Raw genomic sequence first — 1,153,433 nt, 5'->3', positions numbered from 1 at the left:
CTTCAATTTAGCAATCAATAACATATATTTAACATCCATAAGAAATGGAAACCCTTTAAAGAGCACTGAATCAGAAGTTAGGAGATATCATAGAAGTCTCACCTCTACTCAACTACTCTTGTTTTATTCTTAACCACTGGAAGCCTAGGCTCTAACTAGGTTCATATCCTAACTGAGCCACTTACTAGTCATGTGATCTCAGGCAAATTACTCACCCTCCCTCTGCCTCAGATTATTTGTTTGTTATATGGGCATGACATATAATAGCTTTGTTTTGAATAGTTAAGTGTGTTCATTCATACAAAGATATTTAAAACAATGCCTGGCACAGAGTGGATAATAAGTACTATCAATGGTTCTTTGACTACCCAATGTACTTTGGTTTTCAAAAATTTTAAGATAAGTGTTTCATAACAAGTATAGACCGTTTCCCCCTCCCTCTACATGCTTACTTGAGTAGATCGGATTTCTAGGATCTTAAACTTCAAAGAATATGTACATTCTTTTAAACTTCTAAAAATACATGAGGAACAAGACAGTCATCTCTAAACCTTTTATCTTACTCAATATTGCATGGCTGAGCCAATCATAAAGTAGTCTTATTTAAACTTGTACTTTTCAAGCAGAATTTGTACCTACAAGGAAATGCCAAGGGAATATATGATGCCACAAAATAGCTATAGCACATCTATGTATAAGTATAATCACATTAAAAAATTGAGGGGATATAGAAAAGCAAATAAATAATTAAACCATTTAAACAAACAGAACTATGAAGTAGAAGACAGAGGTCATTACATATTAATGTAAAGCATGTTATAGATACTTCAATAGAATAGTTTGAGAATCACTACTCAAAACAATAAAGAAGAGTGGCTTTTTCTAAACATTTATATCTTTACAACTTGTGTGAGTAAACTTAGACCATAGATAGAGTCTACCACTGACGTGGCTGTTGACTTGATTTAAGTCAACCCTGGCACTAGAGGCTGAAAAATGCCAGCTGTCATTCTTGACAAACTGCTTCTTTTCTTGAGAGGTTCTTCTCTAAGGTTGCCTTTATGAAAGCTGAAACATACCAATTTTATTATGACCAAAGACTCAAGTTCACAGGTTTTTGTAAAGCCATTTGAAAGTTACATGTGCATCAGTTTTATCTTTGTAAAAAAAAATTACTACTAACACTATGTACTTAAGAAAGCTCACAGTGGTTTTGCCCAAGCAGAAAACATTGCTTTTGTCACCACATTGAAAGCAAAAATACCTTTAGAAGACCTTGAAACAAAAAGTCATCCATCAAATTCATCTTATTTAATTAGAAACTAGTCATAGTTGTCTGGCAATGTGAATGTCTAAACTGACACACATGAGATTTTCTCACATTATGTAAGAATTTTGTACAAAATATAATCATATTAAAACAAACAACGACCTTTAAAAAGGGGAAATCCTGGTTCCTAGAATTATGGAGATAAATCAAACTTCAAGTGGTAAGCAGAAGTGTGAGCTCCTGGGAGTTTCAATCCATCTGTAGGATCAAGAGTCTCTTGACTAGAATTCTACTGCTGGTATGGATACAGGAGATGCACAGCATCTTTAATATGGCCTGAAAATCTACTTCCTTCTTTAAAAAAAAAGATTTTATTTATTTATTCATGAGAGACATAGAGAGAGAGAGGGAAAGACACAGGCAGAGGGAGAAGCAGGCTCCATGCAGGGAGTCCAACGTGGGACTCGATCCCAGGACTCCAAGATCACTCCCTGGGCTGAAAGCAGGCACTAAACCACTGAGCCACCCAGGGATCCCTAATTCTTTCTTTAAAAAAGAATGCAGTCAGTTGTTGACTTAGATCTAGAGACAGTTCTGTAAACCAAAATAAAATATGATAAAAAGCAGAGAAATAAAAATTTCAGGAAAGGATCAAGCATGAGAACGCAATCTGAATTTATATTATTTTGTTTTTGTTTTGTTTTTATTGTTCTTGTGTAGTTTTCTTTTTAAAGAACAAATCCTTGGGGTGCCAAGGTGGTCTAGTTGGTTAGGTGGCAGGCTCTTGATTTCAGCTCAGGTCATGATCTCAGGGTCTTGTGATCAATCCTCACTTCAGGCTCCTCACTCAATGGGGAGTAGCTTAAGGATTCTCTCTCTGCCCTCTGCCCTACCCCATCAATGCTTCCTTGCTCTATCAAATAAATAAATAAATCTTTAATAAGAAAGAAAGAAAGTACAAATCCTTTTTACCTCAAATTGCTAAAACTACTTTTTTTCTAAAATTATAACTAAGGATTAACAGAATTATATATTTTATTTAAAATTTTACTCTTTATCACTATATTCCCCAACAGAACTATTTGGTAAGAATAAAATTAAACTCAGAAGGAAGAAGTGGTATGCAATGATAAAGAAATAAATTATTAAAATGTTAGTAAATCTAAGTATTTGCTCATAAGAATAATAATAGTAAGATAAAGAATAATAGTAACTAATTTAGATAATTTAAATACAAGGCATAAGGCACAGAAAGACTTATGAATAAACAGCTTTTTAATTCCTTTGGTTGACTTTAAGTAAAACTAGAACCAAAACTTACTGGTGAGCTTGATCCTTACTTGTACTCTCAACATATACATAACAAAATCACCAGAAACCCCAGCAACTAGGACCATACTTTATGACAGCAATTATAATTGAAATGGTAAACAATCTGGGTAAATATTGAAGTCACTTAGTAGCAAAGGCTCTGGAATTCATTTAACTAATTTAAAAGGTAAGAGAAGAGTCTTGTGTGACTCAAAAAGAACACTAAAGTCAAATTAATCTGTGACTTTCTACAAGGTTATTAAAATGACCCAGAATAAACAAAGGTTTTCAGTATGATTATCACATTATTTTGCTAATGCAAGTAAAAAAAACCTCTATAGACCTATTTAAAATTCATATATATATATACATATACATATATATATATATTTAAGGTAGTTTGTTCATTCTGATCACTCTTTTTAAACATAGAGCAGATGTCTATGATTTGTCTATATGTACACATAAATATTTGCTGAATGAGTGAACATATAAATATTTGCCATAATTTAAAATAAATAATAAATAAAAGTAAGGGGAAAATTATATTAATACACTCGACAAAAATAATAGAAAAAATTAGAGGAGGAAAATAGAGTTAAGGCATTCTTGAGTTCTTTTACTGTCATGAATACATGAATAGACATTTTGCGAAACAGGACATAGAGATGGATAACAGGCACATGAAAAGATGCTCAGCATCATTCATCATAAGGGAAATACAAATCAAAGCCACAATGAGATACCACCTCACACTTGTCAGAAAGGCTAAAATTAGCAACACAAGAAACAGGTGTTGGCGAGGATGCAGAGAGAGGGGAACCCTCTTGCACTGTTGGTGGGAATGCAAACTGGTACATTCAATCTGGAAAACAGTATGGAAATTCCTCAATAAGTTAAAAAAAAAACTACCCTATGACTCAGCAATTGCACTACTATTTACCCAAAGAATACCAAAAAAAATCCGATTTGGAGGGGTACATGCTCCTCGATGTTTATAGCAGCATTATCAACAATAGTCAAACTATGGAGAAAGCCCAAAGATCCATCAACTGAGAAATGGATAAAGAAGATGTGGCGTGCAATAGCCAGACTGTGGAAGGAGCCTCGGAGTCCATCGAAAGATGAATGGATAAAGAAGATGTGGTCTATGTATACAATGGAATATTACTCAGCCATTAGAAACGACAAATACCCACCATTTGCTTTGATGTGGATGGAACTGGAGGGTATTATGCTGAGTGAAATAAGTCAATCAGAGAAGGACAAACATTATATGGTTTCATTCATTTGGGGAATATAAAAAATAGTGAAAGGGAATAAAGGGGAAAGGAGAGAAAATGAGTGGGAAATACCAGAAAGGGAGACAGAACATGAAAGACTCCTAACTCTGGGAAACGAACTAGGGGTGGTGGAAAGGGAGGTGGGCAGGAGGTGCGGGTGACTGGGTGACAGGCACTGAGGTGGGCACTTGATGGGATGAGCACTGGGTGTTATTCTATATGTTGGCAAATTGAACACCAATAAAAGAAATAAATTTATAAAAAAAAGAAGATGTGGTGTGTGTACACACACACACATACACAAACACACAGAGACAGTGGAATATTATTCAGTCATCAAAAAGAATGAAATCTTACCATTTGCAATGATGTGAATGGAGCTAGAGTGTATTCTGCTAAGAGAAATAAGTCAGCTAGAGAAAGACAAATACTGTATTATTTCACTCATGTGGAATTTAAGAAACAAAACAAATGAACATATGAGAGGGGGGAAAAGAAAGAAAGGGTAACAAACAATAAGAGACTCTAAACAATAGAAAATAAACTAAAGGTTGATGGAGGGAGGTGGGTGGAAGATGCATTAGATGGGTGATGGGTATCAAGGAGGTTATTTGCTATCATGAGCTATGGGTGTTGTATGTAAGTGATGAATCATTGAATTCTACTCCTGAAATCAATATTGCACTGTATGTTAATTAACTAGAATTTAAATAAAAATAAAAAAAATATTTTGGAAGTTGTAATATCTAACATATAGTAAGTACCTTCTCTGTACTGCTATACTAAGTTATCTATGAAGTAGGTATTATTGTCCTCTCCATTGTACAAATGAGGCCCAGAGACGTTAAGTAGGCTAAGGTCTTAGACTTTAACTGCAACCAAGACTTGATTCAAAATCCATGTTTTTCACAATCATTTTATTTGGCCTACTTGATTCAGTTAAAATGAAAAGTTTCAGTATACCATACCACAAACTTGATTTAAATATAAGCCAAAAACTCAGAGACAAATGTCAACTCCTCACCTACAAATGATTACTACTGAAAAAACCCTAAGAACTCTCACAAATTAAGAAAAATACTTCAATAAAGGTAGTCAGGTATAACAGTAATCAGAGATATCAAATTCAAGCTATGGGGATATACCCATGTACATCCACTAGGTTGGTAAACATTTTTAAGTATGCAAAAGTAAGTATTTGTGAGGATGTGAAGAGACACTTTCATAGGCTGCTGATGACAGTAAAACAAAGGAACTCTTTTAAAATAACCTGGCACACAGGAACACTGCAGATCCAATGATTTACAGCCTTACAGAATTTAGGATATTTCTTACACAAGTAGGTGTATATAACGATTTCTATGATTTCACTCATGATATCAAAATTTTTTTTGATATCAAAACTTTTGAAAGTTAAAAGTCCATCAACACAAGAAAAGATGAAAAATGTGTTTTGTGATACACGGAATCCTATATAACATTAAAAACAGTGGGTAAGGGCAGCCCCGGTGGTTTAGCGGTTTAGCGCCGCCTTCAGCCCAGGGCCTGATTCTGGGGCCATGGGATCAAGTCCCACCTCAGGCTCCCTGCATGGAGCCTGCTTCTCCCTCTGTGTCTCTGCCTCTCTCTTTCTCTCTCTCTCTCTCTCTCTCTCTGTCTCTAATAAATAAATAAAATCTTTAAAAATGGATAATTTGTCAACTATAAATTCATCTAGAGCATATAATGTTGAGTGAAAAACTCCCCAAAAAAGTAGAGTATATCTGCATTAGTTTTTCATAAAAATTAAAATACACTAAATGCACTCTATATTTATAAAACACACTGTTATGATAAAAATATAAAAACTTAAAACATGGTTGGGAGGAAGACAACCAACTTCAGGATGTTCATTATATCTGGAAAGAAAGGGCAAAGAATGGGTTCAGAAGAAATAGAAACGAGGGCTTCTACTTCGTTTCTGATGCTTAGCCCTTTAAGCATAAAGGTTTGAAGCAGGGACATCTGGGTGGCTGTGGAGTTGAACACCTCCCATCAGCCCAGGGCATGATCCTGGAGTCCTGGCATCAAGGCCCTCATCAGGCTCCCTGCATGGAGCCTGCTTCTCTCTCTGCCTATGTCTCTGCCTCTCTCTCTTTGTGTCTCTCAAGAATAAATAAATAAAATATTTTAAAAAAAAAGGTTTGAAGAAAATAGGACCCAAAATGTTAGCATTTAAGAAATGTCTGTGTGGTGGAATAGTGATTTTCTCATTCTCTGACATGTCTTATATACCTAAATTATTTCATAATTAATTAACTTAGTTTTAAGAAGAAATGTGCAGAAGGACAAACAGAAGATCCTAAGTTCCAATAAGACAGCTATATGAAATGATTTTTTAAAGTCACAAGAAAGAGACATTTAAACCACCTAAAAGTTAGAAAAGAAAAACAGATGAAGGGCACATCCTTCAAGTAATTCTCCACAAATATAATTTCTATTTTTTTAGATGGACCTTTTGATGAACATTAGACTGAAAAGGTCCCAAAGTTTTACTCTGTGACAAAAAAAGTAATATAGATGGACTTCACTGCCAGTCAAAGGGAGATCTCTAGGCTTTAAAAGAAGACCATGTCAACATCCTCTTATAAAACAATGTGAAGCCTAAGAGGTACATTACTCTTCATCCCCCTCAACAATCTCAGGAAATAATCTGGAGTTAATTTCAAAGCACGAAACAATGGGGAACAAAGTATCCAATGGTTCTATATCATAAAATATGGATACATCAGTTTTGGCCTATATAATTCAATAAAAATCAAAGTTACAAAATTATAGTCATTCTTTTTAATAAGTATTCTTTTAATAAGTATTTATACTTATTAAATAATAAGTATTCTTTTAATAAGTATGAAGAAATTTTGACTAAAAAAATCAAAAAGTAATAATTAATGAAATATTTTCAAAACTTGGGCAATGAGATCAATATTTTACTCTTAGAGTATCTGCATTTAAACAATTTTAAGTTCTTAAAAACTTGTTCACACAAATAAACTATAAAATGTATTCTTAGATATAAAAAGCAAATGCACATGTCTAAAGAGCCTATGAGATAGTAAAGCTAGTGATTTTTGAAGGATATATACTAATTATGATGATTTAAGCTTAAGTTTGGAAGAGCTTATCTTAAGATAATTCATTTTTTAAGTTATTCCATGTTCATGTTAATAAACAACTCTTGTTGTCATTATATCAGAATATTTCCTCTTGGCTTCTCAATAATGCACAAGAAAGCGAAGGAAGGCTTGTATTCAGTTCACCTGCAAGCTGCAGCTAGTGATTTAATTTAAAAAGAAGTGGAACTACAACACAGCTATGTTTTATTCCATGGAAAATATTACCTCATTCATCAAAGAATCCTTCCAACCTATGCTGACAATCACTGCAGCATGATGATGCAGGTTATTTTAAGAATCACTAACCACTGTTCTGTACAAGCTCAGAAAGTTTAGTTTAGTGTTTGTCAAAGTGTCCCTGGACCACTAGCACCAGAATCACTTAGGGCAATTGTCAGAAATACTAATTCTTGATATAACATTGCATATTTTGAATAGGAATCTCTAAAGAGCTTGGAGAAATCTGCATACTTAATATGTTTTTTAAATGAGTTTTTATTTTAAAAGATGAATTTAAGAACAACTGATCTATAATTAGTATCTAATTAGTAAATCATCTGTAATTATCTGAAAAAAATTGATGTTCACTATATTAAGTCTTGAAAGAAAAGAAAAAGAAAAAGACACATAGTCTTTGTTAAGAGAGAGGTTTTATCCAATTAGGGAACTTCTAATTTATTAAGGTAGTGTTACTTCCACCTAAGCAATAAAGGTACTTTTCCATGTATAAAAATAAGTCAATTTTAAAAAGCAAAATTCTTTAAATTTGCAACCATTAGACCATTCCCCTAGGGCCCTGTAAGATGACTATTTTGTAATCATGAAGTGTTTTATATTTCCATTTCTGTAATAATACAAGATAATTATTTTTATATTATATACTCCCAAGATAATATAAACGTCACTACCTTCAGAGAGGAAAAAAAAAAAGAATAAGCCAATTAGTAATTAAGGTCAATGCCAGTCATTTAAGTTGATAAGAGCATGAGAATAACAAAAGACAAAATTGCAGGTTTTATCTGATTCACTAATTTTGGCCAATGTCTTAAAAATGCACTTCTCTAAGCTCATTGCAGCATTATTTACAATAGCCAAGATATGGAAGCAACCTAAGTGTCCATAATTAGATGAACGGGTGAAGAAGATGTGGTATGTATTATATATTATGCTAAATGAAATAAGTCAGAGAAAGGCAAACACCATAGGATTTCACTTATACGTGGAATCTAAAAAATAAAACAGATGAACAAACAGACAAAAACAAAAACAGATCCTTAAATACAAAGAACTGGTGATCACCAGAAGAGAGAATCGATGCTTTACTTATTATTTACATTTCTATACTTTATGTTTTCCATTTAGCAACAATGTAAATGTATTAAAAGGCACAGTACCTTCATATACAGGAAATATGGGGGGGCAGCCCCTGTGGCTCAGCGGTTTAGCACAGCCTTCAGCCCAGGGTGTGATCCTGGAGACCTGGGATCAAGTCCCATGTCAGGCTCCCTGCATGGGAGCTTGCTTCTCCTTCTCTTTGCCTGTCTCTGCCTCTCTCTCTGTGTCACTCATGAATAAGTAAATAAAAAAATCTTAAAAAAAAAAAAAGAAAGAGGGGGAGTAACTTTCATTAAAAGAAAATTTTCATGGAACATTTCCCAACCACATTTTAAGAAGAGCATGTCAAACACAACATGGGAGATATGAAAGGACATATGTAGTCATAAAAAATGAAACAAAGAAAATAATACATCAAAGCAATGGGTAACAAAAAACAGTATATATGTAATATAGGTAAATACACAGTAGATCCTTTTGCTATCACTCTACTTTATATTTAAAGAAGCTTCTCTGGGAAGAACATAGAGCTGCATCTTGTTTTTTGTCCAATTTGGGAATCTCTGCCTTTTAAATGGAGAGTATAGAACATTAACATTTAGTATATTTGCTGATATGGTTGGAATATTACTAGTTATTTCATATTTGTTCCATATATTCTTTGTTTTTTTTTTGTTTTTTTAATAATAAATTTATTTTTTATTGGTGTTCAATTTGCCAACATTCCATCTATTCTTTGTTCTTTCCCTATTTTCCTGTCTTCTTTTAGATTAATTGAAAAAAATCTATGTGTGATTACATTTTATCATTACTATTTGCTTTTTATCTAAACTTCTTATTTCTTTATTGGTTGCTCTATGGATTACACCATGCATATTGAATTTATTATGGTCCACCATTAACTATCATACCATTTCATATATGTTGAAAGAATTTTTTTTTTAAGATTTTATTTATTTATTCATGAGAGACACAGAGAGAGGGAGGCAGAGAGACACAGGCAGAGGGAGGAGCAGGCGCCATGCAGGGAGCCCGACGTGGGACTCCATCCTGAGTCTCCAGGATCACACCCTGGGCGAAAGGCGGCGCCAAACCGCTGAGCCACCAGGGCTGCCCTATGTTGAAAGAATCTTAAAACATTGTTCCATTTTTTTCTCCCTTCCTTCACACTATTATTGTCATATATTTCACATTTTCTTGAGAAAAAAATCAAGAATATAGAAAAGACTATGATTTAAAGTTCCTATTTTTTCTTCGTTCTCTCTTAGAACCTGTAAGAGGGGTGTCTGGGTGGCTCAGTTAGTTAAGCATCTGCGTTTGGCTGAGGTCATGATTCCAGGGTCCTGAGAATGAGTCCCATGTCAGGCTCCCTGCTCAGCGAGGAGTCTGCTTCTCCCTCTGCTCCTCATCTGCTCACGCTATCTCTCTTGAATAAATAAAATCTTTAAAAGATAAAATAAAACCTATAAGAGAGTGACCCCTTATTCCAAAATGTGTATTTTTTATTGAAGTATAATTAACATAGTGTTATATTAGTTTCAGGTATACAGAATAATGATTCCATGATCCTATATGTTACTCAGTACTCCTCAAGAGAAGTATACTCCAATCCTTTTTACCTATTTCATCCCTTCCCACACTCACCTCCTCTCTGGTAACAACTATTTTCTTCTCTGTACTTAAGAGTTTGGTTTTTTGTTTGTCTCCCTTTTTCTTTGTTCTGTTTCTTAAATTCCACATAAAAATGAAATCATATTTGTCTTTCTTTTATTTCACTTAACATTATACCCTCAAAATCCATCCGCATTATTGCAAATGGCAAAAATCTTATCCTTTTTTATAACTAAGTAATATTCCATAGTGTGTATGTGTGTACATATATATATGTATATATACCTCATCTTCTTTATCCATTCACCTATCAGTGGATACTGAGTTTGCTTCCATATCTTGGCTATTATAAATAATGCTTCAATAAACATAGGAATGCATATAGATATATTTTGAATTAGTGTTTTCAATATATAACAGTAGTGAAATTACCAGATTATGTGGTAATTTACTTTTACATGTTATAATTTTTAACTATATTATCAGTTTTTCCTTAAGCAATCAGTTATATATTAAAGTTTTTTTAAATATATATAAGAAATATTTTATATTTAATAACATTTATCATATCTGGTGATCTTCAGTCCTATATGAAGATACAAATTTTAATCTGATATATTTTTTTCTGGAAACTACCTTTAACATTTCTTTTATTTTCTTTCAAGATTTTATTTAAATTCAAGATAGTAAAAAAATAAATAAATAAAAATAAAAAAGTAAATTCAAGTTAGTCACCATATAGAGGAGTATTAGTTTCAGGGGTAGAATTTAGTGATTTAACATTTTCGTATAACACCCAGTGCTCATTAAGCATTAATAATTATTATATAATTAATTTTATAGTATAAATATACTAATATTTATATTAATATTCATATATTAAATATACTAATATTAATGTATTATATATTAACATTTAACATATTGATATGAATATTGATCTTATAATATTAAATAATACACTTATTATAATAATATTATAATGTAATATAATAATCCACTTACTTGTTGTAAGTGCCTTTCTTAATGGCCATCACCCATTTAACCCATCCTTCAGCCTCCTCCCCTCCAGCAACCTGCAGTTTGTTCCCTATTGCCTCCCTGTTTTTATCTTATTTTATTTTTCCTTCCCTTACCTTATGTTCCTCTTTTTTGTTTCCACCTAGGAGTGAAATCACATGGTATTTGCCCTTCTCTGACTGACTCATTCCACTTAGCATGATACACTCCAATTCCATCCACATCGTTGCAAATGGCAAGAGTTCATTCTTTTTGATGGCAGAGTGATATTCCATTGTTTGTACCTTTAACATTTAATATTACTTACAGTGCAATTCTGCTGATAAGCAGTTCTCTCTGGTTTTGTCTGAAATAGTCTTATTTTTCCTTCATTTTTGGAAGATATTTTGCTACATATAACTCTAGAATGACAGCTGTTTTTTTTTTTCTTTTAGTGCTTTAAGATGCTCTACTGTCTTCTCACTTGCACAGTTCATGAAAGAATTCTGCTGATTCTGCTGTCATATTTATATTTGTTCCATGTGTGTAATGCCTTTTTTCCCCTGCCAACTCATAATTTATCTCTTCATTACTTCTTTATCAGATATTTGTTTATGACATGACTTGGTGTGGTTTTCTTCATATATGTTCTTCTTGGAGTTCACTGAGTCTTTGGATTTATGGTTTTATAGTTTTTGGTTTTTTAGTTCTTAAAAATTTGGAAAAATTTTGGCCATTATTTATTATCACTTCTTTTCCCCTATCTCCTCCTTCTGAATTTTTAATAACACATGCATTAGAATACTCAATGTCGTCCCACAGGTCAATTTTGCAATATTTTTTTACAGATTTTTTTCTCCATATAATTGCTGTGTTTTTAATTTGAAAGAACTTTTCTGCAATGTTGAACCTGGTATTCATCAAGGCCTTTGAGTGTATTTTTTATTTCAAATATTCTATTTTTCATCTCTAGAAATTCATTTGTGTCTTTTTTATATGTTTCTCTCTTCTTAATATTCATTTTTTTCTTCTATCTTCTTGAACATGTGGAGTATGCTCATGATAGCTATTTTTCCATCTTTTCCTGTGAATTCTATCATCTGGGTCATTTCTGGGTCTATTTTTATTGATTGACTCTTCTACTCCTTCTGGGCCATACTTCCCAGCTTATTTGGTGGAGTTTTTTTGTTTTTTTGTTTTTTTTTTTTTATTTATGATAGTCACACACACACACACACACAGAGAGAGAGAGAGAGAGAGAGAGAGAGAGAGAGAGAGAGAGAGAGGCAGAGACATAGGCAAAAGGAGAAGCGGGCTCCATCCACCGGGAGCCCGACGTGGGATTCGATCCCGGGTCTCCAGGATCGCGCCCTGGGCCAAAGGCAGGCGCCAAACCGCTGCGCCACCCAGGGATCCCTTTGGTGGAGTTTTTATTCATGAGAGACACAGAGGGAGAGAGAGAGGCAGAGAAACAGGCAGAAGGAGAAGCAGGCTCCATGGAGGGAGCCCGACGTGGGACTGGATCCCAGGTCTCCAGGATCATGCCCTGACCTGGAGGCAGGAGCTAAACCGCTGAGCCACCGGTGCTGCCCATTTGCTGGGAGTTTTTAATTGGGTTTCAGACACTGTGACCTTTAGCTGTTGGGTTTTTCTTGTATTCCTTTAGATATTTGATTTTAATTTAGAGATGCAGCTAACTTTAATAGAATCATTTTATTCTTTGAGATTTGCCTTTAATCTTTTTAGAACAATTTCAGAAAAGCCTCTATTTGAGTATACTTTTGTTTTGCCACTAAGGCAAAACACTTCTGAGGATCCTACCTAATGTCCTATATATTAGGAAATATCTCCACTTTGGCTGATAGTGATGTTGATTATTTCCAGTCTCATGAGAGTTCCAGAGATTGCTTTGTCTATTCTCTCCTGTTGCTTTCTTAGTTTCATGTATTTTCCTCACAAATATGTGCAAAGAAGTGCTCAGCTAGAACTTCAAAAGGATTCTATGCAGATATTTGGTCTGTCTTGCTCTCTCATATTTGCTATTTTGCCCCACAAATTCTAGGTGACCTGGTCTCCTCAAACTTTCTCTCCCCAACTTCATAAGGCTTCTAAACATTGTTGAGGTTTCTCTTAACACACCACCTCTGGAAACAAAGCCAGGAGTTGAGGCAGTTGTAAGATTCACATACTTTGTTTTCCTTCTCTTAATATTTGATTTTTGCACAGAACACTAATTGTCTGGTTTTATAGTTGTTTAATGTGAGAGTAAATCTGATCCCATTATTCCATCATAGTGAAAAAAAGTCTATACTGTTGCTTTTTCTGTGTAAGTTTTTGAATGTTTTAAAAAAGTATAATCTTTTAACAAAAGGAATAAAAGGTACAGCAAAGGAAATACAGACAGTGGTATTGTAATAGTGTTGTATAGTGATAGATGATAGCTACTTGTGAGCATAAATAGCATAACATATAAACCTGTTGAATCACTGTGTTGCACACCTAAAACTAATGTAACATTGTGTGTCAACTATACTCCAATTTTTGTTTAAAAAAGTGTAACACTAAATTTTAATTCTTTTATTTCTCTTCCAAGGTCTTACCAATATATGATAAATTTTAAAATAAGATCTGCTAGAAAAATAAGTGTATTTTGAAATTTGTTGTCATTGTATATTTAAGTCATGTATTAATATGTAATCAAATTGCTACATAAGGTTGGTTTTCTTTTAAAGTTGAAAGTATTCTTAAGTTCAATTGTATTTTTCATTTCCAGTGGAAAATGAGTTGTTAAAATTCCAAAGATATTTTCAATACTTTCCTTTTCCTAAAAATCAAGCAGAATTGGACATAATGCTGACTTTTAAAAAATAACTTCTCTATGTAGGATTACATTTTTTAAATTCCATATTTACTGGGGACCCTTCAAAGTCTTCATCTTTGTTTTTTCATTAATTATATAACTTAAAGTGAATGAGCAATGGCTCTGCCTATGTTGGGTCTCTCTATTGTTGGTTCTTCATAATAAGGGATAAAAGAATTTTCTGTTCATCTCAGGGCCTAGCAGTAAGAGAAGTTAAATGTCATTAAATGTCATAGCTGAAAAGAAATTTTTTGTGAAGACAAGTTTATTTCCAAATAAAACTATACAACTGCTTTGGCTTCTCAGTCAATCTCTACTGAAAATACAGAGACAGCAATACAATTTCCAGTTTCTACTAACAGAATATAAAATAGAAGCTACTTGTGGTATCCTATTCAAAAGAGGATCATCTAATCATGCTTGCCTATTCCACCATATTTTGTTTGTTTTCATTTTTGAGGCTTTTTTCAGGCAAATATGAAAGATTGTCTTTGTCCAGAAAACTGGAATGAATCCACTGAGTCATCCAAAAAATTGAAAAAAAAGAACTGAACTGAGGTAGACCCAAGATGATTGATCCCTGGATTTTAAATCCCCACAGCTCAATCTAGGTCAGCTAAGCCTTAATCTTTCATTTACAGAGTAAGTGCTTTTGAAACACATGTACTAAGAAAAGACTGTCTGGCAAAGAATGGCGTGTTCAGTGGTTGGGTAATATGCTATAATGACATTTTGATTGTGTACTACACAAAACTGTTATGTCATTATGAAAACACTAGGCAACATTTGTCAAATCTAAGAGAAGGAGAAATTTCAAAGTTGCACCTATAATTAGTGCAGTGTGAAATTTAAAATACTTTCATTTTTATTCTGAAACCAGATTTTGAAAGTGGTCAGTTATTCTTCCAAGATTTTGGATTAAATTAGAGGGCACATTCTTTTTTTCTTCATCTTTAAATGACAGGAAAGGGAAACAACTTCTCAATTAGGACAGACCTTAGTTATTGAGTATTGACAATAGTTACAAAACTGTTAGCTGCTACTCCCAGTTTTTGTCAAGTCTCTTGATACAAGTCTTAACTAAAATTATAGTAGACCCATGGCATTTGAGTAATTGACATTTCCAATTTAAACTTTTAGAAAAAATGTTTTTTAATTCCTAAAAGGCTATGAAACTAAAGTACATTTTTCTGCATTTCAATTTGAATCATGTGCACTTAGAGGCTAGATTAGTAGTGAGCCTTGGTGTCCCCCCAAAGTATCTATACCTCACTTCAATGCACTGATATCAAGATTTCATTTGTGTCCCTTCCTCAATATTTTTAATAAGTCTTGTATAATGAATAAAGCATTGTCTCTGTGGAAAATCCCAAAGAATACCAAGAGCTAGCCTTGTTGATAGAAATAAAAAGAAAATGGAGTGGTCTAAAAAGCAACAGTTCCTTGGCCAGAAAATTAAATTATAGATAAATTAGAACACACAATGAAATGTGGTAGTTGTATGAATGAATTCACCATATTTTGTGTACATTAAATACAAATAAAAAGGAAAAAGAAAATCTAAGGAATACTTTAACAATTAACACTTTCAGTACAAAAAGTTATCATTAAATGAGATAAAACTTTAAAAGAAAACTTGCGGTGTGAGGTTACACATAGGCCACACATAATTCTAAATGGGAATGTAATTGAAGAAAAAGCCAGAAGTCTATATAAGCACCCTATAAAGTAACAGGTGGCACAGGGCTTGTATGTTTTAGAGATGTAAATAATTAGAGGCTGTTCCTTAAAGTCAAGATAAGCTGATATGGAAATAAAATGTTTTTGCTTACATGAATCCCTCTAGTGCTTAACACAGGAAACATCAACACCATCCAGAGTTACTATTTTAATTATGCATATTCAGTTAATGTTTCCTCAGAAATGTAATATGGAGTGTATTTTATTGGCATTTATTGTAAAAGCATTTGTAAATGACTTCAGTGCTTTATTTATAGCATAATTATGCATCTGAGAAGGTTTCTTATATTTTTCAGTTTTACGTTGCTGTATTTTATGGAGGTAATTTATAAGGTAGAGTGATATTTTTAGATTTTTATTTACTAAAAATGATGGGATAAGTTTTGTAAAAGTAGCTGGGTTTTATGGCACATTTAAAGTTTAAAAATAATTTTTTAAATAAAACTGGTGATTAAGTTTTGAAAATTTGTAGCTATGATACACTTTATGTATTCAACTGCTAGACTTCACATGCAGAATTTTTAAAATGATGTATATGAAGATTTCATTTCTATGATTAAATTCATAAGCAGTTTTCAAGAAATACAGTAACTATCAAAATAAAGACAATTCCATTCAAAAAATAATCAGTTTTACAGAAAGTCAGGGGGAAAATTGCTATCTCATTGCCAATATCTAAGATGGATTAACACCTAGAGAGCCATTCAGAATGATGTTAAATAATAGCTTGTTGATGAACATCAGTAACACATGTAACACATGTAGTCCAGATGTCAACTGGCATCCACTTATGTCTTAAGATCTCAACTAGATTATTTGACTCATGCCATGTCCTTTAGATGAGTAATACCTTCCCAAACCTCTGGTCTTTCTGAGTAGCTGCTTCTACTGAATGAACTCAGTTTTGGATTATCTGAATGTTCTGAGTGCTTTGTTACCTGTCTACATTGCTTCAACCCAAATGGGAAATCCAGGGCATTCTGTAATTTCTAACAAGTCAAAATCAAAGCCACTCATTCAAAATATGGTTCTTGCTTGTAAATCTTCCCAAGGATAGTGAAGCAGTTTTCCTCAAGGGAAGGAAAATTTTATACTACAATCATGTAGATAACTTCAAACAGAAAATTAGACACAACTGTTTTTTTAAAGGCTCCATCCACCTATTTCTCAGAAAGTATCCCATTCAATACTTGTCTCTTTTCTCAACTACAGAGAATTTGGAAATTTGGGAAGAATTTAGCTGAGTGATTCTGACTTGGGCTGTGGTTTCAAGCAGACAGTAACCAGTGGGGACAGGCTACACATTCTCTGTTTTGATGCAGTCTCAAGGCTTCCTCATGTGGTCTTTCCACATAGATCAGTCTGTACTTTCTCACAGCATGGCAGCCTCTGAGAAACAGGGTTTCGCTCTGAGTGTTTGAAGCATCAAGGTAGAATGTGCACCACCATTTATGACTTGCCTCAGAAGTCACAGAAGGTCACTTACATGTAGTCACAGGTCCATCTAACTCCAAAATGGAGTAATTTAGACTTCCTTCTCAAAATCACAATGTAAAACCAAAGCATGAGATAGGAGATATTGTGGCCATCTTTGGAATACACAATCTGCCACATATGTTTAGTTATTTATCTTAAATTTTTACCCGATTCTTCATACAGTTTCAAATATAATGAAGTGATATTTACATATAAATGCATTATTCTAACATATTAATATTATGGGTAAGTTTCTTTAGTCACTAATGGAATATTCAAATATCTGTAAAATAAACAAACATTTTACAAAATTAATAACATCATTAACCTGTCTGTAGGGTAAGGCTGCTTCAGCTGCTAGAGCTTTGGTTAAAAGCATGTCAATGCTCCTCAGTGTATAGAATTTAGAATTAGATCTATTGGAAGAGGATAATGGCCTTAATGCCACTGTAAGCTCTATGTCCTGAGGAAGATGTTTATTCAACCTTTCTGGCCCTCTTGGTTTAAGCCTTGATAAAATGTTTTTTTAATAAGTTTATAATATTTTTTTCTTTCTCTGACTGCATATAGGCCTCATTCATTATTTCTTTGTGGATGAGGCAATAAAACTCAAGTAGATAGGGATGCCTGGGTGACTCAATAGTTGAGCATCTGCCTTTGGCTCAGGTCATGATCCCAGGTCCTGGGCTCCCCACAGGGAGCCTCCTTCTCCCTCTGCCTGTCTCTGCCTCTCTCTCTGTGACTCTCATGAATAAATAAAATCTTTTTAAAAAACAACTCAAAGAGGGACACCTGGGTGGCTCAGTAGTTGAGCGTCTGCCTTGGGCTGAGGGCATGATTCTGGAGTGCCAGAAGTCCCACATTGGGCTCCCCTCGAGGAGCCTGCTTCTCCCTCTGCTTATGTCTCTACATCTCTCATGAATAAATAATAAATAAAATCTTAAAAATAATAAAATAAAATAATTTTTTTTAAAAAACTCAAGGAGATAAAGTATCTGTCCCAAATTGAAATCAGTGTCAAAGGTAAGACCAAAACTGAGCTCCAAGTTCACTACTCTCAACCATGAAACCTACTTGATCAATATAACAAAATACCAACAAGTGAATGTATTATGTTTTTGAAAAAGATTTTATTTGTCTGAGACAGAGACTGAGCATGAGCAGAGGGAAGGGCAGAGGGAAAGGGAGAAGCAGACTCTGAAAGCAGGGAGCCCCATGAAGAGCTTCATCCCAGGATCCAAAGATCATGACCTGAACTGAAGGCAAACACTTATCTGAATAAGCCACATAGGCACCCCTATGTTATGTTATATCTAGAATAAAATTAGAGTGGCTACAACATTGAATGTAAATTTTCATCTGCCATGTTGATAAAGTCATGAATTACTAAATTTCGAACACACTAAAAATACAATCAATCCAGGCCTATTTTGCTCACCTTTGTCAGAATTTGTGTCTGAACAAGGCCAGAAGGCCAGAAGACTCTTTTAGGAAGTTATATCTGTCCCTGTATATGCCAAACTAGATTGACACATTCCACCCTACTGTATTTTTGGCATACTCCAATGGATGTTCTCCCTACACATAAAATTTATTTAAATTCAATTAATTAACATATATTATTGGTTTCAGAAGTAGAGGTTAGTGACTCATTAGTATTATATAATACCCAGTGCTCATTACATCACATGCCCTCCTTATGTCATCACCCAGTTACCCCATCTCCACACCTCTCTCCCCTCCAGTGACCCTCAATTTTCTATGATTAAGAGTCTCTTATGGCTTGCTCCATCTCTGATTTCATCTTGCTTAATTTTTCTTCTCTTTCCCTGTAATCCTCTGTTTTATTTCTTAAATCCCACATATGAGTGATATCATATGATAACTATCTTTCTGACTGACTTATTTCACTTAGCATAATATCCTCTAATTCCATCCATGTCATTGCAAATTGCAAGATTTCATTTTTTTTTGGATGGCTGAGTAGTATTCCATTGTATACCATGTTGAATGTGCCTAATCTCATCTCCCTACACATGTAATCTGTTCATTCCCCATCATACTGATAATATATGCACGTTTGCTTACAGAGTATACTAACTGCAGTTATCATGTTAACATATTTGGATGATGATGTGCCAACACATAATGTAAAAATGTGCTCAAATGCCAAAAATGTCACAAGTTTGCATGCATTTGGCAATTTTTGTATAAATTAGCCCTCTTGAGTCAAGAATGAAAGGAAAATCCGTTAAATATGATTTATCGGGGATCTCTGGGTGGCTCAGCAGTTTAGCGCCTGCCTTCGGTCCAGGGCGTGATCCTGGACTCCCAGGATCGAGTCCCACATCAGGCTCCCTGCATGAAACCTGCTTCTCCCTCTGCCAGTGTCTTTGCCTCTCTCTCTCTCTCTCTCTCTCTCTCTCTCTCTCTCTGTCTCTCATGAATAAATAAATAAAATCTTAAAATAAAATAAAATGAACTTTATAAAAAAAAAGAATATGATTTATTGATTGCATACTACTTCCTTCCTTCTCATTCTAAAAGAGAACTTTTGAGATCCAGTCTGTCATCTATGCGCTTCACTCTAAGGGCAGAGCTACATACATTATAGCTCTTTCTTGAAACAAAAATTGCAAGGACTGTTCAATGTAATTATAAAATTCTCATTGTAATTTCAATGAAATTGTATTGAGAATTTTCTAGGAGGAAAATATGTAATAATCAAGATTAACCCAAAGAAAAACAGAAAACTTAGATAGACTATCAACCATGGAGAATGTTGCAAAATGTATTAATTAATCATTTTCACAAAAGACTTCAAAGATAGAAAGTTTTACCAGTGACCTCTTTAGAAATCCAAGAAACATTTAATGTCTTGTTATAAAATTCTCTTAAGTTTCCTCAATATATAAGTATACCTTTAAGTAATAAATTGTCTTTTCCTTTTTAAAAAAGGTAGTCTAAATACTCACAACAATTATGTTTTCTGGAGTCAGACAGACCTGCTTTTGCATGCCAGCTCCATCATGTATGAGATGTATAACTCTGGTCAATTAATTTGACCTTCCCAAGCCACCGTCTCCGCATCAGCAAAATTGGAATAATAGCAATAGGGATTAAATAAGAGAACTCACATAAATTTCTAATAGCACCTGACACATGGTAAGTGTCAGTAGATATCAAGCACTATTCTTGCTCATAACAATTTTCATAAACGTAATTATTGCCTTCTTGGATGTTCTGAATAATTAAAAAAGATATAAAATGGAAATAAAAGATATAATTAGAAGAGAAAAGATTATTATTATTGACTAGTATACAATTTATGTAACTGGAATTCCAAAAGAACTGCAAATTTCTTAGTATTATTAAAGATTATGAAAATGGCCAGATATAAGACAAATGAATAAAAATAAAAGCTTTTCTTAATAAGTTAGAATAGTAATTATAAAAATATTTCATTTGTATATGCAAACAAAATTTCCCCAAAATAATAAATGGAAGACTATACATACAACAAATTTGGAAAGAAGAAGAAAGGGAAATTGATCTTAATATAAGAATGGAAATTAAGTTTTTGAAACAACTGACAGAAACTAACGTATGTATCAGAAAATCTTAGTCTAGAAATACACACTTTCAAGCATATTTATGAGTTTAACATATGACAAAGCAAATATTATAAATTAGTAGTGAAAGGACAGAGCACCAATACTTGTTAGGAAAGCTATTTGGGAAATAAGCAAGTAAGATCTTCATCTGTGTAATGACTGCAAATTAGAGAAGAATATACAAATTAGAGGAGAAATATAAAACATCATTAAATATAAAAGATCCAGAAGATGTTCTAGAAATGAAAAGGAATGTTTTGGGTTTTTTGTTTTTTTTTGTTTTTATTTATTTATGATTGTCACAGAGAGAGAGAGAGAGAGAGGCAGAGACATAGGCAGAGGGAGAAGCAGGCTCCACGCACCGGGAGCCCGAAGTGGGATTCGATCCCGGGTCTCCAGGATCGCGCCCTGGGCCAAAGGCAGGCGCTAAACCGCTGCGCCACCCAGGGATCCCGAAAAGGAATGTTTTCACACTTAAAATGCATATTACTTGTATCAATATTGATACACAGAAATAAGTTCTCCATGGTTTGTAGTGCTGTCAGAAAGTAAACTGCAAGATGTATAAAGACCTTCATGTGTGTTTACCCTTTTGAGCCAGGGTACTAAATCAGCCCTTCGGCTTACAAGTGCAGAAACCCAACTCAAAATGTTATAATAAGAAAAGGTACAGACTGGCTCACAGGTAAAAATTCCAGCAGTGCTCATATAGAATCCCACTGCTCAAATATTTGATTATGAATCTCTTTCCATGTCAAGTCTGCTTTCAAATGTAATGGCTTTCTTTCCACTGCCCCTACCACAGGCAGGCCTGAGGGGGCCAAAAATGATTATGGTATACATTTTTAAATAACAGCTGTATTTCTTATAGTAAAAAATGAAAACTATAGTAGAAAATGCCTAAAAACAGTATAAATGTTATCATAAAACTAGATAAAGTTTTATATAGCTATCATATCTAATAGATGTATTATTTAAATATATAATCATATCTCAAAATATATTTTTATTTTATTTACCTTATATATTTATTGATTTCATATAAAGTAAAACACAGTGCAAATATGGGGGAAAACCACAATAGTATGTGAACAAGTAGAAGAAAAATCTTTATACAAAATATGCCAGTTTACATATTTCTATCTGTCTAGAAAAAAAAACTGGAAGGAAATAAGCCGTAATGACAATCTACTGTGGTGGAATTGGGGGAATTTTCTATAGACACATATATTAGCTTCTATCAGGTAAAAACTCTCTTAAAGAGTTATGAAATGCCAGGGCACCTGGGTGGCTCAGTGGTTGAGCATCTGCCTTTAGCTCAGGGCATGATCCTGGGGTCGTGGCATCCTGGGATTGAGTTTTGCATCAGGCTCCCCGCAGGTAGCCTGCTTCTCCCTCTGCCTACGTCTCTGCCTCTCTCTGTGTCTCTCATGAATAAATAAATAAAATCTTTAAAAAAAAGACTTATGAAAGGCCAAAGTTTGTTAGATAATTATTCAGGTGCTCAGTACCTACCGTGCTTAGGCAGCCTGAGGTCATCAAATACGTGTGTGCTAGTTCACCTCTTTACTACCTAAACCTGAGCCTCACTTAAAAGCTTTGAACATTAGTATCTACATCAGCAAAGTGGGAATAATTATATCTGCTCTGCACACCTCACCTAACTATTATGAAAAGCAAATAGCATAAGTCAAAACACTTTTTATAAAGTGTTACAAACACTGATAGGTACTACTGCCTGACACACTTAACAAATGTAAATTCTCTGCCCACTTTTCTTATACCCTATCTATTCCCTTATTTGTAAAGTGTACATGGAATAAGGTGGAGAGGAGAACTGATATCCAAGAATCCTTCCCACCTTCCAGTTGGCATTTTTCCATGAAAGCTAAATCTCTTTCACAGAGCAGGGCAAGTAGACTATGCAGTACAAACAGCCAAACCAGTAGCTTCACAGATTCAATGCCTATTACCTGGGGGCAAACCAGGCAGGTGTCACAGCACATGGTACTGTTCCACCTGTGTGCTCAGAGGATAGTAATGCTTACATAAAGGACCACTGGGACTTTAGAGCCTCCAACATACCTCTACCCAGCTTGCTCCCCTAAGAAAATTGGGGACCCTAAACACACATGGATTTCATATGGAGTCATAGTAAGGGTATACACTACCTGCTGTACTCCCACAGGTTGCCAAATACCCAAGTTTAACTCAATAAAACGTGGGCCAAGTAATGATTTTAAAAAATACTTGAGAAAGGTACAGGACCTTCTAAATTTAAAAACTGTGAGGTTCTCTCTTTGATCATACAGTTCAGACTATCCCTATGACCCTGTCCCACTCCTCACCACCTGAACTCTGTCCCTTCCTTCTCCTGCAGCCCCTAGGGAAGTATATGCAGAGTACAAATTCACCAGTATCCACACTTCCCTTGCTCTGGCCTTGACCCTGTGGCAATTCTTCAAGACAAGAGCCTGTTTCTTTACCCAAATTACTAGAGCCTGCTTAAAATGTTGGGCAGCTGAGAATGTAGCCTGTCCCCACAGGGTAGGAATGTATTAACCACCCTATAAAAGCTATTTTTAAAGTTTTATTTAAGGAACAGCAGCTGGAGAATAAAGAAAAGAAAGGCAAAACACAATTCCTTTATACCCAGGCTGCTATCCCTCTCACACCAATCTCCCATGGCTCTGTGTGGGAATTGCATCCATGAAAATGAAAGCATCTGACCTCCAAAACTAGAAACTGGAAAATCTAAAAATAAAACAAACAGGAAATGCAAAACAACCCTGTTTGATCAGTCTCTTATAGTTGCCTTGCTTAATTACATTAAGCAAGATAACAGACTTGGAATTCTTTCCTTGGATTTGGAGGGAATTACCAAAAAATTAAAGAGATACCAAGATACCATCATATACAATAAGCTCACTACCATTTGGAAATTGTTTCCAATCAAACAGCTATAGATATTAACAATGGAAGGTTTTCTAGGAACTCCTATCCTGTGGATAAGAGAGTAATCTCTGGAGTAAAGGGGAAAAGAAATTTAGCAAACTACGAAGATAAGAACTTAATAAGTATTAAGTGTACAATGCACTGCCAGTTTGGAATTCACCTCAATTCAACAAGATTTATTTATTGATTATTTATTTTCAGTCGTGTATGAAAAGCAGTTCCTACCTCAAGGAACTTACACAATTATAGGAATAAAATATATGTGTGCACATAGGAAAATAAATACACAAGATGCAAAGTGCCACGAGCTGGGAAAGGAGAAAACATCATGCACAAGCAAAGGGTTTAGGGAAGGTCTACTGGAGATCACCTTGAGGAATGGATAGAATTCTGACAGAATAAGAGAGAACAGTATAAGCAAAAGCAACAGTAGGAAAACAGTCTGCATGTCCAGAGAACAATTAGTAATCTCGTAGCAGCATGAGAAAGTGAGCAAAGATTTCAGAGGAAAATGCACTCCTCCCTTGATCCTGCAGTTGCTAGCTGTTTGGCTTCTGGCAAGTTGTGTGACTTCTCTAAGTCTCTGTTTCCTCCTATTTAAAACTGAACTACCAGTAAGTGTGCCTCGTGAGTAAGACCATACATGCAAAGCACCTATTATTTAAGTATACGGTGAATGCTCAAAAAATGTTTAAAACAAAAGAGGAAAGAAGAGATGGAAGGAGGGAGAGCAGGAGGAAAGGAAGAAAAGTAGGAGAGAAAGACGAAGGAGGGAAGAAAGGAAAGTCAAGGGTTTTGAGACATTTGGGCTTAAGATATATATTTGGGCGTCATTTGCCTATAAGCCCAAGACATGAAGACAAACATCACAAACTAACAAGGCAGAGAACAGAACTACAGGGACACCTACATTTTGTGGGTATAAAGAGGAAATGACATATCAGGTCACAAGATGCAATGGAATAAAGATAGAACACAGTCCCAGATTTGAGTTCCATCAAAGGCTATGTAAGTTTGAAAAAAAATTACTAGAACTTCTTGAGCAGAAAAATATAATCCCCAAAGAAGTAATCTGAAGAATAAAAGAGATAAGATATATATAAAATCACATAACACCATGTCTTGTGCATAGCTAACTATCAGTAACTATTAGAACTCTCCCTCACTCTCTTGCTTTCCTTCCTCATAGAAAGGGAAAAGAACAATACATTTAAAGAAGAAGAAAAAAAAAGCTGAGGGGAGCTGGGTGGCTCAGTCAGTTAAGCGTCAGATTCTTGATCTCATCTCAGATCTTGATCTCAGGGTTGTGGGTTCCAAACCCTACATTAGGCTCCATGCTGGGGTGGATGTGGAGCCTACATTAAAAAAAAAAAAAAAAAAAAAAAAAAAAAAGGAGGGCAGCCTTCGGTGGCTCAGCAGTTTAGCGCCGCCTTCAGCCCAGGGCCTGATCCTGGAGACCCCTGATGAGTACCATGTCAGGCTCCCTGCATGGAGCCTGCTTCTTCCTCTGCCTGTCTCTGCCTCTGTGTGTGTGTGTGTTTGTGTGTGTGTGTGTGTCTCATGAATAAATAAAAATAAAATATTTTTAAAAAAGGAGAAGAAGAACACTGAGATAAGGGAGTCATCATGGCTCTAACAAAATAGGAGAGGATAGAGAATAAATGCTGTGAGGGTTATTGTATAGAGTTATCATTCATCTTCAAGATTCCAGTTTCAGTAGAGGGTTTGGAGAGGAAAGCTAGGTTATAAACTGAAAACAATAAATCAGTGGTGAGGTCCTGACCTCATGTCAGGGTATGAAGCAAAAAATTAAGAAAAAATAGCTTATTGTGCATGAGTTAAGGTTAAATGAGTTTTATTTAAGTTATTTAGGTAATTTATTATTATGGAATAGATAACATGAAACAAAAGAAAACAGAAACAAATTAGAGGTAGAGGATGAAGACAAAATAAAGGGCATGTCTGAGTGGTGTGGCAAATTGGATCTAGAAAATTGTTAGTCTTGACAAGAAGATACATTTCATCTTGAGTAAAAGGTGGTGTGGTTGGTGGAGATACACAATTCATTGAGAGGGAGAGGATAATAGCCAAGAAAGATCATGCCAGAAACTGTCCATCTTCTGAGCAGGGTTACATGAGTGATTAATATTAATTGCTGAAAGCCCGGAAGTAGGAGAGTTGTGAAAAGCTAAGGATCCCCAAGTACTAGTGAAAGCTCTGTAAATGACTGACCATAGGGTGTCAGAACAAGCACGTGGATACAGAACAAGGGTGAAAGACCAAGAGAATTTTGAGTCCAAAGAATAAAGCCTTAAAAGATCCATGATTAGTAGGTACAAATGTAGAAGGCAGGACACTGAGATTAAGATGATTTAGAGTTCAAAGAATAGATCTAAGAGTTTTGGTTGGGCCATCACTTGCTGGAGAGGTCAGAGTATTAACACAATGGGAAGGTCTACAGTAGATGGTAGACATTCTTCTCATCTGAGGCTTCAGAGAAAAACTAACTAAGGGATTAGAGAGTAGGCCAACTAATGAGGTAGGGTGAAAAAGATGGCCCAAACTGAGGATAAGAAAAGCAAATACTGAATGCAGAGGAATAAGCCAGCATTCAGAGAGCCAATGAAGTAAGACCCTAATGGATAAAAAGCACTCCTGGGGACATGCTTGGAGGAAGGGTCAGTTACAGCACAGAAGGAAGGGAGGCCCACCAAAGAGGCAAAGTAGACTCAACAAAAATTTTCTGTGCTCTAAAGAGGCTGAAGGAGAATGAAGGTAAAGGGTTTAGGTAAGCAAAAAGCTATAAGATCAGAATGCTAGAAGGCCAACTGATAGACTTTGTGAAGTCTCCAAAAAGTTAACTGGGGCATAGTGGAAAGACTATTTGGCAGACTTAACAAAAAATAGATCCAAAATAGTGAGCTTCCAGGGTGCCTGGCTGGCTCAGTCAGAGCACCATGCAAATCTTGATTTCTGGGTCAGGGGTTCAAGCTCCACACTGCACATGGACCCCACTTAGAAAATAAATAAATAACATTAAAATTAAAATTAAAAAAATAAAAGTAGTGCTTCAGTAAACATTCTTATTTTATTATTTTTTTTTCTATTTATTTATTTTTTTTATTTTTTATTTATTTTTTTTATTTTTTTATAAATTAATTTTTATTGGTGTTCAATTTACCAACATACAGAATAACACCCAGTGCTCATCCCGTCAAGTGTCCCCCTCCGTGCCCGTCACCCATTCACCCCCACCCCCCGCCCTCCTCCCCTTCCACCACCCCTAGTTCATTTCCCAGAGTTAGAAGTCTTTATGTTCTGTGTCCCTTTCTGATATCTCCCACACATTTCTTCTCCCTTCCCTTACATTCTTATTTTTAAAAAGCTAGCTTGTGAATTTGGAAAAAGAAAAGAAAAAGACTGGTCACAGCAAAATAAAAATTATGTAGCTATCTCTGTAACAGTGTATTATATAATTTTACACTATACATTTTATATAACAATGTTTCTCTCTATAGATACCAATACATATCTATAAAATAATTAAGAAATAATATTACTATAAATTGCACAAATGAGAAGTGCCTGGGTGGCGCAGTTAAGCATCTTAACTCTTGATTTCAGCTCAGGTCATGATTTCAGAGTTCTAGGATCAAGCCCTTGCATTGGGCCCCATGCTGGCCATGGGCCTGCTTAAAATTCTTTCTCTCTCCCTCTCCATTGCTGCTCCCCACCCCACCTCACTGTCTCCCATTCTAAATAAATAAATGTAGTCACATTTGAGGGTTCTAAGAGAAAATAAAATACTTTAATTCCAAGGAAAACATTAATTTAAAACAAAATTTTTGAAATTTAACTAAATTATTTTAAGATTTATAAAACAATTAATTATATACATCATTTTAAAAAAAATTAAACTGTAATAATGAAAATGTTTTAAGGTAATAATAACACTCAGAACATTTGCACATAAAGAAATCATTTCATCTCCACTGTGGTTAGTGTTGAAGTGCTTACACTATTTTGTAGATGTTCCTCTTCACTAGAAAAGCAACCATTGAACTGCAAATGGATCCTATGGGCATGTTGCACTACTGTCCAAGATTTAATAAATTTATATAGTTATTGAATAAAACATATACTTCTACATACTTACTATGTGCTACTGTTTATATATTAGAAGTAACTTGCATTTTAGTTTCTACTAAAAGTAGGATGAATTTAATTTTTTTGCTTAGATATTGTCAATGAAAAACAAACATTACAAGTTGTCATAACAGACTTGTGCATTGGAATTAGCAGAATAGAACTAATGATGGTAAAAACATTTTTCCAGTTTAAAAAGCAAAGTCTTGAAATAATACTCATATTGATAGGCTCCAGTAATTATCAAACACCAAATCTACACTGGTTAGGTAGACTGGTAATTCAATGAGTCTAGAAGGTAAGAGATACCACAAGAATATTATTAAAAACCAAAGTCAATGAGTTCTAATCCAGCAACAGAAATTACTTCCTTCTTGATCTGTTCTATCTCATTATAATAAGGTAGTGAAATAACCAAAAAGATACCAGAATACACAAGCAAAACCTGCTTCAGCTTTGGACATATTTCCAAGTGATATGAAGACCTCACCAGAATCCAGTCTAATACCCAATCATAGAGGCCACTTTGCCGTACCTTTTTCAACTTGACATTTGACATTAGCAATCACTCCCTAATGATGCAAATACTCTTGACTTCAGGAGCAACATTCTTTTCTGTATTTCTTCATGCAAGTCTGATCCCTTTTCCAAGCTTTTTCCCTGTTTTTTTCTATTTTCAACTCCAGTTATAAGTCCTATATCTTGCTCACATTTTCTCATTTTATTCATTCAACACATATTTATTAAGCTCCCATTGTGTGCCAGAAATTGGTCAAGATACAGATGTAAACAAAACATACTTAATCCTTGTTCTCATGGTCTTGACATTCTAATGGGAGGGGGAGTGAGAATGAGAATGCGCATGCATGCATGCTTGCATGAATGCACGAATAAATAAATAAATAAATTTATATTACATTAGTGTAGTGGGTTGATATGTGTCATCCCACTCCACAACACTGCCAATAAAAAACCATATGTAAGGGTGCTTAAGTGGCTCAATGGGTTAAGCATCTGCCTTCAGCTCAGGTCATGATCCCAGGGTCCTGGGACTGAGCCCCACATCAGGCTCCCTGCTGAGCAGAGAGCCTGCTTGTCCTTCTCCCTCTGCTCCTCACTTGTTCACTCTCTTGCTCTCTCTCTGTCTCTCTCATGCCCTCTCTCTCAAATAAATAAAATCTTTAAAAAAAATGAATGGGAGATAATGAATATTTGAAAAAAAAAATACAACTATTACCACACAATCTCACCATTGGATCAGCACAGAGTCAAAAAATTGGGGACTTCCTTTAGTTCTAGGGCTCTATTTTATATCTTAGGACTCCAATAATTCAATCTAGTTTTACTCACAATCTCATGTTATTTTAAAAACTGCTGAAACTAAAAATAGTGGAAAGCTGATGGAAACTCTTGGTGGATAAAACATGTATTTTTATTAAGCTACTTTATGCCTGGCAACTGTTTTCGTGGTATGGTGGTGGTAGCATTCCATAAATGCCAACATTCTGCTGGTACTGAAACATGGGCACTTTTCACAAATACCTAAGAACTCTAAGGCTAATCTGCGTGACATTCCCACCTCATGGTTGGTAGACTCCATAATATCAGGGTAGGCTGAACAGAATGCTGGAACCTCATAATGAATATGCAGATTTAGAGGCAGATTATCACTGTATATTTCCACTCATGCCTAATAAAAGTTTAGTTGGGAAATGTGTTTAAACAATCAATGGTATCTTAGTTTCTCAGTGTCTTCTGATTTAGTTAGTTAGTTAGTTAGTTAGTTAGTTAGTTAGTTAGTTTTCTAGCTAGTTATTTAGATTTAGTCTCTTTTGTGAATATTCTAGTCTTTCTAATTTCTCTCCTTTCTTACCTTTCTTCATGATGTAATCAGGAATCAAGGAGATATTTGTGACTCTGGCATCAGAGTCCTCAAAAGCTCCTTGTTCTCCCTGACAAGTAAGCAGAAATTTGTGGATCTTCCATACAGCATGAACAGACTACAGCTAGGAGTGTAATTCTTGGTTCATCCATCCAGTTAACCTTTTCTTCCAATTGTGGTGAAGTGTTGAGCAGGAAGCTATGTTTCTCCTAGAGTCTGAAGCTTCTCTGGATTATGTCTAATGAGCAGTCTCCTAATGCCAATGTATCATCTCCAAACATACCTACCTATTTGCCCACTCTCTTCAAAGTTTAACCCCAGTACAAGAACTTTTGCATCAGGATGCCTGGGTGGCTCAGCAGTTGAGCATCTGTCTTCAGCTTAGGGCATGATCCTGGAGTTCCGGGATCGAGTCCCACATCAGGCTCCCTGCATGGAGTCTGCTTTTCTCTCTGCCTGTGTTTTTGCCTCTCTTTCTCTGTGTCTCTCGTGAATAAATAAATAAATAAAATCTTTTAAAAAAAGAAAAGAAATTTTGCATCTGATTTCCTCTCCCAACTTCCTATCTGTTCTGTTCTATGACATTTAGCAACCTAAATGTGTTGATATAGTTTAAGGGATTTTGAAAATTCTTTAACTCTTAATAGTATTTTCTGCTATAGACTGAAAAAAAAAATTACCATCAGTACCGTACCTCACCATCCCTTCAGTCAAGATAACATTTGCTTTCTTTCTGAAGAAAGGAAAATCACTTAATGAGAAGGAAGTCACAAGAAAACAGGATTGCATAATATTAAAACGCATCTGAAAATATATCTAATTGCATCCACAGTAAAGAGAGATAGAGTTTGTACTATCTACTTTCTCAGTACTGATGAACTTCCCACATTCAAATTCAAAAAGAAGAAAAGCCTTGAAAATGTTCTACCAAAGATGATCTTTCTATCACTTCTTGGGGTAGAAGCGTGATGAGTGGGTCTAGAAGGTCACAGCACATCCCTTAAAACTGTTTCAAGAGAAACATTACATAATGGCCAAAAGTTAATGATGAATCATAATTAATGATGGCATAGAACATAAAAGGCAATGTGCATAGTCCCTGCGGATATCAATATTCTCAAGAATCACTTTCCTTAATAACATAGGTGGAGCCTGTTACTAAAGCTGATTCCATGGCCACAGCCCAGAACTTCTGAATTAGAATATTTTAGAATGGAAGCTAGTATTATTCATTTTAATAAGTTCCAGGGATGATTCTAGTATACATCTGTTGGTATCTCATGAAAGGTTAGGGACATTCTCCCTTCTCTGGAAAATTTATGAAGCCTAAATTCCACACCCCAGTAGACCTACCTATCCAATTTTTGGTAGTTTGCTTGTGAGAAATTAGAGAAAAGGGATACATATGCTGGGTTCTAAATAATGATACAGACTGCAAAACTCACTATGTTATGTCCAAAAATCCCTGATTCATTATCCCATGATATGTAGCAAATATCAGTCAAAACTAATGAGTCATCACCTACAGAATTATATTTTATTAATCATGAGGACTGTCTTAGAAGTTATTGATACTTTAAGTCTTTATGAATGCAAAACTTATCAAATTCATATACTGACTGACTGGCAAAAGTATTTGCTTTCATGTTAACAGGCAACAGGTGGCTGCAGCAACTTTACCCTAATATTTTAAGGTAATTTCAACCATTGGGGTTTTAAAATTTTTTATCATTGAGGTACAGGGGACAATGTATATTACTTTCAGGTGCACAACATAGTGATTCGACAATTCTATATAGTATGCAAAGCTCACCATGATGCGTGTGGTTACCCTCTGCGACCATACAACATTATTACAGTAATAGTGACCAAATTCTCCATGCTATACTTTTCTAAAAGTTTATCTTAATTTTTGATGCATCTGCCCATACTCACACACAACTCACCTTATACATTTCTTGTCCCTATTCTTCAGGTTCCCATCTTTTTTAAGTATCCTAAGATCCAGTTTAACTATTTACGTTTGTTAATTTATTTAGTTTTAAGTTTATGTGCTGTTAGAATGAAATATTTATTCCTCACTATTCAAATTTCCCTAAGATAAGATTCTCACAGAACATTTCCAGTCTCTCTCCATCCCCTGGCAGAGAAGAAGAGGATGGAGAGATGTACCTGACTAATAAACAATATGTAGAAGAAGAAGTTGACCATGAGTAACTCAGCCTCCTCACCTTTCTTTCAAGAACCTCCCTGTCTACAGTGAGTATGCATTCTAGTTTGCTCTTTGAAGCCACAAATCTTACAAGACAAGAACTCCCATGAAGGAAAATCTGTGGCTGTTTTTTTTTTAATATTTTATTTATTTATTCATGAGAGACACAGAGAGAGAGAAAGAGAGAGAGAGAGGCAGAGACACAAGCAGAGGGAGAACCAGGCTCCATGCAGGGAGCCCGATGTGGGACTTGATCCCTGGTCTCCAGGATCACGCCCTGGACCGAAGGTGGAGCTAAACCGCTGAGCCACCCGGGCTGCCCTCTGTGGCTGTTTAAGGCTGGCTGTAACTGGGTGCGGAAAACTAATTCTGGAGATCAACATTAGGTATTTCATCATTGCCACATCCTGCAATGTATCATTTATCTGCATTAAGCTCATACTTTGATATTCATCTGTCTAAATGGTTTGTGTCTATCTCTAAATTGGTTTCCAACTCAGAAGGAAAACAAGAGTAACACTTATAGTATTCCTTCAAACTCCAAACCTATTATATAATTTCAGTAAGCATTTGTCTAATTTGTAACATACGGGTACTCTCCTTGGGTTTTCTTCCTATTCCTCTGTATCAACCTTCCAAGTAGACTCCATATTTACATTTAAGAAAAGCTATGTATGAGTTTGCAAAGAGTAGCCACATAAGAAGTTGGAAGGTTAAATGAGGCAGCAACATGAGAAAGATCTTTGTTTTTTTTTAATCTTAGTCTAGGATTATTAGTAATTTCATTGAGAGAATTTCCATTTCCCAGACCTTTTATTTCTCTGTGAAGAAGACTCTATTAGAGTCAAATGCTTTCTTTCCTCTGTCTGAAGGATGAAATGATGAAGGAAAACCTAAGAACACACGGCCCAGCCCTTCTGAATCCTGAGACATGCCTACCTCAGGGAACATGTGTACTGAATGTTCCCTGATAAGGAGCATTTGGGGTGGTGGCTCCTGTCTTTCCACAATTTCTTGTGCCTGTGCAGATAATTCTGCTTAAGATTGGTACATTACTTCCACAAACCTGAGCTATATTCTCCAAATAGTTTTTGTCAGTAATTTAGGACACATTAAGTGATTTATATTCCTTTATTTCCTTCTTTTTTGTTCTTTCTTTAAATTTTTTCAAAATGTTTTTTCTAATTACAAAAACAAGTATGTACATATAACAAGTCAGTGAAGACGTGTAATGTTTGTGATCTCTTCTTCCCTCTCTCCCATCCTACGGTACCCAAAATACCAGGTGTTAACACTTTTCTGAGTACTTTTAGAATATCTTTCTTACTCCCTTCTCTATGCTCAGAAAAGCATGTATAGACATATATACTTATACATAACTTTTTATGTACTAACTTAGCTGCATAATATTTCATATGGAGATGTATCATAATCAAATGAATCAATAATAGAAATTCATATTTTGCCCATTTTCATGAGGATACTTGGTAACAAAAATAAAGTATAATAAATATTATTTCAGGTTTATCTTTATTTGTTACTAATAATACCCAGTACTGGTAAAAATACAAGGAAATTCACTACTTCATAGTTCCTTCTAGAAAATTAGTAAATATTAACAGCTAGCTGTGTACATATTCACATTCTTTAACTCAGTACTTACGCTTCTGGAAGTTTTGAAAAGCAAATAATCACAATGTAAAAGTAAATTTTTAGAAAAGTATTTAATAAGCTTGGGAAATGTCCATAATATGTTGCTAAGTAAAAGTTTGTAGAAATACTATGACACACTAAGGTTCTTCTGCTATTAAAATAAATAAATAAAATCCATTATAGCTCAGTTAAGAAAAAAAAAAGAAAATGTATCATGAAAACAAAAGACAGGAATTAATTGGAGCCTTGGAAATATATTAACTACGGCCTTCATGGTAATTAGAACCCTCTCCCTGTTTCTGAATTCCATTCCTTTCCACTGGTTTGTCTTACCCTCCTCCCGTGCTCCAAGCTGACTTCCTCTGCCTTCTGTCATACATGTCAGAAAACATTTTGTCTCCCCTCTATTCAATAGACCAAGGAGTGTTGGTTGGAATCTCTTAATTCCAATTCTAAATCCCCCAGATGAAGATCTATTGTTAGGCCACTTAAGTAGTCTAATCAGCTGTGTGAGTATGGGGTGTCAAGGGAAAAGAGAGAAATAAAGAAAAATCAAGTCATATGCGTATAGACAAAGGGAGTCTTGCTTCCCATGGATAAGAAAAATATATGTATTTGTAGTTAGCCACCCAGGAATTTCATATCCATAATAAATTTAGATCAATAGATATATTAAGCCATGGATATTAATAAAGATTGTCTTATTTAGGAAGACATGAAAAACATTTAAATGCTAACCAAATATTATCTGGTTATTAAAGTGATAAATGATCTTAATCTCATTTTATTTTTCTATATATTTTTAATCTTTTAATAAATATGAATTACTTTTATAATGAAGGCAAATACATTAAAATAAATATGTCAAATAAAACTGAATAATAAATTACTAAAGATTCACATTAACCTTCATTTACTGTTTCATCAATAGATGTTCTGAAGACATGCAAATTTTAAACTAAATCAACTTAAAATGCAGAAGAATATTTGCAAAGTGCATGTACATTCAGTAAAATATTAAATTTAGTATACTCAAAGTATTGATATATATTATAGAATTAAAATATTAATCTGTTAACATTCACTTTGTTATCCTGCAGTAAACATATCTGGAAAATATGTACATGGCACTATAGATGGTTTTGTGCATTTTTCCTAAAGATTATTTAATTTATTTATTTATGAGAGATCCAGAGAGAGGCAGAGACAGAGGCAGAGGGAGAAGCAGGCTCCCTGCAGGGAGCCCGATGTGGGACTCGATCCTAGGACCCCAGGATCACAACCTATACCAAAGGCAGATGCTCAACCACTGAACCTCCCGTCCCAGTTTTGTGCATTTTTAATGAACTTCCATTAAAGTTTGTTGTGTAACTGAATATTAGTACACAGATGGAGGCCAGAATTCAGCTAACATAAGAAGACTGATTCAAAAAATGGGAAATTAGTCAGGATCTCTAGCTCCATATTATTTCAGTTGTTTAAAATAATTTTCATAATCTTTATTGATTTCAAAAATATAAAGTTATTTCATATATCCATACCAACAAATTGCAACAAGAAATAGAAATGCAAATTCAATTTCTTGATCGATAGAATCATAATTGAATTGCATTTGATGAATCGGCCATTTTAATACTCTTAAAATTATTGTGGTTTCCCTCTTGATAAAAATGGAGATTCTGCTTCTTGGTCATCTATGTAACCCTAACTTTAAGTTGTCCTTAGAGCCTGTGATTGCACCCAGAATGCTTATGCCACGTAGGCATCTTTTTTTTAAGGTTTTATTTATTCATGATAGACACAGAGAGAGAGGCAGAAACATAAGCAGAGGGAGAAGCAGGCTCCTGCGGGGCACCTTGAAGTAGGACTTGATCACACCCTGAGCCAGAGGCAGATGATCAACCACTGAGCCACCCAGGCATCCTTGCCACATAAGTTTGATAAGGCTCACACTATACAAGAAAAGATTACATTTTGCCAGGTATAATGTGCATCCACGAGTAAACATCGCACAATTAGATCTTGGAGTTATTAGGAATCATACGTATGTTTGAACAATTTTTAGATCACCTAAGGGCTGTGAATGTTTCAGAAAAGGGGGTGCCTGGTGGCTCAGTCGGTTAAGCAACCGAATCTTCATTTCACCTCAGGTCTTCATCTCACCTTTGTGGAACTGGAGCCCCACTTCGGGCTCCATGCTCAATGTGGAGTCAGCCTGAGATTCTCTCTCCCTCTGGCTCTGCTTCTGCCCCTGTTCATGCTCTCTCTCTCTCTCAAAATAAATTTTTAAAATGAAAGAAAGAGAAAGAAAAGAAAGAAAGAAAGAAAGAAAGAAGAAGGAAGAAGGAAGAAGGAAGAAGGAAGGAAGGAAGGAAGGAAGGAAGGAAGGAAGGAAGGAAGGAAGGAAGAAAGAAAGAAAGAAAGAAAGAAAGAAAGAAAGAAAGAAAGAAAGAAAGAAAGAAAGAAAGAAAGGCACTTCAGTTGTTTTTCCTAAAGTCAACCTAATAAAACCCCTCCCTAGGACAGTTGGAGTTAGTGTAGCAATGAAGGATAGGTGGAAGAAAGGCAGGCAGGGACAAGGGCCCTCTCCTAAGACAAAACTACCCTTAAAAGGAAAAAGACCCCATCCTGTTATTCTAGGCTTTACTCAATGCCCCAGCTTTAAGTCTTCCTACTGGGAGGACTTAAAACTTGTATGTGACAGAAAAGAAGGGAATGGCCTTGAGAGTCTTAACCCAGGCCCCTGGGACCAGCTTAACAGCCAGGAGGATTTAAACAAAGAGCTAGATCCAGTGGCCTACCACTGACTGGTATACTCTGGGGCAGTGGCAGCCCCAGCCTTCTTGGCCCCCAAGGCTATGAAACACCACCCTGGAAGGAGCCTTCCACCCTTTCCCATGAGAACAATGACCTGAAAGGTAGATGAAAGTGTGAACAAAAACCTGATTGGGTGACAGGTTCATACAGGGTTAATCAGATTAAAACAGCCCACATCCACAAGCCCCAAAAAAACCCTAGATTTAAACTGTGAAATCAGCAACCCTCTCAGGTCCCCTCCCTCTTCGGGAGTTTTGTACTTTCACTCAATAAACTTTGCTTTATTGCCCAGATCTCTTTGCCCAGTCCACCTCTTCATTCTTCCAAGCCGTGTGACCCAGAACCACGGACACTAACGAAAAAGAAATCCCACAGGCAGCCCTGGTGGCTCAGCGGTTTAGCGCTGCCTTCAGTCCAGGGCTTGATCCTGGAGACCCGGGGTCGAGTCCTGCGTCGGGCTCCCTGGATGGAGCCTGCTTCTCCCTCTGCCTGTGTCTCTGCCTCTCTCTCTCTGTGTGTGTGTGTCATAAATAAATAAGATTTTAAAAAATTCATGAACTGATCTAATGGAAAGACATACTCAGTTGTGTTTTTCAAACTCTACTGTAATCATTTCTTTTCATGCCTATTCCCCCAGAAGACTTTTTTTCTGATTCTGGAGAGCAGGGGCCAGGAGTGTGGTGGTCCTTACACCTTTACACCTCATTAGTTGAGGGACCGCTACCCAGAAGTGCCAAAAGTTGTCACTTTGATATCTAGATGACAAGAAAAACTAAAAAGCTACATAGGGACACATGCAGCTAGAGGAAGGGATTACATAGATGTTGAATTCAGATTTCTTTTCCCTGGTCCAAAAGACAGACTGATGGCAGAGGCCCAGGAATTACTGGCCTTGAGCCCAGAGCTGAGCTTGTTAAAGAGTCCAACAGTGACCTTGAACACAGATCTAAAATCATGTGGGTTTGGGAAAGGGAAAACACCAAGGCCTTATTATTTATTTTATTTTTTTTTTTCACAAACTCCCAGTAGCACGGTTTGAGCTTCTCTCCCAGTGAGCTCCAAGATCTTAGGCAAATGTGATCCTAAACAATTTCTTTCAAGGAGTCTATCAGAAAGATAGCATTAGTTGAGATGGCAGTTTTGAAAAAAGAGTAAAAATACGCTATTGCCCAATATCGGTTTTGTAAAAATTAAAAAATAAGATGGAAATACTAGAAATATAAAACCCTTCTATAAAGTTTTATGCCTGCTGTGCTTAACATTACACATTAATCCAATTTGCAGAGTTGGTAATCTGATAAAAATAAACAAAGCTCATATTTAGATATGAACTAAATTCCTCCATCTGTCAGAAAGCAACTACCACTTAAGCTGCTTTTTTACTGAAATGTGTCTATTTCAGGTCTTGCAACCACTAATGTGCTTGAATCATAAAATGAAAAAGCCTAAAATTTCATGTAAGATAACCTTTCCTCAGCATCCAAAATACTTTGCAATGTGATCCTCTTTTTAGTTTAAAAATCAAACTTTGGTTTACATCAAAAGCAGTTATGAATAATGAAATTGCTGTATGGCAAGCTTGGAAATAGATCAGAGCAGAAGTGGGGGAAGCAATGGAAGGGAGCCCTGACTACAACTTCAATCTTGTTTCCCCAGTCAGGCTGAATTAGTTCAGTACACCAAGACCACCGAAGACCTCCTTCCCTCCCCTACTCCTTTTTTTTTTTTTAATTTTTTTTTAATTTTATTTATTTATTTATTTATGATAGTCACAGAGGGAGAGAGAGAGAGAGGCGCAGAGACATAGGCAGAGGGAGAAGCAGGCTCCATGCACCGGGAGCCTGATGTGGGATTCGATCCTGAGTCTCCAGGATCGCGCCCTGGGCCAAAGGCAGGCGCCAAACCCCTGCGCCACCCAGGGATCCCCCCTCCCCTACTCCTAATCCTTAGTTCTTTCTTGCGCAGAGGCAATGAAAATAACCAAATTTATTAGGTAATTATTTCATGCAAATCATTATGTTAAATACTAAGTAATTCTCATAAATCCCCCCAGGAGGTAGATGCTATTGTTATCTGCACTTTAAAGATAAGCAAATGGGTATACTCAGGTTCTCAACAGCATAATTCACAGGAGCCCAAAGATAGAGGCAACCAGAGTTTGTTGACAGATGACTAGATCAATAAAATGTGAGATATATATAAATATATAAATATAAATACACACACACACAATAGAATATCATCCACCTTAAAAAGGAAGAAAATTCTGACATTTGCTACAATGTGGTAAACCTTGAGAATATTATGCTATGGGAAATAAGCCAGTTATAAAAATAATAATAATAATACCACATGATTCCACTTACATAAGGTACCTAGACCAGTTAAATTAATAGAAACAGAAAGTACAATACTGGTTGCCAGGGGCTAAGGGGAGGAGAGAGGGACTTGTTTAAGGGACATAGAGTTTTAGTTTTTTTTTTTCCTTAAGATTTTTTATTTATTTATTTATTTATTTATTTATTTATTTATTTATTCATGAGAGAGAGAGAGAGAGAGAGAGAGACAGGCTCCATGCAGAGAGCCCGATGCGGGACTCCATCCCGGGACTCCAGGATCATGTCCTGGGCCGAAGGTAGGTGCTAAACCGCTGAGCCACCCAGGGATCCCCGAGTTTTAGTTTTACAACATGAAAAAAGTTTTGGACATCGGCTGCACAGCAACCTGAAGATAATTAGCATGGACTGTACATTTAAAAATCAGTAAGATGGTAAATTTTATGCAATATATATTTTACTACAATTTTTTGTTCCTGCTTTATTCCAGGCTGGCATTGCAGGGACCTTTGCAGTCACTTTCTGTCTTGTTCTGGACTGATCCTCAGTCCCTAGACTGAAATCCTTCAAATGAAGCCTAAAGTCCTCCACAAGACATACGTGGTCCCTCCCGCCAAGCACCTACTTTTGCCCCCTATCTCACCTCATACCACTATTTCTGTTTCATAAGCTCCAGACAAAACCAGCACTTCAGAGGACCCAAATATATCACTTTGCTATTCAATTCTTCTGTGTCTGTATATGCTCTTCCCTCTACCTGCAACTCCTCCTTTCCCTTCTCACTGAAAAATATTTCCACTTATCCTTGAAGAATTATTTCACAGGTATCTAGTTTGGGAAGCCATTCTTGATACCCAAGGCTGCAAAGGACTCCCTCACAGTGATCTAATAGTTTTACAGAATGTAGAAAGTAGATACGTTTTAAAAATGCTTCTATATCCTCCATCTTGTTAAGGAGACTGAAGATTTGCTGGACAGAACAGAAGAATTATTCAAACAAAAGAAATAGATTCCAGAAAGAATAAAATTCAAAGTCCTTCGCAAGGGTTGGTCAACAGAAAACAATAATAATTTGACTTAGAGTAGAAAAAGAGAAAAAAAATCTATACTATTGCAGCAACACAATAAATTTGAGATTTTCCAAGAAGCTACAGTTAGAATTTTTTTTTTAGATTTTATTTTTATTTATTCATGAGACAGAGAGAGAGAGAGAGAGGCAGAGACACAGGCAGAGGGAGAAGCAGGCTCCATGCAGGGAGCCTGACATGGGACTCGATCCCGGGACTCCAGGATCACACCCTGGGCTGAAGGCGGCGCTAAACCGCAGAGCCACCCGGGCTGCCCATCAGTTAGAATTTTTGCAACAGAACAGATGACAGCCTTTCCTCCAAGAAATGGTTAAAAAAAAAAAACAAAAAAACAAAAAAAACAAAAAAAAAAAAAAAACGCTGAGACCTTGAAAACCCTGAGGATGTTATTAATGCCAAAATGAAGAGATGTACATTACCAAATGACAGCTTTCAGTTAAAAAATACAAAGACAGCATAATGAAGAATTGCTATATCTAATTAAGAGGTAATATATATTTCTGGACCATGGATATGAAATGTGAATACAAGTTAATCATTAGTTAATCAAACCTACCAACAGCTATCAATTGCTGCCTGACTCTCCTGGTAGGACACCTGACTCACCAGGGAAGACACCTGACTCATAGGAGGATTAAACACAAAGGAAATGGAGGATGCATCTCTAATGACTTTAAAGTCCTTATTGGAAAAACTGGAGGACTTGAGGGCCTAAGTGCCATTTTCTTTTCCTCCAACTGAAGGTCATGAATTTAGAAAGTAATAATGAGGTTGAGAAGTAGCTTGAGTCAGATCATGGAGCAAAGAATTCCGACAGATTTGGAGTTTACCCAATAAGTAATTAGGAGCCATTGAAGTTCTTTGCAGAGGGAAGTAAATTTGCATTCTACCTTATAAATCAGACTCGTATAAATTGGATTTATGGAATCAATTAAGTGTGACATAAATGTCTCTAAAATCTATTAAAACTAAATCATTTTACGAGACTTGAAAGACAAAGTATTAAATCCTGAGTGGCAATAACTCTACTAAGCTTTACTGGACCTTAATCATTGGCCAAATATTCTTCAGTCTTCTGTAATCACTTTTTATTTTTTTAATCTGAAATGCCTAAGGGTACTTACGACTAGTAAATGCACATCAAATCATATGTGCTTTGCAGGAATGTGAGAATGGTGCCCACCCCAGTCCACTGTTCCTACCAATAAGGGTAATACAATAGCAGCAATAACTACAATAATGTAATGACACATATACATGCACATCTATCTTTCCAGAATTACACCCCCCAAAATGGATAGGTATAATCTGTCATACTTAGAGGGTATATTTGCGGAAATGTCCATTACAATATAGATTTATATCAGTCACAAATGTTCTTATGGGGCCTCAAAAAAGTAACAAGATATAACAAGATGTTTACCTGTCTGCCAACTGAAAAGGATATGCCATATTTTAAAAGATACACTGGTAATAAATAAATATGAATTCATATTTAAAACTGAAAGTCTCAGGACACTTGGGTGGCTCAGTCGGTTAAGCATCTGACTCTTGATTTCGGCTCAGGTAATAATTTCCGGGTTGTGAGATCAAATGCTATGTCAGGCTCTAAGGTAGGCAAGGAACCTACTTAAGATTCTCTCTCTCCTTCTGTTCTCCCTGCTGCTCCCTCGTGCTCTCTCTCTAAACACACACACACACACACACACACACACACACAACCTTGAAAGTCTCAACAGTAATCTTTCTTAATTGCAAGCATGATTTTTTAATTAAATGGCTTCTAATTTGTACAACTCTACATAATCTGTTCCGAGACTGTGAGAACAGGATTATTTTTAACAGTGTTTAATGATTCTCCAAAGCAACCCCAGTGAGATTCGAATGTATATGTATTTAACACGCTGTTTCTAAAAGGATGTTCATTATGGGACCCATGGATTCTTATACAGTTCCACTGAAGCCAAGGAACCAGAAGGCCCAGGACTTAGTGTTAAATAAACTGTTTGACAGTAGAAGTATTACTGGCCCAACTTTTATCACAATAACAGTTCAATTATATATACAGCATTTGCTATATGTCAGGTACTATTCTAACACAGAAGATGACAGGTAGATTGATAGATAGACATATATTCATTTCATCTCCATCTTTAGCAAGCACAATCTGTATAACATCCTATACACCAGCTCTCATTACATTTACAAAACAGAAAATAGAGACACAGAGACACTAAATGACAGCCAGCATTACACAGGGAAGAAATGGCAAGGTTGGGATTTAAATCTAGGTAGCCTGGTTCCAGAGTCCTTTCCCAATCACCAAGTTTCAATGGTGCTTCTATAAAGTGCTGATTCAATTTCAACCTCCTTTGTGCTTGTACAGTACCCTATACACACCTCCGGAGTAATGCTTCTCAAATTATGGTAAAATAACAGTATGTATGTATATATGTCTATAGTTAACATTTTATACACACACACACACACACTATATATATATATATAGCATCACATTAATATTAATGCATAGATAGAATAGTATTCAGTACTAGTATATATTAATAATATGTTTTTTTTAATAATATAATAAGTTATTATTAACATATAATATATTAATGTATTACAATTACTATATAATTCTCAGTAATATAATCCAAAATCCTCTGTGAGCCCATCTGGGTCAGAAAGGATAGTTGTTCTATGACTCCTTGTACCCATATCCCCACAGAGTGATCAATACATGATAAACACTCAGTGAATGTATATCTGCTAATGAAAACCAATATAAACACCATGGCTCCTCACTACTATTGGGTCCTTCTGCCTACCCAGCTGGCATTTGTACTGTCTTTATGACGCCTGACTTTCCCCTTCAACTTCTTTATTTTTTTAAATATTGTATTTAAATTCAATTTGCCAACATATAGTATAACACCCAGAGCTCATTCCATCAAGTGCTGAACCCTGACCCCCTTTCAAATTGCTACCCCTGGAACTAAAGCAACAACAATGTAACACCAGCTATTTTAAAGACAACGATGATAGTAATAACTACAATAAAGACAGAAGTTAATATTTATTGAGCATCAACTATGATTTCAGTCTTTGTTACCCTGAGTGGTCAGTGTCTGGGCTCCATGCAATTCAGAAGGGAGCTTTCTCTGAGGCTGGTCTGCATGGAGTATACAACAGTCATCCAAAGAGCACTTTAAAATGGAATACCTATTCAGGAAAAAAGTTTAATCAAGAAACACCTGAGAGAAAATTATTTCTTTGTTCTGTGAGAGGATCTGCAATGTTTCTTTTTAAAAATCAAACCATAGTTCTTTCTTCTGGGTCACAGAGTATCATCCCTAGCCAGAGATTGCATTGAATGGAATGCAAAATCCTACTGCTTAGAATCTTAGTTAACATTTCAACCAACCTTTGGAATGCAATTAGAGGCAGTAACATTGAGTCACAATTTATCTCAGTGTAATGACTTCTGGCTTATATATATATATATATATATATATATATATATATATATATATGCCACATATATATATACACACACACACACACATAAAAGCTATTAAAGAATGAGACCAAGAGCTTTCTTCTTCACAATTAATATTTACTAAGTCTCCAGGGCTGAAATTACCTCAGTCTTTTCCTTCAACTCTACAATCACAGCTGTAGTGTTTTTCCATTACTATAGCAACCACAGGAATGCAAGCATTGTGTTTCCTTCTCTGTCCAAAACATATAAAAGGGGCCAAAGTAGCAACAACCACCAGGAGACAGATAAATACCCTAAAAAATGGTCATAATTAAGAATTTACATTTATGGGAGTATTTTGAAAGCACATCTGATTTCAGCGTACTTAGATCATTCAACTATAACAAAATACATATTCATTCAAGTTTATTGAATCAAGATTCATTAGTTTCATTTACAGAGACTTTCCACAAAGGAATCCTAAATTTACCAGTTTTGTCTTTTTGTCTAAACAAATGATAGAAAAAATCTCCCCTATTAAAGTTATAGAGAATTTTCCAAATTACATAAAAACAATGTCTTATTTATACCCAAAAGGGAGTTATAAAAGGACAAAAGTATAAGAATCTAATGAGTTGATCCCCAATTTTGTTATTTATACTTCAAAATCATAGTAATAGTAAGAACATTCCTTCATGCCTACAATTATACCTTTAATCAATTCATTATAAAGTAACACAAGCATGGTATTTTAAAAAGAACTCAATGGAACTTTCAAACATCTGACTCCCATTCTGCATATCTATGGTTGTGACTGAAGGTTGTGACTTTAGAAGTCCTCAGTCCAATTTTGCTATAATAAAACTAATTTTAAGGTAAAAGACCTGTGGCGTAAATATCAGTTTTCTTCAGTGTAAATCAGTAATTTTAGGCTTTGGACATAGACACATTCGTAGATTTGGTTCATAAATGTATTTGGGGGAAGAGAGGGTAAAAAGGATTTAAAATATCCTTCTCCATCACCTATTGTGATCTCTTTTTTCAGAAAAAAAAGAACTGATAAAGAGGTAAAATGATGATGTAGGTAGATTGATAGATATCTCAGTTCTCACAAAGAAAGGTTCCTGTCATTTAGTAATTTTTTTTTAATTTCCAAGGAAGATGGTTGCCCTGATTATTTTCTAAGGGCACACATATTAAATGTGTGCACTAGCCCTGCCAGTCTACAAAGGGCTCTTCCTTAGAAGATGGACTCCTACACCAATGTGTATCATCTACTGAGATAAGTGCTACACTAGATGCATTTACAAAACACAATGGAAACACACAGGATGGGCCCAACTTTTCCTGAAGTAGCTTCAGAGAGGGAGGATTGTTTTCAGTTGGGTATTAAACACTTTGCATTCACCAGATGAAGATATGATTTTAGGCACAGGAAGCCAAGTGGAAGAAGTGTGCAAGAAGATGAAGCAGAAAATGAACAGGGAATGGAAGAACTAGCAAATTGGTGACAATTTTAAAGGGATAACTGGGGAGATGGATTATAGTTTACTATAACAAGAAAACTGTTATAGTAAACCAAAGGAGAAGTTAAACAAAGAAGTCAACCAAAGTATAGTAAACCAAAGGAGAAGTTAAATAAAGAAGTTATGGTAAAATAGAGATTAATTAGAAAGATATTTAGGGGCCGAAGCAAGATGGGTCAAAGTCAGAGTGGTAGTCATGGCCCTGGAGGTGGCAAGAAGGATGACAAGGACAAGAAAAAGAAATATGAACCTCCCGTACCAACTAGAGTGGGGAAAAAGAAGAAGAAAACAAAGGGACCAGATGCTGCGAGCAAGCTTCCACTGGTGACACCTCACACTCAATGCCGGTTAAAATTATTGAAGTTAGAATTAAAGACTATCTTCTCATGGAGGAAGAATTCATTAGAAATCAGGAACAAATGAAGCCTTTAGAAGAAAAGCAAGAGGAGGAAAGATCTAAGGTGGATGATCTGAGGGGAACCCCAATGTCAGTAGGAACCTTGGAAGAGATCATTGATGACAATCATGCCATCGTGTCTACATCTGTGGGTTCAGAACACTATGTCAGCATTCTTTCCTTTGTAGACAAGGATCTGCTGGAACCAGGCTGCTCTGTCCTGCTCAACCACAAGGTGCATGCTGTCATAGGGGTGCTCATGGATGACACAGATCCCTTGGTCACAGTAATTAAGGTAGAAAAGGCCCCCCAGGAAACCTATGCTGATATCGGGGGATTGGACAACCAAATCCAGGAAATTAAGGAATCCGTGGAGCTTCCTCTCACTCATCCTGAATATTATAAAGAGATGGGTATAAAGCCCCCAAAGGGGGTCATTCTCTATGGTCCACCTGGCACAGGTAAAACCTTATTAGCCAAAGCAGTAGCAAACCAAACCTCAGCCACTTTCTTGAGAGTGGTTGGCTCTGAACTTATTCAGAAGTACCTAGGCGACGGGCCCAAACTCGTTCGGGAATTGTTCCGAGTTGCGGAAGAACATGCACCATCCATCGTGTTTATTGATGAAATCGATGCCATTGGAACAAAAAGATACGACTCAAATTCTGGTGGGGAGAGGGAAATTCAACGAACGATGTTGGAACTGTTGAACCAGTTGGATGGATTTGATTCAAGGGGTGATGTGAAGGTCATCATGGCCACAAACCGGATAGAAACCTTGGATCCAGCACTTATCAGACCAGGCCGCATTGACAGGAAGATTGAGTTCCCCCTGCCTGACGAAAAGACTAAGAAGCGCATCTTTCAGATCCACACAAGCAGGATGACGCTGGCTGATGATGTGACCCTGGACGACTTGATCATGGCTAAGGATGACCTCTCTGGTGCTGACATCAAGGCCATCTGCACAGAGGCTGGTCTGATGGCCTTGAGAGAGCGTCGGATGAAAGTAACAAATGAAGACTTCAAGAAATCTAAAGAAAATGTTCTTTATAAAAAACAAGAGGGCACCCCCGAGGGACTGTATCTCTAGCGGACCAGAGCTGCCTTCAAGGAGATGGTTGGGCGTGTCCTGACCCCTCCAAGGGAGGAGGTGGGGGAAGCCCCCGGAGGAAACCATGTTCCAGTTGATCTTTCTTAGCAAAACCTCCCGTGTACCTTTTTGCGCGTGATGTGTAGGACACCCCCTGGGCTGCCTTCCTCTGTGGGCCACGTGCAGTGCTCTGTCCCCAATAAAGCGTGCTCCCCCTCCAAAAAAAAAAAAAAAAGAAAAAAAAAGAAAGATATTTAGGAAGGAGACTTTACAGGACTTACCTTGGGTACATCTCAGTGTCAATAAAATAGACTAGTTGAAAATAACCATAACTTCTTTTTGTTGCTATATAATTGACCTATAACATTATATTAGTTTCAGGTATACAACATTATGACTTGATATTTGTGTATATTGAGAAATGATTGCCACAATAAGTACAGTTAATGTCCATCACCTCATATAGTTACAATTTCCTTTTCTTAGGATGAGAAGTTTTAAGATCTACTCCCTTAGCAACTTTCAAATATATAAGACAGTATTACTATAGTCATCATGCTATACATTCCATCCTCATGGTTTTATTTTAAAACTGGAAGTTTGTACCTTTGGATCATCCTCATCCATGATAACTTATCACTGGAAAAACATAAATGGCAAAAAGTGAGACATATATAAAATTCTAGATTTGTTCAAAAAACTACGTGTCAGCTTCTCTACTTTGTAGTATCCTCCACTCATTATGCCCTATCTTTGCTCTCCAGTTTACCACCACGATAGTTAAAAATACAGTTAGTTTAGTACCTTCTCTGACATTTAACAGAAATTGAAACACTTACCAAAGTAATATGTAAAAAATGCCACAAAAAAGTAAACATGTAACCTCTTGTACTCTCAAACTAAGAAATTTAAATATTTCATAATTATTTTTCCTTTGTCCTTTGATCTCCATTCCTTTCAGAGAGAAGAAAAATACTTTTTAAAATGTAGCAATCTGGCAAATATACTTTTAAATATTAAGGAAAGAATAGTATATCACAATCATATTGTAGAGAAAAAAATCTACTTTAGTATTTTTTAAATAAATTCATTTTATTATTTTGTACTTTAAGAAATTACTATAGCTTGGGATGCCTGGGTGGTTCAGTCAGTTGTGTCCAAATTTGGTTTCAGCTCAGGTCAAAATCTCAGGGTCCTGAGATTGAACCCCCTGTTAGCCTCCATGCTCAGTAGGGAGTATGCCTGAAGATTCTCTCCCTCTACCTCTCCCCCTATGTCCCCGTGCCCATGCACTCACTATCTCTCTCAAATAAATAAATCTTTAAACAAAAGAGAAATACCTATAGTTTTGTAACATGTTACATGAGTATGTAACATTACTGTAGAAGCTTCTGCCTTGCAAGGACAAAGTAAGACAAAAGACTATAATCATATGACCTCATTACCATTAAAGCTTGAGAAAAAACAGTATATTAGAAAGATTAAAAACATATCACATTCTCTCTCTTACCTTCATTCAATATTATGTTATGATTTATATTGTTGTATATCATTCAGTGCCCTTGCCTCTAACTGCTGCATTGTAATAGGTCGCATCTATCACATTTCTTATGTAGTTTACTTGCATTAGACAGCTAGGCTTCCTTTACCTCTCTGCTACCACAAATGTCACTGTAAGAAACAGACTTAATTTTGCTAAGCCTATAAGATTGATTTCCAGAATGACTACTTAGATCTATGCTTTCACTAGCAGTGCAAAAAAAATTAGGTCTTCCCACACTTTTGCCAACATTTGCCAATGGCCCCCTTTCTTAATTTTTGCCATTCTGAGTGAAGTGAATGATGGTTATTGATACATGAATTCACAACTCTTGCATTTCTAGTAAATTCAAACATTTCTTCATACACTTGAAAGCCATTGATAGTTCCCCTTCTATGAATTGCCTATTCATGCTAGTTACCCATTTTCCAATTTTGCTTATAGTTTTATATATTCGTTACTTAAATTAAAGTCTCATGTGCACATAAACTCCCCATGTTTTACATAGATAAATAAGTATTTTACATGGAACTCTGTTTGCAAAGCTCCTACCTGTGAACAGTCTTGCAAAGGTATTTTTTTTCCCTTTCTAAAACTTAACCTAACAATTTTAAGGCATTATTTATCAGAAACTTTATTCTTCAGTGTTCACATTGCCTGAGAATTTACAGTAAGTGAAAAATTCAATTGAGATGAAAATCTATATACAGAGCATTGGGAATCTTTAAAATTCCTTCAACAGCAGAAATTCTACTAGAAGAATATGTCAGAATATAGTGTTGCCAATAAAATCATAGTTACAAAGGCTGTATAATAATTCATTTCAGAAACATTTATTGAGTGGTTATGGAGTATCAAGTGCCGCATTAGGTACAGGGAATACAGACATTACATTTCAGCTCCACACAAAAAGCTCATCATCTGGTTAAGAGAACACACATGCAAACAATTATTACAGATTCCTTGCATACTGTATAGATATTCTTACATGCAGTGTGCTATGAGAAATCAAACGACAGGAAACCTCTGCTGGGTGAAAGGGAAGTACTTTGAAGATGAGTCTAAGGTGAAGCTGAAGTGTAAGGGATACACATTGGTGGAGTGCCCCGGCAGGGGAGGGAAATTGTCTTCTGGGAAGAAAAGGAAAGTATATGCAAAGGCCCTGAGGTATGAAGGAGCATAGCAGGTTCGGAGGATTCTCCACTGTTCCTTACTAATACAATCCTGGATATGTATCCAGATCTTGCTGGAGTGAGATAGGAGACTGGGGAGATATGCAGGAAGCATGTGATGAAAGGTTTTTGTGTCTTCTTTGGAGGCCTCCAAATACTGGATACACAACTACCAGAGGCTTATAAGCACAGATATCAGGCATTAGCCTGGGAGTTGGGGATAACAACAAGCCCCTGTTGAAGGGTGTGAAGACTGGCAATCCTATCTTATATTTTCAATGGTTAATCTAGGTGCCATGTGGAATAAAGAGCAGGAATTGAAGCATTGACGTTAACTTACATTACTATTGCAATAAACCAGACCTGAACTAAAGCAAAAAAGTAGTTATGATATAATTATGGGAAATAAAACATTGCAGATACAAAGCTGTGGTAATTAGCATAATCATCATTTGAAGAGTACTTTACATTATAAAACATCCAAATGAATTGTCTAATTAACTCTTGCAGTGGTCTCTGAGAATAATACTATCATTGCCTCCATTTTTAACGTGGATACTAGCACCATACCCAAGGAGAATAGTCAGGGACTGGAAGAACAGGGATGCTGTCTTAATTGACTTGAATTCATTCATTTATTCACTAAACATTTAATGAATAGCTTGTGCTGTGTGTCAGACACCACTTCTATGAACAGGGGTAGTGGGGTGGGATTCCAACAAAATAAAGTCTTCTTCCTACAAGAGTTTGTAGTCTAGAGAAAGAAACCAATAAGCAAACAGCCAATTACAATGCAGTACAATGGGTGTTCTGATAAGGGCTAAGCCAGAACTGCCTGTCAGCTCAGAAATGTGTGATGTACATTAAAGACTTAAAGCCAAACCAGAAAGGAAAATCCATTGTATGAAGGCTGGCAGGCCTGGAATTGATGTATTTTCCTAAAAGTCACTTAATGTTGCTATGATAGCACTTCTAGAAAGCTAAAGTCAGAAAGAGAAAAGAAAATCACCAAGCACAGAGCAAAGATGACTTCTTGGCAGCCATTTAATTTCTTTCTATTGACAGAGCTCACAGAAACAATGGATGTGGTAACTCTAGGTAAACATCTAAAACAAATGAGATAGCTATGTAGAATATCCCCCAGTTTAAAGAGCCAAGGTTTAATCATCAATACCAGCACATAGACTAAAGAGGTGAAACATAGTAAAATATCAAGAATTAAGGAAACTGGATCAGGTAACATTGTTTGCACTAAAGGATAAACATGTCAAATTGGGCTTAATTACCAATGATGCCTACAGCTTTGCCAGCTGTGTTATAATTCAAATCACTCCTCCACTTCAAAATGTTTGAGCATTTGTTTTGTGATACATGAGAACATCATGTAAAAAGTGCCAATTCTAGACTGAGTTAAAAAAAACAAGAATTCCTATTTCATATTGCATGAGGACATTATCCACGAAATGTTCAAGTAAATTAAGAATTAGAGTATTTGCCTATTAAAGATAAACAGAAAGTTTGGGGTTTGGGGTAACTGAGGGTAGGGGTGGTTGGGATGATTGCCTGAAGACCAAGCCATTATTTTATCAATTTCACTATGTTTTGTCTTAGTATAGCACATATTGATCAGAATATTCAGGTCTGAGGGATACAAGTCTAAGGGACAATGTATTTCTGTCTTTGATAAAGCTGTGGTAGATTTTGGAGAAAACACTGGAGTTAAAGCTGGAAAGTCCATGGTTTGGTCTACCTCTTGCCAGCTGTGTGTCCTTGGGCAAGCCACTTAATAGCTCTGAAATGCAAATTCCTCAGGCAATTTCACATAAAGTTGTTGTGATGTTTAAGTGAGATAACATGTGCCAGCATTTACAAAACAATAAAATGTCACATAAATATCAGTTATTTATTACCCTATGTATAATTGTAAAGGGCATTATTAAACTCTAATCAAAACCAAAACAGTTAAGTTAAAAAAAAAAACTTTTTGACTAGAAGCAGGCTTTATCTGCTTTCATTACCTTGTCACCTCATAATATTCATGTTGAAGTTTTTTTTTTTTTTGGAAGATGTAGGATCATAATTGATGGGGTCCAACAGAACACAATCCAGAACTTTGGAGAACAAGGAAAAGATTAACATTTTTCAAGTACTATAGGGAAACTGTAGTAATTAAAGAGCACGTTTTCTGAGAATTTCTATACTCAAAACCCCTACATAATTAACTATTCCTCTGTCCCTTCTTGGTTTGGGTTAGTAATTTTATACTCTTCTTAAGGAAGAGAAACAAAGGTTAAGTGACTAATACAAAGCTCAAGCTAGAAACAATCCTTAGATCTTCAGACTCTGAATCCAGGCCTATATTAGCTATGTCACAATAAACCTTTCAAGTTGCCACTGACTCATATAAAACATCAGCCCATTTGTGCCATTGTTCCTTTATCTGTTGTGCCTATTTGAAATATTACCTTGTTTCATAACAGATAAAAGAGAGTGACCTAAAGCAGGCACATATTCCTTCCGCTGCCACCTCTGTATCTTGAGAGATTCAAGCCACATCTAATGAGAAAATCTTCTGTGAATAAAAATGGCAAACAAAGAACTTCTAAGAATTACATAGAAGAAAAATTTTAGGGGGAAGATTTTTCTCATTAGAAAGAGTCTTATAATTGGTAAGATGAAGTTCTGACGGGGTAACATTAATTGTTTCCTTGAGTTCTGTGATAAGCCTATTTAGGAGGAAATACATGTTCTCTGGTTATTACATAAGTAGTTCCATTATAAGCTCAGAGATACAAACAGCAACAACAGTAATAATTACATAGCATATACTACATGTCATGCACAGTTCTATGTATTTTAAATATTACCCAGTTGTCCCTATGTATCACCAACACTATCTCCAGTGTACAAAAAAACGTTGCCAACATTTACCCCACTGTTACCCTTCAAGTAACAACAGTAATCTTTTTTTTTCAGATTTACCATTCAATAATTTATCAGTTCCATCGAACACCCAGTGCTCATCACATCACGTGCCCTACTTAATGCCCATCACTCAATTACCCCATCCTTCCACCCACTTCACCTCCAGCATACCCTCAGTTTTTTTTTTCCTATAGTTAAGAGTCTCATGGTTTTTCTCCCTGAGGACTTCCCCTTCAGTTTTCCCTCCCTTGCCCTATGGTCCTCTCTGCTGTTTCTTATATTCCACATATGAGTAAAACTATATGATGATCGTCTTTCTATGTTTGACTTATTTCACTCTGCATAATACCGTCCAGTTCCAAAAAAATAAAAAAAAAAATACCCTCCAGCTCCATCCACACCAATGTAAATGGCAAGTATTCATCCTTTTTGATGTCTGGGTAATATTCCCTAGTATGTATGTGTGTATGTATGTATGTATGTATGTATGTATGTATGTATCTACATCTTCTTCATCCATTTATCTGTTGATGGATACCTCAGCTTTTTCCAAAGTTTGGGTATTGTGGACGTTGGTGCTATGAGCATTGGGGTTCAGGTGCTCCTTTGGAATCTGTATTTTTGTATCTTTTTTGGTAAATACCTAGTAGTGCAATTGCTGGGTCATAGGTAGCTCTATTTTTAACTTCTTGAGGAACCTTTTCCAGAGCGGCCACACCGGTTTGCTTTCCCACCAACAGTGTAAGAGGGTTCCCTTTCCTCCACATCTTTACCAACATTTGTTGTTTCCTATCTTGATAATTTTACTCATTCTGACTGGCATAAGGTGGCATCTCACTATAGTTTGATTTAACAACAGTAATCTTTAGGAAACTCTGAAGTAGTTCCTAAGGACCAGCTTCCTGCTAGAAATACAAGTTTCCCCCTCCTAGCAAAACCACCACCTAGAAAACAAGCAGGACAATTTTAATCCCCTCTACTGAGGATTTAGTACCAAGAGGCAGGAGACATTTTGAGAAACAAAATTTTGTGAGATATATAAGAAAGAAATTTCCTTCTAGATAATATACAAATAAAAACCTAACTTCCTGCCCAAATTGAGGGAGGTCACTGAAATCCGACTTATACCAAGTGCGAAAGGCCTTTTGCAGCAGATAGATTTTTGCTAAGTGTTAGCAGAATCATTCACACTGAAAAAACATCTGCTTCCCAAAAATTGCACTTATTTGTGCCATAGAAAATAGGAAGAGAAATAATGAGAGCCAGTAGAAATACAGGCACAATAGCTCGATGCTTCACAGATGGCATTTGAGCAATTGCAGACATAAACAAAGCACTCTGCAATGAGGATATGGGCTCGGGTTCAAGGAAGTGATCAGCATGTGGGTCTGTAAGATGTGTGGGCCAGTACAGATCATGGGAGTGAAGACTCAAAGCCAGGATGATGACAGGAGGGGGTCTTGTATGACCCTGTTCCCCAACAATATGCCAGTGAATGAGCAGGTAAATAGCAGACAGTTTGCTGTTTTGTTTTGTTTTGTTTTAACTTAAAAGTTGAATTCAGTTGTTTAGAAAACTGTCTAGTATGAATTCAATTCATCTTTAACCAGTCTTTTGCTGAACTTAAGAGCCTACTGTCATATGCTGCCTTCGTGTCTTGTTAGGGAGAAGAATTCCCCAGTCTGTTGTGACCAAACAAAATTGTGGCCACTATTTTGGGAGGTCCATATGAGGCAGACCAGACAGCAGCCTTTTTGGGGGAAAAAAATGCTTTTCTTGAATCAGCACACTCGTCTTGTTTATACCCTGAGCACAGAGCATGAAGAGAGAGCAAGAGGGATTACTTGTACTAGCTCCATAACCCTTTACAGAGCAAGAAGCAGATATTACCGCACAACAGCAAAAGCATGATAGCCTGACCTAAATCTGAAGCAGTTTTAATTAACTTATAAACTAAACTTAAAATAATACCCAATCTCAACAGAATTTTACTTACTTTTTCATTCCACAACACTGTGTTGAATCTGGAAATAAAGGGATAAGGGCACAGTTTGTCTTCTTAACTGGCCAAGTACTGCTGATATGAAAGTAAAATAGTTCCAAAATAGTAACCATAAAGCTTTTTATAATTATGAAAAGCTATATCAGAGGATAAAGCTCCAGTTACTTAATTCCAATAAATATCTACTTTATAATGCTAAATGCAGGTGAAGTACATTATTGTTGCTATTTAAAATAAGATGAAATGTTAAGCTCTTTAGAGACTATAAAACAGTAGAGCCAAATTTTCATACTTATAACTCGATATGACTATTTCTACAGAATAAGAACCTGGCTTAAGTTGTGTAATCATTTAAAAGGTCCCAATGTCTCCTTCCTGGCTCTCTTCTCACCTCTCAAATGTCAAAAACACATTTCCTGACACAGCTGAGATGCATGCCAGCTCCCTGTCAATGAAAAGTAAGAATGAGAACTTTGACACAATGGCCATCAACAGCTCTCTGTGGACCGCCACTGTTTGGAACTTGTTTCTCTCTCTGGTGATGAAACATCTTGGTGTAGTGCCTCTCCTCTCGGTTCTATATCCTTTTCAAGCAATAGTTCCTTTGTGGGACTTTTCAAGATTCCAAATAAGCCATGCAATTTGTCTCTATTCTCAGCCAATACTTGGTTTTGGAACACAAAACCATTTAAAATGATCCAGCACCAAAATAATCAAACCCTTAATTGTCTAGCATTCCTGTAATTCTGCAGTGACTGGAAACCTAAAAGAAAATACATACCCAGGGAAATAATCCAATGTGTAAATGTTAAGCTTAGTGGAAGTTTAGAAATAAAATGATAAATAATGGAAAATTCAATTAGGACAAAAGTAATGTCACAGCTAAATAGGGTTGTATCATTTTGCCTTGTCATTTTATTTAGGGAACACAATGTTGGTTTATTTACAATAACTAGTATATGAGTTTCCAATAAATATCTGCTCTCAGCACTCATAGTAGTGATTGGGCATCCAGGTATCTCTAAATAGGAATGAAAACAGAAGCAGAGGAAGGAAGAAATACATAGCATTGGATATAATAATAATTTAAAAATATTCAGGGAAGAGTAATAGATATTCTGAGGAGATATTCCTTGGAAAAATATACCGTGTGCATGGTGACAGACGGTAGCCACATTTGTGGTGAGCACAGCATAACATAATAAAGATACTGAGTCACTACATTATACAACTGAAACTAATGTAACATTGTGTGTCAAGTATACTCAAATTTAAAATTTTTTTAGGGACATTTGGGTGGCTCAGTGGTTGAATGTCTGCCTTTGGCTCAGAGCAGGATTCCGGAGTTTCAGGATCAAGTCCTGCATCAGGCTTCCTGTGGGGCACCTGCTTCCCCCTCTGCCTATGTCTCTGCCTCTCTCTCCTCTCATGAATAAATAAATAAAATCTTTAAAGTAAAAAATAAAATAAAATTTATTTTAATAAATAAATATTTTATTTAATAAATATTTTTATTTAATAAAGTTAATAAAATAAATAAAATTTATTTAATAAAGTTAATAAAATAAAGTTAAAAATAATAATGATGAAAAAATACTGTGTCAGTGGAGAACTGCATGGAGAAGAGACCTCAACTTCTTGTTCTCTGGTTAAGCCTGAATAAATGGGAACGCTGCCTGACACATTTAAGACACAAAAAACATGCTGAAAGAATAAATGCAATCACTCATGATAAAACTTCCCTGCGTGATTCACAGTACACATGACCCAATCAAAGGCCTTAAGTCCTGCCATTGAAGAAACCTATTTACTCTCTTTTCTAACATCCAATTTATAAAACTTATCTGACACAGAACATTTTTTTGGGGGAGGTCTATCCATATTTCAAGGACCTGATATAATAAATGTGTCTAAGGAATAGAAATTTAAGGACTATCCATTAAGGGCAGCATACTGACCCAGAACATACAGACACAATTTGTATCCTCAAAGAGCTTAGAGTCACATGGTAAAGACCGATACATATCTATGAGATATATATACATATATTTCATTACAATAAAAGACCAAGATAAAACATATTATATTTATTATTTTAAATACTTAAAATATAGTCATACATTTTATATATTTTGCTACTATAAATACTATATTAATATAACATAGTAACAACTATTGTACTTTACTGTTATAATCTATCATAAAATAGTAATTAATATTGTGGTCATATAATAGTATTAGACTAATATAAATGTTATTGAAGGTTAGAGGCTCTTACAGTAAAACCAAACTTGCAAAAGGAGAGTAACAAGAGTAAACATTTTTTTAGATGAACTCTCAGTTTAGTATAAGATTTTAGTGAATTAAAAAAAGATTTTAGTGAATTAAATATATAAAAATGAAATAAAATTCTTGTTTCTCTTCTAAATCTTCCTACTTTTCCATTATATATAAAAATCACCTTGAAATCAGATCATTCCAATGAATCTTTTAACATGTACTAGTCATAGCATCTCATTTTTAAATTTGTAGGGTTAGCCAGTCATCAGTATAAATTCTCAATCACAAGATAACAAAAGAAACATGGGGGTATTTTTTGCTCCTTTGCTCATGTTATATGCAACATTGTTTTTTTTAAAAGTTCAAGAAAGCTTATACAAACACATACACCCAAATATGCACAGCTGCTCAGAAGTAAATCTAAGATTAAAAGTTTGAGGCATTCTAACTGCACGCTTTTCTGATGTTCATAAAAGATATAGCATGTCCCAATCATGTGCTGTCTCTAAAGTGTTATTCTATTTTTTTAACATCACTGTTGAAAATTCTAATGGAACAACTCTTCTATAAAAAGGAATCAGGGCTTGAACTTCACCAAAAGTGAGAAGCAGAATTCTGGTCCTGGTGGAAATAAACACATGAATGGGTAATAATAACAAACACCAATTATAAAGTCCACACAGCTTATAAAACATGTCCTCAAAAAGTTCCCTATAAGACAGAAGAAAACTAATCTTCGTTCGTCCAATGAGCAACTATATTCTAGATGGAGTGTTTGAATCTTTACATACATGATACCATGTAGTCCTCCAACAATATTTACAAGTTCTCATGATACCATAATTAAAAATATAAACACTGAAAAAAAATCAACACTGGGGGTTTGGAGAACAATGTGATCATTTCCAAATCTCCTCCTCACCCACCCAAAACAACAAAATCAACAAGGGTAAGAATTAATCCACATTGGACCCATGGCTTCAGCATTAGATTAGACCACACTCCAAGTTCAAACCATACTTAATTAGACGAAAGCAAAAACACATTCCAACAGAGTTTCTATCCCCTGTCCACACTGCAACCAGCCTGTGGATAGAGAGAATAATGAAGGGAAAACTGAAAAGGCTCTGTGAATGAGCAAAAGATCTATTTAGAGGAAACATAAATACATCCCCAGGAAAATATCCCCAGGAAAAGGAAGTGAAACATAAATGCAAAAAAATGATGTAAACAGGTATAACTTGTTAGTTCATGGGCCTGGCAATGGAGAAGGAGGTTGAAAAGTCGGGGAACCAGAAGTGGTGAAACTCATATGAAGTAACATTTCTGAATTTCTATAGATGGGGAATGAGAATGGGGAACAACAGAGAGTTTGAACTTATTTAACTGAATTACAGTTTGTGTCATGCGGCCATCCACAGAAGGATGCATTTTCAACTCTGGCCCCAATCAGGAATCAAGAGCAGTAAAACATTCTGATACCTCACTCCTTCCAATCCCAGCAGAGGTATATGATCAGAGAACAGACTCTCCAGTTAGAAAGTTGACCTGTAGTACTGAACAAATGAGGGAAGTCAATGATAGTGTAATAAATGGCTCAAAACATTCCACAGGACTTCCAAAGGGGAAAAAAAATAAAAACTTCCATAGTAATGGTGTTAATCAATATTTAGAGATCTTAGAGCAATTGCAGTAGTATGGACAAAGTATTTTCTGCAAATAGAAACAAGGCTACTAGGGGCACCTGGGTGGCACAGTTGGTTAAGCATCTGCCTTCAGCTCGGGTCCTGATCCCAGGGTCCTGGGATGGAGCCCAAGTCTGACTCCCTGCTCAGCAGAGAGTCTGCTACTCCCTCTCCCTCTACCATTCCTCCCTGCTCATTCTCACTCATATTCTCTCTCTCTCTCTCTCTCTCTTTCTCAAAAATAAATAAATATAATCTTTAAAAAGAAGAAACAAAGCCACTGAAACAAAGAAAAAAGGCACAAAAGAACATGAGATAAGCAAAATCAAGAACACACAGAAGATCATAAATACCTGTGTGAGACCAGAATTGAACAATTCTCTTATCCATACTCTTTCTTGCCCATATCTATTTTCACAAATTCCTGAATAAAATGACTTGAGGTCTGCAACATTTGTTCTCTAGGTTGGTATTTAATAATACTTATGTTAACTGAATAGAATTCTATTTCATTGGTCATTCTCAAAGATTACATATATCATGGATGATATATTACATATATCATCATATATCATGGAGTTCTGGATTAAAGAATGTTTCTAAGTGTTTATATTCAGATGTCTGTGGCTGTGTGAACTCTACCTAATTACTACAATCATATTTGGGGACTTAAAATATGGGGTCAGGAAAACCAGCTAAGTTACACCCTTCAAAAAATATACCTTCCCCACATTTGTTTGTTTCCATGTGTTACATGTGACACCTTCACTTGTTAAGAATTTTAACTGAAATAGAAAGCAGCTAGTTTTGCAGAACACAGGTAATGATGTGAACAAATTTATTTCCATGTATTTGTTATGTATCCAATTACAGACACCCATTTTAAGTTCATAAGATAAAGATATTTCTTTGTTTCCAAAGAAGTTTCATGCAAGGGACTGAATGAAGGGTCTATTTCCAGGAGACTGTTTTTGCCATTGAAAACTCTGTCTTCTTCAGGCATTTGCTGAATGATGCATTAGCAGGAGCTACAAGGATCACATTGTTTCACACCAAATAGCCTCTACACTTTGATTCATATATCACACATGTTCTGTTTCTTACATTTCTGTTTTCACACCCACTACCTAAGTGCAAAGGGATTTGAAGACAAGTACCACAGTTTTCTAACTTTCAGCTGCTTTGGTTGTATTGATGGAGGAAGTTATGGAACATGTAGAAAATAGAATCAAGATTAAGGAGATCATATTTCTGTTTTATGCCCTGTGATATAGTGAAGTTCACCAAGTAACAATTACTCAAAACATTCATTTTAGATTATTTAACTTCACTGAAAATCCCTTAAGTTGGCAAATACAATTTTTTAAAAATATTATTTATTCTAGAGGAGAGCCAAAGGTGTGACTTCATGGAATGTGAAGGAGGCTATCAATAACAATAAGTGGTTGTTACATAAAAGAAATTGACATATAACTCTCTTTATCTTTTGAGAAAATTAAAACAAGGAAGTGAGTTTAAATGACTCCAGGAAAGTTTATTTCTTATAGATACTGAGATATAATAATGAGGACAGTTACATACTTTTCTTAATACTGTTCAAAAATACATGTGCATTCTGCTAATGAGTCCTGCAAATTTTAGTAGTTATATATACTGTCTAGTGATGCCCAGATTCTAAAAAGTTAATTAAACCGATAACCTTAGGGAGTCTTGTGTACTACTACTAACTTACATTTTATAAATTAATTTAGATAAGTTCCTGATCCACCAAATGAATAGGTAACACATGTTCAACTCCCTAATTAAGGTTGTACTCTTAAAATAATAGAACTAATTTTATAATGGAAAGGACCCTAGTAACCAAATAATTATGCTCTTTCATTCTATAGAGGATGAAAGTGAGGCTAAAAAAATATTACAGACCTTTTCAATACCAAAGAGTGGCAATAATTAATCCTATATATCTCAGGAATTCTGGTTTCCAAGTCAATGGCTTTTGTCACTACACCTCATTTGCTACTTTATCTGAAACTACAAATTTATTATATGGACATACTGCTATTTGTCAGATCTACCTTGGAGGCAACCTTCCTAACCTCTAGAGTGCCTGGAAAAACATTTAAGTATCTGTTCTCATACCACTGCACAAAGCTTTTTGCATAATTTTTTAATGACCACCATGGAGCACACAGAGTAAAACAACAAAAGCAGTACTATGCCAATGTTAACAAAATGAGAATGAGAAAAATCAAATAGAAAGGCAAGGGGGTGACTTAGTCACAAATCAAGTTTATGATGGAAGAAGTGAGAGGGTGACCAGAGACCAAAAAGCACAATGCCTAAAACATAGGAAGAACTAAATAAATATTTGAAAATAAATCAAGAGAGGGATACAGAGTAAGTGGTATCCATAAAGTATAAACATGTGGATTCTTATCCACTCTCCTTTTATCTTTCTATCCTAATTCACAATGTCCCCTTAGCAATAGTTTGCCATCAACTAAACATCTACTTACTACATTACTCTGCTCTACCAAATTCTACTTTTCATTTTTCCTTAGCAAAAATAAGCATGGAACACACTTTAGAACTATTACCTTTATTCAACTACATTCTATTTTTCAACTTTATGAAAAACCTGAATAAGCTATTAGAAGCACTGTCTAATAAACCCAAAGACAATTAGGCTGTGAAATGAAAAAAATGCTTTGAAAACATATTTCTGACAAGTAGAAAAAATTTATATATATTTTTATTATATACATGTATATGCACATACAAATTTGACCAAAGTAGATGGAGAATACTAAATATCATTTAGCATACATGCCACTTAACCACATCTCACCACTCCAAATGGTTCTAAATATATATTGACATAAAACAAAAAACAAAAATACTAATTTTTCCAAGTAAGGAAGGGCTTAATTAAAATAGAAATTTGGTGTTCAAAAATCATTGGCAATAAACACTAGGGCTTTTGGTGGCTAGAACATTTGCCTTTAAAGAAATACAAATCCACACAGAAACATCAATTTGTCAAAGAATAAAGTCAAAATCCCACTGTTATTATTCATGAAATCCCTAAAGCATTTTCTAGACATTACAGGTGTAGATACCCATAATGCTTTTTTCAAGTAATTACTTGACTACTTGGAAGAGAAGAAAGACAATAACTCTTAAAAATTAGAGGACCTGGGATCCCTGGGTGGTGCAGCGGTTTAGCGCCTGCCTTTGGCCCAGGGCGCGATCCTGGAGACCCGGGATCGAATCCCACGTCGGGCTCCCGGTGCATGAAGCCTGCTTCTCCCTCTGCCTATGGCTCTGCCTCTCTCTCTCTCTCTCTCTCTCTCTCTCTCTGTGTGACTATCATAAATAAATAAAAATAAAAAAAAATTAGAGGACCTGATCACAACGGGAGGCCCACTGAAAGCTCTAAAGGAGGAGAAAAGATTGTCAACATCAGCAAAACTGTGTCTAAAAAGCAACTCCATCAGTGTGGATTTGCATAAAATAATCCAAGGAGCCACACTGTTAGCATCTTTCTTAGACCCCTTGTATTATTAAAATAAAATTTGACCAAAAACTGTAGGATACCTAGGAATAAACCTAACCAAAGAGGTAAAATACCTATACTCTGAAAACTACAGAATAATTTATGAAAGAAATTGAAGAAGACACAAAGAAATGGAAAAACATCCCATGTTTAAAAACTGGAAGAATAAACATTGTTAAAATATCAATACCACTTAAACCAATCTACATTCAATCCAATCCCTATCAAAATATCACAAGCATTTTTCACAGAGAGAGAACAATCCTAAAATTTGTATAGAACCACAAAAGACCCTGAATAGCCAAAGCTACCCTGAAAAAGAGAAGCAAAGTTGGAGGCATCACGATTCCAGACTTAAAGCTATATTACAAAGCTATAGTCATCAAGGCAATATGTACTGGCACAAAAAAGACATATAGATCAATGGAACAGAATAGAAAATGCAGAATGATCCCACAGCTTTATGATCAGCTGATCTTTAACAAAGCAGAAAAGAATATCCAATGGAAAAAAGAGTCTCTTCAACAAATGGCGTTGGGAAAACTGGATAGCAGCATGCAGAAGAATGAAACTGGACCACATTTTTACACTGTACACAAAAATAAGTTCAAAATGGATGAAAGACAGGGAACCATCTAAATGTAAGACCAGGAACCATCAAAATTCTAGAGGAGAACATAAGCAGCAAACTCTCTGACCTTGGCTGCAGCAACTTCTTACTACACACGTCACCAGATGCAAGGGAAACAAAAGCAAAAATGAACTATTGGGACTTCATCAAGATAAAAACCTTCTGCAAAGGAAACAATCAACAAAACTAAAGGAGAAGATATTTGCAAATGACGTATCAGATAAAGGACTAGTATTATCCAAAATCTATGAAGAACTTATGAAACTCAACACCCAAAACACAAATAATCCAGTTAAGAAATGGGCAGAAGACATGAATAGACAATTTTCCAAAGAAGGTGTATAGATGGATAACATACACATGAAAAGATGCTCAATATCCCTCATCATCAGGGAAATACAGATGAAAATCACAATGAGATACCACCTCACACCTGTCAAAATGGCTAAAATTAACAACACAGAAAACAACAGGTCGTTGGTGAGGATGCAGAGAAAGGGAAACCCTCTGTGTTATTGGTAGGAATGCAAACTGGTGCAGCCACTTTGGAAAACAGTATGGAGGTTCCTCAAAAAGTTAAAAATAACACCACCCAAAACTCAGTAATTGCACCACTAAGTATTTATCCAAAGGATACAAAAATACAGATTTGAAGGAGTACATACACCCCAATGTTTATAGCAGCATTTTAACAATATCCAAACTATAGAGAGAGCCCAAATGTCCATCGACTAATGAATGGATAGAGAAGAGGTGTGTTCTACATATATACACACACGTACACACACACGTACACACACACATTACATACAATGGAATATTACACAGCCGCACCAAAAAGAATGAAGTCTTGATATTTGCAATGACATGGATGGAGCTACAGTATATTCTGCTAATGAAGTAAGTCAGTCAGAGAAAGACAAATACCATAAGATTTCACTCATATGTGGAATTTAAGAAACAAAACAGATGAACATATGGGAGGGGGGAAGGGGGTAACAAAACATAAGAGACTCTTAAGGACCTTAAGGACAGAGAACAAACCGAGGGTTGATGGAGGGAGGTGGGTGGGGGATGGGCTAGATGGGTGATGGGTATTAAGGAGGTCACTTGTTATGATGAGCACTGGGTGTTGTATATAAGTGATGAATCACTGAAATTCTACTCCTGAAACCAATATTGTACTGTATGTTAACTAACTAGAATTAAAAACGAATTTAAAAAGAAAAAAATTGGGAGCACCTGAGTGGCTCAGTGGTTGAGTGTCTGCCGTTGGCTCAGGTTGTGATCCCCGGGGTCCTGGGATGGAGTCCCATTTCAGGCTCCCCAGAGGGAGCCTGCTTCTCCTTCTGCCTATATCTCTGCCTCTGTGTGTGTGTGTGTCTCTCATGAATAAATAAATAAAATCTTTTTTTAAAAATAAGAAAAAAATGAAATTGAATTCTAATGTTTCTTTTTGTTTATAATGTTTTCTGGTTATTCAGAAAAACAGAGTACAGTACAGTGTCCCTTGGCTTCTTCCCCTAAACAAGCACAAGATCCAGACCAGCCTCTGCAGTAGCCCTGCACAAGAGATGAATCTAGACATCAGAAACTAACTACAAAGGAAAGGTCTTCAATGTTAGTTCATCTTGGATAGTTCACGTATTTGGAGGGAACTGATATATCAATATCTGTATTTTCTCTTGTGAACAGTGACTGAGGAGTCTAAACATACCTAAAATCACCTAACTTCTTTAAATTTATTTATCTTAATTAAAGAGATATTTCTTAGCTTCTGAGTCATTTGTACGAATTCAGATAGATCACTCCATATTTATGTTTAACCAAAAACGGTACATAGATACAATAAAATTTCACTCATGACACTGAAATACTTAAAACCATCTGGTTAGAGCCATACTTTACATGGGGTTCTCTTATAATTAGTGTTTGATGAAGAATTACAAAGAAACATACCTAGTCTAAAAATTAATTCTTTGCTATGGTTTTTCCACATTTCACATCTCACCATAATTTTTCCTTATAAGTAAAATACTTTTATTTATTTGAAAACTAGAACAATTCTCATTGGTAAAAAGTGGTCTGAGATGATGTAATTCATAAGGTCCAAGTTATATCCAAGAAATGTGCATACCAACTGAATACCTGAAAAACAAAACAGATGACATTACCTAGGTCCTTTATCAAAAGGCTCCTGATTGATTTTTAAAAGGTATGCCCCCAAACCATCTCACAAGTAATAAGGCTACAGCAATCTCCTGCATAATAGACACAGCAAATCCTGCTAAATCCTACCTTTAAATCAAATATTTGCATTTAGCACACATGTTCTTGTCAGTGAATGTTCAGTTCTCAGAAATATAATCTAAATGGAATTCAGACAACTGATGACATATGTCTATGGGGAAACCTGTGTAAGTTCAGAGGACTTATAGCAGTGCTTTCAAAACTACCTTAAAGTAATCACTGGAATTAATTTTGGGGGTTTTCTTGCTTTAACAACATACATGAGACTTTTTTAAAAATCAGACAATGGAAGACATAATGGTCCATATACAACCTGTGTTCTAATGTCCCTTGGTTTTGCATGAGAGCCATTCTTAAGGAGAAAAAAACTGAAAGTAAGAAGAACTGATAGAATAAAGGAAATACAGAGCTTTGATTCTCCCCCTCTGGATATCCAGGATCTCATATGGTTCCACATCCTCCACAGGTTTTTGATTTTCAAAGAAAGGAATGTGTATCTTACCATGTGGTCTCTATATCCAGGCACAAAATTATGTTACTGTGTGATTTAATTTAATTCCCTTGAGCTCAAGATATCTGAAATGAATTACTTAATAATAAAATTTTATATTTGCTTTTGACATTTTCTACTGCACGTTTTTCGGTAGTAGGAAAATAAAATTTTTGTTTGCTTATTAACATGGCAAGGAGTTATCTACAACTATAGAGACCTCACGTTCCGTCACAGCAGTGAGTAGGTAGCATTGAGATACTGGCTGCACCTTTTAGAAAGAAAGGTCTTGGGACACTTGGGTGGCTCGGCTCAGCAGTTGAGCATCTGCCTTCGGCCCAGGGCATGATCCTAGAGTCTCGGGATCGAGTCTGCCTCTCTTCCTCTGTCTCTGCCTCTCTCTGTGTGTGTCTCTCATGAGTAAATAAATAAAATCTTGAAAAAAGGGAAAAAGAAAGAAAGAAAGAAAGAAAGAAAGAAAGAAAGAAAGAAAGAAAGAAAGAAAAAAAAGAAGAAGAAAGAAAGAAAGAAAGAAAGAAAGAAAGAAAGAAAGAAAGAAAGAAAGAAAGAAAGAAAGAAAGAAAGAAAAGAGAGAGAGAAAAGAAAGCGTCTTTCCAAATCCAAGATTTCCAAAATCTTATTTTAAAATAAATAATCCCAAATACGACACATCTACCTTTTTCTCTACCTGGTTGGTTCCTCTTAGCATTAATATGTGACCTCAACAGAGAGGAAATGGATTTTTAAAATAAAATTAAATAATCCATATGCTGGCAGGTATATAGGAAGCTGACAGAAGAATTGCCAACCTAAAGGCAAAAGCGTAACATTTTATCACTGATGAACTCCCTGAAGTCACACCCAATTTAAATACACTCTTCTTCTCTATCCACCATGAGGTATTACCGTAATTTTAATGTTTTTGGAAAAAACATGGCATAGCTCCAACCATAGCTCAGTAGCCATCTTTCCTGTACTGCGTCTTTTAGCCCTATTCTGACATATTGTGCCTATCTTGCTTTCTAATGTTGTGCTTTTATCCTTTCCCTAATCCCTCTTTACCAACTTTCATTTATCTATAAAATGAGGCTAGACCAAAAAAATAATTAAATAATAAAATTAAATGAGGACATACAAACCAATATTATTCAATGAATGTGTAAAGTGATGCTGACATCATGGTCAGGGCTACTGCAATTTTGAATGTGCTGTTATGGTTTCCTTTGAGACATTTTACACACAAAGAAATTCTAAGTAACTACACAAGAAAATCCAAGGAAGAAAAGAGACCCAAAAATATGACTTTGAGGAATCTGTGTGAGACTTTTATGCTAAAGCAAATAGAGAATTTTGTTCTTAGCTCTTTAAAAACAATAAAGAGTAATCACATTCTGATAGAGTAGCATATCTAAATTTAGAATACGAAGTGCAAATAAAATACACTGGGACGATCAACACATGTTAGGAACAGTATAAAATGCAGCTTGAACTAATAAGGGCTTGGATCTATTTAGTTATGCTAAATTGAAATATATCTACAAAGTGAATTCTGGTTTCCTAAGACTATGGTTTAGACGCATTAAAAGTTTAAGTAAATCTCACACCTAAATCATATTTTTGTGGCTTAATGGTACTGATGCTCTTGTGCACATGCACAAAACAGTGAGGTTGGGAATCACAAGTACATATTTATATCATTAAATCAAATTAAAAATTGTGAAAAGTAATTTTTCTATAAATGTTTTTTTTCTAATTTCTTTTAGCTGTTGTTGCTTCCCTCTCTCAATTATGAAAACTTCATTACATTTGTTGCCAACTTAAGGCAGAGAAACAAACCTACTCTCAGACCAACAGTGTAGTCCATGGTCGCCAAAATCTTGTTTAAAAATATAGTATTCTGATGGTGATCTGAGCTTGCTTTTATGCACATCACAACATACAACACATGCTCATCTTTCTGGCAGCATCTGTGTGTTTGGGAAAGTCCCTCTGTAACAGGTCATTTCCTGCAACAATCACTTATATTTTGGTTTAGTCAGAGCACTAACATTTGTTTCACAGACCTTCTCCTTTACCAGTTCAACTTCAAGCTGAATGTAGTTCTTTTAGAAAATGCTAAATTTCCTCAGAGAGATCCAGTGGTGACATACAGATTGTTCCTACAGCCAGAATGATGTGTGGTGTGATTCTCACATGCCACATCATGGAACTAGACAAGCAACTAGCAGTCACTGCTGTCCCTAGAAAACCAGTGACTGGAAGCACCGTCTTTGTGTCTGTTCCAGAAATGAATTCCTGTTATCAGTTCCTGTCTCAGATATTCATTCATGATTCATAATTTCACTCCTTGAGCCCAAGCTTCACTAAATAACGTGACAGCTTGACAAAGAAAAAAGTTAAGTGTCCCCACATGAACATCATCCTGAACTTACACACAAACATTTCTTTGGTTACTAGAGCTTCACATTCACACTGGGATAACTTCTCAAGCCTCTAACATTTCACAAGCACTCTTGAAAGGTTGATAAATTGAAGGATGGCATCTCCTTTTCTGTGCAGTCCTTTGCCAGCCTCCCCAAAATTGCCATGCTGTATTATATAATACTTCCTTAGCTAGATTCCAAGAATTCTATAAGCTGTAATTTAATCCTAGGGAAACCAGAGGATATTAAATGATCTAAACTGTCTTAGCCAGAAATCTCTGATTTGGCTGCCCTTTGAAGTTTGTATCTGAAACTTTTTGATGTCTTAATATCGTTTTAGAAATTAGGGGGGAGAGTTGACTTTGTAAATCATTTTAGGATTGCAAAAATGACATTATGATGATGAATGGCATAAAGTTTAAAAAAAGTTTCTCTGAATATTAAATTAATCGCAAACCAAGGCTGTCTAACATTAGCTCCTGATAACTTAGAGATCTTGTGGCATTCCAGATGCTCTATGAAACAGAAATATTCTGTCTTTATTATGAGCACCTTTCCACATCTGCAATTCTGTTATACAATAAAGTCTTGTTCTTTTGTTGCAAGATTGCCCTGGTTCATTTTTTTATTATTAATTTAAACCATGTGGGTAAAGGGTAATCCAGTAAGCCATAGGATTTCAGATCAGAGCTTTCATACAATCACATGTAACACCAAACATCTGGATATTTAGATGGATGGGGATAGGAAAAAAATTAAAAGAACCAAAGCACTGTCTGAATGAATAGATATTAATTGTGTATAATTTTATACACTTTAAAATAACATACTCTTAGCATACCTTCTATAAACAATGGCCAGGTTATAATAGAAACTGAAAATCATAACCCAATTGCATCAGCCACATATAAATATATAATAACCAAACAGCTTTCAGTAAAAAGACCTTAAAATTATTATAAATTGCTTAAGTAACCTAGAATCACTTTTACTATATCTACAAGCAAGTTTAACAATCCACTTAAAAAGAACATAATATACAAGTCTTCTTGGAGCACTAAGTCACATGGTTGTCTCTTTAACATAAAACCTGTCTCAGAAACATTTTCCCCCCAAGGCACATTACTCAATTATATCCAATAATTAATGTTTGACTTCATCTATTTTTGCCAACCCCTGCACTTTTCCTGACCCTACTTACATAAAAGTTTTGATAAAAGGAAGTCATGATGATGTACAATTGGAAAAAAAATTCTTATTTCAAATTTTACATTTTTCCAAGGTACCCATAACTTTAGGACAATAAATAATGTAAAGGAAATTTTTAAGAATCTTGCCAATGAATGATTCTCTCCTGCATTTTAGAAGTCTCTTTAAATCAAAGCAAGAGAAGCATTTAAGAAGCAAAACTTTCCATTCTTAGTAAAATACTAGATTAGTATTGTCATATTAAAATGAAACCAAGAAGAGTAGAATGTCCTATTCCATACCCAAGAGAGGAATAATATGCCCATTTTCCCAAAAAGTTAAAGTTGAAAACCATAAAATTATATAAAATTCCTACTGCAGTCCAAATCAGTTTATTTCTAATGCATGATGCAGATACCAAGGCAGCTCTTCTTGAAAGTTTGCCTGAATGGATGTTATTTGCATTCTGTAATCCAGATGCTGTGTATTTTACTGCATTTGCCAGGTGTGGACATTCAAAAGTAAAAAACCTAAAGATCAAAGAAACAAAGGCTGATCCTGTTGAAATGTTTAGCCACAAGTCATTCATATGACTAGAGACTTTTTGTTTCATGAGGTGTTTACATCCTTTGTTGTTAAAGCTATTTATTACCTTTGAAAACAGTTCACCTTCCTTTTTGGAATACTATATAGAGTGTGATAAGGTCTTAATGTGTGCTAAGGGGACATCCATGTTTGCAATGGCAATCACCACCACTATTACTGCAAAAAATCAATTCAGTCTTTGGGTTAAAATATAAAAACAGGTCAATGTCTTAACAAAGAGGGAGCTCAGGTCCACTAGTAATATGTGATATAAACTGGATAAATATGGAAACACAAAAGCTAAAGTAAATGGGAAGGGGAAAAAAAGTTCTAAAACTCAACTAGGTCCAAAAGGTAAAGAAGAGGGGGCTAAGGCCACAGGTTATAATTTCTGTAGCAGTGTGCCTTTTCTCCTGACAGGTCTCAAAAGAGTTGACCCTCTGACTTTAGCATCTCTTTATTCCTTAACTCAGTAAATACTTACTGGGTACCTGCTTTCTATGCCAAGCAAGGTACACGCTAATGAAAACAAGCTCCCTCAAGGATCTTACTATCTAGTGGAAGAAACAGACAAAGACATTACATTTTTCAGTAGAGCAGGACAGGACTTAGATTGAGCAAAGTCAGGTGGGCAACACAAACACTAAGCAAAAAGACATCTAACATTTTAGTGCATCTGAGGAGACTTCCAGAGTGATTTCTATTGCCAGATAGAAAAAAATAAACATTGCATATTAGTCAGAGAAAGGGTAAGGGGTGAGTGACCATGGCAGGAGGAAGAGATGGACAACTTCCCAAAGATGTAGCAGTGCAACAAATATATGTAACCAACGCAGAAAATGAGGACTCTAAGGCAAGCAATGGGGAGAGTAATGTATGAAAGGTAAAATAAATAAATAAATAAATAAATAAATAAATAAATAAATAAATAAATAATTTCTTTTTTAAACCAACCTCCAGATCATGAAGAATTTTACATCTTTTTTCATCTCTACCACTCCAGGAAGGGAAAGCTATTTCAATTCAGCCTGTACTGTTCCTCACTCAGTTCAAACTTAGGCAAGAAATTCTTAAGTATCATCTGAAAACTATACAGTCCTCCACTACCTGCTCCAAACTGCACCCTATATATTCTTCCAAAATACAGACTTATTCTATTTAAAATAAAAAGAAAGGTACAGAGAACATTTTATGCTGACATCCTAATATTTACTACTTACTCAAGAAAACATGTATTTTCTTAATCTTCAGGACAATTGCAAATAGCAGTGGGGAAAGACTGGGATCCCACTGGAGCCTTTGCTCAAAAATAGAGAAATTGTGGCTTAATCTCTTTGTAAACAATCTTTCTTGCTGCTACCTTTTACTCCCATTGTTATTATCTATATGGTGATGTTAAGATTAATATTAATAATATGCCATTGGCATCAAGCATCTAATAATATCTGCCAGACACTCCCCTGAGGCTTTCAGGAATTCTATATTTGTTCTTCACAATAAAAACTTATAAACTGATTACAGTCATTATCTTCATTTTACAGAGTAAGGAGTAAGATACTGAGTGTCAGTGATTAGGTAGATCACAGGTCTGATAGGGACTCAAAGATAGGACGGTGGAAAGTATACAAACATGCAATGTTGAGTTTTCACATATTCTGATAATATACAAACAGTCTCCAATACAGAAATGAATAAAGATTCATCTTACAAAACAAAAATTTCTCAGGTGTATAGGGTCCCACAGACCATTGCAGACCATTCTCTGGAGAATAATGAAAAAACACCTAAGAGATACACTCTCTGGGATTATAAGAATTCTCAGGCTCATCAAAGTCACCCACAGTTGCAAATACATTTGTCTTTTTTTCTTCCTGGACTTCTTTGCCCAATAGGTAACTGCAATAATTAGTTTCAAACTCAGTCCAATCCTTACACATCCAGCAACTACTTATTATTTCTTGCTTCTTGTCCCAGTTATCATAGATAGAAATAAACTATTTTAGTAAAAAAAGAGTCCACATGGCTACGCTGACACATTTTATTTTAAATGCCATTACCCAGGGCACCTGGGTGGCTCAGTTATTTGAGCATCTGCCTTTGACTCAGGTCGTGATCCCAGAGTCCTGAGATCAAGCCCCACATCAGGTTCTCTGTTCCATGGGGAGCTTTCTTCTCTCTCTCTCTCTCTCTCTTTCTCTCTCTCTCTCTCTCTCTCTCGTAAATCAATTCTTAAAAAAATAAAAATAAATGCAATTACTCATAACATCCCATAAGCCTGAGCAGCAATCAAGTGTTCCTAATATCTAGTACTGAATATTAATCACCTCCAAAACTTAATGGCTTAAAACAATTACTTATTTCACATTGTTCTGTGAGTTGGCTGAGTTCAGCTGAAGTGGTTCTTGTTTGGGATCTCTCATTTGACTGCAGTTAGAGACTGGCTGGGGATGGGTTTTCTCAAGGTTCCTTCACCCACATATCTGGTGCCTGTGTGACATGGTTGGAAAAGCTAGGGGTTAACTAGACATCCATCTGGCTCTCTATGTGGCCAGCTAAACTTCTTCATAGCATGATTCTCCTAGCACAATCAGCCTTCTTACATGGAAGGTGGCCGCACTCAGAATAAGGATTCCAGGACACTATAATTAAAAACTATCAGTTACTTAAAAGCTAGACTTGGAAAGAGACACAAGGTCACATTGTCATACTGTACTGGTCAAAAAAGTCACCAAGCTCACTTAAATTCCAGAGGTGGGGATGAGACCCTACCCTTCAATGAAAAAAAGGTCAAGTAATTTGTAACCACCTTTAATATATGATACTAAGTTCTTGGCTAGAAATAAATAAAGGCTTAATCTTTTAATAATAAGAATAATAATAATTTAAAATTAATCTCTTAAAAATCTTAAAATTTATTTTTAAAAATGTTAACTTCCTAAATGTCAGAAGGAGAAAAACAAAATGTATTGAAATCCCCTATGTTTAATCATTGTTCATAGGAAGAAAGGAATTTATATAATATTAGAAATTTAAGTTTGCATTAGCCTATAACTGGTACATAATGTTGACCAGTGGTTCAAGTGTACTTATTCATGTTAGCCACTAGTCTAAAATTTTGATGGATGGTGTTATTTGTGGATTATAATTTCAATTCAGTTCAGAAGAATTGGCAAAGATGCCAAGATTCAAGATTAGAGGGAAGAAAATAACAATTCTTTCATAGAACTTAAAATTATTTTGAAAAGTAAGAATTTATGATAGACTGCATAGCAAATAATATGCTCCTTTTGAATGACTTTATAATGATAGTAACAATTTTCATACACTTCCATGGGAGAATTTTTCTTTCCATAAGTATTTTTTAACGACTATTTAAACAATACTTGATATTCACACAGAATTTAAACCATATTATAATGGCTTGATTCACTTCATTAGTAAGTCTGTGGGAAAACCAGTGGCCCCTTAATTTGGGACTAAAAGGTTTCTTCCTGTAGCCTTTAATTTAAATTCCCAGGGAGAAACATAGGATATGAGTCTTTAAAGTTAAATATATGAAGTTAGGTTATCTCAAATCCAGTTTTAACAGCACTGTTTTATGCTGAATAAAATGTATGATCCAATCCACAAGAGAAGTTGTGCAAAGACTGTTTACAATGATAAGAAATAGGAGTTCTATGAGTCCACCACTGGGAAAGAAGACAGATAAAGTGTATATATGCATACTATAAACTATTTTATGGCAATAGGGAAAATATTGAATAGATTTTTTAAAAGATTTTATTTATTCATGAGAGAAACAGAGAGGCAGAAACATAGGCAGAGGGAGAAGCAGGCTCCCCACGGGGAGTCCAATGTGGGACTTAATCCCAGCACCCTGGGATCATGACATGACCTGAGCTAAAGGCAGACGCTCAACCACTGAGCCACCCAGGTGCCCCTGAATAGATATTTTAAAAGTAACATAGATCTTAAAATGTAATGCTGAATAGAAAAAATAAGAACATTAGATGTATATAATGACACAATTTATATAAACTAAAAATCCGCACAACAATATAAATATATAGTTTTTGTAAGAACAAATATAAACAGAAGAATATACCTCAAACACTCTAAGATTGTTCATAAGGATAGGATATGGGAGGGAAATTGCAAATAAAATAAGGTAAATGATTTTTTAAATAAACAGAGAAACTTTGCACTGGTTAATAACATGAATTGCTACAAACTGAGTAGTTATTCTTGATTTAGTCCTTTTCACCACATAAAACAAGTTATGACCCAATTACTGTCATCTATTTTTAAGTTATAAATTACTAGATATTCTAGATTTCATTTGACAGACTGATAAATACAAATGCTTTTTGGTGAAAGGTCATATTGGACAAAGGAAACTATTAGAACATCACTGTACATAAAAATCAATCATATTAAAATTATTTTTAATATTTTTAATTATTTTTAATAATTAAAATTATTTTTAATTATTTTAAAATTATTTTTAATATGGAACCAAAAGTAAGCCTGCTAGAATCTTCCAAGATCTATTCACACCTTTCCAGCCCAAGTTAATGGGCTCTTTAAAGCATATCTTAAAGGTTGGCCTATGTCCAAACAACTGCTTCAAGAGACTGGTCATAAAGCTATATTAAGCCAGAGAGGATTCTGGGAATATAGTGGTATAGCAAGCACCAGAAATCTGTCTCCCCACCTAGACTGCAATTGCACTAGCAAAATCTGTCTGATGCAACTATTTGGGGACTCTGGAGACCATGGAGGTTTGCAATCTCCAAGAGAAGGCCTGGAGGGTCAATTGTAGTTAATTTTTGGTCAATTTCAGCTCTTGGCACAATCACAGCAATCTGGTACCTACTCCCCAGCCACATAACAGGCAGCCATACAAGCATTCCAGGAACAACTTATACATGGTTTCTAAAAACCCCAGTGGGTAAAAAGGACCTTGTCTTCCAAATATCAGGGATCTGTGCTCTGATCACTGGATGCTGCTTCTAATCATAAAGATGTAGACAAAGAGGTAGGTGGCCACTTTTGCTATACCTCCCCCCAATGTTGAAAGCTCCTGTCCTATAAAACCCTTAGAAGAAAACATAAGGGAAAAGCTTCATGGCATTAGATTTAGCAATTATTTCTTGGATATGACAACAAAGGTATAAGTAACAAAAGAAAAAAACAGACAAACTGGACTTCACAACAATTTAAAAATTTTATACTTTGAACGATACTATCAGCAGATTAAGGAAGAAACCCATAGAATGGGATATAATATTTGGAAACCAATACCCAGAATACATAGATAACTCATAAAACTCAACAACAACAAAAACCCAATTTGAAAACAGGCAAAGGACTTGATGGACATTTCTCTACAGAAGATATCCAAATGGCCTATAAGCACATGAAAAGATGATCAACATCACTAATCATTAGGGAATTACAAATGAAAATTACAATGAGATACCACCTCATACACCTTAGGATAGCTACTATTAAACAACAAACAAAAAATAACAAGGATTGACAAGGATATAGAGAAATTAGAACCCTTGTGCACTGTTGATAGAAATATATAGTTGCCGTGGGAAGCAGTATCGTGGTTCCTCAGAAAGTTTAAAATAGAATTATACGATCCAACAAATCCACACCAGGTATATATCAAAAAGAACTGAAAACAAGGTCTTTAAGAGATATTTGAATATCCATGTTCATAGCGGCATCATTTAAAATAGCTTAAACATGAAAGCAACTCAAGTATCCATCAATGAATGAACAGATAAATAAAATGTAGTATATTATATTTGGTATATAAGTGTAATATATATATACACATATATAAGTATATATATACACATATATATAAGTATATATATATACATACATATATATATGCATAAATATTATTCAGCCTCAAACAGGAAGGAAATGCTGACATGCTACAACATGGATGGACCTTGAGAACATGCTGAGTGAAATGAGCCAGTCACAAAAGATAAATATATCTTAAGGGAAGTACTCAGAGTAGTCAAAATCATAGAGAGACAAAGAATGAAAGTTGCCATAAGCTGAGGGAGGGGAGAATAGGCAGTTATTGTTTTTTTTATTAAATTAATGTTTATTGGTGTTCAATTTACCAACATACAGAATAACATCCAGTGCTCATCCCGTCAAGTGTCCCCCTCAGTGCCCGTCACCCATTCACCCCCACCCCCCGCCCTCCTCCCCTTCCACCACCCCTAGTTCATTTCCCAGAGTTAGAAGTCTTTATGTTCTGTCTCCCTTTCTGATATTTCCCACACATTTCTTCTCCCTTCCCTTATATTCCCTTTCACTATTATTCATATTCCCCAAATGAATGAGAACATACACTGTTTGTCCTTCTCCGATTGACTTACTTCACTCAGCATAATACCCTCCAGTTCCATCCACGTTGAAGCAAATGGTGGGTATTTGTCGTTTCTAATGGCTGAGTAATATTCCATTGTATACATAAACCACATCTTCTTTATCCATTCATCTTTCGATGGACACCGAGGCTCCTTCCACAGTTTGGCTACTGTGGACATTGCTGTTAGAAACATCGAGGTGCAGGTGTCCCGGCATTTCATTGCATCTGAATCTTTGGGGTAAATCCCTAACAGTGCAATTGCTGGGTCGTAGGACAGGTCTATTTTTAACTCTTTGAGGAACCTCCACACAGTTTTCCAGAGTGGCTGCACCAGTTCACATTCCCACCAACAGTGTAAGAGGGTTCCCTTTTCTCCACATCCTCTCCAACACTTGTTTCCTGCCTTGTTAATTTTCCCCATTCTCACTAGGTGAGGTGGTATCTCATTGTGGTTTTGATTTGTATTTCCCTGATGGCAAGTGATGCGGAGCATTTTCTCATGTGCATGTTGGCCATGTCTATGTCTTCCTCTGTGAGATTTCTGTTCATGTCTTTTGCCCATTTCATGATTGGATTGTTTGTTTCTTTGGTGTTGAGTTTGATAAGTTCTTTATAGATCTTGGAAACTAGCCCTTTATCTGATACGTCATTTGCAAATATCTTCTCCCATTCTGTAGGGTGTCTTTTAGTTTTGTTGACTGTATCCTTTGCTGTGCAAAAGCTTCTTATCTTGATGAAGTCCCAATAGTTCATTTTTGCTTTTGTTTCTTTTGCTTTCGTGGATGTATCTTGCAAGAAGTTACTGTGGCCAAGTTCAAAAAGGGTGTTGCCTGTGTTCTCCTCTAGGATTTTGATGGAATCTTGTCTCACATTTAGATCTTTCATCTATTTTGAGTTTATCTTTCTGTATGGTGCAAGAGAGTGGTCTAGTTTCATTCTTCTGCATGTGGATGTCCAATTTTCCCAGCACCATTTATTGAAGAGACTGTCTTTCTTCCAGTGGACAGTCTTTCCTCCTTTATCGAATATTAGTTGACCATAAAGTTCAGGGTCCACTTCTGGGTTCTCTATTCTGTTCCATTGATCTATGTGTCTGTTTTTGTGCCAGTACCACACTGTCTTGATGACCACAGCTTTGTAGTACAACCTGAAATCTGGCATTGTGATGCCCCCAGATATGGTTTTCTTTTTTAAAATTCCCTTGGCTATTCGGGGTCTTTTCTGATTCCACACAAATCTTAAAATAATTTGTTCTAACTCTCTGAAGAAAGTCCATGGTATTTTGATAGGGATTGCATTAAACATGTAGATTGCCCTGGGTAACATTGACATTTTCACAATATTAATTCTGCCAATCCATGAGCATGGAATATTTTTCCATCTCTTTGTGTCTTCCTCAATTTCTTTCAGAAGTCTTCTATAGTTTTTAGGGTATAGATCCTTTACCTCTTTGGTTAGGTTTATTCCTAGATATCTTATGCTTCTGGGTGCAATTGTAAATGGAATTGACTCCTTAATTTCTCTTTCTTCAGTCTCATTGTTAGTGTATAGAAATGCCATTGATTTCTGGGCATTGATTTTGTATCCTGCCACGCTACCAAATTGCTGTATGAGTTCTAGCAATCTTGGGGTGGAGGCTTTTGGGTTTTCTATGTAGAGTATCATGTCATCAGCGAAGAGGGAGAGTTTGACTTCTTCTTTGCCAATTTGAATGCCTTTAATGTCTTTTTGTTGTCTGATTGCTGAGGCTAGGACTTCCAATACTATGTTGAATAGCAGTGGTGAGAGTGGACATCCCTGTCTTGCTCCTGATCTTAGGGGAAAGGCTCCCAGTGCTTCCCCACTGAGAATGATATTTGCTGTGGGCTTTTTGTAGAAGGCTTTTAAGATGTCGAGGAAAGTTCCCTCTATCCCTACACTCTGAAGAGTTTTGATCAGGAATGGATGCTGTATTTTGTCAAATGCTTTCTCTGCATCTAATGATAGGATCATATGGTTCTTGGTTTTTCTCTTGCTGATATGATGAATCACATTGATTGTTTTACGAGTGTTGAACCAGCCTTGTGTCCCGGGGATAAATCCTTCTTGGTGTAGGACAACAACTTGTCCAACTTGTGTTATTGGATCCTATTGGCTAGTATCTTGTTGAGAATTTTTGCATTCAAGTTCATCAGGGATATTGGTCTGTAATTCTCCTTTTTGGTGGGGTCTTTGTCTAGTTTTGGAATTAAGGTGATGCTGGCCTCATAGAATGAATTTGGAAGTACTCCATCTCTTTCTATCTTTCCAAACAGCTTTAGTAGAATAGGTATGGTTTCTTCTTTAAACGTTTGATAGAATTCCCCTGGGAAGCCATCTGGCCCTGGACTCTTGTGTCTTGGGAGGTTTTTGATGACTGCTTCAATTTCCTCCCTGGTTATTGGCCTGTTCAGGTTTTCTATTTCTTCCTGTTCCAGTTTTGGTAGTTTGTGGCTTTCCAGGAATGCGTCCATTTCTTCTAGATTGCCTAATTTATTGGCATAGAGCTGTTCATAGTATGTTTTTAAAATCGTTTGCATTTCCTTGGTGTTGGTAGTGATCTCTCCTTTCTCATTCATGATTTTATTAATTTGAGTCTTCTCTCTCTTCTTTTTAATAAGGTTGGCTAATGGTTTAACTATCTTATTAATTCTTTCAAAGAACCAACTCCCGGTTCTATTGATCTGTTCCACAGTTCTTCTGGTCTCAATTTCGTTGAGTTCTGCTCGAATTTTAATTAACTCTCTTCTTCTGCTGGGTGTCGGGTCCATTTGCTGCTTTTTCTCTAGCTCCTTTATGTGTAAGGTTAGCTTTTGTATTTGAGTTCTTTCCAGTTTTTGAATGGATGCTTGTATTACGATGTATTCCCCCCTCAGGACTGCTTTTGCTGCATCCCAAAGATTTTGAACAGTTGTATCTTCATTCTCATTAGTTTCCACGAATCTTTTTAGTTCTTCCTTAATTTCCTGGTTGACCCTTTCATCTTTTAGCAGGATGGTTCTTAACCTCCACGTGTTTGAGGTCCTTCCAAACTTCTTCTTGTGATTGAGTTCTAATTTCAAGGCGTTATGGTCTGAGAATATGCAGGGGGCGATCCCAATCTTTTGGTATCGGTTCAGACCCGATTTGTGACCCAGTATGTGGTCTATTCTGGAGAAAGTTCCATGTGCACTTGAGAAGAATGTGTATTCAGTTGAGTTTGGATGTAAAGTTCTGTAGATATCTGTGAAATCTATCTGGTCCAGTGTATCATTTAAAGCTCTCGTTTCTTTGGAGATGTTGTGCTTAGAAGATCTATCGAGGGGATCCCTGGGTGGCGCAGCAGTTTGGTGCCTGCCTTTGGCCCAGGGCGCGATCCTGGACACCCGGGATCGAGTCCCACGTGGGGCTCCCGGTGCATGGAGCCTGCTTCTCCCTCTGCCTGTGTCTCTGCCTCTCTCTCTCCTCTCTGTGTATTCCCATGAATAAATAAATAAAATCTTTTAAAAAAAAAGAAGATCTATCAAGGGTAGAAAGAGCTAGATTGAAGTCACCAAGTATAAGTGTATTATTATCTAAGTATTTCTTCACTTTGGTTAATAATTGGTTTAAGTATTTGGCAGCTCCCACATTCGGGGCATATATATTGAGGATTGTTAAGTCCTCTTGTTGGATATATCCTTTAAGTATGAGATAGTGTCCCTCTTCATCTCTCACTGCAGTCTTCGGGGTAAATTTTAGTTTATCTGATATAAGGATGGCTACCCCTGCTTTCTTTTGAGAACCATTTGAATGGTAAATGGTTCTCCAACCTTTTATTTTCAGGTTGTAGGTGTCCTTCTGTCTAAAATGAGTCTCTTGTAGACAGCAAATAGATGGGTCCTGCTTTTTTATCCAGTCTGAAACCCTGCGCCTTTTGATGGGGTCATTAAGCCCGTTCACGTTCAGAGTTACTATTGACAGATATGAGTTTAGTGTCATCATGATATCTATTTAGTCCTTGTTTTTGTGGATTGTTCCACTGAACTTCTTCTTAAAGGGGAATTTTAAGAGTCCCCCTTAAAATTTCTTGCAGAGCTGGTTTGGAGGTCACATATTCTTTCAGTTCCTGCCTGTCTTGGAAGCTCTTTATCTCTCCTTCCATTTTGAATGAGAGCCTTGCTGGATAAAGTATTCTTGGTTGCATGTTCTTCTCATTTAGGACCCTGAATACATCCTGCCAGCCCTTTCTGGCCTGCCAGGTCTCTGTGGAGAGGTCTGCTGTTACCCTAATATTCCTCCCCATAAAAGTCAGGGATTTCTTGTCTCTTGCTGCTTTAAGGATCTTCTCTTTATCTTTGGAATTTGCAAGCTTCACTATTAAATGTTGAGGTGTTGAATGGTTTTTATTGAGTTTAGGGGGGGATCTCTCTATTTCCTGGATCTGAATGCCTGTTTCCCTTCCCAGATTGGGAAAGTTTTCAGCTAGGATTTGTTCAAATACATATTCTGGCCCTCTGGCCCTTTCGGCGCCCTCGGGAACCCCAATTAAACGTAGGTTTTTCTTCCTCAGGCTGTCGTTTATTTCCCTTAATCTGTCTTCACGGTCTTTTAATTGTCTGTCTCTTTTTTCCTCAGTTTCCCTCTTTGCCATCAACTTGTCTTCTATGTCACTCACTCGTTCTTCCACCTCATTAACCCTCGTCATTAGGACTTCTAGTTTGGATTGCATCTCATTCAATTGATTTTTAATTTCTGCCTGATTAGATCTAAGTTCTGCAGTCATGATGTCTCTTGAGTCCTTATGCTTTTTTCTAGAGCTACCAGTAGCTTTATAATAGTGCTTCTGAATTGGCTTTCTGACATTGAATTGTAATCCAGATTTTGTAACTCTGTGGGAGAGAGGACTGTTTCTGATTCTTTCTTTTGAGGTGAGGTTTTCCTTCTAGTCATTTTGCTCAGTGCAGAGTGGCCAAAAACAAGTTGTATTGGGAAAAGGAGAGATAGAGAAGAAAAGGAAAGAGAAAGAGAAAAAAGAAAAAGAAAAAAGGAAAAAAGAGAAGAAAAAGAAAGAAAGGTGAAAAAAAAGGGGGGTGGGGGAAGCAATCAGAAATCAAGAAGAAAAGAAAAAAGAAAAAAAACAAAAACCACGGGGGAGTATCTTCTGAATCTGTAGACTTTAAGTCCCTTGACTTCCCCTGGAACTGGTCCGTCCAGCTGGTCTTCTGGGGGAGGGGCCTGCTGTGCTGATTTTCAGGTGTTAGCACTTGGGGGAGCTGCTCTGCCCCTGCCTGCTGCAGGGCTCAGCGGGGGTTGTTTACCCCGTGAGGCCGCAGGAGGAACAGCCGCAGTTGCTATGGCAGCTCTGGAAGCCTGGATTCAGCCTCCGCAGGAACTACGGGGCTCTCCGTCCACAGGGCCTGGAGGCTCCGGGGCGGGGCCGCTGATCTGCTCAGCTCGGGGCAGGAGCGTCCTCGCTGTCCTGGGCCCTCCCGGCCTCTGCCTGTCCCGGGGGAGGCCGGATCCTGGGCTGTGTCCCGGCGCCCTGTGCTCCGGGGCCTGCGCTGGTGGATTCGCGCTCCCGCCCCGCAGCCCCCTCCGCGGAGCCGCCGCCCGAGCCCCTCCGAGCTGCTCTGGCCCCGCCGTGCGCGCTGCAGCCCTTAGGGAGCTCGGAGCACTCTCCCGGGGCGCAGGTGTCTGTTAGTGTCCCCGGGAGCCCGAGGGCATCCCCGCCCTCCTGGGTCCTGCTCCAACTCCCTGCGGGCCCCTTTCCCCCGGGAAGGTTGGTGCAGCTCCTGCTCCTCCGGACGGGACGGGGCTCTCCTGTCCTGGGGACACTCGCCCCGGCCTCAGCCCGGCTCCTCGCGGGGCCCCTCCCCCTCGGAGGCCTTTTGTTCCTTTATTTCTTTTTCCCCGTCTTCCTACCTTGATAGAAGCGCGGACTCTTCTCACTGTAGCGTTCCAGCTGGTCTCTCTTTACATCTCAGGCCGAATTCGTAGCTTTTCAGGATGATTTGAAGGTTATCTAGGGAATTTGGGGGGGGACAGGTGACTTGGGGACCCTGCTCTTCCGCCATCCTGCCCCTCCCTCTCTCGGCAGTTATTGTTTAATGTATATAGTGTTTCAGTTCTACAAGATGAAACAGATTCTAAAGCTGGGTGGTGATCTTTGTACAATATGAAGGTATTTAATACCATTAAACTATACACTTAAAATGGCTGAGATGGTAGATTTTGTTATGTATATTTTACCACAGAAAGTGGAGGAAAGGATGGAAGAAGGGGGATAGCAAGCTCAGAGCAATCAGAGACCTATTACAACTCTTGAAATACAGCTAAAAACACACCAATCCTTGACTGAAGCCAGACCAGTTGCCTGAGAGTGATTTACTGTGGCTACTGGCTTTGCCTTCTGGTCATGTTTAGAGCTGAATAACTTTCTCTGTCTGCTTCATGTCTATAGAAGGTTGAAGACCCACAGACTTCTTTTCATTATAAGATGCCTCTGCTCCTAATGTTCTAGTATATGTTCTTTAAAAGCCAGGTGGGTCTCTTGCTTATCAAATTATAATCCATACCTTATCACATATGAGTGAGCTAAAGCTGAATTACCAAGGAAAGGAAAAGCTTGTTTATAACATAGCTAGACAGGTGTGAGAATTTATCTTAAAATTGAAACTTCATAATATAGTCAAAAATAATGCTTTTATGCACGTTTCTAACATGGATCTATATGCAGAAGATTTCAATTGTTGATAGCATTATGTAAACTGGATGCAAATCTCGAAGAAATTTTGAAGAGCATTTGTTGATACTGATAAATTCAGAGTTAATTTTATATTTACAACACTCTTGAATTCAATATTATCATAAGAGCTATCACAAGAGCTAATTTACTTAAAGTTTAAACACAAGTTTAAAACTGATGTTTTTCAAGTTCATATAAATTCCTCTAAAAAATATGAATCAGTTTTACCAATATGAATGTAAATGCTAAAACAATTTGTGTTCTTAATTAAGTTTTTGGAAAGCTTTTAAGTATATTTCAAACAATTTGGGTATATAAATCTTCTTTTTCAACTGTAAGTTTTATGAAATTTAAATATGGATCAAGTATATCCAGTGAAAATTTAGTGTCCAACTTGAGATGTGCTATAAGTATAAAATCTACATTGGATTTTAAATGCTTAGTACTAGAAGCTTGGAAAGTATCTCATTAATAATGCTTCTATTGATTAACTGTTGAAATGATAATCTTTTGATAGACTGGATTAAATACAATATATTATAAAATTCACTGCACCTATTTAATTTTATATGTGATTATGTGTCAACTTCCATTTATTATCTTTGAAATGCAAATTTACTCTCTAGTACCTGCTCTGTAAAAGTGGACACTATTCTTTTTTTTTAAGATTTTATTTATTTATTCATGAGAGACACACACACAGAGAGGCAGAGACACAGGCAGAGGGAGAAGCAGGTTCCATGCAGGGAGCCCGATGTGGGACTCGATTCTGGGACTCCATGATGATGCCCTGGGCGGAAGGCAGGCGCCAAACCTCTGAGCCAGCCAGGGATCCTCTGTATTGGATTCTTAAAACATTTTGCCTGTACAGTCCATGTGCTTTGTCTGAGGGTGTTAGATACTGCAGGATGAAGGGGACTCCTCTTCTTGATTCTGAATGCTGGGCTTCTGGTATTTATCTTGCTCTTAAGGCACAATCATCAGCAGAATGGGTATTTGAGGACATCTGGTAGTGCACTGCCCCAGCCAAATTTCTAGAGCACACAGACCCTCAGCAACCTCAACAACCCTGGAATAGTGTTCCCCTTTTCCAAGGTTACCCTTTCTTGAGTACTCTTCCTCAGCTCTAGGACACCTTTTATAGTTTCTCTTATTTTTTTAAAAGATTTTATTTATTCATGAGAGACACACACAGAGAGAGAGGCAGAGACACAGGCAGAGAGAGAAGCAGGCCCCGAGCAGGGAGCCTGATGTGGGACTCGATCCTGGGGACTCCAGGATCATGCCCTGAACGCTTAACCACAAAGCCACCCAGGCGTTCCTATAGTTTCTCTTATATGTTCACAGTTACTCTTCTTTCTCAGCCCAACACTTCCTTATATTAAACTTCCCCTGCTTAAATTTCTACGTGACTTATGTCTCCTGATTGGACTCAAACTGTTCTAGGGTATAGGCACAGAAAGTTTTAATGACGTATGTGGCTTACATTACGTTTATTTTAGGTAGTGTTGCTGTAGAGCATATCACTAGAGAAGGCAGGGAAATGGGAAGTAGCAGAAAGTTTTGAAAACAATTTATTTAAATTTTTAAATTATTGGATGCCTGGGTGGCTCGACAGTTAAGTGTTTGCCTTCCAGCTCAGGACATGATCCTGGAGTCCCAGGATCAAGTCCCACATCAAGCTCCCTGCATGGAGCCTGCCTCTCTCTCTGCCTTTCTCTCTCTGTGTCTCTAATGAATAAATAAATAAAATCTTTAAAAAAATAAATTCTTAAATTAAGAAATAATGTTAAGCTTCAAGAGACAAATGAGGTGCTTAAATTGAAATTTCAAAGTGGTACTGAAATATGACTCTACCTACTAAGATTCAAAGATTTTGAGGAGAAAGTCTGGAAGTACTATCTGAGAGGTCACTCCACAGAAAGGGCGTTTAAGCCATACCTCAACTGAAGAGAAGAATGGAGAGGAAGACGTGGAAATGACCCCCACCCTCCTCCAAAAAAAAAAAAAGTATAAGATTGAAAAGTCTTTACACAAAGTAGATAAGTTTGAAAAAGGCCAATGGGATATCAAAAATGACAGCAGTTTGTACAATTAAGCCTTGGTCGAAACAAATACGAATATCTGAAAAAAAAAAAAAGAAGAAGGTTTACTCCTTACAAACTACAAGTCCAGGTCTCAATTAGCATAAATGAGCACAAATTAAACCACAAAATAAAACCACATTTTAATCTTCTAATGTGAATTTAATTAAGCAACAAATATTCATATATAAACAATCTACTGCTTAGAAATCTATGATACTCCTTAGAGAAAGAACTATGAAGAACTGCCCCCACCAAACTTTAAAGTTAGACAGAATCTGATTTTTAAGACAAAACCTAAAACTGTCTATATGAGCAATGCTATAATCAACTGATCTCATGTTTGATGAGAGACGTATCTAATACTATTTCTCAATCAAAAAAATCCAAGTTAATTTTTTTCTATGTGCTCTAAAAATGCATTTGGAAATTTCAACATAACTGAACATCTTCCTAACATGAGATAAAGATGATCATATTACCAATAACAATTGTCAGCAAAGGAAAGGAAGGAATTTTACAACAATGTAAATTCCAGTGCACTCCAACTATAATTTCAGTCATGCAAGGACCAGAATATTAAGCCATCAAAAAAATAATCCATGAGAAAACTGCTGATTCCATGTTTCTTTGTACTGAATATAGCCCTAAAAATATGTTTCAGAAAGTTTGTTTAGTATTATATAACTATTTGGGTTATGTGGTTTTCATATTTTTTAGTCTATTTACCAAAACCATAGGTCCTACATTTAATTGCTCATCACTCAGAAAGGCTTCCTAAGCTTCCAAAATAATAGAATCACATTAGATTTCATCAATGTTTAAAATGAGAATTGCATCTGGTTACATACAGCTGATAAATGTAATCAAGACATATTTAAAAGCATGTTCAGTATGTGATCCACTTAAAAAACTAATTTAAAATTATGATATGAAGGCCTTTTCCAGAATTACCAAAATCAATTAAGGCAGTTACAAAACTGGATTCCACAACACTCTACCTGCATTAAATGTTATATATATAATCTAAACCGTGTACAGAAGAATATCATTGAATTGCTGGTGGCACAAAACCAGGAGAATTATTTCAAGAAATGTATAACGGGACATCATGGGTCAGAACTCTAAGCTGATAAAACAACTTTTAAGGTTTTGAGAATTCCCAGTCTATACCTCCAGAACCCTATTCTCAAGCCATGAGCAGCCACATTGTTCAAACACACTGGGTTGTGACTCTCACTTTTGAGTGTGTACCACCCAGTCTGCTGAGTAATCACACCTCTCATCAACTCTGGAAAGCTAAAAAAAAAAAAAAAAGTAGTTCAAGGGAAGTTTTGCCTATTAGAAATACTCTGTTTTGTGTACCCATGTGGGTTTTGTTTTTGTTTGTTTATAAAAGCAGTCTTTTGAAGTGTAACTAACATATAGTAAACTGCACCTATTTAAACATAATTTTCACAGTTATACATCTGTGAAACTACCACTGCAATCAAAACAATAAGCATATCCATCACCACCGAGTTTCATGTCCTTTTGTTAATTAAGTCCTCCCTCCCAACCACATACCCTTATTCACTGGACAACACTGATCTCATTCAGCTATTATAGACAAATTCCCTTTTTCAGAAATTTATATAAGCAGAATCATAATATATGTACTCTCCTTTATTCCTTTTTTGCTAATTCAGCATAATTAAGATCCATCTATGTTGTAGTGTGTATCAACAATCCATTCCTTTTTATTACTGAGTAGTATTCCATTGTTTAGATATACCACTGTTTGTTTATCCATTCATCTGTTGATGGACATTTGGATTTTTTCCAGTTTGGGGCTATGAAAGTGAAGCTGCTATGAGTATTCACGGGTAGCATATAAGCTTTCATTTCTCTTGGGTAAATACTCTAAGAGTGAATAGTTGAATCAGATGCTAAGTGTATGTTTAACTTTCTAAGAAACTGCTAAATTGTCTTACAAAGTAGTCTATCATTTTACATTCCAACTGGCAGACCATAAGAGTTCCAATTTCTCTAAAATTTTGTCTTTTGTATTTATCCATTCTGATATGTAGATAGTAGTATCCTATTGTGGTTTTAATTTGTATTTCCTTATTGACTAATGATGTTGAGCCTCTTTTCTTCTGCTTTACATACATATATATTTGCTTTATTAAAGTGTTTGTCCAAAAAATAAAAAATAAAGTGTTTGCTCAAAATTTCTCCTAGTATTTTGTGTGATTTGTTTTCTTACAATTGAGTTCTGAAAGTATTTTTAATATATTCTAACTATACTCCCTATGTATTCCAATATGCAATTTGTAAACAGTTTCTCCAAGCCTGTGGCTTGTCTTTTCTTTCTCTTAAGAATATTTTTTGAAAATCAAAAGTTTTAATTTTGATGAAGTCCAATTTAACAATTTAGTATTTTTATGAATCATGTTTTTGGAGTCAAATCTCAGTAATTTTTATATAACTCAGACCACAAAGATTTTCTCTCGTTTTTTATAGAAGTCTTGTAGTTTTAGATTTTACATTTAAGCCTAAGATCCATTTTGAGGAGCATTTGATTTCTCTCAATAAACAAAAATTAAATTTATTGATGGGGTGTCATTGAAGAAATACATGTGGCTAGGTTGGTGGTCAAAGTTACAATCACAGGTTGCGTGATACAGAAAGATTTTGAGGGGGTGCATGGGTGGCTCAGTCAGTTAATCTACCTTCAGCTCAGGTCATAATCCGGGAGTCCCAGGATAGAGCCCCACATTGGGGTCCCTGCTCATTGGGTAGGTTGCTTCTCCCTGTGCCCTTCACCCTGCTCGTGCTTCCTCTCTTTTTCTCTCTCTCTTTCTCTCTCTCTCTCAAATAAATAAAATCTATAAAAAAAAAAGATTTTGAAGATTGTTTGAAAATCCTACCACCTGAGATGTTTTACATATATTTTGTCCATATTTTCTTTGTTTTAAGCAGTAAATTCAGTCGTTATTGCTCTACCTTACCCAAAAGTTCTCTACTCTTTATTTTTTAAGAGAACTAATTACACAATCTCTGCAATTATTTCCTACCTAAGGAACTTTTAAAATAAACTCTGATCAATACATTCAAGAAAAAAGAGGAAGAGATGGGCCAAAAGGATAAATCTATGGGCATTTTTAAGAGAGAAATGAAATCTATAAAATAATATTAAATGGGCATTCTAGCCGTGAAAAAAAAATGCAACATCAGGGTGCCTGGGTGGCTCAGTCTTAAGCACCTGCCTTCACCTCAGGTCATGATCCTGAGGTCCTGGGATCAAGCCCTGAGTTGGGCTCCCTGTTCCATGGGGAGGCTGCTTCTCCCTCTCCCTCTGCTACACCCCCTCCTTGTGTGCTCTCACTCTCTCTGTCAAAGTCTTTAAAAAAATAAAAGAAATGATTCACCATACCCCAGGAAGTAATTTAGGAGATGATCTGATACATAAACATAGTGCATTAATCTGAGTATTGATTATGTCTTGGCAATATAAGGGTGAAAGAAAACACCCAACATCGGTGGTGGTAACCAGGCCCTTAAGCATCAGATTTCCACCATTTGCAAGATGGATAAGATGAATATAAAGAATTTTTCTCCCAGAGTTAGAAGTCTTTATGTTCTGGGGGTGGTGGAGGGGGAGGAGGGCGGGGGGTGGGGGTGAATGGGTGACGGGCACTGAGGGGGACACTTGACGGGATGAGCACTGGGTGTTATTCTGTATGTTGGTAAATTGAACACCAATAAACATTAATTTACTAAAAATAAAAAAAATAAAAAAATAAAAAAAAAAATCCCTGATAAGTAGTTTGGGCAGGACAGGATATTTCATTAGAGGGACCTATTGCCATGTATTTAACAATGCTCTGTAATAAATTATATTTCTACTCCTAGAAAAGGAAACAATAAATATATGTCTTTGTCTAGAAAAAAAACAAAGAATTTTTCTTTCTTTTTCACTGTAAGTGATACTCCAACCATCATCTTACAAAACTCAAGGAACCTTTGATATTCATAGACAGATGAATGGATAACAAAGATATGGTAAAGACATACAATGGAATATTACTCAGGCATAAAAAAAAGAATGAGATCTTGCAATTTGTGACAACACAATGAAAATAGAGGGTATATGTTCAGTGACATAAGTCAGTACAAGACAGATATATATGATTTCTTACATGTGGAATCTAAAAAAACAAAACAAAAACAGAAACAGATTCATAAATACAGAGAGCAAACTGATGCTTGCTAGAGGGGAGGGGCTCCGGGAGGGGCAAAATAGGTGAAGGGGATTAAGAGGTACAAACTTCCAATTATACAATGTCACATGGATGAAAAGTACAGAGTGGGTGGGGAATATAGTCAATAATGTGTAATGTATAGTGACAAATGGTAACTACACCTAGCATGGTGAGTATAGTTTAATGTAGAGAACTGTCAAAAAACTATGTTGTACATCTGAATCTAATATAACATTGTATTTTAGCTATTTTCAATTAAAAGAATAAAAAATATTGAATAAATGTTAGCTGTTATTACTATAAAAACTTATTCCATTTTTAAGTACAAAATTTATTTAACTTGACTTTAAGATGATCCCATTTTTATTGGTACAATTTACATAAAGCAAAGTTTCATAGGCTAATAGCTCAATACAAATATTCCAGTTGTGTTCTTATTGATTCAAAATACATCCCATCTTTCTTCTTGTTGACTGAGCTGATCCTATAGGAATCTAACTTTGATTAAACCTACATAACATAAGGTCAGAAAAGAAACAAATCAAAGTAAGATTTCACTATTTAGGCAATACTGCTTCCTAATCCATGAATTCAACTATAAGGGCATTAGAGTCTCTTGGGGGAAATCCTTTTAAGTGCAGATTTAATTTTTCTGGGATATTATCACATTATCAATAGTTTTCAATTCACAGCAGTTCCAATATGTAGACAGGATTGAGAACCACTGTTAGGGGATCCCTGGGTGGTTCAGTGGTATGGCACCTGCCTTCGGCCCAGGGCCTGATCCTGGAAACCCGGGATCCAGTCTCACATCGAGTCCCACATCGGGCTCCCTGTATGGAGCCTGCTTCTCCCTCTGCATCTCTGTCTCTCATGAATAAATAAATAAAATCTTAAAGAGAGAGAGAGAGAGAGAGAGAGAGAGGAGAGAGAGAGAGAGAGAACCACTGTTAGACTTAACTCATGAAACAAAATCTTTAGCATACATAACAATATGCTGGATAGGGCAACCTTTGTCTACCATCAAATATTGTGATTCCATTAAATCAAGGGTGGGTCCAGAAATCTGTCTTTTAGCTAGCAAGTCATTCTGAGACAGATTGTATATAGATCAAGTGATATTCATTGCCTTAAATGCAAAACAAGCTTTGTATCCTTCCGCTCTTTTTATTAAGGTCTGCCTAAAGGACACATTTTCAGTTTCAGAGGAAAAATAAGACCTGGAGAGTCAGAAAGAAGAGTGACATCAGAGGCAAGGTGACCTGTGAATGCTCCAGCAGTTTCATAACCTCCACACAATGTAATGGAGAGAGCAGTTAAAAAAAAAAAAAAACAAAAAACAGTTCCACCTATGCAAGCTCCATTCACTAGGACAGTGATTCAATAAAATGTCCTAGGATGCGCACCAGAAATTACTTTTCCTGGTGAAGTAAGATGGGACTAGAGAGAGGCCGGTGCTCTTCCTAAATGCTAGCGTTTTCTTTGTAATTACTGTTGCTACAAAAAGTCTCAGTTGGAAAAAAAAAAGTCTCAGTTGATTTCCTCAGGACTCTATGAACTTTAATTTTTCATAACTTTAAGGGTTCCAAAGATGGCATATTTTAAAATATCAATGTAAAACTTCATCCCACAACGATACCAATATTCATTAAAAATCAACCTTCTCAGGCAGCCCCGGTGGCGCAGCGGTTTAGCGCCGCCTTCAGCCCGGGGTGTGATCCTGTCGACTCGGGATCGAGTCCCGCGTTAGGCTCCCTGCATGGGGCCTGCTTCTCCCTCTGCCTGTGTCTCTCATGAATAAATAAAATATATTTTTTTAATCAACCTTCTCTTTTATAGAACCCTAAAATGGGAACATTCCAAACCAACATTCTACCGAGCTAAAATAATCCACTGCTTTCCTCGAGTATTATTCATAGCCATGGCCTATTCAGAAGAAGAGTTGCCCCCTTTGGGTATTCATGATGAAAAAGTAAAATGGATGATTCCAATGCCAGAAAATGTCTTGGTCTGGACTGAGAAATACTTAATCTGGAGCGAGTGCATACCGAGGACGAGAAGGGACACAGATGAGAGGCAAACAGCCCATGCACAATACATAGTAAGCGCTCCATAGCCTCACTGTCCGCGGAGGTGGGCTCCCCACATCCCACCAGATGGGCAGGTCCCTGTCGGACGCCCGGGGGGGGCACTGCCGCCGCCACCCACCGCCACCCACCACCACCCCGACGGCCGCCTGATAGTCCTGCCGCGCGGTCCTGGGCCGGAGCTCGGGGCCCGCCTTCGCGCAGCGACTTTGCGCTCCCTGAGGCCGTGCCCACGGCGCCAGCACCCGCGTCCCCTGCAAGCTCCACGGCCTCGTCCCAGGAGCGGTGCCCCGGGAGCGGAGCAGGCCCCGCCCGCCATCGTCCGCGGGTCCCGGGCCACCGCGTGCCCTCGGGCCTCGCGGGCTCCGCCGACCACACCACGGGCCTTGGGTCCGCCGCGACCCGCTGACGACTCCCCGCGTCCCGCCCCCCTCCGCCCACCCCGCCCATCATTTGCCAGGTGGACCCCGAGGTCGTGAGCCCGCCACCACCCCCGCGCTTCGGCTCCCAAAGCCACCCAACTGCCCAAATCAGGGGGCTGGCCGGTAGCGAGCACGGTGACAGGGCACCTGGGGCGTCCCAGCCCAGAGACTCCTCAGTCCCAGCACTGGCCACTGGAGCCCCGGCTGGGTCTACAGCCCCGCCCAGCGTCCCGTCTACCTCAACCAGGCCTACCTGCGCGCTGGGGGCGGCGCCTTCCAGGTGGGCGGGGAGCAGCGCCAGGACCCGAGCAAGGAAGAGGGCATGCGCGGGAGTCCTGCTGGCGCTCCCCGCGGGCAAGCAGCCCTGGGATCCTGACTTCCAAAATTTGAAAGTGGGTCACCCTTTCCAATTTTAATATCATAGTGCCGGTCATGATTGAGCCCATGGCCTAAAGGAAAGGGCTATTTAATTATGAGACGTGAGAGTCAATGAATAAAAATATGGCAAGAAGTGGAGAGCAAGATGGGTTGAACAGAAAAAGGCACAATGTGGAACCCTGCCCAACCATTATAATACTGTGCGTGTGTTTGGGATGTTTCTTCTCAGATGATAGAAAGGGAATAGACAGTGGCCAACAACATATGGTATTGCTCGCATTGTTGTTTACTTTATTCCCAGGGCAACAATGTTGCAGCTCACCCTTTCCATGTACTTTACACAGCAGGCCAAGTCAAACCTGAAATCCAAACGAGGTCAAGTTTCCACCCTGTGACCTACAGTTAGAACAAAATAAATCATGCAAATCTTTTTTTATCTATGCAGTACAGATAAATTGTCAGAAACTTTTAAAAATACCTGATCTTTTTTTTTTCTCTAGCATCTTATCAATTTAACTCTATTATCTGATCTTCCCTGCTGTCTTCAGTTGTCTACCATATTATAGCTGCGCCCTGTAATGAATTAAAAGAAGTTTATCATACACTTTCTGGTGGATTCCGACTGAAGATAACCAATCTGGAGATAGTGGTCCCAAAGAGCCACTTCAAAGTCAGCTGGCCATGGAGAAGAGTAACAGGTCAAACCATGGTACACAATCATAAATCTAAGGTAGGAGTAACAGAGACTAAATTTTAAAGACTGGAAAAATAGATAAACTGGGACTGCATATGTTTGTGAGATAAAGCATAAGGAAACTTGAGAATAGATCTATGGATGTGGCCACTAGTGTGGCAACTTAATTTTTAAAGTCCTTTAAGTTAATAGTATGTGAGTGAACCACTGTGGCTCTAAAAGACAAAAGTGCTAAAGGCTCAAATCTGGATATGAGAGCTGTATGAAATCCTGAAGGAATGTATTGAAAGAGAATAACAAAACTGTGTGACAACCACTTTGCCAAATAAGATGACTGATACGCCGTTAATGCCACCTGGTTGAGATGAAAGGAATTTTTCTTAAAAAAAATTAGAATTTTCTCTTGCCATAAAGCAACACTTTGTGAGAGTGCTTGGAGGGTCATCATCCTTCAGGACCCACAGAGATAATGACAGTAATGGTTTCCACCAGATGATGGTTTTCTCCATCCATGATACTAACCAATATGGAGATTCCATAATCCTCAAATGATAGCTATAAGAAGCCACAAAGAGGCTAAAGACAGTGGCAGGATAACCAAAAAACCCTGCCCAAGGAAGGCTGATGAGTCAAGAAGCAGGAAAATGGTTAGGAACCATTTCACTTCAAAGTTTCACTTTGTTAGTTTTGAAACAGCCAGCATTTTTAAGCTTAAGTAAATCACTTAAATTTAGAAGAGATAATATAGGACAGAAATAAATCTAAATGATACCTTTGGTATCCTTACTTAAAGAAAGTTATTTAATGAAAATATCTAGTGAGCCCAATACAATATTCTTCATTGAAGAAAAAAGGTGATAAAAAGCTTTCAAACTCAATGCAAAATAAAATTAAACGTGTAATTCCATAGACTGAGTTATTGAGGAAATGCAGTGTTAAACTCTGTGCTAGGTGCTATCAGAAAGATAGAGATGTGAGTTAGTGGGAAGCATTGTACCTTGGTAATCAAACCCCTGACTTCTGACTTATGTTTGAATGCTTATGTGAGCATTTACACATTTGTGAAAACAACCATCTTGAGACTCATTTGGAAACTGGGAAATAAGAGAATCTTCTGCATAAGGCTGTTGTATTATTTTTTAAAGATTTTATTCAAAAAAAAGATTTTATTCATTTATTCATGAGAGACACAAAGAGAGAGAGAGAGAGAGAGAGAGAGAGGCAGAGACACAGGCAGAGGGAGAAGCAGGCTCCATGCAGGGAGCCGGAGGTGGGACTCGATCCTGTGTCCCAGGATCACGCCCTGGGCCAAAGGCAGACACTCAACCGCTGAGCCACCAAGTGTCCCCAAGGCTGTTGTATTAAATGAAATATATTCACAGCACTTAATACATAGTAAGTATTCAATAACATTTATTATTATTATTATTATTACCAATGGTAGGGTTTTTTATGTTTTGTTTTGCTTTTTTTTTAGTTTTTTACTTATTTATTCATGAGAGAGAGAGACAGAGACAGAGACAGAGGGAGAGACAGAGGGAGAAGCAGACTCCATGCCGGGAGCCTGACGTGGGACTCGATCCCGGGACTCCAGGATCGTGCCCTGGGCCAAAGGCAGGTGTTAAACCACCGAGCCACCCAGGGATCCCCTTGTTTTGCTTTTTAATGGTGGTTGTTTCATTGTTGTTTTGGGGTTTCTTGGGAGGGGTAACTCCTCTCAATTACTCACAGGCAACTCCTGTGAAAAATAAAGGGGGAGAAAACAGAATTGAGCAGGCAAGAGCCTGAGACCGTAATACTTATATGACAGCTGTGGGGAGAAAAAAAAAAAAAAGAAAAGAAAACAACACAGAAGGAACCTCAAGCTATGATGCAGAGCTGAGAAAAAGCTCAGCGAACATAATAGGGAATTCTGGAGCAAATATCTATTAGGAAGTCCCATATTAGGCAGAAATGGCCAGACTTTAGTTTGTTTTGTGCTTAGGCTGATCAGAAAGACTGTAATCTCACCTCTAATGCTTCAGTGACTCCTAAATCACTGAGGATGGAGCATGTTGGCTAATTGCAACCCTTGCAGTTGAATGAGAAATCCAATCAGTGCACTTCCATGGTTACTATTTGGAGTTCATATTCTAATGAGAGAAACTGAAAGTACACAAGTGAAGAAATAAATATACAGATGTTTTGTGTGCTTTGGAGAAAGATAAAGCAATGCAAGAGGGTTAGAAAGTACAAGAGAGAGGGAGTACTAGTTCATATAGGATGGTCAGGGAATGCTTCTCTGGTAAGCCAGCATCATCCAGGGACCTGAAGAAAGAGAGGGAGTGAGCTATCTGGATATCTAAGAAAAGAATATTGCAGTCAGAGACACTAGAAATGCAAAGGCACTCGGACAGATTATGTGCTTACATGTTTGAGGAACAGCAAAGAGACCAGCATACTTAAAGCAGAGTGAAGGAAAGGGGAAAATAAGAGATGAGCTCTCACAGTATTGGAGTGAGAAAATAGTGTATCATGTAAAATGGTGCCTTTAACTCTTACCCCAAGAGAGATAGAAATTTATTCGGTGTCACCACTTGACTGTTAATAAATATACTAAGATTTTCAAAGCTGAACTCCTGATCTTCATCCTCCCCCAGATCTGCTTCTCCTGGGATCTTTCTCATTTCATTTGATCACACTTTCTTTCCAGTTGCTCAGGCCAAAACCTTGGGATGGCCCTTGATTCCTTTCTATTCTTCAAATTCTAAATATAAGCCATCAGCAAATCCCATTGAATATTCTTCAAAATATATCCCAAATATAACCACTGGGTTTATGTATACAATGGAATATTACTCAGCCATTAGAAATGACAAATACCCACCATTTGCTTCAACATGGATGGAACTGGAGGGTATTATGCTGAGTGAAGTAAGTCAATCGGAGAAGGACAAACATTCTATGTTCTCATTCATTTGGGGAATATGAATAATAGTGAAAGGGAATATAAGGGAAGGGAGAAGAAATGTGTGGGAAATATCAGAAAGGGAGACAGAACATAAAGACTTCTAGCTCTGGGAAATGAACTAGGGGTGGTGGAAGGGGAGGAGGGCGGGGGGTGGGGGTGAATGGGTGATGGGCACTGAGGGGGACACTTGACGGGATGAGCACTGGATGTTATTCTGTATGTTGGTAAATTGAACACCAATAAAAATTAATTTATTAAAAAAAACAAATATAACCACTGTATATCACAGCAAGTGCTACCATCCTGGGTTACTATAAGAGCCTCTCTATCTCCTTGTTTCCTGTCCAATTTATTCTCAACACATTAGCCAAAAGGCTTGTTTTAAACAGTAATTAAATCCTCAGAAGATTCCAATGGATCCTCAATTTTTTCAAAGTAAAAGCCAAGGTCCTTAAGTGATTGAAAATATCCTACATAATGCAAACCTGCCCTGTACTACCATACTGACCTCATCTACTTCTTTCTCCCAATTCTTTCTGTCTGATGGCTTCTGTGATGTTCTAGTATCACAGGCATTCTTCCACCTTATCCTCTCAGAAATGTTCTCTAAAATGTCTCTGCCTGGAACACTCTCACTTGCTATGCAACTAACTACCTCCCTGCCACCTTCAAATATTTATTCAAATATCACTCTCCAATCAGACTGTTATGTGATAACTCTACTTAAAACAGCAACCTGCCCCTAAATTTCAGTATTCATGGTCTCGCTTATATTTAGCAATTTTTTCCATAGCACTTACTATCCTCAACACCATGACGAATTTTTCGTGTTTCCTATCTTGTTTACTGATATATACCAAATTCCTAGATCAGTGCCACAACCATCAAGCACATCATAGACATTCAATAAAAATTTGCTGAAAAAAATTATATAGTATATTTTTAAATTTAGTGTGCAATGCATTAGTGTACAATAGAATAGCAGGTTATAATTTGTATATATTGTTGCAGGTAGTACATTCATGTATAATATTAATTTTAAATATAATTTCACTTTTTAAAGTAAGAATGTCTTTGAATATGTTAAGCCAAATTAAGTTGCCCACTTTTTTTGAGTTAAAAATGGTTTGATTTTTGGAAGTTAACATATGTTTGAACTTAATATTTTCTGCATATCATAAATAAATAGTATAACAGGGAAAACTTTTGAAAAATTATTAAGTTGTAAAGTCACACATGTAGTGTTTAATCTCTGAATATACACAGAACTCTAGGAGTTAAGGATGACTGTCAAGTCTATAATGTTTATTACAAAAGAAAGTCACATTTAAAAATAATATGCAAAAATATAGCATAAGAAAATGAGATGAAAAATATTATTGGGGGGAACTAATTTATAACATCCTGAGGGATTTTTTTTCTTCACACCTCTTCAGTTTTCCACATGTTTTTCAAAAAGAAAGACTTTGGAGAGGGTTCAAACAACAACTAATATAAGAACTAATATAATTGAAAATTTGGAAAATACATTTATTCCAAAGGCTAACTGAAGTGGAACTATTCATGTGAAGAGGAAAAACTTGAGACAAAAAAATTAACATTTAAAATTAACATTTTAAGCCATTAAAATCATTATTAATTTAAGCCATTTTTGTAAGTGATATTTTAGAAATAGATGTAGAGGTGCCTGGGTAGCTCAGTCATTTAAGCCTCCAAGTCTTGGTTTTGTTTTTGGCTCTGGTTGTGATCTCAGGGTTGTGAGATCAAGCCCCATGTCAGGCTCTGTGCTCAGCATGGAATCTGCTTGAGTTTCTCTGACCTTCTTCGTCTCACACTCCCTGCTGCATATGTGAGTGCTCTCTCTCTCAAATAAACAAATCAACCTTTTAAAAAATAGATATAAAGTAGTGTGTGTGTGTGTATATATATATATATATATATATATACACACACACACAATCCAGTTAAGAAATGGGCAGGAGACCTGAATAGACATTTTCCCAGAGAAGATATATAGATGGCTAACAGATATGTGAACATTGCTCATCATCAGAGAAATACAAATCAAAGCCACAATGAAATACCACCTCATACCTGTCAGAATGGTTAAAATCAACACAGGAAACAACAGGTGTTGGTGAGGATGCACTCCTGCACTGTCGGTAGGAATGGAACTTGGGGCACTTGGGTGGCTCAGTTGGTTGGGCATCTGCCTTTGGCTCAGGTCATGATCCCAGGGTCCTGGGAACGAGCCCTGCATCAAGCTCCCTACTAGGCTGGGAGCCTTCTTTTCCTTCCTGCTAATGTTCTCTCTCTCTCTCTCTCTCTCTCTCTCTCTCTCTCTCTCAACTAAATAAAGTCTTTAAAAAAAATGCAAACTGGTGTAGCCACTCTGGAAAACAGTATGGACAGTCCGCAAAAAGTTAAAAATAGATCTACCCAAAACCCAGGAATTACACTACTAGGTATTTACCCAAATGATACAGAAGTACAGATTCATAGGGGTACATGCACCCTGATGTTTATAGCAGCATTATCAACAATAACCAAACTATGGAGAGAGCCAAATGTCTATCAACTGATGAATGGATAAAGAAGATGTGGTATATATCTACAATTAAATATTACTTGGGTTTCAAAAAGAATGAAGTCTTGCCATTTGCAATGACCTGTTTGGAGCTGGAGTGTATTCTGCTAAGCATAATAAGTCAGAGAAAGACAAATAGCATATGATTTCACTCACATGAATGTGGAATTTAAGAAACAAAACAGATGAGCATATGGAGGGGGGAGAGAAAGAGAGGGAAACAAGCCATAAAAGACCCTTAATGATAGAGAACAAAGTGAAAGTTGATGGAGGGAGGTGGGTGGGGGGTGGGTCAAATGGGTGATGGGCATTAAGGAGGTCATTGTTATGATGAGCACTAGGTATTATGTATAAGTGATGAATCACTAAATTCTATTCCTGAAACAAATATTACATTATACATTAACTAACTAGAATTCAAATAAAAATGTGGGAAAAGGGCAGCCCCAATGTCCCAGCGGTTTGGCACCACCTTCAGCCTGGGGTATGATCCTGGAGACCTGGATGAGTCCCACATCAGCCTCCCTGCATGGAGCCTGCTTCTCCCTCGGCCTGTGTCTCTGCCTCTCTCTCTCTCTCTCTCTCTCTCTCTCTCTCTCTCTTTCTGTCATGAATAAATAAATAATCTTTTTTAAAATGTGGAAAAATAAAAATTAAAAATAAAATAGCATATCTATCTGTTTAATCTTTCAAATCATTGTCTAATTTTTTAGGTGCCAGCAGAAAACACAACACTAAATAAAGAGATCTGAGATACACTGGAGGTATATCTTTTCTCACATATTAATCTGAATTTGAGAGGTACAGCTCTACTCCATTAGATCATTTCAGGTCCCAGTTTTCTGTTGCTCTGTATCACCTAGGGCAGGATTCAGCAAGCTATAGCTTGGGAATCAAATTCTGCCTGCCACTTACTTTTGTAAATTAAATTCTATTAGAATTCAGCTACCTCCATTCATTTATGTATTTTCTGTAGTGTTTTTACCTTACAGTGGTAGAGTTGAGGAGTTGTGACAGAGATCATATAGCCTACACAACCTGAAATAGGTACTATCTGGCCCTGTATCGAAAAAGTCTTCCAGCCCCTTGGTTAGTGCTAGCACACCACCAAACTACTCACATTCCAGGCTAGAGTAAGAAAGCAAAAGACCAAGTGGAAAGCAAACAATTTCAATTGTTTCCAAAGACCAACCTGAACTTGCACATACTATGTCTCATTTACTCCAGTGTTGTGGGGTAGACATGTGCTCAGCAAAAATTCAGTGGGTCAGAAACATGCCCAGCTAATATATGTGTGGGTAGGTCTGTTACTAAAAGGAAAAAGAGTAAGTAGATACTGGGGAATGCTGAGCAGTTTCTGCTACAGTTATGGGAGGCAGGAGGCAGTATAGGTGGAAATAAGAGTACAAAGGATAAATAAGCCTCTTGAAGCATCTGCCTTTATTGAATGAATTCTGACAATTAGAAGTACTTCATAAAGTAAAAGCTTGCTTTCCAGGAATTTTGCCTCCTCCTTATTTTTTCCTAGTTAAATATAATTCACCCCAAACCTGGTAATGCTAATACTTTAAAGACTACATCATCATATTTGGTATGTGTTTTCTTTCAGTGACTAGAAATAAGCCTTCAGTCTGGGCAATAGCAACTTTAGCCTGGTATGCATGCTTCCCATGCAGAGCCTCTTCTTGTTACTCTATAACACCTCAGTATAATTTTAGTCACAGTGCCTACAGATTCAGTTGCTTCAGGAGAATTTTCACAATTCCTGTCCATCTTCCTGGCACACATATACACATGTATGTGCTCAACAACTTAATATTCACTTATATGTTTAAATGCTTTATCTTAGCAAGTCCTCATAATAGGCACTCCAAGGAATGTGAAGATAGGCTTATTAAATAGGACAGGGTCAGCAAACTACAGTTCAAGAGTCAAATCCAGCCCACTGCCTAATGTTGTAAATAAAGTTTCAGAGCCCACACCCAGTCTTTTTCATTTACATATTTTCTATGGCTACCTTTATACTACAAAAGCAAAGTTGAGTAGTTCAGCAGAGATTGTATGACCTATCAAAAGCCTAAATTACTATTTTGCCAATTAAAAAGAAATTTTGCCAATCCCTGAACTACACCATTCTGAGGAGCCTTTAGTTCCATTTGAACTCAGGATTATAAGTAGAATATCAACAAGTTAGTTTGGATGTAAGCAAGAATTTCTTAGCTCTAAATATAGACAAATCCTAAAATTGATTTCCTTTTACATTTCTTGAACCTTTTCCTGGAGCTTCCAAGGGCAGAAAAGGTACTGATTTCATTTGGAAATATTTTAATAAAATAAATAAGTTTAATGAGGTTTAATGGTTCCTTCCAATGAGATGAGCTGTTTTAGATCACTTACATAATTTACTACTTTTAAGTGTATATTTACTGTGGAGCCAAATATCCACAAAAGTATTTTTTAAAAGAGTAGCTGTTTCAAAATAAGCAGATAAAAACAATTTCACTTATTTCTGTTCCATAGTTATATTTATAAACAAAAAATAGAGTCCATCATTATAACTTGGATTTTAACATTTTTGCTCTCATTGTGTCATCATGATTAGAGCCTTGTAGGGTAAACTGAAATTATTGTGGTATAAACAGAAGTGTTAATCTTGGGATATTATGATTAAATTGGATTTTTAATTATTGCTGCAGACCTATTTAAATTGTATTTTTAAAGTATTGCTACAGACCTATTAAGAAATTTTTAATAAATTCCCTAATATTTTAATGTCAATATTTCAACCCAGTTCTGTGCGTTGGGTTCCATTAATATTGCTGTAGGCTTTTTTTGTGATAAGATTGTTGAAATATTCATCCCCTTGCATAAAATCATAAAGAATTTTAGTCCAAGAAAAATGTCTGTTTAGAGTCCCGTGATAGTTCTGATACCTATTTTATTAACTTTTACTTTTAAATGTCTGTCATGTTTCCCTTCAGTAAGTGTCCTAATATATTTTGTTGTCAAACTAGATTCTCACAAGATAAAGTATTTAATCCAGGCATTCAATCCACATACGTTTGCATTTAAAAGAGAAATTTATGAGAAATATTTAAAAACTAAAAATGAACTATAAAATGTGTCCAAATATTTAATAACACATTGTTAAACAAGAGTTAGATATCATGTTACTGCTTACCAAAACAAAAATTAGTTCTCCCATTTGCTTATCTTTTAGTCACTGTTGAAATTCCAATTCATTTTTTTCAGTCTTCTCTTTGAAAGAAGTTGAGTAAAAATCAACAGGTTATCATAATCAAGGATCTCATATTCACTAACATCTTTCAAGAACATATATTTCATTTCTCTGCCTGAGCTACCACCATGCACGTTGGAGCATGAAGAATAAACGCAAAAGAAAAGAAAATCAACCAAAGAACAAAAGAGCAAGGGAGAACACAGACACAAGTGGGTTAAAAGAAAGGATGGATGATAGAAAAAGAAGAATTCAAGATGATACTGCTGGGAGTACACACGGGGAGGCCAGGAAGAGAAGGAATTGTGCTGACCTGTAAGAAATAGGCTGTTTCTGGGAGCTGTCCAATGTACTAACAAAAACGGGCACACAACTTACCTCCTTAGTAGGAGTTGTTATCTTCGGGGATTCTTCCTTGAGCCAAGGTGTCTCTTTACTCGTCTTTTAAGATTATTTCTTCTAACCCATCTTTAAAACAATTTTCTAACATGTTATTCTGCTCTTCCGTGTCTTAAAAATCCCTACACTGTATAATAAATACAGCTACTGGCAAAGAAGGAAAAATGAACCCTTTCTTTGTTAAAGTATTAGAGGTAATATGAAATCAGTAGAACCTCATTTTCCTTTTACCAAATGTAAAATCTCCTTTCACCTCAAAAACATGATCTAAAGATAACTTTAAAATCTCCCTTAAATAGAATTCAGAAGTTTTCACTCTTAAGTCCTGTAGGGCAGTACGAATCAATGAGGAAAATAAGCCAGGTGGAAGTGAAGATTTATCTGTGTTCGCAAATACCGATCGGCAGGGAGTTTAAAAGTCGACAGACTTCACAACAGAGGGTGATCTGAACGACCCATTGGCTTATCAAAGGGCAAATCTCATTTTTGAAAGGAGATTGAAGTTGTTTTGCTTTGGGGGGGGGAGAGAAGGTTTGCTTTGCCCCCCACGCTGGGGTTACACAGTTAAGTACACTCAGACAAAATATTATGTGCCTCCCTTTTTTCCCCCCATTTTATAGCCTTCATAACTTTTGTCCTCAAGTGAAATCTTGCTCTTTACATGAGTAAGAGATAAGTAGGGAAAGGAGAGTCAAGTATCTCAGCTGTTAGGCTGATTGCAACAAAACGGACTTTAGAAATCAGGGTTTGTAACGAGGCAGGAGAGCTTTTTCGATGACCTGGAAGGAGAAAGCCGGTTCCAACAGCGACTGCGGGGAATGCGCTCTCGGCCCCCCCTACCGTGCTTACTTAAGCTAATGGAAGATCTTGCCTTTCAGTGGCCGCTGCACTGGGATACCAGACAAACAGCTCCCCTCGACCCCCGGCAGACAGGGCCCCTCTTCAGGACATCATTAAAAGCGCATGCACTTGTTTCACACCCAGTGGCAGCCTCCGGTGGCAAGATCCAAGACTTCTACTCTGAAGCCAGGGAGAAGCCAGAGCGGTGGAAAACATCCTCGCTTTGAAAACCCAAAGCTAAATTAAAGAGCTACATGAGATAAGGAGCCTGAAGAATATTAGTTGGCTGCGGGGGGTGAGGAGAGACACACACAAAAAAAGCACAGCAGGTAAGAGCTGGGGTCTGTTGCCAAATAGGAACTGTCCCAGGTGGCGCATCGAAAAGGATCTCAGAATCGGAGGCCTAACCCTTTGAGACTCCCTTGCGTGCTCAAGCTTGTCTTCTTCCATCAGTTTCGGGAGGACAACACTGCCAGGGCCTTCCCTCTCGTTGCCACTAATCCCGTTATCCGCTTGGTTATAAATACGAATTCCCCCGGCCCTTCGCTGATGGCGCTGCCGCCGGTCGAGAGCTGTTAGGAGTCTCGCCGCTCCCCGCGAGGAACCGATGCGAGGCAGGGCCGGGGCGGTGCGATGGCCTATCCGGAGGGCGGCGTGGACGCCACCGTGCTGGACTTCGTCGCAGACCTGTCCCTGGACTCCCCCGGGCACCCGCTCCTCTGCGACTTCGCACCCGGGGCTCCCTTTGGGGACCGGGACCTTGTGCCCCGAGAGGGAAGGCGCGGAAGGCTGGCAGGCTTTGAGGAGGTGGACCCAGGAGAGGAGGGCGAAGTAGAGGAGGGGGGGGAAGAGGAGGAGGAGGAGGAGGAGGAAGAGGAGCGCGGGAGGGGCGCCTCCCCGCTGGGCCGTCCCAAGAGGAAAAGGGTGATCACCTATGCCCAGCGCCAGGCGGCCAACATCCGCGAGAGGAAGCGGATGTTCAACCTCAACGAGGCCTTCGACCAGCTGCGACGGAAGGTGCCCACCTTTGCTTACGAGAAGAGGCTGTCCCGGATCGAGACCCTACGCCTGGCCATCGTCTACATTTCCTTCATGACCGAGCTCCTGGAGAGCTGCGAAAAGAAAGAAACCGGCTGAGCGGGAGTGGGATGGAGGCGCCTCCTGCCTCCTCTCCTCTGCTGGGCGCGCGCGGCCTCGGGGTGCTTCAGGACCTGGCAGGGTGCGGCCGGGGGGCCAGAAGGGACTCTGCAAGAGAGAAGGGTCTGGCCTTCTGGAGTTTGGTCCGGGGTTGCGAAATCACAGCCCCTCGAGAAGCGGGGCAGCCCTAGGGTTAGTTCACACGCGAGCGGTCTCAGCGGAGTCTGGGGCAGCGGCGGGCAGGGCAGGGCGCTTTGGGACTCAGACCCCGCTGGGGCTGCTGACGCGAGCGCCCAGAACCCGCTTCTGCCCGCCTGCGGGCCAGGGGCTAACCCTCTCCCCAAACTGCACGCTTCCGGGGCTTCTCGAGAGTCCAGACCAGATTCCTCTCTTTTCGAAAGAAAGAAAAGAAAGGAAAGAAAGAAAGAAAGAAAGAAAGAAAGAAAGAAAGAAAGAAAGAAAGAAAGAAAGAAGAAAATGGAAGGAAGGAAGGAAGGAAGGAAGGAAGGAGAAAGGAAAAGAAATAAAATAGAGGTCCCTACCTTCCCCACCCCCACCCCCTTTTTTAAAGCCTCAAGAGTCGGTGCTGCCCAATCCTGGAGGGTCCGCGCGCCTAGGGTGGTCCTGTAACAGAAACATTCGCAGGGGGTCCAGGGGGTGGGGTCTCCGGACCTCTGGTCCGGTCCTCTTTGGCTTGTCTAGAAGGAAGGAGATGAGGAAAGAAGAGTCCAGTGGACAGGCGACCTCTGAGAAGGGACATGATCCCCCCTCCCCTCCCCTCCCCTCCCCTCCCCTCCCCTCCCCTCCCTCCCTTAACGCGCAGAACCAGAAAACTCAATCGGGTCCCTCCGGGAGGGAGACCGACGCTTGAACCCCGAGGTGGACGGGGAGGGGGGAGGGGGGAGCTCGGGCTCAGGCTCCAGGGTCGCTCCTGGGCTTCTGGGGATCTCGAGCTCTCGGGACTTTGGCCGCCGAGCCGGGGCTTCCCCTGGGCTTCCGGGAAAAGGACCTGGTCTTCCCAGTGCAGCGCAGCTTGAGCGCGCACTTTCAAATTTTTAGCTGTAGACAGAGAACATAGCTTTCCTTCTAGCCGCAGCTAGGTACGGGCAAAGCAAAAACTCAGAGGAGGAGATGCATTCTTCCGCTTTGGAAAATGTGTGTGATGGAGATGAGGTTGAAGCGGGGACCAAAGTGAGGGCCCACCCCCAGTCTGGATCCTCTGACTTTCCACGTTTTTTTCCTTCTGGGAGACCTGCTAACACCTGCACTGCGGTTCTTCAGATAGGCGTAGGTAAGTGAGGAGGAACTCGAGGGAACAAGGCCCGCCTAACTGTAAATTCAGAAATTCTAAAGGATAAATCCCAATGCTTTACTTTGTCGCTTCACCTCACACACCTATGCGTGCACACACACATACACAATATACACACACTATTCTCCCTATCATACCTTTAGAAATATGATTCATTTTCATTAATAAGTACTATATACTCATCCTAGAAAGTCTGGAAAGCAAAAGTTTAAAAAAAGTAAAATTTAAATCCACATTACCTCCGCTATTATTTTTATTTCCTTCTAGTCTTTTTTTCCCTGTACAGCTATAAATTATATTTGCTTAACAAATTTGAGATACTTTTCGATATTCATCTTTTTCTAATCAGCAACATAGAATAAGCACTTTCCCCCTGACTTTAAATAATTTTTGAGCATAATTTTGATTACTGTATTTTATTGTCCTAACGATGTACCACAACTTAATGCCAGTCCTTTACAAGTAGAGAGCTAAAATACTTCCTTTTAAGAAAATAAATGTTGATGCAAAGAACACTCTTCTAAATGGTCTTCTCTGCCTGTGATAATTTCCTGATATTAGATAATTAGAAAGAAAATTTCTTTACCAAATGGACATTTAAGTTTGTGGCTAAAAATGGCCAGATTGCCATCCAAGTCTTTTCTGCTAGTCCACACTCCTTCCCACCAGCATTGTAGGGATTTGTTTGTCTCTCAAGTGTCTTCTTTTAAAAGTTTTCCTAGTTCTTCTATCTATAGGAACTGAATTAGTTCTGAAATGATCACCCTACCAAAGGTGATTTCTTCTTTTGGCCATGTCTTTTCACCATGATTTTTTCCACCTCTACCATAAGAAAATAAACAAGTAAAAGGGGAAAAAAATGCAACCAGATAAGACAAAAAAAAATACAACAAAATCAGGGAATGTATTTTTTTTATTCTCTAGAACCTTTATAAAATAAACCAAAATTTGGACAATGACCCCTACATCAATTTTATAAAGTAAAATTACTCATTTTACCCTCTTTTTCTAGACAACTTTTTGGCTACTGGGACTGGCATATCTGTATTTTTTAATGATTTTATCTATTTATTTGGGAGAGAAAGGGTGAGAGGGAGAGAGGGAGGTCACAAACATTGGGGAAGGGTAGAGGGAGAAGCAGACTCCCCGCTGAGCAGGGAGCTCCATGCAGTATTCTATCCCAGGACCCTGGGATCATAACCTGAGCTGAAGGCAGAACTTAAGCCATTGAGCCACTCCGGTGCCCTCTGTATTTTTTAAGATAAATTTAAAATTACTCATTTTAATATATAGAAAGAACATAACTACTTATTTCCCAACTTCTTATGGAGTGCTAGTGGCTCCATCAATACTTCGTGTTTATAGGGTTATTTATTTAATCAATTAAAAAATATAATGACATTTTATATATAGAGTGAATGGGTTCAAAATTGAAAGAACTTGCAGAAGCTCACTTACTCTCCCCCTTAAAGTTCTTCTGAGAATTAAACATCATGTTAAAAAAAAAATCTGTTAAGTTTTTTAAAAAAAATGGCTCAACTCTAGGAATCATCAATATTTTTTTGAAAACCAGAAATTTAAAAAAAAATCTGTATAGACAAAAAGGACCTCAAAATCACTGGGTCCTAAAGAATAAATACAAGCAATCCATCATCCTTAATCCTCTCCCTCATATTCTGAAACAGTCACATTCTTAGTAAGCACGTAATATTCTATAGTGCATACCTCTTCACCATAGTAAGTAATATCTAAAGAGACCCTAAATGATAAGCAATGTCCTCATTATCACCAGAAGAATTATATCCATAATTCTTGAATCCATTAACCCACAACTGTTTTGTCCTTTGTAAATTATTTTATATGTTTAGAAGCTGCTTTAAAATGTAAAGTCTCAAGGCATTTCTTTTTTTTTATATTTCATCTATTTATTCATGAGATACAGAGAGAGAGAGAGAGAGAGAGAGAGAGAGAGAGAGAGAGAGGCAGAGACACAGGCAGAGAGAGAAGCAGGCTCCATGAAGGGAGCCTGACGTGGAACTCAATCCGGGGTCTCCAGGATCAGGCCAGGCTGAAGGCGGCGCTAAACCGCTAAACCGCTGAGCCACCGGGGCTGCCCTCAAGGCATTTTCTTAATCATTGTACTGATAGAATAATTTGAATAATCCAAATAAGGATTATAAACACAGAAAAATGGGTTGACTTATTTCTTACACCAAATCATCCATAGAGGTAAGACAAAATCATCTGCATGAATCTGGTACACCTCCATATCTTGACACTCAACTTTTTTTTTAAAGATTTTATTTATTTATCCATGAGAGACAGAGAGAGAGAGAGAGAGACAGAGGCAGAGACATAGGCAGAAGGAGAAGCAGGCTCCTCGCAGGGAACCTGATTGGGGACTTGATCCCTAGATCTGGGATCATGCCCTGAGCACAAGGCAGATGCTCAACCGCTGAGCCACCTAGGCATCCTGACACTCAACTTTTCTAAGCAATATGACAGCTTCAGTTTTTTTCATGTAAGATACATAAATTTTATGTTCTTTTAATTTTTCTTTCTTACTTTTTTTTTTACCATAGTGGACACACAATATTACATTAGTTTCAGGTGTACAACATAATGATTTAACAACTCTACACTATATGCTATACTCACCACAATGTAGCTACTACCATCTGTTGGTATATTTGTTAAAAAATTTTTATTTGCTTGTTTATTTGAGAGAGAAAGAGAGTGCAAGTGAATGTGGGGGGCAGAGGAAGAGGGAAAGAGAAACCCAAGCAGATTCTGCTCCACAGTGAGTATGTAGCCTACAGAGTCTAACACAGAACTTGATCTCAGGACCACGAGATCATGACCTGAGCCTGAGCAGAAACCAAGAGTCAGATGTTTAATGTACTTCACCACCCAGGCACCCCAAGTATACTTTTTAATACAAATGTTTTCAGTGTGTAACACATCTTATGTTATTTTTTTTTAAGATTTTATTTATTCATGAGAGACACACAGAGAGAGAGGCGGAGACATAGGCAGAGGGAGAAGCAGGCTTCCTGTGGGGAGTCTGCTATGGAACTCAATCCCAGGACCCTGGGATCATGACCTGGGATCATGACCTGAGACGAAGGCAGAGGCTCAACCACTGAGCCACCCATGTGCCCCAAAACTGTTTTATTCTTTATCTTTTAAACTAACACTAATAAACTACAAGTAGGTATTCTTAATACCTTCCACCAGTTAAAAAAAATCCTACTGTTAAATTACTTCTGGAAAATTAAAATAATGTTTTTGAAATCTAAAAGTTATTTGGACATTTGGAATCTAAATACCATTTTAGATGTTATTTGGGGCGATTTATTTACATACAATTTACAGTCTGAAACCTTCCTTTTGGTCTCAAACTAAGTTCCCCATAATTATCAGGTTACTATTAGTATTCAGAAATGTAAACCAAGAAAAGATCTATATGAAATTGTATTTGAAAGACATAATTGAACTTTCCAAAGAAAGTAAAAATAATCAGAAGCCTTTTACCATCAATGGGCAGCTATTCGGGACGATCATCTTTTACGGTTGCCCAATGTGAAAGCAGATTTTGGCAAAATTAGCACTGAAAACTGAACCAAATATTATACTAGTATGCATAATTCCTGCATGAACATACAATTAAGATCCTTAGATGGTATTTATTATTGCATTCGTCAGCAATTCCATTATAAAAACATGATGGTGGAAGGTTTATAACAAAACTATAAAAATGCTGAGATGAAATCTGATAAGCAGAGTTTAGCACAACTGTTTTCTTAATTACAAATCTTCAAAGAAAATTTCAAAGGCAATGAAGACACTTAAGTACATTTTACATATGACCTTCCAAAATGAACCTGCAATTTGAAAAACCAGGAGATTGTCTTTAATACAAAAAGTAAATTATTTTATTTTTCCAAAAATAACTGGTGGATTAATTTAAAGTTCTAAATCTACTTTTCATAGGGTGATATTATTTCATTAAATTTATCTTTAATATAAGATAGAAAAGTATTGAAGTTTTGGTATATACCTTTATCTTGGTGCAAGTTCATTCAAAGGTTCCTGAACTTTGCCAACATGTTGGGTGAAGTTAGTCCTAGTTTCTGGTCACTACCCTCTCTTGCTGTGAATGCTGGACTAAAAAAGATTGCAAAACAAGAGTCAGCAGTTCTGACCATTTTGTTTTGACTTTGGGGTTTCTTTGAATCCAAAGCTCAAAACCAAACCTGGCAGAGGAGGAGAAGTAAAGGAAAGAAGCCATGTAAACTAACATGAATAAAATACCAGAAAGATGGAAAAAACTTCAAGTCTCTATAAGCCAAAGCCTATACATTTCCACAACTTTCTCTGTGACCCAAATTTTAAGTTCTGTGCCTGAAATATATTCCATAAAGAAATACAAGGAAATGCAAAGAATAGTATGAATGTATTTTAAAACACTTCTTATGGTTACTATTTGGCAGAAATCCATTCTTAATATTGCAGAAAGCAAAGAATTTTTAATGTTCAGTGAAACCAAAAATTTAATAAATATGATGGAAATTATCATAATAAAATGACTTATGGTTACTTAGTGCTTTATGGTTTCAAAGCACTATTCACATACCTCCTCTCATTTGATCCTCCCAACTGGATTTCAACGGGATCTAGAGTCTCTCTATTAAATTGAGTCATCATTATACCATCTTAAAAATTCATTCACTCATTGAAATCAGCATGATACTGAGATACCTATAGAGGACTAACGGTCACATATAAGCAACACCTTCACTTTGAAAGATATTGTTTCCAAAGATCAAAAGCACCTTAACACACTTTGTGGATGATAAATTATACAAAAGGCTAGTAGAGTCCAGCTCCCTCAAAGCCAAATTTTACCACCTTCCATTTAGGGCTCTGTGAAAGAGATTTCCACCTGCAGTCAGCAAACGTAGATGACCTCAAAGCAGCTGTTGCAGACAGCTTTTTATAATTTCCAGTCTTCAAAAGGGAGGAAAATATCTATGAGAATCTGGAAATAGATCAAACAGTTGGTATACAATAAAAGGCAACAACATCACATACATGTGTTTGAATGAATGAACAAATGAATGGAATATGATTACCCAATTATTTTACTGCAGATAATTTTGTGATTTCTCCAAAACTTAGTGAAATCACTAGCTGCATTTGTTACAAATCAGATCTTGAACTCACTGACTATATTTAGTCCCATAGTTTAGTGAAATGTTGGAGAAGCTACAAATGGTCTGAAGGAAAAAAAAATGGAATAATTGGATTCTTAGGTCTGAGTATAGTAACAATATCTAGAATCATATTTTTATTTATATAATAGCACATGTTCTAAACACTGAGTTGGGTTCTTTACATAACTATTAAAGTTCAAATAATAATTTTAGGATATGGATACCATGATTACCCTAGCAGTCATGAGGAGAGTATGGAATTAAGAAGTAAATAACTTGCCCAGGCTCAATCAGCAAATAGATAGTGAAACTACGATTTATACCCAGTCAAGGATTTGAGACCAATTTCTTAGGGACTGAGGTTATTTGTGAATGAGTATATGATTATTATTTTTAAGCAGAAATTATGTGGTAAAAATAAGTAACTATCTTTATGAGGATCAGAAATGTGGACATGTGTTTATCATGTACCAAAGGAATATAGTTTTTTTAAAACCGGTAAGGTGGACTACTGGTGTAAGTTTTTGAAGAGGCCTTGAAATAATCTTCTATGGATATTTTAAAGTCAAAACTTTCCTCTAGGGGCTTCAATGCAATCCTGCCACAAGAAAAGAGACAAAACTCTTTTTGATGAACATAATGATTATAAACACAAGCTTTGGAATTTGGCAGACGTGGGTTTGAATTGCAAGTACATCACATCATGTTATGGAAGTAGTACAGCTTATTTAACCTTGTTGGCCTTTAATTTATTCATCTTTAAAATAGGGATAATAGGGCAGCCCTGGTGGCTCAGCGGTTTAGTGCCACCTTCAACCCAGGGTGTGATCCTGGAGACCTGGATCAAGTCCCACATCAGGCTCCCTGCATGGAGCCTGCTTCTCCCTCTTCCTGTGTCTGTGCCTCTCTCTCTCTCTCTCTCTCTGTGTGTGTCTCATGTATAAATAAATAAAATCTGAAAAGAAAAGAAAAGAAAGAAAAGACAATAATATTCAGCCAGTAGGGCCATTATAAGGATTGACTGAAATGTGTATGCAGAGTAAATGGTGTACAAGCACTCAGTAAATGGTAACTGCTATTAAAATACTCATCATCATATCCCTTCCAACTTTATGGCAATAAAAAGTCTATGAACAAGGCACCCCCTTTACTACCAATGGTAATATATGAAAGTACAAAATATAAAAAGTAGAATTCGTTATAAAATACCTTCAGGTAAATTGAAAAATATCAGATTTTTCCTCCAATATTTTTTATTCCCGGAATACTTAAATGTCAGCATTTAGTTCTGGTCTCTGCATCTTTCTAAGTGGAACAATACACACCTGTCAAATGAACAGGGAGATCAAAACTCCCTCCTTTATTTTTTTAAACTTATTTTTATTTATGATAGACATAGAGAGAGAGGGAGAGGCAGAGACACAGGCAGAGGAGAGGGAGAAGCAGGCTCCATGCCAGGAGCCCGACGCGGGACTCGATCCCGGGACTCCAGGATCCCACCCTGGGCCAAAGGCAGGCGCGAAACCGCTGAGCCACCCAGGGATCCCCCAACTCCCTCCGTTAACTTGCTACTGCGATTGCATATATATTTTAAAGGAAAGGAAAGTGATTTTAAATCTGAGAAAAATGATATGAATTCAGAGAAGCTCTTTAAAAAAAAGATTTTATTTTACTTATTCATGAGAGACACACAGAGAGAGGCAAAGACATAGGCAGAGGGAGAAGCAGGCTCCCTGCGGGGAACCCAATGCAGGGCTTGATCCCATGGCCCCGGGGTCACGCCCTGATCTAAAGGTAGATGCCCAGCCACTGAGCCACCCAGGTGCCCCTCATTCAGAGAAGTTCTATTTTATCAGCAGCCTAGACATTACATTTAAGTATATATTGTCCAAGTAAGTGTGCATTTATTCAATCAGATAATTTCTAATGGAATAGTTCTGTATCTTAATTGCAACAGTAGTTGCACTGACCTATATATGTGATAGAATGACATAGAACTATGTCTTTTTACACCGATGTTAATTTCCTGGTTTTGATATTGTAGTATAGTTATGTAAGATATAACCAATGGAGAAAGCTGAGTGAAAGGCACACAGAACATCTCTATACCACCTCTGTAATGTCCTATGAATCTATAATTCAAAATAAAAACTGAAAAAATCAGTTAATAACTATGACATTCATTTGAACCTATAAAGCACCTAACAAATGTGAATTATCATTAATTTTAGGGAGACATTCACACATACTTGATTCTTGTCCTGTTCTATAATTTTTCTTCAAGTGTTTCATGAAAGTGAAGCCAAGTTTTGTTCATGGTATTATGTGGATCCTGGAATGAAAATCAGGACTCTACCCCTGAAAGTCATAGCCAAGAACTAAATATCTGATTCTGGATTCTGTGGTCCATGCCGACTTCCTTGGCCAGATACATTCATTCTCAAGTATGGGTTTGAGTGTTGGAAGAGCTACACATCCTAATTTTGCCACTTACTAGATTAGATAACTCACTTAAAACATCTGGGCTTCAGTACCAATCCTGGTCTATAAAGTAGAAGTAATAAATGCAGAGTTATATAAATTGTCAGAAGAGATCACATAAAGTGCTTAGTACAGTGCCTCATACAAAGTAAATATTTAGTGAATGTTGTTATTGTTTATGCTATTTCAATGTTGAACGTGTATATAAAATAAAATGACAATTCAGCCTTTTAGAAAGGCTCATGAGAACAAATACAAAAACAATATTAAATTGTCTTGCTTCTCCTAAACAGAATCAGTGTTTTAATTAGCATGGCATTTGTGCCAAATTTAATCTGCCAGCATTATAGTAAATTTTTGTTTAATTTTGTTTTTAAACACAGAAATTTAAAGATAAGGCTTCTGGTCCATGACATGTAATTACAGTCTTTGATCTGCCAGGAAGGTCACTGTAAACCCTACTTTTCTGAAATAACCTCTAAAATTTTCATATAAAGTTTTTTATATGAAAAGATGATACCTTGATTGGTAAATCCTCCAAGAATTTATTTTTGAACAAATTCATTTTGAAGGCTGTAGTGTTGGTAATAGAAATAGAACTGCCTCAATTATTATGCATACCTGATCTAGACAAACATGAAATATGAAAACCTGGAACTCAGTTCAGTCAACCAGGAATAGATACACAATCATGCTTTGTTTTAGGTTCCCTGAGGGACATAGGAGTCCCTATGCACCCCAGAAGTTTAAATAATTGCCACCTGCTTTCCACAGAAGAGAATCAGAGAGGAAAGGAGAAAAGGACCCTCCTTGGAACAACAGAGAGGGAAGTTGGGTCTCAAGGTGCATTATTGGAAATCCTGCACTATTTCAGCCATTTATACTTTTTTTTTTAATTTTTTTTATTTATTTATGATAGTCACAGAGAGAGAGAGAGAGAGGCAGAGACACAGGCAGAGGGAGAAGCAGGCTCCATGCACCGGGAGCCTGACGTGGGATTCGATCCCGGGTCTCCAGGATCGCGCCCTGGGCCAAAGGCAGGCGCCAAACTGCTGCGCCACCCAGGGATCCCCGCCATTTATACTTTTATGAAAATTTGGCACCTAGCTTTACCCTCTTTATTTGTGGATTTTATTTTCACTCTGAAATTAGTAAATTTATACAAAATCTTTGAAAAGTTTTGTACACTTTGGCCTAAATTTAATTGTAATTTAAATAGAAGTTTTTGAAAAGATGAAGTTGGCATGAATTTCTACATAATTTCCCAACATTTAAAAATGGGTAACTCTAAAATAAATAAATAAATAAATAAATAAATAAATAAATAAATAAATAAATAAATAAAATGGAGTGTCTGGGTGGCTCAGTGGGTCGAGTGTCTGATTCTTGATTTCAGTTCAGGTCATGATCTCGGGGTCCTGAAATCAAGCCCTGCATTGGCTCCATGCTCAATGAAGACTCTGCTTGAGATTCTCTACCTCTCTCTCTCTCTACTTCTCCTTCTGCTCATGCTAAATAAATCAATAAATATTAAAAAAATAAAAATGAAAATGTGTAACTTTCATATCCACTATTTTAATAATTTTTATTCCTCACATAGAAAGATAAAAGGATAATTGTCATGTCTTGTTCCTTTGAAAAGCTTTGATTCAACTTTAAATGGTTTATTTGAGGGTTGATAGTAAAGGCCTTCTGAAATTTACTAAAATTTTTCTGACTTGGGGAGCATACCCACTTTCAAATATTCTCACCATGGGTTCATACTTTGACCAAAAAATGTGGTAACTATAGTTAACAAACATTTGACAAGTGGTTTTGTTAATTGTAGATCTTATTGAACATGCCACACCATTGCTTTCATCACTATTCCCTTACTTAATCTCACCGAAGTTCTTAAAAATTAGAGCAGATGAGCTCAGTTAAAATATGCATACTGGATGCCACTTTGTTTCAAGACAACACAACCACAAATTAAACTTCATAACCTTACTAGTATATTCATTTCATCAAATTCAATCAACCACTTCTAAAGTTAACATGAAGCAGGCTTAAAAATGCTTAGGACTTAAAGTATTGCACAACAAAACACAACAAAAATCTTCCCAAATTGCATCCACATGAAATAATACACCATACTTCAATCCAAATCTCAATGTCCTTACCCAGGACACCCTCCAAGCTTCTCTTTCTATGGTTATAACCCCTCCTTCCATTGTATGGTTCACATACATGCAAACATGCATACATGTAAAAGTCTTTTTATCAGAACGCATTCAAAAGTGTTTTAGAATGGGTGGTCCTTATGTAAATTTTTTCACTATTAACTCAAATCTTAAAACTGGTTTCATATCTCTTCCTTTTCCTTCATACTTTGGTAGTTTCACTATTTTTTCAAAGTGCCATCTCTTTCTTGAATATTCCATGTAATATTAATGATTGTTGAGCATTTCTAACTTTTGTCACCAAAATTCAAGTAAGTATCAGTGTCTTTACATATATTGAAAACAAGCCCAGGAATTATTCCAGTTACTGACTGAGCATTAGCCACACATAAGTATATCAGACCTAAATATAATTACCAAGACCAGCAGCCAGTAAATTGTAGAAAAGAAGGTGTCTGGAATTGCCATTCAGGAAACCTACAGAACACTCATTGATTAGATGAGGGTCATTTACTCAATGAGAAAAACAGAATTTTCCCTGGGAGCAGAACTACTTCCTCTTGGAGAGATTCAATACTATCTGAAGTTCAGGTAATTTACCATATCAAGAAAGGCGTTAGGATTCAAGAATGCTCTCTGAACTTTGGCTCTAGTTGAGAAGATCTAAGCCGTATTTTACAAGATTAGGGCATTTTGTGAATTCTTACAGCTTGCTTACAGAAATTTCACTAGTAGGAATTTAGCCTAGGAAAATAACACTATATATTATTGTTTATAATATTGAGAAAATAACCTAGATATCTAAAAATGTAAGTCCTTAAAAGATGTAAGTCCTTGTTTTAAATTGTGGTCACCTGGGTGGCTCAGTTGGCGAAGTGTCTGCCTTAAGCCCAGGTCAAGATCCTGGGTCCTGCGATGGAGCCACACTGGGCTCCCTGCTCAGTGGGGAATCTGCTTCCCCCTCTGTCCCCCCCTCAACTCATTTTCTCCCACCCTCCCTCTCTCTCAAATAAATAAATTGTTGTGGTCATTTAAAGGATGATGTACAAAAGAGATTGTGCTGTGAAAAGATGATTCCAAAAAATGATAAATGAAAAGGTATACAGCTAAATGTAAGGCATGATTTCATTTCTGTTTCATATAGATATGTGTATAAATATGTGTGTATGTATGCATTTTACTTACATATATTTATATATGGATATAAATATTTATTTTACATACGCTCTATAATTGGCCATTTTTGTACTTGTTTATATTTTTCCAGTTTCCTAACATTCTTTTGTAGTCAGAAAAATAGCATAATTATTTTAAAATAAGTGGGACTACATCAAACTAAAAGCTCTGCACAGCAAAAGAAACTCAAAAAATTAAAAGGTACTCGATGGAATAAGAGGAAATATTTGCAAATATCTATCTGATAAGAGGTTTAAATCCAAAATATACAAGTAACTCTTACAACTCAATAGCAAAAAACACAAATAATCCAATTAAAATGGACAAAGGACAGGAAAAGACGTTTGTCCAAAGAACACCTACAAACGGCCAACAGGTACATGAAATGGTGCTCAACATCACTCATAAGCATGGAGATGCAAATCAAAACCACAATGAGATGTAATCTCACACCTGTCAGAGAATGGCTATTATCAAAAAGAAAAGAGATGGGGATCCCCGGGTGGCGCAGCAGTTTGGCGCCTGCCTTTGGCCCAGGGCGCGATCCTGGAGACCCGGGATCGAATCCCACATGGGGCTTCCGGTGCATGGAGCCTGCTTCTCCCTCTGCCTGTGTCTCTGCCTCTCTCTCTCTCTGTGACTATCATAAATAAATAAAAATTAAAAAAATTCAAAAGGAAAAGAGAGAAGTGTTGGTAGGATGTGGAGAAAGGGGAACCCTTTTACAATGTTGGTGGGAATATAAATTAGTATAGTCACTATGGAAAACAGCTTGAAGGGTCCTCAAAAAGTTAAAATAAAACTATTATATGACCCAGCAATCCTATTGCTGGTTATCTATCTGAAGGAAATGAAGGCAGTGTCTGGAAGGGATATCTGTGCTCTTCATGTTCACTGCAGCATTATTTACAACAGCTGAGACACGGAAGCAACCCGGTGTCCACTAATAAATGAATGGATAAAGAAAACGTGGACTATACATGGATTGGAATACTATTCAGTCATTTAAAAAAAGAAGAAAATACTGTCTTTTGCAATTAGTGATGGATTTTGAGGTCATTAAGTCAGAGAAAGACAAATACTGTATATTCTTACATGTGGAATCTAAAAATACAAAAATCACAGAACTGGAGTAGAACGGAGGCTGCCAGCAGTTGTGGGGCAGAGGAAATGGGAAGATGTTAGTCAAAGGGAACAAACTTCCAGTTAAAAGATTAATTAATTATGAGGGTATAATATACAGCATTGTTCTAATGAACAATACTGTATTTTAGACTTGAAAATTGATAAGAGAATGGATATTAAATGTTATCAAAATGAAAAAAGAAAAATACAATTATTTTATATTAAAAATAGCCACACAAAACGATTTGTGAATTTTGTCAGTTGTGTGTCAGGATGCTATTACTCAAGGGAGAACTATTGCCTTCTTAGCTCTAAAATATTTAAAACTAAGCATTTAATATACTGAGATGTGACATTCTGTAATATTTTTCTTTGGATACCACAGAGCATAACATTATCAGCATACTAGAGGCCTCTCTCATGCTTCCCTCCAATTATGGCCCTTCTCTCCCTACAAGGATATCCAGTAACCTGATTTTTAACAACCTTGATTAGCTTCCCAGTTTTTGTATTGTTTTATGTGTAATGGAAATCATCGGGTTTGGGGAAAAGACTGCTTTTCAATTACAAATCTGTCTTCAATAAAACATGTATTTTGACATTCCTCCTCCCCAAACATACAAGAGAAGTTGAAATTAATTAGCAAGATAAGGAATAAATTTACCATTAACTACACAGAGTTAAAAACTAAAAGGAAAAGTACTTGCAAATATACACTTCAATTTTATTGATACTGAAATGGAAAATGCAAGTGGAAATTTTAACAATGTTGTGAGCCTTCTTAAACACAGCTGAGTTCACCCACAACTTACACACATACACACACACACGCCTAATAAAAATAACTATCATAAACTATACTAATTTCTAAGGAAATTCCTGGTTTTTAAATAATTAGCACCACAGGTTTCTTCCTATATTACGCTCCATGGGCATTACAATGCATGTATGAGTGCTTGTGCATGTGCATTGTGTGTGTGTGTGCATGTGTGTGTGAGGGTACAAATTGTATAACATTTAGTGTTTACTTCATCTTTTTAAAGGACATATTAGAACCAGATAAGTGTACATATCCATATGCATATTCATTTTCATATACTTTTTATATTCATGTTTGAAAACTGCCATATATTAAAAGAAAAAATATATTTCTAACATAATTTCAAAATATTTCAAACTTGCACTGCTTTTAATAACTTTTATTGTTTTTAACATGTGACATTTTATCCCCATTAGCAATAACAGATGTCTAATGCATTAAAAAGGAAAATCCTGCACATATGTTGAAATAGAGGACTTTACTGAAAGGAAAGCATGTGCTTTGATTTATATTAGTCAAAATTCAGATACTGTACTTGGTGCTATTTCAGGAAATGAAAAGGTGAGGAAACAGTTATATACTAGTAAACCAGAGCAAAAGTCTCCATAGAAACCAAAACAGTTTCAGTGGGAGCCACATAAGCTAAATTAATACCTAGAATATGGTCATATTAGCCCCTAGAGAGCTAATTTGAATGGAATAAAAACCTGTCTACTGGTTCATGCATGTTACATAGTATTTACAATTATTCTTTGTTCACGTCTGATTGTCAAAAACTCATCAGTCAAGACTATGAAAATCTGGGTGAATACTAAAGAGAAAAGATCACAAAAAGTCCATTATCTTCACTACAAGTCAAAGGGCAAACTGAAAAATAATGAAGGAGAAATCCCATTTTATTTGTATTTGGCTGGTGTTTTGCCTCAGATTTCACAGACACTTCTGTAGACGTGGCTCCCCAACTCCACTGCAGACAGTGCTGAGTGAGAAATCACAAGCCAGTAGGGAGAGCAATTGATTTATTGAACAACTACTATGCACTAGCTGCCTACATATACTATGTCATCCCATCCTTACAAAATACTATGATGAATAATAATATGTCAACTTTACAAATAAAAAAACAAGCTCAAATTGGATAAAATATCCTGTCTAAACTTAGGGTGGAGCCTGATTTTGACCTAGTTGTCTCTTTCTCTAGAGGTGACTGTGACAAATGTTGCCATAGTATAGCTCTGTGCCCCTGTCAATTAGCTGGACGATGGCATGTACTCCTTGTGAAGGTGGCCCAGCATTGTTTGTGCACCCAGTTTGGTAAGGAACTTATTTAAGCACAGACTGAAGGACTCCTTTAAGGGTTACTGTTAGTTCCTATGGTTTCAATTTATGCCATCTTTCAATACTATATGTGTTGCTAGCAGGATGATTTGAATTTTATGCAATTTATATTTTGTTCCCTTACTCTCATTTTTTATATTGCTTTGTGTTCACAGAGTGTGAGTTTCTTCCATCTAAATTGGGCTGTTTTCTTAAATGCTTCAGAAATACATATGTGTGACCTACATGTATAGCTTCTTACTGCCTGATAACTATAACAAAAAGGCTACCACCTCAAGACCACATAATCCTTGATATTTCCTTCCTGTGATGCATTTGAGGCTCTGATTTAGAATTAATGATGAGTTACACTGTCATCTAAAGTATCCTACATAGGATATTTATCGTATTTATGATGCTTGGAACAGCAAAAAAAGGGGGGAGGAGGGGAGAGTATGTAAAATATATAAGCATTAGATAAATCTATCTCGTGTTTTGGCAGATATGTCCTAACTAGTCCAACCCTTGTGCTACTGGACAGTTACTTTTTTTTTTGTTTGTTCACTGTATTTTTCTGGCTCCTTAGCAAAATTAAAACTAAATTGAGATGATCTTCTAAAAGTGAAATTCTAACCTTAAAACTGAGAAAATTTCCTTGTAAAGATGTTTACTTCATCATCTCCACAAAAGGAAAATACAACTTATGGGTTTAAACTAGTTCATATCTAAATACAATTCTAGTATAAGACAATAACATTGCCAAGTTATAATGCCAAAGAACCCAAAAACAATGTAAAGAGCAGCACCGAGGTCAGAAATGTCGAGTCCTACTTGCAAGAGGACAGTGTGGACAAACCCCAATGAAACATCTTTTAAGAGGGAAGGGTACTATTCAGACTAAACTATGAATCTAAGGGTGGCTGGAAACTTTTCATGGAGGCTGATCATAAATTTACTACTGAATGGATCAAGTGGCACAAGTGAATATAATTCTTAGATTTATAACATTTAATTCAGAAATAGAGGTTCTCTGGGGCACCTGGATGGCCCAGGGGTTGAATGTCTGCCTTTGGCTCAGGTCATGATCTTGGGGTCCTGGAATCGAATCCTGCATCGGGCTCCCCACAGGGAGCCTGCTTCTCCCTCCGTCTATGTCTCTGACTCTCACTCTTGTCTCTTATGAATAAATAAATACAATCTTTAAAACACATACACACACAGAAATAGAAGTTCTCTTGAAATAAAATTCCAAATTGGGAGAATTTCCGTGTCAGAAGATATGATTTATGACATTTTCCTTATAAGCTTAAAGTATAAGACCATTATTGTATCTCTGATTTTGTGAATGTTCTTTAGACTACTTCAGTATTGCATAAATCTGTTTTTCCCCCATACTGACTGGTTTGCTACAAGTTAGTTGTTGGTGCTTTTTAATATTCTTATATCATTCGTAATTGGCTTTCAATGCATTTATATTACAATTCTACTAGTCCTTTCTTGATCATTCATGCCACAAGGATAAGTGGCTATGTATAACAAAAAATAAATAAAATCATCATAGATCTCTCTTGCCTCCCTTCTCTTCCCTCTTTCCCCACATAGTTTTTCCCCTTGTTCATGTTGTCACTCTGTTAGATTCATTGACTAAATTTTATATACTAGCATATAAAAGTTTATTTTCTTTTCTAGATTCTTTCCTTCTGTGAAAAATGCATGCAAATTATGTTTTCTACAGAAATTATAGAGAAGAAAACATGACGATCTATTTTCTTCAGTTTAGTGAAGTGAGTGGGCTATAAATATCTCCTTTGGGAGAGAGAAGTTGACAACATGATCAAGAAGGTGAACAATTTCCTGACTTCCCTTTCCCAAGTCAATATGTATGGTCATTCTTATGTGCAGCCCTACACTAAGCAAGCACATAAATGTTAGCGAAGAGAGAGTGAAAAGTAGCAATAATGTAGGCTCAGTTTACATTTAAATTGGGCTGGAGCAAACTGAGTTCTCTTGCTCTGTTCAGCATCCAACTCTTGTGCTAACTTTCAGGAAGAATTTAACAAAAGTCTATCAAGTTTATAGGATGCTTACTATGGGCTTGACTCTGTTCTCAACACAATTTTCTCCTTCAGTTAAGATATCTTCCCTAAAAAAAAAAAAAAAAACAAAGATATCTTCCCTAAAATGAGCTCACAGTGGAATGAGGGATATACACTTACTCAGCTTGTGCAGATACTGGATGGGACATGTGGGAGTCTTAGGAACACTAGCTATTGGAATATAATAGAAGACATGTACTTAATATATTGTAAGTTGTGTGGTACCTTATACTGAAATGCCCTTAGTTTGAGACTGCTGGAAGAGGAGCACTGACATGCTGAGTAAAACAGCCATATACCTAGCATGCACACTATGACTAGGTCTAAAGGAGTAAATTCTAAGCCACGCTGAAGCCAAGATTCATGACTATTTTATTCACTACTTGATAAAGAGCCTGTTAATTATCCAACACGACCCATTCTCCCCTTCTTCATTTAGCAAAAGAAACTGTGAAAGTGATGCTTGACATGGCTATCCAGCTAATGACTACATTTCACAGCCTCACTTGTAGTTAGTTGTGGCTAAGGGACTATGAGCTAATAATGGCATGTGAGGAGTAGTCACATGTAATTTCTAGACAGGGCCCTTTCGAGAGGACATGTCTTCCCTTGGCTTCTCTCCTTTCTCAATGGCTGGAATGTAAAATTGAAAGGAGACTTAGGGTGGCCATGTGGTCCATGAAAGAGAAGTCATATTTTGAGGATAGTAGAGTAAGAAGTTAAATCAACAAGGCTGAGCCATTAAGCCAAGCCTATAACACCTATCCAAATTTTTCATAAAACAAACTGTGCTGTTTAATCCAGTACATTTTAAAATCTATTACAGTACTATATCCTACTTAATATATCTCTTCCTCCCAGGTGCCTGGAACAGTGCCTGACATATAAAAGGGTCTCATTAATATAGTGCACCATGAAGGAGCAGAATTGAACTCACACTGCACAAGTTTTTAAGCCTAAGGCCAGAGTACAAACAGGCAAGGACTAAGTTTAAATTGTTCTAACCATGTTAAGCTGATATGAGAGAGCAAGTGCTACATATTATGCCTTTTCCCCACCCCAGTTTATAACATACCACAACTCCTCATACCCTAACCTCATCTCACAAGGCATCAGTCTGATATTTCAGAATGGAAAAACAATCGCTGGACAAAATGAAAGAGAGCATGAAATGTGATAGAGTAGAAGTCAGCTTGGGTACATTATAGAACACAAAGTATTGTCATTTTATGACAGTACAAACAATATAAGTTTGATTGCAATACAATTTTTTCAAACAAATAGTTAAAATATATCTTATCTAAATTCAAAGTTTTAAATTATAAGAAATTTAGCATGCTTTTAGTTCATCTGTCTTTTATGACTTTCTCTTTGATTAATGAAGTCTGGGCTAAGAATACTAAATTACAGAAGATGGTAATTATTGTTACACTCTTGCCACCAACTAGGGCAACAAAGCTTTCAAATTACATTACACATGTCTTCCATTTAAGACATTGTTGGGCTCAATGGTTTTCTCAACCTTACTTCATTTTACTATCAAATTTCAGGTAGCAAAATCTAAAAATCACTTCTCAATAGCTTTTAATATCTCAGCTAAGAAAGATAGCATTTACTGAAGATAGCCAGAAGTATATGTATTATTCAGGACATTCAAAAATCTATGACAGTATTAAACCACACAGAGAACTGCTTTTGTTAATGTTACTTGTAGTAAATCATCTTTGTCACCATAACATCATAAACCTATGTTAAATAGCATTATTTAAAAATAAAAACAGAATAGCCCTATGAAATTTGGGTCTTTAATATATTGTCATGAATACAATCCTTTATGAAACTGAATGCTTCCTTTTCCAATTTACTTAAGTAAAAAAAAAAAATCTTTCAGGAATAGTCAGACTTCTCCTGGACTGTGTGTGTGGAGTGTGTGTGTGTGTGTGTGTGTGTTTCCCTCATGAACCCTATGGTATTTCTGTGTGTGAGGAAGAAATGAGGAGTGGAAAAACAAAAGATATTTATTCTGTAGAGAAATAAATAATCCAGAAGGGGCATAGGGATTAGTGGAGGAGTATAATTTTAAGTAGTAGGGTGATATTTATGAAATTAGAGATAATTTATTTTCCCAAGAAGAAAGCAGGACAAATTGAGAAGATGCAATAATCGATAGTACCAGTCAGTATTTTTAAATGGTGGATCAGAAACTTGGCTCTAAGAAGTCTAGTATACAATATGAATAGGTGCCACAAAAAATTAAAAAAAAAAACACTGTAGTCTTTTCCTTTCTCATCAGTATTTGTGCTGGTGCTGCTACACACACAAAAAAAAACCTGCTCAATATGTGTGTGTATATATGCATATATATGTGTATGTACATCCATATATATATACACACACACCTATATATGTGGCATATATAGCTATAGTAAGACTAGATATGTTTATCAAACAATTTCAGAATCCAGTTAGAATTAATATTTGGTTGAATATCTGTGGGAAGAAACAGTGTCCAAATCAGTATTTTAAAACAAGTGTCTTTAAAATCCCTGATTTTTGAGGAACAGATAATACTCTATATTTCACTGTTAAGTATACTGGCTAAAATGTAAGTTTAAGATAACACTGAGGTAAATTGAGAAATATTTAACCTGTGATAGGACCTGCATATTTTTGTACATTCCTAAAGAGAGTAATAATCGAAAAACAAGAGTTTATGGGATTCCCATTTTGCACCCATAAGGAATATGGGAAGAGTCTGGTTTCTTCTTTCTTCTTCTTTTCTTCTTTCTTTCTTCTTTCTTTCTTCTTTTTCTTCTTTCTTTCTTCTTTCTTTCTTTCTTCTTCTTTCTTCTTCTTCTTCTTCTTCTTCTTCTTTCTCCTTCTTTTCTCCTTCTTCTTCTTCCTCCTCCTCTTCTTCTCCTTCTTCCTCCTCCTCTTTCTTCTTCCTTTTTTTCCTCCTCCTCCTCCTTTTCTTCTTCTTCTTCTTCTTCTTCTTCTTCTTCTTCTTCTTCTTCTTCTTCTTCTTCTTCTCTTCTTCTTTTTTAAGATTTTATTCATGAGAAACACAGAGAAAGAGGCAGAGACATAGGCAGTGGGAGAAGCAGGCTCCCTGTAGGAGCCTGATATGGGACTTGATTCCAGGACCCCAGTATCACAACCTGAGCCAAAGGCAGACACTCAACAACTGAGCCACCCAGGTGCCCCAAGAGTCTGGTTTCTCATAGCAATTAAGCTTCTCAGGAAGAAAATACTAACAAATGAAACAGATTCCAATGTGAGCCACTTAACACTAACTTGTGCTACAGGGAGTCTCAATGGTATGAACTCTGGAAATGCCATCTCTCTTGGAGTTCTGAATACACTGCACCCAAACTAATTTCCTACTATAGCGTGAATACCCAATCTGTCCATCTTGATAGGGAGACTGTACTCCTTGTAATCACTTGGATGGAGGAAAGGGTGGGCTGGAGTCAAGAGATGGATTAATGATGGCTCTCAGGTTTTTAGGCTAAGCAATTAGATAAATAATCTACTGAGCTTGTGGGAGGAACAAATTACATTAGAGTAACAATAAGTTCAAGATGTCTGTGAGAAACCCTAAGTGTGGTATGAAGTGGATAGTTGAATAAGAATCTTCAGCTCAGACAAAACACCACCTACTATGGAAAATGGAAGTCATATGGCTCCTGTTACCATTTCTTGGTAGCCAGGGCATGGATAAATTATTGAACCTCCTCCAATTAGTGTTTCCATTTTGAATTTTGAGACCTCAGGGAGTGAGACAGGAACATAGGAACAGCTGCTCTTCAAACAAATTGAATCATGGATTAATTTCCTCTTTTACCCTGTAAACCCTTCCTTTTGCACTTAGAATTGAATGTAAATGCTGCAACTCAAGTCTACAAGGTACCACCTAACTTAGTACTCATTTAAAATAATGATATCAGGGCACCTGGGTGGCTCAGTCAGTTAAACATCTGCCTTTGGCTCAGGTCATGATCCCAGCCTGCCAGGGTCCTGGGATGGAGTGCCAAGACAGCTCTTGGCTCACCGCCGAACCTGCTTCCTCCTCTCCCCGCTGCTTGTGCTCTCTCTCACTATTTCTCTCTCAAATAAATAAATATTTTAAACTTTTAAAACTTTTTAAATTAAATAAATAAAATGATATCAAACACATATCAAGTGCCAGGCACCGTTTTAACTACTTATGACTCTATTTCATCATGACAACAACTGATGATGTACATTATCCTCTCTCCTTCACAGGAAGCATGGAGGAGTAAGTAACCTATCTAAGGTTACATGGGTCGTGATAAGTTGAGTCATATTTGAACCTAGGCTGACTGGCTCCAGAATCTGGTCTGTCATCTACTGCACTGTTTTCTATGACCATTCTGTCTTGCCAGAAAAGGGAGAAGTGCTCTGGACTTCTAAAATGTCTTATAGTTCTAGCTCTATGATTTTACTCAAGTGTTTTCTTTATAAGCAGTTTCTCCAGTTCTGCAATTGCAATGTTTTAGGAATTTTATAATAAACTAAAATGACCATCTAATTTAATCTAGGGAAATGACCTAGATTCTTATTTTTAATCTGCTTTCATTCTATTCTATTCTCCAATAGATCCTCTGCCATACCTATTAACTCAGGGAAAGGACAAAAGATAAAGCACCCTGTGTTTGTAGCTTCTATTGCTATTGTATTCACAAGTAAAATCCAACAATCACTTTGTCTTACCAAAATTTGCTGTGAAATTCTCTCTCCCATTTAAAATATGTATTAAACAAGTACTGTAAAATGTTTTAACGAATCTCTAGAAAATATCTGGGTGCCCAATTTTTCATGTAAGAATCAAAATAATGAACACAATAGTGAATGAATGTTACATGAACCTAGAACTAAAGTTGATTTTTCCTGATAATTATATTAGACTATAGTCTATTTTGGAGAATGGCCCAGTTAAAAAATAAATTAAATATAATTCATTTGCAGTATCTGTTCTTCAGTTATGCTGAGTCCACTGATATGCTTCAAATTTCACATCTTTGTTGTTCTTGTCAGAATATTTTTAACAATTATTCATCCTCAGCCTAAACACTTGGTTGTGAAATTAAAATTGCCATTAAAGTTGCTTATGACTACTTGTGGCTATTTCTGTTTTCCTCAGTCATTATATACATACACTTCATATTCCCTGGAAATAGTTCTACTCTTGAATATAACTACATTTAAATAGGTCCGTTATAATTAAAGCAAAGAGACTATGATTCATATTTGCTCTTAACATGCATCTGATGGTGAAACAGAAGAGTATGCATTATTTGATAAACACTTTTCCAGGTTCTAAGATCCTGGCAGACATCAAAATGATGAGGCGGCCAGTGGGTCCTTGTTTCCTCACTATCTCATTGTACTCTATCTAGAACTGAATCGAAAAGACACCTCGACAGCAACAGCCACATGGAAGAGCAGGCATGGAAGGCTTGGACAGGCCTTGGAAAAACTGCAAAGGCCTTAATACCACAACCATTCCTTTCTTCATAACTTTCCTTAACTTCTAATCTCAGCTCTCCCAATGTGTCCCTGTGTCCTTGGCTACCTTGGGCCCCACCCTTCTTGAGAAAACTGCCATACAGTGGAATTCACTCAAAGGCGTTAGTAAGCTAATGTGTTACCTCACCTTGGGAAATCTGCCATCTAAAAGAGGAACCTGAAGAGGACAATGCCAGGCCCCAACATAATGAGTTACTTGTAACAGGTTTAAAGCATGACTATGGGAAGTATCAAGTGGTTTTGGAGGAAGCCCCTCCTGCTCTCTTTCAAACCACTTCACTGCCTGTTTTTACTTATATTTGGCACAAAAGTTTAAGCACAGTTGGCCACAAGCAGTTTTCAGAACTAGAAGGAAACTCATTCTCATCACTTTGGAAAATGCTTTTAGATTCCAAATATTGTCAAATTGTGGAGTTCAAAGCAGTCCCAGAGAAAACTTTTTCATCTATGAAACTATCAGACTAGATAATTTCTAAAATCCTTTAAGTTTACACATTTTTGAATTTTACACATTTTTCATATTATCTATTCAATTACTTCATTTGACAGATGAGGAGAGTGATACCTCCAGATCTGAATCCATCCAGTCCTTTTCTCTCAGCTTCGTATTATCCTGTCCACGTGCCCCATAGCTATTGCAATGGTGTAAGTTCTCATAAGTAAACTGATGTACTTACATAATGTATATTGTGGGTTGAGCCAAGAATTTCCTAAATATAATCAATCACGTAGCTGTCTAATCCATCCATCCCCAGCACTGTCTATCCATAGGCTGTATTTTTTTAATATTTCATTTATTTATTCATGAGACACACAGAGAGAGGCAGAGACATAGGCAGAGGGGGAAGCAGGCTCCCTGCAGGGAACCCGATGCTGGACTCAATCCCAGGACCCTGGGAGCATGACCTGAGCCAAAGGCAGACACTCAACTACTGAGCCACCCAGATGCCCCCATAGGCTGTATTTCTCAAATATAAATCTAAACATGTCCTTTCCTTGCTTAAGAGTCTTCAGTTTCCCCAACTGCATTTAGAATAAAATTAACATGGCACAGGAAGTTAGTGATCTAAACTTTGTGTCCTTTCCAGCCGTTCTCACACTCCTTCTATCTCCTGCCATACAAGACTTCTTACCAGCCCCTGAGCACAGCATGCAGGCTCCTGTGCCCCTGCCTCTGCCCATGCTGTTCCCAGTGTCTTTCCTTCCCTCTACCTTTTCTACTTCTCATCTGGTTCACTCCATGGTCCTTCTAGAGTAAAGCAGAGATAAAGGGTAATTCAGGAACACTGCAATGTATGCTTCCTGTAATATTTATGGCTATCCAATTCTGCTGAAGAGAACAGATGACACAGTATAGAAATAAGACAAAGAAAATAGATGACACTGGGACACCTGGGTGGCTCAGGGTGAGGTCCCAGAGTCCCAGGACCAAGTGCCACATTGGGCTCCCTGAATAGAGGCTGCTTCTCCCTCTACCTATGTCTCTGCCTCTCTCGTGTGTCTCTCATGAATAAATAAATAAAATCTTTAGAAAAAGAGAGATGATAGAAAATATGGAAAGAAGTAACCTCTAAGATATCTTAGATATCACTAAAGTGAATAGGAAGGGACAGAAAGACTATGTAAGCATCAAATAGTCATGAGGCTCTCAGGGAATCCCATAATCATGAGGTCTTAGGCTTCCTTTTGGTAACATCCTACCTGGCCCATTTGTTCTCTGGCCCAGATAGAAAGATAAAATCTGTAACTGCTCAGAGGCTGTGTTAAGTCCCAAGACAAAAGTATTTGCCTTCTGTAATAGAGCAAGGTTATTTTACCTTCAAGCATCCTCCAACATTGCTCACCCTTACTTTGGACCTCTTAACCATACCATCAGCAAGGAAAGCTGATGGAAGGACAGAGAGGAAAAGAGAGAGAATGATGTGAACTCATGTACTCCAGGATTTGGGTAGCATGGCCCTGCCTGCCTGTTTGCAACCTATTCTAGTATATTAACCTACTCTATTTCCTTTTCTTGCTGTATATTTTATTTTTTTAAGATTTTATTTAATTATTCATAAGAGACAAAGAAAGAGAGGCAGAAACATAAGCAGGGGGATAAGCAGACTCCCTGCATGGAGCCTGATGAGGGACTCAATCCCAGGCCCCTGGGATCATGACCTGAGCCAAAGGCAGATACTCAAGCCACCCAGGTGCCCATGTATATTTTAAATTGACTTAATAAACCATGTGACATGTGCATCTTAATCTGGTTGGTGAGCCTTTCTGTGTGTTTCTCTCTCTGGAACAGGCTTCCTAGAAGTATATCTGGAGATTACCATGGCAGTGAGGTAATTTCCCAATGCACAAAGTCATCTTGTCACCTTAGACCAGGTCCAGTGTCCTTCCTCGACATTCTTTGAAAACATCTATCATAGCAGTTGGCTCTCCGTGTTACAAAATTGTTTTCATGTTTTATTTCTCATTAGAGTGACATCTTTGATGTCAGGGACTAAATCTTCTTACTCCAAGTACCTAATATAATTAGAGACGGATGCATTTTTATCAAAGAATAAATAAACGTGCTGTAATTAGTGCCAGTTGAACCCAGAATTCAGGTCTTCTGAATGCACCATTAGGCAGAACCAGAACCTTACAATATCTCAAGGTGTTGAATGGGGTAAGTGAGAATAAAATACATCACTTATAGCTAAGTCTTCACTGAGGTATCTCAGGTGGGGAAGGCAAAGGTACTGACCTTGGCTAACCACAGGGAAAAACACCAAGCTTGATATCCACTGCAGAGATCAAATAGAAAACAAGAAATGAGCTAGGATTTCGAAAATCTTACCAAGATCAAAAGCATTTTTCTCAGAGTAATGGTATCAGTGTCCCCCCCCCCCCCCAGAAGTCTTCCTGTCCACTACCATGAGAGGCAGGGATGACAACATCACCTTTACTCTAATTCTGGAGAGACCACATCTATTAGATGAACATTAACCTCAATTAAAAGTTTCATGGCCCTCCACCTAGTTCCTTACTTTTTGTTATGACTTCAGTGAGAGTGACAGGGAATTTGAAAATTAAATGCCTACACCAAGGGACAGGTAGCTACTTACAACAGTCTCTTTGAGCAGAAACTGAGGCAAATAATCTTGGTGCTTTTCTGCTTCCCGCTAAGTGCACTTCTTCCTGTCTCTTGTGATTTAAGCCTTTTCTCTGATCAGTGATCCCTACATCATAAGCCTCAGTCTTTTTCTTATAAGTCTTGGTCATTTGTTCTAGCTCCCTCTTTCACTCTCTTCACATTCTTTTTTTTTTTTTTCTCTTTTGATCTCCTCCTTATTTTCACTCTGTTCTTTCCTTGTCTTTTTCTCTTCTCTTTCCAGCTCTTTTGGTCCACTGTGCAGGTCCTCCAGCAGGGTCTCAGAGGATGTGATTAGGAATGCATCTGCAAGAAGACACAAATGCAAAGCAAAAACACTGAGTTCCAAATAAAGCAGGGATTCCCCATCCTGGTTGTCACTGGCACTCACCCAGAACTATAAAATTCTTTTAGAAAAGTATCAAGACATAATTCATTTTAGTGTATTTTAATTGACAAAGTAATCATATGGTCTGAAACCTTTTTTGAGAAGAAGTAATAAGAAAGAAGAAGGTGATTTCAAATTAGAGTGTGCATAATAATATGGGGCAAGGGTTGGGAGTATCTTAAAAATGTCCTATTTTTCCATATCTTTGAAAAATGATTTAGTTCTTAACCTATGATATGCATTAAAATATAATTGGCAAACCATAAAGCATAATTTCCATACATTTTTTTCATGTAAAGACATCCCAAATGCTGAAACCAAAAATTCAAACTTTCAAAGATATTTTGGAATAGTCACATATTTAAAAACAACAACAACAACAACAAAAAAAAAACAACCCTGTTTTTCATTGCCAAACATGGCTCTAAAATTGAAAAAGCAAAATTCTAGGTCACTCAGAGTTTTGTAAAAAATTCTGCTAATGTAAAATAAATATTTTCCCTTAAAATGGTAGTTTTTCAGTATATTTTCATAAACATTTTTCTTTTGTATTCTACAACAAAAAGAAAACATCTTCCAAAAAACCTAAGGTTTGAATGCCACCTCATGCATATTTTTTTAATTAATAAAGGTGGCACAGATCAAATAGGCATATGCAAAATGACAGTCACAGATTGTACAGCATTTTTGCTATTTTGTTAAGTTTTTTCCTTCTGTGAGGTTCTTTTAAAGCTAAGTTCTCTAGGAAATTGTGTCCTCTTGTGGTCACTGGCAAAAACAACATGTTTTGGGCAGGAAGAATCAATCAAAACAATGGAAATAGGATTTAAGGCTTCAGGAAAAGCCATTTGTGAAAAAAGGAAATCCCTTGAAGTGGAGAGACATGAAAGTTATGAGTAATCAGAAAAGCAACTTTATCTGGGAAAACACAAAATATAAACCATTAGATTAAGATTTAAATTGCTCAATGATGAAAAAGAAAAGATAAACATGCTTGGAAGTAGGAAGCCTGTGGTCATAATAAAGGCCTCTTATGAATAACTATATATTTCTTCCATTATTTCTTCACTTACTCCAGCAGCCCCCCGAAATAGTTGAGAGCATATTTCACCAAGGTTAACTGGAAGCAAAGATGGGACGTGGCCACTCTAGCCTGCATACCCAATAAGCCAATAGAGGTGTGTGTGGGGGGTGGGGGGGGGTGGGCGGGGAAGGTTCTTCAACGCTCCATTCTTTGCACACTTGGATTCCTCTCTACATCCAAGTTCAGCATGTTTCTTTACCTCATCCTCATTTTGAAGGCAGAATGTCAGATAGTTTAAAGATGAATTTATTTGAAATTTTGATTTGCTCATTCGAGGTACTCCTGGCAACTCAATTTCTTAAGCTTTATTCTTTTTCATTTTATTTCTGGATTGATAGTTTCACAATTTCTATTTTTGTTCCTTAAAGAAGTTCAGAAAGGGAAATACAGAATCAATTAAATTCATGAATTCAACTATCATTAAAAGAGAAAAAGAATGACCTCTTCTTTAGGGCAAGGTGTTCAAACATCATTAAGGCTGCCTGTGTGGCTGAGCAAGAATTCGCTTTTACACAGAGTTATCAAAGTCACTTGTGCTGACACAAACTTTATATTCCACTTTGATAAAATTCTCTTACTTGAATATCAAACTAGGCAATCCCTGTGGAGTGTTCAAAACAAGATGAAATCTAAGATGTATAATCTTACTCAACTGCAGCCTTTTCCAATTTGCGCCCTCTTCTGTGGGAATGCTCCTGTGCTTCATTCATGCAATTCAGAGAAATTATTTCACAAAACTCTAAGCCAACCTACAGGTGGGAGGTCATCCAAAGACTGAGAAGAAAGAGTAGGCACAGATTCAAATACTCACCTTTTTGTACAAACCCAACTCCAAAATTTACTCTCTTGCTAACAATTCTAGAGTATATGTAGGTTTCTTTTCCTTCTCTGAATGTACTTATAAAGGATTGTTGCTAAGAGAATATCACTGCATATATATTCAAACTGGAAGAATACAGATACATGCATAAGTTACTGCATATGCTCAGTATGAGATTCCTAACTTTGTTTCTTCTAACAGTATTTTTTTTTCAATTTTTAACACAGCACACATTCCTCAGGAAGGGCTGCGAACATGCCAAGTTTGCAGTTTTGAAAACAAAGCTCGTTTTGAATTATCCGAGTGCAAAAGAAAAACTTTTTTGTTTTCAGTTAATTTTTTTTTCAGGGAATTTATTTTAGAAGTAGACAAAATGATTTAATTCCAATCAATCCAGTATTCCCAAAGAAGGTAGTTCTCCACTACCGTCCTTTAAGTCAGGCTGAGTTCAGCCCCAAAGGGAAATTTCTAAAACTGTTTTTAAGAGCCTGAAATTAGGATTTTCAAACTAAGTCTGCTTTCCCAGCAAGTGTGGACAAGGAAATTGTTAGACAAAATGTTAGGTAGGATATACCTACTGATGAACAGAGAGGGACAATCCGGCCATGAAATATTTATGGTTTGCAAAGGAGGGGAGTATCAAGCCCCAAACATTTTGAGAGGTAATTCATTTGGCAAGCCACAGCCTTCTGCTCAAAAAGTAACAGGCTAGGCACTCAAAATCCCTCTCATTCTCACCCTGCACTCTTTTGGAAGAGTTCAAGAGAAATTTCTTCTCGGGACTAAAGTCATTCATTGTGACTCCGTCAGGAAGATTCCATGCTGTGATGGTTCTGGTTAGGTCATTCATTTTAAACCCCCTCTCATAAGTATTCCGGCATCCAGAGCAGAGCCTCAGCCTTGGGGATCCCTGGTACCCAGTGGCCAGGCGCTCCTCATCCCCTTTATGTTTATGTTTTAGTGCCCAGAATAGGGTTGGGTTCACTTGTTTAAGAACCAGTCTTGGAGATTGATGACTGTGCAAGTCCGGCTGGCTAATGATCCCTGGCTGCTGCGCTGCTGCGGACTTGGTTTCTCCTCCAGCTTCTCTGCCCTCGTTTTCATTCCCCAATCCCAACTCCCCTTGGTCAGGTAAGGTTTCCCTTTACACTTTGCCCACACTTTCCTGTCTTGCTTTACCCGTAGCCACAAAGGAAAAAGCCCAATTATTCGATCTCCTTAGTTTTAAGAATTCAACTAAAGGGAAAAGAAAAACAAAATTAAGAGATGAGATTGATCTTTAAAGAGAGAGAGAGAGAAAGTGTGGTAAAGGTGGAAAAATTTCAAGATTTCCGCAGCCACCTTCAAATAAATATCGTGGAATAATCGGCAACTTAGAACGCTTGGTAGAGTGTGGCTGAATTCTCTGCTTGCGAGAGATAAAATCCTAAAGGCAGAAGATGTAAACAAAAGGGTGAGTTATCACAGTGCGCTTTGTTTTAAGGATACCTGCCTGCAGACTGTTAAGTGAAGGTATCCTTAATTTTCAGACAGGATCTCATTTTAAAATACCGCAGCGACTCCCGAGGCAGGCCAGTTGGCATGCTGTGGTCATTGTTTCTGAATATTTGTGAAAATGGTGATAGCCAAATCCTGCAAGTCGCCCCTCCCATGAAAGCACAGCCTTGTTGCCCCCCCCCCCCGGGGGGGAGGGAGGGACGCCTCTTGCCCTCACTTCCCCCAGAAGTCTGAGCCCTTCAGCCAGTTCCAGGCACTCCAGACCCCCGGGGGTTTCCGGACTGAAACTGTGAGCCTCAGCGGGGCACAGCCACCTGGCCTGCCCTCTAGTCCCGGGGCGGGGTGGGGGGTGGTGGGGGGGGCCTTCCTCCTCCTCCTGACACCCACAGCCTCGACCCTCGGTCAGGCCCAGAATGGGGCCCTTCGCTGGGTTAATTCCCGTCTGACACTCCAGTCTGGGGACAGCGTGTGCCGACCTCGGCCTGCACAAGGGCACACAACCTCCACACCCCCAGACCAACCCCCCCCCCCGAAAACCGAATACGGTTCCTGACCTCTCGTTTGCTTTGCAACTTAACAGATGAACAAGAAACGGTTATTGTATCCCAACTCGTTCCAAAAGAGACACAGAGAGAGAAACAAGTATGGCATTGCAAGGATGGGCTTCTCAACCACGCGGCTTCCCTTCCAGCCCACCGACTTTTGTTGCCTCCTATTTGCCAGAATCTGCATCAACCCCCTCTGGGGGGCGGGGGGGGGCTAGTTATTGTTAACGTGTTAGATAGAATTGCTTAAAATAATAAAAGCACCCAGGAACTGGACCGCGCTTGGGTCACCCGAAGCATAACTGCCCACTCCACCTCCTAGGAATGAAGGGCGGAGAAGGTGCCTCTCACAACCGGCAGCTGCGCGGGTTCGCGGGGCGGGGGGGGGGGGGCTTGAACCCCATCTCGCTCTCTTACGAGCCTCCCTTTAGGGGTCACGATGTGGGGCTTTATGTGGGTGTACGGTAGGGATGACACGGCCACGGGGTCCTCCACCTTGGGCCGGCAGCTCAGGAGACGCGGGCCGCAGCGAAGACCCTGCACTGTCCCTCTCTGGCCCGCTGCTTTCTCCAAGGACAGGACTGACTTCCGAGAAAAGAACGAACTTCCTCTTTTTAGCCCCGTCGGAGGTGTAGTCTTTGGGGTGGTAGGCAGCTTTAGGCTCGGGTCGCTGTGGCGGGATAAAGGAAGGCCCAGATGCTTCGGCGGGGGGCGGGGGTGAGAGCAGGCCGGGGCACAGAGCCGCAGTCCCCGCAGTCGCGGCCACGTCTTCAAAAACCGCCCACGACCTCAGGGCCAGCCGCGGTGGTTTGGGCTTTGCAACTCGGGGTGTGGGGGTGGGCGGGTGGGCGGGTGGGGAGCCCCTCCGTCTACCTGGCTATGGGGAGGAGAGCTCCGCGGTTGCCAGTTTTCTTGCCACTGCCCCCGCCCCGGCCATCCCAAAGCGGCCCCCACGGACCTAGAGGGTACAGGGGCGAGACGAAGCATCACCCACTGCGTAGAAGCTGTGGCCGGAGCTGCCGCCGCTGTCACATCCACTCCGGGAGGGACTGACACCGCGGCCGAAAGGTCCCCTCCGGCCGCTTTCCGGGGCTGCGCTCGGGTGCGGGGGCGCGGCCCGCGCGCGCTCGGGCGCGGAAGGAAATCGCCCCGCGCCGGCCCGCGGAGGGCGGCGGGGCGGGGCGGGGCGGGCGAGGGGGAGGGGGAGGGGGAGGGCGGCGGGGAGGCGGGCAGAGGGGCCGGCCGCCGCAGCCAGGTCGGCTTTGAATGGTTTGGGAGAACGAATTGTTAGACCCCGCGGAAAGGGGGGTGGGGGTGGGGACGAGGAAGGGGGTGGAAGGGGAGGGGGGGGCGGCTGGAAAGCGGAAACTTTCCTATAAAACTTCGAAAAGTCCCTCCCCCCCACGTCAGGCCAATGACACCGCTGCCCCCGAACTCTCCGCCTGCACGGAGGTATAAGAGCCTCCGAGGCTGCAGCCTCCGTCCAACTCCCAGACACCTCGCGGGCTCGCCGGCACCGGCGGCGACTCCAAGAGGCCGGGCCGGGTGTGCGTGCGGCCGTTGGGCGCCGTCTTTTTGGACCTCGGGGCCATCCACACGTCCCCTCCCCCTCCCGCCTCCCTCCCCGCCTCCCCCGCGCGCCCTCCCCGCGGAGAGCCTCCCCGGCCCTCCTCCCGCCCCCTCCTCGGCGGCCGCACCGCCCGGGCCGGCGCCGCGCGCGGGGGAAGCTGGCGGGCTGAGGCTCCCCGCTGCCCTCCCTTTCCCGGGCCTGCGAGGCCGCGCGCTGCCACCTGAGAGATGATGCAGGACGTGTCCAGCTCGCCAGTCTCGCCGGCCGACGACAGCCTGAGCAACAGCGAGGAGGAGCCGGACCGGCAGCAGCCGCCGAGCGGCAAGCGCGGGGGGCGCAAGCGGCGCAGCAGCCGGCGCAGCGCGGGCGGCGGCGCGGGGCCCGGCGGGGCCGCGGGCGGGGGCGTCGGAGGCGGCGACGAGCCGGGCAGCCCGGCCCAGGGCAAGCGCGGCAAGAAATCTGCGGGCGGCGGCGGCGGCGGCGGCGGCGGCGCGGGCGGCGGCGGCGGCGGCGGCGGCGGCAGCAGCAGCGGCGGCGGGAGCCCGCAGTCGTACGAGGAGCTGCAGACGCAGCGGGTCATGGCCAACGTGCGGGAGCGCCAGCGCACGCAGTCGCTCAACGAGGCGTTCGCCGCGCTGCGGAAGATCATCCCCACGCTGCCCTCGGACAAGCTGAGCAAGATCCAGACCCTCAAGTTGGCGGCCAGGTACATCGACTTCCTCTACCAGGTCCTCCAGAGCGACGAGCTGGACTCCAAGATGGCAAGCTGCAGCTATGTGGCCCACGAGCGGCTCAGCTACGCCTTCTCGGTCTGGAGGATGGAGGGGGCCTGGTCCATGTCCGCGTCCCACTAGCAGGCGGAGCTCCCCACCCCCTCGGCAGGGCCGGAGACCTAGGTAAGGACCGGCGCGGGTCAGGTGGCGGGCGGTCAGACGCACGGCGGGGCCGCGGCTCCCGGCCCACCTGGCCTTCCTCAGCGCCCCCCTCCCCCAGGTCGTCCCCCGCCCCCCCCCCCCCATCAGCCTTCCCACCCAGCCTGGCACCGCCACCTCTTCCCCCGAGCGTCCCTGAAAGGCAGGTCGGTCCCCGCTAGGGTGAGGGGGATGCGCCCCGTGACGGGTGTGCTGCGTGTGCGTGAGTGTGCGTGTCGGACAGGAGGGAGGACTTGAGAAACACTCCAGGGTCGTGGGGAAGGACAAGTCTTGTTGCCAGCGCCTCCCTTTCTTCTGGCTCGAAGTTTTCGTTCTCCTTAAAACAAATGCTTCCAAATTCCACCTCCTCCTCCTTTCCGCCCACCCACTTCCTCTTGCCCTTGGGCTGAAATCCTTCCAGGTTGTTCAGCGTAATTTCTCAGTAGTGGTGATAAGAACAGTGCTCGCTAGTCTTAGAAAACAGCCACGAAGACCTAAACAATAACCAACTTTCCAACCCCCCCCCTTCTGGGTTTTTGCAGATGTCATTGTTTCCAGAGAAGGAGAAAATGGACAGTCTAGAGACTCTGGAGCTGGATAACTAAAAATAAATATATATGCCAAAGATTTTCTTGGAAATTAGAAGAGCAGAACCCAAATTCAAAGAAACAGGGCGTGGGGCGCACTTTTAAAAGAGAAAGCGAGACAGGCCCGTGGACAGTGATTCCCAGACGGGCAGCGGCACCATCCTCACACCTCTACATTCTGATAGAAGTCTGAACAGTTGTTTGTGTTCCTTTTTTTTTTTTTTGACGAAGAATGTTTTTATTTTTATTTTTTCATGCATGCATTCTCAAGAGGTCGTGCCAATCAGCCACTGAAAGGAAAGGCATCATTATGGACTTTCTCCATTTTAAAATGGTACCAACCAGAGGAATTTTAAGAACGTCTTTAGAAATAAAAATACGGGGATCTAACTGACTTGCAAAATCACAGTCAGTTAAACCCTCTTTACAGTCGTCCTCTGAGAGAGAGAAAAAAAACTTAAAATACAAAAAACAACATTCTATTTATTTATTGATGACCCATGGTAAAATGCAAATAGATCCGGTGTCTAAATGCATTCATATTTTTATGATTGTTTTGTAAATATCTTTGTATATTATTTTTCTGCAATAAATAAATATGATTGAAAATTTTAAGAACCTCAGAGTTTGGTCTATATTTTTTAAAGCTCAGGATTAAGTTGGAGGTAAATACCTGCTTGTTTAACTCTGGAGGCACCCAGGAGGGAGGGGGCACTAATATAAACAAAGCAGTGAAAAACGCAAATAAACTAGCTACTGACAGGCACAGGCGTGTTATTTAGAAAGACAGCTTTATTATTATTATTCCAGTTTGGTGTTCAGTGGACTTTGTAGCATCTCTCCTTCATCTCTTATCAGGCCCCCAAACAAGCAAAAACTTAGGAAATTTGTTATTCACTTCTCTTGCTTATATTTGAGGAGGCAGCTGTAAAACAGTTAAATGCAAATAGGCAATATGAAGCCAGGACTATTTTTCTCTCGTTACTGTATTTTTTGTTCTACCCTCCACTGTTTGTGAGGACTTTTAAGTAATAGCGTTCATTGCACTGAAAGGATGCCCAAAGTGTTACTAAAGTGATCTGTATCTGTACACTTAACAAATCAGTAGGAATGCGTAGAAAAGAATGAAGTTTAAATTCAGCAGGAGAGAGAATTCCACTTGCAAAGTAATTGGCCTCCCTCTTTTTGCATGAATGAAAATGATATTAATGTCATGTTTGCCGAAAAGAAAAGCCAAAGTTAAGCATATTTTTCCATGTTGATGTTATCCATTCGAGAAGCATGCTCCTTCTTTATATATAAAGAACATATAACTATGGAGTGAAATACAATAAACAAAACACCTGAACTTTCAGTAACTACTGGAGCACTTACGATTTTAAGTGCTAGAGCTTTCATTTTCCAGTCAGTTCTTTAGCAAATATATTTTATTCAAAATTACACAATTTTTCCCTGGTTACTTACAGGTATGCAAAATCTGAAGTTAAGTGAAACAGTAACAGTTAAACAAATGGGGCTTGATTTTTATTTAATTCTGGTTATTTCTGAGCCAGGAAAATACTGGCTTTTATAACTAACAACATTAGAAGTAGTAAGTTTGTATCGCTTAGGGCTTAACTTTTACATCTAGTTGACTGCATTCAGGTGTAACCCGGGAATTTTTCAAACTGGAAAATAATTTTGCTGTCTAATTGAAACAATAGGTATGGCAAACAAGTGTACACGAATCCAAACAGATCATGTTTGCCCAACTCAGATTGAGGTTATTATATTGCCTGAAGGTTTTGTTTCCTCCCCACACATCATCAGAGAATGCTGACATAACAATATTGTAAATTTACTATTCTCAATATCTTAGACCATGTTTTACGATAAGGAGCCTGTAGCATTTACGCACACTGAAAGATTAGTGAAGGCTTGGGGAATTAATTTTTGGATTTTGGTAGTCCTTTACCAAATAACTACATGAGCCGGGAAAGTGATTATGTGTGAGTGTACTTATAGGGTGTGGGTATATTTGTAGAATGTGTGTATGAGAGAGAGAGAGAGAGAGAGAGAGGTAGAAATGTAAGGAGGGTACCCTAAAAGGATGAGAGAGAGCATCAAGATGGTAATTCTCTCTTCTGTGTGTATGTATCATCCTACCACCTCCATTTTCTAAACTGTTCATGGAGGAATCTCCTTGTTCACTAGCTTGGTATAACTATTTGATATTTCAGATTTCTTGATGTACATCAGGATGGAGCTGACCGTCATTGCTGAGAAGGTAATCTCTATCTTATCTCTGATGATATAAAACCCAGGTGTTTCAAAAAAGGTAGCCTTTCATTTGGCTTTTTTATTATTTTTTTTAAAAAATTAGTGTTTTATTCTCTTTACTTTTCTGATAAGAGAAAACCTTTTGGAGAAAATCAAATGCCATATTTATGTTGCTAAACTGAAGGTAATATTTTCCCCTAGAATTTAGGGGAAATAAATGAATGAAAGAAAGGTAACAGATAGCTTTACTTTGAATGAGAATAATTCCTGGGGGAAAATATTAACTATTAGAATACAATTTTCAGTTTGCAAACTTTTTATATTCTCAATCTTCTCCCCCCATACACATGACAACGCAAATTCTTTTTTAGAATAGAAATAAAGCCACCTGTGTTTCTCTCGCTCTACCATTATTTCCTGTTTTCATTTTATTTTTTGCTACCTATCCTTATTTAATGGACACTTAGAATGAATTACCTCTGCTCCAGAAGTGAGAATTTAATGTGGTGGCTGGACAGGGGACTCTACTCTTTAGCCAGGAATGCATTTACTGGAAAGAAAATGCTGTATACAATTGCCTTGGGTGAATACTAAACAACTGAGTAAGAATGTTTCCTTCACTGTGCATATATATATACGTATATATATATATGCATATATATATTAAATCTTTTAATTTCGTTGGATTGATAGCCTTCAGTCATAAGCAGTAAATTTTTGTTTTCCTATGAGAACATTTCTGTATACACACACTTCCCTTCTTCGTGCACGCACTTGCTAATAAGCACATGCACAGATGATAGATAATTCATGCACGGTTGCAGGTACCCTCCCTAAACTGGTACATATGATTAATAAAATGAGGTTAAATAGCAGAAACTCACATACTGTGTGTACTTTTTTCCCACACTCAACAACGGCACAAGCTTTCTGCTGCTTCAGTCTTCAGGCTCATATTCATAATAGAGCTTTTTAAGGGACACTTGGCCTCTTGCAAAAAAGTCGAGCATTTTGCACATTCCACGGTTTGGCAAACTCAGAACTGGTTATTTTCTCTAGACCGGTATCAAGTTCTTCTCAGGCATATGATTTCACTTGAAGTCCTGCCCAGGAATCCTTCAAAGTGAGCGTTTGTCCCGCTCTCATGATGTCAGGCGGTTTTCCCTGCATCTGTAATTTGAAGAAAAACAAACAAACCTGCGGGGAACAAGCGCCACGGAAACCCAAACAGAACTCCGTGGGGAGCGGGAGTCTCACCTGCGGCGGGCCCGGGAGGGGGGCGCGGGCCCAGACTCCCCTGCGTGGGTGGCGGGCCGGTGCCACACGGTGGGGAGAGTGACAGTGTCCGTGCCCTTCTCCGACTGCGTGGACCGCTCCGGGCCGCGTCTGGCCGCTGCGCAGAGGCGGCGGTTCCAAGTGTCAGCGGTAGCAGAAGGAGCAGCAGCAACAGAGTCAGGCAAAGGCCCAACCTCAAATTTCCAGAGACGGGCCTGTATTAGCGACAAACGGGGGTCGGGCGGGGGATCCCCGGGGGCCACTTTTCCAGAATTTTCTGCCTGTGTGTCATAAAGCGTGCCCCACCCCCAGGACCAGCGAAAGTGGAAGGAAAGTGCACCGGCAAAGTGGAAGGAGAAATCCGTTACCTCATAATTTCTCAAAGCCGGCTATCCCACTCTTTTCCCAGGAAACCTCGAAACCGAGACCTCGGAAATGCAAACAGGATTATTAATTATCCTCATTTGCTGAACAGCAAACGATAGATCCAGTAAACAGGGCATGGGATACATTTGCCATTTGCTTTTGTCCCAGGGCCCCAGGACGTGAGCCCACTTAATGTTCTTAGCAAATCAAAGCACGTGTCCTTTGAAGAAGGTGTGTAATTGGAGTTTAAGGCATGTATGGAATTCCCAGATGTCTATAAAGTAAGAAGGAGCATGTGGCAGGTCACTGGAAGGTGGGGCAGGTTAAAATCACTGGCACAAAAGTCCCCCCCCCTTTACATTTCTCCTTCTTTATAAGGGCCAGGGAGATAAACCTTGGGGGAACGGATGGGACGGGATCATAATGAATATCCAGCTTCTCATATCAGAGTCATAGTAACCATGGTAAAAAAGCACATGGTCAGAAAACCTCAAAGAAAACACTCAATTATAGCCGGGATTTCGTGGGCGCCCTGCAATGAGATCGTTTGGGGTTTGCTGCAGCGAAGGCCTCCAACGGCTGTCTTTCTTGTTTACGTGGACTGTTTTCTTTTCCTTCCATCCTCCCCCCCAACCCCCCACCATCACCACCACCAAGTTTGTGGATGTGTCTTCGTACTTACGCGTGAACAAAATTCCAGATTAGGAAAAGAAAAAACATTTCCAAAGACATCCATCCCAAAGGCAGCCTTTTTGGGGGACTGGAGATGACGACGAGCAAGTGAAATTAAATTTCTGTAAAACATGCAGTTTAGACATCTACCAGATAGAGCGAACGTTCCATGAAAAGACAACCATCAGAATCAACAGCAAGCCCTCTTGTTTTCAGTTCACTGAGGAATATATATAGATGTACATGGGACTGTGCGCTCTAAGCTTGCAAGTTTGAATATTGCTTATTAGGCAGTTTTTGTTTTGTTTTGTTTTGGGTCTGAAGCCCGAACCAAAGGCAATGTGACTCTTCTCCTTGGGTTCAAGATGGTGCCCTCCTTTACCTGCACAGTGGAGCCCGAGGCGGAGACGCAGGGACGGGGTGTGCCCAAGAAGCTGGCCCCGGCAGAGGTTGGCGTGGGGGGGGGGGCGATGCGGGGTCGGAGGAGGCTGGGGGCCCGAGCGCGGGGGCTGGAACAAAGCGCGCCACAGACCCCGCCACTGAGGCTTGCGGGAGGGCGGGAAGGACCCACCGGGGCTGATGCGAGTGTGACAAGTGAAAAGCTAAGCAGGTACCTGAAGGAAGTTTATCTTGCCCAGATGTTAGGGCTTTTATGAAATGTCACGTGAAGAGAACAGATGTACGATTTGCAAATGGGGCCACGCCTGTAAATACAAGGAAGGCAAATGCTTGGAGGAAAATCCAGGCATAAATCATCAACCTCCTTTTCTAGATATCTATTTTCTCCTTTAAATATTTGCTTCCGGAAAGGGGAGACACGTCTTAAATCGTTAAGTGCCTCGTCCAGGAGAAGTCACACTCTTCCCCCTTCCAGCAGCCCCCCAATCCCCTAAGTGCCTTGGGTGCAGAGGGTTGGGGTGGCTGGCAGATTTCTACACCGCCCCCCTCGCGCGCTTTCCTTCTTGACGTTCCCCATCCCCCACGTTTCTGTCTTGGCCTCTCAGAGACTTTTGATCCTGAGAAACGTATCGGATCTCGGTTTGGAAAAGCTGAAACTAATCAATTGCCTTTTTGAAGGGGTAGAGAGTGATAAGAGCGAAGGAATGCCAGGACTGACAGACCCTAAACCTCCAAGATGCTTGGCTGGGCTGAAAGATGAGCGGGTGATCCCTCCCTGCTGGGGCCGGGACCCAGGCTCTGGGGATCTTTGTTGCCCATTGGGTAGGGCTTTTAAGAAATTAAATTATTAGTTTGATTGAGGATTTTTAAAAATCTCTTGTACAAATAAGAGTCCCCCCCCTTCCATGCAAGAAGGAAACTCGGTTCATAAAATTAAAATGAATTAGTAGTTGCCCAGTTGTGGAAGACAGTCCAATTCCTTTCTCTGTTCTTAAGAGAGAGATGTTCATAGAGGTTATTGTGAATATTAACGGTTGGCTCAGGCCTGGCTCTCTGTGCACAGTAGGGTTTTAAATATTTGTTGACAATATCTTTAAGACTGTACATTAAATGAAGGAACTGTTCTGTGGCTCTTCATTTAAATGCAACATTATTCCTAAGTGTTAAATTGATAATCGCCCGACTTAGAGTTATTTATATAGCTGCCCACACAGCTCTGTATTTAAAAAGAAATTTTTAAAGTTGGTGTATATTCTCCCACAATAGTAAGTCTAAATTTACTGTCGGATTTTATATTAATAGTCTTTGGGTTTCCAAAGAATTGAAAAAAGTTCAAAGTGATCACGTTAGCTTTAAGGGTGACAGTTTTAAAAATTCGCAAGACTGGATAAACAGACACATCTTTTCTCTCTATGGTATTTAATCTAAATACCCCTCCAGCCTTCCCTGAAGGAACTTAACCTTGATTTATTACCTTTGGCTACATATCATATCTGGTTATGGCCCCCAAAACGTCCTGGAGGAAGACCTCAGATCCTGCCCCTCTGGGTTTGCCCAGCCAAGATGGATGTTGGGTTGAACTCCAACACTCTGACTCTGATATGTGTTGCTTTCCTTTGGGGCTTCCAGACCTCTATTTCTAAATATACTACTGGACACAATAGTCCAGATTTCTCTTCCTCTTTTGTTTCTGAAACTTAACACCAATCAAGGAATTGTTACTATTCTTGAAAGCCAACATGCAGCAGAAAGAGAGGCAGTCAGCCTGCACGTTTAGCAATGATAATCCTTCAGAACCGGCTACTGATGCACCCCTACAACAGGGCTCCATTCCTAGGCAGAACCCTACCTTCCAGAGTAGCGTTCTTGAAAACGTTCTTATAAATCCCTCTTTCATCACCCCAGACAACTTGTGTTAGTCTCTTGCTAAGGTTGCCCCTTGCCTCATTCAACCCCTGCCTTCTCTTGCTACCCCCCATCCACACACACCTTTTAAAACTTTTAACTTTGTAACATATTAAAGAGACTTGGAGCAGAGAATCCTTCTTCCTCTTCCTTCTCTCCAGGCCTCGACTGAGTGAAACTTAAAACACATCTCATAGATCAGTTTTCCTTCTCTGAAGTTAGGCACAGTCCACGACCCGGATTTTCAAATAGCCCAGGCTGGAGTCTGCAATATTTAATCCAGTCAGCTATTAAATGTCCTCCGGCTAAATCAAGAGTCTAAGAATCCGTAGTGGGATAATGATACCAAGAGCAGTTTGGTAAAGGAAAGGGGGGCTGGGAGGGGGCACGGACTGCAGGGATCCTTTGATTTGGAAAATCCTGTTTTTAGAACTCCTGTCAGAGTAATAACAAAGCAAAGAAACATGAAAGAGCAGCTCTTTGTTCCAGGATATGGTTTTAATGAAATACTACTAACACACACATACACACACACACACACACTCATGGAAAGAGAGAGAGAGAGAGAGAGAGAGAGAGAGAGAGAGAGAGAGAGAGAGAGATCTACTATTAATAACCGCTTCTGAGACTCCGCTTTTCCTTTACCTATTAGGGACAAGCAGGCTGCGCAACGTGATCCCCTCTCCCCCTTTTCCGCTGCCTCCTTCCCTTCCTAGTTAAGCCAAAGTGATTGTTCTGATGAGTCCGGCCCCGCACAGGACCTCGAACTGACACTGCCCTCCGCATCCCGGCTCCACGTCCCTTCTCTGAGCAAAGCCAGCCCGCCTTGGGACTTGAGTACCAGGGCATTGCCTTCTCCTACCCAAGGCGGGCACCCTGCACTCTGCGAGCTAGTTAGTTCTCCTGGTCCCTGCCTGGAGGCCTTCTTAGGACCCCAACACATGTGGCACCAAAGGGAGAGCGTGCCCCAAATCTGACTGCCTTGGCTCCCAGCTGACCCTGCGCAGCACTTTTTTGTTGACTTAAAACATCCGGAGGGACTGCAACTAATACAGCGAACGGGGCTGGGGGGTAGGGGAGGAGAACGAAGAGGCAGGGGGTGGGGATCACCAGAGAAAAAGCAACAGCATTTGGGAAAGGGGGGTGGGGGGTGGGAATCAACCTTTTAGGCAGGGAGAACGAGGCATTTTAGCAGCCGCGTCTGTCATCTGTAACAGTGGACAGATAAAAACCGTCCCAGATCAAAGAGGTTCCTTCATAAATCACCCATAAGAAATGGATTGTGAGGAGTAAAAGACACGTGTCGAGTAATCTCAACCCAGGAGGCAGCTAGCTGCCAGCGCCGTTCCTAACGCCCCCTCTCGCGGTGCCCGCTTAGGGAGCGCGGCTCCCGGCAGGGGATGTACGTGGGGGGAGGTCTCTCCACGCTAGTACCCCCCCCCCACCGACCACCACCAGCCAAGCTCCTACCCTCCACCCCGCCGCCCCCTAGCTTCCGCTTTAGACGGCGGCTGGGCCATCCCCGCTCCAGACTTGAGATATTTCCATACAATCGGTTGACTCTGGATTGACCGAGGAAGTCGTGGTGAAAATCGGAGCGTTTTCGCATTTCTGATGCAAGAACGTTGCTGCCTCAGAATCGTAGACATCTACCCCTCGAGGTCCCCTCTTAGTGTCCTTGTCTCTCTGATGATCCCGCTTGAGAGAACTCGGAAATTTATAGTGTTACGGTGCGAATGTAACTCAGCCCGGAGAGGGAGTTCGGCGAGAGCAGAAATTGCCTGGGCGGGTGTTTTCTGTTCGGAGTTTTCGAAGTTTCGGATGAACAGTGCTTTTGCACTGAGGGTTGCCGCACTAGCGTAATCTGTAAGGAGCACTTGCTGCACCTAAACCAGGACCAAGTGAATTCTCTTTCTCCGCCTCCCACCTGCCCAGCTCCGGACTCTCTTGCACCTGCTTCTCTTGATTGGAAAAAAAAAAAAAAAAAAAAAAGCAAAAGCGAATGTCCAGTCTCGCGTTCTAAACTCTCCAGCCAGCTGTTCTTAGGACCCCAGAAACGCGTATTGGGCGAGTTTAGAAATGTTGTGGTTGGCCATCCCCAGGAAAGCAGTTGACAAATCTAAGACAAGATAGAGCTTGTGAATTTGTGCGGGGGGATTTACAGCGACAAATGCCTCCTACTCCTTCCTTCTCTCTCAGTTTTAGCATCCTCCAGATAAGTAGGATTTTGCTTATAATAGGTGTTTATGGTTCAGGAATTGCACTTTGATCTAGGATTTTGGGGGTGGAGTGTCTAAGGGGTCTCTAGACGCTTGTCTGATTTGAATGCTTTTCAGGATGATTTATGGCAAAAGGCTCCTTTCTGACACTTCCAGATGCCAAAGCTCTTACCTTCCAGGAAGGGGTGAGGGAAACCTGCTTCCAACAGCCGCGACCGTGGGAGCCGGAGCGCCTACCGCGCCACCCTGCGGGTCACCTTAAACTGACAGTATGCACCACCAGCCTCCTTCTGCAGCCGCTGATGACTTTTCCCCGCCTTCCGACTAAGGAGGAGGGAGAGACCTTCTCTTTTTGATGACCAAGCTACGGAGGGAAACCAAGTCACCGCTGTAAAATTAGCCTCTTGCAGTTAACTCTGTTTTATGTAATTAACCACCTGCTCCCGCCCTGTTGGTGGTTTGGTGTTAATGCGATTTGACCCCCAAATGTGAAGCGGGGCGGGAATCAGCCCTCCGCTGGGACTCCGGGTGGTTTCACCCGCCGGCCTAAGCCCCTGGCCGAGGCCGCGCGGATCGCTGTCCGGGTTCCGGCGGGGCGGAGGCCGGGGCAGAGCTCAGAAGCTGCGGGGGCGTCGGGGCGGGGTGGGGGCGGCGGCGGGGGTGGGGGCGCCGTCTTTCCGAGAGCTCCCCGCAGTCTCAGGACGATGAGCCGAGGCCAGGAAAAATAGCCCTCCCGACTCAATTACTCCGAGCTCCACCGTGGAGCTGAAAAGCTGAAATGTGCGCCGCTGCAGGGGGGCAGGTCAGACAGGGCGGACGCTGTAGCGATTTGGGGGGACCCCCGGGGCCCGCGGAGCTGGGAACGCGCTGAAGACATTTGTCAGCCTGAAGCTAAAGGTGGGCCCGACCCGCAGCAGCCTCCGGCAGACGCTCTCACCAGTGGAATCGACGTTTTTCCAGCCATTTCTTCTTTGAAATGTATCAGATTGGGGAAGGGGGAGGAGGAACTTTGTTTTCTTTCTTCTTTCCCAAGGTGAAGGCAAATTAAGGAAGGAATTAGCCGCGCAGGCTTGAAGACCAGCGGTGAGGAGGGTCGAGGCCAGGGCACTGCTAGAAAATGTCTGCTTACAGAGGAAGGTTTCGCCCTGAGTGATATTCTAGTTATTTGCTTAGAATCCCACAAGGCTGGGAATCTGTGATATTTGGGGAAGAGTGTCTGACTATTTCAGCCTTTCTTTGAGGAGCCTCCACACTCCCTCCTCCCAAGTCCCTCTGAGCTTGGTAACTCGAAGAAGGTCAGCAGTTTGCTTTCCCAGTTGAGAAGCCTGATTTCCTGGGTAAAAGAGAATGGATTAACTCGAGAACCTTTCTTAAAAAGAGTATTTTCCAACGGACAGGCTTGCTCCATTCTTTGTGACATTACAAAACAAAGAATCAGATCAGAGTTTATTGGTTTATGCAGGGAGGATCCTGATTTGATAAGCTTAATCATATGACAAAAGACATACTGATTATTCCCCTCCTCTCTAAGGGCAAACTGAGAGTTTTTGAAAGTCACTGCCTTTTTCCTAGAGTTCCAGTCACTACATCAAAAGACTCAGGTCACCTCTTGTCTTTTCTGTATGTATATATTCAAGAGCATAAAAATATTAAATAAAAAACTTTTCCAACTTCAAACCTATCAAATGTTTAACAGCTGAAGGATATTCATCTTTAGGAGGCAGGCCAAAATGTCAATAAAAATTTAATTATTTCTGAAACATATGGGAGCACTTACAAGACCCAAAATGTGATACTAAGTATTGATATTGAGAGGAAACCAAACAATATACTTTCATATTTGCTGGTCAAGACCTTCTACCCTGAAAAAGTTCCACAAGCCGCAGAAATTTTTATTCTTCCTGACAGGGTTTCTAAAACTAGCATGAAAGACAGGTTGGTGGTCAAAGGGGTCACCTGTGTCCTATGTAAGGAAAAATTAGTGTTGAACTCTTATGTGTTTGGGATTTGTTTGCTGTAGAAAACCGTCTGTGATATCTATGATAGCAAATGGTGTTTCAGGAGGTGATGCGAGAAAGGGTACATTGGTGTGGCCATTTCTGATTTTTAATGGCTACCACAAATTGCTTTTCTGAAATGTTTCATTCAAAAATTCTTTCCAGCTTATAAATGTGCCATGTTGAGAGCAATCCCTTTATGCTGGAAGGTGACATTGGTGGTATTATTTCTGTAGTTGACTGTGATGAATGAGACTGATATGCAACTTGGAATAATCTCCAAAATATAATCAGGGTCTTGTAAGTAGCTACTTTTTCCCATATATGACCATTAGCTTATTTTCCACTTACAGCTTCCATAGGACTTTTGATTTCAAAAAAATGACACCAAACATTAACTATTGAATTGCAGGTTGGTCAGCTGCTACTTTTGGATCAATCCTTTGATAAACCCTGATAGTTGGTTTGATTTTGTTGTCATCATTTCCAATTTTCCTTGTGGTTCACTTCACAAGGCCTTCAAGAGTTTCTTTGGGTACCTGGCTTTCTGCTTCCCTAGACAAGAGGTTCTTAGTGTCCACATTAGCTTGATGGTGATTTACATACCTTCCTGATTGATAACCCATTTAATTTACAGTGAAGGACTCTAGAGTCCAAAGTGTTTAAGATATTTGCCCTGGATGAACTGGGCCTAGTCTGTGCCCATTTCTCTACTTGGGAGAATGGTTTTAAAATTTTAAGCAGGATAGTAAACTCCAGAATTGGAGTACTCAGGTATGAGAACTACCCATTTTCTTCTAGCTGATCAACTATTCCCCAAGGCTCACTATTTTTCTCTTTTACTACAGTTTTGCATAAACAAAGTGGATGACAGGGCCATGAATGTCTGCTAATAGGTGAGTCTGGACACTGCTCTGTGTGTAGATATAAGTAACACCTGGTAAATTGTAAAGGCTGTTTCATCCTTTCATTTCCTAAGAATGAAAATGAGTAGTCTTTGTTTATACTAGAAATTGTAATAGTGATATTATGAATATGTGTACCTTTCAGAGTACTTTTTTATTTTGTTTTGATTTTTACAATTACTGATACAAAGCCTTGTTTTGTGGAAAAATGCCCAAGACCATTATTTTTGCCTTTTAAAAGGATAATTACCACTAAGAATATTCTTATGAATTCAAGACTGATGGAAAAAGAAAGATAATTTAACTAGCATGTGCAGAAACTGTTTGTTGGGCAGAAAAACCAGGAGTGTAGTTTGCCCCATGGAGTGATTATGGAATGAGGCAGAACCAAAGGAGAATGATCATAAGTGGGTTTTCCTACTCTGTGCAAATGATCCCAGAGGCCTTTTCAATTTCTGATCTGTGATGCTATGCTTATGTCTGACATGCTTTCCTAGTGGGTTTTGTTTTTGTGAGTTACTGATGCAAAGAACAATTTGTTTTTTTTTTAAATCTTTATTTTTTTAAAAAATTTTTTATTTATTTATGATAGTCACAGAGAGAGAGAGAGAGGCAGAGACACAGGCAGAGGGAGAAGCAGGCTCCATGCACCAGGAGCCTGATGTGGGATTCGATCCCTGGTCTCCAGGATCGGGCCCTGGGCCAAAGGCAGGCGCCAAACCGCTGCGCCACCCAGGGATCCCGCAAAGAACAATTTGAAATCAAGTTGCAGGTAGCACAATTCTGAAAAGTAATATCTAGGTAAAGAATGTATGAACTTTTTCAAGTATAGAGCCACAAGTGACTCTCACGTACTCCTGTGAAAGATCTACTCAATTGTCTGATCATACAGCTAGAATTAAATATCACATAGATCTGCAGAGGTGATTTCAAAATGTTCACTCTTCCCCAACCATTTTTCCCCAAGTGACAGGTTGCGTGGGTGGCCACTATGACACTGCCTTCAATTAAACAAATGCATGATTATTCAGTCAACAAACACTTCTTGGGGACCTCTCTAATGTCTAAAGGCTGTGTAGAAGTGACTATAATGTTCATCAGAACATTATAGGAACCTCTAATCACAGAAGGTTGGTCTCACCTGTGGATATTTGCTGTGTGTGTGCTGAAGGCCCCAACAAGTGGTTTTCTTTGATATTCTGGGGTGGTGCAGAAAATGACCCCCCACACACACACCTGTGGAAGAATAAAAGTGGAGAGGGAAAAGTGATTCACTCTGCATTTAATATTCTCAGAGTAGAAACCTTAGAATGGAGAGTAAAAGTGACTAAGAACATCTTCTTCTGGCCTATACTGCTTCACTTTCTTTTCAATGCACATTCAGTAATCGGTAGCTACATCCTATATGGTTGCTTATTAGACTTTAAGCCTTTTGTGACTATCCAGCTCATTACTATAATCCCAGCATTTTGCTTAGCACCTGTCACGAGACATTTTTGTTGATTTGAAAACCCCCTTTTTTTGATTAGGGAAACTGAGGTAGAGAGGCAGAATTTACATCTAAAAGAACCCCCCAAATGACAATATGACAGTCCCATACTATGATGATGGGATAATCCATTTACTTATTTCTCAGGTTTAGAAAGAAAACCTAAATAAGCACAAAAGTAGACATATACTAAAACACTGAGATTCAGGCATTAATTTTAACTTAAGTATCTTAGAGTGTCTTTCTGTATGGAGCCAATAGCTGTCATTTGCCTGTATGATTTCTTGGTGTGAATAAGTAAAGGGATCCCTTTCTGCCAGAGCTTATGGCTTGCCTATCAGAGCAGGGTTGACTTCAGGTCCCATTACCCCATGGACCAACTGTCCTTCTTCAGTGAACATCCCTCACAACCATGGGTAGCAGCCTTGGCACCTCAAAAGCAATCATTGTCAAATTTAAAAAGAAATCTGACTTCCTTATTATCAGTATGTTTTCATGCCTATGAAATTGATTCCACTTGATTTCTGTCAAAGGCCCAAATACAGAGTCTTCACATGTGCTTCTTAACCAAACTGGGGCAGTTTATCCACAGAGGTTTCTCCTCCTGCTCCAGCCAGTTAGAGTTCCATTTTCCTATATTCTTAGGCTATAAAAAGCTCTACATTACCCCATCACCTCCTAAAACATTATGAACATTGGTAACTAAACTGTGTATGTCGATCAGTATCTACTGAAAAACTGAAATTCCAAGTTACTTATTGCATATATATGCATACATTATTCCAAACCCAAGAGCAGTGGTTTAGAGATTTAAATAAAATTGATTGTGAATTGAAAAGAGGTATTCTAAAACTATTTTAAATTTGGTATGATTAGCATGAATGGAGAAAGCTGCTTCTCCACCCCCATTCTTCTCCTGCCTTCCCCCCTCACTCTAGGGATGTGGTGAACTTGTGTAATTTAAGGCAGGTGGTCCACATAGTAGGCTGACCACAGAGGATGAGAGAGTGTGCATTTGATACCCTGACTGCTGCTCTTTAATAGACTTTAAATACACTATGACTATTATTTGGCTTTTGGCTATTACATTTATTTTCACTTTCTTTCAAAGGGTTCTCTCTTTCATTTCGTCATTTTCCACACACTGAAATGCAGCCCAGGTCCAATGGCACCAAATAGAGGATTTATCTATATTGTCATCAAACTAAATGCAAACGGAATATCAAAGGGGGGCAGAGGGCAACACTATATATGGCTCTTGAATGCTGACAGAAAATGCATGCATTTTTGTCTGCCTAGGTAATAACAATACTTTATTTTTATATAAAGCCTTTCATCTGAGAATCTCAAAGGCCTTCAAGATGTCGTTTGGGTCTGGCATTCTTCAGTGGGCTGCCCTTTGTCTCTTTCAGTAAGGAAACATTCTTGCTGGGTGTAGCTTCATAACTCAGCTTGTACTTGAGTGTGCACATTCAGGGGTTCAAGGGCATTGAGTGTTTCTTGAATCCATCAAACAAGTGACCAGTGATGACATTCTCAAAACCACCCTGAGGGGAAGATGGGTGGCAAAGGTGATTATCTAATTTGCAGACTTAGCGGTTGTGACACAGCAGGTTAAGCGACTCACCTGAGGGCACGTGGTGGAGTCTTTGTTACTGCTGGAAACAGTAGTAACATCTAGCAGACCATTAGCGTGGCTGTGTTTCTTTGACATCCCACCTATCTGCTCCTTGACCTTTCAGGATGAAAATCTCTAAGAAATGGCACCCTCGTGCACATGAAAAAGGGTTCCAGTGTAAGGAAGAAGGATAAAGTAGCAGCTTTGGAAATGTATAAGATAAAGAAATGTGTGGGCCTTCTTCAGAAAAATCAGTGAGTCTAAAATATAAAAGAAATATCCCTTGAACATAGACAGTGGAAGTATGATCTTTAAATTCCATTCCTTATAAGTAAGAGATGGTTGATCTCAGCAGGAAGCATAGATTTAATGTGATATGTGTTTATGTATATATGTGTAAATTCTTTAAGCTATTTGCACATTTTAAAACTTAAAAGCAGTTTTCATTTATATCTTACTTATAACTGTCTTTTTCTTTCCTGGAATGTTGTTTTGCTCATCATTTTAAGCATAGTTACTGGTTTCAACGTCACAGGTTTTAATCTGAATCAAAGAGCCTTGAATCTGGATTATTCCTTGGCATCACTATACGATTTACTGTTAACTCCATGTTTGACAGTTCTGACTGTGTATTTCACTTAACACTTATGTTTTAATATCCTCTGGGGACACCATACCTAATTTACTTTTAATTTTAAAATTCGGCGGAATAGGGATCCCAACTCTGGTTTGCAAGTAAAGTCACTTCTGTGTTTTATTCCAGAAGGAATATGTATATATATTTAGAATAGTGAGGACTTCATAATAAATGAGATTAGTTTTCATCTGAGAATAATTGTACATTTGAAGCAAAATAATTTATTAAAGGAAAAACTTATTTGTTTTGCTTTTCTTTCCTTTGTCTTATATTCCTTTTGAGTTTCTGCTGTGGGACCTATTTTTCCAAGTAAAGGACTACTATGAAAAAAAAAAAAGTTCTGGAACAATTCTAATATCATACATCCTGAATCCTGAAGCTGTCATTAGTCCATCCTACTGATAGTTATATATAAAGAGAAAACTATCTCGAGTGTATATCTTCCTATTTTTCTAAGTTTAGAAGTTCTCAGGTTCAAGATATGTAATTTAGAAAGCTTAGAAAAAGCTGTTCCTTATATAACATTGGTTTTTATCATATCAAGTGTAGAAATCTCTGTGATATGCCCATTTTCTTTATCTGTACATACCATCTAGGTTCTCAGCTTAGTTTTGATCTGCTCCAGAAGAAATATGCATAAACAAGCAGGAGTAATGATGAAAAGAAGTTAAAAGCTTAATTATCTTACTTGAGTTTGAGTCTAGAATCTGTACTGGATCTTGTCATTATCAGTCTCTCTCTTCCAAGAAATCTCCATTGCTTTGTGCTGTCTCTACAAGTAAAGCCACATTAGAGAAAGAAGGTTGAAGTTTTAGCAACATGAAACAATGAAAGATGCTTAGGATTTTTCCCCCTGCTTCATTAGAAAAATCTAAGCATGATTTTTGCTCTTCTGTACCTTACATAGAGTAGTCAAACCCTTCATGCTAGCCTTTTCATTGGTATATGTTGTCTTTATTTTGAGATTCTGAGGTCTTCTTGCCTTATTGATTTTGCCCTAAATGAAAGTTTCATTTGTGATGTATAGTTGGGGTTTACATGACAAAAAAGAACAAGTCTAAGCTCTGCCACTTATCAGCTATGTCATTTGCCAATTAATTGAATTTATCTGGGCATGAGCTTCTTTAAAATTGGGTAGAACAGTAGATTATATCACAAGCATTATCATTCTGTCATTCTATGGTCTAATATCCCTAATGACACTTCAATAAAATACAGTTTTAAATTACCATTGCAAACTAACTTCTCAAGACATTTTCTATCATATGCCCAATTTTTAATCTATCAGATTAATTAAAATATATTTTCTGAAAAATTTTTAACTTAAAAATTATGAAATAAAGCATTATTTAAAATCCAAAAACTCATGCTGAACTTTGAATTGCTATAGTTAAAAAACAAAAATGAAAATTCAAAATCTGGAAGCAAATGCAAATGCAATGATAAATCAATAACATCTCTATTTTTAAAAGCCATTTGTTAATGGTTTAGCAACTATTTTTTTGTTAAAGGAAAGTATTTGTTATTTGTCCCTTAAATCAAAGATTAATTCTATCTTAAACCATTCATAAGATTTCTTTACTAGTCAATATTAATCTTATTCATAGCTATGTTATATGTCTATGAGAGACAATGAGTGTACATGTTTACGTACAACTAGCATTCTTATTACTGATAATAAAAATGAGAAATACATGAATATATATTGGCTTTGAGGCTTCTTTAAAATATTAGTTCACAATTCTTCATCAAAATTTCCTTTTTCACGTATGACATCAAAGTGAGGGTTTAAAACTTGAAACTTTTCTTAGGATTCATTCTCTGAAGTATTTCTGTTTCTTGTTTTGTTTTGTGGTCACTAACCACAGAGAAATTTGTCTTTTTTACATATGCTGGAAATAATTTACTGCTTTTAGAAATATTAAACCACAAAAAAACCTCCAATGTTAAAGAAACATTATGGGTCTGCCGAAGCCCTCAAAAAGCCAGGAAATTGAGAGTTAATGCGGAAGCTCTGATCTGGCTCTGTGTCCAACGGACTTTAGACCTCTGGAGAATGACAGGTAGCGCCCAGCCCACATACCTGCCAAACATTTAAAAAAGTAAAACAAAACACAATATTGGCAGGGTGATATGGTAGGAGGCACACACAATTAGTGTAATTTATCTGATACATTAATATTCACATTGGCTTACTATAAAATAATACTTTTCATGATCACCAATTCTTGCCCAATCTTAGTCCATAGACAAAGATCACAAATTCAACAGTCTTCTAAAATGGCAATGCAGATTTTGATCTATGGTATAGGTGTATTTAATGGTATGAACTTGACAAAAATCATATTCTGAAATGAATTTTTAGAAGTAATATTAACTTTTACAATCTTTGTATATGGTGTATGGAGAAATGGTGCTTGCAAGTCCACCTATTTTACTGATTTCACTTAAGAGATCAGATCCAGGCTATTCACACAAATTAGGTCTCAGGAAATAAAGTCTCCTGTATGTACATAACACAGAGGCAAAAGTTCAGTGGCTATAGTGCATATATATTTTTTAAAAAGTGATGTTTTTCAAACATTATCTTACATTTAATTATATAGAAACCAAAATTCATAAATTAAGAGCAAGTTTCTATTGATGAAAATATTTAATCTAGTTTCTAATTACATTGTATTGAATTGTTTAAACAATGTAATACTTTTCCTCAAAAACTTTTACTTGCCTGTTATTTCCATTTTAGTATTTAATTATTATTTGGTGCAGAAAGCGTATTTTGAATTTTTAATGAAAACATCTATATTAAAAGTGGTTTTGTTTTAAAAATTATTAAATACATAATTTATTAACACAATTAAGCCTAACTCATAGCAAATTATATCACTCCATTGAATATAATGCTTTAAATGTTTAAAATCTTTAAATAGAGAAAGGACTTACAGTTCTTGTATTATAGATATGCCCTTGATGTTATCATCCAAAAAGAACTGTCATATGACAGTATTAGTATATTTTAAAAGTATTTCTGTTGAGCTGGAGTTTTGTCAAAATAGTTAAACAGTGATAATTAATTAATAAATTAATGTATTGCTTCATTTACTGTCATATTATTATCAGCAAATAATAAGAAAGGTGGTATAAACCAAATGCATCAGTTACTTAAAGGAAGCATATTTGGAATCTGAAAGATGAAGAACTGAATCAGAAAGCATAAACTGTTTCCAATTTTAATTAAGAAAAATAATTTTTGTTTTCTGATATTAATATCACCTCACCAAAATTTTTTTTTTCATTTTAGAGCTCTGTTTCAAAAACAAATAGACTGTAAGAATGAGACATAATGGATGATATATTTAAGAAGTACTCATTTCATATACATTCATATACATTTCAATTTATTGAAAATTGATAATTTGCCTGCCTACACTAGGTATTTCAGAAAATACTGGTAAAATAATAATCATTTAGTGAGAAACGTTTAACAACCTATTAAGTAGGCGTTAAATTACTTTTATACTTCAGAAAGGATTAATTATTGCAGTCTAAAAACACTTTACATGCTGATTGAATATTTATATATTTATGAGCTTAGATCTATAATCTTGCTTTCTGTACTTGAACATAGAAATGTTTAAAACATATTATTGAATATATATAGTGAAGTCTTTCCAGATTCAGGAGCACAATTATAGTTTTTCACATTACATATTCCTAATCATAGATTTGATCGGGTTGCAGCTCATGTATAAATACACTTGATCTTAGCCAAAAGGTCGAGAAGCAATTACCTCATGTATAAATAAATGAAATTATTCAACCTACTTTTTAACATAATTTCTCCCCATAAACACAGGAGACACGTTACCAGGCAGAAAAATTAGTACATGAACAAAAGTTGTCATAATGCACTTCTTAAGATTAAACTTTGAGCATAAAAATCACAGCTTTACAAATAGGAATCATTTTGCCTTTCTATTCTGGACTTAAAGGAAGACATTTGACACATTTACATGGCAAACTTAGTCAGTGTTTGAAAATGCTTTGTAGTGGCCAAAAGCTGTGCATTTCCTTCTGTTGACCTGATTTTTTTCTTCCAATAAAGTTAATTAATAGAAGATGCATTAAACAGGATTATTGCAGATGTGCACATATTGCAGTGCTAATTGCTCTTATTTTTACAATCCAGTCCTGCACATGCTTTAATTTATATTTGCCTGAGTTAGCTTTTTAGAGTGAATTAGCGGCACTCTGCCACACACTGAATAGTAATGTGCTTGCATCACTCGATTATCTCAGATGTGTTATTGTCTAGAATCCATGCTCCTAATTTCCTTACCACCCACACCCATCTCTTTCCTCTGTTTGGAAGGCTGATTTGTGTTAAGAAGGGACCACCAAGCTATTAACTCTAGGACATAACTGGCATTGTTCATAGAGAGCTGGGCTTATGATCATATCACATTTTAACTCTTCCCACCAGCATTATCCTTGTTTCCCCAGTGCTTTCAAGAGGCAATAACTCCAAATGCCTCGCATGGAAATGATAAACTGCCTGTTGTTCCTTTTCTTTGAAGGAGTTCTCCTGCAGAGTATCATATTTAAATAAATTGCCATTGAGTTTAGCAAGCAGCACAATCATGCCCATTGAGGTAGAGTCTTTTGATCATATTTTGTAATGCAATCAAGGATCACATGAGGATTCTCGAGCAGGCCAGCCTTGCTGTGTGCTAAATAGGCGACAGGAGAAAGAAAACATTAATTGCCCTGAATCCCACTGACATAACAAAGCACACCTGTGTCCCAGATACTCCAGGCCCTAAGGCAGTGCTTACATGTACGACCAGAGTAACTCTTTTCACTTGATTGATCAGTAATTTCAAACTACCAGATTAAAAAAAAAAAATGCTGATGTATTCAAATCATCAAAAAAGGTAAAATGTGTGCACATAAGCACAGCATTTACATGCTTTTATGTGAGAGAATGTACTAGATGAGAAGCAGGAGACATGGGTTCTAGGCCCACCTACTTGTTGACTGAGTTGATATCTCTGCCTCTAGTCTCTTCCTCTATCACACCCTCTAAGAGTTAGGAAGACAGCCACAAAAACTGCTACTTACTATAACAGTTGTCTTGAAGATTCCATGAGAGTATTGTTAAGAAAATCTTTAGGATTATAAAGGATTTACAAATGTGCTGTTCTGGTAACTGAATGGATGTGTGTGACACACACTGTATATGAGTGGTGTCCCATTCTCATGACCTCTTTGCAAACATTTTTACAGTATTGATGTTTCTGGAAAAAAAGACTTAGGTGTCTTTCATCTACCAAAGATAAAGAGGTACTGGTAGGGAATTTCTAACTGAGAGGTTAATTGAGGAAACTTGGGGACACTGTTGAATTTCAGTCAATGGATTTAAAAACAGGCAGCAGATGTGGAAATGGGGGTTTGTAAGGAATTTCCTGCTCTGCTGGTCCAGCATTCTGACTTTCTGCTAAACTCTAAGATATCAATGAGAAAGAACTAGTCTATACCATCCCAAACCATTTCTTTCTGACAGATACTGTTTATTAACCTATTACCCTCTCTACTTTTTCTTTTTTTTTTTTTTTATTTTTTATTTTATTTATTTATGATAGGCACACAGTGAGAGAGAGAGAGAGAGGCAGAGACATAGGCAGAGGGAGAAGCAGGCTCCATGCACCGGGAGCCCGACGTGGGATTCGATCCCGGGTCTCCAGGATCGCGCCCTGGGCCAAAGGCAGGCGCTAAACTGCTGCGCCACCCAGGGATCCCCTACTTTTTCTTTTTTTAGATGGAACAGGAGAAAGAAAATCAAGGAAGTAATTAATGAACATAAACTTTTTTTTCAGTCTCTTCTAAGATAGTTTTGTAGTTCAGATTTATCTCTGCCCCCCAGAATAGGATATAACTTTTATTCTGCATTCCAGTGAGACCTCAGAAGTCAAAATGGAAATGCCATTTTCTCAGGATATTTCTCCTCTTTCATAAAGAAGAAATGTAGAGCTCTGGTCCTAGTCTGATACCTTACCTCTCTCCCAAAAGGGAATGAAAAAACAAAGGGACTGAAGTAGAAAAGCACATCTTTGGTCCTCAGAAGACTGAGGCTCTTTCATAAACATTACAAAATGTTTATAATTCTACATCCTTATTATGAGCTGAAGTCACATAACCTGAAAATTAATGATCAAGAAGGCAAATGGACTACATGGCTTTCATATTCAGAGCCTGTATTAGTTCGCTAGGGCTGCCATAAGAAAGGATCACAGGCTGGACTGAAGCAACAAAAATTTATTTTCCCAAAACTTTGAAGGCTAGAAGTACAAGATCTAGGTGTGGCAGCATGAGTTTCCTCAGAAGCGTCTCTCCTGGGCTTGTAGATGGCTGTTTTCTCTCTGTGTCTTCACATAACCTCTCTTCTATGGCCTAATCTCCTCTTCTTACAAGGACACTGGTCATATTGAACGAAACCCACCATAATAAACTCATTCAATCTTACTTCCTTAAAAACCCTTTCTCAAGATATAGCCACATTCTGAGGTACTGAGGGTCAGGATTATAACAGGCAAATTTTGGGAGGGCACAATTCAGCCCGTAACAGAGCCCTTTTCTGTACAAAGAGTACTGAAAAATGTTGCTTGAAATACCTTGAAATCTCTTCCCTCAGTTCTTACTGACATTGCAGAAAACATAAAATGTATTCAATTTACAATCCTGCCAATACAGGTGGGATTCCTAGGAGATAGAGTGATGCCTTTGGGATTAAAACAAACAAATAGCCCAGATGGAGTAATTAATCAAAACCTAAGTTAAAATCAGAAGTGGCAAATCCACTAAGTGATAAAAATTTAAATAATCTGAGAAACATTTTTTTTTCATCGTATAAGGGAAGAGCTTCTTCAAACATCCTGTTATTTTTTTAGATCAATCCACCCAAATAATCCACAGTCCCATCTATAACCCTGTCTTATATTTCCCCATAGTCTTTGTTTCTTGTCTTTCCAACCTGGTAGCTCTGCCCCTGTCATCCCCACCCCATTTTGCAAATGTAAATTTTATGGGGATAAAGTGTTGTCTGTTTTGGTCACTTCTGTAATCCCAATGTTAGCCATACGATGAAACTTAAGTAAATATTTCTTGAATAAGTAGCAAGGTTGTTGCTCAACATTAGAGGCTAGGAGATTGGGGCTCCAAGTTACTCTCTATTGCCTCTTATACTTTGTGCACTGAAGCAACACAAAGTATCTAGGTCTCCTTTAAGTCCAAAGAGTTTAGCTAAAGCAGATCTTCATAAAAGACTTGAAAAATTCTGGTGCAGTCTCATCAGATCATGGAACATCTTGATTAGTAGACATGCCGGTGAGTCAGTCAGTTCATTGGATAAAAAAGTCAGTTGTTTGTAAGTTAGCATATATCCTATCCACATACATATTACCTCTAATTCTTAAAGTAACCCACAGAGTAAGTTATATAATCCTCATTTTACAAATAATGTAGTAAAGTTCAGAGAGGTTAAGTAACTTAGCCAAGATTTCACAGCCATTAATGAACGGAGCCAGGACCAACTTGAGTTGGTCAGGTTCAAGGCACTATGGCCTCACACCTATTCAATTTCATTTCTAGTCAGAATGGGCACTCTAATGAGGTTGGGGACACATAGTTATAGCCTGATAATAATTTTAAACATCCTGCTTTCTTAGAGAGGTAAAAGAATTGTCAAAATACTACTCTTCTCAGTGAAGTCAAACAAAAATATTGGCTTGTTGTTATAAATACAACATGTGTAATTAAGAGCTGGGTGGTATTTTCTGAAAAGAAAGGAAAATCATCCATCCTTTCTCAACTGATTTTCTCATAACTTGACTTAAACGAACCTTATTAATCAGGACAATGAAGAGAAAAATTCACAAGACCCATGAGTCAGCCCATTTCAGATTTTCAGTGTCAGCATATGGCCTTAAAGCCCAGACACAGTATTTTCACATGATGCATTTTTGACTATTTATTACAGGGGAGGTAAGAGAAGAGGAAAGCAGTCTGTTTTGTTATCCATCCAGGAACACAGTTAATTGTCTTCATTCCCAAAGGCAACTTGGCAGTTTTGGGCTTAGTGCCCACATTGTTCAGGCTGCGTTTGTTCTCACATCTCCAGAAGGGCTTTTAAAAAATATTTTAAGTATTTCTATTTCTTCATGTCCCCTTCCCATCCTCTAGAGAAATTGTATAAATCATATGATTGATCTAATTTAGGCAGCAACCCTGCTACAGCTCTTCAACAGGGAGATTTGTTTTCTTTTCACTTTATGGTGCTTTATATAGGACTCTTTAGTCATTTTTATATAATTTCTAGCAATCTGAAATCCCAGTCTCATCTGTTTTTAAAATGCTGTATAAATTGAATATTTTGTACACAACTGAAAGTCTTTCTTTCTAGCCATGAGCAGAGTAAGTTCTAAAAATAAATGTTCTTTTCCATCCATATTTGATTCTAGTGATTGGATTTTAATATGGGGTATATTTGGGGTCCGTGTATACTCATTGTATATTGAAGGTTTTCAATCAATGGTTGGTGAATTGAACTAATATGCCGTCCATGTGGCTTGTTCACTTGCCCCAGAACCCTCCTTCATTGTCACATATTTGAGAAGCCCACAGCTTCCAGAGTCTGTTTCTTTGATTCACATCTTCCTTGTGGCTGCCCGGCATATGATGTTTTGCAAGGCCCTCAATCTCTTTACACTGTTTCCCCATTTGTTAAATGGCCAATAATGGTATGTGTCTTAAAAGGGTGTGCAAAATAAATACAATAACCTTTCGATGTAAAGGATTAAGACCAGTGTCTGTCCCATCATATTCCCTAATAACTATTTGGCTTTGTTATTGTTGTGACTACTACTATCATCACAGAAGATGTGGGGGGGGGGGAAAGTCACTCTTTGTTTTTGATGAAAGGAAGAAAAACTATCTATGAACTCTTCTCCCTGTAGTTCTGTCTATGTTTGGAGCTAAGAATCCCGCACAGTTGACATAAAAACTTGTTAACCCCTCATCTAAATTTGTTGTTAGTCTGGCCCACACTTTAAATCCTTTCCCAGACACACTCATAAACATCAAAGTGTGCATGTACAATGAGGATGGAAGGTTGGATCTTCACTCCTAAATAACATTTATTCGTGGGGATGAATGATTTTTCCTACACCTCTTCCCCTTCCCTTAGTAACTCTGATTTACTCACAGGAATTCAGGAGCAATTGAGGTAACAATGACTATTTCCCAGCAGTGGAAAAGGTTGTAAAGCTGTTTCTGACTTAACAATAATAGGAAGGTTCCCTTTGGGTGGATAAGGAGGTAGGCTGGTCACTTGATATCTAGGACTGAGCATTATTCTAAAAGTCTTTATGTGATTGCTTATTTTCAAATATATTTTCAAAACCTCCCTGACTTCTCAAAGTTTTCAGGGTAGCAAAAAGCCCTATTTTCTTGGTTAGTGACCACACTATCCATCCTGCCTCTTTAAGGAAGGACCCTGTGGTAGCCCTTCTCACCTCTCACCAATACCCCAGCCACAAGAAAGAGAGCTAGGGCAAAGCATATTATGGGTGCTATGTGTTATTTGACATATGGCTAAAAACTTCAAGCGTTTGAACTTGCTATCTTGCTCATCAGTGTCACATGTAATCTCCTTCATCATTCAAATCAGAGGAAATAATATGTTCCGCATTTTTACAAAATGTAGGCCTCCTTTGCAATTGCTGAGATCTGAGTTTGGAACTGGAAATGAACCTTTCCAGAACTAAGTTAAAACTAATGTTGTCAAGCACAGCATCATGGTTCAGAGGGAAAAAAGAAAAACATTAAACTAAAGCTCACTATATAAAAGATTGCCAGTCCCCTTAATAATCAAATGCCCCTTAGGATCCAGTTTATCATTTAATTGTCATCTCCCAATGCTCCTATGCCCACCAATCCTAAGCAATCTATTTTTGTATTTATTGATTTGCTTATTCTAGACATTTCATATAAATGGAATTACATACTATGTAGTCTTCTGTGACTGGCTTCTTTCATTTAACATAATGTTTTTCAGGGTTCATCCATGATGTAGCATGTATCAATATTTTACTCATTTTTATGGCCAAATAATATCCCATTGTGTGAATATACCACATTGTGCTTATCTATTCATCGGCTGATGGAAAAATAGGTTCCTTTCCACTTTTTAGCTATTATAAGTAATACTGCTCTATGTTTGCACAAGTATTAATTTGGATGTATGTTTTCATTTTCTTGGTAATATAGCTAGGAGTGGGATTGATGAGTATTATAATAACTCTATGTATAACTACTTGAAAAAAAAAAAACTATTTAAAGAACTGCCAGAGTGCTTTCCGAAGTGTCCTTACCATTTTACATTCCCCTCAGAAGTGCATGAGGGTTCCAATTTTTCCACATTCTTGCCAGTACTTGCTATAATCTAACTTTTTGATTGTAGCCATTCTACTGTGTATGAAGTACTATCTCATTGTGATTTTAATTTGCATTTCCTTGATGGTTGATGATGCCAAGCATGTTTTCATGTACCTTCTGGCCATTTGTGGTATATCTTCTTTGAAGAGTTGGGTTATCTTTGCATTATTGAATTGTTTGAGTTCTTTATATATTGTGGATACAAGTCCCTCATCACATAATATGATTTGCAAATGTCTTCTTAAGTTCTTTAGGTTATCTTTTCTTTCCTTAATAGTGCCCTTCAAGCACAAAAGTTTTAAATTCGATTAAGTCCAATATATCTATTTTTTCTTTTGTTGCTCATGCTTTTGATCATATCTAATAATTCATTGCCAAATTCCAGGTCATCAATATTTATCATTATGTTTTCTCTCTGTCTCTCTCCCTCTCTCTCTTTTTTTGAGATTTACTTATTTATTTTAGAGAAAGAGAAGGAGAGCTTGAAAGTGAAGGAGGGAGGGATATAGGGAGAGGGAGGGACAGAATCTCGAGCAGACTCCCCCTGGTTGAGCACAGAGACTGATGCAGGGCTCCATCTCATGACCCTGGGATCATGACCTGAACCAAAATCAAGAGTCGGTTGCTTAACTGACTGAGCCATCTAGGTGCCCTTCATTATGTTTTCTTTGAAGAGTTTTATACTTTTAGTTCTTACATGTATGTTAATTTTTGTGCCTATTATGAGGTAAAGGCTCAACTTCATTCTTTTTTGCATGTGGCTATCAAGTTTTTCCAGTACCATTTGTTGAAAGAAGTATTTCCCCACTGGTCTTAGAACTCTTGCTGAAAATCAGTTGTTCTTAGACATATGGGGTTATTTCTGAACCCTCAATCCTATTTATCTGGTTTATATGTCTATTCTTATGCCATCACCATACTGCCTTGATTAATGTTACTCTGTAGTAAATTTTGAATTGAGAAATGGGAATTTTCCTACTTTGATTTTCTTTTTTCAAGATTTTTTTAATCTATTCTGAATCTCTTGAATTTTCATGTAAACTTTAGAATTAGCGTGTTAACTTCTACAAAGTTAGCTTGAATCCTAACAGGTAATGCATTGAATCTATACATTAATTGGGGAGTACTGCCACCTTAACATTATTAAATTTTCCAATCCATGAACATGGGAATTCTTTATACATCTCAACTCCTCAGCATCAGAATTATAGTAACTTAATTGTTGTGAGGTATAGAAATGTTACTCCTATAGAGTTCAATTCCCTTTCCCCTCTTTCTGTGATATTATTTTGGTTATTATATCTATAAATGTTACAAACAGAACAATATATTGTTATAATTATTATTTTGTTTAGTTTTATGACTTTTGAAGCATCCAAAAGAAGACTAAGAATGTGATAGTGTGATGGTGAGAAGAGTTTTAAAGGCTTTATAAAGATGAACCTGTCTTCCTACTTTGATCATGAACTGATTTGCAGGACGCTATTTTATCCTTTGAGCAGTACTACTATGGCTGCTTGGTTTCTAATGGTAATGTTGTTACCATTTAATTTCTTCATATCTCATATTTCGTGGCCTCCAACAGCAAAGATTTAGATACCAAAGATTTAGATACCGATGAGGTAAAAGTAGTTCACCAAATTTTTAAAAAGTGGTCAAAATCACATAGCTAAGCATTAGTTGAGTTGGGATTTACACTATTACACTACAGATAACAAAAACAGGAAATTCAGAGTTCAGGTTCTATCATGAAAATGTAATTAGTGCCAGTTTTGCTTTTTTGCTATAAACAACTAGAAAAGCTGACAAAATATATGCAACCATTATTTTCAGATATTGGAAAGCAGACAGTACGGACTGTGATCTTTTAGAGAAGGGAAACAAAGTGCATCAGTTTTCTGCCTGAACTTTTATGGACCATGAGGTAGGGAGGAGGAGCCCAAGGAGAGAGCAGTAGTTTTGCTGAGCAGAGAAAAAAGAAGTCAGAGTTCTGGGAGACTGAGGCAACTGAAAATCCAAAGTACCAAAGAGGAGGTAGTTAAGTAAAAAAGGTCATAGGAGTTGGCATAGGGATATCTGGAGTCTGTAATTACTAAACCATGTATGTATAGAGCTTCCTGAGGCCAGGCTAGGAACTATGAAGGAACAATGAGGTAATTCCTTGAGTTCAAAGGGGAAGATTGGATACCTGAGTTCCAACTAGCCAAAGCTGAACTAGATATAAAGGATACTCTAGACTTTCCATAGTTTAATTTAAAACTAAGGTCTGAAATAATCTAAGCTGATCTCAAAGTGACGTAACTGTCAAACAAAACAAAGCTCAATACTCTCTAAAGGAAGACAACAAAATCCAATCAACAACAACGTATGTACAATGGGAGTGGAAAATAGAGGCATAAAGCTGTAAAGCTTTTACTTTTTTGCATGATGTATAGTATAAATACGACTTGATGGTAAACTCCAATATGTTAAAAATGCATATTGTAAATTCTTGAGCAACTGTTAAAAAAATCAAAACAAAACAAAAGCCTTTGCATCAAAGTTAAGGAAAAAAATAGAAAGCACGAAGAGAAAAGAAAATAAACCAAAACCCCAAAACAAAAAAAGGAATATCTAATATCTATTGGGCCAAACTAGGAGATAATGAATTTAAAAGAAGGCAGGAAAAGAGAAAAAAATGAATAAAAGAATAAATAAAGGACAGGAGAAATAGAAAAGGTGACAAACTTAAATTCAATTATATTGGTAATTACATTAATTAGTCCAAACATTCAAATGAAAAGGCAGAGATTTGAGGCACCTGGGTAGCTCACTTCCTTAAGCACCCAACTCTTGATTTCAACCTAGATCATGATCTCAGAGTTGAGATGGAACCCCCATGTGGGGTTCCGCACTCACTGGGCAGTCTGTTTAAGATTTTTTATTTCCTTCCCCTCACAGTGCACGCACATGCACATGCACATGCTCTCTCTTTCTCTCTCTCTCTCTCTAAAAAAAAAAAAAAAAAAAAACAACAACAACAAAAAAAACGAAATAGGGGCACCTGGGTGGCTGAGTCAGTTAAGCATAGGACTCTCCCTTTTGACTCTGGTCATGATCTCAGAGTTGTGCAATCAAACCTGGTGTGGGTCTCCTTCCCACTTAGCAAGGAGTCTGCTTAAGATTCTTTGTTTCCTTTTCCTTCTGTCCCTCTCCCTGCTTGTCCCTCTCTCTCTCTCAAATAAATAATCTTAAAAAAAAAAACTAAATAAATTTTTAAAAAGGACTTAAATAAAAGAAAAGGTAGAGATTATAAGAATGAATTAAGTACATACATCCAACTCTAATGCAATTTAGAAGAAATGTATTATATTATATGAAGATATTATAACAATAAAATATATGTATATAACATATATGGATGTTAAAGTAAAAGGATAGAGAAAGATATACCATGCATACACCTAAGCAGTGTACTAATTATATTCATATCTAGTAAAAAAGACAATGATGAAGAATATTATCGGGAATAAAGAGGGGCTATTTCATAATAATAAAAGGTTAATTTCATCAAGAAGACATAAAAATTCAGAATGTGTTTGTACCCCAAAACACAGCTTCAACATATCTGCTTCTACTACTGACAGAACTGAAAGGAGAAAAACAGCAATCCACAGTTGTAGTTGAAAATGTCAATAATTTACAGAAAAGATTTACAGGAAATCAGTAAGGATATAAAAGACTTACAAAACACTATCAACTAAGTGATGATTAATAAAACATAGTAGCCAACAGCAGTAGAATATATATTCTTTTCAAGAGTACATGGAAAGTACATTCACCAAGAAAAACCTTATTCTCAACCATAAAACAATTCTCAAAAATGTAAAAGAATTGAAATCACATAGATTGTATACTTAATTCTTACCACAATGGAATTGAATTGAAACTGAATAACAAGTTACCTTAAAAATCACCAAATATTTGAAAATTAAGTAATCCTCTTCTAAACAATTCCATACATCAAAGAACAAATCACAATTAGAAAATACTGTGATTTGAATAAGAATGGAAATACAAGATGTAAAAATTTGTGAGATGCCATTAAAGCAGTGTTCAGAGGAGAATTTCTATTTTTAAATTATTATTTTTGTAAGGAAGAAAGATCTAAACTGCATGATCCACCTAAAGAAGACAAAGAAAAAAGCAAACTAACTCCAAATTAAGAAGAAGAGAGAAAGTGGGAAAGAGTTAAGTATCTACAATACAGAGATCAATAAATTTAAAAAGTACATTTTAAAATTTTTAATAGTTTCTTTCATTCTTAAAGTTTCCTTCTCTTTGCTTGCATTGCCCATTTGTCCTTGCATGTTTTATGCTTTTTTTCACTTAGAGCCCTTACATATTAATTATAGTTACTTTAAATTCTCTCTTCTGTTCAATAATTCAAAATCTGTGTCATATCTGAGTTGGGTTCTAATGCTTGCTTTGTCTTTTCAGGCTGTGGATTTTTATCCTTTTATTTTATTTTATTTATTTATTTTTTTGATTTTTATCCTTTTAGCATGCCGTGAGATTTGTTCTTAGTCTTTAGTGTGAACTTTTACATTAACATTAAACATTAAACACATCCCAACTAGGGGATGTCCTTTTTCTTTTCTTCCCTGTTGACTCTGACCTTCCCAAAGTACTCCTCTTCAGAGAGTTTCTGTTTTACAGCTTGTTTAGCTGTAATGCAACATTATATTGTAACCCTGCTATAAGATGGTAAGGTATAGGGGGGAGGGAAAGTGTTGGGAAAGTGTTCTTTTTAAAAATTCTTTATGTTCTGTCTCCCTTTCTGATATTTCTCACACATTTCTTCTCCCTTCCCTTATATTCCCTTTCGCTATTATTCATATTCCCCAAATGAATGAGAACATACACTGTTTGTCCTTCTCCGGTTACTGTGGCCAAGTTCAAAAAGGGTGTTGCCTGAGTTCTTCTCTGGGATTTTGATGGAATCTTGTCTCACATTTAGATCTTTCATCTATTTTGAGTTTATCTTTGTGTATGGTGCAAGAGAGTGGTCCAGTTTCATTCTTCTGCATGTGGATGTCCAATTTTCCCAGCACCATTTATTGAAGAGACTGTCTTTCTTCCAGTGGATCGTCTTTCCTCCTTTATCGTATATTAGTTGAGCATAAAGTTCAGGGTCCACTTCTGGATTCTCTATTCTGTTCCACTGATCTATGTGTCTGTTTTTGTGCCAGTACCACACTGTCTTGATGAACACAGCTTTGTAGTACAACCTGAAATCTGGCATTGTGATGCCCCCAGATATGGTTTTCTTTTTTTAAAATTCCCCTGGCTGTTTGGGGTCTTTTCTGATTCCACACAAATCTTAAAATAATTTGTTCTAAGTCTCTGAAGAAAGTCCATGGTATTTTGATAGGGATTGCAATATACGTGTAAATTGCCCTGGGTAACATTGACATTTTCACAATATTAATTCTGCCAATCCATGAGCATGGAATATTTTTCCATCTCTTTGTGTCTTCCTCAATTTCTTTCAGAAGTGTTCTGTAGTTTTTAGGGTATATTTTGAGAACCATTTGAATGGTAAATGGTTCTCCAACCTTTTATTTTCAGGTTGTAGGTGTCCTTCTGTCTAAAATGAGTCTCTTGTAGACAGCAAATAGATGGGTCCTGTTTTTTTATCCAGTCTGAAACTCTGCGCCTTTTGATGGGGTCATTAAGCCCATTCACGTTCAGAGTTACTTGAACTTCTTCTTAAAGGGGAGTTTTAAGAGTCCCCCTTAAAATTTCTTGCAGAGCTGGTTTGGAGGTCACATATTCTTTCAGTTCCTGCCTGTCTTATCTCTCCTTCCATTTTGAATGAGAGCCTTGCTGGATAAAGTATTCTTGGTTGCATGTTCTTCTCATTTAGGACCCTGAATATATCCTGCCAGCCCTTTCTGGCCTGCCACGTCTCTCTGGAGAGGTCTGCTGTTACCCTAATACTCCTCCCCATGAAAGTCAGGGACTTCTTGTCTCTTGCTGCTTTAAGGATCTTCTCTTTATCTTTGGAATTTGCAAGCTTCACTATTAGATGTCGAGGTGTTGAACGGTTTTTATTGATTTTAGGGGGGGATCTCTCTATTTCCTGGATCTGAATGCCTGTTTCCCTTCCCAGATTGGGAAAGTTTTCAGCTAGGATTTGTTCAAATACATATTCTGGCCCTCTGTCCCTTTCGGCGCCCTCGGGAACCCCAATTAAACGTAGGTTTTTCTTCCTTAGAGTGTCATTTATTTGCCTTAATCTGTCTTCATGGTTCTTTAATTGTTTATCTTTTTTCCTCAGTTTCCCTCTTTGCCATTAACTTGTCTTCTATGTCACTCACTCGTTCTTCCACCTCGTTAACCCTCCTCGTTAGGACTTCTAGTTTGGATTGCATCTCATTCAATTGATTTTTAATTTCTGCCTGATTGGATCTAAATTCTGCAGTCATGAAGTCTCGTGAGGCCTTAATGCTTTTTTCTAGAGCCACCAGTAGCTGTAGAATAGTGCTTCTGAATTGGCTTTCTGACATTGAAGTGTAATCCAGATTTTGTAACTCTGTGGGAGAGAGGGCTGTTTCTGATTCTTTCTTTTGAAGTGAGGTTTTCCTTCTAGTCATTTTGCTCAGTGCAGAGTGGCCAAAAACAAGTTGTATTGGAACACGGGGGAGTATCACTGGTCCGTCCAGCTGGTCTTCTGGGGGAGGGGCCTGCTGTGCTGATTCTCAGGTGTTAGCACTTGGGGGAGCTGCTCTGCCCCTGCCTGCTGCAGGGCTCAGCGGGGGTTGTTTACCCCGCCAGGCCCCAGGAGGAACAGCAGCAGTTGCTATGGCAACTCTGGAAGCCTGGATTCAGCCTCCGCAGGAACTACGGGGCTCGGGGCTCTCGGTTCTCCGTCCGCAGGGCCTGGAGGCTCCGGGGCGGGGCCGCTGATCTGCTCAGCTCGGGGCAGGAGCGTCCTCGCTGTCCTGGGCCCTCCCGGCCTCTGCCTGTCCCGGGGGAGGCCGGATCCTGGGCTGTGTCCCGGCGCCCTGTGCTCCGGGGCCTGCGCTGTGGGATTCGCGCTCCCGCCCCGCAGCCCCCTCCGCGGAGCGTTTTTTTATTTAGTTAACATATAGTGTTATGGGGCAGAATTTAGTGATTCATCAGTTTCATGTAACACCCAGTACTCATTACATCAAGTGCCCTCCTTAATGCCTATCACCCCTTTACCCCATCCCTCCACCTTCCACCCCTCCAGTGACCCTCAGTTTGTTCCCTGTAGTTAAGAGTTCCTTATGGTTTGCCTCCCTATTTGTATCTTATTTTATTTTTCCTTCCCCTCCTCTATGTTCACCTATTTTGTTTCTTAAATTCCACATATCATATGAAACCATGGTATTTGTCTTTCTTTGACTGACTTATTTTGCTTACTGTAACATCTTCTGGTTCCATTCATGTCATTGCAAAAGGCAAGGTTTCATTCTTTTTGGTGGCTGAGTAATATTCCATTGTGTATATGTGTATATGGTGTATGTAAGTATTTTGGCTATTGTAGACATTGCCACTGTAAACATTGGGGTGCATGTGCCCGGGGAGAGAAAGCGTTCTATAATCTTATGATTAAATCAATCTTTTAGTGTGCCTGTGACCCTGAGCTGTGATCTTTACAAGTATTTCTTAGCTGCTCCCCTTCTCACTTAGGTTAGACAAAAAGTCTAGATGGGGTTGGAGTGGGAAAAATGCTCCTTCCTTGACTTGACTCTGGCTCTGGTAAAGTGTTATCCCTTGAAGAGTAGGAGGAGCAGACTTTTGTTATGGAGATTATATTTCATAATGATTACTTTTCACCTTCCCTACCAGAGGCACAAATGGAGCTTTCTCTGCTTTTTCACCATGAGAATTTGGTAGAGTTCCTGGAGGTAAGCCCACAAAAGTGTAGAGACTCTGCCCAAGAATACAGCCCCCAGGAATTTCTCACTCCCACAGTAGTCCGCATTCAGCCTCCAACAATTCATCAAAATTGTCATTTCAGTGTTACTACAAGTTTATGCCTCCACCAGCTTCTGCTTCAGGTAAGTACACCTTAGCAGTGGTGTTCAGAATTTGCTTGTCTCTCCAGACTCAGGATGCTAACTTGCCCTTAGACTTCAGTTCCACAATAGGTCCAAGAAAAGTCATAGATTTTTGTTTGTTTGTTTGCTTAGTATATATTTTCTTGGTCTAAGGATGGGAGTGATGACTTCCAATCTCTACATTTTGGAGATAAATTCAAATGTTACTCATTAAGATTTTTAACTTGGTTATTATAATGTTTATTTCTAAATTTTCCATTTAGTTCTTTATATATTCTATTTCATTGTTGAGACTTTCTGTATTTTATTTCTAGCGTATTTCTAGTAATTGCTCACTGATGGCTAGCATTAATAGCATTTTAAGGATGGCTGCTTGAAAATTTTTGTCAGATATTTCCAACATCTTTGTCATCTTCATGTTAGTTTCTGTTGATTGTCTTATTCAGTTTGAGACGTTCCTGATTCTTTGCATGTTATGCGATTTCAATCAAAACCTGGACATCATGTTTACTATGTTAGAAGACTTTGGATCTTGCTTAATTCTTGTGTTCTAGTAAGCCTTCTCTGACACCACTTCACTAGGTAAAGGGAGCTGCAGCATTATTACTGCCAGATGGCAGTGGAAGTCAATCTTCACTTGGACTCCAGTGACACCAATGGATAAGGGGATGGTGTTCCCAGCAGGCCTCCATTTATACCAATCTGACTACTCCTTGGGTCCTAATGTCAGTAGTTGGTCTGCCTTCTTCTCTCCACCTTCTTATGTGTATTTTACATATAACACCTATGCTTTTAATTGTAGAAAATCTTAACATATCCTTGACTTGAATAGCATAACTTCTAAATAGAAAATCATAAAATAGTTTGTTCTAAATTCTTTCTCTATATGAGTATTTGTAAATGGACATAGATTTTTTAAAAAGGGAATCAAGGTCATGAGCAGTGGATAGTAGGTAAAATAAATACAACTAAAAAAAGATTCAACTCCATGTCTAATGCAGATTTTAAAAAGTTCCAACTCTTGTGTTTGAGATTAGCAAGGCTATCTTGATTGCTAAATAGTGTTGAAGGGCATGTCAATGATTTTGATTCATGCATTCCCTTTTGAGCCAATAATAATAATTACTAGACTTTTAAAAAGATTTTTAAATGTATTTATTCATGAGACACAGAGAGACAGAGAGGCAGAGACACAGGCAGAGGGAGAAGCAGGCTCCATGCAGGGAGCCTGACATGGGACTCGATCCGGGGTCTCCAGGATCCCGTTGTGGGCTGAAGTGGCACTAAACCACTGAGCTACCTGGGCTGCCCTTACTAGACATTTAAAAAAATTTTTATTTGAGAAATGTGAGTAATAATTTACACTTAGAGATATTTGTAAAAGAATTATTATAATATTAAGAATGGAATTATCTTTAATATGCTGTATTAGAAAATAAATAGTTATAGCACCCATTCATAAGTTAGAAAGTTATGTGACAAATTATTTTTAGAAATAATTTTTAATGATATTGAAAGCAGTTATTATATAATAAGCAAAAAATTAAAAAAAATAAGCAAAAAATTAAAATGCAAAATTGCTGTATATTTAATCTTAACTATGAATTTTTAAGTATTTGTAAAAAATGACTTAAAATATGGGTATTATGGGAATTTGGTTAATATTTATGTTATTTCAGTTGTATTACTTTGCATTCCAATAGAAGTTATGTATATAGCAATGCAAAATACACTCTACATAAAATTCTTTTGCTATGACCATCAAATTTTAAGTTGTATATTGTAAAAACATTTTAGATGATTTGCCCAAATTGCTCTGTTTGGAGCTCATGAAGGGACTCATTTTATTAAGATATTAAATACCTGGTTAGTTGAAGAATTCCAATAATTTTTCTACTACTTTTTAGAAATGTGGTTTGTATTTAGATGTGCTTAACATTAAAAACCAAATTCCTGTTTGACTCTTTCTACCTACACTAAAGAACACAAAGTTCTACAACGTGGAAGAAACAGGAAAACCTAGAATTCTAAGATGACAGAATTTATTGTTTAAAATTTTCTTTTATGAAACATTTCATTAGTATATATTGTTTAAATGCTAATACTATGTCAATTGTCAATTTTTGACATTGCTTTGTTTCTTGTCTTTTTTTATTGGTTTGTCCTCTCATTGTATAGTCAGTTTGAACAGCAGTTTCTATTTAGTTTTTATGTTGTTACATGGATTTGCAGCATATTGGGAGAGTTCTCTAAAATGTTCTTAGCATGAGTGATTTTAAATAATGTTGTTTTATAATTGATTAAACATTCAGGATAATTTTAAAAGGACTTAAAACACCAAAATTCTATAATATCATTTTAGATATTATTATAAAAGAAAGGCAAAAAAAAAATAAAAGAAAGGCAAAAAATATAATTAAAAAAAAGACAAGTAGGTAGTTTGAAAGATACCATGTTAGAAATGGTAGATACTATTTCCTCTGAGCCACTCTTGTGCCAGAAGTCCATAGATATTATTGTTCATATGTATATATATAAAACAGAGTTAAAATTAATTGTTAATTTGCATACTTTTTCATATTCCTAATGAATATGAATATCCCTCATAATGCTTGTTAGAGAATTATTGTGAGGATTAGTGACCCTTGTTTAAAACCAGCTAGTTGGCATCTGACACACAATAAATTTTGGCAATTATCGTGTATACTAATAGGTAATAGGTACAATTTGGAGAATGAAGAGGGCTTTTTATGGAACTCTAATATCAAGAAAAGATCTTTTGTACTATGTAAGCAAAAAGGCACAAATGCAAATGTGGATATAAACCTAAAAAGTGATGATTATATCTTAAAGTGAACAATTTTCTCAGTATGGAAGGGTGTGCTGACAATGTGTATGTGAAAAATGACAGCCTTCAATTCATCATTCATTCAACAGTTATCTATACCCTACTTTATTCTAGGTGATAGCATAGATATTCTAGGTGAACTCCTTACACATAAAGCGTACAGGTAAGAGTGATCTTCAAAGAAAAGTAATATGAGCGTGTACTAAAATCAGGTCATTTGTAATTGGTTTGTTCCAAATGCAAATTGACAGGCAAGACCTGCTTACAAGAAATTGAAGGCTTACTAATGGGTCTAAAAAATGATAAAGTAAAATGTGATAGTCATGAATAAGAAAATGTTTAAAATTTAAACTTAATTTATTAGACTCTAAGTGTTAGTTTTATTTTTTTGCAAATGAATCATTAAAAAATAAAGCCAACTGATTTGTAGAACGGATTATTTTTGACTGAATATTATTTTGACTGAGTATGTAAACATACTATATTATGTAATTCAATAATTAGGGCTACACTTATAATAGCTGATCCAGTGATTTAACATAGCAATTTATACTTTACATATATAAAGACCAATGTAAGTGTTTATGTAGGCAAATTAAGGGACCTAGGCTTTTGGCCCAACTACACCATCTTCAACCACATGCTTCCAAAGTCACCGCATAATGGGGAAGAGCAAAGGAGATTTAAATCTGCAGCCCTGGAAGTGGTGGACCTCCTTTCTAACCACATTCCAGTGGTTAGATCTTACTGCAAGAGAGACCATAGTCTAGGTAAATGGTATTCAAATTGTGGTTCATGGACTGGCTGCCCATGTATAAACTATTTGTTAGTGATCTTTGGTTAGATAAGGAACTTGCTCTGGATGTAAATTAGCCGTCACGAAGGACACTGTTGAGTATGGTAACAACTTTCTTGATGACGGAAGCAGTTTGTTATTTGCATTCCCATGCAAGCTTTCAGTAGTGTGGACCTGCACTTCAAGTAGCACTAGCTTAGCTGTGTGCCCAGGAGAAAGAGGGAACTGATTTGGCACCCAATTAGCCTATCTCTGCTACATTCAACTAAATAGTTCAGATAGTTATATTTGTGGGAGTAATGATTGGGTCTGGGTTTTAAATATCTATAAAGTCATTTAATATTAAAATATGTTAACTAAATGAAAAGTAATTTGCAGGAAATCATAACGCACTTTGAAAATATGAAAACATATTTAGTATCTTTTCATGTACTTGTTAGCCTTTCATATATCTTCTTTGAAGAAATGTCTATTCATGTCTTTGCCCATTTGTTTTTTTGCTCCTGAGTTTTATGAGTTTTTTTTATATATTTTGCATACTAATCCCTTACCAGATATGTTTAATATATATAATAATATCATATATATATATATATATATATATATATGTTTGCAAACATTTTTCGCAACCATAGGCTGTCTTTTCACTTTATCATGGTTTCTTTTGCTGTGCAGAAGCTTTTTAGTTTGATATAGTCTCATTTGTTTATTTTTGATTCTGTTGTTTGTGCTCTAGGTGTCATATCCAAAAAAATCATTACCCAGACCCATGTCAAGGAGCTTTATTCCTGTGTTTTCTTCTAGGAGTTTTGTGATTTCAGGTCTTAAATTTAGTCTTTCATCCATTTTGTGTTTTTTGTGTCATTTTTGTGAGTAGTATAAGGTAGGTGTTTAGTGCCATTCTTTTACATGTGAATATCCAATTATGTTAGCACCATTTATTGAGAAGATTGTTTGTTTTTTTTTCAATTATGTATTCTTGGCTCCCTCAAATATGAATTGACTGTAAATGCTTGGGCTATTTCTGGGCTTTCTTTCTTTTTTTTTTTTAAGATTTTTAAAAATTTATTCATGAGAGACAGAGAGAGAGAGTCAGAGACATAGGCAGAGGGAGAAGCAGGCTCCTGCAGGGAGCCTGATGTGGGACTCAATCCCAGGATCCTGGGATCACACTCTGAACTGAGGCAGGGAGCCTGATGTGGGACTCAATCCCAGGATCCTGGGATCACACTCTGAACTGAAGGCAGACGCTCAACCACTGAACCACCCAGGCATCCCTCTCTGCTTTCAATTCAATTTCTGTTGGTCTATTTGTCTGTTTTTATGCTAATGCCATACTGTTTTGATGACTATAGCTTTATACTATAGTTTGAAATCAGGAAATGTGATGCCTTCTGCTTTGTTCTTCTTTCTCATGATTTCTTGGGCTATTTGGGGTTGGTCTTTTGTGATTCCATGTAAATTTTAGGAGTTTTTTTCTATCTCTGTAAAAAATGTCACTGAAATCTTATAGGGATTGTATATCAAATCTATAGATGGCGTTGGTAGTATTGACATTTTAACAATATTAATTCTTCTAATCCATGAAACAGGTACCTTTCTACCTATCTGTGTTTTTTTATTTCTTTCATCAATATCTTGTAGTTTTCATAGCATAGAACTTTCACCTCCTTAGTTAAATTTATTCCTAGTATTTTGTTGTGTTTTATGTTATTGTAAATGCGATTGATTTCTTTGTCTTTCAGAAAATTTGTTAGTGTATAGAAATAGTACTGATTTTTATATGTTAATTTTGTATACTACAACTTTACTGAATTTATTGATTAGATCTAACAGTTGTTTGGTTGAATCTCTAGGTGTTCCTATATATAAAATCATGGCATCTGCAAGTAGAAACAGTTTTACTTTTTCCTTTTTGATCCTGATATGTTTTATTTATTTGCTTGACTGCTCTAGCTAGCCCTGCTGAAGGATATATTTGAAAGCTGTTAAGAGAGTAAATCCTGTCTATGGGTTCTCCTCACAAAGAAAATTTTTCTTTCTTTTTTTTTCTTTTCTTTTTATTGTATGTTAGCTGAAGTGATTGTGGTAATCATTTCACAATATAGATAAACTGTCATGTTGTAAACCTTTAACTTGCACAGTGATGTATGTGAACTATTTTCAATGAAACTGGAAAGAAAGCCACATATTTAGCTTAAGAAAATGAAAGCATGATCAAATTAAGAGTGACTTAAGATAAATAATAATAATAGAGGTTCACTGTAATTGCACTGTATATTTTTAGAATCAAATCTTACTATCATTTTAAAAGGTAGCAGTTATATATGCTCATAGAACTCAAGTTGAATGAGTTAAGTTAACTAACTCATATTACATCTAAAAAAGTCAGACTCTTGATAATAAAAGATGTTATAAAGGGCATTACAGATTTGGAATGAAGAGTTTTGCATTCTAGAGTTAGTTGTATAGCTAGCCAACTGTTATCAGTTAAGGAGTGAGCATCATTGGTGGGACTATTTAGTGGGAATGTCTGGATCAGGAGTGTCAAATGGGTTTTAACTCTTCTGTTAGTCAACGCAGATGTCTGGGAGTGCTGTGTTGAGAAGGATTCTGGTGCAGAATTTAAGCCAATTGGTCAAAAGTACCATGATCAGTAAGAGATGTCTGCTCAGGGTGAAGGATAGAAAACAATTACTTGTGAAGTAAATACTTGCTATAGCTCAACAACATAAATTAGCAGATTATTTATATTTCTAAAATAAGAGCTCTTTTGAAGGTTTAGGCATAACTATCATGAAGTATACCAAAGGGAGGATATGAGATAGGGTATGGATAATTAAATAGCAAAAACAAGGAAAAGGGAGATATTTAGAGAGTGACTTCATTTGTTTGAGGAGAATTTTCAAAATATAATTATGTCCATGTTTAATGTTAGCACAAAAACACATTACAAATTTAAATATCTCTTGGATTAGTCACCATTTTGAATTATCCACACCCTGTTTCTTTCTTTTAATGTGGAGAATCAAGGGTTTTTCTGGATAGCATGCTGTACCATTGTTGTGACCTATTAACTGAAGCATGGAAATGGACTATCATAATAATACTTGAGAGAGATAGTACTGCCACATCATAAAAAAGAAGGGGTGTATGCAATACATTTAAGAGGGAAAAGTGACTTGCACAATATAGGAAAAAGCAAAAGTGGCTGCAGATGGAATTAATGAAATAGGATTTAAGTTGCACATGCAGATGAGGTTTGACATTCCTCTTTAAAATATCTCATATGGAAAAGCCAGCCTGTTCTGGTTAATCTAGCTCTGACATATCCAGTGAATTAAAATCTAGATTATAGAACATTTACATTAGTCAAAACTATCCTCATGATTTAGTATGAAATGAATCTCTCATTCTCCCTGGGATAAAAATTTTAAGGTGTCATTTTTCTTTATATTCATAAAAACTGCAGATTTGGGACATCTGGGTGGCTCAGTTAGTTAAGTGTCTGACTCTTGATCTCAGCTCAAGTCTTGATCTCAGAGTCATGAATTCAAGCCCTGCATTGGACCCCACACGAGGCATGGAGCCTACTAAAACAAAAACAAAACAACAGAAAACAAAACAAAAAAACTCTTGCAAATTCAAGAGTCAGAAAACCCAGATTCCACTCTGAGTTCTATCATGATAAGGGCAAATCATCTCACCACTTAGGTTTTAGTTTCTTCATCTGCAAAATTAATTCAAGCAGATGCTTCCTGATACTCATACTATCCTATGTTTTAATCACAGAACACCAAGAATTTCTTGGCTTGTGATTTATAGGTAGAAATTGTGAGAATCGCATGAAAGCTAGAGTTCAATATTAATATAGGTTTTGGGGGGGTGTTTGTAATTCTTGCAAAATACACTCAGATGTTTACCAGAAATCTCAGAGCCATCTTTTATACTTCTTCAGGTGGAATCTGTTTCCTCCTCAACCTCTTTTGAGTTCACTCCACCCCTCATCTCAGCTTAATTGTCAAGGTTTATTGAGGCTTCACCTGGAGCAATAGAGGATCTCTTCCTTTCCTTCCAGCCTTCCTCCTCTTTTCTAGCCCCCACTATTAGCATTTGCTCTTACTCAACTGTATCATGGAAATTCATATGACTGCTTTGCTTTTCTCCCTGAAACAACATAAAGATAACATATTCATCCTCAGCCATCTCTGTCCCCTGAAACACTGGGATATGAAAAAATTATGACAGAATTTTACCAACTCAAAAGGCAACTATCTCATGAATAATACTCACTGATTTCCAACCTTTCTTCTTTTTTAAATTCCCTAATGGAAAATCAGAATCCCCTGATGGCCTTTCTTGGATAGCCAGAGTTTCTCTTGATATCCAGGTTTCTCAAACCCTTTAGTCTTAGATACTTATCACACTCTGAGAAATTATTGAGCACCCCAAAAAGGTTTTGCCTATCTTGGTTATGTTTATTTATCATATTAGAAATGAAAACTTAGGAATACTTTCCTAAAGAATAACTATGTTTTCTAATAGTAAGAAATGTAGTGAAAAAAGTGACAAGGTATTAGGGCTTTGCATATCTATTGATGACTTGTTTTAGAAAAGAAGAGTCAGCTTCTGCACTCAAACTTTGCCATATGTACTTTTGGTTGGCATATATGGCAAAAATCTGGCTTCACAAAGATATGTAGTTGGGCAAAGATTACAGTTGACCTCTGAACAATGTAGGGCTTAGGGCACCAAACCCACACAGTTGAAAACTAAAGTATAACCTTTGACTCCCCAGGAATCTAACTATTAATAGCCTATTGCTGACGAGAAGCCATACTAATAATATAAACAGTCGAGTAACCCATATTTTGTATGTTATGTGAATTATATACTGAATTCTTATAAAAAGTAAGCTATATAAAAATGTTATCAAGAAAATCATAAGAAAGAGAAAATAGATTCTTAGTACTGGACTGTATTTTTTGGGAAAAAAATCCACATATAAGTGGGTCCATAGCTTTCAAATCCATATTGTTCGAATTCAAGGGTCAACTGTTTTTTACTACCCTTTTTAGATGATGACCAACATTCTTCTTTGATACTACACCAAAATTCAACAATAGTAGTTTCTAAAAGATTAGTTTCAGTGTGGGATTTGAAATTGAAATTGCACCAATACATTTTTCCTTCTCTGTTATGTTAAAATCTATTAGTCTACCTCATACTTTGAATATATATTTCACCAATATATGACTTTGTAACGTTCTGCTTTGATTACGTTAGGCAGAATTTCCAAATATTGACACATTTGATTATACAATATCAGAAACATGCATTCATTAATATCATCAATCTCACCCAAAAAGTCCTAAGTATTGGGAAGCTGTCAAACTCAGTGTGGTTAACACAAGTTTTTAAAAATTCAAAAATTTTTTCAAAGGAATAAATTTTATCATGAACAACAGATATTTTCACTTGTAAAGCTATAGGCTCATTTTGTCAAATACTCATTTCCAAGGGAATAGTTTGTCTGTCAGTCAGTGAAAAACATGACCCCAATTTGTCTTTTCTTATATCTTCTCTTGCCCCATAGGCTTATTAGCAAGAAAGAATGTTTGTTTTTATACCCTTTATCTTACACAGAATGCATGTTCAATATATGCTTCTTTACTGCATAGTATTATGATAGTATTGATATACTAGATTGAGTTAGATGTACTTTGGCCTAATGCTGAAGTATCCAATTCAGAAAGTCACCTACTCTCTATTTTAATTTACCTAAATGAACATAGATGCTTCTGTTATACACACACACACACACACACACACACACACACACAATTATTAGGCAACATTTATTTAAAGGAGCCAGATTGCTCAGGAAAATGTTTTCCTGTAAGAGCCTTTGTTTGCTTAAGTTCTAAATATACCTCTAATTTTGCTGAGAGACTAAAACTTAATTATTCCATCCACCAAAAAAGAACGAATAACTAACTATGTAATGTGATAGTGGTGCTAAATATCACTTCAACAACAATCATATTCACAATTTAAGCATCAAATTAGTATCTGGTATACCTTAATGTACAGATGTTTTATGTCAAATATATTCAATAATAAAATAAAGCTAGGAATGAACTAGAGAAAACTACATAGGAATTCTAGTGCCTACTATTTTAATATTTTCATATTTTGGATAAAGAGATTTAACATTGTAATATCGTTCTGATAATAATTTATACTATATTTAAAAGCTTTCCATTACAAAAACAAACAAATAAATAAATCTCAAACATGACTCTGACATAAATATTTATGTTCGGCATTACAGAAAATTTTGTTTCCTACTATTTAAATCCCACAAAATCTCAAACAAAATCCTTTAGCAAAATCTTGAGGTTTATTTCATACTTTTTAATCAGAAAAAATATCAAAAGAAGTAATCACTTGTATAATGAGAAACTGAAGTAGTCCATTACATATGAGTTGGGCTAATTGACAAATATAATAATTGGAGACAATGTGTGTCATTTCTTCAATTTAAATTTTAGATTTTCAAAATTTTTTGTTGACTTAGTTTCAAAAATTTTATAGACATTGTACTGAGCATTATTGTTATTGGCTTTATTTTAGATATCTCCTTGCAAGTAAAGCAAAATGTAGACCTAAGAACTCTACAGTGGAATTTGATCAATGCAGACAGGCAAACTCATTTTTTTTTCCTAAAATTTTCCCAATTTGGAAAATTGCCTCCATTCCTTTTTCCTTCCTTCTTTCCTTCCTTCCTCCCTCCTTCTCTCCCTCCCTCATTCCTTCCTTCTTTCCTGCCTTCTCTCTCTCTCTCTCTTTCATTCTCTCTCTCTTTTTCTCCCTTTCTTTCTTTTTGCCTCCACTCTTTTTACTTAATTCTGGTAGATTGATAGATTGCAAGTGTCTAAATAATAACTATTGCTTTGGGATAACTGGGGTGTAGAGTGTTGTGTGCCTGTGTGTGTGTGCGTGCATGTGTGTGCGTGCGTGCGTGTGTGTGTGTGTGTGGTGTACGTATATATTCCCTGGAAGACTTCCATCATTCCATCAGCCTGGAAGCTTTGTAGATACAACCTAGGGTATCATTTCTTCTGTCCAGAAAGCTAGCTAGGGGAATGAATGCTGGCCTCACATAAAACCTAAAAATATGTTCTGGGTTAGGATTGTCTTCAGATCTTAGGTAAATAATATTTCTGACCATGTTATAACTTTCTTAAAAAGACACTTTTAGTCATGGCAGCAGTATAAATCTCAACCTAATTGTCATATTCTTCTAATTTCACTGTCACCTACTAAATTGAGTGAAATGTTGGAAAATGTGAACTGTTTCTACAAATAAATGAATCATCTAATAGACTTGGTACTGTTATGTGAAAAAGTGTAGAAATAGTATCCAAACTTGTTATTCCTCTTTATTCATCATGGGTGTTCAATAGATGTGGATCAATGCTAGGACCATATTGATACTTGTTAAAGTCCAAAGAATCTACAGCTACAAAGGAGAATCTAATAGATTAAGACTTACAATTTACCTGGACTTTTATTTACTATGCAATCTCAAGCAAGTTACTTAATGTCTTTGAGCTTCAGATTCTCTGTTTTTTAAAATATGAGTAATAATAGCTTGTGAAAATCAAAGGAAATATCATATATTTAAATACATAATATAGCCCTTGACAGAGCATAGACATTTGGTAATTTTTGTTCTGTTACCCTACACTTTTCAAGATAATATTATTTTTTTCAAGATAATATTCCAAGTAAAAATTGCCTTAATTAAATTGGTCAGCTCTTATTAATTGGAATTTCAGAGTAGCAATGGTTCTAAAATACTAGGAAGTACCCTCAATACCACAGAAATTCAGAGTTTAGAAAAGTAAAAATATAATTTGTGAATCTATAAGAAATTCACTCTTTTAATAGGAAAGCAACACCCTTCCATGGTTTGGGTTGCTTTCTGATGTACCAGAATTACTCCCAATTAAGTGGCAGTTACTGCCATTATACATCATTATGTTTAAATCGAGTATCTGGAAGATGTCTCAATTAGACAGTCCTCCCAATTAAGCGTGTCCTATAGGTTAATAGGAATCACTTCCTCTCCCTTGAATAGCACTGTTTGGGAAAAATACCTAGGGCCCAATCATTAAAAGGTCAAAATTATGCTTCTCAGTTAACACTCCATAAAATGGAACTGGGAAAATTGGCCATGACTGCTATGGTTTTTGTCAGTCTGGCTGCAAATCCATCAAGACAACTACATTCTGACTTACAGTATGGTATACACTAGAGGCAAAATAATGCATGGGGAGATCAACAACACTCCTTAAAAAGCCCAAATCTGGCAGTTGTTGGAACAATTCATCATATTATTCTTATATTATATAATTTATAAAATAATTTGTGATTTTAAAAAATTAGACAAAAGAAACTTAGCAAAAAGAAAACTATGAGGTGATGAATTCTGGAGGTGAGAAAGAACACTTCACAGAATAGTGAGTTCACAAATAATCACATTGTGTACAATACAAAGCACTTTGCACTGTGGCATTGACCATAAAGACACAGGAAAATATTATCTGGCCATAAAATAGAAGATACTGAACACTCCTTCACTGCTATTACTGCCACGAAGGACTGTAGATACTGGTGAGTCTTAAGTCAGAAACCTGAAATTCGGTGTACAAAATTTATAGGTTACAAATGTCTAGGCTAAATGTTTTCAATGCACCTAAGAGATGCTGTTTCACTCAACTTACACTATATTAAGCTGTTTATAGTCTGGGAAGAAGCCACTGAAGGCAAACATATTTTGCTTTTTCTGAGTTATGCTATATATAGCCTTTCATTTCTTTGGCTAAGAGGGTGAAAAATTTTCAAAGACAAAGATTGGTAAGAAATGCTTTAGAAAGTGAATTTCCCTGGGTAGCATTGACATTTTCACAATATTAATTCTGCCAATCCATGAGCATGGAATATTTTTCCATCTCTTTGTGTCTTCCTCAATTTCTTTCAGAAGTGTTCTATAGTTTTTAGGGTATAGATCCTTTACCTCTTTGGTTAGGTTTATTCCTAGGTATCTTATGCTTTTGGGTGCAATTGTAAATGGGATTGACTCCTTAATTTCTCTTTCTTCAGTCTCATTGTTAGTGTATAGGAATGCCATTGATTTCTGGGCATTGATTTTGTATCCTGCCACGCTACCAAATTGCTGTATGAGTTCTAGCAATCTTGGGGTGGAGGCTTTTGGGTTTTCTATGTAGAGTATCATGTCATCGGCGAAGAGGGAGAGTTTGACTTCTTCTTTGCCAATTTGAATGCCTTTAATGTCTTTTTGTTGTCTGATTGCTGAGGCTAGGACTTCCAATACTATGTTGAATAGCAGTGGTGAGAGTGGACATCCCTGTCTGGTTCCTGATCTTAGGGGAAAGGCTCCCACTCATTTGGGGAATATGAATAATAGTGAAGGGGAATATAAGGGAAGGGAGAAGAAATGTGTGGGAGATATCAGAAAGGGACACAGAACATAAAGACTTCTAACTCTGGGAAATGAACTAGGGGTGGTGGAAGGGGAGGAGGGCGGGGGGTGGGGGTGAATGGGTGACGGGCACGGAGGGGGACACTTGACGGGATGAGCACTGGGTGTTATTCTGTATGTTGGTAAATTGAACACCAATAAAAATTAATTTATAAAAAAAAAAAAAAAAAAGAAAGTGAATTTCCCCCTACCCCATTTTCTGCAAATAACTGAGTCCCTTCAGTGGACACTCACAACAAGAAATAGAAAGGGAGAACATTTCCCAAGAACATAATGTCATCTTGCCAAATATTCTAAAAAATCACAAGGTATTTGCATTTTAAAATATCAGCACAACAGCCAAGAGTAAAAAAATAGTACAAAAATTTAAAAAGTAGTCATTTCTGGGACACCTGGGTGGCTCCGTGGTTGAGTGTCTACCTTCAGGCTCAGGGTGTGACCCTGGGGTCCCGGGATTGAGTCCCACATCAGGCTCCTTGCATGGGATCTGCTTCTCCCTCTGCTACGTCTCTGCCTCTCTCTCTGTGTCTCTCATGAATAAATAAATAAAATCTTTTAAAAAGTAGTCATTTACTTATTATAGTCTCATAAAATTAGATTTTACATTAATAAAAGGAATGTATGAACATTACAGGTGTCAATGACATTTTAACTTATTCTACTTATCTCTCAGTAGGTCAGTCTATTCCTTGGCCATATTTTTATGCATCCTTAATATACTTGTAACAAAGCTTCATATATTCTGTGTAATTTTCTTTTCTCAAAAAGCAGATGTCATTTTTCAGAGTTAAGAAATATGACACAATCTTTGTTTCTTCCTTTGGCATAGTTTTTCTGATTCACTAGATGATCGTGATTCTTTATTATTTTTTTTTGTTTCCTTGTCGGAATATACACACACTCACACTTGATAAGGAGAAGCTAAGTCAAGAATAACACTGCACTGTTAAGACAGGACCAATATCCTGGGGAACTGGGGGTTCTGATCTCTACATAAGGCAAAATCTTGGCAATTGATGTGAAGCATTTTAGTGGCTGGCTTAATAAGAAGCTTCAGTGACATGAAAAATTAACCCAAAACTTATGTCTTCATATTCTTAGAATGGTTTTCTAAAAAGCATGCCCCCGATGGCACAATCCATGGAGCCTAACCTGGTGTCAGGAGTTTGCTGGAGTGCTGTGGTGCTGCTCAGACATCATTTCATGGGAGAACACTTCAGCCTGTTGGTCAGCAGGTGGCCTCCAGGGTTAGCCCCTTCAGAGTTTCCTGGCTACAGAGGACTCTGGGTGATAGCCACACTTTTCCTGAGACAGCCCACATCTAATGACTTGTCAAGGTGTGACTATAAAAGCTTGACCATTTCAGCGCAGTGCTGGATATTTCTGAAGGGCTGTTCTAATTTCAGATCTTGTAGGGTTGGTTGAGGTTTTGTAGTCTACATCCAAGTTTGACTTCCTCTCTGGCCTGTTCTATTATCACCCTCTTCCTTCCACAGGAATTAATCCCCTAAAATGTCATCTCAGCCTCTACTTCCAGAGAATCTAACCTGCGACAAGCATAATACAAACTTGTTGCATTTCTGGGGTTTCCATATCTCTCTTTGCTCTTTTTATTTGTTTGTGTGGCTTCTATTAGATATTACTTTAATTCTTAGGACCTGATTTTCCTGAAGATATCTGTCCTTCTCTTTGAACCATGTAGCAAATTCTGTGTTCTAAGGCTAGAAGATTTTTGTTCTACAGTGCTATTATTATCTGAAATGCACTGAGTAGGATCTGTGTCTATTGGCACTTCCAAAAAAATTATCCATAAAGTTACTTAACTCATTTTTTTAAAGAGATGGACTAAATTGCACCTTAAGTGGTAAATTTTTATGTATCAGAACTTCTACAATTTGAGTAAAGCACTACATTTTAAATAATATTTTGTTATTTTTAATAATAAAATATTTTAAGAGAACCAAAAATTAATGAATAAGCATCCAGTTAGAGAGCCCAGGGAAATAACAGAAAACTCCCAAAGAAAGTATAAATAATTAAAATAAATAAGAGAAGAAATTATTGAAAAAGAACAGAGGTCAGCAACTGTAGCCTGTGGGCCAGTTGGCTGTTTTTATAATAAAGTTTTATTGGAACATAGTAGCCACACCAATTCATTTAGTATTGAACATGGTTGCTTTCATACCACAATGTAAACATTGAATAGTTGTTATAGAGACCATATGTCCCATACAGTTGAAAATATTTACTATCTGACCTTTATAGAAATAAAAAATAACTATGATTCAAAGAAATAAAAAACAAACATCTGAATCTCTGAAAAGACATAAATTGACAAACTTTTGATGTCTGATTAAGAAAATAAGAGGAGACATAAATAAACATTGTTAGAAATGATAAAGGGGACATAAGCAATGCATAGTAAGAGGTAATTATAAATAAATTTGTGTCATTATATGTGAAAATGGCAGCAGTGGTAGATTCCTAAGACAATGTAACTAACTAAAACTACTAAAATATAAGATATATGAATGGTCTTGATAACCATTACAAGAAACTGAGTTAGTAGTTAAAAATTTTCCCAAATAGGAAACATTAGGTCCAGATGGTTTTCACAGTCAAGCTCTTAAGACACCAAAGAAACAAAAAAGCTGATACACAAATTTTTCCCAAGTAGACAGAAATAGAAAACACTTCTCCATTCATCTTAAGTGGCTTAAGTAATCATATTCCCAAATGTAGATGAGTGCACAAGAAAGTTAAATTATAGGCAAATCTCACTTAGAAAGATAAACACACAGAAAATATATTTTGCAATTAATTATGGCTATTTAGGGGTGCCTGGGTGGCTCATTGATTAAGCATTTGCCTTCAACTCAGGTCATGACCTCTCCTGGGATCAAGCCCCATGTTGGGCTTCCCACTCAGTGGGGATTCTGCTTCTCCCTCTGCCTCTCTGTCCCCACCCCTGCTCATGCTCATTCTCTCTCTCTCAAAAAAATAAATAAAATCTTAAAAAAATAAAATAAATAAATATGGCGATTTAATGAGAGTTTAATTCCTCCTACTTTACCATGGATTTTCTTTTTACTAATTAAATTTACATTTCTTTCTTGAAAATAAAAGGTTAATGTAAACACTTGATAAAATACTAGTGAAACCCCCTCAAGTTATGCATGTAAAAATAAGTTATGAAGTAGGATTAATCATTAGAAAATCAATTACTAGTCATCATATTAACACATCACAAGAGAAAGTCATATGATTACCTCAGTAGATGAATGTGAAAGTTAATTTTACCTGTTAACTTCGCTACACCATGAGGTGCCCAGATATTTGGTCAAATGTTATTCTGAGTGTTTCTGTGAGAGTATATTGAATGAGGTTAACATTTAAATCATTAGACAAAGTGAAGCAGATTGCTCTTCATAATGTCAGTGGGACACATTCAATTTTTGAAGGCCTAAATAAAACAGAAGGCTGACCCTCTGCTGAGGAAGAGAGAGTTCTGACTAATAGCCTTCACACTGGAATATCAACTGTTTCTGCTCAGCATCAAACAGATACTGACTTTTCCTGTTTCTACAGCAATCTGTCACCTTTCAATTCATACTTGAACTGGAACATTGACTGCAAATTTTGGACTTCTCAGCCTTCATGAGTACATGATCCAATTCTTATTCCCAATTAATATATAGTTTCAATTAAAACAACAGTTGTTGGGAAAGATTCAGAAAAAGGGGAACCCTCTTGTACTGTTGGTGGGAATGTAAACTGGAGCAGCCACTCTGGAAAACAGTATGGACAATCCTCAAAAAGTTAAAAGTAGAACTACCCTATAATCCAGCAATTTCTCTACTACATATTTATCCAAAGGATACAAAAATACTAATGCGAAGGGATACATGCACCCTATAGATATTATAGTTATAGCAGCATTATCAACTATAGCCAAACCATGGAGAGAGCTCCAATGCCCATTGACGAATGAATGCATAAAGAAGATATGGTATATATACACAGTGAAATATTACTTGGCCATCAAAAGAATGAAATCTTGCCATTCACAATGACATGGATAGAACTACAGTGTATTATGCAAAGTGAAATAAGTCAGTCAGAAAAAGACAAATAGCATATGATCTCACTTATATGTGGAATTTAAGAAAGAATACAGATGAACGTATGGGAAGGGGAAAAAAGAAAAAAAAGGAGAGAGGGAAAGAAGCCATAAAAAACTATTAAAGATAGAGAACAAATTGAGGTTTGATGAAGGGAAATGGTGGGGGATGGGCTAGATGGGTGATGGTTATTAGGGAGGACACTTGTTTTGGTGAGCCCTGGTTGTTGTATGTAAGTGATGAATCACTGAATTCTACTCCTGAAACCAATATTGTACTGTATGTTAACTACCTAAAATTTAAATAAAAAATATATAGTTTCAACTCAATGGCCATAAGAACTTCAGCAAACTTTTTATAAAACTTGACAAGTTGATACTAAAATTTATGCAAAAGAGCAAATGACCAAGAAATGCTAAGATACAAATAAAGAAGGACAAATTGGTACAACCTACTTCATAAGATATTAAAAGTTATTATAAAGCTATAGTAGCTAAGATAATGTGATATTTGTGCTAGGGCTAGAAAAAAGCAATGGAACAAATAAATATACAATAGGAGAAATGTATAAGAATGTTTGCAATGATATTGTTCACACTAGCAAAAGTATGGAAACAATGCAAAGGTCCATCAATTTGATGATGAATGAATGAGATACATTCATTGGAGATGAAATACACAATGGAGTTTATCCATATAGCAATTGAAATTAATGAACTACTGAAACATAAAACAATATCTCATGTCAGCCATATAATATATGAAAAAGTGTCAAAACTGCAAACACTTTATGCTTTTTACAAATTAAAAAAAGAACTATACTTTGAAAGGATGTTTATGGATGCACTAAATCTATAATACAAGTAAAGCATGGGAAGAACGATAAACATAAGCTTCATGAAGATGGTTACCTTGAGTAGAGGAAGCCATATGAATGAGATGGTAGGTAACTATATCATTAAATTAAGTAATTTTCAAAATCTTAACTTTTTTTTTGGGTGCTGGATTTTTAGGTAGAGGCTTATGAGTAATAAATACAAATACATAACTAGCTATATGAATAAAAGCAGACTGTGCAATGCTAAGAATATGCTACAAACTAAGGATTATGATTAATTCAATAATACATGCCCCAAACATATAAAAGATGAAAATAAAATTCTGATTTGATAGTAGAATCTCCAATAAAAGATCTTAGATTCCTTTTTGAACTGAATGCAGGTCAAATTGAAATTACTAAAATGGATGCTATTTTTTATTATTATGGTGTCTATTGCCCACCATTTGATTAGAATGTAATTCTATAGTTTTAAAACCTAGATGCCACATATTTAGGATGGGCAAAAACTCATTCTGAAAAAAAATGCACTTCAAATAAGAAGGGTTATTGAACTCATATTTGATATACTTTCTTCACGAGGACACTATACTCCCTTGACTTTTGTTCACTTTGTTATTCCTTTTCAAATCTGTCTATACTTACTCCCTTGGTGTTTTCCTCCAAATGTATGGCTATATTTATTTATTTTTAAAAAGATTTTATTTATTTATTTCAGAGGGAGATAATGAGTGGGGAGATGGGCAGAGGAAGTGAGACAAGCAGACTACCCACTGATCCGGAAGCCCAATATGGAACTCAGTCCCAGGAACCCTAGATCATGACCTGAGTGGAAGTCAGTTGCTCAACCTATTGAGCCACCTAGGCACCACCCCAACAAATGTATGATTTTAAAAAGCATATGTATTTTGGTACTCCAAATTGTATACTCCTAAACCAGACTTTTCTCCCAACTTTTACCAGTTAATGAGAGCCAGTTACTTAAATATTCAGAAAATTTTCAAGCTATTTTTCAAATCTTTGGTAGCTTGAAATTAACCATAGTGGTAGTATTTCACCGTGGAAATAAAACCTACCCTAATAAACCTATTTAAAACTGCAATTTTCATACTCTTCCTCCTTAACCCCTGATTATCCTTATCCCGCTCTACTTCCTTTTTTCCCACAGCACTGCCACTTAATAGTTTACTGTTTAATGTATTTGTTACCTTTATTATTTGTTGACTACCTCTGCAAGCTAGAATATAAGGTTTACTGGGGCAATGTTCTTGATTAGTTTACTGTTACAGCCCAAGATACAATATCTGACACATAGTAGGAACTAAATAAATATTTATTTATTGAATGAATGAAAGAAAAGACAAGGTGATTTCTCTTACTGAGAGTAAAAATCATAAATAACTCTCAATGTTTTTACGTCAAAGACTTTAACTTGAATAATTGGCAATGTGAGGGCAATGACTTTTCAAATTGCTTGAAAGCAGATAGCTGTCCTGGTTTTGACCATTCCAAAATTGTAAAGAATATTAGAGTTGAGATACAGAAAATTATTCCTTATTTGTATATACTTTAACATTGCTTCATTGTGGGGTTTCCATCAGCAAAGATTGGACTAAGTATAATGTTTACTGCAGACAATTTCACTTAAAAGCAACTGAAAGAAAAATGTATGTGTATACATGTACATATCCAAAAATCCTATACTCCATTTGACAACCCTTTCTCTGAAATTATAGGTTTAGTTACTTTACTTCTGAAGCACCTACTTGCAATTTGGCTAGGTATTTCCACTTAAAACAGGGTTTAATAGACTTCTGATTTTTTGGTCTTTCTAATGGGTAACTGGGCTTTCAAATGACTCCAGCATGTTGACCTGATAAAGGATATTTGAAAATGTAAAAAGATGACAAAAAAAGAGAAGCACCTCATAAATAATGTAGTTACACAACTGTTTTTTGATCAGACGTCATTGAGATATCTTATATGCTAGTGAAAGTGACTCTACTTTGAAGTGTGCTTTTAAATGTTCCCTTACTGGTGTCTCATGTACTCTGTAGTTAAGCTATAGTTTAAAGTCATTTTCATGTTGTGACTTAGGATGCCAAAGCATTAAATTATACCCACTTAAATAATTATATTTCCCTAGCTACAGAAAGATCGAGTTCATGTACTTTGCTTATGTTCTTCTCCAAGGTCAGAAAAACAAATAACATTTTAGAAATATTAATCATTATATTCATATTATTTCTTTTGGGAAGAAATAGTTTATATAAACTAGAAGCTTTACACAAAAGTATATCAAACCAAATGGGAGGAAACTCTTTTAAAAAGACCAATGTCTATAAATATACATTACCCTTATTTCCAGGCACTTTGAAATTCAATTAAATTCCTAAAGTGCCTTTCAAGAATCTAGAATATGTTTCTCAAAAATTGTTTTATTTCATTTTTTAGTAATATAGAGAAGGTCCCCAAATTGTTATTTCTTTGGCTGATTATAATGTCTGTGGGGAAATATTACAGATTAAGAAAGTAAAGCCTGTATTGGGAAGGGATTCATGCAAATCAAATTGCATATCAGAAATAAGATTCAAAATGTTTTGTGATAAAGATACTAAAATCATAAACTTTCGTAAATCTAGCATTAACAATTTATAATCAGTAAGGGACCTTTGCTCAATGAGTCTCATGCTTACAGAATTCCACCATTCCAAGTTCTTTTTCAGATTACTCACAGTCATTTCTGCCAGCATTACTATGGACTCTTTTCAAAATTGTAGGTATTTATTGTTCTAAAGTGTATCATAAAATCTTAAATCAACCTGATAGCCTAAAGTCCATGATATTTTGTGACTTAAGCAAATACCCCAGAGTTGCTGCAAGTCATTACAGTGGCCCCTCTTCCCTCTGAATCCAAAGGTACTGAGTCTAGCTCAGGACTCAAGCTGAATGAGAAGGAGCTTCTGGTGCCCAGTGGTAGGGTCAGCAAAGGTTTGAGGGCATGTGATTTTTAGTTTGATAAATTTATTAACAAAATTGTGTGCCAATTGTTATTGTGCGAGTCATGTTCTGAGACATTTTATCATTTAGAAATCTACTCTGCTGCAGATAAGTGAAAATCTATAGAATAAAAAATTATCGGCAATTTTTCCCCTCCATAATGTGCAAGTCAGTGGTAGACTGTCCAAGGCCAATGCAGATGCTCAACAACGCTGTCCGGTATGCAAGCTCTTTCTACATCCTTGGTGCATGGCTGTACTTAGCATGTTTTCCTCCTCATGCTTGTTATTTCTCAGTCACAACACAACTGATGCACCAGCAAGCCTTATGTCCACAATCTAGGCAAGAAGAAATAAGAGGGACAAAGATCAATGCCAGCCATATCCACTCCTTTTAATTGGGAAAGAAAAAGACTTTCTAGAAGCTCAGTCCAACAGACTTATTCTTATAGCTTGTTGGCTAGAAGTAAGTTGTATGGCTACTTCTAGATCAATAAGTGACCAAGGGGAATCAGAAAATTACAATGGTTTAGGCCAAAGGAGATTTGCTTCCTGGCTTAGGGTAGGAACTAAAAGTCTCTGAGATCAAGGTCCTGCAGGCATCACCTGAACAATCTAATGTTCTGTCAGTAGGCAAAGGTTATTGGATATTGTATAGGCAATGGAAAGCTGCTTTCATGACCACAGTTCTGCCTTATGCCTCCTCACATTAAATCACTAGCATTAGTCCATAGCACACAAAGCCAAAGTACAAACTACAGCAGGGGTTGGCTGGAGCATGCATTGGCCTCCACTTTCATTTGGTACCTAGGTTTTAGGTCTAAAATGTTCTAAATGACATTCAGATTTATTAATAACTTGATTTGTAAGTATGCCTCAATTCCATTGTATACACGAAATGTAATATTCAAGACCTTGGCTTAGATTTTCAATTCTCACGGTCTTTCTCTGGGGCTCTTTGAGGCACGTAAACTAAACCTTAATGTTCTTATTTGTAAAATAGGAGTGTTATCATTTATTTTGGGAACCTATTGCCATAGTGTGATTATAAGGATAAAGATTGGGATCCCTGGGTGACTCAGGGGTTTAGCACCTGCCTTTATCCCAGGGCGTGATCCTGGGAACCTGAGATCAAGTCCCACGTTGGGCTCCCGGCATGGAGCCTGCTTCTCCCTCTGCCTGTGTCTCTGCCTCTCTCTCTGTCTTTCATGAATGAATTGAAAAAAAAAAATCTTAAAAAAAAAGGATAAAAATCTTAGCTTGCAAAAATGCCACAAAATCTGTCATTTTTAAGTGCCCAATAAATGTTTGCAGTGAGGATGGCTCAGTTATTAGTATTCCTGTGTTCAAGATTTATTGAATGATTATGGTGACCTCAATTTACCATTCACTGTGTAGTATTTAAGGTGGGAGGAGTGGAGAGAAGTATATGCGTTTCAGAAATCCTGGCCTCAGTTAAATTAGTAACTGAACTTACTAATTTTTAAAATATTAGCCTGTTGCTTACTTTTCATGTAATTACAAAACTTAAGATCAAATAAACATGTCTCAACAAATTGAGAACCTCATTAGGAATCAGGGGTTTCCAGGAGGTTTTAAAGACTAGAGGAAAGTGGGATTTTCTTAGGTAATCTATCAAGGCAATTGCAATAATTGCATTTTTAAAATTTAATGTGAAAACAAATTCCAACCAACAAATAAATAAATTTACACATGTAAATCAAATTCTGAGCTATTGTCTATAAAGAAAGAGTCCATTTTTAATGATATTTTTAAGGCAGTCATATTAAACATAGAGTAGATGCCACCCTTAGCTCATTAAACAAGTCACCTGATAGCTTCATTTCTAAGTTAGTATAGCAGAAATTAAGACTATTCACCCATCATAAAAGCAAATCACATAAATTTACCACAGATAAGACATAAAAAGTAAAGTAAAATTCCTCAAAGAGCAAAAGGAATTACATGCAAAGCACAGAGAACCTTGCAGTAATTCAAATGGAGTGACTGAGGCAGTTCAAATATTGCCCAAGGCTCTGTCAGTTTCTCAAATATGATAAAAATAACCCTCCCAACTAAACATGCCTTACCACAGGGATTTTACTCAATATCACCAAAAGATCATTAACAGGAGAGCCTAAGACAACCAAGAGTCCAATCAAGCTTTACTGAACATCTATGTACAAGGCGCTATGCAAAGGTTGTAGAGCATAAATTTTGTATTTGGTCATTTATTAAAATGTGTTAACTAAAGTTAATGCTGAAAACTGCTAAGTAATTGCCTTCTCTCTTCGATGCTACAATGTAAAATCTGTTATAGTTTTTATACAAATTTTCCAAGGGATTAAGAAAGGAAAACATTTGAAGTTACAGAACATTCCAAAGAATGGAGGACAGCTTGCTTGGATTTTCTCTAGAACTTGAAAAATCTATTACATGTGGGAAAAGACATGTGGGAATAGTATGACAAGGCTTCCCTATGTTCACTACTTAGACAAAATATACATCTTTATATAAAATATGTTCCTTTTCTATGCTCCTCAATGTTCATATAATTTCTGTGTTCCTAGTTGAAAATCTTTCAACTTGTCTCCATCATTCTGGATATGAGTTCCCAGTTCATAATCCAGTTCTTTGGTAGTTTTACTAGCATTCATTATGTCAAGAGAAGTTATTACTGCTTTCCTTTCTGTGACATCATCTTCCTCCAAGTTGGCCTCTCTAAACCAACATTTTGCAAATCCTTTTGTAGTAAAGAGTGCCAACAATTTGGGCTTACTCTAGTCAAAAGTTGGTCTTCTAAACCTTTCCACATCTAGCAGTTATTGCCTTCCCCACCCAGCATCCTGAGTGACCAGCCACTCTGGCCAGTCATTCCTGTCCAACATGCTTTCTTACCTCGTCTTTCCATCCTCGAACCACAAAATCAAATTTCTTTCAGTGTTAATAACCAGTGCCTCAAAAGTCTATCTTTTATAATAACACCTGATAGATCTGAGAACCTGAACGTCTAATGAGAGCATGTTGGAGAAGGTTTCCCATAGCAGCATAGGCTCTGTCTAAGGTAACACAAGGATATATACAGGGTCCTATAGAGACCACGTCTCTGCCCTTGTCATCCAACCCAGGGAATAATCCCCTATTAGGAAGTACTTGGGATGCCTGGGTGGCTCAGCGGTTGAGCGCCTGTCTTCAGCTCTGGGCATGATCCTGCGGTCCTGGGTTTGAGTTTCACATTGGGCTCCCTGGAGCCCAATTGCTTCTCTCTCTGCCTATGTCTCTGCCTCTCTCTCTCTCTGTGTCTCTCATGAATAAATGAATAAAATCTTAAAACAAGGAAATACTTAATATCCTATTAAGTAGTACTTAATTTGCTGAATTCTTATTGATCTAATCCTAAGCTTTATCTTATTTTCTCTTCCATATGTAAAATTTTATGTAATTTATTTTCTTCATATCAATTTGCCTAGCTTAAACAGGAATTATCCATGTGCTGGATGCTTAGGAGACCACCGAGTTTTGAAATGGCAGTCAGGATAAGTGATCCCCTGATGACCAAAAATTATAGTCCCAACTCCAAAACCTCTAACAAAATAATAGAGTCAAAAAATAATAATAAAATCAATATTCAAGAAGGATGTAAATTACTTAGCTGTTTCCTACTCATATTCTAATTAGTTTTCAATACATTTATTGAATCACCATGCATTTAATAAAGGTGTTTTATCACAACCAGAACTAGACCAACATTGGGATGTCCAGTACTAATTATTGAGGATCACTTCAAACTGATTTAAACCATTTCAAGATTTTATTTGTTTTAATATTTTGCTTGACTTACATTATTTAGAATTATTTTTAATATTTCAATTTAAACATTTAAAAACATTAGAAGAGTTTGAGGTAAACTAATTTTCTATTGATAAATTTTATCTTCATAATTAGGAACATATTACTTAGAATACAAAACTACATTTTGAACTTGAGACTATTGAGATTGTTTTAATTTCACAAGCTTTCCATTACTCATTATCATATAGCATCAGTCACTCACACTCACTAGAGACAGAGATAGTTTGAATTTCCTTTCCCACCATCTGCCCCACACCCAGCTTCTGCAGAGCCAAGGAATATCCTATTTTTCCTCTTTTAAAAATGATTTTCTGAACTAAATATATTTATTTTGGAGACAAATTAAATGGGTTCCATGTTCAAATGAAAATATAAATCATCTGTTCCCGGTAACCTGGTCTGAGGCTCCTGACTTCAGGAAACATCAGTCGCAGGAATTAGGACCTATAGTGAGCGGCACTATGTAACCTACATTTATCTGTGGCAAAAACTTTCAATAGAGACAGGCTAGCGAAGGTAATGAGTGTGTTTTATTTCTACTCTGGGGTGCTATCTGTTTCAGGGAAATCAGGGCCAATTGACCTTTTGCCAGTTATGTAAGAAATCCCATGTGGAAATTTGCATTAGCTGGCATCATATTACTATTTTTTCCAGTGATATTTCAGTACCTTTTATAGTTGGCTTCCAAAGCAGCTGCCTAGTTAGACTACCCCTTAATATGATTCGGCTCACAACAATCATAGTTATCGAATTAACATTCCGGACAGGACTTCCTTCTAAAGGCAGGAAAACCCCACTGTGGCAACTGCCAAGGGCAGAAGCTCTTTGTAGAGAAATCCCCAGCTAATATGCAGTGGTGTTATATCTATCATACATTAATCTGCACAGGCTTCACAACTTCTTAGAGCTTGGAAAGCAAGACCACTTCTTTACGTGTGGTTGGCTTCAAATGAAATCATTCAGGAGATCATAGACTCCACCCACCCCCCCCCATGAATAGGTGAATATAAGGATTTTTTTTCTGCTAAAAATTCTTGATTCAATGCAGATGAACAGGAAGAAAAGAAATTCCATTTTCTACTAGAAGAAAGATTACTAATCATAGCAAAGAGTAACATATAGCTCCTCCTTTTGAAGATTTTTCTACAGTCATGATATAAAGCAGGTTTGTTCTTAGCTCTTTCAGCCTTCTTTTCTAAAGTATCTTCTGCCCTCCTGGTGTTTTCCTTCAAATGTTTATAGGTATGTCTGCCTTCTAGGTTCTGCTTGTATGCACTACCCATGTGGGTAAATGAGTTTAAATTCAATGCACAGTTTTCCTAAGGGTATTTCCTTATGAAGTTAAAGACTTTCCTTATTTTAAATATATTGTTTGCTGTATGATGGAGGTGGTAAATTTGGGGCAGAGGGCTGAATAGCTCTGATGATATAGTTTAGGAATGACTTTGGCACAGAGTCCTTCCTATGTAAGAGTTTATCAGACTTGAATGGCAGATTCTTACCATAGACTCCAATGTGGAAACCGTGTTCAGAAAAACGCTGAGGCAAAGCAAAATGGTTTAAAATTCAGTGATATATTTGAGAATACAAAAGAAATCTTAGTCTTTACTACCAGATATGCCAATAACTTTGGAAAGATTGTTTTGTGGGGCACAGACTATTGATAGTGATACTCTTGATTAGAAACATGGGAGGCACTTTCTTGACCCCATTATTTATAGCAAGCCCTCGCAGACACTTAACCCCACTGGGGCTAATGTTGTGGTTGGACCAATCTTGTGCTCTTTACTATGATTGCAGGACACTTCAGCAAAAACCATCAGGATATTTCAAAGAATAAGATTTATTACTAACTAAAGAGTAAGAGATTTATTACCCTCCAGGGAGGGTACCTGCCATGTCCCATACAGTTTTGCAGGTCTTCCTTTTTTAGGGTCTGAGATTGGGGTGTCTAAGGTTTGCATGTTCACTCTTTATTGACTAATTTGAAGGATGAGAGCAGAAATTGGGGCACAGGAAGGAAGAAATGAGGTCACTGAAGTTGTCTAGGTTCCCCAGGATTTTATGAAAGAAGGACATTCAGAGTAGGATTGGGGAGCTAATTTGTTATCTGGTTGCTTTGTTAGTAGCTGTTTCATACACCTGGCAATACGTCTATTTAAGATGGATATATTTTGCAATGGGCGCTTCAGCAATCAAATGCTTAAAGTCCAGCATTTAAATACTATTGTCAAAGGCTATTGTCAAGCATTACACTATGCAAGAAAGATATTTGCTTTATTTATTTTCACAGTGTTATGTACATAGAACTTTGTAATGCTTATATGTATTTTGTGTAAAATAATGGTGTAATAAACAATAATATTGTTTTTTTGTGAATATTGGAATAAAACATTTGCACTATCACCTTCAGAACTCTTAGTCCAGCATGTTACATTTGCATGTTAAATTCACTTGGAAGAGTGAAACTAGAAGTTAATTATTTTATATATATAAATATATAATATTAATATATTTATAATATATTATATCATATATTAATGTATATTAATATATATTATATCTATATATCATGCATTCATATATTTATAACAAATTTATAATATATTTATAATATATAATATAATATATATTTATTATATATAAATATATTGTATATTATAAATATATAAATATTTATTAATATTAATATATTTACAAATATATTACATATATTTTTAAGATTTTATTTTTATTTATTTACTCATGAGAGACACAGAGAGAGAGGCAGAGACATAGGCAGAGAGACATAAGCAGGCTCCATGCAGGGGGCCCGATGAGGGACTCCATCCTGGGACTCCAGGATCACGCCCTGGGTTGAAGGCAGGCACTCAACCACTGAGCAACCCAGCCATCCCAACTATTATATTAATGAGCTATTGACCAATATTCTTTCAAATGTGTCCAGCCACAGTTTCTCACTGTGAAGACTTCTTCATCTCTGAACTTTTCCCAAAAGTTTTAGGAGAAATTTAGAATACTTTCTATTATAGTAAAATATATACAATACAAAATTTACCACTTTAACTTTTAAATATCAGTTCTGTGACATTAAGTATATTCACATTGCCATGCAACCACCACCACTGTCCATCACCAGAATTTTTTTACCTTCTCCAACTGAAACCTGTACTCTTTAAATACTAACTTACCCCTCTCTTCAGATCCTGGAAAGCACCATTCGACCTCTGTTTCTAAGAATTTGACCACTCTAGGAACCTCATATATGGGATCATATATTTTTCTTTTTGTGACTAGCTTATTTCATTTAGCAAAATGAATTCAAGTTTCATCCATATTGTAGCATGTATCAAAATTTCATTTCTTTTAGGCTGAATTATAGTCCATTGTATGTCTATTTGTTGTTTAACCATTCATCTGTCAATGGACACATGGGTTTCTTCCACCTTTTGGCTATTGCAAATAATATCTCTATGAACATGAGTGTACCAATATCTCAACTTTGAATTCTCTTGGATACATACCCAGAACTGGTATTACTGTATCATCTGGTAATTCGATGTTTAATTTTTGAAGAATTGTCAAACTGTTTTCCATAGTGGCTGTGCTATTTAACATTCCCATCAGTAAGTAATGCATAAGGGTTCCAAATTCTCCTCATCCTTGCCAACACTTGTTATGTTTTGTTTTTTGTTCTGTTTTTTTTTTTTAATGACAGCCATCCAAATGGGTGTTTGTTTTAATTTGCATTTATCTGATGAGAAGTGATATTGAACATCTTTCCATATATTTAAAAAATTTGTTCTGTTTTTGACTGTTGAGTTGTAGGATTCTTTATATATTCTGGATATTAATTCCATATTAGTTACAGGAGTTGCAAATGTTTTCTCCCCATTCCATGATTTGTTTTTTCACTCTGTTGATAGTGTCCCTTGATGAGCAAAAGTTACTAATTTTGATGAAGTCCATCTTAACAATTTTTTCTCTTATTGTCTATGATTTTAGTACCATATCCAAGAAATCATTGTCAAATCCAACATCACAAAGGTTTTTTTCCTTTTCTTCTAAGAGTTTTATAGGTTTAGCTCTTAAGTTTAGGTCTTAATCCATTTTGTGTTCATTTTCATATATGATGTATGGTAGGGGTCCAACTTCATTTATTTATTTATTTTGCATGTGGCTATCCAATTTTCTTGGTACCATTTTTTGGAAATATTGTCCATCCTTTTTTGAAAGGTCTTGTACCCTTTCAAAAATCAATTGTCCAAATGTGTGAGGATTTATTTCTGGGTGCAATCCTATTCCGTTGATCTATATGTCCCATCATGCCTGTACCACTGTTTTTTAATTATCATAACCTTTTAGTAAGTTTTGATTTCAGGAAATGTTAAACTCAACTTTTTTCTTTTCCAAAATTGTTTTTGCCTTTCAAGATCCCCTGAAATTCCAAAGGAATTTTAGGATATATTTTTCTTTTCTGCAAAAAGAAAAATTCATTAGGATTTGATAGGAATTGCACTGAGTATGTAAATTGCTCTAGCTGTTATTGACATTTTAACCATATTAAGCCCAATCCATGAACACTGGATGTCATTCCTTTCCTAGAACCTTTTATTTGTGTGTTCGTTAATTCCTTCCAGAACTGTTTGGTAGTTTTCAGTGTACACAAATATTTCATTTACTTGCTTAAGTTTATTCCTATGCAACTTATTCATTTTGATGCTCTTGTAAGTAAAATTATTTTTAAAATGTTGATGTGAATTGTTCATTGTTAGTGTATAAAATACAACTGATTTTGGTTAGTACTTCAACTGTGCTGAATTTTTTTAGTAGGTATAACAGGTTTTGTGGAACCTTTGGGGTTTTCTGCATATAAGATCATGTCATCTATGACCAGATATAATTTTAATATATTCCTTTTGAATCTGGGTGTCTTTATTTCTTTTTCTTGCCTAGTTGCTCCGGCTAGTATTTCCAGTAATACCTTGAATCAAAGTGGTAAAAGTGGACATCTTTGTTCCTGATTTAAGAAGAAAAGTTTTCAGTCTTTAGCCAGTGAAAATGTGGTGATTAATTTATGTGTCATCTTGACTGGGCTGCATGGTGTCCAGGCATTTTGTCAATCATTGTTCTGGTATGTTCATGAGGATATTTCCAATGAACACATGAATCAGTAGACTGAAAAAATAAGATTGTCCTCCGTAGTTTGGATGGGCCTCATCAAATCAGTTGAAGGCCTAAGGAGAACAAAAAGGCTGACCCTTCCATGAGTGAGAGGCATTTTTTCTGCCTGACTGCCTTCACATGGGGGCATCAGTTTTTTCCTGCCTTCAGACTTATCTGCCCTCTTTAGGTTGCTATTTGCACAAGATATCTTTTCCTATCCTTTCATTTTCAGCCTATGTGTGTCCTTAGATCTAAAATGTGTCCCTTGAACTGAAAATGACACAAACAGATGGAAAGATATTTCATGTTCATGGGTTGGAAGAATTAATATTGTTAAAATGTCCATACGACTCAAAGCAATGTCCACTTACAATGCAATCCCTATCCAAATATCAACAGTGTTTTCCATAGAACTAGAACAAATAATACTAAAATTTGTATGGAACCACAAAAGGCTATGAATAGCCAAAGCAATTTTGAGAAAGAACAAAGCTGGAGGTATCACAATCCCAGATTTCAAGGCACACTAGAAAGCTGTAGTAATCAAAACAGTATGATAATGGCACAAAAAGAGATGCATAGATCAATGGAACAGAATAAAGAGCCCAGAAATAAACCCATGCTTATATGGCCAATTAATCTATGACAAAGGAGGTAAGAAGATACAATGGGGAAAAGCTAGACTTTTCAATAGTTCTGGGAAAACTGTACAGCTATATGCAAAGAATGAAACTGGACCACTTTCTTAGACCATACACAAAAATAAAATAGATTTAAGACCTAAAAGTGAGATTTGAAAGTATAAAATTCCTAGAAGTAAGGCAGTGATTTCTTTGACAATAATCTTAGCAACATTTTTTTAGATATGTCTCTTCAGGCAAGGGGAACAAAAGCAAAAATAAATTATTGGGACTACACCAAAATAAAAAAAAAACTTTCGCATAAGGAAATCATCAACAAAATGAAAAGGCATTCTACTGAATGGGAGGAAATATTCACAAATAATATATCAGATAAAGCATTAATATCCCAAATACATACAAAAACCGATACAACTCAAAGCCAAAAAATCACAAATAATCTCATTAAAATATGGGCAGAGGACCTAAATAGACATTTTTACAAAGAAGACATACAGATGGCCAACAGACACATGAAAAGATGCTCAGCATCTTTTTCTTATAATCATCAGGGAAATGCAAATCAAAAACATAAAGAGATATCACCTTACACCTATCAGAATGGCTAGAATCAAAAAGATGAGAAATAACTGTTGGTGAGGATGTAGAGAGAAAAAGGAATGCTCATGCACTATTGGTGAGAATGCAAATTGATACAGTCACTGGAAAACTGTATGGAGGTTCCTCAAAAAATTAAAAAGGGAAATACCATATGATTTGGTAATTCCACTACTGGATCTTTACCCAAAGTAAACCAAAACACTAATTTGAAAAGATATATGCATCCTTATGTTTATTGCAGCATTATTTACAATAGCCAAGATATAAAACCAGCCCAACTGTCCATAGGTTGATGAATAAAGATGTGATATATATATATTGGAATATTACTCAGTTATAAAAATATTACTCAGTCCATTTGTGACAACATAGATGGACCTAGAAGGTATTATTCCACATGAAATCAGTACAGAGAAAGACAAATACCATATGATTTCACTTATATGGGGAATCTAAAAAATAAACAAATAAAAAACAAAAAGCAGAAACAGGCCCATAAATACAGAGAACAAACTGATGGCTGCCATAGCGGAGAGGGTTGTGGGGATGGGGAAAATGGGTGAAGCAGTGGGGGGGGGGGGCTGAGAGATTAAAAAGACACGGGTATGAAAGGTACAGTATAGGGAATTTAGGCAATGGTATAATAGCATTCTATGGTATTCTATACCAATAGCATTCTATGGCCCATTCTATGGACAGATGGTAGCCGCACTAGTGATAAGCATAGCAGAGACTTGTCAAATCCCTATGTGTGCACCTGAAACTAATGCAACATTGTGTATCAACTAAACTTCAATTAAACATTTTTTAAGTAAAATAAAATGTGTCTCATATAGACAGCTCATAGGTGGATCCTGTTTCTTGTAACCCATTTTCACCAATGCATATATTTTGATTCAGGAGTTTGATCCTTTTATATTGTCAAAACTTTACAGTTTTCTCTGTGCTCTTTCCAGCCCAAGGGAGGGAACAAGGAATTGGCCCTGTTATGGACTGAATGTGCACCTCTCTTTTCCAAGAGGTTAGGAATTCAACCTCCAGTGCAATGGTATTAGGAATTGAAGTCTTTGGGTGGTATTTAAATTCAGATTATATAGGTCATATAGGTAGAGACTTCATGATAAAATTAGTGCTCTTATAATAAAAAGAAGAGACAGCAGAGCTTCCTCTTAAATAGAGGTTATTTAACCCCCTGGTGAGATTATAGTAAGAAGGAAGCCATCTTCAAGTCAGGAAGAAGGTTCTCACCAAAACCCAACCATATCGGTGACCTGATCTCAGACTTCCCAGCCTCCAGAATTGTGAGAAATAAATGTCTGTTTCTTAAACTACCGAGAGATATTGTTATAGCAGTCTGAGCAGACCAAGATAAGCCACTTTGTCCTGACCTGCAGAGAATTCTGCAAAGACATGAAGCAGCTGAGGCAAAAGTGAATAAAAGTATCAGAAAATTAACTACCTTTCTGTGGCTTTTTCTTGATTGGGCATTTGCTTGGTTGTTGTAATTTTTAGAAGTTTTTCAGAGTACCTGTGAAGTTATTTTAGTCAGTCTGAGGATGTTTATTTGATAATTCAATAGAGGAATGAAGCCCAAGAGCTTCCTAGTCCAACGTCTTGCTGACCCTACCCCCCCTCTATAACTGAGAATGTTAATTTTAAGAAATAGGGATAATGTACACTGAATCCAAGTATGATACATCCTTTCCAGCTGAAAGTTGATCATGTTAATTAATATATTTAATAATTTATTCATGATTTTATAAAAATTCTTAATTTCTAATAATTCATAAATTTGATTCCATAGTTCACTCTGTTCACTGTCAAATATCCTGAAGTATATATGATAAATAGCCACGTTTCATGTATATACTATACATATATACAGAGACATTCCTGAGCAGTTACAAAATATGGTTTTGTAATAAGCACTGTGTTTTTTCATATATAACAAATGCATTATTTCCTTGTGCCCAAAATGCAAATTTGCAAATTGCATCCAGGAACTCATCAAATCTGCTAGATGAATTATGTAATTCAATTTGGCAAAATTTTTGCTCACAGTACAAATAGTTTTCTTTGGTTTTCTTGGATTCTGTTCTAAGAAGGAGGTAGCTGGAAAAAAGTGAAAAATTACAGGATATGATTCATAAAAATCCCACATCTTTTTTGTGTGCTTGTACATTCTTTTTTGAGGGAAAATGTTTTTGTCCCACAGCAATGATTCCTCTTCCTTCTCAATAAGTAATTTTTAGTTACAAAGATACTCATACACAATATATCCAAGCTATTCAAAAAGGGGTAGTCAAAATGAGAGGAAGATGCATGCCAGTTAGCAGCTAGAAGAACATGTAGCATACTCATTAAATCCCTTTTTCACCAGAAAGGAATGTGAAGCCTGAACTTTAACATGGCCACAGTATGTACTAGAGAGCAAAGAAATGAAACCTCAGCTCTGTATGTTCCTGCCAAGCATTAGCCCAAATCTTTCACTCTCTGACATATGACGGGTATCTATTTCCCTGTCATGTTTTGAGAGACAAGAAAATGATGTCCATGTAACCCTAGCCTTACTTCTAAGGTTCAGACAAGTGGAACTCACTACAATTCCTTCCTCTTCACATTTGCTACCAACAGTGAGATTAAGCACATACAACTCAAAGATAGACTACCAGCACTGCACTGTCAGAGGTAGTTTCAGAGGGTCCAAGAAAGAGCAAATCACCAGTAATAGTTAAATCTCTGCAGATAGCATAAATGCTTCTAACTTCCTCTTTTGAAGTAGTCTTCAGACTCTTATTTTAGGTTCGTGAGAAACTCTTACAGCAGTAACTCTAATTACCCAGAGTGAGGAGCTCCCTTAAGCAGTGAAATGACCAGCAATTTCATATACATAAGTGTCAATTTCATGCACATGAAGAATTCATGGGATATTAGAGTTAAATAGAACTATAGAGATTAGATACCCAGTGCTCTTATTTCATAGAGCCTGAGACCATTCTCAGTACTGTCAGTGTGAGGGATGAGTTAAACTGTAGCACTTCTGCCATAAGAATCAAGAAAAACTAGATGTAAATTTCTTTTATATATATATAGATAAATTCACCAGGCCAGTGAAACCTCCAAGTACCAGAGAGGAAGAAGGCACTGAAAGTAAGAGTGGCCAGTGGGAAAGGTGATACTGCCAGGGCTTGGGATAAGGTTGTAGGGATTTGCCAATGTAAGGAACCCAAGGGCTTATGTTTTCATACCTATGCAGAGACAGGAGTTGAACTGAGGCAGAAAACTGGAACTGAGAAACCCATCCAGTGCACACATGCTCACAATTAGGGAGGATCCTTGAAAGCCTGACCCACTAAGTGGTAGTGTAGACTAAAAAATACATTTGCCCATGGACAGCAGAATGACAAGGAAGCTGTACTTTCTTTGTGGACACTGGGTGAGAAAAAAGTTTGATGATTGATAAGCTTGTACATGGATTTGAGATTTCAACTCTTATTAGTTATAAGGTTAAAGAACCTATAAGCAGCAAAATGAACATCAAAATGGTCCTACATAGTAAAACTCCTGAGATCCATGCCAGAAGAAAATCCAAAACTGCCCCTCAATCCAGGTAACATGGAATTTCCCACAGGTAAAAGCCCACTGAATGTGAATTCACAATAAGACATTTTCAAAAGAATAAATAAACCAATTTAAGCAATACTTTAGTACCTGAGATCATAGACAACTCTGATAGACACTGTAAATTAAATGTGTAGAAAATAATTAAAATATAAAACGAAAAGTCTGAGCAATAAGAAAATAAGACATCAGGACAACAGAGTATTTAAAAAGAAGTGAATATATCTTTTTTTTTGTATATTTTTATTGGAGTTCAATTTGCCAACATATAGTAGTATAACACCCAGTGCTCATCCTGTCAAGTGCCCCCCTCAGTGCCCATGGCCCAGTCACCCCAACCCCCCACCCACCTCCCCTTCCACTGCCCTTGTTCATTTCCCAGAGTTAGGTGTCTCTCATGTTCTGTCACCCTCTTTGATATTTCCCATTTTCTCTCCTTTTGCCTTTAATCCCTTTCACTATTTTGTATATTCCCCAAATGAATGAAACCATATAATGTTTGTCCTTCTCTGATTGACTTACTTCACTCAGCATAATACCCTCCAGTTCTATCCACGTCGAAGCAAATTGTGGGTATTTGTCCTTTCTAATGGCTGAGTAATAATGAATATATCTTTTAAAATGAATAACATGGGCTGTGAAAGTTGAACTTCATATGATGGAAATGCATAAAATTAGACCTGAAAGATTAGAGAAAATTTTGCAGAGGGCAGCATAAAAAGACAGCATGATAGAAAATGTAAAAGGCAAGTTTAGGGACAAAAAGTCTGGTGAGGTCTATCAATCTGGATCTAAGAAGAGCTATATCCAAAGAGTTAGAGAAGAAAGAAACAGGAGATTGAGGGGGCTACTTTCAATCATAAATAATTTAAAATACATAGAATAAAGAATTTAATTTTAAGGGCAGCCCGGGTGGCTCAGCAGTTTAGTGCCCCCTTCAGCCCAGGGTGTGATCCTGGAGACCTGGGATTGAGTCCCAAGTCAGGTTCCCTGCATGGAGCCTGCTTCTCCCTCTGCCTGTATCTCTGCCTCCCTCTCTCTCTCTGGGTCTCTCATGAATAAATAAATAAAATCTTAGAAAAATGAATTTAATTTTCAGATTTAAGAAATACAAGTCCATTGCAGGATAAACAAAAAGATCACACCTTCTTACAGAGATGATCTTAATAGATCTAGAGGGAAAAAAGAAATTACTTTCAAAGATGATTACAGACATGTTGGTAGTTAAAGTAGAGGTAAGAATACAATACAATGATGGTATCTTTGTGCTGAGAAAAATAAAATTTGCAACCTAGAATTTTATAGAATTTTTTGAAAAACATTTTATTCAAGAATTACATAATTTCAAATATCTTCCAAAATACAGTTTCCTAGATTGCTACAAAAGAAAGCAGATTCAATAAGAAATTTAAATCATTAAATATGTTTCACTAGTATATACATACAGAATGTCAAGCAATTAATATTTAGCCCTGGAATGTGTACCATGTCTTTGTTTTTCCTTATTAAAGAGAGGCTCAATCCAGCACTTGGTATAGGCTATGTACAACAGGCCAAGTTCAGTGTTCAGGAGAGTTTTTTTTTTTTTTCAAGGAAAAACTTTTATTCAGAATAAGCATTAGCAAAATGAAGGTAGGTGCCTCATAATGCAGGGCTACAGAGTACTCAGAAACAGATTAGAAAATCATTACAAAACTTTGCTATAGATTAAAATAAACTTGAAACCACAATCATTGGCTATAAAATGCCGCTGTATGGAATCACTAAAAATAAAAGGTGAAAATCTTCAGACGATTTGTTCTCTTGCTCGCCCAAGTTGCAGGGAGTCAACAGCCCTCAGAATCCAGTGCAGCTGTGACACTCAAGGCCAGGGAGTGATCAGAGGACCCCTCAGCCCCACCGCTGTGGCCCTGCCATTGAATCTGCATGAAGACCACCTGGCCTCCAGAATTTTATACTCAGCCGACATATTATTATTTTTTATTTATTTATTTATTTATTATTTATTATTTATTTATTTATTTATGATAGTCACAGAGAGAGAGAGAGGCAGAGACACAGGCAGAGGGAGAAGCAAAGCAGGCTCCATGCACCGGGAGCCCGACGTGGGATTCGATCCCGGGTCTCCTGGATCGCGCCCTGGGCTAAAGGCAGGCGCCAAACCGCTGCGCCACCCAGGGATCCCCCCAACATATTATTTAAGAGTGGGGTCAAAACAATATATTTCAGACAGAGAAAGTAAGAGAACATTACTCTCTCCAAGTCTGAAAGAAGAGAGAAATTGAGCAAGAAATTTGGTAAACATAATGAAATCTCAATAAGTACTGACATTATTATTATTTTTGTTGCAAATAGAAAATAATAATCACTGTATTAAAACAATAATTGTTATAAATGAAATCAAAATTCAAAAAGAGAAAGGGGATCCCTGGGTGGCTCCGCGGTTTGGCGCCTGCCTTTGGCCCAGGGCATGATCTTGGAGTCCGGGGATTGATTCCCACATCAGGCTCCCTGCATGGAGCCTGCTTCTCTTTCTGCCTGTGTCTCTGCCTCTCTTTCTCTCTCTCTGTCTCTCATGAATAAATAAATAAATAAATAAAATCTTTAAAAAAAACAAAGAGAAATTAAAAGTAGACAATAATAAGACATAAAATAAGGTATATGGAAATCAATGCAATTTAAGGCTCATGTATTCTGTAAAGGGAAAGTAGAGATGGATGATTAAGACTAAGTGACGTTAAGTCAAGTGGGCATTTTAATAATATAAGTAACCACTAGAATAATAGAAATATAACATATAATTTCCCTAAAATGACAGAAGTATAATGTTTAACTTTCACAGCATTAAAGGGAAAAAAGAAATTAAGGCCATGAAAAGATAATGAATTTACCCAGTATCACAAGCTAGTTCATGGTAGAAATGGGTCTAGAGTCCAAAAGTCTGGATTTCTGGTGCTGCATTTTCTTTGGGAATACTCTAGGAATACATCAATCAAACTTGAGAGTAAACAAGATTTATATAATTGGCTGCTTTTGAAATAGTTTCTCAAAGCTCTATATACCTGACTTGGCTTGATCCCAAGAGAAAGGACAGTGATTTTATAGCACACCATATACTTTTCTATTCACTTTCCATTGAGCTTAAAGGAGTAATGACTAGAAGGAACTATTTCATCGTATCTAGCAATCCTTATATAATATTCACTAATTGCAAAGCAGTGTTTTAGACGGTGTGGGATAGCTGGTCTTGAGAGAGATAGACATACATATAACCATAACAAAAGAAGTTAAATGCATTTAGTTAAGTATGGGGCTGAATTTTAAACTGGGGGAAATTCAAACTTCAAAGTGGCAGCATAGTTTAATGGCACAGAGACCCTCTATAAATGTATCTGATGAGAGTGGTATAGCCTATCAGGATTTGGGGTCTGATGAAAGAACTGAGAGTACTGTTTATCAAGATCACTGCTTTAAAAGGTAAAAGAGGTTGGAAATTATGTTTCATTAAAAGGCAATGAAATAATGCAGAAATGGTTATTGAAGAACATGATTATCTGGGACTTCATGCACAGAAATTATAATTAACTGATTTTTTAAAAAAGAAATAATGACAAAAATGCAAATGTCTACAATTTAGAAAGCAATTTCTAAGGGGATTTTTAGGGTCTCTACAAATTTAATGTCCTCCTAATTTTCAACATTATATATTTTTAATTGAATGTTGACATTAGGGATAGTAGACATCAGGGATGAAAGGGACATTAATAAACGCCCTAAATCATATCAACTCTCTTCATAGATCTTTGCCCAAATCTTCCTGTTAATATAATTATATATAATTTAGAGAATAAATATTTCTCCTACATATTCTATGTCTGCCTTTATGTCATAATTTGGTGGAGAAAGACAGGTCACATTTTGTTTAAGCCTTAGTATCACATAATTCTTATCCCAAATTTATTCGCTGGTAGTGTTTCTTTTGTAGCTATATAAAAGGGAATTTTCATGAAGCTTTCATTTCTTTTATATAGTCATACTGCCAATTTTCTTGCTATTTTCCATGCTATTATGAGACCAGTACTGAATACATGTAACATATTGTAGGCATTCAGTGAATACTGGTTACATCGAATATAAGTATTTGGATAGTGGTAAAGAAGATAGGCTTTTTTTCTGGCAGTTAAACTCATTTCCTCATCTATTAAATTATTCCTCTCATGGGAGTGTTTTGAGATTTAAATAAGAGCCCAGGCGAAGGGTTTGACAACTAGTAATATATTTATTTTAAAAATAAACAACTAAAATAACTGTTTAGCAAAGAAGAAAAATTAAAAATAGCACACTAAAAATATAGATTCTTAAGGGAAAAACCTCATTTAAAATGGATATAAAGTCTTTCATATCTGATTAAATCTTCATATATATAATTAATTTGTTAACTTAATTTTATAACATCATTATATTGATTTACTTTATCACATCTTAAGTTTTTTAATCTTGGTTTTTTGGAATTATTATTTCTTGGAAAAAAGCAAAAAATACATGTGACTGTATCAAATTTTACATGTATTATATAAGCTTTCAATAGGAAGTTCCTTTTCTAAAAACAGTAAGGACTCAAAAAATTTGACTTGATCTAAGGTAAACGCAATATTTCCTTTATTATATCTCTAGCTTTTTAAATATTAAAAATGGGAAATCAATCACTCTTTCTCTGAATCTTGTTCCCTTATTCTTATGACATTTGAAAGAACAACTATCAGTCTTTTCCAAAGTACTTATTAGGATATGTGGGGAATCATCCATTTATGGTCAACTGGAAGGCCTGTGGAAGTTAATATTGATACTGATATTACAAGCTGAGGAGTAATTGCGATATTTGGAAGTACTCTGAGTCAAATAATTCCAAAAGTGTAAGTAGTAAAAGAAATTCCTTAGTCTTCTATTTTTAACTACAAACTATTTTTAAAAAATAATGCACTCAGTCTCATTTTTTACTTATACTTCATATTTTCAATTGCTCTTTTTTCACCATGGAAACTTAAAACAAAGAACCATGAAGTAACATTTGCCATTTGATAAATCTGATTAAACTGAAGGTGTTTACCATTGAAACTGACTCTACCCACTAACTCCATCTCAAGTTTACTTTCTGTTAGACAAAATATTACTATCTTTTCCCAGAAGGAATCCAAGCCATTGTCCATTGGAAACAGTTATATTTTAGACCGTTAAACATTGCAGGGGGTTCTAAAATACAAAAATAAGTATTGGTCTTGGAATAGATTTCAAGAGTTTTTGAAATAAGTATTCCAAAGACATTTTAGGGTTATTGGCTAGATTAAAGAAAGATGTTGAAATAGGGGGAAAAAAAGACTGTTTTGAAACTTGTACTTACTGTACAAACCTAGCCACAATTACCAAATCCATTTAAAATGGTAATTTAATAAAATCATAAAGTTAGCAGAGACTGAGCATATAGCCTATTCTGAAGGTTAGTCATAGTTTTATAGTTAAAAAAAAATCCCTTTAGTATGCCATGATATGATCTTCGTCTTATCATGGATGCCATTTGGAGAGAGGACAGACTTTAGAGCTAAAAAGACATAGATAAGGATTGAAGCCTAATCTCTTACTATCTGTGACAATGGGTAAGCAAATGAGTTAATCTTTTTATGCTCCATGCCTCATCTGAAAATGGTAGTAATAATATATAATGTAGGGGTTCAAGTGATGAATAGTGTAATTCTGGTACAGTGCTCAGTAAAGTAACAGGCACAAGTTTGGGCTTAACCAGTGTTAGCTATTCGTTATCCTGAGTAGCACATTACATTCAAACAGCAACTCTGTTTTAACCAACTTTTTCATTTTTTTTAATTCTCACATTGTAAAGGGGATTTTTAAATAAATTTATTTTTTATTGGTGTTCAATTTGCCAACATATAGAATAACACCCAGTGCTCATCCTGTCAAGTGCCCACCTCAGTGCCCGTCACCCAGTCACCCCCAACCCCTGCCCACCTCCCCTTCCACCACCCCTAGTTCGTTTCCCAGAGTTAGGAGTGTTTCATGTTCTGTCTCCCTTTCTGATATTTCCCACTCATTTTTTCTCCTTTCCCCTTGTAAATAGCCTTTCAGTTTTTGAAAGTGAAACAGTATATGTCACAGTAACTTATAATTAATATTTTATCTATTCAACAAACACTTGCCAAATATCTAGTATTCAGAGTCTAGCAGTGGACACCAAGGAGGTAGACAAATAAGAACACTTTTATTTCAAACAGCTTTTATTCACACTAGGACTAGAGGAAAATCTAATTCAGTAGAAAACACAAGACAAAAGGAAATCTTTCATCCTTTGAAGGAAAATCACAACATTAACAACATTGACATTAATTTGGAACACACCATTGAATTATTCATTCAATATTTTCAAATACAAAAAAGGAATCCTAAAGAAGGTAAACATTCCATGAGCATGTTCAACAATGGTATTGTTATTAGGTATTAATCCTTTATTAGATAATTATTTTTCACATCTGGGAAAACATCACTGGCAGCACAATTTTAAGAAAAGAAGTTTGGCAACAAGTATTTTTCTCAGCAGCTCTGGATGACAGATTTTGGTGAATGCTAGCCAAAAAAATTAAGGGCAAAACCACTGGTGCACAGAGGACAACAAACTGATCTTATTACAGAAACAGATATCAGACCACAATAGAAAAGACATTTTAATTTTACACAAAGCCAGAAACTCCAGATTATTGGCATACACATCAACAAGCCTGGTCTAAAGTTGTTTAATCATGAGAGTAATAAATATTCGTTTCCTGCCTGCCCTGCCCACCTTGTTTAAAAATATCAGGATATTTGCTTTCAAATGACACAAACTGACAAGGTATAATCTACAAAATGGTCATTCACTTGTAACAGAATGCTTCTTATGCCTAGCAACCACTGAAAGGGCAATTTCATATAACCCAGCTATTGTGGAGATAGACACTGACATTGCTTATCCAGAAAAAGTTTGAGAATCTTAAAATTAGAAAAAGCATATGTAGATTTTTATCTAAAAACATTTTTTTCATCCCCAGGAAAGTGTGATTCCTCTTTAGATCTCAGAATTCTTAATTCCTAAGTTGTTATATTACTTCACTTCTACTCAAGTTTAAGTTAATAAAAGCAACAGCCTGAAGCTGCTGCAAGATATCAAGTATCATAAAATGCCAACTCTAAGAAAGGGCACAACCATGAAGCTTAAAGGACATGACGACATTGTCCCACAAAACATTTGACCCTCCTTTATTTTATTTGATGTTGCAACATTTGCCTCTATTGTGCCTAAGGCCCAAACAGAAAAATAAAAGGCTCCAATTTTCTTTGAATAGTCTGGAAATAATATCTTATTTCCAAATTATATTGATTTAAAATTACTCCTCTGGCATTTTTTCTTCAGGTTAGAGTTTATGCTTCTGAGTTTACTCAGAAAGGCATCATCCAAACGGCATGGAGAGTATATATAATCTTCTTACTGCTATAACTAGTACAACAGAAGTAGGCAGTACCAAGAATGGTGGGAAACCACATTTGAGACCAAAAGAAAAATTCTGTATTAATAAAACAAAGTGCCAAATCCAAGACCGTAGGCCAAAACACAATAACTGGGTCTATATTTTAAAATAAGAATAGTAAAAAAAAGTCAAGTAGTTCTTGAAAAGGAAGAGATAAAAAGGAAGATAAAGAGAATCTATACTAGAGTTTATGTAAATTGGCATGACTCAAAGTATACCTAGTAGTGTCTCAGAATATAAGTTGCCGAGGTTGTTTCTACTTAGGAAACATAGAGATTTAAGAAATTACTCTGATAGTTTAGATATGGCAGTTTGTTATTGGCAGTTAGACAAGGGAAAGAAGGGTGGAAAGGAAATTGTTGGTTACTAAGACTGGCCCTGTATGGTGAATTCATCATGCGTTTGCTAAAAGTTCCAGTTTGAGAATTAAGATGGTTTGAGAAATTGTTACAATCCTATTACTCTATCATTGAGATCAAGTCCAAAAAGCCCCAGATCAACAGTCTAAGTTTCAATTGTCTGACCCAGCTATTTCCAACATATTATAACTGACTCAGCTGTTGCATAAGCCATTATATAAAACCAGCCATGTATATTATAAAAAACATAGACTGGAGCTGATTTGGAGAAATCAAGTTCTAGAGTCCTATATACCATGTTTATCTAAAAAATTTATACTCTGGACCATATGACAAGCATGTTGTGTTTCATGAGGCATTTGATAGAGTAAAATCAAGGAGGCAAGGGCTATGGTTTTCAATGTAAATAGGACTGAGAAAAGAAGCCACAGATAGGCACTTACGTATTTTAGTGATGGTACTGATTCAGGTGATATAATACTCCTAATACTTCATTCAAAAGGCAGTAAATAGTATATAATACTGCTGGAGACCAAAATATAATTGTGTCCTCTGGGAACACAAGAGATATTATATTTGATGAAGATCATGACCATGTTGATGATCAGTTTTAAAGACAACAATAAAATGCCTCCATTTCTTAGCTTAGATCATCTGGTTTTCATTTCTTTTGGAGGTGAAAATTCTCTCTTTACGGAAGAGTTAAACAGGTGTTGTTCCCTACTTCTTTTCTTTTTCCTATTTTCTCAGCAAGTCATTTCATTCCTGAAGCAGGAAAAGAATGTTAAGATAGATACACCTAGAAATGACAATGTCAAACTCTGACAAAATGATTATTTCCAGCTCAGAATGAATTGCTTTTAAGACAGAAAACTTTGGCTTGTTTTGTGGCTATTAGACATTTAATACTTTCACTGAGACAAGTTGAGTGTAAACTTTCAGAAGATAAATAGTAATAAATATTTAAATAAACCACCTTAAACATAGATGCTGGCATAAAAAATAAGTATAAAAGTCCTGATTGAAGAGAAATTTTCTCCCAGGAGACTTTCCACACGATAATTCTATTTTATTTCCATATGGAATCTGTGAAGAAATCCAGTAAATCCACAAAGCTTTATGATTGACCTTTGGAAATAAAATAGTACTAAGCTGTTAGGAGAGACCAGCTCTACAGTTTCTGAAATTGTGTGAGGAGACATCCTGCTTTCAAATCCACCACGTTTTCTTTTTCTTTTTTTTTTTTAAAGGTTTTATTTCTAAGTAATCTTTACACCCAATGTGGAGTTGAGCTTACAACCCCAAGATCAAGAGTTGCATGCTCTACCAACTGAGCCAGCCAGATGCCTCACCTATCCTCAGTGAGAGGTATGTGAAAGTTTGCAAAGGGTTATAGTAAAAACTGAAGGCAAGATTTCAATTCTTGTGATTGGTAATGGAAATGCGATTTGCAGTAGTTTTGCACAAGTATCTCCATTTTCTCTAAAAGCAGATTTCTATCTCTGATATTGATGTAAATATGTTAAAAATGTTTTAAAATATTTCACTTGAAAACATTCTTTCCATTTACTAAGCAATAATTATATAGCCTCAATTATCACTTGAAGTCCATTTTACTTATTATCCTAATAAAATTGTCTGTTTTTCAATTTTATATTTAACCCTGGATTATAGCACATAATTGAGAAACTTAATTTTCTTTTTGTATTTATTATCAAATCTTATTAAAGCCCTGGGATTATTTATTAATTGATTTCTCAAAAGTCATCATTTTTATTCATCATGCATAAGTTATGAGATTGTGAGAAAGCTTATGCATTTAGCCTTCAAAGTATGGATCAGAAAGACATGTTACTGATAATGTTTAGAGGGGAGTTCTTCTAATAACCTCTTACTATTATGAGCAATAAAAATTAAGTGTGTAAGTGAAGAAAATGATTACCAAGTGAAACCACCCTTTCAAAAAGTGCTGGTCTATTTCAAAAGAAGTGTTGATATTCTCCAAAAGCCTCCATTCCGTCCCTGAAGGCTATCCTACAGCTTGTAATGGTATAATCAAAAAGCACTGGCATTCTGTTCTTAATACTACATTCAGCTGTGATTAATCCTCTCCATAGTTTATCTGCCTCTTGGTATCCTAAAGACCCTAACTGCAACCAATTGGGTACAGTATCACATGGAAGTATGTGTGATTAACTCATTAATGTGTCATGTTTTAAATCTAAATAACCATGGAGATGTCCTAGTGATTTGGCTTTATCAGTTTGATGGCTATGTATAATAAGTATGTGGCAAAATTATTACAGGAAGCTTCAGTAAATTACTATGATTGCACTAATCTGTTTCATTTTCTTATTCAACATCTAAAAAATATCTGGGAGGATGGAAAGTAGTAACAGAGACTTGTTATTATGAAGTTGATTTTAAAAAGTCACAATTACATTTCCAATTAAAATACGATATAACTTTCCTTGTCAAGGTGTGTGTGTGTTTTCTTTGGCTCCACTATTTGGTTTTCTGTAAGTAAATCTCCTCAAGCAATTATGGAAAATAGCAAGAGCTAGCAAACAAGATTGCATGAATTTCTTCGAAAATATTTTTTTTGCAAAAATTCATTACTATTGTGAATCTAGATTGACCTTACTCTTATGCAATAAAACTAATTTTTAACTAATACTGAATTACATTCCATTTAAGATTTCCTATTTCAAAGAGTGTCTCAAATTTCTAAGATGTTAAACCAAGTATTGAGCCATTTTTGTATATGTAATAAAAGTCTTTAAAATTAAAATGGTAATCCTAAAAAAACCAAATGCATGAAAAATATGGTCTGACTGTATAACAAAAGGGAGTTATATAATTCTACTTGAGTGAGATCTTTCATCTTTGATTTACAGGTTAGAGTCCTCTTTAACTAAAACCATATTGTTCTATATCTTTCATATCATGGCCTTCCCTAAAACCTTGTTTTAATTAAGGTCTCTTTCAGATTTCTGAATAAAAGCATGACAATCTTCACTTATGGCTTTAATATATCCTTTGAGTTAGGAAAATATATAAAAGAAACATCAACTCTTTCAAAAGCATCATCAGATATTAAATACTGTGAGGTATTCTACATCAATATCTTTAGGTGTTTGAGTTATACATTGAAATAAAATTTTGGGAGGTAGGGGCATAACCTACTAATATTTAGTAAATCACTTTTTATCTCAGAAATAAATGTCCTTTATTTTTAGCCTTTGACATTAAGGCAACATGTGTGAAGGTTAAATTTATGTTTTTGTGTTTGTCTTTTCTCCACAGGAAGGCACAACTTTAAGGTTAACACAATTCAAGGTGACTTCAAATAGGCAATGCCTTCATTAACACATTTTGAAGATCTAGAAAATTCAGTAACATTGCTTCACCTCAATGATGTCACAGCTAAAAGAATACATCAGGCCAAGCAACCGTGTTAACCTGAAAAGTAAAACCAACCAACCAACAAACAAACAAAAAAAAAAAACCCAAACACGAAATACTCAAGGCTCCTGAGTAATTGGGGAGATTATGGGTAATCTTTAGCTTTTCTATAGGAAGGAAGGATGAAAGGTAAGAAGAAAGGATGTGATGGAGGAAAGATGAAAAGTGAGAACTAAGTTCTTAATGGATTTGGAAAAAATTAAGACCGTCTTATGTTGAACATATGCTTGAAACTACTATCATCAGAGCAAAGGATGTATGAGGGGGGAGACCTCATCCTCAAATACAATTGTAAATCTCCATGTGTAGGGATACACAGAGGGATATCAGGGAAATAGGGTTATTTTTCTCAAAAAATGTGACATAAAATATTGCACCATTACATACAGTATGTGAGGTTCCTTTGGCATTTGGACTTTGAGATTTAGCATGGTTTATTCCACTGAAAAAAGCCTCATCCCAGTTTTTCCATCTTGAACTCTTACTAGCAAGAGTTGAATCATGTGTTAAAACAAAGGCCAAAAAACAAACAAAACAAAACAAAACAACCCTTGCAATATGTCGGGAACTGCTATCCGTTCATAGCTGAAAGCAAATCCTGTAAACAATTTAAGACTGACAAAAATTACCCAATAAAAAACTGATCAGAATGTCAGGAATGAGTATTTCTTAGGTTTTGCCCAAAATTTCACTGGCTGTCATAGCATCCATAATAATTAACAGTATCTAATGCTGTACTGGATGTTATTAGTTCATACGCTGGGCCTAGGAGTGGGTCACCCAGCATATTAAAAGTATGCTGGAAGCAGTTTCTTCCAATCGTGGTTTACTGTAACTTTAGAATCACAGCAGTTACGTTTAAGGAATCTTTAATGCCCTTTCAAGTCCATCCAAAGAACAAGTGAAGCTGCTGTTCAGAATTTTGTGCCCAGTGTTTATGTTACATCGAATCTGTGCCACCCAGGCAGCAGACAAGACATGTCTGAGGGTGCTGGGTGGGGGGATACACAATGATGTCACACACAGGAAATATGGGGGTGGGGGGGCTTGGCACTTCACAAGGCTGGCTCCTCTTCCATAGGCTCACCAGCAGTTCTGTAAAAATAAACAGGCAATCAGAATACGGCATAAGAGTACACAATGACATTGTAGATTTTCATGCATAATCAAAGCTGATTTTTCAGCTCTCTCTGATGTTTATTTGTGTTATTCAGTTATCCATAAATAGAGTTTCTTTCCTAGGAAGTATAAACAAATGTCAAGTGGAAAAACATTTTAGATCCAAGCAATCATTGGAAATGTTCCTGTTTATATTAAAACATGTCAAAATATTTTATAATTCTAGATTCTGAAATGTACATGTTTTGTGTCTAGGATGGTCCAATAATTTATTGAAAAAATTAACTATAGTATTTTATTTTAGGAGCAATTACAATGATTTCCTATGGAACCAGTGTGCTAATGAGAGCAAAGGACCCAGCTTGCTTCTGGAGGAGACTCACCAGGGCTCTAGTTTTTGCTTCTGTTCTTTCATAACTGGATTGGCTGCCTGCCGGAGGCATTTCAAATCAAATTCTGAATTTGATTAGCAAATCGCTGCTACAGAACCAACGTTTTTACAAGAAATGCTCTATGGTAGTGTGTAAATAGTTTTTATTCGACATCATCTGTGGGGTGTTCTGCTCAGGCAAAACCAAAACTAATTGCTTGAAAATTTATACTTGATACTTAAACTTAATTTAGTAACACTCTGAGGGTGTTTTAAGGCAAACTTTTAGAATGATTTTTAATTTAGTCAAAGGGACAGATTGTAGCAGATATCCAAATACATGAAGTAGTTGGATTATTGAGGGAAGAAAACTAGGTTTTGAGATGACGAGAGAATTGATTTTGAATCTGAGCTCTGTGATTTGCTAATGCTTCAATTTGCTAATGTTCTAACTACACTTCTGTGAAGCTGTGGCTTTAGGTTCAAAAACGTGGGGAAAAATGTTCTTAGCAGAGTTAATGAAGGTTTAAAAAAATGAAATAAAATTGACTTGTAAGTAATAAACACTATGAGACATTACTTATTTAATATTTTGGATTTGTCCCTTTGTCATCTAGCCTATGCATAAAATTGTGTGAATTGCACACAGATACAGTCATGCCTGTGCTACCACAGGAAACTAAGGAAACACAATATTTAGATGATGGCTCTCTTTGGGTGGTGGAATAATAGATAGGTGGCTTTCATTTTCTTTTTCATACAGTTTATACTTGCTAGTATTCTATAATGAGTTACTTTCATATTAGAAAAAAATGCCATCTTTAAAACACAGCTGTTTATGAAGACAAATGGACTATTTAGCCATTTTTAATAGATTTATAATAAAAAAAGCCGATATTTCTAGGCATCTCTAAGTAGTTTCCATTTTAACTTAGTGTTTTTATAATAAACTTAAAATATTAAAATCAAGTTTTATCAATGATATGGTAATGAAAAATATTTTAACTCCTCCTCTGAAGAGTGAGAAATATCAGCTATTCATTATTTAACATTACCCAAAAGAGGGAGTTCCAAATGAGTCCATGTGGAATACAAAAAAAAAAAAAATCATTTCTTAGGAAGTTATAGCCTGCCCAAGAGTGTACTGGATAAGGAGACTGTGAGAAAGTGTTTAGATTTGCTATGTAAGATAAAAGCTATTTAAGTGAGTCATACTCAATTTAAATCTTTCCAAACAAAAATTATCTGCATTCTGAGAAGAAAATTCTTAAGGAAAACGTTTAAGTGAATAATTTATATGTAAACATGCAAACTTATTTACATCTAACAATATGTGGATAATACAGGTGTAGAATCCTCAAACTAGGTACCCTAATGGAGACTGAATTTTCTTAATTTTTTCCAGCCTTGAGACCTGACATACAATATTATATAAATTTAAAGTGCAATGTGATGATTTGATACACATATATATTGCAAAATGTTTACCACAAAAACACATCTTTCACCCCACATAAGTACCATTTTGTTGTTGTTATGGTAAGAATATTCAGGATTTAATCTCACAGCAACTTTCATGCATACAATAGAGTATTGGTAACTCTATTCACCTTGCCTTACATTAGATCCCTGGAATTTATTCATTTGATAACCAAAAGTTTGTACTTTTTGACCAACACTGCTGCATTTCCCCCAACTCCTAGCCCCTGGTAACTAACGTTCTGTTTTGTGTTTCTATAAGTTTAACATGGGCTTTTCCCAGTTTTATTCAGAAATAATTGACATATATCATTGTATAAGTTCAAGATGGTTTGATTTACATATACTGTGAAATGATTATCATAATAGGTTTAGTTAATATCCATCATCTAATACACATACCGAGGTCAAAGTTTTTAGGTTTCACATATAAAAAAGATCATACAGATAAATATTTTTCTTACTCTGCCTTATGTCATGTAGCATAATGCCCTCAGGTTCACCCAAGTTGAATCTTCTCTTTTATGGCTGAATAATATTGCATTGTAAGTTGGGGCTTAGTCTGTTCTTTTTCTAGAGGTTCCTTAAGATATAAGGATTGTTGTAGATTATGTATGTATCTATGTATGTACTTAGGTAGGTATTTACTGCTGTAAGTTTGCCTCTTAACGCTGCATTTGCTTTAGCCCAGAAGTTTCATTATATTGTGTTTCCATTTTTGTTTCAATATATTTTTTGGATTTTCTTTTGATTCTATCCTTGATCCATTAGTTGTTCAAGAGTGTGTTAATTTCCACATTTTTGTGGATTTTCCAGTTTTCCTCTTGTTATTCGTTCTGAATTTCATACTATTGTGGTCAGAAAAGATACTTGGTATAAGTTCAGTCTTTTAAAATTTGCTAAGACTTGTTTCATGACATAACATGTGATTTGTCCTGGAGAATGTTCTGTGTACACTTGAGTAAAATGTGTATTTTCCTGCTGTTGGATGAAATGTTTTGTACATGTCTGTCAGATCCATTTGGTCTAAAGTATAGATCAAGTCTGATGTTTTCTTATTGATTTTCTTGTCTGGAAGATGTATCCATTAGAGAAAGTGGGGGTACTGAAGTTTCCTACTCTTATTGTATTGCTGTATATTATGCTTTCCAGGCCGGTTAGTATTTGCTTAATATATTTAAGGGTTATGGTGTTGGCTACATAAGTATTTACAATTGTTGTATTCCCTTGATGAACTGATCTCTTGTTACAGTTTTAGATCCAAAGTCTATTTTTTCTGATATAAGTATGCTACTCCTACTATTTTGGTTTCCATTTGCACAGAATATCTTTTTCCATCCTTTCACTTTGAGCCTATGTGTGTCCTTAAAACTGAAGTAGTCTTTTGTAAACAGTAACAAAGGGTCTCGTTTGTTTGTTTAAATCCATTTAGCCACTCTATGCCTTTTGATTGAAGAATTTAATCCACTTACATTTAAAATAATTGTTTCTCTCTAAGGGCTTACTATTACCATTTTGTTAATTGCTTTCTGGCTGTTTTGTAGTCCCTTTGTTCCTTTCTTTCTCCCTTGATGTCTTCATTTTGAATTGATATTTCTTCACAGCGGTATACTTGATTTCCTTCCCTTTATTTCATGTGTATCTACATAGCTTTTTGTTTTATGGTTAGTCTGAGGCAATCTTGAAACATCTTGTATCTATAAAAATCTATGTAGGGATCCCTGGGTGGCGCAGCAGTTTAGCACCTGCCTTTGGCCCAGGGCTCGATACTGGCGACCCGGGATCGAATCCCACGTCGGGCTCCCAGTGCATGGAGCCTGCTTCTCCCTCTGCCTCTCTCTCTCTCTCTCATTCTATGTGACTATCATAAATAAATAAAAATTTAAAAAAAATCATGACCTCAAAAGTCCTTAAAAAAAAATCTATGTAAGCTGATAACCTACTTTTGATCACATGCAAAACTGTACCCCTTTACTCTTCCTCCTTACATTTTTTTCATGTTAGAATTTCAGGGATGTATCTGTTAGTGAATTACTGTAGCTACAGCTATTTTTAACACTTGTGTCCTTTAGAATTTATGCTAGAGTTAAGTGATTAATACAACATTTCACAGTATTAGGGCATTCTGATTCTGTGTTCTTACATTTACTTGTGTAGAGAATATTTTCATGTTTTGTTTTTATGTTGCTTATTATTATCCTTTCTTTTTCAGCTTATGGAACTCCTTTCAGCATTTCTTGTAAGGCAGATGTTGTGATGAAGAACTAACTCAGCTTCTGTTTTTTGGGAAAATTTTTATCTCACCTTCATCTCTGAAGGACAACTTTGCTAAGTAAACTAATCTGGTTGGCAGGTTTTTAATTTCAGCATTTTGAATATATCATCCTACTGTCTCCTGGCTTGCAGGGTTTTTGTTGAGAAATCCACTCAGTCTGATGAAGAGTTCCCCAGTATGAGATATTTTTTTCTTGATACTTTTACATTTCTGTCTTTAATTTAGACAGTTTTATTATTATTATTTTATTAAGATCATTTTGGATTGGAATTTGGGGCTGACCTATTAGCTTCATAAACTTGGATATCTAAATCTTTCCTCGGGTTTGGGAAGTTCAGCCATTATTACTTTATTATTTTTTCTTTTTTTTTTAAGATTGTTTTTATTTATTTATTCATGAGAGAGAGAGAGAGGCAGAGACACAGGCAGAGGGAGAAGCAGGCTCCATGCTGGGAGCCTGATGTGGGACTCGATCCCAGGTCTCCAGGATCAGGCCCTGGGCTGAAGGCAGACGCTAAGTTGTTGAGCCACCCGGGCTGCCCCCCTTTATTACTTTAAATAAACTTCCTGTCACTTTCTCCTGAGACTCCAATAATTCATAGATTGTCTTAATGGTTTCCCATGAATCCCTTACACTTTTTTCATTCCTTTTCATTCTTTTTTTAAATTTTTGCTCCTCTGACTGAATAATTTCAAACTATCTGTCTTCAATTTCATTTATTCTTTCTTCTGCTTGGTTCAGTATGATGTTGAGCTCTGTACTGAATTCTTTAATTCAGTTATTGTATTCTTCAGCTCCAAACCTTTTTTGATTATTTTCTGTTTTCTGTCTCTTTGTTGAACTCATTTTGTTCTTTTATTGTTTTCCTGATTTTTGTTAAATTGTTTGTATTCTCTTGTAACTTTCTGAGTATCTTTAGAAAAATTATTTCTAATTCTTTTTCAGGCAATTCATGTATCTCCATTTCCTTGGGTCAGTTACTAGAAGTTTCCTCAGTTCCTTTGGTGGTGTCAGATTTCCCTGATTATTCATGATCCCTGTAGCTCTGTGTCTGGGGCAGGGAGGCATTATATTTAGTTGGCTCATGTGTCTCAGGTCCGTAACACTGACAGCTGTGTAGTCTTTCATGAGCACTGTGATGGCGGAGGATGGGGAGGTGTTAGAGTGACTGTAAGGGATTTTGGGTCCTCAGTATCTTCTTCAAGTACAGCAGCTAGGGACCAGGACAGCCACTGTGGTGGCTGGAGCTGGTGGTGTACACACTTGCCTGGGGTAGTCCTGGGTCTTGGCATGTACTCCTGTAGTTGCAAGGCCTTCTCAGAGGCACACAGCAGTGGAAGCCAGTGTTGGGACTTAGGCTGATGGGGTGCAAGTACTTAACTGAAGGGGCTAGTTGAGCCAATGATGCAGGCTACTGACAGGAGGAGTCAGGGCTAGATGTGGGCCTTGATTATTGGAGTATGCTTCTGTGGCTGAAGGGTGTCACCATAGGTATGAGCATGGCATTGAGGCTAGTGACATGAGTTGACCAGATGGAGGGACTAGTTGCATGTGGGCTCAGCAGGTTATGCAGTGACAGAAGATAGGGCTGAAACCTATCCAGCAATCCCAGGTTAAGAAAACTTAGAAAAACCTAAAGCAGAAAGTAAAGAATTTAACCTGAGAAAATATATAGTGTAAAATTAAATTCCTGTATTTTCCTTAAATTCTTGTACATTTCCTTAAATGTATTTCATTTCTTATGATTTTTAAAACAGTATTTTAAAACATATTAATAATGCTATTGAATAAGACATATTTTCTATTGTTCTATTTATTTAATTTAATCTCTTTGTATATTGCTTTCTCTTCCTCCTCCAAGGCAGGCAATCTAATACTATGTACATTATTTTATTTGTAAGGTGTTCTTCAGAGCTAAATATTATTGTTTTGTGGGCATATATTTTTATTTTTTGTAAATTTTATTTTTATATACATATATATAATTTCTGTTGCTTAACTTTTTTACTTAGTACTGTATTTATTAAATCTATCCATGCAGTTATGTTTATCTAGTCTGTAGCTGCTAAGAACTACCTGGCATCTCCATGGTATATATCTGCCACATTTTAAGTATCCATTCTCTCAATAATGGACCCCAGGTTTGACCCCCTCTGAATAAAGCTGTAGTGAACTTCCTAGTACCTGTACTTTAATGATTCTAGATGAGAAAGTCTTCAGTATACACCACAGGAGCAGGATTACTAGGTCATATGTTTTGTGTATAGTAAATGGTACTAAATTGCTTTCCAGAACAGCTACCATAGTTTACCTTCCCACAGCCTCTAAAGCTCCACATCTCTACTGGTTCTGACATTTCACACTTCATCGAATTTTTCACTGACTCAAATAATAATTACTGAGTGTCTATGATGTACTCTGGCTCTAGGTACTAGAAGTATAGAGGAGACACAGGAAATATAACAGAGGTATCTGATCTAATTTCAGAATTGATGGTCAGTGAATATTCTCCAAGAAGAGGAAGTGATATTTGATCTGAGGTCTAAAGGGTAGTGGAAGAAAATGGAGAGGCCAAAATAGGGTCAGTAGGAGGAAAAGTAAGATAAGTTCCAAACAGAGGGAAGGATGTATGCCAAGAGGCATGATGTGAACATGAATATAGGTCTGTGGAAAAAATGTAAAAACCACAATAAGATACTCTTACATACCCACTAGAAAGGCTAAATTTTTGAAGACTGATTTTACATAGTGTAGGTGAGGATATGACAGGAGGAGTCAGGGCTAGATGTGGGCATTGATTATTGGAGTATGCCCCTGTGGCTGAAGGGTGTCACTGTAGGTATGACACTTATGGTGGACTCGTCATTCATTGCTGGTGGGAATGAAAGATGGCACAACCATTTTGGAAAGCAGTTTGGAAGTTTCTTACAAAGTAAAACACATGGCTTCCCTATAGCTTGGTGATTCCACTCCTAGGTATATATCAAAGAAAACTGAGTGCTTGTGTTCACAAAATAAAAACTTGTACGAAAATCTCAGAGATGTAGGTTCCTCAGAAAATTAAAAATATAATTACCATATGATCCAGCAATTCCAGTTCTGGGTATATATCCAAAAGAATTGAAAACAGGATCTTGAAGAGATAATTGCACACTCATATTCATTGAAGCATTATTCGCAGTATCCAAGAGGTGGAGGCAACCTAAATGTCCATTAATAGATGAATGATAAAGAAAATGTGGCATATACCTACAATGGAATATTATTCAGCTCTAAAAAGGATGGAATCTTGTCATATACTATAATACGGTTGAACCTTGAGGACATTATGTTAAGTGAGGTAAGCCAGTCACAAAAAGACAGATACTTCATGATTATACTAATATGAGATATCTAAAGGAATAAAATTCTTAGAAAAAGAAAGTAGAATAATGGTTGTTGGAAGCTGGAGGAATGGGGAAAAAGGGAAATAGTTATTTAGTAGGTATAGAGCTTTAGTTTTGTGAGACGAAAAAGTTCTAGAGATATGTTGCACAATAACGGGCCATACAGTTAACACTACTGTTTTGTACACTTAAAAATGATTCAGATGGCAAATGTTATGTTATATGCTTTTTACCACAATAATAAAAATTTTCATAGAAGCTTTTTTCATAATTGCCCTAAATGGCAGAAGATCTGAATACATACATATATATATATATATATATATATATATATATATATATATATATTAAGATTTTATTTATTCATGAGAGACACACAGAGAGAGTCAGAGACATGGGCAGAGGGAGAAGCAGGCTCCCTGCAGGGAGCCTGATTTGGGACTTGATCCTAGGACCCTGGTATTACACCCTGAGCAGAAGGCAGATGCTCAACCACTGAACCACCTAGGCATCCCTGAATATTTTTCTAAATAAGACATACAGAGGATTGATGGGACATGAAAAGGTATTCAATATTACTAATAATTAGGGAAATACAAATCAAAACCACAATAAGATATCATCTCATACCTGTCTGAATGGCTATTATCAAAAGGACTAGAAATAACAAGCAATGGCAAGGATAAGGAGAAAAGAAAACTCTCGTGCACTGTTGGTGGGATTGTAAATTGATGTAGTCCTTTGAAAAACAGTATGGAGTTTTCTCAAAAAATTAGAAACAGAATTGCCATATGATCCAGCAATTCTATTTCTGGGTATTTATCAAAGGAATGACAACACTAACTTAAAAATGTATATGCACCACCATACTCACTGCAGCATGACTTAAAATAGCCAAGATATAAAAGCAGCCTAAGTGTCTATTAATGGATGAATGGATAAAGAAAATGTGATACAATTGAATGTTATTAAGCCATAAAAAAAGAAAATTGGAGTGCCAGGGTGGCTCAGCTCGTTAAGCAGCTGACTCTTGATTTTAGCTCAAGTCATGATCTTGTGAGTTGTGAGATTGAGCCCCCTACGAGGCTTAGCATGGAGCCTCCTTAAGATTCTCTCTTTCCTTCTCCTTATGCCCTCCCTCCACTTGCTTATTCTCTCTCTCTCCAAAAAAATTTTTTTTTAAAAAATTAAAAAAAATAAAATGTAGTAAAAGAAGAAAATCTTGCATTTGTGACAACTTGGATGGACCTTGAGGGCATTACATTAAGTGAAATAAGTAAAATGGAGAAAGACAAATGCTGTGTCATCTCACTTGTTTGTGGAATCTAAAAAACCTCTTGAACTTACAGAGAAAGGATTGGTAGTTGTGAGAGGTGAGAGTAGGGGTAAGAGGGAGGCAAAATGGGTAAAAGAAGTCAAAAGGTACAAATTTCCAGTTACAAAATAAGTCCTGGAGTCCTGGAGATACAGCATAGTGACTATAGTTTTTTTGTTCGAAAGCTGTTAAGAGAATACATCTTAAAATTTTTCATGACAAGAAAAAATCATAACTATGTGTGCTGATAGATGTTAACTAGAGTCATTGGGGTAACTATTTCACAATATATACATATATCAAATCATTGTTTTACACTGAAAGTAATATGTGTTACATATCAATTGTCTCAATAAAAAAAACCCAGCAAAATAAATTAATAGCCCCAAGTGGTAAACAAGCCAAACATGGATCCACAGGTATATGGATAAACAAATTAGGGTGGTTTATGCATGGGGATAATGCACAATAATAAAAATGAACAAACTATGATGAGATGGATCTCAAAAACATTATGCTTAGTGGAGTAAAAGAAGACAGATAAAATGCTGTATGAATTACTGATTCCCTTTAAATGAAATTTAAAGTTTTGTAGAACTAATCTACAGTATTAAAACTAAAAAAAAAAAATCTCTGGAAGAAGTAGCATTGACTAAGAGGCATGAGAAAATTTTCTGAGTGCTGGATGATGTTCATTTAAGTATGGAATAGGAAAAAAATCTTTTGATTTGTGTGTACTATTATATGTAAGGTATACCCCAATTTGAAAAAAGAAAATGAAACTAGTTCATTGTTAGAACACAGATCAGAAAACCAAGAGGAAAGATTTCATATATAAGATACAAAATCAAGGGAAGGGTCTGATCATGGAGAGCTTATGCGTCCTGTTAACAATGATGATCTTTATGCTAACGGCAATGGAAAGGCATTGAAGGGTTTCGAGCAAAGTCATGACAGAATTTGCCATCCAGTTTTTTTGTTTTGTTTTGTTTTTAAGAGCTCCCTGACTGCTGTGTAGAAAATGGATTGGGAAGGAGGCAAAGTGGATATGGGAACTAGAAAGGAAGCTAATGTAAGAGTTTGGACGAGAGATGAAGGTACTTTTAGACTGAGTGTTGTCAGTAGAAGTTTAAAAAACCACATGGTTTGCTCAAGCTATTCTTTCTCTCTCAGATACCTTTCTTCTTATTTCCTAGGTAAAATCCTATTTTTCCACCCTGGCTCAGTTGTTCTGCTCTGTGATTTGTTCCACATTTCTAGGCCTGTGTGAGATTTTCTTTTATTTTACAGCTCAATATAGCAAATTACTTGTCACTTACTATAGTTGGTTGCTCATGTCTAATCCTGTGGTAGGAAGAATAATAGCCCCCAAAATGTCTATGTTCTAATCCCTGGAAGCTGTGAATATGCTAACCTTTCATGGCTAGATGTGATAAAATTAAGTACCTTGAGATAAAGAAATTATCCTAAATTATCCTAGTGGAGCTAATCTAATGAGTCTTTTAAAGCAGAGAATAGTTCCCAGCTTGTAAACCAGCCTGTCCAGCTTTCTTCCTTCAGTCAAAGAGAGAAGTGATAAGTGAAGAAAGGTCATCAGGATGTTAAGTTGCTGACTTTGAAGATAGAGGAAGGGGGTCACAAGCCAAAGAATGCAGGCAGCTTCTGTAAGCTGGAAAAGACAAGGATGCAGATTCTCCCCTAGAGCCTCCAAAAAAGGACCCACGCCCTGACAACCTCTTGATTTTAGCCCAAAGAGACCTGTGCCAGCCTTCTGATCTATCATTTTAAGTCACTAAATTTATTTCTAAAGATGAATTTAAATACTTTTTTAAAGATAGCAATAGAAAACTACTACATTCCCCAAGTATATGAACCTTTTGTGGACTACGAGGAGTCTTTGTAACTGTGCCCTTCAACACTTTGACACATACAGAATATTCAGAAAGTCTTTAAAGATTGAATGGACTGGGATATTCTTCTTCCTCATTTTTCAGGTTGGAGGATAATCCTGTAATCTGTCAGCATCACTACCAAGTTTTTATTCCATCCTAAATATAATTCCTTTCTCCATTCAGATAGACACTTTGCCGCCTCCTCCTTTATTATGTTTATTTAGCCAATCCATCTTTATGATATGAGTTCTATGAATTCTAGTCATCTGGAAATTGATATTGTCAATTAGTACTACAAAAGAAAATAAATATAAAATACACATTTCGAAAACATAAAAATATAAAACCACTGATTCTCTCAGAAAACAGTGAATTAAGGGAGATAAGAATTACTCAGGTATATTTATAAAGTGTTATATTACCATTTTAACAATATTTTACCTTCCATCTTCTGTCTTTAGTGATTGACTGATTCATCCATTCATTCGGTATTTATTACCTATAATATATTAGGCATTCTGAAAATTTTAAGTTAAGTCACTTAATCACAGGTTAATTAACTCAATTTCTTGCTTAGAGATTATTTGTGAATCTCTTGTTTTTAATGACTATACTATTCTTTTAACCTATGAACACTTAGATGCCTTTCTTAATTTACTTATAATTCTATTCAAATAGAATAGAAATGTTTTTCCTTATAAAACATTTCTTTAAAGAATTCAGAATGGAGCCCTGAATGTATAAATGAGCACTGGATTGAATCCCTATCATACTAAGTCAGACTTCATATATGCCCCATGACCACATAGTAGGCACTGAACACAGAGATAAAAAGATAGTCCAGAGGAGGAGGAAAAAGAAGAAAAGAAGAGACATATTATCCTTCCTTTTATCAGGAACTTCCAAATCTCAATCCACTTAGCCCACTTTTCAACTAAGGCTTTTGTGACACTGGATATGTGGTGAATGAAAATTAAGGATAAAATTTATTTTGGAATGTTTGCCTGCTTAGATAAACAAGTACTCAAAATAAAGGTATCATAGAGAAAAATCAGAAACCTGCATAATTTGTACAATATTTAGCTTTTAGAAGCCTTGGGGACACAATCCTAAAGAATGGAAAACAAAGTTGTGTTTCTAGGTATAGTAGACATTAATAGCGGTCTATATTTCTATATAAATTTTCAGAAACAGAAAAATGAGGTCATTAATGTCCTTGGCACTAGTGATAGGTCATTCAAAGCTAAGGTAAATGATACTTGGGGTCTTCCAGCTTATTGCTATACCTCTTTTATATTCATGAATAAGACAGTTACTAAAAAAAATAGCTAGACTTGGAATCATAGATTTTCTTATGCTTTTGTATTATATAATGATTTGAAGCCATCTCTTCATGAGAAAAGTTGCCAAAAGTTGAAGATGAAATGATTAAATAAACAACCAGATTGGATTGTACTAAGAAATCTAACATGATTCACGTTTTAATCAATAGGTCAAACTGACATTTGAAAAATGTAATTTTCAGTTTTTGTTTTGGTTTAAAAAAGAGAGAGAGAAAGAGACAGTCAGGATTTCTAGGGTGTAAATGTGTTCTCAATAACATCATGGTTGATCATCCTAAAGTTCTGATTGCCAGAGAGAGCTTTTTCTTGATTTTTAGCAGAGCCTAAACTAGTATCTAAGAATAAACCTGAATACTGCACTGACCTTTTCAAAGCAGAAGCATTTGAAACAGATATCCACCCAATGCAAACTATAATCATTTAAAGGTGCAGTCTCCTAGCAAACAAGGAAAAACCTAAAATCACAGTTCTCTCTTCTAAATGATATGGTATATGTGACCAGGTCTATCTATTTAAAATTTTTTGAACATATAACTGGGCCCTATTTAATTTTTTTGTCTTTTTTTCCTGATCTGCTATCTTTTCTTTCTTGCTCAAGTCCTTTGCTACCTGAAAATTATGTTTTGAAAACTGTATTTCGGTTAATCATCACCAAAATGAATCTCCACATGTCAGCCTTTTTCTAATAATTTACTCTTCATGGTCCATCAGTAAGTTGTAAAAATGAAATGACTGTTTTCACTGTGTTGTCATCTCCCTCCTAACCCCCCTCCAAGAAAAATGAACAAAAAATACTTACAATGGTTCTTAGCCAGGAGCATTTTATCCCTTATTCACTAGTGGTAAATGAGTCAGATATGAGTTGGCCAGGAAAAGAACTGCTTTACCCAAAATCTTAGTACAAAATGAGTCATCTCACTCCAAACACCAATATATCCTCCAAAATAACTGGCAAGAATTTCCTATAAAAAGAATCTTGCCTTCACTCTTTTCCATCCATTTAGCTTTCTGATTTTTCTAATTTTTAAATTTCCTGTGTACTTATAATATTACATTCATAACAAAGGCCCAAGAACATGTCCACCTCTTTATCTCATTCTGAAAGTCTTTCCTGTATTGAGTAGGGGGACAATTCTAATAGCATGCCCCTGAAAAGAATAAGTGTTCATGGCTTTCAAGGGTTCTCTGTCTCTGACTCTGATGAAATTCATGCATGGTTCAACAGAAATGCAAAAGTCAATTCTAGAAGAATTTTTCTTTTCCTGTGCTGAAAAAGTACAAACCCATAGAATGTATTTCAAGCAAAAGCATTTTTCCATAAAAAAATCAACCAAAATAGATACAATGTGTCCAATACTGATAAACAAACATGAATCCAGGTCACAAGCTTCAACTCTGTCTCCCTATACACCAGAACATTCCCATTCTATCTCTGCCATCAGAGGAAGCTTAAAAGTCACTGTGAACTTAAAAAAAAAATAAAAATCACTGTGAACTGAAGCCAGGGTTAAGTCCCTGTAGATTATCAGAAGTCAAACACTCTATTATTTACCTGAGGATAAGCAAGCATGCTTATAAAGCCAATTCCTGCCAAAGTGCTGAGACTTTTATACCACTTGGGGTATATAACAAGACTTATTATTCTTAATTATCCTAAGTAAAATTATTTACAATTCGTTTCACTCAGGTTGGAATTTAGCTTCATTTCTCTATATTAAATGAGTTCTAAAGAGTAGATATATTTCTTTTATATCCAGCACCAACATATGTTAGTTTCCTCCGTTTTATAGCCCTCAGATGACAGACAACTAACCGCATTTGGCCTTGGGAATAACTGCAACACCTTTAGATTATGAACTTGGTTTGATTCTTAACTGGGAATGGCAGGGGGTTAGTTTCTATTATCAAGAAAGTAAAATAAGTTTTCCCTTATGCTCCAGATGCCCATATGAAGATGTTTTTCTAATACAATATTGTATAACTATTTTTTTTCTACAGGTAATCTGGTCTTTAAGCGGTTACAGTAAGAAAAAATACTTGCATAAAAATGACATCTCTTATTCAATGCATCTCCTGCTTTTGAAAACAAGATGTTAAATCCATTAAACTTTGACTATCCAGTAAAAGCAAGAAATCTAAAACTGTCCAAATTTGTACATTCTTGGGAAAATTGCCAACTAGGTACTAGGTAGCAGGATCTGTGTAATTAATAGTGATGTTATTGATGGAGGGGAATATGATTGCCTTCTCATAAGCAATTTAAAAGTACAAGCTGGCAGAGCTTTAGTAAAGCCTCACCTGATTCATTTTTAAATTGAGAAAATGTGACTTTGAAGCCAGCCACAGAAAGCACCAGTGTTAATAAATGTACATTTATGATGGTTTTGGTTGTAGCAGACTTTAAAAAAATCCCGAAAGTAACAATGTCTGTATGATAGGATGATGAACACCAAAATGCACAAACTGACAAACATTTCTTAGAAGGAGAACAAGCAAACCCGATCTTAAGTTAACCTTATTTTTTTTCCCTGAAAGCTATATTCATATGAAGACTAACTGGAATCAACTTCTTATCATAAAGTAGAATAAAATCAGACTCAGGAGTTCACACATTCCTTTATACACACTCTTGTCTTCTTTGGAGGCAACTCCTATCTTTATCCAATCCTTGTACCACAAGGACAGTCATAGAAGGAGTTTGGATGTATTTAGGTTTTCCAACTGACTTGTAATACTTCCAGCTTCCCCTCTCCTTTTTTTCACTTTGTTATATCAGTAATTTTGAAATGATGATAGAATGAAAAAGAATATCTGGAAAAATACAGATAACTAAGGAAAGAAGTGAAGCTCACAAGTAGCTCTTTCTATAATAATCTGCACTTAAATTATCCAATGAGGAGTGATTTCTCACCATGTATCTCATCCACTCTAATTCTCTGTGAACTGCAACTACAGGTTCTAGCTCTATCTTTCCCATGAAGAATGAAACAAATGAATTCTTGGTGGCTTACTGAATTTGCTGTGGCATCTGTGACTTTGAAGAAGACAGGTGGTGGAAGTGGAGGAGACAGGTGAAGGAAAGCCTGGGGGCGGGGGGGGGGGTGGTGGTGGTTCACAAATGCTAATGATGAGCCTGGATGTTACTGACCTTAATGACTCCCCCATGTTGCATCCATACCTGCTATCTTCTGAAGCAAAGGGCTGTTCTACATCTACTGTCAGGGAGGCCAGGGCAGAAACGGTCTCGGTCTCCTCCTGCAACTGAGTCCCAGCCAAAGCACAGCCCCTTGGCACAGCCACCATCCTTACTGACTTCCAGTACTTGCCTAGAAAAAAAAATGCATCATACTTTTAATAAGAATTTTAGAGTAGTATTAACCAGAATACTTGTATAGGTCCAACTCAGAGCAGTTATTAAGTTAAAATTCTCTATGTTATACACAGTTGTAATTTGGTTTCTTAAAAGTTATGATTAAGTCTTTTTCTCAATATAAAAATGCCAAGTTGTGAAATGCTCATAGTCCCAAGCCTGAGTCTCTCCCTTGCTTACAGGGTAATAAAGTGAGGAATAATCTGTGGTCTAATGAACCCCCTATCAGACTGACAGCTGTCTCTCCAATTAAGTAAGCAAACTCTGGGCTTCATGCCCTCTGGGAAACCCTCAAGAGACTAGGGGGTAGAAGTCTCATGGAGAAACTGAATGAAATAGTAATGTTAAAAATTGCTACTTTGAGCTATTACCTTTTTATAAAAAATGAGGTTAGAATATTAAAGAAAAAGAAAAGCCCAGAAATGCCAGCATGAATTGAATGGCAACTTTGCCAGAACAATCAAGTTTGTTAGTCCTGGATGTTCTTTCTTTCTCAACCCCAGGGTGTGTACAAGAACAATAATTGATTTAAAACTTTAATATATGCATTGGCTGATGTTGGCACTCTTCCATATGTCAGACGGAAGTTTCATTTTTTTTTTTTGAGACAGAGAAGGGGAATGAGAGGAAAAGAAGAGGTCATTTCATGAGAACATGCCAGCAGAATAAATATGAAAAAGCAAGTCAATGGCCTTCTTGCAGCCCAAAGCTATTTTTTGGTCAAGTATTGAGTAGTCCCAAATCAAAGCAGGAGAATCCTACTAGATGATGACATGACTTACCAGATTAAAATGATCTCTGCAGCCTGACCAGGAAGGCAGGAATTTGGCATGGATTGGGAAGGAAGATAACTGGGTTCTGGAGCAAGCTCTGCCACTGACTGTGCTATAATACTGGCAAGACTCAATGGCATTTCATTTCTTATTCTCAAAATGGGAACGGTCTAAAATCACTTCCAGCTCCAACTAACATTTTGCGATCGACCTCTCCTTATCTTACTGCTTCATAAAGGTATAGATATCACATTAGGGGAGGAGACTCGGTCTCCCCATCCACTTCCAATACCAACAGAACCTTCTGACATAGTTGTCTACTACAACTTTATTTGCTGTGATCACTTATTCTGACCAAAGTCCGAGAATCATAAAGCTTTCAATTTGGACCAAATGATAGCAATTCTAATTGTGAATGAGCCCACAGCCTAACATTTTTTGAAAGCTACAACTGTGCCAGATATTGGGGACATAAAGATACTTTCCTCATACCAAGAAATTCATGGTCTAAAATGGTAATATTGTATGGAAAAAGTCCATGCGATTCTTTAAACTTTTTTTTTTTTTTTAATGATAGTCACACACAGAGAGAGAGAGGCAGAGACACAGGCAGAGGGAGAAGCAGGCTCCATGCACCGGGAGCCCGACGTGGGATTCTATCCCGGGTCTCCAGGATCGCGCCCTGGGCCAAAGGCAGGCGCTAAACCGCTGCGCCACCCAGGGATCCCAGTCCATGCGATTCTGAAAGCAAATAAATAGAACATAGACTTATGATGATGAGAAAGTAAGAGAAGAGTTACCAGAAAAAATAGTACTTGGCCAAGTATTTGAAAGACCATCAGAAGTTAGTCAACTTGAAATACAGAGAGGGAGGTGGTGCGGGGTACAAAGTCCACTGCTAGGAACAACTAGAATGTTTGGAAAAGTCTTGTGTGTGATGAATGAGACTGTTGTGACAGACGTAGGCTAATTACCACACAATCTTGAATAACATGTGCATGATCTTGGACTTCAACCTGTAGGTGAAAGGGGGCCATTTTAAGCAGAAGAGGCAAGGAATCAGGTTTAAGTTTTTAAAAGATCCCATTTAATAGATCATGGACAATGAATTGGAAGGATGATGAGAGTGGTAGCAAGAAAACCAATGTCACATCTTGGCAAAAATCCAGGTGGGAAATGATGATGTCTAAAACTAAAAGGAAGTGACAGAACAGTAATGAGAAGCTGGACTAAAGAGAGGTTTAGGAAGTAGGCAATGAGAATGTGTCTTGGGTTATGCTATAGTGTATCCTTAATCTCTCAACTTTGAAAGATGACCCTGAATTGACAATTCTATTCCATAACCCTAACTTTTCTAGATCACAATGTCATTATAATCTTCCTTGAATTGGAAATACCATATACCATCTATAAGTGCATTAAGTTGTGTTTCACAAAATACTATTAACCATTATTTTAGCTCATAATATTCAGAAAATTGGTGATGCTGAATGACATCCTTTTCTTTTTCTCTAGAGTGACTGATACAGGGTCTTTAACAAACAAACAACAGGTGGTTGGTGGTTTATGGGTTAAATTATGTTTTATACAATCTAGGAAAGAGAAACCAGCATTACTAAACTCCTAATATGTGCCAAGGACTGTTAGGTGTTTTCACATTCATAATTTATAAATCAATTTAATCCTCATGATAATTATGTAGGCAATATCGGGTAATCTTTCTAAAGTCACATGGCTAGGAAGCAAAAATGTGAAATATTCATCTGGGACTGACTCCAAAATATCTCTTATTCTGTATTCTGTTGTCCTCCTATATTTAGTTCTCCTCTACCTTCTTCCTACTACACATTAAAATATGAAAACAGACTCAACATATAAACATCCCAACTTAAAAGAATTATGTACGTTGCAAAAGAGTTATATATTCTTTGCTTTACTAAAGAAATCATATATGGTAATAACAGGTTACCTTTGTTCCTCAGATATGTGATTCAGCTGATCAACCTTTTATTGACTCTATGGTATGATATATTGCACCAAGGGAGACAACTATGTTGAGACTAGCTCTTTTACTCTTCACTTCTTATAACCTTATACTATTGCAAGTACCTGCTTACCAGGTAAGACACTGACAAAGCTATCATAAAACAGGAGACAAGTGCTCAGTGAAGAGCATGAGAAAGAAGTCCATTAAAGATGGAGCCCTGAACCAGAGGTCAAGATTTCCAGATTGGAGACTACACACTAAATCCAGAGAAGTCATTTGGATCACTCTGGGGCATAATCTCCACATTTATAACATGATAGTGGTGGGTTTGATGGCAATGAAAGGGTTATCCCTGCTGTAATTCCCAATGATTGTGATTTTTCTGATCTCATGTTATATAACACTCTTAGATGTTATAATGAATTTGTTATGGAAGAGAATCTTATCTTTCTGTGAGTTTGTAAACCCTAGAGGAGGTCAGTAAACACTTACTCTTAGATAATATGACACATCTAGAATAACCAAGTGCTTTAATTTTTAAGCACTGTACTTTTTCCTTAAGAAAGGAATTCTTGACCATAGACAAAACAAACATCTTTACTCCCCAAACACAATCAGGACAGAAGGTGTGAATTATTAATAATGATTTTCAGTGGAATGACTGATAATGATCCTTCAACATTTAGCCTTTATGTATGTGAGTAGTAAGAAAGATTTTAAGTAGCTAAGACCTTTTTGAATAAAATTTAATGTGTATAAAAGATCCTGCTAAGTTAAGATTAAATGTTAGAAGTTTGGTTTTTATCCAAATGTATGAGGTTTCTGACTCAGAAATAACCCAAAACTTTGAATTCAATATGGCCTCTGGCAAAGCCTATAAAAACAAAGGAAATACTCTACATTAATAATGCATTCATAGACTACTATCTCTATTTGTAAAGGAGAATAATTAAAATGGAAGTGGGTATAGCAGACTGTGCAATATGCAGCCAATTCAAACTCCCAATTTATGGGTTGTATTTTCACATGATGAGTAGGGCTTTTTCTTTCAGGAACATATGTGCCAGAAAATCATATCTGTTGGCATGAGAATAATATCCTTATTAGCACACAAGAGAAACAAACCAAGGTTTATTGCTAGAGTTTTCAGGAGCTATTTATAAAGTAAAATATTAGTAACAACCACCACTGGGTTGCTCTCCTAAAGCAATAAAACTGTCAAAAGAGAGAGGGTTTCCATTAAAACTGGATATGCACACTCTTTCTTTGGTCATATCCTCTATCCTTATTAGTTTTTTCCACTATGTAAATCTCTCCACTTTTCAGTACTTTATCTTTCTTTTCTTTATTTCTCTCTCTCATTCTTTCTTTCTCTCTCTCTTCTTTCCTTCCATTCTTCCTGATTATTTAGCTTTCACTATTCTGCATTTGTGTTTTGTCTGATAAAGGCAAAGGAAAGAATGAATCTAAAATAAACTTAACAGCTAATGTATGTAGACAGTCAAGAGTTAGAGAGGAAGCCACAGATGGAGTGTCACTGGGTCAAATAAGAGCCAGGAGAAGGCATCTTGCAGGTACTGTGCAATCAGATTTCAGTATAAACCACATTGTTCTTGGTAATGAGCAATTTGGAAAAAACAGATATTTGATGATATATGAAGGTCTGTGTTAAAAATAACCCATCTGCCAAAAGTCTTCCCAACCAAAGCCTTTGACATTTTGAAACCTCCTGATTCCAGAAACCTTGCCCTTACCATTCTCGGGGCTTAGAGTCAGGTCTCAGACTTGTTCTTGCCATTTGAATAATATTGTATTTTGTTTATTACATACCATGTTCTCATAGTACGAGAAGCTGGTAGTAAACCTTTTCTAATCCCCAACAACTTCAGAGATTATTAACTCCTGGGATTTACAAAATGCTTCACTTCATGGATTCTCCAGAGTTCAGAGCTTCTTATAGTTTTTTAAGAGAAAAATTTAAAGCTAAGTGGAGAACTTTAGTTGGTTCCAAAATATTGTATATATGCAAAAATAAAGATGTATTGTAAGTTGTTATCAATAGAGTGACCAGATAATTTTTCATCCAAGTCAGAGCAATTTTAAGCTTAAAATGAGGCTAAAAATAAAAAGTATATGTCACTGAAATGTTTATTTATTGGTCAACTAATTGTTTTTATCAGTGGACCTATAAAATATATAATAGTCCTATTCAAAAGTTATTTTCATAACCAAAATTCATTCTAAAATAACTCATGTGTGCCAAAGTACAATAACTAACTACTCTATGTTGATTATCTACACAGTAGAAATAACAAGCAGAGTTATGATTGCTAGTAAATAATCATGGCAATAAACTTTATGGCCATATTTCTCACTGGTAGACTATCATTGCTATTTTTATGAGAAATGCATTTTTCTTTCAATGTGGTTTAAATATTTTAGATTTTTTCATAAAATTGTCTATACTTCAAAGTGGAATTTTATGGTTAATAAATTTGAAACTGTGGCATCTTTAATCACTCTTCTCAAGAGTCTGTAGTATTTTAGATTGACGAATACTGTCTTCACAAGTGTGGTGCTATGTGGTAATTTCTGCTAAATGTGGAATATTTTCACTTCCAATTTTTAAAATATTGAAACAAGTGACTATTCCATAACAAATATTTTCATGACTAATGTCTTTTTCCTCCTCTCATAGGCACCTTTCTTTGGCAAACATTTTATGTAAGCCAAACTTATCAAGAAAGTTTTCTCCATTTGTGTTCCTACAAAATTTTACTTACTAAATTTAGATGCTGCAAAATCATATGACTTCTCAATTTCATTCTATTCCAGGACAGAACAAATTTAGGCCACTATGAATAGGAATTTTATCAATGATTCTATCAACAGATAGGTATCAAAATCAAATCCTGTGCATGGTTTGCATGTTTATCCTCAACTTGTTCATTTATTCCCTTGCTTTTGTAGGGATCAATTTAAATGTTTTTCTTTAAATTGGTCAGAAACACCATTTCTGTAACTGAAATGCTTTAAAAGCTTCAAAAGCTGTTACTTTTGCTGCATTTCATAACTGTTTTTTATCAGTGTCACTGAGTATAGTCTACAGTCAATAAAATTTACCAATTCTAAGGGAAGGTTATGATACATGTTGACAAATGGGTGCAGTGATACATATAACCACTACCATAATCAAAACATAAAATATTTTCTTTGTTGCCAAAACCTCCTTTTGGCCCTTTGGAGTCAATGTATTACTCTCCTTTTTGGCCCCTGACAATCACTGAAATTCTGCCACCATACATTTGTCTTTTCTAGAATTTCATATAAATAAAACCACACACTATGTAATCTTTAATATCTGGCTTCCTTCACTTAACATAATATTTCTGAGATTTAAAAGATTCTCATCTGTCTATAGAAAACCCAAAAGACTCCACCCCAAGGTTGTTAGAACTCATACAGAAATTCGGCAGTGTGGCAGGATACAATGAGACTGAAAGAGAAATTAAGGAGTCAATCCCCTTTACAATTGCACCCAAAAGCATAAGATACCTAGGAATAAACCTAACCAAAGACGTAAAGGATCTATACTCTAAAAACTGCAGAACGCTACTGAAAGAAATTGAGGAAGACACAGAGATGGAAAAATATTCCACGCTCATGGATTGGAAGAATTAATATTGTGAAAATGTCTATGCTACCCAGAGCAATGTACACATTCAGTGCAGTCCCTACCAAAATACAATAGACTTTCTTCACAGAATTGGAACAAATAATCTTAAGATTTGTGTGGAATCAGAAAAGACCCTGAATAGTCAAAGGAATATTGAAAAAGAAAACCAGAGCTGGGGATATCACAATGCCAGATTTCAAGTTGTACTACAAAGCTGTGATCATCAAAACAGTGTGGCACTGGCACAAAAACAGACTCATAGATCAATGGAACAGAATAGAGAACCCAGAAATGTGCCCTCAACTCTGTGATCAACTAATATTCAGCAAAGTAGGAAAGAGTATCCACTGGAAAAAGGAGAGTCTCTTCAGTAAATGGTGCTGGGAGAACTGGACAGCCAAGTGCAGAAGAATGAAACAAGACCATTCTCTTACACCATACACAAAGATAAATTCAAAATGGTTGAAAGATCTAAATGTGAGACAGAAATCCATCAAAATTCTAGAGGAAAACACAGGCAACAACCTTTTTGAACTTGGCCACAGTCACATCTTGCAAGATACATCTATGAAGGTGAAGGAAACAAAGGCAAAAATAAACTATTGGGACTTAATCAGGATAAAAGCTTCTGCACAGCAAAAGAAACAGTCAACAAAACTAAAAGACAACCTACAGAATGGGAGAAGATATTTGCAAATGATATATCAGATAAAGGGCTAGTATCCAAGATCTATAAAGAACTTATCAAACTCAACACCCAAGAAACAAAAAATCCAATCATGAAATGGGCAGAAGACATGAACAGAAATTTCTCCAAAGAATACATGTACATGGCCAACAAGCACATGAGAAAATGCTCACATCACTTGCCATCAGGGAAATACAAATCAAAACCACAATGAGATACCACCTCACACCAGTGAGAATGGGGAAAATTAACAAGGCAGGAAACCACAAATGTTGGCGAGGATGTGGAGAAAGGGGAACCTTCTTACACTGTTGGTGGGAACGCAAACTCGTGCAGCCACTCTGGTAAAGTGTGGAGGTTCCTCAAAAAGTTAAAAATAGAGTTACCCTACAACCCAGCAATTGCTCTACTGGGGATTTACCACAAAGATATAGAGGTAGTGAAACGCTGGGACACCTGCACCTCAATGTTCATAGTAGCAATGTTCACGATAGCCACACTGTGGAAGGGCCGCGATGCCCTTCGACAGATGAATGAATAAAGAAGATGTGGTCTATATATACAATGGAATATTACTCAGCCATCAGAAAGGACAAATACCCACCATTTGCCTCAACGTGGATAGAACTGGAGGGTATTATATTGAGTGAAGTAAGTCAATCAGAGAAGGATAATCATCATATGGTTTCACTCATACAAGGAATATAAGAAATAGTGAAAGAGATTATAAGATTATAAGGGAAAGGAGGGTACAGGGATCCCTGGGTGGCGCAGCGGTTTAGCGCCTGCCTTTGGCCCAGGGCGTGATCCTGGAGACCCAGGATCGAATCCCACGTCAGGCTCCCGGTGTATGGAGCCTGCTTCTCCCTCTGCCTGTGTCTCTGCCTCTCTCTCTCTCTCTCTCTGTGACTATCATAAAAAAAAAATAAAAAAATAAAAAAAAAGGAGGGTACTGAGTGGGAAAAATTAAAGAGGGAGACAAACCATGAAAGACTCCTAACTCTGGGAAACAAAGGGGAGGTGGGCAGGGGGTTGGGGTAACTGAGTGATGGACACTGAGGAGGGCACATGATGGGAGGAGCATTGGGTTTTATACTATATGTTGTCAAATCCAACTTCAATAAAAAGAAATGAAAAAAAAAGATTCTTATCTGTATCTTATTGTCTCTATTTTTGTTTCTTTGTATGAATATGATTTTTCTTTTCTCTGGCTTCCTTTAAGATTTCATTATAATGCACCTCAGTGTGATTTTATTCATGTTTATTCTGCTGGAGGTTGATTGAGCTTCTCAGATCTGTGGATTTTCACTTTTCATCAAATTATAAAATCTTTTCCCACTATATCTTTAAATATATTTCCAGCTGCTGCCTTTTCTGGGACTATAATTATAGGTATGTTGGCCAATTGATGCTGTCCAATATGCCATTGATATACTACTTTTCAGCATTTTTTCTCTATTCTTTACTTTGAATAGTTTCTATTACTTCTTCAGTTTTTTCTTGGTTTATTTATTTTGTTTTGTTTTTGTCTTCTGCAGTGTACACTCTGCCATTAACCCTTCCAGGGTGCAGAATTTTTTATTTCAAATACTGTATTTTTCATCTCTACATCCTCCATTTTCATGTTTTTTAGGTTTTTCTCTTTTTTTAAGATTTTATTTATTCATGAGAGACACAGAGAGAGAGGCAGAGACATAGGCAGAGGGAGAAGCAGGTTCCCTGTGGGAGACGCAATGCAGGACTCGATCCTAGGACCCCAGAATCACACCCTGAGCCAAAGGCAGTTGCTCAACCATTGAGCCCCCAGGCATCCCGGTTTTTCATTTCTTTCCACATTATGCTTGCAACTTTCCTTTTCACACCAGAAATAACTAACATTCTTGTCTGGTAATTCTATCATGAATTTCTGAGTCAGTTTCTGTTTAATTTGTCTTATATTTCTAGGTCATATTTTCTTATTTTATTGAATGCCTGGTAATTTTCATTTGGAGGCTGGACATTGTTCATTTGAACATTTATGGTTATTGAATTTTGTTGTATTCTTTGAAGATGTTGGATTTTATTTGGGCACATAGTTAAATTACATGCAATCAGTGTGATCCCTTTGAGGTTTGCTTGTATTCTTTGTTAGACTGGCTCCAGAATAGGTTTTAGCATAAGGCTAATTTAGTCCTAAAGTTAAGGGAAAACCATTTTGATATCTCTACGTATTGCCTTATGTATTACAAGGTCTCTCTACTCTTGCTAGTAAGAATGTAAACTATTCCCAGTCCTGTGTGAACCACTTGAATTATTTAACCTACTGGTTACCAATAGTTAGTTCCCCATCCTTCTGGAGTTTCACCTCATGCATGTAAAATAAGTAAGACAAAGGTTCGAAGAAACTAGTATAAAGATAGAACTCTTTGTGCAAAAACTTCATCTCAAACATTCTGACCCACAAATTCTAGTCACTTGAGTCTCCCCAAACTCTGATTACTTTATCTTCAACTCAGAAAACTACTGGATTCTATTTGGATTCTCTCTCTCTATGCTGAATCCTGGAAATTGCTTCATATTTGTAAATTTAAGCAACTGTAGATCTCATTTTTCTCTTATTTGTTTCTTGCCAGGATCAGAGGCCTTTAGTATCTGTTGTCCAGTGTCCAAAAACATTGTCTCATATATATGTCTTTTTGGTTTTCTTTTATTTTTGATCAAAGGACAATTCCTATAGTAGTTACTTCTTCATACATGGGCACAGAGGTCCATTTACTGAATATTTTGGTTAATGAATTCTAACTGATTAGAAAAAATTGAATAAAATTTCAGAAACTATTTACAAAATAGTTCAGTATTACTGTAGAATAATCATCTTAAACATTTCTAAAGTATGGTTGATAATGGGCATCAAAAAAGAAATTTTGATTACAAAATTTGAACTGCCATGCTAAAGGTTTTTTCCCTTTGTCATCAATATCAGCTATATTTCAAAAACTTTGTATTTCATGTAACTGTTCATTTACCTGTATTTCATCCTGTGTTTATATAAAGGTATTATGTTTTGAGAAAAATAGCTTAAATTTCCATTGATAGAATATTGAGCCTGCTTTTTTTAAGTTTTTAATAAAATTTTCTTGAAATCATAATTATATTTTGTTAAGTTATTTATAAAATTTAAGGAATTTATGGTCTCCATAACTAATGCCAAATATATTTCTGCTCTTCCAGATTAAGATATGCTCCGCTAACATCTAAATTTACATATTAATGCAAAATCAAATGATTCAATTATCAGTGTTATATTTTCACTGTAATTTACAATAGCATCTACAATAATACCCTGTTTCTTTTTTGGCAAATTTATTTCTAAAAGCTCTACTTTGATTCCATAAATTGAATGAAAAATATCAAACCATTATTTAACTGATTTCATGTATAAAACATCTAAGGATGGTGTTATCATTGAGCCAAAAGTATTCTTCCAGTGAACTCAACACGTAACAACTATTACCTCACTTTGGAGCTTGAAAAGAACACTTGAAATTGAAAGTTTATTTTAAACATGTAGATGCATGGTCTTTTTATCTAAATAAAAAGTCATGCTTCATAAAGTGATACTTAAATGCACATTCTTCAACTATACTTGTTAAACAGCCTCCTTTGGCCTTAGTTTTTCTTTTTGCTTTGTTTTTCTTTCAATAATACTAACTTTTAAGGTGGACTTTACTACTCATTCAGCAGCATTATGTCTTCAGGGTTCATGTCAGTCATGATATCACTATGTCCTCATGATGAATGATGAATATTGACAAACATTTTGTGTAAGTTACATGGTTATTATCAACTTTCTTAGGAAACAGCAATTAAGCACTACATTTTTAAACATGCACATTTGTTTTTGAACACCTTTCAGCTAATAGTATTGATAGCAAAATTAAAATATGTAACTAACCACAAAATAAATAGTTGTGGAGTTGCAACATTCAATAATTGATGAAACCTGTATAGAAGAAACACTCAGAGTAAATGCTACATGCAGGACTACTTTTTCTCTATTTCTTGAATATATTTTATCCATCCCTAACATTTTATTTCACACATTTTCCCTAATTCTACCTTCTGGTGGCTTGGTGCTTTCATGCATGTCACAAGCTGTCACTACAGCACACTTGCCTGGTTTACCAGGTGGCAGGAATGTTGAATATTTCTCCCTCCACCTTCCAGGCTGGAATTTTAGGTGTCCTTTATGCCTGGTGTCTGTTATTTCAACACTCCATCCAGATACCACTTGTTTCAGATTTCTCATTTTTCAGAAGTCAAATTGGTCCCACACCCTGTTTTGGTAAATAAAGTTTTACTGAACTACAGCTGTGTTCATTGCACACTGGTTTTGGCTGCTTCCTTGATACAATAGAAGAATTAAACAGCTGCAACCCAAAGCCTTACATATTTACTATCCTACATTGTAAAGAAAAACTTTGTTGACCTCTGGTTTAAAACAAGGAGGTACATAGACTAAATGTTACTTTGTAAAAAATTACCTTGGCATCACTTTAGAGAATAGATGAAGAAAACAAGAGTGGATGTGGGTAGACCACTTTGTAGGATATAGAAATGATCCAGAAGAAAGGCTATGGAAGCCTTATTTGGGACAGTGGCCATGGAAACAAAAGTAAGTGGATAGATGAATGAAATGTTTAAGGTACATGACAAACAGGATGGGATAATGGGTTGGATGCAGACAGTAATGAAAAGAACAACATGAAAATAATTCCTAGATTCCTGTCTAGCAAAACTGGAAGGATAAGGATGTCATCTACTTGGATCAAGAAACCTGGAAAAGGCTGAGGTTTGGGGAAAGAATAATGACAATGGCTTTGGACATGTCGACTAGTTGTGCCTTTGTGATATCAAAGGAAGATGCTGAGCTAGCACTTTAATAAACATTTGGAACTCAAATCTGAGGTCTGAACTGAAGATACACAATTTTGGAGTTATTCTTGTAGAGATGACTATGAAGCTATGGTCTGGGACAAACGATAAGTAAAATGATATGAAGCATTTATTGAATGCTTATGGCATACTTATGATAATGTAGATGTTATTTCATATAATTTCAAAACCACCTTGTGAATCTTTCATTTCCTTTATTTTACAGATGAGAGAACTGAAGTAAAGAGGGTTGAAATAACTTACTCATATTGTACACTTAGAAAAATAATATATAGTGTGAAAAGGATTTAGGTAGAGAATGATGGGCTCAAAAAGCAGAGATTCTACATTTAATGTTGCATCCAGGGGTGTTAGGAATGGCTCCAACAGTCCATTTCATTGGCTAAAACGTGGACAAAAAGCTGGTTCTTGGTGAATGATTTAGAAATGTCAGACATTCTTTGGTTTAATGAAGAGGAAGGGATTCAAAGACATAGGGAGACTGTTAGAATGTATTTGTCCTTTACAACCTACTCATCTACACTGGGAAAGTCCAGAAGACACACCTTTCACCATGACTGTGAGAAATAAATTTGTGAGGGAGAGGAGGGCCCTGGAATTCCTGAAGTGCCTTGTGATTGCTCACTTTTGTATACCATAACTTACAATGAGAATTTTGGTCACTGAATTGGGAAGCCTAAATTCAGTGGGAGTAATTGTATCCTAGGTGGTGGCGGCAAGGGGCAGCATTGAATTGCTTAAGACAAGGTAGGTATTCTTGTCATAATGGACAGGAGAGTCTAAGTAACTGGTTTGATAGAATAGTGGAATGGCCTTTAGAAGATCAGTTTCAGTGCAAGCCAGGTAGTAATATCTTGTAGGACTGGGGCAAGTTTCTTTAAAAGGATGTATATGCTGTATATCATCATCCAATATATGGTACTGTTTCTCTCATATCCAGGATTCACACGTTCACAAATCAAGGGGTGGACATGGGAGTCTCACCACTCAATATTACACTTAGTCACCCATTGGCAACATTATTACTTTCTGTGCCTGAGACCTTATACTCTTTTAGCTTGAAGGTCTTAGTTCCAAAGTGAAGAAAGCTTCTACCAGGAGACACAACAATTATTCCATTGAATTGGAAGTTAAAACTTCTGCCTTGCCACTTTGGATTCCTCCTGCCTCTGAATCAATCCATAGGCAAAGAAAGGAATTACTGTGCTGGTTGGGATGATTAATTCTGGTTATCAAGGAAAATTGGCCTGCTACTCCACAATGGAAGTAAGGAAGAGAATGTGTGGAGTACAATGAGATCCCTTAGGGCATACCTTAGTACCATTATGCCCTATGATTAAGGTCAATAGCAACTACAACAACTTAATTTATGCAGTACTACTAATTCAAGAATGAAGGTTTGAATCATTCCACAAGGTAAAGTACCATAACCAGCTGAGTTGCTTCCTGAAGGCATTGGGAATACAGAATGGGTAATAGAAGGTAGTTATAAATACCATCTATGGTCACATGACTAGTTATAGTAACAAGGAGTAAAATTGTCAGAGGAGTTTCCTCCTTATTTTATTATGAATATACTTGTATGTAGGTATCTTTGTTTTCCTCCACCCCCTTCTCCGTTATCATGTAACATAAGATACATTGGCTTTAAATCATAGTATTTAACTATTGTTAATTTTATATAATAGTATTTAAGTTATGGGATTTGAGAAGAGTAAACATCACTCAAAACTCTAGCTATTCTCCTGGTGAAATGCTTAGTGTGTTTTCAGTTGTACTCAGGAAGTTGTATCATGTTAGGCAGAACTATAACCTTGTTATTGTCTATGAATGGAGATTAAGTATGGTTTAAGATGTGTATGATGCTATGTTGACAAGAGGTGGAATTCCGATGGTTAATTTTTATTGTCAATTTGACTGAGCCACAGAGTCCAGTTGAACATTTGGTTTAACTATTTGGTTAAACATTATTTAGTTAAACATTATTCTGGTATGTTTGTGAGAGTGTTTCTGGATGACCTACCACTTGAGTCAGTAAGCTGAGTGTAAAGGAAACTGCCTTCCTCAGTGTGGATGGGCCTCTTTCAGTAGACTGAAGGCCTGAATAAGGGAGAATGCTCTCTCTCTGATTGACAGTCTTCAGGCTGGGACATCAATCTTCTTTTGTCTTTGGCCTCGGAGTAGAACTTAAACTACTGATTTTCCTAGTTCTCAGGTCTTTGAACTTGGCCTGGAACGATGCTATCTACTCTTTTGGGTCTGTAGCTTGCCAGCTGCAGGTTTTGGAATCCTCGGCCTTAGTTACAACTGCATGAACTACTGCCTTATAATATGTATTTATTTATATTTATATTGTTATTGCTAGTTATATAGATTATGTCTCTCTGAGGGTCCAGACTAATACAGATAGTGAAAAACCCAGGTGAACTTGGAATATCTTGTGATATCAGAAACTAAGAAAGTACTCCCAGAAAGACAGAACCAAGTCAATGGGACATAGGAGTCAGCCCGAAAGAGCTCCAAATGACCAGAGCTAGAATAATTTGAGCAACAAAATAGCAGGAAGAAAAAGGACAGTTCCTTATTACAAATAATTCCCAAATAATAACTTCTAAGGAGTAAGGAAAATAGAAAATCAGTATTGGAACACCAGAGTAATAATTTTTGCAAGTAAGATCTACCATTGGCTGTTAAAATTAGTGGACAAAGGTTTGAGGAGAAACAGGATATTTGCATAATTGCAAACTATTTTCCCAACATATATATATATATATATATATATATGTATATATATATATATATATATATAAACTCCAAAGGGAAACATGGTAACATCACATTGGAAAGCTCCTTAATCAAATGATCAAGGTTAACCTCACCAATAATAAGACATATTGACCTTATGTACCACAGATCTGAAGCACTAAGCAACTGCATCACTGCTGTGATAATTTTGTTCAAAACACACATCCTCACTTTAATTGTGAGGAAACATCAGAGAATACCAAGCCAAAAGACATTTTTCAAACTAACTGACCAGTACTCTTCAAAGAATCAAGGTCATAAAAGGCATGGAAAAACAGGAACTGAGAGATGTGAGAAGACTGAGGCACAAAAACTAAATGCAATGGGTCAATCATAGACTGAATCCTAAAATAGAACAAGAAAACTGGTGAACGCCAAAGAGAGTTTGCAGTTTAGTTAACAGAATTGTATTACTATTAATTTCTCAGTTTCTGCAACTGTGCTATGGTTATATAAGATATCAACCTCAGGGGAAGCTGGGTGAAGGTCATATGAGAACTTTGTATTATACTTACAGCTTTTCTCTAAATCTAAAATCATTTCAAAATAAAAAGTTTAATAAAATTGCCTTTTAAAATTTGGCAGCAGAAAGGCCATTGGTGACCACAGTGAGATTGCTACCAAAATAGAGTGGTTTTGACAGGGATTAGAATTAAGAAAATGGGGATGGCTAGATAGAAACAATTTTCAAGACTTTGTTCCTGAAGACTTGAAGAGAAATAGGTGGTAAACTGAAGGACTGAGGTAGCTGGAGTGATGTAGCTGAATGTTGAAGGCAATGAACTGTTCAAAGATAGCAGTTTGGTAGTTACAGTTTAAGGTTTGTTCATGAGCTGATCTATTTATTTAGGTCCAGCGATGGAGAAAGTTCTCTGTAGAATATATCTAGGGTTGAGATTTAAATAGATTGGTAAAGTAGAAAGGCAAGATTTTTAAGGCAGGTTGAAAGATAGAAGGCCAAATGAATTTAAGTGTTACTGTTTTCAAGATGGATGTAGTAGTGAAGAAAGGAAAAAAAATGAATTAAAAGAAATGATAAAAATATATGATGAAATAAAGAGTTTTAGGTGTGCGGGTCGACAATTCTATGGCATATGGGTCTGATGTAACACTCTCTGGCGGAGATTGGTTTAGGATTTTTTTCCCCAGGTCTGCTAAGACAGTAACAGATGGTCATCTGCTCTCCAGGTTCCTATTATTTCCTTTTTTATTCTTTATCTCTATCTGTGTATGTCTGAAAAACAAAAACCCCTCTTTCTTTGGAGTTCCATGGAGGAATGAAAATACACTCGTATATTTAATCCATTATTATTACCTGAAAATAGTGCCCTTCCTCCATTTTAACCCCATAAATAAGGCTTATTGTTCTCTTGTTTCTCTTTTTTGCTGACTTTCTCTAGTGATTTGTGCCCTTTTGTAATTGATTTCATCCACTTATTTAAATATGTTTATATATATTTTTTGAATTCATATTTTGTTGATAATATGTTTATATATATTTTTTGAATTCATATTTTGTTGACCTCTATCTCTGTATATACTAGGGTCCAAATTAGGGATACTTTTCCCCCAGAATGAAACTGCATTTGCTTCCTTCAGAACTAGGAGGAGACCAAGATAAAAACTCTTTGAAACCCATCAAATACATATCCCCAACTTTAGTGCAGACCTTAGGCTTTTTTGTCATTTGACCCATGGATTTCTCCGTTTGTGTTACTTACTCTATATTAAATTTTAGCTTATTTCTTTTTTTCTCCTATTCCCTTACATTCTAGCAAGCCTAATAATGTATTAAAATAGTCTGTTTAAATGTATACAGAACCTATTATATCTCAAGGGAGGTCTGGTCTAGTGTGTATCCTGAGATACCTGGGGATAGGAAATGTGGTGAAACTTTGTTCTTACCTGTGAAAAGAGAACAGGAAGGTCATATGCTTTAACAGAAAGAAAGTGGGCTTTGATAGCACAGTCAGATCAGAATTCAAATCTTGGTTTTATTGCTTACTGGTGGAAAGACCTTCAACAAGACACCTAACACTTAACACTTGTTAAGCCTCAATTTATTAATGAACAAGATGAGGAAACTATTCATTACAGAGTTGTGTAAGGACTAGACATAATATATAAAAACTTAGCAAATGATCTTCTCCTGTACTTGACTTTCTAACACACCTTATCTCAGTGAATAGTATCAAATGTGTGTGTGTGAAGCTCATCCGGGTGCTAACAGCTGAGTGTACAATCACAATGCATTCTTCTTAAAGAGTGCTCAATTCCGGAAACATGCATAGTTCTATTTATTCTTGTGGTTTGATTAGTTTTGCTTTAGTAGAACTCAAGTGAAAGAAAACTCATAATTACAGATGCAGTTGGAATAAAAAAAACTCAGACAGGTTAAAACTCTAAGCAGATAGCAAATTTTCCTTTCAGTTTTGGTACATTCTAGTATTAGTGTGCCACCAAACAATAATCGGTCTCAACATTTTAGGAGAATGGTTAATTAGAAGTTCAAAATAAACTTTCAAAGACCCCCATGTACAAGTTTGGCCTGGCTCTGATGCAAGCAAGGTTTGGTGGGGTTAATAGTGGGAAAATGTTTAATGCTGCTTTTCTTCAATGAAGGTCTGCCTGGCCCAGGGCTGCAACGTCAAGGCCTCTGTCTAAGCCAAAAAAATCTATGACAAATAGCAGCTCACACCTGACAACAGTCAAGGTTTAAACTCAACAGGGCAGGGATTTGAAATTCTGCCAATCCTTGCATTTTTCTGTGATTAGATGTATTTTGCAAGTTTACAAGGGGCTCCAAAGTAGATTCATAGTTACATGGCTCCTTGTAATTTGGCACTGCCCTCATAGAACTGACTAAACCTCATTTAACCAGAACTTCCCAAACTCCAAATCTTCAGTTAAATTGATTTTTTCTAAACATGTCATTTTTTGAAGAAATGGAAAAAGTATACACAAAAACGGCAAAATGAATGAATTTGTGAGATAGAATGACATATTGGCTAAGACTATAGACTGAAGCTAGACTGCTTGATTTATGATGTTGCCTTTACCCACTTGTTAACTATATAACTTTGGGGAAGTTAATTGACCTAGCTATGCCTCAGTTTACTTGGCATAAAATGGAAGTGAAAAATAGTACCTACTCCATAGGGCTGTTAAGATTAAATAAGTTAATTTATATTAATATGAATGCTTAGAACAGTGGCTGGCACACTGCAAGCACTCAGTAATTGTTACTTTATTATTTGCTAGCAGTTTACAGGGTTTGCATTGTGTGCATAATTTAATCTAATATCCCCCAATAACTTCACTGTAGTAAGAAAACTGGTATTTAGGATAATGTTGCCTTCCCTCCTAACTTCAAGCATTTAATCAGGAGAAGTTCTTCTTATTCTTCTCCTTCACTCTACGCCTGACATGGGGCTCAAACTCACAACTCCATGATCAAGAGTCTCATGCTCTACTGACTGAGCCAGCCAGGCACCCCAATTTTCTTCTTCTTAAGTATAATATTTTTCATCTTTCTCTTCAATCCTTTTTTACCTGCACTGTTCCCTATCACAGGTGACAATATCATCTACTCAGTTGTCTAAATCTGAAACCTAGAAATTGTTAATCCTCCCCATGACAATTAATTAACATACCAAGTCAATTCTACTTCTGAATTAAACTGCTCACATCTGACAATAAGCCATACTAACTCTCTGGTCCCTACTGCAGATGTAGTAATCTTTCGAAATGCAGATTTGACCAAATTCTTTGACTGAAATGGATCCCCCAAATCCTTATGAGTTAAAACTTCCTTTCCAATATTGTGGGTATCTCTTATTCTTCTCCCCTGGATCTCAATAGGATGGTGATGGAGGAGAAGGGAAAAAAGAAAGAGATAAGGAAAAAAAATAGGTAGAAAAGCAAAATAAAATAAGGAACAAAAACAGAGAAGAAAATGTAGTGTAGTTTAGGATTTGGGTGCGGAGTCAAGAAGCTAGTAAAGCTTTTAAGATGATTTGTGCAGTGCATGTTGCAATCTGGGGAACAACTCTTTTTTTTTTTTTATTTATTTATTTATGATAGTCACAGAGAGAGAGAGAGAGAGGCAGAGACACAGGCAGAGGGAGAAGCAGGCTCCATGCACCGGGAGCCCGATGTGGGACTCGATCCCGGGTCTCCAGGATTGCGCCCTGGAACAAAGGCAGGCGCCAAACCGCTGCGCCACCCAGGGATCCCAGGAACAACTATTTAATCGGTGTGCATAGCCCCATGAGGTCAATATATTGGACAGTTCCCTCACAAGAGATGTAAACAAATTCCTTTTTTTTTTTTAAGATTTTATTTATTTATTCATGAGAGACACAGAGAGGCAGAGAGAGGCAGAGACACAGGCAGAGGGAGAAGCAGGCTCCGTGCAGGGAGCCCAGTGAGGGACTTGATCCTGAGACTCCAGGATCATGCCCTGGGCCAAAGGCAGGTGCTAAACCACTGAACCACCCAGGGATTCCCTGGATTCCTTTCAGTTTAGAAACAATCTGGATTTTCTCCTGATTTGTCTGATGTGAATGTCTCTTCTCCTTGATAAGGGAGTAGATAAAAGGTATTAGGCTGATAAGAGGAGATGGCTGAGAATGGCATTTCCTTAAAGGAAAACAATGGTTGTTTCTTTAGAACAAGTCTTACCTTACTTTAAGAGCTTTGTTTCATTAATTACTATCTAGATCTCTTAAATGTCAAGAGAACTGAATAGCACTCCTTCATTATCCACTTGGTACATCAAAAGTGTTTGTATATTGGGACACCTGGGTGGCTCAGCAGTTGAGCATCTGTCTTTTGCTCAGGGCATGATCCCAGGTCCGGGTATTGAGACCTGCATAGGGCTTCCTGCGATGAACCTACTTCTCCCTCTATGTCTCTGCCTCTCTGTGGGTGTCTCTCATGAATGATTTTTTTAAAAAAAATCTTAAAAAAAAAAAGTGTTTGTTTTTTACCAGCTAGTTATCTCCATTGGAAATAGAGTAGAAATGAAGTCAACAAAATTAGCTTGCCTTTGGTTTGCTTGTAAAATCATTTGTTACTTCTTATTTCATTGTGGTACTTGAACCAGTGGATACTGACTACCTAAGTTAATTATCTGGTTACACGGTATATTCTCCTGGAATGAGAAAATCATATCCATCTTCATACTGGCCTCAGAAACTGGATTAATTCAGAGGATCCCAAATTCATTTCTCATTGCCCTAAATAACTCTGTGTGTGTGTGTTTTAATAAATAGAGATTTAGCTATCCTGACAAATTTTATATGCAGAAAACATAGATGTTGTTTGACAAAAACATAAATGACAAATACTGTCCCTTCCTCATTCTGGCCTATGTAACCATTTTGCTGTGATTGGCATGATAAGAAATTTTAAGACCCCAATCCACTAAACAAGAGAAGAATCCCTAGAGTGGGGAAAAGATGAGAATGGAGGTGAAGGGGGAAAATACTAGCCAGTTTTTCTTATGATCCTGCTTCTTATTTCCCATTTTGTTGCCACAGTAGATCCAACTTAGTAAAGTAGTATGGTGATATGCCATACCATTCTTGAAATTTCTCAGAAAAATTAACTGGCTTACTCATCATCATGGCTTGTGAGTGGCAGAGAGGATTATATTGGAGTTCCTGTCATTTTTAAATCCTCTACACTAGTGTTTTTCAACTTATCAGCTACAAACCACTGGAGGATTGCAGCAAAATTTTTAAAGAATCCTCGAATCTTTGTGTACATATATATTTTTCTTGATCCGCAAATCAAAAGATACTATGATTATCACTATTATCATGCAGGAGGTCTACAAAATTGGTTGACACTTAAAAGGAGTACTCTTCTTACTAAAAATTTAAATAAATAAAAGGAAACCATGGCTCTATACTTGTGGTTTTCATATTTTGGGGTTTCACAGATCAATATCAATATCATTCATTATATGTTTTAGAGCTTAAAATTACAGTCTTCAAAATACATGAATTTAGTTTTATGGAAAACTCACTTCATGATTCCTCCCTTCAAAATCAGTGAAAATGTTATGGGCAAGGACTGGTGTAAAAAATGGCATTTGGAAACCTTCTTTCTCACCTTGTAATGCAAAAGAAGGCATGAAGAATGCAAAAGACTCTGTAAATTGTTGCGATAGGTTTTCAGAAAGGAAACATACATATGAGGATCATTTATCCTTCTCTGGGCTGATTTACCTGGCATCACTTGGTGATTACAGCCACCAGCTGACAAAGTTTCAACTCTGAGAATTGCCACTTCAAAGATTAGTGATGGAAATGGTATCTCACAAGTAATTCACTTTCTTTCTAAGTTAGAAATGATTCATCATTATGGGGTATGGAAGACAGAAGAAAAGAGCTCATGTATATTTTTTCCCATTCTTTTTAATCTCTTGTCTGCATGGGTTAACCAAGGAGTATAATTACCTTAGATAGTTAAAAACAAAAACAAAAACAAAAACAAAAACAAAACAAAAAACAACCTGGGCTAAGAAAAAAATGTGGCAAATATTGACAGATCAGCTGATTCATTCATTCAGTAAACTTTGGCACAATGCCTACTATGTGCCAGACACTGTGCAAAGGATTCAGTGATTAAAACCAACATCAGCAAAAACAATCCCTACTATGAAAACACACAGGAAATGTACTAAATCTAGAGTAACAGTTAAGGGATACATGACTTCCCAAAAGAGATAACATCTGAGCTAAGTCTAGAAAACTTAAAGAGGGATGAAGCAAAACACTTGTCAGCAGAGTGAACTGCATGTGCAAAGCTTCTTGACCATCTCTTTTCTCATCTCAAAAATGGTGGATCTTCATATACATCCACCATCTTGAGAGTTAGGAGGGTTCTTTATTACCTGTCAGGAGGAATGGTTGCCCTGCTGTGTCACCTTGTAAGGTCTTTTCTTCTCAGTTAAATGAGTAACATAAAGAAGGACAGGACAACCAGGATGGTCGTGCTGCCAAATATTCTCATACATGTGGCCAGGCAAAGGGCCAATGCTAATCACAGCCTCCAGCACCTGCATATCCTCAGCTGGGGGGCTCAGTTCTCAAAGAAAAATTCACATAAGGCCTGTCAGCACCTTGCTGTCTGCCTCAGGACAAGGCTATCTAGGAACTTGCCTGAATGTTTCCCACATGCTACAAATCCTGCTTCTTAACATTTACATAGTTTTCTGATACTGTAGTCCCAAACTGTAGCACAAAAGAAATCCTTTACAACCTATACTAGGAGGTAGGCTGAAATTCAAACTCTTCCCAAAGTTAAAAGGAGGCACCTGTGTGATGCTCAGAGACATATGTGAGGAGGATTTCTTAAACAAAGGCTACCTTAAAGGCAACCTGTGTAGTTGCAAAGGATACCCATGCACAGAAGAGTCCCCATGCTTAATTCAATGCTCTGTGGTCACCTTCTTGAATTATGATACTTTTTTAACATGGAAGAATTCATACATTTTCATCTTGCACTGGGATCCACAAATTATGTGGCGAGTCCTGACTACTTTCCCCACCAAAGGGGAAATAGGGAGCCCAGTCAAGCACCTGGAGTCCTATAAGAGCACTTGAAATGGAAGAGTAGGTTATAAAACAGAGAAAAATAAGAGTACAATTTTATAGTTTGTAAGGAAATCTAACATTGTTTGCTAACCTAGAAGCCCATAATTTTAATTTATCAAGCCATTATATGGTTTGTTACTCGGAAACACCCACTTTATTTTATTGCCTTATGGACCTTATGCAGCCCCTTTCTGTTTCTGTAGTCTGGAAGAGTGGCCCTAAAGACATACAATTAAATACCCCCAAAAGACACACAATTCACAGAACTACATAAAAATGTACTACATAGTGTCAAAGCAACAGTCTGAAACAACTTTCTTTGTACTGATTTCTACTCTATGTCCCAAATGACAAGAGGTCACTCTCATCTTGATTTGTCTTTCCCTTTACCTCAACTCACCATTTAGTTCTTCTCAACCACAACCGTAGTTCTCCCTGTGGTCATGTTAGTATTAGTCTTTCTTGGCAAATATCTTTTCACATCACTAATATTCTGAGTCTTATCAGGACTGGCTGCATAATTTTCAGGGTTCAGTGCAAAAATAAATGTGGGTCCTTTGTTCAAAACTTAGTAAGAATTTAAAGGCAGCAATAATAAGAGCATTAAACCATGCAGAAGGCCATTCTAAGTGTGAGGTCTATGTGACCACACAGGCTGAACACCCATGAAGCCACCTCATTGGCCAAAATTGGATCATGTATCCATTCCTTAACTAACCACTGTTAAGTGGGTTGACTAGCCTTAGACTATCAACAGCTTCTCTGGAGCTGGGCATAAATTCATCTTCCCCTGAGTTGCATGGCATCTGGTGGCAAGGACTCATGACGAAAACCAGGCTTCTTTTGAGTGGAAGTGAGGATGGTACTACTGCTGAGTAGCCAACAACAATGCCTACTACATCATATGTCCATGACCAAGAAAGAGGAAGTCCTCTTCAGAAGCTCCCTTTGATGCAAACCAAATTTTTGTTCCCTAGAGCCTTAAAGATCAAATCCTACCTACTTAAATCTGCCTACCCTCAATTCCCAGGCTCACATGCACTTCAAATCTCTCCCTTGCTGCTAACCCTTTCTACAGGCATCTGCAGGGATGAAAAGATGTGATTCTTGTCCTCCTGATGATTATCATCTAAGGAACCAAGATTAACAGACCATAAAACACACAACAAAAACCTCTCAAATAATTGGAAAAATAATAGAAAAATGTTACTAATTAAAATCCACATGTTATTGCTGAGAGTTTGTGAAAGTATTGGATTTACAAATGCTGGATGCAATCCTCAGTAGTTTAGAAGGAAATGGAATTTTAAATGCAGTAAGTGGTCAGTGTTGGGTACTATGAAATGCATTTTGGAACAGAAGACTAATATTCACAATCCATAGTGGTAGAATTGTTATACAGCAAATTTTGATAGAATGAGCCTTTTTCAAGAGTCAAACAGGTTTGTTTGCCTATAGTAGATTACAAAAATCACTTGAAAACATCAGTGGTAAAAGGAAGAAAGCCATGCAGTAGAAAGTCCTTACTAGGAAATTAGATCTAATATAAAAGGCAACAGTACAGTTTCTGAAGATATACACAAACTATGATTTTTCACACCTATGCAAAAATTGAGATCTTTGCTTCAGTTATTCTCTTCCAAACATTCACTCTTCATCTGGCCAAAATCCTGTTCAGTCCTTAAGATCAAGCTCTGGCCCTAACATTGCTAAGAAGCCTTCCTTGAACATTCCTCACTCTAGCATCTCTCAACCCAGCTGAAAGGGAATTAAGAAAGAGGATGCTCTTTCTCCATGAGCTCAGTGCTCCTCATGGCCCTGCACTGGCAGGATCTATTTAAGTGTCTCTCACTCACTGGACTATAACTCTTTGGTGCCAGAACTACCTTATTCTTCTTCATAACTTCTATGCCTTGATAACTTACCAAGTTATCTTCTATCAACATGTCATAAGTATTCAAGAATATTTATTGAAAGTGATATGATCAGAATATATATAATAATAACTTTTAATAACCTGTGTACAATGGCAAAAGAATGCTCAGAATAAAAAAAAATAATATATATAAAAACTAGATATTTTTATACTATTGATGACCTAAAGGAGGTATTAGAATATGAGAAGGCTGTCAAAGATCATGTCAAGATTCCTCTCCTTGAGATCTAGAATAACATATAATAGAGCCTCTTAATTTACTTTCAGTGGAAATGAGCAGTTACTGTAATGACAGGATTTTGTACCCAAGCTTATAAAATCTTCTCCAGTCTCGCCTTCTTCATCTGTCAGTTCCTTTATCTCAGTCTTTTTTCAGAGGTTTTGGTCCCCAGTATTTGAATGTTTACATTTACATTCTCTGAAAATCTTTGAAATATGGACTATTTTTTGAAATATGGACTATTTGTTTTTCAGTATAAGTTTAATTAGTTGTACCTGATTAGAAATTAAAAAAAACTTTAAAGACATACTTTGAATTTCAATGATCTTCTGTAAAGAAATAACAGCATTCATATTCGGTGTTTGGTGGAGAATATCTTCGGCAAGGGGTTCCAGCTGCAAGAACAGTAGATAATAATGAGCAGAATATTATGACTTTATAGTAAGTCTGACAGAAGCCAAAGGAAACCAAAACAACCAAGAAAAAAAAAAAAAAGCTTTCTCCAAGAACTAGTTAATATTTTCATTTTGCTGATAGTAGTTATAATAGTGTAGCCAGTTTTATTTTCTGTTTTGCAGCCATGTAATTGAATTCCAAGGGGCTTTTCTATTGGTCACAAAACTAATCTGTGAAGTCCCTGAAGCAGGTGCATGTCTGTGTATTATTCATTAAAAATCTGAGTTATTTGTGTCATTTTTGTAAGTTCTTCACAAACCAAATTCCATCATGTCTGTATATGCAGCTGGGCCCTGCAAATAGAACCTCAGGGAAGCTGCAGTAGACAGAAACTGAGCAGTCTATTATCCAGACTTTTGGAGTGTTTTTATAATGAACCACCTCACACTTCTGGACACTTCACAAGACAATAGAAAGCCATGAGACAGAGCTGCTCTTATTCAACGGCTATTCAATAAATGATAGAGGAAATGTTCAAAAAAGACCAAAGCTAAAATAACTGTGCATTTTTAAGGGGAAGTAACTGTGCATTTTCATTTAACTTCTACTGTATTCATAACTATGCAGATGTCCATGTGGAAGCACAGGACAAATTCCTGTCTTGCAAATCTATCATGATCTTCTGGAATTACACTGATTTTCATGGATAAGCTTAGCAAATGCTGCTTTGCAAGAAATGAAGAGGAACTTTAAATAATTTATGGAGTGTTTTGGCAGAACTAAATCTGATGATGCATCCTGGGAATACCTTGATGATGTAGCTTGGTGTACAGCAGCAGAAACTGTGGAGCCAGACCACTTGCAAACAAAATAGCTGTCTAACTATTATGACCCAGAAAGCAAGGAAAATAATAGTAACAAAGACATTAACAAAAATAGAGTTTTCTTAGAAACTTTAAAGTTAATAGTCTCAAATTCAAACTGATGGTCAATATGGCACGAAAAGTAACCGATGTCACTAGACATTGTACTGAAACATAAACTCATCTATGTCTCTTTATCTGTAGAAAAAAAACCTAAAAACTCAGGAATTCCAAGTTTCCACAGCATATGTGAGTGAATCTTCCCCCAGGGTCTCTCTGAATTGATTATTCTATACTTCAATCATGGAATCTAAAACAATAGCACCTTTCTTCCAGATGCCATAGGATAACCGACTAGCTTAGGGATATTTATACATGGGTAAATTCACTAAATGCAACTTTCAAGAGTGTTTTTCTTAGCTGCCAAAGAAAAATCTTTAAAACATCAAAAGGTTATTTGCAATACAGTTTAGAGAGAGAGAGAGAGAGAGAGAGAGAGAGAGAGAGAGAGTCAGTGAAAAGGTTCTATAGTCTCAAATTCTTAAAATTTGTTAAAATCATCTTTAAAAAAGTTGGTATTTCAGAGAGTATCTCCAAGAATATGTTATCCTAGTAACACACTCCTAACTCAGAGGAACTAGTGAATCATAGGCAAAAGGTTACTTGGAAAACTTACTCAAGATTAGGGTTGAGTTACCTTGCTTATAAATACTCTTTCCTTTCACTTCGGTCTCAGAGATTAGAGAAAAATTTTAATAGAAATCAGATAGATTTTACTAATAAAATGTGTTGAAACATCACTCAATATTCAAATACCTAAGAACAAAAGAATGAGGTGATTTCAGCATATTTAGCTCTTCAAAAGCTTTCCTGGGACATTAGAGTAAAAATGCTAAGAAATTAAAAGGTGCTGGCTACTGGAAAGAAAACTACAGGCAGATCATTAATGTAAAAACCTCACTTCTGGAACTCTCTTGCATTGAGGTTTGTGGGCTATTTTTAAGACCTGGGTTATACAGAATGTAAATATGATTCAGGGTATTGAGGATAAAAATACAAACAACCCTTAACCTCCAGTTTGGAATTGTCAGTTAGAGATGATAAAGTTGTATCTAGTTATAAAAGCAACCTAGAGAATTAAAGCAATTACACTGATAATTTAAGCTTCCCAAACCATTTCCCTGCATGTTTTAGGTGAACACCATTTAGAGGATTTAAACTTCAATAAATTGCCCCAATTTGCTTCATTTTGAGGGTATACACACAGACAGAGATGAATTCAGAAAGTCCTCAATGCAGGTTCTTTATTTTTTCTTGGGTAGCTCTGCAAGAAGGTAATAGGTAATACTCTGAATTGACAAGTAGGCAAATGGCCTTTAGAGTCTTGTTTTCATAAAATTAAAATCTTGTATAGAGGGACCACAGAATTGAGTTGTCTTTTCTAGAGTGTTTGTTGATTTAATCACTCACAATTAAAAGCCCTAAAAACATTTGAGTGAAGCAGCTATTTAAGAAATATTTATAAGTATTGGTCATTATTAGTAATCTAATAACTAACTGTAATGAAATAATATTAAATGAATAGTCCTTTTCTTACATTTGGGGCAAAAATTAAGAATATGCATTAAAGCTGTTATATATTTAGTTCAGCTGATAAGATGTATTGAGGCTAATCAATGTTAGTTATTCAAAGATAAAGACGTAATTTACGCAAATCAGAGTACTTTTGTATATAAAGCTTATGTGAAGATAAAGCAGATGCAGACATAGGAAATATCACACACCCAACATGCTACCTTTGCTGAGCAATTCCATCAAGATAATTTTAATACAACCTCTTGACACATGAAGTCCTCATCCAGCCTTATTAGATCTAAAATGTAAATGCAATCATTACTTATAGAACTCCTTTGTACATATTTTCTGACTCAGTGACAGGGAAATTTATTTTTCTATATTTTTTACACAAAGTGGCAATACCATATTGATGTAATTCAGATGTTTGCTAAGTTTCACAAATCATAATTTCTAAGCATACAGCTATTTTAAAACACCGTAAAAATTGTGGCCATCATCATGTTGCAAATAAGTAATTTTCAGATTCTTTAAAATCAGATCATTTAAATAATCAAAAGTCATTGTCAGCTAAATGCATTTATAGTAATAGGCAAGTGTATCCTTGGAGAAGCTCTTGAATAAGAGCTGTAAAACTTACTCTGTACTCATGAGACATGAAAGTCAACTTTATTATTTTCATATTAAGAACAGACCAGAAAAAAAGCTAGAGATTTTGCAAATAGGTACTGAGGGTAAATGTATACATTAACCAAGCAAAGGATCTACTGGCTATTCTCGTTAGCTTTTATGTTTCCCAAATATACCAAGTATTTTCACACTTTTATGCCTTTATTTATTCTGTATCTTCTAAATCTGATTTTTCTCTATCCTTATTTGAATTGGTGAAACCTTTCTAAATCATCCAAGACCAACACGAACATTGCCTGCTCTGTGAAATCTTTTCTAAAATTCTTTGATAGAGCAAATTGCTTCCACCTTTGTGCTTCCTTTCCATACAAATATTCTTTTTTACTCTACACATTACTGTAGTAAGCCATGTCTATGACTTTCTACTTTGTTTTGAGCCATTTAAAGGCAGACAGAGCCTGTTTATGGTGAGCATTTAAAAAACTGTTGAGTGAATGAAGGAAAGATTAATTGAAAGAAGCATGAAGAGGTTGCCTTTATTCTAGACTTCAGAGCTAACACACCTAAGTGGAACAGGTTCTTCTCTTGGTTGCCTGCTACAGTCAGGGCATGGTTTACGGTTAAAGATTAGGAAGAACAACAGTGATAATTCATTTTTAAATCAATATAATGGATTGTGATTGAAGTTTTAAATGATCTGAACTTTAATTGATTTTTAAATTGATCACTTTAAACTCAGTTATTAATTCCAGTAATATGTATTTATATATATATGTATGTATAAATAATTTTGTATAGACTTTCTACACACACAATTATATCATCTGTGAAAAATGAGAGATTTATTTCTCTCCAAACTTTTTACTTTTTTTCTTACCCTATTGCACAGTCTAGGACCACCATTAATGTTAAAATGAAGCAGTAAAAGTGAGCGTCTTTGCCTGGTTTTTGATTTCAAAAAAAAATTCCCATATTTCACACTTAGATCTGATGCATACTGTAGGATGTTTATAAATACCCTTTATCAAGTTAATAAATTTTCCTTTTATTCCCAGTTTGCCAAAAGTAGGTAACATAATTGGGTGTTTAATTTATCCACTGATTTTTAAGCATCTATTAAAATGGTCATATTTCTTCGTTATTCTCTTAATGTAGCAATTATAATTACTTATTTTGGAATTTTAAAAAAGATTTTATTTATTCATTTGAGAGAGAGAGAGAGAGAGAGAATGGGGAACATACGGATTAGGGGGGAGAGGCAGAGTGAGAGGGAAAAGCAGACCCCCCTCACTGAGCAGGGAGCCCAACAAGGGCTTGCTCCCAGGACCTGGAGATCATGACATGAGTGCAAGAAAGATGCTTAACCATCTGAGCCATCCAGGCGCAATCTTATTTTGGAATGTTAATATATTATGTTCCTGGGTTAAATACGATTTTGTTATGGGTTTTTAAGATTTTGACGAATGGCTAATATTTTGTTTAGTGTTTTAACTGCTATGCTTATGAGCATGATTTTCCTATAATATTCCTTTCTTAATAATGTTCTTTTAAGTTTTGAGGTACCATATACTCAAAAAATCATCTATGAAGAGTTCTTTCCACTCCCTCCCTCCTTTTACTCTAAAACAGTATAAATTATAGAAATCACTTATGAAGCTATATGGGTGTAGTATTTTCTCTTGGTAAATTTGGCATTCAAGATTCAATTTTGTTAATTATAGTAGCATTTAAATTTTCTATTTTTTTTTAAATTTAAATTCAATTAGCCAACATATACGACATCATTAGTTTTAGATGTAGTGTTCAATAATTCACCAGTTGCATGTAACACCCAATGTTCACCACATGCCCTCCTTAATGTCTATCTATCAATTACCCCATCTGCCCTCTCACCTCTCCTCCAGCAACACTCAGTTTGTTTCCTATAATTAAGAGTCTCCCATGGTTTTTCTTCATCTCTGATGACTTCCCAATCAGTTTTCCCTTCTCAAATTTTCTGTCTTCTTGATTCTGTTTCTGTAAGGTTGTATTTTTTTAAAAGATTTTATTTATTTATTCATGAGAGACACAGAGAGAGAGAGGCAAAGACATAGGAAGAGGGAGAAGCAGCTCCCCACAAGGAGCCCGATGTGGGACTCGATACCGGACCCTGGGATCATGCCCTAAGACAAAAACTAACACTCAACAGCTGAGCCACCCAGGCATCCCAAGGTTGTATTTTTATAAGAAATTTTCCATTTCAAATAAAATTTCAAATTATTTTAACATAAACGTTTTTAATATTCTCTTGTAATCCACACACTAAAATTTGTGGTAAAGTTCCCCTTTTCATTCTGAGTACTAGTAATGCATAACCTTTCTTAGTCAGTCTTGCTAAGCTTCTGTCAATTTTGTTAATTATTTCAAAGCACTAAACTTGATTTTTAAAAATTGTATGTTTGTTTTTTATTTCATTATTTCTTCTCTTTATATTTCTTTTGCTTACTTCATATTTAATTTCTTGCTTTGATTTTTTTTGACTTCTTCAGTTGTATGCTTCTATCTCTAATTTTAAACTTCATTCTAATATACATTTATGAGCTTTATATTTCCCCCAATTCACTTTTATATTCATAACACAAATTTTAATGTCTCAGATTTTCACAATCATTCAACTCAAAATATTTTTGAATTTTTATTGTTATTTATTTGGTTCATGAGATACTGTATTTTGAAATTTACAAATAAATGAGATTTCTAAGTTTTGAATTTCAAATTATATAACTGTTTTTACTTTTGTTTTTATACTTCATTTTATTTTACATCATTGGTATCTTACTTTTATTTTACCATAGCAAGAACACTTAACATGAGATCTAACCACTTAAGAAATTTTTTGTCTACATTATTGACTATAGGCATAATGTCATAGAGCAGATCTCTAGAGCTTATTCATCTTGCTTAACTGAAACTTTATGCCCATTGATTAGTAACTCCTCATTTTTATTTCCCTCTATCCCTTGACAACCACCATTCCACTTTTTGATTCTATGAATTTGATTATTCTAGATACCCCATGTAAGTGGAATCATGCAGTATTTGTCTTTCTGCAACTGGATTATTCCATTTAGCATAACACCTTCAAGGTTCATTCATGTTTCACATATTGCAAAATTTCTTTCCTTTTAATGGCTGAATAGTATTCCACTGTATGTATACACCACATTTTTTATTCATTCATCTGTCAGTGAACATTTAGCTTGTATCCACATGTTGTCCTTGGTAAATAGTGCTGTGATGATCATGGGAGTGCTAATATGTCTTCAAGATCTTAATCTTGATTCTTTTGGTTAAATGTCAAAAAGTAAGATTGCTGTATCATAAGACAGTTCCATATTTAATTTTTTGAGAGTCCTGTATACTGTTTTCCAGAGAAGTTGTACCAGTTTGCATTCCTACCAACAACATGCAAGTTTCCAGTGTATCCACATAATTGCCAACACTCATCTTTGGCATTTTTGATAATCACACTGACATACTGACAGATGAAAGGTGATATTTCACTGCAGTTCTGACTTGCATTTATTGATTATTAGTGATATTAAGCATTTTCTCATATACTTTGTGGCCACTTTATTCTTTGGAGAAATTTCTGTTCAAGTCCTTAGCCCATTTTTAAATCAGGCTATTACTATATTTTACTACTCAGCTGTTAAGAGTTCTTATATATTTTAGAAATGAACATCTTATCAGATATATGCTTGAAAATATTTTCTCCACTTCCATAGATTACCTTTTCACTATGTTGATTTTTTTTAAAGATTTTACTTATTTATTCATGAGAGACACAGAGAGGCAGAGACATAGGCAGAGGGAGAAGCAGGCTCCCGATGGGGAGCACAATGTGGGACTCAATCCCAGAACCCCTGGATCATAACTAAAGCCAAAGGCAGATATCTGCTCAACCACTGAGCCACCCAGGTGTCCTACACTCTGTTGATTGTTTCTTTTGCAAAGGTACAGTTTTTAAATTTGATGCAGTCCTACTTGTTTATTCTTGGTTTTATTGCCAGTGCTTTTGGTGTCATATTTCTGAAATCACTGCCAAGACCAATGTCATGAAACCTTTCCTGGTTTCTTTTAGGAATTTTACAGTTTTGGGTCTTACATTTAAATCTTAATACATCTTGAGTTTATGTTTGTGTATAATGCAGATATGAGTCCAGGTTCACTCTTTTGAGTCCCAGCTCGATGAGGGACTCGATTCGATTCTGGATCCCGGGACCACATCCTGAGCCAAAGGCAGACGCTTAACCACTGAGCCACCCAGGTGTCCCAGTGTTTCCAGCACCGTTTGTTCAAGTGACTATCCTTTCTCCATTATGTATTCTTGGGACCCTTGTTGAAGATCAGTTAGTTGACCATGTAGTGCTTTCTATTCTGTTCCCTTAGTCTACAAGTCTGTCTTCATGGCATTGTCATTTCGTTTGAATTACTAAAGCTGTGTATTTTGAAATTAGGAGGTATAAAGACTCCATCTTTGTTCTTCTTTCTCAAGATTGATTTATTGCGGTCTTTTGTAGTTTAATAGGAATTAAAATTTTTTGTTCTATAAAAAATGCCACTGGAATTTTTTTAACGATCTACTTATTATCTATTCATGAAAGACAGAGAGAGAGAGAGAGAGAGAGAGAGAGAGAGAGAGAGATAGGCAAAGGGAGAAGCAGGCTCCCCACAGGGAGCTCGATGAGGGACTCGATTCGATTCTGGATCCCGGGATCACATCCTGAGCCAAAGGCAGACGCTTAACCACTGAGCCACCCAGGTGTCCCACCACTGGAATTCTGATGGGGATTGCACAGATTATGTTGATCAGTTTGTGAAGTATGGGCATTTTAACAATATCAGGTATCCATAAACATGGAATGTCTTTCCATTTGCTTGTGTTATGTAACTGATTCTGGTTTAATTCACTGTGGTAAGAGGTTATACTCTGTATGAATTCAATTAGTTGAAATTTATTGGAATTCACTTTATGCTCCCAAATACAGCTTGTTCATGAAAACACTGAAGGTGTCTTTGAAAGGAATATTACTCTGCAGTTATTGGGTATGGCTTATATATTTCAGTGAGGGCTAATTTATGAAAGTATCTAAATCTACATACCTTCTTTTTGTTGTCTTCTTCCTCATCAGTTTCTGAGAGAGGTGTGTTAAAATCTGTCATTATGATTGTGGTTATGATTATTTTTTCAATTTTTACTTGATATGTTTTGAAGTTATATTATTAGATTTATAACTTTTGAATTTTTTCATCTTCTTAGTTAATAGAATATTATACCAATATTATCTCTATCCATATTTCCTTTTTTTGTCTTAAAGTCCACTTTATATGATATTAATATAGCTACATGAGCTTTCCTTCAGTGATTTCTGTAGTTCATTTTTTCTTCACTTTTTAATATTCAAACTTTATCATTATATTATAGAAAGTGTCCCCTTAAACAGCACTTTTTTAATTACAATGTGATAATCTTTGCTTTTCTTGATAAAATAAATGCATTTATATGTCTTTTGTGGAGCTGCACAAGATGATTCTAAAATCTTATATGAAAACATAGAAGGGACAAATGTAGCCAAGACTATCTTGAAGACAAAAAATAACTGAGGGATTTGTTCTAACAGATATCAAGATTTCTCATAAAACCATAGTCATTAAGACATCTAATAATATCAAGAAGATAGACAAACAGATCTGTGGAATAGAATAGTATCTCTATGAGTATACAGACAAAGATACTACTGCTGAGTCATAAAGAACAGATGATCTTTTTAGTAAATGGTACAGGATCAACTGTATATCCACATTAAAAATCCCAAAAACCTTGACTTCTACTTCATGCTATATACATATTCAGTTCCTGATGGACTGTGTAACTAAATGTTGAAGTGAAAAATAAAGCTTTAAGGAAGGAATGAGGAGAATATTTGCATGACTTTAGGTATACACAAAGAAAACTTTAAAGGAATACAAAAAGAACTAATCATAAAGGAAGTGATAGATTTGTACTATATTAAAAATTACTTTTATTTATCAAAGGACATGAAGGGTAATTAGTCAAGATATTTCAACACATGAAACCAACAATAGAATCCATAAAGAACTGCTCAAATCAGTAGGAAAAATAACAATCTAAAAGTGGATACAAAGACGTAATAGGTATTCAAAAATGTTATGTACAAATAATCGAAGAGTAGATGAAGATCTGCTTTACTTCACTAGCATTCTGCCAAGACAAAACCAGGATGAGATACCATCACACACCCAAAGAATGTTTAAAATTGGGATCCCTGGGTGGCGCAGAGATTTAGCACCTGCCTTTGGCCCAGGGCGCGATCCTGGAGACCCGGGATCGAATCCCACGCCGGGCTCCCGGTGCATGGAGCCTGCTTCTCCCTCTGCCTATGTCTCTGCCTCTCTCTCTCTCTCTGTGACTATCATAAATAAATAAAAATTAAAAAAAAAAGAATGTTTAAAATTTTCAAACACTAACAATACCAAGTTTTGGAAGTATGTAGAACAACAGAAATAGTCATGGGCTGCCGGTAGGAGTATGAATTGTGATAACCACTATGGAAAACAGTTATTATCTATGACTACTAAACATATGCAAATCTTACAACCCAGCAATACCACTGTTAGATATATATATATGTATATATGTATACATATATATAGTCAATAGAAATGTGTGTACAAGTGCATCAAGAAATATATATAAAAAGTCAATAATATTGTACATAATGACCCCCTAACTGAAAAATTCCCTATATTCATTAAAAGTAGAATAAATTAAAAATTAATAAAAAATAAAAGTAGGATAAATAAACTATGGCATTTTCCTATTTTTTTGTTAAGTGTAGTATTATATAATAGTACAAATGAATGAGCTACAGCTAGTTGCAATAACATGGGTGAATCTCACAAACAGAATATTGAGCAAAATAGGTTATAAACAAAGAGATGTATATTTTATGATTTAATGTATAGAACGTTTAAAAAATAGGTAAATTAAAATTTCACGTTAGAAAGCATAAAATTGGTTACTTTCCGAAAAGAGAAAGGGAGTACTAATTGGAAAAGGAAATATGGGGCCTCCTGAAGTGATAAGATTATTTTATTTTTTTTACTTGGTTGATGGTTATATATGTGCTTGATTTGTAGTATTTCATTGAGTTGTACATTCATACCTTAGTTTTCTGAATATTATACTGTACGATTAAAGACATTTAAAAAATAGAATATGTTTTCTGGCATAAGGGAATAGGGAAACTAAGTCTGAGTCCATATTTTCTCTACTATATTATGGCACATTTAAGGAAAAAGTGAGATTGTAAGTGTTTCAGCAAAAACAACAAATTATATTCTTAGATACAGACTACAAGTTCACTTACAAACCAAAACAGAAAAAAATGAGAGAGGGTTCAGTTGTCAGGACCAAAGATATTACAGAACTTTGGAAGAATATGATGATCAAGACCAAGAGGATAAGGGAAGCAGTTTGCCATATAGACCTGACCTTCCATGCTGATGAACTATTATCAATTCCCTAGTGAGGAGGCGTTGGTAGTTAAAACTCAAGTTCCATTTAAATAATTGTCCTAGAGATGTATGCAATTAGTTGTATATGTTTAATTTGATTGCTTAAGTAAATCTGGTTATAATTTTATCCATATTGTGATTCATGAGTCATTCTCAAAATAATCCCTTTTATTCATTTAAAGTCATTAAAATCCTTGACCAAATAGATTGAAAAAAAAAGTATATCAGGATCGATTTCATTGATAATCAAGTAACTACACTGACAGACTACTGAGATTATTTAGACTGAGTCTGCCTGCATCCTACCTACATGTGGATGATAAAGGGTGACATCACATAACAATAAAGAAACATCTCTGGTCAAGAGGAGTGATAAAAATCTAACAAGTGTAATGAGAATATCCGGAAAACCAAGAAACAAACGATAACAGCTATGGCCATGCAGCCCACATAAGATATTGAAGGAATACTTGAATAAAATAAGAGGGACAAGCAGGTTAGAATCTGAGATTATTACTGAGGTTATTGCTTTATTTATCTAGTTTCATCCAAAGCTACCATGACACTGGGGCACCTGGGTGGCTAAATCAATGGAGTGTCTGCTTCTTGGTTTCGACTCAGGTCATGTTCTCATGGGTTGTGGGATGAGCCCAGCATCAGGCTCTGTGCTCAGTGAGGAGTCTGTTTGGGGATTCTCTCACTCTGCCCTTCCTCCTACTCTTTCTCTCTCTAAAATAAATCAACAAATATTTAAAAATGACAGCAAATCTATGACATAAAACATCAGCTAATAAATGGAAGTGGGAAGACTGTGAAGAAGTGCCTCTATTCACTCTATATCCAAATAGTATCCCATAGTTTCTATGACATTGAACTCTGGTAAATTTGTACTAAATGGCATAATTAAACACCTGTAGCAAGAACTGACTAAATAATTAAAAATGAACTTAAAGGTAAAACAGAGGCATAGTGGCCTATTGGAAAGAGGATAATGAATGAAATTAGTTGGATATTCAAGCTCACACTATCAATAATTTTAAGACTTGAGGTAAGGTTATGGATGTTCAATACAATGAGAAAACATTTCAAACCACAATTGAGTTAGAGAAATACTAGATATATGGAAAGGTGTTTATGTTAAAATGAAGTTTCAATAACATTGAAGGGATGTTTGCTCAGTCCTTTATGTATAATTCCCTAACACAATGCCCATAGTTGAGATATTAATTTTTACAAAGAAGATTTAGTTCATTCTGTTTGCCAAAAAACCTTGCTTCTCTGTTCCTGTTTTTCAAATAAGCTTAAATTTGATAGTTATACTTGGTGAGTCTTCCTACTTCATTATCTTTGATTTTGTTTTCTTCCCCCACCTTTTTTTAAAATTTTCTCTTCTTTAATCTAATTTGCATGTTTTTAAACTACTTTTTCTTTCTTTTTTTTTTTGTTTAGTAAAAAGATTTGTACTATACTCTTTTCCAAAAGTCAATTTTTCTGTTAAGAATACCTGTTTCACATCATGTAGCAGCGGTGTGCTGGTAAATGTTTAACAGAAATAGCTGTAATTTGTAGCATTTGCTAAATTCCATGCTGTAAATATTCCCACCAAGGCCTATTTCAAGATACAAGTGTGATGTCACTGAACTCAGATTTGAGTAGAGATATATACTACTCAATATTATATAACAATTAGCTCTCACAAGCCATTGAGAGCCAGCTCCAACATAACACTGATAGGCTATTATTTTGATTATTGATAATCAGGGAAAACTCTTCTAATAATCATTTGCTTAAAAACTTTTTTTCTTGTATGAGTCTGCCCTTTTCAAAATTTACACACTGTTTTATTATTGTTTTACCCCAAAGCATGGAGCTTAAGTCTTCTATATCTTCCACAGAAATTCCAGTTCCTTATCCATTCTACTGATCCAACCCCATTACTTACCTTATTCCACTCAAGTAGTCTTTTCTCTGCCAAAAACAAAACAAACCCAAAACAGAGCTACTCACAATTCCAAGAAGTCTTAATGTCTTTTTGTATTTTTACTATAACAGATATTTTCCTTTGATTTTAACTTTTCAAAATCTTATTCAAGACCAAGGTTAAATATTACCTCTATTAAAATATTCCTCCATCCTTTAACCTTAGTTAAAAAGAAAGGGTCCTATATTACATTCCCAAAGTACTCAGTTTATATTGCTTTTAATGTTTTTTGTATTAGAACTTTTGGGAAAAACATAGATGTCCAGTAAAAGACTATTGAATCAATGGACAGATAAATGAATGTCACAACATGCTTGTTTCACCACTGAAAAGAAATGCTTTCTTTCTTTTATTGGTAATTGGAATCCTGTAAGGTACCTAGGTTCCCAGTCCATATTCCTTTTAACACTTTCTGGAAAGCCTAAAGATAAACTGTATATAAGATCTACATGATGGAGTTTTGAATTATCCAGATATCTTCTGCTTTATTTGGCATTTGTGAAAACAGATAAGCAAACAAAACATCCTATACCACTTTGGTTCTGCTTCTCATAAACCTTTGAAGAAGATAAGAAATGCAATATCATAGGCCATATCTACAATGGAAAATATCTTCAAATAATATTTTCCAAAACATTTTACTCTCTTTATATTATTCATACATTCGTGTTCAGAGCATGGATAGGTTTTAAAGTCTAAGAGAGAAACCACAGAAAAACTTATTCTGAATTATCTGAATTATCTGAATTATCCTGAATTATCATATATTGTCCCTGTATTCAATTCTCCCTTTCTCTACTCATGAATTCCAAATATTTAAGAGTTTGCAAGCTTTGCCAGATTCACACTAATTCCCCAATGGAGTCAGTCATATATAATGTGAAGGATGAAAAGATGGCAAAACTTCTTTGTTTAAAATCTAAAGCAAACAAATCACAATAACCAACTTGGACAATACCATCTTAAGAGTTCACCTAAGGAGTGGTTGTCAACACCTATTAGAGTCAATACAAGAGATTCTTTTAACATCCTTATGAGGCAAAAAGTCACCTCGGGAAGATTATCAACATATATAACCAATAAGTGTAGCAATTTCTGCTGATATTCAAGTCAGATGAACACAGGTGAGCCTACTCAACAAGAGCATGCAGTTATTACAAAGAAGAGGAGAAAGAAGAAAAAGAAACAGAGGAAGGCAAGAAAGGAAAGAATGAAAGAAAAAGAGAAGGGAGGGAGGAAGGAAGAGGGGGGCCTGGGTGGCTAAATTGGTTAAGTATCTGCCTTTGGCTCGGGTCATAATCCCGGGATCCTGGGATTGAGCTGGAGCACTAGGCTCCCTGCTCAATGGGCAGTCTGCTTCTCCCTCTCTCTCGTCCTTCTTAATGCTTAGGCTTTCTCTATCTCAAATAAATAAATAAAATCTTGAGAGAGAGAGAGAGAGAGAAGGTGAGAGAGAAAGAGGAAGGGAAGGAGAAAGGGAGCAGGAAAGAAGGAATGAAAGAAGGAGTAAAGGACAAACCTTAATACGAGTGAAGGAGATTTAAAAAAGCTATAGTCTATGTTTTAATAGCACTGTATGGTGATGGATGGTAGCTACACTTGCAGTGAGCGTAGCATTAGACAGCAAGCTGACACTATGTTACACCCTTGAAACTAATGTTAACATTGTCAACTGTACTCAAATAAGAAACATTTTTAAAAAAGAAAAAAACATGTCATAGACTCAAATATAAGGGCTGAACTTTCAGTACTAGAGGCTGTAGCATCATCCCAACAACTTCCATGTTGATAGCAATTTGTTTTTTTTCTCTAACAAGCTTAAAACTGTCATTTATTCTGTTTTGACAGGTGGCCTTTTAATGGCCACGGCCATGTTTTCAACTTACTACCCAAGGCTCTTCTTACTATATGTCCTCTTCTTTCTTCTACCTGCCTGAAGTTTTTCAATGTTTTTGTTTTAGATTCCATAGGAATGCCAACAGCTTAAGCTTTTCTCACCTCTTGGAAAAATTTCTTTCAGGGAAAGCAACCCAGGGTGCTGCTAATTGGCTTTGCATAACAGTAGGCAAATCTGGCCTTAAAATAACTGTGTCATTGTTTGCTGGCCCATACAAATGCAGACTACCAAAATAATTTTCCCTGAGAATCTCACAGGTATTTCTATTGCTGATTCTAAAAATGATGTAACTATTCACATAAGGATCTCTGATGCCATTTCAAGCAACCTGACTCTTCTGATTTGGATAGTCACTTCAATTTCTTGCAAATCTCAAGCTGGTGTTTCTGTTTCACTTAATAAGTTCAAAAATATTCATCATACACGAATAGGGCTGATAAATCTAAGTTCTGAACTTTTCAAAGAACAAGAAAAAAATGGACTTCTGGTATGTCTTCAAAATCAGTTGCCTCAAGGAATTTTCTGTACCATGCTCAAATTAGCTTTACCAATAGTATATTATTTTGACTGACCTTTTGCATATTTCCTAAAAGAATAGCTAAAAGATGTTTTGCTAACTAGATCATTTTCATGAAAAAAGGATTCTTTAAAAAGAAAAATACCTATTTTGAATGCATCATTCAGATAAACTTAATTTTTAAAAAAATCAAGTTTTTTTGGTACCCATCTATATATTTATACTAAGATGCAGAGTCAAGAGTTCCTGCTGATTTTATAATTCCTTTGGGTTATGTAATACACATTATTCTGCTGATAATAAGTTATATGAAGCAGCATTTGCCGTATTGACATGGCCTGGCCAAGAACAACAAGGAAAAGAAATAGCATTCAAAAAACTGGCAAAATGTTTATGAATTCTAATCCTCTGCACATGAATAAATACATCTGACAAAGTGCAGAGTCCCTCAAAAAGGCCCTTCTTGACCTTCCTAATTTGAGTTCAATTGCATGTTCAGTGTTGAGAAGCCAAAGTAGGTTCTGCCAATGTTTTAAGCTAAAGCTTTACTACATTTTGCTATTTGTAAAAGTGAAATCCCAGATAATAAGTTATAATTGCCCTATTAATCACTTGAAAAGGGAGTTTGGAGGGAAACTGGGATTTGAAATTGCAATAACTGGCATTTGAAAGATTTTTTTAAAAAATTTTCTTACCTGGGCCTTACTACATAAAACTACTGTGAAAACTACATGTATGCACTTTTTAAAATGATGAGGTACATGCAATATGTCTTATTATATATTACTTTTTCTAAAAGAATGAAATTTAAAACTTCAATGTAGTCATGCTGTTAGTCATAATGACCTTTGAACTGGAAAAAATATATAGAAAGCCAGACCTTGGATTATAAATTATATTGTCAATGAAAGTGAGAAGAACTCTTTGTTTCTTAAGTTGTTTCAAGTATTACATTTTCATTTCCTTTTTTCAAATGAATTATAATGCACAACACACATGTATTTTTCTTCCATTTTTCATTAGGAAAAGAAAATCCTTCTTTCTCTAAGCTTTGTTCCTCTACATATTGATAGACATGACACACCAAAATTTACCTTTCAAAGTTCAATATACCAAGTCCATCTGTTTCTCTTAAGTATCTTGTGGGAAATTTATAATCTTATTTATATTCTAAAGAAATATCAACAGAAAAACACCCAGAAAACCAGAGGTTATTTAAACTTATCTTCCTTTAGTTCACAGTACCCAAATTTTAGATTGTGCTCATGAAATTAAAGGTAGTCATTGAAAAACAATAAAGTGGTATTTAGGGTATTATAATAACTAAAGCAAATTTACTATAAGACGTTCAGATAGTACAGTTGATTAAATTGTCGATATAGTCAAAAATAATCATTTCAGTTATCATTTGGATGTATAGGTGCTATACATCCATATGGGCATGTTTAAGATTTACCGATTACATTTTTATTCCTTCCAATATTTCAACCCTGTTCTTTCTAAAAATGCAGAGAAAAGGTATAGGGTAGGTTTGAGAACAGGTCTCAAATTTTAAATTAGGGGATGTTGTTCTAATGTCATTAACTGCTTAATGTAAACAGTCTATTTGATCTCTAGGAATAGCCTATATAATAAAATGACCACAGACATCCCAGTCAAAAGGTCATGAAGTGGAAGGAAGGTACAAAACACAACCAGTTAGCTTTTTAGTATACCCAGACAAATTAAGAAAACCAAGCAACTACATACAACTGACTTGAACGTGTTCTAAAATACAGTCATCCCTTAAAGAAAGAGACCACACATGCAAAAATATTATTCCATTCTCACTGGAAATCCTCCCTTGGAAGAATAAAGTAGGCCAAGTGTAAAGATTACCAGCACATAGAAATAGAATCTCATTTGAATGGATGTGCTCAAAGAGAGCCAGTGAAATCCATAATTTCCTTTCACATATTTGGAAAAGTAGTTGGCTTTTGCAACTGGGTAACATTTTTTTCTGGGCAGGTCAATCATCCATGGAGCCACAATCCACAACCTACTGTGATTTTCTGCACATCTGGCATAAGTCTTTACAATGTAAATATTAAAACCAGTCTGCTTTTCTAAAATGTTTCCATATTTAAAATCAAATAAGTAAGATGAGGCTGTAGGTGAATATGCAAAATATGTTTTCTGGTAGGCAAATAGAGCAGCTTAACATTAACTGACAAGATAGAAGTAACATTTATTTTTTGCACTCCTTTATTCCTATACATACACACAAAAATGTCCAGCACTATTTTTTAAATCGTTTGTTTATAGGGAACTCAGGCTCTAATATTTAGAAAGTTTTAGACACCCTGACTATGTATGCTCTGAAATAGCAATTTACTAATAAGAATGCTAATCATTAGATAGTTATATCCTTGGGTTACCGTGCCATCTAAAATTATGCAACAGAGTAAAGACTTAAATATTGCTCAAGTTTTTTTTTTCTCATATTTTCCTTAAAAGAAAAAAAGTACGTATTTACTTCAATAAATAAGGCACAATAATCATGATGAAGCACTATAGATTTGTAAGATAAAGGGTAACAAACAATAAAGCTTATGTGCTCAGCATGCAGAAGAAAAAGTACTTTTTTCCCCTTCATAAATACTACAGGCAAAATCATAAGTCACCAGTAAAAAACAATATGCATGGCAGATTTAAAAAATGATTTTGTATATGTTTATTTTGTCAGTGGTCACATTGCAAATTCATGTAAAGAAAGGAAAACATCTAAAACAGTCTTAACACTTGTAAACTTTCACTATAAAAAATAAATAGCTACTCTGGAAAACAGTATGGAGGTTCCTCAAAAAGTTAAAAATAGAGCTACACTACGACCTAGCAATTACACTACTAGGTATTTATCTAAGCGATACAAAAATAGTGATTTGAAGGGGCACATGCACCTCAATGTTTATAGTAGCAATGTTCACAATAGCCAAAATATGGAAAGAGTCCAGATGTCCATGGACAGATGAATGGATAAAGAAGATGTGGTGTGTATGTGTGTGTATATAATGGAAATATGTATTTCCATTATATATCATTATGTGTGTGTGCATATAGGATCATAGAGGAAAGGAAGGAAAAATAAAATGAAAATATGTATTTGATAGGCATTATGGAGAGTACTTGATGTAAAAAGCACTGACTGTTATATGTAACTGATGAATCGCTGAATTCTACCCCTGAAACTAACAATGCACTTATATGGGGCTGCCTGGGTGACTCACTGGTTGAGCGTCTGCCTTTGGCTCAGGGCGTGGTCCTGGAGTCCTGGGATTGAGTCCTGCTTTGGGCTCCCCTCGAGGAGCCTGCTTCTCCCTCTACCTGTGTCTCTGCCTCTCTCTGTGTCTCTTATGAATAAATAAATAAAATCTTTAAAAAAAATAATGCACTCTATGTTAACTGAATTGAATTAAAAAAAAAAAAGCAACTGTGAAGATGGTCACTGAGGTCAGGAAGCACTGCAGGAACAAAGTGAAAATATCAACAAAGAGATTGAGACTAGTAAAAGGTACCAAACAAAAATCATAGAACTGAAGAATACAATAACTGAACTGAAAAATTCAATAGGAGAGTTCAAGAGGAGACTAGATCAAAAGGAAGAAAAGATCAGCAAATTCAAAGACAGGGCAATGAAATTCATCCAGCCAAATAGCAAAAAGAAAAAAAAGAATGAAAAACAGTTAATATAGCTTAAAGGATTTATGGAACACCATGAAGCAAATCAAAGCAATTATAGGAGTTCCAGAAGGACAAAATAAAGGGACAAAAAGCTTATTTGAAGAAATAGTGGTTAAGAACTGTCCTTACCTGGGAAGAGAAACACACAACCAATATAGGAATCTCAAAGAGTACCAAATTAAATGGATCTAAAGAGACCCACAACAAGGCGTATTAAATTTTCAAAATTTAAAGACAAAGAGAGAATCTTAAAAACAGTAAGAGAAAAACAACTTGTCACAGATAGGGGAATATCATTAAGATTATGAGAGGATTTTTCAGCAGAAACCTTAAAGACCAAAAAGGAGTGTTATAATAAAGTACAGTAAGAAAAAACTGCTAATCAAGAATACACTACTCAACAAAGCTGTCATTAAGAATTGAAGGATAGATTCAATTTTGCAGACAAACAAAAGCTAAAGCATTCATCACCATTAGGTTGCCCTTAACAAGAGTTCTTAAAGGGAGTTCCTCAAGCTGAAATGAAAGGATACTAACTAGTAACAGAAAAACATATGAAAGTATAAAATTAACTGATAAAGGTAAACATGTAGTTAAATTCAAATACCTTAATATTATAATGATATTGGGAAATCATAACTCTACTGTAAAGGTTAAAAGACAAAAGTATTAAAAATAGCTATAATAGCAATAATATTTTAATGAATACAAAATACAAAAATGTATAAATTGTGATATCAAAAACATAAATTGTGAGAGGAGAGTGTAAAAATGTAGAGTTTCTGTATACATTAGGGTTTTATCAGCCTAAAATGCATTATTATAACTACAGGATTTTTGCAGGCCTCATTGTAACCACAGAGCAAAAACCTATAGAAGCATGCAAAAGACAGAGAAATAAAAATGCACCACTATGGGGAAAAAAAAAATGTACCACTATGGGAAATCATCAATGCACAAAAAAAGACAGCAGGAGAGGAAAACAGGAACCATAAAACTGCCAGAAAACAACAAGATAGCAGCAGTAAGCCTGTATATATTTCTACTTCAAATTTAATGGACTAAGTTCTCTAATAAAAAAACATAGAGTAGTTAAATGAATACGAAAATAAGACCTAACTATATGCTGCCTACAAGAGACTAATTTCAGGTTTAAATATACACAGACTGAAAATGAAGGGATGGAGAAGATATTCCATGCCAGTGGAAACCAGAAGAAAGCAGGGATATATATACTTATATCAGAAAAAAATAGATTATAAGCTAAAACTGTAATAAGAGACAAAGAAGGTCATTATATGATGACAAGAGTACATAACAACTGTAAACATGCACCCAACATAGAAGTAGCTAAATTAATAAAGCAGGTATTAACAGATTTGAAGAAAGAAACATACATAAATACAATGATATTAGGAGACTTTAATAACCCACTTTCAATAATGGATAGGTCAGCCAGAAAGAAAATCAATAAGGAAACATTGGACTTAAATTATGCTTTAGACTGTATGGACTAAAAGTCATATAAAGAACACCCTATCCAACAGAAGCTGAAAATACACTCTTCTCAAGCACATATGGAACATCCTCCAGGACAAATCAGATAATAGGCCATAAAAGAAGTCTTAGCAAATTTTAAAAGACTGAAATCATTCCAAATAACTTTTCTAACCACAATGCATAAAACTAGAAATTAATGACAAAAGGAAACTGGAAAACTCACAAATAGGTAGTAATTTAACAACATGCTCCTAAACAATCAATGGGTCAAAGAAATGAAAAAAGAAATTTTAAAAATCTGGAGACTAATGAACATGGAATCACAACATACCAAAACTTATAAGATGGAGCAAAAGCAGTTGTAAGAAGGATGTTTATAGTGATAAATGCTTATATAAAGAAAAAAAAAAAGATTTTGACAGACAGCCTAACTTCATACCACAAGGAACTAGAGAAAGAAAAATAAACTAAGCCTAGGTTAATAGAAGAAAAAAATAAAGATCGAAGTGGAAATAAATGAATGAAAATATAATGGAAAAAAATCAATGAAACTACAGTTTGCTTTAGAAAAAGATAAAATTGATAAACCTTTAGACTAAGAAAAAAAAGAGAAAAACCTCAATTAATAAAATCAGATTTGGAAAAAGGGAGTTGACAACTTATAACATAGAAATCCAAAGTATCATAAGAAACTAAGAAACAATTACACATCAATAAATTGGATAATGTAGAAGAAATGTGTAAATTCCTAGAAGCATAAAACCCATCAAGATGGAATTTTGAAAAAAATAGAAAATAGAGCAGACCAAAAACTAGTAAAGAAATTGAATCAGTAATCAAAACCTCCAAAAAAAAAAAAAAAAAGTCCAGAATCAGATGGCTTCACTGGTGAATTCTACCAAATATTAAAGTGCTAATACTCATCCTTCTCAAACTCATCCAGAAAAATAAATAGGAGGGAACATGTCTGAACTCATTTTAGGAGGCCAGTATTTCCCTGATACCAAAGCCAATGAAGGACACTGTAAGGAAAGAAACTTCTTTTTGTAGGCCAATATCCCCATTGAACATAGATGCAAAAATTCTCAGCAAAATATTAGCAAACTGAATTCAACATTACATTAAAAGGATCATACACCATGATTAAGTGCTATTTACTCCAGGAATGCAAGAATGGTTCAGCACATACAAATCAACCAATGTGATACAATACATTAGTAAAATGAAGGAAAAAATCATATGATCATCTCAATAAATGCAGACAACGCTTTGACAAAATTCAACATCCTTTGTGATTAAAAACTCTCAGTATAGAAGGAACATACCTCAACATAATAAATAATATAATACCATACTCTAAGTTCAAAAACAAGACAACGATGCCCACTTTTGCTACTTTTATTCAATATAGTATTGTAAGCATGATCTAGAGTAATTAAGCAAGGAAAAGAAATAAAAGGCATCCAAACTGGAAAGGAAGAAGAAAAACTGTCTCTAGTTATAGATGATATGATATATATAGAAAACCCTAAAGACTCCACCACAAAACCATTAGAATTAATAAAAAAATTTAGTAAAGTGGAAAAATGTAAAATCAACATAAAATACTAGTTTTATATACCAACAATAAACTATCTGAAGGAGAAATAAAACCACCCCATTTAAAATGGTATCATAAACAATAAAATACTTAGAGATAAATCTATCCAAGGAAGTAAAAAGTCTATACACCAAAAACTGTAAGATATAGATGAAAAAAACTGAAGAAGACACATATAAGTGGAAATATATCCCATGTTATGGATGAGAAGAGTTAACATTATTAAAATATTCATGGCGTGCCTGGGTAGCTCAGTTGGTTAAGCATCTGCCTTTGGCCCAGGTCATGATTCCTGGATCCTGAGATGGAGCCACATGCTGGGCTTCCTGCTCAGAAAGAAGTCTGCTTCTTCTTCTCCCTCTACCCCTCCCCTCACTCATGCTGTCTCTCAAATAAATAAATAAAATCTTTTAAAAAATATTAATATTACCCACGGCAATCTATAGATTCAATGCAATTTATCAAAAGGCAATTTTTACAGAAATAGAAAAAAAATTCTAAAACTCATATGAAACCACAAAGACCCCAAACAGATGAAGGAATCTGGAGAAAGAATAATAATGCTAGAGTCATTACATGTCTTGATTTCAAATATACTACAAATAATCAATGTAAAATGTATGGTACTGGCATTAGAAAGACACACAGATTAGTGGAACAGAAGAAAAGACCCACATAAACTCATGCACGTATGGTAAATTAATCTTCAACAAAGGATCTGGGAAAATACAAGGGAGGAGGGAATAGTCTCTTCAATAAGTGGTGTTGGTAAAACTGAACAGCCATACACAAAAGAATAAAAATGGACCCCTATCTTACATCATACACAAAAGTCAATTTAAAATTGATTAAAAACTTAAATGTAAATTTGAAACCATAAAACTCTTAGAAGAAAACTTAAGGTGTAATCTCCTTGACATAAACCTTGGCAATGTTTTTTTTTTTTTTTTTGGATCTGACGCCAGAAGTAAAGGCAACAAAAGCAAGCAAGCAAACAAAGTGGGACTAATCAAGCTTAAAAGCTCTGCACAGCAAAGGTGGTGAATAAAATGGTAACCTATGGAATTGAAGAAAATATTTGCAAACTATATATCTAATAAGAAGTTAATATCTAAAACACACAAAGAACTAATACAACTCAATAGCAAAAAAAAGGCACCCCCCCAAAAAATTAAAAATGAACAAAAGGCCCAATTAGATGTTTTTCCAAAGAAAAAATGTAAATGGCCAACATGGAAAGGTGATCATCAATGTCAGTAATCATCAGGGAACTACAAAACAAAAACCTCAGTATTATCAAAAAGAAAAGAGATAAATGCTGATGAAATGTGGAGAGCAGGGAAAATTAGTGCAATGATGTTGGAAAGGTAAGATGTACAGCCACAAAGGAAAGCAGTAGGTGATTCCTTCAAGAAACTAAAACTGCATATTTTATGACATATGATCCAGCAATCTTACTTCTGGGTATATATATCCAAAGGAAACAACATCAGTCTTGTAGAGATAACCGTGCTCCAATTTTTAATGCAGAATTATTGACAATAGTCAAGATATGGAAACAACCTAAATGTCCATCAACAACAGATACGTTGATAAGGAAAATGTGGTATATATAAGTGTATGTATATACATACAATGGAATATTATTCAGTATTTTAAAAAGTAGGAAATCTTGTCATTTTTGACAACATGGATAAACCTGGAGGGCATTATGCTAAGTGAAATAAGCCAGAAAGATATACAAATTGCATGGTATCACTTATGTGGGTCCCCACCCCCAATAAAATTAATTGAATTCATAAATACAGAGTAGAATAGTATTTGCCCAGGGTTAAAGGGGTGGGAGGGAATAAGGAGAGGTTGGTAGAAGTTTTTAAACTTTCAGTTACAAGATGAGTAAGGTTTGAGGATCTAATGTGTAATATGATGACTGTAGTTGATAATACTGCATTATATAATTAAAATTTGCTAAGAAAATAGAATTTAAATGTTCTCGCCAAATGAACAAACATACAAAATGTAAGTATATGAGGTTATGAATGTGTTAAATTAATTTTATACAGGGAATCAGTTTACAATGTATACATATATCAAATCATCACATTGTACACTTTAAATGTATTACAATTTTATTTGTCAACTACATTTCAATAAAGCTGAAAAAAAAGGTAAAAGCTTTACTTTCTCCCTTGATCTAACATAATCCTATGGAAAATCTCAAGAGAAATTTTCTTTGAGTTATTTGTTTTTCAGTGTTTAAATGCTTATTAGCTGGGACAATATATAAAGATTTTCTTCACCCAAGAGTTACTTATTTATTGAGTTTGCAAATAACCTGATTGAAGGAAGTGCAGTGGATTAACTGGACAAAAGTTACACCATGTAACAAGAGTACATGTAAACTCCTAGAAGTTTACCTCCTTTGTTAAAATTGTAAGAGCAATACTCTGCTTTCTGATTATGTGGGATTAAAAAAAATAAGTATATGGATGCATACATCACTAGTTATTTAGTGCTACTTTTGTAAACTTTTAATTTTTTTACCTCATTTCCTAAAAGAGCATTTACGCAGGCTTCTGATGCATCACAGATGGCTGTCAGATCATGTCCTCCTTCTAGGGCCAATACCACGTGTCCATCAGCCAATGTCATCAATTGCTTCGTCAAATGACCAAAGCCTATCATAACACAAACAGAACATTTCAAAGTATTAAATCAAAAGAGAATACTACTAGAATCTAGTTGATTGAGCTTTTGTTCTGTGTGTGTCTTTTCTCAGCACCTTCCATGGGCTAATTCATTTAATACATACAATAACTTGGTAAATTAGGTACTATTATTATCTATATTTTACAAATGTGGGAACCAAAATCCAAGATCCAACAACTAAGCAGTATCACAATCAAAACTTACACCAATCACTATGATTTCTCATCAGTGTATACTAGTACCTTTCACAACATATTCTATATGTACTTGGATGAAAAACCTGAGTAGCATTTTGCAAGTGTTAATGAGGTCAATAATACATATATCAAATCAGATATATGTTTGACTTTGTTTCTTATCTCCATTATCTGTCTTACTTTATTATAAAAAGAGGTTTTTTACACATCCCTTCAAATTACTTATCACATCAGATTTTTATAGACATAATTTTGATTATGAAAATTAATAAATGTAAAAAAACAATATCTATACATTCTAAAGTTTAATGGTATGAGAAACACCTGTCAACTCACTCTCTTTCCAATTTAAGGAAAATAATGTTAGCAATACTTTTAAAGCCCCTTGTGTACTTCTATTAATATCTTTCCTCCACTCTGCAGGAAATTAGGATCCTGACTTTGTGTGATATTTCCTTTGCTTTATTTTGTTTAATTATTTTGAACTTTATAAAAGTGATTTTATATTATCACAACTTGCTTTTTGCATACAACATCTTGTTAGCTCATCTCTGTGGATAAAAGTAGCTATAGTTCTTTGCTGTCTAGTAGGCCATAGTATGAATATAAAAGAACTTGTTTACCCAATCTCTTGATGACAGATATTTGCATTTTTATTACCAAACCCCAGTGCTTTATTACAAACAATGCCTTCATGAATGTTTTTATAGTACTCTTTGGTTCACGTGTGCAACAGTGGAGTAAAATCATTGTGGCTTAAAATCTGCTAAATAATACCAGATTATTTCTAAAAGGCTACAACCAATCCATTCTGAGAAGTGGCATATATAAAAATTTCCATTTAGTCATGTCCTTACCAATGTTTGGTATAATTTACCAAGCGAGTGAATAATGGTTTTAATGGCTTTTTATTGTGACTTCCTTCAGTTTTAGGAGGGACCTTTCTTTTTTAATTCTTTTTAAATATTTTATTTATTTACTCATGAAAGACAGAGAGAGAGAGAGAGAGAGAGAGAGAGAGAGAGTGAGAGAGAGAGGGAGAGAGGCAGAGATACAGGCAGAGTGAGAAGCAGGCTCCATGCAGGGAGCCCGATGTGGGACTCCATCCTGGGTCTCCAGGATCACACCTTGGACTCAAGATGGCCCTAAACCGCTGAGCCACCCGGGCTGCCCAGGAGGGACCTTTTTATTTCTACTTTGAATTAAAGGTTTTTTTATAAATGGTTGTTAAATTTGTTTACACCAAAATGAGATTTTTTTCTCCTAAAATTTCATAGTGTTGTGTTACATTAATTAATGTTTCTAACATTAAGCCATCATTGAATTTATGGAGAAAAATAAGTTTGATTGTGATGTAATTATCTTTTTTGTACACAACTGGATTTGTTTTATTAGTGCTTTGTTTGGGATTTTTTTCACCTATGTACATGAATGCAGTTAATCTATAATTTTCCAGTCCTGTATTGACCATGTTGAATATTGATATGGTAAGAATCTCCTTTTTATGTTATATGATTCTAGAAAGTTGAGTAGAAATCTCCTCTACAACCATTTGAGCTTTGTGGTTTTTTTGAGGAAGATTTTCTTGTGTTTTTTTTTTTTTTTTTTTTTTTTTTGAAGAAGATTGAATGTCTTTAGCAACTATAGGACTACTCATGCTTTCTCTATCTTCATAAGTTATATTTTCTTAGAAATTTATTTAAGTGTTCAAATTTTTTGAAATACAGTTGTTTATTTATTATCTTATTTTAGAATTCCAATTAGATGTATGTGGTTATTGTTATTGTATTCTCAATGTCTCTTAAGGTTTATTTGATTTTTTGTCTCTTTCTGTCCTGAATTATATGTATTTTTATTTCAGATCTAATTTCTAGCCTTTCTTTGCATGTGTCTTATCTACTATTTAACATTTCTATTGGTATCTTCATTATAGTGATTATACTGTTCAATTCCAAATGCTCTATTTAGTTAGATTTCATAACTTCTTAGTTATTTTTATAGTTTCTTACTATTTGCTCATGTTTTTATTTCTTCCTTTTATTTATCAATAATTTACATTCTGTATCTGTTATTTGAAATCTTTATGACCTAATATTACTATTTGTTATTTCTGCTGAATCATCCTCATGATGTCTTAATTCTCCTCTGTTTTATTGTTATTATTATTATTATTATTGAGCTCATATACATTGGAACTTCCTATGTGAGAAGTTTTCGAAACTTAAACTGAATTTGAGATCTATTTTTGAAACCTGGGTTAAGTGTGATTTTATTTGCTTCTACAGGATGACTGTGATAGTACCATTTAAGATAAATTTTAAACTCTTAGGTTTCAGGGACTTTTTTTAATGTAGTTATTGTAAATGTGGACCTGAAAACCTGACTGCAATTCTCATGTAAAAAAATGAGGCTTTCCCCCATTTTCTTTTCAATATTTTGAGAATTCTTCTATTCATAGCCCTAGCTAAGATATATTTGTTGTTTTAATTCAGCAGTATTTCCTCTTCCATTCACCCTTTTCGTTAGAGTTGGCACTTTCTTATTCCTTTCTTTATGCTGGTCTCTAATCAAAACTTTTTCCATCATAGGCCCAAGGCTTTGACTCCCTTTTCCAGTATGCAGTAGTAATTAATGTTCAACCTTTATCCAGCTGGAGACTTTGGATAGCCAAGGGTAGCCAACAACTATAGGATTTGTTAATCTCCTTTGATCTTTTTGGAAGTCATTCATGAATTTTAAAAAGTAGTTTTGATACCTTTATGTAGAAGTGTTTCAGAATATATAGACTTTCATACTGCCAAATATAAATGTCTCTCATTCAACATTAAAAAAAAATTAACATTGCATTCAACTTGCCCAATTTCAAGGACAGTTGCAAAAAAAATAAGTGAAAGTAAATAATGTGTTCAATATGGCATTTCATTTTTTAATATGTTTAAGGAACTTACAAGGAATACATGTTTAATTTTAAATCAATTATATTTTTAATAATTAATAGCTTTTATTTTTTTAGAGCAGTTTGGGTTTAAAGAAAAACTGAGCAGAAAGTACAGAGAGTTTCCATTTACCTGTCATTTCCTCTATTACTAATATCTTATATTAGTGTGGTACATTTGCTACAGTTGATGAGCCAGTATTGATATATTATTGATAATAAAAGCCAATGTTTAGGATTTACTGTTTGTGTTGTATGGTTCTGTGGGTTTTTACGAATGCATAATGTCATGTACCTACCATTATAGTATCATATATTTTGTTTCACTGTCCTTTTTTTTAAGATTTTATTTATTTATTCATGAAAATACACAGAGAGGAGAGAGAGAGAGAGAGGCAGAGGGAGAAGCAGGCTCCACGCAGGGAGCCTGATATGGGGACTCGATACTGGGTCTCCAGGATCACGCCCTGGGCTGTAGGCGGTGCTAAACCGCTGAGCCACCCGGGCTGCCCATTGTTTCACTGTCCTAAAAATCCTATTCTCAACCTATTCATCCTTCCTCTCCACCCCTCCACACTTGCAAATCAATAACTTTTTTTGTTTTCATAGTTTTGTCATTCATTTTTCAACGTTTACATTAATTCAAATTTTTCTGCTTCTTGTATTATCCATTCTACAGTATAAAGGACATTATTTCATTTCCCCTCAATTGTGTGGTGCTTATAATACTTAGGGTATTTCTACATCCATAAGAATGTGAAAGAATAATCTTAAATATGGAAGTGCATGCCCTGCAAGACTGACTGGGCTACTTTCAAGGCTGATCTCTTCTTCTCCATAGCATTGTGGCTCTGCGAAAGGAATTCTCAAAATAAAGTTGATAGAACTAAATGAAAACCTATAAAGTTGTGAAACAATGAGATCTCAAAACTAAACTAAGTTGCTTCCATTTTGGAAAAATAGAATAATATATTCTTAGTCCTTGGAATGCACTGAGATATTCATCCAATAAACCATAACTGTCCAGAATTTCAGTATTGCTCTAGCACTTGAGGTTAGCCAGAAACAAGATTTTACTTCCTCACTACCTTGAAGTACTTCATTGTTGATTCTACCCACTTAGCTAATATTTTGATAGAAGTCAAAATAGTCATTTATAATTACTCTATATTTCTTTTTTTAAAAGATTTTATTTATTTATTCATGAGAGAACAGAGAGAGAGTCAGAGACACAGGCAGAGGGAGAAGCAGGCTCCATGCAGGGAGCCCGATATGGGACTCGATCCCGGGACTCCAGGATCATGCCATAGGCCGAAGGCATGTGCTAAATTGCTGAGCCACCCAGGGATTCCCCTAATTACTCTGTATTTCTAAATAGTTTACAAAAATTATCCTACAAAGATTTTTAAAAATAGATAAAAAGTGTTTTCAAGCACTATAATATTTCTTTTTATGAACCTCATGATGATATCAAATGGAGTTTTCCATGGGCCACTTAGAAATGAGGATGACCACACTAAACTCCCTACCTTCTTACATGATTACTATAAAAAGAATGCTAAGCTTTCAGAAGATGTGTATGGCAAAGTTTTGATCTCTAATGGTTAGAAATATTAAAAGTTAATAGCACATAGTAACTGTTCCATTACAGAAAATAAAAAAGCAAGAAATACTCATAATACTCAGAGGCAAATAGGCAAATATTTCTGCTAATCATATTGTTAAATATTCAGAAAAGTTTTTCTTATAACTCTAAACCAGGACTATAATGAGAACTTAAACATATAATAATAATAAATCAAGGCAGTATGCCATATCTTTCATAGTGAGGGTTCCTAACATTTGAGAATTCAATTATCTAAAGTCATTATTCAGCAGATCAAATCACACGGACTTAGAAAAAGAGAAAGAGAAAGAAAGTCTCAAATCTGATTTAAGTTCACTCTTACCCCTGGAAAAAAAGTCCCATAAAATACCAAATTTAGATGGGATAGTAAAAAGTAAAAGGAAAGAATGGAATGAAGCTAATCTTTGATCTCTATCCAAATTCCTCTTTCTTCTACCTACAGGGTTTATTTCCATTCACATGTTACCCATGTGATTTTTGAGCCACAGATTGAAGCAGCTGAACTTTTGAGTTATGCTTGCACAAAAGATTCAAGTGAAATAAAGAAATGAATATCTACAAGGCCTGTGCCCTCTTCCAATCAAAGTAAGGAACTCAAGAATAACTTTAGTTTTTAACCTGAGTTCTACTGTGTCCATTACTCCTGTACACATATATGGGGTATTTGAAAAGCCAAGCATGGCTGTTAATGTCAAGGTATTATTTTCTAGGACACGTGAGATAAAAGTTTCAGTGGAGTATATGTGAAACATTTTTAATAGGCATAATTGCAAGTTGGATTTAAAGTTTTTACTACAAAAGGCACACAAGCCCACCCTGCTTGTTACAATAAACTTAACCTGAACAGTTGAAAAATTATAGTGAAGCATAACTAGCAATTTGTTTTCAGGATGGTTGGAGTGTCCTGAGTGTGAGGGCTTATGGGAAAAAAAATGATCAAGTGGAAAAACATATCTATATAACATGTTGCATCTTGGGCTAAAGCAATCATCAAATATGGTGATGGAACTAGGTTCTGACGGTCCAAATATACCTTTAGCTTCTGGATTATTTTGGGAGTGGGTGTAGAGCTTAGGGAGAAGCCTGTGGAGTAGCAACATGGGCACACTCAGGGTAGTCACTGAAATTGGTATATATCTACTGAAAAACAGATTTGGCAGTCTTTTCTATTACTTTTGCACTGACTAGGATGGAATTCTGTAAGAAATACTTTTTTTCAAAGTGAAATTTGGCACCTTACACTCTTTTGAGGAAATCTTCCAGAATGAGGCATTAACGAAATGCTAACACTACCATACTACTGCCACTACACTAGAGGAATCCTCTGTGCAGCCTGGTTGCTTCAGAAAGCATTAAATTATTTTAATTTAATCAGCATTAAATTACAAGTATGAGAAGAAAGCTACATTGTAACAAGTCATTTCTTTTCATGAACAGAGCTGAAGTGGTAACTACCAAGAATGGGATACCACTGGGGAAGAGAATTGGAAGGGCATTTTCAGTTAGAAATCCTCTGTTTAGTTCTGTTGGTTTACTAGAAGCAAATGTAATTTTTTGTTTCTGAAAAGAATTACAAAGTAAGTTGTAAATATGGTAGTGGTTCAAATTATCAGTTTCAATTAGATTTCCTGATATTCTATGGGGTATTACTTCTGGCTAGAAGTCATATTGTGTTAGCATTTTTTTAAGTTCAGAAAAGCTGTTTGAAATGAAAAATCGCTCAAAGAAATCTCAATAATTAAACTTTAGATATGTATTTATTTTTAAAAAGATTTTATTAATTCATGAGAGACAAAGAGAGAGTGACAGAGACATAGGCAGAGGGAGAAGTAGGCTCCCTACAGGGATGTAGGACTCAATCCCAGGACCCCGGGATCATGACCTGAGCCAAAGGCAGATGCTCAACCACTAAGCCACCCAGGTGCCCCACTTTAGATATGTATTTAATAACTAAGTCATGGACAAAAAAAGGATTCATCCTTCCAAACGGTATGTCTCAAACACTTCTATCTGATGTTTCCCAAATAGTTCCCAGGATATAGTCATACTGAGAAGAAACAACACTAACTAGCTTTATTTTAATTTCCACTAATAAAAAAACTGTTTTGGAAACCAAAATTAACACAAATTCAATGTAGAATATTTGGAAAATAATGAATAAATAGTAACTAAAATAAAATAGCAATATATATAGTTATATATTATATAAGTGTATTTTCTTATAGTTAATAAATAATAAAATAAATAATGAATAGCAATAAAATAATTGTAATGTTTATAACAGTAAATCCACAGTCCTACTAACCAAAGATTTGCCAATTCTCCTTTTGTGGTATTTCATACTTTTTGTTTTTGTGTATTTTAAAAATAAATATCATAATTTTTTAACTTACAATTATCTCTAGTGGAAAACATTTTTCAAGTCCTCACAATATTATTTTAAACATATTAATATGCCAATCAATTCTATTTTTATATATTTGTTACTAGGTTTTCAGTTTTGTATATGATTGCAAATAGTATCCTCTAGTAGGGTTAAAGTGGCCACTTTATTTATTTATTTATTTATTTATTTATTTATTTACTTATTTATTTATAAAAAATCTTATTTATTTATTCATGAGAGACACAGAGGCAGAGACATAGAGGGAGAAGTGGGGTCCTCGCAGAGAGCCCAATGTGGGACTCTATTCCTGGACTGCGGAGCACACCCTGAACCAAAGGCAGAGGCTCAATCGCTGAGCCACGTAGGCATCCCAAAAGGGCCACTTCATATCAGCATTTATTCGATGCTAGTGTTATTATGTATTATTTTATAATAGAAAGAGGCTTATTTTTAAAATTAATTTTTCTTTCTTATCAGTTACGAGATTATAATAGCAGAGCATATAAAGGCAAAATGGGAACAAAGTTCCGATACTCTATATACTCCATTCTTTTAGAACCTAAATGTATTCAGCAATGCCTGTTGTGGATAACTGAAACATTATTATAAAAGCCCAGGGAAATGAGAGATACTCCCAGATAGCCTATTTCTCTTATGAAATTACAAAAACATTGAATTGGAATTCTCTAGGGAAGTTAAGACTTGAGAGAATTCTGTTGTACACCGAAGAGGGACTTCTCTCCAACCTACAATTTAGTTGCCATTGTTATTTTGTCATCCTGTAATAGATTAGACTCTAGAATCAGCTACCAATTGCCAGAGAAAGTTCCTGGGTCATAATTCATTGGATTAATACAGAGATAGACATACACACCCCCTCTCTCTCTCTCTGTCTCTCTGTCTCTCTCTCTCTCACATACACACAATAAATAGACACAAAGGCACTGATTCTAGAAAGGTCATTTTACTTCTACTTATATTAATCTCTTAACTTTGTTGAGGTCAGTTTCCCATTCACTGCAAGTGTTTTTCCACTATTATTTTTTGTCTGTTGAGGAAAGTTTCAACTAAAAACAAAAACAAAAAGAAAAACAAGCCTCCCAAATCCAGGAATGACAGAGGCAATCTTCACACCCATACCCATTCAGAAGAGGTAGCAGAGTGAAAATCAGCAGTAGTGACAGACTCTTTGAAATACTCACACCTACTATATTATTGATTTATATCATTTCTGTAACTCTTTCTGATATAGTTAAAAAGTCTCAATAACAATTTATTTATATTTCTCACAGCTTAGTTTCATTTGGGCCTGAAATACTTGTGAAGACTTCATTGCAGATTCAATACAGTAGGGATTAAAGGAGATACTTTTGTCTCATTTTAATTTGAAATTTAATTTTGCTTATCCACTGGCCTAATCTCTATAGTTATGTCCAGAAGGGATCACTGAAGAATGCACGTACAGCGAAGTATAATTATAAAAACTGTAGCCATTTTCCTCTATAAACTCCTTCATCATTAAATTGCCATATTGTTCTTTGGGAAAATGCAGTCAAACTCCAGTTGAGAGAGAAGTTTGGGTAGCATGTGGCTGTCTCATGTATTGTGAGACTCTAGCAGGACTTCAAAGCAGAATCTGATTGTTACAGATGGGAAGAATGCTTTCCACAGAAATACCTTTTTAAGACTCATGGTGCTGTAATTCATATGGTAGGCACTTGTGATTCATTCCTGATGATGTTGGGATCATTTAACTCACAAAACCATTGTCGCTACCATAAAATCCTTTCATCTGTAGCCAAAAAAGTTTATTTCATGCAAATGAAAATTTTTCATTAAAGTATCACCTTAATAATGGGCAAAGATATACATTTTCTGGTCATGTTTAAAATGTAAATTTATGAACATATTCTGAAGATTCATTTCATATTAAGATCTTTATTTATTTGATGTCCTAGGACTCTTTCCAAGTTCATTGAAACCGGAAATCAAATTTAGAAGAAATATGGAGATTATTATCATTAAATCTTTCAGTTGGCTTATTTTAAGCAGCCCTATAAATATTGCATATGTTTTAAAGAAGGTACTTTCAACTATAGTCAAAATCCCTTTGCTGTTCCAGTCAGTTACGGTCAAGGAGGTGAGTTTATATTCTCAGCATCTTTTGAAAAAAAATGAAGTTGGTTTTTATCTTAAAGTCTGAGGAAACAGAATACTTCAATGCCATTATTTCTGGAAAACATTTGTTCTGAAGAACTCCTGAGAATAAGATGGCAAAAAAGGTTGACAGGCATTTTGATTATCCATCCATTCATTCATCGATCCATCCATCCATCATCCCCCATCTATGATCTACCTACAAATCAACATTTACTAAATTCCTACTATGTGCCATAGTTTTATATATAAATCTGATACTTGAAATAGATATTTGAATCTCAGTTTTTTCACCTGTAAATATAATTAAGGATTAATTATTCTGGGCAGCCCCGGTGGCCCAGTGGTTTAGTGCCGCCTTCAGCCCAGGGTGTGATCCTGGAGACCCGGGATCGAGTCCAACGTCAGGCTCCCTGAATGGAGCCTGTTTCTCCCTCTGCCTGTGTTTCTGCCTCTCTCTCTCTCTCTCTCTCTCTCTCTCTCTCTCTCTCTCTCTTTGTCTGTCATAAATAAATAAATAAAATCTTTAAAAAAGGATTATTCTGTCTCACAGATTTGAAATGAATATCTAATCATATGAAGGTACCTCAAAAAAATAAGCACCGACATCAAACAGAGCCTGTCTCATAGCACACACACACACACACACACACACACACACACACACACACACATATATATATATATATATATTACTTTTTATCTTTTTTAATAAAGGATTTTAAACATGGAATTTTAGATCTAGAAATGAATTTTAAGATTCTATATTCCAATATTTTCATTTTAAGGATGAGGAAACTAAGACCCAGAAAGGTCAATTATAAAGGCAAACAGTTGATAATATAGTTGGGGCGAGAACCCAAAACTCTCAGTGAGTGCATTTCTTACATTCAGCCAACTCAATAGATATTAATACTGCTCATATTTTTAGACATGATTTCTAGTTCAAAAGGAACTTTAAAAAGAGTTCCTAGATACCAAATTGCTTTCACAAATCATTGCTTTGGTGTGTTCAGTGTAAACAAACCAGAAACATGTGAATTAAATTTCCCCTAAAATACACAAATATAAAACCAGTTAGGAAAAAAAAATCCCTAGAAAATGCTTTTGGACATCATAGGACCATTTCTTCCTACCCCTCAACAATATTTTTTGCCAAACCCCAATTGCAATTTGATTTGCCAATCACTACTTTTTACTGCTGTTTTCAATAATGCATCAAACACATGGGATCTATTCTCTCACCAATGTTCATGCATAATTGACCAAGTGGGATGGAACAAGAGCAGAACAGACTTATGCTAAGCAATGATGATCCCATTAAAGTAGCTTGCACTACTCAAAATTCAACCAGTATTTACTGAGCACATACTGTAATAACAGCTAGGGAAATACATGGATAAGTAACATATACTTCCTGCCTTCAAGGAACTAAAATATGAGAGGTATGCATGGAGATAAATAAAATTTAACATAGAAATATAATTGTTTATTTTAAAACATACTTTTAAATAAAGCTTAATAGATGAAATATATCTGCTAAGAGGAAACTCAGAAGATAATAGAGGAGATATTCAAACATTTGCAGTGTTACATATTTGTCTATCTTTTCTTCAGCTTCCCATTTCTGACACAGGAATAGTAATATTGATTAGTTTCCCCAAAGTAATGTATGTAAAATGCATCCATCCAGTTCTTGACACACAGGCAGTATCAGTAACTATTACTTCCTCATCTTAGGCCGTTAGCCCTCTTAATGATTTAAAAGCTCTATTAAATAAATAGGTAATGTCTTCTAGATGGTATTTTTTTAATAGGCAATGTCTTCTAGATGGTATTTTTTTTCATTTATTTAGTTTTTCAATTAGTAAACTTAGTTCTGGAATACTCAATTATGCTGACATAGGATCATACATATTGTAGCTCCAGAAAGCAAGATGCAGAAGAGTAAGTGTGGTGGACAGGAACTGATATTTCCAGACAATCCTGCTTTTTAAAATTTATTTCAAAATATTAAATTGCTAAGAATTGATTAACACTTGGAGATCTAACATACATACAGCTTGGTACATGGTAGGAGTACAGTACATGTTTATTGACAGAATGAGTGAATTTGGAATGAACATATTCAAGTTTACTTGATTGCATTTAAATTAGTAAGGTAGGCAAAATTCTGAGAATGACCTTGAATAACTCTAATGACTCTTGCACTTGTATAATCCTCTTCTTTTTTAGTGCATAGGTTGGTATGGTTCCACTCATGCAGTATTGCAAAAGGATTTTTAAGTTGAATAAATAAACCAAAAGGGAAATTTGGGACAGTGTTTAGCACAAAGGAGGTGGATATATAACCTAATCACACGAATCCCTTAAAAGCAGAGTTTTCTCCAGCTGGCCCCATAAGGGAAAGTTGGAGAGATAGATTTGAAGGATAGGAAGGACTGATGTATCATTATTGGTTTGAAAACGGAGGGCATCATGTAAAAAGGAATATTGGTAACTTTTAGCCACCAAGGAAAGGGGAACCTCATTTCTGTAAGTGCAAGGGACTGAATTTCAGCCAGCAACCTGAATGAACTCAGAAGAGGATTGTTTCTTAGAATCTTCAGAATAAGGAGCCAGCATGGCTCTTATATCAGCTTTCTGAGACCTGAAGCAGAAAACTCAGTAGTATCTCCCTAGATTTGTGACCGTAGAACTGTGAGGTAATTAATGGGTGATGTTTTAAGCTACTAAATTTTCATATATTGCTGAATGTACTGCAGGTCTAAGAAAGCTGAAACTATAATTATGGCCACTACAAAAATTAGAAATTCTGAAATATTTATCCTGTGCTAGGTTATTGGACTTTGTAGAGATGTTTCATCCAATACTCACACCAACCTCATGAGGTGAAAATAGAATAATTCTACATTGCACAGGGGATTTAGGATGCTGCTTGTGCTGAGTTTAAAAGATGAGTAGCTCAAAAAAAAAAAAAGATGAGTAGTTGTTGACTGAACATGGACAGGCTATTTCATCAGCAGAGCCTCATAAATGTGGGTACTGTTTGATTAATCAAATTGTATAGATAATAATCTCCAAGTCGAGAGAAGAATATCAGACATTCTATAGAGGAACAAACAAAAAGAAGTTGAGTAACTTTCCCGAGGTCACACAACTAGAATAAAGTAATGTCAGGACCCAAACCCCAAAAAATCCAAATGATTTTGAAAAGCATGATTACTTTTCACTTGGAAGATGAGGTAACCTATGTGTGTCACCATGTGCCAGAAGTATTCAACTTTCTTCACTAATTGCCAAACTATTTTCTCCATTAAGTGCCAAGAGCCAGTATACTGAGGAACAAGGTAGGTACCTTGACAATATCTGAACAAAACGTTCATTTATCTGGGAAAGATGGATTGTTGGGAAACAAAAGGGTTGTGATGAGTTTTCATGTGTGATGAGATTCTTCAAATAAATTTGCTGTTGATTTCCATTATTACCTTGAACCAAAGCCAAAATCTGTGGGTCATTCTATTTTTTTTAGGTATGTATGTATTTATTTATTTATTTATTTATTTATTTATTTATTTATGACAGAAAGAGAGACACACAGGCAGAGGGAAGAGCAGGCTCCCCACAGGGAGCCCAATGTGGGATTTGATCCTGGAACCCCAGGATCCCCATGGGATGAAGGCAGGCCCTCCACCACTAAGCCACCCAGATGTTTCAGTGGGTCACTCTATTTAAAAGAACATGAGAACTCCACTCCTGGATGAACCTGAATTTATGTAGATTAGGTGACCTCTCTCAAGCAGAGAGATTTCTAAAATTGTAAACTCTTCTAAAGAAGGAGGGGCTTGTTAAAGATGTATGATCATTGGCCACATCTGTCTGGCTGGAAAAGTTTGGCCACTGTAAGACTTTTCTAATTAATATATCTTGTAGTCAAGGAATTCTGGGAGGTTGTACACGGCTTAAAGAGTGTACAAGTTAGGAGAAGCCTCTGAGCATAGATAAGTAGACATGTCACCAGAAAACTCTAGGCTCACTGACATAGAGCAGTAAGCTCAAAATACCAGTCATCTAACCACCTGTCATTGATTTTTTACAACTTTGAGGATTAAATTCAAAGCCTTCAATATATGGTCTCTCTCTAGCCCCATCTTATGCCATTCTTCCAAATTTAGTCTTTCCTTGACTTAGAGTTATGATCTACACAATTTGATTGATCAAATGGTACATTTGATGAGCTTCTGCTGATGAAATACCCTGTTCAAGTTCAGTTAATCCCTAATCATCCCAGTTAATCCCCAATCATCTTTTAAATTCAGCACAAGCAGCATTCTAAGCCTCATGCACAATGTAGAATTATTCCTATATGCCCCTTTCTACCTATTGCTACCTATATACTCATTAATTTGTGAGTTTACCATACCAGGGTGTAAACAGGGACCATGTCTTGCCTGACTTAGTATATCCATTGCCTACTAGAGTGCTGAGCATTCTCATTATGTTAATTAAAGGAGTGATATAGAAATAGTATAGAGACATAAAGCTGACTTTATGGATCTGGCTGAATGTGTGATGATAGCTAATTTATATAAAACTTACGGACGGTAGGCTCTGATATAAATACTTTAAAACTTACCTAGTGCTCAACTGTCCCTTACCCCCAAAACAAATAGAAAAAAAATTATTACCACTATTGTCACTGTGGATATAACAAAACAAACACAGAGAGGTTAGGTAAATTGTAAAAGGTAAAACAGCACAGGTAGGATTTGAACCCTCTCACTCTGGAGTCCTTGCTTTTAGAACATAATACTCAACTTTGTGGATGCAAAGTCCAGATGATACAGGCATACCTTGGAGATATTGTGGGTTTGGTTCCATACTACTGTAATAAAGTGAGCTAAATGAATTTCTTAGTTCATATACATATAAAAATGATTTTTACACTATGACTGTAGTTTATTAAGTGTCCAATAGCATTACGCCTTAAAAAAAGCAATGCACATAACTTAAGTAAAAATATTTCATTACCAAAAAATTCTAACAACCAACTGAGCTTCAGTAAGACTTTACATTTTTGCTCATGGAGGCTATTGCCTGGATGTTGATAGCTGATGACAGATGGGGGTTGCTGAAAATTCGGGTGGTTTGGCACCCAAATTTTGTGCATCAACGGGATCTTCCTTTTGCAAATGGATTTCTCTGCAGTATGTGGTGTTTGACAGATTTTACCCACAGGAGAACTTCTTTCAAAACGGGTGTCAATCCTCTCAAATCCTGTGGCTGCTTATCAACTGAGTTTATGTAATATTCTGAATCCTCTACTGTCATTCCAATAATCTTCACAACATCCTCAGCAGGAGAAGATTCCATCTCAAGAAAGCACTTTCTTTGCTCATCCATAAGAAGGAACTCCTCAACCATTCAAGTTTTATCACAAGGTTGTATCAATTCAGTCCCATCTTCGGGCTCCACATCTAGTACTAGTTCTCCTGCTATTTCCACCACATCTGCAATTATTCCCTCCTCTGAAGTCTTGAACCCCTCATGGTATTCCATGAGGGCTAGAATCGACTTCTTCCAAACCCCTGTGAATATTGATATTTTCATCTCCTCCCACAAACCACAATGTTCTTTTTTATTAAGGTTTTATTTATTTATTCATGACAGACACACAGAGAGAGGCAAAGACAGAGGCAGAGGGAGAAGCAGGCTCCCCACAGAGAGCCCAATATGGGACTTGATCCCTGGACTGGAGATCACACCCTGAGCTGAAGCCAGACACTCAACCACTTAGCCACCCAGGCATCCCAACACAATGTTCTTAATGGCATCTACAGTGGTGCATCTTTTCCAGAAGGTTTTCAATTTACACTGCCCAGATTCATCGGAGAAATCACTGCCTATGAAGGCTGTAGCCTTATGAAAAGTATTTCTTAAACAAGAAGACTTGAAAGTTGAAATTACTCCTTGATCCACAGACTGCAGGATGGATGCTGTGTTAGCAGCCAGAAAACAACATTCACCTTGTTGTACGTTTCCGCCAGAGCTCTTGGGTGACCAGGTGCACTGTCAATGAGCAGTCATGTTTTGAAAAGACTCTCTTCTTCTGAGCACTAGGTCTCAACAGCGGGCTTAAAGTATTCAGTAAACCACGTTGTAAACAGATGTGCTGCCAGGCAGGCTTTGTTCCATTTACAGGGTGTAGGTAGAGTCGATTTAGCATAATTCTTAAGGGCCCTATGATTTTCAGAATGGTAAATGAGTATCGGCTCCCACCTAAAGTCATTTGCTGCGTTAGTCCCTAACCAGAGAGTCAGCCTGTCCTTTGAAACTTTGAAGCCAGGCATTGACTTCTCCTCTCCAGCTATGGAAGTCCTAGGTGGCATCGTCCTCCAATAGAAGGCTGTTCTCTATAGTATGAAATCTCTTGTTTAGGGTAGCCACCTTCATCAGTTACCTTACCCACATCTTCTGGATAAGGTGCTGGAGCTTCCACATCAGCACTTGCTGTTCCACCATGTGCTTTTATGTTATGGTGATGGCCTCTTTCCTTAAACCTCACAAACCAACCTCTGCTAGCTTCACACTCTTCTTCTGTAGCTTTCTCACCTCTCTTGGTCTTCACAGTATTGAAGAGAGAGCCTTGCTGTGGATCAAGCTGTGGCTTACGAGAATGTTGTAGCTGGTGTGATCATCTATTCACACCCCTAAAATGTTCTCTATATCAGCAATAAGGCAGTTTCACTTTCTTATCACTCACTTTTAATTTCCTTCAAGAACTTTTCCTTTGCATTCACAACTGGGCCAACAGTGGCACAAGAGGCCTAACTTTTAGCTTATCTTGGCTTTCAACATGCCTTCCTTACTGTGCTTAATCATTTCTAGCTTTTGATTTAAAGTGAGTGATGGGCAACTCTTCCTTTCACTTGAACACTTGGAGGCCATTGGAGGATTATCAATTGGTCTAATTTCAACAGTTTTGTGTCTCAGGGATCAGGGAGGCTTGAGGAGAGGGAGAAAGATGAAGAATGGCTGTGGCTGGAGCAGTCAGAACCCACACAACATTCATCTGTTAATTAGCCACTTTATATAGGTGTGGTTCATGGTGCCCCAAAACAATTACAATAGTAACATCAAGGACCTCTGATCAAAGATTACCACAATAAATGTAATAGTAATGAAAAAGGTTGATATTTTGTGAGAATAACCAAAATGTGACACAGAGACATGAAACAAGCAAATGCTGTTGGGAAAATGGTGTCAATGGACTTCATCAACACTGAGTTGCCACAAATCTTCAATTTGTAATTTCACATGATCTGCTAAGTACAATAAAGGGAAGCACAGTAAAATGAGGTCAGCCTGTATTGGAGCAATTTTTGGAGAAAAGTAAGGCAGTGAAAAATGTTATGCTCTTAAGATACACATACTATAGAAAATCTCTTTTCCTTTTTCTAAGAACAATTTTTAAAAAAGACTGGCCAGTATAGGTAGAAAATCATTTTCAAAGACTGGTGAGGAAGAGTATATGTGGAAGAAGTTCAGGTGAAAAGAAATACAACAGACCAAGGAGAAAGATCCTTCTTATCATAGGTATTTTTTACATACTACAATATTTATAAAGAATTTTATTAATTTACTTTTACACAAAGTGAAACTAGAATGCCATGTTTTCAAGGGGACTCAATAAAATAATTATAGCTAATCCATTTATTTCAGAAATATTTGTTGACAAATTGCTATGTGACAGTAACTCTGCTGGCTATTGAGGATATAGTTTTGAGCACAAGACAGTCTCTACCTTTATATCACTTATAAACTAATGTTAGTGATAGCTAACGTCACCAGGCACCATGCTATGTATTTAAAATGCATTTTTATCTTATTTATTCATCATGCAACTACCCAAATGGGAGAATGAGTTATAAAGAAATTAACTTGCCCAAACAACACAATCACTGGCAAAGCTAATAAAAAACTGGATTGTTGAATTCGGGACTTGTCCTGTGTTTAAACCCAAATAATACTGAAGCACTAATTTAATGTATTAGTGCTATAGTCATAGTACCTTGTGTCTGAGTATTAAAAAAATCATCAAATTTTAATAACTGTAACCCTTTCTTCTTACTCAAGCTTTGATATACACTCATAAAAACTAATTTTCAGAAAAAGAAATATCTACTTTGATTTTTCTGATATTGTCAATTTGAAAAGAAATACATTACCACTGCCACCACTATCACTTCCTTCCTCCCACCCGCCGCGCCCGCCCCCACCAAAAAATAACTGCTTTTCAAACTAACTTGTGGAACTAAGCTTGTATTTCAACTTCAGTACAGAATTAATTCATGGCAGCATTCCCCAAATTCTGGTCATATAATGATGGTCATGGCAATATTTATACCTACTATTGCCAAAAAGTTGATCCAGTAGTTTGTCCTACTTGTCTTTGTGGTTACTTCATAACTATATATATTTTTTAAATTGATACTTTCAACGAGCATAGTACCTAACGTACAGTACCAAAAGTAACCTGGTGTTTTCTTCAAAAGCAAACAAACAATAACAAAAACTCCACTACTGAGTGTCAATGTATACATTTTTCACAAACAGATGCCTATAAACAAGACAGATGATAATTCATAAGAATCAGCTAAATTTCAATTTTGTTAAATGGTAGAAAACCAAATAATTCTCTTCTAAGGGATATGAGGACATGTGACTCATAGCCAAAAACATTCTTTGGAATTCTATTTTCCAAATGACCTGGGTTCTTAATTTCAAGACAAAAATACCTGATTTTAAAAGATAAGCATCTACCCTGTGGGCAAAACCAATGATTTCTCATTTTTCCTACCATAAAAAGAGATTCAGGAACTCTCTAAATTATAGGTTTCAAGCAACCATTTAATTTAGATTAAATTAAACAGCAATTGTATGTTAAATAAATATGAAATGGCTCTGAAAGTATTTGTTAAAGATTAAGAATTCTGTAATACTTGGCTTCTGTTACACATTTGTTATTGCTGATTTTTAAAATAAATCACCATTTAATTGAAATACTTAAAGAACATTTACAAAGGAAAGCACAGCATTTAGTAAAACCCGTAAGGATCTAATAAGCCCCAAAGAGTAGCTCTTTAAAAAGTAGTCCATTCTCCAACAGTGTGGCAGAAAGACTGTGGTGCAAACATGGCTAGGGTCCTATACAGACTTTACAAATGCCATGATTACATTTGCCAATATGGACCCAAAATGGGTTTTGTTTTAAATATCTATCTCTATATCATCAAAGTGGTTTTGGTCTGTAGGCTATAGGTCCCATCTGCTATTAAAAAAATCACTGAATGAACTAAAGGTAGATGAAAATAGGAATTACCTCATATATCCATCAGACACTTGAATATAACTATCATCCTTTGGAGAAGAAAATTAAATATTCCAGAGCACTGTGTGTCATGACTTTTATCTTATATTTTTTTCCTGCTTTCCCAAGTTGGAGTTAGGGGAAAATAAAGAAGCCTTCCTTTGATCATGCTAGAAGTCTTAAATCTTATGGAAGTTTCTTTGTTAATAGGCCCACTATCCAACTTTTATTATAAAATATTATAAAAACTTCAGCAGTGCAAAGACAGAGTATTTCAGGGAAGGTGGTGGCATTTTTAGGTAAAACAGTTCAAGGCACTTAAGGTATCTGAAGGATCACAAGACTGGAATATTGAGAGAGTGAAGTAAGCTGAGGCCAGATTACAGTATCAGTAGATCAAAGATAAAAAGGAGTTTCTAGGGCTTTTTGGATTAGCTGAGTATGTTTAAGAATAAATGAAGGAGCATAATCTGCTGGTAATTCTAGAATTATTAGAATGGGGAGGTCATGGACTTATTTCAACAAGAGTCTGTAATGGGATTAAGCAACTGATTTTTAGACTAAAGATAATCATAGATTCACTAGGGTAGGAGTTAAACTAGAATACTTTTGGGATACGCACCTGTTGGGTCTACTGCCCCTCCCTTAAAGTTTCAGCTCAAATTTATGACAAATAGTTAAACTGTCAGGATCTAGACATCAACAGCCAGATCTAGAGCTAAAAAATGTGGGAATTTTATTATGATGTAACCAGTGGCATTTTTCTTATCCCAGTCATAAGTGTTACAGCTTTAGAAAAAAAGAGCAACTGGGTACCCCAAACTACCTAACCAATAATAGATGACAAAAGAAATTTAAAGTAATTATTAAAGAAACATGGCTTTTATCGTAATTATTATGTCTCAAAAGAGTTGTGCAACTCATCATACTTTTTTTTTTTTACTTCCCAAGATTTCTTTTACTAAAATTCTCTTTTGTATTTATTTATTTTTTTTTAATTTTATAAATTAATTTTTATTGGTGTTCAATTTACCAACATACAGAATAACACCCAGTGCTCATCCCGTCAAGTGTACCCCTCAGTGCCCGTCACCCATTCACCCCCACCCCCCGCCCTCCTCCCCCTCCACCACCCCTAGTTCATTTCCCAGAGTTAGGAGTCTTTATGTTCTGTCTCCCTTTCTGATATTTCTCACACATTTCTTCTCCCTTCCCTTATATTCCCTTTCACTATTATTCATATTCCCCAAATGAATGAGAACATACACTGTTTGTCCTTCTCCGGTTACTGTGGCCAAGTTCAAAAAGGGTGTTGCCTGAGTTCTCCTCTGGGATTTTGATGGAATCTTGTCTCACATTTAGATCTTTCATCTATTTTGAGTTTATCTTTGTGTATGGTGCAAGAGAGTGGTCCAGTTTCATTCTTCTGCATGTGGATGTCCAATTTTCCCAGCACCATTTATTGAAGAGAGTGTCTTTCTTCCAGTGGATCGTCTTTCCTCCTTTATCGTATATTAGTTGAGCATAAAGTTCAGGGTCCACTTCTGGGTTCTCTGTTCTGTTCCATTGATCTATGTGTCTGTTTTTGTGCCAGTACCACACTGTCTTGATGAACACAGCTTTGTAGTACAACCTGAAATCTGGCATTGTGATGCCCCCAGATATGGTTTTCTTTTTTAAAATTCCCCTGGCTGTTTGGGGTCTTTTCTGATTCCACACAAATCTTAAAATAATTTGTTCTAAGTCTCTGAAGAAAGTCCATGGTATTTTGATAGGGATTGCATTATATGTGTAAATTGCCCTGGGTAACATTGACATTTTCACAATATTAATTCTGCCAATCCATGAGCATGGAATATTTTTCCATCTCTTTGTGTCTTCCTCAATTTCTTTCAGAAGTGTTCTATAGTTTTTAGGGTATATTTTGAGAACCGTTTGAATGGTAAATGGTTCTCCAACCTTTTATTTTCAGGTTGTAGGTGTCCTTCTGTCTAAAATGAGTCTCTTGTAGACAGCAAATAGATGGGTCCTGCTTTTTTATCCAGTCTGAAACCCTGGGCCTTTTGATGGGGTCATTAAGCCCATTCACGTTCAGAGTTACTATTGACAGATATGAGTTTAGTGTCATCATGATATCTATTTAGTCCTTGTTTTTGTGGATTGTTCCACTGAACTTCTTCTTAAACGGGAGTTTTAAGAGTCCCCCTTAAAATTTCTTGCAGAGCTGGTTTGGAGGTCACATATTCTTTCAGTTCCTGCCTGTCTTGGAAGCTCTTTATCTCTCCTTCCATTTTGAATGAGAGCCTTGCTGGATAAAGTATTCTTGGTTGCATGTTCTTCTCATTTAGGACCCTGAATATATCCTGCCAGCCCTTTCTGGCCTGCCACGTCTCTGTGGAGAGGTCTGCTGTTACCCTAATATTCCTCCCCATGAAAGTCAGGGACTTCTTGTCTCTTGCTGCTTTAAGGATCTTCTCTTTATCTTTGGAATTTGCAAGCTTCACTATTAGATGTCGAGGTGTTGAACGGTTTTTATTGATTTTAGGGGGGGATCTCTCTATTTCCTGGATCTGAATGCCTGTTTCCCTTCCCAGATTGGGAAAGTTTTCAGCTAGGATTTGTTCAAATACATATTCTGGCCCTCTGTCCCTTTCGGCGCCCTCGGGAACCCCAATTAAACGTAGGTTTTTCTTCCTTAGACTGTCATTTATTTGCCTTAATCTGTCTTCATGGTCCCTTAATTGATTGTCTGTTTTTTCCTCAGTTTCCCTCTTTGCCATTAACTTGTCTTCTATGTCACTCACTCGTTCTTCCACCTCGTTAACCCTCGTCGTTAGGACTTCTAGTTTGGATTGCATCTCATTCAATTGATTTTTAATTTCTGCCTGATTGGATCTAAATTCTGCAGTCATGAAGTCTCGTGAGTCCTTAATGCTTTTTTCTAGAGCCACCAGTAGCTGTAGAATAGTGCTTCTGAATTGGCTTTCTGACATTGAAGTGTAATCCAGATTTTGTAACTCTGTGGGAGAGAGGGCTGTTTCTGATTCTTTCTTTTGAGGTGAGGTTTTCCTTCTAGTCATTTTGCTCAGTGCAGAGTGGCCAAAAACAAGTTGTATTGGAACACGGGGGAGTATCACTGGTCCGTCCAGCTGGTCTTCTGGGGGAGGGGCCTGCTGTGCTGATTTTCAGGTGTTAGCACTTGGGGGAGCTGCTCTGCCCCTGCCTGCTGCAGGGCTCAGCGGGGGTTGTTTACCCCGTGGGGCCCCAGGAGGAACAGCAGCAGTTGCTATGGCAACTCTGGAAGCCTGGATTCAGCCTCCGCAGGAACTACGGGGCTCGGGGCAGGAACTATGGGGCTCTCGGTTCTCCGTCTGCAGGGCCTGGAGGCTCCGGGGCGGGGCCGCTGATCTGCTCAGCTCGGGGCAGGAGCGTCCTCGCTGTCCTGGGCCCTCCCGGCCTCTGCCTGTCCCGGGGGAGGCCGGATCCTGGGCTGTGTCCCGGCGCCCTGTGCTCCGGGGCCTGCGCTGTTGGATTCGCGCTCCCGCCCTGCAGCTCCCTCCCTGGAGCTGCTCCGGTCAGTCCCGCCGCCGTGCGCGCTGCAGCCCTTAGGGAGCTCGGCGCACTCTCCTGTGCTCGCAGGTGTCTGTTAGTGTCCCCGGGAGCCCGAGGGCATCCCCGCTCTCCTGGGTCCTGCTCTAACTCCCTGCGAGCCCCTTTCCGCCCGCCCGGGAAGGTTGGTGCAGCTCCTGCTTCTCCGGGACGGGGACGGGGCTCTCCTGTCCTGGGGACAGTCGCCCCGGCCTCAGCCCGGCTCCTCGCGGGCCCCTCCCCCTCGGAGGCCTTTTGTGTCTTTATTTCTTTTTCCCCGTCTTCCTACCTTGATGGAAGCGCGAACTCGTCTCACTGTAGCATTCCAGCTGGTCTCTCTTTACATCTCAGGCCGAATTCGTAAATTTTCAGGATGGTTTGAAGGTTATCTAGGTAATTTGGTGGGGACAGGCGATTTGGGGACCCTGCTCTTCCGCCATCTTGCCCCTCCCCCCCCTCATCATACTTTTGAACTTAAATTCATTAAAGAGATATTATTTATTTATTTATTTATTATTTATTTATTTATTTATTTATTTATTTATTTAAAGAGATATCCAGATGTTCTCTGCCAGCGACTTAAATCCTCCCAAGACATTTGCTGATTCTTATTGCCTAAAGAATGTTAGTTTCTAGAAAAGATTACCTTAGTCAGTCCTGTGAAGAATCAGTGACAGCACCAATGTGGCACCACTGATTATGAATTTGGATAACCTTAACCAACTATTATAATGGGTATTCTCAAGTAAATTACATTTCAAGTCCTCTGACCTGCTGGGTAAAGCTAATTCCCATCTCTAGGTTTTTATTTCTCTAAGGATCAAGTAGAGGGGTTGGACTAAGTATTTCTTAAATTTTTTTTTTTATTTATTTATGATAGTCACAGAGAGAGGGAGAGAGGCAGAGACACAGGCAGAGGGAGAAGCAGGCTCCATGCACCAGGAGCCCGATGTGGGATTTGATCCCGGGTCTCCAGGATCGCGCCCTGGGCCAAAGGCAGGCGCCAATCCACTGCGCCACCCAGGGATCCCCTAAGTATTTCTTAAAGTGAGGTTAACCTCTGGCTAAATATAATCATATGCATATTTATCAAAATGCAGATTCCTGACCTTAATTCTCAACCAAGTTGAAATCCAAATCTCTGAGGTGAGACGCAGACTCTAAATTTAAAATAATTCTCTCAACTGAGGTCTCAGTGCTGACTACAAAATCTTAGAAGTTCCTTCCAGCTCTGCCATTTGGTTTGATGCTTTGGTATCTTTTATAATTTTGTAATAGTCACTGACTTAAGCCCACCAAAAACAAAACAGATCTAGTTTATTTTATCAATAAAACAAATAGGTATAAAAGTAAAAAGAATAGAATACCTTGTTACTTCAGGTAACTATTTCCATGAAATAGTATAGGAGGTAGCATTTCAACTTGCCTTTCACCTCTTCCCTGTCCTGGGATTCATCCCAACAGTCCTTTTAAGTGCTATCCCTCTTTTTCTCACTAGTGCCCATAAAATACACTTTCAAGAAGTGGGTTATCTTTATCAAGAAGCCTCAGATATGGAGGTCTCATGTCAATATTTAAATATTAATATTTGAGAAACTTATTAAAAGTGCCATACTCATTGTAATAAGAGTTATATAACTATTAATTCTGGACTCAAAAAGGACTTTTTCCTCTATTTAGGAAGATTTCTCAAATGAAACTGTGTCCTGGCTCTCCCAAACTATAGTCTTAAAGGACACTATTTCACTCATATTTTGGTTACCTTGTTACTATCATTTTGGTTACTCTTATGATCAATTAAAAAGAGTAAAGTGCCAACACAAAGAAAGCTTTCTGCTAATGATAAATAGGTTATATTGATAATAGGCAGTTCTTTGGAAACAATCATTTGCAAAATGACATATAAATACCCTTTTGGCTTACGTTTCTAAAGATAATAAAATTATCCCTATGCACATTGACTTTTCTTTATAATTATGTCTTCTCATTAATCATGACTTATTCTTTATTAAATTTTTATTGAGGGAAGTTTTCTGTGTGGTACTTGCCTCCTTATTACTATTTCAAAGTGCAAGGCTTGATTTGAATAGACATATTACATTATTAAACAGAAAGACTTGGGCTACGTTAAAATAACCAGAGAACTAGATTTAAGAGGCCATGATTCTCAATGGAAAACAACTTTTTAGCTCCTGCGATTAAAATAAAGTTTATTAATAGGAGAACTCTGGTGAATTCCAACTGCCATCATCACTGAGCACATAAGGAAAGGGAGGTTCTTAGGACACTTCATCATTTTAACTTGCTGATTCAATCAAATAATTGGGACTACTGAAGTTTTGTTTCTGACTGAAAAATGGAGGTAGTAGAAGTATCTGTAGGGATAAATGATCCAACTGGTTGTGTGTGACTACAGTATGTAAGAATACAATAACTTTTTGGTGTGGGAAAGACAGGCAATAAATAAGAAACAGTAATAAGAAGATAGCTATTTAATGGCTTCATTTAGGAGCAATTTTTGATGATCATGTGAAAAAAGCATGCAATTCTTAACATAAGCAAATGGAAAAATTATAAATAGATGTCTCATCTAAATTTATTAATATCTCTTGATATCAATTAATTTAATTTAATTAATTAAAATACATTAATATCTCTTAAATATACAATATCTCTTTACTGATACTCTCATTTTCTGCATCATTAACCTTTTTTTTCTCCCCAGCATTATTAAACTGTCTTCTTAACTGGCCTTCTGCCATCACACTGTCAGGTTCTCCTCCATCCTCTTCTCCTCTCAATCTCCTTGCCAGTTCCTTTAGCTCCTTCATCCAAAAAATATGGGTTCTCTCAACATTCTGCCTTCAACACTCTACCCTCCCACTGCAAACTGTCCATCAGTGAATCTTTTCACTGCCAAAGTTACATCTATTCACTAAGTTAATACTGAAATTTCCATTAGTCCTCTCCTTTTCTAGATCTAATTCTCAATCATAAATTGCTGGTAGAACATTTCTTTTCATATCCCAATCTAATTAACCAGGTCTAAATGCTATCCATTATCCATCTTCTATAGTTTCTCCTCCAAAAATCTCCTTAACATGTATAAATGATAATGCTCAAACTACTAGGCTGGTAATCCAGGCCCCAATATGCCATATCGTCAAATTGTAATTCCTATTAGGCTTTCCTTCCAAAAAGTGCATTGGATAACAGCACAGATTTGGGAGTTTGAATTCTATTTCTCTCTCTGTCACCTGTGTCATCTTAGACATCTCAGTTTAATGTCCCTGAGTCCCCATTTCTTTTTCTGTAAACTGGGGATATTAACACTTGAAGTTAAGGTAAATACATGGAAGAGTGCGCTTATCTACTTAAGCACAATGTGAGGACAAAGTAAAGCCCAACAAATGGTTGTAAAGAACAAATGTGATACATTTGCTTGTGTCCTTCTTTCCATCTGCTCTTTTCTCCTCCTCTCATCTATGTCTAACTCATCATTGAAGATGGCTCCAGCAGAAATTTCCCTGATCACTACACATTTTTCCTACAGAACACACTTAATCAGATACTGTCTTTTCTTGCATATATATCTTATTTTCAACCTAATTGTAAGATGTGGAAAGAGTAATTCAACATCCCAATTTTTGGCACATCAGCCAATAAGCTAAAACAATAGTATTTACTGAATAATCAAATGCCATTGTTCCCCATACTAACTAAAGTCCAAGGGACATTTAGATTGAGCAGTACCCATGCTTGAATCTGAGTTTTTAGTCATGACTGACTCTAAACATTGTCACATTTGAGCCAGGGAGATCAGTGCTTTGGCATTCTCTTTGCTCTTTCTCCAGGAATGTAGGATGACTTTGTATTTGTGAACTTTGAAAGTATTTTAGCTCACCTTTACTGTCTCTTTTCTGTCTGCCACATGTGTTCACAGAATTTGGAAGGTAATGTGAAATCTGAAGTGCATCGTCTCCTTCTTTTGGGCACTATATAATCTTAAAATGTAACTTAAAATGAGCAAAGTGTGGACTCTACCCAAGCAATGCTCAGAAAAGCCTCTCAAGGTCCGGAAATAAACATTTTGGGATACTCTGCAGGCCAGATGTGCAGACAAGATGGCATGTGGTAAAAGAAAGAACCCAAGCTCCTTAAATCTAGCATATTATCAGGGTAGCTTACTTTTCTTTTCAAAGACAGGGAGGGGGAGCTCTCATTCCTGGCTGCTTTTTACCCACGCTTCCATGGATATTTGCTAATATCGATTAAAAGAGAAAGACAGAGGTAGTTTAAGAGTAATTTCTCTAATACGTAGGTAGAAAGCAAACCCCAAATCCAAAAGTGTTTATGTTTATTTCTCTCTGAGACCCAATAGCTTCTATATCCACCTCATTAGCCACATGATAGAACTCACCAAAATCCTATACCACTTTACTGTATTATCTTGAGCAAACCATGCTGCCACTGTGAGATGCTCTGTATTCACTACTTCATTTGTAAAACTAGGAAATTGTAGATGATATGGAAGTTCCTTTGCATCTACAAGTCTTCCTTAGTGAAGGACTAATCTTTTCCCCCACATAACAGAGCTCTTCAGGTCAAGCTCTAATTACTCTCTTTGGCACTCAAAGAAATGGCTGCCAAATTTCTAGCTGGTGACTGACATTTCATATCCACGCTAGTGCACTTTCAAACACAAACCATCCCGAGCCTTTCTTTGTTCTTTGGAAATGTCTGTTTCCGTCATCCCAAGAAAATGCAAGAACAGCCAAATGCAGGTGTTTGGGCATGGCCTAACAACTATGGTTCTTTGTCTTTTTACTTTTTTTTTTTCTTTTTGAGGGGGATCTGTTTTAATGTACAGAAAAAGTCACAAAGCCTGATCCCAAAGTCTTGACATCCCCTCTGGTTGTCTGAAATTCCCTCTGAAGTTCATGGGGATTCTGTACTCCATAGGCCCAGGTTCATAATTGGTAAATGAAGAAATATCCAAAGGAAGAGAATTTTAGTTAACAAGGAAAAAAAAAAAACCCTTAACACAGAAAAAATGATTTTGTTGTTGTTGTTGCTGGGAAAAATGGGAGTTTAAACAGCACATTTATTTCGTTTTAATTTCTGGGCTGTCAGACATCAGCTCTGAAGCCCTGATTCGGAACACATGCGAGGTCCCTTTGAAGTTCTGGCTGCATTTCTTAACAATGGCAGAGAGATATAAAGAAATTAAACTGCAACATAATCATGAAACAAAACTTCTGGACTCCTGATTTACAAATTGTCATTATTTCATTATCTTAGGACTTCATTTTCAAAGATTCATTGTGGTGCATACATTTATATATATATATATTTTTTTGGTTAAACTCAAGCTTCAGCCATACTTTATACTTCCAAAATGAAGCATTTTACTCTTATTTTAATCAACTAAAAATAGTTTATTGTGGTTTTCTGAAGAGAGGAAAGGAACTGGGAAATTTAGAGCAATATATTAAATAGAACCTTTCTGATAAAGCCATTGCAATATACAGTTTAGCTCCTAAAATACCCAATTCTCTTGGCATAAAGACAAAAATGTACCTTAAATTTTCAGGCAGTCCAAAGAAAATGTCTACTTTGATTTCATGCTCTAATTACAAATGATCTTTACCAAAGATTTCAAGGATCCTGAATGAAAACTGCATTTCAAATTTGGTTTGGTAGATGCCACATTTAAACATACACACATGCACACATGCAAACTGATTTCATGTTGTCATTCACTGGTCATACATATTTATTTGAAAAAATTATGGAATTTTGTAAGCTAATTGCCTCTTTAAAATCTATATGCAAATATGAATAGGCTAAAAGAGGCTTAGTGCCTAAAATCATTTTTCTTTGTTATTTTTTTTCTGTAATCTCTCACCGGCTTTATCATATTAAGTATTCTAATATTTATGCTCTTTCCAAATACTGCTATGCTTTATTCTACCTCTTTCTATTTCTAGAATGAAACTTTCCCTCTAGGGTTTCCTCTGTGCTATAATCCTAATTGTCAAAATTTCAAAAATTATGGTTTTTATCCAATGTATTGACCTTCAATACACTTTTGAGGAATACTTGTCATTTTTTTATTTCAAGTTCCAACTTCATACAGCAAATTGATATGGGAAGTTGAAAGACCTTTCTCATCAGTGGTCAGATCATACTGACTTGTGAGAACTGGCTGCTAAATTTTCAGAAACTTTGTGAGCCTGTAAACACAGCCATTCTTAAATTATATATATAATATTATATATTACTTATATAATATATAAAAAACAAAAATTACATTAAAAACAAAGGCATTAATATTCAAAACTTATCACTTCCTAATTATTTTAGTACTTTTGCTATTGTTTATGCTCCTGGGGTTATTTACATCTATTGTATTGATGTGGTGAAAAAATTTATGATACTTTGCTCTTGTACATCTCTTCTCAACTTGTGAAAGTGACTTCACATTGGTAGTTGACATTGGCCAAGTGGGAGTATTATAGCACAGGCCTATTTGCTTTTTGTTTTGGAGAATTAAACATTTACCTGCATACCATCAATTGTCCTCTATACCTGAGTTATTCAAAATTATTAATTTATAATGATCACTTTATATTTTATCCTGAGAATTTCAATTAAGAATTAGAAGCTGGAATTTGTTTTTATTAGTCTTACTTTTGGGGTAAGGATTGAAGGGAAGAATTGGAATATATGAAACTATTTCTACCATTTCTACCTGCCGATAGCCTGAAACTCCTCATACTTTCTTCTTCTGCTAGTATTCTTTAATCCCTTCACTGTTATTCAATGTATTGATTTTCTTTTTACATTCTTAGCTTCTAGGGTTTTAATTTCTCCTCTGCCTAGAATAAAATTGCATTTTCACATCTATTGAACCACTTCTTAAAGCTTTAATGAAAACTTACATACTCTTGATGTCAACAGTAATTAGGAAGGTTGGTATAAAATTCCTCTCATTTTCTGGCACAGGATCAGGCACATGTGGTCCAAATGAAACATAAAGAAAATTGTACATATATATGTTTTTTAAAAGGAGTGTGGAGTAAAGTGTGTATTGCTATGTCATTACCTTAGAATTCTGGACTGTAAGTGTCTAGAAGGGAGGTACCAAGTATGTCAAGTAGCCTAATCCCTTAAGTATTAAATAATCATCAGATGGTTTGCCAAACTTCCTCCCATTCTACTTTGACAACAGCCTCCATCTACAAATGAAAAACATTTCGATGTCAAGTAGTTTAAATTTTATTATTCTGATATGAATGACTGTCTTGAATACAAACAGATTTTAGACATAGAAAATTAAGATCTCTTCCTTTAGAAGGGATGTGGAAAAGATTTGGGTAAGAACTGGAGAAAATTTGACCATGGAAATTAGCCATGTGTTGAAAAGACTGCATTATTTATATACACTGCTATCACCTTTGGTCTAGCTCTCAAGAATGCTAGATATCCTTCAATGTCCAAAAGAGAAATAGGGAATTTTTAGGCAGAGAAAATATTCATTTATTGCGCTAAAACTAAATACAGCTTTTTCACTTAAAAGTCCTCTTTAGGTAGTTTTCTATTATTTAAGGTCAGTATTATTTATAGTGCATGGTGATAACATTAACCTAAACACATTACCTGAGTTCTAGTATAACATTTAAGGGAGCACAAGCATGTCTTTGATGAAAGTGGAAGACCCAACTCTCAGGCCTAACTAGGTTCAACACAAATCTGTCTCATCCCAAATTCTAGCAAGAGAATTACTCTAGTTTTTTATTAAATCATTTCAAGTAATGTCACATACAATTAAATTTTGTTTAAATCAGATGAATATTTCTTAAACTCCACAATATCAACATTTTTAATCAGTTAATGCTTTTTTATAGGGAATGTCTTGTGCTTGTATTATGTTTGGTAAAATACCTGAGCTCTATACCCACCAGATGCTAGTAGTATCATCCAGCTGTGACAACAGCAATGTCTCTAAACATTGATAAATATACTCTGGAATGCAAAGTCCTCTTGAGTTGAGAACCACCAAATTAGGCAGATTTTCAATAAAAATGTTAATTTGACATGAAACACGTTTTTAGAGTTTTTAAAATCTATTTATAAAAAACGATAATAGGACTTTCTCTCACTTGTTGGATATTTCTGTAGTTTTCAAAAAATTTTAAAACATTATCTCATTTAATTCTTGTAATGACCTAAATATATAGGTTTTTATATCCATTTTTGAAGATGAGAAAACTGAAAATAACTTGCAAAGATCACTCAGCTATTATGCTAGACGCAAATATATTTAATTCTAAAGTTCCTATCTACGTATTCAATGAAAAATTACTAAGCTTTGACCATGGTGAAGCAGTGTAATTGACATGGCTCGTAGCTTTTATATTACTTCTAGGATATGATGCTTTTAAAAGAATATACCTACATTTTTAACGTACCAACTATTCCATGCAACATCTAAAAATAGATTCCATATAAAATTTTTTATACAGCCTCTTCACATACTTAAGAAAAATACTTCATAAAAATTATCTCTTCTATTAGAATAAAACACATTATCATGAAAACAGCATTGTAAAAATATCTAGAATATACTAGGTGTACATACTATGTGTACATAGTAAAACATACTATGACATATATTATAGGTATAAATTTGATCAGAACCAATTCTATAGAAGTCACCTTTAACTCTCACTTTCAAGGTTCTTTTGGATCTGAACGATGCTGAAAATTACCCTACGTTCTTTTACCTACTCTGAACATAGCACTATTCTAACCAATATGTCACTATATTACCAAGAATAAGTTAAAGTATAGGAATACCTCATGTACTATGCATGTTGCCCTTTGCTTTCTTTCCAGGATTACAGATTTCCTGTCACTGGGTTACAAGATACTGAGGATCATTGGTCCATCCTTTTCTAAGGAATTATATAGCTATGGTTCCAAAAGTATGTGACCTTTCTCATAAGGATGGACACTATGATATCACTAACGGATTCTACTTTGTTTTTTGAGATTGTGGTATAACTCACCTATAGTCAAATTTTGCCAATCACACATAATGACATCACAAAATCTGGGAAATTCTTAAACTAGCAATATGACTTAACTGGTAAAAACATGAATGACAGAACATTGATATACATTATAACATCTTATGACATGCTCTTTCTTTAAAAATCTTTTTAGACAAAACTTCAATACTTAAGAATAAAGTAATTTAAAATTCCTACTATAAAAATTCATGTTACACCTCATCTAGTGACAAATGGTTTTAATATATAGTTAATCTGGGCATTGTCTATTTTACCTGGGAAATATTTTCCAAATCATAGTAGTCTAGTGATTTTTGTGAGAACCTCCTTCCTCCACCTTTATGTTAAACTCATTTTTCCCCAAACAAAATTATAAAGAAAAAAGTCCACCTTCCTATGTTTTGAATGGCATCATATCCTGCAGGATAGATTCCCTACCCTTGGGATCATTTGGTTTTTACTGGAGCTGATTTCCATACAACCTGCTTGCAGTTTCTAAGCTTTGCGATGCACATGGAGTTGGTTTCTTTTTTTCATGTAAAGATGCTATACTAAATTCTCTGTCAAATCACTTTACTTTTCCTTTAACCCTTATTGCTACCAGTATTATCCATTTTTGTTTGCTGTCACACTCCCATACTTTCATCACTCCCAAAAAGAAATTTCCATAAGGACAGTAAATTTGTCTTTGTATTCTCATAAATGCATCCCCAGCAACATTACTTAGGGTTGCAGTAGGAAACAGCACCTCAAAGAGTGTGAGGAGAGAGTTTAATAAAGAGACTTTTCACTAAGGCAAAAGCAACATACGAAACAATGGAGCTACTGCAACCTTTAGGCATGAGGGGCAATGAAAAGAAGTAAGAGAAGGGGACAAAAGGCCATGTGATAAAAGCTGTAATGTTAGGTAGAAGAATGTTGCCCTTGTCCAAAGCCAGGTGGGAGTAGGAGTAGGTGTCTTGTCCTCTAGGCTTCTGCCAGTACTCTCAGTAGCCACTATCATCTAGAATCAAGGGGGCATGGTGCTTCCTAGGGCACTAAGCAGGTTGGAAAGCTGATGTGGAGGGGAGCTAACAGATAACAATGCTCATATTTAAAATTCACTAAATGAAAGACTATGTTCTCCAAATGATAGGGAGGATTAGCTTCCCTTATCACGAAGAGGCAGGAGTGCTAATGGGAGAGCATATACATTTTGACAGCAATAGAACACCAAGAACGTGTGAAATTGGGAGATGGAGAACAGAAAACATCCCTGGGCCTTTTCTTGGCACAAAGTAAGTGAAAATACCTGGCTTCAAATGAATCACATGAGTTGGACAGTGAACAATGGCAACCATGATGGACTAAAGGCTACAGCTCACTCTGAAACTTTTTAACTATGTAATTCTCCTCAATCTCACTCAAGTCTAAGCAAGACTTTGAGGATGGTTAGAGGGCTTCCCACTGAGTTGTGATGAGGATCTAGCAAGTGGGAAACTATGAGCCAGATAAAATTTTATTTAGAATAATAAACCAGTGCAATATTTTATAAATCCAAGGATTTTAGAATAATTTAAGGTCTGCTATCTAGTTCCTATTCTTCCGAATAGACTTTAATCTCCATCAGGGTTATTATGGCTTGAATTATGTCTCCCCCAAATTCATATCCCAATCCCCTAGTACCTCAGAATACAGCCATATTTGGAGATAGGATCTTTAAAAAGTGGTTAAATTAAAATGATTCCATGAAGCAGGACCTTAATCTAATATTACTAGTGTTATAAGAGAGAGAAAGACACCTACAAGTCAAGGAGAGAAGATTCAGGAGACATCAGACTTCCTGACATCTCGGTTCTGAACTTTGAACTACCAGAACTATGAAAAAATAAATTTCTGTTGCTTAACCCTGTAGTATTTTGTTATGGCAGGTCTACTGAACTAATACAAAAGCTAAGGCTATATCTTATTATATCCACAATTTATCATCATAGTGGCAGCATGGTGCCTTGACCATGAGAGCTGCATTGTGAATTCTGTGATTTGTTAGCTGTATTGGTTAATTCTTTTCTAATACATCAGGAGTGTGAAGAACATTGTGTCTTTCATAATTATCTTCTACATCCATTGTATAAATATGTGAAGTAGAAAATAAACTTTACTATTTAAGTAAATTTCTACTTCTTGCTAAAGTAGAAAATAACCTTATCTATTAAAAAGAAATTTGGAAAAAATCATATTTTTATCTAAAATATTTTAAAGCTTGTACTTATTCCAATTTTTGGGTGTTATTGGAAAGATAGGAATTGTGCCTATTGTAATCTTGAGTATTTCAGCCTCAGACAATCAGCTGAATCTCTGTTCCCAAATGTAGCCAGCAAATTCTGATTCTAGATCCTTTGCCACTTGTATAAAGGTCACGTAGAGGTGAGCAGAATATGAGGTATCTGGCTCCAATTCCATGTGAAACATTAATGTGACTCCAGATTGATAAACAATAGAGAGAGGGAACAGCATGCTGAACTACAAAGATCCCAAACCAGAGTGAGCCAAACAGTACATTCTTGACTAATGGTGATTGGCAATGAAAGGGAGAAGTGCCCATAGGAACAAATAGAAGCTCCATTTTGGTTTAATACATAGGTAAGACATATGAGATTATTTGGAAGTAAGAGGACTGAACACATGAAAGTAAAGAGCTGACAAGAAGGACAAGTAAATAGTTAACATTCTCTGGAAAAATATGAAAATTTACCATTTTTTATGGTTAACTGCTGGAAGTCAGTGAAATCATGGGAACAGAGAAAATTAAGAAAGTTAGATTCTTTATGAATGTCCTATGAAACTGGAAGAAAGGAAATTCTACTGAAGGTTATCTTGAAGGAGTGACAAAAGGAAGAATATACAAGCTTAAAAGGATCATTACAGATTATCTACAGGCAAACCATGGATATATTGCAAGTTTGGTGCCCGACCATCACCAGAGAGCAAACATGCAATAAAGTGAGCCAAATGAATTCTTTAGTTTCTCAGTATCAATAAGAGATAGGCTTACACTATAATTGTAGTTTATTAAGTGTCCAATAGCATTACACCTGAAAAAGCAAAATACATAACTTAAGTAAAAATATTTCATTGCCAAAAAATTCTAACAACCAACTGAGCTTCAGTAAGACATTACGTTTTTGCTCCTGGAGGCTATTGCCTGGATGTTGATAGCTGCTGACAGATGGGCATGGGGGTTGCTGAATATTCAGGTGGTTTGGCATTTTCTTAAAATAAGACAACAGTGAAAGTTTCTGCATCGATGGGATCTTCTTTTTGCAAATGGATTTCTCTGCAGCATGTGGTGTTTGACAGATTTTACCCACAGGAGAACTTCTTTCAAAATGGGTGTCAATCCTCTCAAACCCTGTGGCTGCTTTATCAACTGATATATGTAATATTCTGAATCCTCTGCTGTCATTCCAATAATCTTCACAACATCCTCAGCAGGAGAAGATTCCATCTCAAGAAAGCACTTTCTTTGCTCATCCATAAGAAGGAACTCCTCAACCATTCAAGTTTTATCACAAGGTTGTATCAATTCAGTCCCATCTTCGGGCTCCACATCTAGTTCTAGTTCTCCTGCTATTTCCACCACATCTGCAATTATTCCCTCCTCTGAAGTCTTGAACCCCTCATGGTATTCCATGAGGGTTAGAATCGACTTCTTCCAAACCCCTGTGAATATTGATATTTTCATCTCCTCCCACAAACCACAATGTTCTTTTTAATTAAGGTTTTATTTATTTATTCATGACAGACACACAGAGAGAGGCATAGACATAGGCAGAGGGAGAAGCAGGCTCCACACAGGAAGCATGACGTGGGACTTGATCCCTGGACTGGAGATCACACCCTGAGCTGAAGCCAGACACTCAACCACTTAGCCACCCAGGCATCCCAACACAATGTTCTTAATGGCATCTACAGTGGTGCATCTTTTCCAGAAGGTTTTCAATTTACACTGCCCAGATTCATCGGAGAAATCACTGCCTATGAAGCCTGTAGCCTTATGAAAAGTATTTCTTAAGCAAGAAGACTTGAAAGTTGAAATTACTCCTTGATCCACAGACTGCAGGATGGATGCTGTGTTAGCAGCCAGAAAACAACATTCACCTTGTTGTATGTTTCCGCCAGAGCTCTTGGGTGACCAGGTGCACTGTCAATGAGCAGTCATGTTTTGAAAAGACTCTCTTCTTCTGAGCACTAGGTCTCAACAGCGGGCTTAAAGTATTCAGTAAACCACGTTGTAAACAGATGTGCTGCCAGGCAGGCTTTGTTCCATTTACAGGGTGTAGGTAGAGTCGATTTAGCATAATTCTTAAGGGCCCTACGATTTTCAGAATGGCAAATGAGTATCGGCTCCCACCTAAAGTCATTTGCTGCGTTAGTCCCTAACCAGAGAGTCAGCCTGTCCTTTGAAACTTTGAAGCCAGGCATTGACTTCTCCTCTCCAGCTATGGAAGTCCTAGGTGGCATCGTCCTCCAATAGAAGGCTGTTCTCTATAGTATGAAATCTCTTGTTTAGGGTAGCCACCTTCATCAGTTACCTTATCCACATCTTCTGGATAAGGTGCTGGAGCTTCCACATCAGCACTTGCTGTTCCACCATGTGCTTTTATGTTATGGTGATGGCCTCTTTCCTTAAACCTCACAAACCAACCTCTGCTAGCTTCACACTCCTCTTCTGTAGCTTGGCCTCTCTTGGCCTTCACAGTATTGAAGAGAGAGTCTTGCTGTGGATCAGGCTTTGGCTTACGAGAATGTTGTAGCTGGTGTGATCATCTATTCACACCCCTAAAATGTTCTCTATATCAGCAATAAGGCAGTTTCACTTTCTTATCACTCACTTTTAATTTCCTTCAAGAACTTTTCCTTTGCATTCACAACTGGGCCAACAGTGGCACAAGAGGCCTAACTTTTAGCTTATCTTGGCTTTCAACATGCCTTCCTTACTGTGCTTAATCATTTCTAGCTTTTGATTTAAAGTGAGTGATGGGCAACTCTTCCTTTCACTTGAACACTTGGAGGCCATTGGAGGATTATCAATTGGTCTAATTTCAACAGTTTTGTGTCTCAGGGATCAGGGAGGCTTGAGGAGAGGGAGAAAGATGAAGAATGGCTGTGGCTGGAGCAGTCAGAACCCACACAACATTCATCTGTTAAGTTAGCCACTTTATATAGGTGTGGTTCATGGTGCCCCAAAACAATTACAATAGTAACATCAAGGACCTCTGATCAAAGATTACCACAATAAATGTAATAGTAATGAAAAAGGTTGACATATTGTGAGAATAACCAAAATGTGACACAGAGATATGAAACAAGCAAATGCTGTTAGTAAAATGGTGCCAAATAGTTGCTCTACGAAGGATTGCCCCATACTTTATCTGTAAAAAACACAAGATGTTGGAAGTATAATAAAGCAAAGTACAATAAAAGCAAGTATACCTGTAATTTTGGCTTAATACTTACATTGAATAGGTAGTATGCGAGTATTTTACATGAACTATGAATAAACCTTAGTTATTATAAAGGAAGATACTGAAGTTTTTAAGGATGTTAAGTAGCCTAAATTCATGTGGCTTCAAAAGGTGGTGGAGTCAGGACCCAAATCCAGGTTTGCCTGGCTCTACAAGTCCTTGCTATAATTAACCACCAGGCTGAAATTCCATCAATTCTCAAAGTACTCCCTTTTTCCTACTGTGATCCATAAACTTATTCTTTGGTATAAACAGGTACATTGTTTGCAAGTAGCTCATACAAGCAAATTACTGAATATATTTGTTCATTTCCCTGTGAATAACTTTACATTATGCTTTTAAAAAATATATCAGACTGACCCTTTCTGCACAATTTGTTTTGTTCAACCCATAGCACAATATCATGCATAAATTAGTGGTCTTACTGTAGATTATTATCCTTTCTAAAAAACACTGCAAGGAATCAGATCAGTGAGAGTGGATTCAGAAAGCTTACACATTTAGGGTAGAGAAGTGTTTTACTTATAAATAGCGTGAAATTTTTTTCCCAATATTTTCTATTCCTCAGGTATTCCTTTTTTGTTTATGTGCTAGTTTGATTTCTTAGCCAAATAATTATATTCTAGGAAATCCAACAAGATGTTTAACTGAGCTAAAGTACATTTTTATTTCAGTTATGCAATTTATTCAATCAAATATTTTCCCTTGCCCTTGTCAATTGCTTCAGTTGCTCACAGGCAATTCTATTAAGAATGAAATATTGTTGGGGGGGGGTCTCAAAAAGTGCTTTATCTTCATTATACTGAAAATTCTATTCCAAACAAACCTTTGGGGAAATCTGTTTTACTGACATACTTTACTTTCATAGTTTGTTTCAAACACAGGGAGTTTTTCTTGCCAAAGCCTCATTTTTCTCCTTTTGGCTTAAAGCTCTATTCTGGAGACTGTTCATTTCCCCCACCCCTCAGTGGGATTTCACCATGATGACTCTCCTACGGACACATTAGAGGGCTATGCTCTAATCCATATTTTACTAAACGGCTCCAGGAGTGAAAAGGAACTTCACTAGGATTTGGTTAAACAAATCTTTAAAGTTAATAAAATGTTTTTAAGTTGCAAGAGAAAGCAGCATTAGTGCACACTCCCAAAGAGGGCAGACATTTCACTTTTCAGTCATCATTTAGGATGGAGTATATTCTCTTTGAGATTAGTTGCAGAGGCTTCAGCCTCTAGGGGCAGTTGACCATGAGAATAGCTTTACTGAATAGCACAACATGGTTGTGACTTAAGCTATTTCTTTTTTTTATATATAAATTTATTTTTTTATTGGTGTTCAATTTGCCAACATATAGAATAACACCCAGTGCTCAACTCATCAAGTTCCCCCTTCAGTGCTGGTCACCCAGTCACCCCCACCCCCCGCCCACCTCCCTATTTCTATACATTCCATACCAACTTTATGTGTAACTTTCCTCTTCCTCTTGAAAGGGTTACTGAAAGGGTAGAAGAAAATAAAGTAGGTAAGATCAAAAAGCCTGTGATCAAGTTGAATATGACTTATTCCTGGGAGAAATGAAAAAGAAAACTACTTGTTAAATACAGTAGATTGGAAATATATATAAGCAGGTCTAATAAATAAATTTTGAAAAGGAAATATATATAAGCAGGTCTAAGAATAAAAAAGATGAAACATATTAGACCAATTCATAGAGCCTATTTTTTAGAGTAAATTGGCTTGGTTATGAAAACAATTCTATCAAATGTTCAGGAAATGGGTAAAATGAACCACATTGGTTGAAATATAGTTTGTTAACAGTCATATTTATATATGCCAAAATATCCATTATATCCAGTGAAGAAGAGGCAACTAAATGGTTAATGCAGTCACTATTCACAATCATAGAGATTAATTTTATTAGGGTGAGGGAATCCCCTAAAGGCATGAAATTCTCTCAGTTGACTGATAATAACAAACAGGCTTGCCAGAAACAAACGGTTGTACAATATCCACTAGATAATGTGTTCGATAGATGTAGTTTAAATATCAAGTCTAGCTTTTCTTTTTCCTAATGTCAGTAATGCAGATAAAGAAAGGTCTTTAAAGAAGGATGTTTTAAAAGTTTGATATATTTTAATTTTGCCCCAGCAGAGAATGAAAGAATTAGAGGAGAAAATATAGTATTCACACACACTCAGATACACACACATACACACACAAATGAGCATCTGATCTGTTGCAGTATGTGAGCCCTGGGAATAAAGCATCTTGTTGGGAATCTCTATAGTATTTTATTAGACAATCATGATTAATGTCACAAAATTTAAGCAATCTTTGAAAAGAAGTCAAATGTGCCACAAAAATTCACTTGATTGTGCCAGTGGGAATATTTCCTAACATAGCCTCAAACTTCAAAAATAGTATAAAGCATGCAAATGGACTAAGGGGCAGAGTGCTTCCATGTCTTCCCAAGTATATTTAATTTATTTAACAGAAAAATGTTGGGAAAATTGTGGCTCTCATTAGCATGAGAAAGGAGAGTCCAGTGGTATCTATACACTGGGTTGTTCACATGTTGTTTTTCCCAGGGCAAGTGAGGTATTCAAACCTCTTATTGCTTCATGTCACCAGTCTGTAACCCAGATTGTAACTTTAAGATGTTATCTCCTCACTACTCAGATAAACAGCCCATTATGTTTTTATGGTAGGCAGTTCCGTATCCTCAGGGGATTAGAAGATATTGGCTGGGTTGTGTGGTTCTCTGCTAGACTACCAAGGAGTTCATGGGATCTTGCTTGGACTATATCTTTAAGCAAACACCTCTCTCATAATGGTGTCTCACACTGCCTTCTTGGCCATGGACTTCAAAAGCTGATTGCAGGGAGGGCCAAGAAGGCAATAACCCTTAATATAACAGAACTAGACTAGAAGGGACAGACAGGGCAAAGGTAAGGCGTCTCTGAGGTTGGCATTTGTGAGTTTAGCCACATGGGGTGAATAGAGGCCATCTGTTCTTGAATCTGCTAACTCATAGGTTTCACACCATCCCAGGATCAAGTACATTTCATTCTTACTGCTCAGTACTGTAGAACTTTCCTAATCTTAATGATGCATATTTTAAGTTTATTTACCTTTGTTCTCTAAATAATGATAATAATGCATAGCTGCAAATGTGTGTCTATGTATATGTGTTTGGGGGACTTGAGTTGTTCTTTGTAGACTTAAAAATAAGACTATCACAATTAAAACAAAACTCAAATATGTTTCAGGAAACACATACATCCTTTGAGGAGGGACAAAGAAAACCTCTGAAATGTTGTGTTGCTGGAATTCTTTGCTTTCTTTGGAGTACATTGTATGAAGAGGTTTTTGTTTTGTTTTTTTGTTTCTTAATTAGAGAAACTCCCTTTTTGAGATCCATATACAGAGGAACCCCCTCTTCTGTCATCTTTCAAATAGTTGTGCATATTATCAACTATTTCAAAGAATATGTCATTTCAGAAAATACCCAAAACATTCTCATTTTTGAGATTTGGAAATAAGAAATAGAAAAAAACTTGAGTTCTCCTGTTAATATTCCTTAAAAAAAAAGATTTTATTTATTTACTTGAGAGAGAGAGAGAGAGAAAGAGAAAGAGAGTGTTCATGTGAGTGGGGAAGAGGCAAAGGGAGAAGGAGAGAATCTCAAGGACACTCCCTGCTGAATGCAGGGCTCCATCTCATGACCTTGAGACCACAATATGAGCTGAAATCAAGATTTCAACACACAACCAACTGAGCCGCCCAGGCACACCTCTTCTGTTAATATTTCAAACCCAATATAAAATCATTTTTATATGCCAGGTCACTAAGAGTATGTAGCTTATTAAACATTAGATATAATTTATATGGATATCTGCCTTTATCTACACTACTTGGTAGATGATAAATCATAATGAATAATTCAAAGCTTATTCACTGAATTTAAATATAATTAACCCACTGCACTTATACTGATTCTTCGTAAGTTAGCTTAGCCACTGTATTTTCTTCTCTTTTTTCTTCTCTCTCTCTTTCTCTTTTTTTGTCACCATGTCTTCTGAAGTAATAATTAAAATACCACTACTTTAAATTTTGGAATAAACCACGTAATAAAATTTTTATCTTCTAGAGCCTATAAAAGTATGATTTATTTAACCAACATAAAATTGAAACTTGCTATTAATGAATGACAGTATTTCCCTATCAATGTCTTTAATACAACCTAGCCTAGCTATCAGATTCTTCATTAATCTCAGTAATATAATAAAAAAGAAGAAAACAAGTTCATGTTTAGGTATAGGAAGCATGACTAACTTTCTGAAAAATGATGCCAGTCCTAACACCAAGGCACTAAGTTAATTCAATCATACTAATTGCTTCTTACTACATAAGAACTCAGTTCAAATATAAACACAACAAAGAAAGTGCCATCTATTGATGGGACACTGAATCAGCATCTTGATTCTGAGAGAGAACAGTCTATAGCTCATCCAAAAGTTATGTTTTCAATCAGCAAAACCATAGCAAATATATCCTAAGATTAAAACATGATTTCTCATTAATAACAGTTTACGTGGTAGAGATTCCAAAACCTAAGCCTTTGGAAACCTTCCCTACCCAATAACTATCTAACTCAGCAATCTTCATACCTTTTTGGTAGCATAATCTTAACTGAATGTGAAAAATTATTTACTCTCTTGCATATTTAAAAGGGATGTCTAATATTTTTCTGAACTAGTGTTTTTTTTGTTTGTTTGTTTTTTAAAGGTGCATTTCAGGGATGCCTGTGTGGCTCAGCGATTGGGCATCTACCTTTGGCTCAGGGCATGATCCTGGGGTTCTGGGATCGAGTCCTGCATCAGGCTCCCCATGGGGAGCCTGCTCCTCCCTCTGCCTATGTCTCTTTTTCTCTCTCTGTGTCTCTCACAAGTAAATAAATAAAATATAGGTGCACCTTTAAAAAAATAAAGGTGCATTTTTAAAATACTGTATAAGTGATTTAAAAACATTTCCTCAGAGCACCTGGGTGGCTCAGTGGTTGAGCATCTGCATTTGGCTCAGGTTGTGATCCTCGAGTCCTGGGATCAAGTCCTGCAACACGCTCCCTGCAGGGAGCCTGCTTCTTCCTCTATGTCTCTGCCTCTCTCTGTATGTCTCTCATGAATAAATAAATAAAATCTTTAAAAACAAAAAAAAATTTCCTCAAGATATGGACCACTTGATTCAGCTTGTTCAAATTATGGAAAACATCTACCATACAATGGAATTGGCAATTCCAATCCTTTTTGTCATACCGATCGACTAAATCAGACTTGATCTTTTCTTGCCAGGAAAAAGTATTATTCCATTTTTCCATTCAAATGTCCTGAAAGTGAATCTCAACATAGGTAGAATGATGGATGAATGGATGGATGGATACATGGATAAATAGGTAAGACAAATAGGTAGGTAGGCAGGTAAGTAGATACATACATATGTATATACATACACACATATATAGAAGCAGTCTTTTTGTGAGTTTGTAACCTAAATAAAATGAGATGCTGCCTCCCTCAAGATTGATTACTAAAACTCACTTTGTTTTGTGACCACAGGAAACCCCCCTAGAGATAATCCATTCCCTTAATCACTCTTCTTCTCATATTCCAAGCACTATCTTCATTATTTCCATGAAAATACAATGTACCTTAAAGATTTTTTCCACTTACGTGTCTGTCTCATCGGCTGTCTATCCCATTTGGCTGAGTACCACTGAACATTTCGTACCATACTTAAGTTACCTTGTCAGCAGTCTTTTGTTAACCGGGTAAACTGATCTACTTACTCATCTGTGTTCCCAGAGGTTACTGGAAGTACTTTATATCTATACTGCCATTATTATATGCATGTCTCTCTTAATATGCCATTAACACTTACTATATTTAATGATTCAATATATGTTCTTAAATGAAACAAATGAATCAACAAATGATTCAATAATTAAGAACTAGTTCTACTGAGACATAAAATAATGCTTTGTAAGGACAGTAGCTATGTATAAGTTCATGCTTCAGAAGAGGTGATTTCTTTAAATGTACAAAATATATTTTGCTAATTTCTATACATACAAAAATTCAAATGTTACTATCATACTTTTTTGTTCCTGAAGAGATTGATTCACAGGAGACATTTTAAGAATGACAGTAAAAAGTAACAATCTAGAAAGGCCACACATGGACATGGTCTTTTAATAGCATTACTTCCATGCCATTGTACCCTGGTGGCAAAGACCTTTAGCAGGAATGGGGGAGCAATGTTAAAAAATCAAATTTAAAAGGATATTTGGATGGGGAGCAAATACATTTGTCTTATAATCACTTCTAAAATCTAACTATACCCGTTTAACATATGTAGCAAATAGCAAATAAAATCTTAAAATGGAAAATAATTTTAACATATCATGTGGAGAATCAAAGTTCATCATTGATCCTTTTTGGTTGCCAAAGAAAGCAGCCTAATCAGACCTTCTTCAGTAGAATATTTTAAAATTGAATGTTAACTACAACTTTGATCATTTGATACTCTGCAGATGAATTTAGCAGGAAGCAAAAGCCCGCACAGTATGCTTTAAACAACTTTTATTAAGTTAGAACACTATATTTTAGGAGTCACATGATATTTATCGATTTTTTATAGAAATATTCTAAGAAAACAAAGAGAAAATGTGTATAGTCTTACGGTTTTGAGAAACCATGAATTCTCCCAAGTCTTTGAGCACTGTTCAGATTTCAGAAATTACTTAGTAAGTGATTATTTGAGAGACCTTATTACTTTTTCCCCAAATGACAGCCAAATTTCAATATACATCTAATATATAAGACTTATATATGTTCAAATTTATTAATTAATTAATCAGCCTGTTGTAAATAACTATGTAGAAAAAACCCTCTAAAGCCATTTCTGAAAAGTTCGGTCATTCTAGATTTTGTTCAGCCAACATTTTTTCCATGGTTTAAATTTTAAAAATAGTAAATATTAGTAAAAAAAAACAACTTTGAGACATTAAAATAAAATTACAGGTTATGATTTTACACTAGAAAAAATTAGCATCTGCATTTTCTTTTTAAAATTTCTTTTTTTTTTTAAAGTAAGCTCTACACACAATGTGGGTCTTGAACTCACAACCCAGAGTTCAAGAGCTGCATGCTCTACTGACTGCTTTAGCCAGGTGCCCCAGCATCTGTATTTTCTATATTGAATGAACACATGTTGCTAAATCTTTTAGAATATCTTAGAGTATCTTTAAATGCAGAGGTAGTTTTCTTTGTTCATGCTTGTGGTCTCAGAAATTGAGAATAAATTTTCCTCATTGGATGAATTAGATTAACTGATCTACCTTCATTATTTCTCAAGGGAGATATTTTTATTAAAAGTTTCAGTAATAGAATTGGCACTCTGAAGGTATTAGGTCAGAATAGGTAACTCTGAAGCAATGTTGTTTTTTCTCTAATAAGCCACAGGTCCTGAAAAGAGACTGTGTGACCTGTTTTCCCCATCATTAACAAAATGATTTTTTGTACAAAAGACCTTTCTACCTCAAAAATAAAATCTTGTGATACATTGTGAAAATTATTTGGTCTGACATTGAGTTTTTATTATGCTTTGTGAAGAACAAAGAAGATCATGCTCAAGAATGGAAAAGAAAACACTTAAGGGGATCTGGGCAGTTTAAACAGCATGAGTGAAATAAAACACCAAACAGGATGTCTTTATTCCCTTTGAACTTGAGGCATCCCATGGACCCTAAGCTACTGAATTCTCTGCTTAGTTATGTGGTGCCAGACATTCAGTGTCACTTAATGAAGATAAGTTCCTACCTCCTACTTTTAAAGGTAATGGTGAATGAATTCTGGCTGACCAAGCTGAGTGTTTTATCAGAGTCTTTGTAAAGTTAGAGAAAATGAGCACACTTTTGTTAGGTCTTAAGATAAAGTAAGCCATTGTCCACGTTCTAGTTTGTGGGATTTTCGGGGAGGGGGGCTGTTTTGTTTTTTGCATTGACTACCAATAAATCTTCAAATTAGTAGGTAGATATATTTCCACATTTGCATCTCAAGAGTAAACAAATATTTGTTTGTCCATTTATTTTGGAAATATAAACAAGACTGAAATGGAGAACAAAATGTAAACTTAAGCATTAATAAGTGATTTTTATATCAAGTATTTCCTCTTATCATAAATAATACTTAGAATTTCCTATTTAGCAGAAAAAATATCTTCTTGATTTTTTTTGGCACTAATAAACCATGTTCCTGTTCTTTTTTGAGATTTCCCTCATTATACAAATAGATCAATGGTTTCCTTATGGTTGTATACAATCAAGCAGCAGAGAATCCATACATAGGATACAGCAATCCTCTCTTTTGGAAATATATTCAAAGGAAAGTGGCTAAGCACAATTAAATAATGCTTATTGGTACTAGGCCTGTATTAGAAGTCCCTAGAGAGTAAACTCTTGGAAACTGGTAGAACAAGAAGTTTAAGCTTCTGATCAAATGCAAACCCCAATATTGCACTGTCTAGGCTCACAAGGGAAGAGGCCAAAGAGATCTATATGATGTTATCTGAGGTGAATGTGCTGCCCTTTTATTTTTTAGTTTCAAATTTAAGCATCAATTTGTCATCTTATCAAAAACTTTTCTTCTTTCAAAAAAAAAAGCTTTTCTTCTTTCATAAAGAGATGCACTCTAATTCAGAGAAAATACACACTGACCTAATTAAAATTAGAGTAACTCCCTCTGTGAAATGATCTTTAGGATAGGATTTAGTGATTCTCTTATATGATCATGACCTGGTCACTTTAATCAGCAATAAGAACATTTCTACAGTATCAATTCCAAGCATTTTCTTCTTTTATCATCATTTCTTATCTTCTCAGTTTACTTCCACTACTACCTCAACTGCAATAGTTTTGGGATCTGCAATTATTTGATCCAATCAATTTTTCATTCATACATTTTTTATTTCTCTCCTTTAACTAGATGAAAATTCATAGCACATCAGATAATCTTTTCCTGGCCTCTTTTGCTTTAAATTAATCCTAGTTTATTGTTCAATGTGGCTGGTGAAAATGACACAGTTATGCTGAATTTTCTCATTTTGAAGTGAAGTCCATGAAACTTATGTGGGCCTTTAAGGTTGTTCCAGGCCATCTTCTCCTATTAGATTACCTTTTCTGCTCTCCTTAGCTAATTATGTGTATCTTCTCTTTGGTTTTCAAATCTCCCAAGTTTCCTCCCCATTTTCATTCTCAGTGATATCCTTGGTTCCTATTACACTAAAGAAGTCAATCAGAAGCACACTTCATAAATCTCTTACCACCACATTCACACACCTGCCAGCATCTGGACCCATGCGTTCTGCTTTTCCTCCAGTTACTATGGATAAATTTTCCATGTATCTAAGGTCAAATCTTCCACTAGTGCACTAGATCTCATTCCCTTCATAAATTCAAGGATGTTTCTCCAGAAATGAATTCATTCCTCTTTCTACATCAATATTTCACTGTGCGTGAAATCATTCCCAGCATCATATGCTGTTATTTTACTAATACTGTTTTTTAAAATACTCATTTACTCTCCTCTCCCCACCTATTGTTCCATTTATCGAATCTGTTTAGAGCAAAATTCCTCAAAGATGAATGGTCTATCTGAGTAGTTAATTTCTCTTGTCCAATTCTCTCTTCTAATCAAGCTTTTAATTCATCAAATCCTTTATTGACAAAGTCAGCAGTAGCCTCTGTGTTACTGAATTTAATAGCCAGTTCTTATCTTACTTGCCCCATTGACAACATTCGATACAGCTGATTACACTCTTCTCTTCAAACCACTTGCTTCAGTTGGGTTCCAGGGCACCATGCTCTGCTGGTGAAAATCAACCACTCCTCATGTGGCTCCTCCTCAGTACTCTGATGTCATAATGTTGAAGCAACCCAAGTTTCAGTCTCTAGCTCTTCTTCTCTAGTTATACTTGCCCCCCCCACATGATCCCATCTGGTCTCATGGTTTTAAATACCATCTACATGCTGATAACAATTACATTTATATCTTTAGCTCTGACTTCTCTCCTGAACTGAAAGCATATATATCCGATTGCCTTCTGGATAGCTGCATTCAAATGTCTTAGAAATATTCAAATCTAAACATGTAAAGTGCTGAATACCTGATCATCCTTCCCCATCTCAGTTAACATCAACTCCTTATCTAGTGCACAAAACCAAGAGCTTAGAGTTATCCTTTACTCCCCCCATTCCCAGATCGAATCTGTCAGCAAATCCAGTTCACTTACCTTTAAAATAAATCAAAGTATAACCACTCCTCACCTCTTCCACTTACTTTCTCCCTTGATCATTGGACCTCAGTCATACTGGACCTCCCTTATTTTGAGCAGCTCAAGCAATCTTTGTCTCAGGCCCTTTGCCCTATCTGTTCTCATGCCTAAAACGCTCCTCCTTATAACTGTCTCACAGCTTGCTCCCTCATTACCCTCAAGTCTTCATGCAAATGTCATTTATCAGTAAGGTCATCTCTGATCATCCTTTTAAAAACTGCAAATCATACTTCTTCCAGCACACCTGATCCTTTCCCTACTTTAATCTTATTCAAAGCATATCAAATCTTAATGTACTACATTTTTACTTTCTTTTTTTAAATTTTTTAAAGATTTTATTTATTTATTCATGAGAGAGAGAGAGAGAGAGAGAGAGAGAGGAGAGACACAGGCAGAGGGAGAAGCAGGCTCCACGTAGGGAGCTCTACGTGGGACTCGATCCCGGGTCTCCAGGATCAGGCCCTGGGCTGAAGGTGGCGCTAAACCACTGAGCCACCCGGGCTGCCCACATGTTTACTTTCTTTGTTTCAAACCATTAGAAAATGCTCTTCAAAAGAGCTTTCTGTGATGATGCAAATGCTCTATATCAGCGCTATCCAAGGTAGCAGCTGGCAGCTATGCATGGTTACTGAGCACTAGAAATACACAGTTCAATAAATTTAAATATTACATTTAAACTTATGTAATCACCACATGTGGTCAGTGGGTACTTTTAAACAGCATGGCTTGGGTATATAAGCTGCATTAGAACAGGGAGTTTTGACTTGTTTAGACTGATGTAGCCCCAGGACCTACACCATCATCACGGCCATATTAGGTGCCCATTGTATATTTGTCAAATTAATTAAGCACTTTCTTTTCTTTCTAGTTTCATTTCTCTGATTAAACATTGACCCAGGCCATGGTATTTGATTGATGAAGGGAGCAGAGGCTACATGTTAGCTCCTATTCACCCTGCACCCTTTTGTGCAAAGCACAAATTACAAAGCTACAGATGGTAACCCTAAGTGAGTGACGTGGTTTTGCAGATAGTTACCAGTTAATTACCAGGTGCAGCTTTCTCTTCTTTCTGATAGCACGATTGCTCTCAGTGTGAAAAGGATAAAAACATGGTAGGAGAGCCTCAGGTATGTAAGTGTATGTCTATGTCTGTCGACTGTCACTGCCTTAATGATAAAGTTACTTAGAATTCCTTTTTTTTTCTTCCCCCTTCAATAATTTTGCCTACTTCAAGCCCTATTTAGGTTCTCAACACTCAGCTTCAGAAGAAAAGCCAAATATGAGAAGCATCAAGTAACAGCCTGGGAGAAAAAATAAATAAAAAGGTGGGGCATAAATTTAGGCTCCTTGGGCAGCCCAGGTGGCTCAGCAGTTTAGCACCGCCTTCAGCCCAGGGCATGATCCTGGAGAGCCGGAATCGAGTCCCACGTCGGCTCCCTGCATGGAGCCTGCTTCTCCCTCCCTCTCTCTCTCTCTCTCTCTCTCTCTCTCTCTCTCTCTCTATCATGAATAAATAAATAAAATCTTTTTAAAAAATTTAGGCTCCTTAGGCTCAATAGTAATTATCCTTAAAATAAATATCCTTAAAATAAATATCTCTCTATCAAGAAAGAAGTTTCATCAGTCTTACATGAGGAAGATTTAAGAGCATTGTATGTCTGGGACAAAATCAAATACATCTTCCTGAGCCTTCTAAATTTGCTTCTGTGAAATCAATATCCTTTTCCCACTTTGCTTATCTTTTCATAAAGCATGATGAGAGAATAGGTACACAAGGGCAAGGTATACCACTTTCTGTTTTCACAGGGCAGGGCCCAAGTATTCATGGTGGAGAGTTTTATGTTCTCAATATACAAAATGATCTTCCAGGAAAGAAGGGAAAAGAATGGAAATAGCAGAAAAGAAATGTAGCTATTTCGGCCAAATGAATGAACTTAATAAATTTGGATCCCTATGATGATGATGATGCAAGTCCTGGTCTTTGCTCCTCCTTGTTTCCAAGGTCAATTTCTGATACAAATATAGAAAGAAAAATACATTTTTATTAGCTCTAAAACTAGACTACCTGTAAATTCCAGCTGTAGCCTTTTTATAAATCAGGCCATTTCTTACCTTTTTTATGCTCTAAAATGGGAATTATAGCAATATTTCTTATCTTAAAGTATTGTTATAATGATTATAAAATAAATGTGATGTTCTTACCATAGATTATAAGCATTTATTAAGTGCTTATAGCTTGTTAGTCTAGATAGCAAATTTTAAACCATTCTATTAGTTGTTTCAAATGTTTCATCTTATGTGAGAGGACTAGAGACATCAATTCTTTAAATGGATATTTAGTGTCCGAATGAGGAATAGAACAAAAATCTCCTACTACCTAGTTAATGTACTTTCCAATATACCACTCTAATTCTTACCGTGTCCCTTTATTCTTTTCTATTCTTTTCTTATTATGTGATAGTAGGAATAATCACACCTAAAAAAAAAATTGGAGGTGGAAAGCGTGACTTAGATTGCAAGTAAGAAATTCTTAACATTCCGCTCTTCAAGTTTCTCCAATGTGGCAGTCATCAAACAAATCTGGTGAAAGTGTTCTCCTTGCCACCAGAGGGAACAGATCCATTCACATAGAGACCTGCCAGGCTATCCTAATACCAACGTCCCTGTGCTATGTGGAAGGTGACCTTAGGGCTGCCCTAGATAAATAAATGTGGCCAGTGTAAGGGTTTTTATTTCTAAGTGATAAAACTTCAAAATTTGTGGATGATCTACTTTATTGGAATCAAGAATGGACTGCGACTGACCTTCCTCTTGCCAAATACTCAAGCACCACCTCTGAAGGCAGTCATGCAAACAGCCACAGCAGCAAACACATGGGAAAGAAGAAGAAGCTGGACTCTCCAAAAACCTTGGGCTATTAGTTTGGCCTGGCACTTACTAGTTATTAAGTCTGGTACTCAATGATTTACTCTTAAAATGCCTGCAGTGGTGTCTTTTCCTAATTGCTGATCTCATTTTGCACCCTAGTGCCAAATAGCCCCCCTGAGACTACTGAGTAAAACAACAGGAAAAGTTCCAATAACCATCACAATCCTTAATAAAATGCAGCTCTTAAAGTAGAGGACCTTCCTGGAACCATCCCAAGTAGCCTGACACTCCTCTGTTTTCTTTGGGCATCTCATGTGCCTGTCAGTTACTGAAATTAGCTGCATTTTAAAAATGATTCCCTCTGCTAGCTACTTGGACAATAAGGTAATTTTAGGTATTCTTATGTAGGGACTCTTATTTAGATGATTACCCTAAAACAGGAAGGAAATATTGTACATAAAGATAGTGCTATGGGGAGAAATCTTTGACTAGTAATAACACCTGAGAAAACTGTTTATAGTAGATCCAGAAAACTGCAAATAAATGAATACAGCTGACAACTCTTTTTCAATTTGAGATAAGCAATTCTAAATGAGATGACTGGAATTTATCTAGTACATAAAAGTATGTGCTATGGAACCCAGCTCATATAAACTCACCAAAATATCCTACATTGTGAGAATTAAGGGTTGGCCAAAGAAATTAAATCCGCAATACACTACCTTGAGCTAGTTGGTCCCTCTGGCCTTTTGTCTTTTTATCACTAGCTCTACCTATCCTTTTTCAGGCTGTATGTATTATAGTTCCAGGAAAAGAATAGTAAGCATAGGGGTAATCTGCCATGAATGATCAATGTATTTTGACCTGTGAATTCTGAATCTAGCTCTGACTCATGTGTCTGAAAACAACAGTATCTCCCAATTTGATGGATACAATACCAATGGTATCTCAATATGTTTACAGTGTCAAAATTGGAAAGCACTTTTTCAATTATTTCCATTATCTCATTTGATTCTCATAATAGCCCTACAGTTAGTCAAAAGAATATAATTTGCATTATTTCTGTTTGAGAGACAAGAGTATTAAGACACAGAAAAGTGAGTTGGTAGCAAATAAGACTCAAACTATAGATGAACTAAAAGTCCTCTGTTTTCTTCTTTCTATAACTAGCCCAGGAGTCCTCAAAATTTGATTCCTGGACCAAAAGTATCAGCATCACTTAGGAACTTGGAAATGCAAATTGTAGGCCGTATTCCAGACCTAATGAATCAAATATTCTGGAAGTAGGGCACAGCAAGCCTAACAAGGCCACCAGGTGATACTGACGCCTGCTAATACTACACTGTACACCACCATCATGGCTCTCCCCCTCATTTGAGTACTGTGAGAAAAACTTCCTATAACTGAAAAGTACACTTTAATTCTTTAAAATTTCTTTAATAACTTCATCACAGACACATGCTAATAGACAACTCTCAGTCATGTAGCTGTAGCCCATATGCTTACTGTACTGGTGACATTACTTAACAAATTTTTTGATTAACATATTCTATTTTATACTGACTTGTAAAAATGAATTGCAAACAAATCATTTTAGTTAGAGTGATCATCAAAATAAAAGGTCAAATGGAGATTTCAGGCCAAGCAAAGGCAATTCTTGTGTAAGCTAAAAACAAACTCACATGAAAAGAATCTACTATTTATAATTTGTCCCTGATGGGGCACCTGGGTGGCTCAGTCAGTTAGCGTCTGACTCTTGGTTTAGGCCCAGGCCGTGGTTTCAGGGTCAAGAAAGCAAGTCTCATGTTGGGCTGGGCTCAGTGTGGAGTCTGCTTGAGATTCTCTGCCTTTCCCTCTCCCTCTGCCCCTCTTCTGTGCTCGCTTGCTCTCTGTCTTTCTCTTTCTCAAATAAATAAGTAAAATCTTTTAAATTTTTTTAAAAATTTCTCCCTGATATTTTTTTGTTGTTTTGTATTGTTATTTTAATTTTTTATTTTCTCACAATTCTATTCAATCACTGGAAGCCTAGAGAGGGAATATAAAATGGATATCTAAGCTATCATTTTAGTATGGACTTTGGCTGGTATTTTTAAAACCATTTCAAAGAACGAAATCCTATATTTTGATTAATATATGATGTTATCATATGTAGCACAAAATAATTGCAACCATTTTTTACATACCACTATGAAAAAAAAAAACTGCCAATCCAATAATGAAATGCCATCAAATAAGTAAGAGGCTCTCAATTCAGACATGTTAAAATATGAAAAACTACATCTTAGTATCAATGAAATACAGTCCACATTTTCCTGTACAGTTGTGACTGGCATCCTCTTTCAGGGCAAACTCTGCTTATGTATTTTCTTTTCAAAAGCAATGCTGATCTGGACCCAGTTATGGTACAGTTACAGTAATTTTGTTCTTCAAAGTTAAGTAGTAGTCATCTTAGCCTAAGGATTGTTTCATGACATCAGTAAGCACTACAGATGGAAAATATTCTTCTACAATTTGGTATCTGAGTTGTCATGTGGTGTAAGGAAACAGGCAATTGAGTGAGAAAATGAAGGCAGGATAATAGTAAGACATGAAGCACTCATTGAATAAATCTTTTGGCTGTCATTTCAAAATAAAATCATTCCCAAAACTGATTTGTTATTCTTTTTAATATGCTGACATTTCCCCCTCTTAATTAGCTATGTTGCCTCTTTATGTGGACTGTTATAAGGAAATGTGTTGCATAAGACATTTATGAATATAAATCTCCTGTAAATCCACTTCCCCCTCTTTGCACCTTGTGCTTGCTTATGAGTACAACAAAGAGAGTGGTATGTGGGAATTTTGAGCCAAAGACTAAGTCCTTGACTTATTCTTATGCAGAATGTTCCATGAAAAATAGCAAATATTATCTACAAGCTGGTAAGCTCCCATATATTTGAAAAGCTCTGCTTATGTTTTTGACTAGGAAAATTTTATACAAATAAAAAATTCCTTGGTGGGAAAATTTCCTTTTATTTTCTCAATTCAGAATATACTTCTTTTTTTAATTTTTATTTATTTATGATAGTCACACACAGAGAGAGAGAGAGAGGGGCAGAGACATAGGCAGAGGGAGAAGCAGGCTCCATGCACCGGAAGCCCGATGTGGGATTCGATCCCGGGTCTCCAAGATCGCGCCCTGGGCCAAAGGCAGGCGCTAAACTGCTGTGCCACCCGGGGATCCCCAGAATATACTTCTAAGGCAATTAAAAACCCTACTCATTTTTGGAGATTTCTTTTTTTAAAAGATTTATTTATTTATTTATTTATTTATTTATTTATTTATTTATGAGAGACAGAGAGAGAGAGGCAGAGATATAGGCAGAGGGAAGCATGCTGTCTATGGGCCTGCTGAGCCATCTGAGCCAAAGGCAGATGCTCAACCACTGAGCCACTCACCCAGGTGCCCCATTTTAGGGGATATTTTTAATAACTCGTTGAGTAAAGTAGAAGGTATGTTAAGATAGAAGTTAAAAGACAGGAGATCAAGTTGTGGTTTTGTTATTTTTCAGTTCTGTGCCTTTGAGTGAGCCACTTAATTTTTCTGTCACTTTTTAAAAAAATTTAGAAAGATAAATGACTGCTAAACTGTCTTTAGTGATTTCAGGGTAATAAGAAGAACAAAGAATACAATAATACAAAAATACAAAAAAAGGATGTTATATATATGTGTGTGTGTGTATTTATATATATATATATATATATATATATATATGATCCTATTGAATTATAAAAACAAAATGAGATAATGCAGCGAATTAGTGAGCATAGTGCCTACCACAAAATAAAAACTCAAAGATTGCCAGCAGGTATTACTCTCTCATCTATTAACAATAATACTGCTAAGACAAAATTAATGCCCTTTTCCAGGCAAGACAACAATCTTCAAGAGATTGAGTGACATTCCTGTGGTTATTTTAAGGGCCCAGCCCAGGATTATGATTCATCTACTGGATGATCAGATTGTGCTTTCAACTTCAGGGCCATAGTGCCCTCCACAGTCACTAATAGGATAGCCAATTGGGTTAGCTTTGAGTAGAAAATCATCTTTTCAACTTAAGTTTCATTTCCAAAGTATTACTTGAAAACATCTGAGAATAATATTTTATTTATCTATTGCATGACTTCTAGTCCATTTTTCCCTTAAAGTTCAGATTAGCTTTGAAGAGTATTAACACACAACAATATCTCTGCAAATTTTAACTGGAAAGGAAAGGGTATGATATACAAAGTATGAAAAGATAAAGAGAAAAGCAAGGTCAGTTGTTTGGGTGTATATGTTTGTGAAAGATAAGGGATATAGACAATGTTTGAGAAATAGTTATGGAAGGTAGAAAGAATTCTTTCCTTCTTTAGCTATCTCCCTCCATGTTTATAAGTGCTATAAACTGTCATATAGTTTTTTCTTTAAGTAATCTCTATGTCCAAGATAGGGCTCAAACTTATGACCTTGAGATCAAGAATCACATGTTCTACTGACTGAGCCCGCCAGGTGCCTCCAAGTGCTACATACTGAAAAAGAAACAAAAGTCCAACCTGACTAAAAAGTCAGTGTCTGATAAAAGGAGATTTATGAAAAGACATTCACTTCAACATTGTTTATAACAGTGAAAACCTAGAAACATCTTGAAGATCCAGTAATGCGAGAATAGACAAAAATATATGATGGCACGTGTCCATAATGGCTTAATACACAGAAATTAAAAGGATATACAAATATTCATAGGTGTATGTCAAAACAACTTTAAAGGCAAAAAAAATAGCAAGCTCCATAAACTATATGGACAGAATGATAATGCTTTATCATTACCATTGCTATATATGGTAAATTTAAAACCATACTCACTAAAATATTGTTGTAGTGTGTGTGTGTGTGTGTGTGTGTGTGTGTGTGTACTAGAAAGAACACAAATTATAACAGTGGTTAGGGGAAAAGGGGAATAGGACTTAGGGGCAGTAATTAACGTGGAGCTCACATTCTTCTGCAAGTTTTATTTCTTTTACAAACAAAAGAGTTGGAACAAATATGGTAAAAATATTTAACTGTTGCCAATTCTAAATGGTAGAACTAATGAATTTGTTATATAATTCTTTTTATTACTCTTCAACTTTTAAATCACCCAAACATTTTTAAAAATTTGAAAATAAGTGTATAATTTTAAACAAAATTTCTGAATTCTCATAGTCATTATTCTCTCTAAAAGGAAGACATATTAATATACAAATTATTGATGTGAAGCTTAGTAATTATTTATAATGTCTGTTTGACTTCCAGGTATAAAACATGGAGATCTTGAGACATATATGAAGTTTGTTTTACATATAAGAAATCTTTGGAAAAGCAGAACACACAATATTTTTTCAGAGTTTGCTTCAGAGATGAACTATGTTTATAGTTTACACCAGGAATAATGTGAGAAGCAAATTAGCAATAACAAACAAACAAACAATCTATACTTTGCCTCAAGTACAGATTATATGTGTGTATGTGTGTGCTTGTGGGTGTATATTAGAGCCTATGGCTCCCTTCTTGAATATTTTTAAATAAATAAAATAAAATACAGAGTAACAAAGGAAACTACTATTTTGAAAATAACTACCAAAATATGAGAGAAAGTCATGGTATAATATATTTAATTCTATATTAAGGCATCAAATAACTAATTAAACACCAGGTCAGACATACAGTATCACTTGAAAGTAATGATGAGAGTAATTAATCATTGGAACTATCTACACAACGATAAAGTGATATGAAAATAGCTATCATTTCTATTGGTGATAAAGTTGCCAACTTTATTCATATTGTTATGGTTTGTTGCTTACATTTAAAATGAAAAGAAATAGTTTCTAAATTCATACAGCTAACAAGGAGCAAGTAAAGGGGCAAGTAATTCTTTTACTAAAATATAATACTGTAATTTTTTTTAATCCAAGCTCATAAGCCCGATGAATTCTATCCGTAGACTCCTGGGAGGTCTGTGGACCCAAATTTAAGAACTTCAGAGATAGAAATATGCCTACCATCCTTTCATCTACCGCTGCTACCAAACAGCTCCTTAATTCTGCTGCAGGTTGTAAAATTAGATAGATAATCAAGTACACTAATTATATATGTAGACAACTATGCAGAATCTCAGTAAGGAGAAGGTGGGTCTATAAATTTATAAATGGGCTTTCTGCATCTATTTTTGAATTTCAGAAGCAATGTTTATTTTCTTATTTTCAAGTGTATTTCAGATAGTTCAATTGCTAAAAAATGAATCACTGGATAACTTGTCTGGATCAGTGTATTAATAGTGTAACAATACAAGTACACCTCAATATACCAAAAAAACTGCACAGCTTTTAGGCAGGTAGAGCCTGAGTTATCCTCATTACAAAAGAATGTATTTTATTTTAAAAGCTTTGTCATTTATTCCAATTATCCCTAGATTTATTTCAATAAAGGAGTGGATATGAAAATAAGATGTAGGCACTTCTCTTACTACCCTGACTTTTAATTGAATGGATCATCCACTACTATTTACCTAGAATTTTGCACAACTTCCTAGGACTTCTGACTATCCTCCTTCCATTTTGTTCAAATAAGAGTCTCAAACATTTTCCAACAAGTTACATTCGTGTTGTATATTTTTGTGTTCAAAGACATCATCTAAATGCCCAGATCTTCATTGAATGTTTAGAATTGTTGAAATGACAGCAACAATAAAATTTAAAACTATTAACTCACAATGCCTAATCACTTATTCCTTATGTTGCAGGTATAACTTTTATTTCTCTACTCTCTCACATTTTTTTTTCTTATTAGGAAACTAATTTTATTGCAAAATTAGTGAGGGACAAAGTTGAGACTTGAACACAGGTCTTCTGACATCAAAATGAGCTATTCTGTACTCTTATTAAGTTTCTCAGCTTTTTTTTTTTAATTTTTTTTATTTATTTATTTATGATAGTCACACAGAGAGAGAAAGAGAGAGGCAGAGACATAGGCAGAGGGAGAAGCAGGCTCCATGCACCGGGAGCCTGACATGGGACTCGATCCCGGGTCTCCAGGATCGCGCCCTGGGCCAAAGACAGGCGCTAAACCGCTGCGCCACCCAGGGATCCCAAGTTTCTCAGCTTTATTACAAGTTTATTATTTAAAAGAGTCACTCTCCTACTGTCCTGCTTTTCTGAACAGAAATGAAAGGAGTTGTTTTACCATCTTAGATTCTAATAGGTATTAACAGCAGGAACTCAGTGCTTTTGTCCAAGGCCCATTGCTACAAGGAAACCCATGACTTCACCCTTTAATATTATATTCTTTTTAATACTATTTCTATTAAAGGAAAATGTTGCACAAGTTACCATTGTCAGAAATACAGGTTTGTGTTAATTAAAATATTATTTGACATATGAATACGTTGTCTATCTCAGCCTTACAAAAAAAATCATGAAATCCAATTTAAGTAGCATCGAATATATTGGAAGAAAGATTCTGTCTTGTTTAAAAGACAATAGGTTCATTTAGTTTTATTCATTTTTTAAAAAAAGAATTTATTTAGAAAATGTGCCAAGGAGCAGCCCAGGTGGCTCAGTGATTTAGCACCGCCTTCCGCCCAGGGCATGATCCCAGGGACCCGGATCGAGTCCATGTCGGGCTCCCTGCATGGAGCCTGCTTCTCCCTCTGCATGTGTCTCTGCTTCTCTCATTCTCTCTCTCTCTCTCTCTCTCTCTCTGTCTCTGTCTCATGAATAAATAAATAAAATCTTAAAAAGAAAGGAAGAAAATGTGCCAGGAAGTAGGTCAGCTTCTGAGGACATAGCACAGAAATGTATAATAGAGGTTAGTCTGATGGCAGCTGGATGGGAGGTACTTTGGGTAATCAACTGTGCACAATATTCTCCCAGTTTCCACTCTAATCTAGAAGAACTGAAGCAGTTCAAGTTTAAGATTGATCCTTCATGAAATGGCATTTGGTAAATGTCTTCCAGACACTCCTTTTCTCCATGCCTGTTTGTTATGGCCTGAAATTCTATCATGAAGAAGACAAAGCACTGATTCCATAATTACAGATGAATAAATAAAAGATACAACTTCCAAAAGGAACTATCCTATTACCTGAAATACACTTACTTTTAAAAAGTATATACTCAGGTAATAAATAAAAGTAAATGTGGTCAAGTTCTTTCTAGAGGAGAAAATTAGAGAAAGCAGGTAACCATGGACATACTAAGAATCAGCAGTGAGAGAACAAGAAAAAAGTTACATTTGTATTGTATATTTTGTGTTCAAAGATAGCATCTAAATGCCCAGATCTTCACTGAGTGTTTAGAATCAACATTCAGCTTCACCAAAATGTAATTAATTCTGGCTCAGTCTGCCTTCAACTCTGTGGACAAATAAAATGTGCAGACAGAGGACATTTTGTGCCATATACTCTGTATACCAATGGGGATGAGGTACATCCATCCATCATAAGTTGATGAAGTAGACCAACATATCCTCATATGTTTAACAAGTTTATTTGTTGGCACTTATTTGTTGACTGGTTTAACACTCAACTTCTAAGAGACTTATTTTTGGAGGACTGACTAATCAAGGAAATTTTGTACTTCCTCAGGAAAAACTCAAAGTTAAGTACAAATTCATTTATACAGGTATTTGCCTCATAGCAGTGCTCTCTCACTGTCAGGCAGACATTCACAGTGGGATATAGGAATAAGGGGATCACTAAAAAGGATAAGACATTTTATCAAAAAGAAGATGGTAATTCAAGACTAAGATATGTTATTTGATTTTTTCCCCAACAAATAGTTGTTCTTTATTTGCCAAAATAACATTTATTTATTTGCCGAGGGAAGCAATTCCTATCTCAAGGACTACGAAAACAATCTATGTTTGAAAAAGGAACGTAAGTTTTTATCAGACATGGCTATCATCTTACAATGACTTTTGAATTATTCCAAAGAAAGGAAAATTATTATTCACACAATAAAAGAAACTTGCACATAGTTCACTATATGAAGACAATGAGAGTAGAGAACATACAAATGTGTTAAAAAGGAAGAAAACATATATTTTGTTGTACCTTAATTTGAACTGAAGAAACATTTTTTAAATGTTGACAACACTGCAATTGACAACATTGCAGGTGGTACTGCAATATGGTCAAGCAATTTTGTTTAATTTTATTGTTGGAACATGACACTTAATTGTCATGCCAACCTTCTTATGCTATAACCTGAAGATATTTAGATCTGAATGAGAGTATTTTAAAAAGATATAATGATAACTTCATGGTAAAGTTTGATGTAATGTTTAGGGTAGAACACAAAGGTACTTATTCCTTTCAGTGTGGGCCTTAATCTTGGTGTTTAATTGAAAAGCAGGATAGATTTTAAAAAACGAATCCAGATAATTTATTTAAAACTGCAGCACAAATATGAACATTTTTATTATAGACAATATTCAATACATAAAGAAATAAAAAGAGAAGAAAGCAAAGAAAAATAGTACTAGCCAAGAATCAACTTTAATTAAAATCACCTCTATGTTTGCACTGAAATTTTTGTCATAGCATCAATCAATTCTTTAAAAAATCATATAACTAATTTGATATCTAATAAAAATGAAAATGAATACACTAGCTTGTTTTGACTTAATTTATCTTTTACTTTCAGGGCTATTAAACAAAATTATTTTAAAAGATTTATTCAATGTGCTAAGACAGTAAAATTTTGACATCTCTGACACAATAGTATCTTCAAAATCACTCTAAAATCCTTGGAAATTCTACTTGGAGCAGGGGTGACTTTAGGTGGAATGGGAAAACATTAGGTTATGAATTTGTTTCTGTAATTTCCACCTAATTTTTACTATATGTTTAGCCCATTTCTAGCCTCATTTCGGGACTCCTCTCAAATGGAGGACGACTTCTGGCATAGGACAATTAAAGCCCAATATTAATCTCCTGTTGAGAACTTTCAGACCAAAGCAACATAAATGCATCTGCCAGGTGATTAGAAAAAGAGCAAAGAGACCAGAGGTGAGCTATTTGAGGAATAACTATACAGCTGTCCTAACAGGTGTATATACAGGTGTTCCTAACCTCTACCCAGTTATGGCAGCATCTCTAGAAAATATAACTGGCAAACTCGGGCCTGCATGAGATGATGTATACAAACAGTTGCCCAGATATGATGCTCTTTGGTTTTTCATTTAAGTATAATGGGACTAGTGTCTATCATAGACTGTGCTTGGGGAGTTAAGGGTCTAGGGCACCAAAATGGCCTCTGCAGTATACTGCATCCAAATACTCTATTCTCAAGCATTTTATGAAACGTTTTTCTCTTTAGTGGAAAAAAATCCAGTGAAATCTCATACCATTTTATCTAAATACAAATTCAGACTAAGCACTTTTATCTTAACCCCAATTATTTCAGATGGTAAAATAAATTCGTTTTCTCATCTGTGCAATATATGAATTGTTTTGGGTAGTCTCTACTATAATCTCTTGAGTTCTAAGATTTCCTTTCTTCATCATATATCTTTTCCTATTAAAACTGTAAGTACTCAAAAGAGGGCCAATTATTAAATATGTTAAAATTTATGTCTGTCTATTTTTCTTAGAAAAATGGACAGACATAAAAACAAGTCACCTTGTAAGGAAACATGTTGTTGAGTAGAAAAGACACAAGAAGGGAAAACAGATAAGGAGGAGTGAGGGGTTGGAGGGGTTATAGACAAACTTATTCTGGCATAAGAAGCAATGAAGAACTGCCCCCAAAATGGATAAAGAAAGACAACATAATAAAGTCTTGGTGCATTGTATTGAAGCTGAAGAGTAGAAATAATGTTTTTTAGGTCTATGACTAAAAGAAACCATGCTACTACTACTTTCTAGTCTGCCTTCCAAGATGATATTCGATATTTGAACTCCACTGGCAAAAAATGAATAAACAAGCAAACAAAAAGAATAGTTCCTTCCAGCTAGTTCTGAGAAATGGACTCATTACAACTTGCTCCCTTGGCAGGAAGAAAGACCCAAATGCAGACATTTCTCCTTCCCGAGGGAGATTCTTATATTTAATGGCAAGAAATACCTTTTCTAGATTTCTGTCTTTGCTCCATGTGTTTTCTATTGTTTAGGTTTATCTCAACTTGGAGTACAAGGTTTTTTTTTTTTTTTTTTTTTAGACTAAACTCCTCACCAGTCTTGATGCTAATGAGGTTTATCTGCAGTGGAAAGATTTACTTCCATTTGAGTTGAATTCCATGAAGAATGAAAAGGGATCATAAAGATATCTGATAAAACCAAACACCTCTCTACTTCATTTTACCAAACTTGTGAATTACTATGTGTTGTTTGTGTTTGTGGAGTTGCCTCTTTCAATGTGTTTTCAATAGACAACAAGGCACCAAAAACCCTGGGTAAATAATAGATGTTAAAAATAGTTTCTACCTAACAATGTTACTGGAACAATTAGAGTGCAGAAAACTCTCTCACAAGAGAAGCCAACTAAAAACAAAGGTTGGCATGATGCTGGTTCTTTAGTTCTTTTCAAATTAATAAAACACACTTGCTCTAAACTCATCTCTCTCACTTAAAACTATTTGGGGTTGTTTTGATTTGTTTTCAACCCCACTAAAATATACAATAGTGGATCTTTGTCTTCTTTGTGCAATTCTGCTTTTTTCCTTCTTCTTTTTAATATGTATATTAATATTAATATATATATATATATATATATACACACACACACAGAGTGCCAGCACAATTTGTATGCATGGACTATACATATGCCTTATATTCACACTCAGCTTGGGAATTATTCTTAAAGAAAGCCTCTTTCTAGTCACATTATTCAAATGCGGTATAACACAAAATTCATTTGTTCATTGGTGTCTAGTTACTAAGGAGTACAGCCAAAAAGTTAATCTTTGCAACACAACAGAAGACCAGTAGAGAACCTGAGCATTGTCTGTAGGCAGGTACAGAGCCTCTGAGAAAGAGGAACTACACTTTTGTATTCAAACCTAGAAGACCATAGTATTATTAAGAAACAGCTATTTTTACCACACGTACAATGGAAGAAAAACAGTGACTTCCATTCTCTTTTCAAAAAGCCAAGAAGCTTTTCTAGACTCATGACCTCTGAAGTCATTTAATGTATTTTAAATAGAAGTCCTATCACTTCTGCTTTTAAATAGCAAAACAGGACTCCTGAAAAACATAAAGGTTCTGAAATGCCCCATCAAGTCTACCAAAGGAAACAATTTAACTTTTTTTTTCTTAAGGGCAAACATCCACAGAGAAATGAATCTGACAAAGCAATAAACATGATCTGAATTATTTTTAAAAATCTTACCTAAGTTTACTAGACACATGTGCTATCTATTTTAAAGACCTAAAAGATGTTATGTCTTAGCATTTCATAAATTCCTAAACGATATACTCACATTTTGCTGTCACTTTGTACCCCCCCAGAGGAGGAGCATGGCCTTCTAATGCATCAAATCCAGCGGAAACTAGGACCATGTCTGGATCAAACTCTTTGGCCACAGGCGTCACTACAGTCCTGCACAGTAAAAAGGCAACCAGTTACACAAGGGAATGGTGAATACCTTTAAAAATTGTGCAATGAAAATGACTTGGCACACCCTCAAGAACTTCCCAAGAATAAAGAAAAGGGGAAAAGAAAACACTAGTTGAATGGATCAAAAACTTATCATTTCCTTAATAGTGAATCACTGTTATTTTAGCATCCCAATTCAGTCTTTTTTCTTTCATCTTTTTTCCCCTCTAAATTAAAAAAAAAAAAAAGTTTTGCAGGTACATTTCTAAAGCCCATCATATTGCATGCACATCTGTGGCTGTTTTATCCCCCTGCCTATAAAAAAGTGCTTCTTCCAAGGGAGTGACTAATGTTTTACAGAGAAAAGTTGAAGCTTTACTGAAAACCCGGCTTGCTCCAGTTAGTGAGAATTTGGTGTAAATTTGAACTATAAATTTCTTTTGAGAAAAAGTTGCTTTTCCAACTTAAAAAAAAACATTTTTAAATATTTGTCATGGTAGGGGGTAACTCTTGCAAAGGAAAAACACAAAATTCCTTTAATAGAATCCAGACTATAATGTTAAGCAAGTCCAAGGTCAGAGACACCAGGAATGTGGCAGCCTCATCCATGACAGCAATCCCTGCTGGCCCCACTCAGACACTTCAGCACATACCTCTTCAGCCTTCTCAGGCCACCTTAACTTTTCTTCAGTGCTGAATTTGAAAGAAAATGACTAATAGATGCTACTGTGCTTTATAAAATAAAATTAAAAAACTAATGTAGGCTTCAAGACTAATGTGCCATTATCAAAACTCAAACTTCCAAAGACTTTACTAAGATGGGGAAACTGTACGCAGTAGCAAATTTAAAAAGTGGTAAGGTTTCTGTTGTGCATTTAAGAGAAATAACTGATCTAAACTTTAAAATTGCTATCCTTAGTGACAAAATTGAGTTCTTTTCATTTTTTTATGTTTACAAATTTCTCATATTTTAAAACTGATGACATATTAGTTTTACACTTAAAAATTTAAATAAGAAGTTATTGAAGTTATAAAATAAAAAATACTTATTTGAAATTCATAAATGAATGAAATGTTTTTCATAACTCCACTACTATTATAAAAGTTCAATACTTCAAACTCATAAACATACATGTAAGTGCCTTCCATGGTAGTCTTTCTAACACTTGAAAAGCTACTCACATCTGAATTAGCTCACCAGTGAAACTATGTGTAACCTAATTTTGTTTACTATGTAGTTTCATTATTTTATTCTTCAATAAAATTAAGAATATCGAATACATCTACATTATCAGAAGAGATATCTTCAATCCTTTTCTGTCCCAATAATACCAACACTTACATCATAATTTTCATAAAAGTGCTACATATTACCAATTCACTACTTTTCATATGAGTGAAATACCATGTGTGTATATTTGGGATATTAGATACTGGAATAAATTGTCTCAAAGAATCAAGCCTGCTTCATCAAGGTGCTTCATCTATTTAGTATGATCAATCCTATCTATTCCCTTAGCAAACAAATAAAACTCTTAGGAAAATATGGAGGTAGATGATTGAACAAAGTTGTCATCCAATCACATGCATTATAGTGACCAATTTTCCATCTCCCTTCCCTCTCTTTGGATAGTTTCTCCCCCTCCTCATCTTTTCTCCATCATCAATCTACACTTGTAAGATTGATTGAAGGGTAAACATACTTCAAAGCACAGCTCACTATCTTCTCCATAAGGGCTTCTCTCTACATATGGGTATTAAACATGTATGTATATATTTTTGAAGGACAAAGACAGTAAAGGAGACAAGGATTGCCAGTTTGAAAATATGACAAATATGAAGACAATCTACACAGGGGAAAACTTAAACATAACTGTGTTTGCAGGAGGAAGCTACAAAAAGCAAGTTGACTTTTCTCTTTCCTGGAGAAACAAACCAACCAAGGAGGAAATACCTAGAGAGACTGACACTTGTGAGTCACACAGATCAATAGTCAGGTTTTTTCCTCAGTCTTTCCACAGTGAATGCATCACTCCAAAAGCCCCACTCAACATACAGAGCTCCCACTTATCTTTTCAGTGCGCTTTCCTTAAATAGGGACTATTTGATGAAAATTTCTAGCATAAAAGATAACTAACATACAAACAAACAAAAGAAAGAGAACTCAGAAAACCAGAGAAAATTCAGGGAAGCCATTACAATTACCAAAATTAGGATTATCCTCAGAGACATAAAATAGTACATCTACAAAAGGAAAAGTGGGTGCTATTGAAGAAAAACAATAAACAAAACATACCACAGAATGTTTAAAAGATGAAGCTGAAAAGTTCTCTCATCAACACAAAACAGATACATGCAAAGTTGACATTATTAGATGAGACAATTAAAGAACCCATAAAGGAAGTCAACATATGAAGAAAAGTCTAAGGGAATTTTTTTCTCTTTTTTCACAATCTCATTGAGAAATAATTGACATAGAGCATTGTATTATTTTAAAGTGTCTAGCATAATGGTTTAACTGATAAGTATTTTTTTAACTGATAAGTATTGTGAAGTGATTACCATGATAGGTTCAGCCAAAAGCCTTTTCATCTAGATAAAATAGAAATAAAAAATAATTCTCTTCATGATAAAAATTCTTAGGATTAACTTTTATAATAATTTCCAACATATCATACAGCAGTATTAGCTACAGTCATCATGTTATACAATCTATTCCTAATACTTATTTATCTTCTATTAGCTTCTATCTTTGACCACCTTCCTCCAATTACTCTCACCCTCACTATCTGACTCAGATAACCCCAAGTTTGATCTCTTTTTCTGAGGTTTTCTTTTTTTTAGTTGTTTTTTTAATATTCCACATATAAGTGATATCATACAGTATTTGTCTTTCTCTATTTGACTTATGTCATCTTCAAGGTCCATCCATGTTGTTGTAAATGGTAGGATTTCCTCTTTTTATGGCCAAATAATTTTCCATTGTATATATATACCACAGTTTCTTTATCCATTCATCCACAATGGATGCTGGGTAGTTTCCATGTCTTGGCTACAATAAATAATGCTTCTATGAATACAAGGGTGCAGATTCTTTTCCAGTTACTATTTTCATTTCCTTAGGATATATTCTCAGAAGTGGAAATCGTAGATCATAGGATAGTTCTCTAATTTTTTGAGGATTCACCATACTGTTTTCCATTGTGGCTGCACCAATATACAACTCCACCAAAAGTACTCAAGGTTTCCATTTTCTCCACACCCATGCTAACATTTGTCATCTTTTATCCTTTTTATGATGGCCAGCTAACAGACCTCAGGTGATATCTCCATGTGGTATTAATCTGCATTTCCCTAATGATTAGTGATATTGAGCATCATTTCATGTACCTGTTGGTCTTATGTATATCTTCTCTAGAAAATGTCTATTCAGGTCCTTTGGGATCATTTTTAAAAATCGAGTTGTGTTTTTTTCCATTGAGTTGTATGAGTTCTTTATATATTTTGGATATTAACCTCTTATCAGTTACATGATTTGAAAATATATTTTTCCCATTCCATAGGTTGTTTTTTCATTTTGTTGATGGTTTCTTTTGATGTGCAAAATATTTTTATTAGCATGATGTAGTCATACTTATTTACTTTTTATTTTGTTGCTTGCACTTTAGGTATCATCTCTAAGTAAGACTTATGAGGGCTCATGTTAAGAAGCTTTATTCCTATGTTTTTCTCAGAGGGATTCAGGGCTTTAGAATTTACATTTGAGTCTTTAATCCAGTTCAAGTTAATTTTTGTGACCAGCATAAGACATGGGTTCAATTTCATTCTTTTATATGTGAATATCCAATTATCACAGCACCATTTATTTATTGTCACTCATGAGAGGCACACAGAGAGGGACATAGGTAGAGGCACCATGCAGGAAGCCTGACATGAGACTTGGTCTGGGGACTCTGGGATCAAAGGTAGACGCTCAATTGCTGAGCCACTCAGGGGTCCCTTCACTCAGTATTCTTGGCTCTCTTCTCAAATATTAGTTGATTTACATGCTTGGGTTTATTTCTGGGTTCTGCATTCTGTCCATTGCCTTATTTTTCTGTTTTTTTTTTGTTCCAGTACCATACTGTATTGAAGATAGCTTTATAGTATAGCTTGAAATCAGGAAGTGTGATGTTTCCTACTTTGTTCTTTCTCAGGATTTCTTTGACTGTTTGGGGTCTTTTGTGGCTCTATATGTACTTTAGAAGTGTTTTTTTCTATCTATAAAAAATGCCATTGGAAACTTGATAGGGATTTCACTGAATCTATACATGATATCTTATTATTTTTGATACTACTATAAATGGGATTTATTTATTTTTTATAAAATTCATTGTCAGTGTATAGAACATGCTACTGATTTTTGTATGTTAATTTTGTATCCTGCAACTTTACTGAATTAACTGATTAGATCTAATGGTTTTTGGTTAAGTCTTTCAGATTTTCTATATATAAAAGCGTGTCATAGAATTTTTGGTTAAGTCTTTCAGAATTTTTCTATATATAAAAGCAATAGAATTTTTCTTCTTCCTTTTCAATTTTGATACTTTATTTCTTTTTTGCCTGATGTCTCCAGGTAGAACTTCTTGTACTATCTTGAATAAGAGTGATGGAAGTAGGCACTCTTGTCTTGTTCCTGATCTTAGAACTTAGCTTAGAAAAGCTTTCAACATCTCAACAGTGCATATAATGAAGTTGTGGGCTTGTCATATGCGGACTTCATTATATTGAGATATATTCCTTCTTTGCCTGATTTATTCAGTTTTATCATGAATGAATGATGAATTTTGATAAATGATTTTTCTGTAGTTAGTTAGGTGATCATATGATTCCTTTATTTCATTCTATTAATGTGATGTATCACATTGATGGATTTATGTATGTTGAACCATCCCTGTATTCTAGGTATAAATCCCACTTGATCCTTTTTCATGTGTTGTAAATTCAGTTTGCTAGTATTTTATTGAACATTTTTGTATCAATATTAATCAGAGATATTGACCTGTAGTATTTTTTCAAGTGTTCTTTTCTGTTTTTTTTTTTTTCTGGATAATGCTTAGCCTTGTAAAAATATTTTTTGTAAGAGTTCAAGAAAGATTTGTGTTAATTCTTCTTTGTTTTTTAAAATTCACCAGTGAAGCTATCTGGTAATGGGGTTCTCTTCATTGAGAAATTCTGATTACTGATTTCATCTCTTTACTAGTAACCAATCTATTCAGATTTTCTCTTTCTTCCTGAACAGTCTTGGTTAAGTTGCATGCTTCCAAAATTTTTTTCCTTATGTTTTGGCTGTTCAGTTTATTGGCATATAGCTCTTCACAGCAGCCTCTGATCATCCTTTGAATTTCTGTAATGTCAGTTTTTTTTTTAATATTTATTGATTGATTTCAGAATGAGAGAGAGAGGTTGAGAGAGAAAGAGAGAGAAGAAGAGAGAGCATGCATAAGCAGGATAGGGGTAGAGGGAGAGGGAGAAGGAGAGAAGTAGGCTTCCCACTGAGCACTGAGCCTGACATAGGGCTCAATCTCACAACCATGAGATCATGACCTGAGTGGAAACAAAGAGTAGAATGCTTAACTAACTGAGCCACCCAGCTAACCCTGTGATGTCAGTTTTAATGTCTCCTTTCGCACTTATAATTTTTTTGATTTGGCTCTTTTCTCTTTTCTCCTTGGTCTAGCTATATGTTTGTCAATTTTGTTTATCTTTTCAAAGAAGCAGTCTTACTTTGGTTAATCGTTTCTATTTTTTTGTCCTCTGTTTCATTTATTTCTTCTCCAACCTTTCTTATTTCTTTCATTCTGCTAATCTTTGGCTTAGTTTGTTCTTTTTTGTTTGTTTGTTTCTTAAGGTTAGGTTGTTTATTTTGTATCTTTCTTGCTTCTAAATGTAGATGTTTATTGCTATATATTTACCATATAATTGCTTGTGCAGCATCATGCAAAGCCTGGCAGGTAGTGCTTCCAATGTCATTTGTATGAAGAAAACTTTTTATTTCCCCCATTAATTTCTTCTTCAATCCACTCATTTTTTCAGGAAAGTATTATTTAATTTCCACGTGCTCATGAATTCTCCAAGTTTCTTCTTGTTATTAATTTCTAGTTTCATGCCACTGTAGTCAAAGATACTTGGTATGATTTTAATCTTGAATTTTCTGACTTATATGTTGTCTAATGTATGGTCAGTCCTGGAAAATGTTCCATGTGCACTTGAGAAGAATGTATAGTCTGCTGTTGTTGGATAAAATGTTCTGTATGCATCTGTTACATCCATTTGGTCTATACCTTGTTCAAGTCTGCTCTTTCCTTATTGATTCTCTGTCTGCATGATCTATCTATTGTTAAGAGGGGGATATTAAAGTCTTCAACTATTATTGAATTACCATTTATTTCTCCTTTTAGCTCTGTTAGTTTTTACTTTATATATTTAGGTAACCCAATATATCAAAAAATGTAAATTATAACAGCAATAACCTAAAATTTAGTGGGAAGAGAAATAAAAGTGTTAATTTTACAAATTCTATTGAAGTTAAATTGTTATTAGTTTGAAGTAGGATATTAGAGGTTTAAGATATTTATTTTATGTAAATCTCATAGTAAGCACAAGGGAAAATCCCATAGTAATTTCACAAAAGAACACAATAAAGAAGTCAAAGCATAGTGATACCAAAAGACATTAAAACACAGAAAAAAAATAGTAGGATAAGAAACAAGGAACAATGGCTACAGAACAATCAGAAAACTGTAACAAAATGGCAATAGTATGTCCTTATCAATAATTACTTTAAACATAGGTGAAATGTATGGAGGAGATTTAAGAGGTACAGCCTTCTAGTTTTAAAATAAAAAAGTCATGGTGATGAAAACTAAAGCATAGGGTATATAGTCAATAATGTCATAATATATACTTACTGTATTGAACATTTCCTAGTGTATATAATTGTTGAATAAATATATTGTACACTTGAAACTATTTTAATTTTCTATGTCATCTGTACTTCAATTATTTTTTATTTTAAAAAATAATTACTTTAAACATAATGGATTAAATTATCTAAAATACATAGAATAGCTGAATGAAAAAAAGAGGAAAAGGATTCAATCTGCCTAAAAGAGACTCACTTTAGCCTTAAAGACATACATAGATTGAGAGTTGAATAATGGGAAAAAATATTTTAAGTAAATGTTAACCATAAAAAAGCAGGAGTAGTTATATATCAGACAAAATAGACGTTAACTGAAAATGGTAAAAGGGACAAAGAAGGTCAAAATATAATGATAAAGCTGTCAGTACATCAAGAGGATAAAACAATTATAAATACTTTGCTTCTTTCCCTGGGTTTGGAACATTTTCAGCCATTATTGTTTTAACTATATTCTCTGTCCCCTTCACTATCTCCTCTCCTTCCAGAATTCCCATAATTTGAACATTTTTTTCTTTTCATTGTGCCCCATAATTCTTATTGGCTTTCTTCATTTTTATTTTATTTATTTATTTATTTATTTATTTATTTATTTATTTATTTTGCACCTCTGGGTAATTTCCAAAATCCTATCCTTCAGGTCACTTATTCTTCCTTTTGCAATGTGGAGTTTACTTTTGAAACTCTCTATTAAATTTTTCAGTTAAGTTATTATATTTTTCAATTCTAGGATTTTTTGGTTTTTGATGGTTATTTCTTTGTTGACCTTCTCATTTTGTTCATACAGTTTCCCTAATTTCTTGAAGTTGTCTGTGTTTTCTTGTAGTTCACCAATCTTCTGTAAAAGAATTATTCTGAATTCTCTGTCTGGCACTTCTTAGATCTTCATTTCTTTATAGAGACAATTATTGGAACATTGTAAGTTTCCTTTGGTAATGTCATATTTACTTGGTTCTTTGTGAGCCTTGATCCCTTATGCTGGTATCTGTACATACGACTAATCATCCTCCTCTCTGAGACTTTATAGGTTTGTTTTGGCAGAGAAAGTTCTTCACCAGTAAGCTCAGTTTGGGTCTGTGGGTGTGTCCACTGCTAATATCCTTGGGCAGGTGGGGTCTGTTATTATGGTCTGTTTGAACTCTAAGGATGGGGATGTGGGGGTTGCTACTGGCTGAGGATAGCTAGTAAGACTACTGCTTGATTCCATACCCAAGTAAGGCTATAAGATAAGCTCCACAGTTGCCTAGGTTCTCTTACTAGAATGGTTAGGACTGAGTTCTAATTCAGTAATATTCAGTAATAGAAGAAGCTATGAATCAGTTTCCTTGGCCTGGCAAGGATGCATGATGAGAAAAAGGACCTGTATAGCTTGTTTGGGGATCTGAATTGCAATTGTGCCCCATAGGATTAATGAGGTTGAAACTGGCAGAAAATGTAGGTCTTCGCTTTCAGAGAACTGTTTCCCCCTAGTTAGCTATTGTGTTTTTTAGATCCTACTAAAAATCCACTAGCTGTCTCAATAAAAGCCTGAACTCAAGGTCAATGGATAGGTTTCCAGCCTATGAACAAGCAAGGCCCTGCATTCCTTACCCAAGATAATGAGCCCCAAACCCCTTCCAGTTTATATTAGCATACCCATAGCTCCTTCTCCTTGTCCTAAGATAATCTTCTGATGTCAAAAAGCTGACTTTTATCTCATTCTGATGTTAAGAGTCACTCCAAAGTGAACATGGGATGCATGTTACATATTTGTTTGCTCAGTGCAAATGCTCCATCTTTTCTTATGAATAATTATGTTTCCTTGCCTTTTTAAGTCAGTATATGTATTGGGGCACCTGGGTGGCTCAGTTAGTTAAGTGTCTGCCTTCAGGTCAGGTCATGATCCTGGGTCCTGGCATTAAGCCCCATGTCAGGCTCTCCACTCATCAGGGAATCTGCTTCTCCCTCTGTGCTCCCTCCAATTCATGTGTTCTCTCTCAAATAAATAAAATCTTTTTTAAAAATCCATATATGTGTAATCCATATATGTGCTCTCTCCCCCTTCAGAGAGATGGATTTGGAGCTTACCCCACCACCCCCATCTCCTCATTTGACTATCTCTAAGACAAATCATTTCTTTGCTGTATATCTGATGTATCAGTGATTGATTCTGCTGCACATCAGGCAGATGGGCCTGGGTTCAGTTACAGAATCAAGCCAGAGTTTTCTCTGGTCAACTGAGTCTACCACTTTTGCTGGGCAGATGAGGAAGCCATAGGCTATGTTCAAGTGCCACATATTCAAGTGCTACTATACACAGAGCTGTTGAATGGGCTATTTAATTTCCCACATACTCTGGTTAGGCTCCCTAGTCAAACAGGCTGAAGATTGCATTTAGTAATGAGTGGAGCTAAAATTATGCTCCCCACCAGGACCTAGAAGGAGCAGCTTGAAAGCCAAATATAAAGCTCTTTGTTTTCTTAATATAAGCCAGACAGGAACCCCCAAATCCCTGATCACACATGACCACTAGATTAGCTATGTGGACTATCATCTCTGTCCACCCATCTCATGGCTTAAGTGCCACTGTGTTACACAGCCTCTAGGAGTTGTCTTCAGCCCTTCCAGTCAGATAGGACAGAAGACACTATATAAAATAAGTGGAGCTGTCTCAGCTCCCTTGCCTGGGTGGCAGTGGGAAGGGCCAGGGTAGCCCCAGACTACTTTCAATTTCCCAAATAGGCTCTGTCTTTTGGGAAGGTCTGGGAGCTACCTTCAGCCTTGGCTATGAATTAATTAATCTTCCTGTCTATGCATGGTAGGGGAAAGCTCCATTTCTGTTACTGGCTTTGCTTTGGGGGCAATAAGCTTTGCCTGCCCTCATCTCAGGTTTGAATGCCTTTGGGCCACAGGTCCCAGGAATTATCTCCAGCCTTTCTGGTGAAACGGGGCCAGAAGACACTTTCCACAGTAGATGCGACTGCAATTCAACTCCTTTCCTGGGCCTGGGCAACCAGGCTCTAGTAAAACTCATTTGAGGACCTAAATCAGGTAGATCTGCCCTCTACCATGTTCTCTGGTCAGAGTGCACTCCTGACTTTGTTCTTCAGATGAGCAAAACCACTGGTTGGGATTACTGCTTAGGTACTGCAAGTTTGAACATGGGCTACCAAAATCCTGGTGTTGGTTGTTGCAAGACTGTCCCTTCACCACAGTCAGGTTGTCAGTGGTTGAGCCCCACGGATTTCTCTGAAACTTTGTGGTGTGAAATCAGAGTAGGGGCTCCTGCAAAGCAATCAAAAGTGCTGATGTAGCCTTGTTGTCCCCTCTGGGTTCTCTTTTCCCACTGGAGGAAACAGAGGCTTGGGGGAGATTTCTGTGTGGTGATGTGCCAGTCTGGGTTAAGAGCAATGTGGTCAATGTGTTGCCACATCTCTTACCCTTCTAATGCAATTGGTTCTGGTCTCTGTGGTGCAGGGGGTTTACTTCAGCCTTACCCCCATGGTTTAGAATATTCTTAGTGTCTTTTCCTTGAATGCTTGTTAGTTGTTCTTATGAGGGGGAGCAAAGTCAGGAACAACTTGTGTCACCATGTTGATTATGTCACTACCTGGGAAACTTTTTCAAATTTAGAATCTCCTATCTAACCAAACTGCTAATCAAAATTGAGAGTAGAATAATAAAGTTTTAGACATTCGAACTCTCAAACAAATAGTATTACAAAATTTAAAAAAAAAAAGAAAAAAAGATGGCAGGGGGTATCCGGCGGGCTCAGTCAGTGTAGTATGCGACTCCTGATCTCAGAGTTGTGAGTTTGAGACCCACATTGACTATAGAGATTACTTAAAAAAAAATCCTGGGGCACCTGGGTGGTTCAGTCAGTTAAGTATCTGCCTTAGGCTCAGGTCATGATCTCAGGGTCTGGAGATGGAGCCCTGCATCAGGCTCCCTGCTCAGTGAGGAGTCTGTTTCTCCCTCTCTCTCTCTCCCCCTCCTCCTCAATTACGCATTCTCTATCTCTCTCAAATAAATATATAAAATCTTATATATATATATATGTATATATATATTTTTAAAGTAAAATAGCATCTCTCACAAACATTTTCATAGAAAGGTATTGGATGATATACTCCATTAAAATAAAGGCAGACACTATAAAAGAATGAGACACAAACCATTCACCCAATCAAAACATTTTTTGAAATGTCTGTTTTTGCCAAAATTTTAAAAAATTACACTTATTTTAGAACAAAATAGTAGAAATCTATATAGAATGAATAGGTTTTCATTTAAATGCATCTATTTTGTTAATAAAGACATCTTACCCACTTACAAGAGAATTATATCTAATTATCCATGTATCTCAAAATATACAGAAACTACTAGTTTTTATCTGAAGCAAATACCACGTTTGTTATATGTATCGTTCCTGAATTCACAAAAATGGATTTTTAAATTTCAAACAGGCTTTCAAAATGCTCTTTCAGGACTGATCCTATACACTTGAATTTACTCCACAAAATAAGAAAAACAGAAAATGGGGAAAAATACATGCTCACTATTGTGTTTGAGTGGTAGATGATTGTTGAATGAATAACTGATGCATGATTGTAAGAGTTGTGAGGGTGTGTTACAATGTATGCTGTGTATTGAAGAACTACATGGTAACAGGTGCTTAACAGTGATACTAGTAAGGTTCATTCATTTATTTCAACAAGTATAATGAGAGTCTACTATGTTGCACACTTTTTTGCCTTAATGACATACTCAATTTTGAACTGAATTTTTATTTTCCTATTATTGACTTCAAAGTCTTTCATGGTCAGTTCCCTGATAAACTGACAAAACTAAGACACCACAGATCTCTTTATTGTGGCAATTATTTTAGCAGTGTACATGGAAGTGTTTGTACTCTTCTGTTTATGCCAATGTAGACTGATTTTTAATTCAAAAGGTATATCAGGTCTAGAAGATAAGAAACATATTAAGTAGGAAAAACTGTAATTTTTCTTAAATAGAATAAATCCTCAAAGGAATTTCATTTAAAATTTTATCTGAACAATTAGGTTTCCCAGTTAAAAACAGCAAACAAAGACTATGTGTTTGTCTCTCATCTTTCCCAATATCCCACTGACAGGAAAGTATAAGAATATGTATATGAACTAATGTTTTTTTTTATGTTTTTATTTATTTACTCATGAGAGACACACACACACACACACACAGAGAGAGAGAGAGAGAGAGAGAGAGAGAGAGAGAGAGAAAGAGGCAGAGACACAGACAGAGGGAGAAGCAGGCTCCATGCAGGGAGCCCGATGTGGGACTCGATCCTGGGACTCCAGGATCACGCCCTGGGCCGAAGGCAAGTACTAAACCACTGAGTCACCTAGGGATCCCCTGAACTAATGGTTTTAAATGTGTATCACGCAAATAGTCATAGAAATAACTTTAGGTGTGTGTGTTTATGTGGGTGTGCATAGTTTAGTATATATTTCCTAAAACCAATGACAGAGCACAATTACTGCCCAGATCATTTTTTCTAGTATCAATCTCCAATATAAAGATTCCAGGGACCCTTGGAGAAGTGGCCGATTCCAAGAATGTGTCAGGGATAATACAAACTATTTCTGGACATCTTGTGGCGACAGAAAACAATGAAATGCTCAAACAAAGATAAGGACATGTCAATAGGACATATAAACTAATGTGAAAGAGCTCCCAATGGCCAAGTCTGGGGCAACTTGAGGAACAGAATAACTAATTACAGTATTGGATTATAATCCATAGAGTCAAGAATTTTCTTTGTATCCACACAGAGATTAAAAAATAATGGAATAGAGAAGAAATAGCTTTGCCTTACAGAAAAATTTCAACTAATAAGTAAGGAAAAATTGAGGGAAATAGCAAATCACCATTTGAATAAGACAGAAATTGACAGGGACTAGGGCCATGGAGGTATGCTGAAATCAGTGGACAATAATTTGAGAAGAAAGATGTTGTTTGCACAATATTTTCCAAAGTATTTTCCCCCAAGATATTCTAAAGGGAGAAAAACCAGAAGCTTTAAAACAAAGAAACTTGCAGATACCACCATAATAAAGTGATCAAGGTTAACATCTCATATGATAAGACATATCAACCAACAGTCCCTGATAAATGATATACTGAGAAAGGCTGATCAGTTCTTTTTTTTTTAAGATTTTATTTATTTATTCATGAGAGACAGAGAGAGACAAAGACATAGGCACAGGGAGAAGCAGGCTTCCTGTAGGGTACCCCTGTAGGACCCTGGGATCATGACCTGAGCCAAAGGCAGACACTCAGCCTCTTATCCACCCAGGTGCCCAAGGTTGATCAGTTCTAAAGTGTTCTTGAAAAAATATATATAACCTTAAATCTAATAATGAGAAAACATCAGGCAAACCTAAATTGAAGGACATTTGGCAAAATAACTGACAAGCATATTTAAAAGTCATGGCCAGGAAAAAATAAGGAAAGACTAAGGAGTTGCTACAGATTGGAGGAGACCAAGGAAACCTGACATCTAAATGATATGAAAGACTCTAGATTGGATTCTGCAATAGGAAAAGGACATTAGTGGGCAAACTGCAGTCTCATATAAAATCTATAGCCTAGCTAACAGTATTGTACAGAACCTAATTTCTTAATTTTGATAATTATACAATTGTTATGTAAAATTTCAACATCAGGAGAAACTGAAGGTAGGACATATAGGAGCTGTGTGCTGTTCTTACAACTTTCCTGGAAATCCAATAGTATCTTAAAATGTGACCAAGTATCAGAATACAAAAAAATATTTATGATACAAAAGAAGATGGAAGAGATGTTTACAAACAGAGATTTTTTTTAAAAAAAGATAATTTATTTGAGACAGAGAGAGAATGAAAGTGTGAGGGGTGGAGGAGTAGAGGGAGAGAGAGAGAGAGAGAATCTCAAGCATACTCCCCACTGAGCGCAGAGCCTGATGCTGGGCTAGATTCAGATCTGAACTTGGGTTGAGTCTCAAGACTCTGAGATTATGATCTGAGCCCAAAATCAAGAGTCAGATGCTTAACTGACTGAGCCACCCAGGCACCTCAACAAACAGAGATTTTTTTAAAAACAAATTTCTAGAAGAGGGAAATTGACTGGCTATATACTAAAAAAATGAAACAAATAAACAAAAACTACCCCCTGCACACACTCTCATGGTAGTACAGAATAGATGGGAGACACTTCCACCCAATGAAACCCCAGTAAAGAAAATGTATGGTGAAGGAAAAGAGGCAGGATTGAAAACAAGAGATTAAAGAAATGTTAGTTGGCTAAGAAGACCAGAACTATATCCCAATACCTTAATTACCTTTCCTCTCTCTGCCAGCAACCAGTGTTTAATTCCACATAGAACATCCAGATGATTTTCATAAGAAAAGGAGGTATCTGGAGAAAGCCAAAGCTTCTACTGTGGATACTATTGCCCCCAAATGCAGTCTTCTTTATTTTGTCATTTTGGGAGATTCAGAGACCATGAGCCATCTTCTGGAATGCTAACCCCAAAGTGGGGTTTGGCGGTCCACATACCCCATTCCACACCCGCTGACAGAGAGCTCCCATTTGACCCATTTATACAACCACAGGGAAACTTGTGACACCAGTTACTACTTTCATAAACATCAATGGCAAAGCTGAAATTTCCTGGCATGTAAGAAGAACCAGTAGTATAAAAAAAAAGGAGTGAAATGAGCATAAATAACTGAACAAAACAGAGATAGTTCAGGCAACATAAATAATAACCTCAAAGAGATTCAAAAATATTTATCTTTAAAACACAGACATGCTGATATAAGAAAGAAGAATCAAAGAGCAAGGGAAGCACTTACAGATAAAACTATAATTGAATAGACTAATAGAAGCTCAGAAAAAATAAAATTAATTTCTCCTAAAAGGAAATAAATAGACAAAATATAAGTGGGGAAAATATGAGACATAGAGGGTTAATACAGAAATCCTATCTTTGAATAACAAAGTCCCTAAGAATGCTGAGGAAAAAAGAGGAAGGAAGTTTTCAACTAATAACAGAAGATAATTCTTAGGAACTGAAAAACGACTTAAGGCTACATATTTGGTAAGTCCAACTGCTACAAAACTTTATGCATAAATATATATATACACTCCTAGACATAGTCTTATGAAATTTCAAATCCCCAGGGATCCTTAAGAAAGAAAAATGTCATCCTCAAAAGAGATCAAGGAGATTGACATCAGAGTCCCAATCAGCAACAGTGAATGTCCTCACATTCTGAGGGAAATTATTTTTACACTTTAATTCTGCTTCCAGCTATTATATACTAGTATTCAAGTATGTTACTTAAATAAAAATACTTCTGAGACATGTAAGGACACAGAAATTTAATTCTGAAATACTCCTTCTGAATAACTTACTTAGAAATGTACCCCTATAACTGTAAATCAAGGAAATAAACCAAAGAGCACAGAGGCATAGGACCAAAGTAGTGTATGTATCACTGGAGAATGATAAAGAGAGTCCACTGACCTGATGATTTGTGCGTGTATTTTTTTGCTAGAAAACAAACTACTAAAGCAATAATGATGGCATATCTGCTTTTTCATCTCCAACTGACCACTGGAGAGTCTGTTATAGGAGAAAATAATCCAATTTTGGATATATTTCTGTGAAATGTGATTCTAATTCACAATCTCCTCAGTTAGAACCAAATCTTCAAATTTATTTCATCTCTAGTTGATGGTCAAAGAATTAATTGCATTGACACTGAATCATATGCTTTACTTAAGCTGAGTCACACTAGTGATTTCCAATGACTCACCCAGGTGTGTACTAAGTAAACATATACAATACTACCCACTCATATGGCATGCTCAGTGCAGGGGAGCACTGCTTTGGCTTTGAGAAAAACAAAAGGCTTGCTTTAAGTTTTTAAAGCATTTCAAAGCTTAAACTCAAAATTTAAAGCATTTCAAAGTTTTTTAATCTACAGTTATCAAAATTTCTGTAAACATTCAGATGTCATTTATTGAGCCCCTGTTGTATTAGAGGCACTGGAGTTGTACCATGATCCAAAGATATGAACAGGTTGTAATTCTGCCCTCCAGGAGTTCATAATTTAGAAGGAAACATGTTTTTGTAGTATGGCATGGCACAAAATCAGTCACAGTGTACCAAGAGACAGAGGGCAGTCAACAGGGATGAAGATAGTATGAAGAAAATCCAACAAAAGAAAGAACATGAGAAGTGAATTTGGACATTAGTGTAAGAGGCTGGAAGGATGAAAAAAGTAGCAAGGGCAAAGTTGTGGGCATTTGAAAGGGCACAGAAATTTGGGAAAAATACTTTTGATATGACTGCAGCATAAGGTACATATAGGGTGGCAGTGGCAGAGAAGTTTACAAAGGCATGTAGTTCCCAGCCCCACATGTCTGAAGCAGGACCAGGAGAGCTTGATGTTGAGGAAACCAGTGGCTTTGAGATGGTGGTGGTAAGTATTTCAAGAACTGGAATGTTGACTGCATTTTAAGTTCATCACACAGGTGACTCAGTTCATTTTCTTCACTCAACAAATCTTTACCAACCTCCTAGAATATTCCAGGCACTATTTTAGGCAGAGTTTATAACAAAGTCCCTATCTCTTGCCTTCATTAAGTTTACATTCTAATAGAGGAGAAAGACAGTGTATAGATAAACAAGGAACCATGTAAGTCAGGGCTAAGGTGAAAAATAAAGTCATGGGAAGTGGTGCAAGTTAAGTACAGGTACACAGAGAAGGCAGCTCTGAGGTGGTGACAGTGGAATAAAGCTGCTCTGTATGAAGTCCCAGGAGGTAGGTCAAGTGAATTATGGGGAAATTATGGGAATAATAAATGCACAAGACCTGAAGTGGGAGGGTCTTTGGTGTATTCACAAGGACCACAAGGAGACAGTTATGGCTGATATAAAATGAATAAAGGAAAGATGGTTGGAAATGGGGTCAGAAAAGTGGAATAAAGCTGGTTCATAAAGGGTCTCATAGTCCATCGTAAGGATTTTGGATTTCATTCTGAACAGAAAAGGAAATTGGAAAATTTTGAGTAGGATACTGACATGATCTGATTTATATCATTTCTATCTTCATCAATTAAGCTAAGTATTTTAAAATGTCTTTTAGAATTATGAGGTCTTTTTGACCTCTGAGACAGCAGATTCTGGTCCCTGATAGAATTTATACTGCCATACTACAATCATGTAAATATGAATTATAGATGAAAATCCAAACCTACACTTTTCTTTGTATTTTAGTTGTAGGTCACCACTTAAAAGCATCAGAGTATAAAACTGCACATTTTTAAATGGTACAGGACTTGTTACTTCTAGATTTTTCTTGCAAAAACAAAATGCACATTACAGTGTGCACACTTTTTCATCCGTCTATGTATGTTTGTACATGAAGTGCAGGAGAAAGATGTTCCCAAGGGAAAACTTTTCTTAACAATTCATGCTTGGGCAAGCGATGAAGGCAGCATATCAAAGAATAGCTGCTAAACTGATTCTAGGCCGTGGTTGTTGTGGCTGGTGCTTCAGGATGTCCCTCAGCACCTCACTCATCACAAGATCAGCCCCCTTTAGAGGATGCATCAAAGGAGGGGATATCATAGATATTTGTGGAAGAGGGTCAGCTCTGGGAGTTCCAAGCACACCAAGTATACTGGTATTGTCTTTCAGACACACCACTCCCAACTTCAGTAAGTCCAACTCTTCATCCTTATCCTCAACCCTCCAGCTCCTCACACATCCAACACAGATACACTCACACACACATTGTCCCTTTCTATCACTACCTCCTGTTTTCTTTATTGCCTCAATTTTCCATCTTCAGCATTTCCCCTTCTCTCTCTTACATCCATCTCCAGCCCATTAGGAAACCTTGTTTGTCTACACATTCAAACTTATTACATCTCAACACCTCCTTTGTCATCAACCTGAACTGTGCCAACACCTCTTATCTCAATTAGAGCTACAGCCTCCTAAGAGGTGCCCCTGTTATCTCTTTTACCCACTCTGTACTCCATTCCCAACACGGCAGCCAGATTAATATGTTTATCATATCAAATCCCAATTATTTTTCTCAGGGTAAAAGTAAGGTTTTTTTAAATGGACCACAAGTCTCTGCATAATGAGGCTGCCCAGCATCAATATGATCCCATCTCTTACAACTATCCACCAGAACTCTCTTCACAAATACATTGGATGTACTCTGGCCATCAGGATTTTTACACTGGCTATTTCTTCTGCCTGGAGTGCTCTTTACCAGATGGCTAACCCCCTTAACTCCCTCAAATCTTTGTTCAGGTATTATGAACAAACGGCACAAAGAGCTTTCCCTGCTACTCTTCCCACACCTACCCCCACCTCCATCATTCCTCTTTTCTTCTGCTGTTCCCCCCCTCATATTATCTTCCTAACACATATTATCTTCCTAAGTGATACATGATTCTTATTTATTATGTTCACTGTGTATTTTATTATCTGATTCTCCCCAGTAGATTGAAGCTCCCCATGGAAAGAAATTGTTTGCCTCTTTGTTGACAGATGTATCCTAGTGACCTAAAATAGTACTTCCCATATGATGGGCACTCAATAAGTAGTTGTTGAATGGAATGCCAAATGATAACCTCTCTGGTTTTTCATGTATTCAGCTCAGGTTTTCTTAGTCCCTCACTCTTCTTAAGCCTCTGTACATTTCACAAATATACTTAAATGCTTCTTTCAGTAAAAGGCCACCTATATTTCTTTTGTCATATCTTTGTATATGAGCTTTCACTTGAAGTAGAATAATCAGATAATACCACTTTCCTCTCTTGGTCAGCTGGTTACAAAACTGTCCAAGCATAAAAACAGAATAGGGATGGTAATTATAAGAATATGCAAAAAAACCCATTTAACTTTTAATCTAGAAATCATGCTAATGAGGAAAAAAGGGAAAAGTGGGGATAAAAGTCTTCACAACTTCAGAAGATGTAGTATATATATGATGTGGCTTCTATTTATTCATATAATGTTCTATTTCCCTCTCCTGGGTTTTTATAGCCTTTTTCTGTCTCAATAATTTTGCTCAATATGAATTTCCTCTTAACATATTTTTTAAAGGAAATTCCTCATATGGAGCTTCCTTTTTTTAATTTATTTATTTATGATAGTCACAGAGAGAGAGAGAGAGAGAGGGAGAGAGAGGCAGAGACATAGGCAGAGGGAGAAGCAGGCTCCATGCACCGGGAGCCCGATGTGGGATTCGATCCCGGGTCTCCAGGATCGCGCCCTGGGCCAAAGGCAGGCACCGAACCGCTGCGCCACCCAGGGATCCCCACCTCTTAACATATTTTTGTTGATCACTTTAGATATGTCTCAGTGTCTAGTTCTTTTGTATTCATACAAATTACATTAATATAGGAACTCTGCCAATGCAAAAGACATTATTCTCTAACCATCTTGTTTTGATGGGCGTTAGAATACAGCATGAAAGAGAAGGAGAAGCAGAAAGGTACGGTTTCTCCAAAAGCCTTCAAAAAAAGGAAACCAAATTCTGCAGTGTTTCCCACCGAGTACCATCTCATAATTGAATTATCTAGCTTCAGTGTACAATTGTAATGAAGTAGGAAGACCAATGGACTCCCAGCTCAATAATATCTGGTTTGTGTTCTTCGGCTGCTCTTAATTGTATGACCTCAGTAAACCATCTTTCCTCAACTATTAGTATCTTCAACAAAAAAATGGGGGAGAGGGGAGCTTCACTTAGATTGTCTCTGAAGTCACATGCAGTTGCAGTTCTCACAAAATATGTTTTTTTTTATGTCTCAGAACTACTACATCAAAGAAAAATTTTTCTCACATTCTTATTCTCTTTTTCTGCACTTGATAAGAAAAATCATTGCCTGTTTGGGGTGTGAGGGAATTAAGTGAAGATGATTGAAAGGTACAAACTTCCAATTATAAGGTAAATAAATATAAGAAAAATATGATAGATAAATAAATAAGAGATGTAAAGCACAACATAATGATCATAGTTAACAATGCTGTATTGCATATTTGAAGGTTGCTAAAAGATAAAATCTGAAAAGTTCTCACCAAAGGAAAGAAATTATAACTATGGAGATTATGGATGTTAACTAATTTTATTGAGGTAATCATTTTGCATTATATACATATATCAGATCATTATATTGTATACCTTAAATTTACAATGTTATATATCAATTATATATCAATATAACTAGAAAAAGAAGAACCACTGCCTGAAGCTCAACATCGTTTCTGAATAAAATCTGTATTAAATACTCATTTATTTGCCCTTATCCTTTCAGATCAATTCTGAAGTGTGTCTCTCCTTTAAGGAATCCGGAGTCTAAAGTCAAGAAAATACTATACTTAAAAAAAAAAAAACTATGAGTTATATTACTAAAGCAAAATTATCATTTTCAAAAAGTTTGGAGTTCTAATATGAAATTTAGTGAGTTTACATTATTATTTTGCTACCTTGAAATGTTAATTTTAATAGTCTGTTTCTTTAAAAGAATGAATCCTTGATGAGAGTAAGAAAACTATGTATGAACAGCACTTTTAAAAGCATAACAATAGAAAAAATAAATTAAATAAATAAATAAAATAAAAGCATAACAATAGGTCTTAGATACATATTACTTCATGTAAATGTATATCATAATACCTCACAATATATTCTAATAGGAATATGTATATTCTAAGTAAATACGTGTATGTATATACATAATACTTATAAATTCCTAGTCCATAAAGTTTATTCTTTTAATTACAGCTTTCAATATGACATTTAGTAAGTTTATATTTCTTCAGTATATTAAAATGCCAATGCTAATTTTAGAACTCTGTCATTTAAAAAGAATGAAGACTTGAAGGGATTAAGGGACTTTCCTTACCTAAGATGTGTCATATGGACAGTAATAGTTCTTACTAATTCAGAGATATTACTCAATGTGTCTCTGAACTGAGAGTTGGGAGGAAAATCTTTCTCAACAGTAGCTCTTCCTGGCTTTGGGGCACTGTCCGCGAAGGTCACGTTATTATATTCAAAGTATAATATTTGCTATTCCTCTGTTTAAGGAATATGCTGGCTTCCTATGCAGTCTAGGCAAAATCCTAGACTGTAGGCATAGCAAGCTGGGCAAAATTATAAATTGCTAGTCTATCAAATTGGTTAAAGTGAATCTTATGTAATTACAGTACAGAAGCAGAGTGGTAATAGAATTAACAGATTTTGCTTTTTCAACTCTATGTTGAAACTTGGTCTAGAAAAATTAACAAAGCAGAATTAGGAAACTCTGAGACATTATTAGCTTGGAGTTTCTAGAAGTCATTTAAGAGCTAATATTAAATTTTTATTGAAATAAGCCTTCTTTTGCTTTGAAACATAAAATGAAATGCATGTATGTTCATATATGTCCCTTCTCAGTCATTAGGAAGGTATATAAATACTGTGTATTTTAATATGCCAAAACTGTGGCTATAATTTTTCAATACTGGTTTTCAAGAAATATTTTATTATGATTCCAAATGTGGATCTAGTTACTCACAGATGATCTTATGCCTTAATTTCATAAGTATTGCTAAATCAGTTCTTCCAAATTTGTAAAAGCTAGGGCTCTACTACTATCCAATAGTGAACAAAGGACTGAGTCTTAGGTAACCAATGCTGAGCCAAAGCAGAAAAGACCAAGACCTTCTCTAAGGTAATGCACTAGAACTATGGATTCCTCTTGAACCCCTGCAAAATTTCCTATTGTTCCCCAAGTAGAAATACATTTTCCCCTTATTGTTACCATGGGCAACTACAACAGAGTTTAAGCTCGAACTTCTTATACACCTACCTTATTCCTTTTCCCTCTTCCTTTCCATATTTCCTTCCCTCTTCCCTTCTTTACTTCCTTCTTTTCTTTCTTTTATTTTTTCTAATTTCTTCTCTCTTCTTAAAACCAATTTGTTATTAGGACATAAACATAATTTAAGACAAATTTGGAAAAATATTTTACAAAAATCAGACCACAAAATTTTCAATTTTGTTTCCTTCATCAAAGACCAACTGAATAACTGAGGAAGAAATAATATTTAGAGAACATAATCCACATATTCGGGCAAGAGAGGCAGAACAAGCCCCTGCATCATGTGTCCTTCTAAATCTTTGTTTATTTTCATTTCTATAGCAACTTGGAGGTTGTAAAACATTGCCATAATGAGTGGAAAATAGAACACAAATGACAGTAAAATGTTTTTATAACTCAAATAGCAGAGGATTGTTTAGAGAATTTAGAAAGCCTGATTTTTTTTTTAAATGAGCTCATAGCAGGAAAAATGTCTACCTAAGTCAATAGTAAATTTCTCCTCCAGAGGGAGAATAAGATGCTTGTGACACGTGCATTTTGGAAACTTAATTATGTGCCCATTTCTTGTTATTACTTTTTTTATCCAAAAAATCCCTAAAGAGATTTTACTACCATCAAATCAGTCATAGGGATTTCTCTGCTTTCAGTGGGGTGCAATGTGGAGCTTAGTGCACATATTGCATTTCCCATCACCCTATGAGCACAGAATATTCTTTTTGTAAAGTTTCAAATGGGCCTCTCTTTGGTCTTTGCACAAGTGATTGCATTCCATAAAATATTATTACATTAAGCCAAAGGATCTTGGCTAAAAATTAAACTCAATATTCCAATAAAATCCAATCTAGAATATATGTATATATATACACACACACACACACACACTTTAAAGAGAACTGTTAGCTTTTATATTTCTTCTCAAAAGAAGAGAAGATGGAGCTTTGTAGACATAAAAAGAGGGAAAAAGAAAGGTCAAACTTTACTGTAAGTAAATGTTCTGTGGTTTATAGAATTCACAAAACAAATTACAGCATGACATCCTTTTCAAGGAACTGTTTGTGTCTTCGGAAAAAGTGTGTATTATTTTTGGTGAACTCTACCTTTTGATGTGGCCTTTCTGAGGAAGGCAGCAGCATCAAGATTTTTTTTTCTTTTAATTGCGTAACAATACAATATGAACAAGAAAAAAAAGCAAGGACATTTAGTAATATAAATCCCTGAGGCATAGGGGGATTAGAAAGAGCCTGAGAAGGAAAGAACTTGGGAACTGAATGGAGTTCTGAAGTGCAGTGTGAGGGTATGTCTTCAATCAGAAGATCCAAGATCCAAGATCAAGAAGTTTTAATTTTATTTATATCTGAAGTGATAGGGAAGTAGAATTTATCCCAAAGCTGAAGAAATAGTCCATTTACACTGGAGGCAAGCTAACTCTTCTCTTCTAACAACAACAATAAATGTATCAGCCATTTTGACAATACACATGTCAGGCATGGAGTTACACAGCTTATATTATATTATCTATAGTGCTGAAATGCCTATAATATACCTGAAATTATGTATTTTGTTTGCTCATTTTATAAAAAAATTAAACTGAGACTCAGTTAAGTGAAAAAATTTTGTCAAGTTTACCTGGCAAGTAGTAACTGGTATGACTGGGATTCAATTCCAGATCTACCTGAATCCAAAGACCATGCTCTCAGAAACCTGACAATTTCACTGTCTTTTAAATGCATTACTGGATGAAAAAAAATTATGTTTTTAAATGCTATAATTCTGTGAAAAGATGAACGTATATCATTTGTATCAACTTAATCACTTCAATGTTTCTGTGAGTTGGAAAGGGAGCTGGTATGTTATGCCCCATTTTATAGGAGATAGTTGAAATGGGACTGGCTGTGAACATTTATCCATCAGAAACTTATTTTCTGGCACAATTCTTTTAAGATGTTATTATTTGTTTATTTATTTGTTTATTTTTATTTATGATAGTCACACAGAGAGAGAGAGAGGCAGAGACACAGGCAGAGGGAGAAGCAGGCTCCATGCACTGGGAGCCCAACGTGGGACTCGATCCTGGGTCTCCAGGATCGCACCCTGGGCCAAAGGCAGGCACCAAACCGCGCTCCACCCAGGGATCCCATTTATTTATTTATTTATTTATTTATTTATTTATTTATTCATTCATTCATTCATTCATTCATTTATTCACTCATGTGTGCATGAGTTGGGGCAAGGGCAGATGAGGAGGGAGGAGAAAGAGAATCGCAAATAGACTCGATGCTGAGTGTGAGCCTGACAAGGGGCTCCATCTCAGGACCCTGAGATTATGACCTGAGTCTAAACCAGGAGTGGGGTGTTCAACTGACTGAACCATCCAGGTGCCCTTTTCAGACATAATTCTAACCACAGTGTTCATTCTATCAATAAATTTGGACTTTCCATGGTGGCCCGATAGAGTAAATGACATTTGCTATTTTATAAGTTACAACAAAAATATACTGCCAATGAGTCAGACTATGGATTGTCAGTTGGATTAACATGAAAAACAATTTCTAGGGCAGCCCAGGTGGGTCAGCAGTTTAGCACCGCCTTCAACCCAGGGCCTGATCCTGGAGACCCGGGATGGAGTCCCACATCGGGCTCCCTACGTGGAGCCTGCTTCTCCCTCTGTTTGTGTCTCTGCCTCTCTCTCTGTGTGTCTCTCATGAATAAATAAATAAGATATTAAAAAAATAAAAACAATTTTTAAACATACACATTTAAGATAAGAAGTAAAAAAATACTATGATCATCCATTTTTCCAAATATCCTAATGCCTGGCTCCATATACACAAATAGCTAGCTATCTTACTGATTATTTTCATTTTAAAAAATTAGATGTTATGGTGGCATGTGAGTGTTGCTGTAGTGATACAATGACATGCTAAATAAGCTGCTGAACACTTGGCAGGACCCAAGATTTCAATAAATAAAAAACTTGAAAATTAATCTTCTTTTGTGCATATGTACTTGTCTTACAACCAAATAATCCTATATTGTCATCTATACAGCATTGTAAATCCTCATATCAAAAAGATTAGGGGCACCTGGGTGGCTCAGTTGGTTAGCATCTGCCTTCGGTTCAGGTCATGATCTTAGGGTCTTGAGGGCTCCCTGTTAGGAAGGAGCCTGCTTCTCCCTTTGCTTGTCCCCCCACTCGTTCTCTCTCTCTCTCTCTCTCTCTCTCTGTCAAATAAATAAATAAAATCTTTAAAAAGGATTAAAGTTACTTTTTAAAACCTTTCCAAGTAACATATATTTCATAGATATTTTAAAATTGGTTTGTCACATTTCCATTTGAAAAGAAACCTAAAGCTGGACTTTGACAAGGTTGTCTTATTCACAGATTTGTTCTTTTGTTCACTCCTATATCTACCATGCATTCATTAAACATCTACATTGAATCTCTTTGCCAAGATGTTGGACTTCATACTATAGTGACAGGTTCCCATACTTGAGGAGCTCACATGGCACATGTAAAACAAATTTTTAAACAAATTTCCCCTATTTCAAAGTGGTGAGCTCTTTAATATGGATATAGATTTTTTTTCTCCAATTTCTAAATAAGTACTTTAAAAAATATAACTATGCATTTAGACACAAAAAAGGAAGTTATTAACTGTCCGTAGAATATAGAGGCAAGGCTTTATAGATAAAATGATATTTTAGTTGACTTGCATAAGCAGTGGCTCAGTGGGTTTCAAAATTCTCAAAACACAATTAAGAGCAAAAAACATTTCACTTGGTAAACCAACACATACACATACACATGCATACACACAAATAAAACAAAAGTTTCATAAAACGATACTTACATCTTTAGATTTTCTACTATAGTCCATTTTGAAAGTGCCAATCTTGACCCACAAAATGGATTTCATATCTTTTAATAAGTTGTACCTTACAGTTTAAAAAACATTAGTTTAAAGGGAAAGGAGGCAATTAGCCATCTGAAGAAAATAATTTCAGACAAAGGAAACAGTTTTTGCCAGCCATGGATTGCCTGAAGACATAACATGTAGAGAAAATGATAAAAATTTCAATGAAGTTGAATTATGACAGGCATGGGAGTGAAGAGTTAAAAACTGGATTAGAAGAATCAAATAGTGGGATCCCTGGGTGGCGCAGCGGTTTGGCGCCTGCCTTTGGCCCAGGGCGTGGTCCTGGAGACCCGGGATCGAGTCCCACGTCAGGCTCCCGGTGCATGGAGCCTGCTTCTCTCTCTGCCTCTCTCTCTGTGTGTGACTATCATAAAAAAAAAAAAAAAAAAAAAAAAAAAAGGATCAAACAGAGACAGGAAAAGATAAGGCTGAGAGGTAAGAGAACAATGTAGAATCAGACTCTGAATAACCAGATTTTTATTTACTTCTAAGGAATACACAATCTTTATGGTGTGATTCAGCAGAGATCATTAAGGTGGAAATGAGTATGCTACCTTTGCTTTATTTAAGAACAATAACATGGAGAAAAGACCAGAATGCAATGAGAGGCAACAGGAAAATAATACAGACCTTAGTCAAGGCAGTGGCAATGGAGAAAGATAGCAAGAAGCATTGTTAAGAGCTATTTCTAGGAAGAGATTCAAGTTAAGAAACATGACATTATAGCATACAATCCTAGCAGAGCTAGAACAAAATAGGATAGTGAAGATGAAATACAAACTAAACAAAATATTTGTCATTTCCAAAATTTAAAGCAATCATATGAAAGGGATTCATGTATTCAACTATTCTTAACAATTAAGTTATTTAAAATTACTAATAAGAATTGGCATGTAATGAGTTAATATAAATGGTCATTAAAGATTTTTTTAAATATCCACCTTATTATTAGAGAAATGTAAATTAACTAAAAAGTATGCAATTTCCTGTTTATCTCAATTAGAAAATATTTTTTAAATATTTACTTATTTACTTATTTTAGGTTTTTATTTAAATTCCAGTTAGTTAACATGCAGTGTATTTTAGTTTCAGGTGCACAATCTAGTGATCCACAATTTTTTTTAACACTAAAATTTTATACAGGTAACAGTGAGTTAAAATTGATACTCATATATGTTACAAGTGGAGTTATACATTTTTAGGATCGTTTTTGGAAATCAGTTGGCACTTTGAATCAAGAAACTTAAAAACTTATCACATCTATTGACTGGTAATTCAACTTCTAGAATTTTTTTCCTTAAGATAAGAACCAGATTTAATTGAGATAAACTTAATTCCACTCAATATTTAAAATAATGACAGTGTGAAAGCAGCCTAACTGTCCACCCTTAAACACTGACTCAAAAACATTATCTATTAGAAATTATATTTTAATTAAACCTACATAACAGAAGGCTTATAGTCATAACTTTAGTTTAATTATGTAAATATTAAATATTCTTATTAAAGAATAACTAAGGGATGCCTTGGTGGCTCAGAAACTTAAGTGTTTGCCTTCAATTCAGGTCATAATCCTAGAGTCTTGGGATCAAGCCCTAGGTTGGGTTCCCTGTGTGGTGGGGAGACTACTCCTTCCTCTCTCTTGCTTATGTTCTCACTCTGTCTCCTCCACATAAATAAATAAAATCTAAAGGAAAAAAAAAAGAATAACGACATGAGGAAAAATGTTTATAATGTTGACCTAAATATCAGGGCACCTGGGTAGTCAGTCAGTTAAGCAACTACCTCTTGATTTTGGTTCAGGTCATGACCTCAAGGTTGTCTGATGGAGTTGGTGTTTGGCTCCAAGTTGGACATGGGGCCAGCTTATGATTCTCTCTGATGCTCTCCCTCTGCCCTTCCCCCTACTCACTCTCTCTAAAACAACAATAAAATGCAACAACTTTAAAAATGCAGGAGTCAAAATACATGTGAAAGTTAAAGAAAATATGAAAAATTATTATAGATGACACTTAGATTCTGTGATTCTAAATGATATTTTTTATTTTACTCTTTACACTTTTCTTTGTTTTCCACATTCTCTGTAATAAACAAGTATTACTATCATAATTACAGCATAAAAGATATACCAGTATTAATTATAGATTAAAAACCATAATCATCTTATACAACATTTACTACAGTTTGTTATTCTCCTTCATTAAAGGGGGATGAAAAAATACTACCTTCTAGAGTTTAGGGGATTAAATATGATTATGTAAGATAAAATGCTATTTTTAAAGTATATGTTTCTGTGAAAATATTATATGTATTTTTCTCTACTAATACATTTTCTAGCAAATGTATCTTCCATTGGTATCATCAAAATGGGTTTGAATAACAAAGAAGTTCTCTAATCAGCATTTGCAACCAGAATCTAACAGTCAAAATACTGGAAATTTTCTAAGGATCCTAATTTAATTTTCCTAAGGAGAACATAATTTAAATTAAGATTTAATATTTATTCAAAATTATATTAATTAACTATGAAAATTTTTAAATTGCCATATTCATCCTAAGGTCATTACATTGTCTTTTGTGAGAATTATAGGTGATAAATTTTATGTATCTCCATTTTCCAAGTTTTCTCTAACAAACCAAATTATGAATATGAAGCCCCTATTATTTAGATCAAGTTCCTAGATATATAAGGAGCTTAAGACAGAACTTTGGGTACTCTACCTTTTGGAGAGCAGAAGGAATAATAAGAGAAAAAGTAAAAGAGAATGAGTCCTTAACATTTCAGGAAGAGATCCAGGAGACCACAATGCTATAGGAATCAGGAGGCATACAGATTTCAAGAAAGAAAATATCAAATTACTGTGAGATTGAGAAGGAAGATAATGGCTAAAAAAAAAAAAATCATTGGCACTGTGAACTTGGTTATCAGGTACTATCCCAAAGAATGGTTTTAATAAGAATGAAAGCAATTTGAATAAATGATGATGATATACAAATAATACATATAGTGAGTTATTTGCACTACAAAGAGACTTTGACCTAAAACAATTCTACAGCAGCATTCATTTACAGCCCAATATAAGTGTATATTATGTATATATCAGTCTGCATCCCCATAGGTTCTATAAAAGCTTCAGAAGCCTTTGTCTAGCAAATCTGAGGTAGGAATATGAGGAGGAAGACATCCCGGAGAAGAGAAATTCTCTGAATACAGTCCCTCTTAGGCAGTCTGTTTTGAGGCTTCAGACCTCCACACTGTTCTTAGTTACCTTATTTCCAGGAAGATTTGCATTTATGCAACAGAAATGTGATACACTAATGTAATAAGTAACTTTTAGAATATATTATATTTCATAATAAACAAAGATGGCTTTCAGAAAAGCATTTGTGGTGATTTTCCATTAAGAAATGAAGTCAAGTCCTTAGACAATTAATTAGCACAAGCTTTCTTGAAGCAAAACATCGCTTCAGAACTTTTTCTAAAATGAAAAACTCTAAAACTCAGGAGGAGAACAGAAAATCCATATTTGGGTAGCGTTGTGATAAAAAGAAATCATAATTCTTACACAGAGATGAAGAACTTAGTTGATTAAATGATTAGAAGTATGTTGATATTTACTATTGAAATCATAAGTAATATAAAAGCAGAGTACACAGTAGGAGACTAAATCTAAATTTTTTTCTAGGTCTTTTTTATAACTAGAGTGCCTTACCTCTTTGGAAAGCCTATTTCAAAATAGTAATAATAATAATAGGGGCACTTGGATGGCTCAGTTGGTTAATCAATCGACTTTTGGTTTCGGCTCAGACTCATGTCAGGCTCCATGCTCCGTGTGGAGTTGGCTTGAGTTTCTTTCCCCCTCTTCTCCCTCCCCCTCTGCTCCTCACCTTGCTGGCACACTTTCTCATTGTCTTTCTAAATCAAATAAATCTTTAAAAAATTTTTTTAAATAGTAATAATAATAATAGCAAATGGCACTTAGCTTGTGTCAGGCCCTATTCTAAGTGCTTTACTTAAATAAAGTCATCTATTCCACATAGAACCCTCAAAAGTATTTCTATTAGCTTTTCCCATTTTATAGATGTGAAAAATTGAGGCACAGATGGCTTAACTAACTTGCCCAGGGTCACATGGCCAGTAGTAAGTGAAGGAGCTGAGGTATAAAACCAGGCAATCTGGTTCCCGAGCTCGGGCTCAATAATTTAAGTAATTAGGCAATATGTTTTATAACTGTGGCAAACTAGAAAATTGGTTCCCTGTATATAAATAGTTTGCACCTGAACTGATGTTACATTTGATTGTACTGTTCATATTAACTAGAAAAAAATGTTACTACAAAGTAATTATATTGCTATGATACTTCAAAGGAAAATGCACATGGAATTCTTTGTTTCCTGAATTTATATCATGAACTAATAAGCTGAAATTAAGGTAAGATGCTAATACATTTGTAGAAAACACACCTCTTTTCGCTCACTCCCAAGTTCAGTTTAAGAAAAACAGAGGTTGTATCTAGACAGTTTGTAAAATCAGTCATATAGACACCCTTTGGAGATTGTTTCTATGGAGTAGCCATGAATAGTGAGGAGACTGCCATGGGCTCACTCTGTCTGTTCACCAATAATGACCAAAACAGCAAAACACATTCTGATTTTTAGGGTTAATTCAAGGAATGGATTCTGATTTTCAGGGTTAGTTTAAGGGTTAGATGCAATATCTATCCAGTTACAATTGTTTCTTGGGGGTTCTAAGCCTTAAAGCTTGAACCTATGATGCAGTATCTCTCAGGATGAAAAATATTATAAGAGTACCTCCTTTTCAAAACATACATTTTAAGAGAACAGCAGGATTCAGCTCCCCTAACCAAGAGCCCCACTCCAAAGATACAACAGATGTTGGTCTGTGTGCAAAGCAAACATCAGCCCTGCTAATGTGGTCTGTACTGAATTCTTCATAATTAGACATTTATCCCAGTGCAGAGTCAAGGTCGTTAGAGTGAAAGGCTGTAATGCTTACAATTATTTTGCCCCTCATGTTTCTCTGCATGAAGTCAAGGAAGACAGCAGTGCATAGAAGTAAAAGAAGGAATGTTTCCATTACTGCACAGGTCTCTTGGTTCTATAGAGGCCGGGAAACAGAATGAGTCAGTAGTAGAATCGGCTACCGTTTGGGTAGATAGTTGGACCTGGATTTGGCTTAGGATCCCCTCCCCCTCTTTCCCTCCCCTCTGTACAAGGGAAACATTAACAGACAGAATGGCAAGCTAAAAAGTAAGGGACTAGCAACCACAGCCTAATTAAATTTAATATATTTAAGTGGTGAAACCACAGGCAGCTGAAAAGGAGTGTTCAAGTTCAGCATGGCCACCATTTCTAAACACAGTGGGTGTGATGAACTATGAACAGTACCTTCAGAGGACAAACAAGAAAGGAGCGCTCGTGTTGAAGTCTTAAAGTACAACCATCTCTCAAAATGATAGAATTAGAAAAGCAGGGCTGTTGACAAAGGGCCAGGTTTAAAAAAATTATTGCAACTATTTCTTCTAAATAGAGAAAATGTGCATTTACATCAGGTTCACAGAGAACAGCCACTAATCAATTAGTCAAGCTTTCAAACTTCTCTACAATAACACAATGCTGGGCAAAATAGATCTTTGGGGGATATATATTTAGAAAAAAAATTGCTATATGTAATCAAGTTTAAAAAGCTCTGGGCTTGAAGTCAGGCAATCTGTGTTTGAAACTAGGCTTTGCCATTCACTGGCTATGTGATGGAGGCATATCCTTCTGCTTTAGATCCTGCCTTTGGAGAGTAGAGTTTGGTGAGATTAGAGGATCCCTTCTAGCTAATTCCATCTACCTCTGAAACCTGACACCAATCACTTTAACAACCAATTGAATCAGTTTTCCCATTATGTTATAAAAGCATTATTTTAAACTTTGGCGTTATTCAAAGTATTTAACAATCACAACAGAAGATCTGACCAATTTGTACAGACACTGACCACATTGCCTTCTTTGGGGTTTTAAATACACTGGTGAAATATTCTGACCAAAACAGCTATAATGTCAATGACCATAAATTACAGCATTTGAAATAATGGCATTTTCAATTTTTGTTTTTTCTTTGTTTTAGTGGCTCCTAACTCCCATCCATTTTTTAAAAAGTGTCCCGATTTGATTATGTATTCCTCTGTTAGACATTTTATATTTTCCTCCATTAACTTCTTCTTTTAGTATTTCATATTCAAGCCTTTATACTATTCTCACTTCATGTTTTTTTTTGTCATTTAGCCATTTCTGTACTTTCTTTACCCACATAGTGACCCTTCTTCTGATCCGCTTTTCTAATTGATGATACTTTTTTTTAAAGACTTTATTTATTTATTTTAGAGGGACCCCTGAGTGTCTCAGTGGTTGAGCATCTTCCTTTGGCTCAGGGCATGAGGACTGAGTCCCACATTGGGCTCCCTGTGGGGAGCCTGAATCTCCCTCTGCCTATGTCTCTGCCTCTCTCAGTGTGTCTCTCATGAATAAATAAAATCTTAAAAATAATTTTATTTATTTATTTATTTGTTTATTTATTTTAGAGAGAGAGAGAAGATGCACATGAGTGGGGAGGGGATAGAGGTAGCAGAGTGGGAGGGAGAGGAAGAGGGAGAGACTATGAAGCAGACACTATGCTGAATGTGGAGCCTGACACAGGACTCAATTTTATGACCCATGAGATCATGACCTGAGCTGAAACCAAGAGTCTGACACTTAACCAACTGAGCCACCCAGTTACATCCTAATTGATAATACTCTCGAAGTGTCATAAACTTATTTTCTATGTTGTAAGACACAGTAAGAATCTTGGCATTTATTAAATGACCAGCATCAACATCATTATGATCACCATCACTATCACGAGGACCATGAGAATATCACTTACTTAATATATACATCCAAGACATCTAAAATAAAATTATCATTTTTTCAGTTGCTAATCTATGGCAGTGTAATATCTCAACCAGTAGATAGAGCTAAGCAATTTTCAGGAATGTGCTATGGCTGCCACTTGACTTGCCAAATACATATGGCTTCATAATGCCATCACATTAGGTAAATTTATGGTACAGATCTCGTGAAATCTTCCCACAACAATGAACAAAAAGATTTTTTAAAATACAGATTTTATTCAGTTTTAATTTCTTAGTCTTGACTTTAAAGTCTACCTGAAATAGATCACGGCCAAGTTGTAGCAGTGAAATTAAAAGTATGTCAATATGATCCTAACAAGTAAACTTTTTGTTTGGTTAATTCTGTTTTTTCTAAATATCACAATCAACTGAATAAATTATAGTTCAATCAGCAGTGAAGATACCCAGACATGTGAATTATTCTTTGTCTAATGTTTTTTCTGATAGTTAACTTCTGAGAAAAATGCAATCGATTGATTTAAAAAAATCTATTTGGGGGACCTGGGTGGCTTAGTCAGTAAAGCATCCAACTCTTGAGTTTTTGGTTCAGGTTGTGATTGCAAGTATCACTAGATCAAATCCCACATTAGGTTCTGAGCTGAGCGTGGGGCCTGCTTAAGATTCTGTCTCTCTCTCTCTGCCACTCCCTGCTCCACTCTTGCTCATTCTCTCTCTCTCTCAAAAAAACAAAACGAAACTATTCATCTGACTTGTTTAATTTCCAAAGAATTCAATTACATAACAGTGTTGCATAGCAGTGTTGTGTAGGGGTAGGCAAATGTACAGTAATGAAATGTAAGAGTTGAAAAGAATATTTCTGCTGCTTTAAGTTCTGCTGAAATGATTTATTCTATATTCGTAATGCCAATTGTGTGTAATTCCTAAATTACAGAACCTAAATTCTTAAATCATAACATTTTCAAAGGTGCTTTAAAGGTAACAATGACACATACTTTTTTTCCAATGAGGTCACAAGGAGGGCTAGTATCAGATTTATAATGATGTGTTGAATATATTTTGAGAAACATGGTTTTAGAATCAAATTTTCAGAAGCCAGACAAAAGAATATTCTAAATCGCAGAATAAATTGCTTTAGAATTGATGCTCACTGTCTGACGCTAATGGTTGTTTAGAATTTACAAAATTGGTATGGAGCTCCCAAACTCATTTTTCCCCCTAATGGATTTAACCCTACTCAGGGTCACCTACACATTTATTTTGGAATGCATTAAAGTTTTTCCATTTGTTTTAATAAATACAATCATATAAAAGTCCCGGACATATTTAATATTTTTTAAAAGAGACTAGGATGAAAAAAAAATAAATAAATAGAAGAAACTAGGATGTCAAGAATATTTTTTGTTTCATTTCATTAATATAAATCACTCTGGTTAAGATGAAACACCCTACACGTGAACCGCATTAAAGCAACACTACTCCTTAAAAGGAAAGTCTCAGGCAGGCCACCTCAGGGACTTGCCTCATTCCAGATTTTGAGTGTTTCCACAAACAGGTGCAGACTCTTCACACCAAAACTAAAAGTGTACTCCCCACACAAACACTAGTTGCTCTCACAACCCCTATTTTGATATGTTTTGTTCTGTTTGAAACTGACTTATTTTCCCTTTATGAATCCTTTCTATTCTTTTGTTCATTCATTCATTTTAAATCTACATTAATGGATACTTGAAAGAGAGAGAGAGAAAAAATCCTTTATTTTGATCTCCTTGGTGTGTGCCCTAGGATGAAAAATGTACCCCAGCTGAATTTTTATGTCAAGATCATTCTCTGTCAGGGCAGTTTCTCAAGAAATTCTCCACCCCTGTAGAATGTCTCTGCTTCCCATCACTTGCTAGCATAGCTACTAATTTTATCTAAGGCTCATTACGTGATATGCTGTACACTGTTTCATTCCAAATAGTGGCAATCCAAGACATCAAGGTTATGTGAACCAAGGCATATTTACTATAAAGCTTGTGCAGCTTAATTTCCAGAGCCCCTCATTCACATAGACACTTTCCAAGGCCCTATAGTACCTATTTTTTTTAATTTTTTTCCTTTGTATTCTTTTTCTGAGAGTCCCCATGATTGTACAAGATGGAGACCCATAAAACAGGGTCTGCCTCTGAGTAGGAATGAGATTACATGCCTGTGTTGTATGAAATTATCCTTCACTCGATGTCTGAGGAAGTGGGGGCTGCTTATAAGGCTTGAATCAGCAATCATTTCTTTGTTCTTCTGTATGGTCAATATTTCAGGCTTCATTCATTCTTTTTTTTTTTTTAATAATTTTCACTCCCAACCAAGACTGTAAACTTCTCCATGGAGGTTGCTAGATACCTCTCCATTTTCCTCCATTGCAACTAGCTTAGAGATGAGCCCCTATTAGGACAGTTACTTATAAGGCAGCTTTATGCACACCCACTACTTATGAAACATGCTTCAAGCTCCAAAGGCTGAACTGAATCAGTGTCTACTGATCTGGCAGTTAAAACAAAGCTGTGCCATTTCTGCACCATTCAGTAGCCATGTCAGGGAGAGCTTTATCTGGGGACAAGTTTCCAATAAACCTCAGTTTCTATGGTATTTTCCCCACAGGCATACCTTCCTGCCAGAAGGGAAGAAGGCATTGGCGAGTGGCTGGTCCTGTATTATAAAAAAGGAAGAAAGTCTAATGAATCTATACATTCAGGAAACCAATTCTGAGCTGATGTTTTTGTAAAAGAAAGAATATGGAAAATGGTTGCTTTCATAAATATATTTTAAAAGACAGACATTCCATGTTAATGGAATTGTGAAGAGTTGATTGGATGATGTAATATAAATCAATACACTGACTAACATTTCAGAAGAATTACATCACATAAATCCAGGTCTTAACCTTTTACATGTACCCTTTGAAAATTAAAAGTGCAGTTTCATGGGAAGGCAAATAAAGGATGATAATTACCAAGAGATAATCATAAAGCAAAGCACCAGAGAAATTGTGGGCAGGCACTACAGCCCAGATCCTCGTGGTGGAAAACTGGTGTGGGGAGAGGCAAGCCACTACTGGGAAAACTGAAACACTGCAAACAGAACTGGTTTCTTCTCAATATATTTCTAAATCCATTCAAGTGTGCCTTAGGAATGTACTCACTCGGTTTACCATTTTGAATTAATAGTGAGGCAATATTTAAGCTATTGTTCTAGCTCTGAGACTAATTTTCTGTGTGATCTTATAAGTAATTTGTCCAATGTATAAAAATGTTTGAGAAGAAAAAAATATTTTAACAGATGCAAAGCTTTTGGTAAAAAAGACACTTTTTTGTTATGCGAGGCCCAAGAAAAAGCTATTGCTCATTAATGGAAGGAAATATTTTGTAGGTTTATTCCATGGAAGAATTCTTCTCTCAACTGTCATTTTGGGGATAGAATTGCCACACATCTGTCTCTCTCAAAAGAAGTACAAGGGTCTGCATCACATGGACCACTGTATTGGTTTCCCAAGCATATCCCATATGAGGCATTTTGGAAGCAGGGTCATTTTCGCCAAGGAAGGCTACATTCACTTGTATTATTAAAGAAAAGCATTTTATTTTTTTGGCTCTATTAAATGTCATAAAGGCTCACTGCCATAATGCTATTTTACATTGTTTGAATTATTTGATAGAATATATATATATTATATATAATAATATATAATATAATGTATGTAATATATATATTGCTTGTGTGTTTTTATTTAGGCTTTTTTCATTTCATTTATGTAATTCAAGCTACATGGATATCTTACAGACATTGGTTGAATATTTATACATGCAATAAAATGAAAGTGCCTTTTAAGCAAGTGACTAAGAACTTTGTTGATTTATTGCTCTGATAATTATAATACTGTTTGAATAAATATTTGATAATCATATCTGTCATTTAATAAAGTTCAGAACATCGGTACATCTAGAAATATTATCTTTAGAAACAAAATCACATTGCCACACATGATACCGCAAGAAAAACCACTTTCTTTTTCTACCAGGAAAAGTAATATGTTTTAACATTTACTGTCTTATTTCAGGTGTGCTTTCTTATCATGAAAGATATTCACTTAATTAAAAATCCCCCTTATTGACATAAAGACAAACTAATTTCCACCTTTTCCCTCGGCAAAATATAATCATGAATAACAAATGAGGTCTTAAAACTTTGTAAGTCCATAAATGGATTTACCCATAAAACCAATTATATGTTCACACTGCAATTAGTTGCTATTTGTAAAAGTTAAAAAGAAGCAAATCCATGTTTTTAATGTGTCATATCTGATCTAAAGTAAGTTTGGGAGATATGTGCACATATTTAAGCTGAAACAAAATATATACAGTGACTGTAAAATATAACCAATTTGCTATAATTTTGAATGGCAGTAACTTTACCCTAAGAAAATTCACTGGATGATTTAATAGTGATATCAAAGAAAACTGACCCTCTTTTTCCTTTCCCTCTCTTGTTCATTCTCTGTTTCTCCTTTCTGTTTTGGCTTTATGACTCTATGCTATCTAAGAACCACTCAGATGCAACCAGTGGAAAATGGAGAAGATGATCTGTAGAATATGAGTCACCCAAGTGCTCAGTTTATCTAATAATGTGATATATTTTGACTAATATATAAAACACATTTACCCTTATGATTCTCACAATCAACCTAATTAAGTACAATATATTATAAATAATACATCACATTATACATTATATAATACTTTTATATTATGTTTAATGAATAACAAACTGTTTATAATGCTAAGTTTGTACTCTATATGTCAGAATTTTCCAAACTATGTACTGTTGAATGCTAGTTTCCATGATAATTATTTTGGAGAAAATAAACGGGAGAGCAGGGCATTCTATGTTTAAGTAATTTGAGGAAACAATGCATTAAATGATATAATATAGATTTCCTTAACACTGAAAATTGTTAAAGTCTTAAATTTGCTTTTGCAAACTATTTTCAAGGGGAGATTTTTTTTTTTTTTTGCCACAGGATATTTTTATTGTTGAAAAATACTTGCTAGCATCCAATGAATCTAGTGTTTAGCACACTGTATTTTGGAAAATTATTTTACTGGTATCTCAGATTTAGAGCCATTATTGGGTTGTTTCGTCTCCCAAAGATCTATGATAGATGTCTTAACTCTGCCCAGGCTGCCATAACAAAATACCATAAACTGGATGCTTTAAACAAGAGAAATAGAAATTCTCACAATTCTGGAGACCAGCAGTCTGAGATTAGGATGCTAGAATGTGCTTACATGTCCTTTCCGCAGTGCATGCACACAGGCGGAGAAAGAAGAGAAAGTTCTATGGTGTCTCCTCACTAATCCCATCAGATCAGAGCTCTGCCCTCATGACCTCATCTAACTCTAATTACTTCCGATAAGCCCCAACTTTAAATACCATTGCATTGGGGGTAAGGGCATCAACAAATGAATTTTGAGGAGACATGTTCAGTTCATAATAATGTCTAATGATAAAACAAATATTTTTAATTAACTGAGTATGCTAAGACTCTTCTGTCTTCTGGTGTGAGCTGATATCAGGTTCATCACTAGAAAAAGTCTGTCAAGGGTCTCCTTAATTTCTTTTAGGAGAGATTAGGGAGTAGAGGCTCAGTTTTGTCTTTCTAATGCTGATTTCCCTGGATTCTCCATATCGTTACTTAGGTAGAGTCATATCCTTGTGGAGAACTAGTGCTCAGTCCAGTTTATGCACAAGAATACTCAAAAAGAACTATTAGATGAATGGTTACCGGGATCATGCGTGAAATTAGAACACATTAATGTCAAGTTTACTTGAATGATGCAAAAATAGCTAACTTTTTATTTCAAAAAAAGCCAAATCAGATGGTATCATTCATGACTTTCTTACCCAAAAGGTGATAAAGAGGGCAGGAAACAGGCCCTGATTCCGTGTTCATTGGCTTTTATGGCACGTCCAGTTCTCCTCATAGTATGTTAAGGGCTAAATAATTATTACTTCATTAAGATACAGAAACCATCTTTCTCAATTGGACAAGAGAGGAATAGCGGCAAGCTTCAGAAGGATGGGCTCTTTGGTGACACTATAGACAACCCCTTAGAGGGAGACTACCTTAGTTTTACTTGCTTCTTGGCTTTGGACTAGATTGGGTATGCTTTTGTGTAACCTCTTTGTGAAAGCTCTAGAAGTGAGGCTTTAATTTTGTAGAGTCTCCTGAGGAGTCTTTATTCCTCAGGGTGTCAGGACAACTCTTATACCACAGGAGGGTTCCCCACTTATTTCCACTTCAAAGGGGCATTAATAATAATCCTGCTTATTATAGAATCCAACCAGACCTTTTTGGTGTGATGATTAATTGGGAGGTGTTGTATATATGTTTTTTTTTTCACTATATCAGGTGCAATCATTTCAGCCTCTAAAAATAAATGTTCTTTCTGCAAAAAACAGGCACAAACAAAAATGTTTTGAAAAGTAATCACTTGTTTAAAAAATGGAAATTGGGCTTCTGTGTTGTAAGGAATGTATGTGCATAACGGTGAAATTCAACACTGGTAAATGATCTGACTACCTCAAAGTGAAGTTTTTGCCTTCCTACAGTGGCCTTTAACCCTGTCCTTTCCTCCAATCTGAGAAGAGCTGATGTTGATGGAACATATAATGGCCCCTTTCCTGTGTAGTAAAGTCAGCAATAAAGCTTAGTAATTAAGGGTACCAGGGAGGCCCAGCCCAGCAGGCTAGTGGTGTGGCGAACACTTTTAGAACTTCAAACAATATCAAAGTCACTAAGAAACGGGCCTAGCTCAGTTCTGGTTTGAATTAAGCCTCACTTCCACACGCACTTTTCAAATCCAAGCTCAGACAAGAAAGCCAAGGCCTTCTGGATTTCATTAGAGCCAATTATCTTATCTGTTTCATCTCAGGCCTGACCCTAAGGCTGGCAAACAGCTATTCAGTGCATTTGTGTGGTTGTTTGAGAAAGCCTCCAGTCAGCCAATGGCCCGAGGACCTGCTAATTAAAACACTGTTGCCCCCCTGCCTCTAGTGATTAAATATTTTCAAGCTTTTGTAAATAATTTTTCCATTCTTTGCCCCAAGCCTCAAAGGTCCAATACATGCAGTAATTTATTTAGTTTGTCAGAGAATACTGTTGGAAATAGGGTCATAATGGAACCTTTGGAAATTTTTATACGTCTTCGTACTTCTGAAAGTGACAGTTTATAAACCAGCCAAATGTGTATACTGTTTCTGATGTAATTAGGCTCTAATGGCCTTTCTCCTTTTGAAGTGATATAGTGTATAACAGGCTTACATTTTGTCAATAATCATATTTCCTCAAATGTCAACATGGTATCTAGCATCAGAATTTAATGAGATCATTTAAGTCCTAGAAATTATATCAAGGTATAGTACCTTCAGGTTTTTTTTTTGCCTGAGGATGGGTCACAGTCACAACAACTAGTTTGGGAAGAAGACTAATCGAATTTTTGCTTGCTCTCTGTGGCAAGGAACAGCTTAAGAACATGGTAAATTCTTTCCAGAACCAACTTCTGAGAAATCAGCAAGTGATAATATAATGCCACTTCAGAAAAGAAAATATTCAAGAATACTGAATTAAAACTTTCCCCAGACCTAATTTATATATACTCACAGTGATCTGAGAATCTCAGAATGATACCTTGCAACTGGACTGCGGAGAGGAGGAGGACATTAAGAACTTCCTTTATAGCTCTGACATATACTAAAGCACACATGGATTTGGTAAACACCTCGGGAAGCCACCATGGCCCTCCTAACACATGGACTTCCCTGCCCCTGTGCTCCTCAGGCTTCACATGGCCACAAGCACCAAAGTGTCTGACACTCCAGGCTAGCATGGACCAAATACAAACAGAGGCAGTAAACATAGTTTACAGACATCTTTCTTCACTTCTATCCTGGGCACAGCCATATAGACTCACAGCTCTTCTAAGCTAATCCAGTCATGTTTTATTGGAGAAAAATAAAAATCCAGGGTTTTGTTTGTTGTTGTTGTTGCTCTTTTTGAAGTACTACAAGAAAAAATGTCGGCAGGCTCATTAGCTGCATCCAGCATTCACTAACACACCTATGAAAAAGAACTATGGCACTGAACAGCTCTGTTTCTGTTGTTCTTAAAATGACACTTTGGTCTTATCCTAAATAATAGGCTTTTAATAAAAACATCCACCAAAGGCAAACAATTAAACAATACATAAAGCACCAGGGGGCAACCTCGTGGTTTAGTTACAGTCTGGAGTCATTCCAAAGGAGAACATGTGGGTATTTTACAAGGAACAATGCACTTTTCCAAAGTTATTATAAAACAACAAAATTTTAAATTGGGCCTCATAAGTCCTTCAAATTTGGTACAGGATTTCATGCTCAGCTCTGATAATGGGAGGAAATTTTTACATACTAATTTCTTCAAAAGCATGTTTACAGAACCATGTCAAACATTTTATATATAAAAACAAGCACAAACATATATACATATATATTTATGACATAAGTGTATATACGCATGTCTGTATATATATCTGTATCTATATATAATGCAATCATATATATGTATGTATATGTAGCACATACTATTTATGATGCAATGGTATTGATATAGATCATTGCTATTTTAGCAAACAAAATATTATTTCCTTAAGTTTTAAAAAAATTGATTCTAGTAAACTAATGGGTGAGGCATCCTTCTTTCATATTAATTAAATATTTTTCAGCTGGATTTTACATATATTTATTTGATTTTTGTCCACTGTCATATCCTCAAAAAACTGAACTAAGTAGAATATATTAACAAACTTTGGCAGACTCCAATTATCTGAAAATTTCAGAATTTAATCAATTTTAACTAAATCAGTAAAATATGACACACACTGTAGATTTTATTATTTCTGACCCTGCCTTTTTCACCTGCTATAAATTATAGTATACACATGAAATTATATTTATTGGCAAGAAAGTTATCATCGAATAATTTCTGCAATGATATTTTCAATCTAGAAATCCTGCACTATAGAAGAGGATTAACAGTATCAGAAACCTGCACAAAGGAGAGAACTTGAATACAAAAGGCAAAGTCAGAGGTCTGATGTGTAACTTTAAGAGACTTTTTCTGAAACCGAAAGCAGAAGGTCAAGTGACCAACTTTCTTCGAGCTACAAAACTTTTAAATTATAACTTCATGCCTGCTCCACTCTTGCTCTGGATTGCAAAAAAAATCCTCTTCACTATTTTACCTTTGACTATTGTTCGAGTAAAAATGTTCATTTGTTTCTGAAATTCAGTCTATCATAGTAACTCCAATATTGCTGTAATTATAAGAAGTTATGAAACAACAAAAAAAACCCCACATTTTAGATAAAGCAGTATTTTGTTTTCAAGTACAGCAATATGTATCTTTCTTTAATAGGTCAGATAATATATAGATGCTATTTTCTTGATGGACTTTTCCACAATTGTCTTGGTATGCAAAATATCTCCAAATTGAAATGTAAATGGATTTAAAATTCTGCTAAGACTGAAAGGTGACCCAATCATCCATCACATCTCTTCTCTTACTTTTTAAATTGCAAAATAAAATAGCACTATATAATGGAAATATATAGGCAAAATATAATGGCAAAATATAATGGAAGTATAATGGCAAGAAGATTATTTTGCTAAGTCTTTCCCATTAGAAGTTTGTAGTTCATAAACCCACTGCCCTCCATATGGCTTTATAACAGCAATGCTGCTCTTCAGAGTAGATGTTTAGACAACCAATCCCAAGACTGTGGTGCCCACAAGAAAGATGTGTAGATTCATAACAGATACAAGGAAAAGTCCTCACCCTTCTAGAAGAGTGCCAGAGGAGTTTAAATGTCTGCATAAATGGGAACAGATGTTGATTTACAAGTTTCATCTACATGACATCAAATCATTGGGATGAAATATGGAAAATTGAGTCTATCATCCAGATGTTTGATGTCATGCAAAGACTTGGACTATTCTCTGAAAGTCCTGCCTACCAGAAAATGGTGTAAACTTCAGCCTGAACCTCAAAAGTAATATCTAAACAGATTTTCTGTTGAACAGAAGTTTTCCAAAGATGTCTCCTCTACCTGTAATGTTAATAAGTGAACTTTTATTAGTGAACATTATATTTATCTCATTCTCAAAAGAGACTACAAATTTATATTTGTAGTATATTAAAACAAAAATTCTATCTCCTCTTTCATATTTATCATCTCAATCAATTTAGTTATAGTAAACTTTAGATATGAAATCATGGAAATGAAGGGGTATTATTCAGTTTTAAGAAAACATATCTAAGAACACAAAGGCATTGAATTTTGGTTAGCAAACAGTTATCCAATGAAATACAGAATAAGTGGCTTCTATTTTCTCTTACCTTACCAGTAAATGAAGCATAATCTTAAAATATTCACTAAAATTGTGAAAAAAATGTGACTCCTCGTTTCTTAATTATATTTATATAATAATTAAATGAATGGCAACTCCATTATTACAAGATGATATAATTTAAGTTAATGAATTGATCTGAGTTGCTTGACAGTCCAAAAGATCTGCTATTTCTGGCCTAAAAAGCTCCACAATATTTCATGGAAAGCTTTCATCTCTTGGTATCTCTGAGTATTACACATATGTTGGAAGGATTCTGTGCAAAGCAAAAGTTTTATAATTCATTGTTCCATCTTGAAGAAAAAAACCACAAATCGTTTCTAGTCACGCAAATTGCTTTCTTTCTTAGAACTGCTGGGAAAAGATCTAATTGAACATAGCTACTCTTTTAATTAGTTCTTCTTATTTGGAAAACTGTATCATTGCTAAACAAATTCCTGGAAATTTTTGGCTTTAAAATTTCTAAGTCAGAAGGGAAAAATATTGTCTTAAATTTTTACAGTGGATCTGACCTTTTAAAATAATAATAAAAACTATGTGGTAGCATTTGAACTATTTTAAATAGTTCTTCATTGCAGATAATATAATTCACCTTTCAAAACTTCAAGCACTTCAAGATACTTCCTGGACTTTTTACCTGAGCTCTATACTGTCTAATAATATCATATCTCTTTGATGCTCAGCTCAGAAACAAAATTTGCAAGTTTCCTAAAGAAGACAGGTGTGCATAAGATCAATTTACTCCCAGGGTCAAAGAGCAGAATTCTAAGGGTATCTAGAGACACACACCTATAGAAATTGTAATTTTTTGATGAAAATTGGTACAATATGTTGCACAGATGAAAGAGAAAAAAATGTTGTTAAACTATACTTATTGCTGAAACTAAAGAGCAGATAGAACTGACAGCTTTCTAAAATTTATTCCTATGGATTTTTTCTTCTGACCTGTTCTGATAAAAGTTCTCAAAACATCTCTACATGCTGAATATAAAGAAAATAATCTGGATAATGAATAAAATTGTTGATAACACCAGCAATAAATTCATATGCACTGCTCTTCATTGAAATAAAATATTAATAGATGAAAATCATTATTGCTTTGTTCCCAAGATTGATTGACAAGTTCAGACTTGAGCCCAAATCTTCTTTATTAGCCAAGTCTTTCAGAAAGAGAAAATGTGGGCTTGATTTGTGAGCTATGATAAATGGTCTGGGAAAGATGGTAGTAGGGCCAATTTGATATGTACAGTATTTCATATTGGCAAATTGCTTCAAGAAATTCCACCCTTTTTCCCAAAATGTCTTCAACATCCTTGGGAAAATACATACTATCATGAGCATAATATATTTGGTTGTCACTAACAATTGAGAATCCATTTCAAGACTGGGAAGCATCAACCATAGCTCTTATAGACAAAATAAGACCCCAAATCATTTTGCAGTATTAAGTATGATTTTTAGATGACAACAAATCATTCTTTATTTCAAAATTGGATATAAAAGTTCATTTATCACTCTATATTCCATTAAAATTTAATTTGGTATTTCTCAGGTTCAATTACCCGCCCATTTCAAAAAATGTAAATGTATACCTAAGAAGAAAACATTTCTTTTAACAAGGAAGGGAAGAAATATTTCCCATTGTAAACAGTCTGGTTATCAAAAGAAGAAAAATTATAAGGGGTTCACTTGATAGGCTTTTTTATTATGTCAGATGAGGTAAAAAAAAGGCACAGAGAGAAGTGGCTTGGGAGTTATTATATGATACAAGTGTAGTGAAAATCTAAGACCTATTTTCAATTTTAAAATAGTATTGCCAATTTAGATGTCCAAATCAAATGTTGGATAGACTAAAATGCGTTTACAAAGAATTTCTAACTATATTATTGTTTTGTCACCCCTACTCTTGATAGAGGAACTATAGTTTATAGCTTGAGGCCAAAAGAGTACTGTGTCTACATTCACACTTGTTGGTATTGGGTCCCTGATCACCATTTACCAGCTGTGTGACATCAGGAAACCACTGAAACTCAAAAAAGGGCTTGATTTCCTCATCTAGTAATTGGGAGCACTTAGCTCAAAAACTAGTAAAGATGAAAAGAAATGAGCAACTTGCAAATATTAAGTCTTCAATGAATGGTCTATATTACTATGCTATTATTATCATTATGTTATTATTTTTACAATGATACTACTTTCCATTCTTTTAGCATTAAATTATTTTAAAATATGATAAACAGAAGAATAATAAAAAATGTTTACTTAGTTGTCATCACCAAGAAAGAATAAAAATATTGATTATGATCTTATATCATTTCTTTTTTAAAAGATTTTATTTATTTAAGCAATCTCTACACCCAAGGTGGGACTTGAATTCACAACCCCAAGATCAAGAGTCACATGCTCTACCAACTTAGCCAGCCAGGTGCCCCTTGTCTCATTTTTCAGACAAAATTCTGAACCTCTTTTTCAACCTCTTGCATATGACAAGAATATTTAGAAGCCAGTGCTCTAAAATCAATTAGAATAGTGACAATATGTTTGTTAAAACGACAAGGAGAGAACATAAAATCTGTACTTCTTCATGTGCACTAACCAAAATTATCTCCAACCACTCCATGGTAAACTTAACCACTCTAAAAAAAACTCCAGGTTGACTATTACTGACTAGCTGTCTAAGGGACATTTGCTCTATGAATATGACAATAAAGGGCTCCACTCTTTGCCTTCAAGTTAAATGTATATTTTTTATTTTTGCCACAGGTAGGGTAGGAATCATGGAAAGCCATGGTTCCTACTTTAAAGATGCTGCATCTAGAACAGAATTCACAGTTTGATGAACTGAGAATAACTATGTTATCTAGTCAAGTTGCCAGTCAGTCTTGTTTTAACGGATTTTCAATTTGCTTAAATCATTAAAGTAAACAGGTATGAACCAAAGGCAGAAAAAGATACAGGCTGTCTGGGCTGTGTATGTACTCAACTGATTGGACTGCTTTAATGATGTAACAAATATACAAATTTTCAAACATTCTACTTGGTTATGTGGTCAAAGTATTTTAGCAAAGGCTACATTTTCAAGTACAAATATTTTGATTAGAGATACTTCAATACGTGAATAAAAAATAGGTAGTTTATAAAAAAGTAACAACAAAATTTTGACTAGATATTTATTTTCTGCATTAGAAAACTCATTTAAATCCCCCCCTTTTCACAGTCTCAGTGAATAGAGTCATTCAGAGTTTTCCCCTGAGGGGAATATTCCTGGATAATTGATATTTATAGATCCTTTACCTTTTGGAAATCCTCACAATAGTAACAAATATTAATTATGATACTACAGACTATAATACCCTGGCTTGGTGAGTTGTTATTTTTTAAAGATTTTATTTATTTATTTGAGAGAGAGGGGGCACATGAGCTGGGAGGAAGGACAGAGGAAGAGAGAGAAGCAGACTTCCTTCTGAGCTGTGATCCAGAAACACTGCTAGATCCCAGAACTCTGGGATCATGACCTAAGCCTTAAGCCAAAGGTAGGCACTTATCCTACTGACCCACCCAGGCACCTGAAGAGTTGTTATTTTTTAAATCACAACTCATTTGTACCTAAGAACCTCATATCAACAGTTTTATTCCATTCTTTTAACTAGTTCTCATTGTGTGCCATTGAGTCATTTATTATTTCAACAAAACCTTCTGAATTTAAGGAATTTGTACTTCATTTTTGAAATTAAAAAGTCACAAAGGGGTTGTCATTCACTCATTCATTCATTGGATAAAATAGGTAAATTTCAAAAACTTCTAGTATCTTACTTCTACATTGGAAATTGCTACTCATTTTCTAAACACTCAGAGATGTTGCCCTCATTAGATTTAACTAGAAGCATGAGACATTGTCTCCTGTCCACGATAAACAAACTATTTAAATGGTTTTATATAAATAATCACTCCAACATTTGCAGAACTTTTAAAGAATTAATCTTTAGAATGTAACCAGTGCTCATGTAGGGACTATAGATGAGACAGAACAATTGGAACTATGTATAGAGTTATATATATACTTTTTTTTCTTTTTCTTAGAGAGAGATAGAGAGAATGTGAGTGGGGGAAGGCAGAGAGAGAGAGAGAGAGAGAGAATCTTTAGCATGCTCCATGTCCATGTGCGATGCTCGATCTCATGAGACTGAGATCATGACCTGAGTCGAAATCAAGAGTCAGATGTGGGGGATCCCTTGGTGACTCAGTGGTTTAGTGACTGCCTTTGGCCCAGGGCATGGTCCTGGAGACCCGGGATCGAGTCCCACATCAGGCTCTGCCTGTGTCTTTGCCTCTCTCTCTCTCTCTCTCTCTGTGTGTGTGTGTGTCTCATGAATAAATAAATAAAATCTTTAAAATAAAAAAAAAAGAGTGAGACGCTTAACTGACTGAGCCACCCAGGCACCCCTGGAACAATATTTTGAAGTGACTGAAACGGAAACTGCTTAGCAGGTATTCAACAAAAATATTTATTGAGTGAAGAGAAAATATCTGACAGTATTATAAGCAAATGAATGGGTATTCAGAGTTCCTTATAATGCATACTCCTTGAAGGGCCAAGGTTTCAGATTTTTGCTAGGTTCACTTAATACCAGGGGTTACCAATGGTACTATAGCCAGTATCATTCCTTTTTCTCTTTGACTCATTCATTTATTCACTGATTCACTCACCCAATATTACTGAATAGCTCTTCTTTGCCATGCTGTGTACTAAACATTAGTGACTTAGATCAGGGGTGAAGGTTTTACATTTTGGTAAAAGTTCACTGTGCTTTATCACTCCTTAGTCTTTTAAGTCATGAATAGTAGAAAAGAGTAGCAATCAGTGTGACAGCTTTTAGAGCTGTAACGTGAGTTCACACCATGGCCCTTATAATTAGTAGTTCCGTGGCTTATATAAATCACTTATGAATTAGCCATAATGTTTATAAAATTTCTAATCTAGAACCTTGCATTTAAGACTTCAATCAAAAGAGCCATAATTATTTTATAAAATGGTCCTTGGAATACATTTTAGTTCCACATAAAAGATATTTGATATTACCAAACATTTAAAAAACGTATGAAAAATCTTAAATATATCTTTCGATAATATTAGGGATGAACAGTAATTACATGGAAGAAATAACTAGTTATGCAAACTAATTTAGATATTCTATTAAATTTTTTCAGTTATCTTTAAAGACTATAGCAAACATGAAAGTGTTTGGTTTGCCTGCAATATTCTTTTCACCATAGAAAAAAACACATTACAGACACCACAAGAAAAATATATGTGACAAATGTGGGCTGGTAAAATAAGCAGCCATCTTATGCCCTTCTATAGCTTCACAGAGAGAGACTTTCCCTCCAAAGATACTTATCACAATTCAGAGACAATTAAAAATTAAGAAAAAATAAAAGGCACCATTTACTTTTTCCTCCATCTCCATTTCCTTTACCCACAAAAGATGCCAAAAAGATCTTCAGTTTTAATACTGGCAAACAAGGGTTGTATTAAGAAATATATGCTTATAAAGTAATACTAAATCAAAAATATTTCAGAGTATATCTCACTAAAGCCCCAAATTAGAAAAAAAATTATATATTTAAATGTGCAATTCTTTGTCAACCAGAGAGTTTATGGAGTCTGATCTGTTTTCCTGCCAGACAATCCCACCCTTATGCTCTTAAGCCAACAGAGCAAGATCATTTCATGACTCTGTTTTTCACAGTCTATTCTCTCTTCCAATCATGAATACCCCCTACTTCAATTCCTTTTCCCCTTGAAAATTCCCACTCATCCTTGAAAGCACAGGTCGAACAATATTTGATGAAGCCTTTCCTGAAACCCTTCAGAAAGAGTTCATCATTTTATCCTCTCTATGTGTAAGCACATCCATTCTCTAGCACAGTGAGTATCACATATTTTATCATCACTGAGAGCAAGTCAGCTCAAAATTCCAAGTGTTCATTACTTTGCCTGGCATACAATATGTATTCTATGAATGTTTTTGAATAGATGACTTACATTCTTGATTCCTCTATAACAAGCTCACAAGTACCTCTAGTCACACAAGTTGAACGGCAAACAGACACAGTATAGTTCAAAATGAACAGAATTATTACGGTTTGGATCTGGTTCTTAAATAACTAGGAATATTAAAAGCTACAATTTTACATTTTTTTAGTCCAGCTAAATAATATTGCCTCTTCTCTAATTAAGCTTAGATATGGTGACTGCACTGGGAACTTTAGAAAAGTTTGCTAAAAAAGAAAAAAAAAGGTTTGCTTATATAAAGTGTCCACATTCAGGCAAAGAGAAGGCGCCATTCTGGAGGACATTAAGTCACTTTCAGGAGCACCTGATTCACTTATCATTTCATTCAAAAAACAATAACATATACTTAATATCTGTCTTCACGTTATTTAATTATTTAATGAAATTGTTGTGTTCAAAGGGGTTCTTTGCAAACATTCTTACCCATCATTCACTTTGTGATATGAGAACAAATAGTACAAAATAATAAATTCTCCTTCCCTGCTGGGTATGCAGAATCTACTTTTATGTAAAGGCATAGTACCCCAAATAGCATTATGATAATAAAAAACTAAAATCAAAGGTGTACAGTCATTTGTTATAGTAAGGTTGAGAACTTAATGTGTGTATCATGCAAGTTTTCAAGTTAACTTGATAAACTAATTCATATATATAATATTAAAGTCTATTGTCCCATTAGAGTCCCTTTATGATATTAATAGCTTCTTAAGTTGCAAATATAGGTAAACAGAATTTATAATAATGAAACTCCTAAAGTCTCTTAATGCATTTTTTTAGTTTTAATGTAAATTATCCAACATATCTTCATAGACAAAGCAAGTATAAGTAAATAAACTTATTTAAGCTATAAATAGTGTAGATATTTGAATATGTACATAGATTTTTTTTCCCAAAGTAAAAGTCTGAAATGTGGGAAGAACTTTCCTTAGTATCTTCAAACCAAGTATACTTACTTTTAATGTATTTTCTTAAAAATAGCAATTTTCTACCATTTTTTCCTGGGCCTGTTTTCAAATGAAAAAGGACTCTCAAACGAGAAATTGAAGTATGCTTAATATTTAGGACAGCAGAAACTCATCAAAACTTCACCTATTGAAAAATTTCCCTATTATTTCCTTAGGTTTCAAATACATTAGCAACAGAATATTCCCCCTTGGGAATTTATAAATGGTAAATTTAAAAATTATGTTTCTAAGATTTCTCATACAGTTGTTCGTTTTTGCTTTCAACTAAACAAAACACCCCCCAAATCATGCATTACCAATAGGTTAAAATCTCCTAAAATCTTGCAAGTAGGTACATATTGACACAATCTGATATTTCTCCTTAAAATAGTTCTAAGGACTGAAAATATTTTTTTAACTGTAGAGAATAAAAATGCTTTAAAAAAACCCTCCATAATTAAAAAGAAAGTTTTGATTTGTTGCATTTCTTGCTTAAATTAATTTTAAAAATTCTTTGTTTAGAAAAACAAAATAACAGAATACAATATGTGTATATAAATACACATTTCAATTACTGCCTACATTTTGTAGAGAAACTGAAAACAACTAACTAATCAGTTGATATTTTAATGTGGAGGTAAAATATTTTATGAAAGAGAAAAGTCATTTACTCTATCACCAAATCAGATTGCCTAGACCAACATTCCAAAAATGAGCTAGCTCTGCAGAATCAAGAATGCTGAGTGGCACTATGTGCAAAAGGGAATGTGTAGTCCAATGAAGTTTGGGAAATGCTTGTTTAATAAAGTTAGGTAGGTAATGAAAGCCTTCTCAGAGCATCTAATATGCTAATGTCCGTTCTAAATCACAACATATGTTAGAATAACCATAAGTTTCCAGGACTACTTAATAATTTTTCCCTTCTCTTTTTTTTGCAGAGAGGGGGTAGCATGGGCCATTGGCCAATATACCTGTACAACTACAACTAGGTCTTGATGTATCTTTTTTCTTACAAATATTCTTAATGTGACTTTGTAGCTATATTTAGGTTCCCTAAACCAAAGGTTTTTTGAAGCTTTGACAAAATGACTCCTTTAGCCACTTTCCCTTGTTTAAAACTTGCACTACTCTCTTACATTGGTGTTGTTTCAATGGACATTTCTTTTCTAATCTGCCCCTTTCAGAAAAAGAAGTACCAACCTGAATGCTTCAAGGTACTCTATATCTCCCATTGGGGGATCAAGGCCACCTGTCCATGCAATATTTATATTGTATCCTTCTCCAAGGCCTGTTCCAACCTAGGAAGCAAAAAAAAAAAAAAAAAAAAAACACACACACACACACACAACACAGTGGGTAGAGAAGGGCCCAGGGAAGGAAGCAAAAAGAGAGGAAAACAAACACATGTGAGCTCTTGAAATAAACATCAAACAACATGTCAAATCAGCCCAGCCTTGCTTGACAACCAGTGCTCTGGGTTATGCACTTGTTCTGCACTGGTTCTTGGTCCCATGGGACAATTCAGTAATCTCGTGTAATTTAAAACACCAGCAAAGGACAAGAAAATTAGGGGTAATCATGCAATGCAATTACCTGAAAGATAAAAATAAAAGTGGGGCTCTAAAGAAATAAACCGAACCTCATTTGGGGCTCCACTGCCAGGGAAAAAGTTCCCTTCATCATAGCGATGGAGTGAAATATACAGGATGCTGGGGTCAGCATAAAAGGCCTGCTGTGTACCATTTCCATGGTGAACATCCTACAGGGAAAAGAAAACAGATGACAAATACAGTCATGTTAACTCTGCATGGAGACAACTTTTCTTATTTCTAGTTCCCTTTCTACCCCACCCTCCTTCTCATTTTCTGTCTTCTCACTATGTCCTTCCTTCTTTCTCCTATTTAGTTGCTTCCACACCACCCCCTTTACTTCCTGAACTTTCAGGCAAATTACCCTTTAATGCACTCATTTTTTAAACTGGCTTCTAAAAATCAGGAAACCACAGCGAACATGCCCTGGAGACTCCAGATGAGCAGTCATTGAGAAAGCCCAGTCCTTTGGTACAATTAGATATTTATACACCGGCCCTTTGTACTCTTTGCTTCAGTGATGGAATCTCGCATCCTGTTTTATGGAGGAATTTTATGACTTATTAACTGCCAACAGTTCATAACCCCTCAGGCTTAATTAACTAGCCTCATTGGCCTCTGAAGAAAGACTAATGTTTAAACTACAAACTAGTATTTTGCAGAAGGATCTATGGCTTACAGAGCATTTTCGCAATTCTTGACAGAACACTAAACATACGTGTATGCATTGATTTGCCAAGTCCCACCATTAAGGTCAGAGGCTTTGCAACCAGCTGAGTAAATTGGCCTTCTTGGAGCGTTCAGTTCAGTTAGCAATCCCTCAGCAGTTAGAATCACTTCAAAAGAGACGCCAGATGCAAAAAGGACTTCATACTTTATTTTGGTAAAATCATGACGGCAAGAGTTGAAGACACAGGAGCATGAGCTCATCAGCTATTAAATCATTTGCACCACGCAGAAAGATGGCATAGAGCTTCATGCAATCTTGTCCAATCTACCTAATTTTAATATTATATCATGGCTCTCTTCCCCACCCTCCTTCCTTTTCTCCCCCTTGCCTCGCCCCCCACACCACACTCTCCCTTCCTACCAAAAACAAAAAGCAAAAAACAAAAACAAAAAAACCCTGTATCATCAAAATGAATTAAAAAATTCTTAGGACATTTGTATATGATAATGATTTAACTCTTAACAGTTATTTGCTGTTTCTATTGTCTTATGATATAGACATAAGCAGAAATTGCTAAAAGAAATAAGAAAAAAAGAATAACATTCAGCATTTTTAAAAATGTCGTCACTGAAAGACTTCAAGTGTTTAGAATCTCAACTAATATGTTTCCTAATATCTCCTGAACAAAATAGACAACTCTCAAAAGTAAATAACCTATATATTTGTATTCAAAATACGACTGCTACATGTATAACATAATTAATTTCAAGTTTTGTTAAAAAAAAAGTTTTAGTCACTTGTAACTATATATTTATATTGCACTTTATTTTATATCAGTAAAAACCCTATTAGTTTCAACAATGATTCCTACAACTTTTGCATCAGGCATTACATTAAACAGCTTGTATGAATTATTAACAAGTATATGAGGTATATGATATTATCCCTAATTGAAAAGATAAGATTCAGACAGTTTCAATAATTTACTACGACTATACAGAGAAAAAGTTGCAAGACTAGGTCTTGAATCCATTTCTTACTCCCAAGGCCAAACTCATAACTATTATATGTTAACTTATACTTAATATTCATTACCTCTTTGATCCTCTTAGCAAATCTGTGTGGAGTGGTGGTCATCATTGCTCCTTATTGAGGTTTATATAACTTGTCTTCACTTCAACCTTAAGTCCAGAACTCCCTCACTAAATACCACCAAAACCTCCCTTTGTTGCATTCTGAAAGTGTGCACAGGACTTGCCATCCACAGTGTAGACATACACTAATCATCTCCTCCTCTTATATATTATACACATATCCAAAATCAATTAAGGAATCATAAAATATTGGGGAAGGTATGCCTCCAGAAATATATTCTGGTTCAATGCATACACATATTATCAGGGAAAAAAGAGCTTACTAAAAATATATTCATCCCTGGATTTCTGAATTTCAAAAAAAAAAAAAAAAAAGGAAAGCAGAGATAGCAAAGCTATTTTCCTTTATCTGAACAAAAATGAAACAAACCCAAAATGTCTTTTGAGTTGGCTACTGGATACCTAGAAGATGGACAAACAAAATACTATGAAAAACAACAGTGAAGTAATGTCTGCAATTTTACTCCATGATAGAATTTTTAGTCAGCATTGTAAGAACAATGTGCTCTGGCCCTAAATGGGTCTACACTTTGAAAACCAGAAAAATAATGCTTTGATTACTTTTGTTTTTTTTAGTGATGTTGTAAAAGTTTATTTAAGAAGGTCAAACCAAAAAAAAAAAGGTCAAACAAGATTGTCTTAGATATAAAATCTAAGATATAAATTGTCTTAGATATAAATTATCTTAGATATAAAATCATTTGTTCTTGAAAAATGTGTTGGGTGTCTATTGCATATATTTCTGAATAAGAAATACTGTCTTGTCCACAGTCTAATAAGAGTTCAATAGACATTATACATTAATATACACAAATCTATTATAAAAATACTTGGATAATTCTTGATTTCATATTCATATTCACAAAATACTTAGGAACAAAGATAAATCCAAATATGCCTTTAGTTTTGGGTAACAATTTATAATGTAACCTTGAGAATACTTTTTCAGCTTGCTTTGCTGCATAATATTCCTAAAAATTACTTACTATTCAGGTATAATCTAACGGTTTTCTCTCCATAGCAATAAATATATACTAGACAAATACAAGAAAATTATTGGTGACTGTCAGGAATTACTATAGTAATTAAATTAACTGAATCATTAAATGACTCAAATAGACCTTGTATCTAGGATTTCCTGGGAAATCGAAAAAATCATTTTGATATTTTTACTGGTCAAAAATACACTGTGAAAATTTATTTTCTACTAAGGATTTAGAGCCAATATGTTCTCATTATAATGTTAAAATAGCTTTAAATAAATCATATATTTGACCAGCTAATATTATCACTTATAATTATTTAGTAAAGGCACTTGTAACTATTCTTTTGTCAAATTTGGTGCTTGACTAAAAATGGAATTACCCAGAATCTAGGATATTTGAAGTGACTTTTTAACAAAGAAAGTCTAAAATGTATTATTTTCAACTGAAAATCACATTGCATAAAAGCTACCTGAGTCATGCAGGCAAATCCTACTTCTGGGATGGTTCATGCCCTGAACACAATGAACAGTCTCTTGAGAGTTGAAAAGCAAGTGCACCTGCTCCCTCTCCTCATCAATCCGAATGTTTCTGGAATCTCCCCAGAAGGAGAATTGGAATGAATAAGCTCCACAGATCAACTAGAATCATTTCTGCCCAAAACCCCAATGTCTCTGATTTTGGCTGTGGCCCCAAATAGGAGGTGAATTAGAGCTCTGGCTCTCTATTTACTAGGCATATAAAAATGCTGAAAATAGTTGCTGGACAATGAAGTAGCTTTGCCCTCTGTTGGCCCAAGAATTTGTGGAGCTAGTTCACACTGATTAGCTAAAGTTAGTGACTTCAGGTATGCAGGAATGAAATTCTTCTGCCATGAAGAACCTTCACTTCTCCTTTGCTAACTTGCAGAATAGACCTGTCAGCCGGGGAGAACGGATGTTTCTGCGCCACGTGGCACTTTAAAACTTCCTTCTCGGCAGCTGGAAGAAACAAGGGAATTTCCTCAAAGTATCCCTGCAGCTGCAGAATTTGGAAGACTTGAAAGTAAGAATATGCAGGCTGGTGGTGATCTCAGAGGCAACCCTTTGGACAGAACTTCATATATTTGGAGGATTTGAAACAAAAACTTCTCTACTACAGCCTGTTGGGAAATCCATATCCTTAATGATTGGATAACAGAGCAAATTTATAATCAAAGGCCAGTAAGCTTATAGGATACTCCTTGGAGCTACCAACCAACTTATTTTATAAATCATATTTAATAATCTAGAGCAGTCTCATATTAATATATAAGAATATAAACATTATATACTTAATATAGATACATATTATATATAAATAAAAAACTTTACATATAAATCCTGTGGGGTTTCTAACACAAGCAAAGCATCTCAGTTTTCAGGTTTATTGTGACATTTACTACTTTAGAGTTTGGATATCACAAATGTGCTTTCAAAGCAACTCTTTAACAATTATCACTTATCTTCACATAACCATAAAATGACAGCAGAGAAGATACTTTAGGAAGTAATACTAAAAGATTCCTAAGGATAGAATAATTTACCAATCTCCTTCCTGCATAATTTTGACAAATTTAGAAATCTTAGAAAAATTTTTCCACAAACCTTGGTCTTCATCTGCTATCCTTTCTTCAAGTTCTTGGCTTATCTTTCTAGCAGAAATTATGGTACTAGAACTATATTGAATTACTTTTTAAATTTACTATCTTAGGTATCATGTAAACCTATAATTATCAATAAGGAAATGTCATTTTGTATGTGCAGGGGAATAGAGGTACTGATGTTCTCATTTTTGTAAAATTTTAAGACCTTTTAGACCTTGCTGCTGTAGTATATCTACACCTTCAACACATTTCTTTAATGGTGAACTATGACCTACAGCGAAACTCAAACATATTTGGAAAATACATGGAAAGTTCTTAGCACCAAAGTGCTTGTGGGGAGGCGACGATACAGTATGTGGAAAACATCCATTCCTACTAAGCATTAGAAATGGTTATCAGTCTTTCAGTCCTTTTATCTTCTTTTCAACTCAACTAAGTATTTCTTCACATGGCTTTGTTCATGCTTTCTAAAACCCTTTGGTTTGCTTGCTTAACTGAATCAGAGGGCTGGATGGTGAGGCCACGACTTCCCAATAAGATTTAATTATGAGTGCAGATATGAACAAGATTTAGACTATTAAGCCTTGCACTTCAAAAAAACTTTTAACATATTTTGCCTTTAAATCTTTTATCACCTGCAAAAATTAATTAAGTGCAGATGTAGCAGGTTCGCTTTGGATGCCAGGGTTCATTTCCTGTCTATGCTTTGTCAGACAACCTATTACACCTCCTCGTGAACTAGAGGCAAACCGAAAACGGGGCTCATAAATCACCAGTCAGCTCTCTTTCGCCCTTTCCTGGGTTGGCCTTTTTGTATGGGGCAGATCTCCAGCTCATTATTCATGAATATACTATAGACAACATGCCAAGTGTCATCTGCATTTAAACAAACCATTTGTTAAGCAAATTATAACTCTATTGTGTAAGAATGCATCATGTTAAAATGCAAGACTAATGTAATGCCTCTGACTTTTAATCACTCAAGGTTCCTGCCGGGAGTCATCCCAAACTGGCATACATGATCAGAGATCTTTTCAGAAAGAATGACATGCTGACTTGTTTTAATAATACCACTGTTGCACAACAAGCAACATGATTGCTAACCAGGGGAAGTGGCCAATTGGTTACCAAAGCAACAGCATTCTTTCCAGCACATCTGACTATTTAAAGTCTATATTCTGCAGGGAAAAGTAAATTCAGGTTCTGTTGGGTTATTTTAACTGTGGAAGTATCAATTCATTTAAGGATCATAAAAGTTGCCCTGATCTGCGCCTTCTTCTCATTAAATTGCAGTTAACACCATGAAAGTGAAACGTGAATGTTTATGGTTTCAGAACTGCAATCCTGAATTTAATGAGTTTCCACATTCAAAGGAAACGCACCCTTCAGTTGTTTGCAAGTGCTAAAAGCAAGACAACCTAACACAGAAATAGAAATTCACTCCCTTTTATCTAGAGTCACTGAAAATGCAGCTCTGGCCAGGAATACATACCAGATCTACAATCAATATCTTGCTTATATTTAGTTGGTCTCTCAAGTATTTGGCGGTAATTGCAACTGAATTAAAAAAGCAGAACCCCCTGCGGAATAGAGAAGAACAGAGAAATAAGAAAGCAAATCAGCCAGGAAAACCATTATAAATAATGTTCAGAGCATTTTTTAAAATGCTATATGATCTCTGAAGCCATAAATCTGCTTCTGGGAGTACCTTGCAAGATTTTTCAGTCCATCTGCTAACAATTAGAGGCTTCAGAGACATGCACGGGGCAGGTGACCGCCAGGAACCGTGGCGCTTGGAGATGGGCAACAGTCCCTGGTACTTACATGGCTGTGGATTCTTCAGCATGATGGCCTGGGGGCCTTACAACAGCAAACCCATTCTGTAAAAACAAGACAGGTTTTCAGTGATCAGATATGGTAAGATTGCTTGGATCTCCATGTACTACAGAGCATCAGACATACACGAAAAGATTCAAGTCTATAAGAGGTTTCAGGGCTTGTTTTCTTGATCCCATTGCCATTTCAGAGAATGAACAGAAACAATATATATATATGATCACATATTACCGGATCATGTCTCAAAAAGAAGGCTTCTACAGAGCCAGGGGAAGAATAGGGATTTGGGAGTTGTACCTAGCTGGCAAATATGCATATTAGCTATTATACTAGCATAATTCATTTTCAAGAACAACTTCTTATTTTATGAAAATAACATCCTACAAAGGAAGAAGAAGAAATTCATTCTTGGTGCAAGTTTGGGTCAAAATTTGGAAAGACCAGGGAAGGCCCAAAGTGAAAATTCTTTAGCTGGATTCTTTTAATGGTTATTTCCACTCCATTGTCAGCAAAATGATAAATTTATACTCACACACTCATATACACACAAAAGAGACCCCAGAAAGGTGAAAAAGAGAACAATGGAAAGCCCATATTTCTTCCAGTCTATAAATTTAGCTTGGATGACTGCCAAGACTTGCAACTTTATTGGATTCCCTAAGTCAATTTCTAGCCCACGTTCTGGAATTTTATAAAGAATTCCAGGGCTGAGTAGCAATCAGATCTATCCATGATCAAGGAATGCCTTAACCTCCAGATTAGTTGGAATGCATCACGGAAAGCTGAAGTAACTCCAGCATGAAGGCAAGGAACTATAAATCCTTACAAAGCCAGCATGCTCAGGAAAGTTGGGTTGCTTGACATGAAAAAAAATCATTCATCAGAGGGTTCACACCACCTTTCACTTAACTATGATTCAAGTAACATACTCAAAAGATATTTATTTAATATAGAAACCTAAAACTTTTGAAATAATTTTAATACACTCCAGGGATATTTTTCCAAGTCTTATTACAAGCATAAAGATAATATCATGAAGAATAATCTATTCCCTAGGACTTTAAATATACTCAGATTTTTTTAGAATGTAATGGTAACCAATATACAATGATTAATTTGGCATACATTTTGATGAGCATATACATAATGATAATCTCAGAAGCAAATTACAAGTCAAATAACACAATATTAGTTGTAAATGTAGAAATGGTGGTAAACATATTTCCTATTACAGTTCTTAAATACATACTATTTTTGTCAATAAAAGGTTAATATCAGAGAAACTATTAAAGAACCACACAAGACCAAAGAGATTGAAATTTTAAGATTTTAGACTGAGACTTTGGTGTGCTATAGGAATTCTGGGGATTGATTATTAAGTAAAACTTATGATAAGTGCAATAATATATCCTACTGGGAAAACAACAGGGTGAAAATAACTATATATATATTTAACAATATAATTAGCATGTAATGAATTTCTGTAATAGGATTCACAATAGAATTCACAATTGGTCTTTCACAATTCAGTTAAAACTATTTTTGTAAACTACTATGTTTTACAAGTAAAGGGCATGGATAGACAATACAAAGAAGAAAAAATTCCAGTGATCAGTAACTATAAAAAAAAGTATTTGACTAAATTCGTAATCAAACAAAAGCACATGAAAATCCTAATGGAAACATTTTTCCACCCAGGATATTGGAACTTTTTCAATACTCTATGCTAACAAAGGAATGCTACTTTGTACACTCACAAACACTGTTTAGAAGAAGAGAATTTATTATAACCTTCCTGGAAAGTAATCCATCTCTATATATTTAGAGCCTTTAAAAATATTTACCCTTTGAATTACCAATATACTTAAAAGATTTTTGCCCTAAAGGTGTTACTAACTTTGTAGATAATCATTTATATAAAAAATGTTTTATTTACAATACGAAAAATCAGAATTATGTAAGTTAGCTAATATTAGGAGAATGTTTAAGTGAATTACGGTTTAACTATACCATGGAATATTAGACAGCCATTAAAATTTTGTTATTACAAATACTGAGTGGAACAGAAAGATATCAACTTTGGAAATATTAGTGTTAAAAATAATAGACACAGTAGGAAATATCTGAGTGATAGTATTATATGGGTTATTTTAAATTTATAATTTCATATCTTTTGCAAATGTTTTTACAATAAATATTAATTATTTCATAATCAAAAAATATAAAACAAAGAGAAATTCAAGAGAGAGATTTGAAATGGTCTTATAGGAAGAGCTGTGGTCACAAAGGCAGAAAAATGTTTTAAAGGGTTTTCTGGACAGGAGGTAAAAATATGAACAATGATGAGAAGAAGGGATTTGGGGAAGTACTATTTATGAATACTACATTGTATACTAACTGGGATTTAAATATAAACTTAAAAAATAAAGTATTATACACAAAAAAAGTCAACCTGAATAGCAATGTTAAGGAACAACATGGAAATAAAAATCACATAAAAGTTAGCTAGATTATAGAGGAAAAAAAGTCAAATAGAATTTGATTTCTATTTCCCTCCTCTCTTACAGACATATTCCTTGAGAAAGGGTCTGCTTTTCACTTTATAATCTTCCAAAGTAACTTCCACCATTCTGCTAAACTGTTTCTGAAACTGCTTGATTTGGGGTTGAACATTTTCTTCTTGCAATTACAAATCTTTGCTCAGTCATTATGATTCACCCAACGCTTCCACTTTGTTCTCATTAATGGCAAATACCCCTACATTCTCCATGTCTTTTCTGAGAGCCCTCCTTTCCTTAGCTGAAGCTAGCAGGACCGCTTCTTCCACAATCTGCTCAAGTGGTAGCTGCTTCCTCTCTCATACTACACAAGCCTGCATTCAGGAGAAGACAGAACTGGTGTTCTCCTAGTGTCTCACTGCTGCTTTTGAAAGCCCAATGCTCCCACTCCCCACAATACTTCCTTCTAAAAAAGGACTAGATCACACACAGAGAAAAGATAAACACAGTAAGATGACTGAGACTGAGCCCTGGAGCAGTCTGGCTCCTTTTGCCTCCTGTTACACTAGAGAAAGTGTTAGTCCTCCTCAGATCTATTTTACCACCTGCAGTTATGATCCCCCCTTCTCCTACTTTTCCATGATCATTTACGTTTTTCCCACTAACATTAAATTCATATTAAAGTTCCAAATTAAATATATTTCATTGAGATGTAAATAAGTTCAAGTTTCTACCATATTGAAAATTAAAACGTTATATATATCAACACAAATAATACAAATACATATATATATATATATCCAATGTACTATGTACCTTCATCATTAATCCTACTGATCCCTCCAACTGCTACACTTTTCTTCCCTTTTAGCAAGCAAAATTCTTGAAAGGTGGTCTACCTTGCTGTCTTCTTTTTCCTTTTCCTCACCCCTGCTTCAATTACCTATCTCTAATTTAACTTCACTTCCTTAGTCTATTAAAGAAGTTTTTACTAAAGTCACCAATGGCCTCCATGTCACTAAATCCAAAGACCTTTTTATGCTGTTAGCCTTCAGGGCCCCTGGTCAGCTTTAAACACTATTGGCTACATCTTCCTTTTAAAAACACTCTCGTCTCTTGGCTTCTGTGATTTAATTCTTCCCAGGTTTATTTATCTCTCTTTCCATTTCCTAATCAGTCTTCCTTGAATGTTCATACTCCTCAGCTTGCTCATTAAATAGGAAATTACTCAAGGCCCAGTCTTAGACTTCTCATTTCATACTTACTTCTGAGCCTGTGCCATCACTCTTCTGAATTCAATTACCACCCATGATCAGATACTTCACAGATTTCTATTTCCCAGATAAGCCCTCCATTGAGCATCAGCCCACCTACTCAGTATCTTCACTTAAATATTCACTTGAAAGTTCACTTCAAATTCAATATATCCAAGGTCAAATTCCTAATCTCTCACAGACTTCTCTAACTTACTAATGAAACCATGTTTTATCCAGTCACTCAAGTCAGAGACCAATGAGTTATCCTTAATGGCTCTCTCTCCCCAGCCTTCCTCCATTTCTTTTTAATTCATGACCAATTCCTATTGATTTTGCTTTTAAATATCACTCAAATCTATGTACTTAAATATATATCCACTCGAGCATTTTGCCTTTTGAATTTCTGTCTTTCTCTCCATCACTCCTCCAAAAATTATTAGTGATTTCAATATCTATACATACAGATACTCACTTCAATATCTTTATTTCTCAGTTCTCCGACTCTACATCTTCAATGACTGTCTTCCATTTACAGTCATACTTCTAGACCCTGCCATTACTGGTGAGACATCTCCATAATCTTAATGTCAAACATCCTACTCTCCTATGTTCTATTTTCCAATTAATGCCTCAACTGCACCAGGACTTCCAATCCATTGACCTTATTTAACTTTTGCTATCCATCATTCACCCCTATCACTATGTTCGCTTTCCTCCTTATTTGATTAGACTTTATGGTCCTTCATTGTATTCACTTCTTTGCATATACTTTCAGATATCTTGTCCCTCTTCCCCGCCAATATACTTCCCTGGTGTATTCATCTGCTCAAGTTACCATAACAAAATACCACAGGCTGGATAGACTTAAACAAGAGAAATTTATTTCTCTAGTTCTGGAGGCTGGAAGTTGAGATTAAGGTCTGGCAGGGTTGAGTTTGGGTTGATATCATTCTCAATTTGCAGATGTCTGCCTTTTCCCTAGGGTCCTTATGTGGCCTTTATTCTGAGTGTACACACACAAGGGCATAGAGAGAGAATTCTAGTATCTCTTCCACCTCTACAAGAGCACTAGCCCTATCAGATTAGGGTCCCATCCCTATGACTCTCCCTCATACATAAAGGTCTTGGAATACAGCCATATTAGGAGTTTGGGTTCCACATTACAAGTTTTGGGAGCACATCCAGTCCATAAATACTTCTAGTCACTTTGTCCCTTTATTCTTTCAACACACTCCCCTGAAAAAATTACAAAATGAATTAAATATAACTTATATCTGCTCTGTTCTTACAACCAAGCCTATGTAAAAGCCACATAACTTATCTTCCTTCAAAGTCATGATTACAAACCTCAGATAGGCTCTCCATGATGCCCAGCAATCATTTCTTAGCCAATTAACTCTCTGTTTCAGCAGAGTATTTCTACCTTCTTCTCTTTCTTCAAATCTCCATTAACCCCTGCTCATTTTTTTAAAGATTTTTATTTATTTATTTATTCATGAGAGACACACACAGAGAGAGAAGCAGAGACACAGGCAGAGGGAGAAGCAGGCTCCATGCAGGGAGCCCAATGTGGGACTTGATTCTAGGACTCCAGGATCACGCCCTGAGCCAAAAGCAGACACTCAACCACTGAGCCACCCAGGCATCCCACCCCTGCTCATTCTTTATAATTTGCTGATGACCTAGCTTATTTCACTTAAAAAATAGAAGCAATTAGAATAAAATTGCCTCTTCCTTCCATAATCAAATCTAACCATCTATCCCCAGCAATCCCTGATCCTAAGAACAATTAATTCCCCTGTGCACTTAATCTCACCACTTCTTACCTATTTGAAAACTCCTTACCTACACTTTTCCCTTTCCCTCTGGTATCATCAATTGTTTCTTATATTGGATTGTTGTCTTGAGGGTAAAAAAATATATTTAAGTCTCCCCTCTTAATAAAAACAAAATAAACAAGGCAAAATGACAATAATAGCATTATACTATAACACTATCACATAAGTATAATACATAAAAATAATATAATGCAAATATAAATATGATAAATAATAAAATCCAATATTTTATTACTGATTTAATCCTAAAAACATCTGAGGGCAGATAACATTATTACCCTCATTTCATGAATGAGGAAATCAAGGCATAGGAAGAATAAAGAATTTGCTTAAGGTCCATACTTAGCAAGTGACAGGGCTGAGATTCTATACCAGATGGTCTGGCACCTGAATACAAGCATTTAAGACTAGTCACACTGTACAACTTGGCCTTTGCTCCTTTCAGCTTCATCTTACACCACCATCCACTTTCATTTCTCCACTCTGGCCATAGAGGCCTTGTGGTTCTTCCAGAATGCTTGTTTCCTCCAGCCACAGGTCTCTGTACAAGCTCCTACTTCAGAATGGGATGTCTTCCATTTATATACCCTCTCCCTTTACCTGGATGACATTTCCTTTTCTGCACATTTCAGCTCCAAAATCACCTGCAGGGAAACCATCCCTGGGCCTCCGAAGGTCAGCATCAAGATCCTGTGCGATATGCACTTAGAGATTTGCCTACCCTTGCTTCTGAGAACTTGTTTTAGTTTATAATAACATACTTCTTAGTGTGATTGTTTTTATTATCTTTTATTATTGTGACTTATATAACTAATGTCATATCCATACTTCCCATAGTGGGATCACCCTGTTATGACTTTGCTCACCATTTTATCATCTAGACTTACATAGTGCCTGGTACATAGCCAGTGGTAAGTAAAGAATGATACAATGAATTTGTGAACTACTCTGGCTCTTATCCCTCTAGCAATTCCTTAGATTTGCTCTTGGCTGTTAAGTTCTTCATTATCTCCAAGGTCCCAACTTCTGTACCCTAGCTTTTGTGGGAGGTTGACTATCAGACTTGGGAACATCTTCTTTCTTAGAAACACATAAAATATTAGAAACACATAAACAAATTACAATTAATGGAGCTTTTGATTTCAAGAACTATTGTGGAAAAGTGTTTTAAAATAAAATTATTATTCTTACAGAAATATCTGACTTTTACACTGAATTCTAAGCTTCTTAACATGGAATTTGTTTTCTATTTTACTGTACCCTTTAGTGTCTGGAATAAAGGTTTATTGCATGGGATACCACTTGAACCAAGGTTTTCCTGGGCTCAAGAATATATATGTCTTCAATGACTATTTTTCAATGATCCTTTTTAATTGTTAATTTACTGTATATTCAAAAAACCTCAATAATCTACTAGCCTCTATAACTGTAAGAAAACCTGTATACAATAAAGGATTCAGAGGCTCACTCTATTATTTTTTCATCTATGCCAACAATAATCATTTTCATTTCATGAAAAATCTTGTTTTCTCAAACCTTGAAGTTTGTATGTTTTCATTTAATCTTTTAATTTTTGAGCACTTCAGAATGTAGCAGTAAAACCTACCCATCCATATAATTTTGAATTGCTTTCTACTTTACTTCCTGAAAAAATTCCCTGCTTTATATTTTATTCAAAGTTATGAAGACTAAGTAGTTAATCTAAGCAAATGAATGCTAAGGTACTCTTCTGTGACTTTATATTAATTTAACAGGGATGTAATTTTATCTTAATAATCTGATTTTTAAAATCTCTTTTCAATTTTTAAATTCTCTTCAGTCATGAACATTACTAATCATAGAGTTTTGGCAGTATTCTAGCACCACTAACAGTAACTAAGTTTCCAGAGTGTGATCACATCCATATTTTTGTTGTGGTTGTTGTCGTCTAGGTAAGTATAATAGATGCTTCTCCTTGGTTAAAGAGGAGAAGGAGGAGGATGTGTTCTCTGATGTGTTCATATGGGGAAATGCAAGAGACTATTTGCTTCTCCTATATAGCTAGCCATGGAAAAGGAAACTAGAACAATATCTATAGGTGAAAAAGGATTTGAATGAGAAGGAAAGGTCAATCATTTTAGACTATAGTCTACTTTTGTACTGATGAAATTTTCATTTTCTGGTCAAACTTCTCAAAATGTTTAACTTTATGTATTCTTTATATGCATAGTAAAACCCTCCCCAGGTGAGTAAAGGATAGGGAGTAAGCAAATCACTTGAACCATTATTAGGTTTTTTTTTGTTTGTTTGTTTTTTTACCTCCCCTAACCAAAGTTCAAATTCCTCTACATAAGCTCAGTTTGCCATGGCATACTGAAAATGGAACTGCCATGGAACTGAAAATTTGGAGTGTAAAAAAATCTGATCATTTTATTTGTTACATTTATTAAAATGGTCTCATTGACAGAAAAAATATATATTTTCATTTCACTAACATCCCCAAGCAGGTATTCAATGGGTAGTAAGAACCATTACTAATTCCAACCGAGATACAGTAATTTAGGTTTCAGAAATCATGGAAAATAAAGGCCTAATCACCACTGATGAGAGTTATGTAGAAAGTCAAGAACACATTTTATAACAGAATCAGCCAATACATACAGAATCCAAAAGAGAAAAGTCACGATTATTTATACACTTTCAAAAATATTAAACAATTATCTGGACCTCCAACTACATGTAATAGCCAGTAGTCCTGTTTGCAACTTAATAATTTTTATTTGTCCTTTATAAAAATATAACTGCAGTACATAGTATAGAAATTCTTTGTGATATTAATAAACTGATGAGATTGTATTTCTTTGTTAAAAGCAGTTAATCAAATATTAGATTTTAATTTAATATTTTAAATGTAACTCTATTTTGGGACACTATAAGAAAAATATCAAAGAAATCTGCCTGCTTAGAAAAATGTTTTATGTATAATTGCCTACTATCCAAAGACTAATTGAGCATGTCAAACCAGCTGATTGAATTCTGTTTTTAAAATTTCCCTTGTAGTGCACTGCTGATTTAGAATTCAGTAATTACCTCCCAATATCTAAATATTACCACTAAAGTATTCCTAAATGTATTTAAGTATCAGTCCTCAGTGAAATACTAGGTATCAAAACCAAGCACAGCATGGAAAACTCTACAGCATGTATTTCCATGTAAAGATGTGATGGTTGAATTATTGCTTCCAATATTTACTGAATTGGAAATTTATATGCAGTGGTTTATGTGCTTGAACTATTTCACTAGAAGCCAAAATTCCAGCTACCCCAGAATTATACTGATACATTATCAATTTTGAAAATGACTTTAAGAAAAATTCCTTTAGAAATATATATATAATATATATTAAAATATATATTAAAATTATAATATATATTAAAATAGTTGGAAATCTTTTAATCTACTTTGATATTCAATAATACCTGTAATTATAAAATATATTGGTGAATAAGCTATTTGGCACTAGTAAAAAGAAGTGCTGAACACAACCAGAACCTGAAATTTACATGTCTTTGCTAGGCTAGCACACCTTAATCTCCCAAAAAATCTATATGCTCATAAGTTCCTTTTTTAAAATCCCAAGAAATGTGCTTGCCAAGTGTACAAGTCTTGCATATGATGATAGATCAAGAGTAATAAAAATAAAGCACAAATTAGCTGGTTTGACACACTTTAAAATTATTTATAGTAACAGATTTTGATTTCTTTATATTAAGTTGCACAGGGAAAAGAGGTCAGAAACATGGTAAAGATATAGTGCTTTTGGAAGAATTAATTGGATAGATTTTAATGTTTTCCTATTATAGTAAAATTTTGTTTTTTAAAAATCATTGCTTGAAGTGATTAAGTTGTCTGTTGGATCCTGTTTTGGATGTTTTAGGTGTTACATGGGTCGGTTTATTTTCTTCTTTCTTTCTTTCTTTCTTTCTTTCTTTCTTTCTTTATTTATTTCTTTTTTTTTCTTTCTTTCTTCTTTCTTCTTTCTTTCTTTCTTTCTTTCTTTCTTTCTTTCTTTCTTTCTTTCTTCTTTCTTTCTTATTTCTCCTTTGCTTTTTTGGGGGTGGAATGGGGTATTAATATTTGTTATAACAGGATTTAAAATATAAATATTACTACTCATCTTGTTACATTAAGCACTTTAATTATAAGTATTCCCTTCTCTCTGATTTAGGTAAAGTGGAATAAGGCAAATATGTCCATCAACATTCTCTAACACCTTGTGAAATATCTATGATGATTCATATGGACTTGTGGATTATCCCCCGCCAATCCAAGATAGTGCTAGTTACAATCAACATAGAGATATGAGAGCTCCTTCTTTCAGCTAAAGAAGCCAAAAATTGTTTAATGGAAATTGTTCACATTATCTTTGTTGATACCATTGAAAGATAAAATTTGGTGAGGAAGATCATACACGAAGTTTGAATGAATACTCCTTCCCTTCCTACCACTCACTCTGTGGTAATGGATTTAGACAATCAGAAACCAACTCAGAAACAGAGAGAGGAAAAACAGATAGTCACTTGTCCTGCCTTGCTTCCCCTACTTCTGTTTATCTTGTAGGAGCTTGTGCAACAAAAGGATCAGATTCCGCTTTTCAGCAAGGACTCAGGGAATAGGAGTGTTAAGAAGATGTTAAATCCTAAAGGAGCTGGAGAAAGAACAGCAAATAAAGCTTAAATTCAACAGAAGAAAAGAAATAATAAAGATTAAAGCAGAAATTAGTGAAATAGAAACCAAAAGAACAGAACAGATCAACAAAACTAAGAGCTGGTTCTTTGAAAGAATTTACAAGATTGATAAGCCCCTGGCCAGACTTACCAAAAAGAAAAGAGAAAGGACCCAAATAAATAAAATCATGAATGAAAGAGGAAACAAATCACAACCAACACTGAAGAAATAGAAACAATTTTAAGAACATATTATGAGTAATTATAGGCCAACAAATTCAGTAATCTGGAAGAAATGGATGCATTCCTAGGGACATATAAACTATCAAAACTGGAACAGGGAGAAATAGAAAATCTGAACAGACCCATAACCAGCAAAGAAATTGAAGAAGTCATCAAAAAACTCCCAACAGGCAAGAGTGCAAGACAGGAAGCCTTCCCAGGAGAATTCTACCAAACATTTAAAGAAGAATCCATACCTATTCTTCTGAAGCTGTTTCAAAAAACAGAATTGGAGAATTGGAAGGAAAACTTCCAAACTCTTTCTATGAGGCCAGCATTACCTTGATACCCAAACCAAAGACTCCACTAAAAAAAGAAGAATTACAGACCAATATCTTTGATGAATATGGATGCCAAAATTCTCACCAAAATGCTAGCCAATAGGATTCAATAGTACATTAAAAGGACTATTCACCACGACCAAGTGGGATTTATTCCTGGGCTACAAGGGTGGTTCAACATTTGCAAATCGATCAATGTGATACAATACATAAATAAAAGACAGGACAAGAACCATATGATTCTCTCAACAGATGCAGAAAAAGCATTTGACAAAGTACAGCACACTTTCTTGATTAAAACTCTTCACAGTGTAGGGATAGAGGTAACATATCTTGATATCATAAAAGCCATATATGAAAATCACACAGCAAATATCATTCTCAATGGGGAAAAACTGAGAACTTTTCCTCTAAGGTCAGGAACACAGCAGGGATGCCCACTATCACCAAGGCTGTTCAACATAGTACTAGAAGTCCTCGTCTCAGCAATCAGAAAACAAAAAGAAATAAAAGGTATCTGAGTTGGCAAAGAAGAAGTCAAAAACTCTCACTCTTTGCAGATGACATGATACTTTAAATGAAAAACCCAAAGACTTGACCCCAAAATTACTAGAACTCATAGAGGATTTCAGCAAAATGGCAGGATACAAAATCAATGCACAGAAATCAGTTGCATTTCTATACACTGAGACAGAAGAAAGAGAAATCAAGTAGTCAATCTCATTTACAATTGCACCCCAAACCAGAAGATACTTAGGAATAAATCTAACCAAAGAGGCAAAAGATCTGTACTCAGAACACTATGGAACACTCAGAAAGAAATTGAGGAAGACACAAAGAAATGGAAAAACATCCTGCTGGTGGTTTGGAAAAACAAATATTGTTAAAATGTCATGTCATCTAGAGTAATCTATATATTCAATGCAATCTTTATCAAAAGATTAATACCTGTAATACCTGTCAACTTATTTCAGAGTTGGACAAATAATCCTAAAATTTGTATAGAATCAGAAAAGACCCCAAATAGCCAAAAGACTGTTGAAAAAGAAAACCCAAACTGGTGGCATCACAATTCTGGATTTCAATCTCTATTACAAAGCCGTAATCAAGACAGTATGGCACTGGCACAGAAACAGACATATAGAGCAGTGGAACAGAATAGGGAACCCAGAAATGGACCCTCAATTCCATGGTCAACTAATCTTCGATAAAGCAGGAAAGGATAGCCAATGGAAAAAAAAAAACAGTCTCTTCAAGAAATGGTGTTGGGAAAACTGGGCAGCCACATTTAGAAGAATGAAACTGGGGAATCCCTGGGTGGCGCAGCGGTTTGGCACCTGCCTTTGGCCCAGGGCGCGATCCTGGAGACCTGGGATCGAATCCCACGTCGGGCTCCCGGTGCGTGGAGCCTGCTTCTCCCTCTGCCTATGTCTCTGCCTCTCTCTCTCTCTGTGTGACTATCATAAATAAATAAAAATTTAAAAAAAAATCTTTAGAAGAATGAAACTGGACCATTTCCTCATACTATACACAAAGATAAACTCAAAATGGATGAAATACCTAATGTGAGAGAGGAATCCATCAAAATCCTAGAGGAGAACACAGGCAGCAACATCTTTAACCTTGGCTGCAGAAACTTCTTGCTAAACATGTCTCCAAAGGCAAGGGAAACAAAGGCAAAAATGAACTATTGAGACTTCATTAAAATAAAAACCTTTTGCACAGCAGAGGAAATAGTCAACAAAACCAAAGGCAATCTACAGAATGGGAGAAGATATTTACAAACGACACAGCAGATAAAGGACTAGTATCCAAAATCTATAAAGAACTTATCAAACTCAACACTCAAAGGACAAATAATTCAATCAAGAAATGGGCAGAAGATATGAACAGACATTTCTCCAAAGAAGACATAGAGATGGTGAAAAGACACATGAAAAAATGCTTCACATCACTTGACATCAGGGAAATACAAATCAAAGCCACAATGAGATACCACCTCATACCAGTCATAATGGCTAAAATGAACAAGTCAGGAAACGACAGATGTTGGCAAGGATGCAGAGAAAGGAGAACCCTCTTACACTGTTGGTGGGAATGCAACTGGTGCACCACTCTGGAAGACAGTATGGAGGTTCCTCAAAAAGTTGAAAATAGAGCTACCTTACCACCCACCAATTGCACTACTGGATATTTACCCCAAAGATACAAATGTTGTAATCCAAAGGGGCACCTGCACCCCATTGTTTATAGCAGCAATGCTCACAAAAACCAAACTATAAAGAGCCCAAATGTCTACTAATGGATGAATGGATAAAGAAGATGTGTTATATATGTGTGTGTGTATATATATACACACACTCACAATGGACTACTACTCAGCCATCAAAGAAAAAGGAATCTTTCCATCTGCAACAACGTGGATGGAACTAGAGGATATTATGCAAGTGAAATAAGTCAATAAGAGAAAGACAGCTATCATATGATCTCACTCATCTGTGGAATTTAAGAAACATAACAGAGGATCACAGAGTAAGAGAGGAAAAAATAAAATAAGACAAAATCAGAGTGGGAGACAAACCATAAGAGATTCTTAAACACAGGAAACTAACTGAGGGTTGCTGGAAGGAAGGGGTTTTGGAGGATGGCATAATGGAGTGATGAATATTAAGGAGGGCATGTGATGTAATGAGCAATGGGTATTATATAAAACTGATAAATCGTTGACTTCTACCTCGGAAACCAATAATGCATTATATGTTAATTAATTTAATTTAAATAAAATTTTGTTTAAAGATGTTAAATACCCACAATCTTCAGTTGATCACTATGGATATGATACAGCTTATCATTTGTTCAACATATCTTACACTAGCTCCCGCTCAAAGTTTCTAATGAATGGTAACTGCGAACCTTTGTATATTCTGAGGTCTTCCACTTTAGCTACCTAATATTTGTGATAAAAAATAGTTCCACATGATTTTTAGCATGGCAACAATAATGTGAGTAGAAAATTCTCCTCTCCAGTTTTAATTTCTTGGAATAGAATTTTACTTAGAAATAAAAAGAAAGGCATTAAGTCTTCTAAACGTTGTAAACGGTTGGATTGCCCTGTCATGTCTGTTTTTATGAGAAAGAGGATCAAACTATGTCATCTTAAAGACCTACTAGTGACAAATGCTAAACTTTATCTACTTGTATTCAATTCTACAAGTCTTTGAGGAGCACTGTATAATATCTTTATTGGTAATTCTATATATAAAACATTAAAATAGGTTTGTGATCTTTCTGAAAGGAAGGAATTGAACAGAAATTTAAGGATAAAATACTATATTACAGAATACTTGGAGACTAAGTCAAGGGTATCTCATAATAATATCTAAACCACTTATAAAATTTGACATTGAAATTAGTAAATCAAGGTCAGTCTTCTGGGTTGCCTTTAACTACCATTCACTAGTATGCATAATATTTTGAAATATGCCAATATAGTCCTCAAAACCAGTTAACTTCAGCCTCAAAAAGGACTTTCTAAAAAGACAGTTTGCTTTAGAATCAATGCTATTAATATACAGCCTCTGAGGAAAGGAAATTTCACAAAGAAAGTTTGTCTCTCACATACTAGAATCTGGGAGGTTAAAGGAGGTAGGGAGATTTGCCAAGAAAACAATAAGGGACATATGGGAATACCATTTTGTTTCTTTGAGTAAGCTCAAGGGAGCCAGGAAAACAGGAGCCCAGCATTAGCAGTTTAACTGAATGGTAGACCCCAAAGCATATGCGCAGCTGCCAGCCCTGCTCCCTGAAGAATCCAGAAGGAAGAAGCTTGATGACAGCACTGGAAAACAGTTCTTAGGAAGCCTGGCATCTGTGGCCCATAATGCCTACAGCCTTGAGCCTGGCAAAGATGTAGCTGTAGATAGGAATAAACATAGTCATGAGAAACCAGTCTCCTGGTAGAAAAGAGACAGGGTATTTGATGGTGCTTATATTACACATAATTTAAGTTGAGCCCTGTATGAAAATCATAACAATGGATCCACTATGAAGAAGTTTCTGTTGGGAGGTGGGGGGGATCATCAGGAGAGGCTTGGTAAGGCAATAATAACCCACTAAAAGCTATTTGTTTAGTTTATCAATCAGTGGTTTCAGCTGACACAAGATTCAACAATTTAATTCCCTAAACTTTTTGAAACATGACTGGTTTTTGGACCACAGCAACCAAAAAAATCAGGTATTTTTCATTATGTAAATAGAGCCTCAATATGAAAAACTTCTGAAAAAAAGGAATTAGGGCAAAAGAGTTTTTGGTTTTGTTTTCTTTTTAAAACTCAGGAGAAAAAGAACGAACCATTTTTTAAGATGGATGATCATAGCCTTCTGTGAGGATAATAGTATAATAATATAACATTATAATAATAGTGATTACTATAGGATATTATAATAGTAATATAATAATAATGACCAAGACCTAAGAAGAGATGACTGGGGGAAAAGACTATACCAACAAATGTCCATGGTCAAGATCACTTTTGTCATTTTGCTTACATCTACTAAGGTAGATTTTCATTCAATCAGTGGTAGTTCTAATATTCTTGGCACCTTTTGTTATATGCATGCATTTAATTAAATACATGAAATTTCAAAAATTTTAAGAGTAGCAATGTACAGTTTATAACTATTACTTAAATGGGTTTTTAGGTAGATTATTTTTAAATTTGGTCATATTATTCCTACTCTAATTGTAAATTTGCTTCTTTCATTAAATTCTAATTCTCCATGACCATACACTATAACAAGAACAGATATCAGTAATAAAATTTGTCATTTTGATCAAAGATAGGCAACTGAGTAAAAATTTCAACAAAAAAACTATATAGCATTATGTACCTAACAGCATCATGTGGAAAAAAACACCTAATCAAATGACCAGACTTCATTTTACAAGTTTGTATGTGTATGTGTGAGTGTATGAAATTTATTGCCATATAAAATAACAAAGGTGTAAAATACTTATGTTCTCTAAGTGTGTATGATATGTGTGATTTGGACACTGGTAACAAAAAGCAAAACAATGTCTTTTGCAGAGATTGAAACAAGAAGGAAAGTTAACATCTGCATTATGCATAAACCAGCAGGTATCAAATTTAATACTATCAAAGATAAAAAAACAAACATAAATTAGTTGGGAGACTTTTTTCCATTATAGATTATTTGTGCTAAATTTTAAATATTAAAGTCAAAATATCACAGTATAAAATGTTGCAAGTAAATGCAAAATGTGAGCCTAGAATTTATTTCAGAAAGCATTCTTTCCCATCTAAGTTATTTTTAAAATAACTTTAGAACTTTGACTAAAAGTGTAAATAGGTGTCAGGAACTGGGAAAAGCTTAGCAAGGTTTAGAGGGGAGAGAGATGTAGATAGTTAGAGTCTGAGGGCAGATGCAGCAATTTTTAGTCAGTATGAGCTAAACCACATACAAGTAATGAAATCTGGACAGCCCAAAGCCAAGAACCAGATGGAAAGGCTGGAAATAGCCAGATCCAATTACCACGGAGCAGGCAGTTAAAACTACAAACTAGAAATTGAAATATTAGCCATCAGAAAAGCAGATGGGTAAAATAAAAACCTAGAAAGAAGCAGATTGTGCAGCAAGAACACCACAGGCCCTCCAATTGGGCAAAAAGTTTTAGTTTCTGAGTAAACAATCTGAGTAGTCAGTAGGTTTACCTTTTACTTAATCTAAGAGTTTTAAGTATTTGCATGCCATTTTTCAAGGTGTAAATCAGTCCATAAGTTGACTAATTTAAAAGTCTTCAGAAAAGTTGAAGTATTAACTATGAAAGGCAATGAGAAGGTCAAGAACAAGGCAGTTTCCCATAAAAATAAAAATGTAACTGCCAAGGTTTCTCTCTTTCTTTGATGTTTACATATCCATTCACAGTGGGTGTGCTGAGAGTATATTAACAACATATTTGTTATTTCCTTCACTTAAAGTTGAAGAATCAAGTAGAAAAACAAGTTAATGTGCCCCTGTTCTAATTACTGACATATATATCCTTTAGGAGAATGAGAGATAAAATTTGAACCAGGAGAGAACTCCAATGTGTTCTCAAAAATATATTTGTTTTGGAAAGCCACACTTGATTAGAAAGAAAAAGGATGTACACAAGGATGTCTTGCAAAAGTAATAATAAATCACTGAACGAACAAAGAAAAAATCCTTTTCTTTCTTTCTTTCTTTCTTTCTTTCTTTCTTTCTTTCTTTCTTTCTTTCTCTTTCTTTTCTTCTTTCTCTTTCTTTCTTTCTTTCTTTCTTTCTTCTTTCTTTCTTTCTTTCTTTCTTTCTTTCTTTCTTCTTCTTCTTTCTTCTTTCTTTTTAAGGAAGACCATGAGTGGCAGGAAGAGGAGCAAAGGGAGAAGGAGAGAGAGAATCTTAAGCAGGCTTGATGCCCAGCCCAGAGTCTAATGCAGGGCTCCACCTCAGGACCCTGAGATCATGACCTGAGCAGAAATCAAGAGTCGGGTGCTTAACAAACTGAGCAACTCATGCGTTCCATAAAACATAGTTAAATTTAAATTACTGAAGACACAAAGAAATCACTTTGGACACAAAGAGATTTTAAAAGAATTAAATCCTAGAGAAACAAGCCCCTTCTAGTCTCCACTGATTTTTAACACAATGCCTAGTATATAATCAAATGTCACAAGATATACAAAGAAGCAATATTAAGACTCTTAATCAAGTAAAAAATAAGGTAATAGATACATACCCACAAGTGATCCAGATATTAAACTTTCCAAATAAAGATTTTAAAATAATTATAAGAGACATGATAAATAATCTACAGGAAAAGATCATGAAGAGAAATATAATAATAAAGAGGATAATAGCAAAAGAGACCTGGAAGCTGTAAAAAAAGAACTAAAGCAATCTTAAAAGTGAATAATATACTGTGTGAAATGAAAAATTATTTTAATGGAATTAATGGCAGCTTAGACACAATAGAAGACAAAAACAACAAACCTGAAAACAGATCAAGAGAAATTATCCAAATAGAAGTACAAAGAAGATAAAAAAAAAACTAAACAAGATCAACACACTCTCTAAGTCCAGTGAGACAGTATGAAATGATAAAGTAAACATATAATTAGACTCTAAGAATCAGAGGACAGAGAACATGACACATAATGTATTTTAAGAAATACTACCTCAAAGCTCTCCAAATTTTATCAAAAATAGCAAGCCACTGACACAATAAACTCAATGAACTCAAGCAAGATATAAGCAAAAAACAAAAAACAAACAAAACAAAAAAACATACATAATCACAAAACTACTAGAAAAGAGAAAAAGTAAAAGTCTTAAAGGCAGAGAGAAAAAAGATGCACTAAGTCATTAAAAAGAGAAGTTCATTAGAAGAGTGATAACTGATTTCTCATCAATTTTTTAAAAAAGGAAAAAATAACACTGCAAAGATATCTTTAAAGTGTAAAGTAATAATCAACAAAATTCTATATCAAATGAAAATATCATTCAAAGATTAAAGGAAAAGAAAAACATTTTCTTATAAACAAAAGATGAATTTGTTGCCAGTAGAACTGCAATACAAGGAATGTTGAAGGAAATTCTTCAGACTGAAAGGAAATGATACCAGATGGAAGTCTGCATCTGCCCACATGAATACAGAGCACCAGAAAAATTAAATATGCAGACAAATATAAAATATATTTTATACATTATCTTTATAGTATGTATGTATACACACATTCATTCTGTCTCTCTGACACATACAAACATATACAAACATACATTTTAAAATTTTTTCAATGAAGCAATAGAAATAGTAATTTGTTATGAAGATCTATAATATTTGTAAAAATAAAACATCTGATAAAATAATATAAAGTGGAGGAGGAGATAAAGAGAATCACACTAAGTCTCAATAAGTGTAAAATGATTCAAGTCACATAAAGCATATTTTTCTGACTCTGGTACAAGTAAATTAGTAATGACAGTGAATCAGTAATCAAAATCCTCCCAACAAACAAAAGTTCAGGACCAGATGCCTCACAGATGAATTCTACCAAACATTTAAATAGGAGTGAATACCTATTCTTCTCAATTCCAAAAACAGAACAAAAAGAAAGACTTCCGGGATGCCTGAGTGGCTCAGCATTTGAGTGTGACTGCCTCTGGCTCAAGGCGTGATCCTGGGATCCCGGATTTCAAATCCCACATCGGTCTCCCTGCATGGAGCCTGCTCCTCCCTCTGCCTATATCTCTGCCTCTCTCTGTGTGTCTCTCATGAATAAATAAATAAAATCTTAAAAAAGAAGAAGAAAAAGAAAGAAAGAAGAAAGAAGAAAAGAAAGAAAGAGAGAGAAAGAAAGAAAGAAAGAAAGAAAGAAAGAAAGAAAGAAAGAAAGAAAGAGAAAGAAAGAGACTTCCAAATTCATTCTATGGGGCCCCCATTACCCAGATACCAAAACCAAAGAAAGAGAGACACTACCAAAAAAGAAAACTACAAGCCAATATCTCTGATGAACATCGATGTAAAAATCCTCAACAAAATACAAAGAAACCAATTAAATAATACATTAAAAGAATCATTCACCACAATCAGGTAAGATTTATTCCCGGGATGCAAAAGTGGTTCAATATTTCAAATCAATCAATGTGATACATTAAATTAAAAAGGGAAAAGATAAAAATCTTATGATCATCTCAAGAGATGAAGAAAAAGCATTTGACAAAAACATTTATTCATGATAAGAAACTCTCAAAAGAGTAGTTTGGAGGGAACATACTGCAACATAATAAAGGTCATATATGAAAAACTCAAAGCTAACATCACACTCAATGGTGAAAAACTGAGAGCTTTTCCTCTAAGATTAGGAACAAGATAAGAATGTCCACTCTCACAACTTTTATTCAACAGAATATTGAAATTCTTCACCACAGCAAACATCCAAGAAAAAATAAAATAAAAGGCATCCAAATTGGTAATGAAGAAGTAAAATCTTCACTATTTGTAGATGACATGATATACCATGTTAAAAAAAAAAACCCTAAAGATTTCACCAAAAATTCATTAGAAATGATAAATGAATTCAGTAAAGCTGCAGGATACAAAATGAATATACAGACATCCGTTGCATTTTTATATACTAATAATGAAGTAGAGAGAATTTTTTTAAAACTCCCATTTATAATTGCACTTAAAAAAATATGCCCAGCAATAAACTTATCCAAGGAGGTAAAAGATCTGTACTGTAAAAACAGTAAAACATTGAGGATGACACAAACGGAAAGATATTCCATAATCTGAAATGCAAGAATTAATATTGTTAAAATGTCTATATTACCCAAAACAATCTACTGGTTCCAATGTAATCCCTATCAAAGTATCAACAGTGTTTTTCACAGAACTAGAACAAGTAATACTAAAATTTATATAGAACCACAAAAGACTTTGAATAGCCAAAGCAAACTTAAGAAAGAACAAACCTGGAGGTGTCACAATCCCAGATTTCAAGATATACCAGAAAGCTGTAGTAATCAAAACAGTATGGAACTTGCACAAAAGCAGACACATAGATAAATGAAACAGAAAAGAGACTGCAGAAATAAACCCATGCTTAAATGGTCGATTTATCTACTGCAAAGGAGGCAGGAATATATAATAAGGAAAGGACAGTCCCTTCAATAAGTGGTGCTGGAAAAACTGGACAAGCTATATGCAAAAGGATGAAACCAAACCACTTTCTTACATCATGCACAAAAATAAACTCAAAATGGATTGAAGACCTAAATAAGTTCAATATAGGGAATATGGTCAATATTACTGTAATAATGTGGTTCGGTGTCAGATGAATGAATATACCCTATCTTAGTGAACACTGAGTAATGTATAGAATTATTGAGTCAATATGCTGTATATCTGAAACTAATTACAATATTGTAAGCTAGTTGTACTTCAATAAGATAGGAGAAAAATAGATAATTATATGAAAAAATGGACATATTAATTAGCTAGATTTGTAGTAAAAATTTTACTATGTGTATCAAGTCCTCATGTTTCTTCACCTTAAATATATACAATTTTTATTAAAATAATAAGAAAGAAATAGCACTAAGTGTTCAATTAGAAAAAAAAGAGAAAAAATTTGTGAAAATAAGTAAAGGAAATATCATTTAAAAATGGATTTGGGAGCCCTCTGGGGGTGCTTTCATACACTACCACTAGCCCTAAGAATACCTCACATTCCCAGAGGAAGAAGCTTACTTTACATACCCCTAGCAAAAGGAAGGAAGAATTTCTCCTTGCTCCACTACAGCCCAGCCAATGAGAACACAATGAAAAGCCCCTCCCACCTTCTTTCTTTCCTCTATAAAAGCAAGTCCCTCTCCTCTCTTCTCTAGATTTGCTCCTGATTCTCCATAGTTTAAATGTCCCAAATTACAATTCCTCTGCTATTCCTGAATAAATAAATTCTGCTGGTAAAATAACTAGCTCTTTTGTTTTCTTAAGGACAACAGTCTCAAGTCTATGACCTCAGCTTCCCCCTTAAAAAACTAAAACAAACAAAAATCTAGAGCAAATGAAGCCCAATCTAGTAGAAAAAAAAGAAAATAATAATGATGAAATCCGTGAAAGAGAAAATAACAACAAAAAGAACATTAATTAATCTAAAGGCTGGTCCTTTGAGAAGATCAATAAAATTGATAAACTTCCAGCTACGCTGATCAGGAAAAAAAAAAAAAGAAGACACAAATTATCACTCTCCGGAACAAGAGGTGACAAAATCAAATTCTACAGATAAAACAGTAATTACTTCAGAGAATAATTTTTCATTTTCTCTTAAAGCTACACAAATACTAATTACAATCCAGTTATTTCTCTCCTAGACATTTACCCATGAGAAATAAAAACACATACCCAAAAACAGACTTGGAAAAGTACCTTTACGCAACTTTATTCATAGTAGTTCAGACGGAAATGAATTAACAAATTCATTGCTACAAATGAATTGTATTATATTCATAAAATAGAATACTACTCAGCAATAGAAGTTAACAAGCTAAATGACATATGGAATAGCATGGATTTATCTCAAAAACACTATATAAGTGAAATGAGCCACACAGAAAAGTCTACATACAGTATATTGCCTTGTATATAAAGCTCTACAATAGGAAAAATTAGGTAACTGTGAGACTAATCACACTAGTGTTTGCGTATCCTGGAGAGCAACCACCAAGGCCTGAGGAAACTTTCTAATTCAAACATTTTAAAACTTATGGTGGTAACAAGGTATATATATCATACCTTTGAAAATCTGTCATTCTATTGAATGTAAATTATATCCTGATTAAAGAATAAATAATATCTATTTTTTTAAATGTCAATGATTGCTAAACAGTTACAATCATATACGGTGAGAACATTAAAGAAGGAATCTGTTTTGAATTTTCAGTTGCTGTTTGTGTTAAGTAGAAGTACCCCAAAAGATGTTCATGTCCTAATCCCTGGAATCTTTGAATGTTACCTTAATTTTTTTTAATTTATTTATGATAGTCACACACACACACACACACACACACAGAGAGAGAGAGAGAGAGAGGCAGAGACACAGGCAGAGGGAGAAGCAGGCTCCATGCACCGGGAGCCCCATGTGAGATTTGATCCCGGGTCTCCAGGATCGTGCCCTGGGCCAAAGGCAGGCGCCAAACCGCTGCGCCACCCAGGGATCCCTGAATGTTACCTTAAATGACAAAAGACAATGCAGGTATGATTATAAATTAAAGACCTTGACATGGAAAAGGCACCCAGCATTATACAGGTGGTCCATTCAAATCATACACATTCTTAAGCCTTTCACATCTGTGGTCAGAGAGAGATGCAATGATAGAAAAATGACAGCTTGAGAAGGATTCTATATCATCTTGCTGGTTCTGCGATGTAAGGGCTATGTGCAAAGAACAGAGAGGCCTCTAGGGGCTAAGGGCAGCTCCCAGCTGACAGCTAACCCAATAATAGAGTGCTACAACTGCATGGAGATGAATGCTACCATCTGATTGAGCAGGGTAACTCTTCAAGTCTCACTGGGCTAAAATCAAGGTGTCAGTAGGGCTGCAGTGTGACCTGTGTACTTCTTCTGATCTTTAGGGCTGAAAATAATAAACTTGTCTTAAGCCACTAAATATGTGTAATCTGTTACAGTAGTAATAGAAACCAATACTCTGGTATATTAAATTATACATTATTTTTGTTCCAGTACTAATCGTTCTACAGTCTTTACCTGATATAGTACACAGTTTTTCAGCTATAGAAAGAGTTTCAACTTTAGATATTAAAAGGCCAGTTTAGTCTAACTAAACTCTTTAATGTCACATCTAATTTAAACCTTTCCTCTGCTGACTTACTGATCCACAGAATCAGGGACCAGTAGTGGGCAAATGTGATGTGTCTGTGTGTCCTGGAAGAGGAAGCTATACAATCTGTAGTTTATTTGTTTTCCTTTCTTGCACCACTACTTTATGCTAGCTTATGGATCCTCTAGCTCTGGAGAGTGGGAGAATAAAAAGGTTAAGGCTTTGAATTAGCAGGGCAATTTGGAGATCTCTTTTGGTTCTTCAAAAGCCCTCTTTCATGGCAGGATTCCAGATGCTTGTCCTTCTTTCACTGGAAGCATTCACAAGTTCCTCAGTGTTACTGGCAATAACCTCCAGGCTGCAGGGTTCACAAATGGAAGCAAAGCACTTGTTGGCTGATCTTGGAAGTCTCATTGGCTCCTTCTCATATCTCTAGTCTCATTCTACTGGCCAAGGTAGTGAGGGAGGTGGGAGATTTGCCCTGGAAGGTAGACCTCTTTGTTGATCCTTGCAAAATGATTCAAATCTGGCTTTTATCTAAAGTGTCCACTACCCAGCAAAAACCTTTGCCCCGCCAAAAGTGCCAAGTATCAATGCAGCTCCTCTTCCCTCTTTTTTCCATCCTCCAACATGACAGTTTCAGCCAGCTCTCCACTTTGCATTCTCCAAGAGGAATCCAAGAAACTTAGGCATTCCTCTACCTTTACCCAGCTTCCAAACTCCTGATACCTATGTCAGACTCTCTAATGAAGAACTTCTTCGTGCCCCACCCTGGTAGTAGTGTAGAGTGATCCTACAAATTTCTATAATTCAACATGCTTCAAGTTAAAGACTGAAAGGCCACTTTTATTCACAGACATACATGATTTCCTTCTACTCCTTCTCCATCTCCACTTGGCTTATGCTGGGAGAAGCCCAGGAAGGGAACAGAGCAGAACAATCAAAATACTTAGATCTTTTATTTTTAAAAATATTTTATGTATTTATTTATTTAAAGCACAAGTGAGGGGAAGAGCAGAGGGAGAGGGAGAGAGAATCTCAAGTAGACTCTGTGGTGAGCACAGAGCCTGACATGGGGTTCGATTTCACAAGCATGAGATAGTGACCTGAGCTGAAATCAAGAGTCAGACCTTGACTAACTGAGCCACCAGGTGCCCCACTTATAGTCCTTTTAAAGACTCTTCCATTAACCACATCTCTGTTACCTAGTTTCTTTGTTATATAAACTAACTACAGACCTATTTGACTGAATTTTAATAAATTCATTGAAGTGGTGTCTATCATACATAATTAATAACAATTGTCTTCAGCTTGGGAACTTAGACAAAATTGGAGTCAACACAAATATTGCATTCCGTACCTTATTTTGTTGTATGATTCCAGGATGGAGAGTATATATTTTAAGAAAGACCAAATTGGTCGCAAATTGAAGTGACAATGCAGTTTTCCTTATAATCAGTATTTAATGTAGTCACTATCCATATCCTGAACCTGTTAGAAACATCCTTTTAGTTTTTAATGCTACCTACATATGTATATGTGTATGCTGTATAATTTGTGTGTGGGTATAGTCTATTATTTTGCCTATGACCATCTTTCTAACATCATGTTCTGTGAACACCACTGCAGGTAACTCAGATCCAGACACATGGGTTTTCTCGCAGTTCTATAAACAGGTCAAAACTTATTTACTCCACCTGACAAGAGAGATTCTGTAATTGCTTTTTTCCCTTGTATGGAATATTCTTTCCCCAAATCTCTACATGATTCTTCCCTATTTCATTCACTCAGATCACTCAGTAAGGTACTCCTGAAAACCTCAGCAAGCAGGGCCAGCCCTTTCCCTCAGGCTACCTCTAAATCTCTTTTACTTTTTATCCAAAGACATATTTTCACCTGAACTTGTATCACGGTGTATTTATTTATTTTTGCTCTCCCTGATAGCACCGAATTTCCCTGTCTTGGTATTTTCAGTATTTATAGTAGTGCCTAGCACATAGTAGTGCTTAGAACATAATTTTTTAAAAATAATAATTAGTAATTAAGATCAGCAACTTTCAGGCTGATGCAGCTGATTTACCACAAAGTATTATCATGGAGTTGCATTAAATTTCAGTTTTGCTAACATATATTTTAAACAATGTGAGTCAGTGAAATCCACGGTCGGATCCACGGCAAGCAAAATACAGAATACCAAAGCCAAAAAGAAGACATTAAAAACAATCAGAGAGAAAAAGACACAATATCTAAAAGAATTGCTACTGATTTGAAGTTGATATTCTACATATAAAAATTAGAAAACAGAAAAGCATGGAGGATCTTCAAAATGCTGAGAGAACTGTCAACCCTGAACCACATTTCAAGAATGAGGGCAAAAAGATATCAAAGACAAACAAAATTGAAAAATCATCACTAAAGAAATTTCTAAAAAATGTACTGGAATAAAGAAAACCATCCTATGGAGGTTTCAGCTACAATGATAAATGGTAAAAAAGGAAAATGGTAACTATGTGGGCAAGTATAGAGAAACACTAATGGTTTCAAACAGTATAATGTCTCTTTAGTGATATTATTTTTTTTTAAAAAAAGCTAATATACTAAATTACAATAGCATATAAAGTTATGACAGGATAATTGCCTTTAAAACATACTAAAGTACTTGTACTGTTAGTGAGGAGAATGGAGAGAGTAATTAAGTTTAGATTTATTAAATAGGTTAAAATTTATAGTGTGTGTATTTAAAAAAAATCTAGAGGTAATATAGAATGAGAAAAATACTTTCAATTGAAAAAAAAATGTAAGGGTGAATGAAGGTAAGAGGACACACAAATAGGGCAAAGAGGAAAAATTAAATACAATGAGAGAAATCCATTTGTGTTAAACTGTGTTAAAATAAAAACAAATTAAGTTCCCCAGTTAAAATACACAGTCAGGGCATCTGGATGGCTCAGTTGGTTAAGCACCTGCCTTTGGCTCAGGTCATGATCCCAGAGTAGAATCCTAGGATGGAATCCTACATCAGGCTCCTTGCTCAACAGGGAGCCTGCTTTCACTCTGCCTATCACCCCCTCTGCTTGTACTCTCTCTGTCAAATAAATAAATAAAATCTTAAAATAAAAATAAAATACACAGATTAGAAAGCAAAATCCAGCTATGAGCTATTTACAGAAAACAGACCTAGTATACTTAACAAAGAGAAAATTTACAAGTAAAAGGATAGTAAATGATGAACGAACCAAATGCTAGGGGTAAAAAAGGCAGTAATGCTATATTAATATTATACAAGTACAACTGAGAACAAAAAAACCTTTTGTGAGATAATTGTTAAATACTAATAAAAGGTTTAAGAGGGATATAATGGTATTAACTGCATCTATACACAGGAAACTAAGGTGACACTTCATAGTGTCAAGACTGGCAAACATTTAAAAGATTGGCAAACATTTAAAAATCTGAAAACGTCAAATGTAGACAAGAGTGAGAGCGCTAGTTGAGTATGAAATCAGCGCAATGACTTTGGTATTTGTTGTCTATGTGTTGTCTTTTTTTGTTCTTTGATTCCTACATTACTGCTTCTTTTACTTTAAACAGATATTCTATAATGCACCATTTTAATTTATTACTCTTACATATAATCTTTTATATTCTTTAATATACTTTTTGAGTTGTTTTCTTTCTGGTTGCCCAGTGGAATATAATTAGCATTTGATAATCTAATTCAGACATGAACCAAATTTCAGTATTATCAAAAAACTTTGTTGGGGCACCGAAGTGGCTCAGTTCGTTAGGTGTCCAATTCTTCATTTCAGCTCAGGTCAGGGTCTCAGGGTCCTGAGATTGACCCCACATCAGGCTCTGCACTCAGTGGAGAGTCTGCTTCTCTCCCTCTCCCTCTCTCCCATCTCTGTATGTGTACATGCTCTCCCTCAAATAAATAAATAAATACATAAATACATAAATACATAAATAAATATTTTTTTAAAAGTTTGTTTTGTTGTTATATAGCTCCATTTCTCAGGTTCTCCTTTGGGTTGATATTATCATACAAATTACATCTTTATACACTGTGTGCCCACCAACACAGGCTCATGGTTATTGTTTTATGCGGTTGTCTTTTAAACCAGAGAGGAGAAAAAGCATTACAAACAACAACAACAAAAAACAAATATACTATCATTCATACTTATTTACATATTTACTTTTACTGGTGTTCATTATTTATTCATGTGTATTCATATGTTTCTTTCCATGTCTAATAATTTTATGTTAAAAACTGGGCATTTTAAACAATGTAATATGGAAATTTTGGAAATCAGATTTTCATCCCTCCCCAGGGCTTGTCATTGTGTGTGTGTGTGTGTGTGTGTGTGGTTTTTTTTTTACTTATTTTCTTTATTGAATTAAAATTATACTATGTATAAAATAACCATGTTTATACAGACAGATTATATGTCACTGTTGTTTTGCTTATTCCTAAACTAATTCCATAAAGTCTATATTCTATGTTGAGTGTGGCACTGAAGTCTCTGCTTAGCTAATTTAGTGGTCGGTAAATGATTGGACAGAAATTTCCTTAAACACTTGGCTATAGTCCCAAGCCTTTTTCAAGGGGCTGTGTGTGTGTGTAACACATTTTTAATATTCAGCCAGGAAGTTGACAATTTCACCTTGGCCTTCACTTCCTCTTTGAACAGGGCCTGAAAATCACCTTGAGATGAGAGCTAAGGGCCTTCTCAGGGCTTTCCTGAATGTGAACAGCCCTATAATGCATGAGGCCTTCTGGATTCTTAGGTCTCCAATGGGGATTTTCATAGCTCTTACCACATCTCATTTCCCAGTTTTTCCTTTGATGCTTTTGGTTAGTCTATTGTTTTATCCACTGTTAACTACCATTTCAGGTAGCTATGAATTTAACAAACCATCTTTAATTTTTCAACAACTGCTTCTGGGGAAAAAGGCTTTTCATGTCAGGTGAATTCCAAATCACGTCAAAAAAAGACAGCCTTGCAAATGGGGTCTGGTACCGAAGCACCAGACAGGCCAAATAATGACAATTCTCAGAGAAGGAGGCTTTGAAGAAGCTCCAGGCCCATTCTGTCCCCTATGGAGACTGCCAAGTTACTGGTTTTCACTGAAAAATGCAGGCTGTTATTTGTTAAGGCTACTGTGGAGCTGGAAAGGGTAAGATGAGAATAGGGTGAATTAAACCACCACGAACCTCACTGTTCTTACCAAGATTCAGCTGGTTTTGTTTTGAACACATGCTTCCTGAATTGCTGGACACTTTTGGTTGATTGCCAGAGTTCTTAAAAAATGTATCCTGACAAATTCTACCAGTTTTGTCAATGATTTTATGATGAAAAATTTTCAGAGGTTTAAACTGCCTTTTTTTTTTTTTTTTTTTTTTTTGCTGATGTCACTGTGGCAAATAACTTTGGAATTCTACTTTGCATGACTTACTGAAATTTACTATGTTTCTATCCTTAGGAGCTTGCCATTTTACTCTTTGTAATGCCATAGTGAAATAGCAGGCGTGTTAAAGACTATCCACAGCAGCATTATTCAGAAGACCAAAAACCCAGAAATGTCCAACAGAAGAATAAATAAATTATGATGTACAAGGGAATACTTCTCCACAATGAAAATTAATGAATCACAGCTATATAAATTCATATGGATAAATCCTCATAACATGATTTTAAGTGGAGGGAAAGAAATCTGAGGAACAATACATTTTATAATAAGATTCCATTTTTATAAAGGTTAAAACATATGGTTTAAAACTATTAAAGAAAGGAAAAGTCATAATTTTAAAAATACAATAGATTAACAATTATTTTGGAGTCAGAAAAGAGGAAGTACTGAGAGACTTTAATAGTATTAGCATTCTTAAGTTGGATTAAAGGTTCATAGGTGTATAGTTTATCATAATAGTTTTTAAGTTATTAGTGTAATTATTTCTTTTTGTGTGGATTAAATATTTTGTAATAATAAAAAAGAGATCTAGACCATTTGAAAGAGATGACTTTAACCTTTTTTTGCCCTTACATATTTGTGCTATTTCCATAGGAAATTCCTTATAGAGTAGCTGAAAAAGAAAAGAGGGTTATGAGATTTACAGGCTTTGACATTTATTAAATAGTGTACAGGATCTCAAAAAATTATTTTATGTCTCTGAGCTGGTATCCTATTGGTGGTACTTCCTTCGAAGGCCTTTGTGATAATTATCACAAATTATGTATAAACTGCATATCTTCCAATAGGTGCTCAATGAGTAGAAGTTCTTATTACCAACAAGACATCACAATATCCATTTAAATATTAAAGAAATCCGTCCATCATTCAGATAATCCGGTGGGTTTTTTTTTTGACAAATATTTCCACAAACAACTAAAGCAATTTTTACTTTTATGATATTATATATAGCATTGCTAAAATAGCATCAAAATGAATCCTCATGGTAAAGATTGGTAAGTACTGAACCATTTTTTTCCAGCCTTACTAAGGTACAAACTACAAAATTCATATATACTTAAGGTATATAAAATGATATTTTATACCATTTTTTGAAACAAGTATTGAACTACTTATAATTTGAAAAAAATACTCTTTTGGAGATATATTTATTTCTAGATATAATTTCTTAAATACTCTATAGAGCAATAAAACCAGTTTGAGATAAATATTCTTTCAATTATAGTTTCCAATAAACCTAACATTTTTGCATTTTTGGAATATTTGTGTTCCTTTGTACTAGAATCTAAGAAATGACCAATTTGAGCAACTATAGATTCCAGAAATTTTCACTTGTTTGAGTATTGTATACAGATATACATGTACATATTGTTAAAAACCTGGAAAACTGGGGATCCCTGGGTGGCACAGCGGTTTAGCGCCTGCCTTTGGCCCAGGGCGTGATCCTGGAGACCTGGAATCGAATCCCACGTTGGGCTTCCGGTGCATGGAGCCTGCTTCTCCCTCTGCCTATGTCTCTGCCTCTCTCTCTCTCTCTGTTGTGACTATCATAAATAAATAAAAATTAAAAAAAAAACCTGGAAAACTTGAAAGTCCCCATAATTTTGACTGAACTCCACTGAGCATGTCAATTCTTTGTAAATACACCAATTTATTGCTATAGTTTGCTGCACATGGTCTATTTAAGCATCAACATGAAACCCACTTCCTGTGCCTGGTTCATTCTCCTAACTCCTTCAGTCCATCAATACCTCCAGGTAAATAATGGACAGAACCTGTCAACAGTTAGGGATGTCACAATCAAGTTCAGCATCAAGCAAAAATTCCAGGTCATCAAATCTGTCCTTGGCATTTTCCTTTCTCATACACATTTCTTATCTCCTAGGTTCCCATTCTCTATGAGGTCAGTGACCTAACCTTCAGCTGTCTCCCACTTCTCAGTTCATCACTCCATCCAGGCCCACCCTATTTCAAATAAAGCTTTAATTATTCTCTGTTTCCCAGGGAAAATTAGTGCAGTCTCACAAAATACAGCATTATAATATGCCAATGGTGTTTCATTAAGTTACATTGATTTACTAGGATAATGGGGTAGAGCATGTAAGAACTGAATGTAGATGCTGAAAACCAAAAATGAAACACTAAAGTTTTCTTTCTACATCTCTTATCAGAGGTTAACTTACCAGTGTCTTCAAATAAGCTTCCCTGTTTTGTTCATAGATCTGAATGAAGTGATGACTCCAAGGCCATGAGTGTTAATGCTCCTGGCCAGCAACTGTATCAGCCCTGTCATATTGGAGTCTGTGACAGGTAGATGCTGAGTGACATTTTTGGTTAGCTAGTGGTCCTTAAACATGGTTCCCTCTATCATTTCTTCACTGTGGCTGCAAATCATTTATCACTGCTACCTTTCTCATATGACATTCCCATAGGCCTCCCCAAACTCTTTGCAATCAAGGGGCTCAGTCTCTTGACCTGTCAGCACTGGTGCCTTTGTTATGGTCCTGACTATCTTGGACTTTTCCTTGAGTTTAACAATCAGATAGATAAACCAGCTGCAATATCTCAAATATTCACCAAAATAAGTTGAAATTAGTTTTAAAATATCTACTATTTGGTATGCCACAGTATGTACATTTGTACACAGTATATACATCTGTACAATCAGATCTAATTTTCATTTGTAAATAGTTCAGAATATCAGAACCGTGTACAACCTTCAACATTATAAATTCCATCCTGGTGATTTCACAGAACGAGAAACTAAAGCCCAGAGAAGTTAAGTGATTTGCCACCAATGACACAGCATTTAAGTGGCAGAGCTTGGGCCAAGATTTCTTGATTATTAGGCTGGCTCTTTTTCTCTATTCTTCTTTCTCTCTCTCTCTCTTTGTTTTTAGCCATACCTGCTGGTTTTTCACCATGGGGGGAAAAGGATTTGCATGAATCCTTGTTCTTAACATAAATTTCTTAACATAAATAGCCAATGTTAGTACAGCTGGTAGCCACCATATCCATGCTGTATGTTGTTGACACTTTGTTTGTAATTGGCTATTTTAAATTATTACCTCCTAAAAAATAGAATTAGACTTCTGTTCAGTACTCTTCAGATTTACATTTGGCGATTCTGCATTCTGTGAGGCTAATAACAATGATGATTTTGAGTGTAACATGTGGGCATTCTACTTGAGAAGGTTTCTGAATTATTGATTAAACTCCCACAAAATCATAACAATGAGAAATTATGTGTGCTAACATAATCATTTTCATTGTCATTAAGTGGGTCTGTGCCAGAATTATTTTTTAAAAATTATAATACTGTGGCTTAGCTGTTGTATGTCTTTTTAATTCTTTTGAAAGAAGACTTTCAAAGATCATTCTTTTAAGATATCAATCTATTCCAGTGTTACAAGTGACATTCTCAAACAGGAAGAATTATTGCTAAAAATGCTACTGGGAGACAGCCAAAACTTCTCCATAAGGCTGATTCCTTTCCTCTTTCCAATAGTCCATTACCAAAGGTAAAGACTGAGTAGTATGCACCACATTAATGACCCCATAAAATCCCTGAAATGAGCAATTAATGTCCCAACACTGATCAAGTCAACTACACATAAGGTGTGCATATCTATATTTTAAATACAGCTCTTTTAAAAATTATATTTCTATAGGTTCTGACTTCCTACAGAGTTAAAGCAAAGGCTTCTGGGAAGACAATATATTGTAAAATATACCCTTTTACCCAGCATTTTTTACCATAAGTGGAACAGTCAGGTGTAACTGAATAAAAATTCACTAGATAAACAGAAAAATAATCCTAATTAGATTCTACTTTAGACTAACAAAATTTGTGGTGACTATGTTGTTCACATTATATTTCCCCTATCCCTACAATTGCTAAAAATACCAAATCAAACACCACCCAGATTTCCTTATGAAGTGTGTGAACTAGTGCTTTAAAAAGTCATGTTAGCACCAACAAAGTTTATAGGGGCAACTGCATTCAAGACGCACATGGCATACCTTTAAATAACACTGTTAAAATACCAAATAAAATGTCAACGTCTGTCAGGTCTCTGGCTTTTATAAATTGTTTAGACTGGGAAACGTTGGGATTTGGACATTGTTCTTTTCATATGATGTAGAAAAGAAGAGACCATAAAAAGAAAAGAACAATAAAGCATAGATCATTTTTGAAGTTCTTTCATGGAAAAACATACCCTGGATCATTACCCTTCTAATCAACAATTTCCTTCTTCCTCCCAATCCTTCCCGTCTGGTATTTACCTTTCTCCCCCTCCCGCCCCTCCCCTCTCTCTGGGTGGTATTCTGAGCTTATACATAGTATTCAGTAATCTATTTTTTAAATTGCTTCGAAAGAGAATCTCAGGAGGACATGACAGACATGTATACACTGGGTATTTTTAATCTGAACCATGGCTTTCCTCACCATTTCTGCTCTCTTAAAAACACACCTGAGTGCCCTGACCGCAGTTTCCCCAAGGAGAGGAAGGCCTTGTGAGCAAAATTAGCGACTACCTACCTACAGACTAATTATCACACCTTAGTGGTCATCTTCCTGCCCTTTCCCTCCACCCCTTTCCTTTTATTACCACACCACACTCCCACAATTCCCAAACAACAACATCACTGTTTTAGCCTCTTCTCTGGATTTCCCACACTTAATGCAACCCAGACCTCACCTTCAGCTCTCCTGAGGCCACTTTGGAAGCCAGCTCGATGACACAGCCAACAGCCATGCGTGCAGCACCGGACGAGTGCAGCTCATTCCAAATGGTGTCACTGTCCACCTGAGCAAACAGTCAGCATGGCCCGAAGAAAGAGAGAGGGAAAACAAGAAGGAAAACGAATAGATGAAAAAGGAGGGAGGGGGAGGGGAGAAGAGGAGAAGGGAAGAGAGAAAGAAAGCAAATTTGTGAGGAAGGGCTGGCAGGGTAACAGCCTAGATACAATAACATTAGTCTTCCATCCTGGCCAGCTGAAAAGACCTTCTGGACAGAGCTTTGCTTATACTTTTTCTCTATACTGACTTCTCCAATGGAAACACATTCCTGCCATGCCTCACTGCCATTCCCTGTTTAGATTTCTCATTACAAACAGCATTACATAGGCCGGATCTGGCGTAGTTACAGGCCTGCTAGAAACCAGGCCCCAGTAGTAGATAGAGTAAAAAAGCTAAGAGCACTTAGCTATACATAAAAATCGGATTTGCAAGTGCTAGAGGGGAAAAATTCAAATACCATTCTGGCTGCAGGTTTACAGGGAGCCAAAGACAATTATTAGGCAGGTAGCAGTAGCAGTCAGTGAGTAGGAAGTAGCAACCACAGTTCAGGTTCTCCAACTAAATGGAAGGAGTGTGTGGTCCTCACACTTAAAACATTCATCAAATTCAACTGTAAAGAGCAATTTGATTTTCAAAGTAGAAACTTAAAATTTCTAACATTTACTACAGTTTGGCAGCTGTTCTTAATGTAGATTGGTATTATTAGAATTGGATAGGCCATTAAAATACATGGTTGCCTCTATAAGAGAACATTCTTATGAAAATAAAGCATAAACCAGAAATTTTCATTTATCTTTCTAAAAGTCTATTAACCCTTTTTCATGCATGCAGTAAGATAACATAGCAAGAACAAGAGAAGTACAATAACTGGTTTATAATGATCATACATGTTACATACTTTTATGTATAAAATATTTCATAATATAAAAAAACAGAATCCAATGGTAGAAGTCTCTAAAGTTACAATACATCAATTACTTGAAGCACTAGGAAATGTAATACAAAATTTGTGATTGTGCAAATAGTAAGACTTCTTAACTGGGTAAAAGAAGGGAAATCCCACACAAAATAAAGATTTTTTTTTAAAGAATTAAAGAGGCCTAATAACATGGAACATATACAATAAATAACAATTACACATATTCACAATGTACTAAGCAGTTTCCTAAGCCTTTTGACATGCCTTTTCTCATGAAATCCTCACCAGCTTAAATTCTGTCAAGATCAATGAATAAATAAATAATGAATGAGAACAATAAATAAATAGAAAATTAAGATCTCTTCAACAATAGCATAGTGGTGAAGAGAGAAGTTTCTAAATCAACTGTCAGGGTGAAATTGTAGCTTCACCGCTAAAACCTACATGACAGTGGGCAATTAGTTAATAAATGTCTCTGTGCTTTGGTTTCCTTATCTATGACATAGCAACGTTTTAAAGTGCCATCTGTATATGATTTTAGTGAGGACTAAATGAATAAGTGATATGCAAATATTAGCTATTACTATTTAGGCTACTATTACACCCATTTTATAATGCCTAGCCCAGAATAGAGGCCTAATAAGTGTTTACTAAATGAGCACACTGTGGTTTAGAGAGGCTACTCAGCTGGCCCAGGGACCTTCAGACCCCTGACTCTGACATCACATGTCTTTCTAAATGGCTCTCCTGAAATAACCCTCACTTTCTAAGAACATTAAGCCCTTGTCAAACTCAATATCATCTTGTCAACACCACCGGCTAAAAAATGAAGGTATGATCAAATGGCCAAAGGAAACTAATCATCTGCCCTCCAAATTAAGTTTTATTTTTACCTAACAATATAGGCACTTATTTGAGCTTCATATAGATATACCTTGAGGAAGATGGTTGCTCAAGTTGAAAAATGAAAACCAACATTTACACTGTGTTGCATAGTTTTTAGCCAATTTTCAACTATTACAGAGCTATAGGTGCCATAGAAAGCCCTCGCTAACCAGATTTAAAATTATTGGGAATGCAAGCAAATATAAAACAAATCAATAAATCCCAAAGACCTAATGGATGACTCAAAACCACATATAATTCCAAACCCCTTTTTACTTGACTTTAGAATACACTCTAAGTTTTTTCTTAAAAAAAAAAAAAAAGAAAGAAAATTTCCTTCCAAAAAGCTATAAATACTATACTTGATTAGAAAAAATTACAACACCTGGGAACAATGTCTCTTTAACCATAATACTAAGGGGCATTAGATAGCCACAAATAACTTTAAAATTCATCTTCTTATCTACATTTTTCTATCTTCCTCGAAGTAGTCTGACAGAAATAATACTCTGCGTCTATGCCATTAATTTTGGTATATAAACCTCTACTAATCAAGATACTTATTTTTTTTAACTCATCAATATTTATCAGGTACCTACCATGTAACAGATGCTAAGAGTTCTAGTATACGGGAGTTACTTTTATCATAAAGCTATAATTATTGATAGAAAGAATGCTAGGCACATAGATGCTCAATGGAATGGATATTTGAGATTTTTACTACACCCAAAGGTCAGGATTATTCCTAAACATTGTGCTCTTTAGGAATCTATGAAGTTTATTTTAGGAATTTATGAAATTTATTTACTTATATTTAAACATAAAAAACATTTACTTAACTACTTCAACTGGTTTTATGTATAGTTTGTAACTAAATAGCAATAATGGTCAAGATTTTGTATATGATCTATTCATAAACCAAAAATTGTAATTAATTCTGAATTTATTAACGGATGTTGTCTTAGCTCTGCTGCCAAAACAAAATACCATATGCTGAGTGGCTTAAACAACAGGATTTTATTTCTCCCAGTTCAGGAGGCTAGGAAGTCCAAGGAGTCAGTCAATTTGGTTTCTGCTTGAAATTCTGGTTCAGTTCGCACCTTGGCTTGCAGATGTCTGCCTTCTCACTACATTCTCACATGGTCTTTCCTCAGTTGAGTGCAAGTACAAAGAGAAAGATCCCTCTCTCTTCTTCTTCTGATAAGGCCACCATTCCTATTAAATTAGGATCCCATCTGTATGACCTCATTTAGCCGTAATTATTTCTTAAAAGCCCTATTAGGTTAAATCACATCAAGGGTTAGGGCTTCTACATATGAATTTGGGGGGGATACAATTCATTCCATAGCAAAGTTATATCCCCAAAACATGTTTATAAGTCAATTTATAAACATTTTTTCCTAAGATATTGTGTTCAAAGTGGTGTTCCAGGGCCATTAGCTACCAAAATTAGTTACTAAAAGCTACCCACATGCATTTGCCATGTTATAGTTTAATAAGAGCTCCAGTGGTAAAAAAAACAAAAAAAAAAAAAGTATGCATGGCTCATGAAGTCTCCTGACTATTATCTCTGTCACTAGAAGAGACTCCCATATCTACTTCCTACTATTCTCAAGGGCAAAAAGTATTTCTTCTCCTGCTATGTCCTTCCTATTGGTATGAGAGATTGCCAAAAACCTTTCCCTGTATTAGTGATAGTGTCAAGGAGGTCACCTTCATATGAAAACTCTGATTTTTAACTGCTGCAAGACTTTCTGACAGTAGAAAAAAACTCTAGGTAAGAGAGATGGTTGACTCCACCAATTATTGGTGGTTCTTGGCATGGAATGGGATGCTGAGTGGCTGGAAAAGAAGCAAAAATAGCAAGAAGGATTAGATTTAGATGGATATCTGTAAACGGGATTAAGGAGCTAAGATGGCAATACAATGATGGTGGAAGTAGAGACCAGAAGAACTTAGAACTGTAAGACAGGTGCTCTAGCATTTGAAAGCTGAAGGTAGAGAGATTAGGAGCATGGCACAGAGTTGGCTCTGGATATGGAAAATAATTTAAACAATGTAAATTGTTTAGAGTAGGCCATGAAAGGGGAAAGAAATGGTAGTGGAGGAGAAAGCAATCCTGCTTACCACACTAGATAATTACTTGCTAAAGCTGTTAAGAAATGCAAAGCAAATTCTTAAAACAAAAACTACTATAATTTGAAAAAAATCAAAGTACTTGTATCTTTTTTCTTTCCATACAACGCATTCACTTCTCCTTAGTCTTTCTACCAGTTTATTCTTCGGCCTGATATGTGCGTGTGGGTGCACACCCATGTACACATGCACGTGTACATTAGGAGGCAATGGTACACAAACTGAAAAGGAGATTAGGATTCATATAAAAGACAACGACATTCAAAATAGGATTTTGCATCAGTACACATAAAAATCCATACTTTTGTGGTGAAAGAGAATTTTTTTCCAAATTCCTTTGTATATCAAGAACTAAGCTGGTGGTCTCAGATTATTACATTAGTGACAGCATCAAGACAATGCTACCATTGCCTCTCTGATACTCAGAAAAGAGACTCTTTCTACCTATCAGAAAGCCAGGCCTCGACCTTATAGATTTAGTCTTTAGAAAGGATATATAAGAGGAAGAAAAAGCCAAAAGTCATCCCTTCAGATCCTGAGAGATTGGAGAAAGACAAACCTACGGTTCATCAGAGACACCCCACCAGGGAACCCTACCAGGTTTCATCTTGAAGTGAAATCAGGAGAAAATCAGCTGCTTCAAATGCTAGGCAATCAGGAAAAAGAAGATGGACCAGGGAAATTGCCATGGAAGACTGAATATCCAGAGGATAATATGAGTGTCCAAGGACCTCATCAGGTCTCCATCCCTCCCTCATATACCCAAAAGACATCTTGAAGAGGAAGCTGAGAGATTGAACAGTTACCTATAAAAGACTGCATCCAATAGTAAGTTGATCTTGAAGTTGATTTTAAAGAGATGGATATATTAGTAATTATGGAGAAGATCAGTATAATTAGGAAAAAAGAAAAAGCATATTTATCACACGTATGAATGAGTATGGCTAATTCTAATTTTGTATCCAATTTTTAAGATCAGGAATTTATTCTGCTAGATGATAGGGAAAAAGGTATAAGCTGGATCCTGAGCAGAAGTCCCAAGGGATATGCTATATACATGGCTGGTGGTATATAACTATATTTTAGAATTAATGTAGCAATATACAACTTACTACCTCCCTCAGAATTCATCTGGAATTTTTACCAAGCTTTTGCTTACAGAGCATTCTAAAAAATAGTATGCTTTTAACTTCCAAAAATTTCTGTATAAATGTACAAAACATGAAGGCAGCTTTAGTAGTTTTTTGAGTAACTGTCCAAAGAGGCTTTGTTTTACTGCCAGAATTAAAATTTATCAATTTGAAAATAGTCCCCCAAAAGTTCAAATCACTTATAAACATGTAGAAGGGTCTGGACCTAATGTGTCCAAAACTGTGGTTCAGAAATGTTAGATGAGGCTGTTCCAGAAAAAGTCTTTCTTTGTTAGGAACCAAGCAAATGTGGTGAGATAGGATGGAAATATACCCTAGGGTAGAGAATTATACAAGCTTGGCCCATAAAAAAGATTTAGTCATCAGAAGAGAAAGCACAATTCTGAAAACAGTACAGAGCTTGGTACTAAGATCCTTCCAGCCTGTATTTTCAGAGCCTCACGTCTAGCTGGTAAGGCAGTAAGGGTAAAAAGATGGAGAAGGCTATAAGTAACAACTGAAATAGGCAATACATTTTATATTCTGTTTAAAAAATGTGATTGAAGTAAAATACTTTGGTATCAATTGTAAAAATTATGTTAAAAGACAAAGAATGGCACATTCTCCATTTCATTATGGACCTCAGAGAATCCATGGCAACTGGCAATGTGAAAACCCCAGAATAATCATCAGAGGCCAGTGAGACTCATCAATCTGAGAAAGAAAGAGGAAAGAAAGAAGAAAGAAAGAAAGGAAAGAAAGAAAGAAAGAAAGAAAGAAAGAAAGAAAAAGAAAGAAAGAAAAAGAAAGAAAGAAAGAAAGAAAGAAAGAAAGAAAGAAAGAAAGAGAAGAAAAAGAAAGAAAGAGAAAGAAACGAGGGAGGGGGATGAGGGGGTTAGAGAGAGAAAGAGAGAGGGGGAGAGCAGGAGGAAGGAAAGAAAAAAGAACAAGAGATAGGGAAAAAGAAGTCCAGTAATTCATAAGCACATAGCAATTATTTATACCAGTCTTCTAAAACAGTTAGGAACATGCTCTCTATGTGGAGGCATGGAGATAGAGAGAGTAAGGGCTAAAAGTATTAATTACATGTCTACTTATGAAAACTTAGCCACTAGTTAATACTCTTCACATCTGAAAGAAGAACATCATGTATCTGTATATATAAAAGATAAAAAGGAGGACTGCTAAATCAAACCTGATCTATGAAACATGAATGGTGAAAATATAATTCATTCACTTGGAGTCATAGCAGAATGTAATTCAGAAAGTGTACAGGGAATGTGATAGACACCTAATAAGGACATTTCAGGTTTTTTCAGTTTTATTATATATTACCTTACTCTATAATACTCTGGTCTTTATTTTTATAAATAACAATGACAACAATAATCATTGTTGTCATCTCATAATTAATATACTTATTAAAATCCAAACACTATGCAAAGCTCACTGCCCAGATAAACTCAGACAATTCCTCCAACCATTGACACTGATCCTCTTACTAAGCACTTCTGTATATGAAATTCAGAGAGGTTATTTAGCTAGTAATTAGTGCAGCTGGAATGAGAACTCAGAAAAAAAGTGTATAAAACTCTTAAGCCATATTGATTTTTTATGCTAGTAAAATCAAAATTGAAATAAACTATATAAAAAACAAAATTATTTTTAAAAATCTAGTTTTATTTATAGAATCAAGGATTTTCTTAGTGAAATATACCAGATAAGACCTAATATCAATATTTTATTTTTAAAGGTATTAAAATTCTACCATGTAAAATTGCTAAAATATTCAAAAAATTCAAATACCACAAGTTGTATCTGGAGTAGTTGGGCATTTTCTAATTTGTTTGCTGTTATATTAAAGCAGTAGTTATCAATGGGAGTGGTTTTCCCTACCACCTTTTCCACCTCCCAGGGGCCAGTTGGGAATTTCTGGACATTTTTGTCAAGCCTGAAGGAGCAGGTAAGCTTCTAGCCTCTGTTTGGTAGAAGCCAGGAATGCCCCTAAACATCTTAAAGTGCAATAGGACAGTACAGAGAAGAAGTTATCTTGCCAAAATGTCAATAATGCCAAAGTTGAGAAATCCTGCCCTAGAAACATTGAGATTCATATAAATAACAGTGCTACCTTCTTCACATGGCTGCTAGAAGTCTCAAAGTCAAATTTGTGGTCCTTGTCTGGTAAAAATATTAGCTACAACACTTTATATGCTAATCCCATCCCTAGCTCACTGTATTTTCACTTTTGCATGATGACAACCTGCCTTGAATATTCACCACACATAAACACTTCATGTTTATTTTGAAAGTTTTTAAATCCTTTATGGAATATGGCAAGACTAAAAGGAAAATATAGAGACGCAAGATGCAGAAAGAGCAAAGAGAATCCAGAGGACGCAGGCAGAGAAGAGGAGAGCGAGGAAATAGGAAGGAAATCACTTTATACTTTCATTGTTAATTTTAACTTGTGTTTTCTCTCTTGCATTTTCTTTGGAATACAACCAAGAATGATTTTTATCAACATTGTTCTTTTCCTGAATTTATCCAAATAATTCTGTATCCTGAATAAAATCAACATTAATATAAATTTATATTAAAGGATTGTTCTGTCCTTTTCAGTTTCTTCAGTTTCACAAATAGTAGTGACAGAGCCAGGAAAAACCTTTCCCAGTTCTCCCCATTCTTTTGCTTCAATCTCAACTTATTTTTGCCTAATACATGAAAGAAAGGGATGATAATTTCTTTTAATGATTTCAAAAAGAGATAATTATATAATATCAGTGACAAAATAAAAGATCAAGGACATCATGTGATTATTGGCATTTATACAAAAAAGAAAAGAAAGAAAGAAACAGACAAGTTCTAACTATTAAAAATCAAGTCCTTGAGAAATGTTTGTTTATAAGAATGTTGGGTTTATCCCTGCACATGTGGCTGGGAGTAAATGGACAGTCTGCTGCATTTGAGTGGCTATGATTCATTTCATTTAGTGGAGATATCTAAGTGCCATTTGTGAGTATACCCACACTTCCAAATGTTCAATTCTTTTGAAAATATTCTGAGCATCTGAGAGCTGGGTTACTTCAAATACCATTGCTTTCACAGTTTCTTTACTCCACTGTGAATTAGAAACATGAATAAAAATGACCAAAATCCATGGTCAGGATTTTGCAAGAAATCAAGATGCTTCCTTAGTGCTACTCCTGCCCCTTATTCAGAAGCCTCTGTGTATGTGAAAATCCTTAGAGTAATCACTTATGTCTTTCATAGTTTTTTCCTTTTTTAAAAAATTACTTACTCTGAGAATGACTCCATTAAAATGGATAGCAAAATATAAGTGCAACACACAGTGCACAAAATAATCAGAGTTCTAAGTAGGCTAACTGTCCAATAGTTCTGTCACTGAATAATAAATATTGTTCTCGCAATTTATGGTTTTAAAAACAGCAATAATAATAGCAATCTTCTTCCTAAACAGATCTGCAGCAGGAATACTTTAAATATTAACTAAAGTATAAAGAATTTCCTTGGTGTTAAGGGGTACGTAGTGACCCTTTTACATAGACAAATAGATCCATGAACAGGAAAAGGTACAAAAAATTAGCTTAAAGAGACTCACATACAGAAGTGGTACAACTAGGTCTAAAGCAGAAGCCACATGTTCAAAATACTCCAGAGGTCACACTGGTAATATAGATGTAATATAATGTAATGTAATGCAAGGTGAATGAAAGGTAGGGCCCTTGGTATGATTTTTCAATCTTAAATATTGAGAAGAATTCACTTTTTATTTTATTTTTTTAATAAATTTATTTTTATCGGTGTTCAATTTGTCAACATATAGAATAACACCCAGTGCTCATCCTGTCCAGTGCCACCTCAGTGCCTGTCACCCAGTCACCCTCACCCCCCGCCCACCTCCCCTTCCACCAAGAATTCACTTAAAAAAAAAAAAATCCCCAGCCAGGCTAAAAGAAACTTACCTATGTGCTAAATATGGCTCCTGGGCTATCAGCGCATAACTTTTGCTGTCTAGAGTAACTTACTTCTTTTTTTTTAAGATTTTATTTATTTATTCATGACAGACACAGAGAGAGAGGCAGACACAGAGGCAGGGAAAGAAGCTGCCTCCCCACGGGGAGCACAATGCTGGACTCGATCCCAGGACCCCAGGATCACTTAGTCAAAGGCAGACATTCAACCACTGAGCCATCCAGGTGTCCCTAGAGTAACTTACTTCTACACAAAGTTTGAAAATTCTAAAGGAGGAAATGGGGGAGAAAAGTATATCAGAGAAACTAACTGGGTTGATTTCTTGGGCAAAATGATAAAAGTCTAAGGATTTCTTAGTGTGAAGCACTTGGAGAGTATAACAACCCTAATTCCGGGGGGGGGGGCGGACGGGATATGTTTATAAAGGAGTCTAGCTTTGCCTAAGGATAAGACTAAAGCAAGGATGCTCAGGTTAACATTTCAAGTAAATGCTATAAATATTCACAGCACTACAAAAAGTTTCATTGCACTATTAAAATTCGCTACTTGAGAAAATTCATAGTGGTGAAAATTATAATTAATTCAGCAATGTTTTAAAATGGATTTGAAACATCAATTGCAGTAATGCCTACATGCATTTAAAAATGTAGCCTCATATTTCTGACACATCTATCCTAATTAAAAAATGCTGAATAAATAATTAGTTAACTGTTGGGGAAAGGTTCCAAGCTAAGGTCATAAGGCAGGCAAGTAACTGAATTGTCTAATGCAGGTGTAACTGGAGTCTTGGAAGGGGGAAAGAAAAAATAAAGCAGAATGACTGACAACTTCTCAAAATAGTGAAACCACAGATCCAAAAGATTCATACCATAAGTAGAAAAAAAAATGCCATCAATTCAATTATAATAGCAGACAAAACCACACCTAGGTGCATCACATACGAACTGCTAAAAAATAAAAAAGTAAAAATAAAATATTGAAGGCAGCCAGAGAAAAGATACATTACGTACAATACTGAACTATGACAGGAATTTTGACTGATTTCTTAGCAGAAACTACTTAAGCCAGAACATAAAGGAGTGATGTCTTCAAAGTTTTTAAAAGAAAAAAATGTCAATCAGAATTCGATACTAACAAAAATATCTTCAAAAAATACTTTTAAAGGGTGAAATAGATTGTTCAGAAAAATAACTGCTGAGGTATTATTCTTCCATCAGACCTGAGTCACAAAAAAATGGCAAAGAGGGACTCCTGGGAGGCTCAGTGGTTGAGTGGCTGCCTTCAGCTCAGGACGTGGTCCCGGAGTCCTGGGATCCAGTCCCTCTAGAGCCTGCTTCTCCCTCTGCCTATGTCTCTGCCTCTTCCCTGTGTCTCTCATGAATAAATAAATAAAATATTTTAAAAACATGGTAAAGAAAATCATAGAGGAAATGAAGAGTGCTAAAAATGATAATGAAGATATGCATATAAAAGAGAACTTTTTTCTTATTTCTATTTCCTTAAAACACTGATTAAAGCAAAAATATTAAAAAATATATTGAGGGGTTTATGGCACATGTAAAAATTGATGTATCACAACAAAATACATAGAATGGAAGGAGAGGACCACAAATAAACTGCTTAGGATTTTCATATTACATATGAAGTAGTGTAATAGTACCTGAAGGCTGACTTTGAAATATATTATTAAGTATAAATGCTAGAGAAACTACTAAAAATATAGATATAAAACTAATAAGTTAATAGTGGAAATAAAAGATATAATTTTTAAAAATATTCAATCCAAAGGAAAGCAGAAAAAGAAAACAAACAAGCAAATAACAGATGTAAATATAAAACAACTAACAAGATGGCAAATTTAAATTCAATCAGTAAAAAACACTGGTCTACAATACTGCTACTCAAAGTGTGGTTCATGGCACCATGATGGTCACAGTCTACAGTAAGATAAACAAAAGCAAGCATTTAGCAACTTCTATAGCAATTTTTTAGAATAAATTTATATCTATTCAATCCAATAAGAATGAGTTTTTATTGGGTATGTTTTCTGTATCTCATTTTTAGTAATTCTTTTTTATTGCATTTTATGGAAAGCATTGCTCTATGACAAGAAATAAAAAGGAATCAAACAAAATCTTGTCCTTTACCACATAATAATTTGAGGAGCATTGATTTCATAGAGAAAGGACTTTCCTTCCAAATTGTACACAGGCAGAACTCTATTTGGGTAAAAGAGACAGAAAAAAAAGGGAAGCAGGAAGTAAAATTAGAAGTGTTTGTTAGGTGGGATTCCTAAATGGCTCAGTTGGTTGAGCCACTGACATTTGATTTCAGCTTAGGTCATGATCTCAGAATCATTGGATCAAGTCCCACATCAGGCTCGCAGTCAGCAGGGAGTCTACCAGAGATTTTCTCTCTCCCTCTCCCTCTGCTCCTCCCCCAACTTGCACATGTGTGTACATGCCCATGCTCTCTCTCTAAAACAAATAAATAAATCTTTTTTTTTTTTTAAAGAAATGTGGGTTAGGAGGGTTTTTTTTTTCTTTAAATTACCTCTTTTTTTTTTCTTTTTTTTTTAGATTTTACTTATTTGAGAGAGAGAGCACGCACACAGGAGGTGAAAGAGAAAGAGAGAGGGAGGACAAGGAAGAGAAAGAATCTCAAGCAGACTCCCTATTGAGTGCAAACCTGACACAGGGCTAGATCTTTCCATTCTTGATATCATGCCCTCAGCGGAAACCAAAAGTTGGATGTTTAACCAAATGAGTCACCCAGGAACCCCGTGTTAGTTTTATTAATAAATTACCCTGAACAAAGTACGTTGTACACCAAGAGGGAATGACTACTAATAATCTGCCTAATAATTCCAGTAATAGTTTATACCTGGAGGCCTTCATAAACCCCTGAATTTGGAGAAATTGTCAGGTTTTCTGATAAGCTTTTTTAACAGACATTTCAATGAGCCAATGTTTGGACTCCTCCACCTTTTTCCAAAACTCTTTTGGTGGTAGCTTTGGCAATGATTTCATCAATGTTTAGTGCAATATCACCTTATCTATCTAGCTGACATTAGAATATGAGTGAGAGACCTTGAAAACTACCATTTCCGTTTACAAATTGTTCAAACCTGGGCAAGTTTATTAACCATGCTCTAAATAAAAATAGAGATGACACAACTTTCCTCATAGGATTATTATTAGTATTAGTCAATGCATTCAAAGTGCTTAACCAAGTGCAATACGACAGTGAGAGCAGTAAGCTCTCAGTAAAGGTTCACTAAGGAAAAAAATATTCCAGAGTTTTGGTTCCAAAATTACTTTCTATTCAGCCACACATCAAAAACAAAAATCATCTGTGATAATGCTGGAAGCCAAAAACTACTTCTAATCAGAAAGCTACATTTTTTTTTCTAGCTGCATATGGATCTAGTTCAACTGGAGTTTCCTGAATGAATGTCGGCCTTTTCCAAGCACATCCAGCATAGCTCAATCATTGGCACCCGAAACAAAGCTAATGCTCTGAAAAGCCGCACATGATAGAAATTAAGCTACCTGTACTGAAAGTGGATGTGAAAGTATTTAAAAGGGAAGGAGAATGACTTAGAAGAAAAGGAATTTAGGCACCGTCTCCTCTGTATAATCTAAATGCAGCTTGTTGATTCTTCTCGGAAATATTCCCAGAGTTAAATATAATACTAGTTTGCCTATTAACAGAACAGGTTTCATATGCACTGTGCATGGTTAATGTGGTACATGATTCTTCCACGGATGCCTTGGATATTTCACCCTGAAAGTTGGGAACTGAAACTCCTCAGCCAACATTAAGCAGTTTAGTAAGCAGCTGCTGCTATGCTATGCTGCTGCTTGGGCCACGGGGCATTTCTGAATAATTGAGTTTAAGCTTAAATAATGATCAGATGCCCATAGAAACCTCCTGTGAGATACCAGACTCAACAAAGAAACAGGTTTTCATCACAGTACTGATTCTGTACCATTTTAGGCACGCTGAATAAAAATTAAAACTATGAAAGAAATTAAGTATCTTTTTAACTTTTGCATTATATCAGGTAAAGTATATCATTTAAATGAATCATCCATTGTGGATCAGCTATTTCTGCAGACAGTATCTTGATTTGGTAATTTAGAAATTACCTAATATTTTTAAGTCACTGGAATCATATCAGCTTGATTTAATTTCTGAGAAACTTTAGTTTTAATTTTTCTACAGAGCTTATTCTGTTTTAAGCTCTATATAGTATGTATAATGGCATCTGCAAGCCAAATTTCTTTTTTGTTTTAGGAAATAGGATAATTACCTTTTACCACTTGAGTGGTATTTGAGAAGGTTTTCAATCCTCAAGCCTCTACTTTTAGGGTTAGAGCTGAAGATTCCAGTACTTATTTCCTTTCCAGGAAGAGTGAAAGTAGAGGTAGGAGTAGGAAAGATTCAGAGAGAGAGAAGCCTAGCATGTCAGTAGATGCAGTGAAAGAGATAATAAAGTCAAATTTATTACCCAAAGGAAGCACAAAGTAAATATCTCTGGTCAGTATCTAATGAAAGATGTAGCGGACAGATTGAAGCACCAAAAAAGTGCCAGCACTGTGTTAAACATTTCAGAAACATTACCTAATTTATTCCTCATGATAGTCTAATAAAGGCACTATTAGTCACTTTTATAAAAGAGGAAGTCTCTTTAGAGAGGTTAAGTAACTTGAATGGTTACTCTGTTGATAAAGGCACAGAACTGGGATTCCAATCAAAGTCAACCCTAGATATAGATATTGTTCTGGATGGAATTGTGCCTCCCCCCCAATTCAAATGATAAAGATCCAACCCCAATGTGACCATATTTATAGATAGTGACTTTAAAGAGGTAGTGTGACTGGTGTCCTTTTAAGTACAGGAAGAGACACCAGTGATGTTTACACACAGAGAAAAAGCAAGTTTACACACTGAACAAGTTGCCATCTGCAAACCAAGGAGAGAGGCCTCAGGTGAAACCAATCCTGCCTGCAACTTGAATTTCCAGTCTCTAGAACTATGGGAAAATATATATATTTTTAAAACATACAGTTGACCAAATCTTCATTACCATCAGGAATAGGATAAAGGAGCATATTTTTCTACCCTAGGCATTAGCATCTCAGAAAGGGGGAGTGATTATTTAAAAAGTTAATCAGGTTTTATAAGTAGATGTTTTTGTTTTGTATGTGTTTATTTCTTTTCTCTCTGGATTTCTTTGCAGAATAGGCTAATTATATGATGTTCCAAATGCACGATGACTGTGAAGCTTGGAAAGCCATCAATTTTGACTTCATGGAGTAATTGAGGTATTGTTTAGGATTACCTTATATTTATATAGCTGGTAGTAAGCAATACTTTGTTATTTAAAAATGTTAGCCAGTGGTATCCTTTTATGGCAAGCTGACCAAATACAGATATGAACTTAAAAAAGACTTTCTGTATTGTGTGTTCTATAGATCTTTCCTTAATGATATATAATGAGAGCTATTGTTAAGTGCTGTGAGTGCAGGACTCTGCGTGTCTTTATCTTCAGGGTCTGATACATAATAGATCTTTAATAAATATGAAACAGTCAATGAACGAAAAAAATTAATTCTATGTAATATATTTCTTGACAGGGTTTGACTGTGGCTAAAAAATCTAAAATGTGAAAATCCCTTACCTATTCAAGTCCTGCATTACATCAATAATTTCATGAAGAACACTTCTTTTTCAGTTAGCACCACACCTAGATTTATAGCTTTCATTTGCTAGAATTATGTGTCTCCTTTTCTGGCTTGACAGCCAGCAACATCTGGGGTGCCCCAGACCTCTGTTTTCATGGTTCACCCCTGCTTCTCATAGAAACTCCCATGTCTTATTAACTATTTGCCCAAAGGAGACAAGCTATCCCTCCAAGTCTTTTTTTTAAGAGTTATTTATTCATTTTAGAGAGAGAGAGAATTAATTAAATGATTTGTCCATCTGTAGTCACACAGGATCTTGTCACTCAAAGTGTGGTCCATGGATCAGCAATATTGACATCACATGTGTGTTCAAAGGGATGTAGACTCTCAGACCCCATCCAGTTCTATTGAATCAGAATTATATTTTAGGAGTTAGAGAAACACTTTTGAAGCAGTGACAATGTGGAGAATTGAATTCAAATGTTCTAATTACTAAATCAAGTTTTTCTGCCCATGTGCCTCATCACAAGGGCTTCTAAAAACAATCCTTGTTCTCCCCTTACTAGTCCCCCTAAAGTGTCATGATTCTAATGGGAAAACATTAGTTATATGTCAGATGAGACCTGAAGGTATTAGAGCTTTGAAGAAGTTTTTAAATCACACACTTGAGGTAGCAGTTTATTTATTCTCTCCAAAGCAAGACCTAATTAAGGCCACCCATCAGATTGGAGTAGTGTCCATTCTCTACACACAGTTGCCACTGATCATCACATTTGATCCTCACAATAATGCGATGAGAGAGAGGCCTGATTGTTAAAGACAAAAAGGGGCACCTGGATGGCTCAGTCGGTTAAGTGTTCAACTCTTGATTTCAGCTCAGGTCATGATTTCAGGGTTGTAAGACTGAGCCCTATGCTGGGCTCTGCACTCACTGTGAAGCCTGCTCAAGATTCTCTCTCCCTCCCTCTCCTTCTACCCCTCCCTGGACTCATGCACACATGCACATGCTCTAAAAAAAAAAAAAAGAACAAATTGAGACTCAGATAAGCCAAATAATTGTTAAAAGAGTTTGCATTGCTGATTTTTCTGACTGTAGGTCTTGGCAGAAGTACATACCCCCTAAAATCATAAAAGCAGTCAGGGACAGTTCTGGTGTTATTTAGGTAGCAATACTTCAAAAACTCTTGAAAGCCCTCTATAACTCTAAATGACTGTCACTTTTTCCTCCCATAGGCTAATATTGAGCATCATATTTCTGGGCTGAGGACCTATGGTATTCTTTACTGTATTCTTTGGTTAGCTCTGCAGACTTTAACAATGGGTGTTCTCTTTTCTCCCGTGTGATACAACATGCCAGTTCTTTGAATGTATATATTCATTTCATGTTAGATGTTCTGAAATCCTGAGACTTTTGAAATGGAGCTGGGATGGATTTATGATGACAATGGGTGGGTGAACCCACATGCTTTCTCTCTTTTGTTCAACACTGGGAGGAACACATGAATGACAGCCCATTCTCTTGGGATCACTTGTAGGTTATAATGCCCACACCTTAGCTTCTTTAGTCATGGTGAGATGAAAAAGAAATAAAGTGGCTATAGGGAGGATCTTCAGATTCCAAGTAAAACCATGGATATGATGAATGAATACTGTGACTGATACTCCATATGGAAAGAAGGCGTGAACTATTAATGCGGCAGCTGGAAGAGACAAGGGGCATGCCATGTACATTAATACTCTACCACAAACCCCCTTCCAGTATGATCAACTGTTTTCTGGCAGCCCTACTGACCTTGCATGTACAATTTTTAGTCCTCTTCGTCTTCAGAAAAATATCCCTTTACTATTTATGTGCCAGTGATAAGTACAGAACCATATTTGTTTTTGTAAATTGCTACATTTTAAGATTCTAAAGATTCTTAAGACATTGGCAGACTCAAGGCTTTGCAATATATGAATTCCTGTAGGTTATGTGGTCAATCAAGGAATCTAAAAGTCCTTACTGTTGTTATTTATAGTAATCTGCTCATCAGTCCTAACAAGATTGATTAGAGAAATAGCCCAGTAATACATCTTAGTATTTCCCTACTACATTTAATCTGATGAACATACTGTGGAAAGGATATTTCACAATGTGCAAATCCTTGTAATCACTAGACAGTGCATGATAGAGCCGTGTTACTACCAAGACAGCTCAATAAAATTAACTCTGGATCAGTAGGTGTGTGCAATGAGATTTTCTCTAACTTTTCCAAAAGTAGTTTTGGTCCAAAAGCAAGGGTTTTTCACTGTTCTAGTTCAAATTAAAATGCTCTGTAGAGGTTCATAATTTCTTACCTCAAATTAATGATGTCTGAATGAATGGATTTAATACTTCATAGGAATTACAATAAAGAGAATGCTCTTGGCAAAAGAAACAATTGTGCATTCTTATGGATAGAAATATTTTCATTTGGGAAATGAGTGTTGATAATCCTATGAGGTTGACATTATGGAGAGTTGTGTGTGCATGGTACTGTGGTTAAAAGCTTGGGAATCAGGAGCTATTGATTTTACCACCTACTACTTGTGTGACTTGAACACGTTATTCCCTTTTCTCAGCCTGTTTCCTTTTCCATGGAGTCAGAAGCCTCAGTTCTACCTTTAGTAACAAGACTTATGGGAAGGCTGTGAGGATTAAAAGACATAAGGTAGGTTATCATTGGAAGCTGCATGAGGTAGGTATCATTGGAAGCTACTCTCTGATGTGAGACTGTATTAGTCCAATTCTGTGAGAATCAAGAAGTATGTTTTAAAGGGTTCTCTGGCACTGCAGAGGCCAGAGCATCTCACCTATTAAATCATTCCTTCATTAAGTCAAACCTCTGAGTCAAAGTTAAGGGTTATAATTTTACTTAGTTAGATGTTTAGACTATAGCCCTATATGACAGCTGAAACTTTTTTATTCAGTCCATTTAATAACAAAGATTCTGAGCATCACAAACAGAAAGTTAATAGAAAAACGTAGCCCTGGAATTCAGACTCCAAAGTTTGTGTTTCTTGTGCTGTATATGCATAATATACAATTGGTTATGAACAAAGACAAAAGTAATCTAACTTTGTTTCATGCACTAACCTAATAGGATCAATAAATCAGTTACCCTCAATCTAGCAGCTCAGGTATAAATCAGCAGGGATGAGCTAAAGACAAGTGAGACCACAATATAATAGTGTCTACTAAAGAAGCAGCTAAAATGCACATGAAAAACCACGAGAAATATAATGTAAATGTTAGGGTATTTTCAATATACTTGAAAATGGGCAGGTATTAGAGTATTGCATCTAATTTGCAGCTGCACAATTTATATAGGAAACTGTCCAAATAATGTTCCCAGTTACTGGGAAGCCCAAAGCATATAATACTAAGATCTAAAGCTACCCAGATGTCTCCCAACCACAGATTAGATAACTGTGACCCCATCTCAAGCTCCTCCAGACCTCCAACATCATACCTTAAGAGAGATTTCAGGATATCAGAGTATGACTAAATCTACTACACCTCAATCCAGTAGTCAAAAAGGAGACAGGGAATTTTGTGTGTTCTAAATAAAACAACCCTACCCTAAGATGGTTATATCCTCATAGGCAGCAGTGAAGGTGGAGATCCAGAACTGTGAGCAATCTTGACAAGCCTACTCTGGCATCCCCTGTTATGCCTCCTTAAGTTAGTCACCAAAGAAACCAGGACTCCTCACTTATCAATGCTTAGCTCCAAAAGGTAACATTTCCCATTAACCATCAGTTCTGTCCCCAAATTCCATACCATCTTCCCTCCTTGCTTTCTTTTCTGCATAACATTCATCATTACACACACATACTTGAACTAATGCATATTTGTTTATCTGTCTTCTCCACAAGAATATATGTTCCACCAGGATAGAATTTTTTTTTCTGTTTTTCTCATTGCTGGATTTATTGTTCCTGGCTTATAATAAGCACTCAATAAATGTTTATTGTGTAAACAACTGAATAAATGAGTGAATGAATTCTGCCCCAAGTTATGGTAGCTTCCAGAAGCTGTGAGTATATTAAGTCTAAAGCCAATTAGTATTGGCTGTTTGACTTATTCATACTTGCTTTTAGTAGAACAGTGAGCTAATGAGGGATAGTGCACTCACTTACTAGTTCTCAAAATGAAGATTTGATGCCTCTGACAAAAAAAAGCTAAGGAAGGAAGGCTGTGTTGTACAAATATTTCATTAGAAAAATGACTTTGGATGTTATTCAATGAAGAGGTCAAATATTTTTTTCTTACAGTCCATATCACCATGGACTCCCAGGTCTCTCTCACTAAAGTTTTATTTTTAAATTTTTTTTATGATAGTCACAGAGAGAGAGAGAGAGAGAGAGAGAGAGAGGTAGAGAGAGAGAGAGGCAGAGACACAAGCAGAGGGAGAAGCAGGCTCCATGCACCGGGAGCCTGATGTGGGATTCAATCCGGGTCTCCAGGATCGCGCCCTGGGCCAAAGGCAGGCGCCAAACCCCTGCGCCACCCAGGGATCCCTCACTAAAGTTTTATGAATAGAAATGGAGAAAGGTTAATACAGAGTACAAGTGGTAAGCATAACAAGGGATATGAATGAGAACTGAAAAGAAAAGAAAAATTTAAAAGAATATGCGGCCAGAGTTGCTCCATACTTAGCACATAGGAACCTCTCAATACTTATTTATTTAATAATTGAATGAATAATGTTGACATATCTAAAGGAGAGGCAATAGGTTAAGAAAAAATTAATCTCTAGTAGCAAAGAATTTCACTACTTTCAGGCCTTGTCTTTTATTTCTTCGAAATGGTGACACTTCTAAATGGCATAGGATGAGTGACGCCTGGGTGGCTCAGTGGTTGAGCATCTGCCTTTAGCTCAGGGTGTGATCCTGGGATCTTGGGGTAGAGTCTCACATCAGGTTCCCCATAGGGAACCTGCTTCTCCCTCTGCCTATGTTTCTGCCAATCTCTTTCTCTCTCTCTCACTCTCTCTCATGAAAAAATAAATAAATTTAAAAATTTTGTTACTATGGTAACAAATTAACCAAATGATTTTGGATGCATAGTATTCTCAAATACAGTAGATTTTATAGTCTTCATTAAAAAATATGATTCAATGTATGCTTTGTTGTTAAGTCATTGCTTAGTCTTTCAAGTCCTTAATTTTACATCTTAAAATAAGACATTGTACAGTAATAATGATGATGCTCGCTTAGGAGTCAGGAGCTGTGGGTACCACCCAGAAATTCGATATGATTAAGTCCTAGGGAATCTGCCATGAACTGCTTGCTATGGCTCAAGCATTCAGTACACTAATTTATTTTAATCTTGGGTTTTGAAAGAAAATGTTACAATATGACAATTTAGAAATTATGCTTTACTAAACTTTCCATCAAAATATTTAACAAAGACAAATCTAACAATATTGTATCAATATTCTGTATTGGTTATTAGTTTGTTAAAGAGATGAGTATCTTGATCAGGAACTATCCAAGGTAGAAATATGACAAATGAAAATATTAATGCAGTTTTTTCGCAACAAAATGAAAAGGTGAGATGGGCAAGGATTTAGCTGTATTCCAAGTCGCACAAAACAGAAATTGACCAAAGATTCCTTTTTTCTAAGTAGTCTCATTTCCTTTGTCAACTCTAAATGTTCATCTAAACTCAGGCCTTATGTTTTTTAACAGAAGTGGCAATCAGTAGATGATTGTATATTCAAATTTATTCAAGTGTGTTTTGGTTTCTCAGAGTTTTTGTTTCATAGAACTATAAATTTCTTGAATTCAAAGCTTAATGTTCATCAAATCCATTTATCTTTAGCAATGGGGAGTCTAAGTTTCAATTTCTTTAGAGAAACTGAATTATAGACCAGAGAAAAATTATAGAACAAGAAATTCCAGAAATGGATATGTTTTCTTCTTCTCTGCTATTGATATTATTTTGGTTGACAGTGTTGCTCATACAGTTTTTATAGGTGTTGTGGTCCTGAGAATGTAAAAAACACATGTGTAAAGCTTTAATGATGGCATTTTTAAGATATCCCATGTTGACAACAGAAGAATTTTAATAGCTTTGTTATATTCATGTATACTTTAAAAGAAAATGAAAATGGAATTTCAAAATTAATCCTGTTGTGCGTAGCCATAAAGTCAAAGCAATAAAAGAATTTAATCACAAATGAGATGCTACAGCTAACTGAATTAAGGAGGAAGTTAAGGTTTTCATTTCTAATTGTCCTCTTCCCTGCAATGAACATCAGACACTTAAAGATTATATACACTTTTACATTTTGCAGTAAACATAGAGTAATGTATATATGTTTATCTCTGTGGGGAGTATTATCTACTTCCCTGCAACTATTATTGAGTATATATAATTAGCAATATTGGAAACTTCCCTTGTTACTTAGAAGGAATTTCCTAGTTTGCATAATATTTTGTACTTTATTTTCCACAGCTGGGGCAACATGATCTTTTTGTAGAACCCACAACATGAACCAAAATTCTGAAACAATTTCATCAGAGCAGCTTATCAATTTTACTTTTTCCAGGTGCTTATGGGGTGTTCCTGCTAGTATTACTTGCATCCAGTTTAAAATTAATGTAAATCCAAATAGGATAGGGAGACGGGGAAAAGATCGATCCAAATCATAGCAGATCCTCACTGTGCTGGAGGGAAGAGGGCTGTGAAGCACCTCTGATAACAACAGTGGAGGAAATGAAGCACTGATTACAAGCCAGGTTTGAGCTGAGCATTAATACAAAGAAAATCAACATTATCCTGATTACTGCATGGAAAAAATAGATGCCAGCCCACCTCTTTCTGCAGATGTAACACCAGGCATTGTGCTTGCCTGGATTAGGCATAACTGGATGTGATATATTAGGATAACTGGATGGGAATAGCACATAATACATATACTTATAATTAAAGGAAGGGAGGTTCCTGACTTAATATAAAAACTTCAAAAACATACAAATTTTGGCATAAACATTAGGTTTTGTTGTTGTTGCTTTAGGGAAAAAAAATCCCTTAGTAATCAGCAATAGCTTAGTGCAATTGTTAAAAATATGGTGTGTTATTATAGCCTAAACACTTGATTCCTGGACATGCCTCCCCATACCCCCCACCCACAAACTCTTACAAGTATGTTCATTCCTAATTATACTTGAAAAAAATATTTAGCTTATGGCTACTTGAATAGCCCCCACATCGCTCTTCTTTCTTTTTTGTACTGGAAGCCCCCTCTTCTGTGTTCCTTTAGCACATTTGTCCACATCAGTCCATGAATAGGCTATGAGCAACTGAGAAAAGTGGCCTTATTAGTCTTTGCATTCCTGCACCTTATCTAATCACTGGCAAAAAGTCTTATTTTTCCTGCCTGCCCTTCATTCTACATATGATGGCATATGTTATGCTTTCTAAATTATTGTATTTCAAAGAAGACAGCTCTAAATAGGAGAAAATTATATTAATCAAATATTTCTGTTACACTGAATTTAACTATATATCCATAGGTTTGGTCATAAATCATTTCCTGATATTATAATACAGAAAGTCAGTGAGGTCCTTTAAAAGACTTGCCACTAGAACCTTTTCTTTACTGTTACTGGGGAAGACCCAACGTAATGTAATAAATGGGTAAAATAATACAAAGACAAAATGGCAGACAATAAATGTATGTACATATATAATATTTATATATATCTATGTAAATTTTATAAATCAGAGGGGAGAGCTTACATTTTAAATCTGACAGAATGAAAGAAAATTTGAGACATTTCATCCAACCCTGCCTCTAGTACAGTGAGTATAGTTAGTACATAACTGAAATGTCTGCTGAAAACCTTAGGGCAATTGAAATGAGCCTTAAATTTCCTTCCCACAACCACCTAATCTTTCTCCCCATCTCCCCCACTCCAAATCACAAAAATGACATCTCTAACCTCCACAGTGTGTCAGATTTAGGAGTAATCAGATAGAATATGGGCAGAGTAAAAGTTTGTAATAAAAAGCCAGCTTCATGTTCACAGATTGACTGAGTTGCTGCTGGAGAAGGTGCCTTGATTAAACCTCACAGAGCCTCATTTTTGGCACATCTTTGACCAGTTAGGCGGGCCTAGATTCTACCCATGCTCAGCAATTCCTCATTCCTCTTAGGGAATTGTTCTGCTTCTTCCACAGCTCCTCCTCCTCCAATTAAGGGTCTGACACTGCCCATTGACCACGTTTATTTTTCTGCCTTTTGGCACCAAGAGCTTGTCTGTTGTAGGATAAAAGTGGAATTCTCTGCTGTCTGCAGGGCTTTCCCCAGGGAACAGAGCATGAAACCCAAACTTATATATAAAATCATATCCTGTTTGCAAACATCATATTCCCTTTGCTTCTCACTAATCTGGTCCTGTAAACCCCAGCACAGCTTGAGAGCCCATTCCTCATCTAAACAAATGCCACAAGCTCCTTTATACTTTTACAACCATGTCAAAAAATAATATTGCCTGCCAATAGTGATGTGATTGGAGTTGCCTCCTCCAAGCCATAAAAGAAGTGCAGAGTCTGTTATCAATTTCTCTAAGTGTATCAGGGGAATTATGGGTCGATTCAGTTCCAAGTTATAAATGACAACTCAAAAGCCGCAGAAGCGTTTGAAGCTGGGAGCTGATGACGACATTATCATAAAAGCCTGCTCGTCCTTGCTTTTGTGGGTTTTTTTTGTGGCCTATCAAGTGAAGAGGGAAAAATAAAGCTGAGAAATGATTTCAAGATTTCTTCACACAGCAGCAGGTCAGATGGCCAGAAAAAATGATCACTATTTTTAGTGATATACCCTTAGGAGTGAGAACTAAAGTGGTCCTACACTGGCTTTTATTTCCAGAATCCCTTAATTATCTATTTCATTAGATGATAACCAAGTCCTGGTATTTGGTAAAATACTCTCTGCAATTGACGCATTTTCTTGTAGTGCAATCACACACTAATGAAAAGTGAGTCATGCCATAGTAACTAAGAAAGTGAGAACCAAACAGAAAGGAATTAAAAACCCTTGAGATTGTTGCTCAAAATGCTATTCTGGAAAATATACTTTAAAATACCTGAAGTACCAATTGCCCGTTGAGCAATTTAACCAACTACTCTCAAATAGTCATAGGCAAAGAGTATATACCTATCATGATGAGCAATGGGTAATATTTATAATTGTTGAATTGCTATATTGTACACCTAAGACTATAATACTATATGTTATCTATACTGTAATTAAAAAACTATCATATGCAATTTTAGGTAAAAATTTAATAAGAAGTAGGGATTTTCAGATTTCATAATGTCCCAGATAGTCTCCTCAAAAACCAATCTAAAAAACAAAACAAAACACAAAAACCAGTCAATCTATCAGCCTTCAGTAGGTATATATTAAAGTCCCCTAGTAGCAAGGTATATATTCTAGGACTAGAGTTTACTTTAATAATTGGGGAGCATTAAATATTTTGGAATTTAAATCAGTGTGTGCATCTTAGATAATGTGAACTGGAAGAGTGCCTTAACAACAAGAGCAATTTTAGTGTTTTCTAAGCTCTCTGGAGTATCCCTGCTGTGAAGTTGGACCACTCTCAGTTCATATTGGATATCTTTGTGTAGTCAATATGTCTAGAACTGTCCCAAAGTAAAAATTTAGACTGGTACAAATCCAGAGGATTCAGAGTTTCTCTTAGGACTTGTATCAAAACCCAAGATATGATGGGCAAGAGGTTTCTGAATGCCTTAGAACACAACTTGGTTTCTGGAGGAAAAAAAAAAAAAAAGGCCAAATCAAACTAGTTCTCTAGACTAGCAACAAGGACAAGCTTGTGTGTGCACACACATGCATGACACACATGTTCACACACATTTGGACCTATATTAACACCACCAGAAGACCATTAAAAGACCCAGAGGCCAATCTAATAAACACAAGTACCTCTCTCCAGCCTTCTCCAGCACTAAAGTCAGATTAATCCAATATTCTACCTCCTGCTGCTGCTTGCTACTACTAGAGTAGTACTAGCTAAAGAATAAGAAGTTACTGTGGTATGAGTTTAGAGCTGTTGAATAGAGGTACTTTGTGTTCAAGGGAAAGTGTTGCATAGGCACAACCCAAGTCAGACTTGGGACGTGGATCCTAGGGAGTTGTCCTCATTTCAGCTCTGGGTCATGAATTAAGTGTAAAGGGGTGGAAATTTGATGATCATCACTCTTTTCACAGTTTTGATTTCCTCCCCATCATTGTATCCTCTAAGTAGCCATTAGCTTTGTTTCATTCTTTGCTCCATTTGCATGTAATCAGTCATTCTCTTAAAAGGAGCACTTGAGATGTTAGAAAATAAGTACAAAAGCCAATGAAACCTATTTTATTTTTTAAAAGATTTTATTTATTTATTCATGAGACAAGGGCGGGGTGGGGGGTGGGGGTAGAAACATAGGCACTATACCAGCCATACTGCTGTACTGTGAGGCTCTAGGGATTGTGAAGATAAAAACCATGGAAGAACCTAATGAGCTCTTTTAGAACTCCTATACATAGACATGAACATCAACCTCATACTTTTAGCCTTTTACCCTTTACTATGCGACTTCAGGAAAATATGATTTCTCTGAGCCTTCCAGTTTCTCATCTGCAAAAGGGTATTAATAATAATAACTATTTCACAGGGGCACCTGGGTGGCTCAGTGGTTGAGTGTCTGCCTTTGGCTCAATTTGTGATCCTGGAGACCAGGGATTGAGTCTCTCATCAGGCTCCCTGCATGGAGTCTGCTTCTCTTTCTGCCTGTGTCTCTGCCTCTCTCTCTCTCTCTCTGTGTGTCTCTCATGATTAAATAAAAAATTTTTAAAAATATACAATAAGTATTTCACAAAGCTGTTATAAACCTCAGTTATGTATTAGCAAACTGTAAAATCCAAGCAGGTATTTTTTTTTTTCCCAAGCAGGTATTGATTGTTGTAGTTGTCATCCTTATTTCTAGAGAGGGCAAAATCATAGGTGAAGGGATAGAAAGATTATCCTTGTGAAATCTAGAATCACTAAAATGGTAGAATTAACTTGAAATATATGGGATTTCCCTGTATAGAATTCAGTTATAGCAAAATACTGCCTAAAATATGATACCCACAGTTCTTTCCCTTCAATATCCAAGAGGCCTAATTGACTTAAATTCCTCGGTCCTTGAAACCTGACCTAGAATTATGCTCTCCTAACATGACTTAGCACTTAGTTCTATAGGATGACAATTTGTTACTGGTAACAGTTAACCTTAAATAAATTGCAGGCTAAAGGATGTGTTCTAATCATCCACAAAAATGTAGACATTTTTCTTCATATGTCAGTGGATTCAAACAAATTTGTCTTTGAAATGTGGTATAAATATCCTGGGTCAAAAAAGGCTTTGTTAATTACTGAAGCCAAAAATGGCCCCAGGGGTTCACAAACAAAACGTGCCAAAATGCAAAGCACTTTGTGAAGTTTATGCTATTTTCATCAAGAATACAATGTACTTGCATACTCAGTGTGACTCTACTGAGTACTGAATTCTGCTGCAAAACTGTTAAACCTCTTGCGTTACCTTTTCTTCAGCTACCTAAGTTAGCAAAACTAGTTTATGGAGATGTTATCTGTGCAATCACACAGAACCCTAGAGTAAGAAGAGTCCCACACTTGGATTAATTCATTGTGTCACCATCTTGAATTTCTTAATAAATTTTGAGCATGGGGATCTGCATTTTCATTGGGAATTGAGTCCTATAAATTATGTAGCTAATCCTGAAGTCTAGGATAAGTTTTACTGAGAAACAGCATGAACAGATAAATTAAAGGAGATATTTTTGACAAGTTATGTTATTTAAAAGCAGTAAAAAAACTCATACTTACCCCAAGTCCACCACAAGGTAATGAAGAAAAAATCTTTTGAGAGGTGTCACCTACACATTAAGAAGATATAAAAAAATATATATATATATCAATTGGGAATACAATCATGATTTTTAAAATTTGAGTGTTTATTAACATGCAATATGTCACATAGTATTTATCATTTGATTTAGAAGAAAATTAATCAAATTTTATACAGGTAAGAGCTCAAAGCAAATGATATTACGTGTAGATTCTATTGCCTTACTTGAACAAACACATACCTATGAAATTTGAGTCTCAAAAGTTTTTTTAGCTTCCCTACAATCATTTACTATATGACATCTTTTTTTATATATACTTTACTTAAGATAACTCAGCTATTCTGAGTTATCACTCTAAAGTGATGTGTTAAGCCACAAGTTTTTGAAAAGCAGTTATTTTTTAAATGTTTTAAATATTTAAGCATCTATTTAAATTTCAGACTTATTCTTAATTTCTCCTTCAGATATAACTAAGACAAAGTTTACTATAAGCTTCTTCAAAATCTACATTTTTAAACAAACAAATCAGAAAACACTATAGAAAGGATAACCCTTTTGGGAAATCTATATAATACAAATAGAAATATATCTTTTTTAAAATATGTACCAAATTCTTGCTTGCATCTGTCTCTTAGAATTGATATTTCATGGAATTTTTAATCATTTTTTACCTGCATTTTAATTTTCTACATTATCTACCACATTTAATAGAGAAAACAAAAATATTCACTCCTAAACCTCCCTGCAAAGTAATTAAAGGAAAAGGCAATGGTCATTTCTGTCCCAATTTATTTGTTGTATTGATGATCAATGAAACAAATAATGATGAAAATTGAAAATAGGTTTGTGGCAAACTTCACATGTCATGTCAGTAAAGTCTATCTAGATTTTGTTGTCAAAGAGCACTTATTTTGTGAATAATAAATTGTTTGGGTTGAGTTTTCAAATGCAATTGCTAATGGATGGGAAATGATAAAGCAAATGTAATCGCAAATGAAAAAATAAGACATCTTGGGGTGCCTGGGTGGCTCAGTGGTTGAGAGGCTGCCTTCAGCTCAGGGCATGATCCTGGTGTCCTGGGATTGAATCCTGCATCAGGCTCCCTACAGGGAGCCTGCTTCTCCCTCTCCCTATGTCTCTGCCTCTCTCTCTCTGTGTCTCTCATGAATAAATAAATAAAACCTTAAAAAAAAAGACATCTCATTACATATAAGGATGAGGGGAAAAAAGATGAGAAATCAACAGAAAAAAATATGGAAATCTTGGAAAAATGTTAAAATTGGAATAATGACATCAGTAAAAAATACATGAGAAAATTTATGGACAGCTTTGAGAAAAGCAAAGTTTTCTTAAGTGGTTGTTGCTCATAACAAAGATATTTCTGTATTCTTAACTATTTTGCAAGGATGAAATAAAATATCTTAAATATTTTGCAAGGATGAAATTAAAATACATAGTAATATTTTAATGTCTGAATTCTTCATTCCGCAACCAATAAAAAGGGATTAAAGGTAATATTGCAATGTAATAAAGTAAATTTAAAGTACTTTTAAAAAATTATTAAACTCTAAGAGAATAAGTAAAATAAATAAGCTGTTTAAGAATTTTTAATAATGTCTATAATAATAAAAACAGCCTAATAATCAATAATTTAAATTTAGTAATGTGTAAAAAATTTTTAATTCACTGAATTAATTGGGTTTATTTTTTAATAACGCTCTATTATCTTATCCATGGATTCATATCTGGCTAGCCACAAGAAAATGGTAACTGGTAGTAAGAACGACAGGAATATTAATGTAAAAAAAAAAAACGTGCACCAGAAATGACTGGAGAAAATGTATTTAAACTGTCACCTTACAGAGTCTAGAGTATTTAAGGAGATAAATGGCACCTATTTTCAAAACTAATCATTTTATAAGTTATCAATGTCTTTTAAAATGCAAAGACTGATAGGCCTGGTCATAATGAACCTTTATTTAAATCCTTCCCTCTAACTCCAGGACTTAACTATCAAAAACTGTAATATCATTTTAACTCAGAAAATCATACAGTTGAATGAATTTCAATTAAATGTGTGTGCACAATGACGGGTACCAATCACTGCCCACATCTGTACTGGAAGGGACTGAGGTAAAAAAGGAAGTATGGAAGTGAAAGAAAGGGATAAAGAAAGGGAAAATATCTTGATGATTATAAATTTCTATATATTTGCATATGCGAGCTTCAATCTGGTCTTTTAGATATAAGTACAAAGCCACAAAAATTCAAATTTTCTTCAAAGAAGAAAAATTTTGAAATTAAAATTAAAAAATAAAATTAAAATTTGAATTAAGGAAAACCAGCTAAGTTTCTGGATTCACAAGAGAAAATGATGTAGTTCAGAGGTGTTATGAAAGTTGAATTTAGGTGCACCTGGGTAGTTCAGTCATTCAAGTGTCTGCTTTCAGCTCAGATCATGATCCCAAGGTCCTGCGATGCAGCCTCACTTAGGTTCCCTGCTCAGTGAGGAGGCCTGCTTCTTCCTCTCCCTCTGCCCCCCTCCTCTCACCACTCATGTGCATGCTCTCTCTGATAAATAAATAAAATTTCCCCCAAAAGAGTTGAAATTAGTGCTTAAAATCAGTATCTAACAATGCAACATCCATGTTTATCTTTAATCACATAGCCTGTGCACAATACTAAAGTTGCCGCACTGATCCCTAAGAGGTGCCTATGGAACTCCTTATGTGTATCTAAAGCTAACTCTAAAATTATCAACTGTGCTTTTGTGGTTTTTTTTTAAAGATTACTTATTTATTTATTTGAGAGAGTTAGTGGGCACACAAGGTCGGGGAGGGGTAGAAGGAGAAGGAAAGAATCTGGAGCAGGCTTCATTCATGTTGAACAAAGAGCCCAACAGGGGGCTTAATCTCACCAGCCTCAGATCATGACCTGAGCCAAAACCAAGATTTGGATGCTTAACCCAGTGAGCCACCCAGGAACTCCCATATATTTCGTTTTGAACTGTTTAGGACCAATTAATCCATTTAGAAATAGTATTGAATTAGGTGAAAGAGTTCAATACTTTGGATCTGACACAATAGGTTTATTTGAAAGGGACAAGAAAAAGCCCTAAAATGCCCTTTGAGTTAAAATACTTAAAACATGATCCTTATGGCATGCGTTGCCATGTTGCGTATTGTTATTCCATTATAAAATATTAATGAATTTAATATAATGAATTGCTTCAGCTAAAATATGGTTTTGTTACAAACTGTTTTCTTAAATCTGTTATTTCTATCACTGATATAAAGTTATGTAAAGCTCTGCAATGTAAATTTTACTTTAAAATCTGATGGCAAATGTTTGAAAAATTATATAATAATTAAAAATTATATTTATTAGTTTTCTACTTCTGCCATCTACTTTACTATTTAATTCCATAGTTAAGGCATGCATTAGACACATTATACCAAGATTTAAAATGCAGGTGCCTGGCTGGCTCAGTTGGAAGAGCACGCAACTCTTGATCTTGGGGTTCTGAGTGTGAGCCCCACACTGGGTATAGAGATTACTCAAAAAATAATAAACTTTTTTAAAAATGTAATCTTACTGTAAAATGCAGTGTTCTAGGCATAGTAATAAGGAGTTTTAACTTAAAGTAAGTTGGTACCATGCCCTTCGTTTGTTAAGGTCATAGAAAAAAAAAAGGAACTAAAAACACAAAAGAATTGGAAAGGTGAAGATAAACTTGCATAAAGAATGTGAAAACCTTTTTTTCTTTTAGTTTAAAAATGTAAACAAACAAACTCAACAATGCATCCATCCCTATAGGCTAAAACATAGTGAACAAAATTCTATTCAAATAAGAAAGTTAATATAAAAGTAAACATCATGGAACTTGCATTGTCATTTTTTCTAATGCAAGATTTTCTTAATCTACATTGACTTTTATTGTAAACGACTCATTCCACAGAGCAATGCTGTTGGAAAAGCTGATTTTTTATAACACTGCTTGCCAAGTATTTTGAACTGACAACAGCACTGACTAATGATAGTGCTGGAATGTGCAGTTCTCAGTAGAATGGAGACCTGTACAGACCTAGGAGTGTCCTGGGGTCCAGCTTCTGTCCATCCAGGGGGTTGGTGCCATACAACAGTGAGTGATGTTCAGAATGAACAAGCTGAATTTCCTCCAGGCTGGCTTTTCGACCTTGAATTCGCTGAAAGAAAACAGCAGAAGCCTACAGTATTCCACTGACAACATTTAAAAGAAAGTAAGACCCAAGTCACACTTTTAAGATGACTAACAATGAACCAAGTTTAATCATTCAGGAATGTGACACCAATTTGCTTAGTAAAGTACCATAAGAACATTTGGAAAATGAGTGTGTATGTAAAGTTCAGATTCTAAGGATTGCTTATGCCTAACTGGGCAACTGACATAAAACATATTTTTTGGCATAAAAAAATAAATCTGTAACAAAAAATGTAATAGTTAACTCCTTTGTAAAAGTATCAGCTTAACAGTAAATAGGGGCTAAAAAAAATAAAAGACAACAGAAGAAACAGGGGCTACTGTTTAGCTGAGAATTAAATTCATTAAAATCTTATTTTACACTCACCTATAGAAGTTGTTAGAACAAATTCTTTATGATTTCTTAAAGAACATAAGTAAGTACCGATACATTTTATTGTATTTGATTATCACAAAAATGCTGATCACTTCATGTGTTTGCACTTCACAGAACCATTAACCTAGATCAATGTTACTCAAAGAGTATCCTATGGTGTCAGTAACATTTCAGCAACTGTTCATGAACTGTCTGTGATGAGGTCTATACAGAAATTCAGAGTAAATATTTAGAAATCTTCATAGTGATTGGACAGACTATTTTTATGTCTATTGAATCTAATATAATCTTGGGTGTCTTCAATTTTTATTTTATTTTTATAGTAATTTAATGTATTTTATAAAACCATTAGTCTGGGACAGAATAGAAATTAAACAAAACCAAAAACTGCTGTTTAGCCAGAAATAGTCTGACACACTCTAGACTCAGTCAATATGTTTATGCACATGCTAGGCAGAAAGTTGTACTTCTACTAACAAAGAATGGTACTTCAACAAAGACAAAAGTATACATTAAGTGAAACCTCAGTTAGTCAATATGCAAATTATTCTTCCTGGCCATATTTCTTGGTTGGTATATCTACAAGCCTAATAATATCATGCTGGTATAGGAAGTTAATTAGCCTTACTTTTGAAAATCATTGTGCTTCCTAAAATTAGTCAATATTAACATTTCACTTAAAATATGTAGCACAACCATAGTAAAATTCAAAGAGAATCTGTTCAGGGAATGCTGTCTTTTCATGTTTCTGACCATGGAATCAGCAGTTGACATGGAAACATCAAGAGACAACAACACCTTTATGAAGACCAGGACAATTCCATACTTAAGCTCCCTAGTTTAAGCAGATGTGGTTGTTGTTGATGTTTAAGGGAATAAAAGGCTAGGAAAATCTCAATATACTGATGCTCCCTAGTTTACTGGGTAGAGGGCAGAGCTGTGTTTGTCACAGAAAATAAATCATCATGTCACAGTGAGAGAAGAACGGTCAGAGACCTGAAGGGTAAGAACAAGGTAGCAGGAATGATATAAAACAGAAACTTCTTGACACTGTGCTAATATGTGCCAAGTAAATAAACAAATGCTTATGGGATTTTCTTTGTCACAGCATTGAAGTTCCCTGGTTTTGACATCCAATTTATATTTGTAGAAAACATTTTTTAAAATTTTAGAGGAATTTATATTTATAGAAAACATTTTTAAATCATTCAGCTAAGTGCAGAATGGTGAAATTAAACCAGGTAGATGATGTTGAAAATGAAAGCAAACTTAATGATGGCCATCTGGTCAACCATTGCTCTGATCAATAAACAATCATGTTATTGATATAGATGACTTGCTAGTAAACATTAAATTTGGAAGCATTTATGAAAGATTAGAATAACCGAAGAAAGAGAACAGCAAATAATGAGATAAAATAAGCACAAGAAAGTTCAAAGAAGTATTAAAGGTTAACATTTTAACTGTGAGATTTCAGCTGGTGGAAAATCCCCCAAGATAAACAGTGGTAACTCCATGGTCTGAGTCATCTAAAATTGGAATGAACACAGTACTGGAAACCAGACTGTGGTAACCAGTCTTAGCCCGGCAGAATAATGAACAACATGAAATAATAGGGCTTCCAGCTCTTGTTTCTGTGAGTCTATGAAATCCACAGCCACTGACATTTCACATGCTGATACAGTGAAACATCTATATCTCAAGCAATGTCAGTTCTATAGCTAGCAATCAAACCCACGTTTTGACTACTATCATAAAGTTTCATTGATTTTTTTCCCCTTTCTCTTTTTCTGTAAAGATATTTTTGCAACTCTAAATTGAATTTTTGCCTCTGGCCTAACATTAAATACCATTAATAATAAACATATCTTTATATTTTCATAAACTAGTCCCATATATTTACATACCATACACTTCATGCTTGTCCCAACTCCTTTCTCATCCTCCCACAATCTCACTAGCATTTGTGCTCAATGCTCAATCACACATTTAAAAAATAATCTGCTAATAAAATTTAATTATCGATGGTAGCCCAAATGCTGATAAATCATAAGAGGACACCTGCTGGATCTCGGTTATCACCTTGTGTAGTATCAGTTAAATAAGAATAAGGGTAGGACATTTGGCAAAGCCTATTTAGCACTGACTTACTCTGAAAGTATTCTGCTCTAGTTTACACTCTTGTCCTACCTCTCACTATTAAAATGTAATAATTCCTAAGTTTTACTTTGATTTCTTTCTGCCCCTCCCCTCTCTGCTCCCTTATGGCTCCAAGGAAGTATTTTATCCTGGTTCTTTTTATTATTATAGAGTATATTTCTTAAGAAATAATTACCTAAGTAATGTGAGTGCCCACCTCTGCTTCTATGGATGCTAGACAACAAGACCTACAAAAGAGGATGTACATGTTTCTATAGAAAGGGAGTAGTAAAAACCAACCCAGTAAGAAAAATGTTTCTACCTGGAAAAATTATCTGTCTGGAGAAAGCATGTTTTGAGATTTGTATCTCACAGGGGCACTGCTGTGGGAACTTGGTAGATGACTAAGCTGAAAATTCTGAAATAGCAATAACTTTCCTTCTTTATTAACACATAGAATTTTCTGGAATAATTCCATTTTCTGTCACTTTTATCAGATATCTTAAATTTGTCACATGTAACTTTTCCTCTCAATTTGAGGTTTCCAACAGTTCTCATTTCTGGTATTATCATCAGCAATTTATCATGTTATATGTTTATGCTTAAATATAGATATTTTCATTTAAGCTCTTCCCATATTTTTCTATTTCCTGTGTAGCCTTTGTTCCTTCATTTCTCTCTCATGATGCTCTCCTGAGTCAAAGGTCAACAACATAATGAGTCACGAAATAGGATAAAGTGCTCTGATAATCATAAATTAGGAAGATACTGATTTCCGTTCTCAGAGATACTTAGCATGCAGGATGTCTATCTAAAGTTATCTAGGATTCTGACCAAAAAGGGTTTCTGAGAATTCTGAGTATGTCTGGACACTCAATGCATATAAGGTGTGGCATTCTTCTGGGTCTTTCCTCCTTCAAATCCAAATATAGGTCTTAAATACCTTAAGGCTTAAGAAACAAAGTTTATAGCTCTTCTTTCATCTTATTAGTAAAGAAACCCAATGATATAGGATGTATTCATTATTATATTTAGATTCTCTATGACTTGCATTCAAGCAGTTCTTCTCTGAGAGTAGAAAAGGAATTAATGCGCAGAGGGCCAATTCTCAGTGCTAAGTACCTAGGGTATATGATCTTATTTAGTTCAGAGCCCCAAATAGTCCACATTCAGGTTTGAAGTTTGACCAAAGTTATTTAAAATGACCATATCATTGAGTATCCCAATATACCATGGTTCTTTCCTAAAGAAATAGTCTTTCTGAAATAAAGCCCGTTAATGCAACCTGATTATAGAAGGAATGTTCTGAACACGATCTACAAAGTCATACTGTGACAGGATAAAATTCACTCTACCCACACCCACCCACACACAGAGCACACACACGGTATACATTCATTTTTTTTTTTTCTGCCAAGGAGCAGGGGAAAAAGGAAACAGTTCTATTCCTTCCCCTCCTGTGTTCAAAGCCTGGATTGAGGCCAGTGTCCTAATCAGTTCTCATTGGCCCTGGAGGAATCAGAACCTTTTGTAAAATATAATAAAGGGCATAAAATCATGATAAAATGCATGAAAAAGCAGTGCCTTTGGTTAGGGAACTAGAAATAATTTAGCAGAACAGATGGATTGCATTGGTTTGGTATTATTGAGGACATGAAAGGGCTCATTTTGTGGCAGTTCCAAACTAAGAGAAAATGTCCAACTTAAATTTGACAAGTCAAAGTACCTGCCTCTGCTGGGGGAGACCCCATTTTCTTTAATCATTTTCAAAGTGGTGACATATTAGGGAACAATTTCCCCTGAAATATTTCATTTTCTGAAGATATTTCATCCAGTGTCCCTAAATATAAGGATGCTTTTTTATTTTTTTCTACAAAAATTCATAGGGTTGTAGACTTCAAAAGTTGAAGAATCATAAATGACTTAGGAGTGTCAAAGTTACCTTCTGTTACAAATTCCATACTTAATATTTAATGGATCAGTTCACAGCCTGTTCATTTTTCTTGATACACTTCTCTATTTTAAAATCAAAAATCTGGTCTCATTGCTCATGCCCACATGTACCCACTGGAGTTTGCAAATGCTACAATCGTTTCTTTAAATTTTACATAAAGAATAGTTTCAATCCCCTACCTACAACTGCATTCTTTCCTACTATATATTCCTTGTGGTCTAATAATCATTTCCTTATAAAGAAAGGGGAGTAAAAGAAGGAAAGAGGCAATTAAGCAGACAGGCAGCCCAACAGGCTTGTGGTCCTTTCTGTCAGTCACACAAAAAGAAAATAAGCTACAAGTCAGGAGCCCTGAGTTCTAGGTTGGAGTTCAAGTTGCCAACATATAGTATAACATCCAGTGCTCATCCTGTCAATTGCCCCCCTCAGTGCCCATCACCCAGTCACCCCATCCCCCTGCCCACCTCCCCTTCCACTACCCCTTGTTCATTTCCCAGTTAGGAGTCTCTCATAGTTTGTCTCCCTCTCTGATATTTCCCACTCATTTTCTCTCCTTTCCCCTATAATCCCTTTCACTACTTTTTATATTTCCTGTATGACTGAAACCATATAATAATTGTCCTTCTCCAACTGACTTACTTCACTCAGCATAATACCCTCCAGTTCCATACACGTTGAAGCAAATGGTGGGTATTCGTCATTTCTAATGGCTGAGTAATATTCCACTGTATACACATACCACATCTTCTTTATCCATTTATCTTTCAATGGACACTGAGCCTCCTTCCACAGTTTGGAAGGACATTGGTACTACTGTGGACATTGCTGCTATAAACATTGGGGTGCAAGTGTCTCGGCTTTTCACCGTATCTGTATCTTTGGGGTAAATCTCCAGGAGTGCAATAGTTGGGTCGTAGGGTAGCTCTATTTTTAACTCTTTGAGGAACCTCCACATAGTTTTCCAGAGTGGCTCTACCAGTTCACATTCCCACCAACAGTGCAAGAGGGTTCCCCTTTCTCCACATCCTCTCCAACATTGCTGTTTCTTCTCTTGTTAATTTTCCCCATTCTCACTGGTGTGAGGTGGTATCTCATTGTGGTTTTGATTTGTATTTCCCTGATGGCAAGTGATGCAGAGCATTTCCTCATGTGCCTGTTGGCCATGTGTAGGTCTTCTTCTTCTTCTTTTTTTTTTTTTTAGATTTATTTATTTATTCATGAGAGACACAGATAGAGAGAGAGGCAGAGACACAGGCAGAGGAGAAACAGGCCCCATGCAGGGAGGCCAATGTGGAACTTAATCCCGGGACTCCAGGATCACGCCCTGGGCCAAAGGCAGGTGCTAAACCACCGAGCCACCCAGGGATCCCCCATGTGTAGGTCTTCTTTGGTGAAATTTTTGTTCATGTCTTTTGCCCATTTCCTGATTGGATTGTTTGTTTCTTCACTGTTGAGTTTAAGAAGTTCTTTATAGATCTTGGATACTGGCCCTTTATCTGATAATGTCATTTGCAAATATCTTCTCCCATTCTGTAAGTTATTTTTTAGTTTTGTTGACTGTTTCTCTTGCTGTCAGAAGCTTTTTATCTTGATGAAGTCTCAATAGTTCATTTAGCTTTTGTTTCCCTTGCCTTCATAGATGTATCTTGCAAGAAGTTGCTGTGGCCAAGTTCAAAAAGGATGTTGCCTGTGTTCTCCTCTAGAATTTTGATGGATTCTTGAATCACATTTAGATCTTTCATCCATTTTGAGTTTATCTTTGTGTATGGTGTAAGAGAGTGGTCTAGTTTCATTCTTCTGCACTTGGCTGTCCAATTTTCCCAACACCATTTATTGAAGAGACTGTCCTTTTTCCAATGGATGATCTTTCCTGCTTTTCAAATATTAGTTGACCATAGAGTTGAGGGCCCATTTCTGGGTTCTCCATTCTGTTCCATTGATCTATGTGTCTGTTTTTGTGCCAGTATCACACTGTCTTGATGATCACAGCTTTGTAATACAACCTGAAATCCAGCATTCTGATGCCCCCGGCTCTGGTTTTCTTTTTCAATATTCTCCAGGCTATTAGGGGTCTTTTCTACTTCCACATAAATTTTAAGATTATTTGTTCCAATTATGTGAAAAAGTCCATGGTATTTTGATAGGGATTGCATTGAATGTGTAAATTGCCCTCAGTAGCATAGACATTTTCACAATATTAATTCTTCTAATCCATGAGCATGGAGTATTTTTCCATTTCTTTGTGTCTTCCTCAATTTCTTTCACAAGTGTTCTGTAGTTTATAGGGTACAGATCCTTCACCTCTTTGGTTAGGTTTATTCCTAGGTATCTTATGCTTTTGGGTGCAATTATAAATGGGATTGACTCCTTAATTTCTCTTTCTTCAGTCTCATTGTTAGTGTATAGAAATGCCACTGATTTCTGTGCATTGATTTTGTATCCTGCCACACTGCTGAATTGCTGTATGAGTTCTAGCAATTTTGGGGTGGAGCCTTTTGGGTTTTCTATGTGCAGTATCATGTCATCTGAGAAGAGGGAGAGTTTGACTTCTTTGCCAATTTGAATGCCTTTTATTTCTTTTTGTTGCCTGATTGCTGAGGCTAGGACTTCTAGTACTATGTCGAATAGCAGTGGTGAGAGTGGACCCCCCTGCCGTGTTTCCAATCTTAGGGGCAAGGCTCTCAGTTTTTTCCCACTGAGAATGATATTTGCTGTGGGCTTTTCATAGACAGCTTTTAAGATGCTGAGGAATGTTCCCTCTATCCTACACTCTGAAGAGTTTTGATCAGGAATGGATGCTGTATTTTGTCAAATGCTTTCCCTGAGTCTATTGAGAGGATCATATGGTTCTTGTTTGTTCTCTTGTTGATGTGATCTATCACATTGATTGTTTTACAAGTGTTGAACCAGCCTTGCATCCCAGGGATAAATCCTACTTGGTCATGGTGAATAAGCTTCTTAATGTACTGTTGGATCCTATTGGCTAGTATCTTGCTTAGAATTTTTGCATCTGTGTTCATCAGGGATATTGGTCTGTAATTCTCCTTTTTGGTGGGGTCTTTGTCTGGTTTTGGAATTAAGGTGATGCTGGCCTCATAAAACAAGTTTGGAAGCATTCCATCCCTTCCTATCCTTTGGAACAGCTTTAGTAGAATAGGTATTGTTTCTTCTTTAAATGTTTGATAGAATTCCCCTGGGAAGCCATCTGGGCCCTGGACTTTTGTGTCTTGGGAAGTTTTTGATGACTGATTCAATTTCTTCCATGGTTATTGGCCTGTTCAGGTTTTCTATTTCCTCCTGTTCCAGTTTTGGAAGTTTGTGGTTTTCCAGAAATGTGTCCATTTCTTCTAAATTGCCTAATTTTTGGTGTATAGCTGCTCATAATGTTTTTTTAAATCGTTTGTATTTCCTTAGTATTGGTTGTGGTCTCTCCTCTTTCATTCATGATTTTATTAATTTGAGTCTTTTTTCTTTTTAATAAGGCTGGCTAATGGTTTATCTAGCTTATTAATTCTTTCAAAGAACCAACTCCTGGTTTTGTTGATCTGTTCTAGAGTTCTTCTAATCTCTATTTCATCGAGTTCTGCTCGAATCTCTATTATCTCTCTTCTTCTGATTGGTATAGGTTTTATTTGCTGTTCTTTCTCCAGTTCCTTTATGTGCAAATTTAGTTTGTGTATTTGAGTTTTAACCAATTTTTTGAGAGAGGCTTGTATTGCGATGTATTTCCCTCTTGGACTGCTTTTGCTGTATCCCAAAGACTTTGAACAGTTGTATCTTCATTTTCATTAGTTTCCATGAGTCTTTTTAATTCTTCTCTAATTTCCTGGTTGACTCTTTTGTCTTTTAGTAGGATGCTCTTTAATTTCCACGTGTTTGAGTTTCTTCCAAATTTCTTCTTGTGATTGAGTTCTAGTCTCAAAGCATTGAGGTCTGAAAATATGCAGGGGACAATCCCAATCTTCTAGTATCAGTTGAGACCTGATTTGTGACCCAGTATGTGGTCTATTCTGGAGAAAGTCCCATGTGCACTTGAGAAGAATGTGTATTCAGTTGCATTCTGATGGAAAGTTGTGTATATATTTGTGAAATCCACCTGGTCCAGTTTATCATTTAAAGCCCTTGTTTCTTTGGTGATGTTGTGCTTAGAAAATCTGTCATTTGCAGAAAGTGCCATGTTGAAGTCTCCTACTATTAGTGTATATTATCTAAATATGTCTTTGGCTATTAATTGATTGATAAACTTGGCAGCTCCCACATTAGGGGCATAAAGATTCAGGATTGTTAGGTCTTCTTGTTGGATAGACCCTTGAAGTATGATATAGTGTCCCTCTTCATGTCTTACTACAGTCTTTGGGATAAACTTTAATTGATCTGGTATGAGGATTGCTACCCCTGCTTTCTTTTGAGGACCATTTGAAGGGTAAATGGTTCTCCAACGTTTCAAGCTGGAGGTGTCCTTAGGTCTAAAACGTGTCTCTTACAGACAGAAAATAGATGTGTCTTGCTTTTTTATACAGTCCAAAACCCTGCATCCTTTAATGGGATCATTTAGCCCATTCATGTTCAGAGTAACTATTGAAAGATATGAATTTAGTGTCATCATAATACCTATTCAGTCCCTGTTTTTGTGGATTATTTCTTTGGGTGTCCTCTTTCTTTTACAGGGTCCCCCTTAATATTTCTTGCAGAGCTGGTTTGGTGGTCACATATTCTTTCAGTTTCTGCCTATCTTGGAAGCTCTTTATGTCTCCTTCTATTCTGAATGAGAGCCTTGCTGGATAGAGTATTCTTGGCTGCATGTTCTTCTCATTTAGGACCCTGAATATATCCTGCCAGCCCTTTCTGGCCTGCCAGGTCTTGGTGGAGAGGTCTGCTGTTAATCTAATATTTCTCGCCATATAAGTTAAGAAATTCTTGTCTCTCGCTGTTAAGGATTTTCTCTTTGTCTTTGGAATTTACAAGTTTCACTATTAAATGTTAAGGTGTTGAATGGTTTTATTGATTTGGGGGGAGACCTCTCTATCTTCTGGATCTGAATGCCTGTTTCCCTCTCCAAATTAGGGAAGTTCTCTGCTATGATTTGTTCAAATATGCTTTCTGACCCTCTCTCTGTCCCTCTCGGCGTTTTCTAGAACTCCAATTATACATAGATTCTTCCTTCTGAGGCTATCATTTATTTCCCTTAAACTTTCCTCATGGTCTTTTGTTTTTCTTTTTTCCTTATCTTCCTTCCTTGCCATCAACTTGTCTTCTATGTCACTCACTCTTTCTTCCACCTCATTAACCCTCACCATTAGGACCTCCAGTTTGGATTGCATCTCATTTAATTGATTTTTAATTTTTGCCTGATTAGATCTAAATTCTGCAGTCATGAAGTCTCTTGAATCCTTTATGCTTTTTTCCAGAGTCACAGTAGCTTTATAATTGTGCTTCTGAATTGGCTTTCTGACATGGAATTGTAATCCATACTCTGTAACTCTGTGGCAGAGAGTACTGTTTATGATTCTTTCTTTTTGTGGTGAATTCTTCCTTCTAGTCATTTTGCTCAGTACAGAGTGGCTGTATGAGTGGAATGCATCAAGAATATCAACCACGACCTAAGTAAATTTCACCCTATATGATTCTGACGAGGTCAGAGACCAAAAATGAAAACAAAGATCAGAACAAAATAAAACAAAAGGACCACTAAAGTGTAAAACAAATTTTAAATGAAAGTAGTAAAAATAAAAGGCCAAGAATTCCAAAGAAGAAGAGAAAAAAGTAAAAGTAAAGAGAAAAAAAAAAAGAAAAGAAAAGAAAGAAAAAAGGGGTGGGGGCTGGGAGATGATGGTGGTGAAGAAGTTGTAGTGGAGAGAGAATATAGTCTACCTGAGGGGTCCTAGAAGGTGATCCTTTTGGTTCTGAGTGTATTAATTCTGTATGTAGAAGATGCTCAGTCCCAAATTTATATAAACCAGCAATACTTGTAGAAAACCCCAGCACTGACCACCAAAACACAAATGAATAAAAGGGGGGGGGGCAGAATGGGAATGAGGAATCTCACAGAATGAACCAGCATGGTATACCACTTGGTTCTGGGGGCATGCTGGTCATGTTTTAGAAGGTATTAACTTCCACCATTGTAGAACAAAATGGAGCAAAGAAAACAAACAAACAAAAACATATCTCCAATATCTCCCAGAATTGAACTGAGTATGTTGAAGGGAATCGAGAAGTGGAAAATACAACTAAGACATGTAATTGTAGAAATATGAAAGTCAAAAAGGAAGAAACTTAAGAATGAATAGGTGCTAAAATATTGTAGTTAAGGTGGGGAAAGAGAAAACATAATGGAAATTTACAGTCTGATATAAAAACGAGTTGTACTGGAAAAAGGGGGAGAAAAAGGAGGGGTACCCTCTAGTTCTTAAATCCCTCGACTTCCCCTGGAGATTTCCAGCAGGGAGCAGCCCCCTCCCCCAGAGCTGCAGCCTGAGCTGCTCCCCAGGCCCCACCGGTGGCACTCCAGTCCTTTACCGAACTCGGCCCATGGTGTGTGGGGCACTTTCCCCCGGGGCACCCTTCCTCTGTTAGTGACCCCGGGAGCCTGGGAGCTCCACTGCCCCTCCTGGGATCCTGCCTGGTTTCCCTGCTAAGCACCTTTCAGTTCCGGAAGAACCCAGTGCAGATTTTTAATAAAGTTCCTGCTTCTCTGGCCCTGCGCTTTCCTGTCCCAGAGGCTCTCATGGCCTTCCTTAGCCTGGCTCCTCCACTTGATTCTTTTTTATTTTATTTTTTCCCGCCTTCCTTCCTTGCTAGAAGCAAAAACCCTTCTCTCTGTAGCGTTCCAGCTGTTCTCTCTTTAAACCTCAGGTCGAATTCGTAGGTGTTCAGGATAATTTGAAAGTTATCTAGGTAAGTAGGTGGGGCCGGGGAGGTGAGGACCCTGCTCCTCTACCATCATGCCCCACCGGCCTCACTATGTGAAGTCATCTTATACACAAAAATTCAACAAAATATCCATTAAAGATTTGCCTCAAGTAAGCAAATATAATAATTGGGGAAATAAATCAGTATGGCTGAGGAAAGAGAAGAGATCTCACTATGAAGATCATCAAAAAATACTAGCTATTCTTCAAAGCCAATTTCTTATATGTTTAATCATAATTGAAAATATGAATATTTTTTGAAAAATATGAATATTCTTACACTATGATAATTTCAAAATAATGAACACTTTCTCCAATTTTTATGTTTGTGTATCAAACTTATGAATTAATATTATCTTTGTTTCTGTTACTCTCCCATCTCCAACTACTTGACTCCATTCACCTTTTTGTCTCTACCTCGTTAAGCTTATGTTAAGAAGCTGAGTTTCTGTTGCAGTGATTTTTAACATTATCTGCACCTCAGAATCAGCTGTGAAAGTTTAAAAGGTATTGTTGCAGGGTGCTACCTCCAGAGCTTCTGGTTAACTTTGTCTGGGGACAGCCTAGGCATCTTGATAGTTAGAACCATCCCATGGATTTTAATGGGCATCCTAGGTACAGAAATATAGGTTAGAGGGAGCTGTCCATTCTTTCTGCTCTTTAATGAATTCAGGATACTAACACTCTACTGACCCACATTTCAGACTAAAGAGTAGTTTCAATAAATGGTTATCACAGCAAAGGTTGGGAAGTAAAAAGGATCTGTTCTTCAAAACAAGTGCTTCTACTTGCTTGTAAAACTACTTGATTCCTTCATTACAATTTATTTAAAAATATTTCAGGTGCATAGAGCAATTGTAAAAGCACTTCAGAGAAACAGCAAATCCCATTCATTAATAAAGGTCTAAGTGGCAAAAAGTACACATACTATATATATTTTAACATTTGATTTTCACCCATTTCAAAACCAAAAGCAACTGCAAGTGCATTACGCTCATCAAAAAGTAAGGGAAAATGTTACCGTTTAGTGTAATTGCTCAATATTGATGATTTTATGTGACTGAATCTTCTACATTATAATTATTTTGTAAACAACTGTAAATGAACATTTAAATGGTTTGGGTTAAAGCAATGATTTTTTTTAAGATTTTTTATTTATTAGACAGAGAGAGAAAGAGACAGAGAGGCAGAGACACAGGAGAGAGAGAAGCTGGCTCCATGCAAGGATCCTGATGTGGGACTCGATCCCAGGTCTCCAGGACCAGGTCCCTGGGTTGAGGGCAGCACTAAACTGCTGAGCCACCTGGGCTGCCCTAAAGTGCTGATTTTTAAAACAGTAATTAGATATAAAACAAATTTTGTCAAAATAAATATTTTGTATTACTTTAGCACTGCAATTTTCAGATGGTCAAAAAACATGTGACTATTCATTTTTGTTAATAAGCTTAATACTGCTGTTTAAAAAACTCCTGTACCACTTTCCAAATGGACTCGGAAGAGCAAACTATTTTATTTCCTTTTGTTGGTTGTTTTCCACATTAATCCTTCCTTCTTTGCAGAAATAAAAATTAAAACAAAAAATTCTAAATCACCTTAATTGTAATTACATGCTACACAAGTACTTTTAATGTATTTATCTGCCTAAGTCCACTCTACTATGATATAAAAATTTCTGTCAGAATAATGACATAATGTACCCTGGTTTACTCATCTCATCTAGGTCATATGTACGGCTTCTCAAAACTGTCATTCCTTTAGAGATAATTCACAAGACTCCTTGTTTGAATCTCTTATTGCTTTGCGGTTAGATTCTCAGACACAAACACACACACAAAATGTTCTACAAACTAAACAAAACAGTTATGTGCTGCCATCTAGTTAGATTAGTCTATAAAACAAATGTTTAATTGAATTAACTTGCAATAGTTAGCTCTACTTTGTAGCACTGATGTCAGAAAACCTGCACATTCCAAAAGTATTTCTCCAAAGAGTATTATATTTTCCTTATTTAGATTTTCAAAAGGTCTTTTAAAATCACCTGTCATGTGCAGGAAAAGTGTGGGACCCTAGCCTTAAGTTCCCTGGCATCTTAAGATTTTATATTAAATCTGCTCTCTACTTTTCTCATTGGAACTGCTGAGGAAGTCCCAGAAGGGGCAACAGTAGCTTCGGTTCAGGTCCCAGAATTGTTTTGTAATTACTTTGTTTTGGCACTTGAATAAAAGAGTTAAACATTTCAGCACAGTATGTTGCTTATGGTTTTTACTTATGAATTAAGTGAAACAAAGTTATTCAATATTAGTCACAAAGAGCCAATGCAAATTCCACATAATATGTAATCCAACAAAAGCATTATAAAATGTTATTATTCTCAAAACAAATGTGAGAGCAAGCAAATGTCTGTGGGTGGCTTGGTGGGGCTGAGAGTCATGAACACTTCTGGAAAAACAACTGCAAGTGCATTTCTAACAGATGATGGGTCATTCTCTGTGATTTTTCAAGCACAGAAAAGCACATTCTTTTCTTCAGGGCATACACATTTTAGAGACCTGGCTACCTAATCAAAGGGCTTGTTCCTGAAGAGGACACCAAATGATCCCTCCAGATCGATTTTTTATGGTGACAAGAAAGCTGCTGATTTTGCTTTTTGCTCCCAACAGAATCACTAAATATGAATGATTCAATAGGGGAAAAAATTAAATAGTACTGGCACGAAGGACTACTAACCACCTCAACTTTTAAAAAACAGTGCCACGTCATGCCAAAAGAAGTTAACCCACGTAACCACTGTAATCTAATATAATGAAGACTAATGTTTTCTCTGGCTGCTAATCAGGACTACTAAGCACAACCAATTTACACTATAGCTCACAAAATAAATAGCAGTATGTTTACTAAACATCCTAAAAATTTCATCTACTCTTAACCGAAGAAAGTGTTACATTCCAAATAAACTCCTTAGCCATCTAATTTCATATGATATCAGAGCTGGAAAAGATCCTAGCAAATATCCGCCTAAGAGCCTCATCTTACACATGGGAAACCAAAGATCAGTAAGGTTAAATGATTTGACAACAGTATACAGATAATTAATGGCAGGACTAAGGTCAAATCTAATGTTGAGCAATAACCCATGAAATAATCCATTTTGATTAATTTTTTCTACACTGCTAAATGAACTGACACAATTTGTAAGTTTGATTTGTGGATCAGTCTATTATTCTGAGACAAAAGAGGCCTTTAAATGTTTTCAAATTACCATCTTTTCTATCATATCAGTGTTTAATTGCCAAATTGACTATTCCGTTGGGAAGGGAGGGAAGCTGACTTTTCTCTGAATGCTAGAAAGATTGAGACTCCTCCCCTTTTTTGCCACTGAAACAGTAATCTGAAAATGAATGTGAATAAAGACAGAAGGAGGGCAAGCTCTTCAACATCAGGTCTGGGATACTTCCTTCTTGAACTCAGGTAAGTATTTTTACTTCTATCTCTTGTTCAGATGGCCCTTCTGATGCTGTCAAGACTATGGAGGCAGCAGACCACAGTCATTCTCATTTATTTCTTCCCCACACTAAATCAGTAAGTCTTTAAAAATCACTGCAACATAAACTAGAGACCCAAAACCTCTTGGGATTTTGTAATTATATATTTCTTTATGTGATCATTTGATTAATATCTGCTGATCTCACCAGGTGTAGAAACCTCCTTGTAGGCAGGGTATGTATCTTCTTAAGTATTTTATTTCCACCTCCTAACACAGGAGTATATCAAAACTCAAAATTTTGAGTTACTGTTGAATGGATGTATCCCTGTTCTTAAAGTGTGGTGGTGAGATCAGCAACAACAGGATTACTCAGATACATGTTAGCAACACAAATTCTTAGACCTCATTCCAAAAGGACTCTACCACTGTTGAATCTGAAATTCTGAGGTTGGGGCCCAGCAATGTGTCTTAGTATTCCTAATGATTCTGATATATGCTAACATTTGAACACCACTGTAGCGGATAAATGAATACAACTTACCCAACCACAGGTTTCTGCTTGCTGGCCAGCCTTATGTCCCCAGAACTCTGTTGATTCCTTCTCTGAAAGCACAGGCTATCACTAACTATGGGTGACTACACAAACCTGGCAGGAAGATAGTGTTCAAACATGGCAAATCAACTTTCTGGATGTTTGGGGGGAAAAAAACTGACCCAGCTTCTAGGTCTTATATTCTTATTAGATTATATTCTTTTCTATGAAATCTAATAAATCCTCTCTCCTTTGAGACAATTGAGCTAAGTTCTTACTGCTCACAACCAGCACAGGAATTTGTCTATACTGCTTAGGAAAGAGTGATAACCTCGATATGAGGGCTGGTACTCATATCCCCGGAGTCCTGGACACACAGATTTTATCCTCTCAGGATACATGCTCTAGACATAATCAGAGCTAAACTTTGATTTCCCAATAGTCTTACCTACACAAATTAGAAAGAAATGTCTCATTCTCCTTAAGTCCTTCAGCCATGCTGGAAAATATTCATTCATACCCAAGTTGAAACAGAATTTTTATCACCTGGAGTGAATAAGTCAAGTTCAATTGGAAGATACTGTCACTGGCCCTGAATTCTTTAGAAGGTTCATAAACACTAACCAGGAAACCTGTTAGCCTATATAGGAAACTTCTTGCCTCTTTAACCAGTAATGTACCCACCATATACCTGACCACTTGCCACATATAGTATACTTTTTAAAAAAATATTTTATTTATTTATTCATGACAGACAGAGAGAGAGAGAGAGAGGCAGAGACAGAGGCAGAGGGAGGAGCAGGCTCCATGCAGGGAGCCTGACATGGGACTCGATCTCGGGTCTCCAGGATCACACCCCGGGCTGAGGGGGCTCTAAACCGCTGGGCCACCGGGGCTGCCCACATATAGCATACTTTTCTCCTGATTTTTTGACAACTGATTGTAATAGTTTTGGTGAATTGCTAAAAAGTTTGATTTATATGTTTCTGTGGTTTTTCTCTTCCATATCATCAAAACTTTAAAAAAAAATTGGCTTGAGCAGGTTACTATCAAGATGGTTTAATAATATATTAATAAATGTGTACATTAGATTTAACTTGTCAAATCAAAAACTTTAAAAGAAAATCCACAATGAACATGTATCTTTTGTTTTAGCTGTATTTATTAGGGAGAGTACTGGCTAAGGAAGTAGATTCTACTATTTCTGAGTGGGCTAACTGGTTTGAAATAATCTCTGTATATTCCCTTTTTATTTTCTCCCCAAATCTTCCAAGAGAAGTAATCAGGGAGAAAAAGTAAATTATGCTTACTTACAACTGGTTTGAAATAATCTCTGTATATTCCCTTTTTATTTTCTCCCCAAATCTTCCAAGAGAAGTAATCAGGGAGAAAAAGTAAGTTATGCTTCTTGTGGTTCTGTTTTATCTCTTTTGTTACTATGTTTTATTTTATATAAAACCTCAAAGTCTCTGGGAAAGGGTAATATTTGTTTGGTTAAGGATCATTTTTAAAATTCTATTTTGAATATACTTAAAATCATTTACATACAAAATCATTTACATACAACGTCAAATTCCTAGGTAGCTTAAATTGTTTAATAGTTTTAGAAATTCCATTTTATGATTATGTCAGCATAAAGTCATAGATAACCTGATAATATAGGGGCAAATAAATATATATGGGAAACAATTTCATCACTTAAGAAGTCAAACAATTGGTGAGCTGTCTTCAAACTATGTTAGTAAAAAGACCTAAACATAGTCTGTTTATATTATTGTGAAGTTATGGATCATATTTTTGCGCTTGGCCTTCATTAAGAGCAAATCTGCTGATCTGGGCTTTTGAGTGAATTATTTGTAATTGTGTGACTGTTTATCAAAGAGACACTTATTTAGCTGACTGGCTTGGTGCTAGACTCAGTCATTCTATCAGCCTCACTGTACTTCTTGACATTTCACCCTTGGTCTTGTATCACATCAGTCAGAGCTGTTGCATAAATTGAATTTTAGGCTTTCAAACAATATAGGACTAAAATAATGTGATGTATGAGGAACTGAAAAAGAAGACTGATCAGAAAGGGCTAACAGCTTTTTAAATGTTACGACTAGTATGAGCTATATTACAGTCCATCTATTTCTGCACTTTGCTCCTTTCCTAACCAGGGTTACTTCCAGTAATACATTTAAGGAATACCATAATCTAACAATGCATTTGAAGACTGTGGTCAGCAGCTGCTAATTTGGAGTGGCTGAAGTAAGACTTCAGGATATAATAAAGACCTGAAAGTGAGAAAAATGTAAATGGCAATGCCTTAGATAGAGAAGCACAGAAAGAATGCCCCGGTGGAAAACATCTATAGTTGATGCAAAAGTGAAAGAGGAATATTCACGCAAATCAATGTCTATTAAGACCAGTTCACCACAGATAAGTCCCCTGGTTTACTTTCATTACTCCATATGGGATTGTGTAGACGACAGAGGCAGCCTCCAAACTTCATTATCAAAAACATAGAAACCTTAAAGATAATGCTATAATTTATCAGAAAGTATGAAAAAGCCTTCTGCTATATAATATGGATGCTATTGGAAAAAGATGAATAATGTTTCACTCAAGAAAGAATCAGAGAAATAAATCTAGCTCAAATTCCTTCATTTAGGGCTTCTAGGTAAAGAATACATTTATTCAAAAGTATATCCTTAAATACAAAAAAAATTTGATAATTCTATTGCAAACATATAATAAAACTTGTGAAACTAAATTTGTACACACTACTTTGGTGTATTCATTCACAATCTCAAACTGCTGAATGACCATAAACATCTATGTCTTGATGTAAAGAAAATAATCCTGTAAGATGAGATATTTTATTCCACTTCAAGAGAGAAAATCCATAAAGAAAATAATAATCCTTATAAATGAATGCAGTAAACGAATAATTTGTATATTCAAAAGTCAGTTATTTTTACTGCTTTGCAAAGAAGCAGCATCAGACTGATGTAACTCAGGCCATCAAATACAGGCAAGTGCACATGACTCTAAGAAATATTGTCTGTTTTGACATTCCTATATCAATTAAATTATTTTGCAGGTGTGTTTTAAGCTAAATTGGCTTTCAAAAGGAATATTCTGGACTACATTTTGGGTTGCCAAAAATTAATTAAAAGTCATAGCAAAAGATAGCTTCTTAATTTTTATCAAAGTAGAGTGAATTCAATGTAGTCTCAATGTCTGTTTCCTCAGGATATAACTACAGTCAAAATATTATCCACTTTTTTCTTCCCAAACTACTGAGAACTAGATTGGATTTCCTTCACTGATCTGCAAAGAGTGACAACAAAACCAAAGAGCAACATGTTAAATTGTCAGTCTGTAATAACATGGACTTTGTCTTGTGAAATTCTGTAATTCTAGTTCCTAGAATATGTGTGGAACATAATAAAGATAGACTCAGGTATGTTCAATGATCAATAAATGTTAAAGTAATGTGGAAAAAAATGGGGGCTGTTTTTTAAAATGTCTTAGACTCAAATATAGGGTGTTATTGCATCTTAGGCAACAATGGACATTTATAGCAACTAAGTCAAATAGCTACTGATTGTTACATAATTTGCAAATATGACAATAGGAGTCTTTTTGAATTGATATTTTTACTTTGAAAGCTTAAGAAATAGATTTTTCTAAATGAAAATGGGACTCCAGAGGAATCTGCAGAAATGAGTCTAAAGAAGTACCAATAAAATAAAATTACTCAAACCTCTACCATAAAAATGTAAGAACATGAGCCACTTCAATAAAAAGAAGTGACTTTTCTTGGTAAGAGGATAATCGTTAAATCTAGTCATTTCCATAGGCAAATTTGGCATACATCTGAGCTCACTATATAGCTTATAATAAGAAATAACAACTACTTAGCCCATAGCGGTTTGTAGAGTTTCCCAGAATATTAACTTAATAAATGATACCTATTTGGAAACAGTAATGTTACCATGTATACTTAAAAGTGTTGCAATAATAACACACATACATCATGCAGCTGCCCAGTCAATCAACATGGACTGACTCCCTACTATGTGCACAGCCGAGAGTCAGGACATAAACGCTATGCTACTAGTATCAATGATGGTTCATGAATCATGATGTTTGTGTTCCACCATTAATATTTTTCCACTACTACCCAAATGAATACTAGCCTCTTTATATGATTTATTTAAATAAATAAAAGAGTGTAGCCAATTTAGGATTACCTCACATTTATTTAGCAGTCCAGTTTCTTGCAGCCGTGACCAGATGCTCTGTATTCGTCCAGCATGCTCAGGGTGGGTGGTGGAATTGCCACAAATGCACTGGTGTTTCAGCATCAGAGGGTCATAGGCAATTCCTTCAGGACAAAGAAAACACAGCACAAGACTGAGTAATGATACAAAGTAATAATACAAGTTACATGACAATATAATTACTCCCAAAAAAAAGATATTCTTTTAAAAATAAATTTACAAAGAGAGATAATACAATTTCTTATGTGCAAATTCCTAGCACATAAGAGCTGTTTAGTCCTGCATGTCTGGATATAAATGCAAAAAAAAAAGGTTAACCTATGGATTAATCAGAACTCAGATCCTAGCTTGGTAAATTTGTAGTGATGAAGATGGTAATATATATTTTTTTAATTTTATATATTTATTCATGAGAGACAGAGAGAGAGAGGCAGAGACACAGGCAGAGGGAGAAGCAGGCTCCAAGCAAGGAGACCGTGGGACTTGATCCCGGTCTCCAGGATCATGCCCTGGGCCGAAGGCAAATGCTTAACCACGGAGCCACCCAGGCATCCCGAAGATGGTAATATTGTAAGAAACTTCAAATTTTTAAAAATACTATAATTTTAGCAGTATCTTAAATCATTATGAAGTATGTTTAGACAAATAATCCAAATCAGTAAAGGTCCAAATTTTATCACTAAAACCACAAAATGAGCTGAGTCTCTAAATCATGAATTAATTTCGCAAGTAATTCCAGCTTCACTTTAGAACAGGCCTTGCATTAAACTACAAAACTTTCCAACTGCTTGCCTATTCTGCTTAGCAATTCCTTCAGAGTTGTGCAGAAAGAGCTTCTTCCCTTCTTACTGTGCTTTTCTCAAAATTTATGCCAATCTGTAATCAATATGGACACTGTAGATGTTATAATTCTGTGGGACATTTGAAGTGTTTCTCTAAAAAATATGAAAAAGAAAAAATAAGTCAATTGCACTACCTTCAGTAGAGATTCCAAAGATACCTAATGAATAAAATCTGCTTTTAAATTATCAAGAGTTCATGTATTTCATATTTTAGTTAGACCCTATGATGAGAAAGATTTTTCAAAATATGATGAAATAAACTATTATGGGGATGGCTGGGTGGCTCAGTGGTTGAGCATCTGTCTTTGGCTCAGGGTGTGATCCCAGTCCCGGGATCAAGTTCAACATGGGGCTCACTACGAGGAGCCCACTTCTCCCTCTGACTGTGTCTTTGCCTCTCTCTGTGTGTCTCTCATGAATAAAAAAAATAAAAAAATAAAAAAAAAACCTTTAAAAAAAAAGAAATAAACTATTCTGGGTACATAAGATAGGGCTTTTTAAAGCAACAAATTAAATGATAATTATAACTCTGGTTAATTCTGAAAAGATTTCCACCCTTAATCCAATTCCTTGGGGGAAAACATGTTACTTACAAAACTGCCTAAGCATGGAGTGAGGGCAGAAGAATCCAACACCAAAATTGAAGAGCAAAAGTAACTATGTATTCAGATACAGGCCAGTAATTTGTGTTGTAAAGTAAGTTTACTTAATGCATTTTATTCTCTATTTCACTCACAATCTCATGTTAGAGAAATGCTACTCAAAAGGGGAAAATATTTTTCTCTGAGTGTACTAAATCAAGCAGAATAGTAACATATGTATTTTGAAACCGTGTGGTAAAAATTATATCTAAGAAAAAAACATCACTTTGCTGGCCCAAATAATATCCAATCTTAATACTAAAATGGCTTCAAAATCCATCCTATGCCCCTGACTTACATTTTCATTCTTAGTGCTCATTCCTCTAAGTAGTATACTTGCACACTTATCTATTCAATTGCCCATCCAAAATCTCCATTTGGATGTCTCATGGTTTTTATAAAGTGAATGTCTCAGATTTGAGTTCATGATCTTAAACCATACACTTTGTCCCTCGTTTCAGTAAAGGACATCATGATCCATCATTGCTCAAGCAAGAAACCTTAGTATCCTCTGGAAACTCCCTCTGCAAAGAACCAAAAAGTAAGTAGTGTTTTCCCTTCAAAAAACAACATGAATCACTTGATGATCTCTAGCCAAAACCATACATAATCAAAGGTACTATTATCTTTAATCTGAACACCTAAAATAAAGCCTTGTAACTGGCTACCTGACTTTTACTCTGTTCTTTTTGCCACATAACAGTTACTTTTGCTTAAATCTTTTGGTGACATGACAATATAATTACTTCAAAAAAAGACATTGATTAATCTAATCACTGATTGGATTAAAATTCCTCAAGGCATAGGTAGGCCCCTTCCCAGTTCTTTAGCTTTCTTTCCATGTACCTCTTCCCACAAAGGCCCACCTTCCATTCTTCAAAACAATCAAAATCACACCAGCCTTGGGATCTGTATACATCATGTTCCATCTATGCCCATAATTCTTCCTTCCTGCCCCCCATAACTCCAGCCCTGATTTGGGTAATTCCTATACACTTTTCAAGGCTAAATGATGTCTCTAAATTAGGTTTGCTACTATATGTCCTCATAGTATCTTCTAGGTCTTCAGAGCATTTATCACAATTATGTAATTGTCATATAATCTTGTTAATTGTACATTTTCTTCACTATCTGTTGAGATCTATGAAAGCAAAGATCAGAGTTAGAGTGTTTATCTCTGAACTCATAGTGTTTATACACATGCTTGGATATAGTAGGTCCTCAAAAGTATTTTTAATGAATGACTGAAAAACATAAATAAATGAACAGATGTAAGAACTAGGTCAGTTATTTCCATTATAAAGTCTTGCTTGATGAACCTAAGTGGTGGATCTCCTTGGAATCCTTAATTTTTTTTAGCCTTATTTCTTTAGTATTCTTTTCTTTTATATGCCTTACCTTCCTACTGGCAAGTGCCTCTACTACAGATATTTAACTTAATCAGCTTTATATTTCTGCACAGCATTTTGCACAAAAAAGATGAATAAGTATTTTTAAATAAAGTCCAAATGAATACATGTAGAAAGGCAGAAGGGAAAGCAGGCAGACATAAAAAGTAACATTCAATATACAAAGATATACAAGATGTCTTTGAAATTCAATATATAAAGATATACAAGATGTCTTTGAAATTCAGATGTATCAAGTATATAAGTTCCTATTACATGACAGGAACTGTTTAGTATATATCCTTCCTTCCTTTCATTCTCCTTCCCTCCTTTGCTTTTCTTTCTTCTTTTTCATCACAAGTATACTCTTTAATCCTTACCACCTATTTCATCCATTCCCCTGTCCACCTCCCCTCTGGTAACCATCAGTTTATTCTCTACAGTTAAGTCTATTTCTTTGTCCCTCTTTTCTTTTTTTTACCTTTGCTCATTTATTTTGTTTCTTAAATTCCACATATGAGTGAGATCATAATATTTTTCTTTTTTCTTTTTCTGACTTATTTTGCTTAGCATTATATCCTCTACATCTATCCATGTTGTTGCAAATAGCAAGATTTCATTCTTTTTATGGCTGAATAATATTCCACTGTATATATATATACCACATCTTCATCCATTCATCTATCAATGGACAATTGGGCTGTGTCCATAGTTTGGCTATTGTCAATAATGCTGTAATAAACGGGGGTGCACGTATCCCTTTGAATTACTGTTTTTGGGATTTGGGGGGATAAATATCCAGTTGTGTGATTCCTAGATCATAGGATAGTTCTATTTTTAATTTTTTAAGGAACCTTCATACTATTTGCCACAGTGACTACACCAGTTTGCATTCCTACTAATAGTGCAAGAGGATCCCTTTTTTTTTCCACATCCTCACCAACACTTATTTCATATTTCATTGTAGTTTTGATATGTATTTTCCTGATAATGAGTGATGTTGAGCATCTTTTCATATGTCTGTTGACAATCTGTGTGTTTCCTTTGGAAACATATCTGTTCATGTCTTCTGCCATTTTTAAAAGGAAATGTTCATTTTGAGGTGTTGAGCTGTATCAGTTCTTCTTATTATATATTTTGGATACTAATCCTTTATTGGATATGCTATTTGTGAGTATCTTCTTCCATTTAGGAGGTTGCCTTTTAGTTTTCTTGATTGTTTCCTTTGCTGTGCAGAAGTCTTTTATTTTGATGTAGTACCAATAGTTTATTTGTACTTTTATATCCTCTTGCTTCTGGAGACATAACCAGGAAAAAAGTTGCTATGGCTGACATCAGAAAAATTACTGTCTGTGCTCTCTTAAGGGATTCCTATTGATTCAGGTCTCACATATAGGTCTTTAATCCATTTTGAGTTTATTTTTGTGTATAGTGAAAGAAAATGGTCTGGTTTCTTTTGCACATAGCTGTCCAGTGTTCCCAATGCCATTTGTTGAAGATACTTTTTCCCATTGTATATTCAGTCCTCCTTTGTCAAAGATTTAATTGACCATATAATTGTGAGTTTATTTCTAGGTCCATTTTTATGCCAGTACCATATTGTTTTAATTACAACCACTTTGTAATATAACTTGAAATCTAGTCTTTGTGATACCTACAGTTTTATTTTTCTTTTTCAAGACTACTTTGGATATCTGAGGTCTTTTGTGGTTCCATACAAATCTTATGTCGGTTTCTTCTAGTTCTAGTGAAAAATGCTGTTGGTGTTTTCATAGGGATTGCATTAAATCTGTAGATTGATTTGAGATATATAGACATTTTAACAGTATTTGTTCTTCCAACTCATAAGCATGGAATGTTTTTCCATTTCTTTGCATTGTCTTGAATATCTTTCATCAGTGTTAGTTTTCAGAGTACAAGTCTTTGACCTCATTAGTTAAGTTTATTTTGAGATATTTTATTGATTTGGGTGCAATTATAAATGAGACTGTTTTCTTAACCTCTGGCTGCTTCATTATTAGTGCATAGGAATGCAACAGATTTTACATTGATTTAGTATCCTGCAACTTTACTGAATTCATTTGTCAGTTTCTAGACAAATTATTTCCTCCTTACAAATTTAAATGCCTTTTATTTCTTTATGTTATCTAACTGCTTTGGCTAGGATTTCCATTACTATGCTGAATAAGAGTGGTGAGAGTGAACATCCTTACCTTGTTCCTGACTTAGCTGGAAACCTCTCAGTTTTTTACCACTGAGTATGATGTTGGCTATAGGGTTTTTTATTTCTATTTTTTACTATTTTATTTATTTGAGAGAAAAAGAGACAGAAAGCGAGCATGAGGGAGGGGTAAGGGGAAAGGGAGAAGCAGCTTCCCCACTGAGTAGGAAGCCTGATGTAGGGCTGGATCCCAGAACCCCTGGGATCATGACCTGAGCCAAAGGCCAACGCTTAACCGAATAAGCCACCCAGGCGCCTGGGCTGTGAGTTTTTCATATAAAGCCTTTATTATGTGGACATATGTACCCTCTAGACCTACTTGGCAGAGGGTTAACTCTTCTATAAATGTTTGGTAGAATTTGCCTGTGAAGCAGTCTGGTGCTGGACATTTATTTGTTGGGAGTTTTTTTTTTTTAATTTTTATTTATTTATGATAGGCACACAGTGAGAGAGAGAGAGAGGCAGAGACACAGGCAGAGGGAGAAGCAGGCTCCATGCACCAGGAGCTCGACGTGGGATTCGATCCCGGGTCTCCAGGATCGCGCCCTGGGCCAAAGGCAGGTGCCAAACCGCTGCGCCACCCAGGGATCCCCTTGTTGGGAGTTTTTTGATTACTGATTCAATCTCCTTGCTGATAAGTAGTCTGTTCAAATTTTCTATTTCTCCCTTCTTCAGTTTTAGTAGGTTATAGGTTTCTAGGAAATTTATCGATTTGCTCTAGGTTGTCTAATTTGTTCACATGTAACATTCCAAATATTCCCTTACAACTGTTTGTATTTGTTAGTTGTTATTTCTCCTGTTTTATTTGTGATTTGAGTCCTTTCTCTCTCCCATTTTTTTTTAATGAATCTGATTAGGTTTATCAATTTTGTTGATCTTTTCAAAGACCCAGCTCTTGGTTTCATTGATCTGTTTTATGGTGGTTTTTAGTTTCTATTATCACTTATTTCTGCTCTATTATTTCCTTCCCACTGCTGGTTTTGGGTTTTGTTTGCTGTTCTTTGTCTAACTACTCTAGATTTAAGGTTAAGTTGTTTGAGATTTTTCTTCTCAAGATAGGCTGTATTGCTATAAACTTCCCTCTTAGAACTGCTTTTGCTGCATCCCAAAGGTTTTGGAATGTTGTGTTTTCATTTTTGTTTGTTTCCATGTAATTTTTTAATTTCTTCTTTGATTTCTTGGTTGACCCATTCATTGTTTAGTAGTATGTTATGTAATCTCTATGTATATGTGGGCTTTCCAGAGTTTTTCTTGTGGTTGATTTCTAACTTAATAGCATTATGGCCAGAGAAGATACATGGCATGACTTTGATCTTTTTTAATTTCTTGAGGCTTCTTTTGTGGCCTAATATGTGATCTATTCTGGAGAATGTTCCATGTGACTTGAAAAGAATGTATATTCCGCTGTTTTAGGATGGAATGTTCTGAATATGTCTGTTAAATCCATCTGGTCCAATGTGTCATTCAAAGCTACTGTTTCCTTGTTGATTTTCAGTTTGGATGACCTGCTCATCCATGTAAATGGGGTGTTAAAGTCCCCTACTATTATTTTATTACTATTGATTATTTCCTCTGTGTTTGTTTTATGTATTTGGGTACTCCCATGTTGGGTGCATAAATATTTACAATTGTTATATCCTTTTGTTGAATGTTTTAATATATTTCCAACTACAATTTCATACTACATAAAAGATATATTAATGATATCAGACACAAAAATACATCTCACTGTGAAAACATATTTTTCAAGACAAGAGATTTTATTTAGTTGCTAAATATTTTTCACTACTTCGTCTCTTAATATAACTAACTTTAGTTCCACAGTACTGTTCCTCTTTTAACAGTATTTTCTCCACAAACCACTGCAAAAAATATTATAAAACAGGTTATGGTAGCTGGAAGTTATTGCCAAGTATCTGGAGATTATAATACAAAGTCCAGAAGCTCTTGGAAAGACATTTGAATTTAAGGGGAAATAAATAAAGTCTGGAACTCTAAACCTCCACTTACTCATCTTAATGATGTAGCAATGAGGTGTTAACAGGTAGAGTGCAAGGTGAGACTTTAACCTCATCCTTCATCTCTATTCCTTTCCTCTTTTTCTTTTTCTTTTTTTTTCCTTCTTTTTAGAAACAAAGACTTATAGGGTGAGAAATAAACCTGCCCTTCTCTTTGGGATTCATATGGAATTTTACTTTTCTTTGACCCTTTCTGCCCTACTGGTTAACATTTGCAACATAAACCAATGGATCAATCTCTCTCTTGATCAATGGGACAAGAGTTAAAATTAGGATTTGGGAAAATACACCAAAGAGTCTTAACATAAAGTCTTTACTATTTTAAACCCTAGAAGTTTATTTCCCAGAAAAAATATTTTTTGCTACATTTTCTAGATATGCTTGGACTCTATTTTCTCTGGCTTTCAGTTTAATTAAATAAAATAAGTATTTGAAGCACCTACTGTCTATCTTTCCCCCTTTTAATCATTTCATATAGTTAAATCATTATTTAGCCACAAGATCTATTCTTGTCTTCAGGTTTATACCCAGTCTCATATCAACTATTAGGTTGAGTCTACTCTGGTCTATGAGGAGAGCTGAATGTAGAATCTTTAACCCTAAAATTTCTAATCCTGATTCTTGGTTCTTAACATTCATATAGCTTTTCTGGAAACTGCTTGAGGTTTTACACCTTCTCAAGGAATCTTCTCTACAAGGTTTATTAAACATCTTGCAGGGCCAAAGGACAGAAAGTTAGCATGATACAAATGTATGATATCTTTCCTGAAAGATGTAAATGCAATAATCATTCATTGGATGTTCATTATTGTCTGGGCGCCAGCAATTTTTTTTTTTTGAGAAGGAGCATGTGTTTTACTGGGGAGAGAGCATTTCACATGACCAACAGATGAAGACAGCTCAGTGGGCATCCTGCACATCATACTCAAAAAGGTACACAGGAGGCTCTGCTAAGAAAGATGAGCTGGAACATGGGTTCCTCTTGGCAACTTCCCCACACTTGTCCCTCCAAGGAGTCAGGACACTCACAAGCATTTTCTTTTCTTTTCTTTTTTTTTTTTTCTTTTATTATTATTTTTTTTCACAAGCATTTTCTTGAGGCAATTGTGGTCCACTAGAGATAGAGTCCCTCAGGGGTGCCTTCTTGTTTTTCATAAAGAGCTTCTTTTTTCATAAAGAGTTTCTTGTTTTTTAAATTTTATTAATTTATTCATGAGAGACATAAAGAGAGGCAGAGACATAGGCAGAGGGAGAAGCAGACTCCCTTTGGGGAGCCTGATGCAGGACTTGATCTCAATGCCCCAGGATCATGACCAGAGACAAAGGCAGATGTTCAACCACTGAGCCACCCAGGCATCCCAAGAGCATTTTCTTTAGATTTTTTTAAGTCTTCATTTATTACTTTCATTCTACATTCTTTCAAGGCCATCAGACCAGCTTCTGTACAGATGCCCTTGATGTTACATCAGACAGGTCATCTTTAGCCATGATCAAGTCATTCAGGGTTACATCATCAGCCAGCAGCATTTTACTTGTGTGGATCTGAAAGATGTGTTTCTTAGTCTTTTAATTGGTCAGGGGGAACTCAGTCTCTCTGTCATTGCACCCTGGCCTGATAAGTGCTGTATCCAAAGTTTCTATTCGGTTTGTGGCCATGATAACTTTCATGTCATCCCTTGAATCAAATCCATCCACTGGTTCAACAGTTCCAATATTGTTTGTTGAATTCCTTACCATCAAATGTGAGTTATACCTTTTGTTCTAATGGCATCAATTTTATCAATAAACATAGTGTATAGCATATGTTCTTCACCAACTCAAAACAATTCTCAAATGAGTCTGGGCCCAACACCTAGGTACTTCTGAGTAAGTTCAGAGCCAACCATTTTCAAGAAAGTGGCTGAGGTTTGGTTTGCTACTCCTTTGGCTAATAAGGCTTTACCGATGCCAGGTGAATAATAAAGAATGATACCCTTTGGGGGAATTATTACCCATCTCTTCATAATATTCAGGATGAGTGAGAGGAAGTTCTAGTTTCCTGAATTTCCTGGATTTGATTGCCCAACTCCCCAACATTAGCACAGGTTTCCTGAGGGGTCTTTTCTACAGTCATCATTGTGACCAAGGGATCTATGTCATCCATGAACACCCCAATGATGGCATGCACCTAGTGGCTGAGTACAACCAAGCAGCCTGGTTCTAACAGATTCTTGTCTTTTACATACAAAAGAATGCTAATGTACTGTTCTGAGCCCACAGATGTAGACATGATAACATGCCTGTCACCAATGATCTCTTCCAAAGTTCCTACCGACATAAGGGTCCCCCTCAGATCATCTGTCTTTGATCATTCCCTCTCTTGATTTTCTTCAAAGGCTTCATTTGTTCTTGATTTCTAATGAATTCTTCTTCCATGAAAAGATAGTCTTTAATTCTAACTTCAAAATATTGACTGGCACTAAGTGTGAGGTGTCACCAGTGGCAGCTTGCTCACAGCATCTGGTCCCTTTGCTTTCTTCTTTTTCCCCACTCTAGGTATAGGAGGTTCAGATTTCATTTTCTTATCCGTGTTATCTGTTTTTGCCATTACCAAGGCCATGACTACCACTTTGACCTATTTTGCTTCGACCACTCGAATCCTAGGTGCTAACAATTTCATTTTATTACATTTAACTGTAGTTAAGATGAGGCTTGTATACAAATAGTTTTATGACATGGTTTTTTTTAAAAAGACTCTTTACAAGGCATGCCTGGGTGGCTCAGTGGTTGAGTATCTGTGTCAGGCTCAGGGCATGATCCTGGGGTCCTGGGATCGAGTCCCACATTGGGCTCCTTGTGGGGACCCGGCTTTTCCATCTGCCTATACCTCTGCCTCTCTCTGTGTGTCTCTCATAAATAAATAAAATCTTAAAAAAAAAACAACTGTACAGGAAGGAAGAAAAAAATTATGGGGAAATCTCTTAAAATATTTTTTAAATGTTTTAAAAGACCTGAATGGGTATAATTATTAATAAGATAATATTACAGATATCTTACAGATAATAAGAACTATCTTGAAGCTATGGTCATTTCTAATAACCTCCACTTCATACTTATTAACAGCTATTATACTTTCTGTTCATGATTTTCTATCCATAAGGCTTATCTTGCTTTTTTGTTCTGTATCTACTATACTCTTTACATTCTAACATCTGTAACACTTGTTATAATATCTTTTAATAAGTACTCTTTAATCAAAGTACCAGATAGTGTAATTATTAATTGTGAAATTTAATTTGTCCAGCACGCAAATGAAATATCCAAAAGTGAATATTTAAAATTTGCTAAATTGTGTATCTGAGTATATAAAAAGAATTTTTAAGATATAATCTGTTATGTAAATCATCTGTATCAGACTATCGGACAGTTAAAAAGGAAATGGATAGAAGAAATTCCACTTTAATCCTTCCAGCTAACACTGTATGAGATAGTCTGTTGAAACCTAGGAATTGGACTAGTATTGCCATTCAACAACATAGCCAAAGAGGAGATTCAACCAGCATATAAGCTGGAAAAAGTGAAATCAAATAGAAGTCACTAGACTTGCTGACAAATATGTGGAAAGATTTCTCTACTTTCAAGAATGAGTGAGCAAAAACAAATGCAAACAAACTGAGGGCCTATGAGAATATGCTACAGAAACTAAAAAGGGAACTATCATTCCTACTAGTTAGATCATTGAATATGATTTACTATAGGAACCAAAATAAAATTCTAGAAAACTTCTTGACATCCTCAAATATCAAAAGACACTGACCCTATAAAATCTACACTGGAGGCAACAAAAGAGGAATTTACTTTTCAGGAAACCAAATCAGTGCTACTGATTATAAACTTAGAGATGGACACAAGGAGAGGAAAATACAGAAGTCAGAGAAGTGGTAGCTTAACAAAAAAATTGTAATTTCCTTCAAGGAGGAATTCAGAGTCATTGTATAATAGGAATAATTGAAGAATTTCTCCATAACTAGAAAGAGACATTTACATGAGCATGTAACTGCAAATATTCATGATAAAGATGATTTGTTTTTGCTTGATTAAAAAGATAAAGAAAACATACCATGAGACTACAGAGAAGAATAAACAGGCTGCTCACAAAGGAATATATACCAGTATAAATTCAGACCTCTTGTCAATGCTAAACTGAGATTGTCCAAATGCTTTAGCATTTGACCATATTTCCAGACTTCAGACAAAAAACATGTGCCCCAATAAGTCTGTGTCCAAGTATGTACAAAGGTAATAGAATGACACTGTCAGGCACAAAAAAGCCAAAAAATATAAATATACATAAATATGTATAAGTTATATATACTTACAAATATGTATGCTATATGTCATATAATACAAGTGATCAAATTCAGTTAATAATCTAAGTAAATAAAATAGCTGTTTTTACCATCTTCAGTGAAAGTTAGATAAGCAATTTTTCAAAGAGTTTTTCAAGAGAAAATTTAAGCATATATATTGAAAATGGTATTTTCAAAATTGATTATCTTCCCAAAAGAAATTAATGTTTTCATTCTGATACAGGTAGTAACAGATGTTTCTCTGAGAGATATTAAAATACACACACAGAGAAACATATACAGAATTACACACATACACATATACTTACAAATACACACATGCACACAATTAAGAACACAAACATACGTATAACTTTTCTTCATTCTGTTAAAGGGACCCACATAGGAAGAGGAAAACATACTGAAAATAAATCCATATTTGACTTATGATTACCTATGAGTGATGGAATAACGGGTGGTTTTCCATTATATTTTACTAGATTTACCAAATTGCCTTTAATAAACATGTATCCTTTTTCTCTAGTTAATAAAAATATATTACCCCAAAACTTTGCCTAACATACCAATGATTTTTTTTTGTATAATTTTAGGTAATTCTTGTCTATTTACTCTTTCATTCAGTTGTTCATTTGTTTGTTGAGTTGTTTATTATAGAGTAATAAGCACCTTCCATGTGCTAGCCATGTACTTAAGTACTCGGGTTACAGAAAACAGAAAAATACAGTTTCTTTCCTCATGGAGAGCCCATTGGAACACAATGCCCCAAATAATATAATTACAACATTTGAGGAAAGATCCATTTTTTTATGAAGGATCAGAATAGATTTAATTTGGATATAGCTGACCAAGCAAGGCTTCCTAAAGGAAATATATAAACAAAAACCTGAAGGATCAGTTGGAGTTAGCCTGACTTGGGAAAACATCTTTACTCAAAAGGAAGAAGAAAGGATGAAAGAGAAAGAAAGAAAAAAAGACAGACCAGTGTTGCTATTGTTATACTGAAATGTTCATATGTACTTCACTTTCCATCATGCCATTTACCCACTATTTAAAAATTCTTTTAACTAAATTATTTTTAATGGCTTTCACAATGTTGATTTAGTTTGAATACTATGATCCTATTCACCCTAGACACTGACTAAAACGTTAGTATTATAAAGAAAGAATTTCTTCACAGATTATATAAAGCCCCCTAGCACTGGGAGATAGAAGATCTTAAATTGTACTGGTTAACAGGGAAGATAAAGCCAATCAAATTCATTTGCCATTAAATTTTTATTTCAGTGTATCCCATTTGGTACAACTATGTCATATACTGTCAATGCCCTTTTGTGAATCATGGCTAAGCCTTATCCCTAATAGAAATAGTTGAGCAGAAGAGATGGCTATGGTAAAGAAAACAAAATATACTGCCCTTTCCTTAATTATCAGAAGTTATATAAACAATATGCTTTGCCTTTAAATGGAAGAAAAAAACCCACCTCTTAAATTGAATACTATAAAAAATGAGTATTATTACTCATTACAATATAGCATAAAATCCCTTTAAATAAATATGTGGCAACCTGGCTGTACAACATACTTTCTTCTCTGTCACTAGCAGCATCATGATCACATGCTCTTCTTGTCCATCCTAGAAATTTGTAGGGCCACCGAATTCTGTAGGGCCACCAGGTAGTGGTTACATATTAGTCCATTTTTTGGTCCATTCAAGTCCTCACAGGAAACAGACTGAAGACTTCATCTTTCAACAACTGACTGAGTTCAGACAACATTTTTCCCTGGGAACACGGATTTGTTCTTTTCAAAAAGGGGTGGCGTGGTTGCTCTATCTGGCTGCTAAGAATCCACATGGAAGATAAAGTTTGAAAAGGTGTGCCTTGAAAATTAGGTGAGTTAAGCATTGAATAAACTTTTTAAGTTCTAGCAAAAAGTATAGCTCTTACAGAATGGATGTAAGCAAAGAATCTACCTTTACAATGTATTTGTTTTCTCCTCCTTTTTATTTTTTTAATTTTTATTTTTAAGAGTTTATTTATTTATTCATGAGAGACACACAGAGAGAGGTAGAGACACAGGCAGAGGGAGAAGCAGGTTCCATGCAGGGAGCCCAATGCGGGACTTGATCCCAGGACCCCAGAATCATGACCTGAGCCAAAGGCATATGTTCAACCACTGAGCCACTCAGGCACTCCTCTCCTCTTTACTTCTTAGTGGAACAACTACTGAATGTGTGAGATTATATAACTTCCTAAAAAAAAAAAAAAAAAAAAAAAAAAAAAACTAAATGTTCCCAAAGAATGTACTTGAATGTTACTTTTGTTTTTTTAAAATGTATCTATAACTAATAGACATTAAAAAAATCAAAAGAAAAGAATTTAATGCTTAAATGTTCTTTTCAAACATACTACAAATGAAAGTCTTAATAGTTCACCTCTGAAACTGAAGTCATTAGAAACACTAAAATCCGGGATCCCTGGGTGGCGCAGCGGTTTGGCGCCTGCCTTTGGCCCAGGGCGCGATCCTGGAGACCCGGGATCGAATCCCACGTCGGGCTCCCGGTGCATGGAGCCTGCTTCTCCCTCTCCCTCTGCCTATATCTCTGCCTCTCTCTCTCTCTCTCTCTCTCTGTGACTATCATAAATAAATAAAAGAAAATTTAAAAAAAGAAACACTAAAACCCTGTGTGTGTGTATATGTATATATATATATATATATATACATATACACACACACACATATATATATATTTTAAGAGACAAAGGGGTCTTGTGCATGCACATGAGCAGGGGTGGGGGGAGACAGAGAGAATCTTAAGCATACTCCATGCGTGTGTGTGGGAGACTCAATCTTATGACCCTGAGATCATGACCTGAACAGAAATCAAGAGGCAGACACTTAACCACTTAACCAACTGAGTCATCAAGGCACCCTTAAAATCTTATTTTTTAAAAATATAAATTTATATAATCATTTAGGCAAGAAATGTGCCCTATCAAGTCTATTAAATATGAAAATAAGTTCATTTCTTTTCTTTGGGATACAAACTCTGATAAATACTAGGATGCTGACATTATGAGAAAGGAACTAATGATCTGAAATGATTCAGTTTTTGGTTTGAATGATTAGGTTGTTTGTCATCCTTATGTTAGTGTGGTTAAAGTCTACTTTTCTACCTGGATTCTTCTAAGCCCGACCAACCCTGTCTATCTGGCAACACTGTTTTCTTAAACATGTAGTGTCATTCTAATTATATAAGGAGGACTTCCTTATTCATATTGAAGGAACATCTAAAAGCAGAGGAAAAAAAGCATGTCAGGAAAGGGTTATCCCTTTTAACCAAGAAAAGAAACTCAATCAATAGGATTTCAGTCTCATCAACATACATGAGAACAACACCATTAAACTTTATAAATTAAGTTCACTTTAAAATTAAAGAAATAATTTTGAGTGAATAGAACTGTCATTATGACAGGATGATTACTGCTCTGTGTTCTCTGAAAGTTTATGGCTAAATAAAAAATACTTTCAGGAAAAATACTTTCAAAGAATATAATTCTTGAGCACTACTGATTTGAAAAGCTACAAAAAGTATTCCTCTATATCATATATCTGGTTTTGAGCAAAAACTCTCTAAAGACCAAGGAGAGAACAAGGCAGGACTGATCCAAGCAACTTCTGCTGACAATGGGCTACAGTCCTGGGTTGTCTGGGATACCAGGGCAGGTCTCCTATGCTCTAGAAATACAGGGATCCAAGACAGTGGCTAATGTGGTGTAAGAAATATATGCAAATATATTGCCTGTAACTCGTAGGATGGAATGTTGGCTTCTGGTGTAACACCTTTTAAAAAGTAGTTCCTCTGCATACTTATTAAAGATGTCTGTCAAAGCTAAATAACTTGGCCATTCCATTCATTGATTTTTAAATAAGATGATATCAAGGCTTGGGAATGTGATTTTAGAAAAAGTGTTTTAACTTTTCCAAGCACAAAGGGTTGCATGAGGTCACCAAAGCCACAAAAACAAACTCTGAATCCTGAAAATTGATTCAAAAATAAATCAGATAACCTGTAAGAGTCTTTGAGAGAAGGTGCATATGAATACTCCCCTTGCTGCATCCAAGTTATGAGCCCCTTAAGGCTATAATATCTTTCATTTGATCAACCACAAGTTTGAAAGCTTGGATATCTTCTTGATCCCATTCTTGTGAAGACAGAAAGGAGTATTTATCCACTTGGATATTTACAGCACAGTTCCTTTGGAGAGCGAATAGCACCCCTTTTTTGTGTATGTTCCAGACTTGACCTCCCTTTGGCCTTGGAATTATCTAGTTTGTTTTCCTCTGTAGCCAGGTTCTAAAATATCATATACAGCTGTAGGCAAAGGAAAAGGTTGGTCAAATAGCCCACCCAGAGGTGCCATAATAAATAGAAATGGAACTAATGTATGTAGCATTAAGCAAGGTTTGACTTCATACCACTGTCTTCCAGGAGTCATTCGTATGGCAAGTTGGAAGAAAACAATGAAACAAAACAACATGAAAAACAAATGGGGGGGGGGGGGGAAGAAGCACTCCTTAGGGTCAAATGAAGCTGAGCATCATAAATTTCCTAGTGGCTAGAACTACTAGAAAGAAGAGATTGAGGAACATTGCTGAAGAATGTTGTAGGGATTTTGTTTCCAAAAGGGACCTATGCACCTGTTGATGTGTTTTCCAGGCCCTTGAATGATAACAATTTATGAGGCTATTAATACTAAGCCCAAGATTTATCAGATGTGCTGTTTGTCTTGTGGCCAATATAACCTCATAAAATTTGGGTTGCATTGGGTTAAAATAGAGCGTTCTGCTATTGGAGTTATTCAGAGCATTTAAATCGCTTAATCCTACAAGAACGGTGCATTTAGCCTGCCTATTAGGAGAGTCTTTAGGGATTCCTACCAGTTGCAGAGCCAGGCTGGAGGGGGCAGTCCATTGCTGGATGAGGTAAAATGGAGGCAGCAGGGGAGGAATGTGTCCTGGAGACAAGACGATGTTTCTCTAATCCATCCATGCCAACCACAGCCAGCTGAGCTTGGCGCACTGAGAGCGCACGTGTGTGCTGGGGCTCCAGGAAGGGCTGTTGCCAAGAAAAGAGCACAGTAGAAAGAAACATGAGACAAGCATTGAGGGAGACACTGAGAACGATGTGTAAACAAATTAAGTTCATCAGGTCAGAGACATAATAAACGGTGTGAAGGAAAAAGAAAAAAAAAGAGAGAGAGAAAGAAAAAACAAGATCCAGTCAATAAATCCATTCAACAGATGTTTTCACACTGACTGCCAGGGCCTGTCTGCCTGGCTGAGGAGGAGGTGATGGCAGGAGGCCTGTCAATTTGAACTGATTGAAAGAAACAGACCTTTAACCTCAAGAGGAACATCGACTTAGATTCATTTCCTATCTTGATAACAACGTTTTGAATATAGCTCCGGAATTGTTGCAACACAAAGTAGGAGAACAATTCAGCTGCTTTCAAATTGCCGATAAAGCTCAATACTGAAAATTCTATCTTGAATTTATTTAGTAATATTGATAATAAAATTTATGGACGCCCCCAAATCACCAATTAAATGGCTATGTTTTAATACCTTTCAGTTTTCATATTATAGTACAGAACAATGAATTTTTCATAGATTGAATGGTATAATCTCAATACTATAAAAATTTGTAGTTTATTTAAAGAGCAGTAAATATAATCTCAATGATTTAACAATGTTGATATTCTTCATACTTAAGTTATCAAATCAAAAACCCAGAGTTTGGAAGCTCCTGGCAGATTCACCTAGTCTGTTCCTCTGTCTCCAAAAAAGACAATCTCTGTGACACAGACAGGCAGCTAGTTTAACTATCAATATTACTCAATGAATATATTTCCTCTCCTTCAAAATAAGGGAATTCATAACCTTTGTGTTACTTTTTTATGTTTCTTTCCTTGTCCATATTCTGAACAAACATGGAAAACAGCTGAACAGTGATACAGACGATGACCATCATATGCCAAATAAGGAAACTGATATTCCAAAAAGGTTAATAAATTCCTTTTAGGTATAAGACTAATTTTCTATAATTTTAAAATTTTATATTCCTTTCTGCTTTGATCTACCTGGCTAGCATTTACTCGTTCAAGACTTGATACAAATATCACCTTTCCTTAGAGAGGATTTGCCTTATCCTTCCTGTTACTAACCTAACCCAACTGCTAGCACCCAACATATGCCATTATATGTGATACTTGCATTTCTAACTAGCACAAGGCTTGTTACACCCTAAGTATACAAATGATTCAGTTAGGATTTTAATAAATCTACATACAACATATCTGTACTTAATGCATATTACATGGTTTTATATCATTACAACTTCCCCTATATATGAGTTAATGCTGCATATAAATGTGTGAGTTAGGATTATGAATATGTATTTAGTTATAGACCATAGACAAAGACTACTCAACTTTTTAAAAATTAATAATAATCTAAAATTAACTTTAAGTTATAGTTAATATATATGTATATGTTGTTACTGTTGTTTTGCTCTAACTGAACCATCAATCAATTGGAAGGCATTTGTCATATTTGGCTTTTAGCACTGACTTTGATGATAATGATGTCAAGATCTAGTTCTAGTTATAATAGTTTTAACATTTTGACAAGAGTCTAATTCTCTTGTTATCTTGAGTGTCTCCATCTTCAAAGCTCTGAGGATACAACAGTAAGGTTGACATAGTCCCTTCTTTCATGGAATTTATATTCAGAGGAAATGCAAATGTGTAATTATGGCTTGAGGAACTTTCTGTGGGGAAAAGGGGCTTTTCTGCACACTGTCTAAAAGTGCATGGGTAAAAATATACCTGAATGTCTGAAATTCCCATCCCTTGTCTTTTCTGACTGTAATCTCTTTAACCCTCATCTAACCTAATGCAAAAGACCCTTGACTGATCACCCTATTTCTGAGACGACCCATCCTATTCCTTCTGGCAGGAATTCTCTTCCTAAAGCCCTCTGTAAGAAACATGTTGATACAGAAGTCTCTGAAAGAAACCAAAGTTCAAAGAACTTCTCCAGCCTAGCATTTTGACTCTCTTTGACCTGAGGCCAACTTGCATTCTCAACATTAGGTCTTTTATTCCTTTTCTAGGTTCTACCAAATCCTATCTACTATATAACAAATATTGTCCCCAGTGCTACATTCTGATTATCATGAGCCCTGGGCACTACTGCCTTTTTTGGGTCCCTCCTCCATAAAAAAATATTAAAAATTACATTCTATGCTTACATTGGCATACATTGGATTATTATCTATTACTGTGATATTCATTTTCTCTTTTGATTAAAAAATTAAAATTTAAAACATTCTGTGGGCCTCTTAAAGTATCATGGGTTCTGAGTACAGTATCTACTGTGTCTATGGACACTGTAGCCCTGACCATTTGTGTTCCATCCATCTATCTTTTCTGTATCATCTCTCTAGGTCTATGAAGCTGCACATTCAGCAGTCATGTACATCCTCTAAGGAAAATTTTAAATTTTCTGTAGAACTTCTGAAAACTCCTGCATATTAAATGCATATTAAAAGCATATTAAATGTGCTTTCCCTTTCCATTATATTCCCACCACATTGTTTTTCTCTCTCCTTTTCCCTGACATCATCTTTTACATTATTAGAGTTACTGCATGCCATAACCACTTATTTGGGCTCATACTCTGTGCCAGGCACTTTGCTAGTATGTTGAACCTTTTTTTATGTTTATTGCCTAGTAAGGATAAAGATACTAAATATTTCTAAGTATAGTGCAATTAAAAATACAATGAGTGCTGTATAGGATAAATGAAAAGGGCCATGAAATAATATAAAGAAAAATCTGATCTAGAAGGTGAGGGAACTTCCATCTAAGAACGTGATGTTTAATTTGAGATGTGAAGGATAAGTTGAATCAGCCATGTAAAGAGTGGGGAAAAGCTCTAGATTTGTTGTATGTGTGAGAGAGAAATTATCTTCTAATGTGTAACATTGAAAGCTTTTTGAACTGGGGGCCCATTGATTCATATATTCCCATGCAGTGTTTGACATAGAACAGATGTTAATAAATATAGGCTGAGTAAAAAAATAGCAAAGAGATACATAGTTATCCTTAAGATCTCACTATAAGGATAAGATAAAACAAGAAAACATATTATAAGCAATCGTAACATAGAAAAACCAAGAAATGATGAGTGAAAAATATAAGAAAATAGAGACCAGACAAAACAGTTACCAAAGGACAATACTCTGAAATTATTTAGTTTTGGAGCCAAGAGATCATGAAGGAAATGAGTAATTTCAGGATTATTTTTCCTTTATGCTTTTATGAGGTTTCCAAACTTTCTACATACCACCCATATTAAAACTTTAATTAAAAAAAACAGTAAGTGTTTTTATAAACAGTCAAAACTTGGACCTAAGAGCAGACATAGGTCGAATATTTTTGAATCTCTACCAAAAAAAGGAGTAAAGAGGAGAGAAATGTTTATTCACTTTCAAAAGAGTTGGCTACAATTATACACTTTACAAATGAAGTATGGTTTTTTAATGTATAGGGGGAATCTTGATAATCCAGTAAGGTACCTATTATTATGTTACATATTTGACACCAAAATATCACAAAATGGTAAGTCACTTTTATTTCAGATGGATACTACTCCTCAACAATAAAAAGCTTCCTGTTTAATGTTGAAAACTGTGATAGTATTTTTCTATTGTAGCTGGAATTGACTGAAGTGCTTCACCAACACTTTTATTTCTATTAGCAATTTTAAGGAGAGATAGTTTTGTCTGTAGTTATTTTCTATAGTTCTAAGTAAGTATAAAATACATGTTTCTGTTGCATTGTCAGAAAAATAAAACTTTGAAGAGTACAAACCTATTGTTAATAAAAATTAGATGGATATCCAGTTAAACTTTCATCTGTTGACCTCCATTGAAAGAAAATGTGTCATGCCCATTTAGTGAATAATATACTCTCACCCCAAAAAAGCATTTTTTTAAAAGATTTTATTTATTTATTCATGAGAGACAGAGAGAGAGAGAGAGAGGCAGAGACACAGGCAGAGGGAAGAGCAGGCTCCATGCAGGGAGCCTGATGTGGGACTCAATCCCAGGACTCCAAGATCACGCCCTAGGCCTAAGGCAGGTGCTAAACCACTGAGCCACCCAGGGATTCCAAAAAAAGCATTTTTGATTAAAATATCTTTTAAATACATTATATTGAGTCTGTTTCTTAACATACATTAGTCTTTCTTTTTTTCAGGTGATTTAATTGGGGATTTGGTTTTGATTGGTCACTTTGTCAGACTGTCATTCTGGAAAATTCTCTCCGGTAACTGAAATGTGTAAGACAACCTTTTCTTATATGAAGTGAGTCTAAGGCCACTATACCCAAACATCATTGGTCTCCTCTGACTGATAAAAATTGTAAATTACTTTCACAAAGGAGTTATTATGCACCTATTTTATAAATTTTTCAGTGATGCCTAATAAGACATTAATGTTATTAAGGCCCAGGCCTTTCTAATCATGGGGGGAAAGGCATTGCCATCTATTTGAAAGTGGGTAGGAAAAGCCTTGAAGTTCTCTATATGACAAGTACAATGTTCTTCCTTAGAATAAAATATTTATTTCGGGGTAGCTTGCTAATGGAGATTATGAGGTAATAAAGCCCCTAGGCAGAGGCAACTTCAAGGCTCTATTTTTTTTTTTTTGTAACAGCAGTGATTTTTGGTTATGTTTCTGTCTGGTTTTGTTTTGCTTTCTTATTGCCATTGCTTAGGGACCTATTTTATGGCTTCTGTGTTTTCACTTTGTTCTGGATGGTTACATTTGCTTCCAGACATGTGGGTGGCTGCTAATTATGTGTTCTAATCAATATCATTATGCAATTTCAGCAAGAGCAAATACAGAAATAAAAATTTATAGTGTTTAATCTTTGAAATAATCATTGAAATAAATTGGAATTATTTGAACTAGTTTAATAAAAAATATGACCTAAAAGAAAAAAAGATCATGGGAAAATAATATTATTTTTAAAAGTTAAAATTCCATTTCCAAGGCCATTTCTTTAAAAAAATATATGTTCCTTCTTTTTTGGCATTACGTGAAAATCGAATTTTCTTCTTTGGTTCACAGTGTTTTGAACTTCAGAAGTCTTGTTTTTTCAGAAAATTAGAATCATAGATATTCCAGGAGCTTATCTTATAAAATGCTAAGCAAGGGCTGGTGGAAGTTTACATGTTCTAAAGTCTTTGTATTATTCAGGATTGGTGTATAAATACTGGTTAACTTTAGACTTTTTAAAACTAAATATGCATGTTAATAATTTATAATTGGTTATTAAAAATGATGTGTATAACTTTAAACTGAACGAAAAGTTTTGAAAAAGAGAAAGCAAAACCCTTCTGCACTGCTGGTGGGAATACAAACTGGTACAGCCACTCTGGAAAACAGTATGAAGGTATCTCAAAAAGTGAAAAATAGAGCTACCCTATAATCCAGCAACCTCACTACTAGGTATTTACCCAAAGAATACAAAAATATGAATTCAAAGGGATACATGTACTCGAATGTTTGTAGTAGCATTATCTACAACAGCCAAATCATGAAAACAGCCCAAGTGTCCATCAACTAATAAATTGATAAAGAAGTTGTGGTATACATATATATATATACTATTCAGTCATAACAAAATAAAAGCTTGCCCTTTGTAGCAACATGGATGGAGCTAGAGAGTATTATGCTAAACGAAATAAGTCTCAGAGGAAAAAATACCATAAAATTTCATATATGTGTGCAATTTAAGAAAAAAAAAATGACCAAAGGGGGGGGAGAAGAGAAGGAAGCAAACCAAGAAACAGACTCTTAACTATAGAGAATAAACTAGAGGGGAGGTAGGTCGGGGAATGCGTAAAACAGACAATGAATTTAAGGAGTACCTTTGTTGTGATGAACACTGGGTGTTGTGTGGAAGTGTTGAATCACTATATTGTATACCTGAAACTGATATTACACCATATGTTAACTAACTGGAATTTAAATGATATTTTTTAAAAATAAAAAAATGACAATTTAAATTTATGAAAATAAGTCATATTGATAAAAAAAAAAAAAGCAAAACCAGGAAGCAATCAACTTAAAATAAAAGGAGAAAAATTATGGAGAAAAAATGGAATACTGAAAAAGCTAACCAACTATAATTCACAAAATGAGATACTAGAAACAAATCCCTACATATTACTAAACACAACTAATGGGAGGTACTCAATTAACCAGTTAAAAAATGGAGACAGTCAAAGTGAACTTAAAGGATAGAAAGGCTATATTCTTTGGCAGAGTCAGGTTAGATTAAAAGGTTATATGAAGACATACAAAAAATACTAACTAACAAAAAAAGAAAAAAAGAAGAAGGAAGAAGAGGAAAAACCTTCTGCAGCAACGTTGAAAAAACAGACAAACTTTAGGGGAAAAATACTAGAGACAGAAAAGGGTACATACAAAATGTATGAACGTTTGATTAACAACAACAAATTTAAACCTAGCAACATAAGTTCAAAATGTCAAGAGCATAAATTGGAAGGACTATAAAGAAAAAATGGAAAATTCACATAATGGAAGGAAGTCATAACAAACTTTCCACAAAACGACCCAGGTTACAGAAGACTTGAATAACACAATTCTGTAGCTTGGAGATATATTGAATTTACAACCAATAAAATATATTCTTTCAAGGACATATGTAACAATTACAAACTAAACATACAATAAAGCAAATGTCAACAAGGTTTTTAAAATTAGTGTTTATAACAGAATATTATTCGGTCTTAAAAAGAAACTCTGACATGTGCAACAACATGGATGAACCTTAAAGGCATTATGTTAAGTGAAATAAACCACTCACAAAGGACAAATACTATGTGATTCCACTTATACGACATATCTGGAGTAACTAAATTCATCAAGACAGGATGGTGGCTGCCAGGGGCTGGGAACAGGGGGAAACAGCTATTATGCAAAGGGTAAAGGCCTAATTTGAAAAGATGAAAAAATTCTGGAGACAGATGGTGGTGATGAGTACACAACAATGTAAATATACTTAATGTCACTGAACTATACACTCAAAAAATGATTAAATGGTAATTTTTTTGTTATATTTTAATGGAAAAAAAGGAAGAATGTCACAGATCATATACACTAACCACATTATACTTAGAAATGCAAAGTGAGTAGATGAAAAGATACACTACACTCTATGAGAATAATAGCATAAAGAGAGTTCTTCAGAAATTATTTCTGGAATGTTTCAGCTGATTCTAAATTTTGTATAGGAGATAAAAGGCAGAGAATAGCCATGTGAATTTTGAACATAAAGAATAATTTGGAGAGATAGGCCCAACCAAATAGCTATACAAACTAAAAGTTGAATCATTTAATACAATAAAGTATCAATAGATTATTGAATAGAGTAGAATACATTAGAATAGAGAGCCCAGAAGGAGACCCATGGCTACTTGGAAACTCCATATAGAACAAAGATGACCTACAGAGTAGCAGTTAAACAAGGAATTTCAATATGTGATGCTGGGAAAACTGGTAATATGTAATGGGAACAATGAATTTTGATACTTATCTAATACTATATCCAAATAACTATTGAAAGATGTGGAGAATATCATTCTAAATTGGGGAAGGAAAGGAATTCAAATATTTTTATATACCATGGGCCAATAAAATACAAGCCTCTGTGGAAAATAGAAGAGACTGATTAGGTTAGAATGTACCCTGAGCATGAACTAGGCCCTGAAACTGGGGCCTGCTCTCCCTTCACTGGGGCCTAAAAACTGGGCTGTGGGAGGAGGGCCCAGGGTCCCTCCTCATCCCAAGCACTGACTTTTACAGACCCAAGCACAGAAAGTAGGTATCATTTTAGTTTTTAGCACAAGTTCATAACAACTCAAAGCTATGTGCTACTCAAACCTTGGCCTGGGTCAAGATCACTCAGCCCAGAAGAGAAGACAAGGTAAACTAGGGGTAAAATATTAGCAAATATTTATTGCATAAAGTAATTGTAATATCTGTATTACATATATAACTCCTAAAAATAAATGGGGACAGAAAAATGGACAAGAAGTATGAACAGGGAATTCCCAGATAACGAAACATTTCATTAAGACAACAAATACATGAACAGAAACCTTAGAGATAATAAAAAAAATGCAAACTAAAACCAAGAATCGATGCTATTTTATACTTATCAGATTGACCAAAATTTGAAGTCTGATAATACCAAGCATTAGTGAAAATACAGAGTAAGAGAAACTCATAGACTTGCAGGAGGACAAAATGTTAAAACCACTTCAAAGAACAATCCATTAGCATTTGGTAAACGTGAAAATGAACAATAAACCTATTGTAAAAATGGTAAGTGAAAAAGCAAGCAAAGAATGTATATGGAGTCAATTATTTAAGTTTAAAAATATGCGAGTATCATATATTGTTTAAATATGTATGAGTGCTCGCTTCGGCAGCACATATACTAAAAAATTGGAACGATAAATATGTACATGAATGTAGTAAAAATATAAAGAAAGGCATGTAAAAATTAGCAAATTCATAGGAATAGAAGAGATGAAATAGGAGAGAGATATATGGGTACCTTCAATTGTATATTGTATTTCTTACATTGTATAACAATATTGTAATATTATATAATAATGTGACATATACCATATAATATAAATTTTATATAATTATATATAATTATTTTCTATATAAACTATACATTATTTATATATTATAATATGTAATTAGAAATAATATATTGTTTTTATGTATTATATTACATATAATATATATTTATTTAAGATGGATGTTATGGATGTTCATTTTTAGAATCTTTATTATTTTCTCTGTACATAAAAATATCTAAAATAAAATTTTAAAGTTTAATAAGTTGGCACATATAAAACACCAATATTACTGCAACATACAATGGTTTTATTGAAAGGACTAAGTTTTTACATGGAGGAAATAAAGATTCATTGGAAAATACAAATAGAATGAGTGAAAGAAAAACAAAAAGTAAAAGTAGATGAGAAAAATAATAAAAATAAATATGAAAAATATTTTTATTAAGTTTAAATATGCTAATTTAGGGGTGCTTGGGTGGCTAAGTTAATTGGACAGCCAACTTGATTTCAGCTCAGGTCATGATCTCAGGATCCTGAGATAGAGCCCCATGTCAGGCTCTGGGCTCAGTGGGGAGTCTGCTTGTGATTTTCTCCTTTCACTCCATCTGTCCCTCTCCCCACTCATGCTTGCTCTCTCTCTAAAATAAATAAATAAATCTTCAAAAAATATGCTACTTTACTTTGAGATCAATATATACTCATAAAATATACATTAATTTGTATCGACTTGCACTGATAATACAATAACATGTACAATTAAGTATATTTTGTCTTTAAATTTTCAATATATTAAATTAATTTCAATGAAAAAAACAATGATAATCAAGGGACAAAAGTGGAGCAGAAGGATGTAAATTGGGAACTTAAAATGAGGATTTGGGACAGAGAGAGAACAAATTTAAGAGTGCAAAGTTTAGGAAAAATCTAAAGAGACAAAGACAACAGTAATTAATTCTAAATACTGAACTATGATTGCTTTGTTGATTGCTATGTTCTTATTTTGACTGACTTTATTTTACAAATTGCCCAATAAGCATATACTTTAATTTTATTTTACAAGTTATTTTGAAATGTTTTATTGTAATATCAATATTTTAATTAAATAGGCTAAGGTGGTATGCATGTGTGTATGTAAAGTAAACAATAACTGGCATTAACTCAGACTTGGACAATGAGAGACTATTAGTTCCAAGCTAATTATGAATAGAAATGTCCATTGCACTGTTATCATCCCAGACCCAAACTCAGAGCCTGGAACAAACAGGAGTTCACTCATTTAATTTTGAGTTTGAAGAATGTATATATTATATCATAGAAATATGACTGCTTCTAAAAAGAGAGAGACAAACCAAAAAACAACAGTCAACTAAAGAGAACAAACTGGTGTTTACCAGATGGGAGGTGGGTGGGGGGATGGGCAAAATAGGTGAGGGACATTAGGAGTACTCTCATGGCAATGAGCACTGAGTAATGTATAGAATTACTGAATCACTATATTGTACTTCTGAAACTAATATAACACTATGTTAACTATACTGTAATTAAAATTAAAAACTTATTTTTGAAAAAGTAATTAAATATAAAGTAGGAGAAAAAAATGTATAACTGATTCTAGATTTGAGACAAAAATCTGACTCTAATTTATTTGATTGAGCTGGTAAGTCAACACAATTTTTAAATGTAATTGAAATTTCTTGTTTCTCTTCACAGTGTGTCACAAGACTCTCTGGTAAATTCTTCAACAACTTTAGGTGATTAAGATATCCTCTTATTTTGTTTTAACTGACCAATGTATTGTAATAATTATTTTGTCCTATTAAAGTCAAAGTTAGAATAGGGTGATTGAAATGAAGTTTCAGAGAAAGTCTACTCTTCTGGAGATGTTACTGGGTATGTACAAGTAATTCAGTATTATATTAGAACCTTAAAGTAAGGGTGAGACATTAGTTGATAGCACTTGGCTAAACAGTGGGACAGTGAGGAATAGAGCACAAATATGGTGCCTGCAAGCAGTGGTCTCCAAAGTAAGGCGTACACGCCAATCTGGTGGGGCACAAGAGAAAATAGTAGAGCTTCTACTGATATATAGTTTTTAAATAAAAATACAAAAGTTAAATAAACTATACTAATACTTGATACATGGGGATGACACTAGCATTTACACCAGTCCCTGCATCAAATGTCACACAGCATAAACTCTGTAAAATATCCTAACATAGAAGGGGAATCTAATTTCATACCTTAATATACAGCTACAATAATCAAGACAGTATGGTCCTGGCATAAGGATAGACATATAAATCAATAGAATTGAATTGAGGATCCAGAAATAAATCCGTATACTTATGGTCAATTGATTTTCACCAAAGGTACCAAGAGAATCCAATGGAGATAGAATAGTCCTTCACCAAATAGATTCAACCACATATCCACATGCAAAAGAATGAAATTGAACTTCTTTTCTCATACCATAGACAAAAATTAACTCCATAGGGATCATAGAACCAAATATAAAAGCTAAAACTGTAAAATTATTTTAAGAAATACAGGAGTAAATCTTCTTAGATGTAAGACCAAAAGAAAAAGTGATCCTCAAAGTAAATAAATTAAGATATAATTAGAGGTAAAAAAACTTTGCTTCAAAAGGACTCCATCAAGTAAACAGATAATCCAAAAATCAGAGAAAATATTTGCAAGCCATATACCTGATAAGAGATTTGTACCCAGCATATATAAAGATATGCCTCAACAACAACAACAAAAACAACCCAATTCAAAAATTAAGTGAATTTTCTTTTTTTTTTTTCTAAATTTTATTTATCTGAGAAAGACACAGAGCAAGCACAAGGCGAGAAGAGCAGAGGAAGAGGGAGAAGAAGTATCTCTGCTGAGCAGGGAGGCCAACGCTATTCCATCCCAGGACCCCCGGATCAAGACCTGAGTCAAAAGCAGACGCTTAGCCAACTGAGTCACTCAGGCACCCCAGTAAATTTTCTAGATAAACATTTCTCTAAAAGAGATATACAAATGGCCAATAAGCACATGAAAAGATATTCAACATCATTAGCTATCAGGGATTTGCAAATCAAAAGCACAATGAGTAATAACTTCACACCAACTACATTGGGTTTATAATAAAAAAGATACATAATAGCAACTGTTGGTGAGAATGTAGAGAAATTGGAACTTTCACACACTTGGTGAAAAGGTACTGTGACGTAGCCACTTTGGCCAAGAGTTTGGTGGTTTCTCCAAAAGTTAAACAATGAGCTAACACATGACCTAGCAATTTCAATAATATGTATATACCTAAGAGAAATAAAATGTATGTCTCACAAAAATTTAAAACATGAATGTTCACAACAGCACTATTTATAATAATATAGAAATCAGATAATTGGCAAAGGAAAAAAAGAGCACAGACAGAGGTCTCAGAAGCATTTGAAACTAGAGGTGTCAGCGCCTCTGCTAACAAACCTGCTAACAAACAGGTAGGTTTGTTAGCAGTCCTGGTGGTCAAAGGAGCACAACTACCCTGGGAGGCTGCAGGTCAAAGGAAAAAGCTGTTCCTGCTGAGCCAGGTCCCCTTGACTCAGAGTCCCTACCACCAGCTGAGAAGGGTCTGTTCTCAAAGTATGTAAATAGAAGTTTTTTGAAGGAATCCTAGTAGCTCCAACGCCATGTCCCATGGGCAGGGCCCACGCAGGTTGTGTATGAAGTCTCACATATCTCAGAAATATCAGGGAGAACTGCATAGTTACACAAAGAAAAGTAAAGTGCCAGAAAGAGACATCTGTGCTGCATTGTAAACATCCAATTTCAGTGTGACCTGTCATTTCAGCTCCTGGCCAAGTGGTCAGGCCTCCCATGTGGAACTCGATGCCAAACAAGACAAATACACCAGCTCCTCCATAAGTCCCTAAAACAGAGGAGGCAAAACTTCTACTTCCCTTCAAATGATTAAACAGACCAATGCAAAATGAGGCAGTACTTGTAGGCATTTCTAAAAGATAAAAACACTGGGTAGGTAATCCACATTGGCAAAGTAGAGATATAAAAATCTTTAGCCTGGGAAATACAAATCAAAAGCCTCGACCATTGTTCCAGGCCAGAGTCAAGCATGAGGATCCTGGCTCACCAGAAGGCCTAGGCCCCAACGCAGAGACCCAGGAAGAAGGTGCTTCTTCTTCTGTAGGAATCTACTGACCCTTCTCATCAGAGTCATATTTGTCACATTTGAGGGATTTCTGGGGCTGAAAATAAACATAAAAGGATATTTTTGCTAGACCTTGGGCCAACAGTGGTCCCGACGGTGGATTTGGAATTATCTCTCACAATTAGACCATTTTCAGAGACCCTGGAAGTAATGAAAAAGCATAAGCTGCTTATGTCTTCAGCTTCACAGATGCTGAGAAATGGTTGAGTGCACCTGGCAGGCAGAGCAGACTCCCTGGTGAGGGAACCGGTAACAAGCAACCACCTAGACCTGGGCCATGGTGCTGCGGTCACCTCCTAGCAGTGAGGCCCGGGAATCATTACACACTATTTATGTAGCCCAAAGCGCTGCTCTTTAATGATCTTTGAGGTTGGTCTGAGGTGCCCTGGCACAGGCCTGAGCGGCCCTTGGAAAACTCCAGCAGAGGCCCCCACCCAGATGCCCACCAGGCTTGCATGCCTCCTGTGGGTGGAGGAGCTGGTTCCAGCTTCCCACAGCTGGTTCCGTCTCTCACCACCCACCTCTGATGCAAAAAGAATTCACAACCACATTTCTAGAGAAATTATAAAACAGGTTTCCTTTCACAGCCAAGCTTCTTCGACATGGCAGTTGCATATTGGGAAAAGGTAAAATGTTTTTCCAGCTGTCAACACTGTGTTCGTCCTATCCTTCAGCCCCATTCTTGCAAAATCCTGGCTTTCTCCCTGGGCTCACTAGTTATGCCCTATGGGGTTCTTCGGCTCCTTGGAAACCACAGAGAGGCACTCAGCCTGGACCTCACTCCTGTAACTGTAGGAAGAGCTGCTGCTGAGCAGCTGCCCCAACCAACTTCCAGCCCTCCAACACCAACAATGCCATCTGCACAAGCTCCGCTTCCCAACACTGAAGCACAGGGTACACCGCACCTGTAATGTTTTGTTGTCTTGTACTCTAATTTTATCCTTCACAAGTTTTATTACTGAAGAAATACAAACTTCTGCCTCCTCCAACACTCCTTACTCTGTCTAGCCCAGCAGAGGTACCAAGTAGGTGAAGTCTTGGTTGCATCCTCATCCAAGTCCAGGCTGAGCCTGGAACAAATGATACACTTAAGATTTCCAGTCCGCATAGCATCTACCAGGTGGTGAGGAAGTAGGTTCCGCCTTCCTTGTGCTGGATGTACTAGTACCTCTGGCCAAGACACCAAGCCCTGCCGGGTCACAACAGCTCAGGTCGCCCCCCAGTACTACCCCAAGGTGACTTCCCCAGGGAGGGCAACGGCATGTGGCTTGCAACACTAGCACATAGTCCTTCTCCACCAAGATCTCAGCAAACCACACCACAGGGCTACAGAGAACACTTTCTGGTTCATGGGGGGCAACACCTCCAGGTGGTCAAAAGGTACAAACTTTCAGGGCACCTGCCTGGGTGGCTCAGGTGTTAAGGGTCAGACTTGATTTCTGCTCAGGTCATGATCTCAGGGTCAAGATACACCCCCACCCCCATCTTCCCTCACTCAGCAGAGTCTTCTTGAGATTCTCTCTCTGCCTCTCCCTCTGCCCCAACCCCCTTTCTAAAAAATAAATACATAAATCTTTAAAAAAAAAGTACAAGCTTTCAGTTATAAAATAGTAAGTCCTAGAGATGCAATGTACAGCATACTGTCTATAGTTAATAATACTGTATTGCATATTCTAAAGAAAAAAGTAGTGAAGTGCTGATGCTACAGTATGGATGAATCCTTGAAAAAATTATACTAAGTGAAAGAGGACAGTCACAAAAGTCCATGTATCATACAATTCCATTTACGTAAAATGTCCAAGATAGACAAATTTTCTTTTATGGAGACAGAAAGTAGATTCACAGTTCCCTAGATTAGGGGTAGGGCAGTGGGGAGTTACTGCAGATGGGTATAGAGTTTCTTTTGAGGGTGATGAAAATATTCTAAAATTGACTGTGTTGATGGTTGTATAGCTGTGTGAATATATTAAAAACCATAGGATTGTACACTTGAAGTGACTCATCCATATGATATGTGAATTATATCTCAGTAAAGTTGTTAAAAAATAACACTATTTTTATCATAGTGCAAAAGGTTTCTATCCTGTTAACTCACAAGATAAAATTTATTTACAAATAATCTTTACTTCACTTTTATCTCACTGTTCTTCATTTCTCCTTTTGTGCATATTCTCTTGACACATATAATACTCTGATGTGGTGGTACACTTATATAATTTGGAAAGATATATTTTTATATCTGTTTATATATATAATGTTTCTATACATAAGAACCTGCTAAAATATTTGTATTTCTTGTGACTAAAAAAAGTAGATCATAAGAGTTGAAGGGTACAGCACTCCTTTTTAAAGTAAAAATTGCATAAGAATGAGGGTACCTTTAACAGAAATGTTAAGACTGTTTATTATTCCCCTTCTCCCATAGCAATGGGCAGGATTTCTGAATTCTAGTGTGTGAGAGTGGCATCCAGTCCAGGAGAAGCTGGAATAACAAATCTATGCTCAACAACAACAAGAAAGCACTCACTATTTCTATACTAACCTTCCAGGTCCTAGTGGTGGCCCCTTGTAGCAGAGGTCAGGCTCCAGGTAGATAAATTATTGCTCCCACGTACTCACTGGTTGCTTCCAGTGAGGCCAGGTCAGTCTCACTCCCTTCTTCTCAGGTTCTTCTCATTCCAAACAAGAGTCTTTGCTTAGCATATTTTTCATGCCATCAAACAATATACAAAAAGGTACAAAGGAAAGGTAAAATTTTATATATCAAATATTATCCTCATTTTCAAGTCATGAGGAATCTATAAACAACAATATGACTCACAAAGGCAGAGCTGTTGGTTGCTGAGCACTACAAAGTTTTCAGGTAAAGCATCACCAGCAGAATCAGAGGGAATTGTTATCAAGTGCAACCAGCACTTATATACGTGTGCAGTGTGTGGTTAAACCATCAATCTGGATTGAGGCTTAGAGATGTCTTTTAATACTATAAAACTGAACCTATTTAACAGTATTGTCCTTCAATTAGATAGAATATTGGTAAAAGTTACTACACATATTCAGATATGTAAATTGCTTCTGATGCATTTATAGATACAAGAGTTTTGGGGGAAAATAAATTACTAATTTGGTTGCACTTTGCATTTATATCTGTGGTTCCTTTAGAAATGTTTAAGATCCAACTACTTTGGAGTGCCCTTAGAAAATGACTGGTTTAAATCAGTGGGGATTTTACTCTACTACAGAATACAAAAGAAACCACATCTGAATTTTGAAATTAAATAAATAGCTAGTCCATAATGAGTAATTTCTTTCACAATAAAAAAGTAAAGAAAACAAGTTATATTTTTGTTCGTTTGCTTTTTAGCTTCTACATTTTCACAATTGCCTGTAGAAAAAAAATTTTTTTCAAGAGAATAGATTGAAATTATTTTAATTACATAACAGCCCAGAGGAAAATCAAATTGTGCAATGGCCTCGACTAGCACCCTCTGTCTGGTTGATAGCCAATGAACAGTGCAACATGAACAATAGAGCGCTGGTCTAGAAATAATAGCCTGAAGATAAAGGGAGAAAAATAGGGGTTTCTTTTGACTATGATGAATCTCTTGAGCATTTCCTTTATTCCTCCCCTTTGATAATTAGAGTCCAGATATAAAACAAATCATAATGAGAGGGATGACAAGCAATATAAATCATTGCTATTTAAGACACATAAATTAGATGGGTTTATCTTGAATAAGTGTTCTTAGCCTAGGTTCTCTGGAAGAATTCTAGTGGATATAAAGCCTCTGCTCTGAAATTGTGTGCAAAGTTGTATAAGGACAGGCATCTGTGAATTTTCTGGAGATAGAGTCTGTAGTTTTCATTAAAGAAGTCCTTAATTTTAAAAGTTGTTATGAAACACAGCTCTAAAAAAATGCAGTAAGTGGCCTTAATAATATCCCACTAAAACAATAATAATAATAATAATATCCCACTAATTACAACTTTTAGGTTTTCTAATTAATAAACCAGTTTTATGTCCTGAATGGATTTTTTTAAAACCCATGTGTTTAAACATATAACAAGGTGAATCAAGTAAGTAGGGTGAGAACTCCTATAGGATCAAGCATTTAAGTTTTATACCTTTATCTCTCAACCCAAGAAAATATCTTACCAAACTCAACATTAGATCACCATATTTCACTACCAGTCTCCAAATCCAATTGCTTGTATGCAAATTACCAATTGTCATGTTCTAGAAAATGTGTGATTTTATGTCCATTTCACCCTGTCTCCCAAAGCATGCATGTGTCAAAGGCAAGATATTCCAGTTTTTTTTTTTTGTTTTGTTTTGGTTTGGTTTGGTTTTTTGTCATCAAACTAGAAGCCAGTTACTGATAACTCCCTGCTAAAATGTTTGGTTAACCAAAAAAAAAAAAAAAAAGAGAAAGAATAAGAATATTGTTTAACCTGTATTCCTTCTGGCATTTAACCACAAGCATCCTCTCAATACAGAAAACTTTCCTCTTAAAATAGACAAGTGTTTGAGGAAGCACACAGCTCAACTTGTAGCATATAAGAAAACATCTTAAATAAACACTTGTCTCTGTAAGTTGGAATTGAATATTGCTGTTTCCTCCACATCCAGACCTTTAACAATAATCCTAGGATACATTTGCTAATAAACGTAGTAAAATACACCTCAAAACACTTTAATTTTTGGAAGGAAGCCTTTGTAAATATTTCCTCAAACCTAAAAAAATAAATATCACAAAAAGGCATTGTAATTTAAACAATTCGGTAATTATTTCTTGACTTTGGTGGAATTTAATGAATTAATTAATCTGCTCACTCAATCACTATATTAAGAATCTATTAGATGTTGAGCATCATGTTAGAAACCAGAAGATACAATGATAAACAAAATGGATACAGTCACCTGTGGAGTTTATAGTCTAGTGAGAGGGCCAAATAGTCATCAGTTCTGCACAAATGAATATAGAGGAGTAAGCTTTACTTGACTCTCTTATAGAGGGTAAGTAAAGCTTCTCCAAGGAAGGGATATTCAAACCAAAAGATAAAGAATGAGAAGGATTTAAGCTGACAGAGGAAGAATAATGTTCCATGTGGAGGGAACAGCATGTTTAGAGTACATCTAGTGGTAGGGCACCTGGAAGGTACCATGGAACAGGTGCAGGTCAGCATGGATATTTATAATGAGAGGAGTCTACAGGAGCATGTAGAGTGAGATTACACAGAATTTGCATCCTATCTAAAGAGGCTGATTCTTAATCCTAAAAACAATGGCAAGCCAATGAATAGTTTTAAACTCCCAAGAGTTTCGGCCTGGAGATTGGACATTTAGTGGGGCTGATAAAAACAGATTCATATTTCAAAATGATCATTCCAGAATAACCTACATTTTACTTAGGATGGAGAACTTAATATTCATGCACCTTCCTAAGCAAACTAAAGTTATTAGAGAGAGCATGAGACTCAGAGTGAAAACTGCTAGGTTTGTAGTCCAACCCTATCATTTTATAAATGTGAATATTAGGGGAAATTTACATAACCTCTCAGAGCACCTTTATAAAATGAAATAATAATGTGTGTCAGATGACTATTTTTTTAAATTAAAATTGACTCTCTATTAGCAAGATAACAGACTTATCTCTGGTCTCATGACTGCTGTCACAGTCTCAAAGTTGTTCAACAATGTTTGTCTACTTCAGCAACCATCAAATACAGTGCTTCTCAGATTCCATGCTTGTTTAGCTCCTTTGCCAGAGTTATACACGTTATTTTTCTTACATATATTTTTAGTGTTTTACTAAGATTTTATATTAATAAAACTTCTTGTATTAAGGCCCTGCATAGTTATCAGTATAACAAGATAAAGTTTGTAAATCTATTGTGGTGTCTCTTGTATCTTTTAATCACTGGTTTCTAAAATATTCCTGGTCTTAACCCTCAGGGGTCAGTATCTGCTATCAGCTCACATATCATGCTTATCACAATACTGTTAACCTTACAACACTGTTTTAATTAATAACTTAGCCCACAGTAACAAAATGTGTGCAGATTTTGCTGAGTGGCCTCACTTGCTGCCATAAATTGTCGACCTCTACCAAGAGACAAATTTTCCTTTATTATACTCACTTCTCACAATTATTTCTAAAGGCTATTCTCCACTGTCTGGGCATATCAAACTCTTCAGTTTCGCTATACAACTTGCATTGTTTTAGCCTCAACTCAGATTAACTTCAGCTACCTGATTTTAGTTGTGCTCATCAAATGGAAAAATGTGTTTCTTATTACAATGGGATATCCTTTAGGTCTCTGATTTTCTTCAAAATATTTTATAGTTTCTGAAAGAGCATAGTGGTTAAGGAGTATGGAATCTAGAACTAGATGGCTTGGATTTGAACTCCAGCTCTGTCACTTGTTTGTTGTGTCATTTTGGAAAAATTGATTAAATTCTCTAGAATGAAGATGATAGTATCACCCATGTCATAAGATTCTTGTGTTGAATTGGTATATTAATATACCCATTTTATAATGTTGCTTGGCATACATTGAGCATTATGTAATGTTAATTATAGTTACAGTGGTTGCCATCGATATACCAGAGTTTATCAGCAATAATAGATGTTGTTTGCAATTAATTATTTAAACAAATAATGTGGGGTAATAATAGGACAATATTAATTGCACTTTTGTTAAAACTCTCAATTAAAAATACTGAATCAGGATAGCATTTTGTTAATATTCTGGTGGTTTATAAAAAGCCTTTCCAGGTGTAGCTTGAAATAACAAAGTAGTATTTAAATCGGTACGATGATCATATTGCCTGTGGTAAGAATTTTTTCAGTGTTTGCATCATAAATGACTATCTTCACAAATGTTAAAAGCTAAATACTAACAATTCTCAATTTCAAAAGGTTTTCCCAGGTTTCTTCTTACAACCCATCTTCAGTAATTCTGTCTCTGAGATTGTCTATTTGTTACACTTCACTGCATTTAAAATGTTTATTGATCTGTATTTATCCATTTCTACTTCCATGGATACAGATCAATAGATTTCTTCTTACAATCCAAAAGGGGCAGGATGCCTGGGTAGCTCAGTGGTTGAGCATCTGCCTTTGGCTCAGGGCCTGATCCCAGGGTCTAGGGATTGAGTCCCACATCCAGCTCCCTGCATGGAGCCTGCTTCTCCCTCTGCTTATCTCTCTGCCTCTCTCTCTGTGTCTCTCATGAATAAATAAATAAAATCTTTATAATATATATAAAAGATGTAAAATAAAATCCAAAAGGGGATAGAGCTATACCTTAATATTAGCAAAAAGAATCTTGCAATATATAAAAAGAAAAAATGAAAAAAGAAGATATAAAAAGAAAAAATATATAATATAGACATTAAACAATGCTTAAAATTTCAGTTTATGATCCTATCCGGTATTATTTGGTTTTAGTACAACAGATTTAATTTTGAATAGAGTGAGCAGGGACCATGTAAATTTCACTAAAATAACTTCCTGGCTTACATGAATGAATGTTAAATATGTTATTTTATCTCTCTGAAAAATATAAAATAATATTATCATGTATATTTATGTACATATTATTCACAAAGTATCAAAATTGCTAATGAAAATAATAATAAAGTAAATCAGAAATTGTGCAATAAATATGAATAAGATTTAAAACGGTTATATTCAATTATCAGTGAACTTACTATATTTGATTGACTACATGTCAATAAACATGCAATACCTATCATTAACGGGGTCACTTTTTATCTGCTGCATTCTTCAACAACAAAAATAAATAATAATAATTTGTTCACAACTTGCTCATAATTTATTCACAACTTAGTAAAAGCTAAAATAGTTCTCATTATTATTAGGTGGCAAGTCTGTCATTAGTTATACCTGGAGATTTTGAACCATGCTTCCTAGAATATAGGGTATGAAGTAAGGTCAATTGGAGGAGGTAGCAATATATGAGAGAGGAGAAGAAAACTTTTGAAAGTGTATGTTAACCATATTTAAGGAGTTTTAACTTCACTTTGAAGGCAGTAAGTACTCATTGACATGTTTTAGAAGGTATGCTTATATTTGCATTCATGGAGGACCTCATACTTCATTTTAGTTGAATGGAAATGGGAAGACTGATGGCAGAGCTGATGAGTCATGACCAGTAGGCCATTGGGTGAGACACAGATCCTTCATCCTGCCTACCCAATTGTCCCTAAATCTGTTGGACATTTGCTTTGGTTGGTATAAGTTTGCTTTGTGATTGGTGAAGGAAAAAAGAGGAATTCTTGTGGGTTATGAGAGAAAATATGGGACAAGATGAGGAATGGAGAGGAACAAACAAGTCTGCCCTCATTTAGCCCCACTGAATGGTTATTTCAGGCTTTCAGGCCAGGCTTTCAGTTAAAAAGGCCAGGCTTTCAGGTAAAAGGTGAAAGACCTGTTTTTGTACGAGATTTAAGGTATGAGCACTGTTCGTTTATGCCTCCTGTGACAAAATGGGTCATAAAGTTTGAAAGAGGGCATTTTCTCATTTCTGGCAGAAGAAATCATGTAGACTAAAGGAAATGAAGGGGCATTTGACACTTTAATGATTAGAGAGCTTTGAGAACCTGGGACGCGGCAACCCAAATCTGGGCAGTGGTGGTGGTCATGGCAGATCATGGCAGGAGCTGATGGTTCTCAAGTGAGCACAGACTCATTCCTGAACCCTTAAGTACTAGAGGGCATTGAATCAGGCTCTTGTTCCAGAGTTATGGAGTTGGGGACTATCATGACAGCAGAAGGTGGGTAATTGATGCAAATGTGACCTAATTTAAAACTGGCCAACCATAGCAATTACAAATGAACCCAGTGAGTCCGACTACCAGAGACAAGTAAGAGACTCTATAGTAATCCAGTTGACTGACAGTGCTGGGTGGTCAGACACAGTATTGAAGAGATGGAAGATGGAACCTAAGAGATATTTAGAAATAAGAATCAATATAATCTGATGAATTGGGAAAATGTTCCCTACTTGAGGGAAATGGGAAGCAATGATGAAGTGCATGGATTCTGAAATCAAATGGTTTTGGGTTTATCACTTAGTTGTATAATGATAAGCAAGTTACTTTATTGAAACCTCGGTTGTCCCATATTTTGAATTAAAAAATTTTTAATTACAGTAGTATCTATTGCTAGTATCTAAAAGAGACTCTTGTCAAATTTAAATGAGTTGATCCACCTAAAATATTTAGCACAGTGCTAAGCACAATGCTAGTCTAATGCATTCAGAACATATTAAAAATTATTACTAAACTTGCAGAGTATTCAAACAATGAATAAAGGAAATTGTTAATTTTGGAAAGTCCTACTTATATACAAATTTCAAATTTTGAAATAACATTTCAAATGTTATTTATAATTATTAGTCTAAAAATCTTACTTGGTTATATGTATGTACATATGTACAATTGGCTAATGTTCACCATTGAATAGCGATAAAAATATGCTACATACACTTTTTTTCTATTCCATGTACTCTTTATTGTTATTTAAACTCAAGTCACTTTCTTTATTAGGGGCATAGCCCATAATTTTTCACTTAGCTCATCAAAGAGCAATTGATGTACCTTCAACTTCTGGGCATGAATGCTAGTCATTCTGTTAGATGAACAGATGTATCATCATTGATACTATCCACCAGTATGCTGATTGTTAATAGGCTAATGTTTTGAATACTTAATCACCTTTAGGCTTTGATTATGCACAAATTTTTCCTACCAGAATATGTGTATATTTGTGTATATACATGTGTATATGTGTGTGCATTTGTATACATCTGTGCATGTATGTGTGTATATATAAGTATGGGAAAATAATTGCTTGGAAATGACATCATAAACTTACATTCAAGATTTCAAATAAGTAGATACAAACGAAACATAAGATGAAACATTTAACAAATAGTGCTCACAAATAATCAAAATCCTTCTCCCTTGATACTTCTCAGGAGACAGCGCTATGTGTAGGAGGGCCGTGACAGAACTGAAGTCTTGGGATGGAGTAAGAAATAGAATCACAAAGGAAGGTGCCCTATTATTTGCGTGATAATCCCTGAAATTCCCCTATTTGCTTCTAAATTTATGAGGAGAAGAGTGAGTCTCTTTTGTCCATCATTAAGTATCCTAGTCACAAACACAAATATAACACAGTGCTCAATAAATATTTGTGAATTAAGCTATAGTATATGGGGTTCTCAAAACTCGAAGGATAGTTTAAATTTTAGTCTAGTTCTTACAAGATATCGTGTAAGACAGATATAACTTAACCCATTTTATGAATGAGAAAGTTGTTCTCTAATATGAAAGGGGTTTGTTCATGATATATAGCAATTAAGTATCTGGAATTGAAAACAAGGTCCAGTATAATTATTTTGCTTGGTTGGGAGTCTATTTTAACAACTCTGTTATTTAACAACTGTGTTGTTTTCTTAATATTTACAAGTATACACATGTATCTCTGTGTGTGTGTGTGTGTGTGTGTGTGTGAGAGTGTGTGTACAACTAGGGGGTGAGGAAAAAGAGGAAGGAGCATACTTAATATACATTTATTTTTTAAATTAATTTTGTGAGGGTTTCTGTGTTCCACATATAACTGGAAGTTGAATTTTCACTGTCAAGTGAGTGACCATACTAGCTGGGATTGTCCATGAAGACAGCAGCTGACCTACACCTCTCACTTCCATCTGGCACTCCTTCATGCCTATAGTCTATAGTCTTCCCTCTCAGTACCCCATTCTTAGCCCAAAGTTCTCCTTGTTCAAGATCTCTCACTCCCTGTCTCCCATTACTACAGCTTGTAGACCTCACTGTGACTTCCACTCCCTTCAGCTTTCTTCTGGCTTTATTTTCTGTCCTTTTCTAGCATAAACTTCATTATCACCTCAAGCACCCAGAACACTGGTGTTTTTTCAGTGTCTTCCTCGGGATCTGCAACCCTCTCATCAGTCTCACTATGTGCTTCCTTTATTTTTAAATTAATGCTACAGAGCGCTGCAAGGGAAAGCCAGTTACCACAGTAGGTGCCCTTCGTTAAAAATTCAGTCTCCAGCCTCAGCTGGCCTCTCAAGTCAGCTGGATAATCTGTCTCTATGTCCCAAGTCCCCTTCCTCCCTCTTTCCCCTTAGCAGCCCTTCCAAATTCCCATCATTCTCCGTAAACCCTTGACCCCACTCAGCAAATGACCTCACCTTCTATTTCACAAAGGAAATAGAGGCCAACAGACAGCAACTCCCTCAACTTCCTGCCCCCTCCTCTACATTCTTATCAGCACCCACATCCATCCTTACCTCTTTTCCTCATTTTTCAGTTGAAGCAATGTCTCTCCACTTAGCCAAGGCTAATCCCACCACCTGTGATCTGGATTCCATCCCCTCCCGCTCCCTCAGGGACATGCTCCATCAATCATCCCTGCTCCTGTATCTTCAGCCTCTTTTGGTGTACTGGCTCTTTCCCTTCTGCATACAAAAATGCTCCTTTTGCTTCCAACTCAAATAGACACACACACACACACACACACACACACACACACACACGCACGCACTCCTTTGTGCCCCCCCAACCTCTTCAAGTTACTGCCAGAACTTTCTCTTTTCTTTCTCAGCCAAGCTTCTTAAAAAAGAAAATTTCCTCTGACTTTAAAAGGAATACATGCTCATTTTAGAACATTTGGAGAATAAAAATCTTCAAAGAAGAAAGTAATAATTGCCCATAATATACACCACCCGGAGATGACAACTATTAATATTTTGGTTTTAGATTTTTTTTAGTTTTGTTTTTCTCTCCCTGTAAAAAAATTGAGTATCACACTGCATAACAGTTTGCATCTTGTTTTTTTTTTTTTTTTCACATACTGTGACCATTTTTCCATAGTCTTAATTACTAAATATCTGTTAGTGGTTATTATTGCATTAGATAGATAGATGATAGATAGATAGATAGATATTGATATAACAATTTAAATACCTTTTTTATTAGGCCGTTAGACTGTTTTCAATTCTTCTCTTCTATAAATAATCATAAGCATGCTTCCTGAAGACAAACCCATACTTTTTCTCTCCTCCTACTCACTTCTCTGCCTAAGACAATCTGTCTCCTACCCCCTTCACTTGAGATTTCTCTCATTAAAGTTACCCATGATTCTTTACCAATGTTAAAGAGATTTTTCTGGTTTATCTCACTGAGCTTCTTTGAGGTACTTGACATTGTTAATGATTATTTCCTTGAAGTCATCTTCTGCTCTGGCTTCCAAGAAACAATGTCCCTCTTTTCCACTCTTCTAGGTCCTCCCTATCATCCCCTTTGCACATTCTTCCTCCCAGTCTTCCCTTAGAAAATTGGCTTCTCTAGAGCTCCATCCCAGTTCTTGGCTCTATTTCTACACTTTGTTCTTGGGGGTAACCAGTGACTCATCTTTCACTCAATATGCTGCTGGTTTCCAACCTGCACACCCAGTTAAGCTTATCTCCTCTGGGGAGGCTTTTCTACTTCTCAGGTAAGCACTGACTTCTTTTTCCTTTTCTAAGCTTTTGTGGAATCCTATACCTAACTCTATGATAGCATGCATTGCTTTTAATTTAACTGTTGATGGCTTGCCCTTCTCTTCCTGGGGATTCTCAACCTCAGTATTATTGACATTAGGGCCAGATAATTCCTTGTTGTGGGGATGTCTTATGTGTTGCAGGATGTTTATCAGCATCTTTCACATCTATCAACAAAATGTCAGTAGCAACTGATTGTGATCATCAAAAATTTCTGAAGACATTGTCAAATTCCCGTGAATACAAAATCCACCCCCTAGGTTGCAAACCCCTGGGAGATTTGCAAGGGTAGGACTTGTGTATTCATCACTTTTCCCATCCCGCTGTCCAGTATATAAATGATATCAAAGAAATGGGCCAAAGTACAAGGTAAAACTGAAAAAAATAAAAATTAATAGGAACAGGTTATTGTTTTTACAAAAATGTTCAATTTTTATTGTCAACCATCAAGCAAATATTATATTACTACAAGTTTCCTTAATCACGACAGATTTTGAAAATCAGCAAAGTCCTTAACCTCAAGGAGCTTACAATTTTAGAGGAAATAAATGAGTCAGACATGCATGGAAATTTAATCATACAAACAAAATGTTTAGGTTTGTTGTGGCAGTTTGGAAATTTTATTACTACTCAGGGAAAACAGAAAGTAGAAAAAGAAAACTTCCAGAGGAGCTAGACCTTTTACCACATGTGAACAAAAGACCTGGTTGGTACAAAAACAAGAGACATGGCATGTTTCCCAGTTGTGTGGGAAAGACTGGGGAAAGGTTTCAGAAAAAAATGGGTCAGGATCTAGGTTTTCAAGGACACAAGTTGGCCCAGACATAAAGCAGATTATTCCTTTGAACCATAGGATTAATTTAGCTACTGAGTCATAGGTTCATGTTTCAGTCCAGTGAAATATGTTATATTGCCTAAAATGTTTTAAATTAATTCAATTTAATTAGTAAGGATGGATATATGTGTTCAGTTAATCACTGGAATACAAAATGAAGACCTATTTAGATAAATATCTATGAGCAAAAAAAAAGGAATCGTGCTGCACATGCAATATCCCACCTGTTCTCAGTAGGAGCAAATTTTACTCCCCAAAAGACATTTGACAATGTCTAGAGATATTTTTGGTTGTCCCAACTGGTGAGGAGGTAGGAAAGTGTGCTACTGGCATCTAGTAGGTAGAAGTAAGAGAGGCTGCTAAAATACTAAAATGCAGAGGGGAGCCCCACACGACAAAGAATTACTGGGCTGGCATTCTGGAATGTCAGTAATACTGAGGTCAGAAAAGCCTCATGTTTATAGGCTCAAAGATCTACAACACCAATTAGCATGTTAAAGGATCCAGACTCCTGTAGATAGATAGATAAATAGATAAATTTAAATTAAAAATTTATTCATTCATTTAATATCTTTATTTTTTCCTTTTTTTGAATTTAAATTCAATTAGCCAACATAGAGTACATCATTAACCTCAGACATAGTGTTCAACAATTTATCAGTTGTGCATATCTTTAAGCACAAGTTTTCACTAGATTATTTTATCATGAACCCTGACAGTATAAGCTATATTGAGTAAAGCATAGTGAGTAAAATTTAAATATATTAATGAAAATAATTTTACCTGTTTCTTTTTATTTTTTTAATATGACTACTATAAAATATAAAATCACATATATGGCTTGCATTATATTTCTGTTGGACAACACTTATCTATTCATTTCTTCATATCAATAAATAAAAAAATATTCCAGTTCCTATAAAATGTTGAAAATCTTTTTCAACAAGCGGTAATTGATATTTTACTCCTTTTCCCACCTTTATCTTAATTTATTATACTGTAGCTTAGTAGTTAGTTGCTGATCATATAGGTAAGCTATACAGACTTCTAAAAATTTTTATTATTTCTAAAAAAAAATTTATTATCCAATCTGTGTATATGCAAGAGAATAGCTGTCCCACTGCTCAGATGTTTAATGTCAGATTTGGTGTTTCTTGTAGCTACTGAAATCACTAATGTGTTTAGACTTTGAGCAAATTATTGACTCTATACTTGCTCCAAATCCTATTTTTGTCCTATTTTTTAAATAACTAAAAGGAATAGAGTATTAAGGTCAAGGCAGATGACAAGTTCATTTGATAATGTCCAGTTGTCATCCACAGATGTGGCTGTCAATGAGAGTGTGTCAGTTACTCAAGGAGCATCTCCACCTATAAATACAGTTAAGTAGTTGGAATCACATTTTTAAGGAAAAATAGAGCTTTATGTAGTACATGGGAGAATGCTGAATCTTAAAGTCACGAAAGGTTAAGGAAGAGCCCACAGTACTTCTAGTATTCCTAAACAAGGAAAGTCCAAAATCTTCCAAAATCAACAGTTATGGAGGAAGAAAAATGTGAACAAAAGTAAGAGCTGCATAGGCGTTGCGACTTTGTGCTTCTGACTCCTTTTCTGTGTGTGGCCAGTTTATGTTTTGCTAGGGCTGTGCTTGCAGGCAGGCCAGGCCGAGCACACAGGTGTCACTGAGTCCTAATTATAGCAAGGACTCCTAGGCTCTCAAGAGGATTTAACAGATGACACTTGCATGGTAGCAGGGTTGTGAAGAGCTGTTTTTGATACTGTTTCTCTCTCAGCCATCCTCCTCCCCCAGCCCAGGAGTGGCAGGGATGCCACATTAGTCAAGGCACGACAAGGTCAGGGCTTGGCCTAGGATCTGGTTGTGGGAATATGTAAAAGGAAGTGGCTAAAATTAGTAATGGACTGAATGTGTGCCAGTGTTGTGGAGGGAGGAGCAGCTCCAGATCGTATTTGTATGGTTCTATCTGGAGGAAAAAGTAGGAATACAACACTGCCCAGGAGGGAAAAGGGAGTGGGGGTATCTAGGGGGTGGACAGTACAGTTTTCTGCACCCCCCTACTTTTCTCAGACCTGTCTGCTAATTTCATCACATTGTTTTCTCCCCAGCTCTTCCAATTTGGAATCCTTTGTAAATATGTTATATTTCATGTATTTGCTCACTATGTCTTAAAAAACTGAGTAATATTGAAAAGATGGAATTTGGAACATAGCAGTTTGTGCCTTTACATAGAAAAGTGAGCAAGAATTCAGACAGAAATTCAACATAGATTTGCTCTAATATATTTTTATCTTCTTAAAGATCACTTATTAATTTGCACAATTGGACATCTGACAATGGATTTTTACCTTTATTGTGACTTTTTGATGTATTTCATTTAACTTCAAAAATTAATGATTTGGGAAACCTGCACATCCTGATATATGATTATGCATAACAATGTGATAGAAATAGGAAGTCAGGGATATAATTAAATTGCAGTTTACAAAAAGTCATGGCACCTTTAATTTTACGGTTTCCTCTGAGCTTCTGTTCAGAAATAAAACATTTTAAGGATTATTTTATATTGAATGAACATTAGAAGATCAGAATGGTGTTTCTTTTATTATGGAAAAATAAGATATACTCAGAGTGTCTGGTTTTCTTTGATCCAGTTTAAAGAGTTTTAGGAAAGAATAAAATGAAACAGGTTTTGAAGAAAAGGTCACTGAAACAGATGCTATCATAAAATGTTTAATACTTTCTTGAATTCTTAAAGCATTTGTCATTCAAACAAAGTATAGGATTCATATAGTATGCGTGGATTTCAAAATATGTAATTGTCATTCAAATGGAATATATTTGGGATTCATATAGGAGGTAAGGATTTCAAAAGATGTAACTTTTCTTTATCCTTGTAGCAGGAAGCACATACCTGCCACACGGATGTTTAAAGTTAGGCAACAAACAGCACGCTGTTAGGACAAAACCATAGTTTTTGTTGCAAAGAGCAAAATGCAGACAGAGATTTTTGATAAATGTCAGGGTGAAATGTTAATTCTAATTGTTCTGTAGAGTTGTCCTTGATTTGTGACAAGTTTGTTACTATGCAGATTTCCGTGCTGCCAGGGCCCATGCGGGGTTTTTACCTTGTGAAGTTACCCAGATACACCCTCTTCTCCATCTCACCTCTTTATTCCTAATTAGCTTGTCCCTGGGTTCTCTCAGGGTAGCATTATGGTTGTCCTGAAGTGTTTTTGATTCGGACCCACTGACAAATTAAGCCATCCAACGTCTAGCAAAAACACAAATTTAAGTCACAGAATTGGGAAAGCCTTACAGGTGGCACCCCAGACAGTCGCCTACTTTAATCCTGCTCACCACGTCCACTCTCCAGAGGTGCTACAAGCACCAGTGTATCTGTAAACTTGCTTACTACGGTTTTGGCTTTTGTGTTTTAAGTTCTCATTATGGCCCCAAAGTGCCTTTTTCTCGAAGTAATAATAGCACAAGGGCCAGGCAGAGCAATCCAGTTTATCAATGTGCAGTGAAATTTAGCAGGTCTCTGAAAAAGTAGACACAGGAAAATTGCAGAGGAGGAAAAATAGGTCTGATACTGGTGCCAACAACCTGTCTGTCCCTTTCTTGGGCCAGCAACATTCAGACTAACTAACCCAGAACCAGGTCTCTGTCCTTGCTCGCAAACTGCCTAACATGGAACTTATCAGGAAGGTTTCAACTGCTTTCAATAGCTGAATAAAGTAAATACTAAGAGAAAGAGTAAAAGGGGAGGGGAGAAGGCAACCAACATTGAGACTTTCTATGTACCCTCTGAGTTCCTGCATTTTTGACTCCACATTATCCCTATGGAAGCACAGAAAATTAGAGGATTTTGTTCAAGGTTATACAGTAATTAACAAGAGCCAAATTTTAACTTGTCTATCTTCAAGACACATGCTCCTTGTCCTACATTCATATGGATTTATGGGAAGTCATATCCACATGGTATCACAGATCTGTGGGAATCCACAATGTCTTTGGACATTTCATGGATATTTTATATCTATTTCATATATGAACTAGGCATGTTATTGGGGGATGCCTTTACCTACAAACTACACAAAATGAGATGGCTGTTTGTAATTGGTTCTGATAAAAAAAAAACACAATTTTGAAACAGCATTACATTTTCTGTTGGGGAAAACATGCAATATATGTATATATGTTATATATCTAAGAGCTGCTAATAAAATCGTTTACCTTTTAGAGGCTGCCTTCATCTAAAACTCTGTGCAAATACTAATCGGTTGAGTTTCATAGTGCTAGTATACAGTAAATTTTATTATTTTAAAAGATTTTATTTATTTATTCATGAGAGACACAGAGAGAGAGGCAGAGACAGAGGCAGAGGGAAAAGCAGGTCCCTCTGGGGAGCCTGATGCGGGACTGGATCCTGGGACCTCAGGATCACGACCTGAGCCAAAGGCAGATGCTCAACAACTGAGCCACCCATGTGCCCCAAACTATTTTTAAGAAGATGGCATAACAAGATAAATTTTTGTGATAAATAAGAGAACTTAAAAAATGTCTTTTTGGCAAGCCAGATCACAGTTGTGTTAAAACATAAGTATTCATTATTCTCATACATATCTCAAGTGACTAGAATAATAGGCCAAAGCTGAGAGAAAGTCTCATTCTTTCCCAGGGTTGGGTTTTTGTTGTTGTTGTTGTTTTGCTTGGCTTTGTTTTGTTTCTGATTAAAGAGGGGGGAAAACATGTCTATGCCATATTTCTTTTCAAAAATAAGTTTCTATATATTGAAGTTTATTGATCCTAACATAAATTTTGCAGAAACATAAATATAACAATGATTAAAAATTTAAAATTAGGTCCTGTATTTATCTAATTGAAATGTGCTTCAGTAATTGGGGAGATGACAGTGGTATAAATGTAGCAGTAAAGGCCCCAAAGAATCATTCCTTCCTATGTACATGCCCTTAAGTAGTCTCCTCCCATGGTAACTTGGATATCTGATGTGCTTTGACCAATGAAATAATACATAGCAAGTATGACAAAAACAGACACCTGAAGAGTGCTCGCCCACTGGGGCATACCCTTCCTGGTCAGAATCATTGTGCCTCATTGTATGATCACACCAGGGCTAGCCCCTGGAAGATGAGAGACCATGGAGAGAGGCCCCAGCATTTCCAGCCATGCCAGGTTTCCCAGAGGAAAGGTGAGGGAGGCCATCCTGGATGATTCAGTTCTAGCTGAGCTGGCTTAGAAAAGAGGAACCACTAGCTGATCAGCAAGTTAAAGAGAAATAATTCATGTTTATCGTTTTATGTCACTGTTTAAGCTGCTTTGTTACAGAGCAAAAGGAGCAAAAGGTAACCAATTAAATACTGTTCCTTCAAAAATGTAAACATAAATCCAATTAAATCTTAGAGTGATTGAAAACTGTTACCAACTCACAGGGCTAAGAGATAGCTTTGCTCCTAATCTCATCTCGATAAACAAATTAGCTATCTCCTTTACTTTCAGGAACTAAATTCTAGAAAGGCAATCTCACTGGCACTAATCTTCATGCAAAAGGCTGCAGGGGACAATAAGAGGTTTCAGGGAGTGTCCAATTAAGACCGTAAAGACAAGGCTGTTCATTCATAAGACTATGTGTTTCACAGAAATACAAAGACTTCAAAAATACTCTCTCTGCATTTCTTTGTCTTTCTTTTACACACACACACACACACACACACACACACACATACACATACACACAGCTGTGCAAGTAGAGGAAACATTCAAATTCTCTAATTGGTCTAAGAACTCAGAACTTTCAGAACCGTTATCTTTCCAAAAAGGAGACATTTTGTCTTCTTAGCATCCAGGGCCAGGACAAGCTTGCTTGTTACTCTATCACCATCATCTGTGAGACTACTTCCTTAAGAGAACTGTATGCTAGCTATTCCAGAAAAACATGATTTTGAAGAATATTCAGTAACATGAAACAATGCTAATGTGTACAGAAAAAAAACTACAAGATTTTACACTTTGGATGAATTCAATTTTATGAGTCCTATATATTTTATATATTATTTTACATACAATAAAATAAAGACTTTAAAAAAATGTTTACCCAGATAGTAAAGGACTTTATGGAATTATATGATATTTTTATTTTCTTGTTCTAATCTTCAGTGGTATTAAAAATATATATGCAAATTATAAAATACACTAACATAAGCTGAAAGTCAATGGGGGAAAATCATAATATGTAAAATAATATTCTGAAAACCATTTCGGGAAAAAAAATCAAGAAATTCAGATCAAATTATAGATGGTGGACATTGCCAGGAGTGAGTGGTTACTCATTAGAGCAGTAAAAGTATGTACAGATTTTATGTAAATAAGTAACTTGATTGATAAATGGAATTGTACACCATAGAAGTACTTCTAAATTTTGTCATCATGTTCATCTAATGTTTTTAAATACACACTTCCTCCTTACATGAAGAATCCCTCATTGGAAACATATCAAATTGCTTTACAGTTCTCATTAGAACTCTACCTTATTTCTGTCCCTGTCCCACGGCATCTTTGTCTCTTTTAAGATTCTAATGCACAGAGAAGGTAAGCTATTATTTAAAATTATTTCAATCACTGGAATGTTTGTAAATGTTAACCATTACTCAGGTTTTAAGCCTTAGCCAGTACCCTAGATATGCATCCATGCAGTCTATCTCTCCATTAGTGACTATGTAAAATACTTAAAACATAACGGTATTGAGAAACACAATTTTAAAATAATGCTTGAGTCAATGGTTGTCCCAGGTGACACAGTTACAGGACAAAATCTGGATATTGAAGATTCCCAAATCACTGCAGTGCCATGTATTTGTGTCTTTAAGGTCCTAGAGAGTAAAAGATTCTGAAGATGAATTCTTGTGCACTGTTAAAAAGTAATCTTCCCCAAAGGTATAAGTGAGAAGTTTATTTTTTCCTTCATACAGGATGACTTTATGAAACCTGTCGCTAACATTTTCGGCCTTACTACATATTGGAGAGTACCCTTTCTTAAGGGAAGATTTTGCAAACAAAACATGACTTGGATTTTTAACAACTAATGCGATGCAAGAATAATGAATATTATAACAGAAAAAAAATGAAATTGGAGTTGCCTCCTCCCTGAATGCAATATCCACCTATTACTGACCACTGTGACCTTTCTGGGAAAAGGCACTTCCATTGGACAGGGCAGTGGCCGCAAGGCAGCAAAACACCACTCAGAGTAATTCTTTACAGATGCCAGGAACCGGAAGTTTCAAGGGGAAAAATGAAAGCCATTCACTCTTCCAATGACATAGGCCTTTGATACCACAAAGCCATTTGGGCTCAGAGCTCCAAGGTCAGGAAGGCACATAAAGATTGGTGATTAGAGAAATACTATATCAGCAAAGTGTGGCAAGCTATTAAAAGAAACTATAGCTTTTATGATTGTGTCGCTGAAGCTCCCCAGGGCTATTTGTATTAGATATTGAGTTAAGCATAACTTATTTAGTCCCAGCATTCCAGAAAACATTTTGATGTCAGCTACTGCAGGAAAGTAAACACAAAGCAAAGGAGGAAACAGAGCTGATCTCAAACAGATAAAAATGGCGTAATTTAATTTTCTGAACCCGGGCGTTTTAGAGCATTAAGAATGAGGAATTTTAGAAGGTCCTTTCAACTTAAAAAATAAAGTTTGCTTAGGCATGTGGTGGAGGGGGAGAGAAAGAGCACAGAGCTTACATTATCAACTTGTTGAGCATGTATTAACTTCTGATCAAAAACCATTTTTGATATACTTAAGTGAATTGCTCCCAGGGTTACAATCTGTATGGTAATGGGTACATTTCTCTCCTGCTCCTATGACTTAATAATCGCATAATATTTTTTGTTTCTGTGTTATCTAGCAGGTCTAATTTTAGCACTATTCATGATATCATTGTTTCATGAGGTGTTTAGGATTCATCCGCACACTTCCACAACTACTATCAAGATTCTTTTTTCTTTTTTATAAGACAAGGGTTTAACACTGACACACTCAGCATATGATATCCAATGTTAAAATGAAAATGCTGGCAATGATGAGCATACCAAAAAATCTGTTCGATTCCATTTGAACCAGAGAAAGGAATGCTTGAACGCTGAGTCTTAGCTCATGCCAAGATCCCCGAGAGGAATTTCCTTACAGGTCCTATGAAAACTAGTCAAAACCTGGTGAGACTCGGAGGACAGAGCAATAGGCATCTGAAAATATTTGGAATATCAGTATTTGAAAGACTGACCACTTTAAACAGTCTTAATATAGGTGGCACTGCAGTAGAAAGGAGTTGGGGGGGGGGACATTTTTACCTAAAACTTTCGATGTTATCCAAAGGAAGAAATATTTTCCATCTTTGCAGAACAGCTAATTAGAGAAAGAGAGAGAGGAAGAGAGAAAGGGAGGGAGGGAGTGAGGAGGGAGAGACAGAGAGAGAAAAGAAGAAAAAGGAGGAAGAGGAGAAAACATGCAAAAATAAAAATAATGCTTGCTTCTGGGTAGTGGGCTTATGGGTGATTTTTATGCTTCTCTGATTTTGTCACAGTTTCTGCAAATACTAGGTACTCCTTCTGAGGGAGGAGAGAATGAAAAAGGAAGGAAATACACAAATGATTAAGAAAGCACATAGGCCTCTAATGTAAAAGATACAGCAATGATTCCATCTCTCATGGGCTAGGCCTTGCCTTGATGAACATCTATTTTGACATAATCTCCGAGGAGCTGCTGTAGGATTTGCGAGCTACTAAAAGGAAATTGCTAGGCCATCTTTAGAAGGATATCTCTCCAAGTTCAGTATTTGAGACTTTGCATTCCTTGGGCAGTCTTTTGCTCTTAGAACTCCATGAGTTCTTGCATTTGTGTCTTCCCTAACAAAGGAACTCTCTTGGTTTCTTTTACCCAAGAGTTGTTTTTATTTGCTTGTGGGAAAAATGATAACTCCAGCAAATATCCTGTAATCATATCTCTTGCTCAAGGCTGATGACATTCCATGATCATGTGACAATTACCACTGCCACTCTCTGTTTGGCCTAACCATTGCTTGTGCCAAATGGTCATTAAATGTTGTGAATACCACTTGTAAGTGTGCAGCCCTATAATGCCTCATTCAGGTCATCATAAAAGTGACCACAGGTTCATCATTATAGTAGCTATAGATCTATAATATAACCACATATTATATAATATACTATTTTATGCTATATAATAAGCACTGCATAGAATTAGAGTTATATAAATATGCAACTATAAAAAAGTTTTATAATTTATGGTGAAGTCTAAGATAATTAATTATAATTGTACAGGCAATCTATTTCAGAGATAGTTTGAAATTAATGGTTTGATGAAATTTTCATTTTTGAATACCACATAAATATAACCAGTGAATGGTCGGCACCCGGTTGAAAATATTAAAGGAAAGGATAAAAATGATATTTTAAAAAAAGCCACCTATTACATTTTAACTTTGTTTTATAAGGCAGTATCTGTTAGGAGAAAAGATATTATAGATTCTAACTTTCAGTAAAAAAATTACAGTTTGAGTGCACTCAGCAAAATGGTCACATGTAAAATACAGAAACAATTTACTACCCAGTACAGTATAGGCAAAGTATGAGCAGGAAAAATAAGAGTGTGGGAGAAAACAGAGATATTATTCACCAGGCAACTGATTTTTCTCAGAAAGAGGAACAATTCTTAAGGTTGTGCTTCTCTTATTTTTATTTTTTTTGGTTGTTGTTAAAGAAAGTTCAGGTGAGGATAAGATCCTGTTGGACAGTCATAAACCAACCATTCATTCTAAATTCAGAATATTAAGGAACACAAACCTGACATCAAGGTAAAAATAAACCCTGTATCACTCACGTTGGCAACATTTTGAAAACACCAGAGAGATTATAGAGCAAACTGTTCATTCTTTTACTATGCTAAGTCCCATTCTGGTCATTGGAAATGTCACTAGGCTGTATAACAGGTTCCCTCTGTGTATCTCAAGGCAAGCACACACTTTCAAAATCCATCTACTAAAATGTTAAGTAAACATGGATTGTATCATGTAAACGTAATCTTCATTTATTGTTGAAATTTTTATGTTGACATCATTTGCTAAATAGCACGGTAGAAAAGACAGGGAAACAAAAAGCTTCCCCATAATTTCAATATTTCCTCTATGTGCATTCTTGTGTTCCCTCCTCAAAGAGTCCACATACAGACCTAAAAGGATTCTTTTCTAACTTGAGTGGTAGCTCAAAGTACATCTGCAGATGGAAATTGCTAATGGTGCCAGCATTTCTGCCCTATCACCCTATGGGACACCTGTTGCCTTCCCAGATGGAGTTTCCTCGGTTCATCTTAGTTCAAGAGATTTAGTCCTGAGATGTACTAAGATGCGTGACTTAGTTTGTTTAGAATCATGCTTATGCCTCACTTATGTCCTTGGCAATTCCATCCAGCAACCTTCAAACTAAATACTATTTAACTTATTTAGATAAAGCATCAAGAAAGTGGAGGGTTTTAATAACAATAAAAACAAAATGTCACCCCCATGCCTATGTAAATTAGAGAAAACAAGGAGTAGACGGAAGGATGTATCAAACATATTTTCTTTTATTAATACTTTTAAATAGCAAAGAAACTCTCCCAAGAGTATGGCCTCTTTGAAGATAAAGGCCCATTTGCATAAACTGAATGGGCCTCTTTAATGCAGTTTTCATTATCTTGACTCCAAAGTGACTGATGTCAAGATCAAGGGAGTCAATCAGGGCAGATACACTCCAGGACACCTCAGGGAAATAAATCAGCCCATCCTCCCCACTCAGGAGAGTCCTGCTCCACGAAGGGGATTTGCGAATCTCCTTTCTGAAACAGGAGGCCAAGTTCCATTACTGTGAGGACTGACTCTCATCCCTTAGAAGTCTCTCATTCTTTACGTTAATTGGGGTCCCGTGCTTCAGTTATCTAATAGGCTAATGAAGTGTGGAGACAAACCAGCTCTTGACCATTTCTTGCCCTCTGAACACTCCTGGTAAACGAACACCATCTAGGCTTTTATCTTCTTATTTTAAAGAGGGAAAATTAACTCTGAAGAAAATGAGTCTGCAGCCCTTTGGGTGGTGATGTGTTATGGGTCTTCTTTGAGAAGAGAGGGCCAAGGAGAAATCACCACAGTCCATTAGATCCTATCTGACGACTCAGCCTTTGCCCCCCTGACCATTTTCTCCCACCTGTAACAGCACATTGGCCACAGAGTCGGCCTGCTTGCCTTTCTTTGGCTTTGGAAAGTAAAGTCTTTACTTCTTTACTTGGCCTCGGTAATCCAATGTAATACATGGCACAGTGGGCCTACCCAGTCACCATAGGTGTAGGCGACTTAAAAATGTCATCGTTCAGTCTTTATTTCACAAGCTTGACTTAGTGCTGTTTTCACTTGCAAAAGACAAATGTGAAAACTATAATTTATTATGGTACTAGCAATTCAAGATGTTTTGCTTGGATCCTATGTGTGCCCTTGGTTACCAACATTCCAGCCTGTTTTGCTTTAGTTGGCTACTAGTTTACTACCCTCAATTTCATTCTCTAAATCTGTGTTTAAAAACAATTTAACAACACTTTGATTCTGTTTGGAAATGCAGTTATGGGTTCCCCTCATCGATGCACAGCAACATTTTAAATGTGGTTAGTAAAATGTCATTTTAAGGCAGATGACAAGACGCAAATGACTTATTTAGCGATTCCTTAATTTCACACATGTTATTTTATTGGAGTAAATATCAGAGGCTGGGTCACTTCAGGAGTGTATGAAGAGGTTATTTCAATTACAGACATTGGAGTGGCCTTGAAATCCCAGTCTCCTTGAAGTCATGAATCCTGTAGCTGGAAGAATCAGCGCCCCTGCTCTATGAGCAGCCCCTACTGGACGACTGATCCATCTGTGCTGCTGTTGGACTAGAAGCATCCATTCTTTCTCACTTTTCTCCTCTATCCTCCCTATGCTGGTGGCAGAGAGGGATTTCTGACTTTTCTCTTTAAAAAGTAAGCTATGTTATTTTTCTTTTCTAATCGTGAATATTAAGTTGAAAGTTACACCACATAATCCTATAAAGACAAATGACCTTCTGAAAATTGAATGGTATTATGCTTACTCAGTAATTCATTTAGAAGTCTTAAATTGAATCTCTTCTCCCATTCAAAACTATTTTCTGTGGATAATAATAAATTATTCTTGTTAGTTTTAGTACATGAGTACGAGTAACTATTAGGAATATGCTGCAATAGACTAAATAGAAATAAAGATATATTTGTTTGATTTGGTTGTCTTTCCTTTTAACAAATAAGTGTCTGACATGACTCCTATTGCTACATATTGTTTCCTATGGGTCCAAGGGCTCTAATAATGCCTAAGTGATCTAGTTTTTATTCTTAGCTACTGTATAAAAATAAACTAGTTTACATGTTAGGCATATTTTATCACAACATAAACATTAAAAAGCCCCCCAAATCAGTATATAAAACATCATATTGAAAATGTACTTATCACCAGATAGCGAATATGGCTATTTTCTTTACTGCAAACATCTGACTATAATGTAGGGTTGTTTTTTCTTTTCCATAAAATAATAAGAAAAAAAAATCACTATTTACCAGTACCCAAATCATGCACTTCTCTTTTTTTTTTCCACTTCTCTTTTTAAGATAAACTATAAATAGGTTACTTTTATCAGCCCTGGATGCTTTAGGTGCCCTTATTATCTGTAAGACCAGCAAACAACCAAACTCAGCCATACCAGGCTAAGAAAATATTGTACACTAACCAGATTTCCAGTAATTGTTTAGAGCCCACAAAATTTCTGTAATGAGATATTAACAAGGAGTGCCAATCTTTGTCTAAGATAAATGACCTTAGACCCAAATCTTTTTCCCACAGGCCACAAAACAGTTAAGAGAGATGGTTTGTTACAGATTACATTAATTTCCTAAAGTCAATTGGGTATCTCCCAAAAGCTTGCATAGAATTCAGAGTTTCCAAAATTCATCTGACCAGAGACTATCTCCCTTGGATTTATGCTTCAAAACACAGTTGGGAAAATTCTCTCTATAGTCATCTAGGCTTTCTACTTTGTGAGCTCTTAAGGGAAGTGATACTTCATTCCTTTCCAACCCTCAGTTATCACACTATCTACTCTGTGAAGGGACCTGAAATATGGTGTCCCATCACCACTGACCGTGGGAGATGGATATCATCTACTCTGTCTCATAGAGGGGGAACTCGAGACTCAGAGCTTAAGAGGTCTCAGGATGAGTGAGTGGTTAGGACTCAAACATAAGACGTGATCGCTACAAAATCTATCCACTGTGTGGCACAGACTGTTCTTTTCTGGTGAAACTCTTAGTGGTTTCTCTGGTATGTCTGGGTCATGTAACTTCTTCAAGATCAAGATGCTCCACCAAGCATTACCAACCCTGATGGTTTGATCTTTGACCACTGCATACTATGGTAACTTGAAGTCTCTCTAGTATGGAAATATGAGCACATTTGATGCCAACTTTATCTAGAATACTATCCATTCTAAAGCACTGTCATTTATAATACACAGATATGATGAAGAATGCATATATGTTAAAATAGTAATTGAAGATACATGTGGAAACAAACAAAATAAATTCATGTTGAAGAACAGTTGGAGATCAGCATTCATGTCAAAGGTGGTCTGTGTTTTCCTCCCCTTTACCTACAAGCCAAGTAATACCAAGCCAAAAACCACCAGACAACTTCTTTCATCTCACAGTAACAAGGTATTAAAGCCCACAGAAAAATAAACATATAATTTAGTTTCTGTTCACTTTAGTCCTTCGACTCTTTGGCACTAAAATGAATGTAAGATCAAAATGAGCAGTACAAAGTGACTGACCCATCAGAAAAGTTTTGGAAGAACATATTCAAACTTCTGGGTCATTTCAGTCATCTGTTAGCATTAATTGGGACAGGTTACATTTTTACATTGCAGAGAATTTTTTTCTGTCAGTAAACAAAAGATGACCCCTATATGCAGAAAATGACTTTTGAGTCCACAAATTGATCTGAATGGCTTGCTGTTTCTCAGGTCTCCCGAAAGTCTTACCAGCTATGCATGTGAAATTACTGCAACCCAAATAAAATGAGCATTTTTTTCTCAGAATTCTCCAAGATAAGAGAATTCCACAAGAGTCATTCAGAAATAAATATGCATTAAACAAATATCTGATAATATCAGTGACTATTTTGTTTTCTTTATAATTCCTTAGTGGAAAACTATAATCACATGCTATAAGATCACATGGAAGTATACCTTTGTCATGAGTGAGGACAGGCAAATTACCCACAGGAAATTAAAGAACTCTATTATCAAGCCTGATATAACTTTTAATAGGAAAAAAAAAGGCGTGATGCCAAAATATGCTAGCTGCATATCCTATGTCTTATTTGCAAAATTATTTACATTACCTCTCTTTGTTCAACCTAATTTAAAGAGCAACTTCTTTCTAAATAATTACAACTGTTTCTTCTCTAGGAAGAAAAATAATGTATAATATGTATTATAGCAACCTTTTTTTTTTGCAGGAGAGGGACTTTAGCAATTTGACTTGGGTGAAAACAGAGGGCTCCTTTTCACTTTCAGAACAGCAGCAGGAATATAAAAAGAATTTTAAGTGAGGCAGAGAACACAGATGTAGACTTCTGCCAACATGAGAGAAATGCCTGGCGGCAACTGTTGTTCTACAAGAAATGAACGGGCTAAAAGTTATGCTTACAGCCACCTTTGCAGCCTTAGTATGCAGAGAAGAGTCAAAGTTCAAAGATAAGATTTTTCTGGTCAAAGGAAAATAAAGTGTCCCAATATTCCTATCATACAATCTATAAACAGTTATGGGATCTGATGTCCAAATAGTTGAGTTCCATAAATGCAAATTGAAGCCACTGTATTTTAACATTCTGTTACCAATGGATCCTTATAAAAGATAAAATGTACTTCACTTCACATCAAGCTTTCTTGAATATGAAATCTGAATGATAATCTCCTCTGTTACCATTAGATAAGGGGGCCTTTGCAGAAAGCTTTGAGAAAAAGGCAGCAATGGGCAGGCAGGAACTGACCTGGCAGGGATGCTTATTGAGCATCGTGTCTTGTTCCACTCACTGTCGCTCTGCCTTTCTTAAGGATATTCAGCCCGTTTAATGAAGGACCACTGGTTGATGTCAATAAATCTTGATAAGGTGACCAAATTACCCTGGGAAGAATGTCTTAAACACCTTATGATGGAATTTGTGCCCTGCCTTATACGATACATGCAAGAACACAATTCCATTTCCCAATAAAATCTGGATAATCTAGATTATTCCCTCTCCCTAGATATAATTGACAACTGAATATTAAAATGCTTATTTTAAGTCAACTCTAGCCACAGAAAAATACACCACCAACCAAATCAACAATATCCAGTTGCAATCAAAGTAAACTAGGTTGTTGATGATCCTAATGGTTGCAGGCAAAACATGAACCATAAAGGTTAAGCACTAGTCCTTACTGCTACCATGATTGCCCAAATTGACTAGAGCCAACATTGCTGTAAAGCCATAAATCAACAAAAGCTTTAGCCTTAGTGTGAAAATCTAAGACTGTCAAGCACTTTCTTTTGTTTAAAATACTTTCAATATGTTTTTTACAAAACAATTTCTGTTGGGATCCTTTGGTTATAATTATTTTTTTCTCTCTGAGTCTGAATCATTCCACTCTGACCCTTTAGGTCCTCGCAGCAATTACCATTGACCCTTGTGACATAGCTTCTCAGCGATATCCTACTAGAAAAGCCTACAAAAATTCAAATTTTCTGAATTTTGGAAATTGTAATGGAGCCCATAGAGATCTCTGAAACCTGTCTACTGCCTCCCATGTCTTAAACTCACTATTAATTACATAGTGAGAGAAGAAAATGTATCCATGGGGAGATGGTTATAATGTTTAGAAGATGGAATCTCCCTAAATCCAATTTAAGGATGTCTTCCTTGAGGTACAGACAGATTCTAGCAACAAATTTTTATGTGCTAAAGGTGCAAATTTTTCAATGTAAAATTTATGCTTATTTTTCAATGTAAAATATGGTATGAACCATAGTTTTAATTTAGCTGCTCCTATGTATTAATTTTACTTTATGTGAGTGAATACAGGTTTGGAAGCAATAAAATGAAATCACTTTTAAAGTAGACTATAATTGAGACTTCTATTAAGTTAGATTAATTTTCCCTTGCTTCTGTCAGTGAGGTTTTAATTATTTTCAGGGGAAAATGGTCTATGCCAGGTAGCTAACAAAAGTCCAAGTGTCTCATGGAAAGATATTTACTTGTCTTAACCTTTCTTTGCAACTGTTAAGGTACTTGTCATTTTGACTTCCTTTCAGCTAGTGACCTCTGCCCTACTCCAATTTAAAGATAAACTGAAAGACATTTCTCCTGGATGTGTACTTCTTCCAGTTGTTCAGTGGAAGCAGTGGGATCTAGCCGTCCTAACCCATTACCTCCTATTTGAGAGGATTCAAGGGGTATGTAATTTAGTATTGGAAGAGGGAAATTTAGAAAGAAGTAAACAGAAAAAAATGATGTGCTAACTCTAAGAAGTGAGTCCAGACTTCGGTATCAAAATAGGAAAAGGAAAAGTATGAGAGATAATAAATCTTTCACGAGTTAGCTTTTATCACAATATATGTGAACATATGTGATAATCTTTCTAAAATAATTATTTTAACTATATGACTAGAATCAGGGTTAAGCAAATCATCTTCTGTAAATATTGTTCATAGAATTGGTATATAAACACACTAACACAGAGCATTCATTATTTAAAAGTTTAAGGAAAAGCATTTCCTATGTCACTGGTAGCCTGATCAATAGCATTTCCCCCCCACCTTTTCCTGCTCGCTGAGAATACGATACTTCTTGGTGTTGCTTTTGAAATCAAATTGTTCTCTTGTTGATAACAAACTAGGGAATTAATAATAGAGTATCATCAAAATGGTGACTAGATAAAGAATTACTCTAAACAGTACATAAGTACACATTATCACATAATACACATCATATGCACAGATCATAACATACATAATGTATATGTATATGTATGTATGAATACATATACAAGCCCATACATATATTGTCATTTTCATTCAATTTGTAAGTTATATAGACTGTTTGTGGGGTTTCTATGGTTCTAGTTAGCTTGTAAAAGGAAATCTGATAGCCACCTCACTCCTTTACACATTACATTATGGAAAAACTCTACAGAGAGTATATAGCCAGACTTTATAGTAGATAATGGTGAAAATTTACTGCATAAAGACGAAAATGATCTTTATTACAAGAAACCACACCTCAATATACAATGGAAAAAAACACATCTCCCTTGTGAGAAAACATAATAAAATATGTCCATCTAACTATCTGTGAAACCCTGAAGAAATACATGGCTTCTCCCCTTCCCTCCCTTTTGAATTCTTATTCATTTTGAGTCAGGCTATCTTAGGCCAATAAGTAACTTTCAGGACTTTGAGGCCACCTCCTTGGATCTGTTCCCTATATACCAAAAAGTTTTATTTCTCTCTGAATATTGACTACATTAGGAAAAAATGATACATCTGCTAAAATGCCTGGAGTTGTAAATCCAAATAAAAAATTCACTAAAGGAACTGAATAGCACAGGTGTTATTTACCCCCAATAAAGAAATTTATTTCTCATCGATGGGAGTTCTGTGATAATATCAAGTATAACTTAAACATACTGTCATAATTAAGGCTTACATCTTTGACTATTTGTCATTTAAAAAAAAAAATCTAAACTAGTCTGTGCTTTTGCATGCAAATGCACACGAAGGGAACCAGCATGACCAGTGAGTTGAGTGGAAGGTTTATTTAAGTTATAACTACTGGAAGCAATTGACTAGGGCTACTTACTAGCTTGTACACTGAATGGCTTACTGCTTATGATGGAAAAAATGTGTTGATCTAGGAAATGTGTACACATAGAAATAACTTTAACAAAGCTAAATGAATAGGATTAGAAATAAATTTCATTAACTATTTATACTAAATCACAGAAAATTTGGAAAATTTAATCTTTAACTAGTTATATTATGAACATATGGACTCCCAAAATACTATTATATTTGTGACTATCATATATACCTAACTTCTTTTATCTAATGATTATTTGTATATGTGACTTATCCTCCTTTTACCAGATTATAAGCTTATTACAGCCAGGCAGGATCATATCCAACACCTAAAACAATGTCCTGCATATTACAGATGCATAAGTAATCAAACATAGAAGTGAAGATTTAAACAAGCTTAATTAACATTATTTTATGGGAATCCCTGGGTGGCGCAGCGGTTTGGCGCCTGCCTTTGGCCCGGGGCGCGATCCTGGAGACCCGGGATCGAATCCCGCATCGGGCTCCCGGTGCATGGAGCCTGCTTCTCCCTCTGCCTGTGTCTCTGCCTCTCTCTCTCTCTCTCTCTCTCTCTCTCTCTCTCTCTCTCTCTCTCTCTGTGACTATCATAAATAAATAAAAAAAAATTAAAAAAAAAACATTATTTTATGAGTATCTTTACATATAAAGGAGAGAGGATTCAGCCTTTCTTTTTTTTTAATAAGTTTTTTTTTTTTTATGATAGTCACATAGAGAGAGAGAGAGAGGCAGAGACACAGGCAGAGAGAGAAGCAGGCTCCATGCACCGGGAGCCCGATATGGGATTCGATCCAGGGTCTCCAGGATCGCACCCTGAGCCAAAGGCAGGCGCCAAACCGCTGCGCCACCCAGGGATCCCCAGCCTTTCTTTTAAACCTAGTGTTTTACTACAATAATTTATAGGAGAGAGGAAATGACTTCACATAAATGTTAGTATACAGAATCAAAAATGCATAGTCTAAAAAATAAAAAATAAAAAAATAAAAATGCATAGTCTACTGGGCAGGCTAAGGATATTTGAGCCAAGAACTCATGCTGAGATTAGTATTTAAATTTGTGCTTTTTATATATACTAAGATGCAAGGGGAATGAACATACATTACAAGTCAAAAACAAACTTAGTAAATAAAGTGAATTTCACATCAATTATGAAAAGTAAGTATTGAAGACCTGAGAATTCCATAATTAACATTTTGTATGTCTTCTAAGCCATGACCACTAAGTTATGAACTAGAGTTAAATAGATGACTTAAAAGATGGTAAAGAAGGTAATTAGTAAAAAGAAAAAAAGCAGGGCTGCAACTCTGCAGCCACTCATACAATGACTTCATGACTCCTAATTGCTTTTGTTTTTCACTTTTGAGTTTTCATTCTGTAAATGCTAGCATATTTTCCTCAAAATAATTGGGAGAAGTAAGAAAGACTTGGTTGAACCATTAACAGAGTAATAAATGGCTTCCTGGTTTGAAAATGGAGGTATATTTGATATTTATCCAGTGATCTGTGTTATATCTGAGGATCTGTTACAACAGACAAATTGGCTGTTACAAGTTGGCTGGGAGTCTCTGAATCTTCTCTCAACTGCTCTGCATTTGGACTGGGGTTGGAATACAAACTGCCATTTTCTTTTTTTTTTTTTTTTTAAATTTTATTTATTTATGATAGTCATCACAGAGAGAGAGGCAGAGACACAGGCAGAGGGAGAAGCAGGCTCCATGCAGGAAGCCTGACGTGGGATTCGATCCTGGGTCTCCAGGATCGCGCCCTGGGCCAAAGGCAGGCGCTAAACCACAGTGCTACTCAGGGATCCCCAAACTGCCATTTTCTAAATGTCAACCTAAGGCAACTGTTCCGCTACTCTGAAGCCTCCATTAAGAAATGGTGACCAACTGATAACATCTATGTAACTTGCTGGCCACTGTATTTAGCATTTAATTAAGTCTTAGTACATGCTAGCTTTTACTGTTGTTACTGTCACTATCTAATATCCCTGCAAATAATAATATTTTGTCCTTCTGTACTATTTTTAATATTGCTTTCTGTAAAACTTTAAATACTGGGCATATATTTTATGACTAAGTTGTATTATTTTCACTCATTAGAAATATCAAAAGGTCTGTCAGCACAAAATGTGTTTCTTCCATCTCCCTGCCTTTAGGTAGAAATCTGTTTGTCAATCTTGGTTTAAAAAGGCTAAATCAGCATTCACTTGAGCCTTTTTTAATGTTCAACAAGACTTTTTTTCTTAACCAGTTATGATTTTGAAGGGAATAATGTGAAAGGAAAAGTAAAAAAAGAAAAGAAATTAAAAAATAAGATGGACATCAACATTGGTCTACCTGCTGTCAATAAAAGCATAAATATTTCTTTTTTTTTAAGCGTAAATATTTCTCATCTTTGCATGTCAGGTTGGGGTACATATATATACACGATGATACATAGACACATATACATGCATACATATGTTAATGTGTACAAATATATATGTTTATTTATCAAATTACTTTATAAACCCAACCGTCTTCTGGGGTAGGGAATAAGATTCTCAAGCCATTGAAGAATAAGTGTTTCAAATCAGCTTTTAGGACCTTGATCTTATGTTTAAAGAGATATATTACTTAAAAATTGCATGCTTTTCTCAAAGGAAATCACAATCATAGCTCAAAAGACAACTTTAAATCATCTAAAAAAGATCAGTTTCAGATTAATCAAGGCTCTTTCAGTAACTCACTGTAGCTTTGAGAAAAGTTCTTGGTTGCCAATATTATTGAGATTCTTTTTCTGATCTGCATGAGTTAGTGATTGTTATTCTTTTATGTTAGAGTAAAAATGAACTTCAAAATTTTAAGTTATATAATCACAGGCAACAATAGTTGAATATAACTACATCAAATGTAAAAATATTCATGCAGCAAAGAAAATAATCAACAGAGTAAAAAGATAAACTACAAACAGAATGGGATAAAAATATTTGAGAAGCATCTATTCAATAAGGAATTAACATTCAAAATATACCAAGGACTTCTACAATTCAACAACAATAACAAAATAACCTGATTTTAAAATAGGCAAAGAATAGACATTTCTCCAGAAAAATATACAAACAGCAAAGATGCTTAATATTACTAATCATCAGGGAAAATGAAAATCAAAACTGTAAATTATCACCTCAGACCAAATATAATGGCCACTGTCCAAACAAAGAGAAAGTGACAAAGGCTATCAAGGATGTAGAGAAATTAGAACCTATGTGCACTATTAGTAGGACCATAAACTGGTGTAACCACTATAAAAAACAAAATGGAGTTTCCTCAAAAAAAAAAAAATAGAATTATCATATGACCCATTCTCATTTCTTTGTATATATCTTCAAAATATGGAAACAGGATCTCAAAGAGATAATTGCATACATGATTATATGTCCATTTCAGCATTATTCATAATAGCCACAAGGTGGGAAAAAATCACATATGTCTATATAAAAAATGGAATATTACTCAGCCCTAAAAATGCAACTCTGCTGTAATATGCCACAACATGGATAAAACTTGAGGACATTATGCTGAGTGAAATAGTCACAAAGAAAAATACTGCATGATTCCATATATGTGAGTTATCTACAACAAACTCATACAAACAGAAAATAGAATGTGGTTATCAGGTGCTAGGATAAGGAGAAAATAGGGAGTTCAAGGGGTATGGAGTTTCAGTTTTGCAACATGAAAAACTCTAGAGTTCTTTGTATAATAATGTGCATATAGTTAACACGACTGGGCTGTACACTTAAAAACAGTGAATATATAAAATTTTGGTTTTTCTGTACCATGATAAGTAAGTTCTATAAATGAAAGCATATTAACACTTAGAAAGCATAATTTACACTTAGAAAACCCAACCTTGAAGGTATGTGGTTGGCTCAGTCTATAGAGCATGCTACTCCTGATCTCAAGATTTTAAGTTCAAGTCTGACATTGGGTGTAGAGATTACTTAAAAATAAAATCTTTGGGACAGCCCAGTGGCCTAGTGGTTTAGCCTTTGGCCTGGGGTGTGATCCTGGAGATCCGGGATTGAGTCCCGCTTCGGGCTCCCTGCATGGAGCCTGTTTCTCCCTCTCCCTCTGCCTGTGTTTCTGCCCCCCTCTCTCTGTGTGTTTGTCATAAATAAATTAAAAAAAAAAATCTTTGAAAAAAATAAAAAATAAAATAAAATCTTTAACAAAAGAAAAAGAAAACTCAATCCCAGTATCTTGACTCAAATGTTGGTAATTGCAGTTCATAACATGTATAAATGAAATACAATTAAAATTTTGATTTCTGCTTACAGTATCCTCCCATTTTAATGAATGAGTGAAAAAAATGCAAAACCCCTCTCAAATTTCCAAAAATGTATCAATGTCTTTGGTAAATCTTATCCATTGTCATAAAACAAATGAAGATATCAACTATTATAGTTAGTGGAGGCTCTTTCTCAGACTAATTCAAGGTCCAGCAGAGGCCCTGCACCTGTAGAGTGGAAACCTCAAGATCTTCCTTATACTCAGTGTTCAAGAGGTCTAGGCCCAAGATGCCAAACCCTTTGCTAAAATCTTGAGTTGTACTCACAGATGGCAATGGTCCTCGGACAGTTGATGCGAGTTTTGATCATAGTTCAGCAACTTACAAGCTAGAACATTTTGATCAAGACCTATACAGACTTTGTGCTTTATATATATTTTTACCATGGTAGCACAAATGACACTGTATTTTCTCCATTTGTTTACTTGTCCATTTCTCTAAGAGACAGTAAATTTAGAAGTCCATATGGTTACCTCATTTATCTTGCCATGCTATGGTCGTCTTCTCATTCCCTGGCTCAAGTCCCAGGCTCACGTAGCTGTTCAGTATGCATATTGAACTGGCCTGAACTATTACTGATTATATATAGGCTAAACCGCAATTTAAAAAAATAGATGAAGGACATTGGTCAATTTAGTCACACATTCATAAGTGTACCTGCAATAAAATATTAGGCAAATATGTAAATAAATTTGGATTGTTTGCTACAAGTCAAATGAGTTCTTTACTCTTGACACAGATGTTTTTATTTATTTATATTTTGGAAATATCTATTTGAAATTGCACATTTGCCTCCACCAGGGTTATCATTTTTTTGTAAAATAAATCAGAATTTTATAAAGGTTACATTTTCTAAAAGAAATCAGGCTGTACTATTCAATATCAACATTCAAGGTTCTTCTTTTAAGTTACTAATGAATATTCTTCCCTTAAAAAATCTTAAGCAGATCTTTTTATTTGAATTAACTCCTACCTCACTACTAATTTCATTTCAAACCTTAGTCATGTTGTACTTTATAACATTTTCAATAAAATTTCAATACTAAAAAAGAGAGCTTATGAGAAATTACTGTTTCAGCCTTAAGTTTTATTCTCTGTAGAGATAAGGGTGTTTCTCAATATTAAAAAAAATGTTCATTCTTAAAAAGCTACTACCAAAGTGAATTTTTTGTGAATACCACAGTCCAAAAATCAATGTGTGGTGGTATATGTACACCCTCAGAAAAATCACACTCTAAATATGTAATTAAAATAAGAATGAAAAATTAAACACACAGAGAACTAGAGAGTATAACAATGAATCTCAAAATGGAAATGATGAAAGATTTAAGTGTAATTACACTGAAGAATGGATGGTGAAAAACATTAGAAGATAAAAAGCACAGCTTTCACTTGGCTGTTGTTTGCTTGCCCTTAAACAAAACACAAAATCTCTGCAGCACATAGTCCCTAACAAGACTTAGGCTTTGCATGGGTGATGGCAGCCATAGTAAGTATGAGATCATTATAAAGGTCTGTATTGTGAATGTAAATTATGTTGTAAGAATGATGTTGGTTAAGAGAATTTACATATTTAGGTTTTAATTTTCTTTTCTTTTACCACTTAACATGTTTTAATTAAAAGATAATCAAAGGTAAGGATCTTATCTGCAAATTATATCAAAGTGAAATATGCAAACATTCTTTGGAAAATTCCTGATCTATTGGGAAATCAGAAATTTATTAGCTTTGGAACAAAGATACTTCCTTTGAGACTGACTGTCATTTATTCAGTATAGGTCCCACTGGTTGCTCCAAAGGCCAGGAAATGTCAGAGGTTAGGGGCTGTGTCTTGGCACCTAGGACAGTAGTATACACTCACTAGATGCTCGGTATGATTGACTTTAACTCCTGTAGGACATTATTAAGTCCATATGCAAATCCTCTTGAAGTCCTAAACTGTGCACGTGTCCAAAATTAATTAATCTCAAATCTGGGACCCCTAATTTTAAAATGTGGATATTCAAATAAGTTTATCACACTGGACAAGTCACTTTGATTCACAAAAATTGCTGTTAATTCAGCTGGAAATTTAGGTAGATGTTTTTGTTCCAAATTAGATCCTCAAGCTGTAGAATGTATTTTTCAATGTTTCTTTTCAAATGTTCTTCATTAACTTTAAAGCTTGAAGAGTATCAGGAATGTAAGAGTGACTTAAATCTGACTAAAGAGAATTTTAAAAATTTGAACCTATCAATTAAAAAAGAAAAATTAAAAATGTCTTTGACAGTGAAAGAAAGACTAAAATATTGGTAAAAATTCTTTAAGTGACTAAATGTGTTAACCACCATCCTTTCAATGAAAACAAAACAAAACTAAAATATTCATATCCAAAATATTCAATGAAATATTTTCTTTTTCAACAACAAATTCACCAATAGATTTAGAGATCTTTGCAAGATAAAGAAAATCACATTAAATATACACATGAACAAAAATGGAGGCTTGATTTAAAATGACAGTTTGGCAGCTAAGTTAAGGTTAAAATGATTCAATAATTGTTTTGAGTTTCTACTAACACAGTGGTAACAAACTGACTAAAAATTTCTGATGAGAAAAGGATAATATTCTCAAGCCTATATTAAACACAAAGAGCAACAGCTCTTCTTCATATACTCAGTATTTCTTTTTTACCTTCCCAAAGCCAAAATGTTATCATTTTGTATAAAAGAAAATCAAAGCCAAATGGTAAAAATGCAAAGATTTGGCTAAACAGTCAAAATTTCAGTGGTTTTATCTGCAGCATGCTGAGCAACCAAACAAAGCCAAGATATTGTCCATCTTTTTGACAGACAAAGAGCCTCAGAGGTCCAGAGTGACATGCCCGAAGGCTGGCACGTGATTGGGCTAATTAAATTAAATAGCAGGAAACAGCTTTTCCATATGCCACTGCCTGGCCACACACAAACTGTAACAGTAAATCTTTTATACTACTCAAGGAAAAATGTAACCATTAAAAAATATACAGTATCAACACACCATCCAAGAATCAGAAGTTGAATATTCACATATACTTCCCTGGCCTGGACTTTAATGCTAAATATCTAAGAACTTCCTAGTTGACTTTAGGAGCCATCCAAAAGCCCATGGTAATTAAAGAAGATGAAAAAGACACACACACACACGCACACCTCCTGCCACATCCACCAAGGTTTACCAACACTTTCATTTAAGCCAATATTCTGATTGCTTTAAGTACACATTTCTACACTAAGTCAATCAAAATCTCAATACTTCTGAACCAAAGTTAAAATCTATTGTTTATTTTCTCCCACTGTTATAGTCTCCCTCCCCATTACCCTACTGTAACTTATGAGATCAATTGAAAAAAAAGCATAAAGCCTTTGAAACTCTTAAGAAAACTCTTCCCCCCTGCACCCTCCAGTTCCTTACCCAATAACATTTTTCTCTAAGTTTGCCATTGCAGTTCTAGCTTTGGTTCAAGACACATCTATATTTCCATATTTCCAGAATTTCCCTGGGTTGGAAGGTGCTACTCATTTTTATCAATCATGGGTTTCATTAGTTTTGATATCTGCTTGTCATCCTAGATAAAGAAGCACTGTGATGATAAAAGAAAGGCAAGGAAGCTGCTTCACAAGGATCCTGGATTAGAATATTGCAAGGTAATTTTAACTTAGTGAGATAGAAAATTCAGAATCAGTGCAGAGCATGGCTTATCTGTTTAAACAGAAACATGGAATATATAATACAATATACAAACTGTAAATGGCACTCAATTTTTTGGTAAAAATTACATTTATGGTAGCCAGTATGCAGATGTAATAAATATTCCATTATTTATGCCTTTCATACTTGAATTTTCATTAGACTAATTAAAGAGTTGACTGAATTGATAAAACCATGAGCTAATAAAATGATAGCATAATCTTTAACTACAAAAACACACTCAATTCACGGCAATTCTGTGTTACTCAGAAAAAGGAAAAGAAAAGAAAGAAAATTGGGAAGGATGAAGTAGGAAAGAGAAAATCTAACCTTTGAAACAGAGATTTGAAAAAATTTTTGAAAACTAGTCAGTATTATTTTTTACTCGGTTTACTCCACATAATTGTAGGAGCCCCAAATGTCATCCAATGTGCATAGGTTGACAATGCCCATTTCAGCCTGTGTTTGTGTATATATGCCAGAAATCAATAAGCAATTATTATTATTCCTCCATGTCTGCCTTCAAAATTCATATTTGAATATGAAGATGACCAAAATCCAAGAAATTCAAAGCCTAGAAGAAAATGGTCAAGCCACATAGAACTGAATTGTTAGGAGCCAGTAGATGACCAGCATCTAAAGTGAAACCAGGCCTAGGAGTGAGTTGAACCAGCTCCTCCCTCCCACCTCCCCTTCCCTCTCAGAAAGCTGTATTTATCTCTTCACACCTTTCATGAATCTCATGCTCCCTTCTGCATCCTCATCCTTGCCACAGGGCCCTGGCCTAAGATTAATAACTTCCTGAGGTCATTCATCCCTTTAAACATACAAGACATTCAATAGATGCCTAGAGAGTATACAAATTTGTGAGAGAAAAAAAAAAAAAAAAACAGGTTGAGAGTTAGGGCAACTATAGACCTGCCCTAACGAAACTTAAAATCAAGTCTTGGAAGCTTCAAGTGATTGATATTCTTTTTTTTTAAAGATTTTATTTATTTATTAATGAGAGACACACACACACACACACACAGAGAGAGAGAGAGAGAGAGAGAGAGAGAGAGAGAGAGAGAGAGGCAGATATACAGACAGAGGGAGAAGCAGGCTCCATGCAAGGAGCCCGATGCAGGACTTGATCCCAGGACTCTTGGGTCAAACCCTGGGCCGAAGGCAGTTCTAAACCTCTGAGCCACCTGGGCTGCCCTTGATATTCTTTAAGAAAGACAACAAATTTAAATTGTCTGGCACCTAATGAAAATTTAGTAGCAGAAAAACAAGAACCATGTTCAAGAAGAAAATTAAGCAGTAGTCGCACACACAGAAATGGCAGAGACAGTAGTAGCAATAAAGGGTTTTAAAATGAATATTATAAACATGTCCAAAGATTTGAAGGGAAACATGAATACAAGGAGGATATAAATAGAAAATACATAAGAAAACTAAATGAAGTCTCTGAAAAATACACTATTTTAAAGAATTTGTTGGATGTGAGCAAACGAAGTTTATCCACTAGAAGAAAAGATGAGTATGGCAATAAACTCCACAAACTGAAATACAAAGAGAAAAAATAAGAGAAACTGTAGAGACTTATAGAGAGGTGAGATGATATCAAGCCATCTACTCTAGGTGTAATTGGAGTCCCAAAAGGAGAATGAATATTAAAAGAAACAGTATCTCACACATTCCAAAAATTTAAAAAGTACAAAACCTCACAGACACATAAAGCTCAGTGAACCAAAGTAGAAGAAAGAAAAAAAGAAAGAAAGAAAGAAAGAAAGTAATAAAGAAAGAAAACATGCTTTAAGCCAAAGCCAAATCATAATCAAGTTGCTTAAAACCAATGACAATAAGATCATCTTAAAAACAAGCAGATGAAAAACATACTACCTGATTTTAAGACTTGCTATAAAGCGATAGTAACCTAGGTCCTGTGGTATTGTTGTAAAGTTAGACATATAGATCAATGGAATAAAAGAAAGAGTTCAAAAATTTGCTCACACATATAGGTTTAATTGGTTTCTAACAGAGTCATCAAAATAATTCAAAGGAACAAGAGTAATCTTTTCAAAACCTGGTTCTGAAAAATTTAAGACACCTATATAAAATAATGAACCTCAGCCTTTCTTCACAGAATACATAAAACTGTATGACTCAAAATGGCTCTTTGCTTTAATTGTAAAAAAAAAATAAACTAGAAAAATAAAACACAGAAGCAAATGTTTCTTAGATAAGACATTAAAGGATTAACCAGAGAAGAAAAAAATGATAGAACGGGACACATCAAAATTAAAACATTTCTGCTCTTGAAAATAAAAAGCAAGCTATAGGTTGGTTGAAAATATTTACAACATATATACCTAGAAATGGATTGTATCTAGAATATATGCTTCCTTTTTTATTGGTTAATAAAATAATAAAAGGACAGACTCTCCAATTAAAAAAAACCTGCAGCATAGCTGAATCAACAGTTTACCGAAGAACTTCTACAAATGGCCAGTAAGCACATGAAAAGATGTGTAACATCATTACACATAAAAAAAAAAACACAAAATAAAACCACAATGAAATTCCATTACACATCCACTAGAGTGCATATCATTAAAAAAAATCTGATAGTACCAGGTGTTAGTAATAGGAACACTCTCATACTTTGCTGATGAGAATGTAAAATAAGAAAAGTAATTTGGCAGTTTCTTATAAAGTTAAACAGCTCACAACTCAACAATTCCACTTGTAGGTATCCACCCAAAAGAAATAAAGACAAATAACTACAAAGATTTGCATAGAGTATTCACAGCAGCTATATTCTTAATCACCCACACCTGAAAATTACCTTAATTTCCATCAATAGAAGAATACGTAAGCACATTGTGACATATCCATTTAATGGGATGCTATTTGGCCATAAGACAAGTTCATTATTACTGATATACACATGTATGGACCTAGAAGCAATTTCTTATTGGAAAAAAATCCAGAGAGAAAATATAATGGATTCATTTCAAACAATTTATTTATATGACATTGTAGAAAAATCAAAACTAATGCACAGTGACAGGATATAGATGAATGATTGCCTGGGGCTGAGTGGAGGGTGGGGGCTTGATTAAGAAGAAGCAGGAGGGAACTCTTTGAAGTGATATAAATATTCTATATCTAGATTGTGATGTACACATTTGTTAAAATTCATCACACTGTACACATATAATGAGTGGATTTTTGTATATACTTTTCAAAAGAGTAGATTAAAAAATGAATAAGATTTAGAGAGCTAAAGCAACCAAAATAAAACCCTCATTTTAATTCATTTAACTCAACATTTTAATTCAAATTATCATGGAAAGAGAAACCCCAGGACATTAGGAATTGGATTTTTTGAATCCCTAGGAGAGCCTCTTGGGGAAAAAAATTTTTTTTTCATCTGCTTCTATATTTAGAAGAAAATTATATTGAGATACAACTAACCAGTATACATCTATAAAGGCATACAATATAGAGTGATATTTGAAATCTATGAGGCAAAGAATATTTTAAAAAAAGAGAATCAAGTTGAATATTTTCATGAGTTTGTCAGATGATTCAAGCAAAAAATCAAAGCATTTAAAATATGTACCAGAAAACTGAATGTCAAATTTACTTTGATTGGCAAAGTATAAATAAAGAGGGATTTGATACATTACCGTCATGACCAAAACATAGCTAAGATGCTAAAAAATAGTGTAGAGTAAGCTTAGTTTTTATCATGTTAAATGGAGGTAAAAAAGAGAGGACTGATCTCTATTCAAAACAAGGGAGCAATTTACTAAGATGGAGGCATCAATGCAGGATTTCTTGTTCCCAGATGGAACAAGTTTAACATTCACCCAACTGTAGAGAGTAGAAAAAAAATCCTCCCACCCAAAAAAAGATTCTCAGAGCATTTGTTAAAAAGCAAAGACAGGAAAGTTTAGTACTTTTTTTCCCCTCCTGACTCCAAAGAAAGGCAGAGCCCAATGCAAATGTAACCAGAGAATCCCTTGTAGGCTTCTAGGGAAGGCCAATTTTTCTGAGTTGAGCTTCCTGATTGCCGGCTTTGGTGCTGATAATGGGGTGGGAATTAGCCCAAGAAGAGAGCTGGCCACTAACAGCTAATGAGAAGACTGTCTCCCTGGTCAATATATTTTCTTTCCTTTTTAAAGATTTTATTTACTTATTCATGAGAGACAGAGAGGCAGAGAGAGGAGAAGCAGGCTCCATGCAAGGAGCCTGACATGGGACTCAATCCTGAGACCCTGAGATCACGCCCTGAGCCAAAGGCAGAAGTCCAACCACTGAGCCACCCAGGCATCCCAGTATATTTTCTTAATACGTCTTTTGGAATGAAGATCATCTTGGTCATTCCTACCTGGTGTTGTTTTAAATTTGATGAATCCTTAGTTGAAATCTGTTGTAAAACAACAACAACAACAACAACAAACCTCTTGGGGTTCTCTTAATGGTCACTAAAGGAGGTGGAAGGAAAGGTCGCTGAGAAGGGGGATGTACTCAGTCTCGCAAAGAAGATCCCAACCTGGGAATTCCCCCACAAATCATGAAAGGGTTACAGCTGAGTAAGTTCAGAACTGCCCCCTGCAGTAACGGGGACTGTATATATATCACCTTTTTTGTGTGTGCTGGAACATGAACAAGGTGGGGAAGCACTGCTTTGGGGTTTTTTAACTTACTGATGAGAAAGTTATTCACTATCAAAAAGTTAAACTGAGTGTGAGGTTCCTGCTAAGAAGAAAGTTACTAAAGTTTCAAGTTCTTAGTCATGTTACATTAATAATGGCATTAATAGCAATAGCTGATTTTTACTCTGTACCAATTTTGCTACCATCTATTATGTTATTTATATAGACTAGTCCATTTAGGCTTCCCAATATCCCAACAAAAAGATTACAGTGTTCATCACATTTAACAAATGAGTAAACTGAGGCTTGGCACAATTAAATAATTTGTTCCAGGTGGACCTGACGGTAGATGATGTAGTTGCCACTCCTGTGGTGTGACTATTGCATCAGCTTTGTAACTGCTCAGCAGTTCTGTCTAAAAGGCAGTTCTTGGGCAGCCAGGGTGGCTCAGGGGTTTAGCACCGCCTTCAGCCCAGGGCGTGATCCTGGAGACCCAGAATCGAGTCCTACGTTGGGCTTCCTGCATGGAGCCTGCTTCTCCCTTTGCCTGTGTCTCTGCCTCTCTCTGTGTCTCTCATGAATAAATGAAATCTTTAAAACAAACAACTTATCAATGTTCAGTAATACTTTTTATTTAAATATGTATACAGATGAAGTTGATTTATTAGCCTCTAAGATTAATATGCATCCTTTTTTCTTCTTTCCAAACTCTACCTCTCAAAAGCTATCTATAGAATACATGGATATAGAAAAATTAGTACTATAAAGACCATAAAAATTATCTGATATACTGCATTTTTTAAAGATTTATCTATTCGAGAGAGAGAGAGAGAGAGAGAACATGCCCGTGTATGCACAAGTGTGTGTGTAAATGGGGGGAGGGGCAGAGGGAGACAATCTTCAAGGAGTCAGTCTTCAGGGAGACTTCCTACAAGCCAGAAGCCTGAGGCGGGGCTAGATGGGAGGACCCAGGCGATCCTGACCTGAGCCAAAACCAAGAGTCAGAGGCTTCACTGACTGAGTCACTCAGGAACTCCGTGATATCCTGTATTTTTATCTTAAAACGTGTCCCAGGGTTCCTTGGTGGCTCAGTCCATTAAGCCTCCCACTCTTGATTTCAGCTGAGTTCGTGATCTCAGGATCATAAGAGTGAGTCCTAAGGGGAGTGGCAGGGCTCTGCTCAGCTGGGAGTCAGTTTCTCTCCTTCCCCCCTCCCTATCTCTCTGCCCCTCCCCACCTCTGCCCTGCCCTGCTTGCACAGGCAGCCACTCTAAAAGAAATAAAATTTAAAAAAAAAAAAATTGAAAACCAATGTGGCCAGTATTACATTCATATAGAATATAAATTATGACAAATCGTTTCAGTTTAGAGAATATCAAATAATAAACTCACTAAAAAAAAATTCCATCATTAACCCCTGGCTGAAAATAAAAATTAAATAGTAACTATTATCACTAGAGCCAGTGTAAAAAATATATTACTAATGTGGACATTTGACACAATAAATAGTTCAACAGGTAAAAAATGATTCACCATTTCACACAGGAAACAAAAGTGAGCTTGAAATCATAATATGAAAGAAAATGTCCTTTAGGCATTAAGAAATTTGTAAAAGAGAAATGTAAAATAAAACCCATTCAAATGAAGTTTAATTGAGCACTTTATGGGTTCTATGTGTGGTGCTAGGAACACTATATTTCCAATGACTTCAAAAGGCAAAAAGACATGACATACAGGTAATAATGAAAGAAAAATTATACAGTAAGTTATTCAGAACAAATTCCAAGTTGACTAAAGAGTTAGGATGAGTTGGAAAAATCAGAGATGGCATAAAGGAGAAAAGCAAAGTAGGTTTTTTTAAAAAGGGAGTTCAAGGCTTTCCAGATAGGGAAAAAAAGTTCGGTGAAATTCATGAAAAAAAAAAGAAAAAAGAAAAGAAAAAGAAAAGAAAAGAAAGAAAAGAAAAGAAAAAGAAAAGAAAGAAAAGAAAAGAAAAGAAAAGAAAAGAAAGAAAAGAAATTCATGGGCTTGGAGCCCCAAGCTGGGAATTTGCTGTGCATGGTTAGGCGATTCAGTCAGACTGGGAGGGATGAGTGCTTGGTCTGAGTATAAAGGCTGAATTACGAGGGCTGAAACTCCATGACACCATTTAGATGAAACAATTAGGTAGATATTATAGGTTCTTTTATAGAGAATGGGAAAACTGGGTATTTTACAGTAAGTTAACCAAATTAGTAGAAAGATCACGCTGATATGGAAGAAGGCTACTGCATTAATAAAAGAATTAATGTGTTTCATTATTAATTAAGGTATTGACCAGGGAAAGCAGAGCCAAAGAGAAAGAGGTATGATGGCCTGGAAAATGGAAACAGGAGTAGCAATTGCTTATAAGAAATAAAAGAGAGGAAATAATCAGAGGTGATTTCATGATAATCTGCCCAGTGTCTAAAAGGTAGTTCCATCAACAGAAGTGGAAAAGCCGGATAAAACAGCACATTTTACAGATAGTGAATTAAAAACCTTTGAGATGAGAGTGGAGAAACCAGTGAATTGTCTTTATAGCTGGTAAGTATTAATAAAACAGTTGATAGACTTCAAGTTGTCCTTAAGGTGAGGGAAAAAAGAGATCATTAAACCCTTAAACCATTAAGATGTGTATATCCCTCTAACACTAACTGCTAACATTTTATGTGTCTATGTTAGACTGAGAAAAGCAATAGAAATATTCTGGCATGAGCAAATATTAATTTGTTCAGGTTTGATAGCTCACCAATTTCTAAAACTATGTAGTGAAATCTGTTAAGATAATATAAAATGAGAGGAAGATGAGCTAAAGCAGCATTCTATAGAAATAGCATTTCTATAGCAAATATAATGTAAGCCATAAATGCCAAGGGATATGTATAATCTTACATTTCCTAATAGCCACATTGAGAAAGTAAAAGAAAACAGGTAATATTAACTTTAATACTGTTACACAAGCTAATCTGTTTAGAATATTATTTTAGGATGTAATGAAATACATTATCATCACTTAAGATATTAATATATTTTTGATACTATGGCTTTGAAATCTGTATACAATGAAATATTACTCAGCCATTGGAAATGACCAACACCCACCATCTGCTTTGACGTGGATGGAACTGGAGGGTATTATATTGAGTGAAGTAAGTCAATCGGAAAAGGACAAACATTATATGGTCTCATTCATTTGGGGAATATAAAAATTAGTGAAAGGGAATAAAGGGAAAGGAGATAAAATGAGTGAAAATATCAGTGAGGGTGACAAAACATGAGAGACACCTAACTCTGGGAAATGAACAAGGGGTAGTGGAAGGGGAAGTGGGTGGTGGGTTGGGGTGACTGGGTGACGGGCACTGAGGGGTGCACTTGGCGGGGTGAGCACTGGGTGTTATGCTATATGTTGGCAAATCGAACTCCAATTAAAAAAAATTTTTTAAGAAATCTAGCGTGCAGTATACACTGGAAGCATATCTCAACTCATACGAGTCACATTTTAAATTCTCAGTTGATACACGTGGCTACCAGCTTGGACAGTACAAATACAGGGGTCTTTGCAGAAATTCTGTCAACAGAGGCACAAAGATCAAACTAAGTTGCAAACATGGGTTCAACATAAAATTTAAGTGCAAAGTAGACATGAGTAAAAATGACTAACCAGGACAGAATTCTGTCATATAAATGAAGAAAAAATAACTCTGGTTTAGTTTTTAAAGGTCACCAGAGAAAAGGCATTTCTTAAAGGAAAGACAAACTTAATGTTTGCTTCAGTTTATATTAGATACAATCAACAGCAAGATTGTAGCATTTAAGTGGTTCATTGGGAAGAAAAAGAAAAGGGACAACCTCAAAAACCAAGTAACAAGAGATAGCCACAGGAATGGCAGAAAAGCAAGACCAAGATCAACTAGAAATAAGGAAAACAGAGGTGATGCATGAGAAAATGGAGCCCAACAATCATTAAGTTCCCATCTCTTTAAAAATAACTCAAATTGAAGAACATTTTTTTAAAAGTATATATAACTGGAAAACAGGTCAAAGAACTAAAAGTAAGTGCTAAAATTAAACCTCTCAGAAGGAAACATGGGTGTAGGACTGACACATGAATCTTGAAAACATTACGCAGACATACAAAAGGCCACATAATATATGATTTCATTTATACGGAATGTCCACAATAGGCAAATTCATAGATACAAAATAGTTGCCAGTGGTTGCCAGGGGTTGGAGGGACGGGAGAATGAGGAGTGATTGCTTAATTGGTACAGGAATTCTTTGAGTTGATGAAGATACTCTGGTAGTTCTCTGGTAGAAGTAGTGATGGTGGCACAACATCATGAATATATCAAAACCGACTGAATTATATACTTTAAAATGGGTAAAATGATAAAGTTTATGTTATACAAATTTTATCTCAATAAAAACACAAGAACAAAAAACAATGTGCAACAAATAGCTTGGAACTTCTGAAGAAAAATAACTTGCCAAGTCTTGGTGAATAAATACTCTATAAATAGGCTAAGCAATTGTATAAATTAGAAGAGAGAAATAAAACAAAAGGACAGATATTATCACAGCAGTAACAGCAGTAAATATAGTGAGAATAACCTATAGCCGAATTAAAAGGCAGATGAAACAGAACAATATACAAGAAATAAGAGATCATCTATTTTAGAAACTATGAATGAAGAGTCCAAGGAGCTTAGGTAAAAGCTATTAAAAGGCAGGCCATGCTTCAGGAAGTGGTTTAGGGCCCCTGGACAGCTCCAGAACATTATCTCCAAACCAGACTCTTCCCAAAGGGCTTGAAAAATGTAGACTCCTGGGCTCTCAGTCAGGATAACAGAATCAGAACCTCTAGGAGATGCAGTCAGAATCTGAATTGCCAACAACTCCCTCAAGAGGATTTTTATACATCTTTCAAGTGAAAAATCACCTAGGAAGACAAGAATTTAAGACAAATGTCTCTATTTTTCCTTTTCCCGGCATTTTATACAGACTATTTCAGGTCAGAACGATTATCAAGTGCTTCCTCGATAGGTCAAAAGGGTTTGAAAGGCAATGTCCTAACTGCTTAGAAATCAAGTTTTTGGCTTTGGTTGGGGAAGAACGGTAAGTGGCAAAGGGGAGTTGTTAGCTAGTTGAAATTTTTTCTCCTTCTCTCCCCCAAAATAGTTAACTCCAAGTGCAGGCATTCTGTTTTGCTTCATTCTAAGACTGGCTCTGTTCAGAAATAAAGAAACTCTCAAACTTTAATGATTCAAAATGGTTCATATGTGTCCAAGGATGATTCTCATGTATGCATTAGACAAAAGAAGAGCCCTAATCTACTTCATGGCAATGATTAAGAGAAAATTGATTCAAAACAATTTGGAAATAGTGATGGGGGCGGGGGAGAGGAATAGAGAGAGAGAGAGGGACGGGGGTAACAAACAAACTTCTGATTTAATAAACCTGGACATGTGAAAAGAATTGTTGCATAAATGTAGTGGTGGTAGTAAAGAGAACAAAGACTCTGATGTCAGAGTAACTGGGTTCAAATTAAAGCTAGACTGTCACTAATTGGGCGACTTTAACTTTACTTAACTTCTTGTGCCCCAGTGCCCTTATCTGTAGGAGACAATAATATCTACCCCATAAGGTTGTTGTGAGGACTAAACGAATTGCTAGACATGTATGTTTGCAATAGTTAAAACTCAAAGTCTTTTTGTAAATCAAGATGGTCCCCAAAGGTTATACTGTCTAAAGCTTACAGTTTATAAGCCTTAAGGTATTATAAAATTAGAGTAGAAAACCTTTCAAATCCTAATAGAGAAGTTCTAAAAAGTCACATTCCCAGTATCTTGTTTTATTTGCTAGAATCCTTTGATTGCTCTCCCATACTTTTAAAACCCAGATGGAGGAATTATCAATATTAAAAGGAATGGTAATCTACCTCTCAGATTCCTCCTCTTACATCTTCAAGTTCTTGATTATAATTGATTATAATTTGTAGACCTTGATTATTTATCATTGTTAATTCACAATTGTATACCCACAATTCTGTGCTTCCATTATTGAAAAAAAATCACAAAGGAAATGCCAAATAAAAAAAAATACTGTTGTTGACCTAAACATCTGTTGAGTACTAAGTTTAAAAAAATGGTTAGTGTCGGAATTCATTTTTAACATCCTTTAGAGAAAAAAAAGTATAAAGCAAAGTAAAAATTTCTTAAAAACAATCCTTTTCAGATTTATGAAAAGCAACCAGTCTCCATTTCAGCAGCCACCTTCACCAATGAGAAGGTGGATTTTTACTGCCAGATCAGGAAATCTAATGTTTATTTATTCCAAGTCCTGACAAAAATTATTTTCCTGAAGAAAAAGTTTTTAACATGAGATTGATACTTTTTATTGAAACATCCACTTTACACTTCAAAAATCAGATATACAGTATAAAACCATATCTAATTGGTTCCTCCAACTCTTTTTTGAGGATCTGGTACCAAGTTACTCAATTTTATAAAAGTCCAAAGGCAATTCTTGGGAAATTATAACTAATGGTATTCCCACAATTCTGACCAAATTATCAGGCTTATGGCATTGTGGAATGATAATCCATTTTGTAATAGTCAATGATATTAGCTCCAGAATTCTTAATAATCTAATGCAATATTGTTGTGACTTAGGATAATTTTAATTTGTATGATGTTATTAAAGTTTAGATTATGGGAACAAAAACACAGTGACACATTAAGAAGTACTGACTGATTTAAGTTTTGCGAGGAAGAGCTAGGTATGTCAGGGTGCAGAGATGTCTATGTTTCCTTTACCTGAGCCATGCTCCTTGTTCCTTACACTATTATTATAATAACTGTTTCCATAAAAGGGAGGTCATTTAATTAGTTTTTTTTCTCTTTACATTTATGTACTGTTACTTTATACTTGCAGGTCAGTCTGTCACTGTAATGTTTTGATATTTATTTCGACATTTATTGAGTGCTTGTTACATTGGAGGGATTACGTTAACCTTTTTAAAATGATTTTTTAAGTTGAGCAAAGTTAAGAATTAACATTTATTTATATAAGATTTTATATTTGGAAGTTGACATCAAACATGATAACATATTATGAAAAAGAGGCCACGCTGGGAAAAGGAAAAGGCAGCAAATTTTACACGTCTGCTATTTGATAATGGCTGACATAAATAGTTTAAATCATTGTTGGGTTTATTATTTTTAATGGTATGAGAAATAACGGCTCAAAATATCTTCATTTTCTTGTTTCAACAACGAATGGCAATATATTTTGGTATATGAGACCTAGCGCATGAGCTTCAGATCCGATTAAGTATATCAAGTTTACACAAAGCCAAATGTATGAAAGGGGATCTTTTAAAAAAAACTTTATTTGAGAAAGGAAGAGACTTATAACAGAAGGCAAGAAGGAAGCATACAAACAATATATTTACAACACAAAACAAGAGATCACCTTCAAGGGTGTAAATTATAATAAATACAGTAGATTTTAAAAGAGACATTTATCAATTAATTCTAAGATGAATTAAGTCCAGCTTTCTTTTTCACTGGTTCCAGGTAGTTTCTTGATTAAATTCAAAGACTATCAAATTCAAACAATTAATGTCCACCAACTGTACTGATGAAGCTCTCTCAAATGACATTATAAAAAATAGTTTTTTTTTGTTTGTGATTACATATCTTTGAAGTAATATTATACAAAAGTCTGCTCAGCCACATGTTCCTCCCCAAATAAAATGTATTTTAAAAGATGCACTATCCCTTTTTTTATGAGATTGAAAAAAGACTTTAAAGAAAATGAATATTTATGAGATGGAAAAAATATACAATTTTATCTTAGGAATGCCATATTTTTAATGCAAAACAACTGACAAAAAGTCATTTTAATCTCAAGGAATATACTAACCAAAATATGTTGGTAATAGGAAAAGTTGCCTACTATAGCTATTTGTCAAATTATCAGAAGGACTTTCATTATATGGAAAAGTTTTAAACTTTCTAACTTCTAGTTATGTTAATTTAATTTGAATGGAGACTTTTTAAAAAAGGATAATGTATCTTTAGCAGTGACCTTTTTTTTTAAGAAATATTTTAAATGTCACAGCAAAATGTAAACAACACGTGCCAATAACATACAGTGGTTACAATGTCTACATTTGGCAAAATCGTTATATCTCCTTTGAAACAGGATACTACACCTTAAAATACCTTGGATTTAGAAATATAAATATTTTAATAGAAAAAAAACCTCACAAAGATTCTAGGTCAATTTGGATGATCCATTTTAAAGGGGTCTTAATACAATGAATCTTTAACTAGCTTAACAAAAGTAAACCTATAAAACAAGGTAAACATATCAAAAGGGAGTATGAAGGAAATGTTCCAGAGTGAAAAGCTTCCTTAACAATTTCCCTACTTGTGGTGTTATTTTCTTAGACAATAAATCAATTCATAGAGTGCCCTTTAAAAACAGAAAGAGTAAAACACTATCCTCCGTTTTTTTTCCCCCTACATTCCTCATTACATGAATCACTTAGACTTCCTGTTTCCACAAGGCATTTCCTGTTCAGCCTCATAGAATCAGTTTTCTGTAGGAGAACAGCAGGAACCTGACAAAGAACGGACTTGAATAAACAGAGTCTTCTGTTGCCTTCAAAGTTGTTTGTATTTCATAGCATCAAAGGACACAGTCCTTCTGAAGGTGTGTTATATACAAGGAGATTCTGTTGTTAAGCATAACTTTCCTAAATTTGTATTTGCCAAAATGGTATGGTATATGCCAAGTCCTTATGGAATTCTACCTAAGAGATCCTAGTGATGTGATTATAAAATATGATACACCTTCTTCTTTTAAAAATGATTGTGACTTCGTATCAGATAATCTTCATACCTTCACTGTGTTTTCCACAACTGTAGATACAATATAGTATCTGGTTGAACCATAATGCTGCACATTACTTCTTGCCGCTATTTGCATTGGCTTCATTTGATCTTTTTTGATAGACAATGTCATCAAATAACACAAGATAAAAGTAAAATGAGCAGTGCTAGGTGAGACATAATGTAATAGTTAAAATAGTGCTGTACTTTGCAATCTATATATTTAAAACCACCTCTATCCTAATATTTTCAATTGCAATCTATACAATAACCTAAGGACTATTGGCATGGTAACCAGAACATTTAACTTAACAAAAAAGAGAGAGGAAGGAAAGGGCAGACTACTTTTAACAGTGTTCAAGACTATAGTATGATACATTATGTACAACAATGTGAAAATTGAATTCTACATATCAAAAAAAATCAAGAACTAATAGAATGTTTCATTGATCAGACTGGGTGAGTATATCCAGCAGTCACTGATCTCAACAGGTAAACTAAAAATAACAGTGAGTTCGTTTTCCTTAGAAGTAACTGGTGTGACAGGCTTTGGGATGAATTTAAAGCCTATTAATTACTTGTATACTTATGTAGTATAATTTTAGTGTCACAAGTATTTCCTTACCAGTGGAGTTTCAATGAAACCTTGATATCTATATAGAAATCAATATATAGAGAAATCTCTATATAGATATATCTGCAATAAGTAGAATCCTTAAACACTAAAATCAAATCATTCAGAAATATAAACAGATAGGAAATAATATCCATTTACCAAAACCTGCAATGCATTTCATATTCAGATAATGACTTTAATTACAAATCCTGGAGCTAAATCTTTGCCTATTACCTGTTGCATAAAAGCAGCCTGCTCCCCAGATTCCATTTCCTGGATCTGAGCATCTTCATCACTGTCCACTGGTTCCTCCTTGACCTTCACAGCCCCAACTTGTCCCAGTGTGTCATCCACACAAGCACTGCTGTCGCTCCTAGTGCTGTTGCCACTAGAGGGCGCTCTGTCTTCCTGCATCGCCTGGTCCCCTGAAGCTCTTCCTCCGCTTCCTCGAGGTGACTGCCTGGTTGCTTCAGTTGTTCAATAGATTTCGAAAGCAGCTAGAAGAGAGTGTTCAGGGATTCAAAATTCAACAGTTCTTGGTGGTAACAGAGAAGCAAAATACACACTTTTATTTCTAATGACTCTACTTCAGTACGTTCTGATGTCTAGTTTCTGGACATCAATTTCAGAATGAATTTGTATGCAACGAACTTCCTCAAGTAATACTAAATCTGAAGCAAGTCTCATCACTTCCATATTGTATTGGTGTAGTAGGCAGAAAATGAGGTCTTTAAGTGCCTTTTTAATTTTTTATTATTTTTTTAAAATTTTTTATTTAGTTATGATAGTCACAGAGAGAGAGATAGAGAGGCAGAGACACAGGCAGAGGGAGAAGCAGGCTCCATGCACCGGGAGCCCGACGTGGGATTCGATCCCGGGTCTCCAGGATCGCGCCCTGGGCCAAAGGCAGGCGCCAAACCGCTGCGCCACCCAGGGATCCCCTAAGTGCTTTTTTTTTAATGGATTACTCTCTAACACACTTAGAAAATGGTGGGGGAAAGGTAAATAAGCTTTTTTGATGGGAATCCTAAAACTTTCACAAGTACAGTTTGTACTGAGACAATGTAATCCAAATAAACCTGAGAATATTTTTCTTTAAAGATAAAGTGTAATGGAATTAATGGAAAGGTAGTGAAAAACTTCCACAATCTCATTTTTTTTGAGAATGTCAACCACTATAACACACAAGCACAAATGCTAAGTCCTCATCTATCTTATTTTCCCATACCTAAAGGGTCAAATGATAAAACATCTTCTTATATGTACTGGTAAAACATGGAAATACTGATTTGGAAATCCTAAACTTCAAAAAGATGTGGGATTCTTAAAAAATGTGATAGCGCTAAAAATGTTTTATGAACATATCCAGGTTAAATAATAAGAATTATTTTTAATCGGAAAACTATTATTTAGACCTTTATTTTATAATTAAATTATACTTAATCTTCAGAAGTATATGAATCAACTGCTCAATGATTTAAAAAAATGAGAACATACCTAACTTAAACAACAGCAAAATATCACAGTATAAAAGCTCAATAAATGGAGTAAAATTCTCAAGATGATTTCATGTCACAGGTCTCTTGTTTTGATTCACAATGACCCCAGCGACTGATCATCTGCAGATCTTGAACTGTGGTTTCAAGAGTGATTAGAATTTTCTGTTAAGTCAGAACCCATGTAAGTAATAGGCCAAATATTGTTAATAAACAGCACACTTGGGATCCCTGGGTGGCGCAGCGGTTTGGCGCCTGCCTTTGACCCAGGGCGCGATCCTGGAGACCCGGGATCGAATCCCACGTCGGGCTCCCGGTGCATGGAGCCTGCTTCTTCCTCTGCCTATGTCTCTGCCTCTCTCTCTTTCTCTCTCTGTGACTATCATAAATAAATAAAAATTAAAAAAAAAATAAAAATAAACAGCACACTTAAGAATATAACTGCTAAAATCATGAATACTAATATTTCTTGGTACAGTTTAAGCTTATCTCCCCCACCCCCCACACCTAACTATGTTTTTAAGGCTAAACACATGCTTAGAGTTAGAATACTTCTACATACTCCAACTCTGAAGGGTGTCTTACTCTCTTTAGGCTTACAGACTTTCCTCCAGGCTACATCACCTCAGAGGGCTGTACACCAACTGACGAAACCCTCCACTTTCACTGTAGGTAAAGTTATTGGGATTTTTTGTTCATTTGTGCAACAAATATTTATTGAGTGCCAATTGTGTTCAAGACACCATGCTAATAAGCACTGGGAAAATAGCCATTGCCTTGCCCTCATGGAGCTTATAGTTTAGTGTGTTAGAAGGGAACCAGATAAATAAATGTATTCTGATTTTCAAGTAGGGTAAATGAAATGGGAAGAAGCCCGGGGTGTTATGAGAGTACACGCTAGTTGGCACAGGAGCATAACTGTGGGTTAAGAGAGGTTTCACTACTGACAGGGTGCTATGTTTAGGTTGAGACGTGAAAGAGGAAGGATAGAAAGGAAGTTCTAGTTGCATGAGTGTAATGGGTTGAAATAAGGGTAGAGAGCATTTCTGGCAGAAGGCACAGTACATATGCTGAAAAGGAGTCCAGTGTGTTGGAGCAAATGAAAGGCCAATGAGGTTTCAGCACAGGAAGATGGGAAAAAATGCTGGAAGATGATATTGGAGAGAGTAACACAGTTTATAATGTATTTGGGTTGAGAACAAGATTCTATAGAAATAAAGTACAAATTAGGAAATAAGCCATTAATAAGATATAAACATCACCAATCTTAAGTTAGACATAATCAAACCAAGAGAATAGATACCAATCAAAATTTATGTCAAAATGAAGAAGGCAAATTTAAATATCAATTTCCTTTGTACCTACAGTCTACCATCTATTTTCCTGGGCTGTCAGCATAAGAACGGTCGTCCCATCATTCTTTAAATGTTTTTGAGTACTTTTTAGGAAACTATTTGCAGGACTTTTGTACCAATGCCAAATATTTACATAACAACATTAAATACACAATACCTTGCATACTGCTAAGATTTTGGAGAAGAGGGACAATGTAATATTCCTAAGCTTTGATTGTACATCTATAGGATCCAACTTGATCGGCTGTTAGAAAAAGAACACGTGACACCATAGAAAACAGGCAGGATTTTAATGGAAAAGTCCCAGTTTGGGCTGGGACCCCAGGGATAGGGACTTCGGGTGACAAGTATCCACCCATTCTTCAGAGAGAAAGCTCATCAGCCAGCCCTTACCCCTGTCTCTCACCTCAGATGTGACATACAAGAGGATGATAGAGGGTCTTGTGGGGAGAAGAGATTGATATAAGGAAAGGTATCACTCAGGTGAAGGAGGCTGCAAAAGTCCCTCAGAGGGACGATCTGCAAGCAGACGGCTGCAGTTCATCGTCTAGATGGATGCATGTGGAGCTGCAGAACTTTTCCCTCTCATTGCTAAAGCTTAGCTGGAAAAATTCATGGGAGCTAGCACATCAGGCAGAGCTGGGGGGCCAAGGACATGTATGAGGCAAGTGGACACCTCTGGGAGGTGTTCAAAGTTCCTGTGCATAAGAGCCTCTGGGAGGAAGGCAGAAGGAAACTATATGGGATGTGTGGCCCTGAGAGAAGAACTGAGGGGCCGTTCATGAAAGGTCCACCAGGAAGCACAGGACCACTGTCCAGAAAATGTCACATCAGAAGTCCCCCTTTACTGAGGAGTGACTGCCACTTTCATAGCTTCTGGATGTTTGACTATGCAGAGTATTTAATCACCAAGAGGAAAGTGCCCCTACTTTCCTTTTCCTTAGCAGTGAAAATAGGGAAAGTCTATTGCTATTCTTCTCCTTTCCAGTCCCAGTTCCAACAAGTCTTAGGACCTTGACTTCCTCACATCCAATAGTCTTTTTATCTGCTCTTCCTCAGTGCCCAATGCTATGATCATACCCTAGCCCAGGTCTTCACTGGTAGCTGTGCACTTTACTAAATCTGTTTCAAACATGACTTCTTTCTGCTTCATTCTCAATATATTCTGACCTTAACCATTCTCCAGCTCCAGAGGGTCCTCTAAGTGATTGAGCCTAACATATTCTCACTCCCTACCACTCTTCATCCTCTCACTTTCCTCCTTGCTAGACTAGGCTCCATTTTCCATCATTAAAAATCACTCCTTTGGGGCACCTGGGTGGCTCAGTCAGTTAAGTGTGTGACTTGATTTCGGATCAGGTTATGATCTCAGGGTCCTGGGATCAAGCCCCATGTCGGGGTTCTGCCCTTAGCGGGGAGCCTGCTTGAGATTCCCTCTTTCTCTCTCTCCCTCTGTCCTTCCCCTTGCATGCACAATCTCTCTCAAATAAAGAAATCTTAAAAAAAAAAATCACTCCCTTACGTTGTCTTCAACTCCCCTGCCCTTTTCTTTCTTTTTAAAAAATATTTTATTTATTTATTTGAGAGAGAGAGAGAGAGAGAGTACTAGTGAGGTGAGTCTCAGATAGGGAAGCAGACTCTCCTCTAAGCAGGGAGCAGAAGGTGGGACTTGATCCCATGACTCCAGGATCATGACCTGAGCTGAAGGCAGATGCTTAACCAACTGAGCCACTCAGGCGCCCACCCCTGCCCTTTTCAATACGGGTTTTACTGGAAAAGTAAGACTTCCAACCTTGGTTAATACTACATCTCTGCCAAACCCAAGCAGCTGAATAAGCAAGGAAACAAACAAACAAATTACAATCATGCTGAATGTTTCTCTTCAGATTCATGAGCAAAACCCTCAAAAGGGCCCTCATCAGTACTGCCTGGCAATCCTACTACATTTCTGCAGTTAATTCACTCCCACTCTTTCAATGACAATTTCAAACTACCTCCTCTCTCCTCAAATCTCGAAAACCAGACCTTTTCTTCACTCCCTGCTGATGCCTGTGCTTGTTATTTCACTGAGAAAACAGAAGCCTCCAAAGAGAAACTCAACATCCTGCTACCATCGCATTTACCAAGCTGTCCCATTCACCCTTCCTCCTGTTCTAAAAGTGATGTCTGCACTTTTATCTCCGGCAATCCCTTGGCTTATGGCCTGTATCCTATCCCTTCCTGCAATTATCCACCCTGTCCTCCAACATACATTTCTCCTCTCTGCTGGAATATTCTTATTGGTGCATTTTCAGAAGATAATCTGTCTTAAGTAAAACCTCCCTTGCTCCCCCAACACCATTATGTATCTCCCTTCACAGCAAAACTCCTTGAGCTATCTTTCTTTACTGTCTTCATTTTTCTTTTCCCATTCTCATTAGAATTCACACCAACAAGGCTTTCATCCACACTATCTGACCGAAATCTCTCTTATTAAAGTCAGTAATGACTGTGTTCATGCCAAAATCAGTGGCAATTTAAACAGAATATTAATAAGTGTTAGTGAGGGTAAAACATCCCAAAAAAGGGCACCAAGACACAATCATAGCATCTTTGAAAGTAAGAGACTGATATCACTACTGTGGGTGTAGCTAAAGACCAGATGAACTGCATGCTAATTTCCTGGAATATAATTTCCCATAGATAGCAAGTAAGTCAAAGAAAATCTCTAATAGTGATCAAATGCTGAATGTTCACAGAATATGTCATATGTACATTTTACTCAAGAAAAAAAACCTTCTGAAATCTGACCTGTTAATGTATTTCTGAGGTCACAGATGTACCCGGAAATCTCATCGTGTAGTCCATGAATCAATTTTGATCAGTATTTACAACCTCACTGACACAGATACGTATATAACAATTTTCAGTGTGCAATAAAGAAACAATGTCATTTGTTCTAGTTAGTTCCTTTGGCTTCATCTACACTTGTGATGCACTAAAGGAAACATGAGAGAGAGAAGTGTCAGAATGAATAACACTGTGATAACTGGGCAAGACGGCCAAATAGCAGAATGATCTTCCAAGGGTCGAATTCCTCGATGGTTTGTAAAAGAAATGTTTCTTGACATAAAACAGTAACTTAGGAGTAGAGATCGTGTACATATAAAATGTAGTCATTGGAAAATTTCTAATAACACCCTTCAAATCCTTATTTTGTAAAGAAGGAATTTCACTTCCAGGAGAAGCTGAGCCATATCCAAAGAAAAGAGTAGAAACCTAGAATTTTTTTATACCCTTCCACTCTGCATTCTACTCTGAAACAGCTATATTCTGATGACAACTGTACTAACACAAATAATTCCAGTGTCTCCCCTGCCCAGCTCCAAACTTACACATTCAGCTGCTTCCTTAACATTTTCCCTTAGATCTAGAATATCTAACAGGTTTCATAAACTACAAGTAGTTCAAAGAAAACCTTTCTTCTCCTTCACCTAATTTTCTCATCTGAGTAAACAGACAATACCCAAGTGCATAAGTCAAAAATCGAGGATTTGTCCTGCTTCTAACTCATCTTTTTAATAAATACCGAAAGCTTAACTGATATTAGGAACAGTGCTTTGACACTTTTCTTCCCAGATTATGCAGCAAATGTCAATGTCCCCACAAGCAATAACATTTTTTTTTTCACCATCTCTGAAATACAATGTGCTCTTTTGCAAAGTTCCACAAAATACAAAAGTGCTCGATGGGATCTCCTGGAGATGGTTTTGCAGAATATAAACACATAGAAAAAGTTAATCTAGACCTCTTTTTCCAGGTATTTGACTAAAGCTGTTTTTGTTTAAGCAGTCAAATTTGCCAGAGTGGAAAAATTAACAATTAACATCAGCAAGAAAAATCTACAAACCAAAGTCACAGAAAACTGGCCTGCCAGGTTTAACTTATTTGAGATTTTTTAAATAAAAAATTACTTGATGTTGTTTGTAAATTTCTATTTACGAAGACATTCAGTACTCCAATTATGTTATGTTGTATGTGTTTTTGAACTTCAAATGTGACCATTACAAAGATGGTATGGGCTAACCCTTTTCTAATTTGCACTGTCGCTGAGCGGCCCCAGATGCAGGGAGGAGCTGTCTGCTTACTCTCAGTGGGGTAGCAGAGTATCCCTTTGGTTGAACATCTGGAGGTGATCCCCCAGCAAAGTTGAGCTGTTGCCTTGCTGGCTACAAAACACAAGACGAAACATCTGTGTGACAGATAAATGTGCAAGCCTGTGTGAATCTCGGCTGAGGGCCCATCTGTAAAACACACCACGTGTCATTCGTCTGACACCAGGTGAGTTACTTTGGTGGGGAACCCAGCTGAGAGGAAGATGATGGCTGTGCTTCTCCTTCCCCTTTTATCTGTGCCTCTTCCTCGTCTGTCAGTGTTTCTCTGTATTGCCTGCACACAGCAATTGTATTAAACACTAAGAACGGTGCAGGCAGTCTATGACCACTCTGGGTTTGTAACACACACGTGCATCCCCACTCACACTGACATGCTATAGACCAGATATGATAATTTATCTAAATCCCTAACCTTCAAGTGTTACGGTTCCATTCTTATCAATCTCTGCTAGGATCATAATTACAGTAAGTCCATAATTTCACTGTTTATATTCTACATTAAATATCATATATTCTAAGTAGCAAATGATGTAAAATTCATGAAATAATATTTAAAGGCTGTGCTGTTAACCTTTATACATGAGCACATGAAGCTCCTCTCCGTGTAAGTTGCACTAACAAAGTCTGGAAGTCAACACAAGCATAAGTGCTATCAAATAAAGTATCTTTAAATTCCATATTTAACATTTTTTTCCCACAGTGATCTTTCATGTACCCACAAATATCTTCAGATTTGGAATGGCAGCTAAGAACAAGAGCGTATAAGGAGTAAATCTGTTTCTGATGGACATCTGGTTTTCTGAAATTGTCAACAACCCATTAAGCACAAGTGTTTGAATGTGATTATTAAACTATGCAAAGTGACCTTCAACCTAACTCATCACTTTCCTATTTTGCCTCAGATCTGAAGACAGATTTTACTTGGGGAATGGCACAAGTTTTGTTTTTGTTCTTTTTTGTTTCTTTTAAATAAATGCAAAATTCTTCTTTTGGAAAATGAAACCTTTCCCTTAAGCTCCAAGGAAACTAGATTTTAAAACAATGATAAAATTCTGTCTCAAATCACAAATAGATTAGGTATGTACCAACTGTTCTCAAAAACAACATGCAGAACACGGAGGGCTTTCAAACCAAGAGGTCTACTTAGAGAAGAACTCTGCCTCGAGCCAAAATACTCAATGCCATTTCACTCCTGTGAGTTTTAGGGAAATCACCAGAAGAACCAAGCTAAATAATAAGAGAGAAATATTTCTAAATACTGCCTCATTATTCACACTAATCAAAAGTCTAACTGAAAAATGTCCCTTCTTACTGATATTGAGGGGATATAAAACTAATCTAGGGACCAAATGAATTCTTCATAAAATGTGTTTATCTGTTCAACTTTAAATGATTGTCTAAAAACAATGCCTGTTGGGCAGCCCAGGTGGCTCAGTGGTTTAGTGCCGCCTTCAGCCCAGGGCGTGATCCTGGAGACTCGGGATCGAGTCCTACGTTGGGCTCCCTGCATGGAGCCCGCTTCTCCCTCTGCCTGTGTCTCTGCCTCTCTCTCTCTGTGCCACTCATGAATAAACAAATAAAATCTTTAAAATAAATAGATAGATAGATAAATAAATAAATAAATAAATATAAAAACAATGCCTACAATTAAAATATCCTTTTTTTCTGGCTTCAAAACATCCTAATAATTCAATTAACTTAAACAAGTGTTAACTTCTGGAAAGGGTGCTGAAAATTTCCTCCTTCCAGTGCTTCAAGTTAAGTTTGAGAAAGTTACTCATCTACTCTTTCATTAGTCAGGCAATTTTTATTGAGCACTTACTATATGCCACATCCTGAGAAGAGCAGTCAGTCGGGAACCTCTCAAAGGAGGAAGCACAAAGTAAGCAACTGAAGATTGGAACCTAATGTGGTAGGGAATGATGGGGAAAGGGAGTGTCTGTGTCTAATCGGTATGGGTAGGGAAGGCCTCTCAGAAGACCTGAGGCCGGAGCTAAGAGAGACTCCAATACCAAGATCGAGTCATGAGAAGATCCAGAGGTGGAACATTCCACACAGAACGGTGGCCAGCACAACTGGGGATGGAATGACATTCTCCACAGATGGGAGAAGAAGCCAGCATGGCTGGAAGTCAGCAAGGAAGGGAAGAGAGTAGGAGATGAGGTCAGTGATGGGGGCAAGAGCCAGATCACGGCAGCCTTGTAAGCCACAAGAAGATGTTTGGATTTTATCCTCTGTATGATAGGAGCAGCTGGGGGGTTTTAAGCAAGCCCTTGATATGATTTAATTTGTATTTGTAAATGGTCACTCCAGCTGCTATAGAAGACTGGATTTAGGTGGGCAAAAGTAGAAACAGACAGACTGACTTTCAGAATATAAAATCCTCATCAAGAGAACGTAACAGGACCTAATTAGAACACAAAGAAGCTATTTTATCTTCTTTCTTTTTAAAGAGTTATTTATTTATTTATTTATTTATTTATTTATTCATTCATTCATTCATTCATTCATTCATTCATTCATGATAGACATAGAGAGACAGAGAGAGAGAGAGAGAGGCAGAAACACAGGAGGAGGGAGAAGCAGGCTCCATGCCGGGAGCCTGATGTGGGACTCGATCCTGGCACTCCAGGATTGTGCCCGGGGCCAAAGGCAGGCGCCAAACCGCTGAGCCACCCAGGGATCCCCTATTTTTCCTTCTTTTATAGCACTGTGCAATTTTATGTTCTTTTTATTTCATAATAGGATTTTCCCCCAATAATCCACTTTCCAATATTCAGTTGATAGTACACTTTCTTTCAAAGTTTTCTTTCTTTGCTTTTTAAGGGTAATGGAATATAGATAGAGGCACATTTAAGGAAAGGCACCCTCGATGACTTTAGACTGTGTCTCAGAATAGACACGATCTCAAAGTCAGTAATTTTCCAATCAATTGATTCATAATCAAACCGTTCTCCCCATTAATCAACCCTTGCTTTGGTAATCTGGAGAGCAGCACAAGTCCTATTGAAAATGGATGACCAAGAGTAAACCCCAGAAAATAATTGCCACATGGAAACATGGGCCCCAGTGTAGTCAGATTTTCAATTTTTCAGACAATGCCAGAAATCCAGATTTGTATTTGAAATCTTTCTATTTTTAAAGATTGACCAGTAATTCAAACGCTTTTTGAGATACCAGGCAGGCCAATGACAGCAGTTCAATGGAATGGATTCAGTCCACAGAGTGTCTGCCTATGACCTCTGAAAATAATCCCTTATGGCCCTTCTTAAACATTCTATGGTTTAGATCATTTAGAGCTGATATCTGCTTGCTCTTAAAATATACCATCCTTCATACTTGAGATTTGTTTTATGTTCCTTCCATGGTCAAAAATTTAACTACTTTGCCAGGGGTTGGAGGTAGGGGTAGCGACTGACGACAAAGGAGCAACACAAGGGAAGCTTGTAAGTTGAGGGAACTGTTCTGTATCTTGACTGTGGTAATTATATGACGATATGCATTTGTCAAAAATCACTGAATTGTACAGCAAAAGGAATACATTTTGCTGTGTAAATTATACCTCACTAAATAATTCAGTAATTAACCATAATACTGTTCCAAAGAGAAAACAAGGTCTGCTTCATGATGAATACAAAGGCTCAAGTTGGAACAAAATTTAGTGGTTTGGTTTACAACAAAGTAGCTTGATGCAAGATTGAGGCAAGTAGGAAATGTGTATCTTGGAAGTATTTTAGCACTTCCAGACAACCATTTTCATTAAAAGAATAAGGAAAATAAAACTATTAGTGCTACATAAGAACATAAATACTGCATTAGATTTCAGTAGTGCCGACCATGTTTACAAAGCACTTTCAGTACATCCTTTCATGTAGTCCTCACTATAAACCTTTAAAACATGCAGATTAGAGAATTACTGGATGCAGAGGTTTAGTACTTTGTTCAAAGTTGCAAAACTAATAAATAATCCTGCAGGACATCAGAAACTTCTCTTGGAAAGGTTATCAAGTATTTGAGATTTTGCAATTCATATAAGCTCTTCATTACATAGAACTGCCTTTGACTAGAAGGATCTGTTCACAGGTCTATGGGTCATTCAAGGGAAAGTACATGCCTTCTTTATTTTCATTTGCAGTATGCAGCACAATAGTTGCTAATAAATCTTTTTGGAACACCATCAATGACTCCATGCCAGGAAATTATTTTTTAGAAGTGAGTTTTTATTGCTGGTTGATACAACCAAGTTGATAGCAAGAGAGTAACAGTGCCTTTAGGATATGGGAGCTTAGCCCTGAATGCAATTCTGCCTGAAGGAATGGGAATCCTCTAGATCATATGACACTTCAGGGTCACTATGATCCCTCAGATTTCATAAATATTTAGAGGAAGGGCAGAAATATACATGGGAAGAAAACTAAAATCAGGAATTTAGAAGCAACCAAAATCTGTAACAAAGAGACTGCCACATATTGGTGGTTTTCATGTCCACAAATCACTTAGCTTTATTAAAAATTCCTTAGTAAGACTTAATTATTTCATCCTGTCAAATGAAACTATTTGTCAAGGTTGAGAAACAACCAAATTATTTAGCTTCCCTCTCCCTTTGAACAGCCTGGAATCAACATCAGTCAAACCACTCACATGGCTTAATTCCCCAGATATTTTTCTTTCCCCTATTTTCTTACCTCATAGTCCTGTCCAACTATTGTTTTTCTCATTCAGTAAAAGCGTCTCTGACTAGATTAACAGTGCAGAGTGAAAAGGAAAGGTCGAGGTCCTTCCCTTGGTCTTCAAGTTATGAAAGCAGCACTGGGAACGTTTATGAATGTTACACATTAATCCACTGAAATGGTCATTTAGTTTCTTTTACAAACACAGGATTTCATCACATCTAATAATAAAGCAACAAGCCATTTTCTGTATATTATAAACCATCCACTCATAATTATGTCGTGAAATGCTTCTATAAGAATTTTCTGTGATGATGTAAGCCAGTATTGCAGTAAGTGGTTTTTTTGAAGCTCAGCACATACCTACATGGATCTATTTACATTGGGCTAATCATGTCGAAATAACATCTATTTAAGGGCAAAGTCAAAGTTTCTTCTGTAAACCTCTATAGATAGATAAATAATCTAGGGGGCTTTTTACTGTTATAAAATTAAGACTGCCTTTCGGTGCCTGCTCAAGTTTTTGGACATACTATCCATCTAATGGGCAAAATGTAATCCTAAATTGTTGATTAAAGACTCTGCCTGGAAACATACTGTCAAATGGATAGAGAGAAATTAAACCTGACAACAGTAATGCCTACTTTCCTAAATGAAAGCCCAGTTCAAGTTTCTACTCATCCATTTTTCAAAACTTGAAACAAGGCATTTTCCAACCACCCATCGATGAGATGCCAAATTTGCATTTTAGTTGAACTTGATGAAGTCAGTAGACTTTCAGCATCAGGCTCACTGAGAGCTCTTAGGAGAAGACATTTGCCCAATCTAAACAAAATAACAATTTTACAACATGCAAGAAAGGAACGAAGCATGGCCTGGCCGTACTGCACTCACACCGCACTGCTGGAAAGCTTTATAATCCAACGGATATCTGAATGTCCTACCATCAGATCCACATAAAAAGACTTCCAAATTAGTAACTGGATGGAGGGCAATGCATGAAAAGTTGGGAAGTAGGGTCAGGAAAAGGAGTTTCTTCATCCTGGCAAATCCAAACCAATACCAAAATTAATAAATACATAAAATCAGATCATCTTCCTGTTTTGTTTGCTTGTTTGCCTTATCTTTAATTGTGAGTTTTCTACTTTTTGTCAAAAATAAAACTCAGGGGTGCCTGGGTTCCTCAGCCTCTTGAGCATCTCCCTTTGGCTCAAGTCATGATCTCAGGGTCCTGAATGGAGCCCCACATCAGGCTCTCTGCTCAGCGGACAGCCTGCTTCTCCCTCTCCCACGAATGCCACTTCCCCTGCTTGGGCTCTCTCTCATTCTGTCAAATAAAATTTAAAAAATCTTTTAAAAATAAAATAAAATAAAGTGGGGAAAATGTCTTAGGGTGCCTGGCTGGCTCAGTCAATAGAGCATTTACATGATTCTTGATCATGTGACTCTTGATCTCAGGGTAGTGAGTTCAAGGGCCATGTCTGGTGTGGACCTTATTTCAAATAAAAATTTATATAAAAAAGGGAAAATCTTATCTCCTGCTCAGTGATAAAAACAACACTACAATCCTAAGTACACGTTTAAGGTTCAGAACAGGCTTCTGTGTCATACAACCTATGTGAAAATTCCAGCTGTCAACTGCTAGCCCTGTCATGTTGGTTAATCCTTTAATATTAAATTTAATGATATTAAAAGAGTGACTTGTTAAGTATGAGAAGTTAACATACATAAGAAAATTAGCATTGTGTCCCATCTTACAATGGATCCTCCTCATAAAAGGGAGCTGGTATTATGTGAAAGATCTAATCCCTAAGGTGCCTACGGAGAAGGTGCTGGGAGGAAGCACAGTGCATAAAAGAAGGGGAGGGAAAAACACACTCGGAGTAACAGGTGCAGCAAAAAGCAAAGATCGGTTCATCGTCCTCATCTAATTATACTCAAAATTTTACTCTTCTCACAAGGAAGTCATGGGTATAATTACTTTTATTAAAATAAAGCTAATACAAAATGTTCCCCTGCTGTTTGATAATAGGAAATGTGACTTAAAAATGTAGACTTTCTGAGATGCTACATTATAGTTGTTGGTCAAATCAACCTCCTTGGGAAAATATACTTTGCTCAAGAGTGCACAAAATAGTTCTATTTTAGAACTGCCTTCAGGGATACATTATAAGGAAAAAAAATAACATACACACATATGCATGCTATGTTTGTGTGTGACCATGTTTGTGTGTGACCACAGGCAAGAAAGAATATAGTCCCCTGGGTTGCTGTGGATGGATGATCGAGGACAAGGAGTAGGTATGAATCATGAGGGGTTATGAAGAATACGTAACATTTATGTTAGAGAATTATCTCAAGAAAAAGAATACAACAGATACTATTCAAAGAAAGGGTCAAATTCTCTTCCAAAAACTAATGAAAACTCCCCATTTGCTCCATTCCAGCATTTGAGCAGAATTATACTCATGCCTTGCTTGTCAGACATAATATCTACCTATTTTAATAAGGGCAATGCAGGACATCTGCTTGGCCTCCCCTTTACTAATCTCGTCTTAGATATATTTTTATTATGATAAAATAGCACTCATGTCAAAATGCCTAAGTATCATAGTAATAAATATATAATAAATACTTATATCTACGGTGAACCTTGACATATATATCATCTCATGATTTATGTGGGTTTTTAAAAAAAAGTATTGGCTGACATCCAGTCATAGGAATGCATAAGATATTTATCACAAAGCGTATTACAAAGGGAGAAAGCAAGCAAGCAAGAAAGAGGGACAGAGAGGGGTGAAAAGGGAAGAAAGGAAGATACAGAAAGGACACGATAACCCAGAGAGGTAACTAACAAGTCTCAAGTCTTACTTCCTCAGAGAAAACAATTTTCTTCCTCATGTCCCCTGTCCTAGTACATCACACATTGTATTATTGTTTACTTAGGTATTTCACTTCTTGGCTCCCCACCCTGTAAGCTCCATGAGGACAATGAATATTATTTTCTTAGTGCCTAAAATAGTGTCTGAATTTTTGAAGCAAAAATTCAATATGAGTTGCTAAATGGATAAATGCATAATAACTTAGTATTTCATTCAAATAAGTGCTGAATGAAGAACTTTCTTGAAATTTCTGCTTATGTGGATTTGGAATTATGAATATGAAAAACATAGGTACTAGAAAAATTCTAGTTAAAATAGAAATTATTTAGCTTTTTTTGATGCTGGGATAAAGAAACTTTTTTTTGAAAAGGCTCACAAGTTATTATTGCAAGAATGTACCATCCATTAGCAACAAAAATTGCTTAATGCATTTCTAAATATTTTAAATGTCTCAAAAAAACAAAAGAACACATAGTGTAAGCTATGACTTTCTTATGCTAAACTTCTCAAAATACTTTCAGTGAAAATCGAATATTCAAACTGATGGAGCAGAGAGACAAATCACTCATGTTGAGATTTCCACTCACCTTTCTAGCTTGCCCCACTGTGTGGATATAATAATACACATACTATACAATACACATTTTAGGGATATTTCTGCTAAGCTATTAAGTGCATACACTAATTGTATGAGACAAATAACTCTTAGGACACATAAATTTCCCATGTAAATGTCATTAAAGTATCAAGCAATGGGTAGGTAAATTATTTAGCATGTTTAATAATATTTACATTGTAGACTTATAATAAGCAGGAATGCTGCTTTCATAAATGCCTTCAAGTAATAGGAAGACAGGAGAAAGTTTTACAAATTTAATAACTCAGTTATTGTATAAACACTGCTCTGAAAAGTACAGGTTTGCTTCTAAGGATTATTAACAATTCAACTATATCATTAAAAATTTATGGGGATCCCTGGGTGGCTCAGCGCCTGCCTTCGGCCCAGGGCGTGATCCTGGAGTCCCGGGATCAAGTCCCACATTAGGCTCCCTGCATGGAGCCTGCTTCTCCCTCTGCCTGTATCTCTACCTCTCTCTCTTTCTCTGTGTCTCTCATGAATAAATAAATAAAATATTAAAAAAAATTTCAGGGATCCCTGGGTGGCGCAGCGGTTTGGCGCCTGCCTTTGGCTCAGGGCGCGATCCTGGAGACCTGGGATCGAATCCCACGTCGGGCTCCCGGTGCATGGAGCCTGCTTCTCCCTCTGCCTATGTCTCTGCCTCTCTCTCTCTCTGTCTCTCTGTGTGTGTGACTATCATAAAATAAAAAAAATTTTAAAAAAAGTTAAAAAAAAAAAATTTCATACCAGGAAGGACAATCACATCTAATATGATGTATGCTTAGGGATAAATCTACTTCTCTTTTTCTTTGTTGCCACTATATTTTTTTCTTCTCTATATCTTAAAAAAAGAACCATAACAAAAGTTGAGGGAGCAAAAGGAAAGGACATTTTCAAACATGTTATCTGCAAACCTATGTCTTTATGTGAGCATATATTTTCTGCTGTAAGCTGCTCAAGAACAGGGACCATATTTTTATGATGCCAACTCTTTGGCTCCAGTGTGAAATGCTTCAATGCAGACTAATCCATTGTACCAGGAAAAAAATTACATAAAGTTTCTGTGGTTATTTCTCATTAATGGATATTCAAAATGGGTAGAGTGTACATAAATATATGATTATACAGAAACTCATTGGTTTTTGGCATCTAAGTTATGGCCCTCACATAATGTGAAATAAATGTTTTCATCACATTATGGGGAATGGTGAGCAGTTGTAATTCATTTCTTGATGGTTCTATTGTGAATGCTTCAAAATAGGAAAGAGATTCAATATTTTCTTTAATAAGATTCTCCTCTTTTCCCTTAGACAATTGAGGGCAGGTGAAATATTTTCAAAATCTGGAGAATACCCAATGTGCATATGTCATTTGATCAAACATATGGAATACATACTTGGAGAAAAGCCAACTAGAGACCTGCTTGAGTAATCTAAACACCCAAGCTGAGAGGGGTTAATATATAAAGATCAGCTTTGTACTTTGAAGTTTTCTGGACTTCATTTTGCCTAATTAAGACAAGATTTAATAATCAAACCACTGTACAAACATGTACCTGAAAGTATAGGTTTGTTTCTAATTTTGGGAAGAATTCTTAACAGATTCCAAGGAATCAGCAACACATGGGAGAAGGTCTCTGATAGGATTTGCTTTCCTCCTTGCTCAAATGCAAATGCCTGCTTTTCATCTTAGTTTCTTCCACGCGACTAAGGTTAGCATCCGCCTGTCAAAATCTCAAGTGGAATACTAAAATATAAAGATTCTGTTATTAGCATACCACTGAGTCTGAAACACTGGCATCTCTAGGTCATAAAAAAATATATTCTAAAATATTCTTAAAAGTATTCATAGGAATCTAATGAACCCAATCCCAGATAAAAATATTATGCGGCAACAGGGCGCCTAGGTGGCTCAATCGGTTGAGCAACAGACTCTTGATTTAGACTCAGGTCATGATTCTGGGGTCATGAGATCGAGCCCCTCATTGGGCTGCATGCTGGGCATGAAACCTGCTTAAGATTCTCCTTCTCCCTCTGCCCCTCTTCCACTCATGCTCTCTCTTAAACAAACAAACAAACAAAAACAAAAACAACCAGAAAAACTATTGTGAGGCAAAAGGTAGGATCTCCAATCTTTCCTTCTTCAAAAATTTTTCTCATTAATCACTGGACAATTTTTCAAGAATACCCAGTAGTTTGAAGTAGTGCTGAGAGACCACAAAACAAACAAATTGCACTCTACCATAATATAGCAAACATATGCAGAGCCACATTCAAGTCCATAAGTATCAAGCCACTCTACAGGAAGGAAGTTGGTCTTCTCCAGTGAGACTGCCTTGATATAAAAATAATTTGATAAATTTAGAGAAAACTGTAGCAATAAAATTGGCATCAATCTGGCGATGTATAAAGAGTATGCAGTAGAGTGGAATATAGAGTTAAGTATAATGAGAGATGGCAGGAAAGGCAGTGCCACTGCCATCCATCCCCAGCACCCACTTCCCCAATCCCACACACATACACATCATCTTTGAAGGCAGCGAAGGGCTGGGCTGGAAGGATTTCTATTCAGTAGTATGGTCTTCAGCCCCTGCTCCCTTAATGTCTCTGCCCTATAAGTGGAGGCCAAAGAGAAGAGAAAAACTCTTGCCCTACCTACAATAAAGTGAGCACAAGAAAAAGAACCCCCTTTCTCCTATAGCAATTAGAAAGACAATCAGACCTTTGCCCATGACGTTTTGCTTTGTTTATATCATGATACAATAAAGTTTTTAAATAGTAAGCCAATTTTTAGCTACCTATCAGTAAACAGAAAGTCATTTCTTAAAAATAATACCTCTATGAGATGCCTTGTAGGTGATACAGTAACAAAGGAGAGTGGATAGAATTATGATATTCAGGACCCTAACACTGTCCAGGAATGAGAAGACTCTGTTTTGTAAACCCTACCATAGCAGAGGGTAGTGTCAAAGCTTTGTAAACAGGTTTTGCTTATGAATGTGTTGAAAACATTTTACCGGCTGAGCCTGTCTGATATTGTTATATTGTAATCACTGTTTCTTTGTGGTTGCCTCAGCAGGAGAGCGCCTAAGGATGTGGTGTGATACAGACATCAGCTTTCCATTTTGGCCACAATAAGGCTGCCAGAGAATTACCACACATTTCTGAGAAATTGCTTCAGACACTGTTTGGAATAAAGTGGGGGCATGCTAAAAAATAAATATAACATGGATATGTACAAGTTGCTGAGAAATAGTTTGTTGGCTCACCTCATCATATCTGCTTGTACCTGTGCAAACTTTTTGAGCTGTCAACCCCACCACATTCAAATCTACCTTCAAGCCTTTTCTACCATACTGAAAAATGGGGCTCTGTATGTGCTGTATGTGCTCTCAATGTGCCCGTATGTACTTCTGTATTCAAATAGGCCCTCAATCATAAAACTTACCAATCTATAATCTCAATTTTTCTATAAACATCCTATGAATGTAAGTATAGTGAAAATACTGATATTGTGATGCTGTCCTCGAGGGCTAGGCTGGCAATCTCCTTTTGATACCACCATTCTCCTCTTGTGTGCCCAGATCAGGGAAGAGAACCCCAATTTCCCCACTGGTGGATATGACATCATGACTTTGGATTGGGGGCTTACTTTGTTCATGTGGATCTGCTGCTGGTATTGCTTCTGCTTCTCCAAGAATTGCTGGTGTTGCTGCTGAATGACCAGCTGAGCCAACGTGCTCTGAGGCAGAGGTGCAGACTGGGTTCGATTCAGGGGTCTGTGACGGGGTAGTTTGTGGGTACCTCTAATGCCAGGTGAGATTCTCTCCTTTGTTGCCAATGGAGACTGAGGATGTAAGGGAACTCCACCTGAAAAAAAAATACACATGTACACACATACACACAATTTTGCTTAAGATGAAAAGCCACAGAGAACAGATATATGAGATAAATTTGATGAAAACGAGCTTCTCTACTTGGCAAATATCAGAAGAAGGCCAGGATGTATGAGGTGCAGGCAGATGTGTCAGAACACTAGACAGGTCTGCATCTGACCAGTGACTCACCAGTAGTCCACCCTGGTATGCATGAAGGCTAAATAAGGTGAGATGTTTTTCCCACCATGTGTCTAAAGGAATAAAAAGGAATAGTAGCCTTTCCCACAATACCAAGTGTCAGGGAGACCTTTGTATGACAGTGTAAATCTTCACTAGGGTCTTAAACTAAAAAGACATTACACTGGATCACTGATAAATAAAGTCCTAAAATTATCTGCAAGTGATGCCATTATTAATTACCAGCCACAAGAAGCTTTTGCTGTCGCATTTGTTCTTTCAATAATAAATGCTGTAGGAGAGCTTGGTGGCTGCTGTTGGGCTTTCCCTCTAAAGCAACGTGGGGATGGCTTGAAGATGCTGGGATGCTGCCCCCATACTGCCCAGGAAGAGGAACGCCTTGTCTGAGCGTCTGGGTCTCACACTTCTGTTTCTCTTTAAGTGAATTTGAAGCCTGTGTCAAGAAATAATAAAGATGTTAATCCTCTTTTATTCATTAGGTCTGTACACTGTTAGGTGAGTTTTTTATTCCCTAATTCTCCCTTCCTCTATCCAAAAGAAAACCCCATCTTCTTGATGCCTGAGTAGGGAAAATATGTATAACAGCATATCTTTTTTTTTCTCTCCCAGTTCTCTTTTTAATTGAAGTATTGTTGACATACAATATTAAACTGGTTTCGAGTGTACAACATAGTGATTCAACATTCATATACATTAGAGGTGCTCACCATAAGTACAGCCACCATCTGTCATCATACAAACTTCGTACAATCTTATTGACTGTATTCCCTATGCTGTACTTTTCATCCCTATGACATACATTTTACAATGGGAAGTTTGTACCGCTAAATCGCCTTCACCTATTTTGCCCAACAGCATGTCTTTTTAAACTAACTGAATTAACAAAGGAGAAACAGAAACAGAGTAGAAGAACTGGAGACGATTTAGTATTGAGCATCATTGTACTGAACTTAAAGAGTTTTTAACATTGAAAATAATGCTAATTTCAGGCTTAATAACTGGAAAGTTTATTTTTAAAATATTTTAGTGTACTGTTTAGGTAAAAAGGTATAAGGAAATGTAAAATTGATTCAAATTGCTAAAGTAATGACTATATCATAGTAATGAAGAAGCTGGAGATAAAACTAACTTTGGAGTTTTAAGCAGGAGCGATTCCTCTAATGTCTTCTAGTAAGTTCACAGAGCTGTAGATTTTCAATATTTAGGGACACCTGGGTGGCTCAGCAGTTGAGCATCTACCTTTGCCTCAGGGCATGATCCCGGAGGTCCAGGATTGAGTCCTACATTGGGCTCCCTGCATGGAGCCTGCTTCTTCCTCTGCCTATGTCTCTTCCTCTCTCTGTGTGTCTCTCATGAATAAATAAATAAAATCTTAAAAAGAAAGATTTTCAATATTTAATTTTTAAAATAAAATTCTTCAGCCTACTCAATGAAAGGTTGTATAAAATATGCAGGACTTTGATTTAAACATGTATTTTGTATTAATTCATAACAGATCCCCCAAATCTCTAAATATTGAAAATGACACTCCAGATACTTTTGTTTAATAAAATAAACTACAAGTGAAATTAGATCAAATAAAAATGCTATTAAGAACTTGAAATGTATGATAACACAGTAATAAGGTAATAATAATTATATCATCAATAGTAATAATGAATTATCCTATTCAAAGAATTTAATGAATGGAGGTCATTTTGGTATTACAAAAGCAGAAGTCTAATACCTCAAAATTATGTGGCATGTTTCTTTTCAAAACTCATGTTTCATCTTTCAAAATTGCTGTGCACCAGGGAAGCAAAGCAATTTTCAATGATGGAGAAATTGAAGGACAAAGAGGTAAATGGTTTGTCTTAGTCACATGGCAAGTCAATGCAATGTTTAATCTAGAAGTGATTCCTTCTCCTGGCCTCTTTTCCTTAAAATTTCCCACTATTCAGTGGGGAAATGGAATATTAAAGATCCCTTTGCCAAAGCAATGCTAAGCTTGAAAAATTAATTGTGATGGCCTCATCCACACCAAAATGGAAGCAAAGAAAAATGAAACTGCAATCCAAACCACATTGGTTTATTCATCCAACGGTACCAAATTGTATTACCATTGAAACATTAAATGGTCTGGCTTTAGTACTTGGTCCTTTGGGAAAAAATTCTCTCTGACCACATTAAAAGTGGGGTATATTTGTGTTAGCTGGTAGGAATGACTTAGAACATGCAAAAAAGAGTGGAAATAAAATGCCTATTCATGTGTCATAAGAAGCTTTTGTGTCAGTATTTGCTTATCATCAGAAGAATAGAAAAAAGGAATAGATGAAAAAACAATTTTTAATAAGTGGAGATGTGAAAATATCATCCACGAATATTTAATGTTCAGATTCATCCCTAATTCTTTTTTTTCCTTTTCACTAGACTCAACTGTTTACAAATACTTCATGTGGAATTCTCAGGGGGTAGCTGAAATCAGTATTATTAAGCCTTTTTTCTTCAATTCCAAATATAAAACAACATCCAAATTAAGGCTTTCTCCTCTGGTGTAAGATTACTGTATCATGTGTGATAATACTCTACTCTCTTAAAAATACCAAATATAACCAGATATCTCTTAGATTGATTTTATAATATGTATTGAACCCAATTACAAAATTTATCATTTAAAAATGTCCATATAGGTGAGCTTGTGCCCACCATTTATATTCTAAAAATAAATGAGGCAAAAAATGGTCAACTCTTTAAAATTTCCTGGTGTGGGTATATTGTAAAAGATGTGAATTTGACAAGCTGAACTCCATGGAAGATGTGCTGCTAAAGTTTGACAAAATTGGTGCCAAGAGTTGAAATAAATTTCTCTTAAAACCTAATGCATAACATGACCTCTACATAAGTACAATTTAATTTACTAACATTTCACAGATGAATTTTTCTCGTAAAGCTTACAAATCTTTGACAATGACTAAAGTTTATATTATTTGGGGGAATATGTATAAAATAATTATTGCTATCTTCTGCTCATAGGACAAGTACCTCCCAGAGATCCTATTTCACATGTCAGGACTTTTAAAGTAATTGATTCACTCTGAATCTCCTGGGGAAAATTTAATATTGCTCTTAGAGAGGTTTTCCAGATATGTATTCCTTAGTACCACAGAGTTAGTAACTTAAATTCCGAAAATAAAGTCATTCACAAAATAAATTCTATAAACATATGCTGCTGTGCTTTAGAAGCTACACCTCTCAACACTGGCCTGGGTTGAGTCCTAGGACTGCTACTCAATGCCTCTGTGGTCTTGGGCTTTTAAATATTCCAAGTCTCAGCTGCTTCTTCTGTAAAATTGTGGTCTGTAATCTCTGTTTCATGGGAGAGCTGTGTGAAGCTACTAAAATAATATATCTGGAGAGTGCTTTCTTTTTTAAAAGCTATAAAACATTATATAAATGTTAGTTATTATTTTTATATATATTACATAATGTGAACCTATATAATACTCTAATTTGAAATTAAACTGAATGTCTCTGTACAACTCAGAGCGAAGTGAGTGAATTCTAGGAGAAGTGAACTCTACCACATTACCCTGAAGTCTAAAATATACAAGAAATGAAAGAGAAGTTCCCCTAAGAAAATATCACTGGGCTGATATTTTAATGGGCTGCTGTGTAATGACTTACATTGAGCTGGGCTGGCACTGCTGGAAGTCCCAAGGTAATGTTGGGCAAAGAGGGAGAGGTATAAAGACTTAGCAGGTTCATGGAATCTTCATGAATTAGAATGCGTTGCTGTGACACCATTTGCTGTTAAAAAAATAAAAAAGAAAGAAAAGGCAGTCTCAAAACATTATTATATCATAACATTTGCTGTAAAATGTTCACATTTCAGAAAATACATTTTACAGTATCATAATTGGTCAAAATAGCCAAGTATCTTAATTGCTTATGATTTCTGTATCCAAAAGTTGTATCTGAAAATTAAATTAAAATTTTGTTCATTAAACATAATCACAAAATCTGAAAAAAAGGGCTTCGTATGTTCATTCTGCAAAATTCTTTTTAATAATTCTACCTTTACCCACCATAATCAGTGTGTCTGTCATCAACTGGTAAAGCACAACTACATTGACTAATTCTTATGAGTATATTTTTGTATTACTGAACGATGAATATGCATATAATACTGCTAAAATAATTATCTCTATATAGATTAAACATCATTTTACTGATGGCAAAACTCAAAAGAAAATCTTAGATCAGATGTCACCATACAGGACTTCTATAATTGATAATATCTTTTTTAATATAAAATATATGAACTCTACGTGATGTATATTTAGATCATTCATATTCAGAAACTAAGGTAAATGTTAAAATGTTACAAGTTCTTTGTGCCACAATAGCCTTCATTTACACTGAAAATACCTCGAATGTTTTGGCATCACAGTCCTTTTTACAACAAATACCTTTTTTTAATCCAATACTAAGTCATGTTTTCCCACATGTGGCCTAATATGGTTGCTTGAATTACATTTTCTGTTTAACTCTTGCTTCCCTCCCAGAACTCTTCTACAATAAGAGTTACAAAGGTCTTATTAGACTAAGGAACTCTGGCCTGATATGGTCCCCAAGGGAACAACATCCCTGAAAAAGAATACTCCATGTAACAGTATGACACAGTGACTGCTTTCTTCCCAAACAAAAAGCATATGGGACTCCAATAAGAGACCACCTCCAAGAGGGATATTGCACACACGGGCTTTGAGTAAAGTAAATATAATAACTTGTCAAGCATGTTTGGGGGAGCCGTAGATTTTCCCCTGGACGAACCTGGGATATCAATTAACTGGGGAAAATATCATGTGCTAATACAATGCAACCTCAGAATGTCACTGAAGAGTGATGCGCCACCAGAACACAGGATGTTATTCCAAAACATCACCTCAATCATACGTTTGTTTGGAGATGAGTCGTAGCCTTCACATAATACCAGCAGAAGGTTAAATGGAAAATTTTTTTTTTTCACACTGCAACTTGGAATTCCAGGCTAACTCAGATTTTGTTTTTTCTCAAAAGAAGTCAGATATGTCTGTGTGAACACCAAGAGGCATACTGAAACTTTAACATTATGAGACTTTAGATGCAACCCTTTATAAGATCAAAGTTGTCTAAACTGCCATTGCACGAATATTGCTGGGAATGATTTTTCCTTCTGATGAGACTGCATTATTTTAGAAGCTCTGACTAGCAGCTGCCTATTTGCTCTAGTTAAAAAGGCAAGCTTTTATTTTGCTTACTCTAATAATTGCTTTTAACATTAATTTTTGGTTTGGAATACATGTTTGAATAAGAACAAAAAGAATGTATGAGGAAGTAAAAAATATTTTAACTAGATTATTAGCAGCAAGTTGTCATTTACAATAAAATGGTATTTCACTTATCTGTTTTCATAGAAGAGAAATACATGTGGGAAAATAAGCATTTTAAATCATGTATAATATTCATTCCGGGTTGTATTAGCTTACCACAGCACTGAGACTTGACATGCACTGTGGGAATGGCACCAAAGATATACCACAGGCCTCACTAAAGAGGTCATCTTTGTTTCCCAGGATGAACTACTGCAATACCTTCCCACCTCATCTCAGAAAGCAAATCTATACTAAAGGAAGAAAAATATTTCTTCTTGGATGTAATAATGGCAGCAGCAGACTATCTGTGCATGTGGGCTTTGACTAAAATGAAGACATTTGGGAATATTCTTATGATAGGATTAAACTCCTATGTCTAAGTTTCATGACAAAACTGAGTGGCTTCAAAACAAAACAAAACAAAACAAAACAAAACAAAACAAAACCATTTCCTATGACAGCATACTGATTTTCAGCACCTACTGTGTGCCAAGCCCTCTGCCAGGGACTTCTTCATAGACACACTCCAGCTTTCATTACTCTTCAGTTATGGATGAAGAAACTGAGTGATTTCCTCAATTCTGGTTCCCATTGGGATCAGCAATAGAACCTTTAAAATGACCCAAGGTATATGATTTGTTGTTAGGTACTGTTGTAGAAGCTACATGCCCCACTCTGCAATTACTGAAGGATATGGGAACCATAAAAAAAGTATGGACATGGGGGAAGCTTTAGAAAAGAAGAGGTAGCAAAATTAGGTCCTGAGGCTTATGGAAAGGAATAAATGTATACAACTGGGAACCAGCTGACCTGGGCATGAGAAGGAAGTGAAAGCTCTGATGACTTTATAGACATGAGGGTCTTCAAGTCACAGAGACAATTCCTGAGGAAACAAGCAAAGTCCTGAGTCCCCCAGGTTCACTGAGAGTACATAGCTGGTTCTGCCCACAGAGACTAAGTGGTATAGTATCATATCACAGGACTTCAGGGACTTGGACATTATTTAGTTCATTTCCTTCAATTACAGATAAAGTAGTAGGCACAGAATTTCTATAGGATGACTAGAACCACAAATGACTTCACGGACCTGAAAAAAAATGTTTTCCTCAAATTATCTTCTTTAAATATAACTTTCCTCAATATGGCTTTTTGATCAGCACAGTCTATCTGTTCCAGGTTAATGTTTTCTTAGCAAGAACCTGGATTTATATTCCATCTACACTGCTACAAAAGTGTGGACACACTTGAAAGCCAGCTGAACAGGTGGTGAGAGGTACCAATTCACTGAGATAATGAAGGATCCTGACCAGTATTCTTACAAGGCTGGAAGGTTACCCCACCTTAGCATCATGGTGAGATCACAAGCATTTTCAAGCAAAGCCAGGATTTTTTTTTTCAGGAAGCAATTTTGAAACTGATCCAGCCCTTAAATCAAAGCTGTGCTAAAATGCCAACGTTTTACATCTTAGAACATGGGGAGGATGGTTTTAATCTAAAAATTTTTCAGAACCAGAAACAATTGCTGTAGTCAAATAAAATGGAAATTAATATTAAAAGTACACATGACTATCTTTTAACATTCATGAAACAATTAAGAAACAGCAATTCAGTTAGAGTAACAGTGTGGGCATTGGAGAGTAGATACACAAAGACGTCCTCCACGACTCAAGTTCATATGCTAGTTTAAGTGCACAGAAAAGTAAAAAACAAACTATAACGATCTGTGATAATTCCTTTAATTAGAACAGGGTTAAATCACTTCAATGGCACAAAGCAGACTGTCAGTTTTGTACCAGGCTTTGGTAAGTAACTAGCATTTCACCAGAAGGAGCTAGGATGTGACTGAATCAGGTATTGGGTCAGTGGAGGTCTGCTCATATCTTAACAATGACCTTCAAAATGTTTTCTCACCATCATAGCAACTGGAAGACTATCTTATGGATAATATTTGCAATTCAGATGAATAAAATACACTGAAAAACTATGTCTCTAGGGCTATTAATTTTGCCATTGAAATCAGAAAGCTATTCATTTCAAAGACTCAAATCTCTTACAAAAAGAACACTGGCAAAAATTAGAAAAATACAAAATCTCAAATGTCATAGAAAGGTAAAAACCATCACATATTGCTGGTGGGACTGTAGACTGGTATAGCAGTTCTGGTGAATAATTCAGAATGATAAAACATTACACTATATACCGTGATCCCCAAATTCTTCTGCTGGGAATTATATCTTCAAGAAATTCTCTCCTAAGCTCTTATCCATCATCATTTAGGGTGATGTCCATGAGTGCATATTCAAGCAGTTTTTGGTGGTGAGTGAGAACTGGCAGCCACCAGGGCATCCAACTGGAGAATGGGAGGGAGAATTAAGCACTGCCCACCATAGACTGCCATGGTGATTAAAAGCAAACTATCAGGTATCTACATCCATAGTGACATGACTATATCTAGAAACACATGCTTAATGATAAAAATAAGAAGTGGAATGAGACTGACAATACCGTGCCATTTTTACCCACTAAAATTTGAGGACATAAAGCAGAAAATGCATTTGATGCACAAGCCGATGCAAACAAAAATAGAGAATGACTGCCTGTGGGTGAAAGGGAAATGGGAGTAGGGGTAGGAGATACAGAAGAAGGAAGGGAAGAAGAGAGGAAGGGAAGGGAAGACTCTTCTCACTTTTTTTAAAAGATTTTATTTATTTATTCACGAGAGACACAGAGAGAGAGGCAGAATCATCAGGGAGCCTGATGCGGGACTCATTCCCAGGACCCCCAGATGACTGCCTGAGCCAAAGGCAGATGCTCAACCACTGAGCCACCCAGGCCTCCTGACCCTTCTCACTCTTAAGACAAAGAAGTCAAGAGATGACCTTCAATAGAACACTAGTTATGTAAATAACCACCTACATTTTAAAAAGCTCATAGAAAAAAAAATAAAAAATAAAAAGCTCATAGAAAAAGTGGACGTAGAATTTTAAATTTACTACGTGTTCAAAATTACTGACAATATGCATGAGAATCCAAAAAGAATGTAAGTATATACAGAGTTTTGGTGAGGAGCAGTCTGGACTGGTGAAAAGAAGTGTGGTCTCAGTGTCCTAACACTTGAGCTCTACCAATCACTGGCATATGACTGGGCAGCTGCCCACCTTCCCTGGACACCAGCTCCTTCCATCTGGGACAGAAGCACCTCTGACTAGCCTGATCTGGAAGCGTCCGTCTGTGTGTACTAGAATGGTGTTCAGGAAGACATGCTTGTAAACTTAATCTGCTGTAGTTTTAAAAGGTCCCAGATCCCCAAATTAGGCTATCTACAAAAAAAAAAAAAAAAAAAAAAAAAGAGCCACATTAAAAATAAAAAAAACAACAAAGAACCCCAAACCAAAAAAAAAAAAAAAAAATTTCCTAGTCATTTAATACTTTTTTATGGTTTTCACAATAATTTTAAATAGTATTCATTTTCTCTTGTCCTTTCACATAGCCAACAGAAAATGAAAATCTCCACGTGGTGAAGACATTTTTTAGAAACTTAAATCCCTAAGTTTTTATTTTTGCTGGACATCCAAGAATATATATCACTATAAAATGATTTGGAGATAAGAAATTATCATTTGACAGGGCTTCCCTTGCATCTAAAAGGCACCGCTGAAGGTCTCATTAAAGGCCTTGCTTTACAATATTGACTCATGTTATTCCTACTAAATAATTCTTTTGTCATAGCAACCTCTTTTCCCCAAAGATGGGGGGAAAGCATTTTATTTTCTGCCATCTAAAACCATAGCTCTACACCCACTCAGAAGGGAGCATAACATTTACCCAAATGTCACAACAACCATTATGAAACAATAGGCAGATGAGTCATGTGAGATTGGGGCAACACGAGTGACATTTCAGATGGTTTTAGAGTGCTTAACCTTATTATTAGAACTCTTTAAAAAATCGTTTGTATCTGCTGGAAGAAAAATTATTTAAAAAACAGCATAGCAGAGCCAGCCACTAATGTTCAGATAGAAATAAACCAGCTGCTTGGCTACTGTTAGCATAGCTATCAAAGAAATCTACGGCATCTAAAATAATGGTGTTGATATTCATGGAAACATTTGAACCCACAGGCCCACAGTATTAACAATAAAGTAACTAGATAGGTAAAGACATTTCTGACTGGAGCTGGAAATAGAAACTCCTGAGGTTTCAGCTCCCCAACCAAGTTTACAAATGAGTAAAACAAGTAGCTCCAACAATCCGAGTTCAGGACTGAGCATATGTAAGAAATAGAAGAAATGGAACAGAAGTGGTCAGAGCAGATGGAGACTCACTCTCACATGTGATTTGCTGGCTTGAAGACAAACATGCTAATGAGTTTTCCCTACTAGGAGTCAGTATTGATAACAACAACAAAAAATGAACTCGTTTCACACGTCGCAATTCACCACCCGCCTTCCCAACACTGATTCCTCAGGGCAAAGCTGTTGGGAGTAGTAGGTATTACTACCTTTCACTAGATAAGGAATCCGAGGTCAGGGACAAGTTTAGCAACTTAACCAATGATGAGAAAGGAGCTGGTTTTGGAACCAGGTTTCTGTGGAGCCTTCTGAATAGAAGACCCATACGTTTGAATTCGCTTGTGCCATTTCCTAAAACTTAGGAGTAAATTCTCCTCCTACATCCATCTTCACCCCCATCTAAATCATACAGGACATGTGAATTACAAGATAAAAATTTTCTTTTTGCCTAAGCCTCGAATCAGCCTGAGATACAGCCTTACTTTCCTATTTCCTAAGCAGTAAAAGGGAGTGGAATCCTATTCATTTACAAGGGCTCTGAAAGAATTAGGTGAAATGTTTTTCTACTGACAGGTCACAGAATAAAGCATTCGTACAAATGTACACTGTTGAACTATTTTAAAGTGAAAACTCACCTGTGCTGCTTAACCAAATATTTTGTAAATGGTGAAGTATACAACTAGCTTGGCTTTTGAAAGTATAGTAGGTGATGTATATTTTTCATGCCTCAAACTATTTCTGTTGATAGGAAATTACACACTATTGTTAATCTTGGAAGATATCTGTAAAAATCAAACTAAATCCAAAATGATTGTAAATCAAGAATTGGCTGAAAATCTCTGTTTTCCTCTCTTTCTAGTTTAGGTGGAAGCATTTTGTGTTACAGAGCTAGGATGTTAATTTGTTGAGAGTTTCTGTCTGAATTCCGCTGTCTCTTTAGCTCCAGCATGAATTACATTACAGACCTCTGTAAATGCAGTGCAGCAGAAAACCACATGTTAGCCATCAGGGCTGAATTTTTTGTTTTGGGCCATGGAGAGGCTACCCATCAGTGCATAAAGGTCTGTCTACCTGGCCTTTTGGATCATAGTTCAGGCACACAATTAATTCATTATGGAGTAAGTCACTGCTCGCTTTTGAACTAGTCTTTCCAGCTTTGGAGGTGAATGTCCTGTCACTGACCTGAAGAAATACCTCTACTCTTTCAAACTCCATTAAATCACATTTCCTTCTGTTTTTTTTTTTTTTTTTTTTTTTTTTTTAGCTGGTGGGGGTGGAAGGCAAAGTTTGTAGTAACAGAATGTTCAGTAAGTAGATGAAAAGGTAGAGCAACCTAAGCATATTCGTGATAGCGAAGGTTTAAGGAATAACAAATAGATTAAAGCAACATAAGCAAAATCCTTTTAATCTTCATTCTCTAATGTATTTTGAAATTTAAAGATAGGGTCACATCATCTGGGATACTCAATTTAACAGGTCATTAAAAGTTTGAAGTAAAGAAGTTTCCATTTATTTCCAATCTCACAAATATATATTTCTTGGTGTTCTTCTATGTTGTACTAAGTACTGTATCCGTATACATGTATTCATAATGAAAGAGTATATGCATCTTCCTCTTTAGTAACAAACCATGTCTCCCCCAACCCTTTGCACCTTGCTCGCTCCAGAGAGATAACCATCATGCTGAATTTTGTGTACCCCCCTTTGTAAAATATACTGTTACTACATATGCTTTCCCAATCAAGATATTACACTGCCATTTCTGAACCTACTAAAATATTATCACAGACTGTAAGTGGGCATCTGTACCTTTTAGCCCTAATAATGCATTTCTAAGAATCGTCATTGCTGTCTAACATAGTTTACTGTGTCATTGCTTTTTTCCAAGGGCACAGAATTCATCTCAAGCTGATTTAGAATCCAGACCCAAGAATCACATTCTTCAAACTGAGATGCAATGGAAATCTAAAGTTTTTAGAAACGTCTATATGACCAAGTTGTTGTTTTCCTGGAAACGGATTAAAGGGTCACAGAAAATGGACCAATGCTGAGATAGAACTGAACTAACAGAAATACAATACCTATAACCAACAGTCCAAGAATACCACTTATATCACAACTATATGTGATGTACTCATCCTATCTGGTACCATGTTTTAGAAGGGACAATGAAGAAAGAAAAAGAGGGACAGCAGGACCATGAATAACAAGAAATAGATGAAGGACCTGGAGATATTGTTGAGGCCTGAATTGTTAGTCTTCAACTATCTGAAAGCTGATCATAAGCAAGAGAGTGTCTATCTCTTCTGGCTATTTTCCTTGGAAAATTGAAGAAAAGTTTTGAAATTTAGAATGCCAGTGTATTCATCTAGAGAGGATTTATATTTGCTTTTCTTTTTTTTTTTTTTAAGATTTTATTTATTCATGAGAGAGAAAGGCAGAGATACAGGGGGAAGGAGAAGCAGGCTCCATGCCGGGAGCCTGATGTGGGACTTGATCCCGAGACTCCAGGATCACACCCTGGGCCAAAGGCAGGTGCTAAACTACTGAGCTACCCAGGGATCCCTATATTTGCTTCTCTAGACACTTAGGGGCCCTAACAAATCTGGGGCACTTTAAACCAAATTAACAGTTTGAAGGTATGTAAATTTGGGCTACAACTCCATGCAAGGACTAACTTCTGGTTAAAATTTCGGAGAAAAAAAAAAAAAAAAGAAAAAGAAAAAGAAACTTCAGAAACTTCGGAGAAATCCTGTCCCTGCTCTGGTCTATATCCAGACACTTCTGGGGGCTGCGGTGAGGGACTCACCAACATAGTATAGACATGAGCTTTTGAAATTTTAGTTTAATGTTTCATATTAGATTATCCTGCTTGGTCAATAGGGAGCTTTAACCTTCTATTTTGAGTTTTGTGAGGCCCTGAAAACCAAGTACACAAATGTCCTTAGAAAAAAAGTAATTTCACTGGTGTCAGTCCTTTACTTATCAGGAATAACCTCTGGCTCTCTGCCTTCAATGGTGTCAGTCCTTTACTTACTAGGAATAACCTCTGGTTTTCTGCCTTCAATTATAGTTTGGCCTGGTAATTTTACGATTTATAAATAATTTATTTTAAGGGTGTGTATGAAATTATAGAGACGCAGATATCGACATAATGTACAGAAGACATTTCTGTCGAACTAATTCTCCAAAATCAACTGAGCTGTCTCAGGAAACAGCAAAGGGAGATCCCTAGTAGAAGTGCTCTAGAGAAAGTCTGATAATTACACATCAGGAAAGCTATATAGATGATCCAAGAATCAGAGATTTGATCAGTCTTCTTCAACTCTAAGTTACCATGACTATATCCAATACAAGAGAAGAAGCACGTTACAGTTACATAGGAGAAGTTATTGTACCAGCTTTCCCTGCATAGAGCAATTCATGGTAAGGAGGATTTATAATGACAGAAAATCAAGAGCAAGAGTTTCAGTCAGCTGACGGTGTCTTCAAAACATCTGATTTCATAAGAATGGCTGTTTACAGACTGTTTCCTTTGCTTGGCCTATTACCAAAACTACATAGAAAAATTCCTGTTGACTCACAAATGTATTTTGTATCTTGAGTGTCAAATAAATTATGTGTTGAAAACAAGTGTTTTGGGGTTGACTGTACACACTCATATTGATTTCCTTTAATATTTCATTCTTCAAAAATAGAGTTCATATGTTATTCACCTTCATATTCCCATTACCAGGCAAAACAATTGGCACTTAGTAGGTCCTCAGCAAATGTTCGCTCAGGAGAACCCTAGGTTCCCCAGCTATAATACTCCAATTACATCTTCATTACTCTCTAGGGAAAGTGGATAAAACCTACTTTGTGAGGCTGTTCTTCTGAAAGGTTTGCACAAAGTTGTTTTTACTTATTTATGCGCCCACCCTCATCAGAAAAGAACACAAGAACCAAACACAACACTACTGAGTTGTGCATCTGTAGGGCAGTGTATACTCTGCATCCCTAAGAGTGGTTTCTTCGAGGATTACATTTTATTATTTTCAAACTGTAATTGTCATCCAAACTTGGTAAATAAGATCAAATTTAATTCAATTCTATACATGATAAGATTCTATGAAAAATAACTAAGAGCAGGTGGCTTTACACTTCAATTCAGAAATATCACTTTGTCTTACAGGGCTAATCAAGGATCTAATATTTAAAAGAGCCAAAATAATAAAAGTCTTACCTCCGCATGAGGAGTAGGTGGCAAAACTGAAGTCTCATTTTCAGTAACATTTCCAGTTGGCCCATTGTTTGGTGAGCTGGGGCCAGACCCTGGAGAACTGCTACTGACTGAGGATTCTGGAAAACATTGTGAAGCACAGATTCATGAAAACCATACAAGGATGAGCTTTACTTACATTCTAATATATTGCCACAAACATTGCTTTCCTCACCTATGGGAAAACAAGCATCATTTCAGTCCACAGTAAGGACTGTGCAAAATTATGAAACATTTCTGAATTTTCCTACCACTTTTCCCCTTTGTTTTCACCATTAAAAATACAACACATTACTCCATAGTTTATAGATAAGTAAGAACAGTTGGAGAACATTATAGGAGCTTTTGATGAGGCAAAATAAATAAATAAATAAATAAAGGTCATAGGCATAAAATTCTTAACGCATCTTTCTCACTGCCTATTTGTCTTACATTTTGATGAATCTGCTTTTTTGCTTTGATTCTTTCTTATTTGCTTTTAACCAGAAAAATGCACCTTAAAAATACTTCAAGGAGCTTCTTTTCCCCCAGACTGCTAACTCCTGTCTTTCCTGGGTGACTAAATACTGATTTCTCATTAATGTCTCATTTTCATAGCCTGTCTTCAAAAAACAAAAATGAAAAAGTTATTTTTTTTGCATCTGCCTTGTCAGTTTAAAATCATATTATTTATATCTTAGCAATATGCAGACAGAAGTATTTCCTTATGGAGAAATCGCTGCCGTGAGCCTGAGAATTCAAGGCAACAAATAAATACTGCAAAAGGGTTCTACAGCATGTCACTGGACAAGTTCTGGAGGGGGGCGTAGCAGCGGATTTTCTGGGAAAACTGAGGAAATCTCAGAAAAGAAATGAGATGGCAACTGGCTTGAAGAGAAGTAGAAGTAGTTCTCGAAATGGAGACAGTGGAGAAGAAGGGAGTGCACGAGAAAGCACTGTAGGCACAGGGAGATGCCGAGCCTTAGGATTTTTAAATAATGCGGCTTTGGTGGGAAAAGGGAGCAGAAAATTGAGGAACTTATAAAAGAGGGAAATGGCGAATGGTTCCCAGGTCAATTCTTGGGAGGAGAGGGGGCATAGGGTTTGGAAAAAGCATGTACTTGAACCTAGGAAACAGACAAGGGAGATGGAGAGGTGTAAGAAGAACAGCAATACCAATTTAACTGCTACATGATACCATGATTGGTCTCTGACTAGATAGTAAAAATAATTAGTATGAAGATCCAAACAGAGCTCATCCAAATTACATGAAAGCTGGCAGAGAAAGGAGGAGGAGCACAGGTAATAAAGCTGTCTTTCTGGTACTTTGGATCCTCAACATACTAGTTTAAAAAAACCTACAAAAGTGTCCAAAAGTCCCAGCTCACTGACCAAAGATGTGCATCTAATAAACACACAAGTCTCTCTTTGAATATACATTATTTCCTCAGATTAAAGGGGGAGTCATTATCTCTCAACATCGGGGAAAGAACAATATGGTGTTTCAAAACTCAAGAAACTTGAGTAAAATTCCAGTAAATCATAACTCTTTTCAGTTAGAAATCATCATTACCCAGGTAGGTATTAACCCAAATCCCCGTGCAAGTTAGCAAGTGACTGTGGGGAAAAAGTTATGATCAAGAAGAGATTAATAGGAAAATAGAAAAGAACATTGGGATAAATAAATAAGACCTTAATCAGATTCTAACAAAGAAACAAAAACAAACAACAAAAGCAAAGCAATGTATATGGCTTTCTATTTTCTTCAGGCTTTCCTGTTATGAGGGAGTGTATTCTCTCCGATTAGAAAAATCACATATCTATTTACATTAGACAGTTGATATGTTCATCTTCTTTACATTCTTTAAAATGGATTCAATCCCCAAATCTCCAATCCCACCAAGTACCTCTATCATGAAAACCTGAGTAAGATTTTTATTTACTTAAGTACAAATCTGTGTTTTGAAAAACAAGTCTTCAGCTCTGAATTTAGAAATGATCCAAACTAGTGATTATATTTGATATTGAAAAATAAATATAAACTTCAGTAAAGCAATACTTATTTATCTATTTAGTGTTCCTCATCTGTTAAGGAAAAATGCTCCAACCATTACTTTTCTTCAGATAAACACTTCAATTTGTCAGGAATGAATAGGAGACTACCTACTTATTTTTTTCCTAAATAACCTGTAAAACTACCAAGTTGCATTAGTATTCTGTACTTTCCCACTTCCACCCCCACAATTTTTTTCCCTTTTGTCTCCTCAAAGTAGGCACTAGCATGGCCACAGGAGATAGAGAAAACAAATAATTTTGAAAAACTATTATCCTTACCTGCTAATAATAAGACCTGATCTTGGAGAAATAAAAATAATTGACTACATTGGTACAAGCACAATCTTCCTTGAGAATGGAAGGAAATGGTTGCAGATTTCCACTTCTTTATGGATGCAACCAGAAGAAACGACCAACTATAATGCATATAGTTCCAAGTAGGTACTCAATAAACAGTAGTCAGTATTATTACTTTGGCTAGTCTTTTTGGTTCTTATATCCCTCGGTCTTCTCTAATTTCAGACCAGGTACAACTGAGACTAGAAAGCTTTGTAAGACATCAGGTTGAATTTCCTAACCTGTTCACCCCACCACTAACCAGGCAGCTAAAAAAATAAGAACTCTTCCATTTGAGACTAGTGAAAATGACAGTTTCTTTCCCTTCCTAAAAGGCAATATATCCCCCTCCTGCCATAAGTCCCAGTTCACTAGTAAACACATAAAGTCATTTATGAGTTCTGTAAATTTGTTGAAAAGTCAAGGTTTTGCTGTTCCACATAGTTTAATTTTCCCAGATGTATTTTGTACATTCATGTCTGAATATGGGGGAAGTGTTCTTCTTGGACCTCCCTCTGCTCATTGCTGATCAAATTTCATTAAAAGTTATACTCTTCTGGTTGGCATTCCTAAAACGGACTGCCTGTTTCTGAAAAGATTAAGGTGAGCTTTGGCGTTCCCTAGTTATGCCTAGATTGACACACAGTTCTGTTTTTCATTCATTTCCTGTTTGACACAGTTGGTGAATGCATGGCAAGGTTTACTGAGCTACTTGTGAATTTTCAATATAATTTCCTTTCAAGACATGTTTCTCCTCAAAATAACTTTTAATATGCAACAGCCATATTTACTCTACGCTATTTATTTTCATTCCTCCTACCGGCATTTTTTAGTGTATGTCTGCACAGTCCTCAATTACCTGTCACCTCAAACATTCGCTTCTTGAATGAAGTGACAACATTTCCATCCTTCCGCCTGAGTAAGGGGCTGCTTCTCCTCTCTGCCACTTTCTGTTTTAACCTGGACCGCACCTTCAAGTTGGGCTCAGAGGCTGGGGATTGAGACAAAGAAAATAGATAAAAATTAAAAAATAGAGAGCCAGTTGCTCCTGTGTATAAAAAAACGGCTCACTCTCTTCTTGGTTCCTTCTCAGCTCAAATTAAAATTCCAAGCATGTCAATAAGGCATTAGCTCTAAATGAATTAAACAGACAAATATAGTAATTATTTTTTATGAAATGTGCAAAATGCTTTTCTATTTCTTTAAAGGTAAAGCAAAAAAAGTAAAAATAGAAGTTTTCTACTTATTTTATCTGACAGAACTGGGATTGCTGGGAAGTTTTAATCACTAAATACGTTTGGGTCAGAGTAAGATTTATTATGCGTCATTGTCAGCTCTCTTAATTCTCTCCAGGGTGAAACTCAATACCCACAAAAACAGTACCCTAATGTGATTTTAGAGACTCTGGCCTGACTTCTGGTAATAAGAGGACACCTCTGTAGCATATAATTTACGTCTAATTCTGACTCCTGGAGTATTTGTCGGTAGTCTCTAACCTGAAATCCTGAGAAAATATACTCAGTATCATAACACCAAACCAAGTAGAGTCACTATGAATAAGAAAGGGTGGTCAGATCTTAGAATTGGAAGTTCAGAGTAGGGTTCTATGTTCCAAGGTACAAATGCACATTATTCATACATATGTTACTATTTCTTTGCTTAAATGATTCTCTCTAAATAGTGATGCTCTATAATTTAGATGTTATGGATTAGGTTTCTACATAATTATACTCTAAAAGAATGGGAACATTAGACTGAGTCCCTATGTAATTCAAACCAGAGATGATGATGATGATGATGATGATGATGATGATGATGGGGGTGGGTGGGATGAGGGAAAGGGGGTTTCCAATGACAACTAGCATTCACAGAGTAGTTTCTATGTCCACTACTATTCTAAATGCTTTTTTCAAGATTAACTCATTTAACCATAAAAAAAATCCATCTGGGTCAGATTCTATTTTTACCTTGATTATAATGAGGAAACCAACACACAGCCAGTGTAAGTAACTTGCCCAAGGTCTCAAAGGTCAAAAGGGAGGACACCATGATCTATACCTAGATAATCTAGCTCAAATCCAATCTTCTAAATACTGAAAATATTGCCCTCCATCTCTCCTCATGTATGAACACCATAACAATTATAAACCATTTCCCAAAGTTCTACTAATCATCCATATCAGACACAATGTTATGATGCAGTTAGAATTTCTGATCAGTGAAAATGTTTCCTTTGAAGGCATTTTCTGTTTCTGCCTGACTGCAAAGGGTCTCAAAGTAGAACTTACAATGTTTTCTTCCTTTCTTTCTCCTTCTTGCTTGCTTGTTTTTATGTTTAAATTTCAACTATCCATACCTTAGTGTTGCCTTTGTTCTTTTCTGTTTCCCTTCTCTTACCTGAGACTGAGAATCCCTGCATGCTAGGCTTGAAATAGGAACTTGAAAGAAATAGGTCATTACAAAAGATAAAACAAGTTAATTTTTTGGTGTTTTATGGCTGAAAATATTGAGAACATGAAAAGGGGCAGCTGGAAAACATTGTACGGTGAAAGAGGGAGTGGGCAGAGACCAAGTCTTAAGAACAAGCAGCTCAGTGTGTGGAGCCCTGCACTTCCGCCCCCCACCCCCTAACTTTGAGGCAAAGACCAGAAGCAGTTTGGGCAAAGCACTGAAGATCTTCCAGATCTTCCAGGAGTGTCAACCCACTTGAACTTAGTGGGGAAGTCTGAATCTGAATCACTAGCATCCGATTTGCCTGGGATTAAAGGGAGAAATGGAACTGTATTAATTCACTTAGATTTGATTCTCCATACATATTTATTTTAAAATTCCTTTAGAAGTACCAGTTTTCATCTCTACAAAAAGCTGTCAGTAAATATAATCATCTGAAACCTAGCATGAAAGAAACGAGGAATCCCTATGCGCTAACTATATTTGTTTCCACTGTAGCCTCGCTTATGACCAGAAGATAAAAATCACAAATTCGTAGAGTTTGTTCTAGATGGGCCTTTGTGATGAATTTAAAGTAATAAATGGTACTGACTGGCTGTCCAGAGGAAGTAGATCAATTGGTTAGTCACTAAAAGATGGAGTAGAAGGTGCACTCTGTTTTCTGTGGGAAGAGGTGAAGTGGAGTCCACTTCCCAGCTATGAGATAGTCAGTGAAATTCCAGTGTTTTCTGAGCCTGATTCTTCACTTGTAAAACATGAAAATCTAACACCTTCCTTATTTTTAAAAATATTTTATTTATTTATTCATGAGAGACACAGAGGGAGAGAAAGAGAGGCAGATACATAGGCAGAGAGAGAAGCAGGCTCCCTGTAGGGAGCTTGAGGTGGGACTTGATGCCCAGACTCTGGAATCATGCCCCGAGCCAAAGGTAGACTCTCAACCACTGAGCCACCCAGGCATCCCTAACACCTTCTTTATTTTAGAGTTATGGCCACCTGATTACATACCTGAAAATAACTGTGAAGACCTGGGTGAATGCAAAAGGGAAGAAAAGGTTTATGGAATTTTAATTATTGCTATTCCCACTAAGGGTTGTACAGCTAGGAGGGACAGAGCCAGGACTAGGCCCCACATCCCCTGATTCTCAGTCCAGTCCTCCTCTCTTTTCTCACACATTGCACCAGCTGGGGCCAAGTTTCTGCAATCAAGACAAAAATGTGCCAAAAGCTTGGAAAAACAGCATATGCCATTTAAACATTCTACATGAAACCTAGAATTCCATAAGCTTTTTAGGAAAAAATGACTTTTCAGGTCAGTATATTGCTTTCATTCCTACATTTGTCTGTATGAGAATGGGCTGGATATACAGTTCTTAAATTTTTTTCAAAGGTCAACACAAAATAAGTGAACACCAGACTAGGAATGAGAACTGAGTTCTGGCCTTGTATCTATCAGCTACTAAAATCAATAACCTTGAATAATTCATTGTCTCACTGAATGTCAGTTCACTTATGCAAATTAGCTACAGATTACTAGTAGTTCCTGGAGTATATCGGCTTTGGTTGAATTAGTTTGTATCTTTAAACCTCAGTTTTTCATGTAAAAAAATGGGGACTTTTTTTTTCTGTTTTGTCCCCCCGCCCCGCCCCCATTTACTCCAATGGATTCCGTTTTCCTTCTGTGTCTGAGCAGATAGGGCTAAATCCTGAGGTTGCAACACTCCTGTCCTTTGCTGGTTGGATTTCATATGAGCTCACCTACTGGTAGAACTGATTACTGACAGAAGATTAAGGAGGAAGGAGGAGCCAGCGTGTCCTTTGCTGTCTCTGCTGCAGTGTTGCTTTGTCTCTTCCTGATTTCATCTCTCTCTAGAGGCTTCTCCATGGTTCCAGCTTTCCTAGCACTCCAGGAATATTATTTCCTCCACTAGGGATAGGAATGGCTTCTCACTATTGCTATTTTCTGGGTGCCTCAACATCCCTAAGCAGTTGCAAGTTTTCTTTCTAAAAAGCCTATGGACGATATTGTGTAGGTTCTATTTCCTAGCAAGACTCTGACTCACAAAGTCCCACATTTTGCAAAATTATTGTAGAATCAAGTAAAATAATGGGCTAAACCAGTGGTTCTCAGGGAAGATTTTGACACCAGAGGACAACTGGCAGTGTCTGGAGACATTTTTGATGGTCAGTTATAGTGTAAAGCTATTGGAATCTAGTGGGTAGAAGCCCAGAGATGCTGCTAAACATCTTATAATGCACAGGGCAATCCCCACAACCAAGAATTATCTGAACTCAAATGTCAGTATTGTTAAGTGAGAGAAACCCTGGGGTTACTAATTAGTAAATGGCAGTTTCTAATGACTGTGCTAAACGGAGATGAGCAAAGGAGGCAATACTATCTGATAGCAATTCTCAGTGAGGATGTAGAAGAAGAAAATAAAGAAAAGATTATCAGAAATTAGGGAGAACTATAGGTTGCTTGAAAATATTCAATATTTTGATACATTGTATACTTAGCAATTTATTTGAAAACCTTTTTAAAAGATTTATTTGATAGAGAGAGCACAAGCAGGGGGAGAGATAGAAGGAGAGGGAGACAAAATCTTCAGGTAGACTCTCAACTGAGTGTGAAGCCCAATGCAGGGCTCAATCCCGAGACCCTGAGACCATGACCTGAGCCAAAATCTAGAGTCAGATGCTCAATCAACTGAGTCAGCCAGGTGCCCCCATTTGAAATATTTTTTAATACCACTGACATTTCTAAAGAAAGCAAAATAAATCAACTTTATGCAGAAAGATGTAATTCTTAGTTTTCGGAAGGATTTGAGGCATTGTGGTACTTTTTAAAATCTTTTTTCAGTTGAGGACATAGCTTTTTAAAAACTAGGAATCATTAATATTTTATAAGTGCAACAGAAGTTTATTTTTTTTTCCAAAATATACAATACACGACTTTTCTCAGTAAAGAACTATATCTACAAGTTCTAGTAAAAACTTTTGTCTGTATTTCAACACTGGTCTGAGCCACCAGAGGCATTTGTATCTCAGTGGTAAGGGCGAAAGATGGAATGATAGATAACCATCATTTAGTCCATGAAATGCTTTATAAACTCACTCCTAATATTTCAGAAGCCCACACACCAAAGCTCAGCATGATATATACCCAAGGAGTAGAATTAATGACCTATTGTGCTGACTCAGTTTTCAGTTAGAGTTAATTCCATTTTTAATGCTCTGGTCTCCCCAAAGGCTGAAGATTTCCATTCCAGTGATTTACTAATGGGATGCTAATCCTCAAGAGACCAGATAGAGATCACTAACTGGGGAGACATTCTGCTTGTATCTCAATGTATTTCATGCCTAGTTGCACTAATTGCCTTTCTATTTTTACCCCACACCCATCACTCTCTACATCTCAATTAATCACAGAAACAGAAGGCAAGCTTTTTAGTGTGTGTGCCCATCTGAATGCATTTGTCTGCTGAGATGAAAACCTTGCATGAAAAATTGATGATCATTATTTAAATGAAAACAATGAATATTAAAATCAAGAGGACAGACCTGAAAGCTTTTGCTCTTTTTCACTTAAGCAAAATTAAGAAGGGAACAAAAGGAAACAGAAAACATGTGCAAGATGCCTCTCAAGTTAAACGTCTCAAATCTCTCTTTTCTTTCTAATCTCCATGTGCAGAATGAACTTAGGAGTGGCAGGGTATGAGAAAAAACAATGGGAAAGAAATAGGAGAGTTAGGTAGAGAAGCACATGTTAAAAAATTAGGATTCCAACAGTAAGTGACAAGGCCCAGACTTTGTCATTTCACTGATAGATTGGTGTGAGTGTGGAGGGTCATTTCTGCACACTACACACACACACACACACACACATACACACACACAAAAAGTATTTTTTGGAGAAGTACAAGTCCCCAACACAAAAAGACCAGACTCAGATTTCAATGCTAACTTTTCATTGTACTAACTGCAACCCCGGGTGAGTTGACCTCCGTGAATCATTTTATCATCTATTACAGGCAGTAATGATGCCTACCATAGATATATCACAGTGGAAAATTAAAGGGGAAGAAAGTACTTAGCTCACGGATGGCTATCACAAAAGAAGTCACTGAATAGATAGATGTTGAATAGATGAATGTTTTAGGTAGTCTATATGTAAGACTAAGGAATTTAGATCAAAACAAAACAAAACAAAACAAGAAAAGTAGAAAGATAGAGAACTACAACTGGTTCACTGCCTTTGCCTAGTGCAATGTTACTTATATAAACAACAACAAAAATAGCAATAGCCCTCTTCTGATCTTTCACTCCGTGTATTTTAAATCCTTTTTTAAAAAAGATTTTATTTATTCATGAGAGACATACACAGTGAGAGAGAGAGAGAGAGAAGCAGAGACACAGGCAGAGGGAGAAGCAGACTCCATGTGGGTAACCCGATGTGCGACTCGATCCCAGGTCCCCAGGATCATACCCTGGGCTGCAGGCGGTGCTAAACCACTGTGCCACTGGGGCTGCCCTAAAATCCTTTTTTTGTTGGTGATTGACTCTATGTACTTTCCTTAGTGGGTAATTTTTTTTTAACTTACCTGTTTATTATCTATTTAGTTTTCTGTCTTAAATATGTACCTTCTACTAAGAATGACTGCCTACTGTGTGCATTTTGTCTCTGTTCACTTTTTTTTAAAGATTTTATTTATTTATTCATGAGAGAGAGGGGGAGAAAGAGAGGCAGAGACACAGGCAAAGGGAGAAGCAGGCTCCATGCAGGGAGCCTGAAATGGGACTCGATCCTAGAACTCCAGGATCACACCCTGAGCTGAAGACAGACACTCAACCACTGAGCTACCCAGGTGTCCCTTTGTTTACTTTTAATCCTAAATTATGAATATTCTTTACACGAATAATTTTGACAAAAATTCAATACCACATATCATAGTATATAGAAGTTCTTCATTCTCATTGGAAATTAACATAAAGACAAAAGGAATACACTGCTATTGAGTAATGGTCAATCATACTATTAAGATAATTCATGATCAATCAAAATTCATTGATTAATAAATGGGTCTTTATACTAATGAATATTTGAGTTATTCAACAATTTTACCTGCAGTGCACATTTAGTACTATAATCACAACTGAAGGTGAGGGTTCTATTGACAACTTCAGATTCCTTCTCTGGCATTGTCATTCTTCCCTGCTATACCAGATATCTGTGGCTTTGTCCACCCAGCCCCTCTCTCTCCTGGATTTCTCCTGCTCTTTCCCACCCACAGGGCTACCTAGGGGCTGCCAAATTCCAACATCCTGTCACTTGGAACCAACCACGTAAAATCTGTCATTCATTCACTTTTTTCTGAATGTCCTTTAGGGAGATTAGGTTTCCTGCCTGAGTCACTTCTTCCTTTCAGGCTTGCTCTGTAGGAATCCATGCCATGTGTGAACTGTTCAATTAAGCAATCATTACAATTAAGAAAAGATACTTTCGGGACACAGAAACCTCTCTAATCTAGTTGATCTAAAGATATAGGTTACTCTAATTAAAACTTTTCATAATTAGAAAAAGGCTATGTGTTTTCAAAATTAGCATTTAGAATAATACTATAAATCTAACACAACTTATGCTTTTTATTTGGCTCAGATAATATAGATCCTTAATGTTATGAGTCAGATTTTGTTTTGGTATCAGGGAGCAACATTTCTAATCTAACTCTAATTATAACCATTTAATAATATGTAATTCATTTATACAAGTCTAAAAAAAAATCATTTCTTTGGTAATTTTAGCTTCTAGTAACTAGCTACATTTATGGTAATTTATGAATGCAATTTCCTGAAGAAATTATAATGCTATTCTTTTTGATTCAGAAATAGTTTGCAGACATCTATCCATCTTCTTATTGAGAATATGCCAAATATATCTATTTATTAAAAAAGGATTATTCTTTTTCAAAAAGCATATTGGTAAACGTTACTCACATTACTCAGTTTACAGTGTGGTTTTCTGAAGTGTTCATTTTATAACATATATTGCTATCTTCTGATTATGTAGATCATATATGTTCAAAACTTTTGAAATGGAACAAATTGAGTCTAGTCTGCTAACATGTTTAAACTTTTGTGCTTTGTACACAAAAGTATTTATTTGAAAATGAGGATCAAATTACATTTATGATTGTATACCGTTTGTTCACTTAATAATGTATGTGGAGTCATTTCACAGGCAATTATATATTCTCTAATGATTCCACTGGGGCCACCAGGGTGGCTCAGTTGATTAAGTTTCTACCTTTTGCTCACATCATGATCTCAGGGTTCTGGGATGGAGCCTTGGGTCATGCTTTCCGATCAGAGGTAGTCTGCTTATTATCCTTTTCCCTCTGTTCCTCCCCTCTCCCCTGCTCATGCTCTGTCTCTCTCTAATAAATAAAAATCTTAAAAAAGAGTTTAAAAATAAAATGATCCCATTTATTTTGTTTTATTTTATTTTATTTATTTAATTAATTAATTTATTTAATTAATTTATTTTTTAATTCTGTTTTCACTTAAAAATCTATTATGAATCTTTTCCCAAGCAGTTGTATATTCTTTTAAAAACACATTATATGGATATACCATATATTATTTAGCCACATTTACATGGGAGTATACAATATTTTATTTAAATATTTGATAACTAGACATTTAGGTGATCTACAGTGCTGCTCAGAAAGGCAGCACAGTGGCACCATCATTATGAATCTATATGTGCATTTGTGGAGTATTTCCTCCCATCATTTGACATGGGAATTTAATTCTTAGGTTCCTCATAACTGAAAACAACCACGACCACCTTGATATGATTAGAAAAGTGCAAATGGGCATACAGGGCAGAGAGTATTACCAAGTCCTAGGGAGCAGCTCGGAGCAGCATGGGAAAACAATATACAGAGGTCCTAGATAACAGGAATGTGGTCTAGAATGGGAAGGTTCTTAGCTCTGGGTAGGCCTTTTCCCTTAGTGTTTATGGATGTTTCATTTGTGAGCCAGAGCAGGCACTTCTAAAGGCCCATGACAGGACGCTCAGTTTCCTCTATCTAAGAGCAGTACTCCATGCTGAATCCTAAACCCTTTTTCATACCATTTTTCATCAGAGTGCCTGATGCTCAGCTGGCTTAGCACTTAGTAGAAATTCATTGAATGAATAAATGGATATACAGATTGCTGCTCAATGGTAGTTTTATTTATTTGTTTTTTGATACTAAAACAAACAGAGGAGGAAATAACAATTTTCTTTAAATTTTTAGGACACTTGAAGTACAATGCCCATTTTTAACATGCTTTAATCAAACAATATGATTCTGGTCAGAAACAAATTACAATGTTATAAAACATTTCATCACTTTTTATAGTTAAAATGAAATGTTTCTGTTCAATTGGTTCCATTGTTAATGGCATTTAATTAAGAGCTGCTGAATAATAATATTGAGAACCTAGGCTGCAAGTTCCATGAGGGTTGGGAATGGGTCTAGTTCTGTCTCATTGCTTATTCAGCACTTCTGCTATACCTACTACATAGAATAAATCCATGAGTTACTGAATGTGAATGTGAAAAAGGGTGTGTTAAGTGCTGAGGCAACCACTTCAACGATATAATAGAAAGCCTTTGTCTTCCAGGTATTCAAGTTCTTGACAAAAATGAATGATAGACTAATGATGATCAATGCCATGTGATAAGTATACTTAGCAGCATACCTATATAAGTATATACTTATATACTTAGCAGTATACTTATACAGCAGCGTTGTGACTGAAAGGCAGGGTGGGGAAACTGGGTGCTAAATGACTCTGACAGGCAGAGGTGGGAGGCAACCTCATCCATGGGGAAGTGAGGGCAAATTCAAAGAATAAAGATTAAATATGCTAACAAGGTGGGGGAGGGATACTGAAAGGAAGATAAGACTTTAAAGAAATGTCGAGCAAAATTATGCAATACTAAGAGAGGCTATTCAATGTGTATCTTCAAACTCCCTCCCTCTGTATGTCTCCTTAGCACGTGGACATGCTCTCATCTTTCCCATCCAAATAAAAATAAACCCTCCTGAGATACAAATATTATTAGCTACTCTCTGCATTTATACTTTAATTCACAGTCAAGTTTTCTTTTTTTTTCTAAAGTAGCCTTACACTTGCCACCACCACTTCCTAACCTCAAACCACTGCAATATGGCTCTAACCCCTCACTGTTTCACTGAAATTACTCTACCACACATAGTGCTCAGAACAGTAAATGTAATAATTTTGTGTCTATTCTCAGTACATGGCAACTACAGAGACTCATGGTGAGTCTCAATAAACAGTTGCTGAACGAATAAATGCATGCTTGCATATATCCAAGCATGAAAGAAAACTTAAAGACTGGGTTTCAAGTGATGTTGAGAAGAGAACTAGTTGAACTTCAACTTTTCTAATTTCTAAGAGTTTCTTGACACTGAATGTTATGGCAAGAGGTCTTATAGATCAGATGCAGAATGCAGAAGGAATTTCATTTTTCTGGCAAGCACCAAAAATAACATGTTTTGGATTCAAGGAATCAAAGAATACTTTCTTTTAGATGTTTTAATTTTTTCAAGTATAAAATATTTACCTTAGTAAAGAGAAAGTTTGGAAATCTGTATTTTGAAAATACAACAAAATATTGAATTGTCATTTCAATAAAACAAGCTAGATTAGGAGCATATTCAGTCTTCTTCAATCCCGTTTCTAATAGTCTTCCTTCTGAACTAGTATTTCACAATTTAAATAATGTTCTACTTTTGGGGGAATCTGAATTTATAAATATATTTATATCTTTTTTATTAAAGGCTTCCTTAGTTCTAAAATTCTATGTACATTTATAAACAAAAATTCAGAATTTATCATTCAATTCTGCTAATAATCTTTCAGTAATGAGCTAATTTCTGTCTATGCATGAAAAAATTATACCATGTACTTTACAGTTTTATTTACTTCCTTTATTAGATATATCTTTTATACTATTTTAAATATAAGTGTTATGAAGAGTAATTTTATTTGTGATGTAAAGCTTTTTAACACACCTACTCAGACACTTCCTAAGAGCTACATGTGTAAACATAGATGTGAACTAATATCATGACAGGGTGAGGACGTCTTAGGAGGTGAGATCTGCACTGGGGCAGCCCAGTATTTGATAAGGACACCATTTCTCCAAAAAACCCACCATATAGTCAGGACTATATGGTCCAGAAATTAATACCTACCTCCTAATAACTCCCTGGGGATCACCATAAATCTAACCTTTTTCATACTTATTTGTGCTCTCAGCATGAACCTTACTTGGTCACATTCATAAGAGGCTGGTGTTGTTTCCCAGTCCTGACTCTGCCACTAATGGTGTGATTGGGTCAAGTATTGTTCGATGTCTCTATGCTTCAATTTTCATGCCTGCAAATGTGGACAATAATATTCATTCCTTTGACTTTAAAGAGTTCAGAAGTATTGAAGAGAATGATATGCGGTAGTAAAATAAAATCACTGTCTAACCTTAAATGTTGTAACCCTTATTTTCTTTATATATATGGCTTTAAACTTTTTGTCTCTGATGTTTACCTGAAAATTTTCAGTTTATTCCCATAAAACTATTAAATCATTGTCTAGCTTGTTACTTCATTTGTTTTGTTTTCTTCCGACTTACCCAGTTTATAGCCATCCAAAAGCAGTCACTCAGTCTGTTTCTTACAAAAATATTACTGTGAATTAAACTCTTAAAAATTTGGGGCACCTGAGTGGCTCAGTGGTTGAGTATCTGCCTTTGGCTCAGGTCATGATCCCCACAGGGAGCCTGCTTCTCCCTCTGCCTGTGTCTCTGCCTCAGTGTGTTTCTCATGAATAAATAAATAAAATATTTTTTTAAAAAAACCATTAAATTCTTAAAAATCCTTTCATAATCTTCCTATACTTCTGAATCCCTAAATAGATATATACTAGTTCCTATTTTACTCTATACTCTTATTTATTCTTCTAAGATAAATTTATTCAGTGCCTATTATGAGCTCTCTGAAGATGCTTGGTATTTAACAGTAAACTAGCCATAGATACTATCCTGAAAGATTTCTCACCTAAGTAGAGAACATTAATTTTAATATAGATATATACACACAAAGATATGTGCAGGTGTATTTGGGCATATTTTTGGAATAAGGTATGTAGTGAGTATTTAGGGTAGCCTGGTGGGTGACAGGTACCAAGAGAAGTTTCACAGAGGGGAAGTATGTGTCAGCTGAGCATTTACAAAAAAGTAAAAACTATTCAAGCATACGATTTAGGAGAAGCAATGACCATTTGGAAAATCAGCTGTAAATGGCTTTCATGAGTGTGAAACAGAGTTTTTTTATGGGATTGCAACTTGTTTAGTACTGTTGGGGCAAGCCATATGAGAAGGTAGAGCAGGGACAGGTTAAGAGAGAAGGTTAGGGCAGGAGGGTAGAAGGGAGGAGGAGAAAGGGTGTGAATGCCACATAAGTACTTCGGCCTTGAAGATGACAGAAGAGGTGTTACATGATTCTTAAGTAGGAGGGTAAGGTGACTAGATTTAAAATTTAGAAAGATGGAAGGTGGACTGGACAAGAGTATGCTGGAGTCAGAGAATGGTCAATAACCAGAATGGGCAATGAACTAAATGGGTATTGAGCTGCAACAGAAGGCATGATGAGAAAGTGGAGGCTTAAGAGCAAGTGATGGCAGAAGAATCCCTGATGAGATAAAGGAGAACCAGCTGCCCAGGGCGCCTCCAGCTTTCTGGATGAGGTCACTATGCAGAAGGTGGTTCCAATTAGTCTCCTCCAGCAATCACATTGTTCAGTTTAGCTTAAGTGGCTTCCTGGTCCATCTTGTCATTTATATATATATATAATGTTTAATTACTACTTCTTGGAACTGTTATCTATTTCAATATAATTTCGAGTCTTTATGTGCAGTCACTAGTATATGCGGCCCTTCAAAACCCCTGAGACACAGCCAGTTGCCATGGATCAACAGCACCAGAAGAAATGGTCAGCACTGACTTCTGATCCACAGGAGTTTGTCCTTCACTCAGCTCAAGTGCTCCCTTGCTTCCTGTTCTTTCCCTGTTTCAAAACCTTCCAAGTTACTGGGGCAGGTCTTGTTATTAATTACTTACCTTTGTAGATTATGATTTTGTGAACTTTATGATTTGGGAATGTTCTTGGTAATTCACTTCTGCCTCAATGGAATTCACAACTTTATTATCTTTATTACAGATTTTTTTGGAATACATATTTATAAGAAAACACTCTTATCCATTTCAGACTGATGTAAAAGGCAGTATTTTGCCTCTGGATACATATATATATATATATATGTATATTTTTTTAAGATTTTATTCATAAGAGACACAGAGACATAGGAAGAGGGAGAAGCACCTGTGGGAGTCCGTTGTGGGACTCAATCCTAGGACCCTGGGATTATGCCCTGAGCCAAAGGCAGACACTCAACCACTGAGCCACCCAGGTGCCCCTTGCCTCTGGATACACTAAGGTCGTCCCAGAATCTTGGGGCCTTAGACAAAAGGCCCTTGTCACCACTAGACAAACCTTTAGTTAAACATCTTCTTTTAGCCAATATTCTCTGGATGACTATCTGGATAAATTGGTGAAGAAGTAGTAAGTCAAAAGATTCCGTACCAAACATCATCCTAATAAATACTCTATGTTAGTTGTGGTGGGCAGAATAATGCCCCCTTGGCCAAGTTATCTATGTCCTATTCTCCAGAAAGTGTGATTGTTACTTCACATGGTAAAAAAGAATTTAGGTGGCAGATGGACTTTAGGTTGCTAATCAGCTCATTTAACAAGAAGGAGATTATCCAGGTGGGCCCAGGATAATCACAAGTGTCTTTTGAAAGAAAAACAAAACAAAACAAACAAAAAACAAAAAGCGAGGCAGAAGAGTGAATGCCAGAGCTATGTAGTCACTGCTGGCTTTGAAGATGGAAGTGGGCCTCAAGCCAGAGAATGCAGGCAGCCCCCAGAAGCTGGAAACAGCAAAGAGATGGAATTGCCCCTAGAGCCTCCAGAAAGGAACATAGCCCTGCTGACACCCAGAGATATCCATTTAGGACTTCTGATCTGTAGTACAGTGAGAGCATAAATATGTGCGTTTTAAGTTTACAATAATTTATTATAGGAGCCATAGGAAGCCACTACAGCAGTCTAATGAATTCCACCATTGGCACTGTTTTGGAAGTCATTCTCAAATATTCGGTTCTGACTAGATCAGGTTTTACTGTGCTATATTCTTATTGCATTATTTTTAGGTAAACAAATCAGGTATTAAAGGAAACTTTTAATGATGTATATGCTCATCACTTATCAAAATAACCAGGACAATAATTTACTTAAAATTAGTATTTACTATTTTATCAGATTTGATTTTCTATAAAAGGTAAAGGTTTTATTAATATATTTTCTTACCTGTGAAAAGGTCAAAAAGAGAAAAAGGAGCAAAAATAAGAGTTTTGTTTTCTTTAAATTTTTTCTGTTAAGGTGTAAGTTAAGGATCATTTATTTTAAACCTAATATGCTAAGAATACTTTGTACATATTAAACAGCCATGACAAGAAAGCAATTTCCAAAATTCAGTCAAGTGGGAACATTTTACTTTTTTTTTTTTTTTACAGATTCCATTTGAGATATTGAATTATTAAGCCAAATAACAACTGTATGATAAGGCCCATTCCTAAGAACAATTTCCCTTTTTTTTAGTGCAATGTAAGTTAAAGGAGAGAAAAAAAAAAAACTAGTTAAACCTCTAATTAGCCAGTTTCAAAATGTAGTTAATTAAAATATTTTAACTTTTATATATGATCTTCAGGGTATGAGATACAATTCTAGTCTCCTACGACTTAATCAGCTGAATATAAAATGTAACGTTCCATCTGGTAAATCAATTTAACAGACATAATTGTGCCCCACCATAACTCAATAAGACACTGAGGAAAACCATTGAAATGCTATTTCCTTTTCTTTAGAAGAGAATTATGTACAATTTCAGCATGCTTTGCATTTCTAAAAGTTAAAGTCAACAGGGAGGTATCACTCTGCTTTACATAAGTTTCCCATGAGAAAATCAACAGCAAAGTATAAAGCCTGTGCTCTTATTCCTGAAACACTCCATAATACTAACTTGGCTTTAACCAGAACATATTATTTGGCAGCTAAAACCTTTAATTAGAGTTGTGGTTTGAACAGATTTTCACTGAATTTATGTTCTATCAGGGCTCAAAGAACAGCATTGTTTTTCTTACCAGTTTATTCTATTTCAGGTGGTTTAAATGTTGTACTTGAGCTAAGAGTAGGGGGAAAAAAGAGAATGTTGCTGATTCTCATTTAATTGGTTTTAATTATGATTCGACATCTCTGAAGGAGAACTGTAGCAGTCAGACAAGAAGAATGAGACACTCCCTTTAACAATTATTAATTGAGCACTTGTTCTGTGCAAAGCTGTATATTAGGTATTAGGGAAGGAACAATTTTATATCTAAAAAGATTCCTGTTTTTTTTTTTAGAAGATTTTATTTGTTTATTCATAAGAGACACAAAGAGAGGCAGAGACATAGGCAGAGGGAGAAATGGGTTCTCTGTGGGGAGCCCAGTGTGGAACTCGATCCCAGGACCTCTGGATCATGACCTGAGCCAAAGGCAGATGCTCAACCACTGAGCCACCCAGGAACCCAGATGACTTCTACTTTAAAAAAAAGAAAGAGCTGGTAGAGCAAAGGTCTTCACTTGATGATGAACTGGACAAGAGGAGAGAAAAGACCATGAAGCCAAGGAGAATCTCATGGTCAAATCTGCATGTTTAGAGCAGAGGTTTTAGCAGAATCAAGAAAAATTAGGACAGGACTTGAAGGGAGGGTCAACTTTTAAATCTGGGAAGTGACAATAATGGCGGGACACCTTGGGAATGTCAGCCTGGAATCTATAGAAAGGTTGAGAATTAGAGATGTGAATTTTGACCACAAATGAAAAAACTTAAAGGAAAAAAATGAAGATGGTCTTAGATTAGTCTGTTCATTGTATGAATGAGGAAGCTGAGTTAAACCTCACCATCAGAGGTACCTACTGATTAGAATGAACAAGAACTAGAATTAAAGACCTTCAATAGGGCAGCCCCAGTGGCGCAGCGGTTTGGCGCCGCCAGCAGCCTAGGGTGTGATCCTGGAGACCCAGGATGGAGTCCCACGTCGGGCTCCCTGCATGGGGCCTGCTTCTCCCTCTGCCTCTCCCCCCACCCCCCCCCCGTGTGTCTCTATGAATAAATAAATACAATATTAAAAAAAAAGACCTTCAATAGGGTGATGGTATTTAACACATGGGAAAATTTAAACTACAGAACAACATGCAGAGAGGAGACAACTGAAGTTGGGAAATCCTATGTTTCATGGGCTGCAGGTATAAAGGATGTAGAACTGCAAACAGAGAGGAGAAGCAGATGAAATGAAGAGCGGCATATAAAATTTAACTTCAAAGGGGAAAGAGTAAAAGTTGGTCAATGGGATCCAAAGTTACAAAAGATAAAGAAAAAAAACCTAAGAAGAATCCACTGATTTAGGGATTTGTAAGTTTTGGTGTCCTATGAGAATACGGATAAAGAAGAAAAAAAAGAGCTAAATCAGAGGATACAGATTTTTGTAACATCATAGCCTAACAGGATAACTAAGGTAGAGTAAATATTTAATGAGTGCTATTCTGAACTCAATCACACAGGTAATGACGGAGAAGATTCAAATTTTGACAGCAAAAGGAGGAGGGAAAAACTGGAACTAAACTGAATTTTTATTTCTTACAGTCATGGCCTTTTCTCATGTGCCAGTGTCTCCATTCCCTTTCCTGATAGAATGTTTTCCTGTGTTCTCATATCATTCCTTAGGATTTACTCAGTTACCTCCTCTGGATTATATTGTTTACTTACAAACAAGTGAAAGGTATTATGATATTTCCAGGACCTATCCTTGAAATATCCATTCATTTCTCTTCTTGCCTTCTGTAGCACAGAGCTCTTCATCCTTGAATTCTCTACCTCCTTACTTTCTTTACTATCCTGGGTCCTCCCTGAGCATTCTTACTTCTCTCATTCTCTAAGCATTCATATGCATATCCCATTCCTGAGAAAAATGCACTGGCAATATTGTAATTAAGTTATTTATATAATGCCACCTTTAAAGGAACTTCAAGATTTTTCTCGAGAAATGATATAAATAAGATGGGCAAATTGTAAAGAAACAAAGTTGCCCAGGATAGAATAGTATCCACAAATAATATGCACTTTCTCTTTTTTTAAAGATTGTATTTATTTGAGAGAGAGAGAGAGAGAGCACACAAGTGTGGGGGAGGAGCACAGAGAGGGAGAAGCAGACTCCCAGCTGAGCAGGGAGTCCGATGAGGGGCTTGATCCCAGGACCCCAGGATCATGACCTGAGCCAAAGGCAGATGCTTAACTCACTTAGCCACCCAGATGCCCCAATAATAGGCATTTTCAATCACTGTAGTTAGGGGTGAAAAGTGAAATTAGTTTTATAGATTAGATAGAGTGTGAACCAGAAAATATACTGCTTAGAACTCTTTCCTGTAAAAATAATAAGCAATTTACCTAAGGATGGAAATTTTGTAATGTTTCCTGCAAAATTATTTTAATAGCAAACACTGGAAATACTTTAAATGTCCAATACTAGAGCACTGTAAATAAATTATGATATAGCTGTTATGCTAAATTATTATTTACCCAATAAAATGATATGGGAGATTCAAATTTGATATTAAAAGACATCAAAAAGTGAGTAATATTCTTATGGTGGCAACAAAGAAATTATAGTTTTTTTCTATTTTATTGATTTATATATTTTGTACAATTAAAATGGATGCCTTTTAATAAAAAAACAGTAAATATATAATATAGTAAGCCAAATAAACAAGTAAGGATAGGATAAGCTAAGGATAGGTACTTCAGTTGAACAAACTGAATAGCTTAGTTCTGACAATGAGAGCTAAAGGAAAAATATAAAGAGTTATATTGTTCTAATAAGTGAGCATATTCATTCTTTGAGACAAACATTATCCTAGCAATACAACCAAAGGGAAATTATTTTACATGTATGTATATGTAATGGTAATGGAAACATAATACATGTGTCTTTAAGGAACATTCTCTAAAAGATGGAGAAACATTCGTCATAATTTTTTCTTATAACTATATTACAAATGAATAACATAATAAATCTAAAAAGTAAAATAGCTTCTACATGGAATATTCAAACATATATAAGGTATGTCTATTAATTCTTATATATTCACAAGCTTATCTAACTCCCTAAGAAAATCTAGCAGATTTCAAAAAGTAGATTTTTTCTTGCACAGTGATTGCAAAGTCATATTCTGGCACTAATTTTACAGTTTCTCATAATTCTGTTATTGATCAATAAATTAGCTCATATTTGATTGTGTGGCAAATATATTTGGAAAATCCAACTGAAAATTATATTTTATTTCTAGAATAGCTTATTTTTAAAAATGTTTAAATATTTAGATGCAGAGAGAATACATCAATTTATGGTTTTAAATAATTTGGGGATTCCTGGGTAGCTCAGGGGTTTAGCGCCTGCCTTTTGCTCAGGGCGTGGTCCCGGTGTCCTGGGATAGAGTCCCACATCAGGCTCCCTGCATGGGGCCTGCTTCTCCCTCTGCCTGTGTCTCTGCATCTCTCTCTCTCTCTCTCTGTCTCTCATGAATAAATAAATAAAATCTTAAAAATAAACAATAAATAAATAATTTGGCTTCAAAGGAAAGTGTCTGTACTTGTTGCATTTATGAAAACTAATCTAAGTTTGTATATTAGTTCTAAAATATTTTGAACATATTCATCATTAGACTTAAATTGCAAATGGTACAATCTGAATTGTTATAATTCACTACTTGTATTAGAATATAAAGTTATAGTGGTGCTATAACTTTAGGAAAATTGCCTTTTTCAATGATACTAGCTACCATTTATTTATGTATGAAACAGAGGGATTGAAAGGCCAGGTTCTGAAATAAAACTTACTGCCTTCAAACTTGGCACTGTCCTTCAAACCTGGCATTACACTCACTCATGTAAATAAAATCACTGATCTTTCTGTGTCTGTTTCCTTGTCTAGAAACCTAGTGAAAAACACTGAGATGTATTTCAAGGGTTACTGTACAGAATCACTAAGATATATAGATAAGATGCTTACAATGGTATTTTGCACATAGTAACCAATGTTATCTATTAGTACAATAAAAATCTAACCAGCTGTCAACACTAATTCTCTTCAAAATTATTATTTAATAAACATATTTTTAAAACATATGTAAATTATTCCTGCCAGCAGTAATCTCAAAATCTGTAAGTTACCCACTTATCCCTTACCAACTATCACAGCAAGGTAATTTGCTCCTCTCTTATTTTTCAGTGTTTTACTATAATGCAACAGTATCTGAAGTAGGCAAACATCATCACCATGCAATTAATCACCATGCAATTAATCACTACACTCCTCTTGATATTACATTCTTTATTCCAAAAATGACTTCAATCACAAAGTTCACAGTGCACTTTTCTTGCAAATACTCATCTTGTAAACCTTGCCTGATTATCCTCTTTAGTATTTTGCAAAATGAGGAATATGACATGAATCTACTGTGTTGTAACCAGCATCTTAAAATAAAACAAGTAGAATAGTAAAGAAACTGTCATACATGATAAAGTTATTGTGAATTTTATTAGTTTTTGTAATGAGTATGTACTCCACACTCATTCCAAATTATCCAAATGATCTACATCATAGCTAAAAAAATTTAAAAGACACTGATTATATTAAAGAAACATACTGTGATCTCCATTGTTGAGACCAAAAATATATAAGACAATTCCTGCCACTAAGTAAATTTCATTATTATACAGAAGCAGTGTTTACACGGAAATAAACATAGATAAAAAAGGAAAATTAAGGGAGACGAATTATAAAAGATTTCAATATCACTGCTTCAGGGAAGGATAAAAAGAGGATTTGGGAAAACTTCCTACAAATTGTAGTGTTTAGGGTGACTTTTCAGAATAAGTAGGAAATTCAGACCTGAAGAGACCACTGAAGAAAGTTGCAAGTATGTGCGACAATCACACAATATTTTGAATAAGAGATTTAATAGGACCAGATTAATGCATATTGGGGAAACCAGGAACTGGTTCTTAGAAAAGATAAAAAAAATGATAAATCTTTCATTAAAAGAAAGAGAGAAGACTCAAATAAATAAAATCATCAAGGAGGAGAAATAACAACTGATACCACAGAAATACAGAGATTATAATAAACTGTATGAAAAATTGTATACCAACAAATTGGACAACTTAGAAGAAACGGATAAATTCCCAGAAACATACAATCTTCCAAAATTGAATCAGGAAGAAGTAGAAAATTTTAACACACTAATTACAGCAATGAAAGTTAACGAGCAATCAAAAACTCCCAACAAAGTCTAGAACCAGATGGCTTCATTGGTGAATTCCACCAGTTTAAGAAGAGTTAATATCTACTCTTCTCAAACTATTTCAAAGAAATAGAAGAACAAAGAAAGTTTCCAAATTCAATCTATGAGGCCAGAATCACCCTGATACCAAAACCAAAGACACTACAAAAAAAAAAAAAAAAGAAGAAGAAGAAGAAAACTATAAGCCAGTATCTCCGATGAACACAGATGCAAAAATCCTCAACAAAATATTAGCAAACTGAATCCAACAATATATTAAAAATCATTCACCGTGATCATATGAGATTTATTCCAGGATGCAAAGGAGGTTCAATATTTGCAAATCAATGAATGTAATACATCACATTAATAAGAGAAAGGACAAGAACCATATGATCATCTCAACAGATGCAGAAAAAGCATTTAACAAACTACAACATTCACTCCTGATAAAAACTCTCAACAAAGTATGCATAAAAGGAACATACTTCAACGTAATAAAGGCCACATATGAAAAACTCACAGCTGATATCGTACTGAGTGGTGAAAAACTGAGACCTCTAAGGTCAGACAAGGATGTCTGCTTTCACCACTTCTATTCAACACAGTACTGGAAGGCCTAGCCATAGCAGTCAGACAAGAAAAAGAAATAGAAGGCATCAAAATTGGTAAGAAGAAGTGAAATTTGCACTATCTGCAGATGACATGATACTAAAAGGAGAGAGAGGCCGAGACAAAGTGTTAATACAATCAGATCTGCCTTTTAGAAGAATGAATGCTGGTCAGAGTTTTAGTTTCAGTTCAGGCCATGTAGAGAGCAACTATAAATTCCATTCAAACTTCCAGAGTGAGCAGGTGAGGTAATCTCCACATCAATGTAATCTGTCTCTCTGTGAGAGTGATGCATTCAGGGTTGGTACAAGACCCAATCTGTTCAACTGAATTAGTCCTGGGAATTTATCAGAACTACTTGGTGGAAAGTGCTTGTTTTTGCTAATCTTGTTAGGCAGTTAGGAATTAGGCCTAGGGCTGTACTAGGTTATCCCTGACATCATTTGGAGACAGCATTACTGTATGTAAAGTCCAGCAGAACCAGTGTGATCACACTGAACCAGTATCTAAGCACATAGAGACTAAGAAAATTCAGTTAAAAGAACCCCTTCACATCCCCTCCTATTCTAAGCTAATTTGTATTGGTTTCATGATACTTAAAAATTAAGAGTTCTAAAAAGCCTAATTCTGCTCAGACATTATATCTTTTTGGGTGATGTGATTTAAAAATGCTTCCAAGGCTATGTCCAAACTCAGAGGGAGGAGTTTTCTGTGACTGATTAGTGATGTCTGCCTTGGGCACCAGAGAGATTTTGTCATGACAGTCAAGCCACATTTCTGCTGCCTCAGTCTTACTCATGCTGTCCTGTATGATGGTAAACAGCCTAGCTACATGTGGACATTTAAAGTTAAACTTATTAAAAATTTTCAAAAAAAACTTCTCTCTTCAGGCATACTAGCCACATTTGTGTTTAATTTCAAGTGGCTATACCTGCCTAGTGGCTAGTGAACTGGACAATGCAGATATAGAATTTTCCCACCATTATTTTCAAAGAACCACATAAACATAGCTGAAGCAGGCTAGTAAATGCTCTCTGAGAACTTATTCCATGTTATCTACTTTAAAATATATATAATAAAATTAAATAGATAATTCTAATTAAATATGCCAAATGCTTATAACTAAAAAAATTACTATCTCAATGTCTTCTATCTATATTCTTCAGGTGGTTTAGATCTTTGCTTTTACTCAAGAATATTTATAATCTTGAAATCTAAAATAGTAGCTCCTCTAGAAATAAGGTGGTCCAAATACTAAATTAATTTTCAATAACCCTCTCAGGAACCTACTACATGTGCCGCACTCAGTAATGCCAAAAATCCTGTTTTATGTATATTGATTTCTTTACTACTCACTAAGATAAGAAGCACAGCAGAAAGTGTGGTTTGTCAGATAAGGAATTAATATATCATAAACACTCTCTTTAAGGACATTTTTACCATCTAATTGAGAAGAACAAGATAAAAACATCAGTATGAAATATGGTATCTAATAATTAAAATACGATTGCCAGCTTTTATAGTAAAATTATAGTGATAATGAGAATACAGATAAAGAAAATGTCAGAATGAAGGTTTTATAAAAAATGACTTTTGAATTTATCTTTTATATGGATAGCTGGTAAAGAATGTATAAATCTTGAGATGATAATAAAAATAAGAAACTTCAAAACAAATAGTTTTATAAAAAAGGAGATCAGGAAACAAAAATAAAGGTGACTCTGAGTTGGTAAATTAAGGCCATTTGATGAAAAACCTAGCATGCCAGGATAAACTTTTATTACAAGCTGCCTTAATACTAAGAAGGTTTTTTAGGAAACAGATAATGGTTTCCTTAAGATTTCTTTGCTATAAAGGACCCTTTCATTTCAAAGTAACCCAGTGAGTGGCTGAAATTTTAAAGAAAATACAATTGCAAACATTTCATCATTTATTTTCTGTCATCTTTTAATTTATTTTTTTAGATATGTCTAGAGATGTGTAAGTGTACATATTCCATGGACTTTTTCTCGCAGTGTTTCAAGTAATAAAATTGTGAATATTACAAATTAGGAGTCTTTTTTTCAATCATTCTCATGATTATACAACAGATGGCTAAATGCTTTTAAAATCTTAATTATTATTTTTTGCCAATTTCTCATTCCAATCTTATCTAAAATGTCCTGCCTATTTCTAATTGAATACTTTATGGGGAGTGAAAAATATGTCATTAGGCTTTATTACAGTTAATTACAATGAATTTGAGACATAATTCTGCAGAAGCACCATCATTTATTTCTTATTTATATGGTCTTCAAATTATTAACATTTTCTTATCTTACTCCTCATGAAACATGATATTTCCTTTTTAGACTTATATAAAATCTTAGGCATCATTTGCTCCAAATCTTTCCCTTAACTAAGAATCTGAGATCCCAAATCATGAAGTGCTATGTTTAAGGTCATATATTAGTGACAGGGTTAAGACTATAGTTCTACACTCCTTTTGCTATTCCAAGTCCTGCATTATTATACCATCTGGCTACTACCAATAATTCCTACCACAAATACCATACCTTCATTCCCAGTAACTCATACAGGAAATATGCACTGAGACAGCCATATATCAGGCACTGTGCTAGACACTTTCATACAATACCTTTATTGCTTATAATAATTCTGTAAGGCAAGTATTTTCCATACTTGATACTTGAAAAAAACTGAGGTTCAGAGAAGTCCTTTTAACTTGTCCGTGGTTACATAGTCCTAAGTGGTAGCACCATACTAGAATTCTCAGCCAGATCTAACTCCAAACCATAAGATTATTTTCCATGCTTTGTCTTTCTAGGCTATCTTAGCGTTTTCATACTAGTTTCCCCCACAACCAAATAATTCGATTTAGATTTTCAAAGTTCTTACAAGGTTGTTTAATTATCACACAATTTGCAATTGATACTTGCTCTTGGCTCTAACTACTTATCATCCATATTGCACATACAATCTGTGAGACCAGCTTCTTGTTTATTGAATTGTGAAACTTAAATCATTTTGTTCCTTGATTCTAACTTAACCAAACTAACTTTTGAATAGATAATTCTTAGGAACATTAATTTCTATGCCTTTTATAATTTTAAATAAAAAAATCAATTTATATTTTTCTATTTTATAACAAGTCACATTATTCTAAACCATTTAATTCTTAGGTAAATATTACAGTAATTGATCAATTGTAGCATGCATAATCACTAAGAAAAAAAATGCAAAAGCAAAAAAACATTGCTGGTTGAACTGTGAAAATATCATCCATTAGACTTATTCAGGTTTCAGACATATATTTGTTTTAAAAAATGAGCATTTTAGAATCAATGAAATAGTTTAAAATAGCTACATTTTCATAATCAAAGTGATTAAATCTATCAAAAAGTCTTCTTGTAAAAAGTAAATTATCTATGTGAAAAATTAAATCCTATTTTAAAAAGGAACTAAATTTTCTAATTTTTGGAGGGCCACAATTGTTTTTTATACCTTATCAAATTTCTAGTTTGATATAATGAGAAAAATTAGAAATACAGAAAAAAATCCTTATAATTCCCAAATCTTGCTTACACAGTAGTTTATATTCCCTTCCAACTCAATATTTCATCAAATTTATTTTCAAAGTACCATAATCAATAGGGTGTGGTTCCAATTAAGGATAAGAGAAAGATGACATACAGAAGAGGATATAGAATAAAATATCATAGAATAAATCATTAGGCAAGGAATTTAGCACAAAGTATTGGATTCCTTCCAATATGCGATTTAAAATTATTTCAGCCTCTTCTGTCACAGTTTTTAGCACATGGATTTTAGTCATGACCAAGCTGAGAAAGACAATCATTTATGCTAATCCTTAAAAAATCTATTATAATTAATTTATAAGAATTATATTGCTTAAATATAAATCTGTCACCTCAAAAAATTGGAAAGTTGTGTTTAAATTTTTTAAAATATTTTATAGGCTTAAAAGTCCATGGCAGACTTCTGGAATCAACTCCAACATGTAAAGAGCTTGGAAATCTTCACTTCCATCCTCACCACAAGAAAAAAGCTGAGCAAAGTAAAAATCAAAGTAGTTTCTTTCCATCCTTCAGAGAATAAAGGTCTCAGAGTGAGGTGCTACCCTGAACTCTGGAGAGCCAGGAAAATACAGAAAATTGCAGCTGAGATCAGCTTACTGGAAGCAGAAGCTCTAATGGAAAAAGTTAACAACATGCAAGAACACATGGGCAATATAAGCAGAGAGATCTCTAAGACAGAATGAAAAGGAAATGCTTGAAATCAAAAACACAGAATGAAGAATGCTGTGATGGGCTCATCTGTGGACTGGATGTGGCTAAGGAAAGAATCAGTGATCTTGAAGACATGTCAATAGACACTTCCTAAGCTGAAAGGCAAAGAGAAAAAAAGAACACAATATACTAGAACTCTGGGACAATTACAAAAGATGGAATATATCTGTAATGGGGATCTTAAAATAACAAGAAGGAAAGGAACAGAAAAATATAAAAATAATGGCTAAAATGCACAGGTATAGGAATCCCAGGGAACATGAAGCAATATAAATACCAAAGGTTAAACACCTACATAAATCATATTTGAACTGCAGAAAACCAAAGACAAAAAGGCTATCTTCAAAGAAACCAGAGGATATTAGAAAGCAACTTGCCTATAGAGTAACCAGGATAAGAATTATACAAGATTTCTTGTCAGAAATGATGCAAGCAAGCAGAGTGTAGTGACAGGTTTCAAATGTTGCAATAGGGATCCCTGGGTGGCGCAGCAGTTTGGCGCCTGCCTTTGGCCCAGGGCACGATCCTGGAGACCCGGGATCGAATCCCATGTCGGGCGCCCAGTGCATGGAGCCTGCTTCTCCCTCTGCCTATGTCTCTGCCTCTCTCTCTCTCCCTCTCTCTCTCTCTCTCTCTGTGTGTGACTATCATAAATAAATAAAAATTAAAAAAATAATAAAAAATAAAATCAAATGTTGCAATAAAAAATCCAGCAACTTAGAATTCCGTATTCAATAAAATCTTTCTCAGACAAACAAAGACTAAGGGAATTTGTTGCCAGTATATTTGCCTTGCAAGAAATAATAAAAGAAGATCTTCAAAAAGAAAGAAAAGGATATAGTTCAGAAACTTCTATTTATGTAAAGGAAATGAAGTAAAAATAAAGTATTTTAGTATTCTTATTTTAATTGATCTAATAAACTATTCAAAATAATAATATTAACAATGTATTGGGTGATTTTAGCTTACAGAAAAAGGAGGTGAATGACAGCAATATGATAAAGGGTGGGTGGGAGGAACTCAGAATGCGCTGTTGGAAGGCACCTATGCTGATAAAGCACTACAGTATTATTTGAAAGTAGATGCAGCTCAGCCACAAATATGTACTTCAGACTCTAAGGAAACCACAAAATAAAAAAGTTTTAAAGAGGTACAAATGATACCTAAAATGATACCTATCTCTAAAATGATAGAGAACATGGAATCATACAATGGTTAATTAAGTCCAAAGAGGCTAGAAAAAGAAGGGAAATAAAAAAATGATAACAATAAAGAGTAACCACAATGATTAGAAAACAGTTACACACGTGGTGGTAATAATCTAACAATATCAATCACCATTTTAGATGTGAATGGTCAAATACACTTATTAAAAGAGACTGTCAGAGTGGATTTTCAAAAAAGACCCAAGTATATGTTGCCTATAAGAAAACTATTTTAAAAATAAAGACACAGAGGGGATCCCTGGGTGGCTCAGCGATTTAGCGCCTGCCTTTGGCCCAGGGCGCGATCCTGGAGACCCGTGATTGAGTCCCGTGTCGGGCTCTCGGCATGGAGCCTGCTTCTCCCTCCTCCTGTGTCTCTGCCTCTCTCTCTCTCTTCTCTCTATGTCTATCATAAATAAATAAATAAATCTTTAAAAAAATAAAAATAAAAAAGACACAGATAGGGTGGCTCAGTGGGTTAAATGTCTGTCTTTAGTTCAGGTCATGATCCCAGAGACCTGGGATCAAGCCCCAGGTCTGGTTCACTGCATGCACAGTGGGGCTTCTGTCTCACCCTCTGCCTCTCACCTGCTCGTGCTTGCTCTTTCTCTCTCTCTCTCTCTCAAATAAATAAATAAAAATCTTTAAAAAGATAAAAAATAAAGATTAAAAGTAAAGGAGTGGAGAAAAATACACCATGATAATACTAGGAAGTTACACCTTAAAACCAAAATGGGAAACCATTATATACCTATTAGAATGTTCAAAATCAAAAAAAAAAAAAAAAAAAAAAAAAAACTGAAACTGAAAATACCAAGTGCTGGTGAGTATGTGTAGCAACAAGAACTCTGATTCACTGCTGGTGGGTGTTCAAAATTGTACAGCCACTTTGGAAGATAGTTTGGCAGTTTCTTACAAAACTAAACAATTTTATCAAAAGATCCAGCTATCACACTCCTATGTATTAACCTAATTCAGTTCAAAACTTGTATCTATGCAAAACATACATGGGAATATTTACAATAGATTTATTCATAACTCCTAAAACTTGGAAGGAACAAGGATGTCTTTCAATAGGTAGATGATGAACACATTGTGGTTCCTTTTATAATACAGTATTACTTAGCAATAAAAAGAAATGAGCTTGGGACACCTGGGTGGCTCAGCGGTTGAGCTTCTGCCTTCAGCCCAGGGCACGATCCTGGAGTCACGGGATCAAGTCCTACATTAGGCTCCCTGCATGGAGCATGCTTCTCCTTCTGCCCATGTCTCTGCCTCTCCCTCTGTGTCTCTCATGAATAAATAACTAAATCTTAAAAAAAAAAAAAAAAGAGCTTTCAAGCCACAAAAAAGACATGGAGAAATCTCAAATGCATATTGCCAAGTGAAAGAATCCAGTCTGGAAGGCTAAATACATTATACAGTATGATTCCAAGTATGTGACATGCTACAGAAGGCAAGACTATAGAGACAGTAGAGACACCAGTGGTTATCAGAGGCTGGTCAGGGGGAGGGATGAATCCATGGAGCGGAGAGGATTTTGAGGGCAGTGAACCTCTTCTTTATTATATTGTCATGATGGATACATGATATGACATTATGCATGTGTCAAAATCTATAGAATTTTATAACACTAAGAGTAAACCTTAATGTAAGTTAGGTACTACACTAATAATAATGTATCTAGTGGTTCATAAATTATACCAAATGTACCATACTCATGCAACATGTAAGTAAGAGCAGAGCCAGTAGGGGGAGAGGGTGTGGAGAATGATATGGAAGCCCTGTCTGTATACTATCTGCTCAGTTTTGTGTGTGTGTGTGTGTGTGTGTGTGTGAATCTAAAACTGTTCTAAAAATTAAAATCTAATAATTTAAAAGTCAAGTCAAAGGGCAGAAATTAAAACTCAATTTAGCCCCCGTGAGCATAAAGTATCAATTAGTGTTCTTCCTATGTTAGGTGACAGAAACAAGTCTGCTACTATTTTTAGACACCACATTTCGCTCTGAAATGCCAGGGAAATACAAAACTGGCAAAACCCTTTATTCCAATGTTGACATTAGTACTAAAAGTTTCACATAGCTTAAAAAGACTGTTTGTCACTTTCTCCTCAGTTGTTTGTGAAATCAATAAAAATGTAGCAGAATGTTAGACCTTAAAAAGACTTCCCACAAGAGTAAGATATGCAGTTTTAACTTGATAAAAATAAATGAAGATGAATTCCTCAACATAAAATTAACTACGCACTCCCTAAATTCTAGGTATGATCCTCAGCTCATTACACACAATACTTAACTGAATTCCTAAACTAACTGTATGAACCAAGTGCAATAATTATTCCTATTTTACAGATGACAGAGTCATGGGCCAAGAGGTTAAGTAAATTTCCTAAAATGAGGATCCAGATTTCGAACTGGTAGGTGGATTCAAAGCCTGGTGTTACTATGCCACATTGCTTCTCGATTCTGGGAAAACTTTGTAACATTATCACGAAAAGAATATTCTAGTAATTTAAAGCAAGAATGACTGCTACAATGGAACTAAGAGTACTAAAATAGATAAGAACCCTCCAGTTTTTGTTAATCTGGAATAAGATTCTGAGTGGTATTTTTACAAGCATAAGCACTCTTTTAGTACTATCTGGGCAGAAATGTGGGTGCACGTCCATGTGTGCACATGAGTATATGTTTGCGTATCATGAGAAAAACACAGGAGAAAGAGAGATTTTAGGACCTAAGATTAAAAAATCCTTCTTGTATTAATTCTGGATTATAATAACTTGAATAGGTCACCAAGGTACCACATAACTTCTCACTACTATTCTGAGGGAGATTTATAAAGCTGTATATCTCATCTTTGCCTTCTTTCCAATTTACTCAGTGTGGAAAATGACACTGGCCTTCCAAAACCTTAACTTATGTTTGGACCCCTTCCATATTTGAGTCTTACTCTTGTGTTGCTGACCATTAAAATGAGTATTTCAGCGGGGCTGGAACAGTCCACGCCAAGCTTTATAATGGCTTGCACACTTTAAGAGGTTAATCTAGCCAGCCAGTTCACTTTGTTCAAAAGTATTAAATGGAAAGACTATAACATTCAAAGAAAGGCAAAGTTCACTGGGTAAGACCCCAATAATATAATGGAGCATAAAACCTCTAGAATTTTTTTACTATATTTTATGAAACATACGTACACACTCACTGGAATAGAATCCAATTCAAATGATTCTGAAGGTCAATTCAAAGTCACCACATATAGCAGTACTTTGAGAGAAATATGTACTATTTCAAAAGTGCTTGGATCCAGACGCTTTCTTTCTCTATTTTATAGTTTATTATCAGTCTAGAAATGTACTATATTAGGGGGGAAAAGTCACCTACTACAGTATAATATAATTTGCAGCCAAAACATGAAGTTCAATAAAATACTACAAATTTCAGTATCAACAAATCCTTGTGTTGTGGAACAAAAAGAATCACAGAAGGTAATTCTAAAAGGAAGTGCTATTTTAAGTGTGGGCGATAAATATAAAAATTGAAAACAATGATTTCATTCTCAACTTCACAACTAATTATGAAATCCTTCAATGTTCATTGTTGTCAAAGGAGCAAAAGACTCTCAATTCCTACATTTAAAAGAAAAGTGAATTAGGAATGGGCCTGATTAGAGCCACCTAGTTGCATTATTCTGATATTTCCTAAATGCCCAGATTTTAGGAGCAACCATCATTCTCCTAAGGGAAAGGAAGTAAAGGTCCACTTTGCATGACAAAGGTCAGATCTCCGCAGACAAATGAGCTTTCTATGGTTGACTGTTTCTAGGTTATCACCGTCTGGCTGGGTCCTAGGAGGTCAAAAGAGGTTCCAAATTGTGCTCACTGTTTAAGGGATACCCTTGGGGCCACTTTAATCATTTTAAGGTCATTAAAATTTTTCTTATTCCAATTCCAGCTTTATCCCCTTAAATCTTGCTAATATAGATTGGCAATTCAGTCCTGATGTAGGTTAAAAAGAAATTGGAAGTATTCAGTATCATATGCAGATCCAAAGAGAGATCCAAAGAGATCCACTCATTTAACAACTTCTTTTAAATCTAAAATTGAATTCAGTGAAATTTAAGTAGACCATAGAGGGTGATAATCACAGGCCCCAGTAGAAAAGCTTGACTCTATTATAGCTGTCCTGGTATTTACACTATGTGATCAATGCCACTACTCTAGATTTCATTTAATATAATAGAGCTTTATGCAAAAATTATCTTAGTTTCCCCAATCATTACATATGTTTAATTGTAATTACGATAATACTTTGTTTACTATTTTGTAATAACTATTAAATAACAAACATATAAGAAATGTTGAAGTAAAAATTATCACTTGAATCACACTAAATATTTCAATGCTCTTCTATTTACTGCAAAGATATGTCTAAAGTTTCTCACAGTGGACTGGGAATACACCAAATGGATCACATTGATAAAAGTTAGAAGAGTTCTGTTCTCCATATTTGTAATTAGTGAAGGGCATCTCTTAAGTACTTTAGATAATGTGTACAAAACATCTGTACTTAATTATATCATACTTTTCTTTGATGATAGGAATTGAACTAAGAAATATTTTGAAACCCTCATACAAAGTATTAATGGCTGTTCAAGAACTTCACTGGTATAGTGCTTTAAAAAGTTTGTTTGTATTAATCAATGGCCCGATGCTTCAGATTTTCAATTTTATTAAAAGAATAAACTTAAAATACTAGGCAAATACAGAAAATATAACACTAGAAAACACAAGGGCTGCATCTTTTCACTATTATTATATATCACACCAACAGAGAAAATGTCTCTCATATTAGTACAGATTTGAATAAAATGTGGTAACATATATAATGAGCAACATTTCTCTTTGAATTCTGTTGTGGACTGAGAATTTTTACAAGAATAAATTAACAGCTTGCTAGTCATTCCTCACAGAGAAAAAAATCCTAAACTGTTCTCATGGAAACTGGGACACAAAGTATGGGTTTTCAGTACTTGTTCTTCAGTATTGAAAAAGATCAGATTTTCTTTCTGGATGCCTTACTGGTTCCAAACGCCACTTCTTTTCAAAGGCAGTGTCAGTTCTGCAGTCAGTTTTCGTCTCCCAGGGGTAAGAATATATTCAAAGGCTGTGTGCACAGCAGGGTAGAAGTCTTTCTCCATGAATGTAACTATATCACTCATCAGTAACCTCCTGCCATAGGGGGACTTATGTTTTCTTTCCTTTTAGTGACTCCTTGGGCTCTTGAATGCCAGTCACTGCCCTGAGACCTGAGGCAATATTCACATAATCTCTGTCAATAGTTCCTACACATGCCATTGGCGCAACTCAATGTCAAGACAGCAGATCAAAGTCTGCACATTCTAAAACTCATGCCCTTTATGGATCAATTTTCATAAACTATACTCTGTGTTTCAGAAATAACATGGAAGCTCATTCTTTGCTTTCTTCCTTTTATCCCAGATAAGTTTATTTATGTGGAAGGCAATCTGATTTGTACATAACAGTGTGAAGTTCTTATGCAATACATAAATCTCATTCTCCCCTTTGCATAGCCTTCTGGGGTATTTAATCTCTTGAAGTATTTTACTATACCTATTGTCTTAGAGTAGAAATGCAAAACTCCTCGGGCTATTAAAATAAAAAGGCATGGATTTCTTTGCAATACTTCACCATCCTACCCCAGTGCTTGTACGAAAGAGGGTTGGTGATAAGTTCTTATGACGGATTTTATTTTTAAATCTTCATTATGCTATAGGTAAATTATGACAGACAATAGCTATAGCGTGCATTTTTACAATCTATATTCATTTTAATGACTCAAAATTGCTTGGGAAAATGAATAAAACTATTGGAAATCATTTTTGCTCTGTAGATTTCAAATACAAGTTATATAGATCTATCCTTCTTAAGTAGACCTGAGTAAAATACAGTGAACCAAACTATCTTCTCTGAGTACCTTTTCAGATCAATTCTGGATACAAAGATTTTAAAATCTACAACTTTCTCTAAAAACTGTATTTGGAAAACAGAGGATTTAGAACAGAACATACACAAAATGATATTCATGCTCATATCTAGCTAAAGTTTAAATATATTTATTACAGAGGTAAGAGCACATAACACATTAAATATGCACATATCAGAGGGCTGAAAAAGGAGATGAGCAAACAAATACTAGCCTTAAGAGCCAGAAGGCGGTTTACTAAACTCCACAAATAGAAGCTTCATTGTCCCAGTTCCCGTAAGCAGATTTTTATATAATTGCATGAGATTATTAGGTACAAAGCATCACTCTGAGATCTCCTGTAATCTGTGAGACATTAGGCAAGTCACTTACTCAAAAGGTAGCTTTGGTTTTATCTGTTTTCACTACTTAAACAATTAAAAGTTACAGGTTTTAAAATGTCTGAGGAAAGAAAGTTTATTATTCCCATTTCTGAAGTGAATGGTTGAAGCTCAAGAAAAATTTAGATAAAAGGAAGAAATTACAGAGGTCCTCATTAGTGGAGACAATTTAAATTTTCTGAGAAATCGAATTTCTGTTTTCTGTAATTGGAAAATTTATTGCTAATAAGATAATAATTTGTCTAAAATCCAAATATGATGAACTTTTAAATTAAAAAAGGTACCCGATTATATCCTGAATCAACTGATGTTGAAACTGGCATGTGTACGTGGCGCATGCACATATATGCTTATGCTAAGGACAGGGGTGGAGAGGGCACAATAGCTCTGATGCAAATCCTTTGACTTTCCTCTAGAGGCATGGCAAAATGAAACTACAGGTACATTATGGAAGAGCAAGTGGAGTCTTGCTAAACCAACTTACCAGTTTTTCGAAGGGGGAAATCATCCTTTGCATCCTGTGCTCCTGGTAATGTGTATTTGTAGGACGGAGATGTCCCACTCAGGGGTGGAGAGCTTTGATCCAGTGACGTGTGGTGGGCAGCCCTACAAAAGAAAAAGAGGGTTCACCATTTGCTCTGGAGTTTTTACTGTGTGTGGGTCAGCAATAATCAGTTGCACATGCTGTACACGTGTCTCAGCTGTGTTTATGTTCTTTCTTTTTAGTGTGTACAAACCATAGCCTCATATAACCAAGTTCATTTTAGCGGTATGTTACAGAATGTTGTATGATTCCCAAGAATGACCACTGTTGTATCTGGTCACATACTTATATAGAAGTTTGCTAATTCACTAAAAGAGAATTCACCAAGAGCCTGAGTTTTGATCATCTGAGATGACCATGTAGGCTTTCTTAAGCATCATACTAGTGAAAAAGTCATCATCCTAATCCTTTTTAGTCAGTAATATAGAATAGTCAAAGTAAAAGTAGAAGGGACTTCATTTTCAAAAATTGCTAGGTAATAAATACAAGTATAAGAGGGTGGCTTTTCTATTATAGTGATAGTGTCAACAGCCTCAGATCTCCTGACTTCCATAGCACTTCTAAGCTAAAGGCTGGCACTCACATATTTCTTCAACATGAAACTGATTTTTAAAAATAGTTTCTATTCCCTGCATAAATATAGTGAAAGAGAGGCAGCTATATTACCAAGGAAGAGTTTTCAGGGCTGAACGCAAATTATCCAGTGGATATGGACGCCCATAATTATGATACACAAAGAAAACAATGCATAGGGCATGGGATCACCACCATGATGATGATTCTACCAGTATCATTTATTTGAATTACACATTCTCAAAAAATGGTTTAAGGGCACTTCATCTAGCCCTAACTGGCAAAAAGGTATTAAGTTCAGATTCCATAAACGAATGATTTATAGTGTTTGGAGTTGGCCCCTACTGAAGTTCAATTCAGTACAATAAAGGATTGCTAAGTAACATTTGACAGTCATGTTTAATATACCCAAGGGGACAGCTAAAGAACTTCCAGCTGACACATTGTTTGCATATAGTTGTTTCCCACTTAAAAAAGGTATTGTCTCTTCTTAAAATGAGCTTTAACCGAGAAGGAATACAAATCAGTTATAAATTATGTGTGCGGTTTTAAGTAATGGTATTTGTTTCTAAATATTTTGTGATGGTAACTGAACATCTGAACATTTTCTTCAGGGACTGGCTTCTCAAGCCAACTGACATGCCTGATAGAAATTACATAAACATTTTAAAAGTACTTATATAACTGGAATCTGCCTCAGTTACCCTTTTTCAATGGATGCTGAGAAGGGCAGATACTTATAAAATAGAATTAGAAGTAAAATAACTCTTCAAATAGAATTCCTGGGATGCTTACAACTTCAATATAGAGTAATCAAGTATTTATTCTCTTATCCTGGATGATATGAGGAATGAAAAAACAGTTAAGTGTAAAATCTAATGGTCATTCAGTAAATGTATAATATCAGAGAATCGAAACTTATCTATTAGTCTGTTATCCAAATATTTGCCTATGAGGGTTTGTCCGAATTTTTAAAAACACGGTATCCTTCATATTTTCCAGAGAGGAGAACTGTGTATCTCATAGTTCTCTTCACTGGGCCTGGGGAAACATGGTTCTGTACTTCTGTAATCGTATTGTGTATTATGTTGTCAGCCTGTGTGTGAGAAGTCAGTGTGCTCGGCTCATAGTGTAGCAAGAAATGAAGTCAGATGGTCAGGGGTAAACTTGTCCCTGAAGACTTAGCTTTACTTTCTTGCCTTCATGCTCTTTCCCTTCCCTCCCTTGTCTTCCTGCCTTTTTTTTTTTTTTTTTTTTAAGTCGAAAAGCTTCTGGTCTTTTAAAAATAGCTCAGATCTCCACCTTCTATCGAGCCAAGTAAAATAAAGTCTCAACCTGCCAAATCTTCAGAAATTATTGTAAAGATATCAGATGCACCATCTGAGAATAGAAAAACGCAAAATAGGAACTAATTTCTATGCCCCACCCCACATTTCTGTTATTCATTCACCAAAAAACCTATCTACTTCCATGCCCTCGAGATGGTACTTGCTAATAACATTTATTAAGCACTGCTCTCTGTTGCATGCTTTACCACATTATTTCACAGGACCTTTCCAGCAACCCTAGGGGCAGGTACTATCATTATAATCTTTTCAAAGAGAAGGATGAGAATTCAAGGAGCCTGTCCACAGCCACATAGCTGAGAACTGGCAGACACCAGGTCTGTGCCCAGGCTGGCTGAATACAGAATCTATGTTCTTGACCCCCCCGGGGAACAAAAAAGGCCAAACACTGAACATACGTGTACCAGAGCTTGGGATGGCGGCTCACGGAATGATTTTTTCCATTGGTAGGAGTGTCTTTTGTTGCTGATTTACTCAACAGGAATTCTTGAAGCTTCTGCTTTACTTCTGTACTTGCCACTGCCCCTGAAACACACGCATACAGACACAGATGTTGATTTGGGGCTCTGTTCTTTCATGCCTCTGGAGCATTTAGCAAAAATTAAGAAGCAATACCACTGGTCACTGTATAGGAAGCTTCCTACTAAAAGAAGAAACCAGAGTCTAAACGGGCTTTTGAGAATGGCACAGTAATGTTTTATAACTACTGCTCAAACCGCCAATTTTCAAAGGACCTTTGATGATTTCTTTAATTGCTTCTGCAGAATGGGGAGTCTCAAAATTAATACTATTTTTTTCTTAAGGTTAAAAAAAATGAGTAATGAAACATTGTCTTTTAAAAATCAAGAGTCTTAGGGGACGACCATAGAAGTGATTGAACACAATATAGTAATCTTTCCTGAATTGCTAGTTTGAAAAACTCATGTTTTAAAAAACTCTTTTGAGCATTAAGCATGTAAATATTGCTGACAGTTCCAGTTCAAGTCATCTGATTTTAAACCTTGCTACATCCTGATTTTGAACTGACCTCAGACAGGGGAATTATTTGGATCTGTCTCCCTCTTGTGGATAGTTTTTTTCAACAAATGTTCTGCCTTAAATCTTCCCAAAGTCTGGGTACTCAAAAACTAGATGGAGGCAAGGCTTGACTTACAGAGCAATTATTACTTGAGCAGGTGGAAGGTCTAGCGAGGAAATGAGGAGTAAGTCTATCATAAAACAATACAGCATGGCTAGATTGCTTTCATGGAACCTTGTTTTTAAGGTTTGAAACAACAAAAATCAGTTATCTTTGCCAAACAATGCTCTGTTTGCTTCCTGAGGCGCTGTGCAGCCTGAACGCAGGGAGATGAGATGTGAATGTCAACGCTTTGTATTTGGGTCCGTAGTTTATTCTTTTAATTAAATGCAGCCAGTTTTGACAAGTTTCTTTTCTTTCTTTTTTTTTTTTCCCGATAAGTTTAATTCACTCCTTATCAGGCTTTATTCTGAATGACATCAGCTAAACATGAGGGAAGAGATTGATCTTTTACCCTGGTGCCTCTTACTTTCTCGTCCTCTATCTTTGCCTCTGAGAGGAGGAAGCTGCTGTTCTCTGCGGTGCCTCTCTACTTCCTGTTCTTGCCTCTGCTGCTCCAGTTTCTGCTCCTTTTCTAGGAGTTCTTGTTGCTGTTTTATGGCTAGAAGTTCCTGTTGCAACTTGCGAGAAGAGAAAGACATGAGAGTGTGCAATTTCTTTAGGCTTCATTGTCATCACTGACCAAAATCAAACTGTTAGGAGCTTCTGGAACTTGTTTCTGTTTAGTTTACATTTTTTACTCACTTTTTTGTGAATTATTGAATCTAAAGACAAACAACTAATGCCATAAATGGACTTCAGTCATCAATAAGCAAATTTTTAGGTAGCTTCATTACCTGTGCCACCCCACCAAAAATCGTTACCAAATTTGCTCTACTCTTTAGTTCCCTGAGTAGCTTCTCTTTGTACACCTGAAATATATGCAACAGGCAAAGGCAAGAATGGCCTAACAGTCTGTTCTACCAAGCCCCTCCAATTATAAATAAACAACTGAAACCTTCATTTCCAATCCTGAGAAATGGTATGAAAAATAAACCAAAGGAAGGGTGAGAAATCAGTTAATTTGGCTGAAGTCTACCTGAAACAGAATGAATGTTAAAAATTTCAAAACCTGGGGCGCCTGGTTGGCTCCGTTGGTTAAGCATCTGCCTTCAGCTCAGGTCATGATCTCGGGGTCTGGGGATCAAGCCCAGAGTCGAGTTGGGCTTCCTGCTTAGTGGGGAGTCTGCTTCTCCCTCTGACCTCTGCTTGTGCTCTCTCTCTCTCCAATAAACAAATAAAATCTTTTAAAATTTTTCAAAACATTACAGAGAATGTTCTGATTAATGTCAGCTATACATCTGTAAAAGGCTTTCTCTCAAAATAGCAGAAGCCTAGTTCATTCATCCAGTTTGTAAAAAATGTTCAAATTCGAGACTAATGGAAGTGATTTTGTTTTGACCAAACTACTGTCAGTATGTCTGAATCTCTTGACTTCACTTCCAAACAACGAGTAACATGAACATGAAGGATTCTTAATAACTCTGTTGACAAATCCATTTATCCTCAGATGCAGAAGTAGATACCTACAAATAATAGTAAATGTGCTCACTGTGGAATAATTAAAGATTTTGAGTTCTACTTAGGCTCTGAGAATACTAGATATGAAATCTACTAGATATGAAACCTTACAAAACTACTCAAACCCCTGGTTCCTCATACATAAGAGAAATAATCTCCATCACACATGTTCAGAATGCACATGAAATTTAGTTTGTAAGTTTGGACCATACTAATTTTGTTATTACTATTTTTAGATCTCTATCCTAATAAAGTTGGTGTAATTTGCTATTTATATTAGATAGGTACCTAAAATTTATGCTGAAAAAGTGAGAGAAAAACCAAAAGGTTTGTGGAATAGCAACAGAGGTACTCTGGAGCAAAAGGAAGCCAACTCTGTATGCTAGCTAACCTGATAGCCTCACGTTTCCTAGAAGGATAAGGTTAGAAGCATTTCTAGTTATTCTTCATATTGAAATCTTTGGCATCTTGGCTTTGATGTATCAATCCCTTATTGGATGTTTTTAGATACTCCATTGTAAAAAAGAATTTATAACTGTACTTAAATCCTGCCTTAGGTATTAATTCTATACAGCTACAGGGATTGGTGGAATTGATTTAGTGCTTCAATCAAAGCCCCAATGAAATTGAAATTTAATCTATTTTAGGAATCTAGAAAAGCACACAATTTAATTTCCATAGTTATTATTCATTACTGAAGATTGCCAGAATGCCATTGAAAAAAAAAAAAGAGAAAGAAACAAAACATCAACCACCCAGTTTCAGATGTTCTGATATAGGACACGGGGAGGACGATGTGGTAGCTTTGATGGCAGATAAGGCAAGGCTACAAACCTTGGAACAACTGTCTACTGGCTGTGTGGTCTTGGGCAAGTTTCAGTATTTCTCTATGCCTCGGCTTACTAGGTAGAAAAATGGGATAATAGCATCAAACTCAACAGATGTTGATTATAGAAGCCAAAGATTCAAAATGCTAGTATTAGTAAAGCTTCACGTACTGTTTCTTATAAACATAAAAGTCAAATGAATGTTAAAAGCATCAACTCTTAGCATAAAAAATGTTAAGTAAAATGAAACAAAAGATTTAAAAGTAAAAAGCTTCCTAAACTTAAAAGGCATTTTAAAGCAGGTCTTTGTTTCTGAGAAAACAGCTTGTTACTTTGGAAAATCATTTCAAAACCTAAGTTTTCCTTTTAGCTATCTCAGAATCTTTTTTTCTGACAAGAGCCTCTGCTTTTCCTATATTTTCCAGATGTCAGTAAACTTCCTGTATTACTTTGTTTAAGCTAGAGTAACAATTAATTTCCTACTAGCTACTACTACTAAAGTGAAATATATTACTTTAAAATATTTTATATTGATCTTTACAATTACAAAAGGTATTAAACATAAATGAAAAGAAGTATTTAAACTTCTTCAGGGCAACATGAATCAGGTACCACAGCAAAATGAACTATACAGTTACTTTTAAAAGTATGGTGAAAAATATAAATTTTATTCATTCATCATTGTCATCCTAACACACCAAGAATGAATGGAAAAAGAAATCTAAACATCAATTCCTAACATTTTTTCAAGGGTCAAATAATAATGCTTTAAAGTCATTCAAAAATAAGTCTATAAACTAAAGGAAGCTTTCCTATTCTACAAAATACAGCCATGACCTACTGGTTCCATATGAGACCCAACACAAAATTCTCACTCTTAGTTTTAAGACATCTTATAGATCAATAAATTGCAAGAGTTCTTTTAGTAAAGTTCAGTAAAGAAGAAATTATAATGTTTTATATCAGATATCAAAGCTTTTTTTGGAAAAGAAGATAAAATTGGCCTTTCAGGCTAAGAAGTATCTTCAAAAAAAAAAAAAAAGGACATGGGGGGAAGAAGGTAAAAGAAGCATTTTTACCTTCTGAGACACTAAAATTAATGTGGTAAATTTTTATAATATTGACATAGATTAGTTATCTATATTAATCTGACATAAATGTGCTTGTATTTGATGTATGAGTAATAGATCAAGTGTCTAGAACTTGTAATTTATTGTATTATTAAATTAACATGTATTTACATTTTGAAGGACATATGCATAAAAATGGAATTAAATTATAAATATTCACTGCTTTATGTTACTGTCATAATAAATTCAAACTAAACATCTACTTAATCAGACCAAAATAGCTTTGTTTTAAATGTCTTTGTCAAGAATTTGAAGGACACTTCACAAATAAAGAGAAAGGGATATTTATCTCAATAATACAAGAAGAAATAGATACATATGTACATCTAAAATGACTTGACAAAAAAAAACAGTCCATCATAAAAATTCTGGGACATGGATATATTTCTCTTAGAATAATTTATGCAACTTGGCTCTAATTGTCAACTCCTCCCAAAATTCTTTCATTAAATTCTTATCTGCAGTCTACTAAACTTATGTAAAAAATATTTAAAATATCTGCACCAGTTTCTTCATATATAATTCTCTTGAGCTTCTTATGTCATTATTTTAAATGTGTGCATTATGAGGACTTCTTCATGGTGAAAATTAGGATATATTCAGAACATTTACTTATATGGAGGTGAGTGGGGAGATGGGTGAAATAGGTGATGGGGATTAAGGAGTGTGCTTGTTGTGATGAGCACCAGGTGCTGTATGGAGCTGTTGAATCACTATGCTATACATCTGAAACTAATATTACACTGTATGTTAACTAACTGGAATTTAAATAAAAACTTTTAAAAATCCACTTAAAAATCAAAACCAAAACAAGAAGGCTCTCTCTTTGTCATTTCTGGTAAATAGTTTATGAAGATTTTTTAAAAATATAAAACAGATCTTCCCAAGTTCATGGTTCTTGGTGGAGAAGAGATGGGGCAAATGAACAAAATCATGTAGAAGACAAACTAAACAGATGTTGGAAAGTTACTATTCTCTACAATTGACGCTGTAAACTAATGGAGGAGAATGGTAAAGGCCCCTCCAAGAGCAAAGCTGGTTTTTAGTCAGCATTCTTACTACTTACCCAAAGTACAATCACAATTTCCTCCAGGCCATACTTCCATGTCTTAATTGCTGTGAAACATCCCCCACCCCACCCCGCTCTGCACCACTGCAAGTGCTCTTCTTATGCCCATGTCCTGTAGCAGGCTTCCTGAGTGAAGAGGTCAGAGGCAAGGAAACATTTGCTACCTTGATGTGCTCCTGGAGCTGAGCCTGGTGCTGCCTTGTCAAGTTCTCATGCTGTTTCTGAAACTCTGCAATCAGGAGCTGCTTCTGGATTTGCTGCTGTTGCTGGATAAGAAGTAATTCTTGCTGCAGTTGCTTCTCACGGACAACAGGATCCACCACAGGCATCATCATCCTGAGGTCCGTCCTTAAGTCTAAAGGTGAGATGGGCTCTAGGCCCACAGGAACCTCTGACTTCACATCCACTAGAGAAACAGGAGAAAAAAAAAAAAGGGTGGAGGGCACGGCAGAGGATAGGAAATTAGCACATTGATTTTGAAACAAACAAAAAATAAAAGACATTAGATCCTACACACAAATTTTATGTCAACAAGTGTAGTCATTTTTTTACAAGGATCATTAGAAGGTCTTTAGTGTATTAATTTTGGTAAAATGGACTCTATGCTAATTTTACCCAGCAATACTCTTTTCATGAATCTTCTAAATTTCTCTTTTCAAAGAAATGAATCCCCCCTAAAAAGTCCCCCCAAAACCACAGAGATGAATCCAATTATTTCCTGATATCAAAGTCCTTCATAAAACTTACTTTGCTGGATGACTCACACAAGTCAAGTCAACTTAGGACAAAAAAATGTTACTCTATTGAGGAAAAGATGCCAGGTTATAATAGAGAACTTCTATCACAACTTAATTGCCATACTTGCAAACATGTTAGTTTGTAGTCAGAGGTAGAAGATATATTCTAAGATATATTCCTCAAGAATTAAGTAATTCCTTAAGAATTAAAGCTTTCAACCATGTATCTGCAGAGCTATTGGACAAATCTGCACACTAAAATATTGAAAACGGGGGACACCTGGGTGGCTCAGCGGTTAGGCATCTGCCTTCAGCTCATGGCATGATCCCAGGGCCCAGGATTGAGTCCCACATCGGGCTCCCTGCGAGGAGCCTGCTTCTCCCTCTGCCTATGTCTGCCTCCTCTCTCTCTGTATCTCTCATGAATAAATAAATAAAATCTTAAAAAAATAAAATGTTGAAAATGGTGAGTAGATTAGTTAATCAACCACAACAATGGCACTAAGTCTAAACATGGAGTGAAAGTAGCCAAGTCTCCACGTTCTGTTTTTTCAAAGATGATAATCTGCATTTCAGTTACCTTAGTCCTAGAATGAGTAAGGCACAAAAATGGTGAGGAAGCTTAAAGCAAATCAAAACATTAGAGGAAGAAATATTGGATGAGAATAATTAAGTTGATAAGAATAATTATAAGATATTTAAATTAAAAAAATAGATAATGTATATAAAATTCTCAGCACTACTTCTATTAGATAACTCGTAGGACAGTATAAACACAAAAGCTCATAGGTAAGGTATATGTGCAGTAACAACATGGAGTTGTTAAACGGCGTAAGTGGGATAATCCATACCAAGTACCTACAACATATAGCACATTTCTCAATAAATGCTCTGGGTTTTTTTAATTATATAAAAATGGAATTTTCTTATGTGTGAAAATAAATCAACACTGTTTGGCTAACAAAGCAAAAATATTAAGAGCAAATAAGCAAATAAAATTGTATGAGAGGGATCCCTGGGTGGCGCAGCGGTTTAGCGCCTGCCTTTGGCCCAGGGTGTGATCCTGGAGACCCGGGATCGAGTCCCACGTCGGGCTCCCGGTGCATGGAGCCTGCTTCTCCCTCTGCCTGTGTCTCTGCTTCTCTCTCTATCTGTGTGACTATCATAAATAAATAAAAATTAAAAAATATATTAAAATTGTATGAGATTTCCATTTAATACTAGAAAATGAAAACAGGAAAACTTCTAGAAAAATGGAAAAAAAAAAATACAGGAATATAAATAATTTTTAAATTTACCTTTACTAGTAAAGAAATGCAAATTTTAGGTGAAAATAAGAATTCATTTTCTAAGTATGAAATATCATCTCTATGATTCATGTGTATGCATATGTGTGTGTATATAATGTCCCATTGTGTAAGCATACGACCAAATATATAATTATATACTGTAAGTGGTACTACCAAATGGCTTAAAACTTCTGAAAAAAATGGGAATATGTCGGAAGAGGCATTAGATACTCTACCATTTGATTCAAGTTTGCCAACTCTAGGAATGTATCTTAAGAAGACAATAGTAACAGGAAAAGAAATAGTTCAATGTCATACTGTTTACTGAAGTATTATTTTGATTGAAATCATCAACTACAAGGAAATGTCTAAGTAAAGTATGTCACATCCATATAATAGAAAAGCACATAATCATTAAAAGTAATGTTTATGGGAACACGAAGAATGCTATTACAACATTAAGGAAAAAAACAGTAAGAAAAGTGACATACACCCTATGATAACTCTTTAAATAAATATAACTTAAGTCAACATACATTTATTGAGAATCTTAAATTCCAAAGCCTGATTTTAAATGTTGGGTTCAGTAGGAAAGCAAAAAAGACAAAAATTCCAGCCCTTTTAGAGCATATATCCTAATGGGTTTTTAATTGTATTAGTCTTTGAATTCTTGTAGCAAAGGCTGGTGAGATACAGAACAGAAGATAGCTGTATTTGGGGTGGAAATAAGAATAATTTTCCCCTTCTTACTTTTCTGTATTTTTCCAAATTGCATCTAATGCTCTGACTACTACTGTAAGTAACTTAGATTTGCAGATTCCAGGTTGGGAACTACAAAGTTAATATTTCATGTGTATTTAAGAGCTATTTTCAGTACGTTGAGAAAGACTAACAGAAATCTTATCTGTAGAGGTTAAGGCTGCAAATACTAAATGAAACATTAATGTCCTTACTTATCACTTGAATTGCATGTGCCTACAAGGCATGTGGTGTGCACCTGTGGGTGGGGTGGGAGAGGAGTTGGTATCAATCTTGGGTTGCTAACACTGGTCACTTTTCAATGTATTGATCAGAAGCTTGCATTGATGGTACTACATATGTCACTTTAATGAAAATGGTAAAACAACTTATTAATAAACCATAGTTTGGTGGATGGTGTCCTTTAGAGTAACGATATTTCTGAAAATAGAGATAGTAATTGTGACAAGTTTGGGATTAGACGAGCATGATGGCCTTTAACAGTTCTTAGTTGCAGTGTCTGATGCAGAACTTTCAATCAAGACTCTGGAGTAACATGAGATTTTGAGCATTAATTTATAGAGTTGGCATGGTCCCAACGAAAAGCAATGACTGTTAATAATGTATTTCATTTTTGCATTAAAAAGGCCAAACTACAGCCCCCAGTGTTTGCATGGAAATCCCAATAAACAAAGGTCAGAATTTAACCCTATAAAGTCAAAATATAGAATTTCAGGAGACCCTGGGGTCTCTTCTTGTTGGCATTCTTCATATCCATAAACTGTGAACATCAAATCCCTAAAAAACCCCTCCCTACAAAACAAGATAAGGGTGAAAAAAGTCCCAGAACTCTCCAAAACAGCTATTGTAAACCTCAAAGGGTAATTTGACTTCTTAACCTGCTATCCCAACAGAAATGATTGTGTCTAACTGCTTGCCTTTGTTCAGAGACTAATCACTAAATTGTGAAAAATCACCCTCAACTTACAAAAACTGCTCTTGATTATAAATAATTGCCCAAGACTGAGAGAAAGCGGCAAGCAAGATCCCAGCCTTTCATCCAATTTATTCAGCAGCAATCCACATTCCATTTGTCTAGACTAAATATAGCAGCGTTTATACAAGAAATCAATAGTGCTTGCAGAGAGGAGAGGGAAGGCATGAATATTTCATCAAACTCAGAGAGAAATGGCAATCAGCAAACTGATGGTGCTGTGTAGGTCATCTTTGGCCTGCTGGATTAGTTCTATTACTTGGACAATAGCTCATCTCTGGCTAATCATAATCATATCATAACCATTCTTTCTATTTTTAACATTAATTGCATTGTGGGTGACAAAGACTCATCGTATTCCAAAAGAAATGATGGATTTTTCTTACAGCGTCTGTGACAGGCTAATAAGCCTCCCCAGGAGCAATAACAGTAACACAAGACCAGGGCGGAGTTTCAACAAGTTATAGTCACTCTCATAGCACAGAATGTGAAAGAAAGGGCATTGTCCACAGCTGCTATATTATCATAATTAGAAATAATCAACTTACAAGAAAAAATTGACCACCAATTTTAACAATGAGGAAATGGAATCATCTCTATTCATAACATTTCTTGTCTAGGAACATGCAAATTCCTTACAAATTACTTAGAACAGGTGCCAGTGGTGCATAAATTAGAAAGAAGTTGATGCAACAAATTGTAGTTATTAGTAGCACTAGTTATAAACAAATGATGTTTTCTTAACAGATCTCAATTACTTTAGTTCAAGACCTCATAACTTTATTTGGACTTACTATGCTTGTCTGAGATTTCAACTACATGCCAACACATATATATGTTATATTTATATTATTATTCTAATACCAAATGCCCAGTCAGAACATTTCCAAATATATATTAACTAGTCTTAATTATCATTTTACAGAGCCCTGTTCATTCTTTCTCCAGTGTCTGTCTTTCTTAACTGCTTCTTTGACAGTTATTTCTTCTTCTGAAGAAATTCATGAATTAATCAATTCATGCAATTTTGTTTTAGAAATAGTTTTTACTTTTAAATGAACATGGAAACAAAAAAGCTCCCATTTCAAAATAAAAATATCAGATCATATAGATATGTATATTAACCACATTTATTTAAGTAACGGACATACCCTGTTGATAGTTGTAACTTAATTTCTTTGACAAGCATTTTTAAAATATTTTTAAAGTGTTAATTCAGAGTTCAAAGGATAATCTAGCAGCCATAGTGTTTAATTCTTCACTTTAGATACTGTTATTTATAGCACAGGTAAGTAAGAAGAATTTTCTATTTTCAAAACCAGAAATCTTTGGTTGCTCTTGGTCAGCTAATTTACAAACAAGAATTTGCAAACCCCATGGATAGAAAAATTCTAAGAAGGCACAATTTTGACCATTTACAGCTATCATAACTGGCTGAAGACTGTTAATGCAGATCCTCTGAAAGGAGATCTCAAAGCAGTAGAGTGCAAACCAGAGGTTTTCACAAAAGATTGGCATAGGTACCATCCCACCACCAATTTGTATGCATCAACTCACCTAAACAATCAAAACCTGAAAAATGCAATAAAAACTAGGACCATATTTATCTCAGTTAATATTCATAGTTATCGCAGCTGTAACTCAGGGTGTAGTAGCATCACCAATGCTGCCCAGAGCCAGTTTATGTGGAAACTAAGTTGTTTATACCAAGGAAATGGTTGTCCACAACCACTGGCAAGAGGACATATGAACTACAATCGCTAGACCTGGGGAGAAACAAATGTTGCTCTGATTGTCTGATCAGCTAACGTAAGTAGTTTTCATTGTGAGCCTTCTTGAACAGAAACTGAAGAGGCCTTGGGGATGGGTAGACGACAATTCATAAGTAGCACATCATAGACTGCTCTAACTATAGCACTGTATGTCAATCCCATCTTGAGCAATCTAAGGAATTTGCCCTTCAATGGGGGACAGATTTTACCTTCACTGCCACTTCGTTGTCATTGGTTATTTTGATAGCTGGAGAGAGTTTTTCAGGTAGAATCCATGGGCTTGGGGAAATAAATGGAAGAACTCAAGTCTTCTTCTTCCGTCAGCTCCATGAACTTGATTTAAACCCATTTCAGTCACCTCGTTACCTCCTTTTCTGAAATCCTGCTACCACCTCTCACCCCCTTCTAAGAATGCTTTGGAACTACACACATACAATTACATATTTTCATTTACATTTTTACTCCTTATAACCTGTTGGTTATATCAGAACAAAAAGCTATTGGAGGACAGGGCATGCCTGATGCTTGTATCTTGTTTCTCTAGGCTTTTGTCTCAATAACTACATAATTGTACAAATTCTTTAGATATACTATCTAAATAAAGTATCAGAGACTATTTAGTACTGTATGTATCTAGAACAACATTGTAGTCATTGCTATTATGTATCATCAGGTTGATATATCATTTTTCATTAATTTCTTTATTCAGCAAATATTTGTAAAGCCCTATTAAATAACAAAAAAAGCTTTTAGTCAATAAGGGAAGTCAGGAAAGCCTTCAGAAAACTCATATTTTGCTGCAGAAGATCAACCCATAAACTTATGTAGAAAACATGATACATGAAAGGCAATGATGCTGCTGTTCTAGAATCCTACACGGGCCCTCTTCTATTTTCTCACCAGGACTCTCCATGATAATCCCTTCCATTTCCAGGACTGTATTTGCTTTGTTGAGGGTAACAATTCTAGCTCCATCCTAAACATCTATTCCAAACTTGCAACCCGTATGTATAACTACTACTGGCACTCTCCATTTAGCTGTCTTAGACTACTCGTTCCCCAGTACCTCTGGTCTCAGTTATTGCAGCGAGAGAACACTGAAGTGATATCTGACTCCTCTCCCTCCCTTTTATCACCCATATCCAATTGACAGAAATCATCTTTTCCACTCTCAAATCCTTTTTTGAATTCACAAAGACCTCTGCACCACCAGACTGTTTTACTGAAGCAGTCATCTGTCACTTTCCAGGCTAAAAAACCCATCAGTGGACACCAGTCTTTAACATGGCTGGCCTGTCCCCGTCTGGTATGCTTTCAGTCTCAACACCACCTACTTTCCCTTCAGTTAAGTCACATTGATCTTGCAGCTCCTCAACACTCCATGCTTTAACCTACGTTTCAGAGATGCCTCATACATGTCATTGCTTTCTAAAACCCAATCCCACCCCATTTTTCTAGACTGATTCTTACTTAACCTTCATATAATAAAAATGATTTGATGCAGGAGGTCTTTCCAAGTCTTACTGCATTTACCTATTACATTCTGCAATTCCTTTCATAACATTTGTTTGTGTGCCTTCACTATTATCCTAAGTTCCATGAGAGGAGGGACCGTATTTTCAGTGTCTAGTATAGCATGAACACAGAGTAATGCCTTCATGCATACCTAGAATGAATGAAGGAATAACTTAATAATTGACAGAAGAATCATATAGGAGGAATAAATGAATAAATGACCGAAGAATCATATGGGAATAAAATTAGAAATACATGTGCACAGATGCACACATATACACATGGCATTAAAATCCTAAAGCAATTACTTTTTAGGTCCTTTTGACCTGACCACTTGAATTTCAGATAAATATTATTTGACTGCTTAAATTATTGATAACTGAGTGTTTCTGGCAATAGTGAATAAGTATTTGGGGAAAAATAATCTCAAATATTTTCTTATCTATTATGTTATTTCATATTTCCCAGATCCCAATGTACCCTGAAAACTCAGTGTACTGACAGGTGACAACCACCAAAGTAGGGTGGAAAGACTCAAATAAAATTTACCCATCCATGCTGTTTTCTCAGTGGGGATCACCAAGAACAGGTCACAGTGCAGAATGATCTAAACAATAAGGCCTAATTTATAAATGATCACCCCATGTTATATTATCAGAAAATCAGGCCAGAATGGTAAGCTAAGAATTTTTTCGTCTCTAATTTGAAAAATGGAGAATTAGATTAATATATGTAAATAGAAAAGAATGGAGCCTCCCAAAGTTAATTTAATCAAAATTATTTAACTTTTTATCTAAAATAACCAATAATTGATTTTAAAAATATAGAATACCCCTTAGTGAAGGCTTTTCATTGAAATGTGTAGTGTCACTTTTGTCTTGGAAAGCACATTTTCTCTGAAAAAGTAAATTAATAAATTTGAGTAAATTAATGAATTAAGTAACATCAAACATGGGATAAGAGAAAAACATGTAATATATCCTCAGTCTGATGACAAAACTGCCCAAATATCATTTTAGTAATACAAATATTCCTAGCTGATTTTCCACTGTTTCTACTGATGACAGCATCATCATGAAATAAAAAAAGAATTAGGAAATTATCAAACACGAAGAGAATAATTTTTATAACAAGAATTATTTAAATTGATTAGTCCGGAAATATAATTCTCCCTCAAAGTGATTTTGTTCAAGTTATACACATCTTTAGTTTCTTCGAGTACACTAATACATGGCATAAATGAAAAGAAAATAAATGCAAGAAGCAATCTGGGCTTTGATTTACTATTCTCTTATTTCCCAGGGGTCTGAGCAGGAAACAAAAATAACCACAAATGACTAAAATTTCAGTAGGCCTTGAAATATCAACATTTAAGTTAAAGAAAGCTAACTTTTTAATCAAAGCCTTACTATTTTGATTTACTTAATTCAAATTCCCTCTCTGCAAATATGCTTTTGAATTAAGCAGTCATAACAAACCATAACACAAACATGAATTGCCAACTCATTTGTAATACCCACTTAGTTCTAAACTATTGCAGTGTTTGCTAGTTCCTCACTATTTGAGAACTGAGTAAAAGCTTCATTGAGCTTCTTGCATGATGGAAACAAGATCAAGCCAATTTCTGCAACTTCCAGGTAATAGGAGCTAAGAACCCAATCCATATTATTTTGTAATCTGAGATAAAAATTTAACCTGACATAATATTACCTGAGAATGACACCTTCGGCAGATGAGAAATTTTAGTCTTAAAATAAAAATATAAATATTAATCCCAAAAAGTTATTTATATAGCCTCATATAACAACTCATCACCTGGGACAAACAAGTGGTTTTTACAAGGAAGGGGGGAACAAACTGTTTCCTCCACGTATTTTGTTCCTAAAACTTATATGTTCTTCTAGGTTACAGATAATTACTAAATTATTACTATTTGCAAATGGCTAACAATACTTTCTTCTAATTATGAAAACCTAGTATTTATAATAGCAGATTCCCTTCTGACTCCACATTCTAGTTCATCATCTGAAATGTAAAATAAGTTTAATAAGTAAGTTTCAGTTGAATGAATGCTGATTGGCCAAACAGCTCTCTCAGCAGATACACGTCTGTAACAACATTCTTCATGTCCCAAATACCTTTGTTTATTCAGCAAATATAATTTTCCAAAGAATGTGTTCCCACTCTTCTAACAGGAACTGTTGTTTGTGGAAGTATGTAACTGTGTTCTTTCTTGATAGGAGAAAAAGAGCTTTTATTGGTTCTTGCATCCTGCCAGGAAAATTATCTTTCACCAGTAAAAAATATTTCAATCTTTTCTGAGAGTTTCAATGCTTAATATATTCAAAACAACAGCGTGAATTAAAAGGTGCAGGAAAGTACAAGGAGAGAAAGAGCAGAGATGCCAGGCATGAAGCTTCCCTTGCTTCCTCTTTGATTTCCTTTCTGCCCTCTAATCTTCAATGCTGCAAAATGGGAAGAGGATTTCAACCAATGCACTTTTTTTTCCTTGTCCAGGTCTGCGCTACACATTAAGTTCTCAGGAAATCTTCATTACAGGGGCACCTGAGTGGCTCAGTGGTTGGTCTGCCTTTGGCTCAGGTCGTGATCCTGGGGTCCCGGAATCGAGTCCCACATCAGGCTCCCTGCAGGGAGCCTACTTCTCCCTCTGCCTATGTCTCTGAGTGTCTCTCAGGTATAAATAAATAAAATCTTAAAAAAAAAATCTTCATTACAAAATGAAAAGTCTTCAGTCCCGCTAAAACCTTCTAATACAGGATTGCACTGGCTTTTAAAAACCTTTCTTTAAACAGCTGGACACTTCCTTCAAATAAAACCTTCTGAATAGCCCCAACATAAAAAACCAGCACAACTCTTCAGGGGGAACCCACGTCTCACCCACTAGCTTCCACTCTGTTCCTTCCCCTGGGAATCCAGACTCCATGGAATTCAGTTGAAAATCACTGTTCTAACTTCATTATTTCTTTATTTGCTAAATTCAAATCAAAAGCAAATTACATTACTGCTCTTTCAAAGAACATGCATTACTGTTTTATGGAATTATGGGAATTTGGAATTTTTGAATTGGAAATAATAAAGTTTCACTTTGTACATAAAATTTGGGGGGAAAAGTAAATGTTAAAAAATAAAAAATTCATCTAACGTTGCATAATTTCAAATCTAGCCAGACAAATGCATTGGCACCTGTGTTTATGTTATTGCCACATGGTGGCACCACTTTTGCTCATAAGTAGAAATACCCACTATCCTTTGTCAGGAAGCACTTTGAATATGTGAGTTTTAAAATAATTATGCAAGCTTGGAATTATGCAAAGTTTTCAGGGCTTGAGCATTCTAATAAAATGTGACTTCCCTATGTCGGTTCCAAATTTGGCTTTCTAAACTTGGTTAAGAACAAAGATACCATAATGTTAGTCAGTCTGGAGAGTTGCTTTCTTTTAATTTAAATTATGAAGCCAACACCAATACCAGTGCTCATTATGTGCCAAACACTGTTCTGAATGTTTTATAAAATAGATGTTAATTCATTTATTCTTTTGTACAATACTATATGAGGTTGGACTATCTGGTTACCTATGAGGTAGACATGATCATGATCCTTGTTCACAGATGAGGGAAATGGATGCCAGAGAGGAACTTGGGCAAAGTTACACAGCTACTAAGTGTACAACAGAAATGAAAACAGACACCATTCAGTTCTAGAGTCCATGATCTTAGCCACTCCTCTTATTCATAAGTTCTACAAAACAGGTATCCAGTTTAATTTCTATGCAGTTCAGGTTGGTGTATACCTTGATATAAACAAGACTGAAGAGTTTTTTGTTAAAACAATATTACATATTTTTTTCTTTTAGAGGTAAAGAGAACCACTGTAATTGCCAATACATACAATAGAGAGATTTGTAGTAGAACACATTCTGGCATATTTTGACACATTTGTGTATTTTCAGGTGAGTTCAAAGCATCTTTCTTAACACCTGTGTTTCGATGCTTTTTTTAAGAAACATTTCTGTATTTAGGAAGTGCAAATTTGGTATTTCATCCTTTTCTTTTAGCTATAGAAAACTCTGTTGAGTCTAGACAATTTTTTTGAAATTCATTTTACTTTCCAATTTGAATCCACTAACTTACAGGTAAAGACTGCCTATTAACGAAGTTATCTTTAGTACTTGATTACTAAATCCCATTGGATTGTATCAGAGGTGGAGGTACTGACTCATAATTAACTGTAAATAGTGTTAATGAGATTTAAATGTGTTCATAAATTTTTAGATTACTTTTTTAATTGAAGAAAGTAAGTAGTAACAAAAAGGAAGAGGCAGCTGTTTTTTGACAGTGTGAGAAAAGATTTGACAGGATAGACTGTGGTGGTTTATTTTTTTCTGATTTCAGAGCTTTTTTGGTGTATGATTCTCTGTGCATTATGAGGGATGATCTCTAGCCATTAAGGCACAACTTTGGAGATAAGCAGAAGGGTCTACCTCAAAGAAGGCCGTGAGGTTATCAGAAAAATCTGATTAAAAAATAATATATATATAAATAAATATATCTGTTTCTGTACATTAATAAAGATATTCATAATCTAGCATAAGAAAATGTAATAATTTTTCTCTACAGTTTCTATTTAATTAGATGTCATTAAAACTTCTATTTCTGGTAGAACTCATAGTATCTGTTTATAGGAATGGCCTGTATTCAGAGAACTGTCAACATTACAGAATGCCTCTCAATATTTTAAGCACAGCTGTGAGATGATTAGTCTACAACTTGAAGTGGTATCTTGGTACAAACAAAGTATAAGAAAGAATTTATTTAAAGTATTAAAAAGAAACCAGATTCTATAGAGCAGGGGTCAGGAAACTATGGCCCATGGGCCAAACCCAGACAGCCCCGTTTTTTGTTTTTGTTTTTGTTTTTTTAAAACCACCTATGACCCAAGAATGACTTTCACATTCTTGTATGGTTAAAAAAAGAAAAGATATAAAAATTATTTGGAATTCAAACTCCAGTGTTCACATATAAAGTTTTAATGTAATATATTCATTCTTATTCATTTATGTACTGTCTATGCCTGCTTTTACACTAAAAAGTCAAGAGTTGAGTGCCACAGAGGAGCATGGCCTGCAAAACCTAAAATATTTACTACCTGCCCCTGACAGAGAACGTCTGTCAAATTGGCTGCAGAGGCACTTTTTTATTTTCACATAGTGATGTTTCCCTGTGATAACTAAATTTTTAAGCTGCCTCTCTATTCTCTATCCTACATAATTAGGAAGCAGAATACACTGACAAGGAAAACACCACGTAAAAGAAGCTCTTGGAATTTTCATTGGATTGATAAATTAATTTTAGGCTTTGTTGCCTGTTTTTTGCATTTTGCAGTTAACTGGAAAACAAAAACAAAAATGTAAAGAAGCATGATGGCATTTTTAAGTGAGCAATGTGTGCTGAGCACTACTTATAATTTTTGCATTAATTTTTTTCATTTCATACAGCAGCCTATTATCCCCATTTTATAGGTGACTTAAAGGTTAAGTTAATTTCTTGTAAGGTCACATATATAACATCTTTTTTTTTAAGGTGAATTGCTTACTTAAATTCATGGTAAATATTAATTTAGAATGATGTTAAATGAAAGTCACTTTACCATATTCCACACTAAACAATTCAGGTAGGTTTTCCTTCTAATTTATCTCTTTCCATGAAGCAGAGATAACATACCCACATGAAGCTAAATCTAGAACAAATATTTGCTCAATTGAAACTTCCTTTAATAAAATAAAGAACACAGACTGTGTAGCAGTTGCTATATAATTACATATATATATGTATTCAAAATACCAGTACATTTTATAGAAATCAACATTTGAATGAGTTTAAGAAAGGAATGTTTAGAAATTACAGGATATTGTCTATTTGACATTAAAATTTTTGTTAATAATGTGTGGGCTGATTTAGTTTATACTGAATATTTTAAAACCTTGAGGTTTTAAAGAAACATCACATGTACCTCAAAGCTACAATAATACTACTACAAGGTTGGCTATTATGCCCTAGTGATAGATCTGTAGCCAAACCACTAAAGAAATTTGGTGCCTCAAACAAAATAGCCCTAGTAGTTAGCATTGTAAGAGAAAAAAAAAAAGTATGGAAAAAAATAGTTACCCGAATGTTCTTCCAGATATTAATGTAATTTTAAATTAATGTAACCCAAGATCATAGGAAATACATTGCTAATCATAGAGCTTAGCAAAGCCATTCTGAATCCAATGGTTTCAATTTTATTTTCCACAGAATTCATAACATAATGTAGATCAGACTGGTAGAGGAGATTCAGCAGCTTGAGAACTCATTTGTTAAGCAAAAATTTAAGTTCTAGTTTAAAAAAATGTTTTAAATCAATGGTTTGGAATTTCTAATCCTTGAAAGAAATTGTAAGAAGTAAATATTACCTCAGTGAAACAAAAGAAGTAAGAGAACAAAAAAATAGATGCAGTTTTTATTTATCCTAAGAGAAATGTACTTGTAGAGGGGTCACTTTCCCTGCCGGGTAGGAAGAGAAGGAAGGAGCTAGAACCCCATGTGATTCCTTAGGTCAGTAAGGAAATTCAACCTGCTGAGTTAGGCATGTGTCTGTTCAATCGATGTAGGCTGTTCAGCTGGGTTTATTCATCTCAAGGTAAAGTTGGCAGGAGGCAGGATTCAGTCAAAGCCAAGGTTCAGAAATTTCTGGGCATGTCTGGAGCAGGTGGGACTGGCACAGCAGATGTCCATTTGCATAAAAGACTAAGGCACCTCCTAAGAAAAACTCATCTTCAGAAAAGAGGAAGCCAGGCCTGACACACTTGACCTGATAACCAAGCCTCGGGGCCTGAGGGGTTCTGATTGTGAACACACAGTGCCATCCCTTCTTGTGCATCCTCCCTTCCATGTTCCAGGGTACAAACCTCATGTCCATCTTTAATGCTATTCTGAAAATACTTTCCCCAAACTCACTAGTCAGATCACATTGTTAAAAACATGTCTGTGTTTTACCTGATTCTCTCACTCATGGGGTCCTGTCGTTTTAGAGAATAAATAAATGTATAAAGTAGTCCATCAATCTTCTTTTCATCCCTGGCTCATGTGCAATATCTTGCCAAAGGCTAGAATAGAAGCAGAACATGGCAGAAAGAGGTCTGAGTCTCCAGTTCTAATCTTGGATGACTCTATTTCTGTGGGCCTTTGGTTCCTCATGTAGAAAACAAATCAAGCAAAGAGGTTGCAGTGATGATTCTCAAGCCTCTTTCTAGTGCCAAAGCTATTCTCTTGACCACTAAATTATATAGAGTATATGTTAGTCTCTATCAGAAAGTCTGTCTCATGAGGGAGGCAATTACTGTTGGCCTTCACTGACCTCCTGGGTAGATCAATAACCAGCAGAGCAGTTCTGACCAGAGAAAGGAAAGGGTTCTTAGGAGGGAAAGAGACGAGCTCCTCCCAAATAGGAGAAAATGACAGAGAACGGAAAATAGAAACTCTTTAGAAAAGGTTTATCTAATTAAAAATTACCCGAGGGCAGGCTGTGCCTGAGATACAAAACCCAATTATGGTCAAAATTGTTTTATTCCTTGATTGTGGTGTTTGGCGACTTTTCCTCCGAACTTCCCTTGTAAATAGCAAAATATTACTTTCCATTTTCTGTTTCAGTGAAAACATAACTTCTTCTACAAGAGTTGTTTCTCACTGGGGTGTAAGGAACAAAAAATACTTATATTTTGTAATTCATTGCTTACAAGAATAAATATTTTCCTTACTTATAAGTGCTACTATAGAGCAATACGATACCCAACTTGAGAAAAATCATATATATTATTCTGATTCAATGAAATGTGATGGTTCAAATTGAAGGCACTCACATTGCTTAATAAAGTCAGAGTACTGCCAGTAATTAGGAATAAAAAAAAAAAACAACTAAAGTTGAAAATAAAACTGAAAAAAATTACCCAGAATTTAAATATCTTAGAATTTCCTTCTTTGGTTGACATGAGAAGATAACATTACTTACCAAGTCTCACAGAAGTAAAATTAAAGGCTCATCACCAGTTTATTTTTGTTATTTCAGTGCATTTAGAGATGAACTAAATCTTTTTTTTTTTTAGCTAAAAAATCCTCCCCCCCCCCCCCCAAGCACCCTATACTGTCCAAAGCATTTGGTCCTGTTTAATAGCTAAAAACTCTTTTTTCCCACCTCTCTCTAGTTTGGCTCCAAGTCAATGCTGTTTTTCTCATTCCAACTGTTTTGGACATATGCTGGCCCAACTAACAATGGTAAACACAGCAAGCTGTCTCTGATATGGTGCTGATTAAGTCATCTTGTGAGCAAGCAGAGTTTGGATGTTAAGATGCTAAGAAAGAAATTACTTTCAGAAATTCTCCTCCCTTTGAAAAATATTTAGATTCTCAATTTTAAATTATATGATAAACAAACCATGGGATACTTTAAAAAATACTCATTCAATGTTGGCTTAAGCATTTGAGATACAAAGAAAACTAAGACATAATCCTTACATTCATAGATTTTACTGTTTAAAAGGATAAGGGCAACAAGAATGGGGAACAGTGGAACCCAAAGATGAGCTTAAAAATAAGATAATGTCATTTGCTATGTGTTATAGGAAAAGAAGGTATGAAATTAAAATTCAGAATATCTTGAATTGTATTTTAATATCCTATTAGTAAAATATTAGAATAAAAGTAATACCTTAACCAAAAGAATTAGGAACAAAGACCCAACAAACATCATAAGCATATGGTACAACTAACTGAAAGGAATATAAATATTGTAGTGCATGTAAGTGTTATTCAGAATGAAAATAATGATTTTTAAAAATTAGCATCTTAGATTCCATTTTTGTACATTAGAATTGAGCGCTATTTTTCACTTAGCTTAAATTGCTATATGACAACTTCCCCACATTATGCAAATAGAATATATAAAGCCAAATTGTAAAATAAAGCCAGGAATATAAATCTTCTTTAAAAATGCATATATCATATGTCGGGGCCCCTGGGTGGCTCAATTGGTTAAGGATTCAACTCTTGGTTTCGGCTCAGGTCATGATCTCAAGGTTGTGAGATTGAGCCCTACACCTCGGGTTTTATGCCGAGCAAGTAGCCTGCTTAGGATTCTCTCTCTCTACTCCTGACCACCCCCACCCTCTAATAAAATAATAATAATAATAACAATGCATAGGTCTTTGGAAGCCTATGAGGAATAGGCAACTCAAAAAAGGACAACTTCAAACTTGAGAAAATTATGATATCTCATGCACTGATCAATAAAGCTCTCTCCAAGTTACTGCTAATCATAATTTGACAGCTACAAAAGCAAGGCAGATTAATTTATTTATAATCATGGATAATTTTTCATTTGTACACTTACAACTTAACTCAGTTTTCTAATTTCTGAACTGTGTGGGCCCTGAACATAGAAAGGTGAGGACTTGTTGCTCTCAAAAGATTTATAGTCTAAGCAGGGTGAGAATCTAATGGAAGAGAAGCGAGATGATGTACGAAAGGTAGAGAATATGACAAAGGCTACACTATCTGAAAAATCATTAGTGATGCTGATAGGTGGTGTTTTTTGAAAGTTTTCTTTAAGAAAGGTATTTTTTTAAAGATTTTTATTTAATTATTTGACAGAAAGAGAGAGAGCATGAGTGTGATCACAAGTAGGCAGAGCAACAGGGAAGAAGCAGGTTCCCCGCCCAGCTGGAAGCCCAACTCGGGGCTTGATCCTAGGACTCCAGGATCATGACCTAAGCCGAAGGCAAATGCTTAACTGACTGAGCCACATAGGAGCCCCTAAGAAAGATACTGTGCTAATAAGCACTTTACATTAGGAAATCACAGAAAGGAGAAAAAATTATTCTGTCTGCAAGGGTCATAAGAAAGCCTTCTGAGTACAAAATATTAGAGGATAGAGGATGGGGAGACAACTAGAAAGCTAGCAGCAACAAAAGAATATACCACAGGGTAACCACTTAATTATTAGGGCTACCCAACAGATAATAGAAAGAAAGGGATGATGCATTTAAGAGACATCTTCAAGTATAGTTAGCAAGATTTGAAGATCAATGGGAAAAAAACAAGTAGGAATTATTTGTATAACATTACTGGCATATTTAAATTATAGTAACAATGTTATGGCAATATTGAAATTTTTATTAATTTCAAACCAAGAGCAAAACACATAGGATTTTTTTACTTAAAGGAGCAAAATCGTTTTTTTCCTCTCTTTTTAAAGATTTGTCTTTATTTATTCATGAGAGACATGCACAGAGAGAGAGAAAGAGAGAGAGGCAGAGACACAGGCAGAGGGACAAGCAGGCTCCATGCAGGAAGCCCGATCCTGGGACCTGGGAACCACGCCCTGAGTCAAAGCAAATGCCCAACTGCTAAGCCAGCCAGGCGTCCCAGAGCAAAATCTTTTGACAGCAAAAATGGGAACATATAAATGACAGTAAACTATTTTCTTAGTCACAAAAATTTCCTAACTGTATGAAGCCACTTTCCTAACTGTACAAAGCCACACAATATATTTAGAAATTCTTGGAAACTTTTGGTCAGTAAGTACAACCAGACTAAACAAAAGTTCAGTAAAACATGAGCTACATCAAAAAAGAATGAAATTCGTTTTCTAAAGAATAAAATTCTTAAAAGAATTGTGACACTTGTACATGACACTATGGATCATTTTGGAAAGAAATCAAAGGAGATCTAAATAAATGGAAATACATCCATGTTTATTGATTAGAAGGTTTAATATTACTAAGAAAGCAATACTCTCCAAATTGATTCATAGATTCAATGCAATCCCTATCAAATTCCCAGGTTTGCTTTGTTTGTTTGCAGGAATTGACAATCTAATCTTAAAATTCATATACAAATGGAAACGAACAGCATAGCAGAAATAATCTTGAAAAGAGAAAACAGTGCAGAGGACTCACACTTTCTGATCTACAAGACTACAATAATCAAGACAGCGAAGCATTGGCACAAGGACAGATGTATCAACCAATGAAAGAAAGTCTAGACACAAAGCCTTACATTTATGGTCAACTGTTTTTTGACAAGGGTGTTAAGACAATTTATAATACAAAAATAATCTTTTCAACAAATGATGCTGGAACAATGCAATACTTACACACACAAAAAATGAAGTTGGAATCTTACCTCCTACTATACACAAAAAATAAACTCAAAACTATAAAGCTCTTTAGAAGACAACATAAAAGTAGATCTTTGTGACTTGAATCTTTGACTTGAATTAGGCAGTAGTTTCTTAAATAGCAAAATCAAAAGCACAAGTGAAAAAATTAGATAAATCGTTCTACCTCAAAATTAAAATGTCTGTGCTAAAAATAACAACATCTTTGGAATGGAAGACCATATTCACAAATCATATATCTGATAAGGTCTAGTATCCAGAATATATCAAATCTGGAAGAGTTTAAACTCAACACTACAAATACAAATGACCCCATTTTAAAAATAGACAAAATACTTGAAAAGGCAGTTCTTCAAAAAGAGATAAAAATGATCAATAAGCACTTGGAAAGATACTTTGTATCATTAGTATTCAGGACAATACCACCTCATGCCTACTAGAATGGTTGTAATAAATAAGATAGGTTATAACAAGTATTGACAAGCCCTTATGACCCAGGTATTCCATTCCTATGTATATATACCAAGAAAAATAAAAACACATCCACATAAAAACTTGTAAATGGAAGTTCTTTTTTAAAGATTTTATTTATTTATTCATGAGAGACAGAGAGAGAGAGGCAGAGACACAGGCATGGGGAGTAGCAGGCTCCATGCAGGGAACCTGATGCGGGACTCGATCCCAGGTCCCCAGTATCACACCCTGAGCCGAAGGCAGATGCTCAACCGCTAAGCCACCAGGCGTCCTTGTATATGGAAGTTCATAGCAGTATTAATCATTATAGCCAAGAGACAGAATAACTCAAATGTTCACCAACTGATAAACTGTTAAGTGAAATGTGGAATATCCATATAGAGGAATATTCTATTCAGCAACAGTAAAAATAAATGTGGTATTGATATATGTCAACAAGAATGAAATAATGCTGAGCAAAGGAAGCCAGTCACAGAAGACCAAGTGTTGTATGACTCCATTTATATCAAACTTCCAGAATAGGTAAATCGAGACAAAAAAATAGATTAGTGATTATTTATGGCTGGGGGAATGAAATGGGAAATGACTGACAATAGGTATGAGTTTTTTAGAGTAGATAAAAGTATTAAATATTAGTTTGTGGTGATGGTTGCATGACCCTGTAAATATATCAAAAAACATTGAATTCTACACATTATATGAGGAAATTTTACAGTCTACTTCAATTAAGCTGTTAAAATAATCTAATAAAATTGTCCATATAAATTGAGATCTAGGAATAACAAAAAGCTAAAAAACAGAACAAGATATTCCTTCATTTCAGAAATGCAAAAGGTAAGAACTTGAAAACTGTTCTGTTTCCTCTAGAAACTTTAAAGATGGAAGTTGCCAATGCCTTATTAAGTGCTCTCAGTTGAGCTGTGAAGGTTACATTTTTAACTCCATACATACTATTACTAGCTTCTTTTGGAGCAGCATGTGTGAAAACATCAACTTAAAATGCCACCACAACACTGACTCCAACTTCTTAACCAAAACATCAGATTTTTCAAGTAAGAGAGAAAAATGATTCATTTTTTCATTCCTTTTCCCCCACTGACCTTTCTAGGGTTAACTGACACAGTAAGTAGGGACACATGTGGTTGGCTTCAAAGGTTCCAGTCTCTTAACTGAAGAACTACTTATTTTTAATGTCTGAAGGAGATGATAAGACAAGGTGAGGTCCAGGAGAAATTTCTCAACATGTAATTTACTTCCAAGGCCTTCCTTTCTGCCCTTTACCTTCTCTGTAACATCTCTCTCCTCAACCACTTCATATTTCCATCTCTGACTCTAGGCAAGCTAAGTCCTATGGTCACCACAATTCTCATGTCATTGAAATATTTCACCTTTGTCCATTTCCCCACTATCAAAACACAACCACCCTCAGTGAGGTGGCTTAATCTGCACAGTGATCCTTCAACAAATACATAATGTTGATTAGGTGTCAATTACTACACAGGGTGATGAAACATTGAACAAGGCACAAAATTGGGGAGAAAAATACTCAGTTTCGCTATAGTGAGGAAGCATAATATCAGAGATACACACAGGGCACCATGGCTGCACTTTACACAGTCAAGTTTTCAAGTTGGGCATATGCAGGAAATGTCAAGTAATTATTGTCACAAGGGGTAAACAGAGAGTATGTTGGTGGCAGAGTGACAAATGTCAAGGGTAAGGAGGAAGTAGAAGTTAATATTACATGACAAAGGGTGTGGGACTTTAAAAAGTTAACATTTATTGAATGAATATTCAGTTACATAACTGTATTAATGCCTTTACATCTATTTGGTTCAGCAAATTCTCACAATTTTGCAAAGTCTTTGGCATTACGATTTCCATTTTACAGATGGAATACCAAGGTTTAGCATAGTGATGTTCCACGCACAGCATCTCTCAGCTGAGAGGTAACATATATGGAAAGCTAAATCAAATCAGCCTGAGGAAGTTAGGAAATTATTTTTTGTAAGTTATCTTGATGAACCTTAACATTCCTAGAAATGTTTGACAAATTATTTTTTTAAATAACTAAAAAATAAAATATCTGCTTTTCAGAAAGAAAGAGTGACTGGAGACATTGGCGCACATGGAAAATATATTTGTTATTATGTATTCCCTTGCGTATTTCAGATTTCAGATCACTTTGTATAGTATCTCTTCAAGTGAATAGATAATCAAAATAAATATAAGAAAATATAAGATTCAGGTCATCTTGACCCATCATTGATATTTAAGCTCATACTTAGGTAGTACAGCTAGCATTACTGCCTCTAATAAGTAAATACAAAACAAACAGACCTTAGAATGTGATATCCGAATGAAAAAATATCTCACAGACTAAATAAAAGAAAGAAGTTATATTCCCAAAGCTGTTACTAAATAGTTGTCTCTGTTTTGGCTGAGGCCCCAGGAAAATAGGTGTCAACTACTCCTGTATTTTAGACCACCCATGAAGGACGGCCAAGGAATAAACTGAAAACCAGCATGGGGGATCTCAACAATGTTAGCTTCTCAACACTCGAAGGTGTAAAAGAGCTGCAGTAAAACTGGCCAAGGAGTTGGAGAAAAGAGAGAATTCTTGAGGGAGAGTGTCAATGCATTCCCCACCCCTACTTCCTCCTTCTCAGCAATGTAAAGCTTGCTTGTTCCTCACCTTAAGTTTAGTGCAAAGGGCTTCAAAGAACACATTTGGAGAGCTTGATAGGCTTCCTGAAGTTTTAGAGACATAGTGGCCCAGTTTCTAACTCGTGTCTAAGAAATCTAATAGATGAAAACCAGAGCTGAGAAGGTAGTTGAACCCACTTGGGAAAGGATGGAATAATGATCAAGAAGTCTAATAATGGGTGGGTATATCATGGAGACCAGATGTGGGCCAGAGAGAGAGACAGTGACAAGACTTGGCCTTGGACTGTGATGGAGTCTGCCCATGAGGCACAAATCAGTCAAAGAAATTTCAGCAAGAATATCCTCAAGATGTACAGGCTTGTGCCCGAAGTGCAAAGGAGTAGTTGTAATTGGCCAGTTGAGGAGTGCTTCACTTAGTTCAAGAACTATGGGTGAATGCACCTACAAGGGAAAGAGCCAGCTTTAATTACCTGTCCAAAGCAAGATATCTGCTCATAGGGGAACTCAATACATAAGACTTTTCCTGCTTTCTTACCTCTCTTTACTGCCCCTTAACTTCACACTTTGGTCAAGCTGGTGGAGGAGAGACAGAAGACAAAAAGCTGAGGGGCACCTTGGTGGCTCAGTCAGTTAAGCACTGCCTGCAGCTCAAACCATGATCCCAGGGTCCTAGGATGGAGCCCCAAGTTGAGCTCCCTACCCAGCAGGGAGTCTGCTTCTCCCTCTGCCCCTCTCCCTCCCATGCTCACGAGCACGAGCTCTCTCTCTCTCTCCCCTACTCAAATAAATAAATAAAATCTTAAAAAAAAAAAAAAGACAAAAGCTGGGGAAAACAGGGAAGATGCCTCTCTTTCCTATTTCAGGCTTATCCATGCATCTGATCTAAGTTGAGAAACTTTTACTTTGAATAAAGTTTGCTATATTGATAATTACTGAACTGACACAATATAGGCCTTTAATTATGACCTTTAATTATGTAGGCCCCATGAAAAGTCATGGGGCCTACAGTTTATCCTCAGCTTTGGGTCATACTACTCTAGTACCATCTTGAATGGGAAGAAGGGAAAGAGATTAAAGTTGGTTTTCTGTTGGCACCCTATGAATTCCACATGCTTAATACCAAAGTTACAATAGTTGTGATAAAACAAACAAACAAACAAACAAAAATTAGCCCAAAGGGGAACTAAATCTGCCTATGGCATTGACACTTTCAGAACCATATGTTAGTGTGTTAGGAAAGGCACAACCTCAATGTCCACATCTGTAGAGTATGGTATGTAGATTTAGAGGAGTGGCCCTGAGATGCAGTCATGAAGTGAGCCCTGATACACAGGTTTTAGATGACCCTGACAGAACAACATTCTCAACCACCATTCTTGTCATCTTTACCTCTTATGTCTAGTTCCTTTACTTATCACGGCCTGTGAAAGAAACAGCAATAATTGGAAATATACTACATTTAGGAATACAATATGTGTTTTCTGAGGATTCTGAAAATACAATATGTTAAATATGAGAAGAATAACCATTAATGACTGGGTCAGAAAAGATGACTGATTATATGAAGCTCTCCATGACAAAGATTGTATCCAATAATTTTCGCTTATTATGAAAAGAAATGCTTTCTGTATCTACAGACCATATTTACCAAATATAAGGATATTATTTAAAGAGCTTTTTAAAATGTCTAAAGTGTTTGTGCTTCCTTACTCGAAGTCTCATATATTGTAAAAAATGTTTTTAATGTTAGATTCTTTCAAGGTTCAGCAGGTGGTAAGCACAATTGTAGCTTCTAATGTCCACTCCTTTCCTGAAATTTTACATTTTTAAAAAATGATTTTATTTATTCATGAGAGACACACACAGAGAGAGAGAGTCAGAGACACAGGCAGAGGGAGAAGCAGGCTCCATGCAGGGAGCCCAATGTGGACTCGATCCTGGGTCTCCAGGATCATGCCCTGGGCTGAAGGCGGCGCTAAGCCACTGAGCCACTGGGGCTGCTGGTAAGCACAATTGTAAAACAGAAATAAACACAAGTGAAGGCTGAAATTTAATTAAATATTTATTAAGCTCATAATATGTCAAAAGCCTAATATGAACTAATAATTTATACATAAACAAATAAAATGTTATCTTATTGTTTTAAATTATAAAAGTAACAGTCTGTTCATGGCAAAATATTGCAACAGTAGTAGAGATACAGAAAAAGGACAAAATCCCTCTTCCATACCCCTTACCACTTCCTACTACTCTTGAAGAAATTCTTATTAACAAATCTCTATTTTTTCTGTGTTCTTCACGAAGTCTATATTTCATGAAGTGTTTTGTTTCTATCCCTGATGTCATAGATAAAACGTATCATTTCTGATGAAGAACAAGCATAAGAATTATAGTTTTATTTTCACTTGTAACAGAGAAAATTTAGGAAAAGATGACTTTAAAATATACCACAGGTATTTAGGTTACATATAAAGAAAAATGTACCATCCTGCCATTGCTTTAAAGTTGTCAAAGCCCCAGAATAAAACACCAAAAGTATCTGCAGAATCTCCTTTGACCTACATCTGCTTTTTAAATTTTAAGTCAGTATCACATGGAGAATACATCTAGAATGTTGAACTAACGGGACTCCAAAATAGCTTCTTCTGGCTTTAAAAATAACCATAATCATACTATTCCTGAAGTAGCTGGAAATGTGAGCACAGAATATTCTCTCTTATAACTAAAATGCTAATGAGATCCATTAAAAATTGCTCTTGAATCTATTTGGATTCCCAGGTAGATTCTCTTGTTAAAAGATACTTAGAACCTCTCTGAATAAACAGTTAAGAGCTTTCTGAATTTACCATATAGGAAGCAAATAAAGATGCTTACACTTATAAGAAATCAGACTGTACTCATTAGGTTTGTTTAATTACTCTAAGGAATGATTTATCGCATTACCCCTAAAACTATTCTAAATGAGATAGAATCCACTTGTTTTCTGCTGAATTATGTAGCATTACCAACAATTTAACAGACACATGAAAATGTGTGGGGGAAACACTGAGAAACAGAAGTTTTATTGAGTTAAATATTAAGATAAGTGACAGTGAATTTTAAAATATTCAATTTACTTCCAGAGGAACATTTTTCCATATGTGGCATTTGGCTGCTGACTTCAACACTGGAATGAGACAGAAATCAGGGAACCTAATTAAAGAGCTTAGAGAACATCTGGAAACTCAGTAAATATTACTTAGATACTAAAGATTCTTTGGACTTTTGATTACATATGACATTACTGTCATAAGAGAAGTTAATCTTCTTCCAACTTTCAGCCAAAAAGGAGGACAACTGACATTTACTTATCTCCTTACTAGATATACCTTCTCTTCCTTTTCTTATATCTGAATCCCCAGCACCCAAGTCCATGCTCTATGAATAATTATGGAATGAATAAGTGAATGAATGACTTAGTGAAAAGTAACATTAAGGAATCCAACTTACAAATCTATAAATTCTTGTGACCATTTTTACATACATGAAATTGGTATTTTTACCCTATTCTTGCAGAAGACATGATATAACCCCCTTCTAACACTTCATGTATTTCTAGCATGAAGTGTTATTTTCTTAATATATCCATGATTTGCAACTATAAGTTTTTAAAAATATTTTAAAAGATTTATTTATTTACGGGGGTAGGGGCAGAAGGAGAGGGAGAGAGAATCCCAAGCAGACTCCAATCCGAGCACAGAGCCCCACAACCTTCCTTCCCACAACCCTGAGATCACAAACCAGGCTAAAATTGATAACCCAACACTTAACTGACTGCACCCCCCAGGTGCCCTGCAACTATAATTTATTTGAACTGTCTGAGACAATACCTCAAAACTTTTAAAACACATGCTAGTGTCTTCTAATAGAATTTTTGGTGATGTATACTTTCTCCAAATGAACCATTATGTATTTATTAATAAAAAATACAAGAAAAAAAATTCCAGTATTTTACCACCTAGAAATAATAATGGGATGATCTACTTGCAGAGTATATACATAATGAAACCAAACTATGGAAAAAAATTTTTTTACCTTGCTCTTGTGCTCAATGTTATTATACATTTTATGTTATTAAAATTTTTCATAAATGTAATGAAATAATCTAGAATGTAGTCTTTTGGTAATTAATTTAACCATTATGTTTCTTTGTATATGTTAATTATTTTCAACTCCTTCTTTAAAAAATCCTTTTATTACACTTCTATAATAGGTATAGTAGAAAACTATGAAATAAAAATAAAAATCAGAAAATATGAAGATGGATTTCCAACACCCAGAGGTTACCACTATTAACTTATTAAGTATTAAGATGTTAATATATCACGTTGGATCTTTTATGTATATACATATCCACATGTATGTATTTTTGCGTACATATGTGTACTAAAATGAGATAATATATTCATATTATTGTATAGCTATATTATTTTTCCAGGTTAAATATTCTCTACCTTTCTATTTTAAAATAATTTCATCTCATCTAAAAGCCAGATCATATTCATACACTATTCCCCCAAATTATCCATTAGATTTGGTTTGTTGAAATTAGGTAAGGACCCATTTTTATTATTCAGATTTGAGGAAGACTTCCCTATTTTTTGCTATTAGTAACAGTGATGAAATGGAGACTTTTTGCATAAGGCTTTTCTATAATTAGAATTGTTTCCTTAGGAGAGATTCCCAGAAATGGAATTAATGAATCAAATGCCATGAACTTGTAAATCTCTTGATACCTACTGCCAAATGACTTTCCAAAAGCATTGTACTAAATTACATTTGCAACAGCAGGGCATGAGAATTTTCTTAAAATGAGCATAGTTAAACAGTAAAGGAGTCTTTTCAATGGAAATTTAACTTGATGTCAAGAAAAAATGAAACTACACAACTGATGTTTACATTATTTACCTGTTCAAGTCAGCTTATTAAATATGTACTACACATATAGAATTTAACTAGATAGGAAAGGTGCACAGCATAGTTTCTGTTCACAATAAGAGTACAATCTATTGAACAGCTATAATCCATAACATGATGCCAATATAATGCTGGAAGACAATGACAAAGATATACTCCAAATCTCATGTGAGCAAACACAGGAATCACCCAACTCAGTCTGAGATAAGAGAAAGTTCATGAAGTCCTTTTGTAAGTTGTAGCAATGTAGCTTATCTTGATAAAGTAGGAGGTAGCCAGGGCAATTAAAAAGTGGGGACAGGGGGCCTGAGTGGTTCAATCAGCTAAGTGTCAGACTCTTGATCTTGGTTCAGGTCTTGATCTCAGAGCCATGAATTCAAGCCCCGCATTAGGCTCCATGCTGTGCGTGGAGCCTACTTAAAAATAATAAAAATAAGTAATAAAATAATAATAAGCAGGGACCAAAAAAAAGAGGACAGTCCTAGCAAAAAGATCAGCATGAATTTTCAGAGTAAAAATCTAACCTGGTATAAATAGGGGCAACTGGCCAGCTTTTTTTCCTGTCTTCCCTCAACTTTTATGGTAAGTATCATTCCTTCAACAGAGTTTCAACAACAGAGTTCTATAATCACTTCCTATCCAAGGAGAACATACTTTAGCCTCTCCAACTGCTCCTAGGAGGAAGGGGTATAGTTATAGGGGACATTTGATAAGTATATGAATATATTTTTCACTGTCACAATAACTATTGATACTATTGACATTCACTAGTGAAGGGCCAAGGAAGTTTAACATTCCCACACAATGAAGAATTGTTCCACCAAAAATGCCAATAGTGCCCTTAAATATTGAGCCAGATTTTAAGTTCCTTTGGGACAAAGATCGTATTCTACACCTTACCCTCATCACACCTAGAACACCTAGATATGTCATAAACATACAGTGAATATCTCTTAATAGGTTAAAATGAAAATTAGTATATTTCAGAAATAAGTAAAGTGTTCAAAGAGATACACCGTCTTACTTACTACTTATGTGCACCACCATGAAGGCCATTACCTCACCAAAGAGGAGGATGTAAGCTGCCCCTCTGTGAATATAAATCAATGGTAGCCACCTATCTGTTTACAATAGCAGCAAAAGCAAATCAGCTTTAATTTCCTCAGTCACTTGCCACAGGGAGAAAAATTTCCTAGAGACATTCAAGATATGTTAAAACTTATTTTTAAATTATTGCGGCTCTAATCCCCTACCACTGGTCACCTGGAATGAAAGCATAATCTTCTGAAGCTTAAAATTTAACACAAGTGCTAAATAAAATGAGATACAGGTACAGTTTGTTCTTAATTGTTTCATTGGACTTTTTGAAGTCTATAGCATGTAAAAGTTTCTTTTTAAAACAAAATTGCCATGATTTATTTTTTACTGAATCTTTACACACCATTAAAACAGAGTCAGTTAGCCTTTAAGACAACCATACTGCTCTTGGGGAGAAAACACCCTAAAAACATAAGGTTCTTAAGATTTTTATTTTACAATAAAACAGGCCACAGGCAAATAAACACAGTTCTGAGTTAAAAGTGGCAGGAGCATTAAGTTTCAGAATTATCGTAAAACAGGAAGGTTGTGAGGGTGTAACATAGGATGAAAGCAGCCTCAGCCCCGGAGCCTTCCTGCTGACTTGGGCCATGCCAAAATACACAGTGGTTTACATACAACACAAATACACACAAAGGTGCACACACACAATACTCAAAGGAGTATTGGGGGTAACTATTATCTTTCCCAAAGTCCAATTTAAAAGTAGAAGATAATAAAACGTTCAAAGAGTTAATTCAACTACTTCTGAAAATAAAATGTTGCCAGGACATTTGGATTACCAACGGTTTTCCAGCATGTGCATATTAGCAGTTTCTATTAAGATAATGCCATCTGGGAGAATAATCTCTCCTTGATAATTCTACAGACACACATACATACACTGAAATGCCTGGAAAAGGTTATACCTCCAGTTTGAATGTTCAATTTCTCTCTGAACAATTGCTTTGAGACCACACTTCAGAGAAAAACTAAGTATCTGTGTGGGTAAATATGGCTCAAAATATATGTTGTGGCAAAGAAAATATACATTGTGGTAAAGAGAGCTGTACCTACGATTATAGCCACATTCCAATAAAAGGAGTTGGAGAATATGCCAAGTGGAGGTAGCAGTTAAATTGCTCACCAGAAAAATAAAGAAAGCCAGGTCATTATTTTTCCTTCCCTGAAATAAAGAAGCAGCTTCTGCTTAGTTTGGAACAGTCAGTGTAAAAAGGGAGGCTTGTGTTTGTTCAGCTCTGTTCTCAGCAGTCCAGGTCATTAGGTTTGTTGTCTTTTGTTTTTTGCTTTTTGTTTCAAATTTTTTAACATTGTTACAATAATTTGTGGGTACTATAAAGCTAACTTATGAGGTGACAACCAGTGCTGTTAGAAGGTAAGCAAAAGGCAACACAAATGCATGCAAATTAATTTCAAAATGCTGTGTAGGCTCAAAAACAAAAAAATTTAAATACTAGAAAATCTAGCCCTTTTCCTAGACAGCCAAATTGCATTACTGATATTTTTCACCTATAATCCTTCCAGTGCTTGGTATATGAATATTTGACACTCAAAACATATGGACAAATTCCATAAGAAGGGCGAAACTTCCATATATTATAAGTCACCACTTGAAATAAATTCCTGTGTAATATTAATCAGTTATTACAGGGAATTATTTGAAAATTCTAAGTCAGATGCTTAATCTTTTAACATGCATAGGTGCAAGAGAAAATGAAGCAAAAACATAGTTTTATTTATTTATAAAAGATGCTAATAATAACAAACATCATAATAAAGATAAGGTTAATTTCTTTTTCCTCAAATAAATACATATAAAACATGTTTCACTTCAGCGTCCTATAACAAGTGTAATGGGCATTTTATTAAGACATCACCCCATCATTTACTGTAAATAACAGGTCAAATAAAGAATCACCACAGAAAAACTATTAACACCAAACCTAGCTCTTAAAGCAACTAAATCAATGTTGTTTCTCTGTTTCAAACTTAACAAAAAATTAAGAGTTGGAATGCCAAACTTTCAGCAAAAATATGGTCCTGTTTTGCAGTATAAAAATAGAATTTAAAAAGCTAGGGGTGCAGCAAGATTGAATCCCATCATACCCTGATGCACTGATGGTAACAGATATTTTTAGTAATTGGATCTCTTTTGATACACATTCTTCACTTGGCTTTGAGTACGTTACACTCTCAGGTTTCCTCCTAACGGACTTGCTGCTTTTTCTTGGTCCTCTTTACTAATTCCTTTTTTTCCTTGCTGACCTCTTAATTTTGGAGTTTCCCAGAGCTTACAACCTGGTCCTTTTCTCTATCTAGAGTGATTCCTTTAGTGAACTCACTTAATCTCATCATAAATATCACTATGTTTTGGCAAGTTTAAAATATATACATCCATTCTGGATCTCCTGAACTCTAAACTCATATACCCACCTGCCAACAAGCAATCTCTATTTGTATGTCTAAATGATATCTGAAAGTTACTATGTTTAAAAATGAACTCCTGATTTCTCCCTCAAACCTACTCCATCTATAGTCTTCATATTGGTTGCTGGCAACCCTATCCTTCCAGTTGCTGAGGCCCAAAACTTTGGAGTCATCTTTTCCTTCTTCCATTCTCTCACACTACATTAAATTCATCAGAAAATCCTATTGGCTCTATCTTCAACAAAAAAGAATAAAACATATGTACATATATATATATTTTTTAATTTTTATTTATTTATGATAGTCACAGAGAGAGAGACAGAGGCAGAGACACAGGCAGAGGGAGAAGCAGGCTCCATGCACCGGGAGCCCGATGTGGGATTCGATCCCGGGTCTCCAGGATCACGCCCTGGGCCAAAGGCAGGCGCCAAACTGCTGCGCCACCCAGGGATCCCCTGTATATATACTTTTTGATCAACACTATGCCCACTTCTGTAACTCCACTGTGAACAAAATAGTGTGAGCCAATATCTTTATCAAAAGGATTACCAGGTTCCTAAACTAACTGAGATCCTATGATCCTCTGCTGAAAACCCTACAATGGCTGGCCATTTTGTTCAAAATAAAAACAGTGACTCTCACAAGTCCTATGTGATCAGACCTTTCTTTTCCTCTCTAACCCCACCTCCAACCTCTAATCTTACTGACTCTCTCTAGCCACAATGGTCTCCCTGCTATTCCTTAAACATTCCAGGCATTTCCCATCTCAGTACCCAGAAAACTCTTTTCTCTGATCATCTTATGGCTAAATCCTTTACTTTCTCACACAATTTCTTACACCTTATTTAGTTTGAAAATTATAATTTCCCTCCATTGCCCATCGCATAACTCCCATCTCTTAGCTTTTTCTCTGCAACACCTACTAACTTTTATTATAAAATTTATGTACATATTAAATCTATTATATTTCTGACAACACTTCTTATGCTATAGTTTAGCATATATAAAATTTTATACTTCAGGAGAGCAGCGACTTTTGTCTGCTCTGTTCATTGGTACATGCCAAGCCCACCCTGAATAGTAGTACCTGGTACATACCAGTATTTATCGAATGGAATGAATGGACTAGAATGGATTGGGAAATCATAGAGTAGAATGGTGTGGAATGGAATGGAATGGAATGGAGTGGAATGGATTAAAAAGAACAAATAGGTTGGTAAGGCAATTGGCTATTCTGTTTTGCTCTGTACTCCACTTAACATCGCTTTTATTTCTAATCTGTAAAACAAAACCAAACAAAAAAAGCAAACCAAAAGGCCCAGTTGAGCACCAAAAGAGCAACGAGATGGCTATGACATCAACTAGACTTTTCAAAGGGGCCATATACCCAAGTTACAATCACAATAAAACTGATTCACAGTAAACACACACACACACACACACACACACACACACACACACACACATATATATTATAGCCTTTCTAAAAGCTAAGGTACTAGTCAGAAGGCCAGGACCAGTGAGGGCATATTCCTAAATTAGAAAAGTAAAAACTTTCAAAACCATACACAAAGACAAACGATTAGGGCCAGAATAAATGAAATACCTACACTCATTTACTTCAAAGTAACCTTTTCCCAATAAGTAATAGTGTTATACAAAGTATGGCTTTAAAAAAGACAAACAATTTATTTTGAAATAATTTTGGAATCACAGAGAACTACAAAAATTGAACAGAGAGGACTCCTATGTACCCTTCACCCAGAGGTTACATCTTCCATAATTATAGTATAATATCAAAATCAGGAAATTAACATTGATACAATTTTACATAAATGGAATCATATAGAATGTGTGTAACTTCTTGGGACTGGCTTCTTTCACTCAGCATAATGTCCCTGAGATCCATCCAAGTTGCTTATTTCAGTAGTCCTTTCATTTTTATTGCTGTGTAGTATTCCATAGTACAGACATAACACACAGTTTGTTGAAATGTTAACCTGTTGAGGGACATTATAGATGTTTACTGTTTAGACAGACCTATTACAAATAAAGCTGCAATTAATAATGTTGCATAGTTTTTTTTGTGTGTGTGAACATAAGTTTTAGTTTCTCTAGGATAAATTCCCAGCAGTGCAATTGCTTGGTCATAGAATAAGTATATTTTTATATGTGTGGCAAAAAGCCAAACTGTTTTTCAGAGTGGCAGCATCATTTTACATTCCCATTAGCAATTTATGAATGACCCAATTTCTCTTGCATCCTTGCCAACATTTGGTATTGTCATTATTTTTAATTTTAGCTGTTCTAATAGGAATATATTGGTATTTCATTGTGGTTTTAGTTTCATTTCCCTAATGGCTAATGATATTTAATATCTTTTCATGTTTGCTATTTGTGTATCTTCCTTACTGAAATGCTTCTTCAGGTCTTTTGCCAATTTTCTAATTGGACTACTTGGTTTTTTTTACTGTTGAGTTTGGGAGTTACTTATATGTTTCTAGCTATGAATACTTTGGTCACATATGTAGTGGCAAGAGTCTTGCTTTTTTATATAGTCAGGATTTTATCCATAGACTCTTAATATATACACTTATTAAAGCATAAACCCAAGAGCTTATTACACAACAGATAAAATTATACTTAAATGACTGATAAAAATTCCTTTGTTTTGTTGTTTTCACCTTTACTTTGTCAATTTCCATTAATGTTATCTCTTTAACCTTTCTCTGCTTTCTTGAAAAAAAATTAAACATGGGGATAATTTTTAAATAAAAATGTGTTGGGATCCCTGGGTGGCGCAGCGGTTTGGCGCCTGCCTTTGGCCCAGGGCGCGATCCTGGAGACCCGGGATCGAATCCCACATCGGGCTCCCGGTGCATGGAGCCTGCTTCTCTCTCCGCCTGTGTCTCTGCCTCTCTCTCTCTCCTCTCTCTCTCTCTCTCTCTCTCTCTCTCTTTCTGTGACTATCATAAGTTAAAAAAAAAATAAAAATAAATAAATAAATAATGTGTTAATATACATGCTACATTTGTTCACGTACACTTATTCTGTGGATGTATGTACTGTGTATTAGGATAAATCCATTACATGTACACATGCACATACATGCACACACATGCACGCGTACATGCACACTATTCTCAGCTTTTATATCCATGGAACAAAAACCTGAAGGTCAGATCTTGTCCTTTTGTCACTTGTTAGAATACAGACCAATGGGTTTCCTGTTAATGTATTTCTTTCATTTTTTTTAAGGATGTTATTTATTTATTCATGATAGACATAGAGAGAGAGAGGAAGAGACACAGGCAGAGGGAGAAGCAGGCTCCATGCCGGAAGCCCAACACGGGACTCAATCCCAGGACCCAAGGATCACACCTGGGCCAAAGGCAGACGCTAAATCACTGAGCCACTCAGGGATCCCCTGTTAATGTATTTCTAAGGTTCAACAATAGCTTCTATTTCACAGAAAACCAAACTTACTCTCTTACTGTATGTGACAAATATCTCACATTCTTTTTGATAATGTAAGAGTTTTTTAAACATGAATCCTTTGTTACAAAATTAAAACCTGTCTATTTCAGCAAGTGAAACCCGTGTTTATGTGTGAGATTCCAGCTCTTGTGTTTTTCCTAAGTTTCTTTGAAACATTAGGTTAGGTCTTCTGTTATTTCAATCTCATTACTCCTCTTCAGCATTTACAGAGAGATCATCATCATCACTGTGTTATTAGTTAGTGTCCAATCAGGGGAACAGAACACATGCAAGCTACCCCAATAGAATAAAAAATAAAATTAATATAACAGATTTCACCGGAGAAGCATTGGAAGAGATGAAACAGAAAACAGAAAGGTAAGGTGACTCAGAGATTTAATAAGTGCTACTGTTTCAGAGACAGGAGAGACTTAGAGAAGAAAGAGTACACTAGAGCCCAGAAGCTGGCAAGAGGCTCAAAGGCCATCAATGTGCCACCCCTACGGACAACAAAACTGGAGCCACAAAATTGGCTCTGGGACGACGAAGAAAGTGTAGCCATGTGGACTGAATTGGAGCCATTATATACCCCGGGACCATGAAGGGAAGGGCTTCCTGAAGAAAGAGGGCACAGAGTGGGGCAAGGGGTGGGAGGTATAACAGAGCTCTGTTATCTACCTTTCAACCTAGACTCAATACTTCCCTTTGGCTAAACCAAGAAGGAAACAGTTGCCAAAGGATCATGGAAAATGATGTTTGCCAGCATCGGCCCCATGCCAAACAGAGCCTAGTAGGACAAGAGAAGAGTGTGACCAGTGGAATTGTGATCAGGACTAATATATGGTAAACAGAGCTAAGGAAGTTAAGTAACTCAGATTTCAGAGTCAGGCTGCACTTTAGCAACTCTATAAGAAGACTTGATAGAAGTTAGTACTACTATATTTATTAAATCTTATTGATTACTTTGGAGTATAATTATCTGTGGGGTCTATGATCTCCAATTCTCCCAGGCTAGCTATGACAACTGAGCAAGATTAAGGAGCATACAAATGGGCAGAAGTTTCACTGTGAACACTCTCTAGTGGGAAAAACTGCTCTGTGCCCCTGGGGACATAGTGAATTCTCCAACTCTGCTCCCTTGAGGCCCTTTCTATGAATGTGTTTACATATTCTATGAATGCACTACTGCCTCACAGGGAAAATAACATCATACAACACAAAATACCAACAAAACTAAAATCTTGTTTATTTTAACATGGTAAGAGTTTCTATTGGGTTCATCCTAAGTTGTTTAAGTCAAACAAAAAATGGGAAAAGGGAAAAGGAAGATACCAGGATGGGTCAGGTTGAAAGAGGAGAGTCTACGGTTTACTTGATATCTCCTTCAGGCTCTGGTACAATGCTGGCTGCTTGCCTTTAGGTAAACTTCCTAATACTTAAAACAACTTTGAGAGGTAAGCATTTTTATTCCAGGTTCACAAATGACAAAATTAAGACTCGAAAAGGCTGAACACCCTGCTCAAAATGTCTCTCACTGAGGGTGGGATGCAGAAGGCTATTTACATTCCTTTCAAAAAGCCAACTACTTTCTACTACACCAAGGATGTTTCTGTGAGTTTATACTCTTAAATCATATTTTACTCTGAAAAGATTATTTTTTACTTGAAACAAAATAAAATTCCTAAATCTAAGGAGAACTTCTCTTTCTAGCATCCATGTAATCACTAGGCAAGGGCATGTAGTGCTTGGCAAAAGGGACAGGAAGAAAAGCATCCAAAAATTTAGGAGTTATTCAAATTATTCCCTCTTACATATTCCTACAGAATAAGATCACAGTTGTGTCAATATGCATAATGTAAGTGAGAATAGAAATTTGTAGTGGTAAAAAATAATTCAATGTAATCTGAGGAACTAAACTTGCAGGCACTAAAATCAAGAAATTGTGATCTAGAGACTCATAGGCCAAAGAATCAGAAAGCCAAGGTTTTTTTTCCCCCTTCCATGATTCTGACCACATATAAATAAAGGGATATTTAGGGGATCTCTTGGGGTACAGTGAACTAGTAGGTAGAATTTCACTAATTACCAGTGAACTAGTAGGTAGAATTTCACTAATTACCACATCATTACCTCGACATATACTGCATACATACCCTTTATTCATTTATCCCATGCTCACCATTTTATATTCATTAAATTTCCTGTAATCTCCACATGTATGTTCACTTGGCACCTCACACTTGGGCCATGGATGTGCTAGGTGCTGGGGATATGAAGTACTAATATGTAGTACCTATTCTCAAGGAACTTTAAATCCAGTTTCCAACTTTCTCCTTAATGGCGCCCTTAGCATCTCAGTAATTTTTTTTACTAATCCCTTAAGCCACAAAAATACCTATTTATTGAGTTTACTGACTTGTCAGGTCTAAACAATCTAGTAACTATTTATGTCCTAACAACTTAACACCTTTTGGGCACCATACAACTTTTCAAACCTTGGAATCAGATTAGAAACCACCACTTCATTTTCCTATTCCAGAATGATTTTTATAAAGTATTTGATTTGTATCACAGCAGTTTCCAAAATGCAAGTTCTGCCAAGATACAATGTTATTAAAAGGACTGATGAACACTGGGTGATGTATATGGAAGTGTTGAATCACTATATTGTACACCTGAAACTAATATAATACTATGTGTTAACCAGAATTAAAATTGAAACTTAAAAAAATAATACATAAATAAAAGGAATGAAAAGATCTAATGTTCAAACTCTGAGCTTCCTTGAGCTAATACTCCATGTGGTGTGTGAGAGATGTCTTTGCGCGTCCATTCAAAATTTGAAATGTCCCATAGCCCTCTTGTGGGTCTTTCCTGAGGTACCTAACCAAACAGTTTGGAAACTAAGTCTGTTACAGAATTTCTCAGTTTAGGCACTTTTGGCATTGCTGGCTGAACGGTTTTTGTTAGAAGGGGCTGCTCTGTGCATTGCAGGATATTTAGCAGCACCTATGGCCTCTACCCAGTAGAGATCCCAATAGCACACGGTCCTTTCAGTTCTAACAATCAAAAATGTCTCCAGACATTGCCAAAATTGTCCTTCAGAGTACAAAGTTGCCTCCTTTTGAGATTAGAGGGTTTAATGAAAAGCATAGGTAAGTAAATAACACTTGCCACGGGATAGTATAACCTCTATGATAAAGGTAGTCATTTGGCAATGACCTTCATAGTGCCAATCAAGTGGTAAATTCTTAGTGCATTTGACTCATATGACTACTCTCACGTTCTTTAAACACTATATCTCTCTCTGTGTGCTTCTAATATTGCAAAATTACATTTTCCTCTCATCTCACTAACCTTCGCTTCACAATGCTTTGGTTAGACCCTCTTTCTGCCCTCTCAGTGGTGAGTGGCCCAGAGGTCAGACCTCAGACCTTGTTTCTTCAGTCTCCACTCACAGCCATGTCAGTGGACATGTCAGTACCATCATTTTTAGTACTCTACGCTGTTGCTAATGCCCAAATTCCTACCTCTGTCCATCCATCTCCTAAACACTCCTGTCCAACTATTCCCTCAACATGCCCAAGTTGATGTCCAGTTGGTATTTAACACCTAACATGGCCAAAACCCAATACCAAGTTTCCATTCCTAAACACACTCTTCACCTAGCATTCACCATAAGTAAATACCACAAACATGCACCCAACTATTCAGACCCAACAGCTCAAGCATCACTCTTAAGGCTTCTGTTCTTCTTCACCCTAGACCAAATCTAATGAATCTTGTCAACATTAGCTTCAAAATATCTTTCTAATATGATCATTTCCATCCACCTCTACTGCTGTCACCTGGATCCAAGCCATCAACAGCCCTTAACTCACCCTTGTGACTGCCTCTAACGGATTATCCTGCTTCCACCAGTACTTCTAATGATCCATTATCCATAGAGCAGTAAGGATAGTTTCAAAGCATAAATATGATCATGTTACCACCATGTTTGAAACCACAATTGGAGTGAAATCCAAAGATCTTACTATGGCCCTCAGGATGCTCTAGATCTGATGTCTGGATGCCCATCTGGTCTCATTTCTCACTGATCCAGTCTCATAAACCCATTTTTTGGTTCCTAGAATGTACTGAGCAAGCCCAGAGCTTTTACATGTGTTATTCCTATGCCCAGAATGCTTTTCCTTCAGATATTTCTGTTGCTTGTGAATGAAAGCAGAATATGTTATCCCCAAATATGTCTCCATGATATAAAAATTATTTTGAGCTGAAGGCAATTAAGGAGAAACAAATGAAGGAAAAACTCTCTCAACTCTCCCCTTTTTTGCATAAAGGCAGAATATAAATTGTCCTTTTACTGGCAACAGATTCCTATCCCAGAGACAGCACAAGAGGAAATCTGCAAACAAACCTTTCTCCATTAGTTTTCTCCCATTTATTTACTTTCCCACAGTTTGCCACTCATGGGAGCTTAAAACTACTACCCTTAGTCCTATCATTTTTCTAAAACTTTATTGTGCTTTATTGAATCATCTTCCTTAGTTATTGCTGAACATAATAAGTTGGGGTTCTAAGTCACCAGTTTGAGTTTCTCTTCATTAAAGGTTTCTCCCTCATGTTGTACACTGTATGCATTAATAACTTTTTCTCCTGCTAACTTGTCTTTTTGAATCCCAATGAAAACTGAAGATGGGAAGAAGTAAAATTTTGCCTTCCCTACACTTAGGGACTCGCTTCTTCCAAGTCCTGCTCAAAATAATCTCTTAAGATAAATTTATTTTTCATGGTTTACTCGTTTAAATTTCATCTTCTCCATTGTAGTATAGATCCCCTGAAAGCAAGAAATTTTGCTATTTTTTCCTCACCTAGATTATAGTCACTACTTAAAGTAGTAGCCAGTATTTAGTAGTGGCTCAATGTATATTTGTTGAATACACGAATAGCAGGATAGATAAAGGCATGGATGAACAGACCTGCATGCTATGCTATAGGAATACAGAGGCACAAAACATTCGAGTCTGAATGAGTTGGTGGTTAGGAAAAGCTTCCTAGAGCAAGTGGTGCTTTAGCTTCATCTTTAGAAGGTAAGAAAAGCTAAAGGGGAAGAAGAGCAATCCAAGTTGAGAAAATGGGTTGGTGGGTCAATGCTCAGAGGGTGATGCAGCAAGGTTTGTTCAGGAAACTGAGCAGGTGCCATGGGGCTGGGGCCATGGGGCAGCAGTCCTCAGCCATTTTGTATCTCCACATAGTGCAAATTCACCATTCATATGTCCAATAGAAAATCTTTCATGTAGTTCTCGAATGCAGATGCATGCCCTTCCAATTATGGTGTATCAGAATCTCATAAAGTGTGGAGGTTGGGAAACTGTGAAGGAAACCTAGGGAGAATAAATGCTTAAATAAGTAGGCAGCATTTGCTGAAAAATAACTTTAAAAGAAGAGTGTTTATGTGTGCATGCTCCTACTCCCCTAAAGTTTTTTTTTAAGATTTTATTTATTTATTCATGAGAGACACAGAGAGAGACAGAGACATAGGTAGAGGGAGAAGCAGGCTCCCAGCAGGGAGCCAATGTGGGACTCAATCCCAGGACCCCGGGATCACACCTTGAGCCAAAGTCAGAACATGGAAGACTCCTAACTCTGGGAAACGAACTAGGGGTGATGGAAGGGGAGGAGGGCAGGGGGTGGGGGTGACTGGGTGGTGGGCACTGAGGGGGGCACTTGCTGGCAAACTGAACACCAATAAAAAATAAATTTATTTAAAAAATAAAAAAAACAAAGTCAGACGCTCAACCACTGAGCCAGCCAGGCATCCCACACCTAAACATTTTTATATTACCTTTAAAATTATGGGGGCATTTTGAATCAAGAATTATCACAGAGAATTATCTCAATTTTATGAATATTATTTGAAAATGTGATACCTACATATTATATAAGTACACTGAGTTATTTTGTCATCCTTCTATATTCAATTTATAAGTTGTTTCTGATTTTTGCCATCATAAATAACAGAGTAATCAACATGCTACTTTATTAATTTTTGAGCATATTACTCCCTTAGGATAAATTTTTAGAACAGATTTACTGTTAAAGGCTATCAATATTTTAAAGCTACGGTATGTTCTGCCAAAAGATCCTTCAGAAAGAATGTAGCTCCATGCTCTCCCAACAGTTTATTAGTGCTTTTTTTTTGCCACATAGTTATCAATCTTGAGTATTTTTTTAATCTTCTCTAATACATTTAAATAGCACACCACAATGCTATTTCATATTTTCTTGATTATTAATGATGTTGGTCATTGTTCTGTGTGTTTACTACCACTCGTATATCTCTCTTCTTAAGTTCTCTGCATATATCCTCTGGAAAGACAAATCTTAGTAGTTTCCTGTATTGTAAAAATATTGCTAGCACTTACCAGTTTTCAGATGTTATACCAAACATTCATTAACTTAAGCATACTATGAGCCAGACAGTGTTCTCAATGTTTTACATGTATTTGTTCACGTAATCCTCACATCAGTCCTATGAAGGTAGTTTTATTAGTGTATTTATTTACAGATGAAGACACTGAGGTATAGAAAAGTTAGGAGCTTGATCGAGTTACACAGCTATTAAAGGACAGAGTTAAGTAAGATGTGTTCTTAACTTTTCAGGAGGAGAATATTTGAGGGAAAAATGCATTTAATTTTGAACATGTTGACTTTCCTAAGCCTATAGAATATGTAAGTTAGTGGTTCTCAACTGGAGATTATATTACTCCACAGGAGACTTCTGACAATTTTCTGGAGAAGTTTCTGATCATCACAACTGGGGAGAGATGCTCCTCATATCTAGTGGATAGAGGCCAGGATGCTGCCAAGCATCCTACAAGGCAGAGGGCAGCCCCCCACCGCAAAGAATTGGCCAGCCCAAAATGTCAATAGTGCTGAGGCTGGGAAACCTCCCTCTGCATGGCTATATTTAATACAGAGTTTGGAATTCAGAAAAGTGGCCTAGGTCAGAAATAAAGATTTGGCACAAACAGCATAGAGGCACACCGTAAAAGGATGACATTTTCATGTGAACATACGCTGTTATCTGCATCTCTGCTCACTGGCAGCTTGTATCAAATTTATTATTAAGCTTTCAGAATTAAATTGACTATAAAGCTGAATATTTAGCCACATATAATTCATTTACAGAGCACCCTGTTTTTCAGTAATTGTACAGACAAATTAGGATTCCTGTTCTTGTTCCAAAAACAATAATGCAAAACAAAATCCCATATAATTATGATGTTTGTCACCAAAATGCTTGCAAGCAAATGGGGTCATTGCTGAGTAACACAAAATGGAATATTTTAGACAAATTAGGCAATTCCAACAATAGGAAACACAAAATTAAGGGAAGAGTATATTAGAATTACAAGAACATCATAAACAAACAGACAATTAAGACACACTTTGAAACATTAGTTAATGAGCCACCTTATAAAAGGATAATTATGTCGATCGACATGGCAGGGCATACTTGATGGTTCGAAGAGTTTTTTCAGAAACTTGAGCACTACTTTTGCTATTTTGAAATCTTGGCTGGCATGCCAAGTTGCCAAGGTCACGTTCTGCTGGCAGGCAGCAAAGTAAAAGGTATCAGTCCATGCACATTAGCAAGAGGCACAGTGCCAACTGGAGGGCACAGGAAAGGCCAGTTGCTTCCAGAATTTAAAAAAAAAAAGAGTGCTATAACCAGTTATATTTTAAAGCAATTTTCCATAAAAATCAGTGTTCCTTGGATATCTGAAACATTTTATGCTTATTTCCAGCTAGAAAAATGAGACAACCATGACTATGGATGCCATGCATTTTACTGGGGTGGATGGACTGTGTGCTCTGGAGTCAGATGCCTGGATTCAAATCATGACTCCACCACTTAAAACCAGCTGTATGATCTTAGGCACATTATTTAACTGCTTTATGATTCAGTTTCTTTATCTCTAAAATGGGAGATATAATAGTATCTATGTCCTAGGGTTCTTACAAGAATCATGTTGGTTAACACCTTGAAGTCCTTACAAGTATTTTCCATATACTAAATGCTCACTAATATTGAGTATGTTAATATAATTTTTGTCTCAGTCTGACTGGTCATCTGTAACAAAATACCACAGACTGTTGACTTAACAAACATTTATTCCTTACAGTTCTGGAGGTTGAGAAGTCCAAGATCAAGGTTCTAGTGTCTGGTGCCCTCTTGCTGGTTTGCAGATGGTAGCTTTCCTATTTCATCCTCATGTGGTGGAGTGGGGGAGGGAGGTGGGATGGAAGTAGAGAGAGGGAGGGCTCTCTGGCCTCTTCTAATGAGGGCACTTAATCCTTTTATGAGAATCTACCCTTATGATCTCATCTAAGTCTTATTACTCTTAAAATCATCTTGGAGGTTAGGCCTTCAACATATGAATGGGGGCACAAAAATTATGTTATGTAGTCCATAACAATTCTGAAACAAAAAAAAAATATTGTGTTGGCTAAGCTCCTTTCCTAAACAGTCTTTTTTTAAATTAAGATTTTATTTATTTATTCATGAGACACACAGAGAGAGTCAGAGACATATAGGCAGAGGGAGAAGAAGGCTTCCTGCAGGGAGCCCAATGCAGGACTTGATCCTGGGACCCCAGAATCACACCCTGAGCCGAAGGCAGATGGTCAACCACTGAGTCACTCAGGTGTCCCCAAATAAGTCTTAAATCACAAAGAATCTCTCTTCTAGTTCTACATATGTCCTTCATGAAAATTCTCTATTCATCCAAGGATGCTAATGTCTACTCTGAACTTAATAACTCACTTTTTTAATACAATAGTGACATAATCTTGAAATATTATGTAAATATTTCATGTTGTTTGAATCCTCATATATTTATACCCTGATTCTTCACAAGAATTTTTTATTTTTTTTGGTCTGGCTTGAAATGAGGACTTGTTTTAATATCAGAACATGTCAAGTTCTGTGTGCCTCCAAGCCTGACATTATTAGGAGTCAATGAATATTTGTTAAATCAAATGACAGAAATAATAACATTCTGTTGATCTGATGACAACAGTATTATGTGTAAGAAATAAAGCTCTAACTTTATAATTTTTTCTTGTACCTTGTATTATTCTTTCTTTTCCTTTCCTTTCCTTTCCTTTCCTTTCCTTTCCTTTCCTTTCCTTTCCTTTCCTTTCTTCTTTCCTCTTTCCTTTCTTTTCTATTTTCTTTTCTTTCTTTCTTCTTTCTTTCTTTCTTTCTTTCTTTCTTTCTTTCTTTCACTCCTTTTGTTTTATTTTTTAAATTGGCATGTAGTAAAGTAGACTATTTGGTGTGCTGGTCTCTGGATTTTAACATATGTATAGATTAATATGACTACAATCACAATCGGATATGAAACAAGTCCATCACTCCCAAAACTCCCTTATGCTCCACTTACTCCAACCACTGGCAACCACTGATCTGTTCTGTCACTGTAACTTTTACTTTGAACGTTAAAAAAAAAATTTCATTTGTTCTTCTGGAATTGTTTCAAATTTGCAGAAAAGTTGTCAAGACAATACATTAAGTTCTCATATAGGCTTCACTCCACTTGGCCTCATGTTAACATTGTACATAACCTTGGGACATGTGCCAAAACTAAGAAATTAATATTGATACAATACTATGAAGTAAACTACTGATTTTATTTGGATTTCATCACTTTCCCACTAGCATCTTTTTCACTGTTCCAAGACCCAATCCAGAGTGCCACACTGCATTTAGTGGCTGTAGCTCATGATCTTCTTTGACATGTGGTGGTTTCCAGTCTTTCCTGGGGTCTTACAACCTTCACACTTTTTAAAGATTACTGTTCAAGTATTCTGCAGAATGTTCCTCAATTTGAGTTTGTCTGATGTTTTTTGTTTTATTAGACTGAGGATATGAATTTTGGGGAAGAGCACAAAAAGGCAAAATGTCTTTATCACACCCACATAAGTACTGTAGATCTCCATACATATCACCAACAATGTTCACTTTTATCACCTGGTTAAGCATTCTGCCACGTTTCTCCACTGCAACATTACTGTTCCCCCCTTTCTGTACTCCATTCATTGAGTCATTCATTGAGTCACTAATTTAGAACTGCTGGTATGACTACACTACTGCAAGCATAATTTATCAACGATCCTATCATGTGAAAGGCATATGTGAAAGGTGCTTTGCATTTACTCCTCAGCATATACATGAGAAACCTGATTTTATAAGAGAATTGAGGCTCAGTGGAATTAAAATACTGCTTAATTAATAAGTAGAAATAAAATCAAGTCCATGAATCTCTGATTCCCAAACGCATGCTCTTTTCTTACCAGACTGCTTTCATCTACCCCCAAACAAATATCAGTGTAAGTGAAGCAATAAATTCCTGTCACTGTTGCTAAGTATGCAACTCACATATTTCACTTTTCCACTTTAACATACCAACATATTTGAACTGGCGTGTTTATTTCGTGGCTGTGGCTGGGCTGTGTGATAATTAGCAAACTGATAGACAGGACCTGTCATTAGTGGGGATACCAGACAACATAGATAAACATCACCAAGTCTGGGAAGAAGAGGCCTAAATGGAAAGTGAGATCCCATGGGGGAATGAAAGTGAATACATGACCAGAAAAGAAATTCAGAGAGTGAATGCCAGAGAAGTATACTGAAAATAATGGCAGAGAATTGTCAAGGGAAAAAAAATACCGTAGCTCCTTCTCCCAAATGATCAAGGGATGAGTGGTCTACAGCAAAACAACTCGATGATAACTTGCAGGGCCCAGCATAGAGCAGAGATCATTCCATTTCCAGGCACTGAGACACAACAGCACCTGGGAGCTATGGAGGCCTGGAGGTGTTGCTCATCACCCGAGGTTTCAAGAAAAATGCTGGTCCACCTCTTTAGCCTGCACTTAAAACTGAAATGTTCAATCTCAGGATCTGGCATTTTCAAGAGTTGTAATGGCTGTGGGCACTTAATGGTTAAAAACTCAGATATTATCTGTATCTCCCTGGTCCTTCATTATCCCCACCACCACATAATTTTTAGGTCAGATTGGATTAGACTTGTTTTCCCTCTATGTGCAAAGCCCAACGGTTTTCCTCATATTTAAGGGAATTCCCAGGGCCTCACAGTATTATGGCTACTTCTGGCTCTAACTTCCTGTCTCCACTAAATTACTGTTTTCTGCTCTGCATTTTTCACTTTTATCCATGCCCTGGCATTGATCCTATTGTTAACATAAGTAAAAAAAAAATATATCCTTTTGATCCCTATAAAAATAAACCCACTCATTTGTGGCCTTTTATGTGGGTATTTTATTTTATTGTCGAGTAGGGGAGAAGAGTATGGCATAAACACTGTAAAATACGAATATGTGACACGTCTAATTTTTAAGTTCTTTGGTTTCACCCTCTCATTACTTTTCCATACCTTCTCTCCCCTGTTCCATCTCTTTTTATTCAGTTCCACTCCTCTCAGAATAACAACAAATACATTTCTTCCATTCTGCTGGCAGAGAGCGTTGGCTCTTCTACACCAGTCCAAAATCTCTACCTCTCAATTACTTCCACTTGTCTCAGAAGATGAGACAGCAGGCAGGGAAAGAATGGAGGCAAACTTTATTCAGGTTACACTCCAAATGTTAGCTTTACGGTGATTCCCATTAATTGCATTTCTGTAGGAGAGTGAAAGTATGTTTCGTACCCAGATAATCCCGGAAGGGTTAGGAGATTGTGTAGAAACACGTTAGCAATAATGACAGTCTAGTAAACGAATTGCCAGGAGGAGCGGAGGAAGTGTGTACACAGACACACAGTATTTCATGCCAGCATTTATTTCATAATATGTAACTTTTTTTTTTTTTAGTTTGAAAGTTTCTACAGAGAGTAGTAACTATGTGATTAACTTCACTAATACCTTTACTAGTAAATTCTCATGAATTAATGAAAGCTTAGGTAGGCTTTTTATTCAGTACTAAGTTAATTAAGTTAATTATCTCCCATTTTCTTGGGATTCAAGCATATGTTTTAATTAGCACAATAACATCTTGGATATCAGAATTCTAATCAAATGAATCATTCAAGATGGTTTAAATCTCTGTGTAGGTAAAGGTCAAACACCAGAACTGTAATATAGGAGCTATTTTAAATGGGAAAACTTTCATAAATATATACATAATTCTCATGTTCTTTAACAGAATATACTAATATAACTGAGTGTTTCTTCCGTGATTGTGGGTCATCTTGAAAATTAAGCATATTACCTTTTGTACATATAAGACTATCTTAATGAAGAACAGATCACTGCTCCCCAAATCGAAATGGTCCTTTCTTAGTTTGTATTCTCTTAAACAAAGATTCCAGTGCAAGTGGTTTATTTGAGAGATGGTTCTATGAAACACCAGCAGCACAGTAGGGAAATGAGACAGTAAAGGAAGGCGGCCAAGAATAAAGCAAATTACGACTATGGACAACTGGAGCTTCATCCCTCTAGGGAACTCTGGTCGCCAGGGCACAACACATTCTTTAGACTTAACCAACGGGTAAGGAAGCTGAGATATTTACACATCAACTCCTGTCAGTCGTTGGTTGCAGGATACTTCCTGGTGGCATTAATTCTCTGGCACTTTGGACCTGCCATGCACCTGTAACAGGCATCTGGTGTAGGCTTGAGCTACCAAAGAAAACTCTCAGGCAAAGAGAGACTTATGCTGGCAAAAGCCAACCATAAAAAAGATAGAGCCTCTGGAGATATGGGTGGTGTATCTAAACCTTCGGCTACAAAGCTGGTAATAGGAGTTTGAGTCCCTTTGTTTACCATTTCTACTTCTGTCTGCCTCGTGGTTGATTATTTCATAGATTGTTTCTTGCCTGCTGATAGTCTTCCTTCTTACTTTTTTCTTTTTGCTTTCTGAGCTCTGTGTATTTAAAATGTACATCTCAAAAGCTATTATAATTGGTTATGAAAGACAAGTAAATGCTTTTTTGCTAGGGCTCCAACAGACTACCCCAGAAAAACATTTGTAGACCAAAATGCAAACTTAGGTTGTTTCGAAGATGTTTCTGATACCGTGTTCTAGCATCTGTTACCAATAAAATGAGACGCTGAAGAGCTGAGTTCTGGATGGAGGAACTATCACCAAAGAAATGAACATACGTAGATAGGAATACATAACTGAAAAAAAAGGAATACATAACTGAAAGAGATCACAAATGTCCATCACAAAATTTAATATTATGACATCTTCACTAAAATTATGATGTGGATCAGGTCTCTGACCATACTGAGGTTCTTCAGGAGTCTATCGTAGGAGATTTCTTGGGAAGTTTCCAATATTATGATCTTAAAATACCTCATGTTACAAACAGTAATAATAACATCAATGGTAATACTCATAATATTAATTTGGGATGACTTACAAACTATATGACTTCTGAATAAAAATGATGGGCTGACCAAAGACATTTATCTCTCATCCCTTTGAAATATCATAATTGGCAGGAAAATGTTTAAAATTCTGTAAGCCTATGATAAAAAAAGTTAATAAAAGAGATGACAAAAGTGAACAAAAGAGTTCAATGAAATTTGATAGCAGACGAGCGAAATGAACAGTGATAAACAGCCCTGTTGAATGGTGCCCATCTGCTCATGCCAGAGAATCTCCAAGAGATTCACAACTTATGAGCACAGACACTAAAGCACTAAGGAAGGTGCGTGATCAGGTGTAGGTTCCAAACAGAGGGGCTGGTTTAACCAAAGCATTTAAACTGCCATGTCCTTCCTCTCCCCAGTAGCCACAAGATTTCTCCTCCCCTCCAGGTCTATTTGCAACTTTTGCACATACTGCAGCTGTTAGCACTACAAGACTAGAGAGTTATTCCCTGGATGAACTGAACTGAGAGGGGGGCCCTGGTGCTACCAGAAAACTTGAAATGGGGGCAGCCCGGGTGGCTCAGTGGTTTAGTGCCGCCTTCAGCCCAGGGTGTGGTCGTGGAGACCCGGGATCGAGTCCCACGTCGGGCTCCCTGCATAGAACCTGCTTCTCCCTCTGCCTGTGCCTCTGCCTTTCTCTCTCTCTCTCTCTCTCTCTCTCTCTCTCTCTCTCTCCTGTGTCTCTCATGAATAAATAAATTTAAAAATCTTTAAAAAAAATCTGACATGCATTCAGAGCTGAAAGTGGCACACTGGGTGCACCTCTGCATAGCCTACTTGCCAATGTACTTGCTGAGTGAGCTCTGCCAGCCAAGTGTATTCCCATCAAGTAGAAGCCTGAAGAGTCCTCTCTGGAGACACTGCACAACTCATGAGAAGAAACTGAAAGACAATATGCAAGGACTCCCCAAAATCACGAGCACACAAAAAGAGATAAATCCAATCAAAGAGCTGCTAACTACTCAAGGCTCCCATAGAGGAAGCTGTCCAGTCCACAGTTGCCACACAAATAATGAGCTTTCACTGAGCAAATGCTCCCTCTTAAATATGAAAGCTCCTAACATTTGGGAGATCAAAACAAATGTTAAAGGGGTGGGGACAAAAAAAAAAAAGCATAAACTATGAGTAGAAAAACAGAGATTTGATTAACTATGATTAACTATGATTAATATTCTCTATATAATAAAGTTGTCTAGTACCTGAAAATAAGAACAGTATGCTCTGATAAAGAAATGTTCTTAAAAAGTGAAGAACTTTTTGAAGCACTGGAAAAAATGAGCCTCCAAATTGAAAGTCTCCACAGAAATACCCGGCAAAATGAATAAAAGACAACTAAGGCATAAAAATGTGAAATTTTAGAACAGAGATAAAGAGAAGTCTAAAGAGCTTCCAAAGGAGATGAGGAAGCCACATAGAAAGGGAAGAGAATCAGACTGAGACTAGAATTCACAGTGATTTTCAACTGATGCTCTCTGCCCCACCACGCAAATCTAATAACAACATGGAGAGAAAAATGACATTTTTCAGTCACTTTGTAAAAACTCAAAAAAAATAAGCGATCATAAAATGTTCTTCAGAAAACCAAAACAAAAGAAAAACCATAAGGATCTGAGAAAGAGGGGGTCATCCAAGAAAAGAGAAAAGGAAAAGATGCAGGATGAGTGCCATGTGTAGAAAGTAACCAGTTCACAGTAGAAAAGCGTTGAAAACTTAAAGAAAAGACAGAGTTGAAATACTGCAGGTTTGGACAATATTTTTCTTTTCTTTCTTTTTTTATTTATTCATAAGAGACACACACACACACACACACAGAGAGAGAGAGAGAGAGAGAGAGAGAGAGAGAGGCAGAGACATAGGCAGAGGCAGAAGCAGGTTCCTATAGGGAGCTCAATGTGGGACTCAATCCTGGGACCCTAGGATCACTTGAGCCAAAGGCAGACACTCAACCACTGAGCCACCCAGGTTTCCCTGAACAATATTTTTCTATAAACACGTGGCAGAGATATTTAAAGACAGAAAATCAGATAAATGGGGAATAAATTTATAATTAACTCCAAGAAAAGGGCAGAATTGAACAAGAGGCATGGTTGATTCAGTCAAACATTTGACTAGTCATATAAATACTAGGTGATTTTACTTATCACTAAGATTCAGTCACTGGGGTTGGGGGGTTGGGGAGTGGAGAAGAAACGTGCATGTAAAAAAAAAAAGAAACGTGCACGTATGTGCACATGTGTATGTCCATATGTACGTGTGCACATAGCATGGGTACACTTGTGGGTGAACATCTAAATGGATATTATGAGGAAATTCCTCATCTCCCCAAGCAAGGAAACCATACATAATGTTTAAAATTTATAAACTAAGAATTTCATGTATGAGTACATTATTTAGAACTATGAAGGTAAAAGCTAGAAGAAAGAACAATAACTGCTACAGGTGGTTGCCACTGTGGACTGGAAAAAGAAATTAGAGATACAGCAGGGGACCACTATATTGATTATAAGAATTGATACTTTTTAAACTAAATACATGCCTTATTTTTATTTCTAAAAACCTGTATAGAACTGATATAGAACATTTTAATAATTTTACTTGCCAATTCATAAATAACCTGAAATTCAAGTTAGTCTTTAAGGCCTGGTCAGCTTGCACTATGGTCAACAACAGAGCTGAGAGAGAGAAGGTAGAAAATGGGTGTTTATGACATTCCACAAAAACTGCATTATTTAATTAATACAAATTGATTTTCAGAACTAATATATTTTAGTAAATATTTAGACCACTTATCTTCCCATCCCTCTATTCTGAATTAGTCAAATATTTTAGTCCAGTTAGAAAGACATGGGTAAGAGAGCTCTGGATCTCACTGCAGACAATGGTATTCCTGAATATAGAGGCTGAAATGTGATCATTCAATTTGAAAGTATTTTAATTCTTCCACTACAAAGCAGAAGAGCAAACAAATACTTTGGACAATAAAAATCCACTTTGTAATATGCCTTTTCAGAATCATCAACATTTTGATACAACATAGAGTCCATTTTTCATCATGCATCAACTTTTTAAACACATTCCCTTTGCTTGTGTAATGAAGTTGAGGTCAGTATAACTCCCTGACAGTGTATTGTGGTTTTGGGAAATTAAAGGCACTAAGTTTTGCTTACATAGGCACATTTTGCCGGTGATGAAGCAGAAAGAAAAGTATGAAAGGAACAGAGGAGTTTTTCCTTCCTATTTCCTTATTTATAAGAAATTCATAAATCTATCTATTGAAGACTGTCAAAAAAGCAACATATACATCATGAGTTAACTTTAGAGCTGTTTGATTTTTTTTCAATCATAGAAAAAGGTAATTTTCTTTTAACTTTTTAAGTTCCTAAATTTTTTAGAGTCCATTTCTTATTTGGTTCTTAATTACATAAACATCAGAGAAAAGAATTTGAAGAAATTAAATTATCATTTAACAATTTCTCCAGTTTATATCAAATGGTTTAACCTCTTATTTTTTCAATTAAAATAGAAATTTGAGTGTAACAACAGTCCTTAATAAAGCACATTTATATGGTGTTTATATTGCCAGTCTACTGTATTGTAGTCTTTCCTACATTTCAAATTATTCAAACCTGCATACATATACCACAGTAAACTGAGGACCAGTAAAAAGCCCTATTATTTGTGGGTTTACTGAGCACTAACAAAAACTTAAAATAATAATAATTGGAAAAACTAGTAACAACAATGGTGTAACTATATTATGAAGTGGGAAAGGAAGAGGAAAATCAGTTATTCTCATTACCATGTAATAAGTCAATACTGTTTAAAGTGAATAAATCAAACATTTTATTTAAAGCTAAAGATGTTGTTACTAAAAGCATAAAAGTCAGAAACTGTTAAAATTGGCTAACAAGGGAAGCAGAACAGGGAGTAAGGTGAAATGGGGCAGAGAACAAGTTTCTTTCATTGTAAGCTTTTCTGTACTGATTGATGTGAATTTTTAAAACTATATATCTGTATTTAAATTTCCAAAACTTTACAAGAACATGCATTTTATGTACATGCATTTCACCTTACACAAACACACGTATAAATTACATATGTGTTATATATATAATATATATTACACATATTACACGTGTACATAATTAAGCACTCCATACTTTTACCAACATGAAATACATCTTCACAGGTTTGTACCATTAGGGGAAATCCCTCAGAAATCCGGGTGGACCCAGATGGTGAGTTTGCAATGCATGACCAATAACCTATTTCTGAACTTTTAATAAAATAAAAAGTTAATAAATGTAAAATAAAAAACTTCAAACCCTTTTAGAGACTTCTCAATAAGAGTTTCTATTTTGGGTTTTTTTTTTTTTTTTTTTTAGAATATTTTGCATTAGTTGAAAAAATCCCCTGCCATCTCATTAAATGTATAAATCATTTGTTGGAACCACACAGCAGAAGTGGCTTTTAGCAAGGGTATCATTTTTTGTTCAACACTAGTATGTAAAACATTGTTTATGTTCTGAAGCAGTCATGGGGTTGGCTAATCTCACATGAGTGAGTCTCCTTCAATTTTCCAAGTAGCTTCCACAGGATGTTAATAATATCGTTTTTAGAGATAGTATTTATTATTTTACAATTGCACCATCCTTAAAGCACTAAGTATCTATCAATCTATTTTGGCATCTATGTTAGAAATCTGTATGGATATTCAGATGTTAATTGTCAATTTCTCCAAACTAAGTGTTTGATGGAAACAATGTAGAATGGACAAAAGTACTATCTCCATCCTCATTCTGGTCTGGACCATCCCCCCCCCCCTTTCTTATTGACTAATTTCCTACCATCTTCTGATTTGCTTTTATGTCCTATGGCAATTTATGACCTTTGGATGAGGAAGGAAAATAAAGGAGAAAGATAACAAGTATTTTTCTTTCCCCAAAAGGTTACCATAAAGACATTTCACCATTATGCAAACATTTTTCCTTTCCGGTGATTCCCGGTCTCCTAGTCTCCACTTTCTTCTTGGATATAGGAAATTTCCACTCATTTGTGAATTTGTTTAGCTCTTTGAAGCCCTCTTTTATTGAGTTGCATAAGGAAAAAAGGCTTTACACCCAGACGAACGTTTCACAGAAGGACAAAGACAGCAAGCACGAAAGTAGAAATGAAATGCAAGTAAACCCTAGAAAAACTCCGATAACTGAAATCGCTATTTCACCTTAGGTTTTTTACTTCTGTGTTTCCTTTGGCAATGTATATCATTCCAAATATATATGCTCTAGACTGGGTAGGAAATTGTTGAAGCTGAAGGGATGAGCAATGGAGTCGGGGAATGATTACCTTCTAATGCTTTGTACTCTTTTTTTTTTTTCCAAGATTTTATCTATTTATTCACGAGAGACACACACAGAGAGAGACAGAGACACAGGCAGAGGGAGAAGCAGGCTCCATGCAGGGAGCCCGACATGGGACTCGATCCGGGGTCTCCAGGATCAGGCCCTGGGCTGAAGGGGCACCAAACTGCTGAGCCACGGGGGCTGCCCTAATGCTTTGTACTCTGATAGAGGATAAGCTACATTCCATACCAAGTCCCCATTCCCACGGATTCCTATCTTCTTGTGTATCTACCACTACCATAAAATGCAATGTTATTAATATTGTTACTGAAAATTATTTACAAATTGGAAGCACTGTACCACTTTTAGAAGTGATCTCCTAGAACAAAACCCAAAAGAATGCTCCTCGTATATAATTACGAGTTTAAGTCAGCTTCAATGCTCTATGAGAGACTACTGAACAGTCAGTAAAGGGACAAAAAAGAATAAGCATTAGTCTTATTGAACATAGCTCAGAATTCTGAGTAAAGGACCAGAAAGTCCATTCAGTCTGAAGATGCAAAAAAAGAATTTATTACACTTCCTTCATTAGGCTTATAAATATATTGGTTTACCTTAATAATCTTTTTGTTTGCACTTATATATAAGCCGCTACGCTAACATGCTACACTATACTTCTAATACACTACACTAGTATTCAGTATTTTAGCTCCAAAAATATACTAGCTTTCTGAAAAATAATTTTGACTTAAATTTTTTTAGAAAACAACTCATGGAACCTATATTCTGTATGAAGGACAGTTTCCATAAAATAGTAGAATAGCTTTTATTTTAAAAAAAGATTTTATTTATTTATTCATGAGAGAGGCAGAGGGATAAGCAGGCTGCCTGCAGGGAGCCTGATTGGGACTCGATCCCAGGGCCCAAGGATCACAACCTGAGCCAAAGGCAGACACTCAACCACTGAGCCACTCAAGTGCCCATAGAATAGCTTTTTAAATTAAAATTGGTTTTTATCTTCAAAAAAAATGTTTTTATCTTCTATATAGAGACAAACAGGATAAACATTCCAGTAAGTTCAGAACTCAAAAAGTAAAATCGTATTAACATTTCTCATCATTTAAATTCCACATGAATATATTAAATAGGAAAGTCATATCTTCTCATTTTAATATTATTTAAAGATTTTTATTTTCATTTGAACATTTTACATAAAAATAATATACCAAAACTAATTACTGTTTTTTTTGCAAAATATATCAGGCTTTTTATCCTAATTAAAACTCTCAGAATGACTTTTGTATTGTGAGCCTAATTTAGAGAAAACCAATACAGATATTTTTTCAGTATTATCACAAACCTGACAACTTCCTTATTGAACCACAATATTTCTTTCAGTAACTTTTAAATCTAATTTTGTGACATTACCCAGAGATTCCCAACAATTTTCTCAGTGCTTCAAAATTCTTTTTCAACACCATGGATTTACTTAATTAGACATACATCCATAAAGCTGAAGAAGGAGGAGGTGAAATGGGAAGAGGAACGATGGCAAAATGTACATCATTCAGCTTTAAATTTATGCAAAAGCCCTGCAAGTTTCACTCTCCAATTTTTTTTCTCAAAAATTAGTAAAAGGTAAAATAAAATTTTCAAAGAGTAAAAGAACATTTCAGAACCACTACCACCCCCTGGCCCCTCTCTCTTAAAGTTCCTCTATCTTTTTCTTTGCTGTGGTTCTAGAAACGGCCAGACGAAAATCACATGGAAATGTTCTTTCATCCATGTGAATTTCTATGTATAACCCCAAGAATTCTTTAACCCACCATTCTTCTGAAAGTTCATCTTTTTCTCTACTAAATCATCTCAGATTGCTGACTTTTATTGTTACATCTCTAAAATGGAGAATGTTGCTCTACATTCTGGCTTACCTTTCATTCAAAGACATTTTCACCAAATTTCTTATTGACTAGACAGATTTTTTAAAGCTCCACCTAAGACCCCTTTGCCTTTGAATTAGTTACTATCCTACATGCTCTTGACTGACCCCATGTATCCCTTTCTCTCAGGCTGTACTTCAGGATACTGTTAAGATCGAGTTGAGTTTTTTTTTTTCCTTTTTAAGTTATGTAGGCTATCCTAAGTCACAGATCTTTTGTACTACAAATAGAACTGATGCAGTTAATTGAAGGCTTCCTGCTGCTGTATGCAGTCAGCTACTGAGGTAGTCTGGGATTTCAGGGAGTTCTTATAACATGGAGCCCAGAGGCAACTTTAATTTCTCTGATGCCCTTATGAGATTAACTTTGATAATATGTTTGGTGACACATTGACAAGAATTGGCTTTTTCTACCTTTTACATCTATTGTATTACAACTACTAGAGTCTGAGTCTTCAGATGTAGATGTAGAGTAGTAATAAAGATAGTGTCAGTTGAAATGTCTGTGACAAATTTTCCACTGCTCATAAAACACCATCTTTTAAAATATTTGAGCACCTTTATATGGGGTGGCCATTGAGTTCTAATAGTTTATTTGCAGTGTTCACAGCGTGTTCCTTTCGGTGTGGGAGTGGTCAGTGGGAGGGCTTCTGCATCACTCTAGGAGAAAGATGATTCAGGATACAAGAATTCTCAAACAGTAACTTAAAAATAATGCTATTTAATTTCAACAAAGTATCATACATCAAGAAATTCATATAATAAAAAAAGAAATTCATATAATAATCCATTATATACTTTGCAAACTTTTCCCATGAAGGTTGCAGGTTTCCTGAGGGAAGTGATTCTTTGTGCACCCCTCAAATAATAACTAAAACCATGAGTGAACTTCATCTAGTACAGAACATTTGCTGGGTGACATGTAAAGACACAAAACAGAGAAACTACAGGACATTATGTCTTAGATAACAAAGAAATATGGACTGCTAGAGAGGCAGCCCTGGCAGTTAGCAACTACAGTCAGGTGAACTAGGAATCATATGCGTAAAGTAAACGATACTTGTAGGAAAACAGTTCAGGAACTGTATGTTCTCAAAGTGGGATGGGAGCAAGGCCAAAGAATCCAAACTCCAGAAAATAGACCGTGGGGCATCCTACTCCACTCTCCAAGGCCAGACTTAGTTTACAAGAAATGGCAGTCCAATATTCAAAGAGAAATCCTATTTTCATCATGCAATTTATTTATATATATATATATATATATATATATATATATATATATAAATTACTTCAGGAGCATTTCTAATTGTAAATGATACCCTACATTATACATGAAAAAAGGGAAGGTAAGAATATATAAAACAGTAGCTTAAAAAAGGTAAAACAATTCAGTGTTCACAAAAACATAAATTGAGCAGGATGGTTTATAATGAACATTATTTAATACCCATATGGATTAGTTTACTAAAGACTGCAGATGACTTATAGGATTACAGTTTTTTGGAGAGAATTAGACTTATTTTTTTTAAGATTTTTATTTATTTATTCACGAGAGGCACAGAGAGAGAGAGAGGCAGAGACACAGGCAGAGGGAGAAGCAGGCTCCATGCAGGGAGCCCGACGTGGGACTCGATCCCGGGTCTCCAGGATCACGCCCTGGACTGAAGGTGGTGCTTAACCGCAGGGCCACTGGGGCTGCCTTAGAATTACTTTATAAACACTCAAATTTGGCTATTTTAAAGACTTATCTTCTGTGATTACCAAAGTGATTAAGAAATTTCAAAAGAAAAAGAATTGAAGACTTTGGTATTTCTATCATTTTAAAATACCTACCCGAGGGGTGCCTGGGTGGCTCAGTCAGTTCAGTGTCTGTCTTTGACTCAAGTCATGATCCTGTGGTCCTGTGATGTAGTCCTGCATCAGGCTCCCTGCCGCACAGGGAGCCTGCCTCTCCCTCTCCCTTTGCCTGACTCTCTCCCTCCTTGTGCTTTCTCTCTCTCTGTGCCAAATAAATAAATAAAATCTTTTTAAAAGTATATAAAATAATAAAAGTCTACCCTGATGACATTTATCAGTTTTAAATTCCCAGTATTATTTGATATATAGTATTATATCTGATTCTTGTCCAAGCCATTACATGTGTCAACACATTTGCTCTGAAATTAAATTTATCAAATAATTAGTAGTTTTTGTCCTATAAAAACAATTGAAAAAGGGCAAACATGCCCTTATAACATGCAAACCTAGGAGGCTTCACTGATTCAGGCTAGTTTCTTAGTTTTCTCTAGTTCATAATGAAAGACATACTAAAAACTTAAATATGTCACTATTATTAAATCTTAAGATGATTTTGGAGTCTCCCAAGATTTCTTGATGGTGTATTACATTATATTTAGAAAGGCAACTTTCCTTCTGTATACATACTTTTCTATCTTTATTTCATATAATATTTAAATCACTAAATTTTATTACAAATACCTCCTACCCAAAATCTTTTAGGCAAACTCTCCGTGTGTCATGTGTGTATACACACACACACACACACACACACACACACACACACACACACACATATACTTTTTTTTGTGCACCTCACAGCTGCATTTATTCACGCCACAGCAGACACAACACGTCTACAAGTGTACGTCGGGGCTCCATGTTCCCGGCTAACAGAGCGTGTGGAGATTTACAGCCAGACTGACGTTCCATCTGATGTGTTCTCGGAGCTGATTAATGATGGCCATGAGCAGGAGCAGGGCTTGAGGCTTTCAAAGCTTTACTTCTTTTATCAGCACTCCTGATTTTATAAATGATGACACTCATCAACCCCATTCCTAACAAAGTCTCCTGGTAAGCTTGGGTATAGTAGGGATTCATGGGGACCCAAACATTTTTAATAAGATTTTGAAGCATCTCAACACAAGACCCCTGGCTCAGGACACTGCGACACCCTCCATGTATATTTTGAACCAGGTGTTGAGGTGGTAATAATCCAGTAAGCAATGTTTTAATTCATATCTACTCACTCCTATTCACTCTCCAAATCTCTATCTCTTTTAATCTCTGAAGAGACCCAGAAAAGAAACTATATATATATATATATATATATATATATATATATATATATTTTATATATATATAAAATTATACAAAAGCCCATATATATATATATATATATATATATATATATACTCTCTTAATCTTCTTCTTCCCCTAAGCTTAAACTTTATTTTCACATGTATTACTGCCTTTTAAAATTTTATGCCATTAGCTTTAGACATAAATATCTTAAATCCACAACAAATAACATACTGCTATCCTGAATCGAGCCTTTGTACAAGTTGTGTCCTTGCCCTAATTTAGACTAACCATTAAGAATAGAGTGTAAGCCCCTCCCAACCACAGCTCTGATAGCAGGCCTCATCACAAAGTAGATAGATGCCTGAGGCCAATTTCAGTTCCCTTAAATAAGAAAAGGCAATAGTCTACATCTGAAATCTACAACTGACTAGTAACTCTGAGTTTAAAATCCCTGCAAAACTTAGGGTTTTCTTCAAGTATAAAAAATGGTTAACTTTCAGTTCTGAAAGAAATACAACAGTTAATTACATGTAGATTATCCTTCTCATATTCACTATATATGTAAATATATGTATACATGTAGATGTATGTGTGTTGTGTGTGTCTGCCAAGGCCCAATTTCCTCATATCTCTCATACTTGATTACCTTGAGAATAGCCAACCCAGCCAGATGCTGAAGTTTCCACAGGACACCTTTTGCGTTTATGCTTTCACTGCTTAAGGTTTTTCTACTCTCATCCTTCCTTCCCTCATTCAGTAAAAATTGATCAATGTTCCCCACCAGGCTCTACTATACATCTGTCAGTCCAGATGGGTAGCAAGACAAGCAATGGGAAGAAAACACATACACACATACACACACACACACAGATTTCAGGTTCCATGAGGGCAATTGTACAAGATGCTTTGTTTTCTTCCCTCATTGATCTTAGGCACCTACACAATGTCTGGTACATAAGAGGCACTCAAAAAATACTTGTCAAATGAACGAAGAGTAATGTCACATGTACTCAGTCATAAATACTAGAAAAAAAGAGTCATTCTAGATTTTTTTCCTAGTCATTCTAGGTGCTCTAGATTTTTGCATTAATTCCTGATTTCTCTATTTGTGGTCTTTCCAGCTCCTTCTCATTATTCTCACTATTTCTGCCCAGGCACCTACAACTGTAAGTTAAGAGTTAACAGGCTGTACAATAGGCACACAACCCATTTTAAGGAGTGTTCCATTTGCAACCAAAGTTGTATTTCTTTTTTTTTTTTTTTAAGGATTTTATTTATTTATTCAAGAGAGTGAGAGAGAACATGAGTAAGGAGGAGGGGCAGAGGGAGAAGCAGACTCCCCGCTGAGCAAGGAGCCCAATGTAGGGCTCCATCCCAGGATCATGACCTGAGCTGAAGGCAGACCCTTAACTGACTGAGCCACTGAGGCACTCCTTTTTTTCCAAAGATTTTCAGTCTCCTCATTTTTTTCCCACCACCTACAAAGAAGGTTCTGGATAGGAACAAATGAAATATCATCCACTGAAAGTTCATGGCACTTGATACTCACAGATTATTATTACTTTTTAAGACACATCTTTGATCTCATTTCAGTTGTACCACCTAGAAGGTCTAAATAAATGGGGCAAGAAATAAGAGCCATTTTGTATGTTTGCTTCTTTGTAACCTGCCTATTTCTTGTTTTCGTATTAGCAAATAAACTTCTGAGTGAAAGCTAAGATACTATATCCTGTCTAGTTGTAGGTCTGGGAAGAATTTGACTAGGAATAAATGATCAAGCCTTAGTATCAAGAGAAGAAATGGAAATGTGGGTAGAGAGCTGGGAGTGTGCTCTGAGTACACTGTTAGAAGGTTCTGGCTCCTCAGAGTTTTTCAGCCTGTAGCCTCACTCCCAGAGTCTTCCACATCCATATGTCTCTGATAGAATTTCTATCCCTATATCTAAAGACGTATCTACTAATCAGACACTTCATGGTTTAAAATCTTTCAGTGTGTGGCTCTTACTTCTGAATGGCCCGAAGAGTTTTTTTGTGCTTGGAAGAGCCAACTTAGCCATTCACAGAGAGGCAATCTCTCTATAAATGAACAGATTTCCACACGTGGGCTGTAATATATGCATAACACATTTCTCTCAGTGTTAATTTTGGTCTAACATCCTCCTGATGGTCTTGATTACCTTGGAGACTTACATCCTGTGTTCGTATATACGTGGTTGTTAGTCACTTCTACTAAGTTGTCTCACCACCATTTTACAAGAGTGATAATAAAAGACATAATATTTCAATAACTCATTTTTCCTTCGACAAATGTTTATTCAACCTTCTGTTTCAAGGCACTTTTCTAAGACTTAGTTAAATCTAAATCCTATGTAAAATAGACAAATTCTGTGAAAGTCCAGCTAACCTTGTAGTAAAAATAACTGGAACCATCTGAGGATATCTAGCAAAAAAGTTTTGTTAATTGAATGTCTATCTTTTAATTTTTAAGTAAAAAAGTAAGTATCTTAATATAGATTCCCTTTAACTGGTTTTATTATTCTTTTTCTAAAAATTGGAAATTCTGGACCATTGTTTATGATCAGTCATGTTCTTTATATGGCACCAATGCAAATACTGTGTGAATCAATATTCTGAGAAAGCCATACAATAAGAAAAAACATGGTGAAACAGTGTGGCAATACATGTCTTTTGGAATAGCATATTAACCATGAATAGTAATAGTAATAATCTTAAAATTGGAATTATTAAGCTTTTATCCACTTTTCTTATTTTATTCAGGGTGTGCTAATCAAATAGATGCATAACTGGGCACTGAATCCATGTAAACAATCTATGTTGTGACAAATCTCAAGGCATCTGGTTAAGTCAGATATCTCCCTTTGGGAATTAAAATGAAACTTGAAGTGTTTGCTCTCAAAATCTGTACCCTAGTAGATAGCATCCAACACAGAATCAAACATCCCATCTAATTTTTCCAATGCCATGTTTCCAAAAGGAAATTACATTAAATTCCTCCATTCAAAATGCAAAAAGCAAGACATCCAAGAATGAGATTTCCAGCAGAATGTAATTTTAAATACAGGATTTTTTTTTCCATTACTGGAGATATCAAACATTTTAAAAGCCTGTTCTTTCATAATTGGATTCCAGATCATTATTTTTTTGGCCAAAAAGAAAGGTTTTCTGCATTCTTAAAATAATTAGGCAGGATTTCAAATCAAATTATCCAATTTCAAAGCTCTATTTTTCTCTCTAAAATGCCTGTTAGGGAAGGACTGCTGATGACTAAGCTCTGTGTCATTCTCATGGCTTTATTAGGAGAATGTTCTAAGTCCTTCACTTTCTATGTAATCAGAACTATAATTTCTTCAGGTTATTTTAAGACCCAGCTATGGCTAAAGCAGGAAACTCAATTTTATTCTGAGCTCTAGACATGTCGACACAGCAGAGCAGGGCTCCAGCTCTCTGGGCTATCTTCTTTCATAAACCTTCTTGCTTGGTGCCGGACCAGGGCTCTAGGATAGTTTTACTCCACTCTCTGGGTATCAGGTAACTCTTTCCAAGACACTGAGGATAGTAGGACTGTTATTTTGGAAAATGTGTGTTGACATAGCATTACTCTACAAATGAAGAGCTTTCTTGTCCAGAAAGCACCACTGACTCTTCCTCACATCAATTTGAAAACCATATTCAACAGAAGGGCAGTTGAGAAAACCAGGTGCCAGAAACATTTGATAAAAAAGCAGAACAGAAAGCTTTAACTACACATGTCTACTTTAGTTCATCATATTCCCTTAGAATTTTATAACTTAATTAACCAACTCTATTTAAGCAGGCTGGTTGCCTCTAATTATGCTAAAAAATTTCTGTGCTGCAAAGTGATATTAATAGTGAGTGACATTTCTGCAAGTAACAGGTAACCCACTTCTATAACCATGAACTATATCTAAAGTAAAGGGGGAAGAAGAGGACAGTATAATAAACTATAAATAAAAATTATCTGCAAGAGATGGTCCTCAGAATGAAAACAAAAACACAGCATCATTACTTTAGTATTTTGATCTATATGGAAAGGCTCTCATAGATATGTATAATCAATCTTTTTTAAAAAAGATTTTATTTATTTATTTGAGAAAGCGAGAGGGAGAGAGAGAATGAGAACGAGGGGGGAGGGGAGGGGCAGAGAGAGAAGAAGCAGAGTCTCCACTGAGCAAAGAACCCAACATGGAGTTTGATCTCTAGACCCCAAGATCATGGCCTGAGTCAAAGGTCGATGCTTAAGCAAATGAACTACCTAGGTGTTCCAGACAGGTATAATTAATCTTATTACTGAAATAAATTTATTAATATTTTCAATTTTAACTCAACACACTGACATAAAAATGCTTTCTTCCTTTAAATTTATATGGTGCACTAACAATTTATCTTTGCTGTTTCATTCTAGATTTTTTCTTTAGATTAAAATGCTATTTTTCTATTGATCCTGTAACAGTAATATAGCAATATCATCATACATCTATTAATTAAGCTTACCATCCCTATTGTATATAATTACACATTTTGGGATTTTTTTTCACACTCAACATTATATCTAACCCATTCTTCCATGTTAATATATTTAGACATTACTTATTAATCTTAATGACTATATAGCATTTCAGAATATGGATTATGGCAACTAATTTTTATACTGTCCAATACTTAAACCACCTTCAATTTTTCATCACTATAAATAATGCTGCAAAACAAATACCCTAGCATACAAAATCTTGTGCTCTTTCCTCCAGCCCTACTATAGGAGTCTTTTTATTTTCACTAATATAATGGATGTGAAAATGGCACCTCATTGATGTTTTAAGCATAACTGAGAATGATCACCTACCCATTTATCTAATGGCCATTTTTGTTTTTTTCTGTTTGATATGTTTTTCATATCTTTGACCATATTTCTATTGAGTTGCTGGTATTTTTCTTATTGATTTATTGCTTGTATTTGCACTTTACAGATCTTTACTTTTTGGATGTTTGATACATGTTAATAACTCTTTTCCTCTATCTGACATTAGTGAAAAACACTGGCATCATTTGTCATATAATTTGTTTCTGACTTAGAATGCCAAGTCAAACATCACTCTTTTTTAACTTTCTCTAGATAGGATTACACTGACAGAGATCTTTCCTAGAATGAGCTGTAATGACCTCACTCATAGGCTCATTAATATAAATAGAAATATTTTTCCCAAGGCATAATATCTAAACTATAGTTTCTGCTAGCATCTTTTTCATTTTGGTCAGTGAAGTAGGGCCTTGTAAAACCAAGCTTTAGTTTCATTCTACACAAAGAGTTTCTCAGTCACTTAATGGAGCCAACCAATATATGTAAAACTAACAAACAAGGCACTGGGCTTCTGGATGTAGAGATTCATTCTCCATCATAAAACAGCTTTATGGGGCAGGAGATACATCTTATACCTCATATATCTGTTTTAGTTCATATAGGAGTAAACATTTCAGATGGCTGAAGCTTCTCCTCAAAATATTTTTTAAATGCCATTTTACTGTTTTAAGGATCTCTTTTCAAAATTGCTTAGATATATCCCTGCTTTTAAAGATGCCCACAATATGGAGAACATAGGACCATCATGGGGCCTATCAGTTACTGCTTTGTGACACGGTGGTTCCCTTAGGGCTTGTTATGCACAATGGCTAGTCCTTATGAAATGAGGCTGGTTTTAGTTCTATTTCTACTTTTCCAATATTTCTGTGCGTGTGTGTGTGTGTGGGGGGGTCCTTCTGAATTGCTATTGTGCATTGTGTTTGTGGGTAAGCTTAGCTTGAGTACCCTCCCTGTGCCTTTAATGCATGCCTTCTGATCCCAGGTCTGAGAACCCAAATAGCCACATTTTTTATCACTTCTAAAAATAATTACTTACATTTACTGGGGTCACACATTTCTTGGAGAATTAGACAAAAAATGGCCAGTCTTCTAAGAAAAATGAACATGTACACAAATATATTAGTGTGTGGAAAATTTCAAAGGATTTAGGGAGTGCCTAAAGCCCATTCATGGATCCCTTGGGTTCTCCTGGTCCTATTTTGGTTCACTTCTATCTCCTGATACTGGTTCATATTGAAAAGGTTTCTGAATAAGTGAATCATTAATAAGTCAGTATGGTCAGAGAAGCCTAATCCCAATAAAGTCAAGCACTGCGGGAGATACTAAACCAAAAAATGAGAGTTACGTGAATATGCATAATGCCCTTTTAAATATCCAATTAAAACATACAAAGCATGTGATCATCTGTCGATGGTGAAATTTTCTCATGTTATTTCAAAAGAGAAAACAATGAAAAGTATGTGTGCACACTGCATAACACTGTAAATGTGAGCATGTGAGTATGAAGATGGAGAAAAGAAAATGAAGAGGATCATTTGTATTTTTAAAACAAAAATTTGTACTTTAGCCAGATGAGCTGTCATTCCAGTGACTACTTCAGAAGTACAGTCAGGAGTTCCTTAGCATGTGCAAGAAGATTCTTGTCCTCACTGCCCTGTTTCTTGTCAAATTTGCATTAGAAGCCCACTTTTTCACTCTGCTGTCATAATCCTGGCAGAAAACAGATGGAAAAAATGGAAGAAAAAGGGAATAAAGGCCTCTTCTTTAATTAAGAAACTTTGACTTTACTTGTAATTCTCTACCTACAAAGTCTTGTCCTTAAGCAGTTAACAAGATGATCAAATCATCAATGAAAAAACCTGGATGAAAACAAGAGAACACCAAAGACAGTATATAATAGCTAATTTTTTAGAATAAATGTGTAGGAGAACTATGATAGCAGCTGTGCTAGAATCTGAGAGTAGGAGAGAGGAGGAATGGAATGGAGGAAATGACTCAAAGTCATCTTTAAATCTAAGGACCTTACCTTTTAGTTCATTCATTCACAAAGTTCTGGGTTCTTGCATGGTATCATGCAAGCAATCATGCTTTACACCAACCTATAAGTGGAGAGTAGTGAGGAAATATAACATCCTTGGAATTCATTTTCATAATGCATTCTTTGAACTTTTATCATTCATACAAACAAGGAAGTGACTCATTGTCTAATGTCTAAAATAAGGTATCTGTGGAACCCACTTATGGACAGTGGGAGTTGTTGATATAGATCTAAAGGCTTAGGAGTGAGGTTGGGGCTTGAGCTAGAGATTTGTGGGTTATCAGCACAGAGCTGGTATGTGAACTTGAGTAGGAGATGAGATTATGCCAGAAGGATGTCTACAATAATAACTTAAAAAAAATTATTTTGTTAGTCAGTAAGATGGTTCACACAACACTTCCCACCTGGTATCCATGTTTATGTTAGGTTACCTGGCAATGGAATTTGCATAGGTAATTAAGACTGGTGATCATTTGACTTTTAGAGAGATATTCCAAATGGGGCTAACTTAATTAATTTCTCTAAAAGAAAAGAGGTTTCTCTTGCTGGTAGAAGATGAAATCAGAGAGGACTGAAGCTTAAGAGGGATTCAGGGAGAAAAGATTTCTTCAATGCTGAGGTGGAGGGGGCCAAATGGAAGCAAGCAACTGAGAGTAGCCTCTAAAAGGTAAGAATGAATCTAGCCCATAGCCAACAAGGAACCAGGGTTCTCAAGCCTATGACCACAAGGAACTTAATCCAGTTGACAACATGAATGATCTTGAAAAGGACCTCAAGCTCCAAATGAGGACACAGCCATAGCCAACACACTGTTTTTAGCCCTGAGCAACCTGAGGACCCAGCTAGCCCATGCCTGGCCTTCTAAGTCACAGAGGTACTTAATAGATGCTGTGAAGAAAGGAAGGAGAGAGGGAAGGAAGGAAAGGGAGGGAGGGAGAGAGGGAAGGAGGGAGGAAGGAAGGAAGGAAGGAAGGAAGGAAGGAAGGAAGGAAGGAAGGAAGGAAGGAAGGAGGAAGTCAGAAAGCAATGAAATGAGGCAATCATGAAGGTGACACCTGTTAATGGACATCAATGCCGCATAATCACCTGACACTCCATACAACCTTTCCAGATGTATTTGCCTTTAAACATTCAAAAGTGGGATCCCTGGGTGGCGCAGCGGTTTAGCGCCTGCCTTTGGTCCAGGGCGCGATCTTGGAGACTCTGGATCGAATCCCACGTCGGGCTCCCGGTGCATGGAGCCTGCTTCTCCCTCTCTCTCTCTCTCTCTCTCTCTCTCTGTGTGTGTGTGTGTGTGTGACTATCATAAATAAATAAAAATTAAAAAAAAAATAAACATTCAAAAGTGATTTTTTCTATATGTGAGATTGCCAGTTTGGAACCAAGAAATTAGGAATCAGACTAACATTCATGTTTATTTAAAAAGAAATAAAACTATATAGAGAATGCTGACTGATTTTTTTAAAGAAGTAGTCTAATATCAGATGTTGGTCCTTTAAAGTAATCCTTGTATATAATTTTTTACTTTTATACTAGAGGTTTGATTTTTCAGCAAAGCCAGATCAGATGTGCAATTTACCATTACCCTAGAATTTAAATTTAACATAAGTAAGAACATTTTCTAAGGCTCTTTCCTAAAAGCAGTAGAGGAAGGTTAAGTTGGGCTTTTCCTGTTAGTATTTTCAAGTAAATACAATATTGAGTAGGATTATAAGGTAACATTTTCTCTTCTGAAAGATACTGTAATAACTTGAGTAATCCAGAACATACTAAAGACCTAAACATTTGGCCACTTACTGGCCAAACTACATTTTCCATGGATATGAATTTAACTGAACATATATTACAAGAAATCCTTCCTAAGGGTCTTTTGACTCTTACTTTAAAAACCAAAGTAACATGCTTGATCATTTGCTTTTTAATTCCTAATTATAGGGCCCATAATAACTAAGGATGACAGAATGTGGTTCACTAGAAAGAGGCCCAAAGGTGGATTTAAAGGAAATTTAAAGGAAAATGCCATTTTTGTCTGAAGGAAATAGCTGCCAAACCTTTTTTGCTAAAGGATCTCCATATTCATATATGACACCATTAATATTCATAAAAATAATAATATCCCCTTAATAAAAGTATCATAACAAAGAAAGAGAAGATCTACCTTGCTTTTATCAGTTCAAATATTGGCTTTTCAAATATATTGGAATATATTCAAATACATATATTCCTTATGTATCTCTATGCTTATTAGATAACCCAATGTAAGAGAAACATGTAAAGTACAAAGGTACATATGCAGTTTAATATCAGCTGTTGTAAGTGATTTTCACTTCATTCATTCATTTAGTCATCCCACAACATTTATTGAGTGACTATTACCTGCTGGGCATTCTTCAAGGTCTTAGATTTGTTTATATGAATTTCCATGTTTTAATTAATTCAGGAATTTTATTTTTATCTTACAGATACTTTCTTAGATATTAATGAATGGTTCAGGAATGGAACCAATTTTGTTCTGTAAAGTCATAATGCATTTTTATCTCATCCACAAGACAAAGGACTGATTACCATCATTCTGTTAACCTGCTATAACTCTTGGTCTAGACTATTGTAGCTCACCGAATGTATATCAAATTCTACTTCATGCACTGTTAATACTTAAGCCCTAGATTCCACACAATAATGTCTAACACTGTGGAGTTAGAAATCTTTGCAAACTGGCTTTCACCAACTACCCAAGTAGCTAAAAAAATTTTCATTCTCAGAGTACTGAATATTTGTGAATGACTGATGTGTTTTTGGCAACGAAATGAATACTTCAGTAAGGCACACTATATTCAGCAATGAGATACACTTAACATATGAAAGAAAAATTTCCATGCATTACATTTCAAAAGATTGGAATGAGAAAGAAGGAAAAAATACTGTTGTTATCTTGATTGCAACATGTAGCTTTGGCATCATTTAAATATCACCCAGAGTAGGTGTAAAACCCAATAAAATAAGACTCTAGAACCAATAACCAATATAATCTCTCTCACTTCCTAAATTCTAACAATATTAACTATAAATCTGAGGTTTAGAAAGACTTATGAATTAAAAAATACCTAAGGACTCTGTAGTACTTAGTCCAACATATTACTTTTACGAAAAGAAGAACTTTGATTTAAATATATTGTCAAGAAAAATAAATAGAAATGATTCCCAATATATTATTTAACAACTGACTTGTAGCAATTAAATAATTAAGTGGTAATATTTTTGAATAAGGCATTTGAATAAGCTTTCTGCTTCTTTATAATAATTTCTGCTATAGTGTTTTTGAAACTGAAATTTCTGCTATAGTTATTTGTCTAAAATGACACCTAATTTTTAAAAGTGAAATGCAATTCTAAAGATCTAGAAAATTCAAATGTAGTCACTGGACAAAGAGATAGGAAGGATAAAAATGAACACTGATGATAAAGCCTTGTATTTTTGATCAACAGCAAAATGATAATCTTCATTACTAAAATGGAGACAAATAATATTTGGTTCTAAGCTACAAGAGTTAGTGCATAGTCACATTTTTCCTTCTGCCTTCTATTACTATTAGAAAAACAGTACAGGGAAATAGAAAATAAGTCAATTATAATTGTAATATATGCATTATATACATACACACACACAGGACATGCACACAAAAGAAAGAGGAGAGCATTGCTTTAAAGTATCAAACTAAGCTAGGTAAGTCGTATTACTGAATGGTTCTCTGTAAACAGGTCTGACCAGTGCTTTTGTGAATAAGTAAAACATTCAAAACAAGTCAGGCACTAGCACAAACTTCAAAAGAAAGTTATAATAAATGAGAGCAGAATGAGTTTCTAAGCCTAAAATATGTAGTATTATAAACTGATAGACCAACACATTACTGGGGCAATATGTTCAATCTAAATTACTCCTGCTATATGAAAAAGACAATGCTATGACCTGATCTGTTTCAGGTGATTAAAAAGGGGACACACTGACAGTTTTTATTATTTTTTTTAATTTTTTTAAAATTTTTTTAATTTTTATTTATTTATGATAGTCACAGAGAGAGAGAGAGAGAGAGAGAGGCAGAGACACAGGCAGAGGGAGAAGCAGGCTCCATGCACCGGAAGCCCGATATGGGATTCGATCCCGGGTCTCCAGGATCGCGCCAGGGGCCAAAGGCAGGCGCCAAACCACTGCGCCACCCAGGGATCCCCACTGACAGTTTTTAAAGATGGTAGGAACCTTAACAGTAATCGAGGCAACTCCCCTCATATTTTATAGATGCCAAGACAACTAAATTACTTACTTTCACACAGAGGGTAGCAGACCCTGAGCTAAAACCCCTATAAAGTATAGCTCCATGAGACTGGAGGTTGGTGTTTCATCATCAGTATCATTATTCCTGAACTCTTTCATATACTAAGTTCATAAAAATATGAATGAACATATAAAGGGATACACTGACTTTTCTGGCTATCACATCTACTATGCCATGCAATATTTAAATTGTTCTCACATATACTGGGATTAGAATTACATTCAGCACATTTTGGGTATGCAAGGAAAAATAAAAAGGTAAAGAACATTCTGTTCCTTTAGCACCCAAATGGTGCTTTCTAAAGACAAACTACCAGATATTGGTGAGTGAAGACAATGAAGTATGAAGACAAATCCTATGTTAAGAGTATGAAAAATATGTCATTTTCAGTTTGCTGGAAAAGACAGTTTGGATGCAGTATTCAAATGGTCTTTGCTCAACCATTTACTTTCCCTCCGTTTTGTTGAAAAAGGTGTGAAAGGCCACACTAGCCTTTATTCTGAAAACAGCCAAAGGTATTTTGGACTTAGGGGCCTTTGCACTGGCTGTTCCTTCTTACCTGGAATGCTATTCTTTGCATGGCTGGGCTCTTAAAGTCACTCATGCCTCAGCTTAGAAGTTAGTTACCAATTGGTGTTTTTAGGCCCCAAGTGGTATTCCATGAGGCTTTAGGATAGAGTAGCTACCTTTTTTTCTTGACAAAATTATCATCCCTATTTCACTCAACAGTACTCTAAAATCTGAATCTTTCATTTAAATCAATCTCAAATTATCTTTAGAAAATTGGGTGAGCTATATAAATATTGAGTACTTCTGTCACCTAATTTAGTTAAACTGAACTAAAATCCTTAAAAAAAAAACCTTACCTTAAAAAAATTCCTTCTCATCCCTCCATAAAAATGCAAGACCCTGCATACATTATACATTGGCTTTGTAGAAGTTAAAATCATAACCTATCTAATTGAATAACAATGGTATTGGACTTTATTTTTTTATAAATTTATTTTTATTGGTGTTCAATTTGCCAACATATAGAATAACACCCAGTGCTCATCCCACCAAGTGCCCCCCTCAGTGCCCGTCACCCATTCACCCCCACCCCCCACCCTCCTCCCCTTCCACCACCCCTAGTTCATTTCCCAGAGTTAGGAGTCTTTCATGTTCTGTCTCCCTTTCTGATATTTCCCACTCATTTTTTCTCCTTTCCCCTTTATTCTCTTTCACTATTTTTTATATTCCCCAAATGAATGAGACCATATAATGTTTGTCGTTCTCCGATTGACTTACTTCACTCAGCATAATACCCTCCAGTTCTATCCACGTCGAAGCAAATGGTGGGTATTTGTCATTTCTAATGGCTGAGGAATATTCCATTGTATACATAAACCACATCTTCTTTATCCATTCATCTTTCGATGGACACCGAGGCTCCTTCCACAGTTTGGCTATTGTGGACATCGCTGTCCGGGTATTGGACTTTAGCCCTACTTTGTTCCTTCAGGCTCCCTGCTCAGTGAGGAGCTTGCTACTCCCCCTCCCCTCTGCCTGCTAGTTCCCCTTGCTGGTACTCTCTCTCTCTGCCAAATGAATAAATAAAATCTTATAAAAAATGGTATTATAGGGGATCCCTGGGTGGCTCAGTGGTTTAGTGCCTGCCTTTGGCCCAGGGAGCAATCCTGGAGTCCCAGGATCGAGTCCCACATCGGGCTCCCCGCATGGAGCCTGCCTCTCCCTCTGCCTGTGACTCTGCCTCTCTCTCTCTGTGTCTCTCATGAATGAATAAATAAAATCTTAAAAAAAAAATGGTATTATAAAGGGGATCCCTGGGTGGCTCAGCGGTTTAGTGCCTGCCTTTGGCCCAGGGAGCAATCCTGGAGTCCCAGGATCGAGTCCTACGTCGAGCTCCCAGCATGGAGTCTGCTTCTCCCTCTGCCTGTGTCTCTGCCTCTATCATGAATAAATAAATAAAATATTTAAAAATGGTATTATAAAAATAAATATTTGAGTATATCATTTGACTATGAGTATATAAACTGAATATATTAATTGTTCCCAAACCACTTAATTAACAGTATGTCCTCTGACCATGGTGTGTGATGTAGTTCTGTCATATAAAATGTTATTATTAATAACTCTGTATTTTTGTTCTTTGATCTATTTTTCTATCTCTTGCCCAACCAACCAATCATTGTTAATACAGCTTTGAATGACTTATCTATCCTTCTTCTCATTTGTTGTTTGACAAAATTACCACTTGTGCATTTACTCTTACATTTGAATTTTAGTCAGTATGCAATATTCCCTGGTAGCATTTTAAATGAACTTGTACTGACATACAATGCATCTGTAAAGCACAGAAGAATTTGTGGGCCACCAACGGGGCAGAGAACTGAAAGGCCGGTAGAGTTGGTGTGGAAATGAGATATACTACTTACTATATAGTACCATTTAGGGCACCTGGGTGGCTCAGTGGTTGAGCATCTGCCTTCGGCTCAGGTCTGGATCCCGGGGACCTGGAATCCAGTCCCGCATCAGGCTCATCACAGGGAGCCTGCTTCTCCCTCTGCTTATGTCTCTGCCTCTCTCTCTCTGTGTCTCCCATGAATAAATAAATAAAATTTTAAAATTTTATAATACCTTTAGTATATTTGATTTTTGTATTATGCATGATTTATCTATTTCTTAAAGAAAGTTGGCTGTTTCAAATACAAAGAAATCTATAGATTGAATTGGGAATAAATGACCTTTTAAAGACATGGTCTTCCTATTTATGAACACAATATCTCTCAAATTTATTCAGGTTTTCTTATTTGCTCTTCAATAATTTTACCAATTTCTCCATAAAAGATCCAACTGCTATGTAAATGATATCATTTTGTGTACTCTTTTAAATTTTTTGTTTTATGCTGACCTTGTACTAAGCAACCTCTTTTTTTTAATTTTTAAGCTTTTAAACTCCAGTTAGTTCACATACAGTGTAATATTAATTTCAGATGTACAATTTATTGATTTGACACTTCCATACAACACCCAGTGCTCACCACAAGTACACTCCTTAATCCCCATCACCTATTTTTCCAAAGAAGACATATAGATGGCCAGCAGACAGACACATGAAAAGATGCTCAACATCACTCATCATCAGGCAAATACAAATCAAAACTATAATGATATATCACCTCACATCTGTCAGAATGGCTAAAATCAACAACACAAGAAACAACAGGTGTTGGCAAGGATGTGGAAAAAGGGGAACGGAACCCTCTTGCACCGTTGGTAGGAATGCAAACTGGTATACCCCCTCTAGAAAACATCATGGAGTTTCCACAAAAAGTTGAAAATAGAATACCCTACAATCCAATAATTTCACTACTAGGTATTTACCTAAAGAATACAAAAATACTAATTTAAAGGGATACATGCATCCCAATGTTTATAGCAGCATTATCTGCAATAGCAAAACTACAGAAATATCAGTGTCCATTGACTGATGAATAGGCAAAGAAGTTGGGTATATTATTGGAATGGAATATTATTCAGCCATAAAAAGAATGAAATCTTACCATTCACAACAACATGCATGGAACTAGAGAGTATTATGCTAAGTTAAATAAGTCAGAGCCAAAGAAAGATAAATACTATATAATTTCAATCATATGTGGAATTTAAGAAACAAAACAAATGGGCGAAGGGGAAAAAAAGAGAGAGAGAGGAAAACCAAGAAACAGACTCTTAACTACAGAAAACAAACTGATGGTTAACAGAGGGGAAGCTGAGGGGGAGGGGACATTAAGGGAGGGTTTAAATAACTGAACTTGGATTAGCAGGATTAGTTTCTCTTCCTTTCAAATTCTTACTCATTTTATTAAATGTTCATGTCTTGGAACATTGATTAGGATCTCCAAAGACAAACTTCCTGACACTAAAGAAAATGTGTTTTAATTTCACCAGTAAATACAAAGTTTCATATAGGGTTTTGTTTGATAATGTCCATTTTTAAAAAAAAGATTTTATTTATTTATTCATGAGAGACAGAGAGAGAGGCAGACACATGGGCAGAGGGAGATGAAAGCTCCTCATAGGGAGCCTGAAGTGGGACTCGATCCCCTAACTAGGATCATGCCTGAGCCAAAGGCAGACACCCAACCGCTGAGCCACCCAGGCGTCCCAATAATGTTCACTTTCTCTATTCTTACTTTATAAGGAGTTTCTATCCTAGAAGGGTATTGGATTTTATCGAATATTTTCCTTTAATGAGTTATTATTTTTTTCATTTACTCTGTTAACAGGGTAATATTCTTTGATAGACTTCTCTCCTCTAACCATTCTCTCATTCCTGGATTATCTCTGTATAAAAGAAAACCCAAATAGCTAATAACATATGAAAACCATTCAACTCTAACAATATCAGAGAAAGTAATGCTGTGTTATTTTTTTCCTCTCTCAGCTTGGCAAACATATCTAAAGTCTAACAATATCCATTGACGGCAGGTATATGTGAAAAATGGTTCTCACCTATATGATTGGTGAAGCATGAAGAAAATCTCTACTACATACTGGTTCAGTGCTCAAGGAAGTTGACTGGGCAGTAGAAAATCTAACAGATGCTTTCCCATGTCCACAAAGCAATTTAATATGCTTTCTAGGCATCTAAAACACTCAGAAGATTTTCTAGAATGAATTTAAACAAGGTTTTCTAGAGTTATATTCATATTCAGGTTAGGACTATCTGCTGAAGGAAAAAAAAAAAAAAGACCACTGATCTTTCCAGGTCAATGATTTGGGAGCATTTCCCTTTAATAATTGGGATACTGAACAGTGAGAGTTGACTCTTGATTAAAATCTGGAAGAAGTGATTACATATTAAGAGCATTGTTTTTATTATGTTCAATTACCTGTTGCCTGAAATTGTTTATATTATTTTCCTCTATACACCATACAAATTAGGTTAACTTGATACCCAAATATTTTTTCTAACCTTTTTATGTTTACTTTTCAGAAAAGAAAACAGATGAGTGATTCCAAGTAACTAAATTGATAGCTGCAAAAATCATCTTTGGAAATTTGCTTGAACTAATTCTTATTAATGCTTAACATAAGAATGAGAAACATCTAAATCCAAAGCCAACCAACTTTGATTTGTGCCATCTCCATACAACTATTGTAGCAATCAGAAACTTACCTTGCACTCAAAACGATAAGAACACACAATTTGGCAAAGTCAGGGGGAAAACACTGGCACATATTCATTCCTGTGCTCTATTAAGGTGAGTTCAACAGCCGTGTTGCAAAATTTGGTTTTATTATCCAATCCCTTTCATGGCCTGCATTTATATTAACTAACTCAATTATCTGAGCCTTAAAGGCCTTAATGTACCCTTTCTTATGCTGAGTTTTAAGGTTAAACCAAAGCAAAGACTACCCTAAAAAAGCTTACATCATTTCCTACTTATATTACCCTTGTTTTTTCACCATTTCTCTCCCATTTGGACATAAATATATTTCATTCTTCTCCTTGAGTAACTGTGTACAGAGATTGATTCACTCCTTCCATCTGTCTTTCCCTAATAAATTGCTATGTGAATTCCCTGTCCTGACTTTTTAGTTTTTTTTAAATTACTGATACCAGATGTAAATAAATTCAGAGGATTTATTTACATATGCATTTAAATGCATTTAAATGCATTTAACATTTGATTACTAAATTGTTCACCAAAAAATATTTTCCATTGTTCCCTTCTCAAATAATATAACCAATTAAGTAATACCTGAATATATGTAGATGAACTCTAAGTAGCAATTTGAGGGCCAAAACAAGCTTCAAATTGATACTACTGTTAACAAAAAAAAAAAAAAACAAGCAACAAAAAAACTATTCATTTTTGACTTATCTAAGAAAAATTTCACAAAGAAGAAAAATAGGAGATTATGAGAAGTGGTGTTTGAATAATACAAAAGTATACCTGTAATCATTTTCACAACCACATTTATTCTCCTTGGATCAAAAAGAATGCATTTATATTCAGGCAGTCTTAAATGAGGTATTTCACAGTTAATATTTTGAATGCAGACACATATTTTGAATGCAGACACATATCTCTTGGAATTATTGATTAAAAATCAAGTCAAATAATATTATAAAATTCCTTTTCTAAGAATAATTGAAATATTTAAAGATCATATACATATTATCAAAGCATTGTAGGTCATTCTTGACATATTCTATAATGAATGGTTTTAATTTTAAGCCAAAGGCTCTAACATCCCAAGAAGCTTATATTGTTCAAATTTACAAAAAAACTGAGGACTTATTTTCTACATAAAAGGAATCATTTTTTAAATAAAAATTTATAAAAACAGACTGTGATACCAATGTACTCTTTAATCACTCATTCATTCATCTAAAAATAGTCTCAGGGATCAATTATGTGTTAGGCACTGTAGGGAATAAAAATAGAAGTAAAACATGATCCTTTTCCTCTTGGAGTGTATAATATAACTAATGGGGGGGATGGGGACACACGCACATAAATAACCACAGTTTGAGACAAAAAGTGGGAATTTCTAATATAGTCATAAAGAACTATTGGGGGAGGTATGGAGAGAAGATAACACATAACTGAGAAAGTGCAAGGGACAAGGGGAATTAGGAGACGTCTGAACTATGCTTTTAAGAGTTAGGATTTCTCCTAGCAAAGACTAATTGGAACAGAGTACCAGAAGGGTATTTCAGAAAAACGAATGGCTGATTATTAGTACACACACACACACACACACACAGCAATAAAAGACAAACCAGAGATCTGGCCTAAAAATACAGTTGTCAAGTACTCAGTAATTGAATTGAATTGATTAAATGAGACAATCCTTGGGGGAAAAATGTAGTTATTAACTATTTCCCTCAAGCTACACTATAAATCCAACAAAGCATGTTGTCCAAGATTTTGGCTAAGTCCCAGTATTCTCGAGGCTAAAGAAGATGGTAGATGATCTCCTTCCCCTGGTTCCCTCACCTACCCACTGATAAAGGCTTCCCCATCCCTTACAGAAGGCAGAACTCAGTGGAGTTTAAAATAGCTCCAGAACACTTCCTGCTCTATTCTAACTGTGCTTTCATTCCATTTGACTTAGACCAATTGGAATGTTGAGGGAAAACCCCATGAGGCATCAAGCATGTGAGATCATGTGTCAGTCCCTCAAAAATGTTTGTCCATCCTACTATGTGTATCCATCATTGTTCCCTACCCATGAGAAAGCAGAACATGTGGGGGAAATAGCTTTTAGCATATTGCCATTTCTCCCTTTTTAAAAATAGATCTAAATACTTCCTTACTCAACTTTTGTAACAATTCATCACAAATCTATCCACTTCTCAACACCATGAAGACAATGTATTCTAAACATTTTGTTTACATGTTACAGTTCTATAGCTCTACAACAAAGTTGCTATTTATCCCATGACTTCCCTGAATTAAATATTTGCTGCATTGTAAGGACTCAATAAATACCCATGTAATGAATATTATATAACATAACTCCTTTTAAAAGTGTGCAATATTGTAAATTTGAGAAAATTGTTTTCAGACTTCCCTTCTAACTTCAGTGGATGAGGATATATTGTCCCCATTCTTTCTAGCCCCCAGGGAAGAAGAAATTCTCACTTCACTAAACTACAAGGATTGCTCATTCTGCTTGGGTAAGAAGTTTCAGCATATTTGAGGTCAGAGCTGGAATGATGGGCAAAGATGAACCTTTGGGAAGGAACCAACAACTAAGGGGTCTGAAAAGGTCCTTAATTTCCAGCCAAAAGCATCAGTCCTAGAGAGGTCACCTGATTCCAAAATCTCTTGTTGGAAAATAGAGAAAATCTATAGCTAACAGCCTTCCCCTGGCTTTCTCACCTATCTACTGATAAAAGCTTCCCCATCTCTTACACAAAGCAAAGGTAAGTGAAGGCTAAAATAGCTCCCGGAGACACATTCTGTTCTATTCTAACTGCTTTCATTCTACTGGTTCTAGATCAAAGGGAATGTTGAGGGAAAACCTACTTTTATTGGGAAGATGTTTCTTTGTATCTCAGCCTCCTCAAAAGGCTTTATTTTACTCCTCCAACACTGTCTTCCCATCATGTCATTTTCTATCTCATTTTTCTTTTCTTTTTCCTTGGTACTTATTACTATCAAAAGTAGCCTTATTTATCTAACATTTAACTGAACAATCAGTCAAACATATCCTGATCTTGTTTCATGGGTGTATCTTCTGTGCCTAAAACAATACCTGGCACACAGTTGGCTCTCAAATATTTTTGAGTGAAAAAATGAACAGATGAATGACTATTTCAACTCAGCTTCTAAAACTTCAAGCAATTACGTCATCTCCCCAAACCTTCAACCTGCTAATTATGAGTGGTTGGGAAGCAACGAGTTCCTGCAATTGCTTCCACTTCCAATCCTCTGAATTTATTTACATCTGGATTTCTTTGAGAATACACCTGAATTGCTGCATGGTTCCTGTTTTTCTGTCATTTTGCAAGTTCCTAATGGACTGTGGGTTTATTACACTGCACACAAGTACAAAAAGATTTATCTTTAAAACAGATAATGTTTTTCAGTAAATAATTAAATAACAAAATTATGAATATTCCTATAGAGCTCTGTTTTCCGTTCTAAAGCATTTAAATTAATGTGTAACATGAAATGTATTAACATACCTTTAACATTTCACCATCTAGCAACAATGAGTGAATAATCAGGAAATTAAAAAATGCAGATTTAAGAGAGTAAATCACAATTCTAATTTTAAAGCAATATATCAATTTCAAGATCTGAATTAAACTTACAGTTTAAGTAAGCTAACAGATCACTTCTTGAATGTGAAACTGTACATTTTCTTTTACATGAAAACTGTTGGATTCAACAAGAGTAAGTTATACCAGAACAACTAGCAGAGGCTTCTACTTCCTTTTTTATATACTAGAATTTTTTATCTCATCTACTTAAATCAGCAACTTAATTAATCAGTCATAATATATTTTACAACTATATTTTATATGTAAATCAGCAACTTAATTAATGAATCAGTCATAATATATTTTACGACTATATTTTATATGTTATCACAATAAAGCCAGAAGCATAAATGATATTATTTTGCTTATTAAGAGTCATTTGTGATGTAAATTTGCCTATTTTTCTGCACCTTATAGCCAACCTATATATTCATTGTATTTATAACATTGGATTGCTTTTCATCTACCATCCCTTAGACCCTGTCTTAATGGAATTTTAAAAAGTACTGTATATCTTTCGGAGGAATATCATAGAATTTAGATTTCTTAGCTTTCAAAAAGTTCTAATTACATTCTTAATAATAGTCATTCTTGAAAAGTGAAAAAAAGTGTGTGTGTGTGTGTGTGTGTGTGTGTGTGTGTGTGTGTAAAATGCCATTTTCCCTGGAAGGGTCAACAACGAGGAGCCCTGTTTATGAGCCATATTAACACCAAACAGAGAGCTTAGCAATGTCTGTTTCTAAAAATAAACCCTGTATGTCTCTTGTTGTCATCATCAACCAGAGTCTTCCGTGCTCTGTGACAGAAAGCATCAAGGCTGCTTCTTTGCCTTTCCACAAGCATTATACATCAATACCCGAAGTCCTCCCTTTTCTGTCAAGGTGGCAGAGATAAAAAGAATTCTGCAATCACCCTAAACACACATTTAAACATTATTGCCCCTTAAGAAGACAGTTATCATGTTGTTTTGGCAGCAGGAAGGAATCTGTGGTTTCACTTGTATGTTATTCTTCTTTATTTAAACTACTAGAAATAACACAAAAATGACAGAATGCTCTTTCTATAAATAATCATTCCAGTGTAGAGTTATATTAGGAGGTAACTCAGATGGCATGATAACGCCTAACAAGCTAATCTTAGACCTGCGATGCCATAAGATAGAAATACCGAGGCTAAGAATAACTGACCCAAAGGAGTCAGCCTGCCAGAGAGCCACAGACATGTGGGCATCTGCAGATTTTAATGCATTTAACGATCTCCTGAAAGCTTCTTTCCCCTGGAAGGCAATAAATTATGTTGGTCATTAACATGACAATCAATAATTCCTCCACAGCGTATTCCATAAAGATGGCTGAAGATTCCCATAGCCAATAAGATTATAAAAATTAGTTGATGGAAGCCAAGAAGTTGGCTCTTGAATAGTTAGTTGCATTAGTACCTAACTGGTGACTTTAAGGCAAAAATTTAACTTAAAATAAAATGCAATATCCTGTTGGTACAGACAAATATTACCATCCAGTTTTCCCCTAAAATGTCCAAATTGGACCCAAATTGAACCAATATATATTCAAAATAGAGTAAAATTTTTTTAGCTAGATTATTCTTTCAGCATAAGAATGTGACATAGCATGTTGAGATCGGGATTTGAGTAACAGACTTTATTGACTCCCCCCCCCCATTTCTAGGCAAGGACTGATGTGAGTATAATCCTAATATTTTGGTCAAAAAACACACTGAACCCCATCGGGCTAACATTTGGGGAAAAAAGAAACCCAAAAACGTTCTTCTGCTAAATTACATTAGTAATAATGTGCTCTTCTCAATTGGTGCAAACCTTAGCTTTATGACTTATAAGATGTACTGTGAGCACTGGCAAACATGCCAAATGCATTGGGGATATTGGTTCTGTCCATCATGTATGCTCATTACACTGCGTCATCATCAAGGCTCACAGAACTTTGGAGGTTGCCCTGACTCTCAGCCCTGGATAGTGTTAACTTCCTCCAATTTCAATATCAAGCCCTGGGAACATGAAGTAAAGCTCCTCCACCATGCCTTTCAACATAGTTGTCTATTTGTGCCTTAAACCTTTGAGGATTAAGAAGTATGCCTAGACATTTACCTATAAATATAGATAATTCTATACTTTCAGCACCAGAATTGAAACACATTCTCCTATGCAAAATAGTATTCTTTTACTTTTTTTTTAAAGATTTTATTTATTTATTCATGAGAGACACAAATATCTATATTTACTTGTTCATGAGAGACACACACACAGAGAGAGAGAGAGAGAGAGAGAGAGGCAGAGGCAGAGGCACAGGCAGAGAGAGAAGGAGGCTTCATGCAGGGAGCTCGATGTGTGACTTGATCCTGGGACTCCAAGATCATGCCCTGGGCCAAAAGCAGGAGCTCAACGCTGAGCCCCCTGGGCGTCCCAGCAAAACATTCTTCTCTTTGAGGAAAGGAGTCAGAGACATGGTAAATAGGGACAGAGACATGGTAAACAAACCAAGTTCACATCTGACCCTGCCAATTCCTAGCCATGATCACCATCAGTAAATTCCTCTGAAACTGTTTCCATCTCTGCAAAATATGAATACTACTGTTAACTACTACAGATCTCTTTAAACTGAGGGAAGGATTAAATGGTAAAACAATGCCTCATACAGAAAAAGCTTCTGAAACATTAGCTTATTATGTCAGTAAGAAAAATGACAGTGATATAAAATGATGAAAACATATGGCTTCAACCACTGACCTAAACTGGGACTAAACAATTAGATCGGAGTGGAACGAGGCAGAAAAACCATAAAATGATAACTGATTAGGATATTTTTAAATCTAAAATGACTGCTTCCTGACACAAAATCATGCATTCCAAATACACAACTGAATTTTGTTTGTAAGCAGATTCAAAAAGCACAGGGAGGGAAAGGCGGGGGGCAAACCAAAGAACAGACTTTTAGGGCACCCCTGGTGGCCCAGCGGTTTAGCGCCGCTTTTGGCCCGGGGTGTGATCCTGGAGACCCAGGATCGAGTCCCACGTCAGGCTCCTTGCATGGCACCTGCTTCTCCCTCTGCCTGTGTCTCTGCCTCTCTCTCTCTCTCTCTGCATCTCTGTGAATAAATAAAATCTTAAAAATAAATAAATAAAATAAAACTTTTTTAAAAGTACCATCAAGAGTAAAATTTAAATAATGGTCAATTCCTAAAGAGCTTTTCTAGTTCACCCTACGTGTGGTTTCATAAAAACTTTCTGTGTAAACATGTTTTTATTAATGAAAGAACTCCCAGGCTACAATGTAATTTAATGGAAATTCAGTGAAATTTTCGTTTCATTTTGTTTTTAATTTAAAAAAAAAAAAAGCAAAATTATTTTAACCCAGTGTGGATTTATGTCATGCCCTACACATTGACCAAAACTTACCTCAAAAAATTGAGAAAGACATCTGCAGGGCTACAATTGTGTCAATACTGAATATAAATTATAAATTAAATGTTTCAATATAAGTGGTAGGCCATGACGGGAAGAAGTAAAAAAAAAAAAAAAAAAAGTGAAGTTCTGGGGTATTTCCAAAGTAATCAACATGCAAAAAGTTTAATCATAAGTAAATGATTAGTTACACTCTGTGGTTTGGTGAATTTCCTTCTTCCTTAAATGTAGTTTTCAATGGATTTAATTATTGGGTATTTTAAAAAGCACTATAAAAGGCATATCACTTATTTTACTATGGAAAATTTTACATTAAAATAACAAACAGAACTGATACTCTTCTAAAACATAAGAATTACTTAGTTTTGTATTCATAAACCATAGCATCATAGAGAAATCCTAAATATAATGTTCTCTGATTACACTTAAAGTGTAGGTCATTTAGTCTTGCAAAAATTCACTTAAATTAAATTTGTTTTGTGAAAGTGACTTAGTGGTGAGAATGGAACTTGTAGATACAAGGTATTTTCTCATCCCTTCATCTCTTGATTGTCAATCTCCCAAAATGAGAAAAGGGAAAACTGCCCACAGTAAGGACATCATGCATCCAAGCCAAACACTGGTACTTCATTTTCCTTTCAAGAATGGGACAGACCACAGCACTGCCACTCTGATTTGAAGCACATGCCAAAATATCTTTGAATTTCATCTACAGAAAGCTTATTTTTAAAGTCATTTTTTCATGGGCCTTTATTCCAATTAAATTGTTTTCAAAGTAATCCAATTCAGAAAAAAATTGTTAAAATGCAGTTACTATTCCAGATTGTTAAAATTGTTCATTACTCTGAAAATGTAATAATTGTAACAACATACTGGCAAAGAAACTGCATTTTGAATATTTTAAAAATAATCCTCCTTCAGTGTACTGAAAAGTTTATACATTAGATAAGTTTCCCTTAATATTTTCTGCATCCTTCAATGCCAATATTAAATATTAAATATTAAAGGCATATTTTACTCAAATTTATAATAAATGCCTGTAATACACTCATCTATGGTGTTGGCTTTCCTCTTTTCTAAAAAATGATTTACAACCTCACAGAGATCTAGTATTCTTCCATAACTACTCTTTTTAGGGTTCCTCTAACAATAGATAGTACTAAGAAAGACTTTCTATTCAATACTAGTAAAAAAAAATTATCAGTGTTAAAATGATGTATATCTTCATGAAAATAAAGTAACACCCACGATTTAACTGAAAGAAATTAGATGGTCTACCTCCTTCATTTAATTATTTATATTTTAAGGAATACAAACTAAAGAAAATTACAAAGGAGGGTGCCTGGGTGGCTCAGTTGGCTAAGCATCTGCCTTCAGCTCAGGTCATGATCTCTGGATCTTGGGATCCAGCCCTGCATGGGGCGGGGCGGGGGGAGGCTGCTCAATGGGGAGACTGCTTCTCCCTCTCTCTCTGCCCCTCTCCTCCATTTCTGCTTCCCCTCTCTCTCTCCTCTCCTCTTCCCTCTCAAATAAATAAAATCTTCTAAAAAAAAATTCCAGTCACCAACATACACACTGTAGCAAACACTGCTGGTACCTAGCTAATATGCATTCTTCTTTACCTTTCTTCTTCCTAATAAAAACTTAAAAGGTTAGCCGCAGCATTCACCTTCCTAGGCTTAGTATGACCCTATGGAGCTATCATGGCAGTCCCATTCTTTTGTGTGACTGGCTAATGTGTGGGTAGTTGCTGCTATTCTAGCCAATAAATTATGAAGGATGATTTGCTGGAGAAATTTTGGGTACAACTTCCTAAAGAAAACATCCAAGGAAGCAAAGTATCTTTCCTATGTCTCCAGACTTTGTCATGCATAAATAGACACGTCAACTCGTGCCTTCTGGAGGAAACAGACCTATACTATGATGACACCAACTCTAAGGCCAACAGAAGGGAGCAGTTTGAGAGACCTGAATACTGTTGCCGTTATTGACTTCCAGGTGCTGCCAACTACCCTGTTATTTCACTAAGTGAGAAATGTCCTTGTTGTTTGTCACTTTAAGTAGGATTTTCTGTTACCTGCAGCAGAAGACGATCTAATTTACCTGCTACTTACAATTAAACACCATTAGGAGTTTGGCACAATAACTTTGTGTGGGGGTGTGTAAGACATACTTCATAGAAAATATGGGCATATTGTAAAAAGTCATACAAGGCAAAAAAGCGTGCTGATGAAAACAAGAGCCTCCCCCCTCACAACGGCACTACCACCACACACACACAACTTCCCCTGAGTTCTTTCCATCTATGTATTAATTCTTCTGGGAGATGGATAGATAAACAAAATATACCTTCATAAAAAGGTATGTTATTTTTATTTAAAAAACATTAAATTTAAACAATTTTAACAGAATTTAAAAAACGGGAACTGAATGGACCGTAAACATTCTAAATGCTTCCTTCCCATTATTAGGTAACATTTCCAAAAAAAGATCTTTCTAGGGTTAAATAAATTATTTAAAGAATCAGTGTTCAGAGTCTCTTAAAGAAAACAACAACAAAACAAAAACCTCTGTGTTCTTATTTTAAGCAGCAGGGAGTCTGTCCTTGCTCAGAAAGAAAATATCAGCACTTTCACACATCCCTTCATCTCACCTATCTCTAATGCCTCATTATTGGTTGTTTGTGAATATCATCCTACTTTATAAAAGTTCTGTCCTATAACCACAATTTCATATTTATTTAAGTAGATTTCTTGCTTGCCCCGTTAATCTTACTATGCTTTGTTACTTCTCAATTTCAATATTTGCTTTTACATTCATCTCTTCATTGTGTGGGCTTCATTGTCAAGCAGTCTAGTTCATGTTTGGGAACTTCTGACTTGCCTACCCATTTTCTCTATTGTAATAGATCTTGCCTGGATGGAACATTGGGTTACACTTCTTTTTGAACTTCAAAGATTTTTTTTCACTATCTTCTGTCATTAAATGTTGGATATTTTTTTATAAAAAAAGATTTTATTTATTCATGAGAGACACAAAGAGAGAGTCAGAGACAAAGGCAGAGGGAGAAGCAGGCTCCCTGCGGGGAGCCCGATGTGGGACTCAATCCTAGGACCCCGGGGATCACGATCTGAAGCAAAGGTAGGTGCTCAACCACTGAACCACTCAGGCATCCCAAATGTCGGATATGCTTGATAAGCTTTCTTGAATCCCATACATTCCCCCTTATCCCCACCTTCCCCCAACCACAGATCTTTGCCTGAACCCCTAAAAAATTATTATTTGAAAATCAATAGCCCAGTTAGGATATGACTCTGTGATGAGCATTTGCAGCAAGACGAGGTCCCTTTAGATCTACAGATTTATATTTTTCTTTTCCAATGAAATAATGTTTCATCTTTTCACAAAATTTTGTTTCAATGCTTTAGAATATCAACTTCAGAGATACAAAACATTTATTTGTTATCCTGTCTTTGTCTTTCTTATTAGTTGACTTCCATCCAATTGCTTGTATCGATTTTCCTTTTTTCATTCCCTATGATGGTCTTAAACCTTTCCCTTTTGCTGGTAAAGAGTTTCACTGGTATCTGTTATGCTTCCTGCTCTTTCTAATGAGTATTTTTGTTTTATAATTATGATTTTTTTTTCATTTCCAACTTGTTTCCCTAGATATAAAATATTCTTTTCCCCTCATGTTATTGTGTTATCATATCATCTTTGAGCTCTTGTTTTGTGGAATTCACTTCTTTAAGGAGTTCTATTTGTGAGGAACAATTATTAGACTATTCCATGGCTTCAGTAAACTGATGATTTCTTCTTGGTGGAACATCTAAGATTAGTTGGAGAAGGATATTCCATTGGAAAAAAACAAAAAACAAAAAAACTGTGGATCATTTTCCCAAATTAGAGTGTTGCTCTGACACCTTCATTTCTCCAGAGAGGCAGTGTTTGTTCACCATCCTCCATTTCACTAGTTTCTTTTCCAGAATCATTTCTACTACTTCTCACTCACGAGAAATAACAACAACAAAAGCTGAGGATATCAACTCAGTTTGCTTCTCTTCAGAATTAAGAATGTTAGAATTTTCAGGAAGTTGTCATCTTGACAGTAAAATTCTAAGGAGGTCTGGGATGCAGGCCCTGTGAGGGTTCCCTGTTTGGATCAAAAACCCACACCTCCATTTTTCCCTTGACTATTAGTTTCTGAAATATGTTAGATCATATCATTTTCTGTACTCCTTTAATGCTGACGTGTGTGTGTGTGTGTGTGTGTGTGTGTGTGTGTGTAGGGTGAGTGTTTGCCAGCTTATACCATTTTAGAATCACTTCATTATCTATCAGTGGTGAGAAACTATATAGTACATTTTCAAATTTCTCATTTTCAAAATCAAAATCCTCATTTTTATATTCAGAATTTGGGCTTATTTTAGTCTTCTAAGGGATATTATTGAATTTTCTTGCTTAATGGACATAACAATTATTCCACTGGTGTCATCCACAGAAATAAAAAATACTCATTCTTATCCCCAGCCTCAATGGGCCTATTTATAAATAGCTTTTTGATCACTACCTATCAGATAGTCAAATTGATAACAGCCTTGTAAGTGAAGATAACTTGAGTTAGAGAACAGCAAAACAGTAATTATGGGAAATACCAGAAGTGATTCTTGACATGACAGGAGCATTTCACAGACTTACATTTTCATAATTAGATTCTGCTTTCCAAGTAGACATAAATGGCTACTGAATCTAAAATGTTCCTTTCCCCTCGACAATGCACACCAAAGGAAAAAAAAAGATTCTGAAAGGGTGAAGATATGTTTTCCATAAAAGAAATTCAGGATTTAGATTTAAATCCTTTTCTTTTATACCCTAAAATAAGAATACATAGAAAAAATATGAGTTTTCCTTATTTTAAATGTATTTTACATTAATGCTGTATAAACTCTAGGAAATTCTTTTATAGTAATAGTTCCAATATTGTCTGGACAGCTCTGCTGTCCAACATGTTAGGCAACATGCCTGGCAACAGGAGAACACCCCAAATTGTGCCAGCTACTGCTAAGTGACCTGAGTCAATATTTGTACATGCTTCAGTTTCTACCACAGTTATCACTTCTATTGGCCCACACAAGCCACAAAGGTAGAGACTGACCTAGCAAAATGTGTCACTCATAATGAATTTCAAGATTCAATATTAATGAATTTTTTAACTAAAAACACATTAGCAGACTATATTCCAGAACCTAGTTCTACCTAAAATGTCTTGCCTAGCTGAGTCAATATTAGGAAAAAATGGAACCATATTAAATACTTGCAATTCAACAGTATATAAAGAACTCTGAAGAAAATCATCTTTATTAATGCATAGTATCCAGTTTAACTAAAATAGCAAATGGGAACCTCAGAGCAATAGCTAACAATAAAACAAAGCTTTTTAAAACAATTAATTCCAAGGAATCTGCTATTGGGGTTTTACTGTACAATTACGTATTCTGCAAATTTTTTGCCTTTGATTATTATGTAATGAGACATTTTACAGGACACACGTACATGCATGCGCGCGTACACACACACACACATTACTCTGATTTACAGTCAAAATTTGCACATGGAAAGGACTAGTTCTTACCAGACCAGGATAACCAAAACAGAAGCCGAGGTATCAGATAACTAAAGAGAACTTACTATCAAAACAAAACATCATTGTTCCAAGTGACATACAATCAGATTCATCTATCTAGCTTGTTCAGCAAGACAGAGCATGGTGTTGAAGAGCTAGAAACTCAGGTTCATTCACTAAAAATAGTTATAATAACAGTGAGTTGCACTTTAATAACATGTTGTTACATTTGAACCTCATAAGAATGCCAAGAGATAAACAAGAGGACATCAATATTGCTTAGTTTACAGATGAGTAACCAGTTACACAACTGGCTAGTAGCAGAGCTCTTGCTAGAACACAGAGCTCTTGACTCTTACAACAGTGTTTTCTCCACTATTCTGCGCGGCTACCAGATCTCTCTTTCAGATCCAAAGACTCCAACCATTCCTATGCATATCAATCACATCCATGCCCTGGGCCAAAAGGGAGTGGAATGAAATTTATATATAAATTAAGACAAACACACCCCAAATTTAACAATTAATTTAAAGGAAAATCCTACTGAAATGGGTTACTAGGATCACCATCACTTCCTCCTATCTCTACATCTGTGATTCTCAAAGTTCACTGCACCTGAGGTTTGATCATAAGATTTTAAAAAATTCAAATATCCAGGCTAGTTCACATACCAATTAAATCAGAAATTCTGGAGGTGTGACCAAGGCATGAGTATTTTGTAAAATATTCTTGAGGACTCCAAATTTGAGAGTCAGTGCCTCAGAGGAAGTATATAATAAAGACTAGAGGAATTTACATTTAAGGCCACATTATATTAAACAAAGCCAAAAGTTACACAATATGGTAGCACAGTTGCAAATTATTGCATGTTTCAAATTTTTAAAATAAACAGAACCTGGAGTTTCCTTATTTATACCAGACAGGTTTGGGAGTTGATGTCAATCTACATCACTTTTCATGTACTAGTTGGTGCTCAAAGGATGCTTCTCTTCCTGTAGAACTGACAATAGCATGGACAGTCTCAAGCACTTCGCTGCTTGAAAATATTATTGCTTTAACGTCAGGAAAATGACCATCTCAACTGAAAAATGGAATAAAGTTACATGCGATTACCAAACACACTGAAAACAGTGAGGCTTGCAAACACCTGTAGCCTGTGGCAAGAGATTCGATGTCAGCAGCCTGTGGCTGCTTAAAAGGCACAGCTTTGTTTCAACCATGTTAAAGAAACATTAAACTTGTAACACAGAGGTAAGGACTGAAAAGATAAGTGTAGTACTGAAAAGATACCTAAAATAGTTATTTTTTAAAAGTCAATTCATCTTTAGAAAACAAAATGCTAAATTAAGTGACCAGTTCCATGTGAGACACATCAGCTGACCCTTCCCCAAGCTCTTGTCAACTTTACAGCCACAAAGATAATAGAAGGTAATAAACCGTATTAAAATTCTAGTACGTTTACTTCAGATAAGCAGACACTACTAATTAATATAATTCCTGTCACGTAAGTGTAAACATATCAAATTACACAAACTTGATCTCTTATTCTGAGTCCATGAAAAAAATCGGGTCAAGAGAAGTATCTGAAAATCATCACAACTAACGGAAGTTAAAAAAAAAAAAAAAAAAAAAAAAAAAAAAAAAACTTGGTTCAGACGTAGATCTGTCAATGGGAAGGTGTTGAGCACTGAAACTGACATCGTGCCAACCTGTGGAATATTTCTTCACATCTAGCTCTACCAAGTAAACGCTGCTCGATGGTACATTCTTTTCATGGGAGTCTACATGGTGATCTAGAATTCCGATTAAGCCCACATAGGAACTTAGGAGATGTAAGGGAGAAGTTTAAGCCAATTCAGGCGGAAGTGTTCCGAAGAGGACGGAAATAAAAAGCCCCCAAGCTTTAGGAACCGGCTGTGGGATTAAATGTGAGGAGCAACGATTACAACTAAGTGATATTGCCCGGAGAGTCTGCTCTTTTCACAAACAGAAATTGATCAAGCTGACAAGCTTGATCTCCTCAGCACATCGCCTTGAAGGCACAAGTACAGACGCTGAGAAACTAGAATCCGGTACTGTTATTCTCTTAAGGGTTGCACCTGCATGTAACACCTTTATGTGTGTCTTATGCCATCCATCTGCCTGACAATGCTAGACTCTGCAAATGTTTTTAAAGAAAATTAAAATAACCATCTGCTAATAATAATTTTTCTTCCATCCTAAATAGTTTCATTTTGGGCTGATGAGAAAAAGCCACATCAAAAACTACCTTTGCAACTCTTAACAAACACATTTCAGAAGGTAGGTCTATAAATAGATGTGCTTCTGGATGCACCCCATAAATATAAAATCATCGGGCTATTGCAGGCTGCAATTTAAACTGAAGCTCCAGTATGAACTTACCTGATTTTTAAAGTCCCATTAGAATAGCTTGCAATCAGTACAGATCTCCTTCTTCTAGTTGCATAGTAAGGCAAAGCACCCCCAACTACATTTCACTTATCTCAGTCCCATCCTTCATCAGAAGCTTTGAGATTTCATTCAGAAGCTGTCGTCCCTAAACACTGAATATGCACAAAAACGGTAATGGCAGGGATCTAAGTTAAACCCTACAGACGCACCAAGAAAATAGCAACATCAACATCAAAAAGCAGCAAATCCTTGAGAGGTGCTTTTTCTTAGCTGCATTTACCAAGTCAGCCTCCTTTCACACATAAAATGTCTCAGTTATGGAAGAGGATCTTACCTGAGCTGATCATACTGTGCATTCTCTGCTGAGCCAAGAGCTGCTCTCGTCCAGCCACCCCATCTGAGGAAAAACACGAGTCACTCTCGTAAATTGTCTGCAGCATATTCCAATCACTCTTACTTCAGCTCCATGAAAGATTCATCGCGGCTCAGTGCAGGGGCCCCAGGAGCTACCCTCCCTGGTCCTCCCTCCTCCCGGAGGAGAGGCAGCAGCCGACCAACTTCAACAATGATTTCCTTTCTGTTAAGGTGGACATACACTTTTTTTAAAAAGATCTGGACACTTTTCCTATGTTACCAACCTGTGTACAGAGCAGAAAGGACTGTGGGGATGCTATGGCTCTCTGGAGTTTAGGTGATCCCGGAAACTAAAAGCAGGTGGGAAATAGTAATGTGCTTCGGGGTTATTGCTTTGTCAGAGTAAGTAGAAAAATATTAACTCTACCCACAAGAAAAAGAAACCAATTAAACCTGGCTTATAGTTCTCCGGGCTGCTAGAGTTTTGTGGCTAGAAGCCCCAAGAAGCCCCAGTCCTGCAAGTGGCCGATGCCCTTCTATCTGTTTGTGTATGTCTCTTCCCCCTCTCTGGTCTCTCTCAGCTCAAGTTGGCTAAAGCTAGTGATAATCCATTTGCATATGAATCAACAACGGCAGGGCCCACAGGCACAGAAATAGAACAATGGTCGGCCTGAGCCAAAAATAGGTCAAGCATGGCCGAGTGATTGGAGCCTGCATTAATGCATTTAAAAATACCCCAGCAAACCCAGCTGTCCAGCCTCTATCTTTCAAACCATAATTCTCTATTGCAGGGCCTTAAAAGCAATTAACTCTTTCCTCCCTCTCAGCTTGCTTTTTACACACTGTATTTCCATACTGGCGATTCGCCTCCAAAGAAAGGAAGGAAAAAAAAATTAAGAATCATAATTCTAAGAGGGCAAATGCACATACATTTAATTTCATTTTATTTTTATAGTATGTGTTTTTGGAAGAGAGAGGAGAGAAGTGCAGAGCTCTGTATTGGTTCTAAAATAATACTGGAAGCTTTTGCTCATAATGTGGTTTCTGCCTCACCCACGCACAGCAATCCTGGTGTTCTATTTTTGTTGCCTGTTTCTCTGGCTACACTGCAGTTGGCTGTAGCACTAGAAGCTTTTCTGCCTTCTAGTTTCAAGACTGACAGGAGATTTAGTAGAGGTAGTTTGAGAAAACAAGCACACCCCAGAATAAAATGTTTATGAAGAACTAGTTTGATTTTTTACTTGCTATTTATGAAATGTCCATTTCACAAATCCTAATGTGATCATCTTACCACCACCTATCAATTTTATTGCATCCAGTTTCTATTATATCAAATTAAAAAGAAAACACAGCTCAGATCTGAAAATGTTACCTCTATTTCAGCCTCTCGGGATAAATTCAATGTGGGAAAAAAAAAAAGGAAAAGAAAATGTTGATGCTGTCTAATGGATGGATGCAGAACCACTGAATAGATGCACCTGTCGATCAACCAATAAACATGGTCAGTCCCCAATTAGGAATATTCTGCATTCATCTCTACCTGAAACAGAGACCCCATTTTGCTATAGAAATAGCATTTATAATAGTTGATAGGCTCCCAGCCAACTCACACTGTGAAATTCACCTGTAGAGCAAAAGAACTGTACTATATATAATGCTAAACATGATACAGTCTCTGGTGTACACTTTTAACATCATTTCTATATGAGAAATAAATTCTGCATCACTAACTGGATTGTAGCATCTAGCCACTCCCAAGGGCACGCCCAAAAGTGATAATCCGCTAGTCCTGAGACCTCTTCTCACTTTTCTAAACTAGATCAGCAAGGAAAATGTAATTTTTAACATATTAGTAGCGACAGAGAAGGAAAGGGAAAAAGCGGAATGTTTCAAGGTTCCCAGAACAATCAGATGGAGGAAGGATCTTGGTCAACCCAGAGTGCGGGGCAGGGAAAACAGAACAAGGAGATGTAGTTTTGGTGGAAAGGAGGAAGCATCTAAGTCATTAGGCAGATAACTCACTGCTGAAGAAAGTGGCACTGAATCTTCCTTCTTTCATAGATTAACTTCTACCTCTTGAAAAATTATTTTCAGACCAATAAGTTATAAGATTATTTATTTATTTTTTAATAATAAATTTATTTTTCATTGATGTTCAATTTGCCGACATACAGAATAACACCCAGTGCTCATCCCGTCAAGTGCCCCCCTCAGTGCCCGTCACCCATTCACCCCCACCCCCCGCCCTCCTCCCCTTCCACCACCCCTAGTTCATTTCCCAGAGTTAGGAGTCTTCATGTTCTGTCTCCCTTTCTGATATTTCCTACCCATTTCTTCTCCCTTCCCTTCTATTCCCTTTCACTATTTATATTCCCCAAATGAATGAGACCATATAATGTTTGTCCTTCTCCGATTATTTATTTTTAAAGATTTTATTTATTTATTCATGAAAGACACAGAGAGAGACACAGAGAGAGAGGCAGAGACACAGGCAGAGGGAGAAGCAGGCTCCATACAGGGAGCCTGATGAGGGACTCGATCCCGCGTCTCCAGGATCAGGCCCTGGGCCAAAGGCAGGCCCCAAGATTTTTTAAAAAGGAATTATTCCAAAGTGCGTGTGACTTATGTTAAAAAAGAAAATCTTATGTTTCTGTCATTCAAAAAAATATTTAATTCCACTTGATATTGCAAACTTTCACTCAGTTAAGAAATCAGTATATAAAACTCAAGAGATGGAAAGATTGTGGTAGCAACTTAGCTCAGGGATGATGGAACCGAGCATAGCATTGTAGACCTAGGAGGAAATTTAGAGTTTGCTACAATGGTGTTCAAACTCTCTGCCCCTCAGGATGCCTTGGGACCTGGGAGTTGACTCACAGTGTTCTTCAGAAAGGGCTCTTCCCCTAAACCAGGGCAACCTCATTTTTATTTGTTTATACCGGAATGTGGAAGAGTTCTTTTGAATAACAGCTTCTTACACTAAGGAGAAAATAGTTGAAATACACTCATTTAGGACAAACAAGCTCCCTATTTTACACACAAAGAAAGTACAAAAGGTGTGTTGAAGGTTACTCAAGCTAGGAAAACACCTGTTAATGAAATTCTGACTAAGGAGACTTGCTTCATCTCTGGCAGGTGGTCTCTAATGCAGCAGGCTTCCCATCACATTCTCGAGTCTGCCATCCTGTCCCTCACTAAAATGATGTAAATAATTATCTCAGATATTTGGAATAAATTTTAACATGATCTAATGATGAAAAATGGAACCACCAAAAGTTTCAGAGTGGTTTTGAACAGAATATGCAAAACGAGTGATAAACATGTAACAGGGATAACACAATCCCACTAATGACATAATATACATCTTTGTCATTTTAAAGTTAAATTATACCCTCAAACTGCAATTAAGAAAAATAGCCTCCCAGCTTTTATCATCACAAAAAATAAAAGAAAACCCCGAAAGAGTTCATTATTATACCGTTTCTCAGAGGTTCCAGGAAAAGGCATTTCACATAAAATAGTGTAATGTGTCTTCTTCATGTTGACCAAGTTACTCTACTTGAGATTTATTTACATTTCATCCCTGCATTCTTTCAGTGTTTCCACACACCCCCCCCCCCTCAGTAGCAGTCTTGTCTTTCAGCTCTTAACAAGGAAAAGATAGTTTAGAGTGAGAAGACTTTGGACACATCATAAAATAGGTATCACTTGCTTCTCAGAGGAAAAATAACTATCATTAAAATCATCACCAAGTATATTGATTATCATGGTTCTATTAACAACAACTTAAACATTAAGACTGCTGTATAATTCTTCTCACGTGATCTCAACAATGTCAGTAAAAAAATGTCACTAAGTTTCTTTTTGGGCATTTATAAATAACTAGTTTTACTGACTTGGAAAAAAAAGATATTAAGTTCTATATTATAAAAACTGTAACAAATGCCAGGCTAGAGTAAACAGGCATTTTTAAAAAATCTCAATATAATAAATGTTAATTCAAGTTAATGAAAATGTTGATCTAAAAATTGATCTTAAAATCATTTTACATTCATCCAATAAACTATAATATTATCTACTGATAAAAAATGAAACCACTGTCTAATAGTTTGAGTGTTTTTTTTTTTAAAACAGATTTTATTTATTTATTCATGACAGACATAGAGAGAGAGGCAGAGACACAAACAGAGGGAGAAACAGGCTCCATGCCGGGAGCCCGACACGGGACTCGATCCTGGCATTCCAGGATCACGCCCTGGGCCAAAGGCAGGCGCCAAACCGCTGAGCCACCCAGGGATCCCCTATTTCTGACTGGTTTTAAAGAAAATATGCGAAACTAGTGATAAACACATGAGGGATACCAAAATGTCATTCAAAAGTAATTATAATTCCAATTCTTTTTATGCAAACGTATAGGCAAAACAAAGAGGTGTATTAAAAAATCTACTTATATGGCATCAAAATATTTCCAGAAATATCCTCAGACCCCTAGCTCACAATGACCTTTTCTCAAATCAGTCTTAGATGATTACTACAGACCCACTGAAAAGAAGCAAAGAAAGTAGAGTAACCTGATTTATGCTAAAACAAGGTACCCTCTGCTCATCTGTAATCAAACACAGTACCATTTTTCATGCAGTACCAAATCCTATGATTCCAGAATCTAGATGCACTAAGATTTTAAAACTTGTTTGCCTAAAATATTAATTTTGCTTTATAGGAAAACTACAAGTTACTCATCAATACCTGGAACTCCTCACTGGTTCCCTGATTCACTCATATTGCTTCTCCCATCCTCACATGTCTCTAACTATTGTCACAGCAATAAAGTTACACATATTTGCCAAGGAACAGGAAAAACAGAGTACAGTGTACTCCTTTTTATTTCAAATTCAAGGAGCTTATTTATCTGAATTTTCTGTCTCTTAGAGGAACATCGCCAATTCTTATTAAACAGTGGATATTTAATTTACAAGTGATTCCTCTCCACCGAAACAACCTAATTGGTTATCTAGTGGTCTTCTGGTCAGGAAACCTTGTCTGGAGCCAAGGGCAGGTAATGGGTTTGAGAAAACACATCAGCAATGAAATTCCAGGGAGACTTTTATACAAAAACAAAACAATATCAACAAAAACTCTGTAATTGTTGACCTTGATTTGATTGATAATAATTTAACTTTTCCTTTCACATGGGATGGGTTGATCCATGATTTAGGCTATTTCTAAGGGAGTACAGAGCATCAGGGTCACCTGGGAACTTGGTAGAAATGCAATTTATTGGGCTCTATCCCAGAACTACTGAATCACAATCTCTGGGAGGAATCTGTATTTTATTAAGCACTCCAGCTGATTCTGACACACAACAAAGTGTGAGAATCAGTAGATAAGATCAACCTTTCCAAAGCAATGATTAGATGGCTAAAAATTTAAATGGATAAAGTATCTTTTGTGGGCTTAATTTTAAACTAGCCAGTATTACTAGAGAACAATTTTTCAAAATGAAAACCATTAAATAACATAAGAGACTGATGAAAACCATGAATATTCAAGGTATAAAAAGGAGGACTGCCCCGAAAAGAATCTCTTCGCTGGCAAATGAGACCAGCATTGTACACTTAAGATGATAGGGATGTATGCATTGCTCTTCTTCACTGAGCCATGCTGTTCTAGGTTCTATTTTTCTGAGTATTTGCCAGTTGCACATCAGTACCTCTCTGCAGAGCTCAGAGAAGCCCATCCAGGAGGAGAAAGTAGTATAGCATAATATTCTACATGTAATATTTCATTGTTATTCATATTACCATAGTATCTTATTAAAATTATTTAATAACTAATAATTAACTTCAAATCAAAAATAAATCAATTTTAAAAAGCTAGGTGCATTTCTTTTTTTTAAATTTTTTTTGTTTTATTTATTTATGACAGTCACAGAGAGAGAGAGAGAGGCAGAGACACAGGCAGAGGCAGAAGCAGGCTCCATGCACCGGGAGCCCGACGTGGGATTCGATCCCGGGTCTCCAGGATCGCGCCCTGGGCCAAAGGCAGGCGCCAAACCACTGCGCCACCCAGGGATCCCCGCTAGGTGAATTTCTGAAAAAGTTTTCTTTTGTTGAAATCATGTGAAATGTAATTGCACTTTCACTTTTTGCATTTATTTTTCTTGCCTTGTGGACAGAATAACCAGTGAAAAAGCTCAGACATCAGAATGTAGCAGAAATTATCTCACGTGGATTCCGTAATGTAATCATCAGAATATAGTACAATTTGAGCAGAGTATTCAGTATCTTTCTTTTATAGTATTTTAAAGATATGAGCATGAAGAAATTAATATAAAAATGCATTTATAGATACTACTTTATAGTACTGGATCTAGTGACTACAATGATGGTAGAGTTTCTAGAAAAGCCTGGTTATAAACTGCATCGGCTCATGTCCACATGTTCTATTTTTAATTGGTAAATTCCATTGATTATACCATTCTGACTCAAAGTTCTGAAAGAAATATGGCTTCAGACTCAATCTTCTCTCTCTGCAAAAGTCACCTGAGAAACATAAAACATAGTATTTTTTTACACTTTGTATAATGGTACTCTGAAAATATTTCACATAGAAAAACTATTTCATATTAGTCTATGTACCAATATTCCTGAATGGAAATATTAGTATACACCAACAAGAAATCTTCTTTTTGCTTTAAATGGAAAGTACTGGTTCATGCTGGTAATCATATATAATTTTCTTTTAAACAGCATCAACTATGAAATACAAACCAACCTTGACTAACCTAGCCTATGGTTACTAAACTATGTATATGTATTTATGAGACCAGGGACTCTTTATAATAGAAATCTTAATTTATTTGTTTTTTTTTAAAAAGATTTATTTATTTTTTTATTTAACAGAGAGAGATAGAGAGAATGAGGTGGGGGGAAGAGCAGAGGGAGAGGGAGAAGCAGGTTTCTTACTGGGCAGGGAGCCTGATTCGAGGCTTGATCCCAGGAGCCACCCATGAAATCTTAGTTTCAAGACAAAGCATTATTTTTGGCTACAGGGCTATGAAAATCAAAATTCTGAAAGAATTTCAGTTAAGTAAAATGAGCATTCTGATCTTCACTATTTGGTAGGACTCAAAAATCTAATCTTGTATTATTCTACAAAGTAAGTGTCCTTCTTATGTAGCCACACCTTAATATTTATCATCTTATAAATAAATGGGATTCTGATCACCAAAAATCAATAGTGCTTTGTAGCACCTGGATGAACACCGTATTTAAGAGCTGGGATGGGACTGGTTTCCGTATGCTAATATAAGTATAGCAGACATCAAAAAATCAGCCCAGAAATGTCATTTCTTGCCACAAAGATCAAGCTGATATTTACCACAGCAAACCAATACCTATCACCAAGTTAAATCAAGAGAATGCCAGAATGCTTGCCACTGAAAATAGGAACAACATTTTTTATATTGAAATTATATTCTGACTTCATAAACGATCTAATTGGATGCCAACTACCATATTTAAGAAATAGCAAGCACCCAACACTTATTTTTTGACTGATCAAAAATATTTATAGCAATGGTATATAACTAAAGTGCAAACATTTGCAATTAGCCATATCACTAAGTTTATCAGACATCCCATGGTTAAGGAACTTTTCCTATTTCAGGACTGTTTCGTGTAACAGATTTTCTTTTAGTTAACATTTGTCTGATAGATATCTTTCTATCACTTTATTTTCATCCTTTGCATCAGTTAAATATGGCTTTTACAGACAGCATATACCTGTCTCCCCCCCCCCCGCCCTTTCATCGCAAAGAAAAGTCTCATACTTTGTTACTTCATGGAAGGAAACAGTGGCCCTCAGTGGTTCATCATCTTCTCAAGAGCCCCCCCCCAAAAAAATAGTAAATCTATTCCATCTTTCAAATTTTGCTCATACATTACTTCCTTGGCAAAGTCTTCTCTAACCTAAGCAGTCATGAATGAATAGACCCAACTCTATCCTTATTTTTATAACAGGAGTCATTGGATACTTCAACAATTTGGTTACATAGCTGTTCCCATTTTAGGCATCAGCAAGTCAGGAACAGAATAGTCATTCATCTATGTGCCTATTGCACACTGCCTAGCAAACAGTAGGCACTCCAAATGATATGAGAATATATGTAAAGATCCATGATGTGTTTGATTTTTCTACACTTGGATTCATACTTATTTTCATAGATAAGTGTCAGGCAAACAATTTCTATCATCTTCTGCATCAGCTATTCCCATCTCACCAGACACCCTCCCCCAAGTCTATCTCTATATACTTCGTTTTCCTTTCTCAAAAGAGGTTACTTCACACACCTAATACCAACATCACCCTGGTCAGATAAGCATGATGATTATATCATACACAGTCCTTTTCAGGACAATATTGTAACCATAAGTTTTGTATCATCAATATAAAACACAAAGATTTTAATTTCTACCATGTTTTTTTTTTTCCCTAGGATTAAACACAGGAAATTTAAAAATTCAAGATTAGGGACACCTGGGTTGCTCAGTGGTTGAGCGTCTGCCTTTGGCTCAGGGCGTGATCCCAGAGTCCCAGTATCGAGTCCCACATCGGGCTCCCTGCATGGAGCCTTCTCCCTCTGCCTAGGTCTCTGCCTCTCTCCCTCTCTCTCTCTCTCTGAACAAATAAATAAAATCTTTAAAAAAATAAATAAAAATTCAAGATTGAGGGAATTTACTTAAAATCTTTCCATTTCCACACTGAAACTATTCTTACTGAAAAGGAGTTTTGAAAAATTTAACAAGAATTCCTGTGCTCTTGAGGCTCTCCTGGGCTCTTCTAATGGCCAGCATGGCTCCAGGACACAATGACATGACTCTTCTGAAAACATCAAAGATCTAATCAAAAAAGTTCCACTTTATATTCTCATTGACTTGAAGAATTCCCTTTCAGTTTTAAAGAGCTCCTACATGGTCTCAGTCTATTGAAGGAAGGGCCTTATGTTCACATATTTTCTAAATCAAAGAGAGACATATTCTGAAAAATGTGCAAACTTCAGTGTCAGATATTAAGTTATGCTTGATTCATGAAAACCATAGGATATCTTTCATATGAAGGGCAACTACATAACACTCTAAACAATGTGACTTATTAAATGGAGACAGGGCTCTAGATTCAGACAGAATTTGACTTGAATTCCACTTCTGTCACTTAATAGTAATAAGCTGTAGAGCTTGGTTAAGTTACTTAACCTTCCTTAGTCACAATTCCCTTACTTTAAAATATTAACCTTAGCCTTACACTCACTCACGGAGAACCAGAGCATTGGGATAAAGACCTTGAGAGGAAATGGGGGAAGAAAAAGGCTGAAAGAGAACAGGTCTTCTACAATTACCATCTGGACAAGATATATGCTGTATCTGCAAGGGGCTTCCATTGACCAAACTTTAACCAAGATGCAATCTTTATTTTATCTGCATCTGGTGTCGCAGATGAGTTATTAAGCCCAAATGAGGGAGGAATGTCCTTCAAGAATTTCCTTGGATATGAAGCCCCAAGTATAGAATTAAGCGTTACTTGAAAGGAGGACCTTCACAGAGCAGCTAATGGTGCTTTCTGCCAGGCAAAATTGGTTTCTTTGCTCAAATTAATATTTGCTGAATAATGTGTTCAAAGTGCCTCATGAATGTCATCTATGGAGCTTAAAAAGTAAGAAATAAAGAATATACACATCATGCCATGGAAACATATACCATGATGCTATATAATTAATATATGCTGATCATGGTCCTTATTGTTTCATACATTCTAAGTCCATGAGAGAAGAAAACAGTCATGTTGTCAACTTTTTATTTTTTTGGTTGAAACTGCTTACAGCAGGGTTCATATAAACATTCACTGTTTCTCTCTTCAACTTCATCCTTCTGCTCCTTACATCCTTTGCCTATTCTCTAACATTTCTTTCCTCCTACCTCCTCAAAAACACGCAACAAAAAGGGAAGGGAGTATTTATTTCCCCAAATTGTATCAACTGAATAAGGACTAGGAAATCATGATTATAAAATAAACATAGTAAAGATGAAAAAAATTAACATCTGCAGGGTTGCTTTAATATTTGGAAATATGAATATAAAATTTCTAACAGTATGACAAGAACATAACAGGTATTCATCACCCTGTAGTTATATTATAGCCCATTATTTTTTTAAAGATTTATTTATTCTTACCTTAGAGAGATAGAGAGAGCACAAGACCACCAAGGGGGACATAGAGGAAGAAAGAATCCTCAGAGCAGACACTCCTCTGAGCATACAACCCTGAGATCATTACCTGATCCTAAATCAAGAGTCGGACACTTAATCAACTGAGCCACCCAGTTGCCCCTCAGAGAACATTTTTATTTTTAAAGATTTTATTTATTTATTAATGAGAGACACAGAGAGAAAGAGAGAGAGAGGCAGAGACATGGGCAGAGGGAGAAGCAGGCTCCATACAGGGAGCCTGATGCAGGACTTGATCCTGGGACTCCAGGATCATGCTCTGAGCCAAAGGCAGAGTCTCAACCACTGAGCGACCGAGGCATCCCAAACTTTTTTAATACACACATCAAGAGGTGAATAATTGAGGGCCTCCTTAGATTTCCATATTCTGAACTAAGATAATTTTTATTTCTCAAAATTAGCTATAATATCATAAAACAGAATATAGAAATCCCCAGTTTCTGCTATTTTTAAAGGAAAAAATGAGTACATGTAAGTTGGATAAGAAAAATTAGAATGGAAAGTTTCATCACTCTCCAGGCTGATAAACAAACCATGTGTATTCAACAAGTCACTGATTCCTAACTGCAAAATAAGAAATGGAAATAATGAGCAAGAGGTGAATAGTATGTGCCAGTATTTGCTATGCTTACTTTGTGGGGTCAAATCAGGTATTTTATTTTATTTTATTTTATTTTACTTTATTTTATTAAATATTTTATTTATTTGACATAGAGCACAAAAGAGGGAGTGACAGGCAGAGGAGGGAGAGGGAGAAGCAGGCTCCCAAAGGAACAGGGAACCTGATTTGGGGCTCGATCTCAGAACCCAGGATCATGACCCGAGCCAAAGGCAGATGCTTAACCGACTGAGCCACCCACGTGCCCCTAAATCAGGTATTTTAATATGAGAAATAGGGATAGCAACACTCACATGAAACATAGAACCTTCACTAGGTACAATGACATACATCTGTGTTTGGGATTTAATAACAACCTCGGAGTATCACCAGTCCACAACGCATAATCCCCAGCTAATGTTTTCATTCCAGATGTCAGGGAATGTCTATTTAAAAATCAAAGAGCTAACATTAGCTATTTCACCTGAAGCTATAACAACCTGTTTTTTTATAACAACAATCTATGAAGTAGAGACTATTGTCTTATTTTGGCTCTATCTGAAGGAAATTCTCTACAGTATATCCTGTAAGTAGAAGAGACCCAAATTCATTTATTTTAAATACAAGACTACTTGAATGAAAATTTATTACTTTTTGATTATTTAAAATGAATAATTATGTATTGACTTGAAGGAACCCAATTCTAGTTAAAGGAAACTAAAGTATAGGAGTTATTAATATTCTGAAGGCTAACCCATAAGAAATTTTCAAGCATAGGTTAATGCTGTTCCCATTATAAGCTAGGAAGAAAAAATTAGTAGGAAAATTCTCAGGTATTTAATTTTATTTAAAATATGTAGCCAACCCTTGAACTACATTGGTTTAAATTGCATGGGTCCACTCATACATGGATTTGTTTTGATAAATATAGTACTATAAATTTATTTTCTCTTCCTTATGACTTTTTAATAACATCTTTCTCTAGCTTACTTTGTCAGAAAACAGTATATAATATATATAACATGTTACCTAAAACATAAAATATGTTTAAATCAACTGTTTATGCTATCAGTATGGCTTCTAGTCAACAGCAGGCTATTAGTAGTTATGTTTTGGGGGAGTAAAAAGTTATATGTAGATTTTTGACTGCTTGGGTGGTTGGTGGCCTAACCCCCATGTTGTTCAAGAGTCAACCGTATTTCTTTTTTTAATTTTTTTAATAAATTAATTTTATTGGTGTTCAATTTACCCACATACAGAATAACACCCAGTGCTCATCCCGTCAAGTGTCCCCCTCAGTGCCCATCAACCGTATTTTACTTGAAATCTGACCAACCATACCACAGCATTCCAAGAAAAAAAATGTAGGCCAACATGAGGAATAAGAAATGAAAAATCCATAATTATTGTCAAGGTCTATGTTAACATGGCTAGCTTTGTATCCCATGCTATAACACTAGTCATATTTTTAATATCCAATCATTGGGGTAAATGTAAAGTAGTCTTTTCACTACTTTCAAATGAATTATGGGTTATCATAACATCTCAAGAATGTTTAATCATTAAATACAGAGTACACTGGCTGTCAGACATCCAAATGTATATGATTCAAATCAGTTGATAAGAAAAAGCAAGATTAAAATGGTACTCAAAATTATGAATTTGTGCCATTGAGTATAATGTACAGTCATGATATCCGATCAGTTTGTCTAATAATGAAATCCATTAACTTGGAAATTTTACATAATTACCAATGTAGCATCATTCTTGACAGAAAAGACAGGAAGAATCTGATTTGTAAAAATTTTAAATGACTAAAAAAAAAAATCCCTAAAAAATAAATAAATAATAAATAAATAAATAAATAATAAATAAAAAAATTACTCCAGAAATTACAATGTACATCCAAGAGCAAATTTGACTTCTGGAGTAAAGCTTCTTGACATGGTGGTGAATTAAATGAGAAGACACAGTCGATACCCTGCCCACTCTTCATTCCAAGCGTACTCTTCATAGGATTTTCCTATGATCACAACAACGTTAACTGATACAATCCATAAATGAAAACATATACACTATCAAATAGATCTCCTTTTTGGGTTCATTTTTCTTGTGTTTTTATTTTTTAACTTGCCTCATTTTTCATTAGGTTCTTCAGAAGCACTGTATCTCAACTGTATTTCAATACTTTTAAAAAATGTCTTAGGGTCACCTGAGTGGTTCAGTCAGTTAAGCGTCTGACTCTTGATTATGGTTCACTCAACACCATTGATTGAGCCGGAGTCTGGCTCCATGATCAGGGCGGAGTCTGCTTGTCTCTCTCCTCCTACTCCTCCCCTACTTGCTTGCCCTTTTTCTCTCAAGTAAATAAATAAATAAATAAATAATTTAAAAGATCTAATTTCTGATCTCTCCCTCATCTCGGCAATCACTGCCTGTTCTTAGAGATCGGCATTCCATACCACCCTCTGATTTACTCACATACAAATATGAAGTCAGTTTTCTTCCTGTCCCAAGTCTAAGCACATATTACTTAACCATTAATGGCCATGCTTCCTTCCCCTACTTCTTTCATCTTTCTTTGTAACATATAACAAATATATAATTCAGTGCCTTTTCCTCTAACAAGTGTTCTTACTGGGAAAATTGCAGCAGCAGCTGAAGTATTCCATCTGACCAATTCCTTAAAAAATAGATTAACCTTTGTTCGGTTTTTAATTACAAGAGTTTCCTACATTTATACAACAAATATTGTTTCCTTTGACAAGTACTGGTCCCTTCAAAGGGTTCTGGGAAGAAGGGCCTTGAGTGTTCAGGCAAAGTGAGCAGGACCAGTAGGGACTCTGTGTAACAAAAGTCTGAGAGAACTATAGGACCAGGCACACCTCGCTGTTAATGTTCACTTTGTAAACCGTAATCTTGTGGTCCGGGAATAGACATGCCCTTTGAGTCCTAGCACTGTGTCCTTAAAAATATGCCATACTGCTCCAAAATAATAATAATAATAATAATAATAATAATAATAATAATAATAATATAAAATAAATAAGGGCTCAACATGAATTAGGAAAGAATACTATTCTTCCATAATTATGAAGGAGTATTATGAAAGAATCGTATTCTTTCATAATTCATGTTTTTAATCCTTCAATACTATTTTTTTATCCTTTTGTCACATCAATTCCTAATATTTGAATAGCAGAATAACATTTCCAGTACTTAGTGCTGGGAGACAACAGAAATCAAAATGAAAATGCACAGAAATATCCAGATGGGGGAAAACAGCGAAAAAGATAACCCTGGACTGTGGCAATAGGAGACACCCTGCAACAGTGTCACTGTGCATGCTGGCATCTACTATAAAACATTGGGGTCCACAGTTCTGCGCCTGTTACCAGTTCAGACTCCTTCTCTTCTTGCCAGAAAGAATAGAATCTGACTGTTTTTGTTGCTCTAACTTTACAGAAAAAAAGCAGAGCAGGGTCAGAACTAAAGAGGCTCTTGGCTACTTGATGGTGCCCCAGGAATACACAACTTGCAAAAGCATTTGATTAACTTACTGCAAGAAAACTAACTTCTTTTAAAAATGGTACTGGTGAAGACTTGGCACTTAACATGACCCACAGGCACTTACAGACACACAGACCAATCATTTTTCTGCAAACAGTAGCAAGGTCTTGACATGAGGAAGTAACAACCAGACAAAGACCATCATGCCATAATATGGCCCATCCAGAACAGAAACTCTGGGGTTCAGGCTATACAAGACAAGAAATCCAGGCTGGATTTGGCTCCAACTGGTAAAGATGAGATAGGAACTGAAGATTCATGTCAAAAGTCATCATTTGTCAAATATAATTTTGCTTGGTTTAATAATAAGATAAATCACTGTATGGTTTATTAATGCACGTTAAATCATTTTCTGATCTTTCTGAAGCCTTGCATTAAAAAGACATTTTCCAGGTTTTGTAATGGATGCTGGGGTAAAATGTGACTACTGGAGACAAAAACACCATTACTCAAAGTAGAAAGAGCCAGGTATGACTTTATAGAACTGTGGCATAGCATTCAGTAGTTCACAGCAGTATTTGGTTAAGAATATGCATTTGAGTCACCAACCCCAAAGTAATATTGAGTAGGTTAATTTCTTTATTTATACTTTTTGAACACCATGAGGAAAATGACAGGCTATTACAATGCATGCCATAGCACATCAGCTATAACACAATAATTACATTCCAGAGAAAATTCAAATTCTGTTAATATGCTAACAAGTTTATGAGGTGATAGGATTATCAAGCAAACTGCTCAAAACCTATGTTATTTTGTAGCTTACCATCTTCATCATCATCATTATCATTCACATTTAAAATTGTGAGTTGGGGAAATAATTGTGAGTTGGGGAAATAAGTTGGATCCTTTGCACCCTAACCCCGCAAAACCAAAAGCTAACGTTCAGCTGGGCCAGAGGCAGTCACAGTGGATGGATAAACGCACAAAACAATAGCTAGGACTCTTATGGAGGAGTGGTGCCGAGTCCATGCTGAGAGAAGTGGAGCACCTGGGGCAAGGGCTGCATTTCAGGGGGCCTTAGAGGAAGAACATCTTGCTATGAACCAACAGCTGAACAAGGTTGGGCATGTGCACTATCCTTTAAGACTTATCTGGTGAGCTATTATGAAGAGAATGCATTATTGGTTCAAGTATAAACTAATACTTAACAGAATAAAGCAACAAAGAGCAGTCCCACTTATTTATAAAAACATATGGCAGTTCTAGTACCACAGACAAGGGGAGATCTTCGATTAACAGTGCTAAGATAGTTGGTTCTGTATGTTAAATTATTATAGACCTAGAAATTAGATCTTTATATTAAACCACACGCATGTACACACACCAATCACAAAATTAACTTTAAGTAGATTAATGATCTATATATGATGAGTAAAATTTTTAAAAAATTAGGAAAAAAATGCAATAGAGTATGTTCAAATCCTCAAATTAGGGATTGAAATGTTCAGTAAGACAAAAAACAGAAGCCATTATAAAAAATATTGATAAATATGACATAAGAATGTGTTGTGCAAACAAACCATTATAAAAGGAAAAAATGATACACTGAAAGAAAACATCTACAGCACATTTAATCAGCCAGTGATTAGTATTCAGAATATAATAATAATATTTACAAAGCAGTTAGAAAAGATACAAACCAAAACAAAGTAGGCAAAAGATAAAAATAAGCATTCAGTGAAAAGGAAACACTAATGTACACTCTATATATAAAACATGTTTAAGGTTACTAATAACCAGGAAATAAAAAATTGATTCCTAAGAAAATATAGTTATAAATCTAAGGGATAGGTAAAAACTGAATCTAATAATACCAAAGATTAATAAGACTATTGAATAATAAGAACTCTTAGGCATTGGCAGTGTAAGTTTATTTTGTCACAAACATTTCATTTAATGCAGGTGAGATTTTCTGAAGAAATTGCCATTTGAAGTGGCAACATTTTGTGTTTTCTAAGGCAACTAAATTTCATAAAATCCTAAGCGGAATCTTGGCTAAACTTACCTTTCTCTTCCTCTTTTTTTTTTTTTTTTTTGCTTAATTTAAACTAAATGTATTCTTTTCAAGATTTTTCTCATTGTAATTCTGCTATCAACAATGAGAAATTACTATGGCACCTGAAATAAAAGTTGATTTCCAAATTAAGTAATGAAACATAAAAGGAAAGAGCTAATGTGCAGCCCATCATCTTGAGAGAGCAGCATAGAATTAGTAAATGCATAAATTGCACTTAAAAGTACAGTTTCTTTTTCAAAGATGATAACTACTTTAAGGAAAGCTTCATGTCTGTTGATAGCCTTCAGGCAATTAAAGTATTGACTGATCTTTGTCTCTAGTTTCAAAAGCAAGAACCATTAAATGCAGAAACAGTCATGATAGGCAAACATATTTTAACTTAACAAAATAAAACTACTGAAACTTATTTAAAATATCTGAATAAATATATCAGATAAGGCAGAGGTAGGTATGCTCTGTGAAAGGTTATTAAGAGAACAAAGAAAATGTATAATTATTCTAAGTTTCTCTTGATTTCATGAATGTTTGAGATCAATCTAATTTAAGAATAGTGTAAATATTAAAAAAAAAACAACATAACATTAAGTTCCAAAAATCATACTTCTGTAATCTGATGTGATAAGACCCTCACCAGTTTTAAGTTTTGAAGATTCATGAACACTAGGAAGTGTGACTGACAATGAATTTTGAGACCATTTTAAAGCTCTTCAATTACAAAAATGTATTTTACTAATAAAGAATCTCCTCCATATGAACACAATTTGACCTTAATAAATACCCCATCTCAATCATGTTTTGTAAATATAGTCTTCTGATTCCTGAAATAAATGCATACGGATGAGTCTGGTTTAATTTGCTTATTTATACGTAAAACTAATGAACTCCTCTGCCAGGCTTGGATTAGAAATTTTGACACATTGGCTATTAGGATTCCCTGGACAGTTTTTAGCTACCTATTGTCAATTGTCAAACTATCAGTTCATGTGGTCCAACTCAGTTCTTAGAGGCTATAATTATATCCCTTACTTTGAAGTTCTTGGGGAACTCAAGATATTAGTGGGAACTGACTGCAAGATAACTAATTACTTTAAGCTACTGAATGAAAGATGCATCAGAAGGAATGTTATTACTATCTTTGGAGTTAGAGAAAGCATGGAGCACAGCACTGAACACTATCAGCATCCACCTAAGTAAGCTCTGCTCTGGAGACAGGGTGTTCAGCCCCAGACGCTGGTGACTTCCTATAATTAGGAATAGGAAGTCCTAGTTTTACCAGCAGCAGAATGTTTTCCTAGGAATTATTAGGTGACGATTTGAAAACCAATTTGGCATGGCGGATGATATCTCCAGGCGGCAACCTTAAGTAGCAAAACTTTGAAAACAAAAGAAGGGTTTAGCTAACTGTAGGCTTTGCTTTTCTTGGTGGGAATACAAAACTGGAGCCAGAGTTTAATTGTTCAAAAAAATACAATATATTCCAGGGGCTGTGTGGACAAAGAATGAGAAAACAAAGCAACAACAACAAAAAAGAGAGATAAGGTTATTGGCTGCTAGGGAGGAATATTGGGGAAGAAATAAGATATTTAAGGGGGATTTTTAAAAAATGATGTTTTACTGTGTGGTATTCTCTAGGCTCTCCTCTCTTACTCTATATCAGTCTAAAACACTACTGCTTTAAATCTTAGAGTGAAAGGAGTTAAATTTGCCTTTTGGGAAATATAACAAAGCTCAGATCCTGTCCTATTGGCTTTGGGGACAGATCCGAGGCTCTCTGTGGTGGTCTTGCCACATCTGGGTTTCACAGGCGCAGATCCATCCAGTCATGTTATTAAACATTCAAACCATATAACTAACAAGCATGGGTTTCAGTCAACATTCTGCCATCATCCTTCTAATTATAATCTGGTTTCCCAGAATTTTCTGGTCAGAGGTCATGAGGGTATTGTCCCCTGGAGTAATACTTTTCATTGAGACTATTCATTTGACATTCTGGTTGAATCCATTTGTCTTTGCAGACATCACTGATATGAATTTGCCAAAGTAATGCCATCCTGTGGGGACATGCTAACAGACATTTGTAGTTGATATGGTACCTATTCCAAACAATCTTTAATCAGAGTTTTCTATAAACATTAGCCCTGCAGAGTGATATAATTTAAATGTGATACATTCTTCTATTTTAAATTCAATAGCATCCAAAATCAAAATTTAAAAGTTCAAGTTTGGGCTGTCATAGAATTCTTGATCTCAAAGAACTGGCTCATTACCCATAATGGAAACCAAACATGCAATGGGACGTTTGCTTTATAAATACGTAGTTGAGATTCAGGAGATGAGACCTAAACTGTGCTATAGGAAATACACATGTAAAGGGACTCTATTACATATCATTGTATCACAGGACATTCCTAAGTAAGGACATTTTAATTTTAAGATCACATAGAGCTACATGCAGAGGAAATAATACTGAAATCACAATGCGATGCTCTGGAATACTAGTAATCTTGGTGGATTTTGCTGATATTTTGTTGTTTATGAGTGACATTACAGAAGCTAGAGCCTAACACAGTCATTCCAGAAGAAAATTTCCCTGCAATGAACAAAGCCCTTTTGTGCTTCTGGTAAAACATGACTCCACTAAGGCAATTAGCTGTTTTAAAAATAAACTAATTCATTTTGGAGATCTGATGTATAATTATGCAGCTGCATGGACTGGGGAGGCATGGTGACTGGCTAAAGTGTTAGTAAAATTAGAAGAAAAAAAAAGCATCTCCATGCTGACAGCTAAAGCATTGATTTAATGTCCAATTGCCACCTTTGCATTATGAAGAGCTACAAAATGAACCTTTTGCTAAAATAATACCAAAAATTTCTGATAATGATAATAGGGTATCTCCAGGGACATAGGGACATAGGTAACTAAAAATATTTATCCACAGCCTCGCTTTGAAGAAGCTTGGCATTCTCCGTAAAATCAACTCTTACATCTCCACAAAAATATGACTCAGAATTTAACTCACTCATTCCATAGACAGAACTGTTGCGTACTACTTCTAGAAGCAGAACATTTGGTGACAGGACGCTTGTGTGGGTTCAGGGGCAGGGACCAGAAGAGGAAATGGCTCTTGGTCCATTTTCAGAGATTTGTTATTAAGGCAGCAGCTTCCTTGGGTGGGAAGAGCCAGGCCTGGCCATTAACCACAGCAAGATCCTTCCAAGTTTTGTTGGGCAAAGGGCTCTCAACCTGATCATGACACCGAAACTGACCCTGCTCGCAGCTTCAGCTTCCACAAAACCCACAGGGTAAATTCACACCACATGATGAACGTTATTTTAAAATTCTACTAACACTTATTCGACTCCCTTTCAATTATACAATACACTTCCCACTAAGTGAAGACAGCAGTATTTGCACACTGTGTCTTAAATGATTTCCCTCTCTGTTGATCATTCTTTCTTTTTTTTTTTACCTCTTTCTTTTTTAACTCCTTGCTTCTTTGTCCTTTCCCCTCCCCCACCTTCTCTCTCCTCTTCTTCCTCCCTCCTTTCCTTTCCAGTCTCTGCCTCCCCTCCTTTCTCCATCTAACCAGTAGCATTTTAACTCGTTTTTCTTCCTCTGAGCATTCAAGATTCTGGCTATGAACCATGTTAAATATCACTGTTTTTGTGCCTCTGACTTTCAGGTTTCTAGTGTTGCTTTTAGTTCTCTAATATCCTGAAACAAGATAATATGAATTTCAGCTCCACGTAAACATACAGAATAATCTTTATTTCAAAATTGCTTTTAAATTATGTGAGAATGTAAATGTTTATTAAAATTTGGTGATGAGTCTGCTGCCTCACTGCCCTAAAGGAAAAAAAAATTGTCATTCAAAGACAATAAAATGTGTATAAATAGAGGAATATATTAAAATTTTATGGTTATAAAATGTTCCTCAGTATCATTTTAATGCATTCTAACAATTAGATGCAACCTTTATTTCTCCAAATTTCGCTTCCCTAGGTGTCTGATTTCATCAGCTTAGCAGAACCTTCCTTCCTCCAAAAATACTGTGGCTAAAGTCTCCCATAGGAAAACAGACACTGCAGGGGCAGCTGAGGGGGCTTACTTGCAGGGGGAAAGCACAATTCTGCCTCAAATGTTCCTGACGTTTTGTCCAATATTTTATTTAGATCCTTTAAAGCTGACAGAAAAGGTGTAAGAATCATGCAAAGAACTTACATGCAGACTCACCAATTTTTATCATTGTGCCACAGTATGTTGCTGTTTTAAAATTGAATTTAACTTACACAGAATGTTTCCATACATGCATCCACAAAAAAAGTCATTAGAGATATTACCAAGGCTCAATATCAGTGTCTGACAGAAAGACAAAAATAGCCTTCCCCAGGCAAATATTGGGTTGCCATCCCCTTCCTCAATGTCTTCTTAGAAGGCCTAAAATAACACAGGATAAGAAACTGAGAAGCACTAGGGCCTCAGAGTTAAGACCTAATTATTTTATTTCTGCATTTTAAGTGATACGTGCGAAACACCATACATTTATACAGGAACCTTTTTATTACTTTATGTTATTTATGACACAGCCAATGTGGCATAAGATCCCTCTTAGACTATCCACAGAGGTCAAAAAGTTCCATTTTTGATGTTTTTAAAGACCATTTTAAACTGCTGAAAATAATTTCACCAACATGTTGATCCATTAGTATGAAGCTCTAAGGAAAACATTATAACAAAGCTCTAATCAGTGAGAAGTAAACCAATGATATATTACAATAGCTATGAATAATTACAAATGTTGTCCAAGAAGAACTACTGGGGGAGGGAAATCAAGGTTGCCAGATAAAACTGGACACATCTTTTGGTATCACATTCACCTCAGAATTTTCCAAATCAATTTCTCCTTACAAAATCAGAAGTCGTTTTGGGCAGCCCGGGTGGCTTAGCAGTTTAGCGCCGCCTTTGGCCCAGGGCCTGATCCTGGATTGAGTCCCAGTCTGTCTCTCATGAATAAATAAATAAAACTCTTTAAAAAAAAAAAAAAAAGATCAGAAGTCATTTTGGTAGCTTATGCTATAGCTTGACTTATGCAGCAGTTTTCAGACCCAGATGCACAAGGATATGAGTGGAGATGAATTACTGTCCTGTAGAGATAGGTGAGGCTGACGTGTATATAGGTCCTGTCAAGTGAGCAGAAAATGGAATTGGTTGGTCCAATTGGTCTTACAAAAGGATGAGGCAAAAATAAGTTGTCTGAGTTAATGTGTAAGGGATGTATGCCTTATGCTAAGGCTCCATCATAATCACCACATGTTGTTTCCTCTCAGCCCAGTAAAATAATCTGCTGAGCTCTGCAAACACAGAGCTAGCAGAGATAATGAGAAAGGGTGACCCAAGAGCACAAGTATAAAAGTTGTGGCAAATCCCAGGCTCCTTTCTTTGAATGGGTATTTGTTTTCTGGGAGCAAAGATTCAGCTGGTCCAGTGATCTTGGCTTCCACAACCCAGATACTGATTGGTTAACTTTGTTCTCCCTGGCTTTGATATGCCTCAGATGGGTGCATCTGTCTAGGTGTCTATGTGTAGGAGTGGTTGTGCTTCAAAGATAGTTTGAAAATTGCAAACTGGCCTTCATTCATCCATTTGTTCAATGAGCACCTAGTATGTCCAGGCATTACTCGAAACATCTGGGATAGGCTAAAGACAAAACCCATGCTCTCATGGAGCTTCTATTCTACTGTGGGGCAGAAAACAAAACACAGGTACACAAAGAAGTGGTATTCCAGATAGTGATTACTGCAACACTGAAATAAAAAAGGGTAATAGGATATAGAGTAACTTTGGAGGCACGGATTATTTTTTTTTAAGATTTTTTTCATTTATTCATGAGAGACAGAGAGAGAGAGGCAGAGACCTGGGCAGAGGAAGAAGCCTGATACATGAGTCTATACCAGGACCCAAGGGCCCCAGGATCACAATCTGAGCCGAAGGCAGGCACTCAACCGCTGAGTCACTCACATGCCCAGCATAGACCATTTAGAAAGGGTAATGAGCAGGCATCTCTTTTAAGGAGGTGGACACTCAAGCTGAGATCCAAAAAATATGAAGAAGCAAGCCTTGTAAATATGTGGGAAAGGCATATTCCAGACAAAGGGACTAGGTCTCTGTGTATCTGCAGCAGAATGATGGCCAGTGGAACTGCAGCACAGAAAGGAGTGGCCAAGGGAAAGAAGATGATCTTGGACAGAAGAGCAATTCCTGTAGAGCACCCTGACTGAACAGAGAGAGAGTTTAAAGGATCAGGTATGGGGTGGTGTGGCTTTAAGTGGGAAAGAACTCCATTCTAAGAGCCCTCCCACTGTGGAGCAGGTCCATGCTGGGGGCAGTGCCTGTCTGGGTGGCAGCTAATCAGAGACAAAACCAGAGGTGACTAGATTAGAGGAAGCTGTCTGAATATTATCTGTGCCATTTCTTACTGTGGAATTTGATTTGAAAACTGCCAGTAACAATCTTTTCTTGGAAGTAGGCAGGGATAGATAGTATAAATAAATATAATCTAAAGGCAAAAACAGGACTGAAAATCAAATCTCCCAGCAAAAAGCAGCTAAAGCAGGGCTTCAAATCAAATCTTCAGGTCTAGAGGAAGTCTGTAGCAATTACAGAGCACCATCCACAGCAGAGCAGCAGTATAGACAGAAGTACTGGCATGGACCTGTTAGAGGTCTCAGTCTGGTTTATGTTAGTAGCAGAATTTAAAAAAAAAAGGGGATGGGCTTTAGAAAACCAGAATCCAAACAGTCATTTACAGGTTATTTTTAAAAGGCACCCAAATTAGCATGTCTAAACTACTTGAGTCTTCCGAGCATCTCTTTATCCCACTCCCACATCCTTCTGGTAATAGTCTTTGATTTTCTTTCCATGGGATGGTTACATAACGGTACCCCCAACCCAGTGACCAAGTAATAAAACTAAAGAGCAGGCACCTGACCTTATTGAGCAAATCTCAATCTCTCTCCAAGAATTTGAAAACAGTACAGAATACAACATGTGCAAAGGCCCAGAGGTGGAAAAATGTTGGGAGCTGAGTTCTATTTGGATGGCATTCTAGAGAGAAGGTCCAGAGACACCTGCTAATGAGTTTTCACCTAATTCATTTTCTTAATAGATACTTGGTTAGTTGGCCATATTGATTTCTGTTGCTGAGAGTGGAAAAATCTTTAGCGAATCTCATTATCAATGTTTATAAATGTCATCCTGCTTTGGAATCTGGTATGTCAGAACAACAACAAACTTGAGGGCAGGACATAACCCCCAAATTACTCGAAAGAGTAATAAAACCAAAAGGTACTGTGTAAAAAGCAGCAAAGCTGTGGCTAAGACTCAATTGCTTGGATATCAAATACAGGGATGGTGAGGCCACCTGGATGCAGGGCAACATTACACCAAAAGTGCATTCAATTCATCTTCAAATATGTATCAAAAGATCTACCCTCTGCCAGTCACCTCCCCTATTTTCAGTAGCTGGAAATACAGAAGTAAACAGGAAAGAAAAGGTCCTTGTTCTCTTTGAGTTCTCATTTTTAGACTTTGACTAAACAGAAATTTTGCCCACATACTTTTTCTGTCAATTATTTGAAATAGAGGCTCCACCTGATAAGCATATGATCCAAAACTTCAAAGTAATCAAGCTACCTGGAAATTCCTTAGGGATACTGTAGAAACAAATCCCTGCTTGAGGTATTCTGGTAGGTAAAGGACATGAAAGTTCTCAAAATAAATAGTAAATAGTAATAATAATGGCAACTGAGTAAACATGCAGATTCCAAGGGTTTATCTCTCTGGAGTCTCATTCTGGGAGGTATGAGAACCAGATCTTTGCACTGTTGACAAATGCTGTACATGAAGGGTTAAGCAAACTACGGCAAATGTAACCCCTGTGCCCATTTTTCCAAATATTATTGGAATATAGACAATCCCATTTGTTTACATACTCTTGATGATTGTTTTCCTATTAAAAAGTAGAGGTGAATAGTAACAGAGACTGTATGGACCACAAAACCTGAAATATTTACTATCTAAACCTTTATAGAAAAAGTTTGTCAACCCATGCCTGGAGAGATTCTCAGGCAGGCTATCTAATGTCTCTTTTGAAAGCTCCTTCTATTGCTACATTTTAGTAATTTAAAAAAATAATTTTAATTTAATACTAAGAAACAGAAAACTCCATAATGTGTCAGGCATAGATACTCAAGGAAACATAATGATTATTATCCTTGCAAATTATACTAGCTTAAAATCAGTGATGTTTTATTTTTTGATTCTTGAGTTGAAAGAAATAACATACTTGTCTTAGAAACCTATGAGCAGTTATAAAACAACTACTAATTAGTGACACACAGAGATCATCTTGGTTACATTTCAGACATATTTCCTTCTAGTCCTCCTTGTAACTGATTTATTAAATGCAAGAAGACACATATATAGGTGACACTATTATATTCTCAAAGCTGATGTTACTTAAAATTCATTAGTTCTAAAATAAATAAAATGAGTAATACACTCTGAGTTCTCCCCCCATTAAACTGAGATATACACTGGAAGGGAATGTAACTTGCTCATTTTAATTTTCACAGCAACCAGGATCCAGTCTGGTACATAGTTGGGACTGGTAAAATATTGATAGAATGATAAAGATAGCTATAGACAGTTATGTTCTTACATAGGTCCTATTTGTGGGAACTTTGTGAATTGCCCTCATTCATGAAATACAATGTAGTACCATTAGGTTGTTACTATTGAACACCTACACACTTTCTCTTGCTCTTTTAAGCTCCTTGTTAGATGTGTCACCCTTTAAAATGTGCTTTTTTTTCCTTGTTAATGTAAGTCTTTCAAGGTCAACCTACAGTTTCCTAAAATAACATTATATCTGGTGTTTCCCAGAAATAGCATATACAAATATGACATTTAAAATTGCTCTTTGATTGTACTTGATGGTGAATAATAGTGAGAAGTTCCCAAATTTGAACATGAAAATGTAGTGCTGCTTTTCTCCAGAATGAAAGTAACAGATTATTATAGTAAGCTAACATTATTCTGATGTCTGACACACACACACACACACACACACACACACACACCACGCCACACACCACACCACACACCACACCACACCACACCACATCACATCACATCTATTCCTATATTCCTATATTCCTAATATAACAACACTTGGGAGCATTAAAAATGAGATAATCTATTTAAGATTTTTAACACAACATCCCCTACTGTGAAGTATCATCATCATCATCATCATCATCATATAGAACTGACTAAAGCCATATTAGTTTAAACATAGTTTCAGTCATCACAAATAATCTTTTAAATCAAATAATTCAATATTTTTCAAAATTTATTACTTTTTCTTAAACAAAACAAAAAAGTCACAAGCATTCAAACCATAGTTGTAGAAACCTTTCATCCAGTCTTCATTGTACTTTGTAAGCAACAAATGGGCAAGGGGAGCCATTTTTTTTTTCTTTTTGCCTGAGAGACTGCTCTTGCTAAAATTGCTTCAATTCCACTTAATCCTGTGGTTAGACAATACTGATAAGTTCTCCAAATAAAACAAATCACAGATGATTTGGTTTTGGTTAATGGGGAACAAAAATCAAATAAGAAAATATATTTTTTAGAAGATTATGAAAAAATTTCTATCAGTAATGCAATGAAACTGATATTAAAATAACTGGGGGGCAGGTGCCTGGGTGGCTCAGTGGTTGAGTGTCTGCCTTTGGCCCAGGGCATGATACTGGGATCCGGGATCAAGTCCCACATCAGACTCCCTGCATGGAGCCTGCTTCTCCCTCTGCCTGTGTCTCTGCCTCTCTTTCTCACTTCACTGTGTCTCTCATGAATATATAAATAAAAATATTTTTAAAAAATAACTAGGGGGATGTCTCTTTAGATGCTGCCCTGGAGATACAAGTGGGCAATGTGTCCTAACAAAGTGGCAGTTCCAGTTCAAATTAGCAGTAAAAAATAAGATGAGAGAAAAAATGGTTGCTTTGTCTAGTACCAATTGAGGTTATTTTTGTATAATGAAAAATAGGAAGCCTATAAACCGATAGCAGAGGGCATAACACTGCTGCTGCTAACAAGATCATGCACAAATGTCATATTACTAGGTTACAATTCTGTAAGCATTTTAGGAAATATCGGATTTAACTAAAACTTTTTGAGCTTTTTTGGTCTCTTGTGTTAATTGTGAACAAAACATTTAAAAATCCTCCAATGCATAAGAATCACTTTCATTAAAAGTCCTCTTTGTTATCACTTTAATTTATACTTAACTAAAATTACCAGTGTCTACTTCAGCACCGCATAACTCATTTTTATTTTTAAATTTCATGAATTTTATAAGTTTATAAGATCAATCTGTGTCAAGAAAAGATAATTTGCATTCTAGAAATCAATTTGGGTTTAGTTTCTAGCATTTCACCAAGTACTTAGGACTCGAATTTTTTTCTGACCACAAAGTCCTTTTGTGTCTGAGAGAAGTGTACGTGTATATGTACGTACACACACATACACATACACACACACACACACACCTTTTTGTTAGACTTTGACTTTGTTATTCTTTTCCACAGCTAATAGAGCTCCCCACAGAAAGAGTGCCACTAATTTAATTTTCTCTTTTTGGCTTTTTTCGCTCTTCTCTAGAAACCATTGTTTATTTTCCAGAGTCCATTAAACAAGTTGAGTTGACATGTTAGTCACAGTAGATCATTTGGGATTTTTTACAATTTTTCTGCTCAATCTACTTTACAAGAAAAGCTAGTAGCCGTTCTCATTTTTCTATTAGTTCGGGAAAATCCACCCTTGACACCATAGAATGAAATTGAAAACCATAAAATATAGAAACCTGGGAACTCTGCCCCCAAACGCAGCTGTCATATATAGTAACTTCACACAATTCCATAAAATTGAGCAAACAATTGTCTCTTCTGCCCTGCAACCAAGCCCGGCTACTGTCAAAAGCTTTGTTCTCTTTCTAATTCCACAAATGTTAAACTGCAAGCCCAAGTGCTAGTGTTATTAGGAAGAAGAATACCACAGAGATGACGGGCTAGAATTACACCTTGTACTCATGAGCTACTCCAATTATCAGAAGCAAACATACAGTTGACCTAATCATTTCAAGTTAACTTCTTCGTAAGGGGTGTGCAAACTGAGATCTAAAATATTTGGAAATAGGAAAATCTATGAGGTTTGAAGACTCTGTACATTAGATGAATGCATACCATTCTCAAGTACAAGGACTGGAAGATAGGCTGTAAGATAACTAATAGGCAATTTCCTTTCATTTTAATAAGGAAGTTATACAATGTAGCCCAAGGGGGCACGCCATCCTTGGAGAACTCTATTAGGCTTCAGCACAATTCCCCAAATCTACACTTGCAAATGTTAATTTGTAATTTGAACACCGTGAAAATTAAATCATCACACTAGGCAAGCTAATTCACTGGCAAGGGAGCAAAATTTGGAAGCCAAGGGCCATTTTCTATGGTTACCATTAGTCTATTACAGTCAGTAAATTGAAGCTTATCTTACCTGTTTTTTTTTTAAACCTGCCTCTCTGCTTCTAGCCTCTGCCTGTGTCTCTGCCTCTCTCTCTCTCTCTGTGACTATCATAAATAAATAAAAATTTAAAAATATATTAAAAAATATTGGGATCCCTGGGTGGTGCAGCGGTTTAGCGCCTGCCTTTGGCCCAGGGCGCGATCCTGGAGACCCGGGATCGAATCCCACGTCGGGCTCCCGGTGCATGGAGCCTGCTTCTCCCTCTGCCTGTGTCTCTGCCTCTCTCTCTCTCTCTCTCTGTGACTATCATAAATAAATAAAAATTAAAAAAAATATTAAACCTGCCTCTCTAGAAAACAGTACCCACAAAAAAAAAAACTTGAAAAATACACTATTTGAGCATCTATACTACCAAAATGCAATTTTATTTATTTGTTCAGCCTTTTCTTAGAAAATTTCTTTTACTCTTACTACTTTAATATAATTTTATGCTTTCCTACCCAATTCCCACCCCACAAGAGTATCTTTTTAAAATCATCTGAGAGCAAGAGAGTTAATTCTTAACACTTTAATGTTGAACTTATCTGTTAAAACTTTGTAGGAATTAATAGACTTCAGGCACTTGTAGCTAACGAGAAAAAGGAATCCAGGGGCCTGTGATAAGAAGTGAAGTAAATAGAGTAAGGAGAGATGCCAAGGCCCAAAGATACACCTAACCAACCTGAGAGTCTTATTCAGCTGGTAACCCTATGTCTCAGACTCATGCCAGCTCCTAACAGCAACCCGTGAGCAGGAGCCCATGGCAGAACTGGGTCAGGCGTGTCTTGGCCAAAGTTGGTGCTGACCACAACTTTGACTAATAGCCTGGGAAGGAAAGTTACCCTCTCATGCTCAGTTTAACTCCAAAGAAGCCAAAGAAACAGGATGAGGTCTTGCTCTACCTAGGAAGAAATGTAGCAACCAGAGACAGTACCTATAGAAGGAGTTTTAAAAATGGTAAGTCGACATGGAACTTCATTTTTTTTTTTTATTGATCAAAAGTATTGTTAAACTGGCTTCACTGTATTTGAACTTACAGATATTCTTCTGTCAGGTAGAAACTAGATCTCTACTTCCTAAAATAATTTACTGTTATTTCTTCCTTAAATTTTTGCTACAGATTATTGGAATATTTTTTGTGGAAAGATTTTTAATGATGGGTTCAATTTTTTAAATGAGTAAGATCTACTGGAGTAGGAAAATAAGGGTTAGTAGGAACCTTCATGGGAGTGGCAAACAAGAGTCAACATCTTTAGTTCTCTGTTACTGCTTTGATTAGAGGTCAAGGATTTAATATATGTTATTTTGAAATCTTGGCCAACTAAACAACAACTATCTTTTTATCTCAAGATATGATTTTGCTACCCTCAGCCATGATATAGAAGACTGCAGTGAGAAACTAAAATTCAGTCAATAGGATCGGCTATGAGCTTTTAAAAACCAGTTTTGGAAAATTTGTATCCAATCCTTAAAAAGACAGTAAATCTTACTTGCTCTGGAAACAAACCAAAAGGATATTACAAATATTAGCAGGTTAGTTAGTACTAGTTTTATCAAAAAGTGATCTGAATTCTATATTTATTGGTATATCTTGAAGGTCACATAATTTAGGGGACTTCTCATAGTTTCCTAGTAACCATGTTCTTGTAGAAACATTAGCCATATTTCACATATGCTCATCTAAGTTATCAAGCCTAAAAGAGCTCTCCTCTCGCTCATTAGACATGACTCTGCCTACTTAAGTTTCTCACTTCAATATATTCTTTTGATCATTTTCTCCAGGGAATCATGGTCAAACGTCCACATTTTAATTACCAGCCCACTAACACAGAGTGGCTACTCCTTTTGATAACGTAACACTTCCCTGGGGCAGAATGCCAAGGAGTTGTCGGCACAACTGCACCTATTCTTTGATGGCTAAGCAGCAACTGTCACAACACAACAAATGTAATTCAGTCCTAACATTTTTTTATAAAACCCATCCCGGTGTGAGGCACACCTGCCCATACACAATCTTCAAGTGAAAAAGTGCCATACTCCTCAGTGTCAATGTGTGCATCTATGTGTAGACATATGTCCTGTTAAACTTCACAGGCAAGTCTCTCCTAATGGCAGAGGTCTCGCTCCCATCTGACAAAATAGGACCTATCCAGTGGCGAAGGATAATCAATTTAAAAATTCTTGTCACCTGAACATCTGTGAGTTCAAACACATTGAGCCAGTCAAACAACACTTTTGACCAATCAATAAAAACGGAGCTCTTGGTAAACTTAGTATTTTTTTTTAAAATGTACTAATGCCTTAAAAAGGATCCCAAATTCAGTTGCTGAGAGTGAAAATTAATTAGAGCAGATTTTTATAACATGTAGTTATGAGACTATTAAGGTCCACATGCAAAAATCAACCAATTTGTAATTCTGATGAGTCACTTGCACAAAGGCAAGCAGGAAAAATCAGAAAGAAACCACTAACAGCCTAAGAACAATTAGAATATTCTTTTTTTTCCAATTAGAATATTCTTTTTAAAACTATTACGTGGCAATTAATTTTAAATGTTAAACTAAATTTCAAAAACAAATACCTTCATAATATACCATGAATTTTATTTCCCAACTCATTCCTTGAAAAGCCTTTTCCCTTTCACATAATGGCAATTCTTTCTATTTTATCCTAAATGAAAAGGTGAGGCAGTAGAAATTGATGGGATGAACATTAAGCAGTTCACTCAAAATACTATAGAAGTAGTAGCAGAACTGCATACATACCTTTGAGTTCTGAAAAAAAAAATCAAAACAAAACAAAAACAACACTTGTATTCTCCTTGCTTGTTAGAAAAGGGTTAATATGAGGCATGGACATACAAACTAATCAGAATCTCTTAGATCCAAAGATCATTTGTAAGGAATCCTGGGAAAGGAAGTCTCATTTTACCTACTAGCTTAAGATATCAAAAAGAGCACGTGATCTCTACTGCCACCTTACTATAACATAAAACTTGAATATGAAGCCAATACCATACGCAGCAAAACTGAGGATGAAGAACACCATTTTCTGACTCTGGAATACAGCTCTATCTGAAGCTGGTTCTACTTCAGGATTTTCATTGCTGTGAGCCAATATTTGGCTCAATTATTTGACTTTCAATTACAGTCAGTTTGAGTTGGACATTTTAAAATATGCAATCAGAGAGATCTTAAATGGTACATTGCTCCATATTCCTTGTAAAACCTAAAAAACAATTTTGACTGGTTTAGGTGAGGCGGTTGTTTAACAATACTTTGGACCTATCAACAAAATGGAGCTCTTTACAGACTTATTATTTTTAAAAACTCATTAATGCTTTAGCGAGGAGAAAAGGGGTTGTTATTCGCATTTCATAAACGTAGAATGAGAGGAAAGCATAGAGAAGAGCTAAACAGAGTGGCCAAATCATCTTAAACTTAGTACAGTGTCATTCATAATCCTAGTTTCTAATATCTGTCACCGACTCCTTTTTCAAGTTTGTGAATCTTATGAATGAAAGTGGTGAAAATATTATGAGCTCAGAAGCTAAATATGATCTTAGTGACAACAACGCATGTGGGTTAATTACATTATAGGATGAAATTATCTTCACAAAACTTATTCTAGCTCACCTATGTTATTTCACAACAGATTATCAATGCAGAAATGAAATGTGGGAGCTATGTAATGCATATTTACATTTTTATCTAAGGAATTTTGGGACATAGAAACCCACAAATATTCATTAATAAGTTATACCTGCTTAACACATAAAAAACCTGCTTCTACTTCTTTCAAGAATAATTTCCTCGCTTCTTTATTATATCCCTTGGTTTCATGTTTTCCAGTTATAGCTGATGTTTTCAAAGTTGACAATAACTGATGATAAAGGAAAATTTTAAAACAGCCAGGAAAACACTTTCTAAAGATGTTTTATGGCTCTCGGTAATCTAATTTGTGGGAAATGCAGAATGAAGCACCACAGAGTGCTTTTCAATAATTTATGGTGGAGATTCATCTCCTAAGTTTAGAAACATGATTTGTGACCCAACTGTGCTGTGAACCTATTTGTGTAATTAGATGGCTGGCTACAATCCCCAACCTGGCCCATTCTTCCTGCATGCTCTTCTGGGTTTGTAATAGATTCTTGGATCTATCCTTTAGAAATGAATAAATGAAAACAGTTATTTAGCATGTATCTTTTAAAAATTCTACTTATTACTAAAAGCACAGGACTGGCTAGTAGATTCTCATTGTCAGAGTTTTTCCTTCTGAGTTTCGAGGAGAAGAGATAAACACTAATACAAAATTATTTTGTTTTCATTTCATTTACATTGCTTGAATAGTGCAGGATTTTTTTTTATTGTGTAATGAAATCACAACATCCTGACTAAAAATTCACCTTAAATGGGAAAAGGGACCAAGAATATCACAGCTATACGTATTTCTAGTTCAAATTTTAAAGGATCCATTGAGTGAGACTTAGCATTGACAAAACTATTTTAAAAATCATCTTGAACTTAAAGTGAAAAAAACCAGTTATATTATCTTTATTTTATTTACATGACTACTCTTAAGTTGTAGAATATTAAGTTACTTACAACAAACAGGGAGAAATTTGGTCTTTTTCCTACATTCACTTCCATGTCCCTGACACTGTTTTATGATCCAAATTTTCATCTTTAAATGAAGCAAGTAGGCACTTAGCTTTAAAAGAAGAAAAAGAAAAGACAACAGACAGCTATGAATTATGTATGACCTGTGTGCTCAGGGACAACTAATTAGAAATCAGTTAAGAAGAAAGTAAATTCTGATGCCATCCTTCTCCATTTTTAGGTAAAAGAAAACTTTTAGTTTGAGTATTGTTGTCAGCAAAAACTAACATCCACAATGAAAATTTATTTATAATGTTCTATTTTATACAGTTAAAGAAAAAAATGATTATATTTAACCCAGTAATGAGATCAACGGAATTGTTAAATAAAACTTGTATAATTAATTCTCAAATGCCACTTCTTTTTAGGATAAATGCTGAAAATAACAGCTACATAAAAGGTAGAAGACAATTTAATTAGGGAAATAAATAAAGCAAGTTTCTGGTTGTCAAATAAGTAATAAGTAAAGTAAAAGAATAATATTTTATTTTGCCGTATAGGGATTTTTATTTTTAAACTTTTTTCATGAATATATTATGTAACATTTAAAAAAAAGGATTTGGGAGTAACAGCCCAAATACTTGGATTTGACTTCTAACTTTACTGGCTTTGTGAACCTAGGTAACTAATTTAAACTTTCTGGGCCACAGATGCCTGAAATGGAAAGTGGAGGCAATACTTGACCTATTTATATTACCAAATTAAGTATCTGAAAACATAACTAACACTTCGCAAATTGTAAAGCACTATCCAAATATAAAATGTTGCTATTATAAAATTTTCTAAAGCTTTAATCTCAAAATCGTAGTGACCCGCCTAAAATTAGAAGGTTAATTACATTGCCCAAGAAGAACTGCAATTCATCCATCACCTTATGAATTCAGAGGTGTTTTCTGAGATCAAAACTTTTTTTAAAAATCTCTAATTTTGTAAATCTCCAGCATTTTTATGAGACTAATAAGTAGATATGTCCTAGATATTTTTTTGCTATATCTGAATTGGTTTTAAATATTTTATAATTACCACTTCAGAAAATTTTAGTAATTCTATAATTACTAATTTAAGCAAATACAGTTTCTGAATAATATGTCTGCTTTCATGTTGGATTATGAGGCTTTTAGTGCATAAGCTAATTCTGAGAATATCTCTGTATTTGCTAAATATTTCTGCAATTCTATTAAAAAGGAACAATTTCTCCACATAAGTTTCAGAAACCCTTTCCTCTTCCTTGTAGGCAGTCTAAGTGTAATTTTGGTTTTCATATATAGGTTGCTTGCACAAGTATATCATTTAAATTGAATCTTATTCATACATGCTCATAATTTAGTTCCTGCTTGCTGCATACAATAACTGACATTTACTTAAACTGTGTAAAACTATGGAAAATACAACAAAAAATAATTATTCTATATAGTGACAGTGAACCAGTTAAACTTATCAGAAAAGGAAAGCTTTTGACCAAAACTGGCAAATGCATAGCCAAATATATGGGAAGCCACAACCTCCCAGCTGCTAGGTTAGCACTCCCAGAAAAGCATTCCCGATTCCTTGTCACCAAGCCTCAGCCTCTTTCTTAACATAATACTCCAAGAAGCTGATACCAATTCTGTAGATTTGATAGTCAAGGAGAAAAATATTTACCTATTACTGTATTAGACCACTATGTGCCTGCAGGAATCTATAAGTATACTTTTGATCTGATTAACCAAATGAATTTTATCTCCAGGATTAATACATATTCCCCTTTGTGTCAATGCTGATGCTGGATCTTAGTGCTTGCATCATTATTATACCTAAAAATAGGTTATCATTATCAGAAATAGTCCAGTGTGAGAAATCTGTAAGAAATAAGAAGCAGATGACTATCTTCAGTGAAAGAAAAGATAAACTGCAAATTCCAGTCTTTTGACACAGCAGACATAAAAAAAGCAATTTTTTACCAGAACTCATGAATAGAGACATTCCTAAGGAAGATTCTGATAAGAAGATATAAATTTATTCAATGATCACTTTATAATTTATGTTGTAAAAAGTATCACAGTAATAAAAAGAGTAAAATCATGTTTAACTTGCATTGGGAAACAAGGGTAACTATTGGCTTTCTCTGGTGGAGTGTTACAATATGCATGTCCAAATTTATATTACATATTGATACTGCTTATAAGCTGTTACTCACATGTTCTCTATGTGTAAATGGCAGGCCTACCTAGCTGTGGTTTCACACAAAGTTCTCTGGACAAATCTAGCCCAAACTCTAGCTTGTCAGCCCCAACTGAATCACATGGGCCTCAGCGTCAGCTTCTGAGATTCACTTTTGATATTTCTGGTTGTTTTCTAGGAGTATCACTTATATAGATTTATATTGGTCAATGTTCCTACTGCCACTTCTACTTCATACTTTAGCCATATTCTAAGTGCTCATTTTGTCCTCTTCTTGCTCTTGAAAGATTGCTGCACAAAGCTCCATGCTTGTGTTACTACCATGGCATAGCCCAGGACTCAGGTCCTGCTTGGTGCTCTGGCCACACCCCTCCTCAATCTGCTGCTGGCCTCTGTCCTGTAACTTGATAACTTGCTCCACAGCCCTCACACCACCCTAACATCTCAAGGCTACTGATTAATAAAGCAGATGTTGACTCCATACTTCAGATAGATCCCACAGCAAAATTACTTTACACATAATACTTTTGTGCCACATCTCTCTTAGGTTCCACACAAACCTTAACGCCCTGGGATCTGCATCTACCCATAAGCATTGCCAGATTGGGGTGGATTCAGTGAAACCACCATGCTATTCTCAAACGCACAGTTCTTCCCAAGGCCTCACTTCCCTCTGATCCCATGTCATTGAATCAGACTTCTTCCCTTGGGTGAATTCTTTCCTTGGGGTTGCAAAGTTCCTCCTAAAATTTGCCTTCTGTTGTCTAAACCACTCCATATCACACAGTTTTCCAAATATGCCAATAGAGCCGTAGGGCAAGCATGTTTTTTTCAGGAAGTACTTCTATCTCCAGATAAATCAGTGGCTACAAATAATGGGGAAACAGAGGATATGTTGTGTTTAGAAATTCCAGATGTGGGATTCGTACACCCTGTAGTCCTGATCAGCTGGTCTGCCCTATTATTTATGAATATCTATGTATGCATACAAACATACACATATACATGTATATATAAACCCATATATTAATATATATCCACATGGAAACACAAATTACATGTAATCTCTACTGCTTTGTTTCCCCTTCTTGATACTTTCCCTTTATTTTATAGGTCTTAATGTATTGCACTCATAGGGGAAATATATGAGATATATGGTCAAGACTCTCCTTTCCTTCTGATTAAGAAACTGACTAATCATGAGGTACCTGGGTGGTTCAGTTGGTTGAGACTCTGACTCTTGGCTTCTGCTCAGGTCATGATCTCGTGGGTCACGGGCCTGAGCCCCAAGTTGGGCACCACACTCACCACCCCCACACTCAAGTTGGGGGTCTTCTTGAAGATTCTCTCCCTTCCCCCTCACACACTGCACACTTGCATGCGTGCACTTGCTGTCTCTCTCAAATCAACACATCTTAAAAAAAGAAAGAAACTGACCAATCATAATCTCTGGAGCTCTGCCTCTTCTCAAAAACATAAAGAAAATAAGCATAGGACAAAATTTTCATACTAAATAATATTAGTTATGGTATAAATGTGAAGAAACAATGGATGTGCAATTCAAATTCAGATCTCTGTGTTCAATAATAAAAAAAGAATTCTTGAAATAATAAAGCACTTCTTAAAGTCTTAAATTTATTTACACATGGTTAAGTGAAGAATGATAATGATGGAATCATAGGTTAGTCTTACAAAATACTTGGATCATTCCAGGAAGTTACTAAAAGTGTCTACCCTATAACTAGCACTGTGCCAGAGTAGTGAAGAATAAAAATAAAGTGTACAAGCTCTGTTAAATATTCTTTTGTCACCAAAACAAAGCCATTTTTGGAGACATTTTACCTACAATTTGCAAAAAGCAAAGACTCCTAGCAATATTAATGGTGCTGATCTTCCATCTTTAAAACAATGGCAAAGTTGATGAATAAATATCAGGTCAGTAGACCTGAACCAGGAATCACAGATGTGGATGTAATTATTAGAATCAGATACCATCATACACTAATAGCCTCAGTTAGTGAACATTTCACAACATTCTTGTTGACTGCCTCCTCACATAACCTAGGCAATCAGAGTTGGAAAGACTTCCAAACACAGTAGATTCATTCATTCCACAGATCTCTTTGAAAAGCCTACTATCTGTCAGGCACTGGAGTGGCAGTCTGACTCTGGTTACTTCTCTACTAGCATCAGCTTGAATGTTTCCAACAAAGGAGCATACTCTTGAGATACTTGTTTCATTTGTTAACATCTTTGTTAAAAAAGTATTTCCTCAACTGCAAACAACTTAAATTCCCCCAAATTAAGGAAGTGGTAAATACATTTTAGTACTTCCAGTCAACGAACTGGAATTTTGAATTTCCAATTAAAAATATTGAAGGCGATGGAAATTGGCTCCAACAGAATGATAGCTGAAACATATATAAAAAGTATGTACTGGATATATTGGAAGTATAAACTGGAGACTTTCATTATCTGAGATACCAGAGGCATTAGTAAACTTAAATTTTACAATACATTGGTGCGGGGAGGAGTGAAAGTGGAGGACCTTTTCTCAAATTCTCAAAGTTAAATATAAGTTGATTTTAATATATGTTTAATAAAATTTAGTTATACTTACAACTCTGAGCTGCTTCTTATGATGGGCAGAGAGTAAATTAAATATTGTGTTGGGGGGGAAAGGGGGTAGTGAAGCTTCTTTAAATAAAAACTCTTTTATTCTAATGCTACATATATACAGAAAAGTGAGCAAATCATAGGTGTAGATCTTGGTAAATTAACACAAAGTAAACACACCCAAGAAACCAACCAGAAAAAGAAATAAAACATTTTGAAAACCACAGCACCTCTTCTCATGCTTCTCTCTGTTGCTAACCATTTCTAAGCAACTATTATATAGACTTCAACACTATAGGTTGGGTTTGCCTGTTTTTTAACTCTAATAAAAATTAACTCATATACTAGGCACTTTGTGTCTCACTTCTTTCTTTCAACATTACATTTGTGAGGTTCACTGATATTGTTTTATGTAATAATAGTGCATTCACTGGGATGTCTGGGTGGCTCAGCAGTTGAGCATCTGCCTTCAGCTCAGGAAGTGATCCTTGGGTCTGGGGACTAAGTCCTGCCTCAGGCTCCTTCGTAGAGCCTGCTTCTCCCTCTGACTGTGTCTATGCCTCCTCTCTGTGTGTCTCACAGGAGTAAACAAATAAAATCTTAAAAAAAAAAAGTTCTTTCACTTTCATTACTGTATGATATTCTATTATATGCATGTATCACAATTTATCTAATTTTGAAGAACACTTTTATTTCCACTTCTGGGCTATTATTAATAGAACTGTTATAAACATTTTGTACATGTATTTTCGATAAACACATTTTGGTGCACACATTTCTATTGAGTATGTATCTAAAGCACTGATGCTGAGTCGTAGGGTATGAATGAATACATTCAGATTAAATATAAACTGTTTTGAGCTTAACTGTATCAGCAAAAAATGTGAGTTCCTTTTGTTTTGCCAAAATATTCTTCAGTTTTGTCAAAATATTCTAGGGCTTTATCAAATTTCCCAAGTGTTTTCTTATTTCTCTGACATACAAATTATTCTCCCCACCCCTCAATTGTTTTAAGCATCAACCATGCCACAAATCTTGCTGGTTCCCTCTGACTGCAGGCTAAATTCTACCAAAATTGCAGGAGCTTTGTTGTTCAAACATTTTTCCAACATCATCTCAGCATGTTAATAAAATCCTGCATCTTTTCCAAACTTTGCATATTTGTATTATATTATTCATATTTTATATTTTTAAGAGTACTTTCTAAATTGCATCCAAAAATTAACAGAACACTAAGAAGGAAAATGACCAAAAGGATGAATTACAAAAGAAAAACATTAAGTGAGAATATTTGAGTGGAAGAGAGTTTTATAAGTGCTCAATTTGCCATGAAATAATATCTTCCTTTTCTTCAGCCTAATAGCTGGTAGAAATCTAATAAGGAACACTCATATTTGAGTGTCTAAATATGAACACTCATATTTCACCATTTGAATACAATGGTGAATATAAAAAGTCTTGTAAGAAAATACACCAAACTATTTCTTGGTGGTAGTATCAAAAGTGACACTTTTATTTTAGTACTTTCTTTCATTTGCACAATAAATATTCATTATTTGTATAAGCTGAAAATATCCATAAGGATTAGACTACAAGTGAAGTTTGTTTCCCTTTCAACATCTACTCATTGGCCTAAGTTATGCTTTATGTAACTACACAGAATAAATTTAGCTTATTTTCCATATGAATAGCCTTGAAAAAGTTTATAACTGTTATAATTGCTTCTTTATTATGGGACAAATAACACCAAATCCTCCTACAGTTCTTTCTATGACATGATTTCAGAACCCTCCGCAATTTCATTACTTTCCTTTGTATATGCTCTAGTTGTGTTCTTCCAAATTTATATTGTACTAGAAATATGTACACAATAGGAGTCAATAGAGACTTCTTAAAAATCAAACTTGTGAATTGTATAAAATTTATGGTAGTCTTACTAGATGCATATAATGATTAATAAAGTTCTTGCTACAATATTCCATCTTGATTGATAATTACAGTTTATAAGGTCTATATAGGAAGACACGTCTCCTATTCCTGAAAACAATGCTAACTTTATCATTTAAATTTGCATGGCTAAGATCACTACTCTCATGTAATCCAAATTCTAGGCTATAAATGAGTAAAATGAGTAGTAGACATAACTGCATTTCCTTTTTTTTCCCCTAAATGGACTAATAGAACAACAATTCTACAATGATTAAGTTCAACACAACTTCTTTTTTTTTAATTTTTATTTATTTATGATAGTCACACAGAATGAGAGAGAGAGGCAGAGACACAGGCAGAGGGAGAAGCAGTCTCCATGCACCGGGAGCCCGACGTGGGATTCGATCCCGGGTCTCCAGGATCGTGCCCTGGGCCAAAGGCAGGCGTCAAACTGCTGCGCCACCCAGGGATCCCAACACAACTTTTTTTTAAAAAAATATTTATTAATTTGAGAGACAGAGACAGAGAGAGAGACAGAGAGGGTAGTATGGGCAGGGTGAGGGGCAGAGGAAGAGAAATTCAAGCAGACTGCACTGACCCGTAGAGCCTGACACAGGGCTCTATTCCCCTGACCATGAGATCATGACCTGAGCTAAAATCAAGAGTTGGATATATAACTGACTTAGCCACCCAGGAGCCTCAAGTTCAACACACCTTAATCTCTTCTGTTTTATAAATGGCATAACATTATTAGCATTTATTTTTACTTCTAAAAACAAAAATCCAGTAAAAACACACACACAGGGTTATATTACAGACTATAATTTATATAAATGTTTCTGTAAAATATAGGAACATTAAAATAATCAACATGAAATATATCTTCACATAATGATTATTTTCGGTGTCAATATATTTCATCACAAATCACTGTGAACTCTCTCCTATTTTTATTTTCATACCACTGACTCGTATCTAGATTTGGATTTTTTGAAAGGTTAATGATGCCATAGATACACTAGGGTCAATAAACATTTCCATTTTTTAAATACATCTATAACACTATATTAATTTTAGGGTTGCAAGAAAGAATCTATCAACCTGGGAATTCAACATTTATTTAAACATTCAAAACTTTTAAGAGAAATGTAAAGCTCACATGGTCATAAATATTAACTGGTTAATAAGTACACAACTATTCACTGAGGCAATCTTTTTGAAATATAGAGAAAAATTGAAGACAGACTTAATATTCAATATTAGGAGAAAGGTTAATCATATGGATAAGATGCAACTGTTAAATTGAGCGCATTATAGCATTCTACATATAAGGCTGCCTTTAATATTTCACATGATTTTTAAAAAGCATCTTGAAGGAAAATATGCACATCACACACACAGAGAAGCACATTTATAAATGCAGAGCAAGAAGTTTAAAAACCATATTAAGTGCCTTCTACAAGATGCAGAAGTAGAGGCAAAGAGGGAGCTTTTGTTGTTTTTTTAATTTACTCATAATATATTGCAAATCATTTTATATGGAGGCCAGATTAAAGGAGAAGATCTGACTCCAAATTGTACCTCTAACCTGTTTCTTTTTCAAGGTTTGACAAATTTATACTAAACACATTCTTTTTTATTTCTTTATTAAAACCTATCCTCCACCTCAGCATATGAAAGAATAGTGACCAATGCTGATGAATGGCTGGCTTCAGAGCAGTGATGTCATATACAACAACCTAGAAAACCATGAATAAAATCTGAATATAACAATAAACTATTTATTTTTGGCAATCTTCTGAATTCCAAATTAGATACAGTTCTCTAACTTTAGTGGAAGCTCTGTGTATGTGTCTGAGAGTGTGGGAGCCAACAAAGGGTAGTGTTTGTCCCACTGAATTTAAATGTCTCTGCATATTATCCTCTTGGCTGGCCAGATGACAGAGGCCCTTGCCAGTCCTACTCTTTAAATAGAGACCTACACTTTTTAAATAGAGCTTACTTGTTCCAGAGAAAGGTTTTCTTTCCTTGTGCTCAAATTTTACTCTTTAAGGAGCAAATGAGCCGCTATGCCATCAGTAGCTCATGCACATATCCAAGACGTGTCTGATTTATGAGCAGATTTTTGTGCAAAAGGTTAAATTAAAATCTTCTTTTTATTCTCTGCTTTTATTTCCAGCATCTAATGAAAAGGTCAAACCATTTTCAGGATATTTCTAAATATTACTGTCAACTATCTTTTCACCCATTTAACTATCCATGCATAAAGGGAGTATTTGATTCAGAAAAGCTGCAGTTTCAAAATAATACCTTCATTTCTAGCCATCTGTAAACAGCTCACCTCCAGGCATTTAAGAATAGAGAGGCCTGCTTATAATACACTGAAAACAATTGCTGGCAGTGATGAACAGTATTCTGTTTAAATTTTCATTAAAAAAGGCTCAGAAAGCTCTGTGAACCTCAACTCATATTATCACAGGTACTTCCATTTTCAATGATGGCATGTGCAATCTAAAGCAGTTATAGAAGCTATCCAGTCCTATATATTTTGTCATTACATATACCATAACAATATAGTCACAGCAATTATGCAGTCAGCAGAAAATGGGCTTCTCAATATGTAAAGTCAATTAAGACCATCATATAGAACAAAATGTAAATATACAAATTACACAATTCATTCAAAATATATTCCAAGGGAAAACAAGGAAATATTCAGCAAAAATGATAAAGTAACTTAATGTAATTGAATTTATATTATTACTTACAGTTGTGACTTGAGCTAATAGAACTAATGTTACCTTCTATGATTAGTGAAAGCTGATTACAGTTGATTAGATACATAATCTGTTGCCATGATATGATTATTATCTTAATAAAATGCAAAATTTATTTTTCTGCAGCTATGAATTCTTGTATCGTTGATATGTTGAATGCAACCTCTTGCTTGCTATAATACATACACTGACAATCAGACATGATCTTCTCAGGTCATAAAATGATTAAGCTCTTGAATAATTTGAGAAATTCACTTACAGCCACCATTTCCAGCACCAAATCTTACACTGCTTATATATTCTAAGGAAATTTAGTCATTAAATGAAAGGGATGAGAAAGATAGTATTTTCCATTTTTAGTACATACAAATTAAATTTTTGAAAGTCATGTTATGACAAAGATTATAAATAGTACTTGATAATAATGAACAAGAAGAGGGGCCACCACTTTTTGAAAAAAGACAATAGAATAGCATTATCACTCACAACTTCTATTTTGGTACCAAACATCTATCTTGACATCACAGTTGACACTATTTTACTTATTCACTAGTGCCTCTTTTGGGCACGGCACAGTTTGAAGAACCATTAACCTTCAAGAAAAGTGACATTATGGCAAAATCAAATAATCAGACTCTACTGTATCTGTGATACCATCATCTCATTCCATATCCTTAAAAAGTGAATATATTTGGAAATAGCAATTTAAATACTAAAATAAGTATGAAATACACCGTGTTCAGAGGATAAAATATAATGATCTAGTTTTCCCCTTTTAGTTACAAGATATGCCACTCAGTATGTAGAAAATATATTGAGGCATCTACTCAGAGACTTATTTCATTACTGCTGTTGATAATAAATCATCATCTTCATTAGTAGTAGCTGCAATAGCCTGAATGAAGTCTTTCTTTTCTCCTCTTGCTGGACAGATATATACATATATACATATACAAATCATGGTATTTGCATGTATGTGTTTATGCATGTGCATATAAATGCAAACTTGTTTTTATTGTCATCCAAAGCATTTTTAGTTCCTGAGCCAGTCAGGCACCCCAAAAACATGTTATTTTTTACAAATAGTCAGGAGCTCTCTGTGTATTTAAAACCAGTGTTTAATGTCTGTGTTAATTAGCAGAGCACCATCCTTCATGGTATTTGCATGTATGTGTTTATGTGTGTGCATATAAATGCAAACTTGTTTCTGTTGTCATCCAAAGCATTTTTAGTTCCTGAATTCTATTTTATACATGAAGGCTGGTGCTCTGCAAATTAACACAGACATTAAACACTGGTTTTAAATACACAGAGAGCTCCTGACTATTTGTAAAAAATAACATGTTTTTGGGGTGCCTGACTGGCTCAGTCAGAGGAGTATGCAATTCTTGGTCTTGGGGTCATGGGTTTGAGTCCTATGTTGGGTGTTGACGTTACTTAAATTATTTGTTTTTAAAAATGAATCATAACTAGCACCTGATAAGCCAAGACTTTAAAAAATTATTTCAATAATATTAGTGCTTATTTCCTACTTATTTAGCTCTCTTCCCTTCTTTGATGTCTATGTGTATGTTCCCTGTGCCATAACTAGTTTTCAATCTGGTTTTATGAGGAAGGTGAGACTTCTTCAATTGGTCTTCTTCAGCTTCATTTTATGTCAGGGAAAATACAGTTACACTAAATTACAAAATAATTTTCCCTAATAAAAAACTTTCTTGAGACAAATGAAAATGGAAACACAACACACCAGAACTTGTGAGATGCAGCAAAAGCAGTTCTAAGAGGGAAGGTCATAGGAAATAATACCAACATGAAGAAGCAAGAAAAATCACAAATAACCTAATTCCATATTTTAGGAAAGTAGAAAAAGAAAAACTGAGCCCAAAGTTAGCAGAAGAAAAGAAAATATGAAATGCTAGAACAGAAATGGAGAACAGAAAAAACAGTAGAAAAGACTAACAAACTAAGAGTTGGTTTTTTGAAGAGATAAACAAAATTGACAAACCCTTAGCTAGACTAGCTATAAAAAAGAGAGAAAGGATCCAAATCAACAAAATTATAAATGAAAATGGAGGCACAGAACTGATACAGAAGTACAATGGATTATTAGAGACTAATAAAAATAACTATATGCCAATAAACTAGATAACCTAGGAGAAACGAACCAATTCTTAGAAACATTTAATCAAGAAGAAATAAACAACCTTAATAGATCAGTTGCTAGTTAGGAGATTGAATCAGTAGCCAAATACCTCCCAGTAAAGAAAAGCCCAGGACCAGATGGCTTCACTGGTATATATTTTACCAAACATTTAAAGATGAATTAACAGAAATCCTCCTCAAACTATCCCAAAAAATTGAAAAGGAGAGAATTCTCCCAAACTCATAGATAGAACAAGAAAACTACAGGATCATCAACCATAATTAAGTAAGATTTACTCCTGGGACACAAAGATGATTCGAACTTACACAAATTAATATGATATGTCACATTAACAGAATGAAAGAAAAGAATTATGTAATCATTTTAATGGACACAAACAGCTTTTGACACAATTCAACATCCATCTGTGATAAAAACACTCAAAAAATTAAGCATGAAAGTAACATATCTCAACATAATAAAGGTCATATATATTATACCTATAGCTAATACCATACTCAATGGTGAAAGGTTGAAAGTTTTTCCCTTAAGATCAGTAACACTAATCCTGATGAACAGTGAGCAATGTATAGAATTGTAGAATTATTATATTGTACAACTCCACCCCACAATGTTTTCAATTCATATATTGCTTAAACTCTACTGTGCTAGGCCAGTACTGAAACTAATATAACATTGTTTGTTAATTATATTTCAGTTTTAAAAAAGACAAGATTGATGTATTTATTTTTTATTTTTTTATTATTTTTTTAAGATTTTATTTACTTATTCATGAGATACACAGAGAGAGGGAGAGAGAGGCAGAGACGCAGGCAGAGGGAGAAGCAGGCCCCATATGCAGGGAACCCGACACAGGACTCGATCCCGGGACTCCAGAATCATGCCCTGGGCCAAAGGCAGGTGCTAAACCACTGAGCCCCCCAGGGATTCCCAAGACTGATGCTTTTAAAGAAAAAAAGATAAAAAACAAGACAAGAATCCCTCATTTCACCAGTTCTATTCAACATAAAACTGGAAGGCCTAGCTGAAACAATCAGGCAAGAAAAAGAAATAAAAGGTATCAGAATTAGAAGGGAAGAAGTAAAATTGCCTCTATTTGCTGATAACATGATTATATATATAGAAAATCCTATGGATTCAACAAAAAACTGTTAGAACTAATCAATGAATCCAGTAAAGTTGTAGGATACAAAAGTAACATACAAAAATCAGAAGTATTTCTACACATCAACAACTACATTTCTGAAAAGGATATGAAGAAAATGATCCCATTTAGAACAGATCCAAAACAATAAAATACTTAGTAATAAATTTAACCAAAGAAGTGAAAAATCTATACTCTAAAACCACATGACATTGACAAAAGAAATTTTTAAAAGACACACACACACACACACACACACACAAAAGACACAAATAAAATATATCCAGTATATATGGATTGGAAAGATTAATATTGTTAAAATGTCAATTCTACCAAAAGCCATCTACAGATTCAATGCAATTCCTAACAAGTTTCCAATGGCATTCTTTTACAGATATAGAAAAAACAGTTCTGAAATATATATGAAACTACAAAATACCAAAGAAATCCTGAAAAAGAAGATCAAAGCAGAAAGCATCACATTTCCTGATTTTTTTCTTTTCCTGATTTCAAGCTATACCATAAACCTATAGTAATTAATATAGTATGATATAAAAACAGACAAACAAAACAAGGGAATAAATTGAGAGTCCAGAAATAAACCTATACATTCAACTAATACTTGACAAAGGAGTGAAGAATTCTCAATGGGAGAAAGGAGAAGCTCTTCAATAAATGGTGCTGCGAAAATTACATATTTACATGTAAAAGAATGAAACTGAACTCCTTCCTCCTCACTTACACCACTCACAAAAGTTAACTCAAGATGGATTAAAGACTTAAAGGTAAGACCTGAAACCATGAAAGTCCTAGAAGAAAACATAGCAAAAAAGCACCTTGACATGTCTTGGTAACGGATTTCTTAGGAATCACACCTAAAGCACAAGAACAAAATAAAAATCAAATGGGACTATAACAAATTAAAAAGCTTCTGCACAGCATCAGAAACCATCAACAAAGTGAAAAGACAACCTATGGAATGAGAAGAAAATGTTTGCAGACCATGTATCTGATAGACAGTATCCATAATGCATAAAAAAACTAACACAAGGGCAGCCCGGGTGGCTCAGCGGTTGGGCGTCTGCCTTTGGCCCAGGGCATGATCCTGGAGACCTGGGATCAAGTCCCATGTTGGGCTCCCTGCATGGAGCCTGCTTCTCCCTCTGCCTGTGTCTCTTCCTCTCTTTCTCTCTCTCTCTCTCTCTCTCTCTCTCTCTCTTTGTGTGTGTGTGTGTGTGTCTCATGAGTAAATAAATAAAATCTTTTTTAAAAAAAGAACACAAGTCAATAGCAAAAAAAAGAAATAAAACAAAAACTCAATTAAAAAGTGAACAAAGGACCTAAACATATATCCCCAAAGAAGACCTATGAACAACCAACAGGTGCATAAAAAGATGTGCAATATCACAAATCATTAGAGAAATGCAAATTTAAACCATACTGAGAAATCATGTAACAACTATTAGTATAGCAATCATCAGAAAGACAAGAGATAGGACATGCTGATATGGATATGAAGAAAAGGGAAGCTTTGTGCAGTGCTGGTGGGATTCTAAATTGACACAGCCAAAAAACAGTATAAAGGTTCCTCAAAAAATTAAAAATAGAACTATCATATGATCTAGCACTTCCACGTCTGAAAATACAACCAAACAAAACAAAAACACTAACTTGAAGAGATATCTGTACCCCCATTTCATAGCAGCATTATTTACAGTAGCCAAAACATGGAAACTTAAGTGTCCATTAATGGACAAATGGAAAAAGAAGTTGTAGTATATACATACCATGAAATATTATTCAGCCATAAAAAATGAAGAAATCCTACCATGTGCAACAACATGAATGGACCTTGAAGGCATTCTGCTAAACGAAATGTCAAACACAGGAAGACAAACTCCATATGATCTCACTTAATTTGGAATCTTAACAAACCATCCACCAAATTCACAGAAAAAAGATATCAGATTTGTGGTTGTCATAAGCAGCGGGCAGGGGTCAAAAGGTAGATGAAGGTGGTCAAAAGGTACAATTTTCAAGATAGAAGACAAGTACTAGGGATATAATGTACAACAGGAGGGCAAAAGCTAACACTGCTGCACAATATACAGGGAAGTTGTTAAGAGAGTAAATCCTAACAGTTCTTGTCACAAGGAACGTTTTTTTTCTTTTTCTTTTTATTCTATCTATGTGAGCTGATGGATATTAACTAAACCTATTGTGGTGATCATTTCACTGTATATGTAAATCAAATCATCATGCTGTACCACCTTAAACTTACTCAATGATGTATGTCAATTATTTCTCAATGAAACTGGAAGAAATTTTTCCCTAATATCCTAGCACATAAAATTAACATTAGGATGTAACTTACCTTGTCTCTATGAAAATTTATAATCAAAAGCAATGAGAGGAGTTTCTTCCAGAAAAAAATATCAAGTCAATAAACCACTTTAGGTGAAGTAGGACTTTACCAACTCCAGCTAATCAGTGATTACTGATATTCTACCTCATTTCTATGAAAGCGAATTTGTATCAGCGCAGGGACTGCTGTGAACTCGGTTTTTCTCTGTAGTACCCTAGCAAATCAGGCCCTCCCATTGAGTTGTGTAGGTTGAGGAGAACAATTCAGATATAAGGACTCAATCAACCATCAGTCTGAGTGCCTGGGGCTTACACTGTAGCTGAATCCCCAAATGTGCCCCTCGTGAATCATATTAGTCCCACATCAAAGTCATCTTCTCTAGTTTGAAGCTGTACTTTTGTGGCTGGGTTGGAAGTGAAGCAGCCTCTGGGGATGTGGACAAATCAGCTGCTAATTAACCAGTAACTGTCTTGACTATATGGCCACTGAAAACTCTAGAGAGAAGGAAAAAATACAGATGTCCCATGGTACTACAGCATAGAGAATTATAAATAGATATTGCAAAGTGACAGTATGGTGTCAGCTACTTGCACTCAAAAGGATAAAACCTATTACAGACATAGTTTAGTTTGGATTACTCTGAAAATTATACTGTTTCAGCTAATGCAGGCTCTTATGTTTCCATTGAAAATTCACGATATTCAACTGATTGTGGGCCCCCTAATGGAGATGAAAGTGAACACAGGAATACACTAGACAAAATAGGGACAGGAGGGCAGGGAGGATGATGTACCATGACCACAAAAAGTACAAGCCTCAGTTCTGGAAAATAGGCTAGCAATTGGAGGGGGAAAAATGTGTACTTGGCTTTTTCTACTACCTCAATTTCTTATTTACGAGTATCAATGTGAAGGTTAAGGCTACATGAACTAATGTATCTGCTAAGAGGGATAAGTGTGGTACAGAAAAAAAAAATACACTTCTTCTTATCCAATCCCCATAGCTAATACAGGGGTAGAAAATGCTAAATGCTGATGGGAAAGAAATCCTGTGTATAATATCAGTGTACGTTAACATAATCATTGGTGGTCATCTATCATCTTTAGTTTTCTCTCACTTTGCAGAGACTCTGAATTGAAAACTTATGAAAATTAACTTCCCCTCTGTGTCTTTATAGCTCTTCTAACTGTGTAAGTTCCTCTCTTGGTAGAAGATGGATGGAAGAACGGAACCTTTATATAATCTGCCTTCTTTTATTTCAGGTTTCTACAATGAAGTCTCCTGAGATCTTCACCTCAAAACAGGTGAATATTGAAAAATTTTTTGGGAATGTAAGGTAATTTGCAACTTATATTATGCAATTGTAAAAGTAAAGCTGAGATAAATCACAACATATTATTTCCAAGTAAGTGTCATACCACTATGTGGAAAAAATACAGATTTACATGTGCATATATGGGTACATTTGAATACTTTAAAATCCTTCTAAATATATGTATTTAAAATTTTAATATTTTGCATTGCCAAACAAGTGCCAAAATATTAAAAACACATAAAATATAAAGGTAAACACAAAATGGAGAAAAAGACAAATGACAAATGCCCAAGTAAAATATTACAATAAGAGCTGACAGATGATATGGGTGTATGTGATGTAATACATTTTTTAAATTTTTTATTTATTTATGATAGTCACACAGAGAGAGAGAGAGAGAGGGGCAGAGACACAGGCAGAGGGAGAAGCAGGCTCCATGCACCGGGAGCCCGACGTGGGATTCGATCCCGGGTCTCCAGGATCGCGCCCTGGGCCAAAGGCAGGCGCCAAACCGCTGCGCCACCCAGGGATCCCTGTAATACATTTTTTTTAAAAAAAGACTGGATATCTACATAGCAGTGGACATGAAAGAGCCTATGATGTTGCTATGAGCAATAGTATGATGTGGTCTTAGATATATAAATGCTAAATCTTTGAAACGACTTGAGTCATGATCTTGGTTACTCCTCCAGCTTTTACGAAAATTTGATATCACTATATCCATTCTATAGGTGGAGGAATGAGGTCCAGAGAAATTCACTGACCTGCTGCCAGCATCTCTAAGAGCAAAGAACAGTAAAGTTGGAACCAAAAGCAAAATCTCCTTTCACCTAACACATTGAATTGACTTAAAAAACATTAATCAGGAAGACTGAAGCTCAAGCAGTTTTCACGATAGATAGTATTTAAATATAAGATGATCAAGGCTCACAAAAGATCCATGAGACTGCAGTAAGAAAAAGGATCACGTAATTATGTAAATTACAGAGTTTTATACATTCTGTCATGTCTGTCAAACCTATGTTTGCCATAATCGTTAGGCTTAGAGAATTAACCAGCATTCTGAGAGAAACAGAGACAGAGCTGGAGAGAATTGATAGAAAGTTTTATAAGTGATATTTTTCTTACTATGTGTTGTGTGCACTCTGATACCTTCAATCCTGTGTTTAAATGCTGGTCTCAACCCACAAAACTGATTTCTCGATTGGTCTCCTTGTCAGTGAGAAAACAGTAGTAATGAAGGGTAGGACCTCTCAATTTCTTGGACCAAGAAATGTCCAGGGATTCATAGAAAAGAAAAGAGGAAGGTAGTAGTGGGCATAGCATCATTTTTGGTGTAGAGGCTGCTGGGAACCTGATAAAGTAGAAATGAGAAAGACAAAATAATTTGAGTCTTTGAATAAATGAAAGATTACAGTAAGATTGACAGCCAGTTAGGGTTTAATTCGTTGCATTGATTTAATCAATTTTAAGCATTTCTAAGTTTAACATTACTATGAAGAAGTCAAACTATAATTTGCTTTCAGTATTTATATAAAACTATTTTTAGAGTTTATGAAAATGAGAGAGGAGATGAAGAAAAAGATAGAATGGAAGAAACAGAGCCACAGAGAAAGAGAGAGAATGAGAGATGGAGAGAGTAAAAGCTCCTGTTTGTGGCATCTTTTCCATTTTAATTAATTTAATTTTAATTCTCTGGGATTACCAGAAGAGAAATATTTAGCTTTATTCAAAAACAACAGATCCAATAATGAGCCATGCAGAATAAATTAACTGATTGTTAAATGGGGCTATTTAAACTCATCCAAAATTACATATAGATGTACCATTCTACATAAGTCCAGATACTAAGGATGAAGTAATAGCATGCATGCACACACTTTATGTGTGGTAGCTGCAGTATTCAAAAGTAATTTTTGCTCTCACTGATTCCCTTAGAGCTTAACTTTTCTGTGATGTAGGCAGGGATAATTTAGAACTTCTGTTGGTTTAAAAATACTATTAAAAGTTTAGTCTCATAAAGTTAAAGCAATTTAGAAGTTTAGGGAAAAAAAAGTATAAGTAACTCAATATCCCAGGACTAACAACTGTTAAGAGTTTTGCTGTGTATCCTTCCAGACACACACACATATACACACACACACAGCATATAATTTCTTTTCACTTTTGCAATCTGTCTTAGACCTTTCCATGTATAGATATACATCTCTATACCATTCTAATGATAGATATATCATAATTTAACCCTTCTCCAACTGCTTTGTGAATATAAATAAAAAGCCTTTATGCATGAATTTGAACAAATGTGTAAATATTTCCATACCATAATTAATTCTACAAAGTTCAACTGATTGCAAAAAAGTATAAAGTTTTGAAATGATAAGTTGGCCCCCAAAATGTTTCCAATAACATATTTGAATGCCCAGTTCCTGATACCATTACCAACACTGAGTGACACCAAACTTCCAAAAACTTCTACCAATGCTTCAGGATGAACAAAAGTAACATATTAATTTTTCTTCCTAAACATATGTCACATGTTTATTGGTTATTTGAATTTCTTCTATGAATTATGATTGTGTATTCCTTGTCCATGCTAATAATGAGTTTGGTGATCTATAGGAACACTTTCTATATTTATGATACATATTTATCCAGTATCTAATATATGTGCTATATGTATTATCTGTCTACAACATGTGAAATTTGCAATCTTTTTCCTTTTTTTTTTTTGCAATCTTTTTCTTTATGCCTTCTGAAGCATATATTTTGGTGGTAGAAATTAAAACAAACAAACAAACAGATTACAGATGAGCACATAGAAACTCCAAGAAGTGACTTGTCCATGGTCGCATAGGTATATAATGGTGATTCCGAGAGTCTGACTTTGGTTGGCTGAAGTTTCTCTGGCTAGAGCTCAAACAAACTACAGTAACAAAAAAGCCGTATGATATTTTTGGCAGGCTTTATTTCAAGGTTCTTGAATATATTATACATATATAAACATGCACACATACCACACACACATAACCATACACTCTTTTAAAATTCTTCTTTTACTCTCACACATAAAAGGCTACTTTCCACAGATCATTTTAGCTTCAGATGAAGTGAAATTAAGTCTAAAATCAATTTTAATTAAAATCAGCTCAAAAAGCTTGATATGGATTGCCAGTGCTAGGAGATTTACAGAGTTTTAAGCTAGTAAATAAAACCTACAGTCTCATTGAAAGAGTGCCTTAGAAATCCCTCTTGCCTCACATTAGCCTCACCCTAAAGAGAATCATTAGCTAATGATATGTATGCAAGTGATTAGTATAGATAGATTTGTTCATCAATAAATGATATGAACCAGAGTTTGAACTTCAAGACCAGCATGCCTATTATTTCCGTCATATCAAATCTATCCTTTACCCATCCTGTCTTTCCTCAATAAATAAACAATGCTACACCATCATCTACATTTCATTATGGCTACTGCTAACACAAGACAATCTGGAGTTATAAATTATATATTAAAATAAAGCCTCAAAAAAATAAAGCCTCATTTGGCAAACGTAAAATTTTTATCAAAACATAATCTACTGAATTTACAACTTTAAAAGATACAACCACTCTTAGCAGATGTCAAATGTTTTACATTCTTTTCCTTGCACAGAATTTAAATGAAATATTTGTTGTATATTTGAGGCACCAAGAAGAGTCCCACATGACAATTCCACAACTTAAAATCATTAAGACAGATGGATTCCTAAATATCTATCTTGAAGTTAGTGTGAAAACAAAATAACCACATACAAATTTTTTAATGAAAAATGAATGGAACTTTTCCCCACTTACCATACTATTATTCATAGGAGTTCCTAGTAGGGTTATACCAACTTTCAACAACTGTAGATTTTTCCCATTAACACTACTTTCCAAATCATTTGAAACAGGTGACCAAAAAATAGTCTTCACACAATTTTATTTGAAGTAGAAATTCTCCTCAAAAACAAATTTTCAATTAAATTTCAAATTAATAAGAACACTTAAGATTTTAGCAATAACAGATCCTATAAAATCTACTTTTTTAACATATCAATATCTTCAGAAAAATAAGTCATCAATAGAAGTATTGTGCATTTATTACTATTAGTACTATTACACACAATGTAATAGTATTATTAGTATGGTATTAATTGCATATAACTATTATTAGTACTAATTAGTATAGTACAGATATTATTTATTTAATTCTAGTTTATATAGTCTATATAACCATAGATTTTGAACCTGTGCATAACATAACCCTTCTTTCCAGATGTTTCAAGCACACAAACTGAACATTCAAATTTCCAACATAATCCTCAGTGTTCAGTTGGTGGAAAGAAGCATTATTCCTGGTTCCAGGTGAAGATGCAAACAGAAATACATTAGAATGCTTTAACAAAGGCCCCAAATCCAAGAGACTGGGGATAGCTTGCCTCACCAGGCTTGGGATGGAAAACCAATGTCAATTTTCACAAATGTTTCTCCATTCATCAATTTAGCTTTACTGAGCACCTGCCATATGCAAAGCCTCACACTAGGCTCTGGAAATCCAAAGGTAAATAAGTTAAAATATATGTCCTCATGAGACTTCACAATCTATATCAGAAAAACAGATTAAGTATAATGGCTACACAATGACATGGTTCTACTCAACAGAGGAATAGATAAGGGATCTGGCAGTGGTACTGCCACGGATCCAAGGCATGGATGCATATTTTACTCAGGACCCTTCAAATAGCACTTGCCCACAAAGAATGTGAGGAGGACTATGTAGGAGGTGAGGATGAAGAGGTAAAAAGGACACACTATGGAATTCTCACTTTATGTTGTAGGCAATGGTGTTCTTTCAGCACAGTGTTCTTTCTATATATGCTAAGTTCTCAATAAATGTTTGTTGAATGCACTGAATGATTTTCTCATAATAGATAAATCAATGCTGAAGGATAAAGAGATATATAATTCACAGTCATACTCAGTATTGCAAGTACTGTACAGTATCAAAATCAGTACATAACTCCATTCTTGAATACAGCAAGCCGTTTTGTTTTTTTGTTTTTTTTAAGGATTTTATTTATTTGAGAGAGAGAGAGGATGAGCAGGGGGCAGAGGAAGAGGGACAAAAAGACTCCCCACTGGGCAGGAAGCTGGACACAGGGCTCCATTCCAGGACCCTGGGGATCATGACCTGAGCCAAAGGCTGACAATGGACTGAGTCACCCAGGCACCCCAGCAAGCAGCTTTATAATGTCTATTTTTTAAGTCATTATAGGGGTATAAAGGATTAATAGTAATATTGGCAGCAAAAATATATATATCATCAAGGATTTATTATATGTATTTAAGCCCTCTGTTTTCAAAGCCCTATCATAGCTACTATCTCATTTGGTCTTTCCTTGATTTGGAGTTCACAGTGTTACTAGGGATATAGTGCTTATGTATTAAAAATACCTACAAAATTAAAGCATGGCAGCTTTTGATTACGTATCAAAATTGGTGTCATAGACTAGGGAGAAATAAATGGTAAAGTTGCATGGTTTGACCATATCATGGAAGTCAATTCTCTAATTCTCATGGCCCTTGGGGCTCTTGAAAATATAAGAGAAGGTATCCAAGGAATGCTCTCACTTCTGTGACCTCACAGAAGTAACAAAGTCAAAGACTTTGACATTTAATATATTATTTTGTGTGATCACTATATCTAATCATTAATTTCATCCCTTTGTAGGTTCCAATTTTATTACATTTTGTATCTACAGTGCTTCATGTATACAGAAGCAGTTTCTAAAATAGTGTGTGCACCATAAAGCCAAACAGTGGATTTTGGGACATGATGCTATGGGGGGGGGGGAGTGGACAGGAAAGGAGCAGAGTGGAGGGAGAGGAGGGGAGAAGAAGAGAGGAGAGAAAAGAAGATAGGTATGTCACGGGGAGGCAAGGTTAGGCTAGGCTAGAGCAGAATAGAACATATCACAGTGTACTACATATGGTGAAGTTATTCTGTAATGAAGCTTAAGTTTCAATTATATGTATGTGTGCAAGTAATCATAATTTAAAATTTTTCATTAGTGTAGGTAGTTATCTACAAGTTGGAGAAACACCAGTTTAGGAGGAGAAGTATAAGCTTTAAATTTAAACTGGGTTGGGGCACCTGGGTGGCTCAATTGTTAAATGTCAGCCTTTGGCTCAGGTCATGATCTCAGGGTACTGGGACAGAGTCCCGTATCGAGCTCCCTGCAGAGAGCCTACTTCTCCCTCTGCCCATATCTCTGCCTCTCTCTCTCTCTGTGTCTCTCATGAATAAATAAATAAAATCTTAAAATTAATTAATTAATTAATTCAGACTTGATCAACTTCTAGCTTTGACGTAGCTGGCCCTATGGCTTTTGGTTTTTGTTTTTTGTTTTTACAAACTGATCACTTGGAAGCCTCAATTTCCTAAAACTGAAATAAGGATGTAAAATAAGAATGATATTCTTTAGATTATAGAACTGTTACAAATTCAAATTTTAAATGAACTAATGTATCAAATATCTATTAGAATTATTGGGGTACCAAGGTGGCTCAGCCAGTTGACATCTGACTCTTGATTTGGGCTCCGGTCTTGATCTAAACATCATGAGATTGTGCCCCACACTGGGCTCTGCACTGGGCATAAAGACTACTTGAGGTCCTCTCTCCCTCTCTTCTGCCCCTCCCTGCCCCCCCAAAAATAAATAAATAAATAAATAAATAAATAAATAAATAAATAAATTCCTAACACCCCGTAAGTATTCATAAATTATCAATGTTATTTTATGGTAGTCCCTTAGGTAATTTTACTTGAATGCAACTGAAATAATTCTTTCAACATTTCAATTAATAGTGAAAACATAATCTAAGGAGTAATCTAGTCTACTGAGAAGAGTTTACATTTGATGTCAGTTCTCAGACTCAATAGGAAATGTATCTATACAGCATACGAGTTTCCATGATTTGGTGCACAGAAATTCTGAATTTCTGCCTCTACAAGTTTGTATTTGCATTAATTTTTGCATTATCTGCAACAGCATGGGAAAATCATATCAAAGATGTGGTCTGTATCTCCCTTTATTTTTATTGCAAACATCACACCATAAAGACAAGTTTAAATACATACACATACACACATTTGTGCGCACACACAATCAAACTTTCACGGGCTATCTGCAGTTGAGAACACAAAAACAAGCACCAGCATCCAATGGAAAGTAACTTTTTTATATGAATGAAAGGATGGGTAGCATATTTGTAACTAAAGAGAAAAAAAATGTTCTTGAGGCATAAACACTTGCCTGAATTAAGGAGGTGGTAGTGGGAGACATAAGACAAAGCAAAGATAAAAAGCAGAAAGCAGACAAATAAATTCATGTTACTTTATTACTTTTTTCTTTTCATTCAACAAATAGGAAGTATTTATTGAATCCCTACTCCATGGCAGGCATTGCTCTAGGCATTGGGGTATGGGGATATAGCAATTCCAAAATAAGGTCTCTGCCTTGGGGCACCTGGTGGCATAGTGGAGTGTCTGTCTTTGGCTCAGGGCATGATCCTGAAGTCCTAGGATCAAGTCCCACAACAAGGTTCCCCACAGGGAGCCTGCTTCTCCCTCTACCTATGTTTCTGCCTCTCTCTGTGTGTCTGTCATGAATAAATAAATGAAATCTTTAAAAAAATAAACTCTCTGCCTCTATGAACTTTATGTTTTAATGAGGGGCAAGAGACTACAAACAACTAAAGACATACCCTGCTGGTTGGTGATAAGAGCTGTGAAGAAAGTAGGGTAAAGGGAAAGGAAATGTGAGGTGGGTTGGGCTGAGGTGCAGGATTGTTATTTTATACAGAGTGGTCAGGAACAGCCTCTCTGAGAAGGCAACAACTAAGCATAGATCTGAAGATGAATGCAGATATCTGGGAGAGATGATCTACGTATTTAACGAGGAGGAGCAGCAAGTATAAAAGCACCAAATTTGGAGTATGCTTGGCATGTTGACAATACAGCACAGAGGTCACAGTGGGAGGAATGAGTGGCAGTAGATGAATGAGAGTGAGGGAAGTGCAGATTCTTAGAGGTCCTGGGAAGCATTTCTGTTTTTACTCCAAGAGAGATGAGAAGCTACTCGAGAGTTCTAAGCAAAGGTGAGGCATAGTACGACTTCTAAAAGCTCACTAGGGTTGTTGCTGGTTTTAGAATCAACTGGGGCCAGCTGGAGACCATGGAATTTGGAGCAGAAGCAAGATCAATGAAAAGACTATTACAATAATCCAAGAGCCATAGTACAGGCCAGGATCAGCAGGATTACAGAAGAAGTGGAGCTACCAGGATTCAGTGATAGGTTAAACTGGTTGTGGAATACGCAGAAAAAACAGTCAAGGAAGGCTGCTGGAGTTAAGACAGATGTAGGAAAAGTGAAATTCTAAAATGAAAGAATGAATGAATGGTGCTTGAAAAGATAACGAAGGAAAGGGAGGAAAGAAGAAAGGAGAAAAGGAGATTTAACATGCAAATATTTACACTTAGAGAACTCAGGATAAGTTTTAACTCTGCTAATAACGAAATATTCACTGGCAGGTGGGTGGTTAGGCAAGGTGCTGCCATGGAAAAGATGAGGCTCCAGGCATAAACAAGCACCTATGTCCCTTTAAGGGCTTAACTTACTACAAAAAGAATTTAGGAATAGAACAGAGCCTTCAATTTGAAATAGTTATTAGAGGCAAAGCATATCAGGAAGTTGTCGTGCCCGCAACAATTGGTTGTTACTCTCCAGCCGGTTAATGCCAGCCAGGCAATGCAGGTAATTTTAAGGATCAAAGAGTTGAGCTCCTACAGAGAAGCAAGTGCATACGTTGCCAATATTTCATCATTCAGAGCAACATTCCTTCTTCTCCTAATATGAAAGCTATAAAAGGAAAAGGGAAAAAAAAAAGCCTCTGAAAGTGCTATTGTTAAGACCAAAAACTAATTAGTCATTGCTTCCCAAAGTGTTATGTGAAATGTCTCCAGAAATAATGGTCTGCTTTCTCAGATTTTATAGGTTTGCTGAGTCTAGTGTTCTCTGGAATTTCCTGTTTCCCTTGCTAGGGAAGATTGAGTAAACTTTACAAGTCATCTTGAATAACACAAACCTTTCAATAAAGGCAATCATTTGTGGATTCATAAAGTATACAACTAGCCTTGAAATAAGGATGAGAGTGGTAAATAAAAGCAATCCCAAGATTGTGTATATGAGTGTGACTAAACTTTTTGGTTATTATAAGCCTGAGGTATTCATTTTATACTCTTTGAAGATGATGAATGAAAAATTTACATTTCCTTTCAGTGTGTTCCCATGTCAAATAAATTATGGTCTAAAATGGTAACCCAATGCCCTTAATGTTTGTAAATAATTTGCAACAATTGAATCGTTAATTATATAGCTATCCTTGGATTAAAAATTTGCTATTTGATATTAAGTATCATTGTCATTATATGTTAGTAAAACATTCAGATCCTATGCTTCTCACTAACGTTTAAAAACGGTATTAGCATTTGTGTAAATGCTGCCACTGATATGGAAACTCACTTGGAGAGTGACAAATGACTTTTGCACAGCAGCTGCCTTCAGAGGTTCCCAGAAACAAAAAATAATAAGTACAAAATATTGACATTTCTCTTCTAAAGCTCTTGATGCATACCAATCCATCCCCTAAAATTACTCTACCTGATTTAGTCACACGTGGCTCATAATTATACCTGGCTTATTCATAAGAAGTATTATACATGTGTTAATACCAAAAGTCAAATGCAAATAATGAGTCTTCAGGTCTACAAATGTGTATCCATATATCACTGCGCTAATATATATGGGATCTATTCCCTACTGAGAGCTAACAATTAGTGTCCAGAATAAAAAAAAAGTATTTCTCTTATCTAAGTTGAAAAATACATGCTGGTTTGGTAGAAGGCAAGTTGACTTAAATTCATTACAAAGGGATATAATTACCTAACTACAATATGGACCTGTTATATGACATATGATGATTCCATCTACATACATACAATCACAAAGATAGTATTGAAGAGACTTACAGTTTATTCCAGAAAGAGCGCAAACTGTGATGAAGCTTGCCAGGGAAAAACTTTTTTACAATATTTTCTATAGATATAATGTATATTGAGTATTTAATTGTTAAGTCTCTAGAATCACAACTCCCCATGGCACTTTCTGCTTCCTGCAAAAGCACTGATAATTTAGTAGTGACTGAAAAAGGAAGATGCTCCTTTGGAGCCATGAGTAAGAATTATTTTGATGTTAAAATATGTCACAGAGATCATCTACTCTGATGTTTTGAAAACACAAAATTCAATTTAGCTGACAAGCTTTATCAGAAAGCAGGTCTCTCCCCAACACGTGGTACCTTTCCACTCAGCTGTGAATGGAGAAATATGTCATGCACCTTCAGCTGTGTTTTTCTCTTTCATGGTCAATCAAATAAATACCTACTGAATAATCTTAGCTCTTATGCAGCTTTCACAACTGAGTTGGCATACATCTCAGATGCAAACTGTCATTTTACAAATATTTCTAAATTTGCTTAAAGAAATTTCTGAAACAATTTTGTTAATTTTGCACTTAAAACAATTTTAAATCTACTTGAACACTATTCTGCAAGTTGTCTACAGATTCATGTCCAAGTAATTTTACTAAAAGCAAAGGTTTAACTTTCTAAAGGGTGTTTGACAACAAAAAGAAAAAAAAAGAAAAGTAATAAAATTACTTTCACATATCTTTTCTAGATAACCCACAGATTTTTGTCACGAGTACCATGTAATCTGAATACACAATTCTATGATCATAAAATATGTTTCATTTAGCTACTAAAGGTTAATGGGGAAAAATATCCCTTAGATTTTTTTGATGACCTTGTTGTAAAAGTCATATAATTATGTAATATCTATAAAGGCAGAATAGTGCTAAATGCCTTCCATTTCTAAGGAATGTTGTAAATATACAGGATAAGAAAAACAACTTTAAAAAATGAAATTTAAAAAAAAATAAAAAGTAATAAAAAATGAAATTTTTATATGAACACTATATATCAGCAATCATATAAAGCAAAAACTTCAGAAATTTATACATAATTTTATATTTTTCTACTTATTTTTCCATACAAATATTTAAAGGAAGAATGTTATTACTCTTGCTATTATAAAATGTGACTGAAATAACCAAATTCAAACTGAAGGAAGGCCCTATCTCCTCAAAGTGTTCAAAAACAATTTCTATACAGGAAATTTAATAACTATACTGATGGAAAGTAGGGAAAGGGAAAATCTATCTTAGTGACTGTTACATAATTTATATAACTACTTAATCTTCATACCAATCTGATGAGGTAGATATAATTATTCTCATTACACAAATGAGGAAAATAAGATCCAAACAATTTAAAATAGCAGGCCAAAATGTACACAGACAAATGTATGGTATTTGAGCCCAAATCCATCTACTTCCAATTTCTTTACACCACACCATGATGAACAGGATGTTATAAAAAAAGAACTCAGTAGATTGTCAAGTGAATAACAGTGAACATTTGGGAATTGTCTGACTTGGGTGAGAAATACAACTTTTTATTGTTACATTAAAGATCAATAATATGGAAGATCAAGGAATGACAAACTCACATTGCAAGATTAAGAGTGAATACAAAATTACAACATATTTATAAGTAATATGTATTGAAAAGAGCTTTATAATTAAGGAGTTTTTAAAAAATTAATCCCTTAATTTTTTTAGTAGGCTCAATGCCCAATGTGGGGCTTGAACTCACCATCCTAAGGTTAAGAGTGGCATGTTCTACTGACTGAGCCAGCCAGGCACCCCAATTAAGCAGTTTTCTCATTCTATTCAAGGATATATTTATACCTTGGTTGTGCTAGATAGTCTCCAAATGTGTTGGCAAATGCCTTTCCTCCTTGTAAATGTACACAATTCCTCCCAACAAGAGGTAGAGTCCATTCCCACTTCCTGAATCTGAGTTGGCCTTGTGTCTTGCTTTGATTCATATAATGTGGTGTGAGTAGTACTATGTGAATTCTGAGCCAAGCCGTTAAACAGTTCTAGCCTTTAAGATGCCTAGTATCTCGGCTTTCACTCCCTTTGAGATCCAGCCTCCCATTTAAAAAGCTTGTTACTCATTCAGAGGTCACGTGGAAAAAAGCCCCCGGAAAGTGAGAGGACCTCCTGGACTTGCCATCTTCAGCTCCAGGTGAATTTCATGAGAGCAGAGACAAGCCATCCTGCCAAGAACTAGCTAAAATACAAAACTGTAAGAAAATAACTGATTGTATTTCAAGCCCCTGTGTCTTGGGGTGATTTGCTACACATAATGGGAAAATGAATACAGTGGTTAGTTAAATCCATTCTTTTAAGCTACCTCTTTAAGCATCTTATAATATCTGATGAATAAAACTTTCTTCTAAAGGGACATCTTACCATTTGCAACAGTGGATGGAACTAGAGGGTGTTTTGCTAAGCAAAAGAAGTCAATCAGAGAAAGACAATTACCATATGATTTCACTCATATGTGGAATTTAAGGAATACAACAGAGGGAAGGGAGGGGAAAATAAAATAAGACAAAATCAGAGAGGGAGACAAACCGTAAGAGATTCTTACTATAGAAAACAAACTGAAGGTTTGCTAGAGGGGAGGTGGGTAGAGGGATGCGGTAAGTGGGTAATAGGCATTAATGAGGGCATGTGAGATAATGAGCACTGGGTGTTATATCCAACTAATGAATCACCAAATTCTACCTTTGAAGCTAATGACACATTCTATGTTAATTATTTAAATTTAAATAATATAAAATAAAACAAAACAATTAATAAAGGGACATCTAGTACCTAGAAATGAAACTCTCTTAATATTGTAAGAGAAGTAATTAGGGATTACCAATTTTCTGAAAGAATTAAGCCTTAAACTAGATACATATACATTCAGATATATATACACCCCGAAAAAGAAAAAAAAAATCATCAGTTATTTGTTGAAGTTTTCACTCAGCAAAGACATACAAAACTAAGTTTTAAACATTCATAAAAATAATCAATTTATTTTTAAAAATAAAAACAAAAGATACCTGTTCTGAATAAACTGTAGTGCTCCAAGTAATTGGGTTGTAAAAAAACAAAACGAGTATTAATAAAATCCACTAGTTTAAACCTGTTATAATTTTAGTAAAGTGTATCTCAGTTACCCAATAGCAGTCTGCTATAAAGTGACTTTTGATAGAAAACTGATGTCTTTGCAGCTTTTAGCTCAGTAGAACCCTTTCCACATTAGTCTTGGGAGGCACACACAGGACTATTAGATTTGAAGTTTTAAGACCTGGCCCCTCCCTCCTCACACTCAGGGCTGGGAAGAAGCGGAGGAATTATTAACATGAAATTCAGATAGGAAATGAGTCTAGAGAGAGAGAGGAAAAAATAACCTCCAACCCAATCCATTTTGAGGTTAGTGGCAGCTTTTTTTTTTTTTTTTTTTTTTTTTTTTAACGCTAATGACAGGTTGGGCTGTAGCCTGCTGCTACTTCTTTCTCTCTCCAAGTCCAAACCCCACGGTGATTCCTTCCTTTCCCATGACCTATTGCCAGACTTCTGCTTTCTTTCCCCACAGGCTCGGTTTCCCCCTCCTTTGAAGATTCTGTTTTATAAAATCAATGCCTCATTCTTGCCCATAAGAGTGTTCTTTGGAGACCACCATAAGTAGTCAATTGACGGAAACTGGGCAGAGGAGAGTTGATTCAGATTTTCCACATGTGTCTAAGCATTTGTTTATAATCTACTCACAATTTGCATAGGCATTCTCCAACCAGGTCATTTCACCTGCCAATATTAAATCTTTTGTTTACTGATGGCTTCTCTTTTCTCTCCTTTCTCCCCAGTGATCACTGCCCTGTATTTTTTTTTTAAGATCGTATTTATTTATTCATGAGAGACACAGAGAGAGAGGTAGAGGAAGAAGCAGGCTCCCAGCAGGGAGCCTGATATGGGACTCCATCCCAGGACCCCAGGATCACGCCCTGAGCCAGAGGCAGATGCTCAACCACTGAGCCACCCAGGTGCCCCTGCCCTTTATTTTTTTTAATAAAATGGCATAGGATAGCAAAAAGTGATTAGATGGGGGAAACTGAGGAGAATGAGACTGTTTCTCACCATTTTATTGTCTGCTAGATGAATCCTAGGAAAAGAAAAAATCTTTAGTGTACTTTGAGAGAGAACATACTAGAACTAAAGCATGCACTTCCAGATGTGAGACTATGTCCTCTTTTCATCATCAGGGAAAGTAAGCAGAATCAAAGTAGAATGAAAAGATCTACATTTAGACACAGTGAGAAAACTTGAGAATATTCAGTGGCTCCTAAAATCAGATTACAACAGAGAATGACATTATGCCAGTCACAGGATAGCCAGGGTCAAGGTATTAAAGATCTACCCAGACTGGGAGCGACCATCACCGGGATGCCTTCTGGGGGTAAGGCTGGTCCAGGGCTCAGCCTCCACAAACAATAACAACCGGACTTTCAAGATTTAGTGCTGTCCTTACAAGAGACTGTTTTCACTCAGGGTGCTCATTAATCTTGTGCATTCACCCTGAGCTTAATCACGTGGCGAGCTAAGGTTAAGAGTCTGTTCTTGGGGAGCTAACTGCTTACTTGTGAGGTAAACTCACTCATCCATGACACTGAGCTACCAAGAGGGCAGTGAAAGAAATAATTTAGGAAATTATGCCCTGGAAGTTCCACATTATGAACATGTGAATCTGTCTCCCAGCTTCAAAGTTACCTCATTTGGAAAAAAAGTTCCTTGTATCTTTCCAGACATTATAAAAACTGTATTTTTGTTTCTCTGTGTCTTTAAGAGATGCTGTATCTGCTAATTTTCAGGCAAATTTTGAGATAAAAAAAAAATTGAGGGGGAATTGTTTTGAAATTTACTGTTTCTTAAATAAACACTTTTAAGCTAATTCATTTTGTAAAATTATTTTACATGTGGAATTATTTCCTGAAAACACTAGAGAATCAATTTGCTAAAATAACAATATTTCTTTCTTTATTTATTTTTTTACAATATTTCTATAGTCTGCTGACAAGATAGTTTTCATTAAGAATACACAAACTTGAGGGGTAAAGTGGAATGGGACAGAGTACAGAAGAACTTTGAATAGTAAAAATGAATGCAAATTAGGCTAGCAAGTTAAGGTGACATAATGGGTGTCTAGCCATGTCTAAATTATAGCAGTATCTTTGAATTGGGTGTCCTCTCTGCCTGGAATGCTTGCTCTTCCATCAGATCTTTGTGTAAGCCTGTTTCTCATTCAGGTATCCACTTAAATGCCACCTCCTTGGAAAGCTCATCTTTGCCTGATTTAAAGCAGGCTTCCAGGCACTCCTGATTATTTAATTTATTTTAATTTCTCCAAATAAGTATTACTACCTGGTATTTTTTGTTCATTTTATTCACCTCCACTCCAACTCTCCATTAAAATATGAACTCCATAAGAAGAGAAATCTTATCTTTCATTTTTTCACCACTGAAGTCCTCAGGATCCAGTGGAATGTCTGACAGAGATTAGGTATTTTACAAAATCTATGGAGTCAATGCAAAATAAATGAATGGGTGCTTTCAGAAGAGCTTACTTTGTTTGCAGTATCCATTCTGAGTTTTTATAGTATGAAAAATCTGTATCAAGAAGAAACTTTGGTATCTCTGATATCAGGCTGTAGCTAAAACCATGAAAAAAGCAGAAACTCTTTTTACTGTAGATTATTATGCCAGGACCCATACTTCAAACCCAGAGAGATTTGCTAAGATTTTACTATTCCAGATGACATGAGCATAGAAACTGATATGGTTAGCTCTAGCAATCACAAAAAGTAACACAAAAGAAGTCAGTGATTTCTGCAAACAAAATAACTACAGGGAGTACACCTATTCCTGGGCCTGAAATTCTGACTGTCAACAGTCTAGAAAGATAAATAAATCATCCTGGGTCATCAAATAGTGTGCTTGTCCCAAGGGCAAGAAAACCACATTTAGGAAGAGAAGGTTTGATCCTACCCAGCCTCCCAAACAACTGTGGCAATTTATCTCATCTCAGTCATTTATGGGTTTTGTGTTATCTCATTGAGGTCCACTTCTCTGTTCCAAACATTTCTGTAGAACAGTAGATCTTTTCGTTTTTACAGAACAGGGGCTGGTCTTACGGAGCTTGTGCCCGAGGCTGGAATCTGCAGGTGCAAGCTTCTGAGATTCATGGGCAGCCATCCCCGGAAATCTGCACCCTTCTCCAAGTGCAGGAAACTTTTCACAGTCGTGGCGTAGGCTTGTAATTTTTAATGAACCTAGCCAGTGACATATCCTTACAGCTATTTTTATAAAGAAACCAGAACGTTTTTATAAAAATGGAAATATTTTTAGGAGAACTTAGCAAAAGAAAAGATTTATTCTTAAAAAAAAAAAAAAAAAAAACAGGTTCCCAACCCTCTTCAAGGTATAAAAGGCTTATTTTCAATAACAGAGTGTAATTTATCATTAGCAGCATTCTCCTCTGTATAATAATGGGAGCAACAAATGGAACAAGAATAGAGTCATTTGCCCATCTTTGGAGATTCTGAAGTATGTCCAGAGAGGAACATATTGCCACAAGTTTGAAAATACTAAAAAGAAAAAGCATCTTCTCATCTGGAGTCAGGGGAGCATGGTCTTCTCCTGACAGAGACATAAGTCTTGTGTATAGCTTTCCCTTAGCTGTGACATCATGAGCAATTACTTAACTACTTTAAGACTTAATTTCTTTATTTGTAAAATAAGAACAGTGATAACCACTTCACAGAGTTGTGAATTGTGAATGATATATTTCTTAGAACATCAGTAACTGACCCTTGTGTTTACTATTATTATCCTGATTGAAATATTATTATCATTATTAAAACCATCATTGAAAAGCATTTTTCTCACTGGCTGATGACTTCTTTTTTAAAAAAAAAAAAGTTCTATTTATTTATTCATGAGAGACACAGAGAGGGGGGGGGGCAGAGGGAGAAGCAGGCTCCATTCAGGGAGCCCGATGTGGGACTCGATCCTGGAACTCCAGGATCATGCCCTGGGCCAAAGGCAGGCGCTAAACTGCTGAGCCACCCAGGGATCCCCCTGATGACTAGTTTTACGTGTCGGCTTGACTGGGCTTAGGGATGTCTAGAGTAGTGGTTAAATATTGTTACTGGGTGTGTCTATGAGGGTATTTCTGGTATAGATTAGTTTATTAATCCGTAGACTCAATAAAGGATACTCCCTCACCAATACTGATGGGCATTATCCAATCTGTTGAGAAACTGAACAGAACAAAAGGCAGAGGAAAGGTCCATCTGCTGTTTATAGCTTCAGCTGGGGGATCCATTTTTTCCTGCTTTCAGACATCCTGATTCTCAGGCCTTAAGATTCAGGCCAGAACTTTCACCACTGGCTTCACCATTCTCAATTCCTCAGACTCAGACTGAATTATGCTACCAGCTTTCCTGGTTCTCCAGCTTTCAGACACAGTTCACGGGGCTTTCTACTTACCATAATTAAGTGTACTAATTCCTATAATAAATCAATCTCTCTGTGTACATATATAATATTATACATATATATTAAGTACTCAGTAGTTTTATTTGAAATATAATTTTAGTTTTTTATTTTTACAATGCAGTGTGCAGTATGATACCTCAAACTAACATATTGCATATACAGGACACGAGACCCAAGGTTATACACACATTAAGACACTGGCCATATGTTCATTATAAAGAGAGAAGGAGCAAAGTTAATTCCTATTTTCTAGTCATACAATAAAGAGAAACCATATTGGGAAATAATCAAAATCAGTCATCAGTTTCCAAATAATGTTTGTAAGCAATGAAGAAAAAATTAAGTTGCACAGCTGCTATGGAGTAAAGAAAAGAAGGAATATGAAGATGGCCCAAGCTGGCTGTGCAGACGTATCCCACGGTCTACAAAGATTCTAAATGAGTTGTATAGGGCAAAATGCACTATCCTCAAATACAAGAATTCCCAAGAAGATAAATAATACTTGATTTCTTGAATAAAGTTTTATGGTAATCAATATTTGTAAAAAAAAAAAAAAAAAAGTAGAGGTAAAGTATTTCAGCATGCCAAACAGTTGTTTCCAAACTGTTGGCATACCTAGGATAGTAAAAGAAAAATTTTATGGGGAATCAACATGGATGGACCACTTATATGTACTTTTACCAGATAATGACTTAAAAAAAATCTTTACTACCCATCTGCTATCATCAAAAATTCAATAAACATGGAATTTTATCACTAAAAATGTAGGAAGGACATGGTCAAAAATAAAGTCTTTTAAATGAATAAATTTGGTTTTATGAAGAACTCCCTACATTTTTCTATAATCTGGTGAAATCATCCTTAAACATAAGTACTCATCCATGGATATCACTTTGGGAACCACCTACATAATGTTAGATTGCCCACAAAAATTTTATTTCATGAATTTATTGAACAGAATTTTAGATGTTTGTGTGGCTGTAGGTTTGGTTTTTTTTTGGGGGGGGGTGTAAGTTTTTATAATTTTAAGAGAATTTTTTTTATTTTCTGAAAAGAAAAAAATAATATAAAGCTTTATCGAACAGCCAAAATACTAGGATTTATTCTACTGAGTTCTACACTCTAAGACTGAAACTTCAATATTCAGTTTCAAAGTCTTCTCACTTCAGCTGTTCACTAAGTGTCAACGAACTTCTGTTTTCAACTTATATGGAGTAACAAGAACTGAATTTATCCTTCTGCCCAAAACAACTAAAACTCTAAAACAAAACCCAAAACTAAAACAATGGTTTTTAAGATCCTGAACTCAAAGTAACATGGGATACTAATCCTAAGAGGTAGAAGATAAAAGAAGTGAGCCCCATAACTGTCCATGCTTGTTGCCTTGAGAGAGTTTCTAGGTGATGGCACAGGGAAGGAAAGCCAAGGAGGAGCCTGACGGTCTATTAGATGTGAGGAGACAGATCTGAGATTCCAAGAAGGACAACTAGAGTTTTCAGGACAGAGTACCAAAAGGATCAGGGCTGCACATAGCTAAAACTCTGAAAATTGACAAAGAATATTCAGCAGAGTGGCAGTCACAGTACCAGCACATATGCGTGAGAAAACTGCTTGAGGCATGGGAAAGAGCCTCCTGAAAACCCTAGAGGCAACTGACCAGCACACAGGCTAGGACTAGTGGCTGCTCCCATCACCCAGGCCAGTGTTGTATCAGTACCAGGAATAATCAATCCAAAACTAAGTACTAATCTAATCTTGCGAAACAAATATTAAAAGCAATACCTGTCAGAATAAAACTGCTGACATGTACCTGTACCGTTTCCCAGAACAAAGCAAATTATATTCTTATATTTTAAAGAATATAAAAATATCCGAGTGCCCGACAGCCCCTACAGCCCAGCACGTCCCGCTCCCAACAAGTTAAAAATCACAGTAACTGGCTTCCAATAAAAAAATTAGAAGGCATTCAAAAAGCGCAGAGAAATATGACCCATGATGAGAAAACCAACTAAATGAAACTGACACAGCACTGATACAGATGTTAAAATTCACAGACAGGAGATTAAGACAGTTATTAAAACTGTAACCCATATGTTAAAAAATGTTAAGCAGAAATATGAAAGATATGAAAAAGAAACTGAACTTATGGAGGTGAAAATTACAATATGTGAGACAAAATATACACTGGATGGGATAAATGGCAGAGTATACAGAGCAGAAGAAAAGATCAGTAAACTCAAAGGCATAGCAATAGAAACCATCCAAAAAGAAATACACACAGAAAAAGAATAAAATAATAATATAAGCACTAATGAGCTATGGAATCATGCTAAGCAGTCTAATGCATGTGTAAGTAGAATTCCCAAAGGAGGCTGGAAGAGGACAGAAAAATATGTGAAATAAATTATCCTAGTTCATGAAATCTACAGGCCCACAGATCCAAGAAACTCTGTGATCTCCAAGTACAAGAAGCATGAAGAAAACTAATCTGAAATATATCATAATCAAATTATTCAAAACCAGTGATAAAGATAATATAATTTACCAATCCAAAGTAGAAAGACATTTAATCTACAGAGTAACCAAGAACGAAAGCAGATATCTCATTGGAAACAATATGAACAAGTATGTGTCAACAATTTGCTTAAAATCTGGAAAATAAGAGGATACAGAGGTGACATCACTACAGAGTCTATAGACATTACAAAAATACTAAGGCAATATTATGAACAAGCTTTTCAAAAAGTTGGCTGACTTACGGGAAATGGACATGTTCCTTGAAACACTAACAACCAAAGTTCACTAGGAAGAAATAATTATTCTACATAACCCTGTATCTATTACAGAAGTAGACTATTTAGTTTAAAACATCCCCACAAGAAAATTCCAGCTGAGATGGCTTTACTTGTGAACTCTTTAAAAAATTTAAAGAAAACTTAATATCAAGCCTAACAACTCCTCCAAAAAACTGAAGAGGTACTAATACTATCCAACTCCTTCTATGAGGCCAGCATTACCTTCATACTAAAACTTGAATAGGATACTACAAGAAAGGATATAGATTAACATCCCTCATAAACATAAATGCAAAAATGATACATAAAATTTTAGCAAATTGAATTAATTTATAAAAGGAATAATAATACATCATAATAAGGTAGGGTTTATCCCAAAAATGCATGAATGATTTAACATTTGAAAATCAATCAATATAATTCCCCATATAAACAAACTAAAATTTTTAAAAGCTTTTATTCATTTGAGAGAGAGAGAGAGTACAAGAGGGAGTGAACATAAGCAAGGGGGAAAGGCAGAGGGAGAGGGAGAAGCAGATCTCACCCTGAGTAGGGAGCCCAATTGTGGGCTCAATTCCAGGATCCTGAGATCCTGACCTGAGCTGAAGACAGATGCTTAATCAACTGAGCCACCCAGGTGCACCAACAAACTACATTTAAAAAAATTTTTTTTAAAGATTTTGTTTACTTATTCATGAGAGACACACACACACACAGAGAGAGAAAGAGAGAGAGAGGCAGAGACACAGGCGGAGGGAGAAGCAGGTTCCCTGCAGGGAGCCTGATGTGGGACTCAATCACGGGACCCCAGGATCACGACCTGGGCTGAAGGCAGACACTTAACCGCTGAGCCACCCAGGTGTCCCAACAAACTACATTTTAAAACTCTAATAATACATTAAAGATACAACAATAGTATTTCCACATTAAGAATTCACAAAATGTGTACAAATATTTTGAGTTACTTCAGGTTCAAAACTTTTTTTTTTTAAGATTTTATTTATTTGACAGAGAGAAAGAGAGCACGTGCACGCAAGTAGGCAGAGGGGCAGGCAGAGGGAGAAGGAGAACCAGGCTCCCCACTGAGCAGAGAGCCAGATACAGGGTCCATTCCAAGATCCTGGGATCCTGACCTGAGCAGAAGGCAGACACTTAACCAATTTAGCCACAGAGGTGTCCCCAGGATCAAAACTTTTAAATTATCTCAGAAAGAAATACATTTGTAAAACTTTGAGTAGATACAATTTCTAGAAAAATCTGATACTGATACTGTATAAGTTCCTCAAACACTGCTTCTAGGCATTTCCGAATACAGAAGAGAGGAAGGAAAAGAGGAAGGGAGGGGAAGAGGGAGAAAGGGGAAGCAAGGAAGGAAGAAAAGAAGGAAGGAAGGAAGGAAGGAAGGAAGGAAGGAAGGAAGGAAGGAAGGAAGGAAGGATTCAAAATAAGAAAAACCTTGAATCAGCATTCTTTTAGGAGATTAAATTTTCCCTCTAATTATTCTGAGAATGAAATAAACCTAAAAGATAAACAATGTTAAAGAGTGTGTCTTTGTATAAAAACCCAAAGAGCCTCACTGATCATTTTATTTGTTAGCATTAAACTCCTCACTGTGACTGCTACTGTGCCAGTGTGAAGACAATAGAGACTGAGCAGTGGTTCCTGAAGGAGGCATTGAAGGAGGTGAAGCAGAAGCAGGTACAGTCGAGAGGTCCTAGCAGTGGTTAGTTATTAGCCATTCTGGAAATATTTCAATATTTTAACAGTTGATTCAATTGTACCAGTGTGAACTGGCTGAAATATTAGCCCTGTGTATGTTCTAGTTTAGACCGAAAAACATATACACATTAAAAAGTTGAGAACTTTCCATCAGCATCACCTTGTAATCTACGAAATAACTCCATTAGAAAGTCAGGAAAAGCTGTGTGCCAGGACACAGGACATCAGAGCTCTTGCCCAGCTTGGACCAATTACCAGCTGTGTAAACTTTGTCAAGCTACTTAATGCCTCTGAGCATCAGTTTTCTCATCTATAAAATTAGGAGAAAGAGACAGGAGAACAAAGAGAAAGATTGGGAACTACAAAGTAAGGAGAAAGGAAAGAGGTGGACAGTTTACAGATTGAAGGCAAGAAGCAAGAGGAAGGGCTTGGAACATATGGAACTGGGATGAAAGCTGAAGGGACTAAAAAAAGATTATTCTCTAAAATAAAGATGGAGAGAGCAAGAAGTTGAGATAAAAAAATATCAACATCAACCATCCTCCATTCCCCTATTAAATAATAAATTCAAGCTGGGTAGTCCACAAAAATAACAAGTACCCTTCTCTTCTTCCTCTTTCTTTAGTTGAATATAGTTTATTTCACTTAGCATTATTTTTTTCAAGATTCATCCATGTTATACCATGTATTAGAACTCCATTCCTTTTTATGGCTGAATAAGATTTGATCATATGTATATACCACATTTTGTTTATCCATTTATTTCTCTTAAATTTTTTATTGAGATAAAACTAACATTTAGCATTATATTAGTTTCAAGTCTACAACATAATGATTCAATATTTTTTATGTATTGTGAAATGATCACCAGTCTAGTTAACATCCATTCCACACAGTTACAAATTTTGTGATGTAGCCTTTTGCTTTCATTTAAGTTATATTTTTTCTTAATTTTTTCTAAGAAATATATGTATTCACTATAACAATGTTTTCTCTATATGAGTCAACATCAATGTTTTTAAAACATTGGTCACATATTTAGTCTCCTCATTAAAAGGCTAGACCATCTAACTTAGAAAATCAAGATGCAAGATCACCTGTTTACTTGTAATTTATTTCTTTCACATATCTAAAGATATTTTAGGTAGCTTATACAATCCATTTTTGGCCAAGGCAAAAAAATCAAGCATGATGATGGAAGAGACATACTTATCTCCCATTGTTTCGTAAGAATAAGTACAAAAGTCCCTTTGTTGTTTTTGGTCCTTTAATGGACATTCTACTCAATCCTAAATTTAAGAATTTACCCTGTGAATCTTACAAAAGTGGTATTATACAATATAATGCCCATATCTTTGCTACATCTTTACAGGAGTACAATGAAAGTACATTTTTTTTCTTTAACAAATGAAAGAAGTAATGAAAGTTCCATTTACTTAAATATTTTTCAAGTTTTTGTTTCAATACATTTAAAAAGTAAATGTTAAATAACCACATTTTAAAATGCTTAAGTATTTTAATATCTTAGCAGCATTCTAGTTACGGTACCTCAGTCTTAAAACATCATTTATTTACTTCTAATTTCTTCCCTCTGGCCTTCTAATTTCCTTTGAAATGAAGTTTCTCATGTGTGGTCTTAGTCTAAAGTGAATTTATTGGCAGTTTCATTTAAATATTATCACAACAGGCTTATACAATATTCAAGGCAAAACACAGAATATTAAACTACCCTCAGCTTAACACTGACACAGCATCTTCCACAGAGTTCATCATTATTATCTAATAACACAAATACTAAATATCTTGAGTTTTAGGCTGCATAAACAGCAGCCTCAGTTCTACACTGAGATAGGAAATATTTTACCCAACTTAGGTGTCTAAGTAGACAGAACATTGACTCTCTAAGCCTATTCTTCATACCCTTTGTTATTATCTATTCCTCTAAGTATCCATTTCTTTCAGAGATTTTGCTCAGCAAGTAAATTTTCTAACATAAGAATTAACATGGTTTTATAAACAATGTTTTATAAACAAAGATACATGAAATAGTCAATGGAGCTCATAATATATATGAGAGAGCTTATCATAGTCTGTTAATGTGGCAGTAAAGAATGAAAAAGCTCAACAGGTTAAGTCTTATGTAGCCCTAACTGGAGTCAAGCTATTAACATTAGGACCTTTATTTTTTTTAAAAGGACCTTTAAATATTAATAATAACAGACAATTTTAAGTGGGTGCACTCTTAGGAATCCAGAGATGGACTCCAGGTTGCAATTGTTACTTTTAAGAATCCTCTTCTTTTTCTTATAGGTTTTTTTTTTAATTTTTATTTATTATTTATGATAGTCACACAGAAAGAGAGAGAGAGAGAGAGAGAGAGGCAGAGACACAGGCAGAGGGAGAAGCAGGCTCCATGCACCGGGAGCCCGACGTGGGATTCGGTCCCGGGTCTCCAGGATCGCGCCCTGGGCCAAAGGCAGGCGCCAAACCGCTGCGCCACCCAGGGATCCCTCTTATAGGTTTTTAATTAACCCTAGAGACCCATTGGTATATTATAGTTATCAGAACTTTTTCCTCAAATTAAATTTGCTATGTCTGCAATTCCTCCCTGCTCTGCCTTCTTTTTGTGATCTCACTGCATGAAATACCTAATTCATAGTAGAAATATTTATAGGAAATTATACACTATTATTTTGTATGTTCTTCAAATTATGGTGACACCGCCCCTATTGAGTTGACAGTTAAAACTAATGAATGCTTTCAAAAAATACAGTAATAAAAATATATTACTGACTCAGAATTTTTATAGTTTAAGTCAAATCACATTTTTAATTAGTTAATCTGAAGATGACTTTAGTTTACAAACTTGAAGTGACATTGTTATAATGCGGTTTAAACTGTTTTAGATTACATGAGTTCCTAAATTTTTCAAATCAGTACTCTCTTAAATACAGATAAAGAAAAAGAAATGATCCATTTCATTATACTATTGTTTTAAACTCTCAAGTTTTCACTAGAGTCTTCATTTTTTTAGACTGTCATTTCTTCTTCTAATACATTTATAACTTCTTTGTAACAGTTGAATTACGAAAACATGGCGCTGTATGTCCCTATTGCATGTGGCATATGGTTTCTATTTTGAGTAACCTTTGCTTTGTTTTCTGCCATATAGTAAAGAGCTCAAGGTTTGGACCAAGTCATACATGGGTATGAGGCTCTTAGTGATGCAAGGCCCAGCAAGTTACTTCATCCATTTGAACTTCAGGGCCCTCATCCAACAGGAAGAAAATCATTTCTCCACCGCAGGGTTCCAGAAAACCAAGTGATCAAACTAAACCATTCTGAGGCACATAGCACAAAGCCCACCAATGAAGTTACAAACCATCACTACCATTATCCACTATAGTCCTGTAGACTATAGAAGACTTCCTTTGCTGAAACCCTTGCCTCAACTGGTACACTCTAGTATACCTCTGACTCGTACATTCCACCTGTATTTTATTTATGATTATTAAAGTACTCTTGGTGAGCTATTTTTTGTTAGTTTTTCTGGCTAGGAAATAATATATATATATATATATATATATATATATATATATATATATGACATATCCCTATTATTTATTTTTAGATAAATGTTTCTCCTAGACAGGCACCTAATAAAAGGCCAAATACTGAAAGTAAGTTCCAATAACTCCTGTAGGATGATTTGGATCTTTTCTGAAGGTGAGGTACCCACCAGCACTCTGCGGATACACCAAATACCCTAAAGCTGGAACTCTGGCTTATTAACTTATTAGCACTTAACCAAATATTGACAGACAAGCCTATGCTGCAAACTGCTTCTTACTGAGCAGCTTAGCACCTTTTATTCCTGGCAAGAAATAGATTTCCAAAACCAGGCTTTGATTCTCAAATACTTCCTTGACTGAATTCTAATTCTCTAGAGCTGCTCCTCCCTTTTTTATTTTCTTAACATCTTTCCTACAAAATGGAGTTTGCTTCCCTTACTAAAACAGTGCACTTCTGGTAAGGCTTATATTTACCACATTTTTAAAAAGACTATGTACACTTGATAAGAATATCATTTGGAGTACTCTTTCAATTAAAAAAATTTCAGAGAGAAGCCTTGCTATCCATGCCTATTCCCACCCTCTTGCATTTCATCAGGTCCAAAGAAACTATAATTTTTCTTTCCTGAAGAAAATATACTGAAAGAAATATAAAAGAGGGTAAGGAAAAGAGAACAAATATTTCTGAGCTATAATTCCTTTCAACTTTATTGTGTATCTGTTGCTCTTTTGTCACACATTTGAAAATGAGATCTTAAAAACTAAACTATTTTTAAAAGCCACAAAATTCTTTAGTCATCATAAAAATATAGTTTAACAGTGGTGTGTGTGTGTGTGTGTGTGTGTGTGTGTGTAATTAAAAAGAATGCTTCAGAAAGCATTCTCTTTCCAAAGTACTATAGGTTCTTGGCACACAGGGTTTTGAAGAAAGGTTCTTATGACTGATGTCAGAACTAAAAGCCCTAACAGGATTGTCCATCCAGTACAATTTTCTTTCTTCATTTTTAGCAGTGATGCATGTCCCATTGGTTTTTAAAGGAATATGCTTGAAGAAAGTTTCTGTTTTTCTTTCTCAGCAACAAACGGATGTAGTACCTTCACCTTAAAACATTATACATATACCAATAGAGTGAAAACACTAAATTATAATCCAGTAATTCAAGAGAGCTGTTTTTGGATCATGATTTAACAGTGAAAGAAACAAACAGAAATTCTCCCAAAAAATAAGTAAAGAAAAATGTTGATTTAATGAAACAGGATGGAAAGAAAAAAATTATTTGCTATATTTCATTTTCCCACCTTTTCTTAATTAAAACTAATTGACTTCATCATGTCTCTGTGTAAAATAAACTATAACACTAATTATAGAAAGTTACTTAAAAGATTTGGGGGAAAATTATTAAGGGAGCCAATATTGGAGGGTCCCCCCTTCTTCCAAAACCACATAGAAAGTATAAAAAAGCATAGCTTCCCCAAAACTACAATCCTATCACTTTTCCCACAGTTTAGTTTATTGTGTGGAATCATATCCCTAACCACAGTATCTGTCTTTATATTTCCTGATAAAAAAGTAGACTCAAGAAAATAAATATGCTGATATTTAAATATAACACAAATGTAATTAAGCAAACACTGACTTCTAAGGGGAAAGATGAAAACATCAGATTTACAGCATTTCATGCGGTAGAAACAATTGTTGCAACAAGAGCAGTTTCTGAGGGTTGAGAGGTGAATGTAGACGGTGTCACTAAGCTTTCAGTTAAGTCTCAAAGAGGTACCACTGTGGCTAATTATTTTCTTCTATGCTTCTGTCTATAAGCATTACACTTTTCACTTTTCTATGAAAAAGACCCATAGTTAATGAGAACCATAAAGATTCCTTAATCAGCTTATATTGCAAAAGAGTATTAAAGTCTCCACTTTCACAACAGGCACATGAAATACACACTTTTATGATATATTACTAGCACAGGAACTTACATCTCTCTCCCCTTGAACCACCTGCAAATTTTAATAGTCATGTATCGCCAGGGTACCAGAAACTCATAAAAGTTTAACCTGCTAATTAACAAGTAGGTAAAGTTCCAGCCCTGTACCATAATTCGTTTGCTTCCAAGGCATAGTCAGCAAAACCTAGAAAATATTCCCTTGATTTTTTTTTTTCCAAGGCAGTTATATTTCAGGCATGATTCCTTACCCAGGTCACAAGAAGTAAAAGCACACAAATATATATCAAAAATCATGTCTTTATGGAGGGCATAAAGTTAGTGAAAATATGGAGTTCTAAAAATGGATTTAATTCTCTTCAAAAAACATCGCTACCTGAAGGATTTTATTTGGACTCGGTCACTCTGGTTCCAAATTCAATCTGTTCCTTTCCTAGGGTGGCTGCACTATTGGTAAGTCTGTGTTGTTTGTTTGGTTCCCATTACCGAGAGGCTGCATTAGAAATTATCATACACTTACTGGGACTGTTTGTTCTTAGGTGAATATCTAAACCATGATCTCAAATGTGGAGCCCACAAAATACAGCAATTTAAAGAGAGCATTGCAAGAAAGAAAAAGTCTCCCAATTCTTTCCTGTAACAATGGTGATGGCTACTAACGACATTCCGATAAGATGACTTCAGGCTATGTAAGTTTCATAAACGGCCCATTAGTGTCAAGCCCTTGGTCTCAGTCCCAGCACAGCTAGCCATACTAGGAATTACTACCATATTAAGAAATTGGTTATTTTTCTGAACTTACAATACCAGGCAGAGCTATTTTCTTTTTCTAGTGTTTTATTTATGTGAACTGGCTTCCTTAGGGGGTAATTAAAAGATTTATGCCAGAAAGCTAGTGGAGGTATTATATGATGTCTGACTTTTCTGTACTGAGAGAATATCTACATACATAAAGGCCAACAGACAGACACAAGTTAGGATGTGGTTCATTCATTCATTCTTATTTCATTGTGTGCCTTCCATAACCTAAGAACAAGGTACTGTAAGTACAGGGATTAAAAACAACACATTCCTTTCCTCATGTATCTGATCATCTAATGAGCACAAATCATTAGGCTGGTTCTTCAACATCTGCTGATTTTAACAGAATTCATTCCTTCCTAGCAAATTCACAGATTAAGAATAATCATAACAATAACTGGCATGTGTTGAGTACAAATTTGTACCAAGCAGAATGGAAAGCCTTCTATGTATCATCTCACTTAACCCTCCCAATAATTCCACAATGCAAATATTATGTAAGTACAATGCTGAATAACGTGACCATTAACACACAATTGAATATGACCAGAGGTAGCCTGGGTGGCTCAGCAGTTTAGCACAGTCTTTAGCCCAGGGCATGATCCTGGACACCCAGGATCGAGTCCCACTTCGGGCCCCCTGCATGGAGCCTGCTTCTCCCTCTGCCCCCCACCTCTGTTTCTCATGAATAAAAAAATAAAATATTTTTTTTTAAAAAAGAATATGACCAGAATGCAAATCTACTTCTGGTAGATTCCAAAGTATTGGTCCAAAGCATTTGTGCTTATTACTTCATTATCTCTACCTGAAAAATGATTTAGGATCCAATCTTAAAGGATTTCAATCTACCCCAATAATCGAATTTTCTTATATATCTAGACAAAAGAAAACATAATCAGATTTCCTTCAACAACTGAGGATAGCAGCACTACTTTCCTTTACCACCTCCAGAGCACAGTCCTAACCAACGTCTAAAAACCATTTTGCCAGCTTTACTACTATTCTACGAAACCAAGGCATCCTGGTGCTCTAACATTCAACTCATAAAAGCTTCATAGAATTTTAAGAATTTGAACCATATGTAATTTACTAAGTGCCTAGCCATATTGTGCTGGTAAGGACTGTGAGAGCCATGGGACTGTTTTTTTTTGTTTTTGTTTTTGTTTTTGTTTTTTAGAGAGAGATTTTCCTCTCTGAACTGACCAGTCATGAAAGGATGGATATGCACTTGGAATCCCCTGTTCCTATTGCCTGTTCACTCATTTTCAGATTCTTGTTTGCCTAAATAGTTGCCATTCCACTTTGAGGTTGTTACAGCAGCTTGAGACCTCAGAATGGAATCAACAGAGAAGCCAAATTTAAATCTACAACATTCGGGATCCCTGGGTGGCGCAGCGGTTTAGCGCCTGCCTTTGGCCCAGGGTGCGATCCTGGAGACTTAGGATCGAATCCCACGTCAGGCTCCTGGTGCATGGAGCCTGCTTCTCCCTCTGCCTGTGTCTCTGCCTCTCTTTCTCTCTCTCTCTGTGACTATCATAAATAAATAAAAAAATTTAAGAAAAATAAATAAATGTACAACATTCTTTGTCCCTGGTGAACAAAGGATACCCACTACAGGGGACATTCAAGGGTTCAAGGAACACTTTCCTTTGGCAAAGAAGAAGTGATTCTTGGGTCACAAAAAGAGATAATCAAATAGAACCCAGAGGTTATTCTAGAAACAGAGCAAAGAACTCAACATATAGGTCAAAAAACCCATAGATTGGGAAAGTGGTCCTCTATAGTTATTTGATTAACATATGTCTTGCCCTTGAAAGCAAGGGCTTTAAAGGTTAAGAACTATTTCTGTCTTGCTTACCATTGCTATACCAGCTCAGAGCCTGGGAAATAGTAGGTATAAGATAAATGTTTACAATGGAGGCCAACTCACCTACAGTTCACTGACTGACATTTCTTCATTTATTCATTTACATTTGTTTACTCAATTCATTTTGGCACTCAATTATAACAAACATACATGGAATAATTACCAAAATCAGGCACTCTGTTAGACTCTGGGGCTACAAAGGCTACAACCAAATATATAGCAGGCCCTGCCTTTAAAAATCACACAGTCTAGAGGAAAAACACAGGAAAGTAATGAGCGTCATAAAGTGCTTGTTATATGACAGAAAGAAATGTGGAATCACATAGAAAAAACTGATTAAAAATAGCTGTTTTGCCTCACACCAATAAATTATTAGTGATCACGTCATGAGACTTCTATGCCACTCTATAGTAGTGATGATTTTACCATTAAGTGTGACTGGATTTCTTTATAGTATCTTCTTCACGTTTCTATTTGAAATAAAATGGCAAATTAGCAATCTCTTACTATGTAAGGATATACCTCACTGTATTTATATACACTTCACTGGGAAGTTTAAGTCTGTATGCACAGTCAATATAATTCCCTACTCCAAATTTGTAAATAAAGAAATTTTGTATCCAGCTCGCAAAACATGCAATCAGATGTACAATAAGAAATGAAATGTAAACATATTTCCCTAGCCACTAATTTGCTATCAAGCAAGGGACTTTAAGGACCTAGCCGGCTCTGACTCACAGCTATGCAATTCTATGATTGTGTTTGCTTAAGCCACAAGCCAGTGTTTTATATAATCACTCTGTTTAGAACATCATATTTGCCGTGGATTTTTTTTAGACTTGCTATGCCACCCAAAATTTTCTCTCTGAAGGTTCATACAATGTATATGGTGTGTTATTGACTTTTCTCTTGGAAGAGGCACCCAGCCAATGAAGAAGGGCATGAAAGCCACCATTCAGTCAGCTGTCTTAGGTGCCGTTAACACTACAAAATTCATTCCAACCTCAGCAATCCTAAATATTAACCGGTCCCCCACCTCCAGATTCATTATCCACATTGTCATGAGTTCTTTCAACCAACAATCTTATCACACTTCTCACATATCTGAAGCTTTCTGATGATATTTCATCACAAACAGGATAAAATTCAAGCTCCTCATCTTAGCAAACAAAAGCTTCCATAAACTGGCCCCTGTCTCCTACCCTGGCCCACCCCTTACCTCACCCAATCATGCATTAAGATACTTAAGTTATTTATAGAAGAGACTGTCAGGAGGGGAATGAGACAAGGAAACAAATAAGTGTCACAAAGGATTATATGAATAAAGTCTGATGGAAGGTGAAAGAGGAAACAACAGATTGAGAAAATCAAGAAAGACTTCTTAAACATAAGTTTTATTTTAATTGGGTCTCTCAGAATGGGTAAAATCTGGATAGGAGAAAAATGGGAAGAGGATCAGAGGAACACCTGTATAAATAAACCCCAAAAGTAGGTAAGGACATATTGTGAGCTAGGAGTAGTAATCCTGGCCGAGAGAAGTGCAAGAAACTGAAGAGTGTGGAATGAAAATGACAAGGAGGATAGGATAGGGCTCAATGCATGGGGTTCTTTGAAGTCTCCTGCATTTAATGAGTTTAGTCTAGAAATGCACATAAGGCAGATTTTCAAGAACAGCTTTGACAAGAGGAAAGAGTATTCTTTGTTGCTAATATAACGCTGATGGGGCATTAGTGATTTCCCGGTATAGTTACCCCCATTCCAGCTCCATCACTTTAAATATGGCTAAATGGGTGGCACAAAGTATTATGAGGCAAAGCACAGAGATCGCAGGTTAGACAAGGTCAAGAAGGGTTGGGTCATGCCAACCTCCAGCACTTCTTCCCAACTCTTTTCCCCAACTACCAAGTGTGGTAAACATCTGTAGAATCTTGTGAAGCAATCACACCCAGTAGATGTGTCAAGATTAAGGAGGAGCTGTCCTTCTTTGAGTACAAATCTCTTTCACAGCACCCTGGAGGAGACCATCAGATCATTTTATTTGGGTCTGTTAGCCTATAAATTCATTAGCCTGTAAATTCATATCTGCGTCATACTTTAAGCAAATGTACAATGTTTCATAAAGATTCCAACTCTTAGTAGTGTTCAAATAGCAAATATTTCACATGCCACAAGCAGAAGGGACTAAAAGTAACGAAAGCTGGGTGAAATATAAGATTTATTTCCTCCAAAACAGCCACAAAATGATTAAGTTTAGATTTAAGAGTTTCCCATCATTTTCATACCACAACTGAAGTTTCCCAGCCTAGTTTACACAAATTGGACTGCTGTGTTTATTTAACATCTGATAGCTTAACCTAAACACTCAGACCTTGCTCCATTAGGAAAAGAAAACCTAAGAGGAAAGTTACTTTTGCAAAATGCAGACTTGATTTACATGACACAATCTCCAGTTCTTGAAGATCAGTGGAGGCCGTTCTCCCTTTCCTGGGCCTGGAAGCTAACTGGCTTCATCACAGCTGAGCTCCTCTGCTTCATCCATCCAAAAGAGCCCTGATTCAGCTCTGTCCTCTTCTACTTGAGTCACATAATTCCACATATCAATCAAAGCAGGGCTCTCCATTTTTCTGTCTCATTGGTCAACACCCTCTCCATTCCAAAACTGTCTGCTAACCTCTTGCCTACTCTTCTTTGGCTCCCGTCTACACCTCTTGGACACCCTTTCAGTGAATGTCCACATGTCCAAGGTCATCTGATGTGAGGGAACATTGCCAATCTTGGGCCTCCCAGAATAATACACTCGTCTGAGTCCACACCCATCCTTTATAAATCTGTCTGCACAGATTAGTAGTAGGATGTGTCTTTCTTCTGTCAATCACTACCCCAACCAATTCTATAGCAGTGGATTGGCAATAGCAGCGTATTGGCAACTTTTTAGGTTTCTAACCTGATGATCCAAAATATCTCACAAATACACACCACACGCTTTTACTTTTGGGTGGTTGTTGTTAAATTGAGTTTTAAAAAGGGAAATTGGTTCTCTGGCTACTTCTGTCAAAAGACTTATAATTGTTTTTGTCTTTTTAGCTTCATCCAAGGCATGGCTCTCAAGTAGCACATTCTTCCTTCTACCTAATGTAATATCTGAGTATCCATATCAGCCATTGAAATAAAAATAATCAAATCCCATGACCTCTCCAAATCCCTACAGTTTTTGATTCTCCCTTTGGACTCTGAGGGTCCCTGGGTGTCTTCAAACAACGGTGGTAAAAAGTGGATCTGTACCACCACCACCACCACCATCACCAAGCAACATTGCTGTTATGCACCTTGAATTTCCCCAGCCAGAAGAAGTAGAGGCAGGAATAGGACTTCAAGCCTATCGGGATCAGTGCTGCCCACTACACAAGTGCCTGGCCCTGTTGGGCAGCCCTGCTCCCTCCCAACTTCTTTCCCAGAAGGTGGCCTGTGAATATCCTAGAGATATAGAAAGGGTCTGGTATTCCTTGCTGCCACACTCTGCATGATGCGCAGCAAACAGTCTGCTGAATTTCAAGGGAAGAGGCCTGATTCTTCTTGATTCGAATGTTTTCCTAATGTTCCTCTGAGAAAATGTGATGCTTGGGGAGAGGGAGACTTGGATGTTGTTTGAATGAAAACCACTTTCTGAATTACTGTGATATGGGTTGCCTCACTCACATTTACCACTACTATGAGGTTCCCTTGTCAACAAAACAACAAATAAAAGTTAAGTTTTATTGTGTTTTAAACAATGAGTGCCATTTGTATCTAATTTTTAAATCTATACTTAACCGAAATTTTCCAGACACTATGTTTTTTCCTTCGGTACCTTTCATATCTCAGAATTTTTTTTGTTGTTGTACTGGTAGAAATCTTAAAGAAAAAGTGTCATTTTTTTCCTTTTTAGTGATGCTGGGGGTAACTCTCACCCTTGTAAATTTGGTACAGAAGGGTGGATTTTTCCCATATTGTTTTACTCAGTACCACCTGATAAAAAGCTTATAGAAATTAGCTTTGCCACACACCACTGACCTGCAGAGTCATTTTTCAGCTTCATGAACAAGTCCAAAGGAGAGGAAATTATTTTTTATTAACCAGGTACTAAAAACTAAAGCCTTTTATAAGGGTTGCTTGCTTCTTTCCACTGAGACCAGTAGGCAAAGGAAAAGAAATCCAACTGCAATAACTTTGCCCATAGGCGGCTTTATTAAAATCTATAAGGTGAAATTTTTAATAGAATCAAATCATCATAAAATATGTTAGGTATTTATGGTAAATACAACTATTATTATACACCTTCCTCCTGTGACACCACCCTTGGGAGAAAAGGATTTTGTATGTTTCAAAAATGTGCTATTGTAAGGTGCACTTGGGCTCCTCTAGTTAAGGTCAAGTTGCATTTTCCATTATAAACCTGTTTCCAGGGGTTCATTACTTTGTCATAAAAATTTGCTTGGGGCTGAAATATGGCATAGAGAGTCTTAGTTCAGCAGCACATTATTTTTAAAAATGTATCAAAATTGGCTAAACTCAGTTTAGTCACACTTAAATGATAAAATTATGATGGAAATATATCTGAAAGAATTCAGTGGGCTAACACAGCTCAGCCATTGAGTTGAACAAAGGATCACACCCATAATCTTATGTCTTTCCACTTGTCAAATCTCAAGGACCTATGAGGCCCACCACAATTCTTGTAAGCAAGAAAGCTGGAAAATATTATAAACTGTTAAAAGACAAAAGAAGAAAAATAAACAAACTCAATTCTAAGGCAGTGTTTTATTTTCTGAGGTTTAAAGCAAGAGTCATCCAAGGACAAAATCTTATTTTATGTCATCAGAAATTACCTGACACTAACATACCATACCACTCCATTTCGTCTCTATCCTCTTTCACACAGCTGTGCAGATATGTACTTGAATGCACCTGTTCTCTTTCCATTCACATCTATTAGTTCCCTGAACCACCAACTTTTATGCATCCCAAACCTACTCCCTCTGGTTTCTTGTTCTGCCCAAAGATAGGAAACATTTTGTTTCCAATACAGCATTACCTTCTCTCCTTGAAAGAGTTGGGGGGTGGGGGGTGGGGCAATGAGGTAGGGAAGGCATTACATCCAAAGTCAAAAAAAAAAAGATAAAAGAAACCAAAGGAATTTGGTTTAGGACAAGATGACAATCATCAGCCTAAGTTAATTCTACCATCAAAATAAGCCAAAATGAATCAGTAGTTCCAAAAAGAACATGCTCACTGAAGTACTTTTCCCAAGTAAAATTCCACTATTTCACAGTCTTTAATGTATTGGCTGAACACAATTAACACCACTAATCAGACACCTGGAATTTTTCAGCCTGGTCTCAATAAAGGGGTGTGAAACTTAAAGGCATCATCTCTTAACAGTGGCAGTCAGGTGTAAAAATTAACACCTTGACCTCTATCCTTTAAAACAATTTACAGGGATAGACTTGGGTTCAAATAAAAAGGCAAGAGAAGCCTCAAAGGGTAAATAAAATTACAGTGGGGAATGTATGAGGAGGGAATGGGAGTGGGGGGGATATCAACTCCTCTTTGTTTCTAAATGATTGGGGATACGAATAACCTGTTTTCACATCCCACATCTCATAACAAGGAGATGAGTCCATGTATACTACTTGTTGCTCCCTCTACAACAGCACCTTGCTAAGACCTGCGTAGTTCTTACCATTTCAGCATTTGACAAAGGTTTTTAACGTATTTATTGTTTGCTTCCCTCACTAGAATGTAAGTTCTATAAAAGCAGTGACTTTGGGTTTTTTATTAGTATCTATTCCCAGTGCCTACTGCCTGCCACACAGTGTCCCTGGATAAACATTTGTGGAAGGAAAGGAGAAAAGGACCAGGGAATGAAAGGGAGTTTGGGAGACATAACAAACAATTTGATAGTCAGGACAATCTATGTAACTAGTAGTAGTATTAAAAGATTGCCTTTTTCCTACAACCCTCCAAATAGAATAAAAAGTCTAATTCAAAATATTGTAATTCATCATGTGAGAACATATAATCAAAGGTAGAATCAACTACTAGAATTATATATAAATTTTCTTTTCTTTTAATTAAAGATTTTATTTATTCATGAGAGACACACAGAGAGAGGCAGAGACCCAGGCAGAGGGAGAAGCAGTTTCCCCGTAGGGAGCCTGATGTGGGACTCGATACCAGAACGCTGGGATCACCCCCTGAGCCCAAGGCAGATGCTCAACCACTGAGCCACCCAAGCATCCCAATATATAAATTTTCAAAAGAAGGTATCTCCCAATTTTTGTCACCTAAAAAATTTATTAAATGTTACAGAGTCAATATGACATTCTATAGCTCTAGAATCTTTGAGGAAAAATTAAAAGCTTCAGGCTTCTTCTCTGAAATAATATAATGGCCTTGGGGGAGCAGTGGTTGAAAGTTTCAGGCTAAAAAAGTCTTATACGAGTTGGCAATGTCAAGTTTCTAACACACAGAATATATCTTTTATGTCATCATAAGTAATATCAAAGAAATCTAGTCTCTGGGGAGAATGATCACACCTGAGAACACTCTAACAAAGAATGCACTCCTTCCCAAAAAAGTGCAGAGATATATACCATAATTTCCTTTTGGAAGGCTTCGGTTGCTAAAAATATAAATGTGAAAATGTTTGGCGTAATTCATTTCTCCTGCAATTCCACCATCTACATACACAAAATTACCACATGAAATAGCCATACACATATGTACCTCATTTTCCAATAGAAAAAAGGTACAAAGTGAATCCCAATCCAATAATTAATAATACTTCTCTATACTCATGTAGCACTTCACACATTATCTCTTTTACAGAACATAACCTGGTAAAGTTGATAAAATTATTTTAAAGTTACATTACTTACCAGGTCAAACAGCTAGTGGGAGAACCATGGTTCAAAGTTTGAACTTAACTTCAACTAACATGCTCTGTCCATTTTATCAGAGCTGCCTCCATATACCACAGCATTTCTACAAAAATAATCCTCTTGGTAGGATGTCAAACATAGTATAATTATCCATTTAAATCCACATTATAGACACACAGATTAATGGAACAAAATAGAAAATCCAGAAATGGACCCACAACTAATGGGGTCAACTAATTTTTGACACAGCAGGAGAGACTATTCAATGGGAAAAAAAAGACAGTCTCTTCAACAAATGATGTTGGGAAAACTAGATGTTGAACAATGTGCAAAAGAATGAAACTGCACCACTTTCTTAACACTATACACAAAATACATTCAAAATGGATGAAAGACCTAATTGTGAGACAGGAAACCATCAAAATCCTAGAGGAGAACACAGGCAGCAACCTTTTTGACATTACTGTAGCAACTTCTTACTAGATACTTCTCCAGAGACAAGGGAAACAAAAGCAAAAATGAACTATTGGGACATTGGGACTCATCAAGATAATAACCTTCTGCACAACAAAGGAAACAAAAAACTAACAAGACAACTGAGGGAATGGGAGAAGATATTTGCAAATAACATATCAGATAAAAAGCTAGTATCCAAAAATCTATAAAAAAAACTTACCCAAACCTAATACCTTCAAAAACACATAATCCAGTTAAGAAATGGGCAGAAGACATGAATAGATATTTTTCCAAAGAAGACATCCAGACGTCTAACAGACATATGAAAAGATGTTCAACATCACTAACCATCAGGGAAATACAAATCAAACTACCATAAGGTATCACCTCATACCTGTAAGGATGGCTAAAATCAACAACACAAGAAAAGCAGGTGTTGACAAGGATACACTGTTGGTGGAAACTGATGTAGCCACTCTGGAAAATAGTGAGGAGGTTCCTCAAAAAGCTAAAAATAGAGCTACCTTATGATCCAGCAACTGCACTACTAGGTATTTACCCAAAGGATACAAAAATACTGATTCAAAGGGACAATGTACACCCAATATTTATAGCAGCATTATTGCCAAATTACGGAAATAGTTCAAATGTCAATTGACTGGTGAATAGATAAAGAAGATGTGGTACACACACACACACACACACACACACACATCCTTTGACATTGTGTCAAAGAAGACATTGTGTGTGTGTGTGTGTATATACACACACACACACACACACACACACATACACAATGGAATATTACTCAACCATAAAAAAGAATGAAATCTTGGCCATTTGTAATGACGTGGACAGAACTATTATGCTTAGTGAAGTAAGTCAGTCAGACAAAGACAAATACCAAGTGATTCCACTCATATGTGGAATTTAAGAAACAAAACAGATGAAGATGGGAAAAAAAGAGACAAATCATAAAACAGGCTCTTAACTATGGAGAGCAAACTGCAGGTTGCTGGAGGAGGGTGGATGGGAGGATGGGTTAAATGAGTGAAGACATTAAGGAGTGCACTTATGGTAATGAGCATCAGGTGTTGTATGGAAGTGATGCATCACTAAATTCTACTCCTAAAACTAATATTACACTATATGTAAACTAACTGGATCTTAAATAAAAACTTGAAGAAAGATAAATAAATAAACCCATATTGTAAAATACTATAATCTTGATGGAAATTTTTCTGTAAATCATGTTGACTTATCATGTTTATAAGATTACTGTTAAATTTCCTAATATCTACATATTTAACTCAGTGAAGCATTAGTCGAATTTTATTAAATTATAGTAAATGAAATTTTGAAAACTAAAATACATAACTATTTAACTAAAATACATAAATAACTCTTACTGTTTGATTTGTAAAGAGTTCTTTGATAAAAGAAATGACACTTTTAGGGGTTCTCTTAAACCTTTACCTTACCTTCTCCTAAGTAGGAGCCCTCTTACAATTTGACCTGCAAGAAATCTGCAGAGTGTAGTTCTTACACGGTGAGTTTCCAGTGAAGAAACCAAGTTAAATTTAATAGTCCTCAAACCTGGAATTTGCTTCAGAATAATTTGTTGAACTTTATACACATACACACCCCATTCCCTTAAACTCCTGAGTCAGAATTTCCAAAACAGGGCCCCAATATATACATTTTTCAAAGAACTCCACAGGTGATTTCTGATTAAGAATCAAGATTCAGGGCAGCCCGGGTGGCTCAGCGGTTGAGCACTGCCTTCAGCCCAAGGCCTGATCCTGGAGACCCGGGATTGAGTCCCACGTCAGGGCTCCCTGCATGGAGACTGCATCTCCCTCTACCTGTGTCTCTGCCTCTCTCTCTCTCTCTCTCTCTCTCTCTCTCTCTCTCTCTCTCTCATGAATAAATAAATAAAATCTTTAAAAAAAAGATAAGAATCAAGATTCAGAACCATTTCTATAAAGTAGAACATTTGTTTCCTCTGACAATTTTTTGAAAAAATATTTTACAGCATCACAGAAAGAGGACACTGAGCAGTATCTCCAAAGATTTCAGCCTTTGTCACCTCCCAGCATCTCAAATATCTCCCTCTCAAAATGCACCTTCACAGCCTCCATTTTAGTTTGTTAAAATCAACAAGGCACTTAGAGAATTTTAGTAATAAACTTAAGATGGCATCCACAGCTAAGCATCCCTTTAACAAACAAGGTATGATTGTAAAGGATGGCCTCCTAAATATTGAAGCCTCCCGCAGAAATGCTAAATGGAGATTATTTAAAGACAAGTACACAGAAACCTGACACACTCATTTTTAATGGGGAGGTAGACTGTTGTTTATTTAGCTTTTGAAATCTATCCTAAATTTGGCTTTATGGAACTAAAAAAAGTCTAGCTTTAAATTAACAGACTGCTTTCTACTGTCCAAGGGATAATTTGAACTTCACTGAGACACGTCTATGAATGGAAATAAAAATAACTCACATTAAACTCTAAGTACTTCCCCACACGCATTTCACTTGCCACAAGGCCCATTGTTTCATGCGTTGCTTTTAAGCAGTCCGTAGGAAATTTTCACTGAAACAATTTCCCATAACCAAGAAAAGGAAGGCCAAAATGATTTCACTTAAAATATATATACTTCCTAAGCTTTCAGCAGCTTTGTCAGAGTAGCAGGGATGGGAAATGAGAGGCTCTCTAAAATTCGTAGCTTTAATTTTAGCACACTCTTCTGTACTTCTAAACAAAAAACTACTCCAGATAAAGTGTTCTGCTCCTTGTTCCCACCTCATCTCATCCATTCTTTTAAAAACCTATTTTTTTCTAGCTTTACTGGGAAATAATTGATGTACATCACTGTATAAGTTTAGGGCAGGCAGCATCATGGTTTGATTTTACCACAGATTGTGAAATGATCCCCACAATTAGTTCAGCTTGCATCCATCTTCTCATATGGATACAGTAAAAAAAAAAAAAAAAAGAAAGAAAGGAAGAAAGAAAGAAGAAAGAAAGAAAGAAAGAAAGAAAGAAAGAAAGAAAGAAAGAAAGAAAGAAAGAAAGAGGAAAAAAAATCACCTTGGGACGAGAACTCTTAAGATTTACTCTCTTAACACTTACCCACAATCACACAGCTGTGTTAGCTATAGTCATCACGCAGTACATTACATCCTAGTACTTATTTATAAGCAGAAGTTTGTAACTTTTGATGACTTTCCTCTAATTTCCCCTCCTCCACCTCTGACAACGACAAGACAGATCTCTTTTCCTAAGACCTATCCATGTTGTTGCAAATGGCAGGATTTTCTCATAAAAACTTAATTTCAGGGGCACCTGGGTAGCTCAGTGGTTGAGTGCCTGTCTTTGGCTCAGGTCATGATCCTGGAGTCCTGGGATCGAGTTCCACATTGGGGTCCCCTGCTTCTCCCTCTGCCTAGGTCTCTGTCTCTCTGTGTCTCTCATGAATAAATAAATAAAACCTTTAAAAAAAAACTTTTAAACCTGGAAATATTTCAAATATCCAGAAAAGAAATAAAAATAAAATGAGAAGCATGCTTGATTTAACATAGATTAATATTTTTCCACACTTGCTTCCACTCCCTTTCGTTGTCCCTTCTCTTCACTCTCCAGGGCTAATCGCATCTTATGGAAATGGCCCTGATATCAGTCCAACAGATCTCTCCTCCAAAATCCTTTTTCTCCTAATTTCCATGTTGACCAACTGAATGTTTTATCTCTTGTACAAGATACATCTTACAAACTTGACTGGTTTAATTCACCATGCACATTGGCCTGAGTTAATTTCTTTTCTTTACTGCCTGCCAACCCTCAGGTTTTCTCTCCCATCAGAAGTCAATTTGTTTTTCTTTTTGAAAACATTCATTTTATCTAAGTTTGAAAATTTATGGCACACAGTTTTACATACTTCCTTATGACTTTAAAATCACTATCAAAGCATTGTTAGATCCATTTGCATTTCTAATAACATTTATATAAACCTCCATACTTTTTAATATAAATCTTGGCAAAATTTTAAATATTTTCAATTATTTTTTGTCAGTTATGTCCAAGCCTACATCCAGCACCTCCCATCTGTCGTGCCTTTTGAGCATTCTAGTGGAGGCTTGACCCTGAATGTCACAATCTAGCAAATAAACAGGGTCAGCAGAAAAGGATGTTCCATTGTTTCTTTTTGCCCTCCTCTGGCTCTTTTTTAAGATAAATTGATTCAGAGGAGACCTTCTCCTGTGAAAAGTGAAATGCCATGTCTGCTAGCAAATTAAAAGCATGAAATGTAAATCCTTAACTTGAATGACTTCATTATCTGCCAATAATAAGTTAGAATATAAAAAATGTCAATAATAAAATGACACAGATGTATGATACACAGAAGTCAAGCTCTTCTGGGGAAAATTATAGTATGTGGACTATAGTGGTCAGGAAAAGTGACACCAGGAGAACAGGAATTAAACTAATAATGTAATAATTACAGTAATAGCAACTGTCTTCATTTACCAAACACCTATGCATGTCAGTTAATGAGATTAGCACCACCTATGCAGAACATATATATATATATATATATATATATATATATATATATATATATAGTGTCTGTGTGTATGTGAAAGAGAGAGAGACAGAGAGAATGTATAACTGAGCATTCACAGCAAATCTGTGGATCATGGATGATTGCAGTTTGCCAGGGGATTTGTAGTCCAGGGAGCCTAAGCAACTCGCCCACGTGACACAACTTGTAAGTTGTGGTAAGGGGATGAGAACACAAATCTAAAAACTGCTCTCTTCTCACTATATCTTGGTCACCTCACTCAAGAAGGTGTTAGCTGCTAAGTGATGAGGATGGGAAATTCATTTTATATGAGGGAAAAGTATGGAAAAGTAAAAGGTACAGGAAGGAGATAGTGACTAATAATAGGCATTGCTAACTGAGAGCTGCATCCCAGGCTCAGCTATGAACCCCAAACCTGTAAAAACTCATGTAATCCCAAAAAGAACTTCAGGAGGTAAGAGGTACTACTGTCCATTTGACAAAAGAAAAACCAGGGAATTAGAAGATTAAGTAACTCACCCACAGTTGCCAAAGTAGTAAGGAAACTCAGGACTTACATCCAGGTCTCTTACTCTAGAACTGCCATTCTCAATAAGTAATAAAGACAAAAAAGGGGAGAAATGTTTGCAAGGCCCTTAATGTCATCAAATGTAGTTCACTATTTCCAAATGTGTGTTCTGGGGAACACTATTTGCTTGGAGTATCACTAAGTGGTGTGTGAATAATAGGATTTGATGGTCAATATGTGAGGGGTACTCAGGGTTAAACCCAGATAACTAAGTCACTTTGTGGTAGGAATTCTCAGAACCTTTAAATGTGCCACTGTGCAATTTTAGATTACTAAGAAAAAGATATAGTGCACAATGTTTTTGAATCTTCTTTGAGCAAGAAATAGTTATTATTCTGCAAAGAAGCTGGAGAATTTTAGACTTCTCTATAGTTGATGTAGCTGATTGTGGTGAACTCAAAACCAGAACTGAAGATCTCTAGCTGCCAGGCCAGGCCTTGTCTAGGCACAAATAGTGAAAGATCTTAAAATATATACTAGGGAAAAGATAAGCAATTGGTTTTTACGAGCAGGAAAAAGCAGGATACAGAATATATAATGAAGTGGAGAGACATTAGCAGCCATTGCAAAACTACTGCAGGAACTCAGAAACGGCACACAAAGTGGCTAGCCTAAAAAAGGTGGCAGAAAAAAAGAGCAAGAAGAATAAGATCAAACATTTAAGAATAGAAATAAGCCTTGAGAGTTTCTATGAACCTACAGTTTCTGTGAGAGACAAGACTTGCTGACCCTACTAGGATCTTATCTAAAATTCTGAAGAAGCCTGCAGGTTAGCATAGAAACCTCCTCTGCAGTTCTATCAGCTGATTCCAGGAAGCAATAAGCTACCAAGAGCTACATGAACATCATCTCATCATTACTGGAGAATTACTTTTAAATACAGCCATATTTTTTTTCCCAAGAAAGCCAAGAAAAATGGTCAAATCTTGAAAAAAAAATTTTGGTTCTCATGCTTGTCTCTTTCCCCACTGCCTCCCTTCTCAATTGTGTATGTGTGCGTGTGTGTGTCTTTGTTTCTCCAGGGGCAAGCACAATTGAGATCTAAAAATATTTTTTTCAAAACAACTACATTAACTGATGTGTGTAGAGAATGTTATTCATGTTCACAAAATGCCAAAATAAATTTAAAAACGATATCCTCAGGAAGTCACACAGTCTTTAAATCATGCAACCATGGAGACCAACTTTTATTAAATCCCTCCTTTTCCTTTGCTACCTTCAAAAAAAAGCAGAATACTTCTATCTCCAGAGTATCACATGATATTAACATTAGTTCACTGTTTCTTCTTCACCTTTGGTCCTTTATCATGAAGTCATTAAGTCCAGTTGCCTCTCAGGTACTCCTTTTCCCTCCCTTATGCATACCTTTGACACACATAAATTGCTTCCTACCATCTTATGGCAGAGACCACTAGCTAACTACTAAAAGCTTCTCTCCTTCTCCACATCCAGGCCTCTCCTGCAGTAAGATGAAATGATAGCATTCTCTCCAATGGCACATGAGCAGAAGTGACCTGTGCCACTCCAGATCCAGCCTCTACAGAATGACCACGAGTGCCCCTCTATGTGCTGTCTCCCTTGGAGTGCCTGGCCAACACTGGAAGTCATGTGCACAAGATCTCAAAACTACCATCCATATGGATCCGTGAGGCACTCCGGAGAGGAAAGCTGTTGTGCTGATTTAAACTCCTCTGAGGAGGACTCTTATGGACTAAGGACTATAAAGACTCTTATGTAAGTGACAAATTAATCTTTACTGTGATAATCCACTGACATTGTGTGGTCTCTCCGTTACCACACCTAGCCTAGCTTAACAGAAAAATGAATTGACAACTTGAAACAATGAGAACCATAACAAAGGCCCCAGATTTTAATATTAGCTTAGTGGTCAGAAAGAGGTAGCAAGAAACAGATATATAGCACCTGGAAAGCTGGAGATTTGTGCCACAGAAAGAACAGTTAGTAAAACAGAAGTCTACAATTACTCAAAAAGTAAGTGCTTAGTGAACTTGCAGCTCTAGGAGAAGCATTTGCAAAAGGCCACAACATCAGCGGGTGTTATTTGTTCCTTGCTGCTTAGTACCAGGTCTAGCAAGAAAGATATGAGCTTAGGCGAAAATCAAGGAGTTTGGAGACAGAAATGAAAGGGAGTAGAGTCTAGAAATGTAAGACTTTGGAGAACTAAAAAATCAGACAGCTTCTGATCCTCAAATAGCAAAAATAAATATAAGTTCGTATTTGACCAACTCTGAACAACAACTGTTAAAAATCCCCAGAAAGACTTTGGGACAGAAATAAGACTGCAGCTAGCCCACCCTAATGACCTGCCTTCCCTTTGGTCCACAGGGATTCAAGGTGGCCACCACAGGACCAAGAAAGCAGCGCAGGAGATGGGAGGAAAGAAAAAGGGTAGAGTTAGGAACTGCGTTTAGAAAATCACTGAATTGACTGGAAGCAGCATATCAGAAGCCCACTACATTTCTGAAAGAATTGCTAAGACAACTAGGAGCCCACTATAAAGACTTAAACTATCTGATTACAATTCCCATAAGGCACTCTGAAGCTACTCAACAAAAACTTGTCTTCCTTCATGTCTCTTCTCTCCTCAGAAATAAAAGAATCATGGGGCACCAAGCTTAGGCTTGTGGGGAGTGGGCTCTGAAAGCTATGTGACCCCCACAATGGGCATCTTCCTCATTGTTCGTGGAGGATCATGAACAAGGGAGAGTTTTCCAGAGGACTTGGCAGGGGCCACTAAGAACATAAATAACATACTCTGGAGACAATTTTGGGAGTAGCATCATTTGATTTTGTTAGTGCCACATACAAACACACCAGGGTGATTTGGGTCAGAATATCTACCTTGTTTCTGTAAAACATGCCCACATAGTTAAATGAAATGAATCTTTGCTCCTGGACAAGATGAACACGTTTCCTATGTATAACTTAAAATAATGTTACTAGAATTCAAAAATAAAATTTCAGGAATCTTTTAAAGTACAAGAAGGTCACTTAGTTACTGTGATCAAATGTGAATGGAAGTTTTTTTTCTCTTCCTTTCCCCCACCCCATCCCACCCTAGAATTTTTTTTTTCCTTAAAACCTAATTTAAAACATGCAAAAAACATTAAGGTGTTTTTCAGATAACGAGTTGATAGAATCTGTTGTTTTACTCACACACACACTAGTCCCTAGCAAAGCATATAACCACATTTTGCTATTGGAGTTAGTATTTAAAGTATCCAAGAAAGGAGATGCTTTTGTTCAATCGTTTATCCCTGTACTGATTACCATTATTGTCTTATTTATTTTTGCCACTGATAGGAAAGATTTTTTTAAATTCACACTGCCTTACTTATTTCTAAAAGTCTAAAGATAAGCAATGTTCCTACACCATTGGCTTGGCTAGGAGTACTATTTCAGTTGGAATTTCTCTCTGTTCAGCCTACCTCCTTCCTCATTTTCTACAAGTAGTCAAAATAGCAGAGTATCACTTTTGGAGTGACATGGCATTTCAGGAAAAGCCCACACGACAACTGTTTAAAATATTCTTTGCAAGCTTTTGACTGAGAAATACAACACAGGCAATTTAGAAAAAGGCTTTAATTGTGCTAAGATTCTATAAAAGCAGAAGAGAATAAGAAGTGGGAATTTTTTTTAAATGGACGGGGTTATGAATTTAGCATTTAACTGAGCACCTTCTGTGTGCAAGACTTCTCACTAGGTACTGGCTGGAAATATAAACATGAATAGAGCAAGAACAGTTATGAACAGAAAAGATGTCACAAGGCATACCATGCCACAGACCCACCCCACATTGAAACACAGAAAAGGTTAAGGTCATAAAAACATATTTTTTTTTTTTGAAGCAAAGATAGAGACAGACACTCAAGAGCTGGAGATATAGTCTTCCTCATTAGGTCTTCTATCCTCAGAAGCTAAGGTCACCATTCCTTATTTATCAGCATAAATAGATCTGAAAGTAACAATCTCCACAAAAGGCCAGACACGAGAGGGGTGCAAAGACATGAAAAGATGGGCAACTGCTGGAATGGGGGAAGGGAAGAACAGGGAGAGATTGCTAAGTGGAGAGGACCGATGAGGGACATCTCTGCCAAAAGTAGAGAATGGATTTGACCACGTGGTGTGTCCCAAAAGACTAGTACAAAATTCCATGAGTAGAACTCAGTAAAAGATCTTTAAAGGCTAAAGAAGGCAATCTAGAATCTTCTTCACTCTGGGGATTGAATATGAGTGGGAACAAATTGCTTGAAGCCAAAGAGACTGAACATTCTCTTTTCCAGCTGTGACTTCATCATGATAGGTCACTTTGGATCTCCAAACAAGGTTTCACAATAGGGACAGAGGAACCACCATGCACACTGCAATGTTAAACGGGACCTTCTTATAGGTGCTTAATTTCTGTCCTCTAGGAGGGTACCAAATGCACGGCATGCTCAAGATGAGAGGAGCAGGGTCTCAGGTTATGGTCTCAAGGTTCTTCTGGCCTCAAAAGATATAAGTGCCACGCATAAGGCCAACACTTAGAGGCCATTTAAAAATAAAAATCACAAAATGAGATTCCCATTGCAAGGGATTCACTGACAATAAGACTCCATTTAAACATGTAAAACTGCAGTTTATGTTAAGTAGAAACTAAATGAGGAATTCTAGGGAATAGAGAGAGAAAGAGGGGCACCTGGGTGGCTCAGTCGGTTAAGTCTGATTCTTGATTTTGGTTCAGGTCACAATCCCGGGGTTGTGAGCTTGAGCTCCCTGTGGGGCTCTGCATTGGGCATGGAGCCTGCTTAAGATGCTCTCTCTCCCTTTCCTTCAGCCCTTACCCTCGCCTTAAAAAAGAGAGAGAAAAGGAAACGGGAGAACTACAGATACACCTACAGGTCTCAGGGTGTGTATTACGAAGCTGCCAAAGGCTTACCTGGGCTGGCAGGGGAACTTACAAAGAGTCTACACAAATGTATGGTGTCAGAGGTACAAACAAGCAATCTACAGGAGTTCAGAGTTAGTGATAAGGGGAAAGGTGCATTGATGAGTTAAGCTGGGCCATTATGGCAGATGGGATCTTACCAGAGATACACAGAAGGAAGATAAACCGGGAAATCAAAATTGTGATGACCAAAGGAAACAGAAAATGATGAAGTATCATGAACCGAATATTTAATGGTACAACTTTGCTGCAACAAAGTGGCTTGAAACGTAGCCTTGGACTATAAAGACTGTGACTTTTTTTTTCTTTTTTTTACAAGCAATGGCGAAGCTACTCAAAGTTTGGAAAGAGGGAAATTGCTTCATGAAAGGCCCTATACTGGGGAATTCTTTCCTCCAGCTCTTAGAATATCAATAATAGCTGCAGTGTTATCAACTGGCTTAAAAGTAAAAGAATCAGAGGCTTCAGTGCATTGGGTTTGTTTGTGCAAGTCGGGAGGCTGTGAAATTCACAATCATGCTGTGTTAGAAGTATTTTCTAAAACCAACTTAGAAGAAAACTTCCATCAGCAAATAGTTCAAGACAAACAGTATCCTAAATATAACTATAGTCCTTAGTCAATTTGAAGTTTGTTCTAGCTAGCTCGAGGTTCTCAATACTCCTCCCCTCTAAAAAGAAGCAGAGAAAAGGCCTCAAACTCAGGCCAGAGAGCAATAAAAGATCAATTGTGATATACACAAAGTATATTTTCAAAATTTATGCAAATTTCCTTTAGTACACCAACACATTCAAGACCCAAACTGTCAACTGGTGACATTCACTAACATACTAACATAAATGTATTCATTTCTTATGGTGCTTTATCCAAAAGGGAAATGATGGGATTTGAGAAGCATACATGCAGAGAGAAGAAAACTTTATTGAACATACACCTATCTAGTATAATTAACAGTCTTGAAATACTTTTGCATTTGAGAGTGCTTATTTCTTACCTGGAGATGTAATGCATACACTTGATTCTATCACTTTGCCTCTTTTTGAAGCAAGAGGCCTAACATACATAAATTAAAGTCTCCAAAATGTCTGTAATAAGGAAATAAATCTTTTATTTTGCAATGTAACACTCTGCAACCAGAAGAACTCAAAAAACAAAAATTTTAAGTTGGTGGGCCAAAAAAAGAAGGATCAAAGAAGTATCTTCAAGTACAGACTCACATTTGCAAGTGGTAATAAGAACAAAGAGAGTTCACTTTTTACCCAACTCTGATGTTTTGTCTCCAAAAAGCCTAACATCACCTATAGGAGAAATAACTTATCTTCTTATCCCCTTGAAGGACTGAATGGGAAATATATGGTAGGAATCAGGGACAGGCACAGAAAAATCAGCCCCCTTCTGCTGTTGAAAGATCAGCCCAAAATTTAAACTTAATCTTTTTTCTTTCTTTCTCCCCAGTTCTGACATCAAGCAGAATAGAGATCCATAACGGATGTTGGTTACCCTACGGGATCACCCAAACACACATTTTGGGATCCTTTGCCACCCCTACCTGACTTACTATGGGGCATTGCTTCAATTTCACTGAGCCTCAGGTCTCCAAGGTTTAAAAGTGGAATATTATTACATATTTCAAGAGACTGTTATGGGAATTCAGAAATAATGTATGTAAAAAGTATTAATATTAGATTTTTAAATTTGTTTTCTAAATTTCCCTTCTTGAATGATACATATGCTTTTTTAGAATAGATATTTATTGCTGTTTTTTTTAATTAATTTATTTATTCATGAGCGATAGAGAGAGAGAGAGAGAGAGAGAGAGACCCAGGCAGAGGGAGAAGCAGGCTCCAATGCAGTGAGCCTGACATGGGACTCGATCCTGGGTCTCCAGGATCACACCCTGGGCTGCAGGCGGCACTAAACCACTGCACCATTGGGGCTGCCCTAGATGTTTATTGTTGAAACATTTTTAAAAATTATCTAGAACCTATCTTAAATGAATGGCTACACATTGTTTTTATGTTTCAATTTCTAGTATATATATGTGTATATGTACATACTTTCAAATAATATTTTACAAAAATATTGTAAAACATGCCCAGTATGTTTTGTAACTAGCACTTTTAAAATTTGGAGAAATGAAAGTTTACAGTAATCTCACCTATCTATCCTTTTATTGATGTCTTCCGTCACTTTCTTGCTAAAAAGACCTTCTTTGCTTTGATGTAGGATAAATATCTATATTATCTTCAAGATCTTTCCTGCTTTCTTTTTTTACATTCAATCTTTTGATCCATCTGGAATTTATTTTAGTATATAATGTGAAGGAAAAAACTAGCTCTATTTTTTCCAAAGAGTTCGCCAGTTTTTTCCAGAATCATTTCCGAAATAATCTTTCCTTTCTTTACTAATTTAAATGCCGCTTTTATCCTATACCTGAACGGGGTGCCAAAATGTTTTAACCCATGTGGCAATTTTGAAAGCCTAATAGTGCCTGTCTAGCGTATTCTGAGCTCATGTCCGGGCCCAGCAGAGAAGGGTACCCAGGTCACGTAGCAATGAATGTTTGCCATGGCAAGGAAGATGGGAGGAGACCATAGCTGTGTTGCAAAATGTGCCATCCTCGCACTAGTTAATTTGCTTCTGTGTTTTTCAGCTCAATTCCATTGCAGCCTCATGATATATTTTGACATCCTGTAGCCCAGGTGCCCTTTTATTTCCCTTCTTAATCAAATTATTTATGGCTGTTCTTTAAAGTTTATTATTCCAGATGAATGTTATATTCTCTTTACAAGTATCCCAGAGAATTTCCTTAGGATTATAGTAACAGTAAATTTATAAAAGACATGAAGGTAAGTGGCATGTGTACAACAAGGAGTTTTCTAGCCAGAGACTGAAGTTGCTCCATTTATTTTGTCATACATTCTCTGAATTAGAAAAATATTCATATATGATATACATATACATTTGTATGCATACTCATATCCGTATTTTGCATTATATATACAACATAATTGTACATATTGTACATACAATGAAATTGTACATATTATTAGGTTTTCCCTATATTTTTTATATTATTTGTTGCTATTGTGAATGGAGATATATGTCTATTACATAATCTATATGATTATTCTAAAACTATAGTATATATTTTACATCTTCCTAACTTACTAATCACCACGTTATTTCTAATCATTTTTCTGCTGATACATTGACTTTCTATGTAAGCAATGACATATCTGAAATCATAAGATCACTATCTGAAATCTCCTTTCCTTAAAAAAAAAAAAAAAAAGTCAGAGTGGCGGATGCCTGAGTGGCTCAGGTGGTTAAGCATCTGACTCTTTATCTCAGCTTAGGTCTTGATCTTGGGGTTGTGAGTTCAAGCCTCACACTGGGCTCCATGCTAGGCATACAGCCTACTTAAAAAAAAATAAATAAAATCTCATTTCCTTCTTTGTTATCATTAACCATTTACCACCCTTAGGTGATATATTCCAGACAGCTTGATTTCTAGTGCTTAGAGCAGTGCTTGCCACATGACACATGTTCAATAAATATTTGGTGAATGACTGTTGCTTGCAATGTAATAATCCCCAAAATAATGGAACTGCCCTCTTCATATTTCTAAGAGTTGTTCTCAAAATTTTGGTTCTAACTTAGTACATTGTCTAGAACCTGGGGGTAGATATTTTTTCTTGTTCTTTACTGAGAATGTCTGTGGTAGTTCACTATTACATATGACTGATGCTTAAAAATTGATTTGGGAATAATATATTACTGTTAAGCATTTTACTATAACTAATTTTTTTGTGGTGGTGGTATTTTGGGTTTTGTTTTTTTGTTTGTTTTTTTCTTGAAATAAAGAATGGACATGGACTCCATTTGGAAGACTTTTTTTAAAGATTTTATTTATTTATTCAGGAGACACACACACGAGAGAGAGAGAGAGAGAGAGAGAGAGAGAGAGAGGAGAGGGAAACAGGCTCCATGCAGGGAGCCCGACATGGGACTCGATTCTGTGTCTCCAGGATCATGCCCTGGGATGAAGGCAGTGCTAAACCTCTGAGCCACCCAGGCTGCCCATTTGGGAGGCTTCTTAAAAGAAGATTACCATGCAGGTTTTTCTCCTTTGATCTACCAAGATGATTTGCTGTATCAGTGAAAATAATTTTGGGGGGCAGGGGTTTTCAGACCACTGTGAGATGCTAATATTGACACTACCCAGAAAAACACCACTCACACACGTCTGTATTTTTCAGAGATCCACAAGTTTGTATATAAAACTTGTATAAAAGCAATTTTTTTATTAAAAGGCATTAAATTGGGGATCCCTGGGTGGCTCAGCGGTTTAGTGCCTGCCTTTGGCCCAGGGCGTGATCCTGGAGTCCCGGGATTGAGTCCCACATCGGGCTCCCGGCATGGAGCCTGCTTCTCCCTCCGCCTGTGTCTCTGCCTCTCTCTCTCTCTCTCTCTCTCTCTGTCTATCATGAGTAAATAAATAAATCTTAAAAAAATAAAAAATAAATAAAAGGCATTAAATGTTTTCATGACCTATCCAAGAGTGCATGTATCTGAGGCAAAAAACAAAACAACCAAACCGAAACCTGTAAAACATTAAAATATTTTCTAAAATTAAACATACTGCCAAATTCTGAAATAAGACTTATAATATCAGGGTGTATTTTTCTAAAATGCAATCTTCAACTTATTTGTCTATTCTATCAAATTTATCTCTAATCAATATTTTATTTTGTATATTATTTCCTTCATATTTTTTTAAGATTTTATTTATTTATTCATGAGAGACAGACAGAGAGAGAGAAAGAGGCAGAGACACAGGCAGAGGGAGAAACAGGCTCCATGCAGGGACCCCGACATGGGACTCGATCCAGTGTCTCCAGGATTACACCCTGGGTTGAAGGCGGCGCTAAACTGCTGAGCCACCCGGGCTGCCCTCATATTCTTTTCATAGCAGTATACACTTAAATTTTAAAATTGAGTAGCTTATTTTCACTCTTTCTTAATAACAAAATATAGGTCTAAAATTTGCCTATTAAGTTTCATTTTATCCTATCCCATACATTTTGACATATGGTCTCATCATTGCCACCATCTTCTTTTGATTTCCTTTTTGAGCCAAAAATTTAGGAAAGTGGTTTTCTTTTATTGTCTCCAGTCTTTTTTTTTATTTAAAGCTTCATTATTAATTTCTGCTTCATTACTTTGTGTGAAGACAATGTACACTGTGCTCTTTCCCGTTTGAAATATTTATTCAACCACATTAATTCCTCCAAGCCTTTTCCCAAACCATTTGTCAAAGACCCAGAATAACTGTGTTTCCAACATTGTTAATCTTCTTTTCCAAAAGCTTTACTTTATAAATATGAAGAGATAGCTTTGTAGAACCCAGAGCTGGAAGTAAAGATATTTGGGGGACCCCAGGATACTAAGTGCTCTTTCCCTCCAGATGATAATGCAGTTGTGCAAACAGTACATTTGTTTAAATAAGAACCAAATAAAGTCCCTATTAGAGAGGCCTATAGATTGTTAGTGTGAGTTCTGGAATGGTGATGGAAAACCCATGTATAAACAGATTCCAACAGAGTAAGACTTCAGCCTTCCTTTGTATTCTGTGAGGACCAGATCTATGCCGAGTCCAGGGGCAATGAAAAAGCCCCATGGTAATTGGCTGCATCCTCCTCTGTTCAGACAACTCTCTTCTATTTAATCATGGACGCTTAGCAAGGTTTATGGCAAACTTCTAAGAGCTAATGTCTTACTCTCTTCCTTGGTACTCTGAATTTCTAAACTACAACAATGCAGTTTAATTAGTGCAATTTAATTTGCCACTTTTTGTGTTTTCAAGATATAAAACATCAAAAATGTGGTTTCACTGTGGATGTATCTTTAAAGAATACAGAGTAAGTTGATTTTTCTCATCTAATGCTTTTCTGACTTATATTCTATGAGTCATTAAAGCCATCTCCATATTTGTACTTTGTGGAAAGATTTTAACCCATTATTTGATTTTAAACATATTGTGTCAGAGGCTCCTGGGTTGTACAGCCTGTTGAACTCTTGATTTGGGCTCAGGTCATAATCTCCGGGTGGCAGAACTGAGCCCCATGTTGGGTTCCACACTCAGCCCACTCAGTTGAGGGCTTGGGACTCTCTCCCTCTACCTCTGCCCCAGCTCTCTCTAAAATAAATTTTAAAATCTTCAAAAAACAAAAACATACTGTGTCATTTTTGTTTTAGCCCTTTGAAAAGAGACTATTTTTAAACCTAATCTGAGAGCATCTTTGTCTTGAAAAGTGGAAATGTGATACACCTGTATTAACTGGAATAATTTGTGTATGTATTTACTGATTGATTTTTAAGTTTATTTAATTAAGCTCTACATCCACCCTCATGAGGCTTGAACTCATGACCCCAATATCAAGGGTTATACCATCCTCCCACTGAGCTAGCCAGATACTCCTAACTGGCCTAATTTAATGTCCCATTTTACTTAGGCATTTTATTTTAGGAATTCAGTTGGTTTTAGAGCAAGATTAAAATGACTTATTTTACTCATTCTACTCCAGGTGGGGAAAAGCGTGAGGGGTATCACCCCAGTTTTGGGTGACTTTCTTAGAGAAAAGTCCTATAAAATACAAATCCAAGGGTGGTCCAAGTAGTTCACACCAATTCATTAGGAATTTACAGCATCTGTATGGAATGGAGACCCCTTAGATTTGTTCAAACCATAGGTGAGAGCCACGAAAGAGAGACACGATAATTATTTCCAAGAATGTGCTGTCAGCCCCCGAGAAACAACCACACAATAAAAGACAACAATCCTCCCAGGGAAATAGAAAAATAAATACTGAAAAAAACTCAGTAATCTTGGGACAGGTTTTGAAACTAAGATAAAAAAGATTTGTGGACTTTAACATTAAATTTTAAGAACTGATTGTGAAGTAAGATTTTTGTGTGTGTGAGTTCAAGCCCTACCTCAGTTCAATTTCTGATATAGAACAGAAGGCCACTGACAGCTACAATAGCGCACTATGTTCAAGAATCTATGAAAAAGGGATCCCTGGGTGGCGCAGCAGTTTGACGCCTGCCTTTGGCCCAGGGCGCGATCCTGGAGACCCGGGATCGAATCCCACATCGGGCTCCCGGTGCATGGAGCCTGCTTCTCCCTCTGCCTATGTCTCTGCGTCTCTCTCTCTCTCTCTCTCTCTCTCTCTCTCTCTCTCTCTCTATCATAAATAAATAAAAATTAAAAAAAAAGAATCTATGAAAAACTAGTATTAATTTCCCTAATAAGATGCTCATGAAATAAACAGGTTTCTTGTTGCAAGACAAAACAAAAACTTGTTTCTCGTGTATATATGAATTTGAGGCCTATTGGCTACCTTGGTAAACTTAATTGTTTGCTCTACTGAAAGAAATACTAGAAACCAAATGGCAACCACTAAGTAAGACAATATAGTTATAATTTCAATCTATACTTATCTAAGAATCAATATAAGCTTATTAGTAACATACTAAAAATAATGTAGCTGTTAGATTCATTCTCTTAAGTGCATCTTCTATTTTCAGAGAAGCAAACTTTTGAGTGGTGATTTAAAAAAAAATTTAAAAGAAGGATCCCATTACTAAAGAGAGAAGTCATTTATGAGTTATGGAGTTATAAATTTCAATAACTGCATCTCAACTAAAATATAGAACCTTATGTGTAGTGAGAATAATGGTTTTTAGATATAAATCTTTCAAAAAATAAGCTTCAGTTTTATTTTGGTGTTTGAATAAGACTGATGTGCCCATAGATCAAATAACCAATTACAGTTTTAGATAAAATTGAATTAAGAGAAGGCTTTCCATATTTAGTTTTACTAAAAACAATACAGATGTCATTTAATAAAAACAAGTTCCCTTTGCTATCTGCTTTATCGCTTCAATTGCTCAGACATATTGAAATAAAGCCATTTTGTTTTGTTTTGGTATGAACTCTGCTTTTATAAAATTCATATGTTTACTCCAAAATAGAGACTATGCATAGACATAAACATATTTATATGCATATAAACACATATGCATAAATAAATATATATCTGTGTTAGATACGGGTATGTATAAAATTTACTTTACTCAGGTAAACATCCACAGGAAAAAAGATTAGATTACTAAAATTTGACTATCTGTGGTTAAGATCTTTTTTCCCTAATTATTCTAATGTGAATTCAATCCACTCTTAGGTATTTTTATCTGGCATTATTATGAAAACAGTATACTGTAATATGATCAACAATGAAAAAAATAAACATTTTCTAAGCACATAAAAATAAATACATAGTTTGGTAAATGTAATACATATACATGCACATATATACATAATATACACATATCAACATATAAATATGTATCCATATACACACTAAATGATTTATTCTTTCAGAAATTTAGCTGTGGCATTTGTGTTTATGCTAAAAATTAGATTTATATTTGCTCCAACCATTCATACAGTTGAAATTCCTTTGACTTTTCACCTCCTAGTTACTTAATAATATCTTTTATACTTTCCTAAATCTGCACTGAATCATCCAATCATATTTGCTAGTCCCTGAGTGCAATGAGTATGAGCTCACTAGACAAAGAGTGGCACCTAATTTAGCTATTAAGTCTGTTTTTTCAAGTCTTTAGATTTACTAGTTTTGTTCCACCTACTGACATATCTGAGACTTCCTTTAGGTTTTCTGGAATGAAAGTTAAGTATTTTTCAACATGTAAAATTGAACTGCTTCCATGATCCCGTCTACCCAAAGGACCAAGTTTCTACTTTAAATCTTAAGAACAAAAGGATAAATAACAAAAAACAAAATCCTTAACTTTATATGAATAACTTAGATTTCAAAATACTTAAATATAATGACATCCTTAACAATGAATCATTATTACATTATTATCCTTGGAGGACGAAGCACAAAAGATTGATCAGAATAGCTGCTCAATATATATCTATAGCCTGCCTGATTTACTGAAAGAAGAAAATATGCTGAACTGTGGAGGCTGATATTTAAATTTCAAATCATACTAAACACCTTCACCACATTCACTCAGATAGGAGGATTTAGGACTTACACTGAAGCTATTCTTTACCATACTTAAACTTCAACCAAAACAAGTATCATGGAGTATATTTTCTATTCTTAAAGAAGTGAAAGAAATTTTCCTAATAAGGACTTAATATAACTAATAAATATTAATGACTAGTAAAACACCTGCAACATGAACTAGCTCATTTTTATTTTTTTATTTTATTTTTTTTGAACTAGCTCATTTTTAAAGGAAACCTCAGATATCAATTGTTTTAAGAGGAAAAGCATCATTGATGAATTAGAGTGACTGTAAAGTAGAAATTCTAGGCAAGATATGAGCAAAGTGCAGACTCATAATAAGTTTCCAGGCAACTGACTAGATCTTAGCCTCATCATCTCTAATAGTTCTTTCTTAAATCAAGCAAAGGGAAGGGAACATCACATTAGCATTATGCTTAATAGCCAAAAGCTAGTGTCAATATGATGCCAGAATTATTTCATGATTTCCATGATCCTATAGCAAAATAAATATGAAATATATAATAATTCATTCAATAATTCAACAGTAAAAGTGGAAATATGTATCAATTTAGGGTGCCAGAGTGTGCAACATATCAAAGATGATGAATCAAACAAAGCATTTTGCATGTGAATCAGGAGAGAAGTATACACTCATTCAATGGGTCAAAGTTATGGAATGAAAGCAAGTTTAGCATGGTTTTTCTGGTAACATTTATGTCTCAGATGCAGAATTGTTACAAATGTACACATTTTAAATATTTAGAAGAGAAACTAATTCTACTGACTGAATTTATTAATTTATTTTGATATATTTTGTAATTGAGCAGAGCACCTCTTCCTGCACCCTGCTTTTTGCTCTAATCACTGTCTTTCACCTTGACCTCTCCCTCCAGGGCCTCACTTCTTGGACCATCTCCTCCTTGGGCACATTCCCAGTCCTTGCTTGCTCTTCACACACAGCAGCTCTGAGCCAGAAAAGTCACAAAGCTCTCTTGGCCTCTTTTTCAAAAAGCACCCTCCTTGAGAGTTACTAAGTAACTCTCAGTGTCAATAATCAAAGCATTTTTTCATGATCCTACCTATTCTGCCTAAAAAAATAAACTGTTACACAGATATTTGCATAATATATTCCTTTCACAGTTATTTTTTCATAGAGATTATTTTATTTCATCTTCAAAAAAAAATGACATCAGGATTGGCACTGGAGGACAGATACTAATGCCCTTTCTGTATATGAGGGAATTGGATAAACATTTGTTAAGTGACACAATTAGGGTCATATAGCTGGTTAGAGCCAGGCAGGATTCAATCACAGGCTTTAGATTCTCACTTCCCGGGCTCTTCTGGCCAGGCCTCCGCCAGCCCAGGCAGTGTGAATGTGGTTCCACGTGAGGGCTAGAGGCCAATGAAAAGGAGGGCAGGAGGCACAAAAGCAACCACTTGTCCCTCATTAGGTGCCAGTACAGGGTCCCATCTGCACCACCTGTGTGGTAGCCTGGCTAAACAGACAGGGAAGGGACAACTTATTGATAGATTGCTATATACCAAGCCCATTATATAAACAACCTATTTATTTCTTGCAAACACCATTACAAAAAGGATGTTATCATACTCATTTTACAGAAGAAGAAAATAAACCTCTGTGAAGTTAAGTGATCCTCTTTCAAGGCTACATAGCTAATATGTGGAAAATGAAAACTCAAAACTAGGTAAGCCTGTCTATCTTCAATGCCCATCCTCTTTTCTTGCAACAATGCTGCCTCCTATTACATACACTACAGGGGCAAAAAAAATATAGAGAGAGATTTAGAGTACAAGATAAATATATAAATATATAATATTATATATTTACTTGTATTATAAATATATAAATTTATTTATATAAAATAAATTATATTTTAAATTTATATAAATAAATTTATATGATAAATATAGAAACATTTATGTTGATATTATATGTGACATATATTAAAATATATACTATATATTTATATATGCTTATATAAATATATACAATAGAGATATTATATATTAATACATTATTGGTTATATATATTACTACTATATATATACTACAGAGAGAGAAAATAGCTCAGTGAATAAACATTAATTCAAATTAGAAAAAACACGTCTAACAGAGAACTAGTCACATTTTAATCCTACTTAATTTTAATAATTTTTGTATTCTAAAAATTTTACAGTAGTAATCAACAAAATCTGCCATTTTTTAAGAAGTACTCAGGTTAAGTATCCAATTATGGAGTGCCTGTCACATTTCTAAAAATATCAAGTATCAACCACAAAAAAAATTCAGAGGTTCACAAGTCTAAGTCTACTATTTCTTTTAAAAGTTAGCATATCTTAAATGCCAGAAAAAATACATCATAAAATTTTTTTTCCAAAACAAATGAAATTTCAAGGCAAAGCTTAAAACTGCCAATGATTAGTAAAGAAGGGCTAACTCACAAGTTCAGGTTCTTATGTGGTTTTTCAAAGCTCCCTCAGTTTCACCTGGATTTCAAGAGAATAGCATTGCAAATGTGGCACTTATACCTCATTTCCTGGAAAGGAATCTCTAACCTACTATGAAATCCCATTAAAATGTCCTCAATATTCAAATAAAAGAAAGTCCATCAGAATTGCTGAATTACTTGGATATAAAACTCAACAGAAGGGTTGTTCATGTCATTGTGAATCCCTCCAAACACACATATTCATGTATCATAATAACCCCATAAGGTAAGTATTGTGATTATTCTCATTTTATAGATGAGTAAACTGAGACACAGGAACATATTTAAGTGATCCTTTTATTCTTCTCATGTTAGAAAAAATATACTGTAGGCCTTCACAAAAATTTTTCATTTTGAAACAGGATAAACTTTGCATAAATGGTAACTTTAAATCAAACAGTTACCTCTTCACTACAAAAGCAACATGCTCATTAGAGCTCAGCTAAAAAGTACTACAACTGCAGATTAAAATTCAGGTCTTTTTTTATTTTACTTACTTATTCATGAGAGACACACACACAGAATGAGTGAGAGAGAGAGAGAGAGAGAGAGAGGTAGAGACATAGGCAGAGGGAGAAGCAGGCTCCATGCAGGGAGCCCAACCTGGGACTTGATCCCGGGTCTCCAAGATCAAGCCCTGGGCTGAAGGAGGCGCTAAACCGCTGAGCCACCTGTGCTGCCCAAAATTCAAGTCTTTTGGCTCTGATTCATTTATGTTTTGAACCAAAATTAAGCAAATGATGATGTAGATATGAAGTTTCCAGTTTATTAAAATGCACTGTTTTGGATAGAGAAATCAGTTACATGGTTCATAACCCTGGCGCCTGTGCAAAAATGCCTTATCCTTCTTATAATCTATAATATATAGCTACTATCACAGCACCACTAACATGATCACCAATACCATTCAACACAACCAAGTCTGCCAGAAGCTATTCAGCTGGTGAGGAAAGCTTTTTCCACTAGCCGTAAGAGAGCATGGACTAGACTAGGTCTGGTCTGAGCCCAGGACTCATGTTTAAAACTGCCAGACATAATTACAGCTCTGTCCCTCTTATCTTCTATAAAAATGTTTTCAACCATTCAAGAATGATCCTAAGAGTGGGAAAGGGGGCCTATACTAAGCAAGTCAAAACTTTTTTTTTTCCTTAAAGATCAAAACTTTTAACTTCAGAAGTGATCTTGAGCTATGGGGATATCCAGACCGGGCAATTGGATTACCCATGCCTCACAGGCACTCTGCTGCAGGTTCAGCCACTGCTCTGCCACACCTGTCCTTGTTCACAGGATCAAAAAGCCCTCTGAAGTCCAGCAGGGCAGGCTAGCACTCCATGTGGTTCGCTGGTGTCCATGTAATTCATTCTATCTGGACACTGACATTCCCAAAGGTGTGACCACTGTGCTGGATCTCCGCAACCCACTGGTTCTCAAATCTGCTGCTTATTGGAATCATCATGTAAGCTTTCAGAAATACTGATGCCTGGGCCTCGACTGAAAACTAAATCAGAATTCATTAAGTGTGAGCTACATTATTGCAATGGCTGAGCTCACTCAGAGTCCATGTCTCACTTGTAGTGAGAAAATAACTAATACAAGATCATCAGTGTCTTTGCAGTTTGCAATTCAGTCCATTTCAAAAGGGTCCCAGAGTTGGCATAAGGTCTATCCTTACCTCAAGAATCTCAGGACAGCAAATAGAAAGGTACTCAGATTAAGCAAAGACATATGACTCATGTCAAAAGATCTCTGAATTCTGTTTTTGGTCGTTACAAGGTAAGTTAGTGTGGGAATGGAAGCAGCACGTATTTTCTTGCCCTTAGCATCATGTCAGAGGAAACTGATTCAAAGTCCTTAAATTATTTGAGGTACTGCAAGGAGGAAAAAAAATGCCTTCATGCCATAATTATTAAAAAGCTATGAGAAAGGAGAGGAAGGTAGACTGTGACAGAATAGAGCAATAAATAATTCACCCATCTTCTTCTGCTTTTGTGCCTGTATAGTACTTTCAGTGTAATTAGTTCCTAATTTTATTTGGATTTGTTGTAGAATTCCTAGTAATTCTAATACACACATTAGACATGATGGATACTAAGAGAGACTATCTTATACTAAAATAAAATCAATGAAATTATATATATATATGTATATACATGTACATGTTACACAGACACACACATACACACAAAAGGTGCTTCATCTCAAGCATCCATTTAACTCCTTTAATCAGAATTTTAGGAGAAAAAAATTCATTAAAATATTTATCTCTCTTCTTAAAATTACTTTTAAATTAATAATAAAGGTGCTAGATGCATTCTACATAATAAATACATAAAATATCCTGCACATAAACATCTACATTAAAGTTGTTTTTGAAGGGGAAAAATGTATAACTACATACTGTTAAACTGAAATCCATACCTCGATTATTGCTGCAGAGCAACGGCAAGGTTTGTTTAGCAAATTTCATGCCAAGCTTCTGAAGTATGCACCCTATCCCTTTCCACACATAATTCAATATAAACACTTTTCTTCTGACAGACATTTTGAAAGATCAAAGTGCAGAACAAAGGCAAAGAGTGACATGAAGCGCAAGTTCTGGACCATTGAGATGAATGGATGGATTAGCCAGAAAATTCACGATGACACCTTGGACCTGCAGAAGTGGTTCTGTTTATGTGATTACAGTTTCAATGCTTAGGAGACCCAAAGCTCTAAACAGCAATTTTCCTCTTTGCCCCTACAGGAAACCCTGCAATATTTCAACAAGCTCATCCATCAGTGTCAATCAGTGCAATTCACCTGACATCTCATTATAGGTTTTAAGCAACTGGATGTCATCTAGAAGAGGACAAATAGTTCATTACACAAACCATTATGGACCAAATAGAACCCTTATGCAAAATGTATCAAACAAAATCCACTATATTGCCAGCAAGGGCTAGATAAAAGTCAAATAAAATAAACGGACTATTGTGAAATATGCTTCTTATAGAGCACAATGATCCAATTCCCTCACACTTATGATTTACAGACTTACATTATAAGAAGCAGTGTTGAGCTTGCTAAACAAAAAAATATGGTTTTATGCATATATACTTGAAATAGAGAATTAGATTAGGAGTGAAGTTTTAACTACATGGACTTCTCTGATCTAGGAGTAGAAAAAAAGGAGAATGTTTGGGCTCACTAGCTGGACTTCAATATTTTCAGCAATTTCCAGCCACCCTCTAAATTAATGTTTTCAGCAGTGTCGTATACCATCACGTTGATTCCAGAATATGGCAAAACATCAAAATCCTAGCCAGTGTTACTCCTTTCACTGCTAGCTTGAAAGGATATGCAATTAATTATATTGCAGATTTATGGGATTCTAACTAGAACCACACTGACTGGCTTGCTAGTGAGTACAGGAAGAAGGTAACCCACACGGGGCTAGAAGAACCTAAAGAACTACATGCACAATGGTTTGCAAGAATGAATTACTTCTTAATAGCTTATGCTCCAGTTTATTAAAATTCATACTTTTTTCCTCTTCAATATCATCATCTCTATGGACAAGTTATACTGTAGTTATTTAAAAAGGGGGGCCTGAAAAAGCAAGTCTTAAAGATCTCTAAAAAAACTCTTCTTAAATATGCTTTGAACTTCCAAAAAAATTATTGCATTGGCAGGTGGTGGGAAAATTGACCTTGTAATTCCTTCCTACCCTAGAATGATTTAAAGATTCTCTATAAACCTTTTTTCCTCCCTTAGAATAGTAGTTAGGCTGATGCAAACAGTCCCATTTCAGGATGATGGCAGGGACAGGCTCAGAGAGTGCCACACTTTCTCAATCATCCTGAGTCTCTCTCCTTGATCGACCGTGAAACACTTTTCATGACCTGCTCTGTACCATTCTAAACAGATTTTTTTTTTTACTAAGAATGCTAACTATCTGGTGTTGATCAGTCTAGCACACAGCCTCCTTCAGTGCTAAACCCAGAGTGTTTAAGGGAAATTTATTCCACACACAATGAGAAATCCCACCAAAGGAGTCATTAAATCAATAAAGAGTAGATATGGAGCTCAAGATAAAACATTCTCAAGATCGCAGGTGTAAGGCTATATTAAATTACAAAGATTTAAGAAATAAAAGGAAATGAAAGAGAAAAGGGAAGGAAAAAAAGAATAGATCTTCTGTAATTTAACCCTCTTGTTTCATTTCCAGGTAACATGATAAACATGTTACAATATTCTCAGTATTGCTACAGAAAATGATGACATAAGCTGTTAATTACTTTTTTCTTGAATTTCAGTTCACTAAAAAGGAATTTTTATTTTTTTTTTTTTTTTTTTTTTTTTTACGGTAGTCATACAGAGAGAGAGAGGCAGAGACACAGGCAGAGGGAGAAGCAGGCTCCATGCACCGGGAGCCCGATGTGGGACTCAATCCCGGGTCTCCAGGATCGCGCCCTGGGCCAAAGGCAGGCGCCAAACCGCTGCGCCACCCAGGGATCCCTAAAAAGGAATTTTTAAAGTAAAAATGGTTTACAGAAGCATCTCAATATTTTACTGGGGTTTTTTTTAAGATTTTTTTTTTTTTTTATTTACTCATGAGAAACCGAGAGGCAGAGACACAGGCAGAGGGAGAAGCAGGCTACCTACAGGAAGTCCAATGTGGGCCTCAATCCCGGGACTCTGGAAACAAACCCTGAGCTGAAGGCAGATGCCCAACTGCTGAACCATCCAGGCATCTCAATATTTTACTGTTTAATGAGACAGGATGGGCTCAAAATAATTTATTACCAATACCTTAGGATTTCATTTCTATTTCAAAAAAAAAAAAAGGAACACATAGCATAATCTAGTCGACTGTTTTTATGATCTGAGACATTGAAAACATGGATACTTTTCACTTTAAACACGTAAAGGAAAAAAAGAAAGATATCAGGACAAAGGAAAAAAAGTTTTAAAAACTCTAAATATATATAGTTCTATAAAGAGTGTGAAAGCATTTAGCCAGGTGGTAGATCTTCAGGGAATTTCAAAAAAGTGGGTTTAGTAGATTTTTAAATCAGTAGCAGATGAAAAAAAGGGTAATTTATCATCACTATGTCTAGATATTTATAAAGATTTTTGCCAATATACAGTCAAGCAGAAGGCTATGGTTTATATGGTGAGTTCAACCATTACAACCCCTGTTCCTAATCAGAGGCACCAGAGAGAGGCTCAATCCTTTTTGACTGGGCCACGTGTTATACGAGGGCTTCCATATTCATTTCTCCTGACTTGAATATATGTCTGAAACCTGGATATCTTTTCTTCTTCAACATAAGTCAGGCGTATCATCATGAAGCTCAGATCCTGAAAGGACTGAATCCCTATAACCAACACAAGGCAAGAGAAGACAAAAGCCATGAAATTAAACTGATGGTCTTTTTTTCCATAAAATCAATCTAATTTTTTTTTCAGAAAATAAAGCACATCTTAACAAAATAGTATGTTTTGATTTCTAAACAAAGGGTTTATATGAGAGGCAAAGTTCTCCTCAATGGTACCAAATGGGAGTCCAGATACAGAACCATGTGTTTGATACATAACAAATTTGGTATATGGCAATGGTAGCACTGGAGATAACTAATTGGTCTGGGACATTTGGTTAACCATACGGAAAACAAAAATAAAATTGGATCCCTACACACACACACACACACACACACACACACACACACATACACAGATCCCAGGTAGATTTAAAGGCAAAGTATGATAGGTAACTTTAAGAACAAGCACAAAAAGACATCTTTATGACATTACATTGAAAAGAATTTCAAACAAGATATAAAAGAGTATTGATTGTGAAATAAAAAATAACAAATGTGAATCCATTAAAATTAAAAACCCGTGGGGGCACCAGGGTTGCATAGTTAAACATCAGACTCATGATTCCTATCAGTGTCATGGGATGCAGTCCCACATCAGGCTCTATGCTCAGTGTGGACTCAGCTTGGGATTCTCTCTCCTCTCTTTCTTTTCTCCCTCTTTCTTTTCCCCCCTTTCTCTAAAATAAGTAAATAAGTCTTAAAAAACTAAAAACTTGTTTATCAAAGAACACTGTAAGTAAAGTGAAAAGACTCACAAATTATGAAAAGATACTGGTATCATAAAAATGACATAGGATTAATCAGATTATTCTGACAATTTCTAAAAGCCAGTAAAGGATAGAAATAATCCAAAACAAAAACAGACAAGAGGCATTTCCCTGAAAGGAACACTACGTTGAGTAAGTACATCCAAAGATGCTCAACTGCATGCTTATTAGGGAAGTGCAAATTAAGACCACATTAATATTCTCCACAGGACAAAAATTAAGAAACGTTAATATACAAGTGTTGGGAAAAATTTAGAGCAACAGAAACTCTCAGACACCAATGATAAGTGTATAAATTGGTTCTAAACATTTTCAATAGTAATTTAGGATTATAAAATTTTATGTACCTATTTTATGACTCAGCAAATCCACTTTCAGGTTTACCCTAAAAAATACTACATAGGTACCAGGAAACATGTATAAGCAGCAAGTTCAGAAAAGTATTAACTATAATAGCAAAAACCTAAAAACAAGGTAAATGTGTATGAAGAGGAAAATAGATAAGCAAATGTGGTTTATTCAAATAATGAAATACTAAATTGCAGTAAAAAATGAGTAAGTTCTAGCTATACATTATAACCTAAGAATGAATTTTAAAATAACATTCAGTGTAAAAAAGCAAGTTGTAAAAGATTGCATATATTATCATGCTATGTTTACAAAGCTGCAAAACAAAACAAACTAAAGATTGCTTTGGAGTATATACAGAGATAGTCTCTTTTTACAAAACAAACAAACAAAAATGTGAAATACATACTTGGTGGTGGTAGTTATCACAGAATTGGACTGGTGTAAAATATAGAGTACTATATGTATTGATAATGTCAAGTGGGGTGGTGGGTTCAAAAGCAATCATTTTATTATAAATTATATGTTGTATATTTTCCTATATGTATAAAACCTTACACTGAAAAACCACAAACATAACTGCAATATCTAATATTAGACTTATACGTTAAAAAAGTGAAAAATGTCTGCATACCTGTTCTGGTTGGTTTCAACATGATCTTTATTATGTTTTATGTCATTCAAACTTCAAGACGATATACATAAAAAATCTGGTACTCTTCTCTTGAATCATAGGAAGAACTGGTGACCTTAGGCCTATTTTCTTGCATGGTGCGAAAATCAGTGGAACTAAGTAAAAACTGCTTCCTCTAGTCTCATGGCCCCTATCCAGCTTAATTCATTGTTACCCCCCTGCCTCCCTAAGTATCTGAGTTTGCAATCACTTAGAATGCACTTAGAGCCAATTAACAATGGCTCTTTCAAAGTGGCAGAATTAAACATGATTTTATTTCTTTTCTTTGTTTATCTGTGCTTCTTACTCTTCTGCAGGGAATGTCTATTACTTATGAAAAAAAGAAACACAAGCACTATTTTGATGCGTACTGCAAGAGAAAAATGATAAAATTTTATACAGATGAGAAGAGAATGAGAAATAAGTTACCTAGAAAGCTAGTGAACGCTACATGCTAAGAATTGCATGTTAATAAAACTAGCCAAATTTAAGACATTTTAAAAAACATCTTTCATCTAAGGCATCTTTTTACAGTTTCTTTCTTATTAAGCTAAATAATACATAGAAAATATAGCTATTTAAAAGCATTACTTTTACATAAAAAAGGAGTCAATTCATTGGAATCTCAAACTGAGAATGGAATATGAGCTAGGTCCATAGCCATGAGCTTTTCTTTTAGAAACCAAATTAAAACTTTGTAACTGCAAAGACAGAAAGCTGCCTTATAGCAAGGAATTAATAGCCCTGCCAAAAAATGTCATCATCTGTCAGCAACCTACGTTCTTAAATTTTTTTGAAGAACAAAAAGGAAAAGGTGGTTATGGAATTTATGCATCCCACCCTTTGGCTCTCAGCCCTGCTCCCTTGGAGTGTATTCATGTGAAAGGTCACTAGCCAAGGAGGTTCTTGGCCAAGTATGACTGAAAAGCCAGAGTCCATGGAGTAGTAAGTACAAGTCTTGATTGACATTGTACCAAGTTCCTTTGGGGCAGAGATCTTCCACTGGAGCAAATTCTAGGTCTTACATCCAAGCCAGTTGTCATGATCTAGATACCTTTATTCCCAAGGTCCTAGGCTGTACCAGCCATTATTTTCTGCTTAACACTTACAGGATACTGACAGCTAATAACTGACCCTGTGTTCTGTGATGGAACCTCTACTTCCATGAGTAACTTGGTAAAGACCTTCTGAAGAAGACTCGCCTAAAACTATTCTGCAAGCAACATCATCCATGATCCATTTTCCTTCAGTTTATCTTCATCTATGACGCATAAAGCAAAGGAAGTAAAGGAAATGAAGACTTACAGTATTGGGAAGTGAGCATGAGAATACCAGTCTACCATTTAATTTTTCAGTCCTAATCCATAATTCTTGATTGCTCTGGATGCTCATAGAAAATTAGCAGAAAAGAAAGAGTAATTGACAGAAGAAAAGAAAAAAAAAAACAATTAAAAGCAACATGGGCACCTGGCTGGCTCATTTTGTGGAGCATGCAACTCTTGATCTCAGGGTTGTGAGTTTGAGTACCACATTAGGTATAGAGATTATTTAAAAACTAAAACTAAAACTAATAAAAAATCTTTAAAAGAAATACAAAAGGGGGGAAAGAACTAATAGGAGATAATGCATCTGGCATTCTGTTACACTCAATTTTTCTTGAACTCTATTTGGAAATACTATTATTATTATTCTGTTAAAGATGAGGACACTGAGTTTTCATTCTAAGAATAGGAATAGGAATAACTATAATTTACCTTATGACACAGATAATAAGTAGTAGATCTGGTGTTCGAATTCCATTGTATTTGTTTTTTCCATTGGACCGTACTTTCTAGAATATGGAATTGTGCAAATTCAGATTTTGTTTGCCTCTGAATGAGATATGGACTTTATAGTCAGATATTTAAAAAATAAACTCATTGCTTCATTCCTTTGATGGCATTTCCTATTCCTAGGCTAAATATTCCTGGAGACTGATCAAATAATGGTACAAAAATGATTTACCATAAATTCATGCTAAAGTTATTTTTTTATTTCTATTCAGTAACTTTCACACAATTCCAGGAGATCTTTACTGGGTATGGCAAATGTGTGGAGCATATACCACTACTCTCCCTGATTACTAAGGTCAGGAACTCCTCCATCAAGCATAGCTCTTTCTTCTGTATATTAGGTTGGCCTCAGAATCCTTCTCAACACATCATTGCATGCAGCCACTACCAATCAGAGTTAGGACTGAATTTAAAATTTATGTACACTCCAGTCCTACCTCACTCACCACAATGGCTCCAAACCTATCAGAACACTAGTTACTAAACATATCCCTGCCTCGTTTACTCCCAGTAAGTCACCTTGCAGCCTAGAAGGCATCTAATTAGAATACATTTATCTTTCCTCTTCTTGATCTTAAATTCTTTCCAATCTTTACATTTGTCTAAGAAGAGGTGTTTTTCTCAAATTCACTAGTCATCTATGTTTTTCCTCTCTACCCCATCTGAGTCATCCATGCCTTCACTTATTCATTATTCTTCAGTCTTTCACCCACTGTTTTACTCTACTTCCATGTGTAAACATGCTCCACTCTTTCTTCCTCATAAAAATAAACAATTTTCCCCTGAACTCTGCTGCACTTCAAGTGAACTCCCTGGGGATCTGGTTAAGCTGAAGATTTAGATTCCTTGAACTTGGGAGGCCGGGGGATCTAAGATTTAGAATTTCTAGCAAGCTTCCAGGTGAAGCGGATGCTGCTAGTCCACGGACCACACTCTGAGTGCCAAAGCTGTATATATCACTCTCATTTTTTAATCTCTCCTTTTTAATTTTTTAAAAGATTTTATTTATTTATTTGAGAGAGAAAATGTATGAGCACAAGCTAGGGGAGGGGCAGCGGGAGAGGGAGCAGATTCTTTGCTGAGCCAGGAGCCTGATGAGAGGCTCTATCCCAGGACCCCGCATCATGACCTGAGCCGAGGTCAGACACAACCTACTCAAGCACCTCTCTCTCTTCTTTCCTCAGAATACTCCTAGTTTTCTTTGGTTCTGATTGTTTTTTTTTTTCCTTCTTCCTTGTGCTTAAATTTTATTTCTATTAATAAAAACAACAGGATTATTCTGAGCATTTCTGATGTGCTAGTAATAATGCCACAAACCTTACACTGATGATCTTAATTCTCAGAAGAATCCATGAGAAGCGTTTCATTTTATAAAGATGGTAAATGAGGTACCATCACCAACACTACACAGGCAGCTTGGGGCAGGGATTCAGCCCCCAACAATTTAACTCGAAATCCTGGGAACTTTACTTGGGCAATCCAGGCTTGTGCCAGGATTGTTCAAGAGGCCATGTGCAAGCCAGTGATGCCAAACTTGCATCTTGCAAGTAAGGGGCTGAAAGGTGAGATTAAGAAGGTGAAAAGGCTGTTGAAAGGCAGATTGTGAAGTACCGCAGGAAATCTGATAAAACAACACGAGGAGGTGAACAGATTGCTGTTGCAAAGTAACCTGATACAGCCTGTCCACTCAAAATTAAATTTCCAAACCTGAAGAATGTTTAGGAAAAACTGGACTCTGAAAAAAATATTCATGGTAAAGCATTTCACTAAAAAATCAAACTCTGGGGCAGTTCATATTCTTACAATTCAAGTCATTGGATCAACTGACACAGTGTAATGTCCTCTGTAGAAAATGCTAAAAAGCAAGGCTCTCAGAATTGAGATCAACCACATGCAACATGAGGAGATAATGCTGCGTTATATCTATATTTATGCCTTCCTCAATGCTCAGTCTACTGGCCTTTTCTAATTAATCCTTATAACACTGCACTTCTGAAAGGCAAATTAGAAGCAGAAAACATCTCCATTTTATAAATAGGAAGCAGATGCAGTGACTTAGTGGTACTCAGTGAATCAGTAACAGAACTTTAAATCCAGCCTAACTTAGGTTCCACTGATTTATCTACATAGCATAGCACCAAATGTAAACTTTAAAGGACAAAAACAAAAACAAAAACAAAAAAAATGGTCCTTCCCTTAAGACACTGAATAACCTGAAGTCTCCAAAAATTCTTATTCTGTGAAATTCTGTAAAACAGGCAAAACTGTGCCAGTTCTTTCTCTAGGATTAATATGTTTCTTCTGAAATGCAAAATTACTAGACAGGAGTCTTGCCCATTAATCCTCACAATTAGCTTTAAAAGTACCTGAGATCAGACACCAGGAAGTTGCAAAAGATATATACCTCATTTGACATTAAGAAAAAGTAAAGAAGGAAATTATATGAAAATCCACTGTGGCTAAAATAAAAGTCATGGATTAAAGGCTTTATGAAAAACTGCCTTATTAAATTCTACCCTTCCTTAAAAGAGAAGAATAGAATTAGTATAATTAATGGTTGTTGTAATTACTTTCATAATGTACTTTTCTTGACACAAACATTTTTTAATCAATCCAAAATGCAAAAATGCTCATTAGTGAGTTTATTTTAATAACCTTTATTAATACATGTCTAAAACTCACACCTTCCAGTACTTGAATCAAACTAGAATAAATATTTTTCCCCATAAATTCTACATTTTTGGTAACTGTCAGGCATAGATTTTTAATAGAAGACAGACACAAACTAAACATAACAGTGCACATTTTCTGACCTTTAAAAACATATCAGAACTTTCACTGTTCAGGATTGCTTTACCTTCAAATATGAGACCCACAAATAATTCTTCCTAAGAGATAAATGCAGTATAAGAACAGTTACATGAAACTTAAAATCAACCGCATGATTAATTGATGTATTATGTGAATAAGAGAAAAGAGAAATGTCACCATTCCTAGGTCACTTTTTGCTCATTTCTTAAAGAGAAATCACTGTTTTTATACTTAACACTTCATTATGTCATTCATAATCATTATCATTCATAATGATCCCAAGATCTTTATATCTGTTCACCATTGTGTGCGTATACTGCTTTTCCATGCCTTTATAAATCACGAAATCATAAATATCCAAATTCCTCAGTGCTGAGAATCTTTCTTGTGATTTTGATGACTGGGCCACATTGTGTTTCCAGTTACTAAGATTCATATTTTTATTAAAAATCAAGTTTCTTCGACATGCATAATCTAAACACATACCACTACCCTCTAACATAGACATATAAGAAAATGATGATTGCAGCACATAAACATCACAGATTTCTATTCCGTGGCAATAGAATCCTTTAATTTCTTCAATTCCATGATGAAGTTTGGAAAATGAGGACTGGAACATCATAAATGCTGAATGTCCACATGGCCGAGTACAAAAGGTTAGATCATTTGCAGCCTAACAGCTCATTCTGTTCTCCCAGAAACAATTCATAATCAGTGAGGAGAGCTATGACTCCTAAGAGAACTGGGGAGTTCACTGGTGCTCTGTTCGCTCCCCCCAAAGCGACGCCTCAGGAGCAGCAAAAGCTAGCTCAAGACAGTAGCCCATGCTGAGTCAGCACTTGTCCTTGAACCAGAAATTCCAGAAGGGTGGGAAGCTGGCAGGGAGAGAAGGGAAGAAATAAGGAGGACTTGGAGGAAAGAACATATCATATACTGACAATGGGTCTCCTGAGTGTATCAGTAATAAATTGGCTTTCTTCCAAAATGTTTTTCTCTTTCTCCCTCTCTCTCTCTGCAATAAAGGAAACAGTACATTAAAGTGTTTTGTGGTCTATGGACAATTTGGAAAAATCACACATTTGCAACAGTACTGCTCTATGAATTAGAGTTAAGGTCTTTTCCTTAAACAGAAGTAGCATTAGCTACATATTCAACAGAAATCTAACCCCCAGTAAAATTTTATGCCTATTGAAGCAGTTAAAGTGTTTCCAGAATAAGAGAAATGAACGTTTCTTTTGGTTTCCCTAGTGTAATATAACTGAATGTAATTATTTACCAAATATACAGAATGAGAATGTTTAAATTGAAATTTAATTTAAAGATTTAAGTTCTTCCTAGGGGAAAAAATGCTACCCAAACAAGAAATCAACATGTAAGAGATGAGCTGTTTTGAAGGGATGGAAAACAGTGGTTTGGATAACTTCAGGTAGGGTAGAAGAAATAAGTCACCATCCAGCTTCACTTACCTGTGTGTTGTTTGAGATTGTCAATGAGCAGCTATAATTTTAGTAACTTAGTATTTTGAGAGAAGAATACCCAGTGTCTCTCTCCTTGCTATGCCTGACTAGAAGAAAGAATAAATCCCTCCAGCTTATGGAAACTTTAGTATATCCTATAAAATGCATTATGGTTATTAGTTATAAGGTAGGTACAGGAACAAAGAATCAGCTAGGAAAAAAAAAACTTTGCTAAACTAAAACACTTTCTTGGAATTCTCAGAAGAGGAGAAACACGATTCAGCTCCTGGAAACTAGGTTAGTTTTGAATGAGCCCAATGAACAGAAAAATTGCTTCTATCTGCAACATGTTACAAAACTGATACCAAACAAGTATAATTCTTCTGCCATATTTCAAGTAAAATCAATTTATCCATCAAGAATTATAGACCCAGAAATGCTCTAGACACCATGAGAATAAGTAAGTAAGTAGAAATAAATCACCCCAGGGGCACCTGGCTCAGTGGTTGAGCATCTGCCTTTGACTCAGGTCGTGATCCTGAGGTCCAGGGATTTAGTCCCACATCAGGCTCCCTGCAGGGAGCCTGCTTATCCCTCTACTTATGTCTCTGCCTTTCTCTCTGTCTCGCTCATGAAATGGGCAGGAAATATCAGAAAGGGAGACAGAACATGAAGACTCCTAACTCTGGGAAACGAGCTGGGGGTAGTGGAAGGGGAGGAGGGCAGGGGGTGGGGGTGAATGGGTGACGGGCACTGAGGGGGGCACTTGGCGGGATGAGCACTGGGTGTTATTCTGTATGTTGGCAAACTGAACACCAATAAAAAATAAATTTATTATTAAAAAATAATAAATAAAATCTTAAAGAAAGAAAGAAAGAAGAGAAAAAAAAGAAAGAAAGAAAAAAAGAAAAGAAAAGAAAAGAAAAAAGAGAAAGAAAGAAGAGAGAGAAGAGAAGAGAAGAGAAGAGAAGAAGAGAAGAGAAGAAAGAGAAGAGGAGAAGAGAAGAGAAGAGAAGAGAAGAGAAGAGAAGAGAGAGAAGAAAAATCATCCGAGCCCTTGGGAAGTATATGCTGTGTAAATTATAAAGCAAGACAAATAAGTAAAAATTGTTAGCAATGTAGCGTATAATAATTTTGAAATGAGTGGGACAAAGAGCATTGTAGTAAGTAAAGGAAGAAATTATTCTTTGAGAAAAGAACGTGGAAATCTTCAAGAAGGAGGTAAGACTAAAGCAGACCTTGGAAGAACTAGAGACTTAATTTGATTAAAGTGATAGGGAGAAGAAGGATCATGAGTTAGTCACCAAAGTTACTTTGGTAGATAGATCACTAGAGACAGAAAGTGGGTACTGAGCTCATGACTATGTGGAGGATCACTGCACCAGAGTCTCCTGTGCAGTTCTGAAAAATCCCTTTTTAAATTTTGAAAATGTAAATGAGAGCTAAGGAAATGAAAGTATAAGAATAAAGAGAAGCTAGCTTAGGGACAGCAGCAAATATCGCTCGGCCCCTCTCCTCTACCCTACCACCAATTTAAAGTACAGCAAAGTCACTAGAGGTGCGGGCTCTCGTGTCAGGCTTCATGGATTCAAATATTAGCCCTGCCATTTATTACTGGTGTTTCGGGGCAAATCACTTGATCCTGAGTATTGACCATGAAAGGAGTATTTTTTCTTCTTCTCTTTTTTAATATTTCATTTATTTATTCATGATAGACACACACACACAGAGAAAAAGAGAGAGAGAGGAGAGGGAGAGGGAGAGAGAGAGAGAGAGAGAGAGAGAGAGAGGCAGAGACACAGGCAGAGGGAGAAGCAGGCTCCATTCAGGGAACCCGACGTGGGACTCGATCCCAGGACTCCAGGGTCACGCCCTGGGCCGAAGGCAGACGCTCAAACGGCTGAGCCACCCAGGCTGCCCGGAGTATTTTTTTCCATGAATACTGACTGTGTGATAGGTCCTTTACTTAGACTATTTCATTTAACCTTCCCATTCTCGTGACATGGTCTCCTAAATCAGTTTTCTCATTCAGGATGATTAGTGAGAGTACATGTGCCTAACATTATAGCTAAACCTAGCCCTGGTGATTCTAGAGCCTGTGTTCTTAACTACTAAATGATATAGAGAGGGATACCTGAAGATAGGATGTACTTGCATGGTACCCTGTGTTGGGTTCCTGAGCAGAAGCACCATAAGCAAGACATGAGCACCTAGATCCTTGTATCTAACAGCTTTTATTTAACATATATTGAAACCACAACAGTTTCATGGTCAAAGTCAAAAGACAGCAAATGTCAGTTAAGTAACACATTTGAGTTGAGGAGGCTAGAGAGGTCACCCCAATGGCAAGATGGTTCTCAAGAATTAGTCACCATTCAGTACCAGTCAATGGTTGCCATGGAAAAAAAGTAGGTCCACATTAATGGATTTTTCATTTCTCAAAATCACATGGAAGTAAGGATCTTTATGCTGACAACTAATTCAAAATGTTTGAAAATTCCAATGTAAGGTGAACAAAATATTAAAGTCCTTTGGCCTGGGTCACTACCTCAGCATGACAAGACAAAGGTTCATTTCTACTCTAGTGTCACTAACAGAGCAATGCTTTTCATGTCTCTTGCTGTTTCTGGCAAACGCAAAAGGTACTCAGAAAATGGTATGTCCAGGGAATGGTGCCTAAACCAGTAAATCCTCTGTTCCTTAATAAATAAGTATCTTGTAGCACCTGCAGACACATTTTGTGTTATATTCAGCTTAACAGAAAGCTTGAACGATGAACAGGTACTACTGAGAGCATTACCAGTACTGGTATGTTCTCCATATGTGCCAAATAGTGTTCTCAGTGCTTTCTATACAACTCTTTCAATCATCTGAGAACTACATAAGATAAGTGAGTTTATTATTTCCATTATACAGAGAAGACAACTGAGAGGTTCAATAACTTGCTCAAGGTCACAAAACTAGTAAGCTTCAGAGGCAGGATCTGAACCTAAGAAGGCTGCTTCCAGAGTCTGAGCCCCTCACCACTATGGGCAGTACCTTCCTAAATCTAAATAAGGGCAGTAAGAGGTTGACAATGCTTTGGAGTTACTGTCCTCTTGTCCCTCACAGGTGCTGCCATGAACATACGTGATACTTTTATTTTTAGCATTAATGCTGCCTTACCCCCCTTAGCAGGAAGGAATTTTGTGTGGTAGGTATATAAAATATCCCAAATGTTCTCCATATCACTTTTACTCACATCAAGATCACCAATATATACTTATACAACTGTTAAGTAGTATTCACAAATGTGTAAGTTCTTATTATTTTAATTTGCTACTGAAAAACTTTAAGCATTCATGAATGTATGCTCTACCGACTGAGCCAACCCGGCACCCCCAGCCCAACATTCATGAATGTAAATATATACATATTTGTAAATGCACATTTATAAAGTCTCCTGGGGGTTATAATATTATTCAAAGGTGGGTTTTTTTTAATGTAAGCCTCAGTAGTCCATTATTGCATTTGATTAAAAGAGAAATTCCTAACAAAATAAAATTAAGGGATATATAAACATACCTACCAAGTTCTCAATGTTCTCATCTACTCCTGTATTTCATCATCAATTTTTTAAAAGTTTCAGCCCTCAGAAAGAGAAACTCTCGTTTGAGGATGTTGGGATTGCCTTGGCTTTTTACAGTCAATGTCAGTTTGCATAAAATTAGAAATATAAGTTATTAATGTTTCCAAAAGCACTTTTAAATATCCTATGAATCACTAACTACTCTCTCAATGTAGTCGCTTTATCAAGCAGAAAACTATACCTTTAAAGAAAGAGCTTTCTCTTCTATTCCAATGTGCAAGTAAAAGTCAATTGCAAAATCATTTTAGTCTAAATTACAATAACTGTCTCGCAAATTTTCTTCCATATTTACTTGAGCCCCAGTCCAATATGGCAGACAGAATGATACTTCCAAAAATTAAATGAGATGATGTCGTCACTGGTTTCCTTTTGCCATTTAAAGCAATCACCGAACCTAGAAACAAATCCAAGCTTCTCACAAAAACCTTTTGGACCTTCCCCACCACCCCTCCCACCATACCTTAGCTCATTTTCTTCATTCACAGTGAGATACTGAGACACATGTTCAGTTCGAAAAATAAGCCAAGCTCTTTCCTGACTCAGGGTCCTCTCATACTCTAGTCCCCTGATAGAAAGCTATTGGCTGGGGCCCTGTGAAATAACCTCCTTAGAAACATTCTTCCTGACTACCTAGCTTTAATTTGTTCCCTAGGGTTACTCTCACTGTCCTCTTCCTTCTTAGAACTGATTTTGATCCACAAAATGTGTCTGCAGGTGCTTTTCCTTTTTGCTAATATGTTGTTTTGTCTGTCTCTTCCACTGGCTAGAATTGCACAAAGGCAGAAACTATGCTTGTGTTTTCACTATTTTATAGGTGGAACCCAACCAAATGCCTCAAACACAATTAGCATGCAATCAAAATTTGGTGAGAGAAATGAAGAAAACAGGAAGAAGCGAAGAAAAAGAAAGGAAAAAGGAGGGATGGGAGAAGAAAAAATAATTGCTATGTTCATGCAAATTGAATTTTTTATGATTAGACAGGCTGTTCAGACAGTGTGAATGTCCAGACAATTCTCAAGGTATTTCTTACTCTTGTCTACTCTTTTCACATGCAAAGTAGGCTGAATATGTAGGAAGAATTTCAAAGTAAAGATACAGTGAGCGGGACCTAAAATTGTTTCAGATCCTTATATCAAAATCAAAGCTTATAAATTTTGTATGCTGATAAGAACCTAGAAACAGAACAGTTTGTAGGTCTGTTTTTATTTTATTTCAAAGACTAGTAGGAAAATGCCATTAGTTGTGCATAAGAAGGGGCTAGTCATTTCTTTAAGTGACCCAAATGTATAGAACCTACTGCTAATTAATTTAATCTTTCAACCATAAGTATTGATTTCTATTATACATAAGACTAACAACAGTTAAATGGAAAGAACTAGGGGAAAAATTTACATTTCACAATTCAAAGAAACATTCTTACAGGGTTTTTTGTTTTTTTTTAATTCTTACAGATTTTTAAGTCCTGTATTCCTAATTATCCATACATTGAAGAGAATGCTGGCATTGCACTTGTCTCTTGTCATAGCCTAATTTTTCCAGTGTTAACTTTATACACTTATGAGGTTTAGGGATTCATATCATAGTTTCTTGGATCTCCCCGCTTCTCTCATGTGTAAATACTGATTTTGTTCCTTGACTCTTGTCTTTACCTTAAAATGAAGCTTTCTGGAGGAAAAATGCTGTGAAAATCTTAAGTGAAATTCTTCCTACATATCACTATAGGTTAGGCCAGAAGATGTTTTCTAAGGCATAGATATCCAGAGGTGGGACAGCTGACCAAGAGGAAGAGACTACTCATTCCAAAGAGTTGCTGAAGGAAGGGTCCTCATCACCTGTCAAAGTCCTCAGCACAAACCCCTGAAATCAGAAGGTTCATCTAAAGCAATGTGGCATCACTGATACTTTCAAGTCACTGCAGTTTGTTTCAGGAAGTTAAGGTTTCTGAGAAGATATTAGTCTTTCTAATAAAAACACATGTGCTGCCCTCTAGAGGCTACAAAAAGAATCAACCTGAAAATTCTGAAAGAAGGAAAAAGCAAAGGGAAAAAGGACACAGGAGGCACTTTACTGCTTTTCTGACCTATCGTATCACAATTAGTGTCAGGCTTTTAATTTGAGAAGTAAATTAATCATCTAGAGGAAATTCTGAATCTGATGCAAATAGCTTTCTCTGAAAACACACCTGTGGATCTTTTTAAAAAATATATTCATTTGACAGAGAGAGAGAGAGAGAGAGAGAGAGCGCGCGCAAAAGGCGGGGAAAGGAGGGAGAGAAAGTCTTAAGCTCACTGAGGCACTGAGTGTGGATCCCTCTCACCACCCTGGGATCACGACCTGAGCTGAAATCAAGAGTCAGACACTTAACTGACTGCACCACCCAGGGGCTCCTTTTATTAATTTTTTAACATGCATTTTAAAACAATTTTATTGAGTAAACTTACTCATTTTAGGGGTACAATTCAATGATGTTCTTTTTTAAATTATTTATTTGAGAGAGAGAGAGAGAGAGAGAGAGAGAGAGCATGGGGTGGAGGAAGGCAAGTAAAACAGAAACTTAAGCAGACTCCACACTGAGCACAGAGCCAGAAGTGGAGCTTGATCTCCTGACCAAAGATTATGACCTGAGCCAAAACCACAAGTCTAACACTTAACTGATTGTACCACCCAGGTGCCCCAATTCAATGATTTTCTAAAATAAATTTAAACCGGGTTGTACAACCACCACTGTAATCTAATTTGTGAACTTTACCATCACACCCTGTAAGATCCACCTTGCCAACTAAAAGCTAATACCCATTCCTGCCCTTGACCCAGGAAACTGATAATCTGTTGTATATCTCTACAGATTTGCCTCATTTTATTTTTGAAATATGAAAGTCTGGAATTTAATATTCCCTAACACAGCAATCAAGACAAGTCTTTCTTTTTGTAATGCTTCTCCTTCAAACTGTCCTGCTTTGATCAATGTCATTTATTAAGCGGGGATTGAATCCCTTACCAAATGAAACTTTGGGGGGAAGTACTAGTAAATACTTACTACTTTTCCATGTCTCAATGCAGTGTATGTTTAACCTTCCACAGTTTTGAAGATGATGTTAAATCTGTCTCTAATGTCTATATAAAAAAAAGACCATGAGTATACTTTGCATGTGCTGCTCAAAGGACCATTTCAAAATAAGATTTCACATCCCAAGGATTGATAAGGGATTAATAGTTATTATATTTGTTTTTTAAAAGATACTTATTCATTTAACTTATTGATTTATTTATTATTTATTTATTTATTTATTCATGAAATACAAAGAGAGAGGGAGAGAGGCAGAGACACAGGCGGAGGGAGAAGCAGGCTCCACACAGGGAGCCCGATGCAGAACTTGATCCCGGGACTCCAGGATCATGCCCTGGGCCAAAGGCAGGTGCTAAACCGCTGCGCCACCCAGGGATCCCCTATATTTGTTTTTATTAGGTCTGAGCAATAAATTTTTAAATGACTATTGAACAAAATCCTAAATTATTCCCTTCTTTGGTAATAAGCTTTTAAAAAAATCTCTATTTTTAATTTGTCAAAACCATTTCTATGGGCAACTAATTTAATTTTCTTTTATGTGTATAAAGTTGGCACACAATGTTACATTAGTTTCAGGTGTATTACATAGTCACTCAACAAGTTTACATATTATGTTGTGCTCACTATAAGTATAGCAAACATCTGTCACCATGCACCACGTTATTACAATACCACTGACTATATTCTCTAGGCTATACCTTTTATTCTCGGGACTTATTCATTCCATAACTGGAAGCCTATATCTCTCCTTCCCCTTCACCCATTTTGCCCAGCCTCTTCCTTCTGGCAACCATCGGTTTGTTCTCTGTATTTATAGGTCTAGTTCTGCTTTTTATTTGTTCAGTCATTTGTTTTGTTTTTTAGACTTCACATATAAGTGAAATCATATGACATTTGTCTTTTTCTGTCTAACTTATTTCACTTGACCTAATATCTTCCAGGTCGAAATCATTTTAATCCTAGTGGTGTAACAGAGATAGAAAGTAACATTCTCTCAAGAGCCCAGACTCTCAGGAGGTAAGACCTGGAACTCTAGTCCATCCTCTGGAGCAGGAATACCACCTGAAATTTAACATGTTACTGCAAGCAGGGCACTTAATTTGTCTACCTCAGTCCTCAGTTTCCTCATCCATTCAGTGGAAATAAGAATTCATTTGGGGTTTAAAAGTGCTGAGACATAGACCATTGTGACTGTTTACAAGCAATATCACCTGAAAGTTATTTTACGAAGGATAATTATCATCATTTAAAGGTAAAGAATGAATTTGTGATTGGGAGCAGAAAAATAACTAACAATGGGCAGAGGGAGGATTTTTAATCATCAATTTACAATTATTTATATCAGATGCATTGTGGCTCTTTAGGACTAGCCTGTAGTTTGGGTTCATTTCTGAGCCTAAGGACCAAACCAAGAGGAATTCAAAGGCTGATCTAAAAGAAGGCAATAATGCATATCAGAGCAAACGTGCCACAAATGTGTTGATGCCCTTTAATGCTTTTTTGTATTCCATTTTTATTGCCTTAAGAGTTTTTCCCTCACCTGATTCAATTGATATACTGCCTACTTCACAAGGATCAGATTATGTGATCATAGCAAGGTAGAAATGGAATAAATTTAGGTCTGGATAAGCAAAATAAAACAAACCAGGGATCTCTGAGTGGCGCAGTGGTTGGGAGCCTGCCTTTGGCTCAGGGAGCGATCCTGGAGACCCGGGATCGAATCCCACGTCAGGCTCCCGGTGCATGGAGCCTGCTTCTCCCTCTGCCTGTGTCTCTGCCTCTCTCTCTCTCTCTCTCTCTCTCTCTCTCTCTCTCTCTCTCTGTATGACTATCATAAATAAAAAAGAAAAAAAAAAAACAAACCAAAGAAGAAAGCAAAGATGCGTATTAATAGTTTGATTTTCAGGTTTCTTTTTCTTCTAAGCAATTTATGCTTTAAACCATTATTAAGTTAGGAACAGTACATATCTTAGCAAATCCACTTTAAGGCAACAAGGCCTGCTGATTCACCTCCACTACAGGCAGTCCCTAAAAGCACAAATCTGCACATTAGTTGCGATTAATGCTTCTCTCTTCTTTCAAGCACCAAGGATCAGAGTTTTATAAACAGCAAAGTGTGTTAATTTAAACAAAGTATAAAAAACCAATTCTTTCTAGGTGGTAAAGCTTGGTCTGCATATTTTCATTATTACATAATGGTTACCTTTAGGTCATAAACTCTAAGGTCATAATAAGGTCACAATGAAGTGGCAAATGTAATAAGTGAGAAGAAAAGTAACTAGAGACCATACCTAAGATGATTTTTTTTCCGTAGTTGGGTAAATGAATGTTCTTTCCGTATAGCTCATTCAGGTAGAGCTGCTTTAATATAGGTTTTCTTTTTCAACCACTCATCCATACCCTGTATTGTAAAATTTCTTTAAAATTCCTTTTTAGTGCTTTCCCTCTCTCCCTTAAGACACACAACCAAGAATTTGCTATGGCTCAAGTGGTGAGACTTAAAGATTAAAGCCACCCTTGGGGTTAGAATGTGCATGTACTCTAATATACAAAAGAAAAGAATTATGAAATAAGTCACTGTTCTGATTGTGAAGAATACATTAAAATAAACAAAGAGGAAGAAAATAATAGTAAGTACGGGCTCTGTGTTTCTAAAAGACTTATCCTTTGACCCAGGTAATGGTAAATTAATAAAAGGCATTACTAATTTTAAAAAAAAAGCTGTGTACCTACTACTTCACCATACAAAAGTGCAAAGTCTGTGTAGGCAGGAAATAGCTTGGGATCTTTCTATCCAAAAGTGTTGGTCAATGTGATAACTGTTTTTCATTTATATACTGTTGATACCCAAGATACAGCAAATAATGTCATCAATTTCCTACAATTACCTCATAAAGGATTCATTTGCACTCAGGGAATAAAAAGGTTGCGACAGTAGCTTCAGGATCACTCAGCAGCAAGAATCAACATTAATAACTATCCTCAGAGGCACAGAGGGAGGGAAAAAAAGTCATTTACTTAACATTCTTTAATTCTTTGTGGTATAACAAGACTATGTCATGATTTAGGGTTGAAAAGCACAGTTCTTTCGCTCACGAGAAAAGCCTTTCATAATCTACACATTTTTTCTGACACTTGGAGTTATGAGACCTCAGCCAACCTTCAAATGTGGTATCCCCCTGCTGAAAGCTCTCAAACAGCCTTCAAATCCCAATGTTACTTTACTCCTGAGACTTCAAATAGCCCACGCCTTACTGAATAAAGATGTTTCTTTATACAATAGTTAGATAGTGCTGAAGAAAATAACTTTTGTATGCCTATATTGTAACATAGGGTCATGTATAGCTAATTAAGCATTCTTCCTTTGGTTTGATTACATAAAGAGTTGGTTTTGTAATATAATAGCACGTGAAGGTCAGTATGGTTATGAGAGAAACCTTAGATGCTGTGACAAATCCAATAACTATCAGGGTATATTGTTCATAAAAGTAAAGCATTTCTCAAAATATTTTGCTGATTTGTTAAGGTACCGGGAGATATTATGCTGGCTGCTGGGCTGACCTTCTACTATACAGTGTCAACAGGTTTGACAACCATACAATGTCAACTATCTAGGCTGCCAACAGATTTTCTCAGAAGACGGGGATTTGTCTTTTGGAGTAAGGCAAAGACCAAAACAAGAAACTGAAAAGCTGAGGTACACAGGTATCTGAACCAAGCTGGGGAGGTGGGGGAGAAATCCCTGTCCAGGTGACCTACTAATGCACCCAGCTTCCTCGGTTCGGTGTAACGCTGACACACTTTGCAGGTAAACCTCCCATCCCCAATCTAACAGTTGGACCATCTCGGCAGAAATGACTTTCCTTTCATGTTTAGGTCTCCTCTGAGTATTTAAAGCGGACAGTGATTCACATCTTACAAGGGCAGGAATCTTTGAAAGTAACTTCAGAAAAATCTGAAAGCTACCTGAAGCTCCGGCGACAAATATAGAACTGCACTGCCCTCCAGAGGTGACTCTTTGGCAAATACTTGTCATCAGCTAAGGAAAAAAACCAAGGAATTATGCTAATGTAATCCTCATTGCAATTTTACTTCTGCCATCTCAAATGTTCTTTTAAAAATATGCCTAAAAATCAGTAGCAATCTACTGTTTTTCCTTAAGTAGAATATTACATTTTCTTGGCTCTTCCCTCTCCTCTCCCTTCCTTTTGTCCTTTTTGAAAATAATATTTGCCAGAGTTTCTGTTAAATGGTAAATATTAATTTTTTATGCTAGGAGGGGCCTATTTATTCATGTACGTTTTTCAGAAAAATCAGACTAAATAGGCAGCCTAGGAAAACCTTAACAGATTGGAGAAGCTCAGAGATGACTTGAGGGCATCAAAGAAGCTCCTAAGAAACTGAATATTTTGCAGTCTAATTATATTGTCATCACTTAACTGAAACCTGAAGGGTGCCCACAGCTACTGTAAGAAATACATAAATTTAATTTATTTTGAATGCTTTTCTTCTTGAGCTTTTGTTCTCCGTAGTTAGGTAAACTACTTCTGTTCTGTCTCACAGGCCACCTCAAATAAGGGATAATTCTGTGGATTGTCATTTTTCCCTTTATTCACTATCAGTTCAAAATTTTTGAGATTTAAGACAAAGCTAATAATTTCATGATAAAATTTTAATAATCAGTATGAATGACTCAAAGCACAGAAGTGAAAAGTATGAATTCTCAACCACTTAGTTGGGAAAATTAAACTTTATCTCTTTGTAGAACACATATTTATGTAGGGTTTTGCAAATATTAGCTTAATCATCATAACACATTTGAGATAAGTATTACTGTTATCAATTACCTTTTACAGATAACACAACAAGAGGTTAACATTGCTCAAGATCGTGGAGCTGGGATGTGACGGAGCTGAGATTAAAACTCAAGTACTTTGACTCCTTAGTCCTGGTTCTTAACTTCTTGAACTTAAATAGTAACTTAAATACACAGATTTTTTTTTCTCTCACATCAATAAAAGCATTAATAAAATTTGTAAAGTTAATACTTTAAAATAAAGTTAATACTTTTCAGTTATGTTTTTTTAAAAAATCCAGGGCATATAAAAACCTTTAAAAGTATTAAAACCCTGGTAGGGGGAAATACTGTAAGAAAGAATGATATTGTAAATCAGTTTTTTGTGATGACTTGCAAATATTTACTAAGTCACTAATCTTTAAGTGGTGGAATGAAGAAAATATTGAAACAACATGGAAGAGCATTAACTATCTTCTCCTAAAAAACAAAGTAAAATATATAAGTAAATTAGCCATTGACTTATCAAAGTCAATATCAAAAGCATATTCTAGTTTTTAAATATCAAGTAATTATTTATCATTTTTCAGATAAATGTGATGATTTTTCTGCAATAAAAAAGAAATGCAAAAAACCCATTATTGATAGTAATTACTAAATCTATTTTTTAAAAAAGACAGATAGTTAATACAAGACTTTAGGTTCAATCATTGAGGAACCATCACAAATTGACAGTCATTTAACTTAGAGAGGGATTATAAAATACACTTCAGGTTGTACTGAAAAACAATGTTCTTGCACCAAGCACAGGCTGGCCAGCTACCCAGCGGCTGGGTTCAGAAACTTAAAAGCCCCTGAGAAAGCAGCTCGGTAACAACAAAGCAAATGCAGTCAATGCCCAGTGTCGTTATGGGGATTAGATGGGGGTCACCACTTCATGGCAGCACCTGCACAGCTATGACATAAGCTTATATTCTACATAAATCATACCCCCTCTGTTTTGAAAGCAAATAATAAAAAAAGTTGTTGCATGTCTTTTGACCCTTATTTCTGGGAAACTTAGATTTTTCCCTTATAGCTGTGGAATGTACTAACCATTCCCAGTGGAACACACTTAGAAACCCCTATCACAGAACACATGTATAAATATTCACCTTCTCACTTCCAAAGTGATTTGCATCTTAAATGTCACTAAGTTATTATTATTTTTAAGTAGGTTAAAGTGAGGAAGAAAGGGAGAATGAAAAGGAAAGAAAAGCAACAGGCGAAATACCTGAAGAGGAAATTAAAATACTAGTAATGATGAGATACATAAATGACTAGCTAGTGATAAAGGGAGATGCATGTTGCAGCTGACAGTTGCTAAATACTGCTGTGCACAAATGCTGTGAACCTGGTGCACAATTAGTTCCTGAGTTCCTTTTTTTTTTTTTCATGGAATCCAAATACTCAAAACTACTGCCTCCCCCAAAATATACTACTTTACAAAACTTAGCATTAACATTACTTGAGATCAATGAAATGATGTTGCTAAAACTTACTTGAGAGGACACGGTGATTGCCTTTAAATCACTATGTTACACACATGTACAATAATTTGAACAACCTATAAATCCAGTTTCCCACAGAGCAAACTTCAAAGTAGAGGATAAAAGAATACCAGATTTAAAAAAAAAAAAAAAACCTAGAAACCTATTGAATTAGCATTACCACGCTTACATGATAATACCAATACTACTACTACTACTACTAATGAATGATGACCAGATACACAGACCTATTGCATCATCAGGTAGATTACCTCCTAACACAGAGGTAATCCTTAGTCTTGATGTGCATTCTAATGCTCTAACTTCTAAAGGTAAGAGCGAAAGAAATGTGCTGAGTATTATTAATACTGAAGACCTACTAAGTGACTGAGTAAGGGGTCTTTAAAAACCTCTTTTGTTCTAAATATCCTATCTAGAAAGATATATTTTATTTTCTTCAAAGTGATGATATTCCTGTTTGTACAAAAAGTGAAATCCAGCAATGTACTTTTTGGTCAGAAACTTTGTGAAAAATATAGTGAATACAGATGATGTTAGGATGACAGCCAAGATATCATCTATGAGGCTTTAATGCTGTGAACATTATAAAAATACTAATATAAAGAATATCAAATATGTCCCCCAATTCAGTGTTAAATATTTAAATATTTATCGGGTCCCTGTTCTTGAGGACTTACATTATACTGGGGAGAAATAAAAAAAAATTTTAAACCCATAGTAGATGTTAGCTATTGATCTCTGCTACAGAGAAAAATATTAGACAGCAAAGTGAAGGAGCTGTGTGTGTGTGTGTGTGTGTGTGTGTGTGTGTGTGTAAACTCTAATATAAGGTAAACTGGCAGGTAAACTGGCAGGAATCCCTGGGTGGCTCAGGGGCTTAGTGCCTGCCTTTGGCCCAGAGCATGATCCTGGAGTTCCGGGATCGCATCCCATGTCGGGCTTCTGTGTGGAGCCTGCTTCTCCCTCTGCCTGTGTCTCTGCCTCTCTCTCTCTCTCTCTCTGTCTCTCATGAATAAATAAATAAAATCTTATATATATATATATATATATATATATATATATATATATATATATTAAACTGGTGAGGCATCTCTGGTGAGATGGGGAGAGCTGTGTGGTATACCTGAGGGAAACAACAAATGGAAATATCCTAGAACATGTAAGGCATATCATGCGGCACTTTGTTGGCCTTGGTAAGGACTGAACTTCACTAAGTGAAAAGAAAGCCATTGAGCAACCAGTATGAGTACCATATTTTCCAATTTTGGGGAAAAGTAACTGTACTTGAGCTATAGGAATAGTATATAGGACACAGTGGCCAGTATTTGGGCATGGAGACTGACATACCTGAATTAAAATAATTTCTGTTCTTCAATATCAAAGGGGAAAGACCTTGTCTTCATTATTACATCTCTCAACCTCCATTTAAATGATTATAATACCTATATTGTAGTACTACAGTAAGATTACATAACATAAACAGCACCTAATAATAAGTGCTTAATAAATAATAACTGATGTTTGAATAGTGTTGTAAGCAGCGGGAAGATGTGTTTGATGTGAACTTAGGCAGGAAATATGTAGATATTAAAATGTCTAAAGAGAAGATGGAGGGAGAATGTTGATGTTAAGACAGGCTTTGAGTCTTGAAAGATGCTAAGGGGTTCTTGACATATAAATAAATCTCCAAAAGGTGCCAGTTCAGAACAATAGAAGTTCCTAAGGGGAGCAAATACAAATACCTAATTTGAATGACTGAATCATTATTCCTAGAGTAACGATGAATAAAAATAGTGGTACTGCTCAGTAAAAATTAAGCATTTTGTAGGCCATATCTAATTCAATCCTTCCAATAGCCTATGAGTAAGATATTAAACTTATATTTAAAATGAGAAACTGAAGGTTGGGGAAGGTCAAGAAAATTCCCCAAATCACACATATAGCAGGTATGCTCACAGCCAGTCCATACTAAGTGCTCAATAAATGTTTCTCAATGAATATATGAAGCTTTACTACAAATTTCACATCAAATTATTGATATTGCCTCTACAATTTATTAAACAGGATAAATGTTTTCCAAATTCTTCTGATGATTCAGAATCATCTAGGGTGCTTGTGTTTCCTGCCCTGTGTCCCACTGCATGACCCAGAATCCTTTATGGAGAAGTCTAGAAGTCAATATTTTTAACAAGTAATCCAAGAGATTCTTATGATGTAGAGAATTTTGAAAAACACCTCACTGGATATTTACTGTTTAACGGCTCTTTTCTAATCTATAACTGCCACCTAGCTCTCTTCTAAAAAGTAACAATATGTGACCCTTTCAACCCTTCACCCATTTCAAAACCCAATACTTATTAATCTCTCTACTTTGCAAAGATTGAGGACGATGAAATACAGATCTAAAAAATTTTGCAAGCTATCACCTTTGTCTAAGATACCTTTGTTGATTTTAGCTGAATGGGAATAAACACAATATACATGGAAGTTGTAGTACTGTTTTTCCATTACAGGCTACAAATCCCAGCAAATGTCTAAGGAAGGATTTTCCAGTATTGAAAGTTTTTATACAGATTTCATTATAAAAAGCATCTCTCCCCTAGCCCCCTGCAGGGGGGTGGTGATCACGGTCTCATAGGATCTAGAAACTTTTCTTCATGTTTTCTTTCTTGGTAACATAATTAAGAGTGTTGCTGAAATGAAATGCCCATTTCCGACACTTTCGGGTAAGAGTGGGAAAACAGTCTTCATTTGGAAAGTCTTCATTATGCTTTAAAAAATACATATTGCTGTGTGTTCTGGCAACCACTGAGTGGTATGCACTCTGCAGGGCTGGTAAGTAGGATTAAGTTAGACACATTAAATTGGTGAATATATTTTTCACAAAGTTTTGTGTTCTAAAAAGAAATTCTATAAAATATTTATTTGATGTGGAATATCAAACAAGAACAAACAAGAACAATGTTTTTTAACTCCCCAAGCTATGGTATGATGTAAAGAAAATGACTGATAGGTATGACATTGTCTTTGTCAGCAGATCTTCCCCTGAATGTCATCCTCAGGAATTAGGAAAAACTGGGGAACACTGTTTAAACCTACGAAACAAAGTAAAGTGGCAGAGTAGTTGTTCTATTCTCCTTGAACCAAGAAAAAGGATATGAATGATCATCCTCTGGCTCCCAAGAAAGTAATGGGAAACTTCCATCTTCTCTTGCTTTGAGATTTCAGTGACTATTAATGATGAGAGTCACTAATCAAACATACATACCAGTGTCTACCATAAATATAAAAGAAAAAAAAAGTCTTCAAATCCCAGTAACCATTAGCTATTGCAAAGCAGCAACATCCTACAGATTTTAAGATGACGAAGATTCTGAATATTTGTTTACTAAAAAATACTATTTCATGGTCAAATGACTTTTTCTTTTAATAACAATAAAAGAACAATGTGAAAATTACAACAGGTCTCAGGAAATACTCATATTCTTTTTTTAGGCCAACGTAAGTAATAGGAAAAATTGAAAATTATGAAATCAGAGGTTGTGGCAGCCAACAAAAGCATGACTACAGAATCTAAAAAAGCATATGACAATATTTGAAATCTAAATATACAAATTCTCTCATAAAGAAATAGTCATAAAGATTTAATGACAATGAGTGATACTTGTTTCAAAGCACTGTCAAAGTAAATTACTCTGAAATCATCTAGTTTCACTTATTTGTAATATCATACTATCAATTTCAAAGGTTTTACAAATTCTTCTAAAATGAAAACAGTTGTTTTCTCTTTTGTTGCACAATTAATGCTATCTTGAGAGGGAGAAAGAACTTTCCTTCATCATGAACAAGAACATAACTTTTCTTCAGCAAATGACTTTTCATTAAACTAGATTAAATTTAACTTCATTAAATTAGATTTAGCATTCAGAAATTCACAATGTCTTTTTTATTTTCTCAGGTTGCACTGGTGTACTCCAGTCTCTCTAGAAAACTTTTATGAAGAGTAAATGTGTAAAAACTTAAAACATCTAATATCAGATGTTTGCTGCCGTGTTTAGAACATAAATATTATTCTACATGGGGCTTTTAAGAGAAACAAGACAGAACAATTAACTAGTCTTTGGAAAAGATTCAACTCTAATGCACGCTGGGGGCCAGCAGGGGGAGTAAAACCCCCAAAATATGAATAACAGAGAAGAAAAATGCTAAATGGAGTTACAGGTGGGACAACCTGGAAAGAATCAGTGACCCACTCAAAAGAGGAGGATGGAAAGATTCTATAAGGCCTTAACCCAGAGATAAAATGATTTTGAACTATATCTCATCCATCTGGTGAAAAGTTCACCTCTTTCTACATATATTCCAGACAGCCAAATAAACTAACAGAATTTCTTCATCAGTCCACAGACCTCAAAACCTTGTCTTTTTTTTTTTTTTATCTCCTGTTGATTAATAAAGATCACAAACTGCCCTACTAGCAGATAGTCATATACTTTTACTAAACAAGAATTCATTGAACTAACAATTTCTTGAATTCCACTGTCTTGTCAGCAAGGAGAGTGAGTAATGATTCCTATGTCAATGACCTCTTAATCAGGCATTTGTTCTAGTACATGAGAGAGATCGATACTTAACACGATTTGTACAATTTAACTCTGGAAGTACAGATGAGAGGGTAACTGCCAATGGCAATGAAGAAAATTTTTTGGCAATAGGCTAAAATATATTCCATGTTCATAATATTTAATTTGAAGACATTTTATGCTAGGACCACAGCAGTATCTAGAAGAAAGGAAATTCTGGCCTTTAGAAACACAGTAAGCCCTTTCAGGTCACAGAATCACCAATACTTCTAATTAAAATAATACCTATCAAACCTTTCAGGAGCATCTACTACCACCTAGCAGGTGTTTGCTGGCTGGTTATTCACTCACTAAGGCAGTGAAGGGTTACAAACTTCATCCTCTATTATTTGCATTAAGATGTAAGGCCATAAAAAAAAAAATATGTAAGGTCATCAGGTTTAGGCAGAGATGCCAGATCATCCAAATTCTGATTATGTATAAACTCTGCTGAATGACCTCACTAATTACCCTTTAATAGAAGACATTCTTCATCAAAAACGGTATCTTTTTATGGATTTTACTTATCAACCCTCAGAAGTTGGTAAAGAATTTTTTTCAAGTTAAAAAGAGAAAGAGTTTTGCTAGAAAATCTTCAACTGTGCAGTTAACACTGAATTTGATAAACAGTACATTCCCAGTAACAGCCACCAAAATTCCAAGTTAAATCTGTGCCCTTGGAACAACGCCAAAATGCCACAGCATATTTGCACTTTGAACAAATTGCACATTTTTAACTCCTATTTTTTTCTGCCAAAACAAAGGCTCAAATATGCAGATTCTATCCTCTCTGAAAACTTTACAATGGTAATTTTGGATGCAAAGAAAAATGCTTTCAAGACCAACAGAGTGATAGATTGATTTGCAATTTTAGTTTTAATACTACCTGAACTAATTCTGGAAATCATATGTGAAAACAGATACCGTGAAACTGTCACTATCATCATCTGGCTTTGAAATCAGGCAGCTTTATTGTATCTTTCTTTGCTACTTGGCCAATATCCTTGTCCTCTCAGCCTCAATTTCTTTATCTATCAGATGGTGGTAATAATACCTCATAGGCTTGTTGGAAGGAGTCAATGAGATAATAAATGTGTCTAACGTGGTTCCCACTACAGAGTAGCTGATCAGTAAATGATACCACTACCATGATATCTTACTAGACCTTTGCACCTACTGGATTCAAGACCCTAATCATGATTTGCAAAAGGAAAAAAAAAATAATTTAAAAAAGCCATTTCTAATATTTCACTTATAATCTGAAAAACGCCCTGATTTAGGGCATTATATTAATGAGAAAACCCTATTAAGAAATTGAATATTTTCTGTCAAATCTATCATTCTTCCCCCCAAAATAATTACTCATTAAGATCCTACTAAAGGATCTTCCTCCTGAATTTTCCATGACAGAAGATTTGTTCTAGTAAAAACAAATATAATTTGATCAGGACCCAAAAGAGTTGAGTTACTGAAAAAATAAAGGTTCCCCACGTTATTTCTGGATATATTTGACTACTTTATTACCTTAATGAGTACCCTATAATAAACATCATCCATTCCTACTTTTTTAAAGATTTAATTTATTTATTTGACAGAGAGAGCACAAGCAGAGGAAGCAGCAGGCATGGAGAGAATGAGAAGCGGACTCCCGGAGCACAGAGCTGGATGCAGGGCTTGATCCCAGGACTCTGAGATCATGACCTGAGCCCAAGGTATACACTTAACCAACTGAGCCACTCAGGTACCCGCCCTGCCCCCTGTCCTATTTTTTTATAAAAGAATACTATACTTCTTTCTGGTGGAGGTAAATACATACATAAAGGTAAATTTGTTAGAATAAAAATAATTTTTCTTAGCAATAAAGATTAGTACATATAAAATCTATGCTAAAATGGTTCTTTTATTGAATTCAAATAGAGAAAAGAGTCTTCTAGCTAGGATCAAGGTAGAAATTTATTTCTTAGGTTTTAACTTTTGCTATCTTTTTAAAAAGAATAGATTTTTGGGGCAGCCCCAGTCGCTCAGTGGTTTAGCGCCGCCTTCAGCCCAGGGCGTGATCCTGGAGACCCGGGATCAAGTCCCAGTCAGGCTCCCTGCATGGAGCCTGCCTGTGTCTCTGTCTCTCTCTCTCTCTCTCTCTCTCTCTCTCATGATTAAATAAATTTTAAAAACTTAAAAAAAAAAAGAATAGATTTTAAGGGTATCTGGGTGGCTCAGACAGTTAAGCATCTGCCTTCAGCTCAGGTTATGATCTCAGGATCCTGAGATCAAACCCTGAGTCTGACTCCCTGCTCACTGGGGAGCCTGTTTGTACCTCTCTCTCTTTGCCCCTCCTCCTGTTTATGCATGCTTTCTCTCTTTCTCAAATAAATAAATAAAATCTTTAAAGGAATATATTTTAGTCGTATTTAAAAACAAAAATGTGCAAATATTAATTTGAATTTTAGTTTTAATTTTGATTTAAGTTATAGCTCCTTCTCCTCACTGCCAATATTTTGCAGATACAGCTGAGCAGCATAAACCATACACATAGGCAATTTTTCTGTAGATAATATGAATGCTATGATGATTTGAAATGTGCCTAATATTGTTTCCATTAAATTGTATCTAATGTATTATAACTGTGCATTAAAAATTTATATGTCATAAATTCCGTTGTAGGTTTTAAATAGCAACTTACTAATTACCTTCCTTGCAAAAAGTCCGTAAGACACAAAGTATTTACTATTAAATAGCTTCTATATTTCACCTTAGGGAATGTTGAAATGTTCCCCAAAGCATAACTTTAGTGACCCAAGCATTTAAAAAATGATGAGTAAGATACCAGAGAGATATGTAAATCCCAAGCTGCTGAATTTGTTTTGGTTAAACAGCCCAACTTTTTTTTTTCTAAGAAAGATTGGATTAAATATGTATCTCCCTTTACAAGGGAAGACAGTATGCAATTAGAGTACAGAGATGATTCAAATCACATACAAATGACTTGGTGAGTTGTTATTGGAAATCTTATCTGAATAAGGACTTTCATTCTTCGAAGAATATTTTGAGCTCTATATTAAGTGTCCTTGACAAAACTTCTCCCAGGAAAACCCAATTGACTATATTAATAGTTATTATGTTTTTCAAGATGTATAATTCTTCCCACTTATTCAGGAGATCCACTTAACCCTTTGCTTACAGATAACAAGATATATTAAGCTTTTTAAACAGAAGTAGAAAGTAAATAAATTTCAGTGGATATGCATTTAAAATTGAGAGATTGTGTTGTTTGATTTGTAACAGAAGAGAAATGATAACAAAGGTAATTTATTAGATAGAAGCTTTCTATGTGTTTATTAAATGTTTTACAGTTATCTCATTTAAATTTCTCAACAACCTGGAAAATGGGCACAATTACAATTCTAATTTTATAAATGAGAAAATTGAGGCACAATTTAGGTTGGGAAATCAGGCTTCTTAGTTAAAAAGAGAAAAATAAAAACTTAGGACATTATTCTTATGATACAAAAATTACTAGGAATCAGGGATCCCTGGGTGGCTTAGCGGTTTAGCACCTGCCTTCAGCCCAGGGTGTGATCCTAGAGTCCCAGAATCAAGTCCCACATCAGGCTCCCTGCATGGAGCCTGCTTCTCCCTCTGCCTGTGTCTCTGCTTCTCTCTCTCTCTGTATCTCTCACGAATAAATAAATAAAGTCTTTTTAAAAATTACTATGAATCATAAACTTCCATTTCCTGTCAAGATGGAATAATGGACTCTCCCACCTGAATCAACCAAACCATGGCAAAATATGTGAAACAATGGTTTTAAACACTAGAATACAACGCAAAAAAGCATAGTGATTCCTTAGAGATGCAAAATATACAAAGTAGGTCAAAAGACTGCACAGCTTCATGTCTTGAAAGGGTTTTTGGTAATGGTACAGTGAGTGGAAAACCAGAAAGAACTCAGCAGACTCCCTCAGGTTAAGAGAATAAGCTGAAAGTCTGAACACAGCAAAGTATTCACAGGAGAGATTACTAGAGATAAGAGTGTAGCACCAAGCAACAGAATGAATTCCAGAGCTATAAAGAAAGACTTCTCTTAAATAATCAGTAATTTCAGTACATATGTGTAAGGAAACCACTACAAAAGATTAGAAGAAAGAGTACCCAACTGTCACAAAGGGCTAGAAAAGTTGCTTATTTTTACCAACTAGAGAGGAAAGTCTCATGAATAAAGGGGAATTAAATATAGTAAACTGAAGGGGCTTCCCACAATAGTGAGAAACAATAAGCCATAGACAGCACTACTCCAGTCATGTCTAATTGGAACCAAAAGGATAAAACCGTTTTAAATAACTGTGTCCTTGAATGAAGTTCAAGAATACTTAGAAGAATACAAAAAATATTCAGCATTCAAGAAGGTAAAACATACAATGTTTGGTATATAACAAAAATATGACCCCAACTAAGGAGAAAGGTCAACCAAAACAGACTCAAACTAATAGATGCTTTAACCAGAAAAAAAAGCACCATATTAAGACAGTTATGAAATGGTATCCCATCTGTTCAAAAAATTAAGTAATGACAAAAAAGTTGTTAAAAAAATGAAAGTTCTAGAAATGGAAACTACAATGTGTCAGATGAACAATACATTGGATGGGACTAACAGCTGATTACACATTTCAGAAAAAAAGTATGAGCAGACTTGCAGATGTTGCAGTAGAATCTACCAAAATGAAACACATAAAGAAAAGAGACTTTTTAAAAAATAACAGACTCATCAATATGTGGATCATTCCACATGGCTAAAGTACATGTATTTAAAAAACCCAAAGGATGGATGATATTTGAAGAAAAAATGCCCCCCGAAATGTCCATATTTGATAGAAAACATACTCTCACAGATCCAATAAGTTCAATGAACACAGAATAGAAAAAACATGAATAAAACTACTCCAAAGAATATTATAATCAAATTTTCACAAAATATAATAAAAGGAAAAAAATCTTAAAAATAAGCTAAGGGGTACAAGAAATGGGAAGATGGGGAGAAGACCCAAAGTACAGAGGAACAAAGGTAAGAATTATGACAGCATACTTCATGCTAGAAACACTGTAACCAAGAAGATAATGGAGCAACATCTTTAAAGTACTGATAGAAAAATAATATCAACATGGAATTCTGTATCCAGCCAAAACATATTTCAATATTGAAAGTAAAATAAAGACTTCAGACATAAAACACTGAAAGAAGTCATCACCAGCACATCTGTACTTCAAGAAATGTTAAAGTCCTTCCCATATAAGGAAAATGATATCAGATGAAAAAATCTGATGATTTACACAAAGGAGTGAAAAGCATTACATGGAAAAATAGAAATTTTTCTTATTTAAATTTATTAAAAAATAATCTAATGTTTAAACAAAACTCATAACAATGCAGCACAGGGCTTATGACTAATGTACAAGTAAAATCTAGGACAATAATATAATGGTAGGAAGAGGTAAACACAAGTATACTTTTGATAAAGTTCTCATACTATACATGGAATGGTAGAATATTATATGAACATAGCCTATAATAAATTAAAGATGTGTATTACAAACCATAAAGTAAATAACAGAGTTGTAGATGACAAACTACAGATGAGAAAAAATGAAGTCATTTTAAAAATTCAATTATTCAAAAATAAGGTACTAAAGAAAGAAATAAAGAAGAGATAGAAAAAAAGCAAATAAATAGCAAGGTGATATATTTACACCTAAGCATATCAATAATCACACTAAATGTAAACTGTCAAACACTCTGATTAAAAAGGAAATCTTACCAGATTGAATACCAAATCAAAGTTCAACTATATGTTGTATACAAGATACTTATTATAAATATGACACAAATAGGCTAAAAGTAAAAGGATTGGAAAATATATACTAACATTAATCAGAAGACAGTTGTGTCAAAAGCAGATTTCAGAGCAAAAACTACTACTAAAGATAAAAACTGTCATTTCATGATAGTGAAATCAATTCATCAATAGCATATATTAATCCTAAATATTTATGTACCTAATATTAGAGCTTCTAAATAGAGAAAAAAAAAGCTAATAGAATTTCAAGAAGAAATAGACAAATCCACAATTATAATAGGAGATTTCAATGCTCTTCCCTCAATAATTGATAAATAGAAAAATCATTAAAAATATACAAGATCTGAATAGCACTATCAACAAACTTGACTTTATTAATATTTAAAGAAAACTAAACATTTATGTGTAGAATACACATTTTCTTCGAGTACATATGAAACATTTGCTTATGAATGTGGTACCACATTTTGTGTCACAGGACAAATCTCAGTATATTTAAAAGGATTCAATTTATTCAAGCTATACTCTGACTCAAATGTAATAAATTAGAAATGACTAACAGAAAGATATCTGGAAAAATACTCAAATATTTGGAAAATAAAGCATTTATGAATGATCCACGGGGCAAATAATAAATCAAAAGGGAAATTAGAAAGTATTCTGTGACATCAAAAGCAAAGATAATATAAACTAAAATAAACAAGTGTGACTTCACCAAATTAAATAGCTCTGCTCAGCAAAGAAAACCACTAACAAAATAAAAAGGCAACCTTTTTATGGAATCTGAGAAAATACTTGCAAAATAACATATCTGATAAGGAGTTAACATCCAAAATATATAAGGAACTCCTATAACTCAACAGCAAAAGTACAAAGAACCCAACTTTTAAATGGACAAATATAGCCTGAAGAGACATTTTTCTGAAGAAGATATACAAATGGTCAACAGGTTCATGAAAAAGTGTTCCACATCACTAATTATTAGGGAAATGCAAACCAAAACCATCCTGAGATATCACCTCACATCTGTTAGAATGGTTATGATAAAAAAGACAAGGGATAACAAACGCTGGTGAGTGGGTGGAGAAAGGACAATGCTGTACTCTGTTGATGGGAATGTAAACTGGTAGAGTCTCTAAGGAAAACAGTATAGAGGTTCCTCAAGAAATTAAAAATAGGACTATCTATGATTTGGCAAATGAACCTGAAGGGCATTAGGCTAAGTGAAATAAATCAGAGAAAGACAAACACTACGTGGTATTACTTCCACGTGGAGGAAAGAAAGACAAACCCATAATAGTTCCCTGGGATTGAGGTCTAGGAGGAGGATAAGGAAAGGGCAATAAAAGAGTAGTAACTTTTAGTTTTGAGATATTGTTGTAAGATGAATAAAGTCTGAGGACCTAATGTATAACATGTTGACTACAGTTGATAACACTATGTCATAATATTGAAATTTGCTGAGAATAAAACTCAAATGTTTTCAGGAAAAAATGGTAAATATGTGAGGTGAGATATGCATTAATTAATTACATCAACAGGAGGAATTCTTTCTCAATGTATATGTATATGAAATCATCATGGTATATACACTAAACCAAATGAAAATGAGAACATAACATATCAACATCTGTGGAATGTAGCTAAGTCAGTATTAGTAATATTTAAGAGAAAATACATATAATTGAAAGCAGAAAGGTTTCACATCAATTACCTCAGCGTCCACATTAAGAAACTAGAAAAAGAGGAACAAATCAAACCCAAAGCAAGTAGAAGAAAGGTAATAATGAAGATTAGAATGGAAATCAAAGGAACAGAAAATAGTAGAATAATTCAGACTATTGATGAAGCCAAAAGCTGATTATTTAAGATTTATAATACTGATAAACTTCTAGTTAGACTGATGATGAAAAAAAGAGAAAAGATGTTAATTACTAATATCAGGAATGAAATATGTGACAACACTACAGAGTCTACAGTTAGCCAAAGGGTAATAAGAGAGTATTACCAGCAACTTTATGCCTGCCCATTTGAAGTGGGCAAATCTCTTGAAAAATACAAACTGCCCAATTCAAGAAGAAATAGGTAATATGAGTAATATTTTATCTATTAAAGAATTTGCATTAGTAATTAAACATATTCCTCCAAACAAAACAAAACAACTACAGGCTCAGGTGAAGTTCACTATTGAATTCTATCAAATATTTAGGAAAAAAAGAATGCCAACTCTCCACATGCTCTTCCAGAAAACTGAGTTTCCCAGCTTTGTCCCAATATGAGCTAGCATGACCCTGATGCCAAAATCGACAAACATATTAGAAGAAAAGAAAATTACAGACCAATATCCCTCAAACAGAATCCATCAATACTTCATAAAAACTATTTTTATACCTTGACCAAGTGGGATTTATCCCAGTAATGCAAGAATGGTTTACTCTCTGAAAAGCAATTAATGAAAGGCACCATAGTAATAAATGACAAAACCACATAATCATCTCAAGAGAACCAGAAAAGTACTAAACCAATTCTTGATGAGCTATGTGGAAACAGGTGCAAATTCTGAATGTATCTAACATAAGTGCTGTTCATATCATCAAAGATTTATTAAGTATCTATGCACTAGAGCCTAATTCTTGGCTCAGAAAACATTAGGGAAAAAAGAGACAATCCCTAGCTTCAGTACAGCTTATATCTTTGTAATTGTTGTCATTATCACTGTAACGTCATCATCATTCATTTTACTCTGTTCAGATCCCTCTATGACTAATAATGGCAGTCTACCACACACTTCAACTTGCCAACATAGTAAGTTGCCATTGCATATCCAACTGATTTTACATACATACTTTGTTACATCAGAGGCTTATGCACATTGTTTCTATTTTCTTAGGCCTGAACTACCTTAAATACAATAATTGTCTACTTCCCTTCTTGTTTAAATAAAATAAAGGTACTTATCTCTACTGGAATTCTAGATTACAAAACAATAATGAAAAAATAATAATCCCTTACACTCACATAGTGCTTTACATGTTTCAAAGCATTTTCAGGTTGATTGTATCATGATCTCATTTGAAAAATTCTGTGAGGTCACTGGAAAAAGTAAGCAGTACCTTTATTTTACAGATGAGAAAACTGAGGCCCAGAGACGTTAAGTAATTTATCCATAATTCACAGCTATATAATTTCTTAACAGACATAGATGCTATTCTTCCAACGCCTTCAAGTTTCAGAAAGAGCAATGGTTCCATAAATATGCACTATCTTTCTTGAATACAGTGGCACATGTCCAATTTCCTAAACAGGCTCCTTCAAATATAACCAATTTGGCTTTTCCAATATGGCTACTAAGCTTTCTCCAGTAGTAATCAAGTCTACTGTGGAACATAACACACTGCTCAAGTCTCACAGTTTTACAAAATGACCAGATTGGCTAAAGAGTGGGCAAGTGGCCTGTGTGAGAAAAATTACAGATCAAGGAACTAAGAATTCCCATTATTCTAACATTAGAATCCAAAATATAAATAATATTAATTACAGTTCCACAAAATTCATCTGTAATAATAAATTCCTCTTACTGAGAAAGCATGTTTTAAAGCTTTATACAGAACTGTTAAAAAATAACCTGCTTTTTAAACTACGTATCAACTTAACTAGAAAAATAATCATCTCAATCCTTTTATTTAACAGAGATGAACTCAAAGTGCGAAAAAGTATTTTGGATATTCTTTTACCCAATTTCAGTAGAACTGCCTCTGCACAGCTGACAGGAAGAAATGAAGAAAGGTTTCCTCTTCTATAAATAAAATACAGAAGTATGAGAAGGAGGGGGGCATTTGAAGTTGGTTGATTTGCTGTTCCTCTTTTAAAAATCACTAAATTGAATGTGAAAATAATTCAACACACTAAGTTGTTCATGGGTTTCTCCAAATGATTACAATCGCTGGAAAACAACCTTACTCTGTTACTATTTCTGCAATAAATTATATACGTTACAAAATAATGTCATTGGAGAAAAACCAACAAAAGCATTAAGAGATTATGTTTCTAGGCACATGCAGAGCTCATTTTACTTTAATCATACAGTTCTTTAATTTGGTAATTATAAAATATTCCCTGACAAAATTAGTTTAAGTTACAAACTTAGGAATGTAAATTTCATAGAGCCACCACTTTCTCTGACACACTGTCAGAATGTCACAGTTTTTAAATAATGACAGTACGTGGTATGGCACCACTACTTTTTAAAGAAATACATCAACAAGAACTTAATGTTCAGTTGGCTTCCTCAAAAGAAAACACATGAGGAATAAATAAGCAGGAATAGTTTGCCTGCTTATGAAACATGAAATTAACGTGATAACATCTCAAATTTCACTCATCATCACCCCTACCATGTATATCGATACCCATCTCAACTTGAAGAGTGACATTTTAGAACTATTTAACATGAAACTAAACTAGCAATTATAATTGACTCTCTCTCAAATGGCTAGCATTGCAACCAAATTTCTACCAGTTTTATACTTTAAGGTATAGAGAGAAGAATGCCACATATATTCATAATGAAAATTGCCTATGTTAAAGTGAAAATTCTATTTATGTTCTTAGATATTGGTTTTTGGTTTTTTTTTTTTTTAATTTTTTTTTAATTTTTATTTATTTATGATAGTCACAGAGAGAGAGAAAGAGAGGCAGAGACATAGGCAGAGGGAGAAGCAGGCTCCATGCACCGGGAGCCCGATGTGGGATTCGATCCCGGGTCTCCAGGATCGCGCCCTGGGCCAAAGGCAGGCGCCAAACCGCTGCGCCACCCAGGGATCCCCGTTCTTAGATATTGTTATGTTAACAAGCTTCTGTTTACAGAATTCACTGCACAAGCCCCTTGTTTGCTGAGCTGTACTTAAATATGTGGCTACATTTGCATCAGTGTCTGAATGTGAAAACAGGAGAAATGGGACGCCTGGGTGGCTCAGTGGTTGAGCATCTGCCTTTGGCTCAGGGCATAATCTTGAGGTTCTAGGATTGAGTCCCCCATTGAGCTCCCCACGGGGAACCTGCTTCTTCCTCTACCTATGACTATGCCTCTCCCTCTGTGTCTCTCATAAATAAGTAAACAAACAAATAAATAAATCTTTAAAAAAGAAAAGAAAACATGAGAAGTAAAAAAAAAAGGGGGGGTGGGGGGTAAGATACAATAAGTGGATAACCAGAATTAAATAAATATCTCATGGAGAAGCCAAAATGAGGCTATACGAAAATGTGAATAAAAATAATAGTTATTTGATCCTGATACAATATGTGCTTATGTGCTATTATTATTCCCATTGTTCAGGGGGAAACTGAAATGCAGGAGATTAAAATATTTGTCCAAGGTCCTATAGCTAGCAATCAATTGAGTGAAAATCTGATCCCAGCCATGCTGACTAGAGAAGGTGAATCCCTGATTTTCCTTAAAAAGACGGTTGTTTTGAAACACAGATTTTTCTAATTATAAAATTTATTTAATTCATATGAACAATAAAATAAAAAAGTGAAAAAATTGCAAGCCACAAAATGTTTATGTGGCTGAAAAGCTTCTTGAATTATACTGTTTAACAACCAACTGACACTTGTCCCTGGCATTTGGATTAGCCTCCCAAACATAAAACTCCCTACCCACCACCACATCTGGCATGAACCCTTCCCCACGCACTTCTAATGCTGATAGAGTGGGAAAGTAATGATCTGGAATCATCCTACATACAGCATGCCTCAGAGTCCTGCCCTTTACTCCTTTATCTTCTTCTGTCAGGCCATCCTAAGCATTCTTAGACCAGCAGCTTAGCATTTATCCCCACCCCTTACCTGAGGATGCGTCTACATTCCCTGTTAGTGTCTTCCACAATATTCTTCCTACATTTTTAACATTGGCATGTCTCATTCTCCTCCTCTAGTCCCTAGTAGAATCTTGGAGCCTAAGGAATTAAAAACAGCCCAGTCTTCTGCACTGGACCAGGCTTAGCAGCAAATCCATCTTTATTAACAATGTCATGGGCCTGCTCTGGCCTTGGAACACATTCCTGAGCAATCCAGGATGAACCAGGAAATGGGATCTCTCAGTGTCAGTCCTGCCAGCAGAAGACAACTAGAATCTTGGTGGCATAAAGACTAAAAATGGAAAAAATGGAAACAGTGAAAATGAACAGAGTCCAAGAAAAAAAAATAGGAGGAGAAACTGAGTCTAAGTCAAAATAAAATAATAAAATAAAATAAAATAAAATAAAATAAAATAAAATAAAATAAAGGATCTATGGTAGAACAAAAACTGTATCCTTCTCTTGTTTAGTTGATGGAATATATTGCTTTTCTCTGAGACTATTAAATTATTCTAAATTTTCTTCTGTTCCCTGCATTAAAGGTGTTTCTTCTGAGTCTTTCTTTCTTTTTTTTTTTTTTTTTTTTTTTTGTTCTTTTGTTTTCTTGCTCTCTTTCTTTCTCTCTTTCTCCTGTTTAGGAAGCTTAATTTCTCTCTTTTAGTTCAAAGTTTTTCTGAAATATCAGGCATTCGGGCCAGCAAGTGGGAAGTAGGTTGACAATTCTTACAGTCAGTACATAGACTTTCACTTAATCCCCTATTTTTCAATCCAATTCCTCATCCCCAACTTCCCATATCCCAGGTGTCTCAAAGTCTCAAAAGTCTGTGGATTAATTTCTTCAAATAGTCAACTTCTTAACCCTATTGGGCAAGAAGAAGGGTATTCTCCTAATAGTGTAGGGTAGTAGGGCAAAGAAGGGAGAGAAATGATCCAGTGACCTGATTGCTACTTAAATAAACTTTCAACCAACCATCATATACAGTTGTTAGCCTCATCTCCACCTGTAATCCTTGGATCCTTTTGAGTTTAGGGGAACAAAATAACTTGCTTTGCTTATCAATGTTACTCCCCCTGTAGACACGGAGTTTGAGTTTCTTCCACGGTCCTAAGTTAGCCCTCTTCCCATGTTCCAGAAGTATGTTGGTACACTCTTCTCTATCTCTTCTCCTATTGCCTCTCTCCTATGATTTATACTTTTAAAAATGTTTACTTTAACTTTAATGGAGTTTCTGGAAGTAATAGAGATAAATACATGTATTCACTAATATAGTTGAAAAAACTTTGATATTTTGAAAAAGTAATCACCACCAATAACCTTTAATATATCATCAAATATAAAAATGCCCTAATTTTGGCAAGAATGCCTCTGGCATTTCACTCTCTGATGCTGTCTGACTGAAGTACATTTTCTTATACAGTGAAGGTTATTTTATGTCTAGTTTATTAATATTTTCCCCTAGGAATAGGAATTGACTTTTGTCATGCTTTTTATCCATCTTCAGTGAGATTTTTTTCTTTTGATATATTTCTGTAATTAATTATTAATGGATTCCTGACAGTAAGTCACGTCCTGGCTGAGCTGAATTACTCTTTTAATATAGTTCTAAATTTAATTTGTTGTATTTTACCTAGATTTTTTGCCTATATATTCATATTAGGGATTGGTGTATATAATATATTTTTGTGGTATTCTCTGCTAAGTTTTAGATTCAGGATTATGTGACCTTCAAAAATATTAATTGGGATACCTTCTATCAATTTCTGTTTAGGCAAATAAAAATTTGCTCCTTAAAAATTTGAAAGCTTACCACTACAAACATTTTGAGAGCTTGCAGATTTTTACTCCAAAATTATAAGTAGTCACCCACTAAAATTTTACCTACTACTACCAAGTTTCATAAAGAATCAGGTTATAAGCTCTATTTTTATCAAAATTTGTATTTCATTTAAACTTTTTAAACAAGACGTATTTATTTATTTATTTGAGATAGAGTAGAGAGAGTACTAGCAGGGGGAAGGGGGAGAGGGAGAAGCAGACTCCCTGCTGAGCAGGGAACCCAATGCTAGACTTGATCCCAGGACCCTGGGATTATGACGTGAGCTGAAGGCAGACAGTTAACTGACTGATCCACCCAGACGCCCCTCTTTATTCATTTTTAAAATAACTTTGCTCTATACCTGTTCCTAGTTATATTTCCAAAGATTTTTAAATTACTATTTTTAAGAACCAACTCTTGGATATACAAGCACCACCTTTCACGGTTTCTTTAATTTTGTTTTTTATCTTAGTCAATTCCCCTTGGTATTGTTATGTTTAAATTTTATATTTTAAGAAATATTCTATGTTCTTTTTTTTTTTTGTAGTTTAAAGTGAAATATTTTGCCACCATATATTTGCCTGTTAATATGGCTTTGCTGCACTTCAGGAGATTTTTTTTTTCCCCTTGAAAATTGTTCTTATTTTCTAAATGACTCATAATTGCAGTTTTAATTGCCTCTGACCCAATAGTTTTGAACAGCTAATTTCTTCCAAGTAATTGTTTATTTTGCATTATAGCTTTTTGTTAATAATTTCTGGTTCTATTATATTGTAATCAGAGAATATGGTTTACCTTTTGGCACACAGCTTAATCTCTAACAATACAAGACACTAAACTTGGCATGGTAAAAAGACCTCTCATTCTCAAGCAAATACTTTATATAAGTATTATGTAAGTTATGGGAGTTTATCTTTTCATAATAGATGTTTTATCAAAGGGTCTTCTAACTTCTGAAATAAAGCCTTTTTTCAGTGTTTTATAACTTGGGAATTGTTGATTGGGATCCTGGGTGGCTCAGAGGTTTAGCGCCTGCCTCCGGCCCAGGGCGTGATCCTAGAGACCCGGAATTGAGTCCTGCATTGGGCTGCCTGCATGGAGCCTGCTCTTCCTATGCCTATGTCTCTGCCTCTCTCTGTGTGTCTCTCATGAATAAATAAATAATCTTTTTTAAAAAGGTAATTGTTGATTTCTTTGTCCCTAACGAAATCATTAGCTCATGGTCTATTGTATAGGAAAAGGAATAACTTCAAATTTCAACACAAAAGACAGGCCAAAATGAGAAGTGGTGTTTTCAATCACTTGAATAACCACTATCTTGAATTTTAAGAAAAATATTTTACAAATGAATTAATGGAAATGTACAGAGGCCTAATGACTTGCCCACCATCTCACATCTAGGACAGAGTAGCCAGGGAAGAACCGTTTTTTGGAGGGTTCTTCTGCCATAGTTCCCTTCCAATGTGCTCTTTTCTTTTATTGGCCCAATTGTGGATATTCACAAGTTTTATGTATTTCTCATGAATCTAATTAGAACAATTATATGCTAGAAGAGAAGTGAAAATCAAGCCTAAGGGATGAGGAAGAGGATTTTTAGAGAATACACATACAGAGATATACAAACACAGCTACAAATTGTAGACTTGTGAAAAAATAAAAAATCATCTTTGAGATGAGATAAGGAAGCCTCTCAGGGGAACTCTGGTTACACAGACCATGTTATATTTACTGGTCAATCTTGTCTCCACCAGAACACTTTAGTCATTAGTTTGTAATGTTTAAGTGAGAAAATAATCTGAAAAATTATTTCATATCTGTGTCAAGTTCCCACTCCTCTCCCTAGAAAGAATTCTAATTAGAACTCCAAAGAAAATAACACACTATTTTTAAACATGCCTAAACTTTCAAATGTCTGGCAAATGTGGTCATGGAAGGTGTACTGAGCCTGACAGAAGTTTAGTGTGTGGGTTCCAGTCCTGGTTCTGTGACCTGAGCATCTGTGACTTAGTTCTGGGACTCTACATATTTCTCTAGACCTCCTCTTCCTGAGAGGCTTTGCACAGATGGTCCCTACCATGCCCTTAAACTCAATTTTTGTAAAACCTAAGTTTGTAAACGATATTGTCCTTTATTTCAGTAATATTCAGAATGTATCCAGAGCCAGAAAACAGCACTAGGTAATAGGTGACAGTATGAAAAGGGTAGTTACAGCTCCCACATACAACAAATGTATAGTCACCCACTACATTTTCACCTCAAATAAGATGACTTAATTATTTTTTGTATATTTTTTATTGGAGTTCGATTTGCCAACATACAGCATAATACCCAGTGCTCATCCCATCAAATGCCCCCCTCAGTGCCCATCACTCAGTCACCCCAACCCCCCCACCCACCTCCCTTTCCACTACCCCCTGTTCATTTCCCAGAGTTAGGTGTTTCTCATGTTCTGGATGACTAAATTATTAATTTAAAATAGTCATTATTCTACTATGTTTTTCCTGTGCACACAACAGGCATTTTGTAACTTCTTTGAGAATTACTTAAAGGTGATTAAAAAAAAAAAAAAAAAAGGAAAACGCTAAACATTTCTGCTACAGTCTGCAAGCCATAGCATAGGTTTAAAAGTTACATTTTACCACACACCTAACAAAAGGTGGTGCTATATGCCTCAGTTCCATTTTCGTCTGTGGTTGTTAGAGCTATTTTAAGTTTTAATTGAAAATATGCATTTCCTAAAAATAAGCTAACTGAACATATTGCCTCTTCTTTATATTAAAAAAACAACTTTCTATTAATATATAATCCCCAATAATATCAGGGATTAATAACAAAAGTAAAAGGTAATTAAGTGGGGACATTTAAAATAAACGGAATTCAAAATGTATTGCATGCTTGATTGTTCAACTAAAATTAAACAACTAATCTGAATATGACTAATGGGAATGTTGCTGAAGGAACAATTAAAACCGTGCAACTCTGATAACTACAATCAGAATAGCTCTCTTTTTGCTATTGGCCTTTTGTTATTTATACCTGAAATGCAAAACAATATGATCAGTTTCTCATCTCCCCTATGGTTGTGGTGATAGGTAAATCAATTGTTAATTGGTCAGCTCAAACCATCCTCATTTACTTATTATGTCTGTGTCTCTTCCTCCTTGATCTTAAATTTCCTTATGATTCTCCTCAGGATTATTTGTTTTATGTGAGTAAAACCAGAATGCCCCAGTGCTAAACTTACTGCTTTGCCATTTGTTTCAGATTATTCTTCCTACATGCTCCAATTTGCATAACTTTATTGTTTTGTGGATTCGAAGCTTGTGAATTTATTACCAAGGCACCTGCCAGTGTTACTGTATTTAAGGAACTGTCAGCAGTTTCTATTTTGGGGTTCTAAGTTGGCTACAAAAATTCACTATGGGCTAAATTTTGGCGTGTGTTATGGGGTAGCAAATGAAGAGGGAAGTATTTTTAGAAAAGGGGGAGAGAATGGTGGGGAAATAGTTTTTTGCTTGGTGGTTTTTTTTTTTTTTGAGGTATAGAAATATAAAATAGAAAACAGAAGTTGGTGGTTTCAGAAGTATTCTGAAAGATTAATCTGCTTTGGTTTTTCCAAAGTTAGTACCTTTTTCAACCCATGAGTCTACATTGCAGACTCATGGTTTGAGGGATTATCAAAACATGAAAATTATCTTTTCTATGTACAAGCAAAGTATCTTGTGAAAGCATTAGTTTTAATAAGACAGCAGTTTTAGGGGGTAAAAATCATCCATTCAGTGAAGACTAGACTAGAATCAGCAACAAGTTTCAGATTCCTGACAAATGACTAAGCATCTGAAGTGTGATCTTGAAGTGTGTCAAAAAGAGGTTCTCCTTCCCCCACTCCCTCTTGCAACTCAAAATCACTATTAGCACAAAGAGCCTCACTAAATTGGGAAGAATTAGGGATGCTCCAAGTTTCATCTAGTTCTGAAGCTCTGTCTCTGGAAAGAGTCTTCACAATCTTAACCTTTATTTGGCAAGCAAAAATAAAAGAAAAAAAAATCCAAGATCCATCAGCATATCCAGAACTTTTGCAAAATAATGTAATCAGAAAAAATTAAACTTCTAAAGCATCAAGGCACAAAAGATAAGTATCATGCCCTTATCATTACCCACACAAGAGAGAGACTACACATATACATATCTTAGAATGAAGCAATAAACTATATTTTATACTCAATGTATCTTAGAAGTAAAATAAGTACTATTTCTAAATAATAACCAAAACTACTAAGCCAACTATATGTATCGACTGATAAACATCTATCTCTTAAGCACCTTTTGGGGCAAGGTCCTAAGCAGTTGGGTTAGTAACATATATAAAATTCTGGGGCAGGGATGAAAGTATAATGTGAAATGAAGAAAAGAAACAGAAGTCTACAACACATATAATCTGCATCCAAATACTGTCTATGGGACTGTACACTCTGGTCCATAGTTTTGAGCAAGCAAGTCTGTCCGGCAGGTGCATAACTATCGTGAAATTGGAGACACTGAAATAATCAGAAACTAACATCGAACACTGAAGTATATAATTCATTCCATTCTTTCTTCAGACCTTACTCACCAACTGGCCTTGCAGTGATAATTTGATTTTCCCTGTAAAGTAACTTTCAGTGAGTTAGCACAGAGTAGGATCACATTCTAAACATTTGGAGCAAATAATTTTTATCATACGCCAATACATTTGCATTTGGAGTTATACATTAATATCTCGTGAGTCTGGTTTACAAGAGCCTGCTCCTGTATGAGAGTTCTAGTCCCAATACGCTAACCAAATAAGTGCTTAGATCTCCATTGCTAAGGTCCACACCCTACAGCCTATAAGTCCCATCCTGACACATGACAGGAACTTAATGAATGAGTAAAGGCAGTGCCACACTGTCAAAACCCCTGGAGGGTAGCCTGGCCTCTCCTGGTAGCCCACTCAAATTACTATGTAGTTTTTTTTCTCTGAAACTAAAAAGTTCAAAGAGGAAAGTAGTCATGGTTTGAATTTTGACAATTTCATTTTAATGAACTCCAAAAATAAATGAGCTAAAGCAAAGAGGCTTCTAAACCATACCTCATTTCCACTCTGATGTTTCCAGTCTCATAATTACTGCTTAAATAAATATCCTTTAAACCATGTTAGATTATTTTCCCCCATTTCTATGGCAGCCTACTGCTAAAGGACACCGTACAGTTTCTAGCACAACCTCCTCTTTTACAAAGGAGTAAACTGATGTTATTATTTCATGTAATCCTATAACAATAAAAAAGGAAATAAGTACCAAAAGTAGATTAAAATAACCAAGAAGTTGTTCCTCACTAATTAAAATCAGGAAGTTTGGTTAGTTTGATGTTATTAGGAAACAAAAAATTATTTCAGAGTAACTCATATGTATTTTTTGCTGTTTATCCAACTTAGTTGGTATAGGCTCTTCAAGTTTATCCTCAATTTTCTGGTTATTAATAGTTTTAATTAGCTTTTTCACATTTATGGGATGATAATAAAAACAGCAAGTTCCTCAGAAATATGTGTTTTTCTTTTAGTTTTTGTTTTCTCAAGCATAAAAATTTGTACCCCAAGAGTGAAGTGTTGCCTATTTCATGTTTTGTTTTGTTTTGTTATTGTTTTAATTAGTGTAACATTCCATGTTTTGGCTTCTATTATTAAGTTTAACCACATGCTACTGCCCTATCTATAGGCCAACAGTGGTCAAATATCAGCAATTTCATATAGCTCAAACTAATATTTACTAAAAAATGTAGTTCTTACTGCAAATTAACTACAAATTAACTATATGATAACATTATACTTTCTGGCCAATCATACCTAGTTTTTCCTTTTTTTTTTTTTTTCTGTAAGTAGGCTCCACACTCAGCATGGAGCCCAATGTGGGGCTTGAACTCAGAACTCTGAGATCAAGACCTGAACTGAGATCAAGAGTTAGATGCTTAACAAACTGAGCCATCCAGGTGCCCATATATCTAGTTTCTGATTCATAAACCAAAAGTAAAATATTGCAGAAAGAGGGTTAAATTTAATTTGTAGCAAATAGGGATCCCTGGGTGGCTCAGTGGTTTAGCACCTGCCTTTGGTCCAGGGCATCAGGCTCCCTGCTTGGAGCCTGCTTCCCTCTGGCTGTATCTCTCTCTCTCTCTCTCTCTCTCTCTGTCATGAATAAATAAATAAAATCTTAAAAAAAAATTTGTAGCAAATTTCCCTAAAAACAACTACTTGTAATCATATATGCACTCTACAAACTAATAAAAAATGAAAACAAGATGTTTCCTTATTAAATAAAGTCCTGTAAATAGTATGTCAAATATAAAATGAGCTCCAATAAAAATCAGTGTAAGAATTCATTTATAGATATCTTGCCACATATCTCTGTGGTGTTTAATGGGTTATTAGCACATGGGATATATGGCAGGGATAGGGAGTTCCTCTACTCTTGATTGCTTTTAAAAATACTTTGAAGTACTACAAATCATAAGAAAAGAGTAAAATGAGGGAAAAATAGGGCACTGCGGAGAAAGATCTATGTTTACCTTTGACTTAATCATTCAGTTAACAACCTATATCAGCTGTCCTCTGGATTCCAACTGTGAAGATCTCAGATTTCTAGAAACCTTCCACACTCTACAAAAGGGAATATAACTAGAAATAAATGACTTTCAAAGACAGACTTACATAAGAAAATATAACCTATACAGTATACAACTCTTATCTAGACTTTCTTACAGAATTTTAAAAAATCTGAGCAGTTTAAAAGTGCTGAGAAATCCAAAATATATATTCATTTTGGTGACAGACCACATGCATTGTGAACAAGCTCCTCTTCCTAATCAGGCTCTTTGTAAAACATGCTAGTATGTTTTGTGTTTGTGACAAAATCAGAAATATATAAATGTTGAAGAGAAATTGAGAACTGACTGTCAGCTCCTAAAAAGAATGTGACATATCCACTATATTTGCACAAAGTAGCTGAGAATATAGTATTACTGCTTCTTGTTACATGTTATCTAAATTACACTTCCAAGATGCCTGAATGACTCTGCTGGTTAAGCACCAGACTACTGATCTGGGCTCAGGTCATGATCTCAGGGTGGTGAGATAGAGCTCCATGTCAGGCTCTATGCTCAGCACAGAGTCTGCTTGTCCCTCCTCCTCTGCTGCTGCCCCTCAAACCCTGCTTTCTCTCTCTCAAATAAAAAAACAAAACCATAAAACAAACAAAAACAAATAAATAAATTATACTTCCTTCAAGCTTCCCTTGTCCAAAACAATTTTTTAAAAATTCTAAGGGGGGCAGCCCAGGTGGCTCAGCAGTTTAGCGCCGCCTTCAGTCCAGGGCCTGATCCTGGAGACCCAGGATCGAGTCCCATGTCGGGCTCCCTGTGTGAAGCCTGCTTCTCCCTCTACCTGTGTCTCTGCCTCTCTCTCTCTCTCTCTTTCTGTGCCTCTCATGAATAAATAAATAAAATCATAAATAAATAAAATCATAAATAAATAAAATAAATAAAATCATAAATAAATAAATAAATAGATAAAAAAATAAATAAAATAAATGAGATAGATAAATAAATAAATAAATAAATAATAAGGGGCATCTGGGAGGCTCATTCGGTGAAGTGACTGGCTCTTAATTTCGGCTCAGGTCATGATCTGGGGCTCTGTGCTCATGGGGAGTCAGCTGGGGAATCTCTCTTTCTGTCTCCCTCTGCCTCTCCCCCCATTAGCACGCTCTCTCTCTCAGATAAATAAATCTTTTTTTTTAATCCTAAGAATGTTGTCATTTGTAAGAGAAACATATTCAAGTACGAATTTTCAATTTGAAGTTGTAAAATGTAAAAACCAAAACAATTATGCCAGACAAAAATGCAATTTGAAATAAAACAGATCTTTAGGTTCACTAATAACAAAAACAAGAGTAAATAAAATTAACCATGAACAATTTCATTTCTTTTTTTTTTTAAGATTTATTTATTTATGATAGATAGATAGAGAGGGGGGGGGGCAGAGACACAGGAGGAGGGAGAAGCAGGCTCCATGCCGGGATCCTGATGTGGGACTCGATCCCGGGACTCCAGGATCGCGCCCTGGGCCAAAGGCAGGCGCTAAACCGCTGAGCCACCAGGGATCCCCCAATTTCATTTCTATATTAGAGTCTCATCGGTCAAATTTGTCACCTTGAAAATTGTTTTCACTATATACAACATCTATGTTTCGAGAATAAAACTCAGCTGAATTTATTTACTTTTGTCAAACACCATTAGTTATAGCCAGTGACAAAACCAGTTAAACATTTATTTCAAATGATTATTTCTGCCTATATTACACCAGGCCATGTGATTTTATCACAAACTGAAATGAAATATCCCCAACCTTGAAAATTTTTATGTACTCATTTTCTTTTTCAAGTTTTTCATTTTAATTCCAGTATAGTTAACATACAGTGATATTTTAGTTTCAAGTGGACAATATAGTGATTCAACAATTCTATACATCATCACTCAGTGCTCATCATGGTAAGCATACTCTTAATCTTAATTCCCTTCACATATTTCACCCATCTTCCCACCATCTCCTCTCTGATAGGCTTTATTTTAAGTGAGTACCCTCAGCTAAAGTTTTTTTTTTTTTTCAACACGAACATTTTTTACTTGAAGCATACTTCAGAACACCTGGTTAAGACATTCCATCCAAGAAAAATAAAAACACATTTTCCTCAAGTACGCACAGAAGAATCCCCTGGTTAAATCACTTGGAAAAAGATATAACAAATATTACAAATTTAAGAAAACTGAAACCATACCAAGTATATTTTCCAACTACAATGGTACAAAACTAAAGATCAACAACAATACAAAGCTGGACAATCTACAATGTAAATATTAAATATTTAAATATGTCAGTATTAAAGAACACACTACTGCACAAGCAGTGGGCCAAATGAGAAATCAAGTGGCAAATCAAAATATGTCTCAAAAAACAAAAAACAAAATACGTCTCAAAAGAAAGGGAAAGCACTATATTCTAAAACCTATGGAATGCAGCAAAAGCAGATGTTAGAATGAAATTTATGATATAAACGCTTGTATTAAAAAGAAAAGTTCAAATCAACAACTTCACATTATACCACAAGGAACCAAAAAAAGAAGAAATTCAGCTGAGATTTAGTAAAGGAAAGAAATAACGGGGGGCGGGGGGGACTAAATATTTGTGTTGTAAAATCAAATAAAACACGGTAACTATAATATTACTGAAACCATCTTCAAATTCAAAGCTATCAGCTTCTGCATAAATCTGACAATTTCCATTTCATCAGGGGAAGGGACTGAACCATTGCATTTCACGGAAATTATCTTAACTGTCTTAACTTTTATTCTGTATCTCCTTTAAAAAATGTTTTTTGTTTTTTTCTGAAGGTGGCAACAGTAGAATAATGGGTACAGTTTCTCTTAAATCCCTGATGCTAGTCACCTTCCATCTTTTAACAATCTTTTTAATTCATTTTGCTGATAATACTTCCAATAATATTAAGTATATTGTAATGATTATTCAGAGTTTAATGATGTTCTTTCTAAGGTGTTTTATTTCTACCTGTTCTGATAACTTGCAATGGTAAACTTGATGAGATGAAATCAGTACTAGTTAAAGAAGAATAATTAATAAATCAGTGTTTTGTTCATAATGTCAACTGGCCATTTCTTTGTTTTATTCATTGCTTTTAAATTCAAACACAAGGTTTTATTTTCAAAAGTGTTAAGCGTCAAGAATTAAGATTTCCATTCTTGGAAGAATCGTACTCTTTCCATTCATATGCTTTGTCTTACTCTTGATCTTTCTCTGAGGAGTCTATTTCGTCTCATAGACTTAAAATTACTGGGTCATTTTTACTACCTTTTGTTACTTTTTGTTTCTTTTCTGCCAGGCAACAATTCAACTTGTACCATCAACTGCCCCGATTTAGCTCTGCACTTACATACATGTAAAGCTCTATGTTTACAGCATTTGGAGGTTAGCAGAAAAGGAAAGTGTTCATTGTAGCTTTAAGAACTTTCAGACTTTATCAGTCAGAGAAGAAACTTTATACTATTTTCAATTTGAGCTTAAAACAATCTGTGGTATTTTAGCATTTGGCATGGATGTCTCATGTCACTTATCACATTATACCCTGCATTATAATTATTTCTGTAAATACTAAAGTTGTTTTAGGGACCTCTAAGCTCCATAAGGGCAAGAGCTATTTTTTTATTCATCTTTATATGCCTTAAGAAAATGCTCCTCAAATTTAATGTGCACACAAATCACCTTGGAATCTTGTTAGAATGCAGATTCTTTTCAGCAGTTCTGGATGGGGCTTGAAGCACTGCAAATCTGATCAATACCAGGTTTGCTGATCCTGCTTTGAGTAGGTAGGGTATACAGCACCCAATATAAGCCATGAACCACTTAAAACTATTTCTTTCAATTATTTTTTGAGAGAAATACCTCGTTAGAGGTAGAAATTTAACACTACTGAGAGAAATACCTCCTTAGAGGTAGAAATTTAACACTATTGAGTGCCCACAACGTATCAAATACGGTGGTAACTCTCCCAGCCCTGGGAGGTAGGTACGATTTTACCTCCATTGTACAGATGGGGAAATTGTAGAACAAAAAGGTGAAGCCATTTGCCGAAGTAACTGAACCACCTCTGCCTGATTCTACTGCCTCAGCTCTTAATTACATCAACATGTTTCCTCTTAGCATCTCCCAGCCATAATACATGAAGGCACCTGGGACACATATTCTCCCCTTCTCTGTAGGAGAAAATCTCTCATCCTTCAAGGTCTGGCAGGATGCCACTTCTTTGACTTCTCTTCATTGTATGTAATTGCCCTACTTCCCTTGAGGTTCCTCAGAAATTTGTTCACCCTGTTAATGTAGCACTTGTGAAGGAGTATTACAGTTATCTGAGTGGGGTGCTCTGATCTTCCTTGCCAGGTGTCAAAATCTGGAGAGTTGGAATTTGGTCTTACTGCTGATACCCCAAAATTTATTGCATGGGAGCTTTTCAAAGATACAGTGTCCTCACATCACTCCCAGGGATCCAAATTTGTCTGGTCTGGGTTAGAGCCAAGGCATCAGCATATTTGTAAAACTCCCCAGGGGACTGTAATGCACTACCAGGTGAGAATACTTGATAGTGAACCTCAAAGAACATAATGAGGGCTAGGATGTTCACTTTGAGGGAGAAAGGTATACTTTGGAAGGTTCTGACAAGCTCCCTCTGGTTGATGTGCTGAGAACAGTCAACAGGGGGACAAGGGCAAAAGCCAAGAGCTATGCTATCATCAAGTAAGAGGCCACTGTAATAATCTGGCTAAGAGAAAACAATGGTGCAAACCAGAGGAGTGGCAATGGAGATGATCAGAAATAGTCCTAGGTCTAGATATTTTTTCCATGATAGAGTCAATACAAATTTAAGACAAATTGTATGTGGGTCTGGGAGATAGACATGGATAGAAGGATAACTCCAAAGTTTGAGGCCTGAATAACTAGAAGACTCAGTTTGCTATTTATGAAGAGACTTCCGAAGAGATAAGTAACAAGTGTACATCTGATACCATTCATTCCAGAAGGGGTCCAACCACCTCTGAGGTCATTATTATCATAGAGCTTACTCTTCAGTAATGAAGTTCTTTTCCCCATCATACACTCCCTATCCTGATGTCTTTCACTGAATCAGGCCCCTTCTCTTTCCCAAACTCCCAAGTCTTCCGAAGTCCTCTTTCCCTCCCGAAGATCCTTTCCCAAGTTTTCCCCTATGCTTATTGGATGATTTTTCTCCAGAAGGGGCACGCTTCTTACTTCTCCCTGCATCCTGAGACTAGCTGCTGTTTTTCTCTCCCAGAGCGACCTCACATTTTGCCCTCAATCCTGTTCTTAAATCCTGCTATTATCCATACCTGTTTTTGTCTCCTGTACCCCTTAACTAGAAAAACACGTTGGACGCCCCTACTGAGTCAGCAATCAGCATGCTGTCAAGGTAAAAATAAACAAACACTCTGCCTCTGTCTATAGAATTAAATGTTTTCAGTATGAAAATATAACCTCCTGGTAAGTAGGAGATAAGAGCTGCAGTGTATCAAAAGTGATATGTTCACATTAAGTAAACCCTGAAAATTATTTTCCTTGACAACCAAAGATGTATCTAACCATATTTCCAGAGGAAAATCGTACTCTGCGGTATCTAATATGGTAATCCACAAAAATTAGCTACTCTATTATAGTCTATGATCATGAAAATTACACTCAATACCTCTTTTTTGATATCTAAAAACACATTTTCCTATGTCCAAAGTCTGTGATTATGAAAAAGAAATAAACTGAATAATCCAAATTGTGTTGCTCACATTCAAATCCTGAAGTACTACACTAGAAAAAAATAATTTTCTGATTATGCCACAACTTTATAGATGAACAGTTTTTGAGGCTGTTAAATCTACCAAAAAGAAAGGATGATTTTCATGTTGGCTTTATCTATGGAGGAGATTTTTCTACATGTCACTGTCAGAAGATGTTTTAAATAAAGGAGAAAGGGCCTTTGAGGTGTAGGGAGATAGAAGTCATACATTTCTTCCACTAGAAATCTTAAAGAAATTCTCACCTAGAAGAAGAGTAAAATAAATTTAGCTAGTTTGAAATGTTAAGTATCTTTTTGAAGTTGAGGCTAAAACATAATGGAAAGCAGAAATACTTCAATTTTGCCTTGCTTTTTATATAAATTCTAAATGAAATATTCAAAGTTACAGCTCTCAAAGTTAAAAGAAATGGATAACATTTATGTGGTTCTATTGTGTATCGAGGTGCACACTTTTGGATTAGAACTTGACTTAGTTGAGAAAAGAAAAGTTAATAAGGCAATTACTCATATGCTACCTAAAATCAGACAGGAGTGTGAACTTTCAACAAGACCCAGTATATACAGTTACTTTCCAAAGTATCTTCCCAAAACTTACCAGTATATACACTTTAATAATGCTAATCTAAATCAAGCAACTGCTTTCCAATTTAATTTTATTATTCCTATAATTCCATGCACTTTTTTTGAAGCTTACAACATAATTTTGTGGCTAAAATGGAATGATCTTTAGCAACATTGAGGCATCATCCCTTTTTAATGTGGCCTGTTCTTGATTTTTACCATCAGTTCTGAGGTCTTCTTCACTTGCCCTCTTTTTTTTTTAATTTTTTATTTATGATAGTCAGAGAGAGAGAGAGAGAGAGAGAGAGAGAGAGAGAGAGGCAGAGACACAGGCAGAGGGAGAAGCAGGCTCCATGCACCGGGAGCCCGACGTGGGATTCGATCCCGGGTCTCCAGGATCGTGCCCTGGGCCAAAGGCAGGCGCCAAACCGCTGCACCACCCAGGGATCCCACTTGCCCTCTTTGATCTCACATAGCACATGGAATGTAAGGGTTCAAAACGTGTACAGTAGGTAAGAAGATTAATGAAGTAGGAGGACATAAGAAGATCATGAAGGTTCTGAAGGAAAGGAAAGTTTTTAACTGGAAAGGAAAGGAATTAAGAAAGGGAGGAGACAGAAAAAAAAATAGTTGTAGATACTAAGAACAATGTCTATCTGCTCCACTATTTAGACTCAAGTCAGATCTGACTATAATAGTAAGAAAATCTCATAAGAAATCTGTAGGACCTCCTTAGGCTTTAAAGTGTGGATAATAAGATCTATTGGTTTGAACCATATGAAACTGACTTATCTACAAGAATCCCCATTGCATATGGTTCAGCCTAAGATAAACATTTGCATAGTCAATGCTAATTATATCTGCTCTCTCCTCTTCCTAAGCATGACTTAGATAAATATGTTGGAAAATGGGCAATTGGAAGGTTCAGTTCCTCTAAAGAGGCTATGGAACTGCCTGAGCTTATACTGCTAACCACATGTGGAGCAGGGAGCAAAAATCAGAGTTTACCTCCCCACCCCCCAAAACCAGGGCTCTTTTCACAACCCCACTGCAATAATGGGAGAGTCCAAAGAGAGAAACAAAGTGCAGAGCAAATGTCAGATTTATCTGCAGCCTCAGAATTTCACTGAGGGATGAAATTATACCTACCAAAATAGAGCTCCCTTCCTCCTCGTGTACCAGAGAACAATGAATAAAAAATGAATCAGCTGAAAGAATGACAGTTCCCCCAAGTGCCATGAGTTAGTGGCATTTTTTAAGAATAAATCCCAAGTTTGTCAAATTCAAGAGTCCTTTGCTGGTGATTAGTTAACATGATTGACAACAAGGGATACTTTGAAGAGCTACCCATCCGACCATGACACATCTTTCAGAGTCGGACAGGAGAACCAACGCAAAGGATTTCATACCCTCAGTCATTATCACTGTCCTAAAAAATAAGAGTTCATACCATTCACAGCACAGTTCCTCCTTTAGCTGAAAGTTAAAGACAGATTTTTAAGTCCCATGGATTTATTTTTTTATTTTATTATTTTATTTATTTTATTTATTTTACTTATTTTATTTGTTTGTTTATTTTATTTTATTTTATTTATTTTTTAGTCCCATGGATTTAATGAGAGATCAAGCATGGAGCACATGAGGAGAAAAAGATAAAGAATATAATCAACTATCTGATAAACTCAAATCACTCACAGAAACAGAAAATGTGGGCCAGAGAAGAAAAATGCTCCAAGCTGATCTGAAAGATCTTCACAGATCTCTTAATAGCCTCAAACTTGTTGAAAGAATTTAATAGGCTCTAAGTGAAGCTCCTTAAGAATCACTGGGCACCTCAAAGTGGTTGAATGTCCTCAAGTCTTTTCTCCCACAGATATGCTGATGAGCTTGTTAAGAGGTGGGCTGCTTCTAGTGAGAAGTGCTGAAAACACTTGGTCTTCAGACTGAGAGAAAAATCCTTTGTTTCCACCATCATGAGTTATTAAGGTTATAAAATTTGGAACTGAAAGCTGGTCAGCAACAATAACAACAACAGGAGCCTGCTGCAGTAACTAAAATAGATTGTATATGTGAAAAAGAAAATTACTTTTCTCACTCAATTTGGGCTCCAAGAAAAGAAAAATTAAAATATTGGATGAATGCTGTGATTGTCTGCTGTTAATGGCAAGGCTGCTATTTTAAATTGCAAAGAAATTTTTCAAAAGCTTTAAATAATGGTTTCAATAATATTTAGGCCTTCCTCTAGATGACAAATACATCTTCACCTCTTTTACAAAATTGGGAGGCTTAAAACTTTTCGGAGGAACACAGGAGGAGAGATACCTTTCAAATGTGGTCTCATGTATTTTTTCTGGAGCTAAATTACAAGCAATATATTGGTGAGTTTTAAAAGTCAAATAAAGAAGTTAAATTTAGCATAGTGTTTACAATGGTGATTTCTCATTGCAATAATTATAGGAACTCATAAAATTTAGGCTTTGTGAGAAAAGCAGATTTGTTAGACTTATTTTTAAATTTATGGGCATCAACAAATAGAATAGTTTCCAAATATTTTATTTGATCTGATTTTTTAAAATCTGGCTGGCAATTTGCTTAAAACATTCACAAGATCCCATTTTATTGTTGGCTAGATGAGCTTTTATTTGTAAACACACTGTGCCTACTTTTAAACGGTTTCTTTGGCTTTACAGTTTATGTTTAAATGCATAAACATAAAAGAGATAAGTAAAATCTATTTTAAGGTCTGAGAGGCAATTCTGAAAGTTTTACTGAACCCCAAAACTAATCTGCACCAGCCACAGAAACCACTCTTGTTAGCAGCAAATAATAAAGAGAAAGTACCAAAAACTAAATACCATAAAATGTTTTTGTTTCAACCATCAACTGTGTTTAAGGTTATTAGCTTAAAGTAAAGCAAACAACAATCATGACAAACACTACTGAACTAACAAACATTTAATGTTTATCTATATCAGCGCTTGTCATACTTTTATGAACAGAAGAATCTTTTCCCTGCCACCAATGTGGGTTCTGGCTGAGGAGGCCTGGGAGGGGCTGGAGAGTCTGCATTTCTAGCATCTTCCTACGTGATGCCAATGCTGCTGAATGCTGCTGACCTCAAGTCCAGACTCTGAGTAGCAAAAATCTATTATGTATTAAGCACAGCACTATACATATATTCTTACATATAATCTTCTTAACCACCCTAAGAGATAGGTAGTGTTATCCCCATCTATTAAATAAGGAAACAGAGGAAAAGAGAGATTTCATACAACTAGCAAGTGACAGTACCAAAATATGAACACCAGTCTCTTTGAAACCAAGATCCCTTGTCTATATTTCTTGCCTACATCTCTCAAGAAGAATCTCTCTTTATCAGTACTTAATGCTACATACAAATAACCTGCTAACCCAGAATAAATGGATTCAACTCAATTCTTTTTTTTTCAAGATTTTATTTATTCTTGAGAGACACAAAGATACAAAGACAGACAGACAGACAGACACACACACACACACACACACACACACACACACACAGGCAGCCTGACATGGGATTCAATCCTGGGTCTCCAGGAACAGGCCCTGGGCTGAAGGTGGTGTTAAACTGCTGAGCCACCAGGGTTGCCCTCAACTCAATTCTAGAGCAATTTAAAAATCCAAAGGTTCAGACCTTACCACTTCACCCCATCCCCCATATATTTCCTTTTTTGATAAATATGGTAGAAATTGAGAATTCTAAATATTTTTATCATCTCCACAGATAACTCTGGAAATCACCAAAGTTATTCATCTGTTATGCTGTCTGAAGAGAAAACCCAATGCAATAAATGCATCTGCATTCCATTTGTTACTGAAAATGGCAAATATGAGGTGTGGATGCTTATCATGAACGTGGGCTTGAGGAAAAGCATTTCATCTGTAAAAAAAATGTGAGACATTTACTTAGCATTTTCTCTTGGATGACAACACACAAATTCTAATCTTTCATTTAATCTCTAGTCCTGAACTATAGTCCTTTTGTAAGTCTCCCTTATTTCATGAAAGGCTCTAATCCAACAAACACTGGCATATCCAGCAGGTGTCTGCAGAAAACCAGTCCATTCGGAGACCTCCCTCAGAGGCCAGGATACTGAGTTGTTCCTTTTCCTCTCTACTTTCCTGCTGTTGCAACAGCAAGCATGTGTCATCAGAAAATATATGATTAGTCAGAGCTCCTCCTGATGACCATTATATTTCCTGGAGTTTAGATAGGGCAGGCTTCTTACCCCATTTCCACTTTTACAGGAAAACTTATCATTTTAAAGGATTTTTATACTGGGCCATTTGTGCAAGATGGGACAATGAAATATAGAAAGAAATCTCACCCACACAAAACCACTTTAAGGAAAAGAAATGAAACACAGATTGGGTTCTTACACCATCAATTCTTCCCAAAGTAGGAAGTTCTATCACCCTGAACAACAATACCACAGATTTCCACAAACTTTTCACCTGTCTCACCAGCACATTTAGGCAGCAGTTGATTCAATGGTTATCAGAGAAAACAGATTCAGCACCAGGATGGTGCATCATCAGTGACAAACTGCAATCAGTCACTCAATTGATGTTTGGGAAAGATACGTGTAAGTAAGACTCTACCATTTTTGTCAACATTAGAAGTGACTGGATATTCATAAACAGTGTTTCTTATGTCTTCAAAAATCTACTTTAAGATTCAAGTTTATCAGATGGAAGCCCAGCATACTTTATTAGCAATCCCTTACTCAAAGTATATAAAGAGCAATGCTCTCAAGAGAAGAAAACAAAGTTACTCCTTAGAATAATGAGAAATCCATAAGCCATTATTGCTTTAGTTAAGAAACTCTGTCAGAAATAAACATATGTCACAGTCACCAGATCGTATCTTTAATTCACTATTATACACACAGTAGTATTTTTAAATGGGTAGTATTTTTAATAGAATCTTATTCAAAACAGGGCTCAATACTGATTTTGTGCTGTACAGTGCAGCACAAGCCACTATGTAATGTATTATTTCCCAATGATAAGACTGTAAATGCCATACTTCTCAGTACTTATGTATTTACGTGCATATTTTGGCAAATAACCCCCAACTGTGTGTAAAGTTATCAATGAGAATACTCTGTTTATATGACACTTAAGAGTATTTACTAATAGAAACATGTCTTCTATACACATTGTGTAGCACCCTGCTATTCAGTGGGGTCCCTGAAGCAGCAGCAGGAGAAGTAATATCACACAAAAGCTGGTTAAAAATGCAAAAATCCAAAAAAAGAAAGGAAGGAAGGAAGGAAGGAAGGAAGGAAGGAAGGAAGGAAGGAAGGAAGGAGAAAGAGGAAGGAAGGAAAAGAGAAAGAAAAAGAAAGAAGAAAGAAAGAAAGAAAGAAAGAAAGAAAGAAGAAGAAGAAAAAAGAAAAGAAAAGAAAAGGAAAGAAAAGGAAAGGAAAGGAAAGGAAAGGAAAGGAAAGGAAAAGGAAAGGAAAGGAAAGAAAAGGAAAAGAAAAAAAACTCAGCCTCAGCCCAGACCTACTGAATCAGTGTCTGCATTTTAACAAGATCCCTAGGTGACTCACAGGCACTTTACAGTTTGAGAAACACTGGTGTAGCAGTTATCAAGCTAGGCACTTTGTATTTGTTTTTTAATTTAATCCTCATAACAATATCCTACTAACTTGATATTTTTCTTTTCATCACTACCACTTAATGGGTGAAGAAACAAGACTTGGTAAAGGTTACATAAACAGGAAGGGACAGATGCAAACCCTGGGCAAGCAGGCTGGCCACCAGATACAAAAGCCCTGTTTGTTTCTCTCTGCTGTATTGTCTTAAAGCAGAATGTCTTCGTTCAGAGCCCACAGATAGGTGTTGCATAGTATGCAAAGTTTAGTGCACCTTTCTCATGATAAGGCTCATGATATTCAACTGAGTTTTCAAAGAAGTCTATTATCCAAAACTGTTTAACAATTACTTCTTGAAATCCTTGTAAATAGGTATAGGGGCAAGCAAACAAGTGAAAAGCAATCCACAAGAGTTTCTTAGCATTAATACTTTAATCCTTGAAATTTGAAGAAGGCCATTACAAATAAAAAAGTCATATTCCAAGCAGCAATTTACATTTATACATTTCCTTTTAAAAATCTGTGGTCATGCAATTTTTTCCCCTGCTTACTTTAGGATGCTTAGGAGCTTATGTAATAGGAGAAATGAAAATGAAGGACACTTTGTGCTGAAATTTTTTTAAGATTTTATTTATTTATTCATGAGAAACACAGAAAGAGAGGCAGAGACCTAGGCAGAGGGAGAAGCAGGCTCCTTGCAAAGAGCCCAATGTGGGACTCGAACCTGGACCCTGGGATCAACACCCTGAGCCAAAGGTAGATGCTCAACTGCTGAGTCATCCAGGTATCCCTGTGCTAAAACTTTTAAGTCTAATTAAAATTTGGCTCATCACTACGGATTTTAAAAAACACGGTGGTCAAAAGCATAGCTATTGGAATTCACCTGTTAATCTGGGTTTGAGTTTTAGCCCTACTGTGTGTAGTATATGTAATCTTGAGCAAGTTATGTGGTTTCCTAAACCTTAGTTTCCAGTGCAACCTTAGTTTCCTATTCCTAATGCAAAAAGAGAACAATAGCACCAATCCCTATCTCTGTTGTTTCATTATATAAGATAATACAGGCAGTGGGCTGAGTGAAGTGCCTCGCCATGTCGTAAGCACTCAAAATTGAAGTCAATTACTACTACAAGTGCTGTATCTTATCAGTGATTATTATATTAAAAATTGACTTACTAGAGTTTTTCCAGAGTCCAAGAGAGCTATTTACCAGATTTTCTAATCTTCATAAATAAAAGAATGGGCATTTAAGAAGTGAGCACTGGCCTAAAAGCAAAGGGAAGGAAGGAGAGGGGAAACTTAAACTCCTTTCAGTTACATTTTTATTATGAATCAGTGGTTCTCGAAGTGTGGTTTCCAGACTAGCAATATCACCTTCACTGGGTACTTCTTAGAAAAGCCAATTCTCGGGTCTCTCCCCAACCCATTAAACCAAAAACTCTGGGGCTGTAACCAGCAATCTGCATTACTTTACAAGTCTTCCAGCTGATTCTGATGCAAGATAAAGTTTGAGATCTGCCAGTATAAACAAAAAAGAGCACTGGACAAGGACAAATATACCTCCACCCAGTCTCTAAAGGTCCATCTTTAGTGTGTGGACAACCCAAGCTGTGATTAAATCTCTTATGATCTGTGACACATGTCATCATAAGGATCTTCCCAGGCAGGAGAAACGCATATCTGCATAAATAAGCAGCTCTAAACTTCCTAAAACTAGGGTTATTGTCCTCCTAGAAACTTCCCCCACCTCACCAAAGGGGATTAATGTATCCATTAAATTATGTAGGGCTGTGAACATCCACATCAAAAAGACAAATCCTCATTTTCTATAGAAATAAATGTCAAGTCTCTGACCCTTGCTAAGGCTAGGGCAAAATGGACATCTACTTAAGTTTAAAGCAGAGACATGTTCACTAATAAGAAGGAAAATGAGAGATTATAAAGCATAGAAGTTAAGAGCGTTGACTGTGAATTCCTGTTGCCTGTTTTCCCAACCCAGCTCCCTCAGTTAGAAGCTCTGTGACATTGAGCAACTAACGAATTATGCTTTGCCCCCATTACTTCACTCCAAGGGGATAATAACAATCTTCTAAGATGCCAAAGATCAAAGGAATTCACATATGTAGAACACACAGAACAGTGCCTAGTATCTAGTAAGTGCTGAATAAATGCTCATTTAAAAAAAAAAAAAAAGGTAGATGAAACAGAAGAAAAAAATGTTGATCTCTTCTGTCAGTGGTCTCATCAAAGGGAATCCATTCCCTTTAACACTGGGACTTAGACAAATGCCTTGTTTAAATACTCTGCATAATACCCACAATAAGGTCAGAAGCTTTATGTGGTTATTGTTACTTAATTATTTTATGCACTTTTGTCAGATTTTTTTCAACCAGATTGCTGAGAATCACTGAGGACAAAGACTCTTCATATGTTTCCTCACATCCCCTACTCTGCCTTCCTGGAGAAGCTGCTAAACACATATTTATCTGTGATAATACAAAATGAAAAATAAAACTGTGAATTACAGAATGCAAATTTTAGAATTCATTTATTTTTAAAAAGATAGCCACAAATTTAGAAATACATTTAGGTAACTTATATATTCCTAAATTTATTTTAAATCTATTGCTAAAAATGCATTGACATATCAAATAACTTCTATAGCATCAAGTATAACAACTCAACCCAATTGTTTCATGGCGCTAGAGTCAAATCACCTTTTTTAAAACACTGTAAAAAACCTACTCTTCAATAACATAAAAATGTGTTTATGACATTGAACATAAAGACCAATGAAGGTTATACTATACAGCCTTTCTAAAACTCCTTTAGGTTGTTTTACTGATGCTCCAATAGACATAAAAAATAAAGTTATTACCTGAAATAAAACCTCAGCTTCAATTTATTGCCACATTTCCAGGCATCCCATATCAAACATAACTATAAATAGTAGGATCCTCAAACTGCAAGTCCAGTCTAATTTATAATTTATTTCCCCACTATTCCTGTCTTTCTGTCCTGGAATACTTCAGCTTGAAAGAAATACCATCAAGTTTTACAGGGTTTAGAAACAGTCACCGCAGATCCACTCCAAATGGGACATCGTTTCCTTGCCTGGACTGTGATGTGAAGATAGGGCAGGCATATAACTATCTCCAGAATACAATGGCTATTTTGCCCACATTTTCCTCCCTTCTCTCACATTGGAAACAGTACAGTTATGAGTTTCTATAGAACCTGTCACCAGGGAACTGTCCAACATACTTTGGCAAAGGAATTACTTCACCCTGTAAGAAAAGAGGATAGGAAGATACTAAAAAGAATAATCTCTTGCTTGGATGCTGGCCATCTAATTAAATTCAGAAGGGTATTGATTCTGTCCACTTAAATTAACTTTAATTTTATATATAACCAAATTATAGATTCAAATGAACCAATATAGATCCCTGAAACTCCTCCAAAAATGTATCACATGTCTCTAAATGAAATTTCTAAAGTGAATATGATTGAAGACTGACTTGGATTTCTGATTATATTTAAATTTAACATAAAATTCATAGCACAAAAGGATAAATTGAGGCAGTATATTACATATATTGGAGGCCACACAACATAGCAACAAAGACAGCAGAAACTTTCTAAAGCTTATTAAAGGTATATTATTATTCCAGAGATTTATAAAATATGTAAGAGCAGCATTTTAAATTAAATTGATAACATGTAATAATTTGTCACCTAACTCATCGCACATTATAAGAGCATTTACATATATTAGAATCCAAATATTCCAAAGTTCACACATGATGACAAGGATATCAAATCTTGAATCCTAAGTTTGGCTAGCCAATATCTAGTTAGAGTATTCCACATCTTTACTAAATGCTGAGCAAGAGGAAATGAACTACATATTTGGATCTGTGCCTTAATAATTTTCAATGTCAGGTCATAAATCTCCTGACAGAAAAATATTAAATTCTAAAATCACTTCTCAAAGAATTTGCAGCATTGTTTTCTTCAGATTATTTGCTACAGAGCACCGATTTTATTATCTCTGAGTTAGTGTGGACATAATGGAGTCAGAAAAAACACAGGATAGACCAAATCACTTATCCATATATTACTACCACCTTTCCATTTGATTGCCTTCCAGATCTATTTCTCATATAATTATCACTCACTGGTATTAAATATTTGTCCCTAAAATTGGCTAAAACATTCTTAAAATGCAGGGATGACAGAAAATGCAGATGATGAAGAAATGTTTTCTTTGTAAAACTGAACTAGCAGTTCCCAGAACCGTGCTCAAAAAACAAGAAAGGGAAACAGGTAACTATGCATTTAAGAAAATATATACCTTCCATAGAATTTCCCAAATCTCCATGAATTACGGGAAAATAAATCTGAAAAAGTTTTAATAACTGTGGAGAATAAAGCAGATAGAACTTTCAGAGCACAAACACTTTGTCCTTCTAGAAATAAACATTCACCATCCCTCATCAACTCACTAAACTGTCAGTAAATTGTGTGACTTGAACTCTTTTAAGGAGACAACTTTAATCTTCTCAGAGAAGACTGTCTAGGGCAAACAAAGATTTCTTACCACGATTACCGTTCAGAAGCTAAAAATAGACATCCAAGAAAATTGAGATCAAGCAACTTCCTGACTCAAACCCGACCTAATTCAACAGTCTGATCTTTATCAGTCTTTGCTAAAGATCCAGAGGGCTATGAAGCTTCTACTAAGAATAAGAGATGCCACAGAGGACACAGAGACCTATGGGCAATTTATATGGAAAAGAATCAGGCTTGCAAAAGATTAGAAATTACCTAACATCTGTTCATGGAAGACTCGGTAAGAAAATTTTAGAAAATCCACACAATGAAATACTATGTAGCTGTGAAAAAGAAAGAAGCAAGGAGTCTTCTGCATTGGGAACTCAGAGAAGTACAGTAAGGGGAATAAAAACCAAGGCACGGAATGTGTGATAATGTGCTAATACTGAATACATACATGCACACCTGTGCACTCGTGCATACACACAGCAGGGCATTCTGGAGGACTACATAAGAAACCAGGAACAGCAACAGATTCTAGAGAGAGGTGAGGAACAATCAAGGAAAAGGGGCAGAGACACAAACTTTTCCCACTGTGGCTTTTCTATCTTTGAATTTTATATCTATATATATCTCATACATAAATGAGGAGAGGATAATCTGTATTAAAAAATATTTAGCCAAGTGAGTAGTCCTTCACATCTGTGGGGCATCTGCATGCCCTACAAGAAGTCAGAACAAAAAGCCCTATGGTATTCCAATGGTTTCCATTTCATCTTTTCCTCACTCATCAGGAAGCTCCACATAACAAAGACTGTTTTAACTTTGGATAAACATCTTTTCTTCCACCTACTGTTCCTTGGATTGTTTCACATAAATTTCCCGTGGTAGCTCAAAGAAGGTAACTGAGTGGCAAAAGCCATTTCCCTTCTGTATTAATCTTCATCAATCTCTTTACAAAAGCTTCCCAGAACAAGCACACATTCTGAATAGAAAAGGTGGCTGGACTGAAAAGGCAGCTCCACAGCCAGTCCCTAACCCTTTGTTTCTAAACCCTTCTGTAAAGAAATTCTTGGGACATTCCTCCTTGACAGTACTATGATCTGAAGGACAGAGCATAGTGTTACAAGTGAGGACTTTGAGGAGAGACGGCCCACGTTTGAACCCTGAGTTTCCCACTTACTAAATACATGGACAACTTACATAACCTCTATGTGCCTATTTCCTTCTCTATAAATTATAGGTAATAATATCGCTAAACTGATCATATAACTTTGCATTCTTCAGGTTGCAATCCATTAGTGTGAGAATAAAATCAATTTGCTGAGTCACAACTGGCATATCTTTAATTAATTGGGACAATACTGGAGTAGAATAAGAAAGAAAATAGAGGAGTTTTAGACATAGTAAGAGTTGATCGTAAATATTTTTCCATTCATATGTAGCATATAGACTGGAGGTGTATGTGTCCTGTGTCTCAATTTTTCATTGGAAGTCAGGTTCAAAAGCTTTAAAGTCTATTTTAGTTAACTATAAGGGGGAAATGTGTTAATCAATAGCAAGCATTTAGTACATTACCTAGTACTTAGTAAGCACTCCAAGGATGACCTCCTGTACTCTTTATTACAATAAGAATAGCATACTTTTGTCATCATCGTCATCTGCAGAACTCAGAGGTAAACAAGTAAAAATCAATATATAACTAATGGCAGCAAAAGTATTGTATAAAATACAAACCTTATTAAAATCTGATTAATGATGTTAAATATATATAGAAATAACTGTGAAAAAAATAAAAAAAGAAATAACTGTGAATGATCACTTGGAAAATTCTAGAAATAGAAAATAGAATGAAATAATATAGTAAGTTTATGTAACATAGTTAAGGTAAGAAAAACACTGAATTTGGGAACTTCAACAATTTAGTGAAAATAAACTCTGTGGGGGGGGGGGGAATCTTACAAGTTCATAATGACCTACTGAAAATATCAACTTCTCCTTCCTCCGATTCTATGTTTGCAAAGGAACAATCCATTATTATTTCCACATCTCCCCTAGAGCAACGTGCAGAAGGTAGGGAACTGAATCTAATCACTGGACAGAGATCCCTCCAAGTCTAAACATCAACTCATATGCAGTGAGAATGGGAGGGGCTAACATGAGTATCATATAGGTTTGATTTTTATGCTTCTCATTATAATTTGAAAAATAAAAGTGGCATTCTGATTTACACATGCATTCCTTAGGAGTCTGGTGAGCATGAAGCCATTGAACTGAGACATAGACCAATTCTTTCTTTAGTGACCAAACCCAATTTCAAATCCACATGGGTAGAATGATAATGGACACAATAAGAGATGCTCTCACCCTGAGAAGACTCTGGGCCACCAAACATTCTCCTCCAAATGTTTTCAAAACTGTGTTTAGTGGCAGAACCCAATATAAAAACTTATATGTGAAACAGGAAACCAAGCTTCCCCTAGTTAACAAAGGCATGAGGGGTGCCTGGGAAACTTTTCCTGATCATTCCCCACTAATTCCTTCTCCTCCCAGATGGCAGAATTAAAGGAACTCTGTGAAGCAGTTTGAAGCCTCTATTCTATCTTGATAGCTATCAAACTACAGCATGCATCAGAATGATCAGGAAGGCTTGATGATCAACCATTCCAGATAAACCCAGATGGCTGAAGTCCACCAGTGTCTAGTTCAGAAGGTCAGGGTTGTGAAGCCTGAGGATGAGCATTTCTTACAAGTTTTCCAGGTAATGTTGATGATCTTGGTCCAGTGACTGCACTTTGAGAATTGCTGCCCTACCATCTCTTCAACTCATTTGCTTAATATAACTAAAACCAGGATCACCTATATTTTACTCCTTTCCAGCTAATTTGGAAAATTTAAATACTTTTATTACAATACCACCCCGAAAAATTAAAGACATAAAAGTATTTGGATTTGAGGATTTTTTTTCCCCAACAAAACAGTTTTTATATCCTAGTGATTCAGCATAATTAATCAAGAATGTACTCACTAGGACATTTGAAGGTTCTGATAAAGTACTATAAAAACAAATTTTCCTAAAAGTTCTTTAGGTTCTGTTTGCTTACAGAACAATAAGTGTTCTCTGTTTGGAAATAATCTCCAAATGTTCCTTCTCGTTTAAATTACATGAATTCTTAACATACGTGGCACACATATTGTAATCTATGACTGAATGGAGGCCTTTCTGTTCTCAGGGAGAATGGAAGGATGCTATTTTCAGGAACAGTGAGGCTACCTTTCCCATTTTTTTCTGACTGGCAAAATACTGCAATAAAGTATTGCTCAACTCAGACTGAAACAATTTTCCCATCTGTCAAAATATTTTAAATAGTATCAAGCTGGTATTACTTTGTCAAAACATTTCATCAGAAACAGTATCTAAATTTAAACAAGCAGTTCCTCGAACTATGTAAGTAAGGTGAATAAACTGTCACTGACACAATATATTTTTTTAGAAAACCTGCAGTCATTTTAGAAAGACCTTGAAGGAAATGGGTGTTTAAACCAAGGATAAATGTACCACTGGGTAGAGAAAAATGAATATTGCATAAAGGGTGAACATTTCATTGTCCTAGAAATGACATACTTCAATTCTTCCCAAGCAGCATAAAACAACCCCAGCTTTACAAATAATTCTGCTTCAGTCTCAGTAAACCTACAATCTGGCAATAAAATATTAATGATACAGATTGATATAAAAACCTCAACAAGCATAAGGACCTTGGGATCTGGAGTTAATGCTAATTGTCTCCTCCTCATCCATGTGACGTAGTACAAGATTCCTGATATTTCTGGGCCTTACTTCCTACATCTGCACACACAGGTAAAACCTGCCTTTTAAAGTGGACTTAAGATATGGCACAAAGAAGGCATTCAATGGACTATTTTCCTGCCTTCATATTCATCCATAAAAACTCAGATTAATCTCCACAATTTGAGTTAAATTGGTAGAAAATATGAATAAAGAGAGAAAATAATGGCTAGAGACTTTTTATATCAATAATACATATAACTTACATCCTGGATTTATATATTCTCTACTTCTTTTTATTGGAAATCTAACACACAAAAAGCACTAACACAACATTTTCTCCAGGTCAGACATCTCTAACATTTTTCCTCATAAAGTAGAATATCTCCAATTATTTACAGATGCTACCAAAACTTTTACAACACTAAGGAATTTAAAACTCGGGCAGCCCCGGTGGCGCAGCGGTTTAGCGCTGCCTACAGCCCAGGGTGTGATCCTGGAGACCCTGGATCGAGTCCCGCATCAGGCTCCCTGCATGGAGCCTGCTTCTCCCTCTGCCTGTGTCTCTGCCTCTCTCTCTGTGTGTCTCTATGAATACATAAATAAAATCTTTAAAAAAAAAAAAAGGAATTTAAAACTCACTCTTATGTCTTAAATGTGGGTCATATACTGTATTAGGAGGAAGTATGGTATACTTGTAGCAAACATTACTGTTTGCTGTGAACCCTCCAAAGGTTAAATAACTATAGACCAGTGTCGAACTTTATTCTCATAAGAAAAATTTTCCTTTCTTGTACCTGGTCAAGCAAATCTACCTATCAATGGAACAGGGCTAAAAAAGTGAAATTTTCCCCTTTGATGTTTAAAATATTCTATGTAGGCTTGGCTTTACAAATTTCACATTCTAAGTAATCTAGATTGCCAGTACCAAATTCATTATAGAAATTAAGAAGTTTTAATAATCAAAATTGGCTCACAATACTGTTAAAATGTTTTAACTAGTTGGGAATATAAATGTAAACTAAAGCAAAGTGGCTGATAATTTTATTTAAATTGAGGAAATTGTTTTTGCATAGTTTTTTATCATTCTTCAGAATCATGTGATAACTTTTAACAGACTAACTTATTTGTAACATTTTCATATATATGTATATTTGCCAGCTCCTGAAATATTTCTCTACTTGTACTTTTTGCATGACTTCAAGTATTTCAATTATCTAGAAAGTACATCTGCCCAGGTAGAGAATCACAGATGTATATCTTTCTTTTCATACAATGATCTTTGGGGTTAGTAAGTGACACACATTTCTTTTATACGTGGGATTATTGTTTTGAAAATATCACTATGATTTTGATTGTTAGGATTTATAATGTCAAAAACTGTTTTTGGAATCCAAGGACAGCTAAGCACTTATTTTGAGAAAATGACGTGGGTATAACAAGAAGAGCTTTGACTTTTTTAAAAAAAATGGTCCTAAACAATTACTGTTACTTTCACAAAAGTCACAACGTTCTAGGTGATTGTTGCATCAAGAGCCTTTTCTATTATGAATAAGGTAGAAATCTCATTTATGGGCCTTCCTTTTGTAGTCTCAGATTGATCAACCTAAATGTCTAGGCAGATTGAACTGTCAATTACTTGTCCATGGACACAAAACTCATAAATGGATGAAGTCAGAAGTATGACTTCATTTTACCTACCTCCAACAAAAAAGGGGGGGGGGCATAGAACTGCCCTCAAATAGTTACAATCTAGCTGGGGAGCCAAGACATAAGCACACAACAAGTTTAATAATAAAAGTGAGAAATAACAATTCAACTAATTAATGCAACACATGCCACACTGAACTGTGCAATGAGGACAAGGAGTGAGGTGAGGTCACAATCCAATGACCATAAAGAGACAGCTGCTAAGAGAAGTCCCTGAAGTAGATATGTAGAGCAGGAAATTTTTAAGTAGAGACAGGTTTCACGCATCCAGAATAACAGAAGCCAAGAAGAGCAATGTGAGTAAACAATCATTGGAGGAAAGATTTATATTTTTAAGAAATTAATGAAACTAAATAAATAGTTGGAAATATTGTTACAGTCTTGAATCAAAGTCTGGTTAAGACTGGCAGGAGTTAATTCTGCCAGCATTGGTATCCATCCAAGAATTCTGAGCAGAAAGTGCCTGACTGAAAGGTGTTTGAAAAAAAAAAAAAAACATTCAGAAGTAGTATGAATAACTAGTAGATGAGGGGACCCCAGAGTTGTGTACAAAAAGCTTCAGAATCTACTGGGTCAATTTCAAAGACTCCTAGATTATTTAATGTTAGTTAAACATTTCTTACTGTTATCTTTCATTTCCTTAAAATGTTACAACTTCAGAACCACGTAAATGCTGTTTTGGAGCATGTTTAAAACTGCTTCATTAAGATTTGCTTCTGAAAACATGCTGTAGTAGATACTATTGATGGATCCTCCATATCTACTTGCCTTTACCACTGCAGAACACCGTGGCCAGACTTTGACTTCCAACTGCCAGCACCTGTATGTCTTTTCCAGGGGCCAGGAGTGCTAAGGACATAAACCCCCCAATGCCCAACCCTGAGTCCTAGGAGCACCGAGGCCCTCAACCAATGGCTAGAGTCAAGAGTTGGCATATAAATACCTCAGCTCCCTCTCCTGGATAGAATATTTCAGATGTGCATGCTGTACATTCTTTCCCTCCATTTCCAGTAGAATTAAGCTTTAGTTATCCAGCATAGTATTTACTTAATATCTTACCTCACCCCTACTCCCACCCCCACTGTCTTCCACTCTCTTTTCCATCCCAGAGTTTCCTGGACTGTTTCCAAATTTCTTAAATTTGAATACCTGCCTTGGGGCCTGCTTGGGGTGAGGGTGAATCCAAGCTAAAATATACCATGGTAATTTCAGCTACTCACCTTGATTCACATTACCTCTCTTGTTCTAACAGCTAGCTTCTCAAGACCCAGAAAAATACCTCCTTTTCACTCCTACTGAAAGTTTTCCTGATCAGCCCTGCTTATTATGCCAGCTTTCTTTTCTGATACCTTAAACAATTATAGCCTTTACTTTTTATTTGTTCTATATCACATGGTGTGTTATGTATATATCTTCTCACCTACTAGGCACTCACCTTAGAGACCAGAAACTGTTTTTTGTATCTTCCACAAGCATAGAACAGAGCTTTGTGTCTTTCAAATCTACTGATTACTAACTTTGTTGTCTTACAGACCATAAAACCTGCTGATAAAAGGGAAGTCACACTTTATTTACCTTAGGATTTAGATATGGTTCTTTAGACACATATGGTTTGGCAGAATTAGAGAAGGTAAAGGGACCAGCATATTTGAATCTAGCTTTCTGGCTTCTAAGTGGAAGTCCAATGATCGAAAACATGTTTCCAGTTTCCTAATTTTTCAAGGATAGTACAGAATGTAGAGGAAACCAAGAAAATTCATCTCTTTTACTCAAACCTAGTGTCAATCATCCTTTTTTTTTTCATCCATCCATTTTCTTATTCAACAGTCGTTTATTGAGCACCTGTAACTATCAGGCACTAGCATAGCAGACCTGTACATATTGGAGGAAAAATATGTTTTTTGCTGTGTGGTACTTACAGTTGAGGGTACAAATGAAAGAAGATAAAAAATAAAATAAAATGAGAATTATAAAAAGTGAGGCCATGAAAGAAAAACAGAGTTGAGTAGAAGAGAATAACCAAGAGAGAAAAGGGGCTACTCAAATGGGGCTGGTCAGCCTTGATGTCCCCCCAGCATAATCCATTATACCTTATCTATATGAGGTACTCAATTGGTGTTTGCCAAATGAATTACTGACATCATTAGTATTTATTAAATACTTAATATTTTCCTGGCACTGTGCTAACTGCAGCTGGTACTGCTTAAGATTATGACACTCTGGAGTCAAATGTGCCTGAACGTGTCATTACTAGCCCTATACCTGTGGGAAAGTAATTTATAATCATCATTCCTCAGAGTTCCCATTCATAAAATCCAGATTATAATCCCTAGTACATAAATTGGTCATGAACATTTAAATGACAGAACACACTTAGCATAGTGCCTGATATATTATAAATGCTGAACTTTTTTTTTAAAATCTTACTTATTTAAGCATTCTCTACATCTCACATGGGTGTAGTGAACTTACAACCCCAAGATCAAGAGTCACATGCTCTCCTGACTGAGCCCACCAGGAGCCCCTAAATGCTGAATTTCTAAACTCTCACATAATCCCACGATAATACCATGTAATACATCAGGGCACTGAATCTTAGGAGATTCAGATCACATTACTCATGATGGGCTGAGCTCAGATCAACCAAAATCTATGGGACTCCATATCAGTCATGGTTTAAGTTAACCTGCTGTAATAAAGAAACCAAAAAAATACAGTGCTTTAAACAATAGAGAAGTTTATTTCTCTCTTGTGCAGCATTCCAGATTGGCAGTTCCTGCAGTGACCAATACTCTTTTCTCCTTTTGCCCTGACATTTCGTAGAAATGTATGGTTGAAGTGGGATAAAAACCATCTGAAGTTCCAGCCAGCAGTAGAGGGAAGGGACACAGACAGTAACAAATGTCTTAAAGCACAGATCCAGTGACACACATCACTCACATTCAGAATCCCAAGAACTTAGTAACATGGTCACACGTACCTCAAATGGGGCCTGAGAATTATAGGGCCTACCTGCTCAGCCATGTGCTCATGTGCAATTTGGTTTCCATGGAACAAGGGGGATGGATTCTAGCAGACAGCTAACAGTCCTTGCCATGGACTCCAACCCTATGCTTTTTACCAAAAAGAATTTAAGGTCTCATTCCATAACTACCCTGTTACCATCTCTAAAAACTTAACAGCCTATTATGCTAGCTACTTGATTATGCTACAGTGAGGATCAACTTACTACACTCAATAATTACATGAGCTTCTGTTCTGTTCTGCCCTTTCTATGAAAAACCATCAATCTCTTAATGGCTAATTTATGATATTGCATCCAGTAAAATTATAAGCTTTTAGGAAAAGGTACTAAAGACCAATTGACAAAAAATCACACTAATATGAAATAGGATTCATATAGTGGGAATTAGGATTTGGAAATGGGAATTAGGATTCCCCCAAAATTACGACTTTTAAATGATCTTAACTAAGTAAATCAACGAGATATTGAACTCCAAAAATAGAAGAGAATGGAACTAACACTTGTTGAACACCTACCAGTATTCTCGGTGCCTTAATTAATTCAAACAAGTAATTCCTGAGTACTCATTATGCCACAAACACTGTGCATTACTGGAGACCAGACACTGCTATGCCTTCTAGAAGGTTGGGTTCAACTTGTACATGAATTATTTAATTTTACATTCACTACCACCCTACAAAGTAGACATCACAAATGAGAAACCAGACTCAGAAATGTAGTCAATTTGCAAATGTTGCTCACTAGTTAATGGTATGTTAAAATCCATATCCTCTTGGCTCCAAGACCAATGTCCTTTCCATAATATCCTAATTCCTAACTCCAACCATATCACATGTCTTAGCAATGATTTAACCAAAAAAAGAACATATCACACACTTAATATCATTATCTGAAGATTTTCTCATTTTCTGACTGAAATGATGCATAAAAACTACATATGCCAAGTGAGTCCCCACTGGAGCCATGATTAGAGAACTGTGCACATGGGCATACGTCACAAGTGGCAATTAAGTGCATAAAATCAGCAGCACTGACCCAAGTGTGTAAACAAACAAGCAGACTGGGGAGTATTATTAATCACATGCACACTGTCTACTTAATTGCAACTTGGACTCCTAAAAGTTAGAAGAGAAATTTCCACTTAAGGAAATTTCCAATTGATGCTAAGACCTCTGTTTTCAATATCTGAGTATTCTAGATAAACATATGACAATACATATGATTTCAAAAGCAGCAGATTCACTAAATATTTAAATAAATTGTCACATTTATAAGCAAAAAAACACTAAGATTTATACAAAATCCACTTTCTTTTATATTAAATTTTGTAGTAGATGAGAAGGAATAGGGAAACAGAAGTGTGTTAAGACCTTACCATCTGAGAACATCTAAATAACAAGACAGACCTTTTCCTTTTGCATCATTCAATCACCCTCATTATTAAACTTAAGTGTCTACTTGGGAAATAGGAGTAGGGGCTGGCACTCCTCACGTGAGGGCAGGTTTATTTTGACCTCTTTGTTGCATTAAGTTACAAGTTAAGATATAGGGTGATACATTCTATATCCATGTTTGTTGTTGTATATTTTATATGTAAATTCATATGTAAATTTACACATTCAAATACAGCAGAAGTCAAAGTTTTGGTCTCTTTCTACATTTAAATGCTTAGATAGTAATATGAAAAGAAAGTATTAAGTTGTTTACTATTCCCAGTGGGATACTAAACGAAAACTAAATAAGTCTCCAGTACAAAATAGAGGATTAAATCAATTTATACAAGAAAAACTATGTGTCTAGGTTGTTTTTTGCTGTAACCATATTTAGTGTAAATTTAAAATAAAGACAACTTTGTGTTATGAAATTTAATTTCAACTTGCCATACTTAAATTAACTTGTTCCATCTGAGAATATAGATATTATATCTTCAAATCACTTACACAATAGCCCACACTATTGTCTTAAAATGTAATTGATACCTATATTGAGAAGCTGGAAAGTTCCAATTGAAGGACTTAACTTGAAGAAATATTCTTTTAAGCAATTTTACACAAAATGAGTATTACTTGGTCATCCAAATGTATATGCAATAAACATTTTCTTTCTAAAAATTGCAGTGCAGGAAAAAGCGGTTTTGCCTAAAGAACAAAAATGTTTGCATTTCTTCAGTTTTAAAGCAACAAATTAATTTCTAAATCTACTTTTTCAGCATGGTTCTTGAAGAATTGTGTCTTTCTTTATTAACTAGAATCCATGACTTCAGAATTTTCAAGCAATTTCATAAACATTAATAAAATTCTTGCCCCTAAAAGTATTTCTCATCAATTACATATCTGAAATCATAATTGTCTTCCAAAATATATAAGAATTTTTTTTCTAGCAAGCACAGATAAGGCTGTGCCTAGCTTTAATACAACCTACCTGTTTACTTGGAATAGTTTGTTTTGAATACAGCTTAAGAACTTTAATATTTATATTTATTAGGATATTTAAGATATTTGCAAACTGAAAAACAATTTTTCTTGTGGTATGCCTCTTATTTTGATTTAAAAAAACACATATAATGAACATATTGTTTTATCATCTTTTTTCCAGCTTAGCATACAGAAAATACTATGTATGTTATTACATATTCTTTTGCAGTGGCTTACACAACCTTCTTTTAAAACATCCTTTGGTTCTCTTGTGTTTTTTCATTAAAGTATTGGTAAGTCAAAGGAAACCTGATATTTATAGAATTATGCCACCCGTTAAATTCGGATCTTACCTTGACATTCCATCTGGAGAGACACAGCTCTGAAGAGAAAGAAGACTTGACTTTAAGGGTGGTGATATCTGAGTTCCTGGGAAGTTACTTAATATCTCCTGGGACCTAAAGTATTTCATTGGCAAAAGTCTAGATAATAAAGAATATCTTACTTGTCAAGAGAGTCTCTTGAGAAGCCTTCAAAATTTAACGTCTATGACTAAAATATGCAGCTCACTGGCATCAAGCAGGAGAGAAGTGTTTGCTAAGGTGAAGGTGAATGGGGAGGGCTTCCTCTGCAGTTTCACTCTCCATCATAGAGCCCCGGATGACTGATCCTGGAGACTTTGCTTTACAACAGGCCAAGCATATTTTTCAACCAAGTAGGAGTTTATTCCTGCCTTCTTGAGCTGGCACCAGCCCATTTTTCAAATTGTGTCAAGCCATGCATTTTATTCAGTGACAACCTTTCTTTCTCTAAACCTCTCAAGATGAACAAACACTTTTTTTTCCTGACTGTAAAAAATCAAATTATATCACCTAATTTCAAGGAAAAGATATGCAATGGCAGCTAGACCAAAAACACCATTTGTATGCAAAGAGAGTTAAAATACTGGAAAAGTACCCTTGCCAGTAGAGTGTGGTATCATTAAACACAGAACTAAATTTGAAGCAGAAGTAGTAGAAAAAAATATATCTTGAAATGTGATAGGGTCCATTACGCTTCTTGATGAGATTACTTGCCTCTCCAATACATTACCCAAAGGCGCTTACAAAACTGAGGGAATATATTACATTGGAATTATCAGGACTTTCTAAGTAGGTCAAATTTTGAAGCAAAAAAATGCTTCAAATTTTATGCAGTGTTACAAAAAAAAAATCTTAGGAACTGTACAACGAAGGTGCTAATCACTTTTTAAAGTAAATTTTTTTAAAGCCTCTTACTTTTGCATAAACATTAAATGTATCACTTTAAAATGCAGAGTCACACACCTGAGGCTGTTCTTTCACTGTCATCTTAATTCAGTTTTTAATAATAAACTGAATTTTAATTATATAAATATCTTTATTCATTTGAAAGTCTAGAAAAGTTTGACTCTAGAAAAGTTCAAAATCTAACTCATCATTTTGAACCGAACAGATTCAGTCCTGACCATAAATACAAAATATTTTTCCCTCTTTCTTACTGGGTTTTCATTCATAGTGTTAATTACACAACAGAGTTTTGGAATAACATTTTTAACAAAATTTTGGTTTTCTTTAGGTAATCCTAAAATAGCAGGTTTACTATTTGTGTAACTTTCATATAGGAATATTGAAACACCTAGCAGCTGCAGCATATGCCAAGTACCCATCAATATGATTACATAAAAAAATGACTTAAGAACCGATTTAATTAATTCAAGTAAAAGTTGAATTTAAAAAAATGCTAACTGCTTTAAAAGTAAAAATTTCTTTTGAAAATCATTTCAAGTGGGGTGCCTGGGTGGCTTGGTCGGTTAAGCAACCCACTCTTGGTTTTGGCTCAGGTCATGATGGGAGATTGAGCCTCCAGTTGAGTGGGCTTCAGCTCTGTCTTCTGGGGATTCTCTCACTCTCTCTCTTCCTTTGCCCCTTCCCTTACTCATGCACATACGTGCTCCACCACTCTTTCTTCTCTCTCTCTCTCTCTAAAAATAAATAAATGAGTTTTTTAAAAAATTATCTCAAGTAAGAAAAACATAAAAATATAGATCTTTTAATTTCTAATGTTATATTGACAAAAGTTAGATAAATATGGACCAAAAAAGTACTTTTGAAAATAAATAATACTAACAATAGACCTGTCTGACTTAATCTGCCCTGACATCTGAATAGTCCACCATTAAGCACCACTTTAGTTGAAAGCCATGAAGCCCCCAGTGAAGATAGCATCTGGGAGTGAATACATTATGCCAATAATAGCGTATTGTGAATTACTGTGAATAATACAGACTTAGCACATTAGCATCAGTAACTAGCAGGCCTCTGAGAAGAGAGAATGTAGAACTCTAACATTTAAATTTTATGTGAGGCAGGAAAGAAAAGTGAAGTGCCTCTGGTTTAGGCCCTAACAGGTAGAAAGAGGGTTCATGAAGATTAAAGGACAGAAAAGCTTTAAGGCAGAGAAAATGTTTTTAGATGATTTTTACACATTAAGATCACTTTTTATTCTGAAGACTAGGAAATTTAGGATCAAAGAAACTAACAAAAAAAGGGAAATGGTGAACGGCAGCCCTAGAAACAAACTTTGCTGATGTCACAAGCTACCTAGCAGCACTGATACCACTTCTGGTTTTTTGGATAATTACACTCTCAATCAGAACTAGAAAATTGTTCCAAGTCATATTAACATTACAAATCAAACTATTTCATATTTATTGTCACAAGAATCCAATCTAGTTTTGAATGTTAATCCACTACAATAATGCATATTGTAAAGACCGAGGAAGCATATGGAATAGAAATATATGGAGAGAAGATTTTAAAATAAAAACGAACAAAAAGCAACAGGAAAAGTTCATGATTTTTTTTTCTTAATCCCCTTAATCCCGCCGTTATTGTGGGCAATCCTCAAACTCCATATCTCTTTTGTCCCTACTTTTCTTACGTTCATGTGGCCTCCACTTACACACCATCCTGAAGACTCTCAGATATCCATCTCCAGTTCTGCCGTCTTGACAATGATTAATCCTTATCTCTCTCAGTGCCCTCAGAGAAACTCTTAGGTGACCTGGTGCCAGGGCCAACTGCAAGTCCAGATAATGAACATGGTACTTCACTCTTCCTGAAGGAAGGCACAGCATACAAAATCTATCTCCCTCTGTATATTCTTTGTCTTGTCTCCTGTGTGTCTGTTAAGAAAACCTCCATTGCATTACCGTGTTTAAAACACTGTCATTTTCATCTTAGGCCCAGCCTTTATCCCGGGATACAGTCACAAGAGATGTCTACTCCTTTCTAATGATGGCACTGTCCTCACCACATGCCTACATTTCTCAGCCACTGAACTTGTTCTATTCCTTCACTTTTACCCAATCCATCCTAAAGGCATATTTTTTTAATTGTGGTTTTAAGGGGATCCCTGGGTGGCGCAGCGGTTTGGCGCCTGCCTTTGGCCCAGGGCGCGATCCTGGAGACCCGGGATCGAATCCCACATCGGGCTCCCGGTGCATGGAGCCTGCTTCTCCCTCTGCCTAGGTCTCTGCCTCTCTCTCTCTCTCTCTCTCTCTCTCTGTGACTATCATAAATAAATTAAAAAATAATAATAATAATAATTGTGGTTTTAAAAAAAGCCACACAGCATAAGATCTACTCTCATAACAACTTTTAAGTGTAGTGTACAGTATTAGTAACTGTAACTACAATGTTGTACATCAACTCTCTAGAACTTTTTCATCTTGCCTGATATTTTACACCCACTGAAGAGTAACTTCCCATTTTTTCCTCCCCCTGGTCCCTGGCAACAATCATTACTGCTTTCTTTCTGGGTTTGACATTTATAACTTGTATAAATGGATTCAAGCAGAGTATGTCCTTCTGTAACTGGCTCATTTCCCTTAGCATAAGTTACTTGAGGGTAATCCATGTTGTAGCAAAGGACAGGATATACTTTCTTATGGCTAAATAATACTTCGCGGTATGTATGCCACATTTTCTCTATCCATTTGTCTGTTGATGGATATTTAGGTTGTTTCTACCTCTTGGCTACTTTGAATTGAATATTGCAATGAATACAGGACTGCTAACATTTCTGTAACATCCTGATTACAGGGATGCCTGGGTGGCTCAGTGGTTGAGCATCTGCCTTCAGCTCAGGGTATGATCCTGGAGTCCCAGATCTGGTCCCACACTGGGCTCCCTACATGGAGCCTACTTCTCCCTCTGCCTGTACCTTTGCCTCTTTCTCTCTGTGTGTCTCTCATGAATAAATAAAATATTTTTAAAAAATCCTGATTTCAACTCTTTTGGATGTATATGAAGCACGACTGGTGGATCATATCGTAGTTCTAGTTTTCATACTTGAGGAACCTCCATACTGTTTTCCATAGCAGCTGCACCATTTTGCATTCCCACCAACAGTGCATTGGAGCTCCAAATTCTCCATATCCTCACCAACACTTGTTACTCTGTTTGTTTTTTTTTAAATGTCCACTAACAGCTGTGAGGTGATATATCATTGTTTTGACTTGTATTTCCCCAATAATTAGCAATAGTGAGCATCTTTTCGTACACCTGTTAGCCATCTGTACTGTCTTCTTTGGAGAAATAGCTATTCAAGCTCTTTGCCCATTTTAATTGGGTTATTTATTTGTTTATTTTTGCCATTGAGTTGTAGGAGTTCCTTATTGGATATTAACACCTTATAAGTAAAATACATGTTTCATTAATATTTTCTATATGTTGACTATTTTCTATATGTTGACATTCTATATGTTGACTTTTTTATTCTGTTGAGAGTTTTCTTTGCCATACAAAACCTGTTTATTTCTGCTTTTGCTTCCTGTGCTTTTGGTGTCATATACAAGAAATCATTGCCAAGGCTAATGTTATGAACTTTTCCTCTTTATTTCTGCCTGGCAGTTTTATAGTTTAAGGTATTATACTTAAGTCTTTAATCCATTTTGAGTTCATTTTTGTGTATGGTATAAGATAATGGTCTAATGTCATACAAAGAGGCATTTAAAAAGCTCTAATTTTATATCTTGTTAAGTATGCATACATATGTAGTAAAACTTAAACACAAATTAAAGAATAAAAATTCAGAATTGTGTTTACCCTTCTGGGGGGGGGGAGTTAAGTGAGGAAACAGTGCTGATGGCAGCTATATTACTTTCCTAAGTTGGTTATGCATACCTAGTATTCCATTATATGTATAGACACACACACAATTTTATAATAAAATGAGAATAAAAATGTTTATTTTTAAAGAGTAAAAAAAAAATCCCTATACTTTTTTGTTAAAAAAATACTTTTTAAAAAAATGAATCTAATACCTTTTAATTTTTTTTTAATTCCAAAACTTCCCTGATACACATTTTAGCATAATAACTTAACTCTACTTAAAAGGTTCCAGCTCTGATGTAAAAAGTCTAATAACATCCATTGGGTGGAGCACTGCCCTCTATTTTTAACCATGTAGATAAATTCAATTGAAAATTAATTCTACAAAGACAATTCATACAAACTTTATTTTTATTTATTCACTTCTTTCTACCAAATCTCACAATGAAATAAAATTCAAAGATGACTTGCTACACAAACTTACTGAAAAAAAACAATGAACAAAGAGATCTCTATTCTCTGACAGAAAATCTCTAGTCAAGAACTATTATTGCCAGTGCCTGATGGTGGGCACTTGAGCAGGACTGCATCATGATCTATGACAAGGTTTCTCAACCTCAGCACTACTGTTATTTTGGGTCAAAGAATTCTTTGTTGTGTGAGGTTGTCCTGTCATTGTTGGATACTTAACAGGATCTCTGGCCTCTTCCCACTAGAAGCCAGTAGCACAGTAGTCTCCAGTTGTAATCTTCAAAAAGGTCTCCAGTCATTGCCAAAGGATAAAACCGCCCCCCAGTTGAAAACCACTGCCCTTTGTGAATGACACACCCTAGAGAGGTGCACTCAGCAACAGCACCCAGAAGCCTTGACAATGGAAATACAAATATGAACAAAGTGCTAAGTTAAGCAATTTACACATTAGGGGAAATAAATTTATACCAGTATAAATAATGTATTATTATTTCCTTGAATACTATATAGCTACATGAAGATAAAATAAGGAAGGGCACCTGGGTGGCTCAGTCAGTTAAGCATCTGCCTTGAGCTCAAGTCATGATCCCAGGGTCCTGGAATCAAGCCCTAGCATCACTGGGCTCTCTGCTCAGTGGGGAGTCTGCTTTTCCCCCTCCCTTTCCCCTCCCCCCTTCTCATACACTCTCTCTCTCTCTTTCAAATCAGTTGCCTCCCTGATGTACTCCCTTCAAAGTTCCAAAAGCATTTCAGTTGAGATGTTCAAAACCTGCTCATCTTCCAGTTTGCCCCATTTTCATATATGACATCTCCCTGGATCCAGCTGCTCATGCCATAGGATCAGAAGTGACATTTTCCTCATCCTTATTTTCACATCTAATTGTTTATCAATTCCTATTTATTATACTGGATCTCTCAGTTCTGTCCACTGCCTTCAACCCTACTGGTACTACCTACTGCAAGCTACCATCATTTCTGGACTAGGCTACTTACTTTAAGAGTTTTCTAACCTTTTTCTTTTTTTCTTTTTAAATATTTTATTTATTTATTCATGCGAGACACAGGAAGAGAAACAGAGACACAGGCAGAGGGAGGAGAAGCAGGCTCCATGCAAGGAGCCCAATGTGGGACTCCATCCCAGGAATCTGGGATTATGCCCGGACTCAAAGACAGACACTCAACTGCTGAGCCACACAGGCATCCCTCTAACCTGTTTCTATGTCTACTCTTGATTCTTGAGATCCTCTCCACTTTTTAACTAATTTAAAAATAGTATTCAGATCATGCAACTTCCAGTGTAAGCTTTCAGTCACTTCTGATTGGACTTAATATGCAACTCCCTACCATGACCTACTTGACTCTGTTGCTTGGACGCCTCCAAGCGATTTTTCCCTTTTACATGTTTCAACCATGCTGGCCTTTACTCTCTTTCTCAGAGAAGCCAAACTTCTTACTTCTTACTACTTGGCACATGCAGTTCCCTGTGACTTAGAAGGATCTTTCTGTCATTCAGGCACACCTTAAAGTGAGCATCCTTTGACAGAGACTTCCCCTGATCCCTCAAACTATAAATGACATGCTATATAAATATTTAACATGTATCCTATCATACAACTCATATAAAACCCTTATGAGCTTGATATCATTTTACAGGTAAAGAAATTGAGGCTTAGGGAGGTTAGTAAGATTTCCAAATCACAAAGTAACAGAACTTGAGCCATGGCTCTCTAATCTCGGAGCTTGGTCTCTTACTAACACACATACCAACCTTTCCCAGTGTAGTTAGACCAAAGATGGTAGGATATGTTTTATGAACTACAGCTTCATTCACTTCATAAAATTTTGTTCACCCACTAGTCTGTAAGCATTCTGAGGGTAGAAGCTGTGATTATGACCTCTAAATCTCCAAGGCATGTGATACTAAAAAATCTGTGATGAAAGGATCTAAAGAATAACAACAACAAAAACAGACAGAGAGAGAAAGAGAAAGAAACACTTAAGGAAAAATAAATGCTTTTTTTGTTCAAGATTTTTTTTAAAATTTTTATTTATTTATGATAGTCACACAGAGAGAGAGAGAGACAGAGAGGCAGAGACACAGGCAGAGGGAGAAGCAGGCTCCATGCACCAGGAGCCCGACGTGGGATTCGATCCCAGGTCTCCAGGATCGTGCCCTGGGCCAAAGGCAGGCGCTAAACCGCTGTGCCACCCAGGGATCCCTTTTTTCAAGGTTTTTAACAAAATAGGGGATCCCTGGGTGGCTCAGCGGTTTAGCGCCTGTCTTTGGCCCAGGGCGGGATCCTGGAGCCCAGGATTGAGTCCCACATCAGGCTGCCAGCATGGAGCCTGTCTCTCCCTCTGCCTGTGTCTCTGCCTCTCTCTCTCTCTATGTCTATCATAAATAAATAAAATATTTAAAAAAAAGATTTTTAACAAAATATTTAATCCCCAAAACAGCAGTGACATAAAAGCAATGACAAATATTAAAGGTTAGGACAGAAAAAGTCGATAAGGAAGCAAGAGCACGTTGGTGTTCAGTCACCAGTGGGGGTGACCAAAGCCATCAGAAATTACATCAGTGCATAAAGAAGGTGACCATGACAAGCAAAATGGCACTTCTGCATCGGTCTCTAACCACAGACAGATATGAAAATTTCCAATGAATCCTTTACAAGTTATGAGTGAGGTGTTCCTATGAGATGAAGACATTGGAGAAAAGAAAACACAGGTACGGAACAATTCTGCAAAAAAAATGGTTTGTAGTCACCAGTACTAACTAGCCTCCTTGGTTTCTCAAAAGTTTAAGAATCCAAGGATGCTTTCTATGATCTTTCCAACTTTACTCCCTCCCCCACCAGCAGTGTCAAATTCATTCATCTCCTATTTTCTCTGCCAAAAGACAGCAGGATTTCGAATTTCTTCCAATGTTTTTATAAGTAAAGCTTGGTGGATCCTATCAAGGTGACAAAAGTTCTGTAGCCAATGAAGGAAAAATAAAGATGAAAGATTGCTGAATCTGCCCGATTGTCTGATAAGTCAATTATTTTATATCTGATATTTTCATTTTTAGCTGGAAATTCCAGACAGCATCCCTTTCAGTAAAGGAAAATTTTTTAAAAGACTATTACTCCACTGGAGGAAAAAAAAAAATTCTCCAAAGTTGTGAAATTAACCTTTTCCTTCATTCACACATTTGGTTCTATTTTTACAGTTGTACCAGTAAGTCTAAAAGAAAAAGCACTGAAAGTCAATCTCAGGTTTCTAAAATGTCTGACTGTGCATGACCCAGTTCTCTTCAGCACCTCCCGGAAGATTCAGCCAATTTTTATTTCGGCAGTGCATCAGTGTTTATCATTTGTTTTACAACAGTGCTGCATGTTCTTGAAAATTGACGCAGATGAATTTCACCCATCGTTTACAAAAACTCAAGAGAGACAAATGGCCTTAAAAACTAAATTCGCCACTGAGGCATGGTTAATTTACTAAAACAGCATTTCTTTTTTTCCCTCTCAGTTCAATATTTACTTCCTTACAGTGGTAACTCCATCCCCACCCCCACCAATTTGTCAAGATCTGACAAATTTCCAGCTTATAATTAGGCATTATGAAAATTCACTGTGGGAAATCTATTGCTAGACAAAAGCTTTTCCATTCAGTTTGCTTTAAAGGAACACTGATAACTTTCACCTTGGAAGAATGCTAAGAGCAAAATCATGGATGCATTTTTGACCGCATATGTATGAATAAACTGACTTCTTAGGGACAAATATTCTAAGAAGTGATTAAGTCAGATACACCTAGAACAAAATCCTGGCTGTCTCTTATTTGCTGGGTAATCAAAGGCAGTTTGCTTCATCTCTCATCCCTGCCTCAGTTTCCTTATCTATAAAGTGAGAACACAGTAACCCTAAGTGTCATATAGGGATACTAAGGGTATTAAATGAAAAAAACTATGCAGTACAGTGTCAGGCACATAGTAAATGCTTAGTCAATCGCAGTCATTGGCATTTTTATTAATAACAAAGAGAAAGAACAGAGTAGAGAAGGTCCTTGCCTCCCTACTTGCTGTCATCTTCAGAATTTCACCATCCTCATTATTAATGAAAAAAGTGTCTAGGCAGCTTGCAGACCTGGAAAGCCAGAGCAAGCCTACAAAGTTCTGTCTCTGAGAGACAGAACAAGAGTTCAGATATCAGGTGGTCTCCCAGGCCTAGAAGCCATGCTGCCTAGGCCCAATGGCAATACACCCCTCTCTTAGGGATGAGAGGAGCCCATGACTCTCCCCTCAAATTACTTCTCCTTGCTCTGTGAGGGGAGGCAAATTTCTAATCCCCCATCCTCAAAGCAAGAGGATGGGCAAGACAAGCTCTGATACTCTTTTCAGAGAGAATTAATTTGGAGCTGATAGGGAAGAGCAAGAGCTGGGAGTTTTCAGGAGCCCAAGAGCAAGTAAGATGTCTTCAGGGACACTTCTCCTGGCCTCATAGCATCAAATAATCAAAAGAAAACAATAGTCAGAAAACAATCAAGTATGCTCAGACACATGTTTGGCTTTCTGTCTGAACAGAGCTCATCCCTCCTCTCACTCTAATCATTTCAGCAAACAGTTGTGAAGCTAACATACAGTGAACACTCTCTGTTCTCAGCTCTTTGCCAAGTCTTTCCACATGCACAGATGGTCTCATTGTCTCCTATCCTCAAAAAAAAATCAATGCTATAGTTTATCTTCATTTTTCAGGTGAGAAACTGAGGTATAGAAAGACTAGGAAACCCTCGAAAACACTGCATTGCATGGAGCCAAAATTTGACCCCAAGCAGTCTAGCTCCAGAGTATACAATCTTCACTATCTTCTAATTCCACTGGCTAAACAACTGGAAAGTTGGTCTTGCTTTCTCTGACTCAGGATTCAATTTTCTGTAATGATATTTCTCTAAAACTTGTATTACTAAACAGATAGGAACCATAAGGAGATTTTAGGCCTCTTTCATTTAATGTTCAGAATTGGCACACTTAAAATATTGCAAGCCTACTAGAATAGAGTGGGGAGATTGTCACAGAGGTGTGGATGAAACAGCCTGGATCCTGAGTCCCTCAGTCTGGAAGCTGTTTGATAGTGCATGGGCAATCTATGCACTGTGCACTCCACTTCTGCTTGTATTTGAGATTTTCCATAATAAAAAGATAAAAACCAAGAGGAACTTAAACTACAAGCAAGATAGCTGAAGATCTTAAGCCATTTCAGGATCGAGAGGAACATTTGGGTTCAGTGACTCAATGTCTCTACTGATAATTACAAAGTCTAGAGTACAAGAACTAAGGGTGCAGGAACTTATTTATCAAAAATCATACTAGTACAAGAATCCTCCCCCATGAGCATTTTACTGTGATCTACGTGGGGCAGTGAAGATATCCCAGGAGTTGAATCTTCTGCTCACTCTAACATTTGCTGTTCCTGGAGCTACTGCTGCTGAGAGAAAAACCTTTTGCTTCCCTCCTCGTGGCAGGTTTATCTTTCCACAGCCTATAAACACTAAAGACTATTTGCATAGTCAAACTTAAAAATTTCCACATCTTTATCCCTTTTACAGTTTTCCTAAAAGATTAAAAGAAAGAAACTTACCCATTCTGTTGTACATTCCCCCTATGCCAAAGTGTGCTGTGGTTTCAAAAACTAGCCCAGTCCTTCTGAACTTTTCTGTATCCGTTATAATATTAAAGAGCCACAAGGAAGGGAAGTGGTTAGTCAACTTGCTAATTTTATCAGTCCCTCCCACTGGTTAAATAGTACCTGATGCTACAGACCCAAAATCAGTTTTCCAGCTCACTTCTCTGCTATAGCACAACTTGATGAAAACAATCTAACTTGAGGAGAAAGAGAGTGACAATATCTAGTTCGTAGGCATGAGACAGTTAATGAATGAACATTTTATTACTATTAATAAGAAGCCTAACAGACTACAGAAACCAGCGATTTTACAAAATGAGGAGGAGGAAGAGAGAGAATGTCTGTCAGCTCCATACTCTAAGCATACTCTCAGCTGGGTGGGAAGGGGAGTGATTTTAATGCAATCAGAGGACGTGTGGGAAGTAGCTGGTGGTTCATTTGTTGATAAATTTTCTGCCCTGGAATGAAGCCAGTTTACCGGATATAGAAACTTCCACAACTTTGGGGCCCTGGCTCCGTTGATTCTCTTCCTCTGGAGTTTAGCAATTAAAATATAGGAACAAGTAGCAGACGTGTGCCTCTGGACGAGGGAAAATTTAATGTCCTCTAAAGAAGCTCTCAACTGTTTTCTAGTTGTAAATGTCTGTAGTAAATGAAAAGATAATATAGAACCTGAAGACAGATTTTAATGAAATAAAATAATTCTGACATGACAATCCAATTCCAAAAGGTTGCAATATACAAAACACTGTCACCCCAGAATTCTGTACCACAAAATTTCCTGAGTTATTTCAATGTGTGACATTTGAATTAAATCTGGAGTACTCACTTTAAAGTGTATCCCATCATATCAGGAAAAATCAAATAAGGAAAGGAAAAACTTTGGAGAGCTATTGAATTTATTTTCCACTCCCATAAGTTTGTTTTCTAATTAGAGCTAAGAAAATGTACTAGACTGAAGTGAAGCACCAGTCATGCCTTGTTCTGAGATGCCAGCTACAATTTGCCTTGAAGAGAACAAATGCACAGTTCTAAGCCCTCAAGGTCATATCTTCATACATTTTTGAGTTTAAGAGGAGGAGCAAATACCTAAAATCAACATTCACACCCTTGACTTTCTCAGTTACATCTGTAGCTTCTGTAGCTTCAAGGACGGAAGAGGAAAAGACACAGAGCTCTAGAGCAAAAAGAAGGAAAGAAAAATGAAAAATAATCATTTGTTCCTTCTCAAAAATTCACTGCAATATCCCTAGGCTTCTACATTCAGGTGAACCTCCTCAGCCTCTCCCAGAAATCCTACAGCATACTTCATCATCTTCTCAGTAGAGCCCTAGATTATTTCTATGTAATATCTTTCTAGAAGACTGTAAGCCTCTTCAGGACTTAGATACACTCATGATGCCTACCTAGAACATTAAGCTTATCAAGCAGAAAGCCCCACTTTTTAAAAAAGATTTTATTTATTTATTCATGAGAGACATACAGAGAGAGGCAGAGACACAGGCAGAGGGAGAAGCAGGCACAGGTGGGGAGCCCGATGCAAGTCTAGACCATCGGACCCCAGGACCACAATCTGAGCCAAAAGGCAGAGAAGCTCAATTGCTGAGCCACCCAGGCTTCCCAAAAGCCCCACTTTAAAACAAGTAGTTCACAATGCTCTTTTGATAACCTAAACTGACACTTAGATTCTAAATCCAACTTCTATACAGTATATTTTTCAAGATTAATAAAGAGCTCCCACACATGAGTATTTACATGTCTCAGAAGTTCTCCAATGCTTTCCCTACTACCCAATGAGTAAAACCAGATTGAAGAGATGTAGCAAGAAGCCAGTCTTTACAAGAAAGGTAGGCAAGTGAGAGACTGGACAATTGAGTGCACATGAAAATAAAATCTAGTGTTAAAACAAGAAACAATAAATCAGATTTATCAGCACATGAGAAAGTAAGAGGAAAGTAAGATTACCTGAAATGCAGATAACATGCTAAGGCAAATTCCAGACCACAGACATAAAGAAAACATGAAAAATGATTAATATTCTCTTGCAGGAGCTGAGAATTATTCTCTCTTCATAAAAGACTTTAAAGGTGCACGAATTTCCCTTTTTTCAATACTAAACAAGGGAACTAGAAATGCACACTGATAACGTGCTGTGTGTGTGTAGGTTAAAATACCATAAGCCGCGGAACCGCCATCTTCCAGTAATTCGCCAAAATGACCAACACAAAGGGAAAGAGGAGAGGTACCCGCTACATGTTCTCTAGGCCTTTTAGAAAACATGGAGTCGTTCCTTTGGCCACATACATGCGAATCTATAAGAAAGGTGATATTGTGGACATCAAGGGAATGGGCACTGTTCAAAAAGGAATGCCCCACAAATGTTACCATGGCAAAACTGGAAGGGTCTACAATGTTACTCAGCATGCTGTTGGCATTGTTGTAAACAAACAAGTTAAGGGCAAGATTCTTGCCAAGAGAATTAATGTCCGCATTGAGCATATTAAACACTCAAAGAGCCGAGATAGCTTCCTGAAGCGTGTGAAGGAAAATGATCAGAAAAAGAAGGAAGCCAAAGAGAAAGGTACTTGGGTCCAACTGAAGCGCCAGCCTGCCCCACCCAGAGAAGCACACTTTGTGAGAACCAATGGAAAGGAGCCTGAACTGCTGGAACCCATTCCCTATGAATTCATGGCATGATAACTGTAAAGAAAATAAAAGACCTCAGGATTGTAAAAAAAAAAAAAAAAAAAAAATACCATAAGCCATGCTGCTGTGACATGATTTTCCAAACGGTGACCAATTCATCATTAAGCTTCTAATAACAAAATGTGAAATTATATGATAGTTGTAGTCCTAAAAAATTCAGTGTACACTAGAATAGAATAAAACAGTTTTCATATGTGTAACAAATATTGTTTTTAGGCTCAAATAATTATAAAAAGGTGTTTTACCCACTATCCAAAGAAATAATTGAAATTCATGACACAAGAAAAATTTTTCCAGGTGTAGCAATGTCCCTCACATTATAAAACCCTCACATCCATGAGACTGGCCCACTAAATACTAGAAGTAACCCCGGCATCCAGAAAACATTCCCACAATTTTCCAATCCTTGCCTTAGAGATCAGGACAGCCTCATTAAAAACCACTACCCTAGGCAATCCACTATCCTTGGCAACCTTAGCTGCTTCAGGGGTCAGGCAGGAATGTCAAGAAGTGAAGGAAATCAGGGGAGGATTATGTAAACGAAGAGCACATGCCTCAGCTAATATGGGCCACCATGGACTCTTATCCACCCTGACCTACAGATTATGAGCAGTGCAGAGTCTCCCATCTTCTAAGAGAAAATACATCTAGATTTCATTTTATTTTAAAGATTTTATTTATTTGGCAGAGAGCAAGGGGAGTGCCAGACAGAGGAAGAAGGAGGCTCCCCACTGAGGAAGAAGCCAGATGCAGGATTCAATCTTAAAACCCTGGGATCATGACCTAAGCCAGAGGTGGATGCTGAACTGACTGAGCCACTCAGGAGCCTCTAGACCATCTAGATTTCTATATGAAATTTCATTTCAAAAGTCTGGTAACACTCAGGATCATACACAATTGTTCTGCAGCTTAACATGATCTCTAACATGAACTATTTATTCAATTTAAAAAACATAGAGATTTAAAAACCATAGAAACATATATAAAATATGTTATGTCAAGATATGATATTCAGTGTAACAAGCAGGTGACCAAGCACTTTTATCTCATTTTGTAAAAACTATTATATATGAATTATATAGGAACGACTCTGGAGTATCTACCAATATGTTAACCGGAATTCTCTACTAATATATATATGACTTCTTTTTCTTTTTACTTTTCAGTACTTCTCAATTTTTCTAGCATGAACACATAAAGATTTTACAATAAGAAATAAGCCATAGAAAGTATATTTAGTTTTAAAACATTAGAGGATGGTAGCTATGAAAAGCTATTTGAACACAGTCAGAAAGGACCACAGTTAAAATGCACAAACAAATGAAATTCCTCTCAAACACTAAACTCTGCCCCATGTCAAGCACTGGCTAATGACCAGGTATAAAAATTAAGCTGTCTGCAAATCAGAAGAATGTGCTCAAATGAACAGGATTCATTATCTTGTTCCAGATAATCAGATATTATTTTATCTCCCGTATTAGACAGCCAGAGCCCACACAGGCCAGGATCTAAGAGTGAACTCATGACAAATAAAGCACTCAAACAACTCAATTAAAAAAGATCCAGGGCTTTTAAAAAGTAAAAAATAAAAATTTCCTATGAGCTAAATAATAATAATAATAATAATAATAATAATAGTTAACCTTTAAAATGAAGGTGCTTAATAATTTAATTACCTTTTTTCTATTCACAAAATTAATATTAGAAGCTGAGTCATGTTTGAATTAAATAAAATTATTTTACTGACTTCTTCTAAGGCTTAAGAAATACTTTATAAAACCCCTCTTCTTTATAAGGCAGTTTTATCCTTCAATCTGTTGAAGACTGGGACCATATTTTACTCCTATAAAAGCTTATTTTCTCCCAAATTAGAAACATTTCAAAGCTGATCCTCCTAGGAACCAAACACGACATTTTAGAAGAATAAGCTAAGATCTTGAAAAATCATACTTAATAAGACTGTTTAAAATGCCCAGGTATACACACTAAAAATGCTGCAATCACTTTTGATGTTTTTGGAATTTATAAAAATGTACTACCAAACTATATAGAAAGGAACATTTAGAATCATAGAAATTGGTGTGGAAATGATGATACAATCTCTGGAGATGTTACTTTTTCTTGTTAGAGAGTACAGTCATGCCAGTGCTTACTTTGAAAGGAAAACCACCCTTTTTCCAGTCTTAAGCTATATGCTGACTAGAGCTTCAGTCTCTAAATATGTTTTCAAGTTTATTCATTTCCATTCTGCAGAATCAGAAGATTATACAGTTTATGAACTAAAACTTTCCTTTCAGTTATGTCTTTCAATTTTGATGACAAAAGCAGATGTTTGCAGGTTTGAAAGTTGCTAGTTCAACACTGTTGGGGAACCCAGGGTAAATGCAACAAAATAACCAATTGCCCAGCTTCAAAGGTGATATGAAAATCTCATAAGAATAGTATCATGCAGCATGTCTTTCTGAGGAAAGCATCCCAGATGTAGTCTCTTTAAAATGCTTTAAGCATTTGACTAAATTTGTGGCTAAGGTGATTATTTTTAGCCAAGATCTTGCTTACTGACATATATTCAAACAAAATTTTTAAAACTACCATTGAATACAACATACCTAATACTTGCTGGGAAGGGTGTGTGTGTGTGTGTGTGTGTGTGTGTGTGTGTGTGTGTAAAATATATATATTCCTTAGTAAATATAACACATAGTATTTAACTTCACTAATAAATAAATGCAGATTATGAAATATTAACCTTTTTACTTTCAGTTGAGGCTAACATAAGATGATGACAAGCAGATGATGTAAAAAGTATTCTCCATATATTACTGATAAGAATGTAAATTGGTACACCTTTCCTGGAGAAAAAAAAATTGTCACAATTTATCAAGAATCTTTTTAAAAGCTCATGCTCTTTGAGAGTGACTCTGTTCCTAGGAATCATTTATAAAGAAAAAGAAAAAAAAGATGTGAAATGGTGATTTATGTAAATGAATTTCCATTACACTATTTTTTATTTTTAATATTTTTAAATGAATTTCGGCTTGCCAACATATATAGCATAACACCCATATAGATGGGATTTGCTCATCCCATCAAGTGCTCCCCTCAGTGCCCATCACTCAGTCACCCCATCCTCCCACCCACCTCCCCTTCCATTACCCCTTGTTCGTTTCCCAGAGTTAAAAGTCTTTCATGTTTTGTCACCCTCTCCAATTTTTCCCCCTCATTTTCCTTCCTTTCCCCTATAATCCTTTTCACTATTTCTTATATTCCCTACACTGTTATTTTAAATATTGTTGAACACCTGTAAATTGTCTATATGCCCAATATAAGGACAATAATAAAAGAAATTATGGTATAATTACAAGACAGATTTTAATAAAACCTCTAAAAATCATGGTATTAAAATATTTAATGACGCTAAAAATGGTTTATAATACAATGTTAGGTAAAAAAGATGCATAAATATGGGTGTACTATGATCCATTTCTTGGAACACAAACATTCTCCATTTACAATCTTACACATAAAATGTATCCACACATTCAACAGAAAAAGACTAAAAGCCAAGAATGTGAAGAATAATTCTCTCTGGGTGGTATAATTATAGATAAATTTTACATTCTTCTTTTTAACTTTTCTTTTTAACCAAGTTTTCTACTTTGAGTATTGGAAAATAAATATTTCATAAATCTGAAGACATCAAAAAATTGTGCAGTATTTTTCATGAATGTCAGAATCTTCTCCATTATCTCAGCACCCTTTACTTGGCTTTTTGGCTTTAAAAGTATATTTTATTGTTACTTTGGCTTTGTGGATTTCTCATTTTATTCCTTGATAAAGTGAAGCTTGCCTGCCAACTCAGATGATTTAGGGTGAAATCAACTCTATGTTAATGTGTTACGTTATGTTAATGTATCAGCCAGTCATCTTAGTTACTCCACAAGATTCCATTACTCTTAAAAACAGACTGCTAAAATCTACATCCAATTTATTGCAAAATGAATAAGCAAACTTTTACGTAGGGCAATAGGTAACAGTGAGTGTTGAATTTAAATCAAGTGAATGAGAAAATTGTCTTTAGTCTCCATAATATCAAACACTTGAAAATTTTAACTCGTTTAATTATCTCAACAATCTTGAGAGTTAAGTTTTCTTCCATCGACTTTACAAATGAGATAATTTTCCCAAACACTGGGTAAATTGACCAAGGTCTCATATTTGGTAAATGGAGGAACACAACTGACTACAGATAATTCTGACCACAAAACCAATGTCTACCATATAAAAAGAAGGTTATTGCTGTTTTTTTTTAATCCAAATAGTTTACCTGAGGTGGTCTTAAAATTACAGACAACTTAAAAAAACCTTTAAAGACTATGAAATAAATTAGATTCCAAATGAGAACAAAACACATTTTTCTCCTCTGTGGTTACTATGATGGAAGATGAAATAACTAACAGAACTGGAAAACACACACACACACACACACACACAATTGAATATATAATTGAGGTCATGTTTTCTGAGTCAAAAATCAGAACACATGACACAGAAATGGTCTGAGTCTTATATGTTTCATGTAACCATCATTTCTCCACAGTTTTATGGGGGTAAAAAAAGTCTAAATAGGCATCTTGTATATTATTTGTAAACACTAAATAAAACTGACATTTTTTTTTATTTTAAAGGGAAAGTTTTAATTACTATACAAATAATATATGATCATCAAATCAAATAACAGAAAAAATATTGGGGGACAGAAAAAAAAACTGCCCACCATTCCTGTACTACAAAAATAGCCATTGTTGATATGTTAACCTCCCAGAATTCTTTCTATTCACATACAAAATAGCAAAGTAGCACTTAAGAAACTGAAGGCTGGTTAAATTGGCCAAGTAGTACAGTTAGTGACATGAGGTAAGGTTTGCACAGACATGTGTCCAACTCCCACAGGACTGTTTTTCCTATCTCGCATTTTGCCTAGGGTAGGGGGATGGGTGGAAGACTCCGCAAACACAAGAACTAAAAGGGGGGCATTGCTTTGTCCATTTTTCATACTTTTCTAAAATCCAAAATGTTAGGTGGTTGACTCTGCCATTTACTACTATTTGAGCAAATCACTCAATTTCCCCAGGCTAAATGTTCCCACCTATAAATAATAGTGATAACTTCCAACAGTTGTGAGTCAATGACTCAGTAACTAAATTGAATTAAATTTTAGTAGTTAGAAATCTCTGTTTTAGAACACAACACTCAGCATAAAGATACAATGCTAACCTTTAGAATCTTAAATGAATTAATTAAAATGCCATTTGGACCATGTGTACTGAAGACAACCAAGAAGAATGTGCAAAGAGGAATGATAATCAGTTCAACAAATAATAGCCCACTGTTAGACTATCTGTGACATAAACTTGGTATTCCACAAAGTTTACAAATAAATCTTTTACTCACCTTTGATTTATCATCTCTCTTCTTACATGATTACTATGCCCTACTATGGAGTGCCTCCCTCTCCTGGGTTAAGGTGTGCTTTGAGTATTAGAACACCAAGGATCAGAAAAGGGTCAAAGAATTCCACATGTTCTTTATTGGTTTCTAAATACAGTGCCTAAAAACCACTCAGAATTTCCAATGTTTCTTTCAGGCCCTGGTTCCAAGGATGAGAAATGTCAATCACTAAAACAGCCCTGAGTTCTAGCTTTTCACACAGAGACTGGAGTTGTGTCTCTGAATGTAAGTGAATTGTACCCTGCAACATGTAGCAAAACCTACATAGCTATGGCCCCATTGTGAAATGCAATTACAACATCCTTTTGCCTCTTGGGATACAAAGGAGTAAGTCCCTCAACTAAATCACACACAATCCAAATGAGCTGCATTCCTTTCAAGTAGTTTCCACCAAGTGATAATCACTTTCCCTCAGCGCAAATATGTGACTTCCCTTTCTGGAAATGGTCCGGGGACCTTGCAATGTCTTGTTTAACAATAATAATCATGTTGTTTCACTCTCGTCTATTCCCCTAAGAATTAAACTGTTTTTATTTCTCAATACTACGGAGTCTCGGACCATTTTGGGATTTTCCTAAGAAATTTCCATAATATCCTACCACTCACTAACTAGATAGTTTTAGAAATGTTATGAAAGGCTCTGGACTTTATTTTCTCATTTATAAAATGGGGCTAATAATGCTTAGTTCACAGAATTTCTGTGAAGATTAAGTAAGGTCAATTACATAGAAGCCCAGCATATTGTAAATGGTTAAAAATTAATAACTACAATTACAAGTGATCATAAACAATATTTATACAGGTTTCCTCCTCTCTACTCTGAAAAGGATATTATAATGACTGTGTGTGTGTGTGTGTGTGTGTGTGTGTGTGTGTGTGTGTTCTTTCAGTATCTTTTAAGGTGGCTGTAGGCTTTGGGCCCTTTTCCTACAAGCCTTACTATACAGTTTTTAAAAATCCTTTTAAGATCCATAATCCCATTGAATCCAGAATAAAATGTATATTTAGTTTCAGGCAAACAATAGTTCAACAGAAGCCCCTTCAATTTTTAATTACTCCCTCTTCCTTCTTCAAGTTCACTGCTATTCTGATTTTTTTTAATCTTGAAAGCCAGTCAGGGTACATTATTTATGTTATATTCAATAGGGAGAAAAAGAAGAAACGGAATTTTATTCAGGACACTAACTCTAACCTTGAAATGTTATTTTCTGAACATTTGTTCTGCTCACTGAGCAATTTTTGTCTTCAAGTCAGATGTCTAAATACAGTGCTTGAGCTCTGCTTAAAGGCTAAAAATATAGACTTCGGCACAAGGTGATGGTTACAAAAGAAGGTGTTTTAGAATATGTTTCAATAGAAGCTAAGGTAATTGAGCATTAGCTATATAGTTCAGCCTGAAGAATTTCTGATCTACATTGAAGCTTTGGAGTCAAATCTTAGGCCATTATCCTTTGAAATACATTTTACTTGAAAAGAGAGTCAATTAAGTAAGTGGTTTCCTGAACTCCTTCACCCTGGTCCTCAATTTTCATCATTTGAAGACTGGAAGTCATGGAAGCCTTTGTCAGCCTTTCTTTTTCTAAATAGAGTACCTACAAAAACATGTTCCACAAAGCATACCGAGTTTGAACAGGAAGACTAGTCACAATGCTCATGAAGTATTTCCCTCCTCTCAAGAAAAATCTATGAATAGAAGTCAATGAATAATTATGATGCTCACTAGCACCATGTAAAACATGGCCATCATAAAGAAAGTTTATTATCCTCCAAGATATATAGATCATTTGCCAACTCTGTTTCAGACTCATAGACAAAATCTACTCTTGAATCTCATGCTTGGTCTTCTCAGGCACACTGAAATTAAAGTATCAAGGTTGGGATGGAAATAGTAAAATAAAAGAAAGAATTACCCTAGAATGAATAATTCTGACTGTTTTCCAAAGACAGTGAAGTCCATTTAATGTTTAAATTTTTATTCCTTTTGAGAAATTGGGGGAAAATAACACTGGATGAAGAAAGGGAGATTGGGTTACAGAATAAAAATTTTGATGTGCTCATGAGGTAAATATTGCCTGAATGAGCGAATGAAGAATTCTTGATAAATGAACAATACTCGAAATGAATGAATAAATGAATTCTTGATAAATGAACAATACTCGAAAATCTCAATAGGTTATATTATTATCAAATCCTCTCTTTAAATATATAAGTAAATCTCATGAGACTATTCTATCTTTTTTAATGTTTCAGTGCCTAGAAACATACCCAACAGAGGTAGTTCCTTAACAAGTATTTGCTGAATGGATTAATACATTTTCCTTTTCCTTTTCTTTCCTTTTTAACTTTTCAAACATTTTTAAGGCTAATACACAATTATTTTCTTAAACCTCTGAGAATTCCCCTTTCAACACTAGAAGAGATAAGTGGAATGAAATCACAATTCCTTAATAAAATTTTCATGTAAAAAATATTTGGCCAATATACACACAGTATGTAAATTAAGCCTCTGAGAAAACTAGTTTCTAGGCAACATTTGTCCTTATTAAATGAGTAAAATGCAAACATATATACATACTGGATATACATTTAACCAATATTTTGCATCATCTCCATCATGATGTCCTGGGTAGAAAAGATCAGAACACAAAAATTTCCCCAATCAATTCATTTATTCTTATCTCATAACAATCAGAACTGCCTATAGTAAGAATAAGGGCAAAATGGGTAGTAGGAAAGCCAGGTAAGCAGGTAGAGATAAAGTAGCTAACATAGGGACAACAGAATTGTATTCTAAAGGAGGTCTCCAGCTAAACTATGTTGTGTCAACTAAGTTCAATAAAATGTAGTTTATCGTATTCTATCATTTTTCATAAATAAGCTTTTACTGTGTATTAGAACTTTTCTGGCAGAGGTTTAGTTGTGTTTTATTTTATAGTTAATTGAATTTTATATATATCTGAGATAGGAGTTTGATATCTTTCAAATTTGTTTCTAAAACGACATGAAGTTTACTTGAAAACTCCCAAACTTCCATACTCATGTTTTTGAGTTTCCAGATTTGGACTTTCAGAATGGAATACCCACTTCTATAGCAGAGGCAGCTCTTGTTATGGGGCTAAAATGTTCAACAGAAAAAAAAAATCCTTTTTCTTGCCTGTATTACGGAATACCTCTTCATACCTTTCAAAGTGACCTTTTAAAATCGAATGTGAAATGCATAAAAGATTATGCCTCTTTCCATATGCACACATTCACAATGTCCTAGGGCATTATTTCAGCAGGAAAAGTCTTGATATTTTAAAATCAATTTAAAAACAAACAAAAATACTTAAGAAATAACTGCATCTTATAGAATTTAAAGTACTTCTCTTTTACCATGTTACATAAAAGGCATATCTAAATTTAGACATATGTAGATAAACATGCCAATCCCTGAAAAACCCTAGACCACAGAAGTTCTAGGGAAAAGTCTGTATTATATTAAACATGAGACTCCATTTCCTTGTTTTGAATTATTGGTGCTGCTGTGGCAACAGCACAATAGAGAACTTTGTTGCACTCTCAGCAGAGCTATTTATATTATTTAACCTCTTCCCTGAGAGTTCTTCCTCTACTGAGTTCTTCCATTATTTTAATAAAGCAGTCCATTCAAAGTTTTTTTTTTTTTAAATCGTTGCTAAATGTGAACAAACAACACATACCTTTAAGCTGTTTAGGGAAAACATTCTAGACACGAAGCTAATCTTTTGACATGTTTTAAGTAACAAAATACCCACTTAAAAGGTTGTGGAAATAAAAGGATAATTTCTTGCAATCCAAAGGAATGGCAGAAGATTTCTAAATGCTCTAAAATTTTACCAAAATATCCAGAAATGGGAAGTTGTGAGGTCATAATTAAAACACTTCAAAGGAGGAGATTTCTACAAGATCCAAGTTCAAGGTGGTATTCCTTCCCAACTGTAGGATATTGCAAGTAGAGGGTGAGGCAAATGGCAGGGCCACAGACTGGGAAAAAATCCAACATTATACCAGTTCCATAGAGGTACACATCATAAACATTTCTTTAATACTTACCCTCAAGAACCAGTGATATTAACAAAACAAAGAGAAGGATGAAGGGATGAGATTGAAATTGGTGATTTCTTAAACTATGAGCATTGCCTTTAGTTAGAAAACTGGCTAACCACTTAGTTGGATTCAGGGTAGGACCTTTTCATAAAATCTTTTGAACATGGTGACTGAAATTAAGTCCCATCTTTGAAAATCAAAACAACTGAAAGGAGGTGTTAGGTAATGAGAAAATGAGATAGGATAACTACCTACCAGTGAATCTTCTCCAATAACTAAGGAATGTTTGAGTAGGGGGGTAGCACAAGGCAAGCTAGGACAGTTAGGAAGAAACTATCAAAAGGAAAGCAAAGAACTATCAATACTATGTACACATGAAAATTCCTCTTCCTTCGATTTATCTGTCATTTCCCCCACAGACCTATTCTCCATGTACAAAGATGTTCTCATTTTTCATTCAACTGGCCAAGACATTTCCCCTCTTCTATCCCCCAACTGTCTGTCCTTCTCCCTTCCTTTTTTTGCTGGCAAATGTCAGTGTTTAGACTTAGATCAGTTGTTTTGTCTGTCAGCTTGCTCAGTGTTGCCCCACTCAAGCACAGCTCATTCCCGCTTCTCCAATGTCACAGGCCATCATCCCTACTTCTGCCTGAGTGCTCCCACTCTATCATTATGAAGGTGTTTTTATCTAGTTCTCTCACTCGACTGGGGCCTCCTCCAGGGCAGTCTACAGAAAGCTCATTCATTCATCCTTATGCCTCCTTTTTTTTTTTTTTTTAGAACTGTGCTATGATTACTGAATGACTGTAGTACTAGTATCAAAATGGATTTAAAATTAGTAATAAAAAACCATAACATGTTTCTTTAAAATTACAACGTTCCAACATGTTTTAAAATGTAAGTTGGCACATATGATAGAATGCAAGAAGACATTTAGGGTATAGAAGAAAAATAAGAAGGATGCAAAAAGAAAAATTTAAGAGAAAAAGACAAAGAAGCCACTTTTGTCACTGTCTGCTATGACTATGAGCAAATTCAGTAAATATTCTTCCATAAAAATTTTTTGAAGGGAATCTTATAAAGGCTAAAATGAATAAGCATTATTTCTAGTTTTATATTTGGCTTGTAAAAAAAGTAAATTGGGTAAGCTGTCACTCCAACTATTCATTATTTCTTTATAAAATGTAACACCACCCACTTTCTATGGAAGAAAAAAAATCACATATTCTCTCTTATTAAAAACCTATGCCCTCTAGAGGTGCTCTGTCAAGCTGAGAAATGGCATGTCAGGAGACATAATATGCTGCAGAGACAGATGTCCCTATTCAAAATGCATGTACAATGATCAATCACAACTCAGAACAGTCCTGAAAACTCAAGTGCCACACTTAAAAAACAATTACAGAAAGACATGTTAAAATAACATCAAGAAGCTTGATACACGCTGAATGCATTATCCAAGAAATTCAAAAGAGTATTTGTAAAACAGGAGAGGATTTTGTGTTCTGCTAAGTTCCCATACAAGAATTTAAAAAGTACTATTAGAGGAATTATTGTGCCACGGTCCACACCTGCTCTTGGGTAATCTCCCTTTGCTTTATGCTACAAGTTAGCCATTCCATAGCTACCAGTGGCCTCTCAATTCCATTTCAAGTTTCAGAGAGAATTTAGTACTTGTCACTAGTAAGCATGCCTTTGATTGTATTTTGTACGTCTGTAACCTTAAACAATAGAGCGGTGTAAACACATTTTTGAAATTATATGATTATATATGCCTAGCTAATTCATTATCAAAGCCACGTAATATTCCATTGCATGAAAATACCTATACTTTTTATCCTATTTTCCTATTGGTGAATATTTGGTTTGATTCCAGTTTTTCAGTATTATGAACAATGCTGAAATAAACATTTCCGTGCATGTCACATTGTGTACACAGGGGTATCTCTGTGGTATTATACCTCCCAGTGGAATTTCTGTGTGGACACTTAGAAGGTGCACAACTTGACTACATTACAAATATACTGCTCTCTTTAGTGGTACTCATCTACACTTCTCCTCAGTGTGGTGAAATTGCCTACTACTCCACATTCTCACCAATACTTGGTGTTGTGGAACTTTATTATTTCGTCAGATTGATGGGTATATGCAATTGTTTAACACTTGTAGCTTCAATTTTAATTTCCCTGATTATGATTTTAACTGTTTAGTGGCCATTTGGATTTCATTTTATCAAAATTGGCTATTCTTAAACTAATTTTTTTTTAAATTTTTTATAGTCACACAGAGAGAGAGAGAGAGAGGCAGAGACACAGGCAGAGGGAGAAGCAGGCTCCATGCACCGGGAGCCTGACGTGGGAATCGATCCCGGGTCTCCAGGATCGCGCCCTGGGCCAAAGGCAGGCGCCAAACCGCTGCACCACCCAGGGATCCCAAAATTGGCTATTCCTTTTTTTTTTTTTTTTTTAAAGGCCCAGATAACAAGGAGTCAAGGGCCTTTCAGTCTTTTTTTTTTCTTTTTAATTTTTATTCATTTATGATAGTCACACACACAGAGAGAGAGAGAGAGGCAGAGACACAGGCAGAGGGAGAAGCAGGCTCCATGCACCGGGAGCCCGATGTGGGATTCGATCCTGGGTCTCCAGGATCGCGCCCCGGGTCAAAGGCAGGCGCCAAACCGCTGCGCCACCCAGGGATCCCAAAATTGGCTATTCTTATTTGTCCTGTTTGCCCTGGGTTACTTTTCTTTTTTATATCTTATATGCTAATCCTTTGTCATATTTATGGTACACATTAACTTTCCCCAGTCTGACTTTTCTCTTTCATTGTACAAATTTTAAATTTAATATTCATAATTATTGTTCATAATTATCAATCCTTTCCCTCAAAGTAGTGTTTATGTTTAGCTAGAAAATTCTTTCACCGTCTATATCATAATTTCCAATTTTCATTTAAACGCAAGTGCTTACTTCATCTGAAATTGCTTTTGTGCTTTTATGAGGTAGGGATACAATTCACATTTTTGTTCAAGTGCCATTTATCAAATAACCTCTCCCTTTTGATGTTCAACAATGCTACTTCTGTCATATATCTGGTTTCCATGTATAAACTGGTACCTTCTTGGCTATGCAGTCTAATCCATTTGATTATGCATAATGTACAATATCATGATTTTATAAGAAGTCTATGTATGTTATAATGCCATTCTTCCCATTTTTTCTTTTTATTCATTATTGCCTTTTCTTTCCTTGAACTTTTACTCTTGCATATAAATCTGAGAATTAGGGGCAGTCCAGGTGGCTCAGCGGTTTAGCGCCACCTTCAGCCCAGGGGTGATCCCGGAGTCCCGGGATCGAATCCCACTCAAGCTTCCTGCATGGACCCTGCTTCTCCCTCTGCCTGTGTCTCTGCCTCTCTCTCCCTCTCTCTGTGTATCTCATGAATAAATAAATAAAATCTTTAAAAATATATATAAAGAAAGAAATAAAGAAAGAAAGAAAGAAAGAAGAAAGAAAGAAAGAAAAAGAAAGAAAAAAGAAAGAAAGAAAGAAAGAAAGAAAGAAAACCTGAGAATTAGCTTGTTGAATTCCATAAAAAATTCTATTGGGTACTCAATTAGAATTGCATAACTCAATTTGAGGAGAATTAACAACATAGTAACATGGAATATTTCAATTCATAATAATAGTATCTTTCTCTATTTACTTAAATCTTTCCAAATGGCTTTCATTAAAGATCATCTTTGGGACACTTGGGTGGCTCAGCAGGCTGGGCATCTGCCTTTGGCTCAGCACATGATCCCGGACCCACATTGGGCTCCCTGCATGGAGCCTGCTTCCCCCTCTGCCTATGTCTCTGTCTCTCGCCCTGTGTCTCTCATGAATAAATAAATAAAATCTTTTAAAAAAGATCATCTTTGTACACAAAGATATGTTTATCTTGTATTAACTTTATTCCTAGTTTCCTTTTTTGCATGTGGCATCTTTAATCATATTTTATAACTATGAAAATGCATCTTCTTGATCTTTGTATCCAGAGTTCATTATACATTTAGTGCTCCCTATATTCTGATTATGAATAAATGAATGACAAAATGTTGTGACGTTTACAACAGAAATAAAATACTATAACGATGGTAAACCATAAATATGCTATTGGGCATTATTTTGTTTTAATTTCAACTAAGGTGAGATTAACATAGGGAAGAAATTCAGACAAGAATTAACTAAAATTTTAGAGATCAATTTCAAAAGAAACTAAGGTAGGACAGAAAGGTTTGCAGAAGACAATATTCCTGAAAACATCAGGAAGAGAAAGCTAAAACCAAGGGAGAAAAAGACTTAAACATTTTTTAAAAATCTGATTCAGAATAAAGGGCTAAAATTATTTATTGTAGGAAAAAAATGATCCCTACATCTCACTGACTGAAGGAGGTTTACTATAACACATATACATACACACTTAATATTTAATATTTTAAATATATGTGTACATATTTAATATTTTAAAATACATATATATTTAACCATGTTCCTATGAAGACAGAATTGATATGTTTATAAAGTTAACATATAATCAGGAGACTGAAAGGTGTGTTACTTTCCAGATGTGAAAAGCACCCATCCAAACTGCTAAGGTTTTTAAATAATGCTTCTCTTAACTGGAAATGTTTGATCTGAATATGATAACTGTAAATGTTAGTATAGCTAGCACTAATCTTACAAGAAAATAAACATTTGCAATACTGCTATTCTTTAACAATTTACTGCGTTACTAAAATTCACATTTCCAAAATTCAACATAATCCAAATCAGACCTTTTTGGTGGCAAAACAAAAACATCATTTGATGCCCAGTCATTGTTCAGCAGATGTACTACTTTATCTGAAAATGGTTTACATGAGAAATAAAATTCTATAATGATGGTAAACCATAAATATACTATCGGGCATTACTGCATATAAATCTGAGAATTACACCCATGTATACATGCAGGTATACAGTCACATTTATGAAACTCTAATAATTCAGATTATTTAATTCTTTTAAAACCATACACTGTACACATGCAGCATCTAAATTTCTGCCTCTAATTATAAATTCTACAAGAAAATTTTACCACAAGACAATGGCAAGTAAAAATGGTGAGAGATGATCAATAAGTACATAGGGATGTTTGCAATTCAGACAAACTTTGTAGAAATTATTTCTTGAACATTTTAAGGAATTTCCATATAATTATTCAAGACACTAAGTATTCCTTCCAGATTATGCTTGGTATACCAAATCAATGTTAATGCTACATTTGTTCTTGCTAGATCAAATAATTACAAGAAAATCTGGGTAACTTCATTTCAAAAAAAGTAAAGCTTGTAATTTACTTTTGTTTTTTTCACTAAAAATTGAACAAAATGCCAATGAGAATGATGATATATAATGCACTCAGACTTAGCTGTTTTCTGTTTTATTTGGCTTTTCTAAAGACCAAAGGAAAAGAAGGCATTTTTCAATAATGATTCAGAAGGTTCGCATAAAATCTAAGCATAATGCCAGAAGCAACCACAACTAGTAATTTAGCATTTCCCTTATTTTTTTCACCAAAAATAATATATTTACATATATGTGTATATACATATATATTCAAAATAAATCATTCTTTAGGTTTATAACCTACTTCTTATAAAAACAATGTCATTTAAAAGATTTGGTAGATGACCTATTTTATGAATGTATAATATTCCACAGAAAAATTAAAAATGCATCATACTGACTTGGCTATTTATTACATTAGTAGGCATTTAGTTATATTTCCAACTCTATTTGCTCTCTAAAAATAATGCAGCATCGAGTCTTATCTAATGCCTGTTCTACTGATAACATAGGAACTCAAAAGCAGAAAAAGTGATAGATAAACCACCTTTCTTCCCTAAATCACCTATTTAAAAAAATGTATGCAAACATTTACTGAAGTCCAAGTCTATGCCAGGCCTTTTCATAAGCACAGAGGATGCAGAGATGAGTATGAATCAAAAACACTGCCCAGGAGCTCATTGTCCATCACAGTCATTTTCAACTGGAACAATTTTGCCTTGCAGAGGACATCTGGCAACTCTTGGACACATGTTTGGTTGTTACAATGGGGTGGGAAAGCACAACTGGCATGTAGTGAGTAAAGGCCAAAGATGCTGCTGAACATCCTGTAGCGCACATAACTAGCCACCACAACAAAGAATTATCAAGCCCAAAAGTTCAATACGAAAAGTGAGCTGAGGTTCAGAAACCCTGTTCTAGCCCTTTGTATGGTCTGTCCAGCTTCATCACACTCAAGAGTTCATCTCTCCTCAACAATAACATTTAGTAAGTTATAACAGTGGAGAGGTAAACCAACAATCTCCATGAAACTACATATTTAGGTTAACAGCATGGCCCAACCATAAGGAGCCAATCCCAGTTCCCATACCCACATTTCAAATATAATGACTGCATCTACTGATCAGTGAACCCTGAAGCCTGGCAAGTATGAGGATTTTACATCTGGAGCATAGACTTCAGACTCAGTTCAATGTGGCTTCTTCTACTCTCTTTCAAACCTTTACAGTTTAGGATTGTCTCAGGCAAGAAAACGAAAACAAGGTATTTTTAACTACCTGCTCAATTGCTTGGAAAATTACCTCTTAAAACATTTAAACACCCACTTCTCATTTTTTCCAAAGCCCTGGACTAGCCAAATGATATTAATCACTGGAATTCCTTAATGAGAGATGTAATTTTTCAAAGTTTAGAAGGTTCGTTTTATTTTTCAAGTTGTTTATTTTGAATGTGTGTGTGTGTGTGTGTGTGTGTGTGGTATGTGGATATATAATTGCTGTAAACATACTATGTATGTTATATATAATATGTATATATTATATAAAATAATATAAAATATATAAACTAATATATAGCATATATAATATGTATAGATAAATACAAACATCTGCAAGACAATCATAAAGTTGCTACAAACCCTGTAGCATTACCTTCTCTGAAATTCTAGAAGATTCAATTTTTGATAGACCCACATGAGCCTTCAAAGAGCAGCAAACTCTTCATAGCAATTGAAATCTGAGTAATTATAAGTTCCTCAACTACAAATGCAATATTTATTAGGCAAAAGAATCCCTGATTTGGGGTAATGCTGTATACAATGAGATTGTACATTTCCTTTAATCTTCCATTTGTTCAAATAACCGTAGCACAGCTGGTGGCAATAAAAGCTACTCAATTGTTTTCTCACTGTCTAAACTTGGAATAAATGGTCCAGCTCTAGAAAAGAAGTTGTTCTTTTGTCTGATAAGTTCCTTTCAAGTGGTTATCAATTTAAATAGAGAAGTCAAAGCAGCCCATCAGTAAATACCTCATCAGATAAAACATCAAATACCAACCACCCCCATTACTGAAAACACTGGTTTGGAAAATAAACAAGGGCAAAATGGCTCACTGCTTTTAATCAGTGTAATGAATACCATTAACTCAAACTGCAAACTCCCTACTCACCAGAAGTGAATTATTTAGTTCCAATATCTTTCCAATGGTTTCTTTTTCTCTTTAAACTTTAATTAAAATCAACCACATTTGAAAACTGAGGAGCCTGAGCCTAAGAAAAGATTTTCAGCAAAAAAAGTTTTTTAAAAACTTTGGTACTGGAAACCTCTCTAACATTTAAAAATTCTTCAATTCTGCTGGAAATACAATTTGTATAACTTAAACATCCATAAAGGAAGTTACAAAATTCAGCTATTCAACCAATTTTTGTGAAGAAAATTCCATGTGCTGAATACCATGAGTACATGTTAAATAAGGCAGTCATCAAATAAAGCATCAACTCATGCAATTTATGTATCAATCTCATATTTGTCAATGAAACACAGAAATTAACTTTTTGAAAATATAAAATACACAACATAATATTTTAGAAGAATATTATAAAAAGCTTTTCTACCATTCTTTTGATTTCTAAATATTCTAATAGGTTTTGTTTTTTTATTAGCTCTATTAAATATCTGAGTTCTCATGAATATGTTAATTGACCAAAAATGTACATTTTAAATTATTCCCAACAGCTGTGAGTAGTATCAACATCAATTAAGATTGGCTGTGTTCATGCCTGATGCTTAGCTTTCTATCAAGTACTAAGAGGAATAGTAACATTAGAAATACACTATAAGAATGGCTTCATGGCTTTTGTTGAGATTTTTGTGGTATTATGTATCCATGTAATATTTATTGTCCACCATGTACAAAGCTATGTAAAAGATAGAACCAGAAGCACAAAATATTTCCTATTGAGGAAACATGACAAAAGGGTCCTTTGTAGGAATTTCCCAGATAACACGAGGGGAAACAAGTCTCCAGACTAAAGGCCACATACGTACATAGATTCTCTTTCTGATCCAATTCTAATTCCTGAGTGTTGAACTAGCTCTACCACAATGGTTTAGAAAACAGCTATCAACTGTGAACTGGTACAGTACTCCTCCTTGGTGGGTATTTTGATTTTTTAAAAAATAAATGTCTAATTTCCAAACTTAAAATTCTGTGAAAGAAAATAGCATGAGCAGATAGCTCATAAGATATTACTTCCAGCAACATTTTTGTGTATATCATGATTTTTGCTTTGGTCTCCCTTCAACAGTCATGGAGATTATTATAAGTGAAATTGGATCCATTCATTTGAAACACACAATATTGATTTCTCCTTGATCTGAAGAAAAGGACAAGTTTTCAGGATCTATTTTTTTTCACCACCTAGCACAGGCTGAAATTAAATCAAAATCACCATTTATAATAAAAGTCCCTATTGTTCTTAAAAATGCATAATCTCGTAAACTTACATGCTCTGAACTTAACGCATCATGATGAACATACACAGATACTCCTGGGCACAATGTTTAAATACCCTGATAATAACTAAATTGTTTTCCATTAATGGCACTAAGGTATATAACAAAAGTAAATAAAAAAGATGTGGCCTAAATACCATTTAGATATAGTCAACATTTAAAAGAATATATAGCTAAGTTTCTAAATTTACTTACATGTACAGCTTTTTTTTATGAACAGCTTTCACTTACAACCCGAAATTTTGTCTAATTGAAGCCTAAATTTGAAAAAGGGCTTTGAAATGTAAGATAGTAAATTAATTAATAGTCCCCATAAGAACTAAAATTCATATAGTAGCATACATGGGTAAGACAGTCTTAACAAAAATAAGAGTGTTGGGATGCCTGTGTGGCTCAGTGGTTGAGTCTCTGCCTTTGGCTCAGGGTGTGATCCCGGAATCCTGGGATCGAGTCCCACATCAGGCTTCCTGCATAGAGCCTGCTTCTCCCTCTGCCTGTCTCTCTCTCTCTCTCTCTCTCTCTCTCTCTCTGTGTGTGTGTGTGTATGTGTGTGTCTCATGAATAAATAAAATCTTTAAAAAAATAAGTAAAATAAGAATGTTAATCCTTCAAAGTGAATCAAAATTATTTGCTGGCCTCCGTATACATGTCCCTATCACATAATGAGTATATGTACAATTATTTTTAGCTAGCTAAAATCTCCCATACCTCATTTCATCATAGTTATAAAGAAAGTATTTTGCTTATATAATTACACAGTAGTATTTTTTTTAACCATGATGTGCCTGTAACTTAAGTTATTTTGTTAATAGTTATATACGTAGGTTCAGTCTGTTTTGTTCTTCCTTGGCACGTTAATTATTTAAGACAGTGTTGTTTAATTCCCAAATATTTGTGAATTTACCAAATTCTCTTCTGTTTTTGATTTCTAATTTCATTCTATTGTGGTTGGATAATATACTTTGCAGAATATTAATCATTTTTAAGACTTTATTTATTTATTCATGAGAGACATAGAGAGAAGCAGAGACATAGGCAGAGAGAGAAGCAGGCTCCATGCAGGGAGCCCTATGCAGAACTCGATCCCCGGACTCCAGGATCATGCCCTGAGCCAAAGGCATACACTCAATTGCTGAGCCACCCAGGCATTCCAATATTAATCCTTTGAAATGTATTGAAAATTGTTCTGTGATTACCATATATGATCTATCCTAGAGAATAGACTTTATGCACTTGAGAAAAATATATATTACATTGCGGTTGGCTGGAGTGTTCTGCAATGTATGTTAGGTCTAGTGAGCTTAGAGTATCATTATTAGAAGTCTGCTAGTTTCTCATATATCATCTGTCTGGTTTTTCTATTCACTATTAAAAGTGGGTGATAAAGTCTCCAACTATTATTGTTGAATTTTCTATTTTTCCTTTTCTCAGTGTTTGTTTCATATATTTTGTGGTTCTGTTATTAGTGCATTAATGTTTATACCTGCTATGTCCTCTTCATTGATTGATCATTTGATAATTATGATCATTATAAAAATTCCTCTTTTGTCTCTAGTTTTTGTCTTAAAGTCTACTGTGTCTGATATTAGTATCTCTTTGGTCACTGCTAGTATGGTATATCTTTTTACATCCTTCTACTTTAAAACTGTTTGAGTCTTTGAATCTAATGTTTCTTGTACATAGGATATAGAGGATTTATTTTCCATTCTGTTAATATCTGGCTTTTGATTGGCTTATTCAATCCATTTATATAAAATAAATTACTGATAAGACAGAATTTATGTCTGTCATTTTGTTTTCTGTCATGTTTCTTGTTCTTCTATTCCTTTTTTCTGTTCCACTTCCATTACTGCTTTATGTTATGTTACACAGATATTTAATAGTGTGTAATTTTAATTCTCTTGTCATTTTTGTTAATATATTTTGTTTTTTAAATCCCTGATTAAAATTATCTTAATTTGCAACAATGTAATTCAGATTAATACTGACTTAATTTCAATATGACATAAAACTTTTGCTACAATATAGCTTTGTTCCTTCACCCTCCTTTGAGTTGTTATTGTCATACACATTACTTCTTAATGCACTATTAACCATCAATATAGTTTTATGGTTGTTGCTTTATGCAACTGTTTTTTAAATCAAGAGGATAAAAGTTATAAACAAAAATACATTTATACAGTCTCTTGTATCATTTATATAGTGACCTCTATCACTATTTTTTATTTCTTCATGTGAATTTGAACTGTGGTCTTACAGTCTTTCATTTCAGCCTAAAGGAATCTCTTTAATATTTCTAGCAAGGCAGGTTTGCTAGTGACAAATTCTGTTTTTGTTTATCTTGCAGTATCTTAATTTGTTCATAAAACTTGAAGAACAGCTTTGCTGGATACAAATTTTTTGGTTGACAATCTTTCAGCATTTCAACCATCTTTCAGTCATCCCATTACCTTCTGGCCTTCATGGTTTCTGGAGAGTAATCATCTGTCACACATATTGAAGTTTGCTTGATTTAATGTGTTTCTTCTCTTTTGCTTTCAAGGTTTTCTTTGATCTTTGCATCACCAGTTTGATTGAGATGTCTGGGAGTGGTTCTCTTTGAGTTTTTCATACTTGGGGTTTGTTGAGCTTCTTGAACATATACATTAATGCTTATCTTCAGACTTGGGGAGTTTTCAACCATTATTTCTTGAAATATTCTTTTGGCTCCTTTCTTTCTCTCTTTTCCTTCTGGAATTTCCATTATGCACATGTCGGTACACTTGATGATGTCCCTCAGGCCTCTGAGGGCATGTTCATTTTTCCTCGTTATTTTTTTTTTAAATATTTTATTTATTTATTCATGAGAGACACACAGAGAGAGAGGCAGAGACATAGGCAAAGGGAGAAGCAGGCCCCACGCAGGGAGCCCGATGTGGGACTTGATCCCGGGACTCCAGGATCATGCCCTGAACCAAAGGCTTGAGCCTTTAAAATAAAATTTAAACCACTGAGCCACTCAGGCATCCCCATTTTTCCTCATTCTTTTACTTCTTTGTTCCTCAGATCAAATAATTTCAATTGACCTATCTTCAATATCACTAATTCTTTTTTTCTTTGGCCAGCACCAATCTGTTAAGCTACCCTAGTAATTTTTTCATTTCAGTTGCTGTGCTTTTCAACTCCAAAATTTCTATTTTATTCTTTTTTTATAATGTCAAACTGTTTATTGATATTGTATATTTAGTTGAGAATATATTGTTCTCACACTATTCTTTAGTTCTTTCAACATGGTTTTCTTTAGATTTTTTGAAATATTTATCAAAGCTGGTTTAATTCCTTTGTCTAGTAAGTCTAATGTCTGGTATTCCTGAGGGACAGTTTTTATTGACTTTTCCTATATATATATATATATATATATATATATATATATATATATCATACTTTTCTATTTTCTTTATTTTTTTGCATATATCATACATTTTTTTGAAAACTAGACATGTTGGGGTGCCCGGATGGCTTAGTCAGTTGAGCAGCTGAATTTTTGTTTCGGCTCAGGTCATGATCTCAGGGTCATGAACTGAGCCCCATGGTGGGCTCCACACTCAGCAGGGAGTCCACTTGCAAGTCTCTCCTCTTTCTGCCCCTCTTTCTGCTCACAGGCACACTCGCATACTCTTTCTCTCTCTAAAATAAATAAATCTTTACAGAAAAAACTAGACATGTTAAACAATATAACGTGGTAATTCTAGATAACAGATTCCTTTCTCATCCCCAAAGGGCTTGCTTTTTTTTTTTTCTGTGTGATATTGTTATTGTTTCCCTCCTGCTAATTTTGCTGTTGTTTGCTCAGTGACTTTTCTGAATTCTCTGAAGTTTGTATTTTTGTCATGTGTGGCTACTGAGATCACCACTCAGTTAAATTTGTGATCAGCTACTTTTTAGACAAGGATTTACTTAAACACCTTGAACCAATATGTCTCTCAGACTTTGTCAAGGGGTCCTATATGCATGTTGGAGCAAAAATTCAATGTTCTGGTGGACAGTTTACAACTCTGGCTTAGCCTTGACTTCTTCCTTGTGCAGAAGCTCAAGGTCATCCAAAGGAAAGATTAGGGCTCTCTTATATCTTTCCTGGACATGTGCACATCTCTGCACATGCTCCCTAAACCTGACCCGAAAAGAAGTTCCATTGTTATATGAAGAAGACACTGACGCATCATTAACAAAAATTCTTAAATGACCCAGAACTTAATTTACTACAAATATATCCTTTACCATAGCTAATATTTCTCTGCCTGGCTTTGAGTAAATCATGGTTTTATGCTCACCAGATCAAACTTCTCTATGCATATTTTGTAGATGATTTAAAAACACAGAACCTAATTCAAGCATTAAAAGTCCAAATGTTAGAAAGGTTGCATATTTCAACAAAATCTTAAAGATGATAGGATCCAGGAAATGCCAAAGTGCTTCCCTCTTCAAATTAAAATTCTAAACAATTGTAAAAAAGCTCCTCAGTTCAGCATCTTCTGTAGCCCACTCCCCAGACAGAGTTTTTATGGTCTTCATATATGCTTAGCACATATAGCTCATTTAGAGAAGGGCTTATATCACCAAATACTTTGAATATATAGGTTATTTCAGGGACCTTCCTAAGGGACAATAATTGAATCTTTCCAGTGCTTTCTTATACAAAGATCATCCTATAGGTGCTCTTCATGAGGATACGAAAGAGTACAGCATTATATCCAACACACCCAATTCTTTCACTAAAAGTCATCAGAGACTCTATACCAGGACACTTCTAGGATCAATCAGTGATCTTTCTATTTTGTCCCCAGGTATAGCCAGGTAAAAAGGAATTAGCCAAATAAGAAAGCTATGTTTTGAACCTGACATATCAAAATCAATTCATACATTTTTAAAGTTCCATTTGACTAAATTTCCCATAAATTGAGAATGTGCTCTTAAGATAAATCATTGGATTTCATGTATGCTCATAAAAATTAATGGGCTGGTATTTTGCATGTAGAAGCTTTTTGTTAATAAATAATATCTGGCTTAAAATTAGCTGACTGATGATTACAGTTGGATACCACAGCTCTTTCTAAAAGATTTTATTTAACCTGACAAAAGGTTTATTTTCTGAAATAAATAGACTCTTAACAAATGATACAAAGTTATGGTAAGAGGCCATTACAAGTCTACTCTATCTTTAACTCTTTGGAAAGGAAAAAAGTATCGTTAAGTGCGAAAATCTACTAATAAAATGTAAAGGGCAAATTTAAGCACCAAAAAGCCAAGAAAGACAAATGTTAAAGTTCTCAGGTTAATAACCATTCAGTTATGTTAAATTTAATATGTGGTTAATTCAGCTATTAAATGTGTATTTTAATGTACCACAGGTGAAATGCAGAGTAGTTAATGTTTCCATGAGAATTTAATTTCTACATTTCCTTACTTTCCCAAGTTTAAATATGCAACCTTTGAGTTGGGTTAATATAGCCCTTTGCAGTCGATTGCTTTGTTTTGGTTTTATTTTAAAAAGAAAAGAATAAAGCAACTGACAGTATTTAGTATTATTCATGTTTAAATGGTCCTTGCTGGTTTTAAAAATACCTTAGTAAGAGGAAAAGATTAGAGGATGTGTTTATATCTTTGTTAGCGCCAACCTGCTTGACTAGAGATAAATTTTTAGCCAGGTTGTATTAATAAGCAGCAAATCAGCATGTTGAAATTAATCAAAAGACATGATTCAATAAATAGCCACAATTATACATGAAATCCTTGTTGTCACCATCACTAATTTACTTCTGCAATAAAAACAACCAAAACTAAGGACTATGCCTTTGACTTTACTGACTCCGTTCCACCAAAACTTATCAACATTGTCAGAAAAAAGCAACAAAATTTCCCTTCTCAATGATTATGAAAAAAGTATACTCCAGAACACATTCCAGCTACCTTAATTCTGTGCGTGTTTTCTCTATAAGCCACCAACCTTTTTGTTGGTGCTCTCTATTGCATCTTAAATACAGAGTGTAAACCTTATTTTAACAGTGGAAATGAAGATGAGAATCCTTCCCATTAGTCCGATGAAGTTACAGCGTGATGGTTTCTGGACTTATGTGATTACCCTACAATATATCGCCCCAATAGACTGAACTGTGATGCATACCTTGGGCACCTTAAGAATCTATTCCCAAATGAGTGGGAGAGAATGGTAGTGCTGGCTTCAGAGAGGCTGAGTAGGCTTCCCATTAGAATACATTTTGTTAAGTCAGAAACAGCTATACAGTTATCCAACATGTCTACTCCACACTTTAGAGCCATAAAGTATCTATCCTAAGGCTGGTTCAGTTGATTTAACAAACTGACTCTTAACTTCTCTGCACACAGCTGTTGACTTCTCTGCATGCAGCTCTGGGTGACTTCCCAAGCATAAGCCTAGCCATCCCAGCAAAGTCAATTTCCAGGAAGAGAGGACCATAATGTCCCAGATCAACCTATTTTGTATAACCATGCTCTTTGAGAATAAATGGCCTGGTAATTCATTACCTTCTAGTTACTCATTTACTCCTACCCTTATGCAGTAATCAGAGCTATAAAAGCAAATCTAAATCTCAGCTACACCACTTAGTTGCTCCATGACTTTGCATAAATTGTTAATTCCTATAAACCTCAGTTTTCTTATCTCCAGAGTACAGAAAATAATAATTTCTTCTAAAACTGTTTTGCTGACCAAATGAGATAATGTTTTTAAAGCTCTAAAAATAGTGCCTGCCAAAGAATAAACACTCAACAAATGCTAGCCTTCTCAACAGCAGTACTGTAAATACTAAGAAACATTATCAAAGAACACATTTGATTAGCAATGCTTCAACCAAGTTTAAAAGGCAACCATTGGGAACTGATGAAAGGCATAGGTTGCTAGACTAGATCTGACTTATAATAGTGATCATCATTGTTCATTCAAATATTTACTAAGCATCTGAGTGCTAACTAGATTCCATGAAGGAAAAAAAAGTTGACAATTTCTCTAAAAGGTTTACATTACTAGGGGAATATAAGTAAACACATACATCAGAATAGCCAATGCCAACTGATGTAAAAATGCTTAAAGGTAGGGAACTTGCACAGGTAAGAGGGATTATTATACTAAGAAGTATTTTCAAAATAAGTAAGATTGTTTTATTCTGAGTGTATTTCTTTGATAAAATTGGGCTCTGAATGAGATCTCAAGAGTAAATATTAAATTCCTTTATTCAATCAATTATGACTGATAGCCTATTATGTGCCAATTAGCTCACTCCACTAAACCTCATACAACACTCAAAGATAAAAATGGCTTGTGTTCATATATCAATAAAATCTTGTTTTAGGGGAAAAAATGCAATCATTCTCTCTATTCTGACAAAATTTTAATTCCTACTTAAATACTTCCTGAGAAAAGCTGCAGGATAAACTGAGTTATATTAACTAAAAGCACACTTATTCTAAAAAAATGTGAATCAAAATTATTACATTGTCTGAAATACTCAAGTTGAATGGAGAAGCCTACTGATTTTTAAGACTATTTTTATCACTTTATAAATGGCTTTCCTTTTTGTTTTTCTTCTCAAGAGCCTGCATTGTAAAAATATAAACTGGATTTGGGATCACACAGACCTTGAGTTAAACTTCACTAAGGCAAGCTATCTGTGCCAAGTTTCCTCCCCTGTAAAAATCTGTAAAATAGGAACAACTATCAGCATTTTGCTTGTACCCATAGTTTTTATCTCATTGTGCCAACTTGTTTACAACTAATTTCTTCTACAACTAGATTTCTTCTTAGAGACAGCTACCGTGTCTTGTTCATTTTTATATCCCAAAGTACTTAACACAGTGCTTCACACATGGTGGATAATAACTAAATTACCTAAATGGCTAACACTCTTCCCCCTGTTTGGATGACAGCAAAAGCATCAGAGCTATCTTTAACCAATAAAATATTTTTATTTCATGTACTTTGCTTTTGATTGTCAGGGAGACAATCTCCAAATCCAATGCTATATAAGATTTAGTAAAAACTCAGCTAAGAGAAATAATATTCTTTTAATTTTTACTTATTTTTGACATAGAAAAATCATATATATTTAAGGTACACAGCATGATAATATATGTATATGCTGTATAATGTAATCAAATTAATTAACACCTTTCATAGATACAATTTATGTGTCTATGTGTGGGATACAATACATTATTATTATTTACTCTAGTCACCATGCTGTACATTAGATCTCCAGAACTCATTCATCTTATAGTTGACAGTTTGTACACTCTGATCAATAAAAGATTATCTAAATGTCCAATAAGTCATCTTAGATACTTGAAATCATTGCTCCCTGGTAATCCCCTGAAGATTCTGATTCAGTAGGTCTGAAATGGAGTCTGAGAGTCTGCATTTCTAACAAGCCCCCAGGTGATGCTGAAGCTGCTGGTCAGCAAACCACACGGTTGGCCGGCTCTAAATCACTCGAAGTTTGTGCCGGTATTCATTTTTTGGTCTCTATAGAAGGATTTTCCTGGACACTGCATAGGCATTAAACAAGTAGCCAAAAGCATTATAAAAATGTACTTTTAAAAGGCCTAAGACAAGCTTTGTCCTATTTACTTGGATGTTTTTGAGGATACTCCTTATTTATTACATTCTGTGGGGCTTCTCTCAGAGGACCTATCACAGAGATTTCTCTCTGGACTTGGTATGAGTAGTGCTGCTTCTGTGCAGCTGGCTTGTTCTTACATCACAGACAGTACCAGTCTTACAAACCAATAGTCTTTATTTCTTTACTGTGGCTGCTTGAAAACCCAGAGAAGCTTTATGGAACCTTTATTTATAGAAACGAGTAGCATCATAGCACAGTTTTGTATGTACAACCTCATCTTAAATAATGCATTCACCTTTTTCTTCCCTTATTTCTTACTGGCCCTTATTTTACTACTTTTTGGCTTTTCCATTATATTTATATATTATAAACTGACTTAAAATCCTCTTTGAAATGACAGAGGAATGGAAATTAAAAGAAAAAATAACAGATTTTAAGCAGAAAATACATTCATCACAGTTCTCAAACATTCCATTATTGTCTGTTATAAAAACTACAATGCAGCTTACTAAAAAAAAATTTCTTTAAAGATTTACTTATCTGAGAGAAACAAAAAAGAGCAGGGGGTAGTGAGAAGAGGGAGAGAGAAACTCAAGCAGACTCTGTGCTGAGCATGGAGCCCAATGTGGGGCTCCATCCCATGACCCTGAGATCACCATCTGAGCGGAAACCAAGAGTCTGATGCTTAACCACTTAACCACCCAGGTGCCACACAGCTTACTAAAATCTTTATTAACTGATTTAAAGTTATTTTTAAGAAAATTAGGGTTCCAGGGCACCTGCGTGGCTCAGTTGGTTAAACGTCTGCCTTTGGCTCAGGTCATGCTCTCAGGGTTCTGGGATCAAGCCCCGTGTCCAGCACCCTGCTCCCCAGGGAGCTTGCCTCTTCCCTCTCCTTCGACCCCTCCCCATGCTAGTTCTCTCTCTCTCTCTCTCTCAAATAAATAAAATCTTTTTAAAAAGAGAGAGAAAAGAAAATTAAGGTTCCAAAAATCTTTGCTATTATTCCCATTACTGATGACAATGGATTGTCTCATAGCAGTAAGACAGAACAGGAATTAGGTAGGAATGGCTTGTTGTTGGCTGCCTGATTGGCTTAAAGCTCTCTGATGATATGTCCTCAATTTCATCACTCAGTCTGGAGGTTAAGAGCCTTTGAGAATTCTTCCACGAACTTCTCTGAAATCTAATTACAACTATGAACTCCTACAGAATTTCTTTTCTTTCTTTCTTCTTTTTGAGGGGGGGGAGGGGTGGAGGGTTGCAGAGAGAGAGAGGGAGAGAGAGAAAATCTTAAACAGGCTACATGACCAGCACAGAGCTCCAATCAAAGCTCCATCTCACAATCCTGAAATTGTGACCTAAGCCATATTCAAGAGTTGGACATTCAAACAATGAGCCACCCAGGTGCCCCAGAATTTATTTTCTATACTATTTTTTGCTATCTCCCAAATGTTATATAGTGTTATTATAACATTCATATTTTTATATTTTTGTGTCCCTCACTTTAGCTAGCACCATACTTTCCATGTAGTCAGATCAATATTACTTTCTGCTTATTAAGTAACAACTGCATCATTATTTTTATGCAGGAAACCTACAATAGGGGGCACTCTATAATAATCTTGGACACTCAACATAGAGGTAAGAAATAAACAACTAAAAATCTGGGGCTAACAAAATTAGTCCTTTGAGTTATCAAAAGCCCTAGATCTGTGAGCATGGCAAGGTTTCTGACGAGCAACTATAACTATGAAGTCACCTCAGCAATTAAGGTTTTTTAAATAATACTTTCAAAGCCCTCTTAATCATTTCATTCCATTGTAGAAACTCATCAATGTCTCAACTCTATAAAGCTCCCTAGATTTTAAGGCTATCAAGGGTATGGCCACAATCTATTTTTCCAAACTGAGTGATTTCCCATTATTCTTCCATATATTTAATTTTCCAGCCAAATCAATTTGTTTACTTAAGCTCAAATGGCTCCTCTATCATCCCCTTATCATGCTCATATCATGCTGCCTGGTTAAAGTACTATTCATGCCTGTCACACAGCTAAATTCTAACCATCCTCCAAGAACCAATGAAAATGGTCCTCCTTCATGATGGTGTCTTTCCCTATTTTCCAATCTGAAAAGAATCTCACTCTGCCACATTTATACCACTTATTATCTGCTTCCTGAATCATTACCAAATACTGCCTTTGACTACATTTTTTTTTCTGTACATGACATGTGCCAACTGGTTAGCTCCCTGAAGAAAATTATGGCTACTTTTTTGTTAATATTCTAAAAGCACCTACCTTATTCCCTTCAATCTTGTCGTTAAATGTCTATTAAAGGAACCCATCAACACAATCCTGGTAGCCATGCATCAGATCAGTTTAAAACAAATTAAGTGTTATTTATCTGTTTGACCTATGTAACAAGCCTTGTTTAATCACACCTACCATTTATGTAGGTGTGCATATGTATGTACATATGTAACTATACATTCATGATTTTGCAAAATACACATTAAGTATATAAAATGTTTAGTCTGTATATTCCAGTTTTGATTAATCATGGAATAGTTTTTTCCTTTAGAGGTTAATAAGAGCTACTCATAAAATGAAACTCTACATAATAGTACTCACCTTGGCATTACTGCACTTAACAAAAGCACTTAAAAATTCACATATAAGTACAGAGTGCTCTAAATTACAGGATTCAAATTATTTTAAATGTGTGATTAAATATGCTATAAAATTATTCTTCTGAACACTTATTTTATTTGTTAAAGAACATATGTTCTTCCTCAAAATAACATGCTATTTTTGAACTATTACTCAGCCACACACTTCCTACAAGCAGCAAAGGTTACCTCAGATAAACCTTGATTTTACAATATTTGAAAGACTTTCCTCTGCTACTCTATGCCAACTGAAAATTCATGAGTCATAGGTGAATGACAGGGGCAGTTCTGGAGGTAATTTTTCCTTAATGCAGCTGGCCTGAAATAAAATTTGTTTAGCCATTAATATTTTATAAACCCCTTCATAGACATCATTTTGTTTGCTTCACAGCAATAATGAAAACAAGTTATCAGTATTATCTCCATTTTTCAGAGGATGCATTCAGGTCTTAGAGGAGTTAAGTGAATGGCCCAAGATTACAAAGCTAATTAATTGGCCCTAACTCTACACTATCACATTTAAAATTTGAAGCACTAATTAGTTAACTTTCACTTCAATTTGAACTGTCTTTAGATAGCCACTTTTTGAAATTCTTTATATATAGCTGCTTCCAAACTAGACAGTGAATTTGATACTGTCTTCATTATGTTTTTGGTCATTTTTTTTTTCATTTGATCCACTGACTTTGTGTTAAGTTGGAAACTTCCGAATTATACCAAAAGATAAAAATTTAAGTCAATGTACCATGTTTAAGCACTGGCAGAGACTGTGCTATGTATTTCTATCCCTTGTTTCCTTTTCTTCCAGGGCATATGGCTCGATATATTTCCCAGACTCCTTTAGGTTAAGTGGAACCATGTGATTAAACTATAAACAGGGAAAGGTAGTCAGAAGAAATCTGGACTAAAATGACACCCTTCGATGCAATCTTCCACACTCTTCTCTCTTGTTTATAGGCCAGATTACAGGGGATCCGCTGGGGATGACAAGGCCTTCACTGACAGGAAAGCCCCACAATGGAAAAAGCTGGAATTCCTAAATACTGGGAAGAGTAAAGGCTTCCAACACCTGCCCCACTACCACCAACACCAACTGGAACTGGATGATGACATAGTGAGAAATAATCTTGTATTGTACTAAGCACCAAGATTTAGGGCTTGTTAGTTATATTCACCTATCCTAATTTAAACATGAATGAATAACTATTTCTCTTTTAATAAACATTCTATAAACAAAAGTATATGATTTCAAGTATAGATTCCTCAGCCGTTATTACCTTTCATAATGAAGTAAATGCTTTCATGGATTGCTCTGGTGTAAGTAGGCTCAAAACAAAGAAATAAGTTCAAAGTGTTAAGTAGTGGATTATACATAGCTCCTTCAAAACATGACAAGAGTAAAGTATTCTTAAGTTTGGTATTTTTAAAGTTATTCTCATGTTTCATGTACTTTAAGATAAACAGAATATACACACAGGCTATATGCACAGATGGATCCTGTATATAGGAAACAGTAAGTTCATTATATAGAATATATAAACTACTCAATTGAAAATGTAAGATTTATATGGATAGTGCTCACATTTTAATGACTAAGCAAATACTATTTGTCACCTATGAAGAGAAGAGAGTGGTGACAGAGTTCCTAACTTTCAAATAGTTGACCTGTGGTTCTCTGACTATTCCTGGAATTGGTTGCAATGCACTGACTCCAGCCACCCCTCTGGATTTGAGTTATCATTGCAACTGGTTGTAGTTACACACTTCTCCTATCAATGTCCTCAGATATATCATATTTTTTTTTGTCTATGTTGCCTATTGAAACAAAAACTTCATGAAAGCAGAAAATTCTAGCTTCTACTTATTTGATAGTGTTCTGTGCTGGCAAATACTGAGTGTTCTCAAGACCAGCTAACTGGCACATAAGACTATTTGTACAATATGTAAAAGATACTTTCTTTAGTGATATAAGTAAAAATCTAGAGGAATATGAAAATGTAATGCATCATTTTTGGAAAGCACACTCTCAAGAGATATATCTTCCTCACATATCTTCCTTCCTTTAACTCATACCTCAATGATAATAAAGCAAGTTCCTTATGCTAACTTCACAGTAATTTGCAGAATTGGGAAATATCTAAATCTGTAAGCCACCCATACCTATAAAGTCCTTCGCCTATTATCATTCAGATAGTTAAAACACATACATTAAATGGAAATTTTATGAATAGGAATGACAGCACCGAGTTGACACAATATTAAAAGCTGCCCCTCTGAGCAGCTAGGTGGCTCAGTGGTTAAGCAGCTGCCTTTGGGTCAGGTCGTGATCCCAGGATCCTGGGATCGTGACCCACATCAGGTTCCTCACAAGGAGCCTGCTTCTCCCTCTGCCTATGCTTCCGTGTGTCTCATGAATAAATAAATAAGATCTTGAAAGAAAAAAAAAGCAGCCCATCATTTTTAAAATTACAAATTCCCACCTGAAAAAGTTCAAAGTATCAATTGCTAATGTTTTCATTAATACCACAAAAATGTGTTCTTAGAAGCTACCCAATTCGACCCTCAAGCTTAATATAGTTAAAGCTTTAACATTTTGGTAGTAAAAAAAAAAAAAAAAAAAAAAAAAATTGGTAGTAACTCATTTGCTAAAAAAAAATTTATTGAGCACTGACTGTGTGCTAGGCCCTAAGGGAAGTGCTAAAGACACAGAATAGTCAAGTAACCTTGCCCTCAGTTTAAGGACCAATTACCAAGGAAGAGGCACATTAAGTGCATAACAATGAGTAAGAAAATGGGATGATGGAAAGACAAGTGTTAACAATTACCAACAGCAACAGAAGGCTTTAGGAACATAAAAGCTGGGAGATTGCTGAGTTTAACTCATCCTCTTAGCCTTTTGCTGAGGATTCAGACTGTACTGGAAGAACATGCAAGATATATTTTTGGTTGCCCAGGAAATGTTTTTTCTCTCCTACTAAAACACTAGTTTCTGTTGGGGGGATATAATCACCTCCTTCTACATGTTGCCTCTAAACCCAATACTGTTTGTTCTTCTGTTCCTTCGGATTTATCTCACATAAACCCATCCCAACTTCAATAATATGATAATCTAGAGAGATAGAAAGCATTTTCACAAACTTTACACAACTATCATTTATCTAGATATGGGAGATTTTCCTTCTTATTTTAATAGTCCACTGCTGCTTCTCTTCTTAAAAGTCTTATGGGCAGGGGCTTCTTAATGCAGTTCCCTTTAAATAACATGCAGTTCCCTCTTTTGTTCCCAATATTGTTACTTACCTCAGAGCTGCAAAAACATTAATTTTCTTTGGATTTCTTCATCTTCCAGGGCAGAATCTTGCCTAAAATTAGCAGGCATCTTTATAATGGATTCAATTCTTATTTTAAAAATATTTACAACCTCTCATCTTAGTTTTTTACCTACGAGGGGGTATAACCTATTCATTGAAAGAAAGATTAACAGATATTAAAAAGAAATGTTAAAGAACTAGGTACCTAATTCCTAATAACTTAATTGGTGTTTTCTCCCAGAAAAATAGAAAGATCATTCACCGATAAGGAAAAGTTAGTTTGGGAGTTGGGGATAGGTTTGTCAACTTACAGTTTATTAAATCTTCTTTTAGAAAAGGGTTAGTCCTTTTTTTTATTTTTTAAAGTTTATATCCAACATGGGGCTCAAACTCATGACCCTGCGATCAAGAGTTGCATGCTACCTTGACTGAATCAGGTAGGCACCACTAATTTTTACTTTTTAAATTAAGTTTTTTAATTTTTAATTTCAGTATATTTAACATATGTGTTATGTTAGTTTCAGGTGTACAATATAGTGATTCAACAATTCCATACATTACCTGATGCTCATCATGATGAGTGTACTCTTTAATCTCTGTCACCTATTTCTCCCATTCCTCTCCTCCTCCACCCCAGTCTGCCCTCTGGTAACCACCAGTTTGTTCTCCACAGTTAAATGTGAGTCTATTTCTTGGTTTCTCTTTTTCTCTCTTTCTTCCTTTGCTTCTTCGTTTTGTTTTTCAATTTAACATATGACTGAAATCATATGGTTTTTATTTTTGACTTATTTCTCTTAGCATTATATTCTCTGGTTCCATCCATGTTGTTGCAAATGGCAAGATTTCATTCTTTTTTATGACTGAAAAATATTCCATTGTGTATCTATACCCCATCTTTTTTATCCATTCATCTGTCTATGGATGCTTGAGCTGCTTCCATAATTTGGCTATTGTAAATAATGCTATAAATAATGTAAATAGGGGAGTATGTATCTCTTTGAATTAGTGTTTTTGTATTTTAGGAGTTAATACCCAGCACTGCAATTGCTGGATTGTAGATAGTTCTATTTTTAACTTTTTGAGGCAATTCCATGCTGTCTTTTACAAAGGCTGCACCAGTTTGCATTTTCACCAACAGTGCATGAACATCCTTTTTTTTTTTTCCAAATCCTCACCAGCACTTATTGTTTTTTTTTTTATTTTAATCATTCTGACAGGTGTGAGGTGATATCTTGTAATTTTGATTTGTGTTTCCCTGATGATAAGTGAGATAGAGCATCTTTTCATATGTCTGTTGTCCATCTGTATGTTTTCTTTGGAGAAATGTCCATCCACGTCTTCTCATTTCTAAATAGATTATTTGTTTTTTAGGTGTTGAGTTGTATAATTTCTTTATATACTGTAGATACTAACGCTTTATCTAATATGTCATTTGCAAATGTCTTCTCCCATTCAGTAGGCTTTTAGTTCTGTTAATTGTTTGCTGTGCAGTAGCTTTTTATTTTGATGTAGCCCCATATAGTTTATTTTTGCTTTGTTTACCCTTTCTCAGGAGACATATCTAGAAAGATGTCTGCAGCTGATGTCAGAGAAATTACTGCATGTGTGCTCTTCTAGGATTTTTATGGTTTCATATCTCACATTTTGAGAGATTACTCCTAACGCAATTTTCAGTTTACTTTTGTGTATGGTGTAAGAAAGTGGTCCAGTTTCATTCTTTTGCATGTAGCTGTCCAATTTTCTCAACACTATTGTAAAGACTATCTTTTCCCCATTGCATATTCTTTCCTCCTTTTTCAAAGACTAATTGACCATATTGAACATATAATTGTGGGCTTATCAAATTTCTGCCTGTTTTAAAAACTATAACCTGAAATTGGGAAATACTGAGAATATAAAATACTATAGAAAAATTAAGATTTTTTAGGATTTTTGTGATAACAGGTACAACAGCTTTTTTATCCAACTGAATCTGTAAGATTCCAGCTGCAAAAAGTCTGAATCTTAGTTTCAAAACTACAATATTGGATAGCACAGTAATTTATTTGATTTAATTACAAAGCAAAGTCATTTCTATTTTCAACTGCTGCAGAATAACTGCCTTTAGATATTTGTTTAAATAATCTAAATGATTGATGAATAAATCAATATTGATTTATTCAATATTGACTGAATAAATTAATTATTGAATGGCTTAATCTAGCTCTTTGAAACATAGCATTTAACACAATGATTGGCACATACTAGATACCCAAGAAATGTTCATTAAGATTGACTCTCTCTTCCACAGCCTAGTAAGAAGATGTCTTGAGGACCAATTTTCTCAGACTTCAATTGTATCTCATATTTCAGCCTCATTCATCTCATGTAGTGCTTGAGAAAAACTGACCTTCATAAGAAATATTCAGCTAATAGAACAATTATTGAATAAGAGTATCATGCTGTAATCCAGTGAAATCTTCCATTTTCAAGCCCCCATGAAACTATCCATTAGTGTTCATAAGCATTCACTTGATACTTGGAAAGGTAAAGAAATAAACTAAGCATGAAAGAATGTGCCAGAAGATGTTCTGGAAAGTGTTTGCTCAAAAACTGCCAACAAAACCAGCCAAGTTCCATGTCAAAATACCATGCTCAATGAATGCAAGGGTTCCTCATCTTTATTATACAGCTACTTTTCAGAAAACTCTTTTCTAAAACTTTTTAATGTCATAAGAGCACAAAACTAGTTAAAATGAACTGTGTCTATTCATAACACTAGGATTAATGGTCTGGTATTTATATGCTTCTCCATTACTAGAACATGTAAAGAAAGTTAAATTCTTTTCATCTCAGCAACTTTAGAACCTATTTGTGATTTAAAAAAATTAAAAACCTCAAATAGCAAATTCAATTAGGAAATTTGCAATTGCTTTTTTAATCTTCCATATTTTAAAAATTTAATTATCCCAGACAAAACTTTATTAGCTAAGTTATACATAATACATTTTTATGTAGCTAAATAAATTAAGCATTGTAAAGGCCTTAAAATAGGCACTGCATACAATTTCCTGTTTTTCCAAGGGTCTGGAAGGAAAGACTATTCCTGTATCTTCAAAATCTCCAAAAAAATTAAATTGTCAAAATTTTCTTAGTTTTTGTAGAGATCAGCTAACCTATAAGAAGCACATGTGAACAAAAAAAGAACCTTTACTGGAGAGTCTTTAAAAGTATTTATATTTTAAAACATTAGGTTTATTTTAGTGGTTCAGAAGAACAACTTTCTCTTCAGATCAGTTTCTCATTCTTCACTATCTTGCAGATATATTTATTTTTCTTTTCATTTTATTATTTTTTTAAGATTTTATTTATTTATTCATGAGAGACAGAGAGAGAGAGACGCAGAGACTCTGATCCCAGGACTCTGGGATCATGACCTGTGCCAAAGGAAGACACTCTACCAATGAGCCACCCAGGTGCTCCTATTTTTCTTTTTAAATGATAGGGATTATCCTGCAAATCTTTGGTGCAGAAAATGGAACAATATTTTACAAAGAAAATTATCACTAACATGAATTAACTATACAATTATGTTATAAAATAGAAGATAGTAAGATTTCTAATGATAGTGAAATGCCAAAGAACAGGGTACTGCCCCCATTTCTTTCTCTACTCAGTATTCCCAATTCCTCCCGTCCCATATTCCCTTACACCCATTCTAGTCTGATTTACAAGCTAATCATTCCACTTAAACTGTTACACCACAACCTGTTATATCAATAGTCAATTCAGCAGCACCAATCTCTTGAGCACTCTCTCTTCCTTGGTTCAATTTTTTTACTTGGTTTTCCAATTACTACACACCCATTTCCTCCTACTTTGGTTCCTCCTTTTCTGGTTCCTTCTGTACCCCACCACATTTAAGGTGCATATGTCCCAGAGCTCAAGACTTGGCCTTTTCTCATTATCTGTTCACCTTTAATCCCTCAATGACTGCCCCCAGTAAATGGCATTAAATACCATCTCTATGCTATTGACTCTTAAATGTTTATCTCCACTCTGGGCCGCCTTTCAGAACTCCAGACACACACATCTAACTACTAAACGTTTTCATTTGGATGAACAGCTATCTCAAACTCAATCTGCCCAAACTATATTCCTATTGTTCCCCCAAACCTGTTCCAGCTTCCCCATCCTAAGGCAATTTCATCCTTTTAGTCATGTAAGTCAGAATCACTAGGGCAATACTTGACTTCACTTTTCTATTACACCCCAAATCCAGTTCATCCACAAGTCCTGTTGGCCCCAGCTTCAAAATATTTCTGGAATCCGACCCCTAAGCACTTCCACTATTGCCAACCTTGTCTGAGCCATCATCCTCTCTTACCTCGTTTCAAAAAAATTTCTGAGTATAGATGCTATACAATGCTACATTAGTTTCAGGTGTACAACACAGTGATTCAAGTCCTCTATACATTATACTATGCTCATCACAAGCATAGCTACCATCTGTCAGCATATAACATTATTACAATACTACTGACTATATTCCCTATGCTATATTTTTCATCCCTGTGACTTATTCATTCCATATTTGGATCAATCTTCTCCCTTCCACCCTTGTCACACACTCCTCCAATCTACTCTCCCATGGAGCATTTCATTCTTCAGTTTGAACCTCTGGAATAGTATTCTACTTCATTCAGAGTAAAAGCCATAGTCCTTACAACTGCTTAAAAGGGACTCAGCTCTCCTTTACTTCACAGACTTTCTCCCCTACCAACCTGTTTCATTTACTGTGCTCCAACCCACAATGGCTTCTTGGTCTTCCTCAAAATGCCATGCACATTTATAGAAGCAGAAAGCAGATTAATGGTTGTCAGGGTCTGGGAGGGAGAAGAAAACTAAGGGGATGACTCCTTAATGGGTATGGGGTCCCCGTTTAGAGTAATGAAAATATTTTAGAACTAGATAGTAGTAATGGTTGCATAACATTGTGAATGTACTAAGTGCCACTGAATTATACAGCTTAAAATGGTAAATTTTATGTGTATTTTACCATTTTTTTAAATGCCAAGTATACTTCCAACCTTTGCTGTAGTTGTTTCCTCTGCCCAGAGTGCTATTGTCCCAAATATCCACTTGTCTAACTCCTCTCCACCCATGTCTTTGTTTAAGATCACATTCCCAATCAGGCCAAACCCTGATTACCCTATGCAACAACGCTCCTTACTCTGTGTCTCCCTTACCCTACTCAACCCTTCTATTTTTTTCCCCCACAACACTTATTTTCTAACACTTATTTCTAACATGGTATTTTCTAACATACTTATTCAATACATACATTGTTTACCATCTCCTTTGCTAGGATAAGAGCTCCAAGAGGCAGGGGTCTTTGCCTATTATATTTAATGACAGATTCCAAGTGTTCAGAGAAGTGCCTGGTGCACGTCAGCCCATAAACATCCTGTGAATAAATGCTCTTCAGTGTTCCCAGAGATGGGTAAGAACTGAACAGTTGTAGTGATTTATTAATTTCTGGAAACTATTTAACTGAAAATAGGAAGAAAACACAGTTTAAAAAAAAACTATTTATAACTTACTTATAACTATTTTTTAGAAAACTATCACAACTTAACCTGACTTCTTAAAAAAAGAATATATATATATATATATATATATATATATATATATATAGAGAGAGAGAGAGAGAGAGAGCCTGGTATAAGTGAGGCAATTTTCTAGATGTTAGGAATTCAATGGTGAACAAATAGGCATAGTACTCCCTCTTCTCAACTATAGCAGGAATTTTATGGAGAATTCATTGTGGCAAAATAACCTCCTGAGAATTTAAGTTAGTCTTGTTTTTCACAAATTCAGCTTCACCAAGGAGGAATAAAAGATTTTTTTGTCATCTCTGCAACCCTTAGAAGTTAACCTTTAAAAACCACCTCAGTATTCTTAAAGTTGTCCTTTTTGAATTATTGGCCTGAAAGAAGTTTCAGCTGGGTGAATGCCCCAAAGACAAATTCTAACGGGGCCTCTGCACTGGGAGGCCAAAGCCCTTGAGTTTTTGTTTGGAGATAGTTTTTGTTTGAAAAGGAAGAGCAGCTGAGATCTCAGTGTTAGAAATGGCCCCATCTCTTGGGAGGGCAGGGAGGAGTCTAATAGTTTGCAGATACTCTGAAAAGATAGGGATTACAATTTTATAGGATATAAGATACATGAGCCCATTTGATAGTGCAGCTTCTAAGGAAACAGTATCACAAAGGGATGCCCGCTGGCAGCCATGAGGGAGAAAGAATTAGTACTACACACTAAAGCTTGGAAGTTGAAGCAAAATTTCCCCATCTGTCCCTGAATGAAACCAGCTGCCAGTGGAGCCACCCAAACTGAACTGACACCACTTGCCTAAATGAAGAGCCCAGGGAAGTGACCAACATGCACTAATGATTGAATCTCATCCCATCTCCATTTACTAGAAGCAAGTAAGTTTTCAGATGCTCAAACACATGTAGGAAGAATGGAGCATCTCCAAACTAAGTGATATTTGCTTTCTGGTCAATCTTGGTTACCAAAGAAAAACTGAAGACAGAACTCTTTCAACATCTTACTAAGCAATAAGAAGGCTAGGATGTTATGCCATTTGTCTGTAACTGCTGCTGTAACTAATGTACATAATAACTTGTCAAGAAATGAATGAACAGTGACTTAAAATAAGATGAATGGAAATCTGTTTGCATTCTGCAATAGTTTAATACTTTTCTAAGGAAAATAGCACTTCATTTCAGTTGCCAATATGTATGGTAGTGGGGTTTTGTTTTGTTTTTGTTTTTGTTATGGGTTATGGAAATTTTTTGTCCTTTTACTAGAACTGCAGTTTCTATTGCATAAAAAGAATTTCATCTCCACCCCTTTCTGCAACCTCTTCTCCCCCCCTGCACAATTTGCCTCTTTTTTTTTTTAACCTTCCTTAGCTGTTCACTTGCTCATATTTGTGAAGTTATTTTATTTTAAAACTTACTTTTAAGCTCTTGCCTCAAAAAAGAAAAAGCTTTACTGTCATGCTGGGTTATTCAGCAACAATCTATTCCCCTCCATGGGATAAACTCAGCCTTCACCCCATAGTTTATCTGCTCTGGGAGCTGGATTACTGCCTCATAAAACAGCACAACAGTACTATTATCACATAATCATTATCATTACCTCACTTGCAGCCATACAGATCCTTCTAATCCTGAACATCTTGCCTCTCGAATCTTGCTATATCTATCCTCTCCTGCTGTGAAACTGGTGTGTTCCATTTTCACAGAAGCTTAATGTAATCACAAATGGAAAAATAAAATATATTTTTTAACTAGGCTGCATTTTATTGATACCACTGTGTTACAGAGCAATTTAAAATAGGTCCATATTTCATTCAGGTAAACAAAACAGATGTGGAAGTGGCAGTGAGGTTTGATCTTTTGCCTTGGTCCATGTTTTCTCCTCCAGCCTTACCTTCCTGGCTTTTGTCATATTATTTAGGACTGATTCAATATGACACTTCTGTGTAGGGACTCCTCAGTCAGTACCTGAATTTCAGTCTCCACCTTGAGTGGAGTTTGGAAGAAGCACTGCCATTCTACCAAAATTTACCAAGAGGCTAGAGGTCATCACTGTGTAATTGGGCCTTTCTCATGCCCAGGAAAAGTTACAAGGGATAACCAAAATGGGTTCCTTCCCTGATCATTTTGACAAAAAAAAAAAAAAAAAAAATGAGTCATTCTAACTCTATGAGGATGACATAATCCATGATCTCCAGAGGTTAAAATAAATAGGTATTGAAATTTAGTCCTCACAACCATAGAAAAGAAAGTTAAGAAAAATTTTATAGCACCTTCAGTGAAAACAGATCATCAAACAGTTCACATTTATTTCTTTATGTACATAGAACTTTTACATGTATGTTTTCTCATCTAGTGTTTGATTTTGATACTGATAACACAGAAAATTAGAAAATAAAAATATCATTAAGAGAATGAATGAATGAATTAATGAATGAAATAGTGAAAACCGGAAAGAAAACTACAATCACCAAAATTCTAACCAATCTCAAATATTAACTATGGTATTTCAATTAGTGTTTTGGTGTCTAACCTTCCACATCTTTTCATATTCAAATGAAAAAACTATAGTTGCTCTCCAAAAATTGAATTACCCAGGATGTATTGTTTTGTGCTCCTTTATTCACTTAACAATAGAGCATTAAGGTCTTCTTTATCAATAAGTATGATAAATTTATCTTTTCCAATGAGACTCTTCCATTCTAAAGGTACATAATACCCAGAACTTCACAGAAACTGAACTGCACAGATGGGGAGCTGACAGAAACATTTAAGAAAAATATGAGATAAGTGCCCAAAATGAGGATGTAGAGGAAAAGTAGAAGGCAAAAAAAAAAAAAAGCTATGATGAATTACACACACATTAAGTAAAATTTTATTCTGATGCTACTCTAAAACACAAAATAAAAAGAAAATAATTTATATTGGCCCTAACCCTTAAGAAAAGAGAAAGACACAAATACATACCATACTTTCCTCTCTAAAGAGGAAAAAGAAGAACATGAGAAAAATGTGAGGAAATATAAAGTGATGGTGATACATTATCAGATTAAATCATTTCAGGGGTTTAAATATCCCTAAGTTTCCTATCCAGTCTTTTTTGGTTTTTTTCCTCAAAACAAGTCAGGCTCCTGCTTCTTCCTATAACTTAGGGCTTATTATATCTGATACAATTCTTCCATGCAAAAATAGTTTATAAGGATTAATAAGAAAATAATAACTGTAAATTATTATTTCAATGAACCTGTAACAAATGATTACATATACCAGAAACTGGGCTATATGTTCAGAAAGCTTCTCAAATAACTGCAGCCTAGTGGGGGAAAACAATAATCAGGAATTTCTAAGTCAGAGAATGTTACAGAACATTGTATACAGAGGAATGACAAGCAGATACCTCAATGGCTCCCTTATCCATGGGTTGGGGGAAAAACAAGATTTAGAAGGCATTAAAATGAGTAGAGTATTCTAGTCTTTGGAAGCCAGCTCTTCACAGGCTATAATCTGAAATTCAATCCATGCCCAAAGGTTTGCTAAAATCCCAGAAATAAGTTGATATCATATAACAGAAGTTGCTTATATAATAGAAGCAGCCCAATTATCTGTCAGACTCATACTCAGCCTTACCATATTCCACATTATAGCACCTCTTTATGACATATATTGAAAAGCTACTGGATTTTAAGAACCAAGTTCCACTATTCTAGTAGGCTGTGGCATGTACAACCAGCAACAGCATCCAGTCAGGTGTATAACCACTCTGGTACTCTGGCAATTCAATGTCAGAGAATGCCAAGAGTTGGCATGTAACCATGGGTGACCCAAATAACCAAAAAACTAGCAAATTATACCAAAATGGTGTTGACTTGGCCTTCTAATTGAATGATAACATTGGATTTTAAATCATTAATAAAATAGAAATCCATGTTTCTTTGTTCTTTTGTCTTACTGTGACATTTGTGATTTCGATCAATAGTGGAAATCACAAAGCAGCAGCAATATAAGAAGGACACAGTTTACTTCCTAGAAACAGCTATCAACAACGCCTGGAACAGGTAAGAGTCAGGAAGAACACAAACCATACAGAAGAAAGAAGAGCTTTAAGTAATGGAAGGAGAAGATACCTTTTCTCTGTTTAACACCAGGGAAGGCCAAAAATCCATCTATGGCAACAAGGCATTCCCTAGAAGGAATCCCCAAAGAGGGATCCCTGGGTGGCGCAGCGGTTTGGCGCCTGCCTTTGGCCCAGGGCGCGATCCTGGAGACCTGGAATCGAATCCCACGTCAGGCTCCCAGTGCATGGAGCCTGCTTCTCCCTCTGCCTATGTCTCTGCCTCTCTCTCTCTCTCTCTCTCTCTCTCTCTCTGTGTGTGTGACTATCATTAAAAAAAAAAAAAAAGGAATCCCAAAAGAGAACATTAGTAGATCACATTGTCATTTGAGAAGCGATGTGCTCTCTCTGAATTTTTAGTATGCACTTAGTTTTGTAGGGTAGCATTAACAAACTAAATAACTAAAGAAACATAGTTGATCAACAGTACAGCTTGAGTGGGAAGTATTTGTATTTTGAACTTGCCCACATTTTAGCCCCAGCTAAGGAGGTCACTGGCCCTTAAGACTGGATAGGATTGCCTTCTTCATTCTAGGCCTTCCCTGGGAAGCTGTACGTCTCCTTTTTTTTGTTGTTTTGTTTTGTTTTGTTTTGTTTTGTTTTGTTTCTGCTCTAATTTTCCCAAATAGATCTCCTAATTCCTGAGTAGAGCTTTCATGATCTGGAACCTGTATCCTCCTAGGCTAGTGGTGCTACTGAATGGTCAAGGAAGGTCTCAAAGACAAGGTGACATATAAGTCAAGAACTGAAAGAAAAGAGGAGTAGCAAGTACTGCAAATATCTAGAGGAATAGGGGGAGAAGAATGCAAAGGCCCTGAAGTAGGTCTGTGTTTGCAGTACGCAATCACCAACAAGGAGGCCAATGTGGAGTAAAATGAGCAAGGGATAGGGTTTAGGAGATGACATCAGAAAGAGAGAGGGGTTGGATGCATATCACTTATAGCACTATAGAAAAAAGGGGAGATTCTAGATCTTATTTTGATAAGATAAAAAGCCATTAGTTATGAGCAGAGGAATAACATAAAAATAACATAAAAAATAACATAAAAACATAATAACATTAAAAAAATAACATAAAAAGACTTTTAGTAGGATCACTCTGGCTATTGTGTGAGAAATTAACCATATGGAGCAAAGGTAGAAGCAGAAAGTTAAGAGACGAATGCAAGAGTCCAGGCTATTTTTTTTCCCGTCAGGGAAATTCTCCCACCAGCTGTTCAGAGAATGGGATAAAATATTCTTCAGACTTTTATATTAAAAATAGAAACCAGAATAACTGGTACATTACAAATTACAAGTAACTGCAATCTTTTAATAAGTTTTAATACAAAGAAGGGCCTTTTTCAGTAGCAGAACATGCAGCATAGAATAGAAAATCAACACAGAGTACAAACCCACCATAACAAAAGATAATATCCAAACACAACTGAAATAGAAGAATCTAATGTAGCCACCTTTGGTTAAGGCTTTCAACAATACCCAAGTGGGAAGAATAGTGAGGAATACTAGGGCAGTTTTGATTGTGTAGTGTATACAGTTATAAATCAAAGAAATAGGTAAACATTTAAAAACTAATTTATTCCAAAATGCCCAATTTAGATCCCAAGTAGTATTTTCATTTACACCTTTATAAAGTTTCCAGTTAAAAGACCTCTTATGACATTATTAAGGAGATGAGACCGGCAACATGGACTTTAGAAACCCTGGAATTTGCTGTCTAAATTATCCAGAGAAAATATACATCTCATTGGAAAGGCAAACTGTACAAGGATTTACTCCTTTCAAAAATGTCACCTCTTACATTTCATGCAGCACTATTCCTTTAAACGTTGTTCATCTTTATTTACCTTGGAACTTTCATCCTGTATTATGATAAAAGGAGATTAAAATTCCGGGAACTATTAACTGTTCCCAAAAGGTACTCCCGGTTCTCCTGCGGCAACTTAATATATTTGAAGCTGAGCCCATTTTTGATTAAACTATAGGACGACTCTGCCAGGCCGCTACTAAAATTTATCACTGTATTTCTCTTTCCTATCATCTGAAATGTTTTTGAAGAAAATCAAAGGTACATCTAAAATAGAACTTTATTTTTAACTTCTTTTACCACTTGAAAAGACAGGGTTGTCAATGACGCTGATCTATGGGCGAAGGGAAGAAACCAAGGTGGTCAGGAAGGCAGCTCAAAGTTTTCACAAAGTCCTTGGTCAGCTTTTATGTACATCAAAACGAAACGTATGGCCCCTGGTGACTGAAGGCCTTCATGGGCTTGCAGCCTCTCTCTAACCTCCCTTCATGCTGCGTGGTTCCAGGGGCTCTTCCTTTCCAAGCCAGAATTCATATTCCTCCTTTGTGGCGGAACAGTCTGTTCAAAGTAACCCAGATAAAATGGGGTTCCTTCTAGTTCTTATGGAAGTTTAAACTATTTTAAAAGGATGTTCTCCTTCTGTTTGCAATAATCCTTATTTTCTTCCAGTTACTGGGGAAATTCTGTTACCTTTTATTTTGGGCATTGTCTTTCGGAGGGGAAAAAAAAAAAAAAAAACACCAAATGCTAAATTTGACATTTGGAAATATTTTTTGATAAACTAGGCAATTTCCAACTGTAAGTGAAAGGCCACTAAGACATCTTTAAGATACACTTAAAATACCCATTAGTATGGGAAGGATCGTACCTGGGGTTAGAAACTACGGGAAAAACAACTTGCAAGCATTACCGTCATGAAGCAGAGTTCCTAAGGCAATGTTCCTGACCACCACACAAGTCAGGATTTGCCTCTGGAGTCTGCTCCACACCTCCCTAATAGGCCTAGAAGCTACAGACAATTAATTATTAGATTATGTAACTCCCACTGCTAAAAGTTAGCGGAACATTCTATGGTTTTACTGAAAGTGTGCTGCTTTTCAGCTAGGGGTGCAATTTCATCAGCTCATTCATCTGCATCTTTGTGCTACTTAATCCTGGCTTCCTAGGGTTTTTCTTTAATTGGCTCAGCCATTTCTGCCCTCAATCAGCCTGATTTTATTCTTGGGTTCCCAGTGAAGAAGACTGAATCTGAAATCTGTAGTACCAAAGTCGCATAGCAGTCAGATGTATTTATCCATCTAAAATTTCTATGTTTAGAAGGGCTGTCTTTCTGTGATTAATGAAGGCACATCTTTGCAAGCTTCTAAAGTCTACACTATGCTGGGGAAATACTAGAGGAACTACTCACAACACGAGAGTAAAGGTATGGCATTTATGGTGCTATGGAAAACACACTGGTCAAAGAACCAAAAGACCTGACTTGGTTACAACTTATTTGACCATGTATCTTTGAAGGCAACGCCATCACTCTGTGCCTCCCTCAGTTTACTCATCTATAAATTGGGGATTAAACCACCTACTTCAAAGAGTTTTAGTCAGGGAGAAATGAAATAATAAATGGTAAAATGCTCTGCGAATTACAAATGCTATAGCAATTGAGGGATTAGAGTATTATTAGTATTCCCAAAACCTAATTTCCTTATCATGGTAGCAGTAAATAGCTCTTAAGAACTTGATGACATTTTTATATTAAAAAGTTAATTAAGAAGACCTTCATTAGCATGTGCAATCAAGTTAAGTTCACTGTTCTAATTGGCTCACTAAAATTTCTGTTGCTAAAATAACATGGAATAAACCACAATAAAATCCTGAACAAATGTTAATTACAAAACATCAAAATGTATCGAAGAATAATCAAAAGATTTATGGCCACTGACATTACTCAACTCAGCTGTCTGCTCCTGATGATTATCTGCCACACCTATTCAAGGATACTATGCCACCTCCAAGGTTTCAACCATCACCTTTAATAAGAGAACACTAATGGGCATATGCTGCTCACTCCTTTCTCCTAAGCTTTAACTCAAATCTCAAACTACTTAGGATCATCTGAGTTCCTGACACTTACCAGTTCTAACACTGAGTTCACTTCAACTGTCTACATTTAGACTTGCCTGTTCTTTCATCAAAGGCATCATCAATCTCTCAATCATCCAGCTTAGTACTTCATCCATTTGTTCTTCAAAATATCTTCCATGAAAAAAAAAATATCTTCCATGAATTATTTTCTTTTATTCTGGCCATAAACTCCCCAGGGTGCCTTTATCATTTCAATTCTAGCTAACAGATGTGCTTTTCTTCCTCGTTATCTCAGAACCCCCATATCCCATCCATAAGTGGAGGATTAATTTTCGTAGACACCCCACTTTCAGGTATCACACAAATAATCAATGTCCCAGTGCCATGGCAAGCTTTTAAATCTCACTCTAAGTGATTTTCCTTAATTGAAGTCACTCAACAGCAAGATGTTTCCAAGCTTTAATAAAGTGCAGTTAGGCTATCTCAGTAATATGTAACTAGATATCTCCAAATCAGTAAAAATACTTAAAATGGTGCTAAAAATAACTGCTAATCATGGCTTCTACAAATATTATGTGCACAAGACATAAGTGATTGTTTCACAGGAACTCCTAGTAGTCAGTTCCCCTGGAGTTCCCCAAGAGCAGCATAAACTGGTATTACCAGCCTGTCAGAGACATAGGATCAACTTGTACCAGCAAAAAAAGCAAAAGAAATACCTGGTTATGGTTTTGAGTGAATTAATATTAGGATGACCAACTATTCCAATTTGCCCAGAACTAAGAGGTTCCCAGGACACGGAGCTGTCAAGGGCTTTCAACTTTCAAACAAGGGGAATCTAAGGGCACCCAGATGGTTCAGTTGATTAAGCACCTGACTCCTGATCTGAGCTCAGGTCTTGATCTCAAGGTCATGAGTTCAAGCCCCATGTTGGGCTCCATGCTGGGCATGCAGTCTACTTAAAAAAAAAGGGAGGGGGGAATCTCAGGCAAACTGGGATAAGTTGGTCATCCTGATTAAGACCATGGTTGAAAGTACACCAGGCTGAAGGAGAAACATAAAGCACAATGAGTCAACTTAGGGTAGTCAGAGCCGGGGGTAGGAGGGGGCCAAAGTTATGGTACAGTTATCACACATGGACCATGCTTGGCCATATTCCAAATGTTTTACCTCCCCAGTCCACAGCTGTACATAATGAGTCTTATTTCAGTCAAGTGTATGAACTGCCATCTGACACTACATGAGGTTCGAAGTCTGTATGTTCACTTCATCTGTTTGGTTCATTCCAGGACAAAATTCCAAGCTCATTCAAAGTGCACATAGAAAATTCAATTGTATAAGCCACAAACCCAGGTGTGTATGTAACTATCTTAATTTCCCTTAAACTAAACTTAATTTCTACTTTAAATCCCCAATTCCAGTTAATAGCAAACAACTTAATTGAGTCACTTCAAATAAATGCAATTAAATTAGTGATTACTCAGTTATTTCTGATTTAAAGTCTGTCAACTTGGAATGAGACAGCCAAGTTTTCTCTTTAAGACCTTCCAACCCCTCTGGGATTTCTGGGTCTGGGGGATAAGACCTAGCCTACTGCCTCTCAGATTTCAGCAAGCAAGATAATCACTTGGAAGGCCTGTTGATTACAGATCACTGGCAATGGCCCCACAGTTGCAGATTTGGTACGTCTGGGGTGGGTGCCCAAAAATGTGCATTTATAACCAGTTCTCAGGTGATGGTGATGCGGATGGTCTTAGGGACCATACTCTGAGACCTACTGACAAACATTTAGAGGTGTTCTGGGTGACTTCAGCTATTTATTAGTTTTCTTCCATTCTCTGAATCATCTTCCCGGAGCTCTCGATCACTCCATGTGGCAAGAAAAGAACTGGCAATGAGGGTGGCATCAAAACCCTACCTGTCTCAACCTGGAGATAGGTTAAATAGTATATAACACAAGGAAACAAAGGGTTGTAGGAGCACTTCAACTAATATCTCAAAATTATCATTTTGCTACATTTATAGTGTTATTTTCTCAGCGCTGTACATATAGCTCCCCTTCTATGTATCCTATAGCTTAAGTACTAGAGTAGAGTGAAGGAAAATGATTTTACCAGAGTACAGAAACTTCTAAGTCAAGCTTTACCTCTTAAAAGTCAGCCACATATCCTTGGATAAGTTTTTAAAATTTATCAGCTTTGTTTTCTCGGTTCTTAAATAAGGCTGATATTATCTTCCCTGCATGGCAATCTCAGAATATCTGCAGGACTGAAGAGTAATATTTGAAAACCATTAATGGTTATATTTAAGGTGAAATATCTGTTATCATCCACATAACTTCTTATAAGCCTAAATAGTTAACTCTGTAAAAACTGGATACATGTGGCCAAAATATATATACAAAATATTGCTTTCATATATATGGATACAACAAATATATATATCACATTATAATACTATAGTATATATGACAATATATAATCATACAACATGACTATGTATGTAATACAGACACATACATGCACACAATGTTAACATTCATCAATACTACCAATACTATCAGGCACTCACTGAGGTGAGTTAAACTCCTGGGCAGTAGGAAACTAGAACCAATTGTGTACATGTCTTCCCAACTCTATATTTAATGACATTAAGTTGGTAGTTTGAAACTAACAAATGCTACAAATCAGGACTTATGTGTGGTCTTATTTGTTCATTTTCAGAGAGCTTGTTATTAAACATTTACCAGCAAACCACTGCTTGTAGCACACATGGGGCCTTTGAGAGATTATTTCCAGTGTCAGTTTGTAATAAAGCAATAAAATTTATTTTTCTTTTCCCTTTTATACCACATAAAAATGCTATCATTTGAATAAAACATACTAAAATACATACACACATGATGTTTTACCAAATTCTTTACCTGCAGCATTGATTTTCAATCTAAAGTGGGATAAGAGTCATCTAGGATATTTATTTAAAATGCAAATTTCAGGGTCTTACCCCTCAGTAACGTGAACTATAGGTCTGAAGAGGGATCACAAAGGGGCATTTTTTACAAGCTCCAGGGGTATCCCAAATAGGTGGTCCTGAGATGTCACACAGATCTATGGATAAAACACAAACCCCACATTCTGGCTTTCAAAGCCCCCTAACACGTGGTCACAAAATTCCTTCTCCTCATCTCCAACTGCTCCCCAGTGCATGCCTGTCCTGAACTGAAAAGTTACAATCACTGTCCCACAACAGAATCTTTGGAATTTTGTTTTACCTATTTGCCAAGTATCCTACAATATGGCTTGAAAGCTCTCCAATGCAGACTCTGAGTTAACAAGATAAAACAGATTTCATAGTCTTTTATACTAGCAAACTTAGCAACGTTTCAAGGGCACATGCTGGCAATGAGTCAGGACCAATTGAAATCTTGCAAAAAGTGGCAGGGAGAGGGGTCAAGGGAGAAGGATGAAGGTCTATGCATACATCATTCCCCCACAGACTACAAAATAATGCTGAGCATTTTGCCTAAGCAATTTTACTTTAGTCACAAAATCTTACTATATAAAAATAACTTGTTTTATAAATTAGCTGTCAAATCCTTGAAGAAGCCAACCATGAACAATTTGTTGTTGGTTATATTTCCATTATTGTCACCATTTAATCCATAGTTTAGTGATTAATGGTTTTCTAAGAAAACTTGTTTGAAGTATAAAGAATGAAATCCGTTAAACCAAGTATGACCCGACAAGATTCATTTGTCTTGGGGGTCTCATCAGTACTGAAACTGCCATGGCATAATTAACAGTCCAAGAGATGAAACAGGACTCCTGTTCTATCATGTCTCCTCTATTTAAGTCTTTAAAAATGAAAAATAATGAGTAAAGGTGTAAAACAAATTGCTTGATATGCCAAGAAGCAAAATAATCCCATTAAAATAATTAGAATTTCATCGTAAATTATTAGACACTGCTGTTACACTGGAGAATAAGCTCTGTCTGGGGTGATCCCCTGATACATATATGTGGGCATCATTTATGAACTGTCGTTAGAAAGGATGTACTTTCTGAAACTTGATAAGAAGCCTCCAGACATGCTTCTTTAATTCTTTAATTCTCTCAGAAATAAAAGGCTGCTTTGGGCAATAATCTTACAAAATTTCTAAAAAATTGACAAAATTTATTGTTTCTTTAGTTTAATTAAGAGCCTCCTACATATCTGAAAGAAGAATAAAGAACTCAAAACTGAATCTATATTATGGGTGTGTGATCAGATTCATAGAAATTATACGTGCAAAAAGACCAGACTGGAAAAGGCAAGAGAAAAGAATAACAATAGTTGATTTGTTCAGAGACATGACATTGGGTATTAAATTTTACACTGTGCAATAAATATAAATTAAGAATGCTAACAATAATTCAGCTTGACTCTGTGGCACACTGGGTCAACCATCTGTGAACCTGAATGGTTAACTATTATTTTAATCCAATCTGATTTAATGCAATCAGCACCAACTATGGGAAAGGCATTTTGCTAATATCATGAGGAGGAGAGAGCCAAGAATTCATAAAAATCCATGTCATCAGGAACCTGAAATCTAGTGGGGAATAAAGACATGAATAGAAACGACAATGATAGAAAAGTAAAATATGGAATGATCTGGAAAACACAAGGGAGGAAGTGATTAGTTCCAAATAGGAAAACAGTAAAAGCTTTTAAGAAAAGATAGCAACAGAGAGAAGACTATAATCTTCCTAAGATGTGGAGGCTTGTAAACAGTGGTTGAAAGGTGATCTCAGGAAGTACTAGGGCCTATGGTAAATAAGGGGCAGAAATACTGAAGAGAGGGAACAGTCATACTGTGTACTACCTATACTGTAACCCTGGGGACTTTTGGGTTTATAACCTCTAGCAGCATGCTTGGCAAATAGCAGGCACTCAACATATTTTGGTGGAAGACAGTCAAGCCTCATGGTAACTAGGAAAAAGAATACTCCAACTTAGACTTAGAAGGTAAACACTTAGAAGTGTTTTAAATGTGAAAGTTCAGGCTAAGTCTCATTTTATATATGCTTAAATGTCATATCTCATAATTATGATAAGCAGTACAAATCACAAATGTGCTCATTATTTTATCTTTTTTTTAAAGATTTTATTTATTTATTTATTCATGAGAGACATAGAGAGAGGGAGGCAGAGACACAGGCAAAGGAAGAAGCAAGCTCCGTGCAGGGAGTCCGACGTGGGACTCAATCCCGGGTCTCCAGGATCATACCCTGGGCTGAAGGCAGCACTAAACCACTGGGCCACCCGGGCTACCCATTTTATCTTTAATGGAAATTAACTAGCTATCATTTTACTATTATAAAAATGTTATCTAATTTATCAGTGTGTATCTTTCCATGTGTTCATATATGATTTTACATCTTTCTATTAGGTTTGAGAAGGCAATACAAATATTTTTGATCCCTAAAGAAAAATTAGAGAATATTACATTCAAATCAAATAATACTTCAATTAACATATATAAATAATAGTTCAATTTAACAAACACCCTTGGAAGAGGATACCTAAACCAAAACCAATGTAGTGAAGAACACTGTATTTCCTTCTGCATGCATTTCTCCCATTCCCTAGCTTCTAATTCATATATAGAGGCTCTGGGCCGTCATCTACCAAGCACTCATCAAAAAATGAAGAATCACTACTCTTACTATTCGCCTGAACCATTACCCACTCACACTGAAATTAACTCAAAGTATTTTGATTTTTAAAGGTGTTTAATGAGAAATAATTTTCTTATTCCTAATAAGGAAAGGCATTTTCTCATTCTAAAGGATGTCCAAATAATGAGTCTGTTTACTAAGTCTACTTAAGCTGGTTCTTAGGTTGTCCTCAACACTAGTTTATATGGTGCTCCTTCTGGGGTAGGAAGGCACAGCTGAACATAGCAGTCCTATTTGAAGGACAATCCACTTTAATTCTCGTGGGATGACTTGGGGAGGGAGGTACAGAGCATATCTCCGTAAATCAGGATGGCTCCTTGCTCCTTTGGGACACTGGCTGAGGCTGTTGGAAACTTTAGGGAATAGAAAAGCATATGTTACAGCTAAAGTGAGCCTACATCACCCCAACAAAGGGCTGTCTGCCAGCAGGTCCCTACCCTCTATACGTGTACCCAATGGATTTTCCTTTCCCAAGTATAAACCAAGCCCTAGTCTTCATCTCCTTTAACCTTAACTGCAGAAGGCTTTTCTCAAGACTAAGATTTTTATTGCTATTTGAAATTTCTGTTCTGTACTCTTACTTATTTGGAATGCATCCTTCTCCTTCCCAGATTATTTCTGCCTGAGGTTATGAAGTCTCTAACAAATAATTATGTTGTTGGAATGCATTGATTTCATTAATGGAGCTATTACTGCACCCAGTAAAATTGTTGATGATGATAGGCTTTTTAAACCAACTTTTAAAACCACTTATAAAAGTTTTGTTTATTTGTGCTCTTTACCTACTTTCAAGAGAAAATCTGAGATGGCTTAAAACACAAAAGCCCAAAACCCATTAACACAGCTTACAAAACCTAAGTCAAATAAAGAAGAAGTGGCACAAGAAAACCCAGACTGTGGAACCCCATTTGAGCACAACACATATCTGTGGTAGCTCAAAAAAACCTATTAAGTCATTTAGAATGAACGCTATTCTGGTGCTGTGATCAAAGAGTAATTTATCACTTAAATCTTTTTGTATAATTCACCAGGCAACATAGCAAGTAAGGTCTTTAACAGCAGCTTTCATAAAACAAGCAAAGACATCCTGCGGGGTCAGCTTCATGGGCATGCGACCCATGCAGCTGCATAGCACCTCAAGATTGGAAGAGCCCCATATCTGGTTTAGTGCTCCGCTGTTGCGGTCTTGAAATTCTTAATTTTTGTTATAAAAAGGGTTTTCTCACACTTTCATTTTGCACGGAGCACTGCAAATTACATAGCCCGTTTAGTCATCTTTCATACAGCTTCTATCAATCCCTAAATTTCTTGTCAGAGGGTATTTCTCCTTTGGCAACAGAGGACAGTATTTGCAAAATTGATCCTACATTTTTTTGGGTATTGAAAATAAATTGTGTGGATATATAAAGACACAGACACACACACACACACACACACACACACACACACAAAAAAAAACCCAAACAAAGTCTTTTTTTTTTTTATATATATATAAATTAATTTTTATTGGTGTTCAATTTACCAACATACAGAATAACACCCAGTGCTCATCCCGTCAAGTGTCCCCCTCCGTGCCCGTCACCCATTCACCCCCACCCCCCGCCCTCCTCCCCTTCCACCACCCCTAGTTCATTTCCCAGAGTTAGAAGTCTTTATGTTCTGTGTCCCTTTCTGATATCTCCCACACATTTCTTCTCCCTTCCCTTATATTCCCCTTCACTATTATTCATATTCCCCAAATAAGTGAGAACATACACTGTTTGTCCTTCTCCGATTGACTTACTTCACTCAGCATAATACCCTCCAGTTCCATCCACGTTGAAGCAAATGGTGGGTATTTGTTGTTTCTAATGGCTGAGTAATATTCCATTGTATACATAAACCACATCTTCTTTATCCATTCATCTTTCGATGGGCACCGAGGCTCCTTCCACAGTTTGGCTATTGTGGACATGGCTGCTAGAAACATCGGGGTGCAGGTGCCCCGGCGCCAAACCAAAGTCTTAATAAATACTAAACGTAAACCATATAGCCTTCCTTTGGAGAAAAAAGAAAAGCCAGTATTTTTCTCCCTTCATATATTAAGCTCAAGATACCTTTCAACAGAAAACAATGTATTTCTTGTGTATTTTTTAGATATAGTTAGAGGTCTTAACTGTAAAATCTGTAAACAGACTTCTAATTTAAAACCCATCACCCAGTTAGATGAAGTATAACTTCATCAAATTAAGAGAATTCATCTCTGAATTGTGCCTTCCATGGTGTTTGCCTTGATCTTATTATCTTAAGAAATACATTTTTAACGAGTTCATGGAGAAGTAAAATATCCTCAGAGGGCACTTTTGTATCTTAGGATGCCTTCAGATCTGTTATAATTACTCCTTCCTACCAGAGGGATGGACTTTTACCCTATTCCTTATAAATTTTTTGTATAGTTGAAAGTCATCTTTCCCACATATAACACATCAACTAAAAGTAACTTCAAGTAAAAGTAACATCAAGTAAAACAGAACTTGGCAGCTGCTGTCCATATGACTGATGAAAACTGTTTTCTGCAAGTAATCATTAGCACATTAAGTCCAGCACCACAACTGCTGCTATTGGAAGATGCTCAAAGTACCATGACCCCAGCATCCTTCCATTCTAGCTTAAACAACCACACAGACTTCCACACACAGCGCTAGGCCCAAAAGACACATCCCTGGGCAAAACATTTCAGTGTGCCTGTAGCTTAGAATCTAAGTGCATGTTGCAAGTGCATCACCACCACACCACATCTACATAACATGGTGAAATCACACTGGAGAAAAGCAGGAAAGGCTTCCTGAAGAATGGGATATTCAAACTTATTTTTAAATATTTCTTTTTATTACCAATTCAGAATTTAACTTAATAGGTACAAGGTTATGTATGAGGCCAGACGTGTATTTACCGTGAATTAATGAAGCTTAGGTTCAGGTCTCCTTCCTTGTCTAGGCACCTTCTAAGATTTTTTTCATCCATTTTGTTATTTGTAATTTTGTATCCTTTCTCTTAAAGAGGACCCCCAAACTGTATAAGATCCACAACCCACAAAATCTAGGTCCTCCTCTGCAGGAGTCATGCTGAGCTTTGACTCTCCCCAGGGTATGCAGTTAGTTAACATTACTTCCATTTTACTAACTCATGGACTAAACAGGATCAGTTTAGTAGGCTGTAAACTTTATCCTATTCGGCCTAATTTTCTCAAACTAAACTCTCCTCCTGAGCTCAAAGTCTTTGTGCTAATTCAAGCCCTCCTCCTAGTAAAAACATAAAGATAAGGGTAGGAGGGCACATGCATTTTCATGTCAATCCCAGAACCAAAGAGAGGCATAGAGAAAAAAAAAAAGAAGGTGTGCTGAGAAGGAAGAAGTCATGACACTGCAGCTCCTCTCTTGAAGGAGAACTTCTCACTTCTTGGTTCCACCCCACAGCCAGCTTGAGCTTTCTAGACAACCTCACTGGAAGGAAGGAAACATAATTTGCCTTTTTTTCTCTAGAAGTATTTCCTTCTAATGTCACGGGTTTCCTTTATAACAGTGACAGAGAACATCAAAATTGTTGTATGGGTGAAACTGTATGTTAGGTGATGTGGTGTTACAAAAATGGCTTTTAATCAAAGGAGTTTTATACCTATCACAAAAATGGAGTTTTAAGCTTCATTTTCATAAGCTTATCTGCTTTATTTAACAATGAATTTATCCATAAATTACAATGTAATTTTTTATAAAGATAATTATTCTTTATAGAAAATCGCTTGGAAACAATAACAATCACAAAATCAGAATAGAAATAGTGAAATCTTTTGAGTATTAAGCAGTCACTTTTATTCCATGAAAGTATATGTGACTTAAAGTGGGTTTAAAGGTGTTTGCAAAAATAAAATAAATAAATAAATAAAAGGTGTTTGCAATTCTTTTGCAACCAAACATTAACATTTCCACCAGATAAAGCTCAGTGATTAGGAACTGCAAGCTAAAGAAACTCAATTCATATGATGCCACTTCTAGCAAAATTTATTTTGATTTATTCTGGAAAGAAATGCAAATAAATCTTTTGAGCACATATAGCCTAGAGAAGATTGCCATGAAACTTAAATATAATTATTATAACGCAAGGGAAAGTGAATAAAAATGTATTAGCACAGTGACTTAGAAAAAGAGACATTCAAAGCATATAATTCATCCAGTAAGCACTAGCAGGTCACACTGCTTCATATCAATAATGCAAACAAAAGTTCTCAAAATATTAGGAAAAAATCTTTGAAAGCTATTAAAACAGTACATAAAAGCTTTAAAAATAATAATATGATAATATTTCTAATAAAGGAAAAATGATAGCAGGCAGCAGGCTGCATTGTTAGTTGATGCTGAAGTACCTTTGGCTAGGTAGTACGAGATTATCTTTACAAAGAACTTTCTCATAGAGACTTAGAAGCTTTATCAGATATATAGTTCCAAGCTCTTTATTTGTACCTAAGAACAAAGTTGGTAACAAATTATCTTTTAAAATAGTGCAGCCTTTAAGTAGTTGTATTTTGGCAGCATCTAAGAGAAACTGGTTGTATGATGCATTTTGGGTAGGACTATGTACTTTTAGCATGTTCAGTTTCCATGAAAATGTGTCTTCTCAAAAATAAGCTTTTCCTTTGTTCTCCCATGTACCAGAACACTCACAAGATATCAATAGCATCTTACAGTAAACAGTGAATTTTTATACGTTCTTTCAAAAATATTTTTAGTCTTTTTATTCAAATACTTGGATTCACCAGACAACTAAGGAAAATACTCAAGAGTATTAAAAAGTTTCTGTCAGAAGATGAGAAGTCTAAGGAAATTTGCAGCAGCCCTAGCTTAACATAAATATATTGATCAATATTTCAGATCTAAGGCATTCGTAACAGGTTTACATGTAGGCATTCAACTAACCTTCTAAATATCTTTACTTGAGTGTCTTGCCCTGCAAGGGCAAAATGTACAAAATTAGGCTAATCTACACGTTCCCAACCTTAAACCTCCTTTCCTAACAGGTCTCTTCTCTCTCCAGTTTTGCTTCCCTCCAAGTTACAGCCAGAATGATATTCCTAATATACAAATCTGATTATGTTATTTGCTCTACTTAAAACTCTCAGTGTTTCCAATCGCCCTTCATTCACCCCAGTTTGGCTCACCACATTCTCTGAGGTTTGCCCACAGCTCATACACCTCTCCACTCTGTCTCACAGTCTAGGCTGTGATCAGCCATGGTGAACTGCTCTGAATGCTACAGATGTATCAAAAATATCTCTCACCCTGCCCCCACACTCTTTCCCTAACACTAGCCTCTACTCTTGCATCTAAATCTCTCTTCCAGTGAAGCCCTAAACTAGCTTATGTTCCCACAGCATTCTATACTTCCTTTCTCATAAACTCTAACATACTATACACCATTACTGTTCAGAGAGGGGTGCTTCTCTCCCACTCTTGAAGTTTCTCTCACATGGGAGGAACACTAGTAGTGTGACACTCTTACTCTTCCCCCAAAGAAGGAGCGACAGACCTGGTGAATTTAAAAAAGGTAACGCAGTGTCTTTCTCCCGGGAGAAAAGAACCCTTCTACCCACAGAGAGCATGTGCTTCACTTCTCAATGATATTAATGTCACAGGAGGCACAGAGGAGCCTATAGTTGCCCACCACTCTCAAAACAATTTGAGTAAATTTCTCATAGTATTAGAAAAAGTTCAATATTAGAAAGCCCACTTGTCCTCAAGCTACACAGTCTAATGCCACCTATATCAGTATAAAGATGATAATTTTGTGGGGCACCCAGGTTGCTCAGTGGTTGAGCGTCTGCCTTTGGCTCAGGTTGTGATCCCCGGGTCCTGGGATTGAGTCCCATGTCGGGCTCCCCCAAGGGAAGCCTGCTTCTCCCTCTGCCTATGTCTCTGCCTCTCTCTGTGTGTGTCTCATGAATAAATAAAAAATAAAATAAAATATTTTTTAAATTATAATTTTGTTTCCCATCCACCATATCTCACTTTGCTCAGAAGTCATACAAGGACAAAAAGCATTTTTATTGAGAATACTCAAACCCCCAAATTAGCATATCTATGTACTATTTTTGGTAATAATCTATCAGCTCCAGAAGATGGGGAATATATGTCTGGTGTACTACTATAGTCCTAGGTTTAGCAGGTGCCTGGCCAATAGCAGGTGCTCCATAAATTGTTGTTCATTTAATGAACAATTAGGTGCCATCCCTCCATCTTATCCACTATTCAGGCACAACTATTACCGCCAGTGAGGTTGAAACTACTCTTAAAATACTTCTTACTATCAAATCCCATCTAATATTGTCTATCTAATAAATTTTAGGCTTGTGACATCAATCTAATATACTTTTAAAATTTTTATTAAATAGCACTCTATTGAAATAAACCCTAAATTGGAAACAGATGAGCTAGCACATTAAGAATTCACTAATTTGCAGATCATTTTTATCCATTAGTTCACTGCAGAAAAAATCACACATTTAAAACATAGTTTAAACAGCAATTTCACCAACATTTTAGCCTTAAACTTTACATACTCTAAATTTATCTTGTCCAGAAACATACAATAAAGTGTAGACATGTTATGGTTAAATATGGTTCAAGATAGTTAGAAAGAGGCAAGCTGGCATTTTGGAAAGTAGATTAATGGGTTAATGAGCTATATTATTAGTGAAGTGAGGGTAGATTAATTAAATTTTGAGAGTTTCTAGTTCTCTAATTTTAACATTTTCACTGACCATAAGAATAGCTATTAATATTCTAAATATGTTTTCTAATGAATTTTATAAAATTACTATTTTATATTTAAATATATTATTTTAAAAGGACTGATACACTCCTGAATATGACATCTCATTTAAAATCAAGGGACAAGTTTTCCTTTTGAGAAAACAAATCTATAATTTTTATGATACTTAACTGAAAAATATAAATCATAGGATTAATCCGTCAGAGAATGTTTCTTTCTTGTAAAGTATCTGTTATTTTAAGTGAAGAATGCCTGCATAAACTAATTTGTGGCAACTTCATTTTTATTCATTCAATTATATTTAAAAGTCCATGTATATGCATGAATACATAATTAAACGTTCTTGTAAGATTTGTCTCTAGACTTGAAGAAAAAAATATATATATTCTCAAAATTTGAGAATTATGATGCTACTGCATAAAACATAGTGAAGGATTATATGTCAATATCTTCCTTTTGTATTTATGACAAAAGGAAAAACATTCCAAAAAGAATTGTAAATGAAGATCTAAGTTGTACAGGACAGGAACAAAATGTGCAATAAGCAGAAGTCTTTTGGCATGTATTTTTAAACAGGAGGTTTTGAAAACTCCAAATTTAGCTTCATAAAAAGAGGTAGTGCAAGTGTGAAGCATGTGGTCATTTTGGCATACTCTGTGTATAACTTCTCTCTTTACCTATATAAGGATATAATAAAGCTTCAGAAATGTGCAAAGCAGAAATCCTCCAGTTCTGTTTATTCACTTTCAGTCAGGTAGTAAAATATCCTAATGTTCCATGAAGAAATCTTCAAAATGCACTGCTAAAATAGTCTGCTAAAGAGAAATCAACAACTTCTTTATTTAGATACTAAGCAGTTTAAAGGAAAAGATCAGTGAGGTTTTTAGTTTTTTATTTTCTAAGCCAACTATATCTGCAAGGATCAGTCAGTTTTACTAAATTTTCATCATCTTTATTTGTTGCATTTTTTTCATACTGCGATGCCCCTTTGTTCATCTTCCATTTCCCATATCCTCCAACTTCCTTTCAAGCTTTTTTGAGGGAGGGTGTCTCAATACTCTTTTTCCATTTCATCTCCTCTTTATTATCCTTTCTCCTTTTTCTGATTCCCTCTGGCCTTCCTTCACTACTATAATTATATTTATACAGCCTCATATTTCTTTTAGAAATTCAATTTCTAAAACACCATTCACTTCTGCTTCTACAGTTCTTGGCCACACTTTGTAAAAAAAATGCAAACTAAAGCCTCCTTTCTTTTGGTTATCTAAAACACAGTAGCAGTGGAAGGAATGGTAAAGAGATTCTGCATGCTATGTATGTGTGATGTTGCTGTGGCCCTCAATCTCAAAAGAATACAAAAGCTACTTATAACTAACATGTATGGCAAAAGGATCCATAATTGAGAAAAAAAATCACACTGTTTGGGCAGATGTATTTGTGTGGACAATTTTTTTTAGATTTTTTATTTATTCATTCATGAGAGACAAAGAGAGAGAGAGAAAGGGGCAGAGACAGGCAGAGGGAGAACCAGGCTCCCCACAGGGAGCATGATACAGGACTCAATCCCCAACCCCAGGATCACACCCTGAGACAAAGACAGATGCTCAACCACTGAGCCACCAGCGTCCCTGTGCTGACAATTAAAATGGGAAATTCTGCCTATTTCAATGGTGCTACATGACATTCAGTTCAGTTTTGAAAAACTCCAGTTTAGATCATTATGGTTTCAAATTCAACTTTAAATAGATTTACAGAATCCAAATAACCAATAACTATGAGCAGATGAATGAAACTGGATTTTCAGATAACAGATCATTAAGTAGAGCCTCTGACCACCAAGATACTGAAACCATCCCTTCCTCTCTGACAATTAGTATACAAAAAAGAGGACACAAACTAACATAATAATCATAAAATGGAAATCAACTTGGTAAATATCAATGACAAGTATCATACATCATTGACAAAATGGCATGCAGTTGTAAATCTGAATAACCAACATAATCAAGATTTAACCTAGAAATGTACTTAAATAAAATGTCCAAAACTGAAATGAAGTTAATTGTACAACTTTACTAAAAAGGTTAAATAAAAATGTATTATCTTTCTGAATAGGATGATTAATATTGTAAAGATGTTAATAGTACAATTGCAAACAATTTTGAAGAGATTTTATAAATTGAATTTAACATTTGGTTCTGAAAGAAAAGGTAGGTAAGAATAATCAAGAAGAGTTTTAAAGAGAAAAATTAGGCTAATTTAAACAGTAGGATATTGGTAGAGAAATAACAGATCATTTTAATAAAAAAGTCTATAAACAGACACATGTATTTATAAATTTAGCAGAAAATTAAAAAGCTCTATTATTCCTCACACTGTTAAAATGATGAATTATATAGGAATTGTTATATTTAAAAATTTATAAACAAAACAAAAAGTAGAAACAATGCAGGATGTTTTGTTATTTGTATTAGAAATCTTGGGGTTACGGAGGTATGTGAATGTCATCACTTAGAACTATATAACCTTAAAGAAGTTGTTTATTCATCATCTATAAGAGAAGATTTAACAGTACCTTATTCATAGAGTTATTAGGAGGATTGAATGAGAGCATGCTCACAAGGAGCTTTAGGTGCTCAACAAATATATTACTTGTGGTTTTTATTCTTAGCATAGAAACAAAATCCAGGATGGAAAAAAAAAAAAAAAAAAGAAAGAAACAAAATCCAGAAACCAGAAGCAAAATGAACATATGTGAATATATCCATTTTTCAAGTTTTTGCAACAAGTATCACATAAAACATAAAATTCAAAGTATATAATGATTTATAACATGTATCAAGGATATATTAAAAGCTTTTTAAGGCACACCTGGGTGGCTCAGTCAGTTAAGCATTTGACTCATAAGTTCGACTCAGGTCATGATTTCAGGGATTGTACGATCAAGCCCTGTGTTTGGCTCCATGCTGGAGCCTGCTTAAGTTTCTCTCACCCTTTCTCTACACCCATCACTTCCAACCCACCTTTCTACTTTCTCCCTCCCTCTCTTAAAAAAAAAAAAAAAAAAAGCTCTTTAAATCAGTATGAAAAATAAGCACCTTAAAATTGCGGCAAATGTCATAAGCAAGCTATTCCCAAGAGAAATATAAAGGTCCCACAAACATATCGCTAGTAATCAAAGACATATATATTTTTTCTTTTCTGATCAGCAAAATTATTCACAGTATTATAACAGAGTAAAGCCAAAAAACTTTCTCATGCAATACTAATGAAACAATTAATTGGTAAAACCTTTTAGAGAGTGGTTTATGAAGGTGTACGCCTGTAAATATCTAAATTTAAACATGCATTACCTTTCCCTAACAGTTCTATTGGCATGAATTTCACCTGAGGAAATAGAGAAGTACAAAAAAATACAAAATGGGTGTTTTTTTTCCACACTGCTATTAAAAGAGCAAAACAAACCAATACCTATGAGGTAAATCTATAATGCAGAAATAGACCAACTGGTCAATATTCGGCAAGGAAAAAAAAATAAAGAATAGCATATGCAGTATAATCAACCTTATTTCAAACATATGTAGTAGCAATATAGGTTCATAATTGCAAAGAAAGAGTTCTAGAAGAACACAGATTAAACTGTAATCAGTGAATATTTCAGGATAAGATTATAAGAAGCTTTCACTTTTTAATTTATACTATTGAGTATTGTTTGAATACTTTTCAACATTTAAGAACTGCTTTTATAATAAAGAAAAAAAGAGACTTTTCCATTTCAGAAAAAATAAAAGATTAAGAAATTCTTAATTACTCTCCTAGTTTCAGATTCTCACATAATGCTAACAGCTACCTGACTTTTTATAACATTTTTTGCTTAGGTTCAATAAGGTCCTTGTCAAGAATTAATAGATACTTAAGTGCTAACTTCCTCTTTAAAAGAACTGCAATTAGAAGAGCCACTTATAAAAGAATTCAAAAGCATGTTTCTTAGAGTTTAACTTGCAACTAACATCTTCACTAGGACTTGAAACCAAGAATTATAACCGATAGCAGGCAGAGCATTTAAAGAAATCTTAGTAATAAGAAGGGGTCCAATTTAATATGGCTTTCAAAATGTTTTTTATACTCTAGAAGTGAAGGACTTCCTTACAGCCCATAAAACCTGTGCTTTGCATCATAATTTTCAGGAGAAAAAGTAATTTCTTTTCATTAATGGTAAATGAATTCATTTCTTTCAGAAACCATAGTTATGTAGAAAGTTCATAATTATTATAGTAGAAACAAGATACTCTTTTTCACCAATGAAGAACATTAGAATCTTCTGAAGAGCAAATATTTTGCATTTCCCATGGTTTTTAAATTTTTTACTAAGCAAGCTCTAACTATATTTAAATATGGAAGGCCACCACCCAATTTAGTGAACAATTTCACTTCCTCAGGAAGCAGAGGAACAGCCATATGACTAGATATTATACCCCTCAGAAAAAATTAAGCTGGATTCCTCCAAGAGAGACTAACTTCCCTATCTCTATGGCATAAAAAATGAACATTACTTGTTCTTAGTTTAGAACCCATTCCTCCTGCCAAAAATTGTACGTCCCCCAGATTCTCTTAAGAAGCATCGTGTTGAAAAGCAGAGCATTCTACACCAACATTTACCAGATATCTAATTCTGAGATCTAATTCTGAGAAAGTTTAGTGTATACATCTGTAAAATGGGAAAACATCACCTGCTTTATAAGGATGTGTGAAGACTAAATGGGATGCTGAGGCTAATATTAATGAAAATATAATAAAGGGCCTCAAAATATGCTACTCCCTTTTCAGCTTATCTGTAGCCAGGATAATTAAGAGTGAGCATCCCAAGAAAGAAAAAAATTGAAATATTACAGTAATTGTAATTGTATAATTATGTGATTTCTGAAGTATGTGCTTTCTTGGCCTTCTTGAAAAATAACATGCTAATTTTTTTAAAAAAAAGTAAAGTCACACAAAGAAATGTGACCATTAATCAACCACCTCACATTTTAATTTTTTTTAAATAAATTCATAAAGGAACAAGAAGAACAACATACCACTAAAAGTTATTGAGCAAGAAAGAAGTGATGGATCCAATGTTTGGAATCTGATCACCTGATTCTGAGTTATTGGGTTAACTCTCAGCATGCCATCTTCATATCTGCTGCATTATTCCAGATTAAAGTCCCTCAAACACCAGAATCATGACTTCTCTCCTGCTCCAGAAGCTTCAAGTGATGCTCTTATGTCTGCTTAAGTTGTCCTGCCTCATAATCAAGATTCTGATTACATCTTCCCTATCCATCCTGAATCTCAAACGCAGATTCTCTAGTCAAGGCTGGGTCAGTTTACTCCTGGAAAAACACCACATGTGTATCAGTTTCTGTGCAGGGATTCATATCACCCCCAGATTTAGAACACTTCCTCTCAGTTTTATGAAAGCTAATTCACTCTTCAAATCCAGTTCAAAAAAAAAAAAAACAACAAAAACAAAACAAAACGAAATAAATCCAGTTCAAGACCTACCCCTCCCTCAACAAAATCATGAATGTGTATGTATTCATACATTTAGAGCCAGTTCCACAGAATTTATCCCATCTATCAGGTTCCTTTTTACATTCATACTATTAGTCTATGACTTGCTTTGCCTGGCATGGTCAGTTCAGAATAGAAAGTCATGGCTAATATTACTCTATTTTGAATTCTTTAGAAAAGTTTTTTAAAGTATAATAGCAGGAAATTTCTTTACTGGTGCAAAAAATAAGTATTTGTCCATGTCTCCCCTCATCTACCATATACATTCTTGTTTAGAATTATGGCATAAATTTAATGTTCACTTAAAAAATGACTTAATTTTTCACTTTGTTTAGATCTTGTGAAAATATCACTTTCCAAGAATAGTATACATTTCTGTACTTACTGCTTCATAGGAGTAACCTTGCACTGACTGTGTCTGTCAGGCACTATGTGTATAGCATATAATTCTGAAAACAATGTAGCAAAAGAAGCATTTTTGCTCCTTCCTTATAGGTGAGAAGATGGAGAATAAAAGGGTCAAGGTCAAAAAGCAAGTAAGTAACAAGTATGCACATCAAATAAGGCCCTTCAGATTGCATGGTCTCCCTGCTTTATGTTGCTTCTCCCTCATCAGACAAGGTGTGTTCTTATTCAACCTGAGTTCACTATCTAAGTCTCTTAATAACATTTAAAGTCTCAAATCAATTATCATCAAAAGGAAATTTTTTGGAGAACCAGAAAACTGTCAATGGGTCAATTTTTCTGTACCTCACTGAGAACACCAATGATATGTGCTGGAGAAGGAAGACTTTTCAAGTAAAAAGAGCCATGAGTGTGCGGAGAGTGTTTTTTTTTTGTTTGTTTTGTTTGTTTTGTTTTGTTTTGTTTTTTTAAAAAAAGACAACTAGACAACTCTCAATTATGCCTTTAGCCCTGGACAAATGTTCTTCGATACTCACCAAATTTTGGCAGATGGCTGACAACAAAGTAAAAAAGGCATCTTTTCTCACTCATAACCCCTTATTCTAGCAATGTTCAAACAATAAAATACAAGTTAGGGAGACTTTAGTTTAGTAACCATTAAACTAAGTGATCAGTACTTTGAAAGTCCTTCATTCATCTAATTACTTTCCAGTATTTTCAAGCTCTCCACAGAACAGTCCCATTGTGTAGTCCCAAAGCAAAAGTTCAATGAAATATATTTCATATAATTCAATAGTGATTCAATATTTCATATTTCTATATATAACATTTTTAACTGAGAATTACCTGCACCTTTAAAAATAATAATAAGGAAGATATACTTCTAAAAATCAAGGAGAAAAATAATACATGGATTCAGAAATAAGGCTGCCAAATAATTATCCTACTTTATTAAGAAATTCAAAAATAAAAATTAAAACTACAATTAGATACTATGTTCCCTATCAGGCTCCTTTTATTTTTCAAATATAGTACCTAGTATTGATAAGCATATAATAAGCCAGACATTGTTTTTTTTTTAAGAATTTATTTATTTATTCATGACAGACACACACAGAGAGAAAGAGAGAGAGGCAGAGACACAGAGGGAGAAGCAGGCTCCATGCAGGGAGCCTGACGTGGGACTCGATCCCGGGTCTCCAGGATCATACCCTGGGCTGAAGGCGGCGCCAAACTGCTGGGCCATTGGGGATGCCCCCAGACATTGTTTTATTATGTCAATAGGAACATAAATTTAATACAAATTCCCAGAGAATATTTAGGCAGTATGTGTATAAAGCCTTCAAATGTTTACATGCTTCAATTCAGCAATAACATTTTCAGGAATTTATTTTAGGTAAATAGTAGAAGATGTGCTCAAGAATTTATGGGCAAAAAAAATAAATAATTTATAATAGTCAAATACTCAAAATGACCTAATTATAAAACATCAGTAGATTGTTAGAACTATGGCATGCCCACAGAATGGATGCTAAGCAAACATATTAAAATCCTATTTTAGAAATACTATTTCATAACATGAAAATTGTTTATGATCTGCTGTTATGTGAGAAAAAGTTAAAAACAGCATGTACCCTAATTTGTTTTTTTAAAATGTTCAAGGTTACATCCTCATTGGAAGGAGAAAAAAATAAAACCTGGAAGATCTACTACATGTGGATGATAGACTAAAGATAATTTTTATATCTTGAGGTAGGTGATGACTAGCTTTCAAGGAGACCCAACGAACCCCACCTCTGGCATTCACTTCCTTATGCTGTAAATTCCCACAATGTATCAAGGCTGGTAAACTGGGATTAGTGGAATCCAGAAGGGTTGGTATGTCACTTCTAAAGGTAGTTCATAAGAGATATTAGAGCTTCTACCTCAGGCTCTGGGGTCACTCATTCTGGCAGAAGCAAGCAGCCCTGTGAAGAGATCTACATGGCAAGAAACTGAGACCTTCTGCCAATAGCCAGAGATCAACTGAGGCCTCCAACCAATAGACATGCAAGTGAACCATCTTAGGAAAGGGTCCTCCAGCCTTGCTCAAGCCTTCAGATGACAATAGCCACTGCCAGTATAACACATGAGCCAGAAAAGCCCAGGAAAGCCACTCCAAGATTTTTGACTCTCAGGAACTATGAGAAAATAAACATTTGTTGTTTTAAGTTATTAAATTTTAGAGTAATTTGTTATACGGTAGTGGTAATCAAAAGCGTGTTCATATATTCCAAAATTCTTTGGATAATGTGTACTGCTTTTAAAATTAGAGAAAGGGGGATCTCTGGGTAGCTCAGCGGTTTGGCGCCTGCCTTCGGCAGGGCGTGATCCTGGAGTCCCGGGATCAAGTCCCCTGTCGGGCTCCCTGCATGGAACCTGTTTCTTCTCCCTCTGCCTGTGTCTCTGCCTCTCTCTTTCTCTCTCTCTATGTCTCTCTCTGTGTCTCTCATGAATAAATAATTAAAAAATAATAAAATTAGAGAAAAAACAAAACGCCGCTTTAAAACACTAGACATTGTCAGTGTAATCCTGACACATATTTTTTTTTTATTTTTTATTTATGATAGTCACACACAGAGAGAGAGAGGGGCAGAGACATAGGCAGAGGGAGAAGCAGGCTCCATGCACCGGGAGCCCAACGTGGGATTCGATCCCGGGTCTCCAGGATCATACCCTAGGCCAAAGGCAGGCACCAAACCGCTGCACCATCCAGGGATCCCCTGATACAAATTTTAAGATTAACTTCAGTTTCAACTTTTCAAGCTAAATGTTTCCAAAGAATTCTTACACAGGTTAACATAGCTGTACTAGTCTAGCAGCAGAGAAGTCTTACAAATTGAATTCTCCAGTTATAATAAACTTGAAAGCCTAAAAACTAGCTAGAAAGACCCTTTGCAAATAAATAATAAAAATAAATTAACAGAATATTCAATGTAAATATGTAAATATTTTTTTAAAAAGAGAATAAGCTATAGCTAAGGAAAGTTAAGAAAAGAAACACTAAAGATATAAAAAATTGGGGTTTTTTTAAAAGATTTTATTTATTTATTCATGATAGAGAGAGAGAGAGAGGCAGAGACACAGACAGAGGGAGAAGCAGGCTCCCCGCCAGAAGCCTGATGCGGGACTCGATCCCGGGACTCCAGGATCGCACCCTGGACCAAGAGCAGGTACCAAACCACTGAGCCACCCAGGGATCCCCTAAACAATTGTTTTTTAAAAATACTAAAATATGTACTTTCTAGTAAATAAACTCAAAGGTATTTGGAGAAAGAAGGAAGAAAAAGCTAATCTTTGCTCTCAAGAGACAAAGACCAAAAAATAAAATGAGAGAAAAAAATCACTACTCAAGGGCAGTTGGTGGCTTAGACCATTAAGCTTCTGCCTTCAGCTCAGGTCGTGATCCTGGAATCCTGGTATGGAATCTCAAGTCAGGCTCCCTGCTCAGTGAGGAATCTGCTTCTCCCTCTTCCTCTTCCCATTCACCTTCATTTGTGTATGCTCTCTCTCTCTCTCAAATAAATAAATAAAATCATTTTTTTAAATTAGTACTATAGAAATGATTAAAAGAATTATAAAGAGTGCTACATACAGTTTGTTGCAAAAAAAATTTTGTTTCAGCATGCCTGGGTGGCTCTGTTGGTTGAATGTCAGACTCTTGGCTTAGGTCATGATCTCAGGGTCTTGAGACTGAGCCCCCCACCAGCTCCACACTCAGCAGGGAGTTTGCTTGAGATTCTCTCTCCCTCTCCCTCTGCCCCTTTACCCTTTTCTCCCCTTAACCCCACCTCTGCTTATGCTCTCTCTGAAATATATAAATAAATCTTTAAAAAAAAGTCTAAAAAATTGTTTTAAAGATTTTATTTATTCATGAGAGAAAGAAAAAGCAAGAGAGCACAAGCAGAGCACAAAAAGCAAGAGAGCACAAGAGAGGGGCAGAGTGAAAAGGAGAAGCAGGCTCTTGCAGAACAGGGAGCCAGATTGGGGCTCAATCCCAGGGTGCCGGATGAAGACCTGAGCCAAAGGCAGATGCTTAATTGACTGGGCCACCCAGGCACCCCTTACAATTTTTTTTTTTTTTAATTTCAGCAAACTTAAAAGATTCTCCCAGAAGAGCAGAATATACATTAAAGCAGACCAACAATTCTAGAAAAGATGGAAGTAAACAACTATTACCAAATAAATTTCCAGCCCATGGTGATTTTAATTTGTTAGTTCTTTAAACATTGAATGCATAGAAAAATATAGGGATATTTTTTAAATCTATTTTAGGGTGTCCAAGTAACCCTGATCTTTCTACTAGCTGATATGATAGCCTGTGTGTTTGAAGAAGGTCCTTTCCTCAAGATACTTCACTATCTTCATTGGCAAAACTACCATAGCTATACAAGGAATGATACGATAAGTGACAACATGCAGGTTGTATGATCATAAATGATGAGCCCAGTAACCTTTAAACTGAAACCTGAAAAAGAGCTGACAAAACAGAAAAACTGCAGGTATTATTTATAAGCACAGAAGCAAAAGTGTTACATGAAATATACATCAAACACAGCAGGGTATTAAAATAAATACCTTTTATATAATAATACCTATTAAAATAATAATACCTATTAAAATAATAATACCTATTAAAATAATAACACATGTTCAGTTGAGTTTATTTCAGGAACTCCAAAATGATTTAATATTAGGAAGCCTACTAATAAATTTATGAGATCAATGGGTCAAAAGTAATTAAAACAGAACACTCTCTCAAAAAAAATTTAACTATCTGAATATATGTCCCTGGGACAGCAAACCAGGATAGTCTGATGTAGAGTTAGCACCCTATTAAGCATTTAATAGAGTTGTTTTCAATAAACTCAGATGTACATATGCCCACCGCTAACATTAGAATGACAGCATGACAGTCTTACCAATACAATAAAAAAAGAATTAAGATTTATAAATACAAAAAGGCAGCTTATATGTATATATAATATTGCTGCTTCTCTTTTTAAAAAAGAGATTTAACTGAAAACCATGACAAGTATTGAGATTTGGGTAAACTTTTCAGTATGCCAACAACAGCTGGAAAGTTTTCAGGAAAAGCCACAATCATATACAGTCAGTCACTCAATCATTCCATCAATTGCCCTTCTTTTGCTTCTCTCTTTCTCTCTTACCCTTCTCTCCCCTTGCTCTCTCTCTCTCTCTCATACACACACACTAACATACATTCATACATCTCATACTGCTACACACCTATTTACAGAAATAAGACTGTGATTATCTAATGAAAAAAGGGAGAAAAATAGGCCTTCTAAAGATCTTACATATTAATGTGATATACCAAGATGAGTGACTTCTCTATTCTCAAGGAACAAGATGTGTTTCAGAAATTGTCAAATATGTATTAATATGATTGACAATAATAGCTTGGAATAAGCCAATGGAGTCCAAGCGTCTGTAACACACATTTCCAGCCCAATACAGGTCTTCTCTTCGAGAAGACAAAAGCAACAAAGTTCCTCATTGGATAAAGAGAACAAAAGATTTCTCTTCATCTACCTTCTTTTCTTTGGAGTCAGTAGTCCAAGTCACAACATTCTGGGACCACATCTTAAATTACATAAGAACAATGTATCCTTTCAGTGCCAAATGATAAAAACTCTTTGAAGACAAGGACATAGTCATTTCTTTAGATCCTCAATACTACCTTCTTAAATCTTTTAAGCAGAGCAGACAACTTATTAAGATACTAACCCTTCATAGAGTGAAAAAGGAACAATTCACCCACATTAGGATAAAGAGATAAATTGGCAGAGATCACTTTTTATGTATCCTTTTCCGTTCCATAGCACCAACTAGAGGATCTCACCCATTAACAGAAAACTTAAATATATTGACTAATGAGCCTTCTTGGGTCATTCCAAGTTATATCTCTCCACATAAAGGACTGAAACTCTGTCTAGATGATTTATGTCTCCCATCAACGACGTTAAATGCTTTCTTCAAATGGGTCAAACAGTATTTTCACCTTTGAATCTGTATCTTAATTGACTACACTATGTGAGATACGTAAAAAGGGGTTAAGTCATTTTTAAATACACTATTTTACAAAAGAATAGAAATGATCAATTTACTATCAAGTAGTATTTTTGATCCACATTCCCCTTTCATTTCCAGGAAACAGCAAGTAACATCAACTGTCACTAACAGACAGCAGAAGCCCATTATTAAACTATGGTACTTAAGTAAAAGCTTTTCTACCATTTTACATATTTTGTACAAATATTTACAAAATATTTTGTAGTTCCATATGTAAATAATAACAACAGTGTAATCTCCCCAAATAGCCAGAAATAATAAAATACTTTCCATGATCCTCAGTTTGCTTTGAGTGAACAGAACTACAACTAAAGATGTCTTTATAAAATAATGCTTTGCTTTATTTCTTGCTGCCTATGAGAGTGTATAATTAAGAACTGCTGCATTCTTTATTTATTTTGTTATCTTATTACTTAGTTTGTTAAAGACATAAAAGTAGGATTTAGATTTGGTAAATCTGGTGAACATTTGCTTCCTATGTTGTTGCATATCACAGAAGAACTTACCAGTTTCTCAAAGCATTACATATAAGTATCATTCTTAACTACCTATTGGAAAAGCACCAAAATGAGATTTTCTCCATTGATACGACTTTTATTTTTTAAGTACACTAGTTACAGTGTATTTAATGAGGTGAAGTGAGAGAGATTAGACCTTTTCATATATTAATCTGAGCTTAAATTCTGAGAAGCATCACTGTTTTACAAGAATGGACAGAGGCATGTGTTTATCTCTGAAAGAACAGCTATAGCTAAGTCAAATGCCACTTTTCATAGCTGAATGGCTGGAATTAAATAGCATGAGTCAGACAGACCATTAAAACAACAGTAGCTTCAAATTCTGACTCTGACACTTTCTGTATGATGTGAACAATTATACTCCAAAGCCACTGCCTCCTTATCTGTAAAACAGGATAAAAATATATACCCTGTAATGTTACGTTATTGTGAGCTTAGATGCAGTAATGTATAAAGTGATTAGCAGAGTTCCTGGTAGTATAAGTACCTGCAAATAACTCTGCATTTACTATGATAATGAAATTTATGTCCTAATATCACTATTCCTATAGATGAAATATCCTCTCCCCTTTAAACTGGGAAAGGAAAAAAAAAAACACTTATGTCCTAATAAACTCACAATGCTGGAATGCTTGGAACTATGGAAAAATTATGACATGAGAGATCCTTCAGAGGGGCTCAGCAATCTATTATTTGCTGCCCGGTAGATGTCCCAAGAAATAGAGAATTCTTCATCACGTGTAATGGACGATCAGGCTTCAAAACGCTTTTCCAAGGAGTGGTACCACCAGTGAAAAACAGAACTGCTAATTTCACATCTCTTAAAAACACCCTGTATCTGAGCTTAGGTCTTCAGAGTGTGAACAGCCCAAACATTTAGCTTTGCTGTTTTATCTGAGTAGAGTGAGAACTGGATGAAATTAGAAGTCAGCTAATATTCATGACTATGTTTACAGTAATCTTCAGTCAATGAAAATCAGTCATGGTTACACTAGCTAATAATGAAAATTCCTTCTTAAAGATCCCAGTCATAAAAGTAAAATCTCAAAAATACCACATTAATAATGGTTTGTGGACAAACAATACTGAGTTAACTATTATCAGATTTTATAGTAATTAGAGCTGTGTAGAAGAAAGTTAAAACTAGCCAAACCATCTTTCTACAGGTAAAACAAACACACTTATAAAATACAGAAAAATATGGTCCCTCAATATATACTAAATTTAAGAAGAAAAAAAAAAAAAGAAGTGTAGGTCATGAATACTCCTCATCGTTACTTAAATGCCAAAACTAAAAATTGGCCACTGGAATACAATAAACGTTGAACAGTACTCTCTCCTGGAAATAGGCATTTCTTTTAAAAAGTATTCTTGGTCTTACCCTAGAGGGAAAAATTATTAAAATAAATTAACATTTTACTGGGTCTCTAATTGGAAGTGGCTGTTCTCAACAAATATGTTTATCAAACAGTGTGACTGGCAAAATGTATTACTGTAGCTGTAGTTATCCAAATTACATGCTGTCTAAAGTAAAAAGGGCAAAAGCCATCTGGCTCATATAACTTGCATTTTCTAGACAGCTTGCAGCTGGTTCTGATTAAGCAGCATCTCAGAACTCCAACAGATCTATTTTTATCCCTGGCAGTATATTTTTAGGGCTCACACATCCAAGGCACAAAGCATTTGCATTAATAAATGAACAACTACCTTCGATAAGGAAAAGGTTTATGTAAAACTGTGGTTTGGTCTTCAGCTATACCAGATGGGCTACAAATTGAATATGGTAGCCTGAAACCTAATTTTGAGAACCTCCTCCTTTCTGGATGTTCCAAGAGAGAGACACACATAAAATACACCTTTTCTGTCTTATGAAACAATCAAAAGGAGATAGCTCAGGGGTGCCTGGGTGGCTCAGATGGTTAAGCATACTCTTGATTTCAGCTCAGGTCATGCTCTTGGGTCATGAAATCAAGCTCCAAATCAGGCTCTGCACTGAGCATGGAATATGCTTGGGACTGTCTCTCTTCCTCTCCCTCTGCTCCTCCCCTCACTCACACATTTTTGTGTGTGTCCTCTCTCAAATAGATAAATAAATAAAATCTTAAAAAAATAAAGATGGCTCAACAAGATACTTGACTGTATTATCTTATTCATCTTACGAAGTTGGTACAATTATCAACAGATGAGGAAACAAAAGTTTAGAGAGGTTAAATAACATTCTCAGTGTAAAAAGCAGTGAATAATGCAACAAGGATTCACACCTGTCTCCTCTAGCTCCACAGCATGAGCTCACCACCGACAGGGTTAATGAATTTCAATAAATCACTTTCTCATAATAGAATTTAATAATATTGTATAAAGAAGTAATCATAAAGGCTGATGGAAGAACTTTCTAGAATTGAATCTTATAATAATAAAAATGATGAATAATAAATAAGGAAACTTATTTTATTTGGGGGAGGGGGAGCAGAGCCAGAGGTGAGGGAAGGGCAGAGAAAGGAGAGAGAGAATCTCAAGCAGGCTCCACACCCAACATAGAGCCTGACATGGGGCTTGATCTCACAATGTTGAGATCATGACCTAAGCCGAAATCGAGAGTTGTACGCTTAACTGACTGAGCCACCCAGGTGCCCTTGTTTTCTTTCATTTAAGTCTCCACAGTGGTATTCCTCATCATCCTATTCATCATCATCCTAACCATCAAATTAGGACAAAGGCAGTCTTGGGTGCTAGATAGAAACATTAAAAAAGGCAGATTACTAAAAAGATAAGCATTCTAATTTTTTTATAATACTCTAAAAGAAACTCAGTGAATCACTGATCTCAGTAAACAGCTTGATCGTTTAGTAACTAAAGAATCCCTTCCAAGAGAATCCTTGCACCTTAACCTTTACCGCATGCCACTTAGCCCTTTGCTCACTCCCCTGCAGTGGTCTTTTGTGCCTGAAATATGAACTCTCTCCCTCCCCTCCATAACTCCACACCTTTCTATGCATCCTCCTCACTTGTCACTCCTTCCCGATTATTTACTTACATTATACACTGTACTCACCTGAATAGAAATAATCACAATGACCGTACTTTACATGAACAAATCTATGCTTTAAACATTGTTTATTTATGTCTTTCCAGCTGCACTTCACAATGTCTATTATCATAGGACCTAGGTTTTCACTGTACATTTTTCATCCCAAGAGCTTAGAATAGTAAGTAGCACTCAGAACCTTTTGCTGAATGCATGAGTACAAAACTCATTCTTTCCAGGGACAGATTTAAAATACCTATTATCAAGTAGATCTTTCTTTCTGTTCGCGATTAACAGGCACCAGCAAACATCTCTATATGTAACTTTATCACAGAGACCAAGTCAAATAACAGTCATAGATACTATGACTGTATCAGAAGAAAACCATGAGGATACCAACACTTGCACCAAAGTTCATCATTCTCTCATGCAAAGGCAAAACTTACATTGGACTTCCCTCAATATATCACAGCACAGTCAGTCTCAAAACAAACATCAGAAACTCATTCACTAAGTACTGTATTTGTATTCAAGATACACTATCAGGGCCTGAAAATCTATTTTTTTTAAAGTCTTAGATCTGCAGAGGTGCCTAGGTGCCACAGTCGGTTATGCCTCCAACTCTTGGTTTTGGCTCAAATCATGCTCTCAGGGAGAAGAGATCAAGCCCCACACCAGGTTCTGTGCTCAACAAGGAATCTGCTTATGACTTTCCCTCTCCCTTTACCCCGCACCCTGCGCACACACTCTCTCTCTCTCAAACTTTTTTTTTTTTTAAGTCCCAGATTAATAGTATTGGGACTGTGAGTTAGTGGGCTTCTTTGATGGGTGAATTTTTACACAGGCACAAAGGTGGTGAAGCTCAACTCACTAAGAGCTTTGTAAGCTGCTTTAAAATGTAAGTTAAATGTTGTGTAGATCGTTACTGATGGGATTCCCAAATCATTAATCCAAGACTGACATTTTCTCCTTTTATTATCAGACATTCTCCTTCTACAACTATAGTTACATGCTTTTATGTTTCCAGGGGACTCTGCATGCATTTTAAGTAATTATGGTCATATTTACCATCAGGACTCCAAAGGAAAGGCCGCCCTGTATAAAAATGTTAGGGAGTGTTTTATTCCTATCCTTGACGTCATTGCCATGCTCTCTTTACAAATAAATACCTTCTGATGGTAAAAACAGATAATAATGAATGGTTGCCAAGTTTCCTCTCCTCCAGAATGTCATGGAGGATTAAGTGTTAAAATGATGAACTTAGCTATAAATAAAAGGGATCATTTCACTATGAATAAATAAAAATTGTCAATTTATAACATGAGAAACTCCTCAGGCCCAAATTCAGAAGAGGAAAGGAAGAAAATCTCAGTTTAATTTACTACCTTGAGCTGAAAAACCCTGTCCATATTAACTTAGTTTTGGTTCCACATCATATAGCAACTCCCAAAAAACAAAAACAATACTTTCCTGATTCTGGTGTGTCATAGGGTGCAAAGAAAGAAAAGGAAGTGACTGGTTTAAAATAGGCCTTCTAAGTGACTCAATTACATTACATTGAACTCTTTTCAACATCCACTAGTTCTAAAGGTAAAATGTGGATTCTAGTTGAAAAAGGTTTAAAATGATGGTACAAGCTGATTTACATTACAGTATCTGAAATAAGAAACTCTCTTAGCCAGAAGTTACACATTATTAGATAAGCGATAAATGCCCAAAGGTGATGATTTTCATCAGCAATTTACTGAATGTGAATTGTTTGAAAAGTAGCGATCTCATGATAAATTCAAAGTTTCTCCATTAGACTCTCAGTTCTTTGAGAGTCAGATCTAGGTCTTATTCAAGGTTGTAGCACTGGACATAGTAGAATATCTGGATTTTATATGGTATTCCAATGTCTGATGAACACAATTAAGTCTGAAAAAAATGCAACTATGTGCCTCACTTTCCTCATTATATCAGTAGAATGTTTACAGTAATATATTGTTTGTAGTTGTCCTTAGTAGACAAAAAGAGAATACCAGTTCTTTTCAAAAAAAACTACATACTACTCTTTTCCCTTAAAAAACTGTTCCCATTTCTGATTTGAACCAAGGGAAATCTGAACTAACTCTTCTGACTGCTGTACAGTCAACAACAATCAGAGCTGCATCTCAGTGATTCAATTCCACAATTTGGTCCAGATAATATAGCAGCCTTACATTTATTTCACTTAATAGAAGATTATAGTTTATACAACATAATTAATAAACAGAGAGCAAAGTATATCTTAAGTAAAAGTCAAATTTTTCTCTAAATTTTCTTTCCATACTCTATGTTATCAATGATGACTTCGTTACAACTTAGAATGGATGTGCTAGGACATTTTGGATACAAATGATTAAGTCTACCACACAAATTAGAAATGATTTAAGATTAGGAGAGTTATTTTTTGTTTTGTTTGCTGCAGGTGATGTTAAGGGAAAAAAGAGAGCTAGCTATTGAGATAGAAAATATGAAATGTTATGATCTGGGTAGCTATTAAGAAACAGTTCTCTCAAATAAAAAATAAAAAAAAATAAAAAAGAAACAGTTCTCTCTCAAATGGAGGATTAAGTTTTTCACATCATGTTTACTATGCCTGCTCTTCTTTCCCACACATTTCTTATCCCTCCATTGTTAAATTAATGATTAAACTGACCAGGCTGATCTGAAACCACCCACAGGTAAACCAGTAGTTCTTTTAAAGGGAATCATATAAAAGTACTACCAAAGCCAAATGATACACCTAAAACTGTGTTTTTAAAACAGAAATATAAAGATTTAATATATGTAACAATGATAAATAATTGCATGTGTGTATGTAATAAAAGACATGATAGGAATAATAAATATAAGCATACTTTTTTTTTCTGTGGCTAAGACTTCCCACTAAATTTATATTTTCCTGTTGGCAAATTGAACTCCAATAAAAAATAAATAAATAAATAAATAAATAAATTAATAAATTTATATTTTCCTAATAATCTTTTCTTCTCTATACTTTTCCTCATTATTAAATTGAATACATTCTTAAAAGATGCCTCAAATAATTTTTTTCAAAGAAGTACATAAATTAGACATAAACACTTGGACTAAATTTATTATCAAGTGTCTGCTACTCTTCATTCCGCACTTGAACTTACTCTGAGGTTACAGAACTTGGACCACTAAAATCATTTCAGTGTGCCTCCCAAAAGAGAATTTTTAAAAGGCATCCATTTATTCAAGTCAATGGCCCTGTGTATATCCAAATTATATTTTATGATTCAGATAGGAAACCAACTCCTCATTATTCTTTCATCTCCTGTAACAAGAATAATCATGTAACTGAAAGGGCTGAAATTCAAGGAGTCTCTCTGGGAATATTTATCCCCCCACATCCCCACCTTTCTTTTCTTTTTTATAATGGGATCCTGGCCAAGAGAAGTGTTCTCGTACATAAAAAGAATTACACAAAAGAGAAAGTCCAAAGACAGTCATCCATTGGGATTTCTTTATTTACGTCACTGAGGTCCTGCTTATTCCTGACCTAATTTGCCAATACAAAAATATTTTTAAATAAAGCATACATTATAAAACTGAAATAATGAAATGAGCTTGAGTGTGCATTTAAATAGGAGAGTTTAAATAACTGATGTACACAGAATTCCAGAAATGATTACTATATTATATGTTTGTTTTATTTTCTAAAACTCCTGAGTATCTTTCATCCCCTCCTTGTCACCAATCAACAGCTGCAGTGATAGAAACTATAATTCACATGCCAAAGATGAACAGTGTAAAGTTTCCATGGCTATAGAACACAGACTGTTTTCTACAATTTCAATCAAATTTTCATAAGAATATGTTTTCTTGGTTCAAGAATTTTTCATTGACATACTGTCAGTTTCAAAATTAACATCACTAGCACATCTATATTTGCATCTTGTGTATGCTAAATCCTATCAAAACCCAGAAGTAATACCAATGAATGTTTGAGAGACCACCCCAGAAGATGCAGGAGTATATGCTCCAATTTTTCCTTGAGTGCCAACCCCAAAACAAAAGCTTTTTTAAAAGAAATAAATCAAATATGGAACTACCTGGAGATTACCAAAATAATACTCATAATATGTACATAATTATTTCATATTAAAGAAAACTATGGAATTTAATTGAGATACAGAAAATAATCCTAAATGAGATTATAAGATTAAAAAAATCAAATGTTCTCAAGTAATTTTGTAGACATAAAATAGCAATTAAAATTAATATAAAACTTTCATTAGTTTTAAAAAGAAACAGGTAAAACTATGCTATTTCTCTGGGCTACCACAGTACTATATTCACCTCTCTTTTATGTTTTTTATCACATTATAAATGTGTCTGGGGTTCTTTTTTTTTTTTCATGTCTATTTTCCTTGGAAGATGTTGATTACCAGGGTGGGTAAACTGGGTATCGTTCATTTCTCTACCCACATTTTTTCTGGTATATAATAGAAGCTCAATGATTTTTTTAAAAGAAGATCTGAGCCAACCAGATTTTAAAACTTATTATAAAGCAACAGTATTTTGTTTATTTTTTATTTTTTTGAGAGAGAAAGTGACAGCAAGTGAAGGAGAGGACAGGCAGGGGGTGGAGAGGAAGAAAGAGAATCTCAAGTTGACTTCCCACAGAGTGCAGAGCCCAAGACAAGGTTTGATCTCATGACCCTGAGATCATGACCTGAGGCAAAATCAAGAGTCAAATGCTAACCAACTGAACCACCCACGGCCCCTAAAGCAATAATAGTTTAAATAACTTGGTTTTGATATTTATTTTTGAAATACATCAACAAATAAGAATAGAAAGTCCAGTAAAGTATCTAATATATGTAAAAATATTAATAAAAAGGAAGTTCAAAACAATAGCTATTTAATAAATAATACTAAGATAACTGGTTGGTGATTTGAGGTAAATTGGGTCAAAATTTATAAAGTATAATATAGTCGTAATACAAATGCCTCCTTATCTTTTTCTGTGTATGTGTGGCTGAGTATATATGTATAAATATATGATCTAGCTTCATAAAATAAAATCGGGTATTTCTGCAAGAATGATAGCTTTCTAAACCTTGAGTATTTAATAAAAGAAACAAAAAGATGTTAGGTTTTGTGTAACAGTACAATCTTTAACTTCTACTAAGAAAAGTAATAGTCATGGTAAAAAGAAAACAACACATTGCAGAAATATTTATCAAATACAAGTGATCAAAGGTTTTCTTCTATGTTACAAAAGGGGATAAACAATCTGACAGAAAAACAAAATTCAGAAGAAAAATGAGGCAATAATATGGAGGATCTACAAATGGGAATCAAATTATTAAGTACACATAAAAAAAAGAGAGCAACCAAGCATTTTATTTATCAAAGTGAAGCAAATTAAGGCAATGCTGAAGTATCATTTTACATTTAACTAACAAATACAAAAGTTCTCAGACACCATATCCAAGTTCTTAGAAAAATAGATAAGCCCATACATTATTGCTGGAAATTTACAGTAGAAAGCCCACTTGACAAAGCACTTCAAAAGCCATTTTTCAAAAATCACATCCCTTGACCCATAAAAATATTTGATACTTTTAACCTAATAACATCAGGCCAGAAAGTTTAAACTGAGTAAATAAACACCTACACACAAAAAAAGAGGCATATTCGAACAGATTTTTATGGGGACGTAATATACAGTAGCAAAACATTAGAAGTCTAAATCTTTAACATCAGAGGAATAATTAAGTAAACTACTGATTATCAAACAACCACTAACAGAAACCAGTCATTAAAGAATATATAATACATGAAAAGGGCAATATAAACTGAAAATGAATATGACTTGAAACCAAAAGGAAACAAACTGCACAGGTTGGTATGGTAAGGAATATCTCCCTTCTGTTGGTAATATTATTCTATAATTAAAAATTGAGAAAAATGGTTATATAAATTACTGGTAGATGTTCAAAACTAGAGACACACACAAGGATCACATATGAGGCCAAAGCTAAAAGCAAAATTAATTTCTTCGAAAGAAAATTACAGCTTCTGAAATGTAGTACATGCCCTGGCATTTAAATGGAAAAAAGGCTAAAAATAATGGGGAAGTTACTACAGTAAATAAATGAAAGATAAAATAAAAATGCCTATGCAAAGTATTTTCTCCATGGAGATCAAGAACTAAAGCTGGTTTTAAGCTAAAAAACAGCAGTTAATTGGTCCATTCCAAGAAGCTAGAAAACAAAAAAGAGAGTATTACAAAAAAAACTTTCCCTGTGACTAATTTTTTTTCACTTTCCCCCACCAGTCATCCCGCTTAACTCCTGTCTCCTGTGCACCAATAGTAGCCCATTGGTGTCTAACCAATGATTGCATGGTTGCAATCAGTTTGTGTACATTCATCATTTGCACACAAACTTTAATATTAGCTTTAAAAAGAACACTGAAAAAGAATAAAGGAACACTGATGCAGAGGTTTGGAGAAAGGGCAAGCTACACCTTATATCTGTATAACATTACTTGTAAAATACAGTGCTCCTTCTAATTTTAGTTTCATTAAGTGGAATGAAAACGAGAAAATTTGTTATGCCCGGGTGTTCACACAACTCTACCCGGATCAGCCACTGTGTTGAGACACATCTGGTGTGCCAGAAACAAACTAGGAAGTGGTGTGTAGGAGGAAAGAAAATTAAAAGTTGTCAAACATATTTCTTTAGGCACTAAACATAATCTGTTATTCTAATTATTTTCCTGATACTGATGTAGCCAAATTAATTATTATACAAACTAAAGTAAAACTTTTAGGTTCCCCCCCCGAACTTTCCCTTCACTATTTCTTACATGGCATGTCCACGTAACACCCCATACACACAAACACATATACATTATATTAGGAAATTTTCTCCTTAAGTTATTTTATATCTATTAGATTACCCTACATTCCTCAAAAATATACAAATATTCTATGCTTCTTTATCTGTTAATAACTGGACAATTATTTCCTCAATATTCCCTTTATAATCAGAGCAACTATGACTACATGACAATTTTAGGCCAAAACCAGTGACAACAATGAAGACAACTATAAACAGTTTGACAGTGGAAAATAAATTGCCTGGAATCATCAACTGATTTCACACAGACAACCAAAGAGTCTATATTTATTTATTATATTTATTTATTAATATTACATTATACAAAATTAAGGCTCATAGTCTTTTGATGCACAGTTCACCTTTAAAAATGCAAGCTAGGAACCTCAGATATCTTTCTAGTCCTGTTTTCCTACATAATAGTGTAGTATTATAGAAAAACACTTTAAAATACAGGTAAACACTGATCCACTACCTCAAACTAGGAATGTGAAGACTGTTCAACAGCTAAGATTTATAAAGCATTTATGATGTTTCAAACACTGTTCTAAAGTGCTTTCCAGGTATCAATTCACTTAATTCTCACAAGACTTTTGAAATAGACAGCATTAATTAGCATGCCCACTGTGCAGATGAGCAAACACCAACAGGGAGATTGTGAAAGTCAGTTGGTGGAACTGAGTTTCAATCCAGGTCCATAGGTCTCCACTGCTAGTCTCTGCTGGCCCAGTGCCTTCCGCTGTTTATCATGATTACCTTTGTGTAACTTGCTGTGTGCCACTCCTCAGGGGCCCTTGACAGGCCCACTAAGCAAAAACATTATGATGATTCAAGAGAGGTCAGTTCAACCACTTCTTCAGAAACAATCTTAAAGGCGATGGTTTTGATTCCAAGAATGTACTAAAATATCTTAAATCTTAACATCTTAAAACATAAAATCTGAAATCTACTCTGCAATTCAGTATCCTTTTAACTAAATGGCCTTGAACCTACTAAAAGGAAGCAAAAGCTAAATGAGTGTACTAGTGGGAGGAGAATCTGTAAGAGTCCAGTACATTAGCATTTTTTATTAGTTTTAATTTACCTCTGAATGAAGTAAAAGTATCTATGCACAGATGCAACATCTTTCACAAGGCAAGAAACCCTAAAGAAAGAAATCTTAATAGGAAGGATACTGTTAAACATTCTTTAGGTTCATAGGTAGCTCTCTTCAACTGTTGATGGAGAAGGTAAAGAAACGAGATGATCACTTAAAAAATATCTGAAAAAAATACAAAGTCATGAAACCTAGTAGACATTTAATTACATCAAACTAAAAATCAACTAGAAAGTCTAAGACACTTCTATGGCCTGAAATTTTACTTAATTCAGATTCAGAAAGAGACAGAATCAAAACAAAATAAAATCATTTGACTCTGCCTATAGATACCGGGGAACATATTTATTAAAATATAATGGTGGGTGCTGACAGAGCTGAAGCAGGACAGCAAATAGATAGGAGAAGTCTCCCCTCAGCTTTCTCTTAAAAATGTCAGAAGATGGGCAGCCCTGGTGGCTTAGCGGTTTGGCGCCGCCTGCAGCCCAGGGTGTGATCCTGGAGACCCGGGATCGAGTTCCACATCGGGCTCCCTGCATGGAGCCTGCTTCTCCCTCTGCCTGTGTCTCTGCCTCTCTTTCTCTGTGTCTCTCATGAATAAATGAATAAAATCTTTTAAAAAAAATATATCAGAAGATGGGATACCTGAATGGCTCAGTGGTTGAGCGTCTGCCTTCAGCTCGGGTCCTGATCCCAGGGTCCTGGGATAGAGTCCCACATTAGGCTCCCCGCAGAAAGCCTGCTTCTCCCTCTACCTATATTATCTCTGTCTCTCTCTGTGTGTCTCTTATGAATAAATAAATAAAATCTTTTTTAAAAATGTCAGGAGAACAATACCCTGGTGATGACAGAGTAAAAGTTCTTCATTTCCCATTATTCAGAATATTCTGAGCATGTGTTCAAAGCACTCTCGTCACCACTGCTTAATTCTCATTTATTTTCCTCAAATGCAAATGGTCAGTTGCCTAGACTGACTTCTTTACCCTTGCCTTTTCGACTCTATTCAGGATTATAATGGGAACATAACTCATTATGTAGGGGGAATAATGTAAATGACACTGCTGTCAGAATGCTGATGGGAAACAGGAATGGTAAGACAAAAAAGAAAAGAAAAGAAAACGAAAAAGAAAAAGACGAAGATGAAGACACTCACCAAAAGGTGACCTACCTGAAAGGAGCTGCTTCCTGTGAGTGGTGGAGGGCTGCTTTCATTGGCCAGAGTCCTTGGAAAGCACCTGAGTGATAGGCTCTTGGCCTCCCAGTGAGGTCTCTCAGAGATACTGTTCTGATAGACCTTTCTGAGAGTGGTCCTGCATGGGGGTAGGGTGGGGACTTGCCAATCCACACTTCTCCATCAAGGACTGGGTGGCTAAGTTCAGTAGAGAGCCCTGGGAGGCACAGGAAGCCAGCTTCAGCCTTGAGTCTACCATGTGGTCCAAAACCCAATATTATTTGTAAGAAGGCAATAATTTTGATCTATTTCCCTTTCTCTTATATGTATTTCTTGATGGCTTCAAACGAGAATGGTGTAGTACATAATATTTTGAAATCCTAACCAAATGTAAAACAGGTTTGTTTGGTTTTTTTCTGGTTTTCCAAATTCATGAAAGTATGGGGAGTTATTTTAAAACGATTAAGGAAAACAACCTAAAGATACAAAATCTGAGATAGAGAAGAAGGATGGATCTTAAGCATTTTCAGAGAATGGAGAGATGGCTTCCACAGACCAGCTCAGTTGTGAAGTGGTCATAAGTTCCAGCCTAAGCTTCCTGTGTCAAATAAGTAGGCCCAGCTCCCCTGAGCCTGAAATGAGAGCACTGGACAAGGCCATCTTCAAGGCACCTAGAGGCACAGACATTCTATGATGTTATAACTAAAATTAACTAGCTTTGGCAGTACTTTTAAGGTGAAAAATGAAAACCCACATCAGTCCCACATCATAAGACTAAAGTCAGCCAGAGCCAGAGAAATCTCTCAGAAAGAAGAAAACGTTGTTGATTTGCAATAACTTTAGAAACTGGTGAAGAAAGAAAAAAATATACTGAGAAATTAAAACAGGACATTGACCTCTGTGAAAAGATCAGATACAAGAAGAATAAGCACTGTACTAAGGGAAAAGTCACCTTTCCTTGTATTATTTTTAAAGTACGTATGTCCTTGGAAATATTATTAAAAATATTGAATCCTCATTGCTCAATGGTGTTAGTCCACTTCCAAAATCCAATAAAATCCCAAATTAGCTTGCAGATGAATGATGGCTTTAAGAGTTTATCCAGAATCTAGTGTGATCCTATAGATGGGTTGGGCCAAACTCCTCAGAAAATGCCAAGAAACATTTGTGCCAAGCCAAAAAGTGCTGAAATGTTCCACTGACATAGAACCCACAAGTCAACATGAAGCTTTCACTGGAAGATACAGCCTTTGCATGCAGTTTTCCAGGGATCCAGCCAAAACTCAGAGATTATTGAAAAAGGCTCTCAAAACCAAAATGATTCTAAATAGAGGTTTGCATGACAGGGGAATTCTGAATGGAAATTTATCATTCACAACCAATAGATTCAGTAGCTGGTCCCATTACATCAGAGAATTTTAATTCTTCCTGGAAATTCTTCACAAATTACAGGTAACTGTAGTCTGAGCAGAACTTCTGTGTATTTTTAAACAAGTCAATTGTTTCAATGAGATAAGTACATTATTTCCACCAGACAGATAATTGTTTTCTTGTTCAATTGCATTACATTTGTGTATCCAGGTATAAAATGTTACAAATGGAAAATTACTGAGAAGCAAAGCAGTCATTAGTGTGACTTATAAATGGAGCAGAGATGTCACAAGTTTTTCTAATGCTTTTTTATGTTCCCAAATATGTATATTTTATTTTTTAATCTCTTGTATATCTGAATTCAAAGCAAACAGTAAAAGCAGATCCTCATGCCCATACACAACAAAAACAAAACTAAGATGTCAGCTGACCAACATGAATAACTAAGTGACTTAAGTATGAATATACACAAAAGTAAAATAAATTACTTACCTTCATAAGAAATCCAGAAATTTGGGATCTCTGGGTATTAAAAATAAATAATTTTCAGGTATCACTACTGGAAATAGGCAGTATTTCTAGATATTACTCTGTAGATAGAGAAATTGTACCAGAAAAGTGCGTATCTGATTGCTGTGGTGACATTGTCTATTTCCTGAGAGAATTCTTACCTATTAACTGTCATCAATTAAGAAGAGCCTCAAAGCAAACAAAAGAGACATTAAATACAAAACAAAACAAAACAAAAAACAAAAACAGCACTTTGTTAGTCAAAGGCAGGTTATTTTCAGATGGAATCTGCAAATAATAGATTTGGTCACTAAGAAAGAATGACCACAGAGAGTGTGCCCTTACACACCAGAAAGTATGAAGACAGACAATAGAATTAAAAATAGTATTTAACACACAATGCATATCTTGGGGGCACAAGTTCCACTTAATAAACAAAATGGTTTTTTTAAAGTTAGTATCTAAATGCCTTTGGATTAAAGCTTATGGCACCTATTCCCCATCTGTTCAATAGTTTCTGTATCACATATAGTATATCAACATATACTGTACATTTTTTTAAATCACATTTTTTCCAAATTTCTTAGAAATTCGTCATATTTTAAATTGTGCGGTAAAAAAATCGTTAAAGGGTATATACTATAATTTAAACATCATGCTTTGATCAAATACCCAAACTGATTAAAAATGGGTATTATGAGGGCAGCCCTGGTGGCTCAGCAGTTCAGCGCCACCTTTGACTCAGGGCCTGATCCTGGAGATCCGGGATCAAGTCCCAAGTCGGGCCCCCTGCATGGAGCCTGCTTCTCCCTCTGCCTGTGTCTCTGTCTCTGCCTCTCTCTCTCTCTCTCTCTGTCTCTAATAAGCAAAATAAAATCTTTTTTTAAAAAAATGGGTATTGTGAGATTGTATGATATTAGCACAGATCTAGAAACATATGAGGAGGTGCAACATAATTTTGAATAAGGTATGGTAAACATACAGAATTATTTTAACCAGTGATCCTTCTGTTTTAATTATGTAAGTTAACTCCATGAGAAGCTTTGAAGAGTTACAAGACTTTGTAATAGAATAAAAATTCCATGAGAACTGAAATTTCTTTGCAGTATTACAGTTTAAGGAAAAATGCGGCTTGTATGTTTCTGTTTTCTGGGGGGGGGGGTTTACAGCTATATTAATTTAAAGCTATATAAAATAGGTTTAGGCCCCCTGTAAAGAATTTTTTAATCAGATTTTTAATATTTAGGAGGAAATCATTTGGTCCAAAGATGCTTTTAAACAAGGTTACAGGGATCCCTGGGTGGCGCAGCGGTTTGGCGCCTGCCTTTGGCCCAGGGCGCGATCCTGGAGACCCCGGATCGAATCCCACGTTGGGCTCCCAGTGCATGGAGCCTGCTTCTCCCTCTGCCTATGTCTTTGCCTCTCTCTCTGTGTGTGTGTGACTATCATAAATAAATAAAAAAAATTTAAAAAAATAATAAATAAATAAATAAATACACAAGGTTACATAAAAGCTTTCATTTAATATATTACAATATTCTGATTAATACTGAATTAATTAGGGATCCCTGGGTGGCACAGCAGTTTGGCGCCTGCCTTTGGCCCAGGGCACGATCCTGGAGACCCGGGATCGAATCCCACATCGGGCTCCCGGTGCATGGAGCCTGCTTCTCCCTCTGCCTGTGTCTCTGCCTCTCTCTCTCTCTGTGTGTGTGACTATCATAAATAAATAAATTTTTAAAAAAATACTGAATTAATTAAAAACTTCCAAAAAAGTGTCAGGAAGATTTGTTATAAAATTTATTTTCTGAATTTACCCAAGGCCACTTTTGCCTCTTTTGACATATAGATACTTTTCCCCAGTATTTTTCAGCTATAAGAAAATCCTAAAAGTTCTTAAATCAACCTTCAGATTTTGGAAAAGTAAATCAAAGTTCTAGAAATTAAAATGTGAAACTGGATTCTATAGGTCTAAGTCAATGCCAGGTCAAGATTAGAGCAAAGAAATCCTAATTCCTGTTTCATTTTTCATTTAAGGTAAAAAATATGGGACGCCTGGGTGGCTCAGCGGTTGAGCATCTGCCTTTGGCTCAGGGTGTGATCCCGCAGTCCCAGGATCAAGTCCCAAGTCAGGCTTCCTGCATGGAGCCTGCTTCTCCCTCTGCTTACGTCTCTAGATCTTTCTGTGTCTCTCATGAATAAATAAAATCTTTTTTAAAAAATAAGGTGAAAAATAAAGGTTAAAGTAATGTTCTAGAGATGTCACCAATCTGAAGCACAATATTTAAAACTGGGGTAAAAGGAGTGGGGAAACCACTGCCGTCATGGAGCTCACATTCTCACGCACCAGGCAGACAAACCAATGTCAAGAGTGAACTCTATCACCAACTAGGTTTTTATGTACTGACTCATCTTTCTTCTCTAGGTCCCACCTTACCCTCTGCTTCCCTCTCTCACTCCCCTGTGGGCTTTGTTCTGCCAGGAGACCTCTGTTCACCTGCTTGCACAGGATTCCAAGATGCCACACCCACCCTAACCCTCTCAAGCTACCTTAGAGCTACCTACGTTACTACATCTTCTTAAAATAATTTCACTTGAATCTCTGATACCACTTCAGAATCAACAAGAACAAAACCAAACATATGCTCTCTTAGGACTGATTTCCTATTTCAAGTTCCTCTATTGCTACTATTACTATTCTCCAGAATTCTCATTCTCAAATTTTAGGTCATCTTTAATTCTTCCCTCACCTGTAGCATCCATATATGGTCAGTCTCCATGGCCTACATGTATTAGTCAGAGTTCTCCAACAAACAGAAACTTACTATAAGGCGTTGGTTCACACAATGTGAAAGCTGGTAAGTCCAAAGTCTGCAGAGCTGGTGTCTCCATTTAATTTTTTTTAATTTTTATTTATTTATGATAGTCACAGAGAGAGAGGCAGAGACATAGGCAGAGGGAGAAGCAGGCTCCATGCACCGGGACCCCGATGTGGGATTCGATCCCGGGTCTCCAGGATCGCGCCCTGGGCCAAAGGCAGGCGCCAAACCGCTGCGCCACCCAGGAATTCCCGGTGTCTCCATTTAAGATTAAAGGTCAGCAGACAGGCAGGCTGGGTGGCTCAGCAGTTTAGCGCCACCTTCACCCCAGGCCCTGGTCCTGGAGACCCAGGATGGAGTCCCATGTCAAGCTCCCTGCATGGAGCCTGCTTCTCCCTCTGCCTTGTCTCTGCCTCTCTCCATCTCTCATTAATAAATAAATAAATAAAATCCTTTTTTTTAAATAAATAAATAAATAAATAAATAATGAATAAATAAATAAATAAATGTATGTATGTCAGCAGGCTTCTGAATAACCAGGAAGAGCCAGTGTTCCAGCTCAAAGGCTGCCAAGCAGAATTCTTATTTAGGGGAGGTTATTGGCCTTTTGTCCTATTCAGGCCTTCAACTAATTGGATGAGGTCTACCCACATTATGCAGGCTCAGTCTGCTTTACTCAGTCTACAAATTTAAATGTTAATTTCAATAACACCCTTACAGAAACAGTGAGAATAATGTTTGACCAAATATCTTGGCGTTCAGTGGCCTAGTCAAATTGATACAAAAATTAGTCATCACATCACAGTTTTACTTTTCAAAAGTGACACTCTTCTCTTTCCATTCTCAGTCTCACTAGCATCATCTCAGTTCAGATCCTTATGATCTCCTCCGACTGGTTTTCAGCACAAGGATGTAACTCAGCCCCTTCCCCATCCTTTAGTTCATGTATCACTGGATATGCTGTGGATAAATTTATTTTCAGAAATGTTTTTAACATATCATTCCTGTTCTATTATTTAATTCGCAATGACATCTTACTCCAAATAGATCCACTTATTTTTACAATATATTTATTACTCTGTGTAATCCAGCCCTACTGGCCCTACTGACCTGTTTCTACTGTCACTCTCCTAATTTAAAACTTTTTTTAAAAGATTTTATTTATTTATTCATGAGAGACACACAGAGAGAGACAGAGACATAGGCAGAGGGAAAAGCAGGCTCCCTCCAGGGAGCCTGATACAGGACTTGATCCCAGGACTCTGGTATCAGGACCTGAGCCAAAAGCAGATGATCAACCACTAAGCCACTCAGGTGCCCCTAATTTAGAACTTATATTATAATTGGCCAATAACTTAAATATCTTCTCCATTCATCCACACCCATTCCCTTAGCAATGCACCTCCCTTCTCTGGGAAGCACTGGGCACTCTTCTTCGCCTACTTCAATTCCATCCACCTTCCAAGGTTGGTCTCCAGCTACTCCTTTCTGAAGTTTTCCTAATACTCCAAACCAAGAAAGTCGTTTAGTTTTCTAATCCTCACATGCATTTAAGATTTTAAGATAAACAAAAGCATTGCTACTCTAAACTACTCTTATTCATGAATTTCTTTTTTTTTTTTTTTAAGAGAGTGAGAAAGAGAGAAAGAGAAAGGGAGAGAGTGTGGGGGTAGGATCAAAGAGAGAATCCTAAGCAGGCTCCACGCCCAGTGCAGCACCCAACACTGGGCTTGATCTCACAATCCTGAGATCTCAGCCTGAGCCAAAATCAAAAGTCAGATGCTTAACCAACTGAGCCACACAGATGCCCCTCAAAAATGTATTTCTATTGCACATCTCTCTTTCCCTAGTTCCCAATCTCACCCTATCACTTCCAAATACACACCTTCTATTTACTTAGGGTTGAAAATATTGGAATCTGTGCTTTGCTAAGCACTGTGTAAGGAATAGACATACAAAGAGGTACTAATCTCAGAAGCCTTAGGCTAATATAAAATAATTATTGTAATAATTAAGGGGCAATATACTACATACTATAACAAAGGTAGATTCAAAACTCTAAGGGAATATAGAAAATATAACAGAAGGAAAAAATAAATTGCCCTACTAGAATGATGTGGTAGGGAATAAATTTAAGGGGAGGAAGAAAGGAAAAGGCATTTCAGTACTGAAAATAATCTGTACAAAAGAATAGAAACAATGAAGAAAATACATACACACATACACACATGCATACATACGTATATAGACACGCAAACATATATTCTTATATATTCATATAAGGTATGATGAGACATTTACCATGATGGCAAACAAACTAGGTATTAAGGATCAGAAGCCAGAAAAGTAAGGGATTAAATTCAGCAAAAGAATCACTGAATAATAGTAACAAAGCCCCAGAAACAAAATATCTGTAATATTAAGAATGTTAAGTCCAGAACTTGAGTGGAGCTGAGAAGAAGCAGGCATGCTGGAGCATGGAGCTCTATCACTTAAAAGTGACATGACATGAGGAGCACCTGAGTGGCTCAGTTGGTTAAGCATCTGCCTTCAGCTCAGATCATGATCTCAGGGCCCTGGGATCACCCCCGTGTCAGTATGGAGTCTGCTTTTCCCTCTCCCTATGCCCCTTCACCCCCCCATCCCCCACCTCTGCTCATGAGAGTCTCTCTCTCTCTCAGATAAATGAAATCTTAAAAAAAAAAAAAAAGTGACATGACATGTAACACAGGATTTATGTTCCATACTACCTTTTAAAAATCTGATAAATTCTCAATTCCAAAACACACCTGGCCCCTTGGGTTTTAGATAAAATTCTACAGATCTTTGATTTTGAGATTCCACAGAATGTGTCAGATACACAAAGGGGTCTCTTCCCCCATGAAAGGTTTTAGAGTCCATGGAAGATCCATTTAGAATTGTTTTTAAGAGGAGGATAAGTTTCTTAGTGCCAAACACATTCTATTATTGACTGCCTTTGTGATCCGTGGCAAAGTTTATTTTACTTATAAAATATTAGTTAAAAACAAAAAATAAACTGCCAATCAGGGACTCTTACTTCAACCTTTTTACTCCCCTTATAATGCCAAGAATACCAGGAAAAAAATTGTAAAACAACATTCCCTTTGCCTCCTATAACCTTAATAGATAGTTTCCTGGAATTGTCTATTCAAACAGAAAATTAATTTCCATGCACAGCTGGAAATACCACATTGGCAAGTGAAGAAAACATCAAACACCAGTAGATTAAATAAAAAGTGTAGGAACTATAAAGACTTAACAAAACAAAATTTGCTCAATAAGATGGTCCTATGAAAACAGCTTTTCACTGTTTATTTAACGTATGAATACATCTCTTAAAAGCGAAGTACCAATAATTAAGGAAGCTTTGGATTCAGAGAAACAATGAGAGGATTATATCATTCAAGCAGTTTTTCTACTGTTGCATGAAGGAGAAAAGGTTAGCATTTCCCTTGCCAAGTATGAAAGAGGTCCTAGGGCCTGTACAACACATGTACAGGTAAGACATTGCACCTACATTGTGCCATGTCCCCATGGCCAGTTTTTTTGTTTTGTTTTCACTTTGGGATGATGAAAAAGTTCTAGAGATAGATGGTGGTAATGGCTGCGCAATACAAATGTGAATGTACTTGATGCCACTGAAATATACATTCTAAAAGGGGTAAAATAGTCAATTTAATGTTATGTTTGTTTTCCTACAATAAAATATAATTTCAATAATATACAAAAAGTTCTTGAAACCAATAACAAATAGAATTGTCTAGAAAATATGCAAAGGGCACAAATTCAAAACGGGAAGAGAATCCAATAAATACATGGAAAAATGTTCAAAACCACTAATATGAATACAAGTAAAAATGACGACAAACTATCAAGTTTAATCTTTCAAATTACGGAAGATTAAAAAGTTGAGAATTTGAAAAAGAAAAAAGGCAGCTTTTCGAGACCCGCCAACAAGATCAGGCTCTGTTTACCCATCGCCCTCCATTGGCTTCAGCCTCATGGGTATTCTCTTTGTACTGACAGCCATCAAGAAAAGCAGGCCCATGGGGCCATCAGGGGACTACTCCGGGGTGCTATACCTGCATCGGGCAATGACTTGCCTGGCCAATATTCAACTAATAACCAAACTAAAGAATACACTTTGTACAAATAATTCAGAACAAAAGAGGGAGAGGCAAAAAAATCAGAACATCACTTTCAGGAACACAGAAACACATAAAGGCGAGCATGAAGCAGTAACAGTGTGGGAACAGAACGGCACATGGCTTCCAGACAATCAGCCCCCTTGCCCTGCTGCCTTGATTCTCAAGTTGTCAGAAGAAAAATTTAAAACCTCCAGTACTGACACTTTGTAAATAGCAACAGAGAGAAACTTCAGTAAAGATTCGTGTGTTATGAAAGCAAGATAGAGAAAAACATTCCACATGAACTCTATCATCGTAAGACTTCTGAAAGGAGTGAAAGGTTGAGTTTAGGAACATTTCTAGACTAAGCATGACAGAGTTCCATGTAGCATACTGTGTTATAAAACATGGAGCTACATCTCTATTATCTTTGACAAACAACTCCAAGACACCATGTACTTCAGTAAGCCTGCTGGGATACCCCACAAGCAAAGTGAGGGATCAATTTAATTAGCTACATATAGGAGGAAGTATGCACATGGCAAAATACATGGCACAAAGCAGGAGCTCAGTAAATATTTGTTGAACTGAACTGAAGCAAGTGGTAGAAGCTGATAAACATTACTTGTATCTATTGATAAAATTTATTATTGTTCCAACTTTCCAATGCACTTTACCTATGGAGAATATAGGCTTTATCTATAAAGCAAGCTATAAAGGTTCTATTCTTTTCCATTTGGCATCCCCAGTAACAATTAACCCCCCAGCATGGTGCTCATAGGTTCAATGAAGATTCACTTCCCTAGAATCAGCACCTCGGACTCAGTTTCTAGTGACAAAAATACAGACATTTTTTTAAGTATGGAGGTGAAATGTAAATGAAGCAAAGGTGATCAAAACAAAAATTCTAACAGAAGACGGACCCAGTGATACATGAGCCACCTCAATGAAATCCACTTAAATTATCTGGAAGTCAGTCTCTTTTAATATCATATCTGAGAAATGAGAGGACTCACTCAGTGACTTCCAATCTTCCTCAGGGGCTACTCACACTGAAAACTCATTTCATATAAAATGAGGTATATTTATATACATATAGAAATATACTTATCTATACAAAATGCAAATATCATTTTCACAAATTAATACTTAATCCTACAATGCACCTGCTCCCTGATATCTTCTAATGTGGTCTACTCTATTCTACCATTTAACTGCAACCTATGAAATCGATTCCATGGCCCAACAAGAGTTCCTGACACGCAGAAAACAGAGAACTAGAGGACTTTTTTCCCAGTTTATTAAGGAAAAATCCTGATTTTACTTAGAAGCTAAAAATATCCACCACTCCTGAATACTAGTTCCTCAATGAACTTTCTAAAACTAATTCCTGAATGAAATGACATAATTCCTGCCTTCCCTGTTTCCTCACAATAAGTACCCATGATCCTTTCCACTTGAAAGTCTTTAAAATGATTTTCCCAGGATATACAACTATTGCCACACCTGATGACAGAGATGAACACAAGGGATTTTGCAGAAAAAAAGTTAGACATCTACCAAAGGAAATCCCTTAACCCCTAATAAAGTACATTTGAATCCTTGTAAACTACCAGGCAGTAACTAAACAAAAGTCAAAATGGCACTCACACAGCAGCAGCAAACCACATAAATCTTGATTTTAATTAAATGAAAGACATTTCATAGTAGTTGCCTTCTCCCTTCAAAACTACAGAATTTGTTCCCTGAAATAAAATGATTCTAACTTTCTAGAATAGCATCTTTGTCACTTTTGTAGATTTTCTTAATTAGATGCCTTCTGTTGCAAGACCCCCACTTCATCCCACCTCATTTTCACCATCTTTAGTAATGCCCCAAACTTGTGGGTATGCAGGAATCTCTGGTGAAAAATGAGCTGGCTTTGAGTCAAACAATACTTCCCAATCACAACTGGGTTTTTTCAGTACATAGCTAGGGAAAGGTCTTGTTTACTTCTTCCCAGTATAGCTTAAAAACCATCTAAAACGTTGTCTCCTCAAAGGCACTACAATCTAGATATGGCATGCTAACAGCGTCATTTGTGCTTGTCAATGATTTCAAAATGCTTCATTCTATAAACTTTCTCTTGGTTTCTAAGTCTACAGGGTAAGGAAGAAATAAATTCCACATCTATTTAATAGTATCTGGATATTTTATTCATTACAGTTTATAAAATAAAATGGAAAGCCTCAAAGTTTTAACTTTAAAAGGCACTTCAATTCATAAGTATGAAAGAAATATTAATGTCAAAAATTAAATCCATTGTAATCCTGTAATCAAGGCATTCTGTGTATTTTCCAAACTTGGCAAGACACATTTTTATTTTTAATTTTTGAACTACTAATTCTAGAGGAAAAGCAAACACCATTAACTTCCTCTTCAGTCACTAGCTGTCTGTGCCATGTGTTTTTATCGCTTCCTGCCACAAGGAAATACGTTTGAAACAAAGAATGATATTCAAAAGAGAGTTCTTGGGGTGAGTCTAAAGTTATTCTTTCAGGAATTGAGAAACAGTGTAAACATATTTAAATAATAGTACAGTGATAGAACTATTCGGAAAACCTTCATGTTTCTTTCATTACGTGATAATCCTCAAAACAAGTCTGCCAAGATTATTTGGGAATAAACTAGTTGGTTGAGTTCAACCTTGCTTCCCTAACACAGCTAATAAATGGCAGAGCTATAATCTAAATCCACTCTGTTTTTGTACCCAACATCATGGTGGAAATCATACCCCACTGTTTTCCCTATGAACCATCTGATCAAATTGTATCAAATTGATTATTTTAGCCTGTCTGTCTAAACCATCATGGGTTTTTGTGTAAGACAGTCAGGAGAGCCTTCAATGAGGTTACAGATGATGATGATGATGATGATGACGACGACAAGAACATGAAGATGGATTCCACTGCTTCAGTCATGTTCAACACTTATTTATTGAGTTCTGTGCTCTAGGTAGTACACTAAATACTGGGGATCCTAAACAAAGTCATAAATATAGCTCTTACTCTAAGGAGTCGGTAAGAAATTCAGAAAGGGAACTGTTCTAGTCTGTTCAGGTTGCTGTAACAAAATATCATAGACTGGGTGGTTTCAACAATATTTTTTTTTTCTCACAGTTCTAAAAGCTAGGAAGTCCAAGATCAAGGTGCAGGGAGATTCAGTATCTGGGGAGAGTCCGCTTTTTCATTTGTAGATGACCACTTTCTTACTGCATGCTCACATGGCCTTTCTTGGTTACATGCTCATTGAAGGAGATCTTTTTTCTTCTTCTATAAAGGCACTAATCCCTTCAGGAGGGTCCTACTCTCATGACCTAATCTAAACCTATTGTCTCCCAAAGACCTCCATCTAAATACCAATACATTGGGGGCTAGAGCTTCAACATATGAACTTCAGAGTGACATAACAGGAACCCAACATGTAAAACAAATCATCACAAGTAGTTTGATATATGTAATTCTACAACATTATCACTTAATTACATTCAACAAATATTTATTGATGTTGAAAAGAAAGTAAATTTTTGACAGTAAATGAAATCCATGAGATAAATAATATTCTCCATGTTTCACAAATTAGAAAACTGTGGTTCAGAAATGACAATCTGTCCAAAATCAAAAAGTGAGCAAGTGAGGGAGACTGGATTTAAACATAAATCTACCTAGATCCAAAGCTCAACCTCTTTCTTACTACAATAGAAGAGCTGTAACCAAGGGCAACACAGCCTTCCTCACTGCCTCTTCTAGGATGTGCATAGTATGGCTCTCCCTACCAAGAAAGAGTAGCTCTCCAAGAGCCAGGTACAAACACACACAGCATGTACAAACCCTCTGAATAAAAGATGACTAAGGCCTGAGTGCTGATACAATAAAAGCAGGTCAGGGAACTAATTAAGAGCACATAGCCTAAACTAGCTTGTCCCACCTGTAAAAGAGAACATTCTACGCAGTAAAATGGTAGAGCCACTGGTTTCATGGCAGATATAGTGTGACTATAATTCTCAAAAAAATATTTCATAACCTGAGTAACAAGAGAATAAAGATACAAACATAGATGAAAGTTTAAACCAATATAAAAAAGTATTTCAATGGTGAAGCAAACCAACCTCAGATGTAGACACAGATCTTATTTATCTGTCTTCGGCTCTGACAAAGTCACTGTGACTAACTGAATATCAAGGCTGTAGCAAAATTTTAAGGGTATACGTCTTTTCTGGCACTTTGCATAGTAGGTACTTAATAAATGTGCTGTGAATGAATGGATGCAAGAAAGAATGAAGATTCTGATTAATTGGTCATATTCAAAATTTATAATTATATATCTTATTTTATTTGGAGGTTTTGAAATGATCTCCTTCCCTTCCAATTAAACATCTACCCATAACTTACTCGCAATCCTAATGTGTTCAATAGCCAAAAGAGCTAGATTTTTTTTTGTTCTAAAATAGAAGAAATGCACGATGGTATTTTAGCTTGCAATTTTTGAAATCTGGGGGCTCATAAAAATACTATGTTTAAAAGGTATTTGGGGAAAATAGAAATTACTGGGAATAAAGAAATCTGTACATATGAAGTTTGATAATACAGAAAATGTTAAAAACTAGGTAATTTTGCTTATTTGTAGTACAAATGAGGGAGGATAAAGAAAAAAAGAAAAGCAATGATCTTTATTTCAAAGTACTATATAATAGCTATTTTGATGATAATGCAGAGGTTTTAAAGACAATACCTCTACTCCATCTTACATTCTAGTCATCATTTTTCTCTTATTTCATAATCTTATTGTTAATGTCTTTTATCTTGCAATATTAGGGATCCTTTCATAAACTAGTTTATATATTTTTTTGAAAAGACAAGCTGTGTGTGCACGTGTCTATACACACACATTCATATACATTTATATAAATGCCCATAATCATTTATGTATATGTGATTATATACAATTATAATGTATATGTCTCTCTCTCCTGGGTGTGTTCTCTTAGTACCTCTCTCACATTCCCTAACATCATACATATGTTAGAATTTTACATATATAAATTATATATGAGTACATATAATTTAGAAATTAAATATAATAAAATTATATACATAAATTATATATATATAGAATTTGAAAATGAGGTAATACACATTTTAACTACATTTATTTACAAGTTCATCTCCTTTATGTATCCTTATACGCTCACATAAAAATATCTCAGGCTCACACAAATATGAAAAAAACCACCTCTCTCAAGAATTCACTTTAATTAATGTGTCTTTGGGTTTTTTTGGCACTTGTTTTGCACCTCAGGAATGTGTGTAAGAGGATGACCAGGAGAACTCATGTGTGACCAAGTATCAGAATGTCAGGCAGTACTGACTGATTTCCTAAACACCCAGTGGTACCAAGAGTCCTTGGGTGGTCCCAACCACGCACCTATGCTCTGAGACTATCAGAAGACCAGTAGGTTTTACCATGCCCCACAAGGCCTTGTAGATCCCTGAAGATTGTGCTAGGCAGGTTGAAGAGGGGCCTGAGAACTTGTATATTAATAAGCCCCCAGTGATTCTTATCAGACAAGCCTGAAAAACACTGTTACCATGTCTGGGAAGGAGCACACTGAGGACACCAGAAATGTGGTTTGTCCTATACCATGGACTCTAGAAATGTTTCATGAGTACTGCCATTTTTTATAGACTATGGCGAGCCATGGAGATTTTTGATAAAGGAAATAATTGGATTTGTGCTTTAGCAGGACTGCTTTACTAGGCAGCAGTGTACAATTAGGATGAATGGAGGAGAGACAAAAAATAGAGACTAGCTGGAAGCCTATGATAATAGTTGCAGCCAGAAGTAATGAATGCTAAAGGTTGGGAACAAAAATGGAAAGCAGAGTCAATCGAAATCCAAGCCAACTTAATGTGGAGGGGAACACAGTAGGAGTTTCAAAAATGGCACCACTGTTTTAAGCACAGGAGGTAATGGAGATATCTGTGATGTTCATAAAAAAAAAAGGTTACAAGGATTCAGACTAGATGCAGTATGACTAAATGAATTCATAATTGAGTGATTAAGTGATTCGGAAGGAGAGGAAACAGGGTTTCAACCCAGTTCTACCATCTCCTTGCTTGGAGGTGTTGGGACATATCTTTTAAGCTCTCTAAATCTAGTAAACTCATTTATAAATAATTCTAGTAAAACATATTCTGTAGGATTGTGGTGAAGACTAAATGAGGCTACATGTAACATTGATCCTTAGTTCTTAGCAGACAGTATTTTTTTTTCCTGTTTTTATTTTCACTGACTTTTACTTTCAGTGACTTAAGACCATTCCAGGTACATAGTAGGCACACAATATACACTTGTTGAATGAATGAATTGCTACTGCTATTATAATTCTATTGAAGACTGAAAAAAGATCATGGGATTTGGCCATTAGACAGTAATTGGTGCACTAAGAGACTGCTTAAATGCCTAGGGGTTTTGAACACTTGGATGAAGTAAAAGTCCAAGTGTTTTTTCTGGTGAGGACATCTGAAATCAAGTGGTATTGTAGAACAAAAGTTTATTTGAGTTTCATTTATTTGTTTTTTATTCTGCATGTTAAATAAAGGCTTCCAGCTAGAAAAGAAAAATCTGCTTTATTAACCTTGTTTTAAAAACATCTTATCCTTTATTTATACAATATATTATGTCTCATTTGATCTTCACCCCCTTGAGTTAAAGAACTAGATTACTACTGTCATCATTTCTATCTTAAAGATGAGAAAGCTAAGACTGAGGACAGTTGAGTGACTTTTAGTGCATGAGTGTCAGAAGCAGGAATTATACTGAGGTCTTTTCATTACAAGTTTGCTGAGCTTTCTACTACCCACACTCATCAAGCCCATTCATGCTATTCCACGTGAGCTCTCTTCCATGCTTCCTCCCACACTAAGTTTTCCCTCCTACAATCTGGAAGTGAAGTGGGGGGAGGGGGTAGTTTTGTGGGCCTGAAGAAGTTGTGAGAATACTGCTCTTTCCTCAAAAACCAGCCAGTGCCAAAGAGCATCCAACCTCCTGCTAGGTCAGTGCCAGTCAAGAATGCTAATACCGCAGTGTATTTGTTCCTTGTTAGCTTCAACAGAAAAATCTGCTGTTCTCTTGGGAAATATCAGGATTGCCTCTTTGGAAAGCTTTCCTGTAAAGGTGATACAGCTTTAAGTCTGATCTTAACCAATTGGTTAAACAGAAAAATTTGTCTTCATATTGAGTTATTGTTAGTTTGTATCATTGGCTATAGTGTCGATGGCTTGAATTCACATCCTGGCCTTATCCCTAAGTAGATGCACAACTTTGGACATCTTATCTATCTTATCTTTGTCTCTAAGAGTTTCTCATCTTTAAAACAGGGATTCTCAAAAATAGCCCATTTCATGGGGTTTTCACTATAATTAAATGAGATGCCATATATAAAGCTTTGGCACACTTAGAATTTAAAATAATGAACACTTCAATACATGGTCATTGCTATTTGGCAATATGTGGAATCTTAGTCTCACAGAGGAACCAATTCAGACTCAGAATGATCAAGATACTTGGCACAAAGTAATCAAGCATCACTTTGTAACAGTAATCATGCCTTCCTTGTGGAGAAAAAATATTCAAGATTATCAATGACTTTTTCACTGACTGAAACTGCTACATTTATTCCAATTTTGAATTATTCATTTATAAATTAATGTATTTTTCAGTTCATAAATTGAAATGATGAGGGGAGTAGCTAGACCCACAGTTGAGATTCAAAAATCTTAAGAAAAAAAAAGTGAGTTTAAAAACACAGAAGGGCTTTTTAAAGCACGTAAATACATATTCTCACATATTCTTGTAACAATATCTAAGCAAAATTAATTTGCATCTTTCCAAAATAGAAAAACCAAGAGTTTAGTCTTCATAACTAATAAGATAATATTTCCTTTTTTAGAAAGTGTACGTCATTTCCTAAAGGGTATGATTTTTATATTTATTTACTTTCTCCTGCTCTTTTGTACTTCTCTGATGTTTCTTTCAATAGTGGCTCTCATCATTGGCTGCATATTATAATCACTTAGGTTTAAGTGAATACCCACACCCAGGGCTAACAAGAAGTCCAATTAAATCAAAACTTGTTGAGGCTGGGGGTCCCAGTTCAAGTTTTGCTTCTGAATTTTTTTTAAAGCTCTATTGATGACTTTTAAAGCAGAGCCCAAACCAATAATCAATGGCTTACCCAATATCTTTCCAACAGAATGATGGACTTTTTTGCCTTGTTGATTGTTGTCTGTAAATAAGTTATTTTACTTCCAGCCATAACACTGCTTATTCTGAAAAGCAATCTTGACCTTTAATGCAAGTTAGATTTCCCTGGATTCTAATCAAGCACTTTTAGAGAGTCCTACTGCATTAACTTTCCTAATAAAGTTAGGTGGGATGAGTTATATAAGACCAAATTATACACAGCATTCAATTATAGCACTAGAAAAAAACAGGACAGACAGGTTACAGATTAGGGCTCTGTGGTATTTTTTTAAGAGTTTAGGTATGGTGCTAAACTTTTAACAGTCGAAGTTATAAATCAAGGAGAAAAATGTGATTCCAAGAAAACCAGCACAAGAAATACAGTATTATAATTTGAAAATATTTGACACAATAATACAGCTTTTCTGAAATCCTTTGCAGTCAATACCCAAAACCCTTCTAATGAATTATACTAGATCCAGACTGTGGAACAATGGGGGTTAAAAGAACCAGAAAACCATAGGAAGCTTGATCTGGCTATACTGGCAGGCAGGCAATCAAAAAGGAATATAATTTATAGATTTAAACAGCAGTAATTTTATTTTTCTCCTGGGTTGTTTTATAGTGCTGTCATATGCATGCTCTATAACAGTGTAGAATGAAATGAAATTCCAGGCACTCTGAGAAAAGCAGGAGGAGAAGACATCCAACAGCCAAGACACATCACTAGCATATGTTATTTATCCTTTCAAAAACTTGGTTTACTAATGGTTTAAAATGACAAAAATACTGAACTAGTCCACAAATTCTCTTACACTGGCATAGCCTCCCTACAGAGCAGCCCTCTTCCACAGGGGAAAACATGCAATAAGGTGGAAAAATGGAATCCGACAAAGACCCCAAGAATCTGAAACTAAACAGGTTCACAAATACAGGAAAGAGAAGTTAAGAAAGTATTTTATCTGTCTCCTTTGAGTAACTGAAGTTATTAAGTAGAACCTTAAACACAGGTTGAAAACTTCTGGATGGACAGATGGGTACATTTGTTTACTTAAATATTCAAAAAAGTTTTTTTGTTTTTGTTTTTAATGAATCGTATGTTAAGTGACCAGCAGCATTAAAGAAGGATAAGATACTGTGCCTATAAGTTTCAATGTGACTTAGTCCTTGGCCCTTTCCTCTGTTCCTCCTTTTATAATCTTTTGATAAGGTCATGCTTGCTAGTTTAAAGCTACCAATGTTTTCAACTGTGATCTTTCTTTAGATGATTCCTAAATTCCTTTGGGACCAATTTCTCTTCATCAACTCTACATCTCAAGTCACCCTCTTGACAACTAGCAGACTGTGGTTAAGAATACACACTCTAGGGGCATATGGGTGACCCAGTAGGTTAAGCATCTGCCTTGAGATGGGGTCATGATCTTCAGGCCCCGAGTCAGGCTCCCTGCTCAGGAAGAAGTCTGCTTCTCCCTCTCCCCTTGCCCCTCCTCCCATCACTCATGCTCTCCCACTCAAATAAATAAATAAAATCTTAAAAAGAAAAAAGAATACACACTCTAGAATTAGGATACCTTGATCTCAGTCCTAGATTTATTCTACTCAATTTACTGTGAAACCTTGATAGAGCAAGATACTTAACCTCTCAAAGTCTCAACATCCCTATCTGTAAAATACGGATGAGAACAGTACCTGTACCTCAAGAGTTATGAAAGGAGTTCTATGAAATAAAGAAAATATAGTCATGAAGCCCCTAGCTTGCAGAAAAAAATTCAGCAAAAGTTAACTATCTTTTCTATCAATATCACTTACTCCCACTAATTCTATTATCATTCTTGAACTTCAAAATTATTTTTGTTGCTTCCTACTGTGCTTTTCTGTCTTGTAGTCAATCACTGTATCTAGCTATTCTTCTTTTGAAACATTAAAATAAAATTTTCCCCCGTTTCTTTTTTTTAAGATTTTATTTATTTATTCATGAGAGAGAGAGAGAGAGAGAGAGAGAGAGAGAGAGAGAGAGGCAGACACACAGGAGGAGGGAGAAGCAGGCTCCATGCCGGGAGCCTGATGCGGGACTCAATCCTGGGACTCCAGGATCACGCTCTGGGCCAAAGGCAGGCACTAAACCACTGAGCCACCCAGGGATGCCCCTTACCCTCTGTTTCTATTTTTCTCACTGTTGAGTCTGCTCCTAATATTTACAGGACTTAGATTAAAATTATAGACAGAGGTCCAGCTATCATGTTTCTAAACTTTTAAAAAGTATATACCATTCTATCAGATGTTAAATAAAATTTGTTCTACCCTACTACGTTTGAAATACTTTAAACGATCAGGTTTAAATTTCGATTTTTCAGTTACTTCTGGATTTCAGACCAGAAAGTCTGAGCAAAAGGAAATTTGGTGCCTGAATGTGGACCCCTGGCCCTTGCCTCCATCCATGACCACCCACCTCTCCTAATCTTACCCACCTAATCTTCTGAAATCTTACCCATCTTTCAAGGACATTCTAAATACTTCGTTCTCCAAATTTTCCTTGAGCCACATATGATTTCACCCTCCTCTGAGTATCCAAATTATTTTGTTTCTCGATAGTTTAATAGAACTTACAGCCTTCCATCTTACATTTTTAACAGTACCTAAGCCTTTGTTTTCCTAGTTACAGGTCACTTCTACAAGACCTTCAATGCTAGCAGCATGTAAGAATTTCCTGATGAGTCTTTAAAAAACAAAAACAAAAACAAAAGATCTTTAGGCTTCACCCAAAATCAAGCATGAGGTGCAGTGGGGGAGCAGGCAGGGATACTTTTCTAGAGCTCCACTGCTGATGCTGACATGCAGCAAGCGTTGATAAGAATTGTATAAGATTATAAATTCCTTGGAGGGCAAGGTCTATGCTTTATTTTGTACTCAACACATTCTCTGGAACTGAATTTAAGCTGATATGTGTTTTCCCTCCTGCAAAACACTTTCTGGTCCACAGGCTGCACATAACCTCTATAGTTACTGAAATAATTTATGAGCACTGGGGAGTGATGGTGACTTATGTTCTACAATTACGTAGAAGGAAAGATACAAAGAATTAATCTCATAGCCTGGATCAAACTGTCTCTTTTACCTGCATCTCTGTGTTTACTCTGTATGGTACATCTGATCAACAAAATAATGAAGTTACTAAATGTGGTCAATGTGTTATTCTTAATACCTAGCACAGTGTCTGGCATATACTGAGCATAAACTAAAAGTCTGGTGAGACTGGGTGAGTGAATAAGCAAACGTGTGAACAGAAATTACAAACTGGCAGCAGTTGAGAAATTATTTCAGTCAGGTGTGGGGTAAGTTAAATAATGACTGCTCAAAAGATACTCATATCCTCATCCCTGGAACCTGTGAATGTTATCTCATAGGTCAAAAAAGGGGGAAACTTTGCAGATGTGATTAAAGATCTTGAGATGGACAGATGATCTTGGCTTACCCACGTGGGCCCCGAATGCAACTACATGTATCCTTATAAAGAGGGAGGCAGAGGGAGATTAGAAACACATAGAGGAGAAGGCAATGTGACCATAAAGGCAGAGATTGGAATAATGCTGCCACAAACTGAGGCACCAGAAGCTAGAAGAGGCAAAGAACAGATTCAGATGGGGACACACAAGAATGCTGGTATGGCAAATGGTGTAAAAACAGGCCAAAAGGTGAGGCAAGGCAGCAAAGTCATTTACTATTGGAGGTGGGATAGGGTAGGAAGCTGGCATATAATAAAAAAGAGGGATGACATAATTCCATTTGCTCAAAAGTGAACAAGCTTGAGAGACACAACTAGAAATTGTGACAGAACATGGAAACGATGGTCTTCTCACCAGTGTGCAAAGACCTACAGACATTAGTGTTCACAGTGAAATTCACAAAAGCAGAGTTACAGATCACAGTTGAGAAAAAAAGCACAAATTTTTATATAATAATTCTAAATGAACAGTAGCTACTTTAGTATTCTTTTACAATTATATTTTTATGTACTGATATAACAAATTCATGACATATTTTCCAAATAAAGAAACTGGGACAAAGGGAGATTTAGTGAATAGCAGATAGATAACAGGTAACACTTGTTTTCAGAGCTTATGTGTAAGTCCTTGAGTTTTTACTAGTAACTTCAAATATGCATTTGTATTTGTCAGTAGCAGATAAGGTAACCAAGTATTCAAAGCAAAAGATATGGGTTCACTTAGAACTGATGAGTGTGAACTCTTTTTCTTGTGATGTGGGGGTAGAGGTGGAGAATGAAAAAGAATATACAGAAAGCAGAAGCAAAAAGACCAAAACTCTTCACCCTACATATTGGCTGAAAACATATAACCACAGCAGGATGTAAACATTTCCATAATGATCCTACAGTTATAACAAGCAAAATAAACAATCCAACCTTAACATGTCCCAATTCTCCGAGGACCTCAGGTTTACCTTGTAGTTTAAGATTTAGTCACTCATTTAGACTGAGGCAAATCCCTGTAGATTCAGGGAGTTTGTGATCAACTAATGGGTTATGGCGTTATTGTCAGTGGATGTTACCCCACAGGAGGCTGGACCATTGCATCACTCAGGGTAAAGACATACTTCTTTTGTGTGTGACAAACAAGAGCCTACCCAAAGAGGTTCCACAGGGAGCTGTGAGTGAAAGATATGCAGTGCTTACCTGTTCCACATCTGTTCTTTCCATAATCTTTAGAAATATGAACTTCCTGGGCAGACATGAAGGGAACCCCATATGACTAGATATATGCCAAAGTAAGAGATCACTTCATCTATCCAATATCATGCTGCCACAATGTCAAATAGTAAAGCCAAAACATATCTTCAATGGAGACACATAGAAAATTTAGGATCCTAATTTAATCTTTATAAAGACTTCAATTATCATATTAAAGTGCTTATGAGTTCATCCTTTTACATGAGAAGAACTGAAAACATATATAGATTGAAATGTCATAAATTTTAAAGCAGCTGTTTTCCTTTATACGTATTTCACTGAAGGTCCTCGGAAATTAGTGCATAAAAAACATTACTGCTAATCATACAATCTGCAAAAAATGTACTGATTTTTAAAAGTTTAAATGATGTAGGACCAATGAATTCTAACTTAAAACAATTTGCTGCTTAACCACAATTCCAAATCCTTTTACTCTCTCCTCTATTCTTAACTACAATGTGTATTTTTAATTGGGTGGGAGGTAGTTTCTAAGTACTGGAACAAGGAGAGGTCCAAGTTACTAAAAGGCAAAAGGCTGAGAGGACAGCCTCCATCACTGCTAGCTAAGGCAGCTCTGCAGGTAGCTACAGGTCTCACAAATAATAACCACCCTATTGCCATGTTATTGTTCAACTAATAGGGAAGCCACCCTAGAAAGACAAAAGCATTTCAGTGGGTAGCACCTAAACAGTCAAAAGAACAGCTCAAAACCATCATGAAGAAGTAAAATGAAAAAAAAGTCAACAAACAAGAAGAAATAAAGGGAAGGGACATGATTTACTACCGAGATCAAGCAGCTTCATTTTGCTCAGGTATTTTCGACTCCTTCCCCTCCCTCCAAAGATCAGCAAAATATCCTTTATTCTTTACTTATTTGGCTCCTTTTATGTGCTACACAACATATCAGCTAACTAATCAAGCAACCATGAGTAAAATAACCAATTGTTTTATTTTATATTTTAAAAGATCTTAGAAAGAGGTCTTTTGTTTTCAAAAAGCTTAGTTTATTACTAAGCTATGAGTTAGTAAACCCTCACCTCTAGGAGATAAGCTTCATATTCAATGAGGTAACAGATGTCACAGGAGCCCAGAATCACCCCGGAAAGCTTCACAGAAGAATGAAATAGAGTCATGCCTTGAACAATAAATAATCATAAATAACAAAGTGAAGGGGTAGCAGTATGAAGGGGAAGGCACTCCCAACAGTGAGAAAGTTGCATTCAAAGGTCTGCAGGCAGGAAAGCAGGGAAGGCACACAATTCCATGTGGTGACCAAAATAGACTCATGGTTTATTCATGAGGAAAAGAAAGACAAACAGGAAAGGATATAGGGTCCTTGTATACCTCAGGGAGAGGTTGTATGGAGAGTCTCTGACATTTCTCAAACAGTGCAGAGACTTCATCACTTAACCTAAAGGAGGAATAATCTCATAGTAGAAAACAGACCTCCTACCAAGAAGTTCAGAGCGAAATCTGTTCCTTCCTAGCAACTTTACAGAACTTGAGTATATGTATGTACCAAGGGCATTTGCTTTATCCAATCTCCCTTCCTTTCTTTCCTTTCATTCTCATGTATTTTATTTTTTAAAACTAATTATATAAAAAAACCTAATTATATAAAACCCAAATCTTTTGAGTTAGGCAGGATAAAAGAAAAAGAAAGAAAGAAAACTAAGAAAGGTAAGAAGGCAGATGGGTAGGCTGATTATCAGTTCTCCCAACAGAAGGGAAAATGAACTCTACTTTGACATATTTTATTGAAATTTAGAGATTTGATAGCACACATTATCCAACGCAAGTTATGGTATGTATTATTTTTCTTCTTTCTATAATTGGCTTCCTGACTTTTTCTACTAATTTCTGGATCCTTTCACTAAAATACTATTACCTTTAAAATCTGTTTTCTAATTTGTTGTTTCACTTTAAACATAAAGCCAAAATAAGATATATTAAGTTCTCCATTAAAAATGAAGCACCATATTAATGGCACAAAGATACAGATACATTCAAAAATAACATTAAAAACCACCCAAAAAAATTCATAGCTTTGTGCTTTTATTCTCTTAAAGTAGTTTTCAAAATATTCCCTAATTACATTTCTTTTAATACAATATATAATGAGAGCAGACAAGTTTTCAGAAAGAATGATTTCACAATCACTGGGTTAATAATTTATTAACAGACAGTACTCCCTGAATGATAGTAACAGTCCTCAAATGTCCATGTCCATGAACACATTGGGCAGACTTTTGAGATTCCAGTGACATATCAAACAAGTAACTATAATGACTTCCTATATTTCGTCCTACCACATAGACATTCTAAAAAGCAAGGTTCAAGATAAAGTTCTGGTTTTGTCTATTTGTACAGCAGTCTTAGATCTGCAGAAAGCACTCAGAATCTCAAAATCAGAAAAATAGAGGTAAGGTAATCAAACAGCCTTTCCCGTAACAAAAGACCCAGGTTTCACCAGCTTTTGTTAAACATGCTTATATTCTCAGAGAATCCAAACCCACTAACTGGGTTTTCTTAATAATTTGTTCCTATGTCATTTCAGCATTTCTTTCTAAAGAACCACTTCCTCTTAGATGAAAGTTAAAAGATAAGTGCCTGCATAGGTGCCCCTGTGATTATCTGCCCTCTCTTAGGACTCACAGAATTCCAAAGAGGGCAAAATTATTAGGGCAAATTCCAACTTCAAAGGAAATTCCCCAGCCAGGCCAGGTGCCAGTGGAACTATAATATCAATATAAAGAGAAAGCCTTCTTGGAAGGTAAGAGTCTTGGAGAAAAGGTATTAACTGAGGAGCAACCATCTATCATAAGAGGAAAGAGCTTTATATAATCACATGCTGGAAAGTTATCATGAAAAAAGACTTAAAAAAACTTCACAGATTGCCTCAGACTTCTACTTTCTGTAAATCAATATAAGACCTTAAGGAAATACTCACCAATAAATTAAGTCATGAGTCTTTCTTTTTGGGTATTAAAGTAACTCTGAAGCAACTTATAAATCCACACATGAGACATGCATGGATAAAAGGTATTGATTATAATTTGTAAGGATAAGCATGACAAAATCAAAGGCATTATAATGGCTCACCTATTAGAAACTCAGAATTTTATAAATCTATATAACAAAGACAGAACCAAGAAAATAAGGGGGATTGAAGACAATTAAAATGTAATTGAAACATGTAAGAAAAAAGAACAAAAATAAACATATTTTGTTCATAAGAGAACTTTGTGCATTTCTTCAGAACTTACTGAATTTATTCTTATCTCACTAATGATTTTATTTAACACAGTTCTTTGTTTTCTAACCCGACAACAAATTAGAAGCAATAAATTATATAAATTATATGGGGAAGACTGCTGTATTGACATTCTTAAAAGCTAACAGATAAAAACTAAATAAACAGAAAACCACAGAAAGTAAAGAATTTGAGTATTTAGTGGAGTTATATGGTCCTACATACCTCTGTATTCCCTGAGACTTATTATTGCATTGCAAAACAATCTCACACATAGGTGTACACACACACACACAACTTGGGCATTATTAACAGGAAACCCTAAATTATGCATAGAAAAAGAAAATTCTGTAAAAGTCCACATATTGTTATAAACAAAGGCTCTCCGTGTGCTTTGTCAAGGTATTAATAATCGCTCCTGGATCTTCAAAAACTAAAATCTAGCATTGTTTTATAATTATGTTCATGAAAAGATCCGTATAAAACAAGTGTTTATCAACCACTGACTATTTGACCTAGATTTTCATCAAAATATTTGAAACTACAAAAGTGTGTAAAAATGTGATGCCAATATGCAATAAAGAGCAAACTTAAGAATGGTGAATATTAAATTACACTTTCCTCGGCATATGCTTAACTATAATCTAAGATAAAGTGACATGACTTTTTTTTGGCACACAGCCTTCACCTGCCACTGATAAGACTTTTATACACTAATTAAGAACAGATAATATTCTACATTATACATATTATTCCAATTTTCTGGAAAGTTTCCACTAACAACAAGAACTTGAGTTTTCTAATAGCTACACTGCTTCACTATTTCACACAATTCATAAAGAAAGGGTTCCTTAAGCATCTCTTAGAAAATGTAGATAAGTAAAAAAAAAAAAAATGTAGATAAGCTGCATCTCCCTAAATTCACTGTGTTACTATGTCTTTAAAAGAACCTTACTTAATTCTTTAATAATTGGTTTAGTCAAGAGTACATTATGAAATACTCCTACCTACCTCTTGTAAGCAATACTATAATTGCACTACCAGGTGTAACAAGGTGTATTCAAGACAACTGTGGTAGAGATTGGCCAACTATTCACCAAACCTGTTTCCTCCTCTTTCTGGTCCACTGCTAGACTACTTTCCCCAGCCTCCTTTATAGTCAGGTGTGGTCATGTGACTAAATTCTACCCAAAGAAATATGAGTATGCCTATGGAAGTGTCCTATATAAACCTACTTCTTCCATCAGCTTGATGTAGAGATATAGATTGACCTTAGAATCCAAAAGCAGAAGAAAGACAAGTCACAAGTCAGAAACTGCCCGGAGCCTGAACAGCCACCAGAAAAAGACCAGCCTGCCACTCAGGAAAGTCTTTTTGGTCTTTACATGAGGAAGAAATAACCTTCTTTTCTGTCTGAACTACATTATGGGGGTCTTTTGGTAGTGTTAAAATAATGAATACAATAAGAATTATATAAACTGAATTACCCACCAAAATTAATTATAAAAGTAAAAGTTGAGAATTAAATGTGCAAAATGAATTTAAACTGAACATTTTGGTAAAAGATTTGCACCTCATTTTTAAAGCACTGTCCCTCAGGAAATGGGAGAATAAAATGCTCTCTCTGGTTTAGGTTTCAAACTTGAATATCAGCTTGAGAAGTTTAGACTTAGCAATAGCAAAAGAATGAGTCAGTTAACTATGAAGTTAAAGTAGTAAAAGAAAATCCAAAATAATATTTAATACATTTAACATTCCTTATTTCCCACCAATACTATACTCTGGTCAAATTCGGTTGCAAAACTTCAAGAGACTGATTTATTTGACTATCTTACACTATTTTTCTTGAATACAACTTGAAATAAATAATTAGCTGGGAGCCTGAAAATATTTTAGTTACACAGAGCTTACTGCAATGAGATTTGACCTGTATTTCATTAAAAAGCCTACTGGTCAGATTCATCTGGGGAAGCCATAACCTACTTGATTTGTCCTATGACTCTATTTCATTTACCATTCATTTTCTATGGTAACATATTATTAACAAACTGAAGAGAAAATACCCACTTGGACATTTTTGTATTTGTTTGTAGCTTTGTCCTGGTTTTAAGTTTCCTACTTAAGGATTAAATGGCACCACAGTGGGTAATGCACTGGAGTAAAAGTGGTGAATCATTAAAGAGTTCGTAAATTTTAAAAACAGGGGCAGGCCTTCTGGGCCCCATATGCTTCTAGAAAACCCAATGTTGTGCTGTATTAATTGAACCGTGAAACTTTTATTAGTCCTCTGTAAAAATGCTTGCAGTGAAGCTTTTATTAATGCTTGCCCTCAAATTGTTTATACTACTTAGCATTTCCGTAACAATCTCTATTTCAAAGAACTTTTTGATCATTAGTTAAATCTACTACATTTCTGTAAGAGAATGCAGCTGCTTAGCAAAACGGAGGCATGAAGGGAAAACTCAATTAACTTTTGCCTGAGATTTGCCAATGAGAAAAGAAAGAGAAGAGATCTTCCCACAAACCTTTAACTTCTGATTCTATAAGCCTGGTTCTGTCACTCCATATGGGTGGAAAAGAGAAATTAGTTCCTTTATGCAATGGACTTTGAATACTAATGTTACAAGACTTTGCAAGAGCTACAGCAACTCTACTATCCAAACTCACCTAGATGCCCACAAGGCCACAGCATTGCCCAATAACAAGAGGCAAACTGCACACTGCAGTCTATGTTTCAAAAATTCCTTTGGCTACATTTTTGTCAAAGTTGCATTATATAATTAGATTCATCAAAAGTAAAAGTCATGCTGGAATCATTCTATGGTTTAGGCAGCCTAATTTATTTACTCTTAAAAATGCCCAGGCTCAAATTATGTTTTCTATATTCTTGGGATCATACTAAAAATCTGATCTGGGTTAAAGTAAGTAGAAATCGGTTTTGAGTCTGGGGTTGGGGAGGAGGAAATGTACTCTATCTATAAGAATATCCTTGGGTCACCTCTGCATAAAAACAGGATGGCCTAGACAGCGGAGAATTCATATAAACCACAAGAATTTTCCCACATCTTATAATCTCTTCTAATTTTCAATAGCACTAGCTTTTCATTTAGCAGAAAGCAAAATAACTCAGTTATATATTAGCTCACAGGAGAAATACCTATATTCAGATAGGATTTAATGCTATATTTTCTGTTTTTCTAGAGTCTCAACATGAGAAATTCTGGGGCTTGTTAGATTAAAAAACATTTCTTCACTTTGCAAGTCATGGTGAAGAGCACTATGCAATCTGGTATCTAGTACCCACCCCCCACCCAAGTCGACCGCATAATTCTCTTTAGGGGAGGAATCTGAGAATCTGTATTTATAACAAGAGCCCCCAGTGATTTTATTATCTGACGTGTTTGGAAACTCCAGATTAGACGAGCCCTGAAGTCTTTCCTTCAGAGATTTAACAATCCTGATAAAAAAATTAATTACTAGAAATTGCATTCATACTGCTATACAGAAGAAATTAGTTTCTGCTCCTATATTTATAAAAATACTTAATACACTGAATGGGCCAAACTACTTACTCTTCTATGCCTCCACTAAAGGGTGCTGTCCATCAAGGTAGAAACCATGATTTAGTACTCTCTGCGTCCCCTGAATAACACACGGCCTGGCACAAAATGCTTAATGAGCTTTGAAAGACTATCCCAACTGCAGCAGTTAGCTGCCAATCTTATCCAGACAGTCTTCCCTCCATTCAGGCTCCTTGCCCCAAAGCAACACTCAATGCTCTAACTTAGAACATTACTGAGGCACCGAGATTAAAATAAAAACCAGTGAATTCTATATTCAAAAATCAGCACTTATTGTTTGACTGAATACATGATCAAGACAGTAATATTTAGTACTTGATATCAACTATAATTGAACATGGATGGAGAAGTTTTATGGGGAAAACAAGAATTCACACTATCCCCGAACCAATTTTCAAGACAAACATAAATACTCTGTCCAAAGCACTGACTATTAAAGAATTTCTGGAATAACTGGAGTGAGTCTATTTTTCTGGTGCACAATAACTCCTTAGAGCCCTTTGCAGAACAAAAGCAAAACAAATGGATGGTGATTGCCTCAGGCCAATTTAAGTCTCTTTTTAGATAGCTTTTTTTTTTTTAAAGGAGATGTAAGAAAAACACTTTTTCTAAGTCAAAAGATAAGGTTATTTCTCACCAATAGAACATATATGGTACCATGAAATACAGGCTAATAACAGCAGAAAAATGTTTTCATGTTTATGACCAGAACATTTTATTTTACATATGCAAAGTGCATTTCAGGTCTCTGATCATAGTTTGCATTTTAATAAATAGAAAAGACTCCCACCCACCTGGCCCATTTGCCATGACTTTCCTTAATTCAAATTTCATTCATAAAAACTTCCCAAACAGAATTAAGACCTCTGTATGCTGCTTTCAATAGAGCAGAGCACTTAAAGTAGAGTACACAAGGAAATTTTAATGATTCTAAAGTCAAATGAACTTAACTCAGTAGTTGTCTCATTTATCACCCACTTTTTCCCTTCTCATAACTGAACAAAGATCATGGCTGGCAAGAACTTACTCATAAAAACAGCAGCCTCAAAAGATCTTTTCATTTTATAAAGTCAATATTCTTATGGGGAAAGGTATCCTGACTTCAACTGTCAAATATTACTAGTTGTGAGCCAGTATCAGATATACATGGAATTAATCCAAGTATTTGGTATTATTTTACTTTACGTTTTTTTAGAGTTCAATGTATTTGTTCATCTCATGTATTATAATACATTTACCTATAAATGCTCTGAGTTTTTAAAAAAATGCTACAAGTTGTTAACATCTTGAGTAAAAAAGTTGATACCGGGCAGCCCTGGTGACTTAGAGGTTTAGCGCCGCCTTCAGCCCAGGGCACGATCCTGGAGACCCGGGATCGAATCGCACATCAGGCTCCCTGCATGGAGCCTGCTTCTCCCTCTTCCTGTGTGTCTGCCTGTGTGTGTGTGTGTGTGTGTGTGTGTGTGTGTGTGTGTGTGTGTGTGTTTCTCATAAATAAATAAATAAAATCTTTAAAAAAAAAGTTGATACTATTACCAACAGTATCATACTATTCCCTCCTTCTCTAGATGCACCTGGAAGCAAGGATTTACATCCACTTATTACACAACCAATAATCTATGCTGGGTAGACAATAAAACTTCTATTTAACTTCAGATCCCCTTTAATCACGCCTGTTTCTTCTCCCTCAGTAGGAGTTAGGTACATGCACTGTTTTCCTTCTTTCTTTTACCACACAAAGTTCGGTAAGTGTTCCTTCTGGCCATTACCTCCTTATATATACACATTTCTATACTTTACCAGTATACTGGTATACTTTACCTCTTAAGCAGTTATCTCAACAGCAACAAAAATCTCACTCTGCTCCCCACATAAGATGAGAAAACTAGTAGTGGTATCACCCTTACAGCAACTTTCCAAAAAAATACTACTTTTAAAATGAAATTAGATGTAATATGGAGCTACCTGAGAAATTCTCTAAGGTACCCATAGTTTACATTAAGTATGAAATTTTTCACCTGTTTATCTTCCTGCTATTTGGTACAGTTTTCTTTAAGCACATAACGTTTTTAAATATTTATTACATTGTACTGATTCTCTTCCTTACCTAAGGTTCCTGTATTCATTGTAAGCTAGTTACCTTTAAATAGGCTTTGATGGCCCAAACTGGGAATCCAACCACTTACATATAGTGTCATTAATGGGATTATGTGTTTTTCATTAAAAACAAGTGGGTCCAGGTTTTAGAAAGATGCTAAATAAAAACCACATAAACTCTGAAATTGCTACACTTGCACTACTTAAAAGTGAGTTTCATAAACTGAGTTTAATTATAATTTGGATCCAAATTATTCCTATATAGTTTTATCCTTCATTAGCCATGATGGCAGCTGCATTTTATGTCCATTTCAAATTACATATCCTGGTAAAGTTGCTGTTTCAAATGTTTCATTTGGATACAGCTGTTGTCACTGCCATAAATTCTATTTTCTCATCATTCAACCTGCCCTGTCACTCTTCCGTAAAGTCAGGGTGGGAAGTAAACAAACAATACAAGGAAGAGATGATAGAGATCGGTGGAGAATAGATGGACACGACAATTTTTATTGGTGTAGAGAATTAAAGACAAACCTCTATATGAGTTCTAGACAATGATTTCCAGAAATGGAGGGAGTTATCTGCCACTTTTGTACTCAGCCAATTTATTCCTACTGATATTTTTCTTCTTTGTATGAATTTTTTAAAATTCAATTAGCCAACATATAGTACATTAGTTTCAGATGTAGTATTCACTACTTCACCAGTTGCATAAAACACCCAGTGTTCATCACAACTTGTGCCCTCCTTAATGCCCCTCACTGTTACTCCATCCCCCCACTCGCATCCCCTCCAGCAACACTGTTTGTTTCCTATAGTTACGAGTCTCTCATTTTTCTTAATTCCTATTGATTTTTGTATGATTTTTAATGATACCAGTACATTCCAATTAAAGAAGAAAATGTTTGACTATGATGGTTCTAAATAAAATGCCTTTCTTAAATTACGCAATTCTGAAACATTAAATTCAAAATAAATAAATATATATTTAAAATGCAACATATACAAATATAAAACGCAAACATGATGTCAAATTCATCCTAACAGAAAGGATAATAATAGTATACTATAACTGTGATGAGCAATGTTATTCACACACAGGGCTGTCTGTGGGATGAGATGGGGCAGGGAGGAGCAGGTGAAGGAGCAAATATAGCAGTCTAGACCAGTGGTTCCCAAAGTGTAGTCTCCAGGTAAAAGTAACATCATCTGGGGCAATTTGTAATTCTTGAGCCACAGGCCAGACTTACAGAATCAAAAACTTTGAGGATGTGGTTAATTTTTAACAAGCCCTCCCAGTGATGCTAATGTATGCTAAAGTTTGAGAACCACTGGACTACAGAGACTCAGAGATAAGAAGCCTAGGTAACTAACTCTTCATCTGTTTATTCAGATGACAATGCCCATTATAAATAATGACTGTTAACTAAAACCTCTGAAATATCTTTACTACGTCACTTAGAAGCAACAGTCATAATTCTACCCTACAATGATGTCCAGCTCTACATTCAACATACAAGTTGGCAGGCAGACTATTGAGGAAGTGAGGAAAGGTTGATGAGACAGTGGAATATCTGGGCAGCTGATCTGGGTGTGGCACTCACAGGGTGAAAATCTTGGCAAAAATTTCCTTTTGTAAATCCTGAATATAATATTATACTAGATCCAACCTCAGGAGTTGGATAACTCAAGGATATCAATATGACAAAAGGATTTTTTTAAAGAATGCATAGAAACAAATTATCCTTTAATGATCCATGCAGAAAATTCTTTTAAAATTTGTCCATGATTAACGTGATATCGGACCCTACTCCATCATTCGTAGACTTGAATTATGTTTGTTCCAAAAGTGACACCCTGTTCCTGCAGGAATGGGTGTTGGCTCTGCTGATCACAACACTATGAGCCACATATTACACTAGGCTCAGAGGAAGCAGGTGCTGAGATTATTATTAAATAGGTATATAGGAAACAGAAGTGGCAGCAAAGAAGGCCAGGGAGGAGAAATATCCTTCCTGTGTGTCAAAGAGAGAAGGTGTAAATCCACAAGCTGATTTCCAAACCCCACAGCACAATTTAAGAGCATACAGACACATATTAGGTCAGAAAGACCATGCCTGTGAATTAGATACCTATGTCATATTTAATAAATATTAATAATGTCACAAAATTTAATCCAAATGCTACATTAGCAGCAGAAGGATTAAAGTCTAGTGCTCAGATAAGAATGCAAATGAAATTAGTGCCTGGAAAGCAAATCAGGTTATGTAATAGAAGATTAGTTATAGAATACGAAATTTAAAATTCATTATATCAATCTTTGTCAGACAAAAAAGTCCTTTCATTACTTCAACTGCTTGCTTTCAAGCAACACAAAGCAACATCTTTCATATAAAATCTGCAAATAGTTTAAGAAGGAATCAGACTGACCAGGCTGCACTGGAGAGCTCATCATGGAATCTGGAGAAGGATGAATAGGATGGGATACAAATTCACAACCTTCCTTCAGCTGTCAATGTTGGTCCCGGAGGAGCTGGTAGAGGTGAAACCTAGAATGTTAAAAAAAAAAAAAAGAAGAAGAAGAAAAGGTGTATGATACAGGTTATGTCAAGCCACAGGAAGAGACAGAACTGGCTTTGCATCTGAGCTCAGCCACAGGGGGACTGTGGGCCTCTGCAGCAGTCATATCAACCTCTCTGGTGTCTTAAGTCCTCACCCAAAAAAAAGCAAATTGACCAGTCATGCTTAAAGCACAGAAATATCGTGAACACCAAATAATATGATAGGTGTGGAAGCAATCTGTGAGGACGAAAGCCCTTCACAAAATTATAGTTTCCTGTTTTCTGTTCACTATAATTTGTTTGCTGTTATTATTATAGAAATTAAAAATATTTTTTGGAATTTGGATGTAAGTGTCTCATTATATAGTATGCTCAAATATCACTGTCAAAGTTCTCCTTGTTAGAGACAGGAGTTCTTAGTGAAAAAAAAAAAAATAATGGACTAAAATAAGGAACAAATAGGCCACAAACTATCAGAGTGACAGAAATCCTCTATTATAATTTCCATTTCTTCTTGCAATCTTTTGCAGTCTTGTTCCAGCCAAAAGTGATAACAGCCATAGTCTTTCAAGGAGTGGCACTTACGGGATAGACTTCTTGAAAGGAATTTAAGGGACTTTCTGCTTTTAATTTGAATGTACTCTCACTTCTAGACACTTCAGCAAAGGAAAAGCAAATGGAAGGACATTTTCCTCACAGTTTACTGGAATGTCAAAGTTTAAAAAAAGAAGAGGAAGAAGCTTTTAAAGTTGCACTTAATGAGTTTCTTACTAAAATAGTACATCCCAATTGCACTATTTTTATAGAGAGAATGCTGTAACGCTGAGAATTGTACTTCTCTTTATCTTGAGAATCCAACATATTTATTGGGACTCATTTTCCCATCAGTATCTTGAAAGTGTTATTACTATTTTTGCCCAAATGTATAAAGCAGGATATAAATACATATTTCCTTTGAAGAACTATGTAACATCACCAAGAATACCTAGCATACTTCAGAAGGTCTCTACATAGAAATAGACTACTTCCTAAAACAGTTAAGCAAGAGTCATCAGTTCAGCAGGCTACTTCTCATCTTACCTTTGGTCCTAGAAAAATATTAAAATATAGTAACAATAAAATGTATACTTTTATAAATCTTCAAAAATTATACTGATGTGCTTATTTTATACTTACTTGTACTTAATTATACTGATCAGCATTATTTTAAGAATCTTAATTTCCATGTTGATGAGAAAGCAATGTCTACAAAAAAAGATGAAAAATTAAAAGCAGAAAACTTCTGAATTTCTGTATCAGCAGAGGCATACTGACATTGACTTCTACATGAAAAGGTGTCATTGTCATATTTTAAAGTAATAAAATCATATGCATAATTCTTTGGAGTCCCAGAGTACTTTTAGACATATCACCATATGTAATGCCATTTTCACATCAACCTTGCTAATAGATACTTGTAACTCACACCTCCCTTGTTTTTTTTAAAAGATCTTATTTACTTATTCATTCATAAATAAATATGTCAGGCAGAGACATAGGCAGAGGGAGGAGCAGTCTCTCTGTGGGGAGCCTGATGTGGGACTTGATCCCAGGACCCTGGGATCATGACCTGAGCGAAAGGCAGACTCTCAACCACTGAGTCACTCAGGTGCTCTATCTCCCCTCCCTTTATGAGTGAGAAAAATGAGATATCTATGATCCACTACATAATTAAAAGATAGTAAAACAAAATCAAAACAAATTGAATGAGATTTGAATTTTATATGCTTTAAAATTAATGTGGAGTCTGAGGATTTGGGCATTTTTACTTTTTACATTGCAGTCTGACATATTTCATAAATGCTCTTGATACATTCTTGATTCTCAATGCACAATTTGATTTTAAATTATGAATAACAAAAAGTAAGACACAGGAAATTGTAAGAGTATGTAAGTGAAGTAATACTGAGAGATGTCTTTCATCAGGGGCTGAGTTACTCTGTGTTTAAAAAATTCTTTTTAATCTATAATGTCACTTTGTTCAATTAATACTTGTATATGTACAAATACAACTAAATTTAACCAGTAATCGCCAATGGTTTAATTGTGATAATACTAAAGCCAAAGTTTTATTACTTATCCACAAGTCTAAAATTTAAAAAAAGTCTCTATTTCCACACACCTGCCATTTATTTCCACAAACATACATAACAAATGTCCATGACATGCTGATTCATGGCTAGTTGCACATTGGTGGGTTTTGCCTTCAAAGCTTTAGACCTGACTTGCAAAATGAATCTCAGATGGAAATATGAATTTGGCTACAAAAATACCAGTAAATAACTATTTAAAATGTAAACTAATCTCTCTGCCATTCAGCCTTTTTAATAACTGCCTAATCATGACATATTCTTCTAATATTATGAAAGCCTTGTTATCTGAAAACTGTAAAAAGAAAATTAATATTCATTTATATGTTGATACACTCTAGTTTCTGTTTATTGCATCTCCATTCCCAATGAGCCACATTAAACCAAAATTATGATGACAACTAGAGCTGCATAATTGAACTACGGTCATTTTAAAAATCTCTCCTAAAATGTTTCAGGAGTATTGACCCTCTACTGATACATGCATCACACGTGTGTATATGTGTGTGTACAACACACATGCACATCATCAGCTACATAAATTTCTCTTTTCTCGTGGCCAACAAACAGATTAACAGCCTTGTTCACACATTTTAGGGACAAAACTGATAACAGAATTTTACACAAATTAAGGCAGTTTCTAGCTGCTTGGAAAAGAAAGAGAGGTCAGTAGGGGAACATCTGTCAATGCGAATGGGCTATTTATTCTTAAATCTTCTCCCACTTCTTTATCCAAATGAGCTGCAGAGAAACAGACTATTTTCTTAGAATGGGGGAATTTTCTCTTAGAACATTAGTCATTCTTACAATAACCCTGATGTAAAAATAATAGGAAACTAGCCTTCAAGTGAGCAGATAAATTTAAAAAAGGAAAAAAAAAAAGCAAGTAATGTTGATTGGGGGTACAGATTATCTAAGCAGATATGGAAATATATTTGCCTTCAATTAATAGTTTCAATTAATTTGCACATTGATTTGTCCATGCTGTAAAGATATATACATGAACATTTAAGGAGATAAACACAGGCACAGCAAGAGCAAAATTGCTGCTATGAATCTTTTACCTATTGAGATCCAAGAATGGCTACTTTGGTTCCTAAATATATTCCTTGAGCTACACAAATCCACAATAAGGGACTAGAAGTCTTGCTTGAAAAAGATCAGTTCTGGGAATCTCTGGGTGGCTCAGCAGTTTAGCACCTGCCTTCAGCCCAGGGCATGATCCTGGAAACCCGGGGTCAAGTCCCACATCAGGCTCCCTGACAGAGCCTGCTTCTCCCTCTGCCTGTGTCTCTGCCCCGCCCCCCACTCTCTCTTTCTCTGTGTGTGTGTGTGTGTGTCTTTCATGAATAAATAAATCAACTCTTTAAAAAAAAGAAAAAGATCAGTTCTGACTACAAGTTGGTCAACTGCCTACACATAAGTTACTGCACTGCCATAATATACTGGGATACAGAACAGTTCAACAGTCCAAGGGGGTGACACCTTGCAATGTCTTAGCTTGCCCATGCTGCCAGGGTAAGAAAGAACACTAAGACATTATATTGCCCAAACCCACAATGCTCCCATTAACATCATTGTGGGGTTGTTGCCATAGGTCCTTTAGCCATTCCATCTCCATGGCCTATTCCATAGCAATCACATGGCAAATCAGCAGAAGGTTGTAAAACATAGAAAATTTGCACAAGGATTTCCTCCTCTGATCTTCACAACAGCCCTTTGACATATACTGATAAGCCATTTTTTAAAATATTTCAGTTATTTATTCATGAGAGAAATAGAGGCAGAGACATAGGCAGAGACACAGGCAGAGGGAGAAGCAGGCTCCCTGTGGGGAACCCCATGCAGGACTTGATCCCAAGATCCTGGGATCATGACCCAAGCCAAAGGCAGACACTCAGTGCCGAGCCATCCAGGTGCCCCTGATAAGCCATTATCATTCCTACTTTATAGATGAGGAATTTGAAGCTTGAGAGTTTCAGGGATTTGTTCACAGCCATGCAGGTGGTAAAACGGAAGGGGGCTGGTCTTTTGACTTTTAGCCTACTGTACTCTGTAGCATCACTATGAATTACACACCACTTTAGCAGAGCTGCTTAAATATCAAGACTGTGTCTACCTAGTCATCACAATTTCAATAATGACTCATTAAGTAACAAGTCTCCTTTACTAAGGAACCTATCTAGACATTGAATAGACTGAACCCAGTCAAACAAAAACAACAAAACAGAAAATTTTGAATGAATGTCTACATGAATTCTCACAGTATAAGCTTTCATTTCCTTAGATTTGGACTTCATAGTCCTACCACAATCTTTTCTTGTTTTTTTTTTTTGTTGTTGTTGTTTTTTTTTAACTATGGTCTGAGCTTCTTACTACAGTTTCTTTTTCCCTTGTGGACAATTGGTATTATTTTGGACAATGTATCACTAAGAAAACAATGCTTTTGTAATTACGTAGCTAACAAAAACCATGCGTCTCTAAAATATCTTTCCCAGACATAGAGCAAGTTGTAATGCACAGCTCAGTCTACAAAGCCATTCACATTCATCCACAGGCCTTTTCTTCTTAGATGGAACCATTACCCCCAATTCCTCTAAAGAGTAAGCTCCATGGGCTGACTCAATTTGTAAATCTACTGTAAGAGATTTTATTGGTCAGATAAGCCTACTGTGCCAGAGCACTGAGTATCATTCGACCTCTCTCTCTTGCCTCAGAATGCAAAATTCTGCCAAAATTTTGTCTTTTAAGGAAAACACAGGAAAATTACTCTTAACATTCTACTCAATTCAACAAACTCTTATTGAGTGCATACAAGACATTCCATTATCCATTTTGGAAACCTTAGATTATATTTCACTTCTTGATTCTTGCACTTCTCACAAATAATCATCAAAGCCAGTACACTGTTTTAAAAATATCTTTCATATCTGGGCCCTCCTTTCATTACAATGAATGCTGCCTTACCTTAATTATTGATCTTTCTTCTAAGTATGTATGTATGTATGTATGTATGTATGTATGTATGTGTGTGTGTGTATTTGAAAGAGAGCACCAGCGCCAAGTGGGGGAAGGGGCAGAGGGAGATCGTATCTCTTTCTGCAAAGGATACCATCACCACTTCACTACCTCCCAGCTCAAACTCTTTAAAACCATCTTTAATGAGAATTCTTAACCAACCACTCCAAGTGAAAGGTCAGCTTCCTTTCTTTATATACCCTCCCACTGCGTCTTGTACCATACTTGGAATAATACCCCTTGTGTTAGATAATAACCCTTCTTATGTTAAGTACTTTTATCCACCATAAGACTATGTTCCTCAGTTCAGAGATTGTATTGTATTGATCTCAGTAATCCCTACACCCAGCATAGTACCTGGATCATGTAGGTACACAATAAATTCTTGATAAATAAGTCAACAAAGGGGAAGGACTAAACTAATGAATCTGTAGTTGCCTGACTTTCAGGCAGAATCATTTACCCAGTGTTTTAGTAGTGAGTTCTAAAGGACTAGAACATAGTCCTTTGATTTGGGTCCAAAAAAAGTACTCTATAGTTTGGGCCACCTCCTAGGAAGAGCAGAATGAGATGGGGTGAATGCCTTCATGGAAGACAAAACAAATTTGCTTGTGAATTATGTTATCCAAGATACCGCCATTTTCTAGGCTTTTCAATTGAAGCAATTTCTCAGATTATTGGAAGAGTTCTGCTTCTCACCTTATTAGCCTCAGCTTTTTCTCCTCTCAGGGAAATCCATTTCTTTTTTAGACAAGCTCTATAAACTCCATGATTATATCAAAATAAGCAAACCACTATTCATCAAGACACAAGAGAATGGGATACAGAGACTTAAGGATACTTGTTCCCCTTCAAGTAAGAACAGAAGCAGGATTGTGCAAATAATGCTCCTTACAGTATTTAAATTGTCTTAAGCAATAGGACCCTGGAGACTCTAGAGACTGGGAAACCAATGGACACAATGAGAGCCACACCAATGATACAGTCAATGATTTAACTTCACCTAATACCACAGCAGCCACCCAGTGCTCCAAATTACCAAACACTAATAAAGACTGACAAATCAACCTCTGTTGGCTCATTCTGGTCCCTGGGCAGTTACCTACACAAGACTACTGGCTTCGCTCCCCACCTGGTTGCCAGATGTTTGCTGACTTCACCTTTGAGCACAGCTAAGAACAGAATATGTCACCCAGAGGGCTACACATGTCACATGCATGCTCTGTGCTTACATTTTAAAAGTAAATAATAAGATCCATTCTAAGACTTTTAGGAGAGCCATTTAAGCACAGGCTACAATGTAGGTGTAATATAGAGCAGGGAACGCAGCTTGGGAGGTTAGTTATGCATATATTTTGCATATTTAAGATGGAATTCAGTAGTCTATACTATAAATATAACTCAATGGTAACATCTAAAAATACCTAACACAATCAGAAGTGGTCTGCTGGTTATTTCATTTCATAAGAAGTTGTTCTGCCAACTACAGTACCTGCACTAATAAAATAGACCTTTTCTTAGTAAGTCTTGTTTTTTAAAACACTGAGCATAGCCCCAGGGACTCCAGTATCCAAGTCATATCCTAAATGGCTTCTATATAACGAAAACCATTTATCAAAAACTCTTACTGCACCAATTTTTATTGGATCATCTTTGAAAGCCCCTACCCGCAACTTCCCTCCTTGGACAATAGGGAATAGGGAGTCACAGCCACCATTATCATCAGTTTGAGTTTAAAACTAGAATCACAATACCCAGAAACTGCAGGACATACAAGGCTCCTTTTCAGTCATGGCAAAGGGGTTGTTAGAAAAAGAGCTTTGTCTACCTGTAAATACACACGAGACAGAAGTCCAAAATAGAATTGTGAAAAGGAGTAATAGTCGAAGTGAAGGAACTTGTAACAGACAACCTCTGATACCTGGGCAGCAGGAGGGCTTTGTAACTCTTACACTATAACCTTCCCTGCAGAAAACTGCCCGATCAAGCATGCTTAAAAGAACCTGGCTCCCGGTCTACTCCCTTGCTAGTGTGGAGGCACGGGTATGATCAGCTAGCCAAATACAAAAGACCTTTATCCATTGCTGCAATTTAGATTGACATAGTTCTCTTTTCCAAACTTCAATATTGAATACATTTTTTTAAATGTCTGTGATTTCTTTAATGCTACAACCTACCTCTTGAAGATCTGATAATCCCTTCATGCAGCAAATTGCCCATGTAACATGTCTCACTAGCTGGGTGGTATGGAAGTCAATTAACCTCTCTGAGCCTCAGATGCTTAAACATGAATTATTTAACTCACCAGGTCATTGTGAGGCTTGGAAAAAATAAATGTAAAGTAATCGGTAAGGAGAAAGTGCACAAAAATGTTGACTATTATTATCATTATTAGTATAGAAATTGTGTTGTACTTCAGGCCAACTCCATCCCAGGAGGAAACTGTGATACACAGTGTCTCTCACCCTAGAACAAGTTCTGCGGCACAGCTATTAATCTTTCTCACTCCACTAGGGTTACAACAGGGATCTAATTACTAAAGCTTTTCTCCTTTCTTTTAGAAAGCAAATGTGCATTCTAAGGAAATACAGTGTGCCACTGTTCGCTTGTGAATATACCCTGTTTACCCTAATCTTTCACTGATTGATGTTACTAATACATTTTTTAAATCACTTCTTGAGTATTGATGGAAAGGAAAGCATAAGAATATCAAAAAACAGGGACAATTATCACTTTGTAGAAATCTGAAAAGAAACAGGAAGTATACTCCCCAAGCACTGTATAAATCCTTCCATAAAGAACTTTTGTTTTAACAGATCACCTTAGGAATTTCAGTAGACACTAAGGCCTCTCCTCCTATCTTGAGGAGGATTTCACTAATCATTTTACTCACTGTTCTATCTATTGCTGTTGGTCATTTCGATTTCAAGCCAGCCAACACATATCTCCAGACACAGACAGTCATTTCCTGAGGGGTGGAAATGACAACAGCAGCATTCCTACACGATGAAGAAGGGAAACGAGATACTCCTTGAGCCACAAGGGCCGCTGCTTGTGCTGCAAAAGATGGCAGGTGCATGGGCTACCTCCCCAATCAATACCCACACTGTCACTGATTCCTTTTACTCCCCATTTCTCTTTCACTCTCTTTTCTACTAGTCTTCTCTAGAATCTTCCAATTGAACAGGTCATTTACTTCATTGATCCTTTTCTGAAGAACTCTCCCTTAACTAATGAATTGAACCAACCTCCCATCTCGCTGCCTCCTTATCTCTTCCCAAAGAACTATAGTTTATACCTAAGATTTATCTCAATTTCATCCCTCTCTGGTTCTTTTCTTGCCCGTGCTTTTTCTTTCTCTACAGAGACTTCCTTTGAACACACACTTGTATCTTAGGATACCTCTCAATTTCCAGAATACACTGATATGCAAGAAATAAATCATCACAGGGCACCAGGGTGGCTCAGTCAAATATATGCCTTCAGCTCAGGACATGATCCCTGGGATGGAGCTCCACATCAGACTAGCTGCTCAGCAGAGAGTCTGCTTCTCCCTCTGCCCCCCAACCCCCGGTTCATGCTTGTGTTCTCTCTCTCTCTCCCTCTCTCTCTCTCTCTCCAAAATAAATATTTTTTAAAAAGTAAAGAAAGAAATCATTGCATCAAATACCTTGTTCTTTGAACTTTACCCTACCAATTATTACTGACTTTTCTAACTGACACAAACCTACCATTTATATTCAGATTAAGATCAACCCAGGTTCATGCTATGAAACTTTGCGCCAAATATAGCATAAGAGCAATAGTTTTAACTACACTTGAACGCAATATCCACTAGGAATGTTCAATATGGAGCCCAGAGGGTAGCTCGGACAGTTCTTGCCTCACAGATTTCACACCAAGGATCTCTCATAGTGTGATCCAAGGACTGCTCTGAAAATGCAGATTCAGATACTTGGCACTGATCTAAGAACCTCCTAGATTAGAATCTTTGGGACAAAGGCCCAGAAACAATGTTTTAACAAGCTTCCACAATGATTCTTAACTGAGCCAAAATATGAGAACCACTGAATATATGAACAATTAAAGAAACAAAATAACAAAACAGAGAGAGAGAGAGAGAGAAACACAGTGAAAAAGTGCACTGGCTTCATAGTCTAAATGACCTTAATGTAAATTCCACCTCTCTGATTTTCTTATTTTATTCTCACAGGCAAATTATTTTACTACTATGACCTTTAGTTTGCTCACCAGTAAGTTGCTGACTCTAAGACTCACTTGTAGGGACAAAAAACAATATATTTAAAATACTTAGCAAAGTTTCAACCAATGTAAGATACCATTATGATATTCAGGGTCTCTGCATTGCAAAGTGCCACTGGAATTGTAAAACTGCAGCCCTCATAGGTATTATTTCTTAAGAGGAACAGGACAGGGCACGTGCTACAGGGATTTGAAAGGAGCTTTCATTGTACTGAGATAGAAGGGAGAAGGTACCATGGCAGAGGTGGCACACAGCTTTAGGGTACTGAATGTGATTCAAACATGCACTATTGGCAAAAATGTCCTTTCCAGGAAATTTCCTAAGTCCCAACACCTCACTCAGTAAATTGTAAATAGCTTCAAGAAACAATTTTAAAATTACCTTGTTATGTCCTTCAACTATTTCACGATTAAAATGATCTATTTTTGTATTCCCATACCATAAATTATTTTCAGTATTAAAATAATCCTCAAAGTTATCTCAAGCTCTGTGCTAGTAACAGGATGTTAGTAGTTGTTTTATGTAGCACATTCCATTCCCTAAAAGATGACAGAATTTTATACAGACTGCTTCTCAAGTACATCATGTTCTTTATATACAAAATGACAGTGCGGACTCCTGCCAGGAGGGGGTACTCTGGATTGTTATACTATTATTGCTGATGGGTTGCAGCTTTTCCATCACCTCTTTGAAGAACTGTGTGAAAGACATCCACTGGGGGTCAGGAAGGTTGCCTTTAACAAAGATGAAGATTCACCTGCCCCAGGAAGCTAAATGGCTCATGACAGGATCAAGAGACTTGATCCCATTAACAATATACACTAATCAATTAAGCCAACTCACTCTAAGCCAATCTTATAAATCTCATTATTCCTATGAAGAATAAAGAGAAATTCCTACTCTATTTCAAAAAATGGAGAGAAGTTTCAAATTCCAAAACTTGCAAAAATAAGGTAACAATTACTGCGTATATAAATACAATTTCAGAATTCAAAACAAACTCAGTGCTCAATCCATAGGATGTATATTTCCTATGAGTGAGAAAGCCTCCTTTGAAATGGAGTATCTGCCTAAAAACAAAGGGGCTGAAGCAACTCATTTTACTGCAGGCAACTTCTATTAATGTCACATAGGGGAAGATACAGTCTTTGCTTTCATATTCCAGTTCTGCAGGAAAAAATATTCATATATATGTGTGTGTGTGTGTATATATATATACACACACACACACATATATATACACATATTAAAATAGACTGAGACAGATCAACACATATAAATAGCTCAATGCAACATCTGTAGCAGTCCTTAAAATTGTATTAAAGTCCTTGCTGTTTATCAGGTTGGTAAATCATATCAGCTCCTAGTTATTTAAATTGCCAGTTGCCGGGCAACCACATCTTCTGTCAACTGTCATTCACTCTTAAGTTCCTCTGCAACACTCCTTTAAGAAAAAAAATAGTGAAAAATTCTTGAGATGCTTATTTTGGGCATCAGAAATGCACTTAATTTTATCCCTGAGCTTAAAGAGTCTGAGACTTGTGTGATATTGAGAAAATAAACACGTTCAGTGAGTTGGAGTAAGAGCAGTATATAGTACAGGTAGTGATGTGGATGAGTACCCAGACAGAAAAGTTGAGAGACATTGTTAAAGGAAGTTTTTCCTCTGGAACTTGGTCCACGGTAAAGGTATGTTTGTGATAGAAGCGTTCCAAAAGAAAATATGCACTGAGGGAAATAGGTGATTCTCAACAAAACTGATGTCTAGTTATTTTTATAATCATGCACTCACCACTAAAGGATGAATAAGCATTATAGTCACCAGTAATCAACAATGCCTAGCTTCTGACAAAAAAAAAAAATAATTACAAATAATTTACTGCCATCTCATGAAAATTTCTACTATATAAATGTTTCATTTTCTTGGATGTAAATCAGCATCCATTATTTTACTCACTCCAAGAGTTATCTACCAGTAGTATAAAATTCCTCTTCAAGGTCAGAGTGCTCCTCAGTCACGAAGATAATATAATGCAGTATCTATGCAATTGATTCTACCAATACAAGTAGTTCTAGAAGTGTTGCTCCCTGTCTCTCTGGACCTCAGTTTTAAACTAGATCATCCCTGGGGGCACCTGAGTGGCTCAGTGGTTGAGCATCTGCCTTTGGCTCAGGTAGTGATTCCGGGGTCCTGGGATAGAGTCCCACATTAGGCTCCCCACAGGGAGCCTGTTTCTCCCTCTGCTTATGTGTCTGCCTCTCTATGTGCCTCTCCTGAATAAACAAATAAAATAAAATCGTTTAAAAAATATTAAAAAATAAACTAGATTAACCCTGAAGTTCTTCATAGCAATAAAATTTCATAAACTCATCAACCTTTAAATTATATAGTTTTCAACAAGTGCAGCCTGTATAAAACTGGGCCAACCCAATAAATCAGACTTGTGTTGCTACAGGTCACAAATACAGAAACATACACATATGTAAACAAAAAGCAAATTATTAAAATGAACAATTTACTGTTATACAAACATTTAAAAATCAAAAGGAATATCTTCATGACTTCAAGAAGGATATAATTTCTTCAACAAAACAGAACTTGTCAACTTTGAAATTAAAACCCTTGTGCAATCAAAGAAACTCTGGAAAAGTGTAAAGATAAATCACATCGAGGAAAAAATATTGCAATGAAAATAGCCAACAAAGAATTAGGAACAGGAATATTTTAAGAACACCCATGAATCAGTAAGAAACCAAACCAAAACAAAAAAAGAACAATTTAAGAATAGGAAAAGGAAAGGAATGGGCAATGAACTGAAAGGAAAATTTCAGCAGCCAATGATTATATGAAAAGATGCTCAATGAGATACCAATCATGCTCGTCAAACTGGGTATCCTTTTTAAAATCGTATAATCCTAGTGTTGGCAAGGATATGAAACAACTGAGATTTCACTTTCAGAGAGCATATTCTAGACACGTACCACTTAGAATAGAAACTTAAAACTATGTAGTCAAGAGGAAGATTTATAACACCCTATGACCTGTGGGAGGCAGAATAATGATGTCCCTAAAGATGTTCCTGACCTAATTCCCAGAACCTGTGAATATGTTACCTTATGTAGCAAAGGGGGATGAAGGTTGCAAACAGAATTTAGTTTGCTAATAAAATAACCTTAAAATAGGGAGATTATCCTGATTATTCAGGTGGGCCTGATGTATTCACAAGGGTTCTTAAGAGTGGAAGACAGGCAGAAGGCAGATGGAGATGTGACTATGGAATAGCAGAGAAATGCAACAATGCTGGCTTTGAAGACAGAGGAATGAGGCCACAATCCAAAGAAATTGAGCACTCTCTACAAACTGTGAAAGCAAAAAAATGGATTCTTCCCTAGGGGTTCCGTAAGAAATACAGCTCTGCCAACACCTCTTCCATTTAACCCATCAAAGCCTGTGTCAGACTTCAAATCTCCAAAACTGAGAGACAATAAATTTGTGTTTTTTTAAGCCAGCAGGTTTGGGGTAATTTGTTTTAGCAGCAATAGGAAACTAATAAATGACCCAGCAATTATTCTCCTAGGAAAATTCTCCCATGCAATTACTTGGGCAAAATCACAAAAATGTTCACAGAAAGATTATTTAGAACAGAAATTTTGAAAATGATCTAAATGTTCATCAACAGGACAATGAATATATGAATACAGTGCTAATATATAATAAAAGAATACTCTATAGTAATTAATATAAAGGACCGATAACTATATACATCAGTATCAATACATTTCAAAGCTTACTGTAAATTAGTGAAATAACCAAGACATTATTTGTACAGCATACCATTTGTAGAAGGTCCAAGAACATACAAAATGACATGGTAATATTTGTGAATAAATATATTATAGCTAAAGAATAAATAAATGGGTAGGAATGATAAATATCATACCCCCAATAGCTCCTATCTTTGAGTGAATGCAACGAACAGAGTGCTTCAAATACATCTTAAAAGCTTACTTCATAAAACAAGAAGTCCTGGGCAGCCCAGGTGGCTCAGCAGCTTAGCACCGCCTTCAGCCCAGGGTGACCTATCCTGGAGACCCTGGATAGAGTCCCATGTCAGGCTCCCTGCATGGAGCCTGCTTCTCCCTCTGCCTGTGTCTCTGCCTCTCTCTCTCTCTCTCTCTCTCATTCTCCCTCTCTCTCTGTCTCTCATGAATAAATAAATAAAACTTAAAAAAAAAAGTCCTGAAGTAAATAGGATAAAATGTAAAGATCTGACAGGCACATAGGCATATATATTAAATTATTATTAAATTTATTGTTCATATTTTTGTTACTGAAATATTTCACAATAAACAACATATGCTCAATGATGTATTTCCCACATGTCCACTGACAAACAGGCAACCCAGTTCTCTCCAAGTTCACAGAAAATGATCTCACCCAAGGAAGTATCCCTATTAACTTGCCAATTAAAAGACAAAAATACCAAAAAGCAAATATCAATATTTGACCCAATTTTTGTAACCTTCCAAATGTACACTGAAGTAAGCAAATTTTTATTTTTATTTTTATTTTAAGCAATTTCATCTTACTTCTGAAAGTCAAGAAGTAATTCACATTGGGAGAATTTCTTCTGAGTGTCTCCAAATAGGCACACCCAGGTGTGAAGAGGTCTATTTGTAAGTGTGTATTTATGAAATGGACTATAATAAATATGCTGTCACCTTTCAGACCAAAAATTGAGATGGTTCATTTAGAAATACAGTGTTTTAAATAGTTGTCAGACAAAATGATATTTTAACTATCATCATAAAAATGCTCCATCAATAAGTAGTAATAAACTTGTTTGCTAGAGCACAAATATTAGGGAAAAAATATAAATCTCCTTTTTATGGTTTAATATTTTCCCTTTATTTATACTTCTATCAAACATGTTTCAATTCCTATTTTTATCTTTTTCAAGTGGCAATGTCTGTGTAAAGCCCTGAGGGCACTAAGAGTAGGAAATGATTATTCTGCTTCTTAGGAAAATATAAGAAATGAGGGGGTTTTCCAACTTTGTCTGCTTTTCCTACTGAACTGGAAAACTTTAACTCTTTCTCTAGGAAGCATTCATAACTTACAATACTGGCACTAAACTGTTTTTGATACAAGAAAAATATAACCATAATCTAAGAATAATGTATAATAAATATATGACTGGTGAAAGCAGAAGCATTGTACTAAGCCAATTGTTATTAACATAAGGCTTGTTACTTAATCTCTAGAAAGCCAAGATCCCTGTCCTTTAGGGCTGAGAAAGCTAAATTAATTATATTTCATTCTGGGTGGCACAAATTTAATACTTCTGCCTGCCAAAATGCCAACCACAACATAAAAAGCAATAATAGCAACTCTAAAGAAAAACATGTTCCTTTGTTCTTTCCCTAGCCAAGCCTGACTCCCGACAATATACTTCAATCAACAATTCTGAATATTCAACATGAAGACATGTCATATGATTATGCCTAAAATAAAAAATAAATGTACCATTCCAGGTTAAATTTATATAATACTATTTGAGGTATTAATGGACTAAGAACTATCATCTAGGAAACAGTGACTTAACTATTCCAGCCAGATGATATCTTATAGTCAAAGCTTATCACTTTGATAACTTGCATTTATGCAGAACATTACTACCTACAGCATTCAAGAATCACTCTTCAATAGAATAGAATCTTCTTCAATAAGACCCCTTCTGCTTCTTGATCTTACCTTCTGTTATCCTTTTCTCTAACCAATCAGCATGAAGACACCTGGGTTGGTGTCTACAAATTTTCTACCTGTCTCTTCTCCAGAGAAATGTCATCTCTTATGCTATCCACTTCTTCTGAGGGGTCTTCCTCTCTGGCTAGGACCATTTCCTCCTAGGTCAAGTTCCTAGGTCACGCTCCCTAAACTTAATGGAACAGGGATCTCTGAAACCATCTTGGCAGTGTTTTCCTCCTTTAGAGGAAATTCCCCACTCACCTCAGACAGACAGATCACCTCTACTGAAAAAATCCTCTGTCAAAAACTCATCAAATTCTTCCATTGATGAATAGATTATAAGCATTTATTTTTTTTTTTTTAAGATTTTATTTTTTCACACACAGAGAGCGAGGCAGAGACACAGGCAGAGGGAGAAACAGGCTCCATGCAGGGAGCCCAACGCGGGACTCGATCCCGAGTCTCCAGGATCACACCCTGGGCTGAAGGCGGCACTAAATCACTGAGCCACCCAGGCTACCTAGATTATAAGCATTTAAAAGATATTCTTTACAGGGAGTTAAGATATGCCTCTCTGTAAGTTCTATGTACTGCTTTACTTCACTCATTCTTCTCTGGGTGATCCAAAATCTGTTATGTTATATATTCATTCAATTATTTTAATGTTATTCTGTTCCCTTCAAATCTTTAACACCCTCTGTTTATCCAAGTAAGCCTTTGTAACTTAATACCCTCAGCCCCATAATATGCCCAGCTCCCACCATCAATCACTCTTAAGCTAGCATATGACTAGTAAATGCTTGGAGAGAGTACAGTGGCATATAGGAAATAGCAAAGCCCTTACCAGTTCAGCCAATCTAAAAGCATACTATTGCACTCAGTCCCCTCACATCACCCTGGGTTTATTACTTCAAATTATTTATTTCTAGTGACATTATCTTACTTATTTGTTGCTTCTTGTTGGGTGTATGTCTCCCACGGCTAGTCTACAAAGTCCATGAAAGTAAAGATGCCATCTACCTAATTCACCAGAGAACAGTACCTGACATATGACAGTCCATATATACCATTGATTCTTCAAATAAAACCTACCTAAAATATTGCTTCTCAATAATTTTCACTGGACATATTCATATATATTCTGGATCTCTTATTGACCTATGTCATATAATGTCTAAGTGCCGGCCATAAACTGTGGAAATACAAAATGAGTGAAATTTAGTTTTTGTGGACGGGTGGGGGGGTCCCCAGAATTGGTGATGACAAGGTTAAGTTCTGGGGAGGAACATAAAAATATCATTCAAAACATGTATTTGTAACAAACACGAAGCACTGCAACGCCATCCTGTTTCATTTTTTTCAGACTTCAGGAGGTTTGAGACTTCAAGAAGGTTAGAAGAAATGTTGCTATTATAGGTACAAGGAACAGCCCTGGTGAACAGTGCAGAAGTAAGAGAAAGGACATTCTAGGAACTGCTACCAAAGAATATGATGGCCAAGGAGAAGGTTGGCGGGGGGGGGGGGGAATGTGAGGAGTGGACTTGGGAGTTATCAGGGCAGATTATGAAAAGGAGGGCAGCGAGAGCCTCTGAAAGAATTTTAAGAAGAGTATGACCTCATCAGGTCAACATTTAGAAAAACAGAAAATGCTGGTGTCAGAATAGTGCATTCAGCAGAGAAGGGGATGATTAGGGGCAGGATGATGGGGAAGAAGCTGCTGCAGAATTCCAAAGAGATGACAAGAGAGTGAGATAGGAGGATGGACGTGGACCACAGAGTAGGCAGCAGGTATATTCAAGGCAGTAGAGCCAACTGGGTCAAATGATAAAAGGGTGAGTGAAAAGGGACATTAAAGATGACCCCCAAGCTTTCTGACTTGATGAACTAGAAGGGGGCCCAGTCACAGAATCAGGATCAAGAATAGGAAACAAGAAGCTCAGAAGCCTTCACCTTCCTAAACAGAGGGAAGGAAAGACAACATCAGTATGGTGCTCCCTAAGAACTGGTATTTAAAGGGATCTTACCTCCTTTAGTCTTTTTTTTTTTATTTCCAAATTTTCTTTAAAAAATGTGTTTTTCATAACCAGAAGATATTTTTACTTCTGATTTTTTTCAATAACACTGGTTTTGTTATTTTGTTTCCTTATTTCCCATTGAAGAGTCTGAATGTCATTAAAATCAAAACTAGATGATCCACGTAGATAGATTTAGGGGTTTGGAAGTTTTATTTTTTGGCATAAATATAACCACCAATATAAGACTGTGATATTACCAGGTGAGCCATGTCAACCTGGGTTTTAATGTGGTTATCTGTTCATGCCAGAAAATTTTTGTGTAATGCCTACTACTAGGTCATACCGTGTATAGCCAAATTCTGCACAAAATTAATAGGTAAAATAAAAGGGACACTCATTTCCTCTAATTTGTTTTCAGTTTTTATTTAGTTATAGCAGACACTCATCTTACTTATAGACTTAACATCTTGGACATGGTAATTTAAACAGATTTTGTCATCCCTGCCAATAAACAGAACTCTTATATAACATGCCATCTTCATAAGCAGATTGACCACAAGCACCACATACGTGGAATTTTTTCAAAAGTGTCTTAATGTAGACAGTTGTATGGTAAGGGTTAACAAACAGTCTAACTCCATCTCCTGATTTCTTTGAGGAACTTTTTTCTCTAGGTTTTAGGAAAAAATCATTACTAGTATTTGCTATAAAATTCAAATATGCCACTATGGAGATTTATTCATTTAGCAAAGTCTAGGTGCATGGAATGCACCAGTTACAAGAGATGAGGGGAAAAAGCTCCCTGCCTTCATGTAACTTACATTTGGGTAAGAAAGCAGCAGAGGGTAGAGTTTTCATATTTCTACAAGGTAACTGTAAATCTGAAGTGGTTCAAAACTAAAAGAACCAAAGAGGGGAACTGAAGGATCTTGGTGGGACTGAACACCCAACAACTAAATCCAATGGTTCTGTACATGCTACTCATACAATGGAAGATTTTAACATAAGAGGATCCCTCAGCTTAGTGCAGTGTTTGCTGCTATAGGTTTGCTTCACAGACTCAAATGCAAAAAGAGATGGAATCACAAGATGTGAGCATAAAACCAAATACTCTTGACCTGCCAAACCCTCTGAGAGGGGGGATAACCAGGTTCCATTTCAAGAGAAGCAAAAATCAGCAGCCCTATGAGCCACCAGAGATGAAAAGCAGAGGACCAGGTGAACTGGGAGGCTTTCAGATTCACTTGAGATGAGCTGGTCCCAAAAAGGTCAAAACTATGGTCAGTTGTCCCTTCTGTTCAAAGCAGAGAAACAGCTAGGGAATTAACAGAACACCAAGTCCCCTGCAAGATGAAGAAGGGACAACAAAATTCTACACAGTAATGCTGACCTCATCCCAGTAACAACAGAACAGATTTTCTTAACATCTTGGGGGCATTGCAGACTCCAAAGCACTTAATCTTCAAACATGCATTTTTTTTCAAAAGGGAGAAGAATCTCAAAGATAGGAATGAGAATTGCCAGAGGGGGTAGGAAGGAAGAATAGGCAAGGTGAGGGGTCCCCTCTGAGGGTTACTCCTCTGATTATTCTGGAAGACCTTATATTTTAAGGTAGAGTTTCACTGAGTCAAATTAAGTTACTTTTTTTAGGCCAAATGAAGGTACTTCTAATTTCTTCCACAGTCCCATACAGCGGGTGAGGAAATGGAGGAGATCCTTAGACATAGGTTCTTTGTAGCTTAGGCCCATTTTCTCTAAGCAACAGAAGAGTAACTCTTACACAGACAGCAGGTGGGCAGGGGTTGGGGGTTGGAATTCTTCAGGTAGGACTTTTTACTCAATTAGGATATAGGAAAATAGTCCTAAAACAATGAAGAACTAGGATCAATTTGATAATTAAGAAACTAAGGATTTGAGGGTGCCTGGGTGGCTCAGGTAGTTGGGCATCTATCTTTGGCTCAGGTCGTGATCTTGGGGTCCTTGGGGTCCTGGGATCCAGACCTGCACAGGGCTGGCTCCCTTCTCAGCAGGGAAATCTGCTTCTCCTTCTGTCCCTCCCCCTGCTCATGTGTGCTCCCTCTCTCCCTCAAATAAGTACAATCTTTAGAAAAAAAAAAAAAAAAAGAAAAGAAAAGAAACCAAGGATTTGTTTAGGGAACTCATGATTCAAGGAACTGATAGTGTATTGTAGGCCCTATCCAATATTTGCTTTCTGTATCCAAAACTCTGCTTACACCATAGTGTAAATATTATTTACCATAGTATTTAAAGTCTATAAGGCAAATATTTTTAAAAATAGTATCTTAGAACAAGATCAAGACTGTGGTCATTTCAAATTAGTAATAATGAAATGACACAAGTAACTAAGAAAAAAGGATATATGAAAATGCAAAGATGATATAATTTTGGAATATACATGGGATTTGGTGGGGTGAGGTCGGGAGCCAAAAACCAAGAAAGAATTCTTGAGACGTCTTTGGTGTAAAGTGGTGGTTTTATTAAAGCACACGGACAGGACCAGTGGGCAGAAAGAGCTACTGCATCTGGGTTGTGAGGGGAGGCTGATAATACACTCAGGAATTGTGGGGAGGTAAGAAAAACGGAGGTCTCAAAAGAATTTTCATATGTTAAAGAAGACTCACAGGGTACTGGAAGCCTTGCCATTGTCAAGTTAAGGTTGTATTTCCTTCTAGCAAGGCATTAACATTAAGACAGTTGGAAGCTTTCTGGAGGAACAGTACTTACTGCCCACTTCAAGTATCTGCCAATGGGCTGCAGGTTATAAGGACATTTAATTGTATCTATATTTCCTTCTGGAAACTAGGTTATTGATAAAAATGCTTTGTTCTTATAAATTACTAAAAGATTTGTGAACTGAGGGAGACTTGTGTCTTACAGGATTGTGATGTCTGTAAGTTAACTATCTGTTTTTCCTTTCCTTAGTTTTGGAGCAGCCAGGAGTGCCTGAGGAAAGTCACACAAATCCCACAAGGTGAGGAGCGATTTGCAGGATGTCAGCTTCTGCTTCGTCCTCAGCTTGCCTTCTGTTCCCTCATCGGAGGTAAAAGATAAAATCCAAGCCCATTCCATGCCCCACCACTACTCTGAGAGCCCTACAGTTATTCGGTCAGAAAATACAAATAAGCTCCAAACGCCCCAGCCGTTTAACATTTTATATGATGAAAGAAGCCGTCTCAATATCTGTATCTCAAGTACCCTGGAGTGTTGAAAACGTGCCTATTTATTCAGGGATGTTAGTCCTGAATATTAGAACTTCATATTAGAACTCAATATTCCTTTCTGAATACCAAAGTTTTAAAGCATTTACTATGCAAAATTTCCTGCCCAACCAAACCAGCAGTTCAGGAAGCCGAGTACTGCCTGTGGGTTCTGATGGCTTTTAGACTCCATGTACCTGGGATCAAAGGCAGGATTTTCAGATAATTTTAAAGCCCTTGCTAGGGTGCTCAGAAAATGTTCAAGGCTTTTAAGTTTATCACTAGATGTAGAGGGAGGAGAATCTCTTTTCAAATAGATAATTTTTCTGCAGTCCTGAAAGTGCTTTTTAACAAACCATAATCACCTCAGTCAGATGTACTGCAACTAGCAAGGGAACAATACAGTTTACTTTTGAAAGGACTCTGCAAAATACTCATTACCAAACAATAGAAGCAGTGCTTCAGCAAGGGCTTCGGTTCAACTTTAAAATGCTTGAAGCCGAGGGTGGCTTGCTTGCTAATCAGGGCACACAACTTTTCACTAACTAAAGAAGCTTGTTTTCATAGTGGCTGGTTTATTCTAAAGAAAAATGCTGTTCATTGAGAATTTTATTTTTATGAAGGAACAGGAAGTCAAATTCTACTGTAGCCACTTGATTAAAAAAAAATCTTACAATTTGACTTTGCATACAAAATGTGACCTTCAAATTAAATGCTATGTCAACAAAACAGCTTTGTTTTTAACTTAATATTACTAGAGTAATTTACAGAAAGAACCAAGATAAATACATTCAGTGGTATAAGCATATACATTAAAATCTTTGGTAATGGGAAAAAAATTTTATTTTTTCAAAGTATTGCATACCAAGTAACAACTTATAAAAAAAATTTCTAAGTTATCATAGTTAGATGGATGTATTTATTTACACAGCTAAATAAATGGAAAGTCTTGGATAATCCATTGTCCAAACATAATTACTAACAATTCCCCTACATAATATAAATTATCGGTGTAGTTTTCTAATTGTATTTGAATTAAAATAACTGTAAGAGATGAGATGAAATCTAGATCTAGTCAGAGTAACATGTTTTCCTAGGTTCTCAGGAAGATGATGTATTTTAATATTTTTCTTATTTTAGAGTGGACAAAGAAAAAATCTGTAAAATAACTTGTATGTTCATATTTCAATTTTTTTAAAAAATACAACAAAACTCATAACCTTTAATCTCTTCTTTAGACTAATTCTGTCTTTGTGGAGATAGGCCATTTTCCTGCTGCCAAGAATCCCTATGCACGGGACCATCCTTCCACCACTGGCTTGTCATCAGAGCCTCCTTTCTACAGGGGGAAGAGTCCCCTGTATGTCTAGAGATTTCACTTTAGCAATACGTGAATTTTACCTGGGCAATGAGTGCCCTGGCTTTGGCAGGAAAAAAACCCTGAATCCTGCCCTTCCACTTTTCATGAATTGAGGTTGGATAAGGCCTTGGACTTCTCCAGGGTGTCATATTCATTTCCTAGGGATGCGTTAACAAATTATCACAACTTGGGGACTGAATCAATAGAATTTATTTTCTCTCAGAAGTTCTGGCAGCCAGAAGTCCAACATCAATTTCAAAAAATAAAATCAAGGTATCAGTAGGGTCACACTCCCACCAGAGGATCTAGGGGAAAATCCATGTTGCCATTCCCATTTTCTGGTAGCTGTGGTTTTCCTGGGTTTGTGGTGGCATCACTCCAGTCTTTGCCTCTATGGTCACACTGCTTTTTCCTCTTCTCTACGTGTCACATGTCTCTCTGCCTCCCTCTTATAAGGATATATGTGATTGTATTTAGGGCCCACCTGGATAAGCCAAGGATAATCAGAATAATCTAAAATATCTTAATCACATCTGCCAGGTCCATTTTTGGCCATTAAAATAACATTCAGGGGGCTGGGTGGCTCAGTCTGTTAAGTATCTGACTCTTGATTTCAGCTCAGGTCATGATCTCAGAGTCATGAGATCTAGCCCAGGATCAGACTCCATACTGGGCATGGAACCTGCTTAAGATTCTCTCTCTCCTTCTGCCTTTTCCCACACACATTCATGTTCTTTCTCTCCAAAAAAAAAAAAAAAAAAAAGTAACATTCACAGGTTCTGAGGATTAGGATGTGGATATATTACAAGGTCCCATCATTTTAGCTTACTACAGGTACCTTGTTTGATCCAACATATTACAAAAATTGTTTATAAAACCTAAAAATTTATTCTCTATGAGTCTCAGAAAACAATAGCAAAACAAAGTATGTGAAGATTATAAGTAAAGCATTATAATATAAGTTCCATAATTTCTTGGTGCCAGAGGGTAAAATAAAATGTCAGGAAAAAGTCCAGATTATAATATGATGATGATACACGATATATTAAATATTTAATATTCCTAAGCATATTTTTCACTATCTAAAATACATAATTTTTTAAATATTTTAAAATATATTTGATTAGGGGCATTTGGGAGGCTAAGTCAGCTAACGTCTGACTCCTGATTTCAGCTGGAGTCATGATCTTGGGATCATTGAAACAAGTCCTCCAACAAGCTCCACAGTGGTGGAAATCTGCTTAGGATCCTCTCCCTCTGCCTCCCCCCCATTTACTCACCCTCTCTCTCACTCTCTTTCTAATAAATAAATAAAGTAAAAAAATCCATTTGATTACCAGGTTTAGAAATAGAAGATTACAAGAACTGTTAGTAAACACAGGTATAATCATAACATTTATTCGTTTAGACCCTCATGCTAAAAATCATTATCTAGAGTGCCAGGAATGTGTAATGAAGAGGAAGAAGTACTATGAATTGAGCCAAGTCCTAGATTTACATCCCTACCTTGCCCATGACAAGGGGAGTGACCTCAGACAAGCACTTATGCTCAGTTTGCCAATCTGTGATATGACAAATGTCCCTAGGCATTTCCCAGCCAATCAAGATTCATAATGAAACTGAAGTTGAACCCCTAATTCCTTGGCTGGTGCAAGTCCAAAGTAATCCTCTCTCTCATTACCAGTTCCTAGAGAGGTTGCAGCCTTTCATCCTTTCTGCTTCTTGAGCTCTCTCCAGCACTATCTACTTATGCTAAGAGTCCATGTCAGCACAAAAGTAAGAATACTAATAATCACATCATCATTATCATCAGCATTATCAGCACCTCTATGGAAAGCTTCCCACCATCTTGGTCTTTGGATCCCTTTTTTTCCTACCCCCTCATCTCTCTTCCCCATTCCCTCCAACTCAGATAAACCTATGAAATCCAATCCCTTGTCACATGATTCTGCGATCCAGTTCTCACTCTGACATCTTGGAACCACCAACAAGAAAGGAGAGAAGGCAAGGAAAGCATCAAGTATGTCAGAGGTTCATAGGGTCTCCCCAGAACCCTCATCAAGACTGCACACTAACACATTTCTTTTCCTAACAATAGGTTCTATTTTTATCAAATTGATAAGACCTTGTTATATTTTAAATGGGGCCAATACTATGTACTTGGAAAGGTTATGAATGATGAGAATTAAAAGAGAAAATAATTTAGCACACTGTCATGCACATATTATGAGCTCAATAAGTATTACTGCTATCATTATTATTATTGATGTTACTAATATGCTACAGGGGTTTAAATTAGATCTTTTTCAGTATAAACCATATAAAAAACCTATAGTCAATATCCATAAATGGACTACAAAAACTATTGAAGTCAGAATCATAGTTTGATTCAATGCTATATTTTAAAGGGTTGTCATGCATAAAAACAAATGCCAATGAATTCCATTCTGAAAACAATTTTGCATAGTTGTATTTTTAGTTTCTCAGAACTGGCCTGATTTTCTCTTCCTTGGGTGAACAGAATTCCCTCTGAAATCCCTAATGTAGCAAATAAAAAGAGAATATTTCTAGTTTCAGTCAAGTATTATTTGGGTTGAGGAAGGGAATGGGCATGGAGATGAAGCTAAAAACACAAATCTGATTCAGAATCACTCTCAGTGTTTAAGAATGACCAATAATGCTGCTCACAAATGTTGACAACTTAAAATTGATCCTCTTCTTTTTCTCTTTTATGGCAGTTCCTATAACTAATTTCTGCCTTTAAAGAGTCCTGCTCAATTTCTATTGCTTCAAATAGTGCTGTGCATAAGAATCTCTAAGCTATGGGATGCCTGGGTGGCTCTGTGGTTAAGCATCTGTCCGGGCATGATCCCAGACTCCTGGGATGGAGCACCACATCGGGCTCCTTGCATGGAGCCTGCTTCTCCCCCTGCCTATGTCTGCCTCTCTCTTTGTATCTTTCAAGAATAAATTAATAAAATAATTTTTAAAAATCTCTAAGCTACATTCAATCTATGAATTTTGATAATGACAGGTGTAAGTACAGCTAATGGTGGAAATTAACCATAGCGTCATTGGTCTTAATCCATCAGAGTTATAAAAGAATTTATATGGTCACCCAAGGCTCATTTCTTTTCCTAGCAGTCCTTTAACAACACTTCTTAATTAATATATACTACAACATTAGTGAAAAATAATATGCTATCCAGCAGAAATAAAGCAGGTCAACTTTGTATCGCTTAGCCACAAGAGATTTAGTCTCTGAAATACCAAGCTGCTTTGGTAAGGGGACTTGGACTTTAAAGCAGTCCCACAGCATGAACACAGAGAACACTATGGTGCCAGGAGCCAGCACAGCTACAGGAAACTTCCACAAGGTTATTCACACAATGGTTGTAATGGATCAGTTCCAGGAGGGTGAACATTATAATCAAGGCTAAATTTTACTCTGTTGGCCCTGCCTGAGAAGAAGCACTCAGGCATTTAAAAAACAACTTGTGTGCAGGCACGTGTGTGTGTGTCTGTGTGTACACACAGATATGTATACACATAGATATATAGATTTTTAAAAAATAACTTCAAACAAGCAAACAAATGTAATGCCACAGAAATGTTGCATGCTTCCCACAGCAATTTCCAATAGTCAAATGGTTTTCTCTGAGTAAGCGACATGAAAGCATTTACAAAAACATGCTGCTTTCCCTTTTTCCTACAATAATCATTTTTTCCACTTGATGCTTTTGGTTATCTGACTCAAATGCCATTTTAGATGCAAAACAACCAACAAAAATGAGCCCATTAACTCATTAAAAAGGTGTTCACGCATACAGAATAAAAACTCAGTGAAAAGGTTCATATCTGCTGAATAACGTGTATATCCTACAATTGCAAAATTAAGCCCAGGGATAATAACCAGGAAAAACAGACATCACACGAAGCTAAAAATAAGCTGATGCCAAAGCTACCAGACTTAGCTCCTAAATGTCCCTAAAATGACAAGAAGTCATGCTGTGTCTAGTTTCAAGTCATGGATATTTGACAAGTCTTCTCATATGTCATCTAGAATATCACCAATGCTTAACAAAAAGCCTGGTGGATTTTTTTTTCCTTAAGAGGTTGATATGAGGAATGAACAGCTCTAAATATATTATAAGGCTCTGACACATCCAAAAACTACAATTATTTTCTGTGATTAATCCTGTTTTTCACTGACAGCATGGGTATGTTGGAGGGAATTAGTTCTGCTTTGAATGGGAGTTCAATATTCTGGAGGTTTTTTGTTATTAATTTCTAATGCAATTTATGACAGAAACTAAGGATGAGGAGTTGGTGGTGCGGAGCAGAAGTTTGAATCCAGATTTGCTTTCCTTGACAGACCGCTGGTACCAATTGTTACCATGGTGAGCAGCTTCATTTATATGTTTGAGGCCAGAGGACATAGTTAGACCAGGGCCCAAAGTTCATAGCCAATTGATTTAATTCTGAGAGCTATTTTAAAAGACTGTTAACCTTAGGATGCTTTTCAAAATAAAATCAAATAAAAAATAAAGTCACTTTATTCCGAGGAGGGGGAGCAGGATGCACTGGGATTCTGATATAAAGAAACAATATGATTTGAAAGGCTTGTTCTTCATTCTCAGCCTTGAATGACCCACCTCACTAACGACAGATTTAGGCTAAACTCTTCATTTTATGGATAATAAAACTAACACCTCACAGATCCAAAGAACTCGGCCAAAGTCAGTTAATGATTCTATACCATTTTCTAAATAATCTTACTTAAAAGAACACACTGTCTTTTTTGGAAATTCTTCAATTCTTCCACATAATTCAGGTGATGTTAACTTATCTGACTCCACATAGAATAAACTAAAAACTTCAATCACAACATTTGAGTATATTCTGCTTATTAGTCCTCATATTACTACAATCTTATGAGAGTTTCTAAACACCTTGAACGTAGTTATATTTTACTTCTGTAGTTAGCAATTTGAAGACTGTTGTGAATTTTGGAAGCTACTAATTGTCTCAAGAAGAGAAATAACGTCACTGGGACACATTGGCACACTAAAGGCAAGAAAAAGCCCTTAATTGCTGTGACTTGGGAGCAAAATGAGGGAAGCAAATGAACACGCAATAGAGAATTTTTAAAAAGAGGCGTGTGAAGGTGTTAGAGAATGGAACACATTCAACTCCTAGTTCTCTAAGTCTGTAATTACCACCTGGCCTAAAGAACAAGCAGTGATTCTCCATAATCTATCTGTTGCCATTAGCTGAAATAGCTCTTAAATACTTGACGTCAGCCTCTTCTAAACCTAAAACAAATTGGGGAGGTATTTGTCTTAAATTTTGACCCCAATTATCTATCATTACAGCATAATTTGTAAATTTTGTACTGCTCAGATTACAAAGACCAAAGATGAACGAGCATGACAGCCTGCCTGAACCTGCTTTCTTTAAAGAGGTCTTTCTTTCTAAAGTCCTTTGTTAGGATTGAAGGCATCCATCACCTCATATGGCAGTGTCCATTGTCACCATCCTCTCTTGCTCAGAACAAGTTTCTTTCCTTCTCTAGGGTGTGGAGACCACCACAGCCAAAGCTTTGGCCCAGGAAAGACACAGATGCCTTCTTTTCCGCCTTCAAAAGATACTTTCAATAACTGACTTCAGAGAGTGGTTCAATAGTGTACACTTTACCTATACGTGGTCTGGTCAAAAAAATAAATGAAGATTAATACTTCTTTATTTCTAGGGCTCCTGGGTGGCTCAGGTGGTTAAGCATCTGACTTTGGCTCAGGTCATGTTTCTGGGGTCCTGGGATCAAGCCCCCAGTCAGGCACCCTCCTCAGCAGGGAGTCTCTTTCTTGCTCTCCCCCTGCCCTCCTCATATTCTCTCTCTCTCTCTCTCTCTCTCTCTCTCTCTCTAATAAATAAAATATAATCTAAAAAATTAAAATTAAAAAAAAATAATTGGAATAGATTTTAAGGAGTTTTCCTTATGTGAGCCATCCAAAATTACAAAATTCACACCTCCTCAAGTTTTCTTCTTCTTTAGAAGAGCAGAGAAGTTTTAAAATGTGTCTATTACATTACAAAGGTTCATCCAAGATTCCTAACACTTTTAAGTGGAGGAGATCAGATTTGGGTAAAAGAGTAAAGACCACTTGATCATCTGTAAATATTTCTAAATACTGAAAAATAATGAGTGACAAGAAAGACATCTCTTCATCAATACAAATTAGGCTGTTGCACTTAGCAATCTGGAAATTGTTCTAAATTTGGAAGTTACTGATGGTCTAAAAAAAAAAAAGAAAAGAAAAAATACATCATGGAACAAGTTGGCATACTGAAGGCAAGAAAAAGCTTGTAACTGTAGTGACTTGGAGGCAGAGAGAGGGAAGCAATAAACATGTAAGAGAAAACTTCAAAAAGAGACATGACACAGATAATCACATATTATGGTTCCATGTATACAGAATGTCCGGAGGAAAAAAATGTCCATTAAGGCAAAAGCTGAATTACTGGTTGCCTAGGGCTGGGGGAATGAAAAGTTCTAAAGAACATGGTGTTTCTTTTTGGAGTGATGAAAATGTCCTAAAATAGATTATGGTGATGGTTGTAAAGCTCTGTGAATGTATACTATACTACTAATTTCTATGCTTTATTTTTTTTAATTGTATGCTTTAAATAAGTGAGTCATATGGTATGTAAATTACGTCTCAATAATGCTGTTAACAAAAAAAAAAAAAAAAGAGGCCCATGAAGGTCCTAGAAAATGGAACACCAAAAAAAGCAACTGTAAGGAAGTAATTTAGTAAGGGAATAAAACATCTAGGAAACTGAGAACTAGGCACAGCATCTCCAGCCTTCATGCCACTAATCCCCATGCTTAAGTTTCAATGCTTGGGGCCCACAGGACTCTTTTCCATCTCAGGGTCTTTACATGTAACATGTAATATGATGACTAATCCACTTGTCATCAGTTGTTCTGTTTTGTTTTTGTCTAGCCACGGAGTAACTATTCATCTCAAAAGTAGCTCTCTCTTAGCTTAAATGTTACTTCCAGAAAGGTTAAAGACATCTATTCTAGAGATGTCACAATTCTCTCTCACTTGAACCCTGATTCTCTCCTTCTTAATGAACACTTTTCTCAGTTTCCAGTTGCACATTCATTTATGTTTACTTTCTATTGCTTTTTCTTTCATTGACCATAAGCTTTATGATGGCAGGGACTATGTCTGCTTTGTGCCAAGCATGGTTCAGCAGACAGTTCATGAAGAAGTAAATATTTGATACACGAATGTATTAAGAATGGATGAGTAGACATCACAACCAATGCCTTAGAAGATTCCACAGAGTTGGGAAACCTCATGCCATATAAAGCTTTCCCAGAACTACTCCTCAGGATATCCAACTTTGTTGTAGCCAGTACCAACATAATAAAGGCCTCAGAGATCATCCAGCCCCACCTCCACTTTATTCTACACATGAAAAAGCCAACATCCAGAGCTACCAGCACACCATTTCTGCTTAGTAGTGCCAAAAAGAGTTTGGGCCCTTAATAATTTCTCCATAGTAACTAGATAATAAAACCATTCCCCTAATATACCCAGTGGTTTTCCAGCCTAATCTCTGGGATTTTTTGGTAAAAATATAAGTTTCCTAGAGTTTTGGCAAAGTAGGATGGAACTGGCTTAGATAAGGTATACAGAGGAGTTCGTAGTCTACCCCACCTCTACGTGGTTAGATACTGGGAACTCTGACTTCTCCTACTGCATTCTGATTGGGCAAGAAAGAAAAAAATTACTGAGGGTAGCTGGGTGGCTCAGTTGGTTAAGCATCTGCCTTCAACTCAGGTTGTCATTCCAGAGTCCTGAAATCCAGTCCAGCATCAGGCTCCCTGCTCAACAGGAAGTCTGCTTCTCCCTCTCCCTCTGCTGTTCTTCAATCCCACCCATGCTCGCTCTTGAGTGCTCTCTCTCAAATAACTAAATAATGGGATGTCTGGGTGGCTCAGGGATTGAGCTTCTGCCTTTGCTTAGGGCGTGATCCTGGAGTCCTGGGATCAAGTCCAGCATCAGGCTCCCTGCAGGGAGCCTGCTTCTCCCGTATGCCTATGTCTCTGCCTCTCTCTGGCTCTCATGAGTAAATAATTTTTTTAAATCCTTAAAAAAAAAAAAAAAACCCTAAGTAAAATCTTTTTTAATAATTACCATAAAATAGTTCCTTTTACTAAAAGTGAAAATACAGTTTCAGAATTGTTAGGGATCTCAATCATCCATTAAATTTTTTTAAAGTATTTTATAACAGTTTTGAAAATGCACCAAAATAGCCATGGAAATCATAAGCTAGAAAATGAACAACTATGATGACCAAATTTTAGATGAAATAAAAAATAGAGTTAAAATAATAAACTGAGGTTTTGTGAGGAAAAAAAAAAACTGTACCAGAATAACTAAAAGAATGATTTCAAAACTCTTCTCCATTTTCTCTGTATGGGGTATGAAGTTCTGTCTCCTTAAGTGACTATGTGCTACTATTAGCTACAGTGGGTTCTTTTTTTTTAAAAAAAAAAAAAAGACTTTATTTATTTATTCATGAGAGACAGAAAGAGAGAGACATAGGCAGAGGGAGAAACAGGCTACCTGCAAGGAGACCGATGTAGGACTCGATCCCAGTACCCCGGGATCACGACCTGAGCTGAAGGCAGACTCTCAACCTCTGAGTCACCCAAGTGCCCACTACAGTAAGTTCTGTTAAATAAATACATAATCTGGAAAAAATAACCTATGAAGCCATTAGCACTGACAAACAGATTAACTCCAAAGTATTTTATCAGATTTACCACTGGATGCTATGAAAATGAGCAAGAATAAGGTCCTCACTTAATGGTCTTGAGCTGGTAAACTTCAAAATAAAAAAGCAAAGAATGGGGTTTGCTACAGCATGAATGTCTGTATTCCCCCAAAACTCATAAGTTGAAATCCTAACCTCCAAGATGACAGAAGATGACAGTATGAGGAGGTAGGGTGATTAAGCCATGAGGGTGGAGGAGCCCTTACGAATGGGATTAGTGCCCTCATAAAGGCCCCAGAGAGATCCCTAGCCATTTCTACCATGTGAGGCTACATCAGGTTCTCATCGTGAATCTGCCAGTTCTTTGAACTTGTATTTCCCAGCCCCTAGAACTGTGAGAAACACTCTTGTTGTTTATAAGCCACCCAGTCTATGGTATTTTGTTATAGCAGCCTGAAGGGATGAAGACAAGGTTAATAAACCAAAGCCAGCAGCACAGGGAGGGTCTCTGGACAGTTTAAATGTCTAGAGAAGGAGAAAAAAGGATGGGACACTGTTAGGGTTGCCAGATTTAACAAATGGTAATAATGATAATACAGATGCCCAACTGACTTTACATTTCAGGTAAACAACAAATACCTATAGTCTAAACATGATCCATGCAATTATTTGGCAAATACTAATATTAAAGTAGGTTTCTGTTGAGAAGATAAAATTCCAATTTAATTGGGCATCCTGCATTTTATCTGGCAACCTATACACTAATGAAAAGAAACATAAACTTAAAAGTCCTATGACTTTGGTTCATATTCCAGTTCCACCACTCCACCACCAGCTCTTTACAGTCTCTGAGACTCACCTGAAACCTAAAAGCATTGTTGCAATGCCAAAATTAAGTAATAGCAAAATACCAATACATCAATATAACCATTTATCCACTTGTCCTCATGTACTTAATAATCCTGTATGAGATGGCTTGGACTTGGAAGATATTTTTTATACAGGTTGCTAATTTTACTCCCAATTGCTCCTCCTTGAACCCAGACAGTACATAAAGTGCTTAAAACCTTGGCTTATAACAGACCTACTAATATTTTAATCCAAACACAAACAGTATGACTTGGGAAAATGTTTATAGCAAATTAATAGCCAGCATTAATAAATCCCTCACACTCAGAAATTGGTGGCTTTTCCACAGAAGGATTGGGCTCTCTGTGGCCAATAAACTAAATCGAAAAATCTCCAACCAACTGTAATAAACACAGAATTGAAAGCTAATAAAACACCACAGGGCATTTCAAGGTAACTCAGCAGGGGAGAGCTCACCAATATTAGATGTGTTTACAGATGGTGACTAAAGATATAATAATTAATCTGCTTTTGAACTAATGAACAAATCACATGCTTCCTTAAAATACAAAGCACAAAGCTCTTAGCTGCTAATTAAGTTCAGGAGTGGAATAAACACTTGATTTGCGGTAAAGGATAAGGCTCATAAACAGTAATATACAGCTATCCAAATCTTGCCTGTCTGACAGAAAAACAAGTGCCCTATTCAGGGTGTAAAAATTGACATGACACTATCATTCACCTGTGGTTTCCAAGTCTTTTTTTTTTTTTAAAGAGAATTTTTTTTTAAGCTTTTTTATTTATTTATGATAGTCACACACACACAGAGAGAGAGACAGAGACATAGGCAGAGGGAGAAGCAGGCTCCATGCACCGGGAGCCCGATGTGGGATTCGATCCCGGGTCTCCAGGATCGTGCCCTGGGCCAAAGGCAGGCGCTAAACCGCTGCGCCACCCAGGGATCCCGGTTTTCAAGTCTTAACAAGATCCAAGATCATTTATTATTTGATGTAATGTGCTTAAGGATATTTTATAAAGGAATTACTCCAAATTGGTTATCAGAATGCTAAATGTAGTATTTTATAATGATGATGATAAAATATTTAAAGCTTATACAAGTTCAGCCATGGAAACAGGAGTGAATCTGACTAGAGATGCAACAACAGATCGGCTATTCTTTATCTTCTTTGTAAGTGTTTGGTGCAGCTGACAACATATAAAAGTAAGACTTCCTAACGCAGAAATGAATGGCATGAGATCTATGCTCACAGATGAAGAAGGGTAGAGGATGGATGGGTAGACAGAGAGACAGATGACAGACCAGGGTTCAACAAACTACAGCCCAGGGGCCAATGGCCTTTCACCTGTCTTAGCACAGCCCACAAGGTAAGGGTGAGTTTTACATTTTTTAATGGTCAAAAAAAATCAAAAGAAGAAAACTTTTTTTTAAGATTTTATTTATTCATGAGAGACACAAAGAGAAAGGCAGAGACATAGGCAGAGGGAGAAGCAGGCGCCCTGCAGGGAGCCTGATGCAGGCAGGACTTGATCCCAAGACCCCGGGAGTACGACCTGAGCGAAAGGCAGACGCTCAACCACTGAGCCACCCAGGTGCCCTAAGAAGAAAACTTTTTCAGGACACGTGAAAAACACATGAAAGTGAAGGAAATATGAGGAAGTTGTCCATAAATAAAAGGTCTCTGGCACAAAGCCATGCCCATTTGCTTAGCTATTGTCTATGGTGCTTTTGTGCTATAGTAGCAAAGTGGAATACCTAGAGTACCAGCCATAAGGCCCTAAAAGACTGAAGTATTGACTTTCATGTCCTTTATAGAAAATGTATGCCAACTCCTGAGGCAGACAGGTAAGTAGATAGACAATACAAACTGTAATCCTCAAGCACCTACCCATCACAGTAGATTTCACTAGAATTCCAAAGCATAGTCATTAGCAAAGTACATTACCAAAGTACTTTAGAATAGATTTTATCATCCCTTAGAAAATAAAACACATTTATCATGAGCCAGTACTCCTCTCGTTGCTACATTTGATGATAGGTATGCTTTCCTTTAAAAAATGGACTTTGATGAAAGGCCCAGAAACCCAGATTGCAGCAGAACCTGAGGATCTTCTGCTTCTCCCTCCCCTGCCCTCATGGTCCACCATCTGTGATATTGCCTGCCCGGCCGGTTCCCTTCTCCAATCTTTGATGGTCACCCACATGGCAGCCATGCGGCAGTAGGGGGACGCCCATGCCTCAGCACTCCTACAGCTATTCTCAATCACAGGTCAATCTTCTCCAACATACTCTTCTCCTTCTTTCTCATTGCATCTGGATATTTCTCAGAAGGTAAGTAGATTTTAACTCAGTAGTTTGAATTCAAGGAAGACCTGTTAATTCTTTTTGTGCACTTTCAACTTTATCCACAGGCCTAAGAGAATAGAGAGGGTGAAAAGGCTCCCTCAACACCTCCATAATCTATTTCCTCTGTTGCCAACAGTTTGGGGAAGAAAAAAAAAAAAAAAAACGCTTAGAAAATATCAATCAAGTTATCTGTTGCTTTGGGGGCAGAAGTCTAAGAAAAATGCTGCGACACTGTGTCTTGTATTAGGATGGGTAATGGAAAGACAGAAACCCTGTCAGAAACAACAGCTGGCGGCAGGGCAAAATGGAATAGATCAGATAAATCTCTTAGATTCTCAAAAAAAAAGAAAAAAGAAAAAGAAAAGAAAAGAAAAGAGAGAAAGAAAAAGAAAAGAAGTAATATGAAGCAGCCAAGGCTAAGAAACTGCCCACAAAAGTTTATGCCACCAGACAGCCTTAGGTGTCTACACCATCTCTACCCCATCCCCCAAATCTTTACAATGATGACAGCTTATCACATGGAATCACAAAGAAATCTAAGAGAGCTGGGAAGGGGCTGTTCAAGGTTCACTGATATCCTCTGTGTTGAAAATACTGATACAAAGCAGATGCTCAATAAACATTTGTTGAATGAATAAATTGAGGAATAAATGAATCTATTTTATTCTCTGATTGTAGAGAAACTAGAGGCTTGAGAGAGAAATCACATGACTTTTTCAAGATCACACAGCTGATTGAAGAAAGCTAAAATAACAACTCAAAACTTATGAACTTCCCCTTGCCCAAGGCTATGGCTCCCTAGGGGCAGGTAGTGTGGAAGCTACCCATGACATTCATCATCATCTGCTGCCATTCTACCCTCTTTATCTACAGATCTCCAAATGAGCTTGGCATTCTGCTCAGAGAAGGTAGGCAACTGCCTTACCTCCCAGAAGATAATTCACCTGAAGTCTGGAGTCTAAGCCAGCGGTAGCAATCTGATCTTTTATGGGCAGTGACTGGTTTAGGAGCAGACTTCTGATGGAGGATATTGGTCAATGGTATGTGAAGGGAAATGTGCTCAGGAGAAGGCCTTTAAGGAGATATTTTCCTACTTAATAGGATTAAAAGGCCACTCCTCATTCTTTTACCTTTCAGAGTTTGTTATACAAGGGTACGAGTCTTCTGACATCTTATGACTGTGAGGCTACAAAGATTTCAAAGACCTAACCTAACCTAGAACGGAGACTTCATTGAGCTGTTGAATTAACCAAAGCTGAAACTGCCTGTTCCAGACTTTGTGAGAGGATAAATCTATTATTATTCAAGTACTATTATTCAAGTCCAGTTGTCTCTTGTTTGTAGCCAAAAGCATGTTGAATCATGTATCCACTCTTGGAAGATGCCTGATTCCCTGCCTTAGCCTTTATCCTGCTAGAATCTTCACCTAAAGTCAGAGGAAACACAGGTATCATCATAAGAAAAAAAATGCTAATTTTCATCGCCAAGATGGCAGGAGGGTTTCAAGAGCCCCACTTTACCCTTGTGAAGCACTAGTCTATTCCAAGCCAGACTCCAAGTGCATCTTCCCAATAGAAATATATGTTGTGTGGGCCCCAAGATGATTTTAGAGCAAAAACTGTACTCTACGGTTTAAATACGCTTTTGTAGGTTGGCCTGGAAACGTAACATTGTTTCTATGGAAAAATGTTTAAACTCCAAACAACTCTGTTCCAAATGAACTTTTGAATGCAACCTGTTTTAAATTTGGGGGCTGCATATTTATTTATAATTAAAATACACCAGGATGAAAATGAGTTATCAGGTGGAAAAATCACATTTGGACTTGTGGTTTTCAATTGATCAGTGTCCCTTTGCCATTTTGAATAAAATAGCTATGAATAAAAAGGGGCTGTGACATCTTGCAGCACCAAATAAAAATGCTAAATCAGAACTCCAATAACCTACCAGATTCCATTTTACAGTACTTTCCTGTTGGAGGAGGGGGTTACCTTACAAATTAAACAGTGCTCATTCTGACAAAGTCTGTCATTGTAACCAATGGCTCATTGGGAAATATTTCAAGCAGCAATTTGAATGAGTGTACGAAAATCTTCCACCAAAATACATTTAAAAAACAAAAGAGGAAAAAATTATATTTAATGATGACTCCAAATCCTTAGAGTTTTGTGTTCAAGTCAACCAACAACTGTAACTTGGTTCCCCTAACCCACCCCGCCCCGCCCCAAATCTCCATTTCTTGGTCCTAATACTAAAGATGGATTGGGGTATATCAGAAAAAGTAGTTCCTAGTGATGGTAGCTTTTTCTATTTCCTCAACTGTAAAAGGAAAATTATGCCATCTAGATCCCAGACCTGTTGTGACATTTAGAGGATACAGCTGTACAAGTACAGAGCTGTACTTGAAATCTAGTAAGCACTCAGTGTCAGTTTCATTACTTTCTCGTCTCTCTTACAGAGTACTGCCCTCATCTAACATATCCAAATTCTCACCAACCTACACACATAACTGACAACCAGAGTTTATTCTTCTGGTAAATATGCATATGGTCTCTAAAGAAAATCAAGTCTAGCATAATCTCTCAACACTATGTGAAAATGAATTAACATTTCTCTCTCCTTGTATAAAATATTATGATTGAAAGCTATGGGGATTTTTCAATACTGTAATTACCATAACTTATATTTAAATTCTGCTGAAAACAAAGATCCGGATGTTAGTTTCTGGAATTGCCCGTGTTGAAGAAACACAGGTGTAGCCCTGTTGCATAAAAGGGTAAAAAACAAATTAAAAACTATAATTCAAATCGAGGTTTGGTATGATATAGAGAATCTCATCTTTGCTTCAAGATCTCCTTATCTTTTCCTTAGAAACTACTAAGTTTCAGAGTTTCCAAAACTGTTCTCTTGTAATACAACAACTTTTTTTTTTTTACTTAAAAATCTATTGTAATGATTAGTGAATGTTGGTGAAAACAATGTCTGTAGTTAACAGAAGGCAGTAAAGATTAGACCTCAGTGTTCCTAATGCTTTGAAATTAATGTTGAAAAGCAGGAATTCATTCTTTCGGTTAACTTGACTGCCACACTGAGCATATCTCTGTGTACTGCTCCCTTAAAATGTTCAATTTTTAGATGCTGATTAGAAGCTGTGTTCAATTCCTCTATCATTAATTCTGAAGTGTTATTTACATATTGCTATGGTGCTCATCTTACCTCAGATCCAGGACCTGTCCTTTCTCTGTTTATTAAACCTACCACTGACAGAATGAACACTATGTAAATCAAAGAGATGCCTTTGTTCAACAAGTGTGATGATATTGTGCAAAGCAACTGAAGACGCTGCCACAAGTCTCCAGAATAAAACTTGACCCCACACATGTGTAAAGCTCTAGGAGCAAGCAGAGCTCTATCCAGGGTGGCTATCTATATTCTCCCATGTATTCTTCAGTCCCAAAATACACTATTTTGAAGGCAATTTAATATTTTGGCAAAAAAAGAAATGAGTCTTATCAATTTTCCTAAGTCATACTTCCAACTCACAAAATGTAAGTTTTCAAATAAAATAATTCAAACTAACTTTTCCCACCTATTATACTGCACTAACCTTATTTATCTGTCTGGCTTTATCCCAGGCAGATAAATACCAAGATTTATCAGTGATTAAGGAAGTAAATAAAACAGTTTCCTCATGAAGCTCTCTACACTTTCCTTCCCAAAGTGCAATTTGCTCTTTCTCACATCTCTGTATCTTCTGTTATGTTTTAAGTCTGAAATACCCAAAATCTACCTTACTGCCAGCATGGAAGTAAACTCTCATCCTCAAGTACCCACAGAGTTTTCGATCCTCAACAAGCAAGCTCTACAAATCACCATCACGCCCAAGAGAAGAGCAAATCAAATTGCTTTTGAAAGATACAAAGAGAAGAAAAACTAAAAGCTCTCATTCTTAATCTAAAAACAATGCATATGTATGAGCAACACTAAACTCTAAATATACATTTGTATTTCACCCACACTGCTTATGACTACAGATTTTTGCCAAAAATATTACATTTAAGTATAATACCTCAACTTTTTGAAAATCTCCAAACCCCCTATCTTTCCTCTCCACTGCCTACCCCCAACCCAAATATATTACTACAAGGTGAAGGACAGAAAATCTCACATTAAAGATGAAAAATTGAGAAGAAGGGTGATTCCCAATGTAGGGGAAAAGAAGATTTGGGTTTAGGTACCATCTCTTAGTCTAATAGGAATGGGCTTTAGAGGCTGAGATGGGAATGCTGACTCTGCCTCTAATGAACTGTTTAACACGGAGAAAGTGACTTAACCTTTTTGAACCTTAGGTGTAAGATGGGCTTAACATCTCCTATGATCACCGTGTATAAAAATTAAATAAGCCACCGGCTATAAAGCAGTTTCTCAACCTTGGCACTACCAGAATCTTAAGCCAGATAAGTCTGTGTGGGGGTTGTCCTGTGCATTGTAGTTTATTTAGCAGCATCCCTAGCTTCCACCCACTAGATGCCAGTAGCACTCCTCCCTTCTGTTGACATTGCCAAATGTACCTGAGGGGCAAAACTTTCCCCTGTGGAATATCGCGGAGTTATCTGGCTGATAATAAACACTTACGTTTTATTAGTAATAGTCATCATCCTCATTATCCATTAGAATTTGGCTTCCAGATAAAAACTGTACTATCATCCACATTTCAAACTTCCCAAATGTTACCAATGAAAATGTCCTTTGGTGGCAAAGATGGGAAGCATGGCAAGACCACAGTAAACATCTAGGAGTTGATTGACACTTGATGAAACATATATTCTCAATATGACACCTATAGTCCTTTGTAAGAAGGAAATGAATTTGTAGTTAAAGGGAATGTAAAAAAAAAAAGAAAGAAAGAAAGAAAGAAAGAAAGAAAGAAAGAAAGAAAGACCACAGCTTTGACATAAAAAAAAAAAAATTGCCACACAGCATGACTTCCCAGTCCTAATGTTAATTTTTAGCAGAGCTGTGACCAAAATATGGACACATTTACTCCTAGTTCAACAGATATTTCATCTCACCATGACAGGCATTTAGGGAAAATCCAAATTCAACAGTCAGACTTTCCAGTGACTATTCACTGTCCAAGTGCATTTTCCCACTAATTCTTTTTGGTAAACTAGCTAAGCTCCCCAAACTCTCTTCCTGTCTCCTTCACTATATTGCCCAGTTCTTCAGGAAATGGACTGTTCTCTAGGGTCTACAAGACAGAAGACAAATTTAACCAAGGCAAGTTTGGGTAGCAAGAAACCGGTAGCTTCAGTCTCTCTAGTATGCCATAACAAACATTTTCTATGGCAAACATCCTCAGCTGGCATAGAACAGACAGCCTTTCATATTTCACCTAACCAGTGTACACTGCTTGGTCAGATCAGTTTTGCCTCTAAGACTTACTCAAACACTACTGCTTGCTGTATTTTCTAAGAATTTTTAGTATTAGAAGCATGCAACACAGTATGCCTTCCAAGGAAATGGCATGGAACGGACTTATTATGCACTCTGATTTCAAATAGAACATATCTTTTCTACTAAAGGTTTGTAACCTAGCATTCACTAAAAGGTCCATGTTAGGGATAGACTGTAAAGTTTGTTACCATGTTCTTGAATAGGAGAATACAAGCAACAAAAAATTAAAGCAAGAAACATCAGTTTTTGCTGGCCCTAAATATGGTAATTAAGGATAAATTAGTCTATTTCCAGAGTGGATTGAGATAAAATATTCTGAAAGAAAACAAGTTCATCTTTGGTATCCCCATGTTGACACACCTGTGCTCCTCATGGTATGCCCCATCCCCAAGCCTAAGCTACTTTATGCAGTACACCATTTTTTAGATGCTTCCAGATTTCCCATAATTATCCATGTCGGTCAGTATCTTCTTAGAACCCAGATACATAAAAAAAAAAAAAAAGAACCCAGATACATAACTTCCAAGTCAATCATCAATCTGATAAATTAATCCATGTCACTGTGTTAAAGGCTCTCTCTAACAATAATATGCAAAAATAGAGTCTGGTAGTAAAATAAACAAGGATTTGGGGACTAGTAATTTTGACCTGGTTACTTTTCCGGGCCTTAAAGCTGTGGAATAATAATCATCTGTTTCATAGGTTGCTGTACCCAATGCAGTGCCTAGCACATAGTGAACATCAATAATGACAATTATATTAATAACTTCCTATTATATCCTACGTTGAAGCAGCTCAAATATTGACATTTTCAAGCTAGAAAATAAGGAAATTATATTAAAATAATTTTCACAATAAAAAAAGAGGATAAAGTGTAACAAAGAAAGAGAATTTCAAAGAAAATAGGGACCCTCTGTTCTGCACAAAAGGAAACAGTGACATGGCCAAAGTCAGAGTACCATGTTGATATAACATCCCTTTACATGGCTTTCACTCCCTTAGGTATCTGTTGTTATCTTTCCCATCAAGGAAACATATATACTAACACTATTTCAGCACAGATTTCCATGTACAAGTCTCTGAAGGGACAAATCAAAAAAAAAGTGAGAAGTCACAGAGAAATGTCATTATTTGGGTCATTTGTAAAGTAGGGATAACAGAAATGCATTACTCACAGGATTCCTGTGAGGAGTAAATGAAATAATACACATTAATAAGCAGTGGGCCTGGCATAGGGCCCATATAAATATTGGGCATTATTGTTACTCAAAACAATGCAAGATCTTTACTGCACCCACACAGAAAATGCAACCCAGACAGATTAAGTGATGTTGCAAAGGAATGCAATGGAAGTAGAAAAAAAAAAAAAAACAGTTTTCTCATGTTTCTAATGAGGAGAAGGAAAATATGGAATGCTACGAGAAAGAGCAAATCCACAGAGCACTATCACAGACTATCACTCTTCCTAGTTAGTTTCCTAGGGTGCTGTAACTACCATAGACTAGGTGGCTTAAAGCAACAGATATTTATTCTCTCATGGTTCCAGAGGCTGGAAGTTTGAAATCAAGAGATGAGCAGGGCCATACTCTGAGACCCAGTCGAATCTTACCTTGCCTCTTCTTAGCTTCTGGTGATAGCTGGCAATCCTTAGCATTCCTTGGCTTGTGCCTGCATCACTCCAGTCTCAGACTCTGCTTTTTATATGGCCTTCTCCCTGTGTGTCTCTATTCTCCTCTTATTTAAGGAAAGTAGTCATAACTGGATTAATGGCACATCCTACTCCAGTATGATCTCATTTCATCTTGATTACAACCTCAGAGACCCTTTTTCCAAATGAGGTCACAATCACAGATTCCAGGGGTTAGGGTTTGAATGTATCATTTGGGGGGGGACACATTTCAACCCCCAATACCTCTCTCCTTGGGAGACTTTTTATTTTGTTTTTGTTTGTGTGGCTTTTTTTTTTTTTTTGTCAGTACTAAAGCTACAAATGTGAAATTCACTGAAACAGATATTCATGCTAATGGACCAACTCAGAATTATTGTAATAAAAAGGCAACTATGTCTACTTAACCATGTTTACTTCCCAAGCTCATTAGTGGTTCCATGTGGTGAGAAAAATTTCCCACTCACTTTATCAAATTTAGCACATTTATTTAGTCCAAGTCAATGTCTGAAATATCCTTTCATACATTTAAGCCAATTTTTCCCAAGGTTGTGCAGCAAGATAGAAGTCATAGATCTTTCCCATGTGACTCAATCACTATAAAATATAGCACTGAATTTGGGTGAAAGGAAGTTAGGTGATGAAATGTGCCTGGAATAATACAGAGTTGCTTTTTTCCCATGTAATACACTTTTATTATATTTTATTATATATACATTTAAACCAAAACCAAAGTACCACTGGTTCTAGAAAGAACTGTAATTTCATCTGAATGTTTCTGTAATTAAGTAGCTTATTTTTTAAGACTAACAACCACACTTTCTTTCCAATCACAATTCAAAGTAAAAGGGAATACATATTATTATCAATATTGTTTAAGCAAAGTGATCTTTAAAGAATAAAAGTGATCACTTTTCTCTTATCATAAAACATCAGCAAGTAACATAAAATATAACTTTTCCAGTCAAGCATAATCTTTCATCATTGCTGAAATTTTTTGTCAGATTTTTCCAGCCTGGGATTTTTCTGATATAAATTTGGTAATTTCGATAAAGAAAAATTAACTCAATTTGCCTTAAAAATGAACTAATCTAAGTTCTGGTCATATGTGCAAGACACAAAGCAATCCATATTAAATTGTCATTAGTGTACATCAGAAAAACAGTTACCAAATTTGATCTGACAAAGAGAAGCCTCTGAGCATGAAATCACTGAGAAACATGAGGCGGCTTTTCTGGAATTGTGTAATACAGATAAAATTTTCTCTTTAGAAATGAACATTATATTTTACATATTTAAAAACCCTATAGGGGGGCAGCCCAGGTGGCTCAACCGTTTAGTGTCTGCCTTCAACCCAGAGCCTGGTTCTGGAGACCCGGGATTGAGTCCCACATCAGGTTCCCTGCATGGAGCGTGCTTCTCCCTCTGGCTGTGTCTCTGCCTCTCTCTCTCTCTCTCTCTCTCTCTCTCTCTCTCTCATGAATAAATAAATAAAATAAAATAAATCTTTAAAAAAAAAAACCTATAGGGATACAAGTCAAACATGTGACTAACTACACATATAAGCAGTGAGTGAAGTAGCTAGGGCCCATGTAGAGTCAGGTCAGACCTCCTAAGTTGGAAGCCATGCCTTGGAAGCTGCAAGAAATTCAAACAGCTACTCAATCTAATACTCAGTGTTCTCAGCTGTAAAAGAGGGATGATGATAATAGTACCAACATCTAAGATTTTGATGAATAATAGATGAAACGACTATAAAATCATTGGCGTTGTGCCTAATGTTATTATTATTAAGAGCACAGATCCACACCTGGCAGGTATGGCAAACTGCCTGGTTTCGAATCGCAGCTGCTATGAATTACCAGCAAAGAAGTCTTAGGCAAGTAACCTCTGTGAGCATCAGATTCTTCAAAAGGGGAAAATAATAGTAACTGCTTCAAGAATATAAAATATATGTGAATTGCTTAACCCAATATAGGAATACAGTAAGATCTCAGAAAAAATATATATACCTCATTATATGTTCATGGTGGAATTTAATTATGCAAATAATTTAATAATTGGCTTTTCATTTACATGCACTACAAAATTTTTGTTGTTTAATAATTATTCTCGGGGATCCCTGGGTGGCGCAGCGGTTTGGCGCCTGCCTTTGGCCCAGGGTGCGATCCTGGAGACCCGGGATCGAATCCCACGTCGGGCTCCCGGTGCATGGAGCCTGCTTCTCCCTCTGCCTGTGTCTCTGCCTCTCTCTCTCTCTCTGTGACTATCATAAATAAAAAAAATAAAAAAATAAAAAAATAAATTAATAATTATTCTCATAAATCCAAAACAAAGAATAATTCTATGCATAGAGGGACAGAAACATTTTTGCAGGTTATGAAGAGTCCAAGATTGATCTAGGCAGGGATTTTAGAAATATATTCCTTTCAGATCCATTCTCAGTGCTCCCAAGTAGTCCATGAGCAGTTTACTTAAATTTCACTCTTTTCTAATATTTTTTTTAGCTGTAAAGAAAGAAACTAACATGTTTCAAAGAAGTCTTGATGTCCATTCTCACAAAAATCAGAAAACAACCCAAGTAATGTGTGTAGCTATACTTGCTTAAAGCATTCAGATACAAAAAGTATTATCAGGCAGATTCTCAGATTACTTTCCTCCTGCTCATCTTTTTCACCGGACCCTTCCCATTCCTCCTTTCAAGTCCAACATTGTGGCTCAGCTCCTGGACTGCTCTATCTAGACTGACACTGAAGAGTGGATCCTCTCCTCCACAAGGGATTGCCTAATGGCTTTACTTACCAACTAAAAGTAAAATCTAAATGGGGGCCAAAAACATTTCTCCCAGGCCAGTAGGTAAGGAGACTGAAAAGGCTACCTTCCAAATATGCCAGCCTGAAGTTATTAAGAAATAGGAGTGTTGGAAAAAAGGAAAGAAAGGAAAGAAAGAAAGAAAGAGAGAGAGAGAGAGAGAGAGAGAGAGAAAGAAAGAAAGAAAGAAAGAAAGAAAAGAAAGAAAGAAAGAAAGAAAGGAAGGAAGGAAGGAGGGTTGGGCAGCCCGGGTGGCTCAGCGGTTTAGTGCCGCCTTCAGCCCAGGGCCTGATCCTGGAGATCCAGGATCAAGTCCCACGTCAGGCTCCCTGCATGGAGCCTGCTTCTCCCTCTGCCTGTGTCTCTGCCCCCCTCTCTCTCTCTCTGTCTCTCATGAGTAAATAAAATCTTTAAAAATAATTTTTAAAAAAAGGAGTGCAAAGATTGGAGTTATACAGGGTTTGAGAGCCTCCCCTTTAGCAAACATGATTAGTTGCCATTCTCTATCATAAGCCATTTTCTCCTTTACTGTCTCCCACTACAGATGTTGGAAAGGTAAGTAATCACTTTTCAAGCTCTTGTAGCTAGGAGTGGCCAATGAGGTATAAGCAGAACACTGCTAAGGAAGTGTTAAGAGTCTCTAAAACTTTTGCTTTTGTGATCAAACAAGATTATTATATGCCTGGTGCTGCCCCTTCCCTGCCCCTCCCCCTTTTTTCTACCTAGAACATGAACCTGAGGTTTAGACCAGCAGTAGCATCGTGCACCTATGAATCAATCACTAAATACAAGGACCAGCTGTCTGAGCAGGGCCACAACAGTGTTCTAACTCTAACATCAGAAGTACAGTGAGGCATTATTCTTCCAACATCAAGGCTAAGACCTCGAGATCCTCAGCTAGATAGAAGGGGTGACATTAGACTGCAAAGCAGGTAACAGTGTTAGCTGCTCAAAATGGTAGCTGTAATGGCAACAGGGGGCCAGCTGCATGTATTTTCAATACCAATAACCGTATTTAGCATCATCAGTACCAGTATCCCTAAATACTTAGGCTAATTGTTTAATTTCTATTTGAGAAAATAGATCTGAAGAGACCTGAAATGTTAAAATGTTATGCAAGTACAAAATAGTAAAAAAGTTCTTTATTTTACTATATTTCAATTGAGAGAAAAATAAGGACTGTAAATTTTAATAATGAGAAACTAATAGAACTGACACAGGATAAGCAAAATGTTATGCCTTTCTTTGATTGAAGCATATATATAAATATGAGTGTGTTAAAAGCAAGAATCCAAGTGAAAAAGTCATAAATTATAATGTTGAAGAAAGTCATGTTCCAAAATAAGACTTGTTTTCTTCAGCAGTCTGGATAACATTTTACCTTGTGTTCAAACTATCCATGCATGCAATGAATGCAGCTTAGGCAACCTCAAATTATACCCCATTTCTGATCATCTTGTAGCAACTCAACCCGTGTCCATGGAAATGTAGCATCGCACTGCACAGCTAAGTAAAACAAATAACATTTGCCATTTAAATGCACGAGGTACCTTTAAACTGACTCTCTGTATTTAAATATCTCTACCTAAAAACAGACTAGAAATACAACACAATATTTTAGAGATTAAATCAACATGAAAATTTGCCCTGGTCAATCACAGTATTCACCTCTCATTCTACAATTTATTCACAAATTGATTCCTTTCTGAGTTTCTTTTCTTGAGCTCATCCTTCCCACTTCTTTAATTACAATTCACTAATGTAAATGATGTTAATATACCTGTACTTGAATTTGCCACATCTTACATTATCATTCCTCATCCTTACAAGAACAGGGACCCAACCTCTGTACAAGCTTAATTTTCCCACAATGGTCTGCATCTCATTTCCTACCATTTATTTGTCAACTTCTTCCAACATTTACTACTTCTACCTTCTTTTACACCATCAATCTCTTGCTCTCGACTGGCTCCTTTCGTTAGGGCTATCAATTAATTCAAATAAAAACACAAACAAAAAATGAAAGAGCCCCAAACCTGCAAATGTCTTCTGGCTACTTATAACCTAGTACCTAAAGAACATCCTTTCTCAGTCATGCTTTTCAAAAGAAAAGATCTCACTTCTTTCCAAATATCCCATATATACAACCATTGTGTGCTGGTAAATGTTTAGCAATTGGCTCTCCTAAAAATAAGTATGTGTATGTGTATGTATATATATATATATATATATATATATATATATGTATATGAATTTTTTATAAATTTTATTATTATAAAAGAGATATCAGCACAATTTATACATAATAATAAAATATATAATATTTTTTACCTTAAATTCCATAGTGCCAACTGGTTTATTTTATTTTTTCCAATCTGGTTTCTTATAAAATTTCTTTTTTTAAAAAAGATTTTATTTATTTATTCATGAGAGACAGAGAGAGAGAGAGAGAGGCAGAGACACAGGCAGAGGGAGAAGCAGGCTCCATGCAGAGAGCCCAACACAGGACTTGATCCAGGGTGTCCAGGATCACGCCCTGGGCTAAAGGCAGCGCTAAACCGCTGAGCCACCCGGGCTGCCCATAAAATGCTTTTATTGATATTTACCAAATATGTTATATTCTGACATGGATGTTGGTTGGTATTTTCTTTTACATTTATAAATATGATGAAAGTAAAACAATGAATATGTATGTCAGAACTTCTCTTGCACATCAAAAATGGGAGCAACTTCTCTGTTAACTAAATAATATTTTATGAATTTGGAGAATATCTGGAAGAATATTTCATTTTTGTGCCACTTATAATGCAATTTCTACATATCCAACACTCTTTTTAGTTTAGTCTGCATTATTAACAATATCTCTATCCCTTTAAGTCTAGAAAACAGCAAAACAAAATCTCACATTTGCACCATTTGCCAATTTCCATGGTATAAATACTCTCACTATGGCAAACTGCAAGATACCAAAGTGAAGTCAATGAACACAGACTCCAGAAGAGATATACAGTAGCAGAACATTATAGGGTACATCCATTATCCAGACAAAATAGATGTAAATAACCTTTTTAAAATTCTATTTATATTCAATTAGCCAACAGATAGTACTTCATTTGTTTCAGGTGTAGAGTTCAGTTACTCTAGACATAAATAACTTTAAGAGCACAGACAGGGCAGCCCAAGTGGCTTAGAGTTTAGCGCCGCCTGCGTGATCCTGGAGACCCGGGATTGAGTCCCAGGTCAGGCTCCCTGCATGGAGCCTGCTTCTCCCTCTGCCTGTCTCTGCCTCTGTCTCTCTCTCTCGATTAAATAAGTAAAACCTTAAAAAAAAAAAGACCACAGACAATAAGAAATGCACTAAAGCAAGTAGGAAGGATGGATTTTGAACATTTATTATACTTATTTTTAATATAATTTATTTAATTATAAGTATACATAATTCAGTTTACAGTAATGGCTATGTTTAACAACCAGCTTGTACAACTCCTGAAAATTTAACAATCTCTCACAAATCAGTATAAGCCAGCTCCAGGTCACCACCACATGGCTGGCTATATGGCTTATGCACCTATCACTCTACTGTATCTGCTCTTGCTAGAGCCAACATGGACTTGCAGCTACTGGTCCATAGAAACTTTTGTATACCTATTTTATTTAATCTCTCTGCCACATTTCCAACCATTTCCACACAACTATCAACTACCCTGTCATGCTTTTTCAAATTCATCTTAGAATTTATTTCATTCACCATTCTCCATAAATGTTCGTGTTATTCTAACCTCAGTTCCCTTTCCCATTCATTTTGCAAATCCACTCTAGGCAATCTCACTAATGGTTTTAGTTAAGCAACAATTTACCAATGACGTTAAATCCCTATCACTTAGCAAACCAGACTGTTCTGCTAAGTACCAGAACGGATTGCACAATGCCTTATGAGTTAGGTCCCCTTCTTATTTACTTACAAATTAATTAGTTGGGTAATCATTTGTTTATGTCTGTCTCTCCCAGTAGGCTGTAAGCTTTACAGGCACATGGAACATTGTGACTCTTTTCTTGCTGTATCCTCAGAGTCTAGCACATTATCTAGCATACAGTAGTTAACTCTGGGAATCAATAAAAGTATAAATTGAAATAAGTATTTCAAACTCAACAAACGCAAAACAGAACTCAGCAAATGTTCCACAAAATGTGTTTCTTTCATGAATCCCAATCAAACCAAATGGTGCCAGTATACAACCCTGCCTCATGTGAAAGCATCCCAGACTTGCCCTTTCTTTTATTCTCCTTAGCTACTCCTTCATGACAATCTACTTTCTCATCTCCTAAATATACTTCAAAACTATTCACTCTTCCTCATCATTCCTCTTGCTACCTTAGCTTCTACTCACTCTTGCCTGGACCACTACAACAGCCTCCCAAGCTCCTTGCCTCCTGTCTTTCCCTCTACCAACTCAGCTACATAGTGCTACCAAAATAGTATCTTTAAAATGATTACTATAGCCACACTTATTTAGTAATCTATCAATGGTGTTCTACCAGCTGGAGGGTAAACTCCACACTCCATCCCCTAGCACTTACAAAGCCATCAGGACCTCATCTGGCTTCCCACGCTCATCAGCTTTGCTTTCACAGGAGAAGCCTAAACTCTACTTGCAGTCACATGGCTGTAGTTCCCCCACTCTCTCTCATATCTCTGGGCCTCTAGACTCTTACTTCTCTCAGCCTGAAATATCCTCTCCCAGTTGTTCACATGGTCGTCAAGGCTCATTGGAAGCAGCTTTGCTATTCAGAAGCTTTTTTTGACCCCCAAGGAAGAGCCTTTCCTCTCTACTTTCATAATACTCTGGTCTTTCTCTAACTATATTAATTCCCTTCTATGGCTATTACTTTTGATATTTATTTCTCCCCAACTAGACTATGAACACTTGCCCAAACTTGACCATAATGACCTCAGAGACAAGCACACAGTAGGAACTCAGTACTCCTTGTATGACTATAAAATGGCAAATCATTTATTCTGCAGAGAAAATATACATCTAAGTAGTTGTTGTCCCTTTTAAAACCATTCACCTTGAAAGTTACCCACTTAGTTTAATGATGGTGGCATTACTCCAAGTATTTTTGGAAGTCGCGTTTCAGAATTGTCTGGGGAATGTTCTTTAAATTATCTCAAGTGAGGCCAAAAAAACATCATTCTGAACAGATCTGAAGCCTAGGAGGAATCACAACACAAGTGATACAATTCTCTGCAGAGAATGAGGAATGAAATATGTACAAGATCACATAATGATTGATGCAGGGGGGCTAATCAATTGGCTCAGAGGCATATCTACATAGAGAATCTCAAAAAATATTTTGAGCAAAGGTCAGATTATTTAAAGACATTTACAAGTCCTTAAGACATGATTTCTTTGGTAGACATTATTAATGTGGATGTATAATTACTGGGAACTTGCTTGATCCATTTTATGAAGCTCTACAAATTAACATTTCCCAAGGAATATCCAATGTGAATCGGTATCTAATAGAAACTTGTGATTAAAGAAATTTAATGCACAGTATTAGACAGTCAAAAAGATCCATTTACTCCCAGATTTTTCACAAATGTTAATATCTTTATATGACTATCCGTGACATCCAATTATGGCACACAGGGTTTATCAAACTCTTTTAACTTCATGATCTTTTTTTCTTGCAGATGTTGTAGTACTAACGCTCCATACTTTAAGAAATCTGTTGCATGGGACTAGGTGCATCTTTAGGCAATATGACTTGTAACCTGAAACTATACTGATACCAAAAGCCACAGATGAGGTTACTGAGAATTTATTCTAACTGCCTTACATAATGTATCTTATGTATCTTTACAACCTATCCTTACAACAGTCTTATAGTGTAGATAGTACTAGGATCCCCAATTTACAATTAAAGAAAGAAAGGCTAAGAAAACTGAAGTAACCAGGCAGATACCACACAGTTAGTTAGAAATAGAGACACACTGTCACCCTGTCATGGCCAGCCCATGGGCCGGAAAGCTTAAGCTGGGCACTGAGACAGTTCGCACCTGCACTGTCTTTTGGACTTAACACGCTCTCCTGGAATACACTGTCCCTTCACAAATTCCCTATGTCCAGATAGCTAATTCCTACCTATTACTTTAAGGTTCATTTTATCTACTTTCCTTGGGATGCCTACACTGCCAACTGACTAAAAATAGCCATCCCATGGTACCGGATTCCTTTTATGAACTTATAAATCTACTATCTTATACAAACTGCAGCTAGAGGCCAGAAAAAAAAAAAAAAAAAGCTTTTGACTGGCTAACATATCCCTGATAAGAGACAAGTTAATGGCCTAACCTCATTTTTATGGCTTTATCGGAATAAATTTGGGTCAATACCATAATAATAAATTTGAAATACTGCTTTTAACATTTCAAAGTATTTTCAGGAATATCATCCCTCTGTATCACAACTTTGAAAGGAAGAAAATAAGTTATCTTTATAAATGAAGAATCTGAGTTTTAAACAGCTAAGAGGCTCACAAGCAAATCAGTATACCCCAGCACAGTATTTAACACATAGTAGGTATTTGATGGATGGCTGAGTAAACGCTTGAGTAATGTTAAATTAAATTTTGATATTTTTCACACTTTAGCACTCCCCTCACTATGGTGTAGCATCTTCATATGCAGCAGATACTGTTGATGCCTGCCCACATCCCCTGGCCATTACTACTCAAATGTGTGCCCACAGACTTTCAACTGCCAACACTTCTATTTTGTCACTTGAGGGTTTTCTCTGGACCTCTACAGCAGGCGGGGAAGCAGCCTTCAACTAAGAAGTAACTGGTTCTAAGGTGTAATACCCAAAAAGCAAGGGAGCTTCTTGGGTAGACAATTCTAAGGGATGCCTTCTTGCAGTTTCCCCAAAAGAATTAAGCTTCAGTTGCCCAAAATGGTACCTGGCTTAATATACATCTTTTACTGACTGCCTTCCCTATTCCCACTCACAGGTTCTTTGCCTCCTAAAGAAACTACCTGCTTTCTAACCTTTGTCTTAGAGTCTGATTCTGGGAAATGAAACACTCTAGGATAGGAAAGTGTTTCTAGTTTTAAAAACCAAAGGTAAAAAAGTCAGGGATCATTTACAAATAATTTAGTATAATCACATTTTTCAAAGAGAAAACATTAACCAGCCTCTATTGTCACTGCACACTAAAAGAATCCTAACTGGGAGTTACTGTTAGCACATGAATTTTAACTTATGAATTTTCTGACATGAAAAGGGAAGAAAGACTGCTTTGAAAAGTACAGAAAGACACTTTAAAAATCTGTTGGGCAAAGTGCCATTTTAATACCCACTTTAGGCCTTCTATCTAACACCTTCCTCAGGTGCATAGACTGAGAAAAGTAAAAATTCTCACATTCTATTAATCTACTCTTTTTGAAATAACTTTTTAAAGGCTGGGGGGCAGGGACAAAAGACATCAAGTTGTTTTAATGAAGCGATCTAATTGCATAGCATTTCTTAAATAATCCACAGATCTCTGATTTTCAGTAAAGCAAACATAAGCTACTCTCCCATATGCCTACATTTGATGCCACTGAATATGTCCACTCATTTGTTCAAAATCTGCCAAACACTTTCTATGGAGGATTATGAGGATTTACTTGTAGAAATAGGAAAATGAAAGACACACAGCTATCCCCAAGGAATCTTAAATGGTGAGACAGAAAAATGAACCGTTACCATTCAGGATGACTGTGGATGCCGAGGGCATGTGGGGGTCACCAAGGAAATGCTCCTTATCTACACAGGGAAGGAGGAATGAGGTGTGGAGGCAGCAAAACTGGATTAAGCTGCTTATGAGACAGTTGCTTTAAAATATAGTTCCCCACACCTAGCTCACCATATTTTATTTAAAATTAAAAACTATAAAACATGAACACTTACATGCACCATGAAATTGAAAGAGCTTTTTTCTAGATTTTCTGATTTCAAAATTTGGATAAATTCATTAAAGTTCATCTCTCTTCATTTTGTAGATGCTCCTGCTTGGCTCTGGAAGATCTACCTAACCCTCCTCTTAAGTAATCCAGCAGCATTTGTATAAGAAACCCCAAGTTAATGAGATCTGAACTAAAACTTGAAGGAAAATCAGGAATTCTCCAAATGTAAGGGGGGAAGGATTCTTCTGGCAGAAACGTGCAAATGGATACCACTGAGAGGCAACACGGAACTCTTAGAACAGTCAGTAGATTAGTACACCAGGGAGAGAGGGGCAGGTGGGGGATGTAGGGGGAAAAAAAGTATCAGGAAATGAGACTGGAAAGATCAGTAAAGGTCAGGTCTGTTATGGTCCTTGATTCACTCTTTTGAGGTAGAATTCACATACCACAAAATTCACCCTCTCAACCTGTACAATTCATTGATCTTTTTTTTTAGTAGACGCACAGAGCTGTACAACCATCAGCCCCATGTGATTCCAGAACATCTTCATCACTCTCAGAAAGAAACCTATGTGCATTAGTAGTCACATGCCATTCCACCCCGCAACCCAGTCCCTGACAACCAATACTCTACTCTTATCTCTGAAATATAAATGGAATTATACGATATGCAACCTTACAAAAGGCCTTATAAGTCAGGCTCCTTTCACTTAGCATAATGTTTTCAAGGTTCATCCATCAATACATCATTCTTTTTTTATGTCCCAGGATTTTCCATTGTGTGCATTTACCACATTTTGTTTATCTATTCGTCAGCAGGTAGACATTTCAGTTGTTTCCACTTTTTGGCTATTATAAATGGCTATGAACAAGCATGTACAGCTTTTGTCTAGAAATATGTTTTTCATTCCCTCAGGCATATACCTAGGAGTGAAAGTGCTGGGGAATATGGTAACTCTACATTTAACTTTTTGGGGAACTGCTAGGCTGTTTTCCAAAGTGGTTGCACCATTTTACATTATACCAATGCTAAGGAGTCTGAAGTCATCCAGATGTCAGGGGAGCCACTCAAAGTCTTGAGGCTCGATAGAATGACACTAAAATTTTTAGAAAGGTCACTCTAGAAGCAGTGTAGAGAGTGATTAAATAATTTGAGTAATATAAGAGGCATAAAAGTCAGTTCGGTGTCTGCTGCAAATAAGCCAGGTGAGAGACAACAAAATACTCTAATTAGGATAATAATAGCAGACATGGAGAGGAGGAATTGGAATTGAAAAGGAAGAGAAAGGAATTAAAAACTCAGAGGACAGAAAGAGAAATTGCTTTTTAAAAAAGATTTTATTTATCTGAGAGAGTGAAAGAGAGAGAATGAGAGGGCACAAGCAGGGGGAGGGGCAGTGGCAGAGGGAGAAGCAAAGTCCCCTGCTTTGCAGGGAGTCTGACATGAGGCTGGAAACCAGGACCACAGGATGATGACCTGAGCAGAAGGTAGATGCTTAACAGACTGAGACACTCAGGCACCCCAGGAAATCTTTTTTTTTTTTTTTTTAAGATTTTTTATTTGTTTGTTCATGAGAGACACACAGAGAGAGGCAGAGATACCGGCAGAGGGAGAAGCAGTATGATGTGGGACTCGATCCCGGGACTCCAGGACCACATCCTGGGCTGAAGGTGGCGCTAAACCACTGAGCCACCAGCGCTGCCCGGAAATCATTTTTAAAAACAATTAATTCCAGACACTTGGGTGGCTCAGCGGTTAAGGATTGAGTCCCACACCAGGCTCCCTGCATGGAGCCTGCTTCTTCCTCTGCCTATGTCTCTGCCTCTCTCTCCCTCTCTCTGTGTCACTCACGAACAAATAAAATCTTTAAAAATAGAAACAATTTAAAACTTAAATTACACAGGAAGATGAGTATCATAAATCATAAACTTAAATGCCTAAAAGATCAGGCAAGTAATGAAAATAAATAAAACACCAGATGTAAGCATTGGGAATGGAGATTATAAGAGAGGAAAGAACAGATCTCATCTTAAAAAAGCAGTTATCACTCAGCTCCAATCACCCCAATGCCATTGGGAATGCTGTCAGATCTTCTTCTTGGTCACAAAAAGTCAAAAATCTGGATTTCATGTTAAATATCCTGATTTTTTAAGTATAGTCAACTAATTCAATGTTTCTTTAAATTCTGTGATATCAACAAAACATGCCCATGAGCTGCAGGTCTGTGATCTCCCTAACAGGAAGTGAAAGGAATGGTAAGCCAAGAATCAGAGTATGTGCACAGAGAAGGGGTGGACTGGAGAAGATCCCACGGAAGAGACTGAGGAGAGAGCAGAGGCAGAGGAGGAAACTGTCAGGATTTGACATCCCAAAGACCCAGGGATGATAGATTCCAAAAAGGGGAATAAGTAGTAAACTGTAAAATGCCACAGGGAGCCATTTCACATTGGGAGTGAAAAGTGGACTTTAGGATTTGACAACTATGGAATACAAAATATGGAAAATTAAAAAAAAATTTGGTGACTGTGAGCAAGTAGAAAGCTGAATAGCCTAGCTTTCTCTCTTTTCCCAAACCTTTTCTTCAAAAATCAACATAAGAATTACATGCCCCAAATTTCTATTTACATTTCTTGGAGAAGAAACATCACTGATTATGTTGTCCTCTTTAGGTGATAGATATTAGAATAGTCCATTTTTTTTAATGATGCCCTATGAAGAAGTTTTGATCTCTATGATGCATGATCCCTTGTTCCTCTGAAGCTTAGTTAGAAAAATTAATGGCTAATGTATCTTATGAACAAAAAATTGTGAGAACAGTGTATATAGCTTTATCTGTGTGTGGCAGAGACCCAAAATAACAGTGGCTTAAATAAGAGAGAAGTTTATTCCTCACTCACATAAAGCTCTGAGCTGGTATGGCAGCTCTGCCTCAAGAAGTCATCATCATTGTTCCAGGCTTTTTAAAAGAAATCTTGTTGTTCTGCTATCCTTAGAATGCTGGCTGGCCTCTTACCATGGTCTAAGACAGTACACCACCATATCCACATTCCATCAAGTGAGAAGGGAGGAAAGAGCACTCCTCTGTGCTTTAATGGCCCATTTGGAAGTCATACAAATCACTTCTACTTACTTCCTATGGCCAGAATTTTGCCACGTGGCCCAATTCCTAGCTGCAAGGGAGGCTGAGAAATGTCATCTTTATTCTGCAGGGTCTGATCTCAGCAAAATTCAGGAACTCTGGGTTTGAGGAAGATGGGGAAAGGAGATACTGGGAGATAACTAGCAGTCTCCACGATAGAGTGGTATTCAATTTTTTAAGATTCTGTTCTTAAAAATTCTATAAATAATTTATATTTTGGTTCAGTTTTACAAGAGAATATAAATCTGTCCTAACCTTTATGCTTAAATATTGGAAACAGAGCACTGTAACATTGCCACAATTTTGGCTTCATCGTGCTGGTATTTATGACAGCACTGAAGAAAGTTAAAGTTAATTTTAATTTGTTCTTACAAAATTATTTTCCTAAGAATTCTAAAGCAACTCTAGTCTTCTTGCCATGCCTAAAAACTAGCTTTCAAAAGACTACATTAAAAACTCAAATTATAAAATACAAAAATCATTGACATATTCCTACAGCATATGGAACTATACCACCTCAAAGATTCTTTTAAATTAACACAGTCAATTGTGCCCTTACTGCCAGAAAATGCTTGAAGTAACAACATGCATGCGCTAAAGCAAGATGTGCTCCTGAATTTTGACACTCTATTCTCATATTAGTTCACAGTGCTATATTTTATCATTCAAATACTAGAGAAAACTAAAAATAAAATAGGTTCACCAGCACATAGTTCACTACTACTTGACATGTGAACATTCTAAAACCTACTCATGAACTATAGAATGAACTACTAAATTTCTTAAGTAAATATAAAAAGGAACTCCAAAAAAAGTGACACAATTTAAGAGATAGTAATTTATTAGCTGTTTTATGATCACTCACATAATATAAATTCAAGAGTATATTATTACAAACTACCTGACTTCAATTCTTCTTAAAAAAAAAAAAAAAAACAAGCTAAGGGCAGCCCCGGTGGCGCAGCAGTTTAGCACCGCCTGCAGCCCAGGGCGTGATCCTGGAGACCCTGGATCGTGTCCCACGTCAGGCTCTCTGCATGGAGCCTGCTTCTCCCTCTGCCTGTGTCTCTGCCTCTCTCTCTCTCTGCATCTCTATGAATAAATAAATAAAATCTTTAAAAAAAAAAACAAGCTAATAGGACAGAGTATTTCCCTATATTAACATCTTTTATCCACTTACAAGTATGTGAATTCTTATGCTTAATAAACTTAACTTCTTATTTTATGACTGACTTACTTTAAGAATAATTTTGAATAGCTAGAGCAATAATTAAAATCATCAAGCATAATACAGGACATAAATGACTATTAAAACTTAATTTTTGAAAATATGTAGTACAAAGTATTCATTATTAAAGGTTTGGAAAATACTGAAAAACTAAAAAAGACTATCACAATAAACTACATTAAAGTGAGTATTAAATACTTAAATCATCTCCAAAATTATATTAACCAATAAGACTTTACATGGAAGAGAAAAATCAATGGAGGATATGCATTTTTTAAAAGGTTTTATTTATTTATTCATGACAGAAAGAGTGAGAGGCAGAGAGAGAAGCAGGCTCCACACAAAGAGCCCAATGTGGGACTCGATCCCGGGACTTCAGGATCACCCCAAGCCAAAAGCTGACGCTCAACCACTGAGCCACCCAGGCACCCTGAGTATATGCACTTCTAGTCAAGACAGAATAACAGGGATGGGAAATGCATGGTCTCTGAAGTGCTATACAAAATGTATGAAACAACAGTTTTCAAGACACTGGATATCAGGCAATAATCCTGAAGAAACAGGAAACATAATGCAAACCCTAAGAAATGGGAAACTGATGACATGAGCTCTATGACTGTTCCAGCTTCTAGACAATAGCTCAGGGAAGAAAAAACAAGGCAGAGCCAGCACAATCCCTGAACTGAAGAGATGTACCTAAGAATATAAGGAGATCAGAGAAGCTAGAAATCCCCAGATTTCTTCTACCAGAAAAAAAGGAAGTTGAACACAGAGAGATCTCCAAAGATCTGCAGATAACCCTCAAAGACTCAGCAAAGTACTGATCAGCTGTGATCAAAGTATTGATCACAATATATAAGGGAAACAACGCATGGCCAGGGAAAGAACCACCAGAAAGGATTAAAGGGAACAGTACAGAGCACTCACTTAAGGTTGAGAATTGTGCCTGTTCCCCCAGCCACACTGGAAAACATTAGAATTCATGCAGATTGGAGTAAAGCTGAACAAGACCTGAAAAGATCAAACTTTTTCCAAGAAACTAATTGTATCACATGAAAAACACATTTAAGAAGATTTATAGGGATATAAAAATATCCCGCACTCTACAAGGTAAAATTCACAATCTCTGGTATCCATCAAAAACTACCAGGCACCCAAAGAAGCAGGAAAATATAAACCATAACAAAGAGAAAAATCAACCCAACAAAACTGGTCAAGAATTAAAAAGATGTTAGAATTTGCAGACAAGGCCATTAAAATGGTTATCATGAATCTATTCCATGTGCTTAAAAAAGTTAGAGACATGGAAGATTTTTAAAACATCTATTTCAAACTCAAGAGATGAAGACTACAATATATGTGTTTAAAAAATAAAAAAATAAAAAACACTAAATGGGCTTACTGGTAGTGAACCTGAAGACACAACAATAGAAACTATCCAAAATGAAACACGGAGATGAAAAAAAAGAAACAGAATATCAGTGATCCTAATACATACGTAATTGGAATTCCTGAAAGAGAGTTGGGAGACCAGGGAAACCAGACGAATTTGGGAGGGAAAATAACTACATTCTTTCCAAATTTGAAAGAAAAGATAAATCCATAAATCTAAGACGTTCAATGAACCCAAACTACAAGGAACATGAGGAAAGCCATACCAAGACACCCATAGTCAAATTTTTCAAAACCAGTGAAAAAAGGAAAATGTTTAAGGACACGTTGTATATGAAAATAAGGATGACAGCAGATTTCTCATAAAAAATAATGCAAGGAAGAAAACAGTGGAGCAACATCCTTAAAGTATGAAAGGGAAATACTGTCAATTTAGAATTCTATAACCAACAAAAATCTTATAAAGTGAAAGTGAAATAAAGATGTTTTCTGATATACAAAAGCTGAAAAAACTCATCACTATCAGACCTTTGCCACATGAATAGTTAGTTAAAGGAAGCCCTCCAGGCAGAAGGAAGATGATACCAGATGAAAATAGTATGAAAGCATAAAAGGAAATGAAGGAATGAAAGGAATGAAAAGCACTTAAAATGGCAACTACATGAGGAAATACAAAATATTTGGTTTTATTGTGTAATCTCTTTAAAATATGATTTCATGTTTAAACAAAAATAACACGATATAGGGTTTATAAGATATACAAAAAACATTATATGAAATAAAATTTAATGTTTTTTTTTATTTTTATTTATTTATGATAGTCACACACACAGAGAGAGAGAGAGAGGCAGAGACACAGGCAGAGGGAGAAGGAGGCTCCATGCACCGGGAGCCCGACGTGGGATTCGATCCCGGGTCTCCAGGATCGCGCCCTGGGCCAAAGGCAGGCGCCAAACCGCTGCGCCACCCAGGGATCCTGAAATTAATAATTTTTGAATAACTATTAGAAACACATTAGGGATCCCTGGGTGGCGCAGCGGTTTGGCGCCTGCCTTTGGCCCAGGGCGCGATCCTGGAGACCCGGGATCGAATCCCACGTCGGGCTCCCGGTGCATGGAGCCTGCTTCTCCCTCTGCCTGTGTCTCTGCCTCTCTCTCTCTCTCTGTGACTATCATAAATAAATAAAAATTAAAAAAAAAAACAAAAAACAAAAATTATTAATTTCCCCAGGAATATTTCAGACCTGATATTCTAAAGAAATTAGAACCGTAGCCTTTATTCTAAAATCCCATTCCACTTGGTTTACATTTTCTCATTCACCTTGAGTAGGCTTAGCATTAAACTCAAATTATATACTCAGAAGTAGATTACATTTGTTTTCATAAAGAAAAAACAGTAACTCCAAAAAGGTGTTCTTAGTAAACAAGCTAGCGCACATGGTTTTACAATGGTTTTTACTGAAATTTTATAAATGAAAGCAAATAACTATTGTTTCACTACAATGCTAAGCTCATCAAATTTTCATTTTAATGCAGGTAACTTTCAAAATTTGGGTCAAACAGGTAGATTAAAAAATATTTATGGCGCAAGTCACAAAACAAAGTTCTCTTCCTCATTTCCCCAACCTGCCTAAAATGAACATAGTGCATAATACATACAATTAGTTATTTTTAGGATAAGGCAAGTTGGAGCAGAAGCTAACAACGCAGTGCTAGCTTCTCACCATTAAGAGGCCGATGAAAACAGTCATGTGACCAAAACACAATTTGCAAGTCATGAGTTTAAAATTCTATATATTTCTGAGTTTTTGTCTTCGTCTGTGAAATCTATTCAGAAGCAGAATTACAGGTTCTCTCTGAGTAGCCCTATGTTGGAAGAAATACAAACAAGATACATCTTTTGGGTAGTAGGTTTCAAGATAGAAAATTTGATATTGACAAAACTGCCTTGGAAAGGGAGTTAAGTCAGCCATAAAGTATAGTTTACAGGCTTGAGTGTATAACCCTGAAAAGAAATTCTGATGCATATTAAATTTGGGAAATAATATACTAGACTAAAGAATGAAGAAAGGCAAGTCTCCACACCAAAGTCTGTTTTCAAATTCTGCCATTTAAAACAACTATTAAATCTCTAGGAGCAGAGAATGAGTGGAAAATTCTCAAATGTTTCTGCTTGTCAGCAGAGTTTACTTCAGTTTCTTTGACTATTTAATCTCTATTTAGTTTCTAACCACTATTACCAGATTAGCATTCTCAAAAGAATTAAATGAGACAACATATACAAACATACCCAATAACAAGGTTCAATGAATATATGATGGATTTAAACAGAAGACTTGCTCCTAAAGTGCCAGAAGTTGTATAAAAGACCTTGGCCACTTACTTGAAGCAATCCTTATCTTTCTAAAGGGAAAATCTTGTTGCACTGATGTCATGCAATTGATACCAGCTGTGAAACTTTTTATGTTGGGATTATATCTTACATAAGGATTGAGTCATCATAAGTTTAAGTGTGTATGACGTCACTTCATTCTTTTTCTCTACCAGAAAGGATAAAAAAATATGAAAAGCAAAACAGCCAACAGAAGAAAAGGAATATTCAGACATTTTTAAGAATATGTAAACTTGATGGAGTGCCTGGGTGGCTCTGGGGATTAAGTGTCAGACTCTTGATTTCAGCTCAGATCATGATCCCAGGGACCTAGGATGGAGCCCTGAGTCCGGCTCTGGATTCAGTGGAAAGCCTGCTCAAGATTCTCTCTCTCCCTCTCCATTTGCCTCTCCACCCCCCCCCCAAGTACGGGTGCTCTCTCTCTCTCTCTCTCTCTAAAATAATAAATACATCTTTTTTTTTTTTTTTAAGTACATAAATTGGGCAGCCCGGGTGGCTCAGCGGTTTAGCGCCGCCTTGAGCCCAGGGCGTGATCCTGGAGACCCGGGATCGAGTCCCATGTCGGCCTCCCTGAATGGAGCCTACTTCTCCCTCTGCCTGTATCTCTGCCTCTCCCCGTCTCCTCTCTGTTTCTCATGAATAAATAAATAAAATCTTTAAAATAAATAAATAAAGTACATAAATTTGAAATCAGAATATCAGCAGACATTAGTACACCAAATACAAACTATTATAAACACCTCATGAACAATGATGATAATAATGATAATGATCAAATAGAGAATGCAGGGATCCCTGGGTGGCACGGCGGTTTAGTGCCTGCCTTTGGCCCAGGGCGTGATCTTGGAGACCCGGGATCGAATCCCACGTCAGGCTCCCGGTGCATGGAGCCTGCTTCTCCCTCTGCCTGTGTCTCTGCCTCTCTCTCTCTCTCTCTCTCTCTCTCTCTCTCTCTGTGACTATCATAAATAAAAAAAAATTAAAAAAAATAGAGAATGCAAGTTAAATGGTTTATTAAGGAGAGAAAAGGATTAAAAAATGAGACTAGCAAACACAAGTAAACCTGGGCAATTAAGAAAAAAAACGTGTATGTAAAACTTATTTGATTAAGTGATCAGTGTCAGGCCTGTACACTAATAAGGAAATGATAAAAACCCAAATCAAATGATGGGAGATTGAAGGGATGACATGCAATGTTGTTGGTCATTTGGGAAAAGAATGAAACAAATTTGATGGAATATATCGACCTGTGTTTAAAGTAATGTAACTCAAATAAATAAGTAAAGTAATATAACTCTTTTTATTTATCCAAAAACAATGACTTCCAAAAACACCAAATTACAACCAAAAAATGTAGCAATGCTGGTGCAATGAGTCTGAGAATGAATGGCACAATATCTGGACCTGAGCTGCCTACCAATCACATGACACTGCTTTATAATTAAAATTAAATAAAAGCAAATTCAGGCTCTCAGCCTAACTACACTTCAAGTGCTCAAAGGTCACATGTGTCTAGTGACTATGACAATTGGAGAACACAGACACAGAATATTTCCATCACCAAAGAAAATCCTATTAGACAGCACTAATCTATACAAGTGCTAAAAGGCCTTGTATATGAAGTGTGAGTTCTAAAAGAAGACATGCACATGCACACATACACACACAAGCAGGAGTCAATAACTCATCCAGTCTTTCTTTCAGAGCATTTATTGAGTACTTCTCATGTAAGAGTTGCTGTGCTAGGCATCTGGAGTCCACAGATTAAACAAAATAGTCCCCGCCCTTAGGAGCTCACAGTGCCATAGGAAACAAGAACATATAAACAGTTGTTCAATCAGCAAACACTTGTTAGGCATCAGCTAACAGAAACACACTTAGTGCCGTAGAATAAAAACAAAAACAGTAAGCACATTCTCCCTGCCTTCAACGGGGCTTCCAATCTAGTCAATGACACAATACAGAGTAAGATGTAAAATATTTTAAGTGGCAATTAATATTTGGAACTACGTATTTCAAACTGAAATCCGTGAGTTTAACGCACAGTTTTGTTTTGCCATTTTGGGTTATCACAGGGATGATAATCTAAAAGTATAAAATAAATATAAATATATTCTAATTAATTTCTGAATAAGCATCTTAAAACAAAATAACCACCATGGAGTTTTCATTCCACTTTTTATGATTGGTGTTCTCAATCAGGCAAGTACTAGATGAAGGCAAAATAACATGCAATTTGCTAAATAAATGAAGTCTGATGAGAAAAAAGGTAAGGATGGATCAAGTCACTACATAGTAGCAAGGCATCCAAAGGTAACCTGCACGATAGTGGTTAAAATCATCATCATGTTTGAACATGAGGCATACATGCTATCTGTGTGTAGTTTGTACACTATCTGTTCTCCATTCCTGTAATCTCTGGATATGACTTACACATTTGTCTTAGAATCCAATAATTTCACAGTGCTGATCACATCTTTAAGAGAACAAAAAGATATTATAGAGTGATCAGGTGATACCTCATTAAAACAGACATTTAAAGATTACTTACTAGAATTTTGTTCATGAATGAAGTCTGATTGACCTGAACCAGCAGTCTTGAAGTTAATATTCTGTGTGGGGGGGGAGGGGGAGTTTTATAATTTGTGAAATCTACAGGTAAAAGTTTTTTCACTTTATTATGTGTTCCCACATACTTACATAAAATGTTTAATAAGAATAGTCTAGGTTCATACTGCACAGACTCATAGTCTTAGCTAAAATCAGACCATTCTTCCTGTGGTGTTTTATTTGGGAAGGGTGTTCATTAGGAAGCCAAACCTCCCCTTCCCTTCTCTCCATCTAGGCATGAGAGGCTATAGATCTCTAGTGGGCCACAGAATTGCAAAGAGACCAAAAAAATATGCAAATCATTCCATATAGTAAATATACCATGATACTTCAAAAGTATAAATTAAAGATGCTGTTCTGGGCAAGAAAAATGCAAATTCCTTTGACAATTTTACTCATATAGTAACCTTTTATTATTATGGATTTTTTCAATTAATAATAAAATTCAAATTTGTGTAAACCACTGCTATAATCCTAAATACTATAGGAATTCAGAGAAGAATGAGATCACTGTGAGCTACAGTAATCAGATGAAGCATCACAAAAGCAGAGGGACAGAAGTTGGGCACAGAGAAAAAGGAGCACAGAGAAGGTACACCCCCCTAATGGTTACACTTTCCAAATAAGAACCCAGAGGAGTAACACTCTGATTTTGAGTGGCTACTGACAGTTTCAGAGGTAGCAGGTTCAAAAAAAGCATAAAGAATCCTAGGCTGAAAGAAACTTGGGCTATTCGGTACTCTCTCAATCACAAGAGACAGAAAATGTATGGAAAAACTTCTTGCTCACATAATGTAAAAGCACAAAATCAGCGGTAGATAGAATGGCCTCCAGAATGATTGGATGCTGGAACTGAAAAACTGAAACGTTGCTTTTGTTTGTTTCCCACCTCCTCCCTCCTCCCCCCACACACTCATTCACATCTTGACCTTTCTTCACATGTCAGGCTGGTTGTTTAATATCTAAAACCTAAGTCATGTGCTAGTTCCAAGCTTAGGGCTTATATACGTAAAGCCATACAGCAAGGAGTGACAAGAATTAAAAATGAGGGCAGCCCGGGTGGCTCAGCGGTTTAGCACCCGCCTTCAGCCCAGGGCGTGATGCTGCACATCCAGGATTGAGTCCCAAGTCAGGCTCCCTCCATGGAGCCTGCTTCTCCCTCTGCCTGTGTCTCTGCCTCTCTGTGTGTGTCTCTCATGAATAAATAAATAAAATCTTTTAAAAAAAAGAATTAAAAATGAAAAGGTAATAAATATAGGCTAGGTCCAGACTATGAGAGAATCTGTACGCCATGCTAAATAGTCTGGGCTTTTAGAGTCAAATCTGGCCTATGCTAAATTAGAACATCTAAGTCATATGGAAAAAGATAAGTTTATTTCAGAGTTTCCTGAGCTGTAACTTGTCAGAGATTAGGTTATTGTAGCTGACCCTAATAAGCCACAGTTGAGTGGTCCATAGGTATGCACCTGACCTAACATAATCCAATCACAGTGCTGCTTTAGGATATTCAGTTTAAAATAGTTACATTTTGACTTAAATACCCAGAGAAACCTTAAAGTCTTCCCCATACTGTGCTGGGATGTGGGATACAACTCTGTAAAATTAACCAAATACAGATGAGTCCCACACTGAGCTTGTATTTTGCAGTAGAGCAGCAAGGGAATCTGAGCAAATGATTGCGATCAATGGAACTAGATCCATTTAAAGAAGAGATTTAAGTACATAAAACAGAAGGAAAAAAAAGTAGAAGATCTATGAATAGAATTCAGAGGCACCACAGAGTAGAAAGGGGGACTGAGTAATAGAAGAACAAAGGAAGAATGTCTCAATAGACTTTTCAAGTAGATCAAAACAGTGGCATCTACTGAAAAAGCTATAGAAAGAACCCTATGACCAAAGAGGCAAGGAGAATTCATAACGTTTCCTAATTGAATTTAATAGAAATCTACATATAGGAGAGAAAGGAGACACAGAGCTTTATATTTCTGCCAAAATGATAAGTAGAAATAAAAATATACAGCCTCCACTCCACATTCTTACTTTTAGATGGAAGACAGACCTATAATCTGTACTTCCTGCTGGGAAAAAAGAAGGCACGTTAGCACACTCTCACTCCTCTCTTTAACCCTCATACTCCAGGATCCAGTTCTCACAAGATGAATGAAGGAACCCAAGAGCAATTGTAGGGCCGACATCCACTTCAGTTAGAAAAACAAGCTTTTCCCCTGGAAGCCTCACTTACTGCTTGTGAGTTAGGGATGTGTATTATAAGACTATGGGCTTTGAAATCAGAACCTGATTCAACTCCTGGTGCCACTCATATGTGAATGACCCTTAGCAAGGTATTTAACCTTTCCGAGTCTCCATTTCCTTGGGAGGGAAGCAGGGGTGGCAGAACCAGGGAAATTGGAACTAGGTTGCCAGAGATGGGAGGCAGATTAGATAAAATCACTCCTGCAAAGTGCTTGGAGCTCCAGCTGTGCTCAATAGAGGACCCTCCCTATGCCCCTACACAACACCTGATACTCATTAGACCACAACTGTACAATGGATCTGAGATGGTCTCTGGCTCTGTTCCCTCCTGAAAAATAAGGGGAGGCCAAGTTGGGGACCTCCAAATCATAGTACTAGTTTGTACAAAGATTGGTGGCAATAGTCCTTTAGAAAAAAAAACTCTCATGTGTGGAATATATTAAAGGCTAATTAAGTCAATTCCTAGACTAACATGTCTGCTAGTGAGTCATCTATTTAAAGGCTTCTACTCCTTTCTTACCACCACCGTTACAGGATTCTTGTCTCACAGAGTGAAATAATCTCCCAGGCAAAAGGGTGAAGTGAAAGTTTAAGTGAAGGTGAGAAGAGAAAGGAAAGAGAAAAGCTCTCTGGAGTGAGATGGATCCCCAATAAGTTGCTGCTGAGGGCTTTTATGGTGGGTCTTATATAGAAAACTGACCAGAGAAGTTGGTAAATTTCATGTCAATAACAGGTGGATTTGTAAGTATCATGAGACTATCCCATCTATATTTTGAATGAACCAGGGGTTCTTGCAAATATCATGAGCCCAAACAAAGTGTTCCTTTCTGTCCAATTAGTCTCTAGTAGATTTCTACACGCCTGGGATTTCCCAGAGCCTGGTTTCTAGCCCCCTGGGTGAGCTTAGGCACTTAGCCCCCTACCTGTCTCTCCCTACCCAGCCCAGCCCTCCTGTCCCTTACCACCATTCCTAAATGAAGCCTCACTACCCGCATTCTCCTAAATCCTACTAGAGTTTTCTAAGGAGTTGCAGGAGTCCGGCTACTCTCCAGTCCAACTCGGTCTCCAGATGGTCATCATGCCTATCCAAAAACTTCAACATTTCATTAAGGAATCTTTTGCTCACATTTTTTTTTTTTTGTCCTTCTTTCCTTCAGCAATACACATTTGTCATCCTTTAGGGGCCACGAGCAACTGAACCCCACGGTGTTAGACGAAGAATACTCTCTTATGATACAGAGCTTACCTTCTACTATGGAAGCTGGTATGCCAACAGAGCAGTATTTTCTCACAAAACAGTTCTGCAGATAGATTCTCAGCACTGTTTTTGACTGAGTGGCTTCTAAGCCAGGTACGTTGACTATTCCAGAGATTCAATGAGTTAGTCAACATGGTAGATACATCCAATAGTCACGTGCTTGTACAGTCCCCTCCCCTTTAGTTTGGGTATGTGACTTGCTTTCAACAGAATATGGCAAAGGTAATGGATGTCACAGCCTTGATTAGGTTATGTTACATGACAAAAAGTGATGTGTCATTCCCTTATGTTATAAAAGATTGTCTTCTCATACTAGAGACACAACTCTTAGTTGCTGGCTTTGAAAAGTAGGCTGCCATGTTGTAAGAGTACTTTTGAGAGTGCTACATGGCAAAGAACAGCTGAGAGTGGTTCCTGAGAACCAGCAAGAAAATAGAGACTGCAGTCCTACAACCACAAGGAGATAAATTCTTCCAAGAATCTAAGGAGGCCTGGAAGCAGATTTTCACCCTAAGTGAGCCTCTGATAGGACTGCAGGTTTAACCAACACCTGGTGAGACCCTGAACACAGTATACAATTGGGCCATATGTGGACTCCTGAGCAATGAAACAGAGATAATAAACATGCCTTGCTTCAAGCTGCTAAATTTGTGGCAATGTGTTACAAAGCAACAGAAAACAAATAGAGTCAATATCCTCTAATACATTTATTTAATGCTTAACTAAAGGTAACTTCAGTGACTTGCTGCCAAATATCTTGAGTGATATCTGAGTGAACCAAATTTTATCCTTCCTTCGTTAGCCATTTCAAATTCCACTTGTCATTACTGCATTCAAACTAGACTAATCCGCACTAATCTCCTTATCATAGATTCTGTAAAAATGGGAAGAAAGTACCATTTCCAGCAATTTCAACTCTACTCAGACTCACCAGCAGCATGCTACACTCTCCCTGGGATAGCAAAGAATATTAAAAATGGGTGCTTTCTTCTCTTTGTGACCCTAAACAGAATCCGTTATATCGAATGACAAACCACACTTGAAAAGTAACTTTTTTTTCCAGCATTTCTTTCACACTTAAAAATGTTTGGATGAACCCCTTTTATAAACCATATATTTATGGAAAGGACGGTAAATAAATAAACGTAGTAGAGAGAGCACCTAGTACCATCGCCTTATTAGAAAATGCTGAAAATATTTTAGCCAAATAAACCTTGCATAACAAGTTTTTTTTTTCTATGACAACACAATGCTTTCTTCTGCATCATGGATAATGTATTCCACTTTTGAATCTAACAATATAATATCATAAGTCTTGGTTGTTGCAAATCATGTGGGCAATTACCCTGAAAAATTCTAGTGAGATTCGAAAAACAGGGAATTTGAAAAAATGAAAAGTCATGAGTACCTTCGCCACAAAAGAACAAGTTGCCATCTTTTCTTTTTTGTTGTGTTTTTAAGTCTGATTTATCTAGACACATTATCTACGTGAACAGAAACAATCAGATAATTGCATAAACCCTCACTTTGATTTCTGTAAGTTCAGCCAAAGACGCAGAGCTAATGAGAGAAGATGGGTGTCCTGACACCCAGAAAAACATGATCCTTAATCGATATTGGCTGGCTCTGCAGTGGACAGTCCATTACTGTCCTCAGTCAATATCCTATCTTCTCAAAAATCACATTCCGAGTTCTCTCACCAGTGAGTCTGATGATCTTCAAGCTTGATGAATGTGCTGATAAAATTCAAAGCAGCCTTGACTACTCAAAGGACAGTATGCAGTTGATAAGGTAGTGCCAGTGGGGACAGAGAAATGTGTGGCATATGAACTGACAGCAAGAATGGCTACCCCTCAGAGGTGTGTATGTTTGTTTCAGCATTGGCTCCTGGGGTCACGGTTCTCCCCATCAGCAGGCCACAGTAAGGACCCATTCCCTTATGACAGTATTGATGGATATAAAATCTGATCAGCATATCTACAAAGCTGAGCACTTTAAAAATCCAGGAATGTATAAATCTATGAAAATATCATTTAACATAGCCACAGGAACAGCTTGCTATTACGAACAGAATACAAGAAATATATATGTTACCCTTAGCTTCACACTGATTCACTAGTGTGTGACCTTGGATCTATCGGTGTACCTGCTGCCTTCTTCTGAAAACGAGAACAATATGTCTTCCTACCTGCCTCTCAAATGTTTTGAAGAATATCTGAGAAAGGTAAGAGTTATAATAACAAGCTAGGAAACAACTGTATAAATGTGCGGATGTGTGCAATAAAAACTAAGTGTGACATCTTTATTGAAAGGAAAGGGCTTCAAACAATAAAAGCCCCCACCAACTTACACATTAATATAATTACATTTAAAAAAAAAAAACCCCATCGAAGCAAAAATAAAAAGCCACATTTCAGTGTAATAAAAAATGTCCATAACTACAATATTTCACTAATGAGAAGGTACAGATGCTACATACAGAAGGATTTTATGATGTCCATATGTTTCTCAAATGACTCTCCTTGTTAGCTATTTCTCCATATCTCTATTTAAGAATAACCTACACCTTCCCTGCTGAGCAGGTGTAAATTGCAGTATAATATGTTGTAATATTTAAACAAATTCAAAATAGAGATAATTCTAATGAAGAGAAATGAAAGCCGTGTAACTGTAAAACATCCTTAGCTGTTGATATTAATACAAATCTAAATTATGTGTATCACTGTAACTATAGTTAGACAACTTAACCGGTCAGTTGGCTTCATGATTTAAAATTCTTAGAAACCCAAATACATTCCAAACATACCCCAAATACATAGAATAATTATATATATATATATATATATATATATATATATATATATATAGGCAGTAACTTCATGAAGCAACTGTCTACCATAATAATGGGCATAGTAGTGGTCATAAAACAATCATAAAAGTCTGTTAGGGATCCCTGGGTGGCGCAGCGGTTTGGCGCCTGCCTTTGGCCCGGGGCGCGATCCTGGAGACCCGGGATCGAATCCCACGTCGGGCTCCCGGTGCATGGAGCCTGCTTCTCCCTCTGCCTGTGTCTCTGCCTCTCTCTCTCTCTCTCTCTCTCTCTCTCTCTCTCTCTCTCTCGCTGTGACTATCATAAAAAAAAAGTCTGTTACAGTATATAAAAGTCCCTTTTTTATTTCAGAAAGGCCATCATTATTTTTAGAGGAAAGCAGTTTAATATGCCCAACACTGTAGCCAAAGAAGTGTTTGGTCTGACTTTCCAATGAAGGCCAGTCCAATAAGCTGAATTGCAGAGGGAAAAAAACAGGAAGACTGAGGTTTAAGAAAAAAGAGAGAAAAGAAAAGAAAAAGAAAAGAAAGAAAAGAAAAGAAAAGAAAAAAACCACGCCCTTCCCAACCAAAATTAAGTGGTACTTAATTTAAATCTCTTAATTCCTGAATTTGCACAATCCTATATGCATCTAACCATATCCATTCTGAGTGAAGACAATCAATTCGGGAGGAGAGCTGGGAAAGCACCTCTCCCTCTAGCTGGCAGTCTAAAATCAAAGGTCAGACTCAGGATTCCCACTCTATTTGCACCTGTTTGTGACTAAAACATGAAAATATTCACTTTCTCCTCACACAGAATATGACATATTCCAAGGAAATTCTCTCTTCTTGAGATCTGCCTCATTCAAACAAAATGGATGAAAATAAATTACAAGAAAGTTTTACAACTGACTACGTTATTTGTCTTTTTGGAAATACAATATTCTTATTAAGTAGTTTTAAATGCAAATACTTCCCAGAAGGCACAACAGTGGTTTGGTCTTTGGGTAATTAAGTTGGTCCAAACTGGAATAGCAGTTTAAAAGGAAAAGGAGGACTAATTACTTGTGGTAAAAAGCAAATATATTGAGCAACAAGTTTTCAGTCACAGTAATTCCCGTAATAAACATCCAAAGGACCAAAGAGTACTTCAAAAGATATCTTTTCCAAACATGATATTTTAATTGTCCTCATTCACTAACTGCAACTTATTCTGTGCTGTTATTAATCACAGGATTTAAAAGATGTGCAGCGCATCAGAAAATAACATCCAGACCTTTCCAAATGTCAAAATGTCCTCTTTCCAAATATTTTTTTTTTCTTTAGCATGCATTCTCCACCTACCTACTCCCTACTCCCTTCCTCTAGCTTTCAATAACGCTCGCAAGATTTGGAAACATGGATTGTACCCTAAATGCCTGTAATTCCTAAAGCCTACCCTTTCTGAGACATCTCCACACACCAAGAGGAGTATTCAGTCGTAGGGTTGTTCGACCCTTTGGGGAGAAAATACCGTTAACTCTTCACTTTCTTTTCCAGGGTAAGTTCAACTTCTTCAGCCCCCCGGACCCCACTCCCGCGTTGTGCACGCGCGCACAGAGGCACGCGCGCCCGGTGGACGTAGGCGGGGATCTGTGTGGCCGGCCTCTCTCTCACAGATTTGAGAATATCACGGCTGCCGAGCCTCAAAGTTCCTTCCAGGAGACTGCACGCACCTCCCGGCAGGGAGAACAGACGCCACACATCTTTCTGAAATGAGAGCGTAGCAGCCTCGCTAGAGGACTCCCGGGGGCAGCGAGTGGCCTGAGCCGCGCGTCCTCGGCTCCGGGCTGCAGGCGGCCTCTCCGCGCGACCTGGCCCCGGGCCCGGGGAGCCGCTCAGTCCCGCGCCCGCGGCAGCACACGGCGGCCGCGCAGGCCTGACAGCTCGCCGCGGGCCCGCGGGCCGGTGGCTTCAGAGCCCAGCGCTGCCCGCCCGGCACTCGGGGGGACGCCCCCTGTCCTCTGCTGCCTCCCGTCCCCACTGTGCCACCCTCGTGGCGTTGCATTAACCAGTTCACCTTAGTAAGTTTACGATTCACCCGTCTCCTTCCACTAGCTAAGAAACTGCATCATGCCCCACCCTCCCCCCCGCCCCCAGGCGGCTCCGGAACTTTTCCTAAGAGCCTAGAATTCTACCTGCATATGGACTTGGAACTCAAGCCCCCCCCCCCCGCCCACGACGCATCAAAGGTAGCCCCGCTGAGTACCGCTCCCCTCCAGCAACACGTTGGCAGCGCAAACTTTTCATTCATGACTCGGCTCCTGCAGGAGCTGGGGTGTGTGTGCGTGTGTGTGCGCGTGTGTGTGTGCGCGCTGGGGGGCGGGGGCGTCGTGTCACCGACCCCTCGCCTGGGCTGGCCGCAGCCCACGTCTCCTTGCTTCACCTGGCGCTCAACTTGTGACAAAGGTTCCCTTAAAAGCCACCAGCCCCGGGGGTGGGAGACGCAAGGCCAGCAGCGTCGGGGTCCCGCCTGGGATGCTGTCAACCTGCGGGAACCGAGCCGGGAACCCAGCGCTACATCCGGGGCGGGGGGCGGGGGGCGGGGTGGGGGGCGCTGGGCCCCCGATTCCCAGGGCTGTCCCCCGGGCACCGGCCGCCGAGCCGGCCGCGGTGCCACTCACCTCCGCCCGCGCCTGCTGAGGCTGTCGCGCCCTCCTGCGCCCCGCGCCGGCGACCCCCTAACTTCTCCCCCGTCTCCAAACAGCCATGTTTCGCGGAGAAGAGAATGGCGAGGCCGAAGCAGAGCGGGGATCGAAAGTTGATTCGGGCACCGCCGCTGCTCCGCCGGCAGGGACTTACCGGCCGCGACAGGCGCCTGCGGAGGAGACCGCCGCGAGGGTGGCGGGCGCGGCGGGGCCGGCTCGGTGCGCGCTGCGCGAGGTGCGGGACGCGCCGCCGCCGCCGCCGCCGCCGCCGCGGCCACCGCGCGGGGGGGGGGCGGGGGGAGCTCGGGAGGGCGGTGCGCGCGGCTGCGAGCTGCGAGCTGCGAGCTGCGAGCTGAGCCGGTGGCGGCGCGCGGAGGATTTACTAAAAATAGCAACTCTTGGGGAGGAGGGGGGCGGAGGTGGGAGGGAGACGGAGAGGCCAGGCCAGGAGCCCCTGCGCGGCGGAGGCTGGGCGGGGCCGGGCGGGAAGGGAGGCTGGGCGGGCGACCGGAGACCCGCAGGCCCGGGAGCCGCGGCCCGGGGGGGGGGGGGGGGGGGAGGGGGGACCGGGAGCGCGGGGACACCTGGGCGCGCGCGGCCGAGGCTCGAGCAGGCGCGCGCGGGAGGCAGCAGGACCCAGAGAGCCGCCTAGGGTGGAGCGGAGGGGAGCTCGGGGCTGGAGCGACGCCTCCTCGCAGGGGGAGGACCGGCTGCCTAAGAGCCCTTGGCTTTCTGGAGCGAAACACGCCCCCGCGGGGCGCACGGTGACGGCCGGGGCGACCCGCGCTCCTCCCGCGCGGTTCTCGGCTGCCCGCGGCCGTGACCCGGGGCGCTGCGGGCCGGAGCCGCGGAGCCCGGGCCGCTCAGGTGCGCGCCCCGCAGAGCCCGCGGGTCCGCAGCTCCGCCGCTCGGTTTCGAGAGGAGGGAGCGCGTGGGGCGGTCCCGGGAGCGGTCCCCACACACAGAACGCTTGCAGCCTGAAGAATCAATCATTCAAGGGGATTTTAAGAGAAAACGCTGCGTTTAGGGGGTTTAAAAAAACCAAATGGGAAATGAGAGGAAATCTGGTGATTGCTATTGGAAACATGATTTAGTTTGTCGCGTTTTAAGGCTGTCCAGGGAGCACCATCTGCGCTGAGACCAACCCTGATGGAAGGAAGGCAGTTAGTTAGGTCGGAGAACTGATGAGGTGATCCCTTTCAGTGGTTAGTATTTTTACCTGGCAGACCTTTTTTTTTTTTAATTGCTATAACTTAGTCTATACTAATATCACTTACACCTATAAAATCGTTTTTGCAAGGGCAGCCCGGGTGGCTCAGGGGTTTAGCACCGCCTGCAGCCCAGGGTGTGATCCTGGGGACCTGGGATCGAGTCCCACGTCGGGCTCCCCGCAAGGAGCCGGCTTCTCCCTCTGCCTCTCTCTCTCTGTGTCTCTATGATTAAATAAATAAAACCTTGGAAAAAAAATCGTCTTTACAGGGTAGAACCCTGAAAGATGGTTTTTAAAGATTGTGATCCTAAACAAACTTGCCTAAGGCTAACATTTGATGCTTCCAAGAGGCTGGTGTTATGGTGTATATAATGCGCCTCTCAAACGAATTAGAGCTAGTGTCTCTACATGTACGTTTCTGTTTTCCACTACGTCGGCTAAAACACGACTGGCTCATAGATTATAGGGATGTAAAGAACAAGAGACACTTAACCTAGTGCCCTCGTTTTCAGAGAAAAGAACAGGAATCCAGGAGTAATGTGATTCGACTAAGGTCTCACATATAGTGCCTGGGTTTGGTTTAAACCCTAGTAGTATTAAAACAGATCAATGGGAAAAGACCAAGATAACTCGGCGGTGTGGCGTCTAATTTAAAATAGTTCAGCATTTATAGTAGAATGAAGGCTTATCGTGGTTGATTTAACCCTCACTTTGCTCTAATCAGGAATTCACACTACATGGATGGTCAGCTAGCTTTAAATTAAAAAGTCACAATCGTAAACCTGTTGGTGCTAGAGCTTAGCTTGCTTAATTTTCTATCTACACTAGGGCCTGTGTTCATCAGAAAGATGAATCTTGATAATGGGATTTCAGTAGTAAAAATGGTTGTGTTGGATATTGACTAAAATATTTTAAGCTTCTCATTCACATATGAACTAGGCATACACGGGTATAAACATCTAGAGACCTTTAACCCTTTACCGTCCAAAATAGAGTCCTTTCTGAAATGGTCAAGTGTCTAGCCTTTATTTACTTTTTTTTTTAATATGTAATGATTGTGTTTGCCTACTACTGACCCAAAGGGAAACAATTTTCCCTTTCTTGTCTAAAAAAAAAACAAAAACAAAAACAAAAAACCTTTTGAAGCACAAAAAAAGACAAAGTACTGGGATTTCACCAAATGTCTGTGTAATAAAGTATGCATGGCAGTTTTTGAACTGAAATTTGTTTCCACCTTCTAGGGTGGTAGAGGGCATAGCTAACATTCACCCATGTCTAATTATTTCTACCACATCTAGGTCATTTGACAACAGGGAGCTGAATTCCTCATCATTCTCTTAGATATTCGATTGCTGACTTTAAGCAAGGCACTTGTTAGGTGCTACTGGAGATTCAAATATTTTAAGATAATGTTTAGTAGAAAAGGTTAGAGTTTCTCTTAAAAGTCCTGATGGGGTTCCCACCACTTTCCCTTCAAACCTATATTAAAGCATTTATGACACTATTTCAAATTTTTTCTGGTTTTATACTCTCCTCAATTCTGAAGACAGATCACATAATCACATTTTTATAGGTTTTTTTAATAGACTATTTTTAGAGCAATTTTAGATTTATAGAGAAATTGAGAAGCTGTATAGTTTCCATATGTCCCCCCACATACACACATAATTTTGTGTTATTGACATATTTGTTACAAATGGTGAATTAATATTGAGACATTATTATTTATTATTAACTGTGGAGTTCATAGTTTTTCACATTTCCTTAGTTTTTATGTAATGTCATTTTTCTCTTATTTATTTGTTTATAAATAGTGTGAGCACATACAAGCTGGGGTAGGAAGAAGGACAAGCAGACTCAGCACTTAGTGCTGAGCAAGTAGCCTGATGCCAGACTCAATTCCACAACCCCAAAATCATGACCTGAGCTAAAATCAAGAGTTGGACGCCTAACCAACTGAGCTACCCAGGGCCCCCCCTCCAATGTCCATTTTCTATTTCAGGATCCCGTCTAGGGATCCCATATTGTATTTAGTGGTCATGTTTCCTCTGACTCCTCTTAGCTGTGATAGTTTCTCATACCTTCCTTATATTGATAACCAAGACAGCTTTGAGAAATGATGATCAGCTATAATTCGGGATGCCCCTCTACTGGAATTTGCCTAATGTTTTTCTTGGATTGAGACTTGGATTATGGGTAATGGGAGGAAAATCATAGAGGCAGAATGCCATGTTCAGCACATCATGTCAGGGGTACATACTAGCAACATGATTTATCACTGCTGATGTTGATCTGGCTAAACTACTGTTTGCCAGATTTCTTTACTGTAAATTTACTCTTCTTCTCTCCTTTCCACACTTTATTCTTTGGAAGGAAGTCCCTATGTGCGTGCAATCCACAGTTTGAAAGTAATTTAATTAACTTTTAATATTGTATAAACCACATATGTATGTATGTACAAATTTATTTAATTTACATTATTCATCTGGAATTATTGTGCATTCATTTACACTTTTTCCTCCAAGGATCAGCATAGTGCCCTCACCATAGTAGGCTCTTACTAAAAAAATTGCCAGTCTAGGTTTGAACAGATTTTTTTCCTCTAAGAAAACTGATAAAATTTCTGCACATTAGCAGAAAAAAATGCCTCATGCTAAACCTCAAAAAAATTTTAATATTACTCATAGAAGGGAAGATAAATCAGGTGTTTGTAGTGGTGGTGATGGTAGATGTTTGTAGTTTCTTTATAGGGAGAGATACTGCATAAATTTAATTATTTTTTGAAATGTTTGTGTCACCCCATTGGGACCAAAACCTCCCACTTCACAATATCCAGCTTAGCCATATGACTTACTTTGGCCAATAAAATGTTAGCAGAAGTGATGTGTGCCACTTTCAAGCAGAATCTTTAACAGCCTTCCTGTGGTTCCATCATTTCTCTTTGCCTTCAGCCACAAATTAGCAATTTTCAAGAAATAAAGAAATGAAGGCCACCTCCAAATGATGGAGTACATAAACACAAAAAAGAAAATAAAGCATTGAGACTTGGTGATTTGTTGTCACCACGCCTTCACCTAACCTATCTGATCTAATTGCAAATTCCCATTTGGATTCCTAAGACTGGATCACCAAGTGCTGTGCTTGATTCAGTTCTCAGAGGTGATCTCCTTTGGGGTATTGCCTTTTAGGACCTGTTTGTGTTTAGTTACGACACAAGTATGTTTTAAAATGATTTTCTCATGTTTAAAAGTGAACATTTTCTTATGCATGAAAAAAATCCCATCCTTTTTTTATGACGTTGTCAAAATTAATTGAATACCCATTGTGTGCAGAACCCTATAGCAAAAACTGTAAATTTTTATCTGTATGTTTATTTTAGGGTGATGCCATTTATATTTTTCTTTTTATGTATTTTTTAAGTTTTTCTTTAAATTCCAGTCAGTTAATATATATGTATCTTTAGATGATAGATAGATAGATAGATAGATAGATAGATGATAGATAGATGTATTGGAATATTACTATATATATCTATAGATATAGATAGATAGATAGCTATGTATAATGGAGTATTACTCAGCCATAAAAAAAGAATGAAATCTTGCCATTTGCAACACTCTGGACAGAGCTAAAGAGTATTATGCTAAGTGAAATTAGTGCTCACCACATCTTCTGTATCGATTCATCAATGGTTGGATGCTTGGGCTATTTCCATATTTTGGCTATTATTGATAATGCTGCTATAAACATTGGGGTGCAGGTATCCCATTGAATTAGTGTTTTTGTATTCTTTGGACAAATACCTTTTAGTACAGTTGCTGGAGTGTAGGATATTCTATTTTTAACTTTTTGAGGAATCTCCATACTGTTTCCCAGAGTGGCGCACCAGTATGCATACCCATCAACAGTGCAAGAGAGTTCCTCTTTCTCCACAGCCTTGCCAAAGCGTGATACCATTTTGAAAAGGAAAGATATTATATTTAGAAGCAAGAGATACAGAAATTTCGCTAGCATAATATACTACTGGAATTGGATTTTACCATAGAGCTACTAAAACTTAGGTTCCAGGGACCCTCATGTGCGCAGGTGCCTTCTAAGGCCCTGTATTCATAATTTAGTATTATTTTACTTAAAAGGGCCCCAAATATGCATAAGCTTCAGACCCCACCAAACCTGAATCTTTCCTTGTTAATTTTGCTATAGGGTCCTAAGAATAGCAGGTAACAGTCCCACAATATGTGTATTTGATTTTCCAGAAAGAGTTCTGTGCAAGTTGGCACTGAAGTTTAGGTTCCTCAGTCAGATTTAAAACTGAGTCTGCATGTACATCTATAATAAGAGACAAGGATGTATTCAGCATCAGGTACAGCCTCCTCAACCTAGAAACTACTGCAAGGCCAGTGTCTATATATCCACCTTAGCACTTTCATTTTGTTTGTCACTCAGAAAAGTCTTTGAGAATATTATTAGTCCTCTCTATAAAAATTCTAGTTTTCACGGAGATCATTTTTTCCTGGAAGTCACTTCATTTTGAAAATAATTTTTCTCATGATTGTGATAATACTTCCTTAGGAGATTTAAGTGACTATTTCATTCTCAATTAATTTTGTCCATTTCTAGGTCTGCAACAATGGATATTGTATTGCTCATCATCTGGTCAGGAATTCCCCATTGAAGGGAGAAGTCTGTGCAGTAATAGAGGTTGTAATGTGACCCATTAAGGATTTCTTTCCCTTGCTAAATTTTGAATGGAAACTGGATGAATATGCTGCCTCTATTTTTAATAATTCCTTTCTTATGCAAAAATGTGTGGGTCATAATAAGGTTTAATCACAATCCATTGCTCATTTATGAAATACTCTGAACTGCAATTAGTCACATGCAAATATGAAGTGCTGCTATCATGTCGCCATTAGTAGGTTGTCAAACCAAGTTTTTGAATTATGAAACAATCAAAGAAAAACCTTGCTTTTTATACTTTCACAGTGTTTCTTTTATTTTTTTTACTTTAAAAAAATATTTATTTGAGAAAAAGAGAGAGTGTGTGAGCAGGGGGAGGAGCAGAGGGAAAGGGAGATGGAGGCAGGCTCCCTGCTGAGCAGGAAGCCCAATTTGGCCCTTGATCCCAGGACCCAGAGATCATGTCCTGAGCCAGAGGCAGATGCTCAACTGACTGAGCCACCCAAGTGCCCCCACAGTGAATTTCTTTTAAAAGAATAGCTTTCATATCCATTTTTACAATATTTCATTTTAAGGTACCTCAAATCTACAGCTAATCAACTGACATTGAAAGAAAATATTTCAAAATCTAAATTTATGTTTATAGGTATATGTCTAAATTTATACATAATTTTGGTAGGTAAAGTCCTTATTAGAAAATAATTCTTAACATAAATAAGTTTTATGCCATTTAAGTAAAAGGAAGAACATGAACAAATGAGTGCTATTTGTAGGTTATTTTTCAGTATGCTTGAAGTAGTCATCAAGTTATATTTCAGCTCTACTATGTTACCTTATGATATGAAAGCATAAAGTTCATGTTGCCTTTTGAACTTAGTGTGTTCACACAGTTGCATAATGTTGTTCACTATATGAATAAACATACAAATTTTAGGATGCCTTTTTTAAGGGAATCTATTTTCAGTCCCTCAAGAATTAAAGTTTACTTTCATCTGTGGAAAATCTGAATAAACAGTGGCTTGTGCAAACTAAAAAGGCTTATTTATTTATTTATTTGTTAACACTGTAAGAAATCTAAAGATAAGAAGCTGCTGATCTTGGTTTGATAGCTGAAGGATAGAAAGGCAAGGCTTAGTGGTTGGTCAGGGCCTTTTTATTATTATCACAAAATGGCTGCTGCAGTTCCGGCCATCAAATCTATTTTCTAGAGGATAACATAAGGGGGAATATAAAAAGGGTAACACATGTTTCAGGGAAAACAGAGACTTCCCTGGCAGTCCTAAATAGTCTTCTCCTTAGTTCTCACTGACCTTTGTCATATCAATTCTGTCTGCAAAAGAAACTGGAATAGCAAATTTTATTTTATATTTACTTATTATTTCTTTTTCCACCCCCTATACTAGAGAAAGACAAGGAAAAGAGAGTTTGAATGGGTGAAGGAACCAACCTGTAATATCTGCCATACCCCCAAAGTTAAGTTTCAAGAATATTGATTTTGACTTTACCAGAAAATTTTCATTATTCAACATTTTTAAAGATTTATTTATTTATTTTAGGGGGAAGCATGTGGGAGGAGGGGCAGATAATCCTAAGCAGTCTCCCCACTGAGCATGGAACCTAGCTTGGAGCTCCATCTCAGGGTACTTGAGATCACAACCTGAGCCAAAGCCAAAAGTGAGATGCTCAACTGACTGAGCCACCCCGGTGCCCCCATTATTTTAAAAAGAATGTGCTGAATGCAGCTCTTGATCTCAGAATCACGAATTTGAGCCCCACATTAGGTGTAGATCTTACTTTAAAAAAATAATAAAATTTGAAGAATGCTTAGTTACAGAATTACATGAAAGTTCAGATATTCACTACCCTGATTTTAATGATCACATCTAATCCAACTCAATCTTACATAAGAGGAAACTGAGATCCAGAAGTTTTAACAACCAGCCCAGGACCACAGTAGGTCTTAATTAGTCCAAAAGCAAGAGCCCTCTCTGATCTAAGACATACCTTCTATATTAGTATCCTCCCCCCAGTATAACTAACCCCTGTCTAATTTACCTTTTCTGTTTAAGTACTAAAAAAGAGAAAGAGAAAAGAAAGAAAAAAGAAAAGGAAAGCGTGCCTATCATCCTCCTCTAACTTACCCTCTTCCTCTGAACCAAAATTCCATACATGGTAACAGACTCAGTAAAAAATTCCCAATACATTTTGGTATTACTTGTTTAGTATTTAAAGTCAGTTTGCCATTATAAAACCCTCCTCTTCTGGTTTCTCATTCTAAATCTTTTGCTGTTAATTTTGCTGTTATTATTCCTGAGCATTAAGAATATTAGAATGTACCTTCCTTCTCTAAAGATAATTATAATTGCCTAAAAAGGAATACGTTCTTTTCTGTGGTTCCTTATGGCTGCCTAAGAGGACAGGATATATCCATAAAATAGCCTTAAGAAAATTCAAATTTAGAAAATGATTAGTGTGGCAAGTAATTATTAACAAAAAATTGTTTTACAATAGTTTTGATCATTGAAAGCTGTAATAATGTATGATTAAATATAATTGGAACATGTAGAGGAATTTTTCTTAAAATTTATGAAGTGTTTGAAAATCTTATTCTGTGCATTTTATTGCATAATGAGCTCTTCAGTGAGTTCCAAATTTATAATTTTTATTTTCATGCAATTCAGGAACACAGAAAGCATTAAGTAAATTAACTCTCATTATTGCCATTGTCTTTTTTCTTTTAATAATTTGTGGTAATGTGGGTTTATGTTTGAAATATATAAGCATTATTTCCTCTAAGCCAAAGAATAGGAATAAACAGTTTCTAAGTTATCTGTCATTGGCCAAAAATTCTTAGAAAACACAAATATTTTATAACTAAGTTTTCATAAAGTACCATGTTAATTGTAATAACCTAAAAGTATGGAGATATATGACAATGGTGGAACAGAGCAGAGGATAACACAGGCTTGTCTTAAGGGTGGTAGTGCTCAGAGGTCAAATCTTTTACTGACCAAATGATCAACTTTGCTATGAGGCCATAGAATATATATTTTACTCAGTAAAAGGAAACATAAACAAAGACCTCAGATATAAAGATAGTGAACAAATAACAGCATGACAATGAATGGATTCTGATGGCATGAGGAATATATCTGCTTTTTTAAACTAAATTGGTCAGGTCACCTGGGTGGCTCGGTGGTTGAGCATCTGCCTTTGGCTCAGGGTGTGATCCTGTGGTCCTGGGATCGAGTCCCACATTGGACTCCCCATAGGGAGCCTGCTCTCTCTCTGCCCATGTCTGTTATGAATAAATAAATAAAATCTTTTAAAAAAAGAAGAAAAAGAAAATGAAAGGCCAACACACAGAATGGGAGAAAATATTTGTAAATTATATCTCTGGTAATGAGCCTCTACATATAATATACAAAAAACTGTTAAAACTTTCTTTGTCTCATGTGTATCATTCCAGAATGAGCTAAAAGGAATAGACAGGAGTATACAGAATTAAAGCCCAAATTTGCACAATCCCATGAAATGTATGTAGGATCAATCAATAAGTGTATTTTCCAAACCCACAACTTAACTTTCACCCTTTTTTTCACCCTATTAGTTCTTTCGCTATGTCCCACATCCATCAAAATAAGAATCTGATGTTGACTATATTCTAGTACAAATAAATTTTCATTAATTTGCTCACTGTGAGGAAAGGAAGATCTCGTTGCTGTTACTATAGACTTGTTTCTAGGGACCAAGTGTGAACAAATGAGTAAGTAATGTTACTACTATTTGTTACCTACCTTTCCAGTTTCTTGGAGGCACTCTTTCCCTAGTAACTAATCTAACTCAAGCCAATCCTCTCTCATTTGCTCCAACAGGCCCAGTTTCTTCCCCCTTTTCTTTCCCTAGCTCTTGAACATAAAATTACCCACTTGTGTTTGCATATGCACTTTGAGCTTAATCATCACAAAAACTTATCACATAAAATGTTATATATTTCTTTCATACCTATTAATCTAGGCTTCTAATTCTCGGTCCCTGAGGGAAAGCTTTTTTTTTTTTTTAATTAAAAATGAAATTAGGCTTCAAATATAAGTCACATTTTATGGTAAACCACTTACTTCAAATAGACAAAGAGATAACTGGATGGATAAATCGATAAATACAATATTGACTGAGCACATTATTAAATGTGTCAATTCGGGATCCCTGGGTGGCGCAGCGGTTTAGCGCCTGCCTTTGGCCCAGGGCACGATCCTGGAGACCTGGGATCGAATCCCACGTCGGGCTTCCAGTGCATGGAGCCTGCTTCTCCCTCTGCCTATGTCTCTGCCTCTCTCTCTCTCTCTCTCTCTGTGTGTGTGTGTGTGTGTGACTATCATAAATAAATAAAAAAAAGAAAGAAAAAATAAATGTGTCAATTCATTTGGGGTTTCAATCTTAACTCTTCGTTTATGCTCTCCTCTTTATCATGTGTGCCTTTGTGTAATCGGTAATCAGTAGCTGAGTTTTACAGTCACAGTTTCAGTTTAATTTCAATGTAATATCAGATTCAAAGTAATCGGCTCACATTTTCATTTTACAGGGAACATTTCATCCATTCCCTCCAGAACACCTCTCTTCTCCATCTGGCTGTCTGCCCAGAACACTGGCCTCTGCAGACTGTACCACCTGGGCTTCCTTGCCTTTGGGCTCCTGGTTGGGTTTTGCCAGTGGGAGGCTTGGAGAAAGAAGTTACACTGGATATTTCATCCCGTCACTCCAGCTTTGCCTGCTGGGCCCTAGTTTGGCAATGACTACATTCTTCCTCAGCCTGGAGCTCTCACAAATGCAACTTTCACAGGGTTCTGCTCAGATGCTCTCACCTCTCAACATCTCAGGCTGAGAGACATCACCAACTTGCTACTATTGCTGTGTTGTAGGTACTTCTCTAGCTACCGCTCTGTTTCTTGTTGACTCCTCTAAACTATCCACACGTCTATACGGAGTGACGCAAACCCCTTTGCTTGTGCCATGTTTCGTTCTGCTTAGGCTGTAATATTGGCTAAAATCCCCCTCTCCTAAGAATAAGGTTTTGAATCAGTCAACCACAAAATGTTCTGACTGCAGCTACCATATAATTCCATCCATCACAAGACTAAGATTGAATAACTGCTTTAAGGCACATCAGGGAGCTCACCAAAGTCTAGAATTCCAATGTTTTCCATGAATCTGTGATTTACTGGGGTCCCTGAGTGGCTCAGTCAGTTAAACATCCAACTCTTGATTTCTGGTCAGGCCATGATCTCAGGATCGTGAGATCAAGCTCCATGTTGGGCTCCACAGAGTCTGCTTGAGATTCTCTCTCTCTCTCTTTCTCTTTCTGTGTGCCCTTTCCCTATCCTCTATCTTTCAAATAAATAAATAGATCTTTTTAAGAAAAAAAAAAAAAAGATCTGGTGGGCAGCCCGGGTGGCTCAGTGATTTAGCACTGCCTTCAGCCCAGGGCGTGATCCTGGAGGCAGCCGATTGAGTCCCATGTCAGCCTCCCTGCATGGAGCCTGCTTCTCCCTCTGCCTGTGCCTCTGCCTCTCTCTGTGTGTGTGTCTCTCATGAATAAATAAATAAAATATTTAAAAAATAAATAAATAAATAAATAAATAAATAAATAAATAGCTTTTTTTTTTTTTTTAATCTGGGATTTTCATAATGTCATTCGAGGTATACATGTGTATATTCCTCCAAGCTTTAGCTTCACCAGCCAGGGAAGGATCACTTTTCTCAATGTGTGTGTGTATGTGTGTGTTTCAATTTAAGATACACGTGTGTCTTCAATGGATATATCTAACACAATAATAGTAGTATTGACATGAAATGTAGCAAGTTGCTTTGAAGTGGATCATACAAAGTATGTGAATTATGGACCCAAAAGAAATCTGGTTTAGAAGTAGTTGTCTCAGAAAACACTCTGGTGTCTTTTTAGGGGCCACAATTAAATAAAGTAACATTCCTATCAATCTTCAACAGAAGGTGTTCATTACTTCCAGAACAGATAGTCTAATACCTTCACTTGGTGTTAGGAGAACTAGAAGAACAAGAAGCTTCAGATTTGACACTTACCACTGTATATAAAGAGAATGGAAAACTGTGGTCACCTACATTTGGTTATTTCATTAGCATGATAGTACATATGAAAGCCATTGAACAAGGGGAACAAGGAAGTTTTCGGGAAAAAAGTCGAAGAAATCGATAGAAATCATCTTTAAAGATTGGAAAATAATCAGCAAAACAATGAATGTGACTGACTCAATGAATGTGGGTTAGTCCCCCCATCCAGTAAAGAAAAGGTTAAACTCTTCCTGTTGCTTTAGAACTGCATTTTCCCTCATTATTCTTCCAGGTTTGGTGTTTATTTGTATTTTTTAAAGATAATGTCAGCATTATATCTCTTCTGGATGCTTTAATCTTCATACCTTGAAGAAATGGACTTTCTCTAATGAATCCAGAGTACTGTAAATCTGTCTTCCCATCAATGACATCTTTTTGCTCTTCAAAAAGAGACTTTGATCTTCTTTACTTGAACAAAAATTTTCTAGTATCAGTTGAAAACCCTCGAAAAATAGAACTCAGCAACTATATTTTACATGGTATTACTCACAGCAGTTGCATATTTAAGTGCTTTAAAAAGGGATTTTATATTTGAAATGTACAGTAGTCCTCCCCTTCTCTGTGGTTGGGCCTTCCATGGTTTCTGTTACCGGCAGTCAGCCTCAGGTTCAGAAGCAGATGACCTTCCTTCTGACGCATCATCGCTGTCATTATGCTACATCAGTCACCTCTCTTCATCTCATCACGTAGGCATTTTATCTCACATTCTCACAAGAGGGAGGATGAGTACAGTACAGTAAGATATGAGACAGAGATCACATTACCCTAGTTTGATTACAGTGTATTGTTAGAAGTGTTCGACTTTATTATCAGTTATTATTGTTCATTTCTTATTCTGCCTAACTTATAAATTAAACTTTATCATACATATGTATGTACAGGGAAAAAAATTAGTATCTATAGAGTTCAGAGTTTAGTAATATCTAATGTTTCAGTCATCCTCTGAGAATCTTGGAATGTATCCCCTGCAGATAAAGACTACAACATTTCTTTTTTTTTTTAAAGATTGTATTTATTTATTCATGAGAGACAGAGAGAGAGAGAGAGAGAGAGAGAGGCAGAGACACAGGCAGAGGGAGAAACAGGCTCCATGCAGGGAGCCCGATGCGGGACTTGATCCCAGAACCTTGGGATCATGCCCTGAGCCAAAGGCAGAGGCTCAACCACTGAGCCACCCAGGTGCCCCAGGACTACAATATTTCTTAAATGTGTATCATTTTTCCCTACTGCCTTGCGTATTTCTCACACTTGTCCATTTAACACTTGAGAACAGAGTGCTATTTTTCCTAATTCTTTGGCTTACTAGGAAGAAAGGCATATTTTTCTTCTTTAAATATGAAATACATCCACAATTTTAAAAATATGTTACTTTATAGACTGACAAAGATTGAAGTAAAAAATAGGGCACAAAAGACATAAATTAATGTTAAGAAAAAGCTTACTGGTGAAAATATTCTTTCCTGCTTGCTTTTCTCACTTAGAAGTTTTAAAAGGATGAAGATTTCCCCAGAAAGGACTGGAGAATTTCAGAAGAACTAATAGGATATATTCACAAATCCTTATATTGAAAAGCTATTTTAATATATTCCATTTGGAATTATTAAGAAATCCTCTTTCCTCCTATTTCAATATGGTTTAACCTCAATGGCAGCCAAAATATTTATGCTACAACAAATTCTTTTGGTGACTAATTCCCATATTTCAGAATAATGACTCTTCTACCATTTTCTTTAAACTATGAAGAAAAAGTTTAACTGTTTGAGAGCACTGTATTTGGAACTTCAGTTAAACAGTGGACTGAACATGTATTTGTCTTGAGTTCTACCATAATCCCATTAAACCGACAATAATGATTTTTTAAAATAACAAATTCATGAAAACAGAAAGTGTGAGAAAGAAGACACCAACATCACAATGTAAGAGGTTGCAGAATAAGATAGATGAATTATAACTGATTTAGAAGCTAAGAGAAACCTTAAATGAAAAAATAAAAAAAAGTCAACTCATAACTCAAGAATTGGAAATAACACAACCCCCTAAACAGGGAATTGGCCAGTAGATACAATATGGGAGATTCACAGTTAGATAATACTGGCTCTGAAAAATGTTCAGAAAGAGTTTGCCCTTAGGAGACAATTTAATTGTGAAACACTGGATGCCTAGGGAAACTGAGGAGACAGGTTTGTCACATTACATTGATAACTAGACCCTATAGGAGACACTTGAAGTGCCAGTGCCCCCTATGCAGTTGATGCCCAGACTTTAGAAATAGGATTAATACCCCCTGGAATGGACTTAGGAAAATGATCCTAGAACTTTTATAGGTTGAGGGTAGGATTTCTCTAAAGAAAAGAAGGGAGAGTATAGTGTGGATGTTTGAAAAAGAATGTGCTTATTGCATTGTTTGCAGGGGAGGAGGTGTGTGGAAGAGTAGGGGGGTGTAGGCAGATGGTGAGTGAGATAAGGATTTCAAAATAAATAGTATAATAAAAACCTGGGCTGTGTCCATGAGGGATCCCCAATAATGGGTTTAACAGTTTGTGCTACTCTCTTTGCACTGTCAGTCATATTTAGTTGTGATGTTTTCAGTTGCCCGGAATGCTTTAATAATTCTGATATATTCTGTAGCCTGGCGTGGGTGATTTTTAGGAAATAAAAACATAGAGCAGTGAAAGAAATGGGGCTTGCCACCTATAGAGTCCTTTAGAAGGGCACCTACCAGAACAGAGTAATATGGCAGTTCCAGGAAAAGAGTGAGCTCCAAGCGTATGATGAGGAGAAGCAGCTCAGGGCAGGCAGCTCAGAACAAGTGTGAGAAAAACTCTCTCAATCTCAAATGTTCTGGAAGATGACACTGAGGGAGTATTACAGCGGGTTTCCCCAGAAAGTGAACTCGGAGAAAGAGGACCGTGTACAGAGTGTTTAGGAAGCAGAACTCTCTTCTCCCTAGTGGGAAGGGAAAGCAGCAGGACTGGGCAGAGGGAGAAGCTGGGCTGTAGCATAACCCCTCACGGTCTCGACTGAACCCGCAATGAGCTCTGAAGCTGGGATGGCCCTTACCAGTTATCCTGCGTCAGGGTGAGGAGGCTGGGCCATTTTTATCCTTAGTTCAAAGGCATGAATTTGGGCAAGGAGGCTCTCCACAACAGAGGATACCTCTTCCCATCAGCTGAGGGAGGGAGTCCCTTATTTCTGAACAGGGGATTTGGATAGCACAGTATAATATCCATGATAGTAGAGAAGACTGAAAAATGTTAAAATTAGAACATGAGTTACAGTAGAAGGTGGCTAAACTGCTTCGTGAATAGATTTGGCTACATGTGGGGAGAAGTTTTGTTTTACAGAGAGTGGAGAGTAAGCAAGCCAAAAACCAGAAGTGAATTGTCTGGGTGGTAAGCAGGGTTCTGAGAGGTAGTGGAGGTGGTGAAGGAAGAGAGTGAAGGTGTGACAGCTGATAGCCTCGGAAAAGCTTTGAGGGAAAGGAACAAAGAAGGGGGAAGTTTCTGTTACATTTTATATATGTGGTGTGTCATGTCAACTTTCCTCTCTATCAAACCACAAAATCCACAATAAATTTTTCATGTGTTTTCTACTGTGTTTTACTTTGTTTTGTTTTGAACTACAACAAAATCTGAGTACTGTCTTTGAGGGGCCTTGAGTTTGGAAGGCCTAGACTGCTCACTAGAGGCCAGCTCCATCTGCCAACAGGTGCATTCACAGTGAAAACAATGGTTAAGGTGAAAGCAAAATTAGAGAAAAGATATGTGTTCAATACGATCATCAGACAAGTTTCAAGCATGTCAAAGTATCTAAAATCAACCTGTTTGTATCATCACTGTCTAAAAAGACAACATTGGAATTGGAAATTTGATCTCACGAGCAAATTGATGCTTATCTCTTTAAATACCACCCATGTATGGATGTCTTCCAGATGTATCCCCCAGCCAGATCTCTCCATTCCAGGCTTTGTGGCTGCTATGCAACACATTCACTTAGATATCCCTAACCAGGCATCTGATATTCCCTCTGCAATCCAACACCACTTACAGTTTTTCCCACCTCAGTTAATAACAACTCCAAACTTCCAACTACTCAGGCCCAAAATTTGGATTCATGTTCAATTGCTCTCTTTCTCTCAGAAACTACATGCAATTCATTGCAAACCCTGGTAGCTTTACCTTAGAAGTACATCTAGAATCTGACTATGTCCCTCCACCTCCACAACTCCACCAAAGCCATCATTTCCTCTCACTTAGAACAGTTCGGTAGTCTTCCTGCTTCCTCTCTTGTCCCTGTCCAGCTTATTATCAGGAGAGAAACCAACACAATAAAAGCCAAAGTCTTAGCAATGGCCTACATATATTCTATAGTTCTGCCTCTCGTTTTCTATTTTACTTTATTTTATTTTATTAATTTGAGAGAGAGAGAGAGATAGCAGCACAAGCAAAGGGGAGTAGCAGAGGGAGACGCAGACTCCTGCCTAAGCAGAGAGCACAAATTGAGGCTCAATTTCAGGACCCCGGGATCATGACCTGAGTCAGAGGCAGACACTTAGCTGACTGAGTCACCCAGGCACCCTCTGCCTCTCATTTTCCATCAGTCTCCTTACTGTCCCTTAAACATGCCAGGCACACCACTCTCCAGACTCTCTGCACTTGCTGTTTCCTCTGCAGCAATGCTCTTCTCCTAACACATGCACAACCCCACCCTTAATACTTCAGTATGTACTCACAAATCACCTCCTTAAAATAGACAGCCCACCCCGCTCACATTCTGTCATTCCTTACTTCCTGTTCCTCTTTATTTCTATGGTACCTATCTCCAATTGATGTACTGTATTTTTTACTTATTTATTTGAGTATTATATATCTTCCCCCACTTCTACATAAGGCAAACTCCACAGGTTAGAGATTTTTATCTAAAGAGGTGTTGCATCCTTAACTGCCTGGAACAGTATGTGGTACATAGCAGGCATGTGATGAAAATTGATTGAATGAATTTAATAAGTGAATTTTGTGCTATGAGTATTTGAGAATGTCAAGGTCTTCATCTTGACCTTTATTTTGAGGATTTTATCAAGTCTCAATACCACACACCTTCCAAATGATCCTGTGCAAATAGTAGAGTTTCATTTGGCTATTTCACCCACTAGTGTGTTTTACTCCAAGTCACTTGGGTTTGCTCAGGTTAAGACAGGTTACCTACTGAACACTGTCTTACTATGAGTAGATATGCAGGAGGAGATATAAAAGACAGGTGTGGTCCAAACCCCAAATCCCAATCCATTTCTTGCAGTTCACTTCTTGTGTAAACAGAGTTACATATAAAATTTCTAACAGAATGGAATCATTTGGGGAAGGTAGAATGGAAAATCGAGTGGGTAGCTTGAGAGAAAAACACTGGAAGTCGTAATTTGCCTTTCATAAATTCACACAAGTGCGAAATTCATCTAAAAATGGAAATTCTAAAACAACCAGAAAAAAAAAATGACTTACGAACCAAATTTTTGTTTCTCTTTCTCTTCTTTTGTAAAAGTAGCTTCCATTTCCTGTGATTTCATCCCCCAAAAGGGTCCATTAGCATTGGTAAATGCACACCTGGAGCACATCTGTCCTTTCATTCCCATCAATCAGCAATACTTAATGCCCACTTTTGATACCAAACACTGTGATATGTTTAAAAAGAATCAGACAACACTATCCTTATTTTTCTTAATTTTTCCAGTTGGAATGAACAGCATTAGAAAAGCAATAATACCTCTTTAATTCACACACCGCTAAAGCTGAATTTGTAATTATTCAGAAGGAGGCCAGATTAATGTTTGCACTACCTCTAAAGAAAGTCTTTGTTAAATAAGTGTATTTTCCACAAAATTTCATGAAAACTATTTAAACTATTTAAGGTAATTATTTTCAAGTACCTTTAAGTATTTAAAAACACTCATTTACACATAGCTGTTGTTATGATATTCAGAAATGATTTTGATCTATTTACTAAAAATGAATCATCAAAGGACATCTAAGCCAACATTTCTCTCAGACCTAGTCATGGTACCTTCCTTAAAAGAGGAAAAAACTGTAATTATTTGTGAATATTTTTTAGCTGAGGATTTTTCATATTAAATATAAATTAGTGTTTTTTCTATACTTAAACAAATATTTATTAAAACATACACCTGAGGTTATACAGGTGTGTACAGTATACAGAAATATACACAAATACTATATAGGTGGGGGTGGGATAAGAAAGGAAAGCAGATAGAAGAATGAATGGACAGAAGAAAGGACTAAAGGAATATAGAAGAAATAAAAACATTAACATTATATTTGAGGTAATCAAAACCAACTATGTTACAACAGATTACTCAGATGGACAACTGAAGCTTTCCATGAAATGGTTCTTTTTCAATTTATCCTCCAAATAAAGATATTTTGTATATTTTTTACAAGACATTATTTATTTATTTGAGAGAAAGAGAACGTGCATGCACAGGAGTCAAGGAAAAGGGGCAGAGGGAGAAGGACTTCTTGCTGTACAGGAAGCCTAACCTGGCTTGATTCCAGGACCTTGGGAGTGAGCCAAAGGCAGGTGCTTAACCAACTGAGCCACCAAAGTGCCCCTATTTTGTGTATTTATTACTGGTCTGGAAATTTCCCCACACATGAGGACCATAAAATTTAGATATTTTGTATTTCCAGTTAGTAGATGAATGTGGACAAGGCATGAATTTGGTTAAAGCTTACTATTCAAGAAGAGTAATGGACTAGGGTTCAAAAGTGTTACTCTTAAGCTTTCCATTTGTCATTTTTTAGTGGCAACATAGCATAGGAGGTTGAGAGCTCTAGAATTTGAAAAAGCCTGGGTTCAAATTCTGGCTTTTCCCTTTACTAGCTCAATAAGCAAATCACAACCTTTTTGTGCCTCAGTTTCCTCATCTATAAAATGAAGGCATAATAGTTTTGTATACTTTATAGGGTATTGCAAAGATTAAGTGAGCTATTGCCTATAAAGTGATTAGTATAGTAAGTACTTCATAATTGCTAGCACTTATTATTTCTATTATTGTTATTATAACTGAAACTCATTCATTATCTTTACATTTAGTTTCTTCATGTACTTAATGAAGATAAATGCTGTGTCACATGCCTGCCTTTCAAGCCAAGCCAGCAATGTAGCTGAGGCTCATGGAAGCAGGCTGGACCCAGTCTGTTAAATGCAGGATGAATAATCAACATTGAGATATGTAAATCAAGAAAAAAAAGTCAGAATAATATAACTGAATTCTGATTTCTATTAAAGATATTTGAGCCTGTATTCATTGCTTGGATAGGACAAGCAAATGATTGGTGATTCCCCCAAACAAAACTGATATTCAACAATCTATTACTGTACAGGTTTTTATATAGGTTCCTGCCTGTAGATGCCCACATTTGTCCTGAACTCTCACAGTGTTGGGGTAAAGGAAATAAACTGAACCTTCATCAAAAGAGTCACGGCTTTAGACATTTATTCTCTGAAATTAAAATAAATCTATAGTCACTGTAGTAGCCTTCCAAAGAAAATGGTCCAGATCACTTTTTCTTTAATTAAAAAAAAAAAACACCTCAAATGTGCTAAAAAGTCACATACAAAAGAAATTTAAGGCATTCATTGCTCAACAGCTATTTCCCCTAGACCATCAGTAGTATGTGTATATCATGTCCTTGAAGTGAATTCTTGCATTTAAAAAGCATCTCTACAATTTAAAATGTGTTTATATATGTTATTTAATTTGACATTTATAATAACCAAGTAAGGGATAAATATATTTAATGTGAAGTAGATACTAATATTTTTAAAAAGTATATCTTGGAGAACGCAAGGTACTAAGCCAGGTCAAATGGTAGTAAATAGGGAAACCAGATTCAGGTTCTAAGTCAAATTCATTTGGTATTAAGTAACTTCTTGTCAAGAGTACTTTATGTGCTAAATACTATGTTAAGCTCAAGGGCTATAATTACTCCTTGCCCTTTAATGGTTTTCAGTTTTAAGGAGATAATAGAAGAGCAACAAAGTCATTACGGAACAATGATAATGGAAATTTCATTCATTCATTCATTCATTTATTCATTCAGTATTTGGGGTCTAGCAGGAAACAATGGCATACTCCAAGTATTTATCTCTGGCTATGGCCTAATTATGGTCCCTACAGCATACAGGTTGTACTCTCAAATTAGGATAATTTAAGGAAGCTTTAGTAAAGGCGTGATATATCAGGGTAGAATAGTACAATTCCCCAGTACTAGTAATAGTAGGGCTAAGAAAACAAGGTAGGAACACAATCACTGCAATCTAGGACAGTCCTATACAGAGAACCATAATGAAAAGAGCTGTTAATTTTGACTGCAGAACAACATCACTAGGATGATACTCCAGGGTGGGAGTCAGGAAAATAAATACACCGAACTCACCTTCCTCTTACTCCTGATGAAACTCCCATTGGCTGAACCTAACTGGAAGCAAGAGGTTAAGGGAACTCATAGACATATAAGCAGCCTCATAGGGCATAGGGATAGAGAAGGGTAGAATGTGAGTATGGAGAGGCCAACAGTTCTAGAGGGCAAAAGTGTGAAGTCAGCTTCCCTGGGCTGAAATAAGGTATTAAGAGGGCCAGGTTCCCTCTGGATATTTTAGAGGAGAATTTGTTTCTTGCCTCTTCCAGCTTCTGGCATCTGCCAGCAGTACTTGGTTTGCTGGCCACATCACTGCAAGCTGTCTTTATGGTCACAGAACCTCCTCTTCTGTGTGTGTAATCCTCCATTTTATAAGGACATCTGTAATGGAATTTAGGGCCCACCCCAGAAAATCCAAAATAATCTCCACATCTCAAAATCCTTAGCTTAATCACTTATGCAATGTTACAAATGAAGGAACATTTGTAAGTTTCAAGGGTTATGGTGTTATATGTTTGGGGAACTATTTTTCTATATACCATAGTCTTCATTTTTCACTATGAGAAAAACGTATATATAATACTTAAAACTGAAAAATCAAGCAATGACAACACAAGCCTGTTTTTCAGCGAGATGGAGGTAAATACCCAAAGAATTAGCTTAAAAGGATAAAAAGGGTGACTGTGGAGGGGTAAATAAATTTGGAGGAAGATGTCCTCCACCAGGGCTCCACTACAGTAAATATTTAAACATTAATGCCCTAAAGCATCCCTTGTGTGCTAGTAATTAATCTCTCTCTTACCCTCTGCTATTATTAGGAGATTTCGGGTGGGGGGAGAGCCCCTGAAATCCTATTTTATGGAGCTTGGTTCTCTCCTATAACCCTGGTTGAGAGAAGCATTTGGAGCTGGACATAGAAGTAAAAGTACAACAAAAGAAGGAGTAGAAACAGCATCTTTCGAAGGAGAGGCAGCTATTCTTCTACAACTGATGAGGAAAGAAGGAAATAGCATAGATGGCTGGTCAATTCAAGTGTGTAGTAAGTTGTTGAAGAAACTCACACATGATAACTCTTATTTTCTCTGTGTGGAAGAGATTTTGCACAAGTCTACTTCATTCCCCCCTGTTATGACTGTCGCCTGCAAGACGAAGCCATTAAGACTGAACTCTGAAAGATCACTTTGTCTTTTTAAGCCAGTGATCCAACTTCAGCTTGGTATCTGAGTTAACATCAGCTAATAATCATTTTCTTAAGTGTTCTATTCCATTTACATCTCTCGCCTCCTAGAAGAAAGAATGTTAGTGGTGAGGAAAGCTGTCAAGCCTCTGATTACTGCCTACAAATGTTATCACTTGCTACTGTTCAACAATGTTCTGATGAAAATATTACTACTAATGGAACAACGTGCATATGTTCTTAGGATAGAAATAGTATTGCTACATTCTGTTTGCTTACACATAAAGTAAATTAACATTGAACTGAGGTGAAAAGTAATTCCTTGAGCAAAGTTCTCATGAAATTTTAACTCGGAATGCACACATTTCTTAGGAGATGGCAAGAGACTTCAGACTTGAACGCTTTCCTAAATAAAACCTCATCTCTCAGTAGGTATTATTATAGAATGAAAGCAGTTCCAATTTCATATTTTTGGGTACACTAAATTGTGGTTAGTGTCATAAACTTTCCCCAAGGAGCTGACAAAGGACAAGAGATAGAGCCAGAAACCACCATCAAATCAATCTACAAGCAAATTTCATAACAGCCATCTATCTAGTTGTCTTTCCTGAATTCAAAATAAATTTTTTAAAAGCATGTCCAATATCTTCAACGATAATGAAAGCAATGCAAATTTAAATGTAAAAGACTTCTAGAATGTAGTATATTTAAAAAGTAAAGGGTAGGTAAATATAAGAATTTTACATGAAATAAGGAATAGCAAAGGAAGTTTTAAATTAAAACCAAAAAAAATTTATATTTATCAAGCATATTAAACTTTTCATGTACTTTTATCAATACTTCCAAGAGTGAGACTCTATTCTAAGGAAATAGTTTTACGTGTTTAGAGTCACATTAGGTCAAGATGTTCATCACAACATTATTTTTAGTTCAGAATTATTCTTAGTTTTTAGTTTTAAAAGCTAAGAAACAGGGGCTCCTGGGTGGCTCAGTCAGTTGTCTGCCTTTGGTTCAGGTCATGATCTCATGGTCCTGGGATGGAGCCCCTTGTCTGGCTTCCTGCTTTGTGGGGAGCCTGCTTCTCCTTCTCCCTCTGCCTCTCCTCCTATTCGTGCTCTCTCTCTCTTAGATAAATGTAAAAAAAATCTTTAACAAAAATAAAATAAAAGCTAAGAAACAAAGTATCAGTGGGAGAGAGGAGTGAGGAAAGGTTATAGCACATCTATTCAATGGAACGTCTTGTAGTCATTAAAATTATTTTTGTAAAATAATACCACACTGTTTAACAGAGTAAACTATAGATATATAGATGATAGATAGTAAGATGTCCAAAAGGTATTAAGTGGTAAATTAAGTTGCCAAACCAAATACAAAATGTGATCCCAGTGTTACATATATATACAGATGGGTTTATGTTCAAACATATAGGCAAAAATTTGGAAAGTTATACACTAAATTTTACTGCATTTTTTTATGTGGTGGAATTACTGTTGTTTTAGACACTAACATATTATTTGAAATTTCTATAACTAACATGAATTACTCATAGAATAAGAATAGGAAAGAGAAATACTCAGTTTTGCTTTAAAAATTAGGCTTGCTAGATGTTTCTTTTTTAAAGATTTTATTTCTTTATTCGTGATAGACACAGAGGGAGAGGCAGGCTCCCTGCAGGGAGCCCGATGAGGGACTCATCCCAGGAACTGGAACTGGGGACCACGCCCTGAGCCAAAGGCAGATGTTCAACTGCTGAGCCACCCAGGTGTCAGTTGCTAGGTGTTTTAATTGACTAAGGAAAATTTTCATGTAATATCAAATGCAAAAGCAGGCTATGAAACTATATGTAAGGGCTCAAATATGTTACAAAAATGCAAAAAATATGCCAAAATGAGTAGTATCCTGAGTGACAATTTTTCCCACTCATTTTCATACTTTTCAAAATTTCAACAATGAATATTTATTAATTAAAAAATAAGAAACAGACAAACATAAAGATTCATAGAAAGTGTAGAGTTACATGCAAAAAGCTAGTAACTAATGTTCACCATTGAAAATTTTCCACTGGAACGCACTCAGTATGGTGTTTATGACAGGCACTTCCTGCCAAATGTTCATTTATTCCTTTAAAAAATGATCTTGAAACTTCATAGACTAGAGCTCCCAAATTTCTAGCTTCTGGGGCTGTCTGGCTAATTCAATCAAGTATGAACAAATCAGTGGCTAAGGTGACTAAGTTGTTAACAAAAGATGGAGCAATCATATTATGTGTCTTTCAGCTTTTGTCAAATGGATAAATGCAAAGTAGAGATAACAATGCTTTAAATTCAGAGGTTGAAAAAGAGGGCAGTCTTGCAACTTAAGAAACTTAATAAATACGGGTTGAGGGAGTGTAGGGAGGGCAAATGTGTAGGATTTAAATTAGGTTTTGAAGGATGAACAACATCTGACTAAAATCAGAGAAAGCATTTCATATAGTCATCATGTATGCATAACTGGGTTGAAAATTAACACTTTGCCACTTAGATATGCAAAGAAAATATTTTCTTGTGATTTACAAGGGTCATAATATTTATCTTGAGCCTAATTCTGCAGGAAGTTGGTAGCTGAGGAATGTGAGTTTACTAACTGTTGGTTTCTCAGTCTCTTAAACTCTTATTGATGACTCAATATTTTAAGACTAATGCTCAGTTTTTCAGATTTCCTCTGGAAGCAATGGAGGAATAAGTTATTCTATGTAAAAAGAATAATTGGTATAATCACAAGGTTATGAAAGTTCCTAATTGTATTTCTCTCTCCATAGACCGACCATGGTAAAATGGAGGCATGCCATATCCTTTAAATAATGGAATTTAGCCATGCTATCTTTACCAAGAACAGATGTTAATTTGGGAATAGCATAGTCTAAATCTCAGTCTAAAGACTGTGAATAGAAATGTTTTCTCAATTAGCGAGGAGCCTCCCCCTTCCCATATTGTGAAATGTCACATTTGGTTTCTTCCATCTGAGGGACCCTACAGAGAAATAATCTCTTCTAAGGAGTTATAAGGTACTTTAAATGCTGTTCCCTTGTTTCTCTAAGAAAGAGCCAAGATTCTAGAAATTTCTTTAGGCTTAGTAGTTTGGAAGTGTGGGGAATCAGGGAGACAAGGATGCCAATACTTTTTTTAAGCATCCTCTTCCCATTCAGCTTTCCAACTGTGCTGCCCTTCTGCCTTGCTGACTAAAGGGACTAATTGCTCACCAGTCACTTGGTGACTCTCAGTTCTGTTTCTTTTCATTAAAGAGAACTCTTGCTCTGCCACAAATCCTGAGGAAGGAAGAAGTTGAGAAGATCTAGGCTGAAGAATGTGATATGCCTTGTGATTCATTCAAAATTGCTTTTTCCTTTTGACCTACATCCACTGTGTCTGGGCCAAGTCTGTGAACCTAGGCTCCCCTACCACTCAGGATGCACTCATTATGCATCAAGCATATTACCAGGAAAGTCTGAACATAGCTTTTATTACCAGCCTGCAGAGACCAGGCATAACTCTAAAAACTCTAGTAGTTGGCCTTCCCATG

At 36.0% G+C, this 1,153,433-nt stretch overlaps 5 protein-coding genes, 3 long non-coding RNA genes, 1 other non-coding gene and 1 pseudogene across 10 annotated transcripts; 6 read left to right on the top strand and 4 right to left on the bottom strand.

The window, feature by feature from the left end:
• Positions 1-44,915: 44,915 nt before the first annotated feature.
• Positions 44,916-46,438, top strand: LOC129502842 (26S proteasome regulatory subunit 4-like; annotated as a pseudogene).
• A 56,221-nt stretch (positions 46,439-102,659) lies between these two features.
• On the top strand, positions 102,660-103,163 carry FERD3L (Fer3 like bHLH transcription factor). The gene has a single exon (XM_055314506.1). It carries the CDS (start codon positions 102,660-102,662, stop codon positions 103,161-103,163), a length of 504 nt encoding a protein of 167 aa, XP_055170481.1.
• A 5,781-nt stretch (positions 103,164-108,944) lies between these two features.
• Positions 108,945-135,017, bottom strand: LOC129502712 (uncharacterized). Its single transcript, XR_008663021.1, has 3 exons — positions 134,835-135,017; positions 129,156-129,848; positions 108,945-109,516 (listed from the first exon to the last, which is right to left on the bottom strand). It is a non-coding gene; the product is annotated as an uncharacterized LOC129502712 (long non-coding RNA).
• Positions 135,018-135,363: 346 nt separating this feature from the next.
• TWIST1 (twist family bHLH transcription factor 1) lies at positions 135,364-137,562 on the top strand. The gene is made up of 2 exons (XM_055314685.1): positions 135,364-136,342; positions 136,900-137,562. The coding sequence occupies exon 1, from the start codon at positions 135,674-135,676 to the stop codon at positions 136,298-136,300; it is 627 nt and encodes a 208-aa protein (XP_055170660.1). The 5' UTR covers positions 135,364-135,673; the 3' UTR covers positions 136,301-136,342; positions 136,900-137,562.
• A 737-nt stretch (positions 137,563-138,299) lies between these two features.
• Positions 138,300-141,948, bottom strand: LOC129502808 (uncharacterized). 2 transcript variants are annotated; one of them, XR_008663033.1, is made up of 3 exons: positions 141,527-141,948; positions 140,461-140,906; positions 138,300-140,373 (listed from the first exon to the last, which is right to left on the bottom strand). It is a non-coding gene; the product is annotated as an uncharacterized LOC129502808 (long non-coding RNA). The 2 variants fall into 2 exon arrangements; XR_008663032.1 differs by lacking the exon at positions 141,527-141,948 and having other exon boundaries at positions 140,461-140,693; positions 140,847-141,453.
• Positions 141,949-212,576: 70,628 nt separating this feature from the next.
• On the top strand, positions 212,577-217,752 carry LOC129502807 (uncharacterized). The gene is made up of 2 exons (XR_008663031.1): positions 212,577-215,599; positions 217,538-217,752. It is a non-coding gene; the product is annotated as an uncharacterized LOC129502807 (long non-coding RNA).
• A 56-nt stretch (positions 217,753-217,808) lies between these two features.
• On the bottom strand, positions 217,809-1,128,259 carry HDAC9 (histone deacetylase 9). Its single transcript, XM_055314616.1, is given in 28 exon segments — positions 217,809-218,791; positions 234,055-234,202; positions 259,184-259,268; positions 283,678-283,811; positions 346,426-346,544; positions 397,943-398,040; positions 398,382-398,501; positions 404,255-404,342; positions 404,587-404,642; positions 438,019-438,126; positions 464,801-464,850; positions 468,908-469,028; positions 488,704-488,837; positions 505,134-505,311; positions 572,130-572,323; positions 572,326-572,392; positions 590,726-590,943; positions 591,372-591,582; positions 594,813-594,935; positions 605,060-605,175; positions 608,325-608,456; positions 641,489-641,610; positions 643,866-643,992; positions 645,015-645,165; positions 649,296-649,537; positions 738,197-738,259; positions 1,056,681-1,056,799; positions 1,128,206-1,128,259. Coding segments are annotated over 27 exon segments (3,270 nt in total). The 5' UTR covers positions 1,056,706-1,056,799; positions 1,128,206-1,128,259; the 3' UTR covers positions 217,809-218,751.
• Positions 705,989-706,171, bottom strand: LOC129502805 (ATP synthase subunit ATP5MJ, mitochondrial-like). Its single transcript, XM_055314615.1, has one exon. It carries the CDS (start codon positions 706,169-706,171, stop codon positions 705,989-705,991), a length of 183 nt encoding a protein of 60 aa, XP_055170590.1.
• LOC129502804 (60S ribosomal protein L21) lies at positions 938,946-939,502 on the top strand. The gene has a single exon (XM_055314614.1). The coding sequence runs from the start codon at positions 938,971-938,973 to the stop codon at positions 939,451-939,453; it is 483 nt and encodes a 160-aa protein (XP_055170589.1). The 5' UTR covers positions 938,946-938,970; the 3' UTR covers positions 939,454-939,502.
• Positions 1,031,584-1,031,715, top strand: LOC129503005 (U6atac minor spliceosomal RNA). The gene has a single exon (XR_008663095.1). It is a non-coding gene; the product is annotated as a U6atac minor spliceosomal RNA (small nuclear RNA).
• Positions 1,128,260-1,153,433: the final 25,174 nt, after the last annotated feature.

This window comes from Nyctereutes procyonoides, unplaced genomic scaffold (genome assembly GCF_905146905.1).
Source record: "Nyctereutes procyonoides isolate TBG_1078 unplaced genomic scaffold, NYPRO_anot_genome, whole genome shotgun sequence".
NCBI lineage: Eukaryota > Metazoa > Chordata > Mammalia > Carnivora > Canidae > Nyctereutes > Nyctereutes procyonoides.
This window is presented reverse-complemented; position numbering and strand designations above follow the sequence as displayed.

Excerpts from the sequence above, each read along its gene's own strand:
- FERD3L (XM_055314506.1), top strand. The coding sequence starts at position 102,660 with ATGGCCTATCCGGAGGGCGGCGTGGACGCCACCGTGCTGGACTTCGTC.
- TWIST1 (XM_055314685.1), top strand. The coding sequence starts at position 135,674 with ATGATGCAGGACGTGTCCAGCTCGCCAGTCTCGCCGGCCGACGACAGC.
- LOC129502805 (XM_055314615.1), bottom strand. The coding sequence starts at position 706,171 with ATGCTTCAAAATCTTATTAAAAATGTTTGGGTCCCCATGAATCCCTAC.
- LOC129502804 (XM_055314614.1), top strand. The coding sequence starts at position 938,971 with ATGACCAACACAAAGGGAAAGAGGAGAGGTACCCGCTACATGTTCTCT.